Raw genomic sequence first — 1,153,433 nt, forward strand, 5'->3', positions numbered from 1 at the left:
GCTGTGCTACCATGAACTATGCTGTTTATGTGAATGCAGACAAGACATGCCAGTCTGGCACAGATTGGTTTTTTATGTGCTATTCTCAGCTTGCTTTTGGGAGCATCCAAGTTAACAAGCACAAAGTAACCTGTGTATAATACTAATTTAATATATCAAAAAGTCAGCACAGATGGGCTGGATTCACACACTGTTAACTTATAAACCATGGTGTACAATTTCTGGGTTCATAGGATGTATAAAATTAGGGCATGCAACTGACATTACGATATGTGAATCCAGCTGGTGACTAACAAGTCCAGCTATAGTTGTATGCATTAAACAAGTTAGGTCAGAGAATAGGCCTAAAAGAAAGTTATGCCTGATCTGGCTAGAGTTCTGTAAAAATTTGCTAACTATGCTGCAGTACCAGGAGATATTTTAAGCAAGATGAACACAAAGTATGACTCAACCATTCATTCATTTCATTCCAGAAAAGGACTATCACTTCAATATCTACATGGGTGGTTCATAGTGTACTGTATCTGAACAGGCACCCTTAATCCAATGTTTTTCAAACTTGGCAACTTTAAGATATGTGGACTTCAACTCCCAGAATTCCACTCCACACAATTCAACTCTGCACATCTTAAAGTTGCCAAGATTCAAAAAAGAAATTGCTTTAGTCCAAATGTTTCTTGCACTGAGCTAGACAGTAAGCCTTCCCTCCAGTCTCCTATCTTTAGTTATGCAGAAAGAGTTTAAGATAAGAGCGTAAAAGAGCGATGCAGTCATACTTGCAGCCTCTCTGGAAGACTTTAGTACTTGCCTCTGGTAAATATTTGAATAAGTTTCTAACAACTTCTTTCTACTGTTCTACAACAGGCAGAATTAGACTAGGGCATCAGTATTCAGTCAAAGCCCTGCAGTCACTTTTATTGTGACCCTCAAGGGGGCTAACAGATGCTTTTCTTTGTCAAGGCTCCCATTTGTCCTCCCCTCACATCCACGCAACAATGTCATGTTGTCTTGCTTGTGCCCCCTCCCTGTCACTTTAATATTCTCCTCTTTCCTTCTCTCCTTTCCTTTGAGTCTCACCAGACCAGAGTGAGAAATAATTTCATAAATAGCATCTGAGAATGCAAAAGCTGCAATGTGCCTGCAGGTACTTAAGGGACAAGGGAGATTTGAAGTTGTGAAAGAATGTGCCAGCAGCTGTTGAAACCTACAGTTGCAATAGGTGGTAGCAATGGCGTGGAGCCAAACCAAGGAATTAGGCGTATTAACACATGCATGCAAATCAGGGGTACAAAGCAATAACAGAAAATATCCACCCAGAAAGGTGAGCTTTAATTTTAATTTTGTTTTAAAGTAGACAGGCAGAAAGCAATAAAGAGTGACTATTAGCCCAGTTATATTTTTTCAGGAAATCACATTTTCAGAAGCAAGGAATGTGATAATAGACGGGGAAGAAACATGGGCATTGCTGCCACAGGGAGCAGGTTTCTAACCATAAGAGAGAGGAAAATATCAGGTCGCCAAAGGAAAGGAAGAGTTCAGAAACAGGTAACTAAATGCATATCTTCTTTGCTTACTTTTGGCATGGTTGTTTAAACCTATATAATGTGTTCTAAAAACACTTAATTGATTTTTCAGATATTTTAATTTCATCATTTTCTAATAAGCTCCTTGAGGTATTTTAGCCTCACAAGTTATACCTTAATATGATTTGGTTTCAGTTAAGAATGTTGTTTAAGCTCAGATATTATAGTTGCATGGTTTTAACTTGGCAGTGTGGTTGGAAGAAATCTAAAAAGGTTAGATCTCATTAGTTCTTGGAGGAAGGTCCACCAAGAAATTCCAAGGCTGCAAAAGATAAAGAAACAAAATCTTGAAAACCTAATGGCAAACCTTTCCTATATTATTGCACCAATACTACATGGAAGCATCCGTATAGTTATCAGGAATTGAGCTGTTACTGTATTTTTTTCCAAGTAATATGAAAAGCAAAAGAGTTTAGAGGTGAAACAACTGAATAAATATGCATAATAAATAAAAATAAGCAGCTGCGTTGGCCACGGAAAGAAAAATTCAAAGTCTATTTCAGGGGTAGTCAACCTTGGCTCTTTTATGACCCGTGGACTTCAATTCCCAGAATTCCTGAGCCAGCATGGTCCACGAGTCATAAAAGAGCCAAGGTTGACTACCCCTGGTCTATTTGATGCTATCGATTTGTTCATGTGAAATAGTGTATCATATTTTTAGCCATGTGTGTTGTACAACCCAGCCCTAATACAGTAGCTAAGGTTCCAAGTGAGGTGCACTAATTCAGAATTTTAGTTTGAGAAGAACATGGATAAGTATGTTCTAGAAATACAGGCAATTCCTTTTTGTGATCAGTTCAAGTTTTGAAGTTTCTAGAATTCATTGAAACAACTGGTGAAAAACAAAGTACAAAAAAACAAAGCAAAAAAAAATATACCTGATAAATATGGCTGCTAACTACCGGTATATTAATGTGATTCAGCCCAAACTTTTAGGAAGCCTTCTCCCAAGTTTTATTCCTTTCTCTTTCATTGGCTAATAAGGAGGCAATCCCAATGATTATAAGTCACTGCCTGGGTGAGGGCAATCAAATAACAAAGATTAAGAAAAGCACCCTTTTCTCCTATTATTCCCTTCTCTCCTATTACTCACCTGCCCTGGGCAAAGTTCTTTATTCATTCCCTCACTCTTCTTCAATTACTTCAGAAAAAGGAAACAGTTGACTGTTGCTGCTGCTGTTGCCACCAAGCAATTTAACCATCGCATCTGAGTAAATGGCTCCACACCTGCTGCCCATCAACTGCCTGTACAATTACTTTGTCACAGTGGTCTGCAGATTGGGATCTCAGCAGGGTGAAAGGGCCAATGTGCTAACAAGCCCAACAAGGCACTAATGAGCTGGCGTGGCTAAAGGACCCTTGTGGCCCTAAGCCTGTATTAAACAGCCTGAATTGAGCATTTGCAAGTAGTAAAGCCATGGCTGGTTAGGCAGCCAGGCTGAGGCCATCATACATTCATACAAAAGAACCAACAAGCAAGCTATTTGTACTCTCTTAGGGACATTGTTTCCAGACTCCACCGGAACAGAGGGTCACATGCCAGCTTACACTGTGATATTTTTCTCTTTGTTCTGCCAGTAGGTTAAGGGATAAAATATCCCCTATTGGACAACTAATATTTGAGATTATTCAAATTCTCCCACATTTCATATTTAATATTTTTCCTTGGGTAATTTTCCAATATAAATTTTTATTCGTGCAAATGTATGCAGTCAGGAGATGAACTGTTGCCTGGAATTAAAACTGTTAAAAAGAAATGCTTCCTCCTTCTTCCTTCAAGCATCATGAAAGATAAAAGTCAGACAGTACCATTAGTAAAGCAATAACTTTCATAGGACTGTGTGCAAGTTTAAATGATTCTCAGGTAGGCAATTAAGACTGACATTGGACTTGCACATCATGCTAAGCTATATTTGTTGAATAAGCCATAGATGCCTTGGCTTATACTAACCCATGGATCATTATTTACAGCCTAGACTGCCCAGGTTCACACAACATACTAAGTAAACTCTAATCAAGCATTTAATGGCTTTGTCCAGTATGTGACTCAGATCTACCCATGTATAATCAGTCAAAAAAACCATCAGAGTAATTGAATTCCTATAAGACCATTAACTTGGTTCTTGAATTAATGTATTTTGGAAATAAATAAAAAACTAGGTTTGGTTATGCTAAGCCACAAACTATCTAACCAGTGTTAACAATTAAGCTTAGCATGTTTTTAGATTATTTCTGCAAAGTCTTAGCCCAGGCACTTTAACTAGCTTGATTCAGTTCATGCAAACAAGTTACAGTTGGAGGCTTTTCTCAGGACTGCCATATTGCATCCCAATGTTGAGTTGGCTTGCCCGCTCCAGGGACCTCAAGTGGCATACATATTTTGCAGAAAGGCAATGCCTTTGGTCATATTTGCATTTACTGTCCTGCCCTGTTCTCATGCTGGCTTGACTCTAAACCAGCTTTTAAAAAAAATCTGTCCAGATTGAGATACTTCGGCAATAGCTTGCAAGGTACTCAGTCCAAACAGCAGGCAACCATGTCTTTTAATCAGAAAAGCCTCCTGCTACTATGTCCTTCTACTTTTCTCTTCAAGGAGAACAGCCAATCATTTCCCTTCTTATGCAAAGGACTTCCTAATGTACCTCTGTGTGTGTGTGTGTGTTCTTTTTCTTAGCATTTTGTCCTTGTTTTCCTTGCACAATTCCATCAGTGCATGATGCAGCAAGGAGTTTGTTTTTCAATTAGTTTGTTGCAAAACCTGACCATTTTTTTCTGGATACATGGTTAAACTGGATTTAGAATTACATTGTTGAAGGAAAAGTCTTCATCATGGTTCAATCCAAGCTGGGGATAAATAACATGGCAACTGCTTTAGAAAGAAGATTGCAGTTTATTGAAGAGGAGAGCCAGACAGAAAAATGGCTCTTGAAGAAAAGAGAGAGAGCACATGTAGGGAGTGGGTTTTTATACCCTCTGGAGCCTTTTGTTTGGAGTTGTTTCCTGTTCCTGTTTGAGGCTTTGTATTTCCTGTGTCATGTATTCTGACCTGAGTCTGGGTGTGCTCTTTGGCATCTGTGAGTTAATCCTATTATGTCCTGTCTTGGGTGGGTTATGTAGATTTTAGGTTTCTTTGTCTTCTTAAACTTCTAGCTGGGGGCTTCCAACCTTCCTAGATTATTTACATCTGCATTTGTACAGAGCTGGTTTCTGCTTGGGGGAGGGAGACTTGGGGCTATTAAGAAAACTGGGCATGCTTTTCTGCCTCTTTAAGATCCTTTGAGGAAATATATTTTTCTGCCCTTTTAATATTTCTTTCTCTGGGGGGCTGACTTCCCACAACATCTTCAAAGCCTTAAAATGCATATACATACAGGCCTTCTCCTGAGCTTCTTAGTTTTCTCTTAAAGTGCTTTAAAAGAATAAAATATCCAGTGATGCTCTATTTTGTTGCTTTTCCAATTGCCTAAGATAAAAGGGTTTCCCAGTTCCTCAATAATCCATTGGTTATTACAGTTATTTTGGAGCTGAGCTTGAAAACCTTCTACCTCAGTTGACTAGAAAAATGAAGGATAAGGGTTTTTTTAAAAAAAGGAAAAGATAGAAAATTCAGTGGAAGAAAATAATAAAAAAAGAATGCTTCTGCCAGTTTTCAAGCCAACAGACAATTCATGCTAAAGGATAGCTTTGAAAGGTGTTGGAAAGCATAAGAAGCTGACTCAGTCAAAGGGGTGTTCCTACTTCTGCAATTAGCTTGCAACAAACTGTGAGCCCTGATGAAATGGATAGAGCTTTTGCAGCGTTAACTCTACACTTATCAACTTCATCCTGCTCTTCATTACTGGTTGAAGCCTCCTATGAGATTTTAGGAAGTTGGATCTGAGCCGTAATCAATGCCTCTTTGAATGAGGGGGTGTTTCCATTGCCTCTGAAGGAGGCTGTAAAATGCCCCCTGTCAAGAAGTCTTCAGTCAGTCCAACATATTTGGGACTTTACACTTGCCTCCAAATTTCCTTTACTTGGAAAGGTTGTAGAGAAATTGTTGGCCCTACAACTGCAAACAATCCTAGAGGAAGTAGACTATTTAGACCCATGACAATCAGGGTTCAACACAGCAACTGCATTGGTCACATTTGTGGGTAATATTTAGATATATCAAGGGGGAAATGTAATCCTCCTGGTCCTCTTTGATTTCTTGCTGGCTTTTGACACCATCAGCTATGGTATACCTCCTGAATAATATTTATGGGGCTATAGTGTGTGGTACTGTTCTACAATGGTTCTCTCTTTCCCAAAAAGGAATCTTGTTGGTGATGGTGAGAAAGGTCAACCTGTGGAATATTCCAGAGATTTCTCCTCTCTACTTCTTTTAAACATCTACATGAAACCACAGGAGGAGGCTAGCCTATCAGCATGAGGTTAATATGCCGATGATACTTAATTATATGTCTTGACTCTGGATCAAAGAGGAAATACCGTGGTAATACTGAGCCAGTTTCTGGAGGTTGTCAGGATCTGAATAAGGATGAATGGACTCCAACTGAATTATTTCAAGATAGAGTGGTTTTGGTTTGGGAATCTAACAATTCCAGGCTTTAGACATTTTCCAATCAAGACAGATTAAATAGAGTTAACTCCCAACCAGGTCCCATCCCTAGGGGATTGTCTCCTTATGGGTCATTGGGAGTAGATATTTTTAGTAGCTTCCCCCTCCCCAACCCAACGTTTGACCTTTTTGGGCTCCAGGAAAGCACTAAAGGCCTACCTTCCATCTTCCATGAGAGGAAGATGTGTTGCAATCTAAAGAAAGGGTTGCAGGCACACAGCATTTTTACCTTGGGCCTTTTTTCTTTTCAAATTGTTTTATTTTTATATTAATTTTGGATTCTAGAAGCATGAAGCCGAAAGCACCAGCCTGAAGATGACGAATGAGACTTCGTCGAAACGTCGCCAAGACACTTCCAATTTTACGTGGGAGAAAACCCGAATAACCAAAGACCTACATACAAACACCTGCGAAAACCTCAGAAACTATATATATATATATATAATTTTTATTTTTTTATAAGTTTACATTTCATAAGTGCTTAACAAACAACGTTTTGTCCAGGTCTTATTTTAATAACATGTAATAAAATCCTAATCTCTACCCCGTTTTTCCAGCCATTGTTAAAATACATCCCATATTTGAAAATATTCTGTATCTTCCTTTTCTTTAATCTTCAATGTGAGTCTGTTCATTTCTGCACATTCCAATATTTTCTTGACTATATCATCTTCAGAAGGTGTTTCTTCATTTTTCCAGTTCTGTGCAAAAGCAATTCTTGCTGCTATTAATACATTTTTATTAGGTATAATTTCAGGAAAATATGAGAAAGAAAATGTATATTTAATGAGAGAATATTGGTGTTAAAAGACTATGCGTAAGATGTCTTGTTAACTTACTTGAGTTTGATAGTATTTCATCCATATGCTTAGATACACCCATAGTCCAGCTCTATGCAAGATTCATCAAAAGAAAGTCCCACAAAAATTTAGTAGACTTTTTAACAAATATGTTTAGGATTTCAGCTACATTTAGCCTTTCAGTTGATTACCTTTTCTATAATTCCCATCTTAAATACTCTCTCAACAATTAGAAGAATCTGCTTTATTTCCTTCTTTGAGATTTTTTTTCTCTTCTAAAGTGAATGCATTTGCAGAAAACAATTGCTGAAGGGCAGCTAGGATGGGTAATAGGTTAGTGAGAGGGTGTTGTTCACCTGGAAATGGTCTCCTCCATTTGTTAGCAAGCAGATAAGAGACAGAAACTAACAGAAAGAAAAAAAGCAACACATACTTACCCAAGTAGGAAAAGATGCAAAGAATTAAAAAAGACTACAGATGCAAAGACAGCCTGACCTATTCATTTATGTGTCAAGGTCAATGTAGCAGAAAACTGCCCAAGATCAGCTGGTGACAATAAAACACTGCATATCTAAGAATCAAAACTGTAATGTGCCTAGGACAGAGTCAAAAATTCTATTGTATTTTTCCCCACTGTTTTTCTGCACCACTGTGGACTTACTAGTTTCTAGCATTATTTATCAGAGAAACATTTTGTTGTTTCATTTTCTGTATGCCCAGAAGTGGAAAGAAGTCCTAATTCTCATAATGGAGGAATGAATTGAAACTAGAGGAGATGGTGAAGTTGACTGCACTAATTAGGGATGAGAATGTAAATAAATAATTTCTTGGCTTTCTGCATGAAAGAGAAAAAAAATGAAACTTTGACTTGGGTTTTGATGATTAAGTGGGTTACTGCTATAGAAATGACTAATAATTACTAGTTAGTATACGTAAACAGTTTATACTATAACTTAATTAGATATCTTACTGCACTGAAAAAAAAGTTGAAACCTACTACTTTTTGTTTTTTTTTATTTTCCCCCTTTCTCTTACTTTATTTTCTCTACCCCCTTTCTTTCCCTTTTTCCATTGTCTATTTCTATTTGCATTTTATATTAAGAAAATATTTATATTAATAAAAATATATTTTAAAAACTAAAGTAACATTTCAGAAAAAAAAACATTTCAGAAGAAACAAGAAAAAAGTATAAAGAAGGGGGGCATGTGAAGAAAGGACTATGTGAAATAAGACTTGAGTGAACCATTATTGATCACTGTTCACTGCTAAATAAAACAACAGAGAAACTAGTATTAGAAATTGTACATATACGGCAGCAACTAAAAAAACCAAAGCAATGGTTGCAATTTTTTAAACAACCTCAGTCCAAACTAATTCAATCTTAGGGCTGGACTACAAAAATCCAGATGACCACTATAGGATAGCAAAGATATGCAGAAAAATCTAACTCTTTAGATTGCTACCTCCTGGTCATTTGGAATCTGCAATCCAATATGATCTCTTATTAAGAAAGAATCCCTGAGGCAGGAGGCCAATGAGTTTTAGAAAGAACTTTAAAAACTGATCTCTGTACTTTCCCTATTAAAAAGAGTGGGAACAAAAGACTAATAAACCGAGAACTAATTGGCCAAACTAGTCAGCATGGTTGTCACTTTCCCCAAAAATATCTCTTTCCTGAACTCTCCATTGATATGGATGCTGGGCTTAAACCTATCAATTATGCATTTTCAGCCTTGCTCATATTTTTCCCACTAGCAGTATTAAAGTTCTCTTGTTTTGCCTCAGAAAAAGGCAACCAAATTTAGTATTCACTAAAGTTTTTAAACATGAAAAATAAAAATAAAATTTAGCTCTGAGAATGCTATTCCATTACATCCTTAGAATAAAATGTGTTGTTGACGTCTGTCATTCTACATCTTTTCCCAACTGTGATTATTCTCTCATTTATTTAATTTGAAACTGCAAACTTTCTTTGTTGGCAAGATCTGTTTAAAACTCTGCATGCCAGACTTCCAAAACATGGTAATCTCTAAATATGTTGGATTACGTATTAGAATTCCTACTCAGTATGTCCAATTCTGGAATAATGGTTGAACATCTGGTGAGGGTGTCAGGTTGGGAAAAGCTGATACATATCATAGCTGCTAAACTATGATGTGGTTTTTTTTTAGCTTAATGTGATCTGTGATCCTTACTATCAAGATTTATAAACCACCATATATTACTGTGTTAAATTATCTCTGATCATTGTGTTTAGTCCACAATCATGATTAAACAAACTATGGTTTAGCACATCGGATGAATCAAGCTTCAGATCATGTATCTACCACATAGTTATCATTGTTAAGTACAGTGTTTTAAGTAGTGTTTCTACAATATAAACTTTTTTCCATGAATATAATAAAATGACTTTTTTCAAAGTTAACGTTAATTAGCTCTGTGGTAAATACTTTTGCCTGCTGTTTATCTGGCAATGGTTCTGAATCCCAAATTACACAATGGAAGACAGAGGAATTCCTAGCAATTTACAGCCAAATGCATGTTTCCAAGCCAAGAGTTCTGTGCTTTGTGAACAGGGGAATTCCTAGAAACTGTAACCAAATGCATCGTATCAGAGTGGTCTATGGGACCATAGAGAATTATGTATGCTCTGTATTGATTACCTATGAATTAATTTTAATAGCAATGTGTGAATGTCCCAATTTTCTCAGATAATAATGGACATTACTTTAATGAAATCAGCTGCCATAATGGTACTGTAAAGATGTCTTCCATTTTCTTGAGTGGTACTATAATAAATAATTAAACTGTACAACTGATCAGGAACCCCCTTTAAAACTGCCCTTCATAAACATAAGCCCTTTGAATCTGCAGAATTGGGAGGAAGGCTCCCAATGATAAGGAGATATCATCAGGTAAATGATAATATTGATCATCCTCATTTTCCTTACAAAAGGGATAGAAACCTCTGGCCATCTAAACACTGTTGAACATCAATTTCCATAATCCCTGACAAAAGGCCCCCATAGAGGTTGGGAGTTTCAATTCAGTAACTTCTAAAGAACTAATCATTCTCTGTACTGTACTCAGAGTTGCAAAAAAAATAATTGTTTATTTATTTGCTAATATTCATATACTACTCCATTCCTGCAGCCTATCTTTAGAATCCGTTACCTTTATACATATATTATCAGAAGGGTAATATTGGTTTTTGTTTTTCAGAAAAAGCAACCTATTATACTTCATGCAATTGATTAAATGGATTTTCATCAATAAATGCTTTGCCATAATAAAAGATATGTGTTGTTACTACTGCTACTACTACCCATGTTATTGGGACATGGGCTAAGTGGCAGCATGTTCAAGGGAGTTTCCTGTAATCAGTTTTGTTTGGGAAGCTGAATGAAGGCAGGTCTTAATATCGCCATAATCTCGGATTGTCTTAGCTGCATTGATAATTCAGAAAGGTGAATAGTAAGTCAACCCATTAGCAATAAAGCTCCTGAAAGAGGGAAGTATTCCAATGAGCACACTGGAAAAGCAGATACTGAAAGCAATTTAATTTTTCATAAGATAATAGAAGATGCACTATCTGGCCATTTCCATATAGGCATGCAGGTGATATTAGAGTGAGACAGCAGCAAGGCATCCAAGGTGGGAGAGTGTAATCCTGTGCTGATAACTGGAAGATCCATACACTAAATGGAAAGAAATAAACAGTTGTCTTTGGAAAGCAGAGTTGTCTTTGCACCATTCCTCTCTGCTATGTTGATACAGTATAGGAAGCAAGAATTATATAGACAAGAAATGATACAGTGAGCGGTGATTCCTTCCCAAGATTTCATCTGCAGTCTTTCAAAACCAAGGAAGCCAAATGTGCAAATAATTTGTCCCAATTTGCAATGCACTTGCAGCTTTCTTCAAACTGGTGCCTTCCACATGTCTTGCCCAGAATTTCCAGTACATCAGGAGGGCACCAGACTGTGGAAGACTGAAGGACATAGTACAGTATTTTTGATAGCAAAAAGTGCCAACCCTCATGCAAGCCCTTCCTGTTTTGAGATGAATAGGAAGATAGGCTAATCAGGGAGAAAAAAGTAATGTGTTCAACATTTTCAAAGCTGCTTTAGAATTAAACATGTCACAATGCCAGTTCTATAATATATAGCACCAAGGAATTGATATACAAATGCATCTTGATGATAGCTGTACCTTCACCAAAATTATGCAGGGACTCTGACAGGATGCACTTTGCGTACCATAACAATAATATCAGTTAGTGGTAGCTGAAGCACACAGCGTTAGATTTCTTTTCACAAAGTTCTTAGAGGACATTAATATTCTCAAAATTACTGAGACACTCCCGCCTCCCTCAAAATATTATCTTTGAAGTCTACATATTGAGATTTTCTTCTAATGCTTCTTCAGTTTTTAAGGAAAGAAATGGGCTTGTTACTCAGTAAATGCAGATTTAGATCTCCCCCTTCCTTTCAATTTAGAAGATGCTTCTGTATATTGTCTGCATATTGTCTGCAGCCATAGTATGGCATTCTATATATTTCTGCGACATGAGAATATAATGGCAGAAAAAGAGTAAAACATTTCGCCTACTTACCAGGACTGTTATTGAATAAACAAGCTCCTGAGAATAGGCTGAAGAGATATAATCTGATGTACTTGTGACATTGCATATCCTTTTTCCAGTATAGATATGAGGACTTGTTAAGCATGTACTTTAGGTTATCTTTTTCCTTTTCATAGCATTTAAACATTTGCCATAATCAAAAGCAGAATGTTTTATAAACCCTAAAAAAATCAAATGCCGGTGAAATTATCCTTTTCTTCTTGATTTGGGAGGTTTATATGATTTCCTTGATAATTATGTATTCTTCATCCTTATATTAGTAACACATCTTAGGTTTACACATTAAGTTTTGCTAATATGGTTTGGTTTTGGTTTAAGCCAGCTATTGGAGTGAGTAAAAGAGGAAAAACAGTTCTGACTTGAAGGGCAGCTGTGCTGTCCAAAGGCTGATGAGTATACAAGCTGCTAGCCAGAGATGTTGTGGGGAGATGTTGAGACAGCAGTCCCATTGTCCAGCTTGGCATATAGCTGCTGGGGCCTAGAACCATGGAGGGGGACATCCTGCAAGTCTAATGAAAAATTGGAGAGAAAAACAAGAAGAGGAGAGAAAAGATCTGTGTGCTAAATGAGGAGAATGGATGGAGAGAATGGATGGACAGAAGTAAAGGGGGAAGAGCAGTTATTGGTTCCATATTGGGAAGGGAGAAGAAAAGTCCACAAGTAGCTTCTATGGAAGAAAGGAAGAGAAGATACAGAGAGACAAGATCTCCATCCAAGGCCCAAGAATGGGACAAAGAACCCACCTGGCTGCAGGAAGCAGTTTCTCATAAGACCCAAGAGAGGACAGAAAGGACCAGCTGCCAGTGGTGGTCTCCGGGGAAGGACTAGACAGAAGACCTTGACCCCCCAGTTGAGAATCAGTAGAGGTTAGGCTGAGTATATCCAGGAGAAGGTCAAACTGTGCTAAGCACAGTAAATTTCCAGCCCATTCCTTTTTTCTCTGTTGTCAAACCCAGAAATAAGGAAGAGAGATAGACAGAAAGGGAAAGGAAGCAAAAGAGATAGAGGGGGAATAGTTTCTGGGAGGGAGACCTTGAAGAAAACCTGACACTGATACTGTATTATATATATCTATTGTAAATAACATCACTATATATAGTAAAGAGCATTAAAGCCTCCACTGTCTAGGATTTTCTGTAACAATTGCCAGTCTTGCATAACAAAGTATACCTCCAGTTCAAAATGAACCCCATCGCACTGCGACAGTGTTATCTCTTAGTAAGTAAGAGAAAAGAGTTCATGAAGAACAAAGTTCTATATACATTAGGAAACTAGTTGGGTTCACACATGACATTCAGTGGCTAATGAAACTATATTTGGCTCAAGTAACACAGCACATAAAGTTATTGACCATGGTTTACAAATCATAGTAGCAGAAACTACTTATTATGCTAAGTCGCAAACATATTCTGGCTTAGTGCAGTGTACAAAGCAGGTCACTTATATGAAGGTCTCTATTTCTTCCCGGTAATCAGAAATTACTGCATTATTATTTTTATGAAATTAAGCATAAAGTAAAAATCAGTTGCTCCCAAATCTAAATGTACCAATTTGTATTACAATTTGTTATGTTCCGAGCCTTTGCAAACGGCTCGGGCGTTTGCAGGCAGTCCCGGGCAGGTGCAAAGCTGCCCGGGACCAGACAGGCTGTCGCCAGCGCCGTGCGCATGCGCGGGTGCTGGCGCGGGAAAAGTAACCCATTTACCCGGGAGTTGCCTATATAAGAGGCTGCGAGGCGTTTGGGCGAGGCTGAAGCCATCTTCCTGTAAGCTGAACGCTGAATAAAAGAAACTGAGAACTCCAGCTGCTTCTCGTGTCTGTTTTCCCGCCAAGGACTCAACACTGGCGACGAGGATGGGATGCCTTGCACTACCTGGAAAGGAAGAAGTGTAAGCTTACCCAAGGAGTCCTGAGCGGCGGAAGAGGAACGGCGTCGACTCGGCAGCTGCCCGCCAATCCGGTGCGCATTCGGGGGTAGGCTGGCTGATAGACCCGTCTCCTGAAGATCCGAAGATGGCGAAAATCGGAAGGCTTTCGGAATTCGACGTCTCACATCCAGAGCGGTGGGAGTCCTACGTATCCAGAATGGAGAACTACTTCAAGGCAAACCAAGTGAGGGAAGATAGCTTGAAGGCCGCCACCCTGCTTTGCGTTTGCGGCCAAGACGCCTTCGAAATCGCAGAAAATCTTGTAGCACCTGTTCCAGTAGAGTCTGTAAGCTACGCAGACCTGAAGAAGCTGCTGAAAGAGCACTTCCACCCCAAGGTGTCCGTTATCTCATGGCGCCACACCTTCGAGCAGAGGGATCAACGGTCCGGTGAAACAGCCAAGGAATACATCGCCACGCTACGGAAGGCCGCCAAGCCCTGCGAGTTCAAGGACCTCGAGGAACGACTGAGGGACCGATTCGTGTGCGGGCTAAGGCATCGAGAGCTACAACAGAGACTTTTTGCCAAGGAAGAATTATCCTTCCAAGACGCCTTAAGGGAAGTCACCGCAGAAGAAGCAGCAGGCGGCGCCATCAAAAACATGCGGCCGATCAGAAACAGTGCAGAGGGTGCGTCCGTGCACCAGGAAGACGTCCGACGAAACTCCGAGGAGGATCCGGACGAGGAAGTCGACCGTCTACACCCCGCGAAGGAAGAGAACCAGAAGGGAAGCTCTTCGGCTCTGCTCAAGTGCATCGGCTGTGGAGGTCGCCACAGGAGAACCGACTGCAAGTTCCGCTCCGCTACCTGCCGGGCATGCGGCAAACAAGGGCATATTGCAGCTGTGTGTCTGAGCCGACGAAAGGCACAACCCCAAGAAGAACGCCTGAAAGGTACCAGATTCCCCAGCCAGAATAGGGTAGGGTTTTGCGCTTCGCGAAGAAGCATCTGTAGAACAGGCACACACAAGCCCATGAAGAAAAAGCTGTCACTCAACGTGAAGCTACAAGGGGTTCCATTATCTATGGAACTAGACACAGGGTCTGCCCTGTCCATCATTTCATTGCATACATTTAGGAAGATTTGTTCCAGTAGTGGGTCTAAGGCCGAACTTCAGGCCTTCCTAGGCCTCCTGAATTTCTACAATTCTTTTCTTCCACATAAAGCTAGCGTAGCTGAGCCTCTTCACAGGCTACTAGACAAACAAGCTGTGTGGCTGTGGTCACAAGCACATGAGGCTTGCTTTAAAGAAGTCAAGGCCTTGCTCACTTCTAACAGTGTTCTTGCACATTTCAACGAGTCTCTTCCTGTGTGCATCGCTTGTGATGCATCCCCCTACGGGGTTGGAGCTGTCCTGAGTCACCTCAGGTCTGATGGAACTCAGGTTCCTATTGCATACTACTCCAGAACACTGTCTTCTGCCGAGCGCAACTACGCTCAGATAGACAGGGAGGCTCTGGCTGTTGTTGCTGGAATTAAAAAATTCCACGATTTTCTATATGGCAGGCATTTCACGGTCTTCACTGACCATAAGCCTCTGCTGGGACTGTTTACCACACGTAAGCAGACTCCCCACATCATTTCCCCTAGAATGCTTAGGTGGTCTATTTTCTTGTCTGCATATGATTTTTCATTACTCCACAAGCCTGGGAAAGAAATGGGCCATGCTGATGGCCTCAGTAGGTTGCCTCTGCCAGTAGTAGAAGCTGACCCCGCGCCAGCTGTCAACATTCTATCAATCCAAGCCTTGCCCGAGCTCCCTCTTAGTGCCAGGGATGTTACCGCTGAAACGGGTACAGATCACACACTTTCACGTGTCCGCTCCTGGGTCCTGTCCGGGTGGCCTGAGCACTGCCCTAGTCCTGAGTTTCAGAGTTTCTGGTCCAAAAGAAACGAACTGTCCCTTTCTCAGGGTTGTCTGCTTTGGGGAAACAGAGTTGTCATTCCCACCTCAATGAGGACTAGGGTCTTAGAATCCCTCCACGAGGGTCATCCTGGCATTGTTCGTATGAAGGCTCTTGCACGAAGCCACTTGTGGTGGCCTGCTTTAGATAAAGATATTGAGGCTAAGGTGCACGCATGCCACCTCTGCCAACGATCTCGCCCAGAGATGCCCCAAGCTCCTGTGCATAGATGGGAGGAAACACAGTCCCCATGGTCTAGGGTGCACATTGACTACGCTGGGCCCTTTCAGGGCCAGTTCTTCTTGGTCCTTGTTGACAGCCATTCAAAATGGCTTGAGGTTGTGCCTGTCTCATCCACCACCACTGCAAAGACTATTCAGGTACTGAGGGGGATTTTTGCTGCACACGGGCTGCCAGATGTCATCGTGTCCGACAACGGCCCTCAATTCACCTCCTCCGAATTCCAAGCTTTCTTACAGGCAAACCTGATTCGTCATGCCACGTCTGCGCCTTTTCACCCGTCCACCAACGGTATGGCGGAACGCATGGTGCGCATCGCAAAGGACGCCTTGAAGAGACTCACCTACGGGGACTGGCATCACAGGTTGGCTGACTTTCTCCTTTCTTATCGCACCACACCGTCCACTTCTACAGGGAGAAGTCCAGCTGAACTTCGTTGGGGGCGCCAACTTACTACTAGACTTGACCGGTTGCATCCGGACAGACTGCCTTCATCTACCTCACATCCTAGGGCACCTAGACAACTACTTGTGGGTGCCCCGGTTTGGGCTCGCAATTACGGGCCTGGTCATACATGGGTCCCCGCTTCTGTGTCCAGGATCACAGGTCCTCTCTCCTACGAGGTTGCCCTGGACAACGGTCGTGTCCTGCGTCGGCACATCGACCAACTTCGCTCTAGGCGAGACTTTTCTGCTGAGACTCCTGGGTCTTTTCCAGGGGGGGAGGGGGACCCTTTGGAGCAAAGGGAAGGGCAAGAGCTACTGCCCATCTCCACTGAGGGAGCCACAAACGGCTCGTCCCAGATTCCGCAATTGCTCCGAAAAGGAAAGTCATGGAGCTTACCCACACAACAGGCACTCACGCCTACTCCAGCCAGGGAGTCACCCCGGGGGCATACTCACTTTCCACACACATCACACAGCACTCCAGCAACGGAGGATACCCGGGGGCATCCCAACAAATCATTCCCCGCAAGAGAGCTGGCACACAATCCCCAAGGTTGGCCTGACCTTACCCCAAATCCTACAGGGGGTCAAACATACACAGAGCTAGTCGAGGAACCAAGTCCCGACTACAACAACCCTAGCACAAATCAGGGAACACCTGAGTTTTGGGAAAGTACAGAAACCCACACGAGCCCGAGCACAGAATGGGGTTCAGGGAATGGACAGCCTCCTGACAGGTCTTGGACTGACCTAGGAGGTTCTACAGAGACGCCCAGCAGTGGCTATCACTTCAAGGGGCCTGAGGGTCTACAGCTAGGTAGGTCAACCAGGTCACAAAGCAACAGAAGCCCTGGCCTGACGAGCCCGGTGGGCAAGCAAGCAGGCCAGGCATCGGGGCACAGTCCTTGGAAGACACCAGGGCACAATAGAGAGAACAGGCTCACGCCTCCCTCCAGTCAGGGGACTTATGCCAGTAACCCACAGCTAAGAAGGTCACAGAGAGCAAAGAAATCTCCTAAGTACCTAGAAGACTACATAACATTGCTGGCAAGGCAAAGGCCAGTAAACAGTGGGAGCACTGGGGAGCAAAATGTCATATAAAATAAATGTTGTATGTTGGTAGTAGTTTTAGCCCGGGGGAAAGGGGTGTTATGTCCCGAGCCTTTGCAAACGGCTCGGGCGTTTGCAGGCAGTCCCGGGCAGGTGCAAAGCTGCCCGGGACCAGACAGGCTGTCGCCAGCGCCGTGCGCATGCGCGGGTGCTGGCGCGGGAAAAGTAACCCATTTACCCGGGAGTTGCCTATATAAGAGGCTGCGAGGCGTTTGGGCGAGGCTGAAGCCATCTTCCTGTAAGCTGAACGCTGAATAAAAGAAACTGAGAACTCCAGCTGCTTCTCGTGTCTGTTTTCCCGCCAAGGACGCAACACAATTGAATCTTGAAATGAATCTGGATTTGTATTTTAGAGTCATAGAACATAACTTTGTATACAACCCTTTTAACTAAAATTATCCACGTCAGAATATTTGGATGAACTTCTTAAGAGGAGAGAACCTCTATCTAATAGAATTTAAAACAACCAAAGAAAAGTGGTCAAGGGACCATTCAGGGAGCAAAGCAGAAGGATATGTGGGAAGATTGCTGAAGGGATCAAGGTTTATAATTTATCTAAGGAAAAATCATGTGGGACAATTCTCTGTCTAAAAATACCTTCAAGGTAATTGTGTAAATGAGTGAAGGGAATTAATTCTCAGGCTTAGGGGGTATCAGGACAATGAGTAATCACCTCAAGTTGAGCGGAGAGGGTCAGGCTAAGTATTAGAAACTAAATCTGTTTTTAAAAGAGCATGTGGGAAGCACTGTGAATGCTCAGGAGGCATAGAAGAAAGCTGCACAGAAGTAAGGCTCTAATTACAGGTCAAAAAAATCACCAAAAAGTATTGAGTGAAAACTACAAATTCGTTCCTCAAATTTAAATCTCCCTCAGAGATTTTGCCCATAGTCCCCACTGCAAAGAGATAGGCAGTATGGTTATTCAGTACAGCATGTGGTGGACATACAGAGGAACTTTCCTCTTTTATTCTTTCACATGTTCCAGCTGTGCCTGCTGAGCAAAGAAGACACTGTCCTAGTGCTTTTTATACTAGTGTAACAGGAATTTCATCAGAGATAGCTTTTGAAGATGTGGGAGACCTGTCTTCTTAAGCAAAGGGGAGGGGTCCTCCTTCAGGATTAGTTTCAATTACATCCCCAAGGGTAAAACAAAGGCTTATCTAATGCAGCTGTTGGCTTTGAAAAGAGCATGGGTACTTGGGAAATAAAAGCAGGCAAATGAGGGATCTGTTGTGAGCTAAGAATTCATAATGTAGGTGGAGTCAGCTTTTACATCTCATAGCAGCTTTATTTGTTTTATTTATTGCTTGTGAAAGTTATTCTCTTGGCAGACCCCAAGCCCTCTTTGGCAGAAGAGAAGCTGAATAGGCAGTTGCTGTGGTGGTGGATGGATGCGTGCAAATCTGATAGTGAATCTGCAATAAAAGGGAGATATAATTTTTGCCTATGGTCAAATCCTGCCTACTCAGTAAGAAGATAATAAATATACGAGAATGATTTCACTTGCGAATCACTGGAGTCTGACAAAAATGCTCTTTGTTTTTGAGAAATATTCCTGTGCTGTGGGTAATGCTAGGGCATTGGTGATAGCCAACGTTCATATGAGAGTCTGAAAAATCAGATCAATCTTCCTTAGCTCTGAGAGACAGAGTTATCTGATGGGAAATAAAGGTGGGGGAGGCTTGAAGAGGCGAGTGTGCTGATTCCATTTGCTGCTTGGCCTGTTTTAAAGCCTATTTTCTGCAGCTGTGGGAGACGGATATTATTCAGGATAGGATAATTGTAGGCTTTTTTTAAAAAGAGAAATCCCTATCTTTATATTCTTGTGGAAGCTTTCCTTCCTTCCTTCCTATAAAATGAAATTCAGTACAAAAGTCCAGAGAGAGCAAGATAGCTTATTGGTCTGTATGGCATCTTGTTTTATTGAAAGATGTTATTTTTGGAATTGGCAGTTTGGGGAGTATAGTTGTAGAAATCAAAACTGTTTATGGAATATGGTAGGACACTAAAATAATAGTTCTGAGAGAAATGTAGTTCTAAGCATGTCTGGAGGGCAACAAGTTCGGGATGTCTGAATTATTATTTGGTTCAGTGCTGGTTGCATATAGACATGCCTGCTAACAGATGTAATTTTTTATTATATGGGGAGTATTGCCCATATCTACCTTCTTTATGAATAGCAATGTTTCAGTTGATTTCTAGTAATCTTAGGTTCTTAAGCAATGTAATTGAGCAATCTAGAGAGCTAGTTTGGTTTAGTGTTTAAAACAGGTTAGAAATTAGAAGACTGTGAGGCCTATTACCATCTTAGCCATGAAAGCTGGCTGGATGACTTTAGGCCAATCACTCTCAACCCAATTCCTGTCACCCTCACAGCGTTCTTGTTGGGGGTGGGGGGGAATAGGAGGAAGAAGGAATATTATGTATGATTGCTGTCTTGACTTACATATACAGTAATAAAGGCAAGATAACATTTTAAAAAATCTCCAGAAAATTGACCTATGAAGGAAAAGTTGATGATTATTATGCTCTTTACTCTTGGAAAGATTGTGTAGCCTTTCTGAGAGATGAATGTAGATTCAGAAGTGCCTCAAATTAGAAATCAATGTCATTTGCACATTGAATTAGGATAAGATAAAATGTATGTATATTGTTCTCACATATTACAGGTTCTGTTTTTGAGCATATCTTTGCATGTTTGTACAAAATCTTCATTCTGTCTGGCTGAACCAATTTAGAGCAGAAGCTACTCTATGGCTGCTTTCTGAAGGTGAATTTTCAATTCTTTTAATGCTGAAGTCCTTTTATCTTTACCAGAAGCACTGTTTGCATACAGTAATGCTTGTCACATCACATCTTCCTGTCCAACTACAGTATGCCCTTTTAAAAATATTCAAGATTAGAATAAGTCAGTTCTGTCAGTTTGTAAATCAGAGATTAGAAATTAATTACCATTTGATTTATATTCCACTTTTCATTTAGGAGTTCCAGGTGCCATACATAGGACCTCCTTCTGTTTTTACACACAACAACAATCATGGGAGTGAGGTTGGAGTAAAAGAAAGCAACTAGCTCCAAAAATCACCCAATGAGTTTTTGTGGTTGGCAGTGAATTAAAACCAGACTTTTCTGGTTCCTAGTCCAACAATTTACATTCCATTCATAAAGGCAGTATTTTTACTTCTAAATTAGTTAACATTCTCTTCTCAGCTATGAAATTAAACTAAGAGAATACTAAGATTTTTTTGGTAAATGGTATAACATGAAATTTAACATACTTATTCAGTGCTGATAATTAGTAAACTAGGGCTGTTTTTGTATTGTTCATCAAATATCTGATGTATTTTTAGAACAAATACTTGACTCTATGTCACAAGCAATAGAAATACAATAAAATTTTAAGTATTTTACATAACTTTGATACTATTGTACATGATCTGCCAGCCTAATGGTTGCATTAATAGTATATTAGAACTGGTTATCAAATAATGTATTGATATCTATACTTCTCTAGATGTGCAATTAGCAGTCATTATAAAATGTATCATGTTTGCCCAAAAATATTTATTTACCTCCAAAGGAGGCACTAGGTCTTATTTTTGGGGGATGTTTTACTCACTTCAGGTACCGACAGCCCTGCCCAGCAGGTCCACTTCTTCTACAGCTGAAGGAGCAGCTTTATTCTGCAGCTGCATTCCGGCCTGCATTTTGTAGTCAGGCCTTTCCAGAAGGCATATGCAGCCGAATACTGAGCTTTGGATTCAATCCATAGCTCTGTTCTTGGCTGCAGTGGACTTCCGGAAAGGCCTGTGACTGAGAAATGCAGGCTTGGCTGCAGAAGACGCTACAGAAGAAGTGGGGGCCAAACAGCGAGGAGAGGCCTGGCTGCAAAGTAAATGGGTGCGGGGTGGGTAGAGCAGCTCCACACCCCCACCTCCGCCCTAGCTTGATTTTTAAGTGTGTGCCTCGACCCAAAACTAGGGCTTATTTTTGGGGTACGGCTTATATTAGGCCCACCCCCAAAGTCAAGCTAGGGCTTATTTTTGGGGTAGGCCTTACTTTCGGGAAAAGGTTCTTTGAAGGTTTACATTTGTGTTTTCATATTTAGCTATGGACTGATAAATAGAACGGGCAAGCTAGAAAATTGCACATAACCTAAGAAGAGAACCCTTCATGTCCATAAGCCACCTATCACTGTTTAACATGAGAGACCCAGTTTCATGGACATCTTCCATTATAATTCTTAATGGCAAAATCCAAATAAAAGAACAAAGCCATCATTTTAAATGTCAGTGTAAGAAGAACCCTTTAAAAACAAAGGACTCTGATTTCTGCTTTAGACAGGTCACCTTTTCTTCTGACAGAAGCTTTGTTCCTTTAAGTACAGCATGACAGATTAACATTCAAATAGTTTAGCCTTATGGAAGTCTACCTGTTGAATTTCTGCAAGCTCTGTATCCACCACTATTGTGATGGATAACCTTTGGCTTCAGAATCATATGAAATACTTGAACTGGTAGATTTTTGGTTGGTTACTTGCTTTTGGCCTCCGGAGTCCAACGGTACTATTGAATTTCTGTTCAAGCGATTCAGATACGGGATACAGAATGGATATTGTAGCATAAACTCACCAAAATGCACCAGACCATCAAGAAAATCCCTCTGAAAATCCAGGCCCTGCTTTTGTAGAAGACTTTTTAGCTCCCCTCCCCTCTTTGCATGATCATCAGTCCGCTGTAGTCTATGGCCTTACCAATAACTAAGTCTTGAATCTTAATCATCAAATGTTGCCCATTTTTGCATTATAGCAACCTGATATCTACCACTCCTATTTTGGTCTGCAACTCTTAGAATATTTTCATATTGACTGATATAAAAGTCCAAAAACTATCCGGAGGATAGTTGGTTTATACAATACAGAGAGCAAATTGTCAGTCAAGTAAAACTATCATCCTGAAATCTTGAGAACATGTATAAAGCAGATGAAGAAAGTATCCTATGAGTTAAGATTGGAGTCAGCCAATTCTCATTTACCCTATTTCTTCTAGCGCATTACATAACTGATATGGTTTAAAGAGGTAATGTCAAGGTTGCAGACTTTGCTGCATTTCCCTAAATTGCTGGCTGATAAATTGAAAGCAGATTTTGTATTCTTTAATCCCATGTCTTGGTATCTTCTTGGTTTTGTTCTGGTACCAATAACACAGAAGTTGGTACATCCTGGATAACTCTTCAACAGAAAATAATAATAATGATAATCAGTACTTAGCCAATAAAAGAAACTAGAAACCTAATTCCCAGGATATAACTGCCCCTCCCCTTATCTCCCATGGAACTCTCTTTTGCTGCCAGACTTTTTGTAAGGGATTGGGTAGAATATTACATCTCTCTTCAATATAGTGTCACATGAAATATAGTGGAACCTTAATTTAACAGGCCTCTACAGAGTTGACTTTGGATGCAGTGGACCTTGTAAATTAAATTGATTTAACCAGTGAGCTAGCCATATTTGTGGATAACATTACTAAATTGTTCTATCCAAAAATCTCTCCACTTTTGGTAAAAGCCAAAAGTGACAATGAAGAACTTCTGAAGGATCCCTTTAAACTAGGTGAATGCTCAACTATAACTCAGCTCAAGTGCACACAATGGAGTCTAAACTGACTGTAATCAGGATAAAGATACTGGAATCATACACCAGAGATGTTGATTCAGTGTGTGTGGCACTTGCAGAAAAGACAAATTCCATTATTTGAAAATAAAATGCTACTATTCTAATTTTCTACAAATCTATATCAGCTTATTGTGTACAATTCTGATTATTACACTTGAAGAAAATAGAGCTAAAAAAATGCAGAACAAGGCAACAGGAAGCAATGTATCTTCCATCTCAATAAAGGCTGTATATTTGGGATTCTTTAGTTTGGGGGGGGGGGGAACCAACTGAAATGTAAAAAATCATGCATGGCATAATTATGCTGATTAGCCTGAGAATTTCATAACTGAACTGGAATTTAAATTTTAATCTCACAACTTTATAATATATTTTCTATTATACCACCTTGGCTTTTATACTTGTCCTAAGCTATTATTACTTTATCCCTAATTAATTGAATAAACCAGAACTAGTTTTGAGTTCACTTGTGTCCAACCAAGTTATATATCATGATTTATAAATCACAGTGGCATTAAATCACAACACAATAAGCTACAAACTAACCAAACAACTATATACAGACTTACAACAATATGCAAGTTCAACCAATAACTCTTAGCATTAAAAATATCCAGAGTACAAGCTACAAGTTAAACTAGATGTTATTGCATTGGAAACTTTACTTTGAAAACAGATCAGGCTTTATACCCATCTTATAGTGAAAACCAATGGAGTAGGTTCAATATTTAAACCTTATGAAAGATTTGAAAAGCACTGAAAGAATGTGGAATACTGTAATTTTGTTTCAGGTGAAAAAAATCACAACTGTTTTGATGCTTTTTACTCTGAGGGGCCATCTTAGGTAACAGAGTCAGGATGAAGAGAAAAGTAATAAGACATGATCTCACCTGCATTTCCTAAATCTGGAACACTGGTAGATAGCTGAGTTCCCTCATCACATTAAACCATGGTGCTAGAAAACAATGATGGAAACAATGGTGGCTTATTAAGTAAATTATGATTAACACAAATAATATTGTAATAAGAAATGGATTTTGGTTGTATGATCAATGCTCAAATAACTGGATGGGTGGGAGCAGAGAGGGTCATCGGATATTTTACCTCAGGCATTCAGCTTAGTCTATGATATAAGAGTGGATAATATATGGACCTTGAATTCCCCTTTCTAGTATAACTGATTTCCTACCATTCTGAGGCAGAAAACATAAAAAAAAAAACCCGCATAAGTCTAAAATAGGCTTAAGAAAGCGTTTAAAAAGACACCTAGGGAAAAATGGCAATTCTCCCAACTGTGTATAATTACCTGGCCTTTAAAAGGTTGCTGATCTGTACAGTATAATGAATATCTAGCTCTGCGTTCACAAAAGTGCAGCTATCACAATAACTCAAAAAATGTCAACATATTCAAATATAAGCCTGTAAAAGATTAGTCTTTGATTATGTATGGTAAGCAATCTAATTGTGCTAAATGGAACTTCTCACAAGCATACAATTAAACAAACTGGTAAGCCAATACTTATGCTAAATTTATATATTCATTATACAGTACTGTATAGTGGAAAAGCTGGGAGATAGGTATCCAGCTCTTGAGATAATATTTCTAAGATGCTTTTGTTCTGTAATCTTTTAGGATTTTTAAAAATGGTTATGGAATTTTCTGTTGGTTTTGGTCTCTTGGGCAAACACAAAACACAAATTTACAAAACAGGTTTGCATGCCAATGTGATTCTATGCGTTTACCTGATAGAAAAAAAAATTAATTACCATGTTTGCAAATAAATTGATCATGCACGATTGAAGCTGCTGTATAAATATCATGCCTTTTTAACTTTAGATTTCTGCTTTTGCACTGCCACTATCATATGCTATGGAACACAGGTGGCTTTCCTAGACTGGCTGCAATATATATGCATGACAAATCCACAAAGGACATTTATCTGCAAAAACTGTTTCTTTTATTGTTGCAAACCAAGCCCATCTGTTCCTTAAGTTTGGTTTGTTTGCTTATATACCATATCATGTTTAAACTGTCTGAATATTAAAATGAATGCAAATACACTTTGTTTGAATTTATGTATTAAAATATTTCACTAGATATTTTTCTTATTTTGTTTTGTAGTGAAAATAGCATGTACTGACTTGAGGATGAATTCAAATTTTATTATGAATTAAATATTGTTATGTTGCATCCATCTTTATTTTTTATTGTGGTAGGTTGGGTTGTTGGTGTGTGTGTGTGTGTGTGAGAGAGAGAGAGAAAGTTTGGCATTAGATTACCAAAGTCTAAACTTTCACAAACTGTAAAAAATAAATAAAGGGATATACATATTTAATCTGCCATCCTTTGCATATAAAAGACCTGCCCTTCTTTGCATTTGTAGAACTGTCCTCCTTTGCATTTGAAGAGCTGCCTTTGGTAACCTGGTCTTCTGTAAATGAAAGGCACATCAGGTTCTATAATTCTGTTTAGTAAAAGGTTGCAATTTGCTATCTCACAAAGGCACCATATTAGGAAAGAACTATTTGGAGATCAGAAATTCTGAACTGCACTGAACGGGTAGTACATGTATAACTAAATCAGTCACAGAACTGGTAAAGGAACCAACATTAGCATTGATCCTTTACTCAAAGAAGAGAACATACTTAATCTTGTCTCTATTTTGAAATTGTTTCTGGATGTTGTGCTTGCAATGAGAAAAAAAAATGAAACTTTGATTCTATTTTTGTAAACTAGATAGGCTTATTGTTATAGAAATGGCTTGTACATTATGTAAAAGCAAAAAGTTGTGGTTGTAATGTCGTGACCTTCTACTGTGCTAAGAAGAGTCAGAAGTCAGTGCCTTTTTCTTTTTTCTTTTTTCCTTTACACTATCCCCCCTTTCCCCTTCCCTCTTCTTTTAGTTTTTCATGCTTTTTTCCTTGTATTTTATACTTCAATAAAAAAAATAATAAAAAATGCATTGATCCCAATGTCTTTTTCTAAATTGGAGTTCCCTTTATAATATCCTAGAAATTGAGTAGGTAAAGCTTAAGGCAATCATGAGCGAATCCAACTTATAGAAGAAGTTTGGTTGTTAAATAAACATGGTTAAACTAGAGATCATTTATTTCAGCAGGTTCAGAGTCACCACAGCTAAATCAAGCTACAAGAATCAAGCTGCGTAGGGCAATATTGGAAGAAGGATTGCTTGCCTACCATAGAAGAATGGATGCTTAAAGTGTCAAACTTAGCAGAAATGGCTAAGATTTCTACTTATTTGAAAGACCATTCACAAGAAAGATACATTTTGGTTTGGAGAGGATGGATAGATTATATTCAGAATAAATATGGGACTAAAAAGTTCCACTTAGTTTATGAGTAAATCTTAGAGTATTATTAACAGTTTATTATAGTGGAATATTCCCCTTTATGGATTACTGTCTTGTCGTGGCGAAGGGGCTTGCGTAACTCAATGAAGCTATAAGCTATGCTGTGCAGGGCCACCCCAAGACCGACAGGTTATAGCAGAGAGTTCTGACAAAATGTGATCCACTGGAGAAGGAAATGGCAAACCACTCCAGTATCTTTGCCATGAAAACCCCATGGACAGTACTAAAAGGCAAAAAGATATGACACTGGAAGATGAGCCCCTCAGGTTGGAAGGTGTCCAATATGCTACTGGGGAAGAGCAGAAGGCTAGTGCTAGTAGCGCCAGAAAGAATGAAGCGACTGGGCCAAAATCGAAAGGACGCTCAGCTGTGGATATATCTGGTGGTGAAAGGAAAGTCCGATGCGGTAAAGATTTTTTCTCTATAGAAACCTGGAATGTAAGATCCATGAATCAAGGCAAGCTAGACGTAGTCAAAAAAGAGATGACAAGACTGAACATCGACATCTTAGGAATCAGCAAACTAAAATGGACAGGAATGGGTGAATTTAACTCAGATGACCATCAGGTATACTACTGTGGGCAAGAATCCCTCAGAAGAAATGGAGTAGCCTTCATAGTCAATAAAAGAATAGGAAAAGCAATACTGGGATACAATCCCCAAAATGACAGAATGATCTCAATTCGAATCCAAGGCAAACCATTCAATATCACAGTAGTCCAAATCTATGCCCCAACCACTGGTGCTGAAGAGGATGAAATTGACCGGTTCTATGAAGCCCTACAGCACCTTATAGAATTAACACCAAAAAATGATGTCCTTATCATCATGGGGGATTGGAATGCTAAGGTAGGAAGCCAAAAGATAACCGGAATAACAGGCAAGTTTGGCCTTGGAGTACAAAATGAAGCAGGGCACAGGCTAATAGAATTTTGTCAAGAGAATACGATGGTCATAACAAACACTCTTTTCCAACAACCCAAGAGACGGCTCTACACATGGACATCACCAGACGGTCAACATAGAAATCAGATTGACTATGTGCTCTGCAGCCAAAGATGGAGAAGCTCTATACAGTCAGTAAAAATAAGACCAGGAGCTGACTGTGGCTCTGATCATGAGCTTCTCGTTGCAAAATTTAGGCTTAAATTGAAAAAAGTAGGGGAAAGCACTAGGCCACTCAGGTATGAACTAAATCATATTCCTGATGAATATACAGTAGAAGTGACAAATAGATTTAAGGAATTAGATCTGATAGACAGAGTACCTGAAGAACTATGGATGGAAGTTCGCAACATTGTACAAGAGGTAGCAACTAAAACCATCCCAAAGAAAAAGAAATGCAAGAAAGCAAAATGGCTGTCTGAGGAAGCTTTGCAAATAGCTGAGGAAAGAAGGGAAGCGAAAGGCAAAGGAGAAAGAGAAAGATACACCCAATTGAATGCAGAATTCCAGAGAGTAGCTAGAAGAGATAAGAATGCCTTCTTAAATGAACAGTGCAAAGAAATAGAAGAAAACAACAGAATAGGGAGGACCAGAGATCTCTTCAAGAAAATTGGAGATATGAAGGGAACGTTTCATGCAAAGATGGGCATGATAAAGGACCAAAATGGCAGGGACCTAACAGAGGCAGAAGAGATTAAGAAGAGATGGCAAAACTACACAGAAGAACTATACAAGAATGAGCTTAACATCCCAGATAACCACAATGAGATGGTCACTGACCTCGAACCAGACATCCTAGAATGTGAAGTGAAATGGGCCTTAGAAAATCTGAGCAACAACAAAGCTAGTGGAGGTGACAGTATTCCAGCTGAGCTATTCAAAATCTTAAAAGACGATGCAGTAAAAGTGCTACACTCAATTTGCCAGCAAATTTGGAAAACTCAACAGTGGCCACAGGATTGGAAAAGGTCAGTTTACATTCCAATTCCAAAGAAAGGCAATGCCAAAGAATGTTCAAACTATTGCACCATTGCACTCATTTCACATGCTAGTAAAATTATGCTTAAAATCCTACAAGCTAGACTCCAGCAGTATGTGGATCGAGAACTACCAGAAGTGCAGGCAGGATTTCGAAGAGGCAGAGGAACTAGAGATCAAATTGCCAACATACGCTGGATCATGGAGAAAGCTAGGGAGTTCCAGAAAAACATCTACTTCTGCTTCATTGACTATGCAAAAGCCTTTGATTGTGTGGATCACAACAAATTGTGGCAAGTTCTTAAAGAGATGGGAGTACCAGACCATCTCATTTGTCTCTTGAGAAACCTATATGCGGGTCAAGAAGCAACAGTGAGAACTGGACACGGAACCACTGATTGGTTCAAAATTGGAAAAGGAGTCCGGCAAGGCTGTATACTGTCGCCCTGCCTATTTAACTTATATGCAGAGCACATCATGAGAAAGGCAGGGCTAGATGAATCAAAAGTTGGAATTAAGATTGCCGGGAGAAATATCAACAACCTAAGATATGCAGATGATACCACTCTAATGGCAGAAAGTGAAGAGGAACTAAAGAGCCTCTTGATGCGGGTGAAGAAGGAGAGTGCAAAAGTTGGCTTGAAACTCAACATTAAGAAAACCAAAATCATGGCATCCGGCCCTCTCAATTCCTGGCAAATAGATGGGGAAGAAATGGAGGTAGTGACAGATTTTATTTTTCTGGGCTCCAAAATCACCTCAGATGGGGACTGCAGCCAAGAAATTAAAAGACGCTTGCTCCTGGGGAGGAAAGCTATGGCAAATCTAGACAGCATACTAAAAAGCAGAGACATCACCCTGCCAACAAAAGTGCGTATAGTCCAGGCCATGGTTTTCCCAGTTGCAATGTATGGCTGTGAAAGTTGGACCATAAGAAAGGCTGAGCGCAAAAGAATTGAGGCCTTTGAACTATGGTGCTGGAGAAGACTCCTGCGAGTCCCTTGGACTGCAAGGCGTTCAAACCGGTCAGTCCTAGAAGAGATCAACCCCGACTGCTCCTTAGAAGGCCAGATCCTGAAGTTGAAACTCAAATACTTTGGCCACCTAATGAGAAGGAAGGATTCACTGGAGAAGGGCCTAATGCTGGGAAAGATTGAGGGCAATAGAAGAAGGGGACGACAGAGAATGAGATGGCTGGATGGAGTCACTGAAGCAGTAGGTGTGAACTTAAATGGACTCCAGAAGATGGCGGAGGACAGGAAGACCTGGAGGAGCGTTGTCCATGGGGTCGCGATGGGTCGGACACGACTTCGCAATTAACAACAACAACAAAATAGTGGAATATTATTATTATTTTTAGTATTAGTGTTGTTTAACAATTTGGATATTGTATTGTTTAATAATTATTAATAATTAGGATATTGTGTTTGTTTATGTTTTTATTATTATGTTTACTTTTAATTTGTTTATATTTATGCTAAAGGGGAGTTAAAGCGCATTATGGACTTGGTTATTGATATAGTTGGTTAATGTTAGTTAGATTATGATTATTATAATTGTAACCCTGTATTCACCTCTGGGAAGTGGGGAAGGGAGAGGGAGGTATAAGGTGGGATGGTTTTGGAGTTTATATTGTAACTTTTATATAACTCTTCAATAATTTAAAAAAATGAATAGGAAAAGAATCAACCTGCAAACTTCTGGTTCTGGACTGCAGCATCTGCAGCCATGTAGAGAGACTGCTCTCTCCACCGACTGCTTTCTCTCTGCCGGTAGACCCCTAGTCAGATCGAAAAGTCACCCTGGAGGGGCGACTATTGTTGAGGAGGCCCTCGTCGACTGTGGAAGGGTAGCAGCTCCTTCTGCGGTCCAAGAATGCTCCTTAGGGCTGACGGAGGAAAGATCGGCCAGTAAAATGGCCGATCACTTTGCTGCTGTAACCAGAAGTCAGAAGGACATCTAACCGCAAGAACCACCGTGGTTGATCTGGGTGAGATTTTTTTTTCCTCTCTTAATCCTCTTTTCTTTTTTGCTTCTTGTAAAAAACATTTTTGGAACTATTTCCCTGCTTTAAGAAAGCAGCATTTGTGCGTATGGGAAAAGAAGCTTAAATGGACTGAAAATTAACTTTTATTGACTATTATTTAGTTTTCCATCTATTTTGGGGTCTTGAAAAAAATTCTAGTATTGAGCTTATGACTGGATTTAGTCTACATGTGAAGAATATATATTTTTTCTTCTTTTTCTGATCTTGTTAATGTTATTTTTGGTGTCTGGGAAGGGATTTCACAGTCTACTGAGGACACCTTGTGGAGAAAGTTAAAATTGCAACTGTCTTTTTTCCCTGTTTGATGTTGAGACTGGCTTGACCTTCAGATCATCATAAAAGGGAAAAGACAAATTCAACAGCTGTATTTGTGGGGTTAAATGTTTTTTGAATACAGCCTCTACTAAAAGATAACAGGACTGTTTCTAATCACTATCAAAATGGAGAAACCCTATTCACAACTCAACTGTAAACTGATATTGGGAAAAAATTATGAAGCCACTGAGCAAATACGTCTACAAATAAAAGAGAGTACTACAGAAATAAAAAACAGAAATTTTACTTTAAACCTACAGACTGACTTCCAGATTTTATCTGAACATTCTACAGACCAAAAAACAACAGAAGCGGAACCAATCAACATTAAAGAAGATTTTACTTCATTTTATACACAACCTAATGAGATTTTGAATGAACAAAAAATGACTGCAATTAAATCACTCACAATCTTAAAACCAATAGAAATGGAGGTACAAATACAACTAATTGAGAACCATGATAACTTGGATAATCAACTACTAATCACAAAATTGAATATAATTGAGTATTCTACTCAACAGATCCAAATATCAAGATTTGAATCTCTAAAACAACAAGGGACTATCTACAAAGGAGTCAGGTCTCCAAAACAGAGGAGGGGACGCTCCTTCTTTACCCAAATGATACTACAAGGCACAAAGAGAGATTTATTTGTTGATATTGAGGCTCTGTTATGGAAACCTACTTGGCCTAAAAAGAAAGCTAGAATAAGATTTAAGAGTATGATCCAAAACTCTACATAACGGGTTTAAAAGGCTTTTTAGATACAGATTGATTCATGGTTTAAGATGGGTGAATATGACGTTAGATTGAATAAAGATTAATTAAATATTTGAACTTAGTCAGAAGATGTTTGTTTGTGTATTAACATGTTTGTTGTGGATATAGCAGTTCTGGGTGGGGGTTAAAGGAGTTTGATGTAGATATTGATTGATTGATTGATTGATTATAGATTTAAAAAATAAAGTAGAAATGTATTTTTTGGAATAATATTTTTGTTGTTAGAAAGAATAGTTATTTGGTAATGAAAGAAGAATAGGGAGATTTTTGAAAAAAGAAAAAATGATATTAATAAATGATTACTAACTATGTCAAGGAAAAAGGGAATGGAGAGACACCTGAAGTGTTAATAACATTTTTATTGTAGCGAAGCAGAAAATGGTACCGTAAATGCCGGCGTACAAGGCGACCCGGTGTATAAGACGACCCCCGTCTTTATAGCCGGGCCGTATTCCTAGAACGTCGTCTTATACGCCGGAAACTACCAGTATTTCCGGCGTATAAGACGACTCGGCGTATAAGACAACCCCCGTCTTTGGCACCGATTTCAGCGCTCACGGAAGTCGCCTTATACGCCGGCATTTATGGTAATTGAAAATAGTAAAGCTTAACACAGGATTTGGATTCATATAGATGAAATGTTATTGATGATTGTTTTGATTGACCTAACTGTATTGAAATACATTAATTTGAATATAATATATTATTTGAGGGAATAGAGAGAGAGTTTTTAATGATCTAATTTGAATTACATATGTATGATTTTGCTCTTGAATAATTGATTACCCTGTCATCACGTTGTTTCCTAAGCACTTGTTTGTAAAAAGAAAAAAACAATAAAACTTGCTTTAAAAAAAAGAATCAAGCTGCAAGTCTTAAGTCAACAAATTATACTTGAATTTGTCCAATATAAACCATATTTACAGGAGGTTCATGCTGTGTGAAATGATTTACAGTGCGGTAGGTCGTTCCTTTGTGATTGGGAAATATCTATAGAATCATAAATGGTTTTACTTAATATAATCTGAAAAATAATGTGATGTAACAACGCATCATAGCATATGTTGCACTATCTCAAAGTACAATAGATAGATCAGAAAGGAAAGATAAAGTTTGAGGGACATATTTTGAGAGATGGAGCAGCTTGAAAAGATTAATATGCAGAACATGCCAAACAGATCTGCAAGCAGACAAAGAAAAGCCTTCCCTTGTTCTTTTTTTTGAGTAAGATGCTGAAGAAAAACCTAAATGCTTTGAGTTCTGGGAACAGAGAAGTGGCACCAGCTGCACAGCCTTTAATTCCCTAGCTTGATGCTGGTTTCATTGGATTACAATTTCTATCATTCTCAGCCAATGTAGCCCTTGGTTGTGTTGTATGGGATATTTTTTTTATATTCCAAGTTCATCATATCTGCACAGTATCAGGAGAAGATTGTAACTGTCTTCTGTAATCACTGGTTTGCTAGAATCTATTTTTTATAAGCACCAAGTGTTATGCAAGACATATTAGTCAGAGATGAATTGGCATTGTTCCATTTCCAAAAAAAGAGTTGGAACTGCAATAAGGGGAAGTTCTCAGAATCCACGAGCTAGACAATTTACTGTCCTCCAGAAATTTTGGACATCAGTTCCCATCTGCACAGGCAAGCATGACCAATGAAAAGAGTTTCTAAGCTTTCTTGTTCAAAATTCCTGAAGAGCACCAAGTCTTGGTATGCACACAGAGTTGACAGATTAGATAACTAACATTGGGCAGAAGGATCCTCCATTTTTTTTTAATTGACTGAAAAGATTAGCTGTTCCTCAGGCATCTTCCTAAGGAAGCATACCATACATTTGCTCATTATGGCTTGTCCAATAGCAAAGACACTAGCTTCAAGTACCACTTTAGGAGGGATACTAAAAAATCAAGACATCTAATAGTGCATTGCAGAGATCTTTCTTGGGAGCTTCTGTCTTCTGAGTTGATGATATGGGACTTCGGGTCCCAAATGAACATTGTGAATAGATAGACTGTGGATGTTGCTATTTATAGTCTCTGTTGAGGGGACAGTGAAAAAGCACATATTACTTATATAGGTTGGTATCTTCTATAACTGTCTCATACTTCAGGCTTGCATAAGTGTTGGTTTGTGCATCCAAATTCTCCATGTTGGGGGGAACAATCTGGAGCCCAGTGCCTACCTGAGCTTGTTTCTTTTGGAATAAGTTTACTCAAAGTCTTTGGTGCTTATTTTTATTTACAGATATAAAGATGAGCATAGATCAGCAAACAAATTATCCCAAATATTTCAGAGTTCCAGCTAAACTAAGCTCTCTGGCCTTCTCTCTGTGTATGTTTCTCTCTGTGTATGCTATTTGCTTTTACAGGCTACTTCCTGAAGAGGCTTTTATCATGAGATGTCCTGTCTCAGATGTGAAATTTTACAGTGTAGAACAGAGTCTTCAAACTTGACCCTTTTATGACTTGTGGACTTCAACTCCCAGAATTCCTCAGCCAGCCTGCCTGGCTGAGGAATTCTGGGAGCTGAAGTCCACAAGTCATAAAAGGGCCATGTTTGAAGACCCCTGGGGTAGAACATTCCAATTTTTTGTAGCTGCTTAATTATAGCTGGATAAATTACAGGTTGCACTATAATGCATTTCATATTGATACAAGAGCATACAGGCTTCCTAAAGGAGAATTTAGGAGTTTGTGTATACTCTTACTAGCAGAAACTGAACAGATTAAATAAAGGAAATGCCAACCTCTTGCATTTGGCTTCCTTGCTCTGCCAGAACTGCAACAACCTTCCAAACAAATAAAAAGCTTATGAGTTAACAAAAGCCAAAGACTTTTATTAGCAGCACCATTATAGACACAATAGCACTCTGAATATCACACTGGGTATCCTGTGAACTGAAAAAGCTCCCCAATGCCTTATAATTGGGGAAACACAGATTGCACCCCATGTCTCAAAGACTCTTAAAGTTACAGTGAGATTTGCTGTTGCCAGTCTAGTCAAAGCAGTCCGCCTCTCTTGTGATACAATCAGCTAACAAATTCGACCCACAGCTATGATATTTAAGAACAGCTGTTAGAGTTGTCCATAATGCTGGAATTAAAAATGATTGAAAATTCAATTTTTATCTTTTTTCTCAGGCTCAGCTATGCAGTATATTTTAAAATTATTCTGAGTGGGAAGTTTGTTTTTGCAAAAGGGTTTATATTATTTTTGATAGCATAATGTATAAAAATGTTTGCTGAAATTCCACTTTCTACAGGCTAGCTGAACTTTGATTATTTATTGAGGTCATATGTATACACTGCAGAAGTCATCAGTAGTACTATCAAGTCACTAATTTGGGGGTCAGAAGTTTAGGAACCCAGTTAGAGCCTAAATTTATCCAGTTCATGAAAAAACAAAACTTATCTTTCATCAACCCTTTGCCCCTTTAAGTAAGTTGTACACAATTTTCTGTGTCACTAGAAACATTGTCATGAAAGAGAATGATGAAGATATGTGGGATATGAGCTTTTATTTTACAAAAGTCATCTCATATTGATTTATATGAGACAAGAAAGAGATATCTTGTACCACACACATTTTCAGATATTTTATTGTACCTCACTAGTATATTTTGTAAACACAAATTCAAACCAATATTTGTTTGCTCTTATGTAGTGATTTTCATACATCAAGGATCTTTCAACAGTACTACACTACTACCCTTTCAACATGCAAAATTTCTTCAATCCTTCTTCGGTGTTTGGGGAATGGTGTTGCTGTAGCACTTTTTAAGTGAGGTATGTTATTTTGTCCTGCCCCAGTTCTTTCAGTTTCTTTCATAGCAATACACATTCTGCACAATCTCATTTTCACCTGACACATCAGGTACTGTTATCTTTCAAGGGACACTTACCAATAGGTGTAGAAGGATCTGCATTAGAGGGAGAGTTTCCTGGGGTAATTAGGAAACAGCTGTCAAGGAAAAATATCTCCCCCTTATTTACCATTCAAATGCCCAGGCAATGGAATCAGCATATGTATTTTCCTCTTATTGCTGCCCAGGCATTTGCAAAGGAGCAATTATAGATAGGCATATGCGTTCTCTTCCCTGCTCATGTTCAGTCCAGCTCCCTGTATAAGGAATAGGTATGCATTAGGATAATATTGATAGAAGTTATTTATAGGGCTGAGACATGCCATTTTGAGTATACATGATCAAAAGACAGATCATGGTAATTTGCTGAAGGATAGATAGGGCCCTTGCCAGTGATGGAATTCAAATATATGAGCAACCGGTTCTCTGTGTGATTGCCACTTCCAGAAGTCCATTCTGGGTCTGGGCAACAAAAAATTAGCCGAAGTAGCGCGAACTGGCTGAATCCCACCACTGGCTCTTGCTATTTTTTCAAATATCTGAGAGATTATGGAAAGAGGATGGAGAAGTCTGTGAATTACTGCAGTCTCTTTTGGACCAAACATCATATAAGTCTTCTCTGGGTCTTACCTGCAGATCTAGAAGGAACAGAGAACATTGTAAATCATCAGATCATTTATACTATAAACGAGGACTTTTCAACCAGTGGTACATTGGCACCTGGCAGGTGGTATGCGACCATCCTAGAAAAGTGGTAACGGGGGAGGGGGATGAGTTGAACCGATGGCAGCACCGCACAAGCCTGAGCAACAGATGGCTGGAGCTGCAGGGCTGTCAGGGCTCAGTGGAAGTGCCAGGATCAGTGCCGCTTTCCAGCTGATCGGCACTTCTTTGGGGCTGTCAGAGCTCAGTGGAAGCGCCAGGATCAGCGCCAGGCTCTAGCGGGAGCTCAGTGTTGATCTTGGCGCTTCTGCTGAGCCCAGAAGAAGTACCAATCAGCTGGAAAGCAGCACTGATCCTGGCACTTCTGCTGAGCCCAGAAGAAGTACCAATCAGCTGGAAAGCAGCACTGATCCTGGCACTTCTGCTGAGCCCAGAAGAAGTGCCGATCAGCTGGAATGTTGCAGCCTCTCCAGGGTCTTGTGATTTACATTCAGATGCTTGGCAACTGATTCATATTTATGACAGTCAGTGTCCCAGGGTCATGTGAAGTGATCAAAACCTGTTGCAAACACCAGGAGATGGGGGGAGGGAATAAAAACCAAACAACCCCACCCCACCCCCACTGCCAATCCTCAACAGAAATGCTCACAACAATGAAAATCTCGGAGAGGAGGAAGAGCGCGGCTGGGTGGGCAGGCAGGTGTCTTGCTCGGTTGTGGCTTGGGGGGCACTTTTTTCAGTGCCATTGTAACTTCAAATAGTCACTAAGCGAACTGTTGTAAGTCGAGGACTACCTGTACTTTATCACTTTTTTCCTTTTTTTTTTTTTTTTTTGGTCAAGTTTTTGACACCTTGCTAGATGACTGGTGGTACTCGCATGTTGCCATATCCTAAAAGTGGTACAATGGGTGAAAAGGTTGAAAAGCCTGCTATAAACAGTCTGCCCCAAAAAAGTTGCAGCAGGGGCTTATTAACCCTTAAGGAAGTTTATTTATTTGTTTTAAAAATGTTCCCTATATTTTTTGTCTTATAGCTAATTTCACAGGGTGGATGAATGAACTTCTTTTTAAAAGGTGGATTTTTGTATTGCTTGCCCATTGTAATTATGTACAAATCTTGTTTTTTTCATTTTTTCTGCGTTTTTATTATATTTTATTATGTTTGATACTGCAGCTGTTTTTAAAAACTATATTGGTTGGTTTTAACTAGAATTTCTTTTATGTATTATTGTTTTTAGTGTTTTTGATTGCTGCTTGGATTATATGAAGAGAGGCAGAATAAATAATACTAGGCCATCTTTCTATTAACAAGAATAAATACACTGGCCAAAATGCATTTCTATACCTGTTAATTCATGTAAGCTATCCAAATGTAAAACTGCCAGTTTTAATGGATTTGAAATAAGAATAGATTTAAAAATTTCACACCACTGTTGGGATGAAAAAACCCATTGCCAATTTAAAGGTGTTAAGGAATAGAAGATAATATCCTTTTCATTCTTAAAACCTGATTTTGTCATTCCCAAATGATATCCAGTTCTGAAATCTTAGAGATGAAAAAAAAATCAACTCTAGATTTGAAAAAATAAATCCCCCAGTCTAAAATATCTCTATGCCAACTCTTTGCATGGTTTAATATCATAATTCCTCAAAGACAAAGAAGTGACTAGGCCTCTAGGATTAGATCTTCAGTATGTCAGTCCCATATATCAGTATTAGTTTAGATAGGCTAGTCAACTGGCTTGGTAGTAGCTATATACTTATCATTCTGAAAGTATTTTCCCATGCCATAGCAATATTTATTTAGACTGTTCAAACTCTATATTAAAAGACTTTCTTATGGAATAAAAGTATTTATTACAATTTTATTTATTCTACAATGATGAAAACCTGAGCAGCATATGAGTTTTCCCAGGCAAACATCTTCTCACCTCTGTACAGCCTAGGTCTTATAGGCTGTTTAGTTTCAGTGATAGTATTAATTCAACACTGTGTCTCTAACTCAGCAGCTCAACTTAAGTTTAACATCTTAGTTTTAAGAAATTTAGGATACCTAGTCTTCTATTGCTTTCAGTTTCAAAGCTACTGGGAAATGTTCATCAGAATTCAAGCTTGTGGGAAGGACTGTCTTCAGTCTAGAAATTATAGAAGTCTAGGCACTTCTATAATTTCTAGACTAAAGATAGTACTTCCCCCAACCTTGAGGAACATTTCCCAGTAGCTTTGAAACTAAAAGCAGTAGAAGACTAGGTATCCTAAATTTCTTAAAACCCCAGCTGTCTGCAGTTTCATTTCATGATAGGATATTCCAACCAGTATCACTTATTGTATTCTGTCCAAGATGCTAACAGATGTTTGTCCATTTGAACTCTGACCTGTTTAGATTCTATGTGATTATTAATAATCTGTGAGTACTTGGAACTATGTTTAACTAGTCTAGTGTAGACATTATTTTTCTTTTCCATCTGAAAACTGAAGGAAAGGGCAGTGTTTAGATATCTCTAAGGGCTGAAACTGGCAAGGCCTAAAGCTATGATTTTCAGCCCAGGCAGACTGTGTAAATATGGAATAGATATTCACAAAATTCAAGGCAGAGAAAAGAATGTCCAAAATCTGATGCCTCAAAAAGGCAGAAAGAAAAGGCCTAGGATTTAAACCTTGTGTCTGGCATATATAGCAGACTTAAATCTTATGTTCTGTAGTACACGGTATAACTTATTTCTTGGCAAAAAGCCATTTATTTATCCATTGGGACCTTGACATCTCTGCTCTTTGCTAGTTACAGAATATGAAGTAGAATTTCTGGAGAGCTACAATTTATTGTCATGCTTTGGAAAGAAGACTGATGCTGTTCTAAAATGGTTTTGCATCTAATAATTACATTGTTTCCTTTCAATAATGGTTTTATCATACACCTATTGTGATTAACGCATATGGTAAAAAAAAGGCTCTGATGCTGTCCCTGGGTAATTAAAATGGGGAAGGATAAACAAAAAGTGTAGAACAGACCAATTTTATCTTGAATATTTCTGCACAGGTATATTTATCTACAATTCACTCATCTGTGTAAAGAGGTAGCAATAATAGGGTTATATAAGCCATGAAATGAAATTACATATAAATAGGTTCTTAGCCAAGGCTGTATGGAGGAGAGGATAATTATTTGGAAACTCCCAACTGTTGAGAGTTTTATTTTCTTGCTTTGTATGGGCTTTCTTCTTTTGAAATTTCCTAGACAAAATATTATGACAGTTGTCTATGAGAACAGAGAAATATATCTACTCTTAGTAGTAAATTCTCAAATGCAATTACATATCTGCCCACCTTAAAGAGGAAAATAATCATGTTTCCTAAAGGGTAGCTTTAAGGTGAAAAAGAAAAGTGTTTCTTGGTGTTCATAGCTATGTCCTGGTGAAGCAAAGGGCATGATTTATCTTAGGCATCCAAAGCCATGACTAGAAATACTCATGAAACTAAGGAGATATACAAGTAGACCTTGACTTACATCAGTTCATTTAGTGATTGCTCAAAGTTACAGTGGCACTGAAAAAAATGACTTATGACCATTTTTCACATGACTGTTGCAGCATCCCCATGGTCATGTGATCAAAATTCAGCTGATTGGCAATTGAGTCATATTTATGATTGTTGCAGTGTCTTGGAGTCATATGATCATCTTTTGCAAGCAAAGTCAAGGGGGAAGCTAGATTCATTTAACAACCACAGTGATTCACTTAACAGCTGTGGCAAGATTGATCATAAAATGGGGCAAAACTCACTTAACAAATGTCTTATTTAGCAACTGAAATTTTGGGCTCAGTTATGGTCGTATGTTGAGCACTACCTGTACTATTTTAGTGATTATATGTCCTATAGTTTGTACAAGTTGAGAGTTTCAGCATAATAATACTTGGCATTTATACAGTGTGTTTTCTAAGAGTTCCAGCTGCATTATCGCATACATTACCCCAGAAATCGTTGGAACAAGCCCGTAAGACAGGATTATCTCCATAACTCAAATGGAATAGCTCAGTTTGATAGTAGATTGTCCGGAAGCCACTTATTGTTTGTGTGGGAGATCTGTGATTTGATTTCATTTTTTTTTTTTTACTTATCTAGCCACAACTGTGGACAATGCAAAATTGATCAGAGCTATAGAACTTGGGAAAGATGTATTTGAAAGGGTTAAGCAGGTTCATGTCTGGTTAATATTTGGACAGGAAACTACCAGGAACTATCAGGACTGTAAGTTAGACTAAGAAATCAAAAATATTTTTGAAAAAGCAATAACAAAACATTTCCAATTAAATAGTATGAATATTGTATGTTCATGAAATCACCAGTTGAGCTCTGTTGAAACAGACTTTACTATCTCATCTAATCAAATTCTGTCTCCCTATAGGAATTGTAAGAGGTATAGAGGAAATAGGAGATATCAACCATGAATATAGATAATATATAGGTTTCAGTCATCAATAGACGCATAGAGATAAACCATATTTATACACCATTCAAAAGAGATAATAAAAAAGCTAAGAAAGAAACAAAAAGTCCAGAACACATCCTCTGCAGCAACCAACATCCAGATAAGCAGGGATTAACATCAAAATACCAAGCAGAAAACAATACCCTAATCAAGGAACTAATAAAGAGAAAAGAACACCCCCAAGGCAGGGCAAAATACTATATTTAAACAAAGAGTAAAACTCCACACTCACTAGCACTGATGATGTTACCTAGTCTGGTAATGAAACATCTGCAAGCAAACGACCGTGCTTAACACCAAGGACTCCACAGTTCAACCCTGAGATCCATGTATTCTGTCCTACTGAAATATAGGTATCTTTCTTCCACAAGATTTCAGGGAAGAGAGTTTTAGATAAACAAAATGGTATACCAGGAAAAAAAATTCTCCTTATATTAATAAACTAAATCTTGAATTACAGGTGTTCTAACTTGAAAATGAAATATGAGATCCATCAATAATTTTTCTACATAGCCTATACTTTGGTCCCAAGACCAGTGTGAAATATCAGCATTCAAAACCAAAAATGGGATTTTCAGCTCACAATAAGTTATAACAGCCTTCAAAAATAAGAGCTGCTTTCTATTACAGAAACTGATTCCCAAAAATGGGAACTTGTAAACAAAGAAATAAAGAAACAGATATAACCAGTGTCTCTGGGCTCAGGAATATTGATCTTCCAAAACTTAGTAAAGAACTAACTACAGATATATGATTGAAAGTTCAAATTATGACTTCAGTGTTTAAAAATTCAGGAACTGGAAACTACATAACCACAAATACCTCAATTCAGAGAAGTAAAGTTGAGGGAAGGGTACTTATTTAGAAACTGTGTTTGAGGAAACAAAAATGTGTGGTTTAATAAATAAATAGTCCTTGATTATTCATTTAATGAGCATGCCATGCATTTTTATTCTGAAGAAAAGCCACCTTAGATACCTTAATATGAACAAGAAAAAATGCCATACTTGGGAGTGTTTGCTCTTATTGGTACAGTTTGTCAATAATGCTCTAACCTGTCCACAATGCATCTTGACAACTCCCTGCTTCATATTTACCAGCTTCCTTTCTAGTATTGTTGGCTTTACTTGCCACTGCATGATGTGCTTTGCATGTCACTATTTAAGGTATCACATTGTCTCTTAAGCATTGCTGATGAGGCACTTGACATACAGTATTAGAACTGTGAACTCACCTTATTCTTACTGTATCTTCAGTTCTCATTTATTCAATTATCACCTGGATGTGGTATGTAAAGTAGATTATTTCTTTAAAAAGGCAGACCTGTGGCAATGGCATTAAAGTGAACCAGATGTGAATGAAACATTCATGTAAGGACCACTAAAATATTAGCTGGAATTAATTTAACTAGTCCTTGTATCCATGCTTTAAACCTCACAAAATAGCAGAAATCAGACTTTTCCACTTCTTTGGGGCTGTTCCCCCAAAGTTCCAAGGAAGTACCATGTTCAGCAAAACCAGATGGAAGAAACACAGAAATATATGGGAGAAAATTCAAGATTGTGGACTGTTGACCACTCTGCAAAGGAGGCTTGTTGTGTAGCAAATCAAATTGTTTGGGTAGTACTGGGCAACCAGTAACCAGTAACCTTTGATTTAAATTAGATACCTATAATCAAATACCCCAGTTGTCTTGTTCATACTACAGAAGAAGACCCTAGAAACAAATTCTATGAGGAATTTAAATCTTTTAACAGTTCTACTTTTGAATATGAAATGTTGCTTATTTGAATCTCAGAAAAAAGCAGAGTGCAATGTAGGTGGGAATCAATGAAAATTTAAATATATTTTTGCGAGTTCTTAAATATCACCCCCAAATCCTTAATTGTTAAAACATTGCATTCATTCCAATACATGCAGTAAGATATGTCAATTGCTTATGCAAAATCTGGAAATGCTATAATAGAAAAACACTGCAATATAAATAATTTGGATTTTTTTTCTCGGTTCGATCAGGTCCAATTCTCAGACTGCCTCAATGAGTCCCTTCATTTTTCTGGCAATTTTTTTTTCAGATGTGGTTAGCTATTGCCTTCTTCTTAGAGCTGAGATAAAGTGACTGGCCCAAGGTCACATAACTGGCTTTGTGACCAAGGTACGACTAGAAGTCACAGTTTCCCAATTTCTATCCTAATGCCTCAACCACTATTCCCAACTTGCTATGTCTCACATTTGGATATTGTCAAAGTTTGCCTCACGTAAAGGGCATATAACACAGATAGAGAAAAAAATAAGCTTCCTATTTTTTTCCTAAGTTCCTATAGATAGGAAACAGAGATGCCTAGATATATCCTTGACAGGGAAATAGATACTGCCAACGATTCACTTGGTAATAGTAATCAGAATAACCACATTCAAATTCTCTCATTTCAAAGCCAGGCCAGTCCCCTTGATGAGCTGCTTCAGTCTTAGAGCTGTCATATTGTTTGGTAATGCATTAATATTTTCTTTTAATGATGGGCTATTTTTAAAATTAGATTTTTCTACTATTATTTATAACAAGTTGCAAAACCCAGTGAAATTGTCACCCACCCTTTCTGCTTTGGTTGACCAGAGCCAAAAGGATTGAGGATGAATCCACTGCTGCTCCCTGTCTTCTGGCCCAGTTAAGAGTGATCTAATCACTGAAAAATCAGAGTATTTGCTACTTATGAGAGGAGGAAAAATTTTGGAATAGCTTCCACCAGCTCCATCCTGAGAACCAGTTAATTGGGATGAATATATAAGATGTTCTGCATAGTATCTTTTAAGCCAATATTGAAATTGGAATCAGGAAGTAAGTTTTTTTTCCTTTGACCCCCTTATTGCGGCCCAAATATTTACAGTTGTGTGTTTATCTCATTTGCTTATTGATAATTAGCAAATTATTTGCTTTTTTATTTTCAGTTATAGGAAACAAATTGCAAACTTGGGGGGGGCAGTGATTAGAGACAGTTTTCTGCTGGATCAGGCTGCTGATGATCTCTTTAGCCCTCTAGTGCAGGAAGACTTATTTGTTTCAGCCATCTAGATTTCTTTCATAGATATTTTTGTTTTTGGAAAAAATGCATGATTACCATGAAATTGTTAGGCTGAAATGAAACTATTTCATTCTGGCAGCTAGGTTATCCTTTATTTTGTTCACCTGTAGTCCTGACCCGAGGTTCTCTTGGAAAAAAGGGGAAAATATTTATTTACAGTAATAGTGGATTTCTTGTTATTTATTTCTGAGATTTATATTCCAGTCAGTTCCCAAAAGGCTCTAAGTAACTGTTAGCTACACATCTCTGGCTGTGTGTTGTATTATAATACCTTTGATATATTTTAAAATTTAATTAACAGATATATAATTTAAAATATTAAAATATTTTAAAATATATAACTCATGCAAAATTAGCCGCTGTGAATACTGGAAGAGCACCATTAAATATCAAATGCCAAGGGAAATTCTTTTTTTCCAGCAAATACTGATATTGAAAGTGAAAGAGCAGGTAATATAACCTCATCAAATATAGTATTCCATGATATGAATATAACTACACAAAATATCTTTTCTCTTGGTTTGACTGTCAAGAACATCATCCGCTCCCCCCCCCCCCAGAAATCTGCACAACTCTATAAGGGTTCCACAAGTTTTTGAAAACTTGGCTTTGCTCCTAAGTCTGGGATGACGTTTTTTGTTGAGACCCTGGCAATTTTTGTGCCCAGGCATACATAGTCTTTTTTCTCTCTTCCTCTCCCTCTCATTCCCCACCCCTTTTAATTATGCAAGCTACCCAGAATCTTTTGGAACTCAGAAGTCGTGGAGCCTTCTGAATCTGAATTAAATAAATGTGCTTCATTATGATGGGCACAGAGAAATTCTCTCTAAGGGAATCTAGAGAGCAGGCAGATTACATAGGGAGTGATTGCTCCATATATGTTTGGAACCTCTTCAAGGCTTACTTAAAACACTATGAATCATCATTCCAGTATCACTGAATATCAGATACTTCCTACATTCTAAATGGGGCAGGGAGTGGAATAGTAGTTTATTTTTTACAATAGTTCTAACATATCAATATTAATTTTATCATGTGAACATTCCTCAGGCCTTCATAGATTAGAAGACTTTTCACAGAACACTACAACATATCATATTTAGTTTCCTTACATCTTCCTTAGAGCTACTTTGGATGATGGGTATGAGTTTAGACTCCTATGAGCTTTCCATCTCCAGAATTAAAAGCAGGAGCCATTGTGGGATTCAGGGAGCTATCTGCATATGAGAGATTGGGGAGGTGGTTGCTGTGGGAACAGTAACTTAGGTTGTCTTACCTTTGTGTAGTATCAGCAGAAAAATTCAGAGCGCATTTCTATCCTGAGCAGGTCTTTGTAAATATGTTACTTTGTGTGTTCTAAATTTATTGAGTTTTTGAATTTCAGAGTCACATCTTCTCCATTCATCTTAAATACAAAAAGAAACAATATTAATTGGTAGTCCTATAAACTAGCCGTAGGATCTGAAAGAAAGAGCAATAAATAAAGCGTTACAGCGCTAATCTTTCTCAAAAAGATTTATTTGCTTCTACTTTTGTCCCAAAGTTGCCTCTATTATTCCAAAAGACACAATAATAACACAAGCAGGCCTGAAATTTGAATCTCTTTACTGATGTGGAAAGGTGGGGGAAGGGGTAGAATCCTAGTAACTAGTGAATAAAAAACATAAAAAATCCAGTTTTGTTAAGGAAGACAGCAAAACAGGAGTAGCATAGGTCACAGAGAAGACTGAACTAGTGACAAATGCCATTTTGTCAGATTAACTGAATTTCATAGGACCATAATTTTTCTTCAGCTGCAGTAATGAATGTTCCATTGTTTTATGACAGGTTTCTTGCACATATAAGGACACTTTGTCAATGTTTACTATAAGAGAAAGTGAAGTTTTAAGAATCCATCCAGGATAAACATGTCAATTCTAATTCTGCACCATTTTAACAGGAAGGCATTTGTCATGTCAATGCTACTACATGGCAGATACTAATATTTTCTATTCAATATGTAAGATTCTTTGAGCCTCTCAAGCTTTTGCACCTGCTGCGGTGCTTGATATACATAATCAGTTCCTTTTATTACAGCTATTTGATTTAATTCTGTAAAAGTTGTACACAGACTGGAATATGCATTTTTGATAATTTATCTGATAATTTGAACTAGTTAATCAAATTATTGTTGTAATAAATTTGTTAAAAATCCTTAATTTGTAGATTTAATCTTAGTTTTCCTGGATTATTTTTCTAATGGGTTTGATATTGATGGACATTGGTTGTTTGGCGGGGGTTTTATTATTATTTTCTTGCATGCCTCTAGACAGGAGAGTTCATGGACATCTAGAAATGAGGTAATTATTAATCTCAGTTCTGCTTCTCAAAATATAACTGGGATGGAAATTCTAGTGGCAGGAATATTTCATGCAGTATGTGTTGATTAATAATTATATGTCTTTAACTCTAGCTTAACAATTAACTACTTCTTGGGGAACAACTATTTACAGAGCTATTCTGTTTTAGCTTGATTTTCCCACACAGCGCATGTATGATCTCAGCTGGCATGTCCTCCAAATTTTCCCTCAACTGCAACACAGCTTTTCTGTTCTGGCCAGATTGCAGTTACCTCAAGTAGCTCCATATTGAATGTTGTGAAAATGAATTAATTATTTTATTATTCTGTTTTACTTTATTCCTATTTTATTATCTAGGATGGAAATGCATTTATGGAATGTTCTTTCTTGGTGTCAAAATAATTTAGTTGCTATTAGGAAAAGAAAATGCAAGCAAATAATCTGGTGCAAGGGCACTTACCTAAACACTTTTGTATAATTGTTCCAGTAGGTGAGTTTATTATTTTTAATATGGGATAATACTCCATGTGTAATTAGTTTTGGTATTATCACATATTTACTTATATCTTTTATCTTATCAGAATTACCTATTTTAGCACAGAAAATGGGGAATTTCAGCTCTCCAAATAATTTCATAGACCTTCACAGTATTATTACAAATAAAAGAAATGACTTTTGTTTCCTGATGTAGTATCATAGAATAACAATTTCCTATTACTGTACTATAATAATAAGCAGAGGAGGCCAGTAAGTGAAAAGTTTATTCAATAATAATTGGATTTGTCCCACAGCAGCAGATACCAGCATAGGGATGGTTATAGTAAACATGAATAACCCAATGTGTATATGTCTTATGGGCTTAATATTCATTTTTGCCTTATATGGCTAAAAGGGAGGGAACAGCATTTTTCCTTATGCTCTTTTAAAACAGTCACTGGTCATTTCCCCATCCTAGAATATCCTAATGCGCAATTACTGTTGTTGTTTTTAATAAATGAACTATTTAATGGAGAAATGCCTTTATTTGTTTCTACTATAGGAAGATGAGGTTGAAAAGGCAAGCTATATTTTGAGAGCCAGAAAACAAGTGAAAATAATGCCATATATACATTTTGAATATTTGTGTTCTATAGAGCTCTTTTGAAAGTTTTAACTCTCAAGTCTGCAAAATAGGCTTCTAAAGCCAACTGAATTTGTGAAACATAGCATTTTATATAACTAATAAATGTTGTGAAAAGAAGAATTTGGCAGGAGAAATCAGGAAGCACACTCTACTATTACCACTGTGTTTCAGGCGCAATTGTCAAAATCTAATTACATTCTCATTGAAAATAATGCAATTTAGCTTTTAAATGACAGCCTTTTATACCTGGATCCCTTCCAGATATTTTGAACTAAAAACTCAAATAATTCCCAATTTGCCATACTCTGTTGCCTTAAGCAACAGAGTTCATGGTAAGGTTGGTAGGAAGACAAGTATTTGTCTGGTGTTGATGAATTCAAGAAGCTTCTCAAGGGATGTTGATTGCCTGAGGACAATATTTAAAGCAATTAGTTCAAGAAAGAACCTCTTGATCCTATATTTATTATCATGATGGTCAACATAGTGCATAATTTATAGTGCTTTTAATCATATAGAGAATCTGTGAAATCTATGAATAACTGCACTCCCTATGTCAAATTATGTACACTATCTTGGTTAAATAATTTAAATATCTTTATGATCTGAAAATATTCAGTTTGGTACTGTAACGACCCTGCAGTTTATAATAATAATAATAGTAATAGTAATAATAATAATAATAATAATAATAATAATAATAATAATAATAATAAAGTTGGAAGGGACCTTGGAGGTCATCGAGTCCAACCCCCTGCTCAGGCAGGAAACCCTACACCATTTCAGACAAATGGCTGTCCAGTCTCTTCTTAAAAACTTCCAGCGTTGGAGCATTCACTGCTTCTGGAGGCAGGTTGTTCCATTGGTTAATTGTTCTAATTGTCAGGAAGTTTCTCCTTAGTTCTAGATTGCTTCTCTCCTTGATTAGTTTCCACCCGTTGCTTCTTGTCCTGCCTTCAGGTGCTTTGGAAAATAGCTTGACTCCCTCTTCTTTTGGCAGCCCCTGAGATATTGGAACACTGCTATCATGTCCCCCCTCATCCTTCTCTTCGTTAAACTAGACATACCCAATTCCAGCAACCGTTTCTCATGTGTTTTAGCCTCCAGTCCCCTAATCATCTTTGTTGCTCTTCTCTGTACTCTTTCTAGAGTCTCAGCATCTTTTTTACATCATGGTGACCAAAACTGGATGCAGTATTTCATGTGTGGCCTTACCAAGGCATTGTAAAGTGGTATTAATACTTCATGTGATCTTGATTCTATCCCTCTGTTAATGCAGCCCAGCACTGAGTTGGCTTTTTTGGCAGCTGCAGCACACTATTTACCAATCACTTGTGCTCTTATCTTCTATTGTATTGTGGATTTATCTTACTGAACTGTTGAACTCAGAACTGTTCTACAGATCTGTTGATCTACAGTCTACTTCTTCACTGTAGCACATACCTAATGTCTGATGTGTCCTTCAAATACTACCTTCTAGCAAGTCACGTTCCATATTCCAAGTTCCCATACTGATTGGTGCAAGTCAGACAGGTTCCCCTAACTCTTTCACAGAAGTCATATTTCAAACCAAATCTAATTCTAGCTGCCACTGCCGGAGGAGTGTCATGAAGCAATATCTCTTCTAGAAGAAGTAAACCTCTTTTCTACTAACAGTAGAATCATAAGACTGGAAGACACTTCATAGATTGTTTTTTTCCAGCACCTGGAAAAAGATGCTTTTAAAAAACTCTCCAACAAGGAACATAATTCCATTTCTGTTATGTCCCGAGCCTTTGCAAACGGCTCGGGCGTTTACAGGCAGTCCCGGGCAGGTGCAAAGCTACCCGGGACCAGACAGGCTGTCGCCAGCGCCGTGCGCATGCGCGGGTGCTGGCGCGGGAAAAGTAACCCTTTTACCCGGGAGTTGCCTATATAAGAGGCTGCGAGGCGTTTGGGCGAGGCTGAAGCCATCTTCCTGTAAGCTGAACGCTGAATAAATGAAACTGAGAACTCCAGCTGCTTCTCGTGTCTGTTTTCCCGCCACGGACTCAACACTGGCGATGAAGGTGGGATGCCTTGCACTACCTGGAAGGAAGAAGTGTAAGCTTACCCAAGGAGTCCTGAGCGGCGGAAGAGGAACGGCGTCGACTCGGCAGCTGCCCGCCAATCCGGTGCGCATTCGGGGGTAGGCTGGCTGATAGACCCGTCTCCTGAAGATCCGAAGATGGCGAAAATCGGAAGGCTTTCAGAATTCGACGTCTCACATCCAGAGCGGTGGGAGTCCTACGTATCCAGAATGGAGAACTACTTCAAGGCAAACCAAGTGAGGGAAGATAGCTTGAAGGCTGCCACCCTGCTTTGCGTTTGCGGCCAAGACGCCTTCGAAATCGCAGAAAACCTTGCAGCACCTGTCCAGTAGAGTCTGTAAGCTACGCAGACCTGAAGAAGCTGCTGAAGGAGCACTTCCACCCCAAGGTGTCCGTTATCTCATGGCGCCACACCTTCGAACAGAGGGATCAACGGTCCGGTGAGTCAGCCAAGGAATACATCGCCGCGTTATGGAAGGCCGCCAAGCCCTGCGAGTTCAAGGACCTCGAGGAACGACTGAGGGACCGATTCGTGTGCGGGTTAAGGCATCGAGAGCTACAACAGAGACTTTTCGCCAAGGAAGAATTATCCTTCCAAGACGCCTTAAGGGAAGTCACCGCAGAAGAAGCAGCAGGCGGCGCCGTCAAGAACATGCGGCCGATCAGAAGCAGTGCAGAGGGTGCGTCCGTGCACCAGGAAGATGTCCGACGAAACTCCGAGGAGGATCCGGACGAAGAAGTCGACCGTCTACACCCCGTGAAGGAAGAGAACCAGAAGGGAAGCTCTTCGGCTCCGCTCAAGTGCATCGGCTGTGGAGGTCACCACAGGAGAACCGACTGCAAGTTCCGCTCCGCTACCTGCCGGGCATGCGGCAAACAAGGGCACATTGCAGCTGTGTGTCTGGGCCGACGAAAGGCACAACCCCAAGAAGAACGCCTGAAGGGTACCAGATTCCCCAGCCAGAATAGGGTAGGTTTTTGCGCTTCGCGAAGAAGCATCTGTAGAACAGGCACACACAAGCCCATGAAGAGAAAAGCTGTCACTCAACGTGAAGCTACAAGGGGTTCCATTATCTATGGAACTAGACACAGGGTCTGCCCTTTCCATTATTTCATTGCATACATTTAGGAAGATTTGTTCCAGTAGTGGGACTAAGGCCAAGTTAAGGCCTTCTGATATTGTATTAACAGATTTTCAGAACTCAAGAGTGTGTGTTAAGGGGGAGGCCACCCTTAACGTGCAATACAAGAGTTTTGAAGGTCCACTAGACTTATTAGTAGTAGGGGGTGAACGAACGAGTCTCATAGGACTCGATTGGTTTGAGGCCCTGGGGATACACGTCACAGGACTCAACAGCTTACAAACACTCGACCTACAGGAAGTCTGCAAAGAATTTGCAGATGTTTTCAGCCCCCAGCTGGGCACATTCAAAGGACCACCTGTGTCCTTAAAGCTAGACCCCACTGTCACTCCCATTAGGATTAAAGCAAGAAGGGTCCCTTTTGCTTTAAAAAGTAAGATTGACACTGAATTAGACAAACTAATCCAACAGGGAATCCTAGAACCTGTTGATTCCAGCCCGTGGGAGACCCCCATTGTCACGCCTCTAAAGGCAAATGGGGACATTCGCATTTGTGCTGATTACAAATGCACACTCAATAAGGCATTGCAGCAACATGCCTATCCTGTTCCTGTGGTCAGTCACATCCTGGCCTCTCTCAAGGGGGGGCGTGTTTTTGCAAAGCTTGACCTAGCTCAAGCATATCAACAGCTGCCTGTTGATGATGATGCTGCCATAGCTCAGACCATTGTGACCCACAGGGGAGCCTTTAAGGTAAAAAGGCTACAGTTTGGAGTGAATGTCGCTCCTGGGATTTTCCAAAGCGTAATGGAAAACACACTACGAGGTATACCAGGGGTCTGCCCCTACTTTGACGATGTCTTGATTGCAGGAGACTCCACACACATTCTAGCTGAAAGGCTTAGGGCTGTCCTGTTAAGATTCAGGAAATCAGGCCTCAAGCTCAGAAAAGACAAATGCAAGATTGGGGTGCCTTCTACTGAATTTCTGGGATTCAAAATTGATGCTGCTGGGATTCATCCTGCTGAATCCAAACTAACTGCTATTTTAGAAGCACCCAGGCCAAAGTCTAAGGCCGAACTTCAGGCCTTCCTAGGCCTCCTGAATTTCTACAATTCTTTTCTTCCACATAAAGCTAGTGTAGCTGAGCCTCTTCACAGGCTACTAGACAAACAAGCTGTGTGGCTGTGGTCACAAGCACATGAGGCTTGCTTTAAAGAAGTCAAGGCCTTGCTCACTTCTAACAGTGTTCTTGCACATTTCAACGAGTCTCTTCCTGTGTGCATCGCTTGTGATGCGTCCCCCTACGGGGTTGGAGCTGTCCTGAGTCACCTCAGGTCTGATGGAACTCAGGTTCCTATTGCATACTACTCCAGAACACTGTCTTCTGCCGAGCGCAACTACGCTCAGATAGACAGGGAGGCTCTGGCTGTTGTTGCTGGAATTAAAAAATTCCACGATTTTCTATATGGCAGGCATTTCACGGTCTTCACTGACCATAAGCCTCTGCTGGGACTGTTTACCACACGTAAGCAGACTCCCCACATCATTTCCCCTAGAATGCTTAGGTGGTCTATTTTTTTGTCTGCATATGATTTTTCATTACTCCACAAGCCTGGGAAAGAAATGGGCCATGCTGATGGCCTCAGTAGGTTGCCTCTGCCAGTAGTAGAAGCTGACCCTGCGCCAGCTGTCAACATTCTATCAATCCAAGCCTTGCCCGAGCTCCCTCTTAGTGCCAGGGATGTTGCCGCTGAAACAGGTACAGATCACACACTTTCACGTGTCCGTTCCTGGGTTTTGTCTGGTTGGCCTGAGCACTGCCCTAGTCCTGAGTTTCAGAGTTTCTGGTCCAAAAGGAACGAACTGTCCCTTTCTCAGGGTTGTCTGCTTTGGGGAAACAGAGTTGTCATTCCCACCTCAATGAGGACTAGGGTCTTAGAATCCCTCCACGAGGGTCATCCTGGCATTGTTCGTATGAAGGCTCTTGCACGCAGCCACTTGTGGTGGCCTGCTTTAGATAAAGATATTGAGGCTAAGGTACACGCATGCCACCTGTGCCAACGATCTCGCCCAGAGATGCCCCAAGCTCCTGTGCATAGATGGGAGGAAACACAGTCCCCATGGTCTAGGGTGCACATTGACTACGCTGGGCCCTTTCAGGGCCAGTTCTTCTTGGTCCTTGTTGACAGCCATTCAAAATGGCTTGAGGTTGTGCCTGTCTCATCCACCACCACTGCAAAGACTATTCAGGTACTGAGGGGGATTTTTGCTGCACACGGGCTGCCAGATGTCATTGTGTCCGACAACGGCCCTCAATTCACCTCCTCCGAATTCCAAGCTTTCTTACAGGCAAACCTGATTCGTCATGCCACGTCTGCGCCTTTTCACCCGTCCACCAACGGTATGGCTGAACGCATGGTGCGCATCGCAAAGGACGCCTTGAAGAGACTCACCTACGGGGACTGGCATCACAGGTTGGCTGACTTTCTCCTTTCTTATCGCACCACACCGTCCACTTCTACAGGGAGAAGTCCAGCTGAACTTCGTTGGGGGCGCCAACTTACTACTAGACTTGACCGGTTGCATCCGGACAGACTGCCTTCATCTACCTCACATCCTAGGGCACCTAGACAACTACTTGTGGGTGCCCCGGTTTGGGCTCGCAATTACGGGCCTGGTCATACATGGGTCCCCGCTTCTGTGTCCAGGATCACAGGTCCTCTCTCATACGAGGTTGCCCTGGACAACGGTCGTGTCCTGCGGCGGCATATCGACCAACTTCGCTCTAGGCGAGACTTTTCTGCTGAGACTCCTGGGTCTTTTCCAGGGGGGGAGGGGGACCCTTTGGAGCAAAGGGAAGGGCAAGAGCTACTGCCCACCTCCACTGAGGGAGCCACAAACGGCCCATCTCAGGGTTCTGCAATTGCTCCGAAAAGAAAGTCATGGAGCTTACCCACACAACAGGCACTCACGCCTACTCCAGCCAGGGAGTCACCCCGGGGGCATACTCACTTTCCACACACATCACACAGCACTCCAGTAACGGAGGATACCCGGGGGCATCCCAACAAATCATTCCCCGCAAGAGAGCTGGCACACAATTCCCAAGGTTGGCCTGACCTTACCCCAAATCCTACAGGGGGTCAAACATACACAGAGCTAGTCGAGGAACCAAGTCCCGACTACAACACCCCTAGCACAAATCAGGGAACACCTGAGTTTTGGGAAAGTACAGAAACCCACACGAGCCCGAGCACAGAATGGGGTTCAGGGAATGGACAGCCTCCTGACGGGTCTTGGACTGACCTAGGAGGTTCTACAGAGACGCCCAGCAGTGGCTATCACTTCAAGGGGCCTGAGGGTCTACAGCTAGGTAGGACAACCAGGTCACAAAGCAACAGAAGCCCTGGCCTGACGAGCCCGGTGGGCAAGCAAGCAGGCCAGGCATCGGGGCACAGTCCTTGGAAGACACCAGGGCACAATAGAGAGAACAGGCTCACGCCTCCCTCCAGTCAGGGGACTTATGCCAGTAACCCAGAGCTAAGAAGGTCACAGAGAGCAAAGAAATCTCCTAAGTATCTAGAAGATTACATAACATTGCTGGCAAGGCAAAAGCCAGTAATCAGTGGGAGCACTGGGGAGCAAAATGTCATATAAAATAAATGTTGTATGTTGGTAGTAGTTTTAGCCCGGGGGAAAGGGGTGTTATGTCCCGAGCCTTTGCAAACGGCTCGGGCGTTTGCAGGCAGTCCCGGGCAGGTGCAAAGCTGCCCGGGACCAGACAGGCTGTCGCCAGCGCCGTGCGCATGCGCGGGTGCTGGCGCGGGAAAAGTAACCCATTTACCCGGGAGTTGCCTATATAAGAGGCTGCGAGGCGTTTGGGCGAGGCTGAAGCCATCTTCCTGTAAGCTGAACGCTGAATAAAAGAAACTGAGAACTCCAGCTGCTTCTCGTGTCTGTTTTCCCGCCACGGACTCAACAATTTCACTAAATAATACCTTATTACCCAATTAACTCCCTGTGAGAGGATGATTGTTAACATTCTTTCAATAAATGAAAAGTCATATGTATTTATTGTGTATTTATCTATGAAATTTAGAGGTGACCTGACTGTAATACAATTCTGATTGGTTTACATGAAAAGTAAGAAACAATTAAAAAAGAACCAATTGGAAGAATCATTTGTCTGGACAAACATACTTCTTCAAACCGAAAACTAAGTAATAGAGCTCCACAAACACCCTACCCTAGGAAAACAGTCAAGACTTTGAGTGGCTGCTATCTCTAGGGGATATAATTCCAGAAGATAGAGAAGTTGCACTTCTTGGTAGATGGTAGATGGTAGATGGTATTATTTGACTAAAGGCACTTGAAGCACTCTGTCCAATCTTACCAGATAGAAGGAAACAATGGGAGAAAGACAATCCCCTAGACCAGCAGTCCCCAACCTTTCTAGCTCTCCAGATCGGTGACAGAGGCAGGGAGAGAGGGCATGGTTTTCTCTGTGTGTGCACTCTGTTACACATATGCAGCTTTGCAAGTATGCACATGCTTGCCCACTACTTGCACAACCCGGTTCCCAGTGGGCCACAATCCGGCATCGGGCCACACACCGGGGTTGGGGGACCCTGCCCTAGATAATCTGGCTCTATGTGACAAATGGCTACATAAATGATAGCCAGCACCTTGAGTTGTATCCAGAAATTGACTGGCAATCAGTGCAGCTAACAGGACAGTGGTTCACATGGGCATACTTCCTTCACTGCTTATTCTGGACTAGTTGTATCTTTCAAGTTATTTTTAAGGGCAGCCTTTCATAGGGTGTATTACAATAGTCTAGCTGTCAGGTGACAAGGCACGAAGGACCATTTAGAGATAGAAAACCATCACTTATGTCCTTTATATTGTTGTTATATTCTTGACTTACTTTTCATTTACTTGTTAATGATTTGTCTAATAGTGTCTCACCTCAATTAAGGGTAAGTTTTCAATTGAGATAATCAATAGCAAACAAAGATAATATTGCCATTTTCTGCCTTTATTTCAGTATATATGCTAATACATTTCTAATTTATACCTTTAGTTTTTATTCCTGTAATATACTGCAAACGTTAGTATGATTCATTAGAACTTGACCCTATGTCCTTTTCATCTGCTAAGTTTTATCCCATCAGTTCAATTTTGTAAATTTAGGCATGTGTAATAATGTCATTATTTTACTGAATTATAGTTTGCTTCTCTTTTCAGCACAGATTTTAATACAATAATTTAATTATATAGTTTCCTTCAAATTGTATGCACTTCAAACTGTTTTGTTTCATCAGCAAATTATGTATCTGTTTAATTCTTTATCCAGATCATTCATTAAAAAGAAACAGGATGTCATGAACAGAAGTATAGATTTTCTTTTTAAGGCTAATCTGGGGGGGGGGAATCAAAGATAAATTTTTGATGTTGGCCAACATGGCTTGGATTTTCATATTTAGAGCTAATTTTGCAAACCTATAGCTTCTCTGGTTCAAGGACAAAGCATTAATTGTAGAAGGCTAATCCATTATACTCAGGAGAAGCAAAGATATTTCTTGAAGACTTAAATTCAGCAGGAGGCAGGATAGTTGCAGGAAAACATTGACAAAGTGCTGGGAAATGCCAAACACAACCATATGGTCTTCAACATGTATTGCAAAGCAAAGCTACAGATGGAAACATTCCCTTCCATCAGCATGAATGAATTCAAACATTGGATCAGAAATCTGTGATATGGTCCAGAAAACTGTGCTAATCATCCAAGCAGCATGTGAAAAATTCTCTCTGTGTGTGTGTGTATGTGTGTGTGTGTGCACATACTTTACAATTTGGAAAAAAATCACATGCATAAATCATATATTGAATTCTGTCAAATAATATTGTCCTATTAAGTTCCTTTTAATGATAGTATGTTAAAATTTAATATAGTTCTGGGGTATTTGAAATGTTTTAAATATATTTGGATGAGTTTTGTACACTTGAAATGCTTAGAATTTTATCTATTCAAAATTCTTTTTTTAAAAAAAATACAGATTTAAACTTCCAGAGTAAAAAGTGAATAAATAATACAATTTTTCACTCCCAATGTGCAAAATGTGATGACTTGATTATGGATAACTATCAAAACTTCATGATTAACTTCAGAGGCCACTCTGGAGATCCAATAAGAGAGACTATAGAGACCTGCTGAATTCACCAACCTAAGCAGAGTAATAGAATCAGGCGGTACATATTAATATTCAAGTTGATCACAGCACACATATTAGAATGAGGCAGCCCTGATGGCTCAGTTTAGACAAGGTCTGAATGATCAAATCGCTGCTGAGCTCATCAGGCAAGGAGTCCAGAGACTCTAGACCAAATGTATCAGAACTGATTGTCACTGACTCACATTAGGAAGAAATTCAAACCCAGTTTGATAATCAGAGGCAGCCAAGTATGTCCATGACCCTGAATTGATTTGGCAGTTTCACCAATGTTTCCTGAAAAGCCATGACCAACCAAGCTACCAGAACCCCACCCCGCGCTGCCTGAGGAATCTGTAGCTAAAGGGCTTAATCTACCTCTGGGTACACATCCAAAGGGAGGCTTAGTAGTTGATGATGCTCAACCATTCATTCTGCCAGAAGGGGAGAGAAAAAGAAGGGGGTGAAGAGAAAAGGGGGGTCAAGCTAGAATCCCTATGTAGCTACAAGAAAACTAAGTCCAACCCCCTTTGAGTGTCATTGACCCTTATCTAACTCTAAGTAGGTGCCAAATATTAGATAAAAAGATTCCTATGCATTGTTGTTGTTGTTTTGCAATAAATCAGTTTAATTGAACCTTACAGACCTAGCCTTTTGTGCCTGTTAGTCACTGATTTTAAAAGCTTGGTGTTTCTAATCTCAGCATTTTTTTTACACTTTCTCAACAATTTCCTGTTTCATTTTGTCATAAAAAAATTGCAAAATAAAATTGTTGAAACCAATACATCTTTGTTTAACCATTCAGTGTAGGCTTTTGCATTGCAGTGCATACATACAGCCAATTTAAAGAGCTATTCACTTCATCTAGCAAAACCACCCAAGAGTCTTACGCCACCTTAGAAACCAGCTTTCCTACAATAACAATCCATTAGAATAAATATGTTAATATTGAAGAATCATAAGATCATTGTTATTTAAATAGCTCATTCAAATCTATACATTATACTCTAGATCAGGCGCATCAAACTGAATTTCATTGAGGACCACATCAGCATTGTGGTTGCCCTCAAAGGATCAGATGAGCGCAGCTGAGTGGGCATGACTGGGTAGGTACAGCCAGCCCTGCTTCCCCGAGGGGGTGCCTGGCCTTGCTTATCTCCTCCTCAAGGTTGCTGCTTTTGTGCTCAGTCTCCTTGGCCAGGTTGCTTATGGTAGGTGCGGGAGGGCGGCGGAGGGGTGAGGTTTGTGGGTGCCACTCCGAGGTGGCTGCTTTGCCCGGAAAGCGTGATAGTGGCTTCCTCTCTGGGCTCGCATACTTCCCAGGCTGGAGAAGAATGGAGGAGTGGTGGGTCTTCTGCTGGATGGGGCTGCTGCCAGTGCTGGGGGGCAAGGTGAGGCAACGCAGGTGGCAGGGCAGGGCCCTGAGGTGCACGATTGTGATACAAGTGGGGCCATGCCAAGCACAGCATATCAGATGCCCCAGGCTCACATCCAACTGCCAAGCAATGTGGCTGAGGGGCCAATCACCAGCCCCTGTCCACTCACTGTCTCCTATGTGTGCGCCAAGGCTGGGGTGGGCCAGGACCAAGTTGGTAGGGACCACTCCTTGTCATCTCCAGGGAGGCCCCGTGGGCAGATGTAAACACATCATGGGCCTGATCTGGCCCATCTTGAGTTTGGCATGTCTGATCTAGATGGATACCCTATGGTTCTGAAATAAAATATCCCCCACCCATCACGGTTTAGCTCAGACATGTCAAACTCATGGTCCCACCTGCACTGCACTTGCACACTTCAGGGCCCCACAGGCAGACCATCCCTGCCCTGCCACCTGCCTTGCCTCACTTCACCTCGACCTCCAGCACTGGCAGCAGCAGCAGTCCCATGCAGCAGGAGCCCCACCGCCCCTACGCTCTCCTCCAGCCTGGGAAGTTCATGAGCCTGGAAGGGAAGCCGCCGTCGCAGCCTGCTGGGTGGAGCAGCCACCTTGGAATGGCACCCGTGAGCTTCACTCCCTCCACCGCCCTCCCGCACCCACCATGAGCAACCTGGCCAAGGAGAGTGAACACAGCAGCAACAGCCTCAAGGAGGAGGTAAACACAGCTGAGCACCTCCTCGGGGAAGCAGGGTTGGGCTGGCTGTACCTACCTGACCATGCCCACCTAGGCACGCCTATCTAGTCACAATGACTCAGCTGTGACCACCCAGCTACGCCTACCCAGCTATGCCCATCTGGCCTTTTGAGGGCAACCATAATGCTGATGCAGCCCTCAGTGAAATTGATTCTGACACCTCTGGTTTAGTTCAAGAGGGGCTTCTTCTTTTTCATGAATCAGTGTGTGATGGGGCAAGACAAGTGCCTCTCTTCCTTTGTAAACTTTTGATGTACTCATATTTTGCCCAGATTGTATGCTAATAAATATTTCAAGAGAAGACACTTTAACAAAGTGAAAAATATATAGTAACTCATATCTCATTCTATAAACTTTTACCAGCCACAACTGAGCTGCCTATTGTGCTATTGTTATCTCCCAGTTGTTTCTTGCTAATTTACTTATACGCTCATAGCATTGGCTGTTCTAACTTTTCCCCCCTGTATATATCTGGTAATTATTGCTAGGTATATATATTTTTTCTCTCTATAAACCACAACTTTCAATCTATCAATCAAGTTCACTTGCATGTGGACATGTGTCGTATACAAGCACCACACACAATGTCAGATTCAAATACCAATGACACCTCTGCTGTGGTGTTAACTTGCAAGACACACACAACCTTGTGCTTTCTGTGTTTTGTGGCCACTGATGTTAATTACTTCTTTGTGAGCATTTCTTTCAATAATAATAGCAGAAAAGACATGAAACAAAAAGTAGATAATCTTACTTCCACACACAAAAAAAATGTTGCTTAAAATATAATTTGCTCTTAGAGAACTAATTCAGTAGGTGCTGCAAAAATTACACATCTTCAGCCTTTTTTAAGTTGTTGTTCCTTCCAGCACTGGAAGGAAAGGGGAAGTTATTCCAAAAATGTTAAATAGAACACAAAGCAGTGCTGCTCTTTTAGCACATGGACTGGCTTGACAAAACAAGGGAAGAAGTTTGATTCTATCTGTTAATGTGAGGTATCATCTCAGTGGCAGGTGCTGAAGTAAGAGGACAGTAATACTTGGGCCATTCTTCCTGATTCTCAGTCAATCATATATGTGTGTCAGCAATGTTTACCTCTTTCTGGGTTGGATTGCCTAAATCAATCACCTAGCTGCCTTCTCATAATGATTGGGACAAGTTAGGTTCACTCTATAATCAATTTGACAGTTATACATAGAAACTCTAGAATTGTATCATTTTAAAATGAAAAATAGCATTTTATGGAACAAGCATATGAGGAACATTTATTGGATTAAAAAAGAATATACACATCAAATGATGCCTTTAAAGCAGTGCTAGCAGTATAGCCCATTACTCTATTTGTAAATATAAGAAATGATTGAGAGGAAAAAATGAATTCTGAGATTTATTTATTAGATTTGTATCCTCTCTTTATTACAGGTAGTCCTTGACTTATGACCACAGTTGAGACCAACATTTCTGTTGCTAAGTAAAACATTTGTTAAGTGAATTTTGCCCCATTTTATGACCGTCCTTGCTACAGTTATTAAGTGAATCATTGCAGTTGTTAAGTTAGTAACATGGTTATTAAATGAATCTGGCTTCCTCATTGACTTTGCTTATCAGAAAGTTGCAAGTGATGATCACATGAGCCTGGGAGACTGAACCATCATAAATATGAGTCGTTGCCAAGTGTCTGAATTTTGATCACATGACTATGGGGATGTTGCAACAGCTGTAAGTGTGAAAAATGGTCATAAACCATTTTTTTCACTGCTGTTGTAACTTTGAACATCATTAAATGAACTGTTGTAAAAGTCGAGAATTACCTGTACTTGTTTAAATAACTCAAGGCAGTAAACATACCCAATATTCTTCCTTCTCATATTTTCCCCACCACAATAATTTTGTGAGATGGTTGGGCTGAGAAAAAGTGACTGGCCCAAGATCACACAGCCAGTTTTTATGCCTAAGGTGAAAATTTCTATCTGAAATATTTCATAGTAATAGGTAACCCCTTTCTTAAATCTCCTGGAAGAGATATAGATAGTCCTCAACTTACAACAGTCATAAGTCAAGGACTACCTGTACTTTAAAAAAAGATTCTTGTAATTTTGAAGCAATTCAGTTAGCCTAAATGAATATTTCTATTGATCTTTGGCAATGCCAAACATATCACCTCCTTGCTGCACATGAATGCTGTATTCTATCTATTGCAGTGTTTCTCAACCTTGACAATTTTAAGGCATGTGGACTTCATTGCTGGCTGTGGAATTCTGGGAATTGAAGTCCACATGCCTTAAAATTGTCAAGGTTGAGAAACACTGATCTATTGGGTACTGTCATGAAAGTTCATTCCTTATTTTTCTTTTTGAAAATTAAATTGTGGAGAATCTCTTGGTTTGCTGCCACTATCAAATCCTTTTCTCAATTGGAAATCAATTTCTTTCTCTTTGAGGTAATGTGACGGTGGAATATGGGAAAAAAACACAATAGCACAGAGACTTTTAAAATGTTAAATAAGAAATCAGATTTAACTTTTAAAAACTAATTTGAAATGGGTTAATAGTCTAGATTAACTTTGTTAGAGTTCATTTATAGTAATTTCTATCCTTTTTTAGCACTGGCAATCAGTTAGGTGTACTTATTCATCACTATTGCAACAGCGAATGATTGCTAAATGAGGCAGTAGTTAAATCAGGATTACCTACCTATACAGGTTACAGTTTCTAGATTAAAAACAGGGAATCTGTGATTTCTAGATTTGCCTTGGGCACAAAATCCACTGGAAAACTTTGAACAATTTACTCCCTCTCAGCCAAGGGAAAAAGGCTCTGGCAATAGAAAATTGCTTCAAAAATGTTGCAGGAAAGTTTTATGGATGTATCTTTCAGAGTGCAAACCCTTATCTTCCTGGCACTAAATATACATGATATTGTTTTGAGTGATAGTTTTAGTACCATATTTCCTTTTCCTGACCAACACAATATACGAAATTTTAGATATACTGTATTGTGATATTACTATAAATCTCATTTATGTAACCTACTTAAAACAAACTCATTTCCAGTTTTCTCGAATTTGTACATTCAGAATAAAGGAACATAACTAAACTAAAATAATAATCCACTGAAAGGTATGGCAACAAATTCAGTACACAAAAGTGATTATAACTGGTGAAGCAAAAGCTGCAGAAAGAACATTTCAGCAGTTCAAGAAAAAGAAACATAGGATACATCAAAATGATGACGGATTCTAATGTATGAAAGATCTGTGGAATTCTGCCTGCCCAGTTTATACATGTGATAGATATCTAAACAAATAAGTACATCTTGACAAGGAATAATTTTTTACTTATAGTTAAGCAATAAAGTTCAACTGCTTCTAAAAGGAGGACTTCTAAATATCTGAACATTAGTCTCCCTGGGCCATGTTTTCCATTTGTCTTCCATTTACAATGCTCAGAATTGTTCCCAAAATATTTCCTCATTAAGTATTTGAATGAACTGATTATAAACGTGTAACCTACCCATCAGAAGACATCTTTTGGTTACTGCTGACCTGGGAAAAGACTAAACCAACAGTCTACTTAATATTCTCATTTCTTTTATCTATTTACTTATATATCATTCAATTTTTGAAAAATCCTGTTATTAGCATTTAAGTACTGAATGCTGAGTATTCATGAAAATATTTTAATGCTCCTTAATTTAAATTAAATTGACTGTGTTGATAAAAGAAAAAAACTTAAGTACTTTTGTTTCTACTTGAAAACCGCTTCTGGACTTTGTGCTTGAGGTAGAAAAAAATATCATGATTTTGGATTTTAATGATTAGACTGATTTGCTGATACAGAAATGGCTAGTGCATACTACTATATAAATGTAAAAAGTTGAGATTTGATTTTAATGACTGATTTTACTGCAACAGAGAGAGTTGAAAGTGAATACCTTTTGCTTCTTCCCCCCCCCTTTCTTTTCTACTTTGTCCCCTACTATTTGCTTTTGTATTTTCACATTTTATGTTATAAATAAATAAAAATTAAAAAAAAATAATTTAAATTGTGGTTCTGTTACGGATCTATGATAAATAGGATACATACAATAAAAAGAATAATCACCAAAAAGTTATATTAAAATGTATTTCTTATATATTTCGTATACCTTATATCTCATATACTAGAATAATACCATTTTGAAAATCTGACCATGAAATAACTAATATACCATGAGTAAAACAATATTTTTCTGTTTTCCAATTTGTCCACTTGTCTGCTAGTTTTATTTAAGATTGGGTACTGAAAAGTTATATTAAAAAATCATACTAGCCATAATTATAAATCTCAGTTATTATAGTGATGTATTTAATTGGCTGAGTTTCTCTCCATTAAGTAAACATTAAGAGCCAATGTGGTATACGGGTTAAGATGTTGAACAAAAGGAACTAAGTTATGGTTCTAGCCTAAGCCAAGCAAACCCAGTGGATTACTTTGGATAGTCATTCTCTCAGCCCAACCTAACTCACAAGTTTGTTTTTGTGGAGAAAACAGTTCTATACTACATGTAGATATGCCAAATAAAATATACCAAATAAGATATACCAAATAAAAATACTGAAATTCTAAAACTATCCAGCAAACTACAGACCTTCTTACAAAGGATGCAACATTCATGAAGATAGTTTCTCACCTTCTAAACAGACTGAAGCCTCAAACAGGCTAGAAGACTAATTCCTCAATTGTGAAAAAATCAAGTATTGTGTAACCCAGTGCTCACTTAAGACTGATTACATAAGGATGTATAAATATGTTTATGCTGATATATATGTACATTAATCATAACTGTTATGTATCATCACTCAGCTACAGCTCCAGGACAATTGAAGTCAGTGTTGGCATTTGTCTTCTCTTCTGAATATAGTGTGAACTTTTGGGTGTCTTTCATCTACTGAAAAGGGTAGCGAAAGAATTTCAGACTTCCACATTAAGTTTATTTATGCATATTTATGTAGCCATCCTCTTTATTCTTTCTCATGCAATCCATAAGTTGCTTATGTTATAACAACATGGTAATGTTGCTTATGTCATAACAATTCATTTTAATTCAGCTTGGCATGATTCTTTTACTATTTGTCCCAAATGAAAGGGGTCCACTTCATTAGACTAATTTTACTTTTTACCTTTTATTGTGTTAGTGACATTAAGATATAATATTTACATTACCATTAAAATGCCATATTCTTAGATAACAGTATTTTTTTTTTCATTTTTAATGTGTAGACAGAATCCAGATGGCATTATCTTGTTTTCTATTTGCTGTTGTGCAAATGTAGGGACTAAACTAATTAGTGGAAATAGGAAGATGAACAGCTGTTAATGAAGGGCCACTTCACACACACTATTTTTCTATGTGAACGTGATCTCTATTTTTTGGAGGGCAGGAATGTGAAATTCATTTACCAAGCAAGAGAATTGTATGGTCATACTATGTTGCTTTATCAGAGCTAATGTCACTATAACTTAGAGACGTGTAACAGCTAATACACACTAACATATTAGCAAACTTTCATACAGCACTCTTGATAATTCTGATGCTTTTAAGAAATAACAAGTTACATTTTGCTACTGTTGTACGCTAGCTTTGTAGCATAGGCACCAAGTAATGAGCAATAGTGGCACAATGTCTGTTTCATTATGATCAAACATATACCAGATCCTTCACATACAGTTGATAAATGAGGTAACTGTAAATAGACCACAATGCCTCTTCTGATAGAGACCAATATGGTAGAGACCCATGCTAAGTGACTGTGTCACAGGGTTCTTTGGATATCACAGCAGCAAAAAAAGAGTGTGAAATATTGTGGTGAGCCTGAGAGAAAGAGGGGAATCTTTAGACACAATCAATCAGCAGATGGGAGAGGTTGTTACTGACTTATCAAAGAAATGGATTTGTAGCCTTTCATGCAAATTACCTAGGAAAAAGAAAGTCAAATGCTCCAAGGAGACTGTCTTAATGAACTCAGTAAAAAGGGAGGGCTGGAGGGTTTCCCTCTCAGTTCCCAAGAATCTGTAGTGTAACATTTAATTCCTGGAATTAAAATGCATTAAGGATATTCTCTGTGAGTCTTTCTTCCTTGAACGTATTCTGCAGTTAAGAGTCTTGACACACAGCTTGCAAATATCCTGGATTTTATCTGGAGACATACCTGTTAAGGAAGATAATTGGCCAGTAAGGCAACACTTAACAGACCACACTGGATATATATGTAAAAAACCATCTGGATTTTTATTTGCTTGGCTAGCACTACTAAAAATACAATAATATAATCTTCTTCTTCTAGAAGAGCAGTTATTACAAAAAATTGTCTGTATACCTGTGTGTGTGCACACACCAATGGCCTGGTCTTCTCAATAACTTGAGATTTCATGGGGTACGTAAATCTTTTTAATTTTAGATTTAATTGTATTGAAATATTAGATTAAATAATAATTAAATTAAATCTCTATTCTGTTCTTCATCAATTTTGCCACTTCCAGCAAGGTCAGAAGCAAACTGCACTGTCAATATGCAAACAGTTGTTTTAAAATGTTCTATTATATTTCTATGAAGCATGTTTTAAAAGAGGGGAAAAAATAAAATCATCAAAGAGCAAAATAAATGAAATTAAACCAAGTGAATAAATAAGGAATTTACAAATATCTTTGAATTAGGTTAAGTTTTTCAATATTTCATTATTTGGTTATAAGATTAGAAGTTACAATAAATTCTATCCAGGCTACTACTGAAGGTTTATTCTGGTTTAACAGATTTTATAAAACTAGGACATTTTATGTTAAGAGAAACATAGGTTTCAGATGAGGAGTAACCCAATAGCTTGTTTTCCAACACATAATTGTTATTAAAGAGAAGAGTGAGTTACAGAGCACTTCATCACATAGAGTGGCACTATAGGTGTGATACAAATACATATATAGAATTGTAGTCTAGAAATTACTTCCAAGTGGAATTAAATTCTATCTCAGATTTATTTTTGAAATATAAAATTATTTTGCACATTGAGATAAACTCCCACAACTTAATAATTCTTCTGCAGAAATAATCTAAGGAAGGAACCCAAGAGTACACTTGCATATACAATGTTGAGTATACTTTATGAATACTGAATATATATCAAAATCAGTAAACATATACACAGTTCTTAAAATACCTTGAGGGTATGGAATAAGATTAGCCCTATTTCTGCCCTCTTCTGGAAGTTCCTTAACATGATGGGTGACATAAAAATTTAATAAATAAAAATATAAATAAAGATGACAGACTTGGGGATCTCAGGGAAATGGAGAACTGATGAGATACACAACTGTACATGATATCAAGATGCTCCCTCCTAGTCTTTGTAATTAATATTGTTTTTATTATTTTATAATAGTTTTTATTTTAGCATATTTTTGTTTTTTATTGTCTGTTTTTATTGCACATTGCCCAGAGTCCTGTTTGGGAAATGGGGGGCTATATAAGTATAAGGAATAAATAAATTCCATCCCAATCTTCCTGATAAATTGCAAAGATTTAAACTGATTACTAATGATCCATCCAAGTCCTCCAGATAATAAATTCTGTTATTGTGAGCTGCCCAGAGTTGTTAGGAGTCAGGAAGCATATAAGTATAATAAATTTTGATGATTACCTTCATGATGAATACAGAGTACCTAAAAGCAGATACTTTGTTTTCATATCCACTAAAATTCTCTGATTCAAACTCAATTAAGCTTTTTGAAATGATGACTTACAAGTAGTGTTGTGCATTTAAAAATCCATTTCTAATTAATTTCTTCAGAATATACATAATGTTACTACTTTTTATCCATCCTAGTTTTCTAGTTGAGAGCTATCCATTATTTAGTCTTCTCTACTGCCTGATTTTTAACAATTCCATGTATGGAAGGAGCCAACATAAACAAGGGCAATTCAGAAATAAACCTGTGTTTGGTTATCAATGACACTTGCAAATACAGAACTACAACATTACATTATTTTTTGACATAATTGCCATTCAAATTGAGGCACTTGTCATAACATCTTACAAGATTTGAAATTCCTTAGTAGTAGTCACTCGGCGCCAAATCTGGGCTGGGGGCTGATCAAAGACATCCAAATGGAACTGCTTCAAAAGTTCTTGGCTGCGTCTAGCGGTGTGTGGGCGAGCATTATTGTGAACCAACACTACACTGGAAGTGGTGCCATAAAAAAATCCCACCAAATGTGAAGATGCCAAAGGAGTACTGCTAGTGAAGTTCATGGAGTGTGGTTTGACCATCAATTCAGAAGTCTACTGTGAACCGTTACGAAAATTCAGACAAGCCATCCATAACAAGCATCGAGGCATGCTGACTTCCGGTGTGGTGTTGGTTCACAATAATGCCCGCCCGCACACTGCTAGACGCACCCAAGAACTTTTGAAGCAGTTCCATTGGGATGTTTTGATCACCCCCTTCTATAGCCCAGATTTGGTACCAAGTGACTACTAAGGAATTTCAAACCTTGTAAGACATTATGACAAGTGCCTCAATTTGAATGGTGATTATGTCAAAAAGTAATGTAATCTTGTAATTTTCTAATGTGTATAATAAAAGTTCTGTATCTGTGAATGTCTGTCATTGATAACCAAATGAAGGTTTATTTCTGAATTGCTCTCGTAATTTACAATATTTTTGTGACTGACTTCAGAATTTACAAAATCTGCATTTTTATAAGTTTAAAACAATTTACAGGTTATTTGCTCACAAAAACATACAGATAAAACAACGATACTAAACAGATAATACACTGAAACTGATTATGGAAAAAGTTTTCAAGAGAATGGCTTTCTGAGGTAAAGTATTTCCAAATATTTGCTTCAGTAAAATAGTTGCAGAGAGGGGAAGACAGCATCCTACAGCATCCCAAGACCTAATTATCTAAATTTAACAGCATTGTTTTTCCAGCTAAGATGTGATAAGAAAACTTAAAAAAACTTCATGAAGGCCACTTTAAACCATTAGTATTAGATGCAGAATGTGCAAGAAGGTACACTATTCACAGCTGATTCAAAGTCTTTAAAACATTTATAGTTGGCTTTGTCAGAAGAATCAATCTTCTCAGTAAAGATGTTATACTAGTATTAGAACAGCATGGAAAAAGACTGGAAATCTTATTTGTGAGCTTAGAGATAAGAACTTAATTGTTATATACTATTTTTCCAAATTCTCAGAGACTGGAAAACATGAGCAGTTTTACAGAAGTATACTGTCATTAATTGCTTAAAGACTGTATGATTACAGCGGCCTTGTGAATTAATAATTGGTGTTTTGCAATTCACTAAGCAAAACTTTGACCTGTTTATAAAGAAGTGTAATTTCACTCATATTATGCCCAGCTTCCTCTATCTACAACCAATGCGGAAGCAGAAAAAAACCCTACAAAGCAAATTCTAACACTTTTTGCAATTGATGCTAATAAAAATGTTACATAATTCCACTATAATAACCAAAATTCTAACAAAAACTATAATACTTTGTGCTATTTAGCTTACCTATTAAAGCAAATAAACAATAAATATCTTGGGTTAATATCCACATATTTACAAGTATCAGTTATACAGAAGAAAAACCTAGGAAGATAGTTTTTTCTATTTTTTAATTCTATTTATTAGCTACTTCATGCAAGATTTTGTAGTAGAAAGGCAGAGTATAAATGCTATACATATAAATAAACTGGACAAATATCATGAAAATGTAAAGTTAAAAGAAAACAGCATTTTGTTGTTTTAAAACATGTTACAATGAATAAAAGTGTTAAAAATAGCAAATAAAATAGACATATATATACCCACATCTTTGTGCCTTACAAATATTCCAGACAATTGAATATGACATATACTTTCATACATAAACAGCAACTCTGATATGTTATGCCTCTACTATCTTGAAGTTCAAAGCAATATTTGTGTATAAGCTTTTCCATTTATGCAATGATCAGATCCATGAAGCAAGATTATAGGTTACATTACAGATCTTCAAAGTATAGTCAGATGCTTGATTTATTTTTTATACACACACACACACACACACACACACACAAACACAAACACTTAATCTTAGATGAAGACTTTTGGTCAATAAGAGGGGACAGTGGTCTTTTTTTGCTGCCTTTGGCTTGTTTTCCAACAAATTATATTCATTTACTGCCTTTAATATTGGACAGACATTAGCAGTATTTTCCACTGATTCGTCCAATTCTGTTTTATAGCTATTCAAGTTATCAACTATCACTATACTGTGCAAGAATTACTTCTTTATGACTATCCTAAATCTTGCACCACCCTAATTCTAATATGAGAGAAGAAATAAGGGAGGAAATAAGATAAAGAGAGGAAATAAGAGAGAGAGTGGGAGGTTATTATTTTATTATTTATTTATTAATTTTTCTTCTTGTTATTTTTTTATTCTTTTTATACGGTGTTTTTATATCTGTGTAAGCCACCTTGAGTCGCCATGTGTGAGTAGGCAGAATATAAATTTTTTAAATAAATAAATGTTTCTCCTCCACCATTTTTTCTGTACCATACATAGCTTCTATTCTTATGCATTTTTCTAAGTTAAAGAGCCATAAATATAATTTCCTCCCATAACAAGTTATGCTTGAACATTTTCTTTAATTTCTCCAGCTTTACAATATTCACTTTGACTGTCATGGTTCCAAAAGATGAGACCAATTAAAGCAGAACTCTGAGGCTTGAGTTTTCCTCTAAGAACATGTTTATTGGTTACAAAGTATCAGCATAGTCAAAAGTGAAACCAAGACTAAATTTCCCTCCAGAAAGTAACAGTATTACAAAGTTAAACTTCCTATCCCATAACATATGCAATCAAGTACATTTCCCAGTAGACTAGTTTGGTGGGCTTTCTAACATTTAGCACAACCCCCAGTCTAAGGAACAGAAATGACCTTGGTTCCCATGGGACAGAGAATTATTTAGGCTAGCATGAAACTCCCCAGTCCTCCCCCCAATCTTGTGGCAACCAAAAATGAGCAAGAGGGCTTCAGCCTGGTTCATTGCAGAGTTGACAGTCAGACCCCCCCCAAATAGAAAACAGATCCTGTAGAAAAACAAAAGATGAAATTAGGAATTTCCCCAAGGTTTTTGAGGATGTTTATCATAAAATTTATCAGTCGGTCTGCCTTGATGTCTGTACTTTTCATCCAAGTGGCCTCTAACAAAGGATATCCCTTCCATTGTACTAGATACTGTAATTTCCCTTTGTATAACCTGGAGTCAAGGATTCACTTAATTTCATAATGAGTTTCCCCCTCAACCAAAAGAGGACTAGGTACTTTCTTAGGGATTTGTCTCAATGACAATTCTCTAAGAGGTTTTAGTAAATTGCAATGGAAAACAGGGTGAATTTTTCCCAGTAAGCAAGGAAGTTTCAACTCAACTATTACAGGATTTACAATTCTTACTATAGAGAAAGGATCAAGAAATTTCGGTCCCAATTTCTTACTTGGTAATTTAGAGTCTTAAATATTTGGTTGAAAGATAGATCTCCCCCCCCCGAAACAGTCTCTGAGGGGACTGCTTATCAGCATGCTCCTTATAAGTTTTTGCACCTTGTGTTAGAGCTTTTCTTACATTAATCCAAACAGTTTGCCACAATCTTATTCACTGATCTAATGTTTCTGAGGCAGGTGGTTCTTGGGGGTATTCAGGCATAGGAATGAACTCTCGACCAATGGCTATTTTAAATGGAGTAAGTGCAGTACTGCTGTGCACAATATTATTGTAAGCTACTTCAGCAAAAGTTAGGAGGTCAGCCCAGTTAGAAATCAACGTAACATCTGATGTACTGTTACACCATTGCGTTAGCTCATTCAGCCGATCCACTCATGCTCAGATGAAAAGCTGATGAAAGTCCTTGAGTGGATCCAATTAGCTTGAGAAAGTCTCTCAAAAACTTCACTGTAAATTGAACCCCTCTCTCTCTCCATCTCAGATTCGTCCCTGAATATTTGTCCTCCTCCTACAGGTGTTAGGAGGCGACAGAATACTGAGTATTAAAGATTCAGGAGTCCTAATGTCATGGTTCCGATAGATGAGACCAATTAAAGCAGAACTCCGAGGCTTGAGTTTTCCTCTAATAACATGTTTATTGGTTACAAAGTATCAGCAAGGTCAAAAGTGAAACCAAGACTAAAGTTCCCTCCAGAAAGTAACAGTATTACAAAGTTAAACTTCCCACCCCGTAACCTATGCCAGGGCTTTTCAACCAGTGGTACGGGTACCACCTGTGATACATTGACACCTGGCAGGTGGCACGCGACCATCCTAGAAAAGTGGTAGCGGGGGAGGGAAATGAGAGCGCCGCCGGGCAGGCAGGCAGGTGTCTTGCTTGGCTGTGCCTTGGGGGGCACTTTTTTCAGTGCCATTGTAACTTTGAACAGTCACTAAGCGAACTGTTCTAAGTCAAGGACTACCTGTACTTTATCACTTTTTTCCTTTTTTGGGGGGGGGTCATCAAGTTTTTGACACCTTGCTAGGCGACTGGTGGTACTCGGATATTGCCATATCCTAAAAGTGGTACAATGGGTGAAAAGGTTGAAAAGCCCTGACTTATGCAATCAACTATGTTTCCCAATATAATAGTTTGGCAGGTTTTCTAACATTTAGCACAACCCCCAGCCTAAGGAACAGAAATGACAAGCAAGATGGCTTCTGCCAGGTTCGTTGCAGAGTTGACATTGACATGTAATAATTAGAATTGTACAGTATATTTTAAATATCATATTGTAGTTTCATATACAGGCTTGGCATATATTGGCAGTTTTTCTTACAAAAAATGCTGAATTTAATTTCTTTCCTAGCAATTCTACAGTACACTGATGTTTTCAACCACCCCGCCAAAACAAGCTCAGGACTGCAAGACTGAATATTTTTTTCTATCTACTATACTGTGATGGAACATGATTTCATCAGTACAAACATTATACTAATCACACTATGACAATAGCAGAATATGTCCCCATAGACAATGACCAATATGGACTATATATTTTTTATCTGGTATAAGGTATACATACATTTCATAAGGATCTATACATAAAACAATATTATTGTTTTACTCTTGTCAGAGTTTCAATGGATGTGAATCTCTTACAACTTGTGTATTTCTCCTCTTACACCCTATAGTGAATTAGTAAGGTGGCTATGGGTACTGAGATATAGTTGCCATTGTTGCTTTGTTCTGAGTGGATGTTTCAAAAGCATTCTGCTGTCCTAACTTCAGCAATGGACAAACACAGAGGACCAGCTCAGTTATCTTGACACTGTGGATGAATGAAGGGCTGGTCAGTATATTGAAATGAAATAGAATTGCTTCACTTAATTTAGAGATTGTTACTCCTTGCTTCTATTTCTCCTTTCTTGTTGCATTGGTTTCTTCATTTCAAAGAAGTTAAGTAGCAGCTAAGTGATTGCCTGCAGTATCTTTTGAACCAAGGCTAGACATGCTGCAACAAGCATAACCCATCTGAAAGAAGTTTGAATTGTAAAGACTTGGTTAAAATGCACAATTTTAGACAATGAAAGATAAAATATTTATTTGCATAGTGTAAGAGCTCCACATTCTTGGGCAAGGTTAAGATGTGCTAAGAGCAAGCTTACCAAAAGCGATCAAATGTTTGGCGTGAAACTCTTGTCTTCTGGATCCTCAACAAAGAATGCCTACCTTATCTACCTGGTTACCTGTTGAGGCTGGAAGAGATTCTGCAGGGGGGGGGCAGAGCGTTCAGGCACCAATAAAAACGCAGCCCCACCTCCATCTGTCCTTTGAAGGCGAGGAGGAGCTATGAACTCCAGCTAAAGAAAACCTTCAGGAGGTAGCTGGGCGCTAACCTTTAGCCCTCGGGCCTCAAAGCAGTTATCACCTATTGTTGCTGAAAATGGCATGCTTCAATGGAAAAGGGATTGAACCATTTCGAGGTTGGGAGGGTGGAGAAACGAAGTCCGCACACTGCAAACAATCTGGCTGTTGTGAGAGCGCTGTCCCTGGCGTGTAAATATCCTCCCTGCAACAGCCATGGGCAAACGAAGGGACCAGGGAGGGGTTTTCAAGAGGCCGAGGGTAATAAAGCAGAAAGATTGAAGCGGGGGAAGAAGTACTGCGGGGATTGCAATAGAAAGCCGCCGAGATTAAGGAAACACGGAAAAAAGAATCAGAGGCACCCAGAACCTGAAGGAATATGGATTTTAATGGTGGCGATTCTATGAAAGACATCGGGAAAGGGTGAAGCAGAGTTTTGAGGGAGGGAACCGAGAAACGGGGAGGAGCAGGAGAGAAAAAAGTGTATCCCGGGGTGTCTGTGCCTCAGTTCAATTCACAGACGCCTGGATCCCGATGGTATTCTAAGTCGGTTTACTGGGAAATCTTTGCCACTCATTTAAACAGGTCTTAGTCCCAAGTAGCGCGTGTTTAGCACTGCGGCGCCTGGGGAACTTCCTCGGGCCCGTCCCCGAGAGGTGAACGCTCGGTGGTTACCTGGGGAATTGTCTCGCTCCAGAGCCAGGGAGGGGGAGGGGCAGGTAAGAGCCGCACACGGGCACACAAGTACTCCTTAGACAGGAGCGGGAGCGGAGAAAGCCTGGATGCGTAACGGGAGGGAGGAGGAGTGGCACGAACGAAGAGGGCTTTCTGGGGTGCGCGAGGCACGCAGAATGTGACGCCGAGGGGGAAGAGAGCACGAAGAGCAAGCGGAGCGGGAGGAGCGGCGCGCGAGAGTAGGAGGGGTTGATAGGCGGGTGCAAGGTAAAGCTCGGCGGGCAGGCGGGCTAGTTGGTGTTGGGCGCGCGCAGCGCGGGCCTAGTTGAGGTGGCTGAGCTGCGCTGGCAACTCCCCGGTCAGTCGGTCGGTCGCGCGCGGGATGCGTGTTCCCGCGCGCGCACGAAGAGAAGAGTAGAGTGTGCGAACCGATTGGAGGGCTCCGCGGACGGCCGGTGTCTACGTGCAGAGAGACGGTGCGGAGCTCGACGCCCGCGACTCCTTAGCGGGTCGGAGCAGAGCAAAGCAGCATGCGGGTGGCGGCGCTCTGGGCGCGCGTGGTGAGTAATGTCTCGCCTCCTTCCCGCTTGCTCGCTCGGTGCCTGTTGAGCATAGTAGGAAAGGCTGGCTTTCCCCGTGGCTTTAAAAGCTCCTCTTGCCACGTTCAACTTGTCCCATCGCGTCGTAGGCTTTTCCACTGGATAGTTATTCTGACCATTCCGCCGCTTTCCGCAGAATGCACCCCCCCCACCCCCATGTCCTCCGGGGAATCTTACCAGCGGTTCAGCGGCGGGAACTCGCCCTCGCTCGGGTGGGGGTCTCTTGCATCTAATTACATGCGGAATGTGGAGTTCTGGGTGGGGGGGTGGAATGTTCCGCGCGACCCGCCCTCCTCTCACCTGCTGCCGGCATTCCGGTCGATTCTTTCTTTTTATTCCGGAATCCAATTGTGGGCCGTTTCCCGTCTTCCTCCTTTCCACCTGCACCACCTCTGGGCTGCTTTTTATGCGCTGCGCCGTATTGTGTTGGCGTGACTATTTGGGAACTGTTGCACGAGAGGGTATTTGCACTTCTCTCTTTTCCGTGGTTTGTACTTGGGGTGTATGTTTTATGATACAGTAGGCACAACCCGCCGCCTCCTGTTTTGTAACCTGACGGTTGCGGATATTTCTTAAAAACTCAATTTAAAGGTCGAGGAAATTCTTCCCGATTGCGCGTCCACGGAGTTTAAAATAAAGAAGGATTCTCCTGAAACCTGAAGGAATCAAAGGCGATGCATCAAGTGTCCGAATGTTGCCTGGAAATACGGTTTCCTTATTAACGAAAATGGCCTGGTGATCTTTCCCCTCTACACGAGATAACATACGAATTGTCAACGAAGTATGTAAGAAAATCATTCTCCTTGTATATCCATTCCCCTCCACCCCCACCCCATGGCGGTTTGAAGAGATCTGCTGACTTCACCTGCGTGCTTAAGACTCTCACGGCCAGGAATGCTGCCTTGCCTGCTTCTCCACCCTGAGACAAACGTTCAGAAACAAAATCTTTGTATTTCTCCCAGGTTTGGAATACAGTCTGGAAAAGAGAAATAGTGATACCACTGCAACAATAACCCACAAACCAAATGCTTTCCCAATGCCTGTTTTTTTTTCAATCTGCAACCCAGAAGCTGAGTTTAATATTACGCATTTATTTATGCATATATGCTTTATTTATTTATGCGTGTATGCGCATTCAAAAGGATTGAGAGAAACAATGAGTTTGGGGGGGTTTTCGGCAGACAGATTTGTGATTTTGCACTTCCAGACAGCTTTAGAGTAGTGCCTTCTTGCTTTGGAGTTTGCACTTTGTGCTTTAAGTAAAATGGGTGATTACTAAACTAACTAATAAATGTTTCTGTTCTGATATTTAGCTGTTAGCCTGGTGCATAAAGATCATGGAGAACTTTGGGTGCTCTTAGCAATTGCATATTTTGTGTATGGAATGCTGGCTTCTTAAAATACCTTTTTAGATAAAAATAGTTTTCTGTTATTTTAATAGCATTTAAATAGCTTTTGTAGTGAATGTTAAATACAAACTGAAGTTTTTCTACATGCCAAAGTGTTGTGAACAAAACGGCTTTTACATTTCTTGGAATTTTAATATAGAATTAAACAGTGAAAGGTTTCTTCTTGGAATTAGGTGATAGAGCATTCTGCTACCTTAAATTCCATTTTGTCATTTGTCCTGGGAGAGGGTTATGTTTGCATGCAAGATTTAAACTTTTGCCCCCTGTTGGACTGGCAGAAGTACTTTAGATGAGTAGGAAAGAACCCTTTTAAAATGCAAATGGTGTAGGCACTTTGTCAACCAGTTCCCACTCAACTTGTTGGTTTCTTTTTAACTGAAGAATGACTAATAAATTGTATGAAATCCCAAGATGACTTCTGAATATCAGGAATGAGCGTACTATAGTAATATTTTCTGTGTTCCATTGGTTAATTTTAATTTTTTTCCAATACTGGCTTTACATAGGTATATAAAACCTGGACTACAGAATCACTGTCATGATTTTTACTTTACTATTATGCAAGGCAGTATAACTATACTATTATTTGAATTTATTTAACACAGAGATGCATTCTTACTTTTTACCATTTCCATAAAATAATTTATTACCTTGAAAATGCAGTCTGATTTTTAAATTCCTAAAGCATTTGCGCATGCAACTTTAATACTGCAATTTCTAGTGGTTTATATCTACCACTAGTGTACTGAAACACTGACAGTGCATCTTAATTTTGTCTATTGTTTATCAAACTACCTATTTGTAAATTGAATCAGTTTGTAAGATCTATGTTGTTTCTGTTGGAGTACAGATATTCACTATTATAGCTAAATCAAAATCAGGTCAGATGGATGGGCACACAAAGAATTAAGGAATAGGTTGCCTCTCAGCTCACATTCAGTCTAGGACTATGTGACCATAACCATCAGTCTAGGACTATGTGACCATAATCAGATTTGTAGGGCTTTTCACTACTGTTCTCACCTTTCCCTCAGTGTTGTTAATTCAAATTATGGGCCTTTTTTGATGTAGGTGCTAATAACCAGAAATTATTCCTAATTTGCACTTGTTCAATATGAAATGATTAGGGTTGAGAAATTAGCTGCTTTAGTATTTGCAGGATTTTGAATACTGTATGGCTAACTCATTTTTATAGATAATACATTGAAGAGATGGTTAATCGATGCTTATTCTATTTTTCCATTGCTCTACTATTTTGCCACTGCCCTCTTATCAGACAGACTTTCAGAAGACAAAAGAACATGATATTATAGTTTCCATATGTCGGGCTGTGTCTGCCTCCCTATATCTGGAAGAGAAATTAAGATTTTGCTTCTCCAACATAGCCCTCAGTTAGCATGATTCAATTAATAATGGTTTTGCCCAGAAGGGTGTCTATAACATTTAAAAAGTTGCCTGATTTCTTGGATGCAATTTTTGCTTATTTCAGGTGAAATTATGAGTGCCTAATACACATCTGAGTTAAGGTCATCATGGTAAAAAATGAACAATGTCTTATTCAACAGGAATGTTTCCCACTGAAGTCATATTCAAAGGGTTAAGAAGCTATGAACATAGCTTAAGTTACTTTTTATGTGGAGTTTCTACAGGGATTGATAACCTTTTTGTTATGTCAATATCACTATATATATGCCATCTCTACAAAGGACTGGCTTACTGGATTGCCAGTATTGTTGAGTACTTCCCCTACCACTAGAATCTTGGAGTGGTGACTTCGTTACAAAAATCATATGAAAATCTACATATAACTCTCAATTCTTATATCACAATGGCCAGTTTATTTTGCTGTCAATGTACTTTAATCTTTGGTTTATTACTTTGCCAAGTTGTCATCATATACCTAATACTTATGTTCAAAAATGCAGTTAACAAACTCATTGTAAAGAAATGTGTCCATCACTACAGCTATCTTTTTACTCAAAGTAAGTTGTAAAATAGTATAGGTACATTTAAATTAATTCTTGCTTGTTTTTAATCCATAATTTTTGAGGAGAATAAGATTTGTTACTTATTTCCAGTTCCAAATTTGCATGAAAATTCAAGACAGTTTAATCAGTAAAATGAATATAAACCTTATATATAACATTGGGCCTGAAATTAATTATAGAACTAATACTTATCCTAAATCTTTGTAATCAGGACACCGTGCCCTTCAAGATAACCTCTAATTTGATATAACAATGAAGAAAATGTAATGTGATGTACCGCACCATAACCCAATATAAAAACTGTTTTGGGCTTGTCATGCAGGCCTGATAATCTGCATTCCTGTCACACTCAGGATTGTCTCTTGGACATATGGGCTTGGATGTGAGTTGCCTGTTGCTTAGAGATGCAAAGGCCTATTTATTTCTACCTATTCTAAGTTAGATGAAATAATTATGCTAAATTCCCTATGGTGTAATACACCATTGGGGTGGTATTCTGTGTATATAAAAATCTTTGAGCTGGACAAGCTGCAACCCCTTTCTATTAAAAACTATGTCAGTGTGTTTGATTTGGATTATGTTAAATTAATTGTGTGATGCACTACTTTTGGTCTTTAAATTTAATGTTTATATGGGCTTGTCATGTACTTTCTACTTAATATATCCAGTTACTGTTTATCATGAAGGGTAGAGTTTTCCACTTTTTCCACTTTTCCACTAGTAATACTGTACAACATTTTTTATTCAAAGGGGAAATGGTGCTAAGAATAGCATGAATGTTCCATGTAGCATTTACTAGTAACTTCTTAAAGCAGTTGCATCTTTTCCTGGGATCAATGGCTGTCTCCAGCAGCTGCTGAAGAATAATCTAAAGAAAATAAAAAGTTGTGTTTGGTTTAAAATATATAATGTGGTTTAGTTCTATAATTTTAACTCTCAGTGATATATTAGTAAGAATCTATATCATTTTTTGGGGTTTACACCGTGTTTTGAATTTTCACACAAGGTAGCCTGTGTTATGCCAGAGGTAGCAGTGCTATACTTGGATAGAATAATTTGATTCCCAGCAATATATTGGGCAATGCTGGACACATAAGCGTATGAATTTTATGATGCAAAGCTAATTGTGATAGAACTTTTCAGATCTGTAATTTTAATTACAGAATAAACTTGCATTACATTTACTTGTGCAAAAGCAGTTATATGGATAATTGTTGATGTTTATCTCAAAGGGCAGAATGTCCTAATTACACAAATATAATATGTGTTAGGCCATTGCTTAATTTCAGGTCTAATATTATATAAGCTTTATATTTATTTTATTGACTGAATTACATTTTGGTTTTTCATATGAATAAAGAAAATAAGTTTTAGGGTATTTGGAAAGCCAATTCTTTTCCTGGTAACCTCTTTCAAAGCAAAAAGTTAAAACAACAATATTGTCAAAAAATATCCATGCAGTGTTAATCCCATCTCATCCAGGCTCCTCTCATGGATCTAGGTGTATATGATGGGTGTGATCCTAAGGGATTTTGAGATGCAAGTGTCCATTTACGTTTTTATTTGGACCTACTTTATTTAATGATTTTTATAATACAGCTTGGTTAAAAATAATACTTTCTACTTTTCTGCTGTTTATGTGTTGTTTAATTATGATTTCACTGTGACTTTTGGCAGAAACAATAAAAGAAATAAAAGCAAATTATTTTCCAAATATTTTGGTAAAGAAATAACGTTTGTAGATTGATGCCCTTGATTCTTACTGAGAGGAGACTTGGCTTATTTTCATCCTTATGTGCTTGTTGTGCCTTTTTATAATGAGAGTTGTTGAATTTGACCTCCAAAGATGAAAAATGGTAACAGAAGAAAAACTGGAACTTTAAGCCATTAATATTGTTTGTTTTATTTTATATATAAAATATTTAATTGTAACCATAGATTTTAGCAAAATTCATATAACAGCAGTCCATATCAATTCAATACATCCCCTCTAATAATAATATGGTTTGTTTGGTTTGACTTTTTGTAGCTCAGCCATTTATTGCATGAATCACTGTTAGACAAATCATGGTTTAGAGCAAATAAACCATTATATTCTCTATGCGTAATTCTAGTTCATTAGCATAATTGCTTATATAAAAAGATTAAACTTTTGGCCTTTACAAATCCACATACAATATAGCTTTAAACTATTAATGGCTTAAAGACCAAGTTTTCCATTGTTTTGGAATATATATACCTAAATCTAGCAGAGATGGAGGATACTAAAGCAATATTGTTTTAAAAAAAATCCTACAGTTCTTAGGACACTATTATGGTTATTTGTGGGTAATCTACAGTTAGAATCACAGCCTAAGCTAATGGAAACTTAATAATTTAAGTCCTAACCAAGAACTTAAGAATTACAGGTAGCTTTCGAATTACAACAGTTCATTCAGTAACTGTTTAAAGTGGCACTGAAAAAATAACCAGTATGACTGTTTATCACACTTACAATTATTCCCATGGTCATGTGATCAAAATTGGGACATTTGGCAAATGTCAATGATCAGAATTTCTAAGTGTTGTTCATGCCATAATCTTTTAATTTCAATTTTCAGATCTTGAAACTGTGATCTTCTTTAATTCTTTGTTTTCTATTCTGCTATCACCTGGTATTGCCACATCAATTATTCACACTTTCTTCTTTTCTGTTACAGTTACATTTAGTGTGTTATGAACCAAGACTTTATCCATCTGTATTTGGAAATCCAGCAATTATTTTTACTCACAGATTTAATAGAGCTTCTATAAGGAATATATTGTTGATCAAAACCTTACTTGGGTCTTAAATATCATATTTAAATGTTCTCTGTTCTGCATTAATATGTGGCTTTAGCCTTTTAGTGAGGTTAACAAATGCAGTGGTTCCTCATAGAAATTGATTCCTTTATTGCCCTTGAAAGGTATAAAAGGTAGAAATTACTTTGAAAATAGTTCCAGTGTGGTGAGATTAATGTAACTGTAGTTTTATAGTTTGTGACTGAATTTTTTATATAGTTTGCATAATTATGAAAAAACTATTTGTGTACTAACATTTCATGTAGTTAATTGGATTGTAAACTTATAGACACATCAAGACTGTTGGACTGCTAAATATCACTGTGCAGCGCTGTTTTGTGCTTGTCAAAACATTATAAGAGTAATATAAGTTCCTCCATTCCAGTTTTATAGTGGTTTCTAAAGTGCTTTTTAGAACAGGCTGAGTTAAAACTATTTGATTCCCATTATGCACCTAAAGTAGTAATAAAAAACTTAAATCTAAGATAGGGCAAAATGCTGCTGTATAATACTAATTCAACAGAAAAATAAGTATTTCTTGAAAAGTGCAGAATGAGACAATTACATTGAAGAACAAAATAGTTTGACAATTTAACTTGAAATCATATGTATTTAAAATTGCACATTGCATAATTTATGCACAAGTTCTTAGAAGCCTCTGTATTTGTGCAAGGATTCCTAAGCCTAAATTGTGAATCAAAAATTTACTGGCATGGTTCTGCTATCATCTTGAGATTCTTTTTTTCTTTTTCTTTTACATGGCATGGGAGATTTTTAAAAAGATATTCAGAAGACAAAAAGTTAATGCAGGCTGTAATATCTTTTAAAATTGTTCCAAGGATATTACAACATTTGCAAGAGTGTTAAAGGAATCAAGCTATTATATTGTATTATTTGACATGCTAATTTGGGCTTTTTTTGTAATCAAAATAAAGAAAATTGGTTTTTTGTGGGGATGGGGGTGGGGTGACTCTTCTTACATAATAGTAAGATTTAATATCTCCATTGTTTATACGTTTGCAATATGTATAGATAGTACTCATAAGATCAGAAAATTATGTCATAAGTTGAAATTATATCTGCTCCTGAAAATGATTTTAAACCATTTTTACAATATGCCCAATATTGAGTACATTTCTTGATTCTTCCTAACCTGTAAAAAAATTAGCAAATTAATTTAGGTCCTATATTAGTGAAATTACAGAATTCATATCCAACTTACACAGTTATGTTGCTCTCCAAAAGCAGTTGCAGCGTCCCCTGAAAATGGTTATTATGAGCTGACATTTATGTTGGACATGAATAAGGAAGAGGACTAATATCATTTAGTATCTTGGATTGAATAACTTTGCTGCAGAACATAGTTTATGAGCAGAATAAACTAGGATATGATTTCTCTCTTCCCTTTACAATTTTGAGGTGTTTTAGCATCTGCTTCAAAGGTATGAAGGCTTTATGAATTAGATCAATATTTCTTAAACTTTTATCTGTCAACAGTGCTTCCCATTTTTAAAAATTGGGAATCCCAAAATAGCTTTTGTTTTATGGATTATATTTACCAATATTTAGCATGTTAAAAATTAAAATTTACTAAGTCACTGTCTCTACATTTTCTCAAGATTTTTTTATGGGCTCTTTGTCGACATAGGCTGGCAACTAATTTTGATTCTTGTGGATCTCTGAGAGGATCTTGGAGCACCACCACCCTCAGAGGGAAAAAGGGAAATAATTGTAGTTTACAGAAAGCATGATTGTATAACTACATTTGAAACCATTGTTTTAAATATCTGAATTATATTATATTTTACATGTGAAACCAGCAGCAAAATGTTGCAATATTTAATATGCATTTTCAGCTTTCCAACCAAAGAGAGAAGCAACCTGGAATTAAGGAGAAACTTCCTGCCAGTGAGAACAATTAACCAGTGGAATAGCTTGCTCCCAGAAATCATGGGTGCTCCATCATTGGAGATTTTAAAAAAGAGGCTAGATGGTATAGGTTCTCCTGCTTGAGCAGGGGATTGGACTAGAAGGCCTCCAAGGTCCCTTCCAGCACTATCCTATTCTAAAGTACTCCTAGCAACTTCTAGGATAGGGATATCAAACTGTCGGCCCATGGGCTGGATGTGTCATAGCAAAACTGCGCCCACTCCATTGCCTGCAATTGGAAAAAAAAGCCACAATATGTCGCAACACATCATGTGACGTTGCAAGTTTGATACCCCTGTTCTAGGATAATACTGGTTCTTCCCAGCCCAAATTCCAGTCAGCATTTTGGGGACACTGAAGGCAGTCAGTCCTGGTAGGGTTGTTGTAAAAATCTTCCACAGTTGGTTACTCCCCCCCCCCCAAATGTTAAAATTGTGAAGTTCCCTCAAGATTGTTACTATTAATGATGATTTCAGAAACTTCAGTAACTAGCTATTTGTGGATTATGAAGCCTGGTTAAGAAGCTACTTTCTAGACTGCAACATTCAAGAGAACAATTAGATGGCAGCAAAAGGGATGCAGAAAATGCCATATCTTTGCTTCTATGTTGTAGTGGTTGTTTGGATTTTTGCAGACAGTATGTATGTATGTATGTATGTATGTATGTATGTATGTATGTATGTAGAAGATTTATATGGCCGCCCTTCTGAGTGGCTTACAAAGAATAAAAACTCAATATAAAAGAATAAAACAAATTTGCACTTTCCTGGCAGCAATACACAATCAAATGATGGGCTCCATCCCACTCTGGGTTCCCCAGGCCCGTCAGCAAAACCAGGTCTTCGGGGCCTTATGAAAGAGTATCAAAGCAGGGACCAGGGTAAACTCTGTACGGATGATATTGCAAAGGAAAGGAGCTACCATGGACTAGGCCCTTTTGGGTCCCACCAGATGTACCTCGCTTTAGTGAGTTGGGTGGATGTAACTGGTAAGAGATCAGATAATTGTCCCAATTATCAGATAATTCAGTCCCAAACCATGAAGGGCTTTAAAGGTGAGAGCCAGCATCTTGAAAAAATGATATTTGTGACTAATTGGTCTCATGGCGCACTATTTCTTAGTGTTATTTCTCACAAACTTTGCCAGTCTGATATCTCTATATATGTTACAACTTCTGGCCACATTGGCTCAGAATTCTGGAATCCTTGTTTCAACAAATCTGTAGGGAAACTGATTAAGGAACATTTGAAAGTATTGATGGTATAATATATGTAATGGCTTTGTCTTTCGTATCAGTTTAATACCAGAAGTGATTGGAGCTTTACCTAGAAGACAATCCTTATAGAATGGTAATATTGAATCTAATGGAATAGTGATTTGTTTTATTGAAATTGCTTATGGGGCTTTGTACATTATAGGATTATTATTTTTTGAATCCTGTTTAGTATAGCACTTTTAGATGTATGCATGATGAAATAACAATGGTGAAATTCAACCCCACAGAGGTTATTTTTCTCATAATTGCAATTGCTCAGTGGGAAATTGAGCCTGCATCAATGCAACTAAAGCCATTACTTTTATTTTCCTGCATGAGCTAGATTATTTTCCATCACCACTATCCTATGTTCTGTAGTAAAGTGAAAAAAGGGCCAGTCCTCAAAGGCTGCATGTGGGGCTTACCAGAGTGTGGCAATACTTAGTATAGACCCTGTTTATTTAATAATTTATTTTTTGTTGATGTTGATGAACAAAGAAAGTTTGCATGTCTTTGGTCTTTCCCCTTAAAGTAATATTATTTAGAAGTCTCTCCTTCAGTTGCAGCTTGGATAAGTTATAATGTTTTTCTGGTGCTGCTGCTGATTATGTATGGTAGCATCTTGTAGTGGCTATATTGCCATTTCATTAAAATATTCTCCTCTTTTGGTTTTCCTTTGGCCTTAAGAGAAGGAAGACAGGAACAATAATAGGATTTCTATAGACATCACTATTCATAAGTCTGAAAAGGGTCCAAGAACAAGTGGAACATATATTCCCATAAACAAACAGATGCAATACTAAGACAAATTTAAAGGTAGTACAGTTAAAGAAAAAAGTAGTTAGGGTAGTCAGGGGGAAAGATTAACCTCATTCTAAACTAGAGATCATGGAGAAAATCTATATGGTCACTAGAGGATGAAAACATCTTGGTATCACATTACACTGGCCAGCAAAGATTTTACTTCCTGAACAATCGGGTGTATCTTACAGATATTTGGCTGTTAATCGTGAAAATAACCTGTAATTTAACCTATCACGTATTATAGAAATCTGCTGTTTTTACACAATAACAATGTATACTCTTCAGTACCTGTTAGCTATTCTGCACAAATGAAAAAAATAAATAAAATTATGGAACTTTATTGAAGCACAGTCCAGTACACTAAATACAACTGGAATATCTATGGTGATATAAAAGTAGTGGTTCTACTACTTGGAATGCAGCTTGGATATGCTAAATACTGTTGCTCTGTACTGTATGTCAATGGGACAGTTGTGTAAAACAGTCACATTACATTAAAGAGAAATGGCCACTGTGAAAGAATTTGATTCCAGAATAAAAAACCTGACATATGATCCACTTATTGACTTGATAAAGATATTTTTGCCTCCACTTTACATAAAACTCAGACTGATGAACGATTTTGTGAAAGTGATAAACAAGAAAAGCCAAGATTTTTGTTATATGATGTTTTGAAGAATAAATGATGCCATGATTTAAAAAGACACTTTTGTTGCTGCACAGGTCAGATATGTCATCAATGACAAGCAATTCGAAGATTCGTTAGTGGAGAAAATTGTGTAGGAAGCATTCAAGAATGTCACTGAGAATTTTCTTGGCAACTATAGAGCACCAAATTACATTCAGCTGGTTGACAAACTTCTTACATCATACAAGACTAAGTGCAACATGTCACTGAAGATTCATTTTATGCAGTGACATTTGGAATTCTTTCTTGAAAATCTAGGTGCACCTCATGGCAAATATAGTGAAGGTTTCACTAGGATATTGCCATGATGGAAAAAGTTCATCAGGGCAACTGGAATCCATTAAATATTATACAATTAAATACGTTGTGGTCATTAAATGTTAATTTCATATTTCTCAAGATTCCAATGTGACACAGTCAGTTCTGAGATTATACTTGTGTACAGTTAGAATTGGTCTATGATAATCACCAAAAATTGTGTAAGAAGCAAAACTTGAAAAAAATGTTTGTCTAGTGTAATTAGTTGTCCAGTAATCAGTCAAATTACAGAGAAGGATGAGGAATTTTATATAGTTTAATTGATAAAATCAAGTTCTCTCTTGCCTTTCTTTCATGTCTCAAACTTATTTAGGAGGAAGGATCTGAGAAATTTTCATACTATAGCTGGTTAATTGACAATAATAAGAGCATGTGAGCATTGCATTCAGATAAAAAGGCCTAAATGTTAAGAAATGTTCACATTGTTCCTTCACTGTTGTGTTCTCCATCTACAGTAAACAGCCCAAGATCATCTTGGTACCCTCTATTTATGCATTTGAACCTTGGGGTAGGTTGGGGTCTTAGTTCTTAGTTTTTTCATGTTCACTTAACAACTGCTGAAAAAAAATTCCTAAAATTGGGTATGGCCACATAGTGTCCTGCTTAACTACTGCCACATAACTAATTCAGGCCTCAATTATGGTCATAGTTGAAAAGTAACTGTTACGGATTTCCAGTTAACTATTAATGTAGATATTGTCTTTTCTCTAAAGAAGTTAATTTAGCCATCCCTGAATGTTCCATCACCTTTGCCAACCATTTCTTCATTGTGGGTGGTCATTTTTGAGCACACAATAATCTCGCTGCAGTTATAGAAAAATAAAGTTCCATGACTTTCCTAGTCATCTCTTCATTAATCCCAAAGAAGAAGCTTCTGGTTTCAATCGTACTTAAGTCTTTAAAATCTTCTGAAATTATGTATTTGTATTCAAATACTTTAGATTTTTTATAAGTCCACCAAACATGTTAAAATGTCTCCTCATGTTGTTCACATTTCCACTAAAAATTTGAACTAGCTTTATACATTCTAAATCAGGGGTCCCCACCCCTGGTCCTTTGACCGGTACCAGGCCGCGGCATGCCAGCAACCAGTCCACACAAATAAGCAAAGCCCCATCTGTGGGATGCAGGCAACATACATAACCACACACCCTCTGGTCCGCAGAAAAACCTCTCTCCACGGAACTGGTCCCAGGTGCCAAAAGGTTTGACCTCTGTTCTAGACAACTTCTCTGCTGACAAATAAAACATTAGATCATTTTACAAAAAAAATCTAAGGTTATAACATAATGTAAATATTAGCCCTTTCAACCACATATTTTCACATTGATCCATATGTATATTGTAACCAATGTTTTTAAGCCCATTTTATCATACATTATTTTACATGTTTTTCTATTTCAACAAAATTTTATATATTTTAGCAATAACACATTCCATCATTAATATGTAGTTCTGTTTCAAACTCAGTCTTACATTGTTCAAAACCATAAAATCTTTTATTCAGTTTAAATGTCTATGGAGATTCTCAGCCATCCAGGTAATAGACGCTTTTTTCACGAGGCAACTGTTCTCTCTGTCCAAAATGTGAACTATGCTGTCTTCAAAAGAGTGGCCTTGTCTTTTAAATGCAGATGCACTGCTGAATCTGGTTCTGATGGGTTTGCTCTCCTATGTTGTGTTATACCCTTTTGAAGTTGTTGTTTTGTTTCTCCAATGTACATGGCTCACTGCATGGCTCACTGCATTGTACTGCATATACCACGTTGCTTAGTTTGTGTCTGGGTGTTTTAACCTTGGGATGGACAAGCTTTTGTCCTAGTGTATTTTTGGTTTTGAAGTGTGCACGTATGTTGTGTTGGCTGAAGATCCTCTTGAATTTTCCGATATTCCTGCAATGTATGGAATGACTGTTGCTTCGTTTATTGTTTTCTTCGTTTATTACAAAGGAGTTCCTGCTACAAACCAAAAACATTTCTTCCCTGCTTCATGATGAGACATGTTTCTTGATCCTGTGCTTTTGGAAAGGAGTAACGAGTAGAATTAATCTCTTATGAGTAGGCAAATACTTTTTGCCTACTGAAAAAAACTTTTGTTAAAAAAACTAACCTAAAGTAGATTAATAAGGAGCAATGACTAAATAAAAAAGATTTTAGAGAAAACCCTGGTCAAAGCTTCACAGCCTGTTGACTCATTGACCACTGGTATAATAGTTTTCCTGTTCCATATTACAAACTGGGAAGCCTTCTCACAGGATACAGACAAAGAACATAAGCATATTTCTTAAAAAAGGCAGAAGTATTTTCTGTGAGACAAGAAGTGTAGTGTTACAGATCAATAGACTGAGAAAAAGCTGCTTTTGATAGCTGTAGGCCATCTGTTCCCTTTCCAATGATTTTCATTCCATTGGACCAAATGATCCCTGATGCTGTCTCCCCCTCGCCCCCATGCTGTCCCCCCCCCGATAATCTAATTCTTTGTTGTCTTTTTGTTGTTGTTTATGTTGGCAGAATTTTAACAGTACTTGAAAAGCAGATAAGCCTCTTCAAAAGAATTATCTTGGGGACAAATAATAGGAATAATGATATTTGATTAGTGTTATGGCCTATCTATTTAAAGTCTTTTGGTGGGTGTTAACAGAGATACAGATTTTAAATCATTATCCCTCAAAAGTAAAAAAAAAAAGAATAATAACCCAATTATTGTTTAGTCTTATGTCTCCACTGGGTACATAAAATTAAATTTGATAATGCAGTAACCTCACCTAATCTCAGAAACTATTCAATGATTGTTTTACATATACCTTGCAATCTTGATTTGATGTTTAGATAGTGAACTTAACCATTTCATATCAGAGCACTATGTAGGGTTATTTAAGTATCACCCAAGCCTAGTAGATTGTTTATTTTCAGTTAAAAAGCTACCATAGTAGCTCACAATATAACTTTGAAAATTGCCATTAAATTAAAACCAGCCAAGAATTCTATGAAACTCTGAAACACAATAATCACATAAGAGAAGGTACTAGTTTCAAAAGACTGGAAAAAAAGAAAATAACTTGGCATTGAAGGAATGTCTCCCTCCCTCCCAGAGAAAGGACACCGGTGCAAAGTGCTGCTGGTGATCCCTGAGAATTATCTCCAAGGCATGGGCTGACGTGTATTGGAGGTGGAGGTCCTTGAGATATCAGGAACTAGGTCATATAGATAGCAGGCCAATTCTAGCAGTTTGAGTTGAATTCTAGAAACATATTGAAAGCATATGCAGATATCTTAAACCTCTCTGTATATTAAGTTACAGTTGGTAAACTTATGCTGTTTTCTGACATAAATGCAACTTATGACATATACACATATAATTCTTTTCCTTCAGTAACTATATTATTTTTCAAAACTGAGTTGTTCTCCAGCATGGTGACTGAAGAATCCACCACTGGGTTATTTCAGTCCTCCTGCCCAATCAGACTAAGTTGTCACGCCCCTCTTTGTCTGGGACCTCCCAGTTTCATCTTAGTCTTTTGCCCATGAGGACATGATAACTTGACTCTCTCTTCTTGGATAGCAGGTCAGACTAGATATTGTTAAATCATTGGTGGAATTTTCCTGGAGAATTGTAGAATTGTAGTTTTGATTGTTCCTTTCTCTGGGAGGTCTGGCCCTTTTCCCTTTCCTTTAGGGGCAGAGTAGTATTCCTCTCCATGTAAGGGTAGCTGGCTGCCTTTCCCCTAAACTCAGCAGTTTGCTGAGTTTCTTCCCAATTAAGCTAAAAGATAGAAGTGGGGGGTGTTCCTTTCGTTCTCGCTTAATAAAGGGACTGAGTTCTTCTCACCTTTTGGGCAGTGGAGGCGTTCCAGCTAGTGGCCGCCATTTTGAGGCCACGTGGCTTCTTCTCTGACCGGGCCTGGTCGGAGCTTCTTGTTAGCGGCTGCCATTTTGAGTCCGCTGGCCTACATTTCTTCTTCGAAGCATTTTTGGGCTAAGATCAAGATCTGTTCACCGCTCAGAGTGTGCTGCTGGGGACGATCATTTTTCTCTTAAAACATTTTTTCCGGCTGCTGCTAAAAAAACGAAGCCTCGTTTAGGAGCAGCGAAGGTGGGGACCGCTGGTCTGATTGCACATGACTCTCAGCCCATGGCAGAACTCTTTAATGCATCGCTCTTTCGCTCCTTGCTGCGCAGGGCCTGTGCAGTGGGTAAGCTCATCTCCGATCTGGCTCCAACCCCAGCCTTCTTCAGATCAGAACACTAATCCCTTGTTCGCCGAGCCAGTAGTCAAACACCTCCAAATCCCATGTCCCCCCTTATTCCTGAAGAACATTCAGGGATAATGGGAATCTCCAGCAGCTCAGCCTTCTCAGGGAGCGTCTAAGTGCAAGATTGTGGACATGGCAAAGAATTTGACAGACCTATTAGAAGTGCCTGAAGTGGATGAATCACTAGCCCCACTTTTGTCTGCAGCCAGCCTTCCGGCAGATGTTTCAGACATCCTTAAGGTGGACGATAAAAAATCTGAACTTGCTTTACGCAAAGTTCACCTGGCATCTGCATGGGCAGCAAAGGCGGCAACTTCCACCTCTTTTTTTGCCAGGATATCCATTACCTGGCTTAGGTAATCACAGGATAGGATTCCATTGGAGGAGGTCAGGATCCATCAGGATCTGACCAAACTCATAGCCACGTCTGAGTATATGGCAGATATCTCCCTGTACTCGACCAAACACTCAGCCCGGGCAATGGCTTCCAGCGTAGTCGCTCGGAGGCTACTCTGGCTTAAAAATTGGAGGGCTGAGAGCAAACACAAGTGGTGTGCGGCCACTGCCCCCTTCACGGGTGGCAGACTATTTGGGGAGGCATTAACTCCATATCTCATTGAGAACAAGCAAAAGCAGAAGGTCATTTCTCATTTGGCTAGGAGAACTAACAGGCGTTTCCTCCCTTACAGTCGCCGTCAGTCCTTTCGGACTCAAACCACGACAGAACAGGGACAATTCTACCGGCCCTCAGCTCCTAAGGCAGAGCGCTCCTTTGATAGGGCGAGCTATAGAGACAGATCCTGGTACCAAACCCAGAGCAAACCTTCCTTTCGGGGCAGAGGGGGTCACCCCTTCTGTTGCACCAAGTGACTCAGAGGGAACTCCCCCCATTGGTGGCAGACTTACTCTTTTTATCCGCCAATGGGAAAGCACGACCACAGACTCCTGGGTTCTGCACACCATAAGGGAAGACCTGTCCCTGGAGTGCAAATCCACTCCAATAGACCACTTTGTCTCTTGCCCAGCCATGAGAAACCCGATAAAAAGAGGGCTCCTGGAGGACGCCATTCGACACCTATTGGGCATCAAGGCCATAGAGGAGGTCCCCTTGTCACAGGAGGGATTGGGGTATTACTCCATCCTATTTGTGGTCCCAAAATCTTTAGGGGGATGGAGAGCAGTCCCCGACCTCAAGGGGCTGAACCTCCAACTACAATACCGGAGGTTCAAGATGGAGACATTACATTCCATCCTAAGTAGTATCAGGCGAGGAGATCTATTAACATCAATAGATCTCAAAGAGGCATACCTGCACATTCCCATCCTCCCGGAACATCGCAGGTATCTGCGGTTTTGTTATCTCAACCGCCATTTTTAGTACAGGGCTCTCTCATTGGCTTCTCCGCCGCCCCCAGGGTCTTCACCAAGATTCTGGCAGTGCTGGCAGCTTATTTGAGGTTGGTCCCGTTGCGCGTCCAGTGTTATCTGGACGACATACTGATCCAGTCACAATCAGTAGCAACCGCCCAGTCGGATTTGTCCCTCACAATCAGGAGCCTATAGAACCATGGGTTCTTAATAAATTTCAAAAAGAGCCAGATGACTCCCTCAACCCGCTTGTTACACCTGGGGGCGGTAATAGACACGGACTCTTGTCACGTGTATCTGTCAGAGGAGTGACGCAGGAGCATCAGAGACCTGGCACTCAGGGTACGCAGGAACAGGACCATTTCACTGGCTCTCCTTTCCCAGCTCCTGGGAAAGTTGATATCCTGCATAGCCATAGTGACACGGGCCCGACTACATGCTCCCGTACCAGAGACAACACACCAGTACATCCAATCAGTTGGTGCGTGTCCCTCGTCAGGTGTGTCTCTCGGCTGGTGGGCATCCTTGGCCATTCACAAGGGGACTCTGTTCAAAGAACCCAGTCACATCAGTGTGACCACGGACGCAAGTCTCTTCGGTTGGGGTGCTCACCTCCAAACCCGGATGGCTCAGGGTCAGTGGTCACAGACAGACCTGAGGCACAGCATAAATTGGTTGGAGCTCAGAGCGATCCACCTAGCTCTCAAACATTTCCACACAGTAGTCAGAGGACAACATGTACTGGTCCTGATGGACAACGTGGCTGCAAAAGCTCACGTGAATCGGCAAGTGGGCACCCGGTCCAAGTTCCTCATGACAGAGGCTTGATCACTGGGCTCCTGTGCAGAGAGCAACCTGCTTTCCATCAGCGCAGAGCACATCTCGGGAGAGGCGAATCGGCAGGCGGACTTCCTCAGCAGGTCAATAGTGGACCATTCGGAGTGGAAATTACACCTGGATGTCTTCAGGGAAATCTCGGACAGATTTGGCCGTCTGATCGTGGACCTGTTCGCCTCACTGGAAACACCCAGCTGCCCAGATTTTTCTCTCGGTTCCCCTCACGGGGAACGGAGGGGGCAAATGCCCTATGCGGCCAATGGCCACAAGGCCTCTTGTATGCTTTTCCCCCACTGCCTCTGTTGCCAGCAGTTATCAGGAAGATCTTGGAGGAGCAGGCGGAGGTAATATTTGTTGCTCCTCACTGGCCCAGAAGACCATGGTTCCCAGACCTGGTGAGCCTCTCCGTCTCCGTCCCGTGGAGGATTCCAAACAACCGCATTCAGTTGATGCAGGGGGATCTTCAGCATCCAGACCCCCAATGGCTTCAGTTGACTGCCTTACACTTGAACCCCGCACCCTGACTCGTCAGGGGTGATCGATATGATTCATGCTGCCAGGAGACCAGCGACTAATCGTATTTATGACCATACATGGAAGAACTTCTGTCATTGGTGTGACAAGAATCACGTGAGTCTGTCACAAGTAACCATTCCCAAGGTGTTAGAATACTTACTGGAGGGCGTTAACAAGGGTTGTCATCCAACACTATCCATAGACAGCGGCCTTTTCCACGGTACTCTCCTGGGACTCTTCAGAGTCCTTGTTTCGACACCCTACCATCTGGTCTTTCATCAAGGGAGTCACTAATAGTAGACCCCCTGTGTTTCATAGGTATCCCTGTTGGGACTTACCCCGGGTTCTACAGGCACTAACCTCTCCTCCCTTTGAACCACTTAGAACATGTTCCTTGCGATACTTGTCACTTAAGATTTCCTTCCTGATAGCAATTACTTCTGCCAGACAAATATCGGAATTGGTTACCTTATTGATCAGGAAGGACCTGTGCATGTTTCATGAGGACAGAGTGGTTCTTAGGTTAGATACTTCGTTTATTCCAAAAATAAACACAGTGTTCCATAGGGCACAAGAGATTATTCTCCCAGACTTTTGTCTTCACCCATCGCATGACTTGGAATGGCAATGGCACTCACTAGACATAAGGAGAGCCTTGTGCTGTTATATCAAGCGCACAGCACCTTTCCATAAGTCAGAAGCCCTGTTTGTATCCTTTCAGCCTTCCTCAATGGGTGGATCAGGGCTTGTATCGCAGGCGCATATGTATCTCTTGCCCTGCCCGTTCCTGGTCATGTGATGGCTCACTCCAGCAGCAGTGCTGCCACAACTGCAACGTGGGCAACTCAAATATCCATTGAGGACATTTGCAGGGCGGCGACATGGTCCTCGCCTTCCCCCTTCATTAGACATTACCGTTTGGATAAGTTTGCATTGGCTGAGGCCACCTTCGGTAGACGTATTTTACAGCAGGTAGTGACACTATCATGTTCACAGACCCCAACTGACTCCCACCCATAGGGATTCCTGGAGCTTTGGTATGTCCCATTGGTGGATTCTTCAGTCATCATGCTGGAGAAGGAGCGTTGGCTTACCTGAATGCCTTTTCTCAGCATGATGATGAAGAATCCACGCCCTCCCTTCTAGAGGTTAGTTAGGTCTGTGTTGGGGACTTGTTTTTTTTTTCCTGGTACCTGCTTGAGAGTCATCACGTCGAACTGTTGTCATTGGCTACGCCGTCAATGAAACTGGTCCCAGACAAAGAGGGGCGTGACAACTTGACAACTTAGTCTGATTGGGCAGGAGGACTGAAATAACCCAGTGGTGGATTCTTCATCATGCTGAGAAAAGGCGTTAGGTGAGCCAACGCTTCATCTACCAAAATCAATCTAAGTTACATGAAATATCTGAACATTTTTTGTGACGAGATGATTTAAACAGTATCATCAATAAATAATGTATAGCTCTAGTACTGCAATCATACAGATATCCAGTGGCCATAAGTGTGGAAACCTTTTGGGAAAAGTGTATTTTTGAGGTTTGATGGCTAATAACACCACTTTTTTTTAGTAGTACTATAAAATTATATATCAATGGAAAGATAATTTAATCAAGAATGTAATGCAACAAAGTTTGTTCAATTATCTGTACTATATTCTATGAAAAGTTATAGCCAAATAACCAGAAAAAGGAAGCACAACTTGCTTGGGCTGATATCAGGTAGCTTTTCTTCATCTGATTGTAGCCAATCAGCATGAGTGTTTAGAGAGTCAATCAGGTGTCATCTTGTTTTGGCAATGAGCCAATCAGATCACAGTAGGATTCAGTTATTGATGTCATGTATTGAAGCTGAGAGGAGGACATTTGTTAGTGTGTTATGTGATCGCTATCAAGTTGGTTGGGGTTTTTTGTGTTCTTTCATTTAGTGAGCTTGTAAACGTAATAAAATTAAAGTAATGGTGCAAAGAGTTGACTGGTTGCCCAGAAAGCGATGTAAAATAGTGTTATTAAGTGAACAAGGCTACAGTTATAAAGAAATTAGAAGAAGAATTGGTGGAAACTTAACCAAAGGTGACATTTCTACCGTACACTTTTCCCAAAAGATTTCCACAATTTTGGCCACTAATGTAAGTTTATATAGTTGGGACAGCCAGGGGCCGAGTTGTAGAAACTTTTAAAATAACTTATATGTTTAACTTTTTATACTTTTCTGGGTTATTTTACATGAAAATAAAACTTATACATTTGTTCACACTTCTATGAAACATTCTTTTCCCGATTTTATGTTCTTCCTCTTTATGTATTGATAGTGATTAAAATTTATAAATAACTATTATTAAAACCAATCTTTTTAGAGCAGCTGTTTTTGTTTTTAAGTGGGTTGTTAACCTCAATCATATGAATCATCTGTAATTATTGATTCTTAGTATTGTTTAGTTGCTGAATTGTGTTTTTTCTTCAGATATGTTCCAGGGAGTTTTCTAATGCTAGGTATAAAGACAAATTAAGCCAATAGAAACAAATTTCAGCAACTGGAAAAGCTTCTCATTTTGTTTATCAATTTTGTTAAAATGAAAATCATACATTTACGAAAGTGCATGATTAACTAGAGACCTAAAATCAAATTTTATAATTTTCTATGGCAGTTTTTATTTATGGCTTCACAAGAGCTTATGGCTGCTTCCATAAAGATAGAGAAAACCATATCAACTATCCATATTTCAATTTACCCATGTTTACCAACATTAGCTGATTTGTTCTGTTTAAAAAGGGTTTTCAGGGAAATGCTGCTACTGTAATCTAACTTTTTTCATAGTATAGCTATGCAACTTTCAATACCTTTGTCATGTTTTACATTTCTTATTTATAGTAATTGGCTTGCATGTTATATTAAAATTCAGGAAACGAAGCTAATAATTGGCTGACTTTTTCTGACTTTCTTAATATTTAGAAGAGGATTTGCTTTATAGTTTTTCTGGCAGAATGTGTAAATTGTCAGAACTAAAGATTTATTTTAATATGTTTCTTCAGAGGAGCTAACAATTCTCTTGGGTAGAAGAAATGCAGTGAATATAGTTAAAGCTATAGTTTATAAAATTAATAAATGATCTCTTTTGCTTATATAAGCCCTCAGGGCAGTATTTCTCAAATTTCTTAAATGTTAACCCTTCTAATCCGTATTATATATATCATATTTCCTTTAGTGTGTAAGTGTAAAGAATCCTTGCGCAGAGCTGCACGTGTATATAATCTGGAAAAAAAAAGCTTTTGGTTCTTTCGTGTCTTTTAATATTTGTTTATTATATTTCCTCCTTAGATTCAAGAAAGGAATTGTTCTGTTAAATGAGCTCCATGAAATTATCTAGATCTGTTTCAGACCTATCTGAAACAGATCTAGATAATTTCATGGAGCTCATTTAACAGAACAATTCGGGTCGGGTTTTGCTAATTTATCAAATTTCTTGATAAATAGCATAAACTGGAAGGCAATGGAAAGTTTTCCAGATCCTCTTAAACATTTTCCAAAGTTATTTATTATGGATAGTCCACTTAATATCTTCCTGCATTGGAATTTGGGAGACTCATTTATAGTTATAGTTTTTGAAATCCAGTTCTAGACTACTGTACCATTCTGTGATAATACACTTTGTACTTGTACCAATAGACAGCTGTGTAATTTACCATATCTTAATAATAACTTACAGTGTCATATCCAGGGGCATCTGCAAGGTGATGATATAAAATTAAAATGATGGGTACGCCTGGAGTGATAGAAGCCCCTGCTTCTTTTTATATGTGTGTGGCACATGTGAACAAGGGGGCAGTCTTTGATTGCCCAGTTAATTCTAAATTGGTGCTTTTAAGTCCTGCTACAGACTTGCAAACCACATATCCTTGTTTAATGTGAAACTAAAGTAGAATTATATTTTTGTCATACTCCGGGGAAAAAGGAGAAAAAGCGTTTGAAGGTAGGGTGTTCCTTGCAAGCCAGTCTACTTTTGCTCACATCACACCAGCCAGGAGATCCGTGCAACGTAATGTCACACTTTCAGCATTCTTAGTATTCATAATTGTATGAATAATCACCTTCTATTGTTAACATATTTTGCAGTGTAATAGTTTTGTCTAGAAGCAAAATTAGAGCTATGAAAAATTAAGGTTCCAGAAAGTGGCTGGTTATAGAAGTTAAAATGAATTAAACCTATTGTTGTTTTTAGATTTTATTTACTTGTTGTAGTATCATAACTTTCCTCTGAGAATACAAGGCAGTCTCTGCACAACAATAGCCCTGTGAGTTAGATAGTGTGGAGGGAATCAGGCTGGCTTAATGAGCTCTGTTTCCTTAATATTATTTCCTCTTTCCCCTGAAATATTTTTTGTGAGTCAAGAATAAGATAGAAAACCATTCTTTTCATTACCAATTGGCTGTATAGAGAAAGAATGGGAGATACAGTTAAAGTGAGGAAAGGTTGTTAGAGTAACGAGAGTGTGTAGATTTTTTTAAAACCAACCAATGAGTAAAACAGGGAAATGTCTATTAGAAGGGAAATTGCCTGTACAGGTATAATTGAGCCTGGCATTACAGCCAGAAGTGTGATGGTCATAAAGTGAGTCATCATATAACTTCCTGGCTTTATGCCCTTTTTTGCGCTGGTTGTTAAGCAAATGCAGAAGTTGTTAAGTGAACCCACTATAGGCTAGTTTTTGTTGGAAAGTAAATATAAGTTTCCAACAAAAATGTAAATCATGATCATGTGATCACAATAAAATTAAAAACAGTCTGTTGCCAGTCTGTGTGTTGTGGTCATGTGACTGTGGGAGCGGGGGGATGGCCATCAGAACTTTGGAACCAGGTTGTAAGTAGCTTTGGGGGTTCTGAACTTTTTGGGTCATAATTTGAGGACTACTTGTATTACAAAATAAATTGGTTGCTGCACTATATTAGACCAGGTTCATCATTGCCTTGGGACTTATAGTAGCATAGTTGCTGGGAGATATGTTGTGATTTTTTTAACCATATGAGTATGGAAGCCCAGTTTTCTGAGGTCAAAAGTGGGGTAATAAGGAATTTAATTCATTGTGGAATAATGTGTTTTGAGTTTTCCATTTTACTCAGATGGGTACAAGACTCAAAACTCTGTTGTTATATAATGTAATGTAAGAACTTTATGTTGTGGTTGTGAAATGCATATGAATCCTAATTGAATGTCCTGTAAATTCTACTTTGACGATTGCTATGTATTTCTAAGTTACAGCAGGGCAGTGTTAAACTACATTACCATGAACTAACTTTCATTATTATCATGTGCCACTAAAAGTTCATGCATTGTGACTAGATAACATTAGAGTAAGAAACAATTTGTAATTGAACAATTTTTTTGGCTTAAAATTGATTGACATAATGTAATGGTAGCAAACAATGGATGAGTTTTTCTAAGGAAAGCTCAGTATTTTGAAATTAATGGTTTTCTCAGTATCCTAAATGATTTGACAGCCTGTTGGATGTAATTGCAGAGTGTAATTAAAATAAACAACATAATGCTAGTCATTTTTATATTTTGCCTGTGGCTAAACTTTTAAATTCAGCACTATCATAGTACAGTTGAAATGTTTTCATTATTCTATTATTCTGTAGGTTTTCAGTCCAGTGATATTTTTGAAAGTGCATAAAATATTACTGCACAGTGTCATTCTATTTCTTTCATTACTTAATTGTATAGTCTAGTAATAATGTAATCATTGCTTTTAACAAAATCTGCCAGACTTGAGTGTTCAATACTATCAGACTCAGGCAACTGCTGATGAGAGAAATAAATGATAAGTTATTTGTAGATAGAATTACTGAAGTATTGAGTTTAGGAGTGGGTGGGCAGAGCACCATTACCAGATGTTTTTCTTAATGATGTCTGTGCAGAGGTTTTGTTCTTCTGTTTTGTTTTTATTTTTTGTGCCTACAGAAAGAATTGAAGGGAAAGAATTTTCTGTTTAAAAAATATTATTTGTCTTTGTTAGCTTTTCCTATAGGAAGGAAGGAAGGAAGGAAGGAAGGAAGGAAGGAAGGACTGAGATACATTAAGACAGAGGTCTTAATGTCTCCAACCTTTCCAAGCTTGCAGCCCAGAGGGAAGGAGAGCAGCTTCCAAATGGGCCGAGCACACCCACCTGGCGCTAGCTGCCCCATTTGCGCATACGCAGATGGGCCACGCACACCTGCCTGACACTAGCAGCCCCGTTTGTGCTTGCGTATATGGGTTGCACAACCTGCTTGGTGCTAATGGCCCTGTTCATGCCCGTGTGCATGAGCAAACGGGGCCACAGACGCTAGTGCGAGTGGGGGGAGTGGAGTGCATGTGCACGCACCGGCCAGCCATTTCCCGGTAGTGGGCCACGGCCATAGGTTGAGGACCTCTGCATTAAGAAACAATTATTGCTTTTTGCCTACCTTTTGAACCAACCTTTCCCCTGCAAATTGCTTAAATTGCCTTAACAACAATTCAAAATCCTCAAAGTTGTACTAGTGTTCTTGAATTCTCCTCAAAGTTTTGTTTTTGTTTTTCTAACGAAATGTGAATTCAAGCTGTCAGGACAGCTGGATACAGCAACTAATAACAATAACAATTCTCCAAATGAAATCAGATGATGCAGAATCAGTTTTGCCTCCTATTTAGCCACTACATAGTTGAATTTGGAAAATGTGGAATATCTAAGCTACATGCCTATCTTTGAATTTTAGTGAGAAGCTTTGGGCAGGTTAGAATTTTTTAGGCTAATCTGTTTAATTCCTTGACTAACTCAAATCTTGTTGATGCCTGTGAAAGAAACCTGTGACACAAATATAACAAATCTTATTTCTCTTCCATTTTAAAGATCTATCCACATGGCTTAAATTCATGAAAAAACATTTTCCCCCAGTGGATAGAAAGTAGGTATTTTTCAATCCTTGTTTGCAGATCATTTTGAATTTCTGTAAAAGTCTTGGATTTGTTCTAGCACACAATCCACATGAATTTCTCCACAGATATTTCTTCTATTGTTATTAAAACAGTAGGTCTGTATCAGTTAATTCATTTTATCATTGTTTTAGTTCAATTTGGCATTTTCAAGTGGATTTGGGCAAATTCTGTGAATGTAAAGTCACAGCATTGTAACTGTTGAAATTGTCTCTTACAACCTCAGGTTTAAACGCGTCTTTTATTTTGCTTAGTGTGAAAAAAATGTTTGGATAAATTAAAACAGTTATTTAAAAGGAAGTAATTATAATATATAAATGAGATAGTAACAAAAAAGAGAGTGAAGAAAGTATAAAGCACAGCTTGATGTTTTTCAGCTTTCTAAGCATAAAAACAAAACAAATGGTTAGGAATCAGTTGAAACATCTAATTCAATTAAAACTCAGTGCAAGGCCTTCTTTAGATATCATTTATTTAGAAATATGTTTTTGGAGGCTTCAGCTACAATGGACAGGTGGATATCAGAAATTCTTATGGTTTTATTTTTATAAAGAAATTGTGCATAATTAATATGGATCAAATGGAGCAATTTGCTAGCAGTGTTGCTTCAAAGACACTTTTGATGCTGTGTTGAAGCTTCTTTCTACCATCCCAATGACTATTTATCATTCTGGAAAGTTTTTTTTTTTTCAAGAATAAGGGAATATGGATGTACTGTCACTCTTTTAATAATCCATTTTATTGCTTGTTATGATTCTCCAGCATGAGAATGGAGCATCCATGAATGGGTTTAGACTGTCTTCCTGCCCAATTAGTCTAATTCTGACAAAATAGCCACGCCTCCTGCTGGGCCTTAGTACCTCCCAGACACAACTTAGTCTTCAGCCCAGCAGGACATGATTGTGATTGGCTCCCTTATCAGACTTTCTGGACAGGTTGTATTTTTGTTTTCCCCTCTTTGTGGATTCTCTACCCTAAACTACAGCGCTGGGATCAGCGCTGCTCCAAACGCCCAGTGGCTTTCTTCCCTCTCCTCCGATTGCCCCAGCCAATTTGAACTACAGGCATACAGGCTGTCCCTTCAAAGTGCTGGGCTCAGCATTCCTGGTAGGGAACAGAGGGCTTTCGCTAGGCCAGCTGAGTCGGCCAGCTGAACGCCAGCCTCAAGCCTCCGCTGCAGTCCCGTTTTTGGTGTGCCAGTCACGGCCGCCATATTTCGACCGCGCGGTAGGGGACCGGCAACCATCGCTAGGCAAGCAGAGGGTTGGCCAGCCAAGCTTTGGCCCCAGGCCTCCGCTGCAGTCCTGTTTTTTGGCGCATGAGTCACGGCTGCCATTTTGGGGACCGTGCAGTCAGCGCAGCCTTGCCTCCAAAAATTTGCCACTTCAGCCCAAAACTAACAGGCAGCCACAAGCGCAGCCAGGAGATCAGGACTCCGAGGTTTTCAGCCCCGATCCAGCGCTCAGGCCCAGCAAGCTCAGGGAGCTCTGCAAGGGCCCCTGTCCGGTGGCCTGTCCGGTGGCCGCATTTTGGATCAGCCTCCGGCCAGCCTGGCCTCCAGCTAATCCCTTCCAACAAAAGCAGGCCACTAGCAATATCAGCTTAACTGGTGCAGAGCTCCTGCAGGCAGCATCAATCCTTGAACCTTTTTGTTCCTCTTCCCTCAAGATATCTATCAGGAGATCAAGAGGATTTTTAGCCTGTGAGCCCACAGTCACTGCAGTCCAGGCCTTAGGGGCCCATAACTAAACTTCACAACATTAGAGTGTGCTGGCACGTCTTTGGGCCCTGCCGCCACCACCTAGGTCTTGTGTGCAGGCACTTATCACTGAGGTGATTTGCTACCACTGAGCGAGATATGTGTGGCTGGCGCTCACCGATTGTGGTTTTGCCGCCACCGTACGCCTGCCAGCACGCCAGAAGTGTGCTATCAGGCATTGTCAGTGATCTGGAGCATTACAGGGGATCGAGGGTCCATTAAGTAGACCCTGCAGCAATCGCTAGTTTCCAGCGCCTAGAGCAATCGCTAGTTTCCAGCGCCTTGATGCACAGTCACAACCCAGTGCCCTGCTCCCATTCCTTGAGATACCTCTCAGAACACCACTGAGATTTCTCCTTTATGATGGCGGACAATGCAGCACCTCAGACTGCGCAGGGTGCTCCTGGCACTCCTGTACCAGGGAACCCCAAGTCCTCCAAGTTGGAGGCTGCAGGAAAACTTAAGGCCAAGGCCAAAGCTATTTCTGATAAGGCAGCTGAGAAAGAGGCTAGCAGGAGATACCTAGCCTTAGAGAAGCAATTCTCCAAGGTTCAACAGTTAAACACAAGTGGGACAGTCCATGCTCCCCCGGTCCCACACGAGGGTTCATTATTTAACCCACAGCTGGCCCCATCCGGCTCCCTAGTTCAACGGGTCTGATCCCCGGAAGGTGGCAGGGAGGTCTGCCCCTCAATCGGGGCCAAGCCCCCAGTGGGTGGCCCCTTCACCCAGGGCCCAATCGGCACCAGAGGCCACATTCACACCCACAGTGGCCGGACTTCCTTCCACTGAACCTCAAGGAGTGTGACCAGAGCAGCTTCAGGCGTTACTCGCTCAAGCATTTGCCCAGGGCATGGCCTCCTCGTTCAACCAGAGGCCCAGGTCGAATTCGTGACACCCATGATTCCTCACTTCTGGGCGGAAGCCCCGGAACATCCTGACTCTGTCTCGTCTCATCACTCCTCTCAATATAGAGACTCAGGTCCCGAGAAGTATGGGTCAATGGACATCCAATTATCCGAAGATGAGGAGTCTGCTCTGGACCCCTCTCCTTTTGTTGGTCTATTTGTCCCATGGTTGTTTAAGTCACTTCTACTGAAGGCAACTACCTCGGCCAAGATTTGCCCTGATCAGGAGCCGCAACTGATTCCTTCTACAAGCCAGGACTCAAAGCCGCTTTTCTCCGAGCCCACGATTACGGAAAGACATATCCCTTGTCCCCCCTTCTTCCTGAACACCATTCAAAAGCAATGGTGGGAGGAACAGACAAAAAGTTATTTAACATCGCCCCGGCCTTGTCAGAGCTCTTGGAAATTCCAACTGTTGATGAATCACTAACACCATTTTTTTCTTCTTCCACTGTGTCGGGACATGGCTGAGGCCTTAAAAGCAGAGGAGAAAAAATCTGGAGTTTTCCTTACGCAAGGATTCAGAATATATTGATATATCCTCGAGATAAACGAGCACCCCACGGTAGAGATGCTCATGCAGCACTCCATTTATGAGCTGCATAAACACTGCAGGGGCTCCCTGCAGTCCGAAGGGCATGACCTTAAATTGATAACTGCCTAGCGGACAGTTAAAGGCCGTTTTCCATTCATTGCCCTTCCTTGTCCTTACTTTATAGTAAGCCTCCCTCAGATCTAATTTGGTGAAAACTTTTCCGTGGCCTAAATGTGCTAGAAGGTCTTTTATCAATGGCAAGGGGTACATATGTTCTACGCACACTGCGTTAATACCCCTGAAATCTACACAGAGCCGCAACCCCCCATCCTTCTCCTGAAATATGACTGGGGCTGCTGTAGGTGAACGGGCCGACTGTATAAAACCCTGCACTATGTTCTTATCTATAGTCTCAATTCCTGCATCTCTAAAGGTGTCATGGGATACATCCTAGATTTCGGCAATTTGGCCCCAGGCAATATCTCAATTGCGCAATCCGTTGGACAATGGGGTGGCAAACTATTACATTCGCTTTCACTGAATACTGCGGCAAGATCATTGTACTCTGGTGGGAACCCCTGTCCTCCATCCTCCTTTGCAACATTTAAGTCCTCTCTGCCATGTTCAGTCCGAACTGGCTCTATTTGGAGCAGTTGGGGTCCGATCCCAAGCCGTAGGTGTCGGCACCCATCTGCCCACCACATTGTTGGAGCCCACTTGTCTAACCAGGCCAACACTAGGATTACCGCTTCAGTCATGGACGGCACTATGATAAATCGAATGAGCTCCCAGTAGGCACCTATATCCATCCTGACAGGTTCAGTCACTAACACAGCTGGGGCCCCACCCAACAGGGATCCATCTACCTGTTCAAAACGAATAGGGGAGGACAAATGAGCAACTCTGATGCCCACCTCCACCACTTGCTTACTAATCAGAAAATGGGTACACCCCATATCAGTTAATGCTTGGTATTCACCTGAGTGCCTTGTTAGCAGACTGGTCAAAGAAATCAGAATGGCGAAAGGAGCTATGGGTTGACTCACCATTGGATCCTCTGCTGGATCTCCACCCTCATACTCTTCCAAGTGATCTGATGACGATGTGTTTTCCCCAGACCTCCGATGTGCCTCTTCTTCTGCCTGCCGGGCTGCCCTTGTTCGTTCTATGGCCTTCTTGGTTGGTACACCGGGCTGACCCACAACCGTGGGGGGTTCTAGTAGTCGCCGAGACAGGACATTTTACTACCCGATGGCCTGGTCTATTGAAGAGGAAACACCGGAACACAGCCCTGGGAGAAGCAACAGGGGTTTGAGATGGCTGTACTGAGTCTGTTGACCAATCTACCAACTGACGGGGGCTTTTCTGCAACTCCGGCGGCCTCTGGAACTCTTGTAGGCGTGCATCCAGTTCGGTCACTACTCTAAACCATTCCTGAAGTCTGCATGGAATGCCTCATACAACACATGCCTGACGGAGGTCCTTGTCCAGACCAACTCGAAAATGAGGTACCAGAAGACGTTCTGGCCATGATCTCAACCTCCCAGCGATCCCCTGGAAGTCTCGAACATATTCCCTTGCTGACTGGCCCCTTTGCTTCAACTTCAACACTTCTGCTTCTGCCCGTTGCATCCATGAAGGGTCTTCAAACCTGCTCCTTAAAGCCCCCAAGAACAAGCCAACAGCGGCCAATTCACGAGTATGGTTGCTATATAGATCGGCAGCCCAGGCTGCCACCTCACCTTGCAACCTGGCCGTCACTGCCATCACTATCGCCCAGTTGGAAGGGTACATAGAGGCAAAAGATCTATATGACTCAACACATGGCTCATGAACATGGCAAGTCTATCTGCGTCCCCATCAAACTCTATAGTCAAGGATGGTGGTGTCCACATCACAGCTGGAGGCCAGGAAGCTATCGCCTGTGACTGCACCTGACCTCTGTGCTGGCTTCCATCCCGGTGGGTATCCTGGCCTAATCCCGCTATTCCTGGCCTGGGGCCTGCCACAGGGGCTTCAATCGACATATCCCCATGGCAATACTGTGGGTGTGTAGTAGACACTGGGACCCCAGAAGACCCCATCCGGGATGACAGACCTGGAGTTAACCGAAGTGAGGGGAAACTTCGGAGCCTCCACCGGCACCCTCAGCCCAGGGCTGGCTTGTGGACGAGGTGGTGTGATGTAACCCCTTTCTCCAAACCGGTCTCTTAAAACGTCCAGAGTATATTGACCAGGGGCCATGGAGTAACTCCACTCCCCTTCCTCATCCCCTGTTAGCTGTCTCTTCCTCTAACCAGACAGAGACGGGCCTACCCCAACAGCCTGTTGTCCACTAGCCCCTGCCTGCTGCAGCGCAGGACTCAACCACCATTCCCCAGATAGGCCTGTAGAAATGGGTGACTGAGGTTCCCTTCCAACATCCCCTGGCAACAAGGCCTTCTCCTTTGGTCTGACTACCGGTTGGACCTCTGGCTCCTTCACCTCCGATGACAATGCAGGCTTATCTGCAGGCTCCACGGCCTCTTCTATTAGGGAACCGCCTGGAGGTCTTCTGCCCTCTTCTAGTCACTACCAGGAACCAGGACCAACAGACGTAATTTAGTAAAGAGTGAGGAGTGCTAACTTACTGCCCTAAAGGCTTATTTGGACTTCGTAGGGTGCAAGCCAAGAAATAGGAACGTGTGGACAACCAACAGCTTTATTCAGCAGTTGGAAACAAAGTTAGCACTGAAAGTGGTTTATGCTCAGTGCGTGTTATATCACACAAGTGCCCCACCTTAGACTCCACCCTGCTCCCGCTACCATCCAATCCCTAGGAGCCACCCCACCCATTCATATGTCCGACCCGGTCAATTCAGCTGTCGTCTCAATAGCCACCCATCAACCGTCCAGGAATCCCGTATTCATCAGCCGTCAGTGTGCAGCAGCAATCAGCTGTTTATCGACCCCATCTGGCCACGCGAATCAGCCAGCTGCGTTCCGCAATGGGCCAGTCTGGGCCAGTCCGTTCCACCCGCTTGGAGTCGGCTGGCCTCCACCAGCTGTGTGTCGGCCCGGCGAGGCGTTTCTGGCAACACAGCCATGCGGCCCGGTGCGCCATGATGACATCAGCGGCAGGCACATCGAGAAGACAGCAATGGGCTGAAACGGATGAGTCGGCTGGCGGCAACCAGGGCCTCACAGGGCGCGACACTTATGAAGTCATAGATGTTGTGTTTATTGATTTGCTTATAATTCTCTGCTTCATAGACATTTTTATTAAATTGGTTCATACAACTGGATAAACTAGGGAGCCTTTAAAATATCTGTTCCACTTTTCTATCTAAAAACATGTCTAGGTCTACATTGTGTTCCAATTTTTTTTTTCAAATACGTTGGCAGGATTTTTGCAAATACAAGCATGTATTTCGCATTCTTGTTTCAAGTAAATGTCAATGATGTTGAGGGACAACATAGTCTACATCTGAATTTGTTTATGGTTATGTGCGACTTGCTCAGATTTGGAGATGTATATTCATCTCATTTGATGCAAGTAAGAAATGTACAATAGAATTCACATTTTGCTTTAACAACAACAACAATAATGAGGCAGGTTGTTCCACTGATTAATTGTTCTAACTGTCAGGAAATTTCTCCTTAGTTCTAGGTTGCTTCTCTCTTTGGTTAGTTTCCATCCCTTGCTTCTTGTCCTGTCTTCAGGTGCTTTGGAGAATAGCTTTATTCCCTCTTCTTTGTGGCAGCCCCTGAGATATTGGAACACTGCTATCGTGTCCCCCCTCGTCCTTCTCTTCATTAAACTAGACATACCCAATTCCAGCAACCGTTTCTTATATGTTTTAGCCTCCAGTCCCCTAATCATCTTTGTTGCTCTTCTCTGTACTCTTCCTAGAGTCTCAACATCTTTTTTACATCGAGGTGACCAAAACTGGATGCAGTATTCCAAGGCTTTGCAAAGTGGTATTAACATTTCACGTGATCTTGATTCTATCCCTCTGTTAACGCAGCTTAGCACTGTGTTGGCTTTTTTGGCAGCTGCAGCACACTGCTGGCTCATATTTAAGTGATTATGCACAAGGACTCAAAGATCCCTCTCACAGTTGTTATTATTGAGCAAGGTACCACCTATATTATACCTGTGCATTTGGTTTTTCTTGCCTAAATGTAAAACCTTACTTTTTTCACCATTGAATTTCATTTTGTTAGATAGCATCCAGTGTTCAAGTCTGTCAAGATCCATCTATATCTTAAGCCTATCTTCTGGAGTGTTGGCTATTCCTGCCAGCTTGGTATCATCTGCAAATTTGATGAGTTCCCCATCTTTCCCCTCATCTAAATCATTGAAGATGCTGAAGAGCACTGGGCCAAGAACAGAGCCCTGGGGCACCCCACTACACATTTTCCCCTATGTAGATTCAATTCCATTGAGGACCACCCGCTGAGTACGGCCGGTCAGCCAGCTACGAATCCATCTGGTGGTGATGCTGTCTAATTTGGATGCTTAGCACCTGGTTCATATTTATGACGGTTTCAGTGTTCCAGGATCATGTGATCACCTTTTGCAACCTTCCGACAAGCAAAGTAATGGGAAAGACAAATTGACTTAACAACTGTGTTACTAATTTAACAACTGCAGTGATTTCCTTAACAGCTGTAGCAAGAAAGATCATAAAATGTGGCAAAACTCATTTAACAAGTGTCTCGCTTAGCAACAGAAATTTTGGGCTCAGCTGTGCTCATAAGTTGAGGACCACTCATATTTGAACAGGGAGAAGTGAATTATAGCCATGCTATGTTTGATAAAATAGCCCAGTTCTGAATTAATGCCAATTTCTGTCATGCTTGGGAGGTCTTAATCATGACTCAAAATTTGAATCCTATATCTTGTGTTTTCTGTTTTAATAAAAATAAAAACAGACTCAACTTTAGAATGTGTTATAAATAAAACTCAGGAATTAGTAGACTATGAATCATACCATATAAATATGATAACTAACTTACTAATTAAATAAATAAAATGAAGTGCTACTAAGATTTCCATCTGTTAGAATACCTTGCTAAATTTTAATTTTGTGTTGGGAGGAAGAGTTATTTTATCTGGGAGTCAAGCAAATATAGTTTTATTTATCAAAAAAGATTGTTGAAGGCAGTAAGCAATTACAGATAATCTCCGAGTTGTAAACGTTCCCTTAGCAAATGTTCAAAGTTTCACGATAAGTGCCCCCTAGTGCTTGTGAGCAAGTCCTGAAATTACAAATGTTGCCGCACCACGGCAGTCGTTCACCCTTATGAATGACCGCAGTGGCACTACAACATTTACTCTGGTTATCCCCTTCCTCCCTATCCCTCCTCAGGGTCTCCCTAGGCACTAGTCCTTCAATACTTACACTGTGAAATTTCTTGGCTGCTCCAGGCTTTCGGTGCGTTTGCAGAGAATGGAGGCCAAAAGTAATGCAAGATCATGCGAGATCAGTGGCACGAGATCTCACGCTACTGATCTCGTGTAATCTCATGGTACTTTAGGTCTCTGCTGTCTGCAACAGAGAATGCAACCAAAACTGGGGGATGCTTCTGTGTGCCTCCGGAGGCTGGATCCGGGCATTGGAGGTCTTTTCCAAGCTGCTGCTGCCTGAATCTGACTTGGAGGATTCTTCTGCGGCCCTCCAGAGGTCCAATCTGGGCGCTGGAGGCTTTTTCCAGTCTGCTGCTGCTTGGCTGGGGGAGCTTCCGCGTGCCTCCAGAGGCTTGATCCGGGTACTTGAGGCTTTTCCAGGCTGCTGCCGCCCAGATCTGAGGCTGGGAGACTCTTCTATGGCCCTCCAGAGCCCTGAGAAAACAAGGTGTATTACTAATTGTGGCATCATCTATTTTGAGGACTATTTAAAGCAGTGGTTCTCAACCTTTTTAATGCCGCGACCCCCAACCGGTCGTAAGTCGAGGACTACTCAACCGGTCATAAGTCAAGGACTACTCAACTGGTGCAGCACCGTTTGCAGGGACTTTTAGCGGGCTCAGCAGAGCAGAGACAGCCTGGACAATTCCTATTGGCTTTTGAAAGAGAGTCTATTCTATTGGTTTTCAAAAGCCAATAGAATAAAAGGGAGTAGCACAGCTAAGGAAAAGGGGAAAAAATGGCAGACTGCGTTGTTTGGCGACCCCCGTGAAATGGTCGTTCGACCCCAAATGGGGTCCCGACCCACAGGTTGAGAACCACTGATTTAAAGGGATTGGACTAGCAATACAGGTATATGCATCTAATTCAGTTGCTGTTTGGTGGAAACATAATAAATTCATTGCATTATTTCCACTGTTTGCGTTGAGGGTATCAAGCACCCCCTAATATAGAATATTCTAAGTCCAGGCAGAAGTAGCAATGTATAGAAATCCAGGCTCCAATTGCTACTCTTTTACCCACTTCCATTTATTGTACACATACCTCTACATTTGCAAATTATGTTGATACATTAATATTTTATTCACATCTTTGTAGCATTGTGGTCATGCTGTGGGTAAAAGGCTGATTACTGAAAAAAAGTAAAAACAATAAGTTTTCTGCCTACAAATTCTATTTTTCCAGGATTGCATAATTCTCTTAGAAAATAATATTTTGCTGGCCTAGATCATGCTGAGTGGAGAAATCGTTTTACTTTGCTATTTCTTCCCTTTCCGTTACAGCTGTGTCCTGCTTCTCTGTGGCCTCCAAAGGAGATATGGCTGCCCCAGCCATACTGTCAGGCATAGTCTGCTTCAGAATTATACTGTCAATTAACAGAAGTTGTGATCAGCCAAGATACAAGTCTTGGAAAGAAACAGAATTTTGAGACAAAAACAGAATTAGGAGGATTTGTTATAGAGCACCTATTATGTGTTGTGATAGTAAAGCTGATGTCATTGTGATGGTATAAAATGCCCATGTGGTTACTTGAAGAAAGTCTACTATAGACAGGTTATTTTGCAAAGCAACTAGAACTAAAAATAGACTGTTTTTCTCTTAATACTTGTTTTAATTTCTGGACTGTATAATTGTTTCTGCAAGTTACTTCTTAACTACAGGTAGTCCTTGATTTACAACAGTTCATTTAGTGACTGTTCTAGGTTACAACAGCACTGAAAAGTGATTTTCATTTTTCACTCTTAAGTCTGTTGTAGCATCACCAGCATCATGTGATCACAATTCAGATACTTGGCAACTGATTCATGTTTATGACATTTGCTGTGTCCTAGGGTCCAGTGGTCACCTTATGTCGGATGTCAACCTGTCGGCCTGTAGGCTGGACGCATCATCCAGAAGCCGCGCCCCCCCATTGCTAGCAATGGCAAAACTGTCCCAATATGTTGCGCGATGTCATGTGACATTGCGAGTTTGACATGTCTGCCTTGTGTGATCTTCTAACAAGCAAAGCCAATGGGGAAATCAGATTCACTTAATAATCATACTACTAAATTAACTGTAATGATTCACTTAACAACTATGGCAAGAAAAGTTGTAAAATTGGGCAAAACTCACCTAACAAATTTCTCCCTTAGCAACAAATTTTGTGCTGAATTGTGGTTGTAAATTAAGGATTACCTGTATTCTTTCATAATTCCCCAAGGTCATGTCTAATTTTTTTTTACAAAAGGAGAGAGTTCAAATATCTGCTGCTACTTTAACCTATTACAACCAAAAAGACCAGATAAAAATGGACATTTTACTGTTGCATCCATATTTCAAATAAACTGTTTTGCATTCCAATCAAAAATGCAATAGGAAAAGGAAACACTTTGGATAATTCTATATGGAGTTCAGGTTCTCATTGTTTGTGGGTAAGTTGGTAGAAACCTTATACCATGATCTTATTTTCTCCTAGTTTTAGACAACAGCTCAGGCTACTTAAAATATTTATGTAAGTCTTTTACTGCCCGTAATGTAGCTAAGTTACAAATATATGAATTAAATGCTGTTTAAACCATGTTATAGCAACATTATTTGGTATAATCCTAATGAATTAATGGAGAGAGAACTATTTCAGTAGGGTTGCCGCATTAGAACTGACAGATAATTGTAGCAATTTTAATTATAACTAATACTTCAGGATGGGAGATTAAATAAATTTATCCATATTGAATCAACAGAATTTTGCATCCTATTGTAAATGAGAAACTATTCCTGTCATGTATATATCACAGTTTCCTCAGTTCAGCATCTCCCAGATGTATTCAGACTGTGTTTCCAAACTGGGAAACATAAAGTATAAATTTGGGCTTGCATGGAAATGAAAAACATTAAGTGCTACCAGAAGCCATTTGTCTCTTTGGGTGGATTGATATGCAATTTGCGTACTGATGCCAACACTGCAAGGTTAAATGGAGTGTGGTTTAAAAAACTGCAGTAAACTTTTTTGTTTTAATGATAGCATTTGTTTTGAAGAATTGGACTGAATGTTTGGTTGTACATGTAACTGAGATTTTATGTACAATCTCTTGGCTTCTATTCTGTTATTGTAAAATGAGAGATTTATTGCACAGTGTGGTATGAGAACAAATTAAATAATTGTAAAATGTGCAATATTTTATTTGCAATATTTCTGTTCTGCATTGACAGGTCAATTTATTATATAAAAAGACCAATATCATTGAAAGAACATTTTTAGATAAAAAAATAATAATGTGCCCTTTACAAAGTTCTACAATTTTATCACTGTATTTAAAATTTCAGAGACGTATTGTTTTGAGTTACAGCAAAAAAGTCAAATCTCCTTCAAATTGAACTTACATAGATATACCTAATATAGTTTTTTTGTTTTTTTGTTTACAATGGAAATGATGGAACTGAAGTGGCACTCTTTGGATCTCTTCCTCCTTTGTATGGGATGGCATCAGCAGAGGTACTTTCTTGTGTGGGGAAGGAATGTGTAAAGCATGCTGAGTGCTGAGCCCTCCTGGCTGGTAGCAGGCTGAGGCTGCTGAAATGGGGCAGCCTAGTGACCAGGGAGGCAGCAGCGAGGGAAGCCCTGCACACCATGGCTGACACAGTCCCCATACAGATTTGAAACAGGCCCATAGGGGTGATCCCAGGAGAGGGCAGACAAGTAAAGAAGGTAATGAATGTCAACTAGGGATAGCAATGGCTTTAGGAGCAGCAGCATGTAGGCAGTGGTGCAATACAGCGATCTCTTCATCTCAGCTGTGAGAGATTGTCTAAAGGGCAAAGATGTGAGAGGGTGACAGACGTGTAGGGAGAGTTGAACTGGAGGCAGTTAATATAGGGCAAGAGAAGCATGAGGTGCTTGACTAACAACTATGCAATCCTTGACTATTGGCAATTGGGACTGCCATTACTAATGGATGCGGTCACATGTTTTGCTTAATGACTGCTTTGCTTAATGATGGAAATTCCAGTCCCAATTAACCTGAGGACTACCTATAATATAAATCAGTAGCTAGTTGCTATCATGACAGATTCAGCCTTTGATGACCGCTTAACATCTTGACCTGTTTCAAGTAATGATTTGTAACTTTCAAGATGTATTTTTGTTGTTATTCCTTTTTGTTTCCCTCAGCTTTTCCAAGAATAGTTTTTTTTAAATCCTTCATCATCTGCTCTTACTGCATGACTAAAGTAGGTTAGTACCTCCTTGCTAATCATTGCCTCAGGAGAGCAGTTATTCTTTATTTAGTCCAGGTTTGATTGATTGGTTGGTTTTCTTGGTAATTCTTTTCAAAGCCATAATTTGAAGGAAGGCAGTCTACTTTTACTGAATCTTTCGTAAAATCTAGTTTTCATAGCTATACATTGTCCCTGGAGGGGGTGGGGAAACATTGCTTTAACTATTCTGATCTTTGATATCATAAAATACACTTATTATTCATTATCTTGTCAAGAGTTTATCATTGCTTCCCTACCTAAAATTAATCACCTTTTAGTTATCCATTTATATCTGCTCTTAAATCAAGGAAAACAGAGTTATCTACAACATTTCCTTGAAGATCATCTTAAGTGTTTTGTTCCACCACTTTTTGCTATGAAAATTTTTAAAAATGTTTAAAAATAGTTTATAATCAAAATGTTAAGATAAATTATGTTTTTTAAATGTCCTTAACAAAGTTCTCTGTGTTAACTTTCACTTTACCTGTGAAAGCTGAAAAACTATGCCAAAATGTCTGCCAAAAATGAATAATGGGTTGAGTTCCCATTTCTTACTGTTGGAATACATGAAACAATGTGGAATGAAAAGCCCAATTTTGCATTAAATCTATGTCAGTATGTAATAATGTGAGGCTTACATTTGTAAGATTAATAAATATATAAGACTTAAAGACCAATCTAGCTTTCGAATCTGTTATAGAGTTGACAGGTAATCATCCTGAACTTTTTATGGTAATAATTTTTATTGAAGTTTAAAAACAAGGATCAAAAACTAATACAGACTTATTGAAATATATATAAAAAAAGGAAAAAGGAGAAAAAAGAGGGCAAAGGAAAAAATAAAATAAAAATATATACAAAGAAATTACCGTAAATGCTGGCGTATAAGACAACTTCCGCGAGCGCTGAAATTGGCGCCAAAGACGGGGGTCTTATACGCCGAGTCGTCTTATACGCCGGAAATACTGGTAGTTTCCGGCGTATAAGACGACGTTCTAGGAATGCGGCCCGGCTATAAAGACCCCCCGGGGGTCGTCTTATATGCCGGGTCGCCTAATACGCCGGCATATACGGTACTTTCTCCAGCAGGATGACTGTAGAGTCCAAATGGATGGGTTCTATGACGGCCTTCCTGCCTGGCAGACTGGGTAAAAACTTCGGCCACACCCCTTCCTTTGGGCGTGACCCCAGTTTTGACTCAGTCTCGAAGCCTGGTAGAAGTGCGAGAAGCAGCTCTCAGAACAAACTAACTTAACTTAAAAAAAAAAAAAAAAAAGGGAATCCCCTCTTCCTCCAGTTGAACGAAAATTTGTCTGGCAGCGGATAGGACTCGAGAGAGGCAGCCGGGATCGGCGGATTCGTGAGTGGGGCGTCAGGGACTAACGGGAGGCTTGGAGCCGGACCGGATCGCTCGCCCGCCGATAACCGGCCCACCGAGCAGCTGTTGGGGCGGGGGTTTCACTACCGGATTGCTCGCCGCTCTCCGGGGCCGCCAAACAGCTGAGCGGTTCGGGCGATAGAACGAGGCGCCGCTCAGCGCCAAACAGCTGAGCCGCGCGGAAAGCGTGATTGGGGCCGATAGAACGAGGCGCCGCTCAGCGCGAAACAGCTGAGCCGCGCGGAAAGCGGCTAAACCGCGGCGCCGCTCGGCATAGACCAGCGGAGCGGCGCGAGAGCCTCAGAGTCAAAGATCCGCCATTGTTTGAACCTCGTGGATTCCCGGGCTAACATTAGGAGGCGTGGTTTCTTCCCCATTCGCCATTTTGAGCGAACGGACCTTCCCGCCGTTTTCCCTTGGGGGCGGGGCCATCCGGACTCCATTCCCTTGCAGACAAAGGGGCAGCCCTTAAGCTAAAATCCGGGATTATCGCAAGAAACTGAGACAGGAGGAAGGAAGAGGGAAAAGGAAGAGAACCCTTTCTGATCGTGGTCTGCTGCCACAGCCACAGACAGGGGGAGAGAGAGGTATAAACTGCACTTTCTCTGGACTAAGTGAGGAGGTGAGGAGGAGTATTTTTCTCTGACTGTTCCTATAGTGACCTTTAGTCACTGCCTTGCAGGATCTTCTGTCCAAAGACTCCTGTCTGTCCGGCCATTGTTTGTATAGGCAGAGGAGGGCTCAGCCCCAAACATCTGCATCTGATCTGCGTATCCTGTCCCCCACTCCAGGCACTACCTACTCGGGGTGTCTGGCACAATGGCAGACAATGTCTCGTATTCAGTCACACAGGTCCCTCAATTGTCCCCCCCACAGCAACAACAAAAACGCAGATCTTCTGAATCTGAGGTGGGGGGGAAGAAGAAAGCTAAAACAAAACACCTTTCTCAGAAGGGACAGTCTAAAACGGCTGAGCGAGAGGCTTTGAGGAGACATTTGGCTTTAGAAAGACAAATTAGCAGGGCACAGAGAACCAATGCCAATGGGACAAATTCGGTTTCCCCTGTCCCAGCGGTGGCACCCAGCACAGACCCTACTGCCGAGGAAGTGCTTAAGACTTGGTCTCCTCCTGGGGAAACTGAACAGTTAGACTCCTCCAACCCCTCCTCACCAGCTTCTTCACCCGACCGCACCCCAGCGCCTCACTCTAACGACAAAGCGCAGGAGGGCATTTGGTCGGCACAATTCCATGCATTCATGCAGGATGCATTCTCCCAGTTCATGGCTTCTAAGGGACAAGTGGCCTTTCACACACCCCGTAAGGGTCGGGCTAGGCCACCCCCTACCAGCACCTCTGAAACTTCCTCTCAACTGGGAGAGGGTGACTCAGTGGACCTCGACATGTCAGACATGCCCCTCTCGGAGGACGAGGAGACGGCACCTGAGCAGGCAACGAGCTCTGGACTCTTTAACCCAGCGCTCCTAAAATCACTCCTGGTAAAGGCTGTTTCCACAGTCAACCTAACATCAGTACAGGATGAGAAGCCCTCAACAAGCAAGGAGGCCAATCCTCTGTTTGCCAAAAAGGTTCCACAAGATAAGTACATCCCATGTGCGGAGGTCTTCATGACCACGCTGGAGGAACAATGGTCCTCACTTGCAAGCCCACCGGCACCAAACAGCGCGGAAAGAAAGCTTTTCAACCTATCTCCCTCCTTCTCTAACATGTTAGAGGTTCCCACTGTCGATAACCCATTAATCTCATTATTTTCTACCTCCGCGATTCCAGGAGACATGGCGGAGGTCTTGAGGCCTGAGGAGAAGAAATTTGAACACTCACTCCGGCGTTCCCATATGGCTGCAGCCTGGGCGGCCAGAGCAGCCACTTCCTCATCTTTCTTCGCGAGGGCCAGCATCATGTGGCTGAGGGAACTGCAAGGCACGGTGCCTCCAGACCAGGTCAGAATACACCAAACATTGGCCAAGCTCCTCGCGGCCTCGCAATTTGTCTCAGACGCTTCACTGTACGCACCAAAGTATGCGGCTAGATCCATTGCGGCCACAGTGGCCTCACGTAGGCTACTATGGCTCAAAAATTGGAAGACAGACCTGAGGTCCAAATGGCGTCTTTCGACGTCCAAATACAGTGGAGTAGACCTATTTGGTTCCATTCTGGACCCACATGTCAGCGAAGGCAGAGACAAGAAAAAAATCCTAGTACACCCATCAAAGAGGTTAGACAGGAGAGGCAGTCAGGACTTCCGGAGACAGGGTTCCCGCCCAGGAAGCCCCTGGGAATGGAGGCAGCCCTTTCGATCAGGGCAATCCTGGGACTGGCCCAGAGGCTCACGATCCTTCTACCCCAGACAGGATCGAACCCAGGATCGCCAGAGCCCGGGAGCCAGGGGCCAGTTCCAGTCCAGACGCCCATATAGGGGAGCGGGAGGCAGATCCTTTAAACGCACCAAGTGACGCCAAACAGGATACTCCCATTGGGGGTCGGTTAGGAAATTTCATCAGGGTCTGGGAGCAGACCACGACCGACTCCTGGGTCCTGGAAACGATCAGACATGGCCTGACCTTAGACTTCTGCTCTCCCCCACCAAACCGGTTCATCAGATGTCCCATCTCCAGAAGAGCACACAAGACGAGGCTGATAACTTCGGCTATAGTCCACCTCCTGTCAATTCAGGCCATAGAGAAGGTACCAAAGGAGGAGGAGGGAAGAGGATTTTACTCTATCCTCTTCGTCATCCCAAAGACATCAGGAGGGTGGAGAGCAATCTTGGACCTGAAGGGCCTGAACTATTTCATAAAGTACAGGAGGTTCAAGATGCACTCCTTAAAGTCCATACTAGCCAGCGTCAGGGAAGACGATCTACTATCCTCAATAGATCTCACAGAGGCGTACCTACACATCCCCATCCACCCCAGCTACCGGAAATTCCTCAGATTTACCTACGCGGGGCGACATTACCAATACAGGGCATTACCCTTCGGACTGTCGTCAGCACCAAGGGTATTCACAAAGATCTTAGCTGTACTAGCGGCCCATCTCAGGTTGATTCCGGTTCGCGTCCAGTTTTATCTGGACGACATCTTGATTCAGTCCAGATCTCGGGAACAAGCAAGGACAGATCTCAAGACCACAATCCGAACCCTACAGGGGCACGGATTTTCGGTCAATCTAAACAAGAGCCACCTCATTCCCTCAAGGAGACTGCAACACCTGGGCGCGGTGATAGACACGTCACAGTGCAGGGTATTCCTTTCCCAGGAGCGACTGATCAGCATATCCAAGCTAATCCACCAAATTCAAAAGATCAGGAGAGTGCCCTTGCTACAACTCTCGAAGCTCCTGGGAAAGATGATATCTTGCATGGGCATCATCCCATGGGCAAGGCTCCACTCGAGGGAGTTGCAGTGGTTCCTCCTACCCTACCAGAGGAGGAACCTCAGCACCTCCAACAGGAGTGTGCTGGTACCAGCACAGGTGATGAAATCACTAAAATGGTGGCTATCCCCCATGACACTCAAGGGGAGCATATTCAGGGAACCGAACAGGGTCACGCTCACGACAGATGCGAGCCTGTTCGGATGGGGAGCCCATCTGGGGACCCAGATAGCACAGGGCCAGTGGGGTCAAAAGGACCTGTCACACAGCATCAACTGGCTAGAGCTCCGGGCCATACACCTGGCCCTCCGTCATTTCTCACACCTAGTAACGAGGAGACACGTCCTCGTGCTTACAGACAATGTAGCAGCCAAGGCACATGTAAACAAGGAGGGAGGAACGAGATCAGTGGAACTAATGAAAGAAGCATTGGTTCTGGCTCGGTGGGCAGAAGCCAATGTGAGTTCCATCAGAGCGGAACACATCTCAGGGGAAACAAACACCCAGGCGGACTCCCTGAGCAGAGCCAAGGTGGACCAGTCGGAATGGCGTCTGGACCCGGCTCTCTTCGAGGAGATCTCCCGGAGGTTCGGACAACCGCACCTAGATCTATTTGCCAACCACAAGAATACACAACTCCCCAGGTTCTTCTCCAGATTCCCGTCCCCGGGATCGGAGGGAACGGATGCTCTCAGGTGCCGGTGGCCGGCGCAACTCCTGTACGCCTTCCCACCGCTGCCACTAATACCGGCAACCATACGCAAGATGATCCTGGAGGGCGCAGAAATGGTCTGCATTGCCCCTCACTGGCCACGGCGCCCGTGGTTTGCCGACCTCGTGGACCTTTCGATATCACCTCCGTGGAGGATCCCCCCGGACAAGGTAAAACTCAGTCAGGGCAAGCTTGTACACCCAGATCCCCAGTGGCTACAACTAGCCGCTTGGCATTTGAGCGGCAAAGCTTAACTAAACAATCTTATTCTGCAGGGGTGATATCGATCATACAGGCATCACGAAGGGCGTCCACCAATAGGATTTACGACGCTACATGGAAGGGATTCTGCAGGTGGTGCGCTTCGCTTCACCTAGACCCGACCGCAGTATCTATCCCCAATATCCTAGACTACCTATTGGAGGGTCTTAATAGGGGCCTGTCAGTCAATACCATCCGCAGACAGATTTCGGCCCTCTCAACCGTACTCTCCTGCGACAACTTAACTTCCCTAGCACAACATCCAGCGATTAATGCCTTCTTAAAAGGGGCGTCTAACACAAAGCCCCCAGTCATACACAGGTACCCGTCCTGGAACCTGCCTAGGGTCCTTCTAGCCTTGACATCTGCACCCTTCGAACCTCTTGAAACATGCTCACTCCATCACCTATCACTGAAGGTAGCTTTCCTTGTGGCAATTACTTCGGCAAGGAGAATTTCAGAACTAGCAGCTCTGTCAGTAAGGAAGGATCTGTGTACCTTTTTCAAAGACAGGGTCGTTCTTAGACCAGACCCGACCTTCATCCCGAAGGTAAATAGCACCTTTCACAGATCTCAGGAACTTACGCTTCCTGATTTCTGTCCAAGACCCAAACATAAGCTAGAACACAGATGGCACAAGCTAGACGTACGGAGAGCACTGTGTTTCTACGTGAAACGCACCTCGGCTTTCCGAAAGACTGAAGCATTATTTGTGTCCTTTCAACCATCAACTATGGGAAAGAAGGTATCTTCTTCCACCATAGGCAGGTGGATCAGAGCCTGCATAGCGCAGGCCTACGTCTCACAGGATTTGCCAGCACCCACTCAGGTGACTGCCCACTCAACTCGGAGCGCAGCCACATCTGCGGCGTGGCTAACGCAAGCTCCGGTGGAAGAGATTTGCAGGGCCGCAACCTGGTCCTCACCTTCGGTTTTCATTCGACACTACCGTTTAGACTCCCTAGCAGCAGCAGACGCGGCTTTTGGCAGAAGAGTTCTTCAACAGGTCGTATCTGCTCAGAGTTCGGTAGCCTAGACATTCCCTCCCAGGGGGACATGAGGGCTTTGGTATGTCCCATCCATTTGGACTCTACAGTCATCCTGCTGGAGAAGGGGCGTTGTCTTACCTGAACGCCTTTTCTCAGCAGGATGATGTAGAGTCCAAGCCCACCCAGAGGATAGGTCTAGGCAGGGATATAATAAAGATATAATAAAGAGCTGCAAGGTTAATTCCAACAAAGTTTCTCGCCTAAGTCAAAACTGGGGTCACGCCCAAAGGAAGGGGTGTGGCCGAAGTTTTTACCCAGTCTGCCAGGCAGGAAGGCCGTCATAGAACCCATCCATTTGGACTCTACATCATCCTGCTGAGAAAAGGCGTTCAGGTAAGACAACGCCCCTTCCCCATCATTTAGATAAGTACAAATAATTTCCGTAACTTATCACCTCCTCTGACATCTATAGACTACTAAAAATCTGGTTGACATGGTCTTTAACTGGCAAAGGGATGCATCATAGGGAAACAATTTCTGAACCAAGGTACCTCAAATGGGGCAATTTACAGAATATGTGCAAAATCTAGGACCAGTGTCTTCCAAGAGAATGAAATTTGGGAATGTTACAGCTTCCTTCAGTTCTACAACAACTGTTGTATTGTTGTGCTGTTCTGTAGTCATGTTTTGTGAGTTTCCCAATCTGTCTCGGATTCCCTGACTTCCTCTCCCCACCCAGTGCAAGCTTCCTACAAACAAAGTAAATGGGGAAGATGAAACTTGTGTGATAAAACTTGTCCTTCTGAAGATTCTTAATATTAAAAAAGCAGTTAATAAACCATTTCCACAAGTAATTACGAGTGGAAGTGGACAAACTCAGTGTTCCATTGAAGATTGTGAATTGCAGTTTAGGCAAAACTGACTGTCCTGGCTGTCAGAGCTCTAAAACACCCACTACTTTTTATGGTCTTGTTATGAGGAACATCTGTATGGAGCATATGGGTGTTCCCAGACCCTCCCCTTTATCCAGAGAGGAATTTCAAGGCATTCATCCATTGGTTAATTCCTCTGCCTTTGTTTCTCTGTAGTCTCCCTGAATTTTACATTGGGGAAAAAACCAGAAAGGATAGCAGTTTCCTAATCTTCTTTACACTAATCTGGAATATAGCCTTCATAGAGCTCTTCTCTAAGAGCAGCAAATCATTATTCTAAAATCTGTCAATCTACTGTATTACCTACTACAACACTTTATAAATTAATGAAGCGTCAAGTATACAAGAAAACACAGATTATAACCTATTTTCCAATTAATATTATTCTACGGGCTAGAGTTTATATAACTTGCTCAGCTAAAATGTTGTGGTTATTGATATTTCAGAAAGTAAAGCTCATAACAAAATTATTTTACCCTTCATCTTATGCTGAAAATGTATGTATCTTTGCTTTCTATATTACCAAACCTTAATAACTTATCTTACCCAATATTGAGTTCTATTGTAATGATTTCTAGATGGATAGCAGTGTTAATATGTTTCAGCAAAAGCAAGTAGTTTATTATGGCATAAGGTTTAATGGATTGCAGATGAATAAATCAGATGTACGGGTTGCTTTGCTGAATGAAAATTGTATACATAATTTTGGGGCAGGTGTTTATAAATAGTAACATTAGTACAGATAGCAAGAAGCAATACGTAAGAGTCACAAATCATAAAACAGTTATTGATATCCAGCTTCATACAAGCCAATTAGAAGATGTAAGTATGTTAAATAAGTAAACAAAAAACAACTTTATCTAAATTCAAAATACAAGTGATAGAATGATTACTTGAATATTTGTTCTCATTAGTTTTAATTTTATTTGTTCAGGAATAATCCCTAAAATCAGAGATGCTAAACTAAGTGTTCTCCACTGGTCTTTGAATATTGTAGTTTTTGTCATCAGATTTTTGTCTGTTGTTTTGCTAATAATAATATTTTGGAACACAAAATCCCAAATCCAGTCTGAACATCTGGCCAACTGTGCAATGATCCATAATAATAATAATTTGGAACACATTTGGAACACAACATGCCAGATATCACAGTTGTAGAGAACCGAAATGTACAGCTGATTGATATCGCTGTACAAGGAGATTCCAGAGTCAAAGAAAAAGAACTGGAAAAAAAATGAAATATTGCAACCTGGCCATTGAAACTGCGCGATTATGAATGAAACGTGTAACAGTGGTACCCATTGTCATCGGGGTACTGGGAACTATGTCCAGAAACTTTGCAAAATATTTCAAGAAACTGCAGCTTCCTTCAATAACTGCAGCAATGCTACAAAAAACTGCGCTACTCAGAACATCTTACATTTTAAGGAGGTACCTAGTTGATACCTAGAATGCTGGCAGCAACCCGTGTCAACCATCGGCGCCAGTCAATTGAATATTCAGTTGACTGAGGTTCATGTCCAATGAATAATAGCGACAACAACAACAACAACAACAACAATAATAATAATAATAATAATAACAATAATAATAAAAAGTTAGAAGGGACCTTGGAGGTAATCTAGTCCAACCCCCTGCTCAGGCAGGAAACCCTATACCATTTCAGACAAATGGCTGTCCAATCTCAAAGACTTCCAGTGTTGGAGCATTTACAGCTTCTGGAGGCAGGTTGTTCCACCGATTAATTATTCTAACTGTCAGGAAGTTTCTCCTTAATTCTAGGTTGCTTCTCTCTTTGGTTAATTTCCATCCATATGGATTAGGCTATCTGCCTGATGGAAAATGTACAACACATTATTGTTAAATGTTGGCATACCATATTGGAATAAATATTGCCAAAATAATTAGAAGGATTGAGTTAGTATCATAGCGTATTAGAAGGGTCAGTGAAGGATCTTCATCTAAGAAAGAGAAAAAGTTTAGGGCTAGAGGATTCATTGACTAGGCTTGATTTTGGGAACCAAGATAAAACATTGGGACTATGGTAGAGCTAAGTGCCTTAAATTCTGACCATTGCCACTATGACAGCCTTTGAACAGCCTTTCCCTGGAGATTTGAAGGGCCCTGATCCTGCTAACCTTCCAAAAGGCTGTAAAAACCTGTTTTTTTCCCCACAAACATAAGGGCTGGAATGTTAGTGGAGCCAGATGTTGGTAAATTAGCCGTTGAAATTTATGATTGAGATTCCTCAGCTTTGGTATTTTGTGTGTGTATGTGTGTTTGATTTTATTGTTTTGTATTCTGAACTGCCCAAAGTTATTTGCTTAAGATGGACAGCTATATACATTTTGTGAAATGAATAAAATAGAAATATAAAAGCCTGAGAAGCAGGCTAAATTGGTTTGAAGAGTTCTCTGGGAATAATGGTCTCTTGGGAGTAGTATACCAAGATAGAAACAGGGATAGGGTTCTGCATCAAATTCCAACAACCCTGTTTCTATGTCTATTCTGACAAACTGGAATCTATTTTAGCTCTTGATGTTTTAGAACAGTGTTTCTCAAACTTGGCAACTGTAGGATGTGTGACTTCAGCTCCCAAAAGTTGGCCAGCTAGCATGCTGGCTAGGGAATTCTGAGAGTTGAAGGCCCCACAATTGACAAGGCTGGTAAATATTGGTTTAGAGCAGACATGTCAAACTTGTGACGTCACGTGATGTCACGCAATGTATTGGAGCTTTTTCACCATTGCTGGCAATGGAGTAGGCGTGGTTTCCCGATGACGCATCCAGCCTGTGGGCCGGCAGTTTGACACCCCTACTTTAGAGTATGCAAAACGGCTGACATAATTGCGTACTTGCTGCATTATCCAAAATCTGAAAAACCCCTTAAATGGGAAAAACAAATCCTATCCTTGTGCTGCCATCAGTAGGGGAATTCTAGTTTTTGGAAACTTTTGAAGAATTTTTCCTCCCCTTCTTTCCCATAATATTACATAAAATGACAATTCAATTGCAAATGTAAAAAATAACCCTGTTGTGGAAAAATTGAAAATGAGCAACTATTATAGATCAGAGGTGTTAGATAATTTAATTTAAGATGATAAACAGTGTTTTACTGTGTAGAAATCACAACTTCACTGAATATTAATTAGAGCAGAAGAGGTATTTAATGATAGGATTAGGCACAAGTTGTGCAGGAATGAACTCTTCTTTCTCTTCCCCCAAGTAAAACAAAATTTAAATGGTGAGAAGAAGCTTGAGGTGAAACTCTGAGATTCTTAGTCAAACCTGATTTTAGAGTCCTTGGACAAAAAAGTATTAACTATGGAGTTCACAGAGTTCATTCTGACACTTCATGAAGGCAAGGTTTCGAGTCAGACTTCTTGACTCCCATTGGGTAAACAAGCAAAAAAACTTTTGCAAAAGATTTCTTTGTGATTTTTAACCATCTCATATTATCCTTATAATATTTAGAGGAACAAGTAATTGAAGTTTTGCTGTTATTGCTACCCACCTTGAGTAGCATTCTCTGAGTAGAAAGGTAAATAAATATGCATTCAAATAGTAGCAAAATAGCATTCTTCTCTAATAAATAGCACTGCATATTCAGACTTGCAAGATTAATGTTAATCCTAGAAGGTAGATGAGATTAAGAAACCAATGCCATGAGATCAGCATTATTTTTATTGTAATAGCTATAGTAACAGAACCTTGAAAGTCTGAATGTGGTTTCTTTTCCTTCCCTTTATCTTTGTGAACTAGGGAGAGACTTGTCAGAGATATTTTCTCATGTTACTTTCTGATCTTGCTCCAGCCCTTTTTATCTGACTGTTGCCTTGGCAGCAGTTCTTCCTTCTGTCCTTCAAGGCAATTTCCTTGTTGGGCCAGTCACTTGCTCCCAGTCTTAGGAAGAAGGCAGTAACAAGGGGCTTCTAAAAATGTTGCCAAGAAAATTGTATGGCTTCTCCATGTAGACATAACGACTCAAGACTAATTCAAAGACACCCTCCCCCACCCTTTCCAGAAAAGGGAAATGAGTGAGTGAATGCAAAAATAGAGTGTGATTAATTTCTTAATCATCCCTGAGAAGATATTCGGCAGAAACCGGATTACTACTTCTCACACCTTTTTATGATCAACATTTGGGAAATGCAGTGTTTATTTATGTTGGATAGGGTGTAGAGTCTATATTTTTGTAAATTAGCAAAAATCATTGAGAAACATGAATGTTGATAAGAAAGGTTTGCCTGTTCTTTATTTATTTATTAAACATATTTCTGGGCCACTGCAATCAAAGCAGACTTTCTGTGGCTTAGGTGGTTTCATTTTATCCTTATAGCAGTTTTTGGCAGGGATATTAAGACTGTACTGAATCTGCTTTTTCCCTATATTTTGGTATGGCTTTTTATTAGAAAATTTTCTATAATTGAACTTCTTTAACAATAACCCATTTTTAGCTGGGAAAGAAACTCTGCTTAAAAATTTGAAAGGAAGAATGAATAGCTTTCCTGACTGATTTATTTAGCACCTACGCATAAGAAAGTAAGAGATGGACTTTGCTGTACATTTAGTAACTCTCTTTTTACAACCCTATAATCCCTTAATTTGAAGTAGAGTCAGGGCGACTGGATGGAACTGAACATTTACTATATGTTTAATATTTAATAATTATTGTTTGAGATTTGTTTTTCATATATAATTTTATTAAAAAGTTTGAACAAGAAGATAAAAAATAATACAAACTAATAGAAGGTAAGAAAGAAAAAAGAAATTGGGGGAAAAGCAAACGATGTAAGAAAAAAGAAAAAAGTTATGGAAAAATAGAAAGGAAAGGGGGAAAAAAGCATAGCTTCCAATATTCTTCACAGCAGTTATAAGTACAACTATATTTTAATCTTTCTCTCTAAAGTTACTTCATACTATTCTTTTTATAATCCAGCCCATCTAATCACAATCCTATGGGGTTTGAAGTTCTTTGAAACAGATGATTATACATTTCTCCAGCATGATCGATGGAGAATCCACAGATGGGTTGATTTTTGTCTTCCTGCCCTAGAGACGAAGTCAATCAACCTTTGCCACGCCTCTCTCCTTGGACTAGGATCCCCAGTCATGACTTAGTATTCGCCCAAGAGAGACGTAAAAGTTTGCTTAGCAGAAGCAGGATTCAGGTTGTACCTTTCCTTTTCTCTTTTTTCCCCTCTCCCATCTGTGGATTCAGTTCACTAGCTGCGCTGCTGTACGTGCAGAGTTAGATTGCCGGTTTCAAACGGCTTCCAGGCTTCGGCTGAAGCCCCAAGCCTCGTTTGTCCAGCAGGCTAAGTCACAACGGTCACCATTTTGGCATCATATGGAGGACTCCTTGTATTCACCCCCCCTCGGCTGCGCTCATTTTGGAGCGTCTTCAGAGTGGATTAGAGCCGTTTATGTCTTTTAGTTGTTTTCCAGGCTTCGGCTGAAGCCTTCAGACTAATTTCTCCTTCGGCGAGCTGCAAGGCAGCGGTCGCCAATTTGGGCCCTGCAAGTGTTGTTTCAGCGGGAGGGGAAATGGCCCTCCCCTAACAGGTCTCCTCATGGGGAAAAGCAAGGGCTCCAGTGGCGCAATCAGTTAGTGCGCAGTACTTATACAGCAGTACACAGCAGAGCAATGCCGAGGTGGTGAGTTCAAGCCTCACCTGGAGCACAAGTCTTTTGGGACTTTCCATGGTGATCGCCATGGCAGCCAGGGGAATTCAGCTGCCATTGTACAGGTCTGCAAAGTTCATAGCATTAGCTGTGGCCATTTTTGGAGGCCGCGAAGCACTTGAACAGGACAAAAAAAGAAAAAAACGGAATCTTGTGGATTGCTACCCTGCTGGCAAATTACTACACAAAGTGTCTGATTCTGTTCACCAGGACTAATTTGCATTACATTTGTCAAGTAATTTGCACTACTCCTTTGTCAAGGGAGCAACCAACACCAAACCACCCGTGGTTCACAAATATCCCTCTTGGGATCTGTCCAGGGTCTTACAGGCGCTGACTTCCCCTCCATTTGAGCCTGTCAGAACCTGCACTCTACGGTTCTTGACACTTGGTCGCCTTCTTAGTAGCTGTCACATCAGCTAGGTGTATTTCTGAACTGGCAGCACTCTCTATCAGAGATGACTTAAATATCCCTCATACCGAGAGGACAGTCCTACGATTGGACCCCTCCTTCGTTTCCAAAATCAATTCATTGTTTCACAGGGCTCAGGAGGTGGTGCTGCCAGATTTTTGCCCTCAGCCGTCTCATGACTTGGAATGTAAATACCTTGGATGTTCGCAGATGTTTGCATCACTATATCTAGCAGACTGCATCCTTCCACAAATCTGGGGCCCTCTTCGTTTCATTTTAGCCCTCTTCAATGGGTGAGAAGGTAATTGCCTCTACCATTGGCAGGTGGATTAGGGCTTGCATAGGGGGAGCGTACCAAACGCACGCTTTTGCTAGTTCCAAGTCGGATCACCGCGCACTCCACTCACAGTGCTGCAACCTCGGCGTGGGTGACACAGACATTGATTGAAGTAATCTGCATGACAGCGACATGGTCGTTGCCTTCTCCCTTCGTGAGGCACTATAAACTAGATAAGTTTGCCTCTGCTGACACCTCATTTGGTAGGAGGGTGCTCCAAGGAGTAATACCAGGTAGTGGGACACAGGCCCAGACTTCTTCCCTCCCATAGGGACAGTGAGGCTTTGGTATGTCCCATCTGTGAATTCTCCATCGATCATGCTGGAGAAGGGGCGTTGTCTTACCTGAACGCCTTTTCTCAGCATGACAATGGAGAATCCACTCACCTCCTTTAAGGTCCATCAGGTCCTGTGTCGGGGGTATTTTGAGCTACTACATTGAAATGTTATCAACAGCTGTGCCTTCGTCGTGACTGGGGATCCTAGTCCAAGGAGAGAGGTGTGGCAAATGTTGATTGACTTAGTCTCTAGGGCAGGAAGACAAGATCAACCCATCTGTGGATTCTCCATCGTCATGCTGAGAAAAAGCTTTCAGGTAAGACAACGCCCCTTTTCATGTATGCAAAGGGCCACTGCTTTTCTTTATGGAGCTACTTTAATTTCAGTTACTGGTGTGAAGTAATGCTAAAACACAGGAAAATGAGGCATTCACTCAGCTTCTCCACTCGAAGTGTTGAAGTGGATAGTTTCACTCTGACAGAAATGTCTTCTGTAAGTGCACAGAAGACCCTTAAAAGCCAGTAAAGCAGTTTGCTTGTCCTTTTCACAGTGCCTAGAAACAAGACTTGGCTTTTTAGGCATACATTAGGGAGATACTTTGCTGAAATAAAAACAAAATGACTCTGAGGTTTTCACAGTCCGATTACATACAGCCTGGCCTGAAGTATTTTTTTGCACTTTCAGTTACTATAGTAGTATTTTCTTGAAGCCATAGAAAGCAGAAAAAAATGGCTGGTTGGTAAGATTTCATTTAGTCATCTTATCAACCTTTCCTTTCACCCTTATCCTCCACATCTGCTATATGCCTGCAGGGCAGAAATAGTGTCTTTAAGCTCTCCCTTGTTCACTGCTCTGTTAGTGTTAATTGGCAGTAATAATCCCAGCCACTATCTCTGCCTTGCAGTTTAAAGAAGAGAGGAAACAGTTTCTCTCACTTTTGGAAATTGAAAGTTGTTCCACATTTCTCACAATATATAATTGCCACGAGTAAGTCACCCTTTTGATTTGTGGAATGTGTCACATTTCCAGCAGATTCTCTTCCTCTTTGTTCTGTAATAAGTAATAATTTGTGAGAGGGCGGCTGTGTATTTTCTGGGTGTAAGTGAACTCACTAAGTGAATATTGTAGAGACAAGCATCTTCATGAAAGTGAAGCTGAGCTGTAGCACAGCTTTCTAGCGGCAGATTTAGATTTCAAAGCATCTGCCCCCTGACCTTGATTGTGTGTAGACCAACTATGCACAGTGTTGAGAGTTTTTGAATGTGTGCTGCCTTGCTGTGGTTATTAGGGAATGTCATTATTTGTCTAGTAGTTTCTAGCAGCTATATCCTCTCCACTGCCTAAATTCTGTATCTGAAAGTATTTTAAACAAGAGGCTAAGATGCAAAGAAACCTTTTGAAATTGAAAGTGGAACTGCATGAAGATGAACTGTTTATCTGTGAAAGAAGTCAAGTGTGAAAGAATAGTATAGTTTCATTAATTGAATCTGATAGTCTGAATAAGACACTGTTGGGAGGTAGAGACAAAGAAATTGTAAAGGTCAGAATGATCATGTGATCTGAAAACAAGCATCGGAGATGCCTGAAAAGAACTCAGTGGAGTTGCTTTAGTTTATATTTTTCTCTTGACAGCCCTTTCATATTAAAAACCTCTAGAAAGATAATAAATGGATGTGGTAAATCTGATTCTTTTCCTCTCTTTCATTTAACTCTTTTTTAGTTTCAACTCTTTTGAGATCAGAGAGAGACAGTTCCTTATTACATTCAATACATCATTAGAAACACCATTCTAAGCATTCCTCATTTGACAAATCTTGTGCCCAGTTTTCTCCAAATTACCATTTTAAAATATTCTAAGTATTTTTGTGCTTGTTTTTAAATACTTGAATAAACAACATGATTTGTAGGTTTTTAAACTATAGGTATGAATTACTCAATACAAAAGTAATTTGAGTTATAAAATGTCTTTTGAGTATCAAATTGTACTTTAATAGTCAGTTAGGGACTTGCATAATCCAGTTTGGGTCCATTGTTTTTATTATGATTGAGAGCAGCTAATGTGAACCCTTCTGTCTTGATAGATAATATTTCAATCATGTCACATCTAGAATTTCATAAAAGACAATTGGAATTGATGACATGTTATCATTCCTGCAACGGTCAAGTAGGAAATATCAAATAACAAAACAACATTTGGATTTAGATTAGAGCTATGTAAATAAGAAGGTGACAGATGTCTATTTTACATGGTCTACTATTTAAAAACAAAACAAAAATGCTCCTCTAGGCCAATCTATGTTTTTACTTTATAAAATAAAAATACACATGTACATTTAATATTTAAGATTATTTAAAAGATAATCTTAAACATGCAGTCTTGTTTAAATAAACCCAGATTAAATAAAGTCCATTTTATTTTAGTATTAGCAACTAGTAAGTATTATATCACATGTTCCTTTTTTCTGTCTATTGGTATAAAAATCTGAGAAAAAAATCTCAGAAGTTATATAACTATAGTTGTTTAGCCACTAATGTTAGGGGAAAGTAATGTTGCTTTTAGAGAAATAATCTGTTCAGATCAACAATGACCGGCCGTACTCAGCGAGTGGTCCTCAATGGAACTGCATCTATATGGAGGGAAGTGTGTAGTGGGGTGCCCCAGGGCTCTGTTCTGGGCCCAGTACTCTTCACCATCTTCATCAACGATTTGGATGAAGGGATAGATGGGGAACTCATCAAATTTGCAGATGACACCAAGCTGGCAGGAATAGCCAACACTCCAGAAGACAGGCTTCAGATACAGAAGGATCTGGACAGACTTGAACACTGGGCACTAACTAACAAAATGAAATTCAATGGTGAAAAAAGCAAGGTTCTACATTTAGGCAAGAAAAACCAAATGCACAAGTACAGCATAGGTGGCACCATGCTCAATATTAGTAACTGTGAGAGGGACCTCGGAGTCCTAGTAGACAATCACTTAAATATGAGCCAGCAGTGTGCTGCAGCTGCCAAAAAGGCCAACACCGTCCATTGTGTAACCATTTGGAAATTGTGTGTGCTATGTGAGTTCCACTGTACTTTTGACATCCCCCTTTTGTTTCATTTTTCTGAAGAAGTACAGAAATTGGGATTTTAAAAGATAGTATGTTATTGCGAGCACAATTTTTTTTTTCTGTAGTCATTGAGAGTTCAGATGTAATATAGGACCTTGGTAAACCAATATATAAACCAGTGTTCTAGAATCGATGTGTAAAATGATTTGGTCTGACTGATTTCATTCTACATAAAAAGTCAGAACCTAACCTTGCAGTTAAATACAGGACAAAGACCTACCAACCTGATTTCAAATCCTCATTGAGTAATGAGGTTCATTGGGTGACTCTGAGCTAGTCTCTCTTTTGCATTCTAATGAGTAGGCTTTTTGTGAAGGATAAACAATTATGCTGTCTTCAGCTCCATGGAAAAAAGAATTGGATAAAAATGTAATAAATAGAACATCTGGAAATGAAACACATTATTTCATTTTCCATTTATGATAGGATTTCTGCAGTATGCTGATGATCATTGGTTCTTTTACTGCTGTATCCAAATATAGAAACCCATTACTTTAAATTGAAAAATGGTACTATTTGTTTGTAACAATATTTTTTCAGCTCACCAGTACTTTTTCACTTCTACTATTCTTCAACTATTTCTGAACATGGATTTATTTAAATGTGCAGTCACAGTGTGGTGCAAACATTGCACAGGTTTTTCATATTTCTGAAAACTCCATGTTGCAACTAAGTATAGAAATCATTTTTTCTTTCAATTATTGATTGACATTTTAAATTTTGAGCTATTCAAAATCTGCATTTATTCTTTTAATACTGTACCAGTGAATTGAAAATAACTGTAAGTTCATAATTGATATAATTGTAATGCTTCTGTTATCATACTCTAGAATACTCATTATATTCTGTAATTTCAGACTTTGGAAAATCTTCCAACTTCATCTGCTTCATTTAATAAATCAAGATTTTTAAAAAATTGTTTAGGATTCAAATACCATAGTCAGAAGGACAAAAGAATGGGCAAGTCTCTACAAATCTTAATTGCTATGAAATCTCCTTCCCTGCTATCAAGTTGGAAGATGTCTTACACCAGTGATGGCGAACCTTTTAGAGACCGAGTGCCCAAACTCCAACCCAAAACGCACTTATTTATCGTCAGATGCTGGGTGGGTATGGCCAATTGGGTGGGTGTGGCCAATTGGGTGGGCGTGGCTGCAGTGGTAACGGCAGATTGGGTGGGACTAAAAAGTTCAATCAATCAATTCCAACTTTGCAAGATCTTTTTTTTCCCTCTTAAAGGCAAATTGGAGCATGTTAGTAGTGGATAACAATATTCTTTCTGGGTTCTGTGACACCCCCCTCCCCTCCCCAATAACATTACTTCTATTTTCATTCTTCATTTACTTTTCCAAATCTATTACTACCCTTCTATAGTCTCCTGGAGACTACTTCTACCTTAGTGAAATAACACTAAGATAAGCAGTTGATTCACCTTGATATAAAATCCATTAGAGTCAAAAAGAAATATTTTATAATAGATGGAAGGTCTGTTGGTTCATGTATCTATATTGAGAAAATTTAATGTGACTCAGCTGTATTACTCAGATAGCTATAAGTTTTTTTTCTTTATAATATAACCATAATTGTAGCTGCCTCATGCCCAAGTTTCTTTATACATTTTTGTACTAGATATGTGATTGTAGAAGGAATTCAAGGGTTACATTGATGATTAATAAGTCTGTAGAAGAATCTTCTGAAAGTCATCTGTTTTACAAATAAATACTGTTAAAAAAAGTAATTGGTTTTTAAACAAGAAATATTTATCCTGTTTAATCTTGGAGGAATTACCCAATCTATATGTTCCCCCAAATTTTCTAATACATTGTTTAAATAATACTACAGGTAGTCTTCGATTTATGACCACAATTGAGCCCCAGATTTCTGATGCTAAGCAAGATAGTTGTTAAGTGAGTTTTGCCTTATTTTACAACCTTTCCTGCTACAGTTATTAAGTGAATCACTGCAGTTACTAAGTTAGTAACACGGTTATTAAATGAATTTGGCTTCCCCTTTGACTTTGCTATCAGAAGGTTGGAAAAGGTGATCCCTTGACTCTGGGACACTGCAACCATCATAAATATGAGTCAGTCGCCAAGTGTGAGAATTTTGATCACATGACCATAGGAATGCTGCAACGGTCGTAAGAGTGAAAAACGGTCATAAGTTGCTTTTTTCAGTACTGTTGTGACTTTGAACGATCACTAAACAAACTTGTAAATCGAGTTCTAGCTGTATTTTTGGGCAGATTTCCCCTGTAAGGAATTCAGATATTTAACCTTTTAGCAAAATCTTGCTGAATAATTAGAATAATTTCCATTTTTTTCTACATTCTTGTTAACAAGAATTTTTCTCAAGATGAAGCATCGGCCTTGCTCTGTGGATGCATCATTTTGGCATATAGATCATTTGTTTCTAATACATCCATTATGACAAACAATATTAGATAGGGCAAGAACCTTTGGAGAAAAGTCATGGAATTGTATGTTTCATTCTAGACTGAATGACAAACTGAGGTGGGGAAAGAAGCATTGAATAACATGCCCTAACTAGTATACTACAGAGACAGAGATCTTTGCTATTTGCAGTCTAGACTAAAAACTGTTTCATCATGTTCCTACAACATCAGTAACTGGAAACTGGCCCTGCTGCTTTTTGCAGCTCTTTTAATAGAGCTCATTCTACTTCTTTGACCAATTTTTTAGGACAGACAATATTTTGTTCTTTCTTTGTTATTAATGCATTTGAATGACTTGTTTTGATTTACTAATATTTATGTATAAATTATGAACTGCCGATCTTTTTTATTGATAGCTGTAAACCAAAATTAATGATATTGTTAATGTACCTTTTATTTTCATGCCTTTTTATGAATCTTATGACTAAAAACAGTGTACAAATATAGGGAATATGATTTGTTGATGTATAGTAATTTGAGAAGATAAAGGAATGGAATTTGTAACAAAGTGGAATACAGGGAATCCTTGACTTACAACCATTTATTTAGTGACTGTTCAAAGTTACAATGGCACTGAACAAATTGAGTTATGACCATTTTTCACCCTTACAACTGTTGCAGCATCCTCATGGTAATGTGATCAAAATTCAAATGCTTGGCAACTGGCATGTATTTATGACAGTTGCAGGATCCTGGGGTCATGTGATCACCTTTTGGGACCTTCTGACAAAGCAAAATCAATGGGAAAGCCAGATTCATTTAACCATGTTACTAACTTAACAATTGCAGTGATTCACTTAACATTTGTGGCAAGAAAAAAATGTAAAATGGAGCAAAAATCACTTTTAACATCTGTTTTGTTTAACAACATAAATTTTGGGTTCAATTGTGGTTGTAAGTTGAGGACTACTTGTAGTGAACCTTTGAATTGTGTTCGCATTAATCTGTGGTACAGAATACATGTTTTTGTTAAAGTGAAATCTTTACAGTTGAATTTCATCCACTTTTTTCTGCCTATCTAAAGTTCTAAACAGAATCTATTAAAATGTTCTAAAGGTGACTTATATATATTAAGGGCAGATAATTTTTGGACTTCTAATATTGTGGAACTGCAGCTTTTACTACCATCACAATTGGCTAAGTTGTCTGAGGCTGTTTTAAATGGGGACGTAGGTGCCCAATTCAGCATTGTACAAATCATTGCTAAGTAACATGGTTATAAAGTATGATGTCATATGACTGCATTACTTAGTAATGGCAATCCTAGGAGTTCTGGATTCCATTGTAACCCCAAGATTGCATGGATTATTAAGTAAGGACCTTGTGTGTCCGTGATGTAGGAAGAGGTGAAAGACTTAGGCAAGCAAGCCAGCATGTGACACTTATGAGGGGAGAGGGCAGATGCCCGCATAGACAGGGGGTGCCATAGGTGGGTACTAGGGAGTGCAGATGATGCTGTGGATGAGGGTGTTACCACTTTGGTGAGAAGGGGCTGGGACCATGAGTCCTCCATACTGCGCACCACTGCCAGCCAGGGAAATCCTCTGGTTTCTACGGTGTCTTTTCATGAGTAGCTAAGATGCCTGAAGGTGTTGCTTGACAGCTGCTCAGTCAAGAGTTTCCTGCTTGGCAGGCGGCCAGAGGGGAAGCTGGCAGTGAGGGCAAGGGTGCCCTGCACAGCAGAGCCAAGAAGGCATCTGTGCTGTAGAGTTTGAGATTAGCCAGGGTTTTTTTTACAAGTCCAGGAATAATTAAAAATAACAAATCTAAATTTTAAACTTTATATTGACAATGCATTTTCATGTTGTAGTTACAGAATGCATATATCGATACGGTTTATTTTATTTTGTTATTTCATTTTATTTTGTTATTTTATTTTATTTATTTTTGCATGCAAAAACTATTCAATTATTCTATGTTGAGAATCATGCAGCCATATATTATATTTAAGCAGGTTTGCATCATGTGATCTATTTGTATTTGTAAAATGGCTGTCCAGAGTGCCACTGTGCTTCCCCCCCCCCTCAAATTAAAATTTAAAAATAACAGACAACATAATGTGAGGGAATGAAGTTGGGATTTCTGTCTGCTTCTTTAAAAAAAGTAGCTGCAGTCATGTAGAAATCCTTCCCATATCTACTGCCCTCTTACAATTCACACAACTTTTACATTCATGCACAACTCTGCATCTAAGCCAGTGTTGCAGCTGCTTGTGATAATTGAGCCACACCCTGCGTGTTGACATCCAGAAAAAGGCTCATCCCACCCAAGCTCTTAGCTTAGAAAAGCAAACATTAAGACAGAGTGGAAAATGGGTGTGTATAGGAGGAAAGATGATAAACAAATGGCATATAGTTGGGTGACATCTGCCAGGACTACAAACTATGGTGAGCAGCATATCTGAGTGGGAATCCTGTCTGGAGATTAGAGCTTTGCCAGGAACTTGATAGCAACCAGAAAAGGAAACACAACTGAACAGCACTTTATCCCAATCAGTGTAAGAACGTTTGGAAAAAGGCGAAGACTGTACTCTATGCTACTTTATAGACTTTGAGACTTTTGATTGAATTGAATGTAAAAGACTGAGTTATTAAAGACACATTGATATTGAAACATCACCTTGCAAAGTCTGGAAGGATAGCCTTGTCTCAGAACAATAGCCTGTTCTTGGGGAAGGTGTGTGCTCAATGAAACATTGTGTACAGATTTGCTATACTGTGATGTGTCCAGTCCTTGGGAAGCAAAGAACTCTCACACCCAAGTCATATAATGCTGCCAAATTTTATGAGATTTCAGTATTGTTACATTCTCTTTAGTATATTACATTTATGAAAAGTTGGCCTTATTTAGGAAGGATACAGCTGTCATTCAGGATCATCCAATATCTACTCTCACAATATATTTGAATAGAATAGAACTGGAAGGGACTTTGGAGGTCTTACAGTCCAGCATCCTGCTGAAGCAGGAGAACCTATACCACTTCAGACAAGTGACTGTCCAGTCTCCTCTTAAAAACCTCCAGGGATGGAGCGCCCACAATCTCTGGAGGCAAGCTGTTCCACAGATTAATTGTCCTCACTGTCAGGAAGTTTCTCCTTAATTCTAGGTTGCTTCTCTTCTTGATCAGTTATTTTCCTTGGAAAATAATTTGACCCCTCTTCTTTGTGGCAGCCCCTCAAATACTGGAATACTGCTATCATGTCACCCCTATTTCTTCTTTTTTTAAGACTAGCCAATCCCAAATCCTGTAGCCATTCTTCATATGTTTTAGTCTCCAGACCTTAGTTGCTCTTCTCTGAATTTTTTCCAAGGTCTCAACATTTTTTTTGTAGTATGGTGATCAAAATTGGTTGCAGTATTCCAGGTGTGGTCTCACTAGGGTTTTATAAAGCGATATTAATACTTTGTGTGTTCTTGATTCTATGCCTCTGTTTATACAACCCAGAATTGTATTAGCTTTTTTTGCATTCCTTATATAAAAGTAAGCAGAAGTGCTGATCAATTTTATTTATAATACTTACATTACGACATATAATTAAGCCAACTAGTATGCACAGTTTAATAATTTTGTATCATTATTATTAAGCTACTTTTTATTTTGAATTTTTATTTTGGCACATACAGTATATCAGCCTCTCTCTTTAACTTGACCCTTAAGAAAATAAATTGCCAAACCGATCCATCCTCCTATAAAAGCTCCAGGGCGACTGTAACCTTATGAGCTTTTCATGCTTACAGCCTGTTGTGTATTGGCAAGACTGCCCTGAGCAACTTAGCCACTTTAGCTTTTCCTGCTCCTTCATTCTGTGTCTGAAAAGGAAAATACTGCATACTTTTCTCTCTCCCAGGCACCAGACCTAATTAGCTGGTTGCTACTGGTGACCAGGGTCCTGCAGTATTCCATCCCTGAAGATGGGCTAAGATTAATGGGCTCTTGGCAGGCAAATGGTGTTTCTATCAAAATTGGGGGATGTGGGAGTTGAAGGCAGTGCAAAAAAAAATCATCGGGTGCAAAGGACAGAACTTTTGAGTATATTGCTTTTATAAAGCTTTCTTGATACTATATATCCCACAGATTATCTATTACCTAAAACCATCCTGAGATTATAAGGATTCAACAGAATACTGCAGCTTTTGTACTTGAAGCCATTGGAAAAAGTTTTCAGCATTATATACAACATTTGTCTCCAATCTCAATCTAATATGAGTTTGCTTTACTCAGCTCCTGTTTATTGGTGAGCAGTTTGCAAAAGTATTATTTACACACAGGCACAAACACAGATATCAAGATGTACCTCATGACTTTAAGAAATCTTCCTAAAAACAGTAGTCATAGATACACAGATGTGGTAATATATTTGTAGTTTTTAAGGGCTGCTTTACAATACATTACTTTTGTTTTATTGTTTTTAACATAATTATAGTTAAAGCAATTTAGCATTAATTGTTCCAGCAATGTGGAGCAAGATGTAAAATCCATTAATGAGATCATGTATGCTAATCCCAATCCATTATTTTTACACAATATTGTAATCACAAGTCCAAGGAGCATACTCTAACAAGACACTTTTGTTAGAGAAATTATAAAAATTTTGCATAATTTTCAATTCTGATTACTGTTCAAAGGCCAATAAATTATTGCTACCTTTGTAAATAATTTGTGATTGTATGAATTCTACATTTTTCTGGTCTACTGATTCAAGTGGTAGAAGTCTCTGTGCGATTCTCACAAAAACTGCTTCTGATGTTACCATATTTTTACTGGTGTTATTCTAAAGTTATTATGTGCTTTGATCTGTAACTTTTTAATTGTATACTTATATAAAGAACAGTACATCAATAGACTCTAAAGCAGAAGGATTATTTTAGTAGATGTTAGCTTCTGCAGCAAATGGAAAAATAATGTAGTAATTATTAAATCCCATCTCCCCGCTGTAAGGTGGCAAATGTAGCTAATACTCCTGCTTCCTGTTTCCTCTGCAGCAGCACCGGGTGGGCTGGGGTGGGCTGAGAAAGAGGGAGAGACTGATTCAGAGTTATCCAACTGGCTTTCATGCCTAAGGAAAGTCTTGGATTTTCTGTTTCGTGATTTCTAGCCCAGAGAGCCATTATTCTAAACTGGGTCTCTATTTGAGATTTCTGAGTAAACCGAATAAGAGCACACTCTCACAACAACAGAAGTAACAACAATGTCTCAGGGGCTGTCACAAAGAAGAGGGAGTCAAGCTATTCTCCAAAGCGCTGGAAGGCAGGACAAGAAGCAACGGATGGAAACTAATCAAGAAGAGAAGCAACCTAGAACTAAGGAGAAACTTCCTGACAGCTAGAACAATTAACCAGTGGAACAACCTGCCTCCAGAAGTGGTGAATGCTCCCACACTGGAAGTTTTTAAGAGGAGACTGTACAGCCATTTGTCTGAAATGGTATAGGGTTACCTGCCTGAGCAGGGGGTTGGACTAGATGACCTCCAAGGTCTCTTCCCACCTCTTCTTCTTCTTCTTCTTCTTCTTCTTCTTCTTCTTCTTCTTCTTCTTCTTCTTCTTCTTCTTCTTCTTCTTCTTATTCTTATTCTTATTCTTATTATTATTCCCAAATGCAGTGGATAAGCTGATGCTTCTCAAATATAAAAGTTCCAAGTCATATGACAACAGTATCTATTTTGGTCTGGCCAAGCCTTGTTGGAGGAGATAACGATATTTTAGAACCGTTACATAGAATGAGGTACTATGCATGGTAGACACATACTCAAATAGCCTTGAGTTGACTACCGTATTTCCCTGAAAGTAAGACCTACCCCAGAATAAGCCCTAGCTTGATTTTTGGGGATAGGCCTAATATAAGCCCCAAAAATAAGCCCTAGTTTTGGGGTAAGGTGCATGCCTAAAAATCAAGCTAGGGCGGGGTGGGGGATGGAGCTACCTCAAAGCCCTGCACCCGCTTACCCACTTCCTGCCACAAATGGTGGCAACATCCTGAAGCGCCGTGTGGCCTCCTACAGTGAGCAGCAGAAATGGCATGAAGCACCATGTGGCCTCCTGCAGTGAGCAGTTGAAATGGCCTGAAGCATAGCGCGGCTTGCCACAAGTGGTGGCAACGGCATGAAGCACCATGCAGCCTCCTACCGTGAGCAACGGCCACAAGTGATGGCAAGCGGCTGCTGAAGAAGTCAGGCAGTGGCGTGACAGGTATCGGGGTGTGGGAGGCCTGGCTGCAGCCATCCTAAGATAAGACATCCCCCCAAAATAAGACCTAGTGCCTCTTTTGGAGGCAAAAATAATATAAGATCAGGTGTTATTTTGGGGGAAACACGGCAAATATGCATGGAAGTGTGATTTGACATTTTTTGTTCAGGTAGTGAATTAAAGTTGTAAACAAGCATTAGTTTCCACATGTCTTGAGTCTCTGGATAAATAAAAATACCAAATATTACTGGAAGGCTTATAAAGACTCACTTAATGACTCACCAGCTGATACTGGAGAACTCTGGAACCCAGGGCGATTTTTGTTATCGATCTATCTTTTTTCTGATTCAATTTTGTGTAGTGGACAGAAAGACAAAGTCTGCTATTAAAAATAATCTTTAGAGAAAAAAAAACTGCAAACCCCCTCTCCCTTTGACCTTCCCATCCTACCATAGTTCACTTCATTGTATGGAAAATATGACGGAAAAAAGGGGCATTAAATTGCACCAAAGGCTGATTCTAACTACAATTGTCTTATTTTAAAAGAGTTCCCATTATCTGTTAATAGGTGCTTTAAACAATTTATTCTAGGTGTGTGAATAAATTTTGGATGTAATTCTAATGAGGTCATTTGTTGCTGGAAGATGAGTTTATGAGTCTATTGCTACTTCATCTGGTTCTTTCCTGCTATCCCAAAAGGTTTGCATGATCAGTAATAAAATACTCCTCCTCTAGAGCAGGTGATAGTGAGGTTGTGTCTATCGTACTCTGTAGTGCATTTTCAAACAGCACATTGAGCCAACTTGACAATTTTTGTTTTCTGAAAATACTTGGATGCAGTGTTGAATGCAAAAACATTTTTGGAAAAAAATGGATTATGTTTAAGGCTACAAGTTTACTTTATGGCATGTACTGACTTCCCATTTTAAAAATTAAACTGGAGCGGCATGCAGCCTGCTTGGGAGCAATTAAAGCCACAGTGGTTGAAACTAAGGAATATAAAGGAAATGTTTGCCTTTCTTAGTCTTTACATTTTCATAAATTGTATCCTAGCAAGCATCCATAAATTATGTCCAGACTTAACAGCAACCCATTTTATCAACCCATGGGACCATAGCAAAAGTGTTCCCGATTATATGCAGGGCATTTTTACCTTTCTAACATGAGTTAGAGGAATTACCAAAATCACATTATTCCCTCTAAGTGGGTATACTGCAGATTTATGTCAGAAAATTAAATACTGCCCTGTTTCTCTGTCATACTGTAGTGTAGTTCAGAAAGCATTACTCTATAATCAGGCTTAAAATGGGTAAGAGATAGCATAGTTCTTTCTCTTTAAAACAGTGGTTCTCAACTTGTGGGTCGGGACCCCATTTGGGGTCGAACGACCATTTCACGGGGGTCGCCAAACAAGGCTGTCCGCCATTTTTCCCCCTTTTCTTTGGCCACGCCCCTGGCAACCGCTGATGTATAAGTGGTTGGGGGTCACCACAACATGGGGAACTATATTATGGGGTCGCGGCATTAGAAAGGTTGAGAACCACTGCTTTAAAAGAAGCTCCTCTTGACTTTTTTTTCCTCTCTTGTATTCTTCATGTATAATCTTTTAATCTGTTTCCAGAGGACAAAATAAAGGCAATTGGCCTCCAATTTGCCACTTCTTTCTAATATGTAAACGATGATAATGATGTTGCAACACGCTATAATGCTTGATAATAAGATATCAAGCTGTTGCACTAATGGAATGACACAGAAAGTCTATCTTATTGTCTAAACTTGAAGCATTACCTGCATAATTGTATCTTATATTTAGACATAATACCATTAATATTGTCAATATTGTGAATTACAAAGATTCTAAAAGACACACAGAGAACATCCTTGAGGTGTACCATAGGTACAAATAAATACACCATTGGTAATCATATAGAAATTTGTATAAATCAAACATATTTACTTTTGTTTTCTCAGCATCCAAAAATATTAACTACTGGTTCTGTCTGTTTAAAATATAAGCTTATCTCATCAAGAAGAAATAAAATATCATTTCTTGATGACTACGTGTTATTTAATTTTTAAACTACCCATTAGTAGTAACCCTTTGTGTTATTAAAAATGAATCCTTATAAATCTACCTTGAGCTGAAAGCACAATAACTAGATGGAACAAAGTAGCTATTATATTTTTTAATTCTATAGATTTCTTCCTACAAAATTTAGGAGTCCAACAAGTTTATTACCAAAGAAGACTATAAGCTTTATGGGAAGCATGGTTGGTAATAATAATGGGATCTACAATGCATGCATTAACTTCAAATGCCAAATAATAACAAATTAGAAAATATTTTAGCTAAAAATCCCCTTCAGTTAGTATATAGTCCATTCATATGGTCTATACTTGCTGAAAGCAATTACATGTTTGCTCTGGTTGGACTAAATTTAATAATGTTAAGTATTGCTCCTCTTAACAGCAGTCAATAGAAGACCACCTTCCTTAGCTGATATTTCTTCTTTGACTATCAATTTAGAGAATTAAAACAGCAACATCCCTTGCAAATTTGGGATTAACATTTTCATTCATCTCCCCCACCAAAGCTTTCTGTAAGAACTGTTTATCTTTTGGAAAAATATGGGACATATGTAAAAACACATTTCTGTTCCCGTTATTTTTAGGATAGACCATATTTGTTTATTCTTAAAGGCTCTTTATAATTTCATCTTACAAAAGATACTACAATACAGAATTAAAAACATTGGAAATGAGAAGCATAAGAGAAATCTTGAATGACAAAAAACCATCATAAATGTTACAGCTTCCCTCTCCTCCAAAGAAGGAAAACAAGAAGAAAATGTGGACAAAGAGCCATTGCTAGATCAAACTGCTAGAACTGAATAGAAGTTTTTCTCCTGTATAAGATTAGGATCCAGTTGGATGGCCACTAATTTAGATTGCTTAAAAGAGGATTCTGGAAATGTACTTCAATGTGTCTGGAAGGCATCAAAATGGGGAAATGTGTTCTAAATGCAGATACTTTTCAAATACTGTAAGCATGTGCTTCAATTTCTTTGAAAATTAATCTGCAAATGCTTACTTTTGAAGAATTGGACATACTTAGCCAAGCTGAGGTGATTGGTTGCAAGTAAAGCAAGATGAAGCTTGAATTTGTGTCCACTTCATATCTTGAAGTGATTTTTCATTTCTATTTATAAATCCAGTTTGATAAATCTGCTTATCAGAGAATCACTTTACCAGAACTCTATGGTCATTTTCAGAGGAACCTTGAGACAACACATCAAAAACTGTACAATTTATTGTGAAAGCCTTGTTACAATGATTAGCGTACAGGTTATAATTAGGAAGAACCTGGTTCAAATTTGCCTCATCCATAGAAGTTCACTGCCTAACCTTGACCTACGTGCTACCTCTCAGCACAGTCTATTTCACATGGTGGTTCTTGTGAGAATAAAATTGGAGGAATGAGTGATGCATTGTCACCGTGTGTGTGTGTGTGTGTGTGTGTGTGTGTGTGTGTGTGTGTGTGTATTATTAAATGTATTTGTCATCCATGACTCGGGGGTATGTGGGTTATAAAACTAGTGAATTAAATGAATATCTCCTCATTCCAGCATTGTTTGGAAATTCCCAGTACTTCTGCAGGTATGAGTCTTCAGAAGATTACACTGGAAGAAAGTCCCATTTTTTTTACAATATCTGAATTCAGAAGATTACACTGGAAGAAAGTCCCATTTTTTTTTACAATATCTGAATGCACAAGATTGTTAGAAATATTTTTAACAGATTATATCACATTTTCATTCTTTCATCAATAATGTAATATAAAACTTTAGGATAGAACTCATATTCCATAATCTGCAGCACTGGCAGTTTAATTCTAAAAATTTCATTATTTTCTCCTTATTCTATTAATGAAGTTATTAAATAACTTTTAGTAGATTATTATGGCATTTTGCCCAAGACTTAGGCTGCAGTTTCATTTATTGATTGCACAGTGTGACCATAGCTTAGTTTATTTTGGATGAATTTTTGAATTTTTTGAGTCATTATTTTTATACTTTTGTTAGCAGTGTATATTTATCAAATTGTTTGCATTTGAAAAATAATTATTTTTACTTATTATAAACATATTTTACTAAAAATACAGTAATTGTGTCATTCGTCATAACTGAGCACAAATTCCAATTTCTGTTAGCAGTTTATTAAGCGTAGCTCAGAAGTTATTTATTCATTGCAATTTATTAGGAGGGGAATCAAATTTCTTTGGGTTTGAAAGCTTTAGAGTGTGTTTTCAGGAATTTAAAATAGAATTGTTGATAGCATATTTACAATTTCATGAACATAGAGTTATGGCAATTTTTTTTTGAAGGCCAGGTGGACTAGTACTTATCTCTAAATCTGCTCAGGGATTTTATTTGGTTTTGTTTTAAATGATACTGTAAACTTCAGTCTTTATTCTTGAATAGGCTTGTATTCTTACATAACATACTGTAGATGGCATGGATGGGTGGGTGGGAAATTCTAGGAGTTAATTCCGCACATCTTAAAGTTGCCAAGGTTGAGAAATGCTGTTATATACATGTAGTCCTCTTTTGTTTAGTGAACATTCAAAGTTAAAAAAAAGTGACATGTCCATTTTTCATGCTTGCAGCATCTCCATGATCACATGATGAAAATTTGGATACTTGGCAATTGCTTCATATTTATGTCAGTTACAGAGTGCTGGAGTGATGTGACCAGCTTTTGTGACCTTCTGACAAGCAGTGTCCATGGAGAAGCCAGATTCACTTAACAACTGTGATGATTCACTTAACAACTGTGGCAAGAAAGGTTATAAAATAGGACAACGCTTACTTAACAAATGTCTCACTTAGCAAGATAAATTTTGGGCTCAATTGTGGCCGTAAGTCGAGGACTATCTGTAGTATATGTATTCACTGCAGTTGAGAGCTTTATAGAGTTTTGAAGTAAAATATTTCTCATGTCAAGTTTCCAACATTATTTTTCTGGATTTGCCTTTGGAGATGAATTTATGAAATAAATACTGATAATCGTTCTATAGTAGTTTGCATGGGGCTGAGATCCAAAGCATGTTTGAGGAAAGTGAAATAATGGTCTAGTCTTTGCTTAATGAAAACACATTACAGATTAAGACAGATAAAATATAAAAGTGTTAATTCCATAGCACATATGTATGGAAAGACATATGGGTATTGTAGTGTTTTTCACTAAAGTTTTTAATTGTATATTATATAGTGGGACATATTTATTTATTTAAACAGTATAATATTAAAAAAAACTTGACTGTTTAAAATATTTTCTTAGCACAATAGTTTCTTTTGATACACCCCCTGACATCTTTGTAGATATTGCTAGCTGTCCCCTTATGAATGAAAACAAAGCAAATCCTGAATATCTGCATAAGCTGCTGAACATCATTTTCTTTATTCCCACTGCTGTTGCCATAGCCACCCTCTAGTTAAGCTTTGTACTCTCAACTTTGCAGGAAGAGATGTCATCAAAACCTTGATGCATTTTAAATATAATTGCAAATACCATAAATGTAAAGTCTCCTTTGAGACAATGGCAGCAAATTTTACTAAAATCCACTTTCGTATACAAAGCTCTGTATATTATTTAATTTGTTCCCTATAGAACAATAAATAAACCTGTGTTAATTTAATATTTAAACAACTTATTGTATTACAGAAATAGATATATATGATTAAGTACAATCCTCTGTTGAAAATGATTTACAATAGAATGTTTTACTGATGAGAATCGTAAGGTATATATGAATATTTTGTAATTGTTAATGTGTTTTATAAGTAAGAGGATTTCTTATGATGGAAGACTAGATAATTTGCTTTTAAATAAAATTTTACAGCTAAATTCTTTACATATTTTATCACTCGTATAAAATAATTTTAATATTAAAATATTCAGTTTATTTTCTCTTTTGATTTATCATGTAGCTCTGTCCAGGATATTAATGTTTACGTACATATATTTTTACTCAGCTACATTGAAATGTTTGTTGTACGATATATTAAACAAGAAGAGTTATTCTGTAGTCAACATTCTTTAGACCATTGAAAAGGGTTGAACAAAACATATTAAGAAAACTATATGGAAAGTAATTATCAAGGTGGCTACATAGGAGCATTAAATGAAAAAAAAAATCGGAGGACACTAGAATGGCTTTTTCACCTTTGGGAACTGCAATAAAAATATACACTAATGTACAAATCCATGGCTGAGATGAGCTAATGACAACATATAGAATATTGCATGTGTCTTCTTATAATACTTTTTACTGTAGGGTATAGAATTTTCTTATTTCAAATTTTGAAATAATTACTTATCAAAAGTAGCATTGTTACCTACTATGGCTTCAAATCCTTTGAAAGGTATGTTTCAGAATATATGAAAGCCTCTGGAAGTACATGTACTTTAAAAAAAATCTTTAAAGCTCCTGTGGCATTTTCTTTCTTAATTTTTATTTAAAACGTTTTTGTAAAGTAAAACTATAAATTTAAAGAAAAAAAGTAAAAGAAAAGTGAGAAATAAATAGAAAGAAAAAAGAAAAAGAAATGATTTTCAGTTTTCTTTATAGCAGTTTTAAATGCATTTGTATTTTATCTTCTCTTTCCAAAGTTATATTGGAAATATATTCTACTCTTTCTGATAGTTAAACCCAATACATCACAAGTTCACTTTTTGGTTTTTAGCAAAAAGTCCATAAATTGTTTCCGACATCTGAGTCATTTTACATGAATTTGTGGCTGCTTCAGAAGCTGCACCTATGCACTCGTGCTGAGACAGCTGGGAGCAGTGTACAAAGCACCCTCAGGAGTCTGGAAGAAATTGCAGCTGCTTTACTTATTTGAAAAGAGGTGGATTATACATGCTCCCTCATGTTCCAAAGTCTTTTGAGGACTTTGCTCATTTCTAATGCATTTATGTTTTTTATTCTGGTAGCAGTTAAGATTGAATTGAAAGATTTGAACAATGTTTGGACTCCAAGAATAGGTTTAGCAATAATTCCTCCTGGGAAAACTTGTAAGTTCCAGTTCTTAAGAGGTAAGATGGAACTAGAGAGTATAATTGGTGGTATTCAGATTTGAAGGCAAAAATATGCTTTTGGAAAGATCCTTAACTTCAACTTCTTAAAGGAACTAAACTGAATGAACTGTTTCTAAAGATGAAATTAGTAGTAGCAAAGTATGCTAAAGATAAAGGTTTTCCAGTCCAGTTATGTCTGACTCTAGGGTGCGGTGCTCATCTCCCTTTCTTGGCTAAGGTGCACAGAATGCTGTTACCTTCCTAGTGAAGTGGTACCTATTTATCTATTCATATTTGCTTGCTTTCAAACTACTACTTAAAATGAAATTAGAGAGTATAGTTAGTGGCATTCAGACTTGCAGGCAAAAAGATGCTTTGAAGCATATTTAACTCCAAATTCTTAAATTAACTGAACTGTTCCTTTGCATCATGTGTCTGCCTTCTTTGGTTGCTACTGCATCCCAGAAGCAATTTGAATTTTTGATTTAAGAATTTACCATATTCACACCTGTTTCTCTAAAGTACTTTTTTGCCTTCAGCTCAGAGTTGATGCACTATTCTAAGAGGGCGTATTCGCTTGCCAACATATTATGTCAATTATTTGAAAGGGTGCTATGATAATTAAACTGGAATAAAACCAATATAAACTAGATTTATATTGGCTTCTAGAAAGGTTTATATTGGTTTCTAGAAAGTACAGAGAAGAGCAGAAAGATAATTAGGGGACTGGAGGCTAAAAATGCAAAGAATAGTTGCTGGAATTGGGTATGTCTAGTTTAATGAAAAGAAGGACTAGGGGTGACATGATAGCAGTGTTCCAGTGTCTCAGGGGCTGCCACAAAGAAGAGGGAGTTAAGCTATTCTTCAAAGCACCTGAAGGCAGGACAAGAAGCAATAGTTGGAAACTAATCAAAGAGAGAAGCAACCTAGAACTAAGGAGAAATTTCCTGACAATTAACAATTAATCAGTGGAACAACCTGCCTCCAGAAGTTGTGAATGCTCCAGCACTGGAAGTTTTTAAGAAGAGACTGGACAACCATTTGTCTGAAATGGTATAGGATTTCCTTCCTAGAAGACCTTCAAGGTCGCTTCCAACTCTATTACTATTATTAATCATTGCAGTCAGCCAGATGTTCAGACTGGATTTGGCATTTTTGTCCACCTGTCGAGTCCTTACCAAGGACCTGGTGGATGTTTGGTGGTATTACAGATATCATCACTATTCTGCTGTCTCTAGGCCAGCGGTTCTCAACGTTTGTGTGACGGCGACCCCCGTCACACAAACGCCATGCACACGCGTGGCGCGGCGCACATGCGGAGGGCCCATGCGCGGCACGCATGCGCAGCACCCCCATGCGCAGTGCGCATGTGCGGCAGCCCCCATGCGCGGTGCGCATATGTGGCGCCGCCCCCAAGGGGAGAAAATAGCGGATCGCCGCCTTTGGCGACCTCCGAAAAATGGTCGATCGACCCCAAATGGGGTCGCGACCCATAGGTTGAGAACCGCTGCTCTAGGCACTGCCACATCTCCTCTAGACTTTTTTGTCTTTCTTATTGACAGATGTTAAGTCCAAGGTGTTATGTGGCAGGTGCTTGTCTGTTTGAATTCTAAAGTCCTAGAGCAATTTAACTTTATCATTTTCTATGACTTTCTCTATTTTAGGATCCCACCAGTTTTTGCTTGCAGGCAAATGATATTTCTTGCAGATCTTCCAATGCACCATTGTTGCTACTTTGTCATGCCGCTGCTTGTAGTCAGTCTGTGCAATCTTCTTGCAGCAGCTTACAAGGTGGTCCACTGTTTCTTCAGCTTCTTTTCATAGGTGGCACTTACTGTCTGTTGCTGTCTTCTCAATTTTGACTTTGTATGCATTTGTCTTTAAGGCTTGGTCTTGTGCAGCCAGAATTAGTCCCTCAGTCTCTTTCTTCAACTTTCCTGCTCTTAGCCACTGCCAGGTCTTTTTATGATCTGCTTCCTCAGCTATTTTTTAATGTACTGGCCATGTAATGCTTTGTCTTCCCATGCCTCCATTCTGTTGTTGTTGTTGTTGTTGTTGGTTCCTTTACCACACTGAGTGATATGGTTTGTTTTACCAAATTTTGCTTAAAAATGATGAATTCACTCATACTATAAATACTATAAATCTTCTCTACTAAGTCAAGAAAATTAAGGAGGTGGACATTAATAAATAGTAAATGGTTTTCTGTACCTTACATATAAAAGCAATTATCAGGATAAAATTCTGCTTTTGCACTCTGATATTTCCAGAAGACCTGTAGCTTGTTTTTTGTAAAAGAAAGTTAGAATTATACTGTGTGAACTTTGCTCTTTTTTCCACTTTGTGAAAATAGACAGCTGGACTATCTCTAAGGTTTATTGGTGTTGCTGCTGCTATATATTATGCACAAGAAAAATATAACTGAAATATATAAAAGCAAAGACATTGAGAGGATGATAACTTACAATTTTATGCTAAACAGCACATTTCTAGCTTTGGTTGCAAAAGTAAATTGTGAGCTATGATGCAACTTTGCTTAATTCTAATAATATCTATTCAGAACAGCAGGGATGATATGCCACTTGTTTAATTACTTTTAAAGTGTCAATTATAAGGTATGTATATCAATGATGATCTGCTGTTGCTGGTCCAATTTCAATTTATTCTAAATTGATCAACAGACTAAGAAAAATTGTAATAAGGCCACAGTCAATAATAATGATAGCTACTGATATTTTTTCAGCTATAATTAACTATTGATAATAATTTAGGTTAGAGCAATAGTAAAACTATGCAGGGTGAACTCCACAAGAATTTGTAAGCTGTTAAAGATGATGGAAACAACCTTATTAACCATCCTCTAATTAATATATAATATAGGAGGAGGCTATTAGAAATGGTAATCCCAGCGGCCTGAAATTATAATTAGAATGAAAGTATAAGAATTGATAAATTACGCTTGTTTGGATAATGTTTTTAAAAATGCAATGAAGTATCAATTTTCAAGTAACAAAATATTGATAAACGAGTGACTATCCGGAAGGCCTATTATAAGTGCAGAATACTTATTTTCCATCCTTAAACTTGTTCCCTACACATGACAAATAGTATTCCTTATTCTACATTGTGAATTTATAGTTCTGAATAAAGTAGTTAAGTTGCTTTAGTTCCAAATCTAGAGTGGGTGCAAAAGAGCAGAGCAGAATCAACAAATATATCCAGATACTTAAGCACTGCAAATTGCTCCTTGAGTAGAGAAAAAAATGATATGGGAAACTTGGTACAGTAATGTATACTAAGCACAAGTATACAAGCACTCACCTTTCATTTTGCTCTAGAGAATCTGTTTAGGCAACAGAAATCATAATTATAAACCTTTATTGATAAATCAAACAAATCCTCCAAGTTATTAGGCTTTTGTGATTTACCCCACTGCCTTGGCTTTGTGAAGAGTGCCCCCCAGAGTTTTGAAAAGGTGGTATTTTGATATCCACAATTTATCTTTAAAAAAATGTGCTATCAAGCTCCTGTTTCCTTCTGCATTTGTACCTTCCATCTTTATTACTCTGCATCTTTGACAGATATTTTAAAGATGCAGTCATAGATATGGTTTTAATCTGTGAATGCTATTTCAGATGAATCAGATTGATGTTTTTGTTCAAGTCCTTCAGTTTGGATACAAAGTGGAGATAGAATTGTCAGCACATCCACTTTTCTCTGTGTTAACCTGATTTTGCACTATACTTTTATGTAAAGTTTGGAGAAAGTGCATCAAACTGTATTTAACAAGCAAAACCAAATATTATTATTTAAACCTTCAAAGTCCAGAGCTTTAAAATGAGTCAGTTTCATTTTGGAATGCTGAATTAAAGTGGCTTCAGTTTCAAGGTGATTCAAATCATTCCAAAATAGGCTCTCTTGATTTAGACCAGTGATGGCAAACCTTTTAGAGACCGAGTGCCCAAACTGCAAGCCAAAATCCACTTATTTATCACCGGGTGCCAGGCGGGCCTGGCCCACTGGATGGGCGTGGCTGTGGTCATGGCAGACTTGGTGGGTGTGGCCAAGTGGGTGTGGTCACCTTGATGTTGCTCGTGGGGAGGGATGCCTGTGGGGGCCGGGCAGGTTTGGGGGAGATCCAGGGGGTCTCTGGCAGGTGGGGCAGTGGGCAGAGGCTCGTCCTGTGGGGTGAGGTGAGGCAAGGCGAGGCAGGGCAGGGGTGGTAATGCTGCAAGGCAAGGTGAGGCAGGGGCCGGGATGGCTGCTGCCTGACACTATCGGCCCCCACACACAGAGGCCAGTGAGCGCATGGAGGCCGACAGTGTCCATCAGCAGCCACAGCCTGCCAGTCCCTCAACTGGTGTTCTCTGGGCTCCACAGCCCACTGCCAGAAGTTCAGGGAGTTCTCTGAGCTGGACGGATGGCTGACAGCTGAGGAGGCGATGCAGTGGGTCATGCCCGGGAAAAAGAGAGCATGCGAGGCCAGGAGGGATGGGAGGGGGGAAGGGAAACCAGACATGCTGGGATGCATCTGGCCATGTGGGACCTTGGCAAGTTAGCAGGCGGCTGGTTGAAGAGGGACGGTTGCCATCTCCAGGGCATGGTGCACGTGCCCTCAGAGAGGGCTCTGAGTGCCACCTCTGGCACACGTGCCATAGGTTCACCATCACTGGTTTAGACTGTAATCGCCTTAACTTTTGAACTGTGTCTGAATCTAGGCTTTGTGCCAATATAAAGAACTGAATGTGTCCATGTTGGAGGAATAGGGAGAAATAACTTAGCAGCATGCATACTTGTAAAATCAGACTGATTCCAAGATGGAAAAAAAAACTGAACTTCCCTTTGCTCAGTTGGTTATTATTTATTATGTGTATCCCATCTTTATTAGTTTTAGAAATAAATCAAGCAAACATATCCAACATACCTTCCTCCTCCTATTTTCCCTCAATAACAACCCTACGAGATAAAGTTGGAACGTAATAATAATAATAATAATAATAATAATAATAATAATAATAATAATAATAATAATAATAATAATAATAATAATAGGAGGAGGAGGAGAAGAAGAAGAAGAGGAGGAGGAGAAGAAGAAGAAGAAGAAGAAGAAGAAGGAAGAAGAAGAAGAAGAGGAGGAGGAGAAGGAGAAGGAGAAGAAGAAGAAGAAGAACTACTCCTCACAGTCTCCCACTTTTTATCCTGGTGTTTAACCACTAAACCAAACTGGGTCTCTTGATGGTCACTTATCCACAGTGGGCATGAAGCATTGTCTATTTCCTCTATTCGCTTCTCCATCCAAATCTACTTGTCTTTTGGCTCTTCCTGCACTAACAGAGAATTCAAATGTGAAAGAATGGCAAAATAAAGTGCCAGGATTGTCAGTTGCAGTTTGGAGACACATCAAGGACCTATGCTATGACTTTTAACCATTCCTTCTAGCATTTAATCTTATTTGCAGAGATTAATTTACAAAGAGCAGAGCCAACAGATAGCAAGATGATGAACAACTATCTGCTGCCCATAGTCTTGGTGTACCATTGATAACTCATTATGGCTACTGACTTAGTGTGTGAAATATAGATTCTACAAATATAGTTTCAGAAATATAGATTTTAGAAATACCAAGAAGAGTGGCTTCTTCCTGATTCACCTTAGTAAGTTATGGACAATGGGTTTTATTCTGTACCTTGACACTGGTGATGCCACCTGTATAATAATGGACTTTTCCCCCTAGAAATTTGTACTGTTACAGCCAGAGGAATTGTTGATATGCCCTCTCACATTATGGAGCTTCAGCAGTCTGCTCTGAAGGAAATGTGAAAGTTCACTGTCAGCTGCAGTGTGCTGCTAGAAAAATATGTGCTCCTGAATTGGAGTATATTGATTGACGTTGTAGATCAGGGGTGTCAAACTGCTGGCCCACGGGCCGGATGCGTCACAAGGAAACCGCGCCCACCTGATTGCCGGCAATGGTGGAAAAGCTCCGATATGTCGCACAATGTCTCATGATGTTATGAGTTTGACATGTCTGTTGTAGGTATTCCGTAGCTACTTTATTTAGGTTAACATCACTATCAACACTCTGTTATCTATTTAAGTTCATGTTAATAACCATTTTCTGCACTGTTTTCTTTTTCTAGAAATATATTTGATGCAGAAATTATATAATGTGCTTTGCTTTGTTATTTTTTTAGATGATTTCAGAGTCTTGTGGGACACAGCTTTTTTTTAAAGACAGTGTGTGAAATATTGATCAGGGCATAGTATCTTCACTCTGGTGCTTGCTGAGAATTTCACTTCACCGTAAAGGGCTTCACTGTGTTAATCCTTCTTTTGCACTGCAGTACTTGTCACCTGCCTGATAGGTGTTAAATACTGCATTGGAGGGGGATTATCACCAGCTCTAGCAGTGTAAGGAAAAATAAAGCTTTCTTGCTGTTCTCTCCAGGCTGAGTAAGAGATTCCCAGTAGCATGATTGTGTAAGATATAGTAGTTTCCAAAATGCTGTATTAAACGTGTATTGCCCCTTCAATGTCGGCAAGAAGGATAAAATAGACTGAAGGGATTGTGTCATTCCAAAAAAAGTAACATATTTTTACAAATGTTGAACGCTCCAGTTTAAATATAAGGCTTTCTATTTGCAGTATATAAAATGCAAAAGTTAAAAAGAGAGAAGGAAAAATTGATTCTCACAGTATGAAATTAAAATCTGCAAACAATTACTTCTTCAGATTGTATTAGTGTTAAGTTTTTCCCCCTAAAGTAGAAATAGAGCAATCTTGAAAGTAGGACCAAAATGTTGAAGAATTTCAGCTCTCTTCATTATAAACTTTAAATATTTTTAATGATTCAATTCTGTTTTTGGATGCTAACCAATTTTTAAACATTTCCATATCTGTTAAATAAATTCAGTGATAAGTCACAGATATGTAAAAACAATTGAAAACAATAAATGTTTATTATTTCTCATTCTTTCTTTTTATTAAGAATATGCTTGGGATCAAGGAACAAGTATTAGTGGCCTGCAATGTTAACAAAGAATTCTTGCAATTTTCACTGAAGCTGGCAATCAAACTTTAATAGCTGTGTGTGTACAAGAAGAGTGAGTGATTTATAAGCCAGTTGGCAGTTTGATTATATGGAAAGAGATCTGTTAGATGTGAAGTGGAATGTGCAGGGTACCGTAAATGAATGGCTGATATACTAGGCTTCTGGTATTTTAATATTTTTTTACTTCAGTTTTCTAAGCAGTCCCAGATGGTCAATATTGTTTCTTCTACAAAAGCAGCCTAAGAAATTACATAATTGAGAATATGCAGAATCAGGTACCATTAATACAGTAAACGTGCTTGAAATGTGATTCAGAAAAGGTGCTTCAGAAGACATGGGCATACAAGTTCAGAACTACTTAATAAACCTGAAAAAAGGTTGTTTTAATGAATTGACTCATTTCTCAATTCTCCCATTTAGATGCATTGCTCCATTTTTGTACTTCTCATTGTACATCTGGAAATTGCTTCCGTTTTATATCTGGGTGCATGAGGTAGAGGTAGAGAAAGGATAATTCCTAGGGGAGGTATGATGAACTGAGTACTGTAGCAAAGAACCAAATAACTCGTGAGTACACTGGTTCCTTGGAACTTCTTTGGATAAGGAGAGGACAGGACAGAACAGAACAGAACATTACCTACATATGCTCTGAATGGTGCTCTCTGTGAGGAGACTGCAGAGCAGTGGTTTTCCATGAGTGTTAGTGACAGGAGATGACAGAATTAGCCATCTTACAACCACTGGGGAGTCTTTTAAAGGACACTAAGTTGTCAAAGCTTACTTTCTAATCCCTTTTGGTAATTGCTCATTAGCTACTTCCAAACTCTTGGAGATCTTTGGAATGACAAGTTTAAAAATGTCGGGTGAGTCCTCCTTTAATCCTGAACAAAAGAATACTCTAATTATAAGCTTAAAAATTTAAAGAATTTTAAGTAAACAGCAAAAAGTTAAATAAGATTTTGATCTTAGAAAGTTATAAATGAACTAAGGGGTCTAGATAAAATTGGAATATTGAAACCTTTACAATAAAATTTTGGAATTAAAGTACATAGAGCATCACATGGGAAATAAATCTGGATTGTTTTTTTATAAGACACGATGTAGAGAAATAATTTCATGATTCCAAAAACTGGATACTAGAAGGGCTAAAGATTTTAGATAGCAAAATGATATACAGGCCTGCAAGATGTTTATGATAATAGGAATACTGAAGGAGATCTTTGAAGAATGAAATCAGAAAATTGTAGCCACAGTATCACCAAAGTAATGATGTTTGCTTCTATGGATAGTCTATCCCCAAAGATGTTATTGAAGATATGTAACAAATATGTAACAAATTTTATCTGACAAGATAAAGATGGTATCAAAAATTGGATTTAAAACTGACAGGCAAAAGGAATGATTTAGAAGAGGATATTTCACTGGATGACGAAATTAGCTAAGGTTTTGAAATGTAAGAAGGAAATATAAATGCATACCAAGAGTCAAAGAAGTAAAGAGAAATAAAATCCTACAGCAATTTTTGAGCAAACTAAAGATTAAGACTGTTAGAAGTAAAAGGTAAAATGAAATATAAGGTTGGTTTATTTGGTCAAGATTAAAATAACTGACTCCCCTTTTGGACTTTCTGCTGATACAAGGACTCAAAATATGATATTTTATGGATTTGTTTATAGATAAGTGATGGGATATGGCAGTGATGGCGAACCTTTTAGAGACCGAATGCCCAAAAACTGGCCCTGCCCCCGCTCCACCCCCTGCCTGCCCCCACTCTGCCCCCCATTCCCCGCCCCGCCTGCCCACAGGACCCACCGCCTCCAGGGCCCACCACAGATCACCTAGGCAGCCCAGCAGGCCTATGGCAACCACACCCTCTGCTCGCGCCCTGCAGCATCAACTGCATGATGGGGTGTGAGGGCAGAGTCTTGTCTATGCTGCCTGGCTGCCATGTCCTTGGCTGCGCAGCTCTGTGTGGCCACGCTCGGGGGCGACTCTCCTTCAGGGGGGCTGCTGGAGAGGAGGGGGTCACGGGGGGAGGCAAGGCTGGGACAATGGCACGTGTTCGCCACCACTGGGATATGGGATGAAAAGATAAATGTTTAGGGTGAAGAGTTATACTTCTGATGAAGATTGAAAGTAACTGATTTAAATGCTTCCCCCCCCTTTATTCTTACTTTCTTCTCTTTTTCTTTCTTTTTTCCCTGCACTCTTTACTCCTTTCTATTTTCTTTACTTTATTTAAATTGAGAGAGAGAGAGAGAGAGAGAGAGAGAGAGAGAGGCAGGAAAATGATACTTGTAAAGAGATTGAACTAAGCAGTGCTACTGAATCTTAGAATTGGACGATATCACTTAAGCCATCATATTTAACCTCCTGCTCAATGCAGGAAGCCAATTATAGAATATGAAACTGAGATATATCTAGTCTCCACTTGAACATATCCCGTTTAGGGGAGCCAGGCCAGCATCTCTTGGATAATTGATGTTTTTCCCCTCTAATATTCAATTGCAATCTCCTTTTCTGTAATTTAAATCTATTATGCTGTGTTCAGCGTTCTGGAAAGAGAGAACTGGTTTTGACAGTCTTCTGTGTGACTAGTTCTGATAAAGAAATATCTGCAGGAAAATCTGTCAAACTGTCTTTCAATAAATCTGTAGATTTACAAAACAGGCAGATACAAATTCTCATGATATAAAGTTAAACACTATCTTTCTGCAAATTGTATTGTTTTCATATTTTGAGTCTGTGAACAACTATATATAAATGCATAAATAATGACCATGTTTTTACATTCATTTGGTACTATGTGGAAGTTGTATTAGCTTTTGTTTAAGTATAGAGGATTCTTAAATGTTGGTGAAGTTTTGGACATTTTTGCATAAATATTACCTAAAAAGTGATCTTATCTGCACACAAAATCTAAAGCTAGATAAAAAGAGCCCAATTAAATAAATAGGTCAAAATATTATACCTGTTCATTTATTTATTGAGAAAAATGATTGAAAACTAAAGAAGTATGTGAACCTCTAGGACTATCAGTTCATATAAGCAGGAAATTAGGATCATGAGTTTCAATCAATGGAATGATAATCAAGTATGAATGTGGACGGACTTGCCTTATTGAAAAAACAGATTTCTGGGTATACATTACCAAAGTCTGATTTTTCACAACACAGTGTCATCTTGATTACCAGCATATGGTTCTCTTCACTATCAGATTAGGATTCATCCATCATTGATTGGGCTTTCCTAGGTCAGTTATCATTCATAACAAAAAGATTTCTACTCACTAATTTAGACCCCAGTTACAACAATCCATATATCTGTCTTTTGGCTATAATTGCAGGTGGATTGCCAATTCTACATGTTAACATCTGTGCTACTGATTTACTTAGCAAAACAAGAGTAACGCTAATGGCTATTGTTAATGAACTATCCTTTTCTCCTTAAAATCACTGTCTTATTTCTCTTATTTTTTTGCAAATAATTTTATTAAGAATTATAAATGAAAGTAATATTAAAATCATTTTTTCTAGCCATAAACACAATACAATAATTAATGTGGAAGAAATTGAAAGGAAATCATATTAATAATTGTCATGGTAATGTCAAGCTTTGCTTTGACTTGATAGTAATTTATTAGATTATCAAGACTGGTACAAGATGAAAACCAATAAACCTGTTAGAAGTGATAATAGCCAGGTATGGTTAGAAAGAGTGATAGACATTCCTTGGTTGTGGGGTTTCAAGGCTGGCATGTATTGTTGGAATAACTTGTGGACAGTGCTGCTGTATAAAACATAGTCTGATGTGACAGTAGTAGTAATGACTGTGACAGATGTGATGAAGCAGTATTTTTTAATTTTGAGCTATTGCTGAATAAGGCAGTCGATAAGCAAGGACCACCTGTACCTTCAAGTAGATACTCAGAACTATTGTGTAATATTTGTTAAATACGTTTTATGGAAGCATATTAATCTGTGATTTGCTGAAGTCTTCTGGTCTAGTAATAAGCCTACATTTCCTGTCATGAATTGTGAATCTGGTTGTAGGGGAGAGAAAAGGAAACAAATTTCCCTGTTAATACGATTACTTTTCTTTAAAAAAAATTCTTCCACATGTTCTGTTCTTTCTGCAAAATGGCACTAACTTCATTTTGGAAACATAGCTGTTGCAGTACTAGCTCCTGCCTCACTAGGGGAGATGAATTGTTCAACTGACTTCCTCTAGTGAATTTTTCCCAATAGAGATGGAACAGTATTTTATGAATATGTGGGGCTATGGTGAATACAATCCACATTGTCAAAATGTTTTTATTAAGCCAATTCAAGATCACAGAAAAGCGTAATAACCAATATATTTTGTTTCCAAATGACTAGCTTGATTTGTTTGTCATGGGTAATTACTGGTAGCAGTCAAGACTTTAAAAATTGCTATTATGTCAAAGCCACTGTTTTCTAAAACATACCTCTCTGAGAACAAAAAAAGATATCCAAAAGAATGTCTTGTTTCTCTAGCAGAAATATGTGTATTAAAAAAGGGAAATGACCTTCCTCTATCCTTCATTGTTTTGATTATATTTGGTAACTCTTTCATCTCCTTCAGCAAGATGAAGGATCTGGATTTTTTAAAATGTTTTCCCATATATAAGCCTCTCTAGGCTTCTAATTAGAACTCTTTGTATTTTTATTGTATCAGAGACAGAGTTTCTCAAAAACAACTTTTAAAAAGCTCTCATGCTATTTGTACACCTCTGCATAACATCCTATGAGACCAGATGTCTAGATCTCCATTCTGCTCTTGTTTCTGGCTGGGTTGGTATGAATAAGTAAAACAATATTAGTTTAATGCAGAAATTGCCAAATGACAGAAAGCTCTGATTGAAAGATTATAGAACAGAGTTAAGAAATACTACAAGTAAGAGGCAGGGGTGAGATAAAATTGTGGTTTGTTAATTGATGCTAAATCTGTAGTTTTAATGAAATGTTGATGGGCTTTTAAATTAAACAAAAAGCTATTACCATCTAGTTAGTATTTTGCAAATGGCTGTGAAAGGAATATAGTATTTGTCCTTGAGAGATCAGGTCAACTTTTGTGAGGGAAAATGCTTTCCTCTCAGAGTTGACCAACTTGATAAATTAATATGATTAGTTAGAGGAGACTTTGAGAATTAGAGAAATTAAGTGAAATTCTACATTCACAACAACTTGGACAGATTTGAGTAGTGTACATTTCCCTCCCTCCCTTGCTTCCTCCCTCCCTGGGTATTAATTTTAAAAATTCCTAGAATACAATGAGAAGGTATAAATTATTTTTATGCAGTATTCATTAGATTAACTTTGGAAAGAATAATTAAAAAGGGAATATGTAAACACAACTAACTAATCAGGTCTTTTAATCTTAAACTGAAATGGAAAATGATTAATAATTTCTGCATTTGTATTGGTCATTTATTTGACACTTGATGAGATGGAAGAAAAATATTTGCTCCTTGATTTCAGTATAAAATTTTCATGATAGGTCTCATCTGAGTCTTTGCTCCTCTCCCCTTTGAGTTAGACTATCCTTATATCATTATAAGTGAATAAGGTTTTGGCTAGTTTGGCCAAATCAGAAATGTATTAAGAATTTTACAGTTCTAGGGCTTATGGAAAAATATTAGTGAAAGGAAAATATTTTACACTTTAAGAAAGAAATTAGTTCTTTTTGTATCCTTCTATCAGCAGGGTCCTTCATCCCAAAGTAAATGTTGATTTGATTTTTATTCAAAGATTTCAGTAGCTTCTGTACTTGTATGTGCAAACATCAGGACCTTCCTTTGAGACTATGGCTGGGCATATATAAAGTATACAGTTGGGCAACCTTTGTAGTGTCCATGCAAGCCATCCAAAGAACATGGATTCCTTAATACCTTGGGAAGGGTGCTTGGCTCCTGCTGATATACTATGTTAAGGAATGCTTTTGCAAGGTCTTATATAAGTTCTGATATTTAAAGGAAATACTATCATTAAAAGAAAGAAAAATGAGTGAAAGAGGTGAAGAACAAAGATCACAAGTAAAGAGGCAGTTTTATTATTAAATATGTTTCATTGAACATCTAGACTTTTGACTTCAAAACTGGAAAAGTAAAGATAATGGTAGATTAGGCTTATTGGTCAAATTTATACTATTATAATAATTACTATATTTCAGTTCCAACGGAATAATAAAGGATTATTTTTGCCATCATAAATTTTATCTTTAATTCCAAAAAGCCCTTGTTTTTGTGCATAGAATTTCTGATTTATTATTTTATATAATGCATAACCAAAGTGAAATATTTTTAGTTATAATTAAATAAGGTATTAACTGATTACTCCTAGGAAAAATCCAACAGATGATTTGGTATATCTTTAAAACAATGCCACCAGCATGTGGGAAGCTTTTTTTTTTGTTCCAGTATATCAAATATTCCACTGAAATGACTGTAACCTTATTCTTATATATTTCCAGCAAAGTTGCTATTTGTTATACTTAGTTAATAGGGGACAATCTTTGTGTTGTTGTTCTTCATTGAAATTAAAGAGTTGGTAAATTCAGCATCCTTAAACTAAGTATGAAATCTTTACATCACCTTTTGTTAAAGGTAAATAAAGGACCGTCTCAACAACTTGGGGTTAGAGTGGGCATAGTCAGGCACAGTCAGAAACTAAGAGTCTGAATTCTAGCTTTGATAATGAATTCACTAGGAGAACAAAAACCAATTCAAAACTATTGAGATGAACTTTGCTGAATAATCATGCATAAGACTGAGCAGAAATAGATAGTTCTGCTCTTTTCTTCATCTTGCACTCCAAAAAGTTTTGGCATAGAGTGGGATGGAACCACTTACTGTAGTTCTAATAAATGTTGGAACGGATTATGAAAACCATTTACTTGTTTTGGGAAGGGAAGGACTTCGAGATCTAAAGCAGCAGAGTTATAGCAATGCAGTATTTAATGTATCCTGATGACCCTCCAATATTACAAAGAGGATATGATTTTATAACACTCCACTGAAAAGTAGATTTTCAGTTCTGCATCCAATTGGTTTCCTTCCTAAAGGAGCTTGGGCATTGGATTGAAAGTGATGATGGTTTGATATAGTGCTTACTGGAAGTTGTTGGATGGATGGATTTGATAATTGCATTTTAGTGTCGTCATCGTAGTCATCATCATCATCATCCAAGTTGTGGAGGTCTTAACTTTAATGCATTTATTTATATTATTTATATAAATTATATTATATATAATAATATATAATATACACATACATGCATACCTTTGGATGGGAGAGACTTCTGTCAGGTTATTTATTTTTGCTTACTTAGGGATGGCTTAGAAATCCTTCAAATTTGTGAAAATTCCATTTATCAGTGAAGTGAATTTAAATGTAAAATCAAAAAAGCAGGATGGCTGTAGAGTCCAAATGGATGGGTTCTATGACGGCCTTCCTGCCTGGCAGACTGGGTAAAAACTTCGGCCACACCCCTTCCTTTGGGCGTGACCCCAGTTTTGACTCAGTCTCGAAGCCTGGTAGAAGTGCGAGAAGCAGCTCTTAGGAAAGAAGAGTTTTCACAAAGAAAAGAATATCCTCTTCCAGTTTTTTTTTTTTTCCTCCCCTTTTTGCAGCAGGCAGGGATCCCGGGCAGAGGAATAGAACACCGACGCCTCCCCGCCAGGATCGTCGGAGTGGTGAGAGGATCGCCAGGGCGGTTAGCCAGGGGGGCTCGGGCCGGTCAGTGGATCTTCCGCGGATCCCGCCAAACAGCTGTTTGGCGCGGGGACATTTCCCGGACCACCCGCCGGGCAGCTGAGTGGCACGGAGGCCACTCGGTCCGGCGGAGGAGCTGAGGCGCCGTTCAGCGCCAAACAGCTGAGCGGCGCGGGAAAACAGAGCGCTGATCAGCGGAGCGGCGCGAGAAGCGCAGCGCGCCCAAACCGACCGGCAGAGCCTCAGCGCCGTTTTTTCTCCCCCAGCGGAGAGGCACAGCCCCCTTAAGGACAAAAGAGCCATTCAAGCCGGTTAATTACCCTATTGCTGGCTATTAAAGACCCGCCATTGTTGGAGCCTCGTGGCTCATCCGGCGACTATTGGGAGGCGGGGCTTCCTCCCATTCGCCATTTTAAACGAGCAGTTTAGCCGCCGCTTTTTTCCTTTACATTAAGACACTTGGGCAAGAGGAAGGAAGAGGAATAAAAGATTATAACCTCTATCAGTTCTGAGCGTGGTCTGCTACCACAGCCACAGACCGGGGGAGAGAGAGATATAAACTGTACTTTTGTCTGGACTAGGTGAGGAGGTGAGGAGGAATATTTTTTCTTTTCCTAACTGTTCCTATAGTGACCTTTAGTCACTGCCTTGCAGGATCTTCTGTCCAAAGATTCCTGTCTGTCCGGCCATTGTTTGTATAGGCAGAAGAGGGCACAGCCCCAAGCATCTGCATCTGATCTGCGTATCTCATTCCCCCTTTCCAGGCATTGCCTACTCGGGGTGTCTGGCACAATGGCAGACAATGTCTCGTATTCAGTCACACAGGTCCCTCAATTGTCCCCCCCACAGCAACAACAAACACGCAGATCTTCTGAATCAGAGGTGGGGGGGAAGAAGAAAGCTAAAACAAAGCACCTTTCTCAGAAGGGACAGTCCAAAACGGCTGAGCGAGAGGCTTTGAGGAGACATTTGGCTTTAGAAAGGCAAATTAGCAGAGCACAGAGAACCAATGTCAATGGGACAAATTTGGTTTCCCCTGTCCCAGGGGTGGCACCCAGCACAGAACCTACTGCCGAGGAAGTGCTCAAGACTTGGTCTCCTCCTGGGGAAACTGAACAGTTAGATTCCTCCAATCCCTCCTCACCAGCTTCTTCACCCGACCACACTCCAGCGCCTCACCCCAACGACAAGGCGCAGGAGAACATATGGTCGGCACAATTTCATGCATTCATGCAGGATGCATTCTCCCAGTTCATGGCTTCTAAGGGTCAAGTGGCCTTTCACACACCCCGTAAGGGACGGGCTAGGCCGCCCCCTACCAGCATCTCTGAAACTTCCTCTCAATTGGGAGAGGGTGACTCAGTAGACCTGGACATGTCAGACATGCCCCTCTCGGAGGACGAGGAGACCGCACCTGAGCAGGCGACACGCTCTGGCCTCTTTAACCCAGCGCTCCTAAAATCACTCCTGATAAAGGCAGTTTCCACAGTCAACCTAACATCAGTACAGGATGAGAAGCCCTCAACAAGCAAGGAGGCCAATCCTCTATTTGCCAAAAAGGTTCCACAGGATAAGTCCATCCCATGTGCGGAGGTCTTTATGACCACGCTGGAGGAACAATGGTCCTCACTTGCGAGCCCACCGGCACCTAACAGCGCGGAAAGAAAGCTTTTCAACCTATCTCCCTCCTTCTCTAACATGTTAGAGGTTCCCACTGTAGATACCCCCTTGATCTCATTATTTTCTACCTCCGCGATTCCAGGAGACATGGCGGAGGTCTTGAGACCTGAGGAGAAGAAATTTGAACACTCCCTCCGGCGTTCCCTTATGGCTGCAGCCTGGGCGGCCAGAGCAGCCACCTCATCATCATTCTTCGCGAGGGCCAGTATCATGTGGCTGAGGGAACTGCAAGGCACGGTGCCTCCAGACCAGGTCAGAGTACACCAAACATTGGCCAAGCTCCTCGCGGCCTCTCAATTCGTGTCTGACGCTTCACTGTACGCAACAAAGTATGCGGCAAGGTCCATTGCGGCCACAGTGGCCTCGCGAAGGCTACTGTGGCTCAAAAATTGGAAGACAGACCTGAGGTCCAAATGGCGTCTTTCGACGTCCAAATACAGTGGAGAAGCCCTGTTTGGTTCCATTCTGGACCCACACGTCAGCGAAGGCAGAGACAAGAAAAAAATCCTAGTGCATCCATCAAAGAAGTTAGACAGGAGAGGCAGTCAGGACTTCCGGAGACAGGGCTCCCGCCCAGGAAGCCCCTGGGAATGGAGACAGCCCTTTCGATCAGGGCAATCCTGGGACTGGCCCAGAGGCTCACGATCCTTCTATCCGAGACAGGATCGAACCCAGGATCGCCAAAGCCCGGGAGCCAGAGGCCAGTTCCAGTCCAGACGCCCATATAGGGGAGCGGGAGGCAGATCCTTTAAGCGTACCAAGTGACGCCAAACAGGACACTCCCATCGGGGGTCGGTTAGGAAACTTCATCGAGGTCTGGGAGCAGACCACCACCGACGCCTGGGTCTTGGAAACGATCAGGCATGGCCTGACCTTAGACTTTTGTTCTCCCCCACCAAGCCGGTTCATCAGATGCTCCATCTCCAGAAAGGTACACAAGACGAGGCTGATAACTTCGGCCATAGCTCACCTCCTGTCAATTCAAGCCATAGAGAGGGTACCAAAGGAAGAGGAGGGAAGAGGATTTTATTCCATCCTCTTCGTTATTCCAAAGACATCAGGAGGGTGGAGAGCAATATTGGACCTGAAGGGCCTGAATCATTTCATAAAGTACAGGAAGTTCAAGATGCACTCATTGAAGTCCATCCTAGCCAGCGTCAGGGAAGACGATCTATTATCCTCAATAGATCTCACAGAGGCGTACCTACACATTCCCATCCATCCCAGCTACCGGAAATTCCTCAGATTTACCTACGCGGGCCGGCATTACCAATACAGGGCCTTACCCTTCGGACTATCTTCAGCACCAAGGGTATTTACCAAAATCCTAGCTGTAATAGCAGCCCATCTCAGGCTGATGCCGGTTCGCGTACAGTTTTATCTGGACGACATCTTGATTCAGTCCAGATCTCAGGAACAAGCAAGGGCAGATCTCAAGACCACGATCCGAACCCTACAGGGGCACGGATTCTCGGTCAATCTAAACAAGAGCCACCTCATTCCCTCAAGGAGACTGCAACACCTGGGCGCGGTGATAGACACGTCACAGTGCAGGGTATTCCTTTCCCAGGAGCGACTGATCAGCATATCCAAGCTAATCCACCAAATTCAAAAGATCAGGAGAGTGCCCTTGCTACAACTCTCGAAGCTCCTGGGAAGATGATATCTTGCATGGGCATCATCCCATGGGCAAGGCTCCACTCGAGGGAGTTGCAGTGGTTCCTCCTACCCTACCAGAGGAGGAACCTCAGCACCTCCAGCAGGAGAGTGCCGGTACCAGCACAGGTGATGAAATCACTAAAATGGTGGCTATCCCCCATGACACTCAAGGGGAGCATATTCAGGGAACCGAACAGGGTCACGCTCACGACAGATGCGAGCCTGTTCGGATGGGGAGCCCATCTGGGGACCCAGATAGCACAGGGCCAGTGGGGTCAGAAGGACCTGTCACACAGCATCAACTGGCTAGAGCTCCGGGCCATACACCTGGCCCTCCGTCATTTCTCACACCTAGTAACGAGGAGGCACGTCCTCGTGCTTACAGACAATGTAGCAGCCAAGGCGCATGTAAACAAGGAGGGAGGAACGAAATCAGTGGAACTAATGAAGGAAGCATTGGCTCTGTCTCGGTGGGCAGAAGCCAATGTGAGTTCCATCAGAGCGGAACACATCTCAGGGGAGACAAACACCCAGGCAGACTCCCTGAGCAGAGCCAAGGTGGACCAGTCGGAATGGCGTCTGGACCCGGCTCTCTTCGAGGAGATCTCCCGGAGGTTCGGACAACCGCACCTAGATCTATTTGCCAACCACAAGAACACACAGCTCCCCAGGTTCTTCTCCAGATTCCCGTCCCCGGGATCGGAGGGAACGGATGCTCTCAGGTGCCGGTGGCCGGCGCAACTCCTGTACGCCTTCCCACCACTGCCATTAATACCGGCAACCATACGCAAGATGATCCTGGAGGGCGCAGAAATGGTCTGCATTGCCCCTCACTGGCCACGGCGCCCGTGGTTTGCCGACCTCGTGGACCTTTCGATATCACCTCCGTGGAGGATCCCCCCGGACAAGGTAAAACTCAGTCAGGGCAAGCTTGTACACCCAGATCCCCAGTGGCTACAACTAGCCGCTTGGCATTTGAGCGGCAAAGCTTAACTAAACAATCTTATTCTGCAGGGGTGATATCGATCATACTGGCATCACGAAGAGCGTCCACTAATAGGATTTATGACGCTACGTGGAAGGGATTTTGTAGGTGGTGCGCTTCGCTTCACCTAGACCCGACCGCAGTATCTATTCCCAATATCCTAGATTACCTACTGGAGGGTCTTAATAAGGGCCTGTCAGTCAATACTATCCGCAGACAGATATCGGCCCTCTCAACTGTACTCTCCTGCGACAACTTAACTTCCCTAGCACAGCATCCAGCTATTAATGCCTTTTTAAAAGGGGCATCTAACACAAAGCCCCCAGTCATACACAGGTACCCGTCCTGGAACCTGCCTAAGGTCCTTCTAGCCTTGACATCAGCACCCTTCGAACCTCTTGAAACATGCTCACTCCATCACCTATCACTGAAGGTAGCTTTCCTTGTGGCAATTACTTCAGCAAGAAGAATCTCAGAACTAGCAGCACTGTCAGTAAGGAAGGATCTGTGTACCTTTTTCAAAGACAGGGTCGTTCTTAGACCAGACCCGACCTTCATTCCGAAGGTAAATAGCATCTTTCACAGATCTCAGGAACTTTCGCTTCCTGATTTCTGTCCAAGACCCAAACATAGACTAGAACACAGATGGCACAAGCTGGACGTGCGGAGAGCGCTGTGTTTCTACGTGAAACGCACCTCGGCTTTCCGAAAGACTGAAGCATTATTTGTGTCCTTTCAACCAGCAACTATGGGAAAGAAGGTATCTCCTTCCACCATAGGCAGGTGGATCAGAGCCTGCATAGCGCAGGCCTACGTCTCACAGGATTTGCCAGCACCCACTCAGGTGACTGCTCACTCAACTCGGAGCGCAGCTACATCTGCGGCGTGGCTAACGCAAGCTCCGGTGGAAGAGATTTGCAGGGCCGCAACCTGGTCCTCACCTTCGGTTTTTATTCGACATTACCGTTTAGACTCCCTAGCAGCAGCAGACGCGGCTTTTGGCAGAAGAGTTCTTCAACAAGTCGTATCTGCTCAGAGTTCGGTAGCCTAGACATTCCCTCCCAGGGGGACATGAGGGCTTTGGTATGTCCCATCCATTTGGACTCTACAGCCATCCTGCTGGAGAAGGGGCGTTGTCTTACCTGAACGCCTTTTCTCAGCAGGATGATGTAGAGTCCAAGCCCACCCAGAGGATAGGTCTAGGCAGGGATATAATAAAGATATAATAAAGAGCTGCAAGGTTAATTCCAACAAAGTTTCTCGCCTAAGTCAAAACTGGGGTCACGCCCAAAGGAAGGGGTGTGGCCGAAGTTTTTACCCAGTCTGCCAGGCAGGAAGGCCGTCATAGAACCCATCCATTTGGACTCTACATCATCCTGCTGAGAAAAGGCGTTCAGGTAAGACAACGCCCCTTCCTCCCTCCCCAAAATGTCCTGATGGCTAACACAGATTTCTGAACATTTACTGAAATGATTCATTCACAATAAATGCCAGTTCTGTTCTACTGAAAATCATTTTGCTTTAGTAAATTCCAAAAATAAAGACACATAAAAACTATATAGATAAGTTAATTTAATTTAATTTAATTATGAGTCATCAGCACTACAGACTGGAAGACCTGCAATGTAGAATTATAAATGCAGAAATGTTGATCTTTAACATTTTGAATGTTTATTTGTTACTGCATTTTATATAGTGACTTTCATAATATTCTATCATTATCATAAATTACTTAGGTAGTATCTATATATTTCAGAATTTATGGTGCTGATGCTCTTTTCCATTACGTTGTCATTGATTCTGTATTCTTGTTTTTCAGTGCTAAATTTTATGATAGTAAAATTTTATGATGGTATTTTAAAAGAGTATAGAAAGGATAATTTATGGAAGCTAGTAGAATATTCTACTAAACTCTGTTTTCATATGACAGCACAGTTACATTTATTGTAATTACCTGAAATTGCATTTCAATTTTTGAGTTGGGTTTCTACCAACAGTTTTGTAACTTTTTAAAAAAATCTCAGTTTGGTCCTCAGTGTGCTGGTAATTTTTATTGGATTTTTTGGGGGGAGGGTAGAGATATTAAAGGCAGGAATGGACAATATTGATGGGTGTTTTGGCTTAAAAAAATCTAAAAGGCTAAAAATAAAAAGAGACAATGGATGCTAACTATGAAATATTTAAGCTTGTAGCTTGATGCATAATCTTAACATTTCCATTTATCAGTCCAATTAAGAACTGATGTTAGTAATCTATTACAATATATTATAATGAGAATTGAAGGCTATATTTGGTGTGTCAATATTTTAATCTAAAGCATTCAGCATCTATCAGCATAATACTCTTCCTTTATCACCTCATTGAATTTTCTAGAGGAATGTTGATAGAATTTGCACAGCAACATTTAATCTCCTTTGTCAAATTATGAAGTTACTGATTTCAAACTATAGGTTAGCTTCACATAGTTCTTTGCATCTTCACATTTTTCATAGGGATTCTCTTGTTATTTTGTGCTAGAATTGCCAATTAGGAATAGATGTCTTGAAGGGGGGACGGAGAAATGCAACAAATATATTCTCTCTGCAGCTTCATTTTAAACAGTTATTTTTTTAACCCACAGTAATTAAATAGTGGCTAAAACTGGTAGATTAAAGCATAAGAACATCTCACAGGTTGTTTGTAGATTTGGGGAAAAGAGTAGAGTAGCCTAAAAACATTGATTTCAAGGATGAAATCATGTTTTTTGAAATCCATTATTCTTTTAGTTGCATTTAATTTTAGTATCATATGTTGCTTCCTTGTAATCACAAATACATGCATGTGATCTTCTCCAGCATGATGAGTGGAGAATCCACGAATGGGTTAGCTTTGTCTTCTCCCCATAGAGACTAAGTCAGCCAATTTGCCACGCCTTTCTCCCTGGACCAGGAACCCAGTCACGACTTAGTCTTTCACCCAAGAGGACACATTTGCTTGGCTCTAGGCTTCAAGTCGCCGTGATCAAGTCGTATTTACCTTATTTCTGTTATTTCCCATTAAAAGTGAAAAGGAAGGAAGTGAACAGCTGTTCATTCGCTGCGGTGCCTAGCCGCTCGGATTCCAGGGATCCAGCAGGCTTCAGCTGAAGCCTTAACTTGGCCACCCGGCAGGCTAAACAAAGACCAGTCACCATTTTTGGCCACCGCGTGGGTCACATCAGCATGGGGAGGGAGGAATCTTCCCCCTGTGAGGATAGCAAATCAGATTACTGCCTTGCCATCGCCAACCCAGCGGATCACCTTTTAACAGGCAACAGTAGCCAATTCCCAACAAGAGGGGTAGCTAAAAGGACACTTGTGGCTGCCATTTTTTCGAGCTGCGAAGTTCAAAAAGCCGGATTGCCAGCTCCCTTTGGGAGACCGAACAAGCTGGGCATCAGTTTTTCCATTGGTTCGCATCGGCAGCAAGCCGAACTTTGCAACAACCGGCACATCGATTAATCTCATTTCCCTTAAAATTGCGGAATCCGGGAAAGCTTACGAGCCAGAAAATCACTGGCCGGGGGGAAGCATGCTGCCCCCTCAACAGCACGATTACAGAAATAATCTCATTCCCAGTATCACCTGAGCCACTGAGAATACGGTCCAATTTCCTGGATTATTGTGCATTTCTCACATTTTAAGAAAAAAAAACAAAGGAGAGAAAAGGAAGGAGTGCACGATTACAGAAAGAATCTGAGCTGTCTGTCCAACATATTGTGTGTGGATCGTATCATTAATTTGATCTCGCCGTTACTAACAAGGTAACAGCGCGTTGGCCACTAAGTAGAGCACAGAGATGTGGCTGTACCATTAATTTGGGCTTGCCGCTTTGACCTGGTCTCAGTTATTACAGCATTCTGTACTGCTAATTCCACCAAGTCGCTCTGCAGCCAAGGCTGATCTATTACCAGGTTCCATCACTACGAGATCCCTCTCAGTCACAATGCTGAGATATCTCTTGTGGCAATGGCAGACACCAACGTTGCTCAAGCAGCACAGGATACTTCCATCAGTCCCCCTGGACGTAATAGGTCAAGATCATCCAATCAGGAAACAGCGGGAAGGATCAAGGCCAAAGCAATCTTGGCAAAAGATCCTCTAAGACCGCTGACGAGGCAAAACGAAGACACCAGGCTCTAGAGAAACAATTCTCCAGCGCTGAAAAGAGACAAAACACAGCAGGATATGGACTGGCTTCTTCTGCTTACACAGAGGCAGAGATATTTGGCCCTCTACAGGCTACTCAGGAACCTCTGGAAGCAGAGGCTGACACAGAACAGGTGGAAGATCCCCCCTAAGTGAAAGGCCTGAAACTCAGAGGCACCCTTTACACACACAGCGGAGGGACTTCGCCCCTCAGATAGTCAGGGAGCCTTATCATCTGAACACTTGCAGGCCCTGATATCTCAGGCCGTTGCACAGGGCATAGCTTCCATAATGCATCATAGGCCCAGGGCTGAATCTGTAGTATCAAGGGGTCGATCCTGTCTTTCCCAAGAGGAAGCTATGGCATACCAGGGATCGATTTCTCCATCTCAATCCTCTAGAAGCAGGAGGTCCTCACTGGGGACTATGAACAAACGGACTAGGGTTTGTCAGAGGATGAAGACATATCCCTGGACCCTCCACTGTTCATAGGCCTCTTCAATCTGACCCTCTTCAAATCCTGCTCCACAAAGCCAGCAGCACGGCAAAGATTAAGCGGGTAAGGATCCCTCAGGAGAGACCCTCTACAGGCCAGGACACTAATAGCATGGTGTTCTCTGAACCCACTTTCACACAGTAATATATTCCCTGCTCCCCTCTCTTTTTCAATACAATTCAGAAAAATTGGGGAGCACCAGGCTCCTTCCTCTCAATGGGGGAGACAGACAAGAAGCTGTTCAATATAGATTCTGCCTTATCAGAGGTGATAGAGGTTCCGGTAGTATATGAATCCCTAGCATCATTGTTCTCACCATCCACAATACCTGGGGATGCAGCGGAGGCCTTGAGGTCAGAGGACAAGAAGGCGGAACTTACCTTCCGCAGAACCCATCAGGCCTCAGCATGGGTGATAAGGGCAGCCATCTCTAACTTCTTCTTTGCCAGAACCTCACTGCTTTTGCTGCGCCAACTCCAGGCCAGGGTTTCCCCAGAAGAGGAAAGAATGCACTATGACTTAAGGAGGCTAGTAGCCGCAACAGAATTCATGGTGGAATCATCATTACACGCCGCCAATTATTTTGCCAGAGTAATAGCATCCAGTATCACAGCCCGCAGATTACTGTGGCTCAGGCAATGGCGAGCTGACATCAAGGCAAAGTGGCGGTTAGCAGCTGCACCGTACAAAGGTGGCCTACTTTTCAGTGAGGTCCTGAACCCTTATTTAATAGAAAATAAGGACAAACGCAAGATCATGGCTCACCTTTCAAGGAAGGTCAATAGGAGAACCCCTACCTACGCTCGCTGACAGCCCTTCCAATCCGAAGCAGGCTTGGAGCTTCCTTCGTTTTCCTGACCCTTTCAGCCCAGGTCAGACCGCCAGGTCGATAGGTCCGGCAACAGGGCAGATACAGACAGCAATTCCAGTCGAAGCGGCCCTTTTGAGGAGCGGGGGGCCATCCCTTTTGTAAGTCCAAGTGACGGGGAGATCTCCCCCATTGGTGGCAGGCTGGCCCTTTTCGCACACAGATGGCAAGCTGCCACCATGGACCTTTGGGTCCTAAACACTGTCAGATTCGGCCTTTCTCTGGAATTCACCTCCAAACCCCCGAGTCACTTTGTACCTTGCCCATCATCTAAGGATCCGATCAAAAGAGGCCTCATCAAGGAGGTCATTCAACACCTCCTGGAAATCTGGGCCATAGAACTGGTACCAATGGGGGAAAAAGGGACGGGGATTCTATTCCATCCTCTTCATAGTTCCAAAGAACTCAAGGAGATGGAGGGCAATCCTAGACCTAAAGAGTCTGAACAATTATCTGGCATACAGAAGATTCAAAATGCAGACGCTCCAATCTATATTGGCCGGCATCCGAAGGGGGGATCATGTTTTTTGAAATTCATTACTCTTTTAGTTGTATTTAATTTTAGTATCATATGTTGCTTCCTTGTAATCACAAATACATGCACATGATCATTTGTGTTAGTTTTTAACCTTGTTCATATAGCCCGATTACATTTGATAAATCACTTAAATAGAATAACCGAATAAAGCAATATGAAGGCATATTTAAAGTGGCCAGCATTTTAGTTACACTATTTTGTATATGATTGCTTTCATCTTCTGTTGTAGCAGCCCAGGAAACTAATATTTACTTATATGACATAAATAGTATTTTGAACAAAAGTTTATCGTGACTATTTTTTTAAGATAAAAGAATTAATTAAACTAAAACTGAAGGATAACACTATTTTTATGATCTTTTAACCAGACTATAAAAATTGGGAATTGGCCATAGATTGCAGGCATCTTTCCCCCTTTTTTCTTTCTTTGGTTCCACTTTTCAGGAAGAGTTGTTATAACATGTCTTTTTGGTAGTGCTCTTGCGTTATTTTGGCCTGCACTAATTTTCATTAATAACAGTGAAGTTCAGCTATGATTTCATAAAACAAGGGAATCTTGTTCTTTCATATAGTTACAAAAAGTCATTGGTAATTATTTGGCTGAAGAAGATGCTGAAATGTTCTCCTTTCACCAACACTACACTTCCTTCAAATTAATCAATAGATGGTATCTGTTTTAACCATATGATGATAGCCATATTAACAGTGCTAAAGAAAATGCAGTAAAGTCAGGAGAGGATTTAGTTTCCAATATTGATCCAAAAATATTACATCAGCCATAATGAGAGATTTGAGATGTTAATTTAAAACATGGTTTTAGCAGAGCATGGATGAAACTCCTCTCCCATGCTTTCCTCTTAATTAATTGCAAGGAGGATATTAGAAGTATTTGTTTCAATTATATTTTATAGCTGACTTGGGAACCATAGTTAGAAATGTAGCTCTTAAATCATGATTTGTGAGAATTTTATTTTGGTTTAAAATAATAAAATATTAGAATATTTTTGGGAGAAAGTAGTAATGCATTAAGTTAGACCCAGAGCAAGGAACATTTTTAATGTGCACCCTGATGTTTAAATATAATTTTAATCTATATGTAAAAGTTAATGCTCATGCATTTTAACAACTCTTAGAGTTGAAAAATATGAAGGCATGAAACATGCACTGGTATTATACTATTTCCTTCTAAAGGAAGTGTTGCTTTCAACTCCTAAACCAGCATTTTACCACAGAACAAAATAGATGGTTCTCAAGTATCATATAAAGTATATGGTCACTGAAATTTCAGTATTGTACTAGACAGTCTGTAGAAAAATAGTTTTGATGTTTCTTAAATATTTCAATCAGTATCAAAAATATATGCTTTAGTCTGAAAATATAACATCTTTGAACTCGAATCATATGCAGGAGAATTGAATAAATCTAGATAAGATCATCAGTGATTCTTGCTATTATTTCTGGATCTCATTTTCTTCAGAGACAACAAATATAGGAAGTAATTGATTAGAGTCCCTGTTGATGCAGATTCAGGACTACAAATCTAGATAACAGTTGTTTTTGCTGAAATTAATGTGCTATTTTTTCTAAGTTCTATCATAATTTCTGCAAAGATTTCATATTCATACACAAACACATATTATAAATAAAATCTGACTAAAATAATGTTATAAACCCTAAAATACTGTGGTGAAGAGAATCTTATTTACTCTGAACCCCAAATGATAACAAATTATATTTTATTTTGGTGGGAATTCATTTCAGAGAGGTGTACGAAGGGTAACCATAGAGGGAGAATTGGGAGCAAATGATAGAATGTGCATAGGATGGAAGTGATATTGTTCATTCTATTTGACATACATACTGAGATCTTTTTCTGTTTTGTATTTTATAGGGTACCACTTGAATGGGCTGATCAGCGTGAAAGGGACCTAGAACTTTTGCTTGTAAAGGGGTGTGAGGAGTTTTGCTGCACACAGGTGAGTATAAATTTATGATAGGCAGACAAACATGTTTTTGACATGGTGTTAATTAAAGATATCTTTGTATATAAACTATTCTCAGGTATTCTTAATTTTTTTTAAGTAAATGATGTACAGTTCTCAAGAAGCAAAAATAAGCAAGCATGGAAAAATTGCAACAATAAACAAATTAGCGATTAAGTCATACTGCAGCTTCTTCCATTTTGGTTTAATCTTCAATTTAACCATTGACAATTGTAAACTCTGGTTTCTGGCTTATAATAGGTAGAAGAAGGCACAATAGTTTAATGTATTATTTTTAAAAATACTTGACTTAATATAAAATATGTATTAAGGAAACACAGAATGAAAAGTTTTGAATTGTAATAAGAATTTTTTCCAGTTAATATAGCAAATAAAAACAAAGTGAGAGAGCCTTTGTCTCTGATATATATCAAGAATTGTTCTATTGTTTTATAAGAAGGAGATAGCTTCTTATTGGAAAAAACAACTCTGTACTGGTAGAAGAGAAGGTTTACTCTGTGTCAGTGATGGTGAACCTTTTAGAGACCAAGTGCCCAAACTGCAACCCAAAACCCACTTATGTATTGTCGGGTGCCGGGTGGGCGTGGCCCATTGGGTGGGTGTGACTAATTGGGTGGGCATGGCCTTGATGGTAACGGCAGACTGGGCGGGACTAAAAAGTTCAATCAATCAGTTCTAATTTTGCGAGATTTCTTTTCCCTGTGAGAAGTTGAAATTGATTGATTGATTGAACCTTTTTTTTTTGCACACGGCGGCGGAGACCTAAAGTGAAAAGGTTTTTTTTTTTAATTGAACATTTTTAAAATTTTACAAAATAAGAAAAAACAACCCACCCCAACCCTCCCACTCCCTCCCTCAACTTTCCCAGAGCTGAATATAGGCTTAATTAAATTTTTTTGAATTCTTAAAAAAAAAATATAAACCATAGATAAGTCTAAATACGTTACTTAAACTACTAATAGAATAATTAACAATAATATATATATATATATATATATATATATATATATATATATATATATATAAAAGACATAAATATTAAAAAAAAGAAAATACTTAAAAAAAGAAGAATAAAGAGAAAGAAAGAAGAAAATAAATATAAGAAAGTAAAATAATAATAAAACATATAAAAAGAAAGAAATAATACAATCTATAAAATATTAAAATTTGTATATAAATTATTGATAAACTAAGTAATATTTTTTTATATCCAACTTATGTTGTATAAAATCTATCCATTTTTCCCATACCACAAAAAACTTCTCTTGCGATTGATCCTTTAAAAAAGCCGAAATCTTTGCCATTTCCGCCAGATAGGATACTTTAAAAAACCACTCTTGCAAAGTAGGCAAAGATTCCTTCTTCCAGTATTGCCCTACTAACAACCTTGCGGCTGTAATTAAATTTAACATCAATATAACCTCCTTAGTATCACAATCGGTAACAATACCTAACAAAAACAATTGTGGGGTAAATTTTACCCTCCTTCTAAAAATTCTTTGAATATTCCACCATATCTTAATCCAAAAGGCTTTTATATTTTTACACGACCACCAAATATGGTAATAAGTAGCATCCAAACAACCACATCTCCAACATTTGGGCTGTAAGTCAGGATACATACGAGACATTTTTTGTGGATCAAGGTGCCATCTATAAAACATTTTATAAAAATTCTCCCTTAAGTTCTGGGATTGTGTAAATTTAACATTTCTCACCCAGATAATTTCCCAGGTATCTAGTAGAACTGGTTCACCAAAATTTTGTGCCCATTTAATCATACATTCTTTAATTAATTCTGGTTCTGAGTCCAATTCTACTAGCAACCCATAAATTCTCTTAATATGAGTTCGTCTTTGATCTTTTACTTGTTTAACAAAATTTTCATCTTCTCTAAGCAAGCCCACATTACGATCTATCTTCCATCTGTCCGCTATTTGTCTATACTGAAACCATGAATATATAATATTTTCTTGTGCTAAATTTCCAAAGATTTTAACTGCCAAATTTTACCATCCCATCTAAGCAATTGTGCATAAGAAACACTATCCATCTTAACTCCTCTCCTTATCCCCTCTATCGCATGCCAAGGTATAGCCCATAATGGTATTTTAGAATCACTTCTGTAATATTTCCTCCAAACCCGAAGTAAAGAAATCCTTATAATATGGGATTTAAAAACCCGGTCAACTTTTTTATTAAAAATTAATTAGGCATGCTATCCAAAAAGTAAATCCCAACCCTCCAAGAGGAGTATTTCTACATTTGTTAAATTAACCCAATCACTAATTAATGTTAAGGCCACAGCATCATAATACAATTTCAAATTCGGTACCTTGAGTCCACCTCTCTCACGAATATCTTGTATAAATTTAAGCTTTACTCTTGGTTTTTTCCCCGCCCAGATAAATTTATTGATACCTTTCTGCCATTCATTTAAATCAGTGCTTCTCAACGTTTGTGTGACGGCAACCCCCGTCACACAAACGTTCTGCGCATGCGCTGGGCCGCGCGCATGGGGGCGGGGCCCCCACACGCGGCGCGCATGCGTGCCGCCGCCCCATGCGCAACACGCATGCGCAACGCGCCCCACGCGTGGTGCGTGTGCACTGCGGCGCCCCATGCACAGCGCGCATGCGCGGCACGCGTGCGCGGCGGCGCCCCCATGCACAGCGCGCATGCGCGGCGGCAGCCCCATGCGCGGCGCGCGTGCACGGCACCACGAAAATTGGCGGATCGCCGCCTTTGGCAACCCCTGAAAAATGGGCGATCGACCCCAAATGGGGTCGCGACCCATAGGTTGAGAACCGCTGATTTAAATTGACCTCATTCTTTAAGATAGGTATCATTTGAAATAAGAAAAGGAATTTAGGCAGGACATTCATTTTAATCGCCGCAATTCTTCCCAAAAGAGATAATTGCAACTTCTCCCAATTTTTCAAGTCTCTTTGTATCCTGACCCACAACCTTTCATAATTATTTTTATACAATTTTACATTAGAGACAGATAAAGTAACCCCCAGATATTTTACCTTATCAACAACCTCAAAATCTGTCAGATTAACCAAAATCTGCTTATCCATATTAGTCATATTTTTGGGTAATATTTTAGTCTTATTGTTATTAATTTTAAAACCCGAAACCCGTCCATATTGATATATCAATTGTAATAACTCTATTACGGAGTGAGTAGGTTGGGACAGGGTAACCACCAAGTCATCTGCAAAAGCTCTTAGTTTGTATTCTTTTTTGTTAAATTCTATTCCTTTTATTTGCTGTGATTCTCGAATTTTAATCAACAATATTTCCAAAGTTAAAACAAACAGCAAAGGTGACAATGGACATCCCTGTCTAGTCCCCTTTTCTATTATAAAAATCTCTGACAAGCCCCCATTAACTATAAGTTGTGCCGTTTGTTTTTGATAAACAGCACCAAGAGCTTGTGAAATTTTTTCTCCAAAGTTCATTTTATCGATTAGTCTTAACATAAATTGCCAATTCAATTGGTCAAAAGCTTTCTCAGCATCTAAAAATATCAATCCTGCAGAGACTTGATTATTTTTATCTAGATATTCTAATAAGTTAATAATTTGTCTGACATTATTCTTCATATACCTTCCAGTTATAAAACCCGTTTGATCCTTATGTATAATCTGACACAAAACCTCATAAGCCTATTAGCTAATATTTTTGCAAAAATCTTATAATCTACATTTAAAAGAGATATAGGTCTATAATTCTTTGGTAGAGTAAGATCTTGATCTTCTTTTGGAATTAAAGATATAAAGGCTCTGCCCCATGACGGGGGGAATCTCTAAACCCTGTAATATATTATTAAAAAGCTGTCTTAAAGGTTGAATCATCTCTTGTACCAAAGTTTTATAATAAATAGATGTCAAACCATCCGTACCCAGTGCTTTACCTAATTTTAGTTCTTTAATCACTATCTCAATTTCCTCACTAGTAATTGGACTATTAATTTCTTGTTTCTGATCTTCTGTTAATTTAGGGAAGTTGGCTTCATTTAAATAATTATCTATATCTGAGACCTGTATTTTAGTACTCTTATATAATTTTTGATAATAATCTAAAAAAGATTTCTTAATCAACTCCTTCTGATATACCAATTTACCATTATGATTTATTTTATCTATAATTCTCTGTCTCTGTTGCTTTCTAAGTTGGTAGGCCAACCATCTCCCTGGTTTATTAGCATTACAAAATGTATTTTGTCTCATATACAGTAAGTTAGTTGCAGTTTGATCAGCCATCAACATATTAAATTGTGATATAAGCAATTTTATAGATTCTTTAACCTTTTCATCTGTAGGATTTGAAATCAAAATTTTTTCTTTTAATTTAATCTTGTCTTCCAAATCCTTATGTTTCTGAATCTGCTTTTGTCTGTGAGTATTATTCATTTGTATCAAGATCCCACGCATGAAGGCTTTACCTGCATCCCATACCATTGACATTGATGTTCCCTTATGCATATTTAAAACAAAATAATCCTTTAAATGCTCCTTTAATTTTTGAACATTCTTTTCTTGTCTAAATAAGTTCTCATTAATCCTCCACGATCTCCTTTCCTCTTTTTCATCCACCAACTCCATCCAAACTGGACTGTGGTCTGTCAAAATCCTAGGAAAAATCTTAACATTCTTTACCCTAAAATATAAATCAGTTGTAATCAAGAAAAAATCAATTCTTGAAAAGGATTGGTGTCTGTCTGAAAAGAAAGTAAAGTCTCTCTCCTCCTGATTGCGTTCCCGCCAGTAGTCTCTCAGCTCCCAGTCCTCTTTCAAATCAAAAAAGGCTTTAGGTAGTTTAGCCTGTTTAAAAAAAGTAGAAGATCCTTTTTTGTCTCTTTGTATATCTAACACACCATTCCAATCACCCATTAATATCACAGATCTATAATCCAACAAAGTTAATTTCTGATGTAACAATCTGTAAAATTGTTCCTGTTGTTGGTTTGATGCATACAACCCCACTATAAGTATTTTCTTCCCATATAAACCAACCTCAGTCATAACATATCTCCCTTGAAGATCAGATTCTACCAAACAGGCTGATAAATTTTGCTTAACATAAATGACTACTCCCCCTTTTTTCCCAGGAGCAGAAGATACAAAATGAGATCCCAAACGAGCATTGGCTAAATGTTTTTGGTCTTTAGATAAAATATGTGTTTCCTGCAAACAAATAATATCATTATTATGTTGCTTTAAGTAATGAAAGATTTTCTTTCTCTTTTGGGGGGAATTAAGGCCATTAGCATTCCAGGTCAGGAGCTTTACCATCTCCCTTAACCAAGAGCCTGGAGAAGACTGCTTGAAGATCTGCCATAGAAGAATGTGCTGCAGAACTCTTGGGTCTTGCTCCTCCCACCGGCAACAAATTGGCTGTATAAAGCGAAAAGGTTTTATAAAACCCAGCTGAAGACCTAGAACTGGGGCGACAGTTTGTGTGCCCACAGAGAGGGCTCTGCGTGCCATCTGTGGCACGGGTACTATAGGTTCGCCACTACGGCTCTATGTAGTTGGATTCTAAACTTAAAGTGGATAATTTTTCTTTCCAGGCATCTCCTGAAAATTTCTCAATGGATGTAATTTGTAAGCAGGCCAGTTGGGGAATATATGTATTCGTTTTTAACAATACATTTAGGATAGATTAAAACATTGTTCAAAAGAAAGAAGTGGAAAGGATTTTTAAAAAGTACATAAGATGTTAAAAAGCAAAAGCACACAGATTAGTATTAGCAATGAGGAGAAAAAATGAAATTAAAATTTCCAAGAACTCTTTAATCAGGCAAGATGGTAAAAATAATCCAAGAAAAATGAAGACTGAAAAGAATAAGTAATTGATATTTTAGTCATGTCTATACTGTAAGTTTGAGGATAATCTAAGACTCTTAAATCACCTAGAACTAAGGAGAAACTTCCTAACAATGAGAACAATTAATCAGTGGAACAACCTGCCTCCAGAAGTGGTGAATGCTCCAACACTGGAAGTTTTTAAGAAGAGACTGGACAGCCATTTGTCCGAAATGGTGTATGGTTTCCTGCCTGAGCAGGGAGTTGGACTAGATGACCTCCAAGGTCCCTTCCAACTTTACTACTATTACTATATTATTATATATTATTATTATATCAGATATAGCAAAGAATCTTCCAAAGATTGTTGAGTAGAATAAACAAGCAAATAATTATTGGCTATCTCTTTCTGGAAATATAAACTAAACAATTAAAAATCAAGCTTTGTCCATCCCTTTGTTCCCTCCCAAGTTGGTAATCAGGGAGAAATGCAATGTCTACTCTTGAGCATAAGAGTATGTGTTTTTGCAGGATGTTTTTTATTTTGGGAGAACTTGGATGGATTTTTGAAGATTTTGCTTCCAGTGATTTTGGACTGTTCTGATTGTAGTGGTAGATTTGGAACAGTGCAGAGTGACAATGTGAAGGAAATATGTCACTAGTGTCTCAGTGTTGCAAAATACAGGCCCTTGTGTATGTGTCTTGGCCACATAGTATGTTTCTCTCCATGTCTGGGAGGAAAGCTCTCATTTGTCCTAGTTGGTCATAGAAGACCAGCTGTTTCGGGCTGCATAACCAATTGGGAGGTGATGTGGCAGCTGGGTAGTTGCTTCTCTAGTGAGCAGAGACTCTTTGAGGTCAAGGTGAGGAACTGGACAGCGGGAACCAGATTGGGAAGGCTGCGAGTATTGGATTCATCTGAAACTTGCAGCTGCCTGAGTGTTGATTTCCTAAATATGGATTATGATCTCTGCTTCCTTTCATGACTTCAAGGATACTTTTTATTTGACTGGTTTTGATGCTTACTTGCAGGATGGTTTCTGGAATTGGTTATGTGATTGATTACTGAAGGTTTAAAATCTTGGATTGCTTTTGTATTGGGGATATGAATATGAGAGTTTAGTATATTATCAGCAGCTAATCCCATTGGATTTGGAGTACTACCGGTAAAAGGAATATGTTGAATGAGTTGGGTGGGAAGGGTTATATGGGCAGCCTGCAAGAGAACATTATTACTTTGCATCTACTGAACTCGCTATGTCCAACCTGCCGTGACTATCTCACCATGGAATAAATCCACACGGGATAACTCAATGTGATAAATGTTATCTGCCACTGTTTCTTTGACATTATTTCCATTGACAAAAATGTCCTTCAACGAGTTGACTGTAGCAAGTTGGCCACTCCAAGTTGTCCCATTAGGGAGCTAGAATGCAAAATTGAGGGGCTGGAATGCAAAATCAGTATCTTAATATTGGCTACACCTTCCCCATGCATGGCCCATTACTACATCACTAGAAATAACCAGGTAGAGGTCCATGTGAATTTTTTTAAACTGTTGGGTCTGTTTGAAATGTTTGAATAAACTAGACTATGATTAATTTAAATTTTTTCTTCTATTATCTCTGACTTGGTTTAATACTAGCTGTATGAATTATACTGTGTCACCTTTAATCTCTGATACTTATCTTCAAGACTGATTTTCTTAGATAGTAGTTAATTGCAAGTTAGAAAAGTTATTTGTCTTTAATCCATTTACTTCTTTAGTTAGCTTCATTCTATTTTATATTCTCCCAACTTGGGAGCTTGCAATTATGTCAGTGGAAGCATTGAAATAATTTTTTTAATCTGTTTTTATTGTATTGCTGGATTTAAATGGCATCGTCACATTGATAGTTATAAATTCCATTTTTAAATAATAAAAAAGTACACTGTGAATGTGGGAATCAAGGAGAATTGATGAACATAATGAATAGTCACATCATGGATCTGCACACTTAGAAATCCTGGCTCCAAAATGAAAACATTTGAAAAAGAATGCCTAGGAATCTGTTTTGTTGTAAGTAATAGTGATAAAGCAATGATAAAGACTCAGGTACTGTAACCTTTGCATCTGTCTTGAATAATGTCTGTCCTATTAATGAGCTGTAAGAACTATGACCGTGTCTTTTTCAGATAAAGTTTTTTGTTAATAGCTGTTAAGATTGCTATTATGATATTAAAAGAGTTATACGAGCCGGAATGCTTAAATAAATTCTCCATCTATAAGTACTGTGTTAGTTACTTCTCAACTGTGTACTGGATCTGACAGTTTCCAGAACAAGGAACAAATGGAAACTGTGTGTCCAAAAGAGAGTGGCTTTGTCTTTTGCATAAAATGGCAGAAAAAAAAGATGTAAGAATCTGAACAAAGTTTACAGTATAAATAGAATTCACACTTTATACACAACAGTTGCTGCAATTTTTTTCTAATGGCTTCTTAATTCTACAATTAGTCAGAATTTTGAGTGCCTGTTATCTGTTCTGATCCAGTCTCAGGTAAAAGCTTGACAAATTCTGCATATTAGCAAGAAAATATAAATAGCTTTATCCTTTGGGTTTTTTTTTGCCTTTTAATGTTATCTTTTCAATCTTATAATGTATTATTTATTTGTCTGAATCTGAAGATCAAGTAGTTGATGTTTTAACTATTGCTACAAATAAAAAAAGTAAATTTGAACACTTTTTAAACAAGGTATCTTTTGTAGGTTTATTATTTTAAATTCATAGTAAACATGGTAGATGCAATAAGATCCTCTTAAATACAAAATCCATGTAGCAGATGACAGAACATAATGAAAACATAAACTGTTACAGAAATAAACCTGTCAGATGCATAACACTATATTGTTATTGAATTTGCATGCTCTTGAAATTGCATGCTGAATTAAGATGCTGTTGGGAGGAGGGAATGTAGTGAATTGCCTGGTGAAATTGTAGAAATAATAGCTTTTTCAGAAAACAGTTTCTAGGTCATGGACAATAATAGTAAAAATTGGCTGAAGCAGATTTATACCATGTTTTATTTATTTTTATTTATACTGTTTTCATGTTTTATTTGGCAAGTTGCAGCTACAATCTACAACAGGCCTGAACCCCACAAGTATTTTTTAAAAGGTAATAAATTCACTGCGACTTTTTTGAAAAATGTGCACCTTCAAGCCTTGCTGCCATCACTCTGCTAGCTATGGAACAGCTAAATAGTGTGTGAGGTATTATTTTGCAGACTGTGATGATTTTTAATTTATCAATATATCCCTCTTCCCCCTACATGTTTTGCAAGCCTGCTGTAGAATGTTTATTGAATTATTTTATTTATTTATTTATTGCTTTATTGAGCAGGGGAGAGAAATATAAGATGAAGATAATAAAAAATTTGGCCTGGAGTTGACAATAATAGCATTGATGTTTTGCCCTATAGTATTTACCTTAACCAAACCAAAGGTGCATCATATGTGACAGATATCTGTGTTCTATGTTAAATGAAAATACTTTATTTATTTTGTAGAGTATCAGCTACCTTCAAACAAGGTAATTTCACTTCAGTGGGGTCACACGGTATAAAACCTCAAGTAATTGGGATGACGTTTAATACATGTATGTATTTTGCATAATGCTGAGTTTTCAGGTAACTTACTTTGTGACCTAGCATTCACTTTTCCTAGCAGTTTTGTAATAGTAGGGCATGTTATATTCTACTTCTAGCATTTTCATGCAAAGGATTTTCAGCCAGTTTTATTACATCTTTACTGTGTTTGCACTGTTTTAACAGCTCAATGGTGAAACCATCTAAAATGTTTAAGAGAAATCAAGTTGAAGAGAGCAAATTCAGTGGGTCTGTTATTAAAAAAAAAAAAAGGATTTTCTTGGAAGAATTGCAATATTGATTTTCTTTCCCTGAATAAAATGTGTGTATAAAATTGCTCACTCTTTCTTTTGAAAAATAATCTTGGTAGAATATGCCTCTGCCTCATTTGTATAATACAAATTCAGGTCTGAATAATTTGAGCCAATGCTATTTGAGTCAAGAGAAGAATAAATGGAAAAAACTCCATAAAACAAATAATTTTTTTTATGAGACCATGCAGTGGTTAGTGTTTTCTTGGTTTCAAGATGTGATGGCAGCCTTGATTTCTGAAGATGCCGTGTTTCTTTTGAGCAGGATGTCCTGTCTCAGCCTTTATTTGGGAAGTTTATGAAACAAATAAATGGTAAAGGAAATGTGAGTAAAATGCACATAATAAATCAAGTCCCCCAAAGTTCAGCAAACTTGCCATGAGAAAGTTCCAGAACCAAAATAGCAGGCACAAGAGTGGTCAAGTGAAGTCCAAGTCCAAACATCATAAAAGGTCATCAACCAGTTCAGGTCCAGAGTCACAATTACAAGGATTCTTTTCTTGTAAGGAGCCTAGCAAAGCATCTTTGTTCTGCTTTCCTCTCCACATGGAAAGCCCTTGCATTGGAAGAAAATGGCAGTTCAGATTCCTCATCTTCTGAGATCGATGGCAACTGTCTCTTGTTTACCAGGCAGAGCAGCTCCTTAGGCAGCGATTCACCCAGCAACTCTGAAAAATAGCTGTTTACTGTTAATTTTCTCCTCAGAGTCTGAACTGGTCATGATATTGGAAGTAGATAAGAAAAATAGTGATTTGAAGAACCATGATTCAAGGACAATGTTCCTCAAACTGATAGCATCATATTCCTGTGATTGGACTGCACAGGTTTTGGCACACTTGTGCATAAGTATGCAGAGACAAATATGCTAGAGACTATCTCATGGGACGATGCATTAAAATTGAAATGAAAGCCAAGAGATCTTGTTCTCCAGCACTGGAGATGGAGAATCCACCAATGGGTTTAGACTATGTTCCAGCCCAATCAGGTCAAGTCAGCCAAAGTTGCAACGCCTGTCCTGGGCTAGAGTGTCCCAGTCTCGACTTGATCTTGCTCAAGACAGACGTAGCAAGTTGGCTCTTAGGCAGGTACAGTTTCCATTGGTGGATTCTTTATTCTCTATTCACTTTGGTATTCTGAGACAGTGCTGTACTCAGCACTGCGTTTTTCCTCTCAGTTGGCTGAAAAACTGTTTGCCTTTAACTAGGAATGGAAGCTTTCGTTTCTCCCCCTCCCCCCCACTTCCAACCATAAAGGCTTGAGGCTGAGGGGACTTGCTTCCCCTCTGTAACACAGCTCTCCTTCTCCTCTTGGACAGCACTGGGCTCAGTGCTACTCCTCAGCCCTCCACAATTTCCCATTGCCTGGAAAAGCCTCCAGACACCCGTGAAGGCTAAAAACGGCCATTTGCAGCTGGCGCATGTTCGGAAGGCTGATTACCTCTTTTCCAGCCTTTCTTCATGAGGGTGGAAGGGGGTGCCGGCTCTAATACCCCCAGACCTCGTGCGGCTGCCATTTTGAGTGTGGCGACCATTTTGGTTGTGGCCGCCATTTTGAGTGTGGCGGCCTTTTGGAGTGTGGCTGCCATTTTGAGCTGCCATTCGGAGTGTGGCAGCCTTTTTGTGTGTGGCTGCCTTTTTGTATCCCTTATTGGGACTTGGTCTTTCTTGAGGCCACCATCTTGGGGCCTGCTCTGCGCTCTTTTGTCCCCTGCGGCCACCATTTGAGGCCTCTGGAACCTCACTTTGCACAGGGATCCTGCATGGCCACTGTTGCCTCAGAACAGGCCTGCTAGACTCCTCAGGCCTACTTCCTTCATCTGCTCTAAATACAACCTTACCTGGCTAATCAGTGATGTCTCCACACCTGGTCACCTAGAGGTAGGCAGCCATTTTGGATCTTACCCTCAACACCATTCCAAGGTCTGTCAGACCACAGTCAGTATTTGATCTCCACAAGGTCTGTAATATATCCATTTCACAGCCTGATTAACAGGATTCAATTTCTAGGTTTTTGGTGTCTCCAGGTCTCCCTGAAACCAAGGATTACCCTATTGCAGTGGTTCTCAACCTGTGGGTCGGGACCTCATTTGGGGTCGAACGACCATTTCACGGGGGTCGCCACACAAGGCTGTCCGCCATTTTTCCCCCTTTTCTTTGGCCACGCCCCTGGCACCCGGTGATGTATAAGTGGTTGGGGGTCACCACAACATGAGGAACTGTATTATGGGGTCGCGGCATTAGAAAGGTTGAGAACCACTGCCCTATTGTGATCCTGGGCCTAATCATATTAACAGCTCTATCTGGGTTCCAGGTGTCTCCTATCGTGTGCCTGTTCTTATCCACACGAACAGCTCTATCTGGATTCCAGGCGTTCCCTATCGTGCGTCTGTTCTTATTCACACAAACAGCTCTGTCTAGATACCAGGCGTCCCCTACCGTAAGCCTGTTCTTATCCACACAGTCAGCTCTATCTGGATTCCAGGTGTCCCCTATTGTGCGCCTGTTCTTATCCACACAAACAGCTATATCTGGATTCCAGGCGTCCCCTACCATGCGCCTGTTCTTATCCACACAATCAGCTCTATCTGGATTCCAGGCGTCCCCTATAGTGCGCCTGTTCTTATCCAACCAATAGCTGTCTCCGGATACCAGCGGTCCTCTATCGTGCTCCTGTGTTACCCGAGAATGGAGGATTCTAGGCCCTCCACAAAGGAGGTCTTGCCGTCCTCCTCAACTGCAAAACACCACAAATCCTCTAATCAAGAGGCCGCAGGTAAGATCTCGGCAAGGCCAAGGCCAGGTCTACCTCAAAGACCTCCAAGGGAGCTGAAAAACAGGCCAGCAGGAGACACCAAGCCCTAGAAAGGAATTCTCTAAAGCACAGAAACTAGCCAGGTCGGAGACCTCACAGGCCGAAGTGCCTTCCTTTGATCTACCCCTGGGGCCTTCTGCTTCTCCCCTGGGGATATGGTCGACAGGGGAACCTCTCCTGTCTCCTGCACCGGGGAACACGGACCAGGTTCATCCCATCACTCAGCCCTCCACTTCACGGGCTCAACACATGGCCCCTGAAGCTACTTTCACCCCTACTGCAGCCAGGCTTAGACCGAGTGAACCAGTCTCCCTTGCCACGGAGGACCGCCTAGCTGAGATGATTGCACAGGCGGTACAGAGCGCCCTTGAGGTCAGATCGCAAGCAACTAGGTCAGCTGCGGTCAACTTTCTACCCACTCACCAGCCGGCCACTGAGTCCTATTGCGCGCCTTCTTCCCCTTCTCAGTCCACCTACTCCGGGGACTCGTCATCTCACGAGTATGAGGCTAATCTGGAGATTCTGATGTCTGAGGAGGAGGAACCTCCCCCTGAGACACCATCACTTAGCGGTCTCTTTACCCTTCTTTTTTTGTACCCCTGCTTCGCAAGGCCTCTTCCACGGCACATCTCGGATCCGATCCTTCCACGCTGGCAACTTCAGTTACTCCAGACTCGGAGGCAGATCTGAATTTCACCAAACCGCTGACAACACAATACCGCATTCCTTGCCCACCCATGTTCCTCGGTCCGAAAGCAGTGGGTATCCCCGACCTCTTTTCCCCTTCCAAGTACCAATGAGAAAAGGCTTTATAATGTGGCCCATGACCTGGAGGAGGCTCTGGAGGTGTCTGCGGTAGATGAACCTTTAGGTCCTCGTGTGTCTCCAACCGTCATTCCTGGTGACATTTCTGAGGCCCTCAAGGCTGAGGACCGTAAATGTGAGCTCTCTTACCGCAGAACACATCAAGCTGTGGTGTGGGCTATCAGAGCAGCTACCTCTGCATCCTTTTTTAACAGGTCTGCTTAGACACTTCAGGCCAGGATACTGACGGAGGATATCTGCACGCATCAAGATCTGAGTAAGATGGTGGCGGCTACAGAGTATGCTTCCGATGGCAACCTCCAGGTTGCCAGATTTTCCTCCAGAGCCATGGCATCCAACGTCACTGGCCGCCATATGCTCTGGTTGAAACACTGGCACGCTGACGCCAAGTCCAAATGGTGCTTATCAGGAGCCCCTTATCAGGGAGGAAAATTGGTGAAGCCCTGAATCCTTACCTCACTGAAAATAAGGATAAATGTAAGAGCCTTAATCACCTCCTTAAACGATCAGACAAACGTCCCAACACCTACTCATGGAGGCAGTCCTTTCACGCAGGAGCCAGGTCCACCTATTCTCAGCCCAACCGGTCTTTCCCTATCAGACAGGACAGACAATCTGACAGACAGGTTTCCAGACCCAGGCAACAATTTCAGGGCAAATGGCCCTTTCGCCGGAGCGGCCGCCCATTCTGCCGATCCAGGTGACTCTCAGGTGGATCCTCCCATCGGGGGCAGACTCTCTCTTTTTGCCCACTAGTGGGAAGCCACCACCACGGATGCATGGGTCCTAAACACCATGTGTCACGGACTGTCCCTGGAGTTCATTTCCACCCCCCCAAATCGCTCCATTTCTTGTCCCCAACTAAGAAATCCAACAAAGAAAAGACTCATGCGAGATGCTATTCGTCACCTCTCAAACATACGGGCCATAGAACTGGTGCCATTGGATCAGAGAAGTCAGGGGTTTTACTCCATCCTCTTTGTCGTCCCCAAAGCGTCAGGCAGATGGAGAGCCATCCTAGATCTAAAGGGATTAAACTATCATCTTGCATACCACAAATTCAAGATGCAAACGCTTCAGTCCATCTTGGGAAGCGTAAGAAGGGGGGACTTCCTGATGTCCATTGACCTCATGGAAGCGTATCTTCACATCCCCATCTCACCCACCACTGGTTTCTACAATTTGCCCACAGGGGACACCATTATAAGTACAGGGCACTCCCGTTCGGCCTATCCTCTGCTCCAAGAGTCTTTACCAAGATTTTGGCGGTTCTAGCAACTCACCTGACAATGGTACCAGTCAGAGTCCAGTGCTACCTGGACGACATTCTAATCCAGTCGTCGTCGATCCAGTCCGCTCAGACAGATCTTGAATGGGTGATAATGCTGCTCCAGAATCACGGGTTCTCAGTAAACTTCTCCAAGAGCCATATGATCCCTGCAACAAGGTTATTACACCTAGGGGCCATCATAGACACGGTGGAATGCCGGGTCTATTTATCCCAAGAACGCCGGGATAGCATCAGGGAGTTTATTCTCCAATTGCGCAGGGGTCAAACGGTAACGTTGGCCAGCCTCTCCCAATTACTGGGGAAGATCTTGGCCATTGTGATTACACCTTGGGCCAGGCTCCACTCCAGACTCTCTTGAATAGAGTCTAATTCTATTGGCTTTCAAAAGCCAATAGGAATTGTCCAGGCTGTCTCTGCCCTGCTGAGCCTGCCAAAAGTCCCATTCTGCAAACGGTGCTGCACCAGTTGAGTAGTCCTCGACTTACGACCTGTTGAGTAGTCCTCGACTTACGACCTGTTGAGTAGTCCTCGACTTACAACCGGTTGGGGGGTCGCGGCATTTAAAAGGTTGAGAACCACTGCTTTAGTGTGTTGTTCACTATGTCATTATTTATTTAGTCATTATTGAATTTTTAGAACTATCCTAAACCTCAAGCTACTGAACAAGTTCACCAAAAATGTAACCTTCTGATTGCAGATAAAGAAATGCATGGGGAAATTTTTTATACCAAACAACTTTGGGAGGCTTTTTGTCTGCAAATTCCTACCAGACCACAACATCAGAGGTTCCTCAGATTCATGTATGAAAAGGACCAATTCCAGTTCAAATCACTCCTTTTTTGATTGGTCTCAAGACCCAAAGTGTTCACCATGTGATAATGGCTGGGGTATCTACTTGGCAACATGTTCTTCAGGGCTCCCTTATATGAGGAAACAATGAACCCCATTAGCCTGAATCTCATCTGTGAGATAAGTGGACAATGTTACAATAGAAGCCTACATCTACCATCTAGATAGAATGAGGTTTAAGCACCTTTAGAAGGATCCCCATGCATGATAAATGTGGATAGGTACTTGGCCTTCCAATTTATGGAATATATAAAGGTTGACTGTATATAATAGCAGAGTAATTTCATTGACAGTCTTTGCCTTAGACCAGTGGTGGGATTCAAATATGTGAACAACCAGTTCTCTGTGTGGATACCACGTATGGAAGCCCATTCTGGGCCTGGCCAACAAAAAATCAGCTACTGGTTCTGCCAAAGTGGTGCGAACTGGCTGAATCCACCACTGCCTTAGACTAACATGCTATACCCCTAGAGATTTTCTTGGACATCTCAGGGCCATGGGGGAAGCCCTCTTTGTTCATAAAAGTGGACATGGTAGAAGTGAGACGTTTTCTGTCCCAATTCCAAGGTAACAAAAGCAGAAGGAATTGATTCATGGGTAACATGAATGTAACATGTCAGAAAAGTTTTTCATCAGTACAACATTGTCCAATTAACTCACAAGATAACGATGCTCAAAGCATAAGTGGTCCAGTTGCCTTTTTCTGTTCCAGGAGACCCTAGTTTCCACCATAGTAGTTGTGGTCAAGGATGGTACCTACCAATATTCTGCTAGTAACACACAACTTCCATTCACTGTCATAGTCTACTCCATTAAATAAGCTGCTTCAAGCAGCTCTGTGAATAGGAATTCTACTGATAGGCATCTTTGGATGAAATCAGCTCCTTTTGTTATGCATTATAAGATAAACAAATTTTGCTCCACAAATGGGATCTTCAGGTACTTCATTCTGCAGAGGATGACTTAATCCCAATGATGGGATACTGCTGTACTATATCTCTTTCCTGTTGGCACCACTGATGATGATGACAGAAAATAATACTTGGACTTATCCTGAAGTACCATTCTGGTCACCAATAGTCATACCCTACAGTAGGGTTTTTTAAATTTCTGACTGTAAAAGAGACTTAAGAATTAAAATACCAACTCAGGAATATGACTTGTTTCTATAACTATTATTTCACTATTCTGTTTGTATTTCATTTTTCCTATGTCAGTGCCTATTTACAGAAACCGGTTGATAAATGCTGGTAAATTACTTCCAGATGAAATCAATGCATGCAAAAAGGAAGAGAGGTTTCTTTCACTAAATGATGTATGTGTAAGCCTGTCTTTTGACTAGGTGGGATTAAGGTACCAGATTCAGTCTAGTAATTCTTGCATGTAGATGGGAGATTAAAGAGAAACATTCATTAGTTGTTTTTCATTGTACACAGGAATTTTCTTAACCTTGAGCTCGCTAAATTACTTTGGGTCATTTCTCTCCCATGCCATCCCAATGGCCAATTGTTATTTTGGAGAAAAATGGGAAGGGGTAGAAATGCTACCTTGCGCTCCTGAAAGAAAGCTGAAATATAAAATTTAATAGCCAACAAACCCACCTTTCTTAGGTCTATACAGTGTTTGGACATTTAAGTTGGTTTGGAGCTTACCATATACATTGTTTTTGAACTTTTAATAATAATAATAATAATAATAATAATAATAATAATAATAATAATAATAATAATAATAATAATAATAATAATAAAGTTGGAAAGGACCTTGGAGGCCATCTAGTCCAACCCCCTACTCAGGCAGGAAACCCTATACCATTACAGACAAATGGCTGTCCAGTCTCTTCCTAAAACTTACAGTGTTGGAGCACTTCTGGAGGCAAGTTGTTCCACTGGTTAATTGTTCTAGCTGTCAGGAAGTTTCTCCTTAGTTCTAGGTTGCTTCTCTCCTTGATTAGTTTCCATCCGTTGTTTCTTGTCCTGCCTTTAGGCACTTTGGAAAATAGCTTGACTCCCTCTTCTTTGTGGCAGCCCCTGAGATATTGGAACATTGCTATCATGTCCCCCCTCGTCCTTCTCTTCGTTAAACTAAACATACCCAATTCTAGCAACCGTTCCTTATATGTAAAGCCTCCAGTCCCCTAATCATCTTTGTTGTTCTTCTCTGTACTCTTTCTAGAGTCTCAACATCTTTTTTACATCGTGGTGACCAAATATATAATATATAAAAATATATTTGTATTTCTGCATTATAAAGATTGAAATATAATATAAGAAACAGTAAAATATTTTCATTTATCTTGTCTAGATCACAGCTTTTTTAAAGAAGTGTATATTTTAGAACTTACATACCACCAAGAAAGCAAATTCTAAACAGCCTTTTATGGGGCATTGATGGCCATTTTATATAACAAAAGTCTGCCAAGAAAGGAAGATTTGAATTTTTGAATACTGCTAAAAATATTCAGTTTTCTAACAATATTCTGACAATTGCGTGATGAATGTTGGAGTTCACTTAACAAATATGCAAAACAATTTTTAATTTAATTCTTAATATTGTTAAAAAGTCTAGATAACAGAAGAGTCCGCTAAGTTTTTTATTTTGATAAGAAAAATTCATTGACTTGGCAGATGTTTCTAAACTTCAATCTGAATGAAGTTAAATATTTCAAAATATGTTTGGCAATTATGCAATAATGATTAACACAAGATGCTATGGATATTTGTCCTTGTTTATTTATTATGGTCCCCTGAGATGAAGATTTCTTTTATTGGTGATGTATCAGAGTGGGCCAGAAAAGTTTTACTATCTTAAGTCCTTTTATGCTCTGTTCTATATGTTTATTTTAAACCAGTGATATTTATGTATTAATACTGGGAGAAGATAATAATATAATACCCTAATTCAAATTTTCAGGCATGAGGACTACTGCTTATAAAGCTCCATAGCTTTAAGTTTGTTGAAATATAAAACTAAAGTTTTCAAAACCAAGAAACCAAGTCCAATGAGAATCTTATAACATTTTAATAGGCCGAACTAATAAGAGTGTATTGAATTAAGTGTGTAAGTAGGGGAATGGAATGGAATATCTTGGGGTAGCCAATAGTATTTGGTTATGCTACAAATTTTTGTTGCAGTTTAAAATATTTGTATTTCAAATATGTATGAAGAAAGCATCAGTAAGAAATTGCCTCTGAATAGCTGTGGGAGAAGTACATTACATAGTTTGCTTATGTTTTATATGATCATAGCCTCAGAAAAGAGAAACAAGACCTCAAAATTAAAATCTTCCAGTGTTCTTTAAAGCACTGAACAGCTGCAGTGCATTGGCGATTCTTTAGGGGAAAAATCTTTTTACAATTCCTTTTCTTCCCCTTTTGTTTAGTAATTTGTGGATTTTCTACTTTATTCAAAAAGGAGGGAATAGTCTCTGAAGCATCTAATAGTAAGAAAACAGTTATGAATTATTAAAATCAGTGTCAGTAATCATTATTTTTCAAAGATAATAAAAGTATTTTTACCAGTTACAGAGAAATATTTGGTGCATATTAATTGTAACAAGGATTTTGTCTTGAAAGTATTCAAAAAGATAATTTAGAGCAAATAAAACACACATTAATGTACATTTACTTATTTTTAAAGATGAAACTTTAGAGAGTTAGAAGAAATAGAAATTCTACAATTTTTAAAAAGTGTGGCAACTCATGCCTTTAAAAAATTATAGCTTTAGTATATTTTGTTTCTTGTTTTTAAGTAGTGAATTGAAATGACAGTGGATTTTTTCTTAATTTTTAAATTTCAATTTTAAGATTTCGTACATTGGGTTATTTTGTTATTCTAGTTTCTGAATTTGTAATTAATGCAGAAGTAGCTCCAGACATCTCTGAAAATGCACATATTATTCAACAATTAATTGAACTGTTTCAGCCTTGGAAGTGTTGCTAGGAAAAGAATTGGAAGAATGATTCAAAGCTGGAAAATGATTGTTAATAGTAATATAGATTTTATTTAGATTTCAGAATTTGCCAAATGATTTGGCGACTTAGTAAAAGAGCAGAGCTGACAAATGCAGAGGAACTAGTACAGCTTGCATTGTGCGTCAAACCTATGGTTATACATTCTGCTTAAGCATAATACTTGCCCAGGTTGAGAATTTAATGAGAAACTTTAACTGACTAACAGGAAAACTATTGATAAACAAAAGTGTTTCTAAGAAAACCTAAGCTTAAGAGATTTATTGCATTTTGTAATTCATTAATATTAGCCATAACACATCTTGAGAGATTTAAAATTCTTCCTCTATTGTAACTAAAACTGTTATTTTAATCTTTGTTACTTTAGATCCTGTTTTCTCTAGGGTTTTTTATATAATTATATCAATAGAAGAAAAATGTGTAGTTCATGATTGAACTGTGGAGTCCTTGGTGCTCTCTGAGCTTGTTGTTGCTTTCTAGGTAACATCATTGAGCACCAAGAATTCCACATAGGTCAACTCTGAGCTACATATATTCTCTTTTATTAATACGTTATCATTAAGTACAAAAAGCTATACAGAAAAAAGGTTGGATAGCAAAATAATTAAGATACATGGATAGCTTGAACATTGTGCTAAAATATTCACCAGTGGTTTCTCATCAAAGTGGAGAAAAGTAGTAAGTGGGGTGCCATAAGGTATAATTCTGATGCTCTTTTCAATTTGCTGTAATATCTTGAATAAAGAGGAGGTGCTAATCATATCTGCAAATCATTAAAAAATTGGATGGGATAGGTAATACCTAGAAGACCAAAACAACAGTAATAACCTTTTGGCTGTTTAAAGAAAAATTAAAGAAATGCTGAAATTAAATTTTGACTACCCTATCTTCTTAAACATTAGGAACATCTTGAATTCTTGAGTCTTGCTGAATAGTAAAACCTTTTCATCATAAATGTATTCTACTTAGATTTCACTTACATATTTATGAGCTAGATTCTAAGTAGGAAATATCGAATTTCTTCCTATTCTCCAAATAATGTGTATAGCAGCAAATGAGGTAAAGTAGAAATGCTATGGAAATGCATGTCAATATTATAGGAAACAAAATAGCTATTATAAGTTTTCACTGAATTTCTGATTAATGGGAAAGCGTAATTATTCATCCCTAGCCTTATTTATTGGCAGGCCAAACCCTTGGATCAGAAATTTCTTTAAGGCTAAATGCAAGAAACCATGGGTGAATCATTGACTTCAGATAAGCAAATACTAACATTTAGCAGAATTTTATCATTATTACCTCACTGAAGAAAAATGGCTTTCTTGCTATTAGCAACAATAACTTTTAGAGTTGTAATCACTTCAGATATCTCCAGTTTAAATATTAAGTTGCTTAAATAAAATGGAAAGAAAACACTTTTAGAACTATTTGAAAAAAAACATGTTTTTTAAGAAAAAAGAAAAAGAAAATAAATATTAAAACCTTGCACTATGTTCTGACTTAGCTACAGTGAAACTACATATTTGTGGATTTTAAACTAATTCAGGTGTTGCTAGCATTTTTCAGTTTATGTCAACAGAAATAGAATTTCATTAATTGATCAATGAATCAATTGATCATTGTTGGACAAGGAAGAATAAAAACATCCCTGCATGCTAGCAAAGTACCTTGAACAACTATGCTGAGATCCCTGTGAGTTTGGACAGTTGGTGATATGTACTTGCTAATGTTTACATTCTGCGATATAATTCCTCAGCTGTTGTATTTCTGTGTGGCACAACTAAGCAAAAGTATAGCACATCTTTACATCAGTTTGCATCTGGAGTAGTTACTGGCAAAGGATAAAAGCCTATTCAAATAGCCAGAGCTACAGAGTTTAATGCTAATGTTTTCACAGGGCAGGTAAAGTCATTATATATATTTCATCAGAAGACATAAATCATTAGTGGTTGAGAGCACAGCTGGAGATGGATTTCAGAAATTCCAATTAAATGTCTGCTCTGAAAGTGGATAATGATGTAATGCATAGCCCACAAGTTATGAGAATATTTGTGGCCTAGAAATAAGACATAGCTAATTTTCAGTAATTAGGAAATGTCTTTCATCTTAAGAATAAGATGCAGCATCATAAATAACTGTTAAAGTTTTCTCTGGCTATGCAGGATTAATTCTTCACTGTACAAAGTTGATTGCAAGTATTAGGGCAAGTTAATGAGAATCCTATGCTGATTTTTCTTCTTCATTTTGTTATTTGGTCTAGAGTTTTTAATTAGTTCAGATCAGAGTTCAATTTGTAGACAAGGTTAAGAGTTAATTTGTGTTGATCTGAACAATATGCCATTGTTTTGAATTTTAAAGGGACAGTTATAGGCTTATATTTCTGTGTCTTGCTTTATCAGTTCATAATGCAGCATGGAAGCGTTTGTGGTTAAATGGTCTTCCTTATATTATTAAATAGATTTCTTTCTCTTTCTTCTGTCCAATATACTGGAAATGACAAGCTTAATTCTTCCCAGTGAAATTCTTATGGTTGTGGACTATATATGAGTGCTTTATTAAAATTGCTACTGGTGACTGTTTCCAGGGACAGTTCATTATGATACAATGCATAAACCAGAAGCTACATTGAACCATGTTTTATTTTTATTTATTTATATTTCATACTTCTCATCTGCCCATCTCTCTTGGAGAGGGGCTCTGGGCGCTGATGTTATTCCAGGTAAGGATGTTATTCCAAAATCTGCCTAGATTTCAGGAACTATGGGTAAGGTTCTTTTTTTGGCAGCTCCACCATCTGTGCTTACACAGAACATGAAAAAAGGTATTTTTGTGGGTGCTTTCATGCTTTGGAACTCCCTGCAAAGGAAGACCAGCTAATCCTTCCAGTAGCAAATACATGTTTTACGTGTTCAGGCAGGTTTTCGTTATGTGAACTGGTTTGGCTTTTGAGTTGAGTACATATCACTAATTGGTTTGGCTTTAGTTGAGTACTATCTGTTCAGCATGCTTTTAAGGTACTGTATTTTCCGGCGTATAAGACGACGGCGTATAAGACGACCCCCAACTTTTGAGAAGATTTTCATGGTTTAGAAAGTTGTCTTATACGCTGGAAAATACGGTATGCAGAATTAAAATTTACTCTTATGACCTGCCAAAATAGGAATAATTGCTCTGATAATTTTTAGAAGGTAATAATGCAAGATGATGTATATATCTGTGAGTTACTGAACTATAGAAAACATTCATTTGCTAAATTTTAATCTTAAATCTCAAATACCAAATACATTTGACTGTCATAGGACTATAAAATATCCTTTTTTACATGGCTAATGTCATTAGGCGGAACCCCGACAGCTAAGTAAAGGCAAACTCAATCCTTTGGTAAACTAAATACAAAGCAGAGATTGACTCTGACCCTCAGATGACAAACTAAATATTTTGCCTCAAAATCAGATATGACCCAGAATCTTTTCCATTTCAGGTGAACCAATTCCTTTTAGATTGTACTTTTGAAAATCTGAAATACAGGGATTTGTATGACTCTTTTCTCATGTTAAATAACCAAAATATTTGTACAAATTATGACTATTGAGATGAAAATAATTGGAATCACTCATTTGCATGAAAATTCAAAGAAAATGCATAAAATAATAATTTTAAAGAAAAAAATGGTGGTCCCTTTTTCAGCTATGCAGTTCCCAACACTTTTGTTATTTTTACCCCAATTTTAGTTGAAATTCAGATTGTAGTTTACAATTTTAGTTAAAATGGATTTGCAATCATGATTAAAATAAGCTGGTACAAACATGACTCTAAGAAAGGAAGCAGATGTAAAAAGAAAAAATTGGAGTATAGGCATTTAAACCAGTTGGAACAACTGTTGGCTTTGGCTTTTGAGGAGATTTGTACAATATTTTAAATATAAGCACAAGGGTAACAATTCTAAAACATTATATTCTACTTAACTTTTTCTTTCAGCCCAACCCATATTTCTTAATCCATAAAAGTTTTGGAAATTGCCTGCTTAAGCTTCAAACTTGCTATCTGCCCAAACATTAAAATGAATAATTCAAAGAACTGAATTTTTTTATCAAGAAAATGTGATATCCAGAATCAGTAATGGACACAGGAGAATAGCAGGTTTTCCTCATCTTCATATATGCTCATTTTTGTCGGTATGAATGTGCAGAAGGGCTCTGATCCAAACCATAAATTGCCTTTCTTCTCCATTGACTTCTGTGCTTGATACATGTGCTTTGTTTACTTCATTGCTACATGATGTACTTACTGTATGTATGTGTCTTTTAAAATGTAATTAGACTTACATGTGGAGGGAAAACGTGTTAAAGCAGTGGTTCTCAACCTTTTTAATGCCGCGACCCCCAACTGGTCGTAAGTCGAGGATTACTCAACAGGTCGTAAGTCGAGGACTACTCAACTGGTGCAGCACCGTTTGCAGAATGGGACTTTTGGCGGGCTCAGCAGGGCAGAGACAGCCTGGACAATTCCTATTGGCTTTTGAAGCCAATAGAATTAGACTCTATTCAAGAGAGTCTATTCTATTGGCTTTCAAAAGCCAATAGAATAAAAGGGAGTAGCACAGCTAAGGAAAAGGGGGGAAAAATGGCGGACTGCGTTGTTTGGCGACCCCCATGAAATGGTCGTTCGACCCCAAATGGGGTCCCAACCCACAGGTTGAGAACCACTGTGTTAAAGGTTCATGATGGCTACATAGGATATCTAAATCCAAAGAGATCAAGTCTCTAAATATCATTTTCTAGGGAAGATGTTTGCCTTAATACAGTATAGTATACAGGTCTTCTAGAAATGTATGGTTGGCTACAGAATATTCAAGTAGATTTTCCCAAAACATAATCTCTTATATGAGATGCAGAAAAATAATTTGGAGTTATTCAAAATCCAAAGTGGGATTACTGTGTCAGGAGAATTTCCCCCACAGCACTGTGTTACAGATGGTGTTTATATCTTATTTTTATCTTTCTTTTTTCCTGCTATTTGTCACTGTTTTCCTAGGTTGCTCGTTATTTATTATTTGAAACAAAATTTGTTAATACAAGAATGTCCTGTGCAAATAAATGCCTTTCTTTGTTTTGGGCATATGTTACAGTTTCCAGTAAAAGATAAATAATTAATTTAGAAGCATTGATTATTATGATCAGATTCTGTATTCTGTAATATGTTTATTAGTTCATTTTTGCTCTCTATATAGAATTACAAACAAAAATATTCTTAGCTGCTTTCTAAAGCAGACCAGAGTCCAATACGTTTATCATATTTGCTATTCTGCTTTTCATCAAGGCTTGGAAGGAGAAAGGAAGTATTATAATTAAGATTTAATATAACATTATCCTTTGTGCTTCCTTGATCTACACTACAGTAAGTTCTGATTGTATGTAACAACCCCCCCCCAAAAAAAAGAATAAACACAAAATTGTGCATCAAATGATCTTAAGTTATTAATTTCTACAACAACTTTCGGTACATAGTTTTACTATTCTATCTTTTCACACTGCCTTTTTCAGATAGTTTGTTTTATGTAGATCAAATGAAAACGTCACTGTTAAGTATTCCACAACAAAGTTGCAAACATTATCAGATAGGTGCTAAACCACATCCTCTCCCCCCTAAAATGGATGAAAAAATTTAAATATTGCATCATATAATAAGATCGACACAGGAAAATCAATGATTTTGAATGACATAAAACAAATATCATTTGCAGAATTACATTTTCATTGTTTTCATTTTCTGTTTGTTGTCTAGAGTCCTTTGGGAGTGGGCTGGCTCAGAACTGCTATTAAATAAGTAAATAAATATTCCTATTTTTAAAATCTCCTTTGCTACTTGAATGCCTTTTATTTTTGATAAACATTTGATTATACTACTTTATGAGATTAATCAGTCTTTCAAAGGGGAAGCTGATTTCCCTAGGTACATGCCTAAGAAGGACCAGAAGGTAGTGCTGTAGAATTTTTTCTGTTTTATTAATTTACTTCATCTTATTACTTGTCAATCAGGAAAATAGGGTGTGACCTATCTCTCTCATATGCCAGCATTAGGAGAGAACACCAGGAAAAAATACCCTCTGTTACAAAGGTGGTAGTAGCACTAATTGCCAAGTTGTTACACCAAGCCAAGTGGTAGAGATGTAAGCCTCTTTTACATTGTGGGTTTATTCTGCTATTGCAATTTCACTGCTAATTTATCATGTGTATAGGGGTCAAAATTAAGGTTTCATCCCAGTATAATATTTTTAACTTGATTGCTGGTATTTCATAAAGATGTAGAAGGAAACTTTATGCTCATCAGTAAAACATAAGGATAGAAGTTCTCCAGCATGATGAATGTAGAATCCACCGGTGGGTAATTTCAGCCTTCCTGCTCAGAGAAACTAAGTCAAAACTTTAGCCACGCCTCCCTCTGGGTGTGTCTTCCCAGTTATTGACTTAGTCTCAGGCTCAATAGGGCGCAGAAATTGTGGCTCCTTAGATTAGACTAGGTTAATTGAGTTTTTAATTAAATTTAATTCCTTTTTTTCAGATTTTAAATTGAACTATTGTCTTTCTTTTTAATTTTGGATTCATTTGGCTAAATCTGTGTTGGTTACTTATTCGGGCCTTTTGGCTTCGAGCCTAACAGGCCATGAGAAAGCTGCAGGCCATTCTCGGGTGGGGCTTTCAGCCCGATCAAGAGGATCAGCGGGAGCGCGGATCAGCCGACCAGCTGGATTGCGGCCAACGGAGCTTTTCTGGAATCTCACAGACCGGAGGTTTTATTCTTCGTCGAGACCACGAGGCTCTCTCTGCAGCTAGCAGTTTTCGTATTGCAGCGGAGGCTGCACAACAAACAGCAAGTGACTTTTACGGACAGGGGGAAGAGGGAATTGCTTGGTTTGGCAAATTTCTAGGAAGCTTTTCCCTAGCAGGGGCTTCGCTAATTCTCTTCCCCTTCCTTTCGACTGGTCATCATTTTAAAAATCGTTGTAAGGGCGTGGCCGCCATTTTGGCCTGCATGATAAGTCATGGCCGCCATTTTGAGAAGGTCATCAGGTGCAGCCACCATTTTGAGAAGGTCAAGGTACGACTGCCATTTTGTTAGGGACCTTGCGTTCCTCTGTGATCTATTGGGGCCTGCCTTGATTATTGCCTGTGCCTGCTGCGTCAGGCCTGTACCGGGGGGGGGGGACATTTAACATCATCTCAGAATAACTCGGAGTGTTATCAGGAGATCCAAATGTGGTTGCCTCGTTGTACTTGTATTATTATTCTAACTACTCATTGAGGTCAGGTACTTATCCTCATTACCCGTAATATTGCTATAATTATTCATTGAGGTCCAGGTACTTATCCTTAACACCTGTACTATTGCTATTGCTATAACTCCTCATTGAGTTCCAGGTACTCATCTGGTGTGAGTGGAGCGAAGGGGAATTTTATTTCAGAACCTTCGCTTCCAATTAGTTGTGGCACTTTGCAGTTCTAAGGGATCTGTCTGGCTGTCCTTTGCCATTGCTGTTGTTCGAAGCGAGGATCGGTTTTCCATCTCTGACAACTTGATCTGCATGTTTGGGTTCCCCCCATGTCTGGATATCTCTTACTCAGATTATCCAGACTGCAATGGCAGACAGTTCTTCACCCCAGGCATACCACGGATCTGGTATTTCCCCCGCACAAATAAATTGCAGATTAACTGATTTGGACGCGGGGGGAGAGAAAAAACGCCAAGATGAGACACTTATCCACCAACAGACCCAAAGGCAGCCGGGCGAGAGGCCAGGAGGAGAGGGAATTCTCCAAAGCACTGGAGAGGGAATTCTCCAAAGCCCAAAGGCTCAGGTCCAGTGAAGCTGAAGTGGTTTCCTCCGTTCCATTGGACACTTCTCCATTTGAGTCTTCATTTGCGCCTTCCCAGGATGCCCTCGGGCAGGGTCTCCTCATTGGTTGGTCCTCCTCGCTCCTCATCCTCATCCTCATCTTCTTCTATACAGCAGGTCCTGAGGCAACATATGTCCCAAAGGAGATTGGGGCTAGTTCTATGGAACAGTGAGCTATGTGATCTGAAGGTAGTTTCAGGCATTCAGGCACCATGCATTTATGCAATTTATGTCATCCTCTAGGAGTCAACAGGGATCCTTGCATCCATGGTTCTGGCATCTCCGAAACTTCCTCCCAGCTAGGCGAGGAGGGGTCAGTGGCCCTGGAGATAGCCGACATGCCCATGTCTGAGGATGAGGAGGCAGCACCTGAACAGGAGTCAACTTTGGGTCTTTTTGGCTCTTATCTTTTCAGATCTCTTTGTATGAAGGCCTGTACCACTGCTATCCTCACTTCGGCACAGGAGGACAAACCTTCCACCTCCACTAGTCGAGAATCTAACCTTTCCTTGCAGAACAGATTGTGGAGAAGAGGTTTCTTGTCCGCTTGTCTTTTGTACTATGGTAGAGAAACAGTGGTCATCTCTGGCCACATCACCATCTCCCAATAGTACAGAAAAGAATGTTTACAACGTTTCCTCTTTCTTTGAGTCTCTTTTAGAGACTCCTGCGGACACTCCTCTAACCTCTCTGTTTTTTACATTTCTGCAATTCCAGGGGATATGGCTGAGAATCAAGATCACGTGAAGTATTAATGCCACTCTACAATGCCTTGGTAAGGCCACACTTGGAATACTGCATCCAGTTTTGGTCACCACGATGTAAAAAAGATGTTGAGACTCTAGAAAGAGTACAAAAAAGAGCAACAAAGATGATTAGGGGACTGGAGGCTAAAACATATAAGGAACGGTTGCTAGAATTGGGTATGTCTAGTTTAACGAAGAGAAGGACAAGGGGGGACATGATAGCAGTATTCCAATATCTCAGGGGCTACCATAAAGAAGAGGGAATCAAGCTATTTTCCAAAGCACCTGAAGGCAGGACAAGAAACAATGGGTGGAAACTAATCAAGGAGACAAGCAACCTAGAACTACGGAGAAACTTCCTAACAGTGAGAACAATTAATCAGTGGAACAACCTGCCTCCAGAATCAGTAAATGCTCCAACACTGGAAGTTTTTAAGAAGAGACTGGACAGCCATTTGTCCAAAATGGTGTAGGGTTTCCTGCCTGAGCAGGGGGTTGGACTAGATGACCTCCAAGGTCCCTTCCAACTTTACTACTACTACTACTATTATTATTATTAATATTATTATTATTATTATTATTACACTCTGAAGGCAGAGAATAAGAAATTGGAGTTCTCTCTTCCCCGAGCTCACCAGTCCTCAGCATGGGCGATGAAGACTGAGAATTCATCTCCCTCTTTCGCAAGGGCAGCAATCATGTGGCTCCGCGAACTCCAGACTATCTTTCCCCTGACCAGGTTGGATTCATCAGACACTAGAGAAGCTAGTGGCTGTTTCAGGGCACATGGCAGACACTTCTTTTCATCTGGCCAGGTATTCTGCTAGGTCTATTGCAGCCACAGTTGCCTCTCATTGACTGTGGTGTCTGAACCAGTGGAGGACAGGTTTAAAGTCCAAGCGGCGTCTGTCGACGGCCAGCACAGCAAGACACATTTGGTAAATGGGTTCTATAGCAAGTAGTTTTCTCTCAGAGGACACATGTCTAGACCTTCCCTCCCCGTAGGGACATGAGTGGCTTTGGTATGTTCCACCGGTGGATTCTACACTCAACATGCTGGAGAAGGGGCGTTGTCTTACCTGAACGCCTTTTCTCAGCATGATGATGTAGAATCCACACCCTCTCTTTGAGACAGTCTAAGCAGGTGTCATGGATTATTGGAGCCGTTGCGCCAGACTTCGTCATGGATTCTTTGCCTCATCAATAACTGGGAAGATACACCCAGAGGGAGGCGTGGCTAAAGTTTTGACTTAGTCTCTCTGAGCAGAAAGGCTGAAATTACCCAGCGGTGGATTCTATATCATCATGCTGAGAAAAGACGTTCAGGTAAGACAACGCCACATTCATTACTGTATTGTTCTTGGACAACTACTACTGTGTTTTCCCAAAAGTAAACCCACCCCCGAAAGTAAGCCCTAACTAATTTTGGGGGGATAGGCCTAATATAAGCCCTCCCCTGAAAGTAAGCCCTACTTAAGGGCCTGCATGGATGGCCTGCCTCTGTGATGAGGCAAAGCCAAAGGGGGAGGGGGGATCTGGCCACGGTACCAGTATACTGGTTCCTTATCATTGCCTGGCTTGTTCTGCAGCCTCATGGTAGCAGCATTGGCATGACGCATGAGGCAGCATTGGCACGAGGTATGACGCATGAGGTTTCGGGGCGATGCAGCTGTTTGCCGCCTCACGCATCTTGCCCAATGCCGCTGCCATGAGGCCTGGTGGATCCTCCCCCCTTCTGACCCATGTGCTATTATACTGGTTCCCTACTGCCACTGGCTTGTTCCGCAGCCTCATGGTAGCAGCGTTGGCAGGAGGCGGCAAATGGCCGGTTTCTGTATGACGTGACCATTTGCCACCTCACGTGTTGTGCCCAATGCCACTGCCATGCCTACCATACATTAACCCCCACTGCCCTCAACCTTAAAGGGAGATGGGAATCCTTGGGGGGGGGGAAGGAAAAACATGGGTGGGGAAAAAAAGATTTTTCCTGTTTGCTTCCAAACTGCTTTGGAAATAAATGAGAAAAACCGTTTTTTCCCACCCAAGTTTTTCCGTCCCCCCCCCCAGGGGTTCCCATCTCCCATTAGGGTTGGGGAGCAGTGGGGGGTTAATGTACAGTAGGCCTGGCTATGGCCTCACATAGGTCAGATGGGGAATCCGCCATTGGTGAGCGCAACAGAGCTCAGCCGAAAGCGGCTGCGGAACAAGTGGGGCAGGTTCTCCTCTCCCCTGCCCATCTCTTCTCTGTCAGAGAAGAGAACTTCGCAGGTCTGCCTACAGAGCCACCAAAGCGGTAGGTGGGGCACCAGAGGGTGGTGAAGCGGTCAGCGTCCTGCTGGCAGCATCCATGCCGGCTGCCCCTTCCCTGTGGAGCCACAGAGTTTGGCACACCACCGCCCAGTTGCCCTCACTCCCCCCAGGAATTGCCTTTTTTTCCTTACCTGGCTCCCAGTCCTGTGCCATTTTTCCTTTGCGATCCATCGCCGCCATGTACAGGGGAAGAAAAAGCTCTTTTGGGGGAGGGAATGTCAATCAATCAATTCCAAATTCTTGCGAAGAAAAAAATATCTTGCGAAGTTGGAATTGATTGATTGACCTTCCCCCCCCCCCAAAAAAAGCCTTTTGTTTCCCTAAACGCGGTGGTGGTGGATCGCGAAGGAGAAACGGCACAGGTAAGAGCCAGATAAGGAAAGAAAGGCAATTCCTGGGGGGGAGTGAGGATTTCTTTCCTTACATGCCCCACTTACAGGAAGTAAGCCCTCCCTGAAAGTAAAACCTAGTGCTTACTTCAGAGCCCAAAAGAAAGTAAGATAGGGTCTTACTTTCGGTGAAACATGTTACTATTTTTAAAAACTAATGCTTCTTGTTTATACAATATCCTTGCTGCTTCATTTCTTTGTTGTATGTGAAATGACAAAGTATGCTGATGCTGTGGAGATATCTTAAAGTTACCATAATGGGTCTCATTTAGTTGCATTTAGGAAGGGGACAGTTGATTTTGATCTTGCCTACATTATGTATTTAATATTAATTAATTTGCTAATTTAGGTTTTCAGTCTAATAGCAATTATATTTATAATGCTCAGCTTAAAATTGGAGTCTGAATTCTTAGTTCAAACATATCAGGCTGGAGTTAGTAAATATATATTTTGTATGAGAAGCAACTAAATGATACAACTAACAAAACAAATGACTTGTAAATATCATGTTCATTGTTCTACAAACATTGTAGTAGAACAGGCCAATTATTTGTAGAGGAAACAACTGACATCAATTAACTCCTGAAGACATAAAATAGCAAGCAAATGATTTTATTATGGTCTTAGGCCAGTGTATGATATAAAATAGTATTACGGTTGAAACATTAATAACATTTGTTACAGAATTCATACTTAATAATTGCCAAAGTACTTGGATCCATAGTCTTTTACAAATACGATTAGAACTAGACATCTGGTAAGACTAAAATGCTAGAACAAATCATGAAAAAGGAGTTAAAAGCAATTCCTATTCTCAACAGCTAACTTATTTATTAGTGCTAATTCTTCATAACATATCTCAAACGGAAGTCTGCAGCCTTCAGATATTGCTGGATTATAACAGCTATCATTGTTCATCCGAATGTTAATTAATATAGATAGTACTGTACTTATGAACCACAGTTGAGCCCAAGATTTCTTTTGCTGAGACAGTTGTTAAGTGAGTTTTGTCCAATTTTATGACCTTTCTTGCCACAGTTGTTAAGAGAACCATTGCAGTTGTTCAGTTAGTAACACAGTTGTCAAGTGAATTTGGCTTCCCATTGATTTTGCTTGTCAGAAGTTGCAAAAGTTGATCTCATGACCTCGGGACACTGCAACCATCATAAATATGAACCAGTTGCCAAGTATCTGAATTTTAATCAAGTGATCATGGGAATTCTGCAGTGGTCATAAGTGTGGAAAATGGTTATAAGTCACTTTTTTCATTGCTGTTGTAACTTCAAACGGTCACTTAAATGGATGGTTGGAAGTCGAGGACTATCTGTGGGAAGTAGGTAACAGTAGAAATTCTGGATTCTGTAGAATAGAGTTATGATTGTCAAACTATGAACTGAAGGCAAACGCACAGGGGTACTGCAGAATATTAAATTTTGCAAAATCCATTTGCAAAATGCATTTTTAAAATATTTTTTTACCCAGCCTTTATTATTTTCATAAACAACTCAAGATGGCAAAATATCAACATTCCTTCGACAACAACAATCCTATGAAGTCTTTCATTTCTAAGGTGGGACTAAAACATATGAACCTAGAAAATTTGGGAACTCTGGAATAGAGTATGATTGGAATAAAATTTGGCTTTGGCTGTGGACAAAATATGCCCAAACTGATTAGTACTTTCCTTAATTGTAGTAGAAAATATTAAAAGTGTTACGAGAGTTGATAGACCAAAGCCATGCTGGGCAGTGAAGATCAATAGTTGTGGGTCTGTCTGGTACACCCTCCATGGGAGATAGAAGAATGTGACTTGGAATTTAAGAGGAATAAATTAGCCTACACAGCAAGTGTCTGAAATACTTTCCTCTTCTATCCCCCCCTCAAAAAAAATGTGTAGGGAAGCCAATGTGGACAAGTGGCAGGAGATCTTATAGTCGGTCTGCTAGATATGTTTTCAGAAAAGGAAGAGAGGGAGGAAATGGAGCCAGAGATATTTAGTCACAATAGTCCTGAAACAGGTGTTTTCATTGCTTGATTACCAGATTCCTGGTCTTGACGTATGCCAAGCTTATTGATACAGTCCTATGATACTGATAATAAAGAGGGTAATTTTTTGCTTCCAAAATACTCTTCTGCATGAATTCCTATGTTGCTAGACTGTGGCAGACATCCAGCCTGCTAGCTTGTTGGCTGGCAGTCAATAATACCAGCACAGAAAAGGAGGGACGGACTAAGACTAAGAGGCAATGGGGAAAAACTGGTTGCATTTTTAGTGTGACTGGGAGTTACAGATGAAAAACTGTGTGATTGACCTATGCAGGTCAACAGGAAACAGGCCAATAAACTTGGCATCCAGCTTCTTTAAGAGTCATATTGAGGAGGGAAGTCTGGCTGAAAGCCAGATGCGATTTCAACTGCAGTGGGGGGAACTTCCCAGCAATAATTATCAGTACTGCACTTGTAGGAGATTTTGGCATGATCCAGTTGCTCCTTGAGAGGAGATGTTTGTGTGTAGTTGTGATTCTTGGAGAAAATGAAGTCCTCAGGAATGGGGAATGTTTGGGAAGTGTCAGGAAACTGACATGTTTGTAGCCTTATGTAGCCTGGAAGAGTGGCATATGAGTAGAAAAATGGAATTATGTAAATAAATCTGACTATACATAGGGATAAACACAGGCTTGATCATAGTGAGGTACTGCTTCAAGGTATGATTTGTCCTCTGTCCTTTCATTCACTAAGTTAATTTGCAGAGTAGTGAAGTTTAAGATTCAACAATTGAAAAGGGCCATTCAAAAACATCCCATGAGCCATGGGCCACATTCTGAAAAGAGATGATTGGGCAACTCTCAGACTTGGAAAACGTGCAGGAGATAAATGAGTTTTCTTGAATGGTTTGATAAAATGAGTTATTTTAGAGAAAAGGTGAAATGCAACCAAAACCAGGATGTAATATACTTAAAAAGAATTTGTCTCCAATAGTTTCTGCAGGGATGTGTATGCAACAGTCCAGCTGAATTGACAGTGAAGAATTTGAATTTGCAGAAGTCGTGAAAAAAATAGGCCTTGAAGACTGCTGTATCACAAAGTTGTTAAATTTTATTTATTCCAAAAACTGTCATGGCATAACTGCAGAAAGTTGTGGTGTAGCTGTCTCCATTCCCACAAAAAGCAAATGATGGAGATGAAGGGTATACCTGAAGTTTATCTGTTTAGGACCATGTTTATGGGTCTTGCTGTTGCTGAATGCACACTCAGTTGATCGAGATAATAAATAGAAAGGAGTGTTTAAGTACTTTTTCACTTCTCTGGGATCTATAAGGAGTAATTAGAGAAATATATATGATCAGATTTACTATAATTGCCAATCAGTCTGAGAAAAAATATGGAAATGTAGACAAGGGGTTCATTCTATACTACAATTGTTTCACAATAAACTGCCATCTGAAACTTACCTTGGAAAAAGTGGCAAAACATCAACCAATCCAATCAATCAATCAGAATAGAGCTGGAAGGGACCTTGGAGGTCTTCTAGTCCACCCCCCCTGCTCAAGAAGGAGACCCTATACTATTTCAGACAAGTGACTGTCCACTCTCTTCTTAAAAACCTCCAGTGATGGAGCACCCACAATTTCTGAGGGCAAGCTTTTTCACTGGTTAATTGTTTTCACTGTTGAAAGTTTACCCTTAATTTTAGGTTGCTCCTCTTCTTAATTTGTTTCATATGACTGAGAAATGTCACATTTCATATGATTGAGAAAACAATATGGATATTTTTATAAAGTTACTTCATTGTGACTCAAGGGAGACTCCATCATATTTGTACTTTGCAGATTTGCATATCTGTATTTGAGAAAGCCAAATTGCAACAGGAATAGTGCTGTGATACAGGAACAGATTTATATACCGTATATGCCGGCGTATAAGACGACTTCCAGAAGCGCTAAACTCGGCGCCAAAGACGGGGGCCGTCTTATACGCCAAGTCGTCTTATACGCCAGAAATATTGGTAGTTTCCGGCGTATAAGACGACATTCTAGGAAGGCGACTCGGCGATAAAGACGGGGGTCGTCTTATACGCCGGGTCGCCTAATACGCCGGCATATACGGTATTTCCTCTTGGTCCAGAATTTATTTTCTTAAAATGCAGAATATATACACACATGTACATTCATATATACATTATTTGGTACAAAGTTGTAAAATACAATCTGACTTTTCAACACTATTATACATTGTTGAAGAGCAGTAAGGTTAAAACATGTTCTATGTATCCAATATTCAGGATGAGAGATTTATTTCCTAACTGTTTAGTTGCCTTGCTAATCTTATTAAAAACAATTGTAGTTGCTTTAAACAATGAGTATCTGAAATGTGTAATTTCCATGCATTCACAAATTATGTACTATTCAGAGTCTAAAACAAGGCCATCCACTATCCCCTTGTAATTAGGTGCCTTTGGCAACAGCTGTTTGGAAAAATGGATCACAAAAAAGCATGACTATGGGAAATGAACAGAGAAAGCATGCTATGTAGTATAAAGATAATTTTTTCAAATATTATGTATCTAAAGTCTACAAAGCAGTTTCGTTCTTTAGTTCTTCAAATCATTTTATGCATAAAATTAACTATTGTGTATATTGTATATTCATCTACAGAAATTATGTTGTTCTCTTTTTTTAAATATAGCATAGCTCATATTTCAGTATGACTTTTTCAGGTGGAGAAAAGGCAAAACAAAACCAGATATAAATAAAAACATCAATAAAACTCCCTGAAATGATAGTAAAGTGAGAAAAATAATCAATAAAAACCATATAAAATCTACATTAAAGATTGTTTAAATAAAACTATCTTGCATAATTGACTCTTCTCCTATACTGCGTTTGATTCCTTACAGATAAAACGAAACAGTAACTTTCTATAACATAACATTATACACAGAAGACATCCACAAATCAAAATGCAAAACTTCCAAACATAATTTGAATGTGCACAGTAAAGTTTTGTATAACAGTTATATGCTGAGTTATATTTTATTTTCTTGCGGATTAGATCAAATAGTATTTTTGATTAAATATTTTTGGTAAATTAAAAAAAAAGAAACGCACTCAAAAAGAATTTGATACATAACAATTATTAAGGTGAACTAAAACTAAAAGAATAATTCTTTAGATAATAGCACTAAATATATAAACTAAATTCTTCATAAAACATACATTTCCATAATTTAGGAATATAACTTAAAATTACATTTCTATTTAAAGTGCTGTTTTTCCCAAAGTTATGTAATGACTTGAAGTAAAAGAACCATAGATGGACATAACTGTATGAGTCAGAGAATCCTCAGATTTCTTGCAATGCCAACAACAATGAAATCTGATATCTAACCTTTTAAAAATATTAAAAAATATGTTTCAAGGAACCCCAAAAATATGGAAGATTTTCTGATGAATTCATTTCATTCTTAGAGCTGAAGTATATTTTTTTATTTTCTAAAACTTGGATACAATGATTTTCCAAAATCTAATTTGAATATAAACTATCATTCTGTTTCTTAGTTTCATATAAAATAGGGTTTTGTTTTGTTTTTTAAATACAGGATGTCTTATATATGCAAGTTTTTCAGATATTAAAGCATCCAAACCATGTTGTATCTGTACATTAATTGTAAGACATGTAAATATAATTGTAAATTTTTTGCCATACATTTTGCAGATGATGCAGGGAGCAAAAGGCACTTTTACACAGGTCAAACTGAAATGAAAAAGTATTTTTAAGTAATGCCTGCCAGGGTTAGAAAGAAAAGAAAAATTTTAAAACATTATATCATGAATTGTTAAAAATTTTGCATTTTGATTTGGTCTTAAAATACCTTGTACTTAATTTTAAAATATATATTCACCCTCAACAAATATATATGTTGTACATTTGGAAGCCTACTGTGTAATAAACAAAGGTTAATGCTCCAGTTGAGTGATGTGATTCTAAAGCTAGTACATGATAAAAATAGAATTATTTCTATATTCACTTGAGTTATGTTAACACAATTTTTAACTGAAATATTCTTATTCAATCAGGATTGTACAATTTTATCTACACATCAATAGTTTAGTAATATCAAAACAATGCTCTTGCTAATATAACATATTCTTTAAATTAGAAATGTAGGATTTCAGCCTGAGCAGTGAATAATTAATGCTTAACCAGTATGTTTAGATTTTTTGCACCATAGATCTAAATCTATTTCTAATATTGTCTGGCCAGATTAAACTTATTTCTAAAAGTCCTACTGTAAATCAGTAGCATACATCTGTGAAAGTATAGCGCATCTCAGAGGTTGAGGTTTTTTGACACCCAACTTGCTTAGCATGTTTATCACTCCTTGATGTAACTAAATGTGGAAAGAAGCCCTTCCTCTGAGCTTACTTGTTTGCTTGCAGATGTTTCATTACCCGACTAGGTAACATCATCAGTGCTAGTGAGTGTAAGGTTTGCTCCCTATTTATGTCAAGAAACTTCCTGACAGTTTGAACAATTAACCAGTGGAACAAACTGTCTCCAGAAGCGGTGAATGCTCCAACACTGGAAGTTTTTAAGAAGAGACTGGACAGCCATTTGTCCGAAATGGTATAGGTTACCTGCCTGAGCAGGGGGTTGGACTTGATGACTTCCAAGGTCCCTTCCAACTTTATTGTTGTTGTTGTTGTTATTATTTAAAGTAGCTTACCTGCCATTCTTGGTGGGGATATGGTTTTCTCCTTGGTAATTCTTTATTAGAATATTGTTTCTTCTGGTGTTAATCCCTGCTTGTCTGGGTATAGGCTGTTGGAAAGCATGTGCTTTGGTTTTTCCATGTCCTTAGCTTTTGTATTGTCTGTTTTGTGCCTGGATGTGTTCAAGCAGAGACAAACATAGTTACATAGCTGGGGATGCTTCACTTTTCATTACTGCACTGAGCAGAAGGTTGAATTCAATGGTCTAAATGGCTCTTCAATCTCCTACGACTCCAGGTACTTAAAGTGAATAGATTAAGTAGGTCTGCTCTCCAGCAGAAAGAAGGGCAGTAGAAGGCTCAGTTCAAGAAATTCAGATTGGACTGATGTTCAGTATACAGATAGTACTTGTTCAATAACCACTTGTTTGGCAACCGAACTTATAACAACACTGAATGTGTGGTACTTATGACCAGTCTTGGAAGTTCGGCTGTCCCAGCATCCCTGTGTTTGCATGATAACAATCTGGATGCTTGACAACTAACTTGAACTCACAATGTTTGCAGTGTCCTGCAGTCATGTGATTGCAATTTGCATTCTTAAACAAAGTCAGTGGGAAAGGGTGCAAGTTGCTCTGATAAGTTGCCTGCACTCGCCCCCACCCAGCAGCATTTGCCCCTGTCATGCTCACATTGCATCTTGCAGGCCATCTGTGTACCCTCCTACCCCCAGTAGCAGCCACTGCTAAGTTTTGTTCTCATGCCTTTCCACCACCTACACACCCTGCTCTGCCTGGGTAGCAGCCACTTACCTGCTTGCCAGCCAGCTTGCTAGCCACCTGAGAGTCACAATGACCTGCAATCCTCACTTAATAATGACAACAAGAACAGGAATTCTATCACTAAGCAATGTGGTCCCAATTACTATTGTTAAGTAACAATTATTTGTAAGGACTGATACTCAAACACTTGCTTATGTTCATTTTAGGCCATCCATATGAAGGCTGAAGAACCAGATGATTCCTTAGCATCATCCCTGATTGTTCTTGACTCTGAAATCTGAGTTTAGAGCCCTTTAACCTTTATGAAACTAAATAATTTTGTGTTGTTTAAAAAAACTCTTACTAAAGAATTTGTATTTTAACTCTTGTATGATGGGAAGGTTGCATCCTCAGTCCAGGAAATCATAGCAGGTGATGCTAACGTCTTCCTCTGAATTAAGATATCTAATTCAGAGAAAACACTTGCTCCTAGTCAAGATCCTACTAGCTCTTAACACCAATTTTATCTATTCTTTGATTAGAAAGCAAAATAACATGCTGCTCAAACTGTGTCCGTTCTGAGCCTTTTCCTTAAGATAGCCATAGTTTCTCCCTCAAACTGTTCAAACTAATATGCTATCAGTACAATATGTAAATCATATCTCCCAAATAAAATAGCTTTACTCTAGAAGCATGCTAGTTAAAACAATTGATATGTTTTAATCCTGAATCTTTACTGCTATTAACTAGGCACACACACACACAAACACACAAAATTATATCAGCCCCCTTTCTGTCTATTATTACCCATTTCTACTTTTTTTTTCATTTTACATGCAGTACTGTATTCTATTCAACAATAGAAATCTTTGAAAACAAAGGCATTTTTAAATCTCCCTACCAATAAACAGAAACCCTGACATGTTGATCTATGAGGCATTAATTACAGGACTGTAATAGAATAAAGGGGGAAGAAACCACATCTAATCCACTATCTGACTTTAGAACAAATTTAGGGCAATGTTTAGAGTAATTTAGAGGAGTACCTAACAGAACAGTTGATCCTTTTCTCTTGAAACTGCCCATGTGGAAGAAAGGGGAAAAATAATATTACTATTTTTAAACGTTTAAAGCCAGTTTTGCTGGAGAATCATGTGCACCTATTAAAAATATGTATGTGCATTAAGCACAGTGTAAGAAATGGAGAAAGGCATAGCAGCTTTCTGCTTTTCTTCTCTTTTTTAAAAGGTAGTGTTATTGTTTCCACTTTTACATGTCTGTCTTATAGCAGTGTTGGTAGTAGTTTTCAGGATTACTTTCCTACTTTAGTATTTTAAGCACAGTGTGAAATATTAAAAATCCTTCCTTTGGAAAACTGCTTTGTCCAGAGATGGTGACAACCCTAAAAGAACAAATGTGCTGGTGACAACGAATGTTTACAGTAGTTAGGCTAAAAGCTACATCTAATATAGCTAAAGATCTGAGCTCTTTTCCTGCCTTTTTATGGAGTGGGGGGGCAATCCTTTTCTTAATTTGGAAGACTATGACATTTGGTGCTCATTCATTACTTCTGGGATCTCTCCCTTAATGGTTCTACTGGCCTGTGTTTGATTTTGCTGCAATAGATAAATCCTTGAAAAGCAAAAAATGTTTACAAAATTAAATGCTTTTATCCTGTTGCCTGCAGTTTGTGGAAGCTTTGGGGAAATTAATTCATGCTAGTATGAAGCAGAGTTATCATGAACAGCCTGATCCAAGCTTTCTCATTCCCATTTCCTACCTCCTGTGTGTTTCCTCACTGTTTTTTGAATATAGAACACTTCTAGTTCCCAAATGACCACTGGAATAATAAAAAAAAACAGCTACACAAATTGTCGTTCTGTTTGAATGGTGTTGTTATTTTTATTTTAACTAGAAGCTATAGTACAAAAATGACACAACTAATTAATGCAGGATTTTTTTTGCCTGTAATATATAATAAGCAAAGCTTTGGTAACATGCACTTGATATATTTCATTTACAGGGACAGGATAATTGGAAAGTGAATTTTAGTTTAACGAAGAGAAGGACAAGGGGGGACATGATAGCAGTATTCCAATATCTCAGGGGCTGTCATAAAGAAGAGGGAATCAGGCTATTTTCCAAAGCACCTGAAGGCAGGACAAGAAGCAATGGGTGGAAACTAATCAAGGAGAGAAGCAACCTAGAACTAAGGAGAAACTTCCTGACAGTGAGAACAATTAATCAGTGGAACAGCTTGCCTCCAGAAGCAGTAAATGCTCCCAACACTGGAAGTTTTTAAGAAGAGACTGGACAGCCATTTGTCCGAAATGGTGTAGGGTTTCCTGCCTGAGCAGGGAGTTGAACTAGATGACCTCCAAGGTCCCTTCCAACTTTACTACTACTAGATCTTGTTGTCATGGACAGTAATTGATTTTTTTAAAAAAGTTCTTTAACATTCATTTCATTACCTTCCTTAACAGTGGAATTAATGAAATTTTGATAATCAGATGCGTATGTTAAAAGAAGCTATAGTTAATGAGCATCTAGATGCTATCCTTTTATATTCAACAATAATTTTTTATTTAACAGATTTATATGTGAGCAGAGGATACATGATGTCATGTTGAAATGTCATACATATCTATATAATATCTTCATCATGCTTGCCATGCTTTGGATGGAAAATCCAAAGGGGGGGGGGAAATGTTACTTCAGTTGAAGAAAAAAGTAGTACAGTGCATGTTACTTCAGTTGAAGAAAAAAGTAGTACAGTCACTTTCTGTATTTAGATTTGTATCAGCACATTACAGGTTGTCATGACTTAAAGTAAGCAATATACTGATATTTAAAATCATTCCAGTATAAAGATGGTATGATAGTTTTCTACCAGGTGAGGTCAGGATTGAAATCTTGTTAAACCTTGAAGTGGCAGTTTAAAGAATTTCAGTGAGAGATTATGTTTCTGTGCCCCTTTGTTCAAAGGAGGTATTGCAAATGATCAAAGAAACTTCTTACGAAGTTCTCCCAGTAAAATTGTTTAACTCACGCTTATTGTTCGATTTTAGTAATTACGAGACTTCTACCTTTATCTTATTCCCCCTCCCCAAATGCTTATCTACTCTTGTCTGTAACCATGCCTGATGCTCTCCCCCCCCCTTTCCCCAAATCAGTCTTATAGATGGCTATATTTAGATTAATTTTGAAGGGATAAAATACATATCTAATCTGAGCTACTTTTCTTGGGTAGGAGTTGGGAGTAGCTGCCTATTTGAACATCAGTAGGGATTCAATAGACAATATAGAATCTTCTGTGTTTCATGAGAAATGTGTCAAAACTGCAAGCATTAAATGAACAGCAAAGGTTCATTTAGCAGACACAGACTTCACAGCTGCTACAGGTGCTCGTTCTGCAATTTAACACAAGAAATAGCAATAGCCATTGTAGTGAGACACAAGTTATATTTAGATTAATACATGGCATATACATCATGTTATTATTCTCTGTGCAACCATGGCTGCGTTTTGGTTAACACTTGGAAAATTGCCCTTTTATAGATTGTTTTTAAACCTTTGTGAGACAGTAAAATAGTCATCTTTGTTATTACAATTGGCTAATAAGTTCACAACTCACACTAGAGTAAAAAGGACTCAAATGACCAGGCTTATCAACCTGAAAGATGCACTGACTCATCTGCCAAGAACAATTCCCTTCTGGTTTTCATGCAGTAAGCAAAATATTCAGCTGTGTTGTTAATTAGGAATCATTAGCAATCTGAACAAGCAGATGTAATTTTAGCTATTAGTTCTCAAATTACCTTCTTTTAATAAGCTTGTACACTGATGTTCAGGTTAGACTAAGAAGTGCCTCTTGTAGACCTTAAGTTGTATTACTGCTTAAAATATGTTAAGTTTTGATGCAAAATTAATTGAATTCTGTTTTCTATAGGATTCCTGTTCCTACAGACTGAATAGTCTGCTTGAAAAACAATGTAAACTAACCCTGCTTATACTCTACTCTGTGCTAGATATTCACTAAATCCCACTGCTTAGAGTAGACTCAGTGATCATTGTAACAGAGCAATCTGTGTCAAGGACAGAATAAAAGATGAACAATTTGAAATCCCTAAGAGTTGGTGGCGGTCATAGAGGACATATATAGTAGGACATACATCAATCTCTACCAGATATCTTTAAACAACAACAACAACCAGGCCCCTTTGTTCAAAGGAGGTACTGCAAAAGATGTGGGAGGGGGGAGGATTCAGCTTCTTAAGAAAAAAAAAAAAGGAAAGAGATAGTGAGCCAATGTTTGCTTAATAGATCTTTGCCCCCTTTCCAAGTCTCAGGTTTTGATGAGGCAAGTGTGGTTTAGTTTTGCTTGTAAATTCTTTACTAAGTCACAAGATGCTGGATTCAGGAACTTCAAGAATGGGGTACTGGTTCATTTTCACTTCTGCCTCTTGAGTGAATACAAGTAGTTCTCAATTTATGAACAATATTGGAACTGGAATCTTGGTCATTGAGCAAAGTGATTGTTAAGCAAGACACACACACACACACACACACACACACACACACACGACTGCTTTGCTCAATCTCAGCACTCCCAATTAGGGTCATTAAGCAATCTCCTCGGTCGCTAAGTGGATGGAGTGAAAGAGCTGCCTGTCATGTTCAGCTCTCCGTTTCTGCTCCCTACCAGAAAACTTCAGCTCTGCTCCATGTCTGCTCCAGTGGACTGCGGGAATGGAGCTTAGGTCTCTTCAGGATCTGAGCTGTGTTTCTGCATCCTGCTGGAGGAATTCACCTTACCCTCCACAGAAGAGAACTGCAGGCTGCAGGAACCGAGCTCTTTCAGCCAGCCCCCATAGACGAAAGGGGGTCGTCTCTCTGCTGACACAGAGAGAAGATTACCAATGAAAATCACATGATCATGCAAAAGATCGAAGGGGGGGGGGGACAGAATTCAGCTTCTTAAGAAAAGAAAAAAAAGTTAAAAGGTGGTCAGCCAGTATTTTTGCTTGCTTTGTATGTGTGTCTATATACCCAAAAAAACAAACAAAAGGAAGCAGAAGTAATAGGGAACACACTGTGTGAAGGTAGCAAAAGAGAGCTGCAGATACTATTCTGGTACACTTAATGTTTGTAACAAAATGGCAGCCATTTTGTACACGGACAACTTCTCCAAACAGGCATGTTGTAAGCATATCATAGCACATGCATATGCGTCATATGTCCCAACAATCCAAAATCTTTGAGACCTGATAAATGAAAACAGGATTTTCTAATAAGCAGTTTTTGCTGACAAAACAATAACCAAACCAATCAATTTAGAATAAAAATTTGGGGTGAGAACTTTAGTTTGCAAATGAATAGTGGCAGACCTGGCATGAATTCTGACTAAGCTGTTGCTTTGGCAAAAAAATCATGGCAGGCTGAGCATAGTGATTGTTAAGTAAGACACCCACATGACAGCTTTGCTCAATCTCAGCACTCCCAATTGGAGTCATTAAGCAATCTCCCAGGCTGCTAAGTGGATGGAGTGAAAGAGCTGCCTGTCAAGTTCATCCCCATAGACAAGAGGGGGGTTCTTTCTCTGCTGACAGAGAAGATTGCTAATGGGAATCACATGATTATGGGGCACTTGGCAACTGGTCGTAAGCGCAAATAGATTGCTAAGCACCCAGATTGCAATTGTGACTGCAGAAGTAATGGGGCTAAGTTTTTCAACGGCTATATGGGCTCTAAAGCACCTTTTCCGGGCTATCTTAATTCTGGACCATCATTAAATGAGGTTGGTCAATTGAGGACTACGTGGAGGGAGTACTGTGAAGTACAAAGTTGTAGAGTATAAATTGGTCACATGTACTACTCCATTCTTTCCTTTATACGCTATAGGGCTAGGAGCAGGCGTTCAGCTGAGAGAAGGAGCACAGTATTATGAATTATTACATTTATATCCTGCCCATCTCATTACCCGAGGGATGCTGGGTGGCTTATAATACAATATTATGAATAGCAATCTACCTTATAAATTTATTAAATTATTTCTGTTACGAAATAATGCTACTTGTTTTATCTAATGAAAATGCATTAAAGTGGAATAATCCATTCATACATTCCCTATGGATAGCTTGATTTACTGTCCAGTAGATAAATCAAACAGTAAAGAACATCTACCTGAATTACATGTTTCAAGTCTTCCTGTTATTTCTCATTCCTTTCCACAAAATTTGTTAGTTATGAGTTTTGCTTTACTATCCGCCTTTGTTTCCTGTAAAGCCGTCTGAGAAATGTTAGTCACAATTAAGTAAAAAATAGAAATATATTTTCTTATATTCAGAGTCCGTCACAAGTCATCACAGAATTTGATTTAAGAAATGAGATTATGAAACAAATAAGCTTTTGACATTAATGTTTTGGTGAAAAACTTTAGAATCTTTTCTGACACAAACCAGTACAGTAGTGGGTGTTTTTATTCTTATTTATTTGCATGGTATCCCATTGCTCGGGTTTATTGTCATATAAATATTCTATTAATGTTATTTAATAAGCTCATCATGTATGAATTCTTGAGGCAGCTCTTTATTGTAAACATTTGAATCCTGAAACTATTTTAGCTATCCCTTGTGTGGCGATGGGCTTATCTTAGAATTTCATGTAATAGTATAGTTTTGCTTTCCAAGTATTGATTTTGTTGAAAAGTTTTAAAAAGTGTCTTTTAGTCCAAATTTAAGTTTAACTTCAGAACTCTGTACAGGAATGCTGCAATGGTCATAAGTGTGAAAAATGGTCATGTCATTTTTTTCAGTGCCATTGTAACTTTGAACTGTTATAAGTTGAGGACTATCTATATTACTAATCCTTTAATGTATTACTGTACTCTATAGTAACTTTTCAATGATACTTAGCAAGATGTTATCCTAAATGCTAATGTTCCTTTCTTTTATTTTTTTTTCTTATACATATTGTCTTGAAGAAATAAAACAAATTTGGTCTGTTTCTCCCTTATTCTGGTTATATTCTATATTCTTAAGAACATGGGATTTTTACATTAGAATTTTAAAGTCACCACAGAACAAAATTTGGTTATTGTTTTGTAACTAAAGTATTTTGTATCAAAGTCTTGATTAGGAATTACCACAACTTATTTTCAAGAACACTTTGAATTTTCCAGTGTGCATATTTTCAGCCTTTTTAACTTGGTAAACAATTGCAACAATATGTACTAGATTGTATTTCTATTTAAAATGTCTCTTTCAACAGCAGGCAGATTTATGCTTCTGGAAATGAAACAGTTGTAGACTCACACCCCAACATAGTTAAATATTACTTGCAAATATTTTGATTTATGATCCTGCAAAGGAAGTAATTTTTTTCAGTTGGGTTAAATGCAATTGTTATTATTTGATCTCTGATATTAAACAGTTTAGTAAAAAGAAAAAAATAATTTCCTACTTCCATTATTGGTTCCAAGGCTGCCTGTCACCATTAGTCACTTTTGTTTGGTGATCATTTTAAGTATACTGTTCAGAAGGGTTTTAAATTCCAAAACTGAGCCTTGACCAAGCTGTTTGAAAATATTTATGGGAGATTTATATGATAAATGATACTATGCTACTTTAGGTAAAATATCTTCTTTGTAAGAAAGGTAAATAAGTCAAAACAAAACATAGCTTTTAGAAAAATTGAGTTATAAACAGCAATTTTAACATGTATTTTGTTGACATGATTTAGTACTGTCCTTTGCTCACATTTGTATCACACATCATCAGATATTATCTACATTTCTTCACTGAGGCAATATACAGATACTCCCTTAGTATTTCGCTTAGTAACCATTTGAAATTACAATGGCCCTGAAAAAGGTGACTTATGACCATTTTTCACACTTACGACCATTGCAGCATTTCCATGGTCATGTGATTTACATTTGGATACTTGGCAACTGACTATATTTATGACAGTTGCAGTGTCCCAGGGGTCATGTGATCACTTTTTGCAACCTTCTGACAAGCAAAGTCAAGGGGGAAACCAGATTCATTTAACAACCATGTTACTAATTTAACAACTGCAGTGATTCACTTAACAAATAGGTAAGAAAAGTTGTAAAATGGGGCAAAACTCACTTAACAAATTTCTCACTTAGCAACATAAATTTTGGGCTCAATTGTGGTCATACATTGAGGACTATCTGTATTATGATTTGCCCAATTATTGCAATTAAATATCTTCATAATGTGATTTGGATTTTCTTTTTTGCAAATATTATATTAATTTCATAACGTCATAAGTATGAATCAGTTGTCAAGCATCCGAATGTAAATCACATGACCCTGGGGATGCTGCAACAATCATAAGTGTGAAAAATGATCATAATTCGCTTTTTTAGTGCTGTTGTAACTTCAAACAGTTACTAAGTGAATTGTTGTAAATCGAGGACTACCTATACTTTCCCTTTTTCCTCTTTTTTTTGGTCAAGTTTTTGATACCCCCCGGCCAGCTGGATGGGGGGTTGGGGGGTCACCACAACATGAAGAACTATATTAAAGGGTCGCGGCATTAGGAAGGTTGAGAACCACTGCATTAGATGGTATAATACCTCATCTAATTAGTCAGGACTTCTATTTTCTTCAATCTTACTCTAGCTTTCTTCCTTTGCCAAATAATTTTACAAGCCAGTACATTTAAATCACCAAGTATTTCTTCCTCTGTTTCTGTATATATTATTTGGAATAGAAAAGACAAAGTGTTTTTGTAAAAATGCTTGATCCATTTATATTTGTTAAACAGCCTCCATTTTCTTTCTCCTTCAGTTTCTCTTTTAGTTTCTTGTTCCCCAGTTTTCAGCATTTTTCCTGACAGTTCTGTCATCCATTCTATCAATTCTTCTTCCTTGTCCTCAAATATGATCTGAAGTCTTGAAAGGTAAAATGTCTTTCCCATTTCCGGTGTTATATCTGGGTCTTCCAAATTTTTATTGTTTCTAGTTCATTCTTTATGGTCATTTTCTGAACGTTTTTTGCTTGTAAGTTTAGGTTGGAGAGTTGCTCATTTATGTTATTTAAATTATTTTTAGTCTCCTCATAATTTAAAATAATTGTTTCTTGAATTAATTTCAACATAGAAAGAATTTCTTTCTGAAGTCCATTTACATTTTCTTGTTGATTATCCATGTTTCTTCCAAAAAGAAATAGTCCAGAAGCAACTTTTCACTGTTTCTTAATATTTTTTGATAATTCTTGAAACTAAACATCAGTCAATATTTGGAATCCAGGCCAGCCAGTTTATAATGGTTTATTGTGTCCTTCATACAGATAAAGAATGGTTACCAATATTATTCTCTTGATGTAGAATTACTTGTCTCTATTCAGCTTGCAGCCTGTCAGGTCTATGACAATTTGCCATGGGCAACTTGCCGCAGCCAATTTGCTGTGGGACAACTCATCATGGCCAATTCGCTGTGGGACTGCAGGACAAGAGTTATACTAATATCAAAGATGTGGTAGAATGGAATCATTAAAGACATTAAAGACATATAAAGTCCCTATATTTTATAAATACTAAATTTCATCATCATGTATTCCAAAAGTGCCTTCTTTTTCTAGGCCAAAAATATGTCACGGTGCTATGTATCTTAACTATTCAGATAATTTCTTCCCATGTTTTCATATAAATATTCAATAAAATGAGAGACTAATCTCTTGAAAAGATTATGATTCATTATAATGTACATTATCTGATCTGTTCTTGATGACGTATCTTTCAGTTATTGGCTCTGCTCACATTTCTTACTCTTTTATGAGTTTTTGCAATGCGATCTTAAATGAATTTACTTTTTCAGATTACAAAGATTCTATACAATATGTAGAAACCTATCTGAAGCATTTCCAATCACAAATTAATATATCAATTATTTTACTAGGAAAACATTACATTAGTATTACTGAAAAGATGAATTTGTGGATAAACATGGGATTCAAATTAACTCAATTATCTCCTGTAACACATTTTAGTTTGCCTATTTTTGCCACTTAACAGTACATTATGATGGGTATTATTGATATAAGAGTAATACCAATGTAATATGATACAGTACCTAAGTCAGATGCTAAGTATTAAACCGATATTAAACCCATAATAATTGGCTCTGAACTGAAGGAATTCAATTGAAATGAATTTAAACTGTAATTTTAAAAAAGTAGTTCTGAATCCACTAGAGATGAAGATAAGAGGAAGAGTTAACTGCAAAGGGAAAATATGGGAAACGGAGGGACAAAATTGAATGCAGATAAGGCAAGGGGAACAGGTTATTGGATAAAGAAAAGAAAAGCTATTTCTTGGAAGTAACAAGGGGTTATAGGGTAGTTCAAAACTGTACAGCCAATTAACAATTACTAAAATTAAAATATTTAGGATAGCTGAAACTAAATGAAGATACTAGGCCTCCATATTTACTTCATGGAAGAAAAAAGTATATAGATGATACAGTTCTTCAAAATAAGCCTTTATTTCTTTTTCCTAGTATTATCACAGTGACAGGTTGCTGAAGACACCATAAAGCAGCTTTAAGCATGTATGTATTCTAATCTATGTGCATTTCACAGTATAATCCTAAGGGAAACTATGTTGAGGCAACAGCTTACTGCAGCCATTAAAGCAACCACATGAAGAATAGCCGCAATGGGACAACTTGCCACAGCCAATTCACCATAACCAACTCACCATGGGACAACTTATGGCCAATTCACTATGGGACAACTCACTGCAGGACAAATTAACAATTCAGTTTAATTATTTAAAATAAATAAAATATTTTTTTGTCATTTACATTTCATTTTGTCCCTCCTCTTTAATTTGCATTTAACACAATTCTTCCATACACACTAGTGTTTAAATTTGTCAATCTCGGATTTTCACATTCAATCTGCCTTTGGATTATAAACTTCCTGTCTGGCCACTCTCAGAGGGTTAGATTAGGCAACTATATCTCTTCAGCCCTTATTCTTAATACGGGCTCCCCACGGCTGTGTGTTGAGCCCCCTACTTTACACCCTCTATACTTTTGACTGTACCCCCACTCATCCCAGCAAGATTATTGTTAAGTTTGCAGATGATACAACAAGTGGTAGGGCTTATCTCCAAGGGGGATGAGTCTGCCTACCGGGATGAGGTGAAGCAGTTGCTCTTGTGGTGCAGAGACAATAATTTGGTTCTCAACACCACTAAGACCAAGGAGCTTATAGTAGATTACAGGAGGAATAGATCAGACGTTCAGCCCCTGATCATCAGCGGAGACTGTGTGGAGAGGGTAGCCAGCTTTAGATTTCTGGGCGTTAACATAAAGGAGGACCTGACCTGGAGTGCTCATGTTATATAGCATTGGTTAAGAAGGCCGAGCAGAGATTACATTTCTTGAGATTTCTCAGGAAACAACAACTGAATGAAAAACTGCTGGTGACCTACCGTTGCTCCATAGAGAGCATTCTAACCTATTGCATTTGTGTGTAGTTTGCTTGCAGCACAGTAGCAGATAGGAAAGCATTCCAGAGGGTCATTACCATGCCCAGAGGATTATTGGCTGCCCTCTCCCCCCTCCCCCCCGATTAAATGTACAGTTCCTGTTGTCTTAGAAAAGCTCAAAATATTCTTAAAGACTCATCTCATCCCAGACATTCTTTTTTTGAACTATTACCATCTGACAGATGGTACAGGATAATAAAAAGAAAGACAAATAGGCTGAAAAATAGTTTTTATGTCAGAGCTGTAACCATATTAAATACCACAGTATACTGCAACATTGAAGTGCAATATTAGGGGCAGAGCAGTGGTGAATAGAATGTGAAAGATATGTGTATATAAGTATGTTCTTATTGTGGTTTTTTACTTATGTGTAGTGTGCACTGTGGACAACATTTAATTTCATTGTGAGTTACATAATGACAATAAAGATTATTCTATTCTATTTTATTCTACTCTACTCTACTCTACTCTACTTTACTCTACTCTATACTGCTCTATATGGAAAGTTTCCTTTGAGTCATCTTGACTCCTGTTAGATTCATGAACACATCCTATAATTTTCTTGAAATGTGCAAGTTTACGGTCTAGAAATAAGCTGCTTTTATACTCTTTCTAATATCACTAGTTGAGTAAAACATAATGCTAGATTTACACATTGCTTTGCTATATCTCCTCTTAGTATCTCCGCATCAATGACACTGTATCACGTGAAAGCCTCAGAAAACAACCCTAAAGTTCTGTGAACTGTTGTTCCTCCTGCTGGGAAATGATGGTAGATTGTTTAAGAAATCCTGTAGTATCAAGTCTCTGAATGATAAATGATAATTATCAGAAGGAAAAGCAAGAACTTCCCTGCAGGTAACTTTGTTCACAATAATTCAGACCTCTTCTCAGGATTTATTTATTTATTTGGAAGATGTATATCTTTTCTGTATGAAAAATTACTGGTCATCTTTTTTTCTGGGCTTTGGCAAATATTTAGAAGTTTTAACTTCTTATTCTAGGGTTGGCAATACATTTAATATTTCCAGTGATTTATTAGCATTGTAATATGAAGTGCTCCACACTGTTTTGTGTTGACTGTTCTTGTTCCCTTCATACAATCTTACTTTGTATGCAAGGGTGATTCAATCTGAAGTTATGATGTATTCTAAGAAGCATACTAACACATTGTTTTTGTTTAAGATAATAAACTGCTGTAAATACTGCATTATATAGGCATATGTAGCTAGTGTAAATTTGTAGCTAACTTAGCTTTGCGATAACTGCATTGTTCCCTGAACTGTTGTTAAGAGAGATTGCTGCCTGCATGTGTGTGCAGTTAAATTAGTTCTTTAATGGATTGCCTCATCCTTGAGAATCTGCAGTAAAGGAAGCCTGTGTTTCATTGCTGAAGCATTTACACTATGTGGTTTTATAGTAAGAAAAGTTATTCAAACTGATTGGCTTTGGACCATATTGCGGTATACTGTTTCACATCACTGGACAATACATTTTATCTGTGCTTTGGAGAATGGAGAATGATTATGGCAGTAAAGTATTGAAACTGTCAGTGACTTCTTTGTTTTCAAAATTCTGCTATTATCATGTCATATATTAATTTACAATTCCCTGCATTAAAATTCTGTGGATTCTTTTCTAAAGATAGACATTTTTCTTGTTAATGTCAGTTTATTAAAGAATGTTGGTGAGACACTTTCTATGGACAATAGAAGTTCCTTTGTTTTTAACTAATTAGAATAATTTCCTGGCTTTGAGATAGTTCATAGAAATTATCTAAATTCAGATTGCAATGGCAACCAGGAATTCTTTCCACGGAATTTCATACATGGCTGCATTTTTTTGTGCATGAATTACTACGATAGATTTTGAATGTTGTAATGTCATCTACATGGATTAGTTTTTAAAATGTGAAAACAAGCTGAATGAGCCATTGAGAGCACATTATGTAGTTAGTTCAGGATCTCATGGAATTCACTTATTCTTTTAAGTACAATTCAGACTTTCAATTTTGATCTATGAAAACTTGAATATTTTTGCAATGAGGAAGCAAATTTTCTGCTCATTAAGAATTAATTCTATGTTCTATTAATACCCTTTGTATAAAACAGATGCTGCTACTCTAATAGAATTTATTTTTGTAAAACTTTTCTACCCTTTGAACAAATGCAGTTGGTTTGATATAAATTCAATGATTTTTAATGTGTGGATAATGCAAAACTTGTTACATAACTAACTTTTTGGAGATCAATATACAATGCTAATTACTTGGTGGTCACTTGTTTTTTGTGTGGTGGTTCAATATGTAATGTAATATGTAATTCATGAGTAGTCTTCAATGGCACAATATCCACATAGAGAGAGGTAAGCAGTGGGATACCACAAGATTCCGTCTTAGGCCCAATACTCTTCAATATCTTCATCAATGACTTAGATGAGAGAATAGAAAGGGAACTCATCAAATTTTCAGATGACACCAAACTGGCAGGAGTAGCCAACACCCAAGAAGACAAACTCAGGATCCAAAAGATCTTGACCAACTTGAACAATGGGCCCTATCCAGCAAAATGTGTTTCAGTGTGGAGAAAAACAAAGTCTTACATTTAGGCAGGAAAAACCAAAGGCACAAATACATATTGGGTGAGACCTGGCTTAAAAACAGTAACTGTGAGAGGGACCTTGGAGTCCTAGTGGACGATTACTTGACTATGAGCCAGCAATGTGCAGTAGCAACCAAAAAAGCTAAATACAATCCTGGATTGTATAAACAGAGGCATAGAATCAAGATCACACGAAGTATTATAACCGCTTTATAAAACCCTAGTACAGCGGAGAAAGGGAGGAAACAGAGAAAGAGAGAGAGAGAGAAAGAGAAGAGAGGAAAGAGAAAGAGAGGAAAGAGAGAAAAAGAGGAAAGAGAAATGGGGAGAGGAAAGAGAAAAAGAGGAAAGAGGGAGAGAGAGAAGAGAGAGGGGAAAGAGAGAAGAGAGAGGAAAGAGAGAAAGATAGAGGAAAGAGAGAAAGAGGAAAGAAAGAGGAAAGAAACAAAAAGAGAAAGGAAAGAAAGAAAGGGAGGAAAGAGAGAGAAAGAGGAGAGAGAGAAGAGAGAGGAAAGAAAAAGAGAGGAAAGAGAGAAAGAGGGAGAGGAATGGCGCTTCTCCAACCAGCTGGGCGGAGCCGGCGGAGCGGCCTTCCTGCCCCCCCTTCCCGGCCAGCTGGATGGGGGGTTGGGGGTCACCACAACATGAGGAACTTATTAAAGGGTCGCGGCATTAGGAAGGTTGAGAACCACTGCCCTAGTAAGACCATACTTGGAATACTTCAGCCAATTTGGGTCACCATATCACAAAAAAGATGTTGAGAGTTTGGAAAAAATTCAGAGAAGAGCAACTAAGATGATCAAAAGCCTGGAGACTAAAACATACGAAGAACGACTGCAGGACTTGGGTTTGGCTAGTTTAAAGAAAAGAAGAAATAGGGGAGACATGATAGCAATGTTCCAGTATCTGAGGGCTGCCACAAGATAGAGGGGGCCAGGCTGCACCAGATGGAAGGACGAGAAACAATGGTTGGAAACTGATCAAAGAGAGAAGCAATCTGGAATTAAGGAGAAACTTCCTGATAGTGAGGACAATCAACCAGAAATCGTGGGTGCTCCATCACTGGAGATTTTTAAGAAGAGACTAGACATAGCTGGCTCAGGAATTCTGGGAGTTGAAGTCCATGAGTCATAAAAGAGCCAAGGTTGCCTACCCCTGGTATAGGGTTTCCTGCTTGAGCAGAGGGCTGGACTAAAAGACCTCCAAGGTCCCTTCCAGCTCTATTCTATTCTAAATATTACTTTCCACTGACTTTGTGTATATGTATTTTGATGTTCCACATGTGGCGTTCACTCACATTTGTTTTCAATTCTATATAAAATGGATTTTTTTAAAAGTAGCAGCTTAAAAAAGTGTTTTTATTTCCCTCTCAGTCTGGAATAGTCACATTTCAAAAAGAAAAGGCTATACTTGTAATTAATTAATTATATAATAAGGCAATAAACGTGCATGCATCATTTTTCCTTAATATAAAATTATCAGCTGATAGTATGTATAAGGTTGTTATTCCATATTCTCCAAATTTTTGCATCAATTGTGATAAGCAGAAGATATTTTGAAGTCCTAATAAAACTTGCTTTTCTTTATTTCTCTTGTTTATTTTTAAGCAAGCAATTAAATAACATACTTTAAATTTTATTTGTAACTTGGAATAATTCATAATTATGAAATATCATGATTTAATTGATTTTGTTTGCAAGTTCAGAACTAGTTAACTGATTAATTTTGATGCAGAGGTCATTTCAAAATGTCATGTCAATACTGTACAAAGTTAATTTAATTTCTGAGATGATATTTTAAAGTACAGAATAATAAGAGTAATAAGACAGAATAACCAAAGGTTGCATAGAAAGTAGTATCTGATGAATGAAATAGAGAATTCATCATCTTTCTAACCTTTTTGTACCTATTTTCCATTGGGTAAGATTTGCTGCCAACCAAGATTCACTAATATGTAGTCCTTGATCTGGCATTCAAATAGAAGTGGACAGGTTGCAATTGGAAACATATGGGAGGAATAATGTTTTGCTTGAATTTGATTCTATTGTCATTTCATATTTTTTAATTTATTTATAAGTTAAATTTCTGAGACTGCCCTCTGATCAACTCTAGATGGTATTAAATTAAATAACCAATGATTAAAAACAAGATAAAATACAGGATCCAATCTGGGTTGATCACTGGAACCAGTGGTTTTGTCTTCCTAGCAGAGAGAAATTTCCTGAAGATGGGCTCCAGTATGAGTCTGAAAATTCAGAAGACAAAACCATTGGTCTTAGTGACTGACCCAGATTGGATCCTGGGACAGTCACCTTCATTCATAAGTTAAAATAGAGTTTTACCAGGGGAAACTCTGTAACCATTGAATCATAATGATGCCGGCATAGGAAGTGCAGCCCAATCCTCGCCAAGAGCCGGGGGGGGGGGAGGGGAAAGACAGGTCTTTAAGGCTTTCTTGAAAGACCGCAGGGCCAGGTCTGTTCAGATCTCAGGGGTAATGCTGTTTCAGAGAACAAACACTTTCCCCAAAGACATGCCTCTGGGAGTCCACAAGATGGCACTGCTTAAAAAAAGGGTCCTCAGATTTTAGGGGATAGATAAACAATTGAAGAAAGATAGGTCCCTCAAATATTCAAGTCCTATGCTCTAAGGAACATTGTAGTGACCAGCAGCAGCTCAATTTGCACCCAGAAGCCTACTAACTGCACAACAGATCCTCAGGAAAAACCTCAAATTCACCACATGTCCTGAGAAGGCAATTATAATTGAGCACCATCAGCATATTGTAGTCAGTCATCAGTGTATTGATGGTACTTCATCCAAACTGACTAATAATCTATCTCAGTGCTTTCATTAATATATTAAAAGCATGGGGGGGGGAAGAGGTGTATCCTTTGGATGCCTACATTAGAGGAACAAAGACTTGATTATTCTTCTCCCATGCACACAGACTATCTAATCAGTTACAAAGAGAACCCCCCCCCCCATTCCCAGAACAGTATCCTGCAGCCAGGTCCTCTCAGATAGTCCATACAATGATCAATGTATCAAATGCTCTTGGGCCATTTCATTTCCTGGAGTTCCACATAAAGCCAGTGACCCTCTTGGAGCTGCAGTTCAGGAGAGGCTACTTTGGGAGCAGTCTTATCTAGCTTTAGTTCTAAAATTCCAGACATCAGTTGGATGCACTGTGAGACTGCTTACTGATCACTGAGAAAGTGCTTAAGAAATTATTAATGAGTTTGTTGATTTTTTTAAAAAAAACTGGGACTAAGACAAGGCAGAGAGGAATAGAATGGCTAAAGCTTGGTATATCATTTGTAGCTTTCACATACCCTACACATTCAATGTTATATTGCATTTGGTTGTGATCTTTGTTAGTTGTAGGTAGATTTTTTTTCTTTGCATCATTTCATTGAACATTTCAGATTGCAAAGTGTTCTGTTTATTGGATTGCTGGTAATTCCATAATCAGAAAATTGTTTTGCAAATTTATAATTCAAAAAATAAGCTTAAACATTGTGAAATGAAAATAATTGCTATACATTATAAGAGAAATTGTTTCAACTCCCCCACCCCAACATACATATAAACAGACACACACATACGCACATGCACAGAAACACACCCTCTGAATGAATTGTTGAAGTTTGGGGGGTATTATTGAATGATGTTCAGCAGGGATCAATATTGGATATAGTACTGTTATTCACACACACACACCCAATCCAAGTTATTTGGGGAAAGAACTAAACAAAATATATATTCAATCAATATATTGAACTGGAAAAAATAAAAGCATCTTAGGAAAATATGATTGAAAAAACCCATGAAAATATTCTTCATAAATGGTGGAACTATTGAGATAGAAACATAATGAAAGTCATTAAAAAATTAGAAGTAAAAACCGTGCCACCCCTAAGCTCAAATATTTTCAGCCAAGTTCAATATTTTTAGTTGAAAATATTACATTCAGCTAGTTATGTAAGTAGTTGTTCATCAAACATAAGACATTGCAGCTTCTAAAATCTGTACATTCCATCTTTATTTTTTGTTTACTTTATCCAGGCTTTATACATTATAAAATTGAATTATAATACATATGATAAAAAGAAATATACACGGTATGAGATAGTCTTTGTTACATGGTTATAGGGAAGAGATCATCTAGAAGAATATAAGGAAGAATATATATATATATATATATATATATATATATATATATATATATATATATATATATATATATATATATATTTGTTTATTATTTCTGGCCTAGGTGACCAATCTACATAATTCAACAATGTGTTATTCTCATCTGGTGTTACTTTTGTATTTACACTGATGAATTGCTTGTTACATCTTCTCTTCACATTATACATGAAGGCTCCTTGGTGGGAAGTAGATTTATATCACTACCTGATAAAGGCAGAGGTCTTCCAGAAATGTTTTCAGAAACAGCATTTCTTTTAAGTTGGTAATTGTTTAGCAGAAGGTTGCTGTCTACATGAAACATTTTTCTCTTCTGCTTTCCTATAGTGACTTTCCAATGAGATCTAAGGAGAGATAGTAGCTTTTGAAATGAAATTACTCTTACTTATTGGGAAATGATTGAAATATTATCTTTGAAGTCTCAGAACCATTCATAAATGTGTAACATGTTTTGTGCTGCAAAAGTTGATGGCTTTTAGCAGAGATGGCTAAATTGACTATTTTGATTAAACAAAACACAATTAATTTTGGACTTGGTATTTGAGGTAGAAAAAAATGAAACGTTGATTTTAGGGTTTGCTGATTAAATAGCTTTAGTGTTATAGAAATGGCTAGTATATACTATTTTATAAAAGTAAACAGTTGAAGTTTCATGTTATTATCTTATTCTTCATGGTGCGTGTCAGTTTGCTTCATGTATGGATTGGAGAGGCTTAAAGTGGCTAATGATGCAGCTGTGGTCTGGCTTCTGGTTGTGGTTGTGCCTCATTATCGGTGCCATGAAGATGAGGTATGACCACGAAGCCAAACAACAGCAATGCAGCTCACCATCTCAAATCCCCCTGCAACTCAGACTAACCTGAGCACAACAATTGCCCCCACCCAAACAGAACACTCCCCCAGCCAATCAGAACACAGCCAACCCCCATCCAATCAGAGCACAGCCAAGCCCCTAACCAATCAGAACACACCTCCACCCAATCAGAACACAGCCAAGCTCCCACCCAATCAGTTCATACCAAAACTGGCAGTTAAAAGGAAGAAACAGCTATGATCACACATTGCTCCTAGAAGCACGAAGTCGAAAACACCAGCCTGAAGATGACGAATGGGACTTTGTTGAAACATCGCCAAGACACTTCCAATTTTACGCAGGAGAAAACCTGAATAACCAAAGACCTACATACAAACACCTGCAAAAACCTCAGAAAACACACACACACACACACACACACACACACACACACACACACACACACACACACACGCTAAGAGAAGATAGCTCTTTTGTTAATTTTCAATAATTGCAGTACCTTGGATCTGGAATAAAATTTGCATAAAGAAAGATTGGTTTGCTGAACTTTGGTTCATGTCATGTTGAGCTACTCTTTTGAATCTGCTGATGAGTGTTACTAAACGAGGTATCTTAAGAAGCAGCTATATTACCATAAACTTAAACTTGCAAGATGCATTTGACTACAGCCCATCATTCTTATCTATCTGAATAGCACATGATTGAAGAAAGCTTCCCCAATGGTTGGGTGTTCAGAATTTACCAGCACTTGTAGATTATGGCTTTGGAGTGAGCTTCTGGATGTGTGTCTTTTGGTTCCTAGGAATAAATACATTTTTCAGGTACAAAATCATATTGTGTTTCAGGTATAAGTAGATGAATATACGCATTAAAAGTGGTTTCCTAACCAAGCACATTTTTTTTATGCTGCAATACTGCTTTGCTAAAGGGAACGCTTTCACTATCCTTGTTTTTACTGCTATTCTGCAGTGAGCTTTACCATTGTGTTCATAAGTGATCACATTTTGACCTTACGTTTAGTTTCTGTAAAGGAATAATCAGTTGTATGAATGCAAGCTATATGTTAATTTCCAGAGCCTGCCACCTTTCACTTCATTATTGTGAATAGAGCAGACAAATGATAAATTGCTTGGAAATCAGAAATTGTTCATCTTCTGGAACTGCTTAGTGGAGGGAAATGATGGGAGGGCAGAGGCTGAATGTGCTTTTTAAAAACATCTGTAGTCTGCTGCAGCATGGTAAAAAGCAACATTTTGTACACATTCTGTTAAAATGAACATGGTAAAAAACCATGAAAATAATGAAAATTAGAACTTCCTTTGTCTTATGCGCAAGCAGTATTCTGAAACAAAAGCAACCTAAATAAATTACCATGCTGCTAAATTTCAGCTATTGATATGTTTGAAAGAATATTGTATAATATTTATGGCAGTTTTGTGGCTGTGTTATATTAGCACTTCTGGAAAGTATTTTTAAATCTTCTTGAAGCTTATCCATTAAGACAATAGATTGTGGTAACTTGAATATCTGAATAATACATTTCTCATCCCATTAATAAGGAAATGCAAGGAATATTATCAGAAATTTCTGTCTGACATGCAGAAAACACTATATTTTTATTGCATTCAACAAAAATAAACTCAATTACTGTTACAGAGAAAGGATTATACCCTGTGTTTGCTGTTATAAATTTGATTTATTTTTTTATTGCAATTATAGTAGTTGATTTGGGGAAAGTTGAAAACATTTCTTTCTTCAAACATAATGAAGCTTCTGTTTTTCCTTTGTTACTGCATTGCAACACTTCAAACTGGTTCAGCACACACGACGAAGGGGTTTAATTAAAATACTAGGAAGATGAAAAATATGGTTATCCACATTAACTTCATAAATTTTCCATTCTTTAATTCTAATAATAGAAGAAAAATAGTGTTGCTGAGAGAAGATGTTTTTCTTTATTTTAGGCTGTGTCCTTTTCTAAACGCTTATGTAAATGGTAGGGTAATTCTGTTGGATAGCTTGGGAATTCTGCTTCTGCTGCATAGCAGAAGTGCCTTTTTATCCTTAGATGTAGGCAAATAAACAAGAAAGTGAATAAGTAGGCTTCAGTAACCAACATCACAGTAAAACACATTCTCTTTTGATGCAAATATAAATGTGAATAATGTGTAAGATATCTACAGATATAGTGCTCTCTCTGGTGCCACCTCTAATGTTCATTTATTTTAAGCAGAAAGGCAAGGCATAAACATAATTTAAATGCTGATTCAATCTACTATATTCTACCTCCTTAATAAGTATTTTATTAAAAAAATTAGTTCAGAGAAGTGTACCAAATTATATTAATCTGATTATGTTAGAAATAATTCTGGAATACATTAAACTTTACATAAAAAGCAACAGGAAAGCTAAATATTTTGATTAAGCTTGGGGGGGATTTTATTTATTAATTACTTACTGGATTTATATTCTTCATTTTTTTTAGAAGTTGGAAAGCAGTTGAAATATTACTTATTTCAATATTCTACCTTTCATCCAAGAGCTCCTGATAGCAAACATAGCATATCCTCTTCCAACATTTTACCACAACTTTGTAGCCTGGTTGTTGCAAGGGCACCTGTTGAAGCTCAGCAAACCTGGCCATAGCTTCCACCTGAAACTTCAGGAAAGCTCCCAAGTTAAGGAAAAAAAACCCTGAGTATTGGTATGGATGCTAGTGGATTTCCCAGCTATTTACTGACACAGCAACTCCATCTATGAAAGATCTAATCTGACTGAGTTTTCCCAATGTAGTTCCTTATAGCCTCCAGCCAGTGGAATGAGTGTGTGCTGTCAGCATTTTGATAACATCTCATTCCAAATCAACCTATCAGTTCCATGTAAATATTCAATAACAGTAGAAAGGACAAAGCCCCGGAGAGCTCTACCTTGAAAGTCCCAGAGGTTCAAACTTTCCACCCACCCTAGAGTGAACACTGACTGCCCAGGTTGGAATCTGATCAGAAGTTATCAAACATAGCTGGCGCTAGGAAGGATATCATTGGGTGAAAGCACACTTTTCTCTTTTGGAAAGCAAATGGCACTAACATTGACAGACTCTCAGATTCAACGGTTCATGCCCCTATTTGCTTCCAGACTTGGGTGAATATGGTTTAACTTTACCCACTAAGAAACTTGCAGATTCATTTACTGTGTCTGCAGGAACTTTATCTCACCCATCTTTAAAAAAAAAAAGTTAATTTTTTCTCAGTAGAGTCACAAAACAATTTCTAGATGCAGTAATCATAGAAAAATATTAATGCTTCACCATTCCTGTTGTCAGTGTGTAGGCTTGAACCTAAACTTCTAATGTTCAATTGCATTCAGTTTTAGTTTTATATCATTGTCACTCTAGCTATCTTTCCAGTCACTTCACTTTCCTCAGTCCTCAGTAAACTGAGAAGCCCCTCAGGATCAGTGACATTCAGAACCACGCTGGAGCAGTCTCATTCAGTGATCTGGTCATCTCTGATTTCTACAGATTGATGAAATTCAAGACAGAGGTACCTGCCAAATTATCAGCATTCTCCCAGGATTCTCCCAGTTTTTTGGAAATCCTCTAGATCTATTAATCACCTTGGGCAATTAACCAATATTGACCCATGGCTCTTTCTCCCATGGTTTAACAAGGAAGGAAGTGATCTGACAATGGCAGTGACATAAGCTAATGTCCTCCATTTTCAGATCACACTTCATTTGTTCTGGAGCCCAGGGCTAGTGTGCTGGGCTGCAGTTACTTGGGGCAAGTTTGTGGGGTGTCATGGAGAACATGAACTCATTAACCTTCTTTCCCAGAGCTTGAGGATTGAAGTAGTCTAAAATAATAAAAAAAAACCCTTGTGATCTCTAACACTAGCACTGAGACAAAACCTAGATGTTTCTGGAGAGCAGCAGTCATTCCTTGTCAGTGTGACTCTGTTTCACGCACAGGCATAAGTACCCCATCTCTTCAGGCAATGCTCCTCACTGCAAATATTTCTCAGATAATCATGACAAGCCTCTCTTCTTCAGCTTTGATGTTTTGACTGCTGCAGGGCCTGAAACCACATCCTCTAAGCTATGCATACTTCCTCTAAGCTGTGCAATGGTCATCACACATGAGACTTCATTTCTTGACAAAGCTGACCCAGAAAATTTGCAAATATGAACAAATGACGGAAGGTAGTGAGTCAATGAGAAATGGATACTAATGGAACTGGTGACCTCTGAACTGTCAAAGGTGGTGATGGTCAGATGCATCAGGATGCATCTTGACTTCCTGTGAGAACTGGAATCTAAAAGCACACTGCCTCACATGCAATCAGGGCTTTTGAAGTTTGTTTCTTTAAGAACTTTAAAAAAAACAGTACAGAGAAAGTAGAGCTGTTTAAGTCAGTTCTCACTCAAAAAGAAACTATAGCCCAACCTATAGTACAAAACATTTGTAAGAAAAGTAAGTATTTAAATGTGTGCAATGTAAAAAATAGGCTTGTCTGTAGCATCTCTAAGAATTTGTCAATGGTTAATTTTGTGTGGCTGCATTTTAATTATTCCAATTGGAATAGCAAAATAGAAAGAGAGATACTACCATGATTTCCCATGTGTCAGGATCCCATTTCAAACCTGGTAATTTGGAGTTGTAAAATCACAGATGTCATTAAAGATTCTGTCTGAAATTGAAACAACACCAACAGCAAAGAAAATGTTGGTCAGAGTAGACTGTTGTAAAGATAATGTTCAAAATAATAATAATAATAATAATAAAGTTGGAAGGGATCTTGGAGGTCATCGAGTCCAACCCCCTGCTCATGCAGGAAACCCTACACCATTTCGGACAAACGGCTGTCCACTGTCTTCTTAAAGACTTCCAGGGTTGGAGCATTCACCACTTCTGGAGGCAGGTTGTTCCACTGGTTAATTGTTCTAACTGTCAGGAAGTTTCTCCTTAGTTCTAGGTTGCTTCTCTCCTTGATTAGTTTCCATCCGTTGCTTCTTGTCCTGCCTTCAGGCGCTTTGGAGAATAGCTTGACTCCCTCTTCTTTGTGGCAGTCCCTGAAATATTGGAACACTACTATGATGTCCCCCCTCATCCTTCTCTTCGTTAAACTAGACATACCCAATTCCAGCAACGGTTCCTCATATGTTTTAGCCTCCAGTCCCCTAATCATCTTTGTTGCTCTTCTCTGTACTCTTTCTAGAGTCTCAGCATCTTTTTTACATCATGGTGACCAAAACTGGATGCAGTATTTCATGTGTGGCCTTACCAAGGCATTGTAAAGTGGTATTAATACTTCATGTGATCTTGATTCTATCCCTCTGTTAATGCAGCCCAGCACTGAGTTGGCTTTTTTGGCAGCTGCAGCACACTATTTACCAATCACTTGTGCTCTTATCTTCTATTGTATTGTGGATTTGTATTACTGAACTGTTGAACTCAGAACTGTTCTACAGATCTATTGATCTACAGTCTACTTCTTCACTGTAGCACATACCTAATATCTGGAGTGTCCCTCAAATACTACCCTCTAGCAAGTCACGTTCCATACTCCAAGTTCCCATGCTGATTGGTGCAAGTCAGACAGGTTCCCCTAACTCTTTCACAGAAGTCATATTTCAAACCAAATCTAATTCTAGCTGCCACTGCCGGAGGAGTGTCATGAAGCAATATCTCTTCTAGAAGAAGTGAACCTCTTTTCTACTAATAGTAGAATCATAAGATTGGAAGACACTTCATAGATTGTTTTTTTCCAGCACCTGGAAAAAGATGCTTTTAAAAAACTCTCCAACAAGGAACATAATTCCATTTCACTAAGTAATACCTTATTACCCAATTAACTCCCGGTGAGAGGATGATTGTTAACATTCTTTCAATAAATGAAAAGTCATATGTACAGGGTTTTTTCTAAGACAAATTGTGGTGTGATGCATGAAGATAGAGTACTGAGTCTGCTGGAGCATGAAAGTGGCTAGCTAGGCGATTTTGGACCAGTTATATTTGTTCTTGGCCCAATCCATATCACAGGTTGTTAGGAGAAAAACAGGAGGCAGGAGCATTAGGTATATTTGCCACTCTGAGTTCAATATAAAAAGGCAAAATAAAAATGTAAAGGAAACTGTCCAAACAGCAGAGGGACCAAAGTTCAGCACCTAAAAGACAAGATGATTTTGGAAAACTGGAAGAGAAGGAAGAGCAATAGCCAGATATTACAATGGAGTTTGGACATAGGGAAATGACAATCAACCAGGGATTAATAGTGAAAAGTGAAGAAATCAAGATGCTTATAAAAATAACATCAAGTGTTTGCATGAAGATGAACATCACAAATACCTGGGCATCCTTCAAAGCTCTCAACAATAAGACTTAAGAACAAATGCATACAAAACTAGTATTGGGAAGAGAGCAACAGATAGCAAATGCTTTCTCCAGCATGTAAAGGAATGTAGAATCCACAAATGGGTTGATTTAGTCTTCTAGCCCAATCAGACCAAACAATCAAAGTTGTCACGCCTCCGCAGGGTCTGACCATGACCCAGTTTCGTTTGGTCTCAGCCCTGAAGAGACGTGAGAATTTGGCTCCCAATTTAGATTCAGAAAGGTAGCTATTGCCATTTGTCGATTCTCTACCCTTTTTTTCCTTCTTTGGGGGAGGGGGATTGGTTCAGCTCTGGGCTCAGTGCTGCACCATTTCTTCTCTCTTTAATCAATTCCCTTCTCCATTGAGTTTTTCAGAGGGAGACAGCTCATTACAGACAGCTGCCTCCTCATTACAATCCACCACCCCCTCCCAGGATCTTCGCTGTGAATGCGAAGTTTTAAACTACTAGTTTTCGGCTGAAAACTCTCAATTCACCTTCCTGGGTTCATTACCAATTCAAACAACCTGTGGGCGCCATTTTGAGCCTCTAGAAGGCTCGATCCTCACATTACTCAAGTACTTCCTTGTTACTGTTGATTGTCAGCTGTAAATTACCCAAAAAACCCACAGGTGAACTGTTTGACTAAAAGAACTTATTACCAGATTACTTGCAGAAGAGGATCTTTTCTCTCAGCTTGTTTTATCTCTTATTAGATCGTCGCGGCCACCATTTTGGGCTCCGCCCGATCGCACACATTAAATTGACTGCTTTGATCTAATTACAGCCTTTTCAGTCACAAAGCAACTTACTTATTTGGTGATTCTCCCTACGTGGGGGGGAATAGGAGTTCTAATTACACTCTTTTAGATCTTCATTACCTCGTGCTTCAGCTGCTTAATAGGCGCCATCTTAGGTTATCTAGTGGACATAGGGAAAATATCTTGAGTCTCTCACTCCATTTTATCTGGTAATATTCCAGACTGTGTGACTTACCAGTACCTTTCAAATATCCAGTGCCAACAGATTGGACTGCTGCTTGCCTTGCCTGTTTTCCGCATAGTGGTCGGCACTTACTGTCCTAGCCATCACTAAGTGAGACACGAGGGTCAAAAAAAATTGAAAATTAATTAAAATAAAACAGAATTAAAATAAACACGATATATATCTATATTCATATATAGACTTATCTTTAATTGACATTTGATACTTTTTCGGCCAAATTGTCTCTCTATTACAGTGGGCCTGAAAAATTGAATGGGGAGGACAGCCCCTGAGCGTAGCGCGGCTTATATCACGTAGTGACTCCGTGCTTAACGGCGGGCCAGACCTCACAGACCCTCGTGCAGGCCTGTACCACCCAGGTGGGCCGTGGCCTTCCTTTCTCCTGCAGACCAAGGGCCGATCCAGGGATCTCCTGGTGAAAACCTGTCCTTTCTTCTCCTGCAGAACAGGACTGATCCAGGGATCTCCTGGTGAAAACCTGCCTTTTCTTCTACTGCAGTACAGGCCCAATCCAGGGATCTCCTGGTGAACACCTGTTGTTTCTTTCCTATTGTTTATTTCAATATGGCGGATAACACCATTTCACAGGCTTCCACCTCTAGTGGAAATGTAAAACGCAAGCCATCCAGTCAGGATACACCTGCAAAAGCCAAAGCCAAGGTCAAATGCAGCTTATCCCCTCACTTCCTCTTGCATCCACATCAGGGGAGCATCGACCTTCCCCTTTTACACGGGCTTGGTCTCCCGAGCAGACCCTGGACCAGGGTTCTTTGCTGGGATATGAACGGGACCATCTGTCCCTCTTTAACTGAGAATTGAGATTACAGGTCCAAGATTGAATTCCAGCTGCTGAGCCAGGACCTTCCTCAGTGTCTTGTGGGTCTCAGAGGGAGGTTACTACAGTCATCCCTCCCCCAATCCCGTAAGCATCTTTCACACCGACGGCAGTGGGTCTTCGGGGCCCCGAATATCCTTCATTTACTGTCCAGCTCCAAGCCATGATCTCACAGGTGGTGGCTCAGGCAATGGCGGCTTCAGGGAGGGCCATTCCGGTCCAAGGACCGTCAAACCCCCCTACGCCCACGGAAACTATGCATCCCAGGGAGTATGTGATCTCAGATCACGGTTCTACACCTCAGTCTGAAGGGAGCGAGATATTGGATTTTTCCGCTCAGATTCCGGAAGAAGGCATGTGGTCAGACGGGGAAGACATTTTGGCGGAGGCCACTCCTATGGTAGGGGTGTTTAATCCAAATTCCTTCTATTCTCTTTTACAAAAGACCTATGTCACCGGAAAAATTGAACCCGTGAAACCACAGACGACCGATCAGGACTCTGGACAGAGTTCTGACCCACTGTTTCTGGAACTGGTCAAGAAGAACCTACAGATACCTTGCCCCCCCATGTTTCTCAAATCCATTCAGGATCAGTGGAGATCGCCTGGAAGTTTCTCTGCTCTTGGGGGATTAGATCGTAAGCTCTTAGATACGGTCCCTTCCCTCAGTGATGTCCTCGAAGTTCTGGGTGTAGATGAGGCTCTCGCCCCCTACTGTCAGACACCAAAATCCCAGGTGATATGTCAGAGGCCCTTAAGGCTGAGGACAAGAAGTCTGAGATTTCCTTCAAAAGGACCCATCAGGCATCAGCTTGGGCTATAAGAGCCTCAACATCTAACTCCTTCGCCAGAATCGCATTAATCTGGATCAGGGAATTACAGGCCAGAATATCCCCAGACGAACTAAGGGTTCACCAGGATGTCACTAAACTAAGAGCTGCACTGGAATACATGGCAGATGTGTCTCTGCAGTCGGCCAAATATTCGGCTCGGGCCATAGCTTCCAACATGGCTACACGCCGGTTGTTCTGGCTAAAAAATTGGAAGGCCGATACCAGGCACAAATGGAGAGTAGCTGTGGCACCATATCAAAAGGGTCGCCTTTTTGGAGAGGCTCTCACTTCTTACCTGACTGAAAACAGAGAAAAGTTGAAAGTACTAGTTCATATTGTCAAAAAAACGGGCAAATGTTTTTCTCCATACAACCGGCGTCCGTCGTTTAAGTCTGGCTCAGACCGAACTACATGGAGCGGGTATCGGCCCTTTCAAGCAGGGCTGGACTGCTCATCGGACCGGTCCGGCTACAGAGACAAGCCAAAGCCACAATTCCAGACTAAGCAGCCCTTTCGCGGCAGAGGAGGTTGTCCTTTCCGAAAGTCAAAGTGACTTGAGGCGGATTCCCCCCATTGGCAGAAGACTGGCACTATACTTCCACAAATGGGAAAGCACCACCAAGGACAATTGGGTTCTAACCACTATCAGAGAAGGACTGTCTCTGGAGTTCCTCACACTCTCCCCTCGGCACTTCATCTCCTGCCCCCTATCCAGAAATCCCGTGAAACAAGGTCTCATGGAGGAGGCCATTCGTCATTTGTTAATCATAGAGGCAATAGAGCGGGTACCCCCAGATCAATGGGGACTAGGTTTCTACTCCATCCTATTCGTGGTACCAAAGGCCTCGAGAGGATGGAGGGCGATCCTAGACCTCAAAGCTCTAAATCGGTACCTAATTTACCAAAAATTCAAGATGCAAACCCTTCATTCTATTCTGGGCAGTATTCGGCCGGGGGATTTTCTTACATCCATAGATCTGACAGAAGCTTACCTGCACGTTCCCATACATCCAAATCACAGGGGTTTTCTCAGATTCAGGTATTCCAACCAGCACTATCGGTACAGGGCCCTGCCATTCGGCCTATCGTCAGCTCCAAGGGTTTTCACCAAAATCCTGGCGGTTCTCGCTGCACAGCTCAGGTTGGTACCAGTCCACATTCAGTGCTACTTGGACGATATCCTAATCCAGTCGTCCTCGGCACTGAATGCCCGATCAGATGTGGCACGGACGATCAAGACATTCCAGGATCATGGATTTATGATCAACTTCCCAAAGATCCATCTGATCCCAACAAACAGTTTGCTCCACCTAGGCGCAATAATAGACACCAATCAGTGCCGAGTTTTCCTGTCTTAGGAGCATCAGCTCAGTATACATACGATGGTCACCAGGGTGCGCAAGGAGAAACGTGTAACCCTGCTCCTACTGTCACAGCTGTTAGGGAAACTGATCTCATGTATTGCCATAGTGCCTTGGGCAAGGCTTCATACGAGACAACTGCAGTGGTTTCTACTCCCTTACCAGAAATGGGGTGTAGCATGTTTTCCACAGAGGGTGCGAGTCCCACCACAGACACTCACGTACCTCATCTGGTGGTTGTCCCCAGCATTGTCCAAAGGATCCCTGTTCAGAGAACCGACTCAGGTAACCTTGACCACAGACACCAGTATGTTTGGATGGGGGGCACATCTGCAATCCCATATATTTAATTTTTATGATCCTATAATTCAGGTTAGAATCGAGGCGACTGGATGGAACTGAGCATTGATGGGCCGGATGCCCTTCCTGACGCCACATGGAGTTCGCAGCAAATATTTTTTTCTTTGTGCCCTAGGAGAGAAACATCTATCACCACCTTGGATTGAACTCTTAATCTTCCGAGTTGTAGGTGGACATCTTCACCAGTAGGTCACTAGCCCTCTCATTTTGAACATCCTGCAACAATACCTTTAATATTATTAAACAACATTTGCCTACTCGAGGTCTTGGGAGAACTCAGTTGGTGAAAAAAATACCAAATCCAGTCTAAACATCTGTCTGTGCAACTTATTATTATTATTATTATTATTATTATTATTATTATTATTATTATTATTATTATTCATTTCGATGAATGTATGATTATAGAATAGATTAATAGATTACTGGGCATATAAATCTAATTCATGTATTATTAGGAAGAAATAGCATCTAAAGACATGATACTTTGTTGAAGAACAAATTATAATTTTACCACAAAAGAAAGTAATCTAAAAATCGATAATTACATGTTTAAATCAAAAATTGAATTTTCTCTTTGATACTTTAAGTCATCGACCAATGTGTTAAATTTTTATTATTTTTCATTTTATTTTTTCAATAATGAAATATGAATGCATATGTGAATAAACAGAAATATACAAATGAACTCAATATATGAATTCAATATAATAAAAGCATATACTGCTAAAAGTATATGGTACTAAAGACTATCAAAACAAGATACAATGCACATGATTAAATTAGATCAGCTGTCTTTTAGGGCTGAGCATTTTGAAAATGATATGAATTTTGAGCCTCTGAGCAGTACAATATCTGTTATTTAAAGCAGGCTTACTGTTCCATATTTCCATGGATACTGTCTTTGGAAATAAATCCTGCTGCTTTATTTGTAATCTATGTTTTAAAATTAATCATCATTATTAGATTTTTATCCCGCCTTTATTTTATGCACGGATGTATGTTTGAGACTTTCGTTCATGGATCTTTCGAGACATCATCGTCTGGCTGGTTGATGGACAGAAACATTTATACCTTAGTTTTCAGGCCCAAAAAAGGTTCTTAAGTAGCTTTCAATAAAATTAAATATTTGTCATATTTATATCTATGGGGTGTTTTTTTTTAATGTAGCAGCAAAGGGGCTGTTGTTAATTTTCCTGTGTTTCCAAGGAGGCTTTTGCAAGTTGCACTAGATAACTTGTGCTTTGTTGGGTTCTTATTTCAGAGAGATTGCTTACCAGATTCCTCAATGCCTTCAACAGTGACAGAGCTTCTAATACACTGCTTTCACTGGAAAAGTTGGGCTACATTCAAAGATGTATTTGCGTACAATGTTTTGCCAGTGAACATTTATAGAAATTCAAGAGTTTAGTGATAGATAGATAGATAGATAGATAGATAGATAGATAGATAGATAGATAGATAGATAATAGATATTTAACAAGCTTATTTTCCTAATTTCTATTTTAACACTTAACACTAGATCTATGCTGCATTATTTTATACTTACAGTAAATTCTGTGTTGATATATTTAATTACTAAACAGTCCTATGAACAATTTTGATCTCCTTTGCTGCCTCACTCCATAATAAAGTCTTTAGCCAGGTAAAGGCCAAATGGTACTCCTACAGATATAAGATAATCAGCTGCCTTCCTCCTCCCCATTCATTAGCCTAAGACAGGGGTCTTCAAACTTGACCCTTTTATGACTTGTGGACGTCAACTCCCAGAATTCCTCAGCCAGGTGTCTGGCTGAGGAATTCTGGGAGTTGACGTCCACAAGTCATAAAAGGGCCAAGTTTAAAGACCCTTGGTCTAAGATAACACCACATTTTAGAGAGCAGGTGATGCATTCCGGAGCACTACTTCAAGAAGTTATTCCTAAAACAAGAATTCATCCAAGGCAGGCCTGATATTATTTGGTAAAATCAATTGATTAAATTACCTAAATAAATAAAATAGAGGCAACCCTTGACTTACAGCAATTCATTTAGTGACCAAAGTTACAACAGCACTGAAAAAGTGATTTACGACTGTTGTTCACACTTACAGCCATTATAGCATCCCCGTGATCAAAATTCGGATTCTTGGCAACCAATTAATATTTATGACAGTTGCACTGTCCCAAGGTTTGTAACCTTCTGACAATCAAAATCAACAGGGAAGGCATATTAATTTAACAACCGTGTTACTAAACGACTGCAGTCATTCACTTAACAACTGTGCCTAGGAAAGTTGTAAAATGGGGCAAAATTCGCTTAACTGTTTCACTTAGCAACAAAAATTTGGGGCTCAGTTGTGGTTGTAAGTTGAGGACTACCTATACATGTTCTACTGACAAAGTAGAAAATATTAATCAAAACATAATTCTAAGGTAGAAGACAATAACTTGATTCAAATTAATCTGGAAAGTAGAGGCACACTTTAAAGAATTAAAAATGATAAGTAATTTCACACATTCCTGGCTAACAAATATCTCAAATATTTTTCCTTAAAAATAAGCAGGTTATTTTTTAAAAGTATACTTATTGAGCATCAGGTTTCCAGTGCTTTTTCAAGAACTTGTTTTGTCCTCTTTCTAGGATGAAACAAAATGCTGATTACTAATGGAGATCATTTGTAATTTGGAATTAATATTGATCTGAACAATTTGTTACAAGTATGGAATTCCTTTTTTGAACTATTTTAGCTTGCAATCAGTGAGAGTAACTGAGAAAAGCAATAATCAACCGCAAAGTAGTGCATTACTCTATATGCTACTTTTAACTTAATTTTTTAACTTATTTAGAGCTATGGAAAAATTGAATATATCTTCTTTTAGTAACTTCGGATCTTCGGGCAATACTGTATAGTGCCTTCTTTTATTCTTATTTGATCTGCATATGCTGTAAGTACTGAAGTGCTAGAATCTTCTGCAGTTTGTTTTTGTGCATAGTCTACAATGGGCCTTGCAGTAAACCTAAGGTTCTCTATAAATGGAGCTCAATAAATCAGTTGAACATATCAGTTATAAGAGAGATTATCTAGCCAAAGTAATGGCTTGTAATGGATGCAGTGAAACACAATACATTATGTGTGGTGGTTAAATATTAATATGCATAGGGAATGTTTAAAGCTCAAGAATGAATCTTACAGATGATGAAATTTCAAAGCTCTTTTGAAAGTTTTATAATGAGGAATCTTGAAGAACTCAGTTCTTATTTTCAAAGGAAGTCACTCTTTCATGAACCATATAAACAATTAAATGAAAATGTGTTTCTCTTGAAATTTTTTTTTTTTGCCTGCAATATTGAAGAATTTAGTGTAAAGGGTCTTCTTGGAATTTTCTTAATTTCTTAAAAATGTTAACTCTGCTACTTACCAGGGGTCCAATTTGGCCACTGTGAAAGAGCAATTGTATGCTTCACTCATTTGCCTGGTGCATGAGTTAAATCACATAGCTGCCCTTTTTTTCAGTCAGTTCCATTAAAATAATGAGGGCATCTGACTGAGAAGAGTGCTTATTTTTAAGATAGCCTACCTTTATAGTTACAAGCATTGTAGGAATCAATTTCTAGAGCTAATAATAAAAAGTGTCTTAAACAACTTACATCTATATATATATATATATAATATATATACACCTATGTATATATATAATCTGACTTAACCGTAGTTTGTAAATTCCCTTCCCAAATATATGTGAAATTTAAAAATTAGTTCCTGACTTTTTTACTATCAAGTTGGTACTGAATCTTAGCAAAGACTTAAGATTGATCTTTTCCAGTATGATCTATCCCCAAGTCTGTTCTTTCAGGTATCCCAGTTGTATACCCATTACTGTTGTAATAAAGTCTAACCAACTTTCCTTTAACCCTTTTCAGCATTATAAACTTCTCAAGGGAACTGGGTTTTCACATATCTATCCAAAATTTAATAATTTGAGCCTGATCATATATGCCATTGCCTGCCCTGTTTTGAACTTTATAGGTATAGGCTTGTTATAAAGTCTGAATATCTTATTCCAAGGCCTTCCTTGCTAGTCCACCAAGTCCTAGTTTGCAGGTATTTCTTGACTGCTTGTTCCTTTACTGTTACTCATCAGTCATAAAAGGTAGAATTTGAATCAATATCTCATTATCAATTCCAAGGTTGGTTGCTATATGTGCTGTTATTAATATGTTCTTTTTTACACTTAATCTTAGCCCCATTTTTTCACTGTGTTCCTTGATTTTTATTGCTAGATTTCCTGTTCATTTGCATTTGCAGCTATCAGAATAGTGTCATCAGTGGGGTACAATGTTTCCTTTCTTTCTTTTCCAGTTTTTAGAATCATATTCATCTTCATCCAATCCAGCCTCCTTCAGTTTATATATTCAGTCTATTGGTTGAATAAAACTGGAGAAAGTATAAAGCCTTGTCTGAATTCTTAACTAACCTGGAGCCATGTTCCATCAGGATTGTGTCTTCTATGTTGTATATGTTTTGCATGAGGTCAACAAAATGTTCTGGGATTTTCATTTTCCTATGCTCATTGCACAATCTGACATAGTGAACACAATCAAAGGCTTTTTCATATGCTCAGTTGTCCATTATCTATCAATGTCCTTTTTTCTTTGGCCTTTTCTAAAGCCAGCTTGAACATTTGGCATCTATATTTCCATGTGGTGCTCTCCTAAGATGGATGATCCTAAGGATTATTTTGCTAATAATCCATGATAGTTTGTACACTGGGGGATGCTCTGAAAATACCTAAATGTAATGTTGCTCATACACTGGAAGTTTTTAAGAAGAGATTGGACAACCATTTGTCTGAAATGGTATAGGGTTTCCTGACTGACTAGGGGGTTGGACTAGAAGACCTCCAAGGTCCCTTAAAACTTTGTTATTATGTTCTGTTCTGTACTGTTCTGTTCTGTTCCTATGTATATTAAAGGCAATGCAGCCTATTCAGAAAGAGTGACAGCATTAATACAAAGCTTCTACTGTATTTTCTGTGTCCCTTCAAAATGGCTTAGCCTTCTCTGCATAATTTACCTTTTGGGGGGGAAATGTTATGCCATTTTTTTGCAAAGCATCTACTTCAGCCCTCTTAAAATATCAGCATATTAAACCCACACTAATGACAATGTCATCATAACGAAGTCAAGGACCAGTCATATCCCTAGACAAAGTGAGGAAGTTTGCTTAGGTAGATGTCTATTTCCCTACAATTTTTTCAGACCATTTTTAGCAAACTTGTAGTTCTCAAGTATGGTATATAAAGTTTTCCCCAGTTTCTGTGCTGAATTAAGAATTAACTGCCTAACTTCAGGATTCTCCTTGAAACATAAGTGGGGAAAGTTATTGTTTCCTTTGCTTCAAGCAGCAAAATATCTTGTGTCACCCTTAGGGACAACTAATGTTAATATAGTCATAAAACCTAATCAACATTTTTGTTGACCTAATTTGGAACAGTCTAAGAAAAAAAAGAGATTATTATTATGGTTAATCACACAGTCAGCCAGATGTTTAGATTGGATTTGGCATTTTTATTCACTTATCTATTCCTTTCCAAGAACTTGGGATAGGCAGATACGGATGTTTGATGGTGTTAAAGGCATTGTCTCAGAATGTAAGCTGTTCCAAGCAAACCTGCTATTGTTATGGTTCATCTCATAGCAGGCCAGATGTTCAACTAGATTCGTCATTTTTACCCACCTATCAAGTGGATAAACCTAATGGATTGGATCTGGCCTGCCACCTAAAATCATCTGTCCCTCAATCCCAAAATGAAATATATCCATGTAGTCCATTCAAGAGAGAGTTGGTGTCTGCTATTTATCAACTTTTATGCCTCCTGGTGATTAGCACATCATACAGACTCATTAATAAAAATAAGGCTTTTAATTGTAGTGAGAATTTGAGGGATACTATTGATTTTTGTCTGTTTCCTTTTCAGTTTTTTTTCTCTTGTGCAAAAGACAAGATACAAACAATATAAACTGTGAAACATTACTAATTACATAAAAAAGTTTTTGTCTTTAAGAAAACGTGGACATATTTACACATTTAATGTACTGTTTAAAATGCTGGGATTGATTGCACAATGTGGCAACAATAGTAATTAAATAATCTGGTAATGGCAGCAGCACTGATTTCTGCCACGGATGGGTGAAACTGCCTGCCTGAAATAGAGAGCCCCATCACATTAGCACTTATTTTAAATTCATACCCAAGGGTAAGATATACTATCCATCAATGATGCAGGAGTGAGGTGCTTGCTACTCTGTGAAATACATTACTGGCTTCCCCCCAGCAGGTGTAAATTGGTCAATTAATGCAAAGCTGCTGGGCACAGTAATAAATGCTGTCCAGCAACCAGGGCACCCAAATCTCCTATGTTTTTTGTCCATTCTTCTCTGTCTAAGGCAGTAAATCCTTTACTCATGAATTTAGAGTCATGGAAGCCTGGTGCAAATATCAGGGAAGAGCTGTCCTAAACTCTTATATCCTCCTCAGAAATCCAAAGCACAATGCTTTAGACACATGAGGCTGGACAGAATTCTGGACTGATTAAAAAAGAAATATACAGAATTGTCAAAATTAAGCTGAATACAGGTCGTTCTCAACTTAACAACCATAATTGAGCCCAACATTTCTGTTGCTAAGTGAGACATTTGTTAAGTGGATTTTGTCGCATTTCATAACCTTTCTTGCACAGTTGTTAAGTGAATCACTGCAGTTGTTAAGTTAGGGACACGGTTGTGAAGTGACTCTGGCTTCCCCATTGTCTTTGCTTGTCAGTAGGTTGCAAAAAGTGATCACATGAGCCTCGGATACTGCAAATGTGATAAATATGAGTCAGTTGCTAAGTGTGTGAATTTTGATCACATGAACATGGTGAGGCTGTAATGGTCATAAGTGTGAAAAATGGTCATAAGCCACTTTTTAGTGCATATTAACTTTGAACAGTCACTAAAAGAACTGATGTATGTAATTATTAATAACATATTCTCTTAGGAAAGGGGTTCCCAATCTCTGGGCCGTGGTCCAATACTAGGCTATGGCCTATTCAGAATTGGACTGCATGAGTGGCTGTCCGGAGAGCGTGTGTGCACATCAGCTCAACTTGCACACTTGTTTGAATAGCTCAACTTGTGTGAGCAGTAGGCCGGTAGGCAATTGTGCATGTGCATGCTGGCCCATCACTTGTGTGGCCCAGTTCCCCTCTCCCCCCACAGCCAGGCCGCCAAGCCACAAAGAGGAGAACATCTTCCTTTGCAATCCAGGGCATATTACCGAAGCAAGAAAGAATTGATTAAAATTTCCTATCCATTAATGGGCATGCATAGAAAGTTGAGGATCTTGAAATAGGTTTCCTCTAGTTGTCCAGAGAAGATTGCGGAGGTTTGGAAATGCATGTCCAGTTTGGAACAGTCATATGGATTGTAAGGATGGAAATCAGCAATTAGTTTGTGAAGCTTGGCAATGTAACTAACTGAGGAAGAATATGTATTGGGATTCTAACATGTCAAAACCTTCTGAAGACGTTTATCTCAGCTATAGCAATTGTTTATAAGCAGCAATAAATATGCAGGCATCTTAGGAAAATTATTGCTCTGGTACATAACAGTTTGAGGGCCTAAAAGCAAGCATGTATGCTAAAGGAAAAAAGACAGAAATGAGTTTGAAAAGAATAACCTAGTATGATGATGCACTATTCAAATGCTGCATTAAGAAAATGGTACCATGATAAAACCAGGTATGGATGGCTGCCACTTTAATGCCAGCTGTAACATTTTATTTTATCAATCAGGTACTGTGTATCCTGCCTTTATTTCAGTTTTCTAATATTGTCTGAGGTAGATTCTGTATTGCAAGGCTGGTTCTGGGTAGGAAATAACGGTCAAATAGGTCCTATGTTGTAAGCAATGATTGGTTAGATGTGGAATTCTGGGAGCTGAAGTCCACACATTTTAAAGTTATAAGTTTGAAAAATACTGATTTAAATTAAATAATGGTTTTAGAAATCAAACCAGGTTCCTTTATTCAAGAACAATTCTGAGATACTCAGAGCAATATATTGCCACTTGAGGGCCTAATTGCTATTCCCATAGCCCAGTGGTGGCGAACCTATAGCATGGGTGCCGGAGGTGGCACTCAGAGCCCTCTCTCTGGGCACGCGTGCCGTTGCCCCAGTCCTAGGCCTTCATCTGGGTTTTATAAAACCTTTTCGCTTTAGGCTTCCGCTGCCATGTAAAAAAAAAAAAAGGTTCAATCAGTCAATTTCAACTTCTCGTGGGAAAGAAAAAAGATCTTGCGAAGTTGGAATTGATTGATTGAACTTTTTAGTCCCACCCAGTCTACCGTTACCACCACAGCCACACCCACCCAATGGGCCATGCCCACCCAATTGGCCACACCCACCCAATGGGCTACACCCACCCGGCACCCGACGATGCATAAGTGGGTTTTGGATTGCACTTTGGGCACTCAGTCTCTAAAAGGTTCGTCATCACTGCCATAGCCTGTATGTATATATTTAAAAAGATCCAACAAAAGAGATTGGACAGCTGTGAAAAAAATACTGTAGGAAACAAACAGTAATAGCATAATTCTCAGTTTGTTTGCTACAACAATCATTCTTCTTAGAAAATTTGTTTCGTGAGCCTCAAGATAGACATCTAAATATTTGTAACCTTACAGAGAACAGATAAACCATTTGTATGTTTAAAAAATTATTGTTTTTTTGAGAGTATATGGACATGTTGACACATGTAGGTATTTAATGGAAAAATATGAATAGTAATTGTTATGTTTTGAGATGTTTGAAGAAGTATTTCCCTGCGGAAAGACAATGGTGAAATATATAGCAGTGATACCTCTTTGTCTATATTTTTGATGCCATGCTTGATGTCTGCTTACATTTGTGAGAACCCCTGATTATGTTGCCCAATTCAAGAAGAGATAACCGGAAACAATAGAGGCATATGTTGGATATGTTGAAGAATTATTACTCTCCAGAATAGATGTGATGTGTAATCTTAAAAAAAAAAAGGAGAACCATGTTATTTGCGGAACTTGTAGAGTTGGCATAAATGAAGAAAAGGACAAATAAAAATGAATGGAGAGGGTAGAACAATTCCTGCGTAAGGAAAGGAGGCAGTATTAGCAGGAGGAGGGTAGTAAGCAAAGCAAAAGGGAGGGAAACTGACAGTAATATAAAATCATATTTATATAGTAGTCAGAGAGAGTTTTTCCTCCATCTTTTAAAGCCAAATATTTAGGATTAACAAAAGGAAGCACTTGTTAATTCAATACATAATCAAATTTTGAAAAAGTTGGAAATAAACTTTCAAAACAGCAACAATCTGGTGCTATATTTACCATATATCTCTGACTTTTTAAAAGAATGGAACCACAGAGAACATAATATAGGCATTTTTAAATTCTCACCCTGTATTTTGTGTGACCTCAGCAGGCATGGCGTATTTTGAACTTCTATCCCATTTTGCCCCTAAACTTCATTTATTTTGCCCCTAAATTTCATTTATTCTGCCCACTTTGTCCCCTCCCTTTTAAAGAAGCCATCTTCATTTATGAAATAATGTTGAGCCCATTTAAGAATATCTAGTGCCTGTGGACATATTCCTTTGTGACAGCATTGTTTCTGAAAGGACACAAATATGGTCGGCAACAGCTGGATTTAGAGAAACTAATAAGATTATGCATATTGAAAGAAGCATCTCTAGAGTCCATTGAGGCATTTTGTTACCCTTATCACAAAGGTTAACTGCTGTTTTTTCTTGCCTTACCCCATCAACTCCATTACAGTTTAGTGTACATACAATTGTGGGAAAATATTTGTATGGGGTGGGGTGTTTTTTTGTCTTTTGTCTTTTTGATCACATAGTTGATAATGTAGTGTGTGAGATGGAGTTCATTATTTGAAGGTGTGAGTATGAAAGTTTAAATGTTTATAATACTATTACATTCAATATTCATTTCTTCCTCTCCCCTGAAGAAATGAATACTGAACGTATCATAAATTTAACATTTGTTTTTGTAATCTTCTTAGGACCATAACCTTTTGCTGGCGGGGGGGGGGCAGGGCAGGGGGGAGCAGGGGCGGGGCTAATTTTTGGGCACTCAGTCTCTAAAAGGTTCACCATCACTGCTATAAACTGTTTAATCCTGGATGCTATATCAATCCTAAATCAGTATTGTACAGTATATAAAATATGTTGATTAGTGACTTCTTTTGCCTTCTTTTTTGTATGAATGTATGTAATGTTAAGGTAATATATGATGGTGATCAATCAAATTCCCACCTACTTCCTATTTAAATGTCAAGGATAATACTATATTTCTTAGTTTTGGTTTGTATATTAATACAATTCGTTGACAATGCAGAAAGAATAGAACATTGTAAGTAGAGACAATATATCAGGTTTCATAGAAATAGGCTAGGTTTTTCCGTTAGAATACAATTAATGTGTGCTTTTATACACTTTTCAGATAATTTTGCATAAAATATAAACATATAAATCATAAATTTAACATTTGTTTTTGTAATCTTCTTAGGACCATAACCTTTTGCTGTTCACCAGAACTAGATTAAATTTATAATAACACAGGATTTCTATTGAGAAAAAAAGCATGATGGCTCTGTGGTTAGAATGCAGGATTGCAGGCTAACGCTGCTCACTGCCAGGAGTTCGATCTTGACCAGCTCAAGGTTGAGTCAGACTTCCATCTTTCCAAGGTTGGTAAAATGAGGAGCCAGATTGTTGGGGGCAATATGCTGACCCTATAAACCGCTTAGAGAGGGCTGTAAAGTACTGTGAAGTGGTATATAAGTAAGTGCTATTGCTATTGCTGTTTCAGGGAAACTATGTGGAGGATATCAACTTACACTGATTTAAATTCAGATGTCATAAAACAGTTACATTTTTCTAAGAATTTAGTAAGATTTCCACTGTATATGGATCACGCACTGAAGAATATCAGTTGCAAATTTTGGGCAAGGTACACTGATACTCCTTCTTGAATGTGGAAAACAGACCATGTGGAGGGAGTTGTGGGCCAGAGAAGTATAAGGTAATAATTTCCTTTAAAAAAATATAATATTTAAAAGTCCTTAAGCCAGCCAAGTGATTGATAAGACTGCTACAGAACTCCTTTGTTTTTATACAGATAGGAGATGGAAAATGGTGAAGGGTGATTGAATGATAGATTGATTGATTAAGATCCATCAAGCTCTTAGGTCTCACAGAACAGCATTCATTGCTGCTGTAATCAGATACATCCATCTTGCTTCTGGAAGTCTTTTTCCTCTTTTTCTTTCCACTATTTACTCAACTCAGTTGTTAATATCTTAAATTCTGAGGCATAGACAATTCACTCTAGTGAAACCAACTACCATTAAGTATTAGCAGAGCTTTGTGGTAGAACTCTTCCAATGTGATTATCTGTCATACCCTTTCCAGGGTAAGAGTTTATTTTTTGTCATCTCTTTTCTTGTGCTGTATAGTGTCATTTACATCCTATTGTCACCATCTGTCACCATGCCAGCTCTGGTTTGTGCAGAAATAGATCCTCTATTTGTTGGTCTGTCACCAACTATTTTGTTGTCATTTTAAAGGCAATTAAGGGCTAATATATGTTGTTAATTGCGAAGTCGTGTCCGACCGGTCGCAACCCCATGGACAATGTTCCTCCAGGTCTTCCTGTCCTCTACCATCTTCTGGAGTCCATTTAAATTCACACCTACTGCTTCAGTATATATACTAATATTTTAGTTGGACTGTATGAAGCTGCATTATATTGAGATAGTAAGGACTTCTTCCTGTTAGGCTCAAGTTTTAGCATTCATATTCACATTATTTCTTTTGATAATAATGCAGAAATAATTTTTGTTGGTCTTCCATCCCAGGAATAATCAATTCCAATTCCACATATATACTTTTCCAAATCAGTTAAGATTTTCTAGATTCCTGTCTACTGTCGATATTGTATTCTAGGCAGCTGATTGCCTTTAAAGAGAGCGAAGTGAATGGTCAAACTCCCCACATTTACTAGTCAGAATGCATTTCTTCCAAGGATGCTAGTACTGATGTATTAGGAGTCAGGTAGCACTTTTTCCAGCTAACACATTTCATTAAGAAGTATAAGATTTTGTGAACTATAGTATTGTAAAAAGAAGTATTTCAATTTCTTCTATTTTAAAATAATAGATTATGCCTTTCTCCAGCATGACGAGTGGAGAATCCACCAATGGGTTTTCCTCGTCTTCTGCCCGTAGACTAGTCACCAATTTTTTGCTCCGCCTCTCCTCTTGAGACCTCCCCTTCCCAGTCTCGACTAATCTTGAGCCCTAGACTGACTTTCCTTGGCTCCAGAAATGAAATCTTGGATAAGGTCGTATATTTTTGATATTCCTGGAAAGCTCGGGGGGGTGGGGGGATCGTAAGAGAATGAACGGCTGTTCGTTCTCTGCTGCCTGATCGGCTGATTGCAGCACAGCCACAAGGCTGGCTGGAGTCCAGCAGAGTGCCGGACAGGAAAAAAGAGGCAGATGCCATTTTCTGTCCACCACGTGTGATCCTGGGAAGAAGGGGAATCATTCCCCCCTCTCCCTCCAATTCCCCCCCACAAGGTTTGCATAGTCACTGGGAGAGACAGACTAACCTAATCCTCTTTTGGAGTTTATTAGCCCAGCTGATTTGTGGGTAATTAGACCTCCCGCGGCTTCTACGAAAGCCCGTGAGCCGCGGAGGGCTAATAGAGCACTTGCAGGCTCCCTCCTGAAATCAGCCCACTCGTCCAAAGATCAGATGGCCCGCAGGAATCTCTTTAATTGCCGCGGCTCCCTCCCGAGTATTAGCTGCTCTGTGGAGAGTTCCAGCCTCCCCTGCGGCTTCCTTGCAGCTCCTCCAGATGGCAGAGAGCTAAATTCCAACCTACCTTCATTTGGCTCCGGCCTTAAGGCACGAACGCACACGGTGCTACAGCCTGCAGGGAACCCAGCTGAGCTGCAGAGACAGTCTAGATTATTCAGTCACAAGCTACTCCCACATGGCTCTGAAGTGAGGAGGAGTGTTTTTTCAGTCAGAACTCACCACTATTCAGGACATCTGAATCAAACTCTTCCCTTCTGCCTAGCCACGCCCAATAATAATAATAATAATAATAATAATAATAATAATAATATAAAATTGATAATAGGCAAATCAAATCAATTCACATTACTCCTAAATTAGATCTGAATTGCAGTCTTTTCAGCCTTAAAAATGGCAGATACAAGCGCAGCCCAAGCAGCACAGGAACCTTCCATCAGCAGTCCTCCTGCTCGCAAAAGACAGAAATCCTCCAAACAGGAGGTAGCTGGCAAAATCAAGGCCAAGGCAATATCTGCAAAAAGGCCTTCCAAAACAGCGGATAGGGAAGCTAAAAGACGACACCAGGCTCTAGAGAAACAATTTTCCAGAGCCAAAAAGAGGCAAAACTCCACTGAGATCGATCTAGAGCCACCCAGTTATGAGGAGGCGGAGGTATTTGGCCCAAGGAAGCCTAGTCAGGAACTTCTGACGGGACAATTGTCGATAAGAAAGACAAAAAAGTCTGGATAGTAGACGTGGCAGTGCCTGGAGGCAGCAGAATAAACGAGAAAGAACTGGAGAAGATAACAAAATACAAAGACCTACAAATAGAAATAGAAAGACTGTGGCAAAAGCAAGCAAGGGTAGTACCAATAGTAATAGGCTCCTTGGGTGCAATCCCAAAACAACTGGAGCACCACTTGAACAACATTGACAAATTCGCTATTAGTCAATTGCAAAAGGTGGCCTTACTAGGAACTGTTTCCATCCTGCGACGATATCTGTAATACCATCAAACATCCACATCTGCCTATCCCAGGTCCTGGGTAAGGACTCGATAGGTGGACAAAATGCCAAATCCAGTCTGAACATCTGGCTGATAATAATAATAATAATAAAGTTGGAAGAGACCTTGGAGGTCATCGAGTCCAACCCCCTGCTTAGGCAGGAAACCCTACACCATTTCGGACAAATGGCTGTCCAGTCTCTTCTTAAAAACTTGCAGTGTTGGAGCATTCACCGCTTCTGGGGGCAGGTTGTTCGACTGGTTAATTGTGCTATGCTTTTTGAGTACATTAGCAGGATGTCAGAAATCAGTCCTGGGATTTTCTATATGCAAGTCATTTGTTCTGAAATGCACATTTTAAAAGTTCTGTTAAGAGTCATCTGTTGAAAAACGCAATCAAGCACAATCTATACAAGTGATAAGAGATTACTGTTCTATAGGTTTGTCACATAATGTGATTCTGTTTATATCCTTCAAACATTTGAGGCTGAAGAAAGGGTGCAGCTCCTGACCCTTCCTTTCTGTGCCTCCATCAGTCACTTTGTCTCAAACTATTCCTATAAATGTAGTGTGATAAATCTAGCTATAGCCACTGAATGAAAAGTTTTCTGAAAGAATGGAACAGACAGGTCAATATTGTTTTCTCTTCCAATAACCAGTTAATCTAATACAGACATGTCAAACTCGTGACATATCAGAGCTTTTTCCCTATTGCCGGCAATGGGGTGGATGCGGTTTCCTCGTGATGCGTCCAGCCCATGGGCCGGCAGTTTGACACCCCTGATCTAATAGGTGCAACTAGAATGTCTAGCCTTCAATCTTGCCATTCAGGTTTGCAAGAAAAATAGTATGCAGTGCATTTTGAGAGCTCATACACAGTACTAGAATGGTCAGCACTGGCATGGAAATTGATATTTTAGTCTAGCGTTTGCAGTAGCTTCTGTATTGAGAGAATGATGCAATTCAGAATATCTGAAAAGCCTCTTTACTCATCCTATAATCCTGCTGGTTTGTCAGGAGTAACGGCAAAAGTCATTGGAACCATATCTTACTAAGTAAGCTTTTCTTTTCTGGGAAACATTTACCAGCCCCCCTTTCTCTCTGAAATAATTAGATTTTTATTGTTCAAAGATTGAAGTGCAAAGTGTCTGATAACTCTCTACAGTTTAATTTGTGGGCAAGGCCAGTGCCAGGATAAAGTCCTTTTCAGAAGGAAGGGAGAGGCATCTGTTACTGCTGTTTTATGTTACTTTTGGGGGGGAAAGGAAGAGAAAGAGTCTGGGAGTTGTCTGCTTTAAGCAGAATCAGTTGTGCTTAGGATAGTAATTAGGATTAGGATAGAAGGATAGTAATATTTTGTATTCTCCTAGGAATACAGAGAACAGGTTCTAACTTCAATCCACATTTTTTCTGATTTTTATTCATTCTTTTTATAATGTCCATTTAAATTTAGCACTATAATTATCCAATTGCATATTTTTTTAAAAAAACACCTTTGATTTTGAAGAATTGGATTAGCACCTTGTGATCTTTTGCAATTGAAGTTTAGGGTGGGCGAAGTCCATTTTGTTGTTTATTTTAAAGAAGGAATTGTGTCACACTTGTTTTCCTCAGCCATTAGGTAAGCAATTTGTATAAATAGCAGTTTTAATCAAGTTTAATTACATCTCTCTGCATACAGTTGTCAAGATATTTAAGTCTAAAAGTCTATTATAATCAACTAGGTTATTAGATATGTTTACGGATCATACCTTATGGCTTTTCTTTGATAACAGTGTATGTCTGGCCTTTATTCCTAGTTAAATATAAATTAGTAAATATATAGTAGAGTTATCTCCATTGCTAGCGAGAATGTGTTGCACTGTGTGTATAGTTTGAATGCATGTATTAAATACTGACTAGTCATATTATTCAATTACAAAAATATACATCTCTTATTTGATGAGTGGAGAGAGTGCTTTTAAGTAAAGCATGTGACACTAAACATATTTGGAAGGATTTCATTTTTTAAAAAATATAGGCATAAGGTGGAGAGATATGTTGTCTAGCTTGCAGTCTGATTTTAAAGAGTGACATATTGTTTGAAAAATAAAATAAAGCAGGAAGAGATATGTTTGAACTTTCTCTCCCAAGCTGTGCTCTGAACAGCTGTTTCTAACTTTGCAGCTCTTTAGAATTTCTTTTCCCAAAGATATTGGTAGCATAGGTACAATTTTAATTGGGATCAAGGCTAGGAAGGGAAGATTAAACCAGCTGTCATGTTGTAATTCCAAAAAAAATTGTGATATGATGGGCTTGGGATTAAAAAATTAAACATTTATATGTTTACAAGAGTCATTTTTGGTTTGGCTTTCACAAGGCTGCTTGGTATAAAAGTAGAGTGACTTATGACAGTGTAGATATTTCAACTTGGGACTTGCTGATACATGGCTTAATCTTTTAACTTTACAGTTACTTCAGTGTAATAATTTGAATCCTTGCTTAATGACCACAGTTGGGACCAGAATCTTGATCGTTAAGTGAATAGGTTATTAAGCGAGATGTCACATGATCGCTTCCCTCAACAATAGCAATCTTAGCACTACTGGGGTTAAGCAATCTTAAGGGATTGTTAAGCAGATAGTGTCTCACCTAAGGAGTGCAGAGTGCCTCAAGGGGATGGGGGAGACTCTGGGAGGCTTGGCACAGTCCATGTGAGAGTGTCTCTCCACTCAGCAGCTGAAAATCCTCCCTGCTGAAATCTAAGATTTTTAGCCCTGATTGGGGAGAAACTCATAGCTACAGTGGGCCTATTAGGGCCTCCTCCACCCTTCCCGAGGCACCTTCACTCCTTATTTTACAGTGCCTTACTGTCTCTCCACTTTCACAGGATGGCAGCAGCCTGTGACCTTCTCTGCTGGCTTGGCTTCCCCATTGACTTTCTGAGGAAGGCAACAGGGAATATTGCAAATGAAAGTCACATGAATAAGGGGTGCTTGGCAACCAGCCATTAGTGCATATGGGTTGCCACGTACCCAGATCACAGTCACATGATCGCTGGGCCACTGCAATAGCCATAACTGCAAGAACAGGTAAAAAGTTCCTTCTTTCAGTGCCATCATAATTTCAAATGACTGAGTGAATGGTCATTAAGTGAGGACTACCCGTAGAATAAATGGAGAAGCATATCAACTCACTTGTTTATTAGCATAGCATCAGTGTGTCTTCTCTATAGTAGCTATTAAAGCAATTTAGAAAATGGGAATAGTCAAAAAAAGGTAAGAATCTTTCTCTGTTCACAAGGAATACCCTGATATAGCTTCAATTTGAATTATAAATGTATGTGATATAGCATCTTTCAAACTCAAGGGTAAATGTAGATATATTTAGCAGCTTATCAATTTTTGTGTGGTTGATACTGGTTTTAAAAAAAAATTCAACAAGAGGTATATTTTTCTTTTTTTGTACCTTTTAAATTCTCATAAGGCTAAATAAACCTGAAATTTGATTTCTAAGCCTTATTTTTGAGACATGTAAATATACTTTGCCACATGTAAATCGTTTTTCCTTGTTTATTGGTGAACACAACAGCTTCTTTCAGAGTTTTCCAATAATAGTACTTGAACTAGAAAACTCACAGACTGGGATTCAAGTACATAGTAATTGATAAAGTAGTTTGTTATAGGCGGTAAAAAGCTATTAGGATAAAGAAAACCAGCATCTTTACTTACAGCCATGTATCTAACTCTCCCACCCATGAATCCTAATAAATTTTTTGGTGGGGTGATTGTAATAAATGAGTCTCAAATCCTTTATTTCGGATTTGTCTCAACCTAGCCCTTATAATTCACAGATATGTAGAATATCTAGACTTATTTCTAGGAATTCATGTCAATCTTGATATTAATTAAACATTAATTATTGTATGCAGTCATCACACTACCACAGAGAGGATTTAATTAAGGTTTAATAGCATACTGTACTGTGCTGGAAACAATATAATGGCCTCTTTTTGCAGTGCTAAGTAATAATCATTTGAATAATTGCATTTTTTCGTATCTGAAACTGCTTTTAAACTGGTAAATCTACATTTGCTTGTCATTTTTTACTGTCTTTCAATCTTAAGATTGAAGAATTAAACATAGTTATTATATTAAGAAAATAAATTAAATAAGAAAAGTCAAAATAAATTAACAGGAAATATGATTATTTCAGTTTCTAAACACTATACATGCACTATATATACATTTGGATTCCCAAATACTCAAATACATGGAATTTTGGAACTATATCAAATTAGATAATATAATTTATTAAGTTTATATGGTGCCTGACTCTCAATTGACTCAGGGACTCTCAAAATAATAAAAAAATACAATCAAATCAATAAAACATAAGAAATAAAGATAAAAGATGGGAAATGTGACAAAGCAAGGAATCTCACTCTCCCTCACCAAAGGCCTGAATGAAGAGCCAGATCTTCATAGCTCTTGCAAACAACAGCAAAATGGGGACCTTCTGGATCTGCCTTCATGTAATTAGTTGATCTTGAGCTGCTAATATAAAGTCTTCCATTGCTGTCTTGAACACTTCTGGTCTTAACCAATTCCAATTTTTTATCAGCTTTTCCTTCTGTATCTATTACGTATTGGCTATGCATTGGTTTATTTTTTCATTTAACAAATCCGTTTTCAGTTGTTTCTTTTCCATCCTTTTTCACTTTTCCTTGTTTTCAATAGCTTTGCTTGAAACCTTTCCTTCCGCCCACCCACCTGCCCTGCCCTGCCCTGTCTGCAGCCACTGTAAATACATGCTGGTTGCCAAGTACTAAAATTTTTACCTGGAAATGCTACATCAATTATAAGTGCAAAGATTGGTCATAAGTCACTTTTTTCAGGTCACTAAATGAATGGTTGCAAATCGACAACTACTTGAATTTGTAAGTGTTTATATTTAATTATTTTGTCCAGTTCTTTCTCTTCTATTCTGCTGTCTCTAGGTACTTACATTGTCCACTATCCAGATTTTTTTCCCTTTCATATCAACAATTATTAAGTCTAGGATAGGCATGTCAAACTGCCGGCCTGCAGGCCAGATGCGTTATTCCAAAACCGTGCCCAACCCATTTCTGGCAATGGGGAAAAGGTCATTTCGTGTGACGTCACGAGTTTGACATGCCTGGTCTAGGGTGTTGAATGGCAGGTGTTTGTCTATTTGAATTCTAAAGTCTCAGGGCATTGGGAATAAAGAAACTTCTTCAATTTATATCAATTTGTCTGTTATGTGGTCCCACCAGTTCTTGCTTGCAGGCAAATTGTATTTCTTGCAGATATTCCAAAGCATCATTGTTGCTACTTGTTCATGCTATTGTTTGTAGTTAGTCTGTGTGATCTTAATGCAGCAGATAATTAGCAGTCCACCATTTCTACAGCTTCTTTGCAGAGGCATCATTTGCTACATCTTTTCAGTTCTGACTTTGGATGTTAAGGCTTGGTCTTGTGCAGCCAGAATTAGCTCTTCTGTCTCTTTCTTCAACTTACCTGCTTTTAGCCATTGTCACATCTCCTATTTATCTGTTTTGCTTCAGTAAGCTTTCATGATATAATAGCTTCAGTACATCTTCTTCACTGTCCTTCATATATTCTTCCAGTGACCTTTTCCTTTCTCAACTGTCTGGTGTACCCACCTATTTTTCTTTCTGTCAACACCCCTGCATGGATGAAGGGCATAATTCATTGTCATTATATTTCTGACCTTACTATCCAGGGCTTTTAGTTCTGCTTGAGCCTAGTCCACTATTCCAGCTGTGTATCTAATGACCGGAATTGCCCAGGTATTAATTGTTTTGATAGCATTTCCTCCACTGAGTTTGGATTTTAAGATCATCTTCGCTTTCATGGTATATTCATTTCAAAGTTTTTCTGTGACTTTAGCCCGCTTGATGTTATCAGCCTGAGGGGTACCCAGATAATTGTAGCAATCATAGGGCATCTTGATTAATTAAATTTAAAAAAATGGAGCTTGGATTGTGACATCTTTTACACATTTATTATTGTGGTTTGCATAGTGGTTATTGGTCAAGTTTTGATAAATCTGAAGGTGTCACAAGAAACACTATATTTTTTTCAAGTAACAGTACTCTACTTCAGAGCTTTTCAACCAGTGGTACAGGTATCACCTGTGGTACATTGGCACCTGGCAGGTGGTACGCGACCATCCTAGAAAAGTTGTTGGGGAGGGGAATGAGCTGAACCAGTAGCAGCACCACATAAGCCTGAGCAAGAGATGGCTAGAGCTGCAGGGCTGTCAGGGCTCAGCAGAAGTGCTAGGATCAATGCCAGGCTCCAGCTGGAGTTCGGCACTGATCCTGGCACTTCTGCTGAGCCCAGAAGAAGCACCAATCAGCTGAAATGTTGCAGAATCTCCAGGGTCTTGTGATTAACATTCAGATGCTTGGCAACTGATTCATATTTATGACGGTCACAGTGTCTCAGGGTCATGTGAAGTGACCAAAACCTGCTGCAACCACCCAGCAGATGGGGGGAATAAAAACCAAACACCCCCACCCCACCCCCACTGCCAATCCTCAACAGAAATGCTCACAGCAATGAAAACCTCGGACAGGAGGAAGAGCGCCGCCATGTGAGCAGGCAGGTGTCTTGCTCAGCTGTGGCTTGGGGGGCACTTTTTTCAGAGCCATTGTAACTTCGGACAGTCACTAAGCAAACTGTTGTAAGTCAAGGACTACCTGTACTTCATCACTTTTTTCCTTTTTTTTTTTTGGTAATCAAGTTTTTGACAACTTGCTAGGCAACTGGTGGTACTCGGATACTGCCATATCCTAAAAGTGGTACAATGGGTGAAAAGGTTGAAAAGCCCTGCTCTACTTGACGTACCGCAGATACCTTTTCTGCATTTTTAAGTTGAGCTTGATTTTGCACATTCATTCACATAGGTCACAATATGCAGTTGAAGTTTCAATTAGCAAATATATGCAATAGTCGTGTTCAAGGTGACCTTTGAGAAGTAGATATTCCAGTGAGTCTGGACTTGAATAAATTATTATTTTTTACGATAAAAATATTCAGAGGTCTGCAGATGCATATACTTATTAAATTTTAATTTTAGTTATCTTGTAAATGTTCCTGTAATAGTGTTTCTTAAGAATGCAAAAAATAGGATCTTCTCAATTGTGATTCAGTCATGAGCTCTATCTCCTATAAAATGTGAGTCTAGCTCCCTTACTTTGCTTTTCAACAGATTGTAAGGACTTTAGTATTCAGATCAGCTTCAAATTGCTGGTTGGAGTCAGGAGTTTTAAAATTGTAATTGGTTTGTGTTGTAACTTTGATAGTTTACATTGAGATTTCTTAATGTTGATATGTTTTATATTAGAATGTATAATGTTGATTTAAAATGTATTATTGTCTGACTATGCTGTAGGATGTTTTGTGCTTGCTTAGAAAAGCAGGAATTAAATGACTGATTGAATATTATATAGTACTGTGATGCTTTCTAATGGATATAATATATTTGAATTATTTGGCTTACATTCTTAGATTCCACTATATTTTTAAAAAAGATTTATACTGTAAATATTCATTTATTTAGCATATGGCATATCAGCAATATACAGTATATTAACAGTTCAACTAGATTAGTAGAACCAATAAAATCTAACTGTTAAGAAGATCTATGTTCTTCTATATCAAAGTTTAGGCCATCTAACCATTGAAGCACATCATTGTTTATAGTAAAAATCCGATACAGGACCGGTACATGCCTTCAGCTTACACCCGGTTACAGCAATTGCTAGGAGTCAGACTATTCTGAAGACTTTCCTGGCTTTCAGAATACATTGCAAATACATCCAATCTAAATAATGCCATGTTTGAACCAAAATAGTTTTCATTTTTTAAATATGGAATTTAAATTCCACTTAGACTACATTTTAGTTTGCAGATAGTTTGCAATTTATGACCATAATTGGAACAGGAACTTCCATCATTAAGCAATGCATTCGTTAACACTTGATTTTTACACATTTTTGCCACAGTTGTTAAGTGAACCACACAGTTGTTAAGCAGGTCCAGCTTTCCCAATTGACTTTACTTGTCAGAAGCCTTCCTTCCCCCAAAAGATTGCAAATGGTAATCACATGACCCCAGGACATTGCAACTATCATAAATACAATGCCAATTGCCAAATGCTTGAATTATGCTCACATGACCCTGGAGATGCTGCAATGGTCATAAGCATGAGGACAAGTCATAAGTTATTTCTTTTTCAATAGTGTTGTAAATTTGAATGGTCTTTAAACAAATGTTAGTAAAATTAAGGTGTCATGGTTCCGAGAGACAGAACTTTGAGGCTTGCACATTCCTCAAAGAACATGTTTATTAGTTACAAAGTATCGGCATGTCAAAAGTGAAACCAAATGTGGAGACACACATAACCAGGGTGGATAATAATCTGTTTTTTTTTAAAAAAAAAAAAAACTTTTTTTTAAAAAATGGATTTTTTAAATTTAAATCAGATTTTATTGATTTTTATCAAATTTATTTTAATAAAATGCTTTTGGAGTAAAAATCTAAATATAGTTTGCTATTTAAGATACATTAATAATTTAGTTTATTCAGCATGAAATGGAGCTTAGTTATGTTGCATGAGGCTGTATATTCTGCAATATTTACATTTTTGGTAGACTCATTCAATGAATTCAAGCTTTGAAAGCTGAGATAACATGCACTGCGTTGATACATTCACACAATTTCACAGTAACCATCAGATAAATCATAAAACAAAGTTTTGGAATATTCTTTTATCCCATTATTTTGCAAATCTATGTACACTACAAACTGTATGATTGTTTGAAGAAAAATGCATTTGTACCAGGCTCTAAGTGTTTTAATTAAGTAAAAGAATTTAAGTAGTTCTCCAACTATCATGTTTCCCTGAAAGTAAGAGCCGGTCTTATATTATTTTTGCCTCCAAAAGAGGCATTAGGGCTTATTTTGGGGGAATATCTTATATTTTTTGTGATACCTGCCTCATCTTATGGTGGTGGCACCAACAGCCCCATCCAGCAGGCACTTGCGTAGCTGCCGGCCCACTTCTGCTGCAGCCACTCGCGGCAGGAGGCCACATGGCACATTGCGCCGCTGCCACCACAACGAAGCGAGGCAGGTGGGGGAGGAGGTAGAACTGCCCCCACAACCGCTTACTTCAAGGCCCACCAGCCAGGCTATTCCTTGCTCGGTGACCTTCCCTTTCACTCCCTTCCTGAGCCGGAATGTCATGCTACAGAGGATGGGTGGGGTAGGCCCGGTCTCCCTCTTACTGTAAGAAATCCTCAAAATGAAATACTGCCATCAACGTAGCTATCTAAACACAAAGCAGGCTCTAATATTTTTTTGTTAATGGTCTTCTGGGAGGGCACTGTTGGTAGATAGCAATGTTGCCATTCATAGGATGTCTGTAGAGCCCCTGCGCTCAAAATTCCTTGTTTTGAGGATCTCTCAGAGGGAGACAGTGGGTGAGGAAGATGAGAGCGGGAGGTAATGGAGACTTGCTAGCCTCCTTGAGCAGTGTATCATCTTAGGATTGCTACTTGCAAACAAAACAAGACTTTCACAGTTTTGCAAATATTCTTCTACCTTAATGTTAACATTAACTATTGGCAATTGTTAGACTTTTGCTTTAAAGGCCATTTCCAGTGAGTTTTATGATGCAGAATAAATTGTATCAATTTTGAAATGGGAAAAGAAGCAAGTCTTAAAGCGCTAATTTAAAAATTCATTTTGTACTGAAAGAACCTGTAGATCTTAGGTGGTGGGTGGGACGAGGAGAGTAAAGAAATAAGTTTCAAAATTTAACTTGATATGCTTTTGGGTTAGGGATATTAAAGACATTTTGAGTTGGATCTTATGCAAATATATATGGGAACTATTACGATTGAAGTTGTTCTGTTTATTTTTTTTGGTTTCCTAGCTTACTGAGGTAATTTATTCAACAGATCAGTAAAGCACAGTGTTTTTAGCTGGGTGTCCTGAGTACAAACCCAGCTCAGCCATTAAACTGCCCCTATGTAAATTGTTCTATTTGTTTATTTTATCTAAAACTATATTTTTAGGTATGGATCTATTTGGATGCAGTGAATTACTTGAAGTGCTACAATCTTTAGAAGAGGACCATAATCTTGAAAATGAAACCTTTTCTGGCCTGCAGTTTACTGTGTGATTTATTCCCCTCCAGGGCATCCTTCTTTCTATTTAGCATTCTGTGTGTCATACTGAGAACTGGGCCTTGTTTAATCATTTTGGTTCTTGATTGCTTCCTAGTATCCATGGGTTGCATCTTGAATCTAGTATTTTGCATTACAAATCTGGTCTCAGGAGATGGGCAGAATATATGGCTCCATCTGCCATGTCTCATTTTAGTTTTTTTCAGTGTGTTTCCATTAACAGGTGAAATATTCAGCCCACAGAGAATTTAGCTCATGTGTCTGTGCACAATTGAGGATGAATACTGTCCAGGCAACAGTTGCACAGCCTAGTGATGAGGTGATTGTAATAGAAAATATTCAAAACTATTACTTTATTATTTGTATTGCAGATAATTCAGTGGCATTTCCGTTATAATATTGTGATTTAAATCCTGTATAATGCTTCCCTGTTTTGAATTCTAAATCCTGGGGTGAATGTAAGAAAGCTAATTCTCCAGCACTGGAGATAGATAATCCACTAATGGGTTAACTTAATCCTCCTGCCCAATCAGATCAAGTCAGCCAAACTTGCCACGCCTGTCCTGGGCCTGATTTGCCCCAGTTTTTGACTTGATTCTTGCCCAGAACAGATGTGCAGGTTTGGCTCACAAGCAGGTAGTTACCCTTTAGTGGATTATCCAATAGATTGCTAAAATTTCTAAAATAACCTGACTTTTAGTTCCCTGAGTAGTGCTGGGACCAGCGCTCCTCCAGAGGAATATTCCTTACTGATTCCCATTGAGTTTCAGTTTCCTAACAGAGGACCCCGTTCTCTCTCCAACTTACTTTCCCCCTCCCCATTCACTCTTCGCCGGGTAAAGGGGGATCTCTTCCGTTTTTTCTTCCTTCACTTCCAATTCCCCCCCCCCATTTGCACCAACTCCTCTCTAGCATTGGACCTTTTCCCTCTCTTCCTCTCTACCTCCCACCAACTTTCCTGGTGTCGGGGCTTGCGGCTGCAGCTCCGACGGCCTTCAAAGAGCCTGGCCTGTCTTGCAGAGGGCATAGGGACCTCGGATTGACTTGCCGTGTTTTTCGGACGCTGCGGTGAGGACTCACTCTCCTCTGGCGTCGGAGCTTGCAGCTGCAGCTCCGACAGCCTTAGAGGGCCGGATTGGCGTGTGGAGGCCGCAGGGGCCTTGGATTGTCCTCGCCGCATCTCTTGGTCGTTCTGGTGGCTGCAGGCTTGTCAGAACGCCGACGATCAGCTGGGAAGAACCTTTTGAGCTCCATCTCCTTCGGGAAGGGCGCAACAGGCCTGGTGAGTCCTATCCAATACGGAGCCAGAGGGGGTGATCGGCCTGAGTCGCAGTCGCCATTTTGCAATCGCGTGGCCTCCCAAAACCTTGCTGACTGCAAGGGAAGGTGTGGATGGATGGGAAAGGATTTTCCACCTATTTCGCCAGTCTTAATTTCAATTAGACACTCTTCTCAGCCTCTGGGTTCTCTCCCCTCATCGAAGGCCTAGATCTGGACAGGGGGCCCGCAGCCTGTGGCTGCCATCTTGGAGGCTTTGGCTTATCTCAAGACTGCCATTTTTGAAGGGCCTCACTGAGGCCTCCTTTGACAAGGGCCTTTCCCTGAAGTAACAGCCAAGGTTGCCTGGGCGGGGGAAAGTCACTCAGGTCATCCTTGGAGATTCCCCTGGTGGTAATTGGAATTTATCCTTCAGTCCTTCAGCTCTATTGGGCTTCCTGGTGTCTCAAACCCTGGTCACCTTGTGCTTGCTAACCACTACAGTAGTCCTAGCCTCTGACACTGTGCTGTTGCCATCTTTATTTTGCTTGCCTGGCAACATAGCAAGACTCACTAGCAGGCCGCAGTCCACTTCAGGTGGAAGCAAGAGCAACTGCAAGTAGAACAGGGGTTTTTCGGAATACCACTGGTTCAGTGAACAGGGTGGTGTTGGTAGGGCAACCTAAGTCCAACCTTTGCCCTACAACCTTATCAGCCAATTGATCCCTTTTCCAAGTGCACCCTCTCGCGCACCTGAAGATTTCATACCAGCATACCGGCTTCCAGCTTCCCAGTCCAAGGCCACCTCTCTTTCCTCCTCAGTCCGGAAAAGGCATAGATCTCCTTCCCAAGAGGCCGCTGGTGGGATTGCAGCCAAGATCAGGCCCAAGGCTGCTTCTGGGGGGAAAACTTCCAAATTGGCTGAAAGACAGGCCAGCAGGAGACACCAGGCATTGGAAAAAGAGTTTGCAAAAGCTCAAAAACAGGCCAGGGCTGAGACGGATCAGACAGAGTCCTCCTTTTTTGATCTACCTCTAGGTCTTCTTCTTCTCTTCAGGAGGTTTGAGCACCAACAGAACCTTTCTCTTCGTATGATCAGACCGAGGAGGTACCTGAAGCACAGGCCTTCAGGTCCCCCCTCACCCCTCGGGCCCCGCAGACCCCGGAGGCCACATTTACACTGACGGCCGTGGGGCTCAGAGGGGAGGAACTCACCCTCTCTTTCTTGGACAATAGGATCCAGGCCTTGGTAGCTCAGGCAGTGGAGAGGACCCTTACGGTCAGGACTCCATCGATGCCCAGAGCGGAATCCTTGCTTTCCATTCCTCTCTCACGTCCAGTACATCACAGTTCTCAGAACCCTCCTTCTCCCTCCCACTCTTCCTTAAGCGGGGTCTCAGTGACCCTGGAGCAGGATCAGGTGCTCGACGCATCATGGTCAGAGGAGGAGGAACCGGTTCTGGATCCGCCCCCATTCGGAGGGCTATTTAATCCATCGCTCTTTCTTCCTCTGCTTCACAAGGTTAGCTCGGTGCCACATGGGGGACCCAGCCAGCTTGCCCCAGCAGCTCCCACAACGGATCCAGAGGCGGACCCCATCTTCTTTGAACCAGTGGTCACCCAACATCATGTTCCATGTCCAGCCTTGTTCCTCAACGCAGTTAAGAAACAATGGGCTTCCCCAGGTACCTTCCCCCTTCCAGGTGGAAATGATAGGAAGTTGTTTAGTGTGGCCTCAGAATTAGATGAGGCGTTGAATGTACCCACGTTGGATGAGCCCCTGTCTCATTTGTTCTCCCCCTCTACTATTTTGGGGGATATGGTTGAGGCCCTAAAATCTGAGGAAAGCAGAGTGGAAATGGCCTTTAGAAGGTCACACCAGGCGGCGGCGTGGTCCATCAGGACGTCCACCTCAGCTTCCTTCTTCACCAGATCCGCCCTCATCTGGCTGCATCAACTGCAGGCCAGGATCTCTGCGGACGATGTTCGCACACATCAGGACCTGAGCAAGCTAGTGGCCGCGACGGAATACGCTTCCGATGCGACTTTGCATGCGGCTCGGTTTTCTTCCAAGTCCTTGGCATCCAACATGACAGCCTACTGCATGCTACGGCTAAGACACTGGCAGGCAGACGCCAAGTCCAAGTGACGTCTGGCAGCAGCCCCATACCAGGGCGGTAAATTGTTTGGGGATGCCTTAGCCCCATACCTGTCAGAGAACAAGGATAAAAATAAGACCTTGGCCCATATTACTAAGCGATCCGATAGGTGTCCTACTCCTTAAAATCGTAGACAGACCTTTCAGGCTGCCACTACCCCACCAGCCACGCAACCTTCTCGGCCCTTCACACCCAGACAGGACCGTCCGGCTGACAGACCAGCCACACAACCCAGGCAGCAATTCCAGTCCAAGCGGCCTTTTCAATGCGGGGGTCGCCCCTTCCGTAGGAAGTGACCCCCCAGCGGAGTCTCCCATAGGGGGAAGGCTCTCCCTCTTCGCCACTCAGTGGGAGGCCACCACCACAGATGCCTGGGTCCTGGACACCATTCGCCAAGGCCTGTCTTTGGAATTCATATCCAGTCCACCAAACAGGTTCATTGCTTGCCCCAATCAAAGAAGCCTCCAAGGAGAGGTCTCATGCAGGAGGCCATTCGTCACTTACTAGACATCAGAGCCATAGAACCGGTACCTGCGGCCCAACAGGGGCGCGGGTTCTACTCCATCCTCTTCGTAGTCCCCAAGACCTCAGGAGGATGGAGGGCAATATTAGACCTAAAACGCCTGAACCTTTATTTGGCATACTGAAGGTTCAAAATGCAGACACTTCTGTCCATCCTAGGCAGCATCCGAAAAGGGGACTTTCTCACTTCAGTGGACCTCACAGAGGCATACCTCCACATTCCCATCACCCCCGCCATCGCTGGTTTCTCAGGTTCAGCTACATGGGACATCATCACCAGTACAGGGCACTTCCATTCGGCCTGTCGTCAGCTCCAAGGGTCTTTTCCAAGGTCCTGGCAGTTCTTGCTGGTTTGGGTGCAATGTTACCTGGACGACATCTTAATACAGTCGACCTCCCTGCAGAGGGCTCTGACAGACCTGAGACTGGTGATCGGAGTCTTACAGAGACATAGTTTTTCAGTCAATTTCAAGAAAAGTCAGACAGTCCCATCGACCAGATTGCTCCACCTAGGAGCCATCATAGACACGGTAGAGTGTCAGGTTTATCTGTCCCAGGAACGCAGGGGCAGTATACGTGACCTGGTCCTCAAGGTCTGCAGAGAGAAGACTGTCCCCTTCCAGACTTTCCAAGCTCCTGGGAAAGATGATATCATGCATCTCGATCGTTTCCTTGGCCAGGTTACACTCGCTGCCCATCCAGTGGTGTCTGCTCCCCAATCAGAAGCAGGGAACAAGCACTTCCACACAAGAGGTAAGGATTCCACCACATATCTTACGTTCCCTCAGATGGTGGCTCTCCCCAGCCGTGACCAGAGGGTCTCTTTTCAAGGAGCCCAGGCGGCCCACGGTCATGACGGACGCCAGTCTGTTCAGCTGGGGTGCACACTTTCAGTCTCAATGGGTCCAAGGGAGATGGTCTCGGGCGGACCTGAGACACAGCATCAATTGGCTGGAACTCAGGGCCATACACCTTGCCCTTCGCCACTTTTGCCACAGCATAGCGAAACAGCATGTACTCGTCCTTATGGACAACGTGGCGGCAAAGGCCCATGTGAATAGGCAGGGGGGCACCCGGTCCCGGGCGCTCCTGGCCGAGGCTCAGCAGCTGGGTTCCTGGGCAGAGACCAACCTCGCCTCGCTCAGGGTGGACCACATCTTGGGGGAGGCAAACTAGAGGGCAGACTTCCTGAGCAGGTCAACCGTGGACCACACGAAATGGCGTCTGCACTCGAGGCTATTCAGGGAAATCACGCACAGATTCGTTCTTCCCATCATAGACCTGTTTGCCTCCAGGGAAAATGCGCAGCTCCCGCGGTTCCTTTCGCGATTCCCAGTTCAAGGGACAGAGGGAATAGATGCCCTCCGGACCTCTTGGCTAGACGGCTTACTCTATGTCTTTCCCCCCCTTCCCCTCCTTCCAGCAGTCATCCGCAAGCTCCTACAGGAGGGGGCAGAGGTCCTTCTGATAGCCCCATACTGGCCGCGTAGACCTTGGTTCGCCGCCCTCCTTGGTCTTTCCCAATCGCGTCCTTGGAAAATTCCCCCAGACAGGGTATCACTGATCCAGGGGGACTTGACTCATCTGGACCCTCAATGGCTCCATTTGGCACTTAAACGCAGGATCCTGACGCAGGAGTCCTGTTCGCCAGTGGTCATTGACATAATTCAGTAGACCGGTGACGAACCGCATCTACGAGGCCACATGGCAGAACTTTTGCCGGTGGTGTTCCACTCGCCAACTTCCTTTATTGAGATTGACCATCTCAAATATTCTAGACTATTTGCTGGAGGGACTGAATAAGGGATTGGCACCTAATACCTTGCATAGGCAGGTGGCGGCCCTCTCTACCTTGCTCTCTTGTGACACTGTTAGTTCTCTGGGGCAACACCCCTTGATCCGTTCCTTTCTCAAAGGAGCTACAAATACCAAGCCACCCATGGTCCACAGGTATCCCACATGGGAATTACCTAGGGTCCTTCAGGCTCTTACCAGGACTCCCTTTAAGCCCCTCAATTCATGCGATATGAGGTCCTTATCCCTCAAGGTCGCCTTCTTGGTGGCCATTACTTCAGCCCGGCGTATTTCTGAGATGGCGGCCCTCTCGGTCAGGGAGGATCTGTGCATCTTCCACCCTAACTTCCACCCTAACTCTTCGCTTAGACCCCCACCTTCGTTCCCAAAATTAATTCTCTTTTTCATAGGACCAAGGACATCGTCCTCCCTGATTTCTGCCCCAACCCATCCCATTCACTGGTAATTCCGAGGCCTTTTTTGTCTCCTTCTTACCTTCTTCCAGGGGTCGGAAGGTCTCAGCCTCCACGATCAGTTGTTGGATAAGAGCTTGCAGTGTGGGGGCATACCAGTCCAATTTCTTGCCAATTCCACCCCGTGTCACGGCTCACTCTACCTGCAGTGCGGCTACCTCGGCGGCCTGGGCCACGCAGGCTTCCATTGAGGAAGTATGTAAGGCAGCCACATGGTCTTCCCCGTCACCGTTCATACGGCACTACAAACTGGACAGATACACTTCCGCCGAGGCATCCTTTGGCAGGAGGGTTCTCCAACAAGTGGTGCCCTGCGACACGGTTCCAAACTTGCCCGCTTCCCTCCCGTAAGTACAGTGGGCTTTGGTATGTCCCATTAGTGGATTATCCATCTCCAGTGCTGGAGAAGGGGCGTTGTCTTACCTGAATGTCATTTTCAGCACGGAGATGGATAATCCACACCCACCCAATTAGGTCCTTAGGCCTAGGGTCTGTTCTGTTAGCCAACATGTCATGCTGTCAGTCAGTAGCTGCTTCCTCGTCGAAAACTGGGGCAAATCAGGCCCAGGACAGGCGTGGCAAGTTTGGCTGACTTGATCTGATTGGGCAGGAGGATTAAGTTAACCCATTAGTGGATTATCTATCTCTGTGCTGAGAAACGGCGTTCAGATAAGACAGCCCCCCTTCTAAGAAATCAAGTGTGTGATTTTTGAGTCTTTTAGAGTTAGCTGGATCTATTATAAAAATTAATTTATAGCTAACTACAGTAATAATTAACTATAACATATTACTGAGACATGGCTGGGCATTAGGAAAATCCTATTCCCACTGAAAATTAAAGCTAGGGTTAGGATTAGGGTTAGGCTTCCTTGAAGTCAGGGGTGAAAATGAATATCTGTGTTAGATTTCGAGAGGTTCTATCTATAGGTTTCTCTTTGAACTTAGTTTTGACCACAGTAAATGCATTGCAAAATTCTAATCCCAGTGAAAATTAAAGCTAGGGTTTGGGCTAAGTTTCCTTGAAGTCAGGTTGAAAACTGAGATCAGATTACATTCATGACGGCTGTTTAAGGAAAGTGAAGTGGGGACAATTTTTTGTTGTTTCAGCAGAATTGGGGGTTATTCGCTGATGATACTCAGTTGTACATTTCCACAGCTCTATGGAAACCTAACATAATTTGAGCCAATTGAACTTTAGTTCCAAAGTTTGTCCCAAAGGGAAGGTGCAGCAATAGAAAGGGCACTTCTCCCTTTAGCTGATGCTGCTTAACGTAGGGATTGGAGCATGCAACTCTACGAAACCTACAGCAACCAGAGATGAACAGTGCCTCAGATAACTTGGCCTGTGACATGTTGGAGCATGCAACTGTACGACACCTACAGCAACCAGAGATGGACAGTGCCTCAGATAACTTGGCCTGTGACATGTAGGATTTTATAGACAATAACCAGTACCTTCAATTGTGCATAAAAGCCTACTGGGAACCACTGCAGCTTGCAAAATAGTGATGCCATATGGGTGTACTAAGATGTGCCCATTACTACCTGCACTACTGCAGAGAACAGCGACAAAGGTGCTAAGGAGCCTGGAAGTTAAATCATATGAGGGAACTAAATATATTTACTTATTAGCTGAAGGAACTAAGTATATTTAGCTTAACAAAGAGAAGGCTGATGGGAGATATACAGCAGTCTTCCAATACTTGGAAGGGCTGCCAAAATTAAGAGGGTTTTGATTTATTGTCCGTAGCACCTGAGGATACAATAAGAAGCAATATGTGAAAGCTCATTGGGAGGAGATCCAATCTAAAAATGAGATTTTTTTCTGACTATTGAGCAACGGAACAGTTAGCCACCTGGAATTGTAGGTGTTCCATTGCTGGAGGTTTTCAAGAAAAGATTGGACAACCATTTGTCCAAGATGGTTTGAGGTCTCCTGCCTTGTGCAGGGGGTTGGACTAGAAGACCCTCAAGGTCCCTTCCAGCCCAAAGATTCTGTATACAGTATATGAGAATAAGTTACTGACACATATTACTAGAAGTACCCCAAATTGCATGGTAATCAGTATCATGAAATTGCTGTGATAAGCAAAGAGTAGAAACAGAAGAAATATTTTTTATATTTTAACATTGATGCCACTTTATTTTTGTGCCCTGTCGTCATGCCTGATATTTGCAAAATGTTCCTGATTCATTGCTTCCAACCAGTCATTAGAGTAAATAGAAAGCAAATATATTTACTATATACAGTAAATATAAAGTACAGTAAATATAAATAAATATTATAAGTATAAATAATTATTACCCAGTAAATATAAAGTAAGTACTTATAATTCATTATCTTCTTGCTTCTTCACTTAGAATTATACTTTTTATGCTATTGCAATAGAAATATTTCAAGTTTCTCAAAACAGGTAGTCTTTGCTAGGCAATCTTTCAAAGTTATGGCGAATCCCCCAAAAGCTACTTATGATCCAGGGGTGGGAAGTGAAGCATGGGGTATCTCAGGAGATGCAGGAAGCCTTGGGAGGTCCAGGGCATGTTGAACTGGACCTGCATTAAGCTTCCTGGGGTCTAAACCACCCTCAAGGCACCCCGTAATTTAATTACTGCCCTAGGAGAGCGGGAGGAGTCATTAAGTGAGGCCATCCCATTTAATGGCTGTGTCATCACCTGTGATTGTAATGGGCAGGCTCTATTATGATTGTAAGTCAAGGATTATCTGTATTATAACATCAAAACCTTATACTGAGTTTACATTGATAAGATCATTGTCACATAAGGAAAATATTCTGTATTTCCCATTTTTTAAATCTTAAGTTTAAGCAATTAGAATAAAGCTTAGGATCCACTGATGTCATGCATAATTTTAATTTCTTGTGAGAGATTTAATCTAACTCTGGGTCTAGATTGGTGTCTACCTTACAGTGACTCCAGGTTAGATTTTCATGATATTAAAACATTGAAAGGTATATTTCTCAGTTTACTGAGTTATGTCTAGGATTTTTGTCCTCTCACTCTGTTCAGTTGTCACATTTCCTTTGAGCGTTAATTAATGGAATTTATTCCTGTGGATATGTTTGGCGAGCTGTTTGTAGCTGGAACTGGTTTCACTACAGAAATGCAGCTGTGTGTATCAAAAAGGATAGTTTGGAGTGATGATGAATATTAGTACATTAGCTGAATGAATGTTATGTCATCCAACTTCTAATTTTGTAAATGATGGGTGTAAAGCTTTAGCTAATGTCTTTTAAATAATTAATTGACGTGTATAGGCACATTTTAAAACCATTTTCATTTTATATGTTACGATGGGGCTTTGATTAATTACTCTTTCTTGCAAAGTTGTAATAGAAAACTCTGTGAAGAAACATTATATTTTTCATTGACCAGTTAGTAATGGATCAGTTTAGAAGCAGTTGGCTGTAGTTCAGACTTATTATTGAGTACAATGGTATGTACATTAATGTTCAGGTAATAGAAGCAGCTGTCTATTTTGATGAACTGCTGCCCCCTGATGTTCTTACATTATGTACATTCTTGAATTGGACAGTACTTCCTTAAGTCTGTGAATTGGGCACTTACTCTTTCACTGGAAATTAAGTACCCGTGTTCCTTATCTATTTGCTCAGGGCTTCAAAAACTGAAACTTATCCCAAAGAACCTGATGCTGTTATCAGATTGAACTACCCAAACTGCAGTCTGTGTCATAGCAAATATGAACAATATTGTTCTCAGTCTAATCAGTGTGCCATAACAAGTTCTCAGAGGTTGAACATGGTTCTATGCAGGGCTAAATCCAAAAGCTACTCAACTACTCAGAAAAGTGTTGTTGGGTGACACTGAATAGATTCAATAATGGAGAACAAAATTTACTTCTTTGCCTCCATGAGTCACCAATGAGTCTGCTCAGTATTCAGAAGCAATTGTGACAGTTGCTTGAATCATTGGAGTTTTCCAAAGGCACCTATAGCACCGAAGGCAACAGAAACTCCCACCATACTAGCTGAAATGTCATTTAAAATCCATTAACCTCTGGGGTTAATCCCCGCCCCATCCTGAAGAATAGTTGATGCAAGTGTACATTTCAGTGGAAAGTAGTTAAACCATGACAAAAATAATAGCTTTTAGATCGCCTTCCTCCTCCCCAGTAGGAAAAAGGTACAGATCTGGAGTGTGTCATGCTACGTGTAAAAAGTAAAAAACTGAGATAGACCCATGATTGCCAAATTGCAGTAATGTTGTGGGGTGAAAATTGTTTAGAATTGCAACTTATGGTTGAATATCTGATTGTGAATATAGCTCCTCTTGCCAGATATTTTTTTTATACAGATCTCTTTAAAAGTCTTCAACAGGATGTATTGAGATTATAGTGATAGGGTTATAAAAATTTCAGCAACTGAATTATTTCCAGTTTAAAACTAATTTATCCCCCAATACTCTAGGCAAAAACTTTCTTAGGTTTCTTCTTACAACTTGCTTGTGAACGGATGAGAAGGGAGTTCTTTTTATTGATAAGAGGGGAAATTACAGGTCGCTATTTACCAAACTGTTTCCTTGAATCTTCATTGGTTTGTTTACCAACTGTACAAGAGTCAAGGCAACCTACTTGAAATAAAACCCATATCTTCATAAGGAAGAAATGCTCTTTCAGATAGACACCCCAGTCCTTCATTACACCAGAAACACAGAGATATTGTTTCAAACTTTGAATCAGGAACAACAGAAGAAACAGGAGAAGTGGCTGGATTAAAGCTAGAAGAATCACTTTATCCATCACCCCAGCAGCCTCAGAATTAACTTATTGGAGTCCGCAGGAAATGACAAGTAACCCAGCAAAGAACATCTAATAGGAATTTTCATTAGATGTTTTCTTTTTTTATTCTACATGAAGTTAAATATTCTTATTTATCTACAATTTAAGGAGATTGAGTATGTTCCCCAGCTTTGCATGCCATTCTACTGGCTAGGCTGGAAAGTATTACTTTTATTTATAAATGTCTGCAAACTAAATTGCATTATCTCCCATGTCATAGGGAGGAGTTGGTTATTTGTAGCAGACCAATTCCATTGTGTAGTTTGCTTGGAACATTATATTTGATGTTATAGAAGTGCTATATTAAATTTTCTTGATTGTAATTAAATTTGGATTTTGTTTATGTATGTTGGAATTGATTTATCTTCCAAGAAGGAAAATAAGCACTGAAACCTTTAGTGACACCCTTATGTCCTACATGGTCAAGAAGTAGCCTTGTGTAAATCATATTCCTTTTTTTTTACTTTTAATTTCTTGAATGACAGCCTAAGTTGTGAGAATTCTCTCTCAGATACACAGGATCTGTGTATCTGAGGATAGAATAGGAGGGTAAGCTAGGAGGACAATGCCAAATGAGATGCCTCTGGGAGATAAATAGTAGCAGCAGGGACTATTAAGCCACTAACACAAAAAAGGAGATAACACCAAGATGTGAAAACCAGAGAGCTTTTGTGGGAGGCAATTTGAAAACTCTACCCTTCTATTCAGTGGGCTCCGCCATTTTGTTACAATACTGTTTCCTTAAGAAGACTTTCTCCCCAAAAGATAGGATACTTTCTTCAGGAGAGATTCTTCTATCTTGTTTAAAATCCCCCTTTCTTTATTCCATACTTGTAACATTTTATATTCTTATGTGGAATGGAAGAATAGAAAAATATGGTAACTAAAGAGTGATAAACACATAATACAAATATTTATTGTAGCTTTAAAAAACATTTAATTTTTGTAAAACTACTTTGAAACTGACACATTCACCGAATGCTTTTATAAACAAAATATTTGTGCTTTTGGCATTAAGATTTTATTAATCTTTAAACTCAATAAAGCAGCAAGTTGGTGTATAGCTCTATGAGTTGGCCAGTGAATGGATTTAATTAAACATGATGTCAATTACAGAAAGACTTTGTTTATCACTTTTGTCGGTTATGTGAGCAGTAAAAGCTTTCTGATAATATTCAAGCTGAGATAGATTATGCAGAACAATTGTCTAATCTTGGACCTTATCCTGATCTATATATTATTACCACACTATTCATTTGACTAAAAATGCATTTATTCCATGAAAAATATATCATGACACTAGTGAACCTTACATCCACACTTGAAAATGAATAACCTATTTAATCCTATAGGTAATTTAAGGAAGATTGCAGTATATTTTCTAGTTTAATTATCAGTATAGAAGATATTAGCATCAAATCTGTGTCTTGTATCTGTCTGCAGAGGCACATTCAAATATGGAGTACTGTAATGGTATTCAATACCTATTTCATCTATTAAGAGTTCCTAGGGGGAAAAGCAATAAAGTAATGCAGTAAAAAATGTCCCAGTTGTCCCTGCTATAAAATGCTGTTGGGCCTTCTGGCAGAATGTCATGAGCAACAAATGGGGCTGCCCAGCTGTCAGCAGTCATTTAGTAATGAAATAGCAGAGATTCATTCAGTATTTCTCTGCCACCCCTTGCTCTGTGTTGTGCTGCTATATTCATAAGATTCCATGAAATCAATTACCTGAGCTACTTGTTTCATGCTGAGTGGAATTACTTGCAAGGAAAACTCTGTTTCCTTCAGCATTAAGAGAATTGTGAGACCAATTAGTTGCCTTAAATTCCCAAGTTTTTTTAATGGCCTGCCTAATTTGGTACATAGATATCACTTCCTTAGCATTGTATTAGTGGACTCAATTAAAGTTAGCCACTCAAAATTTTATCTGTCCCAGCTTTCCATAGACTGTTATTTATCACTCTGCCTTACAAACATAATATTTATTTATTTCAAATTTATATGGCCACTCATGTCACAAGAAGTGACTGGGCAGTGTACGACAAGGCTATAAAAATAGATGGGTTTGAAACCATTATTGAGAAATGAAAAAAGCATAAGGCATACCAACTAGATTAGCAAGGGGGCCGCCTCAAAATCTCACCTGTCCCCTGGACCACCAAGCCTGATGACAAAGCTAGATCTTGAGGAACTTCTGGAAAATAAGGAGGGATGTCGCTATCCTCCTTTGGATTGGGTGGGAGCATATTCCATAATATGGGCACCATGGCAGTGCAATAAATTTAGCAAAAGTATATTTAATACTTACTGTAGCTTTTTTATATTGAAGATGGACTGACTTGTGTAAGACCTAAATTTATGATAAATACAAATTCTCAAGACATCAGTGAGTTGTGATTGTGTGTGTGTGTTTGTGTGTGTTGGAAGTAACGTCTTCATCCTGGTTCATCCAAGTCAGGGATAAATAAACAACATGGCAACTGCTTTGGGAAGAAAATTACAGTTTATTGAAGAGCCAGACTGAAAGATGGTTCTGGCAGGAAGGAGGAGAAAAATTAAGGACTGAGCACATGTGGAGTAGGTTTTTATACCCTCTGAAAGCCTTTTGTTTGGAAGAGTTTCCTGTTCCTGTGGCATGAACTTTGAACTGAGTCTGAGTGTTTTTCTAGGCCTTGGTATCTGTGGTTTAATCTATTATGTCCGAAAAGTCATATCCTGCTTCCCTGGGGCTGGGCTAATGAGTTTGGGTGGGGTATGCAGATTTTAGGTCTCTTTGTCTTGAGTTTTCTGGCTCCAACTTTCTGATGGTTTTACATTTGCATTTGTATAGGGCTGGATCCTGCTGGAGACAGAGAGACTTGGGGGCAGGGTTGGTTTCTGCTTTTAAAAATCCTTTTGAGGAAATATATTTTTCTGCCCTTTTAATATTTCCTTCTCTGGGGCTCTGACTTCCCGTGTGTGTGTGTGTGTGTGTGTGTGTGTGTGTGTGTGTGTATGTGTGTGTGTGTGTGTGTTTTATATGTAAAAATTTAAGATTCTGTTTTCATTCTTGCAGTCCAAGTGACTTAGCATTATTAGATAAAAAAAATTTCTCCCATATTTCAAGATTCTCAAAGCTACATGAATAAATCTAGGTTTCTAATAAACAAAAACTAAACTTTTGCTGTATTTTCTGTAGTTTTCTAAAGCTTTTATCTGTCCAGAAAAATGAAACACTCTATCAAAGTAAGTTATAGATGGCAGAAGATTTTTTACAATTTCCTTTAATAAACAATCACATATTCAGATATTCTCTCTTGGCAACTAGTAACTTAAGCTCTGCTAAAAAGCACCTTCTAAATTGTAGATTCATGCCAATGTTCATCCCTAGAGATAAGAATCTTGTTGCATTAGTGTTAACTAGAAATGTTTGAAGATTAATAATAATAATAATAATAATAATAATAATAATAATAATAATAACAACAACAACAACACCCCAGACTTAACAATTGTCGATAAGAAAGACAAAAAAGTCTGGATAGTGGACGTGGCAGTGCCTGGAGATAGCAGAATATAAGAGAAAGAACTGGAGAAGATAACAAAATACAAATACCTACAAATAGAAATAGAAAGACTGTGGCAAAAGCAAGCAAGGGTAGTACCAATAGTAATAGGCTCCTTGGGTGCAATCCCAAAACAACTGGAGCACCACTTGAACACCATTGGCATTGACAAATTTGCTATTATTCAATTGCAAAAGGCGGCCTTACTAGGAACTGCTTCCATCCTGCGACGATATCTGTAATACCATCAAACATCCACATCTGCCTATCCCAGGTCCTGGGTAAGGACTCGATAGGTAGACAAAATGCCAAATCCAGTCTGAACATCTGGCTGACTGTGCGATGATTGATAATAATAATTGGAAGAGACCTTGGAGGTCATCTAGTCAACCCCCTGCTCAGGCAGAAAACCCTATACCATTACAGACAAATGGCTGTCCAATATCTTAAAGACTTCCAGTGTTGGAGCATTCACAACTTCTGGAGGCAGGTTGTTCCACTGATTAATTGTTCTAATTGTCAGGAAGTTTCTCCTTAGTTCTAGGTTGCTTCTCTCTTTGGTTAGTTTCCATCCATTGCTTCTTGTCTTGCCTTCAGGTGCTCTGGAGAATAGCTTGACTCCCTCTTCTTTGTAGCAGCCCCTGAGATATTGGAACACTGCTATCATGTCCCCCCTTGTCCTTCTCTTCATTAAATTAGACATACCCAATTCCAGCAACCATTCCTTGTAAGTTTTAGCCACCAGTCCCCTAATCATCTTTGTTGCTTTTCTCTGTACTCATTCTAGAGTCTCAACATCTTTTTTACATTGTGGTGACCAAAACTGGATGCAGTATTCCAAGGGTGGCCTTATCAAGGCATTGTAAAGTGGTATTAACACTTCACATGATCTTGATTCTATCCCTACTTCCACAACCGGATCAGGGGGCGACACATATTGGTCCTTACGGACAACATGGCGTCAAAGGCCCACGTGAACTGGCAGAGGGGCACACTGTCCAAGTCCCTTATGTCCGAGGCCCAGTTGCTGGGCTCCTGGGCAGAGTCCAACCTGTCCTCCCTCAGGGCCGATCACATCTCGGGGGAGAAGAACCGGCAAGCGGATTTTCTGAGTCGTTCCACCATGGATCCCTCAGAATGGAGTCTACATCCGGATCTTTTCACTGAGATGTCCCGAAGGTTCGGCCGACCGGTCCTCCACCTATTCGTGTCGAGCAATGCACAGCTCCCGAGGTACTTCTCCCGCTATTACTCCCCAGGGGCGGAGGGGACGGATGCTTTACAAACTCTGTGGCTGGAGGGCCTACTCTATGCCTTCCCTTCCCTCCCGCTGACTCTGGCAACCATCCACAAGCTGATACAGGAGCAGGCGGAGGTGATCTTTGTGGCCCCCTACTGGCCTCAGAGACGCTGGTTCACCGACCTGGTGAATCTCTCCCACTCTCCCCCATGGAAGATTCCCCCAGATCACATGTCCCTGCACCAGGGGGTCCTCCAACATCCGGACCCTCAGTGGTTACAGTTAGCCGCCTGTCACTTGAGTGCAGAATCATGACTCAGGAGTTGTTCTCACCAAGGGTGATTTCCATGATTCAGGCCTCTCACAGGCCTGCGACCAATTGCATTTATGACTCCACGTGGAGAAGTTTTTGCCATTGGTGCGAAAGGCGGCAACTGGACATATCAAAATTGACAATCCCTCAGATCTTAGACTACCTTCTCGACGGCCTAGATAGATGCCTGGCCCCTGCGACCATCCATAGACAGGTGGTGGCCCTAGCCACTCTACTCTGGCTCACCATCCCAGAATAAGCACCTTTATCAAGGCACCAGCAACACCAAGCCACCCGTGGTGCACAAGTACCCATCTTGGGAGTTGTCCCGAGTTCTACTCGCACTCACTAGACCGCCTTTTTTTTTTTTACAAATTTTATTTATAATATAATTAAAAACAAACAAACATTGGATTTGACGTGACATTCCAGTATATACATTCTTATCAGGTTATTCCACTTTTTACAATCAGTTATTCATCTCTGCATATACATCTAAGTTTTATATACAATACTTGTTCTAAAACAGTGGTTCTCAACCTGTGGGTCGGGAACCCATTTGGGGTCGAACGACCATTTCACGGGGGTCGCCAAACAACGCAGTCCGCCATTTTTTCCCCCTTTTCCTTAGCTGTGCTACTCCCTTTTATTCTATTGGCTTTTGAAAGCCAATAGAATAACTCTCTTGAATAGAGTCTAATTCTATTGGCTTTCAAAAGCCAATAGGAATTGTCCAGGCTGTCTCTGCCCTGCTGAGCCCGCCAAAAGTCCCATTCTGCAAACGGTGCTGCACCAGTTGAGTAGTCCTCGACTTACGACCAGTTGAATAGTCCTCGACTTACGACCGGTTGGAGGTCGCGGCATTAAAAAGGTTGAGAACCACTGTTCTAAAATAACACATATTTCTATCTTAACATTCGTCTTTAATCCCTACTGTCCTCTTCAAATTCCTCCAGCAGTAAAATTTATCCCAGGTTTCATAATAAACTGATCCACATTTATCTTTTAATATTATTGTGAGCCTGTCCATTTCCGCACATGCTAATATTTTATGTATTAACTCTTCCTCTGTGGGAATTTCCTTGCTCTTCCATTTTTGCGCTAAAGCAAGCCTAGCTGCAGTCAGGATGGGTAGCAGCAGGTAGATTGTTCCCTTGTCATATTTTTCTGTCATTATTCCCAACAAGAAGAGTTCAGGTTTTAACTCTAAGTCCAGTGTTAATATATCCCTCAACCAGTTTTGTGTCCTGTTCCAATACTCACGGATCTTTGGGCATTCCCACCACATATGGTAGTATGAACCTAATGCTGTTTTACATTTCCAGCATAGGGGTGGAATGTTTGAACCCATTTTGGCTAACCTTAGGGGTGGGAAATGCCATCTATAGAACATCTTGTAAAGATTTTCCTTATATGAAGTAGCTAAAGTGAGTTTCCTATTCCTTTCCCACAGTTCTTGCCAAATATGTAGGTCGATACTAAAACCAAAATCCCTACTCCAAATTAACATGGTCTCCTTAACCTGTTCTTCATACATTGACTAGACCGCCTTTTGAGCTGGTTGCTACTATAATCTTGAGGTCATTATTCCACAAGCTCACCTTCCTGATCTTCATCACGTCAGCCAGGCACATTTCTGAGCTGGCGGCTCTATCAATCAGGGATGATCTTTGTATTTTCCACCGGGACTGGGTGGTCCTTCGGCTGGATCCCACATTCGTGCCCAAGGTCAATTCACTCTTCCATAGACCCCAGGAAATTATTTTGCCAGATTTCTGTCCCTATCTTTCCCATGACTTGGAGCGGCAGTGGCACATGCTGGACGTCCGCAGGGCGCTACGACGATACATCAAGCGTACGGCGTCCTTTTGCAAGTCAGAGGCCCTCTTCGTTTCCTTCCTCCCGAATTCTATGGGGCAGAAGGTGTCCGCTTCCACCATAGGTAGATGGATCAGGGCTTGTATTGCGGAGGCGTATCAGTCTTCTTCACTGCCAGCTCCAAGTCATATCACAGCTCACTCCACTCGCAGCACTGAGACCTCTGCAGCATGGGCCACTCAGGCGTCCATCGAGGAGATTTGTAGGGCTGTAACATGGTCTTCTCCCTCCCTGTTTGTACGCCATTTTAAGATAGACCACTTTTTTTCCGCGGATGCCTCCTTTGGTAAGAGGGTCCTTCAGCAAGTGGTTTCCGAGGACGTGGAGCTGGCCTCGTCTGTTTCCCACCCATTGGGACACTGAGGCTTTGGTATGTCCCATTGGTGGATTCTCCATCTCCTGTGCTGGAATTAGAGATTTGAGAGCCAACACCTTGTCCTAGCATCAGCCTCTTTCGCCTTCATCAAGAATGGGATCTCCTAGCAACAGGGAGTGTGTCAAGCTTGGCTAACTTGGTCTCAAGAGCAGGCAGACAGAGAAAACACATTGGTGGATTCTCCATCTCCGTGCTGAGAAAAGGTGTTCAGGTAAGACAACACCCGATTTGTGAGTAACACTGTTACCATCTTTTCCGGCATATAAGATGACTTTCTAAACCATAAAAATCTTCTCAAAAGTTGGGGGTCGTCTTATACGCCCAGTCGTCTTATACGCCGGAAAATATGGGTACATCAAAGCAAGCTCCCCGTATCCTGCGCCCCATGCTCCTCACCCCTTGGCGCAGGGATTGGCTGTCCGGATGAGAGTTTAAGTGGCCCACGCAGCCAAATAGCCCTAGAAAAGTGTCCCTCCAAGAAACAGCCGGGAGGAAGGGGCGAGGTTGGAGCATTGGCAGACCAATGGCGGGAAAGGAGCGCTGGCGGAGAGCCAACCGAGTAAGAATGCCTGTCGGAATACGTCGGAAAATACAGTAGTTGAAAAAAAAAGTACTTCATCTACATATTGAATTAAAGAGGGAAAGGAATCTTTGGGACATGATACTGTACATAGATATTGACCAAGTAGAAATTTAGTTATTATAAGTGAATCTGGCATGGTTTGCCCACATTCCTATCTAAACAGAACTATGTTCTACATTCTATAACAATGTTGGCCTCCTACTGTTATTAAATCCAATTCAAAATGGTGATTATATGTAATATTTAGGACACAATTATCTAAAGGAGCGCATCATGGTCTTCTAATTTCACTGGATCAGAGACCATTTTTCTGACCAGCTAAACCTCACCAAGTAAAGGAGAGATAATGAAATTGCCCAGTTTGGGCAGCTGTTCCTCATGAGTAAATTGCAGGAACTGAGATTTCTGCAACTGGCTCATGAGGTGAGTGTTGGAAGTCAAGGATGTCCACCAAACTCAACCACAATATGGTTTGATGAACACAAACTTCTGCCAAACATTATGTCTTAATCACTTTTGGAAATTGCTAATTAATTGCTTTTCAACTATTAATAAACTTCCAATTAATACTTTTGATAAGATATACTGGATGTGTTTCTTTAAATCCTTGATGAAAGATTCATCCATCCATCCATCCATCTTATTTTTTATTAAAAGTAATAATAAAATTATTTTATTAACAGCAATAGTAAGAACTAATACAAAATAAAATAGAACAGAAGAAACAAAAACAAATAAAAATAACATTGCAATAAGAAAAAAGTAGGAGAACGTTTAAAAAAAGAGAAAGATATAAAGTTTAAATTGGTGGCTTTTGATATTCTTAATGGCCATTATAAGTACAATTGTATTTTTAGTTGTCTTCCTGACTTATATCTTGACTTTCTTCTTTCTATAAATCTATCCTGTCTGATCATCAAAACAATAATCACAAGAAAAAAAAAAACAAGACAAGGGGTTTCCAATGACCAATAAATATAGATCTTACACTATTCTAATCAAAATAAGTTCTGTCAATTTCACCAGCCATTCCTCCATGGTGGGTAATCTTGAATCTTTCCATCTTTGTATATGTAACAATCTTTTGCTGCAGTAATCATATACTAAAACAATCTTTTGTAGCTTTTTTTCTAACTATTTATCCATCAACCCTAAAAAAAAGAAATTCTGGTTTCAATTGAATATAAAAGTATAAAATTCTCAGTATCTATGTATGTACTTGAATAAAATGTTTTGGTTTTTTTTTTTACATGCCCATCAAGCACAATAACCTATTCTTCCTTTTTCAAATTTCAACAGATGTTTATATGTTTTTGCAAGTACATATTCATAATCAATATATAATCAATGTAAGACTTCAAATTCTGTCTTATTTTGTTTTTTTATCTATCTGAATCTGTTTAATAGTTGTAAATGAGAAAACCAGAGACAACTATATCCTCTGTCATTAGTTGCCTTCTTGATTTAATTTTATATTCCTCTTGATAATTTTCCAATAATTCCTGGTACTTTAACCATTTGTCTTTGCCTGCTATTTCTGTTCTATCGAATGTCTATTGTGCCGAGATCAACAGAGATGTTTTGAGCACAGCCTGGGTTTATATCTATTCTATAAAACATATTAATTTTAACTTTATGCTATCATAAGCATCCATGCCATCCAAACCCCTAGTTGTGGAGTCCTAACTCTAAAAGTCTCCTGTTCCTCAATAATACCAATTTCTATTATTCAGACTAACAACAAGCTGTAAAATATAATGAAAAAAGTTTCAAAGATAAGTTTAAGGACATTTAAAAAGTGTTTTATTTTGTATTTGGAACAAGTGAAAAAGTGTGATTAGTATGTTGATTTTGGAAAGTTATAAATGGATTAGGAATCCAGATTTGAAATAAGATTTTAAAATTGATTGTGAAAATCCTTCCTATGGAAAAATGCTGTTGTTTTGAAGTCTTAAGGACAAACATGATAGAATTTGAACACTGGAGGAAACCTGAGGGAACTAAAGATTACAATTACAGGAAAAGAGCATTTAAATTTGACTTGCACAGTGTGGAACAAAATATTTTAACACTGGATGTATTTGTGAATAACTGTGAACAATGGATCCAGAAGTTAAGCTTAAAAGTATCTGCCTCTATAGATAGATGACTGTTAAGATATATTATAGAACAGTGATGACGAACCTTTTAGAGGCCGAGTGCCTCTGCCTCTGCTCCATCTGTGCCCCACCCCCACCCATCCGCAGGGCCACCCACCACCTCCACGGCCCACCATGGTGGCCACGCACTCCACCCATGCCCCGCAGCATCATCTGTTTGCGACGGGGCGCAAAGGCGGAGTCTTGTCCCCACTGCCCGGCTGCCATGTCCTTGGCTGCACTGCTCCAGGTGGGCTGTGCCTGGGGGTGACTTTCCTTGGGGGGGCTGCTGGTGTGGAGGGGGCCACAGAGAGGGCTCTGAGTACCTCCTCTGGCACTTGTGCCATAGGTTTGCCACCACTGTTATAGAAGATGAGCACGTTTTGCCAGACAGGATTGGGACTGATTTGAAAGCGAATTTAAAAATGAGAGACTGCAAGAATGATATGGAAAAAAGATTTTATACTGAATATACACTTGATATATATATGAAACTGGCTGATGTCTTAATAATTTAAAATGATATACAACTGACAAACTTGGATAACTTTCTAATCTAGATCTAGAAAAGAGAGCTGTTAGAGTTCTGAGGGATTTTGTGAGAAGAGACTAAGAAAAAATAAGAAAATATGCGCTAGGACAGTGGTTCTCAACCTTTTTATACGGCGACCCCTGGTCACACGGACGCGCCGCGCATGTGCGCGTGCTGCGCATGTGCGGCCCGGCCCCATGCGCGGCACGCATGCACGGCACGCATGCACGGCCCGGCCCCATGCGCAACGCGCATGCACGCCGGCACCCCATGCGCAACGTGCATGCGCGCCGGCACCCCATGCGCAACGTGCATGTGCGCCGGCACCCATGCGCGGTGATGCGTGCGCAGCCCTGCCCCCATGCGCGGTGCGCATGTGCGGCAGCGCCCCCTGAGGGGGGGAAATGGCAGATCGCGTTGTTTGGCGACCCCCGTAAAATGGTCATAGGTTGAGAACCGCTGCGCTAGGATATTATATGAGGGAATTAAATATCAAAATAGTTAAAAGTAAAAGGAAGCAGTATAAAGTGGCTTTATTTAATCAAGGTTAAAATAGATATGTTGTTATTTCTGGCTACTCCTAATGGACTTTTGCTGGCCAGGACTGATTAATTAGGTTGCAAGGATCTGTTTATAAATATGATATGAAGAGTTTTTTGTTCTGTTTTAAGAGAAGATAAGTTGTTGCCTTAGTTTATACATTTTTGTTGTGAGGAAAGGGGACAGATTTCTTTATATATTTCTTTTCCTTTCCTCGGCTGTATTTTTATTTTTATGCATTTTTGTTATCAGATCAGAATAAATTCAGCTATTGAATACAGCTAACTATTGTTATACTGCCTATAAAATTAGGCACCAACAATTGTTATATTTTCTCTTTCTGTTTTTAATTTATTTTTAATGCATTTGTTTATAATTCTGGTCAATGACTGTAACAAAAACATTACATTCATTAATAAAATTTAAAAGAAAAACAAAATCCATTCATAACATGTACGCATACACAGATATTTATCAATTTGCCAAGTTTAGATTTTTTTCATTTTGGAGATTGAATGCTTACATACAATTTAGAAACTTTTGAGTTAGTCTATAGAAAGCTTATATGGATTTTGGATTTATTACTTTGTAATTTTTAATCATATTTTTTAATGAATGAAGTAGTAGTTAATCCACTTTAAGACAAAGACTATTGCAGGGGTTATGCTGAATTATTACAAGGGAGTAGTAATATGTTTATTGGTTGCAGCTAATAAGCAATAATTAAAATATAAAAAAAAGCTTTGCTGTTTGAAATGTTAATTCGCAAGATTGTTAAAATATGCCTATAGTAGCTTCTGATTAACGTGCACTATTAAAAGCCATAGAGACTGAAATGAAAGATATCTAATGAATAGCTTGACAATAGAAGAAACTTTGTGATAATTATTAGCTTTTCCTTATGGAATCTTAATATACTTTCTGTTCCAAATTATGAATATTAATCTAAACAAACACCAATATTAAGCCTCTGCTACTTTTTTATTTCTCTTCACATATGCATAGTTGCTTTTGTTGAGTTTAATTATGAATTGGGGAATTTAAGGAAACGTCAAGATTGGAATTTTAGTTCTGTTAGCTTCCTGAAAATAAATAAATCCATCCATCTCTCTCTCCCCCCCCCCTTCTCTCTCTCTCTCACACACACACTATAAAAGGCAATTTAGAAAAATAAATTTTCTGTAATGCTGTATAGCACATTGAGCCTAGGCCAGTGGTGGCGAACCTGTGGCACTAGTGCCAGAGGCGGCACTTGGAGCCCTCTCTGTGGGCATGCATGCCATTGCCACAGCCCCGCCTCTCCCCCATAGCTCCTTCCTCACCAGCAGCTCCCCCTCGGAGAATCACCCCCGGGTGTGGCCCGTGCGGAGCTGCACAGCCAAGCACATGGCAGCTGGACATCAGATGATGCTGTGGGGTGCAGGCAGAGGACGTGGCCACCATGGCGCTGCAGGGCCGCCTGGGCGATCTGCGGCGTGCCGTGGATGGCCCTGAGGGTGGGTGGGGTGAGGGCGGAGCAGGACGGGAGTGGGCAGGTGGAGCGAGGGTAAGCCGGTTTTTGGGCCTCGGTCTCTAAAACGTTCGCCATCACTGGCCTAGGCATAGCATTGCCTTTAGCACCCATTGTATGAACAAAAATGTCATTTGAAGGTTGAATTGAAAGCACTGTCAGTGACGGTGTTGCTAAATTCACATTTAATATAGCAGCCTGGTTCCAAACTATGAGGAAATGGTTGAAATGGCAGAAAAAAATGCTTCATGTTTAATTAAACTTAAAGGTTGAGAACTGCAAGTAACACATATGTAAAGGTAGTACTATATGCACAAACTGGGCAGGGTGAGATTTGTATATATGATGAGGAATTGATTATTTTCTGCTGCTGGAAGCGATGTATTTGTGATGTCTGATTATTATTATTATTAGATTACTTTGCATCATAAACAGGCTGAAATGTAACATTTGCTAGGTATCTCTCTCAGCATTATATTCACTTTGTTGGCCTTTCCCTCCTTCCTTAAAGCTTTTGCCTTTAGAAATGTAAATTTTGGCAGCCAACAGAATTATTATGGCTTTCTTGCTAAGGGATGTATAATGGATGTGTGTGTTCATGTTGAATCTGATCATAAGGACTTGGTTGTACATTTCAGCACATTAATGCTTGGATGGGTTGAAAAATCAGGTAGCAGATTCAGTAAATATATTACTTTACTGAAGGCCTTTTCAGGGGACTGGACATTCTGCATTCCCTTTAGATATCTTGCAAGGTCAGTTAAAAACAGCGGTCTGAAAAGAAAGTGAATAAGATCAATAGCAAATCACTGACATTCCTAGAGAGCAGATGGAAAGCCCCCCTTATGAGAGGTCTTTCCATTTACCATCACCAGAAATCTTCATTATAAAAGGCTACTTTCTTTTGTAAGGTGCATAACTCATTGAGGTTGATCTTCTCTTATCATCTAGATTTATCTCTAATCACTGTTAATAGCGAACAATTCCTTTGCTGAAGTAGATATTAAAAATTGTGAGCTATAATTGAGATGGCATGCTTTTTTAAAGCTATACTCAGATTTTGTGTCTTGTAGATAGTTTCGCTTTCATCTCAGCACAGATGACTTGGGGGGGGAAGGAATCTTTTTTATGTACATCTTATTTCACTTGTAGTACATATGCTGCTATAAGAATGTGAGCCATCTGTTACCTGCTGAATTAGGGCAGGATATAAATAATAAGACAAATAATATATAACTATGTACAGAGTCTTTCAAAATGTGCTTTTTGTATATTATCTGTATTCTTGTTGCTGATTTTTTTTACTTTTATAATTCTATTTTCATGTCCATAAAAGTGCTTTGTGGGAAAAAACCCTTATTTTGCAAAGTCCTTTTGTTGCTGCCTTCTGCAAAGCCCCATGGGAAAAGGGGAACCAGATATTACACACACACACACACACACACACACACACACACAGAGAGAGAGAGAGAGAGAGAGTTTCCATGAGATAAGAGAGAAATATCTCACCATGCAATGGACATTGGTGACAATTGGTAGAAGTACTTCCATGAATAATATAGGAAAGGTGAGAAGTTATTTTTCTACTTTATTTCTAGCAGAATCCAAAAGCCAGGAGTGAAAAATGCCCAATTTTTCTCCTTCAAGCAGGCATTTTTCATAAATTGTCAGTATTTGTTTTGTGCTGCTTTTGCTTCTCAGAAGAACCAGAAAGAAGAGGAAGAAACTAATGTTCCTGAAATGAGGTATGATTCTTTGCTTTGCTATGGGTCTGCTACAAAAGTCCAGTACAAGGACAAATAGCCCTCTCTTCCCTCCACTCTCTGCTCAGGCCCCCAGACTGAGAAAGGAGAGGTAATGGCCACAGGTAATAGCTTGGCTATTGAGTTGAATCAAAATACATTGGTCCTGGATCTCCATATGTCACAGATGAAACAGGAACGTTTGTTACAGGTCTTCTATAGCAACACGCTCTTAAATTATTTAAACACAAGAACATTAAGGAAAATATGAAATTATGAACCTGTTCCATCCTTTAGGGGTCTTGGGTATTCATTCTAAAATTTCATTATCTGACTTATTTCTTAAAATCTGTGGAGATTTTTTGCTGATTTCATTTCCCAACTTTTAAATGAATGAAACTACTATCTCTCAGAGGTTCTCTGGTATTGTTCAGTTATGGTACTCTCTGACTTTTTCTCTTAAAAGATTTGGTTTTCAGTTGGGGCACATACTGCTCTTTATTTGCTTCTATGACAATGCAGATGAAATAATAATTTCAAAGAGACAACAACTGATACGATTCAAGAGAAACTTGTATATTACATAACTGACTATCAGCCCAGTTTTGTTCCTCCCAAGGTTTTTGTTTATTTGTTCAACCAGAGATATAATCAATAACCAAGAAAAATAATAGACTGAAGAATTGCAGGTCAATGAAAATGAATGAACTGTGATTTATGCTTGTCACTGTTATTATACAGTATTACCTGTTTGGATAAATCTTTTGTATTGTTAGAATAAACTAAGGACATGCTGGAACAGAGTTATGAAAGAGGATCTTTCATGCTGAGTTGTGAATGTTTTAAAAATTATACTCAAATAGATTATGCATATGGGCCAGAAAATTGTGGAAACTTTAAATATAAGTCATTTCATGAAACGTCTGCTTCTGTCTGCTAGTCTGTAATATTCAGAAAATATTCAGAAAACCATTAAGAATGAATGACCTTAATTCTCAGTTAGAATTATTTCCTGAACCATTACTTAAATAATTTTGCATCTCTCCAGGAGAATGAGATAAGTATTAGCAGTTGTATTAAAAATTGCATTGTCATAATTAAACCACTTACTTACTAAATTATTTTATCCATTCATGTGTGTGTTTTGCAAGAGACAAGGGAGAGAGCACCAACTAAATCAAAGCCATAATGTGGCTTATTTACTTTTTCTTCATCATGAGGTGCAAATTTATACACTATGATTAATAAACCATAGTTTCTTTTTATAATATTGTCCAGCATGCAAAGCCAAAAATAGCAATCTTGAATCTTCAGCAGTTTAGTTTTCTTCGTGTGAATAGAACCTTGTGAACAAATCTTAGATAATAAAATCTGGTTTACTTATTTTTAAAGCCTGATTTATTCCTCCCTGAAATTGGTCTGCATTGTTACAATCGATGTTAATTTATTATATGTTGTGACTGATGCAGGAAAATTTGGTACATTTTGCAATACCTCTTAAACCTTTTTCAAGCACTTGTTTGTACATTAAGAAACCAGGAAACATATTGTAAAGCTTATCAAATACATATATTAAAAAGAATTAAGAGGTCATGATGTTTATTTCATACAGTTTTGACTTCTTTAATCACATTTTATATCCCCTTGGTTGTCTGTGTATTATTATACAGAATATTTGAATAGTTCGCTGTTTTTTTTTTAAATAGAGAGCCAATTTACAAGATTCTAAACTCCTGTCAGTGAGGCAACACCTCATTCTAGGGAAGTCCTACTGAATGCTCTTAGCTGCATTAGCCTTTAGAGATAAAGTAATAACAAAATGATTTTTTTTTTAACCATAGTCTGACATGAAACACAGTGCATGGCTCTCCATTGTTACTAAACCCATGAATACTTTAGCGTTTTCAAAGATACGGAAAAGTTCTTTCCCCATCAAACACATAACAAACAGTAATAAAGAATTGTTGTTGCTCAAATGTTCCCGAATATAAGCATGCTATAAAGATTGCACTTTCTACCTCATAGCACATTGCTACTATTCTTATCACTGTAACAATTCTAAGTGTATCAATATCAGAGTGAAGGAAGTATTATGCCATGGAATGAGAGGAAAAATAGGAATTAAGCCTAATAAAGTTATAATGAGAAGCATCATTCATTGCTTACATGTGAACTGATTATTCATCATGTAGGATCAAGGTGAGAGAGGCGGCTCTATGACATTTTAAAGAATTGTTCCACAACAAAGCTTCTCTCTGCTAGAACTGTGATTTTGTACCAATCAATCAACAAGGCCTTACGGGATTTCAGATTACTCCTATAAACACTTTGTGCATTTCAATTAAGGGGGCGTGATGTGCAGAACAGTTGGATGACAAAGAGAAATCTGTAGTTTTTGTGTGTGCATATGTCCATTGTGCATTGTTGTTTATGAGAAGATTTAGATGCACAAAGAGAGCTTACTTTTTAGTCCAAGGGTTTAGTTGTTTAAAAGACCTTTCCAACTCTTTTGCTAAGGAACAAGTATATTTGCTGAACAATAGTACTTTTAATAAGATTCTTTGTATAGCATCTTGAATAAATAGTCTTGAAGAGAGCCTCAGTATCACAGATACCATATCTTTCTTACAATAATATCTCTAAATTATTTGTGGTATATTTTATGAATCTCAGAGATATATCAATTATGCCTTCTATCCTAAATTGTTGAGTAGAATATCTACAGATATAGCTTGGAGAGCTATTTAGAATTACTTATTTGAGAAGCTCTTAAGGAGGGTTCTAATATATTTAATGTTTATTTCAGTGTTTCTGGTCTCTAGTAACATCATGCCAGGATTGCTGTATTCCCACTTAAGATGTTGTATTAGTTTTTCAGCAACTTTGGTCAGTGAATATATGATAAATTTATTGAGAGTGCCTGTGTAAAGTTCTGGACTAATTCCTGAGATTTGCGATTTTGATTCTATCACTTTCTTAGAAATTACTTATTCCATTATTTATTATGCTATATGTGTCCAAATAAAACAAGAATAAGGTATAAAAGATTAATAATGTGTATTTGAGATTTGGTGTAGAGAAATTGTCTGGTAACAATGGAATGGATATGATATATATGAGATATGATATATGATGTGATATATAGAATAGAATAGAATAGAATAGAATAGGTAGTATTCTTCAAAGATACCCATGCCTGATTTGTGTATCAAATACGGTTATAATATAGCTAATAAACTGTGAAATAGTTTAAGTATTTGATACATAGAATGGCACACACTATTGCCATAATTTCTTACTATCTTCCTCTGATTTTATCATCTAAAACAATCCTTATACTTTCTTTCCTCCCATATTGCCATGCTGAACTATCTCATCCATCTATGTGTACAAGATAAGAGCTACTAGGTATTTTAACCTTTTTGCAAATACTCTTTTCTTCCCATTTTTTTCTGATCAGCTTTTCTACCTGTTATTCAGTTGGGTAACCTATTTGCCTGACCATTTGAAGAGATACCTCAAGACTTCATATTAGACAGTTTTCTCAATCTGCTCATAGTTTTAAATATAATTTCCATCATCCTCAAATTGAATGGGTTATTATTTTATAGAAAAATCGAATGGCACTAGGTTATGGAAGGCTGTTTTTAGAGATTCTCATAAGATTAATTATTAAGCAAACACTATCTCTCTATCTATCTATCCATCCATCCATCCATCCATCCATCCAATAATTCTTTCAACATTGTATATGCCCGTGGTGGCGAACCTATGGTGGCACGCAGAGCCCTCTCTGTGGGCACATGCACCATCGCCCCAGTCCTAGGCCTTCAGCTGGGTTTTATAAAACCTTTTCGCTTTAGGCCTCCGCCGCTGTGTACACCCCCCTCCCCCAGTTCAATCAATTTCAACTTCTTGTGGGAAAAAAAAGATCTCACAAAGTTGGAATTGATTGATTGAACTTTTTAGAACCACCCGGTCTGCCATTACCACCGTGGCCACGCCCACCCAATGGGCCATACCCATCCAATGGGCCACACCCACCCGGCACCCGACGATACATAAGTGGGTTTTGGGTTGCAGTTTGGGCACTCAGTCTCTAAAAGGTTCACCATCACTGGTATATGCTGTCACATTTATGTAATTCAAGATGTAAATAGCAAATTCCAGTGCTTTTTTTTTCTTAAAAAAAAAAAGGTGCCGGAACTCATACAAACCGCCTTGCCTACCTTACAAGGTTCCATCCAAAAAAGGTGCCGGAACTCTGTTCTGGGCGTTCTATGAGAAAAAAAGCCCTGGCAAATTCTATTTTTCATGCTTTGTTTGAATAACCAATAGTTTCTACATATTTCTTCCATTTTCATATTTGTGAGTTGTTGTTTTTTTAAATAATTCTGAAGTTCTCCAATCTGCCCAAATGTTTTTTTTTCTTTAGCAAAGAGTTGGTAGAATTTCAAACAAACGTGTGTATTTTTTCCTTTATTACTGAATATTTTTTTAACTATGGTAGTTCCCTTAATACATTAGGAGAGTTAATTCTGACAGATGCTATATGTTTAATTTGTATATATTTTGCATAATCAGTAATCCAGAATAATTGAAAGCAGAATGAAAATGTGACACTGAGATAGAATATATAATTCCATTTGAGTTTGACATTTTAGATGTTGCTGGACATTTTACTTTTGGAACTTATCAGACTGTGCTTTTGTAAGATATTTTACTTAATAGACTGCTTTAGCTATCAATCCATCTAGCCCAATATTGTTGATGCTGAATGGCAAGGGATCCATTCTACCTTTGGTGTGGGGCTCCCAAAAAGTTACATAAATGGGAATGCAGTTTTAATTTAAAAAAATCAATAACAAAATGGGAATTTTTAGCCAACAGTGGAGAAAAAGTATAGTTGTCTAATGTTCAGAACTTACCGTGTGTTTAAAAAACTTTGATTGATTAAGGCAGGATCTTTTAAAAGCTATATTAAATTAAATTTAGCACGAAGAAAGTGCCAGTGAGGCATGCATGATAGTCTTCAATCTTAGCTCCACTGACTAATTTGTGGAGGGTAAATTTTAATCTGTTATTAAAACTATAGTTGATAGATCTCTAAATTAAATTGAATAAAACACATACTCCTAGAGCTCACATAGAAAACAATAAATGGTGTTTGAGAGAGCTAGGAAATGGCATGTAGGTAAGATGCAGTTCATTAGTTGTTTTTTAGTAGATGTTATAGCCATCTTAATGCTGAAAGAAAATCATAAATCTGGCTGAAGATCAAAATTGAATTTATTTTCTAAGAGTGTCATAAAATATGGAAAGTATATTTCAGATGTACTGAATAGTTACCGCTGAAGATCCAATTGTCATCTGTGCAATATTTGATTATTATTATCTAAAGATAGACATTGCTAGTGGATAGCTAATTGGCCATATATGCAAGAGCCATATTTTACAAAGGTATATATGATCTAGTGATCTGTGATTAAACCCTCTTTCATCTTTAAAATAATTAATAGGAGAAATACAATGATTTTCCAGAGCTCCGTCTCTTGGGTAAGACATTGTATTCTTCCTCGTATTATTTCATTCATTTTCAATCCCCTCAAAACCATTTGTCGTGTAGGAGAAAACTGGATAACCATATACATTTCTCTATGGACAAATGATAGTAGGGAGCAATACTTTTAAACAGCATATCATTTGCTTTGGTTTCAGTCTAATTCTCTGTCATTTCTTTGCATATCATTGTTCCTATTGATTTAAAAATTGCATTGTCCATCCCCCAGAACTATCCGTAAATACTATATCTCCATTCACTATGAGAAGTAGCATGGATACTTATATGAGAAAACATATCATCTGAAAATGTTTGTAATGATTACAAAAGCCAGTTGTTATGAACTCTAGTATTTGTTGTGAAATAAAGAAGTATAAAAGACCTACAAAGCCCAGTAAATAGACATTTACAGTTAACATAAATTCTGTGGAACAAGGCATCTTCTCATTGAAATGGGAAATAACACCTAGCTTTTTCAAAAATTGGAGTTTTTTGAGGTGTGATTAATTTGTTTTTTCTTTGATTACAGGAATACATTTGCATGTGTGACACTGGATGTATTGACCACTTTCTCTACTTTGGAATATGAAGCCTAACTTCAGCATCTCAACATTTGTTGTGGTAGCAGCAGTTTTATGCTGCTTGATGTCATCAACAGAAGCAGATAGTAAGTAATTACCTGATGGAAATATATTATGATTAGGATCATTGTAAGATTGTTTTATAAAAGTTACAGATGATAGAATGTAAAGATAAATCATCAATTTTTAGTTTGTATGATGCTAGCAAACAAATCATAAACTTACCATAAATGTACTGAAATCCTTCGTTGTCTTCCATTACTAAATTTCAGCTCAGTGTACATGGACACTAGGACAATCCTTGATTACATATTTTGTAATGTTAATATGATTTCTTTTCTTGTAATGTTATAAATTTTTCACATGCAGAATATTCTTGTCTTTTATTTAGTTTTTTTTTTCTGTGCACCCATATGCTCTCACTTAGGATTCACGAACTTTGACCGAAGAGAAAAAAAAAAATGTTTTTTACTAGTTAGCTACAATATAGAAATCTTTAGACATTTTAGTAACCCTTTTTCTTTTGAATGGTAATTATATATTGTATTATCTGTTTAGGAAATTGGTTATAAGCACATTTGGATCCCCATTCATGAAAGTAATTGGGTTTATGTAGTAATACATCTGTTCTTAAAGCCTACTACTTTCTGCACTGAATGGCATATGAATACATATACCAACTGTATACTTGCATATATGTACCTACACATACAATTCTATATAGAGATAAATTAACATTCAGTGTTTGAATAACTGGATAATCTGCATGTACCCCCTAAGAGTAGGGAATACTTTGAGGCCATTGACAGGATCTGAGACAGGATGGGGATTGCACTAGTTTATAGATGTTTATAATGACAATAATTTCATGTGATAGCTCAGTCTTAGAAGATGTTGTGGAATTTTAGCCTAGAGCCATGCCAACCACTAAGAATTTATTTATTGTTGTGGTTTAATTGTTTCACTAATACGAATTGGATGATAATATTTTATGATATTCATTGCAACAAATATAATGACATCTAATTAGGAAAAATCACAAGGTACAAGATTGGAGAGTTCTGCTTAGTGACATGGATTGAAGAGTACTGACTGTTGACTAGAGGAACATGAATAGGCAATGTCATGGAGCAGCTAGAAAGACTAATGCAGTCTTACCTGTATAACAGAATAACTGCATCCAGATCTTGAAAAATAATACTTTACATTCTATGCTAGATAGATTGTACTTGGAATATGGTCTCCAGTTCTGGACATTGCAGTTTAAATGGATATAAAGGAGCTGTAGTACAGGGGTCCCCAACCCCCAGTCCGTGGAACAGTACAGGGCCACAGCATGCCAGCAATCAGTCTGCACAAACAAGCAAAGCCCCATCTGCAGGATGCAGGCAGCACACAAAACCACGTACTCTCCAGTCTGTAGAAAAACCTTTCTCCATGGAACTGGTCCCTGGTGCCCAAAAGATTGGGGACCTCTGTTGTAGTAGACTCAGATAAGCATTACCAAGATAAAAAGGATTTGGAAACCAAATATTATGAAGAATAGTTGCTGGAACCGGATACATTCAACTTGCCAAGCTATCAAGTAAAGAGGAAGCAGAGTTGTTCTTTGCTGAAACTAAGAGCAGTATAAGGACCAATGGGATGTAATGAAAAGAACTGACATGTAGACTTAATATAAGGAGGTATATTCTTGTGGTGAGAATTGTTTAGTAATGGAATGAATCTCTATTTATTATCCACATACAAAAGGTTCACAGTGTGTTTATTGGTTAGCTTTAGAGAGTGGTTTGCAAGGCTCTTTAATTATTATAGAGTTAATATACAAATTATATCATAAGGGTGAAGGATGCAATCCTGCTTAACCCTTCTGTGAATAGTGATTTCTTTGTTGTAATCTCCCTGGTTACAGCAATGAATGTTTAATCTCGATTTTTTATAAATTTACTTAGCAGCAGGAGCAAGCATCTATCTATAACGGCATTTTAAAATTTGCATCAGTCCCTTGATCTAGGAATACATTCAAACACAAACCTGAAATCAATGAACATAGCAAATAATGTGAATCCAACTTTAGGTATATTTTTTTTCACCAAATGCAGTAAATAAAGGCTCGAAAGCAGGAGATTGTAAATTCTAGACCTGCCTAGGTTTAAAATGAGCTCTGTGCACTTTAGCTGACTATTGTCAGTATGAAACATTAGAGACAAATTATTCTGAAATTAAGATCCTGGTGTTTGCTAAATGTCCTAAACTGCCTGCTTAATTGGATGGATATCATATTGAGTCTCTCAGGATTGCACTGTTCAAAATGCCCCCAAATCGGCTACTGCCTTGTGATCATTCTAGAGGGCCACTATTTAGATCAGCTGCTATTTTTTCAGCAGACTTTCATTTACATGTTTTATTTGGGCCAATCTGGGGCCATATAACTCTTCTGAGGGCGGAAAAGCTAAATTTTTAAGGACTATTTTTACAGTAGTGCAAAATGTCCCTAGTGCAGTCCTTCACTGTGAGGCAGGTATGATTAGAGTGGATTTTATATTTGCATTTGCCTGTGTATATTTTTAGATTGGTTAAGATTTCACCCTGTGGGTCTGGGACCTTAATACTTGTGGATAATTTTGAACCAGCTTGGAGAAGATCAGTTCCACAAATTATATAGTTACAGATATTGTAAGATGAATTACAGATATTGCATTTTCAAAATGTGATGGATTTATATTTTTAAAATAGGTATTCGATATAAAAAGCAATTTGATTTGTTTTCCCGGAGATATTTTCTTCAATAGTCTATATATCTTTATTTTAGACCAGTAAATTATCTAAATCGGATAACTAATCCCAGATCTAATGGTAATAGTTAGCACATTTTAATGCACTCCCAAAAGCATTACTTTAGGAAACAGTTAAGAACATCACCTAGATTTTGGCCTTGTGGTGAAGGAGTGATAGAAAATATGTTGCATATATAATAACTTCATTGTTCATTGTATAAAAATCACCGGTTACATTTTATAATCCCTTTGTTAATTCCATGTCATACATACTTTACCCGGAATATCTTGCATACTTGCTTCTAATTGCATACAAATTAATGAATGGCTTTGTTGCATGTGATGGATGGATTTGGACTTGAACAATGACTCTAAATTACGAATGTTTTCTTATACCTTCTTATTGGTACTCATGATAACAAGGTGATACTTTTCAGAGCAGATTGGTCAAATAGATCAGTTACAACTGATAGCAGTCCTGAATATTGGCAATTTCATTTTTCCCTGAAGTCAGTACAACAGGTAGAAATTAAAGTTATTAAATATAAAGTGCTGATACTGTATGGGCATGTGTACTGTATGTAACAGAAAATCTCTTGAACACCATGTAGTTGTCCCTATTGATTTTGTGGAAAAATTGAATACTGGTGAATAGCATTACAATGGTTACTCAAAAAGTGGAGTCAGGAGAAAGACTTATTGATGACTTCTTTCATTTATATTTTTAAATTGTATTCAGGTAATTTCCTTGTAGCTGAGAAGGTATAATTATGAATATAACCCGTCTCCTCAGTTTATACAGAGCCATTTCCCCTACTGCTCTGAAGTAATAGAAAAGTACCATAGGAATGTCAGACCCAATTAAGATCTGCTAAATGTTTTGTACGCCTCTGTTCTAAGGTGATAGTATAGATTAGAGCTATAATTGACCTGGGCTTTGTAAGATAATTATATGTAGAAATGGAGCATAATTAATAATGCAGCAAGATATATATATAGATCGTTTGTGCTATATGTATCTGAAAACATAGAGCCTTGGGTTTCTCACTTCAAAATCTGTTTGTTGTTGCAGCAGCGATTTTTCTGCAGCTGCTGATACTCCAGCTTCTGGATAATCAGTCAGCTGGTCCCAAAGTGAAGCTTTTTAGATGATTGAAATGCCTTTTAGGATTTTATATTAAAAATGTGTAAATACGGGTTTTCCTCCAGTTAGATTTATTCAGTAATCTTAAAAATAGTCACTTTTCAGTATGTGAATGCAGGGAGTGTCCAGATTTCCCTGCTGTAAAAAACATATAAGTCGAACATTTCTATGAAGTTGGCATAGACTTGCTGATGCTAATAAAAATAGAAGGGAGGTCTGGCTTTTTTAATGCACATACGCTAATTTGACTAATTTTCCATTTATTTACTTTCTGAATTTCTTATCATTTTTGTAAAGGTAACCGTAATGGTATTATAGGTTCTATTTTTAGAAGTGATTCAGAATGATTGTTCTACATCAGGGGTGTCAAACTGCCAGCCCGCGGGCCAGTTTCATCATACCAAAACCGCACCCACATCATTGCTGGCAATGCAAAAAGAGTCGCGATACGTCGTGACACGTCACGTGATACAGCGAGTTTGGTACCTGTGTTCTACATTTTCTTTGTCTGCTTCTTCTTGTTTCTCTTTTATGTGACCTCTGTTTTTCCCCTTCTATCAGCTTTTGACTGTGCAATGGAAAAGAGCTTTCAGATTTCATTTAATATTCATTTCAGTTGTCAAAAGAAAAAAAAATGCTTTTACCAGGTTCCTGGAATCTATTTCTTACTAAAATCCCAAACAGCAAAAAAAAAAAAAAAAAAAAAATACAATTCTGAAAATGAGGAACTGAAAATTAGTTCTTCCCAGGGAGGCTATTGTATGATTTTAGTCCCTTTATTAGGCTTTGTGTTTGAGGTTTGGAGCCTTCCACTAACCAAGGATGACCTGCCACAGCTCGTTTCCATGGCAGGTGAGTTTCAGATTATCTCAAACACAATTTCCAAGCCTTTGGAAAAAGTTTTTTTTTTGGGGGGGGGGCTGGCAGGGATCAGAAATCACCTTGTCTGATGGAAGAACAAAAATAGTAAATGGAGACGTTAACCAATAGAGGATATGCTCAATTACTTATACTTGACATATTGACATTTGAGAGGAACAGTGTTTCTTCAGTGAAACACCAGGTATATGTTTTCAGGAAGGGGACCTGTCCTGTCATCTGATACTTGCACTGATGAATCTGGGATTTATATGGTTATCCCTTGCATGGATCTTTCAATCTTATAACTAATAGCTGCTCCAACATACAGATATGTGTGCACCTAATTAATTCCAGCAAATGGAAACCTCTAATAAATAGCATCATTTAAAGAGATTAGAGCAGCAGTTTTTTTTAATCAGGAGGCATTACAATTTCTCTTACAGCTATTGGAGTGTGCATGACCTCTTATTGAAAGTATTAACTATCAGTATATGTGTATATATATACATGCCAATGTCAGATGGGCATTTCTTCCTTGAGAGGTGTAAGGTCTTCACTTTACATTGTTGTGATTTTGTACTCCCAGCTCCCAGTAAACAAGCTGGTTTGTTTTTTCTTAATAGTTTGTCATTTCTGGATTCCCTTTTCCTTTGAGTTTCACATCTGGGGTCTTCTTGATAGCCATGTGAAATGTTCTGAGAGTCTTAAGCTTTTCGTCATCCAGTTTTGCTGGAGGCCAGCCAGAGTTTTAACTGGCAGAATAAGGTGACCTTGTAACTTGTTACTTCTAGGATGTTGCAAGCAGCTGTGTTCAGAATTTGCATCTGGAGGAAAAATATAACACATCTTTAAATACAGCTCTACCTTTCTGTACTTAAACAAATTATTCATTGCATTTCTTTCACTCATTAGTTTTTCCAGTACTTCACTAACAGTGATAGTTTATTTGAAAAGGCTCAAAAGTGACCAACACAGGGTAGCTTTTAAAGAAAAGAGCTCCTTTATCTTATTCTACTTCCTTATACTTTATCTTCCTAAAGATAAAGTATACATGCAAACAGTTTTATTAAGATAGATGACATTTGCTTACTCATATTTCTGAATTGGAAGTGATTAAGTGTGGCTATCAATATATTTAAGTAGCTAAAGCTTTTTTAAGATAAAGAACTGAAGCAACCATGCAGAAGAATACTAACTTGCAAAAACAGGATGGCTGAAGTCTTTGTGGCTTGATTAGGTAATAAAGATGTATGTTTGTGGACTACTTTATTTAGCATCCACCCTTACATTTCTGGATAAGATTTGCATATTATAACTGCTTATTAAAATCCTTTTTCAGCCTTTTCTATCTTGGACCAGCCGCTGTAGTATGGGAACATGTTGATGAATGTATGTGAACAGACTCCTACATTCTCTTCCACTTTTGGAAACTTGAAAGTTCCAAAAGAGGAGAATAAATATATGTAACTCAGAGCTGAAATGTGGAATTCTCCTTGCTTCTTGAGTTTGATTGTTTGCTTGCAGATGTTTCATTACCTGACTAGATAACATCAGTCTACACCTGGAAGTGTACAAAGCAAGTTCATTATATTTTTTCTTTTGTTATGGAAGACTGAATCCTATAATCAGAAATAGTCAATCATTCAGTTACTACTGTCTGTTCCTCTTGATCACATTTTTGTGAAGAAAGCATGCTAAAGTCATTGACATTTATGGACCATGATAGGTAAAGAAGTTAACACTGACTGAATACTGCTGTTTAGTTATCCTATAGCCAGGAACTGGCTCTGTGAGGGTTGGGTCGGGGCGGCGGGAGAACAGTGCTCTGCGAGGGTTATGTCGGACGCACGTGTGGCTGCTCCTCATTTTCTGCACCATACTGGGGCTGGGCTGGACTGGGTGCAGAGCCTCCTCACCACTTCTTTCCTCGCGGACATTGGGAGCTCCCATCCCACCTACCACTCATCTCGGGGCACCTGCCGCTCTCCAGCCCATCGCTGGCCACCTGGGCACGCTTAGCTTGGGCCTCAGGCAGATGGAGGCTGGAGGGGAGCGAGAACAGTGGCTGCCTGGCTCCTCCACCTGAGGATGCATGCGGGAGAGGCGCCGCGCGGCTCAGTAAGCCTTGGTCCACCCACAGAAGGAACAGGAGGATGGAGCACGAAGGCTGGCCAGGGATGGGTGCGGATTCCCACAGGGGGAATCTGACCAGCCCCAGCCTGGAGGGGGTGGGAAAGGCCGAGGAAGCCCAAAGAGAGGCATCCTGGTGTACCTGGCTGGCTGGCTGGCAATGGGCTGTAGAGCGTGGAATGGCGGCAGCTGCCCCAGGATGAGCAATAGGTGGGGTGGGCGCTCCCGATGTCTGCGGGGAAAGAAGCCGTGAGGAGGCTCCGCGCCCAGTCCAGCCCAGTCCTGGCATGGCACAGAAAGCGAAGCAGCAGCCCCATGTGCATCCCCGTGCACAAGTGCACCCCCGCCCAGGGCAGCGGAAGGCACAAGGAGCCCCGATCCTAGCACAGCCTCTCCCCACTCTCCTCCCCCCCTTGGAAGAGCTGCAGGGCTCAGAAGCCTCCCCCATGCCCCCCACACCTCCCCCAGGGAAGAAAACCATCGCGAGACACTCTTCTGTTTTAACTTTTTTTCCTTGTTGCTTTTTGGAGTTTTCATCCTGCTTTCGTGAGACGGCAGTGTTTGGGAAGGGGTGTAGCTGCCCCCTTCTTCCCCAACTCATCAGCTGAGCAAGACGCCCTCCTGCCCACTGCCCCACCTGCCAGAAACCCCCTGGATCTCCCCCAACCCTGCCTGGCCCCCACACACATCCCTCCCCAGGAGCAAGATCGAGCTGGCCACGCCCACCCAGCACCCGGCTATACATAAGTGGGTTTTGGGTTGCAGTTTGGGCACTCGATCTCTAAAAGGTTAGCCATCACTGTCCTATAGTATATCAGACCTGACTTGGTATAGAAAGTCCCTAGGCTGTAAGTATTTTTTCCATCTGAGAGTGTTCACTTTGTGCCATTATCCCTCTTCCTGTTGTTGTTTTGCTCCTGAACTTTTGGATCTACTATGACCTCTAGCCAGTTATATCATGTTACTGTTCAAAATCTTCATCTTCCAAAATGTTCTGGCTCATCCATAAGCTGAATTTATTTTCTTACTTGTCTTAAGCACTGAGATGCCTCCTGAATTAATAGGAAATCCTCTCTTCTTGTCCTCTTTACCTCATTTTTCTTCCATCTTTACATTATACATCTAAGCTTTTCCCAGCCCTAGTTAAAATGATCAAGCACCGCCAAGGATAAAATAATTGATTTGAACACTGATAAGTGGACTTTATTTCTTTGCTTTCCCCTTTTTATTTTAGGTTAGACTCATAAATTCATTGACTTTTTTACTATGTATGTCCTATTTCCTTATATATTTTTATTATACTATGATAGCTAATGTATATGCGCTTTCTATTTTCTTTTAAATGTGAATACCTATTCTCATTTTAATGCTTTTAAATAAACTGTTCATTTCCCCCTGCATTTTAATTCTTAATATATAACCTGTAATGCTTTTGTGTGACTCCCTGATTCATTGAATATCATGAAGTCCATTTTCTAAGAGGACACAGTGATTTAAAGTCAAAAGTATCTTGTTTTGCTAAAGTTGAATACATAGAACTCATACATGCAAATCAAGCAGAACATGGTTCAATACTCTGTGTACCGGGGTGGATAATAATCTATGATTTAAAAAAATAAATTAAAAAAATGGTTTGTTTTTTATTTAAATCAGATTTTTTTTTATTTTTATCAAATTTATTTTAATAAAATGCTTTTGGAGTAAACATCTATCTAAAGATAGTTTTCTATTTAAGATACATTAATAAATTTAGTTTATTCAACATGAAATGGATCTTAGTTATGTAGCATGAGGCTGTATATTCTGCAATATTTACATTTTTTGTAAACTTGTTCAATGAATCCAAGCTCTGCAAGCTGAGATAACATGTACTACATTGATGCATTCACACAATATCACAGTAACCATGAGGTAAATCATAAAACAAAGTTCAGGAATATTCCTTTATCCCATTGTTTTGCAAATCTATGTACACTACATACTTTATGATTGTTTGAAGAGAAATGCATCTGTACCAAGCTCTAAGTGTTTTAATTAAATAAAAGAATTTGAGTAGTTCTCCAACTGTGTGATTAACCTATTAAGCTAAAATCAGTTTAAATGTAAATAAACATTTTAGTTAGCTTTAAGGTGTCACTCAGGTTTGGTCAGATAGCTATAGAGTGGTTTACATTTTATAACATTAATCATGATCTGTATTCCTAATATATTCTTGGCTTCTTTCTTTCTCTGGCTGTTTCAACCCATATTGTCTAAATAGTTAATACCTTGCAAGCTGCCAAGTTACTTTGTATTCTGCATTTCTGGTTGCTTTTCTCTTTTTTTTGGCCAACAGTTTACCAGCAGTTTCCTGCTTCATGGATTGCCTAGAGACTTAAGGCAGAAACACAAACAAATAAGCTAGGAAACTACGAACAGACCCAGACTTTCATTTGCACATCATGTTAAGCGACTGGCGAATACAAAAGAAAACCTTGTTACTGCATTCAGGAAATCCTTAGAAAATCATAATTTACTATCCTAAAACTGTTTCCTACAGTATGATCTACAACAGCTCACTGCAGCCAACTCGCTACGGCCAACTCACCGCAGCCAACTCAACCATGACCAACTTTCCGCAGCTACCTTGCTGCAGACAGCTCGCCATGGGCAACTCACTACAGGACAAATTGCTGTGGGACAAGAGTTATGCTAATACTGAAGAAATAGTGGAATAAAATCATTAAAGAAAGGATGCCAAAGGAGGAACAAAATTAAATCTGAATGACTAAAAATAACATATTTTTAAAATTATTTTAAATAATTAAATTGAATTGTTGAATTGTCCTGCAGCGAGTTGTCCCATGGTGAGTTGTCCCATGGCAAGTTGGCTGTAATAAGTTGACCCATTCCATCTACCTTATACTAGACAAACCACCTCATGAATTAGCATGATGCCATATTGCAGGGGAGGAAATATACAAGGTATCTTGGAGGAGATAGCTGGAGAAGATTTTGTAATAGATAAAAGCATTACTTCCCAGCATGAGAAGTTCACTGTTACAGCCACCAAGTCAATCGTGATAATCTTGGAAATGGCTAAGTGGCTAGAAATAAATGGGAACATCTGGCCACAAGAATGTCTCCTTTGCCTCCTCCTCCTCTGGCTGCTGGGTCTTGAAGAGAAGGGTCTGAATTGTTCTACTTCCATTTTGATTTTGCATCCCAGTTACAGATCCTTAGCATATCCAGTAGTGGGCAATATGCGTACCATCAAGCATTTGCTACTGAATTTCAGGTTATTTAAAAGGTTCACATTAAAAACAAATGAAGAGTGTTATTTTTTTAAGCTTTATTTAAGTATGAAAATGCCATAAGACTTTTGGTTCTTCTTGGTCAGATATAGCTACAGAGGGATTAAAAGAAATAATTAGTATCTGCACATTCTTTTATCCATTCATGTTAACATCTTATTGGGATCCAACTAAAATGTTGCAAACTTTACAAGAATGTCTACTAGAGATGATCTAGTTGCCAGTTTCTTGATAGACCTTGTACATGAAGATTCATCAATCTTGACAGATAGTTTATTTTTTCTGTTACTACTTTCTAATAGTATGTTCTGATACATGTCCTTCAGTAAGCCAAACATGGGGCCTTAAAATTTAAGTATAAAGAATGTTCAATTAAAGATAAAAATGAACAAATAAAATTTAACCTGTAGCTGTGCATTCTTTTCATCTTATTGTTATCTCCTGTAAATGGGGCTTTTAGGCACAACTATTAGCCTTTTCTTCAGAGTATACATAGCTCAAAGGGGGGATTAATATAATGGAATATAATAGTAATACTATTACTATGCATGCAAATGAAATATTGCAATATAAGAATTCTTGCTCTGCTGTTTTATTATCCAGAGGGAAGCATCATCATGTCATTTTATTTAGTATCACTTAGGATTTATATTTTGGGTGATTCATTTATTATGCTAGCTGGAGCCACATGACTGATTGAGTTATTGATTGTGTTTCCGACAAATAATTATTCTTGCATTGCTTAGGGTAGTTTTTGTTTTTGTTTACATTGTGAAATCTCTGTTTTCATGGATAAGCTTGTATTAGGAATTTGCATGTGTTAATCACTGATGTGCTTGAGCATCACATGTAATTATATAATTAAGCTTCCTATCCTAAAATCCTTCATATTGTAATTAACATTTGTTCATTTATTCTCAGTTTATCATTTTAAACAGGAATCTGAAGGGGAAAAAAAATCCCAATCTTGTTTAAGCTTCAAACTTCAAAAAGGGTTGGGGTTGAGGTGGGAATTGAAAATGTCTTCTGTATATCTTGGCTGCATTTTTAATTACTCATTTTCTGTTAAGACTCTTATTTATTTATCAATACCCTCTGATGTTCTAGTCTGCTTACCTCAGACCAAAATGTGAGTATTCAGAAGATTTGAGAAAGTCATTGGGGAAGTTGGCAGGGAAAGTCACAAATTGCTGAAGTAACTCTCCCCAGCTGCACACTCTCCCCCAGCTTCCCTGCACTGCACTGACCACACACATACCCTCCCCAATCCTCACCACACCTCTTGCACACCTCCAACATACTCATGCAGCGCCTTTCATGCACATCCTTGCACATTCTCACCAACCCACATGGTGCCTTTTGCTAATCTACACAATGCCTCTTGTATCCCTTATATCCTCACAGAACTTCTTGGACCCATGTGGTGCCTCTCATATACCCAACCCACAATGCACTTGTCACATATCCTTGTGCACCTCCCCAACCTGCGTAGTATCTCTTACACACTCCCTTTCATCCTTCTCCACTCACTAGAAGCCACTTACCTGCCTGCCGGCCTAGGACTTGCAACTTTTTACTAGCTTCCTTGCTGACTTTGGTTGTGGGAAGCTGGCAGAAACCGCATCATCCAACAACCATGATATTTAGTTAATGACAACAACAGGGACTGCAGGGAATGCTATCACTAAGCACTGCAATCATGCTTTATGTGATCACATTGCTTAGTGATGAAAATTCCATTCCCAATTGCTGTCATAAATTAAGGACTATCTGTCATTGCTGGTTCTTTGGAAATTATATGTATGTGATAAATTATTGATAATATGCTGACTAATATTACTGAATATGTAGTGTAATTTTCCAAGCTGATCCTTCAGTGTCTAATATCATGATACTTGCTTTTTTAAAAATCAAGTGTCTAGAGTTAATATTCTCCTATCCTGATTTTTCCTAAATTGAAAAAAAAAATTGTTTTTTTGTTTTCAGATTTTGTATCACAATATAGGTTTTCCACACAGCATTATGCATACGTTCATAACTATATGAATGCATGTACATACATAATATGTGCTTATAGCTTTTGGACTACAATTCCACTTTCCTTTGCCATTGATCATGCTGACTGCAGTGATAAATATAGTAAATTGGGATCTCTAGACCAGTGATGGGAAACCTTTCAGAGACTGAGTGCCCAAAAACCAGCCCTGCGTCTGCCTCGCCCGTTCCACCATCTCCGCCCCCCACCCGCCTGCAGGGCCACTCACTGCCTCCACCGCCTGCCGCAGATTGCCTGGGTGGCCCAGCAGCACTATGGAGGCCATGCCCTCCGCCCATGCCCCACAGCATCAACTGTGTGTGATGGGGTGCGAGGGCGGAGTCCTGTCCCGGCTGCCATGTCCTTGGCTGCGCTCCTCCATGCAGGGCGCACTTGGGGTTGACTCTCCTCTGGGGGGGCTGCTGGTGAGGAGGGGGCCACAAGGCGGGGCTGGGGAGACAGCGCTTGTGCCTACAGAGAGGGCTGTGAGTGCCACCTCTGGCACACATGCCATAGGTTCGCCACCACTGCTCTAGACCAGACATGTCATCGCGCAACATATCGGGACAGTTTTGCCATTGCCGGCAATGGGGTAGGCGCAGCTTCCAGATGATGCGTCCAGCCTGCGGGCCGGAAGTTTGACACCCTTTCTCTAGACTCTTGGCCTATGTACGTGTGTGTGTGTGTATCTGTGTCTGTGAGTGGGGAGTGTGTCATTTTTTTTATTAAATTGATTGCAGTTAATAGAAGTTACATGGAAAAGCAAGGACACATTTTTAAAAAGATAACATTAGCTAAGTCATAAATCTAATGCACATTTATTAGAATTAGGATCAGAATCAGGATAGAGCTGGAAGGGACCTTGGAGGTGTTCTAGTCCATCCCCCTGCTCAAGCTGGAGATTTATACCATTAAAGTTAAATCCTACTGAACAGATAGTAAGTACTTCCATCTGAAAATAACAACACTGAATTATCCTTACTCTTCAGGCATCAATAATATTTTACATTAAGAATATAGAATTGCCTTGAATCTTAACAAATCTGTGTAATATCATATCCCACAAAACTGACTCTGAAATTTTTTATGTTATCTCTCTAGTAAATCTTTGATTGAATATTTCAAATATTCTTATCAAATCCACAGCTCTTACTGATAAATGCCATCTTCTTTTGACAAACTATTTTTATAAGATTTTGTAATGAAACTTTTTTTTAAAAAAAGCTAATTCAAACCAATATAATGTAAGGAAAAAAAGGGAAAAGAGAAAAAATCAAGGAGAAGGCAAAAAAGCAGGGAACTTTTTTTAAGAAAAATAGAAAAGAAAGAAAAAAGTGGCTTCCAATATTCATCGCAGCAGTTATAGTACAATTATATTTTAACTTTTCTCTATAAAGTTATATCATCAAACTCTTTTTTCTACATTCTATCCTGTCTAATCATCAAACCATAAATCACAGGTTTATTTTTTTTTCATTTTTTCACAAAAAGCCCATAAAAGGTTTCCAGTCACCAATAAATGTGCCTTTTCCCTTATCAAAGAAGTTAACATGGGCGGTTGCATTTTCCTCTCCTAAAACTTTACCCATACAGGTAATCCTTGACTTACAACTATTCATTTAATTATGGTTTGAAGTTACAACAGCCTCAGAAAAAAGTGATTTGCTACCTTTACTTGCACTTATGACTGGTGTACCACCTCACCTGATTGCAACTTGGGTGCTTGGCAACTGGCTCATATTTATGACCAGTTGTAGGACATGATTGTGATTTGTGACTTTGTTGCTGGTTTTCAGCAAAAAGCATTCATTGGGGAAGCTGGATTTGCTTAACAACCACATGATTTGCTTAACCACTAAGTAATTTATTTAACAACTGGTGATTCACTTAACACTTACTGTAAAAATGGTCATAAAATTGGATTCAGTTACATAGTGACTTGATTTATTGCACAACTGCACCAACATATATGACCCCAAATTCCAGTTCCAATTGTGTTTGTAAATTGAAGATTATCTGTGAAGCTAATGACAAAGATTTCTACTGCGTAAGAGCAATGAGATTAAGTGTCACCATTAGAGATTATCTGGCATATATGCTGCCATCTTTGGGAAGAAATAATAGTAACAACAATTGCTCAAACCTGGTTGCAACAATACAAAAGTGGTTTTCCATTGGCTGCTTCTGGGACATTTCTTTAATTTCCTAGTCTAGCTTAAGGTCCTAGTATTTCCTGGTTAATCTTCTATAAGTACTAACCAGGTCTAATCCTATTTAAATCCCCAGCCTAGAAAAGTTTCACCTGGGGCTGCCACTTGTTGAAGCTTTATGAAGAGAAGAATATTAATAAAGCAGCATGTTAATAAACAGATAATATTAAAAAAATAATAGTCTTGTTTATATGCTAAATTTAATGAATATTAATAGATTAACAGTATTCATGTGCAATGTATATGGTTAGATAGTAATCATTAAGTTACATCTGCATTTTATTCCTTTTTTAATTTGGCTTTAGAACAAACAAGACAGATAGATGGAACAGTGTATGCGTTTCTGGATTTCAGGATGGGGTAGAAATGTTAATTAAGCATTCATTTTGATTGGGTAATAGAATTATGATAGTAGTCTTCAAGCATCAGCTGTTAGTTATTTCCTCCTCTTTCCTGTGAATGTTTTGCATAAAACTATGGGGTTTACTCAGAAGGAAGAATGTAGAAATATATGGTCTTAACAAATAGTTTCCTTCATCATCTAAACTCAGAATTTGAAAATACTTTCAACTGTCAAGGAATATTTCAAAGAAAGAAGGGTGAAAATACCTTAAGAAGTGTCATTTGGTCTGAGGATCAAACATATACAGCACATATTGAAAACATTCAACTTAGAAAATAGAGTGCTGCTTAGTTTTTTAAAAAAAAAAAAACTATTGATATTTTTATCAGGAAGCATAGTTCAGAAAAGATGCAAAGCAGGTAGTGACATACCTTTATAAAGCTGACAATTTTCAATTCTTATACCTGGATAGCGCTCTCTCTCTCTCTCTCTCTCTCTCTCTCTCTCTCTCTCTCTCTCTCTCTCTCTCTCTCTCTCTCTCTCTCTCTCATCTATAAAAAACATAGCCGTATTCCATTCCTTGGAAGCAGAAATCAGAATTCACCTGAATACTTCCAGAAATGTTCTCCACGGCCGAAAGACATGATTTACTGATGCACTTTTGTTCAGCATCACATAATCTCCATTTATCATAGTTTGGCGTACTGGTATCTTCTAGAAAGGTGCATAGGCTACTTCCTGTGACTGAGATGGACAAGGATGTGATCTCATAATGTGGCTGATTGCTTGTTGTATAGGCACCAAGCCTAACTCAACATTGTATAAATTAGATAATTTGTTGTAATAGTAGTAATAACAACAACAACAGTAACTTACTGAACATACAGGAACCAGCACACCAAATGTATAGGCAGCAACATATTATATGTATAGCAAACAAAATATGAATATCAAAATAATATAAGAATATGAATAATGTGTTGGCAAAGGAAAGCATTACATGGTCAATTTTTACAGAAGATCAAGGAGAAATTGGATAAAGATAGCACCTGGCAATGGCTTAGAACTGCAACATCAAAAGAAAACCTAAAGCAGGGGTAGGCAACCTTGGCTCTTTTATGACTCGTGGACTTCAGCTCCCAGAATTCCTGAACCAGCATGGCTGGCTCAGGAATTCTGGGAGTTGAAGTCCACGAGTCATAAAAGAGCCAAGGTTGCCTATCCCTGATCTAAAGGGATCTCAAGAGCAAGTTATTCAAATCAATGCAACCAAGGCCAGAATTGGAAAAAATCATCAAATAATTCAAAGTGCATATTGTACAATATCTATGTCTACATCTCTATATATCTATATCTGTTTGTCTGTAAGAAACACTAGATCATATAAAGATCTAGACATCAAATTTGTTGAATGCCCCTTCAGTCCCCTCATCTAAGTCATTTATGAAGATGTTGAAAAGCACTGGGCCCAGAGATATTGAAAAGCAGTTACTGTTAACTCTTAACAACCACATAGATTGCTTTTCTTCATGATGATCTGCAGTTAGCCTGGTTCTTCAGGTCTTTCAGTGGTGTACTCATCACCACTGCAACTGAATTCATTTACCTTGCTGCTTGGTTGGTCTTCTCTTTCCTTCATCTTTGCCAGCATTAGAGAGTTCTCCACAGAGCTGGTCATTTGTGTCTTGACTGAATTGTTTGATGATGCATCTGTTTGTTTTCTTGACTGTTCATAGATATTCTCAGGAATCTTCAACAGTACCAAAATTCCTTTATAATAGAAATTGTTTATCAAGTAAGAGTTTGTAATCCAGGATATTTCATCATCCCGTGTAATAATATATGTCCCATACCTAGCTACAAAAGACAAAAAATTATTTCTAACGTTTGATTCTAAAGTCTTCAACTTAACATATTAAGAAAATATGAAGATCAGGAAAAAAATCCTTTCCATGTTGAAATCAATGCACAAAACTATTCTTTCAGCTTGTGATAAAATAAGAAGCAACACAAACAGTACCAAAATTCCAAAGGGTCAATATTATTCTATCTTTCTTATTCAAAGTCCACTTTCCTCTGATACCTGTATTAATGTTAGCCTTGCTCTAGGAGGGTTGGGAGGAAAAAAATGATGTCTTAATATGGCATTAGTTTAAAGGCTGGGAGTTAAACATCCTTGATGTTCAGTGTAGGGAGGGACATAATCCAGCTGTTCAAATATATTGTTAACTAAGTGTGGACTTCCTTTATTTCAAATAAATTACATTGATTGAAGGACTACAGTGAACAGATCAAACAATAATTATTGGGATTGCAAGGGAAGGGCTGAATTAAAGACAGTCTTTTCCTGCAGTCATGGTTACCTTGAAAATGTGAGGTTAATGTCTTTCCTCCCAATAATATTATGTCCCTAGTATTGAGAAAATGTTTTAATTTTGTCCTTGTAAGATAATCAAGATAATTGTTTCCATGTTGCTAATAGTTGTGGTGAAAAAGCAATCTTTGTAAAGATTAAAGAGATGGAACTGGATGTTCTTTCCAGCCATTCTGGGGGCAAAAAAGTGTTAAATTTCATCTTGACACAGTCCAATTCAGAAAATTATTGTTATCCATCTCATCTGAAAAAAGTTCCCAACCATACTTTTCCTCTTGGTGATATAATCATTTTTCTTCCCCAAATAGTGTTGACTGCTTTTTTCCTCATTGTGAATCAATTTTAACACAATTTTATCAAATTTATTGAAATTAGTATTATTAAATAAATAAATATGATTTGAACCATCCTCCTTTGTGTGGGTATTTTTGCTAATTTACATCTTTTGGATTTCTAATCAAATTTATTTATAGGTTTATTTTTTCCTTACAGTATTAAAGAGATACTGACTTCTAGAGCAGAAGCAGAGACTCACAAACATTTGTTTTCTAATTTTGTCTGAATTGGTACAGGCTTGAGAAAAGGTGAAAGTATAATTATTATCAACAACTATGCCACATAAGGTACAGTTGGATTCAGCCCAACTCACCTCACAAGATTGTTGTAGGGAAAATAGGAGGAGGAAAATGTGTTGGAATATGCTTGCTGCCTTGAATTATTTATAAAAATAATAAATGCAGAATACAAAAAAATAAATAAAAATTATCAGAATTTTTCTGTCTTGTATTAGTTTGAAGTAATTTCTTCAAATTTAAAAACAGGGTGCATTTAATTATGGTCTTAAATATAGAACATCTTTTATATTCAATAATATTTTTGTTTATAAAATATTATCTTTTGGAAATTTGTTAAATTTTAGAGATACTTTCTGAAACAATTTTGTTTTGGGTTCAGTGAATGTCTTACGGAATTGACCTGCTAAACTACTTATAGAGAGACTAGAGGAGAAATGTGCTAGAATAAATGTATGTATGTGTATATATATGTGTGTGTGTATGTATATATGTATATGTATGTATGTAATTGTCAATCTATGACCATTTGTTTAATCACTGCTTAAAGTTATGCCAATGCTGAAAAAAGTGACTTACGACTGTTGCAGTATCTCCATGGTCACATAATCAAAATTTGGGCACTTGTCAGCTTGTGTGTATTTACACTGGTTGCAGCATCCCAGAGTAACATTATTGTAACCTTCCCAGGGGACTCCCAACAAGCAAAGTCAACAGGAGTAGCCAGATTTGCTAAACTGTATGATTTGCTTAATGACAGCAGTGATTTGCTTATGGGTCAAAGCAAAAAAAATTGTAAAATCAGATGTAATTCATTTAATGACCCAACACTTAGTGACAGAAGGTCTAGTCTCATTTGTGATTGTAAGTTGAAGACTACCTGTATGGTTCTGATTAACGGGAGTTTCATTATGGGTTGCTATAGAGAGTATGGATGTTCAGTTTTTCTGTCTCCAATTTAAGCATTCTAATTTAAAAATAAAAAAAATACATTTTGTTTCTGTATTTCAGGTATGAATATATTTAAGGTTGCCCCTTATTTTATGGTTTCATTTTACAAGGTGGAATTTGCTTCTATACTATTGCTATCAGCTCAACTTTATTTTTTTAAAGTAGCACCCAAAAAATCAGTTTTGTCAAATATTGTAACAGGAAAGACTAATAATGTGATTGTTACTGCGAGAATAGTGCTGACCTGAATAACTTTGAAATACTTTACTTTCCAGAGGTGCTTATTTCTTGCAACTGGACTTAGCAGAAATAAGGGATGGCAATTGAAGATTCTGTACATTATAAATATAATACTGTGTCGTTAGCAATCAATTTTACTTGATACTTTTCTGTGGAATGTGGAAGAATATATCTTTACAAAAGTAAGAATGAGATACCACAGCCTGTTATGAATAATAAAACTTGATAATACTGCAACATAAAACAGCTCAGCAGACTTAACAGCACAGCATTTAAGAGTTAGGATTTTAAAATACATACAATCTTTTGCCATCAGAGTTAAGAACAAGAGTTTTTCATGGATTATTTCTGCATGAAAAACTGTTCTGCATTTTGACCTTTTGTAAATATTCCAAGTTTTGCATCTCCTAGAGAATTGGTGAAATTCTCAAATTAAGACATGCAGAATCTTAATGGCCAAACTGACATTTTGCTAGACCTTGCTGGTTGAGTACCTGAACTTGATTACCGTAGTTTTCTAATGGTCTCGTTTTGCTGAGCCCGAAACACCAGTGATCATTGTAGTTTAGTTTTCTGTGAAGTGAAGTGATTGCACTGCAAACCTCTTTCCAATTAAAAGGTGATGGTATTCAAGTAATGGAAAGTTGTTTTATTGCCCCCATCCATTGACATCCGTGGAAATAGTAAGTCTTTAAGAAAGTGATATAATTTGCATTTTACAGCCTTTTATTTTCTATAGCAAATATTAATCTTTAAAAAGTGAAAGTAATCTCTTACATGTTGAGATGAACTTGGGTGACAGAAAACACTGATCAGCAAAGCATCCCATGCATTACTGAGAAATTTATGACAGCCAGAAATGATTTGCTTCCAAAATAGGATAGAACTATTAAAGATAGCATTGTCCCTAAGATAAAACAGTTCTTATTTTCAAATATCAACCCTAACCTTAGCAAGGATATCATAGCAATGAAGAGAACAGGCAAAAATAATTGTAAAATATAAAGGATACATATCAGATATCTTGATGGACAATACTTTTTAAAATATCTAGAATACAACTCTAGAATGTTGCAAGAGCTAGCTAGAAATGTCACAATTGGAGTTTGGGTATTATTTTTGTTGATAGAGGTTGAGGACCTTGCTTGGTGATTCTTAAATTCCTGTCTGTACAGAAGCTGTTCCCGATTGTGTCTCCATACTTGGCCAGGGATCCCACATCTGAATTATAGCATTTGTTTGGCTTTCAAGCATACAGAAAATACATTGCTTAATTATTCATTGCAGATGTATTGTTTCAGGAAATTAAGACATAAAGAAACAATATTGTTACTGAAGGAAGTGATAAAACTAAAAGTGGAAGGAGTTAGAATGGTGTTTCCAAAATATCAAGGACTCTTCCTCAAAAATATATTTAACACCTTCTGAAAATAATTGGTTAAGTCGTTCAACTCTTTAAGGCTTCTCACATCACACCTTATGGATAGTGTTGTATTAGCTTGTAAGTTAGATTTAATTTGTTACTTAAATTATCACATTGGAAAAATGTGAGAAGCCCCCTCCATTGTTTATTCTCAATGAATTTCTAGATTGAAGGTGACAAACTCACACTTCATTATTAACATCCTTGATTATTTTGGAGATGTTGAATTTGGTTGATAAATTCCCACCAGGAGAGACTTATAATTTTTAAAGAAGGGAAGGTGGCTTTACCTTTCCATTCCCCACTATTGAGCTGTTAATCAAGGGGAGAAAAATAATTAGTTCTAGGAATTTCCAGCTGTTCTTAATAGCAAAGCCTATATGGAATAATTGGATTGCACAGTAGTTTAAGAAAAGATTTGCATTTTAATCTTATTTTCTGATACTGCATCTTGGAATATTTGTTGCCTCTCTCATAATACCACCACACAAATGGTTTTGCTTTGAAATAGACTTGCTTTCCTCTGAAACAATTTCTACAACTTTGAAGCAAGCAATGTCTTTCGTTTTTCCTGATATGCCATCCATATAAAATATAGGAAAAAAAATATTTAATCCCAGAAGACAAAAGAAAGAAGATACAAAGTATACAGAACATATTAGGACAGCTCATTGAGGATCACTCTAGAACTGCTGTAACACTCTCCCATCCAAAGGAGAGCAAAGCAGTAATTTTACATAATAGAAAATATAATTGTGATAAGAAGGATAATAAAGTGCATTGTCAGTGATATTAAGAAGCATTTAATTAGGTTTAATGGAAATAGTTATGTTTGTTATCAAAATACATTTGTAATATTTTTATATATATATATAATTATTTTATATCACTGTTTAATAGTTTTTAATTGTATGAGTCATGTTTGTTGTGAGATGGAGAGTGATAGATAGATAGATAGATAGATAGATAGATAGATAGATAGATAGATAGATAGATAGATAGATAGATAATCTCAAGTTTAATTTAACATATAGTGCTTTATAGCTTTCTGCATATGCCGTTTCTTTGTAATATAGCATTTTTATAAAGTGGCTTGTGCATGTAGCAAACATTAGCTTTTTTGTCCACACTTATACAGAATAGGAAATCAAGTTACTAGGATTTATGACTAGATCCTCATATATTGAAAAACTGGGTTTAATTTTCTATCTTCTTCAGGATTTCTCTTTCTGGATCTATAAACAACTCTGACAAACAGTGATGATTTCCAATCAATCAAATTTATCACAAGTATGCCAACTATTTTATTATATATTTCTGGACTGTTTTCTTGTGCTGAAACATCTCAAAGCAATTTACAAAAAAAAAAAACAGCAGTAAAATGCATAATAATTAATTAGAATATTATAAAACAGTTTATCATTAAAAACCCAAAATATACTTATTAAAAACAGGTGAGGAAACAAACATACTTCCAACATTCATAATAATAATAATGATAAAGTTGGAAGGGACTTTGGAGGTCATCTAGTCCAACCCCCTGCTCAGGTAGGAAACCCTATACCATTTCGGACAAATGGCTGTCCAGTTTCTTCTTAAAAACTTCCAGTGTGGAGCATTCACCGCTTCTGGAGACAGGTTGTTCCACTGGTTAATTGTTCTAACTGTCAGGAAGTTTCTCCTTAGTTCTAGGTTGCTTCTCTCCTTGGTTAGTTTCCACCCGTTGCTTCTTGTCCTGCCTTCAGGTGCTTTGGAAAATAGCTTGACTCCCTCTTCTTTGTGGCAGCCCTTGAGATATTGGAACACTGCTATCATGTCCCCCCTTGTCCTTCTCTTCGTTAAACTAGACATACCCAATTCCAGCAACCGTTCCTTATATGTTGGGAAGGCCTGCTTGATAAAGTCAGGTTTCAATAGGGAAATTAAAAAAATTAATAATGGGAATCTCCTAAATTTCAGAAGGGTGTGCCTTCTGGAGAGTAAGCACCAACTTTGGTATGGCTACCAAAATGTGCAACAGGTCCTGTCCTGAAGATCCTGGCGACTATCCCAGTCTACAGGTAATCCTCGATTTACAACCATGATTAGGACCAGAAATTCTGTTAATGCAAATTCTGTTACAATCCATTTTTTGCCATGGTTGCTAAGTGAAATGCACAGCCATTGTGTGAATCCAGCTTTTTCCATTGATTTTGCTCATCGGAAATCGGTTGGGAAAGTTGCAAATGGTGATCACATGATCCTGGTATGCTGCAACTGACATAAATACATGCCAATTCCAAATACCCAAATTTTGATCATGTGACCATGGGAGATTCTGTGACAGGAGTAAGTGTGAGGACTGGCCATGTCAGTTTTTTCAGTGCCGTTTTAACTTTGAATGGTCATGAAATGAATAGTTGTAAGTTGAGGATTTGGAGCTGAATATATGTATCGCTGTCTAGTGTGACCCTGTGTGGGGAAGTATTGATGTTCATGTTATTTTTCGTTCAGAATGGTCTCCTAAATATGCAATTTCATTAGGTAGATAGTTTTCATGGGGATTGATAATGACAGGAAATCGTTTCCCTCTGTCCTACTAAGAAGTGATGTCAGGTTCCTGACTGTTACTTATTTAAACCAGAGTGACTACTAGTCACTAGCCTTTCTATAAAAAAGGCAGATTTTTGCATTTCTGAATTGTTTGCCAGTAACTCAACATTCTAAACAATTATTGATCTACACACATTCTAGAGAAAGAATATTCCAAATAGTCCTCACTAGTAAAATAGATTGTTGCCTCATTAAAAAATAATTCAAAAATCTATAGTTATTAAATAATAATTTCATGAAAAGTTACAGATAAAAAGATTAAAAACATTGCAAAGTAAAAACTAAAAAGAAAAAACAGTGCAGAAATGAAAGAAAAATAGAAAAGAAAGAAAAAATAATTTAGTAAATAAAAGGAAAAGAACTATATAGAGATAACTTCTCCATCACAGCAAGTATAAACAATTTTAGTAACATCACCTTTTAAAATACATTAGATGACCTCTTATTTCCACATTCCATCTTTTATCTATAAACAGATCATAGCAGCCTCCTGTTTAGTCTTGATAAGTAGAAGTCCATTAAGAGAGATAAAAACATCTATTTTAACCTTGATCAAATAAATTTACTTTATATTTTTTCCTTTTACTTTTAACAGTCTTGATCATTAGTCCCTTCAAATATTGTCTTAGAACTTGATTTCTTTTCATTTTTACTTTGTCCTGTCTCACAAAAGTCTTCAAAGCTTTAACAAGTCTTTTTTGTAAACCCAATAGAGGTGTACAATCCAGGTCACTCTCTTGGTTTGTTGTTTGTGTATTGGTTTTAATTGGGATTCTTTGAGGTTGTATATGTGTATGTGTGGGTGGGTGGAAGGGAGATATTAACTGACACAGGTTCATAATCATCATGGAGAACATGAAAGCCTCATTTACCCCATCTGAGGAATGTCAGCATTAACGCTGCAGTCCATCATCACCTTAGCTCAGTGGTTCTCAACCTTTTTATACAGCAACCCCGGTCATAAGCAGGTGATGCGCATGCGTGGCGGCACCCCCTGCACAGCACGCATGCGCGGCGGCGCCCCTGTGCGGCACACATGCGCGGCAGCGCCCCATGCGTGGCGCGCATGCGCAGCGGTGCCCTATGTGCCACCCCTGCGCGGTGTGCATGTGCAGCAGTGCCCCTGCGCGGTGTGCATGCATGGCGGTGCCCCCATGCGCTGTCCCATGCGCGGCGCACATGTGCGGCGGCGCCCCATGTGCCGGCTGACAAAAAAATGGCGGATCGCGTTGTTTGGCGACCCCCATGAAATGGTCGTTCGACCCCAAATGGGGTCGCAACCCACAGGTTGAGAACTGCTGCCTTAGCTATTTCATGAAGAAAAGAGACTGATAGATATTCCCCTGGTCTTTGGGTCACTTAAACAGCAACAGTAAATATTCAAATATGGAGCATGTGGTCAGAAAGATGAAATTTCTATAGTCATAGAGTACAGTGGGAGTACAGATAGTCCTCGACTTACAGCCATTTGTTTAGTGACTGTTTGAAGTTACAGTGGCACTGAAAAAGTGACTTACAACCAGTCCTTAGACGTAAGACCATTGCAGCGTCCCCATTATCACATGATCAAAATTTTGGCACTTGGCAACAGGCATATATTTACAATGGTTGCAGCATCCCAGGATCACATGGTCACCATTTGTGAGCTTCCAGCTTGCTTCCAACAAGTGAAGTCAATGAGGGAAGCCAGAGTTGCTTAATGATTCACTTAACTGGGATTACTCATTACTTGGAAATGGAGATCACATGACCTCAGAATGCAGCGACTTTTATAAATACATGCTGGTTGCCAAGTGCCCAAATTTTGATCTTGTGACCATGTGTATTGTCTTCTTATGAGATGCTTTTCCTTCTTCTTTTATTTCCCAGTCTGATCTCCAGCCCAGGTACTAACCAGATGCAAGATTACTGAAAATTTAAAATTTAATCCAAACATAAAATTATGATGGAAGAATTGGAATAACTGTTCAAGCTGTTAGACTTATTTATATGAATAATTGAAAAGACTTTTCATAGTCAGTAAAGAATTCTATAGAGATCTGTTTGGACAATTTTACTTTGTTCGTAGACAGTATTTATCATCATACAGAGTAGTCCTTACTTAGTAAATGGGAATGGATTTTTCATCACTAAACAATGCAGTTGTAAAGTGCAGCATCATGTTACAGCATCACTATTGATGGTAATCCCAGAAGTCTCATTGCTGTTATGAAGCAAGGATGACCAAGGATGACTCACATTACTTCAGCTTCTGACTTTTTGCTGGCTTCCAACAAGCAAAATGGAGAAGCTGGCAGGAAGTCACAAGCCCTGGATGGTTCGTAAGAAGCCCAGTCTTTGGGTGAGTACTATGATATTTATTTATTTATTTAATTTATTTAATTTTATTTATATGATATGGGTCTTAATAGATGGGTGGCTACTGTAGGTGATGTGAGTATGACCAGGCAGGGATATGTCCTGCAGAGTGTTGGAAGGCACTCAATGGCACCTGTTGGTGTGAACACAGCTAGGCAGGTGTATGCTATGGAGTGTATGGGGAGGGCTGTGGTATGCACATGTTACAGAATATGTAGTACTTGTTTTCCATTGCCAGACTCCTCGGGATGAAAAGTGGCAGGAGCAAGAGAGACTTACAGGAACTATTAATGACTTTCCCTACCAGTTTCCTCATTGACTTTGCTTGTGGGAAGTTGTCAGGTTGCAAGTGATTGTCATGCGATCGTGGGATGCTGAAATTATCATAATTACAAGCCAGTTGCCAAGCACCCATGTTACTGAGGGCAATGGTGTTGCTGGAACTTTGAAGGCCCATCATAAGTATAACTTATTCAGCATCATCATAATTTTGAATGGTCACTGCATGAGTAATTGGTAACTGAGGACTGTCTGTAATTCGGAAACCCTAAAGAGACGTATCAACATTTAATTAAGGTATCAACATTTAATTAAGGTGTTACAGATGACATTGAGTGTGTTACAGTGCTGTGTACTTCTTATAAAGGGAAATCCATCCCTGCTTTGGGATTAATATGCTAATAGTAAAACTAAAGTAACATTTTTTTATAAATAAAGTAGTAGAGCTGGGTTTCCTGAACATTTTAAAGATTCTATGAGACAATTGCTTTAAGAGTAACCCACTGAGCAACACATGGAGAGAATATTCTTTCTGGTCAGAATTCTTCATAATATAGGCAGTGAAACTTCTGTTGTTTCATGATTCCACTGCTAATATTATGATAGAAATAGGAAGAAGAGATAGATCAGAAAAGATTTTAGATCAAGATTCTTCTAATTATGCTGATGTGCTCCTGGAAATGCATGTGTACCACTGGATATAATGTATATTCCTACTGGGGAAGAAAAGTATGGAGGACAAACACAGCTGGAAAAGAAAATAATGAGGGAAAAGACTAGGGTGTTTTCTCTGCTAATACAAACATATCATTCTTTAGATTTGGCCATTTCTCCTTGCCTCTACAGCTATTGCTTTGTTTTCAGTTTCTATATTTTAATTCACCATCATTAATTCAATTGCTAATGACAGCTTTATATATCCCTATAAAGGGATTCAACTTGTCATAGGTACTGGTTTTTGAAACACTATAAAATGCAACTATTCCCATCTATAGCAATCGCATAAAAGTATAACTGTAAGCTTCTCACAAACCCAAGGGCTATACTGTTAAAGTGGATTACACTGGTAAAATATTTTGTGAAGCTCTTGTATAAATGGCCTTGTATATGTGTGATGCTTCAGAAAGGCTTAGAGTCTGTGTTTGACACAAAGAGCTTCAGAAAATGCCTGAATACCTCAGCTCTTAATCTCAGGAATCATGACACAATAGAAATGATTCTTTTACATAGAACCTAAAGGCTGTCTTCTAGAATATTTGTATGTGTATCCTAATAATATTCAAAAACATATAATTGTAAGCCTGTGTTGAAAGATATATATATTTGGCAATAGATGACTCAGGAAGGTTGGGTGGAACAATGATGTCATTATAATGACCCAATATTTCTCTATTCTCCTACTCTCTTTGGGAATAATGATGATGACGACAACAACAACAACAATAATAATGTTGGAAGGGACCTTGGAGGTCATCTAGTCCAACCCCCTGCTCAGGCAGGAAAGCCTACACCATTTCAGACAAATGGCTGTCCAGTCTCTTCTTAAAAACTTCCATTGTTGGAGCATTCTCAGCTTCTGGAGGCAGGTTGTCAGTAAGTGTTGATAAACACTTATTGACTAGCACTGATGATGTTGCCTAGTTAGGGTAATGAAATGTCTGCAAGAAAACAAGCAAGCTCAGAGAGCAACAAGGACCCCTCATGTCAACCCTGAGCTACAAATATTCTCCTTCATTGTTATTCTTTATCTGTGTAATCATGAATCTGTTCTGGCCAGTAGAGAACCATATCACTATGACTATCTCTTCACCTTATAGTTGTAGGAACAAAAAGCAGGAGAGCTACAGAAGATGTTTTATCTTTTTTTTTCTTGTTACCATTTACCCATGGCATAGCTGTCTTTAGTTCCTTTCCAAATTGTCCTTAAATCGCAATCTGTGGCATTTTTTTTTCCCTTCTGCCTCCTGCCCCTAGTGGACTGAATTTAATATTTCAACAAAATTTCATTTACTTTGGAGAATGAGTTCCGTAATGATATAAATATAAAAATAAATTTTGAAGTAAGCATTACCTGTAAAAGACATTTTTTAGAGCAGTGTTTCTCAACCTTGACAATTTTAAGGCATGTGGACTTCAACTCCCAGAATTCCACAGCCAGCAATGCTTTAATTAATTAAATTATAATTATTAATATTAAACCTCAGTCAGGCTCCATCCTACATAATCCCAGGAAGACAAAAAAAAAAAAAAGTTGGGCCTGCTCCACACATGTTCATGACAGTGTCCTAAAACATCAAAATAACTTTTTTACATTGACTTATTACAGCTGGGCTTGTCCTTACAGTGTGGGGAAAATTGAGACATTAGGAGAAGCTTATTTTAAGGCAGAGGTCCCCAACCTATGAGCTGCGGCCCACTCTGGCTGCATGATAGCTGAGCAGTGCACGCACACATGTACTCATGCTTATCTCCCTTGTGCCACCATTGCCACGAGTGTTGCACAGGCAGCGGCAGCGCCACTAGTATCATGTGGGTGGCGGTGTTGCAATGCACCTTGGGTGGGCAGCGCCAGCACTGCGAGTGGCAAGCAGGTGGCGGCATGCCATACGCAGGCGGTGGCCTTGCCATGAACCTTGTATGGGTGGCAGCAGCACCACAAGCAGCAAGCAGGCCATAGTGTGGTCCTTACGCAGCAAGGCAGAGCAATCCTCATGCTGGTGACAGCATCTCTGCAGGCCACGGCACAATCCTCACAGAGGGCAGTGGCGCAATCCTCACCCCGATGGTAGCATTGCTGCAAGCTGGAAGTGGTTTGGCCACAAGCTTCACACAGGCACCAATATCGCTGAGAGCCATGCACATATGCTTGTAGCCCGTTTGCTAGTGCGCATACTTGCGGCCTGTTTGTGCATGTGGCCACATTCACTTTTGCACATGCACATGTAAGGCCCCTGCCCCTCCCTCTCCCACCGAGTCTCCAACCCAGAAAGGATGGAGACCCCTGTTTTAAAGGGATCTTTGTGGTTTTATACATCTTCCCACTCATAAAACGATTCCCTGGTAGAATAGAAGCTGATTATTTTAATCTCCTTTTAGCTGATGAGAAAGTGGAGGTTTCAGGTACTGTAATTAGATTTTGCAGACTAGCTGAGACTGAATGTAAACAACTGCTACAACTAAGGTGACCCTAAACTTTGTCTTAAATTAGTATAATCCAGTAAATCCTCCTTTCATTTTAGCATATTATTTATAAATAAAATAAATTAATTCTGTTCTACTTTATTATCTCAATGCCGCTCTCCTTTTATTGGTTTGATATTTTAAACATTTTTTTAGGAAATAGGGAAACTATTACTAAACCTTTTCTTTAGACTAGATATCTAGTCTAGTCTAATAAATATTATACTGTGATTTACAGATTTTAGTACCGTAAATGCACTAAGAGAATAACTTCTTAGTGATACCAGTTTTAGGTTCAATGGTACTCCAATTGCAGATGAATGTATCTTTTTTATTTTTTTCTTACTTTTATCCTCACATACTTTATCAATTTAATTCTAAATATATATTGGGGTAAACATAATCTGTAATTCTATTTTAGTAATACACCAGTTTATTACTATGTTATCAGTATCTTACATTTACATTTTTTGAGTTGTAATGGTAATTTTCTTTGTGTTAAGCTGGTTTGATCAAAACAAATAAAATATCAAATGTTGAAACCATGCTTTGAAAAAAAAAATGACAATGATACCATACTAAATCATGGATAAGGAAGTGCTATTTCTCCTGAAATGGGATTTCGTAAAAGCTTCAGAATTTTCTCTGAACTGCTTTTCATTGACATTACACAGACACACACACACACACACACACACACACACACACACACACACACACACACACACACTGTTAAATATATTGATGTTTTAAGTCTTATACCAAATACCAAATATTCTATTTCCACATCCTTACACATTAAAGGTAGTCCTCGACTTGCAACCACAAATGAGCTCAAAATTTCTATTGCTAAGTGAGATAGTTGTTAAGTGAGTTTTGCCCCATTTTACAACCTTTCTTGCAATAATAGTTGTTAAGTGAATCACTGCAGTTCTTAAGTTAGTAACACAGTTGTAAAGTCAATCTGGCTTCCCCATTGACTTTGCTCCCTATGCAATGATGTTTCGTACACAAGTAAACAAACAAACATTGACTTTGTCAGGAGGTCGCAAAAGGTGATCGCATGACCACAGGACACTGCAACTGTCATACATATGAGCCAGTAGCCAAGGGTTTGAATTTGGATCATGTGACCATGGGAATGCTATAATGGTGTGAAAAATGGTCATGATTCATTTTTTTCAGTGCTGTTGTAACTTTGAACGGTCACTAAATGAAAGCTTGTAAGTTGATTATAATAGTGTTATCTATGTAAAGCTGAAGTTGAACTTGAACTGCATGATTCAAATACACTGATTCATTGCACGTGCATGGGTTTCCAGGAAAGAAAGTGGTAACTAATGTAACAGGAAAAATGCAGATTTTAAACATCAGTAAATCCCATCCATCTCTAGAATGAATTCTATTGAGAATAATTATACAATTTCCCTGTAGCAGGACACATAAACTCTAAAAACTTGTCAGTGATTTGTGCTGTTTCTTTCTAATTCTTGCCTAATTCCTACATCCAACTATTTTTGAATATATCTTTCATGAATACCAGATCATCTGGAATTTTTCATCTTAGATATCTCTCTCTTTCTCTATCTCCCTTTCGCCCCCCCTCTCTTTTATTCTACTTTTGTTATTATACTTAATATAATGTCTTTGGAAGCCCATGAATAATCCCTAACAAGATATACATTTGAATAGTTGAGCCACATCAGTATTTGAGATTCATATATCCCAGACATATCACCTCATTATTCCCTGTCCACATTCACCCAGACACTTTTTTTGTATGTCTCTTCTCTTGTAATATTAGAACTCCCAGTCCTTCTTAGTGGTCTGTTCAGCTTTGAATTCTGTGCCTGCACATAATGTAATTCAGGAGGGTTCTAAAGCTCAAAAAGAGTTTTAGCATTCTAAGCACCTCTCCTAATCATACAAAGCTACTTGTTTTCAGCATATCACTCAGTTTTTGATGGTAACAGGGGAAGCATCAGAAACTGTTCTCAAATAAAGGGAGAACAACAGATTTTTCCATATGTTTTTTTCTTTATTAGTTTATTCTGTTTGTCATTTCCCTCTAATTTATAATTTATTGTTTTGATGATTAGTTTCTTTTTCCTTTATATCTTTGGTGTATTTGGCATTTTTAATCATCCTCAAAGTTCTGTATTCCAAAAAATAGTAGTCGTATGCAAAGGCATTTCTTCTTAAGGGAAACAGATAAATTAATATGCAACAAATTCAATTTTCTGCTTCCCTGGCTTGATCTAAGTGACCCCATTAAAAGAAGAAGAAAGCCAGAAGGATGTATCATAAAATGGTGATATTTTAGACCAACCTCCACTTCCTTTCACATCCTTTCTTTTCTATGTATTATCAGAATGTATAGGTAGTTAATGCTGCTTGAATTCCAGATTTCAGTTATTCTTAGCTAAACCACAAAATGTTAGGTGGAAAGTTGTTAGAGAAACACTGCCACATAGTCTGTCGAAGAATCTCATAATTTGCCCTGGATTTCAACAAAGAGGAAATCAGAAAAATAGGATATTAAACAGTCTTGGCCAAATATGGTGAATTGGGTTGAAAAAAGCCAAAGAGAGAGAGAAACTGATAAGTGAAGATAGTGTTGTACTCTAAGAAGTTTTGAATTTTAACAGAATGACATTGCTGTAAGGAGGAGGGCATCAGAATTTTCCTTTATCCATGTTTCCTGTTCTTCCTATTTCTTCCTTTTCTTCTCTCTTCTCCCACTTTTAGATTAGGATGTTTAACTTTGTAACTTCAAATGCTTTTAATCATGTAAAAAGACAAAACAACCTAAGTTGGTTCTTGATTCTCATATTACTGCTCACCTGAAGAATGGGATATAATTTGAGTGTAATGTTCGGACCATACAATGAGGAAGTAGACTGAGAAGAGTGGCTGGATAAGTTGTGTTTGGTATGCAGGGGCTAGTAGTTGTCCTATGAGTATTAATAAAGATATTTGTTTTGTATCTTGAAGTTAAACTACTAAAGGTTTATTGTGATTGATTGATATCCTAACGAGGGGCCTGTGTGACTATGAAATGAGACTGGGCACTCCAAAAGCCTGATTTAGTTGCAACAAAGAGAACATAATCAAATGTCAGTAATAGCCATTATCTCATGTATTTGAGCAAGAACTTTGTGAGCAGAGTCAAGCCCTCATAAGACAATGTTGGAAAAGGTCTTAAGGCTATGATTCCATGTTCTCCTAAAATAAAGAACTCAATGCATTGTTTTAAACTTTCTTTAGTTTATACTTTATATTTTTATAGTTTACAATTTCTATTACATTATTGATGGAATAGCTATGAAGAGCATATTGTGAAGCCTTGACATCAATGCCCCTGTAGAGAAAAGACTTCAAATAAAAACTGGAATTTTTTTAGCTGTGGTCTTGTTATATCTATTATAACAAGTTGATGATAGAATATCTAAAAGATTGTAACAAACCATTTATAGGCTACAGTACATTGGAGCGAAGGCATATTCTACAACTAATAATATAGTGCTGGTAATAGTGGTACACAGGGTGATTCCAGTTGAGATTTACATTGCAAGGGTAGCTTTCTCTTGACTGACCTTCTGAACAGAAAAAAATATTATTTCCATCTGTTCTGTCATTGGAGAATCCCCTGGAGCTGTCTTTACCACATGCTCCAACAAACAGTGCAACTTATATCAAAGCAGATGGGAGTAAGACAAAACTGCTGAGGCCTTATCAGTGGTCAGTCTTTTATATTCTTTGTAAAATCGTATTCCCTTGGAATCCCAGGGCCTCTCAGGGTCTAAAGATGGAGGAAGATACCCACTAAAAGCCTTACATTCGCTAGATTATCTCTGTACAGATGTAGAAACCATATATATGACTGCCTAGACACCATTCAAAGATCTGTAGGAAACTTGAACTTTCTTCCCATCTTTTCTCCCCTCCTCCCAATTTTTTCACAAAGATCAGTTATCATTGTTTCAAGTTTCTGGTTTTGATTACTTAATTTCTCTACAGCTTCCCTGATCTCAGGGAATTTTTATTATCATAAATTGATAGGTTAAATTGAAAAAAGTGGAGTTGAATATGCTGGGTCATATAATTTTTACTATTTTACTAATGTAATAAAGATTCTGTTACTAAATGAATACATAATGAAAGTTTTCTTCATTCTAGCCCTCTTAAGTATCATGAATGCTATTTTTACTTTACAGCTGTGGAGTACTGAAATAATCTTAAGTATACAGTGCAAAATCCCTCTAAATGTAGGGTTCGAAGCTAATCATCTAGGCATAAAGGAACATTGGCTTCGCTGGCCTCAAATCTTTTACTATATCAGCTGACAACTTTTAGAATTCTTAACCAACTCATGTAGACCCAACATATTTAGTGGGTACTTACCAGTAGGTGGGAAAAGATAATCTAAAGAAAGCTCTCACCTGTTAGGAACCTCTCTTCTATTTACCCCCAACTAGCTCACTTTTCAAGCTGATTCTGGCTTTTAGAAAATGGAAGACAATACAGCACCACTGGAACATGATTTTAAACTCTGTAATGAAAAATTGCAAGATTATTTCCCAATTCTCACTTGTACCTATGGATGGAAGTATACATTGCCTAATGTATTGACTGTTCTATGAATGCTGTCCAATCCCATATTTGAATTTTGTATTATCCTGAATTGCGTTGTGCCCAATTTTTGTTTGGCAGATTGTTGCAATTATAATATTAGTATAATGAAAATAGTATCTACCTTAGCAAGACTTCTGTAGTATTGTTTCTGTTCAGGGAAGAATGCTTTCATGCATTTCCTCTTGTAAACATTCCAGATGGGAGCATGCAAAACTGCAGATTAGTAAAACACGGCCATAGTTATAAGAATCAGTCTTTATACCTTTTATTACAATTTACTGTTGAATTAAATTGTATTATAATTTAGGTGTTGTATGTGATTCTTTGGGGCAATAAACCCAACATCTTTAACATAGAATTCTTCTCCGTGTTCAGCCACTGCTTTGGCAGTGTTTTCCAACATCAATTCCTTTTAACTCGAGCTGAGGTAAATCTATTTAAGGTAAACAGATTAACACATTTTTCCATGTCTAACATGAGAACTGAGCGGTTGTCATTTCCCTAAAAGCATTGTATGTGACAGGCCCCAGATGCTGAGCTTCTTAGGACAGCTGCCTGATTTACTTGACTGAACTGGATTTACAGCTGGTGTCCGACTGTTCTTTGTTATGTTTATCTCCTGTCTCTGGGGCTAATCAGATTAGGTGATAGCATTATCTTACTGATGATCCAATTGGGGTCTTTATAGCATTTTATGGTTTCTGAAGTGGGACTTTGTGTAATCTGGAAAGGATAGTATCTGTTTCTCCTTGCCCTCTGAGCTGCACTCAAAGAGAAAGATTAGTTATTAATCCAGGCTTCTTTAAATATAATGAGCTACTGTTAGTAAGTTGATTCTAATATAAGGCCACACAGCATCCCCTATAGTATAAAGTTTACATAAATAAAGTTTAAGTGGGTAATTGAAGAGTAATTGTCAGTATTAAAGAGCAACTAATTCCTCCTCTGAACACTCTTATAATGTGTTTGTTCATATTGATATCTTTCAGTCTTCTAGATGTTGATCTTTCATCAGTCTTTTTAGAGCCCAAGTGCCATTCTGTTAATCGTACATTAATTTTATAATCTTACCTTACCTTCCACAAGCATTTTGCCATATATCTTGATAAAGAATGTGTGAAGTAAATGTGAGCTGATACTAAAATGTTTAGAGTTGTGTCTGTAAGTTCTGTGGTCTATACAAAATACTTAAACTCTAAACTCCACCACAAATTCCTCACCAATCCTAAGTAGGGAATTGAATTGCAGAAAATGGTTAGCTGGGAAACCATACCCATATGGAGCAGGAAATCCTTCAATTTCATACTTAGAAACTGAAATGCAAAGTCCTTAGCTTGGACAGTAATTCATCAATATCCACTGCAGTGCTGTGAGATAGCCACCTAAGATATTTCTGTCTGTATTGACTGCCTCCTTATGGATGGTCCTAAAGAAACCTGTATTTCCTGCCTCTACTGCCAAATACAGACATCTTTGTGGTCACATGATGAAAATTCAGATGCTTGGCAACTGATTTATGATGGTTGGAATGTCCTGGGATCCTGCAATCACCTTTTACAACCTTCTGATAAGCAGTCAATGCAAAAGCCAGATTCACTTAACAACCATGCTACTCAGTTAACAATTGCAGTTATTCACTTAACAACTCTGGAAAGAAAGGTCATAAAATGGGGCAAAACTCAAATGTCTTATTTAACCATAGAAATTTTGGGCTCATTTGTGGTCATAAGTCAAGGACTGCCTGTAGATTTACAATATTGTATTCATATTAACAAAAAAAGTTCTAATAGTGGAATGGACATTTGAAGGACATTTTGTTAATTATTGAAAATTATGGGAAAAGGTGAATGCCTTTAGTTTTGGCTAAAGGCGGGACTTATATACCTTCCTGCCCTAAAGAGGAAAGTCTTTCAATCCTTTCAATATGTCTTGGTTATATATATGTGTGTGTCTTTGGTTATTCGGGTATTTTTCCCGCGTCAAATTGGAAGTGTCTTGGCGACGTTTCAACGAAGTCCCATTTGTCATCTTCAGGCTGGTGTTTTCGGCTTCGTGCTTCTAGGAACAATGTGGTCGTAGCTGTTTCTTCCTTTTAACCGCCAGTTAAAAGGAACTGATTGGATGGGAGCTTGGCTGTGTTCTGATTGGGTGGAGGTGTGTTCTGATTGGTTGGGGCTTGGCTGTGCTCTGATTGGATGGGGGGTTGGCTGTGCTCTGATTGGATGGGGGAGTGTTCTGTTTGGGTGGGGGCTTTGTTGTGTTCGGGTTAATCTGAGTTGCAGGGGGATTTGAGATGGTGAGCTGCGTTGCTGTTATTTGGCTTCGCTTTCGTGGTCGTGCCTCATTTTCATGGTGGGTGTCAGTTTGCTTCATGTATGGATTGGAGGGGTTTAAAGTGGCTAATGATGCAGCTGTGGTCTGGCTTCTGGTTTGTGGTCATGCCTCATCATCGGTGCCTCATCATCCTTGGCTTTGCGCTCTTCTGTTTCTCGGCAGCTGGGCTGGCAAGCCTCTCCTGGCTAGAACTTCCTTTCCTTCCCTCTCTCTTGGTCTCTTCCTCCTTCCCTCAATCTCCCATTGTCCCTCCCTCCCTTCCTTCCTTCCTTCCTTCGCCTCCCTCTTTGTCTCTCCTTCCCTCTCTTTCCCCCTTGTCCCTTTCTTCCTTCCTTTCGCCTCCCTCTTTGTCCCTCCCTCTCCCCCTTGTCCCTTCCTTCCTTCCTTCCTTCCCTTCGCCTCCCTCTTTGTCCCTCCTTCCCTCCCTCTTTCCCCTTGTCCCTTCCATCTTCCTTCCTTCCCTCTTGTCCAGGATCAGGGCGAGCCTCTATAGCTGATCTGCGCTTCTGCAGCTGTAGCTGCTCTCCTTGGCTCCTGCCCAGCAAACTTGCTCGCTAGAAATATGCGCTTGCTAATTTAGCAGAAGCGCAAATCAGCTGTAGCCCGGCGCTGATCCTGGAGCTTCTGCTAACTTAGCAAGCGGCATACCTTTCGGCGAAGCTGGGCAAGTGAGCTGGGCGGAGCTCTTCTGTCTCTGCCTGTGCACAGGCAGGTTTGCCGGCAGTAAAGTCCCCAGCCACGCTTGTCCCTTCCTGGGCACGGAGGGGGGGAGGAAGGAAGGGACAAAGAGGGAGGGAAGTAAGGAACAATGAGAGAGGGAAGGAAGGGAGGAACAATGGGAGGGAGGGAAGGGAGGAAGGGACAAAGAGGAAAGGAAGGAAGGGACAAGGGGAGAGAGGGAGGGAAGGAGGAAGAGACTAAGAGGGGGAGGAAGGAAGGAAGGAAGGAAGGAAGGAAGGAAGGAAGGAAGGAAGGAAGGAAGGAAGGGACAATGGGAGAGGGAGGGAAGGAGGAAGAGACTAAGAAGAAGGTGAAGGAAAGGAAGGAAAGAAGGAAGGAAAGGACAATGGGAGAGAGGGAGGGAAGGAGGAAGAGACTAAGCAGGAGGTGAAGGAAAGGAAGGGACAATGGGAGAGAGGGAGGGAAGGAGGAAGAGACTAAGGGAGGAGAAGGAAAGGAAGGAAAGAAGGAAGGAAGGGACAATGGGAGAGGGAGGGAAGGAGGAAGAGACTAAGAAGGAGGTGAAGGAAGGAAGGAAGGGACAATGGGAGAGAGGGAGGGAAGGAGGAAGAGACTAAGCGAGGGGAAGGAAAGGAAGGAAGGAAGGGACAATGGGAGAGGGTGGGAAGGAGGAAGAGACTAAGGGAAGTGAAGGAAAGGAAGAAAAGAAGGAAGGAAGGAAGGGACAAGGGGAGAGAAGGGAGGGAAGGAAGCAGGTACCCGCCCCAGTCCCATCCCAGAGACCCACAGATTCCCCCCCACAGGCACTCTGCAACCTGAGTGATCAGCTGGCCATGCCCCCTGGCCATTGATCACGTGACCCTGGGACACTGTTAATGTCATAACTATGAATCAGTTGTCAAGCATCCGAATGTAAATCACATGACCCTGGGGATGCTACAACAATCATAAGTGTGAAAAATGATCATAATCCGCTTTTTCAGTGCTGTTGTAACTTCAAACAGTCACTAAGTGAATTGTTGTAAGTCGAGGACTACCTATACTTTCCCATTTTTTCCTCTTTTTTTTGGTCAAGTTTTTGATATCCCCCCCCCCTCCGGCCAGCTGGATGGGGCTTGGGGGTCACCACAACATGAGGAACTGTATTAAAGGGTCACGGCATTAGGAAGGTTGAGAACCACTGCATTAGACCATTGAGTGGAATTGACAGGCATCAAGTAAATAACTGTATTTATTTTACTTTCTGTCTTCTCTCTTCTGAAGATTCATAGCACATTTTGGAAAAGACGAATGTTCCATTTCCATATTTGTTGTTTTATTTACTGTGAATTATATGTTGTTCCAATAATATTTCCATGTGCAGCATTTTTTAAAAGATTTTTTTATCCTGCCATTATTATTTTCATAAATAACTCAAGGCAGTAAACATACCTGATACTCCTTCCTCCTTCTTTCTGTGAGGTGAGCTGGGCTGAAAGAATGACTGGCCCAAAGTCATCATGCTCATTTCATGCCTGAGGCAGGATTACATTCTGTTTCCTGATTTCTAGCCTGGTGCCTTAAACATAACACCAAACTGGCTCTTAGTTTAAAGTTCTAAATTATATAACAACTGTTCTGTTTTCCGTGTTTATCTCTTTTCCACAATATTTTGCATACTGATAATTCTGATAATAATAAGCTAGCATTAAAATATGAAACAGTATACATTGTAAGAAATGGGACATGAATGATACTATCATGGTAACATTATAGGATATCTGTGCATTAAGTAGGATCCAACAAATTACAGCTTTAAGCATCAATGCCAACAGGTTGAATTACACCCTGAAGGTTTAAAAAAAAAGGCAAATTAATCTGGTATATTGCTAATGTATGCAGGTTGTACAAAATTAAAGTCAAGGACAGAAAATAATTGGTCCTAATTTGTTTCTTTGGAGTAAAATCTATTCTTCTAGAAGAAAAGCTTCTGTCTGGAATGTTGATTCTTTGGAACCTTTGCTTGATAATGCCACTTGCAAATAGCTGCTCTGTAGTTCTATTCATTAGGGTATGAATAGGGTCAAGAATCTTAATTATTTTTTCCTCACCAACTTTGACTTCTTATCTTGACTGAAATATATTTAATATTTGCAATATTTCCTTTGGCAATTGTATTAAAATGATTCTGTATCTGGAAACAAAGAGAGGTTAACTGTTTGAAATTAATGCTTTTTAAACAGAAATATTTCTGAGTTCACATAGTACCATCCCTGAGATCCAAAAGAAATGAGCTCTTAATTCTTCTGGACATTTTCCAAGCCGGTGTGTGCAGATATAGTTAACTCTGCCTTAAAGCCAGACTGACTTGGAACCGTACTAATAAGAGAGACATTCCCCAGTTTAGTACTATAAAATTAATTCCTGAAATAGCAGCATAGATAAGAGGAAATTGTGCAGGTTTGAAAGACTGATCATAAGCTGCGTTTTCATATGTTCATTACATGCAGTGAAAATGTATGAAGCAATTTAGAAAGGTCAAGATAAGGAACAAGAATTTTGATTCATATCCAACTTAACAAAATATCTTTTTCGACTATGTTCCAGATTTTCTGCTGATTTCTGAAATAATTTGGTACTGTTTCCAGAGTGTGAGTTGCATTGGTACAAGTCTACTCATGGATGTATGAGGGAATATTTCTATCTTACCATTGTTAAGTATAATTGCAAATGCAAACTTGCACAATTAAGTAGCATTATTTCAAATATTCTAGCATTTGTGATCTGTTTTAGTTTCTTACTAGTTAAACTTGTCTCAATTTTATATACGTGTATGACAGAACTGATTTATAAACTTGTAAAGGAAAGAAATCATAAACAGCTCTTCAAAAAAAAGAGCTAATTCTAATAGAATTATTGCATAAGATTTTAACACAAAAAAGTAATAATACGCCAAGAAAACTGTTCTTCTGCTTTGGTTCATTTTTCTAAATGTGTTTCCTTTGATATGTTTATTTGTTTAGTTCTTTCAAATGCTCTATGGGCTACATTAATTTCCCGCTCCTCCCCAGCATAACCCAATTGGTTAGGTTAATTAATTGATTGATTTGTTAGGAACATAGCTTCATGAAGAGGAAGTTTCACTTTCTCTCTGTACTCCTGTAATGATGTGTGGAAATGAGCTTAGAGGGGGGGCAGATGTTACTTAGGGAATGATCAGACAAGAGGGGGGAGCCCACATCTGTATAAGAGCAGAGAAAGAAACTCAGAAAGGATCCTAACTTACCAGAATGCAAAAATAGATGGTGGGAGATTTGTACTTTCAGACTTGCAAGATTCTTTTATTGTAGCCTTACTATAAAACAGAATTAGCTCATCCTGCTGGTCTACCTGGGAAGGCTGACACCTTCCTACCTGTCTTAGTGTAGCCTTCCTTTCTCCAATTAAAGTGGTACCTGGAAAAATATTAATGGTCTGACAAAGAATATGGGTAAAAAGCAGATGGCCCACCAAAGATTGTGTGTGTAAGGGAGGTTTGTTTTGCTTACAAGACAACTCTTAAATTTAGGATGGCCAGACATCCTGTTCCCAGCTCTGCACATGATATATTACTAACTGCTTGTCACATGGTGTATCTAAATTGCTTAACACTTGATATATTGCTGATTGCTAAAAACATTCCAATGTAAACGAGGAGCTATCGATTATAGATCTGTCCAGTAGTTTTCCCATGTTAGAATAAGGACCTATAGAATGTAGGCATGTGACCTGCTCAGGAAATAACTCTGCTTGAAGGGTTATAAAAATGGTCATCAATGTACAATCTGAGTTCAGATTCCTTCAGCCAGGATGGCTCTCTGAACCTGCGCAATAAACTTCCCTTTCCTGAAAGAGCTGATTCAGGTTTTTTTTTTTTTAATTCTATAACACAATCAGATGGAAGCTCCCAATTTGATTGGTAAAACCAGCAAAAAAATTTAGGAAGATGGCCATGTCCTGTTTGTTTCCTCTTCAGTGTGATTCTTTCAGAAGTGCCATCTTCAACCAGTGATATGCGAAGGGAAAGATTATTTTTAGAGGCTTCATAGTGTGGGTTGATAATCCATGCTTTACTTTTTGCAGCATTCTGTGTCACTTTCGTTGCAGTTCCTAAGCTGGAACAATTTACAAGGCATAAAGAAGAATAGATTAAAATTGTCTCTCTTTCCCTGTTTTAAGCATGCTTTCTCTCATGCATGTTCCAAATATGCTAAGTGGTTTGTGCTTTGCATAAAGCTGACATTACTGATTTCCTAGAATCAGCTATTTGCACTGCCCTGCACTGTCCTTGAAATGTAAGAGAAAGCTATCATAGATTCTCATTCAGCATGAGGATTTGCTTTTCAATGGAAAAGAAAGTGGAAATAGCCATTCATGCATGCAGACCTTGGCACATTCAAAGGGATTTTTTTTTTTTTCAGTTTTAACTTTTGGTTAAAGTATCCTTTGGTTGAGTTTCTTTTCTGGAAGCATCTTCTGTTGTAACTTTGTGTGTAGCTATTGGACTCCTAAATCAATATGATAGTGCCAGATGTACGTTAAAAATTTAAGTATCCAGCTATTTTCCTGTTGACATTTATCTGTCAGTGGTTCCATTGCTAGTACTCAAAGATAAAAATTGAGAAGTGGTGACTCAATGCTGCATGACATATGGAAATGTTACTATACTTGCTTTTTATTACTGTCTCAGATGTGCTAGATTTCCCTGGAGATAGTTACATGCTGTGTAGTCTCCTGCTCTTCTTAAGACCCTAAAGGTACATGCCATGACTTCCCATAAATCATCAGATAAAAAGGATGTTGTATGTTTTTCATCAGTATGATGTTCTTTAAAGTGAGAGGAATAAAATACTGATCTTTTTGTGTGTGCTACTGTTGAATTAATTTTTATGGAAAAGTTATGGTTTAGATATTTGTCTCTTTGGGGAAGAGATTTGCTCTTCATATAAAGTACTTATTAGTAGAAAAGTACATAAATGCATGCAATATTTCTTGTTTTCTTTCTAAAGCGAATTCTTGCTTTTATATAGACTCTATTGCTGCAGAGGGACTTATTGGAGTTAGTAAGCATATGCTTAAGCATGACTGCAAATGAAGAGATGGTTTGTTTCTTTCTTGAATATAAATCAAGGCTATGAGTGTAAGTGATTTTACATGAAGTGGGATTCTAAATCTTTATTATTGCTATAACAAAAAGTGTGTGCATGTGTTTTTATATGAACCAAATTGACTGGGATACATGTAAGTATGTTATTATAGGATGTGAAATTATTTTTGTTGTGAATAATTATACTGAAACATTGAAAAATCACTATCAATGCAAATACAAATGCTTACAGAATTCATAAAAATGTTTACTTCTGTACAGAAAGTGAAAGTATGCATAAGCTGTACATCTGATTTTTATATTCCTCTAAGGGTTCTCTTTTCCAATAATTTTATTAAAGATTATATTATACAAGTAAAACTCACACAGCTACAGAATATAATACATACATTTTATATTTGTACTTTTTAAAAAAGAAGGATGCAGAAAAATAAAAAGAGAAACTTTCCCCTTCCTCCCCAGTTTGTTTGTTTATTTATTTTGTTTGTTTAAGAAAATTTATATGGCTACCCAACTCACTCTCAGTGGCTTACACAGCTAGAAACCCAATATAAAAACAATGAAAAACAATAGCCTCCACTCCCATGGTGACAAACAGTCAATCAAATAAGCCAGTGGTTTTCAACCTTTCTTCACCATAGACCCCCTTTAAATACCTTTTGTGGCCACGGACCCTAGCCACTGACCCTCAAGATTTAACTCACGATTTAAACCATAACATTTCTTCAAGCCTTTAGCATACACCGTGTGATGACATTGTGGTCTCCCAGGGATCTGCGGACCACAAGTTGAGAACCACTGAAATAACCCATTTCATGGGCTCCATTCCATTCTGATTCTCCTGGACCATTGGCAAAACTAGATCTTCAAAGCCTTGCGAAAGAGTGTTGTGGGGGCAATTTTATCTCGGCAGAGATAATGTTCCACAGGGAGGAAGCCACCATGAGAAGAGAACAGTGATCTATGAAGGAAAAGCCACATATCGGATTGTGCAATACTCCAGATATAAAGGGGTTAAATTAATTTTCTTTTGAAAATTAATGTAAATGCTTCTTAAGTTAGATTCTGGGTAAATTGTTAAATGAAAGTTTGGCATTTTATTGTTAACTCCCAAGCAGCCAATATTTGACTTTCTCTAATAAAGATTAATTTTGTTTAATAGCTTTGCCTAGAATTTTTTTTAATGTCCATGGTGTACAGATGTATTCAGTAGGCACCTGTATAATATAATTATAAATCTGAATTTCTTTGCCACACTAATAGTACCTACAGTTTTTTCACTTTTCTTTGTTTTGGATTCTTTAGCTGCTCTTACTTTTATTTATTTTATTTATTTAAGAATTTATAACTTGCTTCTTTTACAATATTTGGAATGGCTTTCATATTTTAACATCTCCTACAATAAAATCTCAATCCTGTCATCAGAATTATTAAAAGCAAATTAAAGTAACGTTGGAGTATAAAGTAAGGTTAGAAGAGCCTACCTTCTATGGCAGTGTTTCCCAAACTTGACAATTTTAAGGCATGAGGACTTCAACTCCCAGAATTCCACAGCCAGCGTTGCTGGCTGTGGAATTCTGGGAGTTGAAGTCCTCATGCCTTAAAATTGTCAAGTTTGGGAAACACTGTTCTATGGTGAAAGAAAGCTCTACATTTCTTTAAAATGTTAGTAACAAACTGTATTTCTGAACTTTATCTGAAAGAGTGTTTAATATCCTTTCTATGAATCCTTTCTATCCTATAGCCATTCTTAACAACTTTTATTATCCAAAGAGCATAGCTTAGGAAATGGGAACATATTCTCTTGAATTTCTGCATGGCGAGACGACCTCTTCTGTGAAGCAGCTGATTCAAAAGTAATTGGTAGCACACTGTGCTTTCCTACTGACCAGGTTTTCCCCTCTGCATTTAGAACTGCTTCTCTGTGTACAGTTGGCCCTTGGCTAAATTATGCTGCATTTCATCATCCTTCAGAACAAATAATGTTTAAAAAACATGACTTTCTAATGTGAAGCCTTTTTATTTAGCATTACTCAGTTTTAGACTCACATGGCGAGGTATCCCCATATACTGCAGTATGAATATATAAATAGTACTGCTGTATATTTGCTGTTTGCCATTTTCTTCTGTAGTCTCTTCATTATTTTTCTGTGTCTCATTAAAAGATTTTGTGATGTTTGAAATCATGCCTTTTGTTCCTGAGGGGAAAGAGCATAGCTATTGAGCAGTAAAATCTTATTTGTGTGCTTCTGCATAGATAAGGATATTTCCTGAGTATAGATATTTCTTGAGCATTGCACACTTACTTGGACATAACTCAGCTTCTTGATGTATATTTTTTTAAAATCAAACCAGCTTGACTTTGCCTAGATTGCTTGGAAGTTTATAACTGTGTATAATCTACTTGGGCGTAGCTATAAGACTTTATGGTATACAGAGAAATAAAATTCTTGAGAATGAAGATATAAATGTGTATAAATAAATAAATAAGTAAACAATGTTGGAAGCCAAACCTTATGTACAATATTAGAAATAAATAATACTGCAGATACATCCTACAAACTAAATTAGATTGCAAATAAGCAGTATAAATAGCAAGATTCCCACTTAAAGCCTCGAGTGCATCAGAAATAGATTATATACAAAGGCAAAGTTAATGTTGACTTGGGACATGTATTAAAATAATAATTGTGTGTGAAAGCCAAATACATTTGCAGAATATTTTTTTTAAATGCTCAGGTTATTGCAGGACACTAATAGAAAGTCAATTATTTTATCATATTAACACATTACATTCTTACTCGGAGGTCAGGAAGCAATTATGAAGTTCTATCTCTATACAGCTGAATTATAAATTATAGTTATTTTATTAATATGTTGCTTTGACAGACATAGTGTAAAAATGAGGAGACTGGTTAGAACAGGGGTGTCAAACTGCTGGCCCGCAGGCTGGTTGCATCATATGGAGGCTGCACCTACCCCAGCTCCGGCAATATAAAAAAAGTCATGATATGCTGCGACACATCATGTGACGTGGCAAATTTGACACCCATGGGTTACAATATTCAAATCCGCCCTTAATTATAGAGGTTCACCAAATTACCTTTGGCCACCTATTCCCTCTTTGCTGAATTTACCGCACAAGGATAAGAAAGAGAAAGGAGAACTCCATACATTGATTTGACCATCTGAAAAAAGTCAGAATATAAACCTGACAAGCAAATACATTGAAAATATGCATTCCAGCTCACAACTCTTATTAGGAGATATGTAAAAGGGTTAGAATAGAAGGAAGAGAATTGGCCATTTTACTAGACATTCAATTTTAACAACCCAAGTAGATGTATTACCATTCTGAATCATAATTTTAATAGGCTCTTAATATAATAAGGTCTTTAGGGAGCAGGTATCTTGCACAGCCTTCCTCAGCCATTAATGTGAGTCTTTGATATCTAAAGGAGATATCATGAATTGGTAACAAATCATTTTCTTTTACATTTTCTTCAGGAGATTGGAGGGTTAAAGGTTATGTAGATCTAATTCACTATCTACTTTATTACTGTTCTTCCAGAAAAGCAGACACAATTTTTATCTCTGGAGTAATGGTAGCTGACAAAAGATACTATTTCTTAGGAATGGCATCTCAGGTTAATAAAATGATGAACTAGAATATGAGAAAAAATATGTCAATTTTTGCCTTACTGACATTTCCTATAGACAATAAGCTTTTGAATACACCCAATGCTTGGTTTCCACTGTTTGCCTCAAAAATACACTTTTGTACAAGAGGGTAGAAGCAAATGCTGTACTGTTGGCCCAAAAGATAGTGAGTCTAGATTTCAGTTATTAAATGTGCAACAAAACAGATTGAGATTTATAATACAGTCTTAAACTGAATGTGTACAAGATGAAGGACTCCCAGTTAAAACTTACTCTATCCCCAACTGCTAAAGTTATTTTTCTATCTCATAAAGTTATATAGACTATTCATGTTCAAAGTGTTGCTGTAGCAACACCATTTATTTTGTACAAATATTAAACAATTTTGTTCCCATCCTTTTAGCTTTCAGATGACATCAGATCTCCAGTACTTTTCATATTGTACCTAAGTTAGAAATACATCTCCATCATATTTTTTTTATAAACCTTTTATATAAATAAGAAAGAATATGAGTGGGCTTCAATTCATTCTTCATCTTACGGTTTGAATATTTACTTTTTCAAATACTTCCTGTCCAATAAACAATTGCAGTCTTTTTTTTTACAATGCAATGTCTTTATTTTTTAAAAAAAGCAAATTTTGAAAAGCAAGTTCTTTTGTAGTGAAATGTTAATTAAGATGATCGATTTTTAGTCAGACTTTTCATGGTTAAACTGAAGACAAGATTAAGATGCATTTAAGATGTAGATATAAAGGTTATACAACAGAAATGACTTATTTGTATTCTTATATGTTATATAAACTTGTATAGTTTATTAATTAAATGCCGATCTATTCTTTTCTTCTTTGTAGAGTTTCCCTCCCTCCCCCGCACCCCATCTATCTTGATGAATTCAGTTCATCTGACTTCTGAAAGAAGTCTGTTAAGTATGCTTGGTTGAAAGCCAGCCCATTGCCTAATGGAGTTAAATGCAATGTGGATATACTCAGAAATCATACTGGATGGATTATATACATGGGTGCCTCGTAATATAGTAAGAACAGCACTTACCTTGTGTATGTAATTTACTCCATAAAGTTCACTTATTCAGAGGTAAAGCACCAAATTAGCAAAACAAAAGTGGCTGGTGACATTGTTAATAATCATTACAAGAATCTACAAGATAGATTCCAGACTCTGGCTGCTGTGATGCTATTGAACTCAGAGTGTATTGAAATGGAAGAGTTTACACAGCAGGATTCTAGTGACTTCTAAACATTATTCACAATGTGCAAATATAAATAACTCTTAAACTCAAGTTTCCTGCTTCTAATGAAGGATAGCCTACCATCTTTGTTGCTACCCAGAAGTTTAGTTTCCAAATCAAATGCACAATTGTTTTAAAGCTGAAAATAGTGTAGAATTAACAGTGCTTTATCATGTTTGTTTCTTCTCTTTTTTTTTGCAACCTCCAAGACAAGAATAAATAATGTAAGAATGCTTCCATTGGTGACAGTAAATCAAAATCCAGAACAGTGCATTATTCAATGAACAAATTCAGGAAAATAATTTTTTTAAGGGACAATCACCTTAATTTATAGGTAAAGGTAGTCAAGAAGCTAGAGGTGATATTGGTTTTCAATTTTATCTTCATATTGGTGGGATTTTCTTTCTGGTCATATGCTGTAGGGCTAGCTAAATTCCTTCTTTCTGCATTGTCCATATTTTTTAACAAGATGACAAAATTGTATTTCTCATCACAAGGAAATAAAGACAGGAGTTTCATTGAAGTTTATCCTATAAAAGCATCTCAAAGATTTATTTAAAAATCTGCTTTTTAAGGGTGGCATAATAGATGGTTTTAAAAGAACTATTTTTTTTTTCAGAATTGTAGAATTAGCAACCTAGTCATTAAAGCATGGATGAAAACTTATATCTCCACCCCATATTGCTGAATTATAATTCCCAGCTGCCTAAATCCACATATAAGACATAGTGAGAGCTGTGGTTCAGTATTATTGAGAGTTCAAAAGCTCCCCATTCTCAAATTAAAGTAATTTCACTTATTTCAATATATTTTCCTCTTTCCTAAATAGATGCCACTTTCTTTCTATATTTTTAAGATATTACAGTCACTGTGTGTAGTAAAACACATATAAAAAATCTAGTATAAGAGCCTATTCTATTATTACTTCAAAAAATTACAAATGATAACATACATATGAAACAAAAAATTGTTCATTTGTAAGCCACTTTTGTATCCTAAAATAGGCTTAACATTAGTGATCTTTGTTAAGGCCAACTTACATGCTAAACAGTGCTATCATAAATATAAATAAAGTCTGTTTAGATTCTGTTTTTTACACAATATTTTTATATAATTTTAAGAAATCAGATTTAATAATCCTTAACTGTCTCTAGTGCTGTTTGTATGGGATTCACATGACTAGTAACAAACATTTTCATTTAAATTGTTCAAGTTTATAGTGGTGTATACAGTAGTGGCCAAAATTGTGGGAACCTTTTGGGAAAAGTGTACAGTAGAAATGCCACCTTTGGTTAAGTTTCCACCATTTTTTTCTTCTAATTTCTTTATAACTGTAGCCTTGTTCACTTAATAATACTATTTTATATCACTTTCTGGGCAACCAGTCAACTCTTTGCACCATTACTTTAATTTTATTACGTTTTACAAGCTCACTAAATGAAAGAATACAAAAAACCCCAACCAACTTGATAGCGATCACATAACACACTGACAGATGTCCTCCCCTCAGCTTCAATACATGACATCAATAACTGAATCCTACTGTGATCTGATTGGCTCATTGCCAAAACAAGATGACACCTGACTGGCTCTCTAAACACTCATGCTGATTGGCTACAATCAGATGAAGGAAAGCTACCTGATATCAACCTAAGCAAGTTGTGCTTCCTTTTTCTGGTTATTTGGCTATAACTTTTCATAGAATATAGTACAGATAATTGAACAAACTTTGTTGCATTACATTCTTGATTAAATTATCTTTCCATTGATATATAATTTTATAGTACTACTCCAAAAAAAGTGGTGTTATTAGCCATCAAACCTCAAAAATACACTTTTCCCAAAAGGTTTCCACAGTTTTGACCACTACTGTATATTTTTAGTTATACAGACTTTCTCAGGAAAGGATATTAAGATTCCAATCCATATTCTGGCTACTTGAAGCTGATTTCTCAATGTAATTGAGATTCTCTGTTGCTCTCTTTATATAGGTATAAAGTACAATTGTACATTTTTTTAAAAAAATCTCAACAATTACTGACTTGGAAATATTATCACATAAATCTACTAAAGAAGTATAAACTGTATTCACTGTAAGATCAGTTTAATAGTTTTAAATTCTGCTTTTCAAAGCACAACAACCTGTTGGTGGTAATCACAGTTTATTGACAAGAATAGTCAACTTATTGTCATAGTTTTGAAGGTCATAAAAAGACAAGCATACATGTACATTCTTTAGAATTTATCTTAATTGAAATATAATCTTCCCCCCTTTCTCCCCCTAGTTACTTGACATTTATACAACATAGCAAGCATACAAATTCTGCTGTAGTTCAGCAAATCCCAACTAAAGAGTTGAGACTCCCATCTGCCACTGTTGATTTCCTCATTCAAGCTCTGTATCCTTAAGTTTGTAAGATTTAGACATTTATGAGGGACAACTTAGTTGACTTGACTTGTGCAATAGAGAATTCGTTGGGGGAGACAGGTATGTCAATTTCTCCAAGTAAAAGGGCAGGGAATGGGAAGGCGGCAGGACACTGATATAGCTATGATCTTAAACAATACACAAATGTTAATGAGTAATAGATTGAGGGGTCTTTTGATAAACTATCCAGTTCAGAATCTTCACAGGCTGAGAGTGATAATTTTATTTAATTTCTATAGCTGCCCAATCAACCGAGTGAATCTGTAAAAACATCTATAAATAAATACAAACAGCTGCCATAATGATTAATCAACTAGCATTAAAGCCGAGAAACAAGACCCCATAGCATATTCTGAAGTGCAGGCCTGAATTCATAGCCGGGTTTTTAAAGCGTTGCTATGCTTTTAAAGACCATCAGGGTTGAAGCCATTCTAGTTCTGAGTGGAGAATATTGCATAAGGCAGGGACTACAACAGAAGAAGCCTGTCTTCTAGTTCTTGCCAGTCAACACTCTGGCTGATGGGATCTGCAACATGCCCAGTCTGTTGGATTGAGTTGGACAGGTAGAAAATCTTGAAAAAAGACATCCCCACATGACCCTAGGATGCTACAACCGTCATAGACGCACGTTGGTTGCCAAACACCCAAATTTTGATCACATGTAATTCCAAAGATAAGATAGCTGTCTGTGTTCTGAATGGGGTTTACATTTTTCTGAAGCTGCAATACACATATGGTTTGGGGTTAGTAACCTACAGGTTTGACTATTGCAATCAGTATATATGAGACTGTTTTTATATTTAGAACTCATTAATAAGGCTGCTATGTGAAAAAAATTACAACATACCTTTGATAGTGACAGGGTTTGTCTCAGCAACAGAAAACAAGCAAAAAAGGTACAAAACCTCTTATTGATTATAGAAATATTAAGAAAACATTATTAAAGAATTCTGTATATGCTTATGCCATTCTCCCAACTATGAAAGGCTAGAAACTGGGAGGGACTTTTTCAATTCCTCTCCCCCCCTCTCTGGTAATAGTGAGATTCGGTATCAAGTTTGATATCAACTAGTTCTCATACCATTCTCTCCCTTCCCTCCCACTAGATTGGATTAATGGTTCTCTCCTTCCTTCCCCCCCTCCCCTCCAGGAAGGTTCTATGATTCTTCCATTGAAGTGTGTCAGCTGAGAATGTAACTTCTCCATATCTCAAGGAGATTTAAAACTCATGTCAAATGAAATAAACTTCTCCAGAGTTTCATTGTATTTTTCCGTCAATAACTCTGAGACTGAAGGAACTTGGCATTAGGAAACAGTGCAGTGGCTTATGGTTCTGGACTTGCACAATCTTTTGTGTCATTAGGTTCATTACTTGGTTCAGCTGTGTATAGTGTTTACCAGATTCTGCTGCTAGTCTACTTGTATTGGGGCAAAACGTTCTCGTGACTTCTAGTGAGATTAATAGCCTGACAAAGTAAATTTGCCTCTATGTAGGAGGAATTTACCTGTCAGATTTTTCCCTAGCAAGCTAGACTGGAATAATCTAGCACACAAATAGGATACAAGAATACAGGAACTTTTGGTTTATTGTAGAACGGGGGTGCCCAACCCCCGGTCTTTGGCATGCCAGCAACTGGTCCAACAAACAAGCAAAGCCCCATCCATAGGATGCAGGCAGCACACAAAACCACACATTCTCCAGTCCATGGAAAAACCTTTCTCCATGGAACCAGTCCCTAGTGCCCAAAAGGTTGAGGACCTCTGTTCTAGAAAACTAAAAAGTATATACTTTCAGCAGCTGCAGTATATTAAATGTGAGTGCCTTGATCATTATTCAAATAATTGTTCTTCTTTCTCCTGCTCACTCCATGTTAACATTTAAATGTAACTCTAGTTGGGGGGGGGCACTTTCCATCAGTTCCTTTTTTTTTAGTAATAGCCACATATGATGACAGTCTATTTATTTTTGAGAACCAGCTCCCAGAGAGAAAAGCATTGTTCTCCAGAGTGATGAGTGGAGAATCCACCAATGGGTTAACTTCGTCTTCTGCCCGCAGACTAGTCGTCCAATTTTGCTCCGCCTCTCCTCCTGGGACCTCCCTGACCCAGTCTTGACTAGTCTTGAGCCCAATTAGATTGAATTCTTGACTCCTGAAGTTATTCTTCTTTAAGGTCATATATTTCTGATATTTTGGTCAATCCGTGGGGGGGAGGAACTGCAAAGAACGAATGGCTGTTTGTTTGAGCCCTTTCTGCTGCCGGATTGCAGCTCAACCACGAGGTTGGCCTGAGCCCAGCTGATCACCGGACAAACAAGGAACCGGACGCCATTTTCCGGTCACCAAGTGTAACCCTAAACAAAGGGAGAGACAATCTCCTTCCCCCCCCCCCAAACTAATCATCCCACAGAGCTAGCCAGGATAGCCAAAGCAAATTCGGAATACATTAGCACAGCTGATCAGCAGGCAATTTAAACCTCCCATAGATCATACAGAAGCCGGTGAGCCGCGTGGGAGCAATAGGGGACTGGTGAGCTGCAGAGGAATATCAGAGCTCTCCAAAGCTCTTACTCTAAATTCAACTAAAGACCTCAAAGACCTGTTGTTTTCCATTGTCTGAAGCAGAGATTAGCTGGTTGCTGGAGGACTTTTAAACTCTGCAGCTCCCTCACAGAGTTTCCCTGCATCTCCGCGACTCTCTTGCAACTCACGCTGACTGTATTCCACTGAATACAAGTGCAGTTGTTTTTTTGGGCAGTCTCCAGGAAATTCAGCTGAGGGAGACATGAGAGAGACTTGGGTTCGACCAATAACAACCTCAACTCACCCAAGCTCAGTCCTCCTTCCTAGCCACATAGGAATATTAATAATAATAATTAAAATAATAATTTTTTTAAAAATATTAATAATAATAGTAATAATTGAAGAGCAGAAGACATAGATCAACTCACAATTACCCTGAACCAGACCAGAATTGAATTTTATTCCAGTTAAGAATGGCAGATACCAGCACAGGAACCTGCCACCACCAGCCCACCTGCTCGTAAAAAATAGAGATCACCCAAGCAGGAGGTGGCTAGGAAGATCAAGGCCAAGGTAACATCGACCAAAAGGTTTTCCAAAGCAGCAGATAGGGAGGCTAAGCGACGTTACCAGGCTCTAGAGAGACAATTCTCCCAAGCCAAAAGGAGACAAAACTCCACTGAAGATGAATTAGAGCCACCCAATTACAGGGAGGAGGAAATTTTTGGCATAAGGAAGCCCAGCCAGGAACCTCTGGAAACAGAGGCTGATACAGAACAGGGGAACGGCTCTCCCCTAAGCGAGGGGCCTGGAGATTTGGGTTCAGAAGAAGGCACCCATCGCTCAGATAATCATGGAGCAATGTCTTCAGAGCACCTTCAATCCCTGATATCTCAGGCTGTCGCACAGGCCATGGCCTTCTTAAGACACCATTGTTCCAGAACAAGGTCTGTGGCCTCTAGGGGTGGCTCCCGCTTTTCTCAAGAGGAGGCCACTGAGTACCAAAACTCTATTTCCTCCTTCAGGTCCTCCAGAGGCAGGAGGTCTCCTGCAGAGGACCATGAGCTGACGGACCAGAGACTGTCTGACGAAGAGGATGTATCTCCAGATCCTCCTCCATTTGTAGGCCTGTTTAATCTGTCCTTATTCAAGACGCTGCTACATAAAACCAGTGGCACTGCAAATATCGAGAGGCCCCCAATTTCGCAGAAAGAAACCTCCATCAATCCCTCAACTAGTAAGGTCACAAACAACGAACTGTTTTCACAGCCCATCTATACCCAAAACACTTTGTCCCCTGTCCACCTCTCTTCTTTGATTCTGTTCAGAAAAACATGGGGGCACCGGGTTCCTTCCTCCCAATGGGGGGGGGCAGACAAGAAAATGTTCAACATAGATCCGGCACTATCAGAGATAATAGAAGTGCCAACAATAGATTGCTGTGGCTCAAGCATTGGAGAGCAGACATGAAGGCTAAGTGGCATTTAGTGGCGGCACCCTATAAGGGTGGCCGGCTCTTTGGTAAGGCGCTTGACCCTTACCTAATTGAAAATAAGGACAAATGCAAGATCCTGGCCCACCTGACAAAGAGGACGGAGAGGAGAGCTCCCTCCTATTCCTGCAGACCGGCCTTCCGACCTGATGCAAGCATGGATCAGGGGCCCTTTTCCCGTCACTATCAGCCCAGATCGGACCGTCAAGGTGAGAGAAACAATAACAGGGACAGGTTGAGACAATAGACCCAAGCAAGGCAGCTCTTTCGAGGAGCCGGGGGGCATCCCTACTGCAGATCCAAGTGACGGCCCAGGGGGGGCCCCCATTGGTGGCCAGCTAGCCCATTTTGCCCACAAATGGCAAGCCACCACCACGGACCTCTGGGTCCTAAATACCATCAGATTCAGCCTATCCCTAGAATTCCTCTCAACACCCCCGAACTGGTTCATTCCTTGCCCATCTCCAAAAGAACTGATCAAGAAGAACCTCATCAAGGAGGCCATCCAACACCTCCTGGACATTCAGGCTATAGAACCGGTAGAAAGAGATCAGTGGGAACAAGGATTCTATTCCATCCTATTCATAGTCCCAAAGAATTTGGGGGGTAGAGAGCAATACTAGACCTAAAGAGTCTGAACAGACACCTGGAGTACAAAAAATTCAAAATGCAAACCCTTCGCTTGATATTAGCAAGCATCAAGAAGGGGGATCTTCTGACGTCCATAGATCTGATGGAGGCCTACCTTCACATTCTCATATTTCCGGATCACCGGAGGTTCCTCAGGTTCTACCACACAGGTCAACACTTCCAATACAGGGCCCTGCCTTTTGGACTTTCTTCAGCTCCCAGGGTGTTCACAAAGGTATTAGCAACAATCGCTGCGCACTTGAGAACAATTCCGGTGCACATCCAATGCTATCTAGACGACATTCTCATCCAATCCTTATCGGCCCAGACAGCATAGTCAGACCTGGCACTGAAAACCCTTCAAGACCACAGGTTCTCAGTAAACTTTCAGAAGAGTCAGACCGTTCCCTCAAACCGTCTTCTTCATCTGGGAGTGGTCATAGACACACAAAAGTGCACGGTCCATCTCTCTCAATGCAGCATTCGAAATTTTGATAATCTTTTTCCCCTTTCTTCATTGAGATCATCTAAAGAGGTTCTCTGAGACTCCAGCAGCTTGACTTGGGTCAACTAGGGGTGATTGCCCTAGGTCAGGGATAGGCAACCTTGGCTCTTTTATGACTCGTGGACTTCAACTCCCAGAATTCCTGAGCCAGCATGGCTCAGCTTGGAAACCTCTCCTTTTCCCCTCAGCATGGCTGGCTCAGGAATTCTGGGAGTTGAAGTCCACGAGTCATAAAAGAGCCAAGGTTGCCTACCCCTGCCCTAGGTCTATGGAATATGTTGGCTCATGACCTGGGAAAGTAGTGGGGAATTGGGGTATTTCTGTTGACTTTTAAAATATATTAGAAATGCATTTTAAAAAATAGACTATAAATGTTGATTATTTTAACTTTGATTTTAATATCTCTGGTTTTAATCTCCTTTTATGTTTTTTATTGTAAGCAATTGAGAATTTTAGTAGATGGTACAGCTTAAATAAATAAATTCAATGGAAAGTTTAAAATATATCGTTTTATTTTGTTTTATGCTGACTTAAATTATCTTTTTAATACTGTTTGTATTAAGATTCTTGATTTGAAGATCTGTTATGACTGGTGAATTTGCAACTCAGTAACTTCTCCCACAGGCCAAGTAGTTGGTTCAAGCATCAAACTTATTAATACAAGAAAGGAGGAATGACTGGGGGAAGATAACTGAAAAAACAGGCTGTTTCATCCTCTCCTTTTTTATTCACAGGAGATAGTGACACCCTTCTACTAAAAAAGGAAACATTTCATGCTTTGGATCTGAACTTAAATGAGAGTTAATTAAAATTTGAAATACAAAACTGTTCTCAGAAAAGTAGATTCCCTCAAGTTGAGCTTGACTTCTCGTGACTGCTTGCAACATCCATACAAAGTGGGTACAGGAATATGACAAATTAGAAACATAATAGTAAAGATAATTAGCTTTTTCAATAGCTTTTAGAAAATAATATTATTAAGTTCAATCTATGAGCCTTCCAAAAGAGATGATTCTAATTAAACCACTGAGGTGCTCTTGAAACTAGATGATGTTCTGTTTGATCCACATAAAAAGAAGAATGTCTTTAAATCTATTAAAATCAGGGTTTGGGAATGTGGTTAGCATTGTGAACATGAACAGTTTGCAAACTAACTTGCTATTTTCATTTTTCTTGAAGGCTGAACAGTAGTTATTCTCTAACTGTGTATTAAAATATTTTTAAGAAATGAAATTTAATATTTTAGGTACTTGTGTGTAATCCTATTTTTTATTTTGCTGATTCTCTGTTTTGAATTCTTTGCATATAAAAATCCAAAGGATTTTTTAAAAAAAAAAAAACTGGTTGATATAATATGAATTGCAGAGTCTGCTCATTATCAGTGTGGATGCGGTCCTCACCAGGTCAATGAATCCAGTTCAATGAATAATACATATAATCATTAAATCATCTCTGCTTTTATCTGTATCACCCAGTCAGAAACCAATTGAAATTGTTTGCTGAGTTTGAAGACAAACCAAGTATGTGCCTTACATTTACCTATAAAAGAAAGATGAGCTCATCTTAATTCCTTAAAATAGAGGGATAGGATTATATTAGAGACATAAAAAGTTGCTATACTAATAACCAATTGCTTGCAAAGGGAGTTGAAAACATTTTAGTCTTTTTTGATAATCGTATGTATCATATGTATCAAACATGTGAAGAAAAAAAATGTTCATGTTTGTGTTTTGGAAGCATAAGAATTCACCTCCATTTTCCTTCCAGGCAGTAGGTTTTGCACTGCTTTTTCTCTTGACCTGGTATTTTCAACTTTTCATATATTTCTCTGCAATTGGATTATTTTGATGGTTTAAAGACAATTGTAAATTAGAACTCTAGGTTGAAATGTAAGTGCCTGCAAGAATCCATTAAAATCCAGTTAATGCAATAATAGCCTCACTTTGCAAATAAAGTCAAAGTTAGTAGCCTGCAAAACAGTTTAATAGCATACTAACAGTGCACACTATAAATTGAAAACACATTTTGAGAAAAATTGACTAATTGTGTATATTATAGAAAGCAATTGCTTTTCCACTCATTTCTTCTGGAATTGTAAAGAAGAATCTACAGGAAAAAAGTTTAGATGTTTTCTTTGGGCACTTGAAATTTAAAGTGTATAAATTTAACCAGTACTTTTTTCCTTAAAAAAAAAAAAAGGTGCCGGTACTCACACACATCATACAACCCTCCTTGCCTACCCTATAAGGTTCTATCCAAAAAAGGTGCCGGAACTCCGTTCTGAGCGTTCTATGAGAAAAAAAGCCCTGAATTTAACAAAAAGTAATGTAACACATTGGTTTCCTTTAATAAGGATGCCACATTCCCCAGATCTAGACATCCTAAATTGTATAGTATATGAAATATTTTTCAATTAAACAAATATATTCTTTTGCTTAATTCAAAAGGCAGTTGTAGGATTAGTGTTAAAAGTGAAAGAGAATACAGTCACACAGAGAGACAGAATAGACAGGAGTGGTCATTAGTGAGTTATTGGATTCTTAGCCTGAAATGAAAATTGCCTGAGTAAAACAAATGGAAAAGTTTCAAAGAGATCATGCTTTAATAAATTCACTAATATAGGAGGGATGCAGGGTTCCTATCACAATTCTAAACTCTAGTCCTTGGCACTTAAATTTATTAAGAAAGTTTGTTTCAAACTCATGTTATTGATCATGTTCTGTAGCAAAGAGATTGGACACCAGATTTTGACTTTTTTGCACCATGGTTGATCTAGAACACTGCAACAGAAATTCTGGAATACAAATACTTGTTCTGCCTTCAAAACATAATCTTTTGAAAGAGTTCTGATCTTCTAAAACAGTGATTCTCAACCTTTTTAATGCTGCAACCCCCAACCGGTCGTAAGTCGAGGACTACTCAACTGGTGCAGCACCGTTTGCAGAATGGGACTTTTGGCGGGCTCAGCAAGGCAGAGACAGCCTGGACAATTCCTATTGGCTTTTGAAAGCCAATAGAATTAGACTCTATTCAAGAGAGTCTATTCTATTGGCTTTCAAAAGCCAATAGAATAAAAGGGAGTAACACAGCTAAGGAAAAGGGGGGAAAAATGGCAGACTGCGTTGTTTGGCAACCCCCGTGAAATGGTCGTTCGACCCCAAATGGGGTCCTGACCCACAGGTTGAGAACCACTGTTCTAAAAGGACATAATTAGTACCTAAAGAGTTATTCTTTGAGGGAGATGGGCAGTACAGAAATGTGAAAAATAAGTAATAAAATAAAATAAAAACTTCATGAGGTCTACAGAAGAAGCCTGGTAGGGCAGGCACTTATTTAACACTTTCAATGAATTTTTTGCAAACAATATTTATTTAAATTTATTGTCTGCCTAACTCCAATGGATTCTGGAGAATTCTTGCTCCCAAAAAGGGGAAATATTTTTTTTCAGTCACATTAAGTTCAGATAGCCATCGTGGAGAGAAAGTTTATGAGTACAAGTCTTGCTCATGTTTTTTAGATGTATCCACTGCATACTAAATTATTGTTTAGAATAATATACAATCTTACTTAACAATGATAATTGGGACCAGAGTTTTTGTCACAAAATGATGTGGTTGTAAAGGGTGATGTCATGTGACCACATTGCTTAGCAACAGCAATTCTGGAAGTCCCTGTTACCATTGTTACGTGTGGATCACAGATTGTTAAGTCTAAACCGCACATGATCATGATTAGTGACTTCCTATCAACTCCTAACAAAGAAAGTCAGTGGGGAAGCCAGCAGGAAGTTGCAAGTCCTAGGTGACTCGCAAGCTTAGAGAGTTCAGTAGTACAATTTCACATTTTTTTCTTCCCTGCTCTCTTTTTTTCCTGCATATTTAAACAAGCTTTTAAATTCACCTTAAGAAAATGAATTTTGAGTACAGTTAGTTTGGCTGCATCCTATGCTTTCATGCTGTCAGTATTAATTATGGTCAGATGTACAAGATAGTCCTCCACCTACAACCTTTCATTTAGTGAATATTCAAAGTTACAGTGGCACTGAAAAAAGTAACTTAAAACTAGTCTTCACACTTATGATTGCTGCAGCAATCCCCATCATCGTATGATCAGAATACAGGCACTTGGCAACCAACATGCATTTACAGTGGTTGCAGTATCCCAGGGTCATGTGATCATGATTAGCAGGCTTCCAAGCCAGCTTCCAACAGTCAATGGGGGAAGCTGGATTCGCTTAATGACCACAGATTTCACTTAACAACTGCAGTAATTCATTTAATAACTGTGGCAAAAAAGGTCATAAAATTGGGCATGACTCACTTAACATCCTTCTTATTTAGTAATTGAAATTTTGGTTTCAGTTGTGGTTGTAAGTCAAGGATTACCTATACTGACAAAGTTGGATATAACATAGGAACAATTTCAGCACAAATAGTTGATCCAGCAAATCACTCTGTAAGATAACTTAATTTTAAGTGGTTTACTCCCAGTTTTGTTGGTAATTTCTTTTTGCTACAGAATTTTAAATAATGAATAAGCAATTTCTACTATTAAAGGTTATGGATGAGGCAAGTGTTTTGTTTTGCCTGAGTTTTGTAGATATTTACCCATTCAGTGAAATCGAAAGGACATCCTTGTTCAGTCATCTCTGTATTTATTGTTCAATGTGTAAATGTCACTTTTATCACACAGAATGCCAAGTATCTGAAAAAGCAATTTTTTTGCAGGACATTTTAAAGGGGAAAAAATGTACTCATGAGCCAAAGCTCTTCTGCTTTGCATTTTTGTTTATTTTTATATTTTAATTAGCCCTCTACTTCTGTGCCCTCCAGACAGCCAGATATTCAAAACGTAAAGTGAAACCTATTTTGGTATGAAGGGTACAATTAACTCAGGCCAAAAGATCTTTTAACCCAGTGGTTCTCAACCTGTGGTCCGCGGACTCCTGGAGGTCTGGGATGTCGTCACAGATGGTCCACAAAGGCTTGAAGAAATGTTACAATTTAAATCTTGATGGTGGTCCTTGGCCATGTTCTGTGGCCATAAAAAGTATTTAAAAGGTGTCAATGGTGAAGAAAAGGTTGAGAACCACTGTTTTAACTCAACAGTCAAGGACATATTCTGCCATCCAGAAATTGTTGTTCACTTTCATAAGTTAAGTAAATATAAGTACAAACTCAGGGGTAATCTGGTGGCATCTTTTCTGACTGACAGATTTTTTTAAGAAAGTCTTTGTGACCTGTGGCTCATTTTTCAGAGACATAGAATGGCTTAAACTGATGAAGCGAGCTGCAGCTCATGAAAGCATATGCCTTTTGATAGAATTTGTTACTTGGAAAAAGTATTTCTAATTTCTTGATTTTGTGTGTGTGTGTCAACATTGAACAACATACATTTCCTCCTTCAATAGTTAAAAACTGAGTTCTTTATCTTAAAATAATATCTGGGAGGTTTCTATGTTTTAAAGGGCTGATATAAAGTTAGGGTTGGGATTCTCTGGTGCTCTAGAGCAGTGGTTCTCAACCTGTGGGTCGAGACCCCATTTGGGGTCGAATGACCATTTCACGGGGGTCGCCAAACAACGCAGTCCGCCATTTTTTTCCTCCTTTCCCTTAGCTGTGCTACTCGCTTTTATTCTATTGGCTTTTGAAAGCCAATAGAATAGACTCTCTTGAATAGAGTCTAATTCTATTGGCTTTCAAAAGCCAATAGGAATTGTCCAGGCTGTCTCTGCCCTGCTGAGCCCGCCAAAAGTCCCATTCTGCAAACGGTGCTGCACCAGTTGAGTAGTCCTCGACTTACGACCGGTTGAGTAGTCCTCGACTTATGACCGGTTGGGGGTCGCAGCATTAAAAAGGTTGAGAACCACTGCTCTAGAGAAAGAGAGGGCAGTATTTAGCAACTGCATCGGTTTGGATAAGAGTCAGATGGCAGGAGGTAATTGCCTGAGGCATTAACCACTTCTTGTAATATTTTATATTCTGTGTAATCAGCATTTATTTCAGAGCCCATGACAAAACATAGCTCATTACAATCTCTTAACTTAGCACAACTATTCTGAACCTGACATTTTCAACATACTATGATGGCAAACTTCAGGAATCCCAGCCAGTGTGACAGCACACTATAATCCCAACACATTTTTAAAGGGACACTGAAGAAGATTGATTTAACATTAACTTATCTAGAGGTGTTCAGTATATATACCTTCTACATTTAAGGATTTAAAGGCAAAAGTATGATTGAATAGAATAGAGCTGGAAGGGACTTTGGATTGTGTTGCTGTACACTTATCAAGTATGTACCCTAAAGGAATTGGGCCTTTGGGGTATTGTTGATTCTTCAGAACTTTATTTGCACATTTTCTCTATGCCTCTGTCAAAGAATTGTGTTTGGACTCTGGGTTTGAGGCTTGAACTTGAATCAATTTATCTAATATTTTGGCTTAGGTGATGTGAATGCATCAAGAACTTCCATACGGGCTGGTTTAAATTTTGCCACCAACCTGCATGTTGAGTAGATATTCAAATAAGCTCACTGAACATGTATACCCTTGCGGATTGTACAAAGACACAGAGAGACATATTATTTTGCTCAATTTATATTACAGAGATATCCACTGTGTTCTAATCTTTTTTTAATCTAGTAAATATACTAGGCAGGTCTCACAAATTCTGTATATCTTTTTCTTTTATCAGATGAGTTTCTAGCAATTTCTGGAAAAGTGACTGTTTTGTTTCATTGCTTCTCAAGGATCAGATCAATACAAACAACTTGACAGTTACTTTGTGCTATATGTCAGTTGATATTTGGTGAATAGTTTCCTGATTTTAAGTTGTGCTCTCTTTATTCTTTTTTTATCCTTGTTTTGTTTTATCACTTACGCTGGCTGAAGCCTGTTATAAAATTAAATCATGTCATTGCCCGGCATAATTTGTGGGACTCTATAAATTTGAACCTTGCTCAATATTTATTATATTTACTTTGTATCAGATGAATTTATTTAAGTAAACAGGCATTTTAAAATAGTAAAGGGTTTCTCCGTATATGCTTTAAATTTGGCATTCATACGTTCACTCAGTTCAAGCTGCCTGTCATGTAATTTTAAAAAATTATGTATCCTAGAAAATTAAAAGAAGTGCCACAATATGATTGTTTTTAAGTGTGGTTTGCAGGGACAACAAAGCCTTATGTATTTTTTGTGATAATAGATAATGGTTGCTGCTGTGTATGAATAGCTTTTCAGGTAGCGTAAATTACATCAGATATGTTTCCAGAACTGTAGTTGTAGACTTCCTACAGAAATCTTTTAATATAATTTATTTTACAGTATACAAATCCTTAAATGTTTCACAACAGGAAAATTGGTTGTTTGAATCTAATTGATACTTCAGAAAAGCCATGCTAAAAACTATGAGGTGAAAGCTTTAGTAACTTTTTAATTAAAATTAAAATTATAATTTCAACAAAACAATATAATTGCAACAGCGCGAAGTACATAAACCTGGTATATGAATTACAATACACCCCACTGTTTTTTGAAATAGACCTCTGAGGAAGTCTATAAGAAAACTGTTACCGTGCAAATATTATGATTTCTTTGCATCATCTTCTGGAATTGGCACAGAAATAATGGATATTTTAACTCAGACTATCCAAATAAAGTAACTGTCAGTGGTACCGAAACAGAGAGATTCAAGAGAACAATTTTCAAAACACAAATTGCATACATAAATTCCTGGCAAATTGGAGATGGAATGAATGGTAGTGCTGGAATGAAACAACTGCATTAGCTCCTCGTTCTGAGATAGTATAGCACACAGAAGGATAGAAAAGGAATTGTTTGTAATCTACTGATTCCTAAATATTTCTCCAAAGACCGGCCTCAGTTCTAATTAATATCCAATATCCCTTTCTAATTGTAGCATTCAAATTACCTGCTGATAAGTAAAGTGACTGTATTATTCCATGAAGTTTTTAGTTGTATTTTTCTGTATTTTTCAGTGCTCAGCTTGGGATTATGATCCTGTCATTTTAACACACTGCATCATGTGAAAACATTTTTTAAAGAAATGTATTTATATTGAATAAAAAGATTGGCTAGATTGACATTTCCTCCCTTCTCCATCTGAGAATAGTTTGCAGAGTCAGCAAATCATCCCTGCTCAACTCTACTAAAAAGCGCAATCTCTCTCTCTCTCTCTCTCTCTCTCTCTCTCTCTCTCTCTCTCTCTCTCTCTCTCTCTCTCTCTCTCTCTTTAAAATAATATTCAATTATTGGGGATTGGCATCACCAGGGGTTTGATATTTTTTAAAAAGTAGCAAGCATGTAATAAGGGGTTTATGTGTTTTACGACCCAACAAAGCAAAATAAGCCATGGATGGATGGACATAGACAGACAGACATAAGTGCCAGCTTGAAACTGGCACTTCTGGCTAGAAACCAGAAGGTGAGTTCTGGTGCCTTTTTTGGCATGAAGCCAGCTGTGTGACCATGAACCAGTCACTCTCTCTCAGCACTAACAAATAGCAATGGCAAACTACTTCTGAAAAACTTTGCCAAGAAAACTGTAGAGACCCAGGAGTCAACACTGACTCAAACAAAATGAGTGTCTCTGTGTGCGTAATATCTATGTATGTGTGTAATATTAATAGATCACTTGAAATAGAAATATTCCAAAAACATTCTCAAATTCCTTCCCTAGTTCTTACTTCCAATATGTTTCCTAAGAAAAATAACATGTCTTTAGAAGTCCACAAGCTTGCCATTAGGAGTTGTACAAGGAAACTTGTGCTATTGGAATTAACTTAGTTGTACTTAAAACTCCTAATTTGAAATGCTATATATTTTAGGTGCTATATCTCATCAGTTGGTATATTTTTCTTATAGGCAAACCAAATTTTATGAAAACTCCTGAAGATCAGATTGGGATTTCTGGTGGTGTGGCCTCCTTTGTATGCCAAGCAACAGGAGAGCCAAAGCCACGCATCACTTGGATGAAGAAAGGAAAAAAGGTCAGCTCCCAGCGATTTGAGGTATGTAGAGAATGAACATTTGCTTGTAATTTTAGAAGAATGATCATATATTGAATGGAATTAAGTAGGATCAAATCTGAGGACTGGAAGGAGTATTACATATCTCATATGTACTTTCTTGAGTTAGACTATTCTACATTATACATTGCATAGTTAATTGTGGGATTTGCTTTGGTAAGATATGCAAATCTAAAGATGAAAATAAAACAGTTAACTACTGTTGGTTAAGACGGATATATAACTGCTTTCAACTCAGAAGCACTACTCTTCTTCATATTAACTGTTGGAGAAGGAGAGGAGAAGGCTAGTACAGTTATATCCTGCTTGTCAAGTTCTCAATTAACAAGACTTAATTATTCTTATTTGGGGGAAGCAAATTTCATCCCATTTTGGTTTAACTTCCTTGTATAATCACTGTATCATTTCAGGAATGTGATAATTTTGCTTATGAATTGAAATTAGATCAATGTAAAGTCATTTAATTCCTATGTCTACTGATATGGACCCTTTGGGTGGAATTTAGTATCAAAGGAGTGGAAAACAACTTGATTTTTTGCATTGTTTTCCATGGTTTCTTGTTCTCTCAGATAGTTCTAAAGAAATCCTAGCACTACAGAGCAGAATGTATGGAGCAGCTGATGACTACAAGGGACTGATGCTATTGACCCCACCCAGTTTTATTTACAGAAACACTTCTTTCAGCAAATTAAAATAAAATATTCCACTTTTTTCTATTGATCAATTTATAGATAGTTTCAAAATAAAACAAAAACTCTTTCTATAGCATGCCTTGAGTGTTTATGCTCCCTCTTCCTTTACTCACCCCTCTTCCAATGTATCCATTGCTATCCTAATTTGAACAGTGATTTGTTACAGCAGCCAAATTTTCAGTGTCATAATTCACTCACTGAAGATAAGATTAAAAATGTTAATTATATACGGCAAACTTCATTCCAATTATCTTTGGAGGACCTTAAATACAACTGGAAATCTATGAGCACATTCCATTTTAAATCTTTAATACTAATAAATATTGAATTGAACATCAGTTGCAACAACCTCTTCCTATCTGCCTATCTTCCTGCCTGCCACATTCGGAATTTTATCTATACATAACATACTAATTTTGTTTTTTATTTGACTTGGATAATACCAAATCTATCCATACAACTGCAAACATTACACTATGTTATAAGAATAGGATCTTATACTATCTGAAGCCATAACCATCTGGTTATATCTGTTGGTATAAGTTTTAATTACTGTGACAGTGAAGGAGTTGTGCATAGAGGAATGCATGACTTCCCTAACACTTCATAATTTCACAATTACAGCTGAAAATTTTAAAATATTAACAGGTGCAGAGGTAGTGGTCTTCTATGGATAAATTCTAGTTATGAATTGGTAATAACTTCCCTTTCTTGAAAAAGGTTATTGAATTTGATGATGGATCTGGATCAGTTCTGCGGATTCAACCCCTACGTGTCCTTCGGGATGAAGCAATTTATGAGTGCATGGCTACCAGCAGTGTTGGCGAGATAAACACTAGTGCCAAACTTACAGTATTAGAAGGTAGGTAGAACTCGCTTAATTGCTGTGTTGCATTTAAATACTACATGTGATAGCAAAGGTCGGTAGTTTACTGCTTGGTAACAACTTTGCTTAATATTTTGGTGAAAACAGAGTTTAATACTGTAAAATTGGCTATGTCGTATATGTGTGTGAAACCAGCAATTTCTATTTATCTTTCCTTTGGTTTTAATGGCTTTTCTTCAATGTATACCTATTGTTCAGCTTGTTTTACATTTGTAAATGTACAGTATAGTACAGAATCAGGTAGATATCTGTCCACATTTCTGTTTTTATTTCTTCTGGTAGAGAGGCAGTAATATGGATCAGATACAATCTGACCAAGAATATTACACTATCTTATATGGAAACCTCTGGTGTCTTTTTCCTCTGAAGTATATATCAGAAACAAAAGATGCCAATTGGAAAGCAAAAGAAGAAAAAGGAGTTGGAGTGACAGTCTTTTGGCTGTAACTGAAGGGTTATGTATCAAAGGTTGTGTGAATGTATTACTCTTGTCACCGTTTTATGCAAATAAATATATTTTCAAGTACTTGAAAGGGTAAACTTTGTCCTGGTTTGAGCTCTGACTAGGGCTGCATGGCCAGTTTATGAATGTTATTTGGGTCCTTCAAGAGCAAATTCATGAACATTTACTCTTTAATGGGGGATTTTGGTAGATCCTATATGATTATTTCCCAAATGACTAAGTTCATGACTGAGGAATTTTTTATATGAATAAAATGATAGCACAGGATATTTTGATTCCTCAGACTTCCTTGTCACTAGAACCTTTATCAATTTAAGCAATTGTGTGGACATTGGAAAATGAGACTGAAGTTCAAGAAAATGATATTTCAAGTCTATTTTATTCATGAAGAACAATTGGCTTGGGACAACTTAAAAGGATGTGAAAAACTTGACAATCCTATCCAGTGCTATTAGGTTTATTGATGTTTTAAAATCCTTTCTGATTTTGGATGCTGGTGGCAAACCTGCAAAAATGGCCTCAAGAGTCCTCAGGTTGTTCTTGTTTCTCTAAGAAATAATGGAATGCAGAAATTCGCTGTTATGCATTTTTTAAAATAATTGTCAAGAAAGTCTTGTGTGTTTTATCATAAGTATGTGCTACAGAAGTATTAACAGAGGTCCTATAAGACTTTACATTAAAGCAGAACTTCACAAAAAATTCAGTCAGTCAGAATTTATTTAATTTCACTGGTGTCATTTCAGATGGCTAATACAGGATTTGATTTATACTTCTGCCCTGAATTTTGACATTTGTTTTACTTGGTAACATTCTCAATTTGATACATCATAAAGAGGCAAACTGGAGCCAAGAATCCACACATAAGTGAATTTGTTGCAGTTGCTTCCCTGGCCTATCTTTTTGTCTGCATTTCTGTCTCTCTGGCTCCAGATTCTCTTGATGAACAAAATTACATACATATAATGTAATTGAAAATTATTTTTTCAGTTGATAGGAGAAGAGGTAGATATGCAAACCTTTCCTTTTTCTCTTGAGCAACTGACAAGTTGAATAATGTATGAATCATATTGAGCATTTCTGACTTTTTCAATTATGACTTGCAATAGTGAAATACTCTTGCATGCCCAGCAGAAGAAAGGTTTGAGCAAAGCAAGCAGGAAAAGAGTAGAATCAATAATCTCTCTCTCCCTCTCTCTCCCTCCCTCCCTCCCTCTCCCTCTCCCTCTCCCTCTCTCCCTCCCTCCCTTCCTTCCTCCCTCTCCCCCCCCCCTCTCTCTCTCTCTCTCTCACACACACACACACACATACACATACACAGCTTTAGAGACAGTTAGTGGGCATGATGTCACAAAATAATAAATATGTGATTGAGTTGTAAGACTGGGAATTACAGCTTGCATTACAGAGCATTTTAAACAGCGGCATTATACGCAATGTAGAGAGGGAAGAATGTTGCAGTATTTCCTGTACTGCATCGAAATGAATGACTGCCTTATCTTCCTTTTTAGCAGTTCTTCTGGGCATGATAGAGGCAAGATCAGATTGGCAGCCACTTCTGTATACTGTAATCTGTATTCTTTCTATGCTCATCTCCTGACAAAACAAGATCCAGAAGGAACTCTGGAAAGAAAGAAGAATTAATCTGCTTTTTTGTTAGGCCTTTGGGTTTATGTGTTTATAAATTTAATTTCTTGTAAGCGTATTAGTGTGGGCAAACAATGGCTTTCACAATTGGAACTTCAATTCAGCATGTATAGTTTTTATTCCCACAGTAGCCTTAAGCCAGGGGTGTTAAACTGCCGACCCGCGGGCCGGATGCATCACGCCAAAACCACGCCCACCCCATTGCCAGCAATGGGAAAAAAGTCACAATACGTTGCGACACGCCACGTGATGTTGCGAGTTTGACACCTGTGCCTTAAGCAATTTATATCACATCAAAGCAGTGTGGAGCCAATAAATATATAACTTTAATTCTTCTGTTTTAAGCTGTTCTAATGAGAGTTAAATTTTTATCCTCTTCCCCCCCTCCACATCTAAGTTATTTTTGTAAGGCTTCCTTGAAATATGGCTGCACAATTATGTATTAGCTGAACAATGGTTCTTCTGATTTATTCAAATATGCTTATGATTTCTGGTTCTGCTGTTTAATGATATTAAAGGTGACTCTTCAGATGGATTAGACTTTAAGTCAACCCAACTTTGCGAGTTGTCGTTGCTTAGGAAGATAGGATATTGTAGACTGAAAATGGAGCACAGCATAGAATGTATTTATAATGTTTAGCTTGAAATTTAGAGAGGAGATTGTATAAGGATGAAAGAGCATATCCATGTTTCAAAGGCTTATTGATTACTGAACTGTATCATAAGTTTAATTTCTATCACCATCTGCTGGCTTTATCCCAGTTCCTGGAGTTACTTAACATGAAATAAACTAAATGATAAATAGTTGTCAGTTACAAATGATTTGTGCAGAAAGCTGGATCTCCCAAGACCTGAGACAATATGTTCTTGTAAAATTCATCTAGCATCAGCTTCTCTATTTCTACGGTACGCAGTTGTTAACTTTCTTTTGCCCATATACCCATATCTCAGTTACATAAGAATTAGTTTGAAAACAAGGAAGTTTGTTCATATTTATCTCACTCTCCATTATATGTTCCTGTCAAGAAATAGTTCTTCATTAGAAAAATTAAAGGACAGGAGATTACATTTGAATATTGTCTCTTAGCCCAAGCATATAAATGAACATTACAGATCATTTTAAAATGAAGTGACACATTTCTATATGAAAATGTTCTCTCTAGAGTAAAACATCTATAAAATGTTTAGGTTAAGATATTATTTCATATTATTTGGTCAGCCTAAAAAACTAGCTATTGTAAGAAATGCTCTCATTTTACTTTTCTTTTGGTTCTGAATCTTTTATTTTACCTTTTTAGCATAAAAACAGTCTGACTCACAGGAAATACAATGCATGAAATAACTGTTGGACATGTCATATTCTTTTTTCCAGTCCTTAAGAACTTCCAAAGAAGCTTAACATTTTGCTTTCAGGTTTTCATCTTTAAGTATTTACACAGTATCTATGATCTTGGCATCTCTGTTCTTTAATTCTCTTACTTATGCCAAGCTCCCATATCTATATAACTTAATTTTGATGTCTTTTTATGCATTATCAGTACTGGTTTCTATAGGAAACAGATAATTTAAGCAACTTTCTCAACATAGAAGGTTTTGAGTTATCAGTCTCTCCTGAAAAGCAGAGTGTCAGTGAATGTGTACAATTTAGCGGTTTCTCTGTCTTATCACAGTTTAAGTAAGTGACCAGTGACATATGAAAATGTAACATTTCCACAATGACTAATTCCACCAAGAAGATTTTTATACATAATGTTATCAACTGAAGTTCATTTTGCAAGATTTTTGAAGCAGGAATTGTCACCTCTGGAAAGTTTAAAAATTAATCTTTAAAAAATTAAAGAGAAGCCCTTCTGTGAAAATCCTGAACCAAAGATAGAACAGGACCTAATAATTGCCCTGTAAATGTTGATATTACTTTTCATCCAATAATAATTCCTTAATTTTGTTTCAGATACAGTCTTTGAATTTAAAGTAGTCTTAGGGAAAAACTGATTATATATGAATTCAGAATATGGGTGAATCTTCAAATTTAGCATAAGCTTAAAAATAAAGTAATGCATTTATTTATTTTATGATAATTTTGAATCAATATTTTGAGTAGGAGGCTTCCGGTGGTTCCAGCGACGACGAATGGTGGCGTTTTACAAAGCCGCCCGTTCCTGGTGCGTGTAAAAGCCGCGGGACTTTGACAATCAACTGTCCCGCAGCTTGAATCTCCTCCCTGGGAAAAAGGGAGGAGGCGAGCTCTCAGGTAGAGGTAAGAGCTCCCCTGGATCCCTGTTATTTTGGGGATCGGAGGGTAGAGCTCCCTCGGAGCCTGAGCAACTCCGCGTTCCAGGGAGACTTCATTCCGAAGCTTTTGGGATGAAGCAAGTTGCCGCTTCCACATCTGCTTTTTTTTTTCAGCTGCTTGTGAGTATTTGAAAGCAGGCAGAGCAGACCAGGAGAGACTGTGCTCAAGTTTGATGGTGCCTTTAACTTCAGCAAGTTTCCTCTTCCTCTTCTTTTGTTCACTTTCCCTTTAGAAGAAAGGGAAAGTGAAAAGTAAAATGGCGATCGTCTTTCTTGCCTGATTTGCATTACAAAGTAAAACCTGGATACAGATTAACTCTTTAAATACAGAAGTAAGAATTTGGTTTTTATTCTTTCCTCCTTTTTCTTCTCTGTTTTTTTTTTCTAAGAATACTTAAAAGAATACTTTTTTCTTTTTCTCTTTTTTTCTTCAATAAGAATCTTTCTTCTTGGAACTTAAGAAAATGGCTTCAAAACGTCTGCCTCCCGCCCCTAAGGTTCCTATTTCTTCTCCAATGCCTCAGCCTGCATCTCAGAAACCAAAATCACCTCCACCTTCTCCTCCTCCTCCTGCAATTTCTCTTAATGATTTACAAGATGCTTTAAAACAGCATGCCTTGGATATTAAGGAGGAGGTAAAAGATCTTATAATTGCAGAGAGGGCTAATACAGAAGAATTATTGGAGAAAAAGAACAAACAAGTAAGAGACCATATCCTTCTGGCCTTTCAGGGCTTAGCCCTGCACATAGAAAGGATTGATGACCAGATGGAAAAGATTACTGAAAATGCATCAAGGATGGAATTTAGAATGCAGGAGGTAGAGAACAAGATAGAAATTACACAGGATGAACAATCATTTCACAATATAGGGAGATGGAACATGCATTGCGTATCAGGGGCCTGAGGGAGAACCCTCAGGAAGACTTAAAGATGCTTATTGTGAAAGATATTGCTCCTAATATTGGCTGGCGGCCTGAAATAATTGAGAATGAGATAGAAAAATTTTTTAGAGTTAATTCACGGGTTGCTAGACAGAGAAATCTACCAAGAGATGTGGTTATTTATTTTTCTAGAAGATCTATCCGTAATGAAATTATACAGGCTTTTTACAAACAAAAGTTTCAAATTGCTGATCAAGACGTGATAATTTTAAAAGAGATACCTCCAAAAATTTTAAGAGCCAGAAAAGATTTTACTTTCTTGTCTGATGAGCTGAAACATCGTCAAATTCAGTTCAGATGGGAGATTCCAAGAGGAATAATAGTAAATTATGAAGGGATACGTCACAGATTAACTACTGTTGCCAAAGCAAGAGATTTTTATCAGTCTATCTTAAAAGCAAGATTGTCACCACCTCCACAAATAAGGATAATGGAAGAGTCTCTTATGGCAGGAGCCTCATCAATGATGGTTATGGAACAAGCTGCACAGAATTCTGACATAAAAGAGCAAAGGATGACATGAGCTGCCCATAAACGTAAAGAAAAAGAGCAGTTGCAGAAGAGTGGTGAAAGTTTGGTTGTTACAGAGCCTGTGGGAGGGGCAAGACCAAAAAGATCTTCGACAGCAGATCTGCAGGCCATGCTCCAGAGGCTCCAGGCCGGTGGAGATGGTCAGGTTCCTGACCTGGAATGTTAATGGCTTAAACGTGCCACAGAAACGAAGAAAGATTTTCCATTATTTGAAACAACATAATAATGATTTGATATGTTTGCAGGAGACTCATATAACTTTAAAGGATTCTAAATTCTTGATGAATTCCCGTCTGGGCACACATTTTACTGCTCCAGCCCCTGGGAAAAAAGGGGGAGTGGTAATTTATGTGAAGAAAACTTTTTCAGCTAAACTAATTGAGGCTGATTCTGAAGGAAGATATCTTTTTGTGGAATTATTATTACAAGGCCGAAAGGTTCTTATTGTTGGACTATATGCTCCCAATCAACAACAGAAACAATTTTATAAGTTGCTGCATGGCAAGATATCTCAGTTGGATTATAAATCGGTAATTTTGATGGGTGACTGGAATGGGGTTTTAGACCCAACTATAGACAAAAGAAGTTCCTCTAAAACTTTTATTCAAACTAAACTACCTATGACTTTCTTTGATTTGAAGGAAGAACTGGAGCTTATTGATATTTGGCGAGAAAGGAACACAAGTGATAGAGACTTTACTTTTTATTCTGATAGACACCAGTCATTTTCAAGGATTGATTTTTTTTTTGATTACTAGTGACTTCCTCCCTAGAGTGAGGAAGGTGAAAATTTTTCCCAGAACATTGTCAGATCATAGTCCTGTGTGGATGGAGTTATATTCGGAAGACGGGAATAGAAGATCCTGGAGACTGAATGAGAACTTATTTAATTGGGAGGAGTTCATACAAAAATGTAAAGAACATTTAAAGGACTTTTTTACTATAAATATGAATAAGGGAACATCGATGTCTATGGTGTGGGACGCTAGTAAAGCATATATGAGGGGAATTCTGATTCAATTGAATAAAGTTTTTAGGGAAAAAGGGTCACAAAGACGTAGAGAAATAGAAGAAGAGATCAAATCAAAAGAACAAGAATTGGTTCTTAACCCTACTGATAATAATTTAAAGGTATCAGCTTCCGCCGGGGAGCGACGTTGATGGCGGCTACCTTGTAGCCGTCCTCCTGGGACGGCGTTAGATCCGCGGTGTGCAGCGAAAATCAGCTGGCCCACGGCTCGGAAATCCCCTTCCTGGGCGAAGGGAAGGGGCAGAGATTGCAAGAATAGAGGTAGAACCTCTTAGCCCCCTCTGGATTTTTCTTTTGAGGGGACAGAAAGAGCATTCCCTCGGAGTTCCTGCTTTCTCTGCCTCCCAGCTGTTTTTGCCTCTTCGGAGACAAAAAGAAACGCCGCTACCAGCTCCGCGCTTAAAGTGTTCTGGTGAGTAATTTTTAAAGCAGACAGAGCAGTTTAAAGGATTTTTTTTTAGTTTAGTATTTTATTTTAAATTTTTCTTTTTAGTTGACTCTGATTCTTTTGTTTCTTTTTTGCTGGTACGGAAAGTGAAAGTAAGATGGCGTTTTGAAAGTACTTTGTTCTTTGTTCTTTTGTTCTTTATTTTTTTTCCCCTGGAAAGACAATATGGACTTAAATGAATATATTTACTGCTTCTAATTTTCTCCTTTATCTTTTGATTGTGTTTTGGATACTTTTCTTGGCTTTTTTTAAACTTTAAGAATTTTAGTATTTTTTTTTCCTTTTTTTGTCTCCTCTTTCCTTTTAAGAGGAAAGAGAGAGAGAAGAACACTTTGAAAAATGGCTTCAAAGAGGCAACCGGCCTCTATACTTTTCAAGGTGGTTTCCTCTCCTACAACTTTAACTGTACAACAACAACTTAAACCTACACCATCAGTATTGCTTCCACCCTCTCCTCCTTTGCCAGGTTCATCTGCACAAGAGATTAAAGATATAATGGGAAATGCTGTATCCCAAATTAGAGATGAAATGAAGCAACTTCTTGAACAGAGTAAATCTGAAAGCAGAGAGGAAATGAAAGACCTTCTTAAACATATTAAACAGATTAAATCTGAAACTAAGGAGGAGATGAGAGACCTCCTTAAGCAGAATAAAACTGAAAGTAAAGAGGAGATGAAGCAGCTGTTAGAAGATAATAACACCATTTTGAGACAAGACAGAGTAACAGCTTTGTCAGGCCTGGCTTCAGTGGTCGTGAAATTGGATTCCAGAGTGGAGGAGGTCGCTGATAAAGTTGATTTTATTGAAGATAAATTTCAGGATATGGAAAGAAAGGTGGAAACCTCACAAGAGGATATTCTCATGTCCCAGTACAGAGAAATGGAGTATGCCTTGAGAATCAGGGGCTTGAAAGAAGATTTGAATCAAGACCTGACACAGATGGTGCTTAATGATCTAGCTCTTGTTTTGAATATGGATAAAGATGAATTACACAGAGAAGTGGAAAAAGTCTACAGAGTCAATTCTTGGATTGCGAAACAAAAGAATTTGCCAAGAGATGTGGTGATCTATTTTTCTAAGAGGTCTCTGCGTAATGAAATCTTACAGCTTATTACAATAAGAGATTTCAGATTGCCGCCCAAGATGTCATTATTTTAAAGGAAATTCCATCCAAAATTTTAAGAAACAGGAAAGACTTTGCTTTTTTAGCTAATGAACTCAAAGCAAGATCGATGTCATTCAGATTGGAGATTCCTATGGGTATTGTTTTGAGCCATGCGGGGATGCGTTATAGGCTTAACACGGTTGCCAAAGCTAAGGAGTTTTATAATACGGTCCTGGGAGCAGGCTCATCTTTACCTATGATTCAGAAATCTCTGGGTGGCAAAGAGGTGGAACAGCAATCTGGAGGGCTAGGTCTGATTCCTGCTGGGAAGTCACAAGTGGAATGGCAACGTCAAACAGAGGTTAAAGAGCAAAGGATGACCCGTGCAGCACATAGACGTAAAGAGAAGGAACAACAGAAGAAAGAAGTTAAAGAATTTACTTATGAAAGTGCTTCATTGCCGGTGGGAAGAGCAAGACCCAAGAGTTCTGCAACACATTCATCAATGGCAGACCTTCAGGCAGTCTTCTCCAGGCTTCTGGTCAAGGGAGATGGCAAAGTTCCTGACCTGGAATGTTAACGGCCTTAACTCCCCTCAGAAAAGAAAGAAAATCTTTCACTACTTAAAACAACATAACAATGATATTATCTGCCTGCAAGAAACTCATATTTTACTTAAAGATCAAAAATATTTAGTTAATGGTCGTTTGGGCTCACACTTTGTATCTCCTGCCCCTGGGAAAAAAGGGGGAGTGGTTATTTATGTTAAGCAAAATTTACCAGTTTGTCTGGTAGAATCAGATCCCCAAGGAAGATATGTAATGGTTGAACTTGGTTTATATGGTAAGAAAATACTTCTTGTGGGACTGTATGCACCAAACAAGCAACAAGAACAATTTTATAAACTGTTACATCAGAAAATAATTTCGCTGGACTATAGATCCGTTATATTAATGGGGGACTGGAATGGTGTTTTGAATACACAAAGGGACAAAAAAGGCTCTTCTACCCTTTTTAAACAGGCTAAATTACTTAAAGCTTTTTTTGATCTGAAAGAGGACTGGGAATTGAGAGACTACTGGCGTGAACGTAATCAAGAGGAGAGAGACTTTATCTTTTTTTCAGATAGACATCAATCTCTTTCAAGAATTGATTTTTTTTTTATTACAACTGACTTATATAATAGGGTAAAGAACGTAAAAAATTTTCCTAGGATATTGACGGATCATAGTCTGGTTTGGATGGAGTTGATTCATGAAAAAGAGGAGAGGAGATCCTGGAGGGTGAATGAGAACTTATTTAGACAAGAAAAGAATGTTCAAAAGTTAAAGGACTGTTTAAAGGATTATTTTGTTTTGAATATGCATAAGGGGACATCAACATCAATGGTATGGGATGCAGGTAAAGCTTTTATGCGTGGAATTCTGATAAAAATGAACAAGCAGATTCAGAAGCGTAAGGAATTGGAAGAGGAGATTAAATTAAAAGAAAAGTTTTTGATTCTAAATTCTTCAGATGAAAAGATTAAGGAATCTATAAAGCTTTTAAGAGCACAATTTAATATGCTGATGGCTGACCAATCTGCAACTAATCTTTTGTTTATGAAACAAAATACATTTTGTAATGCCAATAAACCAGGGAGATGGTTTGCTTATCAATTAAGAAAGAAACAGAGACAGAGAATAATAGATAAAATAAATTATAATGGTAAATTAGTGTATCAGAAGGAACTGATTAAGAAATCTTTTTTAGACTACTATCAAAAATTATATAAGACTACTAATGTACAAATTTCAGACATAAATAAATATTTAAGTGAGGCTAACTTTCCTAAATTTACAGAAGATCAGAAGCAAGAAATTAATGGTCCAATTACCAATGAGGAGATTGTGACGGTTATTAAGCAATTAAAATTAGGTAAAGCGCCAGGTACGGATGGCTTGACATCTATTTATTATAAAATTTTAGTTGAAGAGGTGACTCAACGTTTAGTTGAGCTTTTTAATAATATATTGCGGGGTGCAGAGATCCCTCCATCATGGCGCAGTGCTTTTATATCCTTGATTCCAAAAGAGGATCAAGATCTTACTTTACCAAGGAATTATAGACCTATATCTCTTTTAAATGTAGATTATAAGATTTTTGCAAAAATTTTAGCTAATAGGCTTATGAAGGTTGTGCATCAGCTTATACATAAGGATCAATCGGGTTTTATAATTGGCAGGTACATGAAAAATAATGCTAGACAAATTATTAACATATTAGAATATTTAGATAAGAACAACCAAGTCCCTGCAGGGCTGATATTTTTAGATGCTGAAAAAGCTTTTTATCAATTGAATTGGCATTTTATGTTAAGAGCAATTGAGGAGATGAATTTTGGAGGGAAAATATTACAAGCTTTTACTGCTATATATCAAAAGCAAACGGCACAACTTATTGTTAATGGGGGTTTGTCAGAGTTTTTTACAATAGAAAAAGGTACTAGACAGGGATGTCCTCTGTCACCTTTGCTGTTTGTTTTAACATTGGAAATTTTGTTGATTAAAATCCGAGAATCGCAGGTAATAAGAGGAATAGAAGTTAATAAAAAAGAGTACAAGTTACGAGCTTTTGCAGATGACTTGGTGGTTACTTTATCTCAACCTACCTATTCTGTAGTTAACTTATTACAGCTGATTCGTCAATATGGACTAGTTTCGGGCTTTAAAATTAATAATAGTAAGACTAAAATATTAGCTAAAAATATGACTATTCAGGACAAACAGATTTTGGCTGAGTTGACTGGTTTTGAAATTGTTGATAAGACAAAATATTTGGGGGTCACCTTATCTGTTTCTAATGCAAAATTGTTTAAGAATAATTATGAAAGGCTGTGGGCCAGTGTACAGAAGGACTTGAGGAATTGGGAGAAGTTACAGTTATCTCTCATGGGACGAATTGCAGTGATTAAAATGAATGTCCTGCCCAAATTTCTCTTTTTGTTTCAAATGTTACCTATTTTAAAGAATGAGGTTAATTTTAATGAATGGCAGAAAGGTATTAACAAATTTATTTGGGCAGGGAAAAAACCAAGGGTAAAATTTAAAATTATGCAGGACTTCCATGAGAGAGGTGGACTCAAGGTACCGAATTTGAAATTATATTATGATGCAGTGGTTTTTACGTTAATTAGTGATTGGGTAAACTTAACAAATTCAGAGATACTCCATTTGGAGGGATGGGATTTACTCTTTGGTTGGCATGCCTATTTAATATTTAATAAAAAAGTGGATCGGGCTTTTAAATCTCATATTTTAAGGATTTCTCTACTTAGAGTCTGGAGGAAATATTATAAAAGTGATTTTAAAATATCATTATGGGCCATACCTTGGCATGCGATAGAGGGGATAAAGAGAGGTGTTAAAATGGATACGGGGTCTTATACACAATTACTTAGATGGGATGGTCTAAATTGGCAGTTAAAATCTTTGGAAGATTTGTTACATGAAAATATTACCTATTCTTGGTTTCAATATAGACAACTATTAGATAGATGGAAGATGGATTGTAATTTAGGTCTGCTTAGAAAAGATCAAAATCTTTTCAAGCAAGTAAAGGTTCAAAGACAAACTCATATTAAAAGAATTTATGGGGTGCTAGTGGAACTGGATTCAGAATCAGAATTAATTAAAGATTGTATGATCAAATGGGCGCAGAATTTTGGTGAACCAGTTCTACTGGATACCTGGGAAACTATCTGGGTGAGAAATGTTAAGTTTACACAAGCCTAGAATTTAAGGGAGAATTTTTATAAAATGTTTTATAGATGGCACCTTGATCCACAAAAGATGTCTCTCATGTATCCTGACTTACAGCCTAAATGTTGGAGATGTGGCTGTTTGGATGCCACTTATTATCATATTTGGTGGTCGTGTAAAAATATAAAAGCTTTTTGGATTAAGATATGGTGGAACATTCAGAGAATTTTTAGAAAGAGGGTAAAATTTACTCCACAATTGTTTTTGCTTGGTATTGTTACTGATTGTGATGCTAAGGAGGTTATATTGATGTTGAATTTGATTACAGCCACAAGGCTGCTAATAGGTCAATATTGGAAGAAGGAATCTTTGCCTACTTTGCAAGAGTGGTTTTTTAAAGTATCTTATTTGGCGGAAATGGCAAAGATTTCGGCTTTCTTAAAAGAGCAAACGCAAGAGAAATTTTTTGCTGTATGGGAAAAATGGATAAATTTTATACAATTTAAATTGGATATGAAAAAATACCATTTAGCTTTTTTATAACTTGTATAAAAATTCTACTTTTTTTTCTTTTCTTTGTTTTTTTTTTAAATATTTTTTCTTTTTAAGGTTTATAATTCTTCATTCATATATATTTTGTTCTTAATTATCTTATAATTTTGTTAACTTCTTTTAATTAAGCCTATATTCTGCTCTGGGAAGCTCGGGGGGGGGAGGGAGGGGGTGATTTGGGAGGGGTTGGGGGAGGGTTGTATTGTTTTGTTTTTTTGTCTTTTTTTGTCTTATTGTAGTTGTCATTGTTTTTTTTTCTGTCTTTGTAAAAGTTTTTAAAAAACTTTCAATAAAAAAAAATAATTTAAAGGTATCTATAAAGATGCTTAAGGAACAATTTAACATGTTGATGGCAGATCAGGTGGCTACCAATCTGTCGTACATGAGACATAATACTTTTTGCAATGCGAATAAGCCTGGGAGGTGGTTGGCTTATCATTTACGAAAGAAACAGAAAGCTAGAATTATAGAGAAAGTAAAATATAAAGGTACTGAGGTTTTTCAGCAAGATTTGATTAAAAAAAGCTTTTTGGACTTTTACACAAAATTATATTCAAGTGATAATATAAGGGGTTTGGATATAGATAAATATTTACAATCAGTACATTTTCCTAGACTTTCAGAGGAACAACAAAATGTGATGAATAGTTTAATTACTGTGGAGGAAATTGGTTTAGCTATTAAGCAGTTAAAGGTTGGAAAGTCTCCTGGAACAGATGGACTGACTTCTAGGTATTATAAGATCTTATCTGAAGAAATGATAGAGCCATTAAAGGAACTCTTTAATAGTATTTTGTTGGGTATGCAAGTTCCTCCTTCTTGGAAAAGAGCCTTTATATCACTGATTCCAAAGGAAGATCAGGATCTTACAGAGCCTAAGAATTATAGGCCAATTTCATTATTGAATGTTGATTATAAGATCTTTCCAAAAATTTTGGCAAATAGATTAATGCAGGTTATGAAAGACTTGATTCATAGTGATCAAGCAGGATTTATAACAGGGAGATATATGAAACATAATGTTAGACAAATTATTAACTTAATTGAGTACTTGGATAAGAATAATCAGATTCCTGTGGCTTTTATTTTTTTGGACGCTGAAAAAGCTTTTGATCAATTGGACTGGCAATTTTTATTTTCTTTGGTAGAGAAAATGAATTTTGGGGATAATTTTTTACATGCACTTAAAGCTATATATCAACAGCAATCTGCACAAATTGTTGTAAATGGGGGATTGACTGAGAATTTTAATATTCAAAAAGGGACAAGACAAGGATGTCCATTATCCCCATTGTTAGTTGTTTTAACATTGGAAATTTTATTGATTCAGATTCGGGAATCGAAGTTAATTAAGGGTGTAAAGATAAGGAAGAATGAGTATAAATTGCGGGCATTTGCGGATGATTTGGTTTTAATTTTGGAACAACCGAACCAGTCGATTGATGGTTTATTAGAACTTATAACACAGTATGGGAATGTTTCTGGTTTTAAAGTTAATAATTATAAGACTAAGATATTATCTAAGAATATGTCAGTTAAAGAAAGGGAAAGTTTGATTAAAGCCACAGGTTTTCAGATGGTAAAAAAGGTTAAATACTTAGGAGTATATCTAACTGCTTCAAATGGAAAATTGTATAAGAACAATTACGAACCACTATGGGCAAAAGTCCAAAAGGGTTTAAGAGATTGGAAAAAATTGCAATGGTCATTGTTGGGGAGAATTTCAGCTGTAAAAATGAATGTTCTACCAAAGTTTCTTTTTTTGTTTCAGATGATACCTATTCTTAAAAAAGAGGCAAATTTGGAGGAATGGCAAAAGGGTATCAATAATTTTATATGGGCCGGGAAGAAACCAAGGGTTAAATTTTAGATATTACAGGATGCTCGAGAAAGAGGGGGACTTAAGGCACCCAATTTGAAATTATATTATGATGCAGCCGCCCTAACTTGGTTAAGTGATTGGCTTAATTTAACAAATATGGATATTCTTTTTTTGGAAGGTTTGGATTTAATATACGGTTGGCATGCATATTTAATTTTTAATAAGAAAGTTGATCGGACTTTTAAATCACATATTTTGAGGAATGCCTTACTTCGTGTTTGGAAGAAGTATTATTATAGATTAAATTATACAATACCTATCTGGGGGATTCCCAGACATGCAATTGAGGGAACCTCTAAGGGGACAAATTTTGATAAAATTTCATATAAAGAATTGTTAATTTGTTCTGGTTCGAATTGGCATTTGAAATCCCTAGATGTATTAAGGCAGCAAAATATTCTACAGTCATGGTTTCAATATTTACAAATAATTGATAGATGGACTGTAGACAAGAAAGAGGGAATAACACTAGAAGATAGACAATTGGTTATTCAGATTAAAAACCAAGGTCCGGCTCATATAAAAAGAATATACAATGTTTTATTAGAGTTAGATTCAGAAACAGAATTGGTTAAAGACTGTATGATTAAATGGGCTCAGAATATACAGGAGCCGATCTCATTGGATTTATGGGAGACAATTTGGATAAGAAATGTTAAATTTACACAAGCTCAAAATTTGAGAGAAAATTGTTATAAAATGTTTTATAGATGGCACTTAGATCCTAAAAAATTATCTTGTTTGTATTCCAACATACAGCCCAAATGTTGGAGATGTGGCAATAATGATGCGACATACTTTCATATTTGGTGGAACTGTAAAAAAGTAAAGGCTTTTTGGATTATGATTTGGTGGAACATTCAAAAGATTTTTAGAAAGAAGATAAAGTTTACTCCTCAACTATTTTTACTTGGTATTTTTGTTGACTTAACTGAAAAAGAAACTACTTTGATGTTGAATTTATTAACTGCAGCAAGGTTACTAGTAGGTCTATATTGGAAGAAAGATTCTTTGCCTACTTTAGAAGAATGTATATTTAAAGTATCTAGTTTTGCAGAAATGGCAAAAATTTCTGCTTATTTAAAGGATCATACACAAGAAAGATATATTACTGTATGGGGAAGGTGGATAGATTATATTCAGAAAAAGTATGGAATTAAAAAGTTTCATTTATTTTATGAATGAATATCAAATATTATAGAGAATTGTTTTATAGGTTATGGAGTTAAAGGTTAATTATGATATTTTTTTCTCTTTTTTTCTTTTTTCTTAATTATTATAATTTTCTTTTTTTTTAACCCTGTATTCTGCTCTGGGAAGTGAAGGGAGGGGGTTGGGGGTGGGAGGGAGGGTAAGGGGGGGGTTTCTCTATTTTAAAATTTTATTGTATTTTTATAAATGATTGTATGTTTTTAAAAATAAAAAATTTTCAATAAAAAAAATTCTTCCTTTAAAAAAAAATATTTTGAGTAGGAGATATTCTCTATCACTACAGATTACTACTTATTGAGATATTACTAAAGATCAAGAGAGAGGTCAAGGCTCCTTATTTATTATGAATTAAAAAATCAAAATCTTCCTTTTATTTGGTGCTGAACAAATAGATTTAAAACAATAAAAAGATACAATAGAAAGCAGTACAATAAGGATGTTTTAATAAGGATGTTTTAATCCTATTCTGCAAGATGCTTATGAGTCATTTCTTGATACAGATAGCATAAAAATTGAAAAACTGAAAAATTTATTGAAAAATAAATAAGCAAAAAAACATAAAATCAACATCTTCTGCAATAAAGCTAACGGCTGCAGTTGGTAACGTCCTTCTTGTGCTATTAATCCCACTTTATACCTTTATAGGATCCATTTATCCTTTCCATTAATTCCATTAATTAATTCCATTAATATTTGCTTGTTTTTGCAACCATGTTTTCAGCTTAGATACTGCTGCAATGTAAAGGATATAGTGAAACAGTGACTCCTTATAACTAGGAAGAATGAGAAATGATGAGGAATAGTTCCATACTGCAGGTTTTCTGCACAACCCTGCATAAATAATGCCTTTGAAAAGAAATGTGGGAATAGAATAGAGTAGAACAGAACAGAATATTGGTCAAGTGTGATTGGACACACAAGGAATTTGTCTCCAGTGCAAAAGCTCTCAGTATGCATACAAATAACAAGGTAATATAATCAATGTATATACAAACAACATGTAAATACAAATACCAAGTGTACATACAAACAATATCATCAAAAGATACCAAAAGGAGAAGATAATAGAAAAGAAGAGAATAATAATAATAATAATAATAATAATAATAATAATAATAATAATAATAATAATAATAATACAGCCATACTACATGAGTAAATATCCTTAGACATAAGACAGTACTATGGTAATTAGGTATTCAGCAGTGTGATGGCACAAGGGAAAAAACTGTCTTTGTGTCTAGTTGTTTTGGCATGTGATGCTCTATAGCGGCATCCTGAGGGGAGGAGTTGAAACAATTTATGTTCAGGAGTTAGGGTTAGGGATCTGTAGATATTTTCTCAGCCCTCCTTCTGACCCGTACAATATGCAGGTCCTCTGTGGAAGGCAGGCTGGTTGCAATTGTTTTTTTCTGCAGTCCTAACTATCAGTTGAAGTCTGTACCTATCCTGTTTGGTTGCTGTACCAAACCAGCAAAGATCAAGCAAACTAGCAAATATCAAGCAAAAAGTTAAAAATATACTGGTTCACACTTCAATGATGCATAATGGCCATAAGTGTGAATTTTCTTTTATTTGTGGATTAATGTTTTAATCCTTCAAAGGTAAACGTGTTGGTCCTAAATCAGCTATAGTGGTGATGGACCATCTGAGATAAGGTTGGCATTCACCATCCTCAAAAGAAGGCAGGCCAGCTTTACAAACTAAAGTTCACACAAATGTTCTAGCAGTCTCTCTACTTGTAGTAAGAGAAGAAGAGGCCCAACTACTATTTGGCAACCAGTTCAGAGGGAAAAAGTATTTTCACTTAAATCTTATCTGCAATTTTGATGGATGATAGAATTTCACCCAGATATTTCTTTCTCTCCTTTCTTCAAACAAACAAACAAAAAGTCATATCACTATTATTGATTGACCACTTCTTGATTCCTCCCTGTGGCATAAGCTATAAAAATGAAAGGTTTGTGGCAGTGTTTACCAGATGTGATTACAGTATTTTGTTGGTATCAATGCAATAAACCCTGTTGCATGTATCTAACAGTAATTGTTCTTATAGAAGAATAGTTTAACGAAGAGAAGGACAAAGGGGGACATGATAGCAGTATTCCAATATCTCAGGGGCTGCCATAAAGAAGAGGGAATCAAGCTATTTTCCAAAGCACCTGAAGGCAGGACAAGAAGCAATGGGTGGAAACTAATCAAGGAGAGAAGCAACCTAGAACTAAGGAGAAACTTCCTGACAGTGAGAACAATTAATCAGTGGAACAGCCTGCCTCCAGAAGAAGTAAATGCTCCAACACTGGAAGTTTTTAAGAAGAGACTGGACAGCCATTTGTCCGAAATGGTGTAGGGTTTCCTGCCTGAGCAGGGGGTTGGACTAGATGACCTCCAAGGTCCCTTCCAACTTTACTACTACTACTACTACTACTACTACTACTACTACTACTACTACTACTACTATTATTATTATTATTATGAAATTATTATTATGAAATTATTGTGTAGTCAGAACATATGACTCTCTTAATCTCATCTCCTGAATCTTTTTTTAATCTTTTATGACTTTGAATGCAGTTTGACTTCGGGTCTGATCCCATGGATAGAGACTCATTTAAATTAGTGACTGCATTGTGGTTGAGAAAACCATCCTTTCCCACCCATCTGAAATTGTTTTTTGCTGGACTTGTCTCATATCAGAAATGAAGGAACAAGAAAGGGAAAAGTATTAATTTAAATTTTAAAATATTAAAAACTTTAATAAAGACATAAATTTGCCACATTTGATGGCAAGCATATTACCAAGCAGAAAGTAATTTTGCTGATATGTTTGTTTTGTTTGGAGCAGGCAAATACAAACAAAAAAATGCCTGGATTTCCAGAATAGTAGTATTTTTTTGTTTGGGATGTTTCTGTGAGTGCACATCTTTCACCTCTCTCATGATTAAAAAAAGTTGATTTTCAGAAGTTGATTACAAACTTCTGAATTGAATTATGTGGATAAGGACTTTCATCATTGGATAAATATAACTTTTCATTATTTATTATCTTGTTTTAAACAAACTATGGCATAACAACATAAATCTAAGCATGCAACAGTGGTCTCAATTTCGGTGTCTCTGATTTGCAGAACTCCTGGCTCAGACACAAATCTTGAAGCCAATATAACAAGATCCAGCAAGAGCTTAAATATGATTTAAAATTGATTTAAAAGGGGGATTGATACCAGGGTCATTTACATGTTCATGTGACCATTACTCAAGTCATTCATAATATTTTGGAAAAACAAATTACTTACTTGGAGTCACAATTATATAGGAAAAATCTACATGTGATTGATATTGAGAACCCTCCAAGTCAATCATATCTGCTGAATTTGTGAAAGATTTTTTTTTTCAGAAAGCTTCTTTCTTTGGGAACAGATTTTCCAGCTGACATTAATCATGGAATTAAAATTCCTTTATTGAGAAGAGTGTAACTGGTTCCAATATTATTATTGTGCAGTTCATCCATGTTATCACAAAATATGAGATATTATGTATTTGATTCCAGGAATCAGTAGTCTCTTTTGAATTGGGGTTCTAGTCAAAGCAAGATATCAATTTATCTTTATTTTATTAAAGTTTCAGAAAATCAGTACAATTTCAATATTTCATATATTTTCTAGCTAAATGCTGCATTAATCATGAGGATAATATTCATAGATTTGATAACCCTCTGAATGCAGATGCCTTTATCTTATCTTTAAAATTTGTTGATAGACAAGCCTAATGATATTCTGTTCTATTCCATAAAATCTGCTGTGGAAGGGCTTGCCTACAGTTCTACCATAAAAGTCTCAGTCTAAAAGTTTCTACTATTATATTTTTTCTATATTCTTTTTTGTTTATGTTTTGATTATTTTCAAGACAGACAGTCTGGGCATACTGTTTATTTTTAATAGACATTAGTTTTCCTTCAGGTAGTAATGTTTGAAACTGTTTGTAATTTTCAGCATAAAAAGAGAATTGTAATCACCATGTTGTCACCTTTGGAAAGTTGTCAACTTTCCCTTGTTTTTCCTTTCTATATCTTTTTTTAATGATTCTTTCTCTTTCACAATGTCACTTGCTTGTTCTTTTATTTTTATGCACCTAATCACCTTTTTCTTTTTTTCTTCTAAATATGTGTGTATATATATATATATATATATATATATATATATATATATATATATATATATATATATATATATTATATATATAGGTTTTATACACACACACATATATATACATACATACATACATACATACATACATATTACTAATTTTGTTAAAAACACGAATCCTGGGTATAGTCATATTATAAAAACAAACAAACACGAACATCAGGAAAAATTTAAAACTAAAAATGTTTAATCTAATGCCAAGCTTTTGTCGGCCAACTGCTGACATCATCAGGGCTTAAAACCGGTCGATGGGAGTCTCCTTTATAGTGCTAGTCAGTTTATGTACATGGCTCCTGGACCTCGTCATCGGTCCTACTTGATTGGGCTGTGTGTTGGTTATATTCCTGATGTTGATTGATGCTGCCACTCCGTTACTTGCTCTGCTTCCTCCACTCTCCTTCTTCATGTGTGTGTTGTTATCTATCTCCTTGCTACAGGCTCCTGAGTTCGACATACTCCTTCCCCCCCCCCTTTTTTTTACATATACACACACATACATATATAGACATACACATACATACATATACACAATAGGATGGTATTTGAATGCTAAATGGAATCTTTATGGAGGCTCGATATCTATGAGCAATACTCGTCAAATATATTAAATATTAAGCTTAGGATTTCCAGAGTTGTAGAAATAAAACAAATAATTGTCTCTCTTATCTTCAGGTAGTTTAGTAACAAATATAAGAACTCATATATATATAGAGAAATAAGCAAGTAAATCTCACCTATATGTTTCTAAAAATAAAAAAGATGAAAAGAATAATGTACCATGAAGTTTCAGATTAGAAATTAACATCAAGTAATATAAGAAAATACACTTGAAAGAGCCTATAACCATGAATCAGTTCTCTTTCCCAGTCCACAAAGTCTGATAAATACTATATTAATACTCTGATAAAGTGTTGATAAAATATCCTCAGTCATTATACAAACAGCAGTAGTTCAGTTTGAGAAGACCAATTTTTCAACATTTTTCTAGCCTTTAATGCAATTAACTCTGGAATTTCTCCCAGAAATTAAAAGTATTAATAATAAAGCCTAGACTCCCTTATGCATGAGGCAAGTCAGGGGTAAAAGAGATACAAAGAATAATTCTATTACTTCATTTATTTAATTAGACTGCTGGTTTCATAGGGATACTATTTATATGCATTGCCAGGGGGTGAATGTGCACATAATTTGATAATTAGGAAGAGTGTATAATCAAAGTTCAAACCAGGTTTTATATTAAATGTACTTTTTCAACATTAAGCATCTGCTCTGTGTAAAAAGCTTAAAACCCAGCACTTTGTTCTTTGAATTTATTAATTGCATCAGTGATTGCAAACTACAGGTAGTTTTCTAGCAAAACACTAAAACTAATGCTATATGTTTATATACATGACTGCCTGGTAATGCTTCTGGATATTTCTTGCCAATTCAGTTTCTTTTATTAGAGAGCTAAAATTTAATAATCCTTTGTCTCAGTAAATAAGGTCTATATTAAGAAACATCGGGAGCAGTGTATGATCTTCCTTCCATTCTTCAAGATCTCTGCCCTTTTTACTGAGATGTTAATTTTTAACATGGAAAACTGCACTGTTTTATTTGTCATGCTAATCCTTTCCTCTGTGGCTTTTCTCTAACTAGTAGCATGTCTCTAGCTATGGTGTAACCCTATGAATCAGTCTATCAGTGCAGTTTGCAAACATAAATAAGTAATTAAGTAAGTACTTGCAGGTATAATGGTTGAAGTGATTTCTGTCCTATGAGAATTTTTTGCACCATAAGGATAAGTCACTGCATTTCATAGTAAAAGGTCAAAATATCTGTAATCTATATCCAGTTTCACATGGCAAGGAGAATTTTAGCTTCTTTTTATTTGCAGAAAAAAAACTAAAGTCATAAATCTCAAAAATAAGCAATGCATGACAGTTTCAATTGTTTGGTCTGGCTGAATGTTAGAGAATGTCCACTGGGCAAACTTACAAGCCTCAAGCAAACATTTTTTTTCTCTCCCATCAGCTAAGGCAATTAGTGTTTGAGAATCAACTTTAAACTGCTTCAGTGATGATGGAAGTCTCACAACAGGTGAGCAAATTCCCTTGAATCTCAAGACATAAATTATTATACATTTCTTTTAAATGAACAAGGTAATGTAATAACTGCATACCAAGTAAATAGTGAGGAAAAATAAACTTTCTATCCAAATAATAGTCTGGTGATGTCTAAATTAACTTCCTTGCTCAGAGAAAAGACAATATCTATATTTATGACTGACTGGAAACCCCTCATAGACTTTTTACATGAGATGGAAGAAACGCACTTCAACTGGTTTTGATGATTTTTTTAAAAAATGGATAATAGAAAAAAAATGAGTTTGTTTGTAAATTACCGTATTTTTCCATGTTTAAGACGCTGTTTTTTCCTGCAAACACCCTCTTCAAAAATCAGGTGTGTCTTATACACAGAAAAATAATGGTAACCTCCGCAGGGCATGCCTGTGTGCATTGCCATGCTGCCTGGTGCAGGTGTCAAGCCCCTGTGGGCTTGCCACTAATGGGAGGGGGAGGGGGCAAAATCTTCAGCTGGCCGAACTTGCGGATTTGCCGGCTCAGCTGTTTGGCGCAGAGAGCGTCTTATACAAGGGTGCGTCCTATAGACGGAACAATATGGTATATTTTCTGCAGAAGAAATAGGAAGCTTCTTTCATTTAATTCTCCTTAACTGTATTTTTGGGTTTTTTTCCCTTTTCTTCTTTCTATTTCATATTACTTTGTATTAGTTTTTATGTTCTTTAAAAAAATCTCTTTAAAACTTTTAATATTTTTAAGTAATATTATTGACTTAGCTATACTTCTTTTTATTTACAAAATAAAGCAAAGTCATTACAGAAAAGTGCTATTGTGAGATCTCTGAATCAAGAATAATCTAGCTTGACAATATTAGTATACCTGTACATTTTTTTCTTTTTTTCCTATTCTTATGCAACCTCAGGAAATAGATGGTAACTTCTTAGTATTTTCCTTCTTTTTGATCAATATGTATTTCTAAAAAATCTTGCAAAATAAGTATCAAATTTCTTTCATACACATATACGTGTGTGTGTTTGTGTTTTAGAAAGGTAATTATAAGAAGTTTCCTAATACTTCAGTATATTTTAATGTCTATATATCTGTAATCTCACTCATATTCTCAGATTGAAATCTAGGTAGAGTTCTTAATTTGACTCCTTTTCTAGCTTGTTTATCTCTGGGAGAGCCATAAATTAGATAAGAATAGAATATATATATTATAAACAATTATGAAAGGGAAAAATTCTGAACAAGAAGTAGCAATGAAGCACATACACAAAACAAGTATACTTAGCCAAGGAAAAGTTAAGGAGAATGTTCACTTCACAACAAGGTCTTTTTTTTCCAGGACAGTGATGGCAAACCTTTTGTGTTCGGCATGTCAAAAATTAGGAAAATACCTAACTTGACCCTGGTAATATGTCACACACACATCCGCCAAACAAAAGAGAAGCAGTTCTCTTTCTTATCTCTATCTCTCTCCCCCCCCCCCCCCAAATATATAGGCCATCCTGAACAGATCTCAACTTCTGTCATAGTGCTATTGCTGCCACTCAAAAAGACCACCTCATGCCATTCTCCAAGGTGCAATTGCCCCTGCACTAGTGCTTCCCAGGATTTGAACATCCAGTGGCAGTAGTCGCTGTCTCTCTCTCTCTCTCTCTCTCTCTCTCTCTCTCTCTCTCTCTCTCTCTCTCTCTCTCTCTCTCTCTCTCTCTCTCTCTCTTTTGCAATCCTCTGCAGCCTACCTGAAGCTGCTCCGGATTGCATGAGACTTTTGCTCCAGAAGTCATAGAAGAGCACAGCTCTCTTGCATATTTCAAAGGAGGCCATACGAGAGCACACTATATTTTGTGCAACCTCTGCTACCTCTAAAAATCACACAAGAACAGATATGCTTTCACAAATAGATGTCAGGTGAGCAGTGGCATGCCGCCCAAAACATTGTGGCATGTTATCTTTGACATACATCTCATATGTTTGCCATCACTGATCTAGGAGGATGCAAAGTTTTTTCAGAGACACATTTTTTCCCACTTTAAATTAGGTCTTCTTTTGCTCTCTAATTTTAAATGTTGGGTTTCTGTGGTATGGTCAGGCCTTAACTTTGATTTCATTTAGCTAGTAGGAATTTGGTTGCTTCACAGTGTTAATATTGCATAAGCTGAAATTATCAGTACATGCTGGGGCATTCTTACATTGTAAACTTGTTCCTCCTCCATGTTAAGGATATTCCCAGACAAATACGGAAATTCTTACAGTACTATAACTTTGATGGTGAGAAGGTTTGCACCTCGTTAAGGCTAGCCCTAATCTACTCCATTAAGCATTTAGTTGATTCAACTCTAATTAGTTCTGTGTTTCAAGAGAGGCCAATTTTATGAGATGCAAAAATGAAATGTAAAGCCTTGTTAAAAAGGGACTGTATTGTTTTTATTGCTATCAAATCCAGAGAGGATTCTTCCATCCTCCATGAATTCTCATTGATAAAATAATCACTCTGGGTGCAAATTCTTTGCATATTCCAACTGAATAACTTAATGTGTATTCTGCAGTCTAAAAATATCTTATTATCCAACTATTCTTTGATCTTCTATCCTATCTGGACTAATACAGCTATATTTGAAAAGATAGCTTTTTTTCCTCTTCCACAAGGGCCCACTGAACTATTATTGTGTCCACTACATGACTTGAATTCATTTGGTGAGTAGGGAATCTGTTTCTCATATTGCAAACTCCTGCTTGTCTTACTGCTGCAGACATTGTTATTGATCAAAGAAGCCATGTCAAGATTTGCATGCAGTAAACTGAACAACTGCCCCTCTTCGCCTTCGCCCTCCTCTCTCAAGAGGAAGCAAGAGGAGAAAGCAGCAGGAGAAGTCCTGTCTTTGCTAATTAGACTCTAAAGATGATGGAAGCTTTTTTAAACCAGCCTCCTGCCTGAGGCATGAATTTACTAACTTTAGTTTGTTGTTAGTTTTGGTTCATTGATCTTGTCACAATTGATGATTCATTAAGTTGTGATCTGTGTAGAAATTACAAAGTGCAGATGAATCAGAAGGACATATCTGAGCACTCTCCAAGTGTTAATTATTTAGGAAAGGCTCTTGGTAGCAGCCATGTGCTGCACACCAAGTGCCAATTGTCATTCTAAATTCTCAGTTTATAGACCGTGGGTGGTAATAAGTAGCATTTAAGGACTGGTTGCTTCTAAAATATATCCTCAATTATTATTGGAGGTTTTTTCTCCCCAAAGAACTGAATATTTGACTACTCCTGCAACTTCCTTCACTGTAGTATTTCTTTTTCAATTTGGAAGGCTTTATGGGCCTATATATCTTTTTATAATTTCATATTTTTTTCATTTAGATTTAGAACTAAACCACTTTTCAGGACAAGTGCTAGGAATTCTTATATAGAGAAGTAAGATGTTCCTCATGTACTTGAAAAAAAAATGAAGAAAGTGTACCAATAGTAGATGTACCAGTACAAACAGGATTTTTTTCTTGATTAAATACATAAATATATCCTACCTCATGTCCTAATGGCTACCCAGACAATTATTTCATTAAGTAAAATAGAAGGTTTTAGAGTTGATGAAAAAGGAAGCTAATCTTAATAAAACAGGAGGTGGTTAAATCAGTTGTTAATTTCTATCACCTATTTCTAATTGAAACATTTTCATTTGGCCATTTTGTATGCATAAAACAATTAATTTAATTATTTTCTAAGGAAAGAAAATATATCAGACATGAAGATTGGAACTGAAGATGAACATTCCAAATGATTAACATACCTGCTTATAGTATAATTTACGTTACATAACTTTATACCTAACTTTCTTTTTTGTCATTGTAACATGGAAATGAAATATTTCTCAATCTTTTCTTTTTTTAAAAAAATCATTTATAACAAAAACCCTTATCAAGTTGCCTTAAATTTGAAATGCTCTTCAAACTAGCAATTTCTTGATGCTCAAAATCTGAAATTGTTCAGATCCAGCAATATAAAATGGACAGACCTAGATTTTATATATTCCTGGAAGGAATCAGTTGCTTTGCACTGCAAAATGATGCTAGACATGTGAACAATTTACCACGTTTTATTTGAATAGCTGTTCACTTAAGTAGCATCATATTCTGCATAGCAATTTCTGCTCTGATGTCTCTTTTCTTCCTCACAATCTGCCTTGGAACTAATTAATCTCAAGTATACAATTGGTCTGGAGTCACACTTTGCGGTCATAGACTTTAGTGATGTAGTATCGGATTCCAGATTGTTTAGAATTCCTCTTGTCTTATTTCATTTATTCATGAAAATGATGGCAAAGTTAAATGTGCGCAAACAGTAATATCACTGCACTTGAGATCAATCCATTGATCATTTTTCTGTCTTATCAAGAGGTGACATTTAGCCAATTCCCTGGAAACAGATCTGTACAGCAGACATTTAAATAATACATTCAGTATACCCACATTTATCTAATGAATGGCTGAAGGGTTTTATAAGGTTGGGTTTATAAATTGAAATGATACAAAAAAATTGGTTACTATTGAAAATCAAAACATAGTAATTTAAGCTAAACAATTCTTTACATATGTTTTCTAAAAAGGATTTAAATTATCCTGTATATTTTATATTATATATACTGTACACACTAATAGCTAAACCTCTTTGATCCATGTAGAAGGCCACCTAACATAAGCCAGATTTACAATATTTACAATATTTACCTTATATTTGTGTATAGCAATTAGACTTACTGAAAAAAAAATGTGTAGCTTGTGGTAATTTCAATCATTACATTTTGTAATAAGAATCAACCTCGAATACAATTTTGTGTAACACAGATATATATTTGTCAAGAAAGTATGGTTATTTATTTTGTGTTGAACATAAAGCTTATTGGCAAATAAAAATTGCCCCAAGCACTTATTTTTATTCCACTGTAATCTGAATAAAATATCTAGAATTCCAGTGATCACTTAATTTCAGTTCTTCTTGAAAAAAAAATAACATGAAAGAATTTTACTTTTGTGATTTTTAGTTTAACATTTAAGTCACAAAGGAGCAAATAGAGCAGAGATCTGCTTCCCTATATTGTGTCTATCTATAATTTTTAATTGTCTTATGTTTTTCAAAACTTTTCTTCTGCAAATAGTTTAATATGTCTTCTCTGGAAGCTGGCAGAAAAAGTTTGTCACTGTTTTAGACTAAAATAAGACTTAAAGATTTATTAATGTAAATTAAAAGGTAAATCAAGTACAAAGAATAGCAAAAGTGTACAATATATAACATTTTAAAAAGTCAGTTTGTTCAACATATTTCCCTTTTTTTTAAAGGCAGTAGTGGCATCATTATTCTGGGAACTTCATATTTCAAAATTAAAACATTTTCAGAACCCAGCTCAGCTGAATGTATAAATAGACTTTTTTTTTATTTCCCTGGTCTTGTAATATTTCCATTTAATTGCCAAAAATCATGATAAAGATAGTATGGAATTCTTCCATTATGGTATCCAAATCTCTGACATGTTCAGCCTTATAAAGGTGATTATTTTTGGCAGCCAATCATTTCATATGAGTGATATGGAATATCAGATGACTGCGAAAGTTTCTGACTTCTAGGGAGAGGCTGTATGGGTAATTCATGGTTGTATTGTGGCTACATTAAAGACAGTGACCTCAAGGCTTGAACTTCTGCATTTGTTTTAACTTGCATGTGGATGAGGAATGATATAGCAGTATTTGTTTGCAGGTTGCAAGTGTTGCTGTCTTTCTGCTTGCTACAATTCAAACCAAGCAATTGACATACAATTTAAACTGACATAGATAAACTCACACACAGAGAGCTAGTAGTTGATTTTATTTGTATGCATTTTTATCATAGCTGTAATCTGAAGCCAATGGCAGTCACTTCTTATGTGCACTGGGCTTCTTTTTGCTAGCTATCCCAACCCTAATTCAATATATGCTAGATGAGATCCCTAGGCAAAATGCTTTTTTAAGCTACCATAGTGAACATGTTTGTTTTGTAAGGAATTAGAAAATGCTCATTCTGATTCATAGAGAAAAAAATAATGCATTGTATATTTGTGTGTTGCAGAGACAATATTGTTAGATGATACGTGCGATTTATGTCTTTGTATTTACAATTCTATCAACATCTATAGAAAATTAATTAGAATAATTTTTATTTGTTTACTATTTGTATATTGTAGGGCAGGGGTGTCAAACTGCTGGCCCGTGGACTAGTAGCATCATGCTGAGGCCACGCCCACCCCAGCTCCAGCAATGTGAAAAAAGTTGCGATACATCGCAACACGTCACGTGACGCGGCAAGTTTGACACCCATATTGTAAGACAGTGGTGGCGAACCTATGGCACAGGTGCCAAAGGCGGCACTCAGAGCCCTCTCTGTGGGCATGCGCGCCGTCGCCCCAGTCCTAGGCCTTCAGCTGGGTTTTATAAAACCTTTTTGCTTTAGGCCTCTGCCGCGGTGTGCAAAAAAAGGGGGGGGGTTCAATCAGTCGATTTCAACTTCTCGTGGGAAAAAAAAAAGATCTTGCAAAGTTGGAATTGATTGATTGAACTTTTTAGTCCCACCCAGTCTGCCATTACCACTGCAGCCACACCCACCCAATTGGCCACGCCCTGCCAATGGGCCACACCCAGCCAATGGGCCACACCCACCCGGCACTCGATGATGCATAAGTGGGTTTTGGGTTGCAGTTTGGGCAGTCAGTCTCTAAAAGGTTCGCTATCACAGTTGTAGGGGGTAATCTAGGCAGTTTCAGCAAAGTAATGGAAACTAAATTGTTAAGTGAAAGGGATACTTGGCAAAAGAAAAGGCATCTCTCCTTGGACAAACTGGTTGCATATATCTCTGCGGCATGTGTTAAAGCAGCAGTTGCCCAGCCTTTTTAACTCTGCAGACTAGTGGCAGGGGAGGGGGAGGGGATGGTTTCATGCGTGGAACCTAATCTCGCGCATGCACAGATAAAGTTCCCAACTGGCCATAGTCCAGTACCAATCCATGACCTTGGGGTTGGGGAACCCTGTGTTAAAGAATTCTCTTGTTTAAAATAATATATCTTAAGTGATGAATCCAGGTTCCCCATTTGTATGTATAAATCATGGATTAATTGTATAAAACCTTTTTTCCTCAGCTGTCATGGGCCTAATTATCAATTATATAGTTTCATGATGAAATAAAGATATTTTCTTGGAGGTTTATGCACTTCTTTGGAAGATTCAAGCAAATAAATTTCTTTATATGATGCAAAGTCAAAAATTACTTTAAATTCAATAGGTTGATTACCCTATTATATACAGATGAATTCAGTTTTTAGGTAACCTGGAAAATTAAATGAATGAATGAATAAAGTTACCGTAGTATATAATTATATCATATACCTTGCTTGTTCAGTTTAAAGATGATCTATACTATATATAATTTTTTGCATTGCTTTTTATTGTTGTAAGCCAACCAAAGTTATCAAGGATTTCAGGAAGTCTTATAAATGTTATAGATTAAATAAATATATAGTCTACTGGGATTGTAGTATTGTCAATATAAAAAAAGGAATGCATTTACCCCAAAGGAAACAAATATTTAAAAAAAAATTTGAAAACTAGTTTACTAAGACAAGATGGCTTCTTTGAATTAAGTTACTAACTTTCTATTGGTTTTGAGTTTCTATCATTGACTGAAACTTAAAATATGTGATTTGTCCTTTTCCTTTCTGTTTTGGATAAAATCATAGATCCTGCAAGATGAATTATATAACTTTAGTGTCTCTGAAGATATTCTTTCTTAGCAGTTGAAGCCATTGGCTTGGGTGCTTTAACTAATTAATTGCAGTCCAACTTGTAAAATATGAATGAATCACTTACAACTGATTTAGAGTTGGTGTAGTATTTGCTGTTCTAAATCGTGGAAATGGTTGTGAAATGTGATACATCATAAATATTTCAGCTCTCTCATTAAATGCATTGCATGTTTCTGAGATATCTAGCAAATGAAATAGCATTTCTTTATAGCTATTGTTAAGAATCTCCTCCAAGACCTGCTAATAAAGGTAGAAATGAAAAGCAGCTTTTTGTTATCAGTAGATTTGAGATAGCCAAGCATCAACATAATTATAAAGTCTACCAGTTTTGCTTGAGTGCCCATTGTCTGCAATAGATTGTGCATCTGTTAGCTGTGAGCTGCTGGTTTCCACGGAAACTGCATGTACCTTTTACCTGTGAATAATTGAAAATGACAGCTGTAATGAGGGAATTTTGGGCAAATTGTGTAAATATTCGTAACTAGATTACCCTGATAAAATATTTTCGCAGTAGATAAAGACATAACTTCCAGGCTTAAGAAGATCAAGCTGAGGGGGTGAAGGAGAGAGTCCATCAATGTGAAATTCAGGGGGCGGGTGTTTTAACACCTGTAACAAATTCCTCGTATTTGATAGTACAGTAGTGTTTGTGAAACTCTGATTCTGTGCACTGGAGTCTCAAGGGCCTGAAATCCTTTTAGCTTCATTCCTAGGAGCCTGGAATTAGATTGTGTCTGATCTGAATATGTAAGTGTTGTTGGACTGAGAAGGAAAAAGCTGAATAAATTATAGGTAGCGATTGATAAATTGTCCTTGCTATTTCAAAGTGTACATCATGAATAAAGAAGGAACCAAGATATCACAGTAAACAAACTCTTTATTTCTATCTTCCCTCTGCTTTAAATTAATGAATGCATATGTTATAAATATATGTAAATATTTAATTTACAGCAATAATGTATTCACTATTCTCTTGTATATTGTACACTAGTAAAATCTGACTAAATCTAGTCAAACCACTAACTGTAGTTAGCTCATTGCATACATCTGAAAGCTCATGTCTATGGAAGGGATATAAGAAGGAGGCAAAAAAGAAGCAGCCAGAATGAGTTATTGTGATTGAATTTTACCAGATCACTTCTCTGATCTGTTTACTTTAGTTTATCTCAAATTGAAATTGCCTGCTCAATTTATCAAGCCCATTTTGAGTTGTGTTTGCTTATTTATATGTATCCCACCTTTATTATGTTTACAAATAACTGGAGGTGGCAAATATATCCAACACACCTTTCTCCTCCTATTTTCTCCACAACAACCCTGTGAGGTGAGTTGGGCTCACTGATTTTTTTTTTCCTCTAAAAAAATGCAGTCATGAGGTATGTATAAATGTGGTTTGGATATGTTCTTGATACTACTAAAACTAGTAGTGCTCTGATTGACTGTGTAACATTAACTTTTCTTGGAATCCATTTCCTTCTCAGAAGCTATATTTCTCTAATTTTCTGAGATAGGATGTATCAACTTACAGATCGTCTTACAAAGTCATAGATATAGGAGGGTAAAGTAATTTTGCCTGATGTAACATACCACTATTTTACTGCTTGCTATACTTGCTTATTTTTGTCAAATGACAGATGTATCCAACACGAAACAGTGGCAATACCCATCTTCATTCTTTAAAATATCTGGACTTCACTGATATTGAGAGTGATTAGGTGGACACATTTGTTAATATTACTTGTAATCTATTCTGAAAAGAACGGTACCTTTGGTTACTATACTTAAAAGTTTGTTAGTAATAATACTGTAATATGGTATGATAAATGGAACTTGTCACAAACCTTATCTATACTGATCCTCTTAGTTAATCTGGGGAATAATCCCTCTAGAAAATATTAATGCCTTTAGGACACTGTGAATATATGTGTGTTTGGAAAATGCAATAATATGGTCCTGTATGAAAACAATATCAGTATCCTTAATGATTGAAAGGATAATTTCAATAATAATTCTCTGTGGAATGAATAGGAAGATGTCTTTAAAAATTGAAGTTGGTAGAGAAAGAAGGGTGTGTATGTATAATTAATTACCGGTAGTTGGGATCTGATGTTGGCAATATGTTGTCAGATTTAAAAGTTTAGGGGATTTATGTAGAAATACAATACATATGTCTATTCTGGTCCTGTTGTTTTTCTTCCTCTTGATAAAATGGCAGGGTTTTAAGCTGGCAGTGACATATCATGTATGCAGTGATCTCGTTCCAGTGGAGTCCTTTCTACTTCCTATCCTGCTTTGCCTCTGAGTATTCAGTTAACTTACACATTAATATTTTCCCATACCTATTTAATTATATATTTTCCTTCTTTCTTACTAATTTGCATTTTCTTTTTTGAAATCTAATATTTTAAATGCACCCTCACAACTTTTTCAAATTTTCATTAATTTCCTTTCTCTTTTGTTAAGAGGAATAGTTTTTCCCAAGCTACTGTTTCCCTTCAAGTTCTGTACCCACTGAAGTTTCCAGATGCTTTTCAAGGGTAGCCCAATATACTGTGCATTGCAGAAATACATACAGGAGATGATCAAAGCATGAGTAACTGAGAGAAGGAGTTTTCAATCTTGTTAAAGGCGTAACTGGCACAGGTCATGAAATTGAACAAAGGGCTTCTTAGCCACCTGCCTAAGAGGACCCCCAGATTTCACATGGGTTGTCTAGGACAGTACAGTGTCATCTAAGATGGTAAACCTCCAGATACAGGAGAGGCCCCTACCCATAGCCACATGCAATGCATATGTGGGATAGGAGTGAAGTTGTATAGATGGGTCTTGCAAATCTGATGGAAGATTCATAACCTGCTGTACAATTTCTTATATACACAACAAACTATAAATCTGCAGCATTCTTACATTAAAAGAAAATTAAACATGTTGTTTCTGTAACTACTGGCTGTCAGGAAACCAAAAATGCATAAATCCTATGCAGTGTTAGAGTACACATATGAGTATTAAAAAGATGATGAGGATAAATGCATTCTCAACTGGAAACTAAACAAGGAGAGAAGCAACCTAGAACTAAGGAGAAATTTCCTGATAATTAGAACAATTAACCAATGGAACAACCTGCCTCCAGAAGCGGTGAATGCTCCAACACAAGGTTTTTAAGAAGAGACTGGACAGCCGTTTGTCCGAAATGGTATAGGGTTTCCTGCCTGAGCAGGGGGTTGGACTAGATGACCTCCAAGGTCCCTTCCAACTTTACTACTACTACTACTACTACTACTACTACTACTACTACTACTACTACTATTATCATCATCACCACATCCCTGGATTTCAGGCATTCTGCCTTTCATGTTTCTTAATCAGTGGGAGATTTTAAGTTCATTAAATTGAAAGTGTTTACAATGAATTTCTCTAAAGATAATTATACTCAGTGTGGAATAGTCCATTATGCTGTGGATATATGAGATTCTTAAGGACACATTTTATGTGCACATTGTTACTTCACCATGTTCTTGCATTTTGAAATGTTTCCAAATTGGAATCAGTAATTTACTAATTGATAGAATCTAATGGTAGATTCATTTACTATTCTAAAAGGAAATCTTTGAAAATATTTTTATGATCATTAGATTGTAAGTTTGTAGGCAGGCGTACCATGTTTTTTAACATTTGTTTTTAAAATCCTTATTACATTACGTTTTGCCAAATTTTTGATAAATTTATGTTATAGATACAAGCTAAGTAATCAATATTTTTGAATTTCAGTCTTTGAATTTCCAGATCAGCAGATAGCAAACTAATAGTTTATTATAATGTGTTTTACTATAATGTGTTGCTGTATATATAGTAAATGAATCTGCCATTAAATTCTATCAATTAGTAAATTATTGATTCCAATTTGGAAACATTTTGCCATGCAAGCATATGGTGAAATAATGATATGGGGAATATGGTGAAGCAACAATATTCAGATACATATATAATAGGCTAAATGAGGATGTTGCCATTTATATTACCCTATGTTTTTGATTTTGATGCTAATTGAGATTTATTATGAATGTGATGAGATAAAATGTTTATACAATGAGTCAGAACAAGATAAGATTCTCTGAATTTATTTTTTCTTGTTTCATTCACTGGTGACATAGTATGCTACATGTTCAATGTGTTTTTCATCTTAAAAGTATATATTTAAAATCTTTTTTTAAGCCCCACTTCTTAGATCCCTTCTCCGATGTCAACTGATTTAAGCTGACCATTTCTGCTTTTTATTATACGTTTACCTTGTTGCCTTGACAACCAGTATGGCATAAATTGTTAGGTGCCTTCCTTGTCTTTATTTATATTACCATTAAATGATGGACTAAAACATCAAAATTGTACATTGAGTTTTTCTCTTTTTGTGTTAGGATTATTTTAAGTCTTTAAGGTATTTTGTATCTCATCTGTGCTTAATAATTCTGTCTTTAATCTTGCTTTCTAGAAATTTATCTGAAAAATGCAATACCAGCCAGTGATCTTTTTCTCTTACTCCAATTATGCATCATCCAGATTCCAGATTTTTTAAAAATATTATCAGCTCATTACATATTTCATAAAAAATCATTAGCCTCACGCTTGAAATTGTCCTTAAGTTGATACTTTTCAGATTTAACTCTATCAAGTTTTCATTTGCTGGAAAACAATATGCCTTAATTCCTTATCACCTTTATTTGTTTCAGTTTTCAGGAGCTATCATTGGGGGGGGGGGACTTTTTGGGAGTGTATATTCTACATCCTCCTAAATTAAGAAAAAATCCCAAAAACTGTCCCGTTCTGTCTCGTTTGTTATCTGAGATTTCAACCATGTTCTCTGATGATTTCTTGTTTCTGATTTATTTATATAATTTGTGAATTTGATGAAGATTTATTAAAAAGTTTATTGAATCTTTAAAGAAATGCTGGTAAGAGTTTTAATTCTTCAAGAATCATACTTACCATCTATATTTACCTAAATGAAAATTTCTAGTAGAGCTATAACATTATTAATCTTATTCAAATATCACAATGTATATCCCCTCACACACACATGCACGCACATACACACACACAAAGTTGGACTTCTTTACTGTGGTCTCTCAGATATGATACTGTGTTTAATGTCTAGTATGTCTTACCATTGGTTATGCTAGCTGAGACTAATGAGAGATTCAGTTTGTTTAGAGATTCTCACATTCCAAACTAGAACAATACAAATGATGTTATAATATATTTTATATGATATATTTGCTCATTCAAAGTAATTTTTGTAGATAATTTGACTTGTCATAATAATACTATTTGAATCCAGAAATGGAAATAGAACCAGAATTGCTGGGCAGACGTTATAGATCAGTGGTTCTCAACCTGTGGGTCGGGACCCCATTTGGGGTTAAACGACCATTTCACGGGGGTCGCCAAACAATGCAGTCCGCCATTTTTTTCCCCCTTTTCCTTAGCTGTGCTACTCCCTTTTCTTCTATTGGCTTTTGAAAGCCCATAGAAGAGACTCTCTTGAATAGAGTCTAATTCTATTGGCTTTCAAAAGCCAATAGGAATTGTCCAGGCTGTCTCTGCCCTGCTGAGCCCGCCAAAAGTCCCATTCTGCAAACGGTGCTGCACCAGTTGTCCTCGACTTACAACCAGTTGGGGGTCGCGGCATTAAAAAGGTTGAGAACCACTGTTATAGATGGTGCTTGACTTACAACCACAATTTGAACCCAGAATGGATTGTAAATCATTTCAGTGATAAATTGAGTAACCACATGATGGGTCTCAATTTTATGACTATTTTTACAATAGTCATTAAGCAAATCACATGGTTGTTAAGTCTGAAAACAGTTTATCCAATGGGCAGTTTTTGGCCAGAAAATGGCAAAAAAGTAGCAAAGCATTATCACGTGATGTGTCACTGGTTGCAAATGCTAAATGCCTGACATGTGATCACATGACTACAAGGGTAGTGGAATGCTGTGGATATAATTTACTTGGACTTCAGTAAGGCATTTGACAAAGTAGACCACAACCTACTACTTGAGAAGATAGAAAAATGCGGGTTAGACAGCATCACCACCAGATGGATCCGTAGCTGGCTGACTGGCTGTACTCAGCGTGTGATCCTCAATGGAACCACATCTACATGGAGGGAAGTATGTAGTGGGGTGCCCCAAGGTTCTGTTCTGGGCCCAGTGTTCTTCAACATCTTCATCAACTATCTGGACGAGGGGATAGATGGGGAACTCATCAAATTTGCAGACGACACCAAGCTGGTAGGAATAGCCAACGCTCCAGAAGACAGGCTTAGGATACAGGAGGATCTGGACAGACTTGAAAACTGGGTGCTATCTAACCAAATGAAATTCAAATGTGAAAAAAGTAAGGTCCTACATTTAGGCAAGAAAAACCAAATGTACAGGTATAGTAGTAACTGTGAGAGGGATTTTGGAGTCACTTAAACATGAGCCAGCAGTGTGCTGCAGCTGCCAAAAAGGCCAACACAGTGCTAGGCTGCATTAACAGAGGGATAGAATCAAGATCACGTGAAGTATTAATACCACTTTACAATGCCTTGATAAGGCCACCCTTGGAATACTGCATCCAGTTTTGGTCATCACGATGTAAAAAAGATGTTGAGACTCTAGAAAGAGTACAGAGAAGAGCAACAAAGATGATTAGGGGACTGGAGGCTAAAACATATAAGGAACGGTTGCTGGAATTGGGTATGTCTAGTTTAATGAAGAGAAGGACAAGGGGGGACATGATAGCAGTGTTCCAATATCTCAGGGGCTGCTGCAAAGAAGAGGGAGTGAAGCTATTTTCCAAAGCGCCTGAAGGCAGGACAAGGAGCAACAGGTGGAAACTAACCAAAGAGAGAAGCAACCTAGAACTAAGGAGAAATTTCCTGACAGTTAGAACAATTAACCAGTGGAACAACCTGCCTCCAGAAGCGGTGAATGCACCAACACTGGAAGTTTTTAAGAAGAAACTGGACAGCCATTTGTCCGAAATGGTATAGGGTTTCCTGCCTGAGCAGGGGGTTGGATTTGATGACCTCCAAGGTCCCTTCCAACTTTATTATTATTATTGTCGATCATCGCACAGTCAGCCAGATGTTCAGACTGGATTTGGCATTTTGTCTACCTATCGAGTCCTTACCCAGGACCTGGGATAGGCAGATGTGGATGTTTGATGGTATTACAGATATCGTCGCAGGATGGAAGCAGTTCCTAGTAAGGCCGCCTTTTGCAATTGACTAATAGCGAATTTGTCAATGCCAATTATGTTCAAGTGGTGCTCCAGTTGTTTTGGGATTGCACCCAAGGAGCCTATGACTATTGGTACTACCCTTGCTTGCTTTTGCCACAGTCTTTCTATTTCTATTTGTAGGTCTTTGTATTTTGTTATCTTCTCCAGTTCTTTCTCGTCTATTCTGCTGTCTCCAGGCACTGCCACGTCCACTATCCAGACTTTTTTGTCTTTCTTATCGACAATTGTTAAGTCTGGGGTGTTATGTTGCAGGTGCTTGTCTGTTTGAATTCTGAAGTCCCAGAGCAGTTTAATTTTATCATTTTCTATGACTTTCTCTATTTTATGATCCCACCAGTTTTTGCTTACAGGCAAATGATATTTTTTGCAGATCTTCCAATGCACCATTGTTGCTACTTTGTCATGCCGCTGCTTGTAATCAGTTGTGCAATCTTCTTGCAACAGCTTACCAAGTGGTCCACTGTTTCTTCAGCTTCTTTGCATAGGCGGCACTTACTGTCTGTTGCTGTCTTCTCAATTTTGACTTTGTATGCATTTGTCCTTAAGGCTTGGTCTTGTGCAGCCAGAATTAGTCCCTCGGTCTCTTTCTTCAATTTTCCTGCTCTTAGCCATTGCCAGGTTTTATTATTATCTGCTTTCCCAGCTATTTTTTTCATGTATTGGCCATGTAGTGCTTTGTCTTCCCATGCCTCTATTCTGTTCTTCATTTGGTCTTTCTTGTAGGCCAGTTTGGTCTCTCCAGTAGTTGTTGTTGTTGTTGTTGTTGTTATTGTTATTATTATTATTAGCCAAGGACAATACTATGGACAATACTCCAGAGTTCACTTTAGTCACTGGGGATTACTTTTTAAGTAATTGCTTCCATGAATGACTTGCTGCTGAAATAAACAGAAAATAAGAGAATATTTTATTCGCATAACTTTGCCTGCCTAGGTGAGACGACAGAACATAGCATGTTTTCCCGACTCTCCTCTACATGCTAAAAGTTAATGTATCCTTCTTTCATATATATTTGTATAATGATAATTGCATGTACATGTTTGAGATACGGAAGATAATTCAGATGTACACATTTAAAAATTAATCATATGGCTTACTATTACATTTTTTACTCTTTCTTCATAGTAGAAGCATATGAGGTTGCTTTTCAAACCAAGTCCAGGTTCTACAAGAAATATATCCAATGTTCCTCGTATCTCTGATATGAATACAAAATCAGGAAGGATGAAATGAATTAAAATCCTCCTAATATGTAGGAAACAGAATCTTTTTGTTCCATTTTAAAATGGTAGTGGATTTTATTTTGTACTGGCAAATATAATAGATATCAACGCATGGGATCAAAGTATGCATTATTTTCTTTCAGGTTCCACACTTTTCTGCATTGCTGAAAAAAGGCCAAAATAATAGCCTGCCTGAGTTAGTTGTATTGCACAGTGTGGAGCTCAGGAAATCTAGCTTTTTTTCATCCTGTAAAATTTAGAAGCTATTGAAGCAATTTAAGCCAGAAATGTGACATATAAAATGGTCTGAGTCAGTTATTTGTCATATGAAAATAATTTGAAGCGTTGCAAAAAGCACAATGAGGTCTTAAGGTTTTTTTCCTTATTGTACATGGTATTTTGATTTAAAATGCACTTCCTGAGAAATGGTAACAGACTGAGAAAGAGATTATCAAAATGCATACACTTGAGTACTGTACTGCATGGAAACAATTATTAAGACATCAGTAAGCTTTATATCAGAAAATTCTCACACTAAGTTGGTTTATGTTAATTTGATTTGGGAGGATCCAAGAAGACAAAAATGATGTACAAAATCTTCTATTCAACATATATTTGTTTGGTCATTTGTTTTAATATATATCATGTTTTCATTCAGAATTCATACTGACAGGTTCTTTGCTAATCTACATTTTAAAAAAGTCACATTTGAGCAAACAAACACAATTAAATGTTTGCTTATTGTGTGTTCAGTTCTTGTTTTATTGATTCTCCAGAGGCATTTGTGTGAATTACATGGACTTTGGAATACCAACAAAGAAATATGAAGTACCATTTTATGTTAAACTGTGACTACTACAAATGCTGGTATCTTTTGTGTGTACAAAGAATCCCTTGCTATTAGAGGCAGCTATAATTTAGCTCCCTCCCTTGATGAATAATCTGAAATACAGAAGAATATTTTTCATATTAGGTTAAATAGCCCCGCAAGGTTTCTGTTTCTACTTGATTCTTTATAATGTGCTGTTTGGCAAAAGGATACTTTAGGAATAATAGTGTTCCTAAGATATTAATTTCGATACTATACAAAGAAGAGACTCACCTACTGAAATAGTGTGCATGATCTGCCCTGGTTTAGAGCATCAGTTGAGATGCCAGTTTCATCCAAGAGTGGGAGGAGTAGATGTTAAATTTTTGATTTTTGAATATATATCATATGTTAATGCCCCTGGAAGAATTTAATGATATTTGCAGGTATACAGCCCCTTCTGAACAACTGAAACCATGTGATATAAAAAGCTTCCCTTAGCTATTTCTTATTCTACAACTTCTATCTTCTATTAGGAGACTGGCGGCTAAAGCATATAAGGAAAGGTTGCTGGAATTGGGTATGTCTAGTTTAATGAAGAGAAGGACGAGGGGGGATATGATAGCAGTGTTCCAATATCTCAGGTGCTGCCACGAAGAAGAGGGAGTCAAGCTATTTTCCAAGGCACCTGAAGGCAGAACAAGAAGCAACGGATGGAAACTAATCAAGGAGAGAAGCAACCAAGAACTAAGGAAAAACTTCCTGACAGTTAGAACAATTAACCAGTGGAACAACCTGCCTCCAGAAGTGGTGAATGCTCCAACACTGGAAGTTTTTAAGAGTAGACTGGACAGCCATTCGTCTGAAATGGTATAAGGTTTCCTGCCTGAGCAGGGGGTTGGACTAGATGACCTCCAAGGTCCCTTCCAAACACACATCATCATCATCATCATCATTATTATCTTTTTTATACACAATACCCATGCACATCCAATTCTCTTACATGTAGTATACCACAAAGAATATGTACAAATGTCAAATGCATAGACAACAATAGTGATGGTAGTTATAGCTGTTTGGCCACTGAATATGGGTGGCAGACAAAACATATTTTGAAGGGCACAATGGATATCAAAAAATCCTAAAGGCCTGAATTAGGGTAGAGGTGTGCAATATGAGGACTCTTTCAAACTTACTGCTGATATCTTCTGTTTTTAAAATATTAAATTCCACTTCATTGCAGAATCTTAAACACTAGCATTTTAAAACAAAACTATATTAGCAAAGAAAACTAGTATCTGAACCTTTTGAAGATTCATAAGAGTCTTAACAGCTTCTATTACCATATGTGGTTACTCAGATCTTACAATTTCTGTTGCTGGCCTTTAGAGGCACTAGTAGCTGGAAAGAAGATTTAGACAAGAGTTTGTTCCATATTGTTTATAGCTAGAGAAATTAAGCAAAGATGTTTTTTTTTACATAAATTGTGAATCTGACTAGAAATTGAGTAATTAAGAATGTCAAACCTTTCTTAACTTTTGGCAATACTGACATGAAGAAATTATACCTGAGATTACATCAAGGTGATGAGGGTGGTGAATCATTGTTTTTTCATTCATGCATCTATCAACAGCTATTAGGTTGATCCATTAGGGGCTAGCCAAAGGATTATCTACAAGACAGCTGTGAGGAATATTCATTCTATTTGGCAGATAAAATCACTCAGATGTTTCAAGTTGAACTTTGACTGGGCACTTGTAAGTGTGATGCCTGGAACATGGTCTTGTGGGGTTAGCTGGACTGAGTTTGAGCAAGGTTTTCCAAACTATGAGTTCAGCTCTTTGTTTATTAGATCCCTCCCTGGGTTGTTAAAGCAGCCCAGGAATGATCCATGTAGTTGGGTCCATGTGACATTGTTGGCTTCTTTGAAGGAGGTCTTTCTGGCCTTGAAAGAGGCAGTGGTACATTGCCTCTTCAACAGTTGTCAGCCATACCAAGTGAAGCAGACTAAGAAACAACTCTACAGGAAGATTACTTTTTATTAAGAGTAGCTATGATGACAAAATCTTACAGGTCTTGATTGTGTTGTGCCTCTTTCCTTTGTTATAACCATATGAACTAGGGAGGTTTTCTGTCTGAACCACTTGTGCATACTTCCTGTTTGTTTTGGATTTAAGTATTGCTTTTCTTCTCATTACTTTGATGTCAAGGTCATCTTTCTTATGCTCTGTATATGGCCATCACCGAACCCAACCCTTTCGGCTAGTAATCAGCCTGTCTCAACTTTTTTTCTTGGGAAGTTTGCAGAGGACTCTGGAAGTAAGACACTATTTGGACCAGATCCAGTCAGTCCTCCAGTCAGTAGGAAAAGTGCATCGGTCATACTTGTTGTTCAGTATGCAAATGATACTCAATTATATCCCTGGGCTCTCCTGACAAAGGGTCAGTTCTGCCAAGACTAAGTGGTTCTGCCTGTTCAGGGCCTCCTGATTCAGGTAACATCTTTTATCTGATCTCAGATAGGGTGGCATTGCCATTTGAGACTAGTATGTAACCTGCTGGATTCACACATATAAATCGAAGAGTAGGTGGCAGCTATGGCCAGGAGGGCCTTTGCATTGGTCCCTCTTGTGCATCAAGGAGACCTTTCAAATAGTTGCTTATGCCTAGTCAACTTCTGATTGGATTACTGCAATGTGCTACACCTGGAGCTACTTTGAAGACCACTAAAAGCTACAGGTAGCAATGGTTAGAAATGGGAGTACTCTGATAGAGCCATGTGATATCGTTGATCTGTGAGCTGCACTGGTTGCTGATTGGCTTTTAGTTCCAATTCAAGATAGTGATTGTCACCTATGAACCCCTTTATGACATTGGGCCTTATTTGTGTCATTGCTTGTCTTCAGTGGTCTTTGTCTATAACATTGGATGTGTGGGACTTTCCGGTTTCTTTGAATTAATCAATGTAATGTAGTATGCTCTGGAACTACACTTCTGTGTTGTAGCGCCTGCCGTCTAGAACAGCATCCACTGAATATTGGCACAGCTCTGACCCTATAAGACCCTGCAAGTCTTTAAAAACTTGTCTTTGATTCCAGACCTGATTAAGTTGGCAGATTTTCTTTTGTTATTGATGCAATGAGTTGTGTACACATCCCTTTCCCTTTATATTATTTTTAATTTTTGATTATTTAAAGCTATTCAAGTACATTTTAGAGTCAGGCAGCCTTCCAATTTTAAAAAATAGAACAAAACAAAATTATGTTTGGATACATCTACCAAGTTTCTGTGGTAGATGGACAAGCATAGACATTTGTCAGAGAGAGAGAATTATCATATTTCTGTAATATCCTATGTAGCAATTTATCTGCAGCTTTTCTTACAGAGATTATTAGACAGACATTTGGCCTCGTTGCCTGTTGATTGCTAGCCAGTTGCACTTCTAGTGCTTGATGAACGCCACAAAGAATTTAGCAACCAAAGCATTGTACCCATTAGATATTCCATCTGTCTAAAACTTTAGACCCAGTCCAAATTCTAATGAGTCATATCCCAGTCAACAGTGAGGCATAAGGGATACTCCCTGCTCCTCAATTTTTTTATATCGCAAATGGAAAAAAAGGGTCACATTGAAGAGAGATTTTGGAAAAAGAAATAAAACTATTGACAACACTTTCCTGAACTGTGGAAATGCAGCAACATATTATGCTACTATAGATTAACTTCTCTACTAATTTAATTCCGCATCCAGCTAGTGCATATATTCAGTTTTGTCCTTATTATACCTTCTAAGTCAGTGGTTCTCAACCTTTCTAATGCCGCGACCCCATAATACAGTTCCCCATGTTGTGGTGACCCCCCAACCACTTATACATCATCGGGTGCCAGGGGCGTGGCCAAAGAAAAGGGAGAAAAATGGCAGACAGCCTTGTTTGGCGACCCCTGTGAAATGGTCGTTCGACCCCAAATGGGGTCCTGACCCACAGGTTGAGAACCACTGTTCTAGGTTGTCTTAAGACAGTTTGTCAGAATACTTTTTACTAGAAAATCAGTATTTATAGTGGTCTTGGCCTCTCATCTGCCTCAGACGTTCAGGGAATACCCTAAATCAGTGATGGCGAATCTTTTAGAGACTGAGTGCCCAAACTGCAACCCAAAACCCACTTATGCATCGTTGAGTACCGGGTGGGTGTGGCCCATTGGCTGGGTGTGGCCCATTGGCAGGGCATGGCCAATTGGCAGAGCATGGCTGCAGTGGTAACAGCAGACTGGGTGGGACTAAAAAGTTCAATCAATCAATTCCAACTTTGCAAGATCTTTTTTTTTCCCACGAGAAGTTGAAATTGACTGATTGAAAACCTTTTTTTTTTTTTTTGCACACGGCGGCGGAGGCCTAAAGCAAAAAGGTTTTATAAAACCCAGCTGAAGGCCTAGGACTGGGGTGACGGCGCGCGTGCCCACAGAGCTATAGGTTCTCCACCACTGCCCTAAATGCACTACTGCTTCTTTCCTCTTCTGGTGATTAGATAGGAAAGAGAAATAAACAGGTGCCCTGTAGCCACTGAGTGTGTGATGTAAACCCAAGAGGATAGTTCCATGTGTTTTCTGGGGGAAAAAAGGGAGTGGAGGTAAAACATGAAAAGAAAATATCCCAGTGACATAAAGCTTAAAAACATGTCAGCATTCTTCTGTATAACATTTTAGACTTTCAGCTGACTTTATTTCCTTGAAATAATAACAAGAAATAAAATAAAATACTACTGTGTGACATTAAAAAATAATCTTGTGTGCACAAATAAGTGCAATATTATTATGCTGTATTCCAACTTCCAGAATGTGAATGAATATGGGAAGCAGAATACTGTGGCCTAAATGAGAGAAGAACCTGAAGATAATAATAAATCAAGAGTAGCATAATTCCTAGCTGTTCCTGGGGATTATTTCATTCAGGCTCCAAGAAAGGAAGCTGAACACGCAGAGTGGCAGACTGGTGGCTTTTCAGAATGTCTTTTTAATTCCTAGGAATCTGCTGACATGGTTACTAATTATGCATAAAAGTATAAGGGGGTTAAAGTCTTGAAATCTCTATATTTGGGAGAAAGCAGGATTTATGAAAATGGGACAAGGGAGCAATGCTGATTCCTGTTGGATTCCTGTTTATTTTAAAATTTAGTTTTAACCCCTCCTGCTTAGTGGCACCAGTAATGCCTCCAAAGCTTTTAGCTCTAGCAAATAAATCAGCAGATCCCTGCTGTCTATTGCATAAATAAAATATGCACATTGTTAACTCTGCATTATTACAGGGTATCTGCACTTCAGTATTTATGAAAGTGTCATCTGTTGTTTTGTGTTAGCCTTGTCACAGTTTTTGTAACAGAGATTGGGGAAATATTGTCTTTGTGCATGTGTGCAATGTACAGTAACTGTTCCCATTGTCTCAGAAGGTATTCCTTGGGCTTTTTTTTTCCTTTTCTTTTTCTGTCTGTGTGTATGTGAAAGAGAGCTGATATATTCAGAATCATTGTGCCAGAGAAATAAATGGAATTGCCAGAAGGTTTAGTAATATCCTTTAAAAAAGAGAAATAGCCTTTCTCCCTAAAGGAGATGGGAAAAATTAGAGCAATTACATATGTATTGTGAACTTATAACCCAAAGAGAGGGAGGATTTTCCACTCAGTGCATAATTGGCTGCAATTTACTTAGAAGAAGAACAAGAAGGAGCGAATGCTGCAACTGTGCTTTGGACTTTCTGTAAAATATGGATTTCTTTGCATATCTAGGCACACCAGGTATTATGGCCTCTACTATAGGCAGAAGAGGAAAATGTGTGCACAGATGAATTTTGAATGTCCAACATTGTTTCCCTAATTTGGTGGACTATCACAGTCCCTCAAAAGTCCATCTTGAATTGAACCAAATAAACTAAATTTTATCTCATTTCTTTCTTTGACCAACCACAGTCAATTTCTCTCTGTTCAATTTATTCTCCATCTGTAAGACCCCAGAATTAAATGCAATTTTTCATTACAACTGCAGAGGATATTAGCACTAAAACATTGGTCATAATGAATTCAACACATTTGCAGACATTGCTGAAGAAAGGCAGGCCGGTGTTGGATAGTGTCATTGTAAGAAATTAACGTTTTAAGTAATTGCATATAGCAAGTTCTACTAAATCAAAGACTGGGCTCTATTTAATTCTAAAAGCTCACCAGCACTTGTCAGATGACCTTTAAGTAATCACGAGACATATTGATAGTCTGCATAAATGTTCTTGAAATAAAATATCCTCCCTGGATTTCCACTTCTGGCCCTTGGACCCTCTCTTGGCAGCCACAAAAGATAATAGGCTTATCTGGTAATGTTTTAAAACCAGCTCAGATAAGCATTTGCCTGGGGGCCTCACCTGCCAATCTATTCCCTAGAAAGGTTTTTTGTTTCACTTCTCTTGGGTAGAAGAATCTTCTTGCAGATGTATCTGTTTTTCACCAGGTTAATAGCATATAAGTGTTCATTTCTGTTCGATGCTTTGCATTCTTTATGACAGTTATGTTTGTTATTTGTTATACTTTCTGATGCAGAAACAAATATTCTTTGGTATATCAGTAATAATAACACATACTCTAAGTAAAAACAATAAAAACTCTATCAATTCATATTGCAGGAAATATACGCACACTCGCTTATACACCCATAAAGATTAAAATTCTATCCAGGTATAATTTAAGCACAATTAAAATAATATGAAACTATCAGAAATGCCTAGGAGAAGGAAATATCCTAGTAAGTTTATGCCAAAAGGGCAACAGTGTAAGCACCAGGCTGACCATATTAGTCAGGATTTCATAAATGGAATCCCACAACTGTGAACATTTTTGCAGCCAGCTGTCTAACATGAAGATATGATGCTTTGGAAAAAAGGCTTCCAAAGATTACAAAAGTGCTCAAACAGGTAGTACAAGAGGTGAAGTTTTTATATACTTTGGCCCCAAGCCATTCAGAGCTTTAAAATTTGACATCAATATTTCAAACTGCCCCTAAAAACTGATTGGAGGCCAGTGTTGCTTGTATTGATCAGTTTAAGTTAATAACCTAAAGCTGTGTTTCAGAGTAAGGTTTCTGAATTGTCTTCAGAGATATTGAACATGCAATGTACTGCACAAATCTAATCCAGAAGTTTTTATCACATATATAAGACATGCCAGACTATCTGTAGGAGCTTACATGTGGTGTAATAAAAAGTTATTCTAGTCACTGAAACCACCTTTGCTTCCAGTGACAATGATGGATCCATAAACAACAAACCATATGGTTTCCCAAAACTATATATCTGACCTTTTACGGGGAGACATTTCTGATATGAGCAAGAAGCCCAGTCAAAAAAGTATTGTCCTGTATGGTTGAGCTTCAGTTTTTCAGGTATGATCTAGTCTTTTATAATGTTGAAATTCTCATTCAGAATATCCACCAACTCTTTGGCTTAGGTGAAAAGATAAGTATTGTTTGCATATTGATGACAACTTGGCTCCTAACCCTGAATAACACCACCACCATTTTCATTTAGATGTTAAATAATTTGATAGGATAAAATTGAATTCTAAGGACTTAACTTTCCTATATACTAGCTACTAACTGTCCATCTGTGAGGGAGATGGGTGGTTTAAAATATTTGATAAATAATGTCAATAACTAACAGAACGGGCTGCCATATGAAATGGAGAGTTCTCCATCACTATAGGTCTTGAAACTGAGGATGGATAGCTGTCTGTCAGAGGTGAACTGCATTGGATCCTGCATTGTCCAGATAACAGATAACTTCTAGTATCAATTCTGAATCTAGAATTCTGTGGTCCTATGAATTCCTTTTTAAGATCAGAGTACAACAAGCCCTTATCTCTGTAAAATTGTTTGTGAAGATGCACAGGAGGTAGGAAATAACTTTGTTTCTTTTTTACTCTCACTGCCACATAGTTAACTTTACAGTGAATTCTCACTTATATTCAGTGAAATTTGTGGTGGGTCTTCCTCCATGGTGCTCTACTATTGTCTCATTTGTTTAATTGCCTTTGGGTTTGAGATACAAAAACAGTTACGGGAAAGAGGGTACTTGGATGCAACTGTGTCACCCTTCCAGGCCAATTTTATATTCTATAGAGGCTTAACATCTGAGGCAGCAATTCTTATAACTTGGCCCCATTCTTCTCTAGTAGGGCCTGCATCTGTCCTCTAGCAGAAGAAAACCAAGGCACCTCTTGATTCTTCCTTGTCCTCTGTGGATGTTCTCTGTGAGAGCCATGACAAAAATTTATTTAGAGAATAATGAGGAAATGTTTTTAATTAGTAAAAAGTATTTGTAAAAACCAAAGATATCTTGCATTAATTTATATAAATACAATGCAGGAAAAATAGCAGGAAAAAATCATTAGAACTTAAAAGCCTAGGACAGTGGTGACAAACCTATGGCACAGGTGCCAGAGGCGGCACTCAGAGCCCTCTCTGTGGGCACACGCGCCGTCACCCCAGTCCTAGGTCTTCAGCTGGGTTTTATAAAACCTTTTCGCTTTAGGCCGCCACAGCCATGTACAAAAAAAAAAGGTTCAATCAATCAGTCAATTTCAACTTCTCGTGGGAAAAAAAAAGATCTTGCAAAGTTGGAATTGATTGATTGAACTTTTTAGTCCCACCCAGTCTGCCGTTACACCACAGCCACGCCCACCCAATGGGCCACACCCACCCAGCACTCGACGATGCATAAGTGGGTTTTGGGTTGCGGTTTGGGCACTCAGTCTCTAAAAGGTTCTCCATCACTGGCCTAGGAAGATAATTGCCCCAATGATATTGGAATAAGGCAAATCTCCTTAGAGAGACACCATACTGTGCTATAATTGAAAAGCCCTATCTTATGTCATTCTTAATAGTAGAAAAAAGCTGTATTATTTTTATGCAAACCAATATAAAGGTATAGAATGCTTTGGATATTTTATATTGTATAATAAACTATAAAGTATTTTGGTTAAGGCTTTGAGTGAAGGGTTTTTTCTCCGACAAGGAGTGACTTTTCAACTCCTAAACGATAAATATACAAGAAATATTTCAATAGTGTGATTTAGTTAACTGTCATGAGAAATATTTGTCATCTACATTCTAAAAAGGGTTCTTTTCATTTTGCTTGCCCCAAGTCATATTGCATTTCAAAAGGAAGAAAATTTCATCTTTTGCACCTCACATATATTTGTGTATATGACAACCAATCTCAGAATCTCTCATATGAAGTTAGCCTTTTCATTTAAAATCCACATTAAAGCTGAGCTTATTTTCTGGTGACTTGATGAATATGTTTGTGTAGTTTTTGTGGCAACAACATATAAATAATTTGCCTCTTCCTTAGTTTGGGATGGTTTTTTCAGTTTCCCAGTACCTAGAAGGCATCTCAGCAATGATATCAGTAATGCATTTTGCTTTTCTAACTATTTTTTAATGGAAGCTTAAAATAAAAACAAAAAGTACATGATGTCTAAAATAACACCAGCTGCAATAATAATAAAACAGTAATGTCTCAGTTGAGTTTAATTTGACTATGTGTTTTTTGGCAACTACTTGGAAGGGATTTGCCATAGCATGTTTCCTATACGGTTATTTTCCCCAACGTTTCAGTTTAGTCTACAGCTGTGATTTCCTGGTTGTCTCCTCTACGAGATGCAGGTTCAGATTTATTTAACATTTTCTGAGATCATCATCAATGTACGTAGGTGCTTCCAAGTCATGGAATCAATGCAATATAGGTTTTATTTTTATGAATGATATGAAAATATCTATAAGAAGGTAGTCACTTCTTTAGTATCTTAATACAAATGACAAGGATGCAAGAATTGTATAGAAACAAAGGAATTTAATTTGGACAATATGAAACAATGGGAACATAATATATATTTACAACAGAACTTTAACCAAATTTAAGAAGAACGATTCCCATACAAACAATAAATTATGCAGAATGGCAAATACTGCCACTTGTCTACAAACATTGTAAATCAGCCGGTCAACTGTAGGATTTATGAGGGAGAAACAGAACAAAACAAGAAAAGCAATCCATAAGATACAAATAGTCATATTATGAGGACACAAAATGATTATTTGTACACAAAGATGGTAAGAGCAATTATAATAGATATATGCCAGAGGACAGCAGTTTAAGATGTTCCTCTACTTACAACCAATAACTGACCTCAGTATTACCTCTTGCAGAGTTTTCATACAATAATGCAGTTCATAAATCCATTGCTATGACCCCATTCCAAGCCTTGTATAGCAAACACCCAGGAGTTTTTGCAGCATCATCATAAGCTCCACACTAAGCCCCTTGTGATCACCACAACTGTTGCCTCCTCAGTGACTGTTCAAGGTGAATAGGAGTTTGAAGTGGAAGGGGGAGCTGGCATAACATTTTATCATGGCTGAAAGTGCTTCATGGGCTGTAAAATACCCATTCTGAAGGCGTTGTGATTGCAAATGATTCTTAAGCAGCAGTTGTTAAGTCAAGGACCAGCTGCAAACCAAGTTACACGTATTTTGCTGTATCTTCTTAAAAAAGCAGAGTGAATCATTAAAAGGTGGTATAAAGTGAACGTTGGATATATTTTAATTAAAAATAATAATTGCTTTTCCCCTGAAATTCCTCTTTCTATTAGTTTTCTTTGTACTTTAAAATCTCTAATAATCACAAATTTTAAAGCGTGGACATAATCAAAACACCATGTCATTCATGTCCAAAATTTTTTTACAGATAATCCTCACATTACAACAGCCATTGGACTAGGACTGCCATCATTAAGCAATCAGTTCATAAAGTGTGATGTTATGTGACCTCATTGCTTAGCAAAAACTACTCCAGCAGTCCTGGTTGCCACTGTAACCTCACAATATGTGGGTCATTGCACGGCAAAAGATGGAAGTCCCAGGAATGTGGCAGAAGCCACGCATGGATCAGGGTATGTATGCTATGGACAGGAGAAAAAACAGCAGAAGTGACTTATCAAAGCAACTTGCAACCTTCCTTGCTGGCTTCCAGCTGACTTTATTTGCAAGAAGAAAATCCGGGACGTCACAAATGGAGAATACATGACTGCAGGGGTGCTGTGATGTCTGGAACTTTTAGGACTGATAGTATGTCCATTTCTTTTCAGCACTGCTGTAATTTTGAACAATTACTGAATGAATTGATATAAGCTAGGACTATCTATATCTCTCTCTTATTGCATTATTTGAACCCTAAGTATTTTTTCCCTTTCGTTCTAATAGTTATGAAAAGAGGAATTTTACTCAATTTTTGAAACTTTTTTTATTGATTTGGAAACTCTCCTCTATTAGCTTTCGAAAGGACAAGGCAGTAGGGCAAGAGATAAATTAAACCATAGATTAATTCACTTTTCTCAGATGTCCTGAACTTACATACGTTTTAGTTGTTTCTTGTACCTGGTACATGTTCTACAAAACTTTCCTGGTTTGATTAGGACATGCAAAAATGTACTTCTACAAATAATAGCTGTTATAGACAATTGTATAGTTAAAGCATGGGATTTTATTATTTTGGTAATAGCAAAATGGAACAAAGAAAAGACAATTAAAGAGCAAATTTGCAGAAGAAAAAGAGTATGCCATTCTTGCATTAACATCCTGTAGAGGAAGGATGTTACGATAGGAAGCTACTAATGATAAGGAGGTTGTCAGAAGTAGACTAGCAGAGGAGAAGAATGCACTGAAGAATTGCTTTCTTTGATAAAGTCTCCTTCAAATCAACTAGTATAAAGTATATGCATTGACCATAGTTTACCATTCGCTTTCTCAGGATTTATAAGGTAAATTTATAAGGTTAACTTTATACTGTAAGGTGGAAGACTGCAGTAATGGTTTGCCTGTGGCATTCATAACACAAATGGAGATTGGAATTCATGGCTTAGTGATCCCTTCAATACTTCTGGATATACTTGAACTGTAACTTAAAAGAATCCCGGCCAGTGTAATGAAGTGACACATAGTTCCAACAAATTGTAGGGATTGAGATCAGCAGGCAGAAACCCATGGCAAGACAGAAGCGATAAATAAACTGTGAGCAGGTGTCTTTCAGTCTCAAAGCCCTGAAGAAAAAAGCCAAATTTCAATTGATTCAAAAAGACAGAAGGGAATCTGTTTTCTGATTTAAACTCTGAGACAGACATATATTAGCCTTGAGTCTTGTGTATTGTGGTAGGCAGCTGTTCTGTATGCACACGGCTTCCTATTTACAATAAAGCAAGCTAATCCAAATGTAGCTTCTTCTGTAAGAAAATTTAAGATTTATTACCATACCTGATATGTCTGGGTGGCTTCTATTAAGGAAACTGTCCTAGAGATAACCATTAAGGATTGTTATATCTTACTTAATAGAAACAAAAATGCAATTTATCCAGTCAGATCAAGATCTTAAAATATATAGCTCTTACTCAACTGAGGTATCAAACACTAAAATTTCTGTACTTAACCATATTAATTGGAAAGACTAATTCCTAATGAGAAGATAGCAACCCACAAAAGTGGATTTTGGTGTTTTTTGAAAGGGGTATTATTCTCTGTGGACTCTAATGTCAGCATCCTGTTGTTGTTGCACCAACCTCTGTAATAATGAAGCAATGACACACAGTAAGCGTTTTGAGAATTTAGTAAGCTGTTGGGATGAAACCTTCTGTCAAAAGAAAGAGATGGGAGGTGACAACAACTTAAGTGCAACCATTAAGCTTTATTATGGAGACCTTGGATTTGTTCTTAATAGAAGAAAATTAGCAACGCAAATATTTCTACTTGCCAATTATCTTATATATAAATAGAAGGTTGCAGCTCTGCACAGTTAATACCAGTCATGTTGAAACCTTTTCTCAGCAGTTCACTAGCAAATGGTACTCTATTTTCTAGTCTATATTTATGGGGTTCACGATTGCTAGTAAGGGGGATGGAAAGGTGTAAATAGATTTAATGGGCTGTGCTGAATAAATATATTCTTTACTCCTATAAATAGAATGATTGAAATATATATATTTAAAGTAAATACTATATTTAGCTCAATATCTCCATAAATTAAAATTGAATTTATTAATATTATGGTACTTTTCTGGGGCGATAACCCACATTTTATAAAAAATTAATAAGAACCTTTAACATACTAATGGGAAGGATTTGTACTTGAAAGTGTGAGTCCCTGAACATTTAGAATACATAAACATTTAAACACATCTGTTTATAGATGGTGAGTTGAATCTGGTTCTGTACACTCCTACAGAAGTATAATGCAATCTTGCTCATAGCTTACAATAAATAATGTAGAAGTGTTATTTTTCTTGAAACTTTAAATACCACTATAACATTAGCAATGATAACAGCAAAAATGCTAACCAATCTTTCTTTTCTTATTCGTTCTTAGAAGCTAACATATCTTGGATCCTCACAGCTTTTCTTTACAAAGTTAGGACTGAACTTATTGAGATAGTCTTGATTTCAGGAGCATTTCCCCCCTCAGGCTGATATATACACTACTGATATTCAGGGAACTTCATATCCATGATAGTCCAAAAGACCAATAAGCAGTAGTGCATGGTTTGTGATTAATTAGCTCATGGTTGTATCTAGAAATCAGTCAAGGGAAAATATACAAGTTAGCGTGTTTGTTTTTAATTCCTCTAGATGAGGCCAGAATAGAGAGTTATTGTTGAAGAAGAACCTAGAAAGGCCTTTTTTCTTTGGATATGATGTGTATAATTGAATCAGTGGTGGGATTCAGCCGGTTCACACCAGTTCAGCAGAACCGGTAGCTAATTTTTTGTTGTCCAGGCCCAGAACAGACTTCCTGAAGCGGCATCCACATAGACAACCGGTTGTTCGCATATTTGAATCCTACCACTGAATTGAATGCCGCAGAGAAATCATGTTTAGTGTAAAACAAAAACATGGTTATATAACAGTCAGTATACTCTACCTTTGAATTAGTTGCAACCCATGCCAGGATTGCAGTGGTAGTACTTGAGTAGAAAAATAAAGATTGTTTTGTTGAGTTTCATTTGGTATCTATAGGGAAGGGGCTTGCCGGTGCTTTATTTTTTTTTTAAAGTGGTTTCCAATCTTGGATTTCTGGTGATATTCAGATTTCTACAAAGGTTCTCTGGCATTTAAATTGCTGCCATAAAATGTGCCAGATAGGAGGAGGAGAGATTTTGCTACCTAAATTCCAGTGCCCAAGAAATTATAGTTTGTGACTTTAAGAAATAATGTGGGGTTCAATATTCTATGGAAAATGTGTTGTTTCAGGGTCCGTTAAACTTTCTTCCAGAAAAGTGGCCTTTCACCATATTAACAATGAATTCTGCCTCAGGAAAATGCCTGCCTTAAAAATATGAAGTTAGCTAAACATTTCTATCCCTTGCACATTCCCTTGAAACATGACTGAAATGAGTGGCGGATTTTATGCAAGAAAAAGTTTTGTAGCAAGAAGCTTCTCTGTAGTATAAATTGGTTTGTTACATGTGTTGACCTGATAATATTTCTCAATATTTCTTTTTTTTTTAATGTGAGTTCTTGTTTCTTTTTCTTCATAATATCTAGGATAGAAAAGTATTATATTAGTTTGGTTGAGAGACTGAATCTTTCAAATAACTGCAAGCAGTATTCAGCTACACAAACAGAGCTTCAGGTCCCTCTTCCTCTTTTGGGTTCTGTCTTTAGAGGATATAATTGTTTTATGGTCTTGTTGATATACCACTTCCAGATTAATCATCTTTCTGCCAGCAATAAAGTTGCTTCTGCTAATACAGGTAATCCTTGACTTAACAACAGTTTGTTTAGTGACCGTTCAAGTTACAATGGCACTGAAAAAATTAGTTATGACCATTTTTCACACTTACGACCATTACAATTTCCCATGTCCATGTGATTTGGCAACTAATTCATATTTATGATGGTTGTAGTATGCTGGGGTCATTCAATCAGCTTTTGGGACTTTCTGCCAAGCAAAGTCAATGGAGAAGCCAGATTCATGTAACACCTGTGACACTAATTTAACGACAGCAATGATTCATTTAACTAACTGTGGCAGGAAAGTCGTAAAATGGGGCAAAATTCACTTAACAAATGTCTTATGTAGCAACAAAAATTTGGGGCTCTGTGGTTGTAAGTCGAGGACTGCCTGTATAAGTGTGTGTATCTACCCTAAAAAAGTAGTTGGCTACTAAATTTCCTGAAGAGTTAATCAAGGACTTTAATTAAAACATAGTTGCCAATGGCTGATACAACCATTATTTCATCTTGTCCCTTCAGGATCTCTTCTCTTTCTGGATATTTGCACCAAAGAAACAAATCCCACTTCATGCCATTCTTCTCTTTCCTCTTCTACTTGTTTGCTAGCCATATTCTTTTCCTTCTCTCGCTGTACCAACTTCTTAACTTATTTAAGCTTCCCTCCTTATTCTGAGAGACTGAGTGAAAAATGATTCTAATCTTAGTTCATTTCTAGACTCAAGTAATCAACACAGGTACTGTTTCTGTATATAGCTAATTGCATAACAGGATGGCAAGTGGTATCTCAGAGACCACACAACTCCCATTATCTCTCCCTGTCCCATTAGAATGGGCAAGAGGATCATGCTTTGGGTCCCATTGATTAGGAAGTGAAATGTAGCAAAAACTAGGAAGTGTGTCTTTTCTGTCGCTGCACCTGTCCTCTGGAGTACTACATAATACTTGACCTTAGATTGATTCTCACCTTACTTACTTCTGGAAAATCTTGAAGATTGTTTTCCCAGCATGAAGGTTAGGACAACAATTGCTTGCATAAGGTTTCTAAGTATCTCCTTGATACCAATTTTTCTACTGAATTTATAAACTTTTGTTAGCCATCCAGAGTCACATTAATGAAATGGACAGCCATATAATACATTTAAAGAAATAAAGCGCAAACAATAGCATCTACTTTCTATATTTATATCACAATAAGTCTTAAGCAACATTTGAAGTTAACTTAGAAAAGGAGAAACAGTTAAGATATATGCAATTTCATACTATGTTGCTGATTTATTAAACTTGTACTGAATACACATATTAAGATTTTATTTTTTGGGTTTTGCCCCCAGATGGGCTGTGTTCAAAGGAACACTCAGCAGATAGGAAAATGGAAGCTGGTTGTACAGCAAATTGCCCTTCTTTTATTCTACATCATGGATATAAATGCAGATATTGGTATAATAAACAAGAATATGGAAGATACAGAGTTCACCATAGTGAAATGTTGGCCACATAATTATTCCCCAAATACAATATATACATATAGGCTAGTTTTAAGTTGGTTGGTTTGACGAAAACATTGCTTGGAGGGTTAGATGGATTCTCCGTATTGATGAAGTTAGAAATTATATACATTCAAAGTTTTATGGTTATAGTAAACAAAAACAAAATGTGCCAAAACTGCATAAGAAGTTTCAGTGCAATGGTAATATTAGACAAAACCTCACTGAATTTCTAGTGTGCAGGTTTCTCTGTAGGATTCTCACTGTAAGGGGGATTGTAAAATGCCTTATGAAAAACTGAAAATTACTGTAAATGCATGTGTTAATACTTATGAAAATATTGGTTTAGGAGCTGACAGGTAACAAAGGACTACCGGAAGCATGATTATAACCTGCCTTCCCAAATTCAGTATTCATAATCTTCCTACATAAACCACACAATTACTACAGGAACAGATCAGCAATGCCCTCTCTCTTTTCTTCCCCAGAGAGTCTATAATTTTAGCTGTTACGATTTTGTAATAGAAATTTTGTATCTAGGGAAAGTGCCTCGTTCTAACTAGTCGTGTTCATCATGCAAACAGTCCTGATTCTTACAACACTGTACATGCAACTTCCATTGAAGGTACATGTCTACATTTAGCATGTGCTATGCTTCTGATTAGAACTTGAAATGGAACTTTAGAGTAGGTATGTCACATTTTTTAGTGTCTCTTTTAAAAAAGGTGGATATTTTCCTGCGTTCACATGATAGCCATGCAGTCCCAGAAAAAAATAACACGTTTGAATGAATAAAGCACCCCATTAGCATATTCTTAACTCACTTAACATTTATTTTCTAGGTTTTTGTGGCTACTGGGCAAGCCCAGGAGGGGGAAAAATGGTTTCTCTAAGGAGGTATTGATAAATGTTGAGCACCTATTCAGCTTCAAATCCAAGGTGCACCTATCTTCAATGTGTGCATACAATAAGTCAGGGGTCTTCAAACTTGGCCCTTTTATGACTTGTGGACTTCAACTTCCAGAATTCCTCAGCTAGGCACACTGGCTGAAGAATTCTGAGAGCTGAAGTCCACAAGTCATAAAAGGGCCAAGTTTGAAGACCCCTGCAATAAGTAATCTGGAATGCAAAGGTCTTCTCATGTATAGCTGAATCAAGCTGGTTTCCATATAAATTTAGATTATTCAACATTCAGAATTGTATGAAGGCAATGTATTGTATGTATATAATTACATGTTCAAAGACTTCCATGGAACAGGCATTCTCAGTATGCAAAGAAACCTTTGAGTGACATCTCTATTGAGACTTCTGGGGTTAGAACTGGCTGGTCACCATTGCTCTATTGAATTATATTACTTGTTATCTCCAAAGAAAAGTTGTCTCTACATCACTACTGTTACACTTAATTTCAGCAAATTGTGAGATAACTGTAACCTTATCTTCCCCTCTCCTACCTATTTCATGTCAAGTGGAGAGATGGTGCTCTTTTCTTTGGCCCTAACACTTAATGTCATATATTAAAAGGCTAATAACTGCTCATTATTTTCTCAAATGGCTCTCTTGCTTTGGAAGTTATAATCTCTCATTTCAAATGAGTATAGCCCAGCAAAGTTTACTATGCACACCATTTTTGTTTTATATGTAACATGTTCATACGCATGTAACTTTTTTATAACAATAATTTAAAAGTCAAGACTGTCTCTGGCAAATATTTGACAGAAGGAAGATATTGGAAAGGATCTAGTACATTTTTAGTTTGAGGTTTCATTTCAAGGAACATCTGAGCTCTATTATGAATAATACAGTTTTACCTAGTGAATTATAAAACAAAGAAAATAAAGTTAGGCCTCAAAGGACCATGCCATTTACATGTCATCTGCTTTCTGGGAGCTCCATTTTCTTTTCACAGAAATGAAGAGAAACTGCATCTGGTCAGGCTCCTCTGGCTGAAGCTTATGTTACAAGAATAAACTGATGATGAGAGAAAGCTTGCCATGGTGCATGCTGCTTCTGAAGTCCAACCAAGATTCATTTAAAGACTGACCAACTAAATATATTTAAACTAACTAATGTCTCCAAACCATCAGCAATGTGATTAATGCTAGGGTAAGAGGCAGCAAGTGCCTTGCTTCCTGTTGGGCAGAAAATTAGGAACTAATATTCATAAGATCGTTACCTCTTCTGCAAATATTTTTTGTAAGCATAAAAAGGCAAACATTCAGATTTACAAATAGTCATAGGGTGACCGTGTTTGTGAGGTGCAAGGAAATAACATAGAAAGAAAAAAATAAACTTGATTAAAATATATTGTAAATCATTACATTTATTAAGAAGTATTTCTGGGTGCTGCTCCTGAGTGTTGAAACTAATAGTGTTATTCGTTAAATCCTATACATAAGGCCTGTGAGTTCTGCTTTTCACCCTCCAGTGGAGCTACTCTAAGCCTGCTTCCAATAAGTCTTCTCCTTCGAGAAAGGCTTGCTTATCCCTGTAGCCCTGCTTGGGAGTTATAAAAATAAGACTAAGCTATACCTGATCTGAATGTTTCTTTATACACAGAGGCTTCATCTGGATCTGATGATTAAGGCAATACTTCAGAGCTCTTCAGAATGTTCTAATTTTATACTAAAAACACAGAGTAAAATAATATTCCATATTTAAAACTCTTAGGGGCCCAGAATTAAGACAAGGTGCTTTAGAAACAGCAATTTTAACTCTCAAAAGAATTGAAGGGACAGAAAATTTCAGCTATGTGCTTAGTTCATTGACTTGGCACCTTCCTATCACTCAATGGAGAGAAGAAAATAAATGAAGGATGTGAAAAGCTAGAGCACAACAGGGAGAAGTACTGAATAAACAGGAGAAACAGTGCTTGTAAAATAATGCACAAAATATAAATAGTTGTGTTCTCCCCTTATATGGAAAAAAGCGGAGTGAGCTTCAGTCACTTGCCTCAGCTTCTGCTCTCCTAGCAGTTTGAAAGCATGTTACATGCAAGTAGATAAAGAGGTATCACTTCAGTGGGAAAAGACAGTGGTTTGAGCAGCAGTACAAATTCAACCGGTACTGGACCTGCCTGAATGACATACCTGAATGAGAGATGACATTGGTGGTAGGAAAAGCCCAAGATGATGCTGTGGAATGCTATCAAACTTTATGAGTGTGGAGCTAATCCGTCCCCCGTGATACACTCTGGATAATGTGAGTGTGAGCAGTACGAACTGGCAATCATTGGCAGACAAACAACTACTTTGTAATAGCACTGTAGTCTCCTGGCTAATGCAACATCACCATACACTAAATAAATAATGGAAAATAGTCTCGCACAAAATCTTTCTACTACAAAATTCAAAATTCTCTTCTTGTCAGGTGTAGAGTCTGAATTTAAACACTATTTTGTGTCTATGATTCCCTAGCATCTAGTTGTTTGATTTATCCTCCTTTCCTATTTCTGTTTTTAATCTTATCTGATAACTTTTAAATTGAAACTGCTAAAGAGGGATATATAAACATGCTTATTTTCCGCTAATACAAACCATCGGATCCAGAAAAAGAAGCAGATAATTATATATTCAATGCCATCAGCATCTGATTATGCATCTAGAAAGAAGAATTCAGGGACCCCTTCATGTAATACATTATAGGTTATATTCAAAATTGAAAAGTGTAAGTATCATATAAATAGATTTGTCACAAAATTAAGATTAGTTACTGTTGAGCATAGGCTTGATAGTAAGCCTTTGAATCTAGATCAGTGGTTCTCAACCTGTGGGTCGGGACCCCATTTGGGGTCAAATGACCATTTCACGGGGGTCGCCAAACATGCTGTCCGCCATTTTTTTCCCTTTTCCCTAGCTGTCCTACTCCCTCTTATTGGTGGCCACACCCACTTGGGGGTCACCACAACATGGGGAACTGTATTATGGGGTCACGGCATTAGAAAGGTTGAGGATCACTGATCTAGATTGTAAATAAAATAGCTATGCTCTCTGTAACCATGCATGCTAAAGATATTTATATATTGACAATTGGTTTCTGTTTATAAATGTTCTATTTTAAAATATGGTACTTTGAGGAAGGAACAAATGAATGGATGTTGGCAAAGTTTTGGAGATTGATCTTACAGTGGGGAGAAAATGAGAGATTTGCCATTAAAAGATATCCCCCCTTCCTGTCTAATTCTAATGCCATATTTTGTAGCTAGATATCAGATTCAGGTATTATATAGTATATCCATAGTGATGACATTTTGGACAGTTCATTGTCAGACAAGCGTTACAGAACCTCAAAAAAAAAATATATGAGGAAGGACATTTGAATCAGTTTTGCTACAAAAGTTAGTACCACTTAATTGTGGTACTAAAGCTAACTGAAATCTATTGGATGAAGGTATCTCTTGTTTGAGGTTTGTTTCCTGGGTTTCAGGTCTTCCGTCAGCTGCAGTGACTGGGGATGGGTGGGAGTGGCAATGATTATTAGACAGGCTTTAGCAAGTGTACCTCTATTGGTTGTTGGGACATACTAGGTTTATTGGTTGTATATTGTCCATTTGTTAGTATATTGCCTGGCAACAGTCTTCCCTGGAGTCCTAGATTTCAAGGGTTATGGGTGGAATTTCCCAGGATTTTAATACTGGGATTACTGAGATTATTAACCTCTGTGCTCTGGGTTCTTTTTTAAACCATGCCCAACTCACCACAGACACAAGGACAGACACTGAATGGGTGGTTTCCTTACATCTTTCAAAAAGAGTTGGGAAAATGTTTTATTTTGTAAAATAAACATATAAAAATGATATGCACCTGCTTCCTATAATCTATTCTATTGCTGTTTGTATAGCATTACTATTGCTAAGATTACTATATTCGATATTACTGCTGTGCTGACATTGGAGAGAAGGCTCAAATGGAAGGGAAAGTAGGAAGCAGAAGTGCCTGCAATTTTTTCCAAACAGCCTGCTCCTCCATAGTGAAGTCCAGATGTACCGAGGAATTCATGATTTGGTAATCATATGCCATAACCCAATTCTAATCATGTAAGTGGCCATATGTTGAACCTGAAGTTTACATTGGAGCAAGTGAATAATCTGGACATAAAGGATGTTACTATCTGTCCTTTATTCCAAAGGTGCTTTTTCATGAGGCAACTGGACTTTGTTTTTCTTTGAAGACACTGAAGAAGATGTTTCGCTTCTCATCCAAAAAGCTTGTCAGCGTCTTCAAAGAAAAGCAAGAAAGTCCAGTTGCCTCATGAAAAAGCAACTTGGGGATAACTATGAGCTGGATGACTGAGAATCTCCATAGACATGTCAGTCCTTTAGCAGGGTTGGTTCGCTTCCTGGTTTAGCTGTAGAGTGTCACCATTTATCAGTTCCATAAGGGTAGAGGACTGATTAAACTATCTGGTAGATTAAACATTCCGGATGGTATTTGGGAAATTTCCCAGTGATCTGGCAAGCAATTCCACTGTGCAGTACTGATCTCTCCAATACAGTTAGGGGGAGGGGATTGGATCAGATTATTTCTGAGCACCCTTGCACAATTGTCAATCCAAAACAGCTTCCTTGGTTAACAAGAAGTTCCATGGAATGAAGCATCTAAAAAGACGCTTAGACTGACCATTGTGGAATTCTAAGAATAAATATGTCCAAGCAGAGAGATATAAGTCCATATCGGACCTTACTATGATGTAGCAGTCTTACTTTTACACAGTTGTAATTTACTAGCAATAAATTGGGGAATGGAAGTCAAATTATTACGCCTTTATATTGCTATGACATGTTTGAAGATTGTCCATGAATAAAGTCACTCATATTTACTTAGTAGGGCACCGTTTGGACAATCTCTATATCTCTATTGAGATAACTGCTGCAATTTCTTGTAAGGTTATCTCCAATACATTTGAATTTTTTGAGTCTGGGGAAATGGATAGAGTTCTCTGTGATAATAACTCATTCATCTGTGAACTGGACCTATATCTACCAGTCTACTTAAAGTAGTCAGTGGAAGCATAGGTGACTCGATGTGGAAGATTTCTTTGAGGGAAGTGGTAAAGAAGTATCTCTTGATCTATCTGCTTTAAATATAAATAGGAGATTTAAATAAATAGATTTAAATAGAATCCTTTTTTATAGTGTGGAGACCAAAATTGATTGCAGTATTTCAGGTGTGGTCTTACTAAGGCTTTATAGAATGGTATTAATACCTCACATGATCTTGATTGAATCCCTCTGTTAATGCAACTTAGGATTACATTGGCTTTTTTGGCTGCCGCCGCACACTGTTGGCTCATATTTAATTAATTGTCCACTAAGACTCCAAGAACCCTCTCACAGTTGCTGCTTATTAAGCCTGGTTTCACCCAATCTATATGTGTACTTTTGGGTTTTCTTGCCTAAGTATAAGATTTTACTTTTCTCTATGTTGAATTTCATTTTGTTAGATAGGGCCCAGTGTTCAAGTCTGTCAAGATCCCTATAGATCTTGAGCCTATCATCTAGGGCAGTAATTCTCAACCTTTTTAATGCTGCGACCCCCAACCGGTCGTAAGTTGAGGACTACTCAACCGGTCATAAGTCGAGGACTACTCAACTGGTGCAGCACCATTTGCAGAATGGGACTTTTGGCGGGCTCAGCAGGGCAGAGACAGCCTGGATAATTCCTATTGGCTTTTGAAAGCCAATAGAATTAGACTCTATTCAAGAGAGTCTATTCTATTGGCTTTCAAAAGCCAATAGAATAAAAGGGAGTAGCACAGCTAAGGAAAAGGGGGGGAGAAATGGCGGACTGCGTTGTTTGGCAACCCCCGTGAAATGGTTGTTCGCCCCCAAATGAGGTCCCAACCCACAGATTGAGAACCACTGATCTAGGGAGTTGGCTATTTCTGCCAGCTTAGTGTCATCTGCAAATTTGATAAGTTCCCCTTCTATTCCCTCATCTAGGTCGCTTATGAAGATGTTGAAGAGTATTGAGCCTAGGACAGAACCTTGTGGTACCCCACTGCTTACTTCCGTCCATGTAGACATAAAACCATGAAGGACTACTCTTTGAGTACATTTGTCAGCCAGTTAAAAATCCATCTGATGGTGATGCTGTCTATCTCACTTTTTTTAAACTTTCCAAGAAGTAGGTTGTGATCTGCTTTGTCGAATGCCTTGCTGAAGTCCAAGTATACTACCTCCACAGCATTCCACTGGTCCATCAATTTAATCACCTGATCAAAGAATGAAATAAGATTGGTTTAGACCAGTGGTTCTCAACCTGTGGGTCGGGACCCCATTTGGGGTCGAACAACCATTTCACGGGGGTCGCCAAACAAGGCTGTCCGCCATTTTTTTCCTCTTTTCTTTGGCCAAGCCCCTGACACCCAGTGATGTATAAGTGGTTGGGGGTCACCACAACATGGGGAACTGTATTATGGGGTCGCAGCATTAGAAAGGTTGAGAACCACTGGTTTAGACAATATCTGTCTTTAGATAATATCTGTCCAATCTTCACCCTTCTCATTGGTGAAAAGTATTGGAAAAGGTTTTTAGATACAAATGAAATCATAGATGAACTAAATTATCTGACTACCTTTCATCCAGAATTCAGAGCTCTACATGACACCAAATCTACATTGGATGCTTTGATTGATTACCTTCATTAGGACTTTTCTTTGGAACAGTATACCCCTTTTTGTCCTTTTATACCTATGTTTATAGTAATCTTCGTGCTTTTTAATATTTATATAAAGCTGCTGAAGGAAGTTATCCATTCCTCTTTGGGCTGAGGTATCATCATCGGTATGCTGATGATACAGTATTCCTAGTTTAACAACATTAATAAACTGGTATCTCCATCATTAAGCAACATGATTGTAAAGTGATTGTGCCAATTTACAGTTACAGCAGTTCCAGTTGCCATTGTTAAATGAATCCCATGCAGTCATTAAGCGTAATGTCACGATTGCCATTTGCAACTGCCTGCTGGTTTCCCCATTGCCTTTGCTTGTTAGAAGCTGGCAGTGAAAAAACGCAGATGGCAATGGGATAGCATGACTATTGTAATTGGAGCCAGTTGCCAAGTGTCTGAATTATGACTCTCTGACTGCAACAAGCACAACTTCAAGGGCCAGTCAGAAGTCTTGTTCAGTATTATTATAACTTCAAATGGTTGCTGACCAAGTGGTCATTAAGCAAGGACTACCGGTACCCAATTTTGCATCGCTATCCCAGGCTAGACCATATATAGTCTTTATCCAGCACCTGGAGGCTTTCAGGAATTGGAGAGAGAAAAAATAAACTTGGACTGAATTCTAGTAAGATGGAATTGCTATTTATCCCGAAATATCAGGGCTTAATTTTTAATCAGTAATTGCACTGGATAGGGCAGGGGCATTCCTTCCTGTACATTGGGGTTGTCCAGGACTAATGGCTGCTGCAAAAACAGTAATTGGAAGCCATGGCTGAAACTTTGCCCTGCTTAAACTGATATAGAAATTGTAGCCTTTTCTGGATTGACCTTCATATCCTTGAAGTTATAGTACTAAGTAATGTATTCTAGATGGGGCTGACTTTGAGGACTTGGAAACAGGAGTCATTACAAAATTGTTTTGAATGATTTTATATGTCTGCTCTTATTGTATTATAAGTCATCCGGAGTCATTTGGACAGTGTGATGGCTGGCATATAAATTTAACAAATGAAAAAAATAAAATGCAGAGGCTATTGTTTCTGTAGTCACTCGTTGATTATTAATATGAATTTGAGCCAATTCAGACTGCTAGTTTTGACCTATAGAGCCTTTTTTTGGCTTGGCTCCAGTGCACCTTAGGGACTGTCTCCTTCAAAATGGTTTTCCAATTCTTTGCTTGTTTCCAGGAAAGTGGAAAAAAAATGAAAGGAAAAGGAGCCAGTCTTTTTTTATGAGGACCACAAAATTAACTTGCCCTGAGCTTTTGTGGTACCTTCTCTATTGGCTTTTCCCATGTCTTTCAAGGTTATTTTGTTCGAACTGGCTTCTCAGTGGTTACTTGATTGAACTGTTTTATTTTGGAATTTTATATTTGGCCTTTTGATTTTTACATCAAAGGTGGTCTGCAATTTTTATATTTTTTGTATTCTGATGCTATCTGTGGTAGTTAGAGACCATGTTGTTCCTATGTAGCTATTTTTGTTGCATTTAGTTAAGTCATGTTGGGATTGCTTTAAAAATAATTGATGAAATTTATAAACTAACCTGAGCATAAAAATATCAACCTCAGCTTAAAATCCCCACCAAGAAACACACCAGAGTCGAAGAGTCCTCCAATGTTTTCTTTAATGGGTTGAATCATAGCGGCAAGTTAGAAAGCAAAAGCTGGCTCTAATGAAAAGGCGGGAAGCGGTTAATTAAATGAATAATTCTCCTCCTCTCTCCTCTGACCGGACAGGTCACAATGTCCAATTGAAATACAACTGTTTGTTATGAGAAGCATTCTCTGTTTGCCAAAACAGACCTTTCACTTCTCTGCTTTCTCATGGTGACAAGCCACCTGTGGATTCACTCTGTTTCACCATCCCCCCTCTCTGCTCTGTAGGCAAGCTAAAGGCACGCAGTGGTCTTAAAGGCAGTCAGGTTCATACCTTGACAAAAAATATGTAGAAAAAAAGCACAATGTGATTAAAATGTAACAGTTCAGTAAATGTTGAAGGATGTTGGAGAAATACTTACCAGACCTTTTCCCACACACATCAGTGGTATTCTAAATCATAAACAAACATACCTGATTCAACATTCCTTTGGTAGTAATGGAGAGTCATTCCATTTACTGAAATAATGTTGCTCTTCCTTAGGACCCTTGTGATAAATGATATAAACCAGTGGTTCTCAACCTTTTTAATGCCGCGCCCCCCAACCAGTCGTAAGATGAGGACTACTCAACTGGTCGTAAGTCGAGGACTACTCAACTGGTGCAGCACCGTTTGCAGAATGGGACTTTTGGCGGGCTCAGCAGGGCAGAGACAGCCTGGACAATTCCTATTGGCTTTCGAAAGCCAATAGAATTAGACTCTATTCAAGAGAGTCTATTCTATTGGCTTTCAAAAGCCAATAGAATAAAAGGGAGTAGCTGGCGACCCCCGTGAAATGGTCGTTCGACCCCAAATGGGGTCCCGACCCACAGGTTGAGAACCACTGATATAAACTGACCTGTCCAAGGACCACTTACGTTATCGAGCTAACCTTTACTGAAAATTCCTCTCATCTGCTTGAAAGTATAAAATACACAGATATTTTCTCTCTTCTTTGATCAGAGTACAATACAGAAAAACTCTTTCATAACAATAATTTTATTCTTCAAAGATTTGCTCACAAACAGCATTATTTGCTCCACTGACATTAGTAAATAACAGTAACTGTTCAAATAGTTTGTAGCCCCATGAGATTCACAAAACTATAGAATACCATATCTGTGAGTAAATTAAATTCATAGTTCTGGCTAAGTGACTTTTCCAGTAAACTTTTTTTCATAGAAACTGTAGTTCCACAAGTGACTGAATATACTTTTCATCTACATCAATTTGTCCTACTATCACATTTTTAGCTGAGATTCTAAAATACTAGAGTTTCAGAATAATGAATGGCATAATTTTTGTCTATTGTTGTAGTCACATTTGTGGTACCTACTAGTGATAGAACTCTAAGCAATCGTATTTGCTTAACTTGCACAATCAGTATAGATGAAGTATTAATTCTTATATTATTAACTATTATTATAGATATGTTCTGTGGTCACTAATGGGTACAAAATAGCAATGAAAATCAATAGGAAGACAAGGAGAAAAGCATGGCATTTTGGGATTAATTAAAAAAAACTCTGAAGAAATTAATAGAATGGGAGTTGCTCAATGGTGCAAGCTGTTTGTGATTGCAGTTGTATGAAGCCTGGAGTAAGCATCAGATTTATATGTTTTTTGCGGATGCAAACTCATCTATGCACTGGAATAAACCTAAATAAGACTATAGTTGAGGTAACAAGGCTTAACTAAATAATTTGCTGGTCTCTTTCTTGATCTCATTAACAATTATCAGTTTATAACTAGAAGGAACTTTGCCTAATGCATTTTTCTATGTAAATTCCATTCTTGTCAAAAAGAGATTTTCAATACCATAAAATTACTTTATGAACATACTGTACTCTTACTCTTTTACCCAGTACTTTATAAATATATGGTCATTCATTGTATATAGTAGCTCTTATCCATTCTAGGTAGTCCAAGTTCCATGAGCTTCAAGTGATAATATAAATAAGATTATTAAATAGACACAAGATGCTTGTTGTTCTTCTCTTGTCTAGCACATTTCCCAAAATTACAATCATCTCCAGAGAGCTAGATCTTCACATCATGTTTCCACGGTAGAACAATTTGAATTGCAACACCACAGCGATTTGCTTGATGATCCATTTGTTTGTTTTCTTGATGGTCTGTGATATTCTCCAAACACCAAAGTTCAATGACATCAATATTCTTCCTGTCCTGCTTCTTTAAAACTCAACTTTCACTTCTATAGAGTGTCAGAGAGAGTACCATTGCATTACCTATTTTGATCTTTTAGTATACATTTGGTCCTCAACATATGACACAATTGAGCCCAAAATTTCCTTACTAAGCAGGACAGTTGATAAATGAATTGTACAACTTTTTTGCCATGGTTGTTAAGCAAATCACTGAAAGTGTCATTAAGTGAATCTGGCTTCTACCATTGACTTTGCTTGTCAGAAAGTCTTTAAGAAGATTGCAAATGACATTCCCAGGACCCCGGTACATTGCAACCATTGTAAATCGATGCCAGTTGCCAAGCACACAAAATGTAATCATGTGATTATAGGGATGCTGAAATGTAAAAATGTAAAACCTGGTCACAAGTCGCTTTTTTCAGTGCCATTATAATTTTGAACTGACATTAAATGAATGGTTGTAAGTCGAGGACTACCTGTAGACATATCATTAGCAAGGTCTTCAAAGTTGCTCTACAAAGTTCTAATCTGCAGCATGTTTCTTAACTGCTTGTTCTTTTACTAACTAACTGACTAAAAGGCAGAATCTTTTTGGTACTTCAGTTATTTGTTTGAAAAGTATATTGTCATCATAATTAATAACATTTAGTAAAATTCTGAAGGTAGATGAGTTCTGTCTGCAGAAAACTCAAATCCTACTTTGGCTGTGTGGTCAGTGATCAGTGACATATTACATATACAGAAGGTCCTAGCTTCAATCTCTGACATCTAGAGTTAGACTCAAAAAACCCCTACCTGAAATTCTGGAGAGCTATTACTGAGATTTAACAGTTCAGAACTAGGCAGGGCAATAAGATTATTCTGTGTATGATGGCTTTTTGTGTTTAAAATGAAAGTTTCCATCAGAAAGAATTAATACAATTAAATTTTCAGTTTAAGTTAATCTGAAAATAAATAAATGCATGCTATATGGAGTACATAGAAAAAGCTCATCCAGAACCCTCTCCTTGTTTAACTGTATTTCATAGTGTAATTTCATAGCATAATTTATTTTTGATCAGAAGGTGCTGAAACTGTTCATTACGTTCTGTATATTGAAAATGACTACTGCTTCTTAAAGTGAGTAACAACATTATAAATCAACAAAAACTGGTCAGAACTGAAGATGAAATGACGATGTAAGTACAGGACATATAATCCATTGTTGGAAATAGTTGTAGTAGCCATCTTTAGTTAGTTTCCTCTAAAACAAGCCATATCATTATATGATGATAATGATGATAAACAGCCACAGGGATAGCATGGATCAAATATGGCATTAGCTTTCAGAATGTATTTATTATAGAGCTTTGTAGTGTGTGGCACATTCCCTGTGTGCTCTTGTACTTGACTGTTGATTTACATCAAAGTTATGCTTTGAGTCTTGATAAAGAGTTGCCTTTCTACATGTTTCCCAGTATAGAATTTGAAAGAGAATGTGAAACCTGGCTCCCAAGAGATTTCCAGGCAATTTTTCAACACTCGTAAACTCGACAAACTGCAGTAATTTACAAGCATCAATTGCAAACAAAATTCCACACAATTTAAATAATAAGATTGGGCAAAAATCCATGAATGGAGGCCTTCTGATTATTTTGCAGAGATCTGAAGTATTTATAGCAAAACAAACCTGATATACTATGATTGACTAATTATGTATTGGCCATTATTGAACCAGAAGCTGTTGAGTTATAATTTGTAGTATTTTCTGCTGTCACAAATGCCATAGGTTAACTTTTAATTGTTGCTTTATTATCCTCATCAATATTAGATTTTCCATTTTCTTGGCAATATTCCCCATTTTTAGGGCTATTAAAGGTGGAGGAGCCAATTAATTTTGCTGTTGCGGCACCATTTCCTTACCTGGATTTTGACCTGAAAGATGGTAGCATTAAATTAAATGACTATAATAAGATAAAGTTGTGGAGGAAAGGAATCTATATATCTATCGTCATGACAAGATGGCCTAATAAATGTTTCCCTACTTCACACCTAAAGTATATTTTGACTTTCATAGTAAATAGGCTTTACTTAAACCCATCCCACTCAAGTATATGTGATATAAGCTAGATTTATGCAGGAAGCTTATAATATATAAAGCTTATAATATATACTATAATGTCACCGATCATCCTATCTATTTCCAGTAAATCAGGAAAAGCTGCTGAAAGAAGGATTCACTGACCTATTCTGTAAGCAAGATGCAAATCCCTGAAGGAATGATGCTTTACTAAGTGAAGGAGCAGGCTGCTGCCTCTGAAAGACAATGGCAGAACAGCTACGCAGGTTACCATTTCCTTATTATCAGACACTACAAGGTAGACAAATTTACTTTACAAAGGCATGGCCTGTGGCTGTACAAAAAGCATGGCAGTTGGATGATAAATCCCCAATAGTCTCTTTTAAATTATCTTCAGTAGTTTCCTTTTTAGTAAGAACATGCTGAAAAGAAGATAAATCCAATCCAAAGTTCAGTGAGCCAAGTCAGGTTTGTCAGTCAGTCAGAAGTTCAGGATTTCAAGAATCACAGGCAGAATAACCAGAGCAGGAAATCAGATGGTTGTTTCTAATGGAGAAACATGGGTCAGGTCTATCTCTTAAATCAGGCTACAGCCAACTATCTTTAATTAAAATTTTACTTATTGAGTCCAAGGGCTCCAGCTGTTCTGATGGTGTCTGTGTTTGATGAGTCTCACATGATTCCCGGCTTGGTCAGGTAATTCCTGAGGCTGATATTCCACTGGTTCAGTTGGAATAGCTTCATTGGAATTTGTTCTGGGTCATAACAAATTGGAACTGAAAGGAAACTGGCAACCACTGAAGCAGAAATGTTATGTTTAGCTCTAGGAGCACACATAACTGACCACTCCGCAACATTTTGTACCAGCTGAAGCTTCCAGATGCTCTTCAGTGATTGCCCCATGTAAAGCACATTACAATAATCCATTCAGAAGTGACTAAGGCCATGGCCGGCTGAGAGTAGAGCCTCCTGATGGAGAAATGGGTACACAAAATGAAATTGTACAAAAGCTCTCTTAGCCATGATTGCCACTTGCTCCTTGAACAGAAGTGGTGAGTCCAGCAGGACCAGGTCTGTTTGAGGCAGTGCCACCCATCTAGGTAAATTAAGAAGTCCCAGAACCAGAAGACCCCAAAACACAAAACTACCCAGTCTTTTCAGGGTTGAGCCAGCGTCTGTTGTTCCCCATCCAAACCTCTAGTCTCCAGACACCAAGATAGGATATCAATAGTGTCTTTAAGTTTGCCAGGAACAGAGATGTACAAATGAGTATCATTAGTGTACTACTAATACCTCACCCCATGATTATGGATGACTTCACCAGTGGCTTCATGTAAATGTTAAATAGAAGTGGAGAGAGTACTGAGCCTTGTGGTGGGCACTTCTCACTCCAAATCAACACCATTTGGAACTGTCCTTGGAGGAAGGAAAAATCCAACACAATGCCAGATGAACCCCTCTTTCCCGTTTCCTCCAGAAGTCATCCAAAAGCATGATTAAGCTGTGAATAAAATAAGCATTTATTAAGTAAAATAAGCATTTTATACAACAGGCCAGATTTGAACAGATACGACTTTTCAACTAAATAGCTAGGATGTGTTATCAAGGTGATAAGGCCTTAATCCTGTGCTGTTACATTAGATAACCATATCTACAAAATATTTCATTATAAATTATGAATTGAAGCATTGTTGCCCACATTAATTATAGTATTTAGTAACTAAAATATTTTGACATCGCTGTAAGTTGAACTGCTAAAAACTGTTTATGTCTATGTATGCAATTTAATTATTACCCATTCTATATGCAATTAATGTGATTGACTATAACATATAAAATTAACTTTCTGAAATATTCAAAACAATTTACGTAAATTAGAAATCATTTTTAGCTACATTTTCAAAGAGGCTATGTTCATAAAATCTATTGAGCCAATCAACTTATTAGGAAATGCCAAAGTAATCAGGTTGACAAAGCAAAATCCCACGGCTGTTTGTTAAATATATTCACAGCAATGTTATATCATTGACTCTCTTGGTGCCCTTGTGATTGGCTTTGGCTATTACTCCAGAATCCCAGAAATTCCATTCAGTCTAGACATTGAAAAAGAGAATGTGGTTTTAATTTCTTCAGCACTCCTTACCAAAGTTCTTTCCCAAATCTGTTTTATCATAACTGATCTGAAATTGACATGGATTTAATGCCTATCAGTTATGTAAAGTAGGTATTGCTTATAGAAGGAAGATAGAGATATCCAGCCACATACACAAGGCTTTTCAGTGGTAGAGGTGGGCTAAAGAGGTTGAACAGATTTAATAGTAATAAAATGAGTCTACATGCTTAGACTCTGCAAGAGGGATTCTTTATAAAGGAATAGCATAAATGATAGTGATAGAAATATTAACAGTGAAATAAATCTGTGATTAGTCATCTGGAGTACCAGTTCCCTATTTGGACATTTTTAGCATAGGAGGCCAAGCCATCAGTTGAATTAGAATAATTGCAGAGCTGAGGATAATTCTGACAAACTCACCAATCAGTTTACACTTAATCTTAAATAGCTGCCAACACATTCTTTACAATCAAGCAAATAATAATGCCTATGTTTCTTGCATTGACATAGAGTCCATTTCCCACGTACACATAAGCCAAGCTTTAAATCTTCCTCATCCAATGAAAATATATTTTTATAATATGCAGAATATAATACAGAAGTAGAAGATATAATGGCAGGTTGGAATAAATCTCAAAGCATAGTCTGAATGTTTACCAAGAGAACAGAGTTAGATTTATAGTTTATATTCAGATACTTAGCCATAAAATATGGTTTTATTTTCCTTTATATACTAAGCACTGGCCAGATAAACAGTAGAATTTATAATCGTTAAACTTTATTAAATGTAGTTAATAAATTCCATGGATTTTCTACGTCTCAATTCAGGAAAAAAATCACCTTCTGAAGATCTCAAATGTGATCATAATGTTTGGAAATAACAGGTATTCTTACTCTACATTTACTTTAGGAAACTTGCTCAGATCTTCAGAAGGGTGACTTACAAATCCAAGCAGAGAGGAGTTTATCCTGTTTAATTTTCAGCTATATTAATTCCCCAGGTTTGATAGAATATGTATGTTCTAGGTCCCTTCCATAAGTGTTGTCATCTCACAGGACCTAGGAAGTGACCCTGCTCTATGATAGTCCCTGGCCTATGGAACATTCCTCCCTGTGAGATCCAGCAGAATCCCACCCTCCTAGTTTCTAGAATACTCTGAAAAGCTGATTCTTCTCATAAATGTTGGGATAAGGGTAAGGTTGGAACCCAATACAGTTGAATGTGGAAGTGTGGAGATGAATTGCTTTTGGGGCAACAGGAATTTTTGTTGGGCTTTTTATAGTTTTTACATTTTCACTGTTCTGTGAACAGCCCAGGGTTATGGTACATAAAGATGGGTAGTTACAGAAATTAAATAATAAACAGTACCACCACCCTGTTGTGGATGGAGATGGGTTCTAGTTGAACAGTCAAACAGGCTTATTTCTTACAAGTTATTAGTGATGCAGATGAAATGTAGATAACATTGCTGCCTATTATAAAAATAAAATAATTGAAGAGAAATATGGAAAAAATATGCAAGTCATTGCTGTCTTCTCGGACAAAGAATACAAGTGAAAATCACATTACGTTTGCCTGTTCGTCAAGTGCTATACATCATTTCCTCTCCTCTCACCTGTCTGTTAACTGTGGTTATAATGATATTTGGTTATTAAATGCAGTTCTTAGTTCACTTCAGGTGCCTGGCAACAGATCTTCTAATTTCTCTCATATAATGTAAAAAGTTTCTGATTCAGGGGTCAGGGTCTTTTTGTAATACCTTGGAAAGAAGTCAGGAAGGCCCTTTCCTGTAATGGAATGAATCGAGTCAAAAATGAAGGCAGCTGTGAATTTCCACTGAGCTTTGGCAAGGAAGTTGAAGTCCTGGATTTTTACTAATTTCCTAATTTTGCTCCTCGTTGTAATTGAATGGACAAGCACCTCAATTAGCTGTTGTCATCTGAAGCAGAGGAAGTTATTTTTTCCAAACTAAGCTCTGGTAATGGCTCTTTACAATAGATTTGTTAGGAAAGGTTGAAGATTTGGATCTCTTAAAATTGCAGCTGTTTGTTAAAACCTCAAGTCAGAGTTCTTCAGTGAAAGCTTTCCTTTTAAAAGTGCTCAAAATGATTCTTTGAGTTATTTTTCTCCACTGGGAAGTGAATAGACTATCTGAGGTTTTGTCCTTCTGATGAAACCATAAGCTTTTTCCTGAGAAAAAAAGAATAATCAGCTTATAACTTTGCCCAGCCCATTATGGGTCTGTTTTGCTGTGGACCTAAGAGAAATGATGTGAAAATTCAAAAAAGGAAAATATTTTGTACTTGAGGGAGGAGGTCTGTAACAGACATTGCCAAAAAGCAAAGGGAATTATTCACAGCACTTTAACAGAAAAGATCTCAGAAGACAAAATTTTTAGACTTACAGTTATTCCAGAGAGTTTGGTTTTAAGAATGAAGCCGGTTTTTTGTATGGGACATGGAAATACAGTACTGCAGACAGCAAGGCCAGGGAGAGCTAGTCAATTATACAGTATACTGTGGGAAAGACAGAGAAATAATGCATTTGTCAGCTGAGACATTAGCTTGCTTCTGCATCTCAAGATAATCTGCTGTTCTTTTCTCTCTAAAGCAAGCATAGTATTATGAATTTGAGGTTGTTTTGCCACTGCATAATATATTTTGTACTGCCCATAAAAAGGGGCTATTGATTAATATTGGGAGGAATTCCTGACCCTAATATATACAAAGTCTACATTTAAAAACAAATAGACATATACATCTTATTTTATTTGAAACCATAATTGGTCATTGTTTTCTCAGAGCCTTAGATTTCTAAATCTTCTTAGATGGCAAAACATTTTATAACAATTTGAGGGAGATGATCAAGTGAGGGTCTGTGATGGGTCTTGTGACTGCCAGGTGGAATTCATGGATCCTAGTTTTTAATTGACAGTGATGTTTGTCCCACGTGGAAGTGGTTGTAATCATTAATAGCTGATTTTGTAAATTACATTGTTTCTTTCATCTTTCTGTATCTTGTCTTTGGTTCTAGATAATTCCTAATAGAGTGTGGCTGTAGGTTTGTAGGCAATTGCTATTCCTAGAGGTTGGAGAATTCTGGTTGTCATTTATGACACCCCTTTTCTGTATGGTAGGGTTAGTTTTTGTGTGGTGTTTGTGTGGTGTGTTATGGTTTGGGTGCTGTGAGTCAGAATAAGTTTTTGTAAATGTTTGTTGATGGTATAAATGTTGATGATGTAAATCAACATTTTTGTTGATGAACATCTGGGGTCTTAATTGTTTTTAACCTCTACTCCATGTGTACTCATGAATATCTGCACACATGTAAAATAATATTTTTTGACAATTAGGTAAGAGGTTGCCAAATTTTCTCAGTTCACAGCACCCTTTATATCTCAGTAATCTTTTCATGGCACCTTCAGGCCAAAAGACTGCTGAAATTACAGCTTTATGAATGGACATCACAGACATTTAAAATATCCAATGGAACTGTGAATTTGTTGTGGTGCCCCATGGCATTGCAGCACACTGTTTGGGATATGCTGATTTATGTACTAAAGATTTTGATTGACATAGTTTGGGAAACATGAGGTTAGGTTGTCTGCTCAATGTTCTATATTTATTTCTCCTTCCTCGGTCATGATGGTTTGCTTGATCAGCTCTGTCTTTGGAAACCACTCTTTGGATTTATGTTATGGAGTGTAGAAAAACAACTTTGCAAACATGAGAGAGAGAGAGATCCCCGGCGTGCTCATGATTTCATGAGTATTCCAAGATACACGCATTTACACACAGAGACTACTCTTTCCAACAGGAATGGCCAAAAAGAAGGAAAAAAAACAGTCTGGAGATGGAGATGGAGACCTAGCTGCTCTAGGATGGAAAAGAAATGGAGGTTAGGAAAGAACTGTTTAGGTCAAAAATATGTAATGTTGAGATCAGATGTCTGATTGATTTGCACTTCCACCCATTTAATTGTTTCCATATGTTTTCTATTCTTCTCAGAGAATATTCACTGGAAATTGATTGGGTGGGTGTAGGAACTGATCATCCTGGCAAACATCAGTTTTACTGTAGAATTACTGAGTTTTCATAGTCTACAATGTTAAGTCAGGTTAAGAATTTCCTTGAGTCTTATGAGATGTCAATGGAATCGACTGGAGAAGGTATATAAAAGCACTTTTTAAAAATCTGTCAGATTTGCACACCTTCACTAGAGCTTTAAAACAATGTAACAAGATCATTAACATTTTTCCCATATTTATCTCAAGCTGCATCAGTTTTTGCAATGATCTTGTCAGAGCCATTTTCATTAACACTCTTTATGGAACTGTGTGGTGTGTGTGTGTTTATCCAGTGATTTAATGGACCTTGATTTGATGTACATGAGGTGCATCCATACACTGCACATTGTTGCACATGTATAAAATCCTGTTCACCATTCTATGTATACATAATGCATTAAGCTTGTAAAATACACATACACAACATCCTATTTAGATTTAATGGGCATTCTGCTTTAACAGACGCTCCTTTCCCTCATTAGTCAGTTAATTGGGAGTTTAAATGTATTTAAGCTTTAATGCACTTATTACAGTCTATATTTTTTGCATTTAATTTCTCCCTAACCTCATTCTCCAGCAGGATGTCTGTAGAATCCACCGGATGGGTTATTAACAGCCTTCCTGCTCAGCAGACTAGGTCAGAACTTTGGCCACGCCTCTCCTTTGGGAGTGACGCCAGTTTTGACTTAGTCTTGAGCTCGCAGCGCATGATTATTTTTGCTTCGGATAGATTAGGTTTCTTTAACAGTGATTTCATTGACACAGTTTCAATTAGTTAGCATAAATTTGTTCTTTAATTGGCCTCATTTAAATTGAATACTCAAATTGATAAATTTAAATTTTTGGAGGCTGTACGCATTCAAGCCAGCAGGCTGCGTGCCCGGTTTTTCTGGCCGATCAGTCGGCTCGCCTTTGGAGCCTCGATCGGCTCCTTGCAGACTCAGAGCTTCAATCAGCCAGTTTTCCTTTGTAGCATTAGATCGGCTCCTTGCAGGATCAGAGCTTCAATCAGCCAGCTTTCCTTTGGAGTTCAATCGGCTCCTTGCAGACTGGCTCCTTGCAGGCTCAGAGCTTCAATTAGCCGGTTTTTTTCCTTGGAGCATTGGATCGGCTCCGTTACAGGCTCAGCTTTGGCTCGTCAGCTACCTTTCTTCAGGACACCTGATTCAGATTTGGATCTAAGGCAACCAGGAAACGCATGTTGCTCAGGGTTTTCCCTGTTTACTGAGAATCTCTCCCTTTACTTAGTGCTCTTTGTCTTTGTTCCTTTCCTGGTTTCTTATTATTGCTCCAACATTTGTTTACTAACAGAGAGTGCGGCCGCCATCTTGGCCGCATGTCTTCACTGGGGGCGGCCATTTTGAGGGTGTGTTTTGTCTCCTTCAGGACACCATCTTGAGTGTGTCCTTAGGCCCTCACCATATTGGGTGGATAATTTGCACGGAGATTTTTTCCTGGTATTATTAAGAGTTGATTAGCCCTCAGAGGGGGCTTATACTACTTTTTGGGAGTCTGATTTCAGCCCCATATTGTGGGGGGGGGAAGAAAAAAAAAGACAATCGCAGCTCCTAGAGGAGAAGCAATATCTGAGTACTGATACTCTACCTCACTAATACCTGGTGAAGGAGTGAGAAGAGTGAACTTTATTCCAACTGTTCTGTTAGTGTGGCATTGTCACAGGCTTATCAAGGGGTTTTAGCAAATCACTTGACTGTCCGGCCATTGCAATTGTACAGAGCGAGGATTGATTCTTTCTATCTCTGTCAATTGATCTGCGTACCTGGGTGCTCCCCCCCCCTACAAATATTTCCTACTCGGTATATCTGTGCGCAATGACAGACAGTGTCTCACCTTCAGCTTCGCAGGGCTCCTCTATGCCTCCCTCACAACAACAAAAACGCAGATCCACTGAATCAGAGTCGGGGGGGAAGAAAAAGGCCAAAACAAAACATTTAACACAGAAGGACCCCTCAAAAACGGCTGAGCGAGAGGCCTCGAGGAGACATTTGGCATTAGAAAAACAATTTTCCAGAGCACAAAGACTTAGGGCCAATGAGGCTGACATGGTTTCCCCCGCCCCATTGGAATTACCCACACCTGAGTCTGCATTTGTTCCACATCAGGAAGTTCTCAGGACCTGGTCTCCTCGGGGGGAAACTGAGCAGATTGGTTCTCCTCGCTCCTCATCATCTGCATCATCAGATCATGGTCCAGTCACAGTGGGCCATAGTACCAGGTCTCAGGAAGATATTTGGTCTGCTCAGTTTCAGGCCTTTATGCAGAATGCATTTAACCAGTTTATGTCTTCCAAGGGTCAACTGCCTTGTCAATCTTCCTCCCATAGAGGGAGGGCTACGGTTTCAGAAACCTCCTCTCAGTTAGGTGAGGCTGAGTTGGTTGACCTTGACGTAGCTGACATTCCCTTGTCGGACGATGAGGAGACTGTTCCTGAACAGACTCAGACTGCAGGTGTCTTTGACCCTTCTCTTCTTAAATCTCTATTAATCAAGGCAATTTCCACTGTTAATCTCACTCCTGTACAGGAGGAGAGACCCTCTACCAGTCAGGAGTCCAATCCTCTGTTCGCAAAGAAGGTAACAGGGGACAAATATATTCCTTGCCCAGAAGTCTTCCGTACCTCCGTGGAGGAACAATGGTTCTCTTTGGCTGCTCCACCTGCGCCTAACAGCGTAGAGAACAAACTGTTTAATGTCTCCCCATCATTTTCCTCTCTGTTAGAGGTTCCTACTGTGGATAGTCCTCTGATTTCTCTATTCTCTACATCAGCTATTCCAGGGGACATGGCAGAGGCTCTGAAGGCCGAGGATAAGAAATTTGAGCACTCTCTCCGTCGGGCTCACCAGGCTTCGGCATGGGCGGCCAAGGCGGCAACCTCTTCCTCCTTCTTCGCCAGGGTCTGTATCATGTGGCTACGCGAACTTCAGACCAGCATACCACCGGATCAGGTTAGAACACATCAAACTTTGGCTAAGATTTTGGCTGCTTCACAATACGTAGCAGAAGCCACATTGCACTCCACTAAATATTCCGCAAGATCAATAGCTGCCACAGTTGCCTCTCGTAGGCTCCTATGGCTGAAACATTGGAGGACAGACTTGAAAGCCAAGTGGCGTCTGTCCACGTCCAAATACACCGGGACACATTTGTTTGGTTCCATTTTGGATCCACACGTTAGTGAGGGCAAGGACAAGCGCAAGGTCCTAGTGCATCCCTCTAAGAAAGTAGACAGAAGGACATCTCAGGACTTCCGAAAACAAGCCTTTCGTACCAGCGGTCCCTGGGAGTGGAGGCAGCCCTTTAGATCAGGGCAATCCTGGGACTGGTCGAGAGGCTCACAATCCTTCTATCCCAGACAGGATCGTTTCCAGGATCGCCAAAACACTGGAGCCAGAGGCCAGTTTCAGACTAAGTGTCCATTCAGGGGAGCAGGAGGCCGTGCTTACAGGCGGTCTAAGTGACGTCAGGGAGGACTCTCCCATTGGGGGCAGACTACAAAGGTTCAGCGACGTCTGGGAAAGCACCACTTCAGATGCTTGGGTGGTAGAGACCATCAAGTACGGTCTCACCTTAGAATTTTACTCCCCCCCTCCAAACCGCTTCATAAGTTGCCCTCTCTCCCGAAACAGGGTCAAGACAGACCTGATGACTTCGGCCATATCTCATCTGCTCGAAATTCAGGCTATAGAACCAGTACCAAAGGAGCAGGAGGGAATGGGGTTTTACTCCATTCTGTTTCTGGTTCCCAAGTCCTCAGGGGGATGGAGGGCGATACTGGATTTAAAGGGATTAAATTATTTTGTGACCTACAGAAGGTTCAAAATGCAATCCCTAAAATCCATATTAGTCAGCATCAGGAAGGGAGATTATCTCTGTTCAATAGACCTCACAGAGGTGTATCTGCATATTCCCATCCATCCTCAGTATCGCAAGTTCCTCAGGTTTTGCTACGCGCACCGGCATTACCAATACAGGGTCCTACCATTCGGCCTGTCCTCAGCCCCAAGAGTCTTCACGAAGGTTTTAGCGGTCATAGCAGCCTACCTCAGGCTGAGGCCGGTGTGCGTGCAATGTTACCTGGACGATATCCTAGTCCAGTCCAGCTCTTTTCAGGCAGCAAAACGGGATGTTCAAACTATGATACTCATTCTGCAGAATCACGGGTTCTCCGTGAACTTCAAGAAGAGCCACATCACTCCAACAAGGAAATTACAACACCTGGGAGCGATAATAGACTCGTCCCATTGCAGGGTATATCTTTCTCAGGAGAGGCGGACCAGCATCAGGAAACTTGTTCATCTGGTTCACAAGGACAAGAGAGTGCCTCTGGCACAGCTGTCAAAGCTCCTCGGAAAGATGATCTCTTGCATGGGCATTGTGCCGTGGGCCAGGCTCCACTCCAGACTCCTACAATGGTTTCTTCTTCCTTACCAAAAGCGAAATCTCAGTGCTTCCAACAGGAAGGTCATAGTCCCACACCACACATTGCGATCCCTTCTTTGGTGGACAACATCTGCGATGACCAAGGGAGTCATATTCAGGGAACCGAACTGGGTCATCCTCACAACAGACGCGAGTCTGTTCGGTTGGGGAGCTCACCTGGGCACCCACCTGACCCAGGGACAGTGGTCCCACTCGGATCTCGCCCAAAACATCAACTGGCTCGAACTTCGGGCCATTCACTTGGCACTCCTTCAATTCTCTTCCCTAGTCAAGGGGAAGCATGTCCTCGTCAGGACAGACAACGTGGCGGCCAAAGCACACGTCAACAAAGAAGGAGGGACCAGGTCCTGGGATCTGATGCGAGAGGCATCGACCCTGGGCATCTGGGCAGAGTCAAACCTGGCCTTCATAAGGGCAGAACACATATCGGGGGAGGCAAATCAACAGGCAGACTCCCTGAGCAGAGTCAAGTTAGACCATGCGGAGTGGCAACTGGATCCGGCTCTCTTTCAGGAGATCACGTTGAGGTTTGGCCGACCCCACCTGGATCTATTTGCCACCCCGACAAATGCACAGATTCCCAGGTTCTTCTCCAGATTTCAGACACGAGGAGCGGAGGGAATGGATGCCCTTCGCTGTCGGTGGCCGGCGCAACTATTTTACGCCTTCCCGCCTCTCCCCCTGATTCCGGCGACCATACACAAGTTGATCCTGGAAGGAGCAGAGGTAATCTTGATTGCTCCACATTGGCCACGGCGTCCGTGGTTTGCCGACCTGGTGGATCTTTCGGTATCTCCTCCATGGAGGATTCCTCCGGACCGAGTGGTTCTCAGCCAGGGCAACCTTTTGCATCCAGATCCGCAGTGGCTCCAACTAGCCGCTTGGCATTTGAGCGGGAAAGTTTAGCCAGGCAGTCTTATTCATCTGAGGTGATCTCGTTGATACAGGCCTCTAGACTCCCTTCAACAAACAGGATCTATGATGCCACATGGAGGGGTTTCTGCAAGTGGTGCCTTGTGCATGCATTGGACCCACTCTCGGTTTCTATACCAAACATTCTGGACTACGTATTGGAGGGTCTGAACAAGGGTCTATTGCCCAATACTATCCGCAGGCAACTAGCGGCCCTTTCCTCTATTCTTTCCTGCAACAATTCCAGCCCTTTGTCGAAACATCCGGCAGTCAGCGCTTTCTTAAAAGGGGTGGTCAATACCAGACCTCCCGTTGTACATCAATATCCTTCTTGGGACCTGACCAAGGTGTTGAAGGCCCTGACTTCAACTCCATTTGAACCTCTCAGTTCATGTTTTTTACATTTTTTGTCCTTGAAGGTAGCCTTTCTGGTGGCTATTACCTCAGCCAGAAGGATATCGGAATTAGCGGCCCTTTCAGTGAGGGAGGAGTTATGCACCTTCTTCAGTGACAGAGTGGTCCTTAGGCTGGATCCCACCTTCATCGCAAAGGTAAACACTATTTTTCACAGATCTCAGGAACTTATTCTTCCCAACTTCTGTCCTAATCCCAGGCACAGGTTGGAACGCGAGTGGCATAAGTTAGACGTACGCAGGGCTCTGCATTATTACGTGAAGCGTACTTCTTCCTTCCATAAATCGGAGGCTCTATTTGTATCTTTTCAACCTTCAGCAATGGGGAAGAAAGTTTCTTCTTCTACCATAGGTAGGTGGATTAGGGCTTGTATAACTCAGGCCTATTCTTCCTTGTCTCTTCCTGTTCCTTCACATGTCATGGCTCATTCGACACGCAGTGCCGCTGCGTCAGCCGCGTGGTCCACGCAAGCCTCTGTGGAGGAGATTTGCAGAGCCGCAACGTGGTCTTCTCCTTCGGCATTTGTCAGACATTACCGGGTGGATGCCTTTGCGGCGGCTGACGCCACATTTGGCAGGCGTGTACAGGTTGTTTCTTCTCATGATTCTAGAGCCTAGACTTTTCCCTCCCAAGGGGACATGAGGGCTTTGGTATGTCCCATCCGGTGGATTCTACAGACATCCTGCTGGAGAAGGGGCGTTGTCTTACCTGAACGCCTTTTCTCAGCAGGATGATGTAGAATCCACACCCTCCCGCACAAATAGTCTAGGCAGGTGTATCACAATTGGAGCTATTGAGTTGAGATTCGTCAGAGTTGCTTCACCTCGTCAAAACTGGAGTCACTCCCAAAGGAGGGGCGTGGCCAAAGTTCTGACCTAGTCTGCTGAGCAGGAAGGCTGTTAATAACCCAACCGGTGGATTCTACATCCTCCTGCTGAGAAAAGGCGTTCAGGTAAGACAACGCCCCTTTACTTTCTTCTGTAGTCTGTGTATATACAAATACCCTTCTCAAAATATTTTAGGCATGGAATGAATTGAACTCTTATTTCATGAAAGTTTATGTAGTTATCTGTTCATCTTTAAAGGGCTACAAGACTGTTATTCTGGTGCAACAGACTAATAAGGTTATATTTCTGAAAAAAGATTCTGCTTTTGTATTGTAGTGAGAATTTTGAGATGAGGTAATACTTCACCCTAAATGTTTTATTCTTGCTTATCATTTTTATACATTCATTGTAACTTTTGTTTTATGGATTTGGAGCACTTTTTAAAGCACAAGATGAAAGCTTTCTCTCAGCCCAGCTTTTATTCAGACTGAATTATTTCTCAGGCTGTACGACCAATGATTTTAAAGAGTAGCACCTTTCCTTCTTGCTTCTTAGTACTCTTTGAAGAGAGGTGATCTGTTTGCTACCTTGCTGTCTTTTTAAATCTAGTTCTCCATGCTGTTGTTCTAGGCCTCATTTTGAAATCATGATTAATAAGAGCCTGACCAATAGATTAAGATCAGTGTCACATGTTCCGACTAATGAAGCACTTCAAAGAACTTTCAGGCATGTTTCCTAAAGTCTTTATTTGCAGAGCTACAAATTATGCCGGTCACCATTGGACTAGTTGCTGCCAGAATCTGAACTTCCGGTCGCTGGCATCAAGCTTTCCTTGCTCAACCCCTCCCTTCTCATGCAGTCACAGGTCACATTATCCAATTAGTGAGAAGGTCAAATGTTTACTTCCTCTTTCTTTCCCGGGCTTTTTCCCCCGCCCAGTCTAAGCTAAGTATTAACCCAATAAATGCCAAACAGTTTTGCATATTGTCAAAGCAAGAATATACAGTATTTGCAGCATTGACATCCGGCCCCCCTTACAAGAAGGACAGAACCTTGTAAAGTAAACAAAAGCATATGTTAAGGGTTATCTTTCGGTTTGCTGGGGTGTTTCACATGAAACCTTTTGATCAATCTGTCAGCGTTCACTTCACTAGATTTCACCCAGGTGGCTTCAGACAATGGGTATCCCTTCCATTGTACCAAGTACTGTAATTTCCCCTACTTTCAGGTAGGTCCACTATCGAATGTTGCATTGAAGGGTGGTGCAAACACAGACTGCTGTGGCCCCCACTGGGGCTGGTTCCATGGCTGCTGGCCAGCGGGGTTGGATGGTACCCCCTGCTGCTGTAGGCCTCCCAATGGTGGCTGAGCAAGGGGGGGTTGTAGTGGTCTTCTCTGTTGTTGGACTGCAGGGGGTGGTGGTGCCCTCTGCTGCTGCTGATCATTCATCTGCTGGGGAAACCCATCTACCCATTGCTGCAGATGCCTCAGACTGGAACTCACCCTCTCTTCAGGGTTGGGGTCTCTGGCTGGCAAAGGCAGGGTCTGACAGGCTTCCTGCTGGGCTCCCCATCGCTCTTGTGGCCACCCCAGTTGCTGTAGGCCCCAACCTGGCTGCAGATTTATGCCCAGGGGTTGCACGTTTGGGGGCTGTGGCCAACCTCCTTGCTGTGGCTGTTCTCCCCCCAGCTGCTGATTTCCTGGCTTCTGTACCACCCCAAGGCATTGCAAGGCCTCTATTGGCTGTGGTAAGTTCAGAGGACATGGATCAGCCACTTGCTGGGGAACCCAATTTCCCCTTTGCTGCAGAGGATTCAAACTGGGATTCTCTCTCTTAGGGATGAAGGTTTCACTTTGTAGGAACTGTTTTCTGTTTCTCATTTCTAGGTTTTGAAATCTTTCCAATGACTCACCCATAACTGTGTTATCTGTCCATGCTGCTTTTGAAGTCTTCGCTCTTAGCTGGGAAATCTGCCAAATTTCTCCCTCCCCCGGCTTGCTGGCTGTCGCTTTCCCCCCCCCCCGGGGAAACTGTGGGGCTGGTTTCAGGCAATTTTTTCTCCATAATGAGATCTCCCCCGAGGCTGCTGTTGATAAATCGGGACGTAGATCGTTTGAAAAGAGTGCGGATTCTGGCATGATGTCACATGTTCCGACTAATGAAGCACTTCAAAGAACTTTCAGGCATGTTTCCTAAAGTCTTTATTTGCAGAGCTACAAATTATTGCCGGTCACCATTGGACTAGTTGCTGCCAGAATCTGAACTTCCGGTCGCTGGCATCAAGCTTTCCTTGCTCAACCCCTCCCTTCTCATGCAGTCACAGGTCACATTATCCAATTAGTGAGAAGGTCAAACGTTTACTTCCTCTTTCTTTCCCGGGCTTTTTCCCCCGCCCAGTCTAAGCTAAGTATTAACCCAATAAATGCCAAACAGTTTTGCATATTGTCAAAGCAAGAATATACAGTATTTGCAGCATTGACAATCAGGCTATGATCAGAAAACAAACAGTAATTTGGAAAGTGGGATGGAGACCTTCCTATACATTGGTTTTTGGAGAAAAGTGGTAAAATGGGTGTTGGTAATTGCTTAGGCAAGGAGAAAGTGACAGACTTGTGTCCAAATGTCTTTTAATCCTTTCATTGTACCAGGGATATAAGGATACATGTGTGCCTAGACTTTGTGGATGAAGCCAGGATATGCCTATGTTATTTGCACATGTATATCTACACAGTTGCTTTAATCTTCACACACATTCTCTCTCTGATAAACCTGTGCACATACATTATCACTTTAACTCAGGCCCACATATCCTGTCTCACAATCATATCCAATTTCACTGACTTATACATGTTCATGTTCTTGTTCAGCATTCATACGTATTTCACACTATTCAGTCTTTCACATTCACTGTTCACTTTTGTTTTTTGCATATACAAACATACATTCTGTCTGTGACTTTTAAACTACCATGTTTTCCTTAAGAATCTCTTTTCTCTAGGAGAAATGGTGAGGCTTTAGTCATCTTGGTTTGGGCTATGATTGTACTGGAGCAATGAATATATAAGAGAAGTCATTCCTGCATATTATCTTTTCCCAATATAAGTTCATGGATTGGTGGGCAATTCCAAGATTTAAAAAAAAGTATTACTGTAAGGTCCACATGTAATTCATACTCTGCAGGTTTCTTAGATGTGAAATTTTTAAAAAGGTAACAAGTTTTAGTCTCAGGACTGTCCTTTCAAAACGTTATAGGCAGAAATAGGAAGGAAAAGGGCAGCAAGTAATAGCTAATCTCAGAGCAATAAAATGACTTTTGTAAATTATGCTGTTGATTCAAAAATCTATTCCACAATTTGGGTTAGCATTGTACCCATTTATTATATAATTTGTAATAAGTGGGTTGGGGCTTATTGGAGGTTTAACTGCAGAGCTCAGGTCATTTTCTGGGCCTCAGGTGTCAAACATCTGTTTTTCTGTTTGGTTGGTAACTTTCTCAGAGATGTAAATGTGCTAATTACAGATGTGTATTAAATCTTTTGTTAGATGTTTTTTCTTGTTTAAACAAGACTGTTAAGACAAAAAAATGTGAAAAGGTTATTGAATGGGGATGGGGGAAATGTAGAGAAGTTATGTTAATATTTGCATCAACCTTCGTAGTGAAAAATCCTGGACCTACACTCAGTTTGAACTAGCAATTTGAAGAAGGGTCAACATAAAGGTGATGCATTAAGTCTAATTAAAGCTCAGTGTCATTAAATATGGGTGAGATTACATACAAGAGTTCCTAAATCAAATTGGAATTTGCTGATTCTCTAGCGAAGCGTGTCACTAATATGGCATTCTGTTCCAGAGGACAGAATAATAGCAAAAGCATTGGCAATTTTAATTAATATTTTATGGGAATAGAGGTAGTTAAAATATTACCTTATATAAATTCCTAAAATGATTATACACATTCAGAAGTTTAATCCTTGCTGAAAGAAAATCACCATCGCTCCTCCACAAAAGAAGTCTTTATCGTTTTTTCATAACACTTTGGTTAGACTTATGTAGAATATGGTTAGTTGGTTGGTTGATTGATTGATTGATTGATTGATTGATTATGTGCCATCAAGTTATTTCAACTCCTAGACCAGGGCTTTTCAACCTTTTCACCCATTGTACCACTCTTAGGATATGGCAATATCCAAGTATCACCAATTGCCTAGCAAGGTGTCAAAAACTTGATGACCCCCCCCAAAAGAAAAAAAAGTGATGAAGTACAGGTAGTCCTTGACTTACAACAGTTCACTTAGTGACTGTTCAAAGTTACAATGGCACTGAAAAAAGTGCCCCCCAAGATACTTGCCTGCCTACCCGGCGGCGCTCTTCCTCCTGTCCAAGGTTTTTATTGTTGTTAGCATTTCTGTTGAGGATTGGCATTGGAGGTGGGGTGGGGGGGTGTTTGGTTTTTATTCCCCCCATCTGCTGGGTGGATGCAGCCAGTTTTGGTCACTTCACATGATCCTGGGACACTGTGACTGTCATAAATATGAATCAGTTGCCAAGCATCTGAATGTAAATCACAAGACCCTGGAGATGCTGCAACATTCCACCTGATCAACGCTTCTTCTGGGCTCATCAGAAGCGTCAGGATCAGCGCCGAGCTCCAGCTGGAGCCTGATGCTGATCATGACGCTTCCACTGAGCCCTGACAGCCCCGAAGAAGCATTGATCCTGGTGCTTCTGCTGAGCCCTGACAGCCCTGCAGCTCCAGCCATCTCTCGCTCAGGCTTGTGCGGTGATGCCACCGATTCAGCTCATTCCCCTCCCCCACTACCACTTTTCTAGGATGGTCGTGTACCACCTGCCAGGTGCCAGTGTACCACAGGTGGTACCCATACCACTGGTTGAAAAGCCCTATCCTAGACCACACAGTTACATTTTCTCCATGATGATCTATCCCTAGCTGATCTTTCTTGTCTCCAGTGGCCACCGAAACTGAGTCCATTTCCCTTTCTGTTGGTTGTCCTTTGCTTCTTTCCCTTTCACCTTTCCTATCATAGAACCTTTTCCAGAGAGCTAGGTCTTCACATAATGCCATGCTTTATTTAGTCCAAATTGTGCTTTGTTTCTCAATTCAGACAAGTGATAGTCAGATGGTACTTGCTATTACTGTTCCTGCCTCTCTTTCACCACCCAGAGCTGTGCAGAACTAATATAAACAAAAATAATCATTTTTTTTCTTACAGTATATTTCAGGTTTCTTGAAAACACCAGTACTCTTCAGTTTTGCTTAATAACTGCCGCTTCATTTCTAATAGAGCAATAGATTCCATGTCAGAGCTCTGTTTGGTGGTATTAATTCATCTCTTCTTTATAGGTACTTTTATCTTTTTCCTGCAGCTGTTCTCTTTGTATGTTCTTTTCTGTTCTTGGTTCTCTTTCTGTCCTTACCTTCTTCAGTTGAAGACCAGCTATTTTTGTTTTTCCCTTATAACTTTAAGGAGCCACTCTGGCATGCCCTCAAGCTCTGTGTCCATGTACTACAACAAAGAGTTCTTTGTACCTTCACAGTGACCATAAGAAATGTGTGCAGCATGATTAACATCTGTCCTTATTACCAAACGTTTTGCATATTTTAGTCCTTTATAATATAGTGTGTCTGTGAGAATGTTATTTCTTCATCATGTATGTTGTCTGTAATTTGTCTGCTTCTGGTGGATGTTTGTAAATTTGTCCTTTACAAGTTTGAACATTTGCTCACATTATAAGCTTTTTTATTTTATTTTTTCACTAAGGATTTATTATACTTTAAAAGTTCCTCACACATTGTCTGTAGTCTGTGATAAAAAACCTATCCTTAGAAGTTGAGACTATCAGAATATTCATCAATATCTACCTAAAGCTCTCTATTTTTTATCGATTTAGAACTCTATAATTAGGCTCAGAAAAATATCTAAAAGTTTGTTTTGAGATTATACGTTTGTTCAGTTCTAGTCTTACTCTTATACAGCATACTGTAAATCTCTTTCTATGTACGCTAATCTGTGAATTACAAACTGAACTCTCCTGATCTCAAATAGAAAATATTTATTATTTATCTTCAGAATTTAAGGGAAAGGGATATTATGAGGGAAGCAGCTGGTAAAGTATGACTATTATAAAGACAATGTTTGCCTATTCAGGCTTAGTGATGAAAAAGGTATAATTTGGCTCAATGATGGAGCAATTTCTTACATATAAAGATTCCAGACGTGATTCCTAATATCTCCTGAAACTGGAAAATTGATGCACCCCATCTGCGCCATAGTGACATATGGTTAGAATGCAGTATTTCAAGTTAATTCTGCCGACTGCCAGCAGTTTGATCCTGACCAGGTCAAGGTTGACTCAGCCTTCTATCCTTCTGTGGTGGTAAAATGAGGACCCAGATTGTTGGGGGCCATATGACTCTGTAAACCATTTAGAGCAGCGTTCCCCAACCTTTCTTTCTAGGTTGGCGGCCCAGTGCAGGGGGGAAGAGGGAATGGTTTTGTGCAACGGGCAGGTGTGATATGAACGGTGCGTGTGTGCCACTCACGTGAGTGGGACTGCAAGCACTGGCTCCCCCTCTGAGTGGAGCTGCGAGCACTGGTGGCCACCGCTCACATGAGTTGGGCTGCAAGCATTGGTGCCCACCAGTTGCGCGAGTGGGACTGTGAGCGCCATCACCCACCACTTGCACAACCCAGTTGCAAATAGGCCACAGGTTGGGGACCCCTTGATTAGAGAGGACTATGAAGTGGTATATAACTCTAAGTGATATTGCTATCTTCAGATAAGTAGAGCAATGGTCAAAAATGGTATAAAGCAGCTGTTGATATCCATACTCTTCCCTCTCTTTGCCCCACGAGATGGCTGCCAAACATAGCAGAGGCCTATTTAGTCTGAAATGAGAGAAAGATAAATGGAACTAAACAAGAAAGATGCACAAAAAAACCCAATCCCATAAAACTCTGATAACTACTGGTGTTGGAATCTGGCCCTCTCTAATTTCCCTTTTCAGCACAGTAATGCCAGTGGTATTTGCTCTTTTATTTAGGCATCCTAATGGGTAATAATAGATCTCTTTTAAAATAATTTCCCATCATCAGTTCACATTATAGCACCAATTTCAGGCTTTGAAATTTATTTTTTATATGATTCCATTTCTTATTCAGTGACACTACTGTAATGGGATCCTTCAAGAGGAGCATTAAAGTAAATTTGTTAGGATCTGCGTTTAAATTCAGAAAGAAATTTACTTAAAATTTTTAGCATATTCCCAAAGAAACCTGCACAAGCATTTGGACTGATCTTAAAAAGCATTAGAAGACATTGTGGATATATGTTTTCAAAAGCATTAAGAAAATATTTTCATAAAAACCACTAGCCTTTTACAAAAAGAAAAGGCCTGTTATCCATTGTTGATCTTTCATAGGAAAAGTTTACAGATTCATCATGCTGTAAATATTCTGAATAGAATAGAAGGATGATAGTTATGCAGTAAATAGTTGGATGTGGTTTTCATTTCTCAATCAACTAGTATACTTGTTCAGGTTCCATTAGCAGTGGCCAATGTGGAAGGTTTGGAAACTAATTAATGTTTAAGATGTCAAAAGTTGTCTCCATCTCTTCTACCTCCCTTTCAACAATCTCACCTACCAAACATAAAATGATTGCATCTGAGTCTTCCTCTGAAGTATCATACATGGGAAATAATGCATGCTTATCTCAGCAGCCTCATTGTCTGTGCTGGGAAGTTAAGCAACATCAGAGCTAATTATTGTTTGTACAGGAGATTTCCAGGAATACCAGATTGGGAGATGGAAAAGATATATCCTAAAAGAATGCAATTGCAATCATATATTTCAGACTGCAAATAAAGCTTAATTGATCTATCCATGAAATTATTAGGAGCCAAGTTTAATTTGAAGGTGAGTTTAAAACCTTTCTCTTTGGAGAAAGCTCTAGTAGAATGAATGAGAAGACAAGAATGTCCAACAACAAGGTAGATGGTTACAGTAATACCACTCAGTTACAATGGTAATGAGTGTGCCATTGGAAGACTTGAAACATCAGATTAAGGACAAATCAACATGGAAAAAAATCTATGTGGTGGATAGAGTTGGCAACCATACTTGGTGGTATATAATCAATCAATTATAACATATATATTCCATGCCTGCTTCTTAATATTTTAAATAGGCAAAGCATAAATATTTGATAACAGAATAAAATAAGCATTATTACCAATTTAGCAACAGTGATCAAAAATGTTTTCTGACAGTGATATATGTGACAGCAGAGCATCTTGTAGAAGTTGGTGGAGAGCTAGTGGCATTCCTGTTCATACAATTTAGAATTTAAAAGGGAGTTCTCTAAAAGGCAACATTGTAAAAATGCAGTAATTCTGCTTGAATCGGTTTATAATACCTTAGTAAGTGCTACATGTAGAGAAAATGCAGCAGAGGCACAAAAATGTACATTTTGAAACCCATGATGAGAATAAAAAAAGACAAAATTCATCTTAAAGCCAATGTGAAATAGTAGTGAGATTAAAAACAAAGTAAGCTTTTAAAATGCCAAGTTTGCTGTAACCAAGGTGCAGAATAAGTGGTGCTAGTTTTCAGCTGAAGAAAGATAATCGTTTTATTTTTTAAAAGAACAGGTTTATTTTCTCAAATCCAGAGATAAGGTATTCAAACCTAGCACCCTTCCTAGGGTAGACACTGTTCTTTAAACTCCTTTTAAAAATCCATCCAATAATAGGACTCTATTTGTCTATATTATAAGGACTTTTTAACCTTTTTAGAGGCTATTAAACTGCAATTTCTTTCTTCAGGGATTCCTCTGAGTTCACTAAATCACATCAACTTTGTTCAGGCATTACATGGAGCAATAACTTTTTTGTAAACTTATTCAAAGACAAGACCTGACTGACTGACTGACTGAACAAATGAATGCAGCTTTAGGTGAAGTCTGATATAAGAGAAGGTCCAATTTTAGTGCATTCTAAATCTCTAGTGTACTATTTGGCTACGAATATTTCATTCTAATACGAAAGAGATTGAACATACTTAAGCAAACTGAATTCCACAACAGCTGGGAAAGCTGCCTGGAACATATACTATCGTTTTAGCTTCATAGTATTTGAAAAATAATTATTGGGCTACAAATAGTAATGGTATGTTTGGGATCTTAAGATTTGTTCACTGCTCTCTGTCATCGTTCAGGTCAATAACAATTTTGGTTTTATGGTCATGTTCTGTATTAATCATGTGATAACTACAGTTGCCATTATCATGTCATTTAGCTGATACCATCCAAGTCTCCTTCCCCCCTAAGAACAAAGGTTTTCTAGTTGGCTTTCAAAGTGCATTTCCTTACAATTATCTAACAGCTGTTAGTCATTCTGACTGGAAGTATGTGAATTATAGTCCAATATATCTGGCAAATGCCTGTATAGACTTACGTTGACTTTTTGCATTATTTTAATAGGTATCTTTGATAGAAAAATGAAAACCAACGTTCTTGTTCACAGCTTTTCTATTGAGAATTTTTCAAAGTATTCTAATATATGCAAATCAGAATGGATTTCTTTTCCTGCTCTCAAACCCAGTGCAATATCCTCTATCCAGAGCTAATGAGTAATTGGAGATATAAGTTGTAATTGTTTCAATAATGTTCATAGATGTGGCTGAATGCACACAGAGAATAAAATTGCTAAATAAACCAGTTATCATGTAGTAACATTTCTTCCCTTTGCTGTTCTTTAAAAGACAAAGGATTATTTACAAATCTTTACAAAAAAATTAATGTGTTTACTGAATATTCTGTTAGGTAGAGGTGAGAAACAAAGATGCCACTGTAATAGTTCCTTTGTAGCTTCTGTTTCACGTCAGAATATCAGACATAAATAATGCACTTGAAAGAATGCTTGCAGATTTGGATAAGAAGAGAATCAAGCCCTTAGACAATAGGGAACAAAGATCAGTTAACAGAGAGAAGAGAAAAGAAAGTATATCAAGTATTTCTCAAGAGTCAGAAACAAAGCGCAAAACTGCCTTGAAAGATAATGAAATAAAAGCAGTAAAAGTGAGGGAATTTTGTAAATATGTTGGGATATAAAACTGCAAAAGAAGGGAAAGAAAGTACAATAGAACAATATAGGGAAGAGAGAGAACACAGATCACCCTGACAAGGGGAGAGGAAGTTCTTTTTAGAATGCAGAGTTTAATTATTGCTGTTTAATATTTAGTAGAACAAGTTTGGAAAATAATAAGCATTCAGAGTGACCCATTATTAGACATTCAGATTTGTGGCAGATCTTTCCTATTTCTGAAAAATGCACAACTGAATATATTTATTTTTTCTGATCAATTTTAAAGTGTGTAATCATGTAAAACATAGCCTTTGACAGTAGAATTTTAATTCTTGCCAGCCTTTGGCAGACATGCAGTATAGCAGGAATAAATTGTAGATTGTACTGTCTCTGTAGCTTAACAAATTCACAGTTAACACCATTACTTTAATTACTTAATTTCTAAAGTAATTAAACTCTTAAACAGTATTAAACTCTTATCAGCTGCTTCATTGCCAATTCCTGTTGTTGTCATTGGAATAAGTTATATTATTCAGTCGCTGTGTGTAGACAATGACTGGATTTACCCATTGCACAGAACCAAAATGTGGTTTGTTTAATTTTGGTTTAGCAAATTGTATGAATTTAGCCATTGTAGTTTGTAAGCAGATTTTTTTTACATTTTCATGCACTGTGTAAGCCCAATCAATTTGCTTGTTTATCAAATTTATATAGCTGCCCATCTCACAAAAACTAATGACTGGGTAGCATGCAAGAAAACATAAAAAGAATCAATAAATACCCAAAATAATAATTATTATTATGGTTTGTCACACACTCGGCCAGATGTTTCGACTGAATTTGGTATTTTTATCTACCTGTTGAGTCCTTCCCAAGGATCTGGGATAGGCAGATGTTGTTTAATGATGCTAAAGATATTATCACAAGATGGAAACCAGCGGTCCCCAACATTTGTAGTTTAGTGGCCTGGGGGGGTGGGAGAGGGGAACTGGGCCATGCAAACGGCAGGCCACCGTGCATACACACACACACACACACACACACACACACTCCCGCAGCCCTTGCACAAGTGGCAGGCCAGAGCATTCACACAGCTCACACTCCTGTCACCCACTCACATGGCCCAATTCCAAGTAGGACATGGCCCGGGGCTTGGGGATCCCTGATGTAAGCTATTCCAAGTAAAGCTGCCTTTTGCAACTGACTGGTGGTGATTTTTGTCAATGCTGATGGCATTCATGTGGTATTCCGTACATTTGGGATAGCAACAAGGTCCCTATTATTGTTGGTATTATCTTTGTTTTCTTATGCCACAGTCATTCTACTTCTATTTGCAGGTGTTTGTATTTTGTGATTTTCTCCAGTGCTTTGTCTTATATTCTGCTTTGTCTGGGTACTACAACATCCACTATTCAGACTCTTGTCTTCCTTATCAACAGTTGTTAAATCTGGGGTGTTAGGTGGCAAGTGTACCTCAGTTTGAATTCTAAAGTCCAAGATCATTTTAGCTGCTTCATTTTCTATTACCTTATCTGTTATATGATCCCACCAGTTCTTGTTTGTGGGCAAATGGAATTTGTCCGAAAAGGTGTAGGGTTTCCTGCCTGAGCAGGGGGTTGGACTAGATGACTAGATGACCTCCAAGGTCCCTTCCAAGTTTACTACTATTACTATTCCAAAGCACCTTTGTTGCAACTTTGTCATGCTGCTGCTTGTAGTTAGTCTGTACTATCTTCTTGTACCAGCTAACTAGGTGGTCTACTAAATAGGCATCTTCATTCCTTCAGTTTTCATTGATATTCCCCTGTTGATGGTGACCAGGGCACATTTGTCCCATCTCAGCTTGATTGCAGTGTCTTGGACAAATGTAGTTCACTAGAAGATGGAACCTGTAGCATGCTTTCTCTGCTGGATCTGGTGAGATGGGCAAATATAATCAAGGAGAGGTCATCCTTCTCAGAAATCCAGGAGCCCAGAAACAAACTGGCAACCTGTGTAGCTTGCAGAGCAGAGCTGTAATATGTTCTACCAGGACATGCCTGTGCCTCTGCATTTTGCACCAGCTCAAGTTTCCAGATATTCTTCAAGGGCGGCCCAATTGTAGAGCCAGTCTGGAGGTGACTAGTGCATGACTAATCATGATCGGGCCTCTCAGTCTAGGAACAGATCTAAGTGGTGCACAATATAAAGTTGTGCAAAGGCACTTTTAACTATGGCTGTCACCTACTCATTAAGCAAAAGTTGTGAGTCTAGGAGGACTCCCAGATTGCGCACACAGATTTTTTGGGGCAGTGCAATCCATTCAGCACCAAAGGTGGCATAGTCCTAGTACCAGAGGGGCCCAAAACTCAAAGCCACTAAGTCTTCTCTGGGTTTAACTTGCTGTTCCTCATCAAGACGCTTACAGCCTCCAGACACCAGGATAAGATATCCACAGCATTGCTTAATTTGCCAAGAATTAAAATGAGGAATGATATCTCACCCCATGGTGATAGATGAGCTTATCCAACAGTCTCTCGTAGATGATAAATAGGAGAGGAAATAGTACTGACCCTTGCAGCATCCCACACAGTACCCTGTAATACCTCACACCCCTCCCCAATCACCACTGACTAGAATCTATCCTGGAAAAAGGAGGTGAACCAGAACAATATCATATTGCCCACCCCCAATTCTCTTGAGATCAGAAGGATACCATAGTTAATGGTATTAAAATCTGCCAAGAAGTCAAGGATAGAAGCAGAACCCCTATCCCACCCACACCAGTAATTCTCCAAAAATGTGTCCAATGGCATTTCCATCTCATACTCTGATCTGAATCCTAATTGAAAATAATAAAAGAACACACACAACGAGACACACACGCACACCCCATCTTCCTCTGAAGATACCCAGATCCATCAGTTGCTGGGGCAGAATAATCTCTGCTGTCCATGTACAAAGGGACTGAGACTAACTTACAATTTTTTCTACAAGCCACAGTTAACAAACCTTAACTTAGGACAATTAATACATTATCTTATGCCATGCAGTCTCCCTCGGTTATTTAAAGAATGTCAAGCTTAATGCCCTGCAAACAGATTTTTTTTTTTAAAAAAAAAAAAAAGCTGATTAGCAATAAAAATTGCCCATCCCAGCAGAATATAATTAGATTGGTTTAGCTCATAAATGATACAATTGAAGTCAATCTAATTAGTTGTTTACTAATTTTTTTTTTAAAAAAAAAGAGAGTGCATAAGTGACTAAGTAGGGTCAGAATGCCCGTTTGTTTGACAGCTTTCTAATTACCTTATAAAAGGGCTTTTTAAACAGTTTTCTAATTACCTTATAAAAGGACTTGTGTGTGTGCCTTTAAATCAGTGTTTACTCTTGGCCAGTGCCTAGACAAGTCCCTTCAGTTTTCTTAGCAAGGTTTCTGAATTTGCCATTATCTGCTTTCTAGGGCTGAGAGAGGTCACCCAGCTGAATTTGTGCCTAAGATGAAGATAGAACTCACAGTCTACCAGTTTCTAATCACTATACCAAACTGACTCTCTTAAAAGGGCAATTTTGGGAGGAAAATATAATCCATGAGAAATGGGTGCTTCTTATTGTTGCTTTACATTTTAAAGTTATTATTCAATGCCACTTTTAGTCAGAAATATTTGTGAACGGTACTTTTATGCTGAATATTCTATATGATAAATGTTATTTACATAGTTCTTTGTATATCTTAAGGAACTTCAGCAGATAGCATCTCCTAACTCAGTTTTGCTGATCTAGAAAGCTAAGTAGGACTGGTCCCTGGCTAATACAGTACTTGGGTGAAGACTGCTGGAGAATTCTCAAGCCATAAACTGGAGTAGCAATTAAAAACAAATGAACAAACATATCTGGTTTGCCTCTTATGTGTTGGTATCCTTGTAGAATGCCAGGAACTAAGCTCCACTCCAAGACAATTTTACTTTTGTCTCCTGTGATGGTCAATCAAATATGCATTTAGCTGGCTGGAGTCTACATTGATCTTGTACTTGTTTTCACTGATGTTCAAATTAAATAATTCAGAAGAGCTATGAGGGATTGAGATTCAGATAGATCTAATGCAGTATTCATTTTCAGTACTATTTAGCTCGTCATATCTAGTAAGCTCACTAATAGGATATTCAAGCTGCTTCCATTGTTTATGTCTTTTGGCAAACAAGATGAGAACCTATAGATGTTCTCTTGGGAATAGGCAGAATTCAGTGATATACTGAAATATCTGATTATATAAAAATACCTAATTATAACAATGTGGAACTTGTGTAAATTTCCACATTGTTATAATTAGATATTTCTTTGAATTACATGCTTAAATCTTCTTTGTTTAAGAACCAAAAGTGCTTTTTTCTCTACACAAATAAAAACTATTCAAGGGAAAAAATTCCAGAAGATTATAGCATTGTGGTTATTGGTATGTCACCCTGAGAGAAGAGAACCATGATAAGCAGGAAATGTGTTACTGTACAGTATTTTATTTCATTTTTTAAAGTAATTAATTTTGAATTCAGTTTTCAAATCCCAATTTTGTCATAACATTATATTTATTTATATTATATACTTGATATACTTTGCCATGAATATATATCCTATGTGAACATATCCTTTAATGATTGCTGATTTAATTTTCACTTACTCTCCCTGCCTAAAAGAAAATTCTGCAGATAACGGTATAAAATCATTGCTATCAGTAACAATGAAAGTGCCTTCCAATATTTCAGAGTACTGATTGGTAAACCATATTTTTTATCACTATCTTATTTGTTATCACTGTTGAAAATCAATACAAGTATAGGTTCTGAGTGGTAGATATTTGACATACTGATGTTGGAGTTTCTTCTTAAAGCAGATAGCTCTTCTTTCTATAAATTATCGCTAAAATATGTTGATTATCATTGTTTTAAAGCAGGGGTCCCCAACCCCCAGTCCGTGGACCGGTACCGGGCTGCACAAACAAGCACAGCCTCATCCGCAAGATGCAGGCAGCACACAAAATCATGCATCCTCCGGTCCGCAGCAAAACCTCTCTCTATGGGGTCCCCAGTGCCCAAAAGGTTGGGGACCTCTGTTTTAAAGGACTCTCTTTAAAAGTTCAGACAAATTACAGTACACAGCTAATAAAAGGCCAGATATGAAATACACTCAAGTGATGCTGTGCTAGCCTCATTGTTAATGACTATTTTTAAAAAATATGTTCAGTCATCAATCAGGTGAAAGGATTCTATAGCAAAGGATATAAATGCACTTCTTTGATAGGGTGTGAATACCAACTATCCTGGTTGAGCTCTTTATGCTCAAAATTTGTCAATATTGTCAGTATTTTAACAATTATTTTAAGTGGTTTGTTTGTTTGCATCTCTGGATTAATAATTTTTTTTTAAAGTAAAATAGCTTCTTTAAGATTCAGGTCTGTTCACCATGATTGTAGCTGTATTCTTGAAGCAGTCATGCTGCATTCTACTTTTTCAGTGCTTCTTGCTTGCAAAATACTGATTTATAGTGTTGCCATTAGGATTGTCCCATTGCTCTGATCATATTATTTATCAGGCAGTCCTATATCCTTGTCCCTAGACATCTAGTTGCTCTTTATACACAGCTGTCTTTATGAAGCCCACAAATGCTGGCATGTGTCAGTAAAAGCCAGAGTAAGTTAGTGATATCCTCTTGGGCTAGCAGAAGATTGTATTGCCTGCCTGTTTAATTGGCAAGCTGTTAAGAGCTGAGCCTTCTCTTTTATTTGTGCCATGTATGGCAATTTGAGCATTTCAGCATTTAATAATCACATCCTCTTTGGAGAATACAAGCCATTCGTAATCCTGGTGAATAGATGAAAGAAGAGGGAGGCTTTCAATGGTAAATACATATTCTGCAACCAAGAGAGCTCTGTGCTTCTCTGTGCTTATTCCTTCTCTCAGTGCAAAGGAGTTTGCACTTACCTGAGCACAATTGCTTGTCAGTCTTCATGCTGTCCTGAACAGAATGGCATTTGGAGAAGTGTGTTACACCTGTCAGGATTCCACTGAACACTTGTTGCTTCTTTTCTTCACTGTATTATTACCTACGGATTCAACCCGATATTCTTTTGCTGATTACTGATCCATGTCTTGGGAGCAGTTCTTCCTACATGAAGAATGTTTGATGGCCAGTAATGATAACTAATGATAAACATGATTACTTCTTTCCCTGCTTCTACAAATTGCAAGATTTAATAAAAACAAAAAAAAAGCTATTTTTTACAACAAATTTTAAGAACTGAAGCTGGGACTTTCCCACTTACTATAATAGAAAGCATTGTAGCAACCATGTTTGTCAGAAATAAATGCTTTAATTTACTTTTCTCTTTTAATAAAATTGACATAGAAATAAGTAGCTTTGTTAAAATTAGTTGAGCCTTCCCTGTGAGGAAATTGTCAGGTTGCTAGCTGACTTCCATGTTGGCTCACATGTTAAGCATGCTTTCCCAAGCCACATGTCGAGAACCATAGAATTTAAAAACCAGTGCCGCTGAAGAATAGAACATAACTCTTTAAAGTCATGTGATCTATCATAATAGCCCTGAAAATGCAAAGGGATATGCATAAAATGACCAATATTTTTTGTTGTAAATGGAAACAAAGCATCAGGCTCCAGAACTTATAGCAAGCTGTTTCAGTCAGCAGAAACAAAATGTAGAACAAAACCTGAAAGGATCTATAAGAAGTAAAACAAAAATGGTACCTATTTTTCCCTCTGCCTGTTGTTCTAAGGGATCTGAAAGAAAAAACTTATTAGAACAATTCAAAGCATCGGATAAGTTTTGCTTTGGGAAAAGAAGACTGCTGGAAGACATGATACTGTGTTTCTCCCAAAATAAGACTGGCTCTTATATTAATTTTTGCTCCAGAAGATGCATTAGGGCTTATTTTCTGGTTAGGTCTTATTTTCGGGGAAATATGGTACTAAATGCATCTGTCCGGCTGACAATCTTAACTGGGGCTTATTTTTAGAGTACGGCTTATATTATGATCATCCTGAAAAATCAAGCTAAGGCTTATTTTCCGGTTGCGTCTTATTTTAGGGGAAACACGGTAGCTGTCTTAAAATATGTGAAGGGCTGCATTGTAGAAGTCAGAGCAGAACCTTTTGGAAAACATAATAAGAACAGATTGAAGCTACAATTGAACATCGGGAAAATTTCCTAATGTTTATTGTGCTGGCTGGCTGACACCTGCCCTCTAGAACATCGCACACAAACTCACCCTGAGATCCTTATAGTTCCATTCCGATGATGATCTCAAAGCCATCAAAAATATGGTTACATGTTCCCATACCTTGGGAGAGGGTAGTGGTGCACACCTGTAGATTTTTGTCTTTGGTTTCCCACCCCACCTCCTTTGGACATAATCACCTGTTTCTTCATTCTGTTGTTTCTTGCTCTCAAAGTATAAACCACCCAGAGTCATTTGAAGCTGGATCATCTTTAAACATATGTAAGTGAATGACATTCATTAATTAAAGAGACTGTCTTGGGAAGTGGCGGACTCTCTTTTTTTAAACAAAGGCTGAATTGATATGTTAGTGATACTATACTAATGGATACGTGCATTCAATAAGGAGTTCGACTATATAATCTCTAGGGTTCCTCCAATATTTACATTTGTGGCCTATACATTAATAGATCCACCTTCTTTTCTTCTTAGCATCTTCCCCAATCCCCATGCCTCACTGTCAACCATCCCATTTGGCACATCCAACAAAAGAAACTCCTAGCTCTTTAGATTAACCAACAGTGTAGCTTTATTGAAAAATCCATGTAGGCCAGAGGTCTAGGCCACAGGTCAACCTTTTGGGCACCAGGGACCAGTTCCGTGGAAAAATGTTTTTCCACAGATCAGAGAGTGCATGGGTTTCAGTGCTGCCTGCATCCCACGGATGGGGCTTTGTTTGTGCGGACTGGTTGCTTGCCTGCTGTGGCCCGGTACCGGCCCATGGACCAGAGGTTGGGGACCCCTGATCTAGGCCCGGCAGAAACAAAGTCAGTTCTGGGATTTTTCCTGCAAAAGCCCACATAGGTAACTCCCTTTTCCCCTCTGCACCACCCACAGTTCATAGTTCACCAGTTGAGTTCAGCATAACATTCTTCATCCCTGGCCTTGTTAGATAATGTCTCCCCAGCCCCAGATGGTTAACTTGCATTCCATAGCCTCCCTCCATCCTTAGGAATTCAACTTAGGAATTCACCACTCTCCTCCAGTCACTGTTTGGGAAAGCTGCAAGCGAAAACAGGTATAGGCATTTATGGACTCAAATCAGGTTTACCACTCACCTCAGCCCTTGATATCCCAGTGCAGCATTTACCGTTAGCCCTCCTGCCCTCTGATCTTTCCAACACTTTCTCTTCCCTATGCTCCAGTCTCCCCTCAGGTTACCTGCTAATGTACCAGTCCAGGCACTGGTTCCTTACTGTAATGGTATATGGGGAGGACCTTGATAGACTGTGCAGAGACCCTGGACTCTCTATTAAGAGAATGGTCAGATATAAAAGACAGCATAGCCTGCAACTGGGTAAAGGGTGGGGCAAGAGGCTCAGAAGAGACCCTCTCTAATTTCTTGAATTGTAAAGGAGACGGGTGGTGGAGGATTGTATTTTTGACACTTGCAAGATTGAGACGGCTTTTTGGTGTAAGCCAAATAGGATTCATGAGATGAGCTAATTCTATTTCATTGTAAGGCTACATTGACAGAATACTGCATGTCTCAACCACATACCACTGCATATACTAAATAACTTCAACATATAGGTATCATGTGTCAGGCTGAAATGTGCACAGGTCAATGAAAATTTCCTTGTTTAAACAGTAATTTTGTGGGGTGGGGAATTATCTGTCAGACAAGCATAGAGAAACAGTTTTGGCTGAAGCCTTCTGTAACATGTACGTTCCTCCTGTTCCTCCTATCATATCCATGTGTTCCACCTATAAGCTAAGCTCTGCTAATTCACCATATCTAGATAAGGTGACAGCTTTCATGTGACCAATATGTGTGCAATGTTGTTGGCAGGTGGGCAGCCTTAAAAATTGAATTTATTTTAAAAATAAAATAGAAAGAAACTGGCAGCCTTAAAAACAGAAATGACAGTGATTGATGTAGTTGGTGACAAAAATAGTTGTCACTTTTCAGTAGTGGAAAGTTTTCAGTAGTAATGGAAAAGAAACTATAGCACTAAACTTGCACCACATCTGGGAGAAACTAAAGGTAAACATCTGTCCTCCAAATGTCTAACTACATCTTAGGCAAGAAAAGGTTTTAGAAAAAGACACAAGCCAGATGCTATGAAAGAATTCATAACTTAGTTACACTGATGCCACTGTCAGTCAGATATCCTTTGGTGAATGACTATATCCTCAATTATAAGAAGCTGGCTGAGGTTTATTTTGTATAATATGTTTATGTCTCCAAGTACTTCCTGTAGTGACAGTGCAGTTGGTTCAGTATTCACACCAGATTGACCAAAATTAGATTTGCCTGTGGATAAGGCAGAACTGATCTGTGATTCATTTAATCTAAAATCAGTTCACTGTCTATCACACATTCAGCAGAAACTCAATAACTGCAGGGTAAACATATCAAAATAATATAAGAACAGGTGTCTATTGACAGTTGTATTTTTGCATATTTTATGCTATCCTCCTCTGCATTATTTTAGACATATTTATTGAATATGTTTAGGAGAAAAATATGAGTGCACACTTGTTTGCATAGCTCTACAGATGGTCTTACTTTAAGAAGTTGGCAGTGAATAATAAATTTGTGTTTATAAGAAGTATAGGCTAGAGCTAACCTTAATCTTTTCCCATGGATTTCTGGCACTTCTAACCTTTCAAAATGGTTTTAACTAATCCTGGGAAAAATAATTGAAGTGACTATCCACAACTCCAAATTCTCTTCTCAGTACTTTATTTCACTATAGCTATGTTGATCCGAGAGGTTTATTACCAGCCAGCTATTTATCTATATACTGTATTTCCCCAAAAATAAGACCGGGTCTTTTTTTCCCCCCCCAAAAGAGGCACCAGGTCTTATTTTGGAGGGATGTCTTACCTCTGGCACTGACAGCCCCGCCCAGCTGGTCCGCTTCTTCTGCAGCCAAACGAGCAGCTTCATTCTGGCCTGTGTTTTGCAGTAAGGCCTTTCCAGAAGGCCTATGCAGCCAAGTACCGAGCTATGGATTCAATCCATAGCTCAGTCCTCGGCTGCAGAGGTCTTGCAGAACTAGCAGTGAAGGAACATTGAACTAGCAGTGAGAAACATTGGGCAGTGTTGGGCTTCTGGGTTTAATGACAGTGGTCTAGACAACAGATTTCCTGATTTTTTGCTAGCAACTGTGGCTGGCATCTTCAGAAACAAGGTGGTTTGCTATGCAGATCAGAGGTAACTGAGAAGAGACTGACTGGGCTCCTGTCTTTAGAACTAGGTGTCCTGAATTCTGATTGGCCCTTAGCCTTTGTTGAACTGGCTTCCATTTCAGGCAGGTTAGTTCAGGCTAGTCTCTGATTCGTTCTTTGGTGGTTCCTGATTGATACTTTGTTCAATCTAGTTTCAGATCTAGAAGAAATACTAGAATTATCCGAACACTGGTCAGATTTTCAGAACAGAACCTCCGGATCACAGCAAAATAACTCTGCTGAAAAATTTAGTTGACACTGGAATAATTTCACAAATGCAAATTCAATATAGCTTATACCACAGTGGTCTGAATGGGAGAGTTGAAGGAGAGCCTTTTTCCTTTCCTCATTATAAAAGTCATCATCTAAAGTGTGCAGAAGAAAATCTTGATAATCCTTAAATGTTTTGGAATGGAGTGCTTTAAAGTGATCAAATAAAAATTGAACTGTTCAACCAGAACCATACTAGATACGTTTTGGGAAAGAATATGTGAAGCATTTAAAGAAAAACACCTTGCCCTTGCCATCTGTGGAGGAATTTTAAACATGAAGTGCATGCAAATAATAATGTTTCCAAGCTGAGAAGGTTCTGCACAGAAGATATGCCGAAACCAAAAGCAAAAGATTCATAGCTGGCTATCAAAGTTTTTAGAAATTGTTTTTTGCCAAGGGATATGTTACAATGTACTAACTGAAAAAGGGTCCACACTTCTGCACCCGTCATATTCTTTTTTAATGTTGAATCTATAAACAGTTGCACATAAATAGCAAGTAGACAATCAAATTTTCAGAAAGCTATCACATTAACTTTGCACCATGTAGAGATTGTGATCTTCTGTTCACTCGAAAATTCATTAAAACATATAACTAAAGTTGCTTAAAAATTTTCATCCCTATGTAAATATAGTTACAATCAATCATATGCATGTCAGTGGCAAAATAGCCTTTCAAGTTAGAAAAGATCTATTATCAAAAGAAATAGTAGAGTAATCTATTTTTAATGTTTCAACATAACTAAAGGCAAAATTGCCAAAATGTAGTGTAATATGTACAATGGAGCAACTGTGAACAATAGATTTTAAAGACTCTTCTGATGATTACAAGGAAATTGTGCAGTAACTAGCAAGAAAAGTGCCTCCACAGTGAAATAAATGGAATTGTAAAGCCTGAAGATTATGGCTCCTATAAAGACTTGCATTATGTATTTTCCAATCCCAAATTATTTCTCTTGCTAGATTTTGGGTATAGGAAAGCTGGATAATTGTCACTTTTTTCTCCCACTATTTTCACTAGAGTCCAGTTTATATATCTGGCTACATAATGGTGTGTGTGCTTGTAATGAAAAGCAAATGCCAACTATAGCCTAGGGAAGTGCCTGATATATATGCCCTGAATTGCTAGTGTCACAAATATTCTATTACACTGATACATTTCTGCAATGTCTGCAGTTTCCACCAGGTGCCATGTAAAACAGCAACATTGGCATAATCGTAGTAATTGCTATCATTTAATGCTTGCTGAAATAAAGCAGAAGAAAGTACATTTTATACAACAGATGGGGACAACAAGCTTTCCTTATGCTTTCTGCTGTGGTGAGGAAGACATGAAAATGGGAGGGAAGCGGGAAATCGGATACGGTCTGTAAAGAAATATCATACAAAAAAATCATGCTTTTCCCTCTGACACGCAGTTTTTGGATGGGTGATGAGGGAAGTAAGTAAGTTGGTGTCTGTAATTAAATTCATTTGGAAACTTTTAGTATTATATGCTATAAGAGGTAATAGGTACTAGTGTTGGATTTCTTTTGTGATGATACCTCTTCAATTCTAACTTCACACAGGGTTTGGTTTGTATCTATCTTGGTTATCTTGATGGATAGTTTGTTTCATTTGGTGGATAGCTTGTTTCATTTAGCATTTTCTCTGCCAGCTTTGTCAGATGGGTGGATATGGTACTTTTAATTCCTTCCTGCAATATTGCCTTCAGAAAAGGACAGGGCCCCAAACCTTTTGGACACCAAGGACCGGTTCTGTGGAGAGATGTTTTTTTCCATGGACCAGAGGGGGCGTGTTTTCATGTATTGCCTGCATCCCGTGGATGGGGCTTCGTTTGTTTGCACAGCCCGGTTCCTGACATGCCACAGCCCAGTGCCAGTCCACGGACCAGGGGTTGAATTGCCCATGCAATTTAAAATATTGAGTACATTAGACTTCTGGGGCTTGAATCACAAGTAACAAAAGCTGAAAAAAGGTATTCTTTCATGTGACATGGTTATATTGAGTAAATTCTGAGGTGGAATTGATAAGGAAGTTTTTGTATTTCTATGTACAGGTACCACCATAAATGCATCACTTTTGTGATAACCTAATTGCAGATCTGATTGCACATTTTCATTGTTTCTTGAATACATGCCAACTAAATTTATCATTTTGGAGCTGCCAAAATTCCTGTTGGGTTTTTTACTTAGAGTTGAATTGACTCATTCACCAACTTACGTTTTATAGTTTTATTAACTGGATTTTATATTTTTGGATAGTTGAAAAATTTCTGACAGCTGCAGCATCAGCATAAAGATTTTCTTTTAAAATTGATAATGAAACCTGTTTGTTAATGTTTGTAATGTATAGTACATAAGATTTAAATTGTCCTTTAATTGCTCAGCTGATATTCTAGAACAGGAGTAGGCAACCTTGGCTCTTTTATGACTCTTGGTCTTCAGCTCCCAGAATTCCTGAACCAGCATGGTTGGCTCAGGAATTCTGGGAGTTGAAGTCCACAAGTCATAAAAGAGCCAAGGTTGCCTACCCCTGTTCTAGAAGGAAATTTCTAGAAGGAAAAGAAGACTGTAAAGGAAGCAGCCAGGTTTCATTCAGATGTTCACAATTCATACCTAGTGCATTGTAGAGCTTCATGAAATCTTTTTAACTTAGTCCTTCTATTCAGGCTTGTTAGATGCAACCCTACATTTTTTAAAAAATATTTTCAATAATGTCTTTGTGTTCCTTACAAAATCATATACAGTAAAAGACATTAATGCAGCATGCAGGCTGAGATACATTTATTATGTAAAATATATAGAAACATTGCCTTTTGTTCAGACATGACCCAGCTTGCCAGATCTTTCTTGTGAACTGTTTAGATTGTTTTTGCTTTAGTTTTAGAATAAAAAGAAGCGAAAGACATTAGTTTCTGTACAAGATTGAATTTCAGTTAGTTAATTATGCAACTGACATTCAACTAATGCATAGAGAGCTTCAGTTCCCCCCTCCTTTATGCTATCAAAGGAAACTATTAAATTACTTTATGGTCTAATTGATCCACCATACTGAGATTAATTATCTCTTTGCTAGCAATAGTATGGCTTCTGCTAAAATGACAATATAGTTGTTCTTAAATTCCCCAAAGAGTTAATCACACGCTTTTTGTTAAGCTTAGCTGGCAACCTTTTACAGTTAGCAAAATTTGGGCTTCTTTCTACTATCTTTAGTTCCTCTCCCTCTGAATATATATGCTGGGTCCACAGATGATTCTCTAAGATCACCTTCCTGTTTGGTGATCTTAAATCATCCTGCATCCTGCCTTTCTTAACAACCTGAACTTTTTTGCCAACCTTTTTCTCTTTTTCTTCAGCCCTGAGTCCACTTCTAACACTGCTAACTAACTGAGTCCACCTCTAACACCTGCCAGCTTGTTAATGCATTGTAATTTCTCTTTATTGTGAGAAACTCTGGGTGTATGAAAAACTATGTTTCTTTTCTCCATTCAATCTCAACTTCAGATTATCACTGTAAGTACTGTTTCTTATGGCAGAGGTCCCCAACCTTTTGGGCACCAGGGACTGGTTCCGTGGAGAGAGATTTTTCCATGGACCAGAAGGGGGTGGTTTTGTGTGCTGCCTGCATCCTGCGGATGGGGCTTTGCTTTTTTGTGCGGACCAGTTGCTGGAATGCCACAGCCCGGTACTGGTCCACGGACCAGGGGTTGGGGACTCCTGGCTTATGGTACTTGTTAGGGAGATCATGTTATTGGATGAAATACATTATTTACGTTCTTTTTAGGATCTGCTTTTTATATGACTGCCCCACTCACACATGATGACTGGGCAGATTACAATATTAGAACATCCAAAGCATTAAACCCATATCATCCTCTTTGTGTTCCTTACAAAATCATATACAGTAAAAGACATTAATGCAGCATGCAGGCTGAGATACATTTATTATGTAAAATATATAGAAACATTGCCTTTTGTTCAGACATGACCCAGACCTTCAGACCTCCCCCGCCTCTGTGGCAGCAACAAATACAATTATTATTTATTAAACAAAATATATGGCTATTGAAATCACTCTGAGAACATATATTCTATTTGTGTATCTTCATGTATTTGCAACAAGAAAATGATGCAGCTTATCCACTGTGACTATATTTACCTTAGCCTATGTTTGAGAAAATTAGTAAAAAAAATCTTAGTTTCCTATAGTATCAGCACAGTTGATTTGATCTGGCAGGGTGCTTTCTAAATACTTTGATTAAATAATGCCATTTATTGGGAACCTGGAAGTACACCTTCTCTGTAGCAATGCCTGTCTTCTGGAATGAGGTTTCCCCTGAGATGTGAATGGCCCCCAACCTCCCATTTTGTTCTTCACCCAGACTTTGACATATATTCATTTTTGAATATTTTAGTTTTCTTTTTCACACCAGCTAGAGTCAGTTGATTATATGTGTGGCCATTCAAATTGAATGCATGAATGCATTAATTAACTAATATACATATTCAGTCAGTATGCAGTTCATTGGACAATTTGTGGCTTGATTTGATCTGGGCAAAAATCTGGTAGTAGTCTAACTAGAGGAGGAGCCCTGGCTTCAGTGAATCCTGTGCTGGTAATCACAAGATTGGAATATTTTAAGGGCAACTTTGGATACAGTCTAAAAGTGCTATCTCCATGCTGAAAGATTTCAGTAGTTCCTTTTGTTTTCAGGACCCAGTTCAAGATGATTACAATAGTGTTTAAAACCTTAGAAGCTTAGGCCTAAACCATTCCTACTCCTTGACATTTACTGTCAAGTTATCAAAAGACATCTGCTGCATATGTCTGTCTGTTGCATCACAAATGAACTTGCTTTTCCCAATGGGGCTTATGCTATAGAATAAATTGCCACTGATACTGAAGCCACCTCTTTCCTCACTACATTTTAGGATAAAATTTATAACCTATTTATTTTCTCAGGCAATGAATAATAACTATAAATAATTTGAGGTACACAGATTACTATTGGCTGAAAAGAAGGAAAACCTGGAAAAAAATGATCTGGAAAATCAAGAACAAAAGTGAAAAAGTAGAATTGAGTCTTAACATCAGGAAAACAATGGCAACAGCTGCAGATGGAGATGGGATGTCTAAAATCAGTGAGATGGAAATTGAACTAGCTTGAGAATTTATCTTCCTTGGATCAAAAACTGTTCAGTTCTACTCTTAAAATTAAACACCAGATAACTTTACATCCCACTGCAATGGTTTCCTTGTTACCTTCTGGGAGGAGGCTCCGTGGTATCTGAAGCAGAACATCCAGATCAGTCACAGCTTTGTTCCATACAGTATTAATCTTGTGAACTCTAAAGCTTCCTCCTTCCGTTATGTATTCAAGATGGACAGTGATTAATATTTATATGTTACTTATATGTAAAGGTGTAGGTCTATACATATGTTGTATATAGTATGTTTTAAATGTATGTTATGTATGTGTACACTTAGAGAGGAAGCAATTGTGAACACTGAGAAAGGTGCTGCAAAAATAAATGTTTTTCATTGAACAGTCACTACCTGAAGCAATTGCTAAACGAGGACTAGCTCTAAAGTAATTGGCCTTCTCCACTGATTTTTAGGGCAGTTCTCAGATTTATTCTCCCAAACATTTTAAAATTGCTTTTCAAATGAAAACCAGGAAACCACGTCTCCAAATAATGACATAATGCATTATGATTTTTATTTTTATTGTATCTTCTGCGTACTTTTCCATATATCCATTTTTTTTGCCAAGATGATTTAAAGTAGTTCTCAGTTTAGGACCAGAATCTCTGTCATTGGGCAAGGCGGTCATTAAATGTAATGACTGCTTTGCTCAACCACTGCAATCTCAGCACTCCTGATTGCAGTTGTTAAGCGATCTTGTGAGTTGTTAAGCAATGGAGTCCTCGATAAGAAGCATGGGGTGCCTCACAGGGTTGGGGGAGACACATAGACTTTTAAGTGGAAATATGTCCTCCCCCAAGGCAGCATGTCTTTCTTATCTTAATTGTGTTGCCTGTATGCTCAGGAACTGAAAATGTTCCTGCCAAAATTCAAACAAATTTTTCAGTGCCTAAGTGGGGAAATACTTGTGTGCTGCCTTCCGTGAACCTCCCAGGGCCTCCCCTATCCCTTACTCCTCCCCCCTCATGCTCCTTACCTTATTGCACTGCCTCTCCTCTCAGAAAACCCTCCTTAGATTTTGGGCCCCTCTCATCTCTAGGAACTGGCTGAAAGAGCACCCTGCTGAAGGATTTCAGCTCCATGCCTACTTGCAAAGAGCTGTAATCCTTCATGCCTGCTTTCATGGAGCTTTGGCAGGGAGCTATTTTAGCTAGCACCCAGAGACAAGAAAGAGTTTTCAGAAGGTGGCAACAGCTTGCAACCTTCCCTGCCAGCTTCCCCACTGATTTTCTAGGGAAGCCAGCAAACAAGATTGAAAATGACCATCACATGATCTCAGGGTAACTGGTCATAAGTGCAACCAGATTGTCAAGCACGCAGATCGCAATCACATAACCACAGAGGATGGTGTATGTTCATGCATTACAATTTGTAGTGGTTGGAAGCACTTTATAGACTGTAAAGCACCGATCAAAACTGATACAAAGATGAACATCCAACAACTGAAAGAAGCTGTCCTTGACAGGATAGCACCATTTTGAGATCGTCATTAACTCAAAACTGTTGTTAAGCAAACAGTCATAAGTCAAGGAGTATCTCTGCTGTACATTTTTTTTCTTCCATCAGTCCACTGATAGATAGGTAAATAGACTGTACCCACATATATGCATATGCACAGATTCTGTGCTTTATAATCTCTTTGGAGCATATCCCTAGTTTTTTTTCCTTAATTTTCTGCCTCTTTTGGATTGATGCTGTCAGTTTGGTATAACAGTGATCACTATTCTTTGAATTTCAGGAAATGAATGTTTGATAATAATGACTGAATACATTTGATTACCCCTTCAGGACAGTGTCAGTGATGTCAAAACTAGAAATGAAATTTAAATAATAAATAACTATTTCATATTGAGGTTAAAATAGGAAAAGAGAGGCTCCTTTCATATACCCACTTCTTTTCTGGCTGCTGAATAAATATAGTACAAATGTATCTAATATTTGGAAGCCTTTACCTGAATTCATTTTTTTAACTTGAAAGATGACAGTGTTGCATCCCCAATAGAAGAGAATATATGTAACTTAGAGTTGACCTATCCAGTTCTTGGTATTCTCTGATTATCTTGGTTGTTTGCTTACAGATGTTTCATTACAGTGTTCTAATGATGTTACCTGGTTGGATAATGAAACATCTGCAATCAAACAACCAAGCTCAAAGAACACCACAGTGTTGTTTCAGGTTTTTCTGTACTACTCTTGCTGGAAGTTATACACATTACGATTTCCCTTTCTTTTTGTCTTTGGATAAAAGTTGCTGCTCAAATCTGCAACACAGCGTGAATGATTGTAAAACTTCTTAACCATCGTGACCTGGTCTTTAAATGTTTGTTCCTTTATCTGGTTAGAAGTGCTAATGTTTTGGCTACAGTGTTAGCTAAACTGATGTTTTATACTAAATTTAGTAGTACGGAACGGATGAAGTGCAAGTGTTCAAGTGGTATGGAATCTACCTGGCAGTTTTTAAGTAATAAAGCAATAATACATTACAAATGTACTTTAAGGATAACAGTAAAGACTTGATGCAGTTTGAACACTGAAGTAATTGGATGTTTGTTCAGAAGGATCTTGAATATCAGTATTGCTGATATTGCTGGTGTGTTTATATGTACATGCACACACTGTGAACTTGAGTTAATGAAGCACCTGCTTAATTTGTTCACTTCCCACACTGACCCTGTGCATTTCACGCCTTGGAAAAGCAGGAAAGAATGGCTTTTTTCCCCTTACTCATTCATTTTTCTCTCTGCGCTTTGAACTGTGCTTGCCTCACTTTTATGGCCTCATAACAATGAAGGATGTATAGATCTCATAAATAAGGAGAGGGTGGAGGAAGTGCAGATTGGAGTCCAGGCCACTGATTCTTTCTGATATTAGAGCATTAATGTATGTTTTGTCATGGTCCCATGAATAGTTCGGGAAACATTCTCTTCCATCATTGCTCGACCTTTTGGTTGCCATGGTTACCTGATACGGGGGGGGGGGGTTAACAGTACAGGTAGCTACAGGTTTCCATATTTACTTGCCTCTGATAGATGAGTCTACCTAAGGTGTACCACTCAGGGAACAAATTCAACTGCCCATTTTCTCCTTCAGATTCCGCATTGTGGCTCTCTTCCCTGGCTTATGAGTATCTTATTTATTTTTATTCTTGGTTTTACTTGCATCATATTAATGTATGTTGCTCGCATAATTTATTATTGCGTAAGTAACTATTCTCACATTTTCCTTTTAACACCAAGTGGGAGAGAGAAAATCTCAGCAACATGTGATTTCTTCTTATCAAATTTTAATATTTTTTTGAATAATTGTTTAATATTAAAATAAGTGATTTATTTGTATAGGGCAATGTCTCATATATCAGACATGATCTTCATAAAATAACAACTGCAGAAATAATGGTAAGAAGAAAAAGCACAGGAAGCCAGTAGCCAAGCTAGTACTAAGAGCAAGCTGAGAACTCTTTTATGGAACATTTTAAGGTTGGTTTCTATTGGTCAGATTGTTCTCTTCTTTCATAAATCACCATTAAGAGGCAGCATTGAAGACTCTAATTCAGGGATTCTCAAATTTTATGATACTATGAACTCTTAAATTATAAATCAATGTGTGTGATTCCCACCCCTCATGAACAAAACTTAATTGCTTCATTGGTATTAGGATAGGCAAGAAATAAAAATACAACTAATAATCAACTTTTAATTGTAGCATGCAGCCTCCAAATATCAGCTCTAAGCAACTGGTGAAAAGTTATAGGGTTGCTGGGCTGTGTAGACAGACTACCTTAAATTCCCAAGGAAAACATATTTTCACCAGCACAAAGGAGAACTGAATGTAGGATTCAGCCCCTCACCCAGGTGTTGACAGAAAAAACAAAACAAAACACAGCCTGATTGTTGCAGTTTGCTCCTTTTCCTCCTTAGTCCCACTGATGGCCCCAAAATGGTTTTTTCTAGAACTTCTCTTGCAGGAACAGCTTTGCCTGTCATGAAAACCAGCCAAGCTCTATCAGGATCTCTTTCATTCAGACTGCCTCTCTTCTTGCACCTGATCCCTGCCTACCTATAGACCCCCCTCCCACAGAAAACTGTTCTTGAAAGTAAAGGTTGTGAGTGAAGCACTGTGGATATGTAATCAAGCGTGTGTCAGCTGTTGAAGGCCTAGATTGATCAAGTGTAGCAAGCAGATTGAGTAGAGTTACAGTCCTGTCAGACCACCTTTCCACTCTGCCTGAATAAGCATTTGAGTGTGCATATTAGGAAGGGGAGGAGAATCAGTCCCTCTCAAATTTGCTTGCAAACCTCAAGGGAGAGTCAGCCTAAAATTTCAGAAACTCCGTCTTTATACTTTATATACTTATGTTTTGCACAGATTCTACAAAACTATAAGTGCACTTCAACATAACTGTCCTTCATCCATCAGTAAGATCAGGAGAAGGGATCAACATGTTTTGTGGGAGAAGAAAACATTCTGCTTATTAGAGCATGTTATAGAGCAGGGATGTCAAACTGCCGGCCCATAGGCCAGATGCGTCCTGGTGAAACTGCGCTCATCCCATTGCCAGCAATGGAAAAAAAGTCACGATATGTTGTGACACGTCATGTGACATTGTGAGTTTGACTCCCCTGTTATAGACAGTTTGTAGGAAGCCTTCAGAATAGACAAGTTATTGCAATCCAGCTATTGAGTTATGGATAAAAAGCTACAAAGTGAATGAATGGACCTGAAAGATCAGAAACAATTTTCCAGGATTCAAGTAGTCCTTGACCACAATTGGGACCCAAATCTCAGTTGTTAAGCAACTTGACCATGTGACTGTTTTGTTTAATGATTGCAATCCTGGCATTCCTGGTTGCAGTTATTAGGCAATCTTCCAGGTTGTTTAGCAGATAGTGTGAAAGAACTGCTTGCTGAGTTCAGCTCCCCTCCATGCATGGTAGAGAACTTTTCTGGAGAATTACAGGAACATAGTCCAGATCTTCGAGCTCTCAGCTGAGTTTCTGCAGCATGCCAGAGGATTTCTCCTCCCTTCAGCTGGTAGCCCTTTTGCTCTCATGGAGCTGTCTGCCAGGAGGGAATCTCAGCTCTATAATAGATGGCCACAGCAGCTTTCAATCTTTCCTACTGGCTTCCCCATTGACTTTCTGGGGAAGCCAGCAGAGAAAATCACAAATGGCAGTCACATGGACATGGGACAATTGGCAATCAATTGTAAGTGTAAACAGGTTGCCAAGCACTCAGATCACAATCGTGACTGTGGGGATTGAATGCAATGTTTTGTGGTGGCCAGAAATACTTTATGGCCCCGTAAAGCACCAATTCTGTGGCAGTCATAATTCCAGACCATCATTAAATGAATGGTCGTAAGCTGAGGACAGCCTAGCCTTTCCCCCCCCCCTCCTTTTTCTACAAGAAAGCCATTCCTCTGCTTTCCTCTCCTACCCCACCTTCTGAAGTGTAGTTTATGTGAAGTAGATAGCCAAGACTTGCACAGGGACAGCCCTAGGGCAAACTTACTGCTACAGATTCTTTTTTCATTGCAGAAAGCTAGTGTGTAAAACTGTAACCATGAGTTATTTTCCTGCCAAGCTACTACATGGTTCAGTATTTCAAAATTATAACTGCCATAAAAAGTACATTGGTCAGTCAGGTTCTGGAATCAACAGTTTCCTCCATGTTGGATTTAAAGCTGCAGGTTCTGTTCTGGGGATATGCTATGGGCAGTGTCATTTCTTCATACGTTGTACAAAGGGCCCAACTGGGAAAATAGAGTTCTACATATGCTACTTCTATTTCAAGAGTAAAGGTTGTAAAATTAATCTGATATTCAGTATGGGCCTATTTGATATCATGGTTGACCCAACAATAGAAAAGAACAAGCAAACCTAGTGCATATGTATAGAAACCAGCAATTGCAATGTGATTAAGAGAAACGGTGAAAGCCGACTCTCTCAATTGTAATATTAAGAAGAATTGCTTGTGAAGTAGGTGCATTTATTTACATGAAAGATGGGGTCTGTATGTACTAGAAACAGCCTTTTTTATGACTTGGAGAAATGTTTACTTTCGCTAGCTGTTGTTGGCTAGCAAATATTTCTTTATGTGGGATGGGAATAGGAGAATTGCCCTACAACATATGATTTTATTATCCTTATTGTTTTTAACTTTTACAGCTACAAATGTTATTAAATATCATAAAATTGTCCAGTCCTTTTTAATGCAGCTACAGTATTTATCTCAATTTGCCAACTTATAAAGAAAAAAAATAATCTTATCTCAGGAAACTAAAGTATATATCCATCAACATATTTATCTTGAAAATAAATAAAATTATGTAATTTTAAGGGGAAATAGAACTGGCCAGGTCTTTTTTCTTTAAATCTTATTGATAAAAACCTACACCTTCATTGAATTTACAGTACTATTTCTCCATCCATCGTTTTGCATTCTTTTGCCTTGTAATTTTATTCTGAGTGTATGTTCAATTTGCATGTATAATAATGCAAACATTTTGATAAATTTCCAAAGAGTCACTTTCCCGGTTATTTTGCTTCAGATCTGGGGATATTCCATCTTTGCCTTTGGAAGTAATTGCACTTCCTATTCCAGGATGGTGCACTATCTGAGGGTCTTCCTGGATTTACAACTTCTTCTAAAACAACTGGTAACAACAGTGGCCAGGAAGGTTTTTGCAAAATTTCATTTTGTTTATCATTGCGTTAATTTCCAGATTGGGATCCTTCAAACAGTTACCCATGCCTTGCTCATCTTGAAAACCAACTGGAATGTCAGTTGATTCAGCTTGAGTAATTATGGGCATGCCTAAGTATGCTCATGTAACACATTTGCTTCTCAACCTGTACTGGTTGGCAGTTTGCTTCTGAGTGCAATTCACGTTCTGGTTGTTTCCTATTAAGTCCTGCAAAGCATAGGACTTGGTACCTGAGGGAAGGCCATCTGATTCCCATAGTATTTTCCCAACCAATCTTAGAGCATTGGTTTGCTCCTGCTCCCTCGATTATACAGTGCCATTTATCAAGACTCTGGAAGCATGTCTTTTCAGTACCAGTGCCTGCCTTCTGGATTGAGATCCCCCCCACCCCCAAGCTCTGGATGGCCTTTGCCCTTCTGTTGTTTACAAGAGCCTTAAAAACCTGATTCTTTATCCAGATCTTTTGCAGGGAAGATTAAAGCTCCTTTGCTCAATATACTTGTCTCAATATTGATGACTTAGTGTTTTCTTTGGCTTTTGCTGATAATTTTTCTGTTTTTGTAGTTCTACTGTTATGAGTTTAAAAAGCAACAAATGTTCTAAGGCAATCAGCTGAGCTCTGTGATGTTATCTTTTAAGTTGGATGTACGTTCATCTCTTCCAAAGTATTTGGGAAGTCAGCTTAGGGAGTGAAGTTAATAGAGATGTGTTCATTCCTCAGCAGGTCACTGATCCATGCACCTTTGGGCTATGTTTCTATTTTCTGGATGGATACAATTTCTGATTAACATCTAATACTTTTCTACAGTGCTTTTTTAAAAAGTAGCTATGGTCAATCTCAATGTACAAGTTTTGTTATTCAGACATTCTCTGGAGTTTATTAGAATCTGTTTCAATGAATGAAAAAATTCCAAAGCCTGATCAAGGCCATAACTGATTGTAGATTCCAATCAGTGTTTGGGAGCTGTAACTTAGTTTTATCTGTTCCTCGGTCCTGATCATTGCATTTTCCTTAGTCTTCTACATTTTCCCCTATTTAGTCTTTTCTTTTTTAAAATTCTTCCCCCTTTCTTAAATGGACACCAGTTTTTTTTAAATGATGATGATGATGATGATGATGATGATGATGATGATGATGATGATGAAATGGACCTTGGAGGTCATTGAGTCCAACCCCCTGCTCAGGCAGGAAACCCTACACCTTTTCGGACAAATGGCTGTCCAGTCTCTTCTTAAAAACTTCCAGTGTTGGAGCATTCACCGCTTCTGGAGGCAGGTTGTTCCATTGGTTAATTGTTCTAACTGTCACATAGTTTGTCAAGAACTGAAGTTATGTGAGGTCCTTGTCGCTCTCTGAAGGCACCAGCTTGCTTGCTTCAGTGCACAGTGCAGTTTGACAATAAAAAGTCTGCAAGAAAACAACTAAGCCCAGAGAGCACCAGGGCTCCACAGTTCAATCCTGAGCTACAAATATCCTCTTCTATGATTACTGAAGTTATGATTCACATACAGCAATGCTGCTACTACTCCAACAAATCAGATAGAAAGATCAGATCAGGTAGAAAAGTGCTATCATAGACCTAACGGTAGCAAATACTATCTAGTCTTCCTATGCTATTCCAGGCATAATTTCAAAGATGTGATAACTGTAGTTCTGTGCTGAAGATTTTTCTCTTGGTCCCAAATAGTACATATAGATGTAATCTCAGGATTTTTAAAATCTGGGTTTTAAAAAAACCTATATGAGGGCTTTCACATATACTGCAGAATATGAATTCTTTAGATATTATCAGGAAACTGGATCGAATTCAGAAAAACAAGGAGTAGGGCCACCATCTGAGCTACTTTATGAGATTTGTACAGCATATGGCCCACCAGCATGTGATCCACCAAGTAGCCCATCAACATTGTTGTTTAAAAAAAAAAAAAAAACTTCAAATCTCTATTAATAAACTGCCATAGCCAGGAAGAATTCAACATCACCTATTTTTTTCGTAGCCACTTTCTTCCTGAAAGACACACTGCCAAGTATTTCCAGTACCTTCAAGCCTCACCCACACTGCCCGCTCCAGCACTGCTGCTGCACTGTTAGCCGCCAAATGGCAGTTCAACACACCAGCTATTCCTTTGCAACCCACAGCTATTTTCAAAGTATTTATATGGCCCTTTCCCTTCTATGAGTTGTGCTGGCTTGGTATAGACTATGTTCAATGTGTTGTACCATCCCAATGATTCTAGTTTGTAGTATTTTTTCAGATATTCTACAGTAACTGTTGTTGCTATATATAAAATTTATTTTATTAGTGCTTAAGTTAGTCAATTTTTTCAGGAGTAGCTGTTGGCAAATCATCTCAACAAAGCTATTTCTTTTAAATAGAAGTACAGACATTCTAAAGTAATTTTCTCATACATTATGATATACCTTTTGTGACAGAGAACACTATTCCCTCTTGCTGTGTTATCATTGGGAAAATCTTTTGAATGTGTGGCTTTTACACATGTCACTGCACTAGTTCAGTAGCAGTTCAAATAGTCTTTTGTATATCAGTACTAACAAACTTCACTCAGAGTGCTAATGAAAGCTTCCATGATTATCTGTATTCTGCTGTGCTATATCAAATAAGTATCTGAAATGGAAGATTGGTAGTGATTCATGCCTTTAAATACTAGGGGGAAAAAGGATGTGAGACAGTCTCCCCTCTAATCTGAGATCTGGAACCAGCTGAGGATCTGATTACTTAACTCTACAGGCAGTTTGGTTTTGATTCAGAACTTTATTATTAACTGTTCTTCCTGCGCATCAAAGTTTACATTTCATCTGCAATTGCTATGCACATCACAGATTAAGCTAAAAAAAAGGAAAGAACTATTAAGGTATGTAATAATTAAGTTTGGAATATACCATAAATGGCTATACGCATGGAGGATGAACTTAAGTCACAGACAGAGCAATTAAACTGTGAAATAATTGAAAGAGAAAATTAATTATCTTTATTTTGACATAAATCCCTGCTGTTTTGGTAATTAGGAATTATGCACTTATTTATAATTAGCAGGACCTTAGAATACACTCATTTCCAGAGAGGTTCCATGTTTTTTGCATGAATGATGTAGCCAAATAGAAAAACACATTTTTACCAACCAAAAATCTTAACTAGGTTGAATGCTTTGGGACGAATATATACTACCAGTGAATGATACAGTACTTCCGCACAGTACTCAGTTGGTGTTAACTTGTTTTAAGAGATTGAAGCCCAAAATGGTCAATCACTTTGGACATGATGATAACTATGACTTATTTATAGATCCAGTATTGATACTACTTGATGGTAGAAGTGATTTTCCAGTTTGCTACTGTAGCTGTGCTGAATGTAAACATAGTAACTGAGCAAATTGCTTAACCAAAATCTAGTTACTCTAAATACAGCAGCACAAGATAATACTTGTTAGGAGTTGGGATTTCAGCTGTATCAGGAAAGGAAACATTTATGGCTTTGTGGCAGTCAGAAGATTCAGCCTAAACATTTTAAGAAAATGTTTTTCAACTTATTTATTCATCATGAAATGATGGACAGTGAATTCTCTGTAGGAACACTTTTGGCTATTTTCTAAGAAATATGAAGATGAAACAGAGAAATTGTTACAATGAATCCAGATTTAAGAACTTCAATTTAGCAGACTTTGGATGCAAAACATTGCCTTTATACTATATTTTTCTACACATGCATAAAATTACATCCACTGTTTTACACATATATAAAGGGCATAAAATTGCAAAAATTCATATATGTAATCCCATTTCCATTTTACCCATGTGGAACAGATGCCTCTTCTTCTTGATGGTTTATTAAATTGAGGATTTACTGTTACTAGAATGGTTTTTTGAAAATAGGCAGAATATTAGTATTATAATATTAATAAGCTGGTCTTGTATGTCTATGATGCTGAGACAGAAAATAAGGAAATATCTGTAGGCAGCCTTAAACTTTATCTTAATTTTTTGAGAGGAATGTGGGAAAATATTAGGCAAAATTAACAGAACTAGTATATTTATATTTACTTGTAAACATTAAATGTTGTTGCTTAGAACAATTTCATCTCTTGCTGAAGCAGGTAGCTACATTTAACCATAACAGAAAAATTCTAAACATACATATTTATGCAATAGCATTTTTCTGAGCAGTGAAACAGTTGTCTGAGAAGTAGTTATATATAGTTAGCATGATATAGTACCGTAAATGCCGGCGTATAAGACGACTTCCGCGAGCGCTGAAATCGGTGCCAAAGACGGGGGTCGTCTTATACGCCGGAAATACTGGTAGTTTCCGGCGTATAAGACGAAATTCTAGGAATGCGGCCCGGCTATAAAGACGGGGGTCGTCTTATACGCCGGGTCGCCTAATACGCCGGCATATACGGTATGTTAAAGGAACTCATATCCGAAATAATATTTCTATTTGTCTTCCCAACCTTCATCTACTTGGCAAACAAATTACGGAAACAATATGCATTTCTGTGTAACCTTGTTCAGGTATCCTCAATTTATAATCATTCATTTAGCAACCTCAAAGTTACAACAACACTGAAAATGCAACTTAAGACTGATCCTTACATTTAAACCATTGCAGCATCACCATGGTCACATGATCAAAATTTGGGCACTTGGCAACAAAACTGTATTTAGGAAAGTAGCAGCATTCTGGGATCATGTGTTCACCGTCTGCTGGCTTCTGACAAGCAAGGTCCATGGTGGAAGCTGGATTAACTTAGTGACCTAATGATTCACTTAACAACTATGGCAAAAAAGGTAAAATTGAGTGTGACTTAGTTAACAACTGCCTCACTTAATGGAAGTTCTGGTCTCAATTGTGGTCATAAATAGAGGACTACCTATATTCCAAAAGCCTTGATAATGTCCAAGATTTACTGCTAGATTTATTTCTGGAAATTGCATATTAAACTGTTGTATTCTAAGGCTAAGGGGTCATATTTTTTTCCCCTTGGTGGATCCAAGGATACATTTTATTAATTTGATTATGTACCATCAAATTACTGTGATCTCTTAGCAACCACAAAGGTAGATTTTTTTCCATGATAATCTGTCCCTAACCGGATCCTTCAGATCTAGCAATGGTACTAGAGGTAGTTCTCGGCTTATGAACAATTACTGTCACTAAATGACTTAGTTGTAAAGCATGATCTTATAACTTAGCAACAGCATTTCCAGCAGCCCCAGTTGGCATCATTAAGCAAATATTGCACATGACATTAAGCAAGGACTCTTGTAATCATGACTTCTGACTGCTTGCCTCATTATTGACTTTGTTTATGGGAAGCCAAGCAGGGAACATCAAACATCGCAATCACGTGACTGCAGAGAAACTGCAATGGCCAGAAATATGAGGACCCATCTTTATAAATTTTTATTTTTTAAACCAACAAAACAAGACAAAACACAGCATAACACACATACACACACAGTGTGTACTCCTTTTTTTAATAGCAATATCATAACGATAATCTTCTATTATTTACATTTTCCCCTCTTATTCTTCTTTAGATATATTTGTCCTTGTTGTCCCATTGTTTCTTGCTTGCATTTTTCTTCATGCTATACTTCATACTAAAATAATACATATTACTATTACTATACATTATTATACACATATTTTCCACTTTTGATCTTTCCACATTTATTCTCTATTATTTCTAGTCTCCAACCAGTTGTACCACTTATTCCATATTAAATAGCACTCTGTGTCTTCCTTTTCTTTTATCTCATTTATTAATTTATCCATCTCAGCACAGTCCAATAACAAATAAACCATGTAGCTATGTGGGCATTAATATGAGAAGGATCCAGGGCTTTGCTGATGCCAATAATGTTATATCATTCATTGAATATATATGTGTAAGAATTATCTATTTTTCTTCCGTGAATAATAAGTATGTGCAACATTTGCATATAAGCAAAAATAAAATATCCAGTTTTACATAGTTATTCATTTATTTGTTTGTTTATATTTCTCTGGCCATCCATTTAAGTCAATGACTCTGGGCAGCGTACAATTCAAAAAATATAATTAAAGCACTCAAAACTTTTTAACACAACAAAAACATTCAAACTAAATATCCATAGCAGCCGAAAAACCTGACCAGTTAGCAATACAGCCAAAAAACGGACTCTTCACACATTCATCTCCTCAGTCTCAGGAACAGGTACTTGGCTAATCTACTGCATTGAGTTTATATTGATGCAAACACAGAAAAAGGAATATAAATATTCTGATCCCAAGGCTATGGAGTGATTTCCTGCTAGCTTACTTTTATCTGATTTTTAAAAAAAATAAATAAGGGTTTTTTTATAAAGCTCTAACTGCCAGGTTTATAGTATTAGTTTTTCTAGAAACTAGATTGCAACATTTTACAGCCCATTATGATGATTAAATAGCTCATTCATGGTAAGTAAGCTGAATCCTGATCGGAACAAGGATTTAAAACTAAGTGGATTCAAAAAAGGAGTTGTTAACCCATAGAGAGCAGATGTGTTTTAGGTTGGTATATGTATCCTGTTAGCTCCTCCTCTTTCTAATTCTCTACTGCTTGTTGTAGCTGAATATTTTTTTGCTTTACAAGTAGAACGTTTCTGATGAATAAGTTTCTGGAGAATACATCTGATGGATACTTCAACAGAAATTATTCCTGTCTCTGAATTGGCTCTTAACAGCCAAGCGAGGAAGGCAGAAAATCAAGGATCATGGCAAGACTTAAGACGGATTTACCGGCTATACTTGGTCTGCCACAGGCTTCTTCCGATTGTCAGTTACAGAGTTGAGGGGTGGTTCTGTAGAATGCCAGATGTTTCTTTTTGAAAAGATATCTCCAAGGACTGGAACAAGATTTAGATCTACCTAGTCTTTGCTTAAATAGCCAGCTGAAATATTGGATACATCAATTAATGTTCTTACCAGTTCTCAGTCTCTTCCTTTATGCAGACCACTATATGATTGATTGATTGATTTGACCAATTTATATCAGTGAGTACTTTGAAGACTGCCATATAAGCCAAGAATGGTAATATGTCACTTAGGCAGCATGGCATCCTCATGGCATCCATGAAACCACAAAATAAATTTTAATAAATAAATAAAAATACTGTATTCAAAATCACACCAAATACCACATGTACAGGTCTTTCCACTTGAAATCTTGAAAGAAAAATAATTCTTTTCAGTAATTACCAGTAATTTATTTGATTAGGAAGTGTGACATTAACATGTCTTGCCATTATTCCATCAGTTTTCCTAGTTTTCTAAATATTCCACCAGGGTACATAAATTCAACTACTTATTTTTGCTCTTTATGTAGAACTTCATTCTGTCAAACAACTTCATTTGGATATATCCCAATCTTCTTAATCCGTTCCTTTTGAGTCAATGTATATAATATATGAATGAGTTCCATGCCAGAGCCACCAACAATCTAACTTTTCAATTAACTTATTCTTATAATATGGATAGGATTGCATATATCAGAAAGCACAGAAGTATTATAATGTGAATCATCTTGAATAATTCATCTAGCAAATTGGTGCTCCAAAGAATAAGGTTGCTTGTCTTTTCCCCCTTTTTTTAAAAAAAATCAGATAGGCTTAGATATTTGAGTAAGGATCATGCATGTCTCTGTGAACACTTTGCTTATGTTTTGCTATTGTCTGTTGTTTCATGTCCTTAGAGAATAGCCTCTTAAAAGCCTTCCACTCAGAATAGAGCATTTTAAAAGTGCACTTTCAGTATGTCTCTTCAAAGTGCCATACCACAGTCTGCTGGCAGGGCTGTTATAAACTACTACCTATTTGTGTTGTTTTCTGTTGCTAACAGTAACCTGAATCCTTTGCTTTCTTCATCATACATGCCAAATGGCTTTCTTTGTGTACCTGGCTCATAGTTTCTGTTGGGATATGCAGGTCATCACTTGTTCCACCATAGTTATTAGATCACTCTCCACAAAGTGTTCAATTTATTCCCTTTTTTGGAAATACGTTTTAAGAATGTGTTTTGTAAATGCACACATACAGAGACAGTTGCTCATGTATAACTTATACTGGAGTTGTAGTTACACCTAAATGATTTAACATAAACCACAGCTTTTCCTCTGGCTCTTGAATTGTTCTTCCACTCTTGATAATATAACCTTAATTGAACTCCAGCATCATGTTACTAGATAAAAGATTTATTTTGTTGGTTGGTTTATTCAGTTTCTTTAACTGCCCATCTCAGTCCAATTTGCTCTGGGCAACAAACAATATCACGGTAATTAAAAACACAAAAACAGTTACAAATAATATATTCAGAAAGCAGAATCACTGGCTTTTGTTATGTGTTGCAATCTCAGAAAAGTAAATGTTTCATTAAAAATGCTTCTTCTTATCCAAATCTGACAGTTTACTTTTAAAATGCAATGTGTTTTCATTGAAATGTTGAAAGTGGCATGAAATGAATGGAAAAGATGACAAAATAGATTATGAGTGAATTTTCCTATGAAGATATGTTGGATTCAAGAACTAAATGGCAATCAGAATAACAGAGTTGGAAGGGATCTTGGAGGTCTTTGGTGTCAACTGTAATTGAAAAGAGGTAATTCGATGACAAACTATGCAGTAATATCAAAAGCTGCTGAGACATCCAGAAAAATCAGTAGAACCATACTTCCTGTGTCTGTTTCTAGTCATAGATCATGCACCAGAGCAACTGAAATCATTTCTGTTCTGAACTGAAACATAAATCCTGACTGGGATTGATCTGGAAAATCCTTGGAACTGAACTATCAATATTTATTTAGTCAAAAAAGAACAAATTTGCTGTCTATTTAATTTTAGTGATTAATCATGTCTCAGAAGTGTTCTAATTATGGCTTCTAATCCTGGAGGGATGGTTCTCTCTCTTGAGGAAAGTGCTATCGAACCCTCACTCGCAATGCAAATCATTCTCAACATGATTTCCCCGATCATACAGGTGACAAGACTTTCTGTCTCCAAATATATGCTCTGTGTCAGGCAGCTCAAGCTTATTTTATTACAGTGATACTGTATCATGTGTTTATGTGTTTATAGTTGCCGTACAATAGATAAATAGGTGTTTATAGGAGATAAAGTTGAAACTTGTAATGCAAGGGTTCCCAATCCCTGGGCCACAGATCAGTTAGGAACTAGATTGTGCAAGCGGCGGGTGAACGAGCAAAGCTTCATCTGTGCATGTATGGACTCTAGGTTGTGTTTGAAACCATTTGCCCCCCCCCCAATGGAAAAAATATCTTTCACGAAACCAGTCTCTGGTGCCAGAAAGGTTGGGGACTGTTGCAAAGGAATCCTAAGTTAGGAACTAGATTGTGCAAGCGGCGGGTGAACGAGCAAAGCTTCATCTGTGCGTGTATGGACTCTAGGTTGTGTTTGAAACCATTTGCCCCCCCCCCCCAATGGAAAAAATATCTTTCACGAAACCAGTCTCTGGTGCCAGAAAGGTTGGGGACTGTTGTAAAGGAATCCTAAGTTCATGCCATTCTGAGATCTTTGAAATTCTAGCAGCCAACTTAGTTCAAACTTCTAGTCTTTTGGATGAGTCAGAAGACTCTATATATAATTTGCAATATTTACCAGAAAGTATTTGCCCTGAAAAGTTTTCTGCTTTGTATAGTCCATTATTCTGTCACTGTCTGTGGCTTCGAGTCTCTCTGTGTGTGTGTGTGTGTGTGTGTGTGTCTGTCTGTCTGTCTGTGGGTATTTTCTGGTTTTGATCTATCATATGAGGTTTAAGAAGCCTCTGATGTTACAGTATGATGACAACATTTTCTTTCAAGGTTCAGCACATTAATATAATAATGTACATTTACATTATTATATTAATGTTATATACATTTTGTTAGAATAATATCCATGATAGTATATATTATACAAATGTTAATTCAGAAATCTAGAGACAGCATGTCTGTGCCATTGCCAGACAAGATGGTCCTTTACTATGATTCGGTAGGGTTCTTCTTGTGTTTTCGTATTCTTATGGGATCAATATGATATATAATATAATATTGAATTACTCAAGAACTTTCGAGTATATAGACAGTGCCAAAGGGAATATATCTTGACAGCTGTGTGCCAGGCAAAAAGAAACAGGGCAGTTCTCCCCACCTCCTCAGCATGGAATGAAAAGGGAAGAAGTGCAACTGTCAAGTGCCTGTTGTTCTGTTGTTAAAAGGCTGGAGTGTGTGACAGAAAAAAAAAAGATAGCAATCCTAACTGTGGCTTTCTCTATTCTGCTTGCTAATATCCATATTCTTTTGTCTACATCTTCTGCCATTTCACAGTGGCATTTTCATTTGCTAGCTAGCAACCCTTTCCATATTTATCTTTTTGGCATCCTTAAGACCTTCCCTTCTCCTTTAGGAATCACTGATAATGAAAACTGCTAGAATTTAAAGTTGCAATCTTTATGTTCCATGTTTGGGGTAGGTTGTGGGAGCTACAGCATGGATGTAACATGGATGCTATAATAAGTGGTATTTTTTGTTGTTGTTAACTAAATGTGAATTGAACTATCATAGTAGAGATTTTTTTTCCCCTTCTGTAAATGGGAAATATTCTTCCCTCAGAAATTTCAGAGAGGAATGCTGCTTTAATTTTTGTCACATAGTCCGGATTTGAGACCGGAGACCGGCACAATGCTGTGAGCTCCCATTCCAGCCCCAGCTCCTGCCCACCTAGCAGTTTGAAAGCATACAAATATGAGTAGATAAATAGATACAACTTTGGTGGGAAGGTAATGGCGTTCCATGCTCCTTGGCTTATAGTCATTCTGGCCACAGGACCAGGGAAGTGTCTTCAGACAACGCTGGCTCCCTTGGCTAAGAAACAGAGATGACCACCTGCCCTCTAGAGTCAGATATGACCGGGCAGGGGAAACCTTTACTTTTACCTTTAAAATTTTTATAACTTTGATATTCTTAATTGTTTATATTTACAGGTAGTCCTCAACTTACGACCACAATGGAACCCAAAATTTCTGTTGTTAAGTGAGACATTTGTTAACTGAGTTTTCCCCCATTTTACAACCTTTCTGTCATAGTTGTTAAGTGAATCACTGCAGTTGATAAGTTAGTAAATTGGTTGTTAAGTGAATCTGATTTCTCTATTGACTTTCTTTGTCAGAAGGTCACAAAAGATGATCACATGACCTTGGGACACAGCAACAGTCATAAATATGATGAACCAGTTGCCAAGCATCTGTATTTTGATCATATGATTATGGGGATGCTACAAAGTTCATAATTGAAAAATGGTCATAAGTCACTTTTTTCGGTGCTATTGTAATTTTGAAAGTCACTAAATGAACTGTTGTAAGTCGAGGACTACCTGTATTCTTTTAAGTAACAGTCCTGCTACTTTTGGGTCTGTTAGTTACCATATTAATTTCCTTTGTATTTCCCTTTTAGTATACTTTTTCTCAGATTCTGTGCTCTGTAATACCAGAGTAATGTTATAGAATTGCTATCCATCAAATATTTCATGCTTGTTCATTCTGTATATCTATGACTAGGTCTAAAAATACTGTAAAACATTTTATTTGGGAAAGTAAAAATTAAACAAAATATTAATATTTAAAACTAAGAATAAGTTTGTTTTCAGTGTATTGGTTGTGAATGATAAAAATGAATCAAATCTTTCTACATTTAGGATCCCCCAGCAAATGGATTCACTTGAAATTATGAGAAATGCAGACAGATTTCAAACATTCCTGCTTGGGGTGCTTAATAAATCTAAAATGGCTGCTATGGGAACAAACCCAATGATAAAGAATTGATTTAGCACATATTGCCTTCCGCCACTGTCTCCTCCTGAACAATGCTGAGCATTAACCCTGCTTACCTTTGTCCTTTTGTTTTGTTTTACAACAAATGGGCACCTTTCCAAGTAAACAACTGGGCTTTAGCCACCATAATGTTTATTATTTTAAAAAATATCTGAGGCCCATGTGGGCTCAGAAATGATCTTGGAAAGAAATATGATGCTGGAGGCTAACACCTTATTTTGAGTAGGCCAGGTTTTTGCTTTTTAAAAATTGCAATAATTCCTTTAAAATGTAAACAAGTCATAGGACAAAGCCTATACAATACTAAGGGAGATATCTTTTGGCAAATGTATGCTTCTGGTGCCATGTCAAAGATCCAACTCTTACCTTTTCTTTCTCATTTCAAAAAAACCTAAAAAGCTATTTTAGGAGTTCTTTATTTCTATTTGTTTCAGGAACCTGGTATAAGCAAGAGGATTACCTCTGAGTAGTTGTAGAGAATGTCAGAAGACAACATGAAATATTTTCTCCCCTTTTATATGAGTACTGCTAAATTGTTTACAATGTCAGCAAATAGAAGTTCTTCTACTCTACATCTGTGTTATTGTCACAATAAGATGACTCAAAGATCACTATTATTAATTTTTGATATAATAGCTGATAAGGAAGAGAACAGTGTAATCAGTCTCACTGCATTGTCACCTTCTTATTTTTTTTTTAATTAAAAAGTTTTTATTTTCCATTTATTCATACAAAATAAAATAAATTCCTAACCATTGGTACCGCCTGCCCATTCCCCCCAGGCTGCGTCCACCCTCTCTAATCCTTCCCTACTTCCCTCCTCTTTCTCTCCTCCCGTCCTACTCTCTTCCCCTCCCCTTCTCCTCTAACCATCCTACTTCCTCCCTACTCCTTCCTCCCCTCTCATCCCTCTCACACACATGAACGCAGCATAGGGGAAATGCCCAATTTACCATGACTATATTATCATTACCCACCCACCCTCAACCCTCCCCCCCTCGGTTCCCAGAGCAGAGTACAGGGTTATTAATAAGAAAGTTAATAATAATAAAAAAAAGAAAAGAAGAAAGAAAAAAGAAGAAAAAAAAAGAGAACAAAAAAAAACATCGTACTTAACCTTTAACTCCCCTTAAATTAAGTCATATAAACAAATCTCTTTATTAATTGCAGCAAGGTTATTAGTAGGCTCGTATTGGAAGAAGGACTCGTTGCCTACTTTAGAAGAATGGATATTTAAAGTTTCTAACTTTGCAGAAATGGCAAAAATTTCTGCTTGTTTGAAGGATCATACACAAGAAAGATATATTATTGTATGGAGAAGATGGATAGATTATATTCAGAAAAAATATGGGACTATAAAGTTTCATTTATTTTATGAGTAAATTTTATAGTAACTGTTACCTTCTTATTAATACACTAGTGTGAAATATCATTTTCATGAAAAAATATTCTAAAGTTAATAAACATTTAAAAGATTTATTTTGTGTTGTACTTGAATTGAATTAAATACTTTATTTGGCCAAGTGTGATTGGACACCCAAGGAATTTGTCTCTGGTACAGAAGCACTTAGTGTACATGCAAAGTAACAGAATAACAATTACACCAATAAAAGGGGGAAGTAAAGAAGATAATAAAACGATAAATAATACTATAGCCTTACTATATGAGTAAGTATACATAGACATTAGGCAGTACTGTGAGAATTAGATGTTCAGCAGAGTGATGGCACAAGGGGGGGAAACTCTCCTTTTATCTAGTTGTTTTGGCATATAATGCCCTATAGCACTATCCCAAGGAAAGGAATTTAAACAGTTGTGAGGATGTGAAGAAGGCAGCTGGTTGCAGTTGTTCTTTCTGAAGCCTTAACTATCCATTGGAGTCTGTACCTGTCCTGTTTGATTGTTGTTCCAAAATGGACAGTTATAAAAGTACAAATAACAAGACTCAATAATTCCTCTGTAAAACTGTATCAACAGCTCCTGGGTCAGTCTGAACTTCCTGAGTTGATGCAGGAAAAACATTATTTGTTCTGTTTTTTAATGATAGGTCTAATGTTGTGTCCATTTCAAGTCTTGGGAGATTATAGAACCTCAAAACTTGAAGGATTGTACGGTTGATACTGTGCTGTCAAATATAGTAAGAGGGGGTAGAATAAGAGAGCTTCTTCTAACATCTAATATCATGTCTACAGTTTTAACCATGTTTCGGCTGCACCACAGGACCAGTTGTTCAATCTCCCATCTATATGGTGGTTCATCAACATTTCAAATGAGGCCAGTGACCATTATGTCACCTGAATATTTCAAAACTTTTTCCTGGAGCTGTGGATGCCATGGTTGAGATTGTTTGATTGCAGTGATAAACTGGATAAGGGCTAATAAGCTGCATATGAATTCTGAGAAGATGGATGAATAGTTCCTAGGTCTAGATCAGTGTTTCTCAACCTTGACAATTTTAAGGCATGTGGACTTCAGCTCCCAGAATTCCACAGCCAGCATTGCTGGCTGTGGAATTCTGGGAGCTGAAGTCCACATGCCTTAAAATTGTCAAGGTTGAGAAACACTGGTCTAGATTATAGAAAGGATAGGTTCTCATTTTACCGATCTCGGAAGGATGGAAAGCTGAGTCAATCTTGAGCCAGTGAGAATCGAGCTGCTGGAAATCAGCAGAGTTAGCCTTCAATACTGCATTCCAATCAGTGCGCCACCATGGCTATAGTAATGGTGGCGCAGTATATTGAACTCCACATGAAACTTTTCTTAGGACTGACGTTGTGCTTTGCCAGATGTTAATGGTAAAGCACCAATTGCTTGAATGCAGGCAGCTAGAGTACTGACTGGGAAGCTACACCATACATAGATTAAATTTGAACTACAAGGTCTGCAATGGTTGGCTGGCTGTCACTGAACAAGATTAAATGTTGGTTTTAATGTTCAAGCCCTAAATCCAGAGGTCTCCAACCTTTCTGGCTTTGAGGACCGGCGGGAGGGAGAGGGGGGATGGTTCCGTGTGAGTAATGGGCAAGCACATCTGCTGCTCCTCTCACACAAATGCACATGCACTGAATTGCCAGCTGATTTCGTGGCCTGATTCCAAACAGCTCATGGCCTGGTAGTGGGCCGTGGGCCGGGTGCTGGGAACCACTGTCCTAAATAACACAGGACAAAATAGCCTCATAGAATAACTCCACTTATATCAGCCTCCCAGAGATTTGTGAGTTTTCAGGACATGTCTGCTCTGACTTCAGTTTGATGGTGACAATAGCACTTGTCCTCCAGAAAGACTTTTCTTCTGTTTATTCCAGGCCCTAAACTTAGTATGGCTTTTCCTGCCATTAATTCTACCAGTTCATATACTGGATTGTTTTTATAATGGTTTTATTGAGTTTGTAAACTACTTTGTGGGTTTTTCACTGAGGCACAGTATGCAAATAAATAATCATATGTAAATAATGGACACTTACATTGTGTTTTTTTATTAATAATTGTGTAGAGGCAGGGAGAAACATGAATTGACTGGTTCTTTGCTTTGAATATTATCTCACAAAAACTAAGAAATAATATAGAAGGTTTAGGGATTGCATTTGATCACTTGGAGTGTTTGTCCTCCCTGGCTTAACCGCCTATTTTATATTGCCAGCAGCAAGTTAAATCAGGCACAGTTGGCTAGTTTGAAGAGAATTTTTGTTTGTTCCTCTTTGTGTCTTGCCTTGCAAGCTAAGCTGTGTCTTGTGATACTTTTGTATATCCCTGCTTTTGTTAAAATTTGAGGCATGTGTGTTGTGGTTAAATCAGTGCTTCTTCTTGTCAATGAATGCTAGCTCTGGTGTCTTTCCAGTTAAGCTGTATGTATCTTTTGTCTTTGAAAATAAAGAGAAAGCATTTAAAGAAGAAGAAGAAAAACCTTTCATTTTCAATGGTACCTTTTATACAAAGAGACTTTTTTGTTTGCCAGTAAAGAAGAGATTTCTGGGAAGGTGGACTGTGAGATTCAAAATGGCTCAAGCTCTCACTAAATTCCAATCACTTTTTTGTATTTTTAAAATTGTAGCTCTTCACCCAAACCCCTTACCTTCTGAACACCAAAGCCAAATTGCAACCCATTTCTGTTGTCTTATGCTATAAAATCTAACACTGAAATAGGGAGACTGTGTCTGGATTTTTGGTAGATGTCATGGGGAAGTGTTAATATTTGAATAATTCAATTTGGTCCTCCAAATTCCTTAGAAAATACAAGACAAGGCCAATACCAAAGCTTTGACTAACTGAAATATATGCACCTTATGTATATGGATGAAAGACTGATGCAAATGAAGTGTATTCAGCCAGTCTTGATCTCAATAATGTCTAATCTTTAAATTTAGGATGCTAAGATCCTTGTTCATGGTATAGTGTTGGGACTCTAGAGAGAAGTAAATAATCCTGTATAGATCATTTTCAATTACAGATGGTACTAGAGAAGTCAGTTACCTAAAAGTAGCGGCTAAGCATTTGGTATATCTGTTTATAAGCACTTTTTTTCTTATTCAATTAATCAATTACATAAATGAATATTTTGTTATTTTTAGAAAACTTAGAAAGGAGTGCTGTATTCAGAAGTTGTAATAATCCAAGGCTTTTGCCATAGAAGCATATATTTGTCTTTATTCAAATTAGCATAACTGCTAAAGGTAAAAAGGCAAACTGTCTCTTATTTTGCTTAAGCATTTTCAAAAAAAGATTTTGAAGTGTTAGTATTTTAAAAAGCCCTTGTGTTCTGGCTCATTTCCCATATATTTGCCTATGTTGATTGCAATTCATGTTTAGAAGAGAATTGTTCTCTTGCCTTGGCAGTATGAGCTGATTTTGGCAGTTGTTATCAAAAGCTGCTCTAAAGCACTTGGGGACTTTCTCTAAGAGAAGTTTCATAATAAACTTAGCTATATTTATCTGTGAAAATATAATGCCACTATCAACAGAATTATTTATTTCTCTGTGTATTATAGATTTTGTTTTGTTTTGTTTTGTTTTTAAAAAAATGGTTTACCACTGTGATACAAAGCAAGGAGATATAGTACACATTTTCAGCATGCCTCAGCTATCTTCAACTGTCTGGAAGAGTTTTTGGTGATTTCCTAGTGTGCATCCTAGAAACATTCAAATCTAACTCCATGCACCTTCAGAATTCACTATGCCATCCAAGTGAGATGGCTATCCAGCCTTGCAGTTACTTTGGTTTGTTAGTATTCACTGGCTCTTTGGGTTTTTAAATAATCATATCTGTTGCTGGAACATAGAACATCAATCAGAAGAGTTCAGTACAAGATACTTGCCTATTTTATCCATGCGTGTTATGTAAGGGTTCACCCAGAAACCTACACAGAAGAGTTGAATTGCTTTATTCTGTACTAATAACCAGTTTACTGTTCAGAATCCCAAGTAGAGGAAATTAACTAGACAAAGTTGTGTCAAAATACCGATTGTCTAGTGCTCAGAGTATGGGAAACTCAACTCTAGTTTTCCCATCACTGACTTTTAATGGGATTTGTTTGTTTTTCTTATAGAGAATCAACTTCCTCCTGGCTTTCCAACTATAGATATGGGCCCCCAGCTCAAGGTAGTAGAGAAGGCCCGCACAGCTACAATGCTTTGTGCTGCCAGCGGCAACCCTGACCCCGAAATCTCCTGGTACAAAGATTTCCTTCCGGTGGACATAGCTGCTAGCAATGGCAGGATCAAACAGCTTCGTTCAGGTAAAAGGTTTTTCATATCATGAACCTCTGCTATCTCTGAATTATATTATGTGTCTCTCTCTGACTCCATTATTGGATTCTACTCTCAGGAAAGAAGAACACACATTACTAGCAGAACAAACATTGCCACTTAAAATTACAGGTTGAAAAAAAAAGTTTGCTCAGTGAGTCCATGAACAGAGGCAATTAAGAACATCTAGTCAGTTTTGAAATACTTACTGTAATTTTAAAATGTGTTTTGGATTCAGACACTAAGCTTTGACATTGAAACTTGCAGTTTTAAATTCTGAACAACCATGCCCACTGGCTATAAAATCTTATCCTTAGCACTGAAAATCTTTTTCAGCTGAGAGACATTATGAGATTCTGCAAGAATGCGTTATAAATCATACAGCACCTTAAAATCATGCTATATATATTATTAATAATTTAACTATTTCAGTCGTGATTGTACTAAAAGGAATTAAACGTTTCAAGGATGTTATTATCTTCTCCTGAAGCTCTGTCCACTGTAATGAAAAACGATATCAGTGATGCTGGGGAGGAAGAGCAACAAGGGGAGGGCTACTGCAGTTGTAAGTGGAGTGTTTGCCTCAATCAAGAAATCAAGCATACCTATAACAAGTGTGATCCAAACCTATATCCTAAAGTATATCCTGCAGTTACAGGTTTATATTTAGCCTCCTGCTGACAACTGTTAGACTCCGAGCTCTTTCCATATAAAACAGTGAGCAATAATTACACTGATATATTTACATTTTGTGTAATTTCACAGTGACCTTTACTTTCTTCTCAAGATGTGTGTGCTGAAAGGAAATAAGACCCTCATTAATTTAATTTGAAAGGTGCTACACAGGCAACATTAGGAAAGCCTGCCATTGGATACTTATTTTCCATGCTTTTAAATATATCTCTGTATCTGGAATTGCAGATGAGTAGGGCAGCACTTGAGCACGTGGTAGGCTTTCAGCAGCATTCATTTCACATAATTCTATTGCTGGTAAGCAAGCTTAAGAGGAAAACCTGAGTTTAAAAACAAAGCACGTTTAACACTGCCATCATGTCCTAAATTTGGACTGCTTTTTTTTTCATTCTTTATTGCAAGCATATTTCCAGAGAAATTCATTGGGTATTCATACACTAGGCTAATTTTCTCTAGTTATTTAATTTCTGAGGGACACATTAACAGACTTAAGAGAATTTATTTAACTATAAGCTAAATCAATATTTACATATAGCCTAATAGATGCTACAAATTCAGAAGAGAGTTTGAGGTCGTTATTTGTAAGGACAGAGAGGAATTCAGATAAACAAAAATAGTATATTCATGGAGATCATAAATGGATGCTAATAAAACTTAAGATTTTTTAAATTTTAATTTCAGACAAATGTGTGTTAAGTTTCACTCATGAAGTCCATCAGGAAGAAGCAGGTACAATATTGCCACCTATTTTACAAGTTTCTAAGTCTGAAACTTGTAATATAGGCGGCAGTATTATACCTGCTTCACTGCTGAAGTCTCTGGTTTCTTCAGACATAATGGAAAAATATGTTTCCTTTTCCAGTTTGCAAAATCAATAGTATTTTCGCTATGTGGTAACATTTTCTAAGCATCAAAAAAACTGTGGACTGTGGCTAGACATCACTTTCCTATGTGGATAGGCCTAGAAAGGATACATATTATATCCATGTTGTCTTTCTCATCCTCAGTCACATATTCACACATATGCACAAACACACACATGGGATTATTTGGAAGAAAAGATGTTTCAGCACACAGGATTATCAGAAGCACAGCATATCAGGTTTAGACTTCAGTATTGGCCTCTCTTCAACAGATCTCATCAAGTTCACTAATAACAAAAGGGAAACTTATCTCAGTGGCCTAGGACTATTGACAAAGTTTTATTTATTTACTAGGCCAATAGGCCACTAGAGTTATTAATAATTCTGAGCAGTAGAGATACCTGAGATTTGTAAATCAGGTTAACTATGTAAAAAAAAACATCAGAACATCTCAGTGCACAGTAGATCATCATAAACAGCAGGAACATAACAACCCTATCCAGAACTAAAGATAGTAACTTGCTGGAATCATATCATTTCCAAAGTCACACTATCTTGTTCCTCCTCATCCAGAATCTAACATCCTTCAGGAACTTGGACAATAACTGGAGAGCATCATCTGTTCAGTCTTGATTGACATGTAGATTTGAGTGTCATCTGAATCTATGTCAGCAAATGTTTTTGCTTCATATGAATTCAGTTTCTACCTCCAGCAAAATAGTATAGTAAAGGTGGGATACAGATAAACAAAATAATAATTCGATAGGTGGACAAAAAAGCCAAATCCATTCTGAACATGTAACTGGCTATGGAACAGGCCATAATAATATCCCAAAACAAGTGGAGCACCACTTGAACACCATTAGCATTAACAAATTCACCATCAACCAACTGCAAAAGACAGCTTTGCACAGAAGAGCTTACATCCTGCAACAACCATCAAATATCAACCTCTGCTTGTCCCAGGTCCTTGGGAAAGACTTGATAAAAATGGTTGATAAAAATGCCAAATCCAGTCTGAAAAATTTAGTTGATTATGCAAAAAATCATAACAGCAGAATAGAAGAAAAAGAACTGGAGAAGATAACAAAATACAAAGACCTGCAAATAGAAATAGAACAATTGGCAAAAGAAAGCAAAGGTATAATACCAACAGTAATAAGTGCCTTGGGTGCAATCCCAAAACAACTAGAGCACCATTTGAACACCATCAGCACTGACAAATTCACCATCAGTCAGTTACAAAAGGCAGGTTTGCTCAGAATAGCTGACATCCTGTGATGATACTTCTAACACCATCAAATATAAACATCTGCCTATCTCAAGTCCTTCAGAAAAACCTGATAGGTGGATAAAAATGTCAAATCCATTCTGAACCTCTGGCTGACTATGCAACGAACCATATAATAATTCCGATCAATGCTGCTGCCCAGTACTCTTAATAATAATTTTCTCACCATCAAATTAATGGTTAAATGACTGGTCTATGGGGTAAAGTGGGCAGACCTGTCCGGGATCCTGCATGTTACATAGACTATCATTCTGCTGTCAATTGAATTATTTAGTCTAAAATGAAGTAATAAATACAATTTTAGTTAATAGCAGTTTTGTTCCATTTGGACAGAGCTCTTCGTCTTCCCATAATCATACACAAAGATAACATAAAGATAGTCCTCAACCTACAACCATAATTGAGCCTAGAATTACAATTGTAAGTCATTGCAATTGTAAGTCAGGGCATCACATGATCAGATCTGATTTTTTTTGACCATTTTGTGTTATTCAAATTAAGCAAATGCGGTAGTTGTTTAACAAACACCATGTGGTTTAAACCAATTTTCCCCTGATGTGTGTTTTTTGCCAGAAACCAGCAAAAAAAAAAAAAGTCAATGTGGTCATGTGACCACTGGATGCTGAAAACAGCCATAAATGTGATCATGTAATCAGGAGAGGGTACAGCTGTTCTAATTTCAAAAATAGGTCATAAATAGTTTTGGGGATTCATTGTAACTTTGAATATTTGCTAAGTGACTGGTCGTAAATCAATCTGTATTCCATAACTGTGATTTAACTAGGAACATGGTATCAGAGTACTTAGAAATAAATTTATATTTTAAGCATCATCTCGATAAGCTTTCAGTTTACATTTCTATAAAACTACTACTGGTTTGGCCAAAACTCCCCTACAGTTTTGTATGGATTACAGAGATCCAAACAGGACAATACTTAAAAAGAAGCCTACTTCCCAAAATACAGTTTTATTTTAATATTCAAACAAGGTAGGAACTTGTACATTCAATTTACATTTGATTATAGATATGTGGTTAAATAGTTATTTGGGATGTTGGTTTCTAAACATAGGACAATTGTGGAAGGATTGCTATATATGCATAGTTTCCCATTTTATTTCTTGATATGCAAGGAAAATAAAATAAAATTGGAAGAGGGGTTTAGAAAAGACTAGCAATAGTATCCCTCTGCTTCAAGTTGATTGGTGGTATAAAACTTCAGTGATTATAACTTTTTTTTATCACATGACTCTATCATTCAGTGTTGAAGCTATTCATAAAATAATGTTTTAAAGCACAATAAAATCATATTAAACATTTTAATACCAAGGAAAAAAATGTGGCAATACCATATCACAGTAATAATATTAATGAATCACCATGATACAGGAAACACATTGAACTTGGCTAAAAAATGAATGTGTCAGGTGTGAACATTCAGACCCATAAATGCAGAGTTCAAACTAATTACTTTATTGTCCGCTGCCTATAGTACAGGAATCTCCCCAGCCTGGCAACTTTCACCTGAAAAGACTAGGTAAGGTTCAAAGGCATGGGGGGGGGGGGAGCAGGGTTATAACTTATCCTCTTGTGTTTGCATAGCAAGTGCCTAATTCCCTGCTTGAGCCCTCTTCCCTACTGGGATGTTGCTCTCCAGCATCATGTCAAAATAAGAATAAGTGCTAATCCGGAAACAAGACATGGGGTAATGCTGCAAATCAAAACTGTATACTTCATGACCTGATAGCTAAATTAGAATTTATAAATATAGAATTTGGAAAATATGAACAACACCTATACATCAGCAATAGATAAGAATAAGCAGTATGTTTGTATTAATATACTAAGCCATAAATATGTTTTATAAACCCTAGTGCTTTAGCTGTTCCCTTGTACTAAGCTAAAACTAAATAAACAGGATTAATATATTGCATGGATCAGGCAGTAGTTTCTAGTAGGGGAAAATGATTAATAAATAAAAATGGCATATTTTGCTTATTTTATATTTATTTATTTATTTTTAGATTTTTAGCCCATCATACATAATGCTCCATTTTCCTCCTCTTTTTCCCACAACCACAATCCCATGAGGTGGGTTCTGCTGAGAAAGAGTGATCAGCCCAAGGTCACCCAGCTGGTTTTCCTTAAGAGTCACACACCACCAGTTTGAAAGTAACTAGAACTGTAACAGCAAATGTTAGTAGTCAAAAAATATAAATAACAGCGTATCAAATAATAACACAGTCTGGTGGTACTCACTATACTATACTCTGTTTTTAATGGACAAAACAGTTATTTTACTTTAGGATTTTATTTTGGTTTCACTTATTTTTACAGACAAGGCTATGGCCAGCAAGACATATTGAAACTTTGTGAGAGATTGACATTACCTGTTCTGGAACAAATTTTGTATAAATCTCAGAGAAGAAAAGTGCAAATGAGCTTTTATCTGAGAATAGTAGATTGAATGCTGTTCCGAGGAAAATTTGGCCATATTAATACAGGGCAAAAAAAAAAAAATCCCATCCCAGAAATAGTTTAAAAACTGTAGACTAAAAAGTGAGCTTATATACTATATTGCCTCAAAATCTTTCTTTGGATAGTATCCCATTAGAAATAACTTGATACTGGCTTGATAGATTCTTTGGAATAGAATGTTGCTGAGTTAACACATAGACTATACAAAATTTGAAGGCTATATATTTAAATGGCTTTATTCCATAACAGCATAGAAAGGAAATCCTGGATTATGATTTGTTCTGGGTAATATTTTTAATAGAGCAGTGAGTACATAATGTGTATCTGTGAGTTTCATTCATTTTGCTAAGCAGCAAATTGAACAAGATTTGCTTTCTTGTCTTCCCCATAGAAGTAAGTCAAAACTGGTATAATTATTACTGTGGGCAACACCATTGTACTCCATGTTGTACAAGATGTTTAGCTTTAGATCCACTGTAAATGTGAAATATAATTCCTGGAATTGCTTTGGAGGTGACTAAATACATTGATTAAACAAATAAATATTCTAATGTATTAGGGCAGTACAATAAATACTAAGCATTTATGAAAATCGGACTAGAAGGGGAATGTTATTTTAATGGGATCCAAAAAAGTATGTGTATTGTGTCAGATAATTGAGCCATTTAATTCAGTGTTCCCTACCATAACCCACACCACAGTTCAAATTGAACAGTGATAAATTGATAGCAAGAAGGGCTATCAAGACAATGAAGGATCCAGAAAGCAAGACCTATAAGTAATACCTAAAGAACCTGGATATGACTAGCCTACAGAAAAGATGATTGAAGATGATAGCAGACTTCAGATATCTGAAGGATTGTCTCACAGAAGGAATGGAATTATTCTTCATTGCTCCAGAGGGAAGTTTCAAAGCTAATGGATAAATTATAAGTACATCCAGACTAGAGGTCAGGAAGAATTCCCTGACTGTATACAAGCTGTCAACTAGGATGCTACCAAAGTTGTGAGTTCTCCTTCTCTTGAAACAGAGACCATTTGCCAAAGAGAGTTTTTAGTAAAACCTGCACTGAGCAAAAGTCTAGACCAGGAGTCCCCAATTCCTGTGTCATGGCCCACTACTGGGCCATGGCCCATTCAGAACCAGGCCACACAAGTGATGGGCAAGTGGCAGTCACTCATGCTCATGTGCAAAGCTCCATTTGTGTGAGCACAGGTGCTTACACGCACATCTCTATTTGTGCAAGTGGTAGGTAGGCACACTGTCACACGCACCTGCCACTTACATGGAACCATTCCCTTTTTCCCCGTCCCGGGCCACCAAGCCACAAAGGTTGGGGACTGCTGGGTTAGACTAGACAACTTCTAAAGTACCTTTCAACTCTATGGCTCTGTGGTTTCTAAGAAAATGCCCTGATTTTTGCTTTGGTGGCTTGTGGTTCAGATATCTATGTGATAATCCTGACCATCAACAGAAATCTGGAGACTTCTTGCAAATAAGAACATCTTTTTAAATTGTTTACTAGTGTAATATGGGATCTGGCAAGAAAAATCTAAAATTCTTCAGACCTCAAGAAAGATGAACCAATTGCACTTTAAGGAGTCCATTTTGAGCGTGTATAGGATTCTTCAGTTTATGTAGACAATTAATTCCAGACTTTTCAGTGGCTGTGTGAGTGCATTCCAAGATCAGCATCACATCCAAGTGAAAGCATCTTAAAACAGGTGCCATTTCATTGACTGGGAGGCTGATTACTGGACTCTGTTGTGGAATGTCTCAGTGTCAGTTAACTGCAGGTATGAAGAAAATAGAGTTTAGAGTGTTTAATTACAGTAATAATTGCAGACTGGGAAGAAAAGTGAGTACTCAGCAGTTTTTCTGTTGTGCATGAATGAAGCAATAATCCTCTTTTTCCTGTTGATAGGACTTAGATGCAGGCTTCTGTGATGTGAATTGCTCCTTCGAGGTGAATGGGATGGTAGAGAAACAGATAAACAGGCAGATTTATTATGTAAGAGATTATCTACCTTTACAGCGGGTGATATGGGCTTTTTCCTTTTTTTCACCTGTCTGTGAACAAAAGCATTGGCAAAAACAATCTTGCTGTAAAGTGGAGATGGAATAACATCATCTTGGCTGCAGAGAATGCCAGACAAAGCAGCTGGAACTGTTTCCACTGATTAAAAGCGGCAGCTATATTGCCTAGAGGAAAAGGCTCTAGAAAAGAGAAAGGGAAGGAAATAATAAGTGTAAATAATTTATCCATTCTTTTAAAAGCAAGTTAAATGTTCTTAAAATCTGCCTTCTTTGTATTTACAGAAATTCTTTGAGTGTCTTTGTCACCCATTGGGTGATCAGTGCTGTGGATAATGCAATGTGGAGAGCAGTTAGTCTCAGATACACAGCACTTCTATGGTTACTGGTATTTATCGATCAGTACACGGAACATGATTTGAGGCTCCATGTCCTGTTTAACCCTCTCTTTCTGTTTGTTTAAACTCCTCAGTTTGCTTTGGTAAGTGCTTGGTGTTCAGATGCGCAAAATCTGCATTAAACCAACACATACCATAAACTGCCTAGAAATTAGATCTGCATGAATTTCCCTGTCCTTACTAACAGATTTCATTTGCCCAAAATAAGACCAAGGGACAAAATCAGGGATCAAAGGGGAGCTGCTGTCAGTTTACACATGCAGTTCTCTTTCTGCACTTCTGGGCAATGCTATTGATAAGGGCCAAGACTGAGCAAACTCTTCTTTAAAAACCCCTCTATTTAAGATGCTCATAGCATGTGAAACTATTTTCAATTCCCTTGTAAATTCTGTCCTTGGCCTGCTGTACTATTATGCAAGAGCATGCCTCAACCAGTAGTCCAAGTGAAAGCTAAAAGAATGTCCATTGCATTTATATTTTAAAACTGAATGGTGCAAAACAACAGTTTATGCTCAGGAGGAACCTGCTTCAGGAATTAACCTACATTCATTGATTAGTTTTCCAGTTTCAGTTATGTAATCAGATTTTTGTCCCCAGTGGTCCAGGTAATCTTAAACCAAGAATCAGTCTGCCAACTACTACCATATATATATTTTTTCTCTTTACTCACAAACACGTGGGTGCATACACACATGCTTATTGTATTTCATTGATACTGATGCTCCCACAGCCCCATCTTCTGGCAGCATAAAAGGGCATGGCACCCAGTTACAGTTGCTGCTCCATTTCAGTTGTGACAATGAATGATAGTGGTTTGCCTAGTAATCGACATCCTTTTTTGGGGGGCAGGACCAGAGATATGTAAACTGAGATTAGACTTTGTGTTCTTGGTGGAGCTTTACTAACCAATCTAGGGCAATGTTAATGCACATTCTTTTTTTATGTATTATTCCTGTTTCTCTAATATAGATTCTAGCTTTGAAAAACTTTTTAGTTTCAATTTTCTCCCTTTTCTCATTGTACTAACGCTTCTCTTTAATCTTATTTGCATTCAAATTACCTCACCAGGTGGTACACCAATTAGAGGTAAGAATGCTAAATTGTGCCTCAAATGTTCGTATCACTACATTTCTTTTTGCCATGACACGTTTCAGCAGTATGCCATCTCCACTTACTCTTTCATGCCAAACTCTGTCAGTACACAAGCTCATCTGCCATTCCCTCCCACACGTGTTTGTTTTTGTTTATTTTTAGTGTCTGGCACCTTGTAGAATCATCCATTGCAGGCATACATAGGTCAATGGAACATTTGTGATTTGGAAAGTGCAATTCTGGCTCATGCCACAGAGGGTTCTTTGATCTTTCCAATTCAGTTACTGCCTGGAGTAACTGTCTGGAGTAGTCCAGGGAGGGTTGAAATATCCACTGTGGTATGTGTCTGAAGGGTCAGTATTTTCACAAGAGAACAGTGATGTTCTTTCTTCTGTACTACTGCTGACAGAAACTGAACAACTAAAAATAAAATAATTCTTGAAGTAAGCATGGACTTTCTTTGAGGGTTATAAGTGTGTCTGTCCAGCTTGCCAGACCTTTCAATATAAAGGCAGAGGGAAGAAATACAATCAGCTAGCCCCAGTCCCTCTGAAACTTAATACAGCATTGTGGCTATGGCTCAAAGATTTGTTGAGAGTAAAGGAATCTGACATATATCTGGTCATCTTAAATCTAACTGTTGTTCAGCATACCTCCAGAGTAGCAGCTATATAGTCCCAAGCCTGCTAGTGTAATCTTTGTAATTTGAACACTGAAAGTGGTTTTTGGAAATAATCCTAAGATTGTAATCAGTACTATGTATACTGTTCCTGATCTCTTGTGATTTCAGTAACTGATGCTGTTGACTGATCCCTGAATTCTCTGAAATTTATTACATTACTAAAATGTACTCCCTCAATTGTCCAATGCTACTCTTTTTTTCTTCCCTCCCTTTCTTCATTAAATCATTGCTGCAAATTAATAAAGCAATCTTTGGTTCTGGTTCAGTTTCTGGGTGTTAATGTTTTCAGTTGTGTTAATATTTTGGGAACAAATGTGAATTGTTATTCCAAAAAATGTTTGAATTGAATTTAGTGGAAAATCTGAGTCATGTGGTGTAGGCCTAATTGTCATGTAGTCTTTGGAATGATTCAAGACTATCAGTTGTAATGTTATAGGTTCTTAAGCTATTTATCTAAAACTACAATACATCTTAAATCAAAACAATAAACCACATGTTAAGTAGCCAAGCTATGCCTGTTTCTAGCCCCATCTTTACTCATACCAGACTGAGGCTTTTCCTATATTTAACTGCCATGTGCTTCTTACCAACAAGTAAGAACATTAACAACTTGGCACCAGAACCACCATATGTTCGGTATATCCTTTTTGAGAGAATTGACTTACTGCTATAATGAGAATCATCCATCTCATAAAACATAAATCTCTCTATCTGAGTTCTAATGAGGTATTTTAAGAGTTTGCCTGACATTATTTAAAATGCATGTGTCCTGTTTGAATGTCAAAGACGACATTTTTCTAAGTGCCAAGAGCCACCTCCTGGCATCTCATACGGGATTTCTGTCAGACTGACACCTTTTGTTAAACATACAGGCTACTGAATCTCTAGCAGGGATAGAGGAAAGCATTTTTATGGAGGGAGATTATGTTCACATAATGATATGTTTTGAGGTCTTCCTAAAGGTAAGTTGCTGCATTTCCATGATATATTAATTTGATCGAAATGAGATTAGACTAATGGATTATTGTGCCTGCAATTAGTTGGATGTTTATTTTCAATTATACATAGTTGCTAGGTACATTGGATAGGAAAGCCAGGCAATCTTTCTTGAGTGAAGGTGTAAAGGAAATCCGATAAAGTAGCCAGAGAAGCAGGGTGTTCTGTTTTGAAAACTAACCTTTCTGTTGGCCTTGCAGCCACGAGTTTTACTTTTCCTGTGCAGAGATGCTTTCATTTTTCTAAGAGCTCTGTATTTGTGAGGCATGTTGTCACTTTTAACGTTCCCCCTTTGCCTTTCAGGTGAGACCCAGGCTGAAAGGTCAGGGTGAGTTTTGATAGATTGTTCAGAGATATATGGCTCTAGTTGCTGATTGGCAGGTTAGAGAAGAGGATAGATGAATGGACATGGGCGTTCAGGGATGATCAATAGATAGCAACAAATGAATCTTTAGAAGAAGTGATTTGTTTCTCTTTTATCAAAAGCCGCTTTCTCTATTGCCACAAAGTGGAATGAAATAAACATAATGGAAAATTAGATGTTCTGATCTTCTGTTCTCTTGGAGCAGTTAGTGCTGTCATGTCAGACTTGGTGCAGGCAGCCCATCCTCCTCACCAAAAGTTTTTCTGTAGTCACCAGGGCATTCACTCATTCAATATTGGATAGCAGTGTTATCTTCCAAAATTGGTGATACAGCCTAATGCCACTGTAGTTCTATAGTGATTCAGTGATAAAGTTTCTATGATGCTGTGATATAACAGATATATGGAAACAGTTAAAATAGGTACTTAACACTTTTCTCTACCCTAATATGAATTGTATATGTTCAAAGCAAAAGGAACATGAATTTAAAATACAAATACCTAAAAACTGACAGAGAAAAGCTGATTAATTTTTCATCTAATTCTTCCGATGTTATACAAATTTAATGCTGCTTAACCCTGCTAAGAGACTGCCACCCTTCGGCAGTTTTGCACTTTTGCTTCCCGCAAAGCTTGCAAATCTCTCTTCTTCCCTTTTTTCTAAAGTGGAATAAAAAAAGAAAGGGTGTTTGAAGTCTAGATGTATGATATACCTAAAGAAGACAAATTGGTGTCTGAACTGTATTCCTGTATTTGCCTTGTGAACTGTTCAGTTCAAAGATCTTGCAGTGACTGCAGCCCTTGCATGAATCACAGAAACTCAGTTTCCCTCCAGATCTGACATACCAATCATCAACCTTAGGGAGGAAACAATTTAGCAGGATCGTAATGAGCTTCAATAGGAAAATTACTAGGTTGATTCCCTTTCTTGCCTAATTGCCAATAAATTGGGCCTGGAGATATTTGGCTGCCATTCTATGAGGTCCATGTGATTATTATAAATGCATATTTACAGAGCCATACAGACATGGCTTTCATTTGTGTGTAGCTAATTTTATCCTCCTATAACTCTGTACAGAATTGCTATTTTGATCCACTCAGAAATAAAAGAATTTGCCCAGAATTAGTATATGCTTCTTCTGATCCTGCACTATGTAAAATGAAGTTGTGCTATTCAGATTTCTTATTTTCCAAATATTGTGCTAAAATGGAAGCAGATTCAGTAAAAGCCAGGGTATTTCTAATTTATAGCCTAACCCTACCTAGAGTAAGAGAAAATACATAGATTTTTTTCCCTCTAACAATCTTTTATAAAGCCTTCCTCATTGCTACCCAATTGATTTTCATCTGCCATTTACACTGTAGGGTAGAGCACATGTACGTATGCTAGAGAGAGCACTATTGTAATCACCCGTGCACGCACTCACGTACCCACACCTTGGATATATGGATCTATCCCCAATCAGGGAACAAAAAATCAGGAGTCCTTTTCCCTCCAATTGTCATCAGCCACTGTTCAAAGAATATATTTGTTTTATACTCAGAATGTCTAACAATAATTAAAATAGAAAAAGTATAAAATATAATTAATATTAAAATTAATATTTTATAAAAGTTTCGTGGAGGGGCCATATATTTTCAGATTTTCCAGATTTAGAGAAAATGAAAGCTAAACACAAGTCTCAAGAAAGTAACAGTATATCTTCACTGTCCACTGTTATAACATGCAGAAACAGTTGTCTGGGCCAGATCTTTTAAGTCACAAAATTGTTTTGGCCATATTTTGTCTGAATACCTAAACAGCAAGGTATAAACTTTCAAACTGCTTAAAAGTACAAAGGATGAAAGGCCATCTAGAAGGTAGCAGGAGCCAGACTTCTCCAATCAATTTATTTTTATTTTCCAAATCTGATACAACAATAGAGAGGGCTCTCTATATCATTTTTATGAAACAGCAGAACATAATGAACTACATTAGTTCTCCTGAGATACAGACTTAGACTGCAGGTCTCACTTTATTGTTGTAAATGATTTAGGTGACAGTAGTTGATTCACATTATTTTTCCTTCTGTTCCAATAATATGAAAACTAAATTTAACCTCCATGCCTTGAAGTGGGAGTCCAGAAACAGCAATTTCTGCTCATGGTGCTGTTTTCTTTGGTAAACAGAAATGGATTCAGACTCTGACAAGCAGACATGTTAATGCTGTTTCTCTTGGTTCAAGAGTGTACATAATTTTTGTGAGTGAAAGCTGCCTTCTACCATCGATGGAATCTCAACTTCTGGAATCACAAATGATGTATTTATTCCCCAAACAGTAACCCGTCCCATTCTTGGAATAGCAGTATCAGGGCTGCTTAAAATGTTCATTGCTTATTTATTTTTGCCTTATCTAAGCCTCCATCTCCCATAATCTGGAAGACAACAAAATAGGACTCAGTTCATTCATAGTGGCAAGATAAGAAGGAAGAGCAATAATGTTTCGACTTATTTATTTGTAATGTGATCTAATGTGAATTAGGCAGAGCTTAGTACTGTATTTAACCTGGTTGCTTGGAATTGATAAGATTGCTATTTGGGCCCTTTTTAAAGAAAGGGAGTGGTAGCATGGAAGGGGTCTCATCCAAAATGTATTTTAACATTTGACGTAGCTCAAAATTCAAAGAAGCAGAACCAATGAAATATCAAGAGCTATGTTACTATTAAGTACAGTGAACAAAAAAAAAAGGTGGCACAGGATACAGTGAGTACAAAATGTGTGGAATGCCTGGAAAATCTTCAGATGAAGTTTCTGTATCAGGGCTTCTCAAAGTGTTAAAAAGACTCTGGTTGTACTACCTACTGATGTTGTTACTCGTTGATGTTGTTAGTAGACAGAACAGTATAATCATACATAAACACAAGAGAAATAAGGGATTTTCAAGGTGAAAAAGTTGTGGTTCTTTCTATTGCTAGGCTTAAGGGTAAATTAATGATACTTTGTTGTGGAATGAAGCATATTTTGTAGGTTAAGATAGTTGAAGGTAATGAACTAAAATTAGATTCCTTTGTATTTATTTATTAGTTTACTGTGTGTTTATTGGAGTTGTATTTTATTTTGTGTTCATATAACACAGAGAACTACTTACAACAATTTAAAATATTGTATAATATTTAGCTATGGGAAAAATATTCAATATAGTTATTTTAAGTCTGGATTCTTTTGATAGTTTCTCCATACGGGAGAAATTTATTCAGTACATAAGAAGCAACTGTAAAGGTATCAATAATTTGTTTGACTATGAAGCTATGAAGACTAAGCACAATGGATGCTTTATAATAACAAGCATGGATACCCTGAAGCAACAGGCATCATCTGTCCTCTTGTGTTCATGTTGGAATAAGGGTACAGAACAGTAATATACATCTTGTTATAACCAGTGTTGTTTGTGTTTTGTTTCTACATAGGGGCTCTCCAAATTGAAAACAGCGAGGAATCGGATCAAGGCAAATATGAATGTGTCGCTACAAACAGTGCAGGAACCCGTTACTCTGCTCCAGCAAACCTTTATGTGCGAGGTAAAGTTTGAGAAGGCAAGCTTCCGTCCCTTCCCCCCTTCTCTTCCATTGCCTCTCAAATTACCCATTCAACACTGCAGCAAGAGAATATTTCAGTGATGCTTTGTGAGTGATGAAACTAAAATCCAAGCCCTGGAAGGTCCTTCTTTTTCTTTGGGGTACTATGAGTGATGGTCAGATTAAAACAGTCAGTGTCAGAATCTGTCTTTCGTCATTCATTCATGGAGGGGGGGGGAGGAAGGAAAGAGAAAGAAAGAAAAGGAAAGAAAAAAAAGAAAGAAAGAAAGAAAGAAAGAAAGAAAGAAAGAAAGAAAGAAAGAAAGAAAGAAAGAAAGAAAGACTTTAGAGCTCTGTAAAATTAGTGGGTTTCTTTTCCTAGATTTTATCTGTTCTCTGGCAGGTGAGCACTACACTACATTGGACCAGGAATAGATGTAGGTTTCATGTATTTTATTGATCAACACCTCCTCTACAACAGGGATAATTGCTGAACCTATTAGAATAGTTACTATTCCTGCTGTGATCCAGCTGCAGTTTGCTTCATAAAGCCAGACTATTTTCAAATCTCTGTTTCATTCCTGAACTCAAAATAGGAGGAGCCTTGATAACTATTTGTAGGTCAAAGAATATAATACTTCATTAAGAACATGCTTTTTTTTCTGGGGTGTTTTACAAGGAGATAAGATTTTGCATCAGCTAAGAAAAAGTGATGTTAGAGATCCTTCATGGTTAAAAGTCTGACTCTTGCCTAAAAGTGGGGAACAAAGAGGAAGCCCACAATGTAGTACCCTTTGATGGGCAGTTAAACCATATTTTTTTCTACCCAGAGTCTACATTTTAACAATTGCTCATTTAAATGGAACATTTCCTTTCCTTCCTTCCTCCCACTCTCCCTCTCTCCTGCCCTTCTCATTCTCATTCTCACTCCCAGCCACTTCTGAACATACAGATACAGACAGCCATTGATGACAGAAAGCTGCCTTAACCATGCCCAGGAATAGTTATTCTAAGGAGTGACCAAGATGACATGCTGGAGGATTGCTTTTAACTTTCTCAGTTGTTATTTTCTACAGCATTTTATACAACAATTTTGACAAACTTACAAAAGGCTGATGTTTAAAATATGCTTGGAATCGAGTATAAATAACCGTTTCACACCCGTAATGTGATTATGCTCGACCACCTACTTTTTGTATTATTATATAAAAAAAAAAATCAGACCAAATCTAGTAAAGCAAATACTCTGTCTTAGAGAGCAGGAGGGGCAGAAATGTTTATTTGAAGGTACGCCATTCTTACACTGTTGGGTAAGCAATTGCATGTTTTCAGCCACTTTCTCTTTTAAGTGCTCTTCCCTTTGTCTAGCCTTGCAAACAGACTTGGGAAAGCTAATGTTTCACCTGAATGCCCAGCTTGCCAAGCCAAAGGAACTTCACAGACCTAGCTGATTCCTTTTTTGCTGAGTCTTTATTTAGATAGAGAAGTCCCTTTGGATTTTAAGTAGTGCAGTAAATTGTGACCTCAAGTCTTGATGTGAAAAGCAGGTTGTTCAGCTAACTGACTGGTTGACTGCGTCTGCAGATAAGCTAGCATGAGCCCAGCTTCTGGTAAGAAGAATTTTCAGCCCTGCATGTATGGCTCATTTTCTAATAACCATTGTCCTTTTAAAGCATAAATTTTGGAATAAAACTCCATTTTACTGCACAAGGTTGGATTCCAAGCTGCAGAATTGAGATAAAGCCCATAGTACATAAAAGACAGGTTAGTATATAAAATTGTTTCCTGTGGAGGTTTGCCACAGGTACTGTTAGCCAGACAATATTTATGCAGATGCTTTTGTTTTGCAAAACCAAATAGATATCCTAAACAGTTGACCAATATTTTTTTTTTTTTTTGCAATTCTCTAATTCCCAGACCATCTTTATACCTGTTTTATATACAACTAAGAAGTTGTTTTCCTTGGCTTCTTACATCTGAGTAAGCAAAATAAGGGATGTGTACGATCATTGTACACGTTAATGAAGCCATATAATTACATTATAATTTAATTACTTGGGAGCACATTATACTGCTGCCATGGTTGTGGATTTCTGTTTGGCATTAATGAAGAAGAGGGGAGAGGAAGAAATGCTTATTTCCCCCTACAATTCCTATACATAAACATATACATATACACATATTTGTTTTTGTGCCTCCTTTCCCCAAAAACCTAGATCTGATATCCCAACAAGTAAAGATATCTAAACTCTAATCTGTATCACTGCTTTCTCTTACATGAAATTGTTTGTAGAGCATAATCCTCTTCAGAGGTCCTGCTGTTTTTCTTATCAATAAAAAAAGGCTGATCAGAATGCAAGATTAAACTTTTTTTGCAAAATCACTGTTATTCTGACTAGCTTATGATGTTTTTAATTTGAAGCTGAAAGGTCTAGTATTGTACCTTAATTCTGATATTATTTGTTTTTATAGTACATAATTCTTTAATGTTACCTTGGAAAGTTTTTTAGTATTGGAATGTAATATAAAAAATGCCCGTCTCCTTTAAAAACTATTTTTTGCTAAATTGCCCACCATTTTCAACCCTCCTTTGAAACTGCAATCCAGAGAGGGATTTTATATTTTTTTTGAAAAATAAATTTACAATATGGTAAATTTAATTTCTGATGATTAGATTGCCTGGTATTTAATAATGTGCAGTAGGAATAGTGCTGTAGCATATCAGTGATAAAGTTCGATATAGCATTTTAAGGCCTAGTTCTAGTTCCACATTAGGCACAAAACCAACTGGGTGATATTGAGCCAACCACTTTCTCATCCCTAGGACAGAGGCAGTGGTAATCCATTTCTGAACATCTTGACAACGAAACTGCAGGGACTTGTATAGGGAGTTGCCAGTAGGTAACACTGACTCAGGCACAGCCCTTCTCTCCCCAAAAAACCCAATAACCAGTGGTAGTCCCAAAGGTGCTTTTTTTCAAAAGGCAAGTGGACTTTATTATTTCCTTGAAGACTTTTCGCTTCTTTATCTAAGAAGCTTCTTCAGTTCTGACTGAATGGTGAAGGATGGAAGGAATTATATTCCTTGCAGTCATCTGGTCGTTAGCACTCTTTCTAAGAGTCATTGAAGCCACTCAGAGGTTTTATCTGTGCCCTCAGAGTTACCTGTAAAGAACAACAAACAAAACAATGTTGTCATTCCATATGTTGCAAGAATATCTGAAAAGCTCAGGAGAATTTTCAGTCAACACAATATAATCTTTGTAATAGTGGCAAGTACCGTATATGCCGGCGTATTAGGCGACCCGGCGTATAAGACGACCCCCGAGTTCGACGCCGGGTCGCAAGACGATCGACGCCGAGTCGCATATAAGACGACTTTCTAGGCATGCGACTCGGCGTCGATCATCTTATACGCCGGAAATGACGTCATTTCCGGCGTATAAGATGATCGACACCGAGTCGCATGCCTAGAACGTCATCTTATACGCCGGAAATAATAAATAAATAAATAAACGTTATGACTCGGCGTATAAGACGACCCCCGAGTTCGGAGGCTGTTTCATCGCTCTCAAAAGTCGTCTTATACGCCGGAATATACAGTATTTGTAGCTTGGATGTAGGATGAGGGTGAAGGTTCATTCTCCAAGGTTGTTGGGTTAGTTTCCGAAATTTTTATTACCAGGCTAGATAACATTTTCAGCGGAGTTTAGGGAATGTCAGTGTCCGTGTTCTTCTGCTTATAAGGGCTTCGGGTTTGGGTATGTCAAGTGTTCACAAGACCCTCATTCGATACACCCACACCTGAAGCCCTCATAAACAGAAGAACACTGACACTGACATCCCTAAACTCCGCTGAAGATGTTACCTAGTCTGGTAATGAAACTTTCGGAAACCAACTCACAAGCTCAGAGAATAAACCTTTACCCTCACAATATATATGCTTTAAACTCCAAAATACACTAAGGCAGAAGCTTGTTCATCCAAAAAGATAAAACACCCAACACAAAATGAGCACAATATGCAGTACAGTGCAGTGAGACATGTACAGATCTGCACATTGGAGGAACAAAACAACCATTTCACAAATGAACAAACCCATCAGGACCAGATTCATAGGCACCCCCTGCAAGAAGCTATAATCTTGTACCCACGGGATGGGAGGAGGACTGGTTCCTTGGGTATTGAAATACACATGGTCAGCATCAAATGTCTTCCTCAAAGAGAACTTTGATAAAAACACATTAGAAGATAGCAATAACACTTAGACTTACACAACACTTTATAGTGCTTTCTCCCCCCCCCAGCAGTTTACAGAATCAGCATATTGCCCCCACTTTTTTTTCTTGCAAAGACCTTTGATACCGATTTCTTCCACGTTTTCCTTTTGTTCCTTTCTTCCATATATGTATAGTACCTAGAGGTATGGCTCAACCCTAACTCCAAAAATGGGTCAAAAATAATTGGGGAGATCCATCATAACTTTGAACAGTCATTAAGAAATTTGTCATAAATCAAGGACTATCTGTACAAACATTTTAAAGCACATAGCCAACATATATTTAAAATTAGAAACTGGCCTTACCTTAAAGCTACATTAGATGTCCATTATTGATAATATGAGATGATATGAAATTAAATCATTTCCTTTCCATTTCATATTATTGGCCAACTCCCTGAAATAGCACATGTGATTTAAAAGTAGCTTGTTACTCTATAGAAGGCAACTTCAGGATAAATTGATTTATAATGAAGGCAATCAGAAAGTTAAGATAACCTTGAGGAAGAAACTGTGAGATAAATGAGAGTTGACAATTGCACAAAATAAAGAAAAGGGAAAAAAGAGACTATAATAATTTATGACAAGTCAAAGAGTAATTAAACATGGAGGAATAGATTTATTGGTCAGTCTCCCAAAAGGAAACAATTTATATTATACTCTATCTGTTGAGCTGTTATTGTTAAGTAGTAAAGTTTTAATGATGACCTGAACCTCTAAGTAAATAGAATAACAACATTCTACCTCCACACACAATGTCTTAGAAACTATTCTACCAAGTAAAAACAATGTAAGTTCAAATCTCAATGAGATTTAACATTTTGAGGCACTAGCAGTGAGATCTTAGAAGAATAATTATTCATCTTCAAAATTAAATTTGGAAAAATAATTGTATTGAAATAAAATATCAATTTCACATAATAATTATAGCTTCTGTTTTCCCTTTAATGCCAAATGTATTATTGTATAGTTAATGAATTAAAGATAAAATGACAGAAATAAAAATAAAATAATGTTGAATGGAACATTTTTATATAACTTATAAACAAACATTACTAAATTGCACATAAAATGCATTTTGTAGTGTTACAGATTTATAATGAATAAAGAGAACTTTATACACAGTAGGCACATAATCAGCGGAAAACTTTAGCACAGGCTGGAAATCTAGCCTTATTTGGGGCATAAATGCTATTGGCTTATCTTTGAATACATATGCATACATTATTAGCACTTCAAAGCTAATAATAGTTCCCCACATTAGAGAGGTGCAGGGGACTTTGGTGATGACCATTACCAATGGAGGACTAGTTGGCTCCCAACCTCACTGACTTCTGCATCTTTTATTGCTGCATTTCTTAAACTGCCTATTGATTGATTGTGTATTTTGTCTTTGTAAACTCTGGCAATCCTTCAGAACTATAGCAGTCTATAAATGTAATTTTTAAAAGCTGCAGTTCTCTTTGTAATAAAAGAACTATTTATTGAAAAGAAGAAATGTAGGATATGAATGTTTTAAATAGAGGGGATTTGGCTTTGGAATGCACCAATGCAATTCCCTTTAGAGCAGGAGTTATTATTTCCATCACTTCCTGATTTTGGTAATAGCCAATCTACTACTGAGTTGTTTACTTTTAATGTGGGAAAGAGTACCGCTCCACAAACTGAACCTAGCACCAGATGCATCCTTCAGGGCAAAATGATTGCCTACCTTTCTTCTAAATAAATCAGAAAAATATAGCCAAGGAGATGGTTATGTGAAAGAAAGAAACACCCTTTGAAATAATTGTAATAAACATCTAAGGGCAGCTGAGCCATGTTTTATGAAAAGGATTAAAAAAAATGGAAAGATTGGCATTTGTTTGCATAGTTCCTAAATTATGAGTTTAATATTCGTGTTGTTGGATTTTACAATAACCATCCATCGTTCTGATTTGATACATCTTCTATTTTGTTGTTTTTTCTCCACTGAGAAGAGTGTCCTGTTATTGCTTTTCCTTTATAATTCTGATGCTATTGGCCCTCATCAAGTGAGGCAGACTTAATGGCTATTTTTAGCAAATAGTGTCCATAAAAGCCAATTTTGTGTCTTGTAGCTGCTTGTAGGACAAAAGATTATGGTTGCTTTTATTTATTTATATGGTTATTGCATCTTAATGCTGTTCTTCCAATGTCCAATGTAATGTGCTGCAGTTCTTAGTATCCCAGGGTTCTAAAAAGAGAGGAAAGTGCCAGAGATAAGGGATGAAATGATGGGCTGAGAAGAGAGAAAATAAGCATTCCAATTCAGTAGGTCCTGGAATATTTACTGATAAAACGGGCAATTTCAATATTAGATATGAAAAGCTGTAGCTTCTCCCATTCTTCAGTCTTTCCAGACTGGAATCTAATGTTTATTCCCTATAGTCCATTAGTATCAGCAAGAGATTAAGAGATAATCCATCAGTAGCAAATTACAGGCCTGGAGCTTATTCTTGACTGACAGCCCAGAAAGGTAACTATTTATATTGGTGTGTTTCATAAGTACCTCTTTTTATTGTAATCCAAAGCAGTTTGGCCTCCAGGGTGAAGCCAGGCAGTTCAATATTGAACAGTATTATCCCACTGTAATGTTTTCAGCACCACAGTTTCCTTTTTATATTTCTCACCTCAGTTCTAGAGGTCCTTTTCGCAAAAAGTGGATAATTGTGAACAAAGTAGACCCTTAAGCCCAGTTCTCATAATAAATTTGTTTGTGGGTGGCACCAAATAAAATGGTTGATTTTATTTCTTGAATAACAGTAATGGTAGCAGAGCACAAAAGCATCACAAAGATGCATCTTTAGTGTTTTAAACAAAATTAGTTTTAAATATATATCCATGTCATGTTATATAGCCAATATATTATTAATATAGAAGTCAGTTTACTTAACAATAGAAAAAAATAGAAAGTTAAGAATGTAAACTTGTATATGCAGCCCTAATTTTTCAATAGTCCTCCAGCCTTGACTCCCAGTGGTAAAATCTTCAACTACAGAAAGAAAGGTGAGCTGGTATTTTATAATTCCATTTTTTTGTGTAAAATACCCAATAACATCAATTTATATTATCCTCCTGTTATTGAATGTACTGTATCTTAATATAAAATATCTCCCAAACTGTATGAAAACTGCAGTCCAATGAGAACGACAGTTCAATGACAGATTTATTTCTATGGTTAGGGATTATTTTTGTGTAAATGAGGAATCACTTGTGCTCTGAAATTATACAGTCCAAAGGCAGGGTTGTCACCTTAGTGAGAATTAAGCTTCAGTTGAGGATTTGAGATTACATTGCTCTTTATTCCCAGTTGCTGTCTTGCTCTCAATGAGAACAGAGCTTATTTCAATAATGGTTTCTTTGGCCATAACTCAGAGGCTCATCATTCAGTTCCTTCACATAGTGCCTTAGAAACAACTGAGATTTTAAAGTGATGTAGTCCTGTGAAAATGAAAGGGCATAATCTTAACCTATGTACCCCTCCTTACATGCCCAGACATACATTCACATCAGAAAACAAATAAGACAACTCCGTTCATTCCTAAACTGAACAATAGTATATTTCTGTTGTTCTTTATTAATATGCCATACTTCAAATTGGAAACCCAAAAGGTGCTTAAGGACGGGCATAAGTGCACATGCCTCACTGGCCAGCACCTCATTAAACAAACTCTGCCTTTTCCTAGGCCTGCACCATTACACCTCAATCCCAGGAAAATAAACATTTGATTAAAGAAGGTATCAGTCTATCCATGTCCAGTCCAAAGCGTCCGATCATACACTGTTGCCACTTAAGCATTTATTTTTCTGGAATCACTTATTTAAGATGATAGAAGCAAATGTAATCTACATGCCCATGGACATTTTGAAATACCCTTTTGAGCTCAAATCCAAAGCATAACACATTTTAATATCTATTATTAATGGTTATTATATTTCTGTTGACCGGTCATTGGATGACTGTTAAGTCTCTGTTCTCTATAAAGAGAAGGCCCTCTCTATAATTCCTCTCTCTCAGTTCACATTGTCAATACTGAAGATAAATTCCATCAATTGTTTTACTAAGGTTCCATGGAATCTGGATGCAGCCTAATTATGGACCAAATAGTAGAAGCCCCATTCTATTTTATCTTTGGAAATTATTTATTTATGGTGCCACCTACAATGTTTCTTATCTAATAAATTTTTTTAAATAGATGGCCTATGGATATGCACTTTTTCCCTCTTCTCACCAGTTTTAAAATGTGATTCAACAAGCAGTTTCTAATCACCAGGGCAACCTCTGCATTCTTTCAGTAAAAGTTTGGTTTTAGACAGAGCACACAATGAGTATCTAGTTTCTGTAAGATCATTCCTGCAATGAAATGAGATATTTCATGCCCTTCCGGAAAACAGAACTAACCTCTTACTGTCTCTCCTGCAGGAACAAAAGCAGGAAATGTACTGGATTTCCCTGCCAAATTTGGGTGGCTGTTACTTTCACTTTTTCCCACCTTTTTATTTTTTACTTTTGATACAGCTCTTGGTTCATATTGCACTAATGTTTCTCTGCTGTTTCTAGCTGAGATTGGAAAGAGAGCAAGAAGCTCTTCGTGCTAGAAGAATACCCACTGTTCACCAAGACTCTTCCTGCAATGATGGGGGGGGAGGGTATGCTCTTATTAAACTGTGAGTGGGATAGGTGGGATTAAAGTACCTCTGCTGATACTAGAGCAATGGTTTACTTGAGATCCTGCGTTGAATGAAATTTGGTGCATACGTACAGTACCTTTGGATTGAATGTGTGCACACCCTTATCCATGCTTGACCAGGGTTGAGGCTGCTTACTGCATGTTGAGAGTTATGTGGATCTGGAAAATGAAGAGAAGCTGGATCTACTGTTTTGAAACAAGAATGGCCAATTTGTGTACCTGTGCGTGGATGTGGGTGGGAGGATATTTGTATATGAATTTGCAGAATTGGTAGTCCTGGCCGGTCTCAATCATCATGTTTTGTTTCAGTGCTGTGCAAGACACATGCAGCTTGGCCTGTTTTTACTCTCTGTGTTTTTCCTTGTCTTTTTTTATTCCCTTCTCATCTTCATCGCACAATGTCATCAAACAAAACAAACTTTCATCTGTCAGATCAGCGAGAAGGTTGGTCCTTTTCACTTATTATCCACCTACAGTATACCTCAGCTGGGATTTTTCCAATAGGGGATTGAGAGCCATCCCTGCAGAAAGGAGATCTGATGGCCATTGGCTCCAAGCCAGGCACTGCCCTGCAGCCCTGATGGAATCTGCTTCCAACTTGCTATGACCTTGCTGATAGCATTAATCCACAGTTGCATGCCTTTGTTGCTTGATTTCTATATGCACAGACCTTTATCTGCATGCAATCCCTTTGCAATTTTTCCCTTGTTTTTTTTTGGGGGGGAGGGAATGAATTGCATGCAATTATACCATTAGGTAGCAGAGAGGGTATTGTCTTATCATGTGACTTTGTTAGACCGTCGTGTGGTATGAGGGGCCAAATAATACACTATAAAGCATTGGATAGAATAATAGAAGCAACTTGATTTGGGCAGTTAAAACACATTTGACCCAGTCCATCTCTTTCAGTTACTGAATTTGTTTACAGTACTACTGTAAAGTTGTAAGTAATTATGAATTTCCTCATGTTTTCATTTTGTACACTATCTCTGAATCTCAGGGTGTTAGTCTTTCCCACTCTGGTATGTGCTAGAGAAAGAAAAATGCGCCCGTTTTACTTTTTTATCTATTGCTGGTGGTGCTTTGGGGCATCCATATATTTTACAGGGGACAAGAGTAACTTGAATGACAAAAATAAGCAAGTCCAGTATTTTTTGCTGCAGTGCAATATCAAGCCATAATAGTTCAAAATGGTGCTATGCATTGGGATGAAAGAGAAATGGTTTTTGAGTTGCTATTGCCTCAGCCAGCTGTAATTCTAAGATAACAGCAATTTTTTCTTACTCAAGGTATCTCTTCTTTTGTGAATAAGCAAAATCTGTTACTTTTTATGCCTTGGTTATAATAGAGCAAATCATACTAGGAATTGCAGCATGTTTACACATCAGTTTTGTAAGGGAAGTCATGTACATCCTACAGTTCACCCATCCCAGTATTTTTTCCTATATTGTCCCCTGACTTGTTTGATATATTTATAATGATCTCATGTTCGTAGTCTGCACTAAAAGGTTCCTGCTTTCTTCCGTTTCTTGCGCTCCATGTATAGCATAATAGCCTTAAATTGTGTAAAACTGCTGTTTGTACTTGCTTTAAACTGAGGCCCCTCAAGCCATACTTCATTAAGATTATAATTAGAGTATGTTTAATGAGGTGCTGTTGCAGTTGTCCTGAGGCAGTAGCTTTTGTTCTCAATAGTCTTTTTTTTAACACGCTCCCTTAACCAACAATGAAATAAAGTTTTCTTATTTCCAGTCTTAAACTGAAATTTACTGAAGGCAGTATTCCATGACATCCTGGCAGAGATAGAAATTGAGAAATAAGGGAAAGATCATAAAGCTGCATAAAGTTCATACCTACTGCTCTGTTGTGCAAGATCAAATAGCAGTATTTCTTCCATGAATTCTTAGAAATATATATCAGTGCCAACAGCCTTGGCTGAGGAACGGACACTTAGAACTATTTCATGTTTGAAAGTAATTCCATGTTCCAGTTTCAGCTGCAGGAACGATGTTTATTTAGCAGTAGTCTATTTTTCCAATGCACATGTTTGAAACCAGAATAAACATCGTAATTTCATATGTAAAGTTATTCCCAAATGCATATATTTTATCACCCTTGAAGAAAAAATGTTGAATTTGTAACAGCCAAACAAGAATGGATCACATTAAGGTCCATCACCCGTAAATGTTTTACAGCTCAATTATTTAATAGAGAAGGTGTTAAATAACCCTGTGGGATGTTTCCTGGCTTTATAATTTGTTTGGCACTGAATGTTTAAATTTGTAAGCTACCTAAAGAAATTTAGGATTAAAGTAGCTTTCTAAATTTATTTATTTAAATACATCTTAGACTTTTTTGTCCTTTATTTTCAGTTATGAAGGGTTCATCCATGCATTTAATTATTGTTCTGCAATTGCTACCAGGTTATATATTAAAAAGTTAAATGTTGATAAAGCTCTCTCTCTCTCTCTCTCTCCACATCTTTAATGCTGTGTTATTTTCAAAGTAAATGAATACAAATTTCGAAACAGCAGTCTGATTTTCTCTTTCTTTGCTATTAGCATGTCACCAAACTGAACTGTGATGGGTCCTTGGCATTGTACTGCTGTAATGATAGATACTCTGTTATATGGAGTTGTCAGTGCAAATAATTAGCTTTAAAAGTTATAGCTGAAATATAATCCAACAATGTTTCGGCCCTGGTTTGAAAATTGGAATATAAAATGTCAGCACTCAGGGATGCATTAAAAATATAAATAGTACAGCATTGTTTGAGCAGAAGATAAACCTGTAAATGTGTTTTTTCTTCTTTCATTTTTCTCTCCTGCTGATAATACTATCAATAGCTGGAAAAGCCCCAGGTACCACCATACCACAAGAAGATTTTGTTTTAAGATCATTGTGGTAAGGAGGAGAAAGGAGTAAAAGAATTACCCAAATTCATAATATTTTTAGTCTATACTTTCTCCAACTTCCAAAAGCAAATCAATTGAACAAAATAAGTAAATGCAATGGGCATTAGACAATAAAAGGAAATAGCAAACTCCCAGTTCTCTTAATCTAGCCCAGCTTTCTTATAAAGCAAAAGTCCTACATATAAGCTGAAACAGGTAAAAGGGGGGGGGGGTTTTACAAATATCAAGAATGTTATAACCATATAACATTTTCAGTGGATGATTTATATAACCATTCTTCCTAAGTAAGCTTTGCTTAGTGAGCTAACCAGCCTTAATCGATGTTGGACACTAATTTTGACCAAATTTGATTACTGTAATAGGAGACAAAGCCTCCTGAGAAATCCATGGCTCTTGATTAGTCTGGGAATCTAAAAAAAAAAAAAATCCTCAGAAGCTAATGGCAAATGTATCTGGAAGACAACCAAACACATTAGTCACCTGAAGTCAAGCTCGACTTGAAAGCTGCTCTACCATTTTTAACCCTAAATAAAGAATGGGGGATTAATTTGCAATATTCCCCCCTCAAAATTTGGTTGTAGTAGTAATTCATTAAATGATAGTTTTGTGAAAGTCAAAGATTTGTTTAAAATTTTCATTTGATGTCCTGGTGATAACAATTTTGCCATTCTTTCTGGACTATCTAGAACAGTGGTTCTCAACCTTTTTAATGCCATGACCCCCCCCCCCAACCGGTCGTAAGTCGAGGACTACTCAACCAGTCATAAGTCGAGGACTACTCAACTGATGCAGCACCGTTTGCAGAATGGGACTTTTGGCGGGCTCAGCAGGGCAGAGACAGCCTGGACAATTCCTATTGGCTTCTGAAAGCCAATAGAATTAGACTCTATTCAAGAGAGTCTATTCTATTGGCTTTCAAAAGCCAATAGAATAAAAGGGAATAGCACAGCTAAGGAAAAGGGGGAAAAAATGGCGGACTGCGTTGTTTGGCGACCCCGTGAAATGGTCGTTCAACCCCAAATGGGATCCCGACCCACAGGTTGAGAACCACTGATCTAGAATAATCCTGGCTTTTTTTACCAAAACTAGGATGCTTAAGAACGGTAGTTTGAGGTTTAATTTACAATCTTTAATTCTGATCCAGTAAGCTATGGACTAGGAGACATAGCAGCAGTAAATATATTTCCTGCAGAACCAAACTTTATAATTCAAAATTTAAAGCCCAAGATATAAGAAAAGTTGTGCCTCTGCTGCAGTGATATCAACTGCTTTTAATTGATCTTGAAAATAATACTGCAAATAAGACTTCGCTTTTTCATAACATTAGTAAATAAGCATTGCAGGAAAGTTGTCTGAATTTAACCTTAGCATACATAAGTAGCCTTGCTAATGGTCTTTACATTCTGTTCAAATCGGCCATCCTCGCTGTTTTTTTCTAGCGACTCTACTTATTTTAGTTTTGTTGTAACAATTTAATTATTGTTACAACATCCCAGTATTAAGCAATTGCTTTGTATCTGGAAATTCTCAAAAGGAAGCTGCAAACTGCTGGGAAAAGGACTTTGAATAGAATGACCTCAGTATTTGATTAAATTTGAGAAGCCACTACAGTACTGTGATGTGAGAGATATTGTGCTCATTGGCCCTGGATGCAGGAAAAGTGTACATTTATTGCATGCTGAATTATTAATACTCTGTAGTACTGTTTGCTTCATCCCAACCTCTCAATGGAAATCTGGTCTCTGTTGGGGTATTCTTCCTACCTACATTGCTTTGTGGTAGGTTGGGATAGACCATGTCACTTACTTAATAACTTGATAAATTATTGCCCACGCTACATGTTCAGCACAGTAGGGAATGTTCATCTTTTGCAAGCTATATGTTGTTCCATACCCTGGGAGGGCTGGCAGTGTATTTCTTCTCTGAAAATCTGCTAAAAGAAATCCTGAATATTATCCTACAGTAGCATTTCACAAATGTGCTTCTTGCAAAATGTGAAAATGTTATTTGCTTTTATTTTTTTTAAAAAATCCCCAACCCGTAGCAAATCCTGACAGGTCAGGGAAAGGTATTTTTAAAATATGGTACCTGCTTGTCAATTGGATGAAGATTTCTGTAATTGGCAGGTTGGAATTTTCTTAAGTAACTGATTTCTTTGGCAGGAAGGGCCAAGAACTAAATCCTGGCAGGAATTAGGCACATGTGGACATTGTGTAAGTGACTTTCGTTAGCTGCACTGTTCTCTGTCAAAATGTTATAATACTGATTGACAGCTCTGCTTCACTTCCCACTCTAGTAACAGGGAAGAACAAGAGATTAGAGCCTGGAAGAACATCACACATGTGGATGGATGTTGCATAAGTGACATTCCCCAGCTCTGCTATGCTGTGCCAGAGAATTGTAAAGCTGATCAACAGTCCTACTTTATGTCCCATTGAATTCAGGGAAATAAAGTTGCCAGTTGCTCTAGTGTTATATTCTGAGTTCGAGAATTTCAACTTGGACTGACTATAGCATCTCTGATCCAATCCGTAGCATCACTGGGCCCATTTTTTGCTCTTTTATAGACTTGAAGACCTCAGTGTGAGGTTTAAAATAAAATTTAAAAATGGAAAAGAAGGATAGCTTTCCCCTGATCCTTATTTAATAAGAAGAACCTGAGCTTCTATTGATTGCTTTGCCCTGTTCTTCCCTTGTGCCCGATGAGAACTGAAGTTTGATTTACTGTACTTTTAATGGTTATTTATAATCAGACTGGGAGGAACAAAAATACTCAGGAGATTCAAAGGAAGGCAGCAGAGCTTGACATCTGACATCTTGAATTTTTTACCTAGCAGTTCCTCTCACTCTCATTTTCTCCTTTTGGGCAATAGAAGCACCATTCCCCTCTCTGTTAGGATGGATGGAGGCCAACATATGGATTATTAATGGTGTAATGGAAAAAAATAATGTACCGTATTTTCTGGCATATAAGACGACTTTCTAAACCAGGGGTTCTCAACCTTGGCAACTTTAAGACGTATGGACTTCAATTCCCAGAATTCCTCAGCCAATTGAAGTCCACACGTCTTAAAATTGCCAAGGTTGAGAACCCCTGTTCTAAACCATGCAAATCGTCTCCGAAGTCAGGGGTTGTCTTATACACCGAGTCGTCTTATACGCCGGAAAATACTGTATTTTCCAGCATATAAGACGACTTTCTAACCATGCAAATTGTCTCCGAAGTTGGGGGTCGTCTTATACGCCGGAAAATACGGTATTCCTTTAGCCAAAGGCTCAAAACAGAATAGCCTATGAAAAAAAAATCTTGGGACAACCTTATTCCCGTACCTTTAAGCCCTGTCCCAAATGTGAGACTGTGACCACAAAATTGGGTCACCACAAGAAGAAGAAAGAGATTATCTGCTTAGTGTCAGTATTACAGGGAAGTGTGTACCTGTTTTCAGTCACGAGATTGGCATTTGGCTGAGTTGTTTGGAGAAATGGTTTTTACCTATCTTTGGGTAACGAAACTATGGGGTAAAGGCTTGCCTACAGACTTTTCTTTAAATTTTCTCTTTTTTTTCCTTGTTTTGTTTTGTTTGCAGGAAGTGAAAGGGGGAATGGTTTTCATTGCCATTTATCCTGGGACTAGGCTAGAAGAGCCCCATGTCTGATCTAATGTCAAATAACCTTTTCTCATCCCCTTCCACTTGAATATAAATAGCAACTTTCAAAAAGGGCAAGATAGCACTTTGCTGAATGAACTTAAGCTCTTATCTGCAAATTCTCAAGCTGTAGTCTTTCTTCCTAGTGTAGTCCTGACAGGTTCTTTTATGGCAACAAAGGAGATAACCAAGGACTGATACTTGAAATTCTGTTCTGTCAAAACTAGCTACTGAGCATGCATGCATATGTCTGAATGTGGTTTAAATAACCTGAACAGGAGGTAGGAGTTATCTTGCTTGGTTTTCACAGAAGTAGAGTGTAAAGGAATGCTATTGATTGTGTTTGATTCTTCTGCATGAATTTCTCCCAGTTTCATTTCTGACTTCCAGTAATTGCATTTTTCTGCACTTCCACCATTCCCACTGGAGGATTTTTTGTTCAAATTTTATATATTAGTTCCTTTCCCTTTTGGGTCTTTTGTCTGTCTGGTGCACGTCAAGTCAGTGAATAATTGCCATGCATGAGTTTGTAGCATTATTCCTAAAGCTTGTTTTTCTTTGAGACCAGTTTAGTTGGTGAAGGGGTGGGAAGCTGGTTGATCCACTGTACTGAAATCCTAATATATGAGCAAACTGTTCCTCTATTAGCTCAACATCATGTTCATTGGGTGGGGGATGGGGAGGAGAAGAGTCCTGCTTCTTGCCGATCAGATCCAGGCTATGTTGGACAACCACTCCATCATGTTGACCCATTGCCATGTCCATCAAATATCTGGATAATTGTGTTAGAGCTAACGTGACCCCATTTTATTTGCTTTAATTTGTGTTTATAAAGTACTTCCTTTCAGTTGGGTAACAAGTCCCTCACTGGCAACCATGCATGTAACTATTGATTTGAGATTGATTTTAAAAAAGCCAACTTGTTTTTACACATTTGAAAACATGTACATTATTATTACTCCAGCTGTTATGAAGCTAATGTGTCCCCTTTTTGTCTCCAAGATGGTGTGTAGTATGCATATTGCTGACAGTATTGTTTCATTTATCCTCAAATCTTCATTCTGTTGTTCATGGTATTGTGAGGCCTTCTGTGCCAGTTTTCTTTCTGCGAATCCACTGGATTGATGAATCATCAAAAAGAACTCAACCAAAACTTTATTAAGAGTACTGTTAGCCTGTCAATCTGAACTGAGTTTTGTTAGTACTACTATACTACCCACATGGTAGTAGCTGCCCCTTTCTAACATGATTTTGTGGTGCTGAAACCAGCACAGAAAGAAGTCCAGCATAAAACACACCTAGTAGTAGACCATAGCCCTTTGAGCAAGTTTTGCTCAGTAACCCCCCTCCCGATGGGTCTTTTCTATAGATTCTCTGCCCTTTAGTTACTTGCTTGATAATCAGGTGGTATGAATTGGAGAGGCTGTACTATTAAGGAAGAGAGGATTCCACATATATAAACACTGACTTCATATTGGAGAAGCAGGTTTCCCAGAGGAGATAGAACACAAGCCTTTTTAAATAAAGCCTGGAATGAATTTGCCCAGAGGAAGCAAAGATTTACTCTGCTCAGTTACATTTCTTTGTCCTTGTTTAAATTGGCCAGTAACACTGGCCTTAGAGAAGAGCATCATTTATGTACCATTCCCCTAGATGAAGTGGTTCAGCTAATAGCCAGCAAGCTTTAGTACATCTCAAAGCTTGCCTCCAAACCAAGTGAAGAATACTGCATGAGTGAATAAGGGGTGTGAGTCGTCCTTGGAGTGCTTTCCAAAGGTGGGAAGGATCCATTATCCAAGTGCTCTTCTGTCAAGATGGATTTGAACTCCTTTCCAAAAAAAAAAAAAATGCTAACTAGATTTGCATATGGCCTAGGGCTCTTTACATTTTCTCTGGGAATGCTGTTTTAACTAGTTATAATATATGGAATAATTTTGAAAAAAAATTGTACCTCCCATTATAACATAGATTTGGCCTGCAGACCACTTTGCAATGATACTACTTAAATAATCCCATGTGGCAGAATTTTAGTGTACCTTATGGATTGGAAAATGAATTTACTTTCTAATTTACGGGATGCAGGGGAAATGAATATTTATCATGACATGCCAGACCTCCTGATGAAAATAATTCCAGTGTGACTTAAAAAGGAAGCATATAGACATGAAATTTAGTAAACGCTTCTTGCGCAGAATATTCTTTTTCTAGAGTGATTTACTACTTCAATAGGATGAGTGTTGATGTCCCCATTACCCATCAACTTTGAAATAAAAAATGAACATGCAAGTTGAAGCTGTGACCCTACTAGTTGTCTGTTCCTTATTTCAGTGCGGCGAGTATCTCCTCGATTTTCAATCCCTCCAAGTAACCATGAGGTGATGCCTGGAGGGAGTGTGAACCTCACATGTGTAGCAGTGGGGTCTCCAATGCCGTATGTGAAGTGGATTGTTGGAGATGTGGAATTAACAAAAGAAGATGACATGCCAATGGGCAGGAATGTTCTAGAACTGATCAATATTACACAATCAGCCAACTATACATGTGAAGCCATGTCCTCACTGGGAGTAATCCATGCAACAGCACAGATTACTGTCAAAGGTAAGAAGTTCCAGATTATGTCCAAAGAAATTGTGACAAATATATACAGTTATACCTATCTTTTCCTAGATTATATTTATATTTTACATTCTTATTTTTTCGTTAGGGAGTCTGGCCAAATAATGCTTTATATATAATATAAAATGTGGAAAGAGCAGATTCATGTAACGTCTCTTCTCATTTGGTTATCTAATTATTTTTTACTTCACAAAACAGATACTCAAACTTCAGAATGGAGAACAAATCTCAAATAAACAAGCTCACAGATGTTTTCCATATTAATTTCTCAGGTGTAACTCTTCTCTTATTTGTACCTATATATTGATTTTTCTCCAGCAGGATGGCTGTAGAGTCCAAATGGATGGGTTCTATGACGGCCTTCCTGCCTGGCAGACTGGGTAAAAACTTCGGCCACACCCCTTCCTTTGGGCGTGACCCCAGTTTTGACTCAGTCTCGAAGCCTGGTAGAAGTGCGAGAAGCAGCTCTTAGGAAAGAATAGTTTTCACAAAGAAAAGAATATCCTCTTCCAGTTTTTTTTTTTTTTTCCTCCCCTTTTTGCAGCAGGCAGGGATCCCGGGCAGAGGAATAGAACACCGACGCCTCCCAGCCAGGATCGTCGGAGTGGTGAGAGGATCGCCAGGGCGGTTAGCCAGGGGGGCTCGGGCCGGTCAGTGGATCTTCCGCGGATCCCGCCAAACAGCTGTTTGGCGCGGGGACATTTCCCGGACCACCCGCCGGGCAGCTGAGTGGCACGGAGGCCACTCGGTCCGGCGGAGGAGCTGAGGCGCCGTTCAGCGCCAAACAGCTGAGCGGCGCGGGAAAACAGAGCGCTGATCAGCTGAGCGGCGCGAGAAGCGCAGCGCGCCCAAACCGACCGGCAGAGCCTCAGCGCCGTTTTTTCTCCCCCAGCGGAGAGGCACAGCCCCCTTAAGGACAAAAGAGCCATTCAAGCCGGTTAATTACCCTATTGCTGGCTATTAAAGACCCGCCATTGTTGGAGCCTCGTGGCTCATCCGGCTACTATTGGGAGGCGGGGCTTCCTCCCATTCGCCATTTTAAACAAGCAGTTTAGCCGCCGCTTTTTTCCTTTACATTAAGACACTTGGGCAAGAGGAAGGAAGAGGAATAAAAGATTAGAACCTCTATCAGTTCTGAGCGTGGTCTGCTACCACAGCCACAGACCGGGGGAGAGAGAGATATAAACTGTACTTTTGTCTGGACTAGGTGAGGAGGTGAGGAGGAATATTTTTTCTTTTCCTAACTGTTCCTATAGTGACCTTTAGTCACTGCCTTGCAGGATCTTCTGTCCAAAGATTCCTGTCTGTCCGGCCATTGTTTGTATAGGCAGAAGAGGGCACAGCCCCAAGCATCTGCATCTGATCTGCGTATCTCATTCCCCCTGTCCAGGCATTGCCTACTCGGGGTGTCTGGCACAATGGCAGACAATGTCTCGTATTCAGTCACACAGGTCCCTCAATTGTCCCCCCCACAGCAACAACAAAAACGCAGATCTTCTGAATCAGAGGTGGGGGGGAAGAAGAAAGCTAAAACAAAGCACCTTTCTCAGAAGGGACAGTCCAAAACGGCTGAGCGAGAGGCTTTGAGGAGACATTTGGCTTTAGAAAGGCAAATTAGCAGAGCACAGAGAACCAATGTCAATGGGACAAATTTGGTTTCCCCTGTCCCAGGGGTGGCACCCAGCACAGAACCTACTGCCGAGGAAGTGCTCAAGACTTGGTCTCCTCCTGGGAAACTGAACAGTTAGATTCCTCCAATCCCTCCTCACCAGCTTCTTCACCCGACCACACTCCAGCGCCTCACCCCAACGACAAGGCGCAGGAGAACATATGGTCGGCACAATTTCATGCATTCATGCAGGATGCATTCTCCCAGTTCATGGCTTCTAAGGGGCAAGTGGCCTTTCACACACCCCGTAAGGGACGGGCTAGGCCGCCCCCTACCAGCATCTCTGAAACTTCCTCTCAATTGGGAGAGGGTGACTCAGTAGACCTGGACATGTCAGACATGCCCCTCTCGGAGGACGAGGAGACCGCACCTGAGCAGGCGACAAGCTCTGGCCTCTTTAACCCAGCGCTCCTAAAATCACTCCTGATAAAGGCAGTTTCCACAGTCAACCTAACATCAGTACAGGATGAGAAGCCCTCAACAAGCAAGGAGGCCAATCCTCTATTTGCCAAAAAGGTTCCACAGGATAAGTACATCCCATGTGCGGAGGTCTTTATGACCACGCTGGAGGAACAATGGTCCTCACTTGCGAGCCCACCGGCACCTAACAGCGCGGAAAGAAAGCTTTTCAACCTATCTCCCTCCTTCTCTAACATGTTAGAGGTTCCCACTGTAGATAACCCCTTGATCTCATTATTTTCTACCTCCGCGATTCCAGGAGACATGGCGGAGGTCTTGAGACCTGAGGAGAAGAAATTTGAACACTCCCTCCGGCGTTCCCATATGGCTGCAGCCTGGGCGGCCAGAGCAGCCACTTCATCATCATTCTTCGCGAGGGCCCGTATCATGTGGCTGAGGGAACTGCAAGGCACGGTGCCTCCAGACCAGGTCAGAGTACACCAAACATTGGCCAAGCTCCTCGCGGCCTCTCAATTCGTGTCTGACGCTTCACTGTACGCAACAAAGTATGCGGCAAGGTCCATTGCGGCCACAGTGGCCTCGCGAAGGCTACTGTGGCTCAAAAATTGGAAGACAGACCTGAGGTCCAAATGGCGTCTTTCGACGTCCAAATACAGTGGAGAAGCCCTGTTTGGTTCCATTCTGGACCCACACGTCAGCGAAGGCAGAGACAAGAAAAAAATCCTAGTGCATCCATCAAAGAAGTTAGACAGGAGAGGCAGTCAGGACTTCCGGAGACAGGGCTCCCGCCCAGGAAGCCCCTGGGAATGGAGACAGCCCTTTCGATCAGGGCAATCCTGGGACTGGCCCAGAGGCTCACGATCCTTCTATCCGAGACAGGATCGAACCCCGGATCGCCAAAGCCCGGGAGCCAGAGGCCAGTTCCAGTCCAGACGCCCATATAGGGGAGCGGGAGGCAGATCCTTTAAGCGTACCAAGTGACGCCAAACAGGACACTCCCATCGGGGGTCGGTTAGGAAACTTCATCGAGGTCTGGGAGCAGACCACCACCGACGCCTGGGTCTTGGAAACGATCAGGCATGGCCTGACCTTAGACTTTTGTTCTCCCCCACCAAGCCGGTTCATCAGATGCCCCATCTCCAGAAAGGTACACAAGACGAGGCTGATAACTTCGGCCATAGCTCACCTCCTGTCAATTCAAGCCATAGAGAGGGTACCAAAGGAAGAGGAGGGAAGAGGATTTTATTCCATCCTCTTCGTTATTCCAAAGACATCAGGAGGGTGGAGAGCAATATTGGACCTGAAGGGCCTGAATCATTTCATAAAGTACAGGAAGTTCAAGATGCACTCATTGAAGTCCATCCTAGCCAGCGTCAGGGAAGACGATCTATTATCCTCAATAGATCTCACAGAGGCGTACCTACACATTCCCATCCATCCCAGCTACCGGAAATTCCTCAGATTTACCTACGCGGGCCGGCATTACCAATACAGGGCCTTACCCTTCGGACTATCTTCAGCACCAAGGGTATTTACCAAAATCCTAGCTGTAATAGCAGCCCATCTCAGGCTGATGCCGGTTCGCGTACAGTTTTATCTGGACGACATCTTGATTCAGTCCAGATCTCAGGAACAAGCAAGGGCAGATCTCAAGACCACGATCCGAACCCTACAGGGGCACGGATTCTCGGTCAATCTAAACAAGAGCCACCTCATTCCCTCAAGGAGACTGCAACACCTGGGCGCGGTGATAGACACGTCACAGTGCAGGGTATTCCTTTCCCAGGAGCGACTGATCAGCATATCCAAGCTAATCCACCAAATTCAAAAGATCAGGAGAGTGCCCTTGCTACAACTCTCGAAGCTCCTGGGAAAGATGATATCTTGCATGGGCATCATCCCATTGGCAAGGCTCCACTCGAGGGAGTTGCAGTGGTTCCTCCTACCCTACCAGAGGAGGAACCTCAGCACCTCCAGCAGGAGAGTGCCGGTACCAGCACAGGTGATGAAATCACTAAAATGGTGGCTATCCCCCATGACACTCAAGGGGAGCATATTCAGGGAACCGAACAGGGTCACGCTCACGACAGATGCGAGCCTGTTCGGATGGGGAGCCCATCTGGGGACCCAGATAGCACAGGGCCAGTGGGGTCAGAAGGACCTGTCACACAGCATCAACTGGCTAGAGCTCCGGGCCATACACCTGGCCCTCCGTCATTTCTCACACCTAGTAACGAGGAGGCACGTCCTCGTGCTTACAGACAATGTAGCAGCCAAGGCGCATGTAAACAAGGAGGGAGGAACGAAATCAGTGGAACTAATGAAGGAAGCATTGGCTCTGTCTCGGTGGGCAGAAGCCAATGTGAGTTCCATCAGAGCGGAACACATCTCAGGGGAGACAAACACCCAGGCAGACTCCCTGAGCAGAGCCAAGGTGGACCAGTCGGAATGGCGTCTGGACCCGGCTCTCTTCGAGGAGATCTCCCGGAGGTTCGGACAACCGCACCTAGATCTATTTGCCAACCACAAGAACACACAACTCCCCAGGTTCTTCTCCAGATTCCCGTCCCCGGGATCGGAGGGAACGGATGCTCTCAGGTGCCGGTGGCCGGCGCAACTCCTGTACGCCTTCCCACCACTGCCATTAATACCGGCAACCATACGCAAGATGATCCTGGAGGGCGCAGAAATGGTCTGCATTGCCCCTCACTGGCCACGGCGCCCGTGGTTTGCCGACCTCGTGGACCTTTCGATATCACCTCCGTGGAGGATCCCCCCGGACAAGGTAAAACTCAGTCAGGGCAAGCTTGTACACCCAGATCCCCAGTGGCTACAACTAGCCGCTTGGCATTTGAGCGGCAAAGCTTAACTAAACAATCTTATTCTGCAGGGGTGATATCGATCATACAGGCATCACGAAGAGCGTCCACTAATAGGATTTATGACGCTACGTGGAAGGGATTTTGTAGGTGGTGCGCTTCGCTTCACCTAGACCCGACCGCAGTATCTATTCCCAATATCCTAGATTACCTACTGGAGGGTCTTAATAAGGGCCTGTCAGTCAATACTATCCGCAGACAGATATCGGCCCTCTCAACTGTACTCTCCTGCGACAACTTCAACTTCCCTAGCACAGCATCCAGCTATTAATGCCTTTTTAAAAGGGGCATCTAACACAAAGCCCCCAGTCATACACAGGTACCCGTCCTGGAACCTGCCTAAGGTCCTTCTAGCCCTTGACATCAGCACCCTTCGAACCTCTTGAAACATGCTCACTCCATCACCTCTCACTGAAGGTAGCTTTCCTTGTGGCAATTACTTCAGCAAGGAAGAATCTCAGAACTAGCAGCACTGTCAGTAAGGAAGGATCTGTGTACCTTTTTCAAAGACAGGGTCGTTCTTAGACCAGACCCGACCTTCATTCCGAAGGTAAATAGCATCTTTCACAGATCTCAGGAACTTTCGCTTCCTGATTTCTGTCCCAGACCCAAACATAGACTAGAACACAGATGGCACAAGCTGGACGTGCGGAGAGCGCTGTGTTTCTACGTGAAACGCACCTCGGCTTTCCGAAAGACTGAAGCATTATTTGTGTCCTGTTCAACCAGCAACTATGGGAAAGAAGGTATCTCCTTCCACCATAGGCAGGTGGATCAGAGCCTGCATAGCGCAGGCCTACGTCTCACAGGATTTGCCAGCACCCACTCAGGTGACTGCCCACTCAACGCGGAGCGCAGCCACATCTGCGGCGTGGCTAACGCAAGCTCCGGTGGAAGAGATTTGCAGGGCCGCAACCTGGTCCTCACCTTCGGTTTTCATTCGACATTACCGTTTAGACTCCCTAGCAGCAGCAGACGCGGCTTTTGGCAGAAGAGTTCTTCAACAAGTCGTATCTGCTCAGAGTTCGGTAGCCTAGACATTCCCTCCCAGGGGGACATGAGGGCTTTGGTATGTCCCATCCATTTGGACTCTACAGCCATCCTGCTGGAGAAGGGGCGTTGTCTTACCTGAACGCCTTTTCTCAGCAGGATGATGTAGAGTCCAAGCCCACCCAGAGGATAGGTCTAGGCAGGGTTATAATAAAGATATAATAAAGAGCTGCAAGGTTAATTCCAACAAAGTTTCTCGCCTAAGTCAAAACTGGGGTCACGCCCAAAGGAAGGGGTGTGGCCGAAGTTTTTACCCAGTCTGCCAGGCAGGAAGGCCGTCATAGAACCCATCCATTTGGACTCTACATCATCCTGCTGAGAAAAGGCGTTCAGGTAAGACAACGCCCCATTTATCTACAATCCTGTCATAAAATCAATATATAAAAGAATCCCAGATTACAATCCTGGCCTTAGATTTTGTTATCTGATAGTGCAGGAAGATTGTGACTTTTTCTGCTAATGCTTGGAGTTTTCATGGCCAGGATGCTGTAATATTCCACCATCCAAATGCACATCCCACCAATTTTTCCATTCCATAAATACGTTGTAATAGTAGTAGTACAGTGCAAGTACTATTATCTTGGTGAATTGGCCCTGAACAAAAGTTCTGAAGGGTACTCCAGCTGAAGAACTTTTTTTTCCATTTGAAAGCTGACCTGGATTCTTGTTTAAATTATGGTTATTTAACCAGCCACCAACAAGTTCTGTGAACACATATAATAATATGATTGCTATGTTTACCCTTTCATTAAAAGCACTCCAAGTAACGTGGTAGTGTGTAATATAAAATGTAAGTTCCAGTAAAATTATTTCTGCCTTTAAAGAAGAATGTTAAGGAGATTTTGAACCTCATTTATATTTTTATGCATTCTATCATTTGCATTAATAGAATGATTTTTCCCCGTATTTTCAGCTCTGCCAAAGCCTCCAGCAGAGCCATTAGTGACTGAAACAACAGCCACCAGTGTTACTCTCACCTGGGACTCTGGAAATGCAGACCCCATCTCCTACTATGTCATTCAATATAAGCCCAAATCTTTGGAGGGAACGTTCCAAGAAGTGGATGGTGTGGCCACCACCCGCTATAGTATTGGTGGCCTAAGCCCCTTCTCAGAATATGAGTTCCGCATTATTGCTGTAAACAACATTGGAAGGAGCCTTCCTAGTGAACTGGTTGAGGCACGGACAGGAGAACAAGCTCCATCAAGCCCACCTCTCAAAGTGCAGGCACGGATGCTGAGTGCTAGCACAATGCTGGTCCAGTGGGAACAACCTGAAGAGCCTAATGGATTGATTCGAGGCTACCGGGTGTACTACACGACTGATCCCCATCTACCACTCAGCATGTGGCAGAAGCACAACACTGATGACAGTCATCTCACCACTGTGGGCAGTTTGATAACTGAGACTACATATAGTATTCGTGTCTTGGCGTTCACCTCAGTAGGAGATGGCCCCCCTTCTGATGTTATTCAAGTCAAGACCCAGCAGGGTGGTAAGTATATGTGGTATAAGTTAGCTTTCCCCCAGTCTGATAACCCTTCAGGTGTATTAAGATTGCATGATACAGAATTCTGGGAGTTACAGTCTCAACACTTTCAGAGAGGAATAGATTGGAAAAAGCGAGAATTAAAATTGCCCCCTCCATGTCTTGGTTTGCTCTAATTCTTTCAGGGACCAGACATCTGAGGCAAAGATCTTGATTGTGGTATGGTCCAGACTTGAGGTTTGTTCATTGAGGAGCAAGCTTATGCTTCTTAATTAGGATTGAGGAAAATGTGCTCTTTTTCAGATTATAAATAGTATGTTGTTTTATCATCATTGTATGTTTGTCAAGAATGGACATCTACTTAGCTAACAAGGTTAATAAGGAAACTGTTTAACTTGGATTATAAAAGAAAGAGAAGGTACTGAGCAGAATTATGAAAATGCTGTAAAATTTTAGATTAGTGATAAGACCAGTGTCTTGGACACTTTCTAAGATTCCTCAGATTTACCTCCACTGAATCATATTTCATCGGTCCCTAGTTCCAGCCCAACCAGCAGACTTCCAAGCTGAGGCCGAATCAGATACACAGATCATGTTGACTTGGCTGCCAGCCTCTCAAGAGCGCATCACCAAGTATGAGCTGATATACTGGGAAGGAACAAATGGGATCCAGGTAAGAAACATAATAATTGATTGCTGTACTGTAGTTCCTATGGAAGTGAGGCAGGTTTTTCCATAGTACCAGTTAGATTCTTGTCAAAACATAGGTACACGCAGAAGATTGTTGTTGAAAACAGCTTCTGAAAAACAAGGTGTCATGTAGTTGTAAACCTTTATACATATTTCAGTGTGAGAGGGAGAATCAAGAACTCCTGCATTCACTTGGATTCCTGGCCATAAGCATAATTACTGAAAGCATTCCCTTTGTCGTGAATGCTTAGATGAAGTTTCAAAGATTATCCATCTAGTCCTTATGATGTTTAGCCATGGTTTGGAGGTGAAAACTAGCCATAGCATTAAGAAATATTTTAGGGTCTTCAGTTTCTGAAAGTTCTTTTTATCTGTCAATAAACTAATATCTGAAATAATGGCTTTAAGGATTATGTGGGATAATACTAGACTAAGGCTCTAAGTTGATAAGTGAAGCATTTGTTAAGTGTTTAGCCCCATTTTATGACCTTCCTTGCCACAGTTGTTAAGTGAATCACTGTAGCGTTATCAACACATTTAAGTGAATCTGGCTTCCCTATCAACTTTGCTTGTCAGAAGGTCATAAAAGGGAATCACATGACCCATGGACATTGCAATCGTCATAAATATGAGTCAGTTGTCAAGCATCTGAATTTTAATCACGTGACCATGAGGGTGCTGCAATGGTCATAAGTCACTTTTTTTAGTGCCGTTGTAACTTTGAATGGTCACTAAATGAACTCTTGTAAGTTGAGGACTACCCGTACAAAATTGTGGAATGCACAGTACTATCCAAAATCCCTTTTGGACACTACATCTATTGGGTTCCTATGGTGTGTGTGTGTGTGTGTGTGTGTGTGTAAAGTTTCTATATTAGAATTGCTCAAATGCTGATTTAAAAGCTACTTAACATAACAAAATGCTGGGAGCTAAAATCCATTCTTCTTGCTTTCCTGACATTTTTACACTGACATGTTGCAGAATGCTGTGGTTGCATTTTTAATAGATATTTTGTTTCTGAAGAGCACAAGACTGCTTTGTTAGTGTCCTCAATATGATGGTCATGATTTTTCTACAAATACGCAAATTCAGTAACTTGGGTTCATTAATTTGGGTTGTATCGTTGACTTGATTAATCTGTAAGTATTGATGGGCGAATGATTTAAGAACAAAAAAGCATTAAAGGTTGGCTTACCTTATTTCCCCTCCAAATAAAAAAGAAAACGACTCTTATATTTTCTAGCATAAGGTGGAATTTGACCAGACTTCATCTTATGCAGTTGATCGACTCAAGCCGGACACACTCTACAAGTTTCAACTAGGTGCCCGGTCTGAGCAGGGTCTAGGAGTCCTTACTCCAATTTTGGAAGCTCGAACAGCACAGTCCAGTAAGTGTCTCTGTATGGCTATGGGAATGTAAGCAAGGGGAAATGCTGTTTCCACTGTGTGAGTTAATGGGGGATTGGAACCATTGTCTATAGAAAATGAGGAGTGACAAGCCAGCTGTGGTTCTGAAGCAGGGCCCATTTGGCCAGGGTAAGTCTTGTTTCTCTTTCAGCTCATGCCCTTTCAACAGGTAGACTCGCAGATTTACAGGGGAAAGCAAATAGACAAGATGTATTCCCTGTCTCTCTGAGTTTTACTGCATCCTCTCCTACCTTCCATTCTGCTGTAAACAAGGTATTCCATCTCTGAACCTTGTGCATGCATATCCCTGCTCTGCATGTGCTCATATCCCTTTGAGAAACAACCTTGCTCATATTTCCTCCATACATCTCAGGACATCCAGCTGTCTATGCACTACATACATTATGTTGTTGCTGTTGCAAATTTCTATGAATTCACTTGGAAAAGAGCAACTCCATCTCTTCAAATAGGGGAAATCATTAACACATTTAGCAGAGAATGAATGCTGAATTAAGTAGTGTGATGCACCATGTTGCATGTTCAGACTATATATACCAGACAACAGTAAAATTAATCAGATGGCCAGATAAAAACCTGTCTGACGCCGGATTGCTTTTTATTCTCTTCTCAGCCCATGTGCTAGTGAAGTATAAGCTCAGTTCACTTATTGGCAGCTCAGAAAGTAGCACGTAAGCAGATTAAGGCTATCAAAGAGCTCTAAGATAAGCTTGCTTTCACTGGTGATTTGAGGGCTTGTTTTTATGAAAACATTTAGGGTGGAAGTGAGACATTTCTGTTTGTGCCATCTGTCAAGAATTTAGGGACTCCGTGGGGCAACAAATGATGCAATAACAGCAGAGCTTTCTGCATGCAGCCAATGTGTTCCCAAGCAGAATCAGCTCAGGGTGGAACTGCTCCACTTGTGATTGGGATTACCTTTCATTTTCTCAATAGTAGGTCACTCATAAGGACTCCAGTAGCCCTGTTTATGGAAGTATTATGTCAAACCAATGGATTAGATCAAATGATACCCAAATGTAGATATTATAAATATTAGATATTGGAGAACATACTGGGTGGCGATATTTCTAGAGCTGGCAGCAGCTACTGAACAATACATGAATCAATAGGGAGCAATTGGTATTTTCCCAGTCATTGTACTTAAACAAAAAGAACAGACAGACCATAGAAACAAAGAGTAATACAGATGTGAAATATGACAGATAGGAATTGTGATGCAAGGCTATGTGTAACTGAGCAATATTTGATGCCTCTGCAGTTAGAGTGCAATATTTTGGCTTGCTAAGCACATTTGCATTTTGAGAGCATGTGATAGGTGCTATCACAAAAATATATAATGGGGTAGTCCGTTCTCTAAATACCTACTGTGATTGGTCCAGCTTTATCACATAATTTATTTAAATCAAAATATGCAGCCACTCCTTTGAACTTACAGCTTCCCCAATTAGGATCCACTTCCCCCCCACTCTTTCTGTTACCCCATACTTCTATCACACATACCACTCTTGAACATTCATTTGATTCCCTCCCTCATGGAATACCTCCAGATAACTTATACTCTCTCTTACATAACATATGTGTTGAAAAACTCAACATACATATTTGTAAACAGACCTTCCTTACTCATTGTTGCCACACGGTCTCTCTTATTGTCTGTAGATTTCTGACTTGGTTTTTCAAACCTATCAAAACACCATTCTTATCCTAGTCCTGGTGATTTCATGAACTTTTCCCTAGATCCTTCATAGTCCTCTTTTGGCTGCCTTACTTGAACATGGCAGAGAGGTTCATCTCTTTCTTCAGGCCCACTAGAGTCAACAGCAGAATGAAGCACTGCCTGCTATTTTGTGCTGTATTACCTTCCTAATACTGTTTCTGGATTGAAGTTGGACCTAGAAACACTCTAGAGAATAAAAAGTGATTAGGCGTCTCAAGACTGTTTCATTTAAAAACACTTCCATCCACTTGCAAATTAAAATACATCTAGAATTAGCAGCAGAAAGAAATGTGTGTACAGGAGCTATTTTGCCTACTCCGTAATAAGGGAAGATAATCCTGATAGTGTATTATAAACAGTTGTAGATCCCAGTCTGCAGCTAAAGGTTGCATATTAAGTTGGCACTGAAGATAGAAATAGGGAAGAAGTCCCTGAACTTAGTTGACATATGTGCAGTAATGTCATGATGAGGACTGTTATTTGCACTTGTATCCCAATATCTGATACAAAAACTTAAGTTGCTGGTTTTTGCATAATGGTGCACCTTATTTTACACACGTACACATACATATACCACATACTTAAGCCAGTGGCCCATCAACCGCTATAAAGCACTCACTATAGAGCAGTGTTTCTCAACCTTGACAATTTTAAGGCATGTGGACTTCAACTCCCAGAATTCCACAGCCAGCATTGCTGGCTGTGGAATTCTGGGAGTTGAAGTCCACATGCCTTAAAATTGTCAAGGTTGAGAAACACTGCTATAGAGGGTTCTTCCGAATGGAGAACTGGTAGAGGAAGTAGATGTTTTATTCTTCTTCCAGTAGCTGATCCATGGGATTCAAGATTATAAACAAAGATTTGAATAATTAAATTATCAGGAATCTTGCAGGAGAAAAGCAGTGGAATGTGACGAGAAAGATTATGCTCTTAAAACTAGGTAGTCATTTTGAGGAACTGACATTACAAACCTGTATACCAACTTCAGAACAAGCCTGGTTCAAATGGAAAGCTAAAAGACAATGTCTAGAACTTAGATATATGTAAATATGTAAATATTACAAAGAAAACAGCTTGCCAAACAGTCTCTTAATTCTGGATGTACAAAGTGATACTGCTTTTAGCATTATGAGAATAATCTATTTGTTCAATCCTTTAAAAAATATATTTGAATTACATTGTTAAGGACCTGGTATTCATCATATCATCATGAACTACTGGCCTTTGTACATTGCAAGGAAATCTTAATCAAGGCATTGCAAATGTAATCATGTTGCCTGTATGAACATTGTAAATGTGACATTGACTGTGCATAATATGTAGGTACATGTTGATATATATTTTTATCTCATTCAGGTTTTTTTATGCTTCCATTGTTTCATTTTATTTTAACCTCTTCTAATGTTAATTTGCTGTTTGTGTATTGGCAGTTTCACAGATGAGATTCTTACGCAGCCATTAGCTATCAGCAGTCAAAAGTAATTTTGTGCCTCACTTGGTTCAGTTACTGTACTTTGTTAAACAGCTTTCATTTCCCTTTTTTCTAATTGCCATGAGTTTTATCAAGTAGCATCAAGCAAAAAATTGTCTCAATGAATCCCAGTTTCCAAAGTGTTTATGAGTCAAGTGTGCAAGGAACTGCTTAGCTGCCTGTACTCAGGGAACCTGCATGTTGACTACCTGTTTCTTGGTATCTCCTATTTCTTTCTTTGGCTTTGACTTTCGCGGTCTTGACCTTCTTCTTTTACTAGCTAAATTTCTAGGCAAATTGAGTTTTCAAGCCTGCTTTATCATTTTAAAATATTTTTATTTAACATGCATAACACAAGAAACAACAAAAGGGAAATATCTATAACTTGGAATCCCAGGACATCAAACAGCATACAAAACAACCTACTATGAACAGAGATAATGAAATGAATATTTCTCCATCTTACAGTGGAAAATACTTATAGCAGAGAGTATCATTCAATCATGTGGAGGATTATGATTATGGAGGATTCTTCCCTTTTTCTTCTTTTTGTTGTATAAACAATAAGTAGTATGATGTGTATGCTTCAAAATGATTAGGAAAAAGTGCTTGCAAATTTGCACAGGCACAGCAGCTCTTGGCTATTCTTTATTTGTATATTTGTTTCCAATAAATAATAGGTGTGCAACTTTATTCAGGATTCCATGTGAGTCTGAATAAAAGATGACATTGCTTTAAGGACCTCACTCTTTAAAGTTAATATAATTCTTAAAGAAGTTGGCACCCTTTTTTAGTTTAAAAATCCAAGCAATAAATATGTTCCAGAAAGCACATAAGATGTATCTGCATTTATTTTTCATCTAGTAAAACAGAATTATCACGGTAGCATAGGTCTAGTGACAAGATCCCATATTTTTTGCAACATTGGTTTTTTTTTTTTCCTGGTGCCCACAATAAGTAAATAATTAGGAACAATATATCTCTATTGGAATCAGTGCACAAGCTGATCTGTAAATTCAGCTTTTATTGATGTTCAGTTTTTTTAAAAGAAAAAAAATGAAATATACTCAATTTAGTCTTGTTTCCAGAAAGTTTCTACTGCTGGCTATTCCTAGCATATCTACATATATGTACCAGCATTATTACATCTGGTAGACTGGTGAAAATCTGTTGTAGATAACAGCCATTTTAAGAGGACTGGAGTATCAGAAATAAATTACTTTTGATGGAGTTGCACTTTGATGTTTCAGGCATGGATTTACTATAGTTCCTCAGTTTTCTGTACATACACATCGTTTCAAAAATCTCTTTTATACTTCTTTAGTCTCAAATATAGTAGTGTGTATTCAATAAAGCAATGATAATCAGTTTTTGCTTATAATTAATACTAGAAGTTCAAAGGAGATGAGTTTCATGTCTTTACCTGCCCTCTGATCATCAAAATTAGCATAACCTCCCATGATTTAGGCAATATCTACACTATAAAATGGTATTTAAACCTTTTGTCATCTGTCTACTGTGGCAGGTCTTAATCTTTTAATATGGATACTTTCAGCCTTTTTGTGAGATTCCTAAGAAAATTTTATGATCATTTTGCTCTGTCATTTTAATTACTTTTTTATAGTGACAATATCAATAGTGGACTCAACATGATGAATTAATAAACAGAAACAAGTCATCATAAAAGGATTCCCATAATCTGATCTGGTTGAGAAGAGAATGGTGAATAGCACCTGTTTTATATCTAACTCCTATTTCACACATATACATTTACAATCTGGCAACTCAGAAATTATTTCAGATAGTTGACATTTAAACAGGTAGTAGTACTTATAGTAAGAGTTTTAAAATGCCTTCCTTTGTTAAAATGCATTTGTTTTCTTAGTTTGACTTCCTGGTGTAAATTAGCCATTCTTCCATAAGAGCCAGTATTTCTTTTTTTTTTTTCAATTCTCTGAGCTGTTCCCCTGGACCTGGTGTTTTTTTTTTTTTTTCTGCTCTATTAAGAGTTCATCTATTGTTCAGTATTGTTTGTTAATATTGTGAATAGATCAGAATTTTTACACTCAAGTGTCTTTATTGTTTGTCAGTTTTTTGAGGAATTGCTTACATTCTTCTGCTATTTCTTTCAATATTGTCTTACTGGTTTCTGTCTCTCCTTTCGCTACTTTTGCTTAGATGCCATTCATATATCTTTAGCATCCTCAGGTAATCCGAGTTTGCTGTTGGTCCTTGCAATCCAAAGTGTAGCTTTAAGTTTAATTTTCACATAATTCTAATGTTTTTCCTAATAACTGTCTTGATCTGACTTTCCTCCAGTAGAATATATGAAACATATATTCCTGTTCTGGTATTCGCCAGTTTTTTTTGTTGTTGTTGTTGTTCTGCTTACCAAATAAAAAAATGATATTTTAAGTTTCCATCACTACTTAGTGATAGTTCCATCCTGCAAATCATGTTTTTATCTCTTTAAAAACTTTCTTTGTGGTCTTTATGATTCTTGTTTCAGCTTCTACTCAGAAATTTCAAAGCTATGGTGCTATCTATCAGATTCAGTAGACCTTGTATTCTGAGATTATGTACTAAGCAGTTTAAGCAAAAGTATCCATGCAAACTACTGCTTAAATACCACGCCTCAGAAAGAATATCACTGAATTTTTTAAAGGTGACACATTATTCTTAGTTGGCTTGTTATCTTCTTTAGATCTCAGATTCTCTCTTGGGGACTTCTGCTCTTCTATTCTCTTCTAAGTATTTTCTAAGATTTTCAATTTCCAATTTTCTTTTCACTATGGTAACCACAACCAGTGATCTTGTGAATGGCACACATAGACCTAATTCCTGTGCATGTACAATTTTAAATAACAAAGAAATACAAACTTTGTTCTCTATTAGGAGAATCTCTGTTGGCTGGGTAAGATCTCACTGTACTTGGTATGTTTTGCCCAACCATTTCCCTACATCTTCCCACTTCATTTATTCATACCTAGCCCCTTCTGCCCCACCCCAAGAGGTCGCATGTGTAAGCATCAGCTCTACCACCATCCGGGTAAGTTGGGTACCACCACCGGCTCAGAGCCGCAATGGAGTCATCACGCAATATTCCGTCGCATACCAGGCAGTGGAAGGAGAGGACAGCACCAAGCATGTGGTTGAGGGCATTGGACATGAGCACTCCAGCTGGGAGATCAGCAACTTGGAGAAATGGAGAGAGTACAAAGTGTGGGTGAGGGCTCACACAGATGTTGGTCCTGGACCAGAGAGCATCCCTGTCTCTGTTCGCACTGATGAAGACGGTAGGTTCTGATGCATGGTCAAAGGTAACATCTATTGATTGTTACAGTTTTGTTTCTTAGGAATGCACTATGGATCTCAACTGTATGATATAGAAACAAAAATGCTCAATTTTTTAAAAAATAGGACAGCTCCTTTGTAATTATATTCAGTTAGAATATGAAGCCAGAGTTTATTTGGTGTCTTGTCCAGATGGAGTTCATAGATAGGTTCTGTTGGGTAGAATGCTGCTTCCTATACAGATCTGCTTCTTAAGTCTCTATCAGGGGCATATCAATGCCACACATTGCATTGCATTAGGTAGACATGTCAGTTAGGTCTCGATTTAAGTTTCCTGTCTAGAAATTGACAGTACTCAGAGTGACTGGCACTTGTTATGTTACATTCTGGCCTCAAAATACTGGAGAGGCCATAAGCAAACATAGGAGCAAGAGAGCCACTCTTAAACTGAGAGCAGATTGCCTTTGCTGTATTACTCCTTGCATTGCTGAAATTCTAGGAAGTGATGCATAGCTAAGTTCAGAGACTGTTTCCCAGGAAAAGAAACGCGTCTGCAGGTTTTGCTGCTTGATTTGTTTGCTTTAGTTCTCATTTAGCAAAGCCTTAGCCAGAGGGAAGCTACTACCCTAGAAATGTCTTAGCAAACTTGAAACATTAGTCTGAGGACTGCATAGATGGCTCTCCCAGGTAGGCTTTGTCAGGCATGATTTTGAAAGCTTTCAATAACACTGAAGTTTCATAAATAGCAAGTAAGGTGGATGAAATCCTTTTTGTATCTTGAGATGTATTTGGTAGTTAATACACTCTTTTTTATAATCAAATGACATGTAGTAACCCAACATAAGTCAATCCCTGGGTAGTTGCTATTAGCATAAGGCTCTGTAGGTAAGATTCATGATAGCTGGGCCCTGCAGAGCTGTCACAAGCAATATTCAAGTTATAACCGACTAATAAGAAAAGGGATCAATTTGTTAAAACACTGTTTCATTTACTTTCCATTTGCTTTTTGGAAAACCTGAAGGACATAAATCATTCCCCATTCTGCCCTCCTCCTTTCCTTTGCTAAATCATTATTTCCCTTGATGCTCCTCTTCAAGTAACTTTTTAACAGTTAGGAGCAAGATCTATGGAAAATAATGTGTTGCCTAAAATTGAGCAAATGCCATATCTTTTTCTGGAATCATTCTTAGAGATTTCACCCACTTTCCAGTCTCCAATTAACCTTCTCTTATTCTGACAATTGGGGCACTGTGTGCTTTTGGATGCCATGGATTGCTTTTGCAAAAGCTGAATGCTGTTTTAGCCTTCCAAGCTAAGGCTGAATAGCAGTATGGCAAGGGGGATTCTAAAATGAATACATTGCCCCATTCATATGCAGAAGAAGAAGCTTCTTTGAGAGAACATTCCTCCATCCCTTCCCTCTGCTCTTTTTTAATTTGCATTGATATTTTTGTCTTTCTATGTAAGAATCCAGTATAATAAGAATGTGATTTTTGCCAAATGGTAAATAGGTTGTACACTGCCTTATGAGAAAGTACCTCCTTGTAAGAAAATTGAAATTTTTCAGGCAACTGCCATTTTTCACTTTTTATTAAAAAGCACTCTATAACCTAGAAGCATAAGCAGGCATCTCAGTCTTCAGAACTACCTTTTGCTGGAGCAGTGGAGCAACTGACCGTAAGCTATTGTTCTAAATGCCTCCTTTCTTTTAAAAAAATCTGCTCCTGTTCTCTGCTCACTCTTTAATGCAGAGTGAGGATGGGAGGGAAATCCTTAGATTTCTGAGGAAAGCTTTGCATCTTCTTCTAATAACAGGATAGCTTAGGCCAGAGGTGGCGAACCTATGGCACATGTGCCAGAGGCGGCACTCAGAGCCCTCTCTGTGGGCACGCATGCCGTCGCCCCAGCAGAGTTTGCCAGAGTGGCGAGTGTTTGGGAGTGATGGGGCAGGAAGTGAGTGAGCAAGCAGCGTTAGCCCCCTGGGGATGCTCCAGAGATGGCGAGGGGCTGGTCCCCACCACCCTAGTCCCGGCCCGTCCACACCCACCCAGTCTGCCGTCACCACCGCAGCTATATCCACCCAGTGACCACGCCCACCTAGTGGGCCACACACACACACACCCCGCTCCCCCTGAGAGCACCACAATGCTGATGCGGCCCTGGCATTTTGCAATAAATAAGTGGGTTTTGGGTTGCAGTTTGGGCACTCAGTCTGTAAAAGGTTTGCCATCACTGGCTTAGGCCATTGAAAATGCTGTACATATGTTCCATACACTGTTAATCTTTGAAATCTGACATGTCCATATATACAAACATGCATATACCAAAATACTTGTTCCTTGGAACAGTGTTGAAGAGTGAGGATTAGAGAAAGCATTCACAATTAAGGTACCAATGTTAGATGTTTGATGATTTTTCTCTAACTATGTTTGCCTATGTACATTGCAGTGCCCAGTGCTCCCCCACGGAAAGTCGAGGTAGAGTCAGTGAACTCAACAGCAATTCGTGTTTCCTGGAAATCACCCATCTCCAGCAAACAGCATGGCCAAATTCGAGGTTACCAAGTCACCTATGTAAAAATGGAGAACAATGAACCAGTTGGACCACATGTCATCAAAGATGTCATGGTAGCGGAATCCCAGGTATAGCCCGCTATTGATGAATATGCATACTTGTTTGCAGAATTACCTGCATGTCAGTGGGGTTTTTTTTTGTTTGTTTGTTTATTTTTGGTTCATAGGACTGGTTAAAATTCTAACACAGATGTGAAATCTATGGTCCCAAATGGTGTTGAACTGTTAGATCCTGTCTGAATTAATCCATAGAGTTATTTGTCATGGATAATGGAAGCTACAGTCCAAATACATCTAGAGCAGGGGTGTCAAACTGCCAGCCTGCAGGCCAGATGCATCATGACAAAACCGCGCCCACCCCATTGGTGGAGAAAATGCTCCGATGACGTTGCAAGTTTGACATGTCTGATCTAGAGGATCCCAAATTCATTATGTTTACTCTAAATAAATAAATTTAGAATTTAAGGCCAACTGCACAGTATATGGTATACAACACCATGTAACTAGAGATTGCAAGTATAAACTCAAATAATGAAATTCAAGTAAAGAATGAAAAGATAGGATTAATCTAAAGAAATCAATTTGTTGGAATAAGTTTAAGGAAAATACAACTAAATGGGCTTTTTGGATAACACATCCAAAAGGTTAAGTGTTATTAAATATTGCTAATTTTGCTAAAAATGGATTAAATGAGTTTCAAAATTGCCTTCTAACCGTCAATTAAGTCATCCTAAATGGAAAGTCTGGGATTCATCAGTAGTATGCTGGAAATAAATGTATGCTTTATTGATGGTTCTGTATTTTACTACAAGTGTTAATAAGGCTTTGTCATATTTGAGTGACATGATTTGTCAGATCAAAGAACTTCCTGAAACGAAAGCAGAAGGGAAAAGGTTGACTAGAGTGAAATAGTTTTTGAGAAATTTAAGGTCTTTCTTAATGTAATCCAGCACTCCAGGGAAGTGGATAATATAAGCATTGCCTGCTATCTCTTTGGAACTAAGTATGTTGTCAGTACTATACTCATAATGTCACTGAAATAAAGAAGAAACAAAGTCTTAGTTTTGAACTATTTGTTGTAATTTTTCTACTTACTAAGACAGAATACCTTTTGGATTCAGGAGGGATGGGGGGAAGGGTTCATGCTGGGGAAAAAATCTATAGTTCCTGAGGTTTCTACAGTTGCAAGTTGGGGGTGATCAGTTGTGAGCTAGATTTTTTAATGGCACCCAGTAAAATTACGAGAGAACTGCATAACTAATTGATTCGCTTCCTAAGTATAGTTGAATTATTTATCTCTCTCTCAACAGGGAACAAAGCACAGCAAAAAATAAGAAAATAAAATAAATCACACACACCTTTCATACACTAGAAAATAAAGCCCAGCCTAAGAATTAAGGAGAAATAAAATAAGAACCTATTCGCACAGGATTACATTTCTTGGATTAGATCATCAGAATTTCTATGAATCTTTTCAAAATGTTCATATTTGGGAACATACACAGTGTTTTTTTTCTGAGAAAGTTGTCCCTTTAGCTGGTAAAATGTATCGCTTTTCTATCTTTCCCTAGGGCTAAAGATTTAGTCCTCAAAAAGTTATATGGTTAAGCTCCTATAGATGAAATAATTTAATTAAACCCATTGAACCACCAGATTTTGTATAAGAAAGTAAAAGAATCTATGCAGAAACAGCAGCAGTAGAATAGATTTCTTTAACTTTGATGTAAAACACTATATATATTCCTCTGATTATCCTTCATGGATATGACTTACCTTTTATTTCTTGAAAAAAAATGGAATCCGTATATACCTATCCTTCAACAGATGGAGGCATAGTATAATAGTCTAAGACCATGCTTTGTAAAGCTTTCTATTTGTCTTATTTGGCAGATGCAATTTGTCTTAATTCTCTGCTAGAAAAAGGCTTCAATTTTGCAATTTGTCTCCAGTCATTATTTCTTGTAGAAATATAAGTGCTAAACTAGGGATACATTTAAATAGCAAGAGATTCCTAGCAAATTAATAAGTCAGCTACGTTTGCAGGCTAATTCTTGATCTCATCCAAGGAATCAGTCAGTGTGAATGGGAATTACAATAAGCTGTCCATCCTGAAGGCACTTGCCATTTTTTTTATATGGGTGGTGTTCTTGGATGATAACCAGACAGATGGAAAAGCTGCAAACACAGTCAGGTGAAAGGCTTGAAGGCTAAAGGTGTAGCAACATATCATGTACATAATCCAGCTGCATCAGAAGAGTCATAAAGCCAGAAAACCATTCAGATAATACCACCTTCTAAAATGTTGGGAACTTTGTCATCAGAGATACAGTCAGCTTTCCATGTTGAGATAATATTGCCTTCTAAAATTTTGAAATTATCAGAAATGCACCCAGCTTTCACAATGTGTTGATAAATAATGCTGTTTCATCATTCAGTTCCTCTTACACTTCATCTCCCTGTTACACATTGGTCAAGAATATTCAGAGGAACATTTTGCCATATATACAATATTTTTCTTCATTTTGTATTTAAAACTAACAGAAGGGAAAGTTAACATGTGCTATATATTCCTTCTTTCATTTGAATTTAGTAACTGATGCTCTGTAAGAGAAACTTTATACTTAAGAAAATTTCTCTGCTGTGGCTCTGCCTCCAACTGATAAGTAACTAGCAGGGCAGTGTCAATTATTGTGTCCTACATGGACAGACAAGCCTGACTTTATCTCAGGAATTTGCCTGTATGTATTACTTTAGCAGAGTTCAGGAGACAGTACTCTCCACTGTATAGTTTACTACATAAACATATTCTGCTTTTCTAAGTACAAAGCTGCAACAGCCCTTTTCTAATTCAATAATTAAATGTACTAATCTGACAGTAACTTTGGATTCCCAATATCAGAAAAATCACACTGCTATGTTCCATCCTGTACATACACATTTAAATTCTACTCTGGGCTTTATGTGTCAATATATTCTGTGATTTTCAGTCATATTTGAATATTTTGATTTGTATTCAAGATTCCAAGACACAGAATATTTTGATACTTGAGCCTACTGTATTCATTTTACTTGTCAGGTTAAAAAAGCATTTTACTTAGGATAAAATAAGAACATACAGTAGGCAATATGGGGCATGCTCCTGATTCAGAATATAACTCCCACAACTCTCGCAGTTAGTCAGATTGACTGAAACTTATGAGAATTGCCCAAGAAATCTGGAAGATATTTAATTGTCTACCTTGTGTCTACACTGATTGACAATAGTTTGACAACAGATAAACACAGAAATAAGACTTTAAAATAGCTGTTACCCTCTTGAAAAACAAGCCCTGGGTAGCAACCATTCTTCTGGAGAGTTATTTGAATATTCAGTTTGGCTTCATTAACAAGATCCACACGAGATTCACCGCTCTTAAAAGAATTTTATTTATTAAGCAGATTTATATGGCTGCCCAACTCACACACGGTAATTCTTTAATCAAACAGCTAAAGTAAAGAATGTGCATTCAACAATCATGTGTATAGTGGTAGGGCAGGCCTTCTTTGCAATAGTTGGTAAACAGGGCAGAAAATAAATCTGAGACTATCCTGGTCAAACTCATCTATTTGGTGCTCTTACTAGAACTGTAGATTTGGTGATATCAACTGCCAACATTAGCTATGCTTGCATTGGTTACATCTCTCTAAGCAGTAACAGCAGCTAATTTTTTTTATTAAGGCCTTTGGTTTCCTAAAAGCCATTTATCTTACTCAGTGACACTAAATACTTACAAAGCCATTGGGCTGTTCAGCAGAGAACTGCTTTATCTGATAAGTAGCAGATTTATAAATTCAAACATTTAACTGTAGTTGATTTAATCACAGAGATGCTCCTAAAACAGAGTTCCTCTGATGAAAGAGAAAGATTGTAGTATTTTTAAGTTGTCAGTGTAACCATTTAAAAAAACCAAACTTAAAATTGAATATGCATCACCATTTTTCTGGCTCATTTTACATATTTCTACCCTGTTCTTTTAAGAAATACAGTAATTGTATAATTGTGAGATGTTGTGAATATTTTAGTCACCGATATACATTGTCTTTAATAGTGCTGATAAATATGTCATATTTTAATATATTTAGTCCATATTGTTCTTTGGGGGAGGATTGTTATTGTTTAGCAATGCCATTATCCTAAAACCCACTTTTTGGAAATGTAATAAACTAAAGAATATCGAAACTAAAAATCATCATTATTATAATATAACAGCTGAAAACCAGCAGTCCTTACCTCTTTGATTTAGGAATGGAAATGTATAAAGATAAATACATTTTGCTAGAAAAGAAGAAACAGGATAAGAAGTTTGTATATAGACATGGATTTAATATATATGTGGGCAGGCTCAATCATCATTTCTTCAGCTTCAATGGGATCAGACCTCTCTCAGGTAACAAAGCAAAACTGTACCCCAGTTACCTCCATGGGAACTGCTCCAAGGCTGACATCTAACTGGAGCAGATGTGAGGGATTTTGTCAGATAGATGCCCAGCATATTTCTCCAAATGGCCCTACAGGTGGACCTCTGAGCCTGCTCTATTCAAGAGGGCTGTCCTAAACAAGGCCACATCTCTTCATCCATTTCATCTCCCCCCATGCCTAGGTATATTTAGGTTTGCAGTTGTAGTCATTCTGCACAAATTGAAAAGACAACCTCTCTTGCTTAGTTTTGTGATGGGAATTAAGACACTTAAAAGCAAGTGAAATATCAGGTTCTAATCATGCTTTTTACATTTTTAGAGATGCGTTTGTGAAGAATGGTATATGTTATTGAGATCTTGCTAGTGCCAAACCTCATGTATGAATGTGTTAATCTGCATCACTATTCCTTTATTCTATCTCCATTTTCTTTCCTCCTTCTCATCTCCATCAGTTGAGGCTTAAGGACTCTGCTGACCACGTAAGTACCATTTATGAGTGTAGTGTGTCTGCTTGGATCAAAAGGTTCTGAGGATCAACTTGTGAAATCTTTGTGCATAGTGCTGTCAAAAAATCCCTGTCAATTCTCAGATATTTTGCGGAGTTATTCTGAAGCTTCAGCCAGCTACAAATCCTGAACAAATTGTCATTTAGATTGGAAATAATGCAGAAAAGCAATTGGCATTTCTGTCATCTTTATTTCCTGCTTGTTGCAATGCAATTTAAGTCAGTTGAAGGGGGAGCAGCCCCTCTTTACTCTCCTTGCCCAACTGGTTACATGGCAGAATCAGTTCTATATAATCTTTAAACTTCATTGCTCCCAATCATGAAATATACTTTGCTCTCTCAGCTATGACCTTTGGTAGAAACACAGGCTACAATAAGAAAAGAATCATATTCAAACAGTCAAATTCAATTTTTTGGAAGTAATTTTGAAATATAAATTTGAAGGAAGAAGTTCGAACATTGCCTTTGGGGACAGAGGAACTAAGAGAGAAAGAGAATGCTTAAACTAGCTGGTGTGACTTCCATTCCTTCCTAAACAGAAGGACTATGTTAGAAGGGGTTTGCAATGACAGCCTTATGTCTACAATCATTGGAATGGTACCTTTCTTTTCTCCCAGTCAATGTTTTTTTTTCATTCTTTCCTCCCTCTTCCTACGTTCTCCAATAGCATGTAAAGATATCTCTTTTGTGTGCACTGTGGTATTCACTATTTCTTTGGGTAATGTTTATAGCCTGTAGTGCTATATATTTTAGTTTCTCTTTCCATGTTATTTTAATTGATGTGATTAATGTGGGTTGATTGATTCAGGTCACTCTTGCAAACTTCCAGGGAAAGGGGAATCTTTTCCTACTCTAATTCCTGTGTCATTCTGATTGGTGTTTCTTAATTTGGGTTTCTAAATGAAAACAATGAAGAACATTGTTTAACTTTGAGAAATCAAGAAAGTGTCCTGCTCTATCCCTTATAGTACAGATTTGGTGGAATTCTGTGCCTGGATGTTCAATTGTACAGAGTTAATATTTTTAAATTCTGCCTGAAAATATTTTGATCATTTTTAAACAGGTTGCTCCCAATAGAATTCTGTGACAGAATCTCAGTTTAGCCACAGAATAAATATGTTTTTGCATAGCATACTGAACCATACACCTTGTTGATTGGCAAATGAACTCTATTTCACACAGGGTATACTAATAAGGTATCTGGGGTTTGGTTAGCCTGCTATGTGAGCACACACAGGCTCCATGCAGGAAAGAAAAAAAGGAAAATTTGCTTTGGTTTATGAATGCCTTTATTCTTGGGATGAATTAAGCAAGGGTCTTGCATTCACATATCAACTGAGTTTGATTAATCATGCTGCAGACTTCTCATTAACCTTTTTATTCAAGACCAAAACAAAGTTTGAGTTTAGAAAAGCACATGAACTACTTCAGAAATAGTTTTTCCTAGTCACAGTCTATAAACCAATTCCACCTACTCAAATGCAGTTAGACACTTCTTTAAAACATCAGTGAGAAAGGAAAACTAGCATCCTGTACCTTTCTTTTATGTGGAGTTTATATCTCCCTTTGGTTATTGTTACAACCTATTCTCTCCATTTATGGGATGGGTACTTTATTGAACACCTGGGCATATAACGGCAAATGATTTACCTTGGCAGCCTCATCCTCTATCTTATTGCCCATCCCGGTGCTTTCTTTTAGTAAGCTTGGTATGTGTTGCAGACATCTGTAGGAAAATTTTCTTGCCAATTAGAACTACTGGTCTTTTTGTAATCACAGCCATATTAGCTTCCTGCCCTGCCCTGGGGTTTGATGGTGGAGTTCTTTGTTTTTTGTTTTTGCCATGTATCCAAGAGAAACATAGCAATATAGAAATTTTTCCCATCATCTCATGCATATAACATAGCATGATCTGTTGATTTGAGGAAACTTTTTGTTAAATTTTGACTCCACTTCTAAAAATAGAAAATTGTTGTCCATAAGTGTTTCATAGTGATGCTGGAAAGCATTTTATATATGTATGAAAGTAAGACATAGTAAAATTTAGACTTATAAACTGAAAGAAAAACTTTGCAAATTAAAGCAAGTAAAGTGGAAAGATAAAGATGAGAGTTTAATTTAACCATTTCAGACCCAGAAAGGTAAATTACTAATTAGATGGAGCCAAACTAATCTCTCCTTATTGCCATTTCAGTTGTTTCTGCCTGCCCAATACTTTGGTCAGAATGACTGTGCTCAATTAAACATTGTTATATTGTGGGACACAGGAAGTGTGCCATCTTTGTCGCTCCCTCCATCCTCTAAGGCAGCATCCTTCAAGAGATAAGGATGATACCCAGTTCCCAGCTTTATTGTTATTAACTGTTAATTTGGGCTATCCATTTTGTTTTATAGTTTTAAATGTTTTAACTCCGCATTTGCATTGTGTAGACTGCCCAAAGTTTACTGGAATGGACGGCCATAACAAATTATGGTTGGTAATATAGTCAGCCAGATGTTTAGACTGGATTTGGCATATTATTTACCTATCAAATCTTTTCCAAGGATCTGGAATAGGTAGATGTTTGATGGTATTGAAGGTATCATCCCAAGATGCTTCAAGTAAAGTTGCCTTTTGCAATTGACCAGTGGTGATTTTTGCCAATGCCAGTGATGTTCAAGTGGTGCTCCAGATGTTTTGGGATTGCACCCAAGGCATTTAGTATTATTATCATTGCTTCCTTTTGCCATAGTCATTCTACGTCTTTGTTGTGTTTCTCCAATTCTTCCTCTTCTATTCTGCTATCTCTAGATACTGCAACATCCACAATCCAGACTTTTCTTTCTTATTGACAATTGTTAAGTCTGGGAGGGTTATGTGGCAGGTGCCTATCTGTTTGAATTCTAAAGGCCCAAGACACTTTAGCATTTTCATTTTCCATGACGTTCTCTATTTTGTGGTCCCACTAGTTCTTGCCTGCAGACAAATGGTATTTCTTGCAGATATTCCAAGGCACTATTCTTGCTACTTTGTCATCCTGTTTGTAATTAGCATGTGCAATCTTCTTGCAGCAATTAACTAGCGTAGGTGGTCCGTTAGTTCTTCAGCACTTTTGCAGAGGTGGCATTCACCGTCTGTTGCTCTTTTTTCAGTTTTGGCTTTGTATGCATTTGTTCTTCAGGCATGATCTTGTGCAGTCAGAATTACCCCCTTCTAGTCTGTTTCTTCAATTTTCCTGCTCTGAGCCATTGGCAGGTCTTGTTGTTATCTGCTTTGATTGCCATTTCTTTTATTGAATTGACTATGTAATACTTTACCTTGCCATGTTGCTTTTCTGTTCTTCATTTGGTCTTTCTTGTAGGACAGTTCGGTCTTGGAAAGAGATAGTAAGCCTTCATGGTATACTAGCTTCAGTGCATCTTCTTCACTATCCTTCAAATATTCTTTCAGTGCTCTTTTTTCTTCTTCTCCTGTCTCAATGTACCTACTATCTTCCACGCCTGCTTATTTTTTCTTGGTTAGTAGAATTTGTTGCTGGATGAAGGGCATGATTCATTGTCATTATTTTGGGGGCTTCCTATCCTGGGCTTTTAGTTTTGGTTCAGTCCATTATTCCAGCTGTGTATCTAATGACTGAAATTGCCAAAGTGTTAATTGCCTTGATGGTATTTCTGTCTCTGAGTTTGGAGTTTGAGATCGTCTTCACTCTCATGTTGTATTCGCTTCTAACCTTCTTCTTGACTTCAGCATGCTTGTGTTGTCAGCTTGAAATCATGGTCTTTATCCAGACTCTTAATGTTATTCCATAGGGCATCTTGATTCCTTAGTTTTTGCTACCTTTCTTCTGTTGATGAAGAGGATGGCATATATGTCCAGTCCAAACTTCCTTGCAGTATTTTAACTGGTCACTGTTAAGTAGCAATTCTATTTCCAATGGTGTTTTTCCACATCCATGTAAAGGAGGTAGGATAGTCTGGTACATGTCTTTAACGTTTGATAGCCATAGCCTAACCTGTTCAGTATTGTTGACAGAGGAATCAGTGCAATGACAAACAATAGTGGTGATAGCCAGTCTCTTTGAAAGATTCCTCTCTGGATATTAATTGTATCTTCCATTGTGCCATTGCTCTTTGCACAAAGCTGCTGATGTTTCTACTGATCCTGTTATTTTTATGCACTTGAATATCCAGTCATGTGGCAGGGAGTCAAATGCCTTCATGTAATCAATCCAGGCTACATTTAAGTTGGTCTTCATTCTCTTACAGTTTTCCAGTACCATCTTGTCAATCTTTTGTTCCTTTGCTGTTTGGGCAGTTTCCTTTCTGCCAAGGTGGCGAGGACTACTCAAACGGTCGTAAGTCAAGGACTACTCAACTGGTGCAGCACCGTTTGCAGAATGGGACTTTTGGCGGGCTCAGCAGGGCAGAGACAGCCTGGACAATTCCTATTGGCTTTTGAAAGCCAATAGAATTAGACTCTATTCAAGAGAGTCTATTCTATTGGCTTTCAAAAGCCAATAGAATAAAAGGGAGTAGCACAGCTAAGGAAAAGGGGGGGGAAATGGTGGACTGCGTTGTTTGGCGACACCCGTGAAATGGTCATTCGACCCCAAATGGGGTCCCGACCCACAGGTTGAGAACCACTGAACTAGATGCTGTTGGACTGCATCAGCTATCACACTAGTTAGCAATTTGAAAGTTGTTGGTAAGCAGGTAATTGGCCTCTAGTTGCTTGGTGCTACCCCTTTTGTTAGATCTTTCATTATCAGATAGGTTTTGCCAGATGTTAACCAAGCTACATTTCATATCCTTGCAGTATATTGTTAAGCTGCTTGGCAATGAGTCACTGTAGACCAATCAGATGTTTCAACCAAAAACTGTACAATTCATCTTTACCTGGTGCTGACCATTTCTTGATCTTCCTTGCTCTTTCTCTACTATTCTCTACAAGTTATTTCACTTCAGCTTCTTTTTTATTCTTATCCACCTCCCTTTGTCTAAGGTGCATACAAGTTGTATTTCTTTGGACTGTTCCATAGCTGCTCCTGGAACGGAGCTGGTTTTACTTTCTCAAATGTTGATTGGTTTACTGCAGTCTCTCCATTGATGGATTGGTAGAAACCTTTCAGATTCAATTGAAATTGGAAATTCTGTTAGTGTGCAATTTGAGCATATATGCTGATCATCCTGGCTATAGCTGTTACTTGCTGCTTTATTATTTCCCTTGTTTCTAGGAGATGTTTCTTGATTAGGTCTTTTTGTTCTTCAGCTTCTTTTCTTTCATCTATTCTGATTCTTTCACACTCTGATTTTAGTGTGCTGATCTTGTTTTTCAGTGTAACCTTCCATTTTGGTGATGCACTGTTTGACTTTTTTTCTTCTTTGTTGATTTTGCATCACAGGTGTTCAGTTATAATTGCAACCATGCTGTACATCAGTTAGTTTATTTCTTGCAGTGAGCCAGTGCTTTCATTTGATATTTACGGTATTGGCATCTTTTAATGCTTGTCAAAGCTGCTTTTTTAACTTTTTTTTTTTACAAGCTTCAATCAGGCAACCTTTTTCTGTTCTTTTTGTGCTATTCTAGATGTTCAGTTATTCTTCATTTCAGTTCCTCCTGTTTTTTCAGTTAGAGGTTTGTTTGTTTCTGAGAAGTTAAGAGGAGAGGGCATCTGGTTTGGAAGTGAGAATGATTTAATAACTATGTTGGCTTCCTTCTCCCTGGTTTGTCTCTATTGTCTGAGTTACTTCTGGCAAGGCTTAGATTTCTTTGGCAGAACCTTTGCAGTTCTACTAATTCTACTTTTCTGAGTATTTTATTTCATATTATAAATTGATGCTGATCTGCTAGCTGCCGTTCTGGTTGTTTCTGATTCTGATGTTCTTTTCAGAACTGGTGGAACCTTTTTCAGATACCCTCTTTTTATTGGATTTGTAATAGCAAATCATTATTTCTTTGTTTTCAGTCTTTTTTATGTTTGCAGTGGGTAAGAAATTTTTCTTCCAGGGGTTCTGCAGCTTCTGGCGCTGGTTGCTCAGCCAATAGCCCTGAACCCTGTAGTCTACTTGTCACCAGATGTCCAGAAACTCCAACACCTAGCATGGTCTTGTTGACCCAAGTAAAATCTGATCCAGAATAGGTTTCTGTGAGTTATGTCTCACCATACTGTTTATGGGAGAGACACTCTTCATCTGGTTCCTCTGAGAACCTCTGTCCAGGATGGTTAAACACCTGGCATAGGTCGCATATTTCTCAGAGCATGTTAGCAGCACAGCCACGTCAAGGTAGTGCGTCACTAAAGGATGGTTATTTGTATTAGTTACTCAGCAGCATTTGGTTCTTCACTTGTGACATTCAATTAAGAAATATTATTTTGTCATTTGTTGGCTGAGTTACATTATACACTTAACAATCAGACCACAAGTAACTTCTATCATATTGCATTATAATTGTAAGGTTCTACAAATTTCTCCAGATTCTTTTTAGCTTTCTGCCCAAATTAGGAGAAAAAAGTTGAATATCTATATACCTGATTTGATAAAAGAGAGGTTTCTTGACCTGTATTTGTAATGTAAAAAAACTTGTCTTTCCGATTTGTAATTTTAACTCTATAGCTTCAGTGAAGAGATACATGTATTAGCTGTGAGAGCTAAAAGAGCTTCAAACCAAGCAAACTTTTAAATTGGTTAGAGGAAAACTCCAGAATATATCTGAGAGTCAGAAATGTTCTGGTAATCATTTCCTTTTCAATTTGCTTGATATAATGATATCTTTTTTCTCCCTACAGGAAACCATCATAGGAGGCCTTTTACCAGAAACTACCTATTCTGTCAGCATCGCAGCCTATACCACTAAAGGGGACGGAGCCCGCAGCAAGGCCAAAGTGATTGCTACAACTGGAGCAGGTAACCATTTGTCCTACAATATCACTTGATGGACAGGCCTACTTTACTATCTTTTTTGAGCTGCTGAATCATTGATATAGTTGGAGTCATGGCAGAAATGTTAAACTTCAGAGAAATTGGGAATATTCAAAAATTCTACCCCTTTCACCTGGTCTCTAAACTGTTTGCAGGTGGTAGTGAATGGAACTAAATAAATACAGACAACGCAAATATAGACCTCCCTTCATCCTTTGTAATCAGTCTACAGGTATTAGCAGCCAGCAGATGTCTCAAGCAGAACCGGAATACAATGATACTGTTACATTAGTTATTGGTGTTTAATACTGTATCCCTCATTTCTTACTAGCTCTCATGGTTAACATTTTTTGTAGATTTATTTGCCATGAATTCTCTTTGTTTCAAAAACCATATATAGTGGTTTGCCATTAGCACATTTCATGGCAAGGATAGGCTCTAAGTTGTCTATCTCAGGCACATGGTCATCAGGTGACACTGATGGTCCTTTGCACAGTTTTGTCTGTTCTGATCCTATTTATAATTCATTGAATTATCTCAACTTTATTATACCAAACAGAGAGAAAAAATTATATGTCCTTACAAGGTACATGGTGATAAACATATATTTTCATTTAGATGCCTTTGTTTGTGTCTGTTATTCCTAACCTTTCCTAGTTTATCTGGATCACCACAACAGCTTTTAATCAACACAATATGACCAAGAGTCGACAACACTGTGTTCATATACACCATGTAGCAGAGATAATTTTTGCCTGATGCCATACTTCAAATACCCAAAATAAAAATTTAAAAAACCACTAACTTTAAAAAAATACTGAAATTGCCAATATCAAGCATGAATAATAAAATTGCATCAGATTTAGTGACTTCCTGAGACTTTAATTTTAAAAATATATTTTAGTATCTGTACTGATAACTACACATATTAGACTCTCAATCCCTCAGTGATGCCTTAAATTGGAAACCACTGAAGTATACAATTGTAATGAGTTAAATGATGTCTGAGACTCAATCATATTTTCTGAGCTGTGTTTTTGAATAATTACTTTACTCTATTGATCTGTTTGGAAATGATATTTGAAATGAAGATAAAACTACAAACACAGGACAGCATTAAAATCTGTTGCAGTACAGGCATTCTTGATTAAGAAAATACTGCATTTCTTATGCCTATTCCTTCTTCCTGCCTAAATAAGAACAAACAAACAGATGATGGAAATGGATTCAGGGACACACAGAGGTCCACAATACAAAGCACACTAGGATTCAGTTGGAACTGCCTGCTGTATTCAGGATTTGTGGTTACAGTCTTATCCAAGTATATCAAATGAGATAATGCAGAGCTTTTTATAGGATTTTCTGTAGTAATCTCTTGTTTTGGAATGATGCCTGGTTGTTTACAGTATGCTAATTTCTGTTGGCTTCAGATTTTGCCATATTTTAAACTCGGCAGATTAAAAACAATGAATGAAAACATTATCTATCCCAATCTTGGTATTTGCCAAATTTCAACAGGCATTCTTAAAACTTCTTTCCATTGAAGAATATATTAGTTCTAGAAATGTTAATATATTGATAGAAAGAGAAGCCAGGTATCTGAAGAACAAGTGAGATGGAAAGTATTTTTGGAGCATTGCTGTCATATAAAAAGTATGGGTTAGTCTGTTCTGATCTAAAATATATACCAATTAGTCTCTCAAAATTTTAGGTGAGTTCCAAGTTCTACAAAATCATAGAAACTTTTTAAAATTCCTCCTTCTTAGAGCTGCCATCTCTTAGCTTCTCTCTCATTTCAGTTCTGTTCACCCTACCACCACAGTATCCAATGAAACAAGCAAAGTTTGTTAAAACATTTCCCATAATCTAAATGGCTTTCACAGAGGAGCATCATCATCATAACTTAGCTAAACCTACTCAAACCATATGTGGAATATTACTGTGCTGTTGTGATTTGTTTCTGAGTGCCCCAATCCAACAAAGGCTAATGCTTATTTTGGCAGTAAACAGGCTCTGAATAGTTCTGCTTGCAGTTGGATTTACACATCAATTTCACCTGAAGTGGGGGAAAGAGATGTGTCTGTTGTGGGTGTAACTGAGGTATGAAACCATTCATTTATGCAGCAGGTGTTAAGCTTTGATGGGAGCAGCCCTTAATTTGTACTGCACATACAAAATTTGGAATCAGGTTGCTGCACAGCCATCACATCAGCATTCCTGGCAGGAACCAGTTCATCAGCTTAAATGCAGTGTATTTTGATTGCAAGCAGCATGCCTCACTCTCTCAGGAGGTCACGCAGGTGGTGAAATTATAACTGCTACTATGAAATTTGTCTGCATCAAACTAGCAGGGATTCCAAAGCTGAGTCTGGACATGTCCTCAGTAACTTATGCTACTAGCCAAATAGCTATATTACAATGATACTTTTCACCTTGTTCAAACTATCCAAAACTGCATTATCTGACATTTTGAAAAATGTTGGGGTTCAAGGAATGCTTGGATAGATACATTGAGATTTAAGATAGAACTGGATAAGCAATCCATAGAGACTGATTTTGGTTGCAATATGGATAATTGTTAAATTGGGATATATTTATGAAGCTAAAAACCAAACTTGTATCTTCTGCATTTTAAATGATTTGTCATACAATTTTGGTTTCTCCTGCATGTTGCTACATCACTTAATGACATGCTTGATCAGGGGTGTCAAACTTGCGGCCTGCGGACAGGATGCATAATGGGCAGGCCACACTCACTCTGGCTCCGCAAAGGCAAAATATGTCACGATACGTGAAATGACGCGATTGAATTTGACACTTGTGTGTTAGATTAACAATTATTCTTTATTTTTGGATCTAAAGGATACCCACTCCATAAGTCTTGGACAATTTATTTTTATTTATTTAATTATGGGATACACAGAGTAGTAAAAACTGACTACCCATTCAGAATTACAACGAAGAACAGCTCTTCCTGGGCTGAACCACTTCAGGGCACTTTGGAAGTTGGGAAGATTTTTCTCCACATGTGCCATCCTGGATGTGCAAAATGCTTCTAACATTCTTTTAGATGTGGAATCATTTATCTGCAATCTGATGCAGCATGATCCTAGAAAATCCATGTAGATGCTGTTATTCAGTTTGTAATTCAGCTCTAATGCTGTTTGACTGCTTCAAGATCTGAATTTTGCTTCCATTCGTAGCCTAATACCCTGTTTTTGTTCCACAGTCCCAGGCAAACCCACTATGATGATCAGTACAACATCTATGAACACCGCCTTAATCAATTGGCTCCCGCCCAAAGAGATGGTTGGAGAGCTCTTGGGCTACATGCTGCGATACAAATGTGCTGATGAAGAGAAGATGATAGTAATACAGTTTGGAAAAGATGACGATCACTACACTGTGACCAAACTTTACAAGGGTGCCACTTATATCTTCAAATTGTCTGCAAAGAATAGGGCAGGTCCTGGGGAAGAGTTTGAGAAGGAAATAACTACTCCAGAGGAAGCACCGAGTGGCTTCCCCCAGAACCTGGAGGTGGTTGGGCTTACCACCTCTACCACCAAAGTGACCTGGAATCCACCACTGCTGGCTGAGAGGAATGGAAAAATTGCCAACTATACAGTTGTATACAGAGACATAAACAGCCAGCAAAACCTGACCAATGTTACTAAGGAACAAAGTATCACTCTGACCAATCTCAAATCTGACACAACTTACGACATTAAAGTTAGAGCCCACACTAGCAAGGGAGCGGGACCTCTCAGCCCCAGCATTCAATCAAGAACAATGCCAATGGAACAAGGTAGGCACTTCTTGCTGTGGTAGATCCTGAATTCCCATTATAGAAAATGGGTGAAAAATGTCTCATTTAGTCTTACCTTATCTTATTCAATCTTAATATACCTTAAAATAGTAGAGGGGAGGAGCAGGCATGAGGGTTGCATGATTGATCTTGCAGATCAAAACACAGATCCCATTGTTTTTGTGTGCATAAACATTGTATCACAACTGATGTCATGTAAACGTCAAAAAGGAATTTCTTTAAGGAACCAGTAACTATTCACTTTTGGCATTTGTGATGAAGAGCCAAAGGAGAAAATGAAATATCTGCATTAGTTTAAATCTAAAATGTGAAAGGGCAGGATTTGATAAGGGTTGCCTATAGTTGTTTCCCCAGAGAATGCTCAAGAGGAGTCTTTTTAATTGCAGTGTTCGCAAAGAACTTCCGTGTCAGTGCTGTGATGAAAACCTCAGTGCTACTTAGTTGGGAAGTGCCTGATTCTTATAAATCAGCAGTACCCTTCAAGGTAAGGAACTATCAACATCCAGGATGGAAACCTTATCTAAGTATAGTAATTACTGTAGAGTCTTCCAGGTAGTCCTAAATCTGACTTTGATTCAATAAAAGTGATAAGGGATCAGACTATTTATCTGAAACCAGTTGTTTTGCTGCCATCAGGACAGTATTTGTTGAGACTACTTAAGCATGTAAACCTAGAGAGACATCAGGATTTTGGCAGCAGAATGCTTTGCCTTGGGTGCTGCAGAGTACTTACACTTTCTCATTCCTACCTCTTTAAGACTCAGTCACTAAAGTGTAGCAATCAGCAGCTAGGCAGACCCCCCCCCAAACTCCTTGCATTACCCAGTAAACATTTCTTTATTTTGAAAATTTTGTTCTATTTTTTAAAATGTATTCCTAATTGTTTGAAAATGCTTCCGAATAATTAGGCTGAATTAGTAAATGGCGTGGAAACATAAACTTAGTATTACTTAGGGAGTTTAGTCAGAGTAACTCATTTAGCTAATGTTTAAACAGAAGATGCCTATTAAAATACTTTTTAAAAAGGAAGACAGTAACCCTATAAAACGATAAGCAAAAGAAAGATAGTGATGAGAGACTGTACCTCAAACTTTAAAAAAAAATGTAACAATAGACAAAAATATTAGATGAGTACTTATTAGGCCTGATACAGATAACTCTGCCCTGCCAGATACTTGCACACATTTCCATGCTTTCCGTCTCTTACTGATACACACAAGCAAACCTGGGATGGAAGTTGCCTTTATAATTAGCATACCCTAGCACAGTGATGGCAAACCTTTTTAGAGACTGAGTGCCCAAACTGCAACCCAAAACCCACTTATGCATCGTCAGGTGCCGAGTGGGTATGGCCATTGGCTGGGTGTGGCCCATTGGGTGGGCGCGGCTATGGTGGTAATGGCAGACTGAGTGGGACTAAAAAGTTCAATCAGTCAATGCCAACTTCGCAAGATCTTTCCCGCCCCCCGCAAGGTTTGAAATTGAGTGATTGATTGAACCTTTTTTTTTTTTTTTTGCACACGGCGGCGGAGGCCTAAAGCAAAAAGGTTTTATAAAACCTAGCTGAAGGCCTAGGACTGGGGCAACGGCGCACGTGCCCACAGAGAGGGCTCTGAGTGCTGCCTCTGGCACCCGTGCCATAGGTTCACCACCACTGCCCTAGCAGCATCAGCTGCCTGTAGCAAACTATTTAATTTTGTATTGACAGCCTCCAAGAAAAAGATAAAAAAGTCAGAATCTTGCATCAGATTTTGTATTTATGTCTCCCACTTCCTTTCCACCGCCATCATTCTGCACACTCCTGGGAGGACAGCCAAGTCAGTCTCATGCCTGGATGTACTTTTACTGCCTCCAAATTTCCTGCAAGAAATCAGAGCAGAACTATCATATTTGGACAGCAAAAATCTGGACTTTCATGGGATGGCAGCAAAGAGATGCTATTTTTAGGGGTACCTGGAGTTTTACAACCCAAATATGTTAACCATACAGGAAAGCAGACATGGTCCAATGAAAATGTCAGGTAAAACGGGAGCCCACCAGAGTGAAGATAGGGAAAATATTTACAAAATCTACACTGTCTTAAATAATGCTGAACATCTGACCACTCTAAACATGCTTAGAGCAAGCTAAGACATCTTAGTATGAAGTTGTGTCTGCTGACCTTGCTAGCAGTGGGTGGATATACTGTAAGAGCTAAGCCAAAAGGTTCTCAGAACAGAGGTGCAAATTATGTCAACAGTTCAGGAATACTCAGGTTCAGGGCCATGAAGTACAGAGCAACGAATCTACTGAAGCATGGAAAAGGCACAAAGAAGAAGCAAAGTCTGTAAACTCCCAGGGGTATAAGAAAGGAACTGTACCTTCATTGTGACAAACTGTACCTTCATTGTGACAGACAAGAATCAACTATTTAATAAGACTTCTAGTTTACAATAAAGACTTGTGTTGAATGTACAGAGAATCCCTGCTGTAGATTAAGCTTCCTGGAGGGAGTAAGGAAGATGACCTTGACAGAGATATGTAACCTCAGTTGCCTAGCCAAGCCTGTTAAAATCAGGATTTAAAGATTTACAGCTGAGTCCTGGACTCAGAAACCTGACACATTTATTAATAGTGGGATTTCTGTACTGGGATTTCCTCATGTCCCGTTCCACAGATCAAGTGTGTTCTTAATAGAACTAATGAATAACTTTTAGGAAATAGAATAAGATTATATTCAAACAGATAAGATTTTGTATTTTGAATATTAGATTTTGTTATGAATTGAGATAAAGGAAACTTTGGTTACCTAAAACCTGGAAATTATAAATACTAAATGTTAAATTTGAATATTGATGGGAAACTAAAAATTGGGAAAAACCAATAACAGAACCTTTATTGAATGTAAAGATTGAATGTAAAAGTAATTAAGATATGTATAAGGTAAACATTTATTGATAAATGTAATAATGATGTTTTTATTTAGTTGATATAATAAGAACTGTATTAGCTTAAATATGAGATAGTAGATATTAAGGGGAAAAGAGAGGAAATATTTGAGGTTGTAGTTTGAGATTTGTACTAAAGATACTGAACTATTGATTAACCCAGCCACCACGTTACTTTTTAAAAACCTAAATGTAAAATTAAAAAATTAATAAAAATATTATTAAAAAAAAGAACTAATGAATTATCAAGATACTACAATATGTAAAGTTCAGAAGGTCTGGCCAGGTTAATATAGCTTAGGCTGCTGATGAGGGTTAAGTTAGAGTTGACAGCCATTTCTTCGACAAGCTGGCCATATGGAGGTTTGGGAGCAGATGATTCTAGTGGGTTGCTAACTGTAGAGCAGCCATGCAATTATAAGAAGTTTAAATGAGCTTTCTAATACCTATTGCTGATTCTATTTTTTTTAATTTATAAATTTTTATTAATAATACAAAATTAAAAACACATTGGACATAGATATGACGTCACTGGTTCCATACATCTTCCAACATTTTACAATAGTATTAGTACTCATATAGACATATATTTCTTGAACTTTGCTCATTATTTATACTATTAACATTTTCCCCTTATTTCTATATATCTATTTATCTTTTAAATATACATTTGTCTATAATCTATATTTTATTCTAGCACTATACATTTATCTTGGCTATCCTCTTATTGTTTATCCAATCATAAAATTGTTCCCAGATTTTATAATACTTGGTTTCACTTTTGTCCTTGAGTTCCCATGTAAGTCTATCCATTTCAGCACAATTGAAAATTTTCAATAATATTTCCTCTTCGGTTGGAGTATCTTTCTCTTTCCATTTTTGAGCGAAGGCTATTCGTGCCGCTGTTACTATATGCAGTAGTAAATAATTTGTGTCTTTCTTATATTTTCTTTCTATAATTCCCAATAAGAAAAATTCCAGTTTGGCTTCTACATCTATTTGCAGAATTTCTTCCAACCACTTCTTTAATAAGTTCCAAAATTTTTGTGCCTTTGGGCATTGCCACCACATGTGGTAGTAATTCCCAACAGTCTCTCCACACTTCCAGCAAATCGAGGATTTCCCCTTGTTCATTCGTGCTAATCTTGTGGGAGGGAGGTGCCACCTATAAAACATCTTATAGAGGTTTTCCTTATAGGAGGTTGCTAGAGTAATTTTTAGATTTTTTCCCCATAAACTTTGCCAAATAGCCAAATCAATATTGTGCCCAAACTATTTACACCAAATTATCATCATTTCTTTCACCTGTTCCTCAATCATATCTTGCTCTAATAAATATCGATATAATTTACTTATAGTCTTGCCTTCCCTGCTAAATAAAATTTTATCTAATTCTGAAGAGTCTTGCTTTATGCCCCGTTCCTTTTTGTCTTTATTAAATTTGGATTGAATTTGAAGATACCCCCACCATTCCAGATCAATTCCTTCTTCCTTTAAGGTATTTCTTGCTTTTAATTCTCCTTTCTCATTCAAAATATCTTTATAGATGACAGCACCCCCACGTTTTATCAAATTTGTAATGTAGACACCCAGTTGGGGATTTTCCTATAATCATTTCTTTTTATTTTTTTTCAGATATCCAATAATGCTCTCCTAATATAATGCTTCTGGAAGTGTTGCTGGACTAAATGTCTTTCTTCCCACAGAATAGCATGCCACCCTGTCTGTAGGTCATGACCTTCTAGTGCTAATAATCTTGTATTTTTGAGATGCATCCACTCGCTTAACCAGACCAACGCTGCTGCCTGATAATACTTTGTGCAGTCTGGTACGCCAAATCCTCCTCTTTCTCTAGCATCTTGTAGTAGTTTTAATCTGATTCTCAGTCGTTTTCCTTGCCATATGAATTTTGAAATAAGTCTATCCAAATTTGTAAAAAAATCCTTTTTAAGCCAAATTTGGTATGCATTGAAATAGAAACAACATTTTCAAAAGAACATTCATTTTAATGGTGGCTATCCTACCCATTAAAAATAACTGTAGTTTCCCCCAATTTCCCAAATCAGACCTAATTTGCACCATTAATTTATCATAATTGTCTTCTTTCAGAGTAATGCATCTCGCTGTCAATTGGATTCCCAAATATCTTATTTTTTTCGTAATCTGCATATTTATCCTTCCCTCCAATTCTTTTTTTTTGCTCTTCAGTCATATTTTTAACTATCATTTTTGTTTTATCCTTATTTATTTTCAGGCCTGCTACTTCTGCATAGTCCTCCAACACTTCCATCAGTCTAAGACCAGATTGTACAGGCTCTTCAATAATAAATACAAAGTCATCCGCAAATGCCTGTACCTTAAAACTTTCTTTTCTTACTTTTAAACCTTTAATTTGTTTGTCTTCTCGAATTGTTCTAAGTAAAACCTCTAATGATAAAATAAAAAGCAGTCAAGATAGCGGACAACCTATTGCTGATTCTAGATGTGCAGGTTATGTGCAGGGTTAGATACCGAAGGAATAATTGGCCTGGATATAATCTGTGAAGCAAGAATATTCCAAACATGCAGAATGCCATACCAAAGCCTAATAATCTAATAAGCACTGCTGATAAATCTCCACGGGAACAATTAGCATTATCTCCACTTCATAAACAGTTGCACACTAAATCTATATCCCAAAGAGTGGCCTCTTTCTCTTTAACAGATTTAATTAAAGCATAAATTGTCCAGATTATAACATGGAGGTATACAATAAATCTCATGATTTTTTTTCCCTTTCTTTTAATGGGGGAGAACTGGGACCTTTGGAAATTCTTTACTGAAAATCAATAGTGAGGTTTTCAGTTTCCTCCAGCAACAATCAGTATTTCATCTGGATCAGGAGATAAATTCCCTGCAAAAAAAAAAAAAGACTGGTTTGGTGGAGTGAGGGAGTAGTGGCATTATGATGTCTGTTGCAGTCAGAACCTGATTTCCCTGATATAAGAATGCTTCTTCCCTATTTCTTAAAGGAGTGTTAGATGTATGCTTTCTTGTGAAATGTGACTGATTTTACACATGTTCGTGAGATTGTAAGTAGAATATTCCTGGATATGTAGAGCAGCGGCCCCCAACCTTTTGGGCACCAGGGACCAGTTTCATGGAGAGAGGTTTTTCCACAGACTGGAGTGGGTGTGGTTTTGCATATTAGCTGCATCTGCGGATGGAACTTTGCTTGTTTGCACGGCCCAGTTGCTGGCATGCTGCAGCCCGGTGCTGGTCCACGGATCAGGGGTTGGGGACTCCTGTTATATTATTGGCTCAGCATCCACAATCTTAGTTTTTCACAGGTATTAGATATTTATTTAAGAAACAGGGTTTTTTGATTGCTTTTGTTGCTTTGCCACAGCTAGAGTATAGTTAAAGGTGGAACCAATGTTTGCCTGTTAAAGCAGAGATAGCTCGCTATATTGCAGATGTCTGGAATTATCTGGGCAAGTCTGCATCAGTCATGAGAGGAAAGGAATTTTTATTGTCTCTCTACATTGGTCTTTCTCTTAACAATATAATTAAAACATGAAAAAATCAGTAACAAAACCTTTATATTTTATTTTCTTCTTTTTTCTTTCTTTTTCTATTTCTTATTTAACCCTTATTTTTGTTTCTTTTCTAATAGTTCTGTTGTTTTTAACCTTAAGATTTTCTGCAATAAAAATTATATTTAAAAATCAGTAACAAAGCCAATGAGGCAGCATAAACTTCTGTTGCTTCCAAAGACTAGCACAATGAAGATTCTGAGTGCCACTTTCTGAAATCATCCGTTCAAATAGGAATCACTGGAGTGTATTGCAGTCTGTGGAAACAAAACGTGCTTTAAGTTCCAATGTAATCCACAAGGTATCATTTTGGACAGCAACGTTCCCACAGAATCAAGGTATTTTCAGTTTCAGAACTAGACCTAGAACTCAGTTGAAGTGGACTTAGAAAATCAGTGCATTCTGTATATTGAGAAATTCCCAAGATAAATACCTCATTTTAGTAGTGGTTACAGTTAAAATCAGTTTTCACATATTGTCAGAAGATCAAAGCAAAGATCCAACTCGGGGATAGAAATTTGGTGACAACATTCATTTCTTCCCTAGGAGAAAATGTCTAAGTATGACGTGCAATGCTTTATTTACTTTGCTTTCAGATTCTATACAATGGGCAGACTGTGGAAGTAGATGGACATTCTATGAAGAAGCTAATAAATGACTTGGTGCCAGACACAAATTATTCCTTTGCACTTACAAACCGGGGAAGTAGTGCAGGTGCATTGCAACACCGGGTCTTCATCCGGACAGCACCTGATGTTCTCCAGACAAAGCCTGTTTCCACCTACAAATATATCCATAATGGACAGTTCACCCTCACTCTCCCCAAAGTGAAGACTTCTGTGCCAGTCAGGTATACTCTCTCCACATCTCTGATTTCGTACTGATACTGATCTGGCAGTATGCTCTGATCCTCCAAGAAGTACAATGCATTAGAAATTAGTACTGTATCTTCCTACTCAAATTAGGAAATCCCTGTGAGGTAGACAGATTTTTGTATGGGCAGTGAAATAGTATTACTGGGAATCATGTCAGATTTCATAGACTTTGATTAATTGTGTGAGTTCAACTACAAAATTCTTTAAAATATATTACAATAGCGAGGACAAAATGCAAGAGATTAGTGTACAAGATTTGAAGCAGCAGCCTATTAGGATTCTGATTTTGGACAATTATTTTTCAGTACTGCATGTTGCTTCTTTGAGTTATATATTCTTTATGGTAATTAAGGCCATAAAGCCATAATCTCCCTTTCTTTCCTCTTAAAGGACCCAAGATGACCTTATCCTGCCCAATTACTCTGACTAATGTATGTAAATCCCTTACAGAGCTTGTTGAAGTCTTATTCGTGTTTATGGTTCCATAACATACCACTGTAATTGGTATTGGTTATAAAATAAGCTTTACAACATTATTTCTCTTATTCATGACAGTCTGAAGAATGGAAAGAAAGTGAAGCAGTGAGTGACAGTTGCAGGGATTTTGTGAGGGCATTCCATTATTTCTAGGAGAACTCACTTTTTCCCTCCTCTTCTTCCTCCACAGGTCATACTACATTGTGGTAGTATCAATAGAGCACACAAGCAGTATACTTGCTTCCAGAGTGAACAGTCCGGATGAGATGGAACTGGACCAGGTATGAGAAGAAAGAAATATGCTATTGTTCTCAGACTTCTTGGTTGAAAGGTGAATCTGTGATCCCCTGAATAAAGTGTGTTGAACCCATGGCCCATTGGCCACAGGCAGTCCTAGTGATGCAGTCTTTTAAAAAAATATTTTTTAAAAGGAAGTTGTAACTTATATGCATTAACTATATTATATATTTTATATATGGCCCAAGACAATTTCTCTTCACTCAGTGCAGCCCAGGCAAACCAAAATGTTGGGCAATTATGTCCTAATTGATAAATATGTGATTCCTCTCATGAATAAAACAACACAATAATTGAATAACTGCATTAGTTAGGAGTAGGTTTCTGAGTACAATTCAAAATGCTGTTAATACCTTTAAAACCCTTAATGGCATGAGGATATCTAAAAAAAGCCACTTTTGCCTGATAAAAGCTACCCATACAACACAATTGACAATTAGAGAATATCTGCTCAGGACCTCAAAGGTTGGGAGCCCAATCATATGGAATAGCCTACCTTCCAAGGTAAAAGTATTTCCTATTCCAGTGACCTTCTACAAACTTAAAAAGACCCATGTTTTCCAAAGGGCCTTTCAGCATTATCCACAGTATATATACTAAACAGAAGATTATATCAGTCATATTCACCAGCCCTGTGGTGCTGGGGATAGTAGTGTTTGGCATTTTCTGAAGCTGGATATTCTTGTTTTTGCATGTGTGAGATTATTCCCCTAGGACAGCAGGGTTTATCACCACCTCTTAACGTTCTTAGAAGCATTAACTTCCTCAAATGCCCATTAACTCCAACTAAATCTAAAAATTGCCTGCAATTTTAACTTGAAAGAAGTCATTATGCTAGAATTCCCAGGGGTGTTACTACATTTATGGATCACACTTCATTTCCTTCTGCATTCTATTTTATTATCTCTCTTCAAAGCAAAAGGATATTGTGTTATGGATGTATGTGTATTTGACCTCAAAGAGATAGGACTTGAAGATCCAGTGTATGGATGTAAAACAACAATATCATCTAGAGAGCAAAAGTCAACAGGCTCTGTCCCTAATATTGTATAATATCATGATTTTATGTAACTTCTGTCTTTCTGGCATCATATTTCCTCTGCTGTTGTATGTTTGTTTTTACCATTTTGTGTGAAATATATGTTATGCCTTCCTTCACTTTAAATTAGTTTCAAACCTTGGCATTTATTTGTATTCATTAGAAAAGCACACAATATATTTCTATGAGAGCCTCTCCAAGCAATGTAATTAAATTATTGGTATGTTTAAATCATTCTTCTGAATTTATGGGTGACTATGATCTTCACTTTTTTTATCTGCATCCCCTATAAAATCTGTTTTATAAAATGTGGGATTTTATAAAAAGAAACTTTGCTATAATATGGACAGTACAACATAGAAAAATATGACATGTCCAACAGTACTCCAGACTGCAAAGTACGCTTATTGGGTAAGATAAATCCATCTCAAAGCCTCCCAAACTATTATTTTTCTCTGAAAGTTCAAATGCATGGGCTTCCGCGATAGATATTTTGGAGGCTATCAACTAGTATCCAGCCTCCCCTTTGTGGGTAAAGTGGTTGGCTAGGAGTTATAAAGGGTCTTGGAAGAAGTAGTTATCTGGACCAATTTTAATGGGGTTTCAGGCCAGGATATAGTACTGAGGTAGCACTGGTTATGTTAGTCATTGGCCTTTGGCAGATTTGGGGTAGAAGTGCTGCATCCATCCTCATGTGCATTGATTTCTTGGCAATTTTCAGTACTGTTTACCAGTACCCTTCTGGATTAGCTACGCAGATTAGAAGTGGGGATGCTATGCTATAGTAGTTCACCTCCTTCCTCGGTGGTCAATACCATTTGGTGTTGAAAGCAGGGTCCCTCAAAGCTCGATGATCTTGCCCCTCCTGTTAATATGCACATGAAATCGTTGGTTGAGACATCTTATCAGATTCAAGATTGAAAAAACAAAGTCAATGTGCCTCTTTAGCATCCTGACACACACACACCTATCTCAAATATTTTCATCTTTGGTCTTGTGTGGAGTTGTACTTCCCATTTGAGTTGTACTTCCAAACTGTATGCAGTTTGGAAATCCTCTAGGATTCACAAATAGTGCTCAATCAGCAAATAGTAGTTGCATTCATGAGGGCCTTTGCACAAGTGCACCTTGTGTTCCAATTGCACCTTTTCTTCAATCAGAAGGAACTTCAGAAGTCATTCATAACCTACTTGCTTCACATTTGGACTAATACAATGTGTTCTGTCTGAGGCTACTCTTGAATATTATCTAAAAGCTATAGCTGGTTCAAAATGAAGCATAATGGGTAATAACAGGCACTTCTTGTTATGCTGATTTGTCATGGTTGCTTCAGAAGCTGCATTGGTGGACAGTCAGATTTCAGGTGCAAGTCAAAGTGCTAGTTATTATTTATAAAACCCTTCATAGCATAGGGCAGGGGTAGGGAACCTTGGCTCTTTTATGACTTCTGGACTTCAACTCCCAGAATTCCTGAATCAGTATGGCTAGTTCAGGAATTCTGGGTATTGAAGTCCAGAAGTCATAAAAGAGCCAAGGTTCCCTACCCCTGGCATAGGGCATAATTATTTGAGGGCTCATCTGTCTTCAATTGTTTCTACTCGTTTGATACAAACAAGCAGAGTGGGTACTTTCCATGTCCCTTCAATGAAACATTGCCATCTTGCAGGACTGAGGAAGCATGCCTTCTTTGTCACAGTCCATGTCCACTGGAATAGCAATCCTTCCCCCCAACATACATAACAGCTCTCATTCTTCAAGTCTTCTACAAGTCTCTTTAAAACCTGGCTTCGTCTCCAGGCCATTTTTTTTTTTCTGGAAAACATGTAATTTTCTACAGGCAGTATGTTTCTCTAAATAATTCTTTTAAATATTGTAAGCTTTTCAGAATCTTTTTTGGAGTGGAATGGCCTTGAAATCCAATAAATAAATATTTGCATTGGGTATTATCAATTTGCTTACCGCCCTAAGCTCTTTTCACCTATTCGTTTTCCTTTTTTCTTCATACAATAAAAGATTACCTTGTCCTATGTAGGAGGAGAGCCATGTTAGTCTGTGGTGGCACAAAGTCAGGAGCACCTTTTTCGAGTAACAAATGTTATTAAAAACATACGCTTTTGTGAAGTGAAGTTCACAAAGGTATCTGGCAGAACTTTTTCTTACATAAGCTTTCTTTGACTATCCAGCTACTTGAGGCCATAAACCAAGGGGCTGCAGAAAGGCGCCAGCGTCGACAAGCAGAACACCTCAAGCCTTACATTGCAGCCCAAGTGGATGAACTGCCAGAGACATTTGTTTTGGGAGATGAAAAGAATTATAACGGCTTCTTTAATAAGCCACTTTCAGAAGATTTGAGCTACCGTTGTTTTGTGCTGGCTTCACTGGAGGATGGTGATACGGTAAGAACCTTGAAAGAAGAAAAAGACTGTTACAGAGTTAGCATTGTTGGATTATTGGCTTAGTAGAAATTGTAGTTTTTCCTTCCACTTGCCTGTCCATATAAACATTTACATTATATTTTGTTGCACACCGGTGTGAATAAGCGAGAGGAAAGGAAAAGTAATAGAGTGCTGCTTCTGCATGAAATGTGTAAGTAAAGTCCAACATAATGAAGATATTTGGGTCTTTCTGTTCTGTCCCATGCTATGGCTCTCACTTTCAGCTACATTTACTTGTAATGGCTCATTAGAGCTGGTCAAATGCGCCATTACTCACCCAGTCTGAACACTTCAGTGACGGACATAGGAAATGTGCAACCAAGTTGGGAGGGTGAGGGCTCTGAGCTGCCAGCTGAGGACAAGTTGTGTATTACTGTATACAAGAGTGGATGTACTAAGGCACTCTTGACTAGCTGAGCGCACTTTCCAGGTGTTTGGTATGATTTGAGCTACAGCTATGCCGGTTTTTTAATAATTTTATTAAACGTTTTAATTATAATACATAATTAAAATACAATACAAAAAAAGGAAAGGAAAAAATAAGAGAATAAAAGTGCAAGAAGTGCAAAACAAAAGAAAAAAAAACCCTAAGAATATGATTTCACACTTCATCGTAATACAAAATTTCACTATTTTTTTCTTCCCTTAACAGATATAAAATTCTTCATCCCATAACTCAACTCTTAAACTTAAAGCAAATCTAATAAGTCAGTGTTTCTCAATCTTGACAACTTTAAGATGGATGGACTTCAACTTCCAGAATTTTGGGAGTCGAAGTCCATCCATCTTAAAGTTGCCAAGGTTGAGAAATACTATAATAAGTGAAGTCTTCTCCAATCCAGGTATCATTAAAAAGTCCAAATCGATCCCTAAAATAAGTACATTGATTAGCAAATGTAAAATTCATTATTCCATATCTCAACTCTCAACTGTAAGCAAGTCCACATTTAGAAGGCATAAAGTGGTCCCAGTATCCTGGTATAAACAAAAGGCTGAAATTTAACATGACAAAAAAAAGACACTATGTCCTATAAAAAGAGCAAATTCACAAAGCTCTTGTACTTTAAATAAAAAGACAATTAGACACAAAGCTAATTTAAATGCTGTCCAATTAGGATACATAAAGTGACTGTACAGGGAAAAAAAGTCTTAAACATAATGTTAACTGTAAACAAATCCAATCACAACATTTTTCCAGTCTGGGTGTCATTGATTGAATAAAACAACTTGTGCTCCTTCCTTTGAGGTAAAATAATCTTGCTCTTTAATCCATTTAGATTATTATTGATCCTTGTCTCTAATTTCTTAAAAACTTTTAAAAGCCTCTTTTGAAAGTCCAGCAAGACAAAGTTATTCCAATTACTTTCTCAAATTGGCATTCTTATTTTCTTCTTAATTTTTAAAACTTCAGCTGATTTTCTTATTTTTTGCATTTTTAAAAATGTCTCTGAATGCCTTTATAAGTTGCTTAGCTTGTTGTCTTCAACATCTAAAATATATTTCCACAAAAATATGTTCTCTAGAATTAAATTCAGAGTCTTAATATTCAAGATCAAATGTTGTAATGTTTTCAGATTCTTTAATCCATTTAAAACTTTCTATATTCAAAACCCTGTGTTCCTTTTTGTGGTTCCTTTTGAATTTCGAAAGCTTTTTTTAAAAAAGTCTCAATTTCTTATATTAAGGATCGAAGACATTGGCCTGGTGTTTCCAGCCTTGTCATTTTGAGGGGGTCTAATCTCTTTAAAGTAGTTAACAGGCAATTTCTAAAGCAGTGATTAGCAAAAAAAAAAAAAGGGGGGGGGTGAAATTAGTGTCCTTTGCAAGACTCTGATTGTGGCTGGATCAAGTATGACAAGTTCTCTTGGCTCCCAGTTGCCACCTCTCCTTGTGAGGGGCAACCATATCAAGTACAACTTAGGCAATATTGCATCCTCTCCTTGTCCAGAGAGGGTCAAAGGAACCAATCTGCTTGTCAACTCCCTATTCTTAATACATTGTCAGCTCCAAATTTTCAGTCTTCCATTCTTCCCTGGAAGTCATCCAGCTACAGCTGTTCTATAGCTAAGCTCCAATGCTCTTCTTGACTACTCCAAGTTCTGGTACCTGCTTACTACTTCTAATGTTGAGCTTGGTTAATCTTACTTGCTATAAACTAAAGCTTCCCTTTTGATTCTCATTATATTAAGTACTGTTGGCTGAAGAACCATGCAAACATTACAAATGATATTGTCATTTAGCATATGTTCTTTCTAAAGTGAGAATTGTCAGGAGTTCAAAATCTCTGCATCTCCTTTCTTCAATCCCAGAATGTTTGGAATTTATTCTCCATAGTAGTAAAATGGACTCTTAAGTATTGATTGGTGTTTCTGAAGTTCTTGCATTAAGGATCCAGAGCTGAAATATGGCTCAAATTAAGGCCTATATATGCATCCTTGCCGTGTGTGTGTGTGTGTTAAATTTAGATTGCTAACAAAAAGTTAAAGGGAAGCTGGTATACCTATTTCAAGCTCCTTAGCTCATCAGCCAGCTACACCCTTCTGAGATTCGAACCTGGGCTGCTTGCACATTAGGCAGAGGTCAATGTATGCTGCTTCCTTGGTCACAGCAATTAGTACAGTCTATAAAAAGGGTAATTCGTGTTAGTTCTTGTGTCTCTCCCTGACCTGTAAGGTAAATCTGAAATGGCAGTGTATAGATGGTTTCTACTTTCACTTGAGAATAGCATACCTAAGTGCTGATCTGTGAATACACCAGGCAAGGGCATCTCTAGTTTTGCCTGAGGAATGCCCATGACTTTTCACATGTAGTAGTTTGCCCGGGGGTGTTCCCTAACTTATCAAGTCCAGTGGTCTGTTTACAAAGGTAAAAGTTTCCCCTATCCAGTCGTGTCCAACTCTAGGGGGCTGTGCTCATCTCCATTTCTTAGCCGAGGGAGCCAGCATTGTCTGAAGACATTTCCATGATCATGTAGTCAGCATGAGTATATGCCAAGGCACACAGAATGCGGTTATCTTCCCACCGAAGTGATACCTGTTTATCTTCTTGCATTTGCTTTCAAACTGCTAATAAAATAAACTACTTAGTTGTTACATCAGCAATAGTGTTCACTTTGCTGCAATAAAGATTGTAATTTGACTCTGTGTATTTGAGACTGTCAGCTTGCTGTAAACCGGACCATTTCATTCTGGAATTGAGGGAAGACACTTCCTGGCTGTTGTACTTCAGATTTTTTGCTTACCAAAGGGGAGACAATTGATTTTGGTTTTAGTATCCAATGGTTCCATGGTTGTTGCTCAAGAAAATTACAGGTGGACCTCCTGGAGTTATTGGGCAGAGGATAACAAAAGAATAATAGAAGTTCTTTACTTTCATTGTCTGTGTCTACTCTTCTCTCCCATTCTCTAGAAGAAGTATGCAGCCAGTCCCTATTCAGATGAGATTGTGATGGAGGTATCACCAAAGCAGCAAGATGAACCAGAGATGCTATGGGTGATGGGGCCTGTCCTTGCGGTCATCTTGATTATCATTATCGTTATTGCTATTCTACTCTTCAAAAGGTAAGCAGCAATCTATACTCATCGTGTCTATGCTGCCATATTATGGCAGTTTAAACAGGCTTAAGTTCTGCACAGAAACTAATATAATGTTAAATCCAAGTGTCATGGTTCCGACAGATGAAACTCTTTAAAAGAACTTTGAGGCATTGTTTAAAGAATCTTTTATTCGACAAACAAAGCATCATCACTACATAGATAAAGCCAAAAACTGAATTCCCCCCTCCTAGGTACAAAGTAGCAAAGCACAATTCCCTCCTCCAATTAACCATCATAAATCACATTCCCCAATTAGCTTAAAGCACTGGCTTTCTCCCCAGCTCTCCAGCCTGGCCAAATCTTTATCAGCTCTGGGCGCAAGGCTGAGTTATTGTTGTTATGACTAACTGGACTCTCATCCACATCCCCTCTCCCAGCATCATCTAACTCTAAAAGCGAAAGAGAAAAGATGGCTACATTTCCATCTGTTGTCAAAGCAAGAACATCCCATGTTAGCAGCGTTGACACCAAGATGAAAGTCATCCATCTCTAAGCAGATAGTTTAATTCTTTGCTCACTTTTAGGGCAAGAGTGGAAGGGAGATAACAGTCCATGCATTTCATTTTGGAATGGAATGAATGAACTTTTTGTGTATACAAGTAGTTCTCAAGTTATGACCATAATTAGGATCAGATTTTTTGTTGTTAGACAAGGTGGTTGTTAAATGAGTCATGCAAAAGTTGTTAAATGAATCGCTGCAGTTGATTGAATCGTGAATGAATCATGCAGTTATGCAAATCCAGATTCCCCTCCATTGACTATGCTTTTTCAGAAACTGAAAGGTTACAAATTGCAATCACATGATCCTGTTATGCTACTATCTTTGTAAATATATATCAGTTGCCAAGCACCCATATTTTGACAATACGATAGCAATAGGCACTTAGACGTATATACCGCTTCACAGTGCTTTATAGCCTTCTCTAAACAGTTTATAAAGTCAGTATATTGCCCCCAACAATCTGAGCCCTCTTTTTACCCACCTCGGAAAGATGGAAGGCTGAGTCAACCTTGAGCCAGTGAGAATCGAATTACCAAACTGCAGACAGCCAGTAGTCAGCAGAAGTAGCCTGCAATACTGCATTCTAACCACTGCCACCACAGCTCATGTTTATGGAGATGCTGCAGCATTTATTAGTGCAAGAACCAATTGTAAATCACTTTTTTCAGTACTGTTGTAATTTTGAACAGTAGCTAAACAAATGGTTTTAAGTTGAGGACTATCTGTAATAGGAATGAGCAACTTCATATAAGCGCTTGGTTAAATTTTATAGATTGTTATTGCTTAAATTATATATCTATCGCCAAGAAGTGTCTTACCCCCTCCCCCCCATTAATTTATTGAAAGGCTTGGTGCTTTAATCTAGGAAAATACAGAATTTTGTGTGGAAAAGCAGAAGGCCCCTATCATAGTTAGTTGTGACCATGTACTTGGCAGGAAAGTCCAGTGTTATCTGCTTGTGATGGTAAAGTAGCAATAACTTATTCATTTACAGCAAATGCAAAATCTTCCATCCCTTTTTAAAGCAATCTACCAATTTTCATGAATTCAAACTGGAGCCCATCTTCAGGGAACTAGAGAGAAGTTGGGCTGAATATGAGCTCCAGCACGTCCAAAAGCTCAGAAAACAAAGCCTTTGTTCCCAGTGACTGACCCACATTGAATCCTACCATAATTTTGATGTAAATAAATATGCATGCTTCCAAGGTGGAGGGAAAGAAAGTGACTTTGGGTTATAATATATATGGTTAGTGTCTTTGAATAATCCTGGTTTCCTCTTTTATTTCTGCTCTCCGTGGATCTAGCAAACAGGAAAGGTAGTTAGCATCTTTCTCTTTTTGTTGTATATGTTGAGATCCAAAATTTCATCTTGCTAAAACCAAAATATGTGCTGCTCAAACCAGCCTAGTTTTTGGTATTTCTCTGCCTTCCTTGCCATTGTGCCATACTTCCTCATCCTTTGCCTACTTTATGTCATTGTTAGAGTAAATAAATAACTTCACAAATAAGATGACCATGTTTAGGAAGAAATGGTATCCTAAAGTTTGTCTATTTACTTATATACATGTCCACAATGAGAAAGTTTGGCTAAGAATGTGGCATGTTTTAGTAATCAGTTCAATAAGCCTTGCTCTGAATGATTCCATTTTCTTATTATCAACCTACACTACAAATATATAAACATACAGTATATAATAAATGTGTTGAACAGATTTCATCCCTATTATGTCATAGAAAGTGATTTTAAAAAATATTAACAGCAATGCATCTGCCTGATGCAACCTGACTCTCACTAATTCCTATAAGTTGCAAGTAGTTTCCTATCATGCAATTTTGTGATACTTTTTTCCTTTTTTAAAAAAACAGGCTTTTGTCACCAGGAAGACATTCACTCACCAAAATGTCCCATTTACTTTGTCTAAGAGTGCATCAGAATGCCTTTACTATAGTCAAGAGATTTGAACAGCCAGTCATGTGCACTTGCTTGCATGCGTGCCTATGCCCACTAACACAACCATACACACGTAAGAGTTGGACTGGCTGAAAAAGAAATTTTTGTAACATGGATTACGTGAATGCTAAGAAGCAGCAGCACCATATGGAGTCATGTGGTTTAATGGAAATCAGTGACCCCACCAATATTATTTCTTGCCATCCTAAAATTTCCTGCAGATTTATCCCCTTTAATTACTGGGCAGGTTCTTCCCTGCTTAGTTAGTGAAATCTACTAGGATAAGAGCCTAGGGTAGCAGAACTATGGACATAAATATAACACAAAGAGACAACAATGTATTTTATTATGCTATTAACAAATGCCTGGGGGGTCTTCAGCCATTCAAGACGATATTAAGGGACCAATAAAGTTTACCCTAAAGACCCTTTATCCTTGTACATTACAACTCTTCACATTTTAAATAATTTTTAATACAAAGAATCTTCTTTATTCTTCCACCATAGGAAATAGTCCCTTACAAAGGAATGTGAAGAGAAAGAGGAATACCAATTTTTTGTCATTGTGTTCCTGTCAGATAGAAGGCTTTAATAGTCCTTTCGCTTGTTGCTATATATGTTGTTGAGACTGTTGCCAGGATCTTTTTATTGTTTCCCAAATTTATCTTGTATAAGCTTCTCTTTCTTTTTCTTTAGGAAAAGGGCCAATTCACCCTCATCCAAGGATGAACATTCCATTGGCCTGAAGGACTCCTTGCTGGCTCACTCCTCTGACCCTGTTGAAATGAGGCGACTTAACTACCAAACACCAGGTGGGCTATAGTTATATTGTCCCAATTACTGTAAAGATGCTTATCCCTCATATTATGTGTATCTCTTCACTGGATGTACCTATCATACTAGATTCAAATTAATGAGCCAAATGAAAGTCCAACCTACTGATAGAACAGACATCAGATTGGCGGGTTTAATAGGCTGGCTCCTGATTGGGTTCCTGAAGTGCTCCCTACCTTCTGGTTCTTATAACATGTTATATTATTAGTAGTTGCTCCAGCCCTCAGCAAAGCAGAGCCTCTTCATAAGGCAGCGTTTTCTAGATTTATTGCTTTTTGGAAGTTATTTCACTCTCATCTGAGCTGTTTTGATTTGTTTTCTCACTTGTTCGTGCAAAGTAATTTGCCATCCTTCCTTCCTTAGGTGGTGGAATCCATAAAGCATTCAAGCCATTTTAATAATTAAAAAAGGACATATTTGTTTCCAAGCTCTACACATCAAGCTGGGGCATTTTTTTCCCTAAATGATATTGTGGGGTGGGGAAGCATTTTGGGTAGATCTGCAGGTTTGTTTATGGCTGCATGTAGCCTTTTCTTTCTCTACAGCTGGACATAATTACTCCACTCAAGTCATCTTAGAAACAGAGTAGAAGTTAGGGTTATTCAAGTTATATACAGTAGATACAAATTTTATGACAACAGAATATGAACAAGTGCAGTTTAGTTATTGTTTCAACATATAGTTTGCATAGCTGAAGCTCATCATAAAGATGAAAAAATGACATAAACATAACAAAAATGACATGTTAAAACAAGGGTGGGCAATTAATTTTCCCAAGGGGCTACATGAAAACTGGGACTGTTGTAGATAGGCTGGACCAATAAGGCTATGAAGGTGCGTAGACATGCACTCACACACACATAACATAAATTGAAAACGGTAGCAGTCGCCTTTAAAATAGAAGTAATGCAGTTGTACTGTGTGCATGATATACACTTATCTACATTTGATTTCTGATCTCTGATCGACCTCAGGCAGACTGGATAAATGTGTCACGGAGTCCATAAAATGCCCAGGTCTGTGTTAAAAGATACAGCTTGAGGAAGACAGATTAGTTTTTATGTTTACTCTAGACCAGAACTTGTGAGCCCCTGCTCTCATTCTTTGCACCACTTTATTTTATTAGTTGATTTTCAAGACTGATACTTTTGTTGCAGTCTGAACTATTAGTTGCCTCCATCTAATCTCACCTTAGGTCAGGGGTCCCCAACCCCCGGTCCATGGACCGGTACTGGGCCGTGGCATGCCAGAAACCGGGCCACGCAAACAAGCAAAGCCCCCATCCACAGGATGCAGGCAGCATGGGAAACCACGCTCCCTCTGGTCCATGGAAAAACCTCTCTCCATGGAACCAGTCCTTGGTGCCCAAAAGATTGGGGACCACTGCCTTAGGTTGAGTTGAATAGCTACTTTCTGGAACCAGATGGCCACTAAACTGTTAGCAGTCTGGTAGTTATTATCTTTGATAGCAAGTCTTAAAATAAGAAAGGTCTTGCTTAGTATATAATGAATTAAACTGCTCTAATTCAGTATAAAGCTTTCTATCTTAATAGTTTCTACTTTGCAAAAAGTTCTTACATGAGTTGTCAACTTCTTTATACTACTATTCTTTTTCAGCTGAGGCAGGTTTGGTAACATATTGTTGTTGTATGATTGAATAAATTCTGACTGCACTTTGGTCATAAAATTCCTGCAACAAAGAATGCATGGTCTTGAAAAAAAGGCCAGATCATTTATCATAAGATTTAAGACAATCCTAACTATTGTTACCTGAGACAAAATAACATTGGTGATAAAATTACCTGTAAAATAATCCTTGTTGTAACTGATACCGTTTTAATACTATACCTACTATATTTCCATATGTGTAGCTTCCATATGTGTGGAGCTAAAATTGTTTTCCTCAAACTTGGTTTTGAAGTTGGTGATGAGGACTTTTGTATTACCTTTTGACCATCTTTTATTCCTTATCTTTGCCTTCAGCAATAGTAATGGGATTTCTGTTGTTACAGGTGCCAGTGGCCCCAGTTGCCCGAATATATCAAGTTAGTTTTCTTTCCACCTGCTTTGCTTTTTTCTCACTCCACGCAACTCTTTCTTTCCCATCTTCTTTTGTTCATGAAGGTCCACCTCTCACACACCACAGATTTAGTAATATCATGACCACTTTCTAGTGAGCCAGGCAGTTTCATCAACACAAGCTTTTGATGATTCTCACATAAGATGCTCCAGCATGCTCGGGAAGAAAGAAAAAGAGTTTAAAGGTTTGCAATCTTCTAAGCAGTTGCAGTCAGAAATCTTGAAGTTCCCAGCTGGGCTGAAATATGAAATTGTAACCCCTTAATAAGGCTATGAGGAGCTAATTTGTAATATTTTGTGGAAATACTCACCACCCAAAATTAGTCCAGTAGGCTTAGACTTAATCATCCCCTGAATTGCACTTCAGCTTTTATTATCTTGGCAATACCTTGCTGAAACATTCTCAGTCCAAGTTTCCTTGCTCTCTTTTTCTTTCTTTCTTTCTTTCCTCCCATCTTAAAGAGCTTCAAATAAAACAAGCATTATTCTAGTGATATTATGATGTTATGTAGGCAAAGAAACATTTGTGAATTGATTAGCCCCACAGGGTTGTAGAATTTGGTGTTTACGTTCTAAAGAGGAAAAGGAAATGAAAGTTGATGCTTGAAGAATTACCAAAGAACAAAGGAAAAATTAGATGTCGGGGGTGGAAACAAAGCCTAGTATTATAATGAGATCATAGTTTAACAGACTCCTATTTTGTAAATTTCAGATATAGTGGACCAAATTTCTACCTAGGAATTCTTTTCTCCCCAGGTGGGAAAAAAGTGACAAGTGCATTGCACTCAAAGTAGTCTAATTAAGCAGTTAAATTTATGTTGATTTTACCTTGATTTTACATCTTTTATCATCTAGACTGCATAATTTGTCTAGAAGTAGGCTTCGAAGTATAACTTCTAATTTGTCATTATGCAATGATACATACAAATGATGTACTTTGTATCAATTTTATCATTTATGTCCATTTAGATTATTTGTAGGGTGATATCATTTCCTAAACAATGTCATTCGGCAAATGACAAAACTTGCTTCAAATGGTGCAAACTGTCCTAGTGAGGTACTTTCACATTAAATGGATAGGATACCATCTCTTCAAATGATTAAATAGGGTTTTGCTGAATTCTATAAGTTTGTTTTGTTTGGCTGTATATTCTCACTCAGAATGTATATTCAAGAAAGTTAATACGCAGTCTTTCCAAATGAGCCGAGGTGGCGCAGCAGTTAGAGTGCAGTACTGCAGGCCACTTTAGCTGACTGTTCAGCAGGTCAGCAGTTCAAATCTCACCGGCTCAAGGTTGACTCAGCCTTCCATCCTGCCGGGGTAGGTAAAATGAGGACCCAGATTGTTGGGGGCAATGTAAATATATATATACATTGCTTACTGGTGTACACCGCTTAGAGAATGCTTGCACTTAAAGCGGTATATAAGTCTCATAAATAAATAAGTAAGTAAGTAAGTAAGTAAGTAAGATTTATTGATGCTTCTTCAGTGGAAGTATAGCTTCTAATGCTTACGACTTGCCTGCCCCAGTCACTTTATGATAAATAAGCTGTTGAGAGAAACGCAAACTGTTCCTCAAGCATATGTTCACAATTTCTGTTTCTGCACTATACTGCATATTGCTGATATGAAATGAAGACACAATCCCATTTTTCAGGAGCTTTGTGCTTTATTGCTGTCCCTGCAACCTTATTTTAGCCTAAGGACATGTAGGGGCATCTCTTCAAGTCTTTTCACCTTTTCTAGGCTATTGTTATATTTGGAAACCATGTGGTTGATTGTTGTCTCATCTAAGCATGAACAGATACTTTCTGCCTTTGTACGGGCACCGCATGCCACATTGACTTCTTCATGTTCCGTTCACTGTGCTACTGTTATACATTGCCATCAGCTCCACTATGCACATATGAAAGAAGATCTCTCCCTTTAGCTAAACAATTATTCTTCCTGATACTATGATCCCTTCTGTTTTATTTGATCTGGCAGGCATGCGTGACCATCCTCCTATTCCAGTAACAGACCTTGCTGACAATATTGACAGACTGAAAGCCAATGATGGACTGAAATTCTCCCAGGAATATGAGGTGAGAAAACTAGGAGTGGGGTTGGCAAGAGAGGGGATGGTTCAGTGTTTTTTTTAATATTTTTAATTTATTTATATCCTACCTTTATTATTTTTACAAATAACTCAAGGCAGCAAACATATCCAACACTTCTTCCACCTCCTATTTTCCTCACAACAGCCGTGTGGTGGGTTGGGCTGAGGGAGAGTGACTGGCCCAAGATCACCCACCTGTCTTTCATGGCTAGGACAGGACTTGAACTCATGGTCTCTTGCTTTTTAGTCTGGTGCCTTAACCACTAGAACAAACTGGTTCTCCAGACCAAACTGGCTATCCTTTGTCCCCCCAAAAAGTAACTGTCTATGTTGTAGTTGACTGTGTAAAAAGATAATCATATCCATATTCACAATTTATGAAAACCTATTGTTTGACTACCAATTACACCACTCTCAAGTCTTCTAATATTCACTTATTTCCTCTTAGCTCAGTTATGACTCTGGATGATTTACATAACATAGAAGAATAAAAAAAGCACAATGATATAAAACAAAAGCCGAATTGAAAAGTAAAAAAAAATCGTTCATACAATAAATGATTTACTAAATTCTAAATGCCCACAAAACAGTTTTCAACATCTGCAGCTGCCAAAAAGGCCAACACAGTGCTAGGCTGCATTAACAGAGGGATAGAATCAAGAGCACGTGAAGTATTAATACCATTTTACAATGCCTTGGTAGGGCCACACTTGGAATACTGCATCCAGTTTTGGTCACCACGATGTAAAAAAGATGTTGAGACTCTAGAAAGAGTACAGAGAAGAGCAACAAAGATGATTAGGGGACTGGAGACTAAAGCATATAAGGAAAGGCTGCTTCATTAGTTTAATGAAGAGAAGGACGAGGGGGGACATGATAGCAGTGTTCCAATATCTCAGGGGCTGCCACAAAGAAGAGGGAGTCAAGCTATTTTCCAATCACCTGAAGGCAGAACAAGAAGCAACGGATGGAAACTAATCAAGGAGAGAAGCAACCTAGAACTAAGGAGAAACTTCCTGACAGTTAGAACAATTAACCAGTGGAACAACATACCTCCAGAAGCGGTGAATGCTCCAACACTGGAAGTTTTTAAGAAGAGACTGGACAGCCATTTGTCCGAAATGGACTAGATGACCTCCAAGATCCTTCCAACTTTATTATTATTACTATTATTATTATTATTATTATTATTATTATTATTATTATTATTATTATTATCTTACCAAAGTGGGGTTCCAGACAAAACTCCGGAGTCATTGTGTTCCAATGCGTGAGGGTCTCCACAGAGAAGAGCTGTCTTCAGGCTTTTGTCGTTCTGAATTGTTGCAGGAATGCATTCCTGCAAGCATGCAGTGACTGTTTGCTCCATCAGTAATGTATCCTGGAGCAAACAGAAGTCTTAAAGGTGAAAAACAGCTAATTGAATTGGACCTGGGAACCTATTAGCAATCAGTGCAATAATTAAAGAACAGGTACATATAGTACTTAAAATCAGGGATTGCTTTAAAGTCCTGAACCTCTTTGGTTGGAAAACAGAGGAACTGTAAAATAAACTGAAAGAAATTATTAAGGCTGAATCTGAAAAGAGATTGCCGAAGATCAAGAAAGAGAAGAAAGCAAAATGGATATTACAAGGATCGGTGGAAATTGTCAAGAAGAAAAGGGAAGCCAAAGGCAAGAAAGGCAAAGCTCTCAGGGAGGAATTTCAGAGGGCTGTTAGAAGAGACAAGAAGCAGTATTACAATAACCCATGTAAAGACATAAAAGATGGAAACAGAGATGGAAAAACAAGGAACATCTTCCAAAAAACTCTCTGAACTCAGAAGGAAGTTGCAATCTTGAATTGGTATGCTAAAGGACACTAACAGACAGATAATACTTGAATTAAAAAAGATTGAACAAAGATGGAAGGAACATACTGAAATTCTGTACAATATAGATGTCAACATCCAAGATGTACTAGAAGATGTTCTGTAATAACAAGAAGGTCAAGTTCTGAAAGATTAAGTTAGATCAGCATTTCAGCCATTACCACGTTGGAAATCTATAGAAATTGATGGAATATCTATAGAAATACAGCAAATAACAAAAGAATCAGTAAAGGTCCTAGCCATGTTTTACCAGCAAACTCAAAGAACCACATTATAGCCAACAGAAATCAATCTGCCAACTATTTGTGCATATTCTTAATTCCACAAGTTAGCAAAATAATACTTAGACTCATCCAATGCGGAATAGAACTCAACATGAAAAAGTAGATACCAGATATCCAAGCTGGCTTTTTAAAAGGTCAGAAGAATACTTAAAAATGACAATTCTAGAACATCTCAATTTTCTATAAACAGGTTAGGAAACCACAGTATGCACAGAAAACCTATACACACGAAACTATGATATGGAAGGAACATAACAAAATATTCTAGCTTCAAGTTGGCAAAAGAATGAGTAAAGCAGTATACTTGTTCCTTATTTATTGAGCTTCTTTGCAAAATGTATACTGAAGCTAGCTTGGAAAAAGTTGAGTGTGGTTTTAAAACTAGAGAAAGAAAAATCAATAGCCCGCACTATGCTGATGACACTACTCTGATGGATGAAAATGCAAATAACCTGCAAACTCTAGTAATGAAATTCAAGGAGCACAGTGAAAACATGTAACTTCCAAGTATAAAGACCGAATGAATGACCACAGGTACAGCAACCAGTCTTAGAATTGACAATGATATCGAACGATAGCTTTTGCCTTTTAGGATTGACTACAGTATTAACTGCAAAGAAATCAGCAGTCAAGAAGTATACCACACATTAGTACTTGGCCAAATAGTGATGAAGGCCTTGGAAAAGCTAGTCCAGTGCTGAAATGTGTCTATACCTACAAGGATCAGAAGGAAACAAGAGTCTTGTCTTTCCTGGTGCATCAAACAGAAGCCGAAGTTTGATTCTGAAGTAGCAGGACAGAAAAAGTATTGATGCTTCTGAACTTTGGTGTTAGAAAAGATTTCTGAGGAATCCCAAACTGCAAACTATCTCCTTTAAGGAATGGGAAATCTCATCCAGGACTACAACTGGGACATCAATGGTTCTGGAATAGCAGCAACTCCATCTTGTTAGAATCTAATCTGAGTTCATCACATTGTTTAGATAAGAGGTTAAGATTTCCACAATATTTCTGGTTCAGCTGAGGGTGGCAGTGTAAAGCTGACTAACATCAGAGTATTGCTATATAGAATAAAGAGGATGACCTTGGCAGAGATAGATAAGATCCTTTCCTTAAGAATGAGACAAAAAAACATGAATTAAATCCTAGACTCTGTATCATAAGCAGTCTTAATAAAGATACTTTAGTCTTCCGGTGGATTTGCTTTCTGGTCTGAGGCTAATATCAGTCTAGAAAATCTAACAGCGTTACCTCCTCCCCATCTTATACTCCTATAAATCAAGATGTCTGAGACTTTTTTTGCACAGCTTCTGTATTATTTGGACTTAAGCCATATTTTTCACCTTGTTGCTTTGATAATGGATCTTGCCTATATCTGTTAGTGGTCTTTTTTACTCTATAATTGCTGATAACGCATAGTGGACTGACAGCTGACCTTTCTCAGCAGCATTACATAAATGTTAAAGATCTGAAGGGAGAGAATCAAAGCTTGTGGTACCTACCAATTTGAATGATGTCACCACTTCTGATTTGAACGAACCACTGAGACCAGCAGCAGAACAACTGGAAAGCAGTGCTTCCAACTTCAGACCATCTTTCTATGATCCAGAAAGATATTCTGGTTCATGGTATTAAAAATTCTAAGCATACCAAAGGTGGTACACACCGTCCTCCAGAACTTGGCATAGGTCAGTGGTGGCAAACCTATGGCAGAGGTGCCAGAGGCGGCACTCGGAGCCTTCTCTGTGGGCACACGTGACGTTGCCCCAGCCTTGCCTCCCCCGCAACCCCCTCCTTTCCAGCAGCCCCCCTGAAGGAGAGTGGCCCCCGAGCATGGCCCACGCGGAGCAGCACAGCCAAGGACATGGCAGCCAGGCAGCATAGACAAGACTCTGCCCTCACACCCCATCATGCAGTTGACGCTGCAGGGCACGGGCAGAGGGCGTGACCGCCATAGCGCTGCTGGGCTGCCTGGGCGATCTGCGGAGGGCCCTGGAGGCGGTGAGTGGCCCTGTGGGCAGGCGGGATGGGGGATGGGGGCAGAGCGGGGGCGGGGCGGTGGAGTGGGGGGGCAGGTTTTGGGCACTTGGTCTCTAAAAGGTTCGCCATCACTGGCATAGATCATCCAACAGAGTGACCAATATTATTTCCATTCCATACCAATCCAAAAGGTTATACAGTACCCACTACCTCTAGGGTTGACTGTAGTTGAGCTACTTTTATGCTTATAAGCTTTCTCCAAAAGGAGAAGTTAAAGATAAGACAAGAGTTTTCAAATAAGGATGATTCAACAGATGGGTTTTTTGAGACAGGGCTCATCACTGCCTCTTTCAAGATGAGCAGCATTACCGCTTCTCTCAAAGAAGTATTACAGTATCCATCGAGGCACTCGGGTTTTCCTTGCTGCCTGAAGGAACCACATGAGACAAGGGTCCAAATTACACATAACAGTACAAAGAACCTAATTCACTGTCTTAGTTTCTGAAAGCATAAATGAATCCCAGGTGACATTGCAAAGTATTAAGTCCAATCAGAGAAATCCTGGAAAGACATGCTTCAGTTCCTCCTGTGAGAGCAAAAGGCAATGAGAAAGACAAAATTGAGCTTCCTCTTTTCAGTAGTTCACCTGACAGAGAAATCTTCCTGTTCCTGATCTGCGGCTTAGTTTTCATTTCCCTAGGCTTCGTCTCTGCCCACAACTTAGATTGACACATCAGATTTAGATTTCTCTTTAACTCTTTCATATTTGAACCTTTTTGAATATGACTGTTCTTCCTTTGATACAATTTATACGTGAGATGTAGGTGATTTACAACAAATCACAATTATAAAGATAAAAATATATCTCATTCTAACAAATTCTATACAATTCCATAACATAAAAACTATATATAGCAGCTTTCTGATGGTGTTCTCTGAAACCAGTACACATACTAATCTGATCATTCTCACATTACATTTTATGTATCTTCTGCAGTTCTGAATAACTATATTTCGAAGGCTCTTATTGTTGTGATGGAATTCAAAATAATGGTATTAGGAGCCCAGGAATTGCCATGACTCTTTTTTTTGCTATCTGGTTTCTCTATGATTAACCATTTACTAGGAAAATGATTAATTTGAAAAATTGCTGTGTTATAGGAAGTTCCATTGCATATAAATGTTTTTCTGTGCTTGCATCAAACTCTGTAGGGTCTTCTTCAGCTGCAGAAGACTTAAATCATGAGTAAACATTCATATTTGTTTGAAATGATATAGGGTTTCCTGCCTGAGCAGGGGGCTGGACTAGAAGACCTCCAAGGCCCCCTTCAACTCTATTGTTGTTGTTGTTGTCGTCATTATTGTCATTATCATCATCATTATTATTATATGGGGTGAGGCAGAAAATAAATTGAGAATGTGCCTTTTATATGCATTATAGTTCCTGCTCTCTTTTGCTTCTCATCTCCCCTTGCTATATTATATCTTCCTTGATTCAGAAGACACTTTACTAATTGAATTCAAAAGGCAAAATTATAGGGACCAAGAAGCTGTAGAGAAGTACTAGCTAACTAAAGGTTAGTAATCAAAAGCGGGAGCAAAATCTAGGAATTCTGGGAAAACTGTGATGATTACATTGCTGATCCACCTATATTAAGAAAAGGGGATTATCTTCTTACGTGCCTGCATACAAATCCATTATAATTGGACACTTAGCCTGTTTTACATGGGCACAGTGATACTGTGACAGGAATATGTACAGGGGGGAGGGAGGAGTATGACATAAAACGATTATGAGTCAAGTTAGCAGCAAGCAGCATTTGGAGTTTTAGTTTCCTGCACTTTTACAAGAGACATTAATGATAATGTAAAATAATACAGTATCTCCCAAAATTAGCTCTTCATATATTTGTGATCTGCAGCTTTCTAGCTCCAGTCTTTCTAATTCGAGCTCAAGCAAATATTGGCTATATTTATTAGAATTGGAAATAAATGACCTTTAAAAATGTCCAACAAATTTATGGGTAAAGAAAATGAATAGACTATTTCTCTGACATCTCCAGCAATTTCTAAGGACAGGTCTCTTTAATTAGCAGTAACAGTAGGATTCACTGCTGAAAAAGCCATGTCTTGCCATAATTCAGTAAAATATGGGAAGCCAGGTAGGCTGTAGAGCAGTGTTTCTCAACCTTGACCATTTTAAGGCATGTGGACTTCAACTCCCAGAATTCCACAGCCAGCAATGCTGGCTGTGGAATTCTGCGAGATGAAGTCCACATGCCTTAAAATGGTCAAGGTTGAGAAACACTGCTGTAGAGAGTAGAGAGATGATTATTCAATAAAATATGTGACATTTGTCTGCATCCAGTGGCCATCTTCTAACTAACAACATGAATGCACAGAGAATTAAATGGGAACAGGTAGGAAAACAAATGCAGTTTCTCTGCCTCTTATATTGTGGTTATTTATTTATTTAGTAGAGTGATATACTTTTATTATTTGCTTCAGGGTTCTGTTTCCTATAGAAAAATGCAGTGTAATCAGCCAAAATATCCCCAAATTGTAGGAATAAAAACATGAAATACTGATATAAACATAACTTACATTTACCTAATATTGAGGCGGCACAATAGCTCAGCAGTTAAAGACCCACTGAGATTGTCAGCTGGAAAGCTGACAGCACAGGTTCAAGACCCACATGAGGGGGTGAGTTCCCGTTACTCACCCTAGCTCCTGCCAACCTACTCGTAGCAGTTTGAAAGCATGAAAATGCAAGTAGATAAATAGGTACCGCTTTGGCGGGAAAGGTTATTGCATTCTGTATTTTCATGTTGGTGTCAGAAACAAATGACAGAAACTTCTGTCAAACAATGCAGGCTCCCTCAGCTAAGAATCAGAGATGAGCATCACCCCCTTGAGTCAGTCACGACTGGACTGGGGAAAACTTTAAACCTTTTAAATCTTACTTTATATGTATCCTACTTAATTATACAAACTCTGGGTAATTCATATAAGTAAAAAAATAACTTAAACAAAATTCCATCATTAAAAATTAAAATACACATTTCTACAATTGTTAGTCCACAAACTTTCACCTGGGAAACATACATATCCATAATAAGGAAAGATTCTCTACATTTAAAGGAGATCCTTGAATGGTGCCTTAAGAAAAAACAAATACCTTTCAGAAGGAAATACTCTTTATGTTACAGCAAATTTATCAAACAATTGTTGTACAAAAAGAGGACATAAAAAGAAACCATAATGAGACTAAAAATAACCTAGATGATATAAAGAACCAAATCTTTAAATTGAAGCTACAACTGGAAAGCTGCCAGACAACGACTACAAAGTATGAACAAATAAACCAGAAATCAGAGGATGAAGCGGAAGAAATGGATCTAGAGATGGAGGAGATAGGAGAAGGGAAATATGGACTACCATACACAAAATACTGTAAGACCTACCTATAACAATGAAAACACAAAAGATCCCTTACTTCCTTCTCCAAAAGACAAGGAAGAAGATTCGAGAAAATGAAACATAGAGCAGGCAGGGGAATTGTCTAGGGCACAGGTCGGCAACCTGCGGCTCCGGAGCCGCATGCGGCTCTTTGAGCCTTCCCCTGTGGCTCCCAGCCTCCTCTGCCTTTGCAGAGAGACAGAAACAGAGAGAGGCAATTGCGCTTCCCTGCTTTTCTCTTTCTCTCTCTGTGTGTGTGTGTGTAAAAGAGCGTGCACTCACAGTGTTCTCCAAGGAGCTGAAAAGCTTACTGGGCGGAGCTCCTCCCTTTGCTGCGTCTCTGCAGGAAGCAGGAAGGGCAGGAGAGAGCTAGTTAGCCCAGCTAGGCTGACTCAGGAATTCTGGGAGTTGAAGTCCATGAGTCATAAAAGAGACGAGGTTGCTTACCCCTGAGCTTATTGGACAACAGCTTGAAGCTTGCCAGGTGAGCAGCAGATAGGAGGAGGGGAGAAAGAGAGAGAGAGAGAGAGAGAGAGAGAAAGGGAGGGGGAGAGAGAGGAAAGAGAGAGAGAAAGAAAGAGAGTGGGGGAAGAGGAGTGGCAGACCAAGGGCAGATAGAGAGGGAGGGAGAGAGAGAGACAGAGAGAGAGAGAGACTCTTTTGACATCTAAAATGAAGATAACACTGCATATATCCTTTTTTTACCTTTGTTTGTATGTAATTTTATTCTCTTAAAGCATTCTCCTGGTGATCATTGTTTTAATAGTATGGATATTCCCAAGAGTCATATTTTTACTTTTATTTTTAATGTCATATTTTTACTTTTATTTTTACTTTTATTTTTAATATACACACATACACATACATACATACACACACACACACACACACACACACACACACACCTATAATAAAGGTAAAAAAGGATATATGCAGTGTTATCTTCATTTTAGATATCAAAAGGGTTTTGCGGCTCCCGGTGTTTTGTTTTTGGTGGGAAACGGGTCCAAATGGCTCTTTGAGTGTTTTGGGTTGCCTACCCCTGGTCTAGGGAATGTGGATGGGTTGAGTTTCCCCCCCCCCAAAATACTCTACCTAAATTACCTTTCTTATGTTAAGCAGCTTGCACAAAAATAGAAAGAAAAATTTTGAGCGATTTAATTGCCTTGGCTTGGAAAGCTACTTGGCAAAGAAAGAAAGTGAGAGTTATTGTAGACTTAAAAAACAGAAGATTTGATTTATCAGAGGGGCCACTATCTGTTTAATATACTGTTTGAATATGATTAAAAGAATGGATGACCCTTAGATATAACTAGATTTTTATAATGGAAGATATGATTTAGAATTATGATAGCATTTTGTTTTTCTTCTTTTGATATGGGAAATTTGAAAAAAAAAAGAGAAGGATTGGTATGAACAAAATTTTTTAGCTAATATTGAGAAAATCATAACTAATGAAGAGACTGTAAATATTGATGGAAAATCAAACATTAAATAAGAACATGGAAAACAGGATATTATGAATTGATATTATTGTTATCTCTATAATATTAGTAAAATATGAAGATGTCTATATTTAATTTTGTATACATCAATAGTACTAAGAATTGTAAATGTTCAATGAGGGGAAAAAGGAAGAAAGGAAAAATCAAAGGAAAAAAATACTGGAGTGTACAGTACTGAATAGATCTAAATTGAAGAAGTTAATGTTAAATATGTAAACCCAGACAACATGTTGTTTACTTAGCTCTAAAGATTGTAATTTTAAAAAAATCAATAAAATTTATTTAAAAAACAAATAAAGGAGTGCTGTGGGAAGAAAGTGTGGAGTGTCTTCTCTATGGAGAACTGAAACAGAAGATTAATTTACAAATTTAAGATAAATCCTAGTGGCTTTCAGCACAAACTGTCATGATAGCCAAACAGAAATTAAAAAATGAGTTTTAAGCAGAAAAAAACATGTTCCACATCTGAAAGCAGACTTTCAGGGTCAAACAGGATAAGGAGAAGCACGTCAATCAAGAATGTCAGCAAAAAGAAAATTGTAACAAAAGGAAAATATTTTTAAGATCAGAAAAATAACAAGAAGATGTATTGATAAATAAATCTTAAGAATAAACAAAGGAAGAGATCCAATAGAGGCAAGTGAGTTAAAGACAGATGGAAAACTATATTGAAATCCTTTACAAATGTGATTGAAAGACCAAATAGAGTATATATTAAAAAAGTGACTTGCTAGAAAGTAAGATACGACAAGGAATATTCAGCTGTCCAATAGAAAAGTACAGAATACAGACACTGAGCAGTGTGAGTTGCAGAAAAGGAAATAAAGTACTGCATTGACAACTATATGTCAGTAAGTATGGAAGACTGAAAGAAAAAACATGGAAAGATCATCACTGTTTGCCATTTGCGTACCATATACAATAAAAATGTTGATGTTGATCTTTAGAGCCCTAAACAACTTAAAATCTGACTATCTAAGGAACCACTAAGCTTGTCCTGATAAGAACAGCAGAAGAAGCCTTCCCAGTATGCCCTGATTATCAGAAACTCTTTTTTCTGGAATGAGAGAAAAAAGCTACCAAATCTGGGCCCTGGAGTTACTGTACCCTCCCTTAGGAAATCTGTAAAGATAATCTTTATGGCTAGGCTTTCAACTGTTCAATGATTTTAGTATTTATTCTAGCATTAGTTTAAATGTGTATTTTAAACCTTTATATTGTCTTTTAGTTCTAATTTTTGTTAGCCACCTTGAGCACTTGTCAGAGCAGGCATGTAGGGCATAAATTAATTAAATACAGGTAAACCTCGAATTATGAGCATTCACTTAATGCTCATTCAAAGTAACATGATGAGCACCCCCAGTGCTTACGAGCAAGTCCCGAAATTACAAATGTTGGTGCACCATGGCAGTCATTTGCCCTTATGAGCGACCGCAGTAACACTGCAACATTCACCCTGGTTATTCCCTCCCTCCCCACCCCCGTCCGAGTCTCCCTAGTTACCAGGCCTTCAATACCCTGCGAAGATCGAGATCCTTCGCTTTCTTGGCTGCTCCAGGCCTTCGGTGGATTCGCAGAGAATGGAGGCCTAAAGTTAACACAAGATCATGTGAGATCAGTTGCATGAGATCTCACGCTACTGATGTCACCTGATCTCATGGTACTTTAGGCCTCTGTTCTCTGCAACAGAGAACAGAACCAAAGCCAAGGGACATTTCCACATGCCTCCAGAGGCTGGATCGGGGCGTTAGAGCCTTTGCCAGGCCGCTGCCGCCCAGATCTGAGGCCGGGGGACACTTCCGTGGGCAGGCTCCATTACACTCATAACTCAAGTACTACCTGTACATATAAAAGCACACCTTTGTGTGTCTGTGTCCTTTATACTGTAGAAAATGTTACAAAATGAGAAAGGTAGGCGGTTACAGCTGGTTTAGAGAAGGAAATGGATCCTGGTTGTAGGAAGAATAAATAGAGGCTGTAGCGAGGAGCATCCTTCCCAGTTTATTGCCTAGCAATTGGGGGTTTTCATATTGCCCACAACAGTAGCCCTTTTGTGAGGATACCATAATATGGTCTCAAAATTCCAAACTTCTTCCCTATGGAAATAGGGAAAGTGCCCTGGGCTAAGATTTGGATGTTTTCTTTATATGCCCTTACTCTGAGACATCAAATCATATTTATTAAATGCAGCTATGATCTGCTTATAAATATACACAGCAGGCAGTCCCTGTAGTATTGTATATTCTTATGTAATGGAATGTGCATACATTGTCATAAGAATTTTTGAACTAAATCCCAGCAGCCTTTTGTCTATCAAACAGCACTGCTTGCAGTGGATGAATTCCTGAAAATCACTGCTTCTGTTGCTGGTTCTAATTCCCTGCCACCATGGAATAGGAGGGAATATTACTCAGGATATTTCTCAGCAACCTCTTCTCCCGTTTTATACCACGGGTGTCAAACTCACTGTGTCACGTGACATATCGTGACATATCGTGACTTTTTTCGCATTGCTGGAGCTGGGGTGGGCGTGGCCTCCACATGATACAACTGGCCTGCAGGCCGGCAGTTTGACACCCCTGTTCTATACCATTAGAACAGTGTTTCCCAAACTTGACAATTTTGAGGCATGAGGACTTCAACTCCCAGAATTCCACAGCCAGCAACGCTGGCTGTGGAATTCTGGGAGTTGAAGTCCACATGCCTTAAAATTGTCAAGTTTGGGAAACACTGCATTAGAATGAAAACTCTAATTGTAACACCACCACCCCTGTATCTCCTGCATGCTTGATTCTTTCTGAGATAACGCTGTGAAGGTAATAGAAAGCTCTACATGTACCACTTCCCAACCACCTGCTGAGACAATATGTTTATAATTACCCCTGAATGTTCATATAACACTTATCAAATGCTCTTGTGAATCTGCCCTGAATTATTTTCTAACCCTTCCCTTGCAACCATCTGCCACAGCATTAGGAGCCCTTCAGAGCTCAGGCAAGATGAAAATACATAGTTTTGTGGGGACAGTTATAGCCAAGAAAGAGAAATGTGGTCTGTGCCTCACTACAGTTCTCTACCTTCTGCCCAAACAGTCATCCGACCTCCCCTTCCAGAGTTTCCTTAGATTCCCCCCAATTGACAGCAGAACAAGATCGCTGGCATTTCTTAGAGCTCCCTCAGATGCTGCTTGTCACTTTAAGAATTCAGCACATAGGAGAGCAGTTCCGTATTACCAGAGTATAAGTCTGCTATTCCACCCTTCTTTTCTTTCTGCATTGCAGACAGGACATGTGTTTCAGCCACAGCAGGCAGGCAGGCAGGCAGGCAGATCTCATTTGGGAAAGTTGATGGAAAAATACACCAGTAGCAACAAGCTTTTATGACAAGGAGCATTTGGGGTTGTGAAATCTTCAATTGCATTTTGCATGCATGTGTCTGGACTCATTCCCCCAATGTGTGTACATTTATTCAATTATGTACAGGTTGCCAAAAACTCGGCTGCTTTAGTAGAATATTTTCTTCTGGGTTTTAGGAATAACGTCCTGTGATTGACTCCTCATTTGAGCAGTTTCGTGGTTGGATATTGGATATTGGTCAGTGGTTGTGTTGACAAAGAGCTGCTGTCATTAAGAGACAGGTTGGGCTTGTTAAAACCATGTCTTGGGATGAGAGCTTAAGGAATTGTGTGTTCAAATGTTCAAAAAAAAAATGAATAGCCCACCAAACAAAAGATAGTTATTTGGTGTGGCCCACCTGTAAAACAAGCACAAATGGTCTTCAGGTGCGTTCTAAGCATCCTCTGCCTTATTTACTCATTTGTTTGTGTTAAGGAGAAAACAGGTGCACATTAATTCATCAGAGTTTAAATCATTTCACTACTAAATGAGTCACTCATTTGCAGGCATATTTAATTAGCACCTCTTTGCAGCCAGGTGGATTCCTTCTCCTGCCTTTCTCATCTATTTGCCTTCTTAAGGGCTTGTTAATACAGAATAGTCAAGGATTTTTCACTTTCTCCACAGCAAGACAATTGCTGTAATGGCATTGCTGGGAATTGGGGACGGATGGTTGATTTGTGCCACCTTTCTCTTTCTTTTCCAACACATTGCAGTAATTTTAATGTGATTTAGTACAGAGGTGAGTTTTGTACTTCTATCCTAACCTTTCTGTGTTTGAAAAAGGCCTGTGAAATGGCTGTGAGGGATGTTTTCATTTCTTATATACTTGGAAATAATGAAAATCAGTTCTACCAGGTATTTTGAATATAAGAATTTGAATGAGACAGGGTAACTTTTCTTAAGTGTCTGCAGAAGTTTTTCAACATCTAGGAAATGAGATGAAATAACAAACTTCTGAATTTGAACCTATTATATAATATCACAACTACTGAAATGTAGTTTGGAATATAATTTATTAGCTTATTTTAAACTGTCCATCACTCTTTATAATGTCAGATTTCAGATGGCCTCAATTTTTTGTGCTAATTTGAAGGTGTGAAATACCTGTCCAAGAGCAAAAGTTTTCTATCATAGATTTCTTGCAAATTGGGAACTTCCCTTTATGAGGAATCCAGATGAATTCCTTTTTCCTGGGACAAAACAAACCTACCGCACCTAAGTATAAGATGAACAGCTCCAAGCAACTTTGGACTGTTCGCTGCTTTCTGTAGTGCTGTCAAACACTGCCATTTTGTTATAAGCTAAAAATGGAATGGGCAAAGAATATGTGCATTCAAGAGATCTTTACATAATGTTGATTACCATAAAAAAGAATAGCATGATAGGGGTGTAAATAACTATAATTTTTCATAGATTCACAATCTCATTAGATTAGGTCTAGGAGAGACTTCTCCAATAAATCCATATTTGCCATAATTCATCTAACCACATCTTGACTGTTTATTTTTTCACCATGTTGGCTGAAAAAAACGCATTGTTACTCCACTCTTTCCCCCCTCTTTGCGGATTAGAAGAGTTAGAAAGAGACAACAGGGAAATATTGGCTGAGTATAAAAGAATGACCTAGCTGATCCTTCATAAAATTCCATGGATAAAATACAGCTTTGTCTATAAAAAATTTATCTAGAACCACCCCTGGACCTGTTTCTGTCAGTTGGGAGATGTGCTTCATATGATCACAATCAGCTATAAAAATTGGTCTGTCACTTTGCACTGCCTGCTTATTATGCTGATAATAGTTTACTTTCTTCTTGCCTTTCCCAAACCATTTATTAGCCACGTTATGATGTTCTATCCTTCCTGCTGAAGTTGTGAAAATCCCTTTTATATGTCCAATTGCTGTTCCTTGAAATGGAAATCCTTTACAATTGATGTGGAGATGTTCAATTTTTCCGGAAAGGCATCTTTAATATCTTGAACTTGGCCATCATTCCTTCTGTTGATACTGATACGTGAGCTGTTTGTTAATAAAGCTTGGCAGTGCCAAGATTTTCCATCCACTTTGGAGGGACTTAAAAGCCTTCAGGTGTGTATGTTAAGGGAACATCAGGCCCTTAAAGAAGAGGCCTGATTCGCTCCTATTTCTATCTTTAAAGATTTCAGAATTGGTGAAAGGCTTAGGCTTTGTAAAATAGAAATGGAAGCAGAAATCTCACAGAAACATCCCTTTCTTACTTTAGGCAAGGGAATCCAAAGAATTGCACTGCCACAAAGTAGATACTTTGCCATCAAATCTGATCATGCAGTATTGGAGGACTACAAATAGTGCTCGGGAATTGTACACAACCCACAGACCTCTTTCAATATATTAGAAATAACCTAAATTGTTACTTGGGGTTCTACCTTAGTATTTCTGCTGTCATTTCTTTGCTGTTTAGTTTCCTGGCATATAATCTTCTGACTTATTGGAAAAATGACTGATACTTCTCTTTTATAGTAGCTGAGGTAAGCAAATAAGGGATTTGGTTCTGGTATAAATGTTGAGCAGCAAGTATTGATCTAAGGACCTGGATTGTCATTCCTTTGCTGGCAAGTAATGCGAGAAATGATTTGTGGGGAAAGAATACAGTTGGGAGAGATGATTTACCCACCCAATAGTACATTCCAAGATGCTTATTCCAGGATGAATATTCAATATTTGCCATGCCAAGTCAGGTAAAGCTATGAGATAGGTTGCAAGGGAGCAGTTCATTTTCCATGTATGCATAAATACATATATACACACAATCCATTTTTATGTCCACTGATCTGTATTCATACATTCAATCATCACATCCTCATTACATTCCTGAGAAATTCTTGGTTTGTGTGTCTGTGTATGTGTGTGCGGCCTGAGTGCATGCGCACTTCTACTCCTAACTCTTTTTTTAAAAAAAGATATTTGGAAAGTTAGCCTTTAGGCATCAAAAAGTTCTAATTGCACTATATTTTCAGCTATATTGCATATGAAAATTTACTGATATGAGACAGTATTAAGCAATTCATACCCCATCTGTGTTTCAGGTTTTACATGTTAGAGAATTCATGTGAAAAAACATTAAATGTTGTATTTAACTGACAAACGGCTTGTTCTTAAAATTACTGTTGGGTATTGTCTCTAGCATAGATGGAAGTGGTAACAAGATTGAATGTCCCACCTAGCAAGTAAATTCTTTGAATCAATCAGATAACTCATATGAAACTTATATTTACTTAGTGTATTATTCAATAGTTTCAACATTGAGAAAATGTATAATAATTGGAAAAGTAATAAATATGCTGTGTGTGTGTGTGTGAGAGAGAGAGAGAGAGAGAGAGAGAGAGAGAGAGAGAGAGAGAGAGAGAGAGAGAGAGAGAGAGAGAGGAGAAAAGACACTTAGTCTTCCTTTTTTTTTATCATTTACCTTGTAGTCCATTGATCCTGGGCAGCAGTTCACCTGGGAGAACTCCAACTTGGAAGTGAACAAACCAAAGAATCGCTATGCAAATGTGATTGCCTATGACCACTCCCGGGTCATCTTGACCTCCATTGATGGTAAGATTATTAACAGTTACTTTCACTAATAAACTGCAGCATCAGACGTGAGATTTTGAGTTTTGGAGTTAGTGCAGTGTAGTGTGGAATCAATTATCTGTCCAACTTTGACTACAAATCATAAGACAGAAATAAGGCTGCAACACTGTCAAGAATCTAGGTTGATTAACTGATGCAGCTGAATGAATGGGCACTAGGACTCCATAACTCATACTTTTTGATGATTATTAAACATGTTCCTCAAGACTCAACATCATACTTATTATACCTGAAAAACGTACATGAAAAAATGTGCATATATACTATAGAAAGTTTTCTTATACATTCTTTAACACTTGTGTTATTTTATAGCACAGTGTGTTAATATATAGGTCTTTGATCCAAAGATTGTTCACTACTGAATTGATCAGTGTATGGACATTATCACTGACGGACATAATCCTGTCAATCTAAAAAGTTCATTTTTCAGAGTATGCATTGCTTTCTTAAGCATATCTACATAAGAAAATAAGTAGACAGCCATTTCTATTGCCATATCTAGAAGTTTTAGATCCAGATGACTGAGCAACATTATTGGTTTTATTTATCCCTTTGTTTTCGTACTATGATTTCCCAAATAGTGTAACTCTTTGTCATAATTTTTTCACTATCATGGATTTATGTAAGGACAGGAATTAAAGTCTTCTACCAAATTTATTTCTTAAATTTATACCACTCAAGTCCCAAATCATTTGATTCATTCAGTCTGTTGTAATATTGTATTTGGACAAAACATTAACTGGGTTGGGGAAAAGAAAGAAATGTTAACTATTAGAAGTAGAAGGTAACCTAGTAAGTGTCCTTATCATTTTATATTTTAAGCCATTAATTCCAAAATGAATGTCAGGTTGCAAAATTATGATCTTTGTGGAATATGTACACCAAAACCAACTCTGCCTTTATTTAAAAGAGCTATTTATTCATTTCTTCCAGATGGAACTCTAGAAATATTGTTCTCTGAGAGACTTAGACTGCAAAACTCTCCTAACATCTAATAACTAACCTTTGATTTTATGCTGTTCATTAACAAGGCACAAAAACAATGGCATAAATCTTTCTTTGGCCATGGTTGCCTCCAGAATGATTGAGCATGCGTGTCATATTCCACACTATTTCCTTCTTGTATAATGTTTAAATATCCATTAAAATGTATTCCCCATCAATTTGCATTTGGTCAAGAGCTACTTATTTACTGCATTTATAAACCTCTGTACTCTTACTGGAGTCCTGTAATATAATATACATTAAAATCAATCAAAGCCCCACAAATAAAGTCAAATGTTAGTGTAGCACTAGGATCCTTATAATCTTTACCCTCTCTCTGAATAGCTCAGAATTCTGGCTGTGTCTTTACTTACCCATTCCTGAAGATTCATGCCCTTTTTCTGTCATGCAGGGGTCCCTGGAAGTGACTACATCAATGCCAATTATATTGATGGCTACCGCAAACAGAACGCTTACATTGCTACACAAGGGCCACTGCCTGAGACACTCAGTGACTTCTGGAGAATGGTATGGGAGCAACGTACAGCAACAATTGTCATGATGACACGACTGGAGGAAAAGTCTCGGGTATGGACAAACCTGGTCTCTCCCACAGACCATAAATGATTCAGGGAGTTGTAGTCCATGTTGATACTGGAAATGCAGTGCTACCAAGAATATTAGCAGTTTTATATATTAGAACTCTAATGGCAAATTTTGGGGGAAATGACAGTGATGTAACATTGCAGGAAAAAAGGGGAATAATGTATGGTACCAACACGTCCTTCATGGACTTTCCTTTTCCATCTAGTTCTTAAGTGAATTATTTATTTTATGAGATTAACTTGTCACCTATGCTATGGCTAATTCATAATCGGAAGGGCCAGATTCTTATTTATAGAATCCCATATAAGTGATAGAATCTCAGTATGAATAATTGGGGCAACTAATGGCTTGAGTTCATTTCACTCCTTGTGAAATTCAAAAGCATTCAAAGGAGAGGGAGGGAATATATTTGCAGTAGCAAATCACACACTTTTGGCATAATTGACCCCATACACTAGGAAGCATATCATCAGAGTAGGGTTGTGTGTATCAGTTATATATAATCTATGTATGGACATTTGTGGTAGAGAGAAGCAATCTCCATGTATAAGCCATTCTGCAGATGTCTTCTGCTGTGTCTGGCACCCAAAAATTATAGCCATATTAAATTCTGTCTTTCGTGCATAGTTTGAATGTGTAAAAAGGATTTATTTGCCTTAAGGTATCTAAATGGAAGACGCCTATGTTTCAGAATACTCTTGCAAAACATGGAGCTCAATTGGAGATCCTGGGCAGAGAGTTCTTCAGAAGATAGCATCTCTTGTAATGAGCACAGAATATATTACGTTTCCATGCCAACCACAGGATTGTGGTGCACTCATTTCTTTAGTCAAATAGATTTGAGTAAGGCAATAGAGATAGGGAATATTCAGAGAGCAGCTAAATAAAGGTGGGGGATATGTGTGGAGGGAGAGCAATGCATGCAACCATATATCCTAAGCTTTGCTGAATTAATACTGAAAGGGGAATGCCAGTCTTTATGTTACAAAAATACTACAGAACTGCAAAGAGCACATTGGAAAGAGCCTGTATTTCTAACTCAGATTGAAAAGTGTTGTTTGTGCTGATGAATGGCAAACACTACTCAAAATAATATACTTTAGGGTGTCTTGCCTAGTGCCCTTTTATTGTTCAGTCCTTCATTTGTTAATGTACTCTAATTTTCAAAAAGAATTTGTACATGTGGCATCATAACATTCTAATGTGGGTGTTCTAATAGGTTAGCTAGGCATTTTTGAAAAATACGTTTTAGATTAACTTAAATATATAAATGCATAACTTTCATCTTTAATAGGTAACTTCAAGCTTTCTGTGAGGTCTTTTTCTAATTGTTCCTGCTTTATCAATCACAATCTCATAAATCTCTCTTGGATCCCTCATCAGTAATCTTTTGTTCCAAGCTAAATATCCCCTATTTTTTTAAGATTTATTCAACTAAAGATAGTCCATATATGCTGTGGTTTTTCTTCTCATCTTTTATGCATGTTCTGCAGTGGTACCCTTTGCTTTTTTAAGGTGGGGCGAGCAGAATGATGTGCGGTCGTCCAGAACATTACTCTGTGTGTGGTGAAGATGAAGAGGGCGGGGAGAGAGAAACATTATAATAAGCGTATTCTACCAAAACAGTGGCAAGAAATAGATTACAAACATAAAAAATAAGACCCAGTTTCTTGATGTGAGATCTGATTGTGCTTTAGGCATAGCAAAATGCTGATAGCTTTGTGCCTTAAACAGTTTGAGGTATGTAGTGAATGCCCCACAAGTTTCAGTAATTTAAGCACTTCAGTTGCTGCTCCATAATTGCATTTAAGCAGTAGCCTTATTATTTGCTTGCACTTTATTAATTAGACTTTATTAGTCTAGAAGAGGGTTTTGTGTTTAGAATGTTTGCAGATGAGTTAAAAGAGAAATAGTCCCCTCTCCTTTTTTTGATGCGTGTCAGAATACATGAATATCCAAAGTCCAGCTAGCTTTGTTTGGGGGCTGCCCAGCTATCAGAAGATGCCCCCCAGAGTGTGTTTCTCCAAGATAACATGTTTTTTTAAGGCCCTTTGGGCACCTGTCTCTGTTTCCTGCCTTGCTGCTGGTGAAACGCACATTATCTTCTGATAGCACACTTCCCATCCTTCGCTCTCCTAATTACTTACTAGAAGATGGAGGATGCAGTAGCACCCTTGACATACTTCACCATGTTAGCCTGCCCACCCACCCAGCCAAGTAGGGGGGAGAATTCTTACCCATTTGTTCCTCTTCACTTAACAGAGTTCATACTAGTACTCACTAGAGGCCTGGTTGCCTTTGCTAGTATTTACAGATACAATACGGTTGCTATAGAATAGAAACCCCCACCTAGGGGACCCTGTCTCTGAGGAATCATAATAGCCTTAGAATGGAACCAGTCAAAGAGGCATTGAAGTAATAGAAGTAAAACTTGAACAAAAAGCCTCATCCCTGCCCCTGGGAGCTTTCTAATGAGAGGAGGCGCGTTTATACACCCTTGAGCATCTTTTCAGTGCTCATTCAAGCTTGACCCTTTTCTTACCTCCAAGCGGGAGGGCTTCTTCGCAACCAGGAGTTTTGAAAGCTGTTTCAGACAAATGCTAACAGGTGCAGTCACTCTCTCAGTCCTAGTGATGCTTTGTCCTTGAATTCTTGCCTTAAACATTTAACATCTGGGATTTCTGGAGTTCAGTGCTTCAAATACTTTCTAAATCTTGTGAAATAGCATCAGTCTTGGAAAAAGATCTGTGAGCTGCTTGGTATTCATGACTCGAAAATCCTATCATGGTGATAGTAGCATCATTTTTAGTTGTATACTACATAAAACCTACAAACAGCAGATCACTTTCTACATCCAGTGTCTTTGCAATTGGCAACAAAATCAGTAGTATATGCCATCTCTAAGGCTCTTTTAAATGCAAAATGAATCCAGGCTATCTCTCATCCATGTTTCTATTCTAGCTTCTAATAGCATTTAATAAATACACAAGTCCAAATAAATTAAGAGATTTTCCCCTGATTTGCAGACTGCAAGCCTTAGACTAGGTCTTGGTAGAGTTGTGTATCAAACTAACTCTTCTCCCATTGTTTAAGCTCTGTGTGGAAGCCTCCTTATTCTCCCAGCAACTGAGGGACCCACTGGGCTGCCAGCAGTAAATGAATTTCCAGGTTGTGAGCATTCCTGACATTAATGAGAAGTGAGCAGTGCCAGAAGAAAAGGCTCTCTTATCTGGTTTAGTGCCATCCTGCATCAGCTTCAGCGTAAAATTTACAGAGCTTGAAAATAGGGCATAAACATTATGAGTAAATTTGGCAGAAAATGTGAGTGACTCTTATCTGGTCATGAATAAATAATTTTCAATTACCAGCTAGGGCTCTCTATTAAATCCTGGGATAGATTACTTCAAAGTTTGTTTTATGCTTGTATATACACAGTAATACAATTTCCCTGGAGAAAGAGTGGAAAAGAAGGCCCTTGCTCAAATCATTGCTAGCCCAACTTTTTCCTTCCTGTGTTATATCGTCTGTTGCATATGTAAAAAGCTCTTTGGCCATCCAGGCTGAACACAGAATTCCAGATAATCACAGCAAACAAAGTGCACTTCAGTAGAACTGTTCTAGGTTCTAGGATACTCTTTCGTTTTTCATCCAGGAATGATTACAAGGCTCACCCATTAAAAGTGTTGACTATTAAAAAGCAGAACATCATTGATTTCCAATTAGTCTGTTGTTAACTTTCTCTACGCATCCTGTATAATTACATTTACTGTTTCTTGGGCAGAGTATTTTATCCTGTTTTAATCAAATATTGATTCATTGGGTAAAAGGACAAGACAGAGAGAAATGTAGAAGAATAAAAAGCAGATGGCGAGATATGTTTGGGGAAATTTTAGCATGCATGAATGTTTTGAAATATGACAGTTGGACATGAAGAAAGATAGTCCATGTTTTGCTACTTCCACCTCACCTGGAACGGGCTAGTTCCTCTCAGTAGAAAAGACAGGGATTTAGACAGGCAAATCCATAGTTGTGTTATGAGCAAAAACCATGCTGCTACTTCCATCTTAGTCTTTGATGATCAGTAATTGCAGGTGTAGAGGTATGAATGAAAAACAGAGTAAAGTGGGCGCTTCAGGCTGATTAGTTTCCTATTTTTTTGGCCCTTTCCAGCTAAGGAGACTAATGATCTCAGCCAAGAGTAGCCTTTTTGGTTATCCCTTGAAGGAACTTCTCCCTGTGTGCACATACACCAGACATGCATTGGGCTTGTGGCAAAGGGATGAAACCCATTCCACTTCTGAGCTTGTTACTCTTGCTCAGCTTCTTAAGTTTCTCTTGGTCAAGCTCTCTTGCTGTGAGTCTCTGTTAGGCACTTGCACTATCCTGCCCACGTAAAGCACTGCCCTTCCTCTCACAACTAATACCTAGGAAAAATAAAGCTGGTGACCTTATGTTAGGAACCTGAGCAGAATCCCAAGCAGAGGATTACAGGTTGAAGACAGGCTTCCTGTAAATGAGTATGCTTGTCTACAGATAGCAATCTTTCCAAAGAGCAGGGAAAGGACAGGAAAGAAATTGCTTTTGAATTGACCATTTCTCTCAGTTTCTTTTATAGCTATTGGCATCCTTGCTTCTTATCCCTGCTTCTGAACATAAAGTATCTTTCTTTGCTCCCTACCTGGTCATTTAGCCATATTGGCCTCTTATAAAATGAGGTATAAGATATGACAAAAAATATTCAATTTCTCTATATGTCTTGGCCAAATGCAGTCTGGGTGTTTTGTGTTTCTGTATTTTATTCCCAAATATGTCCTCTTCTGTCAGTCAATAAATTCTAGTAGATACAGGTAAAATTTGAAAATTACAACAGGAGAAGAGTATCAGTCTATGTTATGGAACCCAATTAAAGTTACATTCCAGGGACTATCCATTAATTTTGGGGTTTTATTGCAGGTGAAATGTGATCAGTACTGGCCTGGACGTGGTACAGAGACCTATGGATTGATCCAAGTGACCTTGCTAGATACTGTTGAACTTGCGACTTACACAGTCCGAACATTTGCCCTATACAAGGTACTGGAAAAAGGGGGGAAATGAGTTATAATGAATTATTTGAGAAGGAGAAGGAATTACATGTTTATAACTAAGTGCAATATAGATGTAGAACAACATGCTACAATCAACTTTGGCATCATAAAATAAAATAAACAAAATGGTCCATGACCTATAATAAGAATTCATTAATAAAAAAGGCTGATAAATGAAGTAGAAATCCCAGCCCCCTAGTCAGTGTAGTCTTCCTTACTTCCCAAAAACATATTCAGCATTTTTTTCTCCAGTTTGAAAAGAATGGAATTGGACAGGCCATTGTCTTGTACATACTATATGTCTTTATAAATATGCGCATCGCATGACTGTAAAAAACTTTAGTTGAAGTTTACAGTGCAGGCCAAGTGTGTTAAGATATATTGTAGATATCCCTTACCCACTAAAATGGAGACCAGCAACTCCATCACAGTGACACAGCCATAAAGTGAAACATCACATGACCATGCTTAACTTATGTCAATTCCAGCAGGTCATTCAGCTAAGCATGATACCACATGACTGCAACTTCCTGCCAGCTACTCCATTGCCTTTCTTGTTGGAAATTGGCTTGAAGGTTTCAAATGGTGATCATGTGCCCACAGATTGCCATGACAGTGATAAATATGCGCCAGTTGCCACACACCCGATTCACAATCAAGAGATTGTGAATATGCTTCAACAGCCAGAAGTTTAAAGACTGGTCATAAATGTATTTTTTCAGCATAGTACTAATTGCAAATGCTTGCTAGAACATTAGTCGGTAAGCGAGGACTACCTGTAATTAAATATGTAAATAGCCTGAGGAATGTTTTTTTTAATACTTAAAAGCAGTTCTTCAGATACTATCAGCCTACCAGGTAAACCAGGAAATAAATTCCACTGGAAGGCTGAAACTATTATTAATGAGATGGGTTTAAATAACAAAATCTTATAAGTCTGTACTTCCTCCTATTTATACTTCAGTGAATTAGGGAATCATGTGCCTGAGCTACTTCTGAATGTTATGTCTTTGGTCTTGACTTCAAATATGTTTCAGTCCCTCTTGCCTTAGTAACAATTCCTGCACATCTCTGTTAAAGTCATCTTCCTTACTGTCTTGTACAGTATATGGTCTTCAGAATGGCACATGGATTCATATATAAACACAAGAAAATTCATTGAACAATAAATCACAGCAAGGAATCTATAGGAATACTTTTAAAAAATAGAACCAAATGATGCGGAAAATAAGCATGTAGTAAAAGAAGATGCGCAATCGTCTTGCATGTGGAAAAGTCCTTAATATTCTATAGTACATGAGTACCAAATCAAGGAATTCATCTGCTGCCCATTAATTCCAGCTAAAATGTTTTGGCTTTATCTGCAGAATGGGTCGAGTGAAAAACGGGAACTGCGACAGTTTCAGTTTATGGCTTGGCCTGACCATGGTGTGCCAGAATACCCTACTCCTATTTTAGCATTTTTAAGACGAGTGAAAGCATGCAATCCTCCTGATGCTGGCCCAGTAGTTGTACATTGCAGGTAAGGGTGATTCCTACATACATAAATCTGTGTTGATGAACTATCAGGGTAATATGATGGGGGAAAACTATAAATCTCTGTATTTTGGCAATGTTGCATATTTGGGGATTTATAAGCAACCTACTGCTGTAGCAGCAAAATAGTATTGGCTAATATATACAGTATTTTATAGTCAACATTCTTAACCCACTGTTTTCTTTAAGAAACAACCACATTATTAGAAACAATTAAGCATCAATATTGGATTTTTAGAATGGAATCCTACATATGCATCCAGTAGCACAACTACACCATGTCACCGAACTTGTGCACATGTGACTCTTCACAAAACATGCCATTATTACTATTACTGGATTTCTTCTATTTCTCATTTAAAACTGAAACATGAAAACCTCACTAAAACAGTAAGGTGAAATATCCCAAAACCGGGCAGGTACATGGTAGTAAAATTTTTGTTGACAACAGAAAAATATTTTGGCATCATTTTGCATGTACATAAAAGCACAAAATTGCTGGTATTGTCTAAGTATTCAGATACACACTATTTGCATGCATAGTGATAAATTCTCATGCTGCAGTCTGGAGCTAAAAAAAAGTGCTTCAGCCATAAACTGTAGTTCACTAGGAATTGGCATCTTATCCAGCCAGTGATTTATCTCTTCAGCTGAGTGGAAACTATTACTGAACAAACCTCTTCATCATTGCAGCTTTCACAAACTCCTTAGAAACTGTATTTAATGTTCTCTCTTCATGCTCTGGTTCAGATGGGAATAACGAATAATTAACAGATACTCTCTCCCTATTAAAATCCTGTAAAGAATTGCACATGGGCAGCTGCAAGGAAATGTCCTGCTGTAGAATTCTTTGCTGTCAGATACCGTATTTGTTGCTTGTTGATGGGTTGTCAGTTGTTTGTCCCATAAGGACTGCCATCACTAAGTAAGATTAGGTTACATTGGCCTTCCACAGTAAGAGATGCTTATGTAAGATAGGACATAGAGTTGCTCAGAAGTTCAGCATCCTTGAAGGTTATACTTCATTTCCAAAGGTCAATCTGTTCCCTATAGGAATTTCTAATAGTACCTTAAATATAAAGATGACCTTGAAAATAAGTTATTTTTCCATTATACTAGGAAAAGATTCAGAATATCTAGAGCTTTGCCACTGCGCAGACCCTAATTTCATGCTTTATACCTTGCTTTTACAGTGCTGGTGTAGGCAGAACAGGCTGCTTCATTGTAATTGATGCCATGCTTGAGAGGATGAAGCATGAAAAGACAGTGGACATCTATGGGCATGTGACATGCATGCGCTCGCAGAGAAACTATATGGTGCAAACTGAGGATCAATATATCTTCATTCATGAAGCCTTGCTAGAAGCAGCCACTTGTGGAAACACTGAAGTGCCTGCCCGCAATCTCTTTGCCCATATCCAGAAACTGAGTCAGGTACCTCCAGGTGAGAGTGTCACAGCAATGGAACTGGAGTTTAAGGTAAGAAGATTATTTACAATGTTACCTGTGCATGTAAAATCTACAGAGCAACTATAGAATTAGATAAGATGCTTGTTTGTCATTTCTCACTGACAATGTATTCCTGGGTTGAAAGAAGATAGTTTTTTAAAGATAATGGTCCTTTAGTACAGGGATGTCAAACTCAATTTCATTGAGGGCCGCATCAGCATTGCGGTTGCCCTCAGGGGGCTGGGTGGGCGTGGCTGGAGAGGTTGTGGCCTACTGGGTGGGCATGGCCAGCTCTACATTGTTCGCGTCAAGGGTGCATGTTGGGGCCTGGGCAGGAGTGGGACAGATGTGAGGTTCTCTGGCAGAAGGGGGTGGGACCAGGGCAAATGCCAAGGCATGGTCCATTGGAGGAGCCTCACTGTTCCTCTTAGGCCATGCAGGGGGGGTGGGGTTTATGGAGCTAAGACTAAATGTGTTTCAGCATAGATGGCCACCACAAAATTGTACATTGGCTCCCAGCTGGCCTGGGCCAAGGCCAAGGCAGAGGGGGCCGTTCCCTCACTGTTTCCAGGATGGCTTCATGGGCCACATGAAACCACTTTGTGGGCTGCATCCTTGTGTTTGACATGTCTGCTTTAGTATATTTCTTTACCTGTAGAGAGTGTTAAAATATATTTGGATGCAGAGTTGTATGTCCTCAACATGTCTGTCCTGTCCTGAGGAGCTTCTAGAAAAGTATATAGGAAGGCAGATTAAAATGAAGTTCTTGGCCTCGCTACTGTGCAGAGCAGCTGGAGCTGTATCCAGAACCCAGTGGAAATTGGGGTATTTGTGATGTCACTAAGAAAAGCTTACCTGGAAATACTTCTACTTTAAGTCCTTGAAAAATCAACCAGTTCCAGTGCCTTTAGCCTTTGTGGTCACAAGTGTCAGTGTTTGTCGGCATTTACTGCATCTTCATACCAATATTTCTTACCTCTTTAATACTGGTTAATAGCTCTGCTAATTCTCTCAATATGTGTATTTTTCCAGAAAAGGCTATGGACATAGTTTTAAAGTCAACAGAATTATTTATTGTGCAAGCAACAGAAGGCAAAACTAGCGCTGAATTTTGAACAATGTCACCTTGTTTCTCCTCACCATACCTCCATTTACTCACACTCTGTTTCTGGGCTTAATCCTTTCTATAGCCAGAGAAAAAAGTGAGTGAATGATGGCTAGCAGCAGCTGCTCTTTTTTCCTATAAATGCTATTCCTATGAAAGAGTGGCAGGAGCAAGCAAGAAAAAGCCATCAGCACAGTTGGGTGTCTGATTCTGCCTTAATGAGAGGAGACGGGTGCAAGACTCAGAAAACTTCAGAGAGTAGAAAAAGGGGTGAGCAAGTATAAATACTGTCTCCAGAAGCAATGAATGCTCCAACACTGGAAGTTTTTAAGATGAGACTGGACAGCCAGTCTCCTGCCTGAGCAGGGGGTATAGGGTTCCTGCCTGAGCAGAGGGTTAGACTAGATGACCTCCAAGGTCCCTTCCAACTTTGTTAATGTTGTTGTTGTTATTATTAAGCCACCAGTACTCATTTTTCATACCATTTTCCTTTCTATTATGATAAGAATTGATCTTAAGGTAAGTCTACCATTTCTGAGTGACTCCTGTTATTAGCAGTGGTAAGAGCAGGGACATAAAACCAGGGACTTGACAGTCGATTTCAACAACTGCCAGGGATACAAATACCAACCCTATCTTTTAAAGTGACTGTCTCAGACTCAGGAATTACAGAAATGGCTTGCTGCAGGAGAAAATACTTCTAAAGTCTATTCAAAAATTTCAGTTTCACTATGCATTAGATAAAAAGCAATATAATTTTCTTGCCTGCTTTCCAGGTGTTTCGTTTATGATGCAGTAGATGAGTAGTTTTCTGGCAAATAAACTCCACAGAACTAAGAGCAGGTGCAGCCAGGCATGTGGATATTCATAGATCTTCCTGTACCTGTTTAGTGTAAGGATTGGAAAACCCGTAAAAATTATTAGGTGGCTTTGGGCTGTTTGTGGGATATTAAGTTGGGCGGCATATAAATTTTATTGGACGGCATATAAATTTTATTAATAATAAAATAATAAATAAATATTAAGCAATATTGCTGAATGACAATACTGCGCAGTGCTGATACATGTGAAGATCAAATTTGGGCCTGTTTTCATGAATTTTTAGATGAGCAAGATGTGTTGAGGAGATCATTTAAAAATATAAAATGGGAATGTAACAGTTGTGCTTTCCAATCTTAATGGTACAGTGGCTCAGCAACAAATTCTTAGAAGCTTTCAATATGAGCAAGAATATTCTCCCTGCTGAAATTCATGGTAGTGATTTTTACCTAAACAAGGTCTATCATCTCTTCAGGCAATCTTTTTTTCTGTATTAAGTGTGAAAAATTGTACTCGATGTTGTGGGACCTGTTGCTCCTGGAGTGTTGCATTTGATTTCTCCTGGCAATTTGTCACTTCTCTTTACAGCTCCTTGCCAATTCCAAAGCACATACCTCACGATTCATCAGTGCCAATCTTCCATGCAACAAATTCAAAAACCGCCTAGTGAATATCATGCCCTATGAGCTGACACGGGTTTGCCTGCAGCCAATCCGAGGTGTTGAAGGCTCAGATTATATCAATGCTAGCTTTGTAGATGGTTACAGGTAAAGTATACCATCCTGTTCAAAGTCTGAATCTGTTTTGTGATATTCATCCTGCTTCTTTAATTTGGACACTTCTGTCAAGCAATACTGAGACAGGGAAAGCATGCATAATCAGTCCGATTTATGGAACATATATTAAACTATTTTTTCTTTTCTTCCTACCTTTTCCTTTCAAGCTTTATTAGTTAATTAAGTTAACTGAGAGATACAGGTTTCAGCATTCTTAGTTTTCCTGCAGCCAATCCACTGTAGGCAGCTTACTGTATAATTCATTATCCAACACATGCACATCTTGTCAGATCTCCTTCCAGCATTGCAATACAAGAAAATGAGCCCTTCCTATCACTTGATAGGTTTGATGCAGAACATGTGGCCCAAGGAAGAAATGAGGCTGCAGAACAGTTTACCTATAGTAGTGGATTCAGAGATATTTCATAGGATAATAATTTCTGCTTTAGGGGAAGCACTGACCTTTATTTTATTATCTCCCCCTCCCCCCCCACATCTTATGGACTGCCAAATAAATTGGCAATATGAAGGGTGACTTTAAAAAGACATGACGTCAGAGAGCTATGAATATAAAATAAGTTTTCACCCCAGAAGAATAAAGAGTTTCAGCAGTTATCAGATCTCTGGCTTGTACTAAAGCTAGAAAAGCAGAAGTTACTGATGATGCCTTGGCTTCATATACTGCCATTAACCTTATGAGTTGCCATCTTATTTTTATTTATTTATTTATTAAATTTATATGTGCCCCACCACCACCACCAATAAAGCAACTATAGATGGTGTGATACACTTTCATGTATATAGTGCTAAAACAGAAATGCTACTATTGAGAGAGGACTATTGAGTGCCTGCCAAACTGGAGGAGATAGCATTTCATGTCTTACCTAAACTGTCCCTGAGGGCTCCCATTTATCTCTTCCCATCCTTCTATTTGAAGTGAGCAATCATTCTCCAGCTTATCAAAAGGGATCAACTGGCCCAAGGTGCTACTGAAGCTGCATTTTTATTTGTTTCTCCTCCCCTCACCCTCGCTGTGCTCTCACTCTTTTATGATGTCTTATAAATCTACCATGGAGCAGCTTGCATCTCTGTCCTGCATCATTACAGCTGTCCTACACCAGATTCATTAATTTTTAGCATCAGTGACAGATTAAATGAGTGAGGAGTCTAAGGTTATATACAAGGATCTATAGTGCCCCATAGCGGTAAAATAAAGGTATCACAGTCTCAGTTATAGATTTGACTTCTTAATGTCACAATGGAATCTAGACCTCTATCCCTGCCTTCACAAGATTTAGATTTTGGGAGGCTTTAAAAGAGAATTCCCTATGATGCAGATGTTCAATGATTTCTACTTTTTCTGTACCTAGATTTTGTGATGTTAGATCCTTTGAGGCAGGGTGCATGTGATGTACCACCTGCTTAGATCCTTTGCAAAAGACACATCTCAGATTATCCAGTAGTAGCTGCAAATGGGCTCATAGGTTATGCAACTATGATCTAGCCTGTTATTTCAGTCCATGTGTTTAGAAAACACGAGGTTTCTTACATATGTAGACATAAATCTTTTCAGCACTGTTATGTATTTCATGATGGATCAGGTGATAATAATTGATCAGATATTCATCAGAAGTCTCAAATATATGTAATCTCCAACTATGCAACTGAATTTTTGGCAGCATAATTTCCCCAAATTAGTAGCATGGTTTCCTGCAATTTTGAAGCAATAAATGAAAATAATTATAACATAGGCCCTAAAATATTTGACAAACTGTCAAAGACTGCCCAAACCCAACCTAGATGTATGTTACAGTCTCCTTCCCATGCCAGAAGTGCCAGAGTTGGTCACTAATCTTTGATATCTTGCAGACAACAGAAGGCTTACATCGCCACACAGGGACCTTTGGCTGAGACCACAGAGGATTTCTGGCGAATGCTGTGGGAACACAACTCCACCATTGTAGTGATGCTAACAAAACTGCGAGAAATGGGGCGGGTTAGTAAGCATTCTGTGTTCTAGAGGGAGACTTGTACTGCAAACCTGATCTTCCATAAAGAGTTTGTTTGTTTGTTTAACAAATGTATATGGCTTCCTAACATAGGTAAAGGTGACTCTGGGTGGCTTGCAACATTAAAAATCCACAATATAAAAACCATAAAACCCAACTCACCCCCCATGGCAGCAGGAACACAAACTAGTCACTTGATCAGCTCCGTCTCTATTCAGGGTCCCCAGGCCTAGTGATAAAACAACATCTTCAGATGCCTTTTGAAAAAGCAACAAGATGGGGGCCAATTATACCTCCAAGGGAATTGTTTCATAGGGAAGGCCCTTTTTCGTGGTCCCACCAGATGTACATTCCCTAATAGATGGGGCCTGCAACCAAACATGCTTTCCCTCATTAGAACCGAGGACAATGTATCAATAAAAGGTAGAGAATGTGAAACAAAGCCTTCAGGGCTGGTAGGTTCTGCTGGGTTCCAGTTAGTGGCCAAAAGATCTGTCCCCTAAAATCAACTGAGAAAGCAACCTCTCATCCTTTTGTCGGGGCTGGCTTCATCTTGTGGTGAACTGCAGGAATTGCCTCAAATAATAGATCTTATACCGTTGTGTAAAGTGAAGAAAATTGTGCCTATTGTTGATGCATAGTTACTATAGGAGCATAAACTGGTGGATATGAGAGGAAATAGTAAGCATTAGGAACTGATGGAGAAAGAGGAGGTGGGGGAAAGCCTCTAATACTTATCTAACACTTTCTCCAAGAGTCTGGATTGATTTTAACACCACTTTGTGAGGGATCCTCTTGTGGAACTCCTACTTCTCCAAATCCATTTGAAGAAAACAGGCAGTCAACTTGATTACAAACAAAAGACAAAATAATACTAGAAGCCACTTGGGCCTTAGGATGGTGGTATCTTCTCTTGTCAACCTCTGCTACTACTGTTTGTTTCATTAAATTGAGCATGAGAGCCTCCGAAGTTGGCAGAGAAAAGTGGCTGTAGCCTATATTGTAAGTGAAAGAAGATAATAGCCCTTTGGCAGCATTCAGAAAGAGCAAACAAGTACAGGAGCCTTTTGTATATAAGCAGGAAGGAGTTCTGAAACACACAGATTTTCACAGGGAAGTGAGGAGATGCCTGATCTTCTAGTCAGGATACTCTTGATTTAGCAGCTACTACTGTGTCAGTGTCTCCATCTCAAATGGATATAACCATGCACATTACTGAAAAAAGTATTGATCAGAGAAAAATGTGGTTAAGTTGCAAAAGCTGCTTTTTAAGTTGCTCTTCAGTGCTCTAAGTCTATATGATCCAGGACTGTTGATTCAGTGGTTTGGAGAACTTCCTTATAGTACATGGATTACAATAAGCTCCCAACCACAACGAATTCAGAAGTTTTTCTAACACATTATTGGCATAAAATCCCCCAGGGATTACAAAGTGGAGAAACCAAGGCTTGTTGGTTTCGCATGTTGCTTTTATGGTAAACTCTTCTAGTTAAAGTTCAAGCTACACTGAGTCCTAGAGGAATAAAGGACTGCAAAAATCTGTCATGCTATGTGAGAAGGCATCAAATCATTAATGTCCCATAAGTGGGAAGAGCCTGAGACCAAGATTAAAGGCCACCACAGATGAACAGCACCAGGAGAAGACCTGTATCAGAGTCTCATTCTTGCCAAAACATTCTGAAAAGGCTTACCGTTGTTGTAAGAATGTTGGCCAACTCTAGATTTGAATGGTTCTTCAGTTCAGCTATATGTGCCAAAAATGGGAAACTTCCTTAAAATAGTAGAGATGACGGTTGAATTTGATGTTGTGGATTAGAACTATCTAAGAAGATTCGCAACCAAAGAAATCTATCTTGGAAAACAATTCGAAATGGGGTCATACAGTTACTGGCAGGAAAAGTCAAACAGAAGATTGTGGCAAATCTACAGTCAAGAAAATATTACTGGTATGCCAGACAGCACACCTGACAGCCATATGGAAGAAATTACTTCAGTGGTACATTTTGTAACAACAACAGAAACTGTGAAAATCTCCCAGCAAATAATGACTATCAGTGTGGCATTTTTTTTTTTAGAAGTTAGTTAAGCAAATGGGTATGACAATCATGTTTCCTAAAAATATAGAAAAATAGAGTATTGCAATAGATAATGTGAGAGTTTAGGACAATACTGGTGCCAACGTGAATAGAAATAACAGGAGGGAGATACAGACTTGAGAGTTAAACCTTCAAGCTATTTTGTTCATTGTAGTTCTCATTCATTGAACTTCGTGGTTAGTGAGATGCAGTAATACCTAAGGAGGCATCTGAATTGTTAAATATAAAAAAATCTATATGATTTTTCTCTGCATTAATTTATTAATGGCAAGTTTTAAAGCCTCATCTGAAAACACCCTCTCTGACAGAAACTACCGAAGGCCACACAATGAGAAGTTTCATATGAAGCAATAAAGCTTATCAAACATTGAACCAGGAAGATAAATGAGAGTACAACCTGATTGCTTATTGGAAAGTGTTGAGGGGGGAAAGGAGCTATTCAAGGCGAAACTCATCAGTCACTTCCAGCCGGAAGGGAGGAGCCATTTATTAAGAAAAGCCTTACACTGTCACTTTTCAATACTATAGTTTTCATGCAAGTAGTACTATATTGTTTGCCGCTAATGAATTGTATCTTTTTTTTTCTTTTTTGCTTTTCAGGAAAAATGCCATCAGTATTGGCCAGCAGAACGCTCTGCTCGGTACCAGTATTTTGTAGTGGATCCCATGGCTGAATATAACATGCCTCAATATATCCTTCGTGAGTTTAAGGTCACTGATGCTAGAGTGAGTATTACACAGCATATTCTGAATTCCTCAGTGTTGTTTCCATCCGAAACTGCAATTTCCATGGTATAGAAAGGCATTTATCATCAGGCATTGCTTACTGTCCTAACAGCCAGATTTAACCTACTCCCCTCAGTCTGCCCAGGAGTAAGCAACACTGTAAGATGAAATCAGGGTGCAGTGACTTTACTCTCTTTTCCACAACTAGGATGGGCAATCAAGAACTATCCGGCAATTCCAGTTTACCGACTGGCCAGAGCAGGGAGTACCAAAAACAGGTGAAGGCTTTATTGACTTCATTGGCCAAGTGCATAAAACTAAAGAGCAGTTTGGCCAGGATGGGCCCATCACAGTACATTGCAGGTGAGTTTGGGCATTAAGTTATCTCTGAAAACTCATATAGGGATAGGCTATTGGTGAGGTAAATAAGGTTGCCAGGAAATCTTGAGAGCTTCTGGTGTCACTGTTGTGTAAACAGAAGCATTTTAAGAAGGAAGACAAGCGGATTGCTGTTTTAAGCAGAAAAGTCTAGCATGGCATTTGAACTGAAGAGGTTTAGAGTGAGGGAGGTTTTGTGTGAAGTTGTGAGCTTCTGGGGTATCAAATCCCAATTCAAGCTGGGATTGTTACTCATTTACTATTTTCCTTGTACACAGTGCGGGAGTCGGACGGACAGGGGTGTTCATCACATTGAGTATTGTACTGGAGCGTATGCGCTATGAAGGTGTAGTTGACATGTTCCAGACTGTGAAGACCCTGAGAACACAGCGACCAGCCATGGTGCAGACAGAGGTAAAGCCATTTGCCATGCTATTTCCTGCCTTACAATGGAAGAGGGTGAAACCTGAACATTCATTAGATGAAAGTGGAGTGAGGATATGAGAAATCTAATTCTGAAACTAGGATAGTCTAACTTATCTGCTAATTGACCACTATTGCCCTTGCTTTCGTTCACATAATGATAATATAGTGTTATATGAAACATGAGATTTAGACTATAGATAGTAAGGTTAGTTAAAATAAACATTTGTAGTCTCTTTTTTTAAGCATAGAAAAGGTACAGTAAGAGAAAACAGTTGATTTGGCCAGTTGCTGGATATAAAAAAGTTTCTGGAGCACTGTATGAATTATTACAGGAAACAGATATAGTCCCCACCTTTTTCTGGCCAAGACCTGCAACTGGTCTTTGAATAATACACTGGAGGCATTCTGGAAAATAGGAGAAATGTATAATTAGATTTTATTAATTTTAAATTTAATTACAATTGAATTAATGTAGTTATTTTTCGGTCAGGTAAGTAATAGTTTGCTTTATCATTCTAAAACTACAATTATGTAATAGTTGGAGGGCAATATGCCATCTAACTTAAATAAAACAAATAAATAAACTACCCAAAGTTTTCAGGGATCACACGATGCAGGACCATATCAGATAGTGTATGCTTCAAAGTAACTTTCTTCATATTCTGCACAAGATTGGAAAAAGATGCTGCTGTGTAACAGGTTAATTAACTTAATGAATTCATTCTTTAAAAAATCATCTTTTCCTTAATCTTGCACTTGAAAAAAGCCAGGGTACTTTCCAAGTCCCTTTTGAAGCATCCACAAATCCCAAACTGCAAATCATAATCTGCAAATCATAATCCACAAATCCCAAACTGTAAATCATAATCTGTAAAAGCTGGGACAAGTGATACAAACGGGATAAAAAAAACCAAACAGCTCCAGCAGATATTTACAAGGGAATCAACCAGCCCTCTGTAAGTTCATCCTGAAAGGCAATCTGAATACTGTTGCACTGTGAATAATTTAATGATATCCAATCAGCCTGCCAGACGTAAAGGACAACTGAAGCCCCAGATCCTAGTTGAGTTCTTTGCCCCCTTACATGAGAACAGCAAGGAGATTCCAGTCTTTATTTGCTGAAAGAAAACTAAACTGTTTTTGTAACAGTTTGCTTCTGATCTACACATCTTATTCCCAACTGCTACTCTTGATATTATCCATCCAACCCTTCTTTTTCAGTGGGTTGGATGGGAGAGAATAGATAACTCATCTTTCATCTTCCATTCTGTATTTTATACCTATAACAACTGTGTGCCAAAAAGTACTACGATTTATTAGTAAACAAATTTTAATGTGAAGTGGTTAAGTATAAATGCATCCAAAAATTCTGTATAATTGCATTTTCTGTATAATGAAAGCAACTAGGTGCTTGCCATTAAACCTATAGATTCTACTGGGAATTAGCTCTCACCAGTCTTGTTGCTTGGCACTTTGAAGTATGATAAGTAAAAAGATGAGTCTGATATTTCTTTTTATTTGGTATAAGATCTAGCATCTGCTTGATACTAACTAGTCACCTCCTATATTTAATTAATTAGTTACAGGGTTTATATGGCCACCTATCTCATACAAAGACTCTAGGTGACTTGTAACACATCCATAGAACACAGTAAAAAACATAATTTCCCCCCAGGCATAAAACCAAACACCCTTAACCTTCTTATCCTGGCCCAGTGCTTGGGTGAACAAGCCATCCTCCTGAAGTCTAAAAGGTTAGAGGTCCCTCTCAATCTCCAGTGGGAGGCTGTTCCAAAGGATTAGGGTGGCCACGAAGGAGGAATAACTCCAAGGTCCATCAGATGGCAACATTTAAAGGATGGGACATGAAGCACACCCACCCATCCTAATCTAGTAGGATGGGCAGTTACCCTCAGGGAGAGACAGTTCCACCTGTGCCATGTAGGGCTTTAAAGATTATAACCAGCATCTTGACCTGTACCCAGAAAGCAACTGCAAACCTGTGCAGCTCACACAGCAAGGGTGTTACTTGAGTGAACCACAGAACACCCAAAATTGCCCATCATTCTGGACTAGTTGCAGCTTCTGGATGGTTTTCAAGGCCAACCCCATGTAGGCATATTGCAGTAATCCAAATGGGAGGTGACCAAGCCATGGGTGACTATGAACAAGGCCTCCCAGTTCAGAAATGGACACAATTGTATCAAGTTTTAAAAAATACCGACTAATATAAAGTGCACAACAAGACCTTCTATTCTGAATTTCTGAACTATGATGTAATAGAACAGTTGATAGCTACCTTTACACTTTACACTAGCACTGCTTTTTATTTTTCTTCCCTTTCCAGGACCAGTATCAGCTGTGTTATCGGGCTGCTCTGGAGTATCTTGGCAGCTTTGATCACTATGCAACGTAACTAATGCTTTCAACAAGTTGCAGCAGGAATGTCTAAGTGCAGAGACGGGTTCTTCCCAGCCAGCCGCCCATTTGTTAGTCCTTCTGTGCAGATGCTGCTGTTGCAGCAACAGCCTCCCCATGACCAACCAGTTTTGACCACAGTATTTAGGTACATTGCCACCATGCTAAAAATGGGACCATCTTCTAACATTTCCAAGTACCAGATGGATTTACGTTAATACCTACACTCCTTTTCCTCCTCCTCCTCCCTCCACCACCCCCAATAACAATTCATGGTGAGGGTCACTAGGTGGAAGGGACAGAATTTTTTATATATGTAAAATAGTTAACTAGCCTTTTATATCTTTTCTTTTTTAAAAAATTCTTTTGCAAGTCTTAATGTTTTGCTCAGGCAAAACAGGAGAATAGAGGTGGTGGGGTTTGAATTTTCCTTTGCTCCCCCCCCCCTTTATGTTGTCTCAACCATAGTGGCGCTGCCCATTTTCGGGCACTCCCAGGTTAATATTAGCACCTGGCTCATAGCTCTGGGATCCTCCAACTCTCTCTTCAGTCCTTCGTAGAATATCCATTTCCACAGAGTTGGAGCCAACCTAATAATTACTTCTAAAGTCTTTTTTTTCCATAGGCTTGTCTGTCAGATGGGACTCTAGCAGCTAGATCAGATGCTTGACCCAATTGACATGTGTCCAGTGACCTCATATATTTCAACAGATCCCATGTAAACTTTCTAATGGAAAGAGAGACCCACTGTCCTCAGAGTTTGTCTTGTTAAGATGGGAGGAAATGTGGCATTATTGTCATACTGTCAAGTTCTAAAAAGGGACCTCACCAAAACATTCCTTTATTTAGTCCTTTCTGTGCCAATAGCATCCTGAAGTGTGGTTACATAGACAATGTGGCCAACAAAGCATATCAGTGTATTTTCCAAGGCAAAAGAGCACAACTCCGGAAGGCCAGCCTTCCTGCACAAACAGCTCCCAAATGGGGGTGCCTTGGTTATAGGAGGGGGAGAAGGATTGGGGGTTTTCAAGTAAGGAAATCACTTCTTAGAAGCTGGGTTTGGGTCTAAATCTTGCTATCCTGTAAACATTTAAAAGTCATTAGAATGCTGTTATTTTCAACAATGTAAAGATGGTTTAATTAACTAATGTGGCAAGACTACTGGAATTAATTTAACGGTACTATATATTATTCCTCTTTATAACTTGCACTTGCACTAAAGGCAGGAAGATTACAGCCTTCTCCCAGGTGCAAAGCTCTAAAAATAATGGTGGTGGAAAGGTCTCTAACTGTATTATCCAATGTATCCAAATTGCATTGAAATCAACAATCCTGGGTGGTGATGTTGGAGAGAACATTCATTTTTACCTTGTGATAGCATAGTGCTGTAGGGGTCACTGTTGTATACAGTCTGTTTTCTATTTGTTAATAAAATTCTACAGCATCATTGCATAATTCTTGATGTTAATAAATTTGAATAATCAGGTTTCCTACATATTTGTTATGCTGTCTTTTATTTGGAAATAGGTAAAAAGATAAAACTCCCAGGAAGGAGCTCTGTAAAATCATAGTTGTGGGACAATTGGACCTGCTCTTACAGTACAAAGCAGGGTTGAAGCAAAAAAGAAGGGATGCACTCTCATTGGGCTGTTCCCTGGGGGGGACCTCCTTTGTCTCTTCCTGACAAAAATCCTTTATTAACCTACTACTTGGTTGTCAATCAGTACATATCACTTAAATCAGGAGTGTCAAACTGCCAGCCCGTGGGCCAGACAGGTCATGTGGAAGCCGCGCCCACCCCATTGCCAGCAATGGCAAAACTATCCCGATATGTTGCTCGACGTCATGTGACGTCGTGAGCTTGACATGTCTGACTTAAATGCACAGAATCCATGCATAGTTGTACTTTTTCAATAAAAGCCAATCTAAGCAAGTAAGCTGAATACAGAAGATTTGGGACATTCAAATACAAGAATCCACCGACACTGCAAAAATACTGATTTTTTATAACAGATTTGTTATGCTTGCAAGATTTCTAAAAAAAGCTACTTAATGATTTTGAGACTTGAGTAATTAAGTACTTAATTTCCTTATTGTTATATTTATGTAGTTGCCCTAGATTTGCTTTAGCAGGCAGATGTACTTTAAATATATTTTTCTTCTCTATTAGCACTCATAATTATTATGCCAACTTCAGTCAGAATTCATAATCCTGAAATTTATGAAATAAATTTCTGAGCATTTATATAATTTATTTTTCTGATCCCCTGAATATCCATGATTAACCCTCTCCCCCCACTCCCCAAACCTACAATAAAGTTATTAAGATTAGAGGCTCCTGAATCCTAGCGTGAGGTTTAACTTTTAAAATTACAAAACGATAGAAAATCAGATTGCCACCAGAATTACCACCTGCACTATAAAAAGCTGCATTCATCCTTTCGGAATTTGCTTCCCAGGAAAGCACTAGTGACACTGCCTTTGATTTCTTTTCAAGGCTTCTAATATACTAGAATCTTCCATTTATCTTGGTTCAAAGACCACACAAGTGTTTACACAGCATGTCAAGTGTTACCAACCAAAAGTGGGTGGGGCTAAAATTGTTGCCTCCACTCACTCAGAAGGACAAAAAAGATATCTGGTCTAAAAACTGGTCTAAACCAATGATTTTAATCTGACTTGAAATTCTCTTTTCCTTTGATTTGCTGTTTTGTAAATCCAAGAAGTTGTATCCTTTAAAGCAGCATATAAATCAGGGGTGTCAAACTGCCGGCCCATGGGCTGGATGCGTCATGCTGAAACTGTGTCCATCCCAGCTCAGGCAATGGGGAAAAAGTTGCGATACATCGCGACATGTCACGTGACGTTGTGAGTTTGATACCCCTGATAAATGTTTATTTTTTTTAACCAACGGGAGAAACTTAATTCTTTTCAAAATTTGATTTTTCTTTTTTTTTTTTTAATTTTTATTCATAATACAATTAAAACAACAATGGACAAACATGACATTCCAGAGTGAATTTTCCTATCAGTTCCTATCATAGTACAAAAATTTTATACATTGTTCTTAACCTCTATATAAATCTCATCTTTTATACAATACAATTATATATACAATTATATGTACAGTTATGTATATCTTTTAATTCTACCATTAGTTTGAAGTCCGAGCAGTTCTTAATTCATACCAGCGGTAAAATTTGCCCCAGATTTCGAAGTATTCGTGTTCCGTTTTGTCTTTCATAATCATTGTAAGCCTGTCCATCTCAGCACATATTAGAATTTTATGCAGGATCTCTTCTTCCGTTGGGGTTTCCTTGTTCCTCCAATTTTGAGCAAAAACCAGCCTGGAGGCCGTTAAAATGTGTAGCATTAAATAAAATACGCCTTTGTCATGTTTTTGCGTAGTTAAACCTAATAGAAAGAGTTCTGGTTTTGGTTCTACCGCTTGCTCTAATATTTCTTCCAACCATATTTTAATCCTGTTCCAAAAATCACAAGCTCGCGTGCATTCCCACCACATATGATAGTAAGTTCCACTTTTCAAATTACATTTCCAACATTTAGGGGAGACATTGGTATACATTTTAGACAATCTTGTGGGTGGGAGATGCCATCTATAAAACATTTTGTGAAGGTTCTCTTTGTAAGAGGTGGCCAAAGTAAGCTTCTTGTTTCTTGCCCATAGTTCTTGCCATATATGCAGATCAAAATTAAGACCAAAATCCTTACTCCAATTCAACATAGTCACTTTTACTTGTTCCTCGTACGTTGCCTGATCTAGCAAATAGTAGTATAATTTTTTAATCATTTTATCCTCCGACCCCAAAATTATTTTATCCAATTCTATTGGTTCTAATTTAATGCCTAACTCTTTTTTGTCTTTCCGATATCTTGCCTGCAGTTGCAGGTATGCCCACCATTCTAATTCTATCCCTTCATCGTGGATAGTTTTCCTGGATTTCAATTCCCCTCTTTCATCTAAGATATTTTTATATGTTATGATCTTATCTAATTGAGTAAATTTTGGGTGTACATATATTTCTAACGGTGAGATCCAACTAGGTACTTGGGTATAATTTGGTTGCCAAATTTTTGTCCATACGTCAATAAGAGCTTGCCTAATATAGTGACTTCGAAAATATTTATGTACTTTATATTTATGATCCCATAATATGGCATGCCATCCTATTAATTCTTTTCAAAATTTGATTTTTCAAGCAGCTTTATGTCCTAACAGTATTTCAGCAATATTTCCTAATCTCCTTTCTAGTAAACTAGCTTAACAGATCCAGCTCACTGTTAAGATCAGACTTTTTGTAAAAAAAAATAAAAAAAGCCATAATTTCTTTCACCATTGTTTTTCTTTTTATTTGTATCCTGCTTTTATTATTTTCCCAGCTTTCTGAGTAATTAAAACTAAAAATGTTATTTCAAGAGAAATACTGGCTTAAATCAGTTATAATATATTCTTAGCATCTTGAAGGCTAGCAACATTTTCACAAAACCATTTGTGAAGCATAATCCCCTTCATCAAAGTCTTGTGAATAAAAAAGCATTGCATAGACATAGAACTAAAGTGACAGACCAGAATGAAAGGAAAATGGGGAATGATGAGAGGAAAGATAATAAAAGTTTCCATGCACAAAATAAGCACGATAGCCTCCCGTTTAATACATAGTTAACATATCTCTGTGTTTGATCTGTGGAGAAATTACATCAAAACTATTAATTCCAGCTCACTTGCTTTGTGACAAAATTAATCCCCGTAATTTCTCAAGAATTGCTATTGAAATTTGAGATAAAGTGGCCTAGGAACTTTTGAAATGTTCCCCCAATAGCTTTGGGTTATTGCCTTTCCTGATTTGTATCCATTCCTTTTGCATAAATATTGAGTAGTTGTCCTGGGCAAGAGGCAGTGATGTCATATGTTGGAGAATGAGCAAGTGTTAATGTCTCTGAAAGTGTGAGTAGCATTTTTTGGTCCTACATATTGACAGCATAGATGCAAACGAAGGACTGGCATTTGTTTCAGTCACAGGGTTTGGGGCTCATGCCTGTATAAATGTGACATGTTATATTTTCATTTTCCAATAGCTGTTTAGAAGCAAAGAATGCTTTCTTATACATAAGAAAGAAATATCTAGCAGCAACTGTGCAAGTATATAATCTCTCACAAGAGCATACTGCTTGCATCTGATTAAACAGACCATACCACAAAGTTTATGCAAAAATAAATTGGTTAATTTTTGAAGTGTCACAAAACATTTGGTTATTGTTGCAGGAATACATAAACTATTGCTCTGAAAACTAATTACCACCATTTTTCCTTTACTCTTTTACTATAATTTACATTTGAGCTTCTTCCACATGACACAGAATGTTTGCATAGTAGGTTTTATTGCATTTTTCAATGGAAAACAGCACCTTCCTATTGGATCAAGGCTTGCCACCAAGATGGAGGCTATGTTGTGAGGGCCCATCCTCAACTATAAGGAGAATATTTCAGAGCCACAGCAAGCAGATTGCATGTTTAAGCCCTAAATATTTTTTAAAAGATGGGTGTCTTTTATTATCTAGCATAATTTTTACAGGGGTCAATACACAAACACTGCATATATCACAACAGAAGTATGCTGAAGAAACAAAACATTGTACAGATCAGTTTTCCACTCTATACAATGTAAAATAAAATGCCCTAATTGTGCAGCCCTTTTCAAAAAAGTGTCTCAGTATCTCAGCATCTGTTTACAGCGCTTTGAAGCAGCTGCATCTTTTCCCAGACCTGATAATCTCCCTTTTGCAGCAACGCAAAAGAAGAGATGGCTCTGTTAAAGAATCTGAAGCTACATTTATTTGCATGAACCAAGGTGCCATTTTGGGATAGACCAGGAAATGTTGCATAGTGCTATCTAGTGCCATTGCCACAGTTCAAGCAATATAAGCAGTGAGTAATAACTTCACTAGTAGCCAGCAGCATTGTATTTGTTATGCCTGCTGTTTTATTTATAGAACTGGCAGTGGCAGAACTGTCAACAATAATGGCATCAATCTTGACATGAGTCTTGTAGCTTGTGGGTCTGTTGATAAAATATTTGTCTTCATTTAGATACAAAAGTTATTTTCGGGGGGGGGTCATCAATAGATAAGAAGCAAATAGCAAAGTGTCATTCATTGTCTACCAGGCCATAGTCCAAGATTTCATTAGTCAACTGAATTTTACATATTCAGCATTTTCTACCCTTTCTCGCTTCCAGATTGCAAGGTAGTAGTGGAAAATGAATAAAAGTTACCTCCCTGGTTTTCTTGCTAAGCCCCATCAATAAAGGAGAAACCAGTACTACCTTTTGGAAGAAATAGGTACAGAACAGTCAACTGCATGGCTTTAGAAGCTTCTATTTTAGACCATTATTAAATAGCCACAATAAATGATTTAGAAATTTAATATCTACTATAGTTGTACACTAGATATAAAAAGGGCTTTCCTGTTAATTTTGGTCCTTATGAGCACCATATTGAGATGTGAAATGAGGTGACTGCATTTGGCATAAATGCATAAATACCCACTACTTCTGCAGTGATGAAGATTTGGGTCAGGTATTATTGTGGCAAAGCCAGTAAGATATATTTGCAATCTATTCAGCTTTCATTGTACTAGTTAGAAAACTCAGTCTACCAATTGCCATACAGTTTTAATGGGTATTGAACTTAGGCATATCCAGCAATTATTATTCTCAATGAATTCATTTATAACTAATTAAATAAGATCCTTTACCCATCTAGAAACTCTCAACAATGCTCTAGAAAAAGCATCATGAGAATACTACAAAGTGATTCCTACAAGAAAATGAGCTTCATGTTTTCGTTGCTTTTCTTCATGTATGTAAACCTAAGTGTATGATTTGGGATATCCATGCCATACATAAACTACTAAGTTAAATTATTTGTAAATTAATGCTGTGGTGATTTGTCTACAGCCTTAAGAATTTTAGTTTTCTGCTCCTTGCACATGCCTCTTATTCTAGTAAAACTCTCAGACAACAGTTCATTTGGAAATTCAAAGTGATGCCTGCCAACTTATACTCTTGCTTACTAAAACAGCAGCTGAAAGGTTAAATATGTGTACTTAGTAAAAGCTAGCAACTGCAATTGCTGCACGATAAGATGAACCATCCCCCTAAACTAGAAAAGTTTTGAAACTGGTCCCTGAACAAAGCATTGGGCATGGGTAATGCTATAACACGCAAAGTAATAGCATTCCTCGAGTCTAACGTATAATAGGAATTTAGCTATAGTTAGCTATTCCAGGAACTGAGAGGAACAAAGATTCTCATTCAGTATCAGGAATGGACCTACCTACCAAGAGGTGTGACAGGAGCATTTTCTGTTGGGACTCCCATTTCATCTGTCTCGCCCGATTCAGCAGAGAGCATGCTGTGTCATCAGCTAGAACAGTGTTTCTCAACCTTGACAATTTTAAGGCATGTGGACTTCAACTCCCAGAATTCCACAGCCAGCATTGCTGGCTGTGGAATTCTGGGAGTTGAAGTCCACATGCCTTAAAATTGTCAAGGTTGAGAAACACTGAGCTAGAAAGCTTCATTTTCTGGGTCCTCGGCAATGGGCGTTCTCTGCTGTGGTCCCTCCAATATGGAACATCCTTCCTCCGAAGGGAAGATGGCTTCATCCCTTTTAATTTTCCAGAGGTTCCTCGCAACCTAGTTCTGTCAGCAGGCCTGGGGACTCCAGGGAGTGGTGAAATGTTGAGATGGATCCTCTCTAATTAATATGTGTTCTTTGTCCAATCACTTTTTTATTCAGTTTTAGTTTTGTGCTTTTTATCATTTTGAAGTTTATAATATTAATATTAGTTTTTAAATATTGTTTTGAATGTTGTTATATGCTGCTCAATCATTTGATTGTGAGATAGACAGCTCTATAAATAAAACAAATGAATAAACAGCTTGTAGCAATAGCACTTAGACTTATATACTGCTTCATAGTGCGTTACAGCACCTTCCAAGGGGAGGATACTCCCACTGGTTTATTCATATTGTTTTTTATCTATTATTGTTATTATTTAATATACAGACTATAAACTATCTAGAATCCAACTGAACTGAGATCGTATACATTTCACATTTAAAATAACACTCGTATCTTTTAAAAATCATTTGACAGCCAAACTAAAGCAATATTCACATAGTCAAGAAATAGTACTTGTGAATGCGTGAAATTTCATATACTGTATTTCATATACTTGTAGATGAAATCTAAACAGGAGGTGGAGATGAGCAGTTGTGGATCACTAAACTGTTGAGGGAAGGAATGGCTTTTATGCTTTTGTTTCTACCCATCTTTTGTGCTAATCTGCACCAGAAGTTCCACAGCTTTTGCTATTGGAAGAAAATTTCTCATTTCCGTATGATTATTTCAGTAACAGCCAAAGCCATCACTGTTTCCTTTGTAAAGGCAGTCCTTTAATTTAGAACTACTGCAGCCTCGTCTATTGCTGTTCAATTTTCTAGTAGCTCTACCACAATGGTGGGTCTTTGACCTTTCCATTCACTGTAGCTTTTTAGTTCACTGGGCCACTTCATTTTCTGTACAGTACATAAGAAACATGCCCTTTGTTCTGTGAAATATTTGCAGTAATTTCAGTAGTATTGGGTTTGGGGGAATGTCCTCAAACAGAATGAGGTAATTTTTGTACACCATTAGGACAGAGCGTTGTTATTCAGACTGTAGAAATGCTGCAGCCCATTAAAGGCTTGTGCACAGAGTGGCATCCAAAACAATCAACTAGCTTGTGAATCCAATCAATTCTCCCCCATTTTTTTTAGAAAAACATAAAAAAGAGATCATTCTAACATGCTAATTAAATACTCAATGGACAAATAAAAATGAGGCCCAAACAGTGATAGCTAATATACCAGTCACACACGATTTCCTGATTGAATTCTGAAGCAACCAAGGGCAAAATAAGAAAGCTACACAAAATAGGGCATATACATCTTACTGTGCTAATATACATACACCCATTAAATGTATAATACCTATTGGGGGAGATGATACATGTTTTACAACTCAGTAGGTTTCATTGTACTTTAACGTTACTTGTTCTCTCAAGCATAATCCAATGAGCTTGCATTTTTGTGCAAAGAAGGATGCCATTCTAAAGACTTGCCAAAGCAAAAGCTGGCTCTGTGTATACAAAAATAAAAAGTGTGTGAATGCAGTATTCTTCATTCTCTAATTGCATTTTCGCAGTAAGTTCCTACTGACTTCAAGAAGAAAATCTAAATGATAGCATTCACATACAGTGAAATGCCATTAATATTTCAACATATTACAAATATAATTAATAAATAGGTAAATATAGTCAAGTATGCTGACTGGTTGTTATGAACATACAATTGCAGTCTGGAGGTTCTCATTCAACATTTTCAACATTTTCATCAACAATTTGGACGAGGGGATAGATGGAGAAATCATCAAATTTGCAGACGACACCAAGCTGGCAAGAATAGCCAACACTCCAGAAGACAGGCTTAGGATACAGGAGGATCTGGACAGATTTGAACACTGGGTGCTATCTAGCAAAATGAAATTCAGTGGTGAAAAAAGTAAGGTTCTACATTTAGGGCAAGAAAAACCAAATGTATAGGTATAGTATAAGGGGTACCTTGCTCAATAGTAGTAACTGTGAGAGGGATCTCGGAGTCCTAGTGAACAATCATTTAAATATGAGCCAGCAGTGTGCTCCAGCTGCCAAAAAAGCCAACACAGTACTAGGCTGCATTAACAGGGATAGAATCAAGATCACGCACTGTATTAATACCACTCTACAATGCCTTGGTAAGGCCACACTTGAAATACTGCATCCAGTTTTGGTCACCACGATGTAAAAAAGATGTTGAGACTCTAGAAAGAGTACAGAGAAGAGCAACAAAGATGATTAGGGGACTGGAGGTTAAAACATAAGGAACGGTTGATGGAATTGGGTATGTCTAGTTTAATGAAGGACGAGGCGGGACATGATAGCAGTGTTCCAATATCTCAGGGGCTGCCACAAAGAAGAAGGAGTCTAGCTATTATCCAAAGCACCTGAAGGCAGGACAAGAAGCAACGGATGAAAACTAATCAAGGAGAGAAGCAACCTAAAACTAAGGAGAAACTTCCTGACAGTTAGAACAATTAACCAGTGGAACAATCTGCCTCCAGAAGTGGTGAATGCTCCAACCCTGGAAGTTTTTAAGAAGAGACTGGACAGCCATTTGTCAGAAATGGTATAGGGTTTCCTGCCTGAGCAGGGGGTTGGACTAGATGACCTCCAAGGTCCCTTCCAACGTTATTATTATTATTATCAATCATCGCACAGTCAGCCAGATGTTCAGACTGGATTTGGCATTTTGTCTATTATTATTATTATTATTATTATTATTATTATTAACAGTTGAAGGTTCGGAACCATTTGCAATTACTACTTATATTCCCATTTGAGTAAAAGCACTTACCAGTGCTATGAGGATGCCTGGGAAGTAATTCCTGTCCTTTGTGAGAAAAAAATGGCTTTTGGTCTGAACTGGATAGTCGTTCTGTTTAACGAAGGCACCAGAATCCAGCTGAGGCTCCCTTTTTGGAGAAACAGGAAGAAAATCCAACCATTGCTAATTCCTTCCCTGTTCTCCCTTCTCACTGCTACGTGAGAGAATCTCCCAAGCAGGCTCTTCATAAAGCCAGAAGGCTGCAGAGGAAGGATTCCAAACCTCCAGTTCAAGCAAAGCAGTGCTAAATCCTACCCTTCTATTTTGATATCTTGCTAAATGAGAGATACTTGGAAAAGATCCTAAATTCTCTTATTCAACTAACTGAATTGATTGCATGTTAACATCTATAGTTATAATCCCCAATTCTGGTAATCTCTGGAAAGCCAGTTTGGTCTAGAAACCAGGATGGATATGGTGTCTTATAGACAGCTACTTAGATGGGATGGACAAAACTGGCAGTTTAAATCACGGGAAGAGTTAGCACAAGAAAATATTATTTATTCTTGGTTCCAATATAGGCAACTAGTAGATAGATGGAAGGTGGATTGTAAGGTGGGTTTTCTTACAGAAGATGAAAATTTTATTAAGCAAGTGAAGGATCAAAGACAAACCCACATTAAGAGGATTTATGGGGTTTTAGTTGAATTGGATTCAGAAACGGAACTAATTAAAGATTGTATGATCAGATGGGCGCAGAACTTTGGTGAGCCAGTTTTATTGGACACCTGGGAAACCATCTGGGTGAGAAATGTCAAATTTACACAAGCACAGAACTTAAGGGAGAATTTTTATAAAATGTTTTATAGATGGCACCTTGATCCACAAAAAATGTCTCTTATGTACCCTGACTTACAACCTAAATGTTGGAGATGTGGTTGTATGGACGCTACTTATTATCATATTTGGTGGTCGTGCAGAGAGATAAAAGCATTTTGGATTAAGATATGGTGGAATATCCAGAGAATTTTTAGAAGGAGGGTAAAATTTACTCCGCAATTATTTTTGTTGGGTATAGTTACTGATTGTGATACAAAGGAGGTTATATTGATGTTAAATTTGATTACAGCCGCGAGGCTGTTAGTAGGACAATATTGGAAGAAGGAATCTTTGCCTACATTGCAGGAATGGTTTCTTAAAGTGTCTTATTTGGCGGAAATGGCAAAGATTTCGGCTTTTTTAAAGGAACAAACGCAAGAGAAATTTCTTGCTGTTTGGGATAAGTGGATAAAATTTATACAATTTAAACTGGATATAAAAAAATATTATATAGCCTTTTCATAATCTTTATTTTTATATATATACATATATATCTTAATGTTATATTTTCTTTTTTTTATAAACATAATTTTTAATTGTTTTTTAATTAAGCCTATATTCTGCTCTGGGAAGCTCGGGGGGGAGGGGGGGTGTTTGGGCGGGGGTTGGGGAAGGGGGGTTTTGTTGTGTAATGTTTAGTTTTTTCTCTGTATATGTTGTTTTTTGTTTTTGTATTGTTTTGTTCTTTTTATAAAACTTATAAAACTTTTTAATTAAAAAAAAAAAGGCTGTTTTGTGGTCCTCCATAATTTTTAAAAGGATTTCTGAGAGGAAAAAAAGGTTAAGAAACACTGCTCTAAAGAAATCCTAAAGTCTGAAAATTTAAAATGAATCCCATGGTCATGTTTTACAAGAAAACACAAAATAGTTTAAATTTCCAAATTAGTATGTAGGTTCCTTATTACAGTACAGTATATGTTATAAATAATCCCTTCAATTTCCTTAGTTCAGCAAAACAGCACTGTGTGTTAGGTTCAGATATACCAATAGCTCCTAGTATAGTTTATAGCTGTAGCTATAAAATTAAAGAAATAAATAGAAGGATGTTTTATTTCCCTATCACCCACAGAAAAATTGCTACGATGTTTTTAATTAAATACTCTTAAAATACATGGATTATCCATGCTGCATTTTTTTTTTTTTTTTTTTGCAGTAACAAAGACATATAATTTATATCTTGGCTTTCCTTACAGAAAATCCATGAGACTACCATTAGAATCTCATTTTCTCCTCAAAGCATTACCATAAAATACATTGGACAAGTTACTATCTCTTAGTCCAATTTATTTTATGGTAATTCTGAACGTTATGACTAAAGTGGAACTTAGTGCGGGTTTCCTCATCAAAATCTGACAATTACACCATCTTGACATAATGAATATAAAACCATCAAATTTTAAAATGTTGACAATTTTTTAGCGAAAAGAATAATTTGATCACAATCCAAAAGCATTAATCAATTAATGTTGTCAATTTATTTCACTTTGTATTTAATGTGATGTTGAGTGAAACTGACACTGTCATTCTTATATGAGCAATAGCAATTTTAATAGGTTAATATTTCATTCATATTTTAAACAATCTGATATTCCCGGACATCAAAATTTATTGCACTTTAACAGTTACAAATAAATTTACAGATAGTCCTCAATTCACAACTGGTTGCCTAGCAACAATTCTGCTGGAAATCAGATACTTCAGTTTTGGCAAAAAGGCATCAGAGAAAACAATGGGTTTGCTTAACGGCTGTGGTGTTTGCTTAACAACCACAGCATTCACCCTTCTGAGCATCAGGTTTGTTTGATAACCACTGCAAAAAACATTGTAAAATTATGCCTGCCTGTTTTATGATCATTACAACTTACAGCTTTAGTAGTCAAGTTCATTATGCTAATAATTCAAGGCGTAGCTGTATGGTGCAATTTTACATACTACAAAGGAGAACATGTACCTGAAGAAATTCAACAGCTTAACCTAGACTTGGATCTAGGTCACCCGACTAAATGTGCTGTCTGTTAAAATATTAGCTTCTGATACCAATTGTACTTTCTAAGAAAATCTGCTGGATAATAAAAGTGACAAATTGCCACAACTCCAGATATGAGTCACTGTTTAACAATTCTATTTGTGTCAAGAATTTTATCAAGACAGTGTACAGAGTATCCCCTTCTTCAGTTCTTCCTAGAACAACCACCCTATGACACTAAAAAAGAATGAGCTTCTATGTAAGCTTGTATAGTTAAGAATGGCCTCCCTGGCACTTGCCCAACATCTTAACTAGTATAGCATAATGGCTTTTAACAGTAGAAACCTCTTTCTTGCTAATTCAGGAAAGCTGACAACTTACTTCAAGAACTTACATATATTCACTAAAATTTTAAGGCAATGTTGTCAGGATATGAATCATACAGTACCGTAAGCTATGAAGATGTAAATCATGATTTGCTTATTAAATATAAAAAGAACTCTTAAGCTTTAAATCATGATTTATTTAAACATAGTGGTGGGTTCACATATCACACTAAGCCACCAATAAGACAATTACATTATGTTTTAATACAATGTGTAAACATAGTTATTGTAAACCATGGCATCTGGTTTAGCATATTATGTGAATCTAGCCAGCTATGACTTAACAAACCATTTACTGTGCAACGAAACAATAGTGTAACATCCAAATCTTGTTTTTATTAAGTCAGATTTCCTACAGAAATACAGAATACTTGTAGCAAGGAACAGGGTTGCTAGGTTTTTAATTTATATTTTGACATTGTAATAAGTTTTATTTTCTTCATATGTCTGCACAAGTTATAATAATCAGTGCTTAATTTTAGGCTGTGTAATTACATGAAGATTTTTTTTATTAAACAGGGATCTATAATATTTTTAACGCTCTCCAGGCTCCTTAGAGATTTGGGCAAAGTTTTTTTTTTATTTCTGGTATTCCAAGATATTGTTTTTTTCCCATTTAATTTCCAAGCTGCTGTATTTTTATGTTTTGTGCAGCTCTGTAATCTTTTCCATTCATGCTAAATAAGACTTCAGAGTAAAAAAAAATATTTTGTCTTTTTAAAGTTTGGTTTTGCTAAATAAGATTTACAGTGAAAAAGAATATTTTGTCTTTTTAAAGTTTGGTTTTGTTTATCTAACCTGACATTGGTCTATCTCCCAAATGAAAGGTAAAGAGGTGAGGAAAGGAAGGGCTGAATCCTTTAGCCATCATATCATTACACCACATGGTCAAAGAGGAAGTATTTTTGCAATTAGTTTACTCATTAATCATCAGAAAATAGGCCAGGTGTGTGAAAGGCCTTTTTCACAGTAATACAAACACAGATATACAGAGAGAGCAGATAGGTCACATCAACAGAAACAAGTAAACCCACTATCCCAAAGCAAGGAGTGGGACTAGAATGTGAAGACCCAGAGAGTTTTTGGGAGAGGGGCTTAGAGACTTTGAAAGCCTTAGCATTGCTACAAAGGTTATGGGAGAAAATGAAAATGAAAATACCTTCCTCCCCACACTTCTTTTACAGGTCGTCCTCGACTTACAACAGTTCATTTAGTGACTATTTGAAGCTACAACGGCACTGAAAAAAGTGACTTATGACCATTGCAGCATCACCATAGTCACATGATCAAAATTAAAATGCTTGACAACTAACTCATATTTATGATAGTTGCAGTGTCCAGGGCAGTGGTGGGATTCAGCCAGTTCGCACCACTTCAGCAGAACCGGTAGCTATTTTTTTGTTGCCCAGGCCCAGAACGGACTTCCAGAAGCGGCCTCCACACAGAGAACCGGTGTTCACATATTTGAATCCCACCACTGGTCCAGGGTCATGTGATCATCTTTTGCAACCTTCTGACAAGCCAAGTCAATGGAGAAGCCAGACTGACTCAACTTAACGTCAGTGATTCACTTAACAATTGCAAGGAAGGTTGTAAAATGGGGCAAAACTCAGTTAACAAATGTCTCACTTAGCAACAGAAAGTTTGGGCTCGATTGTGGTGATTAAGTCAAAGACTATCTGTACTTTAGTCAGGACTGAAGTGAATAGCTTAAAAAGAGAAGGTCTTCTACCATTATTGCTTATTTGTTGCATTTAAATTCTACACTTCCTATCTATTTTACAATGGTTAAGCAATACTGATCAATGTATATGATGTAGATAATATATATATACATGTATGCATGAATAGTAACAACGAAATTAAAAGGTAAAAACTGTTAAACTATGGAATTCATCATAGTAGTAAATAATAGTAACATAACAGAGCTTTGAAAAGATCTGAATTTTATGGACAAACTGATTCATGGTGCTCAAGGGCACGCATATAATGGAACACATAATTAGCTAAGTGAGCTTAAGATAAGCTTCAGCTGTTTTAAGATGTTCCATACAGGAGCCATGTGCATGCCTACTCATGTTCTAAATTGCATGTTATTCCTTCAATTTCAAATCTCCCACTGTCCTAATAATAAGGATTCATAAATCCTTAGTTACATAACTTTTAAAAGGCAACATGTATTCAAAGTGATATACACAGCTGGTTAGTGGAAACACTTGGCTCTCAAACCCAACTGCAATTACACATTCTTTCTCCTATTCAAACTATACCCATTAACTAACTTACATCCATTCCTTCTCTCACAATTTTGAATGTATCTTGCTCGCCAATTATAATAATTATTATCAACCTGATTTAATCCATTGCAGGAAGAATGCCTCTTCATTAAATGTTATAAACCATACTCTATTATGTTGATGCAGTGTGGATTAGATTAGAAGGTAGATGTTTTTTGACTTCCAAATTGACAGCTGAGAGAGACTGACTGGCCCAAGGCCAGGTTCAGTTTGCAAGACAGCACTGGAACCTAAGTGTTTTCACTCCAGCACTTTAATCATTATATCATAGTGACTCTGATATAATTACACTTATGCACATTATTTAATTCTTTCTCCCAGTCTCTTAAGTATCACGAATCGCCTTGTGGCGTGATGGGCGACAACAAATTTAATAAATAAGGCAGTATAATTTTCTTACGTTTCCAGTTCTCCTTATAAGTAGGATATCCACCTTCTAAGTTTCAGTTTCCAAAGAGGATTTTTTTGGACATCCTGTGAACTTTAGAACTTATTGAAAAAAGCTACCCAATAGAAAATTGTTTTACAACCAAGAATAAAACTTAAGGTAACTGAAGTTTAATCCCTTCAAATTTTAATTTCTGATGCTAACTTCCTATTTCAAGGGAGATAAATTGTTCAAATTAAAGTCATCCCCGCTTACTCCCCATTCAGGTTAGGTAGCATTTTGCCACCTACAGATTGGTTTTGTGATATCTTCTGATTCTATCAAGATACTAGGAGAAACATTAACTCCATTACTCTCCAGCTCCATTGTTTTTACATTTAGCATATTCTCACAAATAACACAAATAAATAATTTAATAATTATAGGGGAAAACATGAAGTTCATTGCCTTGTGGCTTAAGATACTTACAAATAACACAAACTAGAATAAACTAACTAAAATAAAATACTTATTTTTAGATCCTGAAAATAGAGTTGTCTGTGTTTAATATGAAACTCCAACAATTTCTTCTTTTTAAAATTGAGTAAACTGAATGTGCATTCCTTTTGGTTGTTTCTTGATTGTTCTAGTTCAGCAGCCTACTTCCTTCTGGAGTACAGCTGACTTTCCAGATCCCACTGGACTCTCACTCTAGCTTTCAGCTGCTATATGCTGCAGTTTAGCAACATCCAGAATGCTACATATTTCTCATCCCTGTTTAGGCAGATCAAAAAACTCCATGTGGCTAAAGAAAAACCATTACAACATTACAAAACTCCAAATCCAAGCTATAGCACTTGGGCTATCCTTATGTAAGAATAGAAAGAATTGTTCTTTAATCAGATAGCAATTTTGCTCCAAAACATATTATGTTCTGTTTCAGGAAAAGAGGCACTGAGACAAAGCAACGAGTTCCAACAGTCTCCTTTATTGCAACACCAACAGAACAGATTTTAAAATGGTGCGGCCCCCTTTTATAGCTCCCCTGCACAATACCTTGCTGGCCAATCATTGCAAAGGCTGGAAGCAGCCTTTCTTGTCCCGGGCATCCACATGGTCTGCCCGGGCCAATCGCTGCAGCACCTGCCGGCCCAGGACATAACACCCCTCCCCCCTTGGCTAAAATAATAAGGCACACTTATTATTTTAAATACTCCAACACTCCATTACATTGCGTACGTTGCATCTATATATACATAACACTACAGTCTTGCTATCGCCATGCTCCCCACTCCCCTTGAGCTGCATTATTTCACCCAGACTACCAGGCCTGCCCATGAACTGACAAGGACTGTACATAGTCTTGTAAGTATTTGGGAGGACCTCTGGCCCGCCCTGATCTTCTCATGGCCAGTGTGTGTGCCTGGCCTGCCAGCTCACCTGCCCGGCTAGGCAGACCAGGACTTTGTTGCCCCAAAGACCCAGGGGAGCCATCCAGCTGCTGACTGGCTGGATCTGCTAAATCCAAGCCAGGGTTCCTTGGGGGGAGTAGAATTCCCCAAGTCCAGTGGTGGGGTGGAATTCCCCAAGTCCCCACTGGACTCCTCTAGGGAGCACTGTCCCTTGAGCCCTAGACCAGCAGCTGGAATGGCCTGAATGCCGGAGGCCGGAGCTGCCTCCATGGCGAACCCCCTTTCTGTGGACTCCCTGTTTGGAGCAGTAGCTGAAGCCTGGGGATGTTGGAGAAACCATCATCCACAATCGTAATTGTGGTCCTCCTCCCCCCCGAGAGTAGAGCTAGGAGCAGAAGAGTTGCTGGGAAGCCTCCAGCGCAGTTGGTCAATGTGATGTCGGATCACACGACCATCGTCCAAGGCCATTTCGTATGACAGCGGCCCAGAGACCTTGCATACCACTGCTGTGACCCAGATATGTCCTGGTCCATAGTTCCTTGCCCAGACCGGATCTCCCACTTGTAGTCCCCTAGGTGCCTGCGGCTGTGACACCTGTGAAGCCACCCGGTCTGGGTGCAATCTGTCCAGTTTCGTGATGAGGCGGCAACCCCAGTGGAGTTCAGCTGGGCTCTTCCCAGCAGCTGTGCAAGGTGTGGTGCGGTGGCACAGAAGAAAGTCCGCTAGCCTGTGATGCCAGGTTCCGTGAGTGATCCTCTTTAAGGCATCCCTGGTTGTGCGCACCATTCGTTCAGCCTGGCCGTTGGAAGCTGGATGGAACAGTGCCGATGTGGCATGCCGGATCATGTTGGCCTGGAGGAATGCCTTGAACTCAAAGGATGTGAATTGGGGCCCGTTGTCAGGAGACAAGGACATCGGGAAGTCCATGTGCGGCAAAGATCCCTCTCAGCACCTGGATGGTCCTAGCAGTGGTAGTGGAGGAGACAGGCACGAACTCTAGCCACTTGGAATGGCTGTCCACAAGAATTAAGAATTGCCCCAGAAAGGGCCCAGCGTAGTCGATATAGACCCTCGACCATGGGGTATGAGTCTCTTCCCACCTATGAACTGGGGCCTGGGGCATCTCCGGCCTTGACTGTTGACAGACAGTGCACCTGTGGACCTGGGCCTCGACATCTTTGTCAAGCCCAGGCCACCAAAGATGGCTGAGCGCTAATGCCTTCATCCGGACTATTCCCGGATGTCCCTCATGCAGAGACTGCAGGACTCTAGTCCTCAATGAGGTTGGGATTACTACCTGGCTACCCCATAGGACACACCCCTTAAAGGTGGAAATCTCATGCTGCTTCTGCCAGAAGCTATGGAATTCTGAGCCTGGACATGTGTCAGGCCATCCAGACAATGCCCAAGTCAGCACGCGTGTTAGCGTGTGATCGGTGGCTGTTTCTGCAGCCACATCCCTAGCACTGAGGGGAGATTCAGGCAAGTCCTGAATAGACAGGATGTGATTGGCAGGTGCTGGATCTGCCTCTATCTGCTGTAATGGCAACCTGCTGAGACCATCTGCATGACCCATTTCTTTGCCTGGCTTGTGAACCAGTGTATGGTCATATGCAGACAGGAAGATAGACCACCTCAGCATTCGGGGGGATATTATGTGTGGGGTTTGTTTGTTTGTTGTGAACAACCCAGCAGTGGCTTATGGTCTGTAAAGACCGTGAAGTGGTGGCCATATACGAAGTCATGGAACTTCTTTATGCCAGCCACTATGGCTAAGGCTTCCCTATCTATCTGTGCGTAATTGCGTTCAGCTGATGATAGGGTTCTCGAGTAGTATGCTATTGGGACTTGCGTTCCATCAGCCTTCATGTGACTTAACACAGCCCCAATCCCATAAGGGGACACATCACAGGCGATGCACACTGGCAAGTTCTCATTGAAGTGCGGGAGGACCGCATTTGAAGAGAGCAAAGCCTTGACCTCTTTGAAGCTCTTTTCATGTGCTTGTGTCCACTGCCACGGGGACTGTTTGTCCAAGAGCCGGTGTAACGGCTCAGCCACTGCAGCCTTGTGAGGAAGGAATGAGTGGTAAAAATTTAGCAGTCCCAGAAAGGCCTGAAGTTCGCCCTTGGATTTGGGACTTGCGGCCTGCTGAATTGCTTGCAGCTTGGATTCCGCAGGGTGTATGCCCTGAGCATCAATGCGGAATCCTAGAAACTCTGTGGAGGTAACCCCGATCTTGCACTTGTCTTGCTTAAGCTTCAGCCCCGCTTGGTGGAAATGTAGCAAAACAGCTCTCAGCCTTTCGTCTAAATTGTCAGCTGAGTCCCCAGCGATGAGGACATCGTCAAAGTACGGGCAAACACCAGGGATATATCGGAGTGTTCACTCCATTACACTCTGGAAGATGCCAGGGGCCACGTTTACCCCAAATTGCAATCTTCTTACCTTGAATGCCCCCCTGTGAGTCACTATAGTTTGGGCCTCGGCCGTTTCCTCATCAACTGGCAATTGTTGATAGGCCTAAGCCAGGTCAAGCTCAGCAAAGATCTGGCACCCCTTGAGGGAGGCTAGAATGTGACTGACCACTGGTACTGGGTATGAATGCTGCTGCAGCGCTTTGTTAAGTGTGCACTTGTAGTCCGCACAGATTCGGACTTCACCATTGGCCTTCAGTGGCGTAACTATGAGCGTTTCCCATGGACTACTGTCCACAGGCTCTAAGATACCCTGCTGAATCAGTTTATCCAGCTCTGCATCTATTTTTCCCTTTAAGGCAAAGGGCACCCTGCGTGGCTTGATTCTAATGGGGGCTATGGCTGGGTCTAGCCTCAGAGAAATAGGAGGGCCTTTGTAGGAGCCATGTTCTGGACTAAACACATCTGCAAACTCCTTGCAGACCCCAGCCAGGCCTGTTATTTGCACGCTGTGTATTCCAGTCACCTGAATTCCCAGGGCCTCAAACCAGTCGAGTCCAATGAGACTCGTACGGTCTCCCCCAACCACAACTACATCCAGTAGCCCCTCAAAATTCCTACGCTGCACCTTGAGTGTGGCTTCCTCCCTCACGTTGACTCTGGAATTTTGGAAATCTGTGAGGATGAGGTTTGATGGCCTGAGTTTCACCCATAGGCCGCTTCTGCTGCAGACCTTGTTAAAGGTGTCTAGGGAGATGATCGATAGAGCAGACCCAGTGTCCAGCTCCATCGACAAGGGGACCCCTTGCAACTTCACGTTGATGTGAAGCTTCTTCCTAAGTGGCCTGTGGACCCCGGTTCTAAAAACGCTCCTACGTGACGCGCAGAAGCCCACCCTGTTCTGGCTGGGGACCCTGGTACCTTTCTGAGGCAATTCTTCTGGGAAACGTTTCTTCTGGTGACCCAAACAAATGGAGGCAATGTGGCCTTGCCTCCCACAGGCCCTGCAGATGGCGGAGTGGAAACGGCAGTCTGTGCGGCGATGGTGGCCTCCACACCTGATGCACCGAGGGGAGGCTGCTGACTGGGCCTTCCCTCCGTGAGGCCTTCTCCCTGGAGTCTGATGCAGCCGGTCCACTTCCAATTCTGGATCCTGTTCGGATTCTTCGTGAGCAGACTCTTGATTGCCGGTGGCTGGAACTTGCGGGAGCTTGGAGAACTGCAAGGCCTTCACAGCTCCGCCTGCTGCTTCTTCGGCTGAAACTTCCCTCAGAGCATCTTGGAACGTGAGGCCTTCCTTCGCGAAGAGCTTCTGCTGCAACTCCCGGCTTCGCAGGCCATAGATCAGCCGATCCCTCAGTCTCTCCTCCAAGTCTTTGAATTCGCAGGGCCTAGCTGCTTGTCGCAAGGCCGCAACAAACTCTGCTGCAGACTCACCAGGCCTCTGATGCCTCTGCTGGAACGCGTGTCGCCAGGCAATCACTGAGAGCTTGGGTTCAAAATGCTCTCGAAGCATCCTCTTCAATTCTGTGTAGATGATTGATTCCAGTGGTGCTGGGGCGACCAGATTCTCCGCAATCTCGAAGGTCTCTTGCCCACACACACACACAGCAGCGTGGCAGCTTTGAGGTCATCTTCACGGATTTGATTCACCTGGAGGTAGTTCTCCACCCGGGCCACATATGAGCTCCAGCGTTCTGGATGAGCTGTGTCAAATTCTGAAAGCTGGCCTATCTTTGCCATCGTTTCAGCCCAGGAACTTCGTCCACGCCTCTTGCTGCAAGGATTGAGAAGGGGCCCCCTTTTCTGACCTTACCTCCAGTGTCTCAGTGCTGGCAGGCTAAGGCAATTTCCAGGAGCCACACTTCTCCAAGCTACAAACCCCTTTGTGGTGAGTCAGCTTGGTTTCTTAATCTGTTTGCCTTGCAGGCATCCCACCTTCACCTTCATCGCCAATGTTCTGTTTCAGGAAAAGAAGCACTGAGACAAAGCAACGAGTTCCAACAGTCTCCTTTATTGCAAAACCAACAGAACAGATTTTAAAATGATACAGCCCCCTTTTATAGCCCCCCTGCACAATATCTTGCTGGCCAATCATTGCAAAGGCTGGAAGCAGTCTTTCTTGTCCCAGGCAGCACAATACCTTGCTGGCCAATCATTGCAAAGGCTGGAAGCAGCCTTTCTTGTCCCGGGCATCCACATGGTTTGCCCGGGCCAATTGCTGCAGCCTGTGCCTGCCAGCCCAGGACATAACATATTAGGTAGAAGAAAATAACAAGATGCTGAAGAAGCCAGCTGACAGTGGAGTTTCAATACTATTAAATACAATTCATTAAGGAAGAAACTTGTTTGAGAAGCATGTTTCATACCAATTTTTCTTCTTATCATTAAACAGCTCATAACCATGCTCATAGCTCAGTCTAAAGCAGTGGTTCTCAACCTGTGGGTCGGGACCCCATTTGGGGTCGAACAACCATTTCACGGGGGTCGCCAAACAAGGCTGTCTGCCATTTTTTCTCCTTTTCTTTGGCCATGCCCCTGGCACCCGGTGATGTATAAGTGGTTGGGGGTCACCACAACATGGGGAACTGTATTATGGGGTCGCGGCATTAGAAAGGTTGAGAACCACTGGTCTAAAGGGAGGGAATGTGGGGTGTACATATTTTTTTAACATTGGTAGAATGAGCTACAAACAAATCTAATGAAGATTCAAAGTTTCAAACTCATTATTGTCATTTAAAATAAAGATCTAACAGAATTAGTAGGACCACATTCAAAATTCATCTTAGAGCTTTACTTAGAGCAATCACCATTGCTAATTTTTTTTCTAAATGCACTCTTCACTTGTAGTCTTTTTTTAACATATCTAATGCTATCAGTGACGGAAACTAACTAAATATATATTCCTCTACATTCCCTTGACCTACTCTGGATGAGACCAAAGCAAAGTCTTTGTGAATTTGTTCTTTGGTCAAGAAGTAAAAGGGAGAAAATGTTATTTTTAATGACAGAGCTCAAGAGGGAGAGATGCACTAAAGGAAGAAAGGCTGCTAATATATCCGAAGTGCATCTCCAATTCTTATGGTTGCACCATTCAAGTTCTGTTTCAGCACGAAGAAAGACAGATACAGGGACTTGGGGAATATTAACTGAAGGAAAAGGAAGAGAATGTTGGATTGTGGCTCTTAATTGTGGCTCATTATATTGTCAGATAGCGACAAAACAGACAATCAGAATCTGTCATGTAGCATAAATATGGAGACTTCCTTTTGCAAGCTACATGGGATAGGAGGGGAAAAATATATTATCAAATCTGGACATACCCAAGTTTCATATATTCATATATGAATAGTGCTTAACATTTCATTCTTATTTAAACAAGAAAAAATGCCATTAAATAATCCCATTAATTTAACATACTTATATAAATTTTATTAAGCTGCATATTTCCCATTATTCACCTTCCATTATAATGTCACCTTATCTTCTTTTCCAGGGTATCACCTCTTCCAACAAGTTTTAGCTAAACCTTTTCGCAAGTCCTTCTTTTAGTCTTTGTTTTCCCCAGACAATCATTAGCTATAATGTATTCAGGATTTATTCCTTTTTGTATGAGTTTTATCCTACTTCTTGATTCTCTTAATGTATTTTGTATTTGTAATTTTTCTTCTGCATTCCCATCTAATGCAATTGCACTTTAAGAATTTGCTCTAACAGGCATCTGTAAAACTCAATGAAGGTAAATTATAGATATAAAGCAAGGACCCCAGGGACTTTAAAAGCCTTTGCCATTATACTGAATAGAAATACTCATGAACAAATAAAATCAGTCCTTTCTTTTCCAAACTAATTTAGCATTCTACTTTGTGGAGAGAGAAGAGCAAAAGTTACTCTGAAATAGATGTTTCTAGAAAATTCAATCTTCCCTGATAATGTAAGAAAGTAATAATAAAGTATAAAAATGGGTATTTGGCTCAGTTTCTGGAAGAGTGACCAATAAATATTCTATGGCTCAATAGGAACATTAAACAAAACACTTTAGTGGTTACAAGTTGAGGACTACTTGTAGTCAATAATCTAATACAGATACTCACTAACGACTCACCACTTTGGTCTAGTGTTTAAGGTAGCAGGCGGAAACCACAAGATTGAGTTTTAATCCAACCTGAGACATGAAAGCCAGCAAGGCAACTCTGGGCCAGTCACTCTCTCTCAGCCCAATTTACCTCACAGGGTGGTTGTTGTGGGGAAAATAGAAATCTTACTTATGCTCACTGATTTGAATTAATTTATAAAAATAATAAAGATGGAGTAATAAATAAATAACTAAAGGCTAAACACTAGATATGCAAACACAGATTATACTCCAAACTCAAATGCAACTTCTACATAGAAAAGAACTCTTCTTTAATGTATGGTAAAAGTATAATTTAACATTAGCTAAGGAACAGAAAAATTATAATGGTAGAAAAACAATGTATCTCTTAAAGTGGTCATTGAAAAAGAATTTCAAAAGGAACCTCTAGTGGGGGAAGATATCTCTACTGGAGCATTAATTAACAAAGGGCTGTCATCTCTGCACTAAATAGAATAATAGGATTTTATTTCACTACTGATGTCCATTAATTTCTCAGTGCCAGGATGTTTAAGTTATTATGAAAGCCCAATTCAGTCAAGAATGCTTTTTCCAGGATTATTATCATTTATGTTAGATTTTACTGAGGATGGAAAAATGCAATCAAACTCATTCCAGGAGTGACAGTATTAACTGGAGAGGCTGAGATTGCGCAAGCTGAAATTTATGGTCTTTATGTCTGCTCCTTGACATCTGTCTATTGCATCTAAGGTCTTTCTTGAAGTCTCATGGATTTCAAATGTAGGATTTTCTCATTTTTCCAGAGCCAATACAAATTTGTTTCTGAATGCTAGAATCATTCCATCATTATCACTATCATTTTCCTTAATAAGTGTGAACTGATGTAATGCATTGGTTTACATTTTGAATTATTCCTTTCAGTATTGCTGAGTTAAAAGCACTGTTCACCCATCTTGAAGAGGCAGAAATCTGTATCAGTGTAGGTCTGCTGTCTCCATTGCTGATCCCCATCCTGTTTCTATTTCACGTCATCAGAGATGCCTGAAGTCTGTTGTATGTTCTATTCTGGAGTCTCCCAATCTTATGCGAAAGACCAATACATCTAAATGGTCCTAATTTTGGAAAGGCTGCTCTCTCACTCATGTCTGAGTACTGCTTTCAAACCAGATAAGATCATATCAAGGTTTTGTTTTTAATATTTCTTACAATTTTTATTGCAAACTAATATCTTTGTAGTATTGCATTACTTTACAGCTTTCTAAGCAGTGGAATGGACAGAAATAGTGGATGTGCATCCTCCCTGCCCCTTTAAGGATAAAGATTAATCTTATTTTATAAGCTAAAAAATCAGAAAGCACATGTTTGGCTATTACCTTTCTCAAGTCTTCTTTATCATGCATTTCCCAAGGGCCTTATTCACCACTTGAGCGTTTGACTTCTTCCGCATGTAAAACACTTGCACGATGATTCTTTTTGCACTGCCATTCCTTTCCTTAATCTTGCCTCCCCTCCCTTCTTTGAAAGACAGGCAAGGAATTGGTAACAAATGTTCTCATTTGTCAAGGCTGTCGCTATCTCCTCTTCCATCAGCTTCAATATTACCTTTCATCAGCTTCCCTGTATTTCAGCATTTGCCTTTCAGCTTTTCTACCTCCTGGGTCCTCTTTCCATCAAGCTTTTTTCACTCATCACTTTTTTCCTGTGAAAAACATTTACCTCATCTGGTGAAACCAAAGACATGGCTGATCATTTTCTTTAGCAGATGGCATAATTACAGCCATAATAAGGCCTGTCAGTTCAGCCAATAGGAACCAAAGCTTTTCTTCTCACTATCAAAATTACCACAGAACCCCACAGCCGTTACAAACTAGTTTGTTCAGAGTTAAAATTCAGATGAGGGAAATCTGAAAAATGCATCAGATAAAAAGAGAAATAAGAGAGCTACGGCCCATATAATATTGCCTTAAGAGAAAAACATACCCCAAATATAAACATTTTAAATTTATTTGGTATTGCTGAAGTGTGTGATTATTTCAATCAAGAAAGCATTATTGTAAATTTAAATTGCAATCTATTAAGTCTGCTCCAGATGGAAAGGTTTATAGAGGAAACCAAATCAAAGAAGGATCATACTTTTTTCTTTCACTTATTTTCATTTATGAGTTCCCTAAAGGGAGAGTTTCTTTCACTCAGCCTTCTTGTAATAGTTTTTGAGTGCAGGGATAATTCTGGTTCCTTCCAACAACTGTCTACTGCTGCTCTCTCACTGTTTTTTTAAATAAGCAAACTCTATAGCCATGGTAACAATAAGTGTCACCAGCATCACATACTTTCTTTGCTAGACCATTTATCACTCTAAAAAATGATTCGTGTCATCTTGTACAATATTAAAAGTTTCTCCAGGACTTTGAAAATGAAACAATATGCCTGGTAACCTATGAAAATGGAAACGGCATTTCCCTCCCAGCTAGTTCTCAGTCATCAGCTTGCTCTTTCAATATCACAAAACTTTTTTAGCCCATATCTCTAGAAGTCTTTGGAGACCATCTCACAATATTTTATTGCCATCTTTTTTCTGAGGTACCACACTCCTGAGCATTAGGAAATCTTGAAAATAACCTAGATTTCTTATCAGTTGCTGAAGAAAAAAAAATCCATTTTCTTCTGGATTTGCTCTAGAAAGATTCAATTAGACCATATTTTGCATTATGTCCCGAAAGAGGAATTTTGCTCAGAAGGTCCTGCACCTTTGGCCTGGGATACTAGCCATATATCTGCTTATTGGAATATACAGTTATAAACATACATTTGATTTCCATATCAAATTACACCAGTGGCTCAGGATAAACATTTTTAAATGTGTACATAAATCCCTGTTTTCAAAGGGTTTATAATATGTAGGTAGTCTCTATTTAGTAAATGACTTGTGTAGTGATTGTTTGCAGTTATAATGGTGATGAAAAAATAAATTTGTGATCAGTCCTTATATTTATGACCTTTGCAAGTCTGTAAAGCTCTGAAGATCATAAGAACAATGGCAGTTTCGTTTAGCAACCACTTTGTCTAATGACCAACTTGCTGGTCATAATTGTGGTTGCTAAATAAGGACTGCCTGTACTATTGGTGCTGGCAGCCTTTTCTGGATAGTTTAATTTCAGCAATGACATATTGAGGCAGTGAACTATGATGTAACACTCCTGTAAATAAATATGATTCAACAGATTGTGCTTCACATTGAACTTGAACTCCTCTAGTTGTAAAAAAAACAAGTAATGCTTTCTACCTTATCATATTTATTTGTATTTATAGATCATCAAATCAAGAAAGGACTTCCAGCAGTATTTACAGCAGTAATAACAGTATTTGTGTCTTTTTTGAGTTCCACTCTTTGTAAAATCATAGAGACAACCATGTTTTCATGTCAATAATATGAAAATGGTTTATAGCATACAAACCTGGTATTACTCATAGGTCTTCCATCTGACTATTAATTGCAAATCAACTTAGGGAACTGAGTGCTGCCTTCTCATCTTTTTTCCTTTTCCTCCTTCCAAGCATCATTCCAAAGTCAAATTATCCCACATGTGTATATTGAGGGAAGTTAGCCCAGAGAAGGAAATATTAAAAAGGGCAGAAAAATATATTTTTCCTCAAAAGGACTTTTTTAAAATCAAACCTCTGCCCCAAGCAAGACTTTAGCCCCATACAAATGTAGATGTAAAACCATCAGAGAGTTGAAGCCAGAGCAATCAAGACAAAGGAAAAATCTGCATACTCCACCCAAACTCTAGGAGTCATTAGCCCCATCACCTGGGAAGAAGGATATAATAGGATTAAACCACAGATATCAAGGCCTAGACAAACACTCAGAAACAGCCTCAAGGTTCATGCCACAGAAACAGGAAACTATTCCAAACAAGGCTAGAGAGGGTATAAAAAACCTACTGCCCATGTGCTCAATCTCTCTTTCCTCTCCTCTGCTCTTTCTTGCAAGGACCATCTTTCTGCTTCTTCAATAAACTGTAACCTTCTTCCCAAAGCTTGGATGAACCAGGATGAAGACTTACTTCTGACAGTATGTAGGAGTTGAAATATATCTATTGAACCAAATATCCAGTTATTTTGAATATGAGAATAATGTAGGACTTCCACCAGAAAAAAACATAATTACATGAATCCCTGTTTTACAATTATGTTGAAGCTTGTAATAGATAATGGTTACTTTGATGCCGCCTACCAGCTTTTAAATTAGAAACTTAAGTATTGAACTAATTAAATATAACAACTGAAAATTATGAATTTTAGATTTTTTTCTATATCACATACTAAGGCACAGGCCAAAAGTATGTTAGCCTCTTTTAGTATTAAATTCAGAATCTTAGATTCACAATTGGCATTCAGTTGTTTTCAGTTCTACACCAATACTGTATTTTTCCAAGCTGATCAAACAAGCTGTATCCTACAATCAAGGCAGAAATTCCAAACAAATTTGTGCTGCCAAAGTATCAGTTGCCATGTTAATTTATGATTGAGAATATATATTTGAGCCTAACAGGACTTCCTTTTAAGTCAATATATACTGAATGTTGCCATGACTGAATCATAAGCACTCTCAGGGTAAGAGAAATATATCTGACAAATCCTATCTCATTACTTGTAAACCAGGATTTACACTGCAGTGTGTTGTATTTCTAAGCAATATCTTACATCATATCCCATAGAGAAGGCTGCCTGTGGATAAGGCAAAAACAAACAGCCTATGCAAATGTTTGTAGATATGAGCAAATATGGTATATTTTAGGACTGCTAGATGCACCCTATTGATTTTACATAAGCATAAAAATGTTTCAGCAACCTAGTGCCATTCAAATTTTGAAAGTACAGAGGTCCTCTCTGGATTTACTATTAATCAGTTTTATGATTTATTTAATTTTTCAGGTGTATAATCCATATTTTCATCATAGTCCATAATAAATTTATCAGAGTACCAGTAAACTTTGTAAAGACGGGGTAAAAAGCTGGTAAAAGAATGGAAATGCCAATAAAAGTTACTTGGCGCTTGAAAGAAAATCGCAAAAAAAAAAAAATAATCGCAAAAAGTGCTGGTTATTTTGCCTCAAAGACTAGATATCTAGAGTTAGCGAACCACAAACGTCCTCTCTCGATACAGCATTACCTCACTGCCTCCATTACCCTCTTTGATCAAAAATTTCCAACCATCTTACGGTATTTCACCTGAATCTGATCCGCCTTGAGCTGCAAAAGTCCTGCAAAATTTCAAAAGGCGTCAACTCAATATTTATAGGGGGCTTATCAGCCATTTTCCGCCGCAGGAGATAAGGAATCTAGTGTCACATTTGTTTAGCATTCAAAATAAAAGCGGAGAGGGGAAAAAACAGTAACAAACGTAACCGTTCTCCACCAATCCTACATGATACTGGCAGTACATTCACAATGGTTAGATAATAGCCTCCTCAGCATCAGCAGCTTCTCCTCGCTAGCTTTTTCTATCGCCTCTTCTAAATCTAATCAAAACAATATCCGCCTAGTAACATAGATCCTTTCTCACTGATTGGTTGGCCAATTCAGGCCCTTCTTAATGACAGGATCTGAGCAATAATTACGTGAAACTTGGGATACGGAGGGAAAGGGAACGACGAATTAGATAGAATAAAGGGGTAAAGGGGTAAGAGGTCGAGAGAAACAGAAGACTAAGGGACTCCAGCGCAGGGATCTGTCTACATCTGTTCAACGCATAGTGGCGTAACCGCGTCGCGCTCAATCCGTAAATCGCTACGGAACTACTTTCGCAGCGGGGAGTCCTAATTCGATCTGCCGTCGCGACGCTTACGAAACGAATGAAAGGGGCGTGATTGGCACTTCACATAACCCATGAGACGATAAAACGGGTGCGGAAACTCTTGGGGATTGGATCGAGGCAGAAAACGTCAAGAACGTGACGTGAGGGGCGGGACACAAGACAGCATTGGCCCCAGGCTAATACAGAACTCTATTTCGGGCCCTGTCAGAAAGTGGAGGTGGCTCCTGAGAGGCCTTTGGTGAGTGAAAATGTGGTAAAGGGGGACCGCGGGGAAGAGTTAGTCCTGGAGTGGACTGGGAGAGTTATACACAGGGAGGAAGGAGAGCCTCGTCCGGGCGGGGTTCCTCGGTCGACCTGGATCACGCTGTGGAGAACCGAAAACGGAGGGGAGGGTGGACTTTCTTGAAACTGGGGAAAGGATGGAAACCCGAGGTGAATGGTGGATGCTCTCCCTATTTCAGCGTCCTTCCATCCTACGAAACATTAAAGGCTCGAAAGTTGCTATGTCAACGCGGGCCTCCTGGGCTCTTTCCGAGAGGAGGACCATCTGGGGCGCTTCCTCCGTGCTTCTTCCCCGCACAAACACAGCCACAGGGGAGCAAGGGATGCCAGAATCAGCTGTTGTCCCTTGGAGCTCACTCCGGGCAATCCGTCTATAGTAATAGTAGCAGTAATAATAATAATAGTAATTAGGAGGGCTAGGATCACAATAGGCCAGTGATGGCGAACCGCTTAGAGACCGAGTGCCCAAACTGCAACCCAAAACCCACTTATGCATCGCCAGGTGGGTGTGGCTGGGTGTGGCCCATTGGCTGGGTGTGGCTGCGGTGGTAACGGCAGACTGGGTGGGACTAAAAAGTTCAATCAATTCCAACTTTGCAAGATCTTTTTTCCCCGCGAGAAGTTGAAATTGACTGATTGGACCTTTTTCTTTTTGCACACGGTGGTGGCCTAAAGCGAAAAGGTTTTATAAAACCCAGCTAAAGGCCTAGGACTGGGGTGATGGCACGCGTGCCCACAGAGAGGGCACTGAGTGCTGCCTCTGGCACCCATGCCATAGGTTCGCCACCACTGCAATAGGCAGAAGAACTTCGAGGAACAGTTTTGAAATTTTGAGACGAAACAGGATCCTCTCCTTTCCATTTAGCACAAAGGCCGTTCTTAGATAACACATTTTTTTGATCCAGCATCAGTGCTTTGCAAAGAAAATGACAAAGGAAAGAAAGAAATTGAATGAAGGTAGGGAAATAAAATGAAGAATTTGGAAAAGCCTCTAAATGTTGGGGGCTCTGAGCCCTAGGTAAAACAAATACAGCTGCTTTTAACATCAGGCTGATGACTTGAGATGTGTAGAAGTGGATAAATTGAAAGTAAAAAAAATAGGAAGAAAAAATTATGAAGAATTTTTGGGAAATCCCGATAACCTTTTTCTTCCTTTCAGGTTTTTTTTTTAAAGCTTTGAAAAGAGTTTCAATATTTAAAAAGTAACTATAAGTTCTATTCCCCCTTAGCTCCTCTATTTCAATAAACACGACCTACATTAATTTTAGTTTTATCTGTCACCTTTCTTTTCTCCATTTCTCTTGAGGGCCTAGTAAGCAAGGCAAGGATATAGATATTTTGGAGAAGCATTTTTTTCAGAAACAAATACCTGTAGCCTTAGTTGGCTGTGGGAGAAGATTCAGGACCAGGTTTGGATATTTATAACAGGATAGTTATCTGGGATATTTATTGTGTTAAACAGGTGTCAGAGTAGGAACTTGCTTTTCTCTATGGAAAACAAGATCCGAAGGGTGCTGCCCTCTTTAGTATAAAGCAAACCTCCAAGAAGAGGGAAAGTGGTATCACAATCTAAGACAGAACTTTTTATCAAGAGAAGTTTACATTGGCGGGTTTTGATTTGTCAACAGCTATTGAGACTGCTTGTTCTGTAACTAGTTTCAAATTATTTCTGTTATTTAAGGTTGAGGCATTTTTATCAAATAATAAAATTGGTACATGTACTTTACCTGGCTTCTTCTGTAAATCTGAATGTGAAATTGATATTTAGGAGTATAAAGGTGTAAAATAATTACAATAAAAATTGAGATGGGTTGGGTTTGATATAGTTTTAATTAGGATAGCAGTGAACATACTTTGATGCTATTCCTCATTTTTTATTGTACGCTTAATAACTCTGGATAATACTGATTAAGTTGTAATTGTTATAATTATTTGTATTAGTGCACTAGTTCTCCTGGTTCACATATGAGAAGAAAGAGTGTGAAAAAAAAACATGGGGTCCGAATTGGAGAACCTAAATCCAAGTGCCAGAATAATGACATTCCGTCCAACTATGGAAGAATTTAAAAATTTCAGCCGTTATGTTGCCTATATAGAGTCTCAAGGAGCCCATAGAGCTGGACTGGCAAAGGTAAGAAGGGCTGGGAACAATAAATGCTGCAATTTATTCATCCATATAAATTTGATTCAGAAATATATAACGTATTTGATGGGTAATCTCAGCATACAAATGAGCAAGTTGTTTCATGGCAAGATTTTATTGGATCCCATTGATGAGGAAATAGTACTCATTTTTGCTGGGGAAAAAAATCAAACATTTAATGAAAATTCTGAAGTTCTAGATTTTTCTTTTGTTGCACATTATTTTAACTATTTGACATAGGATGTCATGGTTCCGATTGATGAGACCAGTAGAAATAAGAACTCTTGAGGCAATTGCTTCGTCAAAGAATACTTTTAATGGCTACATAGTATCGGCATGAACAAAGGTGAACCCAAGACTGAAAGTTCCCACCCACTCCCCAAAGGTTACAAAGTAAAAGTTGAACTTCCTACCCCAATTAACTACTTTGGTGGGCTTTCTAACAGTATCTCCAGCCTGCCAAAACTTAGGCAGCTTGACCTTGGTTCCCACAAGAAAGTATTTGTTATGGCTAAACTAAAAGAACACATCTTCCTCCATGGCTGTGGCAACTGAAAACAAAGTAAAGATGGCTGCAGACAGAATCATTTGAAGGTTTGATATAGGATTTGAAATGAAACCTAAATGTTTCTGGGAGACCCATATAACTATTTTACAACTTTTATTTCTATGGTATGCACTATCATGATGATTAATTCCTAAACAAACTGATTTATTACTTTGGATATACAGAATTCTAAAAAGAAAACTGCAGTAATATTGTTCCTTAGGTCTGTGCCAATCTGTTGAAAGTTGGGCTTCACAACATGAAGTAGCATATGCAAGGCATCTCTGTTGAATCAATAAAGCAGCTGCATGTTTTTCAATAAGCAGCATGTATATGTGTAGCCAGTAAGCAAAGCCTGCCTTGGGTGCTTTCTTGTTTCAAAGATATAAGAAAACACCTACACTGACATTGTGAGACATTGCTTTCAAAGGATTTGCACATCCTTATTGTTTGCAACAGAAAGATCATGTACCATTTAAGTAGGCATTTTCCTTTGTGTTTATTAATTTGGAATCTTCAGTAAATCAGGAGTCATTTTGGCATATATACCTCTAATCACTGAGCCAAATACATGGTTATGATTTGAAACAGATTTCTTGATTATGAATATTAATTTACCATGTGCTTAATTTTATAAAATTTTATAAAATGCCAACTTGTAGTCAAGAGCATTAATAGCGTTGCATGTGGATTACTACTATATGCTGCTGAAGGATAATCCTGCTACTGTGTATAGTTGAAAAATCAGTCTATTTGAAGTATTATTATATAACCTTTGTTCTATTTTTGTAGTTTTCCAGTTAATTACTCATATAAAAATTACATTTTCTAGATTGTTCCTCCTAAGGAATGGAAGCCACGCACATGGTATGATGATATTGATGATCTGGTCATCCCTGCTCCCATTCAGCAAGTGGTTACTGGCCAGTCAGGCCTCTTCACTCAGTATAACATCCAGAAGAAACCTATGACAGTCCGAGAATTCAGGAGGATAGCAAATAGCGACAAGTAAGAAAAGATGGTCTAAACTTGAAAACTCTAAATATATGTATTTATATAGGTAATATAAGTTTGTAATGGTCCAAATCTAAAAGCATCTTAATTTAGCAACGTCCCTGCCAGTATCTGGCATAAGTGTATTTCAAATTGGAATATAATTTCTTGAGAATACTTGCTTCTGTGTCTTACTCTTAACAGCTCCAAAAAAATTTCTTATGAATGGACTACACTATTTCAATAGCAAATATTTGAATGGGTCATCTCTGACAAGCTCCATATTTGTGTGGTAGTTTCTAGATCAAAACCTAGTTTCTTAAATGCATTTCTGTCAGAAGATTCTGTAAGATATGGCTGATGTGACACCTATTTCTGCTGTCCACCTTAACCAAAACCAAGAGAATGCAATAATATTGGTAAAAGTTACAGCATCTTTATATGTGAACAGTTTCAGCCTTTGAGCATGATTCGGCTGAAATCTTAGTTAATTGTAGTACAAATTTTAAATGATAGAGAAGTTGACTCTGGCTCTTTCATCTAGGATCTTTGTACATGACTATCTTCTTAAATTCTGATTTCCAGGATGCTTGTCTACAGTAATGTGTTATTTAAAATTGGTGATAACTCATGACATTTGTCAGTGAATAAAGTGAATGGACAAGTTATATTAAGACAGTCAACCTGTGTTCCCTTAGGTACTTTACTCCTCGATATACAGATTTTGAAGATCTTGAACGCAAGTACTGGAAGAATCTCACTTTCAATGCTCCCATCTATGGGGCAGATGTTAATGGCACACTCTATGACAAGGTAAAAGGAGTAATGAGATATAATAGCTTCGGTATCTGTTAGCTGGTGTTAACTTGTTTTTCGCATGGATTCAAGATTCACCTACATTTTCAGCATTAATGTTATTGAATTTCCTAGATTGACCCCTGAAAATTGAAATATGTATATGTAATGTGTACATAGATAGAATATATGAGACAAAATTAATCTACAATATTCATAAAATTATTTGAGTACCCTCAAAGTGAATTTTTTATACAGATATTGGAATATATGTTATTAGCTTACTGCTTTTTTTGAAAAAACTGTGTTTAATCTTTTTAGCATATAGCTGAGTGGAATATTGGTCATCTGAATACAATTCTGGATATAGTAGAAAATGAAAGTGGTATTACCATTGAGGGAGTGAATACGCCTTATCTCTACTTTGGGATGTGGAAAACATCCTTTGCCTGGCACACGGAGGACATGGACCTGTACAGTATAAATTATCTGCATTTTGGAGAACCCAAGTCCTGGTGAGATATCCTGTGTCAGTGTGTGTGTGTGTGTGTGTGTACGGGTGTGTATATATCAAGATGTGCATACATTTTTAATTGAGGGTCATATTTAACATTTTCTCAGTGTAGAAATAATGATGAAGATGGGAAATGATTAAATGTGCTTATATATCAGCATTGTTATGTAATATAAGCCTAAAATATCTTTTTTGTGTGAATATATTTGTAATTTGTTTACGTGCTACCATAGGTACTCTATTCCTCCAGAGCATGGGAAGCGGTTGGAGCGTCTCGCTAAAGGTAAACATCCCTCTCTCTCTAAATGACTCTGTATAGTTGATTGCCTCTTAAAGAACAATGACAGCTGTTTTTTTTTAATTTTTAACTTAATTGTAATCCTAATCTGACTTTACTACAGATGGTGCTTGATTTATAACCATTCATTTAGTGTCTGAAGTTACAAAGACACTGAAAAAAGAGATTTAAGACCAGTTCTCGCTCTTACAATTGTTACAGCATCCCTGTGGTCTTATGATCAAAATTTGGAACTTGGCACCAGAATATGTTTACAAAGTTGCAGTATCCCGGGGACACATGATTGCCCTTTGCAATTTTTCCAGGGGTCTCCCATTGACTTTGCTTGTCAGAAGACCCCTGGAAAAATTGCAAAGGGCAATCATGTGTCCCCAGGATACTGCAACTTTGTAAACATATTCTGGTGCCAAGTGTCCAAATTTTAGTCATAAGACCACGGGGATGCTGTAACAATTGTAAGAGCGAGAACTGGTTTTAAATCTCTTTTTTCAGTGTCTTTGTAACTTCAGTCACTAAATGAATGGGCAAAAATCAAGGACTATCTGTAGTAAAGTCAGATTAGGATTAGATTCTCTTAATAATTGTGTGATTCACTTAACAATCATGCCCCAAAAGTCATAAAATTGGGCATGACTCACTTAACAAGTTGTCTTGCATAGCAATTGAAATTCTGGTCCCAATTGTGGTCATAGGTCAAGGACTATGTGTAATATAATAGCAATAATTTAGAAAAAATATGGAAATCTTATACAATAATAATAATGTTGGAAGGGACCTTGGAGATCATCTAGTCCAACCCCCTGCTCAGGCAGGAAACCCTATACCATTTCAGACAAATGGTTATCCAGTCTCTTCTTAAAAACTTCCAGTGTTGGAGCATTCACAACGTCTGGAGGCAGGTTGTTCCACTGATTAATTGTTATAACTGTCAGGAAATTTCTCCTTAGTTCTAGGTTGCTTCTCTTCTTTGGTTAGTTTCCATCCGTTGCTTCTTGTCTTGCCCTCAGGTGCTTCTTTGTGGCAACCCCTGAGATATTGGAACATTTCATTTTATTTATAAAAGTTCAACAAATATAATACTGAATTTCAGAAAGTAACTTTCTTAAAGTTCTCTCTATATGTGAAAAAACTAATGAAGACTTTCTAAAATAAATAAATAAATGCCTCTGATGCTTCATTATGTGTCAAAAGGGGATAAGAAAAGTGTACCTCTCTTTTCTCCATTTGGAACTTTTGTCTGAAAGTTGCCTCTAGGTTTTGTGGTTACTTTGTCTTTCGTACATTGTCATCCTTGGAAAGAGCCATGCCATATTATTCAATCCTGCATCCAATGAATGTTGTATGAGCAACCCTTTTCAACAATACTTGCTGAATATCTGTTTCTTAAATAGGATTTTTTCCTGGAAGTGCTCAGAGTTGTGAAGCTTTTCTCCGTCACAAAATGACCTTGATCTCACCATCAATATTGAAGAAATATGGCATCCCATTTGACAAAGTAAGAAAAAACTGATGGCATTTTACAGAAATCTAGGAAGGCAGAGAGTCTTTTTTTTTATTAAAAATTTTTAAGTTTTACAAAACAATTCCCTTCCCCAACCCCCCCCCCCAACCCTCCCATACCCTCCCCCGACCTTCCCAGAGCTAAATACAGGCTTAGTTCAAATTTTTTCAAAAAATCTTGGAACACATATAAACCATAAGCAAATCTAAATACATTAATTAAACAAGTTATAAAATAGTTAACAGTAATATATAAAAAGAAAATACAAGAAGGAAGGAAAAAAGAAACAGAAAAAAAAGAAAAATCAAATAAAAAAAACAAGAAAAATTAAAAAAAAATAAAAAAGGAAAAAATCTATAAAATATCTTAAGTTTTAAATGTAAATTATTGAAAAACTAAATAATATTTTTTATATCCAACTTATATTGTATAAAATCTATCCATTTTTTCCATACCAAAAAATACTTCTCTTGCGATTGATCTTTCAAGAAAGCTGAAATCTTTGCCATTTCCGCCAAGTAGGAAACTTTAAGAAACCACTCTTGCAAAGTAGGCAAAGATTCCTTCTTCCAACATTGCCCTACTAACAACCTTGCCGCTCTAATTAAATTTAACATCAATATAGTCTCTTTACTATCACAATCAGAAACAATACCTAACAAAAACAATTGTGGGGTAAATTTTACCCTTCTTCTAAAAATTCTTTGGATATTCCACCATATCTTAATCCAAAAAGCTTTTATATTTTTACATGACCACCAGATGTGATAATAGGTAGCATCCAAACATCCACATCTCCAACATTTAGGCTGCAGGTCAGGATACATACGAGACATTTTTTGTGGACAAGGTGCCATCTATAAAACATTTTATAAAAATTTTCCCTTAAATTTTGGGCTTGCGTAAATTTAACATTCCTCACCCAAATAATTTCCCAGGTATCTAATGGAACCGGTTCATCAAAATTTTGTGCCCATTTAACCATACATTCTTTAACTAATTCTGCTTCTGAATCCAATTCTACTAACACCCCATAAAGTCTCTTAATATGAGTTCGTCTTTGATCTTTTATTTGTTTTAATAAATTCTCATCTTCTCTGAGCAAACCCACATTACGATCTATCTTCCACCTCTCCACTATTTGTCTAATGAAACCGTGAATGGAAGGCAAAGAGTCTTATAAGATTATAGGAACTGAAAATAAAAAGGCCAGATGAGAAAACATCCTATAATTTCTTTTCACCTCTCTAAGTTTGCAGTAGTTGCACACAGTAGGGAGGTAATCAGGAGACTTAGGAGAACCCCTCCTATTTTTACAGGTGATCAAAACATGTTTAGAAAAAGAATCTTAAGTGTGGGGACCACTCTGAAAAAGCCAATCAGAACTGAGCATGTGGGGACAGAGAAATAGAATTTTTTAAAAAACAGGAATCATGTCATTTCTTCTTCACACTGAGAATATTCTCTCTATATACTTTTTTCACATAATTTATGTGAATAAATTCACATAATCCATAAATGTGAATAAATTCACATAATCCATAAATTCCAAGGATACAATTTTTTACTTTGCTAGGGTATATTCTTAGAAAAAGCTAGAAATATGGGTTCTTTCCAGCTTAGTAGTACTGAAAATTATCAAATGAATTTTAGAGATTATATAAACTATAGAAATCCATACTGATTGCTTCTCTTTCAGGTGACTCAGGAAGCAGGTGAATTCATGATAACTTTTCCTTATGGATATCATGCTGGTTTTAATCATGGCTTCAATTGTGCTGAATCTACTAATTTTGCCACACTTCGTTGGATTGAGTATGGAAAGCAGTCTGTTTTGGTAAGAATTGTTACTTATTCCTAAATGTTTATCAAACAGAATTATATCAATTTAATATTTTGTGGTTGATGGAATGCATCTTATTAACAATTTTTTGCTGCTAAACATGCGCTATGAAGTAGGTCTGACCATTTGAACTTTGGACATCTATAAAAATGTATTAATTCATAAAAATAAAGCCTCTAAGACAGTTTAAGAAAAAAAGATTTCAGATGGAGAAATGTAGAACACTCTAATTAGTTACATAGGACTACTGTTTTTGATATAAATGTCATGGTGCCAGGTATAAATATTTAGTTAAGAATAAGATATGCCTGTTTGCACAATTCTCAAGATACTTTTTTCATTAGATATATAAACAATAAAGCTTGTGAAATGGAAATAAGATAATAATACTTGTTTAGTTCTCATATTTTTCAGATATGTTAGCTTTCCTATATCCTATTTTTAATGATTAATGTTTGTTCTGTTAACTCATCAGGTTCATGTCTGCTTCAGATATATAGCTGCAGCCTCAGCTTTCTAGAGGCCATTCTGTGCACTGTTGTTTTATTTATTTATTAATATTTCAAAGTACTCAGTACAACAACAAATGCTTTGTCAGAAAGAAAGCTCACAACAGATATATATAGTGATATCAAATAAATATTAAATACCTGTTATTTTGTTCTCCTCTCCCTTTTTCCAGGTAATTACTTTTAGCCTCCAATCTTTGAGGTCACCATTCATTCTTACTAGGAAATGGTATAATTCTCTTATGAGGAGGCATAGTTGCAGAATGAAGTTAATACTGAATTGAAACGAAAACATAAGTGGCCTCAGCTGTTTTGTTATTCCATGCAGTGCTCATGCCGAAAGGACATGGTCAAAATCTCCATGGATGTCTTTGTGAGGAAATATCAGCCTGATCGTTACAAGCTCTGGAAAGCTGGGAAAGATGTGACAGTCATTGATCATACTCTTCCCACACCAGAAGCAACTGAGTTCTTTAAGGGCGAATCCCTTCAAAAAGTTAAGAATGAGAAGCAGTGCCCTGAAGAAACTGAAACAGAGGAAGAATGCAAAGCAGATGAGGATATGGAGAAAAAAACGTATGCTTGCTTCTTCTTTTTTTCGTACATCATGACTTAGCCAGTGTTACTCACTAATCAGTTGCATCTATCTAGCTGCTTCTATTTTCCATGTTAAGTGGCTACCAATGACATTGGGAGCTGTTTCTTCTCCCTTTCTCCTTGCCTTGTTTAATAACCAAATTCAGTAAGTTTTAGAAAATGGGTGTGTGATTTTTAGTTCTCTGTAGGCTGTGAAATATGAACAGAAATTAATGGTTGGAACCAGACTGTTGACCAAAGAATTGAAGAAAGCATTTCAAAGGAATTTCTGACTTGCCATAAGTTAGATAAAATATCTTCCTAGGTTCTCTTTAACTGTCTTCTGACCTGTTGTAAATTTATATTAATGACAGATACTTTGAATTTGAAATATCTGTTATCTCATAGTAAGTGTGTTTTACTTGAATCCTTGGGTTAAATGGGATTTCTTACAACTGAGAAGAAACTAGTTTCAAGTATTAATGTGAATTGAAAGCTTGTGTATTCTATCATTTGATAAACTAACGTGAAATATTTTTTCTAAGAATTTTATATTTTTTCTTCCTAGTGGTAAATTTTTTCTTCCTAGTGGAAAGCTGTGCTTTCTCAGGTACTTCAGAAAAGTTATAAAATCAACTGATTTTTCAGAGAAAGCAATCTGATATTAAAGTTGTGTTGAGTTCTGTATAAAAGATGGGCAACTTGCCTGGGGTGCATTGAACTAAGGAATTATCTTTAGACGCATATAAAATATATAATAGGATTAATGTATATAAATGTGTAAATAAATCATATAATGTTTGAAGTTTACAATCTTGTAGGGCTGGTTACCAGCTGTCTAGGATTGCATGCAGCCCATAGGCTACAGGTTGGACATGCTTGATTTAAAAGACGACATGTTTATTTCTTCTTGCAGTGTCCCAAAGCATCGCATTGGAAGCAAGCGGCACCGAGTCTGCTTAGAAGTTCCTCATGAGGTGAGCCAAAGCGAGTCCTTTCCCAAGGAGGAAATGCTCCCAGTGCAGTTTGAGATGGAGGAAGCAGCCCCTCCAGTTGGACCTGCTAGAGAACCTGTACAGCAAGGGGATGAAGGGCTTGCACCTCCAGGTAACTTCTTGGATGCTACTGTTCATGGTGGCCAATCTCATTGGAACTTTACTATGGCCTAGCCCAGGGGTAGGCAACCTTGGCTCTTTTATGACTCGTGGACTTCAACTCCCAGAATTCTGCTGGCTCAGGAATTCTGGGAGTTGAAGTCCACGAGTCATAAAAGAGCCAAGGTTGCCTACCCTTGGCCTAGTCATAATGAAATTTGTTTAGTTTTGGCCTGATTTGTTGTCTGAATGTAGCCAATCTAAATAAGGTTTAGTGTGATGCATGAACCCAACTTCTGCTTTCAACAGACATAAAAACATTGAGAGCAAAACTTCAAGTTGAAAACTGATGGTAATGCCTCATTAGGAATATGAAGGGTATGTTGAAGAAACTGGGGCCATCTGCAGAGATCTCAGATGAATTTTTTAAAGTTATGTTCTTTTACTTTAGCAAAATAATATAAGGAACTAATAGAATCGTGTCAGTAAAACATAGAAGAAATTCAAAAATTGAAAAGTAGCCTCCAGGATTGGACACATTTATCTAAATATTGTTCATAAGACTTTCAATTATGACATAAAATATGAAATCATTAGACTATGTTTAATTTATATTGTTCTCTTAAACTTGAAAAGATTTGGAAATATGTCTCAGAAAAAGAATACAGTACCAAAGAGCAGAGTTAGGGCAAATAAATTGATAACAAAAATTCTAAAAATTGACTAAATGCCTGGTTAGTGAGAAATTAAAGGTATGATATTGTGTTATGCGTTAAGGAAGTTCTAGAGGAAATTCAAATTATAGGAGTATTTTTCTAAAAATATATATATTAAACTTCTAGCTAGACTGGGCCATTTAATAGTTCACATCTTGAAGCCCTAGTTTCAGATTAATTTTTAGGCTTTAATAGATTAGAGCATTTTATTTGGTGGCAGTTACTAAATAATATTTCAAACATTGTTTTTGATGCAGAATATGCAGATTCCTCTGAAGTAAAATTTGAAGAACTGAAAAATGTTAAACTAGATGATGATGAGGAGGAGGAGGAGGAGGAGGAAGAAGAGGAACCAGAAGCAGCTGTTTTAGATCTTTCCATTTCACATTCTGTGTCTTCAGTTTTGACCCAATCTATTATAAAACCAAGCCCAGTGTCCAGCCTTCAGTCTAGCTCTTCTTTTTGTTCTGGCTCTTCAGATTCTGAACCCCCTGATCTTTCCAGGCAGTTGGTTGACCAAACTGAAGTTCTCACAGTTCATAGTTATGCTAAGGAAGAGGTGAATGTCATGGAGATAGAACAGCCTTCCCGGAAGAAAACCAGTTCCACAGCTCGTGTGGATGAACAGGAGCTTGCAAAAGTAAGATTCCATCAGAGGGTATACCTATAATCTATCTTGTATAACATGCTTCAGACACATTTTAATGGTAAAGCGATATATAGGATGAATTCTTAATACACACTTATCGTAGAATATTGTAATTTCTAATCTTAACTTCGATTTAATTTTCATTTTCTGACATTATCAGCTGGTGTGCAGTTTGCAAAGAATATCTCTAGGACTCTATTTGCCGCATTAGATATCAAATAAATCCATTGTCAATGTAGTACTGCATTCTGAAATATACTATTTTATCCATAATACACATCTTGCATACCTTGGAGCTTAAACAGTGCAGAAAGTATAAGTAATTTTTCAGTTTTTGAATCCATCCAGTAGATACTTTGTTGAAAAAGTAGCTTGTTATAGATTTAAGTTCTTGCAAAATCTGCTACTACTGATTACTACTATACTGCTATAAGGTTGTGGATACTGATTTTATTTATATATTTATTTGTATCCCACTTTTATTATTTTTACAAATAACTCAAGGCGGGGACATATCTAGCATGCCATCCTCTTCCTATTTGCCATACAACAACAATCCTGTGAGGTGGGTTGGGCTGAGAGAGATTGACTAGCCCAAAGTCATCTAGCTGTCTTTTATGGTTAAGATGGAGCTTGAACTGATGGTCTCCTGCTTTCTAGCCTGTTGTCTTAACCACTAGACCAAGCTGTCTCTCTGATCCTGTCTGATTTCTGCAGATGGCAAAGGAGTACATCAGATCTGTAAAGGATCATAAGAAGTCAAAAGGACGTCGCCAGCCCTTGACCAAACTGCCACGTCATCACCCATTGTTGGTTAAAGATAGCCTTAGTGATGATGGTAAGTTCTAAATTTCTTCCTTTTTTGTAATAGAGGTGATAGTGATGCTGAATTACAGCTAGTCCTTGAGTTACAACTACAATCGAGCTGAAGATTTCTGTTGCTAAGCAAGACAGTTGTGAGTTTTGCCCCATTTTATGAACTTTCTTACCATAGCTGTTAAGTAAATCACTGCAGTTGTTAAGGTAGTAACACGGTTGTTAAGTGAATCTGGCTTCCCCATTGACTTTACTTGTCAGAAGTTTGCAAAAGGTGATGGAATACTGCAGCCATCATAGATACATGCCAATTGCCAAGCGTTTGAATTTTTATCATGTGACTACAGGGATGCTGCAATAGTGCCATTGTAGCTGTGAAAGGTTACTAAATGAATGATTGTAAGTCAAGGACAACCTGTAGCAATAAGCATTTTTTAATGTCTCAATTCATCCTTTGCATTTTTAAAGCAATCTCTTGCATTTTGTACAAGATATACCTAAATACATTAATCACAGTCTGATTTACAATTTTTGAAGGTTGTATACTTGGCTGTATGAACTCGATATACTTTGATGCTGAATTTTCAGCTATCAAGTTAGGATCAAATACAGCACTTTGATCTCTGAGGCAAAAGAAAGAGAGCACATATTTAAAACATGGTTTTATAATTGTGAGGTTGTATATTATTTCCAAATTAATGGTTTCACAAATTATACAGTGAGGGAAAAATTATTTGATCCCCTGCTGACTTTGTACATTTGCCCACTGACAAAGAAATGATTTTAATTTTAATGGTAGGTTTATTTTAACAGTGAAAGACAGAATAACAGCAACAAAAATCCAGAAAAATGCATTTCAAAAAAGTTATAAATTGATTTGCATTTTAATGAGTGAAATTTGATCCCCTAACGATCAACAAGATTTCTGGCTCCCAGGTGTCTTTTATACAGGTAACGGGCTGAGATTAGGAGCACTCTCCTTAAAGGGAGTGCTGCTAATCTCCGCGTGTTACCTGTATAAAAGACACCTGTCCATAGAAGCAATCAGATTCCAAACACTCCACCATGGCCAAGAGCAAAGAGCAGTCCAAGGATGTCAGGGACAAGATTGTAGACCTACACAAGGCTGGAATGGGCTAAAAGACTATCGCCAAGCAGCTTGGTGAGAAGGTGACAATAGTTGGTGCGATTATACGCAAATGGAAGAAACACAAAATAACTATCAGTCTCCCTCAGTCTGGGTCTCCATGCAAGATCTCACCTTGTGGAGTTTCAGTGATCATGAGAACAGTGAGGAATCAACCCAGAATTACACAGAGGGATCTTGTCAATGATCTCAAGTCAGCTGGACCATAGTCACCAAGAATGGTAACACACTATGCCGTGAAGGACTGAAATCCTGCAGCACTGGCAAGGTCCCCCTGCTCAAGAAAGCACATGTATAGGCCCATCTGAAGTTTGCCAGTGAACATCTGAATTATTCAGAGGAGAACTAGATGAAAATGTTGTGGTCAGATGAGACCAAAATCAAGCTCTTTGGCATCAAATCAACTCGCCATGTTTGGAGAAGGAGGAATGCTGCCTGTGACTCCAAGAATACCATCCCCACAGTACAACTTCACCACATCAAAGGGATGATGGCCAGGAACATGCACCGTCAAATCTTGGGTGAGAACCTCCTTCCCTCAGCCAGGGCAGGGCATTGAAAATGGGTCGTGGATGGGTATTCCAGCATGGCAGTGACCCAAAACATAGGGCCAAGGCAACAAAGGAGTGGCTCAAGAAGAAGCACGTTAAGGTCCTGGAGTGGCCTAGCCAGTCTCCAGACTTTAATCCCGTAGAAAATCTGTGAAGGAAGCTGAAGGTTTGAGTTGCCAGACGTTAGCCTCGAAACCTTAATGACTTAGAGAGGATCTGCAAAAAGGAGTGGGACACTTCACTCATTAAAATGCAAATCTGTATAACTTTTTTGAAATGCATTTTTCTGAACTTTTTTATTATTATTCTGCCTCTCACTGTTAAAATAAACCTACCATTACAATTATAGACTGATCATTTCTTTTGTCAGTGGGTAAACGTACAAAATCAGCAGGGGATCAGATAATTTTTTTTCCCTCACTACATGGTCTTAGCAGCCATGTGTGGAGTTGAACATTGGCAGGCATGGCTGAAAAGTGAGGAACATTATTATATTTCCCATAGTTTAAATCTGTTGTTCTTTTGACAGCCTGGAGAAAAGAGGAAATGATTTATCTAAATTTTGATTGACGCTATGATTCTTACTGCAGAAATGTCAGAGCAGTTAACACCTGAAGAAGAAACTGAAGAGATGGAAGCATGGGCCAAGCCTCTCACCCAACTGTGGCAGAATCGTCCTCCAAACTTTGAAGCGGAAAAAGAGTATAATATTGCCATGGCTCAGCAGGCCCCCTATTGTGCAGTGTGCATGCTATTCCAAACCTACCAGGTAAGTAGATGATTCTTTCTCCTGGCCTATAGAGTACAGAAGCACTGATAGAATGTGGTTTGTGTAAGTGTTTTCAGACTGATTATGTTTCCATAGTAAGTGGGACTGATTTTCTACAGCATCTGTCATGTTACTCTAACAAGTGCATGGTTTCTTAAAAATAAATCATATACATATTCTAGTACCTGATTACGGAAGCTAAACAAGATTAAGCATGGCTAATACATGGATGGGAAACTGTCTGGTAATAATGGATGCTGTGTGGTATAGTAGTTGTCATATTCATCTCAGATGGGAATGGTCCATGGTGGTTAAGGTGTTAATAGTTTTTCAAAATTTATCTCTATACTTAACTAACTCAAATATATTTTCTATAAACAAATGTATTCTGTTTACTGATCCATTTTTCCCTCACTAAATAGCGCAACACAGAAACTGTTTAGTGGTATTTTAACTGCTTGTTTAAAACAGAGAATTTATAATTTATTTTTTAGTTCTTACTTCAATAGAACAAGGAAGTCTTGAAACAAATCCAGACTATTTTTGATGAACTGTTATACTGGGAATAACATATTTAATAATTAAAAAAATAAAATCTTAGGGCTGGAATCATATTTGCAGAATTGTGCTTGAGATGAACATAGTATGTAATTTATCTTTGAAGATTTGGATTATTTTATATCAATTTTGTCAGACGTAATTTTTTTCCTTATTCTGACATGAAAAAAAATGACCTATTGATTATTTGTTTGGCAGAAATATTTATCTCTTTGGAAGGAAAAATATCAAACTTAATTTGGAATCATTCTACCTTAAGCATAACATAGTGAAATAATATTTATTTAAATTCTTTCAGTATGCAAACAAAAATGGAATGCTTTCCTGATCATATATTTCTTTTTATTTCTGCATTGCTGTTCTTTTCTAAAATGTGTAATTTCTCATTGGCAGGCAGATTGTGGAAGTCAGAGCTTACAAGCAGTTCCAAATGCTGCTAATGGAAAGATGAGAACTAAGCCCCTCATCCCTGAGATGTGTTTTACTACCACTGGCTGTAGCACAGATGTCAATCTCTCTACCCCATATCTGGAGGAAGATGGGACCAGTATTCTGATCACATGCAATCACTGTCAGGTCCGGGTCCATGCCAGTGAGTACTGTATAATTTAGGTCTGATTGTCCATTGACTCCCCAAATAAAATATTACTATTTACCCTTCCATTTTCCCATAATTTATAAAGAAGCAATGTAAGTATGGGCAGCTTATGCCTGGTTATTTTTACCTGTAAGGAAGAATACAGAAAAAAGTTGAGGAATTGCACTTTAATGTCCACCCGATTCATATGAACAAAATGATCTGAAAATACCATGGGTGAAAACTACAATTAAAGTGCAATGAACACAAAATATGTCCTTCCAGATACGGTGGTACCTCAGTACTCAACATTAATTGGTTCCGGGAGGCGCAGTGAGTAGCAAAACTGATGAGTACCAGACAAATTTTCCCCAAAAGGAATAATGTAGTAAGTCACAAGGCAACTGACAACGACAAGTTCTAGCTTGTGTGTTGAGTGCCAAACAAATGATGAGTACTGGGACAAAAAATTTGTGTCAAAATGTGTTACCAAATTTGATGACTTTCAACACAGTTGAGTACCAAGGTACCACTGTATTTTTCATGCTATGTGAAGATTAAGATGCTGTCACTGGAAAACTAGCCCACAATATAAGTAAACAGAGGGGAAAATCTCATTGGAATGCCAGTTACTAAGCAGCTTGGATGAGTTCCTTTCCTAATGCTTTGGATATCACTAATACTTTAAAGCAGTAAAAGAAATTCAAAGACCCAAAACACTGTAATAGTTAATGTTGACTTAATTTATAATAACAATTATTTTTTTCTCTTGTAAAATTCATTGAATTGACAGGGCCCAGAGATAGATTTGACCCATCGTGATCATTTTTATGGCTTGAGGTTTAACATTTATTTTTTAAATGAGAGATCAGGTTATGGATAAATCAGTATTGCTTTTTTGTTAGTATGTTTCAAGTGGATGATATAATGCTTAAGGTCATATTCTGTACCATTGTTTCTTTGGGTCTTCCAAGACTGATCAAACTTATTTTGTGGATATAAATTCATTATTAATATTTGTTAAAATAAAAAGGGATATGAAAATTGAAACATTGCTGATTTTTATTGCTTAGCCTACAAACCTTCTATTTTTATTTTTATTATAGGTTGTTATGGAGTAGCCCCAGAGAAGGCAACTGAAGATTGGAAATGCTCTAGATGCAAAGCAAATGCTTTAGAAGAGGTATGTCAGTATCTACTAAAATTCTTTTGTTTTCATGCATGACCAGCATTAGAAACTTTGCAGTTGTGAGATTGTTATTGAAATAGATTTATTTGTATGAAAGAATTTCATTAAAATAGAAAGAAGATCTAGCTTCTGATAGGACTTTACTTCATAGAATATTTTAAATGAATAGTGTGGTTGATTCAATATCATCCATTATTAAATGTATTCATCAGTATTCCAGAATCTATCCTGAGATACCAAAACCTCCTCTTCAAGCTGGCTTAATTAGCAATCCCTACTGGAGGTAGCTTCCTTGAATTTCTTCTGAGTCAAACATTTACGCAGATAATGAGATTACTTTTTATTTTTTAAAAAATGTTTATCATTGTTTTAGACACTTTAGGGAATGGAATACTACTAGGAGATGATGTTTTGCAGGTATATTTGGCTCATTTGGTGCAGACGTTGATGTGCAACTCTGCTGTCATGCATGATTGGTGAAGTATTACCTTGCTAGATAGGATAGAATAGGCTTTTGAACAATTATCTAAGTAAGATATGTCCTACATCACTTCCGCATAGGTCTGGATAGTTTTCTGCTTTGTGCGTCCCTAACAGGATTTAATAAAATGCATTCTACCTAGCACTAGCCTTTCATTTCCTATAGAACTAGCTTAGTTTCTTCTATGAGATCTTCTGTAAGACAAAAACAATTAATGCATAGAATAATTATTTAACTTGTATAGTTCTCATTGCAGAATATTTATGTATTTCAGAAAAATAGTATAAAATGTAGTGCTATAATAGTACAGTATTAATTGGTGTGATTTCAATAACATGAAAGCTACCTTGGTCTAGTGATTAAGACACCAGGCTAGAAAGCCGGAGTCCATGAGTTCTAGTCCTACCTTAGCTATGAAAGCCATCTAGGTCACTTTGGGGCAGTCACTTTCTCTCAGCCCAACTCACCTCACAGAGTAGTTCTTGTGGGGAAAATAAGAGGAGGAAGGTGTGTTGGATATGTCTGCTGCCTTGAGTAAAAATATGTAAAAATAATAAAAGCAGGATACAAATAACGTACAAATAAGTAAATGTGATTTTCTTTTGTCTATCAGGATTGCTGCTTATGCTCACTTCGTGGAGGTGCACTTCAAAAAGCCAATGATAACAAGTGAGTTTTTGTGATAATTAAGTATGGAAGACCCCTGGACTAATAGACATCAACTCATACTAAGCAAAAATTTAGTGATGTTCCCTGAGATGTTTTGCAAAGCCTACTGTTGCAAGCAAAAATCCCCTCCTCAGATACTTAAAGCAACCACGTTCTATGTAGTCTTCATAAACTGCTGCAAAGACTGTATGCATAAATAGCCACATTGCTGATAGCCTATTAGCCTTCCACAGTATGTGGCTGTTTTTGTGCTGAATGGTTTTGCAAAGCACTTTTTTCAAATGCTTTATGCAGCTGTATTGAGAGTTGGGGAGATCATATTGTTTTTGAGCTGTTTTACCAATATCAGTTTTGGTTATCCATATCCTGCAACCAATTTTTAACAAACATTTACTAAATACTTAAGTAGACTTCTGATTTTTCTCAGGTGGGTACATGTTATGTGTGCTGTGGCAGTTCTGGAGGCCAAATTTATAAACATTGCCCAGCGTAGTCCAGTTGATGTCAGCAAAATTCCACTGCAACGCTTCCGACTGGTAAGAAAATAAACAGTACTTTGAATTGATGTCTATTCTATGCTTTTATGAGATTCTTAAATCAGAACCCAGAGAACATAGGAAAAATCTTTTCAGATTAGATAATTTGTGATAATGCAAGTGGTGGAATTTTGGATGATTGTATATAGCTTTTACCCACTTATTCCCATTCAAAAGTATTGGGCAACACTATTATTTTAAGACTGGGGGCAAAGGTCATGATGCCCAAAATTATGGAAGTTGGAGCCCAGCATATCTGGAAAGCAACAGATTCAGAAAAGTCATTGTATGCAGTATAATAAGGAGCATAACTTACCAATTACTTGTAGATTTGAGTACCTGTACATTAATAGCGTAGAGCACATGGCCTGTCTGTACAATAATTCAGTACAGAAGGCCCGTGTTATCCCATTGCATGATTTTCTTATGCATGGGAAAAATAGTCATAGAGTGAGACTTCACTCTATATAACTTTTTGAATAGCTTCTTCCAACAGTTTCATATAGATGTTAAATAACACAGGATAGGATAAAGCCTCTCCCGTTACGTAAAGGAAAAGGAAATTACAAAAACATCCAGGGCCTTGATTTTACCCAATGTATGTGCTGTAATATACTATGAACAAAAGGAAGCATACAGAGGCTTCCCATATATAGTCATATATTTTAGTACAATTCCTACAAGAATCTACAGGGAAATATAATTACGTATTGTGTAATTGTGTAGTAACTAATTAGCATGCATTTTTTCTTCTTCATAAGATTGTACAGTAGTAGTATTAATTTTAAAGAAAATGCCTGACCATTGAAACAGATTGTGAGTACTATTGAAATATACATGGAATGCAGGTTTTGTCAAGAATTCCTGAAAATAAAAACTCACGACGTAGTTCGTGATTTCAGTATCTGATAACCAATCTGCATCTGAATTTGACAGGCCCATGTGTGTCTTTTGGTGTCTAAGCATCTGATACCTTTGGAACTTCATCTTGATTGAAGTGCTAAACTTGTCTCTTCATAGAAATGTGTCTTCTGTAAGAAGAGGCGGAAGAGAATCGCTGGTTGTTGCATGCAGTGCTCTCATGGTCGCTGTCCTACATCTTTCCATGTCAGCTGCGCCCAGGCAGCTGGAGTCATGATGCAGCCAGATGACTGGCCGTTTGTAGTCTTCATTACCTGTTTTCGACATAAAATTCCGTCTCAAGCAGAAGTAAGTAAATAGGGACTTAATATTCGGTTCAGCTTAACATTTGTACATGAGACATTACTTAATCATTAGTAAGGCAATGGAAAGACAGTAGTAAAAGTGTTCAGGAGGCCACACATGCACACTATATTATGGAAATGCTTGCTTTGTACCTTATATTAAAATGTTTTTCTGCTCAAAGCAACTGCTAGTCTTGTTGCTATTGTCAATATTACTGAACCTTCTATTTAAACCTTCATTAAAAGTTGATGGTATATAGCTTGCATTAGCGGTAAAAATATAAAGACATAATAAAAATCTTTAAAAGCTTTGCAAAAGAGATGTAAAAATAATCTTTCCGTGCTTTCCAGATAATGCATAGGAAGCATTTGCATTTCCACAACCTTCAAAGTATTCCATGTGGTTAAACCATCAAGTTTTATCTTCTGAATATAATATTGATTATAGCTCCTTTGTTCCTTCAGCGTGCTAAGGCCGGTCTACAGGATCTTGCTGTGGGGCAGCCTGTGATAAGCAAGCACAAGAACGGACGTTTCTATCAATGTGAAGTGATCAATCTGACGAAAGAAACATTTTATGAGGTCAACTTTGATGATGGCTCCTTCAGTGATAACCTATATCCAGAAGATATTGTGGTATGCTTTGCAGTAAAAAAATTATTGCACCAGAAAATATACCGTTCTAGGAAACAAAAAGTCCCCGATTGCTGAAGTGGGTCAAATCTCTAAAGCATCCTGACAATACTTTTGAGCTGCATAATGCAAAGCTAAATATAGCATAGATTATTTGATTCCTAAATTAGAAATCTCTTCCCTTTCTCCTTCCCTCTCTTCAGTACCTTTTAGACTCTTTCGTTAGAGAAAAAAAAAATTCCAGATGAAGATTCTATTCTGTTGTCAGATCTTTACTTGTTTTATGTTCATGCAAATATCTATATAATAAATGAGTAGTTGCAGAACAAGGATAGTTTTGTATATCTTGTAATCTGTTCAGGGCAGGAATATTCTGATTATAAGATTAAGCTCATTGCAACTACCTCCTCTGATGTTAACAGAATTGTACTTAGTAAAAATCAGACACTTTTCTGGTCTCCTCATTGCCATGTATCGGCTCAGTCGTCAAGCTTCTCCAGGGTCCATTATTTTAGGCAATGTTTCTTCTGTTTGCTATTCAGTAGATGATTATATTTCTCAAACTTTTCCCAACATGGACAGAGTCGAGATTGCCTCCAGCTTGGTCCTCCACCTCCAGGAGAAGTTGTTCAAGTGAGATGGACAGATGGACAGGTCTATGGAGCTACATTTGTGGCTTCTCATGTCATCCAGATGTACCAGGTAAGTAAAGAGGACTGGGATCGATCTTCTCATTTTCTCTCTTTTTAACTCTTTGTAGATTGGGAGTTCTGAAATCCCTGAAGGTTGTATTCTGGCCTGCCATGAGCAAGATAACATATAATTAGACTGTTCCAAAAGATACATTGATTGATATATCAATATTTGTGTAAAGTGGTGTTAATTCTCATGCATTATAGTTGTGGCTATATAAGCTAGTTTCTAGATATTCTCTTCTGTTATTAGCAGCTGATCTGCCAACCTCCTTCATGATGTAGAGTACATGAAATTGAATGTCAGTTGGCTGGGCTCTTGCTCCATAAAAACATTCTGTATTGAATTGCATGACAGAGAAATAGTAATTGATGCTTATATTCATCTGACAGCCACCCAATTGATCTTATTCTAGGTGGAGTTTGAAGATGGATCCCAGCTGATGGCAAAAAGGGATGATGTGTATACACTTGATGAAGAACTTCCTAAAAGAGTCAAGTCAAGGCTGGTAAGCCAAACAAGAATAGATTTTGATTCATGAAATTCTTCTCACGCAAGAGAGCATCAGTTCCCACATAGGAAACTGATCTTTTGAGTACTAGACATTTCTTCTGTCACTGGGACACTTCCAGATACGTCAAAGATATAATAAAATTATTAAATTGAAGGTTCCAAAAGTCATTTCAAAGGAAAGGAAAAATAGATTTTCAGAATATTGTTTGTTGAGCCCATTATTGAACTCTGCAAATTTGCAGATTAATGGTAAACAGCCACTTGGAGCCTCAAGACTTGAGGTGCATCTATATTAAGTACTCGACTTTAAACTGGATAATTACAGTCCCAAAATCTACCCTCTGTTGTTTTCCAGTGAAATAATATGATTTTAATTATGCATGAGGAAAATTGTGTAGAATCATTATCATTTATATCCTATAGTCCAGTTTTCGCCACTGTCCTTTTAACATTTCTTGTGCTTACTTGATTTGCAGTCTGTTGCCTCTGACATGCGCTTCACAGAGATCTTCACGGAGAAAGAAGTCAAACAAGAGAGAAAAAGACAGAGGGTGATCAACTCACGCTATCGTGAGGATTACATCGAGCCTGCACTGTACCGGGCCATTATGGAGTAGTAGCTTGCAGCAGGATTGCAGTGATCACCCAAAATGGATTCTAGCATCCCAGCATAGCAGAAGCCAAACAGACAGTCTTCATATCCCACTTAAAAAAGAAGAAGAAGAAATGAGATAAGCTTATCTGACTCTGTAGCACCTTGAACATATGGATTTCACTTTACTGGCAAACTCCAAGGCTATCATTTGGGAGCACACCTTTGAGTTCATGAAGCATTTGGCTCATACCAGCTTGATGACATCCCCGTTAGCTGTGAGTTTCTTCATTCAATACAAACTGTTCTTTGACAGAAGGATAACTTTCCATTACCCCCCAAGGAATAGCCCAGATAGCCGTAGTGCTAAAAATGACGTTCCCCATTTTTCCTGGATTAAATATCTATTTCTGGGGGAAATTCCGAGCTCATCCTGCCTGCAGAAAGCTGGTGATGTTACTGGTGCTTGACAATGGATTCCTTTTTATATTTATAACCCTGTTTTTTGCCATGAACATGCTTCTTTTTTTTTTTTAAGCATCACCTCTCTGAGAACAGAGCTAAGTGAGCTGAAGAATGAAGAGTGAAATTTATTAGCTCTCTTTATTCCCAACTTCTTGAACCTTTGAAGCTTTTGTCCCTATTTTATATTCAGAGACTTATTTACTCATATGTTTAATTGGTATAATTTGTACCTATGTAATAGGAAAAGGTTTTGAGCCATTCAGCGCTGTGCATTCCTCAGGCAAGAGAATCCTGGGAAATATCCTCAATTAAGGCAATAAGGACTACAAGGACTCCCATTCCTGTGTGGCTTGGAATGGCCACAAATTGGGCCCAGGTTTGCAACCAGATTGCCTGAGAAAATGAGCATTCTTTCATCTCACTGGCAATGACCCCAAATTGTGGGGTATTTGAATCCAGTTTGAATATTCATTAAATTATGTCAGAGGTCAGCATTATTGGTATTTCTATTTGGAAGCTTTGCACTGTTTTTGCCCAAACCTGTATAGGTAAGACTAATAGAAGGGCTCATGTATATTTAGATTTATCTTTTGTGGGACAGAAAAAAGGAAGCTGAAGGTACATTTTCAAGAGGTGTCTCATTTCTTGTTGTGCAGTCATTGGGGACAATTTTTATCCAGATATATTGCAAGAAAAAGTGCAAAGCTACTTCTCCATTTATAAACATGCTCTTGTAGTCTAGGTCTATAGTATCTGGAACGTGCCCATATCATCTAATCTTGGAAGATAAATGTGCTTATGTTTACTAGAGGAAAGACTGTAGCATTCCTTCCCTTGATTTATCTGTTTATCTTGCTGCATAAAGTTCACACAACAGATTATGTCAACAATTGATATAGGTAGCCCTATATTTACATCCATTCATTTAAAAGTGGTTCAGAGTTATGACAGCTTTAGAAATATGACAAGAGTGTGATTTGTGATCTTTCAACAAGCAATTGGGAAGCAGGTTAACTGTGATTCATTTAATGACCACATGTTTCATTTAATGACCACGATAAAAATGATTGTAAAATCAGGTCCAGTCACATGATTCATTTTATGACTGTACCAACTTACAACAGAAATTCCAGTCCTAATTGTGATTGTAAGTTGAGGACTTACAAAGCAAAATTCTTCAAAGTTCAGGTGAACAAAATCTCAAAGCCTTTTCTGTCTCTCTCTTCCTTTATTAATTAGGATCCTGAATGCATTTGGAGGAAACCTAGAAGAAGTGGAGAGATGTACATTTCAGTATACAGTATTGATCTCTTTTGTGTATTACTTTAGAATTTAAAGCTGTATTACTATAGAGATTGGCTCTCTTCATAAGCACAATATATATAAATATATACAAAGGAGCAACTTTTGAAATATTTGCAATTGGACACTGCCTCTCAAGTTGGAAGTAAGATTGGCAATTATAAAGCACATGAGAATATCTTAATGCTCTCAGTTGCTACCTTTTAAAAAGTGTTATGTCTCCAGTCTCTTTTTGGGTCTTGAATAGATGTCTCCCTAGTATTTATTTAAATGGTTTGTATTATCTAGCAAGATGGGCAGCCTTTTCTTTTTGGCCCTTACGTATTAAGCAAAAGTCATTCTCTATGTTAGTATTCTTTTGATTCCCCAGGAATGTTTTTAGTATGAAACAGATATCCCCCTCTCTTTTCTTATCTTAACCTGGAGGTTACTGCTGTCCCAGATATAATAGACTTTTCTGTATCAATATTAAAACTGAATCATGACGCCAAAGGTTCATTCAACAGGCATAGGGACTTTTCCTTAAGTTTTTTTTTTTCTGCTTTCAGATTGAAAATAAACTCTAGTTAATATGTATCAATGGATTTAAAAATATTTTTGAACTGTAGTGTGAGCTGTTGTTCAAAATCTTTCTGAATTTTTAAAAATGAATTCACATCATAAATATGTCTGAGTATACCTACACATTGGTTTAATTCATTTCAAAATCTAGAAGATGATTTTACAGGATTTTAATATGCTTATAATTGAGCAGGCAGTTAAGAACTCTTTAAAAGCCCTTTTAATCATTATATCCTATTTTATTCTTACAAATGTGTCTGTTGCTCTCATCCAGTCAAACTGCAATTGTTTTATCTTAAATCATTGTAATAAAATTGTTGATTAATTTTATAAGTTTGACACATAATTGGGATAAACTTCTTCCTATGGATGGTTTAACAAGCTTTTGAAAATATAAGCACCTTTTTCTTAGTTTGTCCCCAGTATTTAATATATGCACACACCTCTGTATAAGGTTGCAGCAGGCTTTATATGTACAAAAAAGAACAAGATGAAATATGTGATCTAAACATGATCTATTATGATTTCTTGAAGACGGACTCCAATAATTTCTGACCTATTGGAAGTTGTGCTGGTTTTGGGATGCCAGTGTGAGATGTATACAAGACAGGCAGCTTTATGTATTGTTTTTCTGATCTAGTAATATAATTTTGGACTAGACTCAACTGATTAAATCTAAAACACTTTAACACTGAAATCCTGAGTGTCTTCAGTTTCCTTGAACATCTGTCCTAAATTCTTTTTTTAACAAGTTACATCTATTCAGTCTTAGTTAACTAACCAGCTACCTACCCCGAGTCAGGAATTATTCTAGTTTTTCTTCAATTATTAACTATTCTAGCTTTTATTTAGCTAAAATAAAAAATATTACCATAAGTGTTCATATTTGGATGTGTATTTGGAAGTTCATTAGATTTAGGCCCACAGCTCCTGATCAAGGGAATAAAAATGGGAAGTGGAACTCCAAGAAGAGAGTATATGGAATGAAGATAAATAAAATGAGGGAAACTAATCTCTCCCTTTCTCCTTGTGGAATGTAATGTGGCAAGATAAATTAGTAGCAAAATACAAGATGCAAGAATTCATAGGTCTATATTTTTTTTAAAAAAATCTAATTTGTACATTATTACTATTTTATTATTACAGTTTTATATTCCCCTTTTTGTATATAAACTTACAGTATATATATTATCTAAGCTTATATATAAAAAGATACATAATTCTTGTTTTATAATTCAAACATACATAATTCGTCTGGCTCCTATTTTCCCAGAACAAAACTGTGATGCAAACTGGACTGAGAGAGTAACTGGCCCAAAGTTATCCAACCAAGTTTTCCTGCCTAAGTCAGGATTAGAACTCATGGTCTTCTGGTTTCTAGGCCCACATCCCAACCACTGCACCTAACTGACTTTCAGATGCAGCATGATGTATCTATACTGAGTAGTTATCACAGATTACTTTTGTTTAAATACAAAATACATGGCAATTGTTTGTGAACAAAATTATAGTCATTGGATCCTAGATTGCATTATAATATATTTATGATTTTATGTATTTAAATCCCAAAAATGTCTGACTACACAACATGTGACATACCTAATAAGGTGACCTTGCCATAGCATCCAAGACAAATGGCTGTTGTGACCACTTCATCTCATAATGTGAACAATTTCAGCTTTGATTAAGACTGAAAACTTAGAGTTAATTGCATCAAAATTAATGAAATTTCCTTCTGAGTTTCCATGTGTAAAATAATATAGGAAGCTTTTACAATTCCTTGGCTTTAACTAATGAACTTATCATAGTATTTCTTAAAAATGCTGAATCACCAATCTTGGATTTTTTTTTTTCTGAGAGCACTTAAAAACAAAAATAAGCATCCCTGTGTACTACAAATCACCTTTCCCCCTTGAAGATCCCCCTACAAAACAATTTATGTAATTTTTTTTTAAATCAGGAAATTAAGCACTTATGGGAGAAGGAAAATATGACTTTGCATCTAATATCTACAACAATATCCTTTACTGAGGTCCAGACTCCTATTAAAACTGCATGTTAGTCATTAGAATAACAGTTCTTCTCAATACTGTTATTTATGCAATGGCCTAGTCTACATGTTTGTCAAACTTTATTTAAACGAAATTAAAAGTGTGACAAATATACAGACTGGACCATTTATTTTGCTACAGGATTGTATGAACAATGAGTAGACCTTACTGAAAATACTGCAGATCTGCTTGCCTAGGAACTAGCTAAGATCAGCCACCCTGTGAGAGACTCAGGCTGGGCTAAAGGGAGACTAGCACAGTAATGCTCTGGCACTTGGCTTGTACTAGAGCAGTGGTGGTGAACCTATGGCATGCGTGCTAGAGGCGGCACTCAGAGCCCTTTCTGTGGGCACACGTGCCATTGCCCCAGCCTCGCTTCCCCCCACAACCCCTCCTTACCAGCATCCCCCCTGGAAGAGAGTCACCTCCAAGCGCCGCCCACATGGAGCAGTGCAGCCAAGGACATGGCAGACAGCGTAGACGACTCTGCCCTCATGCCCCATCCTGCACAGTTGATGCTGCAGGGCGCGGGCAGAGGGCGTGGCCGCCATGGTGCTGCTGGGCTGCCTGGGCAATCTGTTGGGCCCTGGAGGCAGTGAGTAGCCCTGCGGGCAGGTGGGGTGGGGGATGGGGCGGGGCAGGGCAGGGGGTGGAGCCGAGGAGGAGCCAGTTTTTGGGCACTCGGTCTCTAAAAGGTTTGCCATCTCTACTAGAGAAAAGGGAGGAAAGCCAGGAGGAACTGCTATAGAAATGAAGAGGATTGGGGGGTTGGACAGGAGATCATGTTCAATGCAGCTCTTCTGGCCTTCTGTTTGTTAACTTTTATTAACTGGATCTTGTTTTCAGACATCTGGACAAGCAGCAGAAAGTGGAAAGTGACTTAGTTTCTTAAAACTCAAATTCTTTAACCATTTTACCAAACCTCAGCAAGAATCAGGAGCATAGAAAACAATACAATACATACATACCACTCATCCTATTAGATTTGCAAAGTATGTTATTTATTTATAAAGTGAGACAAACTACTTTTTTCAGTTTTGATATGGTATATTGTTTAACCTGTTTTAGTCAAGACTGACAGCAGAGAAAGAGAAAATTCTCAGAAAATAAGAGTGCAACTGTAGCAGAACTGAGCTTGGAATGTTAGTCATTTATCATTTTCATAACAGAAAGCCAGCAAACTGGATGGCCTCCAATTGCATTGGAATTCCCAACATTTCTGGAATGTTGAGGATTGAAGAAAATTTCTCCTATGTTAAAAATTTGAAATGCTGCTGAGTTTCAGTATTATCTTTATGTTTTTATTTTGTTTTCATCAGGGAGAAAACTCATATGAAGCTCATACATTTTTTTTTCAGTTGTCCTACAGTATTATGTTTCTGATTCTGTTCTCATTTATATAACTTAGCATGATATTCTTGCTTGGATATAGACATAAAGAATGTTTCCACTTCTCATATTTAGATTCTTCCCTTTCAATATATTCATGCCTCTCTTCTTTATTTCAGAGGTAATGTTGTGAATACAGAACTAACAGATTACCTATGGAGCTTCATGGATATATAGGGATTTTGACACAAGTCTTCCTAGTTTCATTTTTTTAATTGCTTTTAAAGTAGTGACAAAAAACAGATAAAAATATATAACATTGCTTTTCAAAAAACAGATCTGGAAAATACTTTCAGCAAAGAAATTCTTTGTTTAGAAAAATTTTATGGGATTCTTAAATTCTGAGGATACCTTGTACAAAAAAATGCAGTTACTAATTAATGCGGGAGGATTTGGTTTTCTGAACTGAGCTATATTTCATGCTTACCTATTGTCAAATATCAAATACCGAAAAGCAACAATTGATGGGTTGGGGCAGGTCGCAAGGAAATAGCCAAATAACTTCATATGGTTTCTTTCTAGCTTGTCCATCTCAAGGACATGAGTAGAGTATGTGGAGAGATGAAAGTCAGCATTTGCTTGCTGAAACACTGACTTTGTTGGCTGATTAGACTGACAGCTACTGTTGCCATGATTAAAGGAGGTGATCTGCAACTATTGAGACAACGATATGCTCCTGCCTATTTAAAGGAGACAATTTTATCACCTCTATTGAAAAAGCCTTCTTTTGACCAAGTGGCTCTATTTTTAAATATAGGCTAGTCTCAAATATTCCATTATTGAGTAGGGTGAGATAAAGGGTGATAAAAGAAACTTCTGGATCTATTTCAATAAAGGTTTTGTTTATTTTAATTATCCATCTATGATTTTAATTGTATTAAACCATGTTTTCTGTTACCTGAGAGACAGCAACAATGTTGGCAGCATACAGAGGCAAGTCATATTTACATTCACAGCATATCTTCTTAAGAGTAGAGACTCTAGAGATAGATAATTCTAGCTTGCCCAGAGTCTGCAATACCAGGGGCAGGACATTGTTGATCATTACAGGGTGATCAGCCAGCCACCCTGAGACAGCCCCTGGTAAGATTTGATTCTGTTAAAATGCCTGCTTATAGTGGAGCAGAAGCAGACAAAATAGAGGGTAACTTTTATTTTGCCTACTTCTGCTCTTCCAACCCACTTTCTCAATTTAATTGGCCATATTGGTTTAAGACAATGAAAGTTGTAGTTCAGATATTCAGGAGTATGCCTTGTCGGTAAGTCTGGTTTAAGCCTGTCTAGTTATTCTTGGAGAAACACTTGGCAGCTTGAATATTTTCCTTTACCATTGTGGTATGTGTGTGTACGTGTATAGTGTTTTTATACAATCTGCATCACCTGTCTCTGGTTGATGAATTAAAAAGAAGTCATGTTTGTAATAAAATATCACACCCAGCATTCACTGAATAAAAACAAAAAACAAAAAATCCAGCTCCCAAACTTATAAAAGCATATAGAATATGAAAGAATATCACCTAGGACACCATTAAGCTTCAAAAGCTAACTGAATAAAGTTTTCTTAGTTTTGCAAAATGTCAATGCTGAGAAGGCCAGGTATGTTTCTGAGGTGTGGAAGATAAGGTGTTCCAAAGCATTAGAAGTACGGTAGCATAAGACCTGCCTCATTATTAATTTCTCCCTTATTTCTTGAGGACCAAGATCTCGATTAGATCCTCTTCACTTCACCTGCTGGGATGGCAAAATTATTTTGGAAAAAACATATCCTGATAAAGATTAGAGCTGTACCATAAACAGCTTTGCAGCCAATAACCAGCAACTAAAATGTGCAGATATTTTTTCCTCCTTATCACTGTGAACTTGCTAAGGTTGGTTGTGTTGATAGAAATTCTAGCCCACTGAATAACACCAAACAGCAAGTTGAAATTAGACAGAGATTTATTGGCTACAACGGTTTGCAAAGCGTGGTGGACTCCAAATAAATATTTGAGCCACACCTAGTCACAGCGAAAACACACATTATATACATTCTATCCCGACGCCTTGGCCCCTCCTCTGAGGTTACAATCTTATCAGGATCGCCTAAACAAAATACATTATCCATGCCCCTTACTATTTTGCTTCATCTATTCCCTTATATGTACTTTATCATGAAATCTTATAGCTCAGTGTGGAAATCCTATAGCCTACGTGCAGAACTCTTACAAGGTACGTGTACATGTAGAAATTGTGTGGAAATCTTGCAGTCTACGTGTAGAAATTTTGTGTAGAAATCTTTCTGTCTGCGTGTAGAAATTTTACAGAGTAGGTGTCACTTAACTTTACTTTTTATTCTAAAATTTTATTCCTAACAGATCCACCCTTTTTCTTTTCATACTTAATAAAATTTTAGAATCTTCTTAAATTCATTTCAATCTCTTCTTTGTGATTATTCTCTATTATGTCTACTTTGTCTTTGATTTCCTTAAAGGCTAACAGTGCCTGTATCTTTTCCTCCTGTTTGATGCCATCCATTATACTTGTTACAGTTGTATGGACTAAATTTTTAATCATAGGAATTAGGCAGGGCAAACACATTAGTCCTAATAGTATGCCCACCATGAATAATGCTTGTTTCCAATTGCGAAAGATTCCTCCCAAAAATCCCCCTTCATCTAAAAGACCATTCCAAGTTTGGACTGGAACATGTACAAGTTGTCTCATTTCAGTGGTTAATTGCTTCACCACTGCACCTGTTTCATCTATTTGTAGGCAACAATTTGTTAAGTTGAACTTTCCACACACACCTCTTTCTTTAGCTAATATATAATCTAATGCTAATCTATTTTGATACACAGCCACTCTAAGCTTATCAGTAGTTTTTGCTAAAATATTTAAAGCAGTATCTATTTTTCTTCCAGCTAGTTCTAATACAGCTTGCAATCTTATTATTCTGTTTAACATATAAATGGGGGTTCTATATCCCCATGCTCCATCTTCAGCCCATGTAGCAGGCCCATAAACACATACAATCTTCTCTGGTGTCCATTCATTTCCTCTCATTGTTTCAACATTACATGGTATATCTGAGTCAATAGATCTTTTATAGCGATTTAAATGATCATAAACAGGAATCCCCAAAGTCTGTTTAGTTCTTAGGGGTAATAAAAAGAAAGATGGTTTGATCCATCCTAAAACACATGATCCACCCCAATTACTAGGTAAACTTTCATAGGCTTGGTTACCACAAATCCAATACATATTATTTGGGGCTATCCATGTACTGTCATCTGTTTTATTTAAATATGTCCCCCATCTAGTGAAGTTAAACTTTTCTGGGTTACTTTGATTCCCTACACTTGTCCATTGCTCATATTTATCATTCTAGTATCCTAAACATATCAAATCTCCAACCTTTTTTATTCCACTTCGTTTGAAACAGTTTTTCCCTACTAAATTAGTACTTAGGGTCCATATAATCTTTTGGTCATTTCCAGATCGCCCTGTGATATTTCCTTGTTTAGTCATGTTGTTGAATATCACTGGGTCTGCTTCTAATGCTTCCCAAGGCCATTGTTGTCCCATATTAGTTCCTCACATACAAAGCAATTTTTAATGGTCAAGGTTTTGGCTATCTCTTCGGCCACATCCATAAACAAGTTACTTGCTTTTTCACTGATATCTATTTTCTTTTCCAATTGTCTTAAAGTATTATAAACTGACCATCCAATGGTTTTTTCTTCTCCTGCGTATATCTTTTCTTTCTTTATAGTAATATAAGTTGATGGATCTGTTCCTGTTCCATCTATCCCAAATCCATAACTTGCTATATCAGGATGGTTTTTAGTGATTTCCAGCTCCATCATATTAGTACCATATACTCTTTTAAATTTAATAATACCATTACATCCTGGATAACCTCCTCCAGTGTAATCACACACACAACTCCACCCTGAACATTTAATAAATCCTGCACAGGGTAACCATTGATTGGGGTTTCCATTTGCAAAGTTCAAATTGGTGGGACATATATATTTATGATTTTGTTTATAGGCTGAGATCCAACTAGAGTCTCCACACTTTGTGGCGTGATAAGATAAACTTATTACTGTGCATGCATCAAATTGTATCAAAGCTTTTTCTGTCCCCTTTTCTAATATTTTTGTAGAATTGACGTATATTAATCTTCCTTCACCTTCAGGGCTCTGTCTTGCTCCTACTTTAGCTAAACCCACATATATACTAAAATTCAAATATGTTGGCATCGATGGATCATAGCATTGTATCTTTTTGTCTCTTCCCTTACAAACTGAATATTGTGTTTTATTTAATTGACATATAGATTGAAATATACACCCCTTTGGTGGCATTGGTAATGCAGGCTTCACATCCTTCTACTTCTGTTGCTCTTCTATATCACTCCCTAGAGAGGGAGAGATATACAGCCAGGGACAAATATTCACATTTTATATTAATTTATATTAATTATATTTTATATTAATCTTCTTCTAAACTGTGATATTTTATAAAGGCTTCTCGTTGTTCTTCCTGGATTAATTGGATTGAAGGAATATCTTTTAGAGTATATCTTACCACTCCAGTCAATGTCTCGGTATATTCCTCAAAAGGTTTCAATTTCTTTTCAATGAGTACTATATCGTACGGTCCAAAATGTTCTTCACATCCAATACATCTTACACAGTCAATACAATGGAAACAACAACAATCAACATGGCATTTACAGCACAGTACCAACACATTTAAACAGGAATTTTACAAAGTATCAATTTAAACGAGTCATCACCCGGAACACAGGTCCACTGTCCTTTTGGTTCAGCTACTGGTCCCTTCACTCGTGTATAATGAGCCCACCCTTTTTCTTTCATCTGAACTGCAGTTTCAGAGGTCAGCAACACATGGAATGGTTCTTCCCACTTAGGTTGCAATTTCTCCTCCTTCCACATTCGGATCAGGATCCACTGTCCCACCTCAAACTTGTGGACAGGAAATTCCAAAGGAGGTGTTTGGATCAGCAAGCCTTGTTTCCTGCAATGATCAAGATACTGCGACAGTTTATGCACATAATGTCTTACTACTTTATCCCTTGTTACTAAAGAGTCCATGGAAATGTTTCCAGGCATAAATGACACACCATATAACTCATAAGGAGACAATCCTAAATCTTTCCATGGTCGTGTTCTTATTTGCAACAATACTAAAGGTAAACATTTTATCCAAGTCATTTGAGTTTCATATTGTGGAATTTCCCACTTGAGGTAATTTAAAATCAACTTGAATACATTGAAATAACCTCACCATTAGATGTTATAGAACATTTTATATATTTGTCTACATATCATACTTATTGTATAACCAACCATATATTAACCATAGAAAAGTATCAATTATCCCTCCCCTAGCCATTCCTTTGTCCGTATGTATTTACAAACAGATTACTTAGTAAAGAGCCAACAAAGGAGTGCTCACCAAACTCTGCTTGAGTTTGTTTGCATACAAATCTTTATTCAAAACAACATAGCTCATTTATAATCCCCCAAATTTTTTTTTTCTCAACTCCTTCATTTTAAACAAGGGTTGAATTATAATTCCTTCAATTCTCTTAGGTATTATTATTTATTTATTTTTATCAGTGTGTCCTGCACAGAGATAAAAACTAAAAAAAATAAATAAAACAACAACAACAAAAAGCAACTCCACAAAATAAATAAACAAGCTTAATGAAATATTCTGAGTTACTGAAATAGTTTTGTATCAAACTCTAGTATCAATTCTTTGGTTTTAATATAATTTTTGTCAAATTCCAATTTAATCAGATTCCATTCAGATGAAAACAAATTTCCATTAAATAGGTTAAATTATTTACAAATCTAAACAAATCAATTTAAAGTCATTTCTATTGGTTAATGGTTAAATAGGTGTATTCCAGTTCTTCTCATATTTCATTTAAAAAAAAAATAACCTTATTTCTTACTGCAAGAATGGGTATTAAATTTCACATCCAGGTCACCTTCCTCAAACTAGAATTCTAAGCAGAAAAAAAAGTTAAAAAGATCAGACCTCCCTTTTCTTTTCTGTCTTTCTCGCTCTTAAAGCAACACAGCCGGCTGGGGGTGGGGGGAAAGAGACAGGAAAAGAAGAAAAAATTATGCAACAATTTCACCACTAACAAAATAGTTTTCTCTTCACATGCATTTTCCATTTCACTTTTACAGTAATAACAAAAAAAATCTTCAGTTTACTGTTTCTTTCACAGTCTGGGATGGGGGAGAAACTCACACACACACACACACACACACACACACACACACAGGATCAGCATAGCCACAAATTTACTTCCATTCAAACTGCTTGTATAAACACTTTCACATACAGATATTTCATTTCATTCTTTCTCCTGGCAAACAAATAACTATTATTATAATTTTAAGGAACTGTTCAAAAGCCAATGAGCTCCTTTCCTCTCCCAATTTCCTTTGCTCTTAGAGCTTGCCTATTAACTTTCTTGCAAAATGAGACATCCGGCCATTATTTGTTTCACAACAGTGAAAACTCTCCTGTAGCCATACCTTTCAGAAACACGTCTCCTAAAACCCTCATGGAGTGTTTGGATTATTTCACGTGTTATGGCTTTATTCAACACCTGCTATCCATCAGGTAATATCCATTTTCCTTCTGTATTCTTTTCCTTTTGTTTTATTACTTGGTTTATTGTGGCAACCATCATTTTATTCTGTTGCCTAAATTTCTCTACATATACCTTTGCACATATACCTTTTGTGCTACCTTTAACAAGTCATCCATCCCTCCAATTTTTGTAATTTCTTACTTATATCTGGCCAGGATTTTACCACAAATTGTATTTTAACCAGAGGAGTATTTGCTGGGTCATCTGGATCAGTTCCAGAGTACTTCCTCATTTCATCTTTCAGTCTTTGGAGGAATGTAGCTGGAGATTCTTCTTTTTCTTGTTCTATCATTAAAGCTTTACTCATGTTCTGTGCTTTTGGGACAGCTTCTTTTATTCCTCTTATTAATAATACTCTCATATCTTCCATGTTTTGTCTATCTGCAGCATTATTATTATCACAATTTGGTCTTACTACAGGAAACTTTACATCTGCCAAAATTGCCCCCTGTGCTTGGGGATTATGTTCCCTAGTCCAGACCAAATGAGCTGCTCTTTGAATTGCTCTTTCTTCTGCTGTAAATAACGTGCTCTGTATCACTCCTAATTCATCCCATGTGTATATGTTTGCTCCTAACAACAGATCCAGTTGCTCTGCTACCCCTATTGGATCTTCTATCATGCTTTTCATTTCTTTCTTAAAGGCACGTAATTCAGATGGCTTTAAGGGCTCATGTACAAAACTGATACGAGCCTGTCCTTGGCCATCTATCCATTGGGTACTTCCCTTAAAGGAAAAGCCTGTAGTGGTTTATCCTTAAAGGGAAAATTCTTTATATCTTTCTTCAATTGTTCCAATTCTTTTACTAATACCTTATAGGGTCCACCTCTCACAGCTCCCTGGGCTTGTGTCACAGGAGCTGGTAGGGGTGGTGGAATAGGTATTTGTACATTTGTTGGTTGTGGTAGATTAGGATTATAAAGTGGGGGTAAATATTTCATGGATTTTTCATCATCTTCTTCTTCCTCTATTTCATTCTTCTCTTCTTCTTGTAAATATATTGAGGTTACTTTATGAGGGCTAGGGCCATTCATAGTCAAGTTGACCCATTTACCTGAGTTCCAAATTAAAGCATAGTCTAACTCATTGACTAATGATTTACATGTTTTCCTTGACACATACTCATATAAATTCTGACAAGCAAAATAGTCATTTGTTCCTAATCTAGGCCACTCTACTTTTTCATCTTCCCACCAGACAAAACAACACAAATTAACCATATCTTCCTTGGTTATGTCTAGCTTATTAACTATTTCATTATACGGAGGTTTTCCCCAATTACTCAATAAAATCCCTAATGGACTTTCTTTATCTATATTTAATTTGGGGTTCCTTCTTATTTTTCTCAAACACTTCTTTCCTGGAGTACTCCCTGTGTTGCCCATACTGGTTTACCGTCCTGTGTATTCTAATTGAGACTTCACATAAATTCCTTAATTCACTTCCCCCTGATCCCCCTAGATATGCACTCGCATATCAGAGGTCCACTTTCGCTAAGTGGATACTTGGGATGTCACACACACACTGTCTCAAATTCACACAGGCCTACCCAGTCTTCCCACCGACTGCCTAGGCAGTGTATACTGGCCACCCCAGAACACTTACCTAGGTCCGTGCACGGAGTTGCCCAGTTCCCGGAAGCCAGCAACACACACACCGGTTCAATTCGTATCTCTGTCTAATATCAACTCTATTGGTTCGCCGAGGAAAGCGTTGCTGCTCCTTTACCAACAAAATGAGATAGACTGTCGAAATCGACAGGGCATGCCTTCCACATCACCTTCTGGATCTGGTGCAGACAAACGATCCCGGTCTCGAGCCCCACGTTGGGCGCCAAAACTGTTGGTAGAAATTCTAGCCCACTGAATAACACCAAACAGCAAGTTGAAATTAGACAGAGATTTATTGGCTACAACGGTTTGCAAAGCGTGGTGGACTCCAAATAAATATTTGAGCCACACCTAGTCACAGCGAAAACACACATTATATACATTCTATCCCGACGCCTTGGCCCCTCCTCTGAGGTTACAATCTTATCAGGTTCGCCTAAACAAAATACATTATCCATGCCCCTTACTATTTTGCTTCATCTATTCCCTTATATGTACTTTATCATGAAATCTTATAGCTCAGTGTGGAAATCCTATAGCCTACATGCAGAACTCTTACAAGGTACGTGTACATGTAGAAATTGTGTGGAAATCTTGCAGTCTACGTGTAGAAATTTTGTGTAGAAATCTTTCTGTCTGCATGTAGAAATTTTACAGAGTAGGTGTCACTTAACTTTACTTTTTATTCTAAAATTTTATGCCTAACAGTTGAAATGCTTACTTCCTGTGTGTCTCTGCCCCGGATTCTGGCAGTTTGTTAACTGTTAAGTAAGGTCTTGGCTTATTACTTGCAGAAGAGCCTGTACTCATTTTGTACTCTATTCCTTTTAAAGCCCTTAGCTTTGGATGTTTTTCTTAGAAATACACTTGATGTATTTGATCTCTTTGCTCATTGATTCATTTTCTTGCCTTCGTCTCTTCAGTTGAATTTACTTTAATTATCCCCCTTACTATCATTTGGGGATTTTCTGAGCAGAATGTGTAGTCTTATCTATAAAGCACTCCTAAAAATACCAATGTAAGGATAGAAAGAACCACTGGATAAAACAAAGCTGTATGTAAGCAGGAATACTAGGTACAAGAGTGCAAATAGATTTTAAAGCAATGTCCTGGCAGATGTTGAGAAGATATTTAGGAAGAATGTATCTTCCTCCCTGAATTATAATGTGTGCATTATAGTACTAGAAAGTAGTAGAATAAGTCCATAATATTTTGCTGCCTGAAAAAAAAATGCCACTCCCACCATTCAATATATCATAGCATTGTCTGGAGCTTAATGTGCAACTGTGCAATTACATTTCTATTGATTGCATAACTTATGATCTACCAAACAGAATGCACCAGTCCACTTGCTGTGTATACAATCTGTCAAATACCTGGCAGTTCTTATTTATGGCTATGTATATAATATATAAAATGGTTTACCAAACTTTTCTAGTTGCTATACATCACTGATTACTTATATTTGGCCAAAGGGGTTACCAACAGAATAAGTATAGCCTATATCAGTGGTGGCAAACCTATGGCATGGGTGCTAGAGGTGGCACTCGGAGCCCTTTCTGTGGGCACACATGCCGTTGCCCCAGCCTTGCCTCCCCCTGTGACCCCCTCCTCTCCAGCAGCCCCCCTGAAGGAGAGTTGCCCCCAAGCATGGCCCACACGGAGCAGCGCAGCCAAGGACATGGCAGTCAGGCAGCATAGACAAGACTCTGCCCTCATACCCCATCATGCAGTTGATGCTGCAGGGCGCGGGCAGAGGGTGTGTCCACCATGGTGCTGCTGGGCTGCCTGGGTGATCTGCAGCGGGCCCTGGAGGCAGAGAGTGGTCCTGTGGGCAGGCGGGGTGGGGGATGGGGGGCAGAGCGGGGGTGGGTCAGGGGAGTGGAGCAGGGGCAGGGGCAGTTTTTGGGCACTTGGTCTCTAAAAGGCTCGCCATCACTGGCCTATAGTCTAAAACTAGAAAAATAAACTAGATTAACTGCAGAATTGTTTAAAATGGTATCAAGATAAGCAAATAGCTGTCATACTAACTCTGACAATTAGTAGAAATTAGTGCTCAATTTTTACTTCAGCCCTCCTGTTCCCATCACACTGCCCTGACTAGCCAAGTGGAAAATGCTTATGCCACTATGGGCTTCTCCACCTCTGCAATTTTCTAGATTCCCCCCATGCAGGAACTGTAGTAAAAGACAAGCGTGAGTTCTAAAATCTCTGATAAAAAAGGATTATAAATTTTGAAAGTTGATAACTAAGGATGAATTAATTATCTAATTTTTCTCTTGTTTTTTAAATTGTCTTAAGAAGTCCAGATAAGTTTTCCCCACATCCTTTTCTGAAAAGAAAAGGTAATGTAACATACAAATATGTCTCACAGCATCTGATATTTTTGTAGTTGCTTAATGCTATACTGTATCTCTCCTTAACAGGACAAGATGTGCTCAGCATCTTGTAGGGACTAATAAGGACTTTATAGTAGCCAGTTTGGCTTCTTTCTGAGTTCTCTTATGTTCAGTGGAGTTCTGCTATGCACATATGTACTTTTTTGCATTTTGGAATGATCAACTGTTGCTGTATTCATCTTCAGTACATTATCTGCTGTATTAAGTTAAAACTTACATATTCTTCAAAGTCCCTGGGTCAACTTTGAGCCAACCTTTGAATAATATAACACACAAAATACATGTTTTAGCTCTTCTGGTCTTAAAATAATCTTGAACAATTTCACTTTCCTTCTATCAGATCTCCAGGGTCTTGCTTTTGCTTATCATCATTTATTTTATCAAAACCAGAATTGCCAGAGGTTTAGAAAGCTCATTTGAAAGTATAGGGTTGTCATATCCAATATATTACAGAACATCCTTAGTAGTACGCTTGGTATAAATTAATTATTGAAGGTTAATAATAGTTCTGCAAGGCTGACTGGGTAGCTGTTTACTTCTCATCTTTCCTGTGAATTGACAGTAAATGAGTAACATTCTAATGCTATTTCATCTCCTAGGCTGTTGTTTGTCTAATACAGGGTTCCTTCTTTCTTACATACCTTCTGTTTGAATATGCAAGGCTTAATCTGCTTCTGCTCTCTTTGCCAAGAAATCAAATTATTCATATGTTATTCATATAGTGTGATTTAAATTTTCAAAGAGATATTGGAATTAGACAACATTATTTGTAATGTAACATTATTTTCATCATTTATTGGTGAAAATAAAAACAGTGACTGCTTCACCAATTATCATATGGATGCTAGTTACAGATTCTAGCACCCAAGCATATCTTTCACTGTAAGTATTTTTATTAGCTGGGAAAACAACATAGTAGGCTGTGATGAAACCAAATGGAGATGACTAGTTTTCATAAGTCCAATTTTCCTATTCTGGCTCCGAATGCAAATGTGACTCTATATACAGTCCTAAAAATGTATATAACTACCAAATATAAATCAGTCTGTTCTGCGTTTTGCTCCAATTTAGGAGCATGTTTTGTAGGCAGACATCACATACTGTGAATACTGTAAATTCAAAATTTTGTGACTGACAAAGAATTAGTGAGAGACTAGTATAGCTATTTCAAGCTCTTTAGCTCTCATCAGCTAGTCATACCCCTCTGGGATTCAAACCTGGGCAGTTTGCATGTTAGGCAGTTGAATTAACCTTTTGAGCCTGTCAGCAGAAACCAGGGAAGATATATATCTTATCTGTTGGGTGGTTTCTACTGGGAGGAGTAAGGAGGAACCTGTGGCTCAAAAGGTTAATATAACTGCCTAACATGCAAGCTGCCCAGGTTCAAATCCCAGAGGGGATATGACTAGCTGACGAGAGCTAAAGAGTTTGAAATAGTTATACTGGTCTCCCACTAACTCTTTATCAGCCACAAAATTTTGACTATATATATAATCAAATATATTAAAGTCAATTCAGAGCTATAGTATTATATTCTCTTAACATCTGGCTTGATGGCTATTCAAGTATTTGTTTTTAAGAGGAGCAGAAACATCACATGGTCTAGGAATCATGTCATTAATCTTTTTTGCTTGTATGTGTTTATTACATTTTACACCATCCATTTCACAATGGTTCTGGATAGTTCACAGAATAAAAATAAAAAACACTCCAAACAATAAAATACAATGATTAAAAAAAAACAAGGAACCAATGATAGCAGAAACTGGATAATAGCCAAATTGCTTGTAATAGTCATATGACCCAGAAGGGGGCTTCAATCACCATCGCCAAAGGCCCTAGGTTTCTCAACCTTGGCAACGCTAGCTGGAGAATTCTGGGAGTTGAAGTCCACACATCGTAAAGTTGCCAAGGTTGAGAAACACTGCCCGGGGGGCCTAGGCAAAGAGCCAGGTCTCCAAATCTCTTTGAAATACCAATAAGCTTTGTGGGCTACCTGGATTTCAGGGGAACCTCATTCCCAATGGCAGGCATTATTACAGAGAAGGTGCACTTCCCGGATCTTGATAGAATGAATTGTTTAATCAAAGGAAATTGAAATGCACTAACTCTTTTGGTTTGAACTGTCCAGGTAGACAACATTAGAGACAGATAAAGTAAAGCCACTTGGACTTCATAGGTGATGACCAGCACCTTGAATTGTCCCCAGAAGTATACTGAGAACCAGTACAGCTAGCAGAGCAGACGTGTTCCATGGGTATACCTAGTTATGCCATCACCACCTATGTTACTAAATTCTGGATCAGTTGAAGCTTCCAAGGCAGCTCTGTGTAGAGGCATTGCAGTAAAACCATGCACTGACCAGATCATTACTGACTGATGGGAGAGCCTCTCAATATAGGAGAGAATGCAACTAGCATATTAAATGAAGCTGTGCAAAGGCTTCCCTAGCTGTCACCTTTTCACTGTGCAGAAACTCTATGGCCAGGAACCGCACCCCACCCCACCCCCACCAGATAGTGATTTAGGCTAGCAGAGATCCTATTTCAAGTTTTACTACATTACGCAAGCTGGCTTTATATGAAGTCTTTCTAGCACAAAGACATCTGAGAACATGTTACAGTGTTTCTAGAGATACCAAACACAAGCTAACAAATTACAATCTTGCTGCTCTCTGACTTAACTATCCAGATAATTGTTTCCCTCACCTTTTCATGGGAGCAGGTCATGCCTGTATCAATGGCCCTTTTATTTGCATTCTCTGTGAGCACACACTTATCTAACAGGAAAAGATATGAGAAGCAGGGTTACTTGAGCAACTGACCAGCTGAATGGATTTTCAGATCTATTGGGCAAAGAGGGACTCACATCAGGGGACATCTGAGGACAGAATCTTGTGCTACATAGCTACCTGGTGCCTCCTAAACCTGCTACCTTCACATAGAATAGTTAATTCTTTCTTATCACCAGCACTAGTTTTTGCATTCAATGGCTATTTTTTATTTCATTTTTCTTTTGGAAATGGGATGAGAATAGGTGCCATTTTTTTTCCTTTGACTCACATAGAAGATGTCTTAGCTTAGGCTTGACAGAGGTTGTTGAAAAAAGCTATTACCTATTCAAAATGATTTTATTCAATTAACTAATAAAGGAGAATATTTGTAGTTAGTAGTACTGATGTTGTTGCCTAGTTTGGTTAATGAAATGTCTAAAAAAACCCAGCCAAGCTCAGAGAGCACCAAGGCCCTCTCATTCAATTCCCCTCATTCAACTTTATACACCCTCAACAAAGACAAAAACATTCCATGCAAATCAACAGCTTTCCCCATCTTCTTAAGTTAGTGTATTTCTAGCAGAAATACTCATTCTGGTTGGATTGTGCTTTGTTAAATTATGTATAAATTATAGCTCCTCAAAACGACAGCAGCTACTTAAAATGACTGAAAAAAGAAAATAAAAACAATGTTAAGGCAGAGCCGTAGAAAAGTTACATTAGCACATTCACCAAAAATCAGCACTTTTCCTTTTCTTGCAAATAAAACTATTGTTGCTGACGTGATAGTTAGGCACAAAAATCTTTCAAGGGAGCTGCAGATCTAAAGTCCAATTACCAACCAGCCACCCAATTAAAATCATTTGCTTAAGCACAGGAAATTTGTTGCACTCAAAAGTTGAGATAAAAAGTCTCAACTTATCACCAGATCTTCATGTTTAGGTCAGCTGCTTGCAGCAAGGCAGTACTTAATGATGGGCTGACTTTCTTTCCTAGATCAGTCAGAAATTAAAATAGAAAAAGATGGTGTTCATACTGAAGGGAGACAAAAAGTCCTTCACATTGTAAAACTAAAAAGAGTGCCTACAGCAGCTGTATTGACATTGAAACAATATAATTGTCTTCTGTCCCAGCCAGTATTCAGTTTGCATGTATCTTCTTCCTTCCTAAATGCCCAAATTAATGGCAAGCAAGAATGCCTTTTATTAGCTTTGTCATACCCCAGCTTTTGGCTTTTTAAAACATCTGCTTCAATTATCTATGTCTTTGCTGTGGCCTGTTGCTTTTAAATCTATTTTTAAAACTGCTATTATCACTATGATTTAATTCTGCCATTTAATATTTTATGTTTTAATTCTCTTGGAGTCTCTATTTCTTTTTTATAATGTCTAATGTTGGTTGCCATTTATTCTGTGATCTTATCCATATTTATTATGAAGCAAGTTCTGTTAAATGTCTATGTATGGAGATTCTCAGTCATCCAGGTTATGGTTGTCCTAAATGTGCTTTTTCAAGAGGCAACTGGACTTTCTTATTTTTCTTTGAAGATGTTTCGCTTCTTGCATGAGAAATGAAATGTCTTCAAAGAAAAACAGTAAAGTCCAGTTACCTCTTGAAAAAGCACCTTTGGCACAAGTCCTCTTAAGAATTTTTTCTGCTGCAGCCTTGCTGGGTTTATTCAATCCCAGGAAATTTTCAGAGAATATGTAAGGATAAGGGTGGAGGTTTGCCATTATTGCAAATATGTAAGGATACCAGACAAAATCAGAACAAAAGAGAAGTTCTGACTGATAGCTATTTTTTGATATCAGCCTTGCAGAACTGCACACTTCTAGTAAGTTGAGGAACACTTCAGCATATTCTGTGGTATTGCACAAAATGAAAGGGATGTGAACTTTTTCAACGTTCTAGCTGATATAATCTCTATTCTTTGTAATTATAATATCCCCCTGCTTTATCTTTTAGCTGAATCTCTTGCGACTTCTGCTTTTGATCCATATTCTTCAGCTAAAATCTGGTCTGTTAAAAGTATTATAGCTTATTTTGAACTTTTTGAATTTTATGACTCATGTTTTCAGTGATGTCCACAGGATATAGTTAAAGAAAAGTCATGGTGGCCACAACGGTGGCACAATTGTAGTTTAGCTGGTGGGTTATTTTTGACACATAGAAAAGCCAGGTTATCATCTTGACTGTTTTTTTTTACCATAACCAGTAGACATCCCTGGTTAGTTTCTTCATGTACTCAGTTTAAACTTTGTTCATCAGTCTCCATCCTGTTGATTCCACTGAATCATTTTCTCTATTGTCTTTGTGCTTTTATCTTCTTGGGAGGGACACAATTTTCTGTACATTGATTATCCATTTATTTTGCTCAAATTGTGCCTACCTTTGTGATACTTATCTCCTGATACTTGTTTATACACAGCTGGTAATTTTGATAGGTACTCTAAAAATATTACTTTGTTTTACAATAAACAGCATTTGACAGATCACATGGTGATACTACAAAACACGATGCCCTTCTTGTCTCTACTTCTATTTGGTGTTACTAAAAATAGAGATTCAAAACGGCCATTGCACAATTAGTGCAAGAAATATTGCAACATGCTGAGCCAAGCAGTGCACTTTTCCAGGCCACTGAAGAGGGCAAAAGAGGGTATGCTGGAAATTCTTACAGAAACAAGACCATTAGTGTTGTAGTCAGAAGGCTAAACTAACCACTTCTAGCTTTTCTATCCCCCGGTGTCTTCCACATATAGGCAGTCCTCAACTTACGACCACAATTGAGCCCAAAATTTCAGTTGTTAAGTGAGACATTTCTTAAATGAGTTTTGCCCAATTTTACAACCTTTCTTGCCACAGTTGTTAAGTGACTTATTGCAGTTGATAAGTCAGTAATCCAGTTGATAAGTGAATCTGGCTTCCCCATCGACTGTGCTTGTCAAAAAGTTGCAAAAGGTGATCGCATGATCTTGTGACCCAGCAATGTTCATAAATATGAACCAATTGGCAAGCATCTGGATTTTGATCACATGGTCACGGGGATGCTACAAAGGTTGTACTTGTGAAAAATGGTCAAAAGTTACTTTTTTTCAGTGCTGTTGTAACTTTGAACGGTTACTAAATGAACTGCTATAAGTCAAGTACTACATGTATGTAGAAATTACAGTTCCCATTGAGTGTGGTCAAATATATTAGCAGAATATCTTGGGAAGCTGTTTTAGAATCTGAATGGAACCACCTTACAGAGGTCTTCCTCCTTAGTGGTAATATATATTTCACTGATTACTTGAAAATGTATGAGCCACGCTGTTGCCTCTAGAGCAGGGGTGTCAAACTCAATTTCATTGAGGGTCACATCAGCATTGCAGTTGCCCTCAGGGGGCCGGGTGGGTATGGCCAGGGTGGGTGCATGGATGGAGTGGGTGTGGCCTAGTGGGTGGGCATGGCCAGCTCTACATCGTTCGCATCAAGGGTGCCTGTGGGGGCCTGGGCAGGAGTGGGATAGATCTGAGGGTTTCTGGCAGAAGGGAGTGGGATTAGGGCAAGTGCCAAGGCATGGTCCACTGGAGAAGCCTCACTCTTCCTCTCAGGCCATGTGGGGGGGGGGGCTTATGGAGCTAAGACTGAATGCGTTTCAGCATAGATGGCCACCACAAAATTGTACATTGGCTCCCGGCCAGCCTGGGCCAGGGCCAAGGCAACAGTGGCCGTTCCCTCACTGTTTCCAGGATGGCTTTGCGGGCCACATGAAACCACTTCATGGACCGCATCCGCCCCCCCAGGCTTTGTGTTTGACATGTCTGCTATAGAGTGTCCTCATTCTTCTGACACAGTTTCATGGACAAGAACTGACCTTTTGAGTTGTGGGGCAAAAATTATATGAATCCATAAAGGCGCTTTTACACAGACACTCTAGTGAGATTCACTCCAACCTCATAAATGATTTGGCTTATACATGCATTTTGTCAGGGTTAATCTTAGTTTGCTGAATCAACACAATGGCTCGGCTCACAAATGATAATCAAATATATCTTTTTTAAGATGCAGTTTTTTCCAAGAAGGTGCCAACACGAGATACCCACACCCGTCTCCGGTTTGAATCCAGGTAGATTCCTAACCCTAATCAAAATTTTTGAGGCGGTCCCAATTTTCCTATCTTAACGTCAAAGGCAGCCTTTTTCTTCCTATAGAGTTGAATTGCTGACCCCGGCAGCTGGCAATCTTTTGCTTTGAAAAGGAAAAAAATGTTGCTACATGATCAGAGGGAATGAAAAGGATTGCCTCTGCAAACTTCCCTTTTGCATTTTCTTTTCATTTTTGTGTATGTTCCGGCTGCGATAGCGGAACCGGTTTTACTCCGAGAGGACTAAGAGCCTGCGAGCTCTCCTCAACCGAAGTTCCGCTACGATGTCTCGGCGCCGCCTTAACTCAGCCGTGCTGCTTTCTTCAGGGAGCTTGCTTTTCCAGATCCGGTCGATCAACAATGACCTCGTGTAGCAGATTAGTACCAGGGAAGCGCTGCGGGAACGCCAGCAGATTTGGAAGAATCGCAGAGAATGCAGCCATTTATACGAGACGGGAAACGACGCGCCTGAATCCTGGGCCTGGCTCGTTTGAAGCGGGACCTGCAAAAACTACGGAGGAAGCCGCCCCTGGGGGAAAAAAAATGAGAAGGTGTCAAGAAATCACGGCACACGGAACGTTCGGTAATAGGATCCGAGTCCAGGAAATCAATGCAAACCCCGGATAAAGTGGATAGAATGGATGCTAAAGAAAGGGACTTGAATCACGCTTATATTGCCTTTTCCGTTACGTTACTTTAAACCATTGCTCTAACATGACTTTGTGTATTCCGTCATAGATAATACAGTACGTACATTTTCTGCTCTGTTTTTGAAGTCTCTTAAAGGATGAACTACGTCAGAGGGAAAAAAAGGTTCAGCATATCTAATGTGCGAGGCATATTAAAGAAAGGAAAAATGCATATGCTTACTATTAAATAGTAAATCTGTCAGACCCTGACAATGTCTTTTCAAAGATGTGACCATCGGATTATTCAATCTGGTAAGCCAAGAAGGTGGCGGATGTTAAAAACTACAGTTAAGGTGCTGATATTTCTTTAAATTGATTTATGAGTGTGGTATATATGGCATCAGTGATCCAGAGAGCTGCTCTTTCCAGACCCATTTGTCACCAGTGGTTGCTCTAATCCTGAAATACATTATCTGCAAGCAAGCCATTGCACTCCTGATTCTCTTTGTCAGAAACGCCATTCTCTCATCCATTCAATCATTCCACTGGGAGGGCTGCATTATCCCTCGGCCCAGCCACTATTATAGGAATGTACTAGCCCAGACCCACACTTATTCTTCCAGTCCTTGGCTTGGTTTTCTATACTGGAAAGGTATTCTAGCTCCTCCTGCTAGAATGACTTGCTTAAGAGTGCTTCTGTACTGTTTTGCAGGTCTGCAATGGAGTTTTCGGGGGGGGGGGCTCCTATCCCTGAGGGAAACCTTGTCTGATGGCAGTATTTGCACAACATCCTTCTTATATATGAGCAATCAAATCTTCTGGATGGATCCTCAGAGTGTACTGGCTGAGTTTGCAGAGAATACTAAACTAAAAATTACAGTTTAAGTAGCAAAATCCAGATGGAATGGTTAACTGCTTAAACCATGGTTGTTAAACATGGATAAGCCCATTGTTTTAATAAAGTTACTATTGATATTACTTGAAATGTAACACCATACACTGAAGATGTTACCTAATTGGGTAATCAAACATCTGAAAGAAAACGAAGCTCAAGAGTTCCAAAGACCCCAAAGTTACTTTTCGCAAAGCTTAATTTGATCTTGAAAATGGAGACATGCCAACGGCGCCTCGCTATATGCCACAAATCTACATTAGATACCGCATTGGAACGATATGTTTGCCTTTAGAGGGTAGCAGCGGTAGCAATTTCCGTTACTGCAGATGGGATGAGATCTGAGATTCCTATCCCTACTTATTGCCCTCCTGGCCGTTCCAAACTCTGCCGGGAACAGCCGCCCTCCTACACTATATCGCAATTGGCTGAAAAAGCCGTTTAGTGCCCCGTCCAAGATTGAAGTGAGCGGCGCGGGGGGGGGAGAGAAAATGTGGCCGAACTGATTGGACGTCTTGTACCCCCCTCCGCTTCTTGTCTCTATTGATTGGACAGCTGCGCGCCTTCTTGGTACGCTAGAGTGGGTGAGAGCCCTTCTTGTGTCTGATTGGGCAGCGTGAATCCCACCGCTCTCCCGCAATCGTGGGGCTTACCGTGAAGAGTGCCCCTCGCCTTCCCCCATTGGTCGTTAGAAGATCCGCCTTGCTGTGTGATTGGCGATCGACCCCTGCCCTAGAGGCCGGTGAGGGCCAGTGCCGCCGCTGCTGGGCCCGGCATGGCGGGTTGCAAGGCGTACAGAACTCGAGCCCGCAGGAAAGGTGGCCGGAATCGGCCCGCTACCTTGGTAAGCAATTGAGCGCGGAGGGGGGATGTGATCTCAAAATCGGTAAAGAAGGAAGAAGTGAGCGAGTGCTCCGTTTCTGCGTCCTTCTGCCTTTCCCCCTCCTTTTTGTCCTGGTCAGATGCCCGTCCAGCTGAGATTTTTCACTTTGCGCTTCCTGGCCTATTTCGCCTTCCTAAAACTTGCTCGCCTGCCAGGGCCTGAAGGTCCGTGCCTTCCTTCCGAATATAACCCGTTCCGCCTCCCCCGCCCCGGCTAATTCAGATATTCTGTCGTTCACCTCGTTGCCATTTGGCGAGATGGGTGCCCTTGTCATCATACCGTAGTTGCGTGGCGCTTCGTTTCGCCTTTCCATCCAGGATTTGGTCTCGGTTCACCAGGCTGGTAGTTCCTGCTCGCTCCATCAGCCATTCTTATTTATTTGTGGTAGAATTTGTTTATTTTTTAACACGCAGAGGTCCTGGAATTAATTGCTGGGTGGAATTGATTGAAATTGATAGTTCGGAAGGAATAAAAGGGGAGTGAAAGAAGTGGGTAAGGCCAGTCCATTAAGTAGGAGGGATGGTGGTTTTCCTGAGACTACTTTTTATGTTTAAAAAAGATGGTTGTTTCTTCTGAAATAGCCAGAGGTAATTTCACTTTGATAGGGGTCATCAACTCACTATCTTCCAGGTATTTGGCTCTAGCTGCCTGCATCACTCAGTATGGTGCATGCTTGCTGGAACTGTTGGATTACAACATGTGAGGATTACAACAAGTTATTTGCCTGTACTCTAGGCTAATATAGGGTATGTTGAAGTGAAGGGGCAGCAAGGATGAACGAAAAGGATTGTCAGAACACTTATTTAATTTGTTGATGCTTAAGGTTTCCTCCATTTGTGTTTCCACTGCTTGGGTAAACTATTTGCCTCTAAAGCTGAGTAGCCACAGAAATTCTCCAGATGCATTTATTGAATGATCCCCAAGTGAAAGAATGCCAATTCAAATTGTAAACCAAGCTGTTTCGTTTAAAGAGCGAGGAGTAGGACCCAAAGTAAAAGTAACTTGGGAATATGTACCACACACATATGATTACCTATGTCAGTGGTTCTCAACCTGTGGGTCGGGACCCCATTTGGGGTCCAACGACCATTTCACGGGGGTTGCCAAATAACACAGTCCGCCATTTTTTTCCCCTTTTCCTTAGCTGTGCTACTCCCTTTTATTCTATTGGCTTTTGAAAGCCAATAGAATAGACTCTCTTGAATAGAGTCTAATTCTATTGGCTTTCAAAAGCCAATAGGAATTGTCCAGGCTGTCTCTGCCCTGCTGAGCCCGCCAAAAGTCCCATTCTGCAAACGGTGCTGCACCAGATGAGTAGTTCTCGAGTTACGACCAGTTGAGTAGTCCTCGACTTGCAACCGGTTGGGGATCATGGCATTAAAAAGGTATCACTGACCTATGTGATACTAAGAATGTTGCTGGTTCTTCAAACATTTATATTCATTATTTCTACTCAGTGACATTTGTTCAAGTGAAGATAATCTGACAGGAAACCCTCTGCCAATAGAGTTTAGAATGGTTTTGGTCAGTGAGTATTTAGAAGGATCTGATCCTTTTCTTCTTCTAATAGTGAGTTTCCTTATGAGTTTCATAATCTTGTTCTAATTTTGTAAAGGTCTCACATGCATCTTTGTTAGCACAATATAGAATGTACCTGGACACATACACTAGAGTATGATGTCAGAAAAAGCTTTAGAATAATGTTTTCACATACTCATTTTTACAACTGAGGCGAGGATTTTTTAGAAAGCAGTTCAGACATTCAACCTCCATCTATGTTTTGAAATTTTGCAGTTCAGCCAAAAGCAATTTGGCTGAAAATTTGAGCTGAGCTGTGGGGGCCTGGGCAGGAATGGGAGAGATCTGAGGGTCTCTGGCAGAAGGGGGTAGGACCAGGGCAAGTGCCAAGGCATGGTCCACTGGAAGAGCCTGCCAAAACCCCTCTCCCGGAGCCCATCAAGCCGGATATGTGAAGTAGGTGAGGGCCATTTGCTAGCCACTTCCAGGCCATGGTGCATTTCTTCATTCCTCACAAAGGGTGACACCTCCCCAGCATGCATGCAGGGGGCGGGGCCGACACGGCAGGAGCTGGTTCCTTGCTGTTTCCAGATGGCCTTGTGGAGTTAAGACTAAATGCGTTTCAGCATAGATGGCCACTACAAAATTGTACATTGGCTCCCAGCCGGCCTGGGCCAGGGCCAAAGCAGCGGGGGCCATTCCCTCACTGTTTCCAGGATGGCTTCACGGGCCACATGAAACCACGTCGCAGGCCGCATTCAGCCCCCGGGCATTGTGTTTGACATGTCTGCCCTAATTGCTTCTGCTGGCCTGGGATTATTGTGGAATTCAAAACAGCTTGGCCAGTACTCTGTTAAAATGTTTTAATAAAATAGTGAAACTAAATTGGACACAATGAAGAATAGATCATACCCACCCTGGTGATTTTAATATGGACTTTTACAAGATATAATCTCAGACAGTGTTTCGCTGCAGGGGATAGTGAACTGGAAACAGGATTGAGTGCTTCCACTTCTTGCTGTCCTTTCATTGATTTGTGTGCATTTAGCCATGAATTCTTCTTTTAGGATTTTTGTGGTTTGCTGACTTTAAGATAGTTTTCTAGAATGGTGTTGGATCAAAACAGGAAATAGTTATCTAAATACCGCTTTATAAATCTTTAGTAAGTCCACACCTGGAATACTTATGACCACAATTAAGCTAAGTGAGAAATTTGTTTCTTGAGTTTTGTCCCATTTTACGACTTTTCTTGCCACATTTGTTCAGTGAATCACTGCAGTTGTTAAATTAGTAACACAGTTGTTGAGTGAATCTGACTTCCCTATTGACTTTGCTTGTCAGAAGGTTGCAAAAGGTCACATGATGCCAGGACACTGCAACTGTCATAAATAAGAACCACTTGCAAAGCATCTGAATGTAAATCAGGTGACTGTGGGACGATGTAATGGTCATAAGTGTGAAAAATGGTCATAAGTCACTTTTTTCAATGCCGTTGTAACTTTCAATGGTCACTAAATGAACTGTTGTAAGTTGAAGACTACCTGTACTGCATCCAGTTTTGGTCACCACATTATAAAAAAGTTGTTGAGAGTGCAAAAAGTACAAAGAGCAGCTAAGATAATTAAAGGCCTAGAGACAAAAACATATGAAGAATGGTTGCAGGAATTGGATATAGCCAGTCTAGAGAAAAGAAGGACTAGGGATGACATGATAGCAGTATTCCAGTATTTGAGGGATTGCCACAAAGAGGAGGGGGTCAGCTTATTTTCCAAAGCACCAGAAGGCAAGACGAGAAACAATAGATGGACACTAACCAAAGAGAGAAGCAACCTGGAATTAAAGAGAAACTTCCTAACAGTGAGAACAATTAATTAGTAGAACCACTTGCCTTCAGAAGTTGTGGGTGCTTCATCACTGGAGGTTTTTAAGAAAAGACTGGACAACCACCTATCTAAATGATGTAGGGCAGGGGTGTCAAATTTGCCACGTCACATGACATGTTGCGACATATTGCGACTTTTTCCCCCTTGCCGGAGCTGGGGTGGGCACAGCTTTTATGTGACGCATCCGGCCCATGGGCCAGCCCTGGTGTAGGGTCTCCTGCTTGAGCAGGGGGTTGGACTAGAAGACTTCCAAGGTCCTTCCAGCTCTATCCTGATTGTTGAATCAAACTGCTCTTGCTAAAGGGAGGATAGAGAAAGGCAGGATGTGGCTAAGCTTGTGGCTTAGTTCTGTCTCTTGATCTAGGTTTGTATGTTGCTGGTCCAAAATAATGCAAATAAACAATTCCATCAAAATATTCATCCTTGTGATTCTTACAAAATTTAACCAGTGACTCATGCATTAAGTTAGTAGTCCATTCTAGAATAGCAGATTTGCATCTTCCATATCAGCAAGCAAGTATCCTTGCTATATCATGACACAAGCAATATAATACTAATTATCCAGGATCTAATGAGAATCACTTTGCAACCATCGTACAAGTCAATATAGCTTCACATTAGTTTATAGTACTTATCCTATTGTTACTATTCCAGAAAATGTGGATCACCTTAATACATACTACGGTATATTTACAGTAGAGGAAAAATGGGTTGTTATAACATAAAGTTATAACATCACATATGTTATATGTTATAAATTATGCTTAAGTAATTATTTATATAATTTATATAAATGTATATGATTAAGAGGTATTGGTTATACTGTATTTTCCAGTGTCATTTCTGTGAAATATTTTTTGGCATGACAATACTTTGGGTATTGTTTTAAATAACCAAATAATATGTTCTTGAGAAACAGTTCAATAGTGAACAAGTTCTTCAGATTAATCATTCTAATGACAACTAGCAGCCGCATTTCTGAATCATGTTTGGAAAAGCAGCAAATTACTCAGAAATGTATCCTGTTCTTTTCACAAAATTTACTTCCACTCAGGTATCATGAATAAGAATATCTGGATATTATATTTGTGGGGAATGGAGCATGCTTAGATAACTTATACATCCTTGGTTTTTTACTTAATTTCTTTGCTAGAATTACTGTATATCCCAACTTTTATCCAGGAACTCAAGTTGACCTACATAAGATTCTTTCCTCCAGTTGTTCCCCATAACAACATCCATGCAAAGGTGGCTGGGTTAAATGAAAGTAGCTTGTTCAAAGTCAGCAGGTGAGACCAGAACCTTGGTCTCTCCAGTCCTAGTCAAACATCTTAACCTTATGCCTTATAAACCAACTTGAGAATACACCTTTTCTTTTACCCAGATTTTATAGAAGAGCTATTCCATATGAAGATGGGACTGCTGGTGTTTATGCGTAACGTGCTACTTGCTCTCTGCCTCTTTCTGGTCTTGGGGTTTCTGTATTACTCAGCTTGGAAACTACATCTGCTCCAATGGGAGGATTCAAGTAAGTATAATGGTTGTGTAAGCCATCCAAGAATCTGTTGATTTATAACTAAATAATTTCCATATTTTTTAAAGTTTTATTTTTTTTAGAATAATCTAAGGAAAACTCAAACAAGTGTTGTGGTGTTTCATGAGCTGTAATATTAAATTTGCCTTTTCTCAGTATTTTTGTTATAAGACTAATTATTTGAACATTTAAATAAATTGTACATTTCCTACTCTTGATACATAAAGACATTTTCATGGTTATGGCTATAATTCACGCTATTAAAAATTGTGCATAGGTATTTGCGAGTTCTGTATATCCTCTGCGTTTGTTTCAGGTGGACTTTTATTCTATGTGTAGAGGTATTGTTGTCATTTCCCTCTTTTCTTTAGCTTATGTCTTAAAACTGTGCAGCACTTTGTAATCAAAGGCTATGGAAACACACATGCAACACTTGTCTGCAAATTTTTAAATGTATCTTTTTCCTAGGATAGTGCTGCAGAGGGCCATCTGATTACCCTGTAATCAGCAATACGGTGGCTGCTTTAAAGAGGAGTTACTACACACATGCTCCAAAGTAGTATTCTTTTTGCCCTCAAAACTGAACCATTACACAAACTTACTACATATCTATATAACTTGTCAGATTGTTTTGAATTGGTTGTATAGATGAATTATTTGATATTTATGACTACATTACATACATGTATAATATAATTCAGCAGCTGCTTAGATAAAATGAATGCATCAATGTTTAGAAACAGTTAGAGATCAGTATCCCAGCACATGCTGAGGCTACTCCATCAGGGGAGGTTAGACTAGTTTTGCCACAAATGAAGAATTTGTTTTTGCTTTTCCAGTATTTCATTAAGTTTGGAGATAGTATTTTATTATTAAATAATTCATTAAATCCTGGATACGGCTGATGACAGGGAATACAGTTTATTTAGAATTAATCCGAGAACAATCTCTTTCAGCATTAGCTTTACTTCTTTTTTGCTTTATTTGAATTATCACCTTTCTATATTTTCTGGGTTTAATACAATTTTATTTCATGATGATAAATAAGCTAGCATATTCCATGTCTCTATTAGTCACATAAACATTCCTGATATATGAATATCATATAAATAGTTTTCACAAGTTGGATATTGTTGAAATGATGTTAGTTTTTATTTTTAGCACAATTTCGTAGCGGTAATGATTTGTCTAATGGGGGAAATAATAAATTGAGATGGTTTACTGACTTTCATCTACTATCCCTTTTGTGGCAGCATCAGAGCCTTTTCTCAGGAGTCAATGTTAAAATAGTTAGTTTTTTTTAAGGGGTGCAGATTCTGAGCATTCTGCTCAGTTATAAAACTGTCTATATCATCCCACTTCAATTATTACGATAATTTCATTATTGTGATAAGAGGTGTCTAAATAACTGCGTGACAAATTATTTCAGGGGACTTACAAATAACAAGGATATATATATGTATGAAAATAGAAGTACAGTAGAATAGCAATAGCAATGGCATTTAAACTTACATACCACTTCAAACAGTTGTGTAATAACTATCCCTGATGAAGATATAGTGCAAAGGTCTTGGTTCTAATTTATACTAGTAAGGATAGAGACCTTAAGAAGAGTAAAAGCTAATTTACTACATCATGTATTCTAGGGTCATGAACTTTTACATACAGAGCTCCATCTAGGAGTTGCTTCTACAAGTGATTCAGAAGGGAATGTAGGCAGCTAGTATAAAGACCAGAAGCAACTCCTGACACCTTCTTTCTGCCTCATTCTGTGTTACTCTTCTCCTTTGTCATTCAACTTTCAGGAAAGTTAGACAGCAGAAATTAAAACTTGATATTTTTTTTCCGCACCTACCATTTCTTTTTTCAGGCAACAAACATATCTGAACATGTACTGTATAATACAGATGCTTCTTATCGTTGGGGAACAAGTCAAATTGAAGGGAAAAAGTGTGCCCTCTTTTTTCTAATTATTGTTCGGTTAACATCCTCTTTGCAACTTTTTCAATAAGCAACTAATGAAGAATAAACAACAGAGACAGCCTAGATATTAAATGGAAAAGGCTTAATTGGTTATGATGAAAATCTAACAGATCAAAAATAGGTATACTTGTGTATCTAATTTTTTAAATATGTCTCCTAAAGATTATTGCAATTGGATGTAATAGCATAATTGAAAAGAGAACATTTTCTTCTAAAGAAATTAGAAAAAAATATTTGAATACTTATTAACCTATAAGAATGGCATATTTGGAACTACGTCATTAGTATGTTTATGATTTGATTTGATAACAGGTCTCCATGGCCTAAGACAGTAGACTTTCTCAATCCCTCATCTGAGAGCCTATAAATAAAAAACTGGGGACTGGATTTGGGACTCTTCGTACACAATCTGTGAGTTTTATCAGTAGCAATAGAGTATATGTGCAATCAAATTGTAATATCTGCTCTCTCTTAGCATCTGTTATAGAAGTTCTTGCAGAGTTCTTCACACCTTCTTGTTGGCAAATAGAGATCCTAAACACCGCAGCTCTGAAATCTATAAATTCCTAAGTCAAGGATCCTCAAATTTTGTGGTGTCACAATTTCCTAAAATAAGAAATGAATTTGTGTGACCCTCCTCTCCCATAACAAAAACTCTTGGAACATGCTCTCTGACAAAACTTCTGTTCAAGACAGCTGTTGGCTGTTCCTGGTGAAGCAGGGGTGTATTTCGGCAGTGATCGGTGTGTCTGGGCAAGCCAGGCTTTCCAATTAGAACTGGATTACTATCAGAATTTGCTCTCAGGACTGGGCCTTTCTTCACTGACCTTGTGCTATGGTAACAGCTCCTTTTGTGTCACAAAAGCTGTCAAGCAAGCCCAGTACACTTGGCCCAGCCCAGTACCAGCAGAGTGGAAGCGCATGTAACCAGCCACACCTTTTTGAAGAGGTACAATCCACAGTTTGAGAATCCCTTCTTGAGTGATTGTGGAAATTGTTCAGTAGCTGTGTTTTGTACTCTGTGTCAGTTTTCTGCTGAAATATGACACCATATCCTTAGTCATTCCTTCTTGTTCCTTTCAGTGGCTCCCCCCTCAATGTTTGTATAGCAAGGCCATTTGAGATAGGAAAAAACTGGATATCGTTCTTATCATTTTTTCCTGTGTCTTTTCATTTCCATGGAAACAGAAAATAGATGCATAAGAAAATGGTCTGACTTGCTTTGCTGCTGCTGGTTGTTCCTGATTTTGTTTCCATATCTCTGGCAGCAAGTCTTGTGGAGAAACAACCCGAATTTAAATTCTTGAAAAAACGATGGAACACTTTAGTCATGATAAGATAGACTTTTAAATTTATCTGGTTTTATTCTGACTTGTTAATTGAGAAACAAACCAGGGATGCTGGTTTGGAAAGAATGCTAAACAAACCAAGGATGGAAGATTCATGATTTGTTTAGTTTTTCTGCCAAGTGGACGTGATTTAATAATATGCTACACTCATGTTTGCTTATTCTGGACAATTCAGCTTTCTAAAACATTCAGGCGTATTGTACAACTAATTATGCTCATTCCCTTAAAGTCTTTGGGGAATTTTTAAAAGATCTGGGTACGTCTTCTTCCTTCTTTAGCTGCTGACAAGAAAATATTTTATTACTGGAATTTGGCTATTTAACCCCAAATAAGCAATTTTTGCAATCTGTATCATAAATGTTGGAAAACTAAAAAATATGAAAGTAATTTTAAAGAAGTTTAAAATATTAATCTGTACTTCTGAAAATATCAGAAATATACAGTTGATTGGAATTATTGTAAAAAGTATAGTTCTTTGATTATTTTGGTTGTTTCCTGTCAAAATATATGATGGGCTCAGGGGACTAGCAGTTTGCAACAAAGCCAAGGCCCTATTAGAATGCTTTTTATACTGTAGTAAATATGACACACTAGTGTTGCAGATAGAATGCTGGGACTAAAGCATCAAAAGTAGATTAAAAAAAATTTAACAACTGTGATTCAAGATTTGCAGCTCCAGAATTTTTTAAATAATTCTAAAATGCCCAAAATTCAGAAGAGCTTCACATTTTCATATTATTTATGCTTGTATTGTTTTGAACTTCAGTTTGTATCGCCAATATCTTGTGAAATCATACAGTGGTGACTGCCTACTGAGAATGGTGATTGCTAAAGGTAAATATTGCTACTATAAATTATTGATTTTGAAATTTTTCCAGAGCTGGAAAGATAAGTATCTTATCTTTATCAGGTTAATAGATAGCCCTGCACTTCCATTCTAGACTTATGACAAAAAGATAATAAAGATAAAATTAAGAATATCAACATATAAAAGTTTTATTAAAAGACAAGATAATAATGAAACATTTTGTGAAAGGTTTTTTCTCATCAGGAAATCCCACTTCACAATGTAAGGAGATAACGTGCTAAGCCTTTCAAGACAAAACATTAGGAATATTTATTTATTTCAATGTATCATTCAGCTTAATTTAGCGGAAGAAATTGAAAAATAGTAAAACACAAAGAAATGATTAGTGATTTGAGACTTAAAAATAAGCAGATATTTTATTAAATAATGATCAGTTTTATGCTGACAGTGCATAACAATTAATTGATTCAATTGGGCAATCATTGAAAAGACAACAAAATGAAATACCTAGGGACTTTACTAGTCCAGCATAAGATATATGTTATATGTCACACTTTTCTTTATTTTAATTCATTACAAGCAACCGTTTTTAAAAAATATGTTATGGGGAATATTTCCAAAATGAACTATTTCCAAAGAGGTTATCACTCTGATGTGATGATGCATGGGATCTAAAGAAGGTATAAACTATTACATGCCACATCTACTGTAATGGATAGTTTGCTTTTTAAAAATTATTCTGCCCTGCCCTTTGAATTGCGGTATTTACCTGGAAATGGGTTTTTGAAAACTACGTTGATTTGAAGCTTTTCCCATCCCTTTGAATTAGCAGGTTTGAAATATGTGATAACAGTCATAATTGTCTGCTATGATCTCATAATATCAATTGTATCTAGACAATAACATTCTCAGCTTGTATGCTCTAGCACACGGGTGTCAAACTCGCCGTGTCACGTGATGTGTTGCAACATATCGTGACTTTTTTTGCATTGCTGGAGCTGGGGTGTGGACGGCCTCCTACGATGCAACAGGCCCGCGGGCCGGCAGTGTGACAGTCCTGCTCTAGCAGTAGAACTGATTACCTCACTAAAATTGAAAATATGCAGGACACTGATTTTTCGCTCCAGAAATAACCAAAAATTTGTAGCATAAACCAATTGGAACAAGAGATGTATAAATGGAATTTATTTCATGCAACATAATTCTCCTTTGCATCATTTTTACTGGAGTTGCTTTCATTCTCCCAAAGTCACTATTCACATTTAATACATCTTCTGGAATGTTATGATAGGATAGGATATACAAAGGGCTAAATTCTAAGGAAAGTGAATTGGAAGAAATTCAGGTTCTCTCTGACTCTTTTATATGATCATAATTCCCTTTTGCCTACTCAGGAAATTATTTGGATCTTAGCCATCATTATATTTCTAAAATACTGCATGGAAAAAATGCAGTATTTTTAAAGAAACTTGTAAATACTGAATTCCAAGACTAGCATTTTAAAATAATTTCTTATGTGTCTTGGCAGAAACATTTTGCCTCTTTCATGTTCATGTTTTTAAATATAACTTCATATTAATAACACCATTTTGGAAATTACAGTATTCTCAGCTAACTAAACATTGTTTTTACTAGCTTTATTTGAATTGCACTTCAGCTCCTGTGAGAATGAATATTGTTGAACTAATTTTGCCTAGACTAATTAATTAGTCTAAAGGATCCCTAATTGCAATGCCATATGCTTTCAAAAACAGCACTATCATATCCAAACGTCTATATGAGTTAGCAAGCCTGAAACAGTCTGTTACCAAAATAGATAGAAAGTATCCCACTCTTTCAAAAGAGAGTAGCCAGTGACACTGCAGACGGGATTCAACCCTTTATTCCATGGTAAATAGAGCTTGCATTTGAGGTTGTATTCTTTTGTAATGACTTTTCTCAATAAATCTACTTACTGAATTGGATTTGATGAGATGGATACTCTCCACCCACCTGCCATAGCTTGGGGAGAGTGTTTGACTGGAGGAGTCCCCTCTTCTCTCCAGAGAAAACTCAGATTTCTCTTATGTCTAATTTCCATTGTAGGTTTTAAAAGGAGGCTGTTCCAGAACAGAAGTACTATGATTACAAAAAAAAAAAAATACAGCCTGTCCTGAGCTCCCTCAATTCATAAAATTGGACTACCATAAACAGTGAGAGCACCACTTTGGATGGGTCAAAATTGTTTGGAGAAAGTAGCTCTGAAGGTTCCTTTCCAGTAGTGAAAACTTTATTTAGCTAAATCTGGGTCCTCTGAAATTTAACAATGTTGAATATACTTTAAAGCATTTTAAGTTAGCCAGAATGGTTAGTAGTTTTATTAATTTCTGCAGTTATGTACAGATTGTGAGCTTTATCTGTGTGCTTGCAGAATGTTGTGGCATAACCACCCAGAGACAGTAACAAGTGATCTTTAAAATCAGTGTTGTAATGCAAACTACATAATTTGTTAACCACTTGAGGGCAGTAGGCTTCTTTCTTTGGGAACCTAGAGAAAATCTTTTTTTTTCCTCTAAATAATTTGGGGGGAAGGAGGAAAGTGTCAGCCTTTCTATTTTTGGAAATGTTATTTCAAAGAATAGTAATTAAAATGTTTTTATTAGGGGAAATTTTCAAAGAAGAATGTAGAAAACAGCACATTAAATGGTCAGTTCAAGATTGGAAATTAAGCAATTTTCTTATTTGTTGGAAATGTGTTTGAGAATGTCACATAAGGATCTCAACTGTTTTCTTTATATTTGAATTTACAAGAACCAAAGGTTAATTTAGGTTTTGGTCTGAAACTGCCTTATGCCCTTCATAAAGTTTTTGGATGATTTATTTACATTTGTTGTAAATAAAATACTTAGATACCATACTGTTCTGTAGATGTGGAGGAAATCTCTTTTGAGCAAATTACATTTTGCAATCATTTGCAATATGTTCCTGGAAATGTAAAAGAAAATAGGAGCTGAAGTACAAATAATATATTTTATGCAGAGATTGCCAAGATGGGCCTCACTCCTGCAACCTGGGGGATATTTATCTAAGGGAAACAAAATTAAAACAGGAGCATAAGCTCAAGTAGGCTTCCCCCCCCATCTGGGCTGTTTTATTTTTTTTTTTCTTTTAATCAATGTTGTCTAACTACTTTACAGACTAAGCATTTGGTTCCAGTTTTCTCCTCATGAGTCATCCCTAAATACAGTTAAGGTTTTGTCTCATACAGGCTTAATTAAATATTTGTCATATGGACTCAGTCAATATTAAATAATTATTGGCATGATTTTGAAGTGCTCTTCAAGTGAATAATCAATTCTTACACTCAGTAAAGACTTTATTTAATATTCTTTAGGTACAAATATCTGGTCAACAATGAGATTGAAAGACTAATATATTCCAGAGGGTTATTTATTTTAAACCTAAACCTTGATTTCAGGGCATATCAACAAAGCCAAAAAGGTAACCACCCACAACACTAAATTATATACAGTGTCTCTAACCAAAGTTTTAAAAAACAACATGGTATCTATAATACAGTATTTTGAGGATTGGTTGGTCTTTTCTCCTGTAATAAAATTTTGAGTATTTTCTTACTCTAAAAATGAACCTAAATATTATTTTTTAAATGTGCAACAAGATTAACATTTTGATCAGTAGAGTAATTGAGTATTGTCAATTATTTGATGAAGCCACATTTCTATTGGTGTTTGAAGAATTGGTCTGCTGTCTATTTGGCACAATATTTCTGAATACCCTTTAAGATTTGTTTTTTAACTCTAACAGTTAAAGAATTCATATTTATTTTCTAATAAATATGGTAATTTGGAAACATTTCACCTTTATTTCACAGTTCAATTAATCATTTTTTTTAGACTGATCAATATATGCAGGTCCTAGATTTTTGTTTCCAAACTTTATTGTACGCTCAAACATTTCAGAAAAAATAAAATGGGCTCATAAAAATATTTATTGAAGGATGCATACAGAGAAGTATGATGAGAAAAGTATTCAGTATTTTTGAATGGATTATTCTAGACCAGTGGTTCTCAACCTGTGGGTTGGGACCCCATTTGGGGTCGAACGACCATTTTCACGGGGGTCACCAAACAACGCAGTCCGCCATTTTTTTCCCCTTTTCCTTAGCTGTGCTACTCTCTTTTATTCTATTGGCTTTTGAAAGCCAATAGAATAGACTCTCTTGAATAGAGTCTAATTCTATTGGCTTTCAAAAGCCAATAGGAATTGTCCAGGGTGTCTCTGCCCTGCTGAGCCCGCCAAAAGTCCCATTCTGCAAACGGTGCTACACCAGTTGAGTAGTCCTCGACTTACGACCGGTTGAGTAGTCCTCAACTTACAACCGATTGGGGGTCGTGGCATTAAAAAGGTTGAGAACCACTGTTCTAGACAAAGTATGGACCTCTTATTATTCATATACTTTATTCCATATATACTTATATGGAAGACATGAAATATCTAAAATATCTTGTTAGCCTAGCAATTTGAGATGAGCAAAAGTATCCCACAGGAGGAAAGACATTTGACAGAAACAAATACTTAAGAAGTAAGGATTCTTTAAAATTATGATAGGCAACTGTTTCTCTCTAAGGCATGGCTAGGCAATTAATTTTCCCAAGGGGCCACCTGAGAAACAGGGACAGGGAGAGCCCACCTGAGAGACAGGGACAGCCCACAGTCCAGATGTAGCCTGCAGGCTATAAAATTCGCAGATGTTCTCCAATGGCTACAGGAGACATGGGCAGTGATGTCACTGCAAAGGGTAGGAGTAACCTTGTCCAGTACATTATGGAAGGAATGGGAGGTTTGAAATTAACCCTTACAGTGTTTCAGTCTTGGGTTGTCCCCAAGGGAGAATTGGTGTTATATGTTTATAGCCGGAACAGTTAACAAAAGGAAGAGTGGTAAGTAAAGAAACGGTTAGGGGAACAACCTGAAGGAGTTATTGAATGGAATATTGTATGAAATATGAGCAAAAAAAAAAAAAAAAAAAAAAGGAATAGCAAACATCTTATAGGACAAGATCAAGATTCAAGAGAGACCTGACCGGCTGGATCATTGGGCAAAACCCATCAAGATGAATTTCAAGAGGGAAAAATGCAAGTCCTGTATTTGATTAGGGAGAATCCAAGACATGAGTATAGAATGGGTGGCAATCCTGGATAACAGTTTACCCAGGCAGGATATGAAGGTCAGAGTGGATCACAAGCTGAACTTGAGGTATCCACTGAAGGCATCCATGAAGGGGTGGGGAGCAATTACAGATAATTTCAATCTGTCAGTAGATAGTTTGCCTAGTTTTTCTTGGTAGTGGAGGAAGTTACTATTTCCTTCTCCAGTAGATTGTATTTAATATCCAAATATTAATATTTAAAACAGTAAATATATTTCCTAAAGCTTTGGGTGACTATGCTCTGAAATTCCATGCTTAATTGTAAAACAGCATTTCTAGGCTGCTTCCAAGGCAATCTCACTGGAAGTGTCTTCTGCATGCAGATACATACTCAGGAAATATGGGGAAAATCTTAAAGTGCTCATGTCAGACTTTGGAGAAAGTTCAGAAGTTTGATCATATTGTAAAGAACCCTTTTGAAGCCTCCCTTTTAGTATCAGTTTGGGCTTTTGTTAAACTTATAACTGGAGAGAGTAATTCTAAAACCCTTAATAGCAATATTGGGCTCTCTGAATTCAAGATTAATTTGCCCACTTACATTTTGTATGAATACATATGTAACTTATGAATAAATGTTTGCTTAGCACATGCTTAGTTTAGTTAGTTTTATCAGTTGTTTCTCTCTGATTGATTTCTTTGGTTGATTTATGATTCAGTAAATACATCAATAGCACCATTCCATACTGCTTTACAGCACTCTCTGAGCGGTTAACAAAGTCAGCATATTGCCCCCAACAATCTGACTCCTCTTTTTACCTACCTTTACCTACCTTGGCAGAGTTAGCTTGCAATACTGCATTCTAACTACTGTACCACCAGGGTACAGTACAAGCCTGTCCTGTAAAATGGATTAATTCAGTAACAAGACTAAGGCTATTGTTTGAGCAACCTAGCCATTCCGTACAATGTCATAATACACAGGTAGTCCTTGACTTACAACCCGGCAGTTAGTGACTGTTTGCAGTTACAGTGGCACTGAAAAAATGATTTGTGGCCATTTTTCACACATACTGTATAGCTGTTGCAGTATCCCCATAGTCACATGGTCAAAATTCGGATGCTTGGCAACTGGCATATATTAAGGACGGTTGCGGTGTCCCAGGGTCATGTGATCACCTTTTGCAACCTTCTGACAAGCAAAGTTAGTGGGGAAGCCAGATTCTCTTAGCAACTGTGCGTTTTTAACTGCAGTGATTCACTTAATAACTGTGGCAAGAAAGGTCGTAAAATGGGGCAAAATTAAGTTAACTGTCTTGCTTAGCAACAGAAATTTTGGACTCAATTGTAAATTGAGGTCTCCCCGTAGTACAGTGCTTCTCAACGTTTGTGTGACGGCAACCCCCGTCACACAAACGTGCCGCGCATGTGCGGCGGCGCCCCCATGCGCAGCGCGCATGCGCGGCAGCGCCCCCCGAGGGGGAAAAATGGCAGATCGCCTTGTTTGGCGACCCCCGAGAAATGGTTGATCGACCCCAAATGGGGTCGCGACCCATAGGTTGAGAACCGCTGCCATAGTATGTACTTACTGATTATACAATGAATCCAAGTATTATAATAATGTGGACATACCGTTTCATTTGGGAAGAAATGGCTTTGGATAGGAAAATAGATTGTTTGGTATTTTAATTAAATGGTGTTGCTTGCTTTAAATTAAGTCAATATTTATTTTGTATTAAAACAAAATTTTAAGCCAGGGTTTTATTCTTGGTTCTTTATGATGATGGTCCACCAGGGGAAAAGTGTTTATTTTGCTGATATTATGAACCCGGACAAAGGTCTAAATGAAAGACTGGATTCAAAGTTATACCAAATGTAACATAAAACCAAGTGATCAAGATCTTTGTAGGGGCTCTTGCCTACATAAAAACAGGTCTCCCAACAAGAATCTCTTCAAATGTTTTAACCTATGTCTTCTATCAGTTTTGCAATTGGTTAAAGATGATGAAAGCCGGAGAGAAATTGGGAGACGTTTCCTATGCTTGGTTGACTTAATTCATGCCTATTGCAGTTTTCTGCTGATTAATTGTACAGAAGAAGAACCCTAGGAGAAATGGATGTTTCATTAAAAGTCAGCAAAAATTAATCTGTTTATTATATTTGCCACTAGGGGTCACTGTTGCTATAAACTATTATGAATATGAAATCTGTAAAGAAAAGTTGAAATTGTGGTAGCCCATATTATAGTTGCTAGAGCCTCCCCATTCCTAACTAAGAGGAAGTGGATTTCTACAGATCCATAAGCCAGAGGACCCCAACCTTTTGGGCACCAGGGACCGGTTCCGTGGAGAGAGGACTAGAGCAGTGTTTCCCAAACTTGACAATTTTAAGGCATGTGGACTTCAACTCCCAGAATTCCACCTGGCTGTGGAATTCTGGGAGTTGAAGTCCTCATGCCTTAAAATTGTCAAGTTTGGGAAACACTGGACTAGAGGGTGCATGATTTTGTGTGCTGCCTGCATCTCATGGATGGGGCTTTGCTTGTTTGTGCAGACTGGTTAGCATGCCATGGCCTGATATTGGTCCACCGACTGGGGGTTGGGGATCCCTGCATAAAGCAACCTTACAAGGCCATACAACAAACACCATAAGTGAGACTATGGAGACCAAAATATGTGTTTCATTTGCTTTTTTTTTTTTTTGCTGGTTAGAACAGTATCTTACCCATATCCAGTTTTATACTTTCTAACTGTATTGAGGTCCCTTTTTGTGCTGTTTTCATATTGCTGGATTCTGATATGGTGCTAGTTTCCATTGCCTCAGATATTTCCCAAAGTCTATTTTTTTATTATGGAATATTCAAGGTTTCCTTCATTTACATCTCACTGATGCTGACTACAAAGCAGTGAAACCAGAGCGATTTTTAATTAGTTTTATTATGAATGTTCTGTCCCATTCTGAAATATGGATTAGTTGTAAAACTTCAGGTAAACTTTATGATGTGTCGTTGCATCTACGTGGAGCCCAACAATATCAATGTTTAATCATATCTCTAATCGTACATGCAACATTTTTGTCATGATTTGTATTTTTGGATCTTTTCAGTCAAATACTACTTTAGAATCATTTTTGCAGTCTATGCTGAGTTCAAAGGATATAATAAACATTGAGTTCTTTTCATTCCTATCTACTGGTCAGTTATCAGAGCCAAAAAAGTCAAGGTTTGTATTTCTGTTTTAGATCTCAGTTACAGAGACAAAAAAGGGCAGTTTTTGCTCTTGTTGTTGTTTAGGATAAAATTTAGGTTTGCTTTAGACCGAAGAATTAAGCTTAAGAGTTGTGATCTTCACATGTACCAAAGCTTCATAGCCAAGATATGCAATTAGATATCTGCCAGAAAATTTAACATCTGGAGAAATCATTCATTATTTACATACTTTTTCTCTTCTGGATTATCATATAATTTACTGTTTTCATTGGCTGCATTGTGAGATTGATAGTATATAATTTTTAAAATAAAATAAATATAATAATTTATTGTATAATATTGAATGCTGCTGCCAAGAATGCTGTCTAAATTAGGAATAATTGGTTCCTGACCAGGTAAGGGGCATGGCAAGCTAAGCATTGGAAAACAGGATTAGCTGAACCAACACACTCAAAAAGAGCTTCAAGGGATGTGATTGGTGTAATTCCCCTTCCCTCTTATTCTCTTGGTTTAGTTTCTGGGTTCATGGGTAGATGTTACTAGGATCTTCAACAGAATTCTTCCATTGTCCCTTCACCCTTTGAAATAGATTGCCTGCCACATCCTACTGTGTGGTTCCTACTCACAGGCCACAAGATTGCAGATCATTGTTCTCCAAGTTTTGGAGAAAAAGTGAACAACCAGCACAGAAGGAACTGGACCAAACTTGCAAGATAATACTCCTAAAAGCTCTAAAGTTGGTTCAGCCTAGTTTCTATTTTCAAATGTCTACTAGTTGACCATAAATAAATTATGAACTAAGCTGCCATTTTCTTAAGGCTGCTGATTTACATTAATAGTGAGTGAAGATTTGCTTTTTGATGACCATTCCAATAATATTTCATCTGAGATTAAACAAATAATTTTGGCCAGTCCCTACCTAGGCCATATAATTGCTGGGGGGAAAAAACCCTTCTTAAAATGCATTCTGAGGACCGAATAATCAATCCAGTATGGCAAAAGCCCTTTAGATCTATTCCTCCATCTCTTATTTTATTCTTCTTCTGTCCTTAATATTTATGAAAATATTGTTCATTCATATTTTTGTAAAATGGTCAGAAATAATGTATTTGAAAACTATGCATTTCAATATTGTATTTCATTTTCATAACAAGTGATAAATCTCTCTAGCATTCTCATGAGAGATGCAGAGCAATGAGAGTTCCAAAATCAGATGATTATCCGATTAAATTTCAATATTTTGTAATTTACGTATTTGCTTTGTCACCTCAAAAATTTGTTAATCGTTGTTTAAACTTTGCTAGTCCTACAAATACCTGGTGTCTGGTCTGTCTGCCTAACATAATAGGTGTTTTGGGGTGGGAGGATTTTTTTTTAAATAAGAATATTTCCAGAAATGGAGAGAGCTTTATACAAGTCCATATTTTTCTCTGTTGAGCAAAACTTGATGAATACACTGCACATGTCAAGTGGCAGATATGACTAGAGCAGTAAAAACTGGTGTTAAATAACAATAGATCCGTGGTGGCGAACCTATGGCACGCGTGCCACAGGTGGCACGCAGAGCCCTCTCTGTGGGCACGTGTGACATCACCCCAGTCCTAGGCCTTGAGCTGAGTTTTAAAAAACCTTTTCACTTTAGGCCTCTGCTGCCGTGTGCAAAAAAAAAAAAAAAGATTCAATCAATCAATCAATTTTAACTTCTGGCGGGAAAAAAAAAGATCTTGCAAAGTTGGAATTGATTGATTGAACTTTTTAGTCCCACCCAACCTGCTGTTACCACCAAAGCCATGCCCACCCACTGGGCCACGCCCACCCACTGGGCCATGCCCATCCGGCACCCGATGATACATAAGTGGGTTTTGGGTTGCAGTTGGGCACTCGGTCTCTAAAAGGTTCGCCATCACTGCAATAGATGCTATCTATTGGAATTAAGTCAAGTAATAAAATGTTTTAAATTTATAGTGGGGCTACTATAATTGACCTTGAAGATGATTCAGAGGCATTCACTAGTAGAGTATAAATTCAGAGGCATTCACTACTAGAGTACAATAACTTGTGCACTTAATATTCAGGCTTGCAACTGTCATATCATTCACCTCCATTGGGCACTAGTACATTTCAGGTGCAGTTTAGGGTGTGCTATCACCCTTCCCCACCCCATATGACTTGAAGCCTGAGTGTATAAGAGATAGCCTTTCTCAGACGGATTCTGCCTGCCCAGTTGAGAGGGCCAAGAATTCCCGCTGAAGGTGCTTGAAGAGAGATGGGAGGAGGTTTGTCAGCATGTGTTTTATCTATGGAATAACTAACTCATGCCATGGAGAGGCTTATAAAACTGTAGCTGTATTTTTCATTCTTGGCAACCTGGCTGGGTTGAACTCCACACATCTTAAAGTTGCCAAGGTTGAAAAAATACTGCTGTAGTTTTTCCAGAAGGTATTTGGACATTGATATGTTCAAGTGTTGGAAATGAGTTTGTTAATAAAAAGTTACCACAAGGCATTATTATTATCAATGTGATGATGGATTTGTATTTTTAACCTCATCTACAGTCCCTTTTGCACTGAGATATAATTAAATATATTCTAGCTTTTTGATAATTATGCTAGCTTTTCAACAATTATTCTGGCTTTTCAATAATTATCAATACATCTGTGATATCCTCAAATGAGTGGCTTGTTATTGCAGTGGTGGAAAAGTGGTGGAAACAGCAACTTTAAAAAAACGTTGTTGTTTTGTTGGAATTTGCTGTTTATCTTGTGTAGAATGTCATATTATTATAACTCTTCATTGTAGTACAACACCCTATTAGTACTGTAGTACCATTCCACATGGGACTAGTCCTCCTCCTCCTTCTTCTCCAATCATATAAAATATTTTTATGTGTTTATACTGCTAGGTGTCATGCTATATTTCTGTCATTAGGTTTTCTCTTTCCCAAGTGCTAATTGGAAAGGCTTCATTGTGGTTTGATTCTAATATGGCACATGGTGCATGGAATGCTTTTCATTTTCAAAATGTGCCAGCTCTATTTGTCCAGGGCTGGAGAAGTCTGCTTCCTTGTCAACTGCTCTCATTTTAATAGCTTTCACGGTTAGACAGCTCTCTTCTTATTTATGATAGGTAACTTACAAAACTGGCTTATTTAAAATATTCAAACTTTTCCATAAAACATATTCCTTAGTGCTTGAGATCATACTCACATATGTGGAATTTTTTCTTTCACATTTCTTGGTTTCTTAGTTTTTTGTTTTTTAAATTCTTTCCAAGAACAGAATTTTGTGAAATAACTCCTGAACAGAAAAGACCAGTTGCATTGACCGGGCTTTTTTCTTCTATATTTATCCCTAAAAGGCAAGTTATACTGCTTAACCTAGTTAAATTATCTGAAGGAGAAATCTGATCTGACTTATTAAAAATGTGGGTTTTCTTCTAAGTATTTTATATTTCTCTGCAATATGTTCTCTACTAGCTGGGGTCAATGATCAGGTAAGGCAGCTGAAGGCGAAAGACATTTCTGGAGTTACTGTCCAAAATTACAGCTCTTAAGAGTCTGCCAGCCAAGACCTGTAGCTATGAAGACAGGAGTAGAAAACCAGAAGCATTGGCTGTATCTGTTCATATCTGTTCAGTGTCAGTTTCCATTGAATAACTGTCTCTTTCAGGCCTTTGCAATGAAGAGAGAGTGGGGCAGTGCCACTTAATCCAAAAGGGGTGTCTGGAAGAACTCTTAGTCACAAGATAGTTTAGCTTATCTCTCCAGCCTCTCTGTCATTCCTGCTGCTTTACCCTTGATGGTTTACGCCGCAAAAACCGAGACAAGCAAGCCTTATCTGTGTGAAGCTTATAACACTGAAATGGCGATTTTGAATATATATGCTCCAAATTTTGAGAAGGGTTTTGATTATACAGCTCCTTTCTTAGTAACCTTATGACAAGCCTTTTATTTCAGAAATAATGAGGATTGCTTGGTTTAATTGAAATCCAGTTTGATTTATAACAAAAAAAATATAGTTGAGAAAAATGTTACGGTTTGAAGGAGGTTTGGATGGAAGATTTTAATGATTTTCTCATCTTTATTTTTATATGCATTAAGTATTTGTAACACATTTGTGTAGAATGCTAATTGGTATATTAATTTGCCTCAATTATTTATGTTTAGTTTGACAAAAACTCTCTTGAAAATATTTTCCTGGAATATTTTATCTCTTTTTTAACTGTAATATTTTAATTTATTAATTCAGAAATTATTTCTGCTTTTAAAGTGACACTGCATTAACTTGATTAGGAGTGACTGCCAGGGATATCCAGAGAGATGGAAAATATTGTTTTGACTTAAAAATCTGGCCTTTTGCTTCTGTCTAGCATTGGTCGTAATAAACACTGTGCCTACTAATTTACCGAGATGTACAAATGCATCAATTAAGAGTAACAAAATAAACTTGTTTGTTTTTTAGCTGACAGTTGGGGATGTAATTTTTCAGTGAATTTATTCATTCATATGGGTATCATTTCAAGTGATTATGTAGGAAATGACTTGGGTGTGAAATCTGAGAAACAGTCTGAATTCACAAATCGAGTTAAATCATTATGTGCTTTTGTTGTTTTGACTTAATGTGTTGTGTGGATCTATATTATAAAACATGGTTTACAGCTCACCATATTATGTGACCCAGGCTATTGTGGCTTGCTCAGCAAATCTTTGATTAATAATTACTTGCTATAAACCCAATCAATGGATGTAATTCCTCTTTCTCTTCAAGAGCCGGCTCTGATACAAAAAATCAGGAAGTGTTGATAACACCTTTTCCATTTAACCAAGTATATATAGTCCTTACATAATGACCATAATTGGGACCAGCAACTCCATTATATATCATATGACCACAGTAGACTTATGACCTCACTTCCATCATGGTCATTAAGCAAATCACATATGGTCATTAACACATACATCATGTGACCGCAACTTGTGATTCTTCTTCTGGTTTCTCCATTGACTCTGTAAATATGAGTTTGCCACCTAGTGCCTGTGAAAAAATAGTATCATTGTGTAGTATGGGCTGTAGCTTATTAGTATATTTGAATGGTTTGAGCTGTGAACTATAGGTTCAAGCTTTCCCCTGCACTAGGTGGCAGGCCCATTTTCAAAACTAAGAAATAAACCCATAACTATTCATCCCTGTTTCGACTTCTTCAATTTGTATATTCATTCATTCAACAAAGGTCTCCAGCATTTCTTTTTTTTTTTTGTCAGTAGGGAGAAATGTATCATAGAAAATATCAGTATCTGTACCAATAAAAAAGATGGTAGGTTTATGAGGTGATGATTTTTCTATTTAAAATAAAATATTTTTTTTGAAAAAAATAACAACATAAATACTAAAAAAAAAAAGTGCCACCAAGAACTTTTGGAATATGGCCTTTAGCTTTCTTTAGAAATGCTGAAACAGGCCTTGGACCAGCTATATTTGCATGCCCTTGGCTTAAAGTCTGTTTAACAGGTGAACAAATTCTAAATTTAGTTTTGAATATCAGTTTTCTTGATCACTTCATTTCAGGTATGTTTTCTTGTGTTCTCCTGCCCAGTATCCCCCCTGAAACTATAGTATTTTGGGAGCTAAATATATGCTTATGGGGGTTTAATTGTTTAGCCTGTGGCCCATTATTATGTGATTTTATGTTACAAAACTATATTGTATATTTTATATGTGGCTGAAGACAATTCCTCTTCACTCAGTGTGGCCCAGGCAAGCCAAAGGTTTGGACATACATGGTTTAGGACGGTGCTATTCATTGACTTTGTACCTGCAACTAAATAGAATAGAAAGAGACTAGATCAGTGGTTCTCAATCTGGTTAATGCCGCGATCCCCAGACGGTCGTAAGTCGAGGACTACTCAACCGGTCGTAAGTCGAGGACTACTCAACTGGTGCAGCATCGTTTGCAGAATGGGACTTTTGGCGGGCTCAGCAGGGCAGAGACACCCTGGACAATTCCTATTGGCTTTTGAAAGCCAACAGAATTAGACTTTATTCAAGAGAGTCTATTCTATTGGCTTTCAAAAGCCAATAGAATAAAAGGGAGTAGCACAGCTAAGGAAAAGGGGGAAAAAATGGCGGACTGCGTTGTTTGGTGACCCCCATGAAATGGTTGTTCGACCCCAAATGGGGTCCCGACCCACAGGTTGAGAACCACTGAACTAGATAGAAAGCTATCATCTTTCTATCTTATCTTGAAAACAGAATAATTCTTCAAGAGAGATATAAAAGTGCATATGTTTCTTGATCAGGCCACACAAGTGAACACTTTGTTTATTTTTCTGTCAGGGTTAGTATCTAGCAAAGAAAGAACAAATAGAGGAAAACCTCATAAAGTAATCTCATTTAATGAGGAAGTTTGTTAAAGTAGAAAATCCAAATTTTATTGGATTTTTATTTACAATCAGATGTTTTTGTTGCGGTTTTCCTTCAATTAAGAAAGTAAAAGACACCGTGGAACCCTTCTTCCATCAGTTTAATATTTAGTGTGACTGAAACTGTTCATTCATGTGTTCATTTAACATTGTTTTTCAGTTCCTTTATTTTAATTCCACAATTAATGCTCCTTCAGTGATATAATGCAGTATAGGTAGTCTTTATTTAAGGACCATTCATTCAGCAACCATTCAAAGTTACGATGGCACTGTAGGAGGGGGACCTATGACTAGTCCTCAAAGATGCAGCCATTGCAGCATCCCTGTGATTCTTATGTGATTCTCATTTGAGACATTTGCTGCTGGCTCCCTGTAAGCAAAGTCAATGGGGAAGCTGGCAGGAGGTTGCAAATGACTGTGGGAAGCTGTGGCCCACATGGGATTCACCTAACAATGGCAACTGGGACTGCCAGAACTGCTATCATAAATAAGGTGACCAACCGTCCTCCTTTTGGGAGGACAGTCCTCCTTTTGTGAGTTCTGTCCTCCCTCAAAAAATGTCCTCCTAAATGTCCTCCTTTTCCATATACCGTCCTCCTTTTGGGAGGACAATCCTCCTTTTGTGAGTTCTGTCCTCCCTCGAAAAGTGTCCTCCTAAATGTCCTCTTTTTCTATATTTGAAGATTAATCTGCAGGGCTTTTTTTCCCTCATAGAACACTCAGAAGGCGTTCTGAGACCTTTTTTTGATGGTTTTTTTCAACTTTTGCATGAGCTGTGCTACTCCCCCTATTGGCTTTCGAAAGCCAATAGGAATTGCTGCTGAGTGCACCAAAACATCCGGCCGGCAAATTTTGCATGTGCAAGTTGCAGGAACTTTGCACCCCTCACTGCTACCCAACTACACCATCTCCTACTTAGTTCCGAAGATAGCTGGAGGAGACTGGAGCGGTAAGTTTCTCTTGATCTTCCCTGTTCGGTTCTACACAGGGATGCACAGGGTAGGTAGTGGTGCTGGGGGGCAGCTGGAGGGGTGGCTGCAGGGCTGGAGCTGGCGCGGCTGGTGCTTTGCGAGCCGCGGGGCCGGCTCTATGGGGATGCGCAGGGTGGGCAGTGGTGCTGGGGGGGCAGCTGCAGGGCCGGAGCTGGGGCAGCTGGTGCTTTGCCTTTGCAAGCCGTGGGACTGGCTCTATGGGGATGTGCAGGGTGGTGCTGGGGGGCAGCTGGGGGGGCTGCAGGGCTGGAGCCAGCGTGGCTGGGCTTTGCCTTTGTGAGCCGTGGGGCGGCTCTATGGGGATGCGCAGGGTGGGCGGTGATGCTGGGGGGTGGCTGCAGGGCCGGAGCTGGCTCGGCTGGTGCTTTGTGAGCCACGGGGCTGGCTCTCCATGGCAGGGCAGCAGTGCTGGTGGGGCGGTTGTGGGTGGGGGCGCGGCAGGCAGTTGACCTTCCATGGGCCGCATCAGCTGGTGGCCTATGCAGTGCTGACCTGCGCTGCCACCACCTCGCCCTGCACACCTACGTGGCCGTCCTAGAGCGCCTGGCTCACAACACCTGCCTCCGCCGCCAGCCCCCGCGCAGTCCAACCATGTAGATTTTTGGCAAGTGAGAAATCGAGATTGAATGTTGATACTCTAGCTGCAGCACTTGCCGTAAAATTCAATATGAAGGATATTTCTTGTTCAGATATTTCCAATATATTGTTAGAAGATGATACATTGACAAAAAATATTCATTCAATGGAAAAGTACTCATTTAAATAATTAATAGGCATGTAAGCATAATTACAATATAAAATGTTATTTTTACAAATGTTTTTTATTATGCATTTATCATATTATAGTGTATTCTGTATTATTGTTGCAATAAATACAATGTTTCTTTTATTTACGATATTTTTTCTTCAATTTATTCGTGTCCTCCTTTTCGTTGTAAAAAAGTTGGTCACCTTATCATAAATCACCTCAGTTGTGTGTTGTTGTGCTTTACAACCATGCCTCATAGCAACCCAGTTCCTGTTCCAGTTACTACTGGTAAGTGAGGACTACCTGTAGGTTTATAGAGAGAGAAAAGAAGGGAGTTGGAAGGGAAGGAACAAGACCATCCTCACAACAGTTTAATAAAAAATGTTAAAGACTTTTTAAAGTTGCATTTTTGTCAGTCTCAGTTACTGCAAATGACATAAGGTCCATAAAGCTCTCTTATTCATGGATTTTAGAGGATTTTTAAATATATCTTTGTTTGCTGAATCTTCACCCCTAGCTAGGTTTTATTGGAATCTGTCCTGACAGAGAGTTTATTTGCTGTTTTGATTTTTTATTAATTATTATTCTACCATGAGGGGTGGTGCTGGCTACCAGATCTGCTGGCTTCAAAACAGAGTTAGACGTAAATTCCTGGAAGTGATGGGGTGTGATTGCCACTGAAGGCCATCTCTGAGGGACCAGTGATCTTCCTTGGGCAGCTGATTGTCTACTGGGAGAACGCTGCTGAACCTGATGGTTCAGGGGCCTAATCTAGCAAGGCACCGATTATGTTCTTATGTATTAGTGGTTTTTTTTTATCATGTTGATCTATTTATTGCATTTATAATTTAAACTTGTTATAATCTGCCAGACTCTTTTGGATTGGTGCCCTCCAGATGTGGTGGATTAAAATCACCAACTCCTGGGGTAATTAGAATTGTAGAAAAGCCTTGCCTGTGGCATCCTGACAAATTCTGGAATGTTTAGGTTCATTTTAAAATTTATTTTTAAATTGGAGCATTCTGCACAGTAATATCAACAGAGAATAACTCAGTTGATAGAGTCCTTTAGGTTCTTTTGGTATTATGTGCCTTTAACCTTATTTTCACACTGCCGTGATTCATTTTGCAATCGAATCACCTTAGAAATGGAATGACTAAAATCATAACAAAAATACACTTAATTGTAACTGGCAGTGTTCATTTCTTAATGAAGAACTTTTAATCAACGTTCAGAAATGTGCTAATAACTGTAGATCTGATCTAAGAAATCAGACTATATTTGTACATATAACTGAAGCCATTGGATATGTGGGTCACCCAATAACCTACACTTTTAGAGGAGAGAAGTGAAACTTCTGCAGCCAACACAGCATGCCAATGATGGGGAGAGGTGATTGATTTCATTCAGAAACATCTGGAAAACAACAGGTGCCCAACTTGGGAGGTACGATGAGATGGGCAGAAATGTTTTTATAAGGTTGAAGTGATTAGTAGAGTATTGTTTGTTGATATATTTCTTCATTATGTGATAATATGCATAGTGGCCTGCAACTTTTATTAAAGGGCTGTTAGTGAATGAATAAAAATTACATTTGGACCAATAAAGAATCATGTTTCAAACTGGGAAAGCAACTTATTAATGACTATGGCAGCAATTTCAGTATCTCCGCTTTTTAAGATGTTTAGTAACTGTTAGTTGGAAGTCTGCTTTTCATTATTTCCGTATCATCTGCTAGCAAAAGAAATCATTTGGAAAGAAGTATCATCAAGCAGACTTTTATTTAAAGCAGACCTTGAATCAGTGACACATGCAGAGCTAGTTCGGTGTGAATCAATTTCTCTTATCCACACTATTGTACAAAGATGTGTGATTTCTAGAATAGTAAGCTAATGGAAGCCTTATTTTTAAATTATTTAAATGTTTTTTTTTATCCTGCTCTTCAGAGAAGCATATTACAAAGATCAGAGAACAGATTGTTCTTGCCCACAGCATAACAGTCTAAAATGACAAGGCATAAAAGAAAGAGGGTATTGGTGGGATGGAAAATAAAGAAACATGTGTTCTAGATTACTGTTTCAAGAATTCAGCAGCAGTCTGTGATTTAATAGATGACATAGCTAGATCCAACTAGGACTATTAGGTCTTGACTGACAAACTCCAGATGATTGCTTAGGGAAATGAAGGGGCTCCAACTCTTTGCTGCTGTCTCATGGTCATTTGAAGTTTTGCAACCTATTGACAGATCTGGTAGCCCAAATCTACACTGGTTGCTATTTGTTTCCTCTGTTAGGCTCAATAATGCAGTTGCTCTCTGGAGATAAGGATTTTTCAGCCACAGCTGTTGATAAGATGTTTGACATTTTCTGATTGCAACTTGTTCTCCTGTTGATGCTTTAGTAAAGGTAATTTGTTCTTGCAGGTATAGCTTAAACTATATCATATTCAAGTAGTTCTTGACTTAACGATTCATTGAGTGACCATTCAAAGTTACAATAGTACTGAAAAAAGTGACTTACAATCATTTTTCACACTTATGACCATTGCAACATCCCCAAGGTCATGTGATCAAAATTCAGACACTTGGCGACTGGTTCATATTTATGATGGTTGCAGTATCCTGGGATCCTCTTTTGCAATCTTCTGAAATCAAACTTTCAGCTGGGGAAGCCAGATTCACTTAACAACCATGTTACTAATTTAACAACTGCAGTGATTCACTTAACAACTGTGACAAGGAAGGTCGTGAAACGGGGCAAAATTCGCTTACCAACTGTCTTATTTAGCCATAGAAATTTTGGGCTCAATTGTGGTCATCAGTCAAGGACTACTTGTATCATGGAAAGTGAGGGTGAAAGCCTTATTTTATACATCTGCTAAATGATGTTTGGTTTGGTATAGCACCATTTCAAAGGTATTTGAATGCACGTATGTTTCCTGCATATTTCAGCCTTAGTGTTTCTCTGAATCGAATCCAACTTGGAGTGGAGAACACGATCTGTCAGTTGATTCAAGCCTTGACTGCATTAAATAGTAGGGCACAGTTCCAAAAAAACACTGCATCATGTGTTAACCATGCCTTTTAAAGAATTTATATACATTGTAGCGTATTGGTGTAGGAACAATCACAGACAATGTCTGTTGCTGAACCAACTAGGTTCTATGTTTATAAAAATATTGATGACGTAAAAAGGGTTAATTATATTTTTGTATACCTTGTTAGAAGCTCCTGACTTACGTGTAAACTGATGGAAACTTACCTTTTGTTGGTAGACCCTGCTAGCTGGAATTTTGTTTTTAAATTTTTTCTGGAAATTACAATTTACACATTTTTTATATACGCCATAACATTTCAAAATGTTTAAGTTCTGATCTTTTCTTTTTATGCAAAAGTTACTTCATTTGAGTTTTGGAGCAAACCTGCACAGGTGAGTCTTTTATTCTTGATTGGCATTTCAATTGTAAACCTGATATGCATTAGTTTCTATCATTTCGTAGGCCAAATACATTTTACAAATAAAGACCACACACACAACCTTCAGTTCTTGCAACACTGGAAGGAGGAAAGACTTTGAAAAAAGCTATTACCATGTTATCGGTAGGAAAAAGAAATGAAATGGAAGTTACTAAGTGCTTAATTTTCCAAGGAATTGAGGGAAGTGATGTAGGATGAATAGTGTCAAAAACAGGGATGTTTCTGCTGGTAGGTCTCTGTGTGGCTAAAAGTAGATTGCCAATGTTTGATCTCCAATTGTTCAATGGTAGCAACATCAAATAATTCCCTTCTTCTCTCTCCAATTAAGTCTGCTGAGTTGATCATTTTATTCTACATTTTCTTGCTTCAAGCTTATAAACAGTAAATTATCTGAGGGATTGTGTGCGTATGTGTATACATTTTACGTGTATACATTTTACTTATACTGTCTGTAAATGCCAGTATACCAGCAGCCCCCAACATTTTGGGCACCAGGGACCGGTTCTGTGGAGAGAGGTTTTTCTGTGGACCGGAGGGGGCGTGGTGTGGTTTCGTGAGCTGCCTGCATCCCACAAATGAGGCTTCGCTTGTTTGCACCGCCCGGTTTCTGGCATGCCGTGGCCTGGTGCCTGTCCACGGACTGGGGGAGGTGGACCCCTGCAGTATACCTCTGCAGAAACTATTCATGCTTCTTATACTTCTGAATATTAAGACTTGTGAGAAATATAGATTCCCTTAAGCTTCATGCCTGCTCACTCTTTTTTATACATTTTTATTAAATTTTGAAATAGGAAATAAAAACTTGCAAGAATAAATACAGAATAACATGAAAAAGAAAGAGAAGAAAAGAAAAAGACAAAGGTGTAGAAATAAATATAAATATGAATAGAAAATTATATTTTATTCTATGTTTACAAAAGAAAAGCTCACTCTACTGTTACAAAAGAAAAAGAAAAGCTAACTGTAGAAGTGACTCCTACGTATAAGTAGATGTAGTCTCTGCTTTTGGATTCATTACATTCTCTTTCCGACATGGTTTGGCTGAGATCTTTGCAAACCTGATGCCATAACATGCAGCCTTCTTGGTGGTATGCAAAGTTTAGCAAAATACAAGTTATACTCAAAGAAATCAGAAGAGCTAAGCTGTCTGTAAAGTTATTTGCATGTTCAATAAACAGAAAATTACTGAAGCCAAGGTTCTCAAACTTTGTGGTGTTATGACTCTTAATTGATTTCTGTGACCTCTTCATGTATAGAATTGTCAGGCTGTGCTCAGAGAGGGCTTCCATTGTCAGGAAGAGCTCCTGCTTTGTTAGCTTGTGGAGGCAGAGTGGGAGCATAGGAGCAGTGCCTATACAAATGAGGCTTGCATATCTAAAACTGGAACATGTTCCTGAGGCTGGGGCTCTCCTTTGATGGCCTTTGTGCTTTCAGCAATGAGTGCTTCATCAATTTCAATTTCCTCCTGAGGGCTACCCAGGATCAAGGCATTCTTGCCCAGTCTCGCTATCCCATTCTTACAAGGGTGGCTTTTCTGGGAGACATCATGCTGCATATTGTCACTGAGCCTGCACACTTATTCTAGGCAGTTTGAGATTCTAGTTTATGCTCAGTATACTGTGTCCAGCCAAATATTTCAGGAGGGAGTTTATGAATTCCAAGTTCCTGCTAGGAATGTTTGCTGGGGAGATGGGGGGGAGGAGAAAAAACCCAGCTGGGGATAATTAGCACAATAGAATTGAACCAGCAGGTCTTGCTTCGTGGTCTCTTCCATTTCCTGTTGGCTCAACAGTATTACAAAGTTCCTCAACCCCTGTGAAGACTGCCCTGGACACTTCTACAGATACCTCTCTAGATGTGAGTTCGGGGGAGAATGAACCTGCTCCTGGCACATCAGAAGCTGAGTTGATTGAAGGCTCTGAGCAGCTGCCTGTGATGAGGAACTGCCTTCTGCACCTGATCCAAGAACACGTAGGGCAGAGAAAAGACAGGAGCAGAGAAGGTCAGCCAGATTACTTGTGAGGAGAAAGCCTTGCCCTTCTTCATGGGCTGCACCAGAAGCTGGCTATTTAGCACAGCAGATGGAGGTGATGCTGAGAACAATATGTTTGTTTCCTAGCTGTGTGTTTTCTGGTCATTGTGATTCCTGCTTTGCTTTGGATTGATACCATGCCTTGACTTGGATTATGCCTTGGGAACTCTGGACTTTTCTTCCTTGTGAACTCTTTTGTGTTGGGGATTTAAGTTTGCCTGGTGGCTTTATTTTGATTGAGAAATTTTCAAGTGCCTTGTGAACTCTTTGGCCATTGTTCTGCAGATTAGCATTGGTCTGCTCGTTGCTGGACTTACTTGGGATAGTTCTGATTTTTTAGTGAAGGGAATTGCCGGGCAATATGAATACACTCACTAAACCACAGTTACGTGTGTCTGTGAGTGAACAGGACAGCACAATCTCAGGGAATGTGTTTCACAGCAAGAATGAGCCACCTACGCCACTCCAGGGAACTCACCCTAGGAAAACTGGCTATGGAGGAGAGGCCTCACTCATGTAGCAGCTTTGCTTAGTATTTACTCAGTGACCAAAGGCTAAATGCACCAAGAAGCTGGTTAGCCATGGTTTGACCTGTGAATATATGGAGGAATTTAAAGTCAGCAGTGGAGGATATTTCTCACAGTTCCAATCTCTCCTACATGCTTGTAGATTAGAAGAGGTAGTATATTTGAGTGAAAATATTCCCTCCATGCAATAAAGCTAGTTCCAAGATTGTGCAAAGATTTGAGTTCATACAAATGCGAGCACAGTGCAGCTGTCCTTCAGAACTCTGGCAGAAAGTTTAGAGGGGGGGGGGAGGAGTCAGGAGTAGCATATGTTTCCCTTTCTCTGCCCAGTTTCAGTTTAGCTGAATATCTGAAGAAAGGTAATGTGAAAACTACTAAGCTGAATACCTGTCAAGGCCCCAAATATCTTCCTTATGCTCCTCTTTCTAGTGTAAATCTCAGCATTGGATGCCACAGGATTCATGATTCCTTTCAAAATAAAAGTGAGGAAAAAACTAAGACTGGTGATGTCAGTTAAATAAACTTTGATACAAATATTATATGGATGGGAAGAGAGAAGACTTGAGAGTCTATTTTGGGATGAGGATTTGCTTTGATATGATAGATGAAAACATGTTTTTTTTAAATTATCCAGTTTGAATCCAGAGGTCTTTGCAGAGACCTCAACTGGTACATTCTCTGCTCCCAACACTAACTCCCTCACAGAAACAACTTCTTCTTCTTCTTCTTCTTCTTCTTCTTCTTCTTCTTCTTCTTCTTCTTCTTCTTCTTCTTCTTCTTCTTCTTCTTCTTCTTCTTCTTCTTCTTCTTCTTCTTCTACTTCTTCTTCTTCTTCTTCTTCTTCTTCTTCTTCTTCTTCTTCTTCTTCTTCTTCTTCTTCTTCTTCTTCTTCTTCTTCTTCTCCTTCTCCTTCTCCTTCTCCTTCTCCTTCTCCTTCTCCTTCTCCTTCTCCTTCTCCTTCTCCTTCTTATTATTATTCTCAATCATCGCACAGTCAGCCAGATGTTCAGACTGGATTTGGCATTTTGTCTACCTATCGAGTCCTTACCCAGGACCTGGGATAGGCAGATGTAGATGTTTGATGGTATTACAGGTATCGTCGCAGGATGGAAGCAGTTCCTAATAAGGCCGCCTTTTGCAATTGACTAATAGCAAATTTGTCAATGCCAATGGTGTTCAAGTGGTGCTCCAGTTGTTTTGGGATTGCGCCCAAGGAGCCTATGACTATTGGTACTACCCTTGCTTGCTTTTGCCACAGTCTTTCTATTTCTATTTGTAGGTCTTTGTATTTTGTTATCTTCTCCAGTTCTTTCTCTTCTATTCTGCTGTCTCCAGGCACTGCCACGTCCACTATCCAGACTTTTTTGTCTTTCTTATCGACAATTGTTAAGTCTGGGGTGTTATGTTGCAGGTGCTTGTCTGTTTGAATTCTGAAGTCCCAGAGCAGTTTAATTTTATCATTTTCTATGACTTTCTCTATTTTATGATCCCACCAGTTTTTGCTTACAGGCAAATGATATTTTTTGCAGATCTTCCAATGCACCATTGTTGCTACTTTGTCATGTCCGCTGCTTGTAATCAGTCTGTGCAATCTTCTTGCAACAGCTTACCAAGTGGTCCACTGTTTCTTCAGCTTCTTTGCATAGGCGGCACTTACTGTCTGTTGCTGTCTTCTCAATTTTGACTTTGTATGCATTTGTCCTTAAGGCTTGGTCTTGTGCAGCCAGAATTAGTCCCTCGGTCTCTTTCTTCAATTTTCCTGCTCTTAGCCATTGCCAGGTTTTATTATTATCTGCTTTCCCAGCTATTTTTTTCATGTATTGGCCATGTAGTGCTTTGTCTTCCCATGCCTCTATTCTGTTCTTCATTTGGTCTTTCTTGTAGGCCAGTTTGGTCTCTCCAGTAGTTAGTAAGCCTTCCTGATATACTAATTTCAGTGCATCTTCATCATTGTTCTTCAGATATTCTTCCAAAGCCATTTTTTCTTCTTCAACCATCTGATGTACTTGTAGCATTCCACGCCCACCTATTTGCCTTGGTAGATAAAGTCTATCAATGTCACTGCGTGGATGAAGGGCATGATTCATTGTCATTATTTTTCTGGTCTGCCTATCCATTGCTTTTAGTTCTGCTTGAGTCCAGTCCACTATTCCAGCTGTGTACCTAATGACTGGGATTGCCCAGGTGTTGATTGCCTTTATAGTATTTCCTCCATTGAGTTTGGATTTTAATATCTTCTTCACTCTCTTGATGTATTCACCTCTAATCTTTTTCTTGACTTCAGTGTGCTTGATGTTGTCAGCTTGAAGGATACCCAAGTATTTGTAGTACTCTTCCTCATCCAGACTCTTAATGTTATTTTCGTGGGGCATCTTGATTCCTTCAGTTTTCACTATTTTTCCTTGTTTGATAGTAAGTGTGGCACATTTGTCCAAGCCAAACTCCATTACAATATCTTGGCTATATATACGGACAGTGTTGAGCAGCGATTCTATTTCAGATGATGTTTTTCCATACAGCTTCAGATCATCCATGTAAAGGAGGTGGGATAGTCTAGCAGATGTTTTTGATGTTTGATAGCCATGTCCTGAGTTATTCAGTATTGTTGACAGAGGAAACAGTGCAATAACAAATAGTAATGGTGATAATGAATCTCCTTGAAATATTCCTCTCTTGATATTAACCTCTCCCAGCCTCTCACCATTGATCTGCAACTGTGTCTTCCATTGTGCCATCGATCTTTGCACAAATTTTCTGATGTTTCTACTTACTCCTGTTATTTCTAGGCACTTGATTATCCAGTCATGTGGCAGAGAGTCAAATGCCTTTTTGTAGTCAATCCATGCCACATTCAGGTTGGTCTTCCTTCTCTTGCAGTTTTCCAAGATCATTTTGTCTATTAGGAGTTGATCTTTTGTTCCTCTGCTATTGGGGCGGTTTCCTTTCTGCTCAGGTGGAAAGAGATTGTTTTCAACTAGATGCTGTTGTACTGCATCAGCTACCACACCAGTTAGTAATTTGAAAGTTGTTGGTAAGCAGGTAATTGGCCTGTAGTTACCTGGTGTTGCCCCTTTTGCTGGATTTTTCATTATTAGGTAGGTTTTCCCAGTTGTTAGCCACTTTTCAATTTCTCCTCCTTGTAGTATATTGTTGAACTGCTTGGCAATGAGTGGGTGTATAACAGTTAGATGTTTCAACCAAAACCCATGCAGTTCATCTTCACCTGGTGCTGACCAATTTTTGATTTTCTTTGCTCTTTTTTCTACCATTTTTGTTGTTATTACTAGTTCTTTCATTTCAACTTCTGTTTTATTTGCATCCACCTCTTTTAACCAAGCCGCATCCTTGTTGTATTTCTTTGGGTTATCCCATATCTGCTTCCAGAACTGCACTGTTTCTTCCTTGTCAGGTACTGACTGATTCCTTGCAGTTTCTCCATTGATGGATTGGTAGAAACGTTTCTGATTGGATTGAAATTGGAGGTTCTGCCTATAGTTTGCAATTCGAGCTTCATATCTACTGATTTTCCTGGCTATAGCTGTTATTTGTTGCTTTATTATTTCCAGTGCTTCCTTGATCTTCCTTGTTTCTAAGTGGTATTTCTTGATTAGGTATTCTTTGGTCTTCTTGTTCTTCAGCTTCTTTTCTTTCATCTGTTCTAGCTTGCTTGCATGTGATCTTAACTTGCTGATCTTATTTTCTAGTCTAACCTTCCATTTTTCTGGTGCACTGTTTGTTTGTTTTTCTTTTTTGTTGATTTTGCATCCCAGGTATTCTGTTATAACTGCAGCTGTGCTGTACATTAGTTGGTTTGTTTCTTGCAGTGAATTGGTGCTTATACTTGCTATTGCAGTATTTGCATCTTTTAATGCTTGTGCTAGCTGTTTCTTTGGAACAAGCTTCAATGCAGGCAGCCTTATTCTGTTGTTTTTGTGCTGTTCTAGATGCTCAGTTATTCTTTGTTTCAATTCTTTTATTTCTTTAGTTAGAGGGTTTTGTTCTTCCTGAGGAAGAGGTGCCTGGTTTCCAAATGAGAACAGTTGTATATCTCTACTGGATTCTTTCACTGCCAACTCCCCCTGGTTTGCCTCTACATTCTGAATTACTTCTTGTAAGGCTTTGATTTCTTTGCCCTGGGTAAACCTTTGCAGTTCGTCTAATTCTGTTTCTGTAAATACTTTATTTCGTGTTATAAATCGGCGTTGATCTGCTAGTCTCTGTTCTGTTATTTCTGATTCTGGATGTTGTTCTTTCCAGAATTGGTGCATTCGTTTTAGATATCCTCGTCTTGTTGGACTTGATCTGTAGTAACAGATCATTATTTCTTTGTTTTCCATCACTGTGTATCTGCGACGGGTAAACACCTTTTCTTCCAGTAGTTCTGCAGCTGCTGGCCCTGGTTGCTCAGCCAACAGTCCTGAGTCCTGTAACCCATTTTTCACCAGATATCCAGGAACTCCAATATCTAGTGCGGACCTTGTTAACCCGGGCGACGTCCGAGCCGGTATGGCATTCTGAAATTTACGTCTCACCATATTTTTTATGGGAGAGACACTCTTTGTCTGACTCCTCTGATGAGACCTGTCCAGTATGGTTGAACCTCTGGCATAGCTCTCATCTTCCTCAGAGTACACAAGCCCCACAACCACGTCAAGGTAGTGCCTCACTGGGGGATTATTATTATTATTATTATTATTATTATTATTATTATTATTATTATTATTATTATTTTTATTGGATCATCGCGCAGTCAGCCAGATGTTCAGACTGGATTTGGCATTTTGTCTACCTATCGAGTCCTTACCCAGGACCTGGGATAGGCAGATGTGGATGTTTGATGGTATTACAGGTATCGTCGCAGGATGGAAGCAGTTCCTAGTAAGGCCGCCTTTTGCAATTGACTAATAGCGAATTTGTCAATGCCAATGGTGTTCAAGTGGTGCTCCAGTTGTTTTGGGATTGCACCCAAGGAGCCTATTACTATTGGTACTACCCTTGCTTGCTTTTGCCACAATCTTTCTATTTCTATTTGTAGGTCTTTGTATTTTGTTATTTTCTCCAGTTCTTTCTCGTCTATTATTATTATTATTATTATTATTATTATTATTATTATTATTATTCAATTATGTCTGGTTTTTGGAGACTGCCTGGACAGGTGTCTGCTTTATCTTGGCAGGGTTATTCAGAAGTAATTTACTTCTTTTCTAGGACTGAGAGAAAAGGACAGGCCCAAGGTTACCAGCTAGCTTTGTTCCTAAGGCAGGATTAGAACTCATGGACTTCTGGTTCCTAGCCTGAAGCCTTAACCACTACACCAAACTCTTTGCTAGTACTTACATCAGAAAAAATAATGGGCTGTGATCGCTGACAACTTCAAGAATAATTTAAAAAACACCATAGTAATATATAGGTGTTAAACCTTTAAATGGCATTGAGAATTGAAATGTCCACAAACAGCATGCTTTATTAGTTTATACATGCCCTGCAGGAGCACTGAAAATATCTGGTGTTGAACTTTTCCCCCTGGTATTCAGAAGCTGGCAATGATTTTTACTTACTATTATTATTTATTAATTAATTCAATTTATATGATATATTTTGATTGCAAGCCAGCATCCAATTGGGAATAGCCTATTTTAAATATTCACTAAAAATAGGAGCTGTTTTTATGTGGGTTTTTTTTTTTCAGTTTTGAAAGAATAGTTCTCTGAAATGTTGTTCAAGGTCTGCACTATTTTAAAGGAAAGAAGCTGCCAGATAAATGTCAGGGCCTCGCTGTGTTTGGTTTGGATTCTGGAGAGTACTATTCCTGTGGTATGTAAAGCAAGAACTGCATCAAACTCTTATTAAGTGTATATTATTCCTGTGGGACCTGTGGTTTCTTTTGTTATTTCTCAGAACTCTGTTCAAAATATAGTATACAGTCTGTTCATACAATTCTAAACTCTATATTTTTTCCTAGCACAGAGGATTATTTTTCTGCTTTTGAATATAATGATGAAAAAGAAAGCGGGAAATGATTTCTTACAAGGGAATAATTTTGAGTCCAAAATAAATTAACTGAAAGAAGGTCATAGAAGGAAAATTATCCCCCTTCCTCTTCTCCCAGCCTCCTGAAAGGACTGGCTCATCTCAGGACCTACTTTATCTATCTATCTATCTGTTATATTTGTAGGCTTCTCACTGGGGACAATTCTGAGTGGTATACTGATTAAAAACACAAATAACAATCAACACCGTAAAAAAGAGAAAAGATTTGTAAACAGGGAGACAACAAACACAATAAGAGCAAAACAACCCACAGTGAGCCTATGTAACCTTAGCCCAGTGGTGGCGAACCTGTGGCACGCGTGCCAGAGGTGGCACTCTGAGCCCTCTCTATGGGCACACACGCCATCGCCCCAGCCCCGCCTCCCCCCATGGTCCCTCCTCACCAGAAGCCCCCCAGAGCAGAGTCGCCCCTGGGTGTGGCCCATGCGGAACAGCGCAGCCAAGGGCATGGCAGCCGGGCAGCGGGGACAAGACTCCGCCCTTGCACCCCGTTGCACACAGATGATGCTGTGGGGCGTAGGTGGAGGCGTGGCTGCCATGGCACTGCAAGGCTGCCTGGGTGATCTGCGATGGGCCATGGAGGCAGTAGGTGGCCCTGCGGGCTGGCGGGATGGAATGCGACGGGGAGGCAGGTGGGTGGGTGCTGGAGCAGGGCGGTTTTTGGGCACTCAGTGTCTAAAAGGCTCGCCATTATTGCCTTAGCCCAACACCAGGGAAAGTTGGGGCTGTTTGTATCTCTGAGGGGATGCTGTTCCAAAGGGTAGGTGTCATGATGGAAAAGGTACACCTTCCAGGCCCCATCAGATAGCTTTACTTGATAGATGGATCCCAAAGCATGCTAACTCTGTCAGATCATTCTGGATGGGTACATATCACAGGAGAAAAATGAACCTTCAAATAATCAGGCTCAGTGCCTTGAAGGGCTTTTTTAGGTGACAACCAGCACCTTGAATTGCAGCTGGAAACCTGAAACAGAAATATTATATGGGCATATGGAGACACACTCATTAACTGCTGCTGCTGCTGCATTCTAGATCACTGTCTAAAGTAGTAGTATTCAAAGACAGCCCCATGCAGAGTGCATTACAAAAATCCCAATGAGAGGTTGATTGATTAGGAATAGGGCTGATCCAGAAGTCAGTGCAATTGGCACACAAAATGAATCTGTCCAAAGACCTTGCTGCCCACAGCTTTTTCCTGCTCTTTAAACAGGAACAGTGAGTCCAGGACAGCCTCCAAGTTGTTAACTAGTTCTATCAATGGAGTGCTATTCCATCCAGTATGAGGGATGGAAAATCCCTAGGAATGAGAAGTCCATGAACCCAGAATCTAAACATGTACTTCCTCATCCAGACTCCCCCAGCCTTCAGGCAGTTGTATGAGACCTTGTATGAGACCTGGTCAGTCTGAAGACAAAAAATACAAATGAGTATCATTAGTAGGCTAATATCTGACTGTATGTTGGTAGATATGTCACCCAGTAACCTTACATATAAGTTCAACAGAAGGGATAAAGAGCATCAAGCTCTATGGTACCTCACAGTGCAGGGATCTAAAGTGCAACACTCCCCCCCCCCAGCCAATGTCTAAAATCAAACACAGAAGAAGGGAAATTGCATTGCAACACATAACCTTCCACTCTCAATCCTTGCAAGTCAGTCTGGAAGCAAACCATGATCAATGATACTGAAACCTCACTGAGAGATTAAAAACAATTAGGACAGCTGCCTTATCTTCCCAAAGAGATTAAGGCCAACTAATGCCCCAAGCACTGCCCAGCAGTTATACCCCTCAATGAAAGCAAAATGTATGCAATGAGACAGAAACAAATATGATATCTGATGGTACCTTCAAATCGAACTTTTAAACTTTAGTCATTCACCATGCCAAAGAACACATATTTTTAACAATGAAGATTACATTTGAATATGGCAGATAAGGACAATTTAAAAAATTCACCTAAAGTTGAATGCGGCACTCCCCTTCCCTCGGTGCCGTAAGCATATGCTTATTTTGCTGGATGATTAATTCACTTGTGTCCCAGCTCTGCCAAAGATCAAAGGTCAGCAACAAATGCATAGTTTCTTTTTACTGTGACAAACCGGAAGCCTATCCAGATGATGTGATATGAAAGACTGGGCAGGAAAAATTGCCATGAATTGGACAGAGGCTTGCATCTTTCCTCCCGTAAATCTTAACATCCCTTGTCCTATGGTTAAGGAGAGCTTCCATAACATAAGTTTTAATTATTTTTAAAAGCCTGGGTAACTAGAAAGTGAATGGGGAGAAGAGAACTTTATTTTCATAAACTTCTTTAGGGAACTTCGTTTAAAATTCTGTCCAGTGTATTTAAAATTTGTGAGTAAGAATATGATGAGTTTCAGATAATTAATACAGATTAAACAACTTTTATTATATCCATTTCTTATGACTATTTATGGGTTGTCCTTCCTTATCAATTCGTCACAATCTGATTAATCTAATAAGTGAATAAAATATGTAGATTCTTTGCTTGTTTGAGGAATACAATGGGGACTAGGAGGAAAGTGAGAAAGCTAGTCTTGTGTGCTGTTAAAGCATCAGGCTAGAAACTGGGAGTTTAGTCCTGCTGTAGGCACAAAGTCAGCTGGGTGACTCTAAGCCAGTCACTCAGCCCTAGGAAAGAGGCAGTGGCAAACCACTTCCAAAATGAGGGGTCCTTAATGCTCTCTGAGTTTGGTTGTTTTCTTGTAGACATTACATTACATTCCTCACTAGCACTGATGATGTCACCTAATTTTCGTAATGAAACATAGGCAAGGAAACAACCAAGCTCAGAGAGTACCAAGGACCCCTCAACCGTGAGCTACACTGAGCTTTATTGGCATTTTCAAAATCTTGCTAAGAAAATTTCAGGAACTAGTCCAGGCAGTCCCATGAGACAACATTTGACTCGAAGGCACAACAACAACAGGAAAAACAACAACACAAGGAGGAAAGTCCTTTCTAAATAGGTGGCACGAATGGAACCTCTAAATCTTCTGAGAAAACTGATGTAGTAGCTGCATTTCAAAAACAAGATATTAAAAAGAGTCAATAGGTCAGAATATAGCAAAAGTATCGTTAGTATTTATTCACAACAAGCAATGTGTAAAGAAGAAGGAAGATTGATGGAGATAAGCTGATTTCATTGCCAAGGCAACAGAGGCTAAAACATTTGTAAAGTCCAGAACATCCAGGTAACATTTAGAAGTGACTCAGACTAATTTGTGGAACTATAAGGAGGAGATACAGCAAAATCAAAATTGCAAAATTTTGCTTTAATAGCCGGTCTCAATGAAAGTAATTTTAAACATCCTATGGAGTTGATTTCATAATCTGGTCTACCTAGTGTGGCTAATACAAGGCCTTCAGGTTGTGTACATGTACATGGCTTTCTTTAACCTGAATGTTAATGGAGTTGCAGGGATCATGGACAATGATGATCCATCAAGGTTAGAATTATGATTGCATTAAGAAGCTTTTAAAATAACAGCAACAATAATAATTGCATTTACATGTGTTTAAGCTTGTTTATACCTGCATTTTGAAGTCCAGTTTCTGGCATTAGAACATCAAGGGAAGAAGTGGAAAAATCCATGTTATCCCAGTTATCTCTTGGACAGCTGTTGGTAGAAGTGGATGAGCAAACCACTTAACGTACTAGAAAATAAGAAAGGAGAGATAAAATCAAGATAACAGCCATTGTGAAGAATCATATGGTCAGATGATAAGAAAAGTGAATAATTTTATCAAAATAAATGACATTATATTACCATGATTACCTTTTATTCCGTCTCCTTCTCCTGTATTCCAACAGATCCTTTTTTCCTTTAATGATTGGAAACACAATAATTAAATTCTAACAGTTTATTAGAAGAAGTTTATACTATGTTTGAGATGTTTTATAGCTTTTTACTGTAGAAAATAACCCCCTATTCATCCCCCAAAAAACATATTATTTTTTTTCTAACCATGTGCAATGAAAAGGCATCATACCTTTTATATTGTCATGTTTAGCTATTATACACATTTACACATTCTACGATATAGTAATTTAATGCAATCAGTGTTCTCTGTTACAAGATAAATATATATACAACTAAAATAGCTGCAGTACATTTAGAATTCACATTAAATATTTATAGCTCCTCAAAAGGGAATGGCAAACATGCTCCAAATGACTTTTTGTTGTGAGCCAACAAGTTATTGTAGGAGTTTATCTCTTATTGTACTGCTTACTTCTTTGCAGGAAAGTATATAAATCTAGGCCATTCTACTAGGACTGACTTCAGGAACTAGATTAATATTGTGATAAAATTTCTCTGCTGCATGTTTGGTCAATAGCCTGATTTTTTTTGAGGAATAGGACATAGGAGTTTCTTATTAACAAGTAAGAGTTTATATGACAAGGGAAAAATGAACTTGTACTCTTGTGTTACAGATTCAGTGGTTCTTTCCTCTGACTCCGTTGGACGTTCAATAGGCTCAGGTACAACTTCCCGTCCCCTCTTCTCTCTCTCATAAATAAGATTGCCAATTTATGTGTGACAGCCATGTTGGGAGGCAGATAAGTAGCTGTTAATCCCAATTTAAGATTACCTTTCATGATAGCCTTTGAAGGAAATTTGATGAGTCCTTTGAAAATAGGTAATTAAAGAGAACATAGTCTTTATATTATTTTCCCCAATGCTACATTTTTATTATTTAAATTGTGCTTTTGATTTTATTGGTTGAGAATCTGAAAGCTATAGTCTCAACTCATCTGGAAGGCACTATATTGGAGAAGGCTATTCTAGATGGGAGGTCATATTTGCAAATAAAAAAAAACCCTTAGACAGAACATAAAATTTAAACTGTAATATCAGCAAGCTATATTAGATAAACAAAACAAGTAGGGAAGTTTAACATAAAAACTGACAATGGTGTAGCAACAGAGCAGAACAGGATTTGTAAATTAAGCCAGTAAATCCCTGGCCACTTTCCTTGTTCTGTTTTGTGAGTTTGCTAATAATTAGCAGCAAAAAGATTCAGGTCGGCTGAGTGCTTTGGTCCATGTTATAACCTCTTTATTAAAATGCCCCTAGAAATGCCTGTAATTAGAGAAAAATGCTATTCCAAAAGATGTTATATCAACTGATTTATCTTTCCAAATGTAGAAGAAAATGGAGATGATGCTTGAGTGAAGATGGAACTATGTTCTGCCTTAACTATAACTGTAACTCCAATGTTTTTACTGCAGATGGAGATAGTGAGTTCAAGGAGACACTTCCTTTCCTCTATTTTTGGAACGTTATTGACCTGAATTTAAAAGCAGTGTGCTCATTTTAGAATACCTATGAACCGGTGTGGAACATAAGGAATAGCTGTAAGTCGTGATCGACAAATGATTTAGCTAAAAATAACAAGGTAGAGTTCTTAAGAGGTTGTGCTAAGACCCCAAATAAATAGTTTTCAGCAAGGGAGTATAGCTTGGGAGAACAGGAGTAGATTTATCCCTGATCAGCTTTAATCTATGTAAGCATGTGGCCTAAAAGAAGTTCCGAACCACCTTCTCTTTATAGTTAGTTAATTCTTGCCTTATGAAAATCTCTTTTCAGAGTACTGATTATATTGTAATAAGAATATTTACTGCCTTCCAACATGGCCTCTGGTTTTTTGCCTGCCCAGTAGTGCTGTGCACTCACTGAAAATTATTTGAAAAAAGAGCTTTGGACTTCACATGAGTTCACTTCCTCTTTTTGCTGTTCAGTAAAGTAGATCAACTATTAAGGCTGCAGTATTCGCCTGAATGAAATGATGCTGCAGCTGAAAGCACAGAGGCCTGAAAGAAGTCCAAATATTTAATAAGTATTATAGAGGTATTTCATTTGTATGAGGTCCAAAGCATTTCCTCCAAATAATTTTTGAACTATACACAGCCCTGCTAGAAAGCAATCAGGTGTAGCTTGCTACCTAACCCCAACAGGGAAGCCTAATTACTAACCTTGGACTTTAGTCTTTTGTAAGTAGAAGCTGCTTCTGCTCTTCTGTCTGCAAATCTAAAGGTAATTGGACTGGATGCATGATCTTCTCCCTGATTGCCTAGCCTTACCTGGTGAAGGAAAATATACTGAAGTTTTAAAGAGAAAGCAAGTGGGTTCATCTCTCCATTGTATAAAACCTCTCCAATAGATTCTTATGTAGCATATAAGCCTCAGAAGTGCTAAAACATGATTAAAAGAAAACAATTTATTTCCTTTTTTTAACAGATTTGAATTATTCTCTTTGTATCAGTGGCCAAATAGCCAGAAGAAGCTTGAAAATGGTGGCAGTTTATGATATTCCTGCCTGATGAAAGTAATTTAGGTGTAAGACTAGCTCTGCTAGTGAAAAATAATCTCTGTAACAAAGTTGAGTTGTGTGGTCTATTGCTAAATTGAGGGACAGCTTTCCTTATTGAAAGAAGGAGCTGAGAAGAAATTCACATCTCTTGTGCCTCTTGCAGTACTGGGAACAGATAAAACTAAAGAAGAGCCTTTCACCTTCCACACTCAGCCATTATTATTACAGGTAGTCCTTGAGTCATGATGATAACTTGGACCGGAATCTCCTTTGCTAAGCAATACCATCATAAAGCATGATGTTACTTGTATTGGTTAGTGATGACAATCTTGGCAATCCCCTTTGCCTTTGTTAGGCAATCCTATCAGTTGTTAAGCAAGGATCCATCCCAATTCTGGGAGTTGAAGTCCATGAGTCATAAAAGAGCCAAGGTTGCCTACCCCTGGTGTAGTATAATAAGAAAACACAGCCATATAAGATATTTAGAAAAAAGTGACTTAATAGAGCAGATTCATGAAAGGAGTGTTGTGTAAGTGATAACACCAGAGATATCAAAGATGTTATCTACTTTCCATTCATGATTGCCATGGTTCCAGTAATAACTATAATGACCTCAACTTGTAGAGTAAGCACATCTTGTAGAGCAGTGGTTCTCAACCTGTGGGTCGGGACCCCATTTGGGGTCGAATGACCATTTCATGGGGGTCGCCAAACCACGCTGTCCGCCATTTTTTTCCCTTTTCCCTAGCTGTCCTACTCCCTCTTATTGGTGGCCACACCCATTTGGGGGTCACCACAACATGGGGAACTGTATTATGGGGTCACGGCATTAGAAAGGTTGAGAACCACTGTTGTAGAGGTATATCACCAAACCAAATACTTTATTAACAAATTTCTGAATCATATGCAATTAAGAAACATTGGCACCAATTTTATTTGTTAAATTGATCTAGAGAGGACAAGAGTGGAATAATCTTTAAAGAAGAAGACTCTTCCATGAAGAAGAGGACAGTTTTAAATAGATTTCTTTTGGACTGGCACTCTCCACAAAATTACTATAGACTTTTACAAGCATTTAAATTGTGTTCTTGCAATAGATGATAAAATAAAATAAGAGCACTTAGTGTCAAGAAGAATTGTGTGCCAATCTGCAACACCCCTCATAGTGTGTGCCTTGGTGTAAAATTACATTTATGATCTGCATGCTAATGTCTTTCAACAGCAGTACTGAGAATTTTACAACCAGCTGGTTTAACATTCTCTGCCTTCATCAAAGTTTCCATTGTTTGATTATGCTTCAATCAAATACATCAATCTGCAATCTCCTTTTCTTGTGTGATTAAAAATTATACATAGTATAGTCAGTAAAAATAATTCTGCAACAGACTGGCTTCCTGAGTATTGTAATTGATCTTCAAAATATTAACATCACTTAAGAGATATATTTTGACAATGAAGATAACTGAAGTAGTGGATAGTTTCTACCTTTCAGGATCAACTATGAATTAGTAAAGGAATCAGCACTCAGATTCTGCAGACTAGCATTTAGTAGGGGAACAGTGAAGCCTTAGAAAATATATTCATGTGCCAAGATGTGTTTATACTCACAAAGATAAGAATCATGCAGTTACTGATTTTCCCTGTGAAATGCTATGGAGGCAAGATTTGGACCTGCTATGGAGGCAAGATTTGGACCTGCTATGGAGGCAAGATTTGGACCCTCTTAGTCTGATAAAAAGTGTGGGATGCTTTTGAATGTTGGTGTTAAGAAAGATTTTTGAAAACACCGTGGATAGCCCAGAAAATGAAAAGATAATGGAACAAAACAACCAAGAGTTTTCACACTGAGATTATTTTATGATGGACACATTTTGCGAAGACTTAATCTTGAAAAATTATAATGTGAGAAAGGATGGAAGAAAAGAGAATAAGAGGATAACCACCAGCAAAGTGGAATACAAAACTGTTGGGTGCAGTGTTGGAAGACTTGAATGCCTGCTGGTTGACCAATCATCTGGATGTCTCTTAAGTTGTTTCTAAGTGTCTATACCAACTTGATGGAACGTAATCTGTCACAATCAGTTAATCAACCTACCAACCAACTGAAGTAATGTATTGGGGGATATTACCTATAGTAGAATCACCTAACATTGATTCCATGTCTAGCAAGGAACAATTCTAAATGAACAACATAAAGCATTTTGTAGAATCTTAGGGTCAGAAGAAATATTAAAAATAATCTAATCCAAAGTCCTGCTTCATGTAGAATATGCTTTTTAGATCGATGGATAGTTTTGACTCTAAATATCTGTTAATACCTCTTTACATTACCCTGTAGATTTATCAGTGTATTAATTGTGAACATTGAGGTCTTTTTCACATGTATTAATGCCAAGTTAGATCATCCTCATTCCATAATTATGCCTTCCTTTTTTTCTCTATATACACATAACTTAATTTTTCTTCTTGTTACATTTCAAACTTTGATTTCAGCATTGTTCATTATTACATGCTGCTTGAATTTTTTTCTGTTGGCGAAAAGAGTGCTAACGTTAGTTTTCTATCATTTGCATAATTTAATAATTTAATAATCATATTTAATAATCCTCCTAGTGCCTTCAAAAAGGTCATTAATAAAAATGACTCTCCAAACCAATACAGAGTACTCTCTGTTTACAATGTCTCATCTAGTTATAAGTCCATCTAACCCAGTGGTTCTCAACCTTTTTAATGCCGCGACCCCCAACCGATCGTAAGTCGAGGACTACTCAACCGGTCGTAAGTTGAGGACTACTCAATTGGTGCAGCACCGTTTGCAGAATGGGACTTTTGGCAGGCTCAGCATGGCAGAGACAGCCTGGACAATTCCTATTGGCTTTTGAAAGCCAATAGAATTAGACTCTATTCAAGAGAGTCTATTCTACTGGCTTTCAAAAGCCAATAGAATAAAAGGGAGCAGCACAGCTAAGGAAAAGGGGGGAAAAATGGCGGACTGCGTTGTTTGGCGACCCCAGTGAAATGGTCGTTCAACCCCAAATGGGGTCCCGACCCACAGGTTGAGAACCACTGATCTAACCGCTGTATCACCTTACATTTTATGTTTAAGTATATTAGAAATTTATGATTTGTTGAGTTGAAATACGCTATCTCCATGGAATTCTGACTATCAGAAAAGATTAAGTTAGTCTAATATGATTGCTAATTGAGAAATACTCACTGATTTTTAATTGTTGCATTCCTATCCAAGTACTCACTAACATGGTGTTTATTAAGAAGCTCGAATATTTTACCTAGTACAGATGTCAAGCTGAGAAATCTGCAATTTCTGGAATCCTTCTCTTTTTGAAGACAGGGACATATTTGACTCTTTTTAAGACCTCCTCCCAGCCTTGTGGGACCTGATCAGCTCTCTAGGAATTCTGAAATGTAAATGTGGTTCTGTTAGTTCCTTTTGTATTTCCCTGCCCTAATGTCTCACTAAGCTATCGCTTCAGGTTCTTAAGATTGCTCCCACCCCGTCTCCTTCCAGTAAATCCTTTGTTCATCTTGCACATTAACAAATCTCTGCTTTTGACTTGCCTTAGACTTATTTAAATAAAATCTTCCAAAATTGTTTAATTGCTCAGCTGAACTTTCTTGGGGCATTTTGAGTTCTTTCCGGTATTACTGAGATTTCCTTGAATCGGTGAATGGAGGTGTACTTGGCATTTTGAACCATGTCTCTGTGGTAACCAGTACAACCAATGGGAGCAATAGAATGTAGGAGAACTACTTAAGAGCAGACCACGGAGACAAAAGGGTTTGTTCTGGAAAATTTCAGTTTGCAGCATGTGGAAAAGTACGAGAAAGACCTTAAAGCATAACAAAAAAATGTCTATGGAGAATCTCAGTCATCCAGATCATGGTTGTCCCAAAGGTGCTTTTTCAAAAGTCCAGTTGCCTTTTGAAAAAGCACCTTTGGCATCACAATAAATGGTTCTCAAAACAAAGGAAGGTTCTTATGTGAATTGGGCAAAGTAATAATACTAAAGTGGGAAAGGATGTGTAAGGAGAGTACCAAGTGTGGAATGTAAATCATAATTGAAATTGGATGAGCTCTGTAATACTTTGAAGCCATCACATTAAAAAAGGTACATGGCGGATTTCCCCCCTCATTTCTTACAGTATGATCTCAAAAGTAGATATCCACTGGATTTTGAATTTTGTGCTGTGTACATGTGTATGAAGGAGGGAGGAATGGATCTTGAAGCTGTTAGTTAAAAAAAATTCTAAACCTATATTTCTGTCCACATGTCTAAATAGCACTGAAGATGCTATAAAGGTCTTCTGTGTGACTCTCCAGGTGATAAACAACAGTTTGATCTTTTTTTTTTTGTCTTTGAGATATAGCTAACATAAAACTGTTTGTTTGAAGCTTGACACAATGAATAATTAGTTTAAAATGAAAAGAAAGCTTTTGAATTCTCTGTAGCTATTCTGAAGCTTGACAAAAATAAGCTGCTGTTGACAGAGAATGCTACAAATGTTTTTTTAAGTTTTTTTTCTTATAAGTTATCTTTGGAATTAGAAATAAATGCCTAGGAATAGGATGAGAGTTGCTATATTAGCAGTGATAATGATGTGCCATCAAGTTGGTATTAACACCTACTATGGTTTATCTTCAACCTGACATTTGAGTTATCTCGGGTACCTTCATTGCTATTATAATTAAGTCAGTCCTACTTGCTGCTAGTCATCCTCTTCTCTTCATTTTTCCTGGCATTATGGACTTCTCATGAGAGATTTAGCATCACTACTTGTGAAAAAGATCTTGGAATAGTTGATGAATGCAAACTGAATTTGCAAAGCCTTGGTTGTCAAATACTGCAGCAATTATTATTATTAGCCCTTTTTTATTGACCATCTATAGCTATGGGATGGGAACCACTCTGTGTGAGAATCTTTCTAGAAGAGTCTGTTAATATGCTTGTATTTGCAGTAGAATAATCTCTAGTCTTTATCTTAATTCTTTCACATCTTTTGCAGATCAAATTGACTTACACTAGAGGTCACCAAGAACTTGTGTATATTACTTTATTATCTTTGACTTTTATTAGGAAATATAATACAACTTCTGAAATGGAGTGAAAGCACCTTTTGTGCAACATTCACTTAGGGATGTTTAATTGCATTCATGAATGATATATGTAACACTGAATGGAATAGCAGTGACATCTAAATCAAACTCAGAAAAAGGGAGCAAATAGTTGGGGCCATAAAGCCTGCCAAAGTCCTTGATCCTGGCTTGCTTATTTATATATTTTGATTTTTTTTTAAGGCCACCCAACTCTAAGAAGACTCTGGGTGATATACAGGTGGTCTTCAGGTTTTGACCAGTCATTCAGTGCATGTTTAAACTTATAACAGTGCTGAATGAGTGTATTTATGACTGGCTTTCACAATTCTGGCCATCACAGCATCCCTATGGCCACATGATCATGATCTGGACAGTCAGCACCCATCTTGTGATTACAACATCACAGCGCTCATGATTTCCAATATTCCCTGCCAGGAAGTTAGAAGTCACGATCACATGAGGCCCTTGCTTAATGACCGATGTGTTCCTCGTTTACCAGTGGCAACCTGGACTTCTGGAATTGCCTTTGTTAAGCAGTGTGTCAAGTGATATTGCATTTTATGACCACATTGCTTAGCAAAGGCAATTCCAGTCCAAATTGCCAATGTACACTAAGGATTACCTGTAACTGTAATACATGGGATCTAATCAATAGGACCTGGAGAGCATCTACTCTGCCTGAATGCATTGGATGGGCAGAAAGGCAGTCATCAATTGCCAGGCCTTATGCCCTGAAGAGCTTTGTAGATAATGACCAGGACCTTAAATTATACCCAGAAGCCAATTGGTAACCAATGCAACTTGCAGAGTAGCCATGACCCATGGACATAATGGCAAGCCCTTGTTATTGCTTGCACTGCTGCATTTTGAAGCAGCTACAGGTAATCTTCAACTTAGGACCATTTGTTCAGCGACTGTGTGAAATTACAGCAGTGTTGAAAGAAGGAATATACAACCTGTACTTGAAGTTACAATAGCTACAATACCCTTGTGGTTACATGATGAAAATAGGGTGCTTGGCAATTGCCTTCTCTTAACATTAATTTCAGGGATGCTGCAACTGTTCCCTACCAACTTTCTCTCATTCCATCCTGCTGGATCTTGTCCCACAAGAACTGGATCTGTTTCCCACTCATCTAAGTCCCCTTCCTGCACTGCTGGGTTTGGATGGGAAAGGGATCCGGTGAGGACTTGTGGGGACCCAGCTGGGTGAGAAACAGGCCCAAGGCCTATGGGGATCTAGCTGGGCAGAAGCTATGCAAGAAGTGCCTCAGGCAGTGAAGGAGATCCTGGAAGGCTTGGCACAGGCCAAGTGTGAACTGAGAAAATACTGCAGGTCTAGGCATGAAAAAAGTGCAGGCCTGGGCCTGCACCATGTCTCCCAAGTCCTCCCCAAACCCCTGAGATAGCCCATGCTCTGTTTAACAATATGTGCTGTTGCTTAACAATTGCATTGGGGAGAGCTTGTATTGCAGTTAGTGAGCTTTGCAGTCATTCAACGACCGCACTGATCCATCATTATAATTTTTGGCTCAATTATGGTCATACATCAAGGAGTATCAGTATTTATTTATTTATGAAATTTGTGTAACCACTTCTCTCACCAGAAGTGACTGTGGCATACAACTGATCATTATAAAACTGATCATTATAAAAATCTCTATGAAAATATAGGCCATCTTAAAGAGCCATCTTAAATGTCACTATTTTCCTGGGACCCCCATGCCTGATGACACATCTAGGTCCTGTGGGTCTTCCTGACTATTAGCATGGATCGAACTAATACAACTTCATGAGGTGGGGGGAGAGAATGTTCTATAATGTGGGCACTATGGCATATTTGGTGGGACCTCCTGGGAGCCATCAATTGTATATCCCATGCAGATGGAATCCATAGCATGCTCTCTCTGAGGGAACTAATAGGATGGGGCTGTGTATTTGGGGCGAGGCAGTCCCTCAGATTACTAGATCCCATGCCATGAAGGGCTTTAAAGGTCAGAATCATCCCCTTGAACTGGACCCAGAAACAAATTGGCAGCCAGTGCAGCTTGTGGAGCAGAGGAGTGACATTCTGGGGGCAGAGAAAGCTTCCTGATCTACAAATATGTGCAATTGGCACACAACACAAAGCTGTGTGAAGATCCCACCACTTGCTCTTCTAGCAGGAGTCATGAGTCTAGGAAGTCCACCATATTGCAGACCTGGTCTGTATGGAGCAATGCCACTCATCCAGCACAAAAGATGGTATGAGCCTAGAACCAATGTGGCCAAACCCAAAGCCACCTAATCTTGCCAGGGTTCAGCTGTAACTTGTTATTTTGCACACAGATCCCCACAGCCTATAAGCCTGGGATAAGTCTTCTATAGAGCATTGCTTAATTTCCCAGGAGCAGAGAAGTATAGTTGAGTATCATCACCACGCTGATGATACTTTACTCCATGGTGACAGATGAGCTCACTCAGTGGCTTCATGTAGTTGTTGAATAGAAGTAGAAAGAGCACCAACCACTACAGAACCCACAATGTAGGGGCCAAGGGTGGGACCTCTTTTCCCCTACCACTATCAACTGGAATCAGTCTTGGAGAAAGGAGGCAAACCAGCAAAGCACTGTGCTGCACATGTCCAATTCTCTGAGTCAATCCAGAACGATACCATGGTCGATGATATTGAAAGCTGCTAAGAGGTCAAATAGGGCGAGAATGGATGGATAACCTTTATCCCATTAGGCAAAAGATCATCCAGGGGTGCCAAAAGGACATAGATTGGAGGGGGGAATAGGCAGGTGGGGTAAATTAAAGCATTCCTGTGGTCATAAATTTGGATGGACTTGAATTTTGATCATGTGACTATGGGACACTGCAATGGCTCTTAACTTCAGGCTTGGGTCGTAAGTCCCTTTGTTCAGTGCTTTCATAACTCCGAATGATTGCTGAATGAATGATTGTAAGTTGAGGACTAGCTGTATGTAAGCAAAGGCAGGGAGAGAAAACAAGGAAATGAGACCGTTACTATGGTACAATATAAACAAAGTTAAATGTAGACAGCATGTTTTGTTGTACCTAGAATATTTCATTTTTAAAATTCTTAATGCCTCCAAATATTTATGACATACATGGTCCTATGAAATAAGCAATAGACATTTCAGAAAATAATAACTAACTGTTTGAAACTTTACCATAATATTATGTTTAAAATGTAGCATGTAATTGACTATACTTATTTTATTCTAAGAAAGCATGAGAGATTGGATTTATCTGGATTGGAACCAGTGTCAAGGAAAGTGGAATGACAAAGTATTAAATACCAGTCTGACTTCTATTAGAGAGTCAGATTTACATGGATGTTAATATGAAACATCAGCTCCCTGCTGGTGCTGAGAAAACATGCAGTGTTTAGGAAGCCCAAAACTGTCTTTGTAGTAGGGTCTGTAGATGAAGTTTCAACATGGTCATCCAGAGTGCTCCACTGATCCAGAGACTTGGCCAAGGTCAAAGTAATCAGTAGCTCCTACTTTATGTTGGACAGATCACTGCATATCTCAGGATCTTCCTGAGGCTAATTCATAATCACTGAAATGTGCGCAATGTTAGAAATAAATATGATTTGTAAATGGAAATGAAAGAATGGAGGAAAATTTCTACCCTTGGTAGATTGTATTCCCAATTTTTTTCTTCTTTGCTGTTGGAGGGAGAGATGGGAGGGGGAAAATCCTTAGGTAAAATCAATGCTTTTTTTCTTTTTTCTAACCTTGTTCAAAAAAAAGGAGTGGGATGGGATGGGGAGGTAAAGTTGTAAATTCCAGGAAGTGATTTAATCTTTCTCTAGTTTTTTACAGTGGACCCATTAACACCCCATGCTTATTTTAGAATTTTTTAAAAATAGGGTCAGTTGTAGGCTATGTATCTAATAGAAAGGGTAACTTGACCCTGAATTGCTGAATGTAAAAGGTCTTTCTGGGGTAAACACAGTCTGGTTGATCTTGAATTTCTGGCTCTGAATGCTAAAATAGGCGCTGTTGCCCTCTATTTCTGACTTTTCTTCATCCTATGCTATGCTATTTTGCTGGCTTTCTTAAATTCTTTCTAGAAAACATGTGGTCCTTATTGTTCCTTCTTTGGATAACACTCTGTGCTTTTGTATGCTTCAGTAAATGTACATTTTGGATCAGTTCTACTGAACAGAGAGCAGCCTTTAATGAAGTAGAGCCAGGAGTGTAATGGGGAGTAGTTCCATAAAATATTTCAATAAGTTTCTTACAGGCACTCATGTTCTATAAGACCTTATTACCTCAATATGGAATTTTTATTTATACAGTAGACATGAATGGAGACATGTTTTGGGGAAGCACAGTAACAGCCCATTTTAGTAAGAGAATCTGATTATAGGTAGTCCTCAATTTATGCCTGTAATTGAGCCTGGTACTGTAATTATGATCATAGGTTATGACAGTCTTAGAGTAGATCATTGTGTGACCAACCCAATTTTATGATTTTTTTCTGCAGTCATTAAGCAGACACCATGGTCATAAACTGAACACTCTTGATTATAAAGTGAATCCATTTTTTGCTGTGGGACACTTTTGCCAAAAACCTGGAGGTTAATGATGGTTTTTGGCAAAAGCATAGATCATGGTCATGTGACTATGGGACCATAAATGCACTCTGGTTGCCAAGTGCCCAAAATACAATTATGTGGCCACTGAGACGGACAGCCATTGGAACTTTGGAACTGCATTGTAAATACTTTTTCAGGGATCCATCATAACTTCAAACGGTCATTTAAGCTATCAGTTGTTAAGTTGAGGATGACCTGTAATAACATGAAGTTTCTAAGCATTCTTCTATGAACAAGCTTTTTATTTAATTGCTTGGGTTATCTCTTCTTCAGTAAGACTTGTTCTTCTATTAGAATAATGATAAAAATAACTGAATTATACTTTTCTGTATCCTCCTTAATCCTTTTTATTAATTAGAGTTACACTTCTGAATATGGTTCAATCCCTGGGGTCTGTTTTTTTTAGAAGACAAATCTCACATTAGAATTCTTTAAAATCTGTTAAATGGGTAACATATAGACCTGATCATTTTTTTATTTTCAATTTGTCCGAAAACTTACATTGTCATGTCTTATCACAAGAACCAGGCTATTAAAGTTTCGCCAAAATATTTTGTTAAGTCAAATAGCATAAATACAGACTATGTTGACACCACATATAATCACCATAGAATCAGTGGTGGGATTCAGCCGGTTTGCACCACTTCGGCAGACCCAGGCCCAGAATGAACTTCCAGAAGTGGCATCCACACAGAGAACCTGTTGTTCACATATTTGAATCCCACCACTGCATGGAATGCAGGATTTGGATAACTTCCAGGTGCAGAGTATGGATAATCTTATAAATGTTGTTGTTAATTGCGAAGTCGTGTCCGACCCGTCGCGACCCCATGGACAATGTTCCTCCAGGTCTTCCTGTCCTCTACCATCTTCTGGAGTCCATTTAAATTCACACCTACTGCTTCAGTGACTCCATCCAGCCATCTCATTCTCTGTCGTCCCCTTCTTCTATTGCCCTCAATCTTTCCCAGCATTAGGCCCTTCTCCAGTGAGTCCTTCCTTCTCATTAGGTGGCCATAGTATTTGAGTTTCAACTTCAGGATCTGGCCTTCTAAAGAGCAGTCGGGGTTGATCTCTTCTAGGACTGACCGGTTTGAACGCCTTGCAGTCCAAGGGACTCGCAGGAGTATTCTCCAGCACCATAGTTCAAAGGCCTCAATTCTTTGGTGCTCAGCCTTTCTTATGGTCCAACTTTCACAGCCATACATTGCAACTGGGAAAACCATGGCCTGGACTATACACACTTTTGTTGGCAGGGTGATGTCTCTGCTTTTTAAATCTTATAAATATTGGTAGCCAAATTTATGAATTAACATAGATATTTAAAAAGAATGGGACTGTCAGCAAGGTCTTACCTAGAGGATTTGCAGTCAGATTATAACATAGATGTCGAAAACTAATTCAGCATACTTAACATGCATGAAAAAGATTCTGGTGCTGGGAAAGAAATATAAGACATTGTGAAAACTGTAACATAAAGAAATGCATTATAAAACTGGGAGAGGGGAAAATTCAAGTGGTCTTTAGAACAAGCTATTATGGTAGCCAAAAAAAAAAAAAAAAAAGGATGGAAGTTGAAAGACTTGGATAGCAAGAAGAGTGCATGATAACTGAATGTAGACTTCTAGAGTGAAATATGAAAAGAAGGAGAAAACAGGACTCAGTCAAAAATGTCAACAAATAGTTTTCAAGATCACTGAAACACAAACATTGATATCTAAGGTGGGATTCCTAATGGAAGACATTTAATATAAGCAAATGAGGTTAAAGGAAGATAGAAAGACTACAGTGAAACTCTTTACAAAGGTGATAATAGTATGACAGAAACATTTGCAACAAGAATATATTTAGGAACTGATTCCATTAGGAATTGAAGTGTTGTAGGCTGTGGTAGATAGCTGTCAAATAAGAAAGTACCAGGCATAGATGAAGTACTCATTGAACTGTTTAAAACTGTGGGGAAGAGGCAGTTAAACAGTTCTGTGTCAACAAACATGGAACAACATTGTGTAGCCTAGAGATCAGAAAGATAGGTGTATGTATCTGAACCAAAGAAAGGAGATGTGAAAGTAAAATTAAATCATTGAGCTAATTCTTTAGATAAAGTTTTAAATGGAGAACTTAAACAGAGAAAAATGAAATGGAAGAAAGACACAAGATTGGATAACTAAAAGATAGATAATGGTAAGAGCAAAAAAGTACAAAGGTTTTTCTTTCACATACTGATTGCAGCAATGGTGTCTACACCAAGCCGATTAGTGAAAATATATCAAGGCAATGTATGAACCAGAAATCTGAGGATCATTTACAATGGACAAGAAGCTACTCTAAAAACAGGTTTTGGAGAAACAGGTTGGTTCAGAATAGGAAAGATAGAGGGGCAAGGATATAGAGACCCAGTTTGATGTAATAGTTAAGATGCTGACCCAGATATCAAGAGACTGAATTGTAGTCCCATGTTGGACATGAAAGCAGGCTGAGTGACTTGGGCCAGTTCTCTCTCTGCCCAATCCCCTTTACAAGGTGGTGGGTGTGAGGAAAATAGGAAGAAGAAGTATTATGTATGTTCACCACCTTGAGTTACTTATAAAATAATAAAGGCAGGATAAAGCTCAAACAAATAAATAAATACACATTTTGCCTGTACTTTTTTACCCCTAAAATAAATATTATTATAAGAATGACAGTCTTGGAAGATGTGATAACTAAACAAAGTAAGAGGTTAAAGCATTACAAATTTGGGATATGTAGACAGTATCACTTTGTTAGCTAAAATTAATGAAAATTTATAAAAGTAGAAAGTGAAAAAATGGAGTTAAGAAATCTGGGCTTGTAATTTGAGCAAAGAAGTGAAAGTGGCCTCAAGAATGATAAAAATTGGTAGTGTACATAGAAATAAAGAAATGAATTCATCCTAGGAAGGATCGTAATGGCAAATAAGATAATGAAAGATATAAGTATTTCGGTGACAGCAGTGATTAATGGAATGATCTTTCCAGGGTGATGTGGGCAGATATAAAAGCTGGACACTGAGAAGAAGCAAGAGAAAGGTGATGCATTTGATTTATGTTTTTGGAGATGGTTCTAAAGCATGAATCATAAGAAGAACAATAAGCTTGAATCAAATAAAGACTAACTGCTCCCCTGATGGAATGATCAACATGTACCAACTTTTCATTTTTGATGCAACCAGTCCATGAATTGGAAAAAAATATTTGACAAGATTAAAGGAAGAAGGAAAAAAACAAGATGGATAGACAGCATCAAGAAATTATAGAACTGCTTATGGAAGTGCTATAAATTATTACTAGAGGCACACTGAGATGGTGAGCATTTGTCCACTCATCAGGAGTTAAGGCTGACTCAATGTATTTAAACTAATCTGTCATCCAATGATCTAAAGTTTATTTCCTTCCAGAAAGAGCTCGTAGTGTCCTTTTGCATTCTTTATTGCCTGTTTACTCCCAGGCCCCAGAATTTACTTTCTTTATAAGTGTTCCAAGGCTGCCAGTTTGTTTCTGGATCAAATACAAAGTTCTGGTTGTTACTTTTAAAGTGCGATTTGGGTTGGTATATAGTTCTTAACTGAGAAAGGAGCTTTTACAGCATGTGATTTTCCTACCATGAACCATTCACTGAGCTTTTTGAAGAAGGCTGGCCTGTATTTCCATTGGGTCATTAACAACTTGGAGATAAACCTTTTCTGTTGCCATAGATTTGCTGTATAGATTTGTTTTCTTTGTTGGATTAAACCACATTGAAATATATCTTTGTGAATTGGCTTTTAAATTTTGGTTATTTTAAGTTTGATCTGCATAACGTTTGATATCATGATAATATTTTATTATAAACCACTAGGAGACTTTAGCAATTAGTAATATAACAAACAGGGATGTGCAATGCTTCAGATTCAATTGCAAAGCACTGTTTCAAATAGACAGAAAACAGCACCTCTCTGTGATTCATTAAAGCAGCTAAATCTGTTCCCAGAGTCTGCTGCTACATGGTTCTGAAAAGAAATGGATTGATGCTTGAACAAATTGTATAGAGGATTTGTGCTTGCACTTCCATATGTTCCAAAGCTCCTTTTCAAAATCAAATCCAAAGCATTGCACAGCCTAATTAAAAGTTTATTTCAGTAATAAATAATATCTATCTGAACATCAATGTTATTTAAAGAATCAAAAGGGGTGGGAGTGAAGCAATTCTGAACCCCTGACTTTACTGCCACATTCACACTGTTGCTTAATTTGCAGATCTATTCATCTTCCATTTACTTTGATGCTTTTTCAGTTATGGCTATCTTGTGCTTGAAGAACTCCTGCAATCTTTATCCAAAACCCATTGCCAAAATGTCTATCAATAAATCAAATAGACAAAATGTACAATTGCTTTTGCAGAATTGAAAATATCAAACAAATAGATCAGTATTATGCAACAGGTCAATTATGTTCCATAATACGGATAGTCCTCAACATGCAACCATATATGGAACTGGAATTTCCATTGCTAAGCAAGGTGGCTATTAAATGGAGTCACACCCAATTTTATGACCTTTTTGCCATGGTTGTTAAGTGAATCCCTGTAGTTGTTATGTGAATCAAGTGAATCCAGCTTCCCTCATTGACTTTGCTTGTCAGACAGTGGCTGGGAAGGTTGCAAATGGCGACCACATGACCCTGGGATTGCTGCAGCTATCATCAATACATGCCGGTTGCCAAGCACTGGAATGTTGACCATGTGACCATGGGAATGGTTGTATGTCGAGGACTACCTGTAAGTACTTCTAGATTTATCTATATTTTATATTTATATTTATATGCTACAGGTAATTCTTGAGTTATGACCACAATTCAGCCCAAAATTGCTGTTGCTAAGCGAGACAGTTGTATCTATCTCGCTTAGCAACAGTGAGTTGTGACTCATTTTACGACCTTTCTTGCCACACTTATTAAGTTAGTAACACGGTTGTTAAGTAAATTTGGTTTCCCCATTGACTTTGCTTGTCAGAAGGTTGCAAAAGGTGATTACATGACCCCTGGACATTGCAACTGTCATAAATATGTGTCAGTTGCCAAGTATTTAAATTTTGATCATACTACAGTGGAAATGCTGCAGTGATCATAAGTGCTGTTGTAACTTCAAACGATCACTAAATGAACTGTTACAAGTTGAGGACATCCTGTACACAGATAGTTCCTGAGTATCACAAAGCAAGCATCATTTCTTCCTTTACTATGGGTAGAAGTGAGTGGCTTCTCATGAAAAAATGTTGTCAGGCTGCCGCTGAAGCTGTTGCACTGATTCGTTGGTTTAACTTATGTATATAGTGCTTCATAATTATTCTTGAAAAGTGTCATTGTTTTTGTGGTTTATCCATTGAGCAATGCATCCGAGAGAATATTTAGTGTTTTTCTCTCTGTGTAAATATATGGATGCAGCTGGAATAAGTGAAGGTGGACAGATTACCCATATATCTACTCTTTCTGCTCTGTTGACTCTTTGGGTGGTCTGTTAGGAACACAGCAATAAGTCTAAGCGTTTTTCACTTAGTTGTCCAGCAACTAGGTTGATTCTAGATGCTCAGAGGAAAACACCACAATTATGCCAATGTTTGGTTTGGCACAAAGAATGTACAGTTTATTGAGCTCATGATGCTTAGCTGTTAGTCTCTGTGTTTCTATTGTACATTTACTATTAAATTGTTATCAATGATCGTGAGCTTTTTTGAATTACTTTCCTACAAAGTTGAAAAATGTTGAATATATTGCCTCTTTTGACCTAAGGACTGATGTAATTTCTGAAAAGGAAGGGTTTTTTTTCTTGCAAAAGACGATGTTTTGCTTCATTCACTGCCAAATCAATAAAATATGTCTTCTTGCCATGCTAATTTCCCCCTAATTCAGTAATCTGTTAAAGCTTATGCTAGTTGCGATAATGAAATTGTAGCCTAAACTACAAGTAGTAAATTAGAAAAGCCTGTGCTCTTTAAATTATCAGCTTACTACTTTACTTTCATTTGGGTTAGTTCTATCTCCTATATCTTTCATACATTATTTAACTAAAATTCTTCCCTGGTCTGCTACTATTCTGGAGTAACAAATTTAGACTATTTAAGCTTTGGGTTCCCTTAAGTTCAGCATCAAGTATAACAACAATTTTTCAACTGATTACAATTGATCATAACATATCTTTTTACATTGCTTCAATTAATTTGCTTTTATTAAAGTTTTACAAGTGAAGATAAATGGTGAAGACGCTTGTCTCCCACTTGGAAGTTTGAGAGTTCAACCCTAGGTAGCAGCAGATGTTTCTCTCTTAGGCCGGAAAGAAAAAAAAATCTGCTAACTCCATATAGGCGCCAGAAAGGGCATCTGGCCAGTAAACACTCAGCTCCACCAAGTTGCCCTGACTCCACCCCAATTTAAGGGACCTCATGGTTGAATAGATGGATAGACAGACAGACAGACACACAGACAGAAGAGAAAGCTAAAAGCAGAAGAAATAAAAAGAAAAATAGACAAGAAAAAAAGATACAAAGAAATAGCTCCTGAGCTTTACAACAGTTATAAGTACAATTATAAATTTGCCTTTTTCTCAAAAGTTTTATTTCTATAATCAATGCTGTCTAATCATCAAAATCATAAATCATATCTTCATTTGTTTTGGGTGGGTGCTGGAATTCATTTGAAAGCTGAGTTTGGAGAGTTGATGAGGGAATATAAATATACTCTGTCAAATATGCATCAACACTTAAAGAAACTGGAAATAAAAAGCTGGACTTGTTCCATTTATATGTCTCCAGAATTTAAAATCTCTGTTAAATCAAAGTCTGCCATTTGGAACAAAGTGGAAAACTGTCAGTAAACTTGTATTCTTTCTGAGTTGAAAAACTTCTGCTTTATTATTGGATAATATCCAATTCCCTCAAAACCCTTTTTAGGAAGTCTTGCAGTATATTCTTGAGGAAACATATTTTGTAGTTTTGATTATTTTAAAATTATCTCTTCGCCTATCATTATAGTAGGAATTGCAAAATATATCACCACACAATGAAGAAACCTATTAAGATAAATAGCTTAAATGTCTCAGAGTAGGTGTTTCTCAGCCTCAGGGACTTTAAGATGTGTGGACTTCAAGAATTCTGGAGTTTCCAGTCCACATTCTGTATCTTAAAGTTGCTGGGGTTGAGAAGCACTGTTCTAGATTGAGAATGGTATATTTCAAAATCAGGATGTTTTTATTTTAGGAATTCAATAATGGAATTTACAGAACTCTTAACAAGATCACTAATTAATTAATTATTCCCCCCCCACACACACACTTTATTGACAATGTTGTCATTTCCAGTTTAGAAATGTTTATATCATTCATGAAAGGCTCTCTTTCTCTGGTGGGAAACTGATAGGTCTACTAAATTGCATGAAATCTGCTTTTGTCTTTCAGAATATGACAAACTGGGATTTCTTCTGAAGTTGGATTCCAAACTGTGAGTAGAATGATGAAAGGACTTTATTTTGATCTGGCATTATCAATTTCTTTTGAAGGCATAACAAATTTTGGACCTGGCTTCAAATTGTATTACTACCGGTATAATATTATACCAATATGCAGTATTATTCAGTAGCCAAGACTAAAATTTATTATAAAAACAGTGACTTCTTAATATGATTTCAATATTTATCAACAAAAAAGATTCAAAATAAACCATCAAGAGAAGCATATGAGAATTTTCATCATAGTCCATTTCAGACTACTGAAATAAAGTCAGTTTAATTAAATAGAACATTCCTGGGTGAGCTTATATGAATTTCAAACCTGTGCATGCTTAGGAGTTTTTTAACATCAGTGTGGAGGGAAAATAATGTAATCTATCCACATATTGCATTAGCCTTGATTTCAACCATGATTTGTAAACTACAATGACTGTTCATGCAGCACCCTAAGACAGAACTACACTATAACTTACTGGTGATGAATTAATAATGTTGTGCATAAATTACAACAACAACTTCTTGTCTTGCAGGCAAAATATTGTTAACATTCCTGCTGTCATATTGTTAAATTCTTTACTAACTGATATTTGACTGTCCCTGAGAGTTACAGGTTTTCACTGTTAGGTGAAATCAAGTTTTTTTCTGTGCATTGATTTACAGGTAGCCCTGAGTTACAATTTTGTTCAGTGACCATTTGAAATTACCGCGGTGCTGAACAAAGGGTCTTATAAACCCATGCCCAAAGTTATAGCTGTTGCAGCTTTGGAGGTTTTAAAGTGTGGGCTGTCTGCCAAGTGCCTAAATTTTGATAATGTGACAGCAGAGATGCTGGAATGGTTGTAGCTTTTAATAGTCATTTTGGGTGAACTTAATAAAATAGAAAACACAGGATAGGATTATTTGAACTAACTTGTAAATAATTTCAGATACAAAAAAAGAATTAGATACAACAGAATGGCAGAATTAAACTTGTTCAAGCAATTTTTCAATGTTGTTAGATTTCCTAAGTTGTGAGTATATGTCCTATGTTCAAGGCAGTGTGAAATAATGGCTGTATTGCAACTACCAGCAGTTGGGTGTAATATGCTGTCTTTGTTACCACATTTCAGGCGCTATTAATAAATAGCATACAGATTAAAGTAATTATGAAATGAAGACTAGATTGGAATAAGTAAGAATAAGACTAGTGAAATACTGTGGATGTAGCATACTTAGACTTCAGTAAGACATTTGCTAAAGTAGACCACAACCTACTCCTTGGTAAGCTAGAAAAAGGTGGAATAGGTAACATCACCACCAGATGGATCTGTAGCTGGCTGGCAAACCATACTCAACGAGTAATCCTCAATGGCACTACATCCACATGGAGAGAAGTAAACAGTGGGGTACCACAAGGTTCCGTCTTAGCCCAGTATTCTTCAATATCTTCATCAATTACTTAGATGAAGGAATTGAAGGGGAACTCATCAAATTTGCAGATAACACCAAACTGGCAGGAGTAGCCAACACCCCAGAAGACAAACTCAGGATCCAAAAAGATCTTGACAAACTTGAACAATGGGCCGTGTCCAACAAAATGAGTTTCAATGTGGAGAAAAGCAAAGTTTTACATTTAGGCAGGAAAAATCAAAGATACAAGTACAGTTTGGGCAAGACCTGGCTTAAAAACAGTAACTGTGAGAGGCACCTTTGAGTCCTAGTGGACGATCACTTAACCATGAGGCAGCAGTGTGCAGCAGCCGCCAAAAAAGCTATTGCAATCCTGGGTTGTGTAAACAGACGCATAGAATCAAGATCACACAAGCTATTAGTACTGCTTTATAAAACTCTAGTAAGACCACACCTGGAATACTGCTGCCAATTTTGGTCACCATATCACAAAAAAGATGTGGAGAGTTTGGAAAAAATTCAGAGAAGAGCAACTAAGATGATCAAAGGCCTGGAGACTAAAACATACAAAGAACAGCTGCAGGACTTGGGTTTGGCAGTCTAAAGAAAAGAAGAAGAAATAGGGGAGACATGATAGCATGTTCCAGTACTTGAGGGGCTGCCGCCAAGAAGAGAGGGTCATGTTATTCACCAAAGCACCAGAGGGCTTTGATGATTGGAAACTGATGAAAGAGAGAAGCAATCTGGAATTAAGGAGAAACTTCCTGACAGTGAGGACAATTAACCAGTGGAATAGCTTGCCCCCAGAAATCATGGGTGCTCCATCACTGGAGATTTTTAAGAGGAGGCTAGACCAGTGGTTCTCAACCTATGGGTCGCGACCCCATTTGGGGTCGATCGACCATTTGGGGTCGATCGCCAAACAAGGCGATCCGCCATTTTCCCCCCTCAGGGGGCGCCACCGCGCATGCGCGGCGCGTTTGTGTGACGGGGGTCGCCGTCACACAAACGTTGAGAACCACTGGGCTAGACAGTCACTTGTCTGAGATGGTATAAGTTCTCCTGCTTGAGCAGGGGACTGGACTAGAAGGCCTCCAAGGTCCCTTCCAGCTCTATTCTATTCTAAGTAATGGAGAATGATAAGCTTCAGAAAAATTAACTGTATTACTTCACAGCAGCAAAACGGTGTTGCCAGAAATGGTGGTATTGTGAGCTTGTCTTGCTAGTTTGTGGCATGAGGTAGAAACCATTTTCATTAGACACATTTGTCTGAGGCAGCCTTTCTGGGATTCTGCAGAACTTCTGAGATTACATAATGTTAACTTCACATGCCAATAATCCTAGCAGTCAAAATGTTGGGAATTTTATGTACTGTCACTCAGCTGCCAGTCTGCTCCTTTGCTGTTTTAAATGTGGATTATGTAGATGAGAAATAAATTGTATTGTGAAATTTTTATATTTTTTTCCAATTTTAATTCAGGGGTTGTCTGTGCCCTGAAAATTACATCAAGGGTTCATCCAGGGTAGAAAAAAAAGTTTAAGAAAGGCTGTGTGCTTGTGGATTAATATATCACTGTTGTATATTTCAATTCTTCATTTAGTTATACTAAATTAGTTACATTAGTGTCTTTCAATAATTACTATTACCTTGCTGTCCTTCAATGGTTTTCTTTTCATTTTTAATGCACGATTCCTCTTTTTAGGTCTCATTACTAGTAAAATATCAAGGCTAGGACTCAAACCTTGGTGTATATATATATTATTCAACTTGAGCTTGGCTCCGGATGACTCTTGTTTCTTGGCCTCAACTTGGAAGTGGATGGGGGGGGGGGGATTTCTTCTCAGATTCCACTTTGACTGCATCCTTGAGATTTTTCACTGTTCAGTTTTTTCAAGATGACTCAGAGTCAGTTACGTGTTGCCACCTTCTGCAGTCATACACAGTATTGTGACACAGTCTTTTTGCTTTAAGTCTTTATTAGGCTTGTGAAATGTTTAGAGAAGGTATATACAGAGAGGAATGGGATACAAAAGGCAAAGTGCAAAGGATGTTCAACCAAGCTCCCAGTTGGTAACTGCTTCTCTCTCCCTGCTAGCATATTGTTCTTCAATCTGCTAAATGCATCTCAAAGCTCTGAAGAAAAAATAAATTAAATCCCACAAGTCAAACTGATATGTAAGTGGAGAGATTTTTAAGTAAAGTACCGGTAGTAAAGTAACCCTTTTAAGCAATGGCATACTTCAGAGCAATCTGCTCTCAGGGCAAGTAATAAGGGGGAGTGCTGCCAAAGATGACAAGGTAAAGAAGAATCAGTTGTTGATCTATGCAGCAGAATGTGCTTTCAAGTTAATTTGACTCCTGGTTACTGCCCTCTGAAGATTTCTTAGCAACATTATTTTGGAAGTAGTTGGCCCATGCATCATTTCTACCCAGCTGATTTTGTACCTAAGGCAGGACTAAAATTCACAATCCCACCATTTCTAGTCAGGTGCCTTAATCACTATCCTAAACTGGCTCTCGGTAACAGAGAAGAGGATGTTAAAAATTTATTTCCTGCAGGCCCCAAATATGTTAGGTATGCAACCACTTGTAAGAAGGCTGCTGGCATGTTTGTTGCTCCTGTAATTTGCAGTGCAAACTTTAAAAAGCCGCCTCCAGCAGAGAAACTTTGCTGGAGGTCATAGAAGTGTCTTTGCTTCTAAAGTCATTAATCCTTCTAACTGTGGTTCAAAGTCTTATCTCCAGATATGTTTTCTACTGAAATAAAACTAGTTGCCGCCAGTAACTTGCTTGACTGTGTAAGGACTGAACATCCATTGTTATGAGAGATTTAACTCAAATTATAGTACAGATGTCAGGAATTGGAATTTAATTTTTTGACTTCAGGAGATAATAATAAAGGTTGGTTGTAGATCATTTATTTAGTTAGTTGACAAATGAATATCTTATTAAACGGATTGGGTAGTTTAGAGAAACATTAAAATTAGCAGTTTATGTTGACCTGCTTATAGCACTTATATTTGTTCTGCAAAAGTTGGCAAATATATTGTAACAAGTCTAGATAAAATGACATGTTCTGAACCCCTCCCTAAACATTAGAAAGGATGGGGTAAACCTCAACCCTAGGGAATTTTGTGTAAGATGGATGGTCTGCTGATAGTATAAAATTTTGTCATCTCATTTTTTAAATTCTTTCACAGTTCTTTTTAAACATTGTTGTGTACAAAAAATAATATTTATAAAAATAGATAGTTTGGAAAGTTACATGACCATTTATTTTAGTAAACTTGATTGTTTTACTTTATCAAGAAAAGAGAAAATAAAGACAAACTATATTGTTTAAACCAGATTTTGACTACCTCATTTTCCTTGGCTCATGGCTGAGAGGCTAATATGTTTGAAAAAGTACTCTACTAGTATTAAGAATTCGACATTTGGCTGTTTATGACCTTCTTGTGATTTCTGGCTACATTGTTCATGCCCAGGTTTTGTGGAGATATCAGACATATACACTGGCTGTGTAGTCAGACTAGTAATGAATGCTTGGTATTATTTTCAAGGATTCGTGGGAATGAAAGGAGATGAGAAAAGAGAAAAGGAGGTCAAGACTGTATGAAAAAAAAAATAAAAGTGAACACTCTGAAATTGCTGAAGTGCTGTCAAATAAGTTGCATTCCTACATGTAATAAAGAGTTGGAATGCAAAAAAAGGGTCAATTGGAGGGTTTCAAAATGTAGGTGGCATCTTGAATATAAAGCTTTAATGAACTCAGGGTCTGTTTTGCATGTTGACAGGCAGATTGTAAACTCAACTTCCCTGAACTTCTCTGGATGTTTTAGGTACTGTGTGTAAATTATGGCAAGCTATAGACTGTAGAGCTATGTCTTGACCCATATAAAAATACTTGGCAATAATTCCTTTATTTCAAGCTGTTGCTGGAAGAGTAGTGTCATATCAACAATCTGGGATTAATCAAACCCATAAATAATTGCAGATGGCAGAATTACTGTAGCATGCACTCTAAAGCACAGAAATGTTTAAGAAGGATCTAGTAAAACACTCATTTTGGGTGGAGGGAAAAGAAAATAAACTACTGCATTATTAGCTTGCAGTCTGCATTCAGGTGCTACTTGTAGATATAGTCTCTTATAGAGAAATATCTATCAGTGTTAGAATATGTTATCAAACATTTGGCTTCTTTTGACTTTTGACTTACTCTTTCCATTGTGTTTTGGAGAGATATTCCCTCCTTTTAACTGTTCTTAATTTCATCTTGACTCTGTAGATATATTGTATAATATATACTTCAGTTCTTTTCATTAAAGAGTAAAGTAAAAAGCATTAATGTAAACAATTAACCATCTGAGTGACGTGCCTGAACCAGTGGATTTCAGTCAAATCAGCATGTCAGCATAATGTTTTTCAGACAAACCAGTATGTCAACATACCATTATAGACATAGACTTGAATCTCTCTCTCTGTACACACACACACACACACACACACACACACACAGGTAGTCCTTGACTTACAACAGTTCATTTAGTGATGGTTCAAAATTACAATGGCACTGAAAAAAGTGACATGACCATTTTTCTCACAACTGTTGTAGTATCTCCACAGTCATGTGATCAAAATTCAGATGCTTGGCAACTGGCTCATATTTATGAATGTTGCAACATCCCGGAATCATATGACCATCTTTTGTAACCTTCTTATAAGCAAAGACAATATGGAAGCCAGTTTCACTTAACAGTTGGGTTACTAATTTAACAACTGCAGTGACTCAATAACTATGGCACAAAAGATCATAAAATGGGGCAAAATTCACTTAACAAATGTTTCACTTAGCAACAAAAATGTTGGGCTCAATTGTAGTTGTAAACCGAGGACTACCTCTCTCTGTGTATGTGTGTGTGTGTGTGTGTGTGTGTGTGTGTGTGTGTGTAGCCTTTTTAAGTACTGGGTACTTAAAAAGGTACCCTTTTTATGTACTGGGTCAATCTGTCTCTATTTCTATTTCTATACACACACACACACACACACACACACACACACACAGATAGAGACAGATGACCCAGTCCTTAAAGAGGGTACAATTCGCTTTAGTTCAAGATATTGATAGTTTGGGTCCCAAAATAAGGTCCCCCAAGTTAAAATACTGAAGAATAGGGTGGAAAGCTTTTTTGGGAGGAGTAGAATTGCCTGGAGTAACAGATATATTTATATCTGAATTCTTTTATGACAGAAACAGGAAATTAGGTGGAACATTATAAACAACCTGACATGTAGCCAATGTCAACTTTGAATATGACTGCTTTTAATGTTGCTGACAGATTAATGTGCTCTTTATTTGTATATTGATTATTGGATTGACACTCTATCTTTCCATCTAAAATATCGAAGTACTTGATAGCTCAAAAACAATGTTTCACTTTCCCACTTTGTCAGCTTAGGTTTGTTATCTTCTCTGGAAATAAGCCCTTCTTCCTTCCGATAAATGTATGCATCTAAATCACTATAGTTTGCATATATAGTATATCTGTATGTGTGTGCATGTATACCTTCCAGAAGGCACATTCCAAAATGGCGGAGCGGGAATTATCATCATCTAATTAACAAATACTCATCAGCATTTATAAATTTGATTTGCCATGTATGCACACAAATGTGTGTGTGTGTTCAAAAGCATCAATACTCTTCCTAACTTGCTTCTTCAAAGTCTGAAATTGTAATTAAAATATAAAATAAAAACTACTTTAAAAGGCCTGATTGAAAAAAATAGTTTTAACTTGTTCCTTGAAAATAAGAGAAAATGCAGCTTAATAACGTTGTTTTCAGTGAGCAAAAACAATTACAGTATATAATTGTTAAATAATTATTTGCCTATAGCACAGTACATTGTTCTTTAGACAGCCTGGCACCTAGTCTAAGGACTGAGGCTGCTGAAGTCAAAATAGACGTTCCTAGGCTAGAATAAGCTCTTATCTACATTTATCACAGCTGCTTCCCAAAACCATTATGAGATCTGCTAAATATTTGTTAATTCAAAAGTGGGGAGAGATAAACCTGGAGTTTAAACTCTGGAGTGTCTGTTTATCTCCATCTCCGTCTGTCTATCTATCTGTCAGATATATGTGGCTGCCAATCTTAAAAACATAACTTTGAGCACTTATAATAAGCAAAAGAAAAAGAAAAAATATTAAAGCAATAAAACCAAAATCCGTTGCCTTATCCACCCTTCCCTGATGCATCCAACAAAACCATATCCCTATCTCTTTTGCTCTCTCTGTCCATATGCCAGTACCTATATTTATTCCTGCCTCTATTTGCCATGCTGTGGGCAATTTGGCTTCATTCTTTTCTGCAGTAAAGTTTTAAATCTAGTTGAATCGTGTCTTGGAATCAACTGCCAAATCTGTCTGAGAGTAGAAATCAGAATTATACATCTAGAGACCTGTGATTTACTACCAAGCTCTGGTGTCAAGCCTGACATCTTCCGACAACACTTTGCCATTAAGGAACAGGTTACATAAGTGCATTTCAGATAGACCACTTATAGGGCTGGTATTTTGCAATTCCTGATGTTATGGTGATAAGAAAAAAAGAAGCGGTAGAAAAATATGGAAGGGTTATGAATGAAGTATGATACCTTGACATCCCCGTGAAACTCTAGAGCACCCAGAGCTAGTACTAAAACATTACAAGTACTCACCAAATAAAGCTGTCCAACGTGTTTAACATATTTATTTTTTCCTTTATATCAAACTAGGGAAATGCTGACAAGGGGATTGGTCAACATTCCAAACAGCAAAAGAGCAGATAGAATGGAGACTTGCCCTTGTAAAAGGAGGAAAGGAGGAATGAGATTGAGGTGAGGGAAAATAAAATCTAGAAGAAGAAATGCCTGTTAGGTCAAAGTATGCAGAATAATTCACTTGAGATATCTTTATATATGCAGATCTAACAAATTTGCACATAATATTATTTATGAGACAGTCTCAAATTAATCGTGAAGAATCTGCATTGGAAGAATTAAATATTTTGATTTTTTTTAAAGTTCCCTGCAGAGGCAAATATACAATTGTTTTAACTGTTCACCAATGCAGTTAAGCAATTTTGTCACATCCCATAACTTTAGTCTTCTTCATTTGAAGAGATTTTGGGTTTAATTTGTGAAAAAGAGGCCAAGCTGCTATTAAAATATGCTTCATTACTCTATTCTGGATGCATTTACTTATTAATTAATGCTGAAATTTTTAATTTCTGTTTTGTCTGCCATATGTCTTAGGATTTCATGAGTATTTAAATTTAGCGTAAACTCATGGCATACATAAACAACCAAAATACTTCTTTTCATCCTTTTATTAATGTCAAAGTAACTTAAACCAATGCCTAACTTCACTCTAGATTATGGGTTTGTATATAAACATGGCTTTATTATTTTCACAGTAGCTTAAATTGGAGGCATGGCATGACAGAAATAGAGGCTAAAGATGTAATAAAAATGTAGGTTGTGATAACAATGGAAATCTTAACTCATTTTAAATAGGTTGGATATACATCATTTTAATCATGGGATAAAGTTTATGGATTGTAGACTTATGTTTTTCAGAAAGTAGAAAAGATTAATAAAACATGCTGTTGGCTAACTTTTGTTCCAACATGGCAATATGACTATTGCTGGTGGAGCATTTTAAAAATCCATTGAATTAAGAATAACAATTAACATGGATTAGTATCAATAATGTCTCTTGTCTTTATTAAGTCTTGTTTCATTGTTGAAGTACAGTTGTGGTAGGGCAGATTTCTTTCAATATGATATCACCTATATAAGCTAGAATTGGAAAATGTGCTGGAATAATGAAATATTTTTGAAGCTATTTCCCAAAATGCTATTCGTCAAATTGATTGGGTATAATAATCCTAATCCAGGTACAGAACAGGTTTGTTCTCTGGAAGCCAGTGAAGAATGGAGACGAGAGATATAAAACCTTGAGTAATTGGAGATGGCCTATTAGGCAAGATTCTTTGCAATTCCTAAATTATACAAATTATCCCAGTGGAGAAATACCTTGTCTGACATGTAGCAATATTCAATATGGCATATGATATATGTACTCTTTCTGTTTTAGGGAGCTAGGAGAAAACTAGTGTTCAACTTTTAAAAAGAAAGAAAATGTATAGAGATCATAAATCTGAACCAAAGCTATATAAATAAAAAGTTAATGAACAATAGAAATATTTGGATACATTTATTCATAATTGCAAATTCTTTTATTATGATATTCCCACTGATGCAGATAAATATTGGCTGAGTTCATATAACATGCTAAATCATAAATCTGAATTAATAGAAAGCAATTGCTATGTTCAGTTAACATGTTTATATCCAGTCAGCTACATTATTTGAGTTAAAAAGATGACTTGTTCGCACATGTTAATACAACTGCTAGATTCCCACAACAGCAAATTAACGTTCACTCAACTGCACTCATGAGAGTTCTGAGGCACATCAAAATATTCATAGCTGGTGGCTGAGTCCCCTGAATGAGTTCACGTTACTGTGGGCATTTTTCATATAAAAGCTCTTTAATAAATAATTAAATTAAAATGATATAAGAACATAGAAATATATCTCATGAGATTTGAGGGATTTTGTTTATCTTTAAATTTTAAATTTGGAAACAGAGTGGGTCTATTGTAGGAGTGTTGCTAATTGTTCTTTATATTGAAGAACTAAAACTAAAACCTGTAGCATCCCAAATACAGTACATGCAAAATGGGTTTTTTTGTTTTAAACATTTTTTTTAAAATGCATGACAATATGAGTTTTACAGAAATAGTAAAACTTGATTTTAGATAATGAACTTTAGTTTTCACATAAAGTTTTTAAGTAGAGGCTGGATGTACCAGCAACAGATATTCTGTACTAGTAAAAATGTGTTACATCACTGTACATTATTATAGCATTTTTATCTTACTGACATGGTTCCGACAGATGGAACCCTTCAAAAGAACTTCGAGGCATTGTTTATTTTTAAAGAATCTTTTATTCGGGAAACAAAGTATTGGCACTACATAGTTGAACCCCAAAACTAAATTTACCTCTCCTGGATACAAAGTAACAAAGTACAATTCCCAGCCCCAGTAAACAGTCATAAAGCACATTCCCCAATTAGCTTGAAGCACGGGCTTTCTCCCCAGCTCTCCAGCCCACCAAAACGTTATCAGCTCAAGACCCAGTTTGTCCTTGGATTCCCACAACAGAGTTATTATTATTATTATGATTAACTGAACTCTCATCCAAATCCCCCCTCCCAGCACCAACTAATTCTAAAAGCATAGAGAAAATGGCTGTATTTTCATCTGTTGTCAAAGCAAGAATATCCGATGTTAGCAGCATTGACACATTATGAAGCAAAAATTTAAAATTTATTGTGGTTCAAAAGTTAAGCTTTCTAATCATTCAGTAGAGCATTCAACTCCATTAGCAAATTTTTCTGTTGTCAAAATCTTCTATTTTTAGACAAAATGAAAATCAAATGACACAAAAAGCAGGGGTATTCTGAAGAATTATATGCCATTCCTAAATTTTGATACAAGCTGTTCTGATAATGTTTTTGGGTTGAGTTTGTGGTCAGATCTTAGAAGTGATAGGATTTATCTAATAATTTTTGACATATCAAGAGTATTAGTTGCATACAGACAGGCCATTTTACAAATGTTCGAAATTATGATAGACCCCCCCCCAAAAAAAATTGCATATGACTTCAAACTTAAAATGGCTGCAGCAGTCCTGCCGTCATTCACCCATACAACCCACCATAGATTGCTGCAGTGTCCTTCCGCCTCTCTCCCCGCATCCCATCCTACTGGGACTTTGCAGCATTTGGGCCTGCTCCGCACATTATGCCCCACACTTACCATTTCAAGCTCTTTAGACCTCATGTTAGGGAAGTAGGGCATGACATGTGTCTCTGAGCCAGGTGGTGGCAATCTAAATATGGCCGCCATTTTGCCCCATCCACTTGTGGGCAGGGGCAAAATGGCAGCTGACAGAGAAATTGTTTCATTTTACTGCCTTAGAGATGTTTGCACAGTGCTTCAGATGTTTCTGAATGCTGTACAAAACTTCTGGAGCAAAACAAAGCAGTTTGTCTCTGGGCCATATAGCATTGACCCAAATGTGGCCACCATTTTGTCCCAGCCCACAAAAGGGCAGGGACAAAAGAGCAGCCATCAGACAGACTGTTTCGTTTTCTTCCTTAGCGAGGTCTCCACTGCAAGTTTGTTAAGGCAGCAAAATGAAGCACTTTGTCCCTGGGTTGTGCAGCGGCGACCCGAATGCAGCTGCCATTTAGGGGATGGGACAAAATGGCAGCTGTTTTCAGAATTGTGCCATGCAACCACGCAAAGAAGTCATTTCAGGACTCTGGAAGGCCTCGGAGCTCTTTAAAAGGTAAATGAAGAGGATGGTGCTTGGCCAGGTGGAGTGAGAATCAGGTCTGGGATGACCCAGTGGGAGTAGGAAAAGACCTCTTAGGACCCAAGGCATGGAAAATGGAGCATGGGGCATCTTAAGGGTGGGGGAAGCCTTGGGATGCCCAGGCAGGCAACCCTGGGCCTGTATTAGACCTCCAACAGCCTCTCCCACCCAGGAGGCACCCCACGCTCCACTTAACAATCCACACATTTGTTTTATATTTCATTGGGGAGAGCAGGGATGGGAGGGTCATTAGGTGAGATGTTTCACCTAACAACTGGTGCAACATGCAGCTGTAATGGGCAGGTTCCATTATAGCCATATCTCGGGGACTACCTGTAATGCTTTCAATTACAAAAGAGGAACAGTCTTTGTTTTTTCTTCTAAAGCATGTTATTGATCCAGGTTTGTAACTATTCACTAATATTCAAGGTGGCTATGAATTTCCCAGTTGGCCATATCATTATCCTGTCTAGTAATGAGAAGATCCAAGCAAATAAATATCCCAAATGGATAAAACAACATAGAATGAGAAACATAAAAGACAGATCAAGTCTGTGACCAAAATGGGGTATGTGATAATTCTAAGTAACTGTACTGATAGTTGTGGTTGGCTGCAAGCCTATTTTTGCTTGTGACACCTCAGAATATGAACTATTTATTATACTTAGAAAAGTTCAATAAGTCTATCTCTGACCTTGAGACTTTTTATATAATTGTGTCTTTATTTGCCAGACCAGCTGTTCATTCCTCAAATGAGACAATCAGACTGCCATGAATGAAAGAAAACAAAAACACAAGAGGTGTTTTTTTTTTTTTAGCCAATATCTTAAATTCAGTTGTTTAAGTCTAAACAGTCTCCTCGGGATGTATAAGGATAAATAGCTAAAAGAAGTATCCAAGGCCAAATCTTAAAGAAGAATACCATCTTAAGAATAGTTTAAATTTTAACTTCAAACTTTCTCATTACTTGCATTTCCATTGTCCAAATGTGGTTTAGATGTGCTGGAATATCTGGAGAGCACCAGTTGGGAAATGCAGGCTTGAAACTTTGGGTTCCTTTGTCATGCATGAATACTATGAAGAAGCAGATTTTTTTCTAAACAGTATCCTCTATATGAATAATACTGTTTATATTCAAATTTTGCATTGAAATTTGGGGAAAGTTAGGCTTTCATTATTTGACTATATGAAGACTATAGGTAGAAAAAGAAGCTGACAGAAATAGCTGTTTTCACCATAGTAACTGTACTTATTTGGAATATAAATTCAGTGTTTTATATATCCAATGATTGTGAAAGAGACTGAGCTCTTAGAAAATGATAAAAGGAAATCATGTTGGAGTTATGGTATACAATCTCTCCATTTTCATAGTAGGTGGAAGAAATTTATAATAATTTGGTTAGATTTACTGTACGGTTCAGTATTATATTGTAACATTTATATAATAGCAATAGCACTTAGACTTATATACCGCTTCACAGTGCTTTACAGCCCTCTCTAAGTGGTTTACAGAATCAGCATATTGCCCCCAACAATCTGGATCCTCATTTTACCGAACCTTGGAAGGATGGAAGGATGAGTCAATTTTGAGCCGGTGAGAATTGAACGGTCAAACTGTAGTCATATAAATAATAATAAATAATAGTAAATGTAACACAGTAATAGTTTACTAGTTTATGTAGTAATAAAATTACATAGTAATATAGTATTACAAAGTAACTCCAGAACAAAAAGGTAATATTTTTCCTTATATTTTTGGAATCCAAACTCCAAAATGGCAAGGAAACACACTACATACCAGAAGCCACCTGGTACAATTTGATGACATCCCATTTTAATTTCATAAGACTTTTCTGTTCCTGTTGCTGCTGTTCAGAAAAGCTAATGATAAAAGGATTTAGTTGATCCACTTTTCATTTATTTTTTAGGATGATCATAACACTTATTATTTTTTACAGGCCTCCAGAAATAGTATCAAAATATGGTAATATCTCAGAGGGTGTTTGCAAGCCTGGGTATGTTTCTGCTTTGATGACTGCCATCTTTCCAAAGTAAGTGACCAAGCTTTGTAATAACCCAGTTCTGTTCAATTAGAATAATGTCCAAAATATGTGATGAAATATTCATCTTAATTAAAATGAATTTCAGGTGATGCAAAAACAAACAGGGAACAGTATATGTACATAATGACTACGACTAAATGAGATATTTTTTTCATCTTATCCTTACATTCCCATATGTTCTAAACATATTAGCTGGGGATTTTAGATTTTATTGTATAATTTAAATATATCATACAATATTAAACTTAAACTTTATTGTATGATATCATAATTAATCTCATCAGGTTGTAGCATCCTCTGCTGACCTTGAAAATGTTAGCCAGAGTTGGATCAAGTTTGTAGACTTGACTGGGAATGTTTTAAACAAAAAAAAATGTGATAGAAGGCAATAGCAAAACATTTCATATTTTTGTCAAGAAAATTGTATGCCTGGATCTGTGAGGTCACTAGAAATAAAAATTGACATTTTCACAGACCATTTTAAATGTTTCTAAAGTCTCAAATTAATTCAACAATGCTATCTGATCATATTCAATGTTTTTTTTCAATGAATTCCTTTATATGAAACCAGGTATTACATGAAAGAAACTGATAAGGCAAAAAAAGGTTTTTCGTTCATTGAATGGGTTGTGTCAGAAATTAGTGAAATTTTAATGTACTATATTTCCATTTGTTGAATTGAACTTTTTTTTTTTTTTGGTCATGTAAGAACAGCTGTGGTAGAACAGCTTTTGACCTTTGTCTGAAAATAAGTCTGGCTTTCTGTGCTTTATGACAAGAACCTCCAGGTCTATGTGATTACTCTGTAGTGTAAGGCAGAGGTCCCCAACCTTTTGGGTACCGGGGACCGGTGCTGTGGAGAGAAGTTGTTCCGTGGACTGGAGGGTGCATAGTTTTGTGTGCAGCCTGCATCCCTCGGATGGGGCTTTGCTTGTTTGTGTGGCCCAGTACTGGTCCATGGACTGGGGTTGGGGACCCCTGGTGTAAGGGAGCAAGCACAGTAAGTGTCTTTTGCCCTTCTCTGAGCTTGAAGAAAGAGCCTGAAAGCATACAGTTTCCTTGGGAGAACATTTGCTGTATAACCGCTTTTTCACGTGGCATTTCTGGTCTATGATAGCAGCATATTTTTTTTATAGTTTTATTTGTCTTTTTTTGTCAGTTTCCTGGTTTTCCTAGTGAACACAGAAACATTTGGATCTGCTGTCAACAAAAGCCCTTTTAGTTCTCTGGAATCTAAATAAATCTATTTAGCGATATCTAGAGATTTTTGCTGTGCCTTCTTTGTTGCTTTGTTTTGTTTCCATGTTCATATAACACAATTGAGAGCCAGTGTGCTGTAGTGATTAAGGTGCTGGTTAGAATAAGGGAAATCCAGGTTGTAGTTCTCCTTGTACAGTACACAAAAGCAGTAGGGGTGATTTAGGATTAATCGCTGTCTTTTATCCCTAAACTGAGAAGTTGAAAACATCTGGCTATCAAGCCATAGTTGAACAGTGTGGGAGACTATCATCCATATAATAATAATAATAATAGTAGTAAAGTTGGAAGGGACCTTGGAGGTCATCTAGTCCAACCCCCTGCTCGGGCAGGAAACCCTATACCATTTCGGACAAATGGCTGTCCAGTCTCTTCTTAAAAACTTCCAGTGTTGGAGCATTTACTGCTTCTGGAGGCAAGCTGTTCCACTGATTAATTGTTCTCACTGTCAGGAAGTTTCTCCTTAGTTCTAGGTTGCTTCTCTCCTTGATTAGTTTCCACCCGTTGCTTCTTGTCCTGCCTTCAGGTGCTTTGGAAAATAGCTTAATTCCCTCTTCTTTATGGCAGCCCCTGAGATATTGGAATACTGCTATCATGTCCCCCCTTGTCCTTCTCTTCGTTAAACTAGACATACCCAATTCTCGCAACCGTTCCTTATATACTTTAATAAAGAGACCTAAAGTGAAACGATTAAGATTGATAACAATAACAATATTACTGAGGACCACAACAACAGTTATTACTGAGAACCATGAGTACCACTTTGTAGACTATAATTTCTCAATCATAAAAGATTCTATTATATACCCTGCAAGCCTTCTCTGATCTGACTGTCATAGCTATTCCTTTTATAAATGGATGGATATATGTGGACAAGACAAATGATGCACAAGATAATATATTATTGGAATTTCAATTTGATGTACCATATTAAGATATGCAGAATCTATTCTACATTATATTTCTTCATTTATTCTTATATTCCTTGTCATGAGCTTTTTGCAACTTCATGAATTTGATTTTTTCTTTAGTTCATCAATATTAGCAAATATTCTTCATAAGCCTGAGATGACAGCTGTGTTGCTATAAACGCTCTTAAGTTCAAAGTCTCCTGTTATCTATACAGATTAACTCAACACCTCCTCACTGAACTAGCAGAATTTGTTACAACTATTCATTATTTTTGTTAATATGAAAGTGCCAGCTTGCTATTTTGTTACCCTTGTCAAAATCTTAAATATATTTAAAAAGAAGTTACTGTGCAACCATTCATAAGCCTTTTTTGCTTTCTGTTCTCCCATTTCCTGCAGAGTAATTTGACCCCTTAACCATAAGTGCATTATGTTTTTATTTAATGACTGTAGCAGAAGGAAAAGCAGGCAGTGTAAAATATTCTCTTTTACTGGCTGATAAATTATTGGAAGGTTGAAGATTTACCAGGTTCACAAAATGAATAGAGTTGACTTGCAAAGTCTTAACTATTTTTTAAAATGCTAGTAAAAGATCCCTTGGGGTAGTCAGTTAGTATTTTGATGGTGATGTTTTACACTCTGTTTATCTAGATTTGCCAGGGTGGTCTTATCCAGCAAGTATATAAACTTTTCAAGGCCCAGAGTATAGAAATAAGCTTTCTGTCTCCCACATTAATTGGTTTCCTCAAAATCCTCAAAAATAAAGATCTAGAAGGTAGTATATCATTGGAAAGTAACATATTAATTTTAAAAGACCATTAGTTAATTAACTTAATCTGGATATGGTATATCCATTTTATAATGTATGTGGAAACTCTTCCTCACTCCCAGCTTAATTGGAATATAGTGTAGATTTATACTGTGAAAGTATAAAGCCATGGTGAATGGCTTTATGAAAAAATGAAAACAAAGCTTAGTGTTCAAGTGCTATAACAGGCAAATTTCTGCATAGAGCCATTAGGAAGGGAATTGAAAATAAACAGTAATATGCTTATATAATTATAGGGAAATACTTTATATAAATTTATGATCACTTAACTTTTGAAACGAATAGTATAGATTTGAAAGAAAAGAGCAACCAAGTTTTCGGTTATAATAATATTCAGAGCATTTCGAACCTGCTAAGTGATTATAAGTACATACAGATAAATGCTTGTAATAAAGTGATTAGTGTGTCTATGCCATATTTCAAGATTGGACTATACATTTTCAGTGTAAAAGTATTCAGCCAAATGCAGGTCTCCATTCATGTCTAGGGGATGTTGCAATGTAGAAGTTTCCTACTGGTCTTTTGCAAGAGGCTTATAAAATATTTCTCTACAGCAAATATTAACTATGTGGATGTTCTGTGAAATGCCTATCAGGGATTGTTTAGTCTGGAAGGCATATCTAGAATCAGAAATTAAAAGGAAGTCTGTGTTTTTATTGCATTTTTCGCTGATGGTTGTGATTGTAACTGAGAAATGTACACATAACAAGTAGAAAAATATGCCTAATTTGAACTAAAATTTTAACTTGGAAGGGATTTTTTTTCAGATTCTGAAACATTATCTCCTAAAAGTGAAATTTAATACAGACATATTTTCTTTATTTTATGGCTTTTTATTTTTATTTATTTTATTTTCATTTTATGGCCAGAAGCTTCCTGTATTGTTTTATATATTCAGTCAAGCTGATTAAATGACATTCTCAGACAAAAGATACCAATCATGGTTTGATGAATTTAAAATACACTCTGCTTTGTTATGATAAATGGAAGTTCATACTTCTCAAAACACTACGTTGTTGCTGTAAGATGTTATAAACTGTATATAAGCATTTCATCTCACCTACCACCTACTCCTAAATTCTAACTTTATCTTGATTTGTGTGACATTAAGTAGTTTCATCCATTTTGACAGTTTGATAATAATTTACGATTTGGTCTATAGCACCCTGTCCTCAGAACACATATGTTCTCTCTTGTATATTCTGAATGATCTAGATATTTCTCTTAGATTTCAATTTTCCCTTCTTCATATAAAAGTAGAAAAGTTTAGATGTCCTGACTATGAATATAAAAGATTTTGTAATATACTTGAAATTTCTAAATGAAACATTGAAGTGCCCCCTAGCGTAATATCTAAAGTATCTAAATAATACTTTACCTGCTTCACAAAAGAGACTCTCAGTTGTAATCATAACAATAAAGTGTTCATGGTACATAACAACATAAACACATAAATAGTACTTTGCCGGATCAGATCCCTGGCCCACCTAGTCCAGCAGTTTGTTCTCACAATGGTCAACCAACTGCACAAGCCAGTATCCCAACTAATGGCTTTCCTAGCCAGTCACACTACTATTAAAGCTAACTAGAACCTATTTCAAAGCTTCTGTGCATTATGAAATTCATATTCAAAATAAGTATGAACAGAGCCCCAAAAATTTCATCCAGTATGGAGTACTCTAATAGAACAGTATTCATACAAACTAAAGATTTCATTAGCTACAGCCTAGTGGGGTGGGAATGACGTTTAAAGGATATTTGTGCCCCTATATTTACTTTCTGGATGATTTTTAATTTTAATTTTCCATGATGTTTTAACACAGTGGTTCTCAACGTTTGTGTGACGGCGACCCCTGTCACACAAACGTTCTGCGTATGCGTGGCGCCGCCCCATGCGTTGCGCACATGCGCGGCGCCCCCCCCCCATGCGCGGCACGCATGCGCGGCGGCACCCCCTGAGGGGAGAAAATGGCAGATCGCCTTCTTTGGCGACCCCCGAAAAATGGTCAATCGACCCCCAAATGGGGTCGCGACCCATAGGTTGAGAACCACTGTTTTAACAGGAGAAAAGATTAATTAGATCAGTGAAATGCCTGGTGTAAGCCCATAGCTGGGCACTTTGAAAGATTCTCTAGTCAGGAGATAATCTCCTGTAGGTCCTGAGTTTATTTCACCCAATTCCAGCTATACAAATTTTAAAATTTGGGATTTCCAGATCTTGGAAAATGCTAGATGTGGCAAAGGGAATCCATGTTTATTTTCCTCTCCCTCTTTCATAGCCATGCCTGCATGTATATGGTTGTAGAGAGGAAGGGGAAAGTCATTACACTCCAAAGCTTCAAGATTCGTCCCTTATTTCATCAGCTAACATTTTCCACCTAATTTCTAGTTGTAAGTTCTAACAGTACAGTCAGTCACTGTCATATTTTCTCTTATGTCAGAAATGTAGAGAAGATAACTACATTTCTGCCATAAGAGAAAATATGACAGTGACTGACTGTACTGTTAGAACTAGAGGATGAATATAACATAGATATGGCAAGCTATTACTGCTAACCAATAATGATCATATTCCGCCCAAATTATTTATAGAGTCTGGAGGATTTATATAGTGAGGAAAAGAGATCTTGTATGAATGAAAAAATGGAAGCAAGAATATTTCATGGTCAAAGGAACATTTTTCTACTATGCTGAATTGGTCCAAAAACCCTGATTTTTTTTATCCTGGAGAATTAGGGAAAGCTGTTACTCTATGATGACTTTAAGTTACACAAATGTATGTGTATAACCTTGGTTCTTCTCCCAAGTCATAAGAGAGCCAGTGTAGTGATTAAGGTGTTGGCCAGGAGACTATTCATTCTAGTCGAACTTTAGGCCTGAAAACCAGCTGGAACTTTGGGCACGTTACTCTTTGTCTCAGGCCAACAAATCTCACAGGGCTGTTGTTGTGAGGAAAATAGGAGGAGGAAGGAATATTATGCATGTTTGCTGCCTTTGGTTACTTATAAAGTAATAAAGGTGGGATAGAAATCTAATAAATAAATTTGGATGCCTGTTGTGAGGAAAATAGGAGGAGGAAGGAATATTATGCATGTTTGCTGCCTTTGGTTACTTATAAAGTAATAAAGGTGGGATAGAAATCTAATAAATAAATTTGGATGCCTGGTTTATCAGTTGAAATGCAGTCCGTTAATAATGTATCATAGATGCATTTGCTTCAATTAAATATTCATTAAATCATAAAATATATATTTTTGGGTGGGAGGAAAATGTTTTTCATTGTATAAATATTGCAGACTCTTCCCAGTAAGAGTTGCAATGAGTTGGTCTGGTAAAAATGCACAACAAAATTGAGTTGTCCTGCTCATGTATGCGTGGAGGGCTTTGTCAGTTGAATGCTCCAGATTTCATTCAGATCTTGTCTGCCTGTTCTTTCAATTGCAACTCAAGTACTTTGGACAGCAACCTTAAAGTCTCACAAAATTGTTGGGTGGGGAAAGGAAGATGGAAAATTACCTTTGGATTGTGATTTTGTAATTGGGTGTCGTTTTCTCACACAGTGAAAACAGGACTGAAATCATTTATGGATGTTTCCTTTTCAAGCAGAGCCTGGTTTTGCCTCTTGGTTTTCATGGATGCTTTCTCTGTTTCTTCTCAGAGGGTAAATAGTTTCTTAAATATATCCCTCCTGGCTCCTTAGTGACCTGATATATTGTCATGTTTTTAGATCAAACACTGGGAGAAAATTTTATCTTCATTTGTATACAGTGTTCTATATGGTTTAGGCCAGGGCGTTTCAATCTTTTCACCCATTGTACCACTTTTAGGATATGGCAATATCCGAGTACCACCAGTCACCTAGCAAGGTGTCAAAAACGTGATGACCCCCCCACCAAAAAGGAAAAAAGTGATAAAGTACAGGTAGTCCTCGACTTACAACAGTTTGCTTAGTGATTGCTCAAAGTTACAGTAGCACTGAAAAAAGTGTCCCCCAAGCCACAGCCGAGCAAGACACCTGCCTGTCTGCCCGGCGGTGCTCTTTCTCCTGTCTGAGGTTTTCATTGTTATGAGCATTTCTGTTGAGGATTGGCAATGGGGATGGGGTTGTTTGGTTTTTATTCCCTCCCGTCTGCTGGGTGGTTGCAGCAGGTTTTGTCACTTCACATGACCCTGGGACACTGTGACGATCATAAATATGAATCAGTTGCCAAGCATCTGAATGTAAATCTCAAGACCCTGGAGATTCTACAACATTCCAGCTGATTGGTGCTTCTTCAGGGCTCAGCAGAAGCACCAGGATCAGCGTCAGGTTCCAGCTGGAGCCTGGTGCTGATCCTGGTGCTTCCATGGAGCCCTGACAGCCCTGAAGAAGCGCTGATCCTAGCGCTTCCGCTGAGCCTTGACAGCCCTGCAGCTCCAGCCATCTCTCGTTCAGGCTTGTGCAGTGCTGCTGCTGGTTCAGCTCATTCCCCTCCCCCGCTACCACTTTTCTAGAATGGTCGCATACCACCTGCCAGGTGTCAATGTACCACAGGTGGTACCTGTACCACTGGTTGAAAAGCCCTGGTTTAGGCCACATTTCTGTACTGTTTTGTCTTTAATTATATATTTGGAGCATTCATATTCTAGCTGTCAGGCAAGTTATCAAAAACTCCTGGAAAATGCACACATTTGCAGATACTGGACTAAGGGAGAAAAGTCTTGATCTTATTTGTAGACACCTCTCCTCTTCCTTTCTTTGCCTTTTTTGGAAATATCTTGCATCTTTCTTAACAAAAATAAATATTGCTTGGAAAAATCAGAATCTTGTTTTCTTTATGCCATTGTAAGAAACTACAAGAAAATAGAAGCTATAAATAAGACTTAAGAAGCACACTTACGATACTTGCCATAAATAGTCAGATGATTCAAGTGGGCACATTGTTATATTTCTGGGAAATAAAATTGTGTTTATATGAAAGCATGCTTTAAAGAAAGATTCAGTCCACATTGCTATGAATCAATAAAGTAGATACAGTGTTTCTATTAAACTATCTACTTGTGTCACTGCAATTCATAATGATCTCTTTGGAATAATTCAATAAATTTGATCTCCCTTGAAACGTGTACGCATATAAATCTAGGTATGTACTATTTATACGCCAGTTCAGACATAATTGTAACACATGAGTTTTAGATTGTGGTTTTATCTATCTTTATGAAAAATGCTAGGACCCTGGTTGTCAGTAAAAGTACGAGTCTCTGTTCTGGCAATTTATTTCATTCCTAGATCAGACATGCTCTTAAGTCATTACCACCATGTAGCAAGTTATCCCTTTTCTTGTTAGCCCTCTTGACCCTCTGAATTCAATTAGCCATTTTTTCCAGCAAAAATGTTTTCTTGATCTAGAGTTTGGTTTTTTTCCCCCCTTTTCCGAGTACAGTTTGTTCCCGACATTGTGTTTTAGGATATGTTAATATGTGTTGGCAGTTTTTCAAAATTTTACTTTTAAAGGTCACCATGATTCAAAAATGTTTACAGAGCTCCAGTAGTAAAAAAAAAAAAAAAAAGATCCAAATGATCCTCCACAGGTCCATTAGGTGGTTGGGGTGAATATTTTGCTTCTTTTCAGAGTTCATTGGCTGAACTTTTGACTTGACAGGTGACTCAGCCATTCCCTTTGAAGACATATTTGACAACTTTACTCAAGTGTTGTTTCTCTTTTACATTCTCATGTTTATCATTGTAGACATCTTAATTGCTAACATCTTCATGAACATTAATAAGTTTAAGCATGATTTCTACCCTGTACATTTTGTTAAATATTTTATTGACTTCCCTTGTTGTTGTTCAGCTGTTCAGTCACTTCCAATCTTTATGACCTAAAAACATTATCTTGCCAGAATTGTCTATCAATAATTGTGTCTTTGAGTTCTTGTAAGGTCATAGTAATGTCATTAGTTCCATGTTGTATTCATTGGCCTTTTTTATTGTCTTTAGTCATTGTCTTTAATGTCTTCTACAATATTCCTTGCCTTTACAATGTTTATGCTTAAGCTTTTTAATAAAATAATTTTCATTATTAGCACTTGGCAGTCAACAAACCGGGTTTTATGTGATCTGGTATTGAATAATTTATTCTTGTTGCAGTCCAGGTTATTCTCAAACAATTTCCTACAGCATCACAATTCAAAGACTTCTTTTTTTGTTCTTCTCCACATTTTACAGCCATATGTTATAATTCAATAACAGAAATCTTTGCTGTCAATATGATGCTACTGCAGTATACTATTTTGTCCAGATCTATCATAGTCTTTCTACTAAGTGGCAGGTCTCTTTATTTCATGGCCACAATCACCATCTCTTTCAATTTCTGAGCCTAGGAGAATAAAATATGTTACTATTTCAATTTCTCTGTCTGTTTGTATAGCTTGTATAGCTTGTATAGCTTCTACATGTCTGCTTGATCAACTGACACATAAATGAATAAATATCATAGGTTTTGATAAACTTCACAGATAATTTCAGACAACCATTTTTATATACTTGCTGTATCCCATAAAGAATTGGTGATAACAAGGAATGACTATGATCCATAATTACAATATTCTTGCTTTTATTTCATAAAGAAAATTTTATTTCCCATTTTTTTTCTTTTTAGCCTCCCATTCTGCTATTCTATTTTTTTGTTCTCTGTAGTGGGCCATGTGTAAGCCATGTACAAGGCTTATGCCTTTGTAAATCATGCTCTCCCCCCCATTCCAAGGTAGTAGAACACAAGAGAGGTTGAAAACTGAGTATACATGGAAGGAAGAAAAGGTCAAGAGGTAGAGAAGGTACTCTACTATTTAAAAAATAGCTTAAGACATATTGTCCAAATTCCTATAATTCTGTATTTTTCATGTCACGGTGACTCAGACTTTTAGTGTGTACCTAGGTAATTTCTGGCACATTTCCTTAACTGTGAATGTGTTCTTATTTAATTGGTGGGAATGTTATTTTGTTAATTCAGATTGGGATACTTGTATATGTGGACTTTTTCAAAATCACACTAAAACTGTATAATAAATCCATATTGTAGGTGAAGTCTTTACCGCAAAGCAAATTACATAAGTCATAAGATTTATTTAAACTTATAAGCAAGAGGTGGATAGGAGTGCTAAAAGTTAAGTTTGATGCAAGTATATCAAAATGTGAGCTCCAGGGGATAAACAGTTGTGAAGTTTTTGTTGCCCTCATCCTCGCCTTAGAAAGTTCCTATAAATATTTACCTGGCTCCCTTTGGAAAAAGTCTGAACTGGATTACTTCAATCATCTTCATGCTTCTTTGTTCATAGCATTAACAAAGTCATTCAGAAAGTAATGTTCTACATATTGCTTCATGCTATACTTACTTATCACCGAACTCACTGCTGCCAAGTGTGGTTTTGGCAACTAATGTACATAAGTTTTAAAAAGGATTAGCCAAAACCACTTATAGCAATTCTATCATCAGTTATTACTCAAGATAATTTATGTGCACCTGTACGTGTATATAGGTATACATGTATATAATTATGCATTTATTGAGGTTATTGCCTTTATCAGATTGGCAGCTGTTTGCAATATATATACATTTCATAAACAATTGTCACTACCTGTAAATAAGGCAAAGCAATAAAATTATTTGAAATGATTCTTACCTAACATGAATTAAATATTTTGTAATGTAACTACAGAGTTGTTATTCTTTACTGTTAACTCAATAAAGAAGGAAACAGAAACTGAGGTCATTTTTGATTGCTAAATCAATCATTCCTCCAGGAGAATTTCACTTGTCTTTGGTGATGTTCCTTTTTGCTTTTCAGGGCTTTTTATTTTTGCTGTTTAGCATCTAAAATGGTTATTTGTAAGTGAAAGAACCTCTCAAATAGGCATTTCTTATGTTTGAATTATGTCAGGAAAATACACTTTGTTTGCTCCAAATGTGGGGCAGGGGTCCAGTCCCCATAGGTGAAGGGAAAGCCATCACTTGCCCCTGGTTTTGCCTGTAGTCCTAAATCTTAGGATTTCAGAAAATATCTCCCAAGTTTGTGAGAGGACCACAGTAAAGATACAATTCATCAGTTACAACTAAATGTGCTGGGAAGGAATGGTGCCTCTAGATTTGCATTTTGTCACCATAGATATACCCTTTCTCACCACATTTTTACAAGAAGACAAGACCCTCTCGTGCCTCTGCAACCATTTTAGAAAGATATCCAGCCAGGAGATGTTTGTTCCTCTTTTATCTCTGCATGCAGAAATAACAACTGACAGGTATCCAAAAGCTTCCATTAAGATAAAAGATTTCCCTGCACATGGGCACTATAGGGACACAAAAGGAGAAAGTAACACATAGAAGGGTATGACAGCTTCTCCCTCTTTCATTGCAGCTGTGCTAATTTGGATAAGACTACATGCATATTGATGTAGGATTAAATTAAAACTTAAAAACATAGAGTTTACATGTTGGTATGTGGATTCAAAGCCTGCTAATAGATATTCTGTATATTATTTCAGTGTTTGATTGTCTTTCATTCTTTTTGTTTTAGTTCTCACTAAAGGAAAAATAGATGTTCTTTCTGCTCTCAAATGAACTTGATCTCATGGCTTTACTTCAGTATGGACATTCTGGTAGATGGGTGCCTTTATAAATTTTCTAAATAAATACATAAATGAAAATAATAACCACAAAACTTATCAGACACCATAATAAGCTTATTAAATAAATTCTTTGTGGTGTGGCTAATCATGGAGTGCCTTGATTCCAAAAGAACATTTTAAAATGGGCTTTGAGGAAGGAGTCAATTTTGATCTACCTGAATCTAACAGATCCACAAAAGTATAGAAGTGAGAATACACAACAAATATGAAACTTCAGGTAAAAGGTTCTTGCAAATAAAGATACATTTGGGAGCTATCTTGGTTTCTACAGGCTGAACTCAGCTAGTTAGGATGGGTGCCTGACATATAAAACTGATTATTTGGAAATAGTCCAGAAACAATGATTTTGCCAGGTATGCTCCTGTGATCAGCAGTGACAATTCTTGTCTTGTTCCCTAGCATTCACTATCTGAATCTAGGTCTAATTTTGGACCTTGCTTTTTGAACCCTTTCATGTGTGAAACTCTTTTGCTATTTCAATTGATTCTTAGGCTGTTGGTAAGACACTTTTGCCTTATTCCCTGGCTGGTTCTCATTTGGTTATAAGGAAATATGGGTGAGTCTTATTTGTCTTACTTCATGGCTAGGGATAGTAGATGGAATTTATTTGTTTGTCATCTTTCAAATCCTTCAGTAGTGGGAACATCATCACCCTGGTGCATCATACAGCACCAATTGATAAAGAAGGGAGATAACATGGGCAGAAACATTTATCCTTTAGGACATTGCCAAATATCAGCAATTCACAAGGGAAACATTAGCCCTTATTGTCACTGTTGTTGCTGAGCATAAGAAGAATGTTGTTCATATGTTGCTTGCCAAAGCCACCAGATGGCCAAGCAACAGATCAGCACTGCTAGACACAATGAATGTGGGGAAAAAACTATAGTGATTGCTATGCCTCTTCTGAAACTCGACTCTGCTCTTCCAGTTTAAACCAAGAAGCAAAAGAGGATTAAAGAGCTAGCTTTTCAGGGCAAAGTCCTCTTTAATATATACAAAAACAGATAATCTAGTGGGCAAAGTTCAAAACTTGAAAATTATAGCTGAAGAAATTGGACTATACCCCTATTAGCAGATTTACTGCTTCTACTTGGAAGATATTACCATTAAATTCTGAATATCACTCTACTTAATTATTGGAACCACAAGAACTAGCAAGCTTCATCTCAGAGACAATGCTTCCCAGCCATTCATCACCCAGTGCCCAGCAACATAGGTGTCCACCTAATAATCAGCATTCTATTACATATGTTAACAAAGAAGATGGGAACTTTTTCGTATTACTTTTCTTTTATTAGTTTTATAAAGCTACTCAACTTTGTAATGACTCTGGGCAGTGATGACATCTAACTTATTCTTCAACTTTGCTTTGAGACTGGTACTTCCTGCACACATACTCTTCACAGTCCTTTATCTCCTGACAATGACCCTACACTGGTAAATACTCTCACTTATTTGCTCTTGGTCATTCCTAAATGATAATTCAACCAACAAGCTCTCCTAGACGCTGACAATCAACACAAGTATCCTATAGTGCCTTGTACTCCAGTCATCAGGGCAAAAGATACTGTATCATTGGAAAGAGGTGGCCTACAGCAGAAATTCTCTGGGAGATATCTTTCTTCCTATCTGGTGGGACACATTCTTCTTCTTCTTTTCTCCCATACCCCTCCTGCTTTGGATGGTAACAAGATCATGAGGAATGATACTGATTGCATGTTCACTGTGTAACAGGGTCCTTGCTAATGATGATTTGGTCCTTTCCACTACTCTCTTTAGCTTAACCAGAAAGCCATTTAAATCATTAACACTATATATACCACATTATGCTTGAAATCCATTTTCATAGTGGAAATCACTTCAATTTGAAAAGCATGCATACTGCTACTTTTCACTTGGGATCTATTCTAGTTAACATTTCACTTTGGACCTATTCTAGTTAATAAACATTTCATCGTCTCTCTTTATCCTTCCTTCCATTGCTTAGTCATGTCCCTTGGAAATGCCAGAAATAGCCCTTAGCTTCACTACTTCTGCATCATGTAATCAAACAGTCAATAAATAACAAGCGTTATCAAGAAAATTGAACCTATACTCAAAATTTTCAAAAGAATTCAGTAAGGAAAAGAGTCTGATTCTTCAGATTTGCTTTGCAGGAGATATGTTGGCACAGTTTTAAAATGAGACAGGTATTTTAGATCTGATTCTGATATTTTCTCATTCATGAAGAAATACATATGAAGGGAATTATACTGGAATGCAAAAGATTCATGCATTTGGCATTCTGGCTTAATATTTTTCATATGTGTTGTTCTATGGAAGAAAACATTTGCACATTCTGTAGTTTACCTAGATCTAAAGTTGAAATTATGTATAATATTAAGCAAATGCTCACTCAAAGATCTGAATATATAAAAAAGTAAATATAAGTAAAAATAGGACTATACAGCTCTTTGGATTGAAAATGAAAAAGGTGCTTCTAGACATGCATAGAACAGTTTTGGCAACTTCAGAAACCAGGATTGCTTTCCCCAGAATTGCTCTGCAGCTGTAGACCACACCTATGCAATTGAAGGAAAAGTTGCAGCTACTTTACTGAGAATTCCCGTGGGAACACCGCATATTCTACAAAGTATTTTTTTCTTTATGAATGCAACAGGCTGCATGGGCCCAATTAAAAGGAAGAAAATTGTCCATTTCCATTAGCTAAAACCTTTGGAATGGTTAAGGCAATTTATGAATAGTTCTTTGTTAATTACAATTTTTTTTATAAGGAGAGTTTCTACAAACCCCATTAGTCTTGCTGCAAACAAGAGCATCATAATACATTATCTATGGCATGGAATGTGGGCCAACGTGAAACTAATAATGAGGAAGATAGGCCATAGTGCAGGGGATCTGGCAAAGGGAGTTAAAGCAGATGACACTAAATAAAAGGCTAAAGATAAAAGCATGCAGTAGCTCTTGATGAAAGTAGGGTCTTCCTCAGCAGAATATTGATATGAAGCAAAGTAGAATGAAAGCTGACCATAGGCTTAGATCAGTGGTTCTCAACCTTCCCAATGCCGCAACCCCAACCATGTGGTCGTAATTCGAGGACTACCTGTATTTCCCTGTGGGCAGGGCAGGAGGAGGCGCGCACGCTCCGCCTCCTCTCCTGCGGCTGCATGCGGGCCGTCGCCCAGCAACCGCCTCGGCCCGGGAGTGCGGCGCATGCGTGGTACTGCCCCCTGCGCCGGCCGAGGCGTAGCTGGCAAGCAGCAGCGACGGCGCAGACCGACCACCGGCTGGGCCACCAGCTGGCCCAGCTCAAGGGAGGTAAGCCACCCGCCGGGCCCCATGCGCACCAGCAACCCTCCCTGCACCCGCCACTGCCCCGCTAGCCTTATCTTGGCCACCACATGTTCGGTGCAACGGCAGGCAGGCCCAGGCGCTCCTGGGCGACCATGGCACGCAGCAGTGAGGGCACAGGCTGACCACCGGCTGGGCCACCAGCTGGCCCAGCCCAAGGGAGGTAAGCCACCCACCAGAGTGGCTTACCAGCAACCCTCCCTGCACCCGCCACTGCCCCGCTAGCCTTATCTTGGCCACCACATGTTCGGTGCGGTGGCAGGCAGGCCCAGGCGCTCCTGGGTGGCCATGGCGCACGGCAGTGAGGGCACAGGCCGACCACCAGCTGGGCCACCAGCTGGCCCAGCCCAAGGGAGGTAAGGCATCCGCCGGGCCCTACGTGCACCAGCAACCTTCCCTGCGCCCGCCGGCCTCCCACCTCCCACCCCTGGCCCTCTTTTACTTACTTTTAGTAGTTGCTCAGCAGGGAGGGAAGCTTTCCAGAAAGTTCACCTTGCAGCGCCATTTGCAGACTGGGGCTTTGGGAGGGCTCAGCAGGGCAGAGACAGCCTGGACAATTCCTATTGGCTTTTGAAAGCCAATAAAATTAGACTCTATTCAAGAGAGTCTATTCTATTGGCTTTCGAACACCAAAAGAATAGAGTCTCTTGAATAGAGTCTATTCTATTGGCTTTCAAAAGCCAATAGAATAAGAGGGAGTAGCACAGCTAAAGAAAAGGGGAAAAAAATGGCGGACAGCCTTGTTTGGCGACCCCCGTGAAATAGTCGTTCGACCCCAAATGGGGTCACAACCCATAGGTTGAGAACCACTGGCTTAAATCATTGTTTCAAAAAAGTCTTTGACTTAACAACTGTTCATTTAGTGACCATTCGAAGTTACAACAGCACTGAAGAAAGTGACTTATGACTGTTTTTCACACTTAGGACTGTTGCAGCATCCCCATGGTTACGTGATCAAAATTCAGCGCAAAGTTCTTGACAGTGCAAAGATGGCCATGGAGAAAAGTACTTTATTTCTGGATTTCAGTTATTAATTTTCTATATTTATATTTCACAATGCTTTGAACTTTGAATGAAAAGCATTAAAGAGATATTTTGGAAGGTGTCTTCAGGAAATAAAAATAATTGTGGAGCACTGAAAATGTTCTCATGTTTGATCATAGCTTAACATCCTATCTTGGTTACCATCTCAATCTGTTGAAGGGAGGTTTATCTTGCCCTGAAGGAACATACTATTCAGCTCATGTTATGTCTTTGTGTGCAGAAAAAGAATAATAAAGGATAACAGTGATCTTTTAAAGATCAGAGCTTCATTTTCTGAATATTCTTGGGCTTCACATCAAAAGAAAAGATGTCCTTTTATGTATCTTTCTAAATTAAAAATGAATGCTGAGTTAACAATTGTCATATTAAGGGACAGTTGCTACATCTACTAATATAATTAGCAATAATATTGAGCATTACCACGTGAATGTGCTGATGCTGGACATGTATGTGTGGTTATTTGCCTTTTAAGGAGATCTACTTGCAAGGATCTAATTTTTTTTTAACCATCATTGTTGCACATAAGTCAGCCTTAAGTTCTCACAGAAGGTTGGGAGTGAGATATTTTTTTCCCACCCTCTTCTATAGAATTGAAAATGGACTAAATGATAGTGGCCTAATGATCACTAATAATGTTATAAACTTAAACGTTACTTATTGAGAGTTTTTCACTTACCTACACTTGGATTATTGTAATAACGTACTTTTATACAAATAGTCTATATTTTGTCAGTAATGGAATGTTAGAGATAGCAACATCAATGTTTTTGAAACTGCAGAAGATTTACAGGACATGAAATTATAAACCCTTTATAGGCTCTTTATAGAGTTAAGCCTAATAATTTGATTGGGAACTGCCCAGAGTTTGTTATAAGACAGGTGGTCATATAAATGTTTTAAATAAATAATTTTTAAAACTCAGCTATTTTGAGATTTTGCCTTTTCTTTACCAGAATTTGGATTCTATTCTCATCCAATAATTTTATAAGCACTTTACATTTGCTTTATTCTTACAGGTCTTTTGACAAACCTTTGTCTTATATGCTCCCTCCTTTTATTTGTTTCTTCTAATTTCAGATTCCAAACTCTGCAACTCCTCTAGCAATCTCATATATTTATAGTGAAACAGCTTGACAGCTATACAGTATCTACCTTCCAACATATGGACAAACATTATAATAATTATAGCAGAGGGATATTGAAAAAGATTGGGAAACTGGTAATTTTGATTATGACTCTTAAAATGTATAAAAAGCCTCAGCCTGGTCAAGTACATGAGAAGATTGTTGTTTGAAACAATTACAAGATGTGATAGCCAAAAGAGGTTCCAGAACAGCAGGGTTTCATAGCAAAAATTAAATTGTGGATCAATTATTATTAGATAGAACCACATGCAGCTCAGTGGATAAAATGTGGTAAATGATAATAAAACTGTCATAGCTATTGGTCACAAACCCAGCTTGTTATGCATCATATTTAAGATTAAATTTGGTGTAAAATACCAAAAGTGAGAGAAAGAAACCTATCCTGTAACATATATAGCAGACATGTCAAAGTCGCGACGTCACGTGACGTTGCACAATGTATTGCAGCTTTTTTGCCATTGCTGGCAATGGGGTGGACGCGGCTCTGATATGATGAAACCGGCCCACGGGCCAGCAGTTTGACACCACTGATATATAGGAACCAGATTTTTATTCAACAATACTTTGCAAGGTGTTATCCCTTTTTTTTGAAGGAGCAAGATAACTGGATCATTTTACTCATAAGGCAATATGATAATTTAAGAAAAGAAAGTGTGTAAATCCTGAGAAAAGAATCAAACTATACTGAAGGAAATGAAGGCTAGGGAAATAATACTAGTTGAATGTTAAAGAGTATTGTTATAGATGCTTCCTGGGAAACACTGGGGTGGGGTGGGGGTTATATCCAAGGGCTTTCCAACTGCCCTATAATAAAATTAAGATAGAGTCCAGTAAGTGCTGCACTTTGTGGGACCGAATTTGCATCTCCTAGTGGTGTGTTCAAACCTTCAATGATACAAAGTGGTTGTTTAGTTGCCTGTCTTCCAGGGGTGTTGGAGATCATATTAATACTGTTTTTCCAGCTTCTGTATAGACTAGAGCACAGAAAGCAAGTCAATTAGTGGGGCAGCAGTCTTGGGCATTGTGGTTAAAGTTTGCATAAGATAATCTAGCTTCTTCAATAAATCTTCCTGCTCACAGCTTGGAGAGGCTCCAAAGTTGTCAGTTAATTCTGCCTTGAGCCACTCAGCTGCAATTTGTCCTCTGTGCTTGAAATTGCTTATCTGAATAAGCTTCTCTCAAGTCCAGGGCTGGTTTGTTATCTTTGCAACTAACAGAAGCAGCAGCATCCGTCCATGGTTCTCATTTAATGTATTGGCAGCATCTTGATTAGAAAAGCAGGAAGCTCTGTGTCTCACAAAATCCATGTCTTGGAAATATCAGGGAAGTGGCCAGAATAGGCTTCATTTTAAAAAGCATACTTGGAATTATAGACTGCTTGAATGTCATTAGGATTCACTTACTGCCCATCTTACTAGGAAGCCACTCCACTGAATGTAAGTTAATTGCATAGTAATGCATTGAAATAACTGACTTAGGATATAACAGTTTTCATTGAACTCCATCATTGACTCTTGAGTTTATTAAGGGTGATTTGTAGGTAATCATTTAGGCGATTTGTAAATTATTACTTTGCAAAATACTGTTGTTTTGATTTTCAACCCTTCTGTGTTGAAAAAGTCAAAGGGGAGGGTTTTGGGAGGGTTTGTTTCCTTTTCTCAGTAGATTCAGCTATAGATTCTTTGGATTACAATAACTTGGTAATTTTGGACTCAGTTTTCTGCTTCAGCAATCTGAGTTAATTTATTATAAAAGGATGGAGTAAATATATCAATGGATTCTTTCAATGAATTCATTTTCACTTTTATTTATTTATTTATTTTTTAATTGAAAATTTTTAAAATTTTACAAAAAAAGTTCCCTTCCCCAAACCCTCCCAACCCACCCCAACCCTCCCCCAACCTTCCCAGAGCTGAATACAGGCTTAATTAAAATTTAAAAGAAAATTTTTTAAACACAAATAAACCATATACAAATTTGGTTACAATAATTAAACAAATCATAAAATACTTTAACCCCAATATTTAAAAAACAGAAAGAGAAAAAGAAAAGAAACAAGAAGAAGAAAAAAGAAAAGAAAAAAAAAAGAAATTAGAAAGAGAAAAAAAAATCTATAAAATATCTTAAACTTTAAATATAAATTATTCAAAAGCTAAATAATATTTTTTTATATCATACTTGTATTGTATAAAATTTATCCATCTTTTCCATACCAAAAGGTACTTCTCTTGCGATTGATCTTTCAAAAAACCCGAAATCTTTGCCATTTCCGCTAAATAGGAAACTTTAAGAAACCATTCTTGCAAAGTAGGCAAAGATTCCTTCTTCCAGCATTGCCCTACTAACAACCTAGCCGCTGTAATTTAACATTAATATAGTTTCTTTACTGTCACAATCGGAAACAATACCCAACAAAAACAATTGTGGAGTAAATTTTATCCTTCTTTTAAAAATTCTTTGAATATTCCACCATATCGTAATCCAAAAAGCTTTTATATTTTTGCATAACCACCAAATATGATAATAAGTAGCATCCAAGCAACCACATCTCCAACATTTAGGCTGCAAGTTTGAATACACACGAGACATTTTTTGTGGATCAAGGTGCCATCTGTAAAACATTTTATAAAAGTTTTCCCGTAAGTTTTGGGCTTGTGTAAATTTGACATTCCTCACCCAAATAATCTCCCAAGTATCTAATGGAACCGATTCATTAAAGTTTTGTGCCCATTTAACCATACAATCTTTAACTTAGTTCTGCTTCTGAATCCAGTTCCACTAACACCCCATAAATTCTTTTGATATGGGTTCGTCTTTGATCTTTTATTTGTTTTAACAAATTCTCATCCTCTCTAAGCAAACCCACCTTACAATCTATCTTCCACCTTTCCAATAATTGTCTATACTGAAACCATGAGTAAATAATATTTTCTTGTGTTAAATCTTCCATGGATTTTAATTGCCAATTTTTACCGTCCCATCTAAGTAATTGTGTATAAGAAATACTATCCATCTTAACTCCTCTCCTTATCCCTTCTATCGCATGCCATGGAATAGCCCATAATGGAATTCTTGAATCACTTCTATAATATTTCTTCCAGACCCAAAGTAAGGAAGTTCTTAAAATATGAGACTTAAAAACCCTATCAACCTTTTTATTAAAAAGTAAATAGGCATGCCATCCAAAAAGTAAATCCCATCCCTCCAGAAGGAGTATATCTACATTTGTTAAGTTAACCCAATCACTAATTAATGTTAACACCACAGCATCATAATACAATTTCAAGTTCGGTACCTTGAGTCCACCTCTCTCACGAATATCTTGTATAATTTTAAGTTTTACTCTTGGTTTTTTCCCTGCCCAGATAAATTTATTGATACCTTTCTGCTATTCATTTAAGTTGGCCTCATTCTTTAAAATAGGTATCATTTGAAATAAAAAGAGAAACTTTGGCAAAACATTCATTTTAATCACTGCAATTCTCCCCAGTAGGGATAATTGCAGCTTCTTCCAATTTTCCAAATCCTTTTGTATTTTAACCCACAGCCTTTCATAATTATTTTTATACAATTTTGCATTGGAGGCAGATAAAATAACCCCCAAATATTTTACCTTATTAACAACCTCAAAATCTGTCAACCTAACTAAAGTCTCCTTATCCAAATTAGTCATGTTTTTAAGCAATATTTTAGTCTTATTATTATTAATTTTAAAACCCGAGACTTGTCCATATGAGACTTACTTTTATTTTTTGTTAAGTAATCAAAAATGGATAGATTTTGCCTAGGCACAAAATCAGTAATCTCATTTTTAGAAATTTCTGCCTGAGACCTTTCAGAGTAAATGCTATAACCCAGCATGTTACAGCTGTTTCAAAAGCGAAAACCGTTATATTTAATGTCCCCAGGGAATTTGGCTCCCATTGTTGTTTGTGGGGTGGTCTGCTATACTTTCATCTTTTGAGTCCCAATTCAAATCATCATATCTATTTGGACTGTACCTGGAACTTAATTTGTTAATAATGCTGTCATTACTTACAGTACATGATCTGTTTCAGCCCCCCCCCCTTTAAAGTTGTATGAGATCATTTATTCTTTGTTGTTTGAATCATTTAAACAATGTCTCCCTGCCAGAATTCATTCTTTATTCCTTCATTCTCTTTTCTGTCTCTTGTTCGGAAATTAGTTGTATACAATTGTACTCAGGGACCAGTAATTAATAAAAATTAATCTGATAGTATAGAAGTGAAAATAAAAAAAAATACAAGAGCACTCTAGTAGCTAGATGTTTTTCATTTCAGCATCTTGGATATGTGCTTCTCTTGTCGTCTCATTTTTTTCACATGTTCAGTTTCTATCTGGATTAATTTAGATTGATTTCTCCTTAGCAGAAATAATTCCTCACTGTGGAATGAAATTGTGGTATAATTTTGTTTATACTTCTGAAAAGTAGCTATTGTTAGAATTGAAAAGCTATTTAAAGGTAAATCTTGGATGCTGTCTGGCTGTTATAAAATATATACATGAAATCACAAAGCCCATTTAATATTGTTTCATCTGAATTGAATGGAAATGCAGACTAAAAGTTTTAACAGCTGTGGCAATAAGTATCTGGCATTTAGGAGGTCAGTTAAGCAGAAATAGTTTTAGATTTTCTGTGTAGAAAGGCTTTTTTTGAACAAATTAAAACAAGAACATTTTTATTCAAATGGATCCCAGATTTGTTTGTTGGGTGTAGGCATGCATTCATATATTATCTGTGCAAAGATAAACAGTATCAGGGCCACAGGCTAAATTTTGTACTTTCTGCTTCCCTACCAGCTTGTATAGACCTGTACTGTTGAATAGTGATTCAGTCAAGAGTAGGTCATTTCAGGAAAGGAAAAGGTGATGAAGCTCTTTTGGAAGAAAATCCTGGAAAAGGTCCTTAACGTTGTACATCCAATTCTAATTTATTATTCACATGTAAGTTATTCTAATATCGCTGTCATAGTTCCGACTAATGAAACACTTTAAAGAACTTCCAGGCATGTTTATCCTAAAGCCTTTGTTACCAGTGTTATAAATTGATGCACATCATGGAGGTTTATGCCAGAATCTGAATTCCTCTTGCTGGCATCTAACTTTTCTTGCTAAACCCCTCCCTTATCTTGCAGTCATAAGTCACATCTTCCAATTAGCCCAGAGGGCAGAGATTCACTTCCTTCCTTTTCTCTGGCTTTTGTTATTTCCCCTCCCTTTTGTCTGTCATCTGAATTAACTCTAAAAATACCAGACAGTTCTGCATATTTTGTCAAAGCAAAATAGCATCAGGGAGTTTTGGGATACATTAATATCATAAGCTTCTCTCCTGCTTCCCAATTAATTTATAGTATTTTTTGTACTAGAATATATCAGCAGGACCTAAGTGAAACAATTAAACAAATTTGTACATTATACTCTATTAAGTCATCTCTTTGTTATTAGATATAACAAAGTCCCAGTTGTGCCATGTTTTATTCTCTTTCCCATGTTTAAGATTTGCATGTGTGCCAGCTTGTTGACAGTTGCTGGACATTATCATTTCCAGTTTCCCTTACCATCTTGATTCCCACACTCACTGAGGAAAAGAAGGATGCAGCTACATAATCAACTGTCCTTTTCACATGGAAATGAATTCCATATTTCCTTGTGAAATGTTTGATCTTTAAAAATATGACCACTTAAAAATGAAATCTAGTTTGCTTTTGAAAAATTATTTGACGTTTCTTAGAAATTTCTGGAATGGTGGGAGAAATCTTCCTAGCATGATTGAGAGAGACAGTTTCATATTCATCAGATTTAATATTCTGCAGAGTGAGATTTTGGTGCATAGTACAAAAGATAATAAAATACTTGGCAGAATTTGTACCTGAGAGAACATACATACTCTGATAGATTTCTTAGGGTGTTTGTAGACATTCTGATTTTGTTAGATAAAATAACCTTAGGTATCTGGAGGGAAAGAAGTTTGACATTATTTTCCATATTGTTCTTAAAGTTGAAATATTTGTTAAGTGTAAAAATAAAATTATGTATGCCAGCCAGTCACTTATTCAGATGGGTGGTTATAGAAATCAAATCAAATCAAATCAAATCAAAGCCAGGCCTAACATATTCAAAAGTGGATCCATATTAGTAACTGTGATATGATCCATAAAAACTGTTTATTTAGTCAGTCTGGGCAATCAGGCCTGAAGATCAATAGTTGCCTTTCTTAAAATAAGAAAGTTTTTTAGTAGTTTCAGAGAGATGACAGAAAATATTCAGCATGATGAAAGCATAATTGATTACCTTAGACCAGAATTACTGAAGAGTCTGTTCTGCACAGAGGTAAAAATATATTAAAGAAACAGTGACTCTTTCTCCATTCGGTTTGATCTGATGGCTTTGAATCCCAGAATTATGATAAAAAGTGATCCTTTTCTTAAGGATCTTTCTTACAGTATTTCTCCTTTTCAGCCTTCGATCAAAACTAATATTTCCCAGATATAATTATCTTCCTGTATAGAGTGCTGGTACTAACATTTAATTATTTTAGTTCTCCTTTTATATACTTCGTCTTTAATATCACTTTTCAGGCCCCCAAACCAGAATTCTAGACAATATTTCAAATATAATAATATGATACATTTTTTATTATATTTGTACTTTGTTTTTAAGCTCTTTCATAATAATCATTAACATACATTTATTATCTCTAGGGCTACCATATCCTGGGTCGGTATTTTCACTGAACTATCCATGTGAGACTAAGATTTTTTTTCCTAATCAATCAGTACTATCTCAGACTTACTTCATATATGTGAAGTTACAATATTTTGTTTCACTATGTTTCATTTTATAATTACATTTACCTCTTTGTTGCATAGACTTCCCATTTGGGGACATTTTTCAAATTAACCCAGTGAAATATTGTTTTTATCACTCTATTAATTTGCTAAGGTCTGCAAACATATCTTTGCTTTTCATTTTAAAATCTAGAATCATGTTTCTCAATCTCAGCAACTTTCAAGAAGCATTATATTTTGTTATGGCAATTGTACTATAGTTATCATCTATTCCTGCAAATTTCAGAAAGTATTAAAATACCAATTTCTTCTTTCCAACAATAAAAACAAAAGCTGCTTTTTTGCTGGTTTTTCCATAATTTCTTGGAAATCTCTTACCCTTTGGAGCTATGAGAGGCTGTGTTCTTCTATCAGATCAAGAAGTAAGATTTTTTTCCTTTCATATTATTTATCTTTTCTGCACCCCTTGGTCTATTCTGTTTGGAGCTGTATTAGCAGACTTATTTGAAGCCATATCAACAAGCAGGAGTAGTTCAATTGCCTTGTTGCATGAAAACCTATAGTACAAGATTAAGTCAAATTATGCATTATTCTATTATTTGCATGCATTGAACATCAGTTTTAGTATCTCATTTCAACCCAATTAAAACAGTGTCTATGTTGTTCTGTGTTCCAGATATATTTTTGTTCCCTATCCAAGGGAATGTTCCAGGATTACAAGGACCTGTAGAACTGTCGTTTCTATTCAGTGCATTGGAACATGCACTTTACTCCAAGAAGGCAATGGATGAGTTCAGCCCAGATTTACTTATATCATAGTAGGGGGAAGCTAATAGTTCTGTTTTAAGAAAGAAGAGTTAGATCTGTAGGTGTACCATTGAATATTAATATTGGCAGTAATCATGAGGTAACAGTGATTGCCAGGCTTGGAAAGTAAAAAGATCTTATGTTGGCATAACCATTTCAGTATTCCTTCTGGTTAACAAATTGCCTTAAACTGGTTTTGAAAGCCTGAAATAGAATGTTAAAGTTATCATAGTGGGAAATGTGATTTCAGCAATTCCCACTATTAGGCTTATTTTTAACTCCTGGAATGCAACAAGGTTAGCAGATGGAACTGCTGGCATCCCACTCCTGTCTGTTACAATTTTGGAGGAATGTTGGTGTTAATGACAATATTGAAATCTGTTGTGAGCTGAAATATTGAGAGAAGTCTGGAACATGACTGGAAATTGAAGAGTTCAGCAGAGGAAATAAATTGGGAAGGGGAATTATGTTCATACGCAATGTCTTAATAAAAAAGCTTCGTAAAGAAGATATATGAATAAACAAGTTCAATTTTAATGAGATGTAGAAAATGAACTGTTCTGAAAGTCACTTGGAAAAAGGTAAAATATAGAAATGTGAACCACAAAGAAATAGTGGGAACTGAAAACAAATACTTAGAGGTGATAATAAATGTAGCCATTAGGTGGATATCAAATTTTAGGAAAGAAGATAGGAGTCATAATGCATCATACTTTAGGACAGTGATGGTGAATCTTTTAGGGACTGAGTGCCCAAAAACTGGCCCTGCCCCCGCTCCACCCTTGCCCCCCCACCCCGCCTGCCCGCAGGGCCACTCACCGCCTCCAGGGCCTGCCGCAGATGGCCCAGCAGTGCCATGGCGGCCATGCCCTCTGCCCGCACCCCGCAGCATCAATTGGGGCATAAGGGCAGAGTCTTGTCTACACTGTCTGGCTGCCATATCCTTGCTGCACTGCTCTGCGTGGGCCATGCTTGGGGGCAACTCTCCTCCAGGGGGGGCTGCTGGTGAGGGGGTTGTGGGGGGAAGCAAGGCTGGGGCAATGGCATGTGTGCCCACAGAGAGGGCTCCGAGTGCCGTCTCTGGCACCCGTGCCATAGGTTCGCCACTACTGCTTTAGGATATGTATACCCGTTAATTTAACTGGCAATGGTTTTAGATGGATCATTTGTCAACAAAGCTTTGTTTAATTAAGTTTTGTGGCCAGATTCTGAAAGTCAAAATAACATTTTTTAAAATTAATGAAAATTTGAGAGTATGTATGACAATGTGTTTTGTTCTGAATCCTAGAATATTTTGGTTATTCTTACTGAGACATAATCCAGAAGAGTTTCAAATGCAGGAAAGTAGGAGTAGTCTGCTTTGGCCCACTCTTTCCTTCTCTCCACAGGTAGTAGGCTAACACGCCCACCTATTAGCCCAGCACCTTTTTATCCCTTTTTCTTCTTAGCTATTGTTGGGGTCTTAGGCTTCAAGTGTGGTTATATCCAACCAATGTGTGCTCACTCTTGTGTCTTCCTTTTCTACCTCTCTTTAGCCATCACCACTGTCTTTTTCCTACACCCAAAATATCTGCTTGGCATATGCTTGCTGTTGTCCTCATATGGATTTCCTGAAATTGGTAGTTCCTTGAATGGAACCATTGATCACAGAACATTTTGCTCATATATACAGATAGTCCATGACTTACGACCACAGTTGAGACCACAATTTCTGTTGTTAAGCAAATTGGTTGTTAAATGAATCCCACCTGATTTTATGACCTTTTGGTCATCATTGTTAAGTGAATCACTGCAGTTGTTAAGTGAATCATGCACGAATCCAGCCGCTCCCATTGACTTTGCTTGCCAGAAGCTGGCTTGGAAGGTCGCAAATGGTGATCATGCTGCAAGCATGGTAACTACATGCCAGTTGCCAAGCACCTGAATTTTGATGCTGTGTTGATTGTAAGAGTGAGAACCAGTTGTAAGTTAATTTTTTCAGTGCCATTGTAACTTTGAACGGTCACTAAACGCATGGTCAAGGTCTAGCTGTAGCATAAATGTGTCTCCAAGAATACATTTTATATGCTTAAAAAATATCTGCTCAAATTGGGTCTGTCCTCAAGAAAGTTACATAATTTTCTCAAATTAATAAGAAAACTAAAATATTCCTTCTCTTTATTGTTATATTATTATTTTTTATTGAATTCTTGATTGTTGTGTTTCTATTTTATGTAATTTCTTAAAAGTTAGGCTAGTTAATCCTTTTGCACATCAAGCTGAGAAATAATGAAAAAGAGTACTATAGTAAATGGAATTTCCAGTAACAACTAGAATGTTAGATATTTTATTATTTCTTTATTAAGTGTGAAGTCACATGGGAGCAAATCTTAATGCTTTCTTTTTATGTGCACACTTCTGTTATTAATTGTCTCAGGTCAAATGTTGACCTCAACTCTCCACTTTGGTGTATATAATATGAGGCTGTCATCTTTAGTGCAATTATTTTACCAACATTTTAGGGGCTTATAGGAGTTTTTATATCAGATTCTATCATACCAAGCTAATTTAGTCTTTAAGTTTTATATTGCAGTCTCTTGTACAACTTTCTGATTTATAAGACTACTACAGGTAGTCTTTTCTTACCAATCACTCATTTAGTGACTCGTTGAGCCATTATTCAAAATACGACAATACTGAAAAAATAACTTTGCAACTTTATGATGTTTGCAAAGCCCCACAGTCATGTGATTGCCAATACAGTCAATACACATTTTCCTATATCTAGCTAGTTGTTTTTCTTCTATGGATGGGAGTGGATTGTTGAGGAGAGAAGGGGGGCTTCCAGTTGTGCATTTTACAACTGCATCATTTAGCAATGAAAATTACCATCATTAAATGAGGACTACCTGTATTCCAAAGAATTATTGACCACAGGAACATTTTATGATGTTCAGAATCTTTAAAAATAAGTAGCAATAAATTCAAAATGCCAGTTAACATTTGTGTGCATATTAGATTCTAAGGTAATTTTGGTTTTATCTGGTTTTTAATTTTTACAAATTTTATCATATAAAATCTAGAATTTTTACTTATTTTTTGCGGTTATTAATGAAATACATATTGTCAGTGGAAGTAACCATATATGTTAAACCAGTGATGGCGAACCTTTTAGAGACCGAGTGCCCAAACTGCAACCCAAAACCCACTTATGCATCGTTGGGTGCCGGGTGGGTGTGGCCCATTGGCTGGGCGTGGCCCATTGGCTGGGCGTGGCCCATTGGCTGGGTGTGGCTGCAGTGTAACGGCAGACTGGGTGGGACTAAAAAGTTCATCAATCAATTCCAACTTTGCAAGATTTTTTTTCCCCACGAGAAGTTGAAATTGACTGATTGATTGAACCTTTTTTTTTTTTTTTGCACATGGCGGTGGAGGCCTAAAGCGAAAAGGTTTTATAAAACCCAGCTGAAGACCTAGGACTGGGGCGATGGCGCATGTGCCCACAGAGAGGGCTCTGAGTGCCGCCTCTGGCACCTGTGCCATAGGTTCACCACCACTGGTATAGGTCCTCCTGCTTGAGCAAGGGGCTGGACTAAAAGACCTCCAAGGTCCCTTCCAGCTCTATTCTATTCATATGTGAGAGATGCCACCTGGAATGGTACAAAAAGATTTAATAATGCTTTGCTATGATGATAATCAAAACTATAAACATACCAAAGCATTTCTTGATTTATTGGACAAGTATTTGTTTACTAATGATCACTAAAAAAGCCTTAGAATTTACTTTAAATTTCTGATAATTCTTTGAAAGGTCCAGAGAAATAAAATCTTTTATTTGCAATAAGAGAAATGATTGATGTTATTAGATATTGAAAGTTTGTGAATTATTTGTTTTGAAAATATAAGAATGTTTGCTATTGAAAAGGATTTACAATTATTCCTTTAAAATACCACTATTTGCCATTTGTGTTTCTTTTTTTTCTTTTTAATCAAATAAGAATTCTGGAATGTTTCAAAAAGTTATCAACTGCAAATGAATTATTACAACTTTTGATGCAAGTCTTTTAAATATTTGCTTTAGGTGCAGTCAAATCTATGAACCTCTTTTTCCTTCATTCCAATTCAAAATAAAGGATCTTTTAAAAACATTATGGCACTACTATCAACAACTAAAACAATCAGTCATATTCTTTATTATGGTCACAGACCAATCCAGATAATAGCAAAGCAAACAAAAGATCAGTATGAAAAACATGTTAGCAAGATCTGGATAAGCTAGCAACCTAAGTAATTAATCCCTCACTTGATTGTTTTTTTCCGGTGTAGTAAACCTCATTGCAGAATTTGCTCATATTAAGAATCTTTCAGTAGAATAGAAATATAAAATATATCAGGTCCTGACCAGCTCAAAGTTGACTCAGTCTTCTATCCTTCCGAGGCTTTAAAGAATTATGAAGCGGTATATAAGGCTAAGTGCTATTGCTATTGCTATTTTAAAAATTACCTTCTACCACCAACTTTGATTTGTGTTTGGTATTTCTTAGGGACAAACTTCATGAAATGTCACTTGTTTGTCCAAAATGCTGTAGAGCAGTTCCCCCCACCCCTGGAAGAGTTATTTAAATGAAAAGTTTCAAAGAGACAGTTTTTCCATTTTTTTCGTTGAACAGATAAATCAAAATGGTTTCCATGATTAATAATAGAAGAAAATGGGTTGCTTGCCACAATGCTTTTTGAACTAATCAGTTAAATTTACAGTTCAATAGAAAATTCTAGGCTTCAACAATCCACTATAGCAAACTTCATTTGGCAGGCCCCAGACAGCGGATCCTCTCTGCCCTGGCACCTGCATTATAGAATCTTCTCCCCCAGAGAAGAAGTCAGCCTCCCTCAAGACCTGGTTATGCCAGCCCGCCGAGGAATGGGTGAACTAGTGAGGTGGCTTCCTTATGATTAATATTCCTTCACCTATTTTCCTTTTTGTTTTAGTTTTGTTTTCATAGTTTTTTAAAAATGTTTTTAATAATTATTATATACAGTTTAATGACAGTTTTCTATTTTTATTGTTTTACTGAATTGTTGTATGCTGCCCAAAGTCATTTTCCATGAGATGTGCAGCTATATAAATTTGATAAATAAACTGTTGAAAGAAAAATCTTCATCAAGATCCAGTCCAAGCCGGGAATAATCAAAATGGAGGTTGTAGTTTATTGAAGAAGAGAGCAAGACAGAAAGATGGCTCTGGGAAAAACTGACCACATGGAGCAGAGTGTTGGGCTTTTATACCTTCTGGGCCTATTGTTTCCTGTTCCTGTTTGAGGCTTTGTATTTCCTGTGTCATATACTTTGACCTGAGTCTAAGTGTGCCCTTTTGGTATTGTGGGTTAATCCTATTATGTCTCCTGTCCTTAGAATTTGGGTGAGGGTATGTAGATTTTAAGTGTCTTTGTCTTCCTAATTTCTAGCTTCCTGGCTCCAACCTTCCTGAATGGATTATTGAATTTGCATTTCTAAAAGCTGGCCTCTGACTAGGGGCTGGGGCTGATTTCTGGGGGCTGGTTTCTGTCTTTTTTAAAGATCTTCTCCATTATTCCTTTGAGGAAATATATTCTGCCTTTTTAATAATTCCCAAAATATTTCTTTCTCTGGATTCTTCCCACAAAACAAATACATACATACAGGCTGAAGTATTTCTTTCCTGCTGATTTAATATTTTTTTCTATCGGAATCTCATTAATTTCAGTGAATTCATTGGAATTTTTAATACAGCCCTAGTTTTAATGATATAGGTGTTACTATTAGGCTACATTCAACATAGTGAGTTAGAAGAACAATCAAAGCAAGGAGAAAATATTTTGAATTTTGAAATGTAGAAGATAGATTTGGTTTTTTCAAGGTATTCCATAGGCAGCATGGGGTATTTTACTGCACATATAAATGAGATATGAACCTGATTTAGAACAGTGGTTCTCAACCTTTTTATACGGCGACCCCGGTCATAAGGATGTGCCGCGCATGCGCGGTGGTGCCCCATGCGCAGCACGCATGTGCAGTGGCACCCCCATGCACGGCGCGCATGCACGGCGCCCCCCCCGAGGGAAAAAATGGCGGATCGCGTTGTTCGGCAACCCCCGTAAAATGGTCGTTCGACCCCAAATGGGGTTGCGACCCAAAGGTTGAGAACCGCTGATTTAGAATATTTGTGTAGGAGAAGAGCAGGCAGAGCTGGGGTGCAGAGTTAAGTGCTTCATTAGCTTAGAGTAGTTACAAATGGTCCAAGTCCAACTGCTCTTGAATTCCATTGACCTTTATATAGCGCCAATTTAATACTGAACTTCAGTTGAGTAGACTCTTGTGTATAGGCTTGAATAAATCTATGCTGCAATCTAATGGATGGTCATGATTCTTTGCACCTAACATCTGCCAGCAATACATAGATGGTAATCAATATATTACTTTTGTCATCTTTTATCAAGTAAGTAGTAATATTTCTGAAAGCTACCTGAATTAAAGAATGAAATAGATAAAAATCAACAAGTTGCACATATCTCCAAAATCATACTTTTATGTATGTTTATCTGTCTTTTTGTGTGTACTTGCATGTGCTTGAATATTTTTGTTTGTAAGTTATCACCAAATTGCAGAACATCGCTGCTATGGATTCAGAAGTATATTCAGAAAGGAATCAGTATTTCATTTTTGTTTGATGTCCATATTTATAGGCTAAGTTGAAAGTGGAAAAAGCATGTAATAAAATAACATTGGTAGACTTTGGTTCACGCAGTGCAAAAGCAAAAGTGTAATGGAAGAATGTTATCTGCAATAGTTTCCAGCTCTGATGGCTACAGGGGTCATTAATATAGACTTTGCTATTTTCCAATAATGACTTTGTTTCTGTTCTTTTGGGGAAGAATTCAAGTACAAGCTATAAACAAGGGTACATGGCTGTCTTTGTTTGTTGAATGCAGTAAGAGTGGTATATAATAGAATAATTCAAATGTAGCAGAGAAGAAGATAAGGCTATGTAATATTCCCTTGATTGTTTGAAGTATTTATTGTTAAATGTATATTTAAAGTGTGTTGTTTGGAGATGTGAATATATGTATGATTTGTATACAGTTGATGCCATGTTGTTAGGTGAAGATGAAGGTGATTTGCAGGGTATGTTAGATCCATTCTACAATGAAACAAGAACTATGGAGAGAGGTGGTGCATAGCATTTGATCTATTGTGAAAAATGAATATTTGTTGTAAGAAACAAAAATGGTTGTGTGTAAGAGCATACTTCTGTCTGCTTTATGATAGTGAGGGTTGGATATTCAGGAGAAACAAAATTAAATTGGATGCAGTGGAAATGGGGTGCTTAATTGTGTGTGGTAAAACAAGAAGAAATGTATGGGTGTTGAAATCAATGTAGATTGAATACAACAGTGAATGATGAGCGAAAATGAAGTATTCATGATTCATTCATATAAACAGAATTACAAAACAAATAGGAAGGAAATGTGAATGGGTTGAAGAGAACGGGAGGATCAAAAAAGTCATGGCTGGATGAAGATGATATCCTCAAAAGAGAGTGAGAAGCTTAGAGCAAAACACAACTAATGAATATGGTAGAAATAAGGATAGTTAGAAAATTATGAAGAGATATAGTGAATGAAGTTGATGTGTTGCAGATTTAGCTTTCTTTTATTTTACTTTTTCAGGCCTTAATTTCTTTGGTTTACTATTTCTTATTCCTTTTTGTGTTTTGCCTAACATTGCTTACCTCTGAAGGAAATAGCCTGCTGGATATGCATGCAAGTATGTAAGGATATTTAGCTACTTTCTAACTGCAAGTTAAACAGTCAAATGGTGTGCTTCTCCCTCATCTTGGATAAATCCAGGGCAAGGATGTGGTTAAACACTCAATTACTCTGACACTTGGCAGAGAGAACTGACTCCCACATTAAAGTCTAAACAGAAATAGCTTTTGGGTCAAACTGAGGTCCAAAGGATATTTCTCCTTTGTAACCATAAATCTCTGAAAAACAAGCTTTGTAATTAACCTAGCTGACATTATCCAGTGCTACTCACTCACATGATAAAATGTACAATATGTTATTTGGATCTGATCAGACCAAACAACTGCTTTTTCTTCTCATAAATAACTTTAAAGTGTTGCTTCTTAGCAGCTTTCCAGAGACATTTTCAAAGAAAAATCCTCTGGAAATAGAGGCTCATTTCTGTAGTAGGAAGAAAAAGTATTGTGCTAGTGTTTTTATTATTATTATTATTATTATTATTATTATTATTATTATTATTATTATTCTAAAATTTCAATATTCTTTCAGGTCCTTTAAGCCAGGCATCTGTGGAATATTTTTCCTTTCTTAATCATCGAAGAAATAAAGAACATGAATGATTCTCATTATTTGGCTAAACGCTGGTGGTTTGTTCAGATATTATCACTGATGTCATGCTACAAACCTATATTACAAAAGAAAAAAATCAGGTGTTCTGTTCAAGACAGTAAATAGCTTTTCACTTTGAGAGGATCACTAGGCAGTTAGGGCTATTAAAGGCTTGTCTACAATAATCCATCTTCTGTTGGTTGTGTGGCTAATATTATAGGTACTGTACAAGTTGTTTTCAGATGCTGACTGTTTTAGAATTTAGGCAGCCTACATCATTATCGTTGAGGAATAGATCAGCATAAAAAAGGAAATGGAATTAGAGAAGAATATAGAAAGAAAGAAACGCAACTCTCCTGACTCTGAGATAAAATGCATTAGTAACAATAATAATGAGATTTATTTAATAAAAGCTGATTTAAAAAGCTTTTTAATGAAATGAAAACTATTTCTATTGAATAAATTTATTTAACAAAACATTAATGATCTACTTTTAATATTAACTCCTTTCAAAATTAATCTTTTTCTTTCTCATTCCACATAATGTCTCCTGAGATACAAGTGAGTGTGCTGTCAATGACTGCTCACCATGCTTCATCTATTCCTTGCCAGTCATTTTACTGATAAATCTCTTATTCTTGTAATTGTTTTGGTAAAAATCAATCTAATCCTGAATATGGTTTGAGGTGGATTCATTTTGTTTACTGATTTTGGAGACTATATTATTCTGTACATAAGTTTGCCAGTCTGACACATTGTATTTTTATCTTCTCCCTTCTGTCTTTCCTTTTTTAATAACTCAGCTTAACATTTTAGATAAAACTGCTTAGGCAACAGTTCAGATAACAATAAATATTACTTATTTTTTTTAAAAAAAGAGCTCTTCTTTATGTGCATATTTCTCCAATATGCTGAAAAAAATATATTAAAATTCTATGAAATAATTGTGAGAAGCAGTAGTGGCAAACAATGTGTTATTTAAATTTTAATATGATAAACATTGATAACAAAACAAAAGCTGTTTTGAAGTCCTCTGTAATTTTTGGTTGCAGTTTGGGCATTCGGTCTCTAAAAGGTTCGCCATCACTGACCTGTATCATACCTGTGCATTTAGTTTTTCTTGCTTAAATGTAGAGCCTTACTTTTTTCACCACTGAGTTTCATTTTGTTAGATAGCACCCAATCTTCAAGTCTGTCAAGATCCTTCTGTATCTTAAGCCTATCTTCTGGAGTGTTGGCTATTCCTGCCAGCTTGGTATCATCTGCAAATTTGATGAGTTCCCCATCTATCCCCTCATCCAAATCATTGATGAAGATATTGAAGAGCAGTGGGCCCAGAACAGAGCACTGGGGCATCCCACTACACACTTCCATCCATGTAGATGCAGTTCCATTGAGGGCCACACGCTGAGTTCGGCCAGTCAGCCAGCTATGAATCCATCTGGTGGTGATGCTTTCTAATCCATATTTTTCTATTTTATCAAGTAGTAGGTTGTGGTCTATTTCATCAAATGCCTTACTGAAGTCCAAGTAAATTATATCCACAGCATTCCTCTGGTCCACTAATTTTGTCACCTGGTCAAAGAATGCAATAAGATTTGTCTGGCATGATCTGTTTTTGACAAAACCATGGTGGCTTTTGATAATGACTTTGTTTGCCTCTAGGTGTTCGCTGATTCATTGCTTGATTATCTTTTCCAGAGGTATTGAGGTCAGACTGATAGGTCTGTAGTTTCCTGGATCCATTTTTTTTCTTTTTTTGAAGATGAGAACCACACCAGCTCTTTTCCAGTTCTCTGGTAGTTCCCCATGCTCCAGGATCTTTGATTAACATAAAAAATTACTGCAATAGAAAAATGTGGCAGTTGGAGGGGATGCCTATTTTTGTTAAAAAAAAAAAAAAGAGCGGGGAAAGGTGCATTCTGGCAGGATATAACTTTCTATTCAGATTCTTTGATATGATTGGTGAGATTTAAGATGGGAAAGGATGATATACCTATTTTGGAGAAAAATAGTGAGAGGATTCCTTCTCATGCAGACATCCTGATCATTAATTATATTTTTCTGTCAATCAAAAACTACATATTAAAGTACTATTTTATATATTAGCAAGCAAGTATAGATATATCATCATCACTAGTGCCGTTGTCATCTGCTGTATTCAATTTTTCTGGAAGGAACCCTGGGATTTCCAACAATTGAACTTTGCACACCGTTAGTTAGCCTGCTGTTCTGTTAATGGTTCAGCAATACATATCACTTTGAAATGGATTTGTGATGAAAAAAACATTTCTGACCAGAACTCTGTCTTAGAACATTACTAGATCTGGATCTTCCTAGAAATCTTCCAGTGCCATTGATGTATTTTTGCCATTTTGCTTCACCACATCCTCTTATTTCTGTTGTTTCAAAGATTTTTATTTTCTGAGCTAGGCACTTCTACCTGCAACAATAAGTTGTGTAATTGCATGGCTGTATTTTGCTCTAGAAGTTTGCATGTTGCGGTCCTGGACAGGACAGCAGGTTTACTAGGTAAAGGGCCCAAAATACAGGTTTGCTCTACCAAGAAGAATACCAGCCTGGTGGCAAGTAAGACATTTCCAGGTTACTTCATTTAGTTTTCATGGGCTGAAAGGGAAACTGAGGTAGGTGAGCAGGCAGGACAATCTACTCATTCCCTGACCAACAATTGAGTATTAATTGACTGGAACTTGTCTGATTATGGATTAGTTGTTGGGTTTAAGCAAACATTGCAGCCACAAGGCACAGAAATCCCTGTAGTATCTAAAATGATGAGAACATCTCAATTCTGAAATTAAAAGACTTGGGCAATGGAATTGTTGTCATATATTGCCCAGTATGATTGAACATCCATCTATAGGAACACATGCCCTGAAGTTTGTTAAAAAAATGTTTAATTAGTCCAACACATTTTTATTTATATAAAAAGGAGAAATGATGGGAACAGCAACAACAGGATACTGTAGAGAGCATTTGGGTGGGAGTAAGAGAGAATGAAGAGCACACCACTGCTGCTACTAGGAGATAACAAATTTTAGCCTGTACAATTATATCCTAAGGAAAATATTTTCCAAGCACATTATATAAAGTATGGTTTTCTTTCAGTTGTTTTTGTGGTGATGTGCTGCTCTAGTAGAACTTATTGATTTTTTTCCTTCTAAACTGTTGATTTTTTCCTTCTAAATTCAGTAAACACCAGAAATGGCTACTGTTGTCAGAAATTTTAAAATACTAATATTTTCCATGTGTATAGTATGTGATTCATTATCTTGTTATAAACCTAACTAGAATCTTGAAATAGCATTCCTACAGATGGGAGGTTGAGTGGTAGTTGTTTGTTTATGGCTACATAGTGAATTCATAGTAGAGGTAAAAGTTGAAGCAGGGACTTCTCATACACATAGATTTGGAAGAATGATGGGGGATGGGTGTTACCTTGCAATGTGTCCTGATACAGCTGGGTAGCCTGTTATATGCTCCACTCTTTTGTTTGTATTCAAACTTTTAAGTACACTTAATATATAGGAATGCTTTGTATTCTAAGCAGTGTACTTTCTTAGACACTTTTTATTTCTGGCTAACTTCAAATATGATAAGCCATAATAGAATTTTATCTTAGCTTAGAACAACTGTGAACATTATCTGTGAACCAGATCATTATAGCTTGCTCAACAAATTGGAGTTAAAATAACTTGTGCTATAATTGAACACATTCACTGTATTGCTCCTGATTAGGTGATTATCACCATTACAGGCTTTGAATTGCCTATTGGTCTAAATAATATTAAAATGCTTACTTGCATTCATTTCCAGGATAATATTGAATGGAGCTATGCATTCCTTTTGTTCTGAATTTTTTATTTGATACCACACTTATTTTGTAAAACTTTTCCTTGAAATTTTGATTTTCACTTTCTTTTCTTTTATAAAAGCATTCTGTTTCATTATATTTATAGATTCTCCAAACCAGCACCAATGTTTTTGGATGATTCCTTCAGGAAATGGGCAAAGATTCGGGATTTTCTTCCACCTTTTGGGATTAAAGGACAAGGTAGGATAACATATTAATCCACTATGATTGTGTTCTGCATATTATCTTTACAGCTTATGGACTTGTTTAATAAAGAAATTTGTAAATTTGTAATGTTTTAAATTTCTTTCTTTTGAGTAAGGTAGTGCAAAATTGTCTTAAAGAGAGCACTATTTTACATTTTCAACCTTCTGTGGCCACTTAAGAAAGGTGAGTAAGAAGGATGTTGACAATGACATAACTGGAAACAAATTTGCCTCCCATAAAGTTTAATTTATGGAAGGAACTTGAAGATAGGAAATTATTCAACATAAAATATACCAATTCAGGTGATAGTATCCTTTGTTTTAGTATTCCATAAAAATGCTGGGATGGTTCTTCATGAGATCTGCCTTATTAAACACAATGTCTAAGATAGCATTTGGTAGATAAATTCAGTCTCACAACTCTATATGTCTTCATATCACAAAACGGAGCAGAGTAGAATATAATTAAATATAAAAGTTCCATAAATTAAGTATTTTATTATTTATACAATGTTTAGTTGTATTAAAATGAGACTCACTCTTCCAGATCCTTGGACATAATTAGTCCACATTCTATAACCATGGCCAAAATATGTAGGTACCTCACCTTTTATAGATATTTGCCTTCCTACTGGAGAGGCATCCTTCCTAGAAAAGTGACAAATAGCCGCTGTGCAATTTTTTTTAATTAAAAGTACAGATGGAAACAGGATTACTCACTAACGGTAGATTTACAGGATCACTTTTCTTGTAGGGTGTAGATTATAGATCTCTGTGTGGGTTATTTTCTTTTCACTGGCAGAGTATTTTAGCCAAGAAATATCAGCATGGAGAATTGTAGTACAGGATGGCTGAAAGTCTTTGGGCAGACTTTGTTTTGTATTTCCAAGTTGCTGCCAGTTTGTGTCACCACTATAGAGGTATGTTAATCTAGGGTTTTATATTGGATTTTCTTCAGTTAAAACCAGAAACTGCTGTTTGAAATGGCTGGGAGCTGAAGCGGTGGGAGCAAAGCAAATGAATGGCTTGTTTAGTGCCCTCTTGAGACCAAACTTTATGCCAGGATTCAGTCTAAAGCAGTTTGTACTTGTGGGAGGAAAGAATTATTGTTCTCAGCAAACTAGTAGGTCTAATGACAGTGCTGAGAGACCAGAGCGTGAGTGAAGCAAATGGCACCCTTCTCACATCACACTCTCGAGCACACATCACTTGAAATTCTTGCATCAGCTTTTTTCCTTATCCCAGGGGAGGCACTGGGGATGAATTATTGTGACTTGTTGATGGGATCAAAACCTCATTAAGGATTTCAGTCAAGACTAATCTGATACTGGTTGAAACAGGATGGCAGGAGAAATGATGATGGCTGCCAGAATCAGAGCACCTGGGAGATTGAGCAACTTTCTAGAGAATGATAATCAGTTGAGCATCAGAAATCTGAAATCTGATTTGACTGAAAAATCTGGCTGTTGTCAAGGGAGATTCACAACATAGTATAAACCTTGGGAAATGCTTTGTGCAGATGTTCGGGACTTTGGGCATTTGTATCATCATGTGTTTGCTTGAAATTCAAATGAAAATTGACTGGCATAATTCTGTCAACTTGAAGGTCAGCTAGCTGTGAGTATGTGGACTGCATCATTATATTTCAGAATTCCAAACTACTATATCAGAGTAGTTTTAGAGATTTTTTTTCTCCTGTAAATAGATTTTAGAAGTCTTTATAGAAAATGGCATGCCATATCAGACTTTTAATGGAGAGATTGATGCCAGGAAAAAAGAGGCCACATAATTTCATCATCCATTTTCGGACATCAAAAGTAAATAAATAAACCCTAGTACACTTCTAAAGTTTAATATTACATATAGCACAGTTCAGCCTAAGTCTTAAATACATATACATATATAGATATTTTTCATGTGTAAACTTTTTTTCCTCTGATCTTGTGCTCCAGAATGGCATGGGAAGAGCATGTAGTATTTATGGTCTGGATGCAAACCCTCATAGGACAGAGATTTCTCATGCTTGGTTTGTTGTTGCCCAACCTCTGACTATTTAATTTTACTTATATAGTTTTCTTCTAAATTATGTTCCTGGTTTTTCCCATGCATCTTATTTTCTAAAGTGTATTCATTATGTCTTCTCTAGAGATGATGTTCTCTCTGATGTATTATTTGGAGCAATGAAGTGTACTTTGCTGTGTACTTCATTGCTTTCCATTCCCCAAATTGATCCAGATAATGGGGATGTTTGCAACTAGACATTGCCATTGTGTTTATTAAACTTACATATGAAAAATATACTGGGATTCTTTATTGTGTAAATTTTCTGGGATTAAGATGATTTGGTCAAAGATATGGACAGCAGCTATAGTTCAACAACCAAAAAGAAATTACTCAACTTGATATTAATAATATCAATATAATATTAAATCTGAATTTTAATTACTACCATAAGAGCCGTGGTGATACAGTGGCTAGAATGCAGTACTGCAGGCTAACTCACTGCTTACTCCAGGAGTTCGATTTTGAGCAGCTCAAAAGTTGACTCAGCCTTCCATCCTTCCGAGGTTGGTAAAATGAGGACCCAGATTGCTGGAAGCAATATGCTGACTCTATAAACCTCTTAGAGAGGCCTGTAAAGCACTATGAAGTGGTTTATAAGTCTAAGAGCTATTACTACCTAGGAACAGTCTTCAAATGTTTGCCTTTTGAGGCCTCCTTTTGATAATTTTGACATTGTACGAATTTTCTCCTCAAGATATATACAGGTAGTTGTTTAATAACCACAGTTGGGACCAGAATTTCTGTTACTAAGCAAGGTGGTTGTTAAGTGAGTCACACCCAATGTAATGATCTTTTGCCATTGTTAAGAGAATTACTGAAGTTGTTAAGTGAATTATGCAGTCATTAAGTGAATCCAGCTTCTCCCATTGACTTTGCTTTGACAGAAGCCAGCTGGGAAGGTTGCAAAGGCAATTACATAACCCTGGGACACTGGAAACATTATAAATACATGCCAGTTGCCAAGCACCCAAATTTTGATCATGTGATCAAGGGGATGCTGCTACAGTTGTAACTATGAGGACCAGTTGTAAATTATTTATTTTCAATGCCGTTGTAATTTCAAATGGTCACTAAATGAATGGTTCTAAGTTGTGGACTATTGTTAAAAAAAGTGATCTCTGAGGAAATGGTGTGATTTTGTTATGGTAGAAATATTAATAAACAGACTCATCCAATTCAGTATCCTCCAAAAATGTTACAATAGCAATTACAGGAGTAGGAGTAGAAGTCTCAAGTTTCCAGATGTAGGAAGATGGCCTATATGCCAACAAAAAGTGTGCGCTGCGCTGTGTGTTTTATTATATTCTAAGTATCTCGTTAAGGGGATATATTTAGCCTTGCATGTTCCAGAACTGGGAAAATCAAGAGCCATTTTTCACTGCTTGTTTTCTATGAATTTTTATATTTAGATCTTGACTCAAGGCTGACCTTGAAATTTGTGATGTTCTGGGAAAGGGGTAAATATTAGAGAAAAGGCAAGCAATGACCACACAGAAAGCAAAGTCTTTCTCTGTTTCTGAAGTGTAAGTGTAGAGAGTTTCTCCATGATATGTAAACATTTGTTTCTGCTCATTATGTTCTAACTTTCTATTCTATGTTTGAGAGAAATATCCTTATTTACCCTTCTGCCCTCAAAAGTCACTGTGATGTTTCTGACAAATTTGTACTCCTCTTGGCTTTTAACATTATTTCTTCCCATCCTTTTCTGGCTCTGTTTACAGAGGCATGGGGATTTGAGTAATTGAGCCCACACTATTGGTGAATAGTATGCTTGGGAGCCCCTTTGTATTAATGTGATGGAACGGTTTTATTTATTTATTAATTATATACATGCATTTCAATTATTTTTTTTGCCATCCAGAACCAAACTTGTAATATAAGCTGTCATATAAATTGATATATGCAAAAATAAATACGCCTGCTATGGGAATGAAAATGATGCTGGCATTATCATTTGTTTTCAGTGTTCACATACCAATTAGTTTTTCTACATTCAATAACAATGTGATCTTTGTTCATCTCTCATTTCTTTTATTATATGATATTCTCCCCCCTTTCTGTTTTTCTAAGGAAGAATTATGCAGCTAAGATCATTCTGTGAAGTATTTGCATCCACATCATATAATGAGAGCAAGCTCACATACTGTTAATGTACAAGATTAAAGAGCTCTTGGCCTAAGTCAAGTGCATTAGGATGTATTAAAGGTTAGTGTTATTGTGACTTGAAATTTCATTAATACTGATTGGAACTTCCCTAGAGAAAAGAGAGTATTCTAAAAATGTCACTCATGGAGCTGAAGGAAAATAAATACAACTCATTTATGCAAGAATTTCTCTTCTTTTAATTATAATAAAACTTTTAGATGAAGTCATCATTGTATAATAATAATAATAATAAAAGATAATAAAAGCACAGTCTAGCACAATACCAACAAAGAGGAAAAATAACAGCTCTCAAAAGAAACCAGCATGGCTGCATAAAGAACTCTCTGACAAATTGAAAGATAAAAAGGACAAGTATAGAAAGTGGAAAGAGGGGAACATAACTAAGTCAGAATATCAGCAAATAGCCCGAGCCTGCAAAGATGAAGTGAAGAAAGCCAAGGCTCAAAATGAACTAGGCTTGCGACCAAAGTCAAAAATAACAAAAAAAGCTTCTTTCAACATGTAAAAAACAAGAAAAAAGTGAAGGAAATGATTGGTCCATTAGTGGGTGGAAGTGGCAAGAAGGTGACAAGCAACAGGGAGAAAGCAGAACTATTTAACTCATTTTTTGCATCTGTCTTTACACAAAGGGAAAAAACAGACCAACCTATCAAAAATAGTGCCACAAAAAACAAAACAGAAACACAAGTTAAGATAGGCAAGAAAATCGTTAGTGAGCACCTGTCCAGCCTAGATGAGTTCAAATCGCCAGGACCAGACGGATTACACCCCAGAGTTCTCAAGGAACTGGCAGATGTGATATCGGAGCCACTGAACTATATTTTTCAAAGATCCTGGAACACAGGGGAACTACCAGAGGACTGGAAAAGAGCTGATGTAGTTCCCATCCTCAAAAAAGGAAAAAAAATGGATCCAGGAAATTACAGACCTATCAGCCTGACCTCAATACCTGGGAAGATCCTGGAAAAGATAATCAAACAACGAATCAACGAACACCTAGAGGCAAACAAAGTCATTACTAAAAGCCAACATGGGTTTGTCAAAAATAGATCATGCCAGACAAATCTTATTGCATTCTTTGACCAAGTGACAAAATTAGTGGATCAGAGGAATGCTGTGGACATAATTTACTTGGACTTCAGTAAGGCATTTGATAAAGTAGATCACAACCTACTACTTGACAAGATAGAAAAATGTGGGGTAGACAGAACCACCACCAGATGGATCCGTAGCTGGCTGACCGGCCGTACTCAGCGAGTGGTCCTCAATGGAACTGCATCTATATGGAGGGAAGTGTGTAGTGGGGTGCCCCAGGGCTCTGTTCTGGGCCCAGTACTCTTCAACATCTTCATCAACGATTTGGATGAAGGGATAGATGGGGAACTCATCAAATTTGCAGACGACACCAAGCTGGCAGGAATAGCCAACACTCCAGAAGACAGGCTTCAGATACAGAAGGATCTGGACAGACTTGAACACTGGGCACTAACTAACAAAATGAAATTCAATGGTGAAAAAAGCAAGGTTCTACATTTAGGCAAGAAAAACCAAATGCACAAGTACAGCATAGGTGGCACCATGCTCAATAGTAGTAACTGTGAGAGGGACCTCGGAGTCCTAGTAGACAATCACTTAAATATGAGCCAGCAGTGTGCTGCAGCTGCCAAAAAGGCCAACACAGTGCTAGGCTGCATTAACAGAGGGATAGAATCAAGATCACGTGAAGTATTAATACCACTCTTCAATGCCTTGGTAAGGCCACACTTGGAATACTGCATCCAGTTTTGGTCACCACGATGTAAAAAAGATGTTGAGACTCTAGAAAGAGTACAGAGAAGAGCAACAAAGATGATTAGGGGACTGGAGGCTAAAACATATAAGGAACGGTTGCGAGAATTGGGTATGTCTAGTTTAACGAAGAGAAGGACAAGGGGGGACATGATAGCAGTATTCCAATATCTCAGGGGCTGCCATAAAGAAGAGGGAATTAAGCTATTTTCCAAAGCACCTGAAGGCAGGACAAGAAGCAACGGGTGGAAACTAATCAAGGAGAGAAGCAACCTAGAACTAAGGAGAAACTTCCTGACAGTGAGAACAATTAATCAGTGGAACAGCTTGCCTCCAGAAGCAGTAAATGCTCCAACACTGGAAGTTTTTAAGAAGAGACTGGACAGCCATTTGTCCGAAATGGTGTAGGGTTTCCTGCCCGAGCAGGGGGTTGGACTAGATGACCTCCAAGGTCCCTTCCAACTTTACTACTATTACTATTACTAATAACAGGAGTCAGTAGAAACATCAGAAAATTTGTGCAAAGATCGATGGCACAATGGAAGACACAGTTGCAGATCAATGGTGAGAGGCTGGGAGAGGTTAATATCAAGAGAGGAATATTTCAAGGAGATTCATTATCACCATTACTATTTGTTATTGCACTGTTTCCTCTGTCAACAATACTGAATAACTCAGGACATGGCTATCAAACATCAAAAACATCTGCTAGACTATCCCACCTCCTTTACATGGATGATCTGAAGCTGTATGGAAAAACATCATCTGAAATAGAATCGCTGCTCAACACTGTCCGTATATATAGCCAAGATATTGTAATGGAGTTTGGCTTGGACAAATGTGCCACACTTACTATCAAACAAGGAAAAATAGTGAAAACTGAAGGAATCAAGATGCCCCACGAAAATAACATTAAGAGTCTGGATGAGGAAGAGTACTACAAATACTTGGGTATCCTTCAAGCTGACAACATCAAGCACACTGAAGTCAAGAAAAAGATTAGAGGTGAATACATCAAGAGAGTGAAGAAGATCTTAAAGTCCAAACTCAATGGAGGAAATACCATAAAGGCAATCAACACCTGGGCAATCCCAGTCATTAGGTACACAGCTGGAATAGTGGACTGGACTCAAGCAGAACTAAAAGCAATGGATAGGCAGACCAGAAAAATAATGACAATGAATCATGCCCTTCATCCACGCAGTGACATTGATAGACTTTATCTACCAAGGCAAATAGGTGGGCGTGGAATGCTACAAGTACATCAGATGGTTGAAGAAGAAAAAATGGCTTTGGAAGAATATCTGAAGAACAATGATGAAGATGCACTGAAATTAGTATATCAGGAAGGCTTACTAACTACTGGAGAGACCAAACTGGCCTACAAGAAAGACCAAATGAAGAACAGAATAGAGGCATGGGAAGACAAAGCACTACATGGCCGATACATGAAAAAAATAGCTGGGAAAGCAGATAACAATAAAACCTGGCAATGGCTAAGAGCAGGAAAATTGAAGAAAGAGACCGAGGGACTAATTCTGGCTGCACAAGACCAAGCCTTAAGGACAAATGCATACAAAGTCAAAATTGAGAAGACAGCAACAGACAGTAAGTGCCGCCTATGCAAAGAAGCTGAAGAAACAGTGGACCACTTGGTAAGCTGTTGCAAGAAGATTGCACAAACTGATTACAAGCAGCGGCATGACAAAGTAGCAACAATGGTGCATTGGAAGATCTGCAAAAAATATCATTTGCCTGTAAGCAAAAACTGGTGGGATCATAAAATAGAGAAAGTCATAGAAAATGATAAAATTAAACTGCTCTGGGACTTCAGAATTCAAACAGACAAGCACCTGCAACATAACACCCCAGACTTAACAATTGTCGATAAGAAAGACAAAAAAGTCTGGATAGTGGACGTGGCAGTGCCTGGAGATAGCAGAATAGAAGAGAAAGAACTGGAGAAGATAACAAAATACAAAGACCTACAAATAGAAATAGAAAGACTGTGGCAAAAGCAAGCAAGGGTAGTACCAATAGTCATAGGCTCCTTGGGTGCAATCCCAAAACAACTGGAGCACCACTTGAACACCATTGGCATTGACAAATTCGCTATTAGTCAATTGCAAAAGGCGGCCTTACTAGGAACTGCTTCCATCCTGCGACGATATCTGTAATACCATCAAACATCCACATCTGCCTATCCCAGGTCCTGGGTAAGGACTCGATAGGTAGACAAAATGCCAAATCCAGTCTGAACATCTGGCTGACTGTGCGATGATCGATAATAATAATAATAATAATAGTAATAGAATTGGAAGGAATCTTGGAGGTCTTCTAGTCCAACCTTCTGCTCAGGCAAGAAAAGGTTGTCCAGTCTCTTTTTAAAAGCTTCCAGTGTTGGAGCATTCACAGCTTCTGGAGGCATGTTGCTCCACTGGTTAATTGTTCTAACTGTCAGGAAATTTCTTCTTAGTTCTAGGTTGCTTCTCTGATTAATTTCCATCCATTGCTTCTTGTCCGGCCTTCAGGCGCTTTGGAGAATAGCTTGACTTCCTCTTCTTTGTGGCAGCCCCTAAGATATTGGAAAACTGCTATCATGTCCCCCCCTCATCCTTGTCTTCATTAAATAGACATACCCAATTCCAGCAACCGTTTGTTTATATGTTTTAATCTCCAGTCTCCTAATCATCTTTGTTGCTCTTCTCTGCACTCTAGAGTCTCAACATCTTTTTTACATCGTGGTGACCAAAACTAGATGCAGTGTTCCATGTGTAGCCTTAACAAGGTGTTATAAAGTGGTATTAAAGTGGTTTTTCTTTATTTTTCCTGCTTCAAATATGATTAATTTTTCTAGTACTTCATAAGGCTTGTTTTGGAAGGAATATATTTGCTCTCTTTGAATGAATCCATAGCAGATAAAAAGTGAGTTTATTTACCATACTAAGCTAAGCTAAATCTTCAAATGGAGCCTGTTGGAAGTTACAAGACTGAAATTTGCTATTTTTATCATATATTGTTGTGGAATGTTTTATATAAAAGACACTCTATATAAACCTAGGGGGAGCTGACTCATTCTGCTTACAGACCAGGCTTGGAACATTATATTGTTGATCTCTAGAAGTGAGCGCTGAATCATTAAGCCTAGTAAGTGTTTATCCAATCTTCATATACAGTAAAAGCAGAGCAACAGCATTATGTTAGAGAAAGTAAGTTGGGTCTCTGAAAGAATCTTTGTATTGTCTGAGGAATGATTGGCTTAAATTATTGCAGCAGCATGATCAAATAGCTTTGCCAGGATCTTCCCGGTGTCTGTAGCTGCATATGCTACAGGATTTCATGTGGGTTATTATAGGTGGAAACCTGAATTAAGATCCTGTGAGTCATTACTCAGCACAAAGAGGTAATCCCCGAGTTACAAGCATTCACTTAACACTTGTTCGAAGTTACGTGATAAGTGCCCCCTAGTGCTTATGAGCAAGTCCCGAAATTACGAATATTGCAGCACCATGGCAGTCATTCACCCTTATCAGCGACCACAGAGGCTCTGCAACATTCACCCTGGTTATTCCCTTCCTCCCCACCCCCACCCCGGGTTTCCCTAGGCACCAGATCTTCAATAGTCACCATGTGAAGTTCGAGATCCTTCACTTTCTTGGCTGCTCCAGGCATTCACAGAGAATGGAGGCCTAAGAGAAGGCCTGGAGAAGGCCTCTGGTGCCCAGATTGGGCCACCGGAGGGCCATGGAAGCATCCCCCGGCCTCAGATCCAGGCGGCAGTGGCCTGGAAAAGGTCTCTGGCACCCAGATTGGGCCACTGCAGGGCCGCGGAAGCACCCCCCCCCCAGGATCAGATCCGGGCAGCAGTGGCCTGGAAAAGGCCTCCAACGCCCTGATCCAGCCTCCGGAGGCACATGGAAACATCCCCCAGCCTCAGATCCGGGTGGCAGCAGGAACCATGGCAGAGAGGAGATAGATCTTTTAAAGGTGAGTCCAGCGCAGCAGGAAGGAAGGGGGAAGTATGAGGTATCTTAGTGGGTCGGGGAGGCCTTTGGGTCCTGTTCCATCACTAGGCCCTCCACAGCCTTCCCCACTCTAAGATACCTCATGTTCATTTAACGAGCTGCATGCATCTTAATGAGCAAGGGAATGATCACTTCCACAAGTTTTCGAGTCACAAGTGGAATGGGCAGGCTCCATTATACTCGTAACTCAAGGTCTACCTGTACTTAGGAATGATTCAAACTAAGTAGGTTCTGTGTGAGTTGGGTCATCTGAAACATAAATATGCTCCATTATTGTCTTTGCGTTATTTACTTACTTCCTGAATACCACTGTGAGTATTCTTAAATATACCACAGCTAGTTGTAACATTTTTGCTACTAAGATGTCCCCTTCACCCCTAATTCATAAATTATAGAAACTGGAGTTGCTAAATCTGAGAAAGTTTAAGTGGATGATATAGCTATTGAAAACCTCTGGGTCACAAATAAGGAGCAATGTGTAAAGTAATGACTTTATTTGCTTTGAGGAAATCATTTTGGGATGCTAGGATTGGATATAATTGTAATCATTAAAGTGAGGCAAAGCTAAATATGGAGAAGAGTAGAATTTGTACTTCTTTTTTGTCTTTCTCTCTGTTTCTGTTTCTCCTTGACTGTCTCTCTCATACATATGCACACACCTGCATACACAGTAGCTGTGTATTTGTATAGAGCTTTCTAAATATATTCCATTCTTGAATTTTTGGAATTTTTAGTATCTAATAGAAAATATTATTTCTCTCTACCTATCATCCTCCTGCTAGGCAATTACTTAGAAAAAACAGTGAATTCTTTTACTTTCTAAGAAATCTAATACCTTCAATTTTCCTCCTTAATTATAGCTATTAATAAGTGAAAATGAGCATGGTATTTATAACAAGAGCACAGGGAGTAGGTATGAATATGTAATACTGTCTTATTTGGCACAAAATGTACTTTCAATTTATGTTAGACCAGCAATAATTCTCAGTCTCAGGCAGAGGTACTTCTCATGTTCTGGTTCTTAAGGGGCTAAGAATTGAATTTGGGACATTAAACATGCAAAATATGTGCTTGGCAAATGAGCATCATTCCCAGCCTCATACAGACATTTAAATATGTCTCTATACTTGAATTTCACACTGAACTATTCAGTCTGCCTCTAAATACTGAATATTTAAGATTATATTTTATGAATGGGTCCACTTGCTGTTGTAGACCAATATGTTTTCGAAATATGACTCTAAATTATTATTCTGTTAAGGAGACTTAATTTTCTATTAAGATTATTTTGAAACATAAAATAAAAAAATAATATCACAACAAGCCAATGTATGATTATTCTTAGTTGAACTGGTTTTAGCACTGAATTTGGGTTCAAAACAAGTTACTGGCTACTCAATTTATTATTTCTTTATTTTTACTGACAAGAAAGAGGAGAAATATTTCTGGAATTTTCTGCTCAGATACCAGTAATAACTTGGCTTACCTTATGTGTTGGTATATTGATTGAGGAGGAGGCATAGCATCTGTTCTTCCTTGTCATACAGCTTGGGGGAATCCTGCTTATCATTTATAGAGATGACATGCATCATCTATAATCATGTCGTTTTTTTAAAAAACACTTTTTTAAAAAACACTTTTCTCCAGAGATGCCTACCTGTTGGATAGAGGTGGGTATCAACACATCTCCAGGTATATGTTGTTGCTTGCTCTTTGGCTTGGTAGAGATAAGCTACACCAAAACACTAGAGGCTAAATATACCTGTGGGATTAATAGTAATGCATACTTTGGTGACATTGAATAAAGTGTGGTTGCAGTTTTTTTCCCATATTATAATGGCTGCCCATGATTATAATGCAAATTTCATTTGTATTGTTCTCCTAGCTAAAGAGACATACAGATTAAATATCTTCTTTTGTATTGTGTTTCAGCTCACAGTACACAGAGAAGGATAGTTTATTATTCAAGTAATTCCAGCTGGTGCATGTCTGAGAAAAATGTGAGGTGGTATGTCACAAAATATAGGTAGTCCTTACAACAGCTCATTTAGTGACCATTCAAACTTAACAACAACACTGAAAAAAGGGACTCATGACCATTTTTCATACTTAACGACCATTGCAGCATCCTCATGGTTATATGATCAAAATTGACTCATTTTATGATGGTTGCAGTGTCCCAGGGTCATTTGATCACCTTTTGTAACCTTCTAACAAGCAAAGTAAGTAGGAAAGCCAGATTCACTTCACCATATTACTAATATAACAACTACAGTGGTTCACTTTACAACTGTGGCAAGAAAGGTCATGAAATGGGGCAAAACCCATTTAACAAATGACTCACTTAGCAACAGAAATTTTGGGCTCAATTGTGGTTGAAAGGTAAGGATCGCCTGTATTTTATATTGGCTATTCCTTTTCTGATTTCTTGTTAATGGGTTATAAATTAAAGCTAAGATGCAGATTTATTCAGTAATCAATTTGATCCTGAAGTTTTTATCTGCCCCTCTTATGAATTTTGAAAAATCCTTGAAATAGCTTCACTTTCTAAAGTATTATTTTTTTCTCTACAGATAATCTAATAAAAGCCATCTTGTCAGTAACAAAGAATTACCACCTTACTTCAACCCTTGACAGGTGAGTAGATTTCCTAGTCCTGGCCTATGAGATATACAGTATGTATTGCTTCAGAATTAATAAGGGTAGAGAAGAGTTCCTATCACAGCTCTTGGAGTTTATAAAATAGATCTTTTTCTACAGTAGGTCTAATGGCATTTGGGAATGACAGTGGGAGAATGGGCCCAGTGAGGTCAGATAAAAGACAACATAGTCCACAGCTGGATAGTAGGTGGGCAACAGGCTCAGAAGGGGCCTTTTATAATTTCTTGGGGTATAAGGAGATGGACAGAGAATTCTACTTTCAGACTTATGAGATTTTGTTAATTTTGCCTTATAATAAAGTAAAATCAACTGTTCTGGACAGATTTCCTGACTGGTTAACCTGCTAAGGCTGACAGCTTTAGAATTTGTGTTTTCTAATGGCAATTCAATCTACTTGATTGTGATCCTTTCAAAATAAGAGTACTTTCTTTCAATGTATTCTTTTAAATACATTAATTTGCCACAATTCCCCAAGTATGAATTTGTAATATTGTACAATATTTTATTTGAAGAACATAGAAAGTTTATCTTGTTCTCATTAGCCAGCCCTCTAACAAACTAACAACCCAGTTTTTATAATAGGTGGATGGCAACAAGAGCTAATTATGGGATTTCTTACTACAGAACCCTAGGGCTGAGTTGGTGATGTGTATGACTTCCATTTAGATCAGTGGTGGCGAACCTATGGCATGTATGCCAGAGCCGGCACTTGGAGCTCTCTCTGTGGGCACGCACACCGTTGCCCCAGCCCCGCCTCCCCCCGCGGCCCCCTCATCAGCAGCCCCCCTGGAGGAGAGTCGCCCCCAGGCTCAGCCTGCATGGAGTAGCGCAGCCAAGAACATGGCAGCCAGGCAGCAGGAACAAGACTCCGTCCTCATGCCCTTCACATGCAGATGCTGCTGTGGGGCGGGGCAGAGGGCGTGGCTGCCATGGCACTGCAGGGCTGCCTGGGTGATGTGCTTTGGCAGGCAGTGGAGGCAGTGGGTGGCTCTGCGGGCAGGCGGGGTATGAGCAGAGCGCGGCAGGGGACGGGGCAGTTTTTGGGCACTCAGCCTCTAAAAGGTTCGCCATCACTGATTTAGATTATGTGCATTCAATATTTTTCTGAATGATATATGTCCTGACTTCCTTGCAACCTCCAGTTACATTGGGACTTCAACTCCATCATGGTCCTGCTGTTAGATATTATGGAAGTTACTATATGATACATCTGGCAGGTTGAAGAATGCTGTTGTACATTTAATACTGAACATGTTTAAATTTCATAGTTGTAATAAATCCTACTGCCACATGGCCAAACTAAACACTACATTCTAGTGTTCTCTGAAATTACCTTTGTACCAAGTTTACACTTTTCCATTAGTCATTGTTCTGTCAGATTTTCTCTTCTTCATCAGATATTCCTCATTTTCTAAAGCAAATGTTCATAACTTATGTTGCGTTGCTAAAGACACTGAAAAATCAACATTTTGATTTGTGGGAAAAAATGTGAACAATCCACTGCATAACCAAACACTGGGATTAATTTACTGCATCTGGGGCATATTTGAGATGAAATTGAGAGAGAAAGAAATAGAAGAGATTCAGGAAGTGTGTATATAGGTGAGGAATGAAGATTGTATAAATAGCAATAAGTGACTACCAACAACAATAGTGAAATTTATGAAACAAACTAGCTTTCACACTTGCTCAATAAACTATTTTATTGATTGAACAAAACCCCTTCCACCATTTTTTGGATATGTTAAATCCCATCAATAATAATAATAATAATAATAATAATAATAATAATAATAACAACAACAACAACAACAACAACAAAGTTGGAAGCGACCTTGGAGGTCACCTATTCCAACCCCTTGCTCAGGCAGGAAATCCTATAGCATTTCAGACAAATGGCTGTCCCGTCTGTTCTTAAAAACTTCCAGTGTTGGAGCATTCACCGCTTCTGGAGGCAGATTGTTCCACTGATTAATTATTTTGTCAGGAAATTTCTCCTTAGTTCTAGGTTGCTTCTCTCTTTGGTTAGTTTCCATCCATTTCTTCTTATCCTGCCTTTAGGTGCTTAGGAGAATAGCTTGACTCCCTCTTCTATATGGCAGCCCCTGAGCTATTGGAACACTGCTATCATGTCACCTGTCGTGCTTCTCTTCATTAAACTAGACATTCCCAATTCCAGTAACCGTTTGTTTATATGTTTTAGTCTCCAGTCCCCTAATCATCTTTGTTGCTCTTCTCTGTACTCTTTCTAGAGTCTTTTTGCATCGTGGTGATCAAAATTGGATGCAGTATTCCAAGTGTGGCCTTACCAAGGCATTGCAAAGTAGTATTAACACTTCACATGATCTTGATTCTATCCCTCTGTTAATGCAGCCTAGAACTGTGTTGGCTTTTTTGGCAGCTGCAACACACTACTGGCTCATATTTAAGTGATTGTCCACTGGGACTCCAAGATCCCTCTCACAGTTACTACTATTGAGCAAGGTACCACCTATACTATACCTCTGTATTTGGTTTTTCTTGCCTAAATGTAGAACTTTACTTTTTTCACCACTGAATTTCATTTTGTTAGATAGCACCCAATGTTCAAGTCTGTCGAGATCCTTCTGTATCTTAAGCCTATCTTCTGGAGTGTTGGCTATTCCTGCCAGCTTGGTGTCGTCTGCAAATTTGATGAGTTCCCCGTCTATCCCCTCATCCAAATCATTGATGAAGATGTTGAAGAGCAGTGGGCCCAGAACAGAGCCCTGGGGCACCCCACTACATATTTCCCTCCATGTAGGTACAGTTCCATTGAGGACCACACACTGAGTACAGCCGGTCAGCCAGCTACGAATTCATCTGGTGGTGATGCTATCTAACCCCCATTTTTCTATCTTATCAAGTAGTAGGTTGTGATCTACTTTATCAAATGCCTTACTGAAGTCCAAGTAAATTATATCCACAGCATTCCTCTGATCCATTACTTTTGTCACTTGGTCATAGAATGCAATAAGATTTGTCTGGCATGATCTGTTTTTGACAAATCCATGTTGGCTTTTGGTAATGACTTTGTTTGCCTCTAGGTGTTTGCTGATTCGTTACTTGATTATCTTTTCCAAGATCTTCCCAGGTATTGAGGTCAGGCTGATAGGCTGATAGTTATGCATTAGGTTATTTCACAAATGCAAAAAATCCAATTCACATCTAATGGATATATGGATTTTCTTTCTATTAATTCATTACATTGAGGGGTTATTACTACAGGATAGGAATTGCAACTTTCCCTTGGTTAGGATCAGAGGCTATGCCACTATCACCATTTCCTCTTCCCTTCTCCGCCTCACCATTCATTCTCATTGGTCCAGGCAGAGGACTTGTGGCTCCATTTGAACTAAGAGTGGCTAGTGAAATCATCACCAAAATGACTTGGTAGCCATGGATGTGGAGAGGGCTCACATGAGTAGCTGTACAGGTAGTTGCTCTCTCCGCCTTTCTTATGGTTCAGGTGGGCATATTTTTTTATTGGGATTGTGGGCTGGATCACTTTGGATAATGGGTCACATCCAGCCCATGAACTGTAGGTTGCTAATCCCTGTTCCACGGTCAGATAATTTTAATCAAATGTTGTTTTCAACTTTTTCCACTTGTGGGATTGAAGTAAAACCACTTTCTCATCCTAAAATTGAAGAAAAGTTTTGACTGAGAGATAGGGATAAGATAAATCACACTAAGAGGATAGAAACTAGAAACGGATTGTGGCCTTACGATAGCCTCAGTATGGAACACACTGCCTTCCTCTCTGTTGTACTCAATAAATCCATTAAGGCAGTGCTTTTCAGAAGGGAGTTCCATTTCATTGGTGGCAATGTTAGATAGGGAGGTTAGTGATTATGCTTTTATTAATGTGATTTTAATTCTATGCCTTATTATTTTTATGGGCGTAAGCTGCCTGGGGTTATTGATAAGGCAGCAAACAATTAAATAAATTAAAGATGTACTCAATAAAAAGAAATTACAGTATAAATTGAGACTTAGTAACGTACAAGATGCAAATTCAGGCACTACCTTAGTTGTTCCCAAATATTCCTAATGGTTTTATTTTATGTAATGATATCTTTGTAATTGGCAGTCTACTGTTATTTTGTACTTTTTGCTCTATGGTAATACTCTTTTAAGACTAATTACAAAGTTTTTCTACACATCTTTATATTTATGGCAGGTACAGGCAATATTTGAGAGATCAGGGACTGCAATCCAGCCGTCTGATCTTCAGTACAATTGCAGAAGGCAAGTCATTTTGTAGGCAGGGTAGCAGATTTTAAGAATGGGAATGGGAATAGAAGACCTTCAAGAAAGAAAGCCACTTAATTTCCAGTTCTTCTCAAACCCCGTGACACAGTCTAAAATCACACTTTTGGGAAATTTGTGTCCTTTTGTCAGGGATTGTGGCAGAATTGGTATTACAGAGCAAAAAATCATCACCAGATTTCAAACATTTTGCTGCCAAATTTTGGTGTGGAATAATCCTTGGGTGCAGAAGGTATACATGGCATATGGACTATCTTAATTTATATTCATCTTACAGTATTTCAGTTCTTCCTTTCTTACTTTATGTTTTGTTAAACAAAGTAGGTGTCTTTGTGTTGAGAGAAAACATTAATGATATACAAATGAGGAGGAGAGGGAAATCAGAACATTTATCCAGGCCTGTAAAAAAAGACTGATTCAAATATATTATCAATCCATTGCTACAGATCAAGTGTAGATTATTCTTTATAGTAATTTACAGTATTCTTTACATTTGATCTCTAGCAATCCATTGCCAAGAAAAACATTGTATCCTTGAAATGAGGGGTCCTTGGTGCACTCTGAGCTCTGTTATTTTCTTGCAGATATTTCTTTACCCAAACTAGGTATTATCATCATTAGCTTTGATGGTATTACGTAGTTTGGATAATGAAACATCTGCAAGAAAACAACCAAGCTCAAAGAGCACCAAGGACCCCTCATTTCAACACTGAGCTACAAATATTCTCTTTTATTGGTATCCTTGACAAGCTACAATCATTTGAAAGTAACTTTGACACTCCTGTAAATTTTGCAAAATGTTGCAAAATGACACCCTTGGAGTACACAGAAACCAAATTGATCCTATTAGAGGGAATCCTCAACTTGCAACCACAATTGAGCCCAAAATTTACATTGCTAAGCAAGACATTTGTTAAGTGAGTTTTGTTCCATTTTACAACCCTTCTTTCCACAGTTGTTAACTGAGTCACTGCAGTTATTAAGTTAGTAACACGGTTGTTAAGTGAATCTGGCTTCCCCGTTGACTTTGTTTGTCAGAAGGTCGCAAAAGGTGATCACGTGACCCTAGGATACTGCAACCATCATAAATATGAACCAGTTGCCAAGCATCCAAATTTTGATCCCATGACCACGGGAATGCTGCAACAGTCGTAAGTGTGAGAAATGGTCATAAGTCACTTTTTTCAGCCCCAAACAAACAGTTGTAAGTCAAGGACTACCGTATATTCCGGCGTATAAGGCGACCCGGCGTATAAGACGACCCCCGTCTTCGTCGCCGAGTCACATGCCTAGAAAGTTGTCTTATATGCCGGAAACTACCATTATTTCCAGGGTATAAGACGACTCGGCGTATAAGACGACCCCCGACTTTGGTGCTGATTTTAACGCTTGCGAAAGTCGTCTTATGTGCCGGAAAGTACGGTACTTGTATTGCCACAAGGAGATGGAAGAGCTCAGTTATACATGGCCAAGGGCCAACTGGAAAAGATCATAAACTAAGTTTCAAATTAGATTAAAGCAGAAGGGGGCCAACCAATTTCCACAACATGTTCCTAACTTTATGTCTATCATCTTCCAATACCAATACCATCACTGTATTACTATTAAGGGTCATTCTTTTAATTGCGAATTAACTACTTTCTGATTCTTTTAGGAGAGACTGGCTCAAATCTGGACCAGAAATACTACTGTGCCTATGCATTTTGCTGTCTAACCAATTGCTCTTCTGTTTCCTTTTCAGTCTTAGCTGCCGACGATGTATAATTGTGGGAAATGGTGGCATTCTAGCAAACAAATCTCTGGGCTTGAAAATTGATGACTATGACATTGTTATCAGGTGAGTTGTTTCAGCAAAAGAGAAGAGGAAATAGTGTATGGGCCATATATATATAAAATGTTATATTTTTTGTCTTAAAAAGAGGCAATAGGTCTTATTTTGGAGGGATGTCTTACATTAGGACTGCCACAGCCAGGCCTCCCACGCCCCGACACCAGTTGCGCCGCTGCTTGATTTCTTCAGCAGCTGCTTGCCGCCCCTTGTGGCTGGACACCACATGGTGCATTGCGTTGTTTCCACTGCTCGTGGCAGGAGGTCACATGGTGGTGCTTCACGCTGTTGCTGCCGCTCATGGCACAAAGTTGCATGGTGCTTCAGGAAGCCGCATGATGCTTCATGCAGTTGCTGCTGCTTGTGGCAGGAAGCTGTGCAGCACATCAGGGCATTTCTGCTGCTTGTGGAAGGAGGACACATGGCGCTTCAGACTGTTGCCACCGGCCCAAAGCACTGTGTGGTCTTTGCTGCAAGCGCCAGAAACAGACCGAAGCATTGTGCGGTTTCCTACCACAAGCGGCAGTACCGGCGTGATGAGCCACGTGGCATGACAAGCATTGGGGCGTGGAACACCTGGCTGCAGCATGTGCCTTGCCCCAAAACTAGGGCTTATTTTTGGGGTAGGGCTTATATTAGGCTTGCCCCCCAAAATCAAGCTAGGGTTTGCTTTTGGGGTAGGTCTTACTTTTGGGGATGTGTGTGTGTGTGTGTGTGTGTGTGTGTTATCACCTAGATGACCAATGTGCAGCTGTCATTTATAATACTATAAATGGCAGAAAAGTTGAAATTAACAAAAATAACAGCCATCAATTATTCAATGTTTGAATACTTGGTTCTTTCTTCAGCATTTGAAATGACCCTTTGATTAGAATCCATTATTTTATTTTTATTGAAACAATCCTAATTACATCATTCTCATATTAGTTCAGCTTCCTAATCTGGTGCCTGCCAGATATGATCAATTTCAAGCTTTCCAAATTCCCAATCAGGATGTATTAACCTATTTTACTTAAAATTAGGCATAATTGATAGCCAACATGCTGTTGAAGATATTGTATTATACATGTAATTGTTAATTCTAAGGAGCAGTTGCTGCAGGGGTGCATGCAGTTCATAAGGAAGTGAGATTTTGTGGAAACCACAATCCTGTTTTCCCACTTTGCTCAGAATATCTTCCTCATCAGTCGTGTCCAACCCTCAACCACTCATTCAGCTCAGAGCAGAAGGAATGATTAAAGGGTTAAAAGGCCCAGCTTTCCTACACCAAATTTGTTTACTGCACAACTCCTACTGAGGATTAGGAACAGCTTAGAAGGTAATAAAAGGAAAGGCTTCAAGGCTTTTCCTACGCTCTCAAATGAAAAAAACTCTTTTCCAAAATTATTTCAAAATGGGATTCTTGGCAAGGAAGATAGAAATAGCTATCTTCTGAAGTGTATGTCACAACACTTTGCCTTTGATGTGATCTTGAATTTAATGTTTTTGTATCTGATCTGCAATTTGTGTGTTTTAATATAGGACAGTAATGAACCTCATTATTTGCAGAGGTTATATTCCAGAATTCCATTCATAGAAAATACTCAGTGTAACTTTTAGATAAATTAAATTCTGGCCACTCAAAGCTGTATTGTTTTTTCACTTATGATAGTAGAGTTGACAGTTGATAAAATGTCACTGTGCTGAGAACATATAATTGACATGACAATTATAGAACTGTTCAAGTAGGTTATTTCAGCTGTATTTGTTTATGTATTGATATCCCACCTTTATTATTTTAATCAATAACTCAAGGAGGTGAACATATTCCCTTAGATGAGAGAATATAAGGGGAACTCATCAGATTTGCAAATGACACCAAACTCGCAGGAATAGCCAACATCCCAGAAGACAAGCTCAGAATCCAAAAAGATCTTGACAAACTTGAACAATGGGCCCTATTCAACAAAATGAATTTTAATGTGGAGAAAAGCAAAGTTTTACATTTAGGCAGGAAAAATCAAAGATATAAGTACATGTTAGATGAAACCTGGCTCAAAAACAGTAACTGAGAGGGACCTTGGAGTCCTAGTGGACAATCACTTGACTATGAGCCAACAGTGTACAGCAGCAGCCAAAAAAGCTAATACAGTTCTGGGTTGTATAAACAGAGGCATAGAATCAAGATCACGTAAGGTATTAGTGCCACTTTATAAAACCCTAGTAAGACCACACTTGGAATACTGCAACCAATTTTGGTCACTATATCACAAAAAGGATGTTGAGAGTTTGGAAAAAAAAATTCAGAGAAGAGCAACTAAGATGATCAAAGGCCTGGAGACTAAAACATATGAAGAACGGCTGCAGAACTTGGGTTTGGTTAGTCTAAAGAAAAGAAGAAATAGGGGAGACATGATAGCAGTATTCCAGTACTTTGAGGGGCTGCCACCAAGAAGAGAGGGTCACATTATTCACCAAAACATCAGAAGGCAGGACAAGAACCAATGGTTGGAAACTGACCAAGGAGACAAGCAACCTGGAATTAAAGAGAAATTTCCTAACAGTGAGGAGAATTAACCAGTGGAACAGCTTGCCTTCAGAAATCATGGGCACTCCATCACTAGAGGTTTTAAGAAAAGACTGGACAGTCACTTGTCTGTAATGGTGTAGGTTCTCCTGCTTGAGCAGGGGGCTGGACTAGAAGACCTCCAAGGTTCCTTCCCGCTCTGTTCTATTCTATATCTAATATTCCTTCCTCCTCCTATTTTTTCCACAACAATAATCTCATGAGGTGAGTTGGATTGAGAAAGAGACACTAACCTAATGTCACTAGCTAACTTTCATGCCTAAGGTAAGAATACTCAGTTTCCTGGTTCCTAGCCTGGTGCTTTAACCACTAGACTAAACTGGCTACACTCTGTAGCACATATTCCAGTCATTTCTAACTGAACCACAGTTTGATGGTTTAGATTTTTTTCCCCCCAGTAATACTGCTGTAATTTCTAGTTATTTATTTGGAAGGTTTAGGTTGGAAGTTCTTTCCCCCTTTATTAAATGACACCACCTTAAAATTGTCTCTGTTATAGGAGACTTAAGTCTCCATGAATCAAATAGATTTCTGAATTCTTGGAAGAATGTTTCAGCTGATATAACCATGATTTTGAGGAAGCTCTGATTTCATTAGGGAATAATGATAAGGAATGTACTTTTGAAAGAATAACTCTGAAGTACTTTATCTCTCATTTCAAATCTTCATTTGTTACAATATTTATTTGAGGGTGCTTACCGCAAGGAGGCTGAGGGTTTGGTGAACTGGTGTAAGGAAAACAGCCTAGGTTTAAACATTGGAAAAACCAAAGAAATCATTGTCGATTTCAGAAAAGGCAGGCACAGCTATACTCCTCTGTGCATTAATGATTCACCTGTGGAGATAGTTACCAAAATCAAATTCCTGGGTATGCAGTTAACAAGTTGACTGGCTTGGTCACTCAACAGTGAGACACTGGTGAAGCAGGCACAGCAGTGCCTGCATTTTCTGCACATGAGAAAAGCACATCTTCCTTCCCCTATTCTTACCACTTTCTACAGAGGGACGATCAAGAGCATTCTGTCATACAGCATCACAGTCTGGTTTGGAAGTATCACTGCTTCAGACAGGAAGACGGTACAGAGAGTGGTGAGGATAGCTGAAAATATTATTGGCAGTTCCATCCAGGACATAGCATATAAGGGTCTGCAAGATTGTCTGGGACAGTATACATCCTCTTCATGACCTGTTTTCTTTACTACCTTCTGAGAGGAGGCTTCGTGGTATCCGAAGCAGAACATCCAGATTCAGTCACAGTTTTGTTCCATACAGTATTAATCTTGTGAACTCTAAAGCTTCCTCCTTCCGTTATGTATTCAAGATGGACAGTGATTAATATTTATATGTTACTTATATGTAAGGATGTAGGTCTATACGTATGTTGTATATAGTATGTTTAAATGTGTATTACGTATATGTACACTTTGAGAGCAGGCAACTAAATTTCATTTTTAATGTGTGCCATTGTGCCCAGAGTAAAAAATGAGAATAAAGGTTATCTATCTATCTATCTATCTATCTATCTATCTATCTATCTATCTATCTATCTATCTATTTGAACACTGTACCTCTAACACACTGCAATTCTATCAAAAACTTTGATTAAATCATAACACTGAAAATTTAGTACAGAAAAAAACTTTTTAGCAGCAACTTCTATGTTATAAAAAAGAAGTGCAAAAATAATATGCAGAAATGAGAAGGGATTCTAGGAATTCTTTTGTATAACTTAATTAAAAAATAGTGCGCCTGGTATCTTTAAATGAGTATTTTTCCCAAGTTTTGTTTGTAGTAAGCTGGGAAATATGGGAAGTATCAAATTGCTAAAGGAATTTGTTCTTCTTCTTTGGTTTAATTGAAGACTCAAGAAATAACATGATTTTAACAAGGTTTAATTATTCTTGCCTCCTTAAAATTTGTATACCATTTAAAATTTTTAATTCTAACATTTTCATCCTTATATCTGTTTCATATTTTGAAGTTTTATTATACACTGCCTAGAGTCCCTCTTTGAGGGGCATGGCAGTTCAGGAATGTAAAATATAAATAAATAAAAAATAATTTTTTGCCAATATTAATACTTTATCCATACAACATATAATCACATATCTTGCCTCCAAAAAATAGATCATTTATAGTGTAAACTAATGGCAGTATCAGCCAGTTCTGATTTTTGCTTTATTTACTGCTTATTGCTTTATTGGCAGTAACAATCTTCAATAATCTGAGTGTGATGCCTTTGCAATTTTTACTGAACTGGAGTTCCTGACATTGATTTTTGTTACACAAAACCTTGAACTCAAATATAAATACAATTCATAATTTTTGTCTAATCTCCTGGAAGGTTGAATTCTGCTCCAGTGAAAGGCTTTGAAAAAGATGTTGGTGGCAAGACAACAATGCGGATAACGTATCCAGAAGGGGCTATCCAGAAACCTGAGCAGTATGAGAAGGATTCCCTATTTGTACTGGCAGGATTCAAGTGGCAGGATTTCAAGTGGCTAAAGTACATTGTTTATAAGGAAAAAGTGGTAAGATAAAGGTTGTTTTTTTTCCTCCTTGGAGGAATTCCTGATGTTTCAGGGTTATTCACTTATAATTACAACATTGATGACCAAAGAGGTGAAATGATAAAGTGTATGTGATTACAGTGATCACAAAAACTGCAATTTGCATCAGAAATTGCTTATATGTAAGGGCTTGATCTGTATTATGACATCATCTCACATGTGCTGTTACTTTGATATAATCTCAGTTTGCTACAGAAGCTTCTGAAATAGAACTTAGTTACCGGCTCAGTATTTATGCTTCTTATATACTTACTTCTACGGAATAGCATCTGTCTTAACAATGGGTCCTGAGTTCTTCCCCAAATAACCTGGGCATTAAAGTTTATTAAATTCAACTGAACTTTTTTTATACAGAAATAAGAAATCTGGGATGGCAACACATAACAAATAATTGATATTGATAGAGTGAAAGGAGCACATTTCTGCAAGCTGCCTGCTGGGAAAAATCAATAACAAGATTGATAAGCAGGTAGCCATGGGTAATAAATTCAGACTAAAGACTGGACAATATATTTGGAGACTGACTAGTCAATCATCATGTGTCTTGCATCCTAACCAATACAGTTTTAGAAACCATATGTAAATACATTTTTATAGAGGTTTTTCATTTGTACTTGAATATAAAATGATGAAACTATTTTTATTTATGTTTGCAAACTTTGAAGGTTATTTTTGTTCTTACTTCTAAGTTACTTTTTGTTCTGTTCTTTCAATTATTTGAAACATATACTATGCTGCATGAGTAGAACATGTTTATAAACCTTAATAGCAAATGTAGGGGACACTATGCTTTTAGTTGGGAATTATTGTCATTCTTAAATCTGTTTTATTAGAAAACATTAAGCAGAAATATATTTCAGAAATACAGATTCTGCCAAGATTAGATCAGACTCTTTTGAAATAATTAAGTTAACCTGGGAGCAGAGTTGAGGTTTATGCAAGGAAGGTATTTAGTTGGTTGATTCAAAGATAATTCCTTGCGTCAGAAAAAAAAATCACCTGGAGGGGATTCTCCTTGAACATCTGCTTTGTGTTGGCCAAGAAGGCAAGCAAGGGCAAATGTTTATTTGGATATTGGTAATTTCTAGGTTTTTCCCTCTTACTTGAATATACCCAATTTCACCAATAATCTGCCCAAACATGAATTTACAGAGGAAGTGCCAGTGGCATCAGGATATAGCCTTTATTAGTGGAAGTCTGATGGTGAGTGAACATTTGCCTGCAAGTGCAGCTATGTTAAAACACTGCTTGTTGCACAGGCATCTGTGAGTCACAATGTGCAGGGGAGCCATTGAGGATCAATTAGGGTTCAGTTGTATTTCATCAAAGGAATGAGAATATATGTGCTTCCTTGCCATCTCAATCTGTATGTGCATCAGTTTAGTGACTAATGTATTTTGAGGATATGAATAATTATTTATCAAAGAAAACAAGGTCTAGTGTTAGTCAAAATATTCCTTCTAGATGGTATAAGAGAAATTCCCCATTTTATATAGTATAGAGGACTAGTCATGATTTGTTTTTGAAATATGAGATACGAAGAGGTTGTGTGAACACAAAGTACATATTTATTGGAGGAAAATATTGCTGTCTCCATATTTCTTATTTCTGTTTATTCTCTGAGGAATTATTGGCTGAGTTCACTTTAGAATCATAGAGACTTTTCACTATCATGACAGTAAGATTTGTAAAGAGGTGGACTAGAATATAATGCAGTCTAAAGTAATAACTAATTTTTCCTTGTTGAATAGCTTATTGTGACCTCTGATACTTTCTCATTAACTATTGTTTGTCATCACACATCTGAATTCCCTTTTAGACAAAAGCTACACAAAAACATGCACTTTCACCCTGAAAGCCGATGCACAGTCCAAATAGGTTAAAACTAATCCATCTTGCACCAAAGAGGAAATGAATTCTCTAGAATGCTTAAGAATGAGTCACAGTCATGAGGGGAAAGCAAAGGGAGAGGCAGAAAGCAGATCTGTCAAGCCGACTACTTCCAGAAGGTATTAATACACGCAGGGACTAGAACATAAATTTCCCTTTACTTCACCTCCTTTGTCTTGTTCTTGTGAGTTAATTTTGCCAGATACATCTACAGGCATTACAATATATGTCAAGAAACATTCTTGGAGGACAAAAAAAAAAGGCTTATTTCATCCTGCTGCAATCTGCCTGTCTATATACTATTAAAACTCTTGTATCTGTTTGATATTTTGAAACCTTCAAATGTAATCTACAATTAGGTGTAATGGTGTTATAGGGCAACAGTTTTTGAGTCAATATACTTCAAATGGCTAACTTAAAGAATCCACCCAAAATCTAGCAACTATGACTGCTACAGGAGAGAAATTTGGCAAAGTTGTGGCCTCTTCAGCTCCATCACACCTTTCAACTACACTTCCCAAAAATCCATAGGTTCTGTGGCGCAAGGGAGTGGAGGGGTGTATCCCTATCCTCTTATCCACCTCACCTCCTCAACTAAGAGGTCAGCAGGGATTGTCTGCTTTGGAATCGAAGCTGATATTTCAAATACAGATAATCCTCAACTTACCACCACAATTGAGCCCAAAATTTAGGTTGTTGGGTAAGTACGTTATGCCCCATTTTATAACCTTTCTTGCCACAATTGTCAAGTGAATCATTACAGTTGTTAAGTTACTAACATGGTTGTTAAGTGAATCTGGCTTCCCCATTGACTTTGCTTGTCAGGAGGTTGCAAAAGCTGATCACATGACCCCAAGACACAGCAGCTGTTATAAATACGAACTGGTTGCCAAGCATCCGAATTTTGATCACATGACCATGGGGATGCTGCAACAGTTGTGAGTGTGAAAGATGGTCATAAGTCACTTTTTTCAGTGTTGTTGTAATTTTGAACAGTCACTAAATGAATTGTTGTAAGTTGAGTACTACCTATATCTTAATGGCAGTGGGCAATAAGGGAAAGAAAGAAGAAAGCAATTTGGATGTCTACTGCTGAAATAGGGCTGACTGGGTGTGCCAGCAGTCAACAGGTAAGTCCTTTTTTCCCCTGAAGGGAAGGGGCTCTTGGGTACACACTGGGATGATGAGTATGTGTGCAGGTTACTTCATGGTCACCACCTCTTTTTGTTTGTCTTTCCCTAGCAAAGTGACAAGTAGTTCCCTGGTTGGAACTGCGGAGGAGAATGATGATATCTGATGCTCCCTGTCAGCTTCCCACAAGCAACGTCAATTAGGAAGCTATCAGGAAGTCAGAAATTATTCCCATTGTCACTGCTTTTTTGCCTACCCATGGTCACTGTCTTATTCTATTTACTCTTATTCTTTAGTCTATTTCTGAAAGAATGACCCAACAAGTCATGGGTTGTTAAGTATGCTACTAAAATTCTTGTGTCTCTTTGATATTTTGTAATTGTCAATTGGGTGAAGTAATACATCATAGAGCAACAATTTTTGAATCAATTTACCTCAAAAGGGCTAATTTATGGAATGCATCCAAAATTCAGGACTCATGACTTAACGTGGGATTTGGCTCCAGCATCACCACTCTATTCAACTACACTTCTCAGAAACCTGTAGGTTGTGTAGTGTAAGGATATCCCTGTCCTCTTTCCTGCCTCCTCTGGCTCCTGCACCTAATCAGCTGGCAGCAGAGTTTGACTAAGTGAGTAGCCATTGGCTGCTTTGGAACCAAGGCTGAAATTTGTAATCTTTTAAGGATGGTAACTGGTGAGGGAACAATGAGGGAGCAACTTGGATACCTGCTGGCAAGGTAGGGATGGCTGGGGGAACTGGCAGCCAGGTGAGTCACTTTCCTCCCTGGAGGGAGGACTCCCTTGGGGACAGAGCAGAGTGATGGAGAATGTTGTATTTTTCCTTGTGGTCTGTATCTCCCTTGGTATCCCTTCCCTACAATAAAGTGGTAGAGATTCCACGGGGCAGCTGAGGAAAAGGAGGAGGCTTCACCAGGGCTCTCTTAAGAGGAGGTGAAGCAGCATATGGAAAGAGGAAGGATGGGGGATCAACTGGGTTGCCTGCTGGTGAGGCAGGGCTGCCTGGATTCAGCTGGTGACAGATGAAACATCTTCCTCCCTGGAGAAGGCCCTTGGGGAACACTGGAATGGCAAATGGGGGTGTTGTGAAAAATGCAAATTACACCTAGCACTCAATATATATGCAATTGAAAATTATATCTTCTGTAATGAAACTGCAGGCAATCCGCATATGTTTCTGGGGAATTTCCCATACAGGTAAATGCTTGAATCGGATTACAGGTGGTTCTTGATTTCTGACCACAATTGTGATCAGAATCTCAGTTTTTGAAAGCAACACGGTCGTTAGCAATATGTCATAAGACTGCTTCATCCAACAATCACAATTCTGGCACTCCCAGTTCTGGTCATTAAGCAATCTCCTGAGTCATTAAGTGGATGGAACAAAAGAGCTGATATCCTTTGGCAAGTAACTCTTTCAGAACAAACGGGCCGCCTGTCAGAGAGTTTCAGCCCTCCCTCTTTCAGCCAGCCCCCAGAGACGGTGTGTGCCCTCTCTGTGGGCACACGCACCGTCTTGCCAGCCCCGCCTCCTCCCACAGCCCCCTCCTCACCAGCAGCCCCCCTGGAGGAGAGTCACTCCTGGGCGTAGCCAAGGACATGGTAGCGTAGCCAAAGACATGGTAGCCGGGCAGTGGGGAAAAGACTCCGTCCTTGGGCCCCATTGCATGCATATAATGCTGCAGGGCACGGGCAGAGGACATGGCCACCATGGCGCTGTTGGGCTGCCTGGGTGATCTGTGACGGGCCGTGGAGGTGGTGGGTGGCCCAGCGGGCAGGGCAGAGTAGGGACAGGTGGGGAGGTGGTTTTTGGGCACTCGATCTCTAAAAGGTTCACCATCACTGATATATGTTGACACAGTACTCTACAAATATTCAAACTCATGCTTATTGAAACCAGAGATTTTTGCATGTAACTCAGTGCTTACTTTTTGTTTTCCTTATTTCTGAAACCAGTATTGTGGTTAGAATAATTTTTTGCTTTGTCAAGATATTGTAGGAAAAGATGTATAAAAACTACTGGGTGATGGTATAGATGGGGACTGAATCTCCGTTTTGGAGAAGGTATGTGCAAAGTTCCCTTTCAGATAAAGATCTAGGTCATGGCAAACATGCAAGAAATATATGTAACGTAAAATAGCAAAATAGATAAGATTTCACAAGCAGAAATTCCATATAATATGCTTGGCTAATAGAATGCTTTCAGTTACAGGTAGTCCCCAGATTATATCCATTTGTTCAGCAACCATTCAAAGTTACAATAGTGCTGGAAAAAAAAATTATTTATGACCAATCCTCAAAGTTCCAGCTGTCACAGCACCCTCACAGACACGTGATCTCAATCTGGACATTTAAGATGATCAGTTTGTGATTACGACCTCATGGCAAGCTGATGTTGTGTGATCACCATTTGTGTCCTTCCCTGCTAGCTTCCCACAAATAAAATCAATGGGGAAGCTCACAGGGAAGGTTGCAAGTCACTCCAGTAAGTTGCTCTTATTACTTTTTCTCCAAAGAAACCTACAATGGAGTACAGATCCCAGGATTCTCATATTCCATAGCACTTCCCCATCCAGTCCTCCCTCAACCAGTGTGAAGCTGTCAGCTTGTATTCCACTGAGTCTTCCTGCAGCAAATCTCACTCTCCATAGCACACCTACACTTCTTGCTTGGGACTCCTGTCACTTCCTGCTTAATGATGCACATGCTCCTGGGGTTAGGACGGCTACCAAGATTGCTGTTGCTAAGTGATGTGTCATGTGACATCACACTTTATGGCAGCATCACCTAGAGAAAGCAATCCTAGTCACAATTGACATTGTAACCTGAAGACTACCTATAAGGTTCTAACCCTTAAAACTTTCCTATTTTCTTTCTGTCCAAAAATAAATTCTAAACTCTAATTCTCAGATCTTACATTTGTTTGAGAGACTTTAAGAGAGGTGAAATTGAAAGTTTGGGAATCACTTATTGCATGCAGCTGGAAATTATGCAGAACACATACTCACAACATTTTGCCAGTACACTGAGAATCTCATTATTTAGTCAGGTGCCTTTTTATTTTATTATATTCTATTTTTTGCCATTCTTCCTTGTCTGTACTCCTTGGGGATAAATGTAACCTGATGGGCCTCAAGTTGCTCAATAGAAGTGCTTACCTCAGATTTAACCAAGCTATGTTTGGGCAGAAAACTTCCCAGTTGTCATTGTGTTAATTCTACCTATCCTTGTGCAGTGATGAGAGGGATTGAATAACTGCATTCCTTGTTGGGTGGGGCAAAACAAGCACATGTATTTCTGGAAGGTTGGGGGGTCTGCGGCCCTTGCTTTCTTCTTACAAAGAAGAAAAAACCAAATTACTTGCACCAATACACTCCAAGCTTCTGGGCAGGTCTCCATTCAAATTCTTCTTGTTCTTTGTAATTTTCACATACTTGTTCCTGGAGCATAGAGTGCAGAAATCTCCTCTTACAACAGCTTTTATATCCAAAGTTTGTCTTTTCTTGTTGATCTAGCCATTCTGGTTTTTGGCTGTGCATCCAGGGTATATGGTACTGTATGCCAGTATTGATCTCTGGTATAAAAAGTAATAAAACAGAACAAATTTGTTTGTAAGCACAGTTTGTCATAATGCACAACACAGTTCTGAGTTAAAATTTCTAAAATTTAGTTGAAGAAATTTCCATGCTTTACCACCCAGAAGATTGACTGTATCTCATACATGTGCAGTTGTAATAGAAACCCTACACTGTTATTTCTAGAACTTGACAACTGTTTAATTTTTCCATTTGAATAAGGTGGTAGCAAGGATGCTTAACACTATCTGTCTTCCATTTCATAGCTTGGGGAAAAGCTCTGTGTGCATATTTGTCCTTGCAGAGGCATAATTGGAACATACGGGGGGGGGGCAGGGGTTGAGAGAAGTGATTTAGAGCACAGAAGTGGTAACCTGAGAATCCTCTCTTCATATAAGATTAGTGTTGCAGATAAGAGATTGAGCTGCAAATAAGCCCCTGGTCTGGATGAAACCTCTGTCCAGGAACTCACTAGGAGGCCTTAACCAAGCTACTGCCTCATCCATAATCCTTCCTCCTACAAAGCTTACTTATTCCTCGGTGCTGATTATGAGACTTGAAAATTTGAGTTGGTTTTAGAAGCAATAACTATCTGAAAAGTTGTTTTAAAATACAATAAATAATAAAATGCAACATTTTTTTTAAAAAAGAGCAATGGGACGTTAATATATATATATATATTTGTTTATAATGTACAATTATCCTTTAATATATAGAGAAGCAAAGTGTTTATAGACATCTCCTTAATTTCTGCAATTATGGATAAGCCTAGCAGACCCGTCTCTGTGTCTTTCCTTGTGGGTTAATGGCATTTTTGCGTAACTTCAGGAATCCATTTTTCTGAGATTTTCCCCCTAAATATATTTTCATCTAGGAAGGTAGCTGATAACTTCATCAATGCATCTCAAAGGGAAAAATGCAATTCAAATAAGTAAAGCGTATGTGAAGGAGCATCATAAGAATGCCTTCGTCAGTATCTTTCTGATACGTTGACCTTTAGTTCCCAGATCTATTCCCACATCCTACATCTGGTGAGCACTAAGTTGGGGACAATATAACATGTGAAGAACAAATATAGCCAAGATGTTATAGAGGAGATTGACTTACACAGATACAACTCCCCCCACCAAAAAAATATTCTTATATAAATGTATTGAGGACTTCTTTCCCTTATTTTTGTACTTTTCTTCTTGGTGGTTAGATATGTGGGGATAATCAGCCAGTTTCTCCAGTTCCACTGTCATAATGGCTTAAGGAGCAGACTTCCTCCCTGGAAGCTAGGTACTCATTGAAACAATTGTACACTCATATCTTCTGCTCAGAAGAGAGATAGTCATACATAAGAAACTCAACACAATACACAGGACAGGCTGTGCACTACTAGTGGCTTTCTGACTCTTTGTTATAGTTATTTGTTAGGATTGATTGATTGGCTTCATTTGTATGCTTCTCTACCCAAAAGTTCTAGGTCAGGATTATTCAAACTAGGTTTCATGGAACTCTAGGATTCTGTGAAGGCTTGAGTAGATTCCGTGAAGAACTAAGGAGAAAAAAAAATCCTCTTCCTGAAGAACTGGGTGGGGAACAGACCTGCAGTCATGTTGGTCTCAGGCACACAGTCATCTGCTCCTGCTCCTGCCTCAGTGCTGTTCTTCCCTGCTGTACATAATCAATATTGGTTGTCATCAGTATTTGCAGGTGTTCCACACAGGAGGTGACTGGTGGTCTTCCCTTCGCCTCATGTACAAAGCCAAACTGCTGCCCTTAAATTCTGATGAACATTTCTAACTTGCTTAACATACTAGTGCTTGTGGTGAGTCCTTCACTCCTTGACTTTTCAAATTGTGGAGTATATTGGTGTGTATGCAGGTACATATTCCAAGAGGTCTGCTTCATCATCAGGGTGGTATCCTGTGCATGCTTAGGATGCACAGTCCCAGTGAACTTGGTTGACATTAATAAAGCAACAGGATTGCACTGCTTAGCTGATCAATTTGCAACCCTAGTTCTTTGCTCTTTCCCTCTTTCATACTGTCAGTCACCTGTTTCTTATTTTTAACGTGACAACGACACCTACAAATTCTAATCCTGTAAAGACTGTTTACTCTGTTAATCTCACCTAGAAGTTTTGTATTTTGTCCTCCTTGGCAGGATTCTTTTACTCTTAATCACTTTGTGACTGCCATAGATACAATAGGTGGCGGTTTTCATTTGGCACTTATCTGTGGCAGAAAGAAACACATTGTTGATCTTCTGCCCATTTTTCTATTTTGTTACATAATTTTTTTTCTCTGTGACAATAGGTTTAGATTTAGAACTTTTTTTTCTGTTCCCACATAAGTATTTTCAGCTTAAAACTTATTAATAAAGTAAAATCAAAGTGAATTTGTATTCACTTTAGCAGATTGATTAGTGTTAGATATTATTACACAGTAGGCAAAAAGTTACTCAGGAGCAGTACTATATTCTCTTACTCTTTTGCATAACTTTCATTTATTTATTAATGAAATGTACCTATGGCAGTCACAAAATACTTATAAAATATCTTTACTCTCCTCTTCAGCTAAAAAAAACACCTCAGTTGTCATAATCATTGCCAATATTCTTACAGTAAAAAGACATGACACGAAAGGAAATAGTGATGGAGAGGGAAGAACAACAATTTAGATATTAGTGCCCAATATTACAAAGTTATTTCTAATGATTAGCTGGTATGGATAGAATATAGGAAAATAAAAGGCAGTCAGGCTTCAGCCTGTTACAGCCTGGAAGAGATAGTTTTAAAAGGTTCCATCCTTCCTGGGCCTTAAGAAAACTGACCAGATCCCTCTGTTCTGTCCAATAGAAGAAGAAGGAATGCCTCTGATTGCAAATGGTTTTTTAAAAATCTACTTTTATTAGTAATAATAATAATAATAATAATATGTTGGAAGGGACCTTGGAGGTCATCTAGTCCACTCCTCTGCTCAGGCAGGAAACCCTATACTATTTTGGACAAATGGCTGACCAGTCTCTTCTTAAAGACTTCCAGTGTTGGAGCATTCACCACTTCTGAAGGCAGGCTGTTCCACTGGTTAATTGTTCTAACTGTCTGGAAGTTTCTCCTTAGTTCTAGGTTGCTTCTCTCCTTGATTAGTTTCCATCCGTTGCTTCTTGTCCTGCCTTCAGGCACTTTGGAGAATAGCTTGACTCCCTCTTCTATCTCAGCCCCTGAGATATTGGAACACTGCTATCATGTCCCCCCTCGTCCTTCTTTTCATTAAACTAGACATACCCAATTCCAGCAACTGTCCCTTATATGTTTTAGTCTCCAGTCCTCTAATCATCTTTGTTGCTCTTCTCTGTACTCTTTCTAGAGTCTCAACATCTTTTTTACATTTGCCTATTCATTCTTTATAATAAAAAAGTCTGTTTTCTTATAACTAGAATTTGAACCTTTCCAGATATTTTGGACTACATCTCCCATGTTCCCCTGTTATTAGTTTGTGGGGGAGGGGAATTACAGCAGTTTTTTACACTATGCTTAATGAGATTGTGTGAGAAGCTAAGAGAGAAAAGCATTGAGCAAATGAAGCCAATTTGCAATTATTAGGGATTTGCCTCTTGATCAGAGATTCTGGGAGTTTTTGTTTTTTTTTAACTTCTAGATTTCCTACTCTAGGCACCTAGTAATCTCAACATAAGGCTCCATCCTTCCTGGGCTTTGGGAAAACTGTCGAAACCTCTCTGTTCTGTCACCAGAGGAAGAAGGAATGCTCTGATTGCAAATGTGTTTTGTGAGCCCATGGCTTTTGTAATTTTCTGTTTTACTTTTTGACTTTCATTTGACTTTTCTCCTCAGGGCTTTGTCCTATGTCTGCTGTTGTTCACCCTGTTGACCCATGGCTGTTGTGCCAGATTTGCCACCAACCATATTGTGAAGTATGCGGATGATATAACAATAGTGGGCCTTATTCAAGATGACAATGAGGTGCTTACTGCATGGAAGTAGAGGGTTTGGTGAACAAAAACAGCTTCATTTTAAACATAGGGAAAAACTAAAGAGATCCTTGTTGATTTCTGAAAAGGCAGGCACAGCCACACTCCTCTGTGTATTCATGATTCACCTGTGGAAGTGGTTAGCAGCATCTCTTGATGTGCAGCTAACGAGTAGACTAGCTTGGTCACTCAACAGTGAGATATTGGTGAAGTGGGCACAGCAGTGCCTGCATTTTCTGTGTCGCATGAGAATAGTACATCATCCTTCGCCTGTCCTTACCACTTTCTACAGAGGGATGATTGAGAGCATCCTGTCATATTGCATTACTGTCTGGTTTGGAAGCATCACTGCTTCAGACAAGAAGGCAGTGCAGAGAGTGGTGAGGATGCCAGAAAAGATTGTTGGAAGTTCATGTCCTTCTATCCAGGATATAGCATATAAGCAATGCTCAAGCAAGGTCCTCAGGATTGACTGGAATGCTACACATCCTCTTCACTATCTATTTTCCTTGTTACCTTCTCAGAGGAGGCTTTGTGTCATCCGAAGCAGAACATCCAAATTCAGTCACAGTTTTGTTCCATATAGCATCAATCTTGTGAACTCACGTTCCCTCTTTCCGCTAGGTATTCAAAATGGATAGTGGTGAATAATTATATGTATAGGTGTAAGGGGTGTGTGTGTGTGTGTGTGTATGTATATAGCATGTGTATATGTGTGTCATATATGGTTAGATATATAGTTTCTTTTGAGAGCGGGCAACAGAATTTCATTTTTAATGTGGGCCAGTGTGCTCATAGTAAAAAATGACAATAAAGATTATCTTATCTTTTTATGCATTGGGGATTATTTTATTTCTCTTTTTTCTTTTGAATATTTTTCTCTTATGATGAAGTGAGCTGCTGCTGATATCTTTTAATACAATCTATTAGTTGGAATGGTGCTATCCAATGCCTCCTGATCTTTTTGCAATAAAGGGTGAGAGTGTCCAAGAAAATTTCCATCGTGTTTGTTTTGCTCAGGTTCTACTTTTGTAATGTAACTCTCTTTGATGACAAATGTTCTTTGTTGTGAGAGTTCATTGCTCACTGAAGGAAATATAGTTCCTTTTTGCAAATAATTATATAAAAATTAGTCAGTTTTCTGGGAGAGACTTAATGGAATATGGGTAAATAAAGTGCTTGGAAAGAGTTTAGCAACAGTACTTTTTTAGGCTTTCTTGATTGGCTTTCTGTGATGAAAAATAGATAAGCATTTTCTTTCTGAGCACATCCAACACTTTAACACAAAGGATTAGAAATATTAGCAGTACTAATATACTTCACAAATTCTTGAGATACCTTTCTTTTTTTAACACCCTCAGTAGAGCTTTTCTTTAGTTCTGTCAGGTTCAGGCATTTGGCTAACATCAAGAAGGGTTCCCTGAAATTTCCCAACTTAACTCTACCGTTGGCACATGCATTTGCCAGAGAATCAAATAGCTCTAAGAATGCAACTCCCCATCTGATAATGAAAACAATTTAATGTCCTGTAGAGAGAGAAGGCTGAATGTTGACAAGTTCAAAGGAGAGGGAAATAGATTCATTCACTTGCAAGCTAAGATACTAACCAGGTATTCCATCTTCTAATTGCTCTTCTGTTTATATTGTACATATTCTTCCATGCATCATGTCTTTGCTGAAGTGACAGAATACATTCCACTCTATATTGGACATTGGGAGATTCTGGAAAAGGTGTAAGCAAATTCAGTTTGTATATGTCTTGCTTTGATGTCTACTTCCTTAGATAAAATGATTCCATTTTCCCAAATCTATTTTACAACCCTTAACTCATAACTAGCACCTCTCTTGCTCTTCCTTTTTAGAAGTTTGACTCATTTTTTTTCTGTAAACATAATTCTGATAAACATATGACTTCACTTGTGGGAGGGGGCGAAAGTGTTCCAGATTCCAGTCCTTTGCCCAATTTAGCCAAATTCTAGGCAGACCTGAAGCTTCCCTCTTCAGTTCATTGAAATAGTGATGCTTCCAACCATTGTTTATTTGATAGATTTCCCGCCTTTAGTATGTTTACAAATAACTCAAGAAATTGAACATAACCAACACAACTTTTTCCTCCTATTTTCCCCACCACAACTCTGAGAGATGAGTTGAGCTGAGAGAGAGTGACTGGCCCAAGGTCATGTTAGCCTTTCTTGGAAACAAAAGCAATGAAACTAAGTTGAAGGATAAAGAGCATTTTGGAAAGCTCCCTTATCAGTTTACTTTTAAGGAAATGGATATTTTGAGACTGGTCACATTTTCCATGCCACTGAAAAGATGAGCCCCTGTCCTGACAGCTATTTTACATGAGTGCCACAGTGTATTATTAGAATTCAAAATATGCCTCCTGGCCAAAAACTATCTATCTTCAAAATACACTGAGAATGGAAACACTGTATCATTTTGACTTGGGATAAAATGGAAGATAAATCCACGAGTCTTGCAGATCTACTCTTTAGTCTTCTTATCTTCTGCTTCTTGAAAGTCAGATTAACTACACAGCATCAGTTCCTACTGAGATGTTTCCAGCTCCCTATCCTGAAGAGTGTCTTCATCCCAATAGTAAAGAAATGTATAGTTCAAATGTTTCATGCATAGAAAATTATTTGCTTTATTTTTAATTTTTGCAGATTTTTGCTATTGAATATTATCAGAATTTTGTGTGTGTGTGTGTGAAAAAGAGAGAATATAAAAAACACAAAAGTTTGTATTTATTTTCATACACAAAAACACCCCACATGCCAATGTGAAAAACTAATTATCCTCTTAGGTTTAGTAATTGTAGTTGCAGAAGTTGCAACTAGTAATCAGTTTTTTGTGTCACTGTATAGGACTTTTGATCCATTCCTCCATGGTGAACTGCTTCGGCTCAGTAATATTTGAGGATTGTGGCAGAATTCATGCTTCCTTCAATGATGGCAAGTTGTCCAGGTTTGAGAGAGCAAAGAACCACCAAATGTTGATATTACCACCTCCATGTTTGATCATTGACACCACAGAGGGATCATGCTCAAGACTTAGGGGGAGACTTCATGTGGCTCAGGGTCATAAATTTTACAATCTCATTTTTAAGAAGTCTTTAATAGTTTTAAATCAAAGTTACTATATTTTTTGACCTGACAAAGCCCAAATTAAAACAAAACCCACTCAACAGTATTATCCTTCAACTGGAATCTATGCTACCAACCTCAGCCTACTGCTTCCTACTTTTTCAACTAGAAACATAAATTATATTACCCAATCAGAGAATGCGGCCTAGTTAGGGGAATAGACGTAATGTGATTACATTTATTAAATAAAATTTATTAATTAAATTTTAAGGGTAAAAACAAATGAGGATTTTCCCCCCCAAGGAGGCTGCAACATTTCTCCCATCCAGTTTTCATTTACATTTATTTCCGTATCAGTATACTCAAATACTTGCTGATCTGTACGATATATCTCTTTGAACTCTGATCCCCCAAAATGTGCATATTTTTAATATTTCTTTTGTGCTGGAGAGGCGAGTGTTTCATCTTTAAAGTAATAAATCATGTATGTTGGTAAGAACATTTTTTTCATAAACACACACACACACGTTTGCCATATGAATATTACTGGCTTTGATCATATGCAATAATCAAGTGTTATTACAATGTGGCTTATGCAAATATTACTATATATGAATCATTTGCTTCATATGCCATGATCTTCTCCCATGTTATCAAATAGAGATTTGCCTCAGCCTTATGCAGAAGTTTTTAATATAAGTATATGAATTTATATGGAAAGTTATAGCAGGCTCTCTCCAACAGCGCAAATACATTATAGGTAGTCTGCAACACACAACAGTTCATTTAGTGACCAAAGTAACAATGTCACTAAAAAAAGTAACTTATGATTGTTTTTCACAATGACCATTACAGCACCCCCATGGTCACATGATCAAAATTCAGATGCTTGGCAACTAACTCATATTTATAATGGTTGCAGTGTCTCAATATCATGTGATCACCTTTGCCACCTTCTGACAAACAAAATCAATGGGGAAGCCAGATTCACTTAACAACTGGGTTACTGCCTTAACAACTGTCTTAATTAGCAACAGAAATTTCAGGTTCAATTGTGTTTATAAATGAAGGACTATGTATTGTACTCTCCTGGTTCAAGGCATCTATCAGGAAGATTTTTCCCATATACAATTTAACCATTTCTAGATAACCATAAAAATTTAAAGTGAAGAACAGTCTCAGTGGATAGAAGGAGAAAAGAAGACAAAGGAAAGAAAGAATAGGAATCAGTACAGTGCCCATTGGATTCTTTTTGTTAGCTGATCATTAAATCCCAGTAGATTTTATAACTCTTTTTGGAAGCAGGTAATAATGAATGACTCATGGGAATTATTAAAAACAGTTTGTTAATTGTACATTTGCAGGTTTTAATTTGAAATAGATAAAACCTCTGGAGCAATTTCTGATTTTACTGTGTTGTAAAATTGGCATGTTTCTAGATCCACTGGGGAGTGTGTTGGTGGAGCTCATTGGAAATATGATCTCAATCTTACATGACTCACTATGTTCCAGGACTAGTGTATTTTTAACAAGATTTTTTAAAAAATGATTATTTTGGAAGAGATCAATGCTACAGCAGACACTCTGTAATTACTTGATGTGTCTCCACTAATCTTTCCTCAGTAGTAGATTTTCAAATAATTCTTTTTCCCTTGGGTACCATAAGAAACAGAGACCAAACTATAGTAAATAAAGATATGTAATCCATTTTGGACATGAGCTGAGAGCCTAGTTTCCTAATCTGTCAGAGTTCTCCCTGTCCTGGATTTATGAGGTGCTTTTTTCTGTAGACATTCTGTTTTCCCTACAGTCCACAAGTGCAAAGGGCACACTGTCTATATAGTTCACTGTGAAAACAAAAGAATATACTACCAGTCTTGGTGGTCAGTCTAGGGAACAGCCCAGCGGGATTGTATTTTTTTCTTCTAAGCATATCTTGAGTTAAGTTTCATTTTTCTCATTATTTCAGAAAAGCAAAGAGTGTGCATGGATATGGATATAATATATGTTCATACCCATGCAATTATTGAATGCATCTCTTCTTTCTACTAAGGAGTTGTGTTCCATTAGAGGAGCGTGTCTTGTGTAAAAGTTTTGAAATAAAATCTTTGAAGTATGAAGGCTCTCTGTGTAAATTATTTATTGTAAATGTTGTGTACAGTATTTCAATCAAAATTAAAATGTCCTTAAGCACAATTTAATTTCTTGTGATTGCAGTTTACTTGTTAGTGTTAGTCTTTCCAGGATTTTTTAAAAATTCGTGTCTAGCCCTTGAATTCCCAGAGAATCCTCCAACTAAATGTGCTTAGTTTGTGAGATCAATCAAGCTACACTACTAGTGATTTCCCCGCCCCCCCAATATGCATTGCGCCCTCTGTTTTCTAAACAGTTGCGTTCATTAACAAGGCCTGGATTATAAATCACGTGTAATTTCCAAAGATAGCTGAATCTACGGATAGAATCTATCTTAAAGATCCAAATAAGACTAGTTGAAACAGACCCATTATTTTAGTTCCTTACATTGTTTTCCAATTTTTATCACAATTAGCAGTTAGATTCCAGATGCAATTCCTAATTTGTATTTCCTTTATACAGTTCTGGTGAATTCAAAAGGAAATCAGGACTTGGGTTCTCTAACCATCTGCAATGGCTCTTTGCATTTTTACAGAGTGCTTCTGATGGCTTCTGGAAATCTGTGGCAACCCATGTTCCAAGAGAGCCGCATGAGATCCGAATCCTGAATCCATATTTTATACAGGAGGCAGCCTTCAGTTTTATTGGCCTTCCTTTCAACAATGGCCTGATGGGCAGAGGGGTAAGTGTATGCTGGAGCCTATCCCCGATATGACCCTTGCACTCTTTTGTACTGAAAATGGGAAATCAAACCTAATAATCTAGTACATTCTTCCCTGCTCTAAATTCTCATCGATATATTAGTGAATGGATGAGAACTCTATCACTTTTAGATTTTGTGCAGTGTTCAATATGCTGATAGTAAATGTTGATAATGGTTTTTAAAAAAGCTAGAAACCACTCAGGAATAATAAAAAATAATCACAAAATGAAAGATGTATGCAAATTTTAATGTTAAATAGAGTATGAAAATCCATAGAACTAGCCAGATCACACATATGGCATGCACATATATGGTGTTCCATTACGTTTGAGTAGTTTGAGCAGGACAAGAAGCAACGGATGGAAACTAATCAAGGAGAGAAGCAACCTAGAACTAAGGAGAAACTTCCTGACAGTTAGGACAATTAACCAGTAGAACAACCTGCCTCCAGAAGCAGTGAATGCTCCAACACTGGAAGTCTTTAAGAAGAGACTAGACAGCCATTTGTCCAAAATGGTATAGGGTTTCCTGCCTGAACAGGGGGTTGGACTAGATGACCTCCAAGGTCCCTTCCAACTATTATTATTATTATTATTATTATTATTATTATTATTATTATTATTACCAATTATGATTGTATTTGCAGCTTTCCTAGCAGGTGGGAATTGCCAAGTATCTTGTTTGTTTTCAGGCTAGGAATATTACATTAATTTGTTTAATGGTTTCAACATAAGTTTTCAAGTAGCTCATATAAAAACTAGTGATATCAGACTTTGGGGGCTTTTGGATGAAGCTGACAATATCTGCTGTTGATTGAAAACTCCTAATTTTAACCATGAACACTCCCTTCAAGAGAACCTTCAAAGAAATTATAAATGTCCCTGCTTGTCTTTTTGAGTCACTTCTCATCTAGAAAGAAGTTAAACAAGATTGTGTTTTGGCTACATTCTTTTTTAATTTTTATATTCTGGAAAATAATAAATTCCATCTTGCTAAGTTTGATTCACAAATCCATTTTAGTTCTCCTTGGTGCTAAAAAGATTACTTTTTTGTTTCATGATTCCCAGAATTGCTCCTATAAAGACTCAAGACCAAGACCAATGTAGTCCAATCAACATTTTTAATTTCTGTATTCTGAGTCTCTTATAATATATATTATTTCTAGTTACACCAGGAATCAGCACTTGCTTCTGTAAAGGCTCTCGTGTAGTTTTTTTTTTTTTTTGCCTTAGGTTTAGGGCAAAGTTGATCTTCAGCCTCCTTGACTTTTTTGGATAACTTCTGGTTAACCTGGAAAAAAGGAATCAAACTTGATCTTATATATTATGGTCTTTCAATCTGTATTTGATTCCTTAGGTTTAGTCAAACCTATTTTAATTAATTAAAGCAATGTGTCCTCAACATTGATCCCTGTAAGGATTGGAGAGAAATCTCCTGCTATTATGAATGTGGTTTGGGAGAAAGAATATTTAATTGAGCTAATTGTTTAATTAGCATCTCTAAGTGCTATAGCAAAAAGCTTTTCCCTGGAAAGATTTAATATCTTACCAATGCCATTTATATAAGTTATATAAGAAAGCAAATGCAAATGCAAACCAAGAGAGGTTGTGTTTGTTTTCAGGCTAGGACAGGGGTAGGCAACCTTGGCTCTTTTATGACTCATGGACTTCAACTCCCATAGCTGGCTCAGGAATTCTGGGAGTTGAAATCCACGAGTCATAAAAGAGCCAAGGTTGCCTACCCCTGGGCTAGGAATATTACATTAATTTGTTTAATGGTTTCAACATAAGTTTTCCAGTAGCTCAGGGGACAGCATATCTTATTGAAATGCCCCTTATTCAGTGCTTAGTGCTCAAAATTAATACAATAAGCTAAAGCAGACATGTCAAACACAAGGCCCGGGGCCCGGATGTGGCCCGCGATGTGGTTTCATGTGGCCTACGAAGTCATCCTGGAAACTGAGGGAATGGCCCCTGCTGCCTTGGCCCCAGTCCAGGCCACCCAGGAGCCAATGTACAATTTCCATCTATGCTGAAATGCATTCAATCTTAGCTCCACAAGGAGAGCAAGCACAGCAGCAGCAGCCTTGAGGAGGAGGTAAGTGCAGCTGGGCACCCCCTTGGGGTAGTGGGGCTGGGCTTGGTGCCGTGGGTGCTTGAGAGCCGGGCTGGGCATTTGACCTCTGCTGCCCAGGGCTCTGGGAAGCCCGCGGCAACATCCAGCCCTCCCGTATGGCCTGAAAGGAACAGTGAGTCTCTTCAGTGGATCATGCCTTGACACTTGCCCTGGTCCCACCCCTTCTGCCAGAGACCCTCAGATCTGTCCCACTCCTGCCCAGGCCCCCACAGGCACCCTTGACGCAAACAATGTAGAGCTGGCCATGCCCACCCAGTAGGTCACACCAACTCCAGCCACGCCGACCCAGTAGGCCATGCCCACCCTGGCCACACCTACCTGCCCCCCCCCCGAGGACAACTGCAATGCTGATGCGGTCCTCAGTGAAATTGAGTTTGACAGCTCTGAGCTAAAGTGTCCAGGCTATCTGATGTGGCCTCTGCTTTTAAGACTGATTGCAGGGATGCTGCAGCCTCTCTCCTCTCCATCCTGTCCTTGCAGGGGCCTCTTTCAGGAAACTGCCACATGGCCCAGGGATGGACCCCTTGGTTCTGCTTCCATGAAATGGTCTGTGCAGTGCTGAGGAAAGCTTTGTTTGGGAGAGTGGGGAAGTTTGAGTAGGCCAGGGGTAGGCAACCTTGGCTCTTTTATGACTCGTGGACTTCAACTCCCAGAATTCCTGAGCCTGCATGGCTCAGCTTGGAAACCTCTCCCTTTCCCCTCAGCATGGCTGGCTCAGGAATTCTGGGAGTTGAAGTCCACGAGTCATAAAAGAGCCAAGGTTGCCTACCCCTGGAGTAAGCCATTAAGTGAGGCTGTCTTGCTTAACAATCATCACTCCTTGTGACCGTAATGAGCAGGCTTTATTATGGTCATAAGGGAAGGACTATCTGTATAATAGTCCTGAGGTCAATGGACTAGAAAGGTAATGTCTATCTGCAGAAGACAATCTAGAGAAAGTATCTCTAGAAGGCTTTCCATAGAGGTAGACAAATGTTGACTAATTGCTATTGGGAAATGTGAAGGGAACAAATTAAGGCCTTGCCGTTTTTAAATATTAATAATCTACACAGTCCAATTACTTTCACATTATGTACATGATTAATACGCTTCCTTGATCCTTTATAAACTTTTACATATTAACATTATATAGCATTTATTTTTTTAAACTATAATTTTTTTGTCTCTAGTCTCTGTATTGTCTGTTCCTTTAGAATTCTCTGGCAGCTGGTTTATGACTTTAAATAAAACTAAACTAGTATCATAGTAGGGAAGAAGTGATAATAAGGATGCATTCATTCTCACTGTGCTCTTTTTTTAATTCTTTACCCATCATACTTGCAAATACATTTAAATGTTCTAAACTTGAGGGAATGTAATATGCACTATATTGAATTTTCTAGCGTGTTAAATAGATTATGTGAAAGTTTACATTCCAAGAATCAACATATTGCAATAGGATATAACTATAATAAAAAAAGAATAAAATTGCTGAGGGACCCATTGTAGATTTTCTCATAAATATCTCATATAATGCTTTTCACTCCTTATAGTGAAACTGATAGAATAGCATGCATCTCTGCCACCTATATATTTTAGTTTTTCTGTTCCATTTTAAAAAACAGTAATTTTCATAGACAGTTGTGTATCTGTTCAGTTCCTGAGTTTAGCATTTACAGGGAAGAATTGTCATATCAGATTGATTCTGTGGTCTTATTCCTAGCATTATCAATTTTTTTAATTCAAGGAATAGCAAGGATAAATTGTATTTATTATAGATGTATTTTAACTACTTATTTAATATATATTGATTGTTTCAGGAAGATAAATTTGTTAATACACATTCTTAATAGATAAAAATGAGGTGGTGACAGTACTCCAGTCCTTCCCACTAAAAATGGAAAGAAAAGGAGAAACTACAACTAGATATCAAAAAAGCTATAGAGTTTGTTTCTTGGCTGTCTCAATAGGTCTGATCTCATACAGCAGTAAGTCAATTTTTAATACTTGCTAGGTAGGAGTAATCTCAGAACACATAGAGTGGGTCCTTTAAGTATTTATTTTCATTTTATTTTACTTTTTGCCAATGTAGTGACTTCATAAGCCTAAGCAGGTACATACTAATGGCTAGATTCAGAAAAAGGATGCAATAAAGGAGTTAAACTTACTATGTTCTGCCCGTTAGCATGTTTATAAGAATGTACTCTCTGTATAAGTAATAAATAAAACTTTTGCTATTCCTCACGCCCACACCTCCCTCTCATGGCAAGAGGTCTCTTACTATGAAAATATGCTCTACCTTAGCAAATAATTTCCACACTGGATTATACATGTGTATTCAAAGCATATTGAAGTTCCAACTTTTTTTCATCTTACACAGCATCATTTTTAAGGGAACGTTTTTAGTCTTTTGGAGAAACAAAACACATATAAATCTTTGCCATCCACTTTTTCTTAATTTATTTCTTATTTGTATTTCGAAATGTATTATCTTAAACATTCAAGCAATTACATTTTGTTTGGAGTGGAAATGAGATACTGTGGAAGAATATGTTGTGAATCTAACTTTGTGAGGATTAGATAAATTGTATTTATATATATATATATCAGATTGGCAAAATCAACCAGGGAGGTTTTTAATTAAAACCTGATGTTTCATTTCACGAAAGCCTGCTTGGACATTTTTTAAATAGTTTAGTTTATGGAACTTTAAGAAAACAGATTTTGCCAATGGTCTCTGTCACACGAAACAAACAATAAACTAAATGTTCTGGGAATTTATATAAAACAATGTGAAATAGCGATGCAGGTGTAGAGATTTGGAAAATCAGGGCAATGTTCCTTGTGTAGTGACAATAGTGATCCAAGCCAAGGCCTTATGTTTCCATTCAACAGGAACTTCATGCATTCATGAGCAGTGCTTTCACATATAAAAACAATATGCAATGTAACCATAAGGAAAAGCATGATTGGATCTGGCAGAGATTTTATAATGGATCTGGCAGAGGTACTGTATCCTCTTTTCTGTGTAGATCATTGTTTCTCAACTTTGGCAACTTTAAGCTGTGTGGACTTCAACTCCCAGAATCCTCTAGTCAACTATGTTATTTTCTTCAGGGTATGAAGTTCTGCAGGTTTACAAAATTTTATGCAGAGGGCTGAAAAGAAGTTCTCCTAGGGCACGGGTGTCAAACTTGCTATGTCACATGATGTGTTGCGACATATCGTGACTCTTTTTGCATTGCCGGCAATGGGATGGGCACGACTTTGGTACAATGAAACCGGCCCAAGGGCCGGCAGTTTGACACCCCTGTCCTACGGTGATGCATCCTCTGTTCTTTCTATCTAGAAGTTACATTCAGAAGGTTCGTGAATAAGGCTCTAGTTCTATTTGTATCATAGTACATATAGAGCTAGACCTTTATTTATGAACCTTCTGAATGTAACTCCTAGATAGAATGTGATCATATTCATAATAGCATCAACCACAGCTCTGGCTAGTTAATATTTCCTTTAAAATACTTCATTCTATTCCATTCCTCCCCCCCCCCCTTATTTTCCTTTTCAAATTGGTAGCCCCATTCCAAGGCTATTGAATGCTTCACTGAATGCTTTTGGTTTGTCTGTTCTTATTTTTTATACTTATGTAAACCTTGTAATCCCACATAGCACACTGATACTTCCTATCTTGATTTTTAGAAGGCTCATACAATAATATTCAATCTTGCTGGCAGCTGTTAGTTAAGTTCACTACCAGAGAGAGTGATACACAGCACAGTCCTACTAAATTGGTGCTAGGAATGAAATTAAGGCTTGTTATGTGAGCCAAAACCTTGCAATATCTTTACTATGAAGATTCACTCCTAATACTAACTTAGCAGGATTTTGTTAGCTTGTATTTATGAAATGTTCTCTTGTATACAGAACTAGATCAAAAAGTCTTAAAGAATTAATAAAAGTCTGTGTAATCAGAGTCCTCTCACGGAGTGCCTGTCATGAATACATCCAGAGGTATACCAAGAGGTGTCATAGGAACACACAACTTGAAGTAGATAATATCGTTAATAACTATGGTAGGGCCAATTTGAATTCCTTATAAAGGGTTGAAATATTCCATTCCTCTTTCCAAGCTTAAATAAACTTCAGGGTGCTATAACTATGCCACATATGGTAACAATGTGCTGCCAATTAACATTGTAATTTTAGGGTTTTTCAACAGGACTGAGAAGGCAGAAGGTAATGGTTCAAGGCTGAGCCCATAGCATTTCATTCAGGATTTAATAAATGAGTATGTGTAGGAACATTTATATCTACTTTGTACCTATAATTTTTTCCAGATGAAACTGAATAATACTGCAAAATGTAATAGCGCTTATGCAATAACAATGGACGAAAGATCCATTCCAGATTGGACACTTAATTTTAAAGCAGAACTGCCTTTGGCTTTGGAAATGAGGACACTAATTGAAGATTTGGCTTTACTGAATATTTGGCGAGTTCTGTTCTTGACTGGAAATCTTATTCCTCTTTCCTAATACTATCATTATTGGGGCATAAATACGATTCAAATAACAGTTCCATTTTCTATCTTTTTAGGGGATGAAAGGAATATGCTAGCTATAACTTCAAAACTGTATATGGTTTAGAACTAACATACCATTATGGTTATCATAAGATTATTTATTTTTTGGGACTGTACAATCCCACTTGTGCTGATTAACTTACACAATATATTCTTATTAATCCTTTTTATATCAATCTTAAATGTGCAGGGTTTATCTTATTTTTTTGTTCTGTGCATTATAATGTCAGATGTACGGTCTGGAATCTATTTTTTAGGAGTGATAATAGACTCATTGTGTGGTCCTGGGTAATTTATAAGCTAAGCTTGTGCTGTCATTTTAGTCAGTTAGTTGTCCTGATGAGAAATGCTGCCCATAGAATTAAGCTGAAATCAATAACTTCCAGCATGAGAAACTAGAGCTGTCAGAAACTGTTAAAACTTGGAAATAATTTTGGAAATTTTGTTGACAATCAGCAATTAAATGTTCTGAATATGTTTACCCAAACCATTACAACAATGATATATATTTTTTTCAATTCTAATTAATGTTCTAGTAGTTTTGTAATCAAAAATAGATAGCTTTGGTTGAAATATATATGTAACTAGTTGACTCTGCTACCAACTATATTTAGTAGAACTGACTTTGATAGTGGTGACATATCTATCTATCTATCTATCTATCTATCTATCTATCTATCTATCTATCTATCAAATTTATATGTGACTCATCTCACAATGCAAGATGACACATATATATATTTGAAACAATTCAGGAGCAGATGTAAATTTAAGGGCCTCAAGAGAAGAATGGCATTCTGTGAAATGGAACACAATGGAACACAAATTCTCAGCTATGCTCAAAGCCATCTTGTAAGCTCTCTCTGTTGGAAATCTTTTTCTTTTCTTGGCTTAATATTTTGACTAACTACTTTGCCTTTGCAGGTAGCAAGAGAAAGATGAGGGCAGCTGAGGACATTTTTACTACCTTCACTAGCAAATGTGGTTTTCTACCAATAATATTGTGGCTTATTAAGCAAGAACAACTTGACACTGGGACTAGTTATACAGAAAAGATGTCACACTTTATGACCACATTGCTTAGTGATGGCATTCCTGGTCCCAACTACGTAACCCCAGGACTGCCTGTATAAACTGTGTAATTATTGTTTGCAACCTTTACACAATATTTCACATTTAGGAAGCAGAACAAAGTAGCTTTTAAAATTGCATATTTATAGCAGAAGATATATGGGTGGAACTTTCACACATGATGGAATATTTTTCTACTGTAGAGGGAAACTGTGTGATTTTTCCTGACATAAATTGGTTTAAGATCAAGTTTTAGAGAGTTATAGGCAAGATATGGCATTTTGTTTTGTGTGAGATAACAATATCCTGTTGCCTGTTATTTGTTTAAACCAATATTTCATGGATAATATTGCCTTTTTTTCTTATTCCTAGTGCTCAATCATCCCGTCATCAAATACTAATATAAATAAGCATTTAATTTCACATGGATATGAACAGCTTCCACCGGCTGCTTAAATCAAATTTAAAATAGGTGATTATTAAGGTATCCAATAATACATCTTACTAGACTGATCAAAAATTCATGAGACGCTATTGAAATTCTTTATCTGGATTCTCATTGTTTTAGTTGTTTTTATATACATTTCCTGATATATTTATTACTGAAGTCAACCGGACTCTGGGCAGCATAGAAAATTTACACAATAAAAAGACAATAAATAGAATAAAAAATAAGCCTTACAGAATAAAATTGACTAAAACAGTAACTAAAAGTGAAACATGAAATCTAAACCTAAACATTTATTTCCATAAATTAAGAAACTTGATGTGAGTGATCCCTTCAGCTTTTAAAACTATTTTGCAATTGTTTGGTTCTTTATATATTTTTTTGTCCATAATTGAGAGTTGTAGGTTGGGCTTTTAAAAGCATTAATGACTTTCTGCCATTCAAGCTACTTCAGGCTTGTTAATAAATTTATTGCATTAGCATTACATTTCAAGTCATGGCTTTATACTTTTGTCATGTTCTGGCAGCTTCCATTCCCTTAGGGATTAACCTGAGATCAGGAAATCTCCATGATTCATAGGATTGTCACCTTCCTGGTTGTTTTGTAGTTTAGTCCTAAGGGTGTTTTGCCCACATGTGCATCTAAGGACTTGCATTCAGTCTGTCTGAATGTTTTTGGTGGGCAGTGGCTGGTCTATTTTCTGAGAACTGTAGATCTTTTAATTTCTGGTTTAAATAATTAAACATGTTTCTGCTGTAAGCTAGTAAAACCATGTCTCTTACAGACTATTCTGTATCAGTTTCTTTCCAGAGAAGTTGTTCTCAGTTATGATGGATTGATTTGTTTGTTTGTTTGCCACAGTGGATTAGCAGGCTATAAATAGTGGGGAAAGAATTAGGAAAAGCTTTCTCTGCCGAAGTTTCTTCTTTCTGCTTGCATTTTGATTGGAAAACCAGTCTTCCCTAACTCCTTCATCTAGGATTCTTCTTATCATCTTATTTTCTTATCCTCAGAGTCTCAACTTAACTTTGTCCTGAACTATTAATTCTGTGAACAGTACAACTGATAAGGTAGAGTCCATTCTGCCATAGTTTCCTTCAAAGGGGAAAAAAAAAAGCCCCAGCCAAAAAAATTCTCCATTGTTTAATTTTTTCAGAATGATTAAAGGCATTGAATTCCAACTGCAGGAATCTTTGCAATCACACAGGCAAAAATAGGAAAATACCCTGTCTCATTTGAAATATATATATAGAAGAATGGAGGTTCTCCATTCATATTTATGCCCATATAAGATCATAAATAACATTGCTAATGAAACATTTGTCATTCAGTTACTGCCTCTTTATCTTAATATATTTAACTACCTTATGAAAATGTATTATTTTAAGTAAGAGTCTGCTTTTGAAATTCTTTGGAGAAGTAAAAGATGGAAAAAAATTTCTAAAATAAAAATATATTATTTTCCTTTATGCACAGTGGCAAATGCAGTTATTTAGATCAGGATGGAAATGTTTTGGCATTCAAAAACTACCTTTTTTCATTTAGATGGACAGGGATTGCCATATAAATTTCAAACCAAACTTTCTGGGATTATCTATTTTTTGAAGGGTATGTTATTGTTTTCTTTGGGCTTAGTTTAATTACTGAAATAAGATTTATACTCTTTTATTTTTAGTATTATATGGAAAAATAGCAAGAATTACAATGCTGCTTCTTGGCAGTTGCTGTCAAACATTGCTGAAGCAACATCTGGAGTACTTAAGCTCCCCCAAAAAAGGGGGAGAGATTACAAACTGCAGGTGGCCTGGGAACATATACAACCCTGATTTAAAAAGTGTTCAGCAAGAGGGATTTTCAAGCGATGTGTTTGTTAATAAATAGTATACCAATTTTTACACAATGTGCCAGCTATTTGAAAAGTTTATTATAAAGCTATTTTAATTTGTGTAGTAGCCTTCAGAATAACCAGAGAAGTGCTTCTGGTCGTGCGCAGTATTGCAGCAGCCAAAGGATTTCGGGGGTCCGTGCTCTCTGGCTGAATTTCTTTCTGTAGGGCAAGAATGTCAAACTCGCAACATATCGGGCCAGTTTTGCCATTGCTGGCAATGGGGTGGTTGTGGTTTCCACATGACACATCCGGCGTATGGGCCGGCAGTTTGACACCCCTGATTCTAAATGGGGCAGAAGCTGCCCCCAAGAGGCGGCAAAGAAGGAAGGAAGTCCCACGGACAACCCGATCAGTCCAGGAGAAGCCTTCCAGAAATCAACAGGAGAAAGGCTAGCCTAACTTCAGAGTCTAGTCCAAGCTACAAGCAACCAGAGTCAAAAAGCATTATTTTAAGCTGATTGTAAACAGTGTGTTTGAATCTGGGTAAGATCATCGGTTTTCTCTATTCTACTTATTAACTTTCCTGGGAAAAAAATTCCCAAGAAACAAAAAACCTCTGACTGTGAAGGAGAGGGATTTTTGCCCCACCCTCTTATTAATGGAAGCAGCGAATTAAACCTTTTATGGAGGATCAAAACATACAGAAATGAAATGAAATGAATATAAACCTAAATTTGGATAAATGTGGAATTGTTGAATGGTTAAGATTCTCATTTTAAAGGCAATATTCTATTTTGATAATTTGAAAAATAAACTGGTGCTGACATCTAGTGGTGGATAAAGACTATGACAGCTATGGCTTTTATACAGGACTTGGCAAAATCTGGAAAAAACTAACCTATGCTTGTGACCTTCAAAGCTATAACCATAGAGAACAGCTGTGACAAAAAAGAAAACAAATTGGGTTGCAGACAAAGAGGATTATAAACTTCAGGAAACTTTTTTGAACTTTTTGGATTATAAATATCTACTAAACTGTGACTCTAAAGCAGACATGTCAAACTCGCGACGTCATGTGATGTTGCGCGATGTATCGGAGCTTTTTCTCCATTGCCGGCAGTGGGATGGGTGCATTTTCCTGATGAAGTGTCCAGCCCACGGGCCGGCAGTTTGACACCTGTGCTCTAAAGCTATTTGCAGAGAAAAGAAAACCTCAATTCTTGACCACTATGGAAAATCAGAGACTTGCAGAAAGAACTTATCTAGAAAAAATAAATACCTTTCAAGAGGAGACATATGAGATGCTGCAACTAATTCAAACAACAATGACTTCAAACCACAAAGAAATCCAAAATAACTTTGAAAATATAAACCAATTCATCTCCAATTTAACTTTATAACAAAAAAAAATCCCAGGAAATAACAATAGAGAAGGAGCAGATAAAACAGATAACTGAACACAAATTCGAGGATAGAGACTCAAAGATGGAACTTAACAGAACAAAGAAGTATGATTTAACCCAAGTGGAAAAAAATTTACAGGAATATTGGTTTTGGAAAAGGTAACTAATATTGTAAGACCACAAGACAAATTTAAGGATAAGAAAAAAGACTGATCAAATGGATTGCAGAGACATCAGGAATACCACTAGAACTGAAGAGACAAAAAATGATATGAGATACAGAGAGAAAAAGAAAGAAAAAGATTTTCAACAAACATGAAAGAGCAAATGCCTCTTACAATGATATTGTATTTGACTTATTTTTTATATCTACAGTGACACCTACAAGAATATGGAAAGACTCTTTGATTCAGAAGAATATATTGATTAAAGATATTGGGCAAAAGAAGAAGGGCAAAGAGAAAATTAAGAAAATAGATGATGGGGCTTATCAGAGAATATTTTAAAAAGAAACACCTATTTGAATATGGTTAAAGTAATACAAAGATTTTGGATATGAATTTTACTTTAAGAGGGAGTAGTCTCTCAAATAATATACTCTCTCTTATCTTATTTCTTGATATGAGTAATATAAAAGAGTTAGAATGGCTTATATATAAGGACATATTTTAGATATATAAATGTGATTGATTTTAAGAAAATTACAATGGATTGAAAAAAATGTTTTGAATAAGAGTTAAAAGATCAGATGACTGGATTTATTAAATGGAATATTTAAAGATTAAATATATTCTTAATTATGGTAAAAAAGAATGAAATTTTTTTGGAAATAAATATGCATTAGCTTAGGGGAAACATGGACATTCAGTAGTATACTCTCTTTTTATTCCTCTTTACTCTTGTTCTGATGCGGCCCTCAATGAAATTGAGTTTGACAGCCCTGCACTAGTCCTTGCTAGAAAGAGCTACCCAGCAGGAACATTCAAATACAGTACTGCCTCTCCATAGCAGTGCCAAAAATAATATAAATGTGGTGTGATACCTCAATTTATTTTAATGGCACATTAATAGTGTTTCAAATTTCATCAACAGAAAGTTTGTATTGGAAATATTTGGAAATAATTGCTACACTGTCTTTAAAGTAGCTTAGTGACAAATTTTACAGACCAGATCACTGAATTAATATCTGCAAAGTTATTTGAAAAAGACACGTGGTTGTTTGATACAGCGTTATAAATTCACTATTTATTTTTAAATGGGTGATTACTGAATAAGTTATCTCTGGAAGAAGAAGGAGATTGAACATCATAAGTGACAAGGACAGTTTATAAAATCAGTTTTATTATATAAGTAGTGTGATATATCTATATGTCTATGAGGGTGGTGGGGCTGATAGTTTACACTCTGTTCCATGATAATATTTATAGTAACCATAAAGTGTTTGAGATATGAGATAGGGACTGAAATTAATTTTCAGGAAAGAGTGTTTATGATAACCTTTTGCTGTTAGCCAGATTTAGTTGGTTAATTTTAACAAGGCAAATTGCAATGAGTGAAAGCTCAAAAAGAAGTACTTCATTCAAGAAATTGCTTGTCATTAATATTCTCTTGAACAACTAGTATTTTCCTATCTCCCATGTGAAATAAAAACAACTAAAATTTATAGACAAAGTACAGTGGGGCAAAAAAGTATGTAGTCAGCCACCAATTGTGCAAGTTCTCCCACTTAAAAAGATGAGAGAGGCCTGTAATTGTCATCATAGGTAGACCTCAACTATGAGAGACAAAATGAGAAAACAAATCCAGACAATCACATTGTCTGATTTGGAAAGAATTTATTTGCAAATTATGGTGGAAAATAAGTATGTGGTCACCTACAAACAAGCAAGATTTCTGGCTCTCACAGACCTGTAACTTCTTCTTTAAGAGGCTCCTCTGTCCTCCACTCATTACCTGTATTAATGGCACCTGTTTGAACTTGTTATCAGTATAAAAGACACCTGTCCACAACCTCAAACAGTCACACTCCAAACTCCACTATGGTGAAGACCAAAGAGCTGTCGAAGTACACCAGAAACAAAATTGTAGACCTGCACCAGGCTGGGAAGACTGAATCTGCAATAGGCAAGCAGCTTGGTGTGAAGAAATCAACTGTGGGAGCAATAATTAGAAAATGGAAGACATACAAGACCACTGATAATCTCCCTCGATCTGGGGCTTCACGCAAGATCTCACCCCATGGGGTCAGCATGATCACAAGAACGGTGAGCAAAAATCCCAGAACCACACAGGGGGACTTAGTGAATGACCTGCAGAAAGCTGGGACCAACGTAACAAAGGCAACCATCAGTAACACAGTACGCCTCCAGGGACTCAGATCCTGCAATGCCAGACGTGTCCCCCTGCTTAAGCCAGTACATGTCCGGGCCCGTCTGAAGTTTGCTAGAGAGCATTTGGATGATCCAGAAGAGGATTGGGAGAATGTCCTATGGTCAGATGAAACCAAAGTAGATGTCACAGGTTCCGACTAATGAAGCACTTCAAAGAACTTTCAGACATGTTTCCTAAAGTCTTTATTACAGAGCTACAATTTTGCCGGTCACCATCATGGACGTATTGATGCCAGAATCTGACTTCCTCTCGCTGGCATCAATCTTTTCTTGCTAAACCTCTCCCTTGTCTTGCAGTCACAAGTCACATTATCCAATTAGTGTGAAGGTCAAAAGTTTACTTCCTCTTTTTTCCCCGGGCTTTCCCCCCCCACTCTAAGCTATGTATTAACCCAGTAATTACTAGACAGTTTTGCATATTGTCAAAGCAAGAATATACAGTATTTGCAGCATTGACATCAGAACTGTTTGGTAGAAACACAACTCGTCGTGTTTGGAGGAGAGAGAATGCTGAGTTGCATCCAAAGAACACCATACCTATTGTGAAGCATGGGGGTGGCAACATCATGCTTTGGGGCTGTTTCTCTGCAAAGGGACCAGGACGACTGATCCGTGCACAGGAAAGAATGAATGGGGCTATGTATCATGAGATTTTGAGTGCAAACCTCCTTCCATCAGCAAGGGCATTGAAGATGAAATGTGGCTGGGTCTTTCAGCATGACAATGATCCCAAACACACCACCCGGGCAACGAAGGAGTGGCTTCGTAAGAAGCATTTCAAGATCCTGGAGTGGCCTAGCCAGTCTCCAGATCTCCAGATCACCCCATAGAAAACCTTTGGAGGGAGTTGAAAGTCCGTGTTGCCCAGCTGCCCAAAACATCACTGCTCTAGAGGATATCTGCATGGAGGAATGGGCCAACATACCAGCAACAGTGTGTGCCAACCTTGTGAAGACTTACAGAAAACGTTTGACCTCTGTCATTGCCAACAAAGGATATATAACAAAGTATTGAGATGAACTTTTGATATTGACTACATACTTATTTTCTACCATAATTTGCAAATAAATTCTTTCCAGATCAGACAATGTGATTGTCTGGATTTGTTTTCTCATTTTGTCTTTCATAGTTGAGGTCTACCTATGATGACAATTACAGGCCTCTTTCATCTTTTTAAGTGGGAGAACTTGAACAATTGGTGGCTGACTAAATACTTGCCCCACTATAGATATGAGAAATTTCTCTTCAGAAATGTATTTTAATGCTGTTGTTAGAAGTATTCTTGTTTCAAAGATGCAAGAAGATAAATTTGTTTAACTGAGGTTTAGGATTGTCCAGCCAGTGTTAGGATCCAGTGTCTGGAATTTTCACTGTTCTGAAACAACTGATCTTTACCTTAATGAACCCTATCTGCCTCATCTTGGACAAGATTAATTTCTAATAGGTAATAGGAGGACCAGGGGTTAAAATCAAGTATGGGTGTATGCATGCATAAAATCTTCTTGGAGTTAAGCTTGACTCCATGTGATTTCATGGAATGAAAATAACTGTGTACTTTTCTGAGCAGCAAAAACGCTGTATGTGATAATCCAGGCATGTCAAACTCACGACATCACGTGACATCGCACAACGTATCGTGTCTTTTCCCCCATTGTCGGCAATGGGGTAGGCGCGGTTTCAATATGATGCATCTGACCTGTGGGCCAGCAGTTTGACATGCCTGTCATAATCTCCTTCTGCTATGTTTGTTTGTACTTCCCAGACTAACCTACAGCCCTGATGTTTCCTGTTAGTCCTTCATCCAAGTAGTAACCAGGTTGTGCACTTCTTAGGTTTTGTGATCAGCCTAAGTCAGTTAGATGCTGCCGTCTAGTTTGGCTGGCTTATGTATACTCTGTGCTAAAGGTTTTTTATTGTGATTTATGTGCAGCAGCATTATAAGATGATCCTGCAAGGAATCATTCTCTAAAGCAGCTGGTAGCACCACAGGCTCAGCCAGTTAGGCATTGGGAAAGAAGTCAGGCAAAAGATAGGGCTTTTCTGATTCTACTGGGAAGGAAATTTATCCTAAACCTTATAATGCTCCTAATAACCTATAATGCCCTTCACACATACAAATTCTAATCCAGGGCTTTTCAACCAATGGTACGTACCACTTGTGGTACATTAACAAGTGGCAGGTGGTACGCAGGCCTGCCTAGCCAAGTGTAGTGGGGGAGGGAAAGAGCCAGTGCAGACAAGAACTTACTGTGAGAGAGTCTTCTGGAGCTGCAGAGTGGCTGGGGCAAGGCAAAGGCCCCAGGCTCACTTATGCTCACCCTCCCTCATGAGAAAGGAGGAGGAGGGGGGAGGAGACAGGAGAGGCTATAAAAGGAGGCAGTTTGGGCGAGAGAGGGAGAGAGAGAAAAAGCAGCAGCCTTGGGAAGAGGTGGAGTCAGCTCCAGCTGTACCGAAGGGAAAGAAGGAGGAGGAGGAGGATGGGGGGGAGAGGAGATCAAGCAGGCGGGTCATGAGCTGATCTACAACTGCTATGGCAGCCACCTATTCTGGCAGCAGCAAACAGGCAAGAAATGCAGTGGGGGAGGGGTCCCCCTCCAAGAGGAATGAAAAAAGGCAGCAATGGCAGGAGGTGAGGCGGGTGGGAGGGAGGGAGATGGAGAGTGGAAGGATTCTTATGTGCTTTTGTGACTTTGAAGTTCTGGGATTTGTGCAATGTGGGCTTTGTGTTCTTAAGGAGTGTTTGGCAATTTCTATTTGGCTGATGGCTGATGTCTCTTGTTAGCTTTTATTGCTCAGCTATTGTTAGCTGTAAGTTTTGCTGCAAGGGATTTTGAAGTATTTTTCTCCTGAATGGATTTTGTCTGTAGCATTCTTTTATTTATGAATGGAGCCATTTGGGGAGGCTGCCTTAGCCGGCAGCCAGTACTTATTTACTTTTTTTTTCTTCCTTAAGTGCCGGCTGTGCTCCTTAACTTTCCTTTCTAGCCAGTAGCTAATTCTTAAAGGGGAATGTGCCTTTTTAAGCTAGTTCACTCAGCAGTTTGTCTTTTCTGTCTCTGGAGGCTTTTCCTTCTTTGATGAATATATGGAGAAGAGAAAATATGGGGGGGGCGTGTTTCAAATTCTTCCTTCAGAAGGAGGTGGGCATGAGAAAGAGAGGCGGGGAAGAAGGAGAGTGGGAGGGAAGTCCCGTCTTAGCACTTGGCCACCAGCAGCCCTGGCATTGACTTTGCTTAAAGGGGATCACATGACCCTGGGACACTGTGACCATCATAAATATGAATCAGTTGCCACACATCCAAATATAAATCACATGACCCTGGGCATGCTGCAATGGTCATAAGGGTGAAAAATGGTCATGTCATTTCAGTGCAATTGCAACTTTGAACAGGTTGTTTTTTTTTTTGGTCATCAAGTTTTTGACACCTTGCTAGGTGGTACTCAAATATTGCCATATCCTACAAGTGGTACAATCGGTGAAAAGGTTGAAAAGCCCTGTTCTAATCCCAGAACTTTTCAGCCACCATGGCCATTGTCAAGAAATGTTAGACTTGACCTCCATTGATTTGGCAGGTTTCCAAGATGGTTAAGGTTGTGTTAGCAGTAAAGTCAGAAAGAAGTATAGGTAGTCCTCGACTTACAACAGTTCATTTAGTGACTGTTCAAAGTTACAACAGCACTGAAAAAAGTGACTTATGACCATTTTTCACACTTACAATCATTGCAGCATCCCCATAATCACGTGATCAAAATTCAGATGCTTGGCAACTGGTTCAGGCTTATGACGGTTGCAGTGTCTGGGATCACTTGGACAGTTTTTGCAACCTTCTAACAAGCAAAGTCAATGGGGAAGTCAGATTCACTTAACAACTGTGTTACTATCTTAGCAACTGCAATGATTCACTTAACTGTGGCTAGAAAGGTCATAAAATGGGACAAAAGTCACTTAACAAATGTCTCATTTAACAACATAAATTTTGGGGTCAAGTAAATTATCATTTCACATTATAGTACCACGATTAGTTAAGCTTGAATTATATATGTTCACATCCTTAATTATGTATAATTCATTCAGCTTGAAAATACATATTGATCATTTACTACAGAATGCCTAATTTAGAAATCCTGCTTTTCTAGTCAGACTGTTTTCAGTTGCTCCAAAGCTGTTGTAAACCACTCATCTGAGCTTGAAGCACTTAGGGGAAAGAAATACTCATGTGCATTTGTTGTTTGTCGACTTCAGTTCGGCATTTAACACAATCATTCCCCAGCATCTAGTAGACAAACTGGGCCTTTTAGGCTTAAACACTCCTTTGTGCAACTGGATTCTTGATTTTCTTACCAACAAGCCCCAATATGTGCGAGTTGGAACAAATACATCTAATACCATTTTCTTGAGCACAGGTTCTCCTCAGGGCTGCGTCTTAGGTCCACTGCTGTTCACCCTGCTGACCCATGACTGTTGTGCTAGGTTTGCCACCAACCATATTGTGAAGTTCGCAGATGATACAATAGTAGTGGGCCTTATTCAGGATGACAAGGTGGAAGCTTACCGCAAGGAGGTTGACGGGTTGGTGAACTGGTGTAAGGAAAACAGCCTAGTTTTAAATACTGGAAAAACCAAAAAGATCATTGTCGATTTCAGAAAAGGAAGGCACAGCCACACTCCTCTGTGCATTAATGATTCACCTGTGGAGATGGTTACCAGCATCAAATTCCTGGGTGTGCAGCTAATGAGTAGGCTGGCTTGGTCACTCAACAGTGAGACATTGATGAAATGGGCACAGCAGCGCCTGCATTTTCTGTGTCGCATGAGAAAAGCACATCTTCCTTCCCCTGTCCTAACCACTTTCTACAGGGGGACAATCAAGAGCATCCTGTCATATAGCATCACAGTCTGGTTTGGAATTATCATTGCTTCAGACAGGAAGGCAGTGCAGAGAGTGGTGAGGATGGCCGAAAAGATCATTGGCAGCTCCCTCCCTCCCATCCAGGACATAGGACAGAAGCGTTGCTTGAGCAGGGTCCATAAGATTATCTGGGACACTACACATCCTCTTCATGACCTGTTTTCCTTGTTACCTTCTGGGAGGAGGCTTCGTGGTATCCAGAGCAGAACATCCAGATTCAGCCATAGTTTCATTCCATACAGCAATAACCTTGTGAACTCTCAAGCTTCCTCCTTCCGTTATATATTCAAGATGGACAGTTTTTAATATTTATTTGTTATATATATGTAGGGGTGTGGGTCTATACATATGTTGTACATAGTATGTTTAAGTGTGTGTCATGTATGTGTTTCACTTTGAGAGCGGGCAATTAAATTTCATTTTTGATGTGTGCTGTTGTGCCCACAGTAAAAAAATGATAATAAAGGTTATCTATCTATCTATCTATCTATCTATCTATCTATCTATCTATCAGAATGTGATTTTTGAATTTTGACTTTGATAATTATGGAACTATTCACCGATACCTCACTTCTTTTCTTCATTTTCAAATTTTGTTTTATTCAAAACATTGAAAAACAAACCCTTTTCCCCAAAAAGGAAAAAGAAAAAAGAAAAAGTAATACAAAAGCAAAACAGAATTAGACTATACAAAAATGTGCATTAAAAAAGAAAAACAAAACAAACATATACATAAATTATGTATTATCACTTCTTTATATAGCTATAACAGTTGATGTCTTTCCTTTTCCTCTTTCTTCCTCTGCATTCTGCATTGCATTCCTATCCTATTGTCGATCACCATGAAATCTTACTTCATATTCTGGTACGTAATCACTTTAGCACTGTGTTGGAATAGAGCTTTAGATTGGTTCCTCAAAATATTATCTCTAGATGTAGTAGTTCCACTGCATTTCCCACTTGGGATCTGTTCACAGATTGGCACTTAAGAAGATGAAATCTTAATTGTTTGTGTTCTGCTTCATTCCCCTTTCCTCCACAGAATATTCCTACTCTGGGAAGTGTAGCAATTACCATGGTGCTCCACAATTGTGATGAAGTAGCTGTGGCTGGATTTGGTTATGACATGAACTCTCCCAATGCACCACTACATTACTATGAGAACATCAAGATGTCTGCCATCAAAGAGGTAAAGAATTTGGGGGTTAGAATTTGTTGCCTACATACCTACTTTAAGTTTAATCTATATTCAGAAGTTAAACAAAAACCTTTGAATTATAGGAGACAAAGGATATCTTACCTTCATATTCTTTATTTGCACCAATCAGGCATGAACTGCCTATTTTTGGAAATAGGTTGGTGGATTGCCTTTGACTTGATTCTGCAGGCTTCTTATTATGAAACAAAATGATATTATAAAATTATTAGTTTTCTTTACAAAGTACACAAGCAAGTTCAACAGTTGATGATTCATTGTACTTCTACGGATTCAAACAAATAACATAGTTTATTTCACATAGCTGTCTGCAGGTTATATTAACTGAATAGCTGTGACGAAAACAATAAGAAAAACAGGGTTTAAAGAATTAAATGAGACACTTAACAAGGTTGGCTATGTTGCATTCCCTTCACTTGACTATGATTAATTCAGTTGTATCTTGAACAGGGACTCAAATTGCTTTTAAATCATTTTTAACAGGCTTACCAAGAACAAAGCTAAAGATTATAGTTTTGCAGGGATGTGAATAATTTTTATTGGAAATCCTAAACAAAGCTACATTTTCTGAAGCCCTTTGGGGGAAAAAATAAGACTACAAACATATATTGATCAATAGGCATGCACATACTTTAAGAATCTGTAAAATCAATGTTTTGCATAAAATAATAACCATACACAATCCTGCATATGATAAAATAATTTACAACAGCTCTCTATGCCAATCCTGCGGCCTCTTTGTTTATTTAAGGAGCTGCCCAAGAGTCACTAGAGGAATTGCCTAGACCAATGTTGGCAAAAAATGAAAAGCAAATCCATCTAAATATGGGGACAACCTCAAACTTGGATCTACACTTTCATGATAACAGCGGCAAAGTAGAATTACCTTTTTAGCCATATTGCATCTGGAAAGTAGCTTCCATCAACCCTTTTTACAATGACTTCTATTCTTTTAGGGAAAGATCAGTCAGACGAATTGTGTGAACTGTTAGCAGGGCACTTTATAGATAACATTAGTGGGAGGTGCTGAGGTAAAGTCATGAACTGATATCTGGGAATAGTTTTGTCTGAATCCTGAGGAAGTGGACAGAATCCTTGGAGAAATAAAACTCTTAAAGATAAAGACATCAAGAGACTTCATCTCTAAAGTTTACTGAACCTGTAGTGTCTATAGTGGAGGAGCTGTTCACCATAGTATGAAAACCATTATGAAAACAAGGCCAGTCTTTACTTTGTATCTTTTATCTTCTTCCCCTAAGGATTTTTTTTATTAAGCTAGCATTTTAGCATGAAGAATGAATTCCTCACAATCCATTCCACGTAGGTTGCCTTTTCACATTACCTACTATCTGGGGACAAGATTGATCTTCACTTCTGAGCCACAGGTTCTCTTAGGTTTCAATTCTAATGTTAGGAGAACCAAAATGCTTGCAACTGTCCATAATTTATTCTTCAATCTTTTCCATGTTGAACTAACTACATGAGAGAATTGTATTTGTGTTTTGTTATTTTTTTAATATTAATGATTCTTATTGATAGTCACCTGGGATTTAATTTGAAAGATAAAAAGGATAATAACCTGCCCTTATCATTTTCTGCTTTTCCCAGAAAAGTAAAATGAGATTTGCTTGAGATCTGCAGATGATGCTCCAAAATCAATAGCTTGCACAAATGATAAGAAAAGAGGTAAAAAAAATTAATCATTAGTGACCCACAACAAAGAGGCACACATTTTCCCAATTTCCCTGCACTTTGGAAAGCCATTTGAATCCTTTGATATGAACATGATAACCATAATTCTACTTTTCTTTACATGAAGAAAATCCATAAGTTTCATGTTACACGGTTCCTACTGACAAGATGTCTCATTCCACTATTTGTTATAAACAGCCATTTTTGTTTATGCTAAAATTTTTGGATAGTAATACTTGGCCAGATATGTGCAAGTTTTAGAAGTATGATGGCATCAAGAAAGAGAGCAGAAAATTAACCATCATAACTTTGGGACACATAAAGGTGAGAGAAATCTTAGGAGGGTGTATTGGTTTACTTCTATTATTTCTATTCAGGGTTAATAGTTACATGTGTATTAAAACCTTAAGCAATTTAATTGGAGTTAAAAATTCTACCTTTTAGCAATCAGTATTTGGGATTCACCAGGAAGATAGGTATGACAGTGTGAAACCTAAAGGAACCATTGAATAAAGTGACTTTTCTGAATTGCTTTGTCAGAAGAATGGAGTCTAGCAAAGCCCAGCACACATAAAGCTACCTGGGTCACCAGTCTTCAGTGAATGCCTTGATGACAGCCAAGCATTAAGGGGGGTTAAAAATCTTTTTGTTGTCATTTTGTGCTGCCATCTGGAGTTTTGCAACCCAGCTATCACAGACCTGATTGCACCATAAGCCAAAAAGTATATTGGTGTCTTCCTGGGTAATAGAAGAAAATAACTGTTAGATTATGATCTGTATAATACTTTAGTTTTAGCTGTGAAACTAGCCAACTTTAAACTAATGGTAAAGACATTGGTTTAGAGTCACTTTTAAATTTGGATTGCTGATAATACTAAGTCTAAATTATTTTAAAAATAGAACTAAACTTTGCTAAAGTCTTCCCTGCCTCTGAACAGGACTGAACCTGTTTATGTAGGAAAGGCAGCTATATATGGAAGAAAGACGGGGGGAGGGTAGAGATGGAGAGGGGGGCATTCTGAGATATGTTTTAGACATAGTGCTATAAGAAAACATGTTACTTAGATTTTTTTGTACAAAAAGTAGCAGAAAATAGATCTAGGTGCCTTAATAATTTAATAAATCAATGGAATAACCAAATCAGAAAGGGGATAGTTTGCCTACATAAAACAGGTAGAACAATGTCTTCCCACCCCCTGTTAAGTCCTAGTCTTTGTTTCAAGAAGATGAAACAGCCCCTCCCCGAATTCTCTTTGTTTTACCCAGAAAAAATAAATAGAAACTCTCTTCCTGATGTTGTTCCAAGTGTATGTGTATTTATTCATAGGAGACTCTTTGGGAATGTCCATCAACCAGCCGTTCTATTGTGCTATGTCTTAGAAGGAACAGACCTGCAGGCTACAGCGTGTGTTCCCTAACACAAGGTGTGTCATTGATTTACACGCAATGTCTACTTGACATATCCCTGGACACCCTTTAAAAACCCAATGACTCATCTCTAGGGAATTTCTTCTGAATACACATAAAGCTAATTAATTGCATTTGTTTGCAGCTGGGTGGAGATGGCCCCTCCAGTACAAAGATGTCGGTGATATAATTTTAGTACAGAATAGAAATAAATGCTTTTTCCTGCTACTGGGTTCTATTATTTGACATTTGCACTATGTGAAGGCCAAAAAATGCTCACAAGGCAGTATCTTACAGATTGCAGATGGAGAAGGAAAACACATACAGTTTATTGAGATTACTCATGAATAAATTGATGTAGTATCCTTCAAGTTTTTGGATTCTATAATCCTCCAGGATTTAAAATGGATACCCAACATTAGAACCATAATTAAAAAGGCACACCAAAGAATGCGTTTCCTGCATCAACTCAGAAAATTCAGACTGCCCCAGGAGCTGTTGATACAGTTTTATAGAGGAATTATTCAGTCTGTCATTTGTACTTATATAACTGTCTGGTTTGGTTCAGCAACCAAACAGAACAGATATTTATTTATTTATGAGACTTATATACCGCTTTAAGTGCAAGCACTCTCTAAGCGGTGTACACCAGTAAGCAATGTATATATATATTTACATTGCCCCCAACAATCTGGGTCCTCATTTTACCTACCCCAGAAGGATGGAAGGCTGAGTCAACCTTGAGCCTGTGAGATTTGAACCACTGACCTGCTGAACACAGTTAGCTGAAGTGGCCTGCAGTACTACACTCTAACTGCTGCGCCACCTCGGCTCCATACAGACTCCATCAGATAGTTGGACTGCAGAAAGAACAGCTGCAATCAGCCTGCCTTCCATAGAAGACCTGTATATTGATTGGGTTAGAAGGAGGGCTGAGAAAATATCTACAGATCCCTCACATCTAAACCATTTCAACTCTTTCCATCAGTACGTTGCTATGGGGCGCTGCATGACAAAACAACTAGACACAGGGACAATTTTTTCCCTTGTGGCATCACTCTGCTAAACATCTAACTATCACAGGATTGTCTAATGTCTGTATATTTACCCATGTTGTCTGACTATAGTGTACCTTATCTTCTTTACTACCCTTTCTTACTGGTATTATTATAATGATGATAATTATTACTCTGTTGCTTTGCATATACACTGAGAGCTTCTGCATTAGAAACAAATTCCTTGTGTATCTAAAAACACTTGGCCAAATAAAGTATCCTATCCTATCGACATCCTAGTGCTTTTTTCATAAATGTAGGGTAGTGGCATTGTGAATATTCTTGAGGCAGCTGCTGCCACACAAGGCTTCTTCCGGAAGTCTTGTGAGGAAACTGCCATTTGTACTTGAAAAGAAGGCCTCACATGGCCAACAGCTGTCTCTTGAAGGGGCAGGCCAGGCATGCTTGGAGCAAGAAGACAGTGAAGCTAGGCTCTGGGGGTAGCAGAACACAGGCAGTAGAGCGCAGGGTGTCAAAATGCAGAACTAGGGACAGAAAGCTGGATAGGGGGATTAACGTTCCCTGCAGTTGTAAATGCAGGTAGGATGCCATGCATCTAAATTTTGAAGAGATGACTACTGGGCCACTGTACAGCTGTAACTTTGGAGATCAGGTGAAAGTACCATTCATTCAGCACAGCAGTAATTCTGAATAGTCACTGAACTAATTGTCATAATTTCAAAATGATGTGTAAAGAAAATGCCATAAACTAACACTTAGAGAAGCCATGAGGGCCTTGAAAAAAATTAGATTTGTTTAGATGCATTTGTTTTTCCTGTTATATTCAAGTTTGAGTTTGAAGAAGGATAGAAAAAGCATTGCAGCTTTTGACTTCTGTGTGAAGACTCCTGAGAAGGTCCTGGATAGACAAGAAAACAAACAAATGGATCATAGAAAAAACAATTCTTAAGAAATCTAGAATGCTGGAAAGGTAGGAGGAAAGAGAAAGCTAGGTGAATGGACTCAGAGTGTCAATAGGCATACATTAGAAGGCCTCAAGGACCAGTTGTAGACAAATCATCTTAGAGAAAGTTTATGTAATTACTAAGAATGGTAACTTGATGTACGTTGTCATCATCATCATTTCACTGTAGTATGTAGATCAAATCTTTGAATTGTTTTTTGAAGAAAAATAACTTACCTTTGTTCTTTCAGAGAAAACTGTGGACTAAAAAGCAAGATCTGATAATGTTTTAAAAACAGGGCTTTCCCCAGAGGCATTCTAATAATTAAAGTCAAATCTTTTCAGTACTGGTTCTACCTACTGTCTTCATGTTGTCTTTCTGATTCCTCATATCGTTTCTCAGTATCTGATGACAGTTCTGTTGTCTCTGAAAAAAAGATAAATAATGTTTTGCACAGCATTAGAGAATTCAAATAAATTACCTCTTAACTATGCAACTATTAGTTGTAAATTAATTGTAAATAATTTTTATTTCCTTCTCCGGAATCTCAGTTCTGAGATATCACTTTCTAATATATTTCCTTCTGCATTACTAGTTCAGCCTCATTTTCTATGCACTTTAATAATATGAAGTTTATGGCCATGGTCAGCACTCCCTAGAACAACAACTGAAATGGATAAAAGTTTTCAAAATTAATGTTGACAATATTTTCCTACAGAGGTTCAGGTTTCTAAAGGGATAGTGATTTTACTGGTTATAAGAATTAAGATAAATTTAACTGTGTTTGCTTTTGTGGCCAGAATGTAACTGAAATAGCAGAAGTGAACAGCAAAGAGTTCATTATAACTGGAAGATGCAAAGAGTTGTGATCCATTTATACTGCAGCATTTAAACCAGATAATGAAAGAATTTGAGCAATTAGATAAACATTCCCTGGAAGGAAGAGGCAGAACAGCAACTAAGAGATTAAAAGATTTCTAAGCTGCTTACGCATTAGATGAAGTGGACCCTACACAATGAAAGCTTATTCCATAATAACTTGTTGTCTTGTTTGTAAGATACCACAAGACTCTTCGTTATTTGAATTGCTTAAACTTCCATACCAAAATGAAAAGAAAAAAAACAGTGCCTTAAAAACAATATCAAGCAGAATTTCTAGACCCCTGCCTGCTTCCTCCACTTTAACCAATGTCAACAGAAGGAAGACGCAAGGAACAAAAGTGGTAGAGGATTGAGATGGCAGATGTTGTAGCTAAAGATTTGTTCAAAGCCTCAGACCATCCTAACATTATTATTTCTGTTGAGTGACATGCCACCCTAGTAACAACAGGGCATGGCTGCTAAAATAGTCTGTTCAGTCCTTGGCAGCATGAAAGAGCAGGATGATAATTAAGCAACGTGAGCAAACCTACCATTCTTGTTTATGCATATTAAAACAGCAAAGTATACTTTTCACATCATCATAACGATGAGAGAATGAATAGGCTAAAGCTGTCATATCTATGTTTTACTTAAGGAGTGGAAAAAATGCCTTGTGAAAACAACAACAACTTTCATTCTGTGCCAATCAAGTCACTCATGCATTGAATTCAGGAATTTTACCTGGAGTGAATTTGAGCATACAAGGCAATAGTTGTTGTATACAGTATAATAATGTGTAACAGCCATAGAAAAGTCAAATGATTTTATTTGACCAACTGAATCATAAAAAAATAATCACTTATAAGCTTTTTTTTTTGGTTTGCAAAAACTCTTTTTCACACAAGTTAGTTAACATTCAGAAAAGGAGAGAAAAATGTGGCTATTATTCAAATAATGTCTGCATATATTCTTAGACAAAGTGAGAAAAAAACCTCCAGGCACAAAACTTAGGTCTTGATGAGTATAGAAGTGATGTTGAATTGGACTGGGGATCCCCCAAAGCTTTGCTGGGAGGAAGACCAAGAAAATGATTATTTTGGAAATGAAAATATTACTATTTACTTAATTTGTGAGAGCACAGATCCCGGTCTAGGTAGAAAAATGACAGAACTGTATTAATTTTGGTTTTGACTTTATTGCTTTTAGCATTATGTTATTTGTTTTATTGTTGAAAGCTACCTTTAGAACTTCTGTAATAGAAAGTCAAAGCATGAATCTATTAACATATATTTTAAATAAAATAAATACACAATCTATATATTATCAAGGGTAGTAATTTAAACTGTTGTCCTACACAAAAATCAATTATTTAAAACTTCCAACAACTTTGCATGAATACAGACATTAGGAGTCAAGCTCAGTTCAACTCTACTATATACAAATGTAGTCAAGGTCAAATTAGGTAGGATTAGTTGTGGGAGAGAATTGTCTTTCAAATAATATAAAGCCAGTGTACTTTGTACAAGATCATGCTTCTTCTGAATAGGATCTTGTTACTTAATAGGTTTCAGTGTCTTCCAAACACTCCTTTAAAAAAAAACCAGTATTATCTTTTCCATGAAAGAAAAATTCCTTAGAGGCAATACCTTTATTAGGCTAACCAGAGGTTTTAGAAATAGTTTAAACATTTCAAGTATTCATCATACAGGATGATTAGAGTCCAAAAAATGTGGGTGAGGAATGTGACTGATGTGAGAAATAAGCAGAACAACAGCCAGTAGGAATGGGCAATATGAAAAAAAAAATTGGCAACCAGAATAACTTTCCTATAAAGAGAGATTATGATATTTGGGGATTTTAGCTTTAAAAAGAAAAAGTATGGGACATAGAGAGGTGCATGAAGCCAGACATAATGTGGAAAAATTATTTAGAAAACTTTTTTTCTTTCTCCTACAATAGTAAAATGGCTGAAATTGTTATCACAAGGCATTCCCATATATTTTTATTTCTGTTGCTTAAAAATGAGATTTGACAGATTCTATGGTGGATAAAATTATCAGTGGTATTTATTGTGATTTAATAGAGATGATTAATTTTTCTGTAATGTTTTTCAGTAGTTGAAGAATCTGCATACTATATCTAAGAGTGAAAGGATGTTAAAATAACATCTGAATTTTACATTTTCAAAATTTGGGTATCAATCGTGGTTTATTTTTTTCTTCTCAGCTGCCCTAGGGATGTCCTGGATGAAACTATTTCAGTACTAATAGAGCATCATTTGAATTTCTGAGTCTTTCACCATATATTATCATTAGAGTTATATAATTTTCATGACTTCAAGATCAAGTTAGGTTGTTTTATTTCCCTCTCACCATCTCTTAAAGATTTAGAGATATAAAAGCTTGCACATTTTTGTGACATTTGAGTTGGCTAGATGAATATAAAGACTGGGATTTCCTTGTATTTCTTTTCTGTTGGCTAGTGGGACTATCTTTCTATATTGTATGTATTTTCTTTTTAATCAAAGAACATATCAAGATTATCAAAATATATAGATTTTATAAGGGTTATCAAGAAAATATTTTATTAATTCCCATATTTTTCTAGGTTGCATGTACAAAAATACTTTAGTATTTTTGTACATGCAACCTAGAAAAATATGGGTGATTAAATCACATATATGCTACTTCTGCCTTTCCTCTAGATTCACCTGGTATTCTACAGAATATGCTTCATCTTTGGTTTTGTGGAGTTGCTTTCTACCTTTTCCTGATGTTCCTGTTAGTCCTGATGGAGCAAAATATCAGGCCGCCCAATCAATACTGTAATTCTGCGGAAATTCTGTCTTGATCCCTGGAGACTATATATATATATATATATATATATATATATATATATCTATATATATATATATATATATATATTTGCACCATGTGGAACATTTTTGTTGGAAGAAACACAAATTTCTTCTTTCTGCCCTCTCTTCAGATTTATCAGAAAGTTTGTTGTGCAACTAAGAGCAGCTCAGAGTCCCTCAGAAAATGAGAGCCTGGAAAGCAGGGAAAAATGAAGGGGAGAGAGGCTACCTGTGTTGCTTCAGGGTCCACGGTCAATAATAACAAGTGGGGATATTATCTTTGCAACAAGATAGTTGTGGTTGTTCCACAGCAGTTTTGAATTTGTGTTCTTTGGATAAAGAAAAGAGTATTCAGGACATTGTCATCACAATATCTTTTGCCCTGTTTAGAGTCCATCCGGTGCAGTAAGAGCATAATGGAAAAGAACAATAATATTGAACATGACATCATTGAGTTAAGGGAACCTGGGACAATTATTCATGGGTATGAGCCAGTTTAGTGTAATGGTAAAGTGCTGGCCTAGAAATAAGGAAACAGAGTTCTAGTCCTGCCTTAGGCATGAAAGATGGTTGGGTGACTTTGGGCCAATCATTCTCTTTTAGGATGGTTGTTGTGGGGAAAATAGGAGAAGATGGGGTATTATTTGTATTCAGGGCCTTGAATTCAATAGCATGACACAGATTACCAAATGCATGTATAATATCAATAACCAAGAAATGTTTGAAAAGCTTTTGATTGCTGGTTTCCTTTGTAAAGAACTGCCATAGTCTCTTTTGTCCATTTTCACTATATCATGTTTGGTTTTCCCAAAGGGCAATTTCATTTGGTTCATTAGTCATGTTTATCATTTTCAATAAACTGTTGTTTTTACTAGAAATGGCAATCTTCAGTTTGTGTTGGAGACTGAGTTGCTCTTTTCCATCTGGATTGCTAGGGCTTTACAAAAGCTGGGAACATTTTCAGGAACCAAAGTATCAGTTGCATTTATTTGCAATAGTGAGTGTTTGCTCCAAAGTCATGCTTTGGTTTTGGTTTTGGTTTTGGTTTTAATAACCTGGCATCCCACATAGCCAGCCCTTCAGGGAATACAGGTGTGACAGAGCCATCCAGTCTTCTGTCTTAAAATGGACCTAGTAACTAGCGGTTGTTAGGCAATGTGCCACTGATGCATAATGCAAAGAAGAGATGTCTGTTTTTAGTTTACAATAGCAGGAAAGAAACCTTTCTGCAGCTGGCAATGCAATGGATGTAACATGGAAGCTGAAGGACCTATGGATAATGATAATTGTTGTATGCAACATTTCTAAACTTGGTCCCAGTGTCCAATAGAAATTGCTTGGCATTCACATTCCAGTTGTCACTGTTATCAATTGAACAAAATGCCTGTCTACTTCAGTCGCTCTTTGGGAATTTCTTCACCCTTTGCAATAGTACCGTTTAATTATACATATAGCAGCAGGCATTTGGCCTCAAAATTAATAGCTTTGCTACAATTGCCTAGTGGCATAGTAGGTTCCCTCCCCATTTCTTTTTCCTGCTCTGTATTTGATCAGAATATTTGTAACAGTAGCCAGATTTTTAACTATATATTCATAAAAATATGATGATACCAAGCTGCTGGGGCACAGGAAATTTAATGAGATGCTAGCAACCTTTTTGCTTACATAATCCTGGATGTTGCATATGAAAGAACAGTATTTTTTTTTAAAAAAAAGTAAATCTAAGGCAAAATATCTGTTTCTACAACATTTGAATCTAGATACTGATTGAAAACAACTGAAGCCTAAATCTAAAAAGCTTATCTCAGAAACTCACCTAGATTTTAACACTTTCCAAGTGTTATAATTGGTATCTCAGGCAGGTTTACCCCTCCCCTCCAAATGAATTTAGGTGAATTTTTTAATCTTCCAGAGAATTCAGCATTTATCCTGGTGATCAAGCTCTGCCTTTATTGCTACTCTCTGCCAGTCATGGCACGAGATACTGATTAACTTGTCTTCATGGCCCCATGTTAACCATGTCTGAAATATTCTGCATGATTAGCCTATTAGATGCAATGCTTCTAGCATTCTCATGATCAGTTTCTGTTTGCTTTCTAGTATCCCCAAAGAAGTTAATGAGATTACTTACAAAGATATAGTCATTAGCTAAAGCAAGATTTAGAGGTACAAATGCAGAAATTAGAAGTGGGCAGAGGGACTTAAATGGTAAAAATTCAAGCCACTTGAGGAAAATTATTTGCTTAGTTTGGGGGTAATTTCCTTTCATTCTTTCTTTTAAGGGAGAATATTCATAAATGTCTATTAGTTGTTTCTATAAATGAAAGTTTACAGTAGTTGGAAACATATGTGGAATAAAGAAGACTATTAAGGGCATGAGAAGAAGCTCAAGATCAGGAAAGAAGGTCTGGGGATCAGGGACTATTAGCCACATTTACATACTTTGTATACTTTATAAATAAAATGGATGAAGATTTCTGTTTCATCTATTTAAAGATACAGTTATGGAGTTTGGACTAATCAGTCCAAACATCTTTGGATCAAGCTTGTAGGAAATGAGAAGCATCTAGGCTACCCTGCATAAATAAACAACTAAAGCAAGTTTAAAGTATTAAATTCTAGGAAAGCTCTTTATATTTCTTCCAACAAGTACTCCCTGAAATTGTTGAAATGAGTTCTTTTGAATCCGATTTTTTTGTATTAGTAAATTTGGAGGTCAAGCTCCTAATTCATAGAGAAAATTAGATTTGTCAAGAAATCGTAACAAAATAATGAAAAATTAGAATATTGCATCAGATGGCAACTGATGTTTAGTAGTCAACTGAATTTTTGCAGTTCAAATCGAGTAATCCTATAAAAACCTCACTACAATAACTTAAAAGGTTTTCGAGGCTACAAATTAAGTTTTAAACTTCTTTTCCCTGACTCTGAATGCACAGTACTCACCGTCTCTCCAATTTCTTTTTCAATGTGCACCCAGCAGACATGGTTTCTTTCTCGTTTCTCTTCCACTGCTATTTATTCCCTCTCCTCCTACTATTCAGGGCTGTTTCTGTGCTCTGCATCTTCCTTAGCTTGTCCAACAGTGATAAAACCTGACATATCAATGGGCAGGCATTATATCCTATCTTGCCCAAGCAGTTGTTCGGGAATTTCCATGGTTGAAGGCTTTGATGTGATTTTTTTCCCTACAATATGAATCTGTACCAGAAACCTTGAAATGCATGAAGAAAGGAGTGCAGCACCCCATATGGTAAATGAGATGGGAAACAGGGTGTACGCTGAAACGTACTCAATATTTTTATACAGGAAGTATCAAGAAGATACAGATACTTTAATTTCTTTATATGAATGTTTTCTTATAAAAGCCAAGTTCTGCAATTAATTTCTATAAACAAAAGTAGCTGTTGATAGCTCTGAAAGTGATCACAATTTCATATTCTCACCTTAAATACCTACACTTAAATTATATCAGTTCTTTCAATTCAGTTCCTTTCCTTTCTGCATAATGTCAAATGCAGAACAAAATACGGCACTCCTTCCCACTCACACATTGAAGGGCAAATTGCATTTTTTCATTTTAAAGCTATCCTGGAGAAACAAGGTAACTAGTATTTCAAATATTATACAGTATAATGTATAATATATTACTTGATGCATATACCCCCATTAACTAAAATATTTTATCAAGCTGTTCCTAGACCAGCCTTCCCCAATCTTTTACTTCTCAGATACAGTAGACTAACTTCTCATCACATCCAGCCAGCAAGCAACTGATATTTTGAGTGAAAATTATGAGAACGATAGTCTAGCACATCAGGTTGGTAAAGGCTGTCTTAGATTTATTAAGGTAGTTAATTCCTCTGGCACCTATATGTACCATGTTTGTACGCATGTATATATGTAGAGAGAAAGAAATTTGTATCGTGATTAGAAATGTGAAGGGGTCTATCTGATGGAAGACTGTCCAGGGCAACCTCTTGACTTGGACTGTATGCTGAGAGGGTTATGCATACCACTTGAAGAGTGTGATTCTTTTTTTCTCTCTTCTTCTTCCTTTACCCCTCTCTCTTCCCCACTTTATCTAGTCCTGGACACACAACATCCAGCGAGAGAAGGAATTCCTGCGTAAACTGGTAAAAGCTCGAGTAATCACAGACCTCACCAGTGGAATCTGAAGAAAAAGCTCAGCAACTGTGCCAGAGAGCACAGCCAGGTGTATCCAGCTAAGGGCAAGGGCAGCAAGAGGTGTATAGCAAGAATCCCAGCTTCTTAGAGATGCCCTTGGATCCTCTCCCTGGCTTGCTTTGTCTGCCTATGCCAGGGCCAGCAGGGGAGCAGCAGCTCTTGGTTTAAGAGGGCCGGGCCCTCATTTGGAACTGCAAGAGGATGTTTTGCCAGAGATAAAACATCGGCGAAGAGAAGAAAAATAGGCTTGTGAAACAAAATAAATTTGTGCCAAGTGGGAACAGGAGCCAGGCCAGTGGTAGCAGTGTTTGAATGTATAAGGCATTTTTTTTAGTAGCAAGAGATGAGAAGTACAGCAAATATATCAATGGGCACAGTGGAGCCTAGCCTTTGAACAAGCCTGGAGGGATGCTTTCATTAGTACTGCATTTAGCCTGTCCCTGGGCCAGCTATGGCCCCTCTGCAGGCTCTCAGTTCATCCAAGGTTTGTCTATTGTTGGTGCTGCTATAATGTCAAAGTATTGTGATCTCTGTTTGCTCTAGATGGAGCAAATTAGAGTTCTATTAGATCTTCAGACTCCCTGCTCTTCAGGGGGCCTCCACTGCTGCCACTGTTCATCTGGCTACATTTTTAGACTATTCATGAAGTTCACCTCATTATGTTGGACAAACTTAACCTGCTTTGCAGGTTCACCACAGATTCTGCTGGCAGATAACCCAGTATTTGTTTTCATTAGCATCCATATCATGCTTCTGAACAGCATGACACTGTTTCTTTTCTTGTTTCTTTGGAGAAGGAATAATTTATTTTTGGATAAGGACCAAAGCTGGCCTAAAATATGAAGATACCAGAGTTGCTTAGTTTATGAGAACAGTACCTTGGCCATGTGTATATTTTTCTGTATGCTGTGACAAGAGATGACATCTCCCTTGTTTATCGACTTCCATATATGTGGTTTTGTTTTGTTTTTTTCCAGACAGTTTCTACATCCCTCTGTATTCTTTTTAAAAGAATAGCAGGGACTCTTTATTACGTCTCTGCTCTATCTTTCAGATGCAGTATTTGCACAAGTATGTATTATCTGTATTGGTAAGAGTCAAAATACATGTATGAGATCCAGTGGTGAATTTAAATTAATTAACACACCGTTCCTTATATGGAGAGGATGTACAAATGTGGCAATGAAGTTTGTGTTGAAGAATTCTCATCCTGTGTAGGTCAAGGGCACAGCTTGCATTCAGTAATGTGAATATGCATTTTGCTTGCTCAGTGCCCTAAACTAAGATAGGAGGTTCTTAACAGGACACTGGCTCTTTTGCCAAATAAGCAAAGTTGAGGCAGTAGCTCAACTATTCCCATAATTATTTTTAGAGATGGTCAGAAACTGAAAAAGTTCATCTCTGTAATAATGCAAATAGTGATGTAAAAGATCCTGCACAATCACTTTAGTAATAAGTCTTTTCAAAAGACTACAATATTGGCCTGTCTGAGTAACCTGGAAAATGTTACACCAAAATGTGTAGTTTTCATTGTGTACATACTGAAGTATGCCCACTTGAATGGTGGAGGATGACTTCTTTATTGCTGGCCTACATACTGTAGTCTTGACAGACCCTTCCTGTCCAAAAGTATTTTGGTTGTCTAGGTATTGACTTGGAATCAGTCTTTCTAAACAATGTATGCAATTTGTTGCCCCAAGGAGTTGTGATGGTAACTAACATAGATGGCTTTAAAATTAAATAAAATAAGTTCAGGAAGGATAAAGTCAGTTAATTTGGTTATAGGGAATGTCCTAGTTCAGAGAAGAGATACTTCAAAATAACAGAAGCTGAAAAGCAATGGCATTTTGTGTTATTATTGTCATGCCATGCATGTAGGTCTCCTAGAACATCTGACTGATTATTGAGGGACGCATGATGCTGGGCTAGTTGTGCTTTTGATCTAATTTGATAGAAGTTTTTGTATCTCCTCAATCTTATGAATGCAGGTGAATATCTTTGAATTTCTCTCTGTTCTCTAATTATGTGCTGTGCACATGTCCTTCTGAAGGAGGATAAGCATAGAAATATCAAGTGTTTGATCACACCAGCAAAAGTTGGGATGGTTCCACAGCCTGAGGAATAAAACATGCACTTAAAAGATTAGTGTTTCCCTAAATAATTATTTTTAAAATGGGGATAATCACTTAGATGGCAATGGAGATAAATTCATTTTGTTTTTCAATCTCCCTTTTGGAGATTGTTGGTGTTTTGGAGGGAAGAGATCAGCTTAAATTGAGGACTGTTTTTCTTTTGCCTAATATAGTAGTCATTGAACTGTTTGGATGAAGCCAGTTGCAGAACTTGTATCAGTGTATATGTTTCTTGGGTTACATGTTTTTTTTCTATGTCTTTTTCTCATTGGATGTTGTGAGTCCAGGATTCCACACTTGTTGGCACCTAAATATCCATGTTCCAAATGGTTAGGATGGTTTTTGTACTATAGAAAAATCATGGCCCTATAGCAAGTTTCATTTTGAATGTAAGGTTAACTGTTAGGGAGGATATGTTGAAGAAATGTAGAAGAAAAGGAGAAACAAGGAAAACCTAAAGAGATGATAGATAGATAGATAGATAGATAGATAGATAGATAGATAGATAGATAGATAGATAGATAGATAGATGCTAATAAAGGAGAATATTTGTAGTTCAGGATTGCCATGAGGGGCCCTTGGTGCTCTCTGAATTTACTTGTTTCCTTGCAGAAGTTTCATTATGCAAACTAAGTAACATCATCAGATGCTAGCACTGATGATGATGCCTAGTTTGGATAATGAAATGTCTGCAAGAAAACAGGAAGCTCAGAAAGCACCAACGACCCCTCAGATGGATGATAGTCTAACCTCTAGGTGGAAGCAAAGTAACATAAACCAATTGCTGAAAGAAGGCCCAAGGGCCATCTCCACCAAGGGTTTATGGTACAAAAAGCATATGCCTCAGTCTCAAACTTAGTGTGCTATCACAGATCATTCTCACAATGCAAAAAACAAGACATAGGCCTTGCATACGTTATAACTGGGTAACTTGTCATCTAGTCTTCACCTGCTGAAATTTGCTCTTTATATAAGGGTTTAGGAACCTATTCTCTTTTACATTTGGCCATTGCATCAAATACCCACAAGTAGTATGAAACAATCTGTCATCTAACCAGGTGTGGCTCACTTTTGGGGGGGTGGAAGCTGCTTGTATATATTATTACTTTTAAAGCAGCCAGATTTTTGGGTTGTCAGTAAAAGTATATTTCTGCAGCAACAGATGTATATAGAACTGCCATCCCCATTACTTATTTTATTTGAATTTTTTAAATATTCGGGCTTTAATCCTTAACTTAAAGTATCAGAACCAGTCCAGATTCTTCCTAAGACAATCAACAGCACATATGCATTTCATTCTATATAATTTAAGGCTAGAACTTAGTTTGTTTTCTGTTTCTCTGTGGCATTCATTTATCAACTGGTTCAGTAGTCTACACTTTAAGCATATCTGTTTTGGATGATTCTTACAAGCCTTTTCACTGTTTTGAATTTATCTCATTTAATGCACTTCTGTTGTGAGATTTCCAGCTCCAGTTATTGCCAGGGTCTGTCCAAAACATGAAAAATATGTGTGTAAAAGCATTTTTTTACATATATGGCTACTTTTATTTTTTGAAATTGGTTCACTAGACTAGAGTGAAAATTTTAAGAGTGAAAATTGAAATACTTCCTGTATTTCAAATCCCAATACTCTGACCTCATCTAACACTTTACTTGAATCACTTCCTGCAACTGGCTTTGCAGTATGTCCTCCAGAAAAGTGGAAAATTGAAAGTAACATAATTGACAAAGCATTTCATTCACATTTTATTCCAATTTCCAAGAGAGTTTAATGGAAGTTCCTGAAAACATATATAATTATTATTGCAGAAAAAGTGGATATAAAGTACATGTCTTCCTGCAGATCTAGGGAGAGAACAACTCAACTGTTAGAAGTGACTGGAACTACTTAGAAATCAAATGCTTAGTTGGACTTATTTTATTCAAATGTGTCCCTCAATTTCTTTCTGTACTGTAGACATATTCAACTAGGAGTGAAAAGTTGCAATGGAAGAAGGTGAGGCTGTTACCTGACTAAACCTTGCCTAATTCAGCTAAACCTCTAAAAACAAGCCCCACAAAAGAGAAACCAATGGGAAAAAGCATAAATGTGGTAGGATTTTCTCCTTGATGTCAAAAGAACATGCCATTGCAATATTGCCTTCTTATAGCAGTTTGCAACTACATATAGTGCCCCAGCATCCTGAGATTGCAGCACTGAAATCTGGCAGCAAAATAGCTGAAATGTTGCTAGAGAAATTTTAGTCCATTTTTGGACATTTTCTGGGGATTTAAGAATAAAAGTTTTCCAGCTTTTCTTCTGAAACTTCCCACATCTGCTGGGTCTTTGCAGCATCCAGGTCCAATGGCATTTAGCAGTGTAAAACTCAGCACTTCCAATCAGATGCAGAGGTAGCCATTAGCGGAAGCTGCTAATTAATGCACCATTTTCCCTTTTATTTCAGAAGAGGCATTATAATAGATGAAGTCTGCGAGTCAACAAATTTAAAGGGACATCATTAAACATAGTCATAAATTGTACCACTCATCAAACTTCTATAATAATAATAATAATAAAGTTGGAAGGGACTTAGAGGTCATCTAGTCCAACCCCCTGCTCAGGCAGGAAACCCTACACCATTTCGGACAAATGGCTGTCCAGTTTCTTCTTAAAAACTTCCAGTGTTGGAGCATTCACCACTTCTGGAGGCAGGTTGTTCCACTGGTTAATTGTTCTAACTGTCAGGAAATTTCTCCTTAGTTCTAGGTTGCTTCTCTCTTTGGTTAGTTTCCACCCATTGCTCCTGTCCTGCCTTCAGGTGCTTTGGAAAATAGCTTGACTCCCTCTTCTTTGTGGCAGCCCCTGAGATATTGGAACACTGCTATCATGTTCCCCCTCGTCCTTCTCTTCATTAAACTAGACATACCAAATTCCAGCAACCGTTCCTTATATGTTTTAGCCTCCAGTCCCCTAATCATCTTTGTTGATCTATGTATTTGGTACTTCTCACATAGATATAGATCATGGGGCAGGACAAGTCTTAAGACAGAAAGGGGTAGAAGATGTAGATGTAGATCCTATTCCTATTGTTACTAGTTCCATAAAGTATGCTTAGTCCTGTATCTCCCAGTCTTCTCATCTCTATCAGAGACCTTCCACTAGAAGGAAGATGGTTGAGCAAGGAAGAAAAGCACTGCTTCCATAGCTCAAGCAGTCAACAGGAGAATATTTTTTCTAAGCATGCAAGTCATCTTCAAATAGGTCTAAATTCTCAATATTTAACAGGAAGGGAAACTATCACAGGAGGAAACTGAAGAGCCTTCTAACCAAAATATCCCTTTCTACCTATTTTCTTTTCTTTAGGCAAAGATATTCCATATTTCATCCAAAGGATAAGCTAAATTTAAAAACAACACATAATTTGCGTAGAGGGCAAAATTCAGCCTTTTTTTTAGAAGGTGAGTTAAATCTATGGCTGTACCGTTCCAAAAACAAAAGAGAATGGCAGAATGGGAAACCCCACTCAAATAAAGCCATTCATAAATTAGCTAACAATTTGTTTCCTACCAGAACCAAAATAGAAGGAAATCTCCAATTTCATTGCTAACTATCATTCCCAAAGGTAACAAAAGCGGCCCAAAGATTTACCCTAATCCTCTATGTACAGAGTTGGAACTCTGCAGTCCTATGTCACCATAAATTAATTCAAAAGCAGTCTAATCCTAATTCCTGGAGATATGAATAAAATAAGACTGCTTTTATGACAGCATTCTTCAGTTGGACGCCATGCATAGAATTATAGAAATGTGGAATTGGAAGAAGGCATCTTGTTAACTATCTACAATGTACAAGAAAATCAATTATCCAGTCTTTGAATGTTGGCTTTCTACTTTCTTTCTAAAAGCTTCCAAAGATCAAAAGCATAGCCTTTCAACTGTTGTACAGTTCTTATTGTCAAGAAGCTTTTCGTTATATTTAAATTAAATCTACTGCAACTTATATCCATTGTTTCTGGGTTCTAGGTTTTGTGGCAATGGAAAAGCACATTCAGTTTCAATATCAAGACTGTAGTGGTTAATAATCATGCCAAAAGAAATACCTGACATTGGTTCTGGAAAAGGGATATGTTCTTAATATTGCATGGTTGACCTGTTCGTTTTATTACCATAATGTTGTGATAGTTACAAATCTGGATGGGTTTCAAGGAGATTGGATACATTTTGGAAGCATCTGATTGGCCACAGTGAGAAACAAAAATGCAGAACTAAAGATGATCCATCAAGACTGTTCTAATAAAAATACTATATGGAAAATGAAGTAAGCTAGCATCACCTTGAATGAGGTCATGGTATTGATTGTGATATTAAAAACCAATTCTAGTGATGAAATACAAAACATAAAGACTGAAAAACTAAGTTATAATCTTTTTTTATGACCAGCAAGCAACTAATTGATCAGTGCTGATTAGCTGTTCAGAATAAATATTCCAGTAAAATCTTAACAGGAAACAAAAGAGAATAACTTAACTACAGTGATACCTTGGTGCTCAATTGCTTTGAAACTCATCAAATTTGTTACTCAATACACAAACTAGAACCTATTGGTGTTGGCTATCTTGTAATTCATTACATTGTTCCTTATTGGAAAAAAAATGTTTGGAACTCATCTTTTTGGTACTCATTGTGCCTCTTGGAACCAATAAATGATGAATACTGAGATACCACTGTATTATTCAGTGTACCTCAACGAAAATGTAGGTTCAGTACCAGGAAATAGTGAAAAACAGGAGGAATGACAGGATTGATTCCTGAAATTGATAAAAATAATAAAGGGCTATTTGTTTACTTCCAGGTTAAATCTCAAAGGCCAGATGAATTGCATCCTAGAGTTCTGAAAGAATTAGTTTAACTTAATTTTTATGTTTTGGTCTTAAAAAATCTGAAGAATTTTAAAGTGTTAAATGAATAGATGAGCATGAATATTATGAACTTCAGAAATCGGGGAAAAGAAGATCAGCAAAGTACAGATCAGACTGATGTGGAAAGATTCTAGAGGAGATTATAAATGGCTCTATCTGTAAGCACTTGAAAAGTGTAGTAATATTGTCGATAATAAGTTTTGATACACAAAAATTAATTTTTATTGACTTCCTTGACATGTGAGAATGCTATAGACATTGTATGTTTTGATTTCAGCCAAGCAGAGCATCTTCTGACATATTGTGTACATCCTGCATTACAAAATGCTGGATGGAATATTTGAGGAAGGCAGACTCTAATTGAATGTTACAAAAAACTTCCCAAACAGTTCAGTTTGAGAGTAGAAACAGATATTTGGAGGGGATACCCAAATGGAACTCAGACAAGTGATGTATTAATTTGAATGGTTGTACTGGATAGGGAGTTGGACTTCTCGACCTAAATGGTCTCTTCTAAAAATTTAACTCTGGTCTTTTTTTATGACAAAGGGGTAAGGAGGAGAACTTTAGAATCAATCTTGTTAAATTATTACATTCTTTTGCTTATAAAATAATTTCCAAATGTTTTTCTTGCGACATTTTATAAGTGTTTAATGCTGCATTATTTTAACATTGCTATATTGGTTCAGTAAGAATACATTTTCTAAATAAAAGAGAATTTGAATACTTCCCAAGCTAATTGACATCTTGAGCTGCTCATCAACTGACCACCATTAAAGGATTAAAGAAAATTTTATCTCCACCTCACTGGCTCCTCTGGACAATCATTATTCAGTAAGTCTTCTTTGCTTTGAACACAACCTTCTATGTATATTTCATACTTTAGGACCAATTCCAAGGTTGGCCTTTCATATGGCTCTTACTTCCCTCCCAGTATTAAATTAATTCCCTCAATGGAAATTTCTTGTCTGATCTTTTTTTCTTTAAGATTCACTGGGGCATAATAATTGCACTTATTGCTTCATGGGATCAGCAAGCTTAGTTGGGATCACAGGCATTTTTTATTCTATTTTTCTATTCCTGATTCTGTTAATAGATATTTGTGAGAGATTAGCAGTGATTCCCAAAATGCTTCCTCACCTAAATAAATGGGTGTCTTGTATATAAAGTATGTAATAACTTCAGCCTGTTAGTGTCTCCTGCCACTTGATGTTCCAACCAGGAGCTCGGGAATCTGCATTCTTCCACTCTGAGAAACTGGACAATCCTACCTTTTATTTCTAGAGGAAGCATAAGTAATTAAGGATGGTTTCAGTAAGCTCAAAAAACCAAAATTTTGCAGACCAATTCCAGAAAAGCCATTAGGTCTTTGGGATTCAGTTGCCTTTCCCTCCATTCTATTTATCAGGTATGCTTCCTAGAGCAATCGCAGAAGTCAACATTGGTTAAGGAAGGAAACTATTCATGTTCTTTATAAATCTTCCTTCGTTATGTTTCATAATTACATGAAACTGAAAATAATTATTTTTAGACTTCCAATTTAAGAACTCTTTACCTGATTAATCAAATTAGCATGCAAATAAAAATAGCTGTTTGGGGAAAAAATTGTTTGAAATGGTGGGAATATGTGTCACAGCAAAAACCATCTTTCACAGAGGTATTTCGAACTGTTTGAGCAAGTGTGAGAATGTGTCATCCTCCAATTATTGCTGAAATACAGTTCTCCATTTAACTTAGTTAGCATGACTAGTGATGAAGGATACTAGGAATTCTGGTTCAGCAACATGTGGAGGATCTCTCTCCCTTGCTTAAGGGAGAAAGGACATTCCCCTTGTTATGATGTTTGGTGACTCCTTGAGGTTGTTGGGAGAATGTGGTAGATCTTTCTTTGCTAGCTTGGGGAGCCTGGAGTCCTTGAACAGGATGAGAAGATGCTTCTCAAATTTGCTGAGTCTCAGCATGATATGCTTGGCTGCTATATTCAGCATATGCCCCATTACCATTGTGTGTAATCCCTTTGTTTCAATATATAGATTTCTATATACTGTAGAGATTTAACATATTTGAGGGAGCAGAGTTTCCACTGACATGCTTTGCAGAGAAATTGAACTGGACTGAAATGGATGACAAAAAGGCTCACTTTAAAAAAATTTAGACCAGACGTCAAACTCGCGACATCATGTGATGTGCAACGTAGTGGGACGGTTTTGCCATTGCCGGCAATGGGGTGGGTGCAGCTTCCGGATGACGCGTCCGACCCATGGGCTGGCAGTTTGACACCCCTGATTTAGACAAATGGCATAAAAAATGCCTTTTTATGAACTTTTCTCCATTGTTTTAAAAAAAGGAAGTGGCCAAGTGGCATTTGTGAGCTTCAAAATCATTATGTTATATACATACAGTGGAAGCAATAAAAAGTGAAGAATCTTTCTGGTTCCTTTTTTCTTTTGTCCTTCCATGAAGGACTACTGTATGTAAGCTGCTGTCTCAGCAAAACAGTTGCTCTTAGTACCTTATGTAAATAAGCAATTTGTTAGTTATAGGGAAAGGTTCCTTTGAAAACCTAGGAAATTAGGATAACTCTTCTTGGTTATTTTATTATTGTAAAGATAAGTAAATAAAATTGGAAGTTCCCTGTTATGTAATTTCTTTGTCAAATTACTTGCCAGCTGATCTGAGTACATGGTTTTTAAAAAGCTGCACTTGGTGTTGCTGTATTTTAAAGGAATTGTGCATAACAATCTAGTTTTTGGGATGTCCAATTTTTGGCTTCCAAAAAACCCCATTTAGAAGGCCCAGAAATTATGAATTCTAAAACTGCTCCCTAGATTACTGTAGAAAACATCTGCAGTAGCAGATGAGGGAAAGCCTCCTGTTTATATTGATTAAGAGTCAATTCCACTCATATTCTAAAACATTTCCCACGTGATCTATGTATCACTTATCTACCTTCTTCAACCAAATGCTCTCTGAATGTACTAGCCTTCAAAACCCATAGTTCTTAGCTAGCTTGGCCAGAACACTAAGCTGGTGAAGGCTGATATAACCTACAAAAATGGGATCAGCAAAGCTTATGCAATGCCACTAAACCCTTGCTTATAATGTTGCACATCTATCTATCTATCTATCCATCCATCCTTCCATCCATCCAAAAACTCATTCTTGTAACCTTTAACTGTGAAATAGTGCATGATGGAGCAATAATTTTTGAACCAAGGTACCTGAAATAGGCTGATTTAAAGAATATATCCAAAATCCAGGAGCCATGACTCCTGTGAAATTGAAATTTGGCAAATTTTTAAAAATATTTTATGACATAAAAATATAATTAAATAATTCATGACATAATACAAAATGTCATAAAACATTTCCTGTGCTGCTGAATGCACTATAGAGTTCAACATGGGCTAGTTTCAAGGCTGATATGTCTCTGAATGTACCCCAATTTTTCCAGTGAAGTCAGTATATTAGAGGTTTGTCGTTGAAGAGATTGAGGAATCTAGTAAGGAAATACCGTTAAAAGGATGACCCAGTGGTCACAAGTTGTTTAGTACAGAGGTCCCCAATCTTTTAGGCACCGGGGACCAGTTACGTGGAGAGAGGTTTTTCCACGGACTGGAGGGGGCATGGTTTTGTGTGCTGCCTGCATCCTGTGGTTTTCCTTGTTTGTGTGGACCGGTTGCTGGCATGCCAAGGCCTGGTACAGGTCCACGGACCGGGGGTTGAGGACCCCTGGTCTAGTATACTACTAAAATTCTAATTCCTGTAACTTTTCACTGCACGATACAGTGTACCACAGTGAACCAAGTGTACCTTTTTTGAACCAAGGTATTTCAAATGAGCTAACTTACAGAATATGTCCAAAATTCAGGATCCATGACTCCTGTGGAATGGAAGTTTGGCAAATTTTATAAAACATGACAAAAACATTATTCTAAGGTCTTTATTACATTATACAAAATGTCATAAAACATTTCCTGTGCTGATGTTTGACTGTGCTACACAGTTCAACATGAGCTATTTTCATTCCAACTTTTCCAGTGAAAGCAGTACTTTAGAAGCTCTGTCATCGTTGAGGGCATTTAGGAATCTAGTGAGGAAGTATCCCTGAAATAATGACCCAATGAGGCATGGATTGTCTAGCCTCTTCCTAATTGTGAGCTGTATTAGCCCTTGTAGCATTTGAGGAACTTGAAGCTTAATTTAAAGGCAATATGAAACTTGTTGGATTTCAACTGTTCTAATGAGAATTAATTTGAACATTTAGATGTTTTGCTAATGATATTTTCATAGCTATCATATCAATACATAATTTTGGATTATTGGTGGAGAACAGGCTCTTCCGTTTTGGTCTTTCTGATTCACACATAATGGGTTCTGTATTGTAGAAATTATAGGTAGTCCTCAGCTTACAACAGTTCATTTAGTAACCATTCAAAGGTACAACGGCACTGAAAAAAGTGACTTACGACTGTTTTTCAGAGTTACAACCTTTGCAGCATCCCCACGATCATGTGATCAAAATTCAGATGTTTGGCAACTGGTTCATACTTATGACCGTTGCTGTGTCCCAAGGCCATGTGATCCCCTTTTGCAACCTTCTGACAAGCAAAGTCAATGGGGAAGCCAGATTCACTTAACAACTGGGTTACTAACTTTTTAACTGCAGTGATTTACTTAACAATTGTGGCAAGAAAGGCCGTAAAATTGGGCAAGACTCACTTAACAAATGTTTCACTTAACAACAGAAATTTTGGGCTCAGTTGTGTTCATAAGTCAAGGACTATCTGTATGACTTCAAATCCTATTTGTTCTTACTTTGCCTGTATATTTGGATGTGAGGTTTTCATTCAGCCTGCGTTGCTTTTTCAGCACCCTTTCAGAATGCTGGCTAGATGGTCATGTGTGCTCTACTTAATTTTTCTGGAGAAAAGAACCTAGTTGAGAGTTTTGTCAAGCTTCTACTTAATAAGTCAATAGAAATCACTCCTCATGCATTTTGTTGGAACAAGCTCTCACTATGGATAACTGTAGCTACTTTCTTGATGAATGCTGTGACATTCCAAATGCTTTGCCAATCTCATATTCTGTATCAAATCCAACCACTACTATGATAACAAATGCACAAATTCAATCAACCAGATGCCATGGGGTTAAGACCAATGACTGCACTGTCCCCAATAGGTCTCAATAATTAAGTAGGAAGCTGTGATATATCCTTCTATATATATGTAAGAATTAATGAAACCAAGTATCAGAAGACAAAGAATAAGCAATTTTTTAATAGTTTTCTTGCTGGACTCCATTTCATGACCTTGTGAGTGATTTTTGTCATTTACATTATTTGAATGAGGACCTTGCTGTCTATACCAAATAAGTTTCAATGACCCTTTAATACCTTTGTGATTAGAGCTTGTATATAACTGCTTGTATTGGATTGTTTGATTATTGTATTTCTCAAAGAAAATCAAATGGACTCAGATAACATACAATCTCTTCCATTTTGGGAAACTCTGCATTATCAGGGTGTTTTCTGGATTTGCCAATTTTTATCATAATTTGTTCCCAGTTTTGCTCTATTAACTACTGATTCATCTTACCAAGAAGATAGTTCTCTTTAAGTCCATGTATGACATCCCCAGGCCTTTATTTTACTTAGAGCAGAATGGCCGAACCCATGTGGTAGAAGATGAAGTCTCAGATCTCCTCTCCCAGAAATTCCCTGGGTTTGCAATAGTGGCGAATATCTATAGCTGCAGCATCACAATACTAAGAAAAGCAGAAGAGAAACGGCTGCTTGATGTCCATATTGGCTATCAAAAAAACCCTTGGTATTCTTGACACACACCCAAACCACAATACACCACACAGCTGACTGCCATGCAAAAACTAACCCTGCCATACACAAAAGGAGTGTCGAAAATGACAGCCAGAATTCTCCAACTCCTAGGAATAATGATAGCCCACAAACCCACAGCCACACTCCACCAGGAATTATCCAGAACCAAAGACAAGACACAAACGGATGAAAGAAACAATGTAATCTACAAAATCAACTGTAACAATTGCAACCACTTCCCCATGGGACAAACATCACATCAGTTAAAAACCAGGATCCACAAACATCGGCTAGCAGTCAAACGCCACGATCCCAAATCCTTAATCGCCAAACAACACCAGTTCCGATTGGAGCAATGCTAAAATCATCTGCCACACTACCACCTGCCACACTCGTGAGTTCATCAAAGCCTGGCACTCCACAAGCAAATCTATCAACAGACATATTGATCTACAACCAGCCTATGAACCCTCCCAGAATCCAGATCAATTGCACAGCCAACAGGAGACAACATGGACCCACAACCAACCCACACAAGCACCCTCTCCCCTCCCCTGAGCAGTCCACCTTCCAATGATCCTGATCTGAAGTAACCTCCCCATCACAAGACCCATCATAAGCCTCTCTCTGATGACTCACACCTGACCCATCACAAGACTCTCACTTGACATGCCCACACCTGAAGCCCTTATAAACAGAAGAGCACTGACACAGATCTTCCCCGCTGAAGATGTCAACTAGAGTGGTAACAAAACTTTTAGAAACCAACCCACAAGCTCAGAGAATGAACCTTCACCCTCAATTCCCTGGGTTTATACAACATAGTTTGCCTCTAACTGGGACAGTGATTTGGTAGCTTCCACTTTCACCATCTATCTTATAAGCAGAGTCACAACTAGAATTTACCTCCTAACCAGAGTCAGGCTTTGCTAGTGATTAAAAGGTCAAAAAGCAACCCACCCTCCCCCACAATAGTATATAGCTTAGGTGAGAGCCACTTTATCAAAGTGGTGAAGATACTGGCCTAGGAACTAGGAGACATTGAGTACTAGTCCTGCCTTAGGCATTAAAGCCAGTTGGGTGACTTTCAGCCAGTCACTGTACTCTCTCTCAGCCTATGACAGGCAAGCTGGAGGCAAGCTGATCAATCAATTCCTACTGCAACCAATGGATCAATGTTGGTTGATCTGAAAGAAGCAGACTTGCCAAAAAAATGCAGAAGAAAAAAAGTGAATATAGTTTGAAGGCTTGTGACTAGATCAGTGGTTCTCAACCTGTGGGTCGGGACCCCATTTGGGGTCAAACGACCATTTCACGGGGGTTGCCAAACAACGCAGTCCGCCATTTTTTTCCCCTTTTCCTTAGCTGTGCTACTCCCTTTTATTCTATTGGCTTTTGAAAGCCAATAGAATAGACTCTCTTGAATAGAGTCTAATTCTATTGGCTTTCAAAAGCCAATAGGAATTGTCCAGGCTGTCTCTGCCCTGCTGAGCCTGCCAAAAGTCCCATTCTGCAAACGGTGCTGCACCAGTTGAGTAGTCCTCGACTTACGACCTGTTGAGTAGTCCTCGACTTACGACCGGTTGGGGGTTGCGGCATTAAAAAGGTTGAGAACCACTGGACTAGATGATTCATCCTTCCTCATCTTGAAAACTAGGACAATCTCACCATAGATGAAATCAATCTTTTTTAAAAAAAAAAAATAAGTATAAAATATAAAAGATTTATTATAATGCAAACATTCAAAGATAAAAATGATAAATTTGAGAGCTGTACAGCTCTTTAAAATAACTGTATAAAATACTACGAAGTGCTTCTGGCAGACCACAAAATAAACCAAAAGCCCTGTTAAAAAGGGACTGGTTAAATGCTTCAAAATAATATTATAGATTATAAGAAAATCGGAGAGAAAATTTGATGCTTTTAAAAACTAAATATGACAGTCAAAACTGTAAATTGAAGCCTTACCCTTATTGTTGACAAATAAATAAAATTGTACCCACATTAATATACAGTAATGTGCATATTCAAAGGAATGGGATTTCAAACACATTGCAAGTGCCATCTTGATTTTTTTTTTACTATCCACCCTGCCCCATGGATGCCCCTCTGTATACAGAAATGAGAACATTAATTTGCACACATTGCTAAATGTTTTAACCTACTTTTTCACTAATAGTTGATCCTCGAAATAGATGCTCTTTCAAATTTTCCAGACTTTCTTTTTTTGAGATTCTAAACCTGTGGAGCTGGAAATACCATCCCTCCCCCCCCCCACACTCATCTTGGTCCACTGTTTTTCCCAGAGGGCTAGTTTTTGGATTAAAATAACTCACTTTTTCAGTCTCCTCTAGAGGAGGGGTCTGGTGTAGAGTGGGGGCATATCTTATTAGTGGAAGTTGAGACCCAGTTTGGTCTATGGTTAAGGTACCAGGCTAGAAACCAGGAGACTGAGTTCTAGTTGTGAAAGCCACTTGGGTGAGGGTGGACCAGGATTAACACTCAGTTGATCTGGAAAAAAAGTGGATCCTCTTGTACTTACATGATGAACATATTAGGAAGACAAAAAAGTCTTAAAGAAATGTATATTCTTCATTGGCCAGCAATAGGCATTATTTTGAAGGTCTGGCAGGCAGGCACATCCCTAACACTAACCAAAGAGGCATCCACTTTTGAAACCCTAATCAGATCCTACCCATCCCCTTATTATGGAGGCTGACTTCTCCAATTTTGCCTTGGGACCCATGCTTCAAGTTTAAGGTTGACTTCCTACCTTACAGATTATTTTCCAGATATCATTTTCCAGACAAAAGGAATAATGATATCACAGAGTTTTCAGCCCTCAAAGAAGACTTTGAGTGTTGTTGATACCATCTCCATCTCTACAAAAAGATGAAACACCCTATCAAAGTTCTAGTTGACTACAAGAAGTCAAATCATTTTTTTAAAAAGAATTTGCAAGGCAAGACTATTTTCCCAGAGATTTATGCCATGCTATGTCAGATAGGCCCAACCTTTTTATTGTTTTATATGCATTATTAGCTCACAGGATAATCAGGCAGATGTTTTACAATGTGAGACAGACTATGTCTTGCTTAACAACACATTTACCTCTCTATGACTTTGGTGGTCTCACTTTAATAGGCCTGTTTCTTCTTGCCATCACTGTTGTTGAGCCAAGCTTCTGACCAGCAATCCATCTGATTAAGGTATCCTTTCTGCACAGGTGCCTTGTAATTTATTTGGGGTCCCAGGCAGAGCTGAAAGCATACAATGAAAGGGCTACCCAGGTACAGAATGACAATGGCCGATGGATGATCCACCCTTCATGCCCTTTGGCAATTCCAGCTGCAATATTCTTTCCCCAGGTAGGCAGCTAGGATGAAAATTGAATCCAGCACATGTGCAGTTGCTGGAAGATTACTATTGTACCTGATTACAGTGTGCTCTTTAATGTCTCTCTGTGTGTGTTTTTTTAATATATGAGTTTGATTGCTAGCCGCCCAGGGTTATATTGTGTAAGATGGATGGCCATATAAATCTGAAATAAATAAATACTTTCAGAAACCACTTGCATTTCATCTTTGGTAGCAGTTCTTGCTTTGAAGAAAAGAGGAGCTGGTCTAGGAAAGAGAAGGGAGGTGTGTGCATGACTAATGAGCACATGAAAAAGACAAACTGCTCTGTCTAAAGCTGAGAGAGATTTCAAAATGAAAGAGATGGATGGTGGGGGAGAAAGAATTGATAGGGGAAATCTTTCCAACTTCAGCTAAAGAAGATACGGAAATCTCCCCCTTCAATAATCCCAAGGCAGGGAGGGCATAGGTATTTGAAAAGGGAAAAAGCCAGCCAATGAAGAAATGGAAATTAGAGAAGCATAACGCTCTTATCTTCTACAACCAAAGGAGGAATGGTCATTCCCAGAGTTTAAATCACAGGTCATTTCTTCCAGTCTTTTGTGTCTACAGATTTCTAGCTTTACTTTCCTAGTACTCAGCATCAGAGACACCTGTTCCATGTTGGCACAAGAATTATTCAATCCATAAGGCCTGAGAAAACTTTATTCCTATCTTGCCAGCTTCAGCCCTTAGTTCACCTCCCTTTCTAGTTCCCTTCCTTCCCTTTTTGCTCCTGAAATTATCACTTGCATCTCCCCCACCCTTCCTCCTTCCCTCTAAGAGGTGAGAATCAATTATTCACAGATCAGTCAGGATCAAGGTTTTTTGGGGGGGAGGGAACCCAATCAACAGTCTATTGACTTAAAGGAGTGGGAGAAAATGGCAGATAGATAGATAGATAGATAGAGAGAGAGAGAGAGAGAGAGAGAGAGAGAGAGATGATTGGTATGGTGATAGACTTCTGTATTTTTCAGTAGAATGATGTGCATAGGTAAGACTTTTCTTGACTTGAATAAAGCCTAGTCAAACCATATTGGGAAGTTTCTGCTATTATCGAATGTGTGTAGTTGGAGAATTGATATCTATTGCATCATTACGATAATCATCTTATTGTCCATAATATGACATTTTTTTTTACAACCAGTGGATCACTTATCAGAAATGGCATACAGTCTCCTGCTTGCATAGGGGACTGTTCAAGCAGATGACCTCTAGATGATGATCTGGACTAGATGATCTCCAAGATCCCTTCCAACTCTGTTATTCTGTTACTTTGTAAGGTCTTTGTAATAGCCTTATGGATTTGCTATTTTGCTAATCTTTAATTGTTCATTAAGCAGCAATCCATATATATATATATATATATATATATATATATATATATATATATATATATATATGTAGATCTTTGGTTGTTCAGGTTTTCTCCCGCGTAAAATTGGAAGTGTCTTGGCGACGTTTCGACGAAGTCCCATTCGTCATCTTCAGGCTGGTGCTTTCAGCTTCGTGCTTCGAGGAGCACGAACTGAAAGCACCAGCCTGAAGATGACAAATGGGACTTCATTGAAACGTCGCCAAGACACTTCCAATTTTACGCGGGAGAAAACCCGAACAACCAAAGACCTACATACAAACACCCGCGAAAACCTCAGAAAACATATATATACAATGTTCATCTATTATTGTTAATAAGTATTTTATTCGTGTGTTCTATGAAAATAAATATATTTGTTATATATTGAAAGGTCCAAGAATAAACCTCTATGGAAGCTTAAACCATGATAACTGTATGATGCTAAAGCCAATCTAGCCAGCCTATTAAAATATAATTAAAAATACAGACCAAAAAACTATTAAATAATCATGGAATCTTACACACAAACACTTTTACAGACATATACAGATACACACACACAAATAAATTAAGATGGTCAATCTTCCAATAGTATGTTTTTCAAAAAAGATTCATTCAGATCTGTTCTTTATGAGTTTTTAACATTTCTCTACTCTCTCTGCTTTAATGCATTATATTTTGATTAATCAGAGATTAGATTTGAAACACTTTTTCAAAATCAATATTTTTTAGAAGCAGCAGAACTGTACACTTGCAGTTAATAATGCTCTTGCTAGCCTGATTCATTAAAACAAACATCCAAGTAATATTCATAGAGGATTAGGAGTTTACATAAAAATATTCACACATTAATGTTTACCTCAGAGAATTTAAATTTCTAACCAATTCTACCACACATAATCAAAAATCAGTTTAGATTGTGCTATTCAATTCCCTCATTTGGTGGATCATATACTTGGACACACACACCTTAAATAATAGGTGGTTAGGTACCACTGACAGATAACCTTGTAAGAGTTTTCCAGTACTATATAAACACATTTGATGAGAAAGCAGGCAAGGCTATTGTACAAATTATATGTCATGTACTGACAAGAACTAATGCCTGTAAATGCCTGTTCTCTAAAATCTGTAGATATTACTTTTACTATTTAATTCTATACAAGATATAGTTATTCTGTTATAAGGGAGTTGTGAATTAGGAACTTCCAAGTCCTTTCTTAGATATATTGATTGGTTTTATTGATTGATTTTTGCTTATTTAAAAGTATACCTGCAATGCAATCTAGTGTAAATGTATTACTACTATTAGGAGCAGGAGGAGTGTGGTAGTCTTAACGGAACTAATCATGTTTGTGGTTACCACATTTAATGAGGCTGTAATTTGCTCAATCTCCTTAAAGATTTAAAAAAAGAAACATGCTTTTTAAAAATAACATGGAACGGGAGAGTGGTGTTTGTCACCAATGACATCACTAGCACTCATCCAAAAGTGCCTCTGGTATGTGGGAAGTGCATTCCACACCTTCCCTACTGCTGTCTGGGAGCATATGATGTTCAAAATGTCGTCTTAATCAATTGAATAAGTTTTGTGAATTCTTGATGCAGAAAAAAAAGTCATCTAAAAAAGGTCCTAGAACAGTCTTATCCAATCTAGTGCTAACCAGTTATGCAGAATGTAGAGTTCTGATTTTTTTTTAAATTAATATATCTAACAAAAGCTGAGAATCAGTCATAATACATTCAGCGAGAAATGTCTTGGAGAAGCCTGCCCTGCAATATATTCTGAGGCAGCAAACGACAGAGAAAGAAATGATTTTGCTCTAGTCTTATCTTAACTAGAAATGTGAGTTGTCTTCTTTGAGATTATATTAAGGACACTGATTCATAAGAAGGACAAATAGATAAGCTAAATGGTTTTCACTTTAATTTCAATGCCTCACTTCTGTTCTCTCTCCTCCCCTCCAGACTGCAATTGTCCACCCAACTGAAGAGTAACTTATGAAAGAATTGTCATAGAAGCCCCTAATAGTGGATTGCAAACAATTTGCTTGATTTAATTATTTCATGACTTCATGGTAGGCAACAATCTTTTTTTCTGGAAAATACAATAATACTTCTCATCCTTGAATGAGATTTGAGAAATTAATGCAAATGGCTTCCAACTGTGAAGTAAATGAAATGCAGAAAAGAACAGTAATTTTAACTGGTACCAGCTTCTATGATCTTGTTTGGATGACAAATCCCAAAATTCTTCGCTAGAATTTCCAGAGAGAATTAAGCTGGAAAAGTTAGTTCTAGTACAATGAAAGGATGTGAAAAAGACTTAATCTCATCTGTCTACATTTGTTGGCTTTCACTCTTCCATACACAAAGCTGGCTCAAAATGTGCTAACTCAACTGAAGAATGGTACTTCTTGAAAGTCCCACATAGTCCTCACGTTGAAAAAAAAAACTCTTCTAAATCCAATTCAGCCTGCTCATAGAGATATATAAAGCTTTACATGGCTTACTACAAAGATATACTACCAACGTTCCATTCAGTAAGCTGGAATAACTTTTAATTTTCTTCCCTGAAAATTAAATAGCAGTGCTTGAGTCCATATGTACGTCCTCCAGCTTTGTACTATCCAGTATATTGACTTTAGGTCCCATAAACTCCTCCCAGAATGGCATATGGGAATTACATGCATCACACAATGGGTACCAAGTTGTGAAAAGCTGATAAAGATGTTTTGGTATTTTTCTTGTTGTGTGAAAAATTAAATTGGCATTACAAATATAAGGAATTGTGCTGTTGTTGTTTTCATATATTCGCCTCCTCTGGCAATCTGCAGTAGATTATCCAAGATGTAGTACAAGGTCATGCAAAGTATACACAGCCAGGCTCTATCTCTGAAATTGAGAAGAAAAGCATTCCACGCATCTTGAAGCCTACAATCTCTACTTGGAGAGTGTGATATTGGGTGGTAGTATTGCAAAGTATGGTAGTGTAGGGTAGCACTCCAGTTTATATTCCAGAGGAAGGGAGAAAGAGAGGAGACGGATTATGGAGATGTGGATGGAAGACCAGACTGAGGGAGACTCAGGAGTCCTAGCCTAGGAAAAACTCCATCTATGATACAAGGTTATGAATAGGTAATCCTTAGGTTATGACTACTAATTCAGTAACAATCCAAAATTATAATGGCATTGAATGAAAGGACTTAGGACCAGTCTGCAAAGTTGTGGCAATCACAGCACCCCTGCTTAGCACATGGCTTGCCATTAAATGTTGCAGCAGCCAGGGTCATGTGATTATGATTGTTGAGATCCCCCTATTTCATATAAGCAAAGTCAATGGGGAAGCCGGCAGGAAGTCAGAAATTGTTCCCACTCTCATTGTTTTTGTTTTTGCTTGCCTGCCCTATGTAACACCTGCCCATGGCATTCCTGCCTTCTTCAGCACCTGCACACCCATTTACACACTATATAGAACCTGGCCACAGCGTTCTTATACCCCCTATACACCTACCTACAGTATCTTCTGCAGTGCCTACCAGCAGTACTCCCCATGGTATCTGTGTATTCACCTGCCTTCTTGATTAGGACTTCCACGCCATCCAAGGGTTTTTGCTTAATGACCTATGCAGTCCTGGGTTTAGAACAGCAATTAGGATTGCAGGATTGCTGTTGCTAAGAGTCATGTGACCTCATATTTTATGATTGCATTGCTTGTGCATGGAAATTCCAGCCCCAAGTTCTCTTGTAATACAAGGACTACAAGAATTAGTACTAGGGAAAACAACAGTTTACATCTATAGGCATGTTACTATTAATTTAACCTGTTTTAAACACATTTAATTTATTAAAAGTTAATTTGCTTCTTGGTTTTAATGTTAAGAGTGTCTGTGCCATTATGTCACCTCCGAGATATAAAGAAATTAAAAGAGAATAGTAAGGTAATTTATAAATCAGAAAAGAGTTGGGTGGTGGCAGCAAGTCAAATAAATCCTTTAAAAGTCTCCTAGAGTTAATGGGATTTCTCTGAATTTTGGAGAATTAAGAAAAGGATACCCACATGTGTGACAGGGAACACAGTTTATTTATTTCTTCTCCATTCATAATATTTATGACCTAGAGCAGGGGTGTCAAACTCGCAACGTCACGTGACATGTCGTGACATATCACAATTTTTTTTCATTGCCGGCAATGGAGTGGGCGCAGTTTCACCATGTCACATCCAATCCGCGGGCCAGCAGTTTGACACCCCTGACTTAGAGCAAATTAATTCCAAACAGATTATACAGTGGCAACTCTATAGAGATAAAAAGTCTTGAGATAAAAGAGTAGCCAAATCTGTTAAGAATACAAAAATAATAATAATAATTAATAATAATAATAAAGTTGGAAGGGACCTTGGAGGTCATCGAGTCCAACCCCCCTGGTCAGGCAGGAAACCCTACACCATTTCAGACAAATGGCTGTCCAGTCTTTTCTTAAAAACTTCCAGTTTGGAGCATTCACCACTTCTGGAGGCAGGTTGTTCCATTGGTTAATTGTTCTAACTGTCAGGAAGTTTCTCCTTAGTTCTAGGTTGCTTCTCTCCTTGATTACTTTCCATCTGTTGCTTCTTGTCCTGCCTTCAGGCGCTTTGGAGAATAGCTTGACTCCCTCTTCTTTGGATGTTTTAATGCACATGTACACTTACCTGGGCTCAATCCTAGGCAAACGTCTTTATTGTACACATTTAGAGGAGGATTAATTTGCAAAATTCCAAAACCATTCAAAAAGCTATACCTTGATTAAAGTGCAAAGCAGTGCAAACATTACCCAAAAGGAAGAAGGGATGGAGAAGAAAAATGCAAATAAGAAAATTCAGGCACAAGTTATAGTTGCTTAAAATAGTTGTCTTGAATTGAAACAGCTGAGGGGGGTGGGAGGGAGTACCAAATGTTCAGTGGGAAATGTTTGGGTGTATGTGTATATACATGTGACATAATGGCACAGACACTCTTAACATTAAAACCAAGAAGCAAATTAACTTTTAATAAATAACAAATGTGTTTAAAGCAGGTTAAATTAATAGTAACATGCCTATTTGTGCAGCAATTATTTTTATGATCAAGATGAAAATTATAACTAGAAGACTATCAGTAAAAATAACACAATTCCTGTGCTTTAAGTTTTTCATTATCATAGGAAACAAATGACTTATCCTGATGCCTCAATCTATGAAAGAGTTCATTTCTTATTGCTGGATGAGACCAGAAATCCATTTAGTACAATATTTTTGTTAGTGCTCGATCTGATGCTGGTTCTCTACACAGGTTATCCCATCTGGAATGATAGCACTACATTTATTTCATACAAGTGTGAGCTAAAGAAGAGTGGCTACACTTTAATAAAAAGGAGCTGTCATACAGGATAATCCTAATAGATTTAAGCAAATGTGCTCAGGGATGAATTCCTCTGTGGCTAAGAGTAAATAATGCTTTACCTATATATAGCTGACTAGGCTGAAGAGGAAGGGCTAGATGCAGGAGCATAGCACAGACTCATTGGCCATCCAGCCGAAAGCACTAATTAGCGTCCAGCACATCACCAGTGCAAAGTATTATTAAATATCACACACCCCCCCTCCAATTTGGATTGGCAATTGATCAAACTGTAATGGTTTTGATCCTGTGACAAGACAGTACCCCATTTGGAAAAAGTAAATAGAGGTAAGAGAGAGCAACTGAGAACAACTGAGAAATGAAATTGGGGGGGGGGGTTTACGTGCGACAGCAAATAGGGAAGGGGAGGCAGGAGATATGAGACATCAATTCATGCTCCAAAGCTGTCTGAAGTCAGGGAACCTGGGAAAATAAAGGGGCACAATCCCTTTCCAAGACCTCCCAGGAAAAAGCTATTTGAAGTCCAAGAAAAGTTCTGTTGAGCCATCTCAGTTATTAACTACAATAGAAAAACAAAACAAAATAGATGACCTGAAGTAAGAACTGAGCTTTTGTCCATAAGCTGATTAATATAATATCTCAGCCACTACGTGGGACTTACGATTTACCTGGTGTAGGGAAGGAAGTTGTCAGTCATCTGGGGAATTCTACTGGTGATGTCTAGGAAAGAGTCACCTTGCCACTGCAGTGCTGAGCCAGGAATTATAGCCAAGAAGGCTAGAATGGCAGATTTTGTAGGCATTAAGTTTCATATTCTGTTCCTACTCTTTCCAGAAATGAACAGGGAAGGATCTGACCAAATCGGTGGAAAGTTATTGCCGCTCAATTTTAAATATTAAAGTAGGGCATAATGGATGCTTCTGAGAGAGTCAGTTTCTGGCTTTCTGAAAGTTGCAGGAGGCCATGTAGTGATGTAATGAATTTGCAGGAGGTGTAGAGCTAAAATTTCTGGACTTTGGGTAGAGAGATTATTTATGGATGTGGTTCCAAGTGGGAATGGAGTGGGTAGCCTCTGGGACACAATTTGCTACCATTCCTACCTTTAAATTCCCCCAAGACTGAAAAACATTCTGAGATTGTGCCATCATTTTCCAGCAGCACCAACCTGGAGTGGTAGCAGGAAGACGTGAAATGTATGATTGTCCATGATATGGACATGATACAACCTGGATATATCTTTCTATTCTGGAAAGGTCACTGGTACAAGTCACTGGTAAAAGACAAGTTTTCTAAGTCATTCTAAAATTAAAGTGAAATAATTACTTTATATTCATCCTACTCTAGAAAAAAGCCAGGTAAATGAGAGAACTTGGAATGGATAGGAATAGATGCAAGTGGACCAGGGTGGCCTCCACCTAGTCTCAGCTATTTGTAAGGATTTCCTAAAAACAGAATTTCCTAAACAATCGGCATCTCCAAGGGGGATGAGGAGGAATAAATGACCAAACGTGTGCCAAGATATTGAAATATATCATGTCCAACACCAGGATGCAAATACAAAAAGCCAGGATTGCACCGTGGCGTGATTATGTACAATTTCCTAATTTTTATCAGATGGCATTGTCTTCTACCTCTGAGTACCTGAAAATAAGAACTGCAGAGGTTCTGACAAGGAGATGTAGAGGATGGAAGAGTAGCATCATCAACACAACATGATACCTTGTTAGAGGCAAACGCATCCATAATTATATGAACCAAGAGTAGTGCAAGGAATTAGTCCATTTTGCCAGCTGCTAAGTTACCAGAACTTTCAGAGGAGCAACAACTGCTGGGAATTCTGAGCAACAGTCTGGGAGTCAAATTGGCAGCCAGAGTTTCTGTCAAGAAATGCCAGTTATGTCAACAATGAACAAAACCTCAGCTTCAAGACCAAAATGTGCAAGGTAGAACTGTGGGAAGGGTAGCAGGGAAAACAGTGGAATTAAACTACAGTGAGTTAAGAATAGACTGCATTTTCAGGCTGACAAAAGCCAATCAATTATTTAAGTACCTTCAACCAAGAATGCAATAAAATTTCCTATTTATTTGTGCTATCAATGTTTTTCAATCTTGGCAACTTTAAGATGTATGGGCTTCAATTCCCAGAATTCTCCTGGTGGAATGCCAACTGAAGCATTCTGGGAGTTGAAGTCCATACATCTGAAAGTTGCCAAGCTTGAAAAACACTGTGCTATATCATACTGTATGTCCAAGAATCTTCAAACAAGATCAGGTCTGTGAGTTTTGTTCAAGCCTACCAAGCTAGTGTCTGAGAACTGCTGCTGAGAGTTTATCAGTGAACCTGTGATATTTGATGATGATGTTATCCATTCAGTTGAGTCTGACTCTGGCAATTCTGTCGGCGAGGTCTCTCCATTTCTTCCAATCTTGCACTATTCTTTGAGTTTTTCTATGTTCTGGCTGGTGGTTCCAACTACTGTGTTCTTTGATGGCCTGGTTTCCTTTTACCCCTAATTCTTCCAAGTGTAATTGCTTTTCCCAGTGAATTTCCTTGCATCACATGGCCAAAGTGAGGCACATCTTTGCGATTTTGCCTTCGCTTGATACGTCTAGTGTCATGCGCTCCAATACTTGCTTTGCTTTTCCCTTTGCTGTCCAAGGAATACGCAAGAGCCTTCCCAGCTCCATAACTCAAACAAGTCAATTTTTCTTCCTGTCTTGCTTTTTTTAAGGTGCAAATTTCACGACCATAGGTAGCTATGGAGGACACAATGAATTAACCTACATTTGGTTGCCAGGCCGATGTCCTTGCTTTTCCATATTTGACTCCTGTTCATTATTGCTGTGCTGCTTTATATCTCCCCTAAAAGACCGCAACAGAAACAACCACTGTTTCTAGTCCTTTAACTGTTTTTTTTTTTCTCTTCTTGTGAAGATCTTCCTAATCACTCTTTCTTCTTTGGACAAAAAGATTGTCAAGACTGGTGCCTTTAGGGTTGCCCAAGACAATGAATGGACAAAGATAATTTCTGCTACTGTGATCACCCAGCAAGTGTGTAACTTCTGTTTACTTGCACATGTGTTCTGGTGAAGCAGGGCTCAGTGAGGTGAGTATTAGGACCAGAAAGACCATTAGAAAACAAAGCTCCTTCCTTCCTTCCTTCCTTCCTTCCTTCCTTCCTTCCTTCCTTCCTTCCTTCCTTCCTTCCTTCCTTCCTTCCTTTCTTTTTCTTCCTTCCTTCCTTCCTTCCTTCCTTCCTTCCTTCCTTCCTTCCTTCCTTCCTTCCTTCCTTCCTTCCTTCCTTCCTTCCTTCCTTCCTTCCTTCCTTCCCTTAATTTATTTGAGCCTGATTTGTGCTGGGTTTTAGCTCAATGAAACTCAGTCCTGCCAAATGGCACCGTCAGCATCCTCATTTCCTGTGAGCTTCCAGGGGGCTCCCGTCGTTTCCAGTGTAAAACTGCTCGACTATACAAGACGCCCAAACACTCGGCGCACAGGAGGTGTCAATCGGCGACGTCTGCTTCTGAATTCCCTTGGCCCCAAGGAGAAGGGGATGGCGGGGGGCTCCTGCCCCATCCTTTCCGTGGATCTCTCTCTCTCTCTCTCTCTCTGGCTCTCTTAGTCGGGACTCACCCGCTCCGCCCCGCTCTGGGGATCAGATGACAGCTGAGCCTGGAATTTGACACCAGACTCAGCTAGGCGCTGAGATGGAGCCGGTCCTTTTCTCCCTCCCAGAGGCCGCCTGGACTGGAGTTCTGCCGGTCACGAGTCCGAGTCCCGCAGGCTGCACGTCCCCTTGGCGGATTTTCTTGCTGCGCGGGTTGAGCGCGGGCCGGTGTGGATGGGAAGCCCTTGGATCGGGGCCGCCCTGCCGCTTCTGTCCGGGACCTCCGTCGCTTTAACCCGAACTCTCCCCACAGGAGGGCGCTGAGCGCGCCGGGCACCTGCTGGCCATGCTGGCGACGCGAAGGTCGGATACTTAGTGGAACGATCCCGAGAAAACCCGGCCATGGCCCCCGGGGCCGGCTGAACGCAGGAGGTGCCGTGGAGCCGCCGTCGCCGGGAGGTAAGGGAACGAGCGGGCTGGCGCTGAGTCCCTAACGAGAAAGCTTGTTGCTGTGTGTGCCTGCGCGCCTGTCCGCTCTGGGCTCCGACCCAAATCGGGGAGAGGCAAAATCTCTGTCCGCCTGAAAGAGTTGAGGGTCCCCCTCCGTAGCTGTTCTAGCGAGGACATCTCGAGCGTGCTAACCTGGCCCACGGCGACTGTATCTCTCCGCTCCAGGGAGCGAATTCGATGCCCAGGAAGGGCCGGTACCCAGAAGGAGGCGCTTCACGGCCCGGATTCTCGGAGCATGGTCCCCGGAGAGCCGCGCGCAACAGAAGGCGCCCGATCTGCCGAGACGGAGCGCACGGTGAGTGGGGCGGGCTGGAAAGTGTGTGAGCGCCTTCCAAACCGGCGGAAGGGAGGGGGTGTTGGGGGAGGAGAGAGCGGGGCAAATGTGGGTGGCGGGCGAATGTATTTGTGTAAGCAGATCTACTTTGGAAGATCTTAGGGTGTAGGGAGGAGCAATGTTGTTGCCTCCCACAGATCCGTGCTTAAAAACGCATTTATTATCCAGAGAGTGGCTCAGAGACCCTGCTCACTCTCCCGGGTGCCTCGATCCCGGTCTTCTTGCTCCGATCCGGTCTGCCTCGTGGCTTCCAAAAGTCCTAGTTGTCCAGGCAGGGAAGCAGGGAATCAACGGGGGGGAATGGGGTGGGGGGGTCTGGTGGGTGGCTGGAAAGAGGGGCAGTCTGTGTGAAAAAGGTTCCCTGTCTTGTCCTTGATCCCACCTCATGGATGGCCTTTTCCTTTCCTGATGCCCAGGAAACTGCTCAAGGGTCCTCTCTATTTCTGTTGAGGCTTCCAGGCCAGATCAATCAGGCTGGAAGATTTTTAATTTGTCCTTTGTGCTCTACTAGGATCCAAAAGAAAGAGTATCTAGAAGTCTACACACTTATTGATACTGGTGCCGAGAGTGCAATTCATAAATACTGCTTCTTAAATATTTTCTTAAAAGTAAATGTGCCAGTGATTACACTGTATATTCTGCCCCTTGCCCAGTTCCTACCATCACAGGAGTGGTCTGGCCCATTTTTCATTTCCTCTCTAATACTGATTTTAGAGGCTCACCTCTGTTGATTACTTGCAGTTGAGGTGAACATAAGGTTGCAATTTTTGATGCAGTTCCTGCCTGTCTACTTGCTCACATGTCTATTGCTACTGTGGGGGGGGGGATTTATAAAAGGTTCTTGCTCCATCTTCACTTATCTCTAGATTGGTATCTCTAATTTTATGACATTGGCTTGTGTTTCTAGCCACTAGAGATATTATAGACGGTATAGGATATATTACTGATGCTTTCTAAAGGTGAGCAGTTTGTGCTGCATGGTGAATAAATTGGCAATCTACCAGATTAAAAATTCTTTGTTGCCAACATCCCTTTGTTTTGGAAAGTAAACATCAGATGAGCTTCCTTCAACAATTCCTATAGTTCGGCAACAGGCCGCCTTAATGTGAACACTTCAGTTTGTTCTGATATTTCTAGGCATCCAACAGGAGAATTTTCTTCTTCTTTTGCTCTAGTGCACCAAAATCCAAGTGGAACTTGAGGCATCTTGTTGGTAAACTGTTCTGAAGTCACTCAGAAACAGCCATTCAGACTGTTGGCAGTTGACAAGTATGTTCTTCTTTATTATCCATTGTTTGACCTGTTTGTTAAATTGCCTGTGGAAAAAAAATTGAGGTTTCAGGTGCTCGCACTATCTGATTTTTACAAAACCCATTCTAAACATTTCTCATGTATGAATGCAGTGAAATAACCAGTTAATGACACAAATTACGGAGCAGGAGCTACCTGACATTGTCTTTGCATGTGTTAGCATGCTAAGTGTCAACTCTTAGGAATGAACCTAAGGGGCTATTTAGGTCTTTCCAGTCAGGTTTGCAGCAAACTCTTAAATGAACAGGCCCAGCTATCTATGCATATCGCTTTTCTCTCATATCTGCCCTGGTTCCAACTTTTTTTTGCAGATAAGTAAAATTAAGGCCTAACAGCTTTGCCATAATACTAGATGAAGGCGTAGCTTTCCCATTCAAAGGTCTTGGGAAAGGAAAAGTGTCATTATCCCAAACATCTGAATTTATTGCTGGAAGCAGATGGTTTCTGTATCAATTTACAAGAGGTGGAAGAAGATGTCAGCAATGTATTCATTTTGGTATGGCTGGGATTGAAAATGACAAAACTTTCTTTTATCGTATCTGAATGGCAGGTAAAAGAAACCTGACTCTGGCCCTGCATGAAAGGTGAAAGAAGAACAATTAAATAGACCATATTTACTGGATGTTTCTGAAAATACGTTACTTTCCTTGCATAGTCCATGGCAGATTCCAAGAAACATCCAAACAACTTAGAAAGGGTTGGAGTGCTTGTTCTTCAGAGAGTGGCTTTATCTGTAGTTAGTCTCAAAAAAAAAATATAAAGGCATTCCAAGCTGTTAATGTGTCTTTCCAATAAACGAGAATATATGTAGCTCAGGGTTGACCTGTGCTTCATGCTCTCTGAAAGAATTTGGACTCCTCTCTGTATCCTTTTCTGAAAAGTCAGGTCTAGGAACTCTGTCAGTCCTTGGGAAATAGTGAGAAGGAACTCTTCCTGTGTGGGCAAAGAAAGTAGTGGGGGGAAAAAACTGGTTTTGTGTTGCCACCTTGTGGGAGTCTGAGAAAAATACAAACCTTCTACAAACTCAAGATAGGATCCCAAATATCTGATCTGATACTCCCAAAAGTCTCGGCCAGAATACCATTGGTGAGGGATCTTGGGAGTGATTGTTCAGGAGGCTTCCCACCCTTGCAATGTAGGAAGAGAAATATTGTCCAGCTAGGGGCACATATCTGCTTGCCCAAGATGTCTAAAATTAAACCAGAATGTGACACAAAAAGTTATCATTTTTGTTAGTTCCAGCTTCTACCCATGACTCTTTGTGAACTCTCCCTCTCTCCATTCAGTTCTCCAAAGAGTTGCTCTTTGTAAATTGCAAGACAGAAGATGGTGTAAGGGCAGGAGGACTCCACTGAAGCTCCTAGTGCTTCATTCAAAAATATGCCAATAAGTAGTGCCAATAGCGTGATACATTTTTAATAGGCAGCTGGAAAGAGTCTGATGGAAACAGTGCAAACCTAAAAAAAAGTATCCATGAGTATTGGTTGGGTAAAAATAGCTGAAAGTAAAAACTAAAAGATCAGATTACAACACAGTTGGACACAAAAGTGTGTTGAATGGTGATGAATCAGTTTCATTTCTTTGATTGGCATATTTTTGTATGTAATTATATTTATTCCATTTCTGTATGCCCATTGCAGGATAAAAAAAAAATAGACCTCTGCTCTGAAGAGCTTAAAACAATTAAATTGCTTAAAGCCATTTCTATGAGTTCAAAGTCTGCACCAGACTTGGCTTTTCAAAAGTAGGTGATCCAAGCCTACTTTGGTGGAGTATCAAGTGTTTTAGTGGGTGAAATGAATTATTTAAATATTTGCATATCTTAGGGCTCCCATGTTGCCCTTAAAACATCCACAAAATGAAAAAGGTTGCCTACTTTGGGCATTCCAAGGGAGATAAAAGGAACCATTGGAGAAGTTGGTCCCAGATTCCATTCTTTGCACCTTTAGTTTATAAACCCAAATTGGTGCAGATGAAACTTCAAAGATAGATAGAACTGTTTTTAAGGAAAGTGAGCTGTTGAGATTATCCAAGCCATAGTAGTTCCTCATGCGGAAAATTTTCATGTAAAACCTTTCTATGAGCATATTCTGTTCCAAGTCTAGGTGTAACACTTTTAAATATACAAATATTTATAGGTATTCTGTCATGAGTGTGAACCTGACAGATACCTCAGAGGTTACTATTCTCCAACACAGGAAGGATCTATGATTATTTCACGGAATATTTTTGGATGCGGCTAGGAATAACACAATACAGTGAACAAAAATGTGTGTATTCTGTTGCAAAAGTTTATGTTTAATTTGGGTATTGCTATTCTTAGCGAACGTTAGAGGATTTGCTTTTTAAAAATTTACTGGCAATTACAGATACAGTGGAATGGAAACATGGAAATACCCATATAATATTCTATTAATGTAGCAGACCAATCACAAAGAGACTTAATACAAAAAATGCAATATCTATCTATCTATCTATCTATCTATCTATCTATCTATCTATCTATCTATCTATATCTTTGCCAGGCCAGTCACAAACAAAAATGTACCTTGTTAGGAGCTTCTTCAGCACCTTTGTTTAACTGGATTGATGCATTTATTGAAAGATTTTTGTAATCTCATAGAGATATAGCAGGAAGGGGCCATAACTGGACCAGAAGCTTGCAAGAGTGAAAACTAGTCTTCATATTCAGAGAAATGGAACTGGGTTCCTGAGCTGTGTCTTTGTATTTTAGGTAGGATGGAGTGGAGAGTTGACGGGTCAAGGAACAGATTAGACAGACCTCCCTCTGCCTGCAGGAGTTTGCCTATCCAACAAGCACGATTCAGGGTGAGTTAGTCAATGCCAAGGAATGTTCTTGACATCAGGGCTTTAGTTCCAGAAACAGTGGAAAGTTAAAGAGGCTTTGTTTATGAAAGTCGTCAATTCGATTTATGAAAGATGGAAGAGTTTCTCCTTACTTTCACTCCACTTTGGTTTTCAGTAAATTGGGCCAGCTGTTTTGGTTTCTTTGGTTAGCTTAATGCTCCATTTCTGGCAGACAAAGCTCCGAATTTCATACTTGAAATGGCAATTTTTAATATATGCATATCATTTCTATATAGTCCAAAATATATACCCTGCCACATAGTGATTTGTGTGATGAATTCAGATGGATATGCTTGAAGTGAAAAAGATTTCTTTTCATTCTGATGTTCACCTGTGATCATTTGACACATATTTTGCACCACAGAAGAAATGTATTTACCGTATTTCAATTCTATATTACCCTCTTCATAAGATTCTCAGCAATATTGGAGGTTAAATAGCTCAGACAAGTAGAAATAGTTTTATTGTATATAATATTGATGTTTTAATTTGGAGAGAGGAATTGCTCGGGCATTTCCCCTGGACTGCATCCGGAGTGAGAAGATAGGAGGAAGGGGAGAAGTAAATAGGAAGGTTGAGGAGAAGGAGGAGAGGGGGAGAGTGAGGAAGAAGAGGGAAAGAGGGAAGTGAGAGAAGAGGTTAGAGGGTGGATGCGGTTTGGGGGGAAATGGGTGAGCAATACCGAAAGTTGTGTGTATAAACTTATTTTATTCTTTATCTGAAGTATTTTTTATCAATGTAATGTAAAATTGAAAATAAAAAAAAAATTACAAAAAAAAAAAAGATTCTCAACAATATAACAAATGTCCATGGTAAGAAATAAAATAGGCATGGTGCAAAAGGAATAGTTAAAATGCAAAGATAACCAACAAGGTAGGCTATAAATGGAACAACACGCAAAAAGCAAATTCAAAAGAGGGTATCATTTTAACTGTTTGGTTTTTTAAAAAAAAGGCTTGAGAAGAGCTTTGTCTTAACTTGATTCTGTAACGCCATCAGTATTAGAGCAAGTCAAACTTGAAAGGAAAATTTGCTCCATAGCATGGGGGCTATGATGGATAACTATCTTTTCATGGCCTTAGGCCATCACCCAACTTCACATAAGTAGGAGATCACAAGCAATTTCTCCTGGGATGTGCGTGTTATAGTTTTATTTTAGCTGGAGGTGGTGGTTCTAAAGGTATCTTAGTGCCAAGCCATATATAGTTTATTGGTTAAAACCAGGATTTCAAATTGTACCTGAAAACCTGTTGGGAGCCAATGCAAGGCTTGCATCATAGATATGTTATCCTTCTGGCCACTAGTGCTAAATAAGAAGCAAGCTGCAGTGTTTTGTACCCACTGATTTGCAAAGTGGTCTTTAAAGGTAACCCTTTGTAGAGTGCACTTGCAGTAGTCCAGCTGGGTAATGATCACAGCTTCCCAGTTCACATTGGGCCATAGTTGATGCACCAGTGGAGCTGGGCAAAGGCCATCATGACCACAGCCACCATATGATGTCATGTGGGAGAATCATCATATGTAAAATATCCCTGCATTTAGCAGGTCTTACTTTCTTATCTTCCACTTTATTCGTATCCTAATCAGCATGTTTACTGTTATATGTCCTCCTGTCTTATCTTAGGAGCAGGGTTTGTGGAGTATCTTAACTATACTATCACTGTTTGCTGGGACAGTCATGGCAAGTTCAGAGACAGCTTTGGGAAGCATGGGCTCTGTCAGCTCTGCCTCTATGGAGGAAAACAGCATGGAAACACCGTCTCTGGCTGTGTGGAATCACTGGCATGGTAGGGACCTGGCATTTGTCCAGGGCAAATGGCTTGGGGAGCAGGGTGCTTCATATGAATTCTTGATCCAAGCCAATTGGATTTTTCCCAGATGGTCATATGGGTTGAAGAATGTATTTTCTTCAAGATGGATGCCCTTTTTCTTGTCTTAGGAACACTCATCCCATATTATTCTTGGGAGGAAGAATTAAGACCCCTCTCCTTTTTTCTTTCAGGGGAAAACATGACCATGCAAGACCTGAGCACATCAGAACTTCTCAGGGCTGAGCGTTCCCCATCAGGCTCAAGCAGTATCAGGAGAAGCTCCAGAAGGGCTGGAGGTGGTGGTCGTAGCCGCAGTTGTCGCTTACGTAGCCACCCAATCAACGTACGGGATCTGGGGCTTGGCTATGATTCTGAGGAGGTTGTTCTATTCAGGTATTGCAGCGGGACATGCAGGCTTGCCCGCACTGACTATCACGAAGTCCTGAATCACCTTGTACGGCAAGGTATCATTGTTCCTAAGCATAATGATTACATTTCTCAACCCTGCTGCCAACCCATCCGGTATGAGAACCTCTCTTTCCTGGATGCGCACAATGTCTGGCAAAATCTGCAAGATATTTCAGCAGCTGAATGTAGTTGTCGGGGCTAAATATGCTATCTGTTCAGAACTCACGGGGTCTTTTAATTGACATATCCTTGTTCATGCTACAGAGAGGTCATAGACAGCCAATTTGGTCCAGTGGTTAAGGCACCAGGCTAGAAAGTGGGAAGCTGTGAGTTCAAGTCCCACCTTAACCATAAAAGCCAGCTGGGTGACTTTGAGCAAGTCACTTTGTCTTAGCCCAACTCACCTTACAGGGTTGTTGCTGTGGGGAAAATAAGAAGAAGGTGTGCTGGACATATTCACTGCCTTGAGTTATTTGTAAAAATAATAAAGGCGGGATACAAATAAATAAAATAAAAATAAGTCTGCCCTGCCGGTAAGTGGCAGCCGGTAAGTGGCAGCAGAAGGAGAAATAAATTTCACACTAGAGCTTTTCACTCCAGATGAGAGGAATGAATGGACAATTAACTGGAGTGAAGCACAGTGTTGTTGGCCTAAATATATCTTGGCCTTGAGAGAGCATTCACCTATGATCAGTGATGTTAATTATACAATCCTGTGAAAAAGAAAGCACACTCTCTTGAGTTCTATGGTTTTATGTATCAGGACATAGTAAAAATCATTTGGTCTTTAGCAGTTGTTAAACTGCTAAACACATGACATATTACACCTATGTCATCATTTTTGTTACAAAAAGCTAAAACAGAGAAGCCATGTGTGAAAAACTAAGTACACCTTATGATTCAATATTTTGTAGAACCACCTTTAGCAGCAATAACTGGATCATTAATACTTTTCTGAAAGACTTTATCACGTTGTGGAGGAAGTTTGGCCCGCTCTTCTTTACAACATTGCTTCAGTTCATTGAGGTTTGTGAGCATTTGTTTACACACAGCTCCCTTGAGGTCCTTCCACAGCATTCAGTTGGGTTGATGTCTGGACTTAGACTGGGCCAGTGCAAAACCTTGATTCTTTCACTTTTAGCCATTCTATTGTAGATTTGCTGGTGTGCTTGGGACCATTGTCCGGTTACATGACTCAATGTCGGCTAAGCTTTAGCTGTTGGATAGATGGCCTCACCATTGACTCTAGAATACTTTGGTATACAGAGGAATTCATAGCTGATTCAATGATTGCAAGGTGCCCAGGTCCTGTGGCTGCAAAACAGGCCCAAATCATCGTCCCACACATGACGGTTAGTTTGAGATGTGTTTAATTTTCACCAAATGTGGCACTGTGCACTATGACCAAACATTTTGGTCTCATCTGTCCAAAGGACAGTGTTCCAGAAGTTTTGTGATTTACTCAGATGCAACTTTGCAAACCTAAGCCATGCTGCCATGATATTTTTAGAGACAAGAGGCTGTATCCAGGCAACCCTTCCAGACAAACCATACTTGTTCAGTCTTCTTCTAATTGTACTGTCATAAACATTAACTTTTCACATGCTAACTGAGGCCTGTAAAGTCTGAGATATAACTCTTAGATTTTTTGCAATTTCTGTGGGCATTGCACAGTCTGACCTTGGAGTGAATTTGCTGGGACATCCACTTCTGAGAAGATTGGCAACTGTCTTGAATATTTTCCATGTGTAAATAATTTTCCTCACTGTAGAATGATGGATTTTAAATTGTTTAGAAATGGCCTTATAACTCTTCCCAGGTTGATGGGCAGCAACCATTGCTTCTCTAAGATCATTGCTGATGACTTTCCCTGTTGGCATTGTATTAACCCAAACCTCAGTGCTGGAGACCAACAACCTCCTAAAACTTTGGCTTTTATAGACCCACTTGGGGATGATCAATTGATCGAAGGCACTTGATTGGCAGTACCTGGCTGTTATTTAGCCTCTTTATAGGTATGGAAGCAGTAAAGGTGTTCTTAATTTTTCGCACATGGCTTCTCCATTTTTTAAAATAAATGATGACATGATATAATATGGTACGTATTGTTGTTCATCTACCTACTTTTAAGAACTACTAAGGGCCAGATTATTTTTATTATGTCCTGATATGTAAAACCATATAGGGTGTACTTTCTTTTTCACATGAATCTAGAAAGGGCATTTCTCCTTTAAAGATTGATCTATCGACAGCGTTGTGAATCTTCTTATCTATCAAGCCTTTTCTCCCACTGAGGAAAAAAGCATTGGAAATTCTCACACCTTATTCAAGAGATAGGGGTATGTGGCATTTAGCCTGAGATACTTGTGATACCAACTGACCTTCTTCCAGGCAGTTGAAAAAAGGCTGTTCACTAGGTCATGTCATCTTCTTCAAGGCATGTGTTCTTTCCCCAGTTTTTATTTGAGCCCACCATCTGCCTTTTCTTTAGAAACATGTTCTGACTACATCTAGGAGCAATTGTGGATAAGCATGAAGGACAATTTCGCAAGCCTATTTAGGGCCGTGAACATTCAATGATTGCTCCAACCTTGTGACTTGTGCTAGAATAATCAGTGCACTATTTGAGGATTGAATAACATTATGGTTTGTTTGGGAGAAGTTTGATGATTACATGATCAGCCTCATTGGAGAGTTTTTCCTGTGAGAGCCTATCCTTAGCAGAAAGGGTATGGACACACAAAAGGGCAAATTTGATGTGTTTCTCAGAGCTACCAGATCTGGGTTAAGGAAGATTGATGCCATCTAGTAGTTATCAGTAGTTATCAGGATTTTTTGCAAGTACAGTTAATAGAAAAGGGGCTTGGTATAAAGCCAATGATGGCAGTGGCATACTGGTGTGCAACAAGCACAGACACACTAGCAATGGCTTGGAGTTTTGACTACTGCACTTACCAGGCTGACAATGGAAGCAGCAATGGTTTTGAGTTCTGGTTCAACCATTATTTAGTACCAGCAGCGTGGGAACCCACCTGCCTCAGAAGTGACATTTTCTAAACCTATTTAGAAAGTTTAAATTTTCTAATCCTACTTATTTATTCTATAAGTTATTTATTTATTTGTACCCCACTCACTCCCTGGTGGCAACCTATTTATGAAGCTGAGAGCAGGTCTGGTATACATTAGAAACTGATGCTATGCCCTGGCCTGGGACCAGCAGTTCCTATTCCCCGTCCCCACTCACTCCTTTCCCCACTTGGCCTTAACAAGGGCATTTCCTATTCCTCCTTTCCTGATTTTGTATTCTTTGTCCTCTATTTGCATTGGGATAAACTCTATTTTTATACAACAATAACTTCCTGTAGCAATAAAGCCTGCGAAGGCAATGCAAACTTGGCTTATGTGTATGTTTATATGGGAGGGAACTAAATAACAAGAAGAAATCCTTATTATTAAATATAGTTCTACAATTTATATGAGTCTAATTTTGCTTAAGGTATCAAATAAAGCATTATAAAACATTATCGAATATTGAAAAAGTAGCTCTAGATATCTTTGCTTCTCTGAAATGTTTAAAATACACTATTTGTACATTTTAATAGTGTACTAGTTTCATGGCCCCTCATTTCTAAATCTGACTATAGCACTACCACACCCAACCGCTATTTTGGCTAGATGAAAAGTTTTGTAGTTAAACATACTTGGAAAACAAAATTTGAAAATGTAACTTTTTTCTCCTATATGAGAGAAAGATGAAAAGGCTTACTTAGGCTATCAATCTTGCCCAAAATACTGCAGGGATGAGCCCATGCTGCTGCTAGAAGTCAACACAATAATAGAAAATAATAGAAAATAGAATAGAATAGAATAATAGAATAATAAAGTCACTTTAAATATACACTAATCAGCATACATTAAAATGAGGTTTTGTTGCATACAGCTCTCAAAGGGAAACCACCTCCAATATACACTGCATAAACATGACAAATAAATAAAATTATGCATATACTCACATACATACACCCATGGCCCAGAGAAACAACAGTCTAGTTCTGATGTATACATATACATGGCGGGAAAAACGAATCTTGCGAGTTTACCAGACAGATGACATAGGGAACAAAACTGTTACAGAATCTGGTAGTCCTACTAGCAATACTTCAAAACCTCCTCCCAGAGGGGAGCAAGAGAAACAGACTGTGAAGAGGGTGTGCGGCGTCTCTAACAATGGTTCGAACTTTAAGCACATAGCGCTTATAAGCAGTGTCCTGAATAGCAGGAAGCAGACTTCCTATAATCTTCTCAGCTGTCCTTACCACTCTCTGTATGGACTTTCTATCTGAGGCACCGCTACCACAAAACCAAACAGTAATGCATTTTGTTAAGATGCTTTCAATCTGGCTCTGTAAAAAGTGGCCAGGACAGGATAAAGATGTGCAGGAAATGCAGACACTGGTTTGCATGCTTCACTAAGATTGTTAGTTATCTGCACCTCCGGATACTTAAAACAGTTGACCACCTCTACAGCTGCAGCCTTGATATAGAGTAGAGTATGGGTATGCCGGCTCTTTCTAAAATCTACAGTGATCTCCTTTGCTTTATTAACATTTAGAACCAGTTACTTTTACTGCACCAGTCCACCAGAGCCTTCACCTCTTCCCTATAAGCATGTTCATTGTTGACCCAGATAAGACCCACCGTTGCTGTGTCATCCGCATACTTCGCAATATGATTCGTAGCAGATTTGGCACAGCAGTCATGGATCATCAAGGTGAACAGTAAAAGACTCAAGATACAGCCCTGTGGGGAACCCGTACTCAAGGAGATGGAGTTGGAAACTTTACTTCCAACTCGCCCAACCTGGGGGCCTATCAGTAAGGAAATCAAGTATCCAGTTACATAAAGGAATATTAAAACTAACAGGCCCAGTCTTGAAGGACTCGAAGGAACCCATCCCCCTGCAAAAAATGGCATATAATAACAATGAATACTTTTTTTTTTTTTTTTTACAAATTTCTCTTTTCTTCCTATGCTTTTTCAGGATATTTAAAAAGCACAATTTTAATTAACGTTCTTTCAGTTTTCAGATTTAAAAGGTTTTCCTTCTTGGCCAGAGACAGAGTGGTCAGAAGATATCAATAAGGGAGTTCTTTCATTCAGGGAACCATCATCATCACATCAGTGCATTGAATTTGGCCAGGTGATTACTGGTTAAAAGTCAGTACTACTAGTCCAATATCCCTAATACTATATTAGTTATGTTAGTTTGCTACAGCCGGAAAACTATTATTGGTACTCAAAAAAATTAATAAATTCATTAGGCATACTGTACCCTATCTGGGTTGAAAAAAATCCAGACAGCTTCTAGATGACAAAAATACTTCTTTTTCTGTATTACTCTGCTGTCACATAGTGGTTGTCTAAATTCTGAAGACTAAAGATGCTGGCCTTATAATTGTGGCTTAGCTTCTGGGGGATCCTGACAGCTGTCCTTACATATCCTTTTGTCTATAAAAAAAACTGCCAGATGAATACTTCTTCACACTTCTACCGTGTCATTGGCTAGCTTGTAGCCAATATAGCTGCGTGTAGCTTAAACAGTGTTTATACTGGAAACTATTGTGCAGTAAGGTTGTACTACCTACATTTACATATAATAGAAGTTAATCCTAATAATTATCTGTCAAATCGGGTGTTAAGGTAAATGCCATCCTTTATGGCCCCCACACATAAGAATACCTTGTTGGGTTTAACCAATTGGTTAGACTATGCTTTAAATGTTTAAAAGTTGTCATAATAATTGAAATAATAATCATAATAACTTTTTTGTGTATCTATACAAGCAGTACTTGATTTACAACGGTTGGGACCAGAATTTTTGTTGCTAAGCAAGGCAATGGTTAAGTAAGTTGTGTCTGATTTTTTGCCCTGGTTGTTAAACAAATCACTGCAGTTTTTAAGTGAATTATGCAGTAATTAAGCAAATCCACCTTCTCTCATTGACTTTGTCAGAAGCCAGCTGGGAAGATCATAAATGGCAATCACATGATCCCAGGAGCTGCAACCATAGTAAATACATGCCAAGTCATGTGACTATGGGGACGTGACTGGGGATGCTACAATAGTCATAAATGTGAAGACTGGTCATAAATCACTTTTTTCTCTGCCATTGTAATGTTGAATGATTTTAAATGAATGATTATACGTCAAGGACTATCTGTAATTATTTTATACTACATTTACATATATTATATTTATAATATCTACAATGACCTACCCCTTTAAAAGAACCAAATCAAGCCACCATTGCAAAAGATATTATCTGAGCAATGATATTAGTCCCAGGATACACATTAATCACACCCTGCAACAAGAAATTTATTTTTATTTTTTATTATACTGTTATTTTTTCCATCCTCTCTGAAAGGGTGAAAAAAAGTCCAGAACATTTTCATTGGCTTAGAGAAGTGATTTTCTTTTATTTGCAGATGAGTCTAATACAGGGGTTCTCAACCTTGGCAACTTTAAGACTTGTGGATTTCAACTCCCAGAATTCCTCAGCCAGCTTTGCTTAAAGTCTTAAAGTTGCCAAGATTGAGAACCTCTGGTCTAATACAAGGAGAAATGCACTCCTTGTGCCTTCTATATAAATTAAAGGTAAGGAACAAAAATAAATTGTGCTCCTTTACATTTGCTCTTTCTTCCTTTTTCATTATAAAATATAACTGATATAACTTGCTTAACCAATTAGTGGGCTTATAAATCTGTCATTTATACCTTAAATTGGACTACAATTTTCATCATGATTTGTCATGATGGATGCTGTAATTGAAAAACTCTTGAGAGCAGATTAGAAACAGTATACTGTATAAAACAAACTTTATGGAATCTAGTTTAGCTAAGGGATGCAATTTTTTTCTGGGCCAGTGGTTCTACTTGGCTCTTAATGGTGTCAAAGTTTCATTCTAAAACTGCCCTGAATGGGATCAGAATAAAAGCTAATTGTAATTTTATTATATCCTATTCAAATTGAACCAAAAGTAAATGCAATTGAAATGATTGCTTTGCCATCATGTAAATTACATTTTCTACCACTTGGAAATGTGCACTTGATTAAAAGCTTTTGGAAGTTTGGGGGGTGTGCTCACTCAATGCATGTGAACCTGGGATTTTAGGATGTGCACATTTGGAGAGCTCCTTTAAGCATATCTGAGCTACTCTGTATGGAATTCAGCAGAGCAGCTTTATGTATTTTGGAGTCTGAGGCAAACAGCCAGCCACATGCAAAAGCTGGCAGAGCTGTTCAAAGTCTTCCTTACACAGGAGACAACAGCTTTGTTCAGAAAACTCAAGAACATTTGGAGGAAGCCTGGCCAACTTTGCTCCTACTCATCCAAACTATTTGGCTTGAAAATGATTGGGCTAACCCTGCATTTGTTAAAATAAATACTTTATTGCTACATCAGGATAAAAAAGGAAACCAGGAAATAAAATGATTGATGGTTGATTACATGCCATCAAGCTGGTGTTGATTCTTAGCAAGTGTAGAACAGGGGTTCCCAACCGGGGGTGAGAGATGATATTTCAGGGGATGCGAAAATTTGGGTTTAGAAGTTTAACAACAACAATAACAACAACAACAACAACAACAATAATAATAATAATAATAATAATAATAATAATAATAATAATAATAATAATAAAGTTGGGACCTTGGAGGTCTTCTAGTCCAACTTCCTGCTCAGGCAGGAACCCCTATACCATTTCAGACAAATTGCTGTCCAGTCTCTTCTTAAAAACTTCCAGTGTTGGAGCATTCACCGCTTCTGGAGGCTGGTTGTTCTATGATTAATTGTTCTGTCAGAAAATTTCTCCTTAGTTCTAAGAACTTCTCTCTTTTGTTAATTTCCATCCATTGCTGCTTGCCCTGCCTTTAGGTGCTTTGGAGAATAGCTTCACTCCTTCCTTGTGGCAGCCCCTGAGATATTAGAACACTGCTATTATGTCCCCACTCGTCCTTCTCTTCATTAAACTAGACATAACCAATTCCAGCAACCATTCCTTATATGTTTTAGTCTCCAGTCCCCTAATCATCTTTGTTGCTCTTCTCTGTACTCTTTCTAGAGTCTCGACATCTTTTTTTACATCGTGGTGATCAAAACTGGATGCAGTATTCCAAGTGTGGCCTTTCCAAGGCATTGTAAAGTGGTATTAATACTTCACGTTGTAAGGTTTTCCACTTAACCTCACAATTGCCCCAGCATTACTCAGGAATTTAAAAGAGCCAAGGAAATTCCTGAGCTGAGGTTTCAGCTTTTGATCAAAATAGAGTTGGGTGACTCCATCTCTCTTCGTGGCTGGTAGAGAGATGAAGGCAACAACCAGAAAAGATGTCTTCCACCTTTTATAACTTTTCAGAACAAAGAGATCAGGTCTTGGTACTAGGCATAAGATGGCACAAAAAAATAATTCCTAGATGATGACTCATACACAGCAACCCAGGCTCCATCCGTAACTCCTTTCCCCCTCCCCTTACTGTACTCTTTTCATATAAGCAATCACCTATACCTAAAGCATGAAGCCCTTACTTTTCCAATATATATATAAAGTATCTGATCAAGCAATTAACTACAAAATAATGATTACAAAATAACAAAACAATGATTACATGATAACACTATAAGTATCAATATAAAATGGTCACTATATATAAAATTAATGCTAATGTCAAATTTAAACATACTAAAATCATAAGCACAATAAAATCCCTTCAACGTGATCTTGATTCTATCCCTCTGTTAATGCAGCCTAGCACTGTGTTGGCCTTTTTGGCAACTGCAGCACACTGCTGGCTCATATTTAAGTGATTGTCCATTAGGACTTCAAGGTCCCTCTCACAGTTACTGCTATTGAGCAAGGTACCCCCTACACTATATCTGTACATTTGGTTTTTCTTGCCTAAATGTAGAACCTTACTTTTTTCACCATTGAATTTCATTTTGTTAGATAGCCCCCAGTGTTCAAGTCTGTCCAGATCCTCCTGTATCTTAAGCCTGTCTTCTGGAGTGTTGGCTATTCCTGCCAGCTTGGTGTCGTCTGCAAATTTGATGAGTTCCTCATCTATCCCCTCATCCAAATCATTGATGAAGATGTTGAAGAGCACTGGGCCCAGAACAGAGCCCTTGGGCACGCCACTACACACTTCCCTCCATATAGATGCAGTTCCATTGAGGACCACACAATAAATATGGCCAGTCAGCCAGCTACAAATCCATCTGGTGGTGATGCTGTCTAACCCACATTTTTCTATTATCAAGTAGTAGGTTGTGGTCTACTTTGTCAAATGCCTTACTGGAGCCCAAGTAAATTATATCCACAGCAGTCCTCTGGTCCACTACTTTTGTCACCTGGTCAAAGAATGCAATAAGATTTGTCTGGAAGAATTTGTTTTTGACAAACCCATGTTGGCTTTTGGTAATGACTTTGTTTGCCTCTGGGTGTTCGTTGATTCTTTTCCAAAATCTTCCCAAGTTAGGCTGATAGGTCTGTAGTTTCCTGAATCGATTTTTTTTTCCTTTTTGAAGATGGGAACTACTTCAGCTCTTTTCCAGTCCCCAGTGCTCCAGAATTTTTGAAAGATATAGTTCAGTTGTTCTGAGATCACATCTGCCAGTTCCTTCAGAACCTTGGGGTGTAATCCATCTAGTCTTGGTGATTTGAATTCATCTTCGGTGAACAGGTGCTCACTTACCATTTTCTTGCCTATCTTAACATGTTTCTAATCTGTTTTTTACAGTATTGTTTTTAATAGATTGGACTGTTTTTTTCCTTTGTGTAAATACGGATGCAAAAAATGAGTTGAGTAGTTCTGCTTTCTCCCTGTTGCTTAGTGTATATGTATAACCAGATATTACTTTTGTAAGGGGTGTAAGAATATATCAGAAGCGTTCTAGGGGTGCAGGATATAGAAAAGGTTGGGAACTGCTGGTGTAGAGATGTTCTTCATGATGATGTGCGCCTAACCTGCTCCTTCAGATCTTACATCAATTGGTACTGTAACTGTGTCCATCCACTCTGCTACTTGTTGTCCTTCTCTTTCTTTCCACCTTTTCCATCCACATTAGAGCCTTTTTCAGAGAGACACGTCTTGACGTAATGTGTCTGAAATGTGACAATATGATCTTGGTCATTTGTAAACTCGAGTGTAATCTCTAGATTGATTTACTCAATGATCTTTTTATCCTGCTTTTTCTTCAAAGGAACCAAATACAGTAACGATAAACGACAAGACGGGGAAAAAAAAGAACCAGAAAGTAACGAACACGTTGAGGGGGAAAATAAAAAAAACATATGACGTTAATACATACTAAAATAAAAGCATATGACGACAACCAGGACTTTTGTCCAAACCTCCCCCTACTTATTAAAGGCTCATCTCACTATTGTACCAAACGCCATTTTATCCCCCAGACAGAGGGTGGAAGAGAAAAACACCCTCTAACTGAAACTACAACTCCCTTAATTATTGCCCTTGCCCTATTCTTTATCGCGCCGATCAGACTTAGAACTACAATTCCCATGATCCAATGCAATGAGGCTGGCAGGACCGGTTGGCAGGGGTGACCTTAGTGCCTGAATGGAAGGGCGATGAACTACCCGGTAGACGGCGTTTGATATAGACAACCCTGTAGGCGCACGAGGACCCCATTCTCTTTCTCCATTTGGTTGTTCCTCCGATCGACCGGCCCAACTGTCAGTCAAGTAGTCGGGCTGCGCGACAAGGGAGGTGGCGGCGGTGGTTACCGCCTCAGGCAGGGAGACCAACCCGCTAACTGCAGAGTGGAGGGATCGGCGAGCGAGGAAGAGGAGGAGGCAGGCAGGCAGGCAGGCAGGCAGACGCCTATCTTTCAGCTGTGCGATGGACCGGTACTACCTCCGCCATTAAAGTCAGAAGGGCAGGGGGACCGAAAGATTTCTTCCCTCCCTTAAGAAAATTAGGGATTGTTATCGGTTTCTCTTTGATTCGTCCTCGCCGTCAGGACGTTTAATTCAGGACGTTTAATTCACCCGGTGGGGGATATCTCCTCTCTTTCCCCTGACTGAGCAGAGACAGGTATAAAAAACCTGCCCATTCACTCCCTTGGCCCCGCCGGGGAGGCACAGACTTGCCCCTCCTCCTATTGCAGACGAGCTGATAGGCACCCCCCCCCCCGCCCCGCGATTCATTGGGGAGGAATCGGGAAAGCGGCTAAACTCCGGGCTGAGCCATGCGCCCAACCTCTCCACGGAGACAGACGAAGGGTCGCCCTCCCCTCTGAAAAAGACCGACCGCCGGCCTTGAAGAGGCGCCCGTTTTCCTTTCTCCGCGCCCCGCCATCCTCTCCTCACGATGCCGCTGCCCCGCTGTAGCTGAGAGCCCAGGGCGAAGAGAGGACGAGGCTCCGGGATTGGGGGGGGGCACCATGGAGCGCCGAGGGGAGCCTGCTTTCCACCTCCAGCAAAATCTGGAATTCAACGTGGAGAACGTGGAGAAGGTGAGAGCGGTGTTGCCAGGTTGGGGATCAGCGGCTGATTCCACCTGCTGGGTGCGGTTTGGGGTGCTGTGCCCCTCGGGTGGAGTGGAGGAGAGTTTCCGATTCTCCCCTGGGCTTTCTGCCACAAGCGGTTTTTTTTCTCCAGTTACTGTGGACATGCCCTTCTCCTAGTCAGCAGGCCAGCTGCTCCATCTTCATCTTCTTCAGAACAACTTACTGGTTCCTGGCATGGTCTTCTTCTTCTGCATTTTCTTTACAGCAGCGTGACCCCTAAAATCCACTGGGCCATTCCACTTTGAATAAGTGATTGTCTTGATTCTTTTGTTAGAATATTCGAGCCTTCCCATTTATCACTTCCCAATAAGTGATTTTAGGATGAATCTGACAGGGAAAGGAAATTACTCTGTTGCTGCTGCTGCTGCCTTAGAGAAGTGATGCTTTGTCCTGTTTATATTCCTAGAAGATAGCCTGTCCACTCCTTCAAGCCCAGCATATGTCAGCAAACTCTTTGTTCTTCAAGAGTTTCAGGGATACAATTCCTCTGGTTGTAGAAAACACAGCTATTTAGAAAGATTTAGAAATTTGGGAGGTAAACATTTTTCTGATAGAAAAAAATAGGCAGGGTTCTTTTGTTGCTGCTTTATCTTTCTTGTATGGTATTACCTGTATCTGTCACATGCATTTTTTCCTAAGTCACAGCAGTCATTTCTCTAGTAGTGAAGTATGATGCTGGTTTGATAACATCAACTTGAACCTGGGTGTGTCTGTCACTTTGGTTCGGGGCAGTAACTGATACATTTGACAAGTTCCTATGGATGCTTTTTTCTGTATTTATCATTCACTGTGCTTTGTTTACATTAAAACTATTGATAATTGAATTTATTGAGGTTATACTTTGAAAGTCATAATATCAAAAAATATTGGCCTTAAAACTGCAGTTTATTTTTATATGTGAAACTCATGTGGCTAGTTGTGGTAACTGAAATAAAGGAAGCACTGCAGCATGATTTCTTCAAGAGAACAGAAAGATTTGATAAAAGACCCAAACATTACATTTATCTATACTCTGTTATATCTCTGAAAGATCCTATTTTTGCTCTGTACATTACTACCAGTCATGTTAGAGTGGAGAGAGCATGGCTTCTCTTCAGTAATTTGAAGTTACTCATTAGTAGATGGTAAAAGTGTAGACAATTCTACACTATTTGATCTTTCTGAAAGGCAGTTTCATGATTCCTGATTTAGTAAAAACTACAGGTAGTCCTTGACTTATAACCGTTCATTTAGTGACCACTCAAAATTACAGTGAAAAAAGTGACCTATGACTGGTTTTCACACTTATGACCATTACAGCATCCTGTGGTCGTGTAATCAAAATTTGGATACCTGTGCAATTGGTTCTATTTATGATGGTTGCAGTGTCTTGGGTCATGTGATCCCCTTTTGTGATCTTTTGACAAGCAAAGTCAATGGGGGAAGCCAGATTCACTTAACAACCCTGTTATTAATTTAACAACTGCAGTGATTCACTTAACAACTGTGGCAAGAAAGGTCATATAATAGGGCAAAATTCACTTAAATTTTCAGCAACAGAAATTTTGGGCTCAATGGTAAGTTGAGGATTACCTGTATATAGTGTCACTGTTAAACAGATTAATCCGGAGTGACTGCCATCTTATTTCTAATATGATGTTCTTATCTACATTTCTCTGTGATGCTGTTCTTGAAACAAATCTAATTTTATAAAAGCATAATTGTAATTAATATTTTATTGATTTTCCAAATGTTCAGAAAAATAATCCTGTAAGGCAGACTTTCCCTAGAATGGCTTATTTAAAATGACCTACTGAATTCATGATTGAAGTGAAATTGACCGAGGAACCCATTCTAATCAAAACTAATTATTATACCACTTAATTAGTTTTTTTAATAGCATCTGAGTGAAAATAGATCCCAGATACCATATGCTGCGATGACTAGGTTATAAAATGAATATTAAGAAGAAAGTGGAGAAGAAGTATTGTAGAATTGATAGTAGGATATACTTAAGGCCCATCACAACTTGTGAAACAATACAGTATATGAAGAGATAATAGATGAAATTTACCAAAGATATGTTGCCCTAATTAGTTTTCTTCAGCTTACCTAAAGAATGACAGGAATTATATAGTTCTGCAAAACTAGAAGATATCAGATTGATGAAGGTTAATTTTTACAATTCTCTGTCTGCCAAAGAACCTGAAATGGAAATGGAAATGCCTATTTATCAACAATTAAATTCTGTGTTTATAAATATTATCAGGCTGATATCCTTTCTGTGATTATGCTCCAAGTAGCAAAGGATAGGAATAGGGACTAATAAAAACATGGCATTGAATGGATATAGAATTAAAATGAGAATCTCAGTCTTTGAATTATAAAACAAATTCCTAGGCTTTATGACTGTCATAAATATAGAATTATTAATGATTGTTAATATCTGAATTGAAGTGGAGATGGGGTGCTTTAATACATTTCTGAGGGCTCAAGAAACATCCTTTCCCCATATATAGGGCAAGCTAAATAATGTATAGTTTGCAAAGTTGAGGTACAGTTTTCTTTTTTTAAAAAAAAAATCAGGATGCACACTGAAGACTTACTCTAAGGTTAAATGCAGATAAATAAAATGCAGGTGGAAATTGGGCTTTCATTTAAAGAAAACCCATTTCATGTCTTTGTTAGCTTTGAAAAATATTCTGCATTCTACCTGAACAATGTAGGCAGATTTAATTCGAGCAACTTTGATCTATCTGCCTTTAATAGTCATTGTATTCCCAGCAGCATTAAACTAGCTACTCCCTGTTGTACAATACTCTGAATTGTTTTATTGTGTTGTTCAGGCCTTAGAAGCTCACTAGTAGGATTCTTTTATTCATTTTGTTTTCAAGCAATACCCAAGTATTGTCTTTTCACCAAATTACAAAATGAAGTTAGAAACACCTAGTTTGATTCCCTTTTGATTTTGATAGGGATATGATCAGATGACAGATGCCTAGCTTGAACCTTGAAACTTATTACTTCATTTGCACAGGGCATATAAATTAAAGATTCTGGCATTCTGCAAGATTACGTGGTAGGCAGTACCGGCTTCCGTGGCCTAATCTGCTCCTGGGTAATGCTGCTTCATCATTTCCCCTGGAGAGAAGGCATAGGCAGTTCTTTTGTGTGCATTGACAATACAACAAATGTTGACATCAGGAAAGGTCAGGACACTCCAGGGGATGATTAGCCCTATAAGTGGTGGGGGAAGTGGATATGTAGAAGTTACAGTCGTGGGGTATTCCAGAATACCTTCTGTCCTAGCTTGAAGTGGCCACAGCAATCTCTGAAACCTTTTGGTTCCTCCCACATTCCCTCCTCCCAGTTCTGTCTCAAAGGGTTTTTGCTTTACTGTCTGGTATTGCCTAGTGTCAAGCTTTCCTCTGAAACACAGCTTGCACTATAAGGGAAACAGTTGGGTAACCAGCTGTGGAAAAATGTGAGTCCTTTCTGCAGGGAACTATGAGATATATAGTAGGCTGAATTCAATGCCCAGTTTATACTTCAGAGAGCATTAGGGAATTGGGGTCAAGATACAAGTCTTCCTAGCAAATCCTGCTGAATTTGCCATTTGTCTGCTTTCAACTTGAGTCTTCCTTGCTGTATGCAGAAAGTGATGCTCTGTGAGAATAGTTTCAGATGCCTTAAGAGGCTTTTTTTCTTCGGTTCTTTGTGGGTATTCTTGTAATTTTGTTTCAACATGAATCTAGGGCTTCTAGCATAGAAAGTGTTGCAGTTTGGGAAATTTAACCAGTTGAGACCACATTTGCCTTGAGATGTTAGAATAGGGCTAACTAGATTTTGAACTAGCTTCTCATTTTTGTTTTCACTGTATTAAATATTTAGACTAATTAAGTTCAAGTAATAGGATGGAAGAAATGCCACTAAAAAGACACGCCTTTATTTTAACAATGTCTATATTTGATGTTGGTAAATAATATTTTGGTTCATTTATTATTATTTGAATTATAGTTGTCTTCTGGCTGAGAGGGCAGCATTGTATATTGGACATAGAGCAGATTTAGGTGAAAGAAGTAATTCAATAGATTTACTAACTTGCACTTGTTAGGGAAAATTTCAGGGAAGGATCACCCAACAGTGATACAATTTATAACATTATAGCTGCAATTTCAGTATATAAGGACATTTAATGTGTACGTTAGAAATGTGAACAACATGAATGGACATTTTCTCATGCTTGGTGGATGTCTAAAAAAGCTTTAAAAATGAATTCAAAATACATATTTTTGTACAGATGATTTTAAAGATTAATATTTAATTGAAGCCAAAACTTTTCCATTTAGGATTGATGGATAATTAATTATAAAAAAAGATGGAAGATTATTTCAATATGATTACTGTGGTGAGATTAATATATGTACAAAGATGGAAAGACTTGGCACTCCCTACCATGAAGGAATGGTTGGTAAAATTGACAAAATTTACTGAGGTGGACAAACTGACTTATTTGATGAGAGAAAAGACAATATTACATTTGATTTATGGTTTGATGATTGGAGTAGATAGCTTATAAAAAGAAGAGAGTCATAATGTAACTTTAGAGAGAAAGGTTAAGATATATTGTACTTATAACTGCTATGAAGAATATTTTTACTATTTCTATTCTCTTATTGCACTTTTAACTTTTTCTGTTATTTCTTTTTCTATATTTATATGACATCAGAGCTTCAATTTCAGTACATATTGTTCAGTATGCCTGAACAATACTCAGAACATCTTATTCCCCTATTTCATTAAAATTGGAAGCAATCCATCCCTGTAACTACTGTATAGGCCAAGCATGTCTTAAGATGCAGAAATAAATTATTTCATAAACATATTAGATGGTAATGTAAGGAACACATTCATTAAGCTTTGTATTGATCCCGTTTTATAAGCTGAACATAGTTAATTTTCTTGCAAAAATAGTTCTGTGCAATAGCTTAGCATAAAATTCCAAGATATTCTGTGATAGTCTTGGGCCGGAATTGCTTTTTCTTTCAGTACTTCTTTCTAGTATGTGTTTTAGATCAGCAACTGTGCAGAAATTAATTAGGACTATCTTCTCTTAGGGCAGGGGTTCTCAACCTTGGCAACTTTAAGACTTGTGGACTTCAGCTCCCAGAATTCCTCAGCCAGCAAAGCTTTGAGGTTGAGAATCCCTGTCTTAAGGCTATCTTCTCTTGAGCCTGTAGTTCAGGGGTCCCTGACCCCCGGTCTGTGGACTGGCACCTGTCCATGGCATGCCAGAAACCAGTCCACAGAAACAAGCAAAGCCCTATCCATGGGATACAGGCAGCACATGAAACCATGCCCCCTCTGGTCTGTGGAAACACCTCTCTCCATGGAACCTGGTGCCCAAAAGGTCAGGGGCTGCTGGTGTAGATGAGAACATGTGTAAAGATTCTTGTAGTGCTTTATAATAAAGTCTTGTATTGTCAAGAATACCCCTTTTAATTTTATAAGCAATGAAACATTTCACCCCAATCACAGCTCAATTAAAGTAGTTTTGTTTTTTTACTTGTAAGAGAAATGGCGTGAGATATCTTATGCTTGTTGCAGCGTAAGGGATATTTTAGGCACTTGGATAAAATGTCAGCCTTTATGTTCTGACATTGTAGAACTAAATTGAACTGAAAGTTTGGGAAATTCCAACTAAATTCAAAAGCAGGGAGAAAACTCACATTTTTTGTTCTCTTAATATTTTAGCTGAAAATGGTGTAGGCTTTGGTGCTGGCCCAAACAACACATATCTCTGCTTCAAGATGATTCTTCCTTTTACGATTCTTCTTTCTAAAACTTTGATTTTGAAGCTTTTTTTTGTGAGCATATATGTATAGCAATGTATGGATTTCCAAGCTGAGGGCTAGAAAATTTAAGAAGTGACATTTATGCTATAGATAAAGGAGGTTGGTTTCCATCTCTTCTAATTTAAGGTCATTGAGTTTCAGGACTAGATGATGTGACAGCTGAGATGGCTACCTTTAGAACAATATACTGGGGAATAAAATATAAGTGAATCTTTTTTGACTCTTTAACAATGTTGCTATTAATTTATTGTTGCCAAAATATTCTGGAAGGATTTTTCCATATACTGTAATTGGGGCATATTTTGTGCCTTGCTTCCCTGTGACTTAGAAAAGGTTAAGTTTATTTCATTTCAAATAAAAATCTGAGTTCGTAAATATTAGACGTTCCAACATGGTCTTGGCAGCAAATCATAGATCTTCTGACACTTCTTGGCTCAACTCATCTCTTTAGCTTGAATTGGCTTAAAACTCCTGAACAGGGTTTGCCTTGATTAAAATCTTTATTGCTGATAAAGATGAAGTTATGCACAATAGTTAATTGCTTATTGTTAATGCAAAAATTGTTAATTTTTTTATATTCTCAAAGGTTTAAATTGAGAGTTCTTTTCATCCTTCCAAATAAACAGATGTTTGGTGGTCTTAAAGCCATGGGATTGTTGTATTTTCATATAATGGCCATTTCTGACCTGGGTTCTACTGGTTGCACACCTGAACCAATACACTAGAATGCCAGAATGTATAGAAACTGACAGAGCGATATTGAAGAATAAAGAAAAAGAAGACACAGAATAATTTTAATACGTATTGTTAAGTAAAAAATGAACCCAGACAACACATTGTTTACTAAGCACCTATGATTTGTAAAAATAGAAAATCAGTAAAAAAGAATGCCAATAATTCACTTTTTTAACTAAAAGTCCGGTGTCCATTTTCTTGTGGCTGAGTTGTGACCTAATGCAAAGCTACTCTTGAAATGGGGCTACTAGGACCAAAATATAAGCAGATTTTCTGTCAACAGTTGTAGCATAACTACATACTAAAATTATTTTAAAATGAAATCCATAGCACTAGTAAGCTCTTTTAGAAATAGGATGCTGAACAATTTCAGCAAAAGAAGCTACTGCTTATTTATTGCTTTGTCCTGCTCGGTGTGCATTGTATTCATAAATATCTGAAATACATTGTTAGTGGCATGTGAATTGTTTTCTTGGTACTATGTTTAATAGAGGTCTTTTTGTTCTGTTTTGTTCCTTGGTTCTTGTATTACCAGATGTCTTGTCAGTGTTTTTAGATAATGGGCCTTTTATTCCTTAAATCACAATGAAGATTGTATTAAAAAGATTGGTCTCATGGTAAGAGTTGTCTCTGAAATTCTAGTGCAGTCTCAGATAGTTGCTCTAGTCTATTCATTTAAAAACGTATTGACATTTTAACATTAAAAAAGTTACCTGAAAGTAATTGTTCTTTGACTGAGATTTTTTTAAAAATTGGAATTTAAAACATAAGATGAATATGTGAACTATAGTGATGTTTTAGTGGCTTTGAGGATAATACTGTTCTAAAATTAATGCTTCCAAAAAATGTTTGATCTATGTTGGATAAAAGACCTGGCATGAAAAATGGCCAATTAGGACAAGGGAAATCCCCAAAGTAGGGTATTTTCAAATCAGATCTTTATTACAGGCAGACTTATAGCCAGAATGTATAGCATATATAGAAATACATATACCCATGTACTAAAATCTGTAAATATAAATAAACATAAAATATAATAAATATGGTAATAGTAATGATAATAAATAAATAATATAGAAATAATATGGGTAATAATACAAGGATTAGGACTTCTAGTGAAGACATGGTGCACTGAAGACATCCCTGAAGAAGTAGGGATGATATTGTAACTGATATTGATGGGCAGATGTCTGGGCTGCCAAAATCTCTCTGGAAAAAAAAACAAACCATGAAACATACTCCAGACAGTGACTCCTCATAAGAAGATGGCAGGAACTGATGTTTTTGTGATCTGTTTGTGAGTTGGGCAACTGAGAATCAAGGATTCCATTAAAGCTCACAGGCATAATCTAGCCTTTAAGAAGATAAGGTTAGACTGATCCTCATTTCTTAATCACTTTGAAATAAACTTTTTATTGCTTTTTAAATATTGAGAACCTCTGGAATGGCAAATTTAATGATATTCACTGGATGAGTTTCCTTCAATTCTTTACTAAAGAAGTTTTGAAGTACAGGTTAAGGATTTTATTATTTTTTAATTAATAACAAAAGGATGATTAGAATATTGGTTTTAGAATGTTATAAAGGAATTTTAAAGGTCCATATGGATTTAATTTTTTTTTTCTTTTTACCACCCAATTCGGGGTGACTGAATGGAGTTGAGTGCTTACTGGCCAGAGGCCCTTCCTGATGCCTATGTAGAGTTTGCAGCAGATATTTTCTCTTTGCACCCTAAGAGAGAAACATCTGTCTCTGCCTAGGGTTAAACTCTCAACCTTCCAAGTGGGAGGTGAGCATCTTCACTTCTATGCCACCACGTCACTCATCCAGATGGAGTTAATAATAATATGAAGTTGAACATAAGAATACTTCTTGTGGGAAACTGTTTTTTCATTCAGAAGAAAAATGTGATAAAATGGGACAAAGGTGGACATTAGAGGGGCACCAGAAAGAAATATTGAATATAGAAATGAAACTGGCTGTAATGAAATATGAGAATGATGTTGGAAGATAGAAATGATCAGATAAAAGGGAGAGGAGCCTGCAACTGATTATTGGGCAGAGACAGAAACTTTCAAAGAAACCACCCTAATTTATCAAGAGGTAAAAATATATAGCAGGAGATGTGTACTTTCAGACTTACAAAATTCTGTTAATGTAGTCTTACAATAAATAGAATTAGTTTATCTTGCTTTGTTTCCTGTTTGATCTGCTTGGGAGACTGACACTGGCTGATGTTTTGATAACTAAAAAGGACATACAAATAATAGACTAGAAGAGTGTCTTAGATAACCTTTCTATACTGGATTTACAAAAGGGATTTCTTAATGTTGTCAGAAGAGACAAAGAAAAAATGACAAATCAAATGGTTGGATACTATATGAAGGGACTAAAGATTAAATTTTTTGAGAGCAATAGGAAGGAATATAAAGTTGGTTTATTTGACCAAAGTTGAAATAGATAGGTTGCTAATTTTTAATGGACTTTTTCTGACCAGAACTGGATTATGGTGTTTTAAAGTTTTGTTTAAAGATACAGTTTATATATAATAGGATAGAAAAATGTTTGAGATTCCCTGAAACGATATTAACAGAGGATCGTGTAGCTCAGGGACAGCAGGGCATTTTCAATAACGTACTTTCATTGAAGTATTTCTTTTTATCTATCCTTTCATTCAGCATCATTGGAAGAACTTGCTTTCTACCATCATGTGATAAGAATATCTTTATTGATTACTCCATGCTATACATAATTTTAAATATACTGGCTTTCTTCTCTTATTTTTTTTAAATCTAAAAAGCCTCCAGTTGCAACTTTTTATTATAATGAAGTTGATCTAGTCATAGAAAATTTTGCCTGCCCTTCAATATTTTTCAGTTATTATTCTTTTTTAGAGTATGGCAATGCCATAGAAAACTAATATAATAATATTGCAGATCTATATTTTATTCTGTCCAATATAAAATGAACATTTGGGTAGCAGTTGCTCATTGTTCCTATATTTTTATCAAATTATCACAATATCAAGATCCCTTTTCTGATCAGTCACCATAGCTCAAATTTTATGATCATAACCATAGCTCAAATTTTATGATCATAAATGTACATCAGCCCTCCAAAATAGATCAAACTTAGAAACCAAACACACACAAGCTACTATTAGTTTTATTATAAGGTTATAATAAAAGAAAATGCAAATCTGAAAACGCTTCCCATCTCTTCACTTTATCTTCATGAGAACTTTGAGAGACATTTTCTCAAATTACATTTCTGCCCCAGAGTTAAGATTTATTTTGACCGTTATCTCGATTCCTGTTCTTCCTCCTGTTTCACAAGATTATTCCTTCCGTCCATTACATTGTGAGGTTTTCCATTTTTTAACGTAACAGATATACAGTAATTTCATACTTGCTTATACTGATTTATATTTAACCATATTAATGCCAAGTTCCTCAATATGAGGAAAAGTTCATAGAAACGTAGAATTGGAAAGAGCCATTTAGAAAATCCAATATTTTTGAAGTCTTTTTTCCCCCCTTTTAATCACTCTAATTATATCGGGGCTATCAGCAAACTTGAATACCTCACAGTTTACCAAAAGAAGAAAAGTATTGATGTTAATGCCAGTTTAGGGGAGGGGGGAATCCTACTGTTTACTTTATTCAGTTGAAAGAGTTATACATTTATTTATGCTATTTGTTCTGAAATGAGTTACTTATTTAATACTTTTCTTATACTACAGTTGTTAAGGTTTGGGATATATTTGAAGATAGCACTGATTGTTGACCAATGTGTCTGACAGCTTGCCGTAGACACATAATGTAAGGGTTTGTGGATAGTAGGCTAAAATGCATCGAGGAAAGGTATCTATATTAGCCCCAGATAAGATTTTGATTATAACAGGATTTATTTATGGCAACTGTTACAATTACTGCAGAACTAGGGCATTGCTCAGCGATCTTTCTTCCTCCTTTCCAATTGTCTGTACCCTGTGTGCCATAATGAAGAGGTCTAGGACTTTGCCTGAATGAGAAGATGATGCTTCTGTTGCTATGGTTCCCGTTGCTTGGTGGCAATTGGCTGCTGAGAAAATCATAATGCTGGGTCAGTGAGGCAAGGTAGGAAAGTGACCCAGAATGCTTTTCAAGGAATAAGTGGAAATCACTGCAAAGACAATAGCAACAAAGCTATGCATGGTCTGTTGGGGATAATGGGTAAATTGTTGGGTTAGGAAGCTATGCCTTGAGTCTGAGCAGTGTCTGTTATTGGCCTCCTAAGATCAGGTTCATTTCAGTGTACTGAACTAGTTCCAGTCATACTGTATCTTAAATATAAATATATGAAGAGTTATCCAAACTCTTAAACAATATGCGGTTTATGTCTAGTGCAATCTGCTTGATTTTTGAGAAAAAAAAAATCTATCCTGTGTTTTTGAATTCTAAGTAAAGCTTCAGGTAACAAGAACATTACCCAACAGCTGAAGTCTTAATCTATCATACGTTTAGTATTCAGAAAGTTAATGCTGTCCCAGTGGTATTTGTGTGCAGAAGAAACCTCACTCTGTTGCTTAGAGAATCTGCCTTGTGTGCTGTATTGCTATAAGATATAATGTTACATGCTTACTGTCTCTGCCCTTGGTCCAAGAATAGCACAATATTACAGACCTCCTATGACTCCCCTTTCTGTATCCATCTCCTAAGTCAAAGGACTGAACACAAGGAATCCTTGTCAGGCTAAATCCATAAAGCTGATGTGATAATTGTATAGCATTTATTATTAGTGGTAACATACTGCTGTTGCTAGTTCTATGATAACTTGCTTCCCCTGTTAAAATGTAAAGGAATATTAAGGCTATCAGCTTAGAAACATACAAATTATAGATTTGAGCATTGCAGCGTGTGGGGTCTACAGGCAGCGATATAAATTTGAAAAATAAAAATAAATTACTATTGCTGCCTACTTTGCTTAAATGACGAGGAAGCCTGGGAGAAATGCAGTCATTGAACATCAGCACATATATGTTAAGATACTCATTTTGTTTTGTATCACTTTCAATTTTGAATTTCATCTACCTTTTTATCTGGTCTGAAGGTGCCATTCTGGAATCTTGCAGAATTGTTTTGAATCACAGTAAATAATTTGTTGTTTGTTCGTTTATTCCAATTATATAGCCACCCATCTTGCACAAGTGACTCTGAATGAAAAAAGAAATAAAAACATAAATTTAATCATAACAATAGAAAACAAAAATAAACATAAATAAAGAATGGTCAAGACCATCAACAATAATAACAATATCTCATAGTTTATTAAAATCCTGACCCCCCCCCATGTCTGGAAGAATAGCCTTAAGGGCCTTCTGAAATCCAGCGTTGTCAGGACTAATTGTATCATCTCTGTTTACCTGTATGCATGCATTAAATAGTAGTGATCCAGTTTTGCTTTTTATATCTGGTTTTATTCTTTGGAGACTCTAAGATATTATTACCTAAGTAGTTAAAACCTGTATCTGACTACTAGTTCTTTATTTATAGGGGCTCACTATGAAAATAAATTACGCATAGACACACACACACTATATGTATGTATGTATGTATGTATGTATGTATGTATGTATGTATGTAAGTTAGTAATATGGTGTGGTATGGTATGGTATTGTATTGTATATGTATGTATGTGTGTATGTACAGGTAGTCTTCAGTGTACAACTACGAGCCCAAATTTTCTGTTGCTAAGCAGGGCAGTTAAGTGCGTTTTGCCCCATTTTAAAATATTTTTTGCCACAGTTGTTAAGTGAATTGCTACAGTTATTAAGTGACTCATGTATTCGTTAAGAGAATCTGGCTTCCCCATATTGACTTTGCTTGTCAGAGGCCAACTGGGAAGGTTACAGATGGTGATCTCATGACCCTGGGAGGGTGCAGCTGCCATAAATAGATGTCATTTGCCAAATTTTGATTGCATGTCCATGGGGATGCTGCAACAGTCATAAGTGTGAAAAACAGTCGTAAGTCATTTTTTTCAGTGCCGTTGTAACTTCAAACAGTCACTAAACAAAGGGTTATAAGTTAAGGACTACCTGTATGTATCTCCTGAAGGATGGCAGATTGCTCTTTCATGTGGATCTGGGAAACAAAAGAATATTTTATGTCGTTGAATGAGGTGTTGCATTTAGTTGAAAAAGCTTAATTTTTCAGATTTTCCATAGTGATAGTGATATGTCTACTGCACTGTAGTTTGTGCTTAACCATTGTAAAACAAGTTGATTTTAAAATGGAGATAGAATGGATAGGAGAGATATCTAAAGGTTTAAACTTTATAATTCATTATGAAGAAAAATATTAAGGCAAGGGAGGTGTTTCCCTCCCTTTGCCACTCACCTCTCTTTTTATGCCCTCTTTCCCCATTTTGTTACAAACCTCCTTTATTTGGTTCAGTATCAATTTCTTTTTTCCCCCAGTATATATCAAGTTATAACAAATATTTTCCACTCCAGATTATGGTTTTCCACAGTAAGTAATCTCATGTAGCCAAGTTTCTTCTGAGAATCTGAATTTTTTTAGATGTCCTTGCTTATATAAATCATTGGTGTTTACATTATTTTCTGATTACAACAATATGCTCCCTCTACCGATGCAAAGATGAAAGAACAAAGATGGTATCTGTGTTGTAAAATTGAACTTTTATTCAAAATTTATCTGAAGCCTGGTCAACAGAAACAAGTCTCTAGACAACTGTCCTTTTGAGCCCCCTATCCTATGGAGAGGTTTTATGTTTTGGGTTTGATTCATTACCATCCTAGGTTGTTTGAAAATGTAGAAAATGCTGAATCATTTATTGTTTCCTGCTTTTTTAGGCACTGCACCAGCTATATTATGACCCCAACATTGAAAACAAGAACCTGGCCCAGAAATGGCTGATGCAAGCTCAAGTATCACCACAAGCTTGGCACTTCAGCTGGTTGCTTCTTGATATGGACAAGGTGCCTGAGATCCAATACTTTGGGGCCAGTGCCCTCCACATTAAGATTTCACGCTACTGGAATGACATCCCTGCTGACCAGTATGAGAGCCTTAAATCACAGCTCTTCAGTCACATAACTCATTTTGCTAGTGGTTCCAAAATTGTGCTGACCCGCCTTTGTGTGGCATTGGCTTCATTAGCACTGAACATGATGCCAGAGGCTTGGCCATGTGCTATTGCTGACATGGTACGCATGTTTCAGGCAGAGGACTCTAATGTGGATGGGCGAGCCCGCTGCCTTGCACTACTGGAACTACTGACAGTGCTGCCTGAGGAATTTCAAACCAGCCGTCTGCCTCAGTACCGTAAGGGGCAGGTACGTAGTGTCTTGTCACAGGAGTGCACATCTGTGTTCCCTCTGCTAGAACAATTGTTGCAACAGCAAGACTCTCCTGGTTTCATTAAGCAGAAGGTGCTGAAGTGTTTCTCCAGCTGGGTGCAACTAGAAATTCCTCTGATGGAATGTGAGAACTTGATCCAAGCATCTTTCACTTCTCTGCATGATCCAGAACTCTTCGACATTGCTGTGGAGGCTATTGTCAATGCCATTTCCCAGCCTGATGCTCAGAGGTAAGTATAGTTTCACCTTATGAGCCAGATATGGTTTTAAAAGTTTACAACGTTAGATATAAACTATTTATTTCCATACGGAGTGATCCAGTAATGAAATCTTGGTAAGAATAAAGAATTTTATTTGAGCAACCCTCAAATAAAGCAAGCATTATCTTCTTTGTCACCTTTCTTTTCATTAAACAGTATTTTATAAAAAAAAACCCACCTCTAGCGCTTTTATTTAAGTGAGAAGTATCAGTAATTAGTCTCCTCTGAAACAGATTTAACTAGTAAGCATCAAAAACACACCACAGCTATAGTTAATCTATAAGATTACCTGTTGCTTGTTTTTTGATAGGGGCACTATCATTATATAACCTCCAGCAAGGTTTACTGCTGGTTTGATCTCTGTTTTTAGAAAGATTTTTAACTTATACCTATGGTATAGTATTTTCAAGTATTACTGCTTGAAGTTTTATTGCTTTGAACAATGTGGGGAAAATTTAGAAAACACTGGAAGAGGTGAGATATTATTTGGAAAAAAAAAAGAATTATTCAGTTTGTCTTTGCTTAGATTCACTATTGTCCATAATTCAGTAATCCATTTAAGAAGATATATGAATTATATTAATAGAGAATTTGAGAATTATGTCCATTTCAAAATGTGAACATGGTTAATGAGATTTCATCTGTTGTGATTATAGTTGTGGTTTTATGAGAAAATATAATATGCAACTAGGAACATTGGAAGATTTAATCAGCAGATGAAACTATGTATAAACCTTGACTTACAATCAGAATTGATTCTGGAATTATGGTAGTCATTGTGTGTTAAGTCGAGGTATTATATGACAGGATTCAAAGTTATGACCGTTTTTAGAAGGGTCATTAAGCGAATGCCATGGTCATTAAGCAAACTAGCAGTGTTAAATCCATTTTCATCAATGGGCATATTTTGCTGCAAACTAAAAGTAAATGCCAGAAACAGTCAATAACGGCACAAGCTTAAGGCACGTGACTGCAGGTCACTACAAATGGCTATAAAGGTGAATCTATTGCCAAGCTCCTAAAGTGTGATCATGTGACCATAGAGATGGTTTAAGTATGTACACGCCCTTGTAGCTGCAAAAACAGGTCGTAGGTAGCTCTGCAGAGGTCCACCATAACTTCGAATGGTGTTAAAGCAACTGTTGTAAGTCAAGGACTACCTGTATAATTTTCTTCCTGTCTTTTCACTTTTTCTCCTTTCCCCTGTCCATGTTTCTTCATAATAGAGATAAAGTATTTGAGTAGAAACCTGGATCAAAATATGTTCTTGAAGAAACTGATGCTGTGATTCCTCAGTGGACTTAACTGTTATTGATGACAGATATTTTACATTTGGATATGTATAGTATATTCAACCTAGAGAGGAAAATTATAGGGAACATAATATTAGTGAATAAGTATCTAAAAAGGTGGCAGAGTAAATAACTACTTACTGCTTAAAAGAAATGTCGGACTCCACTTGCCAGACTTAGTTGGACTTGAGGAAGTATATATCTCAAAAGTGAAGCACTGCAAAACTATGGGAACCAATCTGATATAGTTGTTAGTATATCGACTAAGATAAGAGACTTTAGAGTTCAGGAGGAATCATATTTGTCATCCTGAGCTTTCCAAACAAAAATGGACTATAAAATAATGTAATTACTGAAAAGTCCACATAGGATATCCCGTTTAAAAATAGAAAATTTGCTCTGCCTCCAGGATCTGGTGATAGTGAAAGTCATGTAAAATCTCCTCATGGGGCTATGAAATAATATAACATAAGTCTATTTCTCTCTTTCATTTTGAAAGCTTAAGAGAAGGTAAACTGTATATACTGCTCTATTAGATTAATTAATAAAGCTGTATGGAAGAAATGATCCAGGATTGCTTAACTCTTTATTCTTTCTGATTTACATTAAATTGAATTGCCATTGATTGGAAAAAGTTTTAATTCAGTTATCTTGTCTGTGTATTAGTCAGTCCTTTCCAGTATTTTTAAAGTGTACTTTCGAGTTCCATTTCTCTTCTTGTAATATAGTAATGCAGAACTGGTTTCATTTGAATTGCTCCTTAGCCATATATATATAGTCTTGTTCCTTTCTAATCCTCTGTAACCCATACTTACAGCCTTTTCATCCTCCCAGACTTCTGTATGACACCTAGCTTTTAAATTCCAATTACCTGATTTTTTTTTTTTTTTTAGCCTGAGGGCTTGTTTCACACCAAAATGTGATATTCTACAACATGTTCAGTGTAAAGCAAGATGGAGATGTGCCCTGATTTTTGAAAGCTGTTAAAACAAATTAGTGGAGATATTTGGCTTATTCTTTCAGTGCAGAGTCCAGCAGTATGGATAATAAGAGGAAACAGAAGGCTTTTGAATTGTTCAATGCTATAAGCATAGTAGCACGGGTATGGTCTTTCACCTGTAACTGTGGACTATAGGTAGAGGTAGAGACTCTGAGGTAGAGTCAGGGGGGCAAGTTCAGAATAAGCCTATCTCTTCATAGTCTGCCTCAGTAGCCAGGAAACTGACAATTGGCTGATTAGTCATCAGCATAGCATCTCCCTTCTTTCCCTTGAGGCCATCCCTTACTCTTCCTCTCCATTTCCTCTGTGCTTGTTGTCATAGTTACAGTCACTTATTGGCAGCAATAGGAAGATTGACAGGCAAGAAATTACTTGTATGGTTCTGGAATGCTACAGTGCACTGTGAAATGCTAGCTATCTGGACGCCTCAGAAAAGTATTGTGTGAACATTTTTGATTTGCGGAAATTAACATTCATAGATTGTAACTTTTTCAAATTCTCCCCCCATCAATAGATTCTTCTGCTTAAACAATGGATATCATACATTTTCAAATATTTATTCCATTTCACCCATAACACATTAAAATGTGGGGTCTTAAGTCTTGGACTCAAATCACCTTCAGCGATGGACGTTTATTGGATAATTGGGCCATTCATTCACTCTTAGCCCAACCTCTTTCAGAGGATTGTTGTGGGAAAAAAATAAGAGCATTCTGTATTCCTCCTTGAGTTTCTGCTCAAAAGGCAGGCTATAAATCTAATCAATCAATCATGAAGCAGTAATATTGACATTTTCGGAGAAAAATGATCTTAGAAAAAGAAATATTAATTTAACAATCTGGTTCCTTGGTTAGTGTCAGGTGTCTAGACAAATCAGAGATCACATTCCTGGGTGTGAAATAGGCAGGTAGGTATGCTTTTTAAAATTTGTGTATTAAATTATATATTACCCTTTTTTTCCTCATTATTGCTTGCATAATGGCAGAGTCAGTCATGAAAGCATTTCTTAGTTTGGGGGATAGAAAGTAAATAAATGGTACAATATTGGTCTCTACCTATGTGCAGTATACCCACACACTAAGTTATGATGAGAATGATGGAGGGAGAGTGTATACTTGTTGACTATTATGGGAACAGTATTGTTTATTCCAGATAAACATTTGAACCGGTACATTAAAAACATTTCTAAGCTGCTTCCAACCTCCTACTGTGGATTCTGTAATTCATGTAAAATAGTCAGCAATTAAAGACACTGATTCTGAAAATGTATCCTGGGAAAAATCAAATCAAATATAAATTGAAGCTAACATATCAATCCTGCATTAATGGAAATGAAAATGCATTGAGTAGCATTGAGTAAAAAAAAAGTCAGCACAAGGGCAAGTCTTCTTTGATTAGTGGGTGTGGCCCAATTCTGGATCACTGTCCCACTTTACGTCAAATGATAGTAACGAGGACTTAGAGAAAAACCTTTGAAGTTTACAATGTCTTCGATGGTCCTTAAGCATTTTCATCATTTTACCATGTTATTTTTAATCTCTATTGGACAATATTTCCTTCCCCCCACAGTGTATAGAAACTTATTACATCCTTGGACAGAATGAAAATAGCCTCTCTGGTAAACCCAAAAGCCTGGCCTTCCTACATTATTTACATATCTGAGGGAAGGGCAGCCATGATATTTAGAGCATTTATTTGATTTATATCTTGCCGTTATTACTTTATAAGTAACTCTAGCAGCAAACATACATAATTTTATTTATTTGTATTCTGCCTTTACGGGTAGTCCTCGCCTTACAACAGTTCATTTAACGACCATTCAAACAATGCCACTGAAAAAGTGATTTATGGCCATTTTTCACACTTACAAATCATAGCAGCATCCCCAGCCTCATGCGATCAAAATTCAGATGCTTGGCAACTGACTCATTTATGACATTTTCAGTGTCCCAGGGTCATATGATCACCTTTTGCAACCTTCTGACAAACAAAGTCAGTGGAGAAGCCAAATTCACTTAACAGCTGTATTACTAACTTAACAACTGCAGTGATTTACTTAACAATTGTGGCAAGAACGGTCATAAAATGAGGCAAAATTAACTTAACAAATGTCTCACCTAGCAACAGAAGTTTTGGACACTATTGTGGTCGTAAGACAAGGACTACCTGTATTATTTTTACAAATAACCCAAGGTGGCAAATATGTCCAACACACTCTCTTCCTATTTTCTCCAGAATGACAACCCTGTAAGGTGGGTTGGGCTGAGAAAGGGTGACTGACCCAAGGTCACCCAACTGATTTTTATGCATAAGGCGGGACTAGAACGCAGTCTCCTTAACCATTATACCTAATACATCATTCTCCAAATGAAAGACCAGTTGCTTTGAGCATGCATGATTAAGTTATAATTATGAAGACGAAGTGATTTAAATATTTTTCTCACATATATTGATTTTATTGATTTGAAATAGTCTCCTCCTGCATTAACCAGCTTAATGCATAGCTATCTGATTTAGATGGCTTAAAATAGTTGTATGGTGTTGTATAACTTGAGCACTCAATATCATATAAAAGTTTAGATATAATTTTCGGTGATTTTCCAAAAATTATTACTGAGCACCAAATTTTGTTTAACATGCTTGAAGGGGAAAATATAAAAAAATGTGAAAAGTAAACATATTAACTGCACTTAAATTTATTAAATAGAATTTTCATTCATCATGCAGAAAAACTAATGTATTTCTGAATTGCAGCCCTAGGAAGTTACTGCAAGGCTAAATACAGTCTTTGTTCCAAAAATTTGCACATACTTGGTTTAAACAAATAAAAGAAATTGATGTTCAAAAATCTCAGCAGCTAGCAATATCTAGCTCTCTGTGTCTGGAAGCAAAGAAATATAAGTCTTGGCTAATATTTGGGTGAAAGACATCCAGGGAGTGCCAGAGCTACAGGCTAGACTGCAGAGTAGAAAAATATATAAGACAATGGCAAATTGTTTCCATATTGTTGCCAGGAAAATATCACGGACATGCCCTGAAAGTCATCAGGAGTCAAGCATGACTGGAAGGAGACTTCATTTTAATGTTGTAAAAGTCTATTAGGTGCTGTTAGGAATGATAGATAGATAGCTACAAATTCAAGGCAATATAATTCTGAATAGCAGTTATAAGAAAGTTGGTTTCATTCATTGAATGCATTGTTGCATTCATCCTCTGCTTGTAAAAATTCTGAAGAATCCAGATGAATAGAAAGGGAAAAGTGGGGGTGGGCAGATAGGGGGGACTAAATACTTGCATAGTCTACCAGGGACTGTAATACTTTCCTAAAGACAGGAGAATTGATGGGGGATATAGAGTTCTCCATTTCTACCTTTTCTCTTTCTTAACAGGTATGTGAATACTCTTCTGAAGCTCATTCCACCGGTACTAGGACTCCAGGAACAGCTACGTCAAGCAGTTCAAAATAGGGATATGGAAACTTCTCATGGGATTTGTCGTATTGCTGTAGCCTTAGGGGAGAATCATTCACGGTGAGAAGCATTAAGCCTTGTGTGGGTATTTAATAGCAGTGATTGCTAGAGCCATTCATGATTCTCTATTACTCACAAATAGCTTGCAATTTCTCAAATTCTATTTAGAGATCTAGATGATTTAGGTGCTAATTTACAATCTTGGATTTGGGGGGAACTCTGCAGAATCTTAGATCTGTAATGTGCATGGAAGTTATTCAAGCTCTAAAACAGTTCCAGCTGATGGGCTTCAGTGGGCATTTGCTTCATGAATTGTTGAATCCTACTCCATATGTATTATCTCTTAAGTTCTATATTTTATTATATTAGACTACCCGTGATCCGTTGGGTCATCATTTCAAAGATATTTTCTTCTCTAAAGAGACAAAATGATCGTGGGCAGGCAAAAAACAGTGGGAGTGACTCCAACTTTCTATAAACTTTCCTATTAACTTGCCTTCTGAGAAGATGGCAGAGAGTGGTGGAAATGATGATCACTTGACTACAGCAGCACAGCCACAAAGCAGTGCTTAAACAACCACAACTTTGCCAAATTTCAATCCCACAGAAGTAATGAGTCCCAGATTTTGGACTCATTGTTTAAGTTAGCTCATTTGAGATACATTGATTCAAAAGTTGTTGCCCTTTGATACACATTTTCATCCAACTGAAGATTACAAACAGTTTTAATAGTATATAGATTCCTATGGGTCTGCCATGATATAGCAGGTTCCTGATTCTGCATTCTTACTACCTTCCCTAGAGCACTTCTGGACCAGGTAGATCATTGGCAGAGTTTTCTGGCACTGGTCAACATGATAATGTTCTGCACCGGAATCCCAGGACACTATCCTGTGAATGAGACCACAAGCTCACTTACACTCACTTTCTGGTATACATTGCAGGTAAGAGTTCTCTTCCTGAAACAGATTCCTTCAAGTGGTATTTTCTTAGCTTGATATGATTTATTTATAAGAGCCATGGTGGTGCAGTGGTTAGAATGCATTATTGCAGGCTCAAGGTTGACTCATCCTTCCATCCTTCTGAGGTCAGTAAAACAAGGACTCAGATTGTTGGGGGCAATTTGCTGATTCTGTAAACCGCTTAGAGAGGGCTGTAAAGCACTATAAAGTCATATATAAGTCTAAGTGCCATTGCTATTGCTGTCCCCTGGTTTAGTGGTTTATGTATAGTCTATTTGTTCTGTACTTGTGGTAGAAACACACATTATATCGTTGATATTGATGTCGACTCTGGACTGAGTACTATGTAGTATGTAAATCAGCAGATGGTCAGACTTCAATCAGTCAAAAGTCCTTTGTGATCAATACTTTGCTTATTAAAGTCAAGATTCTTGCTTCCCTCCATGCAATGAACGCTTTACTGGGTAGTAGAACTATTATCTTGTTGCATCTTATTTCTGTTCATGTTTTATTGTATGTCATTGGATTTGAATATCCATCCTGTGTTTAAGTAGGATGCCTTTTCTATATAGTGTGGCAGATTAGGTTGACACTCCTGCACTGCTCAAGAACAAGGCTATTTGTTGAAGTGCTGCATTTCTAAGTGCCAGCTTGAAATAGGATGAGGTCATATGTTGCCTCAGTATGTGACTGGTGCAGTACTTCAGTCCACAGACACATTATTAATGAATGGTGCTGAACTAGAATAGCATCTTCTATAGTCTATTGGAGAAAGGAGGGTTTTTTCCTGCCATGTCTACTGTACATCACAGCAATATGCTTACTCTTAGTTCTCACTGTGTTTTTGACTTTTCATTGGCTATGAAATGCATGACTTCATTATGAGAACTAGTTTTTTCCTCACTTAGACAAAAATAAGAACAAGATGGTCCTTATATCTGGTCTGTGATAGCTTCTACTTTTGCTTACAGATAATTGCTGGGAGGTGATACTGCTTATTTGGTGCATTGACAGAGTATAATATAAAGTTATTCCTTTACTTTAATGTTCTGATTTAAAAACAGAGACAATTGGAAGTCTGTTTTGGAGAACTCCGATAAATTCAGTTGCAAACATATCTCTGAAAGACATCTGTAGCCCTATAGCTGTATCTTTTTTCCCATTAAAACAACAGCAGCCTCTTGTCATTGCCTTGCAGTTAGGACCTAGGAAAAGGGTCAAATGCCAGGAAAGATATCTGGAGGGCCCTTGCACAATGAACAAGTCAATATTAGGCAGAGCAGCTGAAATATTTGAGGAAAGCAGTATGATATTGAATTGCGAGTTCTAGCTATCCCATCAGAAAGTACTGATAGCAGTAATTTCTTATGATCATACCCAAATCTTAGGGGTGGTTGTGTCACATAGCTTTTCTCTGCAACTGAGCAATTATCTTTTTGTTTGCAGGATGACATTCTGTCTTTTGATCCAGAAAAACAGGCTATGTATCAGCAAGTGTATCGACCTGTATATTTTCAGTTAGTGGATGTACTCTTACATAAAGCTCAGTTTCCTTCTGATGAAGAATACAGTTGCTGGTCTTCTGATGAAAAGGAGCAATTTCGTATATATCGGTATGGCCTTTTGCTTTTAATATAGGAAATGGCTTGTGAACCGCAAAAGAGTAGTTAATCACACAGTATTAGTTGTAAAGAAGGCTGAATGTTGGATTATTAGTGTTTATTTTAGCTATATCTATGTTTACTTCGTCCTGTAAGCAGACTTTTTGTGATTCTTTTGTCTTCCAGAGTGGACATCTCAGATACTTTGATGTATGTATATGAGATGTTGGGAGCGGAACTGCTGAGTAGCTTATATGACAAACTGGGTCGCCTTCTGACAAATTCAGAGCAGCCATCCTCATGGCAGGTGAGGATAGAGTTCTGCTCTCAGATGACAGCAGTAACCAGTGAACCATTGGCCAGGACTAGGGATGAGGGAGGAAACCATGTAGAGGAAGTAATGGAATAAATGGGTATTATTTTATTTGTCCAGCCTGAGCTCTATATGGCTATTTCTCTTTTAGTTACTACCTTGGTTAGCAACCATTCACAGATACCACAGTTGTAAAAAGTCATTTTCTCACCAATATGCATATTTATCCCCAAATTTTGTTCGCCTGACAACAAAAGCCTTAATTATTGTGATTAAGATCTGACTTAAAACTTCTAATCAACTAATTAAGATCACAGACCTGAGCTTGTAAACTGGAAATTAGCACTTTCTGGGGAAGCACTTGTTGCAGAGAAAAGCAGCTCAGGAAGAGATCTTGTTTAAGCAATCTCTCTGCTCTTTGAGGTGGAAAAAGGGGGAAAAACCGGGTCAGGCACAGGACATAGTGCAAGATAACTTTATCTGAATGGAAGGGCAGCAACAAATGATCTTGCTCTGTCCCTCCCTCCCTCCCTCCCTCTCTCTCTCCCTCTATCTCCCCCTCTCCCTGTTCCTTTCCCAAACACACTTAGCTACCATTTTGCTTAATAATCAAGTTGTTGGAATGAAATGTGGTTGCTAAATGAGAAGAGAGTGTAAAGTGGAAATTTAAACAGCTAATAATTAGGTGCTTCCAACTGAATTTTAGTAAAATGATCTGGGTATTTTGGAGCCTCAAATTGAAGCTGGAACTTCATACAGTTGCGAGTTCTTTATACCTAGATTAATATAGAGATTGCTATAGCAAATGTGCAGTCTCATTTCCTTGGATATTACACATACTGGTCTTTTTAGTTTAGTGAAGTATATTAGATATGTCTGCTACACAGAGATAGTTGTAATGTTGGGCCACATTTCCATATATGGCAGCTGATCAGAATGGATCACTGACCTGTGTTATCAGAATGCTACTGGTGTGGCAAACAGTGATGGAAGTATCAATGATTACAGGGGTTCCTTATCCATCACTGTGACAGCAAACAAGAATTGAGCCCTGACCATGATTTATAAGCCAAAGCATTTAAAAGTAACAATGCCAATGCTCCAGCATACTGAGCATGTTGTAAACTCAGTGATCTATATATATATATAATGGCCCATTGAGAAAGGGAATGTGTGTGCAAGATACTTTGCTTTTGCTTTCCCATCTCAAAGTAGTGGAACTGTGAGAGGCCAAACTACTTAATTTTCAGTCAATTGCTACTCAGGCCTTATATGCTATGAATGCACAAGATAAGGACAGTGAGTATAATTGTACATCCCAGATTCAGATGTAATAGTCTTGAAAAATAATGCTTGCTTTGGGGAAAAATTTATATCATAGAATTAACTGTAAGAAAATGACAGTTATATTTTTCTGTGGGAACTAGCTCCATACTGTACCTCTTTTGTCAGAATCAAAATTTGAGGGGGAGCTATTTATTGCTGGATTCAACACATCTCTTTTTTATTTCTGGCAGCACACGGAAGCTTTACTTTATGGGTTCCAGTCCATTGCAGAGACTATAGATGTAAACTATTCAGACGTGGTTCCTGGCCTTATCGGTCTCATCCCCCACATCAGCATCAGCAATGTACAACTTGCGGACACAGTTATGTTCACTATTGGTGAGGAAATTGGACAAGTGGAGGGGAGGTGCTGTTGAATGGGGAAGACTGCAATTCTGAGATGATATAACTGTTACAAAACGATAGGTTAACATATCAGCAAAGTAATCTTGAACTAGTTTTCTTTTTGTTACTAGGGGCTCTCTCAGAGTGGCTGGCTGATCACCCTGTAATGATCAACAATGTCCTGCCCCTGGTATTGCAGGCTCTGGGCAATCCAGAATTATCTATCTCTAGTGTCTCTACTCTTAAGAAGATATGCCGTGAGTGTAAATATGACTTGCCTCCGTATGCAGCCAACATTGTTGCTGTCTCTCAGGTAACAGAAAAAATGGTTTAATGCAATTAAAGTAATAGATGGATAATTAAAATAAACAAAATCCATTATTGAAATAGATCCAGAAGTTTCATTTATCACTCTCTATGCCACCGTACTTAATAACGGAATATTTGAGACTAGCCTATATTTAGAAAAACAGACACTTGGTCAAAAGAAGGCTTTTTTTATACAGGTGATAAAATTCTCTCCTTTAAATAGGCAGGAGCACATTGTTGTCTCAATTGTTGCAGATCACCTCCCTTAATCATGGCAACAATAGCTGTCAGTCTAATCAGTGGTCAAATGCTGACCTTCATCTCTCCACATACCCTGCCCATGTCCTTGAGATTGAAAAGCTGAAAAGAAACCATATGAAGTTATTTGGTTATTTCCTTGTGACCTGCCCCAACCCTGGAATCCAAATCAAAGTAAACCATTCTGCAGAGAATGATGAAAATTGCTCACAGTAAGCTTCCAACTGTTCCAACTTCTTTCCCCAGTATATTGATGGAGGCAAGGCCACGCTTAAAAAAAAAAAAAAAAAATGAGTCATCCAAGTATATGCACAGGGTGAGTGCAAATATGTGTTTATAAGTTTATATGGGAACATGGATGTGTACAGAATAATAAGGAAATAAAATGTAGAATTTAATCCTCTTCATTTCTGGTCTGCAGCCTCTGCCTAGAATTTCCTTTCTGAGGATATAGGGTTCTTGAGGATTAGTAGGAAGGATTTCCTACTGCTGGTGTTCAAAGAGTGAAAAATCTAAGATTTTTAAGCAATATTTATCATTGATCTAGATCAGACATGTCAGATTCACGACGTCATGTGACATTGCGAGACGTATCGGGACAGTTTTGCCATTGCCGGCAACGGGGTGGGCGCGGCTTCCAGATGACGCATTCGGCCCGCGGGCCGGCAGTTTGACACCCCTGATCTAGATGTACAGGAGTAGCCTTTTTATAGCAAAAATAAGAAATTCTAAATCAGGGGTCCTCAATCTCCGGTCTGTGAACTGGTTCCGGTCTGCGACATGCCAGAAAGTGATCTGCGCAAACCAGTGAAGCTCCATCTGTGGGATGCAAGCAGCATGCAAAGCTACACCCCCTAAGGTCCATGGAAAAACCTCTCTCCATGGAACCGGTCCCTGATGCCCAAAAAGTTGGGGACCTCTGTTCTAAATAGCATATATGACCTGTGTTCAATGTGTGTTTATGGATAAATTCAGCTGACTTGATAATCTTTATATCTTATCCAACCACAGATTTATGGTGAGATGATTGCATGAAAAGCAGAGGTCATCCTTTCCCCAGTAACTGAAATTTAGTCAAGATGGCTCTTCACTTGCTTAAATGTTACCTATGTGGTATATGATAAGTTCTAGTGACTCTGTGGCAAGTAGAACTCCAGAGGCAAAGTCTTTACAATCAATTACCTATAATGAAATCCTGATTGCTATTCTTTTTTTACTTGTCCATTTTTGTCTGAAGCTTCAGTTCCCCTAGAACAGGGGTAGGCAACCTTGGCTCTTTTATGACTTGTGGATTTCAATACCCAGATTTCCTGAACCAGCCATGCTGAAGTCCACAAGTCATAAAAGAGCCAAGGTTGCCTACCCCTGCCCTTGAACCTCTATTTGCCTCACAGAATTTTCAGGTGGCACTATGGTTAGGCCATTGTTGATGTAACTAAATTCTGCATTAGAGGCAGCATTCACTTTCTTGACTCTTTTTCCCTCTGTAGGAGGTGCTAATGAAGCAGATTCACAAGGTAAGATTGTTTTCCCCATTTGACAGGAAATTACAAGTATGCATAAGATATGGTTTCCTATCAAACTATTACAATGGAATTGAACATTGCAGCAAATGTGAGGCTTTACTAGTGAGACAAATGAGGCTTTCAGTTCCTAAATAGAGATTTAGTTATGTCTCCTAATAACAGCAATGGCCATTCCTATACTGAGTCATGCCATTTATAAACAAGTTTTAGGATAAGTTCTCACAAAGCATTTTTAAGCTTAAGCTTGTGGATGATTAAGAGTTGAGTGGGAAGATGAAGTGAAACTTTCTAAATGCAATAATAAAATTGAAAATGCTATCCATCTTTTGTTTTTAGACAAGTCAGTGTATGTGGCTGATGCAGGCTCTGGGTTTCTTACTGTCTGCCCTCCAAGTGGAGGAGATTTTGAAGAATCTACATTCACTTATAACTCCTTACATCCAACAATTAGAAAAATTGGCCGATGAAACGGTGAGCTACATCAGATGCCTGATAATGGTTTCTGTTTTTTCTTAAGGAAGACTAGGCCTGCTATATGTAAGAGGCTTAACCTTTTTGTTATAAGTCATGCTTACTTTGTAAGCCCTCTTTTGCTTCCTTTCATTAGTGATTTCTACCATTGTCCTTTAGTTTATACTCTTCTTTATTAACATCCCATTCATCAATTCTACACTTGGGAACAAAGACATGGGGCACTTTCTCATGGCTATGTTAATGCACTATCCTCCACCAAAAGATATGCTGATGTAAGCTGTGCTGTTCCAACTATCAAGCCCTAGTCTACCATCAGAATTTGGTTGGTGAGAATTGCTGTCCTTAAATTATTGATAAAGTGCTAGTTAAGGAGAAGCAATTGGTAGATTTCCGTGGCTTCACTTCCCTTTTCACCAAAATCATCTGCCAGTAAGAAAAATAAGCAGAGGTTGCGCTTATTAATATGGGGTGGGGTGGAATAGGCTGGGTATAGAAAGTATCTGGGAAGGGTGGTTTAGCCACTTTTCATATTATCCAAGTGGAGAGAAATGCACAGTGATGCATGACAGAGCTCCCTGATGCTCCATGCTAGTGTTGGATTATTTTTCAAACTAAATGCTACACAGGTAGCAACCATTCGCAGTTACAATAGACCTCCCCAGAGCTACTTACTATTTGGTTCTGATGGCTGCTCCTGTGATCACATGACTGCATGTTGGGCACTTGGCAACCAGCATGTATTTATGGCCATTTGCGGTGTTCTGTGGTCACATGGCTGTGTTTTATGTCATTTTTGCCAAAAATCCTGGCCTTGATTTCCAGTTTTTGACAAAATGGCCCATAGTGAACAATGGTTTCACTTTATGATTGTCACGTTGCTTAATGACCTCTGCAAAAGTCATTAAATTGGATTGGTTACGTAGGTGACACTTCATGACTGTCACAACTTAGAATCGCAATGGTCAGGCTCCATTACAGTCATAAGTCGAGAACTACCCGTATCCATATCTTAAAAGAGTCTTACAATTTACAAAAAGAATTGTGAAGAGCACTGTAATGCACATTTCTTCTGCTTTGCACTGCACTGCTCCGCTGTGACAGATAACAGACAAAGAAGATGGATTTTTTAAAAATTAGTTTTATTCATTTATAACATAAAATGTGAAAATACAAAAGCAAATTGTAGGGGACAACAGTAGAAAAGGGGAAAACAAAAAAGGTGTGAAGAAAAGGAGGGGAAGAAACAAAAGGCATTGACTTGTGATTCTCTCTGTTGCAGTAAAATCAGACATTAAAATCAAATCTCAACTTTTTACATTTCTGTAGTAGTTATACACTAGCCATTTTTGTATCGGCAAATCAGTCTAATCGGTAAAACCCCAAATCATGATATCATTTTTTCCACCTCAAGCACAAAGTCCAGAAGCGGCTTCCAAGTAGAAACAAAAGTACTTAATGTTTTTTTCTTTTATCAGCACAATCAATTTGGCCATCTCTGCTAATTCCACCAGCTTTTGTAACCATTCGTCCATGGTAGGAATCGAGGCATCCTTCCACTTTTGTGCATAGAGCAGTCTTGCTGCCGTCATCATGTATAAAATCAGAGTTCTGAATTTTTTTTCCAGTTCTCTTTCCATTAGGCCCAGGAGGAGAGTCTCTGGTTTAATCTTTATGTTCACTTTAAGAATTTTCTGCATTAATATATGAATCCTACTTCAGTATTTCTTTGCCTTATCACATGTCCATCATAAATGATAAAAAGTACTTTCTTTACATTTACATTTCCAACATTCATTTGAAATACCGCTATACATTCTAGATAACTTATCTGGTGTTAAATACCAGCGATACATCATTTTGTAAAAAAAATTCTTTTAGGTTATAATTTAATATGAATTTTAAGCCTTTTATCCACATAGTCTCCCATTGTTCAATCATCACATTATACCCAAAATTCCTTGCCCACTGGATCATACAGTGTTTTACATGTTCATTTTCCAAATTCAATTTTAATAACTTTTATAGACCTTGGCAATTATATGATCATCACTACCACATAGCAAAGAAGATGGATGGTGAAAAGCATAAGGAGCTCCGCTTTGTCCCCCACCCTCTTTTCAAATTTGTTAATCCAAGATATGGGTCAGAAATCCTGCCGAGATGTGGAAATAAAGGCTGAGATGCTCACTCAAGAAAGATCCTCCTTGCTTTCATAAAACATCTGTGAAGGCTACTGTTTGGCCCCACTGTCTTACCTTCAATACAGTCAGCTTTTGGGTGGGGAGAAACTGACAGGTGCTAGCAGACCAAGGCTCTGCTTCATTCCTGAACAGATCTCAGGAGAGGACAGAACTGCCCAGTGATGCATGAGTACTTCTCGTGTCTTTTCAGCCTTCTTCTTCCATTGTTTTTCTCCAGTAAGAGATGCATTTTTCAAAATAGAAAAAGCTGCTAACTTTGTTTGCTGCTGCCACAATTATTCAGGCTCCATTACAGTTTTGCAGACCTAAAGGTTCTGCAAACTTAAAAGGTGAGATGGAGCAATTGAGCATTGAAAGGAAACCCCTAGGAGACACACTAATGGCAAGGTGTTATCAGCCCAAAGTGATTAGACCCGGACATTCCATTTTGATTTCTGTACTCTTTGCAGTTGTGCATAGGTGGGGGAGAAGGAACGAGAAAGTGAGTTTTGCTTAGAAAAATGCACTTGTGGGGTGGCCTATGAGATTGGATCAAAAGTTAAGTGTATGAATCCTATGTGCATATGCATACAAACACATACATTTTTCATGGTATTAGCTGTCTTAAAATTCTCTTACCATATCTTTTAGAGGCTGTTCTTCCAAAATAGAAGAAACTTGGTGCTGGATCAGGCCAAATCTAGTCTAACAGTTACTCAGGGTCTCTTTACTAAAAGCTTTATTTTAGGAGACTGCTGATCAGGAAAGCAGGAAAGCTTCTCCTGCTTGAACTGTAGTGTCTACCATTACATATTGAAAGAATTGTGAAATGTGAAAAAAGCAGAATACCTTTGAAAAAGGACTAGAGGAGAGGGGGGCATGTCAAAGCAATCTGAAGTGGCCATTAGGAACAGGGAGATCCCAATTTTTCCCTTAAGGTACATGATCAGTGAAGAGTCTTAAATCCATAGCAAATATGTATTGGGAGAAATTGAAAGGCCTGATTTTAAGACTGAAACACTACAATAGAACTTTAAAGGTGTCTTCGTGGTTGGCTGGGGATAAAACTAAGGCAATGTCAGGTGCAAACAACCAGACCCAAACTGGAAGTGTTCAATTAGCTGCTTTATTGCTCAAACCTATACACAGGGATCTTCTCAGACTAACCGTTTGCATCTGAATGACACTAGATAAGATTCAATGGTGTTCGGGGGGGGGTCAGACTTTGCCTTCTTGTGCCCACATGGGGGTTCTAGACTAAGTCCCCCTTTTGACTCCTTCCTCAGCTCATCCAGTTTTTCTTCTATAGGCAACATCATCTAATTTAAAAATGGTTAGTGGCACATGCTCATGCTATAGTTAGAGGAGTGCAAAGATCAGCCTGAAGTCTGCTAAGAATGAAGCACTAGGTACCTAACTGTGTTTCACAGTACTGTCATTTCTTATTGATGCCAACTTTGAAAACTTGATGATAGTGGCCTATATCCTGGGCCAAGTGTGATGACTATAGTGATGCTTTATGTTGCAGCCCAATCCATCTAACAAGCTAGCTATTATCCATATATTGGGTCTACTCTCCAACCTCTTTACCACTTTGGACATCAGTCACCATGATGATGATCATGAGAACACAGAGGTTAAAAAACTGCCAGTGCCTCAGGGCCCCAATCCGGTGAGTATTGTTGCATAGCTGAAGAAGTTCTCTCTGTGTATTAATACAACTAATTCTTTAATAAATGCTTGTTTTCTCTGCAATGCAGTTACTATAAGCAGCTTTTCCTGTAGAAGGTAATACCAAGTTCTATTTAAAAATTATGATAAAAGGGATACTGTTATATACTGTTCCTATATTATGTTTTGTAATAATTTTAATAGAAGTTCTAATTACAACAATAAAAGATTATACAAAAGGAAAAAGGAAAGAAAAAAGTACAAAAAAGAAAAGAAAAAAAAAATCCTTTTTCAAGAAAGCAACTTCCCACCCTCATTATGGCAAGTATAAACAACTTCATAATCTCTTCATTTCCTTTAATAATAAATATAAAACTTTTTATCCCATAATTCATCTCTTAATAACATGCTAATCAAATAAGCAACATCTTTTTCAATCAGCAAAATGTCTAATCAGAGTTTTAAAACAATATTTCATGTATATAAAACTCAACATTCCACTTCTCAACTGTTAATTGTAAGCAAAACCCCATTTAAAAGAAATAAAATGATCCCGATGGCCTAATATAAAACAAGGAATTTAGTTTAACATGACAAGGAGGGACCATCTCTCCTTTAAAAAAGACAAGAGCTAATATACAACCTTCTATGCCAACAATTCCAAAGAAAATCATCCCAGATAACATACATCATTCAAATAAGCATTCCATAACTTAACTATAAATTACAAACAAATCCACATTTAGCAAATATAAAGTAATCTAGTATTCTAATATAAACAAAAAATGAAAATTTATCGTAAAAAACAGGAATGATTTCTCATTTTATAAAAACAAAACAAAAACAAATAATTTCTCATTTTATAAAAACAAATAAAAAGTCAGATACAGAACCAGTTTAAATGCTACCTAATTAAATAAGGGGAAAAGTTTAAACATCATATTAAATGCAAGCAAATACAGTATGCCACATTTTTCCTGTCCAGATACCAGCATCCTAAAAGGACAACCCAAAATCACAACATTCCCATTTTAAACGTGGTCAAATAAACCAACTTTGTATTCCTTTTTTTAAAAATACAGAACAATCTTTCTGGGTAATCCATTGAGATGGTTGTTGATCCTTGTTACAAATGTCTTCCATACTTTAAATAGCCTCTTTTGTAAGTCCAAGTATTATCATTTTTATTTCCTTCTTAATTTTTAAAGGCTCACCTATTTTTTCTTTATAACAAATCCTTATTCAAAGTTTTGTTCTGATTGTACCCAGATAGATTTTCTTGCATATGTTTTTTCTGTACATCTTATTCTGGGAAGAAACTGTTCTCAAGAAGACACAAGATAGCTAATGTAATTGATTCAAGCTCCTGTTGCAGTTCCCATTATAGGTTTTTAAAGATATCTCTGACCATCTTTACGAATTCCTTTTCTTGTTATGTCTCCAGTATCAAAACAGTTTTTCTTTTCCAGAAAAATATATTGTTTAAGATTAATTTTAAAGTCTTAATATTCAAAATCAAATATTCAAATGTTTTCTGAGCCCGTCCTCCATTTAAAACTCATAACCAAACCTTGTTTTGCTTCTTTGCTGTTTATTTTAAAATCTTAAAGTTTTATAAAGATAGATCTTCATTTTCTTTATTAAAGATTGAAGGCGCTCACTTTGAAGGTATCTTAACTTCTCTGAAGCAGTTAATAGCAATTTCTGCAATGGCTGCAAACATCTCCTCTTTTCATGGAGCCATTTTTAGTCTGCCATCTTCCCTGGAAGTCCCTTTCCATTCCTCTATTCTAAGTGAGTCTTTTTAGTTGAGTTACCCAAGATCATGCAAAGTTTTTGTATGACTGTTTTAATGATCAGAACTAAATTCAGAACATTCCTTAGAAAAAGTTATAAGCTTCCTTTGTATTAGCCATTGAGAAGAGGAAATACGGTATGCATTGTATGTTACTAGTGTACTTAAAGGAGGTGCACAAAAGATTTCCAAGACAATCTCTAACCCCTTTTCTACCTGAAAATCCGAATGCCTATATACTTTGCTAAAATACTGTGCTAAATACTTTGCTAAAATCACAAGCGTGTAAGACACACCCATTTCTAAATTATATTCTATGTTCATTCTCGTTTATAGGTAGTGGTGGTGTTACAGCAAGTTTTCCAGCTCATCCAGAAAGTGCTCAGCAAGTGGTTAAATGATGCCCAAGTTGTAGAGGTAATGCTTCTTCTAAGTAAAAAAAAAAAAAATCACACAAAGGGATACAGGACAAGCCATTTTCTTCAGGTGATTATAGTGCCTTGACTAGGTGGATTTACTGCTGTGATATCTGGCCTCCAGGGATCTGCTAATAACAGAACATTCCTTTTAAACACATAAGCCTGAAAAAGCTTCACCTCTCTGCTAGGAGGAGAAATCTAGTTTTATCCTGTAGTGCTGTTAAAATAGTTGATCTGTGATAGGTACTTGACATAATACTGTAATATGGATCATCTGGATTATGCTGGTGTATTTCTTAGATTAGATCTATTATATTTCTTCTTAAATAGCTTGACATTACCATGCTATCCTCTTTCTGAGGTAACTTATGAAACCTATGAATCAAGTCAAGCATATATACTTAAGAAGCATGATATTATCTATGTCAGTGGTTCTCAACCTGTGGGTGGGGACCCCATTTGGGGTCGAACGACCATTTCACGGGGGTCGCCAAACAATGCAGTCCGCCATTTTTTCCCCGTTTTTTAAGCTGTGCTACTCCCTTTTATTCTATTGGCTTTTGAAAGCCAATAGAACAGACTCTCTTGAATAGAGTCTAATTCTATTGGCTTTCAAAAGCCAATAGGAATTGTCCAGGCTGTCTCTGCCCTGCTGAGTCCGCCAAAAGTCCCATTCTGCAAATGGTGCTGCACCAGTTGAATAGTCCTCGACTTAGGACCGGTTGAGTAGTCTTCGACTTACGACCGGTTGGGGGTTGCGGCATTAAAAAGGTTGAGAACCACTGATTTATGTAGTAGTAGAGCTGTTTGGATTATTAATCATTCACTGTATTTTTTTCCTGGTGCAGTTTTGCAATTTTATATGTATATATGTAGCCAAGTGAAATATATGTATGAATTGTATGAATAACAACTTGACATTCTTGCTTTATAATAAGTTAAAATCTATTTAGTTGCCATCTTTAAAAAAATCACAGTTTTACTATGAAAGTATTTAAAACTTATAAAAATATTTACTGTTAATCTAATACCAATCTGATCTGCTTTTAGCAAAATGGTAGTCACTTTTATTCCATCCTGCATTTTTAATAGTTTAAATATTTGACTTAATTAAGCAGTCGATTTTACATTGTGTCCTCTGGATCAGAAACTTAAGTCCATGCTGGCTGGGGATTCTGAAAGATGCAGTCTCAAGTAATTCCCCTAACTTGGGAAGGGCTGAATTGGTTCAGTTCATTTTGGTCCAGTTTAATTTTTCTTCTGATTATTTGGTAATACAGCTTTAAACATCTCAAAAATGCTTGCTGCAGTAAAAAAAATAGAGAGGGAGAAAACAGATATCCAGCAATGTTCATGCAGATATACAAGAAAGGAACAGTGAGATTAAAAGGGCTCACTGTCCTGTGGTAATAATATTTGCTGCAGCCTAAATGAGCCTTGCTGTGTCATTCTTTGGTTGACCCTCACTAATGGGAAAGCAACAGTTATTGTGATCTCTTCTCTCCCAGAGAAAGTGCCATTATAATTTCTCCCTCACTCCTCATTTCCTCTTGTTTTCTTTGTTACTTCATCTTATATAAAATGTATAAAATATAATTTTATGTTGTTATAAATAGTTGCAATATATTTTTTAGGCGGCTCATTTAAAATTGATAAAAGCAGCCAATTGAAAGGGAATGCAACAACTGATCTATGTGTACTGTATTTCATGGAGAGAACTGAGAAGTATATCCAGACTGTGAAGAATTAGGAATTTTTGTACCAAATACCATTTTATATATATATATATATATATATATATATATATACACATACATACATACATACATACATACATACATACACACACACATATACATATACATACACATACATACATACATACATGCATACATACATATATATATATGTTTTCTGAGGTTTTCGCGGGTATTTGTATGTAGGTCTTTGGTTGTTCGGGTTTTCTCCCACGTAAAATTGGAAGTGTCTTGGCGATGTTTCGACAAAGTCCCATTCGACATCTTCAGGCTGGTGCTTTCAGCTTCGTACTTCGAGGAGCAATGTGTGGTCTTAGCTGTTTCTTCCTTTTAACTGCCAGTGGGGGTATGAACTGACTGGGTGGGAGTTTGGCTGTGTTCTGATTGGGTGGAGGGGTGTTCTGATTGGTTAGGGGTTTGGCTGTGCTCTGATTGGATGGGTTGGCTGTGCTCTGATTGGATGGGGGGTTGGCTGTGCTCTGATTGGATGGGGGAGTGTTCTGTTTGGGTGGGGGCTTTGTTGTGCTCAGGTTGGTCTGAGTTGCATCTTAAACCCCCCTGCACCTCAGACCAACCGAAACATCGCCAAGACACTTCCAATTTTACGCAGGAGAAAACCCGAATAACCAAAGACCTACATATATATATATATATGTATGTATGTATGTATGTACAGTATGTATGTATATGTATGTATGTGTGTGTATGTATATATATGCACACATACACATACACAATTTGTATGTAACAGGAGATTGGCAACAACCTGCTATAACCACATGCCTAGGGCTATTCCTTTGTAATATTATTTAGTATGAGACAAATGAGTGCTGGAAACTCTTTAAATTCCTTTCTGGTTATGTTTTATTTTGTTTCTTGCTTTATCTTTTGCTTATTTAAAAAGGAAGATAGGAATAATCGGTACAAACTTGAGAATAAGCTTTCATATGGCTGAAATTTCTGTTTGATATATCTGCAGGACCAATCAAAAGCTGCTTACACTAAATTCTCAACCATTTCCCTAATAAAATTATATTGCAAGTTTTGCCTCAATATGAATGAGGTTCTTTGCATTTTTAAGAATGACTGAATATAGAATTGAAAGCTTTAATCCATTGTTCAGTGTAAAAATCTGAAATAAGTATTTCTGAAAAAGGTATTTCATCTATATTGGTAGACATCCAATGAAGGGAGGCATGGTTATTCTGTGGGTGCCAGTGTTGAACTGCTCTTAACTGACTTTTGTAAAAGTCAGTAAGAATCTGTGTTTCTCCATTATTTTACATTCTGGGACAATAGTAAATATGTATGTGAGACATCCTTTCAGATATTTGAAGAGTACAAAGAGTGCTATCATTTAATCCTTAGTCTTTTCTACTTAAGAGTAGTCTTATAATAATTTTCATTGTCTTTTTCTGAACCTATTCCAATTTTTTGAATCTTTCTAAATATGTGCAGCCCAAAATTAGACATACAATTCAAAGTGTGATTTGACCGGTACAAAATTATTGCAAACAATCCTTCTATTGATTTGGAAACATTGCTTCTGTTGATGCAGCCCAAAAAGTGCATTTGCGTTTTTGTTTTTTTTTCGCATTGATATAATATTATTGACTCATATTGACATTGCAGTCAGCTACTGTTTTTATTTCCCTGCAAGCACTGCTACCAAGTTAGATGTTTTTCATCCTTTATCTTGGAATTCAGTTTTTTATGAAACAATTGTATCATGAGCCATGGTGATGCAGTGGTTACAATGCAGTACTGCAGGCTAATTCTACTGACTGCCAGCTGCCAGCAGTTTGGCAGTTCGATTCTCACCAACTCAAGGTTGACTCAGCCTTCCATCCTTCTGAGGTCAGTAAAATGAAGACTCAGATTGTTGGGGACAATATGCTCTGTAAACTACTTAGAGAGGGCTGTAAAGCACTGTGAAGCCGTATATACGTCTTAAGTGCTATTGCTATTGTTATGTCAAGGGTGGCCAAACTTCTGGTGCCTTCCCCTATCTCTGAAGGAGAAAATTGTCAAAAAAAAACAGATCAGGAATTTGTTGAAATGTCTAGGCTTGGTGGAATTCTCCAATTTAGGTAATAAGTCCAAATTAGGTAATAATAAATTAGGTAATAAGTCCCTATAATTACTTTGTCATGTCTGTGAAAGGTTTGCAATTTGTTTTTGGAAGATATTATTCACATATTTTCCATGCTGGGACTTGTGATAGTAAAAATTCAACCCCGGTGTTCCTTTTATTTATTCTTCTGCTTATTTTACCACAGATGCTCTTTAAAGTGCTAAGTGGGTTTAAAGTGCTCACTTGTGTTTCTGAATAGGAGTCATTACTTTTAACATATAATGCAACTTTTTCTATTGCTTCTATTCCTATTGAACAATTTTTATATTTCAACTGCTAGATTTCATTCCTGGGGCTCTTCCACAATGTCTTTGTCATAACTATTGAATCTTATTTGCCTTCCTATGTTAATAGTTTGTTCATCTTGTTTATTTCACATATAAAAATTATTGAATTAACTAAAGAGGCCATAAACTTCATGAACCAATGCTCTTTTTGATTTTTCAGTCAGTGCTTCAATGGCCTCTTTATTACAATGTTCTATAGCAAGATCCTTACTTATTCTAAGATCCTTATTTCAGGATTTTAGTCCACATGAGATTCATTATGAAGCCCTATAACCAAATTTTGGTCAAATTGTTTCATTAAGCCTTTTGTTTGTTTGTTTGTTTGTTTGTTTGTTTAGCATATTTATATAGCTACCCAAATGGGATCTTACAAGGTGTATGCCATCTTCTGCAAGAAATCTGCCATGTACGTAGCACAAACCATGGATACGTAGCACAAACCATGGATACTAAATCTTTCCTGTTACCACCACTTCCATAGCCATTCACTTGCAATATGCTTGAGGTGGAAATTTTAATACCAAAACTAAAAACTGCAGTTTATTTACAAATAAATGTTGGGCAGAAAACAAGGGTGCAGCTAAGACGTCCGAAGGCCTGAATATTTAAGTTATTTATTCTGTAGATATGGCTGCCGGAGAAAATAATGTGATACATAATGATGTTAATAAGAGATTTCATTTGCTGCTAAATAAATTGTTTAAATTGTTTGGAGAATAGTAGGCTTTCCTGCAGTACATCCAAGTGTTACATGAATATCACACTTTCTAACTGAAATATAGATATGCTGATCACATCAGAAATGTCTCCACTTCTATTCAAGAAAACCAACTTTTGAAACAGCAGGAGGATTATAAAAGTGAAAAGATGATAATATTGGAATAATAGTTGATGCGAGCCAGATAGAATGTTTTTTTTTTTTAAATGGACAGCCAAAGATTAGTCTTTGTTTAATCATGAAGCTTTTCTGGATGAAAACAAACAAGCCTTGTTCAGTCTACAATATCTCAAAGGATAAAATACAAAACAATTATGCTGCCTCAAATTTATTCAAGAAAGAATAGAATGCAAAACAAATAACTCCTTGGTTGAGGGAAAAAGGTATGCCCTGGATTCAGTTTTCCCTTGACACGGCCTCTTATCCCCACAGTCTGTGTGCTCCATTTTTGAAAAATCTGTGAAGACTCTTCTCGATGATTTTGCACCCATGGTACCTCAACTGTGTGAGATGCTGGGACAGATGTATAGCACTATTCCTCAGGCATCTGCTATTGACCTCACCAGGCAGGTAGGTTTTTTTAGCACATTAATCTCTGGTAAATACTAAATTCAGAAAGGAAACTAATACTTGTTGAGTAGTTTTTCTGCCATCTGGTGCCCTTGGCTTTTCCTTTGATAAAAGAATTTTACAAAAAATGAAATATTTTTTCTCTGTTAGCTCATAGTAAATGGATTGTTTGTGCCTGTATGGACAAAACAATTGAAAAACTGCAATGTCCCTGAACTATATAATTTCTTGCTTCCTTTGGTATCTTAATACTAAAGCTTTTGCTGCTACTTAACCAATTAGTTGGTCCAAATATGAGTAGGGGGGGGGAGTTGGAAAAAAGTAGGTTTAGGAATGTGAAATAGAATGGAGAATATCATAACTATTCAATTTCTGTGTTCTCTTATATCCTCAGCTAGTTCACATTTTTGCCCATGAACCTGCCCACTTCCCACCGATCAAGGCACTCTTTCTGCTTGTCACATCAGTTACATTAACACTCTTTCAGCAAGGTATGTATGTCTTGGAACCCTCATTCTTGTGAAGCAGTTGCATTGGTAACAGTTCTTTCTAATTTAAAAAGTTCAGATTAGCCTGTAGGATTGCAGATAGTCACAGTTCCCTTGCTCAGATAATAGGCCCTGCTGAATGAGCTCCAATGGAGTTTAGACATTATATCCTGAGTAATGAGAATCAAATTGATTAGCTTGTTTCTCCCTGAATATCAGTCATCACTTGAGAGGGCAATACTGCTATCATGTTCTCCTCTCCCCTCCTTCCAGCTTTTTAAACTGAAACTGTGCCCTTTGGTTGTCAGATTCTCAATTTTAGTAGAAAGTCGAGTTAGTAGTCTTGTCCGCATAATGGTTGGCTTTGAATAAGACCTGCTAAGGAGTGTGTTGCTATTTAGTTCAGCATAACCAGAACAGTGTGTTGTACTCACATCTATCTGTTCCTGTGGCCCAATTTGTTCTGAAGGTTCTGCACCACAACTCCCCTGTCCTTCTGCTTACAGGTTTTCTCTCAGAGCTCTGCTGATTTCCTAGCAAGTGTTGGATTTGCCTTTTGCTTCTGCGGAACTGCCATACTGCCATTAAGTTGTCCCTAATTGAAGGGATAAGCTTAGAGTATGTAAATAATTTCAATAAAATCAATATGCAGTAGCATGGTAGTAGGGTATCTGGTCCCATCCCCTGGTGGTTGGTTAGAACTTGGAACTTGGAATCAGTATTTGAGTGATAACCTACTAATGCCTGGTTTCATTAGGCAGAACTGTGGCATCAACACAGAGGAAGATGAGTCTCATGGTGCATGATGCTGAAAAGAAGAGTGGTTATCAGCAATCATGCTGGTCTTTCCCTGTTAAAAATATTTCAAAGTTTTATACTTCCCAGTCAAGTGAACATTTTGACAAGCATGAAAGGAACATAGTGTGTTGGGATGGCCATTAGAGTTCAAATGGATTCTAGAACTTGTATTCACTCACATCAATATTGGATTTGTCAATAGACTCTAGAATTATCTTCAGGGACCAAGTTTTTTTAAGATAGGTATCCAGTGCAAATATGCTAGTTCTCTAAAAGAAGTTGATGTCCAGTTAGTTCCTGCTTCTCTTTGTCTTCCCTGCTAGGATGCAGTCAGTTTCCCCTTCTTATCCCTGGTGCTTGGCAGGGGAATCTGGGCGACATGCCTATTCCTTTGCACTTTCTTTCTGTTCTTGGGTTTCCAAGCTCCATGATTTTTGTATGTTTTGTTTCTTTAACTTGCTTCAAGCTGCTCATGTGCCTGCCCTCTCCAGCCCACCCTGTTGCACCCTCCCCCCCAACCCTTCCCTTACTCCTGTTTTCACTTGTAAATTCTTTCTGTATCACATAACTATATGATGTTAAGTTGCTGTTTGTATGATTTTTCTCTTCAGTTACATCTTTATTATATTTTTAGGGCCCAGGGATCATCCTGATATTGTTGATTCATTTATGCAACTCCTGGCACAGGTGTGTTTTAGTTTCTTATTCATTCACTTTCTGTTCTCTCTCTTTCTCTTTTTTAATTCAATTTAAACCTATTTTAGCTTTCTGTTGACAACGTTTTTCCTTTTAGTTGAATATCGAGTTTCTCATCTGTTTCCGTGGAAGTTGAAAACAAAACATTATCCCTTTTCTTAGGTATAGGTTTGTCCCTGCCTCTCTACATAGAAATGCAACAAGACTTCTAGATTGGATTTGGTTCAGGTCATGTGCTGTGACCTGAAACAGGAGGAACCTTTGGAAAATGGCGAATGCAGTTCAAAAACTTTAAAAATCCATTTTGTATATGTTTGGCTGTTTGGCTCTACTGATTCTGAGCTCTTAACAAATCCAGAGTCTCCAGTTGTTGGGTAGAACTCAGTGATGTAGTGGGTTACATCCAAACTCCTAGGAGAGAAACCTGATCTAATGTGAGTAACAGGAAATAAGAAACTTGATTTGTCTAAGTGCTTTCAAAGTCTCTTGGTGCTCCATCCTTCTTCACTCTTGTTGAGATTTCCTAGGTTGGGTTGTTTTTTTTTTTTCAGATCATGAATTTTCATGCCATCTTGTCTCAAATGTTGTTGTAATTATATAATGTACAATGCAGTGAGCAGTGAGGTACTGCTGGGATAATTCAGTTTGGGAATAAGTGGACCGTGAACTGCTTTTGGCTTGGATGAGCAATACCTTTACTGGAAATCAGCTGCAGCACTACAAATTAATGAAGCAGGGAAGGGCATGATCTTTGATATCATCTGATTCTCCTGACTACAGCAAGATGCTCTCCTCTTGGCGCTGATTTATTGTTGCTTGATAAGTTTTTTATAGGCTGTGATGTGGAAAGTGTTTTAGCACCTAGCATCCCCTTGTGACAGATTTTAAAACTTGCAGCCATAATGCAAATACATTTCATATTTTTTTCTTCTGCAGAACTAAAGATCTCAGAAAAATATGAAATTTTAACAATACTTTAAGAATCAGGGTATCGCCTTCTTAAAAATGCTTTTTCTTTACCTGATTGAGGAGGTATTATCTACGCATTTGCATTTATGCACAAACAGTGAAATCAGTTGATAGTTTGTACATGTAACCGTATGATAACTTTATTCTTGGCATAGGTTTGAAAGAATATTGTTGTCTTGGGAGATACTGAGGGCTTAACTCCAACAGACTAAGAGAAAACTGAATGTTTGTAAATTGGAAGAGCTTTTACAGAGGGTTTGAGAAATCACATTCTGAATGAGGAGAGGAAAGTCTAGAGCAGTGGTTCTCAACCTTCCTAATGCCGCGACCCTTTAATACAGTTCCTCATGTAGTGGTGACCCCCAACCATAAAATTATTTTTGTTGCTACTTCATAATTGTAATTTTGCTACTGTTATGAATCGTAATGTAAATATCTGATATGCGGGATGTATTTTCATTGTTACAAATTGAACATAATTAAATTCTATTCCATTCCATTCCATTCTATTCTATTCTATTCTACTCTCTTCCATATTGTCTATTCTATTCTCTCTTCCATATTGTCTATTCTATTCTCTCTTCCATATTGTCTATTCTATTCTATTCTATTCTATTCTACTCTACTCTATTCTACTCTACTCTACTCCGGTCCGGTCCGGTCTGGTCTGGTCTATATTCTATTGTATTCTATTCTACTCTACTCTACTCTACTCTGGTCTGGTCTGGTCTATATTCTATTCTATTCTATTCTATTCTATTCTATTCTATTCTATTCTATTCTATTCTATTCCTATTCTATTCTATTCTATTGTATTCTATACTATTCTATTCTACTCTACTCTACTCTACTCTACTCTACTCTACTCTACTCTATTCTACTCTATCCTACCCTACTCTACCCTACCCTACCCTACTCTACTCTACTCTACTCTACTCTACTCTGGTCTATATTCTATTCTGTTCTATTCTATTCTATTCTATTCTATTCTATTCTATTCAACAATTTAGGTTGTCTTCTTCCTGGTTATTCGAAAAAGATTCAGTTATAGAAATGACAACTTTCCGATCATTCTCTACATCTCCCAGCTTTGATTTGGAGTGAAATGAATCCCAAATTGCCCTTAGTATATTTTTTTATTTCAAAATGGTCAGGGAGGAGGGTAATTTCCCTAAGAACCGCCCGCCGTGGTGCTCGAGGAGCTCCTGTCTCTCAGCCCCCCCCCCCTTTCAAGGAGGAGAGTTCAGGTGGGGGGAGCAGAGGGAAAGTGTTCTCTTCTCATGGAGGAAATTGGCCTCGGTAGCTCGCCGTACGTGAAGCCTTAAGCAGCATGAGAATTGGAAGAGCGAGGGGTTCCACTTTCCATCCCTGCTGCGGCGCTTGCAGCTTTGTGGGTTGGTACTTTCACGCTCGTGGGATTCGAAATGTCACAATGGCTCAGAACGTTCAGAGTGTTACATTGTCTCTCACGCTGCCCATCACTTGCCACATTTGCCTGGGGAGTGAAACGTGTCCGGGCCCGATGCCCCACTCCCTTGCAAAATGCGCGTGGGACGCAGGAAAAAGCCCCCTCGATGGAGGAGAGGAGGAGAAGCGCTTTTAATTCCACGCATTCTTTTTTCTTTTTCTCCCCCCCCTCCACCCATTTCTTGCGTGGCTTTAAATGGGCGATTATTTCTGAATTCTAGCTTTGTCCCTAGCTTTGGAAACGGCTCACCGAAAACTTTATAAGCGGTATGTCAAGCCCCTGGGTTTGACATGAACAAGTGGGGGACAGGGAAGGAGCAGCCAGCGGCCAGCCTACATCCGTATGCCGCCCCGGGGTGCTGCCTGAGTTCCGTGGACCAGCTGGGAGTCGGTGAGGCCGCCGTGCACTGCCCAGCTCCCGAAGATCAGCTGGGAGTCGGCGAGGCCGCCATGCACCGTGGCTGCCTCCCTCCATTGACACGGACACCGGGGAAGTCCCTACCACCGGCTGGGTATCAGAGGCATGCCAGCCAGACGCCGGAGGAACCGCCTCTTACTTCAACTGCCCCTCGCTCTCACTGGACACAGGGGGAATCCTGAAAATCAGCTGGGCGTCTGTGGCAAGTCAGCCAGACACTGGAGGAACTGCCTCCCGCCGCGGCCACCTCTCCCTCTCGCCGGGTACCGGGGGGAATCCCCGGAAGCCAGCTGGGCAGTGGAGACGACCGGCTGGACGTTGGGGGGTTGTCTCTTGTCGCCGCCACCCCTCCTGTGTTGCCAGTGGTCAGGGGAGGCTGCCGGTTGCCGGGGGAAACTATGGCCTCGTAGAAGAGCATGGAGTCTCAGTTCCTAAGACCATCGGAAATATGTATTTTCCGATGGTCTTAGGCAACCCCTGTGAAAGGGTCGTTCGACCCCCAAAGGGGTCGCAACCCACAGGTTGAGAACCGCTGGTCTAGAGGAAAGCAGTAGAAGAAAAAAAAACCTACCTAGTCCAATTTCACCAACTGAGGGTCTCACAGTATCTCAGAACTGTTTCAGCTAAGCAGCTCCAGAATCTTAATGTTCAGGCTGTCTCTATCTACATCCTGCCACAAGATGTAACAAGAAACTTCTTAAAAGCAAAAATGATAGGGGCTGAAGAAAATGGGATCTAAAAGATTCAAAAGATTGTTTTCTAAAACTAAGAATTCTAGGAGAGATGATTATTTCAGGGCTTTTCAACCGGTGGCACGCATACCACTGGTAGTACTTTAGCACCTGGCAGGTTGTACGTGACCCCTAGCCAAGCGTAGCGGGGGAGGGAACAAGCTAAAGTGGCACTGCACAGGCCTGGAGGTGATCAGCTGAAGCTTCAGGATTCAGCAGAAGCCCCAGGATCTGCGTGCTTGGCTACATGCTGATTGGAGCTTCCGGCACACCCAGAAGAGAAGAGGAGGAGGAGGAGGGGGGAGAGAGGAGAATCTATAAAAGGAGCAGGTTTTGGTGGAAGAGGGAGAGAAAAAAAACATGGAGAAAGAGAGAGAAGAGGCTTTTGTTAGCAAAGTGGTGAGGAGAGAGCAAGCGGCCTTTGCAAGCAAAGTGTGAGTGAGAGAGCAAGGGAGAGGCTTTTGGGAGCAAAGAGTGAGAGAGAGAGAGCGCACGAGAGAGGCTTGTGAGCAAAGATTGAGTAAGCGAGCGAGTGAGTGAGTGGCTTCTGCGAGCAAAGAGTGAGTGAGAGTAAGTGAGAGGCTTTTGCCATACAAAGGGTGAGAGGGAGGCTTTTGCGAGTGGTGAGAGAAAAAGGGAAAAGTGAGGGGGAGAAGGGAAAAAGAAGAGACATTGACTTCTGACTTTCTGTTGCAGTAGAAGGAAGCATTAACATTGAACCTCAATTTCTTATTTTTCCATAATATTATAAACTAACCATTTCTATAACAACAAATGAATTTAACCAGTAAAGCCCAAAATCTCCCCCCCCCCTTTTTTTTTTAGTCATCAAGTTTTTGACACCTTGCTAAGCACTGGTGGTACTCGAATATTGTCATGTCCTAAAAGTGGTACAATCTGTGAAAAGCTTGAAAAGCCCTGGATTATTTAACTAGATCTATGTCGAAGTTTTAAAATTCGAATGGATTGAGCTAGTATTTGTATTGTACTGTATCAACATATGCATTCCCTCCCCCATTGTCTTACTATTTGAATACATTTTTTAGCACTAGAAAATTTATGAGACACTGACATTAGAAAAAGGTTTATTGGGTTTTGTTGACATAATAGTACTGTAGTACTGCTTACTGTTGCTCACTAGTTTGTTTCAACACTAATTAAAAATACAGATAGTCCCCGATTTATGATCACAGTTGAGCCCAAAATTTCTGTTGCTAAGTGAGACGTTTGTTAGGTGAATTTTGCCCCATTTTATGAGCTTTCTTGCCACCGTTGTTTAAGTGAATCACTGCAATTATTAAGATAGTAGCACGGTTGTTAAGTGAATCTGGCCTTTCCGTTGATTTTACTTGTCAGACAGTCGCAAAAGATGATCACATGACCCCAGGACACCCCGACCGTTATAAATATTAATCAGTTGCCAAGTGTTTGAATTCTGATCATGTAACTACGGGAATGCTGCAATGGTCATATGTGTGAAAAATGGTCATAAGTCACTTTTTTCAGTGGTGTAACTTTGAACAGTCATTAAATGAATGGTTGTAAGTCAAGGACTGCTGTACATTGGCGTACTACATTCTACAACTCAGAGCCTGTCTTCTTCTCTTCTTTATGTCCCTTATAGAGATGCTTTTCATAGCAGAAATAAACAGTTTCTGTAATCATATACATATAGTATCATCCCGATGCTATATAATGAATAAAGGTACTCAGTGAGTGTACAAACAATATTTAACAATAATTTTATATAGAGCCTTTGGAAACTAATTTGCTTCAGCTCTAATACATTATGACCATGCTTTTTGAAATTCTGTCTTTCTTTTCTGTTCTGGCAATTTTTCAAGTATCTACTTTTCCCAAGAAGATGTAGAGCAGGAGTCCTAAAACTCTGGGCCGAGGCCCTCTAGTGGGTTGTGAGCTATTTCCAACCAGGCCATGGAAATGGCGTGTGCGCATGCATTCCTACTTGTGCGAGCAGCGGATGAACTTGTGCAGGTGCGCTCCATTTGCGTGAGCAGCCAGCGCGTGTACATGCCACTTGTGCAAATGGAATTGCATGCGCTTGCCAGCTGCTCACGTGGAACCATCCCCCTCCTCCCCCACCGGTCGACAAAGCCAGAAAGGTTGGGGAACTATGGTGTAGAGCATTAAATCAATTTACGATGCCTATAAAACATTATTCTAGACTCCCAGATTTAACTTCATAGGATATCAATTGATCTGTAGAATAGACATTTCATTCTGAATAAGTCATAAGACATCAATAAGCTTCTAACAAAAAAAAAACAGATTCCTTCAAAGACAGGGAAGTTATTAAACAGCATATCAGGCTTCTTTAAGAAATCCTTTCAAAATGCATGTAGAGCAGATTCTTTTCATGTCTGCATAGTGGTTTTGATTGTGCCCTTGAAGAAACCAAATTATTAAAATCTTGTAAGGTGCCTGCATTTTCTTACAAAACTTCATTCCTGCATACAAATAAAAGCAACATTTCAATTTTGTTCAAATAATTTTATGTTATAGTGGAACTAAATGTGGGACTAGATTCTCACTTAGTGCATCATGAGATAACTTACATTCCTATAACTCTCCATACAGCTTAAATATCTGATAATTTCTTGAAGAAAACAGATTAAGTAATTATTAACTTTATGCTTTGTCTTCTGATCTGGCAGATGTACATATGAGCTCAAAAGGACAATAAATAAAATACATTTACTAGTCAGTAGATAAAAATCTCCATCTTCCAAGCACTTTGATAAAAATTGTTTGGGTCACAAACTTAAATGTATCAATGGAATCTGACAGATTGCCCCATGAAAAACACTAAAGTATATATGACATAAATGAAAGAACCCTACAAATATTTAGGATGACCGATGTTTTATATTTGTGTCACATGAAGCGGAGCTTCAATTGGTGATGTAAATGAAACAGACTGGAGAAATAGGGAAAAGTGTTGCTTGTTTTATTTATGTATTTATTATCAATTTATTATCAATCAATCAATAAATAAATAAATAAGTATATTATAGAAAATTCTGAATCAGTATTAATCATCTATGTTTTTGAATTATAGATGAGATTTTTAAGAATGGTTTAAGTTAAAAAAGCATCTCCTGGAATTTAATGACTCTCTAAAACAGGCAAGAATATACTGTAATAAGAACACATTAAACCTTTCTTATATTTTTTTATAGTCTGTTTATGGACAAAACACCTAATTTAACAACTGCTGTTTTTTACACTCTACACCAGAGGTCCCCAACCTTTTGGGCACCAGGGACCAGTTCCGTGGAGAGAGGTTTTTTTGCGGACTGGAGGGGGTGTGGTTTTGTGTGCTGCCTGCATCTTGCGGGTGGGGCTTCGCTTGTTTACACAGACTGGTTTCTGGCCTGCTGTGGACTGGTGCTGGTCATGGACCGGGGGTTGGGGACCCCTGCTCTACACAACTAGTGGCCCCTTTTCAAGCATGTTCTCTTAAGTCACATTAAGTTAAAATACCCTGGGTAGATTGCCTTACTAGCCCAGGAGAACGTTTGATCTATTTACAGTGAAAACGTCTGGCGTGAATTTCATTAGAAGCCATCATTGGGAGATTGAAATGCTTATACCTAGCAGAATTGTCAGTTCTCTAGAATAAAGAGATTGACAAACTAATTTTATTGCCTTCCCAACCAACTGAACCAGAATACCGTTTTCTTTTATGACCTTGTAATCCCTTGTATCAGGGTGGAGTTGGGGTGACTGAATGGAGCTAAGCATTTACTGTCTGGATGCCCTTCTTGATGCCTATGCAAAGCTCACAGCAGATATTTTCTCTTTGCGTCCAGAGAGAGAAATATCTGCCGCTACCTAGGATCAAACTCACAAAGCTCTGCCTCTAGGCCACCACACTGTTCTGAACTAGAATACGGTATTGAAATATAATTACACCACAACTCTCTTTTCATTATTCCCAATTTAAAGATAATCCAATAAGGCTGATTTGCCTTAGGATTTATTAGTATTAAATTAAATGATGATCCTAAGTTTGATATGATTGGCAGTTGGTTCTCCTGAAATTGGGAAGCTGTATCAACTTCAATTATTCAAAACAGAGTAGGCAACCAGGTACCTTTCTAATCTTCTGGCTTCATAGATTTTTTCATAGATATTTACTCTTGGCCATAGGGGTGGCTTAAAAATATCTGGAATACAACAGGTTGCATACATACTTAAAATATAAAAACTTTAAATCACAAGTCCTTCAAATGGCTTCCACATCCTAGTTTTGACATACAATTATATATATATATTTAATTTCAAGGGCAGTTCAGATAAAAGAGTTAATCTAAAAGTGTAAAATATTAAGAACCAGCAAAGAATTTTCTGGACAACTTTATACTAGTCATTCCCTCTGAGCTCTAGGAAGAAGGTAACAACAAACAATTTCTGAATTTCTGCCTACAAAACTGTAAGGGCTTTCCATGTAGTTGCCAGGAGTGAAGACTGAGTTGAAGGCAAATAAAGAACATGTCTGGTGATGTATTTTCATGAAACTTATTTGGTGTTCGTAGAAATTAATTATTTACCATTTTGCTTGTTTTTCTTTGAATATAAAAAGATTGTTATACAAATTTACAAAGGTATATTGTGATAGAGATGTATTTCGTTCTCTATTTGGCATTGCTTTCTGTGTTGTAAGGGCCAGATATGATTCAACATACTTGCTTTTCATTTTAAGTTGCTGTAAGATATATATCTAAATAAAAAGTTGTGTGCATATGGTAAGAAAGCAGACTTTTTCTAGTAAAGTAATGGCAAAATATACTGTTGAAATTCATAAAACTTTTAAGATAGTTTTAGCAATGTAAAATTGTTACAAAGTCCACAAGTTAACACCAAGGAGGTTAAAAGAATGCTTAGAACAAATGAGAGTAAAATAGTTTGTTTCTTTCATCAGGAAAAGGAACATGACTAATCTGATTGCTTTTGTTTGTAAGTGAAACAAAGAGAGCAAGAAGAATAGAACACAAAGATATAATAACAAGTCATTGCAGTTAAAAATATTATCTTAGAAATCCAATCGCTGTTCATTATGCAACAGCACTTGTAGTATTTTAATGATAGAAAACCTGCCTAATAATGTGGTTAGACAACAGATCCATTTGTACTAGAGGTAGAAATGCCATGGTTACTCAGGCACAGGAGTTGGAGCTGTTGTCCATGGTGCTGAAAGATTCATTGCTGTTAAAGGTATCTTGAAAATCCTGTTGTTCTCCATCATAGAAAAGACCTACTATTTGTAATGTTTTAGTGATCACTATACTTCAGTTGTATCGAATTTGATTAGGTGATGCGGAATTTGCTATTTGACTAAACCTTTGTGCTTAGGAATGTCATGATAACTCAGACTTCAGGAGAAAAGTACAGGGACTAGGAATTGCAATGCATACTGCCGACAGACTATGTGATGTTCTTGTTTCTACTTTCTGTGATATTGTAATATGTTTCTAGGCAGATGTAGATATAAAAAAAGTAAACCCAAATACTTAGTATCTAATTAATCCTTATCCTGGTTATCTAGAGTGGAATTTCTATTCCTGGGTATATCATTATTTGTAACAAAGTAGGAATACTAGAAAGCTGTTTTCCAGATAATAATTAAATTTCATGTTTCTTCAGAGGCTCCTCCTTACCTGGACCCCTGTGCTCTTGAATTATAAAGACACATGCATCTTATAATAATTTCCCTTTTTCCCAGTCCTGGGTTACTGTGTTTTATAGCTGATGGCCAGGTAAGTTGCACATGCAAGCCTTTGCCAATGGTTCCTGTGTGGCAATTGCTTGTCCATGGCTTGCCAGAGCTGTGTTTATTGTCTCTGTATATATGTGTACCCTGCAGGCACTGAAACGGAAACCTGATTTGTTCATGTGTAGCAGCCTGGATGCCAAAGCAGTATTCCATTGTGGTGAGTAGGCAAGTGCCTTAGACTGAATTGCTTTAAAATCACTGTGGGAAATGACTTAGACAAATGGGTAACAATCCTTACAACTTGAGATGATTGTAAAGAATGGGGGAAAGTTCTTGATATGGAAATGTCCGCAAAATTAAACAAAACCCATTGTAAAGAGACTTTAGGGAGAAAAGCTTACTTTTTTTTTCGACTTACCAAAAAGTCTGTCATCATACAAGCTGAATATTTATTGCTTCCTTCTAGCTGTGATCTCTCTGAAGTTTCCTGAAGCACCAACTGTCAAAGCTGCCTGTGGCTTTTTTGTGAGTATTTGTCTTTGGTAGAGTAGATCCATCATTGGCTAGTGGCACCAGAGAACCATAATACGAAAAGCAGTTGTACTGGGACAGAGCAGCAGAACATCCAAACTGAAGAGTGAGAGCCTCTCCCAAACTGAACGAAAGGACTTGCTTTCGCTATTACTTCTTGGGGATATCTCTTTTTATGTACTTAATGTTTGTATTAAGGCTTGTAAATAAAATGGCAATCTCCCCATTATATTTATTTAAATTCCGTCTATAGGAGAGGGATATTTCCTGTTTGAAATTTGAGGGTTTTGTTCTGCTTTTTTGCCCACTTAGACCTTTTTGTCCATTTGTTTGTTATAGACTGAATTACTGCCACGCTGTGGGGAGATTGCACCTGTGGGACAAGTGGTGCATGAGAATGGCAAAATGTTGCTACAAGCTGTAATTGAGGTAAGCAATGTGTCTTTCACAATCTGGCAACAGTGAAAAAGGATAATTGGGAAACATGCTGCTCACACAGAAGCTGCATTTTCTTTTAATTGCTTTAATTAATCTTATTAATTCAGTTTCCATGTTATCAGAATATTTACAGGATTATCTGCAGCATGATTCTGTCCACGGTTACATTCACATAAATTCCACTAAAGTAAGTGGAGCTTATTCCCAAGTATGTTTGCATAGGATTGAAATCTGTTTAAGGCTGGGGCCTTAAATATTCTGAAGCACTCAGCCTGGCCCTTGGTGTAATCTACTGGCATCTTCATATGACATAATGTAAAGCTCACCCTGCAGTACAATCTTTTGCAAGATTTGACTGGATTTACTCGATCCTTGCAGGGTATAGGTGGCCAAGCTTCACGAAATTTGATGGATCATTTTGCTGAGATCCTTTTTGCTCTCAACAAGCATTGCTTCAGTTACCTGAGTGTGTGGATCAAGGAAGTGATGCAGCAGGATGGCTTTCCATCCACCCGTGTCAGCCCTGAGCAAAAGGACATTTTTAGCCAACAAATTCTCAGGTAAGTTTCTTCTTGGCATATTTACAGAGAGACAGAATTGTGGAATAATTAATTTGAGTAGGCTCTATAAATATTATTCCATGCATTCTATCTAGTGCCTAGTTCTTTGAATTCTCAACAGCTTTATCCTAAATTCTCTTTTAGTACATTGTTCAACTGAAGTCCAGATGATGAAAATCTTAATTAGCCCTATACAGCTAAGTCTCCTGAAGAATAATTCACTTAATTAATATTTTATAAAAGAAACAGCACTTATAGTATTACTTTAATATACTAAAAGTGTACAAGTTATTTGTATAGAGTTCGATAGAAAAAAATGGTACACAGAAAATATATTTTCTCCTTTTTCTGTCTTCTATAGCCTATGGTGCTACACTTGTAGGCAAACCAACTGGAATGCATGTTTTTTTCCTTTGGGGTGTCCCACCACTTTTCCAAAGTGAAAAGCTACTGGTTAGCTAAGATCAGGCAAACCCCTCAAAAGTGGTCCAGCTGAACTGTTGCTGCTTATGCTTCACACTATATCCCTGCAAATATGCCTGCTCTGGAGCCAGATGACATCAATAGAATGGTGGCTTGCATTTTAATAGAGCTTGCTGATAATATTTTGTGCCCAAGAGCAGAAGGCTTCAATTCTTCAGTCTAATTGTCATTGCTCCTTGTAGAAGGGGATGTAATCCCTCCTGAAGTATTTGCTGAAAGGCTATAGGAGATTGGGGTTCCACATGTTGGCCCTTCTTAATGTCTCCTTGATTCTACCCACTTAAGCAGAGAACTCTGAAAAACATTATGTAGACCTTTGCTTGAATATGAATATCCTTCAGACATCATAGATTCTGCTTTATCAGGATCTGTAGCTACAAATATTATATGCATTTTTAAATGCACATAGAACTTGTGAATGAAAGCAAATATACATGTCCCAGGACAATGCTGCAAGACCCAATCTGGGTTGGTCACTGGGACCAAAGGTTTAGTCTTCTGAGCTTTAGGACTTGTGCTGGAGCTCATCTACAGGGAACTTCTCTTTACTGGAATGTGCACATTCCGGTTGAAAAAAATTCCCCGAGGATGGGCTCCAGTACGAGTCCAAAAGCTCAGAAGACTAAACCCCTGGTCCTGGTGACTGACCCAGATTGGATCTTGCACATAGAATTTGCTTCAAGACCTCCCTGCTCTATGCCCGCTTAGGTCTGGGATTAAAAGAATAGAAGCCAGCACACATGACAAATCTGTGGACTAGACTAACATGTATAATTCTGTTCTGTACTTTTTAATCCACATTTGTACCTCAAAAAAGTTCCAGTGAGTATGGCAACAAGAATAATTGTTTGGGGCATATCTAAATGGACTGCTCCGTCTGTTGATTCTTTATTGGCAAGTCCTGAAACTTTACAATCTATCATCTTTTAGTGTTACGTGCTGATATTTCATCATCCCTCCTTTGTGTTAGCAGAGAACGTGTGAATAAACGACGCGTGAAGGAGATGGTAAAGGAGTTCACATTACTTTGCCGAGGACTGCATGGTACTGAATACACAGCAGACTACTGAGGAGACCTGTGTGTCAAAAGACTGCAGCATGAACAGATCCGGTTTTATGCCATCGCCTGAAGCTGCTACCAAATTAGCTGATAGAATGGTAACTTTACAATTAACCTACCCTGGTTGCTCCTCTCAAGAACAAGCTGTTTCCAAATCCCTTCTGCATATTCAGAGCTAACAGGCTCAAGGACATTGGAGCAGAGGTTGGAGCAGAGCTGGACGGTCCCCTGCCAACCGCAGGACTAGTGTACCAATTGCCACTTTCCTCCTTGGCACGCTCCTGTAGAAGTGTCTGTGATATTGTCTATTTCTAAAGAGTCTACCTTTTACTTGCATGAGGAAGCTTGTGTCTGATTGAAGTGAAGGTCCTCCTGCCTTGAATTACATTAAGGCTACTTCTAAGCTGCTGTGGTTAGTCTACTGGGGAAGTGGCATACTTTAGGGGCAATATGGGCAGGAATGGAATACAGCTGTAGCAGAGGCAGTTACAAGAATATGATCTGCCCTAACGTGATTGGTGCAATAAATAATACTAAGAGTCCAACAAGGTATCGCGAAGAGGCAACACCATCTTTTTTTGCTGTGGCATTCCTCGGAGTGCTGGCAAGTATGCTACATTACCTCTTTAAATGTTGCTGCTGCTGCTGCTGCCTCTGCACATTCTGCAGGACATCATCTTATAATACATTAGCCTCTTCACAGATATGAATAAGTGAACGTGAGTGTTTCGGTCTGCTGCAGGGAAAGAGTTGCAGCTGCCTTCATGAATGGTTTGAAAACCCTTTGCGTTATCTCTGCTACTGACAATTGATATGTACAATGGATCTGGGTTGCAACAGAGCTGGTAAAGCTGGAATGAAGACAGAGGAATTTTTTCGTATAGGAAATTCTTGTCCTCATAAAGATTTGGGGATTAATTAAACTAAACCACTTTACAACCTAGATCCATTTCAATGGCAATATATTAATGCAACTTCTCTTCTATGGGCCTAGTTTTACCAGATTTCATACAGACTCCTAACTCAGGTTTGCTGCTGATCCTTTTCCTATGCCCAGCACTGGGTAAGTTAAAGTTAATTCACACAAAATCATCTTTGCTGTATTAATGAAACTTAAAAACATTTAAACACCTATTACCTAAAGAACAATATCTAAATAACAGTGTGAAAAGTACAAGGAATTTATGTAGACTTGGCAGATGTTTCTGCATAAAAGCACAAAAAGCACATTTTGGGAAAGAAAAACTATTATGGGATAATGTAATAGGAAATTAATTGAACATCTAAGTTCTTACATAAAATAAGCATGGTAACAGAGTTAATTCTGCACACCATGATACATCAACTCTGATGTAAAGTGGGGAAGAGATTGAAGAACCCATCCTGGAAGAAATCATGCTTGTGGAAAGATCATATTTTTAGGAGACTCTTTTTACTACTGATAGGGGCTAAATTAGTGTTTTGCTGGTATCTGAATAATCTTGGACTCATCCGATCCAAAGCTCTTCCTCTAACCAGTGGAAGTATTTTTCTGCCTGTTGGAACCATTCGTCTTTAAAATGCTTCACTAGAGCAAAAATATGTGTGGTAGGGAAAAAAAACCACTTCCTCTCTTGGTTGCATTTGAGGTAACACAGCCTTGGAAGTGAAGACTCATGTACTATTTAATTCCCTCCCCACTTCTTTAAAAAGGATTGTTCTCTAATACATACTTCTACATCAAATCTTGAAAGTGGGATGTTCTAACTTCTATTACAGTTCTTCAGTGAAAGAATTGTTCTAACATAATCAGATGTTTTTATTCTGAGTTTTGAAAGCAAAGTGCAAACCCTGTGCAAGTAATTTCTGCTTTCAAGGGCAGGAAGAATGAATCCTTGTGGTCTTTCCCCCCCCCCTCCCCTGGCATGGCATGATTATAGATAAGTAATATACTACAAAGAATGATTCATTTCTGAACATGGAGAAGAAACAGATTTTTGAGGAAGAAGACTTGGTGAACAAATGATGAATTCCATTTCCATATCCAAACTTAGCTTCATAACAGCTATACCGTGTGCCTTGTGGTGGGGTTTATAGACTATAGCCTACCTGGTTGTTCAGCATTGTTGCTTTCTTAGCTATGTCAGCCTCAGTCTACAACATAAAGACATTTTATGATCTAGATGAACATGAGACATTGAACAGGTGCCTGAAAAATTGAGAAGCACAGAATACACACACACATTGAAATCTACCTTGAACAGAACCAGCCTTAAGCTATTCTATTTTATGAGTATTTTGCCTTACCTTCTTGACCATGTGAGAGGTTTAGAGGTGTTGTTGTCACCATTTTGTATCTCACATTTTCACAATGGGTAATTATGAAAAATAGCTTATGTGGTTGTTTCCAAGGCCTGTCTACATAAGAGTATCTCCAATCACGCCAACAAAACAGTCTAGGAGAAATAGCTATGGTTGGGTACTAGGTACGTTATCATGAAATGATACAAGGTAAAAGTTTGCTAGGATTCTTCTGAAGGAAATTGATCTGTACACTAAAAATGTTCCCTCCTCCAGCTGAAATCTCACTTCTTACTTCAGATCCATTTGGCTAAAGTTTAGTAATAGTGAATTACTTCCAGCAAAAATAGGCAAATTTCTTATATTTCTTTGCCATGTACCAAAAGTATTTCTATCTTGTTTCCCTGGAGTTTATTTTCCTGGAATATTTTATACCAGTTTGTAATTCCATAATTTTCACTGTTTCTTCTGCTGAAACACTCCTATTGCTGTATTACATCTCTAAGAGTCCCTTACATTAAGTAAGTGTATTTTGCTTTAGCATTCTTCAATATTCCTTCCCGCTCCAATAACCCTCCAGATACAGAAAGTGGCATAGTTACACACAGCATCTTATGGAACAGAGATGGCAAAGTAATGCTTCTGCTCAGGATACCTCTTATTTAGTGCTAATGGGCTGGTGGACACCTCTCTTGGTGCTTGCCAAACTTCCTTCTCTGCCCGTTTCCCCCCCCCCCAATTTTGAAAATGAAATCCTAATATGCCGTTAAACAAAACATCAATCTCAAGTATAATCTAGATTTCCAATAGTGCCTCTTGGCCTCATGTAGACTCCAGAATCCACAGTGGCTATGAGGTTATGCAATACTTGCAAAGTGTTTTGCTTTGTCAAGATTTCAATGGAAATAGTCCTTTGAAGCTTCATTTAGTAATAACAACCTCAGTGCACAGCACAAATACAGTAGCAGCCTTAGTAAAGCCAGTTGAGATCATATCTGGAGTTTTCATCAAGTCAGAACAACAAAGCTCCATGAGATGCTTCACCAACCTGAGGTAAAGGGACACACCTCCACTAGGCAAGACACCTCTCTGAGAGGCATTGTGGATTATCTGCCTGCACTTTGTTTGGAAGAATGCCTACTTGGTCAAAACCAAAAGACAAAAATAAGCTGAGATACTGATGATGAAGCAACTTCAGTTTGGCTCCCTAGGAAGTGGGTGTTTTGTGACTTTCCAGATTCCAGTGGACATTTTTAGACATTTGTAAATTTCAAATATGCCTACTAACCTCAAACTTTTTGAGATACCTTGCATGATGGGAGTACATAAATGTAGCTTGATTGACTTCATGCCATCTTGTGGAAGCTAATTGGTTTGACTTCACATTAAGGATGTAATAAAAAAGAATATTATTTGTGAAAAGAAATGAAGTAGAAAAATCCATGTGCCGGATGACAAAAGTGCATACTAGGTGCTTGTGTATTTTTATGTTTCCCTGTGAAGGAACTTTTATGCATAAACACAATTTTACTCATTTAATAGAAAACTTTTCTGTGCCAATACAATTATGGCCAAAACAGCACTATTAAGAAATAAGAGAGATTTTCAAATCCTTTTATAAAAGCTTCCTACAGGCAACCATTTCAATATCCAATGAAGACTGAGCATCATTAAACGGAACATTGGTTGAAAAAGAAAATAGAAGGAGGTGAAAATCCTAAAGGAGGAAGTGGCCACCTAGAAGCCTGAATAGAAGCATTCCAGTTGGGTGGAGAAAATATAGCCGGGGCCTGGCAATAGTTTTGTTGCAAACAGACCAATTAAAGTCTGTAAGATTTAAATTGGAGATTTCCAATAACAAGTAGTCCACCATCCATCTAGATAATTATATTATCAATCTGCTCTTCTAGACACAATGATCTTTAATATTTGCCCAACATTTATTCTTCTGTACAGAATTTTATTTGATCCCCTGGGGGTTACAAAGATCAAGATTAGGATTATGCATGCTTCAAAGATGATTTGGAAGAAATACTTAGAATCTTACATAAGCATAGCATCTCTGTTATCCATTAAAGAGGCCCATGCAATGCAGTTCCTTCAACCTTTCTTTATAGAATATTTTTTATACAGTATCTTTATTCATTCTTGTGACCCTCTTAACTAATTTCTCTTTGTCGACATATTTAAGTGTGATCTCCAGAAAAGGACACCGTGCTCTGGAATAAAATGGAACTATGGCTACCTGTTACTTGGAGACTACGCTTTTATTAATTCAGTCTGGGAATTACATTAGGTGTTTTTTTTTCTTTTTTAGCAATTGCATAACTGCTGACTTCAGCTTGTGATCAGTAATGCTCACCCTACTGTTCAGCATAGTCTAAGCTTCTAATCAACAGAAATTACAACTGCGGACTAGTTTAAACAACATGGATATCTATAAATTGGCCACTAATGTGGATTAACCTTTGTCTCATTATTGGATAAACAACTTCAACGCACTTTTTTCAGCAGAGATCAACACTCGTTTTGTTAAAAAAATATTCCTCTATTAAAATAATAATATAACACTCTACTTAAAATCTGTTGAACTGTCTATCAACATATTGCAAAAAATGTTAACCTAGCCCACTTTATGCCCTGTACAAATAAGACTGTCAACAAATTCAAAAAGACCCACGTTCCATTAACCCATCCAAATCCAGCAAAGAATGAAGTCTGTTATCTGGTCAATGTCTTTTATATTCAGGGTTGGTCATCCACAAGGCTCATCTTCATAGGCAATGGCAATTCCCCGTCGTCCCACAATAGCTTTTTTTACTTCTGTTTGGCCCAGCTGTTGCTCCAGTCCCCGCCAGCTGCGGGACTCCAAGAATGAGGCTAAGATACAAAAATATTTCGCCAACTTTATTCCAAAGGCCACACAAGCTAAAAGTTATGAGAAACTGGTATATTGGTAAGGCATCATCTTTGACAAATTGATTATACGGATAGGGCATTATCATATTTACATTATGAATCCGAAATACTGTGTGAGAGGACATTGGTTAGGCCGTTTATCCTAGCTCTACCTCTATTAATTGCCTACTCGCAACTATGAATGGATTCAGGTAGTAGCGATGCAAGAAGTAAATATTTAATCAGCCTCAGTTTTTGAGATTCCACAATAACTACATCTTTAAATAATTGATTAATCAAAAGTACCAAGTGAGGAGGTATTTTTGCAACTGAAAGAGCATTACCCCCAACCCACATACCTGCTGGGCTGATCTGAGATACAGTCTGTAAATGGTTGCGACACATCACAGCTGTGCCAGAATTTGGCTCTATATCTGATATCCGGAAGGGATCAATAGAGCGCAACTGTCCAGTGATGAGTGAAATGCTGGGTTCGTTGTTGGTCTTTTCTGGAAAAAGGACATGGTCACAAGCTCCTGGAGATAAGAAAAAACAAGTACAGTATTAACTAAGTTTCATTACTTACAAAATGATACTCTATTATATATACAAAGACTGAATCAAGCATGCAGACCCTGATTAGAATCTTTCCTAACTGAGTGCAGGGATACGAATGGCAAAGAATTTGTGGGTTACTCTGGCTGTGGCTGACCAATAGCAGGACAGGACCAAAACAACAACAATAATAATAAATGTTGGAAGGGACCTTGGAGGTCATCTAGTCCAATCCCCTGCTCAGGCAGGAAACCTTATACCATTTCAGACAAATGGCTGTCCAGTCTCTTCTTAAAAACTTCCAGTGTTGGAGCATTCACAAGTTCTGGAGGCAGGTTGTTCCACCGGTTAATTGTTCTAACTGTCAGGAAATTTCTCCTTAGTTCTAGGTTGCTTCTCTCCTTGATTAGTTTCCACCCGTTGCTTTTTGTCCTGCCCTCAGGCGCTTTGGAGAATAGCTTGACTCCCTCTTCTTTGTGGCAACCCCTGAGATATCAGAAGACTGCTATCATGTCACCCCTAGATGGAATCTTGATGGATCTTGATGGAATTCTCTATTCATTTCACATTTTTGAACTTTCTTAGCATGAAAACTTCTATACTTTAAAAGGAAGAACGAATACTCTTACTCCCAGGTTTGCGTAAGATTCCTAACCCTTTTTGTAAGAATGGAAGCTCATATTTGCCCTCTAAAACAGCACCATGGTTTCTAGTGATTTTGAGGGTGAAAATACATAGAAATCAAGAGTAAATCCTAAAACAGGATTAATGGTGTCCAAAAAACTACTTCCCCATGCCATGCACACAAAGACCCCACATTCAACTTGGAAAATACAGCAGCTCTATTAATTTTGTAACATCATGCTATAGGGTATTACAATCTCTCTTTAACGCTTTATGCCCAAAGTATCAAAAGTTCCCTGTATTTATAATAAAGCATTCCTGTGCTTCCAGAGGAAAGCTTGAAAGTACACAACTAAGCAACTTTTTCATCAGTCAGAAATTAAAGGAATCAAAGGTCTCTTGAAAATGAACACTAAGCAATGACTGTTATTCATGCTCATTTTCTGAATCAGGGCATCTGGTATTACCTGGCAGAAGGTGGCGAAAGTCTGTAACATATCGGCCTGTCCAAGTCCGTGCTGGATTGCATGCTATTTCCAACTCATAGGGCGTGATCAGGGGTCGATAATAATCAGTGGAATTAAGCAAGGAATTCTGTGGGCAAGCTACCAGTACAAAGATATCCACCTCTAGAAAGTTTGCCAATTTTGCAGGATTAGGTTTACCCACAGCCAGTGTGTAAGCACGTTTTCCAGCACGGTGAATGATTTGGCGAAGATGCTCCAGAACAGACAAGTAATCTTCTACTCCAAGAGTACCCACCACAATACCCACTACTTGAGCATCTCGTGCCCGTTCCACTAGGTAAAGGCGTCGTCGCAGGGCCCGGTTCACATCCAGTGTTTCCCACCGGCCTTGTCCTGTCCTAGGATCAAAAGAACTAAAGGGACACTGGTTCCAACTCAGCATGAAGTTTGTAAGTTCTGGTCCTTCAGAACCTATATAGAACATACTGTAGTTTTCAAGACCATGATGTTCGTCTATTATAAAGCATCGTCCAAACTGCTGTATCATTCCAGAAATTGGCTGGCTTGGATCAAGATTTTTTTTACTATCCAACTGAGCAAAAACAACATTGGGATAAATTGATTGTAGCTTACAGGCCAGGTCATCTAAAAAAGTCGGAAAAAGTCATCCACCTGTTAATATTTGAGCAAATACAATTTAACCTAATGTATCTGCAGTTTCCCCAATACCTGACAATTCTCTGGTAACAACAGAGAAAGTTCCTTCAGTCAGACTAGAGACTGCAAGCAAAGCTAAAAGCTGGGTTAGCTGAGATACATCAAGATGAACGAGAATTATGAGCAAAAATGATCAAAGATATTCTTTAAAGATATAGCTAACACTGGAGAACTCACAGTGCTATTTCATTTAAAATTATTTGATTTTTCATATTGTTTTCTTCAGAAATTAGTAAAAGCTCTTGGCAGGAATTTTCAAGTCTTCCTCATTCTGTCTCTGGCTTGATTCAAATTACAAAATTATAAACAGCAATAACAGTAAAGCATGTTGGCACGGTTTTGACTTAATAGTTAATTCTAATAGCTTAGCTGTAAGAAACACACAATAGACACAAAGTCAGGATTGGCAGAATGGCAGATTTTAAGACTAGAAATGAGTATGTTATTTCTATGGGAACCTTCCCAACCTGACCTGAAATATCTCTTGTCTACCTATGTTCCCTCTCCAACAGACCCTTGCAGTGTATTTGTGTCCACACAACAATCTTCCTAGACTTACCAATAGCGTGAAAATATGCAGATTCACTCAGTACAATCACATAGGCTTGAAGGTCAGGGTACAACTCCTGGAAGACTTCCACACATCGCATCACATCTAGCTGTTCCTGGCAAAATATGTGTAATACTGGCAGTTTGCGACAAGGACTCAAACAGGCAGGGCCATAGTGCACTATAGCCTCGGCACCCACATGTTCTGCTGCCACTTCATCTACACAACAGCTAAAGAAAAACAACAGGATTAGCCATAGAAATCCAAGGACACATTTCATTAAACAACAACCAGTCCCAACATACAGAAAATTACTTTCTTTGTACTGAAAGTGGCCTCCCAGATACTAGACTCCCAACTAAAATCAACCCTGGAAACATGGTCAATAATATAACCCCATAAAACCTTTCACTCCATTTCCTTTCATTATAACATTCCACTGCATTGGAAGGAATAAAAATGTCAATGCAAACTTACCCTTGTATACTTAATTTTAATTTCCCATGTTTACTGAAGTCTAGTCATAATTAAATGCATATAAAATTCTTATTGGAGACGTCATGCTGTCTTTACAACAGCTGGATCTTCCTATGACCTTACCTGCCATATGATGTGTCTCCCAGGACATACATCTTGGCACCAGTTGCTATTTCCATCCTTGCAGCAACCTCTGCTGAATCTGGCAAAAGTTTATCAGGAAACTGAAGAGCAATCTATGGCAAGATACCAAGTTTATTCAAAATATTTCTACTATACGTATGTCAAACAAAATAAATGTGCATTTATTTACTCTCCCATCAATTTTTATCAGCATTGCATTGTAATTGTATTGTCTTTCTCGTAAGATGCAATAGAGTATATCCAATTCCAGAGGAGAACTGGCATCTTTATGTCAGGTCACAAAATAGCTCACCTTGGTGAAGCCATTGTCAGATACAAAAGCAGATGCTCTTTCCAGTTCATAAAAATCCTCTATCCCCAAAACTGGAAGACGACCACCTGCTTCTGTAGTAATCAGAGTCCGCTGAATCACTTCAGCTCCATCATTGCTGAATGCCGTTGCCATGATGATCTAAATCCAAAATTCAAAAAGTCAAATTATGTTCAGCCATAAGGATAATCCAATTTTGGCTCCACAAGCCTGATATATACAAATTGAGATTGATTTTGATGTCTGTAATAGCGCATACAGTACCCCAATTCTTATCTTTGATATGGCTCAGCAAAGACCCGATAATGAAAATAAATGGTTTTCGCAAAATGACAAGGGATTAAAGAAAATTAGAGTAAGGGTGGCCAGTGACATACCAACTGCGTTTCCAAAGAGCAGCTACAAGATATCAACAATATTCCATAATTGTTTCTTAACTAGCGTAGAGAAAAAAATACATCCCAACACCAGCCACGTGGATCATTTTATCCGCTTTCTTCCGGATGCCAACCGCAGCCACCAATTATTATTACTGTATGGAATTACTACCATACCCCTTTGCGTCATTAACGGGATTTTTTTCATCCAACAACAAATCCCGATATAGAAAAGTCGCCGGAAAAGCAAAAATGCTAGGCAGAGGCACTGTGGGGGTTGTAGTTTCATCCTCTTCAAAAATTAACCAATCGCACGATCCCAAGAGATTTACGTAGCTCCTTGAATCCGGTCACGTGTTGTGGAGTCCGTCGGTCAGTTAGTCCGTCAGTCGCATGGTCGGCTAATTCCTGGTCGGCTGTAGTCCGTGTTCAGGGCTTGTCTCCGCCATGTCCGGACTCGGGTTGCTGTATTCGGGACTGGGGCTGAGCGCGGCCGCCGCCATCGCCGGCATCGGTTAGTGATTGGAGCGAGAAACTCTCAAGGTTGCTGTTGGGGGGGGAGGGGGCGCCCGCTCTCCTTACCAGATTCTTACTTCCTCTTTATGTCGGGATCGGGGGCAAATTAGAGAGCGGGCGTCGGAGTGGCTCACCTGGCAGTCCAGTCGTCTGTCAAAATGCCCGAGTGAAGGAAAGCTATGGTTCTGCAGCGCGGGGTTTAGATGGGTGGATATTATAGGCGAATTATAGCATCCTCTGGCTGAAAGGAATCTTGAAACCCCTGTACAGACCCGAAAATGATTTGGTTCTCTTTAACACTTACCTTTTGTCGACAGGAAATGTTTTATTAGGAAGATACAGGTGCGCTTGCTTTTTTGCCTTTCCATCTCATGCCATTCTCCACATTTTAGAAACTGCTGGGTTGAGATTGCAGAAATAGACACTTAAAAGATGTTTCCATGTCTAATCATCCCGATTCGTTTCTAGTTAAGTGAGAAACAGTTTTCTTAGTGGCTTTGAGGTCTTGACTTTGAAATGATTCTGAATGAATACCTCTGGGTGCCAAAGAGTAATAGCAGAATGAAAGAAAAGCATTAAGAAACTTCTGAAATACAAGTTCAGTTCTTGTTGCTGCTTGATCAGTTTTATGTTAGAACAAAATATTTCTAGAAGAGAATAACCATGGATAAGATGATTAATGGAAAAGCATTTAACTGCTTCATCCTAGTTATCTTTGGTATAAAATTAATATGGAATGTTCACTAGCAATGTAAGTATTTACATATAAACAAGGATGTTGATTTTAATCTTTTGGTTGAGATAAGGCACAAAGATATTCAGGGAGTATATTCAGGGAAGTTTGCAGCTTGTATTTCAGATAAAAATATATCCATGTATTTATCCTATATAATATTCAGACTATAAATCATTATATTCTAATTAGATATTATTTCTAATTAAATAACATTTCCATTTATACCTTCCATGTAGCAACTCTGAGTTTTTCTGTACTCTACTTTTAAGGATAGATCCTACATGCCACATTACATTTTAGCTGATACAAGATTTTTTTCTTTTTTTGACTATGTATAATCAAATTGTTTCTTTATATCTATAATGAGAAAACTCATGCTGTCATATTTTATTTAAATTATTAATTTACTGCCCATCTCACAGATGTGACTCTGGAGAATTCACATTAAAAAATTAGAAAGGACAATATCAACTAAACATTTTGCTTTCAGAGCAAGAGTTGTAATGTCATGAAACTGATATAGATTATTTTCTGATCTACTAGACCTGCTAGATTTAATGGTAGATTGGAACCAGTAGAATTAGCACAAGTAAAACAGTCCAAAAGTGGCAGTTGTCCAAAACAATTTTTAAAAAATATTGTACTCGTATGTATCTTCTTAGATAACCCACAGTCTCAGTTGTGTGGAAGTCCACATGCAATGGGTAGCTGCTGCACTGCTGAATCCTAAGAATTTTTTCAGAAATTTTTCTATTTAATGAAACATAATGTTCAGTTAGTCACTTTGCAAGTAGTTTTCTGGCATATGTATGGCTTGCTTTGAATTTATTGCCAAACTTTGATTTTTGATCATTGTCATCAAAATGAGCTCTACACAAATGATTCTCAGTAAGGTCCACTCCTCTGATTGAACATTGAAATCTATCTGATGGTTGATCTCAGCTCCCTGTCTTCATGTTAGAGCCTGCTCACTATCTCAGCACCATATCTCCATCTGCCAGACCTTGTTTATATCATCTCTATCTTCCTGTATGCTACAGTAGTCAGCTAGCAGAAGCCCATTCATCATCTCAACCTTAACTTCTCATATGCTCAAAATCTGATTCACAAAAATACATTAGTAGTTAAAAACTAGTGGCGCAGCAGTTAGAGTGCAGTACTGCAGGCCACTTTAGCTGACTGTGTTCAGCAGGTCAGTGGTTCAAATCTCACCGGCTCAAGGTTGACTCAGCCTTCCATCCTTCCGGGGTAGGTAAAATGAGGACCCAGATTGTTGGGGGCAATGTAAATATATATTCATTGCTTACTGGTGTACACCGCTTAGAGAGTGCTTGCACTTAAAGCGGTATATAAGTCTCATAAATAAATAAGTCTCATAAATAAAATTGAAGTGTACATGTTATAAATAAGCAACATGAGAACTAAAATTCATAAAATTGAAAGGTCTCAACAGCAGTTACTGTGAGTCTACATGTGTTATGTTGGACAGAACTATTATGTGGTATTAGCAATGCGAAAACAAAAGTATGATTAGGAAATACAATAGCTTTTCATTAGGCTGGAGAGATGGCTGCTTGCCACCAATGCTTTAGTATTCAAAGATTTGTATTAACAAACATTCTTAACAAGTTTGTGTTAAAAGTTATTTACTAGAACATTGGGTACCTAAAATAATTCAAATGGTAAATAAAATAGAGGCAATAGGAAGGTATATACAAATGCAACTGGAATCATTATCATATGCTCTCATTATCAGATAGACAAAATATAGGTGGAGAATGCTTGTATAATTGAATAAGTCCTGCTTTTTAAACCTTTACTTTTGAGGGTGGGGGGAAAGCCTTCCTCTTTTGAGTTGTGCCAGATTCAGAATGAAGAACTTTAAGTATTTTGCCCTTGCCAGAGAAATCTCTGGCATGTCTCCAGGCTTTATCTTAAGCCTTAACTTCCACACTTCTGCAGGTGATTATCAAACACATTATTGGAAAGCAACTGTGTAACTGAATGGTATATATGTTCTGCTATGTACCTCTGATTTCTTAGGATCTATTAATAGCACTGCTAGATGATCAGAAGCCTCTGTTAGTATCACTACCGTAATCCTATGCAAAGTGTACATAGTAAACTTCATTTAGTTTGTTTTGTCAACAGTCTTTGAAGCAACTCACCTAGTGAACCTGGGAACTTCAACTCCATTAGTTCGGCTGATGTGGTTCAGACTTGTTCAGTCAGGAATGATAAACAACAAACTCAAGTCTGACCTTCTAACTCAACTCTGTATTCCTTTAAGGTCATTTTAGCAAGTGGGCACAACTTATTTGAGAAATCAGAATTTCTTCCTGGTTTTTGCTGGGAACATCCCCCACACTTAATATCCTACTCTGCTTAACCTTGCTCCATTTCTGTCCTTGTAATGTTTGCAGCCAAGATTTCCTCTCCTGCATGCCTTTCTATGGCTTCTTAGCGGGCAAGGGAAATTCTTAGTTCTGCTTTCTCATCTGGATGATTTGGGTGATTTAATTTTTAGTATGATTAACACTTCATAACAAAGGGGAAGTAAGCTTCTTCCTTTTTCAGTTAAACTTGTTTCTTATAGTGGCTTCCTATCTTCTTTCCAGTGAATCTTGAATTAATCATAATTCTGAAATTGTTTTAGAAAATCCATGCCCCTGAGCGGAATCCTGTTCACTAAACTGGATGATTGATAAGGATAGTCACAAAGTGGTCAATTAAATTCTGTTCTTTATTTGAGAAAATGAATTTAGATAAAGCCTTTATCTTATTTTATTAAGCTTCTCTGGGAGTTAGAAAGGCTCATATAACTGCTCAAAGATTATTTACATTTTAGACAAAATATGGCCAAATAATTGTGTTGCGTCCAAAGAAATGATAGTTAAGCAAAAAAAAAAAAAGTGAACCATGAGTGTGTATTAAATATGTGAAGATTGGGCTTTGGAGTAGAATTCTGTCTTGCTAGTTTAGTGATATGATAGAGAGAATGCAAAAATCTTACAAAAGAACTTCAAAGGAATATTGATGCTTCCATTGTTACTTAACTGGTGTAGGCTGTTGCAAATTTGGAAAATAATGCATAATGCAGATTAGATGTTATACTGTAAATACATCTGATCAGGAAGATTAGACTGAAAAAAATTACTTGTTTCAGAAACTAGATATTGTCAGTTTTTTGGTTAAAGAGAAATTTAATTCAAGGCTCCTTTGTCCAAACCCACTAGCAGTTTTTAGTTTGAAAGTTCCAGGACCTTTCATGGTAGTTCACGTGTATAGGTACCTGATTGCTAATGATGTTTAATAATTTAAATCTGATAATTGAAAGAGAAGGCTTTAGCATAATATGTGATAGGGCTCGTCATTTCTTAAACTGCTGACAACATAAACAGGTAGGAACAGCTTTTTCTACAGTAGTTCCAGACTACATCTTGTGAGTTCACTGAAGCATTAACATAATTGGAAGGAGGGAAGCACCATTCCATATTTCTGCACAAAATCTGCCTTTTTAGTAACTACAAAAGAGCCTCTATTTATATTAATTAAGCATCAGGTGCAAAAGCTATGCCTATACCTAGTAGCCTCTAATTTATACATATAGATTGCAAGCTACTTGGAAGAAAAAAATGTTCACTTCTGTTTTCCTGACAAATAAATACTTATTAAGGTATATTTTAAATTTAGATGGATAAAGGGTATGGAGTTTGCATGACTTGAAGCTGAGATTGTCATTTGGCAGAAGCTGTACATCTTTAAAGGAGGTTTTGTTTATAGTAATATAACTGACCTTATCTTGTACAGAGACTCAATGTTTCTGAATTAACTCTAAGTTACTGATTGCTGTTTCCAGTTTCATGGCTTGTTTCCTCACTCTGTTTTTAACATATAAAGGGATACTTCTAGTTTTCATGTTCTTGGTGATTATGTTGTGATTTAAAAATCCAGGAATGAGAACTATGCAAACTCTTATGAATTGATTTGATAACTATAGCCACCCAACTTAGTCTCTGAGTAGAAAGATTAAACTCTAATTAATACATACATGTTTTGTAATGCTATCTCTACTTTCTTTTTGTTTCTTTAGATCAAAATGCCATCTATTGCTTTCTTTCTTAAGTAATTAATTGTGGAAACCAATACAAGCTTGCTTTCCTGTTCAAGGGCTTATTTCTCCTTGATATTATAGGGAGTCTAGTTAAGCCCCCTCTCCCCCTTTTATTTCTTTCTTCTGAAATTCTTAGATTCTTTGTGGAAAAAGTCTTGAGACTACTTACAAATGAGGTGGAATACTTGTATCCTGTGACTATGTTGTCATATTTTGTTAATATATGCTGATACATATTTCCCATAAGTGTGTCATTAACTAACTTTGCAAACTGTTCGTTTTTCTGAAAATTCCACTCTTGAGGTTACATATATGAATTTTTCCCCCTAGCTATAGTGTATGATATTTGGTATATTTGGTCTGCAGTAATTGGTCTATGCTTATCCACCCATTTATACGTAGAAAGTTTTATCGTGAAAAGTAAGTTGGCATTATGGAGATATATGGTGTAAATTGGATGAAGATGTTATACAAGAATTGATATTATTTGCCTGATCTGATGTGAGTGATGTGTCAATACTGGTACCATCACAGTTTCAGGCATTGAGAGATAGGGACTAACTTTAGAAACATTCAACTTTGCTTTTGTTTTTCAGGAATCTGCTACACAATATTTGACCTGGGCTTTCGCTTCGATGTAGCATGGTAAGATGTCCCTTTCTTCCCAAACTGGGATTGAAGTAGTAGGGGGAAAGTGGCTTATGAATATTCTTCACGATGGCTCAGGAAAAGTGCAGTGGAGATTAAGAGAAATTGGCCAATGTATCTCACATGTTCTTTCTTGGATTATGGATTCCTGAAGACCTGGCAAGGCTGCACCGCAAGGATGAGTAAGCAAAGCTTGGCCTGTTTGCATCCACACTGCAGTTCTTGACAGCAATATTAATGGCACTGTTCACTTTTACTAATCAGTTCTGCTAATAGCAACACTCGTCAATTGGCATCTGTTTTTATTATTATTATTATTATTATTATTTATGAATAGCTTGTCCTTATGCTTGGCTAGGTAAGGTTACAAGCCCTATTTGTACGGATAAACTTTTACTTCTTGCCCCGAAACAGTTTTACTAAATTCATCAAAGATCAGAACATACAAAATAATAAGATTTGTATCCCTCTTTGGTAATGTTTTTAATAATGAAAAATTGGAATATAAACTCAAATAATTATTAATATAATTATTAATATAATCAGGAAAAGGGGGGAATTAAAGAAAAAAGGGGAATTGGGAGACTATATACATGAATGCACAGGTAAATCTAAGGAGAATTTTTTTATAATCCACATTTAGTATTTCCTCTTCAAAACTTACTTGAGGTAAACTATCACAAAAGAAATACTACAACTAAGAAATGCAGGTCAGAGAAGAATAAAATGACCTTTGATTATAAGGTTCTACAGCAGTGGTTCTCAACCTGTGGGTCGGGACCCCATTTGGGGTCGAACGACCATTTCATGGGGGTTGCCAAACAATGCAGTCCACCATTTTTTCCCCTTTTCCTTAGCTGTGCTACTCCCTTTTATTCTATTGGCTTTTGAAAGCCAATAGAATAGACTCTCTTGAATAGAGTCTAATTCTATTGGCTTTCAAAAGCCAATAGGAATTGTCCAGGCTGTCTCTGCCCTGCTGAGCCCGCCAAAAGTCCCATTCTGCAAACGGTGCTGCACCAGTTGAGTAGTCCTCGACTTACGACCGGTTGAGTAGTCCTCGACTTACGACCGGTTGGGGGTCGCGGCATTAAAAAGGTTGAGAACCACTGTTCTGCAGAGACCTTTGCGGTTAACTTCGGTCAGTGCCGCTTATCTCATTTTTAAATACTACTGTACTGATTCAGAGAAAGATACATTTAGTTTACCAGTTTTTTGCAATAGCAAAACTGGCAGCTAATAGGAATTGAATTAATTACTTAAACTGCATCCTGGACATAAATTGTTTCAATTCCTCCTCTTGGGACTAAAGAGCTAAAGAGCATTGCATGCCAAAACAACTAGATACAGAGATAGTTTTTTTCCTCGTACCATCACTCTGCTGAATACTTAATTTCCACATTTCTGTCTTAGGTCTAAGTATATTACCCATATAGTATGGCTGTATCAATTTTATCCTTCTCGTCTGTTCCACTACCTTCTCTATTGGTATCATTATTATGATTATTATCCTTTGTTATTATGATTATTATTTGTTGTTTGCATGTACACTGAGAGCTTATGCAACAGAAACAAATTCCTTGAGTATCTAATCACATTTGCCAATAAAGCTATTCTATTCTATTCTATTCTATTCTATTCTATTCTATTCTATTCTATTCTATTCTATTCTATTCTATTCTATTCTATTCCACCTAAATTTATGTTTGGAAATGCAGAAATAAACTAGCTACAGAGTGAATTGCCAAAGATCATTATATAATTTTCTTGATTCCACTAAACACTTTTGACCAAAGCAAATAGCTACAGATGTGTTATTATAAAAGAAGTGAATATATTTCAATTGATTTACAGCTTCTGACAATTTGTGCTCTGAAGCTTTTATTACTCTAACATTTATTGACAGAATCTTCATTGCATGCTCAACAATCCAGGATGGATAGAATTAGGAAATCAGAAGAACCCTGCCGGTCAGGTTCAGAATTAGCAAAAGTGAGAAACAGAATATAATTCAGGAGCTTATTTGCTGGTGTTCTGTTAGGTGATGGATCAAACAGTTTCATTGCTTGCTGTATTTCATGAGCTTTTATCTATTACTGACTATGCCAGCTTAGCGTCACCTCAGCACAACTGTCTTACAGTTTTTGCTGTCTCATTCAGAAATATTTTTGTCTTAATATGGTATCAGCCCACTGCCTGTTTGCATGAGTGAAAATATATATTTTATGTACATTAAAATGGAACAATAGACTAATTGTTATAGCCAAACCATAACGGTAGTCTTTTCTCAGTGTTTTTAACTAGGACTCCTCCTTTTCCTCTTTTGTGAGAATAGTGATTTCATATACTGTGATGGGTGGGGCATGGAATATTTTAAGGTATTTTTTATATATATATAGGTTCCTGACTGAGACTTCTCCATATATGTGGTCTAACCTGGGTATTGGGTTATCCATTTCATTGTCAGTGGTGGGAGCTGCATGGTGAGTATCTTTTTTCTCCATATCTCTCTTCTGTTCACTAGCTGGCAAGTACAACTGATCTCTGCTTTTGAGTTCACTTACTGATATTAAAATGATACATGAAACTAAGTAGCTTCAAACCAGTTATTTTTTGCTGGGAAACAACTGAGGACTCATGTAAGAGACTTTGTCTTGCATAATGGAAAGACATAAAGAGTTTATGAATAAATAATTTACTACAAGGCATAATCTGAACAAACTATTTGCCATCTAGTGGTGCTGATTCCAAATTATCTGTGCAACATGGTGAAGGCTGTCCCATCTAATCATTCTGTTTTTAGGGGGATTTACATAACTGGATCCAGCATCATTGGAGGTGGTGTCAAAGCACCTAGGATCAAAACCAAAAATTTGGTCAGGTGAGAAAAGCTTTTTTCTCCCTTTGTATTACAGACATACTGCAAACTACAAAGGTCATGAGAACATCAGATCATGGGACAATATTATTCTTCAGATAGCAGTGGAATTAAATCATCAGGGCACGTAATGGAACAAAGTTCTTTAAAGGGAAAAATGTTTGTTTCAGTGACACTCCTCCCCAACTCTACCCCAAAACCATGGTGTAAGCATATACAGATTGAAGCTGGTAATAGGCTTTTTTTGTGGTACAAAATTCAGCAGTACAGTATATTATTGTCACCATGGCATCTAGGATAGAACCTTAGCATGGGGCACAAAAGCCTTTTTTTTTTTTAAGAAAAATAAGGTGTCAATGATGTAATCTGGGGATGATAGCCATTTTTTCTTGCCCCACTTCAACTGCTAAACTGTTCTTTCTCCTTGCAGTATAATCTTTTGTGAAGCTGTGGCTATCTATGGAATCATCATGGCTATTGTGATTACCAACATGGCAGAGGTATTAACTGTTTTGTACAAGATGGATATATTTCTCTGCTAAAGTTGACTGTACCATTTTCAGATATTTCTGATTTGATGTTAACCTCATCCATTTGCTTCCTGGGAAGAAAGCAAAGTAGATTATAGTATTCCAAACCAAAATACTGATCAAGTCAATGAATAAGTTTCTGGTGTTGTGCTAAATAATTTCAGATAACAGACAGCAAATAGCAAACATGGCTCAAGCTTTTAAGGTAACCTCTCTAATCATGAGTGAGTATAAAAGCTTGGCCAGATGCTTTTCAAACACTGAACAGTATTGCTAGGAGAAAAATTAGTAATCTCCATTGCAAATGAAAGAGAATCTGCTAATAAAAATAATGTTGCAAACATTTTATTTTTATGAGCAGATTCTCTTTCGTTTGTCCCAAATAAATGTTCATGGACAGTCTCAAGTAAATGTTTGTCCAAAAGTAAATGTTTGTCCAAAAGTTATCAACTATCTTAACTATCAAAAGATATCAACACTGGTCCAAAAGTTATCAACTAGTAAGAGATAAGCTATCCTAAATGGTCTGCAGTTGCCCCATTTTTTTAAAGGAATTAGTTTTGGTAAATCCTAATGCCAAGAGATTAGTACCCTATTTGTGATGTTGGGCCTTGGGCATCAGTTGGGTTTGCCGCTACTGTATCAGCCTTCCTGCTATGTAGCAGCTTCCCTGCCTGTGATGCTTGATGTTATGTTTGGATTGGCGGTGAAATTTTCCAGGTTAATGGTGTTGCAAGTCTTTAATCTGCCTTCCCTAGGTGAAAATTTGAAAGCGGTATGGGAATTTCATGGCCATCATAGCAACCATAGATCTGATCCTGCTTTTTCAGGGACTACCCCACTGGGGATGGGATCAGGGCAATATATTAGACCTTGTTTTTATCTCAGAGGGTTGGTTATAATTGCTATATCTTATCCTTCTGGTGGGAGATATTATTCTAATCTGTTTGGGAAAATGTTTTTGTTTCATAGAATGCTTTTTTTCCCCTTGCAGCCATTTAATGGTAGAACCCCTGAGCAAATAGGTTCTCAGAACTATCATGCAGGTAAGCTATATTTGTGTGTGGGGGGGGGGTATTAGGAAAGACTGCTCTTACCTTTGTAGGAACATCGTGGATTCCTAATTACTTAAGAAATGCCATCTTCAAGTCATGCTATTATCTATATAAGTATAGGAAGTATGGTGCCCTATACATTAACTATAACAACCCATATTTTTATTAATTTTTCTTTTTACTTGTGGGAGATCTAATAAAATGAGCTTACAAGACCATCACATGTTCTCATTCTGGTCTATGCTAGTCTTCAGGATTTCAAATCTTTCCCAGCCTTATGAGGGATTGAATCTGGAAAAACCCACCAAAAAGCATGACTTTTATCACTAAATTCTGGCCCTTTCTTAGTTGGATTTATGTCTACACAAAAATTGCAGAAGTTTTATCCTGCTAAGCTATCAAACAATATGGATGTAACCAGCAAGGAGCATACAGATTCTACGAGTTGACTTTCCCTTGTTCTGACTTTCTTGTTCCATTCTGCACTAGCAATTTCTAATGTGCTGACTGTCTTGGACTGGGTGCTTATCATTGGATTATCACTGAAGAGATCAGAATAATATGCATGCTGTATTGGTATGGTGCAAAACCACCATAATAGCAGTGATGTTCTTATGGCAAACCTCAGAGGCTAGATTTTCAGATATGAACTTAATAATCAAATCATGTTTTTACTCCATTGTTCTTAAGGAAAAATCCTGAAAGCTTGACAATTTGAAAGTGCCATTGGATACTGCCCATTCCTAATACGGTTTTCTCTATGTAGGTTTCTCCTTGTTTGGGGCAGGTTTGACTGTAGGACTTTGCAATCTCTGCTGTGGTGTATGTGTGGGCATTGTGGGAAGTGGTGCTGCACTAGCAGATGCTCAGAATGCCAGCCTCTTTGTCAAGATCCTAATTGTGGAAATTTTTGGCAGTGCCATCGGACTCTTTGGAGTCATTGTAGCAATCCTGCAGGTAAGCCACTCTTATTTTTCTCCACATGAGATAGTCTGCTTATTATAATTTTTCCAGTTTCCAACTCTCGTATAGAAGCAAAAAGTAATTTTTCAACAAAGCCCTAATAAATTTATAATCCCTGTTTTCCTAATACCAAGCAGTTATATTAATATGGCAAGGAGCAGCTCCCTAATGTTTCTCTGAATTTAGGGGCACCCACAGCCAGCCCAACTTCCAAAAGTTGGAAAGAGACAAGAAATTAACTTTTCAGTCTGTTTTCCTAGGATTGTATGGTTTCAACTCATTTTGTTCATGGAGTGTCTTCCATTTACATTAGAGCACTGATCTGAATTTTTCATTTCAGTCTCCTGTGCTTTTTTTCTAGTGTTCCTTACTCTCATCCAAGACTGCTGTGTTTTCTCATTATCGCAAACAGATAGATTTGTTAATATTTGTTTTTTAAAAATCCACATTCCTGCACATAAAGAAATCTGTTACTTGATGATATGTGAGGAAATATGATAGTCATAACTATCATAGCTGGCACTGAGAAATAGAGAAACATACAGTAGTGGCCAAAATTGTGGAAACTTTTTGGGAAAAGTGTTCAGTAGAAATGCCACCTTTGGTTTAGTTTCCACCAATTTTTCTTCTAATTTCTTTATAACTGTAGCCTTGTTCACTTAATAATACTATTTTACATCACTTTCTGGCAACCAGTCAACTCTTTGCACCATTACTTTAATTTTTACAAGCTCACTAAATGAAAGAACACAAAAAACCCCAACCAGCTTGATAGCGATCACATAACACACTGACAAATGTCCTCCTCTCAGCTTCAATATATGATATCAATAACTGAATCCTAGTGTGATCTGACTGGTTCATTGCCAAAACAAGATGACACCTGATTGGCTCTCTAAACACTCCTGCTCATTGGCTACAATCAGATTAAGGAAAGCTACCTGATATCAACCTAAGCAAGTTCCTTTTTCTGATTATTTGGCTATAACGTTTCATAGAATACAGTACAGATAATTGAATAAACTTTGTTGCATTACATTCTTGATTAAATTATATTTCCATTGATATATAATTTGATGGTACTACTCCCCCAAAAAGTGGTGTTATTAGCCATCAGACCTCAAAAATACACTTTTCCCAAAAGGTTTCCACAATTTTGGCCATTACTGTAATTAATCACTCATAACATAAGTAAGGAGGCTTAGGGAAGCTCCTCCCCCAGCAATATAATGAATTTTGGAATCATGTTTAAGGAATAAGGTTATAGAGGATGTTGCTATTTATGGTCCCTTGAATCAACTCTGGTTTCTGGAGACCGCATAAAGTTTCTTGGTAATTTACTGATACCTTCTTTCTCAGACTGAGAGCGTGCAACTGGTTCAAAATTACCAGCTGGCTTCAAGCTTATGGGAGGACTGGTACTCAGACTTCCATGCTCTTAGACCAACACCTTTAACCATTACACAAAACTGACTTAGCGATATGTAATTCATAAAGTATACAGTTTTCCTGATCTTTTGCCTTTCTTGTATTTTGCAGACATCTAAAGTGAATATGGGTGACTAAACTCTTTGCCAACTGCAGATCCTGTATATATTTATTTAATGTCTCCTGATGGCCTAGGAGCTTGATGTATAAAGTTCTTCCTGTGATCTTCACTTACTGGGCCATGGACAAACTTGATAAATTGACATGTGTTTGTGAGAATTGATCCTTCTCTTCCCCCTGCCTTTTTCCTGCTCTGTTTTTCCAGAAGGAAGGGGCTGGATGCCTTGCTGGAAAGAGCCTTAGGTGTTCTAGCCTTTTGCACTCTCTGTGGCAATCACTGCCAATTATAATACAGTGTTCTATGAAAGAAAATTGTTCTTGTCCCAAATAGATGCCCTTCTTGTGTGCTCCCTGCTGCTGTGCCCCAATTATTATCCTGGCTTTGATGGCTGATTTTTATTCCCCTTGAATAATGGTTGGCAGTGGCTGAGCTCTTGGCTTTGGAGGCTGTGGATAGTGCCCCTTCTACACATACCTCCAGATGAAGGTGCACAAGAAATGAACAATGTGATTTTCTGGGTTTTCTGAAGCACCACAAATAATTGGTTATTAAAATCAATGATGATGAAAGTATCTTGTATTGTGGTTAATAGTATTAAATGTTTTGCTTGAACTGTGGCTGGTGAAAGATCTGTACTATATCAACTGTAGTTTCAAACACTGCAGTAAAAGCAAACTGAATTGATTTTTAAGAAGAAGCCTTAGAATATTGTTTTCTAAGATGCTTGGCACTATATTACATCCTCTTTACTTATTTCATTTTATTTTTAAAAAGTTTTAAATTGCTCCAATCTACATCCTCTGTCCAGTATGTATCAGTAGTCATTAAAAAAAAAACACCACATCAACTCATACCACCAATAAAACAACCCATCAGTGTTATAAATGCACAAAGATGGGAGCAAATATCTAGGCTTTGCTTCAACGTCCTGAAGAAAAGAAATGTTTTGAAAGGTTTTTCTGAAAGCCAGAAGAAAAGAGCCAAGCACATCTCTGGATGCAGCATTTTTTGTTATGTTGGCGCTTCTGTCAAGAAGGCCTGCCTTTTTTGCCATGTACTTCCTATCTCTCAAGATGGGGGAGGGGAGGAGAGAAGAGGAGAACCCCCGCCAGGCCTTCTCTGGATTTAACAGGAGGACAAGCCGATTCTTTGGAGAAAGCAATAAGTGATCTCACTCAATGCCAACACTGGACACCTCCTGGTAATGCAGCAACCCATAAAATAAGTGTTTGTTTTTGCAGCAGCAGGCTCTAATAGCTCCAGCTACAGCATTTTGCATCATTATAGCTTCTAAGGCTATGTAGAACGTATTGCTATACTTTAATCCAATCAAGTGGTGACTGTCACTGTCACCAAGGCCTCCCCCTGCTGTTCAAATAGGAACTGTGAGCAGGGAGGACCAGCAAGTCATAGAATTCCTTCAGAGGCAACAGAAATTCATTTAGAGCTAAGCTTGAAACTGAAATTTCTTAGGAGCTACATTTTTTGTGTATATTTAGACATTTTAACCTTTTAGTCTATGTTTGTTTCTCCATTTGTAATACTAAGTCTTCTACAACACATCTGACTTGGCCTGAATTGGCACTATACCATTGACATCATCAGTATAATTATTAATGATGTCGCATTTATATGAGATACAGGACCAAGCCCTGTGGCATCCAAACATGGAGCATCTGAAGGCTTGATTGCTCTTTCTCCTAAACTCTTTATCCCAGGGCTTTTCAACCTTTTGTACCACTTTTAGGATATGGCAATAACCGAGTACCACAAGTCTCCTAGCAAGGTGTCAAAAACCTGATGACTAAAAAGGAAAAAAGTGATGAAGTACAGGTAGTCCTTGACTTACAACAGTTTGCTTACAACTGTTCGAAGTTACAATGGCACTGAAAATGCCCCCCAAGCCACAGCAAGATGCCTGCCTACCCGGCGACGCTCTTCCTCCTGTCCGAGGTTTTCATTGTTGTGAGCATTTCTGTTGAGGATTGGCAGCAGAGGTGGGGTGGGGGTGTTTGGTTTTTATTCCCCCTGTCTGCTGGGTGGTTGCAGCAGGTTTTGGTCACTTCACATGACCCTTGGACACTGTGACCGTCATAAATATGAATTAGTTGCCAAGCATCTGAATGTAAATCACAAGACCCTGGAGATGCTGCAACATTCCAGCTGATCGGCGCTTCTGAGCTCAGCAGAAGCCCCAGGATCAGCCCCGAGCTCCAGCTGGAGCCTGGCGCTGATCCTGATGCTTCCATTGAGCCCTGACAGTCCCGAAGAAGCACTGATCCTGGCGCTTCGGCTGAGACCTGCAGCTCCAGCCATCTCTCGCTCAGGCTTGTGCGGTGCTGCCACCAGTTCAGCTCATTCCCCTCCCCCACTACCACTTTTCTGGGATGGTCACGTACCACCTGCCAGGTGCCAATGTACCACAGGTGGTACCCGTACCATTGGTTGGAAAGCCCTGCTTTATCCAATAAGAATGGATCTACTATTAAAAAAAGTGCCACCAGCAATAAGATAATAGGGTCAACAACACTGCTGAAAGATTGAATAGAACAGGGAATGTTGCACACATGGACACCCATCCAGATCCTAATGAAAGTGCACCCATCAGAAAGACAATATTGTTTCCCTTCCTCCTGCTAGGTCTGAATCTTGACAGGAAGGCCCAAATAATCTGTCTTTTCTAATATCTAGTTAATTCTTCCTCCACCAACTTCCCAAACACAGAATGGTGCAGACAGGATGGAAGTTGTCCAATAGGGTTTGGCTGACCCTCTTGTCCAAAAGTTTTGGTCTCATTTGAGGCAGAGCTGTCCATCAAATGTCAGGAAATTTTCCAAGTGCCTTTGTAATAGATTCATTGCCTTCACAATCTTCAAGTTGATAAGGAAATTATCCCACTGTAGTAGAAGTTAAATGATAATATCTTCCCTATCCAGATGACATCTCATAGTTTCTAAAGTAAAAATTAGGTCCAGCATGTGCCCTTTCTTGGGAGCTGGGACCAAGATCAACTGTAACAAACCCATGATTGCTATGGAGGCCATGGAATCCCAAGCTGTCCCAGAACACAAGCGTTAAACCTGTCCCCTTTAACAACTTCAGGAACCATTGCCATTTACCCATGAATACACCTACATACACATCTATCTAAAATACAGTAAAAAAAAAAAACCAAAGTAAAAAATAAAGCCCTAGAAACCAGCTATTGCCAAAGGAGACAAAAATGCATGGGAGGAAAGATCTGGTAGGTTGAAACCTCTCCTACCAGTAGTAATCCTATGTATTTTTAAATGATTTTTTTTCAAAATATAGAAAAAAAACCATGCTGTACTTCTTTATTTTCCTTTAGAAAACTTGGAAAGCTCTCCAGGATTCAGCAATTTTGAAAAAAAGAGTAATATTTACATTCTACAAAAAGTGCACTAGGCTGTTAATGCTGCTTCTTAACTTCCTGGTTGCATAGGCTCAAGATTTCTTCAAACGTTTGAAACTATAGAAAACCTCTTTTCAAAGTTTGTGAGCAAAAATACTTAAATGTCTTATACTTCTGTTTATTCTCAAGTGAAAGAAAATAGCATTTGGGGGATATTTTTTGTCATCTTTCAAAGGCATAAACTGGTCATGCAATATACTGATTCAGGAGAAAGATTTAATCAATTTAACCTAGAGGATTGGCTTTTAATCCCACTTCTTGATGATTTAGTTGTCAAGCTACTAACTGAGCTAGGTGTCAAATTATGAATATAGAAGACATCAAATGCTAATCAACTTAATTTTTATGCTGGCACAACCTGATACTGCTCTTTCTGAAGCTGAGTAAAAATGATGTATTCCTTCTTTGTTTGAGTAACTAATTGGATGACAATAATATTGGTAAAGAAGAATGGAAAAAAGGCCTAACTTGGCAATAGCAATAGCACTTAGACTTATATACCATTTCATAATGCTTTACAGCTCTCTCTAAGCGGTTTACAGAGTCAGCACATTGCCCTCAACAATCTGGGTCCTCATTTTACCGACCTTGGAAGGCTGGAAGGCTGAGGATAGAACTGCTGGCAGTGGGCAGAGTTAGCCTGCAATACTACATTCTAACCACTGCGCCAACATGGCTATTTAGTACTTTAGTAAATGGCAGATATTTTGATTATTAGATATTAATATCTATAAGCTTATCCAAATTTAGTCTCAAATCTGATCACAAATATGTGTTCCCAAGTACCTTTTTGCCTTCAACTTTGAAGTGCTGCACAAGATAAAATTTTATTTTCATAGGATCATTCCTATGAGCCTCTATGATTTGATTCATTCTATTTATTCATATACATGCTGGATGATGGTTATTGTTAAAAATATAATCTTGTTTGACTAGATAATCTATGCCCTATTTTCATATATGAGATTTTCATAACCATGGCACTATTTCCATTTGGTAAACTACAGTCAGACTTTATTATCATAAAAATACTATGGCAATTTTTCTCCCTAGCTTGCTGTTGGTGAAGGAAGCATACTTTACAACCACCAATCAAAATATGTTGGGACTACTGGCTTAAAGGAGCTGTAACCTATAGTGGCATGATCCATAAACTCATTGCCATCCCAAAAGCCTATAGGCATAGCTGTTCCAGATGATCACATCTGGTCTAACTGCAGAATTATTTCATTTGTCAAATGTTTCCCTAGAACAGACATGTCAAACACAAGGCCCGGGGGCCGGATGCGGCCCGTGAAGTGGTTTCATGTGGCCCGCAAAGCCATCCTGGAAACAGTGAGGGAACGGCCCCCGCTGCCTTGGCCCAGGCTGCCTGGGAGGGAATGTACAATTTTGTGGGGGCCATCTATGCTGAAATGCATTCAGTCTTAGCTCTACAAGGCCGTCTGGAAACAGCAAGGAACCAGCCCCTGCCACGTCGGCCCCACCACCTGGGTGCATGCTGGGGAGGTGTCACCCTTTGTGAGGAATGAAGAAATGCACCATCGCCTGGAAGTGGCCAGCAAATGGCCCTCGCCTACTTCACATATCCGGCTTGATGGGCTCTGCCCTGGTCCCACCCCTTTCTGCCAGAGACCCTCAGATCTGTCCCACTCCTGCCCAGGTCCCCACAGGCACCCTTGACGCAAATGATGTAGAGCTGGCCACGCCCACCCAGTAGTCCACACCTACTCCAACCACGCCCACCCAGTAGGCTGTACCCACCCTGGCCACATACACACACACACACACACACACGTGGGCAACTGCAATGCTGATGCGACCCTCAATGAAATTGAATTTGACACCCCTGCCCTAGAACTTTCCCTCACAGTAATAAAATTGATTTATTACAAAAAATAATTCATTGACACATGTATGTAGTTTCTTGGTAATAACAGAGAAAGGATTTGCCACTGCCTTTCTCTAAGGTTTTTTTTTTTTTTCAATTTCCCAATGACATCCACAGCCCTGTCCTTGAAAGAATCTTATCCAAGTATGATCAAGTCTGCTTAACTTTCAGGTTCTTATAAAGCGGGGAGGAAGTAGGACCTGCTGAGACAAGATATTAAAATATAATAATTTATATATAAAATATATATAATTTCAATTAGCTCTGAAATGGACTAAGGGAGACAGCCTTCTATTGACAATGAAGAATCCCAAGTACCTTGTGGAAGGGAAAGGAAGGTAATATCTCAGCAGCTCTTTTCCTTGGTTCCATCTGCCTATTTATTTTATTTGTGCATGATTTCAAGGGCTGCTACTTTACTTTGCCCCAAAATTGGTTCTCCTAGAAATGTTATCATCATTATTATTATGGTTGGTTGCATAGACAGCTAGATGTTTAGACTGGATTTGGAATTTTTATCCACCTGTTGAATCCTTCCCAAGGCCTGGAATAAGCAGATATTGTTTGATGGTGTTTTGTCGCAGATGTAAGCTGTTCCAAATAAATCTTTCTTTTGCAATAGATTGATGATGTTTTTATCAAACCTGATGGTCTTCAAGTGGTGCTCTAGATGTTTATTATTTATTTATTTGACTTTTATTCCACCTTTATTACCTTGTAACTCAAGGCAGCGAACCTATCTAATACTCCTTCCTCTTCGTATTTGTCCCACAACAACCCTGTGTGGTGGGTTGGGCTGAGAGTGAGTGACTGGCTGAAAGTCATTCATGCCTAAAGTGGGACTAGAACTAACAATCTCTTGGTTTCTAGGCAGCACCTTAACCATTACACCAAAATGACTATATTATTTTAGATGTTTAACCCGCTGTTTTATATACAGGTGAAACTCGAAAAATTAGCATATTGTGCAAAAATTCATTTATTTCGTTAATGCAGCTTAAAAGGTGAACCTAATATATGAGATAGACTCATTACATGCAAAGCAAGATAGTTCAAGCCGTGATGTGTTCATAAGTGAGATGATTATGGCTTACAGCTCATGAAAACCCCAAATCCACAATCTCAAAAAAATTAGAATATTACATGCAATCAATAAAACAAGGATTGTACATAGAACAATATTGGACCTCTGAAAGTATAAGCATGCATATGTACTCAATACTTGGTTTGGGCCCCTTTTGCAGCAATTATTGCCTCAATGCGGCGTGGCATGGAAGCTATCAGTCTGTGGCACTGCTGAGGTGTTATGGAAGACCAGGATGCTTCAATAGCGGCCTTCAGCTCTTCTGCATTGTTCGGTCTCATGTCTCTCATCTTTCTTTTGGCAATGCCCCATAGATTCTCTATGGGGTTCAGGTCAGGCAAGTTTGCTGGCCAATCAAGCACAGTAATCCCACGGTCATTGAACCAGGTTTTGGTGCTTTTGGCAGTGTGTGCCTCTCCATTCTTCCTCCAGACTCTGGGTCCTTGGTTCCCAAATGAGATGCAAAAGTTGCTCTCATCAGAAAAGAGGACTTTGGACCACTGAGCAACAGACCAGTTCTGTTTTTCTTTAGCTCAGGTAAGACGCTTCTGACGTTGTTTGTTGTTCAGGAGCGGCTTGACAAGAGGAATATGACATTTGAAGCACATGTCCAGGATCCATCTGTGTGTGGTGGCTCTTGATGCACTGACTCCAGCCTCAGTCCACTCCTTGTGAAAGTCCCCAACACTTTTGAATGGCCCTTTCCTGACAATCCTCTCCAGGCTGCGGTCATCCCTGCTTCTTGTGCACCTTTTTCTTCCACACTTTTCCCTTCCACATAACTTTCTATTAATGTGCTTTGATACAGCACTTTGGGAACATCCAACTTCTTTTGCAATTACCTTTTGAGGCTTTTCCTCCTTGTGGAGGGTGTCAATGATGGTTTTCTGCACAACTGTCAGGTCAGCAGTCTTTCCCATGATTGTGATTCCTACTGAACCAGACTGAGAGACCATTTAAAGGCTCAGGAACCCTTTGCAGGTGTTAACTGATTAGAGTGGGACACTTTGAGCCTAGAATATTGAACCTTTTTACAATATTCTAATTTTTTTGAGATTGTGGATTTGGGGTTTTCGTGAGCTGTAAGCCATAATCATCTCACTGATGACATATCACGGCTTGAACTATCTTGCTTTGCATGTAATGAGTCTATCTCATATATTAGGTTCACCTTTTAAGTTACTGAAATTACTGAAATAAATGAACTTTTGCACAATATTCTAATTTTTCGAGTTTCACCTGTATAACTCAAGGCAGCAAACATACCTAATACTCCTGCCTCCTGTTTATCCCATGTCAAAATCCTATAAAGTGGGTTGGGCTGAAAAAAAGCGACTAGCCCAAAGTCATCCATCTGGCTTTCATGCCTAACAGAAAGCCTAGAACTCATAGTCCCCTGGTTTCTAAGACAGCATCTTAACCCTTATACATACTGGCTCTTCATATGCTAGGACATTGCTTCCTTAGAAAAACATTCCCTTGCAGCTTGATTCTTGACAGCATGTCTATCATACAGATGAGCTATGAAGTCATAGAGAATGGTCTTGAACCTCAAACAGGCATGCACATTCCTCCAATTTTTCACCTCCTAGGGAGCAATGGTGGTGTTGTACTGGCTTATTGTTTCTTCTTGATTGATTTGGCTACATCCCTGCAAACTCCTTGTAAAATGCAGCAAATTTATTCACTTTAGATGTTTGCTAAGTGCCCAACATAAGGAGTCAAGCTGGCTCATCAGTCTAATGTACTGGCAAAAGGAATCATGCCAAGATGGTGGGTGGGTATTAAGGTAGAATCAAGGATTCTAAAAGTCTATTTCTCCACTCCCTGCAAATTGCAAGTGGTATTAGAATTAAGACAGTTGGGCTGAATCATTGGATTAACAAGTGAAGCTGGAAAAAAGCACTGAGAAACCTGACAATATAGAGGAAGAGAAAATAATAAATCCATGAGTCCTCCAATATTGTAGTGGGGCTTAAGCAGCTCAAATGTGTCTGGGCAGGTATATTAGTACAGTCTGGTAAATGCTTGGAGCCAATGTGTTCATCCATTTATATCATAGCTGCAGGAGAAAGCTGCAGTGCAAACTGGGACAAGAAGTATATAAGATGGGTGTTTCAGGGACTCTTCAGTCCAGGGCATTTATCTCTTTAAATCTTGTAGAAGGCCAAAGCACATTGATTGCATTGATGACATTAAGGGTATATATGTCAACATCATTGTAGCTTTAGCTACCCCTCTCCAGAAATATGGGCCCATGATTTGCTAACTGAATGCCTAAACAGTATTTCAGTAATTTGTTAGACATAGTTGTTCATATTGGGAGGTTTACACTTGCTTTGTGGGGGGGAAAAAGAATTCCTTCCTTTTTATTACTAGACTGAAGAGTTGGGGCTATTTTGAAATAAATAAAACGCGTTTTTCCCTGAAGCTAAACTCATCCTGGATTGCTTTTTGATATGCTATGAAGTTCTATAGGGTTGAATTCTCTAGCTATGGGGGGGGGGGGAAGCTCGCCAGATATATATGAATACCAGAATGGTAAGAGAGGCAGAACGGTACGGGGTCTCCCACAAATCTTTTTCTGCTTGGTGAGCAAGACTCCTATGACCGGGATTCTGGTCCTCTCAAAGACTCCTGATTCCCACGAGTCTCGAAGATGCTCCACCATCTTCCATCACGTGACTCCTCGAAGAAGCGCCTCAGCCCCCACCTCCCCGTCGGATGAATTAAATGGGGCTGATGAAAAGAGCAGGCTCGATAGAACGGCTGGCAGGGGCTGGCAGGGGCGGTGCTGAGCGGGCAAAGAGGTGGAGCTGCCGGCGCGCCCAAGCAGGCCTGATCCCGCAACTCGTCTGGCCATCAGTCGGTCTCCCGCCTTAGCTCCTCTGTGCTGCCCGCGATGGCGCGCAGGGGTCGCCCTTACTGGTGGCTGAGAAACCGCTCGGCGTGAGGCCGGGCCGGGCTGGGCTGGGGCCGGGGGAATCGCCGTGCCGTCCCCTGAGCCGCCCGGCCCGGGCGCCTAGAGACAGCCGGCACCAAGAGCATACAGCACGGCCAGGACCGAGCAGACGGTGAGCGGGAGCGAACGGGGCCAGGGAAGAACCCGAGTCCCCCGCAGTTTGAAGGGGAAGAGGGGAAATCCAGGGGAGAACAGAGGAAACCCCGGCGGGAGGAGGAGTGGGGCGGAGACCTTGCCCTTTTCTTTCTGGTCCGGCACCCTTCTTTTGTTGTCGTCGAGGCGGGGGATTGGGTGTGTTCCTTCTCTCATGTCTGTCTCTCGGGGCCCCCAACATCAAACGGTGGCATGGATTCCTCCTTCCCATTCTGAGGCTCATCCCAGGCTGGCACCTCCTCCGTGCCTGGGCAGTGTTTTAGTAGGCTATCTCGTGATCCTCAGTTGAGTAAAGTGGCCGCTGTGTGCGGACTTAGGGTGTTTTGTGCATAGGTGGCTTCCAGGGCGTAGGTGGGTGCAAGTTCTTGACTTTGTGCAATGTAAATGAGAGAAGCTGGTACCTACTTCTGCCCTGAAGTATGTTTACAGGCAGATAAACGTGTGGGCGCTTGGAAAAGAGTGCAAAAAGGTGTGCTTGTATCTGTAAGTGTGTATCTCTAGGATGCTCAGAGTTGAGCCCCTCCCCCAACCAGCCTCGTTTCCCCCCCTCCCTCAAGATGGCTTCTGCACAAGCCCCCAAGTTGTTCCTTGTAATCAAGAATGGCTGGAGTTGTGTCTGGGCTGTCCCTGGGTGAGCTTTGGTACTCATAAGGGGAGCATCTTTCTTTCCCTCATCCTCCTCTCTGATAAGATTCCTTTTAGGGTAAACACACTAGCCTGTCTGTTAAAAAAGACAAGGAGCAGATGCTTTTACTAGTGAAGATAAGAAAGGGAAAAACACCATACAGCATGGCTCTGTTTACCAGGTTGCCTATTGTATACAAAGTGGCCTTGCTCCTCGGATTTGAATCAATGTACTTTAAGCACTTGGCTGGTAGCAGTTTATCTTTCTCCGTGTTTCCATGTGATTCTGGGCTTCTCCGAAGCCAAATTATTTTGTACCCCTCAACAGCTCATATGGAAAAGGGTTACGGGGTTGGAGTGCCAAGTCTGAATAGATTTTCTTAAGAGGGCTGTATTCTTAATCTAGAAAAGCAGGTATTTGAAAATCAGAGAGCTCTGCACTACTTGTGACTTCTTGCAGCTACTTGTACTGTATATAATGGATTATTTTCCTGCTTTTATAACTATCTGCTTTCCAAAGGTACCATTCCTGTCTTGGTAACTTGAAGCATATACTGTATGTCAAGTCAGTTTTCAATGAACATCATTGACTCATAATGATTTTTAGCTTTATAGTAACACCTGAGTATTTCTGTATATCATCTAGTTATTGAAACCTTCCTTCTGTTGGTCATTGTACAGAAGAGAAAGCTGAGTTTCCAGCTAAATTATTCAGAACTCGGGAGCAGCCAAGTAACAGTGCAATTCCATTAGTGGATTGTTAATGATGCAAAAAAAAAAAAAAACTTCAAAGACAGTGTTCTGTGTTTTTCACAACTTGCCTTTGCTTCATTTTTATATTGGAACATATAATGACATAATTAATTAGGAAAATAAAAATGAAGGAGGAAACATCTTCTAGATGCGTTCTTATTCACCATTTCATCTAATAGTGGAGGTTAAAATGGCCCTGCTTGTATAATAGGATTTTTGTAAGATTTGCTTTTCTGGATGTGTCATTTAGTGGCTGAGAAACCAGTATGTTCCTCTAGAAGGGACAAAGTGCAAACTGGCAAACTGAAAAGCATTGTGGGTAAGCATTGGTCCAATAGCTTGCAGTAGCTGCTTGGTCATGATGCTGATATGATATTCTCAGTGGTCTGCTTTTTCTTAGAGTGCAGCCCTTTGCACATGTAGTGCAGGAGAGTGGTTGAATTGATGGACATTAAGGCAACAGCATCTAATATTAAAAAGCTGAAAACTTAGAGAAGGTTCTTATCTCCCTCCATCCTCCATTGTATCAAAATATGGTTGCCTTTTGTTCTTGAGCAGTTCTTAGTTGAGTGAAATATATTGGTGAGTAAGACAGTTCACTGGTTATTGCTGCCAAATGCTTCATTGCTCCTTGAAGTTGTTACTATTCTCTTTCTCCTTGGGGGTGTTTCATTAAGGCGGGATCTGAAAGAAGTCTGAGACCAGAAACGATGGTAGGAAGGTGCTTGTGATACAGAAGATACAGTATAAGACACTTTTCTGTCAGTCCTTTTGTTGTATTTATAATCATGTAAGTGGCCATTTTTTAGCCTGAATGTGATCTCTGGAACCTTTTTTTAAGGCTCACAGACATCACTGCCAAAACCATTTGTAAAATCCTAAGAATTAATGAGGAAATAATCTCACTCTTTTTCAGCAGGAAAACAAATTAAAAAGTTATCTATTATTAGTTAGGAATATTTTAAAAAATATTGCAAAATGGGAAGTGGAATGATGGTAATTAGGTATAGTGCACAGGCACCTGCTTGATTAATTAATTAAATGCTTTGAAATTAAACAATTTTTGGCTGAACTAAGGGTTGGTTATTTATTTTGATTAATTTGTTTGTAAACCACTTTAGTAAGGTATTTCATCTGTATATAAAAGCCACAGCCAATGCAATAGTAACAAATTCAGTTACAGAAATACAATATATAATTATATTAAAACGTTTATTTCTGATCCCAGAAGCTCTATGGGACTCAAATCCCAAAGGTCTGCCAGAACAGCCAGATTTTTACAAGCTTCTGGAAAGCCAAGACTGTGAGAGCTACGTTATTCCAGATAAGGAAACCCCTCACAAAGTATCCCTGCCTTCAGTTTCCTCTATTTGCAGCACTTAAGAGTGGGTTCCTTCAGGAGCCATTCTGTGACTTCAGGTTGGGTAGGCAAAAATCTATACAAGACAGATATTTAGGCCAAGGGTGAACATGCATTACTGGAAATATTATACATACTGATGATACCTTATCCTGAATTGGGAAATGACCTTTCCCAGCTGTTTCTTATACATTTTCAACAGGATGAGGAAGAGGACCAAGCCCTGAGTAGTACCTAGTTTCCCCACTCCAATGTTGGTCCACTGGACCCTACTCAGGAAGAATGGAGCCATTTTAGGATAATGCCTCCAATTCTCAATCCCTGTAGGTGGTCCAGAAGGATACTTTGATTAAGAGTGTCAGCTAGTGAAATCAAGATAAGGATGGTTGACCAATGTGATTTGAGTCACATCCTATCAGCCCCACAAGATGGATCAGACTAGGAAATCAGCTCCTTAAGAAAGTTAAAATTACTTTTACTGAGATTGGCTTTATAACAGAGTCTTTGCAAGACTGATAGTCCTCCTCTTCATAGTCCATTTAATTAGTGAGACATTTGCCTGAATGTTTTCCAAATGTTATCTAGCTATTCTGGACTTCAATATTTTTCAGCCCACTTTTCCTAGGCAATAGTTCCTGCATATCCTTAATAAGGAAAGGTCACTTTCCTTATTCTCTTACACATGGGTAAGTCAGAAGTCACATGCTTATAACTTCTCAAATAACATTGCAAGGTATTGCCTCTGCCATCTCTTTGAATCCTTTCATCTAATGTGCAGCAGATACTATATGGGTAGTTTTATCCATGAAATGAATGGCCAGAGGTCACAGCTTGCACTGATTTGGTTCTGGACAATTTCTTTCAAGAAAGAAATGGGTCATTTAAAACTGTACAGCTGGGTGACATTCTTCTACACGTGCAGTAAGTGTGGAGAAGTAATTCCTTCTTGATCGCATGCCCATGCCAAGTCTTATTTGCTTCTCATCTTCCACAAATTTCACTCTAGACCTCTCTTCACTCATTTCCTTTTCTAGAGCTCCTTAGAAAACCAAGGAGAGATCACTGAGGAGCAACACTGTTTAGAACAGTGTTTCTCAGCCTTGACAATTTTAAGGCATGTGGACTTCAACTCCCAGAATTCCACAGCCAGCAATGCTGGCTGTGGAATTCTGGGAGTTGAAGTCCACATGCCTTAAAATTGTCAAGGTTGAGAAACACTGGTTTAGAATAATGGCTGTTTCTGTGTTCCAAAGGCCATGTGGGCATTCAGTAGAACAGCCCTTTTCCCAGGTTGCTTGGAAATTGCTCCATTCTATCGCAAGCTTAAATATTCCACTTTGGGCAATGGAGAGCCTTTCTTCAGTTGCACAGCCTCTTTTATAAGTCTGCATGGTTGACCATTTGATTTGGCACAATTCTTCCACCCTCTTGTACTTTCTGAAATTTCTGAAGCTGAATAGACCTGCAAAGCTCTGGCATCAATGAAGAGGATTTTCAGAATCCCAGTTATGAAAAAGAGGGCCTCTCTGTAGTCCAGTGTTTCCCAAATTTGACAATTTTAAGGCATGTGGACTTCAACTCCCAGAATTCCACAGCCAGCGTTGCTGGCTGTGGAATTCTGGGAGTTGAAGTCCTCATGCCTTAAAATTGTCAAATTTGGGAAACACTGCTGTAGTCCTTCCACTTCTACCTGGAAAGCAGCCTTCTCACACCCGCTCTTTTTTTCTCTCCTTAATAGGCCAAGCCAAGCATCCTCAAATGACGACAAGGTTTCCTGTTACTCTCAAAAACCACAGCACAATGGATAAACAGTATGGGAAGTCTAGGGGAAGAAATATAGACATTTTATGTTACCCATTTTTATGATTATTTTACCACAAGTGCATGTATGCTGCTTCAGTCATATTATATAAAGGTCTTACAGCCTAACATACAAGACAAAATATGTCTCAATTATTAGACATCTCAATAATAATAATTGCTGTCAATTTAGATTCAATGTGGTAATAATATAACCTAACACCAGACAGCCAGATTCATCTCAACCCGGGCATATCTCTCATCGTCACCTTCGTTCTAAATGCATATTTTAAAAGCCACATTTTTGAAAAGCTTTCTGAACGCTAAGAGTGAGGCTAATGTTCTTGCATTTGGTGGGAGGATATTATTATTATCATGAATTAATTATGACATTCCTTCATCAGGGTGAGCTCCACCTCACAGCTGCTGCAGTGCTTCCTCTTGGTCCCGTCCTGCTTCTTTCTCAGCCAGCCTTTGCACATTGTTGACAGGATCCCCAACAGCTGGGCTTTCTTCTCACCTCCTCTGCTGGTGTGTGTGTGTGTGTGTGTGTGTGTGTGGAGAAATCTTCTGTTCTGAATCTGATCAGTTTGTCAACTTCATTTTTCTCTTCTTCTTTTTATCTTTCACTTTTCTCCAGTCAGTCCATTAATTGCTGTTGATTGCTTTTAGCAATAACATGTTGTTTCTCTGCTTTCTTGTCCTATGGGATTCTGACAGTAGCCTTTATTTCTCTCTACACCTGATTGTCTTTTTCCTGTTAGAGGTTGGCTTCCAACCTCTTTGAGAATCTTGTTCCCTTTGAAGGTGATAATCCCTGTGCTAAAAAGACCTCAACCATATGGTCCTCCTGCTCAGTTGTAGGAGATGTTTTCTGCTTTTATTCCCGCAGAATAAACTCAAAAAAGAGGGGAAAGAGTGTTATAGGGCTTTTAAAACTGGAGGCTGAGCATTTGTTTGGCACACAGCCAGCCATTTGGTTTAACTTAACTGTATGCTTAGCTTGAAATCAGAGACTGTTTTATTTTGCCTCCAAATCAGTATCAGTGGGATTATATTTGAAAATTCTATTCTTTTTCACTATAATTGTAAATCCAGTAAAACTTCACTAGAATTTTGTTACTGAATGCACTTGACCGTTATGGAGACATCTTTCTTAATCTCAGAATCAGCAGACCTTCTTCATGCCTCTTACTATAATCAGAAGTCAAAGAGGGACAAAGAAGTGTTTTATTTAGGGAGTGATACTTGACCCACATTGCAAGTCATAATCCTTAAGCAAACCTTCTACACATTATTTATTCATTTTTAAATTAGATTTGTACATAAAAACTCCATTAAATTGAATAAGAATTGAAAATAGAGCAACAGTAACAACCAAAGCAGTATGCGTAGAAGCATCCAACTCATCACTGAAAAATGGAGCCTGTGTCTTATGTTTTTTATCTCTGCTTTTTTACTATTACCTTGCAAATTAAATGAAAGAGAAAGGAGAATGTAATAATAAGATAAGAGAGATAATTTTGTCTAGTGGTTAAAGCACCAAGTTAGAAAGCCAGAGACTGCGAGTTCTAGTCCTACCTTAGCCATGAATTCCAGCTGGGCGACAGGATACAAATATACAGTATATATATTTATCCAAGCACATTCAGTTGTGCTCAGTTTCAGCTTATCCTTTTCTCTCTCTCTCTCTCTCTCTCTCTCTCTCTCTCTCTCTTTCTTTCTCTCTCCTTCCCTCCCTCCCTCCCTCCCTCCCTCTCTCCCCCCCCCCCGTAAAAATGAAGGACTTGCAGCTCAGGATATTGAAATATGGGAAATGAGAATGGAACAGCTCCTCTTACATAAGACTCCTGTTGCAAATTGCTTCCTTCCAAATCCAAATGCTATAGATAATTTTTTGTTGAAGGATATACCGGTAGATATGGTCAACTGCTCTGGGTTGTCTTCTGTGCATTTTTGTGTGATTCAGACCTTGGAAGACGCAAATGGCTCTTTAATAGACCACGGACAGAAAAGGGTTGGGAGAGTTTATAATGGGAACTATGAAGTGGTAGGAACTGAATGTGACTGAATGCAACTCAGTGGTCACTGGAGAGGCAGGGAAGTTCTACTTTCTGAGGAAGAGCCACAATGTCCATATTTCTGTATTTCCTCAGGGGATTCTTAAGGTTGTCCTTTTCAGGACTCAAAACAGCTCTCTCCTTTCATGTATGCTATTAAGGAGAAAATAATTGAGGTACTAATTGTGATAACTGGGAAACTACCTCTTATTTTACTAATGACTCCTTGGATATGTCTTCTAGGTAAAAGCCAATCCTGCAGCCTTTTATTTTTGCACTTTCAGCTGGGCTCGTTTCTGCCCAACTGCCAATGTTGTCTATAGAGGGAGATGTCTAGTAAATTGGAAGAGCTTATCTGTTAGATTAGAATCGATGTGCGTAGCATAAGCATGCATAGTCATTCTGCAGGACACGAGGGGTTTACCAGCTTTTGACATTAAAATGCATTCATTCCCCAACAGGCTTGGTGTTTGGACCTGAGCTGCCGATGCTGTGCTCTCCTGATGCTGACCAGCCTGTGTCCAGAAGATGAGCAGATTGTTGGTGGGAGTGACCCTTGAGAGGATTTGCAAAGCTGTACTTCTCCTATGTTTACTGCACTTCCTTATCATCATGATTCTCTATTTTGATGTCTATGCCCAGCGCTTGGACTTTTTCAGCCGCTTCAACGTACGCAACTCTTCCCGCTCTCTGCCCTATGCCAATGTCTCTCGGCCTAATAGTACTGCTGGGCCTTTGGGCTCTGAGCTCCTGGCTCCAAGTGTCAAGTCTGTTGGGAGTAACCACACCATCACTGAGAAGCCCTTACCACCCTGCCCAGAGATGCCGCCTGGTCTTGGTGAGGTTACAAATGAACCCTGCCTGGTTTGTATCTTGTCTTGAATGAAAGCCTGCAGTGAGGATCCAGCATTATGTGGTTGAGCATAACACTGTTCTGCTTATCCCTGTTTTTCTTGAATCTCAGCAGCCTGTTTGCTGAAAAGTGATATTTGACTTCAGACACAGGAAGGAAACTATAAGATAGAACAGTGATGCGAACCTTTTAGAGACCGAGTGCCCAAACTGCAACCCAAAACCCACTTATGTATCACCGGGTGCTGCGTGGGCGTGGCCTGCTAGGTAGACGTGGCCAGCTGGGTGTGGCTACGGTGGTCATGGCAGATGGGTGGGCATGGCCAGCTCAATGTTGCTCCTGGGGAGGGATGCTTGTGGGGGCCAGGCAGGGTTGGGGGAGATCCAGGGCATCTCTGGCGGGTGGGGCGGTGGGCAGGAAGCTCGTCCTGTGGGGTGAGGCGAGGCAGGGCGGGGGTGCCATTGTCGCAGGGCAAGGCGAGTCAGGGGCCGGGGCCGGGGCGGCTGCGGCCTGACACCATTGGCCCCCACACACAGAGGCCACTGAGCGCATGGGTGCTGGGATTCATCCGGCCACGTGGGACCTCAGCGAGTTAGCAGGTTGAAGAGGATGGTTGCCATCTCCAGGGCATGGCGCGCGTGCCCACAGAGTGGGCTCTGAATGCCGCCCCTGGCACGCATGCCATAAGTTCGCCACCACTGAGATAGAATCTGCACAGTGTTGCAAACGGAATTGGATAAATAATCCAATCCTTTCAATAGGATACAATGGAAAATATGTGAGATAAATCAAGAAGTGGTCACATAATAATTTTATTTTCACCTTGAACACCCTGTTGTTCCCCATTTTAGCATAGCTCTAAATTCTTGCCTGCCTACATCTTCTGGCTAACTCGCTTCCATAAAATTTTAATTTGCTGTAGTCTGTGCCAAAGTATATTAAAATGTACAAGGCGGTGGTAAAACCAAATTAATTTCATCAGAGCTGTCTTTTAGATGTTTTTTTCTCTTGAATTCTCTTCATCCTTCTAGGAACTCAAAGCAGACAGCAAGCATAGAGTTATCTTAGTGGGTTTTTTCTTCCAAGTGCTTGCCCTATTTTCAAGTAAGACTCAAAGCCATCCTAATAAGTTAAACTAATATAATTCAGCAAAGAGGTTGTAAGTTTGATGATAAAATAGATGTTTTCTAGTGCGTGCTATAAGGATCTCTGTATGGATTGCAAATAAATTAGGGAAATGTTTTAGCATCTGTGCAGATCACAAAAATACTGTAATACAAGCTGCTGATCCTCTGCTTAAAAGTAAATTGACTTTTTAGTTTGGGAGGCCGTAACATTTCACATTTTCAGCTGCAGATAATAGCCAGTATTTGTACTTATCACCTTTGGCTGCTAAATGGGTGTCCCTTTATCAAATTGCTACTGCTGCTCTAGAATGAGATTCCCACCCATCTGTAATCTCAAATTAGTTAACTCAACATTCTCTGAAGGATACCAGAACCATTCAGGGTTTTATTCAGAAAAGATGCTAAATGAGAATTTGCTAGAATTCTGGCATAATGGAGAAGGAACAGTATGGTAGTTTCCATTCCTCTGATCACCCCACCTGGATCCTCTTGGGAGAAGACAAGGAAAAAAGCATATTTCTTTCCATAATCTAGATTAGACATGTCAAACTCGCAACGTCATGTGACATCGCACATCGGGCTAGAAGTTTGACACCTCTGCTCTAGATGGAAGCAATTGTACTTATTCATGCCTATTGCTGCTTTCAGTGATAATCCCGCCTGGTTCTCGAGGCAACTGTGAGTCATTGCTTGGGCATGTTGCAGTTGGGTTACCTAGATAAAAATATAGATATCAAGACATATTTGGGCAAGTGGGTTGATTGGGTTTTTGCTTCTTTGAAGCCCCAATTGTACATAAGGGAAATTTGCAGAACGCATATGTGTGTGAAGTGACATCGTATGCATCATCATGCAAATTCCACAATTTGAACTAGACATGACTAATGCAAATTCCACAATCAGTGTCATTTGTGTGATTAAATTATGGTGTATATTATGAACTACATGCCTTAGTGCAGTGTTGGCGAACCTTTTAGAGACTGAGTGCCCAAACTGCAGCCCAAAACCCACTTATGTATTGTCGAGTGCCAGGTGGGCATGGCCCATTGGGTAAGTGTGGCCCATTGGGTGGGCATGACCCATTGGGTGGGTATGGCTGCGGTGATAACGGCAGACTGGGTGGGACTAAAAAGTTCAATCAATTCCAACTTTGCAAGATCTTTTTTTTTCCTGCAAGAAGTTGAAATTGATTGATTGAACCTTTTTTTTTTTTTTTTGCACACGGTGGCGGAGGCCCAAAGCGTAAAGGTTTCATAAAACCCAGCTGAAGGACTAGGACTGGGGCAACGGGTGCACGTGCCCACAGAGAGGGCTCCACGTGCCACCTGTGGCACACATGCTATAGGTTCGCCACCACGGCCTTAGTGCATTATGTGTTTGGCCTTTAAGTTCCTTTGCTAAGCTTTTCAGGACAGTAGCCTCTCATCTTGATTAATGGAAGTGGCAGGTACATACTGAGAACTGTAAGCTCCTCTTCTAGAGTTGACTAACTGAAGCATTTATAACTGAATCCTTTCTTCTTCAGTGGGCCGACTCCTTATTGAATTTAGCTCTCCCATGAGCATGGAGAGAGTGCAGCGGGAAAACCCGGATGTTCAGGAGGGTGGCAAGTATTCACCCCTGGACTGTGTGCCTCGGCAGAAGGTGGCTATCCTCATACCTTTCCGCCACCGCGAGCATCACCTCAAATACTGGCTGCACTACTTGCATCCAATCCTACGACGTCAGAAGGTGTCCTATGGAATCTACATTATTAATCAGGTAAATTGGGTAAAGAGAATGATAACCCTGTTGTAGCAATCTGAGGGGAAATAAGTGAGATAGTTACAATAGAGTGATGTCATATGAGAAAAACTTGATTATAAAAAGGGGCCTTGATGGACATAGCTTTTGTATCTTAACCAGCAGCAGAGCAGGACTTGCTGGTATCTAGCAGTTTGCAGCCTTGGAATGGTATGTGAGCATGACCTTGGGAGACAGGGCAATGAGATATAGCCAAGGGAACAGACAGATACAAGGCAGCTTAGCTTGCAGCAGGAATGTGGGCAGGGCAAGAGCCTCAAAGGAGACCCTCCCTAGTTTTTTGGGCTGTAAAATGGATGGGTGAGAAAAATACTTTCAGACTTGAAGCATTTTGTTAATATAATCTTATGATAAATGGAATTAGTTTATCTGTCTGGTCTGTCTAGTAAGGTTGATAGCCTTGACTTAATATTTCTCTCTCTCACACACAGACAGACAGACAGACAGACAGACAGACAGACAGACACACATTATTACTTACACAGAGAGAGGGGGGGAGAGGGAGAAAGGGAGAGACATTACTTACACACACACACACACACACACACACACACACACACTATTTACCCTGGCAGTTTCCTCAATTTATGGAGGAGCTCAGAGAGAGGGAAAGTCCAAAAATGAATGTCAAAAAGAAGAGTGGGTGGTTGTGCTCTGGCCCTCACTGACATGTGACTTCAAGGAAGTGGGGCTTTTCACCAGAAAGATTTTCTCAGTGAAGAAGTAATAGCTTCCAATATACAGAGAAAACAATAGTATTACATTATGGATTAGGGATGGTCATGATGTTTTATTTATAGCAGACATATCAAACACAAGGCCCGGGGGCCGGATGCGGCCCGCAAAGTGGTTTCATGTGGCCCACCAAGCCATCCTGTAAACAGTGAGGGAACAGCCCCCGCTGCCTTGGCCCTGGCCCAGGCCAGCTGGGAGGGAGCCAATGTACAATTTTGTGGTGGCCATCTATGCTGAAACGCATTCAGTCTTAGCTCTACAAGGCCATCTGGAAACAGTGAGGAACCAGCCCCTGTTGCGTTGGCCCCGCCCTCTGGGTGCATGCTAGGGAGGTGTCATCCTTCATGAGGAATGAAGAAATGCACCATCGCCTGGAAGTGGCCAGCAAATGGCCCTCACCTACTTCACATATCTGGCTTGATGGGCTCTGGGGGAGGGTTTCAACAGGCAGCGGGCCACTCTCCTCACAGCACCAAGAGTCTGAGCTGGGCAGCACATATCCAAAAAGAAATGCGAGGCCGCCCAGCTCCCAGCCTGCCTGGTTTCAGCAGGCAGCGGGGCGCTCTCCTCACAGTGCCAAGAGCTGAGCTGGGTGGCGCGAATCTGATGAGAAGTGCAATGCTGCCTAGCCCCCAGCTTGTCCAGTTTCAGCAGGCAGCAAGGTGCAAAGTTGGTGGGCTTCACACCGCCTGGCTCAACCTCTCGGCACTGTGAGGAGAGCGCCCCGCTGCCTGCCGAAACCATGCCCACCCAGTAGGCCATACCCACTCCATCCATGCCCACCCAGTAGGCCACACCCACCCTGGCCACACCATCCGCCCCCTCGAGGGCAACCTTAATGCTGATGCGGCCCTTAATGAAATTTGAGTTTGACACCCCTGATTTATAGTCAAGTATGGAATGCCAGGTTAAAGCTGTTGTCTGATGAGTGGTGAGGATTTAGAGTCATACACAGAAATTCAATAATTGTAAATTTCTTTGCAATGCAGAAAATAATTAAGTTCAATCCAAAAATATAATGTAAATATCATAGAGTATATGTTGCTTGGGATTACCCTGTGATTCATGATGTTTCCAAACAGTTTGGTGAAGACACGTTTAACCGAGCCAAGCTGTTGAATGTGGGCTTCCTGGAAGCCTTAAGAGATAATGAGAGCTATGACTGCTTCATATTCAGTGATGTTGATCTTGTGCCCATGGATGACCGGAATCTTTATCGCTGTTATGACCAGCCTCGGCACTTTGCTGTTGCCATGGATAAGTTTGGTTTCCGGTGAGTAAATGGATTGGAAATTTCCTTGCCAAATGGACTCAAGAGTTTTATTTGGATTAGAATTTCAGTATGCTCTTGACACAGTATAGTATAACATACTCATAACTTGACCTGTCCCATCTGTTTGTTAATAAATTTCAAAACCAGCTCTTTGGGATTTTATTCAGATGAAATTCTTAATTGGAATTTGCAGATAAATGTAGTTCTATGCACTCTGGTTATTCCTGAGTTAACAGAGGCTCTTCAAACTGTTTAGACCAGTGGTTCTCAACCTGTGGGTCGGGACCCCATTTGGGATCAAACGACCATTTCACGGGGGTCGTCAAACAATGCAGTCTGCCATTTTTTTCCCCTTTTCCTTAGCTGTGCTACTCCCTTTTATTCTATTGGCTTTTGAAAGCCAATAGAATAGACTCTCTTGAATAAAGTCTAATTCTATTGGCTTTCAAAAGCCAATAGGAATTGTGCAGGCTGTCTCTGCCCTGCTGAGCCTGCCAAAAGTCCCATTCTGCAAACGGTGCTGCACCAGTTGAGTAGTCCTCAACTTACGACCAGTTGAGTAGTCCTCGACTTACGACCGGTTGGGGGTCGCGGCATTAAAAAGGTTGAGAACCACTGGTTTAGACTCAAGAATAAAGGAAGAAGCAGAATCTGAATTTGTTTTTGTTTAATACACACAAACACACACACACAAATGCATATACATAATACCTGTCCCTTTCTGAAAATTCTGTTTTCAGGCATGGATCTATGTACTAGTGATGTAAAAACCTAGGCTGGAATGTCTTGTGAATATTTCATATTGTAAGCCTTATTATCAGTATTTCCAGAACATTGAAAATAAGCAAGAAAAAAGAATATGATCCTGGATTTATCAGATAGAATCTGGGCAGTCCAATTAATATGGTGAGAAATTGGGCAGGATTTAGGGAGAGCATGATACTGTAGGAACAATAAGTGACATCACACAAATGATTTAGAAATCAGGGCTTAATCTACAACAGGCTTTCTCTGGACCATCTAGATCTATGCTTCTGAACTTGTTTCTAGTTTGATTGATCTTATCTCTCTTGCTTGTCCCCTACAGGTTACCATACTCTGGCTACTTTGGAGGAGTCTCTGGCCTAAGCAAGACACAGTTTCTGAAGATTAATGGCTTCCCTAATGAGTACTGGGGCTGGGGTGGAGAAGATGATGACATCTTTAACAGGTATGTGAAAGACTTCAGTTGGGCTAAGCTCATCCAGGACGTGTTCTCTGTGGGTTGATGGCATGAACTGTGTAATCCATTTTTCCACATAGCATTTACAGCAGTGCTCTCCAACTTTTCTGACTCAGTGAACCGGTGGTGACGGGGTGGGGGGGGGGAAGAGGGGGATGGTTTCCTGCACACACCACTTTTACACATGCAACTTCATGCACACACGTGCATGCATGTGCACTCGCCCACCACTTCCATGGCCCAGTTCCAAACAGGCTGCAGCCCAGCACAGAGCCGTGGACCAGGGGTTGGGGATCATTGATGTACAGAGAATATTTGGACTGTCCAGTATTCTTTTGCTGGATAGGATGGTTCTGCAAATTGCAACAAATGTTATGTGTACTGAACTTTCTATAATTACATTTTTGTCCTTTATCAATCCATGAAAGCCAGGAATGTGGTGGAGAAGAATAGAGAAGGTTTAGGCAAATCCCATTATTTTAAAGGCTTGTTTGAAACTCACTGTTTTGCTAACCTCTATCCTATACTTTTCTTTGCACAGGATCTCACTTAATGGCATGAAAGTATCACGTCCTGATGCACGCATTGGGCGCTATCGCATGATCAAGCATGAGCGTGATCGACACAATGAACCAAATCCCCAACGGTAAGAATGCATCTGTGTTAACTTTCTATCTAATCCTCATAACTTTCATCATATTCTCAATCCACAGACTGCAAATCAATTTTCTGTTGCAAAAGTAACCTACCAGACAAGGGGTAGGCAACCTTGGCTCTTTTATGACTCGTGAATTCCTGAGAACTCCCAGAATTCCTGAGCCAGCCATGCTGAGGGGAAAAGGGAGAGGTTTCCAAGCTGAGCAATGCTGGGAGTTGAAGTCCACAAATCATAAAAGAGCCAAGGTTGCCTACCCCTGTTCCAGACCATCTAGTGGAAGTTTGGGAGACTAACCTTTCAATGCTAAATTATATGCTATAAACATTTTTATGTTTCTTTTTGTAGCAGAGGAGTACAGACTATTTTGTGAGAAGAGGACAAAGACCATAGCTTTTGAAAAGAAAGTTGAGGCTGCAATTAAAATTAAAGAAACTAAGATAAGGAAGTGGGTGGGAAAAGGGAAAGAAATTTGATTAAATAAATAAATAAATAAAACCAATATTTAATCCTCTTATATTTAATAGTTCCCCCTTCTATCAACATTGAAAAATAGAATTTGCTGAAAACTTTGGAAGGAGGTATGAAGTTATATCCTTGAGTCTTAGAGTGTACTTCCCTGCCGTAACATGACTCTGAGGAGAATTTCATGCTGTCCAGTCTTCTTTTTCCCACTCTACTCTCATTTGCCTCTTACTCCTATATATGTGCATGTATCAATGGTCAGGTTAAAACTATGGTTTACTGATGCAGGAAAGGATAAATGTGTTTGAACTGACTACCCTATATTTACTATATTGGGTCCACAACCCCTGGTCTGTGGACCAGTACTGGGCCGCAGCCTGCCAGCAACCGGTCCGCACAAACAAGCAAAGCCCTATCCGCGGGATGCAGGGAGCACACAAAACCACGTCCCCTCCGGTCCACGGAAAAACCTCTCTCTATGGAACCGGTCCCTGGTGCCCAAAAGGTTGGGGACTCCTGTACTATATAGAGCAGGGGTCCCCAGTCCCAGTTCGGTACCAGTCTGTGGCCCTTTGGAAGCCAATCTGTGCAAGTGGTGGGCAAATACACAAAGCTTCATTTACACATCTGTGAGATTAGATTGTCACCACTGCCATTGAACCGTGGAGCCAGAAAGATTGGGGACTGCTGATATAGAGAATAGGCAATGTGGGATAACTAGTATGGTATATATTTGATATTGATTTACATAGATTTCTCTTTGTTTATTTGATAAGTGAAGCAGGATTGAATTCCTGTCGACCTTAATCTTTAAATATAATCAGTTTTCACTGTTCTCTTGCCAATAATTCCAATCAGGGTATGTAATTTGAGGAAGATTCTTGTATAACTTATTTCTGAACGTTGTGGGATCCATGGAGAGTTTTGGATAGTGACTCTGTCCCCGTGCGTTCAGATGATATAATTTAGTTTTGGCAGCCCTGTGTAGAACTTGTGGAATAACAAATGCATTATGGTGGAAACTGCAGAGAATACTGCATTATTCATGAATTTATGTAATGTTATGTAATGCACTGATCAGAATTCTACAAATGATGTAATGTTCTATTTAATCTTTTTTCCATTCATTTGAGGGATTGTTGTTTTACCCTGTGCCAAAATAAACTGTAAAATATAGGTGAAATATGAGGTTCTGTTTTGTTCTTGTGGCAGGTTCACCAAAATCCAGAATACCAAGGTGACCATGAAACGTGATGGCATTGGTTCACTTCAGTACCGCCTCGTGGAGATGTTTCGCCGTCCCATGTACACCAATGTAACTGTGGATATTGGCCGACCGCCGCCACGCCCCTCTCGGGGTTGACTCTGCTGCTTGGCCCTGCCCATGGTCCCATGCATGAGGAGCAACATGGATCTCAGCCCTGACTGGTTCAGAGGACTGTGTCCTGACTGGGACGACCTGTCTGCCTCCTTCATGGGAAAAGGGGAAAGGCTCTCTGGACACACCTTTGTCTTGTCCTTGCCTTTGGCTGAAGACCAGCTCCTTAACACTAGTCGGTTCTCCGCAGTGCCGTTCAGACTGGAGAATGAATGTGTGTTATATGCTTGGTCCAGTGTTTCAATTTTGGGTAGAGCCGAGCCCCGATTGCTGAGGAAGGCGCCGAGAGCAGAGAAGCCTTGTTTAGGGCTTTGACCTTCCCTTTATCTCTGGCAGAGACCATCCTCTCCCTGAACTTTTTGCAAGGCTGTGTCCCTGAAAGATTCCAAGGGTATGGTAGCTGTTTGCTTCTTCTCACAGACTGAAAGACTACTGCCTTTTGTTAGCCTTTCGTCCAGGCACAGTCTGATCTTACGACGACTGCCAGCTACCAAGGTGTAGAGATGGTTTACCACTGAGGAGAGCTCCCGTCGCCAGTAAAAGCTCTAATGGGTCTGGCCCCACTGCCCACCTCCATTCATGGCTTGGTGCTGTCCCCTGCTGGATCCTGGTTGCTTTTTTTCTGGCTCCAGTACTCCAGGGGTATTTTATACAAATCCTCATTAGAATACTTGAGTGCTTCCTGGGTTAATGTATGTGTAGCCTGTCTGGCATGGTACAACAGGACTTTCTTCTTAGCTGTGATTTCTCTTCTTCCTTGAGTGGAGCAGATTGGATGGGTAGTGAGATTGTACCTTTTAGTAGGGTGGGTAGATGGATGTATGGTTTGACATACCCTAAAGTGGGCTTGCTTCTCACTTTCATAAGCACGCGGAACTATAGCCACTGTTATAGAACGGAATAACGTGAAGGTAGAGTTCAGCCTGTTTTCCCTTGATCCACTACCATCCCAACTTCCACTCCTCAAGCAATTCTAGCAGCCCTACAGTTTCTGCCAGGCATCTTGCCCTTAACCACTCATTCTTTTATTTTTATCAAAACTACCCCCAATGGTATGTTTGTGGCAGTTCTACACGTAGTACTTGGAGCTGGAAAGCTGCTGGCATTTCTTCATTCTGGTTATGGTGCCTGGCAAGTAGAATCACCTGCATCTGTCCACTTTGGGGTGACAGCTGGGCCAGGCTGGAAGCCAGGCATCAGCATGTCAAATAGCCCGGGTGTTGGTGACTTTTGTACATTTGAATGTTTTGATCCCTTTTCAAGCCTATGGTGAATGCAACACTGGTCACTATGATCAGACTTTTGTATTCAGTAAAGTTTCAAAACTTGGAGACTCCCTTGTGTCTGGAATTCTGTAGGAGACACTTGATTGGGGCAGCTCATACCATTGCCTTTATTAATCTAGTGCTCTTCAGGCATGCCAGGACTTCAGTACCCAGAATTCTCAGCCTATGACTATATTGGCTAACAATGTCGCTAGCTGAAGTCTGTGGAAGACACCAGGTTGGACATTTCTCATCTGTAGTTTCCTTTTCTTTATTCTTCTTAGCAAGGCCAAATTCAAGACATTTCCAAAATACATTCTAGTTTCTCACACTATCTTGATTTTATGGGGCAGAAACTGAACAATTGGCCCAGGAAATTATGTGTACAGTTGCTCAAATGTACAGGAAAGAGAAGCTATTTCGTAAGGATTCTTTATTGTCATATAGTCAAGGAGTACATGCAGATGAAGCTATTCAGTACAACACTGTACAAAAGAGGCTGTCTTTTGAGTGGAATTGACTGGAATCCTGGGAGGAGAAGATAGGCATAAAAGTTAAATCCTATATAAAATACAGCAGAGATTGCTATTGGCAATGCAATTGGGGAGCAGGGATGGGGAAATTGTTGTCTTGCAATTATTGCAGAAGTATATCACCCAGCAACCCTAGCTAGAGAGCCATTGGCAAGGGATGATGGGAATTGTAGTGCAGCATTTGGACAAAACTGAGCAGCACTTTTTCGTGCGGCTGCTGATTAAAACAGGATCGCCAACATGATCGCCAACGTCCGATAACGGATATGGCACAAGAAGAAGAAGAACAATAACTGAAGGGTCTTTCCTAGAAGGCCTAGATAGCAGAAGAGTAGGGAACTGGACTCTGATCAGGATCTAGGATGGATAATTGTAGTTTGGAGTTGGCAGAACAGCATCTGGTGGGGTTCATTTGTAACTTAGCCCTTAAAGAGATGAGGTGGTTAAGGAACCACTTAATATTTAAAGGGGTTAGGAATGGTGTCTATCTGAAACTCGGCATCCCACCAGCTGCTCACATTTAGCTAAGTGGTTTCCTTCCCAATAGCCAGCATCTTGTCCATCATGACAACGGCAGCGAATACAGGGACCGACCCAGATGCTATCTCCAGCGGGAATAATGTTGTGCTGGCTCTCATCTATGTAGCAGTTTGGTCCTGTGGGAATAAAAGTATTTTCTCAATGTATTATCAAGATATACCATGAAGACAAGAGAAAACTATAGAGGCCATCAGGCTGCTCTCACTTGGCCATTGACCCTCCAAATGTGGCTTGCATGAGATATCAGAAACCAAGTGGGTGTATTATGTGGGGGTAGCATAGAAAAGGCAAATAACAGTCCTCACTTAGTGACCACTTAATGGTTAAAATCAATAAGCAGATCACCATGTGACCTTTCTCAATTTTACAACTGTTTTTATGATGCTCACAAAATGAATCACCGCAGCCATGAAGTGAACCACATGGCCATTAAGCAAATCCATTTGCATGTAATGAACTCTTTTTTTTGCCAGAAACCACCCAAAAAACGCCACGTAAAAAGCGCAAATTGCAGTTATGCAACTACAGGATGCTGCAACCGGTCATAAATACAAGCCAGTTGTCAAGCACCCGAAATGCACTCCTGTGACCACTATGTGTACGTGTGCAGCGGTCATAAGTCTGAGGATGGGTTTGTCATAACTGAACAATTGTGAGGACTGCCTGTATTCCCAGTTTTTGGAACATAAATAATAGTATAACATTGTAGTATTTATATTAGCCACGGAAATCTAACTCATTCTTTACATCAGTGTTTCTCAACCATGACAATTTTAAGGCATGTGGACTTCAACTCTAGAATTCCACAGCCAGCATTGCTGGCTGTGGAATTCTGGGAGTTGAAGTCCACATGCCTTAAAATTGTCAAGGTTAAGAAACACTGCTTTACATTTTCATTAGGGGACTCCTCAAAGAGGAAAGCAAGCACCATAGCCTAGTGGTTACTTGGGAATGGCACACCTTTCTCTTAATTTCTCACCTTCCTTGCAGATAGGGCAGCAGTGGCCTTTCTCGTAGATGGGGTTGACACAGGGTGGGGGGGCACAGTCTGCTACCAGGCAGCGGGCAATTCCATCCAAGTCACAAGTACACTGCTCACATTCAGAAGGCTGTGGGGAACAAAGGTTGATCAGTGTGGCATGGCAATTTGCAACCACTCCTCCATGTGCGCAACAGCATTGGATGACTTTATTCCCAAGCTGTGCCCATCCTGTGTAGTACTTTGCAACATACATATTCTTACAGACTGGCACAAAGCCTATTTTGAAGGTAATTTCTGCACTGTCGCATTGTCATCCTGCAGGGTTCTGAGCAAACCTACCTCTTCTTTCTTCATTCTCTCACTACAAGGACTCTCTTAGTGCTATGCGAACAATTCACTATCACTGCAGTCATATACTATTTGCAAGACGTAAATTAATTAGTCCCCATTAAACAAAAACTTGACACAGGTTGCCTTTTTTAGATACAAACAGAACAACTGATTTCAGTATTGATCTCATGCTTAAGCAACTCCTTTCTTGCTTACTCACACTTCCCTTTTCAGGTCCTGCTAAAATCTCTTCCAGAAAGAGTTTTTCTAAAAAGCATTAAGAATAAGATGCTGCCATGTTGCTACTGGGATTCTCCCAGCCGAAGAACTTCATATTTCTGCCCAAATCTGTCATAATAGTATTATGGCAACAGTTTTTTTTAAAGGCAAGTGTGTAATCAAAGCAAGCAGGATAAAGACACGCCCAAAATATTTATTTGATAGAGAAATTACTTCTCCAAAAGTGATTCCTTTTGCAACTATTTCCTCCTTTTTCTGCAGTATTGTAGCACTTGCAACATTTTCATAGACTTCACAATACTAAGATGGCACCATCCATTCAGATTGGTTTCAGTTTTAGGAGAAATGCAAGCCTCCAAGAGGATCTCTTGAGCTATTAGCCTCCAGCCACCATTTTTGTACAGTAGAAGAAAAAATTAACAAGTTTCTGTTCTGATTGTTCATGTAAAGATTGTGGCATGGAGTTTCAGATCCGGGTGTACTAAACACATCCACAACAATGGAGGTGATGCCCTCCAGGAATCCTGTGGCAGGACTGCAGTTAAATACTTAACAAAGATGTTACTGTTATTTTCAATTCATTACATCTCTAGTAGCAAAGCCTACCACTAGTGTTAGGGAAACCAAACTAATGATAATAAACATAAGTAACAATCAGTTTGACCCTATTCTCAATCCCCTTGTCCCCTTTTTGCCAGCTACTATATTTACTTAAAGATAAACTCCTCACTTTATTCTTCTCTATATTAAATTCCCTCTCCATTGGACCAGCAAATGGTTATATCAACTCATACCTCTATTGAACTGTTGAAATAATTATAGTGGGTCACATGGACACCACAGGCTTGTTGCCAAAAGACATGATCAGAATCATAAAAGTTAAAAAAAAAGTTTCCTTTAATGTAAGATGCTTTCCAGGGCTTCTTTAAAATCCCCAAAGGCATTCCAGATCTGATTTGGCAAGATGTTGCCTTATTCTGGTGTTGTAGATAAGAAAAAAAATCCTTCTTCCTAAATTGCTTGTTTTGTTGCTTGTAATACTAAAATGTAATAACTTCAGTTAACCACATTTTTTAAAAAAGCTATTTTGTCAATATTTCACTTTTATACAAATGCAAGGTGTTACAGCTTCATTGTTACTTTTACTAAACATCAAACATGCAATATTGTACCCATCTCCAAAAAGTTCTGGGCAAACTTCAAAAATTTAGGCCTCTCTAAAAGGGCTGTTCATGCCTCACAAATGATGGGAGGAAGCACTCTCATGTTACAGCAAGCCTGAAAAAAAAAGATGCCACTTTTTAAAGTGAATTAACTTTAATGAATTTAACACAATTCTGTTGGCACAGTAGCATGAAAAATGTTGTAGTTGCTCTAATGAATCGGTGGAGGTGTTTACTCAGGAGATCCAAAGCATTTCTCTCCAATCATTTTCAAGTGTGCACAACCTTACTCATTAAGAAGTGAGAGAGGAAAATTAATGGGAAGAGACATGATTATTTTTGGTGAGCTAGGCCCCATCTGCTCGCTGCAAAACGTCTCTAAGAACACTCAGCAGATTTGAGCTAGACAGCAACGACATTTATCTGCTCACTGTCCAATTATGAGGATTGGCCCTTATTTCGTGGGAATGAGTGATATGATTCTCAGGTGCAGGGAACCCAGGAGTAGAGCAGGCTTTGATCTTCTACCTGCAACATCTCAGTGTAGATCTGCTTAGTCAGCTATTAGTAACAATATCTGCCCCTCCCTCGTTGCCCAGTTCCTCCTGCCAGCAAGTTGCTTGGCCTGACAACTCACTGCTTAAAATACATTGCAAACAATTTTAGCAGTGAGAGACAATAGCCAGAAACAAGGTACCAAAAGTGATTAGTCTAGGGACTGAGAAATAGAGGATAGTCGAATAGACAATTATACTGCAGACAAAAAAGTCCTTATTTTACTTTTGTGCTGTCAAAACATTTTGATTTTAAGAAACCTCTTCATACCATTTCTAAGCTCCTGCTTGTCATCCACATCACTTTCTAATACACTGTAAGACCATCCTTGAAGTGGCAATTCAGTTTCCATTTCTTAATCAGTTAGGCTTCACGAAAACCAAGTCTTATCTCCGGACTGAACAAATCAAGACTATATTGTTAATGTCCCAACTTGGACCTTCAAGGGATAGAAGTACTTCTCAACTATTTTGTGGGCAGCTTTCACTTTTAGCCCTGATTAAAGAGGTCCGCACATTCAGGGAGGCGGCCACCCACCCATCCCCGGCCTTGATGTTGCCTGTCAGTTTTTCATCTCTGCCCCCCCCCCCCGCCTTCGTTTGCTTGCCTCACCTGAAAATGCTGTCCCAGTTCATAAACCTGTCCTCGGTGCTCACAGCCGATGCGTTCGCAGCGCGGGCAGCAGTCGCTCGGATAGTGGCTGACGTGAATGCAGGCCGGCGGCAGAGCGGCGCAGTCAGTGCGGGCACAAGCTGGTCCTTCCGCCGTGCACTCACACTGGATGCAGTGGTCGCTATCCAGGGAATACCATTCACCTACGAAGTACAGGCTCCCGTTGGCATCGCAAGTGCTGACCGGCGCCGCCAGCCCGGGCCGAGTCACCACAGCCAGGAGCAATGCCAGGCTCAGCCGATCCGAAGGAAAGGGCATCGCGAAACGCCAGAGGCGGCTGGGCAGAGCAGAGAAACGGCAGAGAAGCGGGTGGAGACAACCCCGAGTCCGCTTTCTCCAGGCAAAGAATCTAGCCCGCGGCTGACAATCAACCTGGCCGGCCCTGCGCTCCTTTGCCCTTTGTGCCGCCGCCCGCCCCGGAGTGAAACCCGAGCACCCCTTCCCCAAAAGGGAGGGCGGAACCTCGCAGCTGGGAGGGGCAGATGCATTGCCCCCTGCCTGCCCCCTGCCTGCCTGCTTCTCCTGCCAGGCTGGTCCCGCGCTCCACCCCGCCCTCCGAGCCCCCGCGCTTTTCCCAAACCCTTCGAACTTCGCACCTCGAAGGAGGTGCGTTGCCTCCCAGCCTCCCGGCTCGGATGCCCCCGCGCCGCCTTTCCTTCCATGCCCCGCTCGCGTTCTAGGAAGGAATGGAGCAACTGGTCGGGTCGGATCTATCCCGCCCTTTGCCGAGGCTTTTCCGAGGGTGTTTTGTCTGCACGTTGGTCTTGAGGCTGTTTCAGCTTTCCGGACGCGGCTCCTTTAAGAGGCGAGGTTTCCGAGGAACGCACAGGGGGGTTGCCATAGAGACAAGGAGTTGATGCTCCCGAGAGCTCACGCGGGAAGGTGAAGAGTTGGGGGGAAAGTGGAAGGCGAAGTTCTCCTCCCCTCCCCGCGGAGCTGCGTGCAGGGGGCGTTAGTCAGTCTGGGGCAAAAGTGAGAGGGACGAGGGATTAAGCTGGTGGCACGGTCGAAGCTGGGCCGACCGTAGGGGAGCCTGCGGGGTTAGTTTGGCCAGGCCAAGGATACCAGGATGAGCTGCTACAAATGTAAAGGGGGAGGGGCAATGGAGAACAGGTAACTCGGTTGCCATCAGAGGAAGAAATAATCAGGAAAATATTGGAATGTGCAGAGATGGGCAGATTAACTATGAGGTTGAAAGATAAAGAAGATACAGACTACTATCAAATTTGGAATTTATTTTATTCTTGGTTAGAGAAGAGAATGAAGGATTAGGAATTGAACATGTATTAGCATAGCAAACTCCAGACAACTTGTTGATTGGAAAAATTAACATATGTTGATGAAAAAAAAATTAATAAAATTTTTTATATATAAAAAAAAGAACAGGTAACTTGGGTTGTTTTGCTGCAGGGATTAGTGAAGTCTTCCTAAACTTTTTCCTTCGTTACCGCAAACAATCCTTTTTTTTTTTTACCCAATGAAAGTAAAACAGTTAAATTAAAAGTTCTTGTGATTAAGTAATGGATGCCTTTGTTGTTATCCAAAGAAAACAACCTAACGTAGGTAGTTTACCCAAAGTGTTGGATTAGTGGGTCTTAAATATATGTGTGGTTATGAGTTTGATCTATTACCTAATGGATTTGGGGACTATGGCCTTACTTTGTTGTGAATGATTAATACACAGTCATGATTATTATTATGGTTGGTCCACACCATTAGATTGGATTTGGCAATTTTATCAACCTGCTGAGTCCTTCTCAAAAAACCTGGGATATAGGCAGATTTTAATTATTAATAAAGCATATAATGCAACGTTAAACCTAATAATATTTAATAACAACACTTAAATGGTGTTAGTCTTAATGCTGCTCAAGAAGAAATGGGGATAACTTGCTAGGTGTCCTTGCATTGGGCACCTGTCATTTGCTACTTAATCTATATATCTCCTTCTCTCCTCTAATGCATTAGACCTGGGAATTTCTAGTGTTATCTTGGAATTGGACTGTGCTCCCATGTTCCCCTCATCCAGTTTCCCCTCGGAGCCCTTGAAGTCAGTGCCATCGCTCTGGAGGATGATAGAGGAGCAGTTAGCACCCAGCGAGAGACTGGAAGTGAAGACTATCTTGGGAACTGATCTTGTGGACCACAGCTTGGAGCTTCATGCTGAGGTTTGAAAGAGGAACTTCAGGCCAACTGTGTGACCTAAAAGTGTGGTTTATGCATTTTCCTATTGAAATAATATGTACAGAGGTACAAAACTCATCTCATCATTTTGAATGGTTGTGGATGGTGTCAAGGGGGGCTACCACATCTACCACCCCATTAGAATCCCTTGAGTTTTTGGCAAAGAATTTAATTGAGCAAAAGTTTCATTGGTATGGAGCGGCTTTAATGTGATTGCAAAAATTCCTTTTTAACATGGGAGCTGTAATCCTAATACTTTTGGAAGACTAGGTTGGGGAAAGGTGCTAAAGGTACACATGTAGGACCACACCAGCCAGTTGGTCTAGTAATTAAGACCTCAGGCTAGAAGGCAGCAGATCATGAGTTCTAATGCTGCCTTAGGCATGAAAGCAGTCTGGATGACTTTAGACTAGTCATTCCCACTCCCAATCACCTCACATGGTTGTTGTGGAGAAAATAGTAGGAGGAAGGTCTGTTGTTCACCACCCTGAGTTTTTTGTAAGAGAGGCAGAATACAAATAAATAAAAATTAAAAATTGAAAAATAATAAAATGAGGAGAGTAGACATTTCATTTATCATTTACTGTATGCCACATGGAACAAAGATCTCTTCAATCTGAGCCATCTCTAGCTGAGAGCTGGATGCTATTTAGCAGCGTGAATTGATTAACATTGATGATGAGTTTGGCTAAAGTATCTATAACGTTTTGCCAGTATTATATTTTATGCTTGTGGTTCACTACACTTCATTTCAGCAGTCTGTACAAAGTTAGATTGTGTTGAGTTCTGGAGAAAGCATCTCTCTTTTCACTGTTTTTGAAATACATACATTATGCATGACAGTCATTTTGGGAAAAGTTCACAGTTATAATCTGAGAACTGTAGACTATATCTCCATTAGATGTAGCCCAAATACGGGGATTATGACTTCAATTATTTCTCTCTCCAGTGATCAAATTTTGGTCTCAAGCAATAGCATGCATGTATTCGTTATTTTATTGTTCAAATGTTGCTGTTGTTTTTGCTTTTTTGGCCAGTTCAATCTGGGTGTCCCAACTACTTTCAAAGTCTAATTTAGATCCTGTAATGGAAATACATCTGCTTTGAGAAGATCAAATTGTAAGAGTGAATTGATGTATTGCCTTCTCTCTCATCTGCAAGTTTCCCTTTTGACTCATCTCAGCTGGCTTCTAACACTTGGCTAGAGTCTCTAATCCCTGCTATTTCAAGGCCTTTGTTCTGCTCCAGTCATTCACACCCTTTCTTTATTCAGCCTGGGGAAAAGAACAATAAATATCCCCAAATCTTTTCTCATGCTAATGGATTTACTTCTCTCTGCATGGATTGGTTGAAATGTACTATGCATTTCATGTAAGATTAACGAAAGTAGAAGAAATAACATGGGGTGGATGGACAGAATCAAGATATTACTGACATGTTTCTGGAAGTGCTGTGGATTGTCCCCAGAGACTGGTTTGTCCAAATAGCTGTCAGAAGTCAGAGCTGATTCAAAGGCACCTAATTCTCTGCTTACCAAGATCAACTGGTATGCTTTTCCATTCATATCTTCCTTGGGTCCATCCGTCCATGACTTCAAAGCATCAGGATGTCTATTGTAATAGTAAACCTTTGAGGCTTCTTACCTACCTTTCTACTTCCTTTTAATTTCAAGCTGTGGTGTGGCACAAGGGATACATAATTTCACTGTTCTCCTCTTGTCCAAACGCCCTCTGTCCCCAGTCAGGACAGCTGGGAAGTTGTTCAGCAAAGCATTTTTGTTGATATGTAGGGTCAGGAAGGGAGTGCTGGAATTTGTCCTCCAAAAATGCCTTGCATTACGTCCTTTGTAGCCGAGGATATTTTGTTTGCAGAGTTCAATACATTCCTTCCTTTCCTCACAGGGAAAGGCAATGGCTGTGAAGGGACATGAATTCAGCTTTGTAGCTTTTATGAAGTATCAGTGGTACAAAAATGATAGCAATGCAGTCTCCTCTTGCATTGGGTGACCATACAGGTAGTCCTCAATTTACGGCCACAATTGAGCCCAAATTTTTTGTGGCTAAGCAAGACAATTGTTAAGTGAATTTGCTCCGTTTTATAACTTTTCTTGCCACAGTTGTTAAGTGAAGGTGTTAAGTTAGTAATACAGTTGTTAAATGAATCCGGCTTTCCCATTGACTTTGCTTGTCAGAAGTCGCAAAAGCTGATCACATAAGCCGGGGACACTGCAACCGTCATAAATATGAACCATTTGCCAAGCATCTGAATTTTGATCCCATGACCATGGGGATGCTGCAGTGGTTGTAAGTATGAAAAACAGTCACAAGTCGTTTTAATGCCATTGTAACTTTGAGCAGTCACTAAATGAAGTATTGTAAGTCAAGGAATACCTGTATTCTGTGCTAATCTGAGTGTGGTGAGTAGGTATTTTAATATGAGAGTGGAGTAGTGTTATTGACAATTATCTTGTAGAATAACTTTGCCCATCTTTTGTTAAAGGGTTGTGGCATAATAGCTCCTTCCTTGATTCTAAAATGCTTTTCAGGGTTGGTTCCCTCAACTTTCTGTCCTCCAAATGAGTTGGCACTACACTTGCAGACTGGCTGGGAATTTTGAGAGTTACACTTCCAACACACGTAGATGGATGGAGGTTAGAGAGAGCTGTTCAATCATTTCACAGCCTATGCCCAGTCCTTAGGCAAATTAAAACATTACTAAAATAGAATGAGAACCCAAACAAGGCAAGGAAACAGCAGGCTGTTAAGCAATCCAATCTTGAGTTTTATGACACAGATGAATTTAATGGAGAGTGTTATTAATCATAACATAACATTGCATGCATTTTTATCATTCATGAAGTATGCTCAGTCTTGTAGTTACATCTGCTTTTGTTCTGTCACTTCTGTCTTTAGTTTTTGCTTGCAAGGTGCCCTGCTTTTTAAAACATTTTCTTTTAAATTAAATTACTTTCTTCACGGGCTGCTGCTGCCTGAAAGGATTTTTTTTTCTCAGCATATGTTTTCAATCCATAGATATCTGCTGTATGAACAGGATGTTTTTCTTTTTTGAATTTCAGAAGATTCATAGAAAATGAATAGTTTCTATGCCTGCGTTTGGAAATTCTTACATGTAAAGGAAGTATGGGGGCATATGAGGGAGGCTTTGGAAGAGAAAGGTAAAAAGACACGAGTACTGCAAATGAGATAAGGAAGCAATGATTATAGAAGGTAGCTCACACAAAGAGAAATAAACATGAAGGACAAGCAAGATAAAATACCTATTGCAGTCTTCCCCGTTGTGATATCTCCTAAGATAGGATGAGCAACAGTTATTATTTTGAGACAAATGACAACCACTGTGAGCTGTGGCCAAATGCAGCTGGATGTACAAGTTTAGAGAAGAGGGGACAAAAATAACAGCATGCTAAGGCAAGCATGGAAAACTTTGAGTCAGTTTTGTTTGGTAATTAGGACATTGGGCTGGTCCCAGGGGTCAAATCCATCATCAGCCACAAACATTCCTAGGTGACTTTGAACCAATCACTCATTGCATTTCAGTCCACCTAACCTCATTGGATTGTTGTGGGGAAATATAGGAAGAGAGAGAACTACTTTGAGGTTGTGAAGAAAGGATAGGATATCACATAAATGATTGGTCTTGACATTTCAGAAATGCATCAGAAATTTCAAGAACCTCCACAACAATTTTTACCAATCCTGCAGCCTACCTAACATGTAGTTTTGTACCATTGTATTGATGATTATTCAAGATTGAATCTGAACCCCAACCCAGATTTGATCTTGCAACATTATCCTGGGACACGTATATTTGCATTCAATTGTGAAGATTATCCAGGCTACATTATGTCTTTCAAACAAAAGAGAGAGTTTCTGGATGATGTTATTATCTTGCTTAATTTTGCTTATGAATCTTTGAACAAAGAAGCATCTGGAATGTAACAGGAATGCTACAATTGTAGTCTTCAGGTGTGTAACCATTTCTCATTATTTGGGCAAATGATGGACAGGCATGGAAAGATTACAAGTGACTTTTCTGGGATTTGTATCATGCAATTCTAAACATTTTGGGATATGTCCAATGTACACAGTCAAACTTCCTCTCTCTTTACAGGTAAAGACTCTCTTGGAATTCTATCAGGAATTGCAACTGGACCATTCTGAGCAAAGGCCTGATAACTGTATCTTGCTGGCTGCTCCTGCCCACTTAAAAGAACTAGTAAGAGAGGAGATTCGATTACTTGTGATTGGCTTGCAGCAAAAGGCATTGCAGGAGGGCAGGTACTGAAGAAAATGAAATGCTCCACAGTGAAGGTCTAACTTGTTCACAAGTTTTAAAACATTGCAAGGAACAAGCAAGACTACAAATTAAGGTCTGCAGTCTTTGTGGAAAGAAAGAATCTGTAAATCTCTAACTCAAGAAGTTGTGGACTAGGCTGTATAAAACTTCCAAATTCCTTGTGATCCAAATTCCCCAGAAATCATACTGTCAAACTTTGTGGGCAAGATAGGTGTTATTTCCCACTTCTTTTGTGGTGAGGACGGGGAAGAATCGAGAACCTTTTTCTCCTTTGTTCTACTAGACCAGGGGTCCCCAACCCCCAGTCCATGGACCTGTACCGGGCCATGGCCTGCCAACAACTGGGCCGCACAAATAAGCAAAGCTCCATCCGCGGGATGCAGGCAGCACACAAAACCATGCCCCTTCCAGTCCTCAGAAAAACCTCTCTCCATGTAACTGGTCCCTGGTGCCCAAAAGGTTGGGGATCTCTGTAGTAGACATTTCCTGATCATAAAACTTATCTCACTTCTATGTCCACCTCCCATTTATGCAGACATCTCACAACAGCACAGCTCCATCAGGAATGACATTCAGCTCTTACGTTTGTTTCTCTAGTGTGCATGATCCATGATCCTTTATACTGAGGCCCGGATTATGTCCCCTCCCTCTCCAAATTCAAAAGAGGGATTCATCTGAATAAGAACCGGGATCAACATTAGCAAGGGACTCTTGGCCAGATATTTGCCTCCTACATTGTTCCTATATAAATAACAGAAAAGGCATTGAGGATAATTATAATGGACTGGCCAGCAAAGAAAATATTTTTCTTCCCAATATTTCAGTTACACACTGGAAACAGTTTGTTTCATTACCCCTTCAGGGTTTTCTTCACTATTTAAACCTTGCTGTCTCTCGGACCCAGCCTTATATAGTTCGGTTAGAAGAGTTCCTCTCACATTATCTTTATTCTAACCACAGTGGTTAGAATGTGGTATTGCAGGCTGACTCTGCTCACGGCCAGGAGTTCGTTCCAGATCAGCTTAAGGTTGACTCAGCTTTCCATCTTTCTGAAGTCGGTAAAATGAGGACCCAGATTGTTTCGGGCAATATGCTGAATCTGTAAACTGCTTAGAGAGGGCTGTAAAGCACTATGGAGCAGTATATAAGTCTAAGTACTATTGCTGTTCACATGATTAAGTGGGTTTAAGCCATGGTTCCTTTCATACAGTGGATAGGGGGAATGAAAGGCCTTTTGATCAAACTTGCATTTTCTTTAATCTAAGGATGTTCATCTAGATGATTTTCAATCCATATTCCAACAAGTTTATGGCTGCAGTCCTTGAATGTAAGAGATGGGTGGCCAGTCATGACTCTTGTTAATTAGAAGATTGAGGTTAGGTCCTTGTCTCATGCTTGCTTCTTGTTGCAGGGACCACGATTGTGCCATTGCTAAATACAACGCACACGTGATCAATTTTGCTTTCAAGACAAATGCTGGAAGTAATCGGCCATCATCTGGGAGCAACAATCTCATCAGGTAAGACCCAAAAGTAAACTTTATTCAGCTGTCTTGTACATTACATATCTATTGTGATATATTGATTCTTATATACATCTGTTTTTTTGTCCTTTTTAGATTCTTTGGAGGGGATAGATATATCATTTTGTACATTGTATTTTTTTTTCATTTTCTTTCTAGTTATTTTTATATGATATGGGAGAGGAAAGAAGGAGGGAGAGAAAGACAAATAAGTGTTCCATTAGACTTATTTTTGATAAATATAATTAAGATTTAATTAATTGTACCTAAGTATGCATCAACATGTAAGGGATGTTTGCCTAGGCCCAATATTTTGACCTGCTGATAACTGTAGTTTTTCTTGAGTTTGGATATTTGTGCAAAAACTGCTCATGAATGGCCTTCTTGTTCATCTACTGCTGTAACTGAAATGCATGCTTTGTTAGGCTGGCCAGTCACTGCTCTGTAATCTCCATGGAGGAGAGGGTGTTTAGGACATTTATAGATATGCAATGAAAGTTACTAACAACTCCATCCAGATTCTGCTTCCCATTCCGGATCTGATTTGCTTAGTGTCAAAATGCCTGATTGTGGACTTGGAATTTTGCTTGGCTGAAGGAAAAGCTAGTCTTTCTTAAGTTATCTGGCATTTGTATTAATCCCATTTCTGTTTTCTTAGGTCATTGCCCTGTAGGAGCGCAAATGATTTGGAACCATATTCTGATAAACTGAATATAACTCAGATTGGCAAGATAGCCTCTAGACTTAGGCAAGTTTGCATACTTCCTTTCTGCTTTATATTTTTCTTCTAGGAACAGTTATCAGAAGCAAGGAGTGTAAGAGGACTTGTTAGGGAGATAAACAAAATTGCCAATGGTAAATATGGTAAATAATGGACTGGCTCATCAGAAATAGGAGTGCTTGGGGCAGCAGAGCATAAAAATACATGCCAATGAGCCCAACTATTTGTATTCAGAATTTCTTCCTCTGCTCTCTTTATAATAACCTGCATCACTCTCATGAAAACAAGGAGAACAGGGAGATCTGCATGTGTCTCATTCTAATTTCCTCTGCCTGCAAATGTGTGTTATATATTTTCTTGTGTGATTGGATCAGTTACTGCAGAATAGTTTCTGAGCACCAATGCAATAAGAACTTTTAAACTGGGAAATCTTAGTGAAACAGCCCTTCCGTACTTGCTGTTCATGGCATTGTGTTAGCTTCTGCCTTGAAATCTTGGCCTGAATGTATCTGAACTTACATTTCTTTCCTCTTTGGAAGAGGCAGAGTGTGCAACCTGTCCCATTGCATTATGGAATGCAAAAATTTGATTTTCAAGAAAAAAGGATCAAGAATCTGACATCCCACTAAACAGTATATAGTACTACAAGTTCTAGGAAGTGGATATAGGAACAAAAGGGATCCTAGTTGCAAGGAATCCAGCACAAAGTAGTTCATTGCTCAGGAGTTTGGGAAATTTTGAACCAAAATGCTAATGGGAACAGATAAGATTTATTAAGGTTAGGAGTGCTTGTGAATTTTCTTACTAAGTGCTTTGGTTAGGCACCTCCCTAAATTGGATTTCACATCATCTGCAGTACACTGAATTCCTATGTAAAAAGGTAGCTGATGTCTGTCTTCTAATTCAGTTGTGAACTGCTAGCTTCTATAATGAGAAAGAACAAAAAATTGGAGGAACCTGTGGAAGTCTCACACTCAATATCTGCAGTTGGCAGTTTACTTTTGCCCAAATCTCACATTCTGTCAATCTTTATTGGAGTCTCATTTTTATCTAGGACTTTGGTAGAGGATGAATGCCATGTTCTGGAAAGATACATTACACATTTACAGGTAAGGACTATCTCTTGGCTTGCCTAGAAGAGCTTCTAGACTCTTGCACTTCTAAAAGTCCACTACAGATATTGGTCATGGATCTATGAAGCTACTTTGCACAGCATTCTTCACTCTCAACTTGATCTTAATTTAGAATATCAAAGTGGTCCAATGATCACCTCCAATTTGTGAGCTTGTCCTATGAAGAACTGCACTTAGGTTTTTCAAGGAGGGAGTATTATGTAATGAAGATATGTTTGACTTTTATCTCAGCTTTGTAATTAATTAATTAGCTGCCATTCCTCTCATCTTTTCTGATCAGAACGTGGTGATGCATGAGGGCTGATATGCAGAGTAGGAGAGGTCAATGACATTTTTGGTGTATAAATGCCATTGCTTTGGATGCTTTGAATACTTTGCTCTGTGCTCTCTGCACGGGTATTCTGGGTAATATTGCCACAATGACCTGAGAATGCAGGAGGCTAACACAGGCTATTTTCCAGGGCAAAGAAAACTTAATCTCTTTGACTGAAGGGACGGGAGTGTGCATTGCTCATCTAAGATAGATTTCTGTAGTGATAAGAGCATCAAGATGTGAAACACCTCTGTGCTCAGTGCTTAAACTCTTCTGGGAAAGACAAGTATTCCTCTGCAGAATTACAAAGGAGCACGACACTGACATTTCAGCCTCTTTTCAAAAATTTTCTTTGATTTACAGAGCCAACTAGAGGAGGTGCATCAGAATGCTACTGAACTGCAAGACACAATGCATGAACCTACCCTGGCTGGTATGCCAAACTCTCATCTCGTGCCTTTATTTAGAATTAGACTGAGGATTGGAAAAGAGGGCTTTTCTAGCATAGCCAATTGGCATAGATTATTTCTAAATGCTATTCCCCTAATGCTTTTGTTCTTGGGCTTGTTGTTTCTCCATTTTGACATAATCCTCTGTCCGCAGAACTGCAGGAAGAGAAACGTGCCATGGAGCGGGATTTACAATTGAGCCTGCCCAAGTCATCTCCTAGGCCTCCTTCCCCAATGTCAAACCAGTTTGGGAATAGCACCCATTTGTCTCAACTCAGGTAGTATGAAAATGCTTGCAAGCTACAATACTAGGAAGAGGTGACAAGAGCAAAAGCCTTATAGTAAAAAGTGAGAAACTTAATTCGGCCTTGATTTATTATCACTCTGTCTCCAGAATTCTGAAGTAACATTTTTGGAATTTGTTCAATCCACTTCAGTGGAGTTTGGAGATCCATAAGCTCTTCTTCAATGACTTGAATTTCTGCCAATTTTGTTACTTTTGACGGAAAGATGTTAAATAAAACCTTTTGTATCACACAACTCCTTCTCTTTATTTCACAGCCATCCAAGAGGCTTAGTGAAAGAGCCAGGATTTGGACAGATCAAACCTGCTTCTAATGAGATTCCTTCACCAGATTCCAGGGATCAGATTTCTCTACTCTGCTATCAGCCGTCATCCAGAAGGAGCCATTCAACAAAAACCCCTTTGGGATGGATGCCTCAAAAGAGGAAGGATTCCAACCAGGAAAGGAAGGACAGTGACACTAAGCTGCCTACAACACTGGAACTTCCAGCTGCTTCAGTTTATAGGGCAGCAGCAGTAGCAGCAGCAACAGCAGCAACAGCAGCAGCAGTGTGGGAACCTGCTTTTCATCCTGTGCCTCCTACAGAACCTTGTCCTTCGTCTCGCTTTTGTTTCCGTGTTAGATTGTTGCAATGTAAAGGACCGAGCTAAGAAAAAAAAGAACTTCCTTTTCCTCTTGACATCTCACCACTTGCTCTGTGGCAACAGTGCCCATTGAAACCATATGCTGCTGTTCCCTAGGCCTGAAATGGGTTAATGTTGGTTACTATTGTCTTTGCTCATTCTTATGTTCAAATCCATGGATTCCAAAGGAAGTAACAAGGCCATGCTAAATACCCTTCTTCTGTACAGATAAGTGTCCTGGGAGTGCAGCAGTGCCCTTGGGATCCTTTCTCCTCCTGCTGCTCATCTCCATTACTCAGTACAATAATTCCATTATAACATTAAAGTAAAGGTATGGCTCCTCAAATCGCCCTTCCGATCCCACAGAAAGAACTGTACATCCTGAGTTCAGGAATATAAATTTCATTAAAATCTATGAGACTTTAACAATCTACAACTGGGAGAGTCATAGTATGGGATACTCATACAGTTATTGCTATGAACAATGAGAGGTGGCAGTGGCGGTTGCCACACTCTACAGGAGAGGGAGGGACAGACATGGAACCATGCATTAAATAGTGCATTTTCAGTACACAGGAGGGAAAGGATTGGATGCTGGAGGCTTAAAGTAAAAATGCCATCATGACACAAAACCATCTGTCCTTTCCATCATCTGTGCACGATGCAGACATTTGGCACGTAAACACTGGCCATTTTGCCCATGTCACTGGCTGTGGGTAGGGACCAGACGTGCCCTTGCTGTTGGCATTGTAGCAATTGTGCATTCCTGGGAGCTGAGGGATGCCCCCTACAAGACGTTTGGCAATGGTGTCCCTACAAAAGAATGGGCATTGGTGTCTTGGTAGCATTGCTGCCACAGGATAAAGGGCAAGGGAGTGGCTGTCAGGACCATTTGTCTCCTCCTCCAAGGCCTTGCTAAGGATAAAGCGCAGGCAGCAATGCTGAAATGGAAATATGGGGCAATGAGACAGGAAGATGCAACATTTAGTTACCCTTCCAGTGTGAAGACCTGGCTTGTTATGAAGACATCGTGCTGCCAGGAGATACTGGTGCTTCTGGCCAATTTCTTCATGATTGCAGCACGAGATTAGAAGCTCCCATCCCCACTGGGAAGTGGCGACCCAGGGTCCAGGGCTAACCAGGAATAGCTTTCACGGAAGACCATGCTTTCCCTCAAGTTGCAAGGGCTGGTCTTGGCACATCATCTACTCTTAGCACCATGGTTGGCTTTGCTCCTTTCCCAGAGACTGGGGCAGGGCTAGGTCCCAAGGGTCCCTTGCAAGTAGAGGGACCCTATTCAAATTCATTTGCTCCTCTGAAGGGGAAGAGGATAAACAATGGCTTCAGAAGGTCCATTCCTCAGAATTCAAGTACAAGCTCCTGCATAATTCAGTTGAATACTTTGCTCCACAACCTCTACACAGTGTGGCAGCACTTTACGTGAGCTTCCCACAAGTTGAGATTTTCCTAGATTTGAATCAGTCACATAGTGTCTCTATTAACTATGTGCAAGGATGTGAATGTGTGTGTGTGTGTGCGCGCGCGCACGTGTGTCTAAGAGAAAATAATTCTGGACAGTTAGACAAATAAGGCTAGATCCTCCCTACCAATTATGAGAGATTTCTGGAATTTTCTTAAGCTCTTGAAACCATCATGGGGACTTTATATCTACAGTTCTGAAAAAGTTATCCCACTTTTCATAAAATACTAGACAAGTGGGAAAGCTGGGAAGGTATAGATACTGATTGGTAGTGTGCAGTTTTCCATGCATGTGTGCAAGAGTGCTCATAAAGGCAGTAGTCTAGCTGAAGGTTGCTTAATTCTAGACTGAACTTTGCCTAGAATATCAGCTCATATTTGAAACCACTACTGACTCCCAGCACTCCCATTAGTTTCCTTGTGGGGCCAGGCAAATAGCCCTGATCCAGGGCAGTGAGAGCCATATCATCCCCAACAGATTCTAGACTCACTGGACCCACAAGTAGCTGCCAGAAACCATCCCAAAGTTATTTTTAAGCTTCTAAGACATCAATCAACCTTCCTACTGGTACCTCTCAAGGAATCCCCATCCAGTTAGCCAGCGCACACATCTCTGTCTCTGATTCTGGTTCTGGCTGTGAATCGGGGCCATCTGAGCATTACTTGTAAACATAAGGGTTACAAGATGGCACAGGGACACTAATGAGGTGGGTGGGGTGGGAACTCATAGCCCCCTCCCCCAGAGTCCAGCACAGCCTGGGAGCCAGGGGTCCCCCACCCAGTGGGGGGTACTTTAGTATATCTGAGCAGAGTAGGGTTTAGAGAACCAGGACAGGTGGGAATGGATTGATGCAAGGAGTGCTCCCTGCCCTGCCTCCCAGGCTAAGGTTCACATCATTGAGTCTTGGCTGTGGGTTGAGCCATTGCTTCCAATGGTGATGGCAGCCATCATGCCAACTTCATCACTTTTGGGTTTCTCAGGGTTCAGCAGCTGCACCTCCAGCTGGGATTCTGTTGAGCTGAATGCTGTTGCGTAGCGGCCTGTCTTGTGCTCAACAAGCGCTGGGCCCCATTCCCGGCTTGGCCGAGTAGCATTTTTCAAACGCTGTAGAGATACAAAAGGCAAACAAGAAGTTGCTGGTTTCAAGACCTGATTTACAGTGGGATCTGAGGCAAGTACACCCATATGTCCAGAAATCAGCAGCAGCTCTGCCCATTTGACTGCAAGTCCCAGTCTTACCTGCAGTAGTGAGTCTCCTTCTGAGCATAAAATATAGTACCCTGCGTAGATGGGGATGCAGATGACCGATGAGAGTGCCATACAGAAACCAATGGCGATGGCCCAGGTCGGGTACACATACGTGTTGTATGTGATTGGTTCATACTGAATCACTGTGAATATGAGGATAAACTGGAAGGAGAGGGGAAAGGCTGATTGAAACCAAAGTGTATACTGCATGGCGTCATTCCTAGTCTTGCATTCTGGGGACCTTCAAAAGCTCTTTTCATTTCTCAGATCTGGATGTTTTTATCATAGCAAGTAGAAAACCTCTGGCCTTTTCTCCCCCCTCCCCCACTTGCTTATCACTATGTTTTTGTGCATTAGCAGCTTAGTCTTTATTCCATCCTGATTATGTCGTTAGTCACCCAGTCCCCTTTTCCCTCACTCCCAATCCTGTCTCCTATGTTCTTTTGTGATTCTCCCCCCCCACTCCTTCTTTGTACTCACAAAAATGATAACTGGAGAGATGAACCTCCAACAGATCTGGAAAAATATGGGTGGTGGAAAACCCAGCATCATCTCAATGTCCTTGAAATAGCTCCGGTACCCTGGGTGAGAAAATGATCAGTCGATTAGAGTGGAGGTATTATAACTAGACACCAGGAATACTGCAAGAGTCCATAGGGTATAATAGGCTATCTATTTCTTTATTGTGTCTCTCTCTCCATTCCTCAGTATGGCTCCTTTGCTCTGCTCCCTATCCCTATCACAACTCCTGACAGAGAAAGCAAAGCACAAAAGAAGTCTCTGCAATGATAATTTGAGGCAAGTTCTCACTGCCTACTGGCAGAGTGCCTGAAAGGGTTAATGTCCAGACCAGGGAACACTAGGTAAAATATCCTTTGGGGCACTCCCTCTTAGGACAATGGGTTCCCTTGGTATGATGTGATAAATGTGACAGCGATATCGTAGCAATGATTGCAAGGTGGTTGGGAGACATTTTAATGAAGATTAGGGGTGACATGATAGCAATGTTCCAATATCTCAGGGGTTGCCACAAGGAAGAGGGAGTGAAGCTATTTTCCAAGGTGAAAGCAGGACAAGAAGCAACGGATGAAAACTAATCAAAGAAAGAAGCAATCTAGAACTAAGGATAAATTTCCTGACAGAACAATTAATCAGTGGAACAATCTGCCTCCAGAAGTTGTGAATGCTCCAACACTGGAAGTTTTTAAAAGAGATTGGACAACCATTTGTCTGAAATGGTATTGGGTTTCCTGCCTGAGCAGGGGGTTGGACTAGAAGACCTCCAAGGTCCCTTCCAACTCTGTTATTATTATTATTAAATCAAAATGACCTGACCCCCTAGAGCAGTGTTTCCCAAACTTGACAATTTTAAGGCATGTGGACTTCAACTCCCAGAATTCCACAGCCAGCGTTGCTGGCTGTGGAATTCTGGGAGTTGAAGTCCTCATGCCTTAAAATTGTCAAGTTTGGGAAACACTGCCCTAGAGCACTAACCTTATGCCCTTGAAGCTTGCCCAAGGCTACCATCTTTCTGTACTAAGCCTGCTGCTGTAATCTGTTTCTTTTACTACCAATTCTTTTTAGTTGAGGAGCAAGTAATCAGACCTGCATCTTGGATCAGCAATCTTCTGAGCTGTGAGTGAATGTGTCCAATGAAACCAATTACTGGCAACAGCCAAGTAAACTTTAATATCCTTCAACTTGTTGTGATTGGATATTAGTCTTGTTTGCATTTGAGTTGTGGACTCTTCATAAGAAAGAATTGAACAAAATTTCCTGATTGAAGTTTTTCCTATCTGTTTCTTACTCCAGGCTCCAAAGTCAGGAAACTCTATTCAGGGAAAGCACCATTTTCTATTTCCGAACTTACATAATATAGCTAATTTTTCAGTGTTCCTGGGGGGAGTTCTGCTGTTTTGATCAAGTGCTCATAGTTGAAACATCAGTATTCCAGCCATTCTTATACTCTTGAATTGTCCCAGTTAACTCAACAGAGCTCTCTATGCAACTGGCAGAAGCTACTCACCATAGACATACATAATGGCAACACACATGATGCATGAAATAACCACAAGTGAGAAACTTGCTGCATAATTGTCCATCAGCGATAACCAATAAATACCAGCCTAGAAGAGAACAGAAAAAGAAAACAGTCAAGTACTGGATTAAGCAAGCCTTGCCCCTTTCAGCCTTAGGATGCGAGTGGGCAATTTCTGCCTTTAACTCTCTCTCATACCTGTGTGGTGAGTGGGATACCTAGTAGAAAGCCCACCACAGCCACACCTAGAGTCACAAAAGTCTTCCGACGCCACATCCATTCATTTCCCACTTCATCCACAATGGCTGTGACAAGAGTTTCCAGGAGACAGAACTGAGGAAAAAATAATGAAGAAGAAAAAGTAAAAGCTATATATGTCACAGAGGTTTTGTTCTCTCCATCTTCCTCCATTTAGCAACAGTAAAATCACTCCTTCTCTCCAACTACAGGTAGTTCTTGACTTACAACCATTTGTTGAGTAACCATTTAAAGTTACAAAAGTATTGAAAAAAGTGACTTATGACCATTTTTCACACTTCCGACTGTTACAGCATCCCAATGGTCATGTGATCAAAATTCGGATGCTTGGCAACCAGTTCATATTTAGGACGGTTGCAGTGTCCCAGAATCAACCTTCTCACAAGCAAAGTCAACGGGGGAGCCAGATTCACTTAACAACCGTGTTACTAATTTAACCACTGCACTGATTCACTTAGCAACTGGGGCAAGAAAAGTTGTAAAATGGGGCAAAACACATTTAACAACTGTCTCACTTAGCAACAGAAATTTTGGGCTCAATTGTGGGTGTAAGTCGAGGACTACTTATACATCAATTTGGATTAATATACAGGCTGGAGATCAGCAGTGCTTAAGTAAATCAGCATTTGGGGCAAATATACTTTATTTGGGGGGAGAATCTAGTGCTAATAGTTAAGTTCGGTGTGCCTTAATCTGCCACCTTCCCCAGGTTGGTGTAGTCCCATCATTCTAAGTCAGCATGAGAATTGATTATACAACTTGAATATTAATGGGAGCTTCAGCTTGATTCCACCTAGAAAGCACCAGGATACAGAAGGCTTCCCTATTAGTATAGCAGGGGGAGGGGGGTAGGCAACCTTGGCTCTTTTATGACTTGTGGACTTCAACTCCCAGAATGAGCCAAGGTTGCCTACTCCAGTATAGCCTCATTATGACTCAGTTTGCCATAAGGGAATTTGAAATGCTAGTCATGCGGTATCAGAGTAATCACTGATGGTTTCCAAGCACCATAAAATCATCTTTCCTTCAAACTAGATGAATCAATTTTGGGGCATGTGTTTAAGTATACACGTATACATACAGGTGATCTGTATTTTAACAAACACATATGCACACATATAACAGATGCACACTATTTTGCACTTATGTTTATTGGCTAGTTTAGCCTTCTCTGGAGTTGTAGCTTTCAGACATGTTGGGCCCTGGAATTCACCCAAAGGATAAGCTGCAAATAGCTATATTTACCTGTGTACCCAGCCCCAGCAGGATGAGCATGAAAAAGAAGAGAACAGACCAAAGAGGGGAAATGGGGAGGAGTGTCAATGCCTCAGGATAGGCCACAAATGCCAAGCCAGGGCCTTGGTCGGCCACCTTGGAAACATCCACTCCCAGGTGATGAGCCATGAAGCCGAGGATAGAGAAGATGACAAAACCTGCGTAGACACTGGTAGCACAGTTGGTGATGCTGATGATGATGCTGTCTCTGTGGGTACACCAAGTTGGGAGAGCTCATGAAAACTGCAGCTGAAGCAAGCCAAATAATCTGTCTCTAGAGAATACGCTCCCATTTGAGATGTGCAAGTGGCTTTAGGTACTAAATTAGGGGAGAAGTTTATTTTTATTGTTATATTTTATTTATTTACATTTTATTATGTTTTAGTTCAGGGGTGTCAAACTGCTGGCCCACGGGCTGGACGCATCACGTGGAAGCTGTGCCCATCCCATTGCTGGCAATGGCAAAACAGTGCCGATACATCACGCAACGTCACATGACGTCGCGAGTTTGACATGTCTGCTTTAGTTAAATCAAGAAAAATGTTTATTTTAATTGTTGTAGCCATCTTGAGCACCATTTGTTGGTAAAAGGGTGAGATGTAAACCCATCTGTTCTTTCTAAAGGTAATCTTATGAAAGCCACCTGCAGTTCTGAGATCCATAGATGAAAGGAGGCAAAATGATTTAATTATAAAGAATAAAGAAAACACAATTTTTGTTTCAATCGCCAAACTAATACAAAGCATTTATGTGAACTTAGGTAATGTAGATATTTAATCTGCATTCTGAGGACTGCTTCACCTCATGCTTTAAGACAAAAATATTTTTTTTAGTATTTGTGTTTCAAAAAAAAAAGCTCAAAAATTATGCACTGTCTAAAATCAGGTTCCTCCCCAATGGGAGAGACAAGGATTCTAGCAGTTTATTACCTGACATCCCTGCACTATTTCCCCTGTAAATTATTTTCCAGATATCTGAACTATTGTATGTCACCCAAAAATCTCTTTGTACATCCTTTCCACATCACTTCTACCAAACATCATACCTGTAGCAGTTGTTGTGAAACTTGTTATATGATGCCATGGTGATAAGTCCCCCCCAGGCACAGCCCAAAGAATAGAAGATTTGAGAGGCAGCATCGCCCCATACCTATCAAAGATAAAAAATGTCACTGGGGAAACAAGAGTTGCCCGTGTAGTTTCAAATTACAGGGAGGTGGTTCAGTTATGGCTCTGACCGCACAGCTTATGAATCCATTATGATATCCCCTCTAAATACCTTTGCATCAAGGATTTTGTCCCACTGTGGCGTCAGATAGTACAGGATGCCACTAACTGCCCCGTCAAGAGTGATTCCCCGCACAAATAAGATTGTTAGCACCAGGTATGGGAATGTTGCTGTGAAATATACCACCTGAAAGAGGGGGGAACAAAGGAAAAGTTGAAGACCATTCAGACACATTGCAAGTAGAAAGCAGGTTCCAGCAAAAATTCCTTCTCCCAGAACTTTTATTTCAGCAGCATGACAACCGTCAGCCTGTCCAAGCAAGCTTTGACTCCCCTCCTCTTAAAACTAAGCACCCTCTATTACAATCGCTATAGTTTAACAAATATATAGAATTTACGGTAATAAGCATTTAGGAAAATCCAGTTTTTGACTAGATTATAAACCCGCAGAATAAGATAAAGCCACTCTTATGTGACCAAGGATGAACATTAGAGTGCTTTCTCAATGTAAAACTGAAAGTGAAGAAATAGTCTGTATCTGGACTACTATCAAATTTGGAACTTATTTTATTCTTGGCTAGAGGAAAGAATGAAGGATTAGGAATTGAACATGCATTAGCACAGCAAACTCCAGACAACTTGTTGACTGGAAAAATTAACATATTTCGATGGAAAAAAAAACCCAATAAAATCTTTATTAAAAAAAATAGTCTGTATCTGGACAAAAGAGGAGGGACAAGGATGTTTGCAGATGGCGTCAAAAACTGACCTGAAAGCAAGATTTATTGCAGTGCTTGGACACAGGTAAGTTAAGGAAGAGGAACACTACTTGCTTTTCCTGAGGACTTCACACTCTTGATGAGGCAGAGAAAGACGACAATCCAAGAGACGCCCAAACAGCCCAGCAGGGGAAGCCGAACTTCACCCAGATTCCCGATGTCATTAGATAGCTTCAATACATACCGCCTGGAATAAATGTTATAGGAGTATAAGCTCCAGTTTGCAAGTACTTTACTTCCTTCTCTACCAAATGCATCAAATCATTTTGCATCCACAGGCCCCCCAAAACTGGCACTCACATAAAGAAAAAAAAATTCAAGACAAAAATTCTAAAAGGTGGGATAGGTAACTGCTCTGAACAAATTTTAGGGTCAGAAATTAAGTAAATTAGTATATAGATCTTCATAGTTCAGCACTATGAACTTACACCAACTTTCACCAACTTGATAAGACTCATAAGTATTTATGGAGAAATTTTGTTTTCATTCATCTCTAATAAGAAACATTTTAAAATGCAGGTGACATTTAAGTCTATTAGAGTATAAATAACTCCCCTAACATGATATTGTTGGATTTCATAATTCAAGGGGCAAAATGGATTTATTTCAACTCAAGTCAAAAATACTGCAATTTTATTTTCTTACCTACTGTTTCCATCCCTTGGTCCAGCAATGGTTTATCTGTCTCTGATTATAAATCATGTTACATAACATATGGAACTGCCTACATCCAATCTTTCTGCTACCTGTTCCATTTAAGGCAACATCTTTCCAATATGCAACTTGCCTTAAGTGATGTCATTCAGACACGATGGTTGGGATGGTGGCTGCACCTTATAGGCAGAATAAGCTAGGATTACACGTTCCATGTGACATACCCAATGTCTTCCATAATTCAGTCCCTGTCTATTTGTTTTGAATTCAAACTTCCACCAGCCCCAGTAAGTGTGATGCTCAGAAGTGATGAGATCAGATTATTCCCACTGAAGGAAATCCCTTACAAATCAATTCCCATTTTCCCCCATATCCATTTACCTTATCCCCTCCCTGCCCATTATCTGCCCCCATTATCACCTCCAGTATTCCTCACTGGGGCTAGTGCGCTTCAGAGTCTGATTGAAGATATGTGTGATGTTGAGTGATGAACCCACTGAGCTGTTGGTAATATCCAACACACTGGTACAATTTCCTGTATTCCAAAAATTATTACAGTATGTCCAGGGTAGCACCCGTGTCATTGATGAGAAGAAATAATAGAAGGCGATACAGATCACAACATTGTAATAGATTCCAATGTAGCTGGAGACAACCATCATACCATAGCCAACACCTGAAGGAAATAAAGTATAAGGATAAATAGGAAGATTTTGAGATGGGAGTTTGCTGCTAAATGTAAAAGAAGAACACATTGATGTTGGAATTGTAAAGTAGATGACATAAGTTTGCAACATGCACACTACATATGGAAGGGCAAGTTTAATTTAAAGCAGAAACAAGAAAGCCCATGAGGACAGGTCCTACCAACACACACTGATTAGATTTATACAGCTAAAACAATATTGTGGTTTGTGGTTCAGCATGTTTTCTGGAACCTAGCCATTGTCCTCTCCAGTTGTGTGAATCAAACTATCCATTAAGCCATTATATGATTAGTTGAAGCATATGAAAGGAGGTGAATATCACAATTAGAATTTGCTGGTGGTGATTTAGCATTAAATATCTAGTGCAAACACTGCCATTACGTTCTTCTGCTTTCAGATTCAAAACAGAAAAAATGCAGCCATAAGGTGGGAAGCAGAAGACTACATATGAATAGTAACATATCTAAATTAAAGGGACCATAACTTATACATTACAACTGGGCAGAATAAATCGGGCAGAAAGCTAGTGCTAGGAAGTAAATATTCTGACCTTTTCTTTTGGATTTATTGTGAACTTCAGATTTTCTACCTTAAAAAAAGCAGATTCTCTGAAGTGAAAATACAGGCTTAGTTTCTAGGCCTTCAATCAGATTTTTAACAATAATCAGATATGGTTCTAGAAATTGTCTTCATGAATATGGCCGACAGTTATTCAGTCATCAGTCCAATTACCTCAGCTCCATGCCAGTTAGATCAAAACTGGATGGCATACAGCAACCTTTTAAAAAATCCTAGAATTGCTGCAAGGAAGCTGAGGGGATATCTTTTCTCTCCAGTCCCTTTCAACAGTGGGAGCAGAAATATGTATTTGACTGATCAGGCTTGGATAGGCAGGAGTGGATGTGGTAGGCATCCGCCATTGTTTTGTTCTGTGTTTTGTTTTGTTCTTTCTTTCTTTCTTTCTTTCTTTCTTTCTTTCTTTCTTTCTTTCTTTCTTTCTTTCTTTCTTTCTTACTCTCTTTTTTCTTTTTTTCCTCCCCTCCCTTCCTTTTTTCTTTTCTTCAACACATCTGCAGCAAGTTGAAATTTTGTCAAAATGATGAATTGTGTATTGTGACATCAAAACATAATTTCTGCCATTTACATTCTTGTGTGCAATTTTGCAATGCAAGTATAAAGGGATTAGGGTCTGTATTGTGCTACGACCAAGCATATTGCTTTATCTTCACCCTTCTGTGTCCTGCAGAGACATCCAGGTGTGTGTATGGGAGGCTAAAACTGCAACATGAGTGGTGATGGTCCTAAAAAAAGTGTCTAGGATTTCAATTCTGCCTCCGAAGAGCAAAATAATAGGAAGCAATGTGATGTAGCTAACATGGAAGTTGGGCAAATAGTAGCAACTTTCATCTCCAACTACTAAAATTCTCTAGTTTTAAGTGTTCGTAAAACATACTAATGTATCTCGTGATACAAATTTCTCATTTGATATGCCAGTGTGTCTTGAAAATCTCAAATCAGACATTTTGTTGCCTGAAACAATGGAGAAAATAGTGTCCCCCGCCACATTTCAGCTCTATTATGGTAGAACTGGTTCTGCTGTAAAGGGGGCACATGATCCAGATAGAGAATGTGATTGTGGCCATAATCTGAGGGCCGGTCCACTGATCATTGGTTCTCTCTCACCTTTGAACATGGGGCTGATCTTCCAGACGCCCAAGCAGCCCTGACTAGCGAATTGTCCAAAAGAGAGTTCCAAGAAAAACAGGGGGATCCCACAGAACACCAACATGATGAAATAGGGGAACAAGAAAGCACCTAGGCAGAACAAAAGGAAGCAATCAGCCTTACAGGATTTCAGGAGTAGAAGTCATGCTCTGTATGCCAAAGTCAAATTCAGTTCCTGGCATCTGCAGTTATAAAGAATCAATGTAGAAGTTCAAGTAATAAGAAAGCACTCTGGGTAAGTTTTAAAAATCAGTATGAATTGGGGACAGCTTCTTATTCTCGGATTGAGGAAACAGAGGACTTGAAAGCCATTAAGGGAAGGATACATTTTAAGTTTTATTCAAAATGGGATAAAGCCCTCCATTTGTGCCAGTAATTCCCAGCTGTTTTAAGCAGTCCTTTCCTACAAACACAATGCCAGTACATGCAATTGGTAGGTTAGTTGGGTTTTCCCCAGTCTGGGGCCTTCCAGAAGTGTTTGGGCTGTTAATTAAAGAATTCCCAGCCCAGCTTGGTTCACAAGTCCTCAAAATCATAACTTAATACATTCAAAATACCTCTGGTCATCTTGAGCCAGGCCCCAAGAACAAACCTGAGTCCCAGAATTGTTAAGATGCTGCAGCAAAAAGCCCACCCTTCCCTATTGTGCTGAAGCATAGGCAGACAAAGAATCAGTTATGAAGAGCTTCTCTGCTACCAGCAACTTTGTATTTTTCAGGCCAGACTATGGTAGTGCACTGCCACAAAACACAGTGAGCCCTCACCAGCCTTTCCACAAACACAGTGCTCTGACCTCCATACTCACCTCCTCCATTGCGGTAGCAGAGGTAAGGGAAGCGCCACACATTGCCAAGCCCAACAGCATAGCCAACACTCGTGAGAACAAATTCAATCTGGTTGCCCCAGTTGCCTCGTCTGACGTTCTCATCTCGCTTACCTGTTTCACCAGGCACAGCCCCATTCTGCCAAAAGAAGAAGGACAGTCAGTTATTACAGCTAGGCTTGGAAGGAAGGAGGCTTGGTTCTGGGCAGGCTTTTTGGAGCTCCTTCAAGATATGCAAAGAAGGAACAGCCAGATATGAAAACACAGCCTACGCCCACTTTATGTAACACGGGATAATGAGGAAAAGGCTGCACTCTGGTTGTTTTATGTCTGTCCCCTTCTCCAGCTGATGGAAATGCAGGCAAAGATGGAGAGTTTGAGGACGTAATGGAGCTGCTACCCCCTGCTTGTCCAGATGAATAATCCTGGGTCAAGCTGTAGGGAAGCTGGCAGTTGCAACACATACAAAGCAGGCATGAGAGGAGGCAGCACAAAGGAACCTCTGTTCCTGTTTCTTTTGCCTGCCCAATGATCCAGCTTAAGAGACCCTAGGCAGGGCCAGTCCCTCTAGTCACCCACTGTGCAGCTGAGCCCCCACAAGATCAGAGAAGCCTTGCTAGTCTAACCCATGCTATCTTTCCATCTTTGGCCAACCAGATTCAGTTGGGAAATGCATAATCAAGTCCACAGCTCTCCCTTATTGCTTGTTCCCAGAACATGGTTATTCATAGATATAAGCCTCCCTGAAGGATCAGTTATTTTAGGAATTACCTTCTTGTGTGGTGCTTCCCTATACACTACGTGCAAATGCTGCTCAGAATATGTTCTCCAGGTATCTGTCTTCACTTTTGAAAACTATTTATACTAATAATTGCATCCAGTGGTAGGGAGCTTCAAATATTAATTATTGTATTAAAAAAAGAAGAAGTCAAATGCACTTCTCTTTGTGGCAACCTCAGAAGTCAAACTCAGACTCTTGAACTTTCTTAAATTCTTGGGTGGAAATTTTTCATACTTAGTATGTAATTTAAAACAATCCTCCTTGATATAATTGGTTCCCCATTCCAATACATTGAGCTATAATTCCATTTTTCTCCAGGCAAACTTGCACCAGTTCCGTGAGTGGGAGAGTGGGTGGGGGAAATCAGCTAAATACTTACTTAAAATATTTCAAATAAGGGCTATAATATAATTGCACACATGCAAAATTAAATAACCAGTAGAGGGTGCCAAAGGATATAAACATCTATTAATGTTCTGTTGCCATGTAATGGTCAATTGAATTTGGTACCAGATATGTTAACTGTTTAAATCCCTTTGTACTTATAATGAAAGCACTGAGCGAAATTATTTGTTTTTCCCTATCTTAGCATGCCTTAGGATCTAATGTAACTTATATTTATTATGAATAAGGAATGATAAATTAGCATTTGTATAATTACTTCAAACTCAAGATTCTTCACATTTATTACTTCTGTATAATCCATTCTTTGAAGATGCTTTATTCTGAGTCACACTGTTAGACTCAGTATTTTGGAGGGTGCCAGCTTTGATAACAGCTTTGTACATTTTCAAGCAGGAATCTTTTCCAATTTTCTTTGAAAATCCTGGGGATTGAGTATGGGATCGTGTATGTGCAAAATACATATTAAAACTTCAAGGTACAGCTTAAGGATATGTGATGACAGTGTATGTATTTAGACAGGTTCACATTTATTCATATAACATGCTGAGCTTGATTAATGTTAATTGGTGTGTGTGTGTGTGTGTTTGTGTGTGTGTGTTTCATATGTTTCATAAAGCCAGTATGTTCAGTTCATTTATGGTTTGCTCGTTTGTTTATTAGATTACCCAATTTTCATTCAGAAGCTCAAGACAGCATATATACACTCTATCTTCCTATTTTTCGTCACAACAAAAACCTTAGGAAGTTGGTTGGGCTGAGAGAAAATGGCTCCATGGCTGAGAAGGGAATAGAACCTGCATCTCCTTGGTCCTAGTACCTTAACCACACTGCTTTAATGTTTTCTGCAAAAACAGAAATTAGCTAGCTAGCTAGCTAGCTTGTTTGTTTGTTTGTTTAATTTCTATAGCTGCCCATCTTACTAAAGAACTCCGGGCAGTTCACAATTCAAAACATGTATTACAATTAAAAATTAAAAAACATTTTAAAACAATAATATTAAAAAGCATTAAAACAATAAAAACATTATATTTAATCCGAAGTATGCGCAAAAGCAAGACATCTGGCCTGTTAACAATATAACCAAGAGGTGGGGCCCTTGGAACATGTAGCATCCCAGGATAGCCAGATTTTTAGAGCTTGACGGAAGGCTAATAGGGTTGGGGCCATTCTAATCTCCGAAGGGAGGATGTTCCACAGAGCAGGGGCCACTGCAGAAAAAACTCACCTTCTAGTTCTTGTCAGCCAACATTCTTTGGCTGATGGGATCTGCAGCATGCCCATTCTATCTGACCTGGTTGGATGGATAGACTCTGGAAAAAAGGTGCCCCCTCAGCTACTCTAGTCCTAAACCATGATGCAATAAACAAGTTAAATAATCTTTATGAATGCTACCAATGTGTGCTGGATAAATTCAAAGCAAGTGCTTTCTGCTTCACAGTCCAGTTTCTTAGCTGGACTAAGTTACGCCAAGTTAACTTTGTATCAGTCAACAACCACAAACCAAAGAGAGAGAGACTATCAAGATAGAGGATGATTCTAAAGAAATAGTGGAAACATTTAGAAAGAGTCAATAAATCTTGGCTTGTTCTTAGTGCCATTAATAAGTTATGAGAAGTATTATTTCCTTTCTTCAAATTCCTACCTTGATTAAATCAAATTATCAATCTGCTGTCCGAGTTACAACTATAATTAAAAACAAAAAAATTAAAAACAAAAAAAGAGTGGTCCAGAAAAAGCTGCCACTCTGAAGTCAGTATCAGTTAGTAGTTAATGTATTGGAATGTGATTGGGATATTCTTTAGCAGCGATTATACATCAGCCTCAAATCCCTTGCAGGAGTATTCCTGTGGTGATAAAATGATGAGAAGCCTCTACATATGCCACTTGGAACTTCTAAAGGAAATGGTAATTTATAAATGTAAAAATATATTTCCCTACTGGAAGAATATGGCAGGCATTCCCAGACAAGCTGTCATTGTGAAATTATAGTACCCTGTTCAATTGTATAGAGGACAATGACATACATCATTTCCAAATGACAGTATATATTTCTACTTAGTCTGTCTTCCTGGTGAGGAAAAAAAACCCTGTCCGGTGTCCTTTAGAAGTTGTGCTTCTCAAACTACTCAACGAACCAGTGATCAGCGCAATAATTTCTAGGATGTAATGAAGGGGCATGACCAGAAGAGGGAACTTCATGCCTCTAACAACTCCAGCTCTACAGTCTTCTGCTATTAGATAAAGGATGCTAAGCAAGCTTGGCCCATCTCTCTCCCAAATGAACCTATTGCTGTCCCAAGCCCAAAAAGAGCTGGGTGCATGCTCCCATCTTCTCTGTTCCACAGGGAGAAAAAAAAAGGAGCAAACTGCTTATTGTTGCCCACATTCTGGGCTGATAGAAGCACTTTTGAATTCTGGAACAGCAGCTTGCACAGATGCCCAAACAAGATGGGATGCTGACATCAAGCATGAACCCTTTTCTAGGACAACACAAATAGATCTTTTGTCCATCTAGCTCCACACTGGCACCACCACTTCGTTGTATCTTCCAACAGAACAATAGCAAAGTTCAGATCAAATGGGGAGCAGGGAGGAGGGTTTCTCACAAAAACAAGTTTCTCATCCAGCTATGGGTAATGAATTTCTACTTTTGTGCTGGAATAAGAGTCTCCTGGGTGCTGTGGCTCTTATTCTGCCTTTCATTCTATTGGGAGTTGGTAGAAGCTACCCACTTCACCTGCAAACTAAATTGGAATTTTAATGGCCCATATCTCCTATGTGGGTAGAATATGTTCCTATATCAATTTCCACCAGTTCAGTTCAACTTTTAATTTACATATTCAGAAAGAATTCAGAAGCTAAAGTGGTTTGAAGGTGAACTTATGATAAAACAACAGATCATGGATTTCCTTTTTTGAGATAATAGCAGAAATCTTCAGACAGAGCAGAAAAACAAAGTAGCCTTTTTATAACCAAAGAGCAAAGAGATGTGACTGAGATACCCATCCATCCTTAATAGCCAGAGATAGCAAGCTTTGGCTGCTATTCAGAAAACATCTGTTTGGTCCAATAAAAAATATTGATTGGCATAGTATGAATGTTAGTCATTCAAATGCAATATCTCTGCTGGGGAGAGAAAGGAGTTGAAGAAATGGTTCCTCCATTGCATAATGAAAGATTTAATGGCCAGCACTGCTCAAATAAAAAGAGGGGGCAGAAGACATGACTTCCTAGATACATAAGATGTGTCCAAAAATAAGAACTGGACAAGAACATGTCACAGAATCCTCAATAAAAATCTCCCTTTTGCCCTGCCTCATAAAACACAACACAGTTCTTGGATATATATTTTGCTGTTGAATCAATTGCTATAAGTGCTTAACAAATGGAAACTGTCATTTCAGTTCTGCTTTCTGCCACTGAAATAGGATGGGGCTGGCAGACAGTGAATTGTGCACTTCAGCGTATCATTCAGTTCGAGATAGCAGTCGCACGGGCACAGAGATGCCTAGAAACCATCTTCTGCACTAATTTGGGAGAAAAGTCTGGCAGAATGCAATAGAGTTGGGCCTTCTACAAATAACCATACTTGTGACCCTTGGGAACAGAAGGTGAGGTGGTACATTGGTGATCTAGAGTGTTAAGCTTGGTGGAAACAAAAAAAAAATGTAAGAAATAGAAGTATCTTTTGGATTAGAGGAAATACTACTTTAGGGACTCCTGAGATACTCCTTCCTGATCATGTTGCTTTACTCTCCAAGCCACTGGCAAAATAAAAAATAGGATAAAATCCTTTTATGTCACTATAAACATAGTACCATAAACAATTCAAAATTCTACTGTAATTCTTGTCTGTGTCTACACCTGATTTTTTTGGAAACTTGAAAACTTACACCATAATAAAGATGAACTTGGAAAGAATGCAGACAAGGTAAATCTCTGAAATTTTTGCACATCCACCACAAATAATGTGGAGAGATAAGGGAATTAGCCCCTTGGCTCAATATTTCAAAAGGTGATACAGTATCATAGTCATAGTGGTGTGATTACATAAAGGTACATAAGAGTAACCTACTTAATCCGACCTTAGTATTTGTCAGTTTCAGTCCATTTCATCAGATGTGTGAAGCATTAGAGCCAGTTGGCAAAGTGTGCATACACACATGCAACAAAATGGAAAATATATACTTTGTGACATTTCAAATAAAGCTTAAATAAATGCAAAAGCAGCATTTACAATATAACAGCAGGGAATGGCGATTACATAATTGTTGCTATGGGCCAAGAAATCAATGTTCCTGTTCATATTGAAATGAAAAATAATCTACCTTCATTAGAGGTTTTAGTTGCGTGATGAAATCTCTTTTGACTGTTTATGCATTGAAGAATGGCATTTTTCAGATAGCTGGAGTTATTTTAACATGGGGTGGGGAGGGAAGTTGCTCTGCTATTTTCTGATTACAATACAAATATCTCATTAATTTTCTCACATAAGACCTGAGCTGGCAATGCTGCCACATTTAGCAAACTTTCTTGTTTGGAGTACAGGAGGTGAAAAATGTAGAAAGACCCTGGAGCTGAGCTTCAGATGACTGCATCCCTGCAGTTTTCTTGGCAGCCTTGCCATTGCCTTTTTCTGAGATGTTTTTCAACTTCTCAGAATGTAGCCAGAATCAACTGACTTTGTTTGCAGGTGGTTTTTGATTCTTCTCTCAAACAATCCAGGGCTTTGGGATTGTATAGATATGCCATGATATTCACCCCTTCACCTTCTATTCCCTATTAAGGTGCTACTTTCTCCTGAGCCACAGTGGCCTAGATGCAGCTTCTCTCTTTTGTATTGTGAAATATACAGTATAGCAGAATAGAGAGCAGAGATTCCGGAGTGCTTTTTCCTTTTGGCCAGTACAACTTTCACTATGGTTGAGCAAGGAATCTGGGGCAGAGAGAGGAAGCACTGGTCTCCCGCCCTTGTCCCACGGAAGCAGGGAATCCAGATGCTGTAAATCAAATAACTAGCTCCTTCCCTGCTCTTTTCCTGCTCTGCTTGTCCTTCCTGCTTCAACTGAGTCCCTGCTTGGGGCTTACGGCCATTCATGCTCCCTGAGCACGGGCTCAGGACAAGATGTTCAGGCAGGAGCCACATGTGGCTGAGTGGCACGTTTGCCTATGCAATGAGTTGGTTGTCTGCCTGGTTACACAACACTACAAAGGAAATTTGGTACACCATCTGGGAGTCTCTGCTATAAAGAGCTATGATGAACGAGATGCTCCAGGCAGGCCTTTTCCAACTTGTTGCCCTCCAGATGGGCCAGACTACAAGGCACAGAATTCCCAGCCAGTTAGTACTCTCTTAGCCGGCTAGGACACTGAGAGGATTCTCATTTGAAGAAAGCTGCTCCAATGTATCCTGCAACTTACAAGAGTGTTGTCTTTATTCTGGAATTTGACATGTCTCAAACTTGACAGCTGAACTGGAACAAAACAAATGAACAATGAAGAAACAGGTGCCTTTGAGTTCTCAATTCAGAAACAAAATATGAAACACAAAAGAAGTCCTATTGTCAAGTCGAAGGAGAAATCTTCCATTGCTGGCCTCTTAAAACAGCTAATTCTGATCAAGATAATCTGATTAAATGGCAAAGTAAGCACTAATGAGGCGTGCACTCAGTTTAATTAATGGAGCTTGGTCCACTCTAGCCACATGATTACCAGTTAGATGGTGGCGCCAACTTAAAATGAGCACAGTAAAAAGCTGAAGTTAGAAGCTCCCAGATTGTCTGCATCATGACCAGATGAGCCAATCTGTAGAAGTTTGGGGTCAATTTAGCATATAGGAAATCCTTGACTTATGACCATAATGGAGACCAGAATTTCCACCAGAAGTCATGACAGTCATAAATCAAGGCAACTATGTGACTGACTCAATTTTATAACCTTTTTTTTGCAGCAGTCTTTAATGAATGCAGTGGCTATAAAACTAGTTTATTCATTCCTACTGGCATTCTTTTGCTGGAAATCAACCCCAAAGTCCAGAAATAGGTAAAGAAATGTTGTAAAATATGGTCAGGTGACCACAGAACACTGCAACTGACTGTATAAGTGAGCCTGTTGCCATAGCCCAAAATGTAGTCATGTGACTGGAGTATGCATACACACTACCACTCAGAGCCCTCTCTGTGGGCACGCGCACCATGCCGCAGAGATGGCAACTGTCCCTCTTCAACCAGCTGCCTGCTAAGTCGCCGAGGTCCCACGTGGTCGGATGAATCCCAGCACCTCCTGATCTCGCATGCTCTCCTTTTCTAGGGCACTACCCACTACATTGCCTCCTCAGCTGTCGGCTGGCTTTCCAGCTCAGAGGCAGCTTCTCTGAATTGCTGGTGGCAGGCTGCAGAGCCCCAGAGTCCGCCGGTTGAGGGGCCAGCAGGCTATGGCTGCTGATGGACACTGTCAGCCCCATGCGCTTGCTGGCCTCTGTGTGCAGGGACCGATTATGTCAGGCAGCAGCCGCCCAGGCCCCTGCCTTGCCTTGCCCTGCGACAATGGCATCCCCACCCTGCCTCACCTCATCCTGCAGGACGAGCCTCCTGCCTACCGCCCCACCTACCAGAAAACCCCCTGGATCTCCCCCAACCCTGTCTGGCCCCCACAGGCATCCCTCCCCATAAGCAACATCAAGGTGACCACGTCCACCTTGGCCACACCCACCCAGTCTGCCATGACAACCACAGCCACGCCCACCCAGTGGGCCACGCCCACCTGGCACCCGGTGATAAATAAGTAGGTTTTGGGTTGCAGTTTGGGCACTTGGTCTCTAAAAGGTTCGCCATCACTGCACTACCATCTAAACTCTAGAACGGGGTTGTATCTTTTGAGATGTCTGTTGTGAGTTTAAATAGTTACTATGCGACCGGTTATTAAGCAAAAACTTCCTATACTTCCTTACGAATGAAATTCAGTCAGGAAATCACTTTCCCTTTTGCATGCCACGAGCATGGTGAGTTCTGAAACTTTAGCCACCAGGGGTTCATTCACCTTCAGTCATCCTTACTATTTGCCAACTATTTTAGCAAGGGAGGATTGATTCCCCAACAGTTCCTCATTAGAAAAAGCACGTGAATTTATTTCCAGAGAAGATCAAGGCTGGGAACAATTATGGCCGCTCATTTAGTGACCCTGTTTTTAACAGGGAAAGGAGAAATGAAACCATTTTTTTTCATATCATTCATTGTACACATCTCACCTCAGGTGTCAGTTTAAAGTCAATTAGGTATTTAGTCAACAAGCAAAAATATAGATTTGGAGGAAGGTATGTCCAGTTCTAGCATCATGCAAGCCATTGTCAGTATGGCATGTATCTGAATAATAATCCATTTCCACATCTGTATATATGTGTGAATTATTAAAGCATATGCATATGATGTTATAGTTATACATTTTAATCTTTGTTCTATTTTTTTTTAAAAAAAACACTAAAAGCCACTTTACGTAAAAAAAGAATTCCATGACAGTTTTAAAATGTCCCCCGATATCTTATGTGTCCAATTTTATAAAAACATGAAAAGCCTCATTCTTGATTTCTGCCAATAACGAAATAGGAAAACTCACCAGAAAATAAGTACAATGTTGTAAGAGAATAAGATGTTGGTCTGAAGATTAGAAAATATTGCTGTAATGAATTGTATGATTTTGTTGTGTTCAGCCAGATGGTCAACTCAAACATCTCAAGACCAAGTCTTCTAAGCATGCTCTGGGAATACTGGGAAGTGGTGGAAGAGTGGTATGCAGTACTGACTTTTGTAAGGAAGGTTCAACACACTATTTCATTCCTATTGAATCAGGATGATTTTACTGATTGGCTTGGTTTGGCCATACAAACCTGATGCAGAACATGAGGTGTTCTGCCCTTTCCTTCCTTCCTTCCGTCCTTCCTTCCTTCCTTCCTTCCTTCCTTCCTTCCTTCCTTCCTTCCTTCCTTCCTTCCTTCCTCCTTCCTTCCTTCCCTCCCTCCCTCCCTCCCTCCCTCCCTCCCTCCCTCCCTCCTTCCTTCCTTCCTTCCTTCCTTCCTTCCTTCCTTCCTTCCTTCCTTCCTTCCTCCCTCCCTCCCTCCCTCCCTTCCTTTCCAGGGATGTCCTAATTGGTAAACTATGATTAAACAATCCTTACCAATCAGAATACCAAACCATTTTCTTTGCCTCAGTGCTACAGTTCAAATATCATTAATTTAATAATATTAATGCACATTTAGAGGTACACATTCACTTACGGGTACATTAACTCATCTGTGGGAATAAATAACAAATCATTCCCTTTCTATGTGCACGCATTTTTTTCTTGTTTGTGTGTGTTCAGCATGAATTGTGCAGCGCTTCAAATTCATTTCCCAAAAGCTGCACTAGAATATATGAGAGTGAGAAAGTTCCTCTCAGCAAATTTTTCAAACTATCCCATTTTTTTTAAAAAAATCATGCAATAGCTATGTTTATCCCTGTTGGTTCTGAAATACAAGTGCTCATAACTCTAATGTGTATAGCTCTATTTAAGAAATGTGGTAACTACTAGAACTAGAGGGACTCCTGGATTAGACTGCTGTAGCAAAAATACCATTTTAAAAATTTACACATTATGTCATATGGTTGTGGGCAAAAGAGCCAACTTTGGATAAATCAAATGAAAATCAAATTGCATTAAAGATGTGGTACCAAGGCCTTTTACGTTTGAAATCACATGGTTCAGAATGTTGCCAAGTTTCTCTAGGAAGCTCATTTTTTTCATAAAGACATGAGCAGGAAGAAAAAATTTAGGCTCCCCGCCATGTAAATCCTGCAGTGCTACCTTCCTCCTGCCATTAACCTGCTGGCTTAAGGGAAGCACCTCTTAACTGAACTTGTAGGCCATCCAGCTGCTCCCAACATGAAATCTCAATCTGTCACTAGATGTATGCTGAGAAGCACCTGTCACCTGCAAAAAATTTTCTGGCAAGTAGTTCCTAAGGGACATATTGCCTTGCAGTCATCTGGGCTAAAAGCCAGGTGGCAAGCAGTAGTTTACTGGAAGCCAAGGGAAATCCTTCTTTGGATCCTCACTCATGCATTTCTTGGATCGAGCGCAGCCCCACCTGACTCCATCACAAAAGATCGCCAGCCAGTAGGTGGCAAGCTGCTAAGCCTACATTGGTATGGAAAGGATTCTAAATTCATCCTGTTCATAAAAATATTATTACTAAAGGACTTGGGAAACCATTTCAAGTGTCAATTATAACTGGGAAAGGATAAATCTATCTCCAGGTTCAAGCTGCTCAGAAGCATTAGCACGCAAACTGTAATATCCAGATGTCTTTTTGCAGACAAAACTTCAAATACCAAAATGCAGGAAAAGGAACTGCTGATTTTGATACGTGGCCCTTCCTCATTACAGCAACTCCCCTACTCATTAGTTAATGTTGCTTTTAAAAGAAAAAAAAGTTATTTGCTTCACTGACTGAAATAATGCTTTGGACTCCATCTGGCATATCTGCTACACAAAGCAAAATAGAGAAAAGATGCATGACCTGATTAAATCCACTCATCAGCGCATGATAAAAATAAACAGGCAAAGCAAGGGTTCCAATCAGGCATAAAGGAATTAGACAAGAATGCAATTCTACAAATCCCTCCACTTTCTAACTCATTCATTTAAACTTTGTCTTGAATTGAATGGTCACTATCAGCATTACGCTATTACGGTACTTTCACAGAAGCACCAGGCAAATCTAGTGCAGTAATAGAGTCCCATGAATCAGATTAGAAGAAACTTCTGTGTTAGCTTTTAACCTTCCAACAAGTAATGTCAAGACTGCTTCAGGGAAAGTGACAGCCAGAAGTCTTTGAAAGCTAAAAGGAAAGAAAGTGGGAATGGACAACAAAACTCTTATCTAATTGTAATGCAAACAACACATTTGTTTGCAGACTGAAGGTGTGGGCATTTGTTCAGTTCGCATTCCCAGCTCCTAAGGTAGCCACTAAACTTAAATTTGCATAAAAATAACCTAACAACATGCTTTCAACATTAATAAATTATTGGCTTATGCTCTTTATTCTTCTTTCTCTCTCAGTATAACTTTATTATATATGAAAATGAGGGCAAATATGCTGGCTTTTAAAATACATTTGGCAATTCCAGAAATTCTTGAACAAATTAAAAAAAAAGTGTACTTGTATGTACCTTTGGGTAAGCCAATTAAAAAAAATCTTTAAACTGTTAAATTGATTTGTTAATGTTTCTTGGCTGAATCTCGATAGAAAATGATGGCATGGCCAAAGTAGTATCATCCTAAATAGTTTCAAATTTAACTTCTGTAGTTTCTATAGGTAAATTACTAAGATAAACCATATGTAAACAGTCAGTATTTTTATTTTAAAAATACACTCATCTTAACTTCAACAAATTACCAATAGCTCTGCTTTATCAATTTGACTATGGAACTGCCAGTGCTATCATTAGACCAGATGAACAGTAGGTCCTGGGTGGAAGAATAGGTTTTTCGTATGACCCATGTGGCTTGTCTCTGATCAATGCTGGAAGATTTAATTACCAGTTCAGTTCATTTTCCTAACTCTTGGCCTCAACAATAACACACCTTGGGCCAGGTTTACTAAAGAAATAGCTCCTTCAAATGGTCTCCTTGCTCTGAGAATGGCTCCAAGGGTAATGGTAAAACTGGAAGTATCCCCTGTATTTCATGGAAATATTGTTATTTAAGGGAAAAAGGAAATATGAACATTGATAATAACATTGAATTTACTTTATGAATCTTTTTATGACTTTGTGCATAGCCACACTGCATTCAGAAGGAATTTTTGTTCAAATTTACAGTTTGATTGCATTGATTGCAATAGGAGAGACAAAAGTATTTGCATATTTCCAAGGGTGTAACACTTAACCTATATTTATGACATTCTATACACTTAAATATTTTGGAGAATTAATTCCATTGTAAAATGTTATTTTTTAAAAAATATATACTCTAATAACTGAGAATTCAGTTTTCGTCATTGTAGAAGATGGTCTAACAAAACATTTCCACAGCAAGGAAGGAACTAGAGTCTTATTTTACCATTTCTCATTCTATTTAATTATTTTTTCTATTGAATTCAGTTTAAGTCTAGGGTAGCTTAAAGAATCCATTTCCAAAGTTCTCTTGCCTCAGTGAAATGTAATATAATTAGTAATTTGTTGCACACTGATAGCATTTGCCGCTGTGGGTGAGAATTTTATCCCATCACAAAATTTGGTAGTACTGATCAAAAGAGTTACAAGATATGATAATTAAGGAAAAAAAGTTAATTATGGAAGAGAATTAATCATGCAATGTAATATATTTCATTCTATAGAAAAACTCAGCTAGCATTTGCAAAATAGGAAAAACTGGAAAAGGAACACAATATAAATGTAGCTACTGAATTAACATACACATAGTTACACACCATAAAATCACAGCAAGAGTTATCTCTGACAATAGAGGTTGTGTTCCTCTCTTAAGATAATTTCAGCTCTTATATGAAGGATCCACTGTCTTTAACAACTAAGACCAGGCATGTTGACAAAGGAAAATGTGGAGCTGACAGTCCTACCCTACTTTCTCTATATCTTAATTTTAAATTATATTTTTTTCTTGCCGAACCTCACTATAGCATGAAAAAAAATATAACATACCCATTAACAAAACATGCAATTCACCTTTGGAACTCAATGACCCAAAGTATCAAGGCCAATAGAAAGAAACTAGGGTCAGGTTTACACATATACATACATACATCTATCCCTCTTTGTTCCAAAGTTTTTCCTAACCCTTTTGGTGCTGTAAGGGGGAAAAGGATGAACAAATTGTTCATCCTGGTATTTCTCCTGCATCTTCTTTCTTCTGAATCATTTAAAGGGAGAGGAAGGGCAAATGGGTAAAACCAGCAAACCTTAAAAAGAGAACTGCTTTGGGAAAAAGCTTTATATTTACCCTGAGAATATATCTAGACCAAAGGCAACACAGTCTTGGAATTAACTGAGCTGTAGGGGATTTGCATAAAAACTTTAAAAAAAACTTACCTGGTTGCTATAATAAATATGTTTATTTCATTTTATAATGAAACAGCTTCCTATTTGGTTTTGCTCTTCTCTGCCCCTTTCACTAGCAAATGTAATGTCACATACAAGTTTAAGAACAGGATAAATGGTGGTAATGCTGAGTACTTCCTGATTCCAAACTACACATGGAGAACTTACAGAGGGATGGCAAGAACTCTCCAAGGAAACAAGAGTGGCAGCTTCCCGGAATGGGAGGAACGCTTCTTGTGGCTCACAAGAAGAGAAGATCTGTGAATCCCCAATTAAATTATTGCTCCATTTTGCACATTACCCCCAGTGCTTAATTGCAGCGTGCTGGCTTCTGCCAAGATACCCTCCTCTGCCTGCGTGTCTTGGGCTTTAGCACTCAAATTGTTTTGTGTACTACCACCCTCATGACAAGCAAACTGGCAAAGATGCAGGAGCCACACTGAGCCTGGCAATTCCTCACTTCATGCCGCTGTCTCCCTGGGAGCCAGCACAAAAAGGCTTTGAAAGCATGTAGCCACCGGCTTTCATTGAGTCTCCGGCATTAACTTTTCCCCTTTCCCCCTTCAGTAACTTGCTGCAGGAGCAGCAGCAGCAGCAGCAGCAGCAGCATTGTGCTAGGTGGTCAGCTTTGCAGTTCTCACATGTGTGTCTCTGTTGGTCGGTCATCCCCATCAGCAAACAGCTCCTTCCCCACCTGGTGCTTTAGGAAAGGTGGCCCACTGACCTGTTCTTGGGGGCAAGGTCTCCCTTGGCTGCTCATTCCTGATATCTTGGGGCGTTGCAAGCACTGCTGCTGTTCCTGCTTGCTGCTTTCTTCCCATCCAGTCCTGCTGCTTCTGGGGTGATAATGCGCTTGCCTCTTACTCATGGACTTGGCATTACTTTCAGCTCAGTTCCTCCAGCACCATGCTGCCCCCGCCTGCCCAGTCCCCTGCGTGCCCTACCGGGGAGCCCATCAGCATTCCGTACCCAAACACACAGCTCTCCAGCTGGTTTCTCCATTTCTTTTTCTCCCTTTCCTTTCCTGTAAGTCTTCCTGCACCCCACAAGCAGGGTAAGAGCCCTCGGGCGCTTGAAATCTTATCAATACCTCTCTTCAGTTGCAGGAGGCAAAATTTATCTCCTGTCTATTCTACCAAATTGAGGTAGATAGGAAAAGTGATTAGGCCAAACTATGTAATATCTTGAATAACTGTGGCTGAATTTTCCAATATTTTGTCTTTCATTGAAGAGTAATCTGGAAAATGCCACATTAGAACAAAGCAAACTCACGGGAGAGAAGAGCTTTTTACATTAATTTCACACACACTTTTCCTGATTTAAACAGCAAGCACACACATGAACCTTATTTGGCTTTCTTAAATTGCTCCAAAATGAATGAAAAGAAATATTACCAGAAGATAAAGTAGGATTCCAGCAAAATCTACATATAGAGGTTTGGGCTGGGGCTATTAATAGCATACTGATTTCTACAAAAGTATTTTAGATATAATTTTTTAAATAATTACCCCGACTGAAAGAGAAATTTAATATTTTTATACAGTGAGGAAGAATATGACTCAGACTTGGTATCTATTCCATTTATTGGGAAGTAATAAATAGGCAACTTCTAATTATTGCTTTCTCTTTCATTGTTCTTACAATAAACATAAGAAGGAGAATATTTGCAGCTCTGGGTTGAAACGAGGGGTCCTTGGTGCTCTCTGAGCTTGCTTGTTTTCTTGCAGACTTTTCATTACTGTAACTAGGTAACATCATCAGTGCTAGTTAGGATAATGAAACATTTTCAAGAAAACAAGTAAGCACAGTCTAGCACTGATGATGTTACCTAGTTAGGGTAATGAAACGTCTGCAAGAAAACAAGCAAGCTCAGAGAGCACCATGGATCCCTCACATAAGCAGCATCCTGTTGGATCCCTAGCCCATTTAGTCTGGCTGTCTGTTTTCACAGTGGCCAAACAACTGCAAAAGGAAGACCACTAGACTGCCTGCAGATGGCCTTCAGAGGCAATCACACTGCCAGTAAGGCTAATTGCCATTGATCTCCATGACTTCCATGAATTGGTCCAATCCTTTTTTGAAGCTAGCGAAGCTGGTAGCTGACACCACATCATGTGGTACTGAATCCCAAAGTTGAATTACATTTTGTATTTTAAAAAATCCTTTTGTTTATCATGATTCTTTTAGTATTCAATTTAATTGCATAAACTTGGGTTGTAGTCTTTTGAGGAGGGGAAAATAGCTTCTCCTTGTCTATTTTATCTTTTATGCACCTTAATCCTGTAATATTTTTACACACCTTAATCATGTCCTCCTTTATTCGCTTCCCTTCTAGACCAAATAGCCCCATATGTTGCAATTTTTCCTCATAGAGAAGCTGCGCCAGCTCCTTGATCATCTCAATTATCCTCAATATTCCAGATGATTTATCAAAAGACATTGTAATATTGACATCTCATTTTCAGTACCCTTCTTTATTATCCCACACTTGTTATTGGCTTTTTTTTTATAACAGATGTACAGTACTGTTCCATGTTAGCAGTCTCTAGTCATTGCTAGCTCTGATTCCATTAATTTGTATGAGAGGTCTGGATTTTGAGCAGCAATGTACATCACTTTATATTTGCACTCTTCTATTTTCCATGCTGAATTGTAATAGATAGCTTTCAAACTGAGAATTGTCTTCTTACAAGTACTTAGCAACACAAGCAGAAGACTTTCTAGCCTCTTCAACACATCCAAAGAAGGTAGTGCCTAAGGTTTTAGACAGAAGACACAAGAGAATGAACTTCAGGCCTCTTTCATGCAAAGTGTATGCTCTGTTACAGTAGCTACAATATTACAGAGAATGTGGCTGTAACAGTTGAAGCAATAGGCACTTTCAATCTTAGCTGCAGGACATAACATGAAGGCAATAATCTGAGATACAGAGAAAGTTCAAGTTGCAATTGTATTATCAGTTAGAATTAAGATTGAATTCTATGGCTATATTGAATGGGGAACCTATTGTATCTTTCTTGTCTGCCCAGCACACATACACACAATGCTGAAAGAGATGACTCAACCACCTGATTTTGTGTAATTAGGATTAATTATCTGGGTCTAGTACTGACCACTACCACCAGCCCAATTAATCAGCTTCAACAAATGGAAAGACAGACAATCTGCCTCAAGGGTAGGCTGAGACCCCATATTGTGACTGGACGAGAAGGGTAGTTAGTAAGTAATGCCACCAACAAGCCCTTTACTTAGCTGGGCTGAGATATTCTTCAAGGTGGGTGCTCAGGGTAGCGTCTCTGCATGCAGCTTGGTTTAGTTTCTTGGAATCAGGTATGCTTGGAATACATTGAAGAATACAGTTTCACTGGTATCTACATCATCAGCATTCATTAACTGTGTTCATATGTTCCCTCTTTACTGCGCTATTTTAGGCTTGGCTGGCACACCCTGATCTTCCAAGGGCTCCTGCTTGCAAGCACCTGTTGCAGGGCATCCTGAAAAGCCCAACCAGTCCTAGAATTGATAACAAGCTAGGGTTGCTAAGAGGTCATTCTAAGACCCGTATATATAGAACCAGGGCTTTTTTTGTCATAGAACGCCCAGAACGGAGTTCTGGCACCTTTTTTGGATGGAACCTTGTAGGGTAGGCAAGGCGGTTTGTATGATATGTGTGAGTTCTGGCACGTTTTTTTTTTTTTCCAAAAAAAGCACTGTATAGAACACACATTCTCTCTAAGGCTGAGGGCAATCTGGGTGACAGATGTGAACAGTAAAGACTTGATGATGAAAGTCAATACTCTTCTTTTCTCTCACTCCGCATGGATATATGTGTGAAAGTGTTTCATAGTTAGGTTCTGGATTTCTGGCTGAATTGGTAACAGCTAATACTATAGGTTGAGAACTGTGAATTGGAAATCTACTCTAGACATGAGAGAGGAGGGCTAGATGAAGCCTGCAGCTTTTTTCTCTTTTACAGAGAGAGGTAAAAGAGCTCCATTGCAGAATATATGTTTGCAGTCCAGAGTCCATAATACCGGACTGAACCAATAGGCTAATTAATAAATGCAAGTTTCCAATAGGTTAATTAATAAATGCAAGTTTCCAACATTAGGGTTGACCAACAATTTATGTTGTAGAGCTTCATTCCAGCTTCTTCTATTCAACTCCCAAAGATTTCAAAGATCATAAGATTTCCTGATTTTGCAACTCAGAGTATAGGAAGGTTGGACTAAACTCATTACTGTACAAATGCAGGATAGCTAAGTACTGTCTAATCCTCACCTTCAAATAGGCTACCTCTTTAGAGACCTCTGTATCATTAAATAAAATTTAGTTCAGTAGCAATTTGTGTGGATGAATTTTAATGTTATCACCTTGATTTATATGTCCCTGATTCCAGGTGGGATGAAGAAAAGTGAGGAGCATGATCTAAGTGGAAAGGGGAGCACAGGTCTTAAGGTAATGAATTTAAAGTAAGATATCCCAGATTATTTTCTTCCGATGCTCATGATCTCTAGCTGCTATCTCTTCTTCTTAGCATCATGATGGCCATTTCTATGGTAATCATTTACAAGATCACCTTGCACAAACTGGACCATCTAGTAACATTCAAATAGTGAATAAGAGAGTGAATGAAAATGACACTCCAATGATTTAGGTTTACCCAAAATTTGGATATATTCTAAAATATAAAAACTTTATCCTCTCCTTGAGTTCTAATCTTAGCACAGCTTGCTTTGGTTTTTTTTATTTTTTTATTAGGGAGAGTTGTCTAGTACAGCCTATGACAGAATGTTAAGCTTTCCTGCTCCCTTCTATGGCTTCAAGCAGGCCAGATGTTTCCTGAACATTGACATCAAGAAGCCCAATGAGGCATGAATGCAACATCGCAGACCATCACAATAAAATGTGGAAAAGGAGGGGGGGCAGATATATGCCAGATGAGGTCTGGGAGCCTACCATAGCTACACATAGATGGGCTCTGGTGTGGAGGCAATTGTTACAAAATGCTAGCTTGACCAGTCCCTGGCTCTGTATGACCTTGTTTTCACTGATGCAGGAAAAGCAGATAGGAACACCAGCAGTTTTTGATGCAATCAGTAGGGGGAGCTAGTTAGATTAGGCAGAAAAAAATTCAGTGCACAGATTAAAGAAGCTTTCTGTTGTTCACTATAGCAGTGGCCCGCAACTTTTGGGCTCCAGGGACCAGTTCTGTGGAGACAGTTTTTTTCATAGACTGGAGGGGGTGTGCTTTTGCATGCTGCCTGTATCCCACGGATGGGGCTTTGCTTGTTTGCGTGGCCTGGTTTCTGGCATGCCGCGGCCAAGTGCTGGTCCACAGACTGGGGGTTGGGGACCTTTGCACTATAGTACATTAATTCCACAGAGCATGCTTTTTATAATAACCAGGCTGTAGGACCATGTATCCAAATCACAATACCACTCTCCAGACTATATTGTAAGTGCAAATATACCTCTTATGCACCACATTGACGTGTATTCATGTATTTAAGTAATTACTCTTTAAAAAACCATCTGTGTTCATGTAAGTACCAGCTATTAATAAACATGCATTGACTAAAACTTGAAAACTATAGTGAACTATCTTCCAAGGACTGTTTCAAATTGCCTACCACACATAGATTTAGAACTGCTAAGTTGTTCTTCAGGTCAAACACTGAATTTTAAGTTTGCTTTTGATAATATTTAGTTTTACTTCTGTCAGAAATTAATTTTATAATTTTGACCCCACTTTTTGGTTCCTATTACTATTTTATTTAAATGAAATAATTCAGTCAAATTAAATTATATTATGAAATCTGCTATAGCCCAGTCAAAATCCTTTGGGATTGGAGCAGGCTGTAAAGCATTGTAAAACAAAATAAAGAAAAATAGGCAGGCAAAATCATAAATATCAAACTGTAACTAAAACACAGATCCTATCTGAGTAAAAGAAACTACAAAGAAGGGCTTATAAAAGCCATTTTCCCACATGCTATGTCAAGGCATTTCATAGATTCCTCAAAAATCAATTGCCTGCTATGAACTGTAAGCAAATATGAGATGGAAGCCTCAGACATCAGCATACAGCCAGATGCATAGGGAGAGGGGATAATAAAGACATTACACAAGGAGGGAAGGAATACTTTACAACAGAGCCACCTAATAGCCTAACATAGAATCACAGAATTATTGAATCATAAAACTGGAAGGGACCTTGGAAGTTGTCTGGTCCAACTCTTTGCCCAATGGCAGGAGGTCTTATATCATCCCAGAAAAACGATTTTCCAATCTTTTCTTGAAAACTTCCAGCATGTTTACAATTGTTTAAGAATAGAATTGAATTATTCCTTTTTCTGACATTTATTGTAAACTTCACTGAAATCTTCACTACTTACGTAAGCTGGAAAACATAATTGTGCTGATACCACTAATAAGAACAATAAAAGGGCAATATTAGAATTCCTTACAAATTTAGGTTTTACTTGAAAACACCTGTGTAGCTTTCAGCACAAGAAGCATTTTATAGACAAGAAATGATAAATAAATGACTAACGTATCATTAGGTACTAGAATTTTCTCAAGGAGATTGTAAAATAAAGTCAAGAGAAGATTTGACAACTGATTTGTCAGTAGTTTTCTTATATACAATTCCCAGAAAGCGTTAAAGTGGATTATAGTTTTTGTTTTGAATAATGTAAAACTGAGTTTGAAACAGAATTATGTACTAATGATGAATATGTTATTGCTAAAATGTATAAACTTTTATTAAAATATGAGAATAAGATTAAGTGAAAGAATGTATGTTTAAATGGGCTAAAAACTTTGCCACAGTATACAAATATGTGGCTGAAAAGATTAAAATTTGAATTATGTTCTAATGTTAATGAGAATATTGTTGGTATTTGACACCAGATAAATTTTCTAGAATGTATAAAGGTGCTTCAAATTTTTGCTGGAAATGTGACCAAGAGGGGACATTTTATCATCTTTGGTGGTTATGTAAAAAAGCCAAAACAGTTTGGATACAAATATATATATTAATTCAGAAGATTTTACAGATTAAAGTACAACTGAAACCAGAGATTTTTCTTTTGGGACTCAGACAAGCAACTAGAAAAAGTCATGGAACTTTATGTTTATATGTGACAACTGCAGGAAAACTATTGTATGCTCGAAAGTGGAAAAGTTTGACACTCCCCACAATGGAGGAATGGTTGGTGAATATGATGGAGCTTTCAGAGATGGCTAAATTGACTTCCTTGATCAGATAAAAGACACTAGCCACATTAATGGCTGACTGGAAATCCCGTATAGACTTTTTTGCATAAAACAAAAAAAAAATCACTTATGACTTGTAGTTTTGATGATAGAAAAAAGTTAGCTATTTCATAATCATAGAGTAAAAGATAATTTTGTAATCATGTTTATATTTGCTGTAAAATAAATCAGAATGTTCTTTCTGTTTCTTTTTATCCTTTTTCATTACTATTTTTTCGGTTTTTTCCTGTTTCTCTTTTTTCTTTGTTTTCTCTATTTCATACTAGTTTGTATTAGTTTTTATGATCTCTTTAAAACTTTCAACAAAATTAATTTTAAAAACATGAAAATTGCTTATGACAAGACATAGGGATGGCCACTAACCTGGATAGCTTTAAAAGGGGACAGAAACAATTCATGACTCATTACTATCTCCAAATTTCAGTTCTTAGGAAATATCTCCTTATAAACAGTGGTACCTGGTTGGTCATTGACAGAAAGAAAATGCTGGATGAAGATTGGCCTTAGCTTGATCTAAGAGAGCTGTTCTTCCAATCTCACCCAAAAAGCAAAAAAAAAAAAAAAAGAAAGAAAAGAAAAGAAAAGAAAAGCCTTTCCACTTAAAAGATATGAAATAGGGAATATCTTTTAGCTTATTTACACTATGCAAGTTATACCAACACTAAAACCAAGGCACCATAACATAAAAGGACACAAATTCAGGGAAGAGGTGATGGTGGAATTAAATATGCCACTGAACGCAAAGACATCTCATGCTCCGATAACAGTAATGTCACAACAGCTATCAGCCTTTTTCTAGCTTATGCGGCAATTCAAGGGCTATTTGAAATAACTGAATATACTTATGCAATCACTTGTTTAACATAAAGAGCCTCCAGCACATACTCATGAGATCTAGGATAGTTCCTTCAACTCTTTAGCACAGGGAAGATTTAATTTTTATTCAGTATTAATAAAACAATAACCATGTGCTATAATCATGTGCTATAGGATACAAATAAGGAATGCAAACATTTTTAATCTGCACCTGGCATCCTTCTTGAGCCATGACAAATATCAGACCAGAAGTTGTTCAAACCTTCAACACGCAAAGAACTTTACAATATAAGCAGTATTACTGTTAAAAAAACAAATATGCATCTATCAATAGATCTGAGAGGTATGGTAGACAAAGATAGGACAGAAAACTCAATTCATGTTGTATTTTTAGTTTAGGAATATTTTACCACCATGGTAGTCCTCAAGTTATGACCACAACTGAAACTGGAACTACTATTGCTAAGGCATGTGGTCATTGAGTAAGTCATATCCTGTTTTATGACCTTTTTTGCCATCTATTGTTAACTGAATCACATAGTCGTTAAGTGAACCACGCTTCCCCCACTGACTTTGCTTGTCAGAAGTCATTTAGGAAAGTCGTAAATGGCCATCATGTGACTCCAGGATGCTGCTATAAATACACATTGGCTGTCATGCACCCTGATCACGATCACGTGATGGTTGTCACTTTTTTCAGCACCATCGTAACTTTGAACAGTCACTATAACAAATGGTCGTAGATGGAGGACTATCTGTATTATACATTTTGCTGCAGTAAGGCAACAGACTAGAAACTAAGGGACTACGAGTTCTAGCCATGCCTTACACACTAAGCCAGCTGGATGATTTGAGTCAGTCACTCTCCCTCAGCCCTCAGAAGCAGACCATCGCAAACCATTTCTGAAAACTTGACAAGAAAATTGCAAGTGGTTCTCCAGGCAGTTGCCAGGAATCAACACTGACTCAAATGTACCAAACAAACAAACAAACAGACAGACAGACACCTTAGAAGGATTAATCATAACATATACCAAGAAATAGATGCCTCAGAGTTATATTTATATTTATTATATTTATTATTAAATTTGTATGCCACTCAAGCCACAACTCTGTATCATTATTCATAATATCATGAATGTTTATTCTGTCTTTCAGAGAATTATTCTCAGGAAAATCTCACAGATGCTATCTCTGCAACTTAACCATATGTGTGTCTACTCATACTTAAGCCACTTCGCAGCCACTGCTATTACTGTGGGGTTGGAACCTTAACTGATATTTAATTATAAAATAATAGTAATTATCAGTTAAGGATAAGAGGGACGCTCTGCCTCAGCAGTTAAAAATGCTGAGCTTGTCAGCTGGAAAGCTGACAGTCTGGATTCGAGACCCGAGTACTGTGCAATATGGTGAGCTCCCATTACCTGCCCCAGCTCCGGCCCACCTAGCAGTTTGAAAGCATGCTAATGCAAATAGATAAATAGGTACCACTTTGGTGGGAAAGTAACAGCCTTCCATGCGCCTTGGTGTAGTCATGCTGTCCACATAACCACAGGAGTTTCTTTGGACAGCACTGGCTCCCTCAGCTAAAAAATAGAGATGAGCACTGCCCCCTAGAGTCGGACAGGGGAAACCTTTATCTTTTTTTATTCTAAAATATTTACGATGGCAACGCTTATTGGTAGCTCTAACAAACAAACAAGCAACATTTATAAAAAAAAGTCAGAGGAAGTTGATTGTGAACCCAAATTGGAACATAAAATTACAGTACAGCTAACAATTAACAATCCTGGGATTTCCTGGTGTTGCCCTATTCAAGAAATAACCAGCTCCAATCCTGCATAGGTTTCCAAGATCAGCTAAAGTCATCTAGGCGCTTCCATATATATATATATAATAAAACATCAGCCATTTTACTTTAAAAAAATTAAAGAAATGAAACTATTAAAGAAGAAAACTAAATAGATATATTCATATATTAATTTATTTTTAAAGATTATATTGGTATTAAATAATAACAGATTATGAAGATTAAAATACCCATGTTAAAAGGTAGATATATTTAATCAAAATTAAATACAGCTATATTTACTTTGATTATAGTATAGTACAGTGATGACGAACCTTTTAGAGACCGAGTGCCCAAACTGCAACCCAAAACCCACTTATTTATCGCCAGGTGCCAGAGGTGGGCATGGCCCACTGGGTGGGCGTGGCTGTGGTGGTCATGGCAGATTGGGTGGGTGTGGCCTGGGTGGGCATGGCCAGCTTGATGTTGCTCATGGAGGGGGACGCCTGTGGGGGCTGGGCAGGGTTGGGGGAGATCCAGGGGGTCTCTGGCAGGTGGGGCAGTGGGCAGGAGACAAGGGGAGGCAAGGTGGGGGTGCCATTGTCACAGGGCAAGGCAAGTCAGGGGCCAGGGCGGCTGCTGCCTGATACCATCAGCCCCTGCACACAGAGGCCAGCGAGCGCATGGGTGCTGGAATGCATCCAGCCATGTGGGATCTCGGTGAGTTAGCGGGCGGCTCGTTGAAGAGGGACAGTTGCCATCTCTGGAGCATGGCACACGTGCCCACAGAGAGGGCTCTGAGTGCCGCCTCTAGCAGGCGTGCCATAGGTTCGCCACCACTGGTATAGTATCACAGTTAGCACAATTAATATATAAAATATTTTATTAAAATATTTACAAATTATTGTAATAAAATTATGGAATAACTTCTGTGTAATTTTAAAATGTGTCTAATAAAGAGAAAGTCCCATTAAAAGTTAACTACATTTACGTGTTTTAAATTCTCTTGAAAAAAATCTGGCAATGAATGTTTACACCAGAATAAACAAATACAGATTTGTATTTCTTAAAATATCTTGCACACATATTTCAGAACATATAAAACTTGAAGTTATTTCACATATGTAAAACCCGCTTTGTCCTATTCACCAAAGAACAACAATATGCTTGTAGTTAATTTAATTTGGATATTGTTAAATAAGCTGCAGTCACTTGATGTCTCTCATAATGCGGAAAAAAGTATGAAAAAAAGCTTATCAACCCTGTCAGCTCTGCGTATAATTTCAGGATCTAAAACTCAAAAGTTATCATGCATTGTAATTTATCCTTTGGAGGGAAAAGAGGACATTAAAGAGAAATGTACTTCCAATGAAATATTCTTCCTCTGAATTTAACACTGAATGTATCTGCTGGGATGCAGCAGGAAAAGCATCTCTGCCTAGAGAAAACAAGGGGTGAGGGTATAAAGGGTTCTCCCTTGCTCCTGCCACATTTTGCCACATCAGAGAATCCAAGCGTGTTGGTGCTCGAACATCTGTTTTCATAGAGAAATCTTCTAGGTTATAAACTCTGAGCGTTTGCATAAAATCTTGATTTTACTCAACCTGATTTAAGATACATATAGCGGCATTAAGTGAAGTGGAAGTTAGTACTTATGTTGTTTCTTAGCATCAGGTAGAATTTTACATCGAGAGACATCTCCATTTTCAATTACAAATTACAATTCTATAGTCTTGATGATTTTTCTCAAGCAGTGCTTGCAAACTCGGCAGCTACTTTATCCTGTTTTTTGAATGTAGATAAATAAACATTCTACTAAAGTTTCCAATTTAGCTTGCACGTACTTGCAAATGTATATCAATAATTTAGCATCCTTCATGCTGATGAAGTTAGGTCAATATGCTTGTTATACACAAAATTGCTTTCAATATTTGAGCTAATAAATAAGTGAAAATAAAATATAGTTTACTTTGTTTTTTAACCTAGGATAGAACATTATGGATTTTAAAAATGTTTTTAGACTCAAGAGGTTTTTTACAATGCTTTTTTGACTTGGGTTGACATTACTGGAAAAGATAAGAGTGAATTTCTGGCTCATATTCGGAGAGGGTTTAAATCCCCCTCCACTTGCAATATTACTATATGAAAACCATCAGACCCAGCAGTGCTGTGGAGGTTTAGCAGAAGAACTAACTATCAAATAAGTCTTAATATCTGAAAAGTTTAATGAGTTTGCAATGCTAAACAAGCTGGTACTTTTGAGATATTGGTCAGAACTCCAGACTAGGATTAAATGTTTCATCCAGATTCCAGAAGGCAAACTGTGGGATCCCTGACTAAAAATAAACAGAAGGATACCAGCAGTAATAGCACAATAAAGAAAGGAACAACTGGTAAACTGGGGGATGTGGCAGAGCAGTTTACAAAGCCAACGCTGGCGTTGAGTGTTTATTCATCCTAGAGGACAGAAAGATCTTAGTAATAGTAATAGTAGTAAAGTTGGAAGGGACCTTGGAGGTCATCTAGTCCAACCCCCTGCTCGGGCAGGAAACCCTACACCATTTCGGACAAATGGCTGTCCAGTCTCTTCTTAAAAACTTCCAGTGTTGGAGCATTTACTGCTTCTGGAGGCAAGCTGTTCCACTGATTAATTGTTCTCACTGTCAGGAAGTTTCTCCTTAGTTCTAGGTTGCTTCTCTCCTTGATTAGTTTCCACCCGTTGCTTCTTGTCCTGCCTTCAGGTGCTTTGGAAAATAGCTTAATTCCCTCTTCTTTATGGCAGCCCCTGAGATATTGGAATACTGCTATCATGTCCCCCCTTGTCCTTCTCTTCGTTAAACTAGACATACCCAATTCTCGCAACCGTTCCTTATATGTTTTAGCCTCCAGTCCCCTAATCATCTTTGTTGCTCTTCTCTGTACTCTTTCTAGAGTCTCAACATCTTTTTTACATCGTGGTGACCAAAACTGGATGCAGTATTCCAAGTGTGGCCTTACCAAGGCATTGAAGAGTGGTATTAATACTTCACGTGATCTTGATTCTATCCCTCTGTTAATGCAGCCTAGCACTGTGTTGGCCTTTTTGGCAGCTGCAGCACACTGCTGGCTCATATTTAAGTGATTGTCTACTAGGACTCCGAGGTCCCTCTCACAGTTACTACTATTGAGCATGGTGCCACCTATGCTGTACTTGTGCATTTGGTTTTTCTTGCCTAAATGTAGAACCTTGCTTTTTTCACCATTGAATTTCATTTTGTTAGTTAGTGCCCAGTGTTCAAGTCTGTCCAGATCCTTCTGTATCTGAAGCCTGTCTTCTGGAGTGTTGGCTATTCCTGCCAGCTTGGTGTCATCTGCAAATTTGATGAGTTCCCCATCTATCCCTTCATCCAAATCGTTGATGAAGATGTTGAAGAGTACTGGGCCCAGAACAGAGCCCTGGGGCACCCCACTACACACTTCCCTCCATATAGATGCAGTTCCATTGAGGACCACTCGCTGAGTACGGCCGGTCAGCCAGCTACGGATCCATCTGGTGGTGGTTCTGTCTACCCCACATTTTTCTATCTTGTCAAGTAGTAGGTTGTGATCTACTTTATCAAATGCCTTACTGAAGTCCAAGTAAATTATGTCCACAGCATTCCTCTGATCCACTAATTTTGTCACTTGGTCAAAGAATGCAATAAGATTTGTCTGGCATGATCTATTTTTGACAAACCCATGTTGGCTTTTAGTAATGACTTTGTTTGCCTCTAGGTGTTCGTTGATTCGTTGTTTGATTATCTTTTCCAGGATCTTCCCAGGTATTGAGGTCAGGCTGATAGGTCTGTAATTTCCTGGATCCATTTTTTTTCCTTTTTTGAGGATGGGAACTACATCAGCTCTTTTCCAGTCCTCTGGTAGTTCCCCTGTGTTCCAGGATCTTTGAAAAATATAGTTCAGTGGCTCCGATATCACATCTGCCAGTTCCTTGAGAACTCTGGGGTGTAATCCGTCTGGTCCTGGCGATTTGAACTCATCTAGGCTGGACAGGTGCTCACTAACGATTTTCTTGCCTATCTTAACTTGTGTTTCTGTTTTGTTTTTTGTGGCACTATTTTTGATAGGTTGGTCTGTTTTTTCCCTTTGTGTAAAGACAGATGCAAAAAATGAGTTAAATAGTTCTGCTTTCTCCCTGTTGCTTGTCACCTTCTTGCCACTTCCACCCACTAATGGACCAATCATTTCCTTCACTTTTTTCTTGTTTTTTACATGTTGAAAGAAGCTTTTTTTGTTATTTTTGACTTTGGTCGCAAGCCTCAGTTCGTTTTGAGCCTTGGCTTTCTTCACTTCATCTTTGCAGGCTCGGGCTATTTGCTGATATTCTGACTTAGTTATGTTCCCCTCTTTCCACTTTCTATACTTGTCCTTTTTATTTTTCAATTTGTCAGAGAGTTCTTTATGCAGCCATGCTGGTTTCTTTTGAGAGCTGTTATTTTTCCTCTTTGTTGGTATTGTGCTAGACTGTGCTTTTATTATCTCATTTTTCAAAATTTCCCAAGCTTCTTGAGTTGTTTTCCCCTTGAGGATTCTCATCCATGGAATCCTTCCCAAGCCCTCTCTAAGTTTATTGAAATTAGCTCTCTTGAAGTCCAAGACTCTAGTTTGACTGTGTTCTATTGGTTGTGCTTCTATAATGTTGAATTCTAATATTGCATGATCACTTCCTCCCAGGGTTCCTATGGCTCCAACACCGTCTATCATTTCATCTCTGTTAGTGAGAATTAGATCCAAAATGGCTAATCCCCTAGTTCCATTCTCTTCTCAAACCTTTTCTCACATACAGCATCCATATGGGTCTACACTGACCACCACTAGCAGCACATCGTAATATTGAGGCATTAAAGCATATGGGTGCCAAAAGACACTGATACATGTTTGAATGCACATGGTCAGGCAGCCTAAGCTCCATCTTTCCTAAATTTCACTTTAGACTTCAGGAACAACAGCAACCAGTCAGGTAATAATAACTGTCTTCTGGAGAGAGAAATTATTTTTCCCAAGTATGAGATGTTAACTTTATCTAGCTCCCCCATTCACAGGTGGAAGTTTTGTCCCTGTCATTCTGGAGGATGTGGGGAAGTGTCCTGTGCCAGGCACATACATCCTAAGGCTATTTTCTCAGGCTCTGCTGACGATTGGGCATCAATTCTCCAGGGCTGCTCAGGCAGAAAATCTACATCAACCCCCCAACTTCCCTCTGTTCCATCTTATTATTCCAAACAGACATACTTCCGCAGCCTAATAAAGACTCAGCACCTCCCCCCCCGTGTGTGTGTGTGTGTGTGTGTGAGGGTGCTCAGGAGGTGGCTTGGTCAGGGGCCAACATGCATGAGCCAAGGCTGTTTCTGAAATCTCCACAAACAAGTCCACTGTCTCACATTAATTCACAACCTCACAACTCGGAGTGTAATCCCCTTGCATTGACTCTGAAATAAACACCATGGTGGCCCCTGCTTCTTTGACACCTAAAAATACTCCAAAAGATGCTGTAAGCACCCAAGCAGACAGAGAAACTGCTCAAAAGTCAGGAGCCGCTGGCCGAATTGTTGTGCCAGCAACAGCAATTCCAAGGACAAAACATCATGTCCTTAAAATAAGCAAGCAAGAATGGCACTAATGCTTGGGGGGGGGGGTCGAAAATGCACCTCTTTAGAAAATGTTTGCACACGCTTACCTACAGTACACAGACACTTTCCAGGTATATCAGAGAAACAAAGAGAATTAGTATATGGATTAGTATATGTGAAACAGGCAACTGTCTTAATGTTTCAAGATTCATACCAGCCAGTAGCCTTCCATGTAGTTACTGGGTCTTCTGACAGGTCTTTAAAATTTAAGCTATATCAAACGCTGGATTGTTTCTCCAGATGTCATCCTGCAGCAACTCTGGAACTGGGTGTCAAACTGGCAGCCCACGGTCCAGATGTGCCACATGCAGGCCACGCCTACCCCAGCTCCGCAAAGGCAAAAAACATAATATGTCATGTGACGCAATCGAGTTTTACACCCGGGACGCTCTGGCTGGAGCGTCAACCTTGTCTATCTGGACTCAGGAAGGAATGGACAGAGCTGTTTTTCTCAGGTTTATCTCTTCCACCCATCCTGATATTAGTTGTTGTTGTTGTTATTGTTGTTGTTATTGTTAGTTGCGAAATCATGTCTGACCCATCGCGACCACAAGGACAATGATCCTCCAGGTCTTCCTGTCCTCTATCATCTTCTGGAGTCTATTTAAGCTCACGCCTACTGCTTCAGTGACTCCATCCAGCCACCTCATTCTCTGTCGTCCCCTTCTTCTATTGCCCTCCATCTTTCCCAGTATTAGGCTCTTCTCCAGTGCATCCTTCCTTCTCATTAGGTGGCCAAAGTACTTGAGTTTCAACTTCAGGATCTGGCCTTCTAAAGAGCAGTCAGGGTTGATCTCCTCTAGGACTGACCGGTTTGAACGTCTTGCAGTCCAAGAGACTTGCAGGAGTCTTCTCCAGCATCATAGTTCAAAGGCCTCAATTTTTTGGCGCTCAGCCTTTCTTATGGTCCAACTTTCACAGCCATACATTGCAACTGGGAAAACTATGGCCTTGACCATACGCACTTTTGTTGGCAGGGTGATGTCTCTGCTTTTTAGTATGCTGTCTAGATTTGCCATAGTTTTCCTCCCCAGGAGCAAATGTTTTTTAATTTCTTGGCTGCAGTCCCCATCTGTGGTGATCTTGGAGCCCAGGAAAATAAAATCTGTCACTACCTCCATTTCTTCCCCATCTATTTGCCAGGAATTGAGAGGGCCGGATGCCAGGATCTTGGTTTTCTTAATGTTGAGTTTCAAGTTTGTATTCTCCTTCTTCACCCGCATCAAGACTAAGTCTTATTTGTACACTGGGGTAGAGAGAAATCTGTCTTGGAATCCGCTTGCTGTCACTTAAGATTTTTTAAACTCTTTCCCTCCCTCCTTTTATCCTCCTGGCATAAAGTTCCTATAAAAATATTGCAGTGTAACAAATATTTGGTGATCATAACTTTGCCTCTCTTTCCCACTAATACACACACTTTGTAAAAGAGGAATGCTTTGTAAAGTTTTTTAATGGATTGATGTCCAAGATTCAACAAGAAGTGGAATAAAAATGCTCCAAAGTTCAGATTTATAGCACAGCATCCAGAAAAGATAAATATTCAAACCTCTGTTTCCTGTGCCTCAAACCACTTTTTGTTATCACTGATAGCTCCACTGTAATAGTTAAAATCTGTACAATAATAACAGTGATGCATGTTTGTAGCTATAAGAACAACCTATTCTATCTAAATCTAAGTTTTGACTTCCTAAAAGATTTGTTGCCTGCTGTAGTTCCTCTCAACTCTCGCTTAGTTGGAAGCCTGGTCTCTCTATTTCATCATCTTTTTTGCCCATCACTATTCAGAATATGGAAGAAATATTGAATTCAGCATGTCAGCTTCTCTCTGGATACAGCAGGATTTGTATTCACTCCTCCAAGTAGGGCAACTGGATCTAGCAGCCAATTTCTTTAGCCAGGATGAACTGATTTGGCCATAAGGACTCTTTTAGTATTAGTTCTGCAAATGGGAGGGTGCGGCCTTATTCCCAGACCAATATACTGCAAAGTAATTGTGTCTATGAAGTATTCTTAAATACTTTTAAGAATGAAGTATTTGAGGTATTCTTAAATACTTTTAAGTATTCTTAAAATTTTGCCACACTTCAGCTAATTTTTCTCTTTTCTGTACTTCATTCGTTTATTAGAACTGGCTATATTTTAGGAGACTAAAATGATGTGGTCAGTTGTGAGGAATCCATTTTTCAAAGACAGGGAGAAAAAACTTTATTATATTGGAGGAAATGTAGGCAATTCTAACACTGTATAAGTAGTCCTTGACTTACAACCATTCATTCTGCAAGTATTTGAAGTTACAGCAGCACTAAAAAAAAGAGATTTACAACTGGTCTTCGCACTTACTACTATGGCGGCATCCCCACAGTCATGTGATCAAAATTTGGGCACTTTTCCAGCCAGCATATATTAACAATGATTGCAGCATTCCAGGGTCATCGGACAGGGGTAGGCAACCTTGGCTCTTTTATGACTCGGGGACTTCAACTCCCAGAATTCCTGAGTCAGCCATGCTGACTCAGGAATTCTGGGAGTTGAAGTCCACGAGTCATAAAAGAGCCAAGGTTGCCTACCTCTGGGATTGTCATTTGCAACCTTCCCAGCTGGCTTCCAAGAAGCAAAGTCAATGGGGAAAACCTGATTAGCTTAACGACTGCATAATTCATTTAACAACTGCAGTGATTTGCTTAACCACTAATGCTGTGAAAGATTGTAAAATCAAGTGTAAACTCACTTAACAACCACCCTGCATAGCAATAGTAATTCTGGCCCCAGTTGTAGCTGTAAATTGAGGACTACGTGAATAAGAATAAGGACAATGAAGTAATGCATTTTAAAAAAAAAAAGCAGAAGGGTGAATGGGCCAAATGCAAGAAGAAACATTTTCATACCTCTGTTTTTGGGGGCAAAAATCTGACTTGAAATATTAAAAGGGAATATCAAAAGCACACAAGAAGCTATGAATAAATACACGCTTTAACAATGGCTTGCAAATGGCCAGACTAAGAGTGTCTGTCGGTTGTATGTATATGTGTCTGTGTGTGTTGAAATAGGCAAGACAGAAAACATATTGCTGTGATGCAAGTCCCATCCCTTTGTTGTGTGTTACCTGTACATCAAAAGATGTAGGGCTTGCATCACAACACTCTGCCTGTCATCTGATTCATTCTGGCTGATTCCCCATATTTGCTATTGTGGCTGACCTCTTCTGGGCTTGGAAGCTAAACAAGGTTGGACCTGATTAGCACTAGGATGGAAGACTTTCAGGTGAATATTCAAGAGAGTCCACATCATTATAGCTCTTGAACCAAACAAGAGCCCCACCCCCAGGGTTATTGATTGACATTGAACAGTCTTGTTTTCCATAACAACATAATAGCCTTCCAAACTGGGATCTTCCCATATACATGTTGTGGGAATTATGACTGTAGAATTCCTAACAGCAGTCCTAACGACATCTTAGAGAGCATTTAGTTGGAAAAGATAATATAGGCTTAAAATAGTTACCCAAAGCAGTGTTATTCTAATAACCTAGTTACTAATGATTTCCAAAATATTTGTCCATTTTGCTCCCTAGTCAAAACCAACATCAAGGAAAGGGGCTGCATAATAGTACTGATCTAAATGCTACAGTTCATTTAATTAGGAGGCGAATTTCTTGATTTGTGAATAAGTATAATAAAATTCAGAAATCAAAGCAAATGTTGCACTCCCTCACCATTTCATATTTATCTTATACTGCATGGTTCATGTTCAAACATCAGAATGGGGCCTTTTGTCAAGCATTAGTTTTAATAAGATCCAGATACTGAAGAATTATTGAAAAGGGTCTGGATAACTAAAAATTTACTTGTAAAGCAAAATCCAAGTCACAACTGGGCCATAAGAAAATGAATAGGAGTTGAAAATGTTTCAAAAAGAATAGAAAGGTTATTACGCACATCTGAGCACCTACGGTAATAGTCTTCTCTGTTGGGAAAATTCTCTGTGGTTTTCACACTGAAACATTTTGTCCTAGGACATGTTTGTTGATTTAAAGTTACAAGAAAAATGAGAAAAAAATATTCATAAGAAAGAGATACTTATAAGGAACCAACAATAATGGTCAATCCCTAAAGGGAAGACTCTAAGAAATTTATTTATTTATTTATTTATTTATTTATTTATTTATTTATTTATTTATTTATTTATTAAACCAGTTTATATGGCTACGTATCTCATAAACAGCAACAGGCAATAAGATGCTGTATCTATCTTGGGAAAGGGTATTAGTGGATGATGAGCTTATAATACTATTTCAAGAATGTCTAGGTAGCACACTGAGGGGATTAGCCTCTTCCCTGTCCCAGAAAGCTCTTGATGACTGTCCCAGTGACTCATTGACACGTGTTGCACAGGACCAATTAAAGGTTTTCATGCCAGGTGCAGGCTCTATAAGAGCCTATGATATAGTGATGTCATCAAGTGACGTAGCATTTTTGGTTCTGCTCCATATTTTCTGGTTTCACCTTTTAGTTTTCTAGGTGTTACAAAGGCTTACAACAACAGTATTTCATCTTCTTTTTGTTTTTGCTAAAATTTATTGTTAAATCTGATGGTTATGGTTTGGTGCTTTGCCATCACATTTGCGTAGAATGTACCATAATGTGATTCCAGGAAGCACAGGCTCATAAAAGAGGCTGGTAACAAAAGCTAAAAGTGGCTACAAGTGGCGTATGGACTGCAGCCTGCCCAACTCTGTCTTAAATATTATACTAAACTTTCATGGCCCACAGCCCACTTTTTCCAATGCAGTAAGTGTTATTCTGAGATGCATTTTTTCCTGCTACTGGATACAATGAAGCAGCTACTCCTGACAGTAGATAGAGATGGGAAGTGAATCAGAGCTAAGCCTTCACTTGCTGCCTTCCAGTTCACTTATCTGAGAGGAACATCACCTACAATATAAGTGTTACTCTGAGGGACTCCACACTTGTTGCATGGCTTGCCTATACAAGCAACTAGCTTTGGCTATGTCTGCTGCAGACTTCAAGGGTCCTGCTCAGAACAAGAGAAGCAATGTAGAACTAAGGAGAAAACTTCCTAGCAGTTAGAACAGTGGTTCTCAACCTTTTTAATGCCGTGACCCCCAACCGGTCGTAAGTCGAGGACTACTCAACTGGTCATAAGTCGAGGACTACTCAACTGGTGTAGCACCGTTTGCAGAATGAGACTTTTGGCGGGCTCAGCAGGGCAGAGACAGCCTGGACAATTCCTATTGACTTTTGAAAGCCAATAGAATTAGACTCTATTCAAGAGAGTCTATTCTCTTGAGTAGGGAGTAGCACAGCTAAGGAAAAGGGGAAAAAATGGCGGACTGCGTTGTTTGGCGACCCCCATGAAATGGTCGTTTGACCCCAAATGGGGTCCCAACCCACAGGTTGAGAACCACTGAGTTAGAACTATTAATCAGTGGAACAACCTCCCTCCAGAAGTGGTGAATGCTCCAACACTGGAAGTTTTTAAGAAGAGATTGGACAGCCATTTGTCCGAAATGGTATAGGGTTACCTGCCTGAGCAGGGAGTTGGACTTGATGACCTCCAAGGTCCTTTCCAACTTTATTATTATTATTATTATTATTATTATTATTATTATTATTATTATTATTATTTACAGATAAGGCAATCAACTGGCTGACAAGCCCTTTTTTGAGAAAGGGCATGTAGATTTTCTGCTCATACAGAAGTCCATTTGGGCTGCCATTTTGGGAAACATGTACACATGGCTAGGACAAAGAACTATAAATAGTGAGGTCAAGCAAAATAATGTGCAGAAAGTACAGACAGTGACAATTATGTTCTTAACAGCAGTACTCACAAAGCAGCTGCTGCCTAGGCAACATGGGCTTGTTCTGTGGTTCTAGCCTATCCTCTTCATTTCTATCCTGGGGTGTACACTGCTACCTCAAAAGAGCTCCTGAATATTAGGCAACAACAGAAAAAAATAGCATAAAAGGGAGAAGGAAAAAATATTCACCATGCACACAAGAAGAAATGCAATGAACTACAACAGGGGTAAGAAGCACAAACATTTGTAAATCTCTGCTAGCAGACTTTCCACAGCAGTGTGAACCATTCAAAGCAGCCAACTGCTCTCACACACACACTTTACTGTTTGGAATCAAACCAATACAACACAGACCAGCAAAAGCACTTTTTTATGTCTATTTTTTCAAATGGATTAATGCTGGCTGATCGGTGTTATTTCCTAGCAATCGAAACTGAATAGGGAGGATCTAAAAAGCAGAGGCATAGAGGACGGTTCTTCTATTCATATCCCTCTGGATTCATAAAAGTGGGCAGAGAAGTGTCCTTTTGCATGGGGGGGGAGGGAAGTGGTGCATATTACTGTATTGCTTGCAAGTAAATATGAATGCAAATCATATTTGCATAATATGTGATACTGCTCAATTTGAAGATAAAACATAAAATCATACGCAAAAGTATGCTCAAAGGAATGAACAATGCTTGTGAAATGTTGCAGAAAAGAGACTGTGTTCTTTATGTCTGCAATTATTTGTGTGCTTATATACACATAAATATGTTTTGCAGTTATCTGACTCCCTTCCCCCACATGTTCCAGTACTGACACTGGCATGGTGCCTCTGGCAGAGGTGCAAGCTATTTCAGGCGTCTCCTGGGAGCCCCATTCTTTGTCAGGGTAGAAATCCAAACCACAAACAAATAGCAGCATACTGGAGCCAAACTTTTCCCACCTGCTGGACACTGACTGTTTCCTGGGCAATGCTTGGTGGCTTTACAGCACTCTAGAGGAAGTAACATTACCTCTGAAGAAGTAAGGCCTGGGGAAGGCACTTCCTGCATTCTTCTGTCTACACTATTTGGGACAGGAATCATAATCAAGGGGCACTAAGGAAGCAAAGCAGAGGTCCTATTTTCCAGTCTCAGGGAAAATGCGAATAGTCTAGCAAAGTGGTTCTTAACCTGGGCGATATTGCCCCCCAGGGGGCGATTTCATCTTTCAGGGGGGCAATGGAACGAAAAGGGGTGACGCGGGGGCGAAGGAACGATAAGGGGGCGATATGGGGGCGATGGAGCGAGAGGTTTGGGGACACTTTTGAGACTTTTTCGTACAGTGAATCACTGTATATCTGTCATACAAAAACATCAGATCACTCGCTCTTAGTGGATTGAATTGTGTTTTCAAATGTTCCCCCAGCTAGCTTCAGTACAGAACGCCATACATATGTGAATACGCATCACTTATCTTCATGCGCATTGCACAGCAGCCTCTACCCATACAGTGGCGCGCCATTGGCCAGAATATGGGAGATATGGGAAAAAGACTGGAAATAAATTATTTGCATCAATATGTCCTGATCACGATTTTAAAAAAAACAAAAAAAGTGTTTGCATAAATTGAAGAATTATTTCCTATGTTGTGATTGAGAGGTTATGTTGGTGGACGGGGGCGATGACAACTTCCTCATTGGCTCAAGGGGGCGATTCATTCAAAAAGGTTAAGAACCACTGGTCTAGCAGACCATAATCTAGTCTGGCTATATCCCAGTACAGAGCCTGACTTCCTATCTATCTGCTTAATATATACGCCAATGCTGTCACAGTTAACCTCTTAAATAAATTAGATCTATGTTCAGGATAGGTTTTGTATTTCATTCTTTCCCCTAGTCATCTTCATACTCAGGTTAAATTTTCATGATTAGGCTTAGGAAGCTTCCCACCCATCCTGTTTCTTGTTCTGGGACTATTCTGATAAGAGGAGGTAACCGAAGGTGGGGAATGGTGATTAGCAGAGAGCTCCTTCATATACAGCATGCAGCTCCAGGCTCAATGCAAAATTCAGCCAGTCCCCAAATCAGTCAAGTGGGGAGGGTGAGACACACAAAGGGCTGGATGTTTTAAACAATAGCCAAAAGTCTGAAAGAGACACTTCCTCCACCCAATCCTATGGACTCCCTCAGTTGCCAAGAGACATCCTCTCTCTTTTTTTAATACCAACCTCTCAAGCACAATATTGAGAATCCACAAGAGATCCCCCAGACTCACCAGTAACCCCTCACTGCATTTTTCTGCCATGGTTCTGGGCCAAGATGTGGGCTCCCACTTGCCTGCTATCTCGTCTTGCTGGTTACACTTCCAGGATAAGCAGAGACCTCAAATCATACGGCAGGACAAATTAGACCAAGGAGGCAGCAAGCTGTGGAGAAGAAAATGACAGAACTTAGAGAAAAGAATTAAAAAGGAAAAAGTAACCAAGAAAAATTGCCTCTGAATCTTCAGTGGAAAGCAATTATGCCCAGTATGTCCTTCTCGAGGCCCAGTTTTCAGTAACCATCAATAAACCCAATTTGATTAACTTGTAAAGGTCATTTTTTTACACTATGTAGATATGTGGTTATATCACAAACATACACCACACACACACACACACAGAGAGAGAGAGAGAGACACACACACACACTGTAGTTATACAATCTACTTTCAACATATGCCCAAAGATGGGAAAATGAGTCATGTCAGGAGGGCTGGGAAAGAACACAGAGTTTGGATGAACAGGCACTATATCTGCCTCACTATTTCTGGGTTTTTATGTCCATTACTACCATCTGAAGCAGGAACAGTCCCCCTGAATTGCACATGACTGAAAAGAGCATAGCTAATGCTCAAAGCATGAAGTCTTCAGGGCACTGAGCACGCACAGGGGCACAGCTGCCTTTCAGGACACAGATGGAAGGCAATTGCCTTCCACCCCATTGCACTAGTCACGTGCCAAGCCAAGCCTACTAGAGTCCATGTGGTACTGTCAGGAATGAAAAGGAGACAGGAATTAGCCCACCTTCTCCCTTATGCAAGAAAAATTTCTTCAAGGAAACCTGTATAGGTATGAAAGTTTATCTATTTGAGGCAAGAAAAGCTACTTTGCAAAATATAGCAAACCTGAAGAATATGGAGAATATGATAAGACCTTGGAACATGGAAAAAAATTACTTCTGTGCTACAGCACAATGGAGTGTAGAAAAAGAGACAGCCTTTCATGGATCTCACTGGCACAACCTAAGGAGATAAGAATTTGAGTAAAGTGCTCAAACCATTATCTCACTTAGATGTCTGTAACTGGTGACTCAAACTCATATTTTCTCTATGTTGTATGAAAAGAAATCTATGAAGTAAAGAACGCAGTTTAGGTTGTTCAAGTTCACAGCTTCATAGTATTTTAGGGTCAAATATTCTTGAAGATCAAAGCTAAATTTATATCATACAGAGACATTAATGCAGAGATTAATGCCATTGATCAATGCAAAGTGTACTTCACACTTTAGATGTGGCTTTGGGAAGTTTTGTCTCCCCTGCTCCAGTGAAAGTCACCACAAGTGTCTCCTTCTCCTTCTCCCTCTCTCCTGCCCTGCCCTGTTATCCCATCTGAGTTAACTGGTAGGTCCCACAAGTTTTGTTTTACCCTTGAGAACTAATTTGGTACCACAGGAAGTTTTTGATTCTTGGAGAAAAACATTACCTAAATTCCTGTTAGAACAATTACCCAGAGAAGTTGTGAACTCCCCTTCATTCAATGGATGATTCAAACAGAGGCTAGGAAGTCCTCTGATACTTTAATTTAGACTCCTGCACTTCACAGAGGGATGGACTCATGAGCCTAAATACTTATCTGTATTGTTTATATAAACAAGATTGTCAAAGGCCTTCTTATTGTTTGCTTTATTTATGTTGAGGTCTGAACACCAAATAAAACCAGGATCAAAACCAGAATTTGTTGATCAGACACATGATATAGTAAAATCTGTTTAAAAATTTAAACAAGAAAAACTAACTAAAAACATAAAAGCTATTGGATTCAAGCTCATATATCATTATGCAACCCAATATAATTATGCGAAGTGTGTTATTTAGTTTTTTATGGACTTGCAGATTTTAAGGAGTCAAACAGAGAGGTGCCAATCGATAATGTGACAGAATCATTAGTCCCGTAGAAAAGAACTATAGGAAAAATCAAGAGGGATAGAAATTCAGTTTAATTTCAAGAAATGACTAAATTTGAAGAAGCCACAGGCCCTGAGAATTTTATTGTCCCACAGTAAACATCTTGTCATCTAGATTTCTTTGTGGAGAAAAAATAAATAAACAAATGTTCTACCCTTTTTTTCACATCTCTAGAGCACAACAGATTTTGATAGACACTTTGAAGCAAGTCTCTTGATTAGCTTAAAATAGTGTTTGATTAGCTGGAAAAAGTTGTGTGTATGGGGGGTACAAAAGTAGTATATTCTTTTGATTCGCTTATTTTCCAGATTATTTTACTTAATATCTTATATATCGTCATCATGTCACTATCGCCTCTTTGCCGTCACATAGATTTTTTTCAGGAGATCTGTTCCCAGCCTGGTCCAGCAGTTGTCCACACACACACACACACACACACACACACCTGTCTAATTGTCCACACACCCATTATCTTCCAATTCAATACATACTAATAATACTGCTTAAATATTTGTAACTGCATATTACCAGTGGCTTTCAAAAATCTTTTCAATAGGCAATAGTGAGATTCAATGACCTCCTAATTCATTCCAGAACTGCATTGAATTTGGGGATTACTTAACATCTGGGTTAATTAATTAGTTAAACTTCTTAGCTTAAGACAATTAGGTATGCTTTTAAAATAGTAAAGTATATGGTTCCATTTACTTCAGAATATGCCAAACCTGTCCTGCTGTATTTAGAGACACTCCTGCTCATTTCACTAAATGGGGTCCCAAAAGTTCCTCAGAATCCTCCCGGTTGCACTAATGATACCATTAACTATTAGGAGTGGACTGTTCATATATGAAAACATTATTAAATTATGGGTTGTCCTTAAAAACTGTCTGGAAATTGGTGCAAAATGCAACAGCCAGGCTGCTGGTACATGGTACAGAGATTGCATGGTACTATACTGAAAAATCTGAAATGACAACCAGTTAACTATCCGGCACAGGTTAAGGTACTTATGCTGACCTTTAAAGCCCTAAACAGCTTAACAGTTCAACTATTTGCCGGATTATCTCTTTCATTCTGAACCTGCCAGGCAGCTTAAATCAGCAGGAGAGGCTTCTGGAAGGTTTTCCCAGTGTGTGCTGATAAATGGAAAAATATTTGGTCCTGCCGGCTCCAATGCAGCTGTGGTGCTGTGAGCCATCCAAACGGTTGATCGGGCCACAAGGTGGCACGGTTCGGATGGGTTGCGATATTCCTGAAAATTTAAAAATGGGCTGCTGCAAGCCAGCTCCAGTATCTCACTGGATTCTTCCTTCCTCCTGCTTCCAGGAGTTCCATCTGACTAGTACACAAGAAAGGGTCGTTTCTTGTATGGACCCCACGCACTTCCCAAAGTGATTCACCAAGCTTGTAATTATTACCTGAGCAGAACTTTAGTTTCAACGATACTTTATTTTAAATGTTGTTTTGATTTTAAGCATAACACAGTATTCTTATGTTTTGTACTTTCTATTTTTAATAGCCATAAGTTACTTTGAGCAAAAAGGTGGGATCTAAATTAAACACTGCCAATTATTACTTCACTACTAACCTGTTGAGACCAGGCAGGGAGCCCATGAAATAAAAATGGCAAAATTTGTTGGCACATGCCTGAAGAAAACATGAGCAACTGAAACCTGAGGAGGTGAAGAGAGGCGCAGCAACAAGTCCCATTGGAAATGGCTGTGGCATAAGAGAGCAATACAGCAGTGTCGTGAATGCAGATAATAAACCGAGGAACTGTTTCACTCTATAGGATTGGCCTGCCTCACTTGCTCCAGCAGAAGAGGCATGCTGTGGACCCTGTCAGTCCAGGAATTCTGACTGGTGGGGTCTAGGAGAAGAACCTTTTCTCCTGTGCCCCCCCCATCCTTTGGAATATCATGCATCTGCTCTGCCAACTGGGGACACCTTATGCTGGAGGTGGCTGGTGGAGAGAAGATCACACCGCTCATATATTTGATGCCTAGTTTCATCTAATTCTTGAACGTTTAATGTTTTTAATGTTTGTATATTTGTGTTTTTATTGTATTGTAAACCACCCAGTCTCTTTGGATAGGCGAGTGGCATATAAATAGAACTACTAGGCAAAAACTGAGCAGCCAGAGAAAGCTATTCCTGCTGCCACTCTCAAAAGAGAGAGAAAGAATGCAAAAGGAAAAGTTAAATACTTGGAAACAGAAATATAAATTTGTGTTTTGCAAAATCCTAGAAGCCTGAAAGGGGGGAAAATGGCAGATTTTCTCAAGCTCACGGGAGGCACTGTAATACACCATGAAGGTTCTCCCCATGGCTTACTAGAGCTATAGAGGCAGAAATAGTCTGGATGTTGAACCCTGGCAACTGGGCTTATTTTCTGCTTATCACTATTTTAAACCAACAAGAAAAAAAAAAGTCCAGTTGCCATGTCTCAACTTCCAGACAATTCTACCTGGATGACTGAGAATCTCCATCCACGTGGAAATTGTGCAAAAGCAATAGATAAAAATCTGATTTGACGTGCTTTAGAAACTGATTATGTGTCATCAAGTAGATATCAATTTATTAGAGAGCATATTGATAGATTTTCTCCATAATGATCTGTCTCTAACTGGTTATTCAGGTATTCCAATAGTGCACCTATCACCCCTCTGAGTTCATCTACCCTGCTTTTTTTTTTTTAAAGAAAATCTTCTTATAATAAAGGACTAGTGTGGTATAGAGATTAAGGTCTTGGATGAGGATCGAAGAGACCTAAATTCATGTCTAGGTTCAATCACTGAAATTCACTGGTGTCTTCTGAATTCTGGGTGATTTTCTCTCCCAGGGTTGCTGTGGAGAAAAATTGGATGTGCTCTTTACACCACCTTGAACTCCTGGAGGAAAAGGAGGATATAAACCTATCAAACAAAGAACAATAGCAATAACAGCAACTTATTGTTTTGGCAATATTAATGCTGCTCTCCAATTTAAATGTGCAGTGAGCTCATAACTCTGTATATGATACTGAAAGGTTGATTACCATCTTATGATAAAAAAGTAATACTGTTATCACAAGGCTGATAAATGAAAATGCTCTTAGCTATTTTTACACCCTGCTCCCAAAATCAGAAAGGACTTCAAGGCCAGATAAGTAAACCAATTTTTACCTTACTGTCTCCCAGCAGGTTAAGGTCTGGCTCTGAGAAACTCTGAGAAGAAATGTTCATTTTGCTTCATAGGAGGATATTGTAAACATTCTCTTTTGCAGTGAAATCACAGGCCAAGAAACCAAGGTGGAAATGCAACAAGCACAACAAAGAGCACTCTCAGGCTAAAGAAGAAGTTGTGCAACCAAAGGGACAGTGAGGGATAATGAAACAGAGGCTCTTTCTGCTTCAGTGTCCTGAATTTAAGGGAGTATGTGAAAGATATTCCCTACTGTTGTCAAAGACCAAACAAGAAAAATTGCACTCTACACAAAGAGGCAGGAAAAGGTGACACAAGAAGTATTATGTGATATGGGGTCTGACCCCATCTCTAGACGCAAATAAGATGCCCCCACTCTGGACAGAGACTAGAAGGATGTTTTCCTTTTCATCCTGAGCAGTCCTTGTCCTGCCAACAAACTCCTACTACATTGGGATGCAGAAAAGTTTTCTATTCTGCCATGCCAAAAACAAGAAAGTGCAGTAAGAATTCTGTAACATAGCAGGGACATCTCACAAAAGGATGTGGGGAAGCTTTGCCAAAGATAGCACAATTTCTCAGAGTGAAAGAGAGATAGAAAAGGAGTCACAAGCTCCACACATTTTTTAGTAGAGTATACATTTGATAGAGCAGGGTGCATTTTCCACTCATAGAACACAGAATAACAGAGCTGGAAGGGACCTTGGAGGTCTTCTAGTCCAACCCCTGAGTCAAACAAGAGATTCTACACCATTTCAGACAAGTGGCTATCCAGTCTCCTCTTAAAGGCCTCCAGCAATGGGGCACTAATGGTAATAGTAATGGCCTGATATATGGAGCTTTCCTGCTAAATACAACATACTTAACTATAGATTTTGGTAGCTACACATCATGGATATAGGGAATCAGAAGTCTTTAAAGAAAGCCAAGTAATTCATCTTTGAATACTTATAATTTTTTTTTTTTGAGTAGAAGCTGTTCAATACTGCACAGGTAGTTTGCAACTTACAACCGCAATTGAGTCCAAAATTTCAATTGCTCAGCAAAACAGTTGTTGAGTTTTGCCCCATTTTATAATCTTTCTTGCCATAGTTGTTAAGTGAATCATTGTGGTTGTCAATTTAGTAACACAGTGGTTAAGTGAATCTGGCTTTCCTATTGACTTTGCTTGTCAGAAGGTCACAAAAAATGGTCACATGACCCCGTGAGATTGCAACCGCCAGTTGCCAAATTTTGATCATGTGACATGGAGATGGTACAACAGTCGTAAGTGTAGAAAACAGTCATAAATGACTTTTTTTCAGTGCTGTTGTAACTTTGAATGGTCATAAACAAATGGTTGTAAGTTAAGGATTACCTACACTGATACCAATATATTTTATCTCATAGTATGAGAAAAATGTTGCCCCATCTTAGCCATAAGACTACATTGACAGGAATCAATTCTCTATAGTTGTTACAGATTCACTCAAAGGGTAAATTTAGAGTTATTCAAATTGAACTTGATTCCTGGTAATTCCACAAGCACATCATTGTTTTCTTATCAAAGGCACGGAATGGTTTGCCTCTGCCCTGTCTGTGGTGGGTTTTTTTTTTCATTTCTCAGTCTACTTACAATCCTCCCATGCAAGTGCCAACTAGGCCTGACCCTACTAAGCTATTTTAAGATCAGTCAAGGTCAGTTAGGTGCTGCCATCTTCTAGGGCTACTGATTCACTTCAAAGGCTTCATACTATGCTTCCCAATCTTGAATTGCCAGCCCTAGAAAGCTTGGGAGCACTTCATTTGAAGGGAACATGTGTTGGAAGGCAACTAGAACAAAGGCTATTGTCACACAAAAATAAGATCTATATTAAAATGAACCTGTAGTTATCACCTTCTCAAGGGTGGGTATTTCTGCAAGAAGATTGCACTAAAATCTGATAGTTTATCTTCATATGTTTGCAGGGTACAAATGTACAATCCCAACAATAAAAAGTTCCCATCTCTAATTTATAATTTCATGCGCTTCAGAAAAGGATCCTAACCTGCAAAGGTTATGATGCAATGGAAAGATTTTCCTCTTTTAGCAACATAGATTTCTGTTTTTATTGTGAAATGTAATGTAAAATTACACAGTAATTTTGAAACTTCTGTTCATTTATTTCTTTTAATGAATCTATCTCAGTTTCTAAATCTGGATCTGAAATGACATTTGTGCTTCTCAAGAATGCTCGTGGCAAAATCTTTTAATATTTAAACTTCTTTATTTTACATTTCCCCACCCGCATTTTATTATGTGAATAACTTCCTGTAATCAGGAAGTTGTTCCATTTATTAAGGGAAGAGATCTGCAACAGGCTAAACAGTTTGGTGCAGTATGCTTTAAATAAAACAGCAATTTAAATGAATCACAAAAAACACTCCGTAGTAACTACAGTATATTGTTATGCTGAAAAAACACTTTTGAATGGCTACATTTTATTCTTACATTGCTACTCTTTCAGTTCCCAGTGTGTGTTTTGGTAGATTATCTTTATCAAGATAGAGTGAGGTTACTATTTATTGGGAAATGAATGTTGGCTGAATTTTTTCTCCCTTGGTGACCGATCAACTAGAAAATAGGAAGGGATGTTTATGCATTTGATTAAAGAGAGATAGAAAAGGAAATTGAATAGTAAAGAACCTTGTACAGTACTTAGGTTCTGACATCTACTGTCAAACTATCTTATAAATACTTGTAAGGTTGTTCTTAAACTATGCAATTCCCCCCCCCCCCCGGGGAGATTTATGCTTAGACCCCTTCCTTCCTGCTTACGAAAGAGATAATTCCTTTTGACAAGATCTTCTCAACCTAAACAGATGAAAACATATATTTAACTGTTTGTATCTTGGGTTTTATTGTCAGCTGACTGCCCAGTGTCCTAAGAGGGGGGAAAAAGGGACCACTGACAACAGCCAGCTCTTATTCAGCTAAATCAACCCTTCAGCTAAATTCCTTACTTTATGCTACTGCTGGGTCCAGTGGTGAGCCTTTCACTAACAGTTTGAGAAGTACCCCAAAAGGGGATATTGATCCAGAGCAACCCTGAACACCTGACAGGAGAGGATGCACGAACCCTTTGAAAACACGGTGGGTGGGAAGTGGGGTTACATCAGCTGCCACGTGGGAGCGGTTCCACGTCCTCCCCCACACGGTGAGGTGGAAAATTACAGCCACGAAACCCCCGGCTTTGGCCGCGGGCGAGAGATTCAGACGAGGGCCCCTCCCTCTGTATCATACAGTAAAGACCCCCCGAGTGGCGAGTGACGCCTTAGCCACGCCTCTAAACACACACATACACACACACACACACACGGTCCCGGATTACCGCAGCCATCCTTTCCAGACTCAAAGGCAATTCCGCCTGGCATCGTACGGCCAGTGACAGCAGCAAATGCAAAGCGCTGGAGGCCGAAGGAGGCGCTGGCAGCTCCTACGCTTCGCCTCAGGTTTTCTAGCGGCACGTTTTCCTCTCCCCTACGCGCAAGATGCCGGACGCCACTCTCACCCCAGGGTGCAATCTCCGCCACCGCCTTTTTATCTCGCGCGCGCAGACAGGTTCCCTCAGATAGCCGCGGGGGATCGTTCGTCCTCGCGCTGGAGTCCCCCACCGCCGCTTACCCTGGCCATGCTGCTCGTGCCTCGCGGCGGGCTCTCCGGGCGCGTTGTCAAGGTGGATCCTCCTCAGCGAGAAAGTTGCATCAGACCTCGCTGCCAGCAGCTCTCGCTACTCCCTTCCCAAGCCCTCTGCGCGTCAGGGCGAAGTGGCTGCACGCCTGTCAGGCCGCCTCGCTTCCCACTCTCCGCTGTGGGGTCGGCGCCAGTGACTTTAGTGAAAGTTTTGGTCGCGGCTTCGAAGAGGGGAGGGCGGGGGGGCAGCTGAGAGGCCCGCCTTCCCCGCGTCGGCTCGGTCCCAGCCATCCCGCCCCCCTTGCTGATTGGAACGTTCCTGCTTCTCAGTCTAGCCACGCCGTGAAGCTCCGGGGAGGGGCTGCGGCGCAAAGCCTGGGTTGCAGTGCAGAGCGAGACTTCGGGCCAGGGTTACTACATTCTTCCCGCTGGGCGCTGCTGCCCACGCGACGAGGGAAACCCTATACCTGTCCGGCATGCTCTGGCATAGCTACAGAAAAAGGGTGCACGCCCGGACACGGGGTGGGAGGCTTTATTTACAAGGGAACCGATCCGGGCGAAGACAGCCCCGGCTCTGCGCGTGCTAGGGGCGTCTGGCTCAGTATGCATGCGCGCGCACAAAACCAGGAACACATTCAAATCGCGACGAAACATGCCGATCCTTAGCGTCTGGGTGCCCAAGCCTGGAGAGGTGAGAGCGCGAACAACTGACAGATTAAAAAAAACGAGGGGGGGGGAAGGCAAGCATCCATCGCTTATCTCACCTTCAAATAGTACCATGGACAGTCACACCGGGAGAAAACACAGACATAGCACCTGCACACAACACCAACACCCCCAGAGGCGTAGGTTTTAACTGCTCGCCCGTCGGCTATCCTCACCCTAACCTCACCCAATCATGCAACTGATGCAAAAGGCTTTTTGCCTGCAAGAAAAGCTTAGCTCCGTAAAGATTTAGCAAACAGACGGTTGTTTTCTTTGGCCTCTTCCTCCTACCTATAAAGATCAGCCTGTGGATCGCTAGGCACTGCCCGCAGCGCCTTGCTATAACGAGCCCAGCGTGACTCGATCTTGGCTATCTGGGGCCGGTGGACTTCCTGCAGGTTCAAGAGCAAAGCATCTGACTGGCTCGGTGTTGTCATATGAAGAAGGGGTGGGTGGGCAGTTCAAAGCCTTGTTCGCCACCCGTGACAAATGTTGCCTTCTTTCCTCCGCTCCATGCCGATGCTACAGGCTGATGCGGTCACACACTCCGCCCCCGCCTTTATAATAATCTCGTTCATCCGGGTGAATATCTTGGACTACAACTCCCATAATCCTCAACTACGGAAACTAACACAGAAGGCATGTAGCAGATACAGCACTGGGGAAGGCGGCTTTAAAATACAAACATCCCTCTCGCATTCTGCTACTCAGCCCTGTGGCAGAGATTGGACGAAAAAGGACCAAGGGAGGGATGTTCTTCTAGACTTGGCTTTCTACGTGGCATCGTTTTCCCAAACTCTGCCTGGAAACCCCTGGATTTTGTGCCTTGCTGCCCCCTGCTGGCATCCTTTCAGATATGGGAGCTGGGAGTGGGGAGGATAGGACTTTCTTCACAGCAGAAGCCGTGACTTTTGTAAATAGCGATTCAGTCATTCCCAACATCGGCTTAGGTTTCTTTCAATGCCCACATGCCAGCAGTCACTCAGTTGGATCTTGGACAGGATATAACAAGTAGTCTAGTTTCTCTGGAAGGCTAGTAGTGACATTTGCTCCAAGGCAGGCGGTTCATTTATGCTGTGTGTTGAGGAAGATGTATCTGAGAGACAGGCAAACCAGTAGGCAACCTTGTCTTCTGGTAGATGCAAACAAACTCCAGTGTTGTACTGAACTCTTTCAGGCTTCTTAAAAGTCAAGAATGCAACCAATTCCAGTATGCACCATAGCCATTTACTTGAGCTGTTTATGTAGTGGGAGCGTGCATTAGCTTTGCAGACTTTACTGCAGTGAGGTGGCTGATGCAATCATTCTGGAAAATACGCTGTAAAAACCAAGCTGGCTGAAGGCACTGCTTTTTTTTTCATATTTGTTGACAGTGAATCTAGTTTCTTTGCAACACAACATTTGACTCGGTTAGGAGCACACGGTCCCTCCTTCTTCTCTCACCTCCAAACACTAGTATAATGTAACAAGAGGTCTTTTCAAAGAGAAAGAAAACCACTTTATGTCCTATGACTGAGTCTATTCTATTAGCACTCAACATCAATTTAAAGGCAAGATTATCTCACCTGTTGAGCAAATCTGACAGTTGAGCAAATATTGGCCTGGGTGAGATTCCCAAATAGCCTATTCTTTGGTAGCAATGGACATTTTTGTGTCTAGTCTTCAAATACATGAGATAAAATGACTATTTGTTATTTGCAGGGGGAAAGAATCCAACTCCAGGGAGAAAAAAAATTAAAATCCTATCTATATTCACTTGTTATCATCTCTACACCCCTCTGCAGCCCATAGCAACCTAATATTTTCAATCTGAATACTCCAATTTTGCCCATCCTTGACCTAAAAAGAGTTTAATGCCAGTAATGGGGCGTATCTCAGTGGAGACTAGATATTAACATTAATATATTGTGACTTTCCAAATGGTATTTGGTTAACTATTGCTGACAACAGGATATTTTTGTTATTTTTTTCCTATAATGACAGTGTTAGATGAGGTCATAGAATCATAGAAATGTACTGGATTGAGGGGATCATCTTATCCGGCCTGTTGCTCAATTCACCTGAGCATGCCTGGGTAATAGCTTGCCCTGGAGGAGAACATCATTTCTGCCCCCTTCATTAACCTGGTAAACTTTCTCTGAACTTTTATTCTAGCTTGTCACTATCCTTTTTGAACTTCCACACACAGAACCGTCCCTTTTGAACTCTCATACCCATGATGTGACCAGAGCAAAGCAGAGTGGAACAATTCCTACCCAAAGATAGCATTTGCCTTTTTTGCAGCTGTATCGCGTTGTCGACTCAGGTATAACTTGTGGTTGATAAGGGCACCAAGATCCCTTTCACACATAATACTACCAAGTTAGATCCCCATCTTATATTTCTTTCTTACATGCTTCTTATCCAGATAAGAATTTAATTGTTCCAATTAAATTCCATCTTATTTACTGCCGAATCATTCAGGAAATAGCCACCATTCTCTTCTCCACCAGCATTGCTAACTGAAATGATTGGCCCACTCTATATAGGCAAGCCCAGCCTTATGGATTTGTATTTGAGAACATTTGTGTCACCCAAATAGAAGCACAGCTACCACTGCTTAACATGCACACAGTGACCTTAACTCTGCCCTTCTTCAAAGAAATGAAAGTAACTCCTATGAATGATGATTTGTGAGCAAATAGTTACCATTCGCTTTTTCTATTTTGTACATGCTGAAACTTGTAACAACTTCTTGCTTAAAAATCTTGCTTTGCTTTTTTTGAAAATGCCAATTACTGAAAGTAAAAGAACCAAAGAGAAGTATGTGTGGTCCATGCATGCGTGTTGGAGAATCAATTGTTTTGACTATAAATCTTCCTGTAGTAGGAAATAACCAGGATAAATGGAAGCAAAAAAACAAATTATTTTCAGTTAGCAGATTCCCATCTATATTCCAGTTTAGTTCAATGAGCTAATTTATAATAAATTGCCCTGCATTTTCAGCCATGCTTATTATTTTAGATTTATACATGTTATGCTTTATTGTTTCTTCTTCAGTCCTAATGATACACTGTTCTCTACCAGATGCTCACCAATCCTCTTGAAAGAATCTAGCCCTAAAACAGGGATCTCCAAATTTGGCAACTTTAAGACTTATGGACTTCAACTCCCAGAATTCCCCAGCCAGCATGTGCTGGCTGGGGAATTCTGGGAGTTGAAGTCCATAAGTCTTAAAGTTGCCAAGTTTGGAGACCCCTGCCCTAAAACCTAGACTTGTAAGAATGTGGCCAATGATGGAGCTTGTGCTGCTCCAGGAGCAATTAATGGGGTATATAATGACTCTCTGTATGAGTGACAAAGATCAGAACTTTATCTCACAGAACCATTTAGCCAGCTGCTTAGAACACAATAGCAGCATCGATATTTATATGAAATGGGAGAAGAAATAAATGCTGTAGCTCTTCAGTGATCATAATCCGTACTTTTAAAAAACATTAGCATTAATATTTGGAAGGAATTCTACGCAGTGATTGTACGACAGAGAGAAAGAGGGGGATGGTGGAATTTCACCACTTTCTTAGGAATGAAATTAAGAAGTGCCAGCTTTCTTCCTCCGGGCAAATTATGAATAGGTGGAAAAATGAATGATGCTATGCAGAATCCACCTTTCAGAGCTTTATTTTTAATTACCCGAGAGGCTGTAAATGAAGAGGGTGAGGACACAGCTAACAGCTGAAAGGGAGGAGGATATTTTTTTCACAAGGTATGGAGTTTTACTGCAGAGAAGATGAGAGTCTTGATGCTTATTGTTAGCCTGCCCCTCCACCTCATTCCAGTCTATTAAAAAAAGATAAACACACATTACCTCAGATTACCTCAGAACAGTCTGACATCAGTTCTTCAGAAGATCCTAAGGAAAAAAACTTACGAAGTTTCTTAGAAAAGAACAGTGTCCCAGTCTTCCAAGTGGAAGAAGAGGCGCAAATTAGACAAAGTGCTGATTCTGTGGAAGGACTAGGGGTGTGGCAAATTCCCAAAATTTCTATTATGGTTTATTCCAACATTAATCTGATAGCATCTGGCTCTTTTGGTTTTGCTTTGATGAATAGTCCTTAATCTGTCTCTTGTCTACAATGTTCAGTTAGAAGGAACAAAGAAACAATGAAAGTTCAGGAGATGGATGAAGATTTGAACAATTTAGAGAAAAAGCATTTTGTTTCAGATTCAGAGTAGTTCCAGAAGACTCTGACAACGACACCAGAAAAAAGGTTGTAAAATCTTTGACAATGTTTTTGGAATGGAATGAAGATGGATTACTGCAATGTGCTCTACAAGGAGCTATCCTTGAAGACCACCCAGAAACTTCAACTGATCCAGAATGCAGCAGTGCACACAGTAGTGGGGGCCCATAACTTTGACCCTGTAACACCTTTGTTGTGTGACCTGCAATGGCTTCCAATTTCTTTCTGGGTGCTTATATGGCACACGGCCAGATTATCTGAAGTACTGCCTTTCCCTAAAGGCATCTACCTATCCTGCAAGGTCATATAGGGTGGGCACCTGCTTAGACTTGTCCTCTAAACATTGCCATCTGATGGGAGCTAAAAAGCATGCCTTTTGCGACAGCCCCAACCCTATGGAACACTCTGTCCCTTGAGGTTTGGCAGTTCTCCACCCTTTTAGCCTTCAGTAAAGCTTTGAAGACCTGGTTTTCCCCCCAAGCACTGGATAACAGAGGATAATTGCACATTGGGCATTTGATTTAGTGCCAGCTCTTTGTTGTTCTTAAAGATCTGTTGTTTTAATCTGTTTAATTTTATAGTTTAAATATGATTTTATATGTTAACTTTTGGCGGAAGCTGCTCAGAGTTGATTAGAAGATAGGTGGCTATATAAATGTTTTAAATAAACAATATAATAAAATAAAAAAAAACTTTTTTATTGGTCCTGCAGGAAGTATGGCTAAGCTTCCATCCAATCCAGTGTACTCAGTGGAATATCTTGATCAAGTGTAATACCAGAGGGATTACATATATTGACAGTTTGGACTTACCAATTGACAAGTCCAGCTATACAGATGAGGTTGCCTTTTTTTTGTGTGTTGGCTCTCACTAAAACTTGTACACTGATTTTTTGCACCACACTGCACAAATTAAATTGAATGAAGTAATGTAAGAGGGAATGTTTCTCTTGAACATTGTCTAAACTTGAAAATCCCAGTGCTTTTTCAGTGCTTAATACTGAGCAATCAGGTGCATTCTGTCCGAACCTGTACACATACACTAAAAATTAGATGTATTCTTTTTTTTCTCCCAGACCAAAACCTAACTAAACATAACAGACTATACCTGGAGTATCAAAGAGATGGCTAGGGCACTATAAACTTGCATACATGAATGAGGCTGATGAAATGCTACTTCTCTATTACTTTATTTGTAAGTTCAGCAAAGTGACTAGAAAATTGCTTTTATAAGCATCTCCAGTTAAAATGGAAATGTTGTCATGCTGGCTCAAGATATTTTGCTCCTGAAATGAAGAACAAGTGACATTTTCTCTCCCCATAATTCTGATCTAGTTGAACTCATGTGATGATTTGAAAATGGATTGTATACAAAAAAAAACCCCTAGATAATTCTAGATCAGTGATGGTGAACCTTTTAGAGACCGGGTGCCCAAACTGCAACCCAAAACCCACTTGTGTATCATTGGGTGCCGGGTGGGCATGGCCCATTGGGTGGGCGTGGCTGCGGTGGTAACGGCAGACTGGGTGGGACTAAAAAGTTCAATCAATTCCAATTTTGCGAGATCTTTTTTTTTCCCCGGGAGAAGTTGAAATTGACCGATTGAACCTTTTTTTTTTTTTTTGCACGTGGCAGCGGAGGCCTAAAGCGAAAAGGTTTTATAAAACCCAGCTGAAGACCTAGGACTGGGGCGACGGCATGCGTGCCCACAGAGAGGGCTCTGCGTGCCGTATAGGGTTTCCTCCCTGAGCAGGGGATTGAATTAGAAGACCTCCAAAGTCCCTTCCAACTCTATTATCCTGCATCCTGTATTTATAGCATTGGCAGAACAACCTGGTAGCCCCAATTTCACCCAATCATAACTCATCCCCGGGCCATGATTTACACAAATTTGTTATGTTCTTTTCCATATTGCAAACCATCTGATAGCCAAAAGTGAAGAAAGTCAGGACAATGCATATTTATGCTAGCAGCAATTTATGTTATCCTAACAAGCTGAGATCCCATCAAAGCTTCGGATTAAAAATCGCAATACCTCAATATTGTTCTTGTGTGTTCTGACCACTTCAGATTAGTTCAAAAATTGGAACCATATATGGATGGAACATATTTAATCCACAGAACTACCAGATTATTAATGCTGTCTTCTCCTTCCTCCTCTCCCTCTCGTCCTCCTTTTTCTCTCCTTAATTCTAGGATAATTCTACTGTTTCAGGTCTCACTATATTAGCATGACAGGTCATGGGTTTTGTGCCTTGCATTCTGATTTTGGGCTCCTCTTTCAAAGCTATGCTAGTGCAGTGGACAGTAGCTGGGAGTTGGGGGAACTCAAATGTCCTTTATATGCAAAACAGTCAAATGCTTCCATCCCTGCAGTGACAATTGCTGGTGCAAAATGGGTTTTCTCTATTTGCCAGTATTACAGTAAGTCAGCAAGGAGTTTCTATTGAGTATAGCCAGCAGTAAAGTCTTTCAAATACTGGAAAACCATGTCAGGTTTTGACCACGCTGATACTTGTATTCCAGTGATACCAGCAGCAAAGCAGCAACAGCTTGTAATAAAATGGAGATCTCTTTGGCTGCCAGTCACAGCTGAAGAACTCCATTTGGCTTCTTTATATCACCTCAGAAAAAAAGCTGACCAAACAAAGAATTAATACAATAGCATCCAACAAACAGAGCAACAAATGATATTCTCCACATATAGTAGAAGGAATAAAGGTTATTTCTGCCCTTAACTTCCAAAGATTTATTTTCTACCTCTTCCTGAAGTAAAATGTGAATATAAGTGAAACTGTTAAAAGACAAACAAATTTAGATTTGTAGGGCCCTGGGAAGATGCTGTACTTTAGTAGATTGTATAAGGCAAATTCCTTTATAGAAATACTCAACTGGACAATGTTGGAAGAATGGAAAAATGTTCCCAGATGACATAATTGTATACATGTGTGGAGAAGCTCCCTTGATGAAATCAGCATAAAGTTGATAAGAAACATGTACAAATTAAGCACCCTTGGAGTAGCAACAACGTGAGGAGGTCAAAACTGTCATTACTTTCCTGCTTCTCATGTTTCTTACTCACCGCTCTACTTATTTTTGAGCTTCTTCGGAAATTCTAGTATTCTCTAATCCAGTGATGGCGAACCTTTTAGAGACTGAGTGCCCAAACTGCAACCCCAAACCCACTTATGCATCGTCGAGTGCCAGGTGGATGTGGCCCATTGGCTGGGTGTGGCCAATTGGCTGGGCGTGGCCAATTGGGTAGGTGTGGCTGCAGTGGTAACGACAGACTGGGTGGGACTAAAAAGTTCAATCAATTCCAAGTTTGCAAGATCTTTTTTTTCCCGTGAGAAGTTGAAATTGACTGATTGAACCTTTTTTTTTTTTTTTTGCACACGGCGGCGGAGGCCTAAAGTGAAAAGGTTTTATAAAACCTAGGACTGGGGTGATGGCCCGCGTGCCCACAGAGAGGGCTCTGAGTGCCGCCTCTGGCATCTGTGCCATAGGTTCGCCACCATTGCTCTAGTCTAAAAGAACATCAATAACTGTAATAAATAAAAACATTGCTAATGCTAGAAACCACTAAATCAAGAAAAAGGCCATGAGATGTTGTTTTTAAAGGAGAGTGCAGACATTGTGAACATCATAGAATTACTGGATATTCTGATTGTGTTATTATCTACAGAAGGATTCGTTAATGGCATTCTTGAGGATGGTATCACTTTGTATGTCAAGAAGGAGTTCATTAACCGCAAAACAGAAAGACTAATTCATTGAATTGTTAGGATTGTTAGTATCAATCATGGCTCCTTCCCCAATAATTTACTACAGAATGCTCATAGCTGTCCTGAGATAGAAAATAAAACCAGGAAGGCATCCAAAGCAGAAAATATTGTAATCACAGGTACTTTCATGTAGATCTAAGAAATGCAAGTTCCAATCATGACAAAGAAGTAAAAATTTGAGGTATCCTTAATAGATATGTCTCAGAATAGGTCACCGAATAGACCAAAGAGGATACAACTCTGGATATAATCCTAAATAATGCTTAGAATTTCATGGAAGTATTATTCATATGATTAATCCAGTGCTATTAAAATAGATGTATAGGTACATCATGGAAAATTGTCAAGGAACTTCAACATTGGCATTTAAGCACAGACTTTAAAAGAGTCTCTAAAATAAAAGAATTTGTAAAAGTACTTTGGAAAGAAAAATCAAAGTCAAATCTCACCATTATGCTAGGAAGTTATCAAATTCTTAATAGCTAAAGCTCAAGAAAGGTTCATAGAGATCATCTGTAAGATTAAAGAACAGTGCTAAGAAAATGAAATTCTTCAACTATAAGTGCAGCCAAAATAGCATTTTAGCCCCACAGACTGAATGGGAGCCTTCATTTGCTAACTTCTACAACATGTTGAAACTAAAGGCATCACAGTTTGTTCTACCTCCTGCCCTGTCTGATTTGTTACATCAATTGTATGGTGAGAAATGGGAAACTAAGAGGACTTTGAGCCATTTTTTCTCACACGAATTTTGTTTTACTTTGTTTTGGTTTGGCTGCAATGTGAAGACATACAGAGATCAAACACATTTCTTAGAAAAAAGACCCTCGCTGTTACTGTTGAGTCTTCTGTTTTGTAATTGCCAAGGAAACAAAATGATAGAAATGAGCTTCTGGGTGGATCAAATGCCACTATTTGTAAGAAAAGATGTACAGGAGGGAGACAGAGCAGAAAGATTAACAATTAGGGTCAGAAAAAACTGAATAAGAAGTGGGAGATTTGCTTTTCTAGAGAAAATTTCCAGGCAAACTTAGAGAAACTGATTTAACTTCCCACACAGAGAGTTTTATTCATGGAGTTCTAAAAACAAGAAACAGTTCTGTCTGAAGGCAAACACTCATGGAATTTATGCCATCAGTCATCTTTACTAGAGTTACTCTTTTTCTATGTCCTTTCCTTTTGTTGTTGTTTTTTTTGTTTCTTTGTTCACAAATGTATTTCTTTTAATCAGGATTTTATGAACAGAGTTATGTATAATTTACACTGTGTTCCTTTAGCATAGAATCCAGAACTATTAATTTGGTTTATAAGTAATCCCAGCCCATTAAAATATCAGCAGATGCCAATTGCCAGCATGAACTGACCACCTGCAGGCAACATTGCCTGAACAGGCAGATTACTTTCACAGCTGATACAACATGGCTAATGCTCAATGTGAGACAAAATTGACAGTCCAGAGAACTCAGGAAGTGCTGATAAGGATGTCAAGAGGCAGGTATTAGAAACAGAGTAAAACATGCAAAATTGGAATCCATACCCAAGTTTGAAAACATTTCTTTGGAAGGGACTGAGTCTAGAAGACTGAGTCTAGTAGAAAAGGGATATATATATCACACAGAAACCAAGCATTTTATTTTCCCAGGATGCCAAACTCAAGAAATGGAATCTCCTATACAATTTGTTTATCAATGTTGCAATGCTGACAAACCACAAATGAAAAAAAAGAACAATGTAAAGAAAAGTTAAAGCACTGTCAATATTATGATGTATGTCATATTTGCATTGATCAAAAAAATGTTGAAATATAGTAGGCATTTGAAAGAGTCTGTAATATTTTTAAGAAACAGAAGAGGTAACATTGTTTCTTGTAAGATCCTTCTTTGAGGGCTATATGTCTTCTCAAACACTTACAAATTTGAATCCCTTACTAGACTGCTGTCATTTTTCATGATTTCACAATGAGGCCCAGAAACAGAAATACTTTTCTAACTTCCTTCCTTATGCCAGAGATACAGAATATGTAGTCAGATTGTATGGTGGTGCAGTGGTTAGAATGCAGTATTGCAGGCTAATTCACTCACTGCCAGGAGTTCCATCCTGAAGGTTGACTCAGCCTTCCATCCTTTTGAAGTCGGTAAAATGAGGACCCAAATTATTGGGGGCAATATGTTGACTCTGTAAACTGCTCAGAGAGGGCTGTAAAGCACTATGAAGTGGTATATAAGTCGGAAGTGTTATTACTATTGTACCCTGTGTGGTAAGAATCTAGACCTGCCACAGAATGAATCACTCCATTGCTGCTAAAATGTTTTCCCTGCCAGACATGTGTATATCACCCAGGGATTGTGTTTTCCTGCCACCTCCTGTGATTTGGTGTCTATGGTGTCAGCTTGTACGGGGCAACCAGCCAAGACAGGAGAGTCACACTGAGCTCCGTATCATGATGACAAGTAGATGTTTAGAGTTACATGAAGAGGGTTCTCTTCTGAGTGTAATTTAATCCCAACATGCCAGCTGTCAGAAACCAAGACCTGAATGTAGAAGAACCAGTTTACTAGCTGTTCCAAGGTGAGTATGACCAAGCACTGAATGTATATAACGAAACCCTAACCTTTCCCTTCTTTTTACATGTTTGAACAGCTCAGTGTTCAGTTACTTCTCCTACTTTGGGAGAAGCAGGAAACAGTTCTAAAAGCAGTTATATTTCCTCTAGGCAATAGACCTTAGCAGCAAGTAACATAAGGCAAACAGTCTTAATTGGAGAGGATCAGCAGGAAACATACCAATAAAAAAGTTAAAAACAACTCTGGACTGCTACAGATCCAAATACGCAATTATTATATCAGCTTATACAAATATTACTTTATTTGTACAGTACAACCAAAACATTTAATGCCAGGGCATTGGATTTAGTTTGTGTGATGGGAGATTATTTAGATATCCCTTGGCGTAGGGTGACAGTGGGCCAGGGTAGGAAATGCCATTGTCATAGTGATGGGCAGAGGGGGGTATGGCCGGAGGCTGGGTGTAGGCCACATTCAGGGATAGTGGAGCTGTTATTTGAAAGTGATTCTACTGTTTGGCCCTTGGCATCCACCTTTTGGTGTCTGGTGATCAGTTCCTCAGCAGCCCTGGACTTTTGCTGGGGGTATTAAATGTAATTAAACTGCCTTCCTCTGTGATCTTATCCAGATTGAGGGCATCGGCCTGGCATGTTTTACTGAGGCCTAGTTGGGCCCAAGAGTCCAAGACTGAGTGATGGCTGTGATCATCCATGAGACTGTCAGGGCTCTACTCCACTGATAATTGGTTGAAGCTGGGCTTAAGGCAACAGATGAAACTGCTGCTGGTGTACTGCTTTTCCTGCTGCTTAGTGGCATCCCTGACTGAGATGCCGGATTATTTTGCTGCATTAGCAGCAGAGTCCCAAAAGCTGTTGATGTTTAGAGGTTTCAATCTGTCAACCAGTGATATTATGGAATTTGTGGCTTCCATGGTAATAAAATCATTGGCAGCCCAACACATACTGGCAACCATGTGCTGGATCTGGCTTTTGCCTTGGGGCAATAGAGATGTGCTTTGGCAATGTTGTCACTGACTCTTCACTCTCTGGTTGCCTTTCAACTCACTGGTGATTCCAGAGATAGCTTGGGATTTTCTCTGAGGAACTGGGTGTGGTTTGTGCAGGACTCTAGACACTGTCTGGAATGGGTGGCCAGGGCCTTGGACCATATCACTGCAGTCTCCCTGTGTGCCAATTCCAAGATACACTTTGATTTACTGAGAAATTCTAGGAGATGAAGCAACAGATGAAAAACATGGAGCACTGTTGGAGAAAGACTTGAAACAATCTGATCAGACATAAATAAGAGATCATGTAAGGGATTACCTTGTGGTTGTAAGGATGGCAAAATGCCAGTATTTTGTAAGTTATTTTAACTTTTGACTGGAAGTCACCCAGAATTTATTATAAACAAACAAACAAACAAACATATTTCTTTGCCCTTATTGTGTCCCCTGATAGCTCTCCACAGGCTGGAGTTGAGTTCTAGTTCTGCCTTGAATATAAAGCTAGCTGGATGACTTTGGGCCGGTCATTTTCTTTGAGTCCTAGGAAGGATGTAGCAATGGAAAACTGGGGGGGGGGGGGGAAACCAGCCAAAAATCCTAAACAAGCAAGTCCATGTCATTACCAGGAGCCAAGACTGATTCAAAGGTACAAAAGAAAGAGAAGAAAATAGTATCGCTATTATTTGGAGAAATAATTTCCAGGTTCATTTTATAGCTATTTGTTTGATCTTTTTTAGCAAACTGATTGCTGCTCTATACAAAACATTCCAGCAATCTAAGACCAATTTATTGTATTGTGGTTGGGCAATATCTACCCTTCCTTCTCACAACACACACACAAACTCATAAATGGCAGCAGCAAAGGCAGGATTTTATCATCTCCCTCACCTGTTTCTTAATGATTCAGAAAATTGCCAGATCAGTTTAACAAAGCTGGCTTGTAAAAGAGCAGACCACTAAAGATATAATTGCAGGCACCTGTGCTACCTTCTTTTCCTTCTATATAAGCCTTTTCTCCAGCGTCAACACGTTGCCAATAAAACCAGCACCTTTGATGCAGGTGTGTGTGGGTGGGTGGGGGAGTTAAGGAGGTAAAGCAAGGCTTGTTCTTTTGGAGCTCTGTAGCTAAAAGGAAATGGAAGTGTAGCAGCTAAAAGAAAGGTGTTTTTTTTTCCTGTAGAGGGAAAAATGGTCCAGATAAAAATGTATAGAGGTCCAACAAAAGAAAGCACAATGTATAAAAGCACAAGAGCTCTACCTGCTGAACACTAAAAAGCCACAACAGGGAAGAAAAAAGAAGGAAACTCAGAGAAATTAGAACAGAACAGGCTCTGGAAGAAGAAAACATTGCTATGTAATGGTAATAGATGTAATCATAATACATGGGAGCCAGTTTGGGGTAGTGGTAAAGGTATCATGCTAGAGACTGGACAACCTTTGGTTGACCGTCATTCTCAGTCCTAAGAAGCTGGAAACCCACTTCTGAAAATCTATATAGTGATTAAAGTGCTGCCCTAGAGAAAAAGAAGACTGAGTTCTAGTCCTTCTTTAGTCATGAAAGCTAGCTGGGTGAATTTGGGCCACTTTCTCTCAGCCCAGCCCACTTCACAGGGCTGCTGTTGTGGGGAAAAAAATAGGAGAAGAAAGGAGTGTTAGATATGTTAACTACCTTGAGTTACTTATAAAGTAAAAAAGCTCGGATAAATATATATAAAACAATGTTGCCAAGAAAACTGCAGAGACCATCCAGGTATTTTCCAGGACAAGTTGCTTGACCTGCAGGCACAAAAAAAAAAAAAAAATGTAATGAAGTATAGAGATAAAAGTCATACAGTAGTAGAATATAATATAGAGACAATTGTAACTGCCATAGTAATAGTATAGAAATAGGGCAGAAGGAATGGGAAGCACTCCAATATGTATTTATATATATTTATAAATTTCATATATTACTTTCATACTTCTGTTTTACAAATTAAAAAGTCTTCCCACCCCTTTTAACAAAATATAAAGGAGATAACCTGGTCCAGTTTATAATACTTTTGTTAATTTATTAAGCCATACTTTAAAACAGAACCTGTGATACCATCTTCATTACATTTACTGTAATGTAGAAGATATACGAAAAAATGTAGGTTATATTCTTATATTAGTATGTGTTGGGATGGAGTTAGAGTCATTGATAACTTTGCATTGTATTTTAGGTTTTTTTTCTTTAACTCTTGCCTTTTTTTTTAAGAAGTCACAGAATGAGGAGGAAAGAGATTGATTATAGCAGGAATGCTACTGATTAAGGACTATGGGAGATAAAGGGGACCAGACAGTGAATGAAAACTTATGGATTAATGCCAGGAAATTATTGACAAAGGGGGAAGCATGATATACAGGTTCTTCAGAAATCAGAAATATACAGTTTGGTTAACCAGCATTCCTGGTCACAGGGTGACTAGATGCAAAATAAATTGTGGACTTATACTCTAAACAAAAAGTTTTCGTAGATTCCTCTCATTGTGGATAACTTCTCTAATAAGTTTGCAGAGCCCAAAGGTAATTGAGAGAAGAAGCTGTAGAAAATCTAGTCAAGTGTCTCTCACACAGTTTAATTTTATCTTTAGCAGTGGAGAAATTAAAGAGACTTAAATGTGATTTCTGAAGAACTTGAGAAAATTTGAGTAATTTTAAAATTACTTACAATTCTCAATGAGTGTTAATTGTGTTATTTTACCCTAGTTCCCAAAATATATGATTTAGAATTAATACTGTAATTTTCAGAAGTGGAAGGGTTGTTTCAATTGGTGCAAAGAGACTTAGGAACCCACAAATGTTGCATTTCCAGCAAGTGAGCATATCAAATTATATACCCACATTAAAAATTGCATGTGCTTATATGTACTGACACATTACAAAAGAATCTCACTGATCAAAAGTGTCAAAGGGTTTTGCCAATACAATCTATTGCCTGTGCAATAGTACTATCTCAAAATGTATAGCATAAGGGACTTTGCTATATTACTTAGCAGTTAAATTGGTAGAAAGGATACTTCTACTGATGATTTATGACTAGGTTTAAAAAAAGAGCAATGGAGATTCAATCTCTGGCATCTTCAAATAGATCAGATCAGGAAGACCCTGTTCCTGAAACTCTCACAGCTTAGAGGCAATAGGGAAATAAATGGCTACTGGTTTGACCAGCAACTTTTTATGATCCTAGATGAAATTGAAGAGTAGAAGACCAATTTCCTAACAAAAGAAAATCTGAATAAAATTTCAACCCATACTCTCATCTCAGACTAAATACAGGTAGTTCTCAATTTACAATCATAACAGCCTGGAATTATGATTGTACATTGTTATGGTTGTATGTCAAGGCACTCACATGACTGGAAGTAATTTTCTGGCCCTTTTCATGGACTTCATTAAACAAATGCTGTAGTTGTTAAGCAAATGCCATAGTCATTAAATGACCCCATTTATTTGAAGGGCACAAAGCACCCATTCCATGGCTGCTGCAACTTCAACTGGTCAGAAAGCAATCAGACATTAAACAAGGACTACGTATATGCGTTATACAGGCTTACCTTTTGTAATAATGACTTCCAAATAATCCTTAACATGTGAATTTGGCAAAACATCCATTGTTTGAAAAAAAAAAGATGAAAAAATTAATTCATAAAAATGTATTTAGAGTATATTGGGTTTCCCAGAAAATGTACCTGAAATGATGGACATCAGATTTTGTTGGAAGTGTAAACTTTCACAGGTTCATTTACCCATATGATACGATTATGGGATTATCTGTCAGCCTTCCCAAGTAGACAGGAAACACAACCAGATGAATTAATTCTACTTTATTGTAAGGCTACATTAATAGAATCATGAAAGTCTGAAAATACAAATCATCTTTACAGGTTGAGAAGCTAGTGTAGGTTCCTTCTGAGCCTCCTCATCCATCCACTATCTAGCTGTGGACTATTGTATTATCTGGTATCTTTTTGGATTTGAATTTTAATATATTCAAGATGTATAGAGTTGCTCTGTGAGAGAGATGGACAATTTGTAAATTGGATGTATAAATTATGGAAAATCTTTAAATGTTAAGGATGTTAATGTGATATTGCATTATATGCAAAAGCTTTAGAATCTGACTGTTTATCATGCTAAAGGAATTATATTGAGATATTCCAGATTTTAAGAGATAACTTTTGGAATTGTATTATTTATCCATCTTAGAAAAGGCAAAAGTAATCAAAAGATGAAGCAATCTGCACTAAGGCAGTGGTTTTGTGATATTTTATGATATGTTTATATTTATACTATAGTGGCAAGATTGTTGCATTTATAATGTTTGCATTTATACTACAGTGGCAAGATGTGTAGCAAACAAATTTAATACTATATAGTATTAGTGAACCAATGACTATTAATAAGTTTGGTTCAAATGAGAATCGGAACCTCATAGTGTCCTGTGAAATAATAATAAAAAAGATTCTGTTCTCTTGCAGCAGAATGAGATTAGTTCCATTGTCCCTAAGGGTTTCAAAGATTCATAAACAGCAAAAGATTCATAAACAGCAAAAAAAAAAAAAAATCTAAAGATTTTGTGTAGAGAAAATAGTAATTATTATGCATCGTTCTATCTAATTATTACATAACTCCTGGTTTTAGTTCTTTTTCAGTAACAAAATCTTGGTCATGATGTGCTGCTGGTCACTCTCCCCCCACCAAAAAAAAAAATTAAAAACATTCATTTTAGTATACCAAATAATTACTTTCAATGAGATTGCATATTTTCACTCTAGACAGGGCTCAGCTAAATAAATATGGCTGAAAGAGTTAAACATAGAGAGTTGCACTTTTGTACATGTGAATGATTATCACTTCAGGTACCTTAAAATGAGGTAGAGAGTTTGCACAATAAATGTGCACTTGAATGACTATCACTCTGTGTAACCTTAAAATTATCTGACAAAATTGTTTTCATAATTCAAAAATGTTTAAGAACCAGTTTTATCGGGCCCATTCCCCATGTTTATGTTCAAGTTATATCTACCTCATCCTTGCACTTTTGCAACATCTGGCCAAAGAGTGTCTCAGATAGGAAGTTAAACTTTTCTTTGTACTTGGGAAGTTCCATTCAACCCAATCCTGTCCCTCCCATCTATAAAACTTCAGAGGAGTTTTGAGAAAAATGTTAATTGATTACCCACCACTTTACTGAAAATGGGAAGGGCTGGCAAAGAACAGTTAATGGGAAATAGGCATTCCTTTTTCATTTCTAGATGAATCTGACTAGTCCTGCAGGTTAAGGCAAGCAAATTCAAAACATTTCTTAAGGTGCCAAAACTGCCTGTTTTCAGGCAGAATTCCTGGATAATTACCAGCTAATTAACAGCCAGTTTGGTGTAGTGGCTAAGATATCAGGTTAGAAAGCTGGAGACCACAAGTTCAAGTCTCACCTTAGTCATGAAAGCCAGTTGAATGACTTGGGACGAAATACTCTTACCCCACCAACCTCATAAGGTTGTTGTTGGGAAAATAGGAAGAAGGTATGTTGAATATGTCTATTGCCTTGAGTTATTTGTAAAAATAATAAAGGCAGGATACAAATAAATAAATCTAAGAGAAATGCAGCAAGTGATAGTTCCCCCATCCACTGATCCCTGTCTAAGGACAATGATGCTGGATTTCTGTCTGTAAGAGGTGGAAATAGCTAGAAAGAAATATCCTCACTAAAAGAAAATCTTAGACAATTGCATATAAAATAGTTGCACAGTTGTGACTTTGTTATATTATAACTTGCATAGTTAATACAATGATTATGTACATGAAAATTAAATCTACTACAGGGGAGGATCTGAAGATTAACACTCTGCATGGATCTCAGTTGGTGACATTTGCACAGAATGGTCTACTTTGAAGGACCAATGCAGGCTGGCATTGCAATATTTCTTTTTTAGTAACAGACCCAGTACAATCAGTTGGTGTGGTTATGCTAATCTCTCAGGACCTCCACATAATATAAAGCTCATAGCCATCAGATTTTAGCTTATTTAGCAGCTATATTCTACTTTTTTTCTGCATCTGCTGAATAATTCACTTCATTTGTAACCTGTTTTGGGGGGTGCAGAGTACCTATTAAATGATTGAATGGAGTACTGGTATTGTTTACGTTGATCAGAAGATTACCACAGCCTAAGGAAATTAGAATGGTCATGTCCTTTGGTACAGAACTGAACTGAAATATTAACTGCTCTACTAAAATTGGAGAAGGGAGTTAATAAGAAATCTTATTATTAATGTAACTTGCCCTTTAGGGTTGGTGAACCTTTTCCTAGTTCTGAAGATTCAGGACAGCTCCCTCAAGCAGTAAATATTGGAAAGTTTGGACTGCAGTAAAGTTTTGGAGGAGAGAACAGAGTTTGCCATAAAATCTACTTTGTGTGGACTAAGAAAACCTTCTGCCCCAGATGTTCTGCCGCATTGTTGATGCAGATGTTGATGTTTCAGCTACTAGTCCAGTTAGGTTCTGCACATGGAATGGGGCAAAAAGATTCTCACCATTCCTCTTGAGCAGCAACACATCTTGGTCTGGCTTTGATAAAAAGAGACTATCTCCATTTGCTGTGATCTTTCTGTAAATCAGAACAACTTTGTTCCCAGTAGTAAAGCTCAGTAAGTTAAAGGCTGACATTAGGACTATTGTGGAGAAAGGAACAGTAAATGTCATTTGTTGAACACAGAAAGATTAGAGCAAAACATACTTAAATTTTGAAAGGATGTTTAGGCAGCTGGTTATGTAGGATGGCCCTGGGCAGAGAAGTGTTGACATTTTGTTGATATCAGCAGCAGATGTAATTTGGAAAACTACTTCCACTCCAGTCATGAACTCAAGAGGGAATTTTCTCTCCATCAGTTATAAGATTAATAATGGGCTATTCGCTGTGGCAGTTCTAAGGATAAAATGCTTGAATATTTATATTGGCATACAATATATCGTATTATGATTATGACAGCAATTCCAAGGGGCCCTAAAAAGAGAAAACAGTCAAGTTCTCAGCTTCTCTGTAGAGTTCTTACAGGGATTGGAATTCTTAAGATCTCCTAAGAAAACTGCTTTCTGATCCCACCTGCTGTTAAAGCACAACAGCTGAGTTGTGTGTCCTTACTCAAAATAACCAACCATTGTGATATTATCTTGTGGTGAGCCTCAAAGGATGCACAGTGGTTGGAGTAAGCAGCTGAGCTGGGTTGGCAGCTGAGACAAATTGTCCCAATGGATTTCTGAGAGGGAAAAGGTGGGTAGTCACAAGAGTTTGGCTCTGATTAGATGGTTCCTCTAGCTCAGGGGTGTCAAACTGCTGGCCCACTGGCTGGTTGCATCACGTGGAGGCCATGCTCACTCCAGCTCCGGCAATGTGAAAAAAGTCACGATATGTTGTGACACGTCACGTGACGCAGCGGGTTTGACACCCATGCTCTAGCTACTAGCTCTCTATTGATTCTTATGGTTGACAAACATGTGATTGTAGTGATTAAAGCCACTAGGCTGGAAACAAGAGACCATGAATTCTAGTGCTGTCTTAGGAACAAAGCCAGTGGGTGAGTTTGGGCCAGCCGTACTCTCTTGACAATGGCAGGCCACTCCTAAAAAATAATACCAAGAAGTAAAACTGATTGAAAGGCATGCACATATACCAAAATACTCCTGTAATTTGGATAATTTGGAGAGATAATTCAGTGTAGTCCCTTGGATTGCTATAGCTATATAGGCCATAAATATTCCTGGGACATTACTTCCAAAGGCAAACAAACTTAAATATTTAATTCTATAGAAATCAGTTGGTCATATAGTGAGAAGGAGGGAACAGTTCCAAATAGTCAGGAGCTCTGAAGCTTAGAACATCTCATTTCTCTCCATTCCAAGCCACCCTCAGAATCACCTTCTTGATAAAATATTTGGCATAATTTTCTATTCTATATTGCAATTTAGCTTGTGATTATTTTAAAGATATACAGCATGAGAATCATTTACTGTTGCATTGTATATATTCCTGCCTTCTCTTTCTTCTTCTCCACTCTCCTGATTGTTTTCTGGAGCTGTAAACTGCTCAGGCAAAGTTCCCTAATATTCTGTAAATCACAATCACACTACTGATGCAGTATATATAATTAGTAGTTCATTCAATAGTCTTGCTATTATGAAGGGAGAGAAGATCTTGTGGTATTTTAATTAGCCTTCCTGGGTTAACCAAACGAATTAAGATTAAAATTCTGACTGGCTGAGTGAACTCTGAGAGTTTTATTCTCAAAACATTTAAAAGATACCAGCTTAGAGGACATTGTTTTGGGGCAACTAGTTAATTGAGTTGCCTAGGTTTTCATGGACAAAAACATTTCATTCAATACATCAAAAATGATAGATACAGCTGGAGCTATCTCTACAGTATATATTTCAAATATACAGAAAGTAAGGGCTATCAAATTTGGGTTATCAAAATCTCACTTTGTAATTATAGAATAGTTAAATATTGTAACTACTGTATTGTAATTGTAATATTGTAAATTGTGAAGCTTTGCTATCATCTAGTGGGCAACCAGATTTTTGCAACCCAGATCTAGACCCAAAACACAAAGCTTTCTTGCATTGCAGCCTTGTCCATAAATCAGCTAGAAATAGCATAAGAGGTTGGCATAATAAATCCTTTTCTGGCTTTCTACTACTTCCTCCACTTTGGACAAAGTGATGATCCGGTGTTCCACCTTTCACCATTCCGCTGGCAGCCCAGCTTATTCCATCTCAACTTTTGGCTTCTTTTCTACCCTGTCACCAGGGATTCCAACCCACCTCTATCAGAAATGTGGTACAGAGGTAGACAGAAATCTGTTGACTGGCTTATCATCAAGGTTTACCACTTTACAGGTTGATCATGCTTCCAATCACAACACCACACAGGAAAGGAATAGGCACAATTTGAGAGCAACCCAAATCTGAAGACTGCCACACTACAGATAACACAACTATCATACAGTAGCTCATAGTAGCAGGCATTAGAAAGATCCCACTTCTACAGAATGTAATACAGTCCACCATGGACATGAAGATGACATTAATGGAGATGGGAGTGGTTGCAATACTTTGTGCCCGGAAATTCCTCAATTATCTGTTGTATTCATCTCATCTTCATCATACACTTTACAGCTTTGGGAAAGGCAAGTGGTCCTGGCAACCATGTGTGGAAGCATTTTTCCTCCTTTAGACTATTTTCTTACTAGTTATAATGGTGGCCTATGCATCTTCCACCTGCAAAGCTTGCCAAGATGTTCCAGAATAATTCGCCAACATGTTGGAAATGTAAAAAAGTACATGGAACATATTATCATCTATGGTGGACATGCCCAGTTGCAAAAAAATACTGGTCTACAATAAGAAAATGGATCCAAGAAATAATAGACCAACCTGTAGACTGGAAACCAGAGATCTTTTTGTTGGGTATTTTAAATAGAAAATATAGTAAAGAAATATGGTATTTAGTTTTACATATAATAATAGTGACAAGAATAGCATATGCACAGTGCTGGAAAAATGAGAATATACCATCAGAGGAAGAAGTAATAAGAAAAATCCTGGACTATGCTGAGATGGACAAATTAACAAAAGAGATAAAAGAAAAGGAAGACAAAGAGTATTATATAGTATGGAACAAGGTGTATGTCTGGTTGGAGACTAGAAATAATAGAGGAGAATAAATATGGAAAGGTCAAAGTGAAAATATGTGTACAATAATGTGTAATAATAATAATATGAATTATTCTTAGTAAAAAATAGAACATGAAGGAAGAAAAATGTAAATAAGAAATAATGGGGCTATAAGGACAAATATTTAAAGAAGAATAAGGGGGAAATGTAAATATTAGATTACTGTTACATAACTGTTGTAAAAAAAGGAGGAGTATATATTGTGTGTGTATGTGTGTTATGTTTTGCTTTGTTTTGTTTTGTCTTGTTGGTTAAAAATAAAAATTTAAATATATATATATATATATAATGGTGGCCTATGCATTATGACTAAGGTGACCAATTTTTTTACAATGAAAAGGAGGACACAAATAAATTGAAGAAAAAAATATCATAAATAAAAGAAACATTTTATTCATTGCAACAATAATACAGACAACTTGCATGTGGAAAGTTTGCCAGCCGAGTGTTTTGGCGCACTCAGCAGCAATTCCTATTGGCTTTTGAAAGCCAATAGTGGGAGTAGTACAGCTCATGAAAAAATTGAAAACAAAACCCATAAAAAAGGTGCTGGAACGCCGTTCTGAGCGTTCTATGAGGGGAAAAAAAAAGCCCTGCAGATTAGTCTTCAGATATCGAAAAGGAGGACATGAAGGAGAACACTTTTTGAGGGAGGACAGAACTTACAAAAGGAAGACTGTCCTCCCTAAAGGAGGATGGTTGGTCACCTTAATTATGACACATCATGAAAGGGAAACAGTGTTTGATATAATTGCACTATTCTTTGACAATACTAATGATTAAAATGCTTTTTTTTCTTGGACTTTCCTAGATATATAGTATAATAAACATTAAAGGGACTCTCTATGCCAAAATCCAAGGACCCTGTCAGAAGGACTCTGCGTGTGGGTAGATTTGCATACATTTTGGGTTTGTACTTCATTATAAAGGATATGATACTGTGACACCAAAAAAACAGGACTGGATTGAGACAAAGTCCCATAGTGATCTGTGCCAAAGGGAGTATACTACACTGTGTGTTCCCTACTACCCAGATCAAGAATAGGTGAGTTTCTGTTGGGTGGATAAATGGTTTGAAGTGAATGACAGGGCAGGTTATTTTTATATACACACAGACTCACACACACACACACACACTTCCATTTTTATATATGTGGGGGAAGATAGGGAAAAGTGGGTGGGAGGATTTGAGGCAGTCTTTCTTTCTGGGCAGCCTCCAGAGTTCATCAGAGTCTTCAGTGGAACATTCCTAATATTATAGGGAGAGATCAAAGAAAGATAGAATGAGAAGGTACATCCAGCAAAACTGACTATAAAGATTTCATTTGGAATTCTGTTATTGTATCTTTCAATACTTCTTGCTACACCATTTCTTCCAATCTATACTTCAGCATACACATTTATATCATAGAGACAAAGAGAAAAATAGTGCTTTTGTGTTCTCTGAATTACCATCTTGCTGAATGCAAATAAAGTATTACAAAGCAAGATCTGAATGGAGACTTAATCATTACACCTGTGAGCCCCATTTCCCTTACTTTTACCTTCCCCCACATATATAAATAGGGTACTCAAAGTATAATCTAGCCACTTTAAAGATGTAGTGTTCTATTGGTAGGTCAATATTTGGCAAACATTTGCTTAGAGTCCTTTCACCTTTCTCTAAGTAGAGCGGGGGCCAGATGATGTGTTGTATCCTTCCTGCCTTATCAGTCCACATATTCTCAAAGCATTGAAATTGTCTCCTCCTCCCCTGCTTGTTGACTTTTGATTCGACAATTGCTTCCAACCTGAGGTGACTTTACATCTTTTCCCTCTGTCAAGCAAAGCTAGGAATGGCCATCCTATCCATTTTTAAAGAAATGACTGAAGGGTAGATGTCCAGTTATCCCTCTTTTGGCTTTTCAGTCCATTTTGCACATGGAAACTGAATAAAGAGTGAAACAAAAACAAAAAAAGATGTAAGATGTTTAGGCTTACTATTTCTGAGGATTGATACCCCTCACTTGGGATTCTCTGGAGTTGGCAGAGGAGCTCCGAGATGCTGGTAGCTTTCTTCACCAGAGATGTTGGGATGGAGTAAGCAAACCAATGCTGCTTCTGCTTTTGTTATCCATATTTTTTCTGTGATACAATTCAAAGACAGACCTCTCTCTTAAAGGATTCTGGCTAGAGTGTGGACCCACTGCGGTCAATGCTTGGTATATTTGCAGCCTCAGTGGGGCCAAAAGAGGATTAATGGTTATATGGCACAAGACACAGAGGATGCCTGTCTAAAACAGAGATTACCCCTCCCCCCCCGGTAAAAAATATTGGTGAATGTGTTCTTTTACTATGCCCGGTAGAGCGCAATTGTCATCTTGCTCTTGAGGGGCTTGTAGGAACATTGCCTGATGCTGCTATGGCTCTCCCACTCCTTGGCAGAAGCCATTGTCTGCAACTTTGAAGATGCAAGTGGTCCCTGTAGTGGAACTCTTGAAAAGGAGGAGACAAACTCTCTTCTCCTCTTGCAGCCCCAGATGGACATGGAATTGATAGTTTGTACAGATTATATAGCTGTACATGCCAAGGCCCAAACCCACCACTGGCCCTCTAAGACTCAGCACCTGCTTCCATATATAATGTGGCTTTGGCTGATGTGAATCAATCAATTGCAATTACCAGCAAGTCCTGCATCTTCTTCTGAATGGGTTCCAGATTTAGTTCCAAAGGGTGGGGGACTGAAGGAATAAACTAAATACCTGGACTAAAACCTCCAAATGCCCTTAACTCAAGAAAGCCTACTTAATAGCTTTTTAGGCTTAGCATTTACAGATGCTGACTCACAAATTAGTTTAAATCAGCACTTATATTTTTAGATGGAAACTAGAAAGTAACTAACACAAAAACTGACTTTATTATTCTGCTTATCTCGCTATTAACAGAAACTCTAACCCATGTTGTGATTGGTCTTAGATATTATTACTGGTCAGCATTTATTATACAACTATATAAAGATTTATCCTCCTTGAGTGAGCAGAACCTTGTAGTTTATCCCCAGTGCTGTTCAAGTAAACTTGGCTCAAGCAGATTGTATGGCCTTCATTTGTAATTTGGGTAGTGGGGAAATTATCTCCTTCACTTTCAACTGGCTTGCTTCAAGCAGAAGTACTTTGCTTGTTGGTCTTTTTTGGATCATCAGCTGGTTCAGGTGAGAACAACAAAGGGTTTCTTGTTTTGGACTATGTGGAGCCCTGTGGATTGAGAATAGTAGTTGGAGCTTATCCAACAGTACAAATACTATTACAGAACACATACAGAGATGCAAGAATATGGGAAGTTAGTTGTTTTTGAAGGTGAACATGCCAATGCACTCAAGGAGCAAATGTCAGTGTGCCATGCACTAAATCAGGGGTCTTCAAACTTGGCCCTTTTATGACTTGTGGACTTCAACTCCCAGAATTCCTCAGCCAGCATGCCTGGCTGAGGAATTCTGGGAGTTGAAGTTCACAAGTCATAAAAGGGCCAGGTTTGAAGACTCCTGCACTAAATCAATAGCAACCTTCATGGCTTGGGACCAGGTTATTTGAGGGACTGTCTCTTGTCGGTCACATCTACCCAACCCACTAGAGCAGGGAGGCAAGGAATGTTGCAGGTCCCGTCCCCTAAGGAGATACATCTGGCGGGACCCAGAAGAGCCTTCTTCATGGGGGCTCCCTCTCTCTGGAACGTCATTCCCCCAGAAATTAGACTGGCCCCCCTCTAATGCTGAAGACCTGGTTCTGCCAGCAGGCCTGGGGAACCCAGAGTGGGATAGAGCCCATTAAATGGTTAGTTTGAATGTGTGTTGTTGCTGGGGTGGAGGGTTATTGTTTCATTATTTTATTATTTTTCTTCTTGTTATTTTTTCTTCTTTTTATATGGTGTTTTTATATCTGTGTAAGCCGCCTTGAGTCATCATGTGTGAGTAGACGGCAATGTAAATTTTCTAAATAAAAACTACATGAAATGTTAGGTACTTGGAAAGAAAAGTTTGCAGTATGAATTTGAGCTCCATTGTAACAATTCATTCCTTATCACTCATGATTTGCATCCCAAAGCAAAACAAATGTCCAGGATACTCCTGACCAAGGTTGGATACATAGATCTCTTACTGAAGTTTGACCTAGAAGCAACGTGAACCTTCAGTGGAGTCAATCCTGGGTCTGCTGCATCATCTCAAAGCTGTCTAAATATCCCTCAAGCTCCTGCTATTTTTACTTGCTGAATCCATCCAGAGGACCCTGCAGAAAAGACATGGAGTTGCAACCTAAGGAAGTGACAGCCACATATCCGGAATGCTTTTGTACTGATGTGTGTGAATTATTTTTTTCAGGTTTCACAAGCAACAAGTACAGTAAAATTCCTGTTCTTTAATATCTGCATCACAAACCCATGTACTGTTAGATCTTAATAGGCTGAAAGATACCTAGGAGCAATCTCTCCATACGTAACAGGTGTTGATCATCCTGCTCGGTTTGCCACTGGCCCCTCAACCTGTCTTCCTGTTGCCAAAGGAGAGGAGGGCAGTGCTAGATTTATGGCCTGCCATCATGCCCATCTTGTAGTTGAAATAAATACATTTGTAGCTTCTTGAATTTGCTTAGCACCTGATCAAGAATATTTACACACCCTCCCTTCCACAACTTCCTGATTTTTTTGTTGTATGTCAAGGCTGACTGAGAAGTGTGCTGGTGACCAAGATACCACCCAGTGACAGGAATATGAGCCACCATTGTGTTTTCCTCCCACAAGTACTACCTCACCCTAGCAGTTCTGTTCACAGTGGGGAACTGTGCAGTTGAACTGAAGTCCCATGGAACAATACATGTTATCATGGGAGCAAAGATTTGCCACACTGCATTTGACATTGGTTATAACAGTAATGGAAGAGAAATAGCACTAAGGAAATCACTGCAAAGGAACTAGAGAGGTTGGCCAACAGGTGATAGACATGGCACAACAGTGTGGGATGAAATGGGGGTGGGTGGAAAATTCTCATGATGCTTTTATTCCAGACATGCCTTCCTCCTCACCTACAACCTATTGGCGGGATTACTTTTGAACATGGATTTAATACTCTTCCTGATATGATGGGTCTTTGCTCAGAAATGATACAGCTGACAGATTAGAGCTGAGACCTGTTGCACTTCTTTCTGCAACACAACAGGTAGAAGAAACTGGAAAAATCCTCAGAGAGCTTTCCTTCACTAACCTCCTGTTAAATCAATAAGAGCGGGCACCATTTGTTGGTTTGATTAATGGGGTAGAACAAGGCACAGTAAATTGGGCAAGAAATAATTACCTCACAATCTTTACCTGTGGCTATATCTTCTCAGAAAATGTCAGAAAGTTTGGAATCAAATGGTAGAAAAAAAGAATACATAGATGTCAAATTAAAAATACAACTGAATCAATTTAGAACTGTCAAAAGAGAAATAGCAGTCATTCAATGCTTCACCTTATCTGTATTTCAATTATATAAAAGCTCTCTGAAGATAAATTAGGTCAATTAGAATATTGAAGTTTTGTTGTGAAAAGGAAAACATTTGGCATAAATAAGTTCCATCATCCCCAGCAGGTACACATAGAAAATATACATTAGGCATGAGTACAATTTATGAATGCAGTTTAGTCTTTTTTAAAACAGCTGCTAGAATTTGAAATCCACCAATATATGCAAAACAGCAGCTGGCAGAATCAATTGCCTTTTGTAAATTTTGAACTCCACCTGATCTACAGAAACAGATATAAGTCTCTGATTTACATCAAAATAGCCTTTCCAACCTTCTAACTGAGAATTGGTGGGTGGAATTTCTGTGGATGCTATTGCTCAATGGGTAAGACCCTGAAATATTTCCTGCTCTCCATCAGTGTGCCAGTAAATTCCATTCCAACCTCTGCTCTTCCCTATTGATCAGGTCTAATGAGTAATTCGAATTCTGTCTCTGGATATGTACTGTATTAGTGCTGTTTGATTGTCATGTATTTCAGCAAAATGGAGGTTTGTGGTATCCAGGTCAAAGTTATTTTTTTTTATTGCACTAGCAGTCTTATATAATTAAAACTAATAAAAATACATTTTAAAAAAATAAACTGGAACTGACAGAGCTGCAAAGAAAGATTTATTCAGAAGCCTGTACCAGATGGCATTCCATATTAGCAGGCACTCCAAGCCATGTGGAAAGTAGCCTTTGCTCTCAAATTACATAATTCTATGTCCTGCTTCCCAGCAAGCAACACTATGATAGCCTGGTCAGCATAGAAAGAGCAGGAGGCCCTCTGATGGTTACTGCAGCTTATAGCAATGCTGTAGCATTTGGCAAAGAGCGATGCTTCTTGTGCACATTTTTATGCAATACTCAGTCTGCATTGCTGAAAATCTTAATGATGCTGGGATTGGGGCTGTGCTGTGCTTCTGTAATATCCTCCAAAAAAGCAGTGAGGATCCAAAAAGAGGTTTGCATTGCCAAATGGTCTGCTGTAAGAAGATGAGAAGCCCAAGATAAAGATGAAATGAAATCCTGCAGGTCCTTGCAAGTTCAAATGCTTTGGGGCACTTAATATCATTTTTACTCACACCCCTTTTGAGGCATTCTATAAAAATCCAGCTAGGTAAATGCTTGCAATTATTTCCCCCCTCCCCAAAGCCTGTGTAAACAAAGCCCCGGCCCTGTTGGTTAAAAAGCCATGATAATGTCAAAATGCTGACATATGCCATATTATCATTACATAAACAACATCATTACATAACATGCACCATTACATCATTCTGTTGTGTGTGTAGCCATTTAATTTCTTTCACGCACACACACCCAATAAACACTCATATCTGAAACTGCAACATTATATTTACTTTCCTGAGAGTAAGTACCGGGATTTACTATATTTCTGCAGGCTGAATTATATGGGGATGGGTAGTGAGGAAAGAGGCCACCATCTGCCCCAATGTTCTCTTCAAAATAGCTGGTAAAGAAGCATAAATTGTAAAAGAACAGTATAATCAAATCAGTATTAAAATTGTGATTAAAACAATTTAACAATTTGAAAAGTCGGCAACGGAGAGATTTGTGCCATTTTCCTAAATACTGGGAGAATGGGGGCCTAATGTACCTCACTGGGGAAGAGATTCTCTATGGCAGGGGTCTTCAAACTTGACCCTTTTATGACTTATGGACTTCAACTCCCAGAATTCCTCAGCCAACCATGCTGGCTGAGGAATTCTGGGAACTGAAGTCCACAAGTCATAAAAGGGCCAAGTTTGAAGACCCCCTGCTCTACAGCCTGGAAGTTATACAGAAGAAATGCTCTCATGTACCAGATAGCTGAGCTTTTGGCAACAGGGTTCTCTTCAGAAGAGAAGATCTGCAGATCTAAGTAATCAGGCATGTTCATAGTAGATGAAATTGATTGTTTCCTCAAATGAATAGACCCCAAACCATTTAGACTTTAAAGGTCAACGTCTTAAATTGTATCCAGTAATCAATTTGCAGCCTGTGCAATTATTTAATATGAATGTCACGTATTACATCTTGCACTGAGTAGCAACTTGGTCATCATGTTTTGCTCTAATTGCAATGTCCATAATCCTTTCAATGCGTAGGATATATTGTGATCTTTAAAATAGGTTATAGCCAAGTAAGTGTTGCCAAATTCAATCAACTCAAAAGTATCACATCTGGTTCAGTAGCCACCATTGTGCAAATATTTTGACACAGTTATGTGCAACTCCAGTGACAGCTGGGGGAACAAGGACCATTCCCAAATTGTGAACCTGCTTTTTCTGAGGCAGTATAGCCGCATTCAAAACTAGCTTCATCACCATCTCTGAGTCCAGCTTTCTCCTTATTAAATAGCACCTCCAGCTGGTTTGGATTTAATTAATTTATTTTTATTTATTTATTAAAGTTATATACCACCCATCTCATGCTAAAAAGAACTCTTGAGTGGCTTACAACTAAAATCATAAATAAAAAGATACTAAAATTTAAAGAACATTAGATACAGAGACAAGAAGCAAAAGGCAAGATTGATAGGGTGGTAGTATCTTCCCTGTTGATCCACCACCCATCTCCAACCTACAGCACCTCTGTCTGGACCCTAGGCCAACCTGCAGCCCCAGGTTTAAACAACCTTCCAGGAGGCCAAAAAACCCTCACCTCAAAGTGCAAGATATTCCAAAAAGCAGGGGCCACGACAGAAAAAACTCTCCTTCTAGACCTCATCAGCTGAAATTCTTTGATCAATGGGGTCCACAGCATGCCCCTCCTGCTGGATCAAGTGGGTCAGACCAACAGCATTGGAGTGAGATGGTTCCTCAGAATACCTGGTCCTGTGCCATGAAGGGCTTTAAAGATAATGATAACCAACCTCCTTGAATTGGACTTGGAAACAAAGTTGATATCAATGGAGTTTGCATAATGGCACTGTTATGTGTGCTCTTAGAGAGATGACCAGGGCATGAGTGATTGAGAGCAGGGCCTCACAATCCAGGAGAGAGTGCAACTGGTGAACAACTTTGGCACTCCTAGTCACAAGTGTTATATGCTCAGAGCAGGAATTGTGAGTCCATTCCACACTGAGTCTCTCAGGAATAGTATAACAATCCAAAACTAAAAACGAGCTCCCAGATCTTGAGGTTCCAGGCACCCACAACCACTTTGTCTTACTAGGGTTCAGCTGAGGTCTGTTGTCCTCTATCCAGATCCCCACAGCCTCCAGGTACCATGAGAGGGCAGCCACAGCAATACTTGGGTCATCCAGGATGGAGATGTATACTTGAGTAACATTAGTTTACCTTAAGACACCTCATCCTGTGGTGTCATATGATCTCACCAGAGGCTTCATGTAGATGTTAAAGAAGAATAGAGTGTGCTGAGCTCTGTAGCACCCCATAAAGGAGAAGATGTGGCTAGACTTTTTGTGCCCTATCAACTAAGGTGACCAACTGTCCTCCTTTAGGGAAGACAGTCCTCCTTTTGTGAGTTCTGTCCTCCCTCGAAAAGTGTCCTCCTACATGTCCTCCTTTTCGATATTTGAAGACTAATCTACAGGGCTTTTTTTTCTCATAGAATGCTCAGAACAGCGTTTCGGCACCTTTTTTTTGATGTTTTTTTTTTCAACTTTTGCATGAGCTGTGCTATTCCCCCTATTGGCTTTCGAAAGCCAATAGGAATTGCCGCTGAGCGTGCCAAAACTCCCGGCTGGCAAACTTTGCACATATAAGTTGTCTGCAGCAAAGGCGAATTGGCAGGAACTTTGCACCCCTCCCTGCTACCCAACTACACCATCTCCTAGTTAGTCCCGAAGATACCTGGAGGAGACTGGAGCAGCGATGCCACGGTAACTTTCTCTTGATCTTTGGCCCTGCTAGGCCAATAATGGCTGCGGGCGCAAGAGACAGGGGCGGTGGGGTTGCTGCTAGTGGGGGTGTGAGGGGCGGAGGTGGCCGGCTGCCCCCTGTGCTGTGGGAGCGGCGGGGCCTGCTCTAAACGGGGCTATGCAGGGTGGGCGGTGGTGCTGGCGGGGCGGCTGCAGGTGGGGTGTGTCGATGGCAGGCTGCCCCCCTGGGGCCAGAGCCAGTGCAGCTGGTGCTTTGGGAGCCATGGGGCCCGCTTTACACGGCAGGGCAGCAGTGCTGGCAGGGCGGCTGTGGGCGGGGGCACGGCATGTAAGCATAATTACAATATAAAATGTTATTGTTACAAATGTTTTTTATTATACATTTATCATATTATGGTATATTCTGTATTATTGTTGCAAGGAATAAAATGTTTCTTTTATTTACAATATTTTTTTCTTCAATTTATTTGTGTCCTCCTTTTCATTGTAAAAAAGTTGGTCACCTTACTATCAACACAATTGGGACCAGCCTTGGACAAAGGAGGCAATCCAGCATAAAATTGTCCCATCCAGCTCCAAGTCCCGTAGCCACCCCAAAAGAGTACCATAGTTGATGTTATTGAAAAACAAGAGGTCAAGGGGAACAAGGATGGATGCACTACCCATAAACTGCTCTCACCAGAGATCATGTACAAATGAAATCAGTGCTGTTTCTATCCCATAATCAGGTCAGAAGCCTTGACTGGAAGGGATTCAGATAATCAGTTTTGTCCAGAATCCTCTTTACCTATAGTGCAAGCACCTTTTCCACCACCTTCCCTAAAAAGAGATAGTGAAAACAGGACAAAAACTATCTAGACAGGGGAGGTCAAATGACAGTGTCTTGAACAGTGATCAAACCAAGGCCTCCTTAAACGGGGTCAAGAACTTCTACAGTGATGAATTAATGGCTGTTAAACCCACCTGGATGTCATCACCCTTGAGACTTTCATCAATCAGGAGGGATAACAATTTAATAAGTAGGTGATTGTGCTAACAGCCCCAAGGACTTTGTCCAATTCCTCAGACCCAACAGGGTCAAATCAAATCAGGAGGGATAACAATTTAATAAGTAGGTGGTTGTGCTAACAGCCCAAGGACTCTGTCCAATTCCTCAGACTCAACAAGGTCAAATTGCTCCCAGATAACAGAGTAAGCATACTCCCTTGATGATTCCAATGGACCTGTCCCATATTTGGTCTCCAACTAAGAACAAATCCAAGTGATTTTATCCTTCAGGTGTTCAGCAAATTCCTCCAGCCCAGAAGGTAATCAATCCCCTGAGCTCTGCTGACCCAGGAGGAACTGGGTGATCCTCAACAAGGCTGCTGGGTGACACTCTGTGAATGCAATAAAAGGGGAGAAATAATGCTAATTCGCTGCCCTTGCCACCGTGAGGTAGGCCTTAACAGTGACTCTAACCCCTGCTTGGTCAAACTTGTCCTCATTTTCCTCCAGCAGCGCTCTAATTTCAGCTCACCCTCCCTCATCCATCCCACTACCAAAATTTGGTAATGTTCAAGGATAGTAATTATTTCCTTGGGATTGGCTGGCAGGGAACCCCAACCAATCCCAAGGAATTTTGATTTTACCGCATGGCAAAATTCTGAACCAGCTTCCCAGCAGTTTCAGAGATAATTTTAAATAGCCTAGGAGAGAAGACAGTAGTCTGTAAATTAGTGTAAGTCAACAACAATCTAGATATCAAACTGTAGTCCCTCAGCACCACCTTCTGACTGCATCCTGTCAGGAAGCATCATTCCATGGTTGGGCAACATTAGCATAGACAGTGAAATATTTCAAATTCAGAAATCTAAGATCCATTTCCATACTAGAAATCATTCTGGCTACACCAGGAAGAAAGATTGTTGTGAAGTGAAATGCAATACAGTACTACTATCCTAGCCCAACCATCCAGCAACAAACTCATAATTAACAGAGAATTGGATGGAGTTCCTGGCAACAAAATAGAATTCTTGTAGACTACAGCCACTCTCTCATCCATTCTCCAGGCTAGGACTGCTGCATTATAGAGGAACAGACAGAAATAAGAAGATTAATTATCCTGTCATCTCTCAGCCAGATCTCTATAATATATGTAAAAATCAGCATTTTCATCCTATAATAAATTCTGGATAATGGATATTTCACTAGCAATAGATATTAAAAAGGAGGACTTTTCTATTGGAGGGCCCCACTTCTTGGGATTTTACATCTTTAATTAATAACACATTCTAAATTAATAAAATTATGAGATTTATGTAAATCCTCCATTAGAGCTCCAACTTACCATTAGTGTTCCTACATAAAAGCTAGAAGTGTGTCCTTCCATAAAGCAAATTCCTTTATTGTCAGTTCTTCAACAATGATTCCATTGGTCCAGGAGAACTTTCAGTGCTTGATGGACAGTTGATGGAATCTTTGAAAAATACTTTCAGCAGGAAATTGGAGTCTTGGGTATAAGACAGAGACCATTTCTTCGCTATGTTAAAGGGTTTTATGATTCTTTGGTTGCTATGTTTTTTATTTTTTTAAAAAAAAGTTTTAGTAATTGTATGTATTTTATTTATTTTAAAAGTTTGCACCACCCAGGGTTGTCTATGTGAGATGGGTTGCCATATAAAGTGAATAAATAAAAAAAATAAGCAACAATATTCCTGCTCTTGCAAAGACATCTGGCTAAATAGTTGTTACTTTCTCAGCTTCTCTTCAAATAGTTGCTGGGAAATTAACGTTGTGTTTGAAAGTGCAAATACTTTTAAGAATTAGAATAATAATGTTATAACAATATAGTTATGGCTCATACTTATTCTCCTTAAAATAAATAGATGATGAAACTTTTACATGAAAAATTCTAGAAACAAATAGTCCTAATAGTCCTCCTTAATTGGTGCCATAGTCAAATGCTAATTATTATGAAGTTTTTGGAAGATTCTGTTGAATTTCTCTTTCTATAACTTAAATTTTATGTTATTTTATTTTGTGTCCAACACTCTGGAGCAACAGGAAATAAGATTTCTGCATGCTGCCTTGAGCTCCTAAATATCAATCACTTATTTATTAAATCAAGTCCTTTTTAATATTTGAAGAATGCTATTTGAAGAATGCTGTTTCCTGTTCTCATGCCTAATTTATTCAATCTCTCTTTACAATATTTTAAAACCTGATTTCATGCAAATAAGCCATGCATACATTCAATTTACTGGTATATTTCACTTTTCATTTTTTTAAAAAAATAAAAACAAAATCAATGTGAAAATCAGTTAATACAAGTCTAGTCAAAGAGAATACATTTTTGGCTGCTCAAAGCCAGAGAGTGAGGTCCAAGTACAATTTCCAAAGGAATAGCTATAAATGTAATTTTCTTGCTTTCCAGACAGTTTCAAGCACTCAATAAATATTCATGCAGTATCTGAGAGAAATATCCATCACATACACAAAGGCAGATGTAGTAATCTCAGCGCTTCCCTCTACTGGAGAAAGAGAAATGAATTTGGGAGAAGTTGGACAAGAAATTGAACTGGGTTTGGGAAATCCAGAGGATTAACATTATTCTTCCCAATAGCCTCAGAATTAGTGTATTGGAATCCTCAGGAAATAGGTAATTCAAGAAAAATGAAGAGAAGAAACTTCAAATAGCATTGCTGTGAAGAAACAGATAATGTTTAAGCCAGGAATTTGTTTTAGATCTCTTTTTCTCTAACATGGTGCTTAGCTAAGTCTTGCTCTATTTCTATGTATTAATTATGAAGCTGGGTTTTATGTCAGTGTTGACTCAAACCTCAGGCGGTGTACAAGTCTTCATGAAGATATATTATTTTCTCTATGTTTTCTTTCCAGGATCTGTAATTTTTTAAATCTCCCCAGTCACTCGTACATATAGTTTCTGACTGGAAATAAATCATTTGAAGCAAACCAGCCCCATAATTTTCTTCTGTAATTCTCTTTTATATTTCTGTCTTTAATCCAAATTGCTCTATCATTATCTACCAGCATTTAGTATACTGTATACCTGTTAAGATAAAAAAGGAATATTATATATTACCTTTTTCAAACCAGAGTTTGATTTTGTCTATTTCTTGCAATATTTGTTTCATCTGCCAAGGAAAGAGACATGTTTCTTGAAGATTCTAAGTTACAAAGCTAAGAACCTACTTTATAGAGATTATTTCCTTTAAAAACTTTTAGCCACCAAAAGGCAGCTCAGAGTCTACCACCCTTATCTCTCTCAAACAGCAGGACTGGGGGAGGACCCCATATGAAGTACCCTTTGAAAAACAGTTGTGACAGTGGGAACAACCAAGCTTATATACCCCCAAATAGGAGGATAGATTGTAGTTTGAAGACTAAAAGGACTTCTGGAAGAGAGTTATTACACCCAAAGATTGCATACGATGTACATCATCTTCAGAAAGGCCTCTCTTACTGTTCTTAACATAATACTGAGGTATTTGTTGATTTGCAAATGTATTATTATTATTCATCAACGAAAATTAACTCTTGGAGACAAAAACAATTTTAAAACTATAGACTGATTACCAAGTATTGTGGCTTCATGAGACTATAGATGGAATCTCACTATCAAACAACATTAACTCATACAATAAGAATGCTTTTTTAAAATCCAGAATAAGCTTATTCTTTATAGAAAATACAAAGTGAGGGAGTTTGATACAATATAGTAGAAATGCATTTGAATATCCTGTGAATTTGAAGGCAAATGCTAGTTATGGGAAGAGATGAGGTGATGAAATAATTAATAGATTATAAGAAATGTAAAGAATGAGGATGTAAAATATTTTGTAACTAGCTGATATAGATAGCTATTTATCACATCTCAACAATGAAGAAATCCAGAGTGTCTAGTACAAGCACAACATCCTGGGATCTCTTCAGTTCATATTGCATTCAGACTTGAGTATACACAAATAAATTTTAGGATTTAAGTGCCTGTGATGTGATCATAGCCATAATGATATATATGGAGAATCTAAGCTGGTCAGGATAGATAAGATGAACATAGAGTAAAATGTGGCATTTAGATAAAAGCACTATCTTAATTGCAGAGACAAGGAAAATATTATTCTGAGCTTTGAATTAAGATTTCTCTTCCTAATAATATTTTAATAGGATATCTAAATGGTCCAAATATTCAAATCTCGCAAATTCCAAATATACCTTCAGATATAAAATGAAATAATCACAAAGTACGAGAACTATTTAGTGCAATAAATTAATTATCTATTTATTCTAAATCCACTGCATAGATTTCATAATGAAAAATACTTAAAAACTAAATTGCTGCATTGTGGTTATAATAGTACATTATTCTTTAATCTCTCCCTGTGTCTGATGCCAATTACCAATTCACAGAGACTCTGTAGCAATATGGAACGTATTTCTCACTATAAGGCATGAAAATATTACAAGAGATAATAGAATTTGATCCTTTTATTTTATTGGATGTATATGTATTTGTGAAGTTACCACTCATTATCCATGGAACTATTGAAGGAAATATTGGTAAATTATGTTTTAGTTTAATAAAATTATGTTTTAGTTTAATATTCATTCATATTATATCACCTGTTATATTTATACCAACTTCGGATCTTTCGGGTTTTATAATGATAGGCTTTCTGTGAACATCTGTGTAAGAAAATGCAATATGCTAGTTCCAACATCTCTTGAACAAATATTCCAGCTGTATAATTTGAATTTGTGCCGAAATCTGAATCTTTGCCATTTTTTTCTTGTTTTGCACACTGCCCTATAATTCTGCTTAGATTTCATTCTGAACACTGAGATTATTAAGTCACAGTTATCACTCATATTCCAATGGACAGGCAAGCCCCACCCTTAGGAAACATTTGCTTTTGGGCACCTAAGTCCACAGGGCAGTGATAATTCAGCTCCTTTTTGCTGATTGGCATCCATATCTCATACTATCAGACATCAGTCATACTCTGAGTCAGATTTCCCTATAAAGAGCCTTTTATCTTGTTGATATCACAACCTATGCACACTGAGACTCCTAGATTGGCAGGGCTGAAGTTGCAGGATAGTTCAGCTGAAGTCTAACAGGAGAAAAAAAAATAGGATGCTGAGTCTGTGCTTAATTTTCAATAAAAGCATAATGTAGAGGAAAATGGGGGTTATGGAAAGACAAAACAATGGCTGAAAAAATGGTCAGTAGAACTTACTCATCTAACGTTAGTGTCAATGAAAGAAAATCTCAGTTAAAAACACTCTTCTTTTGGGCCTCCCAATTTGTGTTGTTGGTCTCTAGCTCCTTGAATTCCTAGTCAATTTGTCCAATTTTGCCAGACCAGGGAAGGAAATTTAATGGAAATGTAAATAAGTCTGCCAAAGAAAATATTATAAAGAAAATAAGAACTATTAGGAAGGTAATGCCATTCTTTCTCTTTTTCATTATCATTTCCTCTAATCTGGTAGCTGGAAATTCCCCCTTTAATTAGCACCCACTGATGGCTTTATCTATCATTAATCTTCTGGTCTCCTTCAAAAGCTATCTTCAATCTTGGCCCAAGCAACTTCCCTTGAGCCAGATACTTCCATATGCTGAATATGCAGAAGATTGTAAAAATCTTACTTATATGTTTCTTGAACCACCTGACAAATATTGTGTGCACTATCTTGAGCTCCAGAAGGAAAGGTGAGATATAAATCTGACAAAATCATCATCATCTTCATCATTGTAATGTTTTATTCATAACTTATTTGGGCCTGTTCAGTCCTTTAGTATATTGATGATGTTGCTATTGTTAATCTGATGAATATAACTTTATTGTTATTTGCTCTGAACTTTATTAGTTATTTCTATAGGAAAATCTTGTTGGATTCCATCAAAGGCTATGTTGGGTTTAATGTCCTGAATCATTTGGCACACGTAAGATTCCACAAATGAAACAATAGTTGGCCAGATGGCTCATACTAATTAGTTCTTTCCCTTTATCAATCTGCCCTCCTTTGTTCATCTTCTGCCTCCATATCACAATCATCCTAACATTACAACCCTATTTATTTATTTACTCACTCTCAGAATTCTGAGTAAGATGTACCCTGTCTTAACTTGGCACTCTTCAGAGGTATTGGATCAGAGCTCCTATCATCCCCGTTCCCAATTAAGTTGGAGAGACCTAAGGTATATGACTACAAGTTTAATTTGGGAAATTAAAAATAATATAGCTCAGATATCAAAACATTTATCCTCTAACTTTTCTTGTCTGGATTTTAAATTTTCTTGTTTTCAAATTCAAAGCTTGCAACTCATTTGAAAACTAATTAAAGATTACCTCATAATGGATTTTGGAAGCCAATGGTGTTACATAATTTTAGCCCTGTTATAGCCAACTAATGTGAAAATGCATTACAGAAAATCAGCACAAGGGGGCATTTCAAAAGTATTTTGCTAAATTTAGAGGAAGTAGAGTAACTTCATCATCACTCCAGTGTTAAGATTTTGTATCATAAGCTAAAAGTGCTGCTCCTTAGAATCTAACTTAGAATAGACCCACTATATTTACCCCATCTGGTACATTATTATATATATAGAATACCAGGCTCTCTTTATATTTGTACAAATAGCTTCATTTACTTTCATGCACAAATCTAGCTAACAGTGGGGACTACCAATGTAAGATGGACTGGTTCTCCCTGTATTTCATTCCTTGCCAACAGTACAGCAAGTAAAACCACAGATCGCATTTACTCTTTTGTAGGGTCAAATTGTTAAGAGATTCATGCTTCGTAGCCTGTTAGAACATCACTGGCTGACTCGCTTAGGGAATTTCTCTTTCCCACTATTCCCTGTTCAGCTCTCAGAATAGGGACAGTAGTTCCAAAGTGACACCAAATGCCAAAGGCACAATTGTGAAGAACTCATCAGAACATTCTTGGTAAAGCTTTACTTCCGCTCTTCATTTCGTCTATATGGAAAGTGATTTTCCTCCCTCTGAAACAATGTTATTATCCTCAGTAATGTTGGTATGGTACACTTTCTGAAGCAGTCCCTATCTTGCAGAAGAGGTAAAAGGGCAAGATTCCCAAACGATAGCAATTTCCAGCAGGCTAAGCTTATGATCTACCTGTAAACACAGCATTTTAGAGCATCATTTCTCAACCTCAGCAACATTAAGATGTGTGAACTAAACTCCCAGAATTGCTGAGGCTGAAAAACACTGCTTTAGATAAGGTGACCAACCCTCCTCCTTTAGGGAGGACAGTCCTCCTTTTGTAAGTTCTGTCCTCCCTCAAAAAGTGTCCTCCTTCATGTCCTCTTTTTCGATGTTTGAAGACTAATCTGCAGGGCTTTTTTTTTCCCCTCATAGAACGCTCAGAACGGTGTTCCGGCACCTTTTTTTGATGGTTTTTTTTCAACTTTTGCATGAGCTGTGCTACTTCCACTATTGGCTTTCGAAAGCCAATAGGAATTGCTGCTGAGCATGCCAAAACACCCGGCTGGCAAGCTTTGCACATGCAAGTTGTCTGTATTATTGTTGCAATGAATAAAATGGTTTTTTTTATTTACAATTTTTTTTCTTCAATTTATTTGTGTCCTCCTTTTCATTGTAAAAAAATTGGTCACCTTACTTTAGAGGCTTTCTTTAGATTTCATTACCATCAAATGTGATTAGAAAACCCCCTCAATTGTTACTGGTTTGGAGAAGCCTTCCTGAAGATTACTGGACTTCACTCACACAGCATCTGCCTAAGATATTCCTTTTCCTCTGGAAATCTTATCATTAAAAATTATCATTGAAAGTGCCCGTGCTAGGTTGGCATGATTATTTTTTTTACATAGTTGTTTTTCTTTCCTTTTGCCATTTATGTTGTATTTCTAATTTATTGCATTGTTAATTTTGCTGATAGGTCTTTGTAATTTATAGACAATATTGGGCAGATGAAACATAACTATTTTGCCTTAAAAGGTAAAAGCATCGTTTTAACCTCTTCTCCCTCATTAGGATATTGATGTCAAGTATTATCTGAACAGAACAACAGACAACCAAAGGTCTAAGTGGCAGTTGTGAAATGTAGGCTGAAACATCCTGTTCCACTTCTCAGAAAGATTCAAATCAATCTTACACTGCAGATTTTTATTCCAAGACGATGAAGAAGGCAATCTCTGGATCCAGCTTTTCCAGCATTACAGGATGTTTGGAGTAGCTTAGGAACACAATTCTACCAAAGCCAGTTACTCATACACACACAACGCTCATCTAGTACAGCTTTCCCAATTCACCAGGCATTCACTTTATTCATGGTCTCCCCATTTATAAACAAAGGCTTTTCTGAACAAAATCATGGAAAAAATCTTCCAGAACCTTGCTCTGTTACTCTATCAAGAATTCTACAAAATCTTTTCAGTAATATTTTCAGTTTTATCCAGTTTTACTGCATGTTTGTTAAGATTCTATCATAGGAGGAAGTGATTTTCACCCTGAACCAAATGTATTTATCTTCCCCAAGCATAAAAATAACAGTATATGTGGAAATATAACTATTGTAGCCTGTTGAAGCCAAGTGGTGCATTAGTGGGTTAACTATATCCAAAACTCATGTCTATACTAGATTTAATGAGTCATAGCTAGCTTCCAGCATTTGAAATAAAATGCTTTTATATTGTCAGTTTGTGTTGAATCTTTTTTCTGTAGTAGGAAAGTGAAAACAAATCTTTGAAGGTTATGTTCATTTCCAGAAGGGCAAATTATGTTAATCCCGCTCTAGTGGACTGAACTCTATGAAAGCTTATATGGTTGCTGCCTTTGTATACCTTTGTGTAAGATATGTTGCTTAATATATGCATATTGCACTCTACACAACAAATGAAACTTGCCCATGCCACTTAACACTTTACCAGCCAGATGCCCAAACTCTGCAAAATAGTTGCCTCAATTTCATTTCTAACTAGGGGTTCAGAACTGCTTCCGGGTTTCTGTACTACTGTGGCCAATAATACAGAAACTCCTCCATGCTGCATTCACCTAAGAAATAAACAACAGAAAAGAATGTTTCTCCAGAAGAATTATGAAGCAGATGATTGTGGCTTGCAATTCTTGCATGTGGCTGAAACTTCTCCAGTCCTCAGTTCTAGCCACAACTTACATAGTTTGGGATAATCGGTTTTGCCAGTGCCGGTAATGCCACATCAAGTCTACACAAGTCTGGCTCCTAAAATGAAGTACATAAGTGGCTGTGGGAGGGAGAGAAGATGGAGAAAGACCTGCTAAAGCTTAGTCACCCCATGTTAATTTAAAAGGAAGCCTCAGTACTTAGTGAAGAGTGAAACGACCAGTAGATCCAGTGTAGGAACTCAACTGAGCCAGAGGGATGGGCAGTGCCTAGCTTCAAAAAATAAGCATACTGACAAACCTGGAATCATTTTAAACTGAGAAACTAAAAGTCCTTTCTACAGTCGAGATCATAGTACTGGCTCCTAAATTTGACTTACTTAAGCCATATAAGGAAAACAGAAGTTTTTTTTAAAAAAAATAATAATAATAAAAATAAAACTGTCTTCCAAAGAGGTGTAGTTACTGAAAAATAGTACATTGTAAGATTTCTTTATATTGTGAAATGAGATCTGGCAATGTACATCTCCAATTTAAGAATTTTATAAAAGTTCTAAAATACATTTTTCTTCAACCTGATTGTACTAGAAGCATTGCTGCTGTTAGACTGAACTTGGTAACTAGACTGCTTTTTGTGTATTTTAAAAATAGCTTTACATTTAGATCTTAAATAGGAAAGCTGACTTTGCCCTCAGAGATGGGGCTTAGACATCTCTTAAACAAATAATCTCACTATTCTCATTTGAAGACCTTCTTTCCAATCACGTCAGAAACAAGTGGCTGCTTTTTATTATGTTTTATTTATTTTATATTGGATCAAGAATATTTTTAGGTATGCATATACATAAAGCTAACATTCTGCATGGGAGCTGGTAATTCATAAACTGTACAGACAGGTGCAGTGCACATACCAGAGCTGAGGTCATTTATTAAATGGACCTGAGCTATTAAAAAACAAAACACATATTCATTTACAGCATTTTAAAAAAAGAATTACATCTTTTTTGCATAAGCTACATATTAAGGGGTCTTTTTTTCCCTCCAAAAAGAACATTTCAAGTATAGCAGAAATGGACAAAAATGCCCTTTACAAAAATAAAATCCAAAAGTTGTTTAGAAAAAAAAAAATGCAGCTGCAGCAGTACCTGGCTTAATGATCATCCTTCAGAGGATATCACCAATGCCACAGATAAAAGTCAGGAAAGACCCTATGGATTTTTAAAAGGTATAAGTCTCAGTTCCCATCAGCTTCGGCCTGCTTGACCGATGGCCTAGGGCAGGGGTAGGCAACCTTGGCTCTTTTATGACTTGTGGACTTCAGTTCCCAGAATTCCTGAGCCAGCCATGCTGAGGGGAAAGGGAGAGGTTTCCAAGCTGAGCCATGCTGGATCAGGAATTCTGGGAGTTGAAGTCCACGAGTCATAAAAGAGCCAAGGTTGCCTACCCCTGGCCTAGGGGCTATAGGGGTTTTGAAATAACATATAAAGCAATATGGGTTCCCCGCTTGCAGGCAAAAGTATTCTTAAGGGCCTATCAGTTAACACTCAGAGGCTATAATGAACTGCCTCCATCAGAGATCAGGTCCATAAAATAGTAATTTAATGGTGCAACTGGCATCTAAAGTTATTGATGGTTGAAAAACAATGGCCTATTAATCATTAGCCTTCTGGAACAAACTATTGTAGTACTTTAAAGGCATCTTTGCTTGTGCAAATGAATACAGAGTTCAGAAAATGCCATAGATTCATGTGCTTTCAGTACTGAGAGATGGAGTAGCATCACCAGTAAAATTCATTAACTGATATGCATTAGAAGAGTTAAATATACACAGCAGTTAAAAAGCAGTACAAATGGCTTTTTCCATATATGCTTTAATCCTACAAAGCACTTTGAGGTATTATAATATATACAACCACATTTTAGCTGTAACCCTATGCACACGTATCTGGGAATAAGACACAGGACAGATTTATTTTTGATTCAATATAACTAGGCTTGCATTGTTATTCATAATTGCAGTATTACGTATATTTATTTGAAAATATATTTGTTCTTGGCTAAGGTCGAAACATGTTAAACCATAAACCATGGTTATAAATAATGCCTACATTTATAAAATATGCTAATCCGGTACCAGCAAACCATATTATGGCTTGTTGTGATATGCAAACCAAGTGGTGATTAGCTATAACACACAAGCATGCATAGAGTGCAACTTACAATGGCTTCCATTGGCTAATAGCACTGAAATAGTGCAGTTTATTTCTATTTACTCTCATAAGGCATTTTTTTCAAGGCTCTGTCTATAACCAAGTGGTTTTACCACTCTCAGAATTGTGAATCAAGGCAATATTTGGTCCTGTTTGGCAACATCCCTGAGCAAGAAAAGAAGATGGAAAAACCTGAAGTGTGTGGGTTTGTAGCTTTACTTCTGAGCACAGAACTTTGCTGTAAAACATTTGTTCCTAAACACTACAGCTTGCACAACCTACCAACACAACTCTTGTCTTTGTTCAGAGTATATATTATTTATCAGCCTATTCCGGAAGTGGCCATTTTAGTTTCTTCAGATGGATAATCCCAAAACACGCACTGCTGTCAGCTGGAGACTTATTGGTGGATGTTACTTGCTTTAAGAAGGGTTACATCATCACAGGTTGTTTATTGGTCTGAATAGATTGACCATACTGGAAACTTTACAGCTGAAACAAAATGTCATTAAAAAAAATTTAATACCAAAAAAGCTAATACTAAAGGTTGGCAAAAAAACGAACATTACTTTTAAGAGATCAAGAAAGCTTAAATATTTGCCTTTAGTCCATAACTAATTATACACATTATAAATCAATCTGGATGGTTTTGTGTGAATTTTCAGTTCTTTTTGTTTTGATACTACCCCTTTGAAGAGCAAAAGGGAACAGTATTTCCACCCACTTTAATATGTCCCTGTCTCAAGATCTACTTTAGAAAATAGTTTTATAAAACAGAGCCTTTTAACATGACATTGTATAATAAAACAAACAATAATTAAAAGAAAGACCATTGCATAATAAAACAAACAATAATTAAAAGTGTATGAACAGCTTGAGACAATCAAGATGGGATCTGCATTATGGCTGTGTGTACACTGAGAGTTTGGGGATAATCCTGCCAGAGTTACACTGCTCACACCAAACTTCCAGGATATTTTTTCTTAAATTACAGTCCCTACAGCAGGCAGATTTGTATAACTATTTACTTTTAAATACATACTTTTTCTATAAGAATAGAGTTCTTCTTTAAATATTAAAATGTTTCAATAATATATACATAAATTAGCTAGTCCAATAAGAAAATACTCCATCCCTTCATAAATAGAGTCCTTGGTCTCTTGCATTCCCCCCTCCCCTTCTTCAGCCCTACCATAGTCCACCCCACTGCCCCAGGGAGCCAGCCATGCTTCACACATGCCTCTTCATGTGCAGGGCCAGATGATCTGATCGAGAGAACGCACGGTCACATAGCTGGCATTGGAAAGGCCGGACACCTGTATGCTTGCGGTAGTGGCGTGTCAGTTCATCTGACCGTGCAAATTTCCAGCCACAACCTTCCCAGGTACAGTGATAAGGCTTCTCACCTGAGAAAGAGTGAAAAAAAAAGTTTGGTGAACTTTCCAACCTGGTGAAAAAAAGTGCAAAGCATCCTTTTCACATTACACAGACAGCACAATATTTGTTGGGGACTCATTCAACTCCCATTAGGAAAGGCTCTCAATGTGAATTGAATTTATTGTCTGTGGATTGCATCATTCACCTTCTCCATCCTGCCTCCACCCATCTCTCTCCTCCTCCTCCCCTCCCCCAAATAAGGAGAAAAGCAATTGTGTTGTTTGTCCATCAATTTCGATGAAGACCCTGACATCTTGCAGGTTATGGGCCATCAACGATGTGTCCGTAGGTGTCCTCCTCCCCCCTCCCCCAAATAAGGAGAAAAGCAATTGTACACCCAGTCTGATAATCAGGTTGTTAGAATACTCAAACTACAGGCTAACACACACACACACACACACACACACACGTTCCTGAGAGTGCCCCACCGAACGGGGCAGGGAAAGCTACTTTTGAATAAAGGTAGACAGAGTTCAAATCCACAAGTGATCTACTTAAAACTATTCGATAGACTGAATAAAGCGATCGGTCCAGACGCATTGTCCAAGAAACCCGAAAGTTAAGCAGGCAAGTAAAGCAATACATTTGGAAGACGCTTAACGCCAGAGATCCTCTAGCTGCACAACCCTGAGGCAGAGACAGATCAGCCGGAGGGGTCTGATCCCGACTTTCTGCGAATGTCTTGCTAGCCTTTGGGGGGGGAAAGGCCTCTCCCGTCTTTGTATTCTATCCCATCACGGGTGGAGTAACCCCACACTACGGGGTTTGCTCCCCAACAACCATTAAGCCGGGGAGGTCTCCCTCTACCCAATGCCCTCGCTGCCCCTGCCCGTCTCCTTACCCGTGTGGGTCCGCATGTGCGCCTTGAGGTGCGAACTCTTCGTGTATGTCTTCCCGCAGCCGGCAAATTCACAGTTGTGGGTGGCGGTGCGTTTGCGGGCCCAGGACCGCCGACCTCTTTTCGGCTTGCATTCCTCCGGGGGACCCATCGGGGCGTAGTAATCCAAGACGGGCGAGTTGGGCGGCGTGACGAGCAGCCCGGGCATGCCTTGGGCGCGCGGTTTCAAAGGCTCTCGAAAGACGCTGAAGTGTCCGTGGAACTGGGACTGCATCTGCCCGGCGAAGTTGGGCTGGAAGAGGTGGGGAGGCCGCGGGTAATGCTGGGGAGCCCCCATCGGGGCGCCCAGATCGCCGCCCACCTGGCAAGGGGGGCCCGAGCCCATTTGCTCGGCGGGGAAGGCCGAAGACGCGTGCTGGGGCAGCTGGAGCAGAGGCTGCATCAGAAGGGGCTTGTGGTCCAGGGCTCCGGACGCCAGGCACTCGGGCGGGCCGCTCAGCATGCAGGAGTGCCCGTCCATCGGCTCCTGCTTGACGCGCAGGTGCTCTAAGGGCAGCCCCGCGGGCAAGCTGGAGGGCGGGTGGGCCAAGCCGGGGACGCGCAGCTCGGTATATTCCCGCCGCTGGAGCTCGCAGTGGCTCGGACCCACCGAGGGAGGGGGTTGCTGCATGTCCTGAGTGAAGAGCTCGGCTACGTAGCTGTGCCCGGGGCTGGGCAGGTAGGACGCGGCGAACTTGTTAGGGGGCTGGTAGTTGGAACTATCGCTGTCGTAGGTGGTGCCGCAGCTCTCCGGGGTTTCGGGCAGGGGGTAGTTAGGGTTGCCGCCGGGGTGCGCGGGCCCCACCCCGCCATTGGGCTGCCCGTTGGTGGTGTGCGCCAGGATGAACTCCAGGTCGACGAAGTTACCTAGCTCGTCGGCTTCCCTCTTGATGGCGGTGGCACTTTCCAAGGAAGGAGGAGCCAGCCTCTGCGGAGGGAAAAGCAGGAGTTACCGTGTGGAAGGAGTTAATGCGTCCGAGACTCAGATCCCAGCGTTAGTGACAGCACCCCCAAACTTGAAAAACGGGTTACGCGCTCCTGTCTCCGAGCAGCCCCGGCGTTGGCCTTCTACTTGCTTCCCCGGAGACCCACAAAGCCAGGCTTCTCCGAACCCCGCGCCGTCCCGGCGCCAACAGCGAAGTCGGAAGA

The 1,153,433-nt window shown here is 38.5% G+C and overlaps 12 protein-coding genes and 3 long non-coding RNA genes across 48 annotated transcripts in view; 9 read left to right on the plus strand and 6 right to left on the minus strand.

Moving 5' to 3' along the window:
- The first annotated feature begins 73,258 nt into the window (after positions 1-73,258).
- PTPRF (protein tyrosine phosphatase receptor type F) lies at positions 73,259-620,403 on the plus strand. 2 transcript variants are annotated; one of them, XM_039323286.1, is made up of 34 exons: positions 73,260-73,540; positions 171,821-171,905; positions 295,781-295,918; positions 358,745-358,890; positions 360,321-360,462; positions 492,514-492,702; positions 507,050-507,160; positions 525,036-525,305; positions 532,255-532,836; positions 533,370-533,503; positions 534,764-534,908; positions 541,127-541,432; positions 543,879-544,072; positions 548,914-548,940; positions 555,734-555,851; positions 559,096-559,674; positions 560,082-560,179; positions 566,794-567,047; positions 567,740-567,830; positions 571,069-571,281; positions 574,729-574,880; positions 578,065-578,180; positions 582,269-582,366; positions 598,331-598,454; positions 599,890-600,065; positions 605,037-605,156; positions 606,538-606,692; positions 607,900-608,185; positions 610,668-610,846; positions 612,725-612,851; positions 615,561-615,686; positions 615,895-616,049; positions 616,343-616,478; positions 618,838-620,403. In XM_039323286.1, exons 3-34 carry the CDS (start codon positions 295,837-295,839, stop codon positions 618,904-618,906), a joined length of 5,700 nt encoding a protein of 1,899 aa, XP_039179220.1. In that variant the 5' UTR covers positions 73,260-73,540; positions 171,821-171,905; positions 295,781-295,836; the 3' UTR covers positions 618,907-620,403. The 2 variants fall into 2 exon arrangements, with proteins under 2 accessions (XP_039179221.1, XP_039179220.1); XM_039323287.1 differs by lacking the exon at positions 548,914-548,940 and having other exon boundaries at positions 73,259-73,540.
- A 28,730-nt stretch (positions 620,404-649,133) lies between these two features.
- KDM4A (lysine demethylase 4A) lies at positions 649,134-675,634 on the plus strand. 2 transcript variants are annotated; one of them, XR_005554288.1, is made up of 23 exons: positions 649,134-649,274; positions 651,260-651,449; positions 652,841-653,016; positions 653,700-653,814; positions 654,118-654,311; positions 654,544-654,593; positions 656,000-656,103; positions 657,809-657,946; positions 658,790-659,037; positions 659,954-660,144; positions 661,105-661,487; positions 662,214-662,334; positions 664,601-664,779; positions 665,731-665,929; positions 667,021-667,097; positions 668,198-668,253; positions 668,681-668,789; positions 669,810-669,998; positions 670,460-670,630; positions 671,210-671,329; positions 671,736-671,828; positions 672,310-672,703; positions 674,130-675,634. XR_005554288.1 is itself a non-coding variant. In XM_039323288.1 (22 exons), the coding sequence occupies exons 2-22, from the start codon at positions 651,312-651,314 to the stop codon at positions 672,448-672,450; spliced, it is 3,192 nt and encodes a 1,063-aa protein (XP_039179222.1). In that variant the 5' UTR covers positions 649,134-649,274; positions 651,260-651,311; the 3' UTR covers positions 672,451-675,634. The 2 variants fall into 2 exon arrangements, 1 of the variants encoding a protein (XP_039179222.1); XM_039323288.1 differs by having other exon boundaries at positions 672,310-675,634.
- Positions 675,635-697,829: 22,195 nt separating this feature from the next.
- On the plus strand, positions 697,830-901,655 carry ST3GAL3 (ST3 beta-galactoside alpha-2,3-sialyltransferase 3). 10 transcript variants are annotated; one of them, XR_005554260.1, is made up of 14 exons: positions 697,831-698,155; positions 702,980-703,123; positions 740,329-740,376; positions 759,386-759,428; positions 767,598-767,699; positions 773,273-773,365; positions 810,548-810,642; positions 823,264-823,327; positions 829,383-829,478; positions 834,380-834,566; positions 850,957-851,103; positions 870,915-871,061; positions 900,152-900,293; positions 901,468-901,583. XR_005554260.1 is itself a non-coding variant. In XM_039323074.1 (13 exons), the coding sequence occupies exons 2-13, from the start codon at positions 703,003-703,005 to the stop codon at positions 901,540-901,542; spliced, it is 1,218 nt and encodes a 405-aa protein (XP_039179008.1). In that variant the 5' UTR covers positions 697,830-698,155; positions 702,980-703,002; the 3' UTR covers positions 901,543-901,655. The 10 variants fall into 10 exon arrangements, 9 of the variants coding, with proteins under 9 accessions (XP_039179008.1, XP_039179015.1, XP_039179009.1 ...); XM_039323074.1 differs by lacking the exon at positions 900,152-900,293 and having other exon boundaries at positions 697,830-698,155; positions 901,468-901,655; XM_039323075.1 differs by having other exon boundaries at positions 900,152-901,610.
- LOC120298904 lies at positions 723,932-822,635 on the minus strand. Of its 5 annotated transcripts, XR_005554263.1 has the most exons (7): positions 822,348-822,635; positions 822,177-822,249; positions 745,499-745,627; positions 741,871-741,978; positions 739,670-739,715; positions 739,425-739,547; positions 723,932-724,084 (listed from the first exon to the last, which is right to left on the minus strand). It is a non-coding gene; the product is annotated as an uncharacterized LOC120298904 (long non-coding RNA). The 5 variants fall into 5 exon arrangements; XR_005554261.1 differs by having other exon boundaries at positions 822,177-822,611; XR_005554265.1 differs by lacking the exon at positions 745,499-745,627 and having other exon boundaries at positions 822,348-822,608.
- Positions 901,656-906,224: 4,569 nt separating the features above from the next.
- On the plus strand, positions 906,225-918,312 carry ARTN (artemin). Of its 3 annotated transcripts, XM_039323322.1 has the most exons (7): positions 906,225-910,162; positions 910,977-911,122; positions 911,339-911,468; positions 912,683-912,776; positions 915,553-915,647; positions 917,311-917,473; positions 917,689-918,312. In XM_039323322.1, exons 5-7 carry the CDS (start codon positions 915,558-915,560, stop codon positions 918,105-918,107), a joined length of 672 nt encoding a protein of 223 aa, XP_039179256.1. In that variant the 5' UTR covers positions 906,225-910,162; positions 910,977-911,122; positions 911,339-911,468; positions 912,683-912,776; positions 915,553-915,557; the 3' UTR covers positions 918,108-918,312. The 3 variants fall into 3 exon arrangements, with proteins under 3 accessions (XP_039179256.1, XP_039179255.1, XP_039179257.1); XM_039323321.1 differs by lacking the exon at positions 906,225-910,162 and having other exon boundaries at positions 910,380-911,122; XM_039323323.1 differs by lacking the exon at positions 906,225-910,162 and having other exon boundaries at positions 910,380-911,122; positions 912,683-915,647.
- Positions 918,313-928,617: 10,305 nt separating this feature from the next.
- Positions 928,618-986,170, plus strand: IPO13 (importin 13). Of its 3 annotated transcripts, none has more exons than XM_039323144.1 (20): positions 928,618-929,439; positions 942,919-943,655; positions 949,367-949,507; positions 950,250-950,391; positions 951,856-952,022; positions 952,197-952,317; positions 953,841-953,988; positions 954,126-954,307; positions 956,052-956,078; positions 956,424-956,558; positions 960,270-960,413; positions 962,544-962,624; positions 967,955-968,092; positions 968,487-968,583; positions 970,013-970,065; positions 979,547-979,613; positions 979,863-979,921; positions 980,267-980,356; positions 980,744-980,925; positions 982,379-986,170. In XM_039323144.1, exons 1-20 carry the CDS (start codon positions 929,368-929,370, stop codon positions 982,476-982,478), a joined length of 2,883 nt encoding a protein of 960 aa, XP_039179078.1. In that variant the 5' UTR covers positions 928,618-929,367; the 3' UTR covers positions 982,479-986,170. The 3 variants fall into 3 exon arrangements, with proteins under 3 accessions (XP_039179078.1, XP_039179079.1, XP_039179080.1); XM_039323145.1 differs by having other exon boundaries at positions 928,619-929,439; positions 982,382-986,170; XM_039323146.1 differs by lacking the exon at positions 928,618-929,439 and adding an exon at positions 940,257-940,276.
- Positions 986,171-986,996: 826 nt separating this feature from the next.
- DPH2 (diphthamide biosynthesis 2) lies at positions 986,997-992,078 on the minus strand. Its single transcript, XM_039323148.1, has 7 exons — positions 991,868-992,078; positions 991,473-991,631; positions 991,160-991,272; positions 990,569-990,789; positions 989,293-989,937; positions 988,006-988,182; positions 986,997-987,628 (listed from the first exon to the last, which is right to left on the minus strand). Exons 2-7 carry the CDS (start codon positions 991,623-991,625, stop codon positions 987,504-987,506), a joined length of 1,434 nt encoding a protein of 477 aa, XP_039179082.1. The 5' UTR covers positions 991,626-991,631; positions 991,868-992,078; the 3' UTR covers positions 986,997-987,503.
- A 132-nt stretch (positions 992,079-992,210) lies between these two features.
- Positions 992,211-1,005,428, plus strand: ATP6V0B (ATPase H+ transporting V0 subunit b). Its single transcript, XM_039323274.1, has 8 exons — positions 992,211-992,381; positions 997,830-997,878; positions 1,000,281-1,000,364; positions 1,000,685-1,000,762; positions 1,001,190-1,001,259; positions 1,002,284-1,002,335; positions 1,003,111-1,003,301; positions 1,004,847-1,005,428. The coding sequence occupies exons 1-8, from the start codon at positions 992,315-992,317 to the stop codon at positions 1,004,871-1,004,873; spliced, it is 618 nt and encodes a 205-aa protein (XP_039179208.1). The 5' UTR covers positions 992,211-992,314; the 3' UTR covers positions 1,004,874-1,005,428.
- An 8,565-nt stretch (positions 1,005,429-1,013,993) lies between these two features.
- Positions 1,013,994-1,031,818, plus strand: B4GALT2 (beta-1,4-galactosyltransferase 2). 4 transcript variants are annotated; one of them, XM_039323096.1, is made up of 8 exons: positions 1,013,994-1,014,338; positions 1,018,855-1,018,927; positions 1,021,438-1,021,814; positions 1,024,482-1,024,717; positions 1,026,577-1,026,767; positions 1,027,855-1,027,977; positions 1,028,531-1,028,635; positions 1,030,322-1,031,818. In XM_039323096.1, exons 3-8 carry the CDS (start codon positions 1,021,505-1,021,507, stop codon positions 1,030,470-1,030,472), a joined length of 1,116 nt encoding a protein of 371 aa, XP_039179030.1. In that variant the 5' UTR covers positions 1,013,994-1,014,338; positions 1,018,855-1,018,927; positions 1,021,438-1,021,504; the 3' UTR covers positions 1,030,473-1,031,818. The 4 variants fall into 4 exon arrangements, with proteins under 4 accessions (XP_039179030.1, XP_039179029.1, XP_039179031.1 ...); XM_039323095.1 differs by lacking the exon at positions 1,018,855-1,018,927; XM_039323097.1 differs by lacking the exons at positions 1,013,994-1,014,338; positions 1,018,855-1,018,927 and adding an exon at positions 1,018,957-1,019,447.
- A 100-nt stretch (positions 1,031,819-1,031,918) lies between these two features.
- Positions 1,031,919-1,037,308, minus strand: LOC120298908 (von Willebrand factor C domain-containing protein 2-like). Its single transcript, XM_039323099.1, has 3 exons — positions 1,036,708-1,037,308; positions 1,033,805-1,033,934; positions 1,031,919-1,032,941 (listed from the first exon to the last, which is right to left on the minus strand). The coding sequence occupies exons 1-3, from the start codon at positions 1,037,023-1,037,025 to the stop codon at positions 1,032,757-1,032,759; spliced, it is 633 nt and encodes a 210-aa protein (XP_039179033.1). The 5' UTR covers positions 1,037,026-1,037,308; the 3' UTR covers positions 1,031,919-1,032,756.
- A 305-nt stretch (positions 1,037,309-1,037,613) lies between these two features.
- On the plus strand, positions 1,037,614-1,048,767 carry CCDC24 (coiled-coil domain containing 24). 4 transcript variants are annotated; one of them, XM_039323092.1, is made up of 9 exons: positions 1,037,614-1,037,649; positions 1,038,736-1,038,935; positions 1,043,083-1,043,249; positions 1,044,680-1,044,787; positions 1,045,449-1,045,538; positions 1,046,566-1,046,620; positions 1,047,321-1,047,390; positions 1,047,561-1,047,684; positions 1,047,968-1,048,767. In XM_039323092.1, exons 2-9 carry the CDS (start codon positions 1,038,780-1,038,782, stop codon positions 1,048,359-1,048,361), a joined length of 1,164 nt encoding a protein of 387 aa, XP_039179026.1. In that variant the 5' UTR covers positions 1,037,614-1,037,649; positions 1,038,736-1,038,779; the 3' UTR covers positions 1,048,362-1,048,767. The 4 variants fall into 4 exon arrangements, with proteins under 4 accessions (XP_039179026.1, XP_039179024.1, XP_039179028.1 ...); XM_039323090.1 differs by lacking the exon at positions 1,037,614-1,037,649 and adding an exon at positions 1,037,658-1,037,880; XM_039323094.1 differs by lacking the exon at positions 1,037,614-1,037,649 and adding an exon at positions 1,037,721-1,037,739.
- On the minus strand, positions 1,048,470-1,107,577 carry SLC6A9 (solute carrier family 6 member 9). Of its 7 annotated transcripts, none has more exons than XM_039323085.1 (14): positions 1,107,224-1,107,577; positions 1,097,443-1,097,593; positions 1,060,530-1,060,686; positions 1,059,683-1,059,814; positions 1,057,713-1,057,968; positions 1,056,693-1,056,825; positions 1,055,912-1,056,046; positions 1,055,679-1,055,782; positions 1,054,604-1,054,841; positions 1,053,299-1,053,433; positions 1,053,089-1,053,188; positions 1,051,543-1,051,643; positions 1,051,054-1,051,224; positions 1,048,470-1,050,918 (listed from the first exon to the last, which is right to left on the minus strand). In XM_039323085.1, the coding sequence occupies exons 2-14, from the start codon at positions 1,097,470-1,097,472 to the stop codon at positions 1,050,703-1,050,705; spliced, it is 1,908 nt and encodes a 635-aa protein (XP_039179019.1). In that variant the 5' UTR covers positions 1,097,473-1,097,593; positions 1,107,224-1,107,577; the 3' UTR covers positions 1,048,470-1,050,702. The 7 variants fall into 7 exon arrangements, with proteins under 7 accessions (XP_039179019.1, XP_039179022.1, XP_039179018.1 ...); XM_039323088.1 differs by lacking the exon at positions 1,107,224-1,107,577 and adding an exon at positions 1,106,219-1,106,472 and having other exon boundaries at positions 1,060,662-1,060,686; XM_039323084.1 differs by lacking the exon at positions 1,107,224-1,107,577 and adding an exon at positions 1,106,219-1,106,472.
- Positions 1,107,578-1,128,856: 21,279 nt separating this feature from the next.
- On the minus strand, positions 1,128,857-1,141,814 carry LOC120299009. Of its 2 annotated transcripts, XR_005554299.1 has the most exons (4): positions 1,141,712-1,141,814; positions 1,132,401-1,132,529; positions 1,130,248-1,131,500; positions 1,128,857-1,129,516 (listed from the first exon to the last, which is right to left on the minus strand). It is a non-coding gene; the product is annotated as an uncharacterized LOC120299009 (long non-coding RNA). The 2 variants fall into 2 exon arrangements; XR_005554298.1 differs by lacking the exon at positions 1,141,712-1,141,814 and having other exon boundaries at positions 1,132,401-1,137,333.
- A 188-nt stretch (positions 1,141,815-1,142,002) lies between these two features.
- Positions 1,142,003-1,147,317, plus strand: LOC120299030. Its single transcript, XR_005554304.1, has 2 exons — positions 1,142,003-1,144,831; positions 1,146,654-1,147,317. It is a non-coding gene; the product is annotated as an uncharacterized LOC120299030 (long non-coding RNA).
- Positions 1,147,318-1,148,540: 1,223 nt separating this feature from the next.
- The window catches only part of LOC120298991 (Krueppel-like factor 2), a 6,318-nt gene continuing 1,425 nt past the window's right edge, over positions 1,148,541-1,153,433 (minus strand). The window contains exons 2-4 of one of the 2 annotated variants that reach the window (XM_039323317.1): positions 1,152,249-1,153,212; positions 1,151,163-1,151,376; positions 1,148,541-1,150,462 (exon numbers count right to left, since the gene is read on the minus strand). In XM_039323317.1, the coding sequence (XP_039179251.1) occupies positions 1,151,201-1,151,376; positions 1,152,249-1,153,212 (1,140 nt within the window). In that variant the 3' untranslated portion in view covers positions 1,148,541-1,150,462; positions 1,151,163-1,151,200. The remainder of the gene's footprint in view (positions 1,150,463-1,151,162; positions 1,151,377-1,152,248; positions 1,153,213-1,153,433) is intronic. The other variant, XM_039323315.1, reaches the window with a different exon arrangement.

Source organism: Crotalus tigris, unplaced genomic scaffold (genome assembly GCF_016545835.1).
Source record: "Crotalus tigris isolate CLP2741 ecotype Arizona unplaced genomic scaffold, ASM1654583v1 scf7180000024167.7108832, whole genome shotgun sequence".
NCBI classification, from domain to species: Eukaryota; Metazoa; Chordata; class Lepidosauria; order Squamata; family Viperidae; genus Crotalus; species Crotalus tigris.

Bases quoted from the DNA above. Each gene is read 5' to 3' on its own strand.
- IPO13 (XM_039323144.1), top strand. From the start codon at position 929,368: ATGGAGCGCCGAGGGGAGCCTGCTTTCCACCTCCAGCAAAATCTGGAA. The intron at 929,440-942,918 runs GTGAGAGCGGTG...CTGCTTTTTTAG, and splicing joins ACGTGGAGAACGTGGAGAAG to GCACTGCACCAGCTATATTA. The intron at 950,392-951,855 runs GTAAGAGTTCTC...TTTTGTTTGCAG, and splicing joins CTTTCTGGTATACATTGCAG to GATGACATTCTGTCTTTTGA.
- PTPRF (XM_039323286.1), top strand. From the start codon at position 295,837: ATGAAGCCTAACTTCAGCATCTCAACATTTGTTGTGGTAGCAGCAGTT. The intron at 567,831-571,068 runs GTATGAGAAGAA...TTGACTATCCAG, and splicing joins ATGAGATGGAACTGGACCAG to CTACTTGAGGCCATAAACCA. The intron at 571,282-574,728 runs GTAAGAACCTTG...CCCATTCTCTAG, and splicing joins CACTGGAGGATGGTGATACG to AAGAAGTATGCAGCCAGTCC.
- DPH2 (XM_039323148.1), bottom strand. From the start codon at position 991,625: ATGGCAACGGCATTCAGCAATGATGGAGCTGAAGTGATTCAGCGGACT. The intron at 990,790-991,159 runs GTAAGGTCATAG...GTTTTTCTTTAG, and splicing joins GGAGACACATCATATGGCAG to CTGTTGTGTAGATGAAGTGG. The intron at 987,629-988,005 runs GTATGTGGGTTG...TTTGTATCTTAG, and splicing joins ATCTCAGATCAGCCCAGCAG to CCTCATTCTTGGAGTCCCGC.
- ATP6V0B (XM_039323274.1), top strand. From the start codon at position 992,315: ATGTCCGGACTCGGGTTGCTGTATTCGGGACTGGGGCTGAGCGCGGCC. The intron at 997,879-1,000,280 runs GTAAGATGTCCC...ATATATATATAG, and splicing joins TTTCGCTTCGATGTAGCATG to GTTCCTGACTGAGACTTCTC. The intron at 1,003,302-1,004,846 runs GTAAGCCACTCT...TGTATTTTGCAG, and splicing joins TCATTGTAGCAATCCTGCAG to ACATCTAAAGTGAATATGGG.
- LOC120298908 (XM_039323099.1), bottom strand. From the start codon at position 1,037,025: ATGCCCTTTCCTTCGGATCGGCTGAGCCTGGCATTGCTCCTGGCTGTG. The intron at 1,033,935-1,036,707 runs GTGAGGCAAGCA...TGTTCCCCACAG, and splicing joins AACTGGGACAGCATTTTCAG to CCTTCTGAATGTGAGCAGTG. The intron at 1,032,942-1,033,804 runs GTGAGAAATTAA...TTATTCCCACAG, and splicing joins CTGCCCTATCTGCAAGGAAG to GACCAAACTGCTACATAGAT.
- SLC6A9 (XM_039323083.1), bottom strand. From the start codon at position 1,074,586: ATGAGCAGCCAAGGGAGACCTTGCCCCCAAGAACAG. The intron at 1,057,969-1,059,682 runs GTGAGAGAGAAC...TATTTCCTTCAG, and splicing joins GATCAGCCCCATGTTCAAAG to GTGTTGGCTATGGTATGATG. The intron at 1,054,842-1,055,678 runs GTATGATGTTTG...GTGTACCCACAG, and splicing joins TTTCACAACAACTGCTACAG to AGACAGCATCATCATCAGCA.
- ARTN (XM_039323322.1), top strand. From the start codon at position 915,558: ATGGAGTGGAGAGTTGACGGGTCAAGGAACAGATTAGACAGACCTCCC. The intron at 915,648-917,310 runs GTGAGTTAGTCA...GTCTTATCTTAG, and splicing joins TCCAACAAGCACGATTCAGG to GAGCAGGGTTTGTGGAGTAT. The intron at 917,474-917,688 runs GTAGGGACCTGG...TTTTTCTTTCAG, and splicing joins TGTGTGGAATCACTGGCATG to GGGAAAACATGACCATGCAA.
- KDM4A (XM_039323288.1), top strand. From the start codon at position 651,312: ATGGGGTCCGAATTGGAGAACCTAAATCCAAGTGCCAGAATAATGACA. The intron at 654,312-654,543 runs GTGAGATATCCT...GTGCTACCATAG, and splicing joins TTTGGAGAACCCAAGTCCTG to GTACTCTATTCCTCCAGAGC. The intron at 669,999-670,459 runs GTAAGTAAATAG...TTGTTCCTTCAG, and splicing joins AAATTCCGTCTCAAGCAGAA to CGTGCTAAGGCCGGTCTACA.
- CCDC24 (XM_039323092.1), top strand. From the start codon at position 1,038,780: ATGTTCCCCTCATCCAGTTTCCCCTCGGAGCCCTTGAAGTCAGTGCCA. The intron at 1,047,391-1,047,560 runs GTATGCCAAACT...CTCTGTCCGCAG, and splicing joins GCATGAACCTACCCTGGCTG to AACTGCAGGAAGAGAAACGT. The intron at 1,047,685-1,047,967 runs GTAGTATGAAAA...TTTATTTCACAG, and splicing joins ACCCATTTGTCTCAACTCAG to CCATCCAAGAGGCTTAGTGA.
- B4GALT2 (XM_039323096.1), top strand. From the start codon at position 1,021,505: ATGAGCAGATTGTTGGTGGGAGTGACCCTTGAGAGGATTTGCAAAGCT. The intron at 1,027,978-1,028,530 runs GTATGTGAAAGA...TTCTTTGCACAG, and splicing joins GATGATGACATCTTTAACAG to GATCTCACTTAATGGCATGA. The intron at 1,028,636-1,030,321 runs GTAAGAATGCAT...TTCTTGTGGCAG, and splicing joins AATGAACCAAATCCCCAACG to GTTCACCAAAATCCAGAATA.
- ST3GAL3 (XM_039323073.1), top strand. From the start codon at position 703,003: ATGAAGATGGGACTGCTGGTGTTTATGCGTAACGTGCTACTTGCTCTC. The intron at 773,366-810,547 runs GTAAGTGACCAA...TTATATTTATAG, and splicing joins ATGACTGCCATCTTTCCAAA to ATTCTCCAAACCAGCACCAA. The intron at 823,328-829,382 runs GTGAGTAGATTT...TTTCCTTTTCAG, and splicing joins CTTACTTCAACCCTTGACAG to TCTTAGCTGCCGACGATGTA.